Source organism: Tursiops truncatus, chromosome 2, assembly GCF_011762595.2.
Source record: "Tursiops truncatus isolate mTurTru1 chromosome 2, mTurTru1.mat.Y, whole genome shotgun sequence".
NCBI lineage: Eukaryota > Metazoa > Chordata > Mammalia > Artiodactyla > Delphinidae > Tursiops > Tursiops truncatus.
In genome coordinates, this window is record NC_047035.1 from 175,301,177 (window position 1) to 176,413,744 (window position 1,112,568).

The 1,112,568-nt window shown below is 42.1% G+C and overlaps 8 protein-coding genes, 3 long non-coding RNA genes and 1 pseudogene across 47 annotated transcripts in view; 7 read left to right on the plus strand and 5 right to left on the minus strand.

The window, feature by feature from the left end:
* Positions 1–729, minus strand: part of BAMBI (BMP and activin membrane bound inhibitor) — a 5,009-nt gene extending 4,280 nt beyond the window's left edge. For 2 of the 5 annotated variants that reach the window (XM_019933591.3, XM_019933589.3), the window contains exon 1: positions 265–720. Coding sequence is in view for 1 of the 5 variants with exons in the window: in XM_019933587.3 (XP_019789146.2) it covers positions 265–340 (76 nt within the window). In the remaining 4 variants the exon portion in view is untranslated. The other 3 variants (XM_019933590.3, XM_019933588.3, XM_019933587.3) reach the window with 2 other exon arrangements.
* Positions 730–36,072: 35,343 nt separating this feature from the next.
* WAC (WW domain containing adaptor with coiled-coil) lies at positions 36,073–122,130 on the minus strand. Of its 13 annotated transcripts, none has more exons than XM_033852525.2 (14): positions 121,997–122,130; positions 121,155–121,191; positions 119,423–119,618; positions 73,661–73,767; positions 67,533–67,648; positions 66,771–66,883; positions 62,490–62,798; positions 49,555–49,800; positions 48,048–48,170; positions 47,057–47,205; positions 43,948–44,066; positions 42,149–42,335; positions 40,807–40,934; positions 36,073–39,232 (listed from the first exon to the last, which is right to left on the minus strand). In XM_033852525.2, exons 3-14 carry the CDS (start codon positions 119,559–119,561, stop codon positions 39,163–39,165), a joined length of 1,806 nt encoding a protein of 601 aa, XP_033708416.1. In that variant the 5' UTR covers positions 119,562–119,618; positions 121,155–121,191; positions 121,997–122,130; the 3' UTR covers positions 36,073–39,162. The 13 variants fall into 13 exon arrangements, with proteins under 13 accessions (XP_033708416.1, XP_073657871.1, XP_033708415.1 ...); XM_073801770.1 differs by having other exon boundaries at positions 42,149–42,350; XM_033852524.2 differs by having other exon boundaries at positions 42,149–42,332; positions 49,555–49,824.
* Positions 121,162–182,217, plus strand: LOC109549694 (uncharacterized). 5 transcript variants are annotated; one of them, XR_004525434.2, is made up of 4 exons: positions 121,343–122,477; positions 142,215–142,478; positions 144,130–144,268; positions 144,795–145,331. XR_004525434.2 is itself a non-coding variant. In XM_073801776.1 (2 exons), the coding sequence occupies exons 1-2, from the start codon at positions 121,358–121,360 to the stop codon at positions 182,184–182,186; spliced, it is 1,485 nt and encodes a 494-aa protein (XP_073657877.1). In that variant the 5' UTR covers positions 121,162–121,357; the 3' UTR covers positions 182,187–182,217. The 5 variants fall into 5 exon arrangements, 2 of the variants coding, with proteins under 2 accessions (XP_073657877.1, XP_033708419.1); XR_004525433.2 differs by having other exon boundaries at positions 144,130–145,335; XR_004525435.2 differs by lacking the exons at positions 144,130–144,268; positions 144,795–145,331 and adding an exon at positions 143,062–143,455.
* Positions 182,218–251,385: 69,168 nt separating this feature from the next.
* LOC141278123 (uncharacterized) lies at positions 251,386–260,466 on the plus strand. The gene is made up of 2 exons (XR_012330466.1): positions 251,386–251,633; positions 252,520–260,466. It is a non-coding gene; the product is annotated as an uncharacterized lncRNA (long non-coding RNA).
* Positions 260,467–274,222: 13,756 nt separating this feature from the next.
* Positions 274,223–537,684, plus strand: MPP7 (MAGUK p55 scaffold protein 7). Of its 9 annotated transcripts, none has more exons than XM_019933608.3 (18): positions 274,223–274,314; positions 275,707–275,816; positions 339,990–340,188; positions 376,534–376,652; positions 431,931–432,008; positions 434,555–434,635; positions 446,485–446,616; positions 451,095–451,176; positions 451,688–451,773; positions 455,270–455,344; positions 455,524–455,720; positions 456,196–456,260; positions 483,266–483,436; positions 515,449–515,529; positions 530,979–531,072; positions 532,075–532,183; positions 533,262–533,405; positions 534,930–537,684. In XM_019933608.3, the coding sequence occupies exons 3-18, from the start codon at positions 340,152–340,154 to the stop codon at positions 535,107–535,109; spliced, it is 1,731 nt and encodes a 576-aa protein (XP_019789167.1). In that variant the 5' UTR covers positions 274,223–274,314; positions 275,707–275,816; positions 339,990–340,151; the 3' UTR covers positions 535,110–537,684. The 9 variants fall into 9 exon arrangements, with proteins under 9 accessions (XP_019789167.1, XP_019789166.1, XP_019789163.1 ...); XM_019933607.3 differs by lacking the exons at positions 274,223–274,314; positions 275,707–275,816 and adding exons at positions 285,571–285,759; positions 286,997–287,044; XM_019933604.3 differs by lacking the exons at positions 274,223–274,314; positions 275,707–275,816 and adding exons at positions 285,571–285,759; positions 298,492–298,571.
* On the plus strand, positions 484,384–510,876 carry LOC141278130 (uncharacterized). The gene is made up of 4 exons (XM_073801786.1): positions 484,384–484,638; positions 485,887–486,781; positions 497,386–497,446; positions 497,578–510,876. Exons 1-4 carry the CDS (start codon positions 484,384–484,386, stop codon positions 497,627–497,629), a joined length of 1,263 nt encoding a protein of 420 aa, XP_073657887.1. The 3' UTR covers positions 497,630–510,876.
* Positions 537,685–539,024: 1,340 nt separating the features above from the next.
* LOC141278124 (uncharacterized) lies at positions 539,025–593,623 on the minus strand. The gene is made up of 3 exons (XR_012330467.1): positions 593,589–593,623; positions 592,809–592,896; positions 539,025–539,067 (listed from the first exon to the last, which is right to left on the minus strand). It is a non-coding gene; the product is annotated as an uncharacterized lncRNA (long non-coding RNA).
* Positions 593,624–596,943: 3,320 nt separating this feature from the next.
* On the plus strand, positions 596,944–794,396 carry ODAD2 (outer dynein arm docking complex subunit 2). 2 transcript variants are annotated; one of them, XM_073801778.1, is made up of 21 exons: positions 596,944–597,525; positions 600,193–600,655; positions 600,741–601,003; positions 605,750–605,907; positions 608,021–608,222; positions 608,846–608,952; positions 609,126–609,262; positions 611,615–611,731; positions 624,055–624,260; positions 625,652–625,750; positions 630,992–631,139; positions 653,790–653,936; positions 654,336–654,545; positions 658,800–659,042; positions 659,393–659,503; positions 662,070–662,224; positions 663,238–663,480; positions 681,275–681,389; positions 715,430–715,618; positions 716,759–716,980; positions 718,966–719,654. In XM_073801778.1, exons 3-21 carry the CDS (start codon positions 600,780–600,782, stop codon positions 718,972–718,974), a joined length of 3,042 nt encoding a protein of 1,013 aa, XP_073657879.1. In that variant the 5' UTR covers positions 596,944–597,525; positions 600,193–600,655; positions 600,741–600,779; the 3' UTR covers positions 718,975–719,654. The 2 variants fall into 2 exon arrangements, with proteins under 2 accessions (XP_073657879.1, XP_073657878.1); XM_073801777.1 differs by lacking the exon at positions 718,966–719,654 and adding an exon at positions 793,934–794,396 and having other exon boundaries at positions 596,945–597,525.
* A 69,648-nt stretch (positions 794,397–864,044) lies between these two features.
* Positions 864,045–929,516, plus strand: MKX (mohawk homeobox). Of its 7 annotated transcripts, none has more exons than XM_033852535.2 (7): positions 864,045–864,173; positions 866,242–866,508; positions 868,238–868,397; positions 876,440–876,593; positions 877,023–877,358; positions 924,217–924,250; positions 924,361–924,483. In XM_033852535.2, exons 2-7 carry the CDS (start codon positions 866,321–866,323, stop codon positions 924,362–924,364), a joined length of 876 nt encoding a protein of 291 aa, XP_033708426.1. In that variant the 5' UTR covers positions 864,045–864,173; positions 866,242–866,320; the 3' UTR covers positions 924,365–924,483. The 7 variants fall into 7 exon arrangements, with proteins under 7 accessions (XP_033708426.1, XP_033708425.1, XP_033708424.1 ...); XM_033852534.2 differs by having other exon boundaries at positions 924,217–924,257; positions 924,356–924,453; XM_033852531.2 differs by having other exon boundaries at positions 864,047–864,173; positions 924,356–929,516.
* Positions 929,517–967,888: 38,372 nt separating this feature from the next.
* LOC141278125 (uncharacterized) lies at positions 967,889–1,023,008 on the plus strand. Of its 2 annotated transcripts, none has more exons than XR_012330468.1 (3): positions 967,889–968,132; positions 987,992–988,138; positions 1,019,891–1,023,008. It is a non-coding gene; the product is annotated as an uncharacterized lncRNA (long non-coding RNA). The 2 variants fall into 2 exon arrangements; XR_012330469.1 differs by lacking the exon at positions 967,889–968,132 and adding an exon at positions 976,554–976,805.
* LOC117311244 (RNA-binding protein with multiple splicing 2 pseudogene) lies at positions 1,001,691–1,002,724 on the minus strand (annotated as a pseudogene).
* A 23,218-nt stretch (positions 1,023,009–1,046,226) lies between the features above and the next one.
* RAB18 (RAB18, member RAS oncogene family) lies at positions 1,046,227–1,078,625 on the minus strand. Its single transcript, XM_004328076.4, has 7 exons — positions 1,078,423–1,078,625; positions 1,073,832–1,073,887; positions 1,056,255–1,056,316; positions 1,052,299–1,052,371; positions 1,050,865–1,050,983; positions 1,050,725–1,050,791; positions 1,046,227–1,047,549 (listed from the first exon to the last, which is right to left on the minus strand). Exons 1-7 carry the CDS (start codon positions 1,078,488–1,078,490, stop codon positions 1,047,374–1,047,376), a joined length of 621 nt encoding a protein of 206 aa, XP_004328124.1. The 5' UTR covers positions 1,078,491–1,078,625; the 3' UTR covers positions 1,046,227–1,047,373.
* Positions 1,078,626–1,112,568: the final 33,943 nt, after the last annotated feature.

Below are 1,112,568 nucleotides of genomic sequence, written 5' to 3' on the forward strand. Positions count from 1 at the left end.
ACGACGGGCCGACCTGTACAAACACTGACAACCACTCGCCCGCAGGCTGTCACTCCATCTCCGCGCGTCGGGCCCGGGACACCCCGGGGCGGCCGCGAAGCCACCGCCGCGACTTCTAAGGACGGGCAACTTGTCGCGACCTGCGGGCCCCGCGAGGGAGGCCACCTCTCCCGCCGCTAACAAAGCCCTGGCGGCGGGCGCCCCGGGACCCCGCGGCCCTCCCCGGCGAGCGCGCGCCCAGCCGGCTGGCCGGCGGGCACCCACCTTTGGTGAGCAGCACGGCCATGGCGCAGAGTTCGAGCTGCAGCCAGATGAAGATGTAGCTGGAGTGACGATCCATGGACGCCCCCCACGGCCGCGGCGCCCCCGCCGGCTCCCGGAGCCGCGGCGCAGCTGCAGCCTACGGCTCCCGGCGCGTGCAGGGCATGGGTGCTGCCCGGGGCGCGGGGCCGGGCCGCGGCCGGAGCATGGAGCGCGGCTGGAGGGCGCGCGGGGCAGGGTCCGACTCCGCAAGGCGCGCTCCTCCACTCCGCCCGCTCGGCGCGGCGGTCGGAGTGGGCGCCCGGCTCCGTTCCCCGCGTTCGGCCGGCCACTCGGCGAAGGCGCGAGCGCCGGAGCGCGCAGACACCGCCCGCCGCGAGCTGCCGCCTACACCCGCCCGGATCAGGCCGGCTCCTCGCCGTAAATAGCGCCCCGCGCTGGGAGCCGGCCGGCGCCGCCCCGCCCCGGCCGCGCCGGCGCCGTCCGATTGGCCGCCAGGCTCCAGCCGCTCCTCCCGCAGCCAGGGGGCGGGGCCGGGCGCGGGCTGAGGGCGCTGCCCCGCGGCTCCGAGCGGCGCCGGCGTCTGGGCTGCGGAGGGCGCCGGCCGTCTCCCGCGCTCCCCCTCGCGGAGGCCGCGCGCCCGTGACCTTCGGGAGCGGCTGGTTGAGCCGGGCCTCAGGCCATTCCTCGGGCCCCCGCCTCCGTGACCCTCACTGCGCTGCCTCGGGCCGGCGTGCGCCAGCGCGTGGCTTCCTTGTCGTTCCCCGAAACTCGCGAGTGACCCGCGCGGCCGCCTTCGGAGCCCTCCCGTCGCGCGGCGCGCCTCGGGAGCTCGGGGGAGCGGGGGCGGCCCCCGGCGTGGGCCCTGCGGGCCGGCGCGCGCCCGGGGAGGGCGTCCGGGCGGGAAGGGGGCGCGTTCAGCCCTCCCCCCGCCCCTTCCGCGCGTCCGCCCTGCCGAGTGATCAATAAGGCCCAGACAGGCTGTCGATCTGCAGGGGCCGCCGAGTTCTCCCGGGTAGACGGGACGAGTAGCCGGCCACAGACACTTAACGAGAATTAGCAAATCCAAAAGCGCCCGGCGCCAGCGAGACGACACTGGCCGAGACTGACACTCAATTAACCACCCCCCCGAACAGTCGCCGGCAAACACACCGGCTGACCCTGATCAGTGCCAGCCCCGCGGGGAGCGCCCTTCTGAGATGCTAATTCACTTACTAGGACTTGGGGGGTTGCCCGCCACAAAGTGCCCAAAGGCGGTCCTGGGAGGGTTGCTGTTGTTTTTCTATTTTTGTGGAGAGGAAATTCAGTTTAAAACTCTTATCTGAGGGAAGCTCTTTTCTCCCCTCCCTCCCAAACCTGGGGTTAACAAAAGTCAACCATTTGCAAAATTTCCTTTTAGGATCAGCCAGCTTTTTGCTACCTGATAAAATGTCAAGGGGTGGGGCGAGGGGGAAAGGCGCATTTAACGCTAAGGCAGGAGAAGCAGTCAAACCCTTGAGGACTAAAGAGTGCAGAAATTAAGACTAAGAAGAAAACTATCTCTCTCCCTCTATATTTTTTGTATACATATATTTTTTTGTGTGTATATATATACACACACACATACATACATATGTCTCGACTGAAAATCAAGGCCAACCTTGTAAATTAATGTTGTAAGTCCACAGAGCTGCAGGATGTAGTTAATGAAATTGCCTTTGAAAAATAACGTGTATATGCAGAAAAAATAAAATAATTTCATAAACTGATGTTCTGCGCATTACCTCACTGGATCAAAATTGCGTCTAAAAGGAGAGGAGCGCCAGCCCAGCAGAAGTTTTAAGAGGCAGTTAAACTGGTTAGGGCACCAGGTAAGCAGCAGCAGCGGGCGTTTCTTAAGTGGGGGGCTGCCCAGCAGGTCCCGAGGGGAGGTTTGGTTGGTACTTCCTGACATGTGAGTATTTGACAAGTTAACAGCTCTAAGGGGTTTATGCAGACAATACTTGTCCTGTAATGACACACTCTCTTTTAACTCTAGAGAGTCCATTATTAGCCAACAGGAAACTTTTCGAGCATATTCATTCAACTATTTTGGAGCGCCCACTGTAGGCCAGGCTCACAGCTTGCGGGGTCCAAAAGATGCCAGAACCTACATGGTAAATCACAAACAAGGGATGATGGAGATGATGTGCACAGTTATGATGCGTAAAGACAGCAGCGATAACTAGCCCAGGAAGGGAAACAAGTCCAGAAGGTCTGCTGCAAGCAGTGACATCTGCCATGACGCCTAAAGAATGAAAGGATTGGGAGGGGACCATTACAAGCACAGAGGACCACAGGAACTTAGGCGTGAAATTCATTGATCGCAAGGGGGCATATGGGTGGTAAGTAGAAGATGGGTAGTTGGGACTACAAGCAATTCTTTGTTGCTGGAGCATAGATGTGAAGCAAGGAGTGGGCAGAGATGCCCCAGAAAATAACCATATCTACCTGTGATGCAGATAAAAATGCCTGTTTAATGGAAGAGGGTCTGGGGGATGCGCTGATGAAAGTCGTATTGTAGTAAACACTTTGAATGCCTTCCCAGCCCCCTTCAGAGAACGTCCCCTTTCGTCCCCTAGGCACGTCCCCTAGGGCACTGTGCCCCTCTGGCCATAACTAGTCACACGACCCCAGTTGGACCAATTAGGTTCTCTCTTCGGGGTCTTTAGACTGAGGTGCTGGTCAGTCTCTAGAGGTCACTTCACGAGAGACAAACAAATTCAGAGTCCACCTGTCTGCAAAGCAAGAGAAAACGGACAGAGATGTGCAGGGTGGCAAAGACGTAAGTCCAGATGGATTCCCAGTCCTTGGCCTAACTTCCGGTCCTTAAATTCCACGTCAGGGTTAACTCAGGCTCCTCGATAAGGTCCTCTCGTTACTTAAGGTTCTTTTACTTTCAACCCGAAGGGTTCATGCTCTGATACTTACCTTTTACTGAATTAACATCAGTTGCTGTTATTCCAGGATGTGTACTTTTTTTGTTCCAAATACAATTCAGAATAAGAACATCATGATCAGACAGTGATTCTGCCTCTTTTATTTTCATTATTAGTTTAATGGGCAGGCTTTTTAAATGGCTAAAAATTCCTTTTACGAGAAACAAGTCCGCACTTTATCTAAGGGTTTTGGAGCAGACATGGACTTTTCAACTAAATGAACAAGAGTGTTTGAATCAATATGGAAAATCAAAATTTGTTTAGGGATAATATGTCAACTATGAGGCCGTATCAATAGTTGAAAGAATAAGCAACCATTTTAATTCAATTTAAGGCTCAAGGAAAATTGCTTCTCTACAGAATTTTACTTGTGTTTTGTATGTAATTTGCTTATTACTTTCCCACAGGTAGGTTGATAAGGGGAAAATAGTAATATCTAGTGGGAGTTTTTTTTTAATTTAAATCAACAAATGAAATCAATGGACAATTTCTTTTTACTCTTATGAAGGAAATTGTGAAAATGTAAGCTGGGAACCAGCTATCTATACCCAAGAACAGAAAGCTGATTTTGGACCTAAAACCCGAAATAATTAAACATTGTAAGAGTTTTATTTTATTACCTTTGAACAGTGTTCTAGATATGATATATACGAACATATATATACTATATAATCACAACATGCCACTATGATGCATTTTCATGGTTGTCCTATACACAGAAAAACTCTAAATTTTATTTTTCTTATAAATAGGAAAACAAATACCTCAAGGGTTTTTACGTCCCAAGCCATTTTGTTAACAAAGCTGCAAATACTCTAGCAATCTCTGCTTACCCAAATAATGCCATTGTTCCCCCAAATTATATGTGATACACCATTTCAGCAATTCCTCTCTCCACGATACAGATGAAAAATAACTCGGTACATTTTGTTCAGAAGCAGTTGTGTTCAAGTTCCCGGCTAGCATACAAACTATTGCAGTCTAGAGATAGACTCTAACATTTCTTCCTGTTATACAAATCTTCTACCAACCAACAATCCACAGAGGTTAGATAACACTTTGAATTCCCAGGAGCAGTTCTGTTTTTTGTTTTTGTTTTTTTAAAGTCATTTGTTCTCAGGAGTTAGGAGTGCAGAGCTAAAATTTACTTTCTTTGGAATATGGTCAAAGGTGAGAGATTAGCCCAGCCCAAAGGAATGAGTGTCTAGTGAAGTTTTTTCTTTTCTTTTTTCCTCCAAAATGGAAAAGGAGATAAAGGACAGAGTGCAGAGTCCAGGACACAGTGTGATAGGACCTAGAAAAAAAGGGGAAGACTGAAGCCCACATTCCCAAATGCCCATCCTCCTACAGACTAGCAAAAATGCTATCGAGTTTTACAAATACCACAGAGTATCTGTTGTGTTGAGAATTTTTAAAGCAACTAACTTTAGAATACAGTAAGAAACGGAGTAAAAGAACACCATGAACTTAACAATGGACATTATTTATAATCAAATAGTATCAAATATATTCTGTGTGATCCCTGATATAGCCTTGGTTCTATTGACTTATGTGAATGTAATCTCCTATTAAGCCAGTAGAACTTTTAGAAATTATTCAGTAATTTCTGCTAGTTCTGCCTATCTGATGTCAAATAACGAGGTCGATTCCTTTTGTTCTTTTAACTAAAATGGTAAATTAATCTTTTAAAGCAGAGAAATTACCTTAAACTCCTGCTTAACGGAACATCCTTGACCCAGAATGCTGTTCAGGTTCAAGCAACGGACAGTATTTGGCGTTCTCTCTCCTTAGCTGGCAATACTTGTCTTTTTTTGGATTTTTTTTCTAATGTTCATGTACAAACCATTAAAATTAAAAGCTCTGATATTTTCATTAGACAATCAAACATTTAGGCTCTCGCTTGACGTTGGCTGAAACCTTGCATCCTGGCCCACCGCCCAAAACCGGCCTGTGTTCCCACTGCTCCACCTTTATCCAGGCTTACCCGGGGGGTCTATGTTCCAAGACCTTCAGTGAATGCCCGAAACCTCAGATAGCACTAAACCCAATATATTCTATGGGTTTTCTTCCTATTCATACATACCTACAAAAAGCTTTAATGTATAATTTAGGCACAGTAAGAGAATATCCGAATTGCCAGCATCCCTCTTGTTGCCCTTTGGGGCCGTTATTAAGTAAAATAAGGGTCACTTGAACACAACACTGCGGCCGCAACAGCCCATCTGATAACTGAGAGGGCTACTAAGTAACTAAGGGATAGGACGCAGGGAACAGGGGATGATTCACATCCCGGGCGGGACGGCGCTGGACACCACGAGATTTCAGCACACTGCTCAGAATGGCATGCGATGTAAAACTCATGAATTGTTTATTTCTGGAATTTTCCATTTAATATTTTTGGACAATTCATCAGGTAACTGAAACCTCGGATATCAGAATTGCAGAAAAGGGGGGACTGCTGTAACGACTGCTCCTCATTCCATTCTATTCTAACACTGGATCTTCCAAACTGAAATCTCATTAACAGAACAGAATGAGGTCTTTGCAGTGGAACTTTGTAATTACTGGTATTTGCCATCATGTTTCTGTCCCTGCCTCTGTTTTTATTTCGCAACAGTGTCTGAGGAAATAATTAGCTATACAGTATTTGTTTTGCCGTTTACAAAGTATCAAGATGCACATGAAATTTGATGTATGTGTTCAACCCATGAAATGAAATGCCATCCAAATGAGCATATCTTCTAACATTTAATGCATTTCAGTGAAATGTTTCCTGTGGGCAGAAGTCATGAACAGAGCTGCAGGGTGGCACTGAGATCATCACTGAACAATTCTTGTTTTTATCCTTGATATTAAGGGAAGAACTTACAGTGCATTTTCCCCCATATTCGATAATCTTCCTTTGTTCCATTTGGTCACCTAACACATAAGCTCTTATTCTGCTGTGAATTTGTTTAAACACAAGTAACCCTTCACTGGCCCATTCATAGTTTGGTGTCACTTACCTATATTTTCAGCCTATCATTTCAAAGATATCATTTAAAATATGCACATTTATAGCTCAGTCAAACTTGTTTAATTAAAAGAATGAGAGACCCACTTGAGATGACTTAATTTAGGAGGGGTTTCTTGGGAGGATACAATAGCCTTATTGTCAGGATACAGCCAGTTGGTAACTTACAAGCATTACTTATCTTCCCGAGAAGCCAGTATCCCTGAAACCGGAAACTAGAACACTTGGGTCTCATTTTCCCAGGGTTCTCTTTGCTTCTCACCTCTCTACCAAACAGCTGGCACACTTTCCCTACTTCTAGTTTTTGCTCTTCATAACTTCTGCTTGCTTTTATACAATCATAAGCCCCTGTTACACAGGTTGCTGTTCAGCTTAGGGAGAGATCATCTCAAAATGCTCAGTTTTTGGTCCGATCAGCTAGGGCAGGGTCCTGGCTGATATAAAACACGACTGCTGCCCGTCATCAAGGTAGTGGACCAGGAAGACCGGAAAGTGTGGGCAGGCCAGCACCATAAGGCATTTATATATATATATACATGGCATATATATGATACACACATAAAAACAAGGTTATCATTTAACTCGCCTTTTTATTTTTTATCTTTATTTTTTGTTGTTGTTAGAATTAGGCTTGAAATAAAGATTCACACGTTGTAATTGACTGATACGTCCTTATGACTCTTTACATTTATCGGTTCCACCTCCCTTCTGTCTTTTCTTTTTGCTCTGCTGGTTACTTATGGAAACAATCAGATCATTTATCCTATAGGGTTTTCTGTGGTCTAAAGTTTGCTGATTGCATCTCCATGGTGTCACTTAACACGTTCCTCCTTCCTGCTATTATTTCCTGTGAATTGGTTGTTAGATCAAAAGTCTCCATCAGATTCAGACTCAGTTGGTAAGACTACCTCCCAGATGATGATTGTACCTCTCTCAGAAGTTCATTCTGTCTCTTTGCCTCTATTTGTGTGATGTGAAGTTATAGATAATCATTGCCTACATCCATTATTTCAGTGGGGAATGCAAAACCGTGATATTCTATTATTTTATGTTCATTTATTAACTGGAACACTTCTATAAAGAGAAACTTTCCCCTCATCATTAACTCGCCTTTTTAATAAGAAAAGTATTAGTGAGTGGAATTAAGATCATTCCTTTAAATTCTTAATTTAGTGTGAGTTTATCACTTGAGTGTTTGCTGTCATCAGGATTTCAGTTCCCTGACCAGGGGCTGAACCCGGGCCCCAGCAGTGAAAGCACTGAGTCCTAACCGCTGGACCACCAGGGAATTCCCTCATCAAAAATAAACTTAAGGGACTTCCCTGGCGGTCCAGTGGTTAAGACTCTGCACTGCCACTGCAGGGGGCATGGGTTCGATCCCTTGTCAGGGCACGAGGATCCCGCGTGTTGCACGGCACAGCCAGAAGAAAAAAGAACAGAGCCTCGGTGCCCCTGTGGCTACTGTCAAGTGGTCTAACACACATGTAATTGAAATTCCGGGAGAGGGGCTCAGAGAAAATATTTAAAGAAATGAAAGTTGAAAAACGTCCAAATTTTAAAATTAAAAAACCTAATGTAACCAAATGAAGGTGGCCCATCTTACGTGGACTAAAGACTCAGAACATTTCCAGAATCCAGGACTGAAAAACCACTTTGAACTTGGATTATTTTTAATAGACAACCATCTTGAATATCCTGTCTTTTCAGTTGACTGCGGCAACTAAAAGAGCTTTTTTATTAGTTTCCTGAGAGAGATGGGTATTTGGGGTAAATAATCATCTGGCTTTCTCCACACATGTAGTTTGGATACCGGAGGCCAAGGTGCCTTCCAGTCTGTATGTAACACGTGAGCCAAACCCTTCGACTTTACAACCAAAAAGCCAAAGCAGTCACTTGCTTCCTTAGAGTTCCACCCGCTCTGCCCCACCCCATACCACTTAGCTGTTCCTCATAAAATCACAGGAGTATGAAGACAGGCTCTAAAGAAGCAGCATTGTTTTCATCGTTACTCAATTTTCCTTTTCCATCTGGCTCCTTAAGAGGTTTATAAACCCTGAAAGACCAGAAAACCCATTTATCACTCCTTTATTCCCTTTGATGCCTTTCACAGTGTGGTCCTGAATGCGTCTTATTTTTAAGAAGCAGATGCCAGTGAGCGCATTTCCAGTGGATAGGATGTAACTTTGTAGATGAGGAAACATCGCTAACCAGGAGACTGAAGACCTGAACTTGTACCTAGGCTCCATCATTCAGTGTGTGATCCCGGGAAATGAACTGTCCCCTTCGTGCCCCACCTCCCCCTTCCCGTAAGGGACAGCAGTGGTGCGTGGCCCAGCTGCCTCTGATATTCCTGCAAGAGGAACAGGAGACCATCTCATGAAGTTTTAAGTGTGAAACCCTATAGAAATGTTACATGATTTTCCTTAAAATCAAAGGCTTTATTCAGATCCATTTTTTAGTCATCTGGATACACTGATGATTGCTTCAGGCCTTTCCCGCTGGTTTTAGGATTCTCTTCTCCCTGGAGCTGAGGGTCAGAGGTACAAACGATGCCACGGCCAAGCCAGGCTGGCAGGGTGATGTCTCTCTAAACACAGCAAGACTCTTGCCAACAGAGTTTACCTCCCATGAATGTAGGTAGTCCAAGAATCAGCTGAGACAACTTGGTGGCTAACTTATCATTACACAAGACATAGGGCTGCTCCCAGGAGCCATGATTCATGCCTCTGGTGTCCTGGGAAAGACAAGAATCTTCCACCTCAGCATAGGACTCCCTTGGATCGCCCGTCTCCAGTTCAACAGCATTTTTCAAAAAAGTCTGATGCTGCTTAACGCACTGTCAGAAGAAAGCATTTCCCAGTAAAACCCTGACTGATTACGGATGTACTTGCCACGAGCTACTCATGAACCACGCTCTTTTTTATGGATGATCAATAAGATTACTGAAGGGCCTCCTGTCCTCAAAACGCTTTCAACCCTGCCATCCTTCTTTTAGGTGACCGTCTAACAAATGTTTGGAGAAACTGGGGCGGGGGGCGAGGAGAGGGGTGCTGACATGCTGACGTTACTTTTTCCCTAATCCTTCAAGTCTTCTCCGGAAGCCCTGCAACGTTTCTGGAAATAGGTGAGTTCAGGCCCTTGATAGACGCAGATAATGCAGAGAAAAGAACCTATGTTTTCATTTTTTTTTTTTTTTTTTTTTTGCATTACGCGGGCCTCTCACTGTTGTGGCCTCTCCCGTTGCGGAGCACAGGCTCTGGACGCGCAGGCTCAGCGGCCATGGCTCACGGGCCCAGCCGCTCCGCGGCATGTGGGATCCTCCCTGGCCGGGGCATGAACCCGTGTCCCCTGCATCGGCAGGCGGACTCTCAACCACTGCGCCACCAGGGAAGCCCTGTTTTCATATTTTTGTCTCGAGGTGTAATCAAAGCCCTTCCAGGTCTAAAATCTTTTCGTTTCTATCACGCAGCCAGGAGTCCAGCAAGACAAGGGAGATAAGGGGGCGGGGGCGGGTGGTGGGTGGTAGCCGCGGAGGGGGCGGGGGGCATCTTCCATCTTGACAGATCCGGGAAGTTTCGGGAGCGCTAACCCCAGGCTCTGCACGTTTGTGCTGGTTTCCGGTTTGCTGGAAGCAGAGGAGCACATGGAGATATTAGCGTGAGCAGAAAATAAATGCTAACGCAGGTTCCTCTGAGTTTCCGTTGCAAGTAGAAAAAAGTAGCAGCAGCATCGCCGTGTGGGCCCGTCGGTGGGACGCTAGTGTCTGTTCTAGGGAGGCCTCGGGCCGCAGGGATCAGACAGGAAAAGATGGACAAGGGGAGGCTGAGGCTGCGGGGGGGGGGGGGCCGGGGAGGGCGCGAGATCCCTGGGGGAAGCGAACGCGAAGAGCCCCGCATCCTCATCGAAGGTACCGGCGCCGAGGCCACAAGCAGCTCCGCCGCTTCGCGCGGCTCTGCAGGGACCCGGCGCACCGCAGCAGCGCCGCTCCTCCCGCGGCCTCGAGGTCAGCGCCCCTGCGCCCCCACGGCCGCTCGCCTGCCGGCTCCGGCCAGCTGTCCTCTGCCGCCCCTGGTAAACAAGCGGCGGGCAGACTCTCCTGGTCTGGACAGATCCCCCCAGGCTAGAGTCTGCAGGGATTGGCGATGCGACCCTTGTGCCATCGGCCCCATCAGGCTGGAGTTCTCAGTCCCGTCCGCACCAAAACCTCCTTCCCTGTCCCCTTTAACGCAGGGAACAGATGTGGGTCTTCAGAACAAGCCCGGGGCAGCGGGGGAGTGAGGACGGTGGTGGATGGGATGGGAAAGGGCTGTACTGTTGTCTAGCTCTTGGTCAAAATGGGCTCCGGGAATCATTTAATTATTGCAAAGCAGTCGAGGGTGATGGAATAGACATTCCTGAGTGGCACCCTGCAGCTGTAGAGACGAGGCCAGGGGAGTTTACGTGTGTTTGGAAAAACCACGGTTTTATATAAATATAGTTATAAAATATATATTTTTTCCTGATTGCAAAAGTTATGCATCATTGAAGAAAACTTGGAAAACACAGAAAAGAAGTGTGAAACTTCTGCGGCCAGGGCAGGTGGCGGGGCACTGTCCCTGGTCCGTGTCCCTCAGGAGCTCCCAACTCAGAGAAGAGGAGGGAGGTGTTCCCTGCTCCTGGGGCTCTGCGTACGTAGGGCTCCGGCCAGCAGTGTGCGGTTTGGGCCAAACATGGACAAACCTCCCCAGGCCTGTTTTGTCATGCATCAGGTATGAGCAGTAGAGTGATCTCTAAGATCATGTCCAGATTCTGTGGAAGAGCCTCAAAAGTGAACTCAGGGTCCAAAACAGCGAGCGCCACCTTCTCTATCAAGTCAAATAAAGTGCGATTACTACCTTCCAAGAAAGGCCTTACGAAGGCCTCCAAAAGCAGCCACCTGACCCTATCACTTAGGAGCTCTGTCCCTTAAAAACAGGTGCAGGTAATAGCACAGGTGTTTGACAAGGCAACTTGGTGCCAGTGCCAGTTGAAAAAAGTCCACCGCCAAATTATGACTGTCCTACTGGAAACTGCACTGATCAGACCATTCTAGAACGTGAGCTTAATGCAGACGGAGCACCTTAAAAGGTCTTTGAGAAGTGATCAAATTGGTAAAGGCACTCAGTGCCACGCTTAACAATAAATGCGAAGGGAAAACTTTCAAGGATAAAAAAGGAGACTTGCTTAAGCTGTCAGGAACACTTAAAAGTAAGGAAGACCTTGCTGGCATGATTGCTCCTGGGAGCCGGGAGGGGCGGTGGTTCCCCAGCACTAGAGGAAGTCGGGTGAAGGACGTGTGAACCAGTGGTTGGAGCAAGAGACCCTTTAAAATCTCTTTCAACACTAAGATGCTAGAGTTACAGCCACAGGTTCTGGTTATAGATGAAACGCTGTGTCACTTTCCAGAAGTAGGGAAAATGCTGGGCCCTGGAACTCATGAAGGACTAAGGACTGAAGAGTCAACGCAGACTGTGCCAAGCTGCTCCGGACCCCGGACTTCCCGCTGCGGGGATGAGCGAGAGCTGAGGCTCAGGACTTCCCGCTGCGGGGATGAGCGAGGGCTGAGGCTCAGCTCCCATCCCCAGAGCCACCGCGCACCTGGGGTTTGCCCTGACTGCCTGAGAGGAGATGCCTTTTTCTAATTCACAAAAAAACATAGTACGACCCAGCCTTTACTAACCTGGCAGGTCTAGTTCATTGGCAGGTAATCATAGCGCAGGCTGCAAAGGGGAGATGGACCACAGGAAGACAGCTGATAACTGGGCTGTTGAGTCGAGTTTGCGATCCACACAAGACCACAGAGAAAATCTCAAAACCGTTTCAAGCTCATAGACGTTCTCCCAAACCTGCATCGTGTGTTACCGAAAAGCACTTCCTTTCTCTCTGTCCTGACAGAGTCCATCTTTCACTTGACAAGTGGACAGATTTAACTTTCTGTGGGGATAAAGACTCAGCAAACCTTAACACGCTTTCTCCAAAATCATTTCATATCCATAGCATAATTTGAGACCCCCCCCCCAAAAAAAAGGCAGAGGAGGGTGGAAGGAGAGACGGGGGAAGGGGAGGTGAGCAGAGGAGGGTGGAAGGAGAGACGGGGGAAGGGGAGGTGAGCTGGGGAGGGTGGAAGGAGAGATGGGGGAAGGGGAGGTGAGCAGAGGAGGGTGGAAGGAGAGACGGGGGAAGGGGAGGTGAGCTGGGGAGCCCACAGCTTTCTTCACGGTGGTGCTGTAGTTTATTTTCCCAGCTTTTGCTAACACGTTATTTTTTTTCCATTCTTTTTTTTAAATTGAAGTAGAGTTAATTTACAGTGTTGTGCTAATTTCTGCTGTAGAGCACAGTGATTCATTTATACACATACATACATTCTTTTCTATATTCTTTTCCATGATGGTTTATCACAGGATATTGACTCTAGCTCCCCGGGCTCTACAGTAGGACCTTGCTGTTTATCCATTCTCTCTATATACTCGTTTGCATCTGCTCATCCCACACTCCCGCTCCATCCCGCCCCCACTCACCCTCCCCTTTGGCAGCCACAAGTCTGTCCTCTGTGTCTGTGAGTCTGATCATGTTCCCTAGACAGGCTCATTTGGAACATGTTACTTTAAATTCTTGATAAGTCTGCCTTGAGATGCTCCTGGGACCGGGCCCTGCAGAACCGGGAACAGAACCGCCAAGCCCAGGCTGTGCCCTTCCTGCCGCTGAAAGCTCTGACCTCCCAGCGTCCTCCCCGTGCGTCACAGCCTCTGAGGCCAGAGCAGCAGCGCCGGAGCAGGGCCTCTGCCCCAAACCACCACCTGCTCTTTTCTCACACGTTTGGGTTCTTAACTGCATCATTCAAGTTACTTAAGTGTGTTCACTCTCTAGAGAACGTAAAAACTGTTTAAAAATGAACAAGGAAGTGGAGAACCCACCAAGGTAACCCCTTATTCCTCAGCCAACACTGGAACACACACAGCCGTTAGCAGTTTTGTTTTCCAGAGAATAAAGACGCGCTGTCTCTGCAGCCCAGAGCTTTCTCCTCTTGGAGGGGACACACCCTCCGGCCAGAGGGTCCGGCCTGGGCTTGGGTCTTTCTCGCCCTCTAGTGACCGGAGGGAGGCAGCACCCACCTGGGAGGACAGGCGGCTGCCCTTTGCTGTTGACACAGAAAGCGAGGTCCTTCTAGGGAAACTGAGACTCGGTGTTTCAACGAACGTGTCTCAGTGTCATGCGGTGACCTCAGTAAGAGGGCTGTGAGCCCTGTTCCCAGAACCTTCCTAGGGCCTCGGACAGGAACAAACAATCTCCTCTGGGCATGAGGCCGGGGAAGCTGGTGGCAGCAGGCGAGGTGTGGACCACGGCTGTGACCGCCGTTCTGAACAGAGCACCCTTCCCTGTGAGGGGCCTGTGTCACCTGCCAGCAGTCCAGGGCGCCTCCCAAGGAGGAGGTCATATTCTGGGCCACCCTGGTTCATTCTTTGGTTTTTTTGTATTTTTGGTGGAATTGTGTTTACTGAACAGAACCCCCGGGAGGCATTGCCCTAAACCTCTGAGTCCTAAATGTGAGCATTGTTCCTACAAACCCACAAACTCTTCTGGCCAACTTCAACCTTCAAAAGCAAACAGAAAACCTCCAAACACATGAGTAAAACAGAGATCCCCTCCTCTCCTGATCCAAGCAACACCGAAGGAAGGTGACTGACATTCCCCGGCACTGAGGGTGGCAGCGCGCTGCGGACGCGGCCTGGGGCCCCACAGCCCGCCCTCACGTGACCTGAGAACCTGACTCTCATTCGGGTCGAGATCAAAGCCAAGAGGCTAACAGGATAATTCAGGCTCCAATCCCACATGACTTGCCCGTCTAGACTGATCAAATTAATCAAACCGTTCCTCTGGTACTGAGTAAGAGCTACGTGAGGCCACGTCAGCCTCTTTTAAATTAAATCACGGAAATGATCACGTCTGTCTCTGACTTTAGAGCTGAGGAAGTCGAGCGCAGGTACACCCTCCACCCCGGGGGTCACAGCAGCTGAGCCTCCCACGGAGACTCTAGGCTCAGGGCATCACCGTCCGGCCCGTCTCAAAGGGAGAAGCTGTGACGGGCCACCACATTCACTGTCCGTTTCTCTTTGAACCAGGGTATGGGTAGAAATTGCTAGCGTTTCTGAAAGTCCACAGCAACATTTTGGTGATACAGAAAGGCCAAATTACCTCTTGACAAAAGGAGCAATTTGAGGGAGAGGGGAAAAGGAGAAGAGAGAACTTTTGCTGCTCAGAGTAGAGCTGTTTACAAGGTGATTGAATCACTGTCACACCCAGACCTCACTCACCTCCTATGAGCCTGAAGTGAGGATTTCTGGGAATGGGTTTGGGGTCGTCCTTGGATTTCAGCTTTCGCTGCAGGAACCAGCCTGCCTAGGTAGCTGTCAGTGACCGTTTTTCCTGATGCTTATTCAATTTGCAATCTCCCTCTGCTCCGACCTTGGCCTTTTCCTGTAGAAAATGTTCCCTGACCCTGACCCTGACCCTGACCTCGGCGTGTTTAGGTACATAAACCAAAGCAAGGAGAATCATAGCCTTCACACCAGCCAGGATGCCCACGCCCACCAGGGAAGTGGTTTCCAGGGAAGGGACCCCTCAGGGCTCCTGGCTGAGGTCCATACCTGATTTCCCTCCTGAGGAGGGTGGTGGGAGCCCCCCCAGTCACTCCTGCAGATGACGTCTCTTCCAGGCCACGAGGTAGGTAGCCGCGACCTCCCCTGGGGCCCTGCCCTCGGGGGGCCCCGCTTCCCGCCTGACCTTGCTGCTCTGCGGGGTCCTTCCTCCTCTGAGGAGCAAGTACTTGGAACTTTGTGATCGGGATGCAAGAAAGACAGTGGGAGAAGAGCCCCGGGCCGAGCGTCACCTTGACCCCAGCTCTGGGTTTGGACCAGCTCTCACGGAGCCCCTGGGGGCTGCAGAACCCTCAGCTACAAAACGAGCCAACCCAAAAACCGGCTTCTCGAGTCCCTTGAGGCTCTGGAACCCAGAGCCTCCCTTGTGATGCCCGCTCGCGTGGCGGAGGGTTAGTAACAGGTCGGCAAGGTGGGGTCCTTCAGGTGGAGAAAGACAGGTGTCACGGGGTGGTGCTCGAGCGTGGAGTAAAATTGAAAAATGATACAAATAAGCTTACTTACAAGACAGAAACAGACTCGCAGATTCTGAAAACAAACTTACAGTTACCAAAGGGGAAACTTGGCGGGAGGGATAGATCAGGAGCTTGGGATGAACACACACCACTATGTATAAGATAGATAACCAACAAGGACCAGCTGTAGAGCACAGGGAACTCTACTCAGTCATCTGTGATGACCTATATGAGAAAAGAATCTAAAAAAAGAGTGGATATATCTGTATGTATAAGTGAATCACTCTGCTGTACACCTGAAACTAACACAACATTGTAAATCAACTAGACTTCAATAAAATTAAAAAAAAGCGGGGCCCTTGTTCTTGGTTTCTGCAAAGGCTCCAAGACCTAGTGCACGGTTCTCAAACGTGAGCAAGTGTCGGAATCATCTGGAGGGCTTGTTAAAACAGACTGATGGGGGACTCCCCTGGTGGCGCAGCGGTTAAGAATCCGCCTGCCAAGGAAGGGGACGCGGGTTCGATCCCGGTTTGGGAAGATCCCACATGCCACAGAGCAACTAAGCCCGTGCGCCACAACTCCTGCACTCTGGAGCCTGTGAGCCACAACTGCTGAAGCCCGTGCGCCTAGAGCCCGTGCTCCACAACAAGAGAAGCCACCGCAATGAGAAGCCCGCACACCGCAACACAAAGTAGCCCCTGCTCGCCGCAACTAGAGAAAGCCCGCGCACAGCAACGAAGACCCAATACAGTCATAAATAAATTTTTTTTTTTTAATTAAAAAAAACCCAGATCGATGGGCCCCAAGCCCAGGGTTTCTGATTTGGCAGATCGGAAGCGGGGCCTGAGAACTTGCATTCCTAGTAAGTTCCCGGGTGTTGCTGATATGCTCCTCATGCTGCCACACGTGGAGAACCTTCGCCCTGAGCTTCACAGGAGACACCAAGTACCACCCCCCAGCCCCCAGGCCCAGAAGACGCGGTGAGAGACGGCTGAGGGATTGTACACCTGCTCCACCAGCAAGACGGAGGCTCCTCCAGACAGACACTGAGACCTACACCTGCTGCCAGGTTGCCAGATACCCTATGACCTGTCTCCTGGCGTTAGCCTCCGGAAAAGCATGTAGTGACAACTAATATTTACGTAACGCTTTACGGTCTCTGAAGAGTTCTGCTTTACCTCATTTGTTCATCCTGACAATCCTATGATACAGAGAGGGGAGGTATTATTACCCCCATTTTCAGAAGAGGAGACTGCAGTTCCTAGTGGTGCTGTCTTTGATCTGCACCACAAAGCTAAAAGGCCATGGAGCAGGGACCCCGGACCACCCGAGGCTTTAGAGCCACTTTACCAAGCCACCCTTCCAGATACTCTTCTGGGTAACTGGGGCACTATTTCTAAACAAATAATTATTTCTTTGAGGTGCTAACTTGGTATCACCTTAACACAGGCAAAGCCATATTTTTCAGAAAGCCCTTTTCTCTGGCCCAACTGTCATAACCCAGTAGAAACCTGAGCGAGAAGCCGTACTCTTGCATTAGAAGGTCAGCCACTCTAGTGAAATAGTAAATTAATTTAGATCATATTTCAATTATCATTAGTATCAAATAGTTTTTCTGCGTTGCCCCATGTGCTAGAGAAGGGCTCCCCGGATAAGATTGCCAGAGGAAAATTTGATACTTAGTTCTCAGATTTGATTTTTAAAATCTCTTAGCTCTTTCTGGATTCCTTTCTGTGTTCACCTAACTTGGTTAACAGCAAGTCCTCGGAGACAGTTGGCAGACAGGTGGTATAAAGCGATGGCTGCAACTGGAGGGAATGAAGGCACCCTCCCCTGTACACACCCTTCACCATCAACGGCGATGAACTTCCCAAGCATGTCCGTCATCCCTTCGGGGAGCGCTGCCTGTGATGAGTCTCTCATGCTGACAGCTCCAGTGTAGCCACAGGGAATGTGGACCTAGTTTTTAGGATAAAGGAACCACACAAAAAAATCACCCATCATCTTAAATGTTTCTACTTGAGGACAAATGGACTGTCTTACAAGGACTTGACTGTGCTTGTTGTGTTATGAAACATTGACCCGGGATAGAGCTTTTGCAAGAGAGATTAAAAACCTTGCTCCTTCCTGAGATTCTCACCCCGTCACAGGGTCCTGCATCCCTCATTGGCAATGTGGCAAGGCTGGGTGGAGCACAGGCTCTGACCAGTGGGATCTCCCAAGTCACTCGTTACCGAGAGAGTTGAGCTTTCTTTCTTACAATCAAATCCCTGTCCAAGCAAGCCTGAGGCCCTGAGACAAGATTCTGAGCAGAGAGCGAAGGACAAACATCGTTGGCCTCCCGGCCGACATGAAAGTTGGAGAGTGTCCGAGCACCAGTCGGAAAGAGATGGGCCTGGGCGAACGGCAGGGGCCGAGCAGAGGAGGGCAAAGGCTGGGGTGACGCGTGGACTGGGGTGTGAACAGTGCTAGCCATAGGGAAAGGAGCGAAACAATTAGTAAAGTAAGTGTTCAGTAAAAGCTTATTAAAGGAGTTTCAGCAAAAGGATTTCTAGCAAACTGGCTGAGAGCCACCCAGAGATGCCAGCTGGTCTCTCCCTGACGTCTTCCTAGCCTGGGTTTTACAAACTCAGCCAACTACCTTCTCACCTAAACTTGGTAGCAGTTACGCCTCTTCAACTATTACCTTGGATTAGGATGCAAAGCACTGGCTTCTGAGTTAACAGTTCAACGAGGATGCTTTTCTGCCTGTAAACCTCCCTGGCCTCACACCCCCTAAGTGTTTCTCCCCCAGGGTTTAGGGGGCAGTGGACTGGGATAAGGAAGGCACAATTGGACCCCAAACGCCACCTGCACCCTGGCAACACCGTGACGAGGTCTGTGACTCCTCCAGTCTTTTATTTTTCTTAATAAAGATGGATTTGATGGAGCTGTGTGTTTGCCATACACTTGGTGGCAGTCTTCACGTCTTCCTAAGCCTTTATTTTTTCATTTTAAAAATGGGAATAAAATAACCATTTCATAAGGTTACTGGGAGGAAAAATAAGGCATCACGTGCAACGCACGTAGCACAACGCCCACCATGGAGGACGTGCTTCCTCGTTACGTGATTATCTGGTGAGGGCGGCCCTAGGGCTCCGAGGTTCTGGCCGGGAGCTGTGGCTGCACAGGTTATGTGATGCGAGAAGTGATGCCAAAGTGTGTTTCCCGCTTCAGTGTCTCCCTCCACTTTCTCGTTGACCGAGTGGAGGTCCCGAAGACCATGCCTGCCGCCTGGGAACATCGTGAGGACTCACTCAAATACTACAGGAGGGACTGCGGGCTTGCGCCAGAGGCAAACAGTTTACCATCACTTACTCTTTCGACCGAGAGGTTCCAGACTCACTGATCTATTCCTGGGTCAACAGCACGCAGATGACGCCGGGAGCCACGGCCTCCGGAATGCAGGGCCGTGGGCTACAGAGCGCCTCCCTCACTCCTGCTACAGGATCGCCCTTCCCTCCCCAGCCCGCCAGCACTGGAGAGATGGGATGGCCAGGACGGCGTGGACTGCAATTTCCCCAAGGCACTTCTGTTCCACCAGCCAAGGCCCACCAAGCAAATGGCAAAGTATATCGACACCTGCTGGCCTGCCCAGACTGACCTTTGAACACATGAGAAAATGAATAACCACAAAAGAGTTAGGTTATCACAAGGTTCATTCTCTTCTAAAGTAACAAAAGTCCCAGCCAGTGTGTTGAAGTCTGATACCCTCTCCCCTTCCCCCTGCTACAGGGTCCTCAGTAATAACATTACGAGCTCAGGCTGGGATGTCAACTTGAACTTTAGCATTTGCGGCACAACCAACCATTACTCCGTTTAAGCAGACGTCTTTTATTTGATTGAGCATTCCAATTTACTCTGCACTTCCTGAGGCCCTTGGGTTAAAACAACATGCTCTGATGCAATGAAAACCAGCAAGAAAATATATTCCTGACTTCCAGTAGCACCAGGCCGGCTGAATCCACCCAAGCACACTTCAACGGTGTTAATCAGCCTGGAGATGAAATGGTTTTCTCTCCTTTCTTTATGTCCACACATTCAACTCAGAAGCCCGCCCCCATTCCACTCAGTCTTTTGATGGTATATAAACGTTCACAGTTTCAGGAATAACCCAGCATCTCTTGGAGCTAAAAGGTAGTGTCACTGAATAGTTTTGAGGCGTATTAGACCAAGAAGAAAAGAAGTTCAGCCTTCAATAGTTAATTCTAGTTCTGTAACTCCTGCCAGGAGTGCGGGGTATAAGAACTTTATAATATTCTTTTCTTTCTTTTTAATGTTTACTTATTTATTTATTTTGGCTGCCTCGGGTCTTAGTTGTGGCATGCAGGATCTTGCATTGCAGCACGGGGCTCTTCAGTGTGGTGCACGGGCTTCTCTCTAGTTGTGGTGTTTAGCGGTTATGGCGCATGGGCTTAGTTGCCCCGCGGCATGTGGGACCTTAATTCCCCAGTCAGGGATCGAACCGGTGTCCCCTGCATTGCAAGACAGATTTTTAACCACAGGGAAGTCCAAAACTTTATAATATTCTTGAGGACATAAAACCAGGAAAGGGATCAGGGAGACGTTGGTACTGACTTGGGCTTTAAAAAGCAAAGACAGGACTTGGTAGATGAAAAGGAGAAAAGAGGAAGAGCTGGCACACGGGGCCACACAGTGAAGGCAGGTACGCACAGGTGAGCACGGCATGCGTGCACTCAACAAGTGTTTAATAGGGCATGTTCTGTGTGCCAGGAAATGGGCCAGATCCGGGAGCCATCGACGAACGCAAATATCTCCTGGAATTTGCACTCTCGTGAAGGCAGAGGGACAACAAAAAATAGGTGAGTAACATGTGGAGATGCCAGTTGGTAACAAGTGCTCAGGTGAAAGGACAGAGCCAGGAAGGGAGTGGGGAGCTTGAGTCACGGAGTCACTCTTCCCACAGAGTGACCGAGCGATGCCTCTCTGAAAAGTGACCGTCTTAGTAAGTCCTGGGGGAGGTGAGGGAGTGAGCTTGACCGCTCGATGGGGGAAGAGTGTTGTGCACAGACGGTACAGTAGGTGCAAAGGCCCTGAGGTAGAACTACATGCAAAGAGTGAAAGCACGCATTCTCAACAGGGAGACATCATCCAAAGGGGCAGGAAATTCACTCTTGGAGGACGAAAAAAGCTTACTCTTTTAATGTGTAAAGCAGGGGTCCCCAACCTCCAGGCCATGGACTGGTACTGGTCCGCGGCCTGTTAGGAACCAGGCCGCAGAGCAGGAGGTGAGTGGTGGGCGGGCGAGTGAAGCTTCATCTGCCGCTGCTCGTGGCTCGCATGACCGCCTCGACCAACACCCTCAACCCGTCCATGGAAAAGCTGTCCTCCACAAATCCGGTCCCTGGTGCCAGAAGGATTGGGGACCGCTGGTGTAAAGCACAAACACAGAGACGGTAGATAATCAAATGCAGTATATTTATGGCGCTAAGATTTCATGGGGTGATGTAAGAGGGTCATTAGGAATAAAATATCTAAACAGCACTTCCCTTCTGCTCCCGGCGGAGGCAGTAACGAAAAAAAGTCAAGAAACAGAGTTTGAGGGACAGTAAAGGGGCTGGGCTGGCTAGAATGGGGTGATCAAGAGGAGGAGAAGAGGACAGAGCAGACACGGGAAATGGTCTGATAGGTCATTGTAAACCCTCTGACTTTTACAGTGAGGGGCGCTGCATCACAGAGGAGAGGCGCGACTTAGCTTTTCAAAGAATCCCTCTGGCTGCTGCGCTGAGAGCAGACTGCGGGATGACCACCGCGGGTGGGCGCTGTGGCCCAGGTGACCGGTGAGGGTGCTCCGTCTAGGATGTCCAGGTGAGGTGGTGGGAAGCAGTGGGTTCTGTGTCTGTCGAAGATGAGACAGACGGGAGACGCATGGATTGAATGTGAGGGTGAAAGAAAGAGAAGAGTCGAGCACGACTCCAGTTTTGGCCGGAAGGCCGGGAAGGACGGGGCGAATGCTGACCAGGAGAAGGGGGATGCGGAAGAAGCACCAGGAAGAATCGCCACCGTGTTCGAGGGGACCACTGAGAGGAGCAGGAAAGGCCGTCGGGAGGCTGGGCCTGGTGTGGGTGTGAGACGCCTACTAGGTGCCCAAAGACAGACGCTGAGGAGAGAGTTGAATCTCGAAGTCTGGGGTCCAGGGGAGGGGCCCAGGCTGCAGATACAAATCTCGTCCATGAGGCCTGGCGGTGAGATCAAGAAGGCTGTGAGGCGGGGAAGAAAAAGGCACAAAAAGAGAGTAGACAAAGAGAAGACAAACTCAGTGGTGGATCCAAACGCAAGTATGTCAGTAATTACGTTAAAGATTGATGGATTAAACACTCCAGCTGAAAGGCAGAGACTGTCAGAATAGAGATTCTCTATATATGCACCGTCCAGAAGAAGTGCAGGTTGAATACAACACCACATGTAAGCTGCAAGTAAGTGGATGGAGAAGGATACATGCAGCAAAGAGCAGGCATGAGACGGCTCAGGGGCTGCATTACTGCAGAGGAAAGAGACTTTAAGACAGGAAGTACTGGGCTTCCCTGGTGGCGCAGTGGTTGAGGGTCCGCCTGCCGATGCAGGGGACACGGGTTCATGTCCCGGTCCGGGAAGATCCCACATGCCGCGGAGCGGCTGGGCCCGTGAGCCATGGCCGCTGAGCCTGCACGTCCAGAGCCTGTGCTCCGCAACGGGAGAGGCCACAGCAGTGAGAGGCCCGCGTACCACCACCAAAAAAAAAAAAGACAGGAAGTACTTCCAGAGATGAAAGGGGACATTTCATTGCAATAAAATGATCAGCTCATCCAAAGTCATAACAACCATAAATGTGTGTGTGTCTAACGACAGAGATTCAAAACACAGGAAGCAAATATTGCTATAATTAAAGGGAAAGGGAGATGTCTCCACAATTCTAGTGTGAGATTTTAACAGCCCCCTCTCAGCAATTGACAAGATTGCTAATAGAATAACCAGGCAAAAATCAAGAAAAACAAGAAGATCTGAACACTACCACCTACGTTTTTAGGTACCTGACAAGGGCAGAACAGCGTTCTTTTCAAGTATTCATGGTACCTCTACCAGCATAAACTATATGCTGGGCTATAAAAAAGTCTCTATAAACTTTAAAATATTGAAATCATATAAAGTATGCTCTCTGACTACAATGAAATTAAATTAGAAATCAATAATAAAAATATAACTAGGAAAACCCCAAATATTTGAAAATGAAACAACACACTTCTGAACAACCCACAGATTGAAGAAGAAGTTAAAAGGGAAATTAGAAAAGGTTTCAACAGACTCACAGACACAGAAAACAAACTTATGGTTACCAAAGGGGAAGGGGAGTTTGGGATGAACAGATACACACTACTATATATAAAACAGACAAGCAACAAGGACCTACTGTACAGCACAGGGAACTATATTCAGTATCTTGTAATAAACTATAGTGGAAAAGGATCTGAAAAAGAATAGATATATGTAACTTAATATATTTATATATAACATATATATATATAACAATCACTTTGCTGTACAGCTGACACTAACACAACACTGTAAATCAACTAAACTTCAATAAAAACATAAAATAAAAATGAAAGCAAACAAAACAAAACAAAGAAGTTTTCCAGTGGAAGGATAATAAAACTACAACATGTCATAACTTGTGGAAGGCATCCAGAGAATACTTAAAGAGGAATATACAGACTGCAGTCTTTTCATTTAGAATCGAGAAGTCCAGCACAGGCCACCCCATTCTATATTTTGAGTGCTGCTGACCTTTTAATCCTGCCTCAACAAGGGAGAAGCTCTCACTGAGTGACTGAAGGTCTGCACGCTTATCACAGGGTCCTACCCCCAACTCCCAAAAGCCCAAGTGTCTCCAAGCAAGATGCTTGGGCTACAGGAGAACTCAGAGCAGAAGGCAACCCCCCAACACCGTAAGTACAGGCTTTTGCTCTGATACAGATTTCTGGGAGGTTGGTGAATGAAGGCCATGAAATACAGTAAGTTTCTGCAAAGTCCAAGAACGTTAAACATCACCATCCCAAATAAACTGTAAATGAGGAGATGCCACCAGAAGGCTCGGAACACTGTGAGGATGTTTTCCCAGCTCTGGTCTAGATACGTCACAGTTTCTGGTTTTAGGTCCAAGGCTGATTCAGTTTTCTAGATAAACAAACCCTCCCCAGCCCTGATCCTGCAGCTTTGCTCGAGCAGCACTGGTCTGGCGTCAGCAGAAGGCGTCCAGAGCAGGGCTTCACAGCTGAGGCCGGAGCTCGTGTTTAATGAGGCGCCCACGAGCCTCTGGGAGGAAGACCAGGCCCCGCCACCAGGTCTGCTCAAGTGGCACCGGTGACAACGCCGGCCAGGCACAGACAGTGTCTAGTTACAGTACGGTCACCAAACTCATACTTCTCGCTCCTCCTTTGAATCAGAAAGCATCAGCGCTGGGTTTCCTGCCGCCCCTGTGCACACCTCGCACATCGTGCACGCGCCCGTCTCTCAGCTGCCTTTTGGTCTGTACAGGCTCTTCTCCCTGAACCCATCTCTTCGTTAACTCAGATCCCAGCGCATCCCCAGGCTGGAAGAGGCCTCCACACTCACACCCGTCTGGCCCCTCGGGCTGCCCCAGCAGGCCCTCTACCTCTTTCTGCAGCCCTCCTGGGGTTTAGAGACTCTCCTGCCTGTAAAGTCTTGCTTTGCCAGACCTACAACCTTGACAGGATTTTAAACATCACACGTCCCCTCGGAGCGTCCTCAGCGGAGGCACCATCCCTGCGGGGACGCCCCTTCACCTGTCTGGGGACCACTGGACGTCACGGCCCGAACGTCTCCGGACGTGACCCGTTCCAGGTCTCTGCAGCTGAGTCCTGCCGGGCAGGGCCCCGGCTTGCAGAGCCCAGGGCTGGGCACCACGCGGGCTGGAGAGGGTGTGGCAGGGACGGGACACGGCAGCCTCAGCTGGACCGCGGCCCCGCTCCCCCTCAGCAGCGCCGCCCCCCACCCCCTGCCCGTCCGCCCTCCCGGCCTGGCCCGGCCCTGGTCGCAGAGCTGGGGGCAGAGGTGGCAGGGGGCGGCGGCGGCGGCGGCGGGGGTCTCCGTGTGACGGACCACACGAATCCGCTGCCGTCACTCCCGGGCGCCCCGGCGGGGAGAGGCCTCGCTGGCTGCCTCGTGCCTCTACCAGGAGCCGCCGCCCAGGCCTGAACTCCCGCGCACGGCCCCGGCCGCCCAGGGGCCGCTGTCCTGCCCGCAGGACGGGTGAGCGGGCAGCTCCCCGGCTGCAGAGGCCACGACCCCAGGCGCCCCGTGGCGCGTGCAGGGCGCTCGTGACCCCCGGGCAGGAGGGCCGGAGCCTGTGACCAGGCCCGCCTCTGCCAGCCTCCCTGAGGGCCACCTGGCCCCGGAGGGGAAAGCGTCCCTCCCAAATGCTTACCTGGCACCTGGCAGAACAGCTAGCGCGGAGGGGCCAGGAGTTTCCCGCACGTCCTGCAAACCTGGGTTATGAGAGTGCGGTCAGGTCTCTCGCCCTCGTGCGCGGCGGCAACGTCCCCCTCCGCGGGGACGGAGGCTTATTCACGCCGGGGGGCCCGGCCGCGCGGGCGGGGACGCCTCCGTTTGCTCCTTCACTCCCCTCCTACCTTCCGGCCTTTTTATTTTATTCCGTTTGACTTTAAATAGTATTTGTTTGTCTGTTGGGCTGCGCCGTGTCTTAGTTGCAGCGTGTGGGACCTTTAGTTGCGGCGTGTGGGATCTTCTTTAGTTGCGGCGAGTGGGATCCAGCTCCCCGGCCGCGGATGGAACCCGGGCCCCTGCCCTGGCAGCGCGGACCCTTAGCCACCAGGCTCCCAGGGCAGTCCCCCTTCCTGCCTTTCTGGTGGTCTTCTGGAGGCTTCCGTGCGCATGCCCCGCGTCCAGGACCCCCCAGAAGAGGCCTTCCTTTCCCTCGGGCCCCGACCCTTCTGGAAGGGCGGGCTGGGTTCACGGCGGGAGGCACTCGGCTGCTCGGACTCTGCTAAGCGGCTGCGGACGCCGTGGACAAACAGGCCTCGACCTCGCCAGCGAGCCCGGAGCCCCGCTTCGTTCGGCTCTCCTTGCGGGCGGCGGGGGCGTCTGCTCGGCCGGCGGGGGCCCTGGCTCAGGCAGCGTCGGGCTGGCGGCCCCACAGCCCGTCACCCACACGGGGGCGGTTCCGAGAGGGAAGGTCGCGGCCCCTGGAGGCGCCCGCGGCGGAGCTGAGCCGCGCTGCCCCGGGCGAGCCTCGGTCCTCGGCGCAAGGAAGGGCGCTGACTCCCGCTGCTGCCCCGAGCCGCCGCCGAGCCGCCAGCCCGGCCGGACGCTGAGGTCCCGCAGCCAGGGCCCAGCAGGGCCCACAGCGCCAAGGTGGGCTTTTACTCCCTCTGGCGTAACAAACCTCGCTGGGCCTGGTGGGCAGGTGCACGGGGTCCCTGCCGCCCCGAGGGCCTGGGGCCCTGGCGAGGCAGCGCCGCGTGGTCACGCCCCTGCCCCCACCTGCCCAAGGCAGGACCCTTCCCTGGCACACGCACGCACACAGACGTACGCACGCACGCACGTGCAGATGCACACACGCAGCCCACGCACACACACGTACGCACGCATGCGCACATGCAGCACAGCACACGCACGTACGCACGCATGCACGCACGCACACGCAGCCCACGCACACACACGTACGCACGTGCACACACACACACACACACACACACACACACACACACACACACATTCCCCAGCGGACCCACCTCACCCGCCAGCATCGTGCCCCCCTGAGCCCCTCGAGGGCCGCAGGGACTGAGCGGTGAAAATGGGGTCCTTCCACCCGATCCCGGGCCCTTCGTGGAGGCCACGTCCCGCCGTGCCAGCGCTGCAGGTGCCCAAGCGGCCCCGCGCCATCTGCAGCCCTGTCCTGGGAGCAACCGGGGCCACCTCCCACCTCTCTGCTTCACTCTTCCCAGAACCGCGGGGTCACCCCCATCCCCCAGCATCTAGCGCACCGAGCAGCGAGGTCGGCCGCCTTCCCAGTGCTCACGGCATCCTGCGCCCGCCACCGCCCAGCCCCCAGCACCTCGCGCCTGGACTGCTGCAGTAGTCCTAAGGGCCTTGCTTTTCCCCTCACTGCACCCCCGTTCGGTCTCTTCTCGGCACACAGCCCTCTAAGACGTAAGCGTGATCTGCTCCAACCAAAACCTTCCAACGGACCTGGCTCACTCCTTACATGCCTCCAGGGCCCCACGTGATCTGAACCCTCCACCCATCCAAGCTCATCTTCTGCCGGTGCCCCTGACGATCGCTCCGCCCGCCCCACGCCAGGCCTGCTCTAGCCGGTGGGCCTTTGCCCCAAGTCTTGGCTCCGTGTCACCGCTCGACCGTGCTATTTAAAGTGGCAACATGGGGCTCCCCAGCAGTCCAGTGGTTAGCACTCTGCGCTCCCACTGCTGGGGGCACGGGTTCGATCCCTGGTCGGGGAGCTCGGATCCCGCGTGCCGTGGGGTGCAGCCAAAAAAATCAAAAGACAAAATAATGTTAAAAATGAAATAAAACGGGTCTGTTCCCGCACCACTCACGCATCTGGATTTTCTCACCCTGCGCTTCTTGTGCTGTGTTCATATCACTTATCACCTTCTAACTCACCACGTAATTTACTTAAGTGTGATGTTTACCATTTGCTGTCTGTTTTCCCGTGGAAGCGTGCGCGTTCCAGCGGGCAGGGGGGTTGCTGTTCAGTGATGTGGCCCAAGCACCGGGGAAATTTCCTGGCGCACGAGAAGGCGCTCAATTAATGTTTGCCGCGTGAATGGGCAAAGAGAATGTCACCCTTTACCAACAGACGCTGCAGCTCGTACTGGGCCCTGAAGCTGCCCTGCCAGTGCTGCCGGGACCCCCAGAGCCCATGGTGCGAACCCCGCTTCCTGCTAGCTCGTAGGTGTGTCTGCGCCTCGGCGGTGACTGCGCAACCGGGATTAAACCGGCATCACCGGTTGAAGCCAGATACGGAAGGAAATACAGTAAGTCCCCTACATCCTAACGAGTTCCATTCCAAGAGCGCATTTGTAAGTCTGATTTGTTTGTAAGTCCAACAAAGTTAGCCTAGGTATCCAACTAACACAGTCGGCTATACACCACTGCTTTCACGCTCGCTTCCGGACATCCTGGGCTTGAAATAAAGATGCTGCACTACTGTGGTCTACACAGTCCTGTAAAGTACACAAAAGCACGACCACTTGCAGAGGATGCACGCACGTGACAACGTACGCCAGACACGTGAACTAACTCACGTGACTGGGCACGCGAACGCACGTTCGCATCTTTGAGAGCTCGCGACTTGAAGGCTCGTATGCAGGGGCCATACTGCGCGAGAAAGGGCAGGAGAGCCCCCCCTCGTGCAGCTCCCTGTCAGAGAAGCAGAGGGTGGGGAGGTGGCTTGGTCCGGTTCACAGACCTGGCCTAACTCCCAGCCACTCCACCGCTACCTGGGCGGGTAGAGGACAAGCGCCCCGCAGGGTCGTTACAGCGGCTACGGAGATGATCTTGTGCGACAACCCAATCTGTAGCAGGGACTTGATCGATGACTGAACGCGGTGGCTGCCTTTGTAGCCCAGGCAGCGTGGCTGCGTTTGCCTCGCACATCGGTCCGGTACCTCTGAGGCTCATCACTGCTGTCCGGGCACCACCGGCTCGGCTGGTAGCTACCCCACAAAAGTAACAAACATCCTGGCTTCGTACGTGCACTGGCCTGGGATGGAAAGCTGAACGATCAGAGAAGTGCAGTGCATGGAGCAGTCACTACACAAAAGCAACCAAGTAGTTCAATTTGCTAAAAATCCCCTTCATGGCTTCTCACCACAGGGCAGTATAACTGAAGGCCCGATGGAGGGTGAAGCGAATACACACGTTCCTGGTTAAAATGAAACATCCACAGGTGGTAACTGCTACATCAAACTCATATTCTCTTCCCCTTCGGGAAGATTGTTCCACTTCCTTCCTCTTCAGGTAGAGAAAGTCCCAAGCTCTGTTTCTAGAGCCACCACGGTGCTGCTCACAGGTCCGCAGATACTGGACCCCGTCCCTCCCTGGCCTCTCTCTTTGGGAAAGAGAGGGATCTGTCTCATTCTGTAGGTTTGGCTTCTCCTGGCTGGGTTCTGCTTCCTTCTGTTCCCTCTGGGATCTGAGCAGAAAAGCAAAGATCAGATCGAAGCCGGTCTAACCCATCACCCGCCTACTGAGGTAACTTCCCCCCCTTTTATTTTTTTATTTCCCCCCCTTTTAAATTCTGGCCAACTCCTAAGAGATACAAAGCCCACTAACAATAATGCCTGCTTTCCCCCAAATTAGATGGACAGTAAGTACCATCGATTCAGCACCTTCCGTTACGTCCATCGTCTCTCATTTAATTGTCACAATCACCCTTCAAAGCAGGTCACACAATCCCCGTGTTACCCGCGAGGAAGATCACACTTCCCAGAGCTGGTTTTCACAAGGTCTCGGAGCTAGAAATCCGCAGGGTTGAGATGTGAACTCAGGTCTATCTGAATTCCTTTGCACTGACTGTCCTGGCTGACCATTCGGTGTTCCCAGCGGAGATTAATCGCATCTCACCCTGGGCTGTAAACGTAGCAGGTAAGGAAAGCCAGGTACCCAGGTGCCAGCTGACTCTCAGCTTGTCCCTAATATCATCCCCTGGCTGGACTCCTGACCCGCCCCATCCACCTGCCGGCGCTCTCATCAAATGGCCCGCTTCCCTGTCTCCTGTTTCCAACTAGCCCGGTTTGTTCCTCCTCCGGTCCAGTGGCCAGCACGGCGGTCCTGGCACATGTGGCACTCAAGCCCACTCGCATGATGAGAGTGGGTGGTGAGTAGAACCCCGCCAGCCAAAGCCTTTGGATTTTTCAGGGTGGATAGAAGAGGGTAGGCAGACGGCTTCCTGCAACAGCCCAGCACGTCCTTCCTGCAGGTTCTGTGTTGCTCAGATGACTTCCTCCTGGGTTCCTTCCCTCTGTCCCAGGCACTGCCCTAGACTGCTCACCTCCACATGGACAACTAAGTGTCTTGTCCATAGGGACATCAGAATACTGCCCTCGAGGATGTTTTCCAGCTCTGAAAACTCCATGATTTAAACACCAAACAGTAAACCTACAGCCAAAGAAACAGCCAAAAACAACCAAGGAACTGCTGTGCCCAAGGCAGGCATCTCATCGGATGCAAACCTGAGCTACTCTCGTGGGCACTGCTTACCATCCCGACAGCTCCAGAACCAACAGGTCCGACGCGACGGTGAGAGTTCGGATGAAGGGGGAGAGAACTTAGCAGAGGGTGTGATTGCCTCCAGGTAAGGGGTAGGGGGTTTACTCATTCAACAGACCTTTATTAAGCACTTACGTGCCAGGCCCTATTCTATTCTAGGCGCTGGGGACGCTGCCGGAAACAAACGAGACACATACAGGCCCTGCCTTTGTGGGGTTTGCTCCTCAAGTGGCGGGAGAGAAGCCACAAATCTATAACGACTAAACCTCATGAGGATGTGCAGTCCTGCTCGGAACACGAGGCTGCTGTCCACCTCCCTAACCTGAAGCGGAGTCCACTGTCCGCCCGACACACAGGGGGCTCTGGAAAACAGGTGGGCCAGAGCAGAGGCAGCGAGGTTTTCAGGAGGATAAAACCAACAGGGACTCGATGTTGGGGGGCAATGAATGACCACGGCCGCAGGGCGCGGCTCGGGCTTTGTGTCGGGCGCGCGCTAAGGACTTTCCCAGCGTCGCCACGTCTGTCCCGCGCAGCAGGTCCTACACACGCTCAGCAACGAGAGCCTCCTTGAGTCTATGGCGGAGCCTGGACTTGACTTCAGTGGGTCAGACTCGGAGACGGCGCTGACTCAATATCCCCGCAAAAGAAGTGTGTTCATTAAAATAGTTCTCCGTCATTTCCCCCTTCCTGTCTCTTCAGGGTCTGCTTGCAGTTCTAGCAGCTTCTCTGAAAGCGTCCCCGTCCTCCTCTCCCGCCCCAGCCCTAAAGTGTCGGGGGGACCTTCCTTCCTGAAAGCAGCCCAACACCGCCACCTAGTGTCACCAGCGGGACGGCCCAGCCCGCCCCGTGCTGAGATCTGCGGGTCCTGATGCCGCTTCAAACCCTTTGTTTTTTTCCTGACTGCAAAAGAAGATGCTTATTGTAAAACTTTCAGGTATGCTTGTAGAGAACGACTCCAAAAGCCAAGTTACACAGTGGAAAGCCGAAGCAGCCCTGATTTGACCTCCATATGGATGTTTCTCTAATTTTCCTTAACTCCCAAACCCCACCAAATGGTATCTGTTCTTGTGATAGTGTTACTGGTTATGTGAGGTGCTATCCTTACCTGTGGGAGAGTCACGCTGGAGTGTGGAGGGTAAGTGCTACAATGTCTACAACTGACTTCCAGATGGTCTGGGGGGAAGGGAGGGAACGGGGCTATGACAATGTGACCGATTCCGGATGGTAGCACACAGGTGTCCGTTGGCCAGTTCTCTTCACGCCTCATATGTCTGACATTTTGCAAAATAAAAAGTCACAAGCGTCACTGGGACAGGCGAGGAGAGAGGCCAAGCATGTTCCCAATGTCAGTATCCAGATTCGGGAATGGGGACCGTGTGTGCCCTTGCGTGGGGCTCCTCGGGGCCTGTGTGCTGCTTATGGGCAAATCGGACCCTGGGGGACTGGATTCCAGCCAACAGCCTCAAGGGCAGCCTCGCACCTTCTTAGAGATCAGTGGCTTTGCCTGCTTGATAAGCTCGGTGGAGCCAACCAAACAAAACATGGTCAACCCTGCACGGCATTAGACAGAAGATGATGGACATGACTGACTGACTGGAAGCAGAGAGGTTGCAGGGAGAGGGTCTCCCGCTGGCCTGCAGCACAGGCGCTGGCTTGAGTTGGCTCGTCTTTTTTTTTAAGATTTATTATTTATTTATATTTGGCTGCGCTGGGTCTCAGTTGCAGCGCTCAGGGTCTTCGTGGAGGCACACGGGCTTCTCTCCAGCTGTGACGTGCCAGTTTTCTCTCCTCTAGTTGTGGCGCGTGGGCTCTGTAGTTTGCCGCACGCAGGCTCTCTAGTTGAGGCGCGTGAGCTCAGTAGTTGAGGCGCGTGAGCTCAGTAGTTGTGGCGCGCGGGCTTAGTTGACCCGCGGCATGTGGGATCCTAGTTCCCTGACCGGGGATTGAACCCGCTTCCCCTGCACTGGAAGGCGGATTCTTTACCACTGGGCCACCAGGGAGGTCTCAGACTTGACTGTCTCTTGAGCTCAGTTTCTCTCTCTCCCGGTTGGTACACAGGCGCCGCTCCATCCCCTCTCAATCCTGGACAGTTTTCCTTGTAGATGCTCACTTTCCGTTCTTGATCAGCTGACATTCCTTTTCTATTTCTACACCAAAGCAGGAGAGGAGTCAGAAACAAAATGGCAAGTGACAATAGTTGAAGGGACTCGGGGAAGGGCCCCGAAGGGTAGGCTGGCCCTTCTCCGGTGGGGTTTGGGGCAGAGGACACAGCGTGTTTGGGAGAGGAGAACCCTGCAGGCTCCCGACGGGACCACGTGAGCCAGAGGTAAGTTAACCGCACCCGTCACCCAAACACTCTTGCTGTGGACAAACCCCGAGCTGAAGTAAAGCGTTAAAAAAGTGTGCCACTTCTTCATATAATTGGAAGCACCGTCGAGGGGGGACACAGGCAGGGAGAAGGCCCTTTGCAAGCGAGCTTCATGCCTGGATCCCCATCCTTTCCCTCCAGGCCTGCGGCGCACGGTTCCCTAACTGAGGTCATGGACGGAGCCCGTGAAAGTGCTAACTGACAGGGCGCAGGGGGCCGGTCCTGGCCGAGAGAGGGTCTGGCCCAGCGGCCTGCCCACTGCCTTTCCTTCTAGTCGCGCCCGGGGCAGGGGAGACTGGCCTGGGGACTTGTCCACGTTTTTATTAACTAGAGATTTGGTAGGGCGATAATGCTAGTCAGATATGCAGAAGTGTGCTGGTGAATACTTAACAACAGGCCCGGGGGGTGGGGTAAAGCCTGGTTTGAGGGTTAGTCCATTTCCATGGTGTCCATATTACCACCGTGGCCAATTTCGAGCTGCCAACGTGCAGTCATTAAACACAAAATTGGGAATTACACGCGCACAGTTGCACAGCCAGCGCCCTTGAGCTTGGCTTCCTCGCACCACTGAAAACCACAGTGGTGTTTCCCGAAGAGTATTGGAAGTAACAGAGGTGATAAGAGCGTGTATCTGTTCACGCGGTTGTCCGGGACAGCGTCCCGTGCCGCGCCGCTGAGCCTCGCGTGACGTGGAGCTTGACATGCTGCCTCTGCTCCCTCCTCGGGGCTCAGCCCCAAGGTCACGTCTTAGGCGAGGCCTTTCCAGGCTCCCTCCCTTGTGGGTCTCTAATTTATTGCCGTGTTTTGTTTTCTCCACAGCAGCTATTTCTGTATTAGGTATTTTGTATTGAATGCTGAACTTTCTGTGCATTTATGTTTTCAGATGATGATTGTTTTGCCCTGGCTGGAGCAAGCGCTTGACCTGCCCATACAGAGATCTTTCTATTGATCAGCTCCTGTCTTCTCCCTGCTGAGAAGCCAATGACTGCACCTGAATCTCCTCCCATTTCCTTATCCCAACGTTGCCGCGCTTTCCTACATCACGAGCCTCGAGCCCCGTCTTCCGGGGTCGCAGGGCTAGGTTGCTTCCACGTCGCCAATGGTGCTTCACTACCTTCTCCCTTCATCTCTTGGTTAGATTTTGTCAGTTTTGCTTTCTTCAAGGTCTCTGACCCTTTTATGTTTGGGAGTGTCTGCTGTCTTTATATTTGAACAACTTCCTAACTGTAACATCTGGGTCACAATACAGTTTCTCAGACATCTGTTAGAACTTCGCAGACGGTGCTGCATCACGTCCTGCCTGGAAGCGTTGCTGAAACCGGCACTTTCTCTCGTCCCTTGTTCTGCTCGAGCCGGTTATCTGCTTGCTCGCTCAGGTCCGTTTTCCTCCCGTTTCTTCCCGTCTCAGGGCTGCAGAGCATGTGCCGGGCTCTCTTGCCGTCCTGCTTCTGGGTAAGCTCTGCCGAAGTGGGCCGAAGCAGAGGTGGGGAGGTGGGCCTTCTCCCTCTCTGCGCAGCTGGCATCTTCCTCAGTGGGCTCGCCTTTGCCTTGGACCCGGCTCCCCGGGCAGGGCTGCCCCTCTGTCTGCCCTCCAGGTCGCTCGCTGCCCCGCTGTTCCCTCCAGTCAGGCCTGCCTTGGTTTACCCCCCGCCAGCTTCAATTTCCCTCCTTTGGAAATACCCAGGGTGACTTCTACCTTCTGGCTGGGCCCTAAGTCAGGGGTGACTGGACGTGCTAAACTCCACCAAAATTTTCTATCCGCTTTTCTCTAACCAGCTGTCACCTTTCACAGATTATAGGACAGGTTTGCACTCTTTTCATTGTGTTGAGGTTTGTGGAGGAATATTTTGGCTCTTCAAATGCTATTGTTTTGTTAAGCGTTGGGGGATATTTCATCAGCTATCTTACGCTGTAATTCCATCATCAGTGTTTTACATAATATCTTTGCAACCCTTGTGCTTGTCAAACAGGTAGAGATGGAGCCTGAGATTCTGCATTGGCATTTTAAAAATCAGAGCTTCTCCAACCATGGAACTATCTTCTGCTTATCACTTTTAACAGTTTCGGCTCAAAAAGATGATAAAATGTCAAGGTATCAGAATGGAAAAAAAAAAGTGAAATTTAAGGAAGTGGCCTGTTGATATTTCACAATGACTCCGTTCAAGCTCTCCTCTTTAATCATGAATTTTAATAAAAATGTTTGAATGTATTACATTTAAATATTAAATACAAATTTGACCAATCCTACAAAGCACATAGCTAAAATGTTTACTTCACTCATTCATGCAAAAATATTTGAGCATGCACTAGGTGCTGACTTTTCTAGGTGATGGGAATACACAATACAGTAAAGAAACAAACATCATTGTCCTTGCAGTCTGCCTTTTTCATCCGAGGTAATAACCCTGGGACTACCTCAACAGGATGAGAAAACGTGAGGCCACAACACACCCACACAGGCTGGTCAAACTGGGCAATTAAACAGTAGGCACACGAAAAAAAGAGAGAGACACCTGTTGATGCGGTGCACCCAGTCGCAAAAGCAGGGAATTCTCCCACCCCAGCTGTTCTCCTCTAGGGTGGACGTGTGTAATAAAGGCGCTCCTCCACCAGTGACACATCTCAGAGCGAAGCACGTGTTTTCTGCCTAAAACACCCGTCCTGAAAGAAGCATCTGGTTGGATGTCAAGGCATCATCTGAACCGAAGACATGGGCCTAGCAAACCTTCCCCCCTGTGATGCTGGACCCAGTCTCCAACCCCCTCACCCGGCCACACCCGGGCTTCTCCCATCAGAAGTAGCATCTTGCTTCTCAGTGGCTTATTGAATCTTAAAATGTGTTCCAACTGACTAACCTTGCCTGAGAGAGAGAGAGAGAGCGAGAGAGCACACATTTTACAATGCTAGCAACTAAAATGGGTTTGGAGTTCGGTTTTGGTAACCAACTGTCATTTCTTAAAAGGAAAACATACAAAACTAGCTGCTGTTCCGTTCCTATCTCCCCAGGTGAGAGGACCAAAATTACAACTTGAAGGAAAAGCTCCGTAATCTTTGCCAATCAATCCTCTTAAATTGATTCTGTCCATAGCCCTTTAACACTCATCATTCATTCAGTAACTATCTTCTGAAGAATACCAGCATGCAGGTGTAGAGAGCGGTGCTCTGATCTGGATGGGAGGTCGGGGAAGGCCTCTGGGAAGAGACTGAATGGGCGGCCAGCTATAGCTGTGCAGGCCTCTGGGAACAGGGCTTTCCAGGCAAGAGAACGGAGGACCCTGGGGGACTGACTGCAGCAAGCAAGGGAGGAACCAGACATGAGACAGCGCTGACGTTCGGGGCTTGAACACAAAAGCCACCGGGGAGCTCTGGGTTTTGTTCTGAGCGTGACAACACGGAGAGCAGGCTGTGCACGTGCGTGCGCGCGGACAGGAAGGCAGGAGGCCTTCAAGAGGACCGAGGGCTGGGCTGGAGGGGCAAACGTGGGCAGGGGCTCTCAGGCCCAAAGCACATCGTGAAGGCAGAGCACGTGCGAGAACAAAAACGTCTGGGTCTTGAGCAACTGGGGGAACCGCGGTGTCGGCCCCTGAAGACGGGGAACAGGGGAGGATAAATTCTTAAGTGCAAGAGCTCCTCTTTTTCTTAAGAGAATTTGCCATGCGTGGTAAGGCAAGTGTTAAACTAACTTGTGGGGAGCTCAAGGAAGAGACCAGGGCTGCAGATAACCTGGGTGAAACCGACCTAAGAGTGGGATTCTTAAAGCCAAGGGCCTGGACGCGCTCACCTCGGCAGGATGCACTTTTGGGGCACTCCCACAGCTCGGCATCGGGGGCAAAGGGTACAGCAGGTCATAACGGCATCTAAAGAATCCCAACGCCAAGTTTCTCACTCGAACAGTGCAGTTACGACATGATATGAAACACGACGGGAACACCACTCCCTAAAAATGCTGTAGCAACCTGCTATCTTAAGTTTCCTTCTTCAAACGCATAAAATTATGCACTCTTTCAAAACAGACTGTTCTGAAATAACTGCACAATGTAGTCAAAACATATTTATTACTTTTCAGTGTCATTTTGTACACTCCAGTACAAATACAAGAATATAGCCGTATTTACAGGTATTGAAAAGAAATCCGTATATTCAAACCCCACATCTAAACACAGTAGCTTTAAGTCCTGAACTACAATAGTTCTGGTTTGCAGTGAATTACTTCACGCCCTGCCCCCTCCCCCCGTTGAAATAATCCCTCAAAGTTAAGGTTGTGTTTAAAGACAACAATAGATTGTTTCTGAAATGGGTTCACAATTAATTCTTTGAAAACTTTTAAGCACCTCCTTTCCAAGATTTTACAACTGTGAAGCAGATACATAAAATCTGGAAGATAAAACCACTCATTTGGGCTATTAAAAGCAGCACAATGTCTTTAAAAAGGGCTGACAGAGTTTTCAGTGTGCTTAAAATCCGGAGATATAGCCCAAGTTTTAAAATGAAAAGTTAGTCAAACTAGTTAAACAGAAAACAAAGGGGAAAAGGTAGGGAGGCTGGCTCCTGGGGATAAGACTCTAACAGACCCACCTTCACAAAATACATTTTATTACAACATCAGTTTTTAAGGTTTGAATGTAACACCACTCATGTCCCTTTTAAAACAGAAAAATAAAAACCCTGAGGTTTCCCAGGGGCTATTTGTATTTCTATTCGCAAACTATCTGAACCAAGGTGTCCACCAAAATGAGATACATGCTCAAAGCCATGGCAACAGGACAACTAGATAGAGAATATTCTGGGATACTATGCCTATTTTAATAAATATTCCCTGGTTACCTCAAGAAGGTTAGTAGCTGGACACCATGTGTGTATTAAAGTGCAGTATTTAAAGTAATTCACTACAGAATAAGTGAATCAAATATTATAAAAATATTTCCACAAAATTTTTAATTCTGTTTAAAAATTCACTGGGAAAATTTCAAATTAGGCATCACATATGTGTATGTGAGCAGTTCCTTTAGGGATATAAACATTTTTAAAAGTCAAAACAATAAGGCGACATAGATCAAAAGACAATTGGCAAATCAAGTTCAAAGTTAGCTTAAATCACAAGTTGCCATCTGACTGGGAAACATCTGCCTACTACATCATCTCTCCAGAAAAGGTACAGGCCTACGTCAGTAAGGGTTCTAACTTAACATAGTTCTCCCGAGTTTCATTTACATGCACTTATCAAGTCCAGCAAATCAACAATCTCACAGGTATTAACACTTTATGGCGATATAATTGATAACATTTGTTTTTTCTTACATTTTAAAAGTATCCTCAAGTTACAATAAAAAAAAAAATCAGTTTCCAGTATGACTTTAATTCTTAATTACACTGGAACGTTTTTGTATTTTAGAAAGTATCATCCATACTATTGCTTAGAGTTTACCACTCTGAAATTTACTGAGAACGCCGAGCATTACCTTCCATGCTTTAAATATGCTTAAAGCGCAGGAGCAACGTGGAATTGCGGCATCCCAGAATGCAGTGACAAAGGCTAACATCACAAAAGAAGCCCTTGGTGCTGGCGGTTCTGAGAGCACGTGAACACATCTGCCCAAGAGGAAAAAAAGGCCTCTAAATTGGGTAAGTTAAGATTTTGAAATTAGGAGGATTTTCAGCATAAAGAAACCCTTGTGATCTGATTTAATACTGGCAGTGTCTTGCTAAGGCCATGTGACCAATATTTTAGCAAAGAAAAAAAAAAGCCAAGGTAATTTTATAGTAGCAATAGTTTCTTTTTTTATTTTAATATACTTTAGGAAACAATATACAAAGCTGAGCCTTCCCGCCATTCCCAGGTAACAGCAGGAAGCTCTGATTACACAAATGTAGCGTGTTGTGATGCTGAGAACAGCAGTCAGCACCAGACCGGAACAGTGAGCTACAGCACAGACACCCTCCAAATGAAACGGCATCAACAGCAAGACAGGTAAACCAGGGTTTAACAAATGACAACCACTTGGGAAGTGACTTCATCATTCTTGTTGAATTTCATATTTCATTAAATATTCTTATACACAATTTCCTGTTAATCGCTTTAAACAAAACCTCCCTTAAGGAATTACTTCAATTAAGTATAAATGTTCAACAAGAATAGTTCTGACAAAGAATCCCCAGGTAGTTCAAATTCTAATATGCATTGACCGAAGGTAAAGAAAAATAACAATTTGTGTTTGTTTTAACATGTTTATTATAACAGATACAATTCACATCTGACTAGCTGTTTCCTCTTCCCCCACGACCATGTTCATTGGGCCATTTCCTTATATTTGAGCCATCAATGTACTTTCAGCACACATGCCCAGCAGTACTTTTAAGTCCATTCTTACAGGGTGCAAATGGATTTAATAATTTACACAAACAAGTGGGTTATGCTCAATCACTGCAGTTTTACGCTACTGTACACAGGAATGCAAAGGGTACAGAAAAGTGCCATGGCAACAGTGCCTTAAGAAAGGAGAGGAAGAGGAGCCTTAAAAAGTGGATAAAATCAGGTGAAGGATTCCAGAGGGAGATGGAGCACACGGGAAATGAAAACATTTCTCTGCAAAACAAACGGCGAAGCACTGCTCTTGATCAGGGGCAAGTGTGGAAACCGCTGCTTCATGGTATTTTGTACTCTGCCCATATGGTTCAAAATTGTATCCTCAGACACAGATCGCCTGGCGCTTGCACGGAATCTTTTGAAAATGCAAGATTTCTGAATGATAAATTAACCCCCCAAATTTTTCTTTAAAAAAGCTAATTTTGCAGACAGGTTTACATGTAAAAGGCTAGGTATTCAGCCACCTCAGCACTGATTAGTTTTGGATGTCTAAGCTCTGTTACACATGGCTTCCCATGGCTTCACTCTACAAAACATATTTACAATGTGAAGAATACATCTACAAGAAATCTACATTTCAAGGGTTTTACAAATCCATCTTGTATCTTTCCCCTGAACTGAATCTCACAGACCCCCACCCCTTGTCATCTCCTTTGCCCAGCTTAACGGTCCAAAGTCTACTTAAATGCAGCTCAAAAGTGTTAAGACTGGGCAACAGATTTACAGTCCTGTTCTCAACACCATGTGCAATTATTCACATCTTCACACCATGAAGGAATTCTGATTTTTTAGCTTTTCGAGTTCCTTAATTTGTTGTCTCAAAAATAGTATCCTGAAAAATAAGAGAGGGCGTTAGAACCCACGTGGTCACTATAAACGCTACAGAAAAACCAGGCTTTCAACTATAAAGATAGCTTTACAAAGAAAATGAGTAACTACTAGTTAAGATGAAGTAATTTAAAACTGGTTAGTCTAGTTAGGACAAAATCACCATTTGAAAACATTACATATATTAAAGTATCAGGATGACAAAAGTTAGAAGGTTTCCTAGTTTTCTAAAACCCGTTCTCAATAATTAGTTTGAATATAATGACTGACTTAAAAGGTAACTGTTCACTGTATCATCACCAGACACAAAAGGCAGCAGATAACATGAGATAAACTTACACTGCATGTTTTCTGGACCACAATATAGTAAGCCTAGAATTAACGAGCGGCAAGAGGCTAATCGTTTCTGAAGAACAATTCTCAACATAAATGTAGGTTCATAAAAATGGAGCAAAGTCCAACTGACATGCATATCTAAAACAAAAACTAAAACACAAATTCCACAGCTGACTCGATTTCCATGAACTTTGTTAACACTGTTCCTCTCTGACCCCTTTCTTCTGTGAACTATGACGATTACTGCTTTGATATAGCATGGTATCTGTGTACAGTCAAACATGATACATGACACGTGACTGATACGATACCTGACTGCTTCAGTAAGCTGCTCTAACGAGTATCGCCTGCCTAGCAAGCCAAAATAAAGTTAAGTTTTATGTACGTCAGAACTACTTTCAGAGCAATCCTAGAGTAGAAAATTCCCAACTGATATTCAACAAGTACCTCCAGACATTTCAGTAGTTGAAAGGTTAGATAAAAACTCACTTTTCCAAGTTTACTATAAATCCCAACTTGGCATTTATTAAATTTTTGTGATTTCATGACAAGATTAACTCTACTTATTGACCCAGTCACTCAATATAGACAGGAAGTAAAGCCAATGAAAGTTAAGTCCTCGATTTTGTAATAGGCATTAAAAAAAATATCTGTACTATTTAACACGATATAGAAATCCTACTTGAGTAAGATACTAGATTAAGAAATATGAGACAGAGTTTAAGTGAAAACAATTAAAGAAAGCAGATATATATCATTAAACTTCCTGGACAACTAAATTCTTAATGTAATTGCCAAGGGATCTATCGATGCTGCGAGGACAATGTCAACAGCGATTTGAATTTCAACTGAAGTATGTACCCTCAGCAAGAGAGCGCTGCCCTCAGTCGAACAGGGGGCTCCTGGTAACTCGCTGCTGTCAACACCCCGCTTTTCAAATGAAACATTACTGGTACCGTATACTGTCATAACGCAAGAGAAAAAGTCCAATAATGAAGCATTTACCATGGGTTAAGAGAAATAAAATCTAGATGCCACTACCATTCGCCAGGAATACTATTAAATTATGAAAACACAGTTTACAGTATCATGGAATGTGATATATCAAAGAACTTTAAATTTCAGAAATGAAATTCGACTTACGTTCTTTAGTCCAATTTAAGATCTAATTATTTTAAGATATATAATTTTTAGCATTACCTAAAAAAAACAGAAAAAAATTCATTTCAGTGAAAGGCTTACCTTTGCTCTCGCAAAGTTGCTTGAATTTCACATACTCGGACTAAAGATCTTAAATTTTTTAATTCAGTACAGATTTCCGACATATGAACGCTTCCCATGTTATGGGCTTCCTCTCGCAATCTCGATGCCTATAATTAAAGAAATGAAAATCTCATGAAATGTAAGTCATATTCACATACAAAAAATAAAACATTAAATTTGAGTTTAACTTTATACCAAGATTACAAAATAAATCTTTTCCTTTAAATCCACAAAAATGCTCATGAATCTAAGTTTCTTTTAAAGAACTGTCTCTAATGGTGGAAGGTGTCCATTTTAAGATTTCCCCTTCAGGTTTCCTTGGGAGGATAGTATTTCCCATCTCACAGTAGTTCAGTGCTGGGACAGAAGGACTCATGATTTGTGGTTAAATAAAGATGCTGGATCAGCCAAAGTGAAGTTCAGGTATTAACACTGATAAAAGGGCCTACTGTATCCCTGTATCAAGAGATACACAATGCATTTCCGTGAACTTACAGAACATTTCAGATGGTTAGTCATGTGATAAAAGGGAAAAGCCAACGGCAGTGACTGCAATGTCCTAAGGTCCCTCATCCCAAAGCAGAAGTGTTTCCTAACTCCAGTAGCTAGTCTGGAGGGACAGACAGCTGAACCTTGAGCAACAGATCTGAACTGTGCAGGTCCACTTACACGTGGACTTTCTTCAATAAACACCACGGTACTACACGATCCACGCTTGTCTGAACCTGCGGACGACGGACTCCGGATATGGAGGGCTGACTATAAACCATACTCGGATTTTCGACTACGTGGAGGGCTGGCCTCCCAGCCCCTGAGTTGTTCAAGGGTCAACTGCACTAACAGGTTCTAAAACTATCAGAGTAGCCGGCTGAGTAGAAAAAGCACAACGGCTCTGAGTCATAACACTGCAGTAACTGCGTGACCCTAGTATAAATCTACTTGGTCTTAAAGGCCTCATTAGTAAAATGGAAAACTCATTATCTGCACTGCTTAGTAGTTTTAGAAAGTGGAGAAAACAAACATAAAGCACTTAGCACAGAGCTAAATGCTGAGCACCTGATAATGGGGGCTATACTGATAATTAAAATATTTTATGTGAAAGCACAAAAAGTTACCTCACAAACATCCACATCAAATATTTTATAGCGGGACCACAGACCATCTAACTGGAACATTTTATAGAGGGACCACAGACCATCTAACTGGAAATTCGTTGCTTTAAATACAGCTTGAATCCACTGGTCCAGACTGGCTTTTCTCCAGGTAGAATTAAGCTGCCAGTCACCCGCAGGTGAAACACCTGCTGGATCACGTGACATACCTGCTTCTCAGCATGATCTGCAGGCCACCCTTGAACATGTCTGATGAGACTTTCATTGAAGTGCGCTGCTAGCGTGGGTGTTAATGAGCACGCAGGACGGGCAGATGAATTCTGCGGCACAGCTGTTGCATTTGACGCGTTACTACTAGAAGTATGATTTGGACCAGGTGACGGACTTCTCTGGCTACTAGAAGAGAAAACACTGTTGAATGTGTAGTACGTTTACAAGTGGCCTCTGGGTATCCTAGACACTGTCTGTCAATACCTTTCATTAATTTAAAGGTACACAAATTCCTAACAAAAATTTATTATTGTAACATCAAATAAATAGAACTTAAAATCCGAAGTATACTTACATCGTGTATTCCTAATACACTTTTGGGGGGTTAAAAGAGCCCCTTTAACATTAACGTCAGAGTTATCAGTGCTCTCCCAAATTGGACAGCAGAACCTGTTGACTTTGTATACTACAAACACTAACGAGAATGTAACTAAGCAATGGTCACGTTTGAACAGTTGCAGATATAAGGCACATTATTCTATCTTAAGTACATGAAGATGTGGAGGGGGAAAAAGCACACTGCCTCTGACTGTTTAATATCAGAATAAAGTGCTGAATCAGAGGGTGAGATAATGTGAAGCAAAAAACTTTTAATTGCAAAACAATGAATGAGTTTAGTGGCAAAATAAAACCAAAAAAAGCAACACTCTGAGGTTGCTTATCTTCTTCTGAAACTATATGGCTTGGGCTAGGATTCGGGGATATAAATAATCACCCAAGTTGATTTCCTACCTGCTTCACATCAGTTATTTCCAAAAACTAAGTCTCCCAAAGGATGAAGCGTTTTCACCACTGAGGATATTTACAATTATACTGCAGCCTCTAATGCCAATTTAAAAAAAGAATTTCCCCCAAATGTTCTGAGCAATGGCAACACTGCTGCAGTAGATAGCTTCCCAAAGTGATCATTTTGAAGGGAACAACCCTCATGTGGATGTATATGCTCTGAAATGCTTGTTTAGAAAACAACAATAAAAACAACAGTTGAATTATGTTGCCACCTCATAACAAGAAATAAAAATAGGGAAATCAATCAAATTAAAATCATTTAAAGTTAATTAACAAAGAAAACCGACAACACAATACAGCTCTGTATCTGACAAGCAATCCGTACAGGGTCAGAGTTGAGGCTATTATTAGGAAAGACACACGCGCACGGACGGACACACACACACACACACACACACACACACACACACACACACACACACACACACACACACACACACACACACACACACACACACACACACACACACACACACACACACACACACACACACACACACACACACACACACACACCCAGTTGTAAAATACTGGCCCAACTTTTACATGTGAGATATTTGGCTTTATCAATACATTCAAATCTAAAACTGCTATCAGGAGGTTAAAAATGGTATCATTTCCAACTAATGAAGTAGTATAAAATCACGTGCCCTCTGCAAGTATCACATATTACTACCCGCCCCCATCACAGTTCACCAAGTAAAATTCTAAAGAAAGAGCCACTTTCTTCAAATTAACCCAGGATTCATTACTAGAGACAATCTACTTATTGTAGTAAGATTTGCCTTTGTAAATTTTATAATCCACAAAACTATGGTTAAGCTATTCACGGATTCTTCCAAGATCAAGTTCTACTACACATATATATATAAAATAATATCCAAACAGTATGGCAATATGCCGTATTAAGGAAAAAACAACGTGGCCTCAACACGCCGCACCAACTTACTGTGAGCGCTGAAGACTTCGAGGAGAGGCAGGTTCATGGCCCTGCTGCTTGTCAGCAGGCACAGGCTGTTGCGTGGCTGATTGGGAAACTGGTCCTTGCTTAACTACCGGAGTACTAACCTGAAACGTCAAACTCTGGTGAGACAAGGCTTTGCCACAGAGACAAAAAGCATGAAAACTAGATAAGAACGAAAAGTTCTACCAATGAAATTATTTCTATTATTATTCTATTATCTTCCCAATTATTTCTATTCCGTGATTTTTAAGGTAACAAGAGTAGTCCTAACTGTCCTTACCTAGTAAGATCAGTGTAAGTGATACAGCCACATTCAACTGTGTTAAACTACTGTCGTTTAGGGCCGAAATCCACATACTCCGCTAAGTCTAGTTAGTAATCTTAAACACTTTATATAATCTAGAGGTTTAAAGAAGTAGAATCAAATGAGTTTCCAAAGGTCATGTAGTTAGAAGAAAGTCAAGTTCTGAGACTTAGATCTAATTTCATAAAACAGCCCTGGGCCAAAAAATTACTTAGCAAACCAGCATAAGAAACTAGTTCTCCTGATTTTGAGCCCAGTTTTCTTTCCAGTACACTATAATACCTCTTTTGATTTACTGTTATTCCTGTATCAATAAAAATAAATATGTTACCACATCATACAAATACAGCTGCTCGAATTTCAACCACATACGAAGAGAATGTATACACCGGTCTATCAGAGAATGAGCTACGGCCCATACACAATTCAACTGGAGTGGGCTTCAAAGAGATGTCACCCTATACAGGCAGACCAAGAGGTCCATGACTACAGTGGGGACACATATATTAGGGTGGCCAAAAAGTTCATTTGGGTTTTTCTGTAAGATGTTATGAAAAACCCGAACGAACTCTTTGGCCAACCTAGTATGATTCACATTCAGATACGACAGGGAGAAAACAAGGAGTCAAAAATGGAAGCCCGAAATTAAGGCACGAAGGCAGACGGAGGCACCTGTGATTAAGTCACACCGTTCAGCAGCAGAGGCTGTTATGGGGGGGGGATAATTAATATCGCCCCAAACAACTCTGGTTAGCACTGCTACTTCTGAATATAGAAGAGTATGTTCTTTTATAAAGAATTTTTTTGTGAGATCAAATGTCCACTTACTTTTAAAAACAACTTGTAAGTTTTTAATGCAAAAACTCAGAGCCACCTGCTTAAAAGGATTTGAAGTGACAATGTTAGGACCGACAGTAAACCCAACACTGCCACTCATGCCACGTACTCCTAGAACACCACCGCAAGATGAGCTGTAAGCTCTAAGAATAAGGTCTCTTTTGCTAAAACTCACCTTTTAATTCTTCTCCCATCAGAATACAGGCAAACAAGAACTGCACAAAAAACTAACAATTGTAACTCAAAATTTAAAAACTTAATCTAGACTGACTCCAAAACACACACAGACAAATGGCTGATGTAGGGAATGTAGGGAAGATGAGCCAATAGAATAGAAGACCTGAGAGCCGGCCCACCATCGATTTCAAGCTGTTTCAATACATTTTTATTTTCAAGCTTCTGCTTATGATTTTATTTTTTGGCGGTACGCGGGCCTCTCACTGTTGTGGCCTCTCCCACTGCGGAGCACAGGCTCTGGACGCGCAGGCTCAGCGGCCATGGCTCATGGGCCCAGCCGCTCCGCGGCATGTGGGATCTTCCCGGACCGGGCACAAAGCCGTGTCCCCTGCATCGGCAGGCGGACTCTCAACCACTGCGCTGCCAGGGAAGCCCTTATGATTTTATTTGAATAAAGAGTTCTTTGGCATGAAAGTTTCAAACAGCCCACTGTTTTACAACTAAAAAGAATTTCCTCCTATAGTTACCAGTAAGAGTTAATAAAAAAAAAAATTAAACCTGTACATTCCAACTTCCAAACAGCTCAAGTTTTACTGGTGGTATGCTACAAAGCAAAGAATGAGTGTGACTGGGAACCGCTTATGAATTTGTGCGTAAGACTCAAAGGATGTAATATGAAATTGGTAGTAGCATGGTAAGGTCCTGTTCACAGTCCAGTAAGAATAGAAACCAGCAACTTTCTAACCGTGCTCTGAGGAGCCAGCCATACGCGATTTCGCTGGGAAAACCAGGCAGTGTAGCTTAGTATTAATGAAATGGGTTCTGTGCTCAGAAAGGCCTAGGTCTCAAAATCTGACTTGACCACAAACATCAAACTTAACGGAAGATTTCATTTTCTATTAAATGAAGCAAATAGTAGCTAATGTGAAAATTAATATAATATATATGAAGCTCTCAGCACAGAAACTGACTCATTTCTATAATTTGTAGACAGATGGATGCACCTAGAGTCTGTCATACAGAGTGAAGTCAGTCAGAAAGAGAAAGACAAATACCATATGCTAATGCATATATACGTAATCTAAAAAAAAAAAAATGGTTCTGAAAAACCTAGGGGCAGGACAGGAATAAAGACACAGACGTAGAGAATGGACTTGAGGACACGGCGAGGGGGAAGGGTAAGCTGGGATGAAGTGAGAGTGGCATGGACGTATACACACTACCAAATGTAAAATAGATAGCTAGTGGGAAGCAGCTGCATAGCACCGGGAGATCAGCTTGGTGCTTTGTGACCCCCTAGAGGGGTGGGATAGGGAGGGTGGGAGGGAGACGCAAGAGGGAGGGGATATGGGGATATATGTGTACATAAAGCTGATTCACTTTGTTATAAAGTAGAAACTAACACACCACTGTGAAGCAATTACACTCCCATAAAGATGTTAAAAAAAAAAAAAAGTATGGAGAAAATCACTGGAAAACATGTTCTGATATCTCAGTCTAAAAATTCTACAAATATTAAGACTCAATTAGTATACCTTCTTTATCCACAAAGCCAATGAAGAGAAGAGAACCAGTGTATAGACGTGGCACGATGCAATTCCCTCCTCCAAGCCATCAACTGAGAGTCTAACCTGAACCTATTCTCACTCACCTGTCATTCATCCCACCACTACCTCATTCCCAAAAGAGAGCTTTTTCTCCAATATTCTAAAACATTATGAAACTTGCTTTAACCAGAAGCGGTGTCTTTCCCAGTTTCCCTCAAGGGCGACATACCTTGGGCTGTGATGAAACAGGAGGAGTACTAGCCAAAGGCTTGACAGGGACTGCGTTCGTCTGAGGTGTGCTTATTCTCGGAGACACATAGGATCTCGGGGATGACGCGTCAGACGTCAAAGACATCGGAGACTGATTAGACGGCTGGGCTGTGAAGGGTGAAGTAAACCAAAAGCCGCTGTAGTGCATGTGCAGGAGATCTGCACGTCTCTCCACGCGCCCCACAGCCCCAGAGAGAACAGCTATCTGAAGAAGTCAGCATCTAAGCACTCGCTGGGGTCACACTGACCAAATGAGCTGCTGAGCGAGACCGGCACACCCAGTGCGGCCCCCACTGCGTCTGAGAACGCACTCACCAGAAGGCCTCACCTCGCCCTCGCTGCCTCCTCCTCACCCTACGAGGAGGCCTGGCCGTCCCCTCAGGCCCCCGCCCCTCGAGGCCGCCCAAGGGCTGGTGGCCCTCATGCGCTGCGCCAGTAGGCCAGACACTCCTGCTGCTTCGGCTGGGGGCAAGCCAGGCAACCCTTCCATTCCCCACGTGCTCCTTCGTGCCCCGTTGGCTCCTGCACGGGGAAGAGGGCTGGCTAACTCAAGGCAGGGCTTGCGCGTTTCTGCATCCTCTGGTCAAGACCCATCTAACACCAACTTGAAGCAAACTTCAGCTCTTAAAACAGATCCAGCGATTCGCAAAGATTGAGGGATATCATAGTTTACTTTAGCTTTGGAGTAAAATATCTCACTAACGACTTAAATGCTGAATTAAATATAGATTATATTGCAGATATGATGGCAACAGTGCAAGATATATGTCAAAAGCTTGTTTCATCTAGAAAGGTAAAGAAAAATACTACTTGTATACAGCAGTGTTAAAAAATCAAAATAAAATCAGTATCATAGCTACGCTCTCTTCAAAGACTAAAGAAAAATCTGCTACGAATCCCACCTGCCCCCACCAAGACACAATTCTAGAGGCATCTAAGAGTATAAGTACCTTGTGTAGAGAGCTGAGCAGCTTGAGAGATCAGAGAAGTCATGTTGAAAGCAGATGGTCCAGCAGTGAGAAACTTATGAATGATAGACTGCAATGAGGCTTGGGTCACAGCTGCTGTAAGAACTATAAACATATTACATCTTAAATTCAAATAAAAACACAGTGGCATATGTGGTATTAGTTACAACTTGAAAACTCAAAAGGAACCCAGAAAAAATCTGGAGTGTTTCCATACTAGAATTCCCAAAATAAAAGTCTAGAAGATAGGAGTAATACAATGAGCCTAGAGATGTGAAATGATCTGAGGCAAAGGCAAAGAAGCTTAGTGGGTTTATATAATAAAACAGTAGACTTTCCTTTACAGTAAAGTTTAGGTGTCCAGTTAAAGGAAACTCCTCTATGAGACTTTTAAAACAGCAAAGAGTATTCACCGGAACTTCTGATTATACCAGAAACCTATCCGTACACAGGCAACGTACTTAGTACATTACTTGGAATTAACTAGGTAAACAGCAGTTATTTCATCCGAAGGCATCGTTACACCAGCTGAGCACTCAAACCCTACATCAACACCCACCCACAACAAGCTTTCAAAATGGATATTAAAAGCTGGGTACTTTGGAATACCATGTATTTCTGAAGCATAAGATCTTTTATTATTGACATTTGCTTAGGCTATCATTTCTTCAAAATGTTTAAAAGCCCCACTTTGCCCAGTAAAATGTTTACCTATCAAACAACAAATACAGAAATGCTGAAGAGAATAAGAATGGAAGATTAATGACCAACTAGCCTAAGATAGCTCCATTTTTAGGGTGAAGGAAGAACTTAACCACTTATGTGGAAGTGTACACACACAGAAAATTTTATAATGTCCATAAGGCTTAATGTTTCAATCTGAATGGTTTACGGATTAAAAACTACATCCACTTTTATTCAGACTTCTTTGAGGTGGCTGCCCAAATACTTTAGTGGTACACTGAAAAGCCAAGTTGGAATTAACAATGCAATTAACTAGGAAAAATAGCATAATGTTATCCATTACTTCCCTTCTCAAAAGTGTGTAAGTAGTTTAAGAACTACCTGAATTCCTATTCTTAGTAATTAGCATATTTTAAATATTCCAAATAATCATTTACCGATGTACATGAGATTGCTTGAACTATGTTAGAAACCAGGTGTTTCCATATCAGTTTTAGCAAATATTCTTTTTTCTGTTTTCACTTAAAAAGAAAAAAAACATTCGCCATATATATTAAGCTGATGAACAGTTATCTCCAGTAACTACCAGGTACGCAGCAAGTCTTGAAAAATACACAGAAAATCCAAGTATTGCTAATTCAATTATAGTAACAAATTAAGCTATGGGGGATATAAACTCCAAAGCATGAAGTTCAAATGTGAATTTCAAAACAAAACAAGACCATTCCTATACTGGGGATTTTACTAATCACATAATTTTGCACAACGCAGCGAACTTTGTAGAAATTATCACAATGAGAATTACCTTCATTTATCTTGGATATGTCCACATTAGAATTATTGAGTTGCAGCGTGGCTTGCAAAGCAGGAAGCAACTGTCTGAGCAGATTTGGGTCCTGCAGTAATGGAGGTATTGGTGACTGTGGGACAGGAGAGACAGGCATTGCTGAAGCAGAGGCTGGAGGGGCAGGCGTGGGGTTCAGTCCAGAGGCAGAAGACGTGGAAGGAGTTGTGCAAGAGTGTGACACCGATTTGTCTCCTGATGTAGATTCTAAATAAAAAGGAGATAATAAAGCTGAAAAACATTACTTCAGTAGAGGAAACTGGAACCAACATCAAACAAGCAACACCCACGTGGCAGGCACCTAACTCCAGTAAGCTCATTTAGTATTTACAAGGTAGCACAGAGGGGGCTCAGTAAATATCTAGCTACTAGATATGAGGCAGACATTTCATAGATGAGAAAACTGAAAAAGATTACATAACTTGCTTGAAGTCACAAAACCTGGCAAGGCAGTGATCTGCCACACCCATGTCTGAGTCTCACAGCACCACACTCTATTAGTAATGCTGTCTCAAACACACGCACAAGCACACCTTCTTGTACTGCATTCTGCCTTTATCGCATTTTGCAGTTGCTGCCTTTTTCTTCCCCCCCGCCCCCGCCCCGGCCAACAAATTGAAGGTGCTGCAGCAACCCTGTATTGGGCAAGTCTCTCCGTGCCATTTTTCCAACAGCATTCTTTTTAAATTAAGGTATACTGTGTTTTTTAGATATAATGCTATGGCACACTTAACAGACTACAGTATAGTGTAAATACAACTTTTATATTACACTGGGAAACCAAAAAAATTGTTTGACTTGTTTTATTGTGAGACCTGCTTCACTGTGGTGGTCTGGAACTGAACCCACAATATCTCCATGGTATTGTCCTGTATTAACTACACTTTCAAATAAGCTTCCATTAGGATATAAAGGGACAATACAATTCTCCAAGACTTAATTTCTACGCATCATAAAATAAGGTGAAAATGCTTATGAGCACAAAAACAGTCTACTTAAACGTGACAACAGCCTTAATATCAATCAGGATAGTCACGGTGGTGAGCAAGCCCAGAATGGACTAAGGATGTGATGCCTAAGAGGAGACTCCTACTTTGAACTTTCGTCCTTACAACTGAGTTTTAGAATTACATACTTTTAAATCTTTTGGATTTAAAAATATAAAGTAATGAACTACCTCTATTTGTATCACTTAATGATTATTAGCACTAAAAAAGATACTTTTAAAAGCAAGAAACTCCCACAAGAGTGGGAGTTTAAAAAGTATTAAACATGCATAAAAAATTATCCTTCGAAAGCCATCCTTGCAAATTACTTACATAGATTCAACGTAACTGAAATTAAAAGCCCAACAGCATTTTGGTAGCATTTGACAAGCCAATTCTATAACGTATTTTGAAGACGTATGGGCTAGTAAGAGCCACAAAATTCTTTAAAGAAAGAACACAGCAGGCTTCCCTGGTGGCGCACTGGTTGAGAGTCCGCCTGCCAATGAGGGGACGTGGGTTCGTGCCCCGGTCTGGGAAGATCCCAAATGCTACGGAGCGGCTGGGCCCGTGAGCCATGGCCGCTGAGCCTGCGCGTCCAGAGCCTGTGCTCCGCAACGGGAGAGGCCACAGCAGTGAGAGGCCCGCGTACCGCAAAAAAAAAAAAAGAACACAGCTACTAACATGCCTTGCCAGACATAAAAACTTTAACATTTAAAACAAAACCAATTTAAGGCAGGTTAGACTTCTGTATATATATTTAAGTCTTTAGAACTAGTAGATGAAAACACAGGAAAATAACTTTGATGTGAGGATGCAGAAAATAACAAAGAGCAAAACAATTACACCCAAAGTACTGGTGACCAAACTACTTTAAGGAACTCCTATAAATCAAAGCAGACAGACTAAACAGCAGAAAGGTGAACAGAAGACAAGGAGACAATTCACAGAAGAATCGTGAATGGCTTAAAAAACACAAAGGATGCTCAACTTCATTGATAATCAGAAAAACGCAAATTAAAAAGCAACAGAATATTCTTTTACGTTCATCAGACTGACAAAAATGTCCAAAGTCTAACAATACCGAATGTTCTCAAGTAGTAATGGAAACACCTCACATCTCAGGTGGAGACTAAACTCATATGACCACACTGGAAAACAACCTGACATTATCTAGAAAAATTGGAGCTACACGCACTTCACGACCCAGTAATTCCCCTTAGGTACACACCCTTAGAGAAACTCTAATGTACATCAATTTGGAGAAATAGTCAACAATTCTCGTAACAGTGTTATGCTTCTCTTTTTATTTTAGCACAAAACTAGAAACAAAACACATGTCCACCAACAGGAAGAAGAACATAAACTGATATTTTTATACCATGAAATTTTACTAATACAGTCACTGTAATGGAGGAAACAATTAGAAACCAAGGTCCCATAGGTAACGACATTAAGACTAGAGTATTCAAGATATTCATAGTCTCTTAAAATCTTGGCTGAAAGGCTCTTGAATTTCCCATATATACCCATTTCTTGGAGATTTTCAAGCTCATATATACATTATATAACTGAATTAAGACTGCTACTATGATGTATAAAAGTTTCAGGAACACTACATTTGAATATTACATTGCTACCTAACAAGTATAAATCTTCACTCCCAATTTAGGAACTAAACATTAATTAATCATCATGGCCCCAAAGAAGCCAGGAATTACTACTGAATAGCAAGTTTACTGCCAAAAAAAAAAGAAAAAAAAAAAAAAACCTCCTCTACGGCCTTTTTACACACTGTAATGGTCAAAACACCTATAGGGACAATAGCTGCTTTCAGTAGATTTCACAGACGTGTTGATCTCGCATGATCCACTCAGAAGGTCTAAGACATATTCATTTTTGTAAGGCAGATATTTTCATTTTAAAAGGCACACATTTTAAAGGAGGTAGTCTCTAAGTCTAGCAGATTGCCTACCGTGTCCAGCTTTGCTGTTTTGGAATCATAAACAAGTATAAAGAAACTTGAAGGTAGGCATCCCTGGTGGTGCAGTGGTTGAGAGTCCACCTGCCGATGCAGGGGACACAGGTTCGTACCCCGGTCCGGGAAGATCCCACATGCCACGGAGCGGCTGGGCCCGTGAGCCATGGCCGCTGAGCCTGCGTGTCCGGAGACTGTGCTCCGCAGTGGGAGAGGCCACACCAGTGAGAGGCCCGGGTACCACCAAAAAAAAAAAAAAAAGAAAGAAAGAAAGAAAGAAAAAGAAAAGAAACGAAGGAAATAAGATCTTCCTTGTGAAAAGTTTATTACTTCCTTGTGTCAGTTACTACATTTTATGAGGCAATTATAGACTATAGCAGCAGTTCTCTCCAGATCATATACCTTAAGGTTCAGCTTAAGGAATAAACAGTTTAGGGGCATCTTAATGATGTTTAGAATGAAACAAGTTCTCTGTTTTTACTTCCTGCATGAACAATTAAATTAGTACTTATATCCCTCTGAAATGACCCTTTTGTTACGTTTACTATGGTTTTCCTCTGCCTTTAATGATAGGAGTTGGAGAAGGTGTAAGTTGTTTCCAAATTTGTTTCAATGCTGCTAAATCTATCCACAGATTTGAAAAATTAACAAAGGCTTGAAAATTCTTCAGCGTTGCCATTCAATCCAGGAAAAGGAAAACACTCCAAAACAGAAGATACATATCACTACAAAGAAATAAGGTAACAATGTAAATACGTATATGTATCCTGAGGAGGAATTTCGTTTGCAGTTTTGTGAGAGATTATTAATGAACAGTAATGGAAACCAGTTACTACTACTCAATACTTACGGGAACCTTGAGCAAGCAACATCTCTGAAGGCCAGAATTTCTCTTTTTAGAAGGTCTGACTTTGATAGGACTTATCCAAGTTTAAAAACAAAAAACAGACACCAGGGCTCCACCCCAGCTCTAACGAACGGGGCGGGGCTGAGGTGTCCGAGCATATGGTGAACTTCCAGTTCCATGGGTGATTCTGGCACACCTTGTTGGTTATGAAAAAAGAGAGAACTTCCCAGATTCCTTTTAACTTTAAAAAACAAAAGGAAACAAAACCAAAACAAAATTTTTAAAAATCTAGCACAAACACAGAGAACTAGTGGAGAAAGGGCAAGATCAAAGACAGCAAAGCGAAACTGCTTTTCCAGGTAGGTCTTCAGCATGCTATTTGCACAACCAGTTATTTATTTTCAAAAACAGCTCCACTCACCCCCTTCTTCCTAAAGGACACACCCACACAGATGCCCTCCGGAAGTGTGTTACACCTTAAACATTTTTAATACTACTTGCCTCCATCTAGAAGTATAATTGAGAAAAATAATTGTGATAAAAATATAAAATGCTACCCTGAAAGGCAGTCTTGGTTTCATCATGAAAATATAAACGAAAGGCGTTTCCCTGGTGGCGCACTGCTTGAGAGTCCGCCTGCCGATGCAGGGGACACAGGTTCGTGCCCCGGTTTGGGAAGATCCCACATGCCGCGGAGTGGCTGGGCCTGTAAGACATGGTCGCTGAGCCTGTGCTCCGCAACAGTCTCAAGAGGCCACAACAGTGAGAGGCCTGCGTACCGCAAAAAAAAAAAAAAAAAAAAATATATATATATATATACACACATATATAAACGAAAGCTATTGGTTGGGTGCCACTCCTCTGTGTTCAGAGCGCCCTACCACAGACATTACCCAGCATCTCCTATTATACAGCTTATGATCTCTCTCTCTTGTATCAGAAAATGAACTCTTTCAGGAGAAGAATTTTGTTGTATTTATCTCTGTAGCTCTGGTGCAAAATGGGGTCTGGCACCAAGATGGCCTCAGCACGTACTTGTTGACTGGACGCCTGATTAGGCAAGAAAGGCTCAGGTGCCTGTGTCTGTGCTGTTCTTCTTAAGCTCTACGTTCAAAACTTATAATGGGGAGGAAAAGCCTAAGGTCTCCAAAAATAATTCATTGAGCAGGCAATGAACAGCTCACTTTATGCTATTTTTTCATAAAGCTAAGTAATACTACATAGTCTTAGAGACAAACAACTTATTTAGATTTATTTTAATAATCATAAAATCCTCAACCCCCTTCTTCTCTTTTTAAACACTCAAAGGCAACAAGCAACTATTCAGAACAAATACACAGTCACTAAGTGTGCTTTTTCTACACAGATATTTAATTTTAATTAACATTTCTATTTGTCTTTTTAATCCGGAATCTGTTACAATGTTAGGTTAACATACTTCATGTTTAAACAGTTTTGTATCAAACTAAAATTAAAAATCTGGATCTTTGAAAATAAAGACAAATAATGAACTTAAGAAAATTAATGTAGTGTTTTACGTTACAAAGCCATTTCAAAAGGCTCTTCTGCTTTTTAACATCAGCCTCTAGTCACATTCTTTAAATGCAAACTTTTCCAAGCATTAAAGAAACCTAGGTTGCTTTAAGCCTATTTTTTCAGCTTTTGGCAAAACAACGGTATCCAATTTTAGCTCTACCATGTTTATTTTTTTATTTTGTGTGTGTGCGTGTGTATGTGTGTGTGTGTGTGTGTGTGCACGCGTGTGCCTATGATTTTTTTAAGGATATGTGGTGATGTTGTCCTATGGTATTTTAAACTTAAAATGAGCTTTAAGGTCACTTTCCTACCTGATGTTTTTCTATCATTTGTAGATCTCTAACCAATTCTTATCGTAAGCCATGAAATAAATGTTACTCTTTGATTTTAATTTAAATTGTGTATATAAACTTTGATAAAACCTTTTTCTCTCCCTTTATGCTTGTAATTACGAATTATTCATTTATACTTCCAATTTTTACCAGTAGGGGGAGTAACCTACCAAAGACTAGACTTCACAGAGAAATGTACTATAACCTAACTTTTTAAGGCTTAAGGTAATAACCACTCACCTCTTCTAATTATAGGCACCCTTTCAAAATACCCAAGACAACACAGACCAAAGTCAAAATTTTCTGACCTACATTTTTCTGGTATGCTAAATAACTCCTCCTCAATCTGCAGTAAGGTCTAACGAGATACTGCACGTAAAGAGTAAAAGGTACTGACTGCATTTCTAAACATTAATTTCCCACAATGTTCTGACAGTTGCCGTCATAATACTAAACAGGATATGGCTGTAAAGCTCAAACTACTGATGCAACAGGGCAGCCTGCTTGTTCCATTGTGTAGTAATGGTGTTACAACATGGAGGAATCATAAGGGAAAACAAAGTATACAAGTGTAGTAGAAAAAACCGCAAAATAACTAGGTGACAACACCGGGTATATAATCTGTGACTTTCATTTTAATTTATTTTTTACTCTATAATTCATAATTTTAAATGTGTCTGTCCAGAACTTTTCTATGCATTAAAATGTACATACAACTAAGTATGGCATTAATTGATGTTTTGTAACAATTATGTTTTTGCAACTTGCTCTTTTATTCAACCGAGAAAATCTTTATGCTAATACATACAGAGGATAAGCCTATTTTAAAACTTTCAACAGATTTTACTTAAGTGACCTCCATAATAACCGCCTTCTACACTCCTACCAGTTTTGTTTCCCTCCGTTCAACTGTTAATTGTCACCAACTTTAAGAGTGAAAACTCTCGTTTCAATTTCCAACATTGTATTGGTAATCCTTCTCCTGAATTCGTTTATGCTGGTAACATACACACACACAACTTGCCATCTTAGCCATTTCTGGTTTACAACTCACTAGCATTGAGTACATTCACACCGTCATGCAACCATCACCACGATTCACCTCCAGCACTTTTTCATCTTTCCAAACAGAAACTTTCTACCCAATTAAACCACAGCTCCCCATCTCACAAGACCAAAGTTGAGCACTATTCCAGTTTGTCTCTCTATGAATTTGCCCATTCGAGGTACCCCAGAAGTGGAATCACACAATACTTGTCCTTTTGTGTCACTCAGCATAAGGTTTTCACAGTTCATCCATGTTGCAGCGTTTATCGTAATTTCACTCCTTTCTAAGGCTAATACTGCGTGTGTATATATATATGTGTGTGTGTGTATACACACACACACACACACACACACACACATATATTACATTTTGTTTATCCTTTATCTGCTGGTGGACACTAGGGTTGTTTCCACCATTTGGCTGTTGTGAATAGTGCTACTGCGAACACTCGTGTATAAATACCCGTTTGATTCCTTGGTTTTCAATTCTTTTGATTACATACTTAGGCATGGAATCACTGGATCCTATGGTAATTTTATGTTTCACTTTTTGAGGAACCGCCAAACTGTATTCCACAGCAGCTGTGTTATTTTACGTTCCAACCAGCAATACACAAGGGTTTCAATCTCCACGGCCTCAAAAACACTTGTTGTCTTCTACTGTTTTTTTAATATATATACAGTAGTCATCCTAATGGGTGTGAAGTGATATTTCACTGTGGTTTGATTTTCTGTCCCTGTTGACCAATGATGCCGAACACCTTTTTATGTGCTTACTGGCCATTAGACTATGTTCTTTGGAAAAATGTCGCATCAACTCCGTTGCCCATTTTTGGACTGAGCTGTTTCATTTTACTGTTGAGTTCCAGGACTTTGTATTCATATATTCTGGCTCTTAATCCCTTATCAGACATGACTTATAAATATTTCCTCCCATTCCATGGGTTCAGTCTTTTCACTCTAGAGTGTCCTTTGATGCACAAAAGCGTTTCATTTTGATGAGGTCCAATGTATCTATTTTTTTCTTCTGTTGCCAACGCTTTTGGTGTCATATCCAAGAAATCACTACCCAATCCTGTGTCATAAAGGTTTTCCCTCGCTTTCTTACAGTTTTATAGTTTTTAGCTCCTAAGTTAAGGTCCTTGTTCCGTTTTGAGCTAATTTTTCTAACTGTTGTAGAGCAAGACTGGCCATTTAAACTTCCTCTCCTGTAACTGCCTGTTCAGATACTTTGCTCATCTTTCCATTGGATTGTTGGTTTTCATACTGCTTTGATGAATTCTTAATGTAGCCTTAATGTACCGTTATTCATATTTGTTGCAAATATTGTCTCCCAATTTTGCATTTTTTTTCAACCTTTGTTTATTGTATCTCTGTCACAGAGAAGTTTTCAATGTCTCATGTAGCCAAATTTACCAACTTTTTAAGGCAAATGTGTTTTGGGTCCTCATTTAAAAGGTCTTCCTTGCCCCTCAAGTTAAAAACAGTATTTTCTAACATTCTTTCATCACAGGTATTCCCCTGCCCCACTGCTCAAAATGCCATCTTTATTACATAATGTAATTTTAGTGAAACTTACTGACTAAATCAGACTAACACCAATCCCCCCCCACCCCCCGCCCCTGGTTAACGTCCTCAGTTATTCAACAAATACTTAAGTACTTCTATGGCCAACTGGTCTAATTTTACATGAACATTTAGTAATCCTAAAAGTAGTTTGAAAAGTAGTTTAAAGCAAAGCAAGGAAGAGCTAAATGTGTCCCACTTTCAGCCAGCTATGACCTCCTATGTGGGCTATAAAAGATTACTGCTGTTAACACACTGGGAAAAGTCTTCAGGTTCATTTTAACTTCACCCAGTCTACAAATATCATCAAAACACAAAAAGGAAGTTTATTCCAAGTGACTAACTCACATCTCACATTAAAGAACGACTAATCCCCTTCCATTAGATTCCGACTACAGAACAGCATGTAACTACGTGACTCTTTGGACAGGCTGATTTTCTGAGAGCTGCCTTGAGGTCACTGAATAGGTCTGCTTCTGTGGCTGCTCTGTTTACTTTTCAAACTTATCTCTGTTAATAAACTGTAACTCTAAATTATTAAATAAGAAACTTAAAAGTCATTAAACTCTTCTGACCCTGGCACTTATTTGGCGAAATCAAAAAACAAGGACCCACGTCTCCTGCCTATTTTGTCATTTCACCAATCTGCAAAAGAGGCTGGGGTCAGGACCAGTTTAGAATGGTCAATGGGTTGCAAGCCTATAAAATTCGGTTTTAGACTTTTTTTTTTTTAAAGCACATCAGAGTTTCTCTGTACTTTGTTATATGGCTGTCCAATAAAGGAGTCTTGCCAAGAGATGTTCAAATGTTACCATAAGAAACAGATATAAATCTAAACGGAGGTACCTGATGCCCTTGTTTTACCCTACCTAACACTAGGATTATTCTCTGCAGAACTGAAGAGCTTCACAGCTCCTCCACACTTCTGTCCCTCAAGCAAGCACAGACTGATTTATCTAAGATTCTTTTTATCGAAAGACACACCGGCATTAAACAGATCTAAATCTATTTCTTTAATTAGACGCACAACACATATAACATTCTTCTTTTTCTCCAAATACATTTTTTAAACCATGACCAATGTAGGTGCTTCCCCAACTCTCAACACATGCATTACCATTCTTTCAGTTATTTATCCATATACCACAAATACTGAACTGACTGCCTATTACCTGTCAAGTACTAAGGATACAGCAGTGGTTAGGACAAAGTTCCTGCTCTTCTGTTATTTATTAGAGCATTCTATCGCTGTCATCCTTAAATACAGTTTAGCTATACTAGTAGCACTTAAGACCAAGAGACCTATCTTATTTGAACCATCAACCTCTTAATATAAATTATTTGTTAAGGAAAATCCAAACAAGGAAATCACTATGTTGATGACAACAGTCAATAGGAAGCTTAACTTAAATAACATGGATGTCTCCACCGAGGAAAAAAATATACCGCAAATTAATGGACCTTTCACAAACTTAGACTAACTGGAAAACAATCTGAAAAGATCCAAATTGTTATACAATTTATTTAAGGAAACAGTACTGTCTTCAATTCACATGCAAGGGGAAATACTTGGTAAGACTGTACTATCTTCCCTATACACCACACCTAGGCAATTCCAAGATAATCAAGTTTCTTCCTGTAAGTTTAAAATAAGCTCGTGATCAGCAAACACACTTTGTAGAATTTAAACATGAATCACCTAAGATTTGTGAGGAGTTTTGAATTACTGGAGTCCAAACTAATATAGACTGGTGATGTCTTTCATTACGCACAGTTTTATGGAAAGAACGTGGACTTTGGAGAAGCACCTCTTACACCGTATGTTTCAACTTCAGCAATGTGCAGGCTCTTCATATCTAAGAAGACAATTCTTTCCCTCACAATGTTGTTTTAAGGAATAACCTAAAATATGTACAAAACATTTAGCACCAAACCTGGTACACAGTTAATCTTTAATTACGTTAAGTTTGTCAGGAATGGTGCTTGAAGCTTCGAGGGAGAGGTCAGGGGGTGAAAAAAGTACAAAATGCAATAAATCATAACGTCTGACCCTACACAGGAGAGTCTAATTGAAGGAACTAAAATCGTAAAGTGGTGAGTGCAGTAACAGACAGAAAAACAAAGTGTTTGAGAGGTTAACTGACACTGAGAACCCAAGGACACCACCGCTGGCCCTTAGAGAAGGAACTGAGTCCAACAGAACGGAAATGGAGGGAAGAATACGTCCTTTTCAGCAAAGGATCAAAACATGAAAGAGCATAACACGATCTAAAAAACTGTACACGTTTGCAGCAGATGAATTATACAGGGAATGTTTAAGAGTGAAATACTGGAGATCAAGCTAGTAAGACAGGCTGCAACCAGACTGTCAAGGACTTGCTATCATCTTACTGAGAAGTATGGACTTCTCCTTTGGATAAAACCATTAGAAAATTTTAAGCAAGGAAATAACACAATCCAATCTAAATTTTATAATGATGTCACTGTAAGTGGATAGAGTGGGTAGAAGGAAGCACAGCAGTTATCAGAAGGTTACTTCAAGAGCAATGACCTGAGGCTCAATAATGGCAGTGGCAATAACAAGAGAGAGAAACAATACACACCAGTAAGACACAGGAGGAAGAATCCAAGATTTGCTGATGGATGAATGGGCAAGAATGTTGAAGAACATGGAATGGTTGGGAGGATAGTGTTGTCACTGAGAACCTAGAAACTGTGGGAAAAGGGAGGAATTTAGGACACACTATATTCTGGGGAGATGTTAACAAATACCAACTGCTTGGAGAAGGAAGCAGACGTGTGTGAGTTAGAAATAAAGATTTGGGAGTCACTTATGTAGACAAGGTAGTCACGAGAATTGCTACCCAGCAAAAGAGGACATGTTGGGCAGGAAAAAAGAACAAGGGCTTCCCTGGTGGCGCAGTGGTTGGGAGTCCGCCTGCCGATGCAGGGGACGCGGGTTTGTGCCCAGGTCCGGGAAGATCCCACATGCCGCGGAGCGGCTGGGCCCGTGAGCCATGGCTGCTGAGCCTGCGCGTCCAGAGCCTGTGCTCCGCAACGGGAGAGGCCACAGCAGTGAGAGGTCTGCGTACCGCAAAAAAAAAAAAAAAAAAAAAAAAAAAAAAAAAAAAAGAACAAACCACAGTGAAGACTGGGCTCTGATGCTATTTCAGGAGCAAGAAGAGGAGAGGGCAGGAAGCTGAGGAGCGCAGCGTCCCAGAAGTCAGGGAAGAAAAACTCTCCAAAGAGGAGGTGACAGCTAGCAACAGGTAAAGTGGGAGAAAGACCAAAGACCTTTCTGAAGGCCAAAGGTCGTTTTTTCAAACTGAGAAATGTTTTTTAAATAAACTTTTTCTGTAACCAAACTAAAAGCGGCAAAACTGAAAAACCCAAACACCCTTTAGAAAGTATTACCACACTAACAATTAATGCGTTAATTCAGACTTTCTCTCTCAGGAATTCTCTCTTGTAAATTTAATTCTGCATCAGGGCAAATATGATTTGTACATATGAATTTTGGTACAAGCCATCTTTGGGGAATCTGACAACATTTGGAATAACCTGTTTATGTATGATGCACTCTATGATGAAAGTATGTTTCGTAATGTGTAACAACTGCTACAGGGGAAATTCAAACTACATACATAAAAGGAGAGCAAACTAGAAGCAAAAGAAACCCAATTACTTAAATCCTTTGTCAACACATCAAATCAGTGTGAAATAATGAGTCTGACAATAGAGTAAAAGCTTAAAGACTCATTAGGTCCACACAGCATCTTCTAAACCCAAAGGACATAAAAATTCCTCAACGTTTACTGATGCTAATCTGCTAATTCATCTGCTACGGGGTCTACCCAAGGTGATTTATTTACTTAATGCTTTTCAAATTTCCTTAGTTCCTTAAACCTGGGTTAAGTCTGGGACTGTGGCTGGTCTACGAAATAGGCTTATCCCATCACCCTGCTTCTTCCATTATGCATCACCCCCCAAGTGGTGGTTGCCACAGTTTTTCTGAACCTTCTATGGTTACTAGCACCGAGTCAGATAAACACAATTTGGGTTGTAAAGTTCCACTTCTACTCTTCAGACTTAACTCATAATTCAGACATTAAGACTCCTTATCTTATGGCCCACAACTCAGTTTTCTAATTCACAAACTGAAACCAATAGTTGCATGTATGTGGAAATGACAAGTTTTTAAATGTCTCTATTCATATTAAATTTTAATAGAAAATTGAGACAATTTCTAAACTATATCATGAAGACAATTATCACAAAAACCAAAAATTACTTTATACAAGTATGATGGGACAGTCATTTTAGCTGTGAAAAGTTATTTTATCCATTACTAACTGTTATAAATTAAGCACTTGACTTCAAAGTGTCAGAGGCAAAAAACAGTTCTGAGGCTTCATAATTAAAAAGAAAAAGAAAAAAGCTAAATATGGCTAACTCTAGATCTAAATCTATGCAGTAACATTCTAGAAGACTTTTTAGAAGAATTCATAATTAAGCGTCTTATTTAGCTAACGGAAATAATGTAATATAATCAGAAACTCCAGAAACTCCAGTTCAACGTGCAGCATCTAGTAGTAACGGCATACCTTTTCTCTCTGCTTTCTGTGCAGGGACAGAAGATGTGGGTGTAGGCAGTTTTGATAAAGTGGATGCTCCATTAGCATCAAATGGTTTCTTTGGCTGGTGATCGGACTGTAGCGTAAATGGACTAGAAGGAACAGTGCTTGGGGCAGCAGTTGGATGAACCACTGGTTTGATGGGGTGCTGTACTGGCGTAGAACTACTGTGAGTCTCTGCTCTTGGCAGTCTGTAGTCTCTGTCATTGTGTCTGCTTGTCTGAGACAAAATATTCTGTGGGAGCAAACTACTGGCATCACTGGAATGCTTGTCTTCCACTTTAGTTCAGAGTTCGGAAAAAGAGATGTTGGAAATGACGGAAGGGGAAGAAAAAAGATTACGTTAGAATCCTGTCTTTAACATCAGCTAATTTAGCAACATACCTGTATTTAACATCTTTCTATAAAACTGCGAGCCCAGTTAGCGTCTGCAGTTTTACCACTAGCATATAGATATTCAAATGCTGGAAGAGGAATTTTAGCTCAACTGTAAGTGCTTCATCTACGCTGAGATTTCAAGCGGCTGCTAGATTGGGGACTCTTTAGAGCCACACCATAAGCTCAAACAAAACATGAGCTGTTTTGTTTAAAACATCAAAACATTGATGTTTTAAAAGATCAAAATGTATGGAGAGGTATAACATTTTTTACTCAAATAAAAAAAAATATTTTTAAAATAGAAAAGGTAAACGGTCCATTCTTTTAAAATACGGACCTTGGTTCTAATAACTGAATTATCCACAGGGGTTCAACTACAGAGGAATACTACTTTGTTGTTAGCCTGATTTTTCTGAATACTGACGTGGCTGATTAGTGGGCTCTAAAGCAGCTGGTACTAGGGCTTAGACGACCTCATTTTGGGACGGCTGAATTTTATAAAGAACTCTGCATTCGGTAAGTAAATCCATTCATATTTTTAATGATGCTAACAAATACCAGAGTTAGTTATAAAATCAAGTTATAGATAATGCTATCTGACAACAGGAGCCCTACATCTGCAGCAAAGTCAGAAAAATATACTTGGTATTATCCGTCATGTTAAGAACAGATCCTCTTCCAATTTAAAGCCACAAAAATATTTTAAACTCAAAAGTACTTCTGCTTCCGCAAAAAGAGTACAAAAGAAGGAAAATTTCAACAATCACGGCAACAAAATTTGTATTTGTCAAAAAAAACCTCCAGCCTAAATTACAAGTCTCATCAGTAACTGAAGGATTAAAGCAACTTCCAAGGAGAAAAACACCTTAAGACTCAAGCACATGATATGTAATGATACTACCAAAGGATGCCCTCCCTGTTGAATACTGTGTCGTTTTTTCCAGTTCATGGTTCCTCCAAGTCTAGAGAGCATGACAGCACAAAGAAGGAAGTAGGCTTAAACCGCAAAGCAGTTTTCAAGTTGTCAACGCACACCTGCAGCAGAGACACTGCAGAGCATTACAGCACACGTGGGCGCTATGGCGCCAACAGCTTTCTGCTGCTCATGGCTCGAGACGTGACGCCGTTCAGCAGAGACTCCATCCATCCGCACAGCCCCACGACAGGAACACTCAGCAAACATCTGCAGACACTTCTGGGTGCCACCACTGGGCGAGGAGAGGTGTGCTACTGGGGCTGGCACGGAGAGGCCAGGTGTAACGCTCTACAACACAGGACAGAATCCATACGCAATCCCTGACCCCAAGCGCCATCCGTGCCACTGCTGAAGAACCCAAGTTAAAGTTTCTCTAACCACAGAGCAATCGGTCTGTGAGGCACCGATTAAAGGTAATAAAAATAATCAACAATACAACTACACCAGTACAATTACAGCAGCAGTAATACCAAATTTAAAATTCTACCCCTACAACTTCACTGTCAAACTGTGGGTATTATTTGCTACATTGCCAAAACTCCCGAAACACAAAAACACTCTTGAAGAATCTTTTTTCCTACCTTTACCTCTTTACGTAGGAAACGTTCCCAACCCTCCCTGTCCCCTCCACCACACGCACACCTCTTTAGCTGGCTGTTGGGGACAACAGAGCTTTAGGCCCTACCCTACATGAACACCAACGTACCAGACATATGGGACACTCTGCCAGCATTTTTTGGATAGACAAAGTTAAGCACTTCAGTGCCTAGGAACCATTATTACCATCACACCAAGTACAGTCAGTTGACCAATTAAAAAAAAAGTAGCAGCAATACAGCTGCAGCCCTTTCTCAAACATTACTTAAAACTCAAGAAGTGTGATAAAGGAGTCCATTTCAGCACAAAGACCCACCGACTCCTCATCTGCACTTCTAGGAATTTAGCTAAGGAAGTAATCAGGGAAGTGGGCAGAAATACGAACAACAGCATTGTTTACTGCAGGAAGAAGCTGAAAACCACGCGGGTATCCACGGAGAGAGGATTATTTATGAATGGGGGCACGTCCAAAACCGGAACACCATGCAGTTAACATACGTTGAACTATAAAATGGCAAAAGGAAACAAATCCTTGGAAAACATTTTTTTCTTAATTTTTTTTTGGCCGCGCCGCGCGGCACGCGGGATCTTAGTTCCTCAACCAGGGATCGAACCCGCGCTCCGTGCAGTAGAAGCACAAGAGTCTTAACCACTGGATCGCCAGGGAAGTTCCATATCCTTGAAACATTATTGAACAGAAGAAACAGGTTAAGAACAGTAACATACAATCCTATTTTTGGTGTAAAATACATGCATATGTAGTTTTTATATACTTTCACATGCAGCTAGAAAAAAGTGTATGTCTCCAAGCGTTCCTGAGTCGTGAGATTAAAATACTTTCCCTCTCTCTACTTTTAATAACAAACATGCCTAACTTCTGAAATCTTAAAGAAGAAAAAACTGATTTCCCTTTTGAAAGAAAAAGATGCACACAGATAATTTGAAACCACAATTCTGATTTTATTTCCTTAAAGATTTTTATTAAGCAGCCAAAAGTACTATTTTCACTTCCACCAACTTTTCTATCAGACCTCTAATTACCCCAAGAGAGGACGAGTGACTAGGTAATTTTGGAAAGAACAAACATACTAGGCTGTGATCTTTTCTTCTCTGGGAACCATCAGCCACTACGTGGAGAGGCCTGGCCCAGTAACTAAAAAACGTTATTTTTACACTCATCTAGCGAGTCTTCCTGGACACCCACAATTTGTTCAGGAGGACCACAAGCTGGGCACTATATTTTTTTTAGCCTGGAAAAAAGGAAAACCTCTCATTTTTAGTTATTTGCCGGAAAGTCACAGTTACTTAAGATATTAAGTGAAATGGGATTACAACCCAGGTCTTCTGTCTCAATATACAATATTCTTAAATTCCCTAACTTCAGTGCTTTAAACCATTGTTATTGTCTAAGAATTAAGTACAATTTCACTAATATAAAAAGTTAAATGTTCCAGGGAACATACTTTAAACATCAGCCCTACAGAACTGTATTATTTGTTTCATCTTAAGTAATTTCTCCCATCAAAAATTCAATATCCCCCACTGGGACCAAATATAACCCTACTTTTTGTCTTGAGTTACAGAAGGAGAATGCAAACGCTTAAGTCTAAGAATTCCCAAAACACATCTAAAAATTCTCAGAACTTCAAAATTCGATGAAGAGCCTAAGAATTCTATGTGGCATTTAAATTTTATTCTGGGCAAGACCAGCCACTGGGAATAGAATATATTTAGTGAAATCTTCAAATTCAAATTTTACTTGAACTTAAAAATAAATGTATGTTACCCATACTGTCCAACTCGGACAAAATCTGGCCTCAAAAGAACCTGAAGGTGCCCATAGTATGGAGACGGCACACAGATCTACAATCGTGGTGAAACCCATTTCCATATACAAGGATGAACAAGCGTCTCGCTGATAACACAGACGAAGACAGTCACTTCACGTCACTCTCTGTGTGCAGCTACCGTTCAGTTACTGGACTGAAACCCAGCGGGTCTCTCAGTGACCAGTGTAAACGGGGGTGGGGTCTCCTGTCAATCCACAGCATGAAAGCTTACTTCTTCACCAACTCAACGGCATTAGAGCCATCACGGGTAGTGATGGACACCTCCACGTGCACCGTTTCAAGAACAAAATGATGCCCGTTACGAGGACAGACCCAACACAGAAAACCTTTTATGTGTCTGTTTCTTTTAGTTTACCTATATAAACGGCTATGCACATAAATCTGTAAAGTAAACAAACTACAGGAATGAATCAAACATTCTATTGGTTCCAAGAAAGACTTAATACTTACTTCCACCGGCAAACCCACTAGTGGCTGTTGCTTGCATCACCTCTCTTCTGTAATCCCTATCTTTTGGGAAGCTATTAACTGCCATCTTGTTTGCTTCCTTTTGTCTCTGTTCTCTAAAAATAAAAGACACATCCACAAAATTACAAGACATACAATGAATCTACACTTAACGCTTCTGGTCAAATGCTCAACGAAACTGTACGTGGAACATAAAAGAACAAGGCAGTAATATCATTCAACTGGTGTGGGACATGGGATACAGCAAACAACATTATGTTTCTCACTGATGCCAATATTATACCAATTATTCACATGCCATTAACCCTACAACCAAAACTCTGTAATGATAACTCTCCATATATGAAGGAAACATATTATTGTCCTACAAGAATGATAAAGTTTTCTAATACAAATTACAGGGAAGATGTATGATAGATAACAGATTAATATAAATTTTTAAATTACATAAATACACTGACTGTTCACAAGGCCCTTGTGGACAGCTGCTCGTCTGTCCTAGTTTTTTTGGTTTTGCTTTTTAAGGTAAAGAGAAATTATGGAAAACACAGACGATAGGCCAACCACTGCAGTTAAGGAGTGACGAGCATCACACTAAGAAACCTAAGCTCAGAACGATTAGCACCTAAGACGTTCGCCGGCAGGATCAGCAGTGAGAAATACTGTTCAGAACGATTAGCACCCTAAGACGTTAGCCGGTAGGATCAACAATGAGAGATACTGTTCACTTAAATGAGCAAATACCTTTCAAGCCACTCCTTTGGTTTCTCCCACTGTGAAACTTCTGTTCGACAATTGTAGTAGTATTTTTTCCCAGAGGAGCTAATATGCTCAGACCAGTCATCGGCAGAATCATAAGGCTTAAAAACACATTTTAGAAAATTAGAACACGTTAATACAATTTAATCACTTGGTATGAAATATCAAGAATGTCAATGGTTTTCAAGGCATACATATGGAAAAAGACTTGAGATAAAAGTCCCCTGCTCTAAGACGTCTAAGATGTAATTATCTGCATATATATCTTAGGAGACCCTAGTCTATGAAAACCTTCAAGGGGAACAATGGAAAACTCTATAAAATATCAAATTAAACAATCAGCAGGTTCATTAGGCACAGGAAGAATGACACGAAACTAACATCATAGTGACTTCAGAAAAGCATTACAAAGCCCCCCATTACCACAGTTTTAATTGCTGAAATCTAGTCACATGGAGAAGCCACTCTCAACTGACTGATCTGATGGCATGAGAGTACATCAGTTCTAAACACTCTAAGGCACAAAGTAATCACAGCCTGCCTGTATTCACTGTTACTCAGTGGGAAAGAAGCCACACACACACACTTCAATGTGAGCACAGAGCTAACTAAAAGCTACGGATTTGCTTCAACTTCAAAACCCATGCGATGGGTCAAGTATTAACTAAACCTTGTCTCACACAGTATACAGGGTCGGCGGCGTTGCTCATTTTCCCATAACTAAAACTGGTCTGTCTTCCGAAAGTTCTCAGATACAGTCTCTTGCTAGTAATTTCACAGGCACTGTAAAATTATAATGACGTTAGAAATATCTGAAAGGCCCAGTTCTCATGGAATGAATCTCAACAAAAGTAATGTTTAAGTGCCTGCAGCAGCTCCAGGAAATCTGGTAGAACCCCAAGTACACTTGTACATGAATTTAACAGTTTTCAAAGGAGCTTTGAGGCTAAAATGAAATAAGGTTATACTCTGGCAGCCCATCCTTCTTCTGGGCTCACCACAGTGCAGAGGAACACAATTTTAAAGCTTAAGGAAAGGGACTCTTATGTACTGCCTACCCAGCTTTCTTTAATCTACCACACAGGAACAAGCTGAAAGAACTTACAAGTTGTCCACAGGTCACAAAAGTAATCAGTGGCAGAAGAAAGGATCAAAACTCAGGTTTCTGGACATCTATTATTTCCACTAAGTCAATACCAATTTTGGAAATGTCGTAAGAATTCTGAGGACAGTTGAAGAAACGATGCAGATTATGCTCTCAGGCCGGTGTCCAAAATCATGAAGCTGCTGGAAATCAGCCCTGTGCTTCCAAACCTCTAAAGACCAGTGGAGAGTGAACTCTCAAGCCCCCTAGCTCCCAGGAGGCTTTGCCAGGCTGCAGGAAACCCAACCACAGAAGGCGGAATTCAAAAGGCTCTTTTCCACCACCTACCACTCCCTACACCTACATTAGTATATGCCAGCTGAGCCCCTCTACGGAGGTATCTGCAAGATTTGGTTTGCTGGGCAAGTGGCCACGTGGGGTTACTAGTTTGGTCTGGAGAGGCAGAAGGAGATTTGAGGCAGGGGAACAGAGGCCACCAGAGTGGAGCAGAGGGTCTAAGCCCACGCCCCTCACAGCGGTGCCTGTGCCGGCTGTGGCCTGTCTGGAGAGAAGAGGAGCCCGCGGCACAGCGCACGCTGACACACTGCTTCCCGAGCCAAAGGCCCGCTTCCGGGACAGACGCTGCCACCGCTCAACTAGGCAGTGCGTTTGACGGCAGTCAATCTGCACTCTGGCACAGCCTCCAGGACGGTTCAAAGTTCACAGACCAGAACCTTGAAGAGCATGGGTTCACCAAACCCTAGGCTGGTACGAGTTAATGTCTTACTTAACAGAACGTGCTCCAGGTACAGCACTGCAATCACATACTAGTAACTTAAGCTCATCTTCTCCACCCTACTTCTATCCTCAAAAAAAGGTTAAGGAAAAAACCTTTAAGTAACAGGGTTTTTAATGTTTTTAAATGCTGATATGCAACAGGAGGTATTAAATTCCCCACCCCCCTCGTTGTATTTTTTTCAGCCTTACTAAGGTATAACTGACAAATAAAATTGTAAGACATTTAAAGCGCACACAGTAACGACTGGACGCCCACGTTCACTGGGAAGGGTTTGCTCGTCTAGTTAACTACCACGTCTGTCTCGTCACCTCACTCACAGGCGCTTCTTCTGGTTAGAACACTGACGCTCTACTCTCTTAGCAAATTTCCATGACACAATACAGCATCACCAACTATAGTCATCACGTTATATATTAGATTCTCAAGTTCCTTGATTAAAAAAAGGTATCTAAAATTAAGAATTAAACAAAAGTTTTGCAAACATTTCAAGTTTTCTAAATTAGGCTTGCTGTAGTTGCCAAGTGCTGCCCAGGAACCCTTGAGGAACCCCGAGATCATTCACAAAATCACAACTATTTTCATAAATAGTTTCATAAATAATACTCAGATAATTTTGTCTTCTTCCTCCTCATTCTATCACAAGAACACAGGGGAGTTTTCTCAGAGGCTTTATGGGAGATCTGATATCACAAAAGACTGAAGGTAGAACAACTATGAAATTCTATGTTTCTTCTCCCTACTCAGGCATTTAAAGAGATGCTCAATGTCTATTTTTCAAAAAAATAGAAAGTTATTTTTCCAAAAAATATATTAAATGTGTTGACATGTAACAGCTTTACAATTTTTAAATTATCTTTCAAATTTATCAATTTTAATTTTTAATATGGTTACTCACGACGGAGTCCACATAAACAGAAGCTCTCAATTTTCATGAATATAGAGGCCGAGACTATGAAGCATGAATGGCTGCTCTCTAAGAATGGCACTCAATAGTTCCTGTAGCACCCGTCTACTCTTCAGTTCAAAATGACTTTTAGAACTTATATCAACGCTGCTTTTCTCTTCTTAAATAAAAAAGCATCTCCCTATTTACTCTCTCCAAAATACAGAGTTCCACCACTTCTCCTCAAAGTTAAACTATGGAAAATAAAGTGTTAATCTCGGAATTTAATTATGCACTGTTAATAAAGAACAGTTCATTAAATAACATCAAAGATGGCACTCACTGTAACAAAGAATTTCATGGAGTCCTAAGAGTTCTATGGTTAAGTAGAATATCTTCAGTCAAGACTGGTTACAGAGAATACATGTGAAGAAGAACCTCCAACTTAAAACCTCCAGAAGATATTTAATTGATAACAGAAGATATTTAATTCATAACAAGGGGAGCTGGAGTATAAATGCAAAATAACCTAGGACTGAATTTAAAGCACTTCCAGCAAATCAAAATTGGTAAACGATACTTAAGGGAAGATTCCAATTATAATGTCTTTAAAGGGAAATAAATTTCTCTTCCTAAATAAACAGATTTTCTGAATAAAGAGATCTCTTTAAAAAAATCAGGAATATGCATAACATAATCTAAGGCAGCCTACATGATGTCTGTAGATCCTACCATGATTTACATTAGGAAGCAGGAGGCGTTCAACAGCCTACATATTTAAATTCAACGAGGCCTACCTGTGAATATCTTCATACTAAAAACAAGGTAACTGCAACTCGACTTCCAACAGTTAACTTGATAAATATAAATCCCCCATACAAACACGTATCTGCGTGCGTTAACTCCAAATAATACTGCTACTGATTTTCAAAGACATATTTAAAGCTCAGAAAGCACAAAATAAAAACCCACTTTAAAAAAAAGCTATTCCGTATTTTAACCTGGGTTAAAATAATGTGTTGACCTGGGTTACCTGATATTCTTCTGTTCATCTCTTCTTTCATTATGAAAGTATTAATGAAAGGCGACCTTATGTTTTACTTTACTACTCAAAAACCTTCCACTGGAAGTGATTTTAGGACAAAGTCAGTTTACAAGTAACCTTCAGAGATGTTCAAAACCCAGGCTCTCAGGTAACATTAAATTATAGTTTGCAAAAATGTCATTCCCCCTGGGTACATTATGGTGAAAAAGACCACTACTTGAGGTTAATTATATACCCAGAGTTGAAATCTACAGAAAGGGGAACCCTGACTCTGAAAACACATGACATTTAATCTGTCTTCAGTTTCCATTCACACAGCGCAGTCCCCTGACACCCTTTAGAATTTGGATCTTTCAAACTTATCTGATGCCCATTATTTATTCTTTCTGATTTCATTATGTCAATCCATTTCTTGAAAATCAAAATAATCAGAAACTGTTTTCCCTGAATAAGGAATTTTTTCCACCAAAACGATGTCCACATGGCCCGCCTCTGTCCTAATAGCAAATACCAAATCTAAACTGTCAGTAATAAAGGAAACTTTAGGTTAGTGCTAACCTGTTAATTTAATGGGGCCATTTTTCACAAAAATAGAGACACGCATTGCAAAATGCTGAGTATATGTCTTAGTGAAAGTGATTCAGCACAAGCAGTGTGATGACAACACCTGTGAAGGTTCATCAAGCTGTCGTCTCAGTCTCGATACCACCCTTTCTCTATTCTGTGATGCTAAGGCTGGGATAACGCCAATTACATTCTGTTTAGCCAGCTGGCTTCCTCTTAGATTCTGCCAATACCAGGCATTAGAGGAGGGATGAAAGGCAGGAGGAAGAAGCCTTGCAGTGCAGCAGGTTCCATTTTCCAGCTCTCAACCCAGAATCAGAACCAGCTTCGTCGTACCTCGCAGAGGTACCATCACCAACTGTGCAAGGCTCTTCCTCTGAGCAACTGGGTTCTGATAACCCCAACCTCTTCCTTTTGCTCCCAGCCGTCAGGGGTAATCACTATACGTTCCTTTTCCTTTCCTGTATTTGAAATTCTCTATGCTAAAATAACCGGTATGAGTCCTGTTTTCCTAATTGGACCCTAAAAACTACTCTAAAATTTTTACGAAAATCGCTGATGTCTCAATTTTCTATGGAAATGTACTATCTACACTGATTCAACAAGAGACAAATAATAATAAACCCCAAGGGTTTTCAGTACCATTAAGGTATGATGATCACCTGAGTAACAGAGGCACTGTCTGCCGGATTCAGCCTACACTTCTACAGCCTTCTAGTTGCTCTTCCTCCCTATAATGTATTTTCCGATCATGTTTTTAAAATTGCAAACATGGTACTTCACTGATTTTACCCTTTAGTAGCTCTCCACTGCCTTTACATATAGTTCATATTCCCTGGAAAGGCAGAGAATGCTTTGTAATCCGGCCCCATTTCTCTCTGTAACCTGAGCCCCTGCCATTCTTCCACACCATCGAAATCCGTGTTCTGCAAACGTGGTGTTATTTCATATTTCTACGTCTTTGTAGGTGCTGTTCCTTTTCATGCTACACAAATTCCAACCTCTTCCACTGCGTGGGTTACAGTCAGTCTGTTGGCCAGCACACCTTCCTCTTCCAGGCTGCAGCCCCCCTCTTGAGGGCTCCCCAGCAACATTAACATGCATCATTTTAATGGTTTACTTTTCAGTCTCCACCATAGGTCCAAAAGTTCCTTTAAGATGGGCTACATTTTCTCAGTTCTATACATCAACCACCTAGCATATGCCTGGGAAATTGAAACCTTATTTTTGAATGAATGTATTAAAACTTTTGTTTGAACCTTGACTCTAAAAAGTTCAACCTGAGTAATAGTTAACTTCATTAACAATTACTTCATTTTTAGAAATACCTACAATTCCTCACTGGGTTTCATGCCTTTCAGGAGAGGGACCTCTATGTCACTAGTGTCTTGTAGAGTATGTAATACAAGTAGACACTCAATAAATTTATAGAATTTTTTTTTAACAGAAGTTTATAGATTATGAAAAGAAGCAGCTCAAGTTAAGCCACAAGTTTCACAATCTAGAGTTCTGTGCATCTCAAATATCACAATGGTAAATTCTGCTCCACAGAGGAAGGCAAACAATATTATTTCTTGGTGAAACAGTACCAAGATGGCATATTTGGACCACGCTCAGTTCGAATAATAAGGCCAGCTCATTAGTTCAAGTGCATTAAGAAAAGATCAACTTTGATTTAAAAATAATTTTTTTGCAATGAATTCCAAAAACACAAAATTGGGCATGTTTATATACTTACTGCATCTGAAGTTTTGCTTGGATTACTGCTTGGATTAGAAGAATGTGAATTTGAACTATGAAGAGCACTGTGGTTGTGTGAATTTTCTTGGGGAGAGTAACTGGTCCCTTAAAAAATAAAAAGCAAAGTGAATTATAAGTCATATTTGATGTTTGCACTGGTTTCTATCATACTACAGATCACTGTATATCACTAACTCATCATTGCAAAACCTCATTTTTATCATTTCTAGCAACTTGTAGCTTTTTATAAAATAAAAGTTCTAATAAAGACACAACGTACATAGAGAAAAGGCAAAAAAGTTCAACTGACAGAGAACTAGAAGTCACAATTATCCAGTACGTTTTTGCAATTATTTTTCAACTTCTTAAACAGTTTCCACACTTGCTCTTTTAAGTTTTGCCAAATTTCAACTAAAACAGTATGAAGTTTTCAAAAAGTTAAGTTTCAGGAAAGGTGCCTGCTTTCAAGATGATGAAGATGGCATCATATCTCCTCACTACAGGACCAACTCTTCCTAAAAACTGCTTAAAAGTAATTCATGAGTTTTATGAATAATCTACACATCTCAGAGACCATCAGGGATGATGGTTTCTATTGTCTTAAGAAAAACCAAGATATAAATACCCACACTTGATTAATGATACAAAAAGGTCCACTACAAAAATCTAACTGTTAGTACTTCAATTGCATTCCATGTCTTTATTTTTCAGCATCAAGGTAACATAATTCAACTCCCCACACCCAAAAATGAGCTAGCAAGTGGTATGGAGGCTACAAGACAAGGAACAAAAACTGGAAGTGGGAAGAGCAATTTAGATGGTCCAGTGGTCCTGGAAATTAATTAGCCGTCAGACCAGAGCTGTTACGAGAAGAAATGAGTAAGAATTAACCATTTCAATCAACAGGAACAACTACAGGCCTGCCTCTGTTTCACTGGGCTTTGCTTTATTGCGCTTCAGTTACTGGGTTTCTTACAAATCGAAGGTCTGCGGCAATCTTACATCTATCAGCGCCATTTTTCCAACAGCACTGGCTCACCCCGCGTCTCTGTGTCGCAGTTTGGTAATTCTCGCGGTATTTCAAGCTTGTTCGTGTTTCTATTTGTTATAGCGATCCGTGGTGAGTGACCTTTGAGTTGCTACTGTAACTGTTCTGAAGCACCACCAACCACCTCTACTGCCCCGCCTCGGGCCACGCTCTTCCCTGAGACACAGCAATGCTGAAATGAGGCCAGTTAATAACCCTGCAATGGCCTCTCAGTGCTCAGTGACACAAAGAGTCACACGTCTCTCACTCCGAGTGAAAAGCCAGACATGGTGAAGCTCAGTGAGGAAGGCTGGTCGAAAGCCAAGACGGGAAGCAAGCTGGGCCTCTTGCACCAAACAGTTAGCCAAGCTGTGAATGCGAGAGAAAAGTTCTAGAAGGAGAATTAGAAGTGCTGCTCCAGTGAACACAAGGAAGAAAGAGCAACAGCCTTAACTGCTCATGTGGAGAAAGTTTTACTGAGCTGGACAGAAGATCAAACCAGCCACAACATTCCCCTAGGCCAAAGCCCGGTCCAGAGCAAGGCCCCAACTTCTTCAGTTCTACGAAGGCTGAGAGAGGTGAGGAAGCTGCAGAGAAAAGTCTGAAGCTAGCAGAGGTTGGCTCATGAGGCTGAAGGAAAGAAACGGTCTCCATAACATCAAAGTGCAAGGTGAAGCCACAAGTGCTGATGCAGAAGCTGTAGCAAGTCACCCAGGAGATCTAGCTAAGATCACTCATGAAGGTACCTACACTCAACAGATTTCCAATGTAGACTGAAAGAGCCTTCTGTTTCATAGAGAGAAGTCGATGCCTGGCTTCAAAGCTTCAAAGCACAGGCTGTCTCTCTCAGGGGCTAAGGCAGCTGGTGACTTGAAGTTGAAGCCAATGCTCATCTACCATCCGAAAATCCCAGGGCCCTTAAGAACTCTGTGTTAAATCTATCTACTCTGCCTGTGCTCTGTAAAAGGAACAGCAAAGCCTGGATGACAGCCCATCAGTTTATAACATGGTTTACTGAATATGTTCAGCCCACTGCTGAGACCTACTGCTAAGAAAAAAAGCTTCCTTTCAAAATATTACAGCTCACTGACAATGCACCTGGTCACCCAAGAACTCTGATGGAGATGGACAAGATTCGTGTTGTTTCCATGCCTGTTAACACAACATCTATTCTGCAGCCCATGGATCAAGGCTCACTTCAACTTCCTGTTCTTTTTTGAGAAATACATTTCATAAGGCTATAGTTGCCACAGACAGTGAGTCTTCTGACTGATCTAGGTAAAGTGAATTGAAAACCCTCTGGAAAGGATTCACCATTGTAGATGCCGTTAAGAACATTCATGATTCATGGTAAGAGGTCAAAATATCAACATTCACAGGAGTTTGGAAGAAGCTGATTCCAACCCTCACGGATGACTTTGAGGGGTTCAAGACTTCAGTGGAGGAAGGAACTGCAAACGTGGTGGAAACAGCAAGAGAACTAGAAGTGGAGCTGAAGATGTGACTGAATTACTGCAATCTCATGATAAAACCTGAATGGATGAGGAACTGCTTCTCATGGATAAGTGAAAAAAGTGGTGTCTTGAGATGGAATCTACTCCTCGTGAAGATGCTGTGAAGACTGTTTGAAATGACAACAAAGGATTTAGAATACTCAGTAAACTTAGTTGATAAAGCAGCAGCAGGGTTTGAGATCATGGATTCCAATTTTCAGAAACAGGGTTTTTTTTTTTGTTTTAACATCTTTATGGGAGTATAACTGCTCTACAATGGTGTGTTAGTTTCTGCTTTATAACAAAGTGAATCAGTTATACATATACATATGTTCCCATATCTCTGCCCTCTTGCGTCTCCCTCCCACCCCTCTAGGTGGTCACAAAGCACCGAGCTGATCTCACTGTGCTATGTGGTTGCTTCCCACTAGCTATCTATTTTACATTTGGTAGTGTATGTATGTCCATGCCACTCTCTCACTTCGTCCCAGCTTACCCTTCCCGCTCCCTGTGTCCTCAAGTCCATTCTCTACGTCTGCATCTTTATTCCTGTCCTGCCCCTAGGTCCTTCAGAACCATGTTTTTTTTTTTTTTTTTTAAGATTCCATATATATGTGTTAGCATACAGTATTTGTTTTTCTCTTTCTTCACTCTGTATGACAGACTCTAGGTCCACCCACCTCACTACAAACAACTCAATTTCATTTCTTTTCATGGCTGAGTAATATTCCACTGTATATATGTGCCACATCTTCCTTATCCATTCATCTGTCGATGGACACTTAGGTTGCTTCCATGTCCTGGCTATTGTAAATAGAGCTGCAATGAACATTGTGGTACATGACTCTTTTTGAATTATGGTTTTCTCAGGGTATATGCCCAGGAGTGGGATTGTTGGGTCACATGGTAGTTCTATTTTTAGTTTCTTAAGGAACCTCCATACTGTTCTCCACAATGGCTGTATCAGTTAGTTTACATTCCCACCAACAGTGCGAGGGTTCCCTTTTCTCGACACCCTCTCCAGCAATTACTGTTTGTAGACTTTTTGATGATGGCCATTCTGACAGGTGTGAGATGATACCTCACTGTAGTTTTGATTTGCATTTCTCTAATGATTAGTGATGCTGAGCATTCTTTCATGTGTTTGTGGGTAATCTGTATATCTTCTTTGGAGAAATGTCTATTTAGGTCTTCTGCCAGGGGCTTTTTGAATAGGGACTAGATTTCACATTCTATGAAACAGATTTATCTAGAACACTTAGCAAAACTAACAACTGTAACTTAAAAAAAAGAAATGAGGAGGAAAAGGAATTTAGAAGTGGATCAAGAAGTCTCTTCCATTAAAAAGATGGGGACTTCCCTGGTGGCGCCGTGGTTAAGAATCCGCCTGCCAATGCAGGGGACACGGGTTCGATCCCTGCTCCGGGAGGATCCCACATGCTGCGGAGCAACTAAGCCCATGTGCCACAACTACTGAGCCCGCATGCCGCAGCTACCGAAGCCTATGCACCTAGAGCCCGTGCTCCGCAATGAGAAGCCCACGCACGGCAACAAAGAGTAGCCCCTGCTCTCCGCCAACTAGAGAAAGCCTGCGCGCAGTGACAAAGATCCAACACAGCCAAAAATAAATAAATTTTTTTTAAAAAGATGAAAGTTAGGGGACGCACATAGAATATAATAAACAAGCACTATGAGCTCAGAATGAAGTAACGGCACGGCAAGAGAAAAGGCAATGACCAAGATTTAATCTTGGAAAGGACCCAAGTTACTGGGGAAACTAGAAGCAGATTCAGATCCAAAAAAGCGAGTGATATGACTAAAGACAAAAGGGGGTTAAGTGCCCAGCAAAATGTAGCTGATACAAGAGAGGACATTTCCCAGCAAGACCGCTGCTTGAGATGCCTGACAGTTTCTTCATCATCTACTTACTTTTAAATTTGTCTTGCTGGATGGTATGTATTTATGTAAAACACCCTAAACTTTTTTTTAATACAGTAGTCAATGAATTCTTCAATAAACACTGTAAGAATGAACACGACTGAAAGAAGAAATCAGTCAAGAATAAGCTCACGCATACAGGAAGGTTAGCACGGAAACTGAGACTGCAGTCCTCAGAAAAGCCTGCTTGCAGAGTTGGTCCCTGGCTGGCACAGTGACTCTTCAGGAGGAAGAGCTGCCACAACAGTAACTGCCAAGAGTGGCTGACCGTGGCTAAGCTGTTGTGCAGACGATATGGTTTATGCTGAACACCTGCTTTCCTACTGGGACTCCAGACTTCTGGTGAAAACTAGGCAGAGATGCCTACCTAAGAACCCAAATCCAATAGAAACCTTGGGTACTAAATCTCTAATAAGCTTTCCTGGTGGACAACATTTCACCAGTGTTGTCACAATTCGTTGCTGGAGGAATGAAGCGTCTGCTTGTGTGACTCCACTGGGGCAAGATTCTTAGAAGCTTTTTTGCACCTGGTGTCTTCCAGGTTTTGCCCCAGATGCCTTTTCCCTTTGCCGACTACATTTTGTATTCTTTCATGGTTCGTAAGTCATAGCCATGTTAATCAAGGTCCTATGACTCCTCTTAAGAGGATCACCAAACCTGGGGGGTGGCTTAAGAACCCCATCACATTCAGTTACAAAGAAAAATCAACACTCCAAATTAGACTTTAAAGAAAATCTCTGCTCTAGGGCAAAATTTGCACTTTTCAGATGTAACTCATGAATTTCTTTTTTTTAAATCAAGCTTTACAGCTGCATGCAAATAAAGAAACAGTAACATGGACTACTACAACACCATACTTATATACACTACGAGTTGAGATTTCCACGGAAATTTCCATAAATATGTTGGCAATGTTGAAGAAAAGGCCGATATTACTGACTGAAATGATCCCCAGAGTAGTTCACTGAGAAGCCCGAGTTAGATGCCCTGACATTTATTTGCATACGTTCCTGAGCAAGATGTAAGTCTATGAGATTAAAGTGCCACACAAAAGGTTTCTTAGAAGACATGATAGGGAGAGTACTCTATAAGCCTAAGATTGATTAGAAATGAAATCTATTGATCTCTCATGAGGTTAAGATACAGGAATTCACTTTAGTGTTAGTCTTCATATCCATGGAAATTCAAAAAATTGACAAGCACCCAATTAATTAAGCTCTTAATCTCTGAAGAAGTGACGTGTCTTCCACCAGCCCGATAGACATTATGGGACAGTTTTCAGGTCTACTCTCAGTGCTTTCAGAGGGCGTGACGTAACAATTAGAAACCATAAGCATCAGGGCACACCAGCATAAGACTTTATAATCAAGAGAAAAACGGCATCAGCTGTTAAGAGGAAAGTCATTTGCAGAAACAGGAGCTTTCTGAATGGGGACTAGACTCCACATTCTACGAAACAGATTTATCTAGAACACTTCGCAGAACTAACAACTGTTAACTTAAGAAAGAAGTGAGGAGGACTTCCTTCCCTGGCGGTCCAGTCGTTAGGACTCGGTGCCTTCACTGCTGAAGGCGCGGGTTCTATCCCTGGTCGGGGAACTGAGATCCCAGAAGCCACGAAGTGTGGCCAAAACAAAAGGAAAAGAAAAAAGAAGTGAGGGGCAAGAGTGAGATACAGATATTTTACTGCAAGACTAGGGATAAACTCACATTCCTAAGGAACCAAACTAAGTGAAAGGTGTTACAGGAAGCATGATAGAGCCGGCAACAGAGCTGTGGATCAGCGCCAGAAGCATGCACTTAGAACTGATGGCAGGGCAGCTCTGCCTCTGAGGATCAGGACCAGGATAAGCTGAACAAAGGTAACTCTCCATTTAAAAAGCTACAGTTTATATTATCTTCCAAAGCACTGGGGGGGGGGGAGGGAGGCATTAAAAGCACTGAGGCTTTTAATTTCTCCATGTAGTTCTTCCCAACATGAAGTAACATGCAAGCAGGAAAACAAGGTCAGAGCAATGATTACGGTTATGATTTTCTACAGCCGTACCTTAAAGTGCTACAGAACAGTGTTTCTTTGAAAACTCCTATTTTATCTTAAAAACTCACATAAACTGTTATATCCTATACCATGATGGATGGATTTGTATGTTTCAGGATAAGAAGAGAAGGGTTTTTTTTTTAAGTAGTAGTAGTAGTAGTAGTAGTAGAATGTAGAGTCTAAAGCTGAGAGAAAGAATAAGTGATTTGAGGATGGTAACATATCCAAAGAAAAGCAGAGCCATGCATAAAACCCGAACTCAGATTTTCCATGCTAAATCCAGAGATTTACATACATGTATGCTGGTGAGAGATCATCTCATAGATGCTGTTTGGCCCAACAAAGTAATGGAAGCAAAAACTGTTTCTATGTCTGGTGCCCTAAAAAAAATTCTGCTTTCTTTACATTACCAAGAAAAAGGCTTGCTACTTTAAAGAAACAGAAATTATCTCCTTGAGAAAAGTAGAAATTGTGGCTAAGTGGGATAAAATTGGTTTTAAGCAATACACATTTAAACCAACCTTAAAAAATTAAAGTTAAGACTGATAAAGCAAGTATTCAAGACTTCTAAGAAAGGGATACTACTGAGAATTACTTGGGGTCTTGCTTTTGGGAGGGGGCAAAAGGCGGGGGGGGGCAGTTTATGTTTATCCTTGCAACTTGATCGACCTACAGGAGTGGGCAGAGTTCTCCTGTCCCGAGCTCCAACCCAAGGCAGACATGAAAAAGAGATGTGGCAACATGGCTGGATGCTAGTATCACACGAGAACACAAGGATCCAACCTGCTGGGTGTGTGGTGCAGCCACAGCCACCTAAGTACTGTCCACGGCTACTTTTGCTCTTTTCACTGTGGCAATGACTATGTGGACTGGAAGACTAGAATTTTTACTATCCAGCCCTTTAAGAGAGTTTGCTCACGTGAAAGAACGCTCACTTCACTAATCATCAGAGAAATGAAAATCAAAACTATAATGAGATATCATCTCACACCAGTCAGAATAGCCATCATCAAAAAATCTAGAAACAATAAATGCTGGAGAGGGTGTGGAGAAAAGGGAACCCTCTTGCACTGCTGGTGGGAATGTGAATTGGTACGGCCACTATGGAGAACAGTAGGGAGGTTCCTTAAAAAACTACAAATAGAACTACCATATGACCCAGCAATCCCACTACTGGGCACATACCCTGAGAAAACCATAATTCAAACAGAGTCATGTACCAAAATGTTCATTGCAGCCCTATTTACAATAGCCCAGAGATGGAAACAACCTAAATGCCCATCATCGGATGAATGGATAAAGAAGATGTGGCACATATATACACTGGAATATTACTCAGCCATAAAAAGAAACGAAATTGAGCTATTTGTAATGAGGTGGATAGACCTAGAGTCTGTCATACAGAGTGAAGCAGGTCAGAAAGAGAAAGACAAATACCGTATGCTAACACATATATATGGAATTTAAGGGAAAAAAATGTCATGAAGAACCTAGGGGTAAGGCAGGAATAAAGACGCAGACCTCCTAGAGAACGGACTTGAGGTTATGGGGAGGGGGAAGGGTGAGCTGGGACAAAGCGAGAGAGTGGCATGGACATATATACACTACCAAACGTAAGGTAGATAGCTAGTGGGAAGCAGCCGCATAGCACAGGGACATCAGCTCGGTGCTCTGTGACCGCCTAGAGGGGTGGGATAGGGAGGGTGGGAGGGAGGGAGACGCAAGAGGGAAGAGATACGGGAACATATGTATATGTATAACTGATTCACTTTGTTATAAAGCAGAAACTAACAAAAAATAAATAAATAAATAAAAATTTAAAAAGTTTGCTGACTCCTGGACTGGACAATATTCATCTAAGACAGATAGTTAACATAACAATGTAAGAGGCTGACTTCTTCCCTGACAGAATTTTCACTATTTAAAAGGCAGAATAATCCCTCCTACTTGTCACTCTCTAAACTTCAGAAGGTAGGTCTTAAGGGTGAGAAGGATATAACCTACAGTCTGAGAAAGATGGAGCCCTAAGAGAGTACTATGGGAAATGGACCCAAAAAATGTAGCAAAACTCACCTAACTCAGCAAGAAATGGGTGTTAAGCAATTAGATTGCCCTCGCATTTAGAAAAAGGGAACTTGGATATTAGGTGGCAAGTGGGAAGTATATACAATTCTATATAAACAAACAAAGCTGGGAAATGCAAGCAGCTTTTTTAAAGGTGAAACTAGTTTCCACTCTACTCAGGGGCAAAATACTATGGCATTTGTGTCCTTATTCAGAACAAGACAACCACTCACTGGAATTCCCTACTACATCCTCAGACTTAGAAATTAAGTCTTAATGCCTTCTCCAAGAAACTGGAAAGAACACGTAAGGTACACCTATAATGATAATGAAAGATTTCAAGTACATCCACCACCCCGAACTGCTATTCAAACTAACACAAGCAGGTAGCAGGCATGACGAAGGTTCAGTAGTGGACCTCGAACTTCAGTCTATTGAACAATGTCGAATTCAAAGTTGAATCTCACAGAGACTGTGGTTCACACTATGTGAGGCGGGCCTCAAGACCTGAATTATGAACAGGCACTCCCTCTGCCAAATGGTTTTGGTGGTCCGTGTGCAGACTGCACTTTATTCCAAGTGTCCTCCTCTCATCACTTCAAACCAGAGACCACAAATATTTAAAAATAAAGGGATCTCACAAAGGATGTCATGTATCTGTAATGGGTACTTCTGCCATAACATAATAAATGTTTTCCTGAAAAACCTTAAACGCTGCAAAATTGCACACTAAAAGTTTTATGGGAAAAATAGGGTAGAAGCAAATCACTCGAAACTATGCAACTTTACCACAGCCAGAGCACTAACAAAAACCTGAACAGCACAGGCAAGCAGCTCAGCATGGCTGCAGACTGCTTCAGGGGATATTAAATTGCTGGGGTTGAGAACGTGGAAATGAAATTCTGAGCATTGAGGCTACAATCCAAATAGAGAAGAAAAGTGCAACTTGCCACAGAGAGGGAGCCACGCAAGACGAGGGGAGCAGACTTGAAATGTTCTTTAGGGGTCCTGCCTGTGCAGCTAGTTGAGGGCTTTTTCTTTCTATTTGAAGGTTATAACCTTAATTCCTACTATTTTGATTTGCACTGCCTAGAAAAAAAAAATTTCATGTATGAACCAACACACAATTTCAGTTTACACTGATGCCATTCACCAACCGCATATGAGCTAACTGGTGGTGAAAAGCAAAAGTTGTAGCTAACCAGACTTTCTCCTGGGGAGAGGGGAAACAGATAAGATGACGTGTCAACAATGGGCTGGCAACCTGACAGTCCCCTGTAGGTGAGTTACTCCCTACAGACCTGCGCCATCCAAATGACAGCCACTGGCTGACACACAGCTAGTGAGCACATGACGTGCAGCTCCTCTAAACTGAGATTTGCCATTATGTGTAAATACACAATGGATTCAGAGACTTCATACAAAAAAAGTGTAAAATAGCACATTAATACTTTTATATTACGTAATATATTGGGTTAAATAGTGTATTAGTAAAATTAATTCCAGACATTGGCTACTAGAAAATTTAAAATTGCATGCGTGGCTTGCTGGACAGCACTGCTCTAGACGAAGATGCCCACTGACACTTAGTGAGAGGCGGCCAGGGATGACTACTGTGCACAGGACATTTCTCAAAGAACTGTTGCATATCTGAAAAATCAGTTTCTAATCAGCTGAGCCCAGAGCCTGATTCTGCTTAATACAACCTGCTGAATTTTGCAGGAATGTAACTGTTGCACAAATTGTATTATACTTAGTTTTGTTTTGAACTTTTACCAAAATGTTCACCACTAAGAAAAATTTCATCACCAATAATGCCATACAATACACCTGCACTTGTATTTATTACAAAGAAATGGTATCAAGAAGACACCCTTGTTAAGAGCGTTAGGACCAAAAATAATTAAACTAGTAGAGATAAATGAAAGATAACAGCTCTCAATGACTTTCATTAATAAAGACTATTTTAAAAATAGTACTGCTGGGCTTCCCTGGTGGCGCAGTGGTTAAGAATCCACCTGCCAACGCAGGGGACACGGGTTCGAGCCGTGGTCCAGGAAGATCCCACATGCCGTGGAGCAACTAAGCCCGTGCGCCACAACTACTGAGCCCACCTGCCTAGAGCCCGTGCTCCGCGACAAGAGAAGCCGCCTCAATGAGAAGCCCACGCACTGCGACGAGGAGTAGCCCCCGCTCACCGCAGCTAGAGGAAGCCCGCGCGCAGCAACGAAGACCCAACGCAGCCAAAGATAAATAAAATAAATAAATTTATTTAAAAAAATAGTACTGCTATCCTGTATGTTTATCCCAAATGAACATGCTAAATATTTTCAGCAAGGTGATACAAACTACTTTGTGAAAATTACATTTAACATGATTTCCTTTGAAGCTGCCCGTGTCTTTCCTATTCTTACATGTGCAGGTAGCATGTATTATTCATGCTTGTCTACAGGCTAGAAACGGGACATTTACAAAATACTTGAGAAGGAGCACATGCAACAAAGAACACTGAGTTGGCTCCCTTCCTCACATCATACACAAATATTCAAAATGAATCACAGAAATTAATGTAAGAGCAAAAACTGTCAAACTCTTAAAATACAGGTGTAAAATACTGCCAAAAAAACAACGAAAAGAAAAATCAGACTTTGTCAAAATTAACAACTCTGTGCTTCAAACTCTGTGTCAATAAGAAGACAATCCACAGCATGGGAGAACACACTTGCAAATCTTATGCAAAGGGCTTTTATCTGGTTCTACCAGTAGGAACTCTCACAACTCAATAAAAAAGGAAAACCAGACTTCAGAAGAGTGAAACAGGCTTTCTTGGTGGTCCAGCAGGTAAGACCTCGCGCTTCCACATGCAGGTGGCGCAGGTTCGATCCCTGGTCAGGGGAGTTCCACATGCCACATGGTGCAGCCAAAAAAAAAAGAGTGAAACATCCCAAATTTCCCCAAAGACGCACAAATGGCCAAAAGGCACATGAAAAAATGCTCAACAACATTAGCCGTTGGGGAAATGCAAATTAAACCTGCAATGAGATACAACTTCACATCCATCAGGATAGCTACCATCAAAAAGACAGACTTGGGCTTCCCTGGTGACGCAGTGGTTGAGAGTCCGCCTGCCGATGCAGGGGACGCGGGTTCATGCCCTGGTCCGGTAGAATCCCACGTGCCGCGGGGCGGCTGGGCCCGTGAGCCGTGGCCGCTGAGCCTGAGCGTCCAGAGCCTGTGCTCCGCAACGGGAGAGGCCGCAGCAGTGAGAGGCCTGCATCCCACAAAAAAAAAAATTAAAAAAAAGAAAAAAAAAACAGACAGGCTTAACAACTGTTGATGAGGATGTAGAGAAACTGGAACCCTCCTACACACTGCTGCTGTGAATCTAAGCACTCAGCTGCTTTGGAAAACAGTCTGGCAGTTCCTGAAAAGGTTATACATAGAGTTATCATATAACCCAGCAATTCTACCTCTAGGTACATGTCTAACAGAAATGAAAGCATGTGTCCACAAATGTTCATTGCACACTATTCAGAACAGCCAAGACACGGAAACAAACCAAATGTCCCACAAATGATTAACAAATGAATAAAACATGGTATATCTATACTATGGAGTATTATTCAACAAAAAGGAACAAGTACTGCTACATGTTATAACATGATGAACCTTGAAAATAGTATGCTAAGTGAAATAAGCCAGTAACAAGACTACAACAAGACGCCTGAGCGTCCAGAGCCTGTGCTCCGCAACGGGAGAGGCCACAACAGTGAGAGGCCCGCGTACCGCCAAAAAAAAAAAAAAAAAATAGGCCAACTACAGAGACAGAAGGGAGATGAATGGTTGCCTAGGGCCGCGGGCACGTGGGAGACGAGGAACAGTAAGAGCCACAGGGTTTCTGTTTGGGTGACAAAAACATTCTAAAACTGGCTGTGGTGGTGGCTGCACAACTGAACTCCCGTACAGTTCACTGTAAATGGGCCAACTGTACGGGACGTGAATTACACACCAATAAAAAGGTTACCAAAAAAAAGTCTACCATATCTTACATGTGACTTTTACTTGTCTAGCTTATACAGAAGTCCGTCATCATTTCTCAAATTCTAATCCTATGAGATGTTTTCAATAAACAATCTTGCATGGTCACGCGAACCTGGAAAAAGCTGTATATGGTACTGTCTTACGGAAAACTTAAATGTGCTTTAAAGGCTCTGAGAATTATCGTTAGTGAATAAACTTTAACCTGGGGGAGGGGGGAGGGAATTAAGTACATGATACAACGTGAACAAACCTCAAAAACACCATGCTAGGTGAAAAAAGCCAATCACAGAAGACCGCATAGTATCCATTTCTATGAAATGTCCATAGCAGGACAATCTATCAAGACAGAAAGTAGATGAGTGGTCTGGGCGTGGGCAGGGAGGGGAAGAAAATGGAGAATGTCCGCTAACAGGTACAGGAGGTTTTTTCTGGGGGGGGGGGGGGGGAGGGGTGGCAGGGATTAATTGCATGGTATGTGAATTATATCTTAATTTTTAAAAATAACCTTTAAAATATTTTGCTTTTTTACAGGATGGGGAGGTTGGGTCTAACCAAGGTGAGAACCACTCATTTAGTGAAGGGCACTCAATCAGGCCGCAATCAGGCAACCTGGGCTTCAGTCAAGATTTTGCCTCTACTTTACTCAAAACTGAAGAGGTCATCGAACTTCTACAGTTACCTCCACTTGTCAAATAAGGTACCGGTTTACAGTGTGCAGGGCTGCAAAAAAGTCACAACTAAATCTGAAATGCCATACTTAGCAACGTTAACAACCTCTTTAGAGTAAGATTTTTATCCTCCTTTCTGTTAGCTCTTCATGAGGGCTGTATTAACAAAGTAACAATAGAAGTCTACAGCCTTCAAACTGCCTATGCCCTTAAGATTCAGCGCCTTATACTTCTACTTGCCTAAAAAAATTATCCACTCTCAACTCTTCAGCGATCTCAGGCACTTGGTTTGCTAACACACACAGCACACAGGCAGTGAGCACCACAGGGCTATGCAGACTTAATCCTGGACTAGCGATCTCCTCCTCTTTACTGACTCCAGCAGAAATTCGTTGGGCTCACCGTAATATTCTAACTGCTCTCCCACTATCATTCTTATCTCCATTTCAAAACACTCTCTACAGAATAGTCAAAGTAATCTTTTAAACATGTACCTCAGATCATGACATGTGTTTTGAATTTTAATGAGTACAGAAGGAAGCCATTCACTACACTTTGGCTACACTGGCCTCTTTCAGTTCTTTGAATATATGCCCAGTTCTTTCCTACCCTAGATCCTTCATTCATTCTACCCCCTCACCGCTTACCTCCCACTCCGTCTGCCTATTTCTTCAGGTCATCCTTAGGTTTCATCTTAAATGCCAAATCCTTAGAAAAGCCCTCCCTGATCCCTCAACCTAAAAACAAGCCCCCATCACAGCACACACTGTCCTTAACAGCTATTTTTATGCATGTAATTAAGACTACATCTCACATTGCTCCCTATGTTTTCTTGTTTTTTAATTAGCTGACTGGCTAGCCTAAGGACAGAATGCATTCCTCTGAGAGGAAAACATAAGTTAGTATGGAAAACAACGAGCACTTTTAGTTAATTTATGAAATTATCGTAAGATTCTAAAAGGGAGAGTAGGAAACTGCAACTGAAAAACTAAGCATCCTCCCAAGCTGATGCCTTTAGAGACAGAGAAAGAGGCGCAGGTGCTGGCATGCCTCAAGGTCTCTCTCCAAGTATTTTCACCTCCTGACTAATCAACTGAGCAAGAAGTGGCAGAGTTCAACCTTGGAAGCCTCATGGTCATGGTAACCCCTCACTCCATCTATGAAAGGATGAAAAATGACCAAAGGAATCTTCAAGTATGTGCCATGTCCTAAATGTTTCATACACTTAAAACTCTCAGTTACACTAAGATAGTGAGATACTACACAGATCTAAGAGATTTAACTGGGTACAATGAAATGGAGAATAAACTTCAGTCACGGAAAACAATAGGAGCAACTGGCATAAAAAGAGGTAAACACAGAATGGCAAGGGTTCAGAGGGCAATGAGTAAAACTAGTTTGACAGGAACATGCGGTTCCCAAATGGGATAAAAGGGAATAAAGCTAACTTAAGCTAAAGACATCAAGGGCCTTGGAAATCAAACTAAGGGAAAAAAAAAAAAAGAAAACAAACAGATTTTTATCTTCTGGCCAAAGGGCTATCAAAATAAATAATTAAAAACCTATTTTTTGCTTTTGAGGTTCTTTTTTTTTTTTTTGGTGCTTTTGAACAGTACTGGGTGCATCATGAAAAAAGCAGATTAAAAGTAGGCATCTCTAAGGGTAACATAAAAGACTAAAGAAGAGGTTTAAGAGCATTCTTTCTAGAGAAATGGTTATCTAATATTCTCCCCCCAACTTCAAGCCACAAAATTTCTTGCTTACATGGCTGGCTGCTCATCCTTCAGGTGTCAATTCACAAGCTGCCCCTAAAAAAGCCCTTCCCTGACCACCTCCTACACCTGCCTCCCTCTCTCCTGACATTACCATTTTCAAATCATAATTCATTTCCTTTACAGCACACATGTCAGTATGAGATCATCCTGTTCATCTACCTTAGATCATGTCTCTTCCCCTAGGAGGGAAGCTCCCTGAGCACAGAGAGCCTTGCCTGTCATGCCACGCTATAAACCCTGCATGTAGTTACAACGGTGCTTGAGTTTCTCAACAGACTCTAAAATAGACACATGAATGGAAGCCCAATACCACAACAGGAGCCGCTCTTCCTGCAATGGTGGTAGTGGGGGATTAAGGACAATAATTAGCCCAGTCACATTCTTGGAACCTCTGGGCTCCATACAGTATCATTTAAAAAGAAATGACAGGGCTTCCCTGGTGGCACAGGGGTTGGGAGTCCGCCTGCCAATGCAGGGGACACGGGTTCGTGCCCCGGTCCGGGAAGATCCCACATGCCGCGGAGCAGCTGGGCCCGTGAGCCATGGCCGCTGAGCCTGTGCGTCCAGAGCCTGTGCTCTGCATCAGGAGAGGCCACAACAGTAAGGGGCCCGCGTACCGCAAAAAAAAAAAAAAAAAAGAAAGAAAAAAAGAAATGACATAGATAATCTCCAGAGATTAGCTGTCGAAAGGCTAGGTAGTAGTAACAAGTTCTATGTATCATAAGCAGGTATATAAACTTCACCTGTTAAATATAAATAACATGACACAGCAAAGAGTTCTAACAAGACACTCATGACCTGAAACACCCACTGAAATTGAAAATTACTCTCGACTTCCCTGGTGGCACAGTGGTTAAGAACCCGCCTGCCAATGCAGGGGACACCAGTTCGAGCCCTGGTCTGGGAAGATCCCACATGCCACGGAGCAGCTAAGCCCGTGTGCCACAGCTACTGAGCCTGCGCTCTAGAGCCCACGAGCCACAACTACTGAGCCCGTGAGCCACAACTACTGAAGCCCACGTGCCTAGAGCCCATGTTCCGCAACAAGAGGAGCCACCGCAATGAGAAGCCCGCACCCCACAATGAGGAGCAGCCCCCGCTCACCGCAACTAGAGAAAGCACAGCAACGAAGACTCAATGCAGCCAAAAAAATAAACTAAGATGACTGAAACAGAGCCTTAGGCTTTAAAAAAAAAAACTTACCCTCCATTCTATTACCTGTACAACATAATACAAACTGGAAAAGCGCTTTTCCCAAAATTTTAAGGTATATGAAAGAAAAAAGGCAGCATATTCCAGCAGAGTTACCTCAAGGAAAACAGTAAGTTTCCTCTTACAGATAAGACACTTTGAATACTGCTCTTGTGTGTCCCTTAACAGAGACATATGCAAACAAACAGCATTTACTCCATCTGTTTTTGCTGGGTAGTCATCCTGCTTTGGATCAAGACAGGCCTGCAGTTTGGGATAAGGTACTGGTGAACGAACACTGGACACTGTGTACCTAGTGTGCTCCAACTGTGAAATGGTGTCTGTTAAAGGGGAGAGTCAACACTGCCATACCACCTAAACCAGTTTTATAAACATTTAAGTGACATATGCAAAACACTATGAAGTATTTTAAAAATAAAAACAGAAGCTCAGAATAAGGGGGAAGAGAAGCTGCAACAGATAGATGACATTTGCTGATAATGTTTAACCTACATATTGATTTGATGACAACACGCTTTGCACAAAGAATATTATTTCATTATCTCTTCGCTCTCCCTTCAGTCCCAATCTTCCGGTTCCTCACCCCCCTCCCTGTCCAATCACAGCTCTAGCCAGACTTAGATTATATAGATTTATTGAGGAGCTGTTTCAAACTTTCAAGGAAAAAGTATATAATCTGTTCCAGAATCAGACTCAATCATAAAATTAACCAACTGGAAAATCCTGGCAAACATTAACAAGAATTGCAGAGCAATAGCAGAGCAACAGTTGAATATTCAAAGTCTTGCATGAATATACACATTGAATGTTAACTTCTTAAAATATGCTGTCAACAGATAATGAAGAGCATTTGATAAATTTCAAAGCATTAAACAACTAACTGTAGAAATAGCTGGATGTCTCCTTAATATGAAAAAGTGTCTAATGAGGAATGATCTTTACATAATGATCATCTTATCACCAGGCAATACCTTTTTAATACCAAGAACCACACCCGCGATTGAGTCTTTTACTGTTTTTTAATTGCAATAACTATTATTTTATTTTCTAAAATAAAGAACAGGTATTAATATTATAATTGGAAGCTACAGAAAAACATGAGGAAGGATAACTGTATCCTCACAGGCTTTTTTTCTGCACATACATCTAATACCCAAAGACAGAATCACACTACTTTACATGTGTATTTTTCTACTTAAATGGCAGACAGAAGAGGGGGGAGAGAGGGTCACTCGGCCCAACTGAGTAGAGAACTACCTGAATCAGAGGAGAGCCCTGCCACTCTAAAACCCTGCCTGGATCCACAGACGTTGACTCTTGGAAAGAGAATTAAAGACAGTGGAAGTTCAGGGCTTCCCTGGTGGCGCAGTGGTTAAGAATCCACTGAGCCCTGGTCCGGGAAGATCCCAAGGCCGCAGAGCAACTAAGCCCGTGCGCCACAACTACCGAGCCTGCACTCTAGAGCTCGCATGCCACAACTACTGAGCCCATGTGCCACAACTACTGAGCCCACGTGCCACAACTACTGAGCCCGCGTGCCACAACTACTGAAGCCCACATGCCTAGAGCCTGTGCTCCACAACAAGAGAAGCCACCACAATGAGAAGCCCGCGCACCGTAACGAAGAGTAGCCCCCGCTCGCCGCAACTAGAGAAAGCCCACGCACAGCAACGAAGACCCAACACAGCCAAAAATCAAATCCATCAACCAATAAAATTATTTATTTATTTTTAAAAAAAGGCAGAAGTTCGGAGAAAACAGTATGAACTGCTACTTTCCCACATGATCACTCTCCTCCTAAAAGACACCTCCCTCACCTTCTTCCCTTTATCTGGACTCATTTTAGGAACCACCAACTTCTAAGGCTACAATTAAGACAGTGTCCAGAAGAGTAAGAAACAAAGAGAATCTAATCACACTTTACCCATATATATTCAAAACCCAACAGAATGACTTCACTCAAGTACACAGAAACCATTCCACACAGAGCCTGTGCAGAGACCAAAGTGGCAGTATGTAATAACCTAAACAGAAGAATACTTCAAAAGAAATCTCAGGAAACCAGTAACTTCTTAAAACAAATTCTCTTTTATCTCAAGAAATAAAGAGAACATGAATTCTATGAAACAAAGCAAGAGATAAAAGGATACAAAGGAGGGGGGTGGAATAAATAAGAGGAGGAACTCAGTGAAAAGATGAAATCCAAGAAACAAAAACCACCTTAGAAGTAATGAAAGAATCAATATTGCTGCAAGCAATGTCAACCACAAGGAACACAGACCTGAGAAATATCACAAAATACATGGGACAGAAGGACAGAGATGACAGCATTTAGAGGTAAGATGCCAGATGTGAAGGATGAAGCCAACATATCTAGAACTGGAGGTCCTGAAAAGGAGGAGAGAAAACAGGGAGGGCACCCAAGAGAAAAGAAAGCTTCCCTGAAATAAAGGAAGATCTCCGTCTGGAGACTGAAGGGGCTCACCATGTAGCAGGGAAAAGTAACAGAGAACCAATAAAAACTGACACATATCCTCACATTCTGGTGAAGCTGCTGAATTGTAAGCATAAAGACAGAATTCTTAAAGCATCCAGGCAGCAGAAGCATGTCACTTACGAAACAAAGAAGGGTTCACCACAGACCTCTCCACAGAAAACACTAAATGCCAAAAGACAATGAAGTAATGTCTTCTGCGAAGAGAAAAAAAATGGATGTGACCCAGAGAATTATTTTTCCAACTAGGATGTCATTCATGAGTAACAACAGAAAGAGGACATTCTCAAATATTCAAGAACTCAAAACTTAAAGTACTCATATTTTGGGAGGTGATGGGGTTAGTAGATAATCCTAAGAAAAATCAAACCAGCCATTCGCCAGTGGAGAAGCTGTGCTTTCAGGACAGGCAGCATGCACTGAATGAAGCTAAACGCATCTCCTTAACAGCTGGGTTCAACAGCCACGCATTATTACCAAGCATGTATTCTGATACCTGCCTTGTGCCAAACGACTGACATTATACAGCAAATCATTGTCAAAATATACTCTTTAAACTTTTCCTTTGTTACAATTTTATAAAAGCCGTCAATGACATTACACACACACACAGAGCACTCATTTAACAAATGTTTCATTTACTGAATATTTTACTATATGCCAAAGACAATGCAAGACACTAAGAGAATAGGACCGAAGCCATTCCTCCCTGAAGCTTAGCATAGCTTCCCAAACTTAACTACGTATTGAAAGAAACTGAGGTGCTTTTTAAACAGTTAAAATTCCCCGTCCCCTTCACCACTTTTCATAATTTGAGGATTTTTAGGTTTGTTTGAACTTCCTGGGTGACTCTGATAGCCAGGATGAGGAGCTACAGGTCTGCCACAGTTACAACATATACAGTTGCCCCTTGAACAAGGCGGGTTTGAACTGCACAGGTCCACTTATGCTCAGGTATTTTTCAGTAGTCAATACTACGGTCCTACAGGGTCTGTGTTCGGTTGAGTCCAAGGACTTGGAGGAACCGAGGCTACGGAGGGACACCTCTAAGTCACACTTAACCCCCGTGCTGTTCAAGGATCAAATGTACTGCGACCTCTCCAGGTCTCCTGAATCTTCAAAGGCAGATTAAATAACATCCAGTAATCTTACTGTTGACAGTCTTTTATTCTAAGCTTTCTGACGACAGCAGTACCGTCATGATCTACTTTGCTAGAAATGTCAGAGTCTAGATTGCGTCACTGCTTCTTGAACAGTTTTTAAATGTCTTAAAAACAGTGACAGCAAAACTGACTTCTGTGAAAATATGTAACAGCTCAAGAGTTTGATAAGTTAAAAATAAATTACCTTAAATACATACTTGAGTATAAATAAACACAATATAAACAAATTAAATGTGAACAAAGTATATTTGTTTCACAGAACACACTGACCAAATATCAAAGTACAGGTTATCCAGAAGAGTTGCCTATAGTATGACCTGAGCAAAATGAAAAGCAAATCTGGTACACTTACTATCACTCCGTGTTAGATACAAATATTAAACATTAATTAGCACCTTTCCTTTAAAAAAAAATCAGCTATTTGTGTAATGACTTACAGAAGAATGTGATTAGAGAGACGACAACAGATGAAGATTAAATTCTGGCAACAGTAACAGTTTGATAATTGATGACAATGAGTGAAGATTTTCCTACTTGCAACTGTGACTAAACAGTTAAGCAGCAATTATACTCCGGCATTCGTAACAGAGAGATGAAAAGTTACTTCACACAAAAATCTGTACGTGAGGGCTTCCCTGGTGGCGCAGTGGTTGAGAATCCGCCTGCTAATGCAGGGGACACGGGTTCGAGCCCTGGTCCGGGAAGAGCCCACATGCCGCGGAGCAACTAGGCCCGTGAGCCACAACTACTGAGCCTGCGTGTCTGGAGCCTGTGCTCCACAACAAGAGAGGCTGCGATAGTGAGAGGCCCGCGCACCGCGATGAAGAGTGGCCCCCGCTTGCCACAACTAGAGAAAGCCCTCGCACAGAAATGAAGACGCAACACAGCAAAAATAAATTAATTCATTAATAAACTCCTACCCACAAAAAAAAAAAAAAAAAAATCTGTACGTGAATGCACAGCTATATCGGTAATAGCCAAAAACTGGCAACAACCTAAATGTCCTTCAACAGTGAGTGGTTAAACAAACTGAAGTACATTATACCACAGAACACTACTCAGTAATAAAAGAGAAACACGCCATTGACACACAGTCCCTTGGTTCTCAAAGGGAATCATGCCGAGTGAAAAAGAACTCAATCCCAAGAGTTACCTACTGTGATTCCATTTATATAACATTCTTGAAATGACAAAACTATACAGATTGAGAACAGATTAGTGGTTGCTGGGGCTTAGGGAAGCATGGAAGGAAGGAGGTAACTGTGGCTACAAAAAGAATAGCACAAGAAACGGTGCTGAACTGTTCTATAATCCAGACCTGGGCGGGAGTCACGTTAATCTACTCATGTGATACAACTGCATGGAATATGCACACACATGCATGCGCGCGCGCACACACACACACACACAGCGCGTGTAAAACTGGTAAAATCTGAACAGTTAGTGACGGTGTCGACATCAGTTTCCTGGCTATGACAATATACTACAGTTATGCAAAGTTTTGTGTTTTTTTAGTAGCCACAGCCAAAGCCAAACAGCTGGGGTGCGAACCCAAGTGTGAAGGCTCCTATTCTCCTGCCTGCTAACAAGTACAGGTGCTGTGGTTCTGCTCTCATCGCCCGGAATAAGAGTCATTCTTGTTTTGTTTGTTTTTTTAAATTTATTTTTTGTTTTTGCAGTACGCAGACCTCTCACTGTTGCGGTCTCTCCCGTTGCGGAGCACAAGCTCCAGACGCGCAGGCCTAGCGGCCATGGCTCACAGGCCCAGCTGCTCCACAGCATGTGGCATCTTCCCGGACCGGGGCACGAACCCGCTTCCCCTGCATCGGCAGGCGGACTCTCAACCACTGCGCCACCAGGGAAGCCCAAGAGTCATTCTTGCTGGAGGTGCCCTTCCATCACTGCTCTGCACTCTCCCCACTGGACTCCCTAACCTCCACCGACGCGTGTTTAATCACTCCCGTTCGCTCAACTAACCTCCATGGCTTTTCTCTCATTTCACTGCCATGGAATCCATGCACATCAAAACATCCTCCGGATACATCACTCGCCTTCTAGAGAAGCCCCAGTTTCAGCCAATCATGTCAATGAACTCCACACAACACTTTCCCACTGTTCTTGTTCCTTAATTTTTCTGTCAAGTTTTCTCTTTTTAAACACTTCTAGATTTGATGCCATTTCAGAAAGAAAATCTCTATTCAAATAATGTTTTACTATAATTCTCCTTAAAAATACAAGTCTTGGGCTTCCCTGGTGGCGCAGTGATTGAGAGTCCGCCTGCTGATGCAGAGGACACGGGTTCGTGCCCCGGTCCGGGAAGATCCCACATGCCGCGGAGCGGCTGGGCCCGTGAGCCATGGCCACTGAGCCTGCGCGTCCGGAGCCTGTGCTCTGCAGCAGGAGACGCCACAACAGCGAGAGGCCCACATACCGCAAAACAAAACAAAACAAGTCTTGTGTTGCTATCATTAAATTGCCATAGGTCTGAAAAATTCCCAAACCTGTTTAGTGCTATAAAATACAGCACTTTAAGAAACACTTTCAATAAAAGAAGAAGTGTCACCCTTCGCCCTTCCTTCAACTCCAAAATCTCACTTGTCCTATCTCCTAGAGCACAATCACTATGGTTTGGCTATAAGCCAAAATGAAGGAACGTCAGAAATATTAGGCATTACTAAACATCCTACATAGGGCAGAAGAATCGGATTACTTGAAAGGAGTAATGCTGAAAGAATATGGTTCTTTGTGCCTAAACAGTATCATAAAACAGAAAAACAAAAAACAAAGTAACATTTTTTGAGTACCATTTTTTGTAGGAATTGTTACAGATTTCAAGCATATTATTCTATTTAATCCTCAAGCCAATCTTTGAGAGGATAGTAAAAATGCCTGTGTTACAATTCAAAAAAGAGAGAAGTTTTAAACAATGAGCCCCAGGCTACAGAGTTACTGCATGGAAGACAAACAGACCCCTGGCCCTGATGCTCCTTTTACAGTATTTTCTTCGCAGTTCCGCCCATGCTCCACTGTCTACAGAAGTGACAGCTGGTACAGGAGAGCCGATACTAAATTAGTTTAACCACTTCAAATAAGGGATAGAATGAAATGCCCAAATGCTGTTTATTTTATTAATTTTTCTCACCTTTCTGATCTCCTAAAAGTATATTCTTATATTATATTCAAATTCAGAAACAACTATTAACCATAACTATCTGCTCATTAAATCACCAATATCATTCAGCAACTACTGTGTTCAAGGAGAACATGTAACAGACCAAAAAGCACGCTGGAAATGGTCAGATCACTCTATTTGCATCAGATTTTCAATTAATGTCACGGCCCTTAAGGAATTGGGGGAAAAAACATTTAGAAAACCTATGAGAAAACAGAATTCATCTGAAATGTCTGCAGCGTATCATGTATCGCAGTCAGTTCCCAGCTCCCGGTTTTCTGCCCTCCTACCCTCTCACCCTTAACACCCACCCTTACTCCACTGAAACCATAATATCTCACCCACCATCCCGCCTAATGAAAAACCTTTAGAAGTTCTGTGATCCCTGTTCCCCCCCTTAGGGTCAAAGCCCATTAAAACACACACACGTCCACATACCCTAATGTAAACTGTTTTAAACTATTCTTTTTAAAAACACCAGTTAAAAGTGAACTTCTCTGGTAGTTTCTGTCAAAGGAAAATCTACAAAGGTGACTTTAAGAACTACCATATGACCCAGCAATCCCACTCCTGGGCATATACCCAGAGAAAACCATAGTTCAAAAAAACACATGCACCCCAATGTTCATTGCAGCTCTATTTACAACAGCCAGGACATGGAAGCAACCTAAATGTCCATCCACAGAGGAATGGATACAGAAGATGTAGCACATATCTACAATGGAATATCAGCCATAAAAGGAACAAAATTGGGTCATTTGTACAGACATGGATGGACCTAAAGACTGTCATACAGAGTGAAGTCAGTCAGAAAGAGAAAAGCATATATCGTATATTAACGCATATATGTGGAATCTAGAAAAATGGTACAGATGAACTGGTTTACAAGGCAGAAACAGAGACAAAGATGTAGAGAACAAACGTATGGACACCAGCGGGGGGAAAGCAGGGTGCAGGGGGGCGTGGTGGGGGATGATGAATTGGGCAATTGGGATTGACATGTAGACACTAATATGTATAAAATAGATCACTAATAAGAACCTGCTGTATAAAAATAAATACAAATTCAAAAAAAATTAAATTTTATTTATTCAAATAAAAATTAAATTAAAATCAAAGCAAAACAGTCAAATTCATGGGAATAACAAACATCAAAATGAGGACAATTATATGAAACTAATCCTTCCCATGTTTAACTTAAAAAATGGTACCGCAGTGCTCTCTCCAGCTATAATTAAGTAACTGGTAAATAATAATCTGTATACATTAGAGTAGTATGTATACATACACCCCTACTCACTACCAATGGACTGTTAATGCCCAACCTAAGGCCACCCTCTACTTTGCACTCCAAGTGATCCCGCTTCTCTTATTCGCATGGACTACGCGACTCCACGTCCTCCAATGGCTCTTCACCTTATTCAGGGCACAAGCCGACATGCCCCCTCCATCCCCATCTCCTGCCACCTCCCACTCTCATCCGCTGGCAGTTCTCTTGTTTTTCCAACACATCAAACATGCTCTCACCACAAGGCCTTGACACTTACCCTTCTAGAATGTACTTCCTTCATCCTATATTCATATGCCCACCTCCCCTACTTCCAACATTTCCATCGAGCAGCCCCAACTTCCCAAGATTATTTTATTTCCTCTTATTCAGCTCTATTTTTCTGCACGGCAGCGCTTTTCTCTAACTCATACACTATCAGTTTATTCTCTCTCTCCCCCAAGAGAGCGTGAGCTTCATGAGGGCAGATTTAGCTGCCTGCAATATGCGCAGTGCCTGGCACACAGGAGGCGCTCATATAACTTCCGTGTGCTCTCCCAGTGTCTCAGGGGAATACCATGCTCCCCCAGCGGTTTTCTACCTTACACATTCCACCTGTTATACCAATAAATTCACCTTGGTGGATTTGTACTACTATACATTCTTCACTCTACAGTTTTCTGTTATCTTCTCACCTTTCACTTGTAATCAACCTTTGACTTCTAGGTGCCTGCCTATTATATCAACTAAAAAGCCTACAGTGTATGAAAATTACGTTCTACTCTTTGAAGAGTGTCTTTATTCCCCAGGACAGCCCCACCGTGGGATTCCCTGAACTCCCTGAGTGCACCAGACTTTACTGATTCTGAAGCAAGCTCATTTACTTGCCTTCACTAATTATCAGCAACTGCAGTCCTTGACACAGTAAAGTGCAGTGACATGAGCCAAGAAAAATGAAAAACTGTGAACTTACCTAGGCTGGTTCACTTACATAAAACTTCTTACAATTTATATTTATAGGGACTTCCCTGGTGGTCCAGTGGCTAAGGCTCTGCACTCCCAATGCAGGGGGCCCGGGTTTGAACCCTGGTCAGGGAACTAGATCCCACATGCATGCTGCAACTAAGAGTCTGCATGCCACAACTAAAGACCCCGTGTGCAGCAATGAAGATCCCACGTGCCGCAGCTAAGATCCGACACAGCCAAATAAATAAATATTTATCAAGGTAGTTTGTTGTGCGTAACACTGGAGAACAAAGTAAGCGGCAGCAGGAAAAATAATTTCACAGAAGTAAAGTTTCATCTCTAAAAACCTGAGCTTGCTAAATCTCATATCCTTAATATAGGTAATGATAATGATAACATTAATACAGTTTTATAATACTGTTGTTACATTGCCTCAATAGGTGATTTTTACTGGCACTGAAAATGCATTAAATTATGCCTCAGAGCGGGGTCCCCAACCCCCAGGCCATGGACCAGTACCGGTCTGTGGGCTGCTGTTAGGAACCGGGCCGCACAGCAGGAGGTGGGCGGCTGGTGAGGGAGCACAGCCTCACCTGCCCTCCCCATCACCCCACTCCCCTGCCCCGTGGAAAAACTGTCTTCCGTGAAACCAGTCCCTGTGCCACAAAGGTTGAGGACCGCTACCCAACAGTTTATTAACTGATAACACAGGTACTCAAGTTAATTTCTGAACACCTCAGGGTATAGATAACCACCTGTTTTTATTAGAAATAGACTGTTTCAAGTTAAATAATCTTGACTTATGCAATTACCAGTCTCACATGTTTAGGACAATCTCCATCTTAAAACTGTTACACATTTAATGACAAAAATGCAAAGTTTTCATTCAAGGAATCTACTGCTGGCATGCAGGAAACACAGTCTTCTACAATCCGAAATAACCCACTCACATCCAGGCCGAAGCTGAGTGCTAGTGTCAAACAGCCCACAAGTACTGTAACAAATACCTGAAGTTTTCTGATGCAACGAAAGCACTAAGATAGGAGACGTTTGCCTAGAAAGCAGAGGTTTATAAAAATCTTTACACACTGTACATATGACTCAAACACACTGTTTGAATCACAGGTTATTCCAAAGTTCTCTAGTGTGAGCACTAGAGACAAAATGTCATTAAGAATTAGAAGGCGTGTGAGTGCTGACGACTCCAACGGGATCCTATTCAGCCCCAAAGTTTGTCACACTTGCTTCCAGGAGAAAATGAAAGATACTTCCGCAGACTTAAAGGGCTCATGTTCGCTTAGTATCAGAGTTTCAACTTATAGTTCTTTAAAGCTTTAAATATATTTAAATTAAAACATTTTTAAGTACTCAAAGATTTCACGTTAAGGCTTCTCCCAGACTTCTGCCACTAGCATGCCGTGGGATTCACCATCGGGCTTCATCATTCACACAGCACAGAGCAGTGGCTGTCCAACTTTTATGTGCACCAACCTGCAGGTTAAATTTGCTGACATTCAGGTCTCAGCACCCAGAGGTTCTGACTCAGGTGGAACTTAGTGGCATTTTAAACACCCCAAGTGATTCTGGGGCAAATGGTCCCTGGACCACACTCTGAAAAACAATGGTTCATGTTTCTGACCATGGAAGAAAAAAAAGAAAAAACAAAAACGCTTCTCTAAAATATGATAAACATAAATTTCTCTGAAACATGCTGAAGTATATTCTGAAGAACACAGAAAAACTGACAAGACTTAAAATTACTGGCAGTATATTTCATAGTATATGTTCACTTTTTGTTCAAAAAATCCTCTGTACACCTAAATAAATGCACTGGATTTAGTCTAAGATTAGATATTTAGTCCTCTGAGGGGAGAAGATTCCTGAGAAATCAAGCATTTGAACAGTCTGTTGCTGCCCTGGGTGAGAACCACAGATGTCACTGTCATCCTTTCGACTATCCCATTTCAATTCACTCAATGTTATTACTCCTTAGCAATTATTCTGAACGGCACATTTTTAGATATCATTTTCAAACTAGCTAAGTGGTTGAGTGAAGCTATCCGAGACACCCAGTAGGAAGGCAGACAGACCGTGAGGCAGGAAGGTACCTAACATGCTCGAGGAGAGTCAAGGAAGTCAGTGCTGTAAGCTCAGCAAGTCGAGAGGAGGATCTAGAGACAGAATGTCAGAGAGGTAACAATGCTGCAGTCACAAATCACACACGGGACCTGCGGGCCATTGTCAAGGACATTCGAGAGGGTCTGCTGCCCTGAGAATAAACTGGAGTCAGAAGGTAGGAAAGCAGAAAAACCGGTTCGGAGGCTCAAGATTATTGGTCTGAGCAACTGAGAGGCTATAGTTTCTGCTTATCAAAATGCGCACGACTGGGGAAAGCAGGTTTCAGGGGGGAAAATGAGCAGCTCAGTGTTGGACACTAATAAATAAAGTGCTTCCTGGGATAACAGATGTGCTAACTAACCTAGACTGGAGATTGGGAGGTTAGAGAAGCGACCTCTAAATTGAAGCCTGAAAAACAGGAAGGAATTAATGAGGCAAAGGGGAGTGGAGGAGAGACAGTATTCTAGAAAGAAACAGCACGTGTAAGTTACCCATGTGTGACAGAGCTCAATTGGCTTCAGAGAACTACAAGAGGGCTAGACACAGAGAGATGCAGCAAGGTGTTCACTGAAACATTTGTGCTTTACCTGGAGGGCACTGGGGAGACAAAAGATTTTTTCATAAAGAATGAGCAAATGTGCTTTTCTTAGAAGGCGATTCTGGCTGCAGTGTGGATAATAAACTGGGGAGAGGAGGGGACAGTAGACCACTGCTCTGATTTAGGCAAGAGGGGATCACGACCCCAGCTAGAAAAAAATGAGTAAGAAAGGGAGGATAACAGCATTAAGAAAGTCAAGAGCGAAGCAAAGGAAAGGAAACCAAGATGCAGTTAAATGGACAACCAGGATACTGCACCCACACCTCAATGCTTATTGCATTACACAGTTAACCTAACACAGCATTACAAAAACATACATACCCGTGCTAGATTATTTTCATTTTGAAAAATTCATTTTCACCAAACACAAATCGCCAAATTTAGGTATTAACATGTACACTCTACCTACATACTTTAAACTTAAAAGACCAGTAATGACTCTTCCCTTAACCTTAAATGGCCCTCTATATAATTTCATGACACCTTTGTTTTATAACTTTGTAAGTATCTCATCTGTTAAGTAAAAACCAGAAAAGGCTGTATGTTCAAAAGAACCTACACTAGAATACATAGAACAAAAAATACAAAGAATAAAGAATACACAAGAATTTCTGAAATATGAAATTAGGATTTCTTCCCTTTTTAAAAGTAAATCCACCAGAAAATGGTATTTGACCAACAGAGTAAGTTTAAAATATTTAATACTCGGCATCTTGAGTCAAAATGATTACTTCCCGACAAAGCAAAAAAAATGAATACTATATTTAGTGGGCAACTTAAGACTTAAATTGGAAGCTGTATTGACACGGTCACAAACTAAATCACTTTTTTACATAAACAAAAATGATTTTTGAAGTATATACCATACAGTGAAAACTTCAGGGCTTCTGTTTATAAGAGTCTTGAAAAGTCTCAGCCTTATTTCTCAACTTAAACTTAATGAAGGCAGAGGAAACGACCATGCTGTTCTATCCTTCTCTATATACAGTGATGAAAATACTACATGAACCCTGGAGAGAAATATTCCAAAGGTCCCCACACAAACAAAAGAAGCCATACATACTACACTTCTGGCAGGGACAGAGTTTTGGTTATCATGCAATGGTAGACAGACACCCAGCAAATATCTGAAAGCACCAAGCTAACAATGCTCTCTCTCTTAACAGCATGCCATCCTAAAAGATACGTATATCCAAACACAAAAAAGGAACTTCTTACAACTAGAATCCAGTCAATATTCAGAGAGCTCTGGCTTCTATGATTCAACATTTTCTTTTTTTTAGGTTTCAAATTTTACTTGGTAGTAGTTCTTTAACACGATGCTTTGACATGTGTATTAAAAACCCAAATGCCACCCAATAAGCGTCTTCTGAAATAACACTGCAGAACACAACACAGAAGGTCCCCATATGCTTCCTGGCCTTCCTCCACTGACAGCGGTCTTAGTGATACTGAAAGGTTACAGAGAGGGAATATCTAGTATGCCCAAGAAGAGACGGCTAACAAACCCAACTTAGGCACCACTCTGACCAACAAGCCTGATTTTCTCCACCTGACAGAGGAGAAAGCATGATGATACACTATTCCAACATCACAAAAATAAATTAGTGCTTTTAAGCCAGAAGACAGCTTTTTAAAAACCACACATATCCTTAAGAATAAACATTGAGAGAAAAATTGGAAAGGTGATAAATTATGTGATGATCTTTAAAAAGATAACATTAGAATACACACATACAGAAAAGTAGATAGGAACCTTTAAAGCATTCACCTTAAGGAGTCTCCAATGATGAAAACTCTTACACACACTTAAGTACTCCTCCATTGAGAGTCTAGAGTATATTCACTCAAATATCTGAGGCCAATTCTTTAATCCCTGAAGATGTGTTTGACTATTAAAAATAACTAATAATTCAGTGAAAATACTGGTAACTGAGGTAGGAGAAAAGTTGGCTAATATTGTTTGGTTAATATTGTTTCAGATTAAAAACAAAATGGGACTTAAGAGAAATTAAGATCGATCTGTTACTATGGCTCTTGATTTTCAACAAGATGTGAATTCAACCCCAGAAGATTTCAACTGAGCCACTGCTGGACTGAAATAGTCTATGTTCTTTAAATGAGTTTACTTTTTTTTTTTTTTTTTTGCGGTACGCGGGCCTCTCACTGCTGTGGCCTCTTCCGTTGCGGAGCACAGGCTCCGGACATGCAGGCTCAGCGGCCATGACTCACGGGCCCAGCTGCTCCGCGGCATGTGGGGTCTTCCCAGACCGGGGCACGAACCCGTGTCCCCTGCATCGGCAGGCGGACTGTCAACCACTGCGCCACCAGGGAAGCCCTAAGTAGCTCTTTTTTTTTTTTAAAATGAGTTTACTTTTAAAAGTCATAATTTTACTGTCAAAATTTTACTGTCAAGAGCCAAAGTATGCCACGTTATAGTTGTATTCTTTTTTTTGCTGATGAAAAATGATCTTCAGTTAACATTTTAGTCACTTTTAGGAATAAAATCACAACACAGTGAATCACTAATTAAAAATAATTAGAGCAGTAATTCTCAAGGGTGAAAGAAATGGAGCACCACATGTGAGAATTTCTGGGAAATTCTTAATTTCAGTAAGCTTGAAAAACCTTATTGAATATTCAAATATAAGGAAATTTGGGGAAAAAAAGACCAACAACCAAAAAAAAAAGCCCTACAAAACAACAAAAACTCACCTTATTGTCCTGCCTAAATATATCATAGAAAGTACAACTGTAAGATCTCCTTAAATAGTGGGTGGTGCATGAATTTAAAAGGATTTGAGAAACAATTTACAAAAGGAACAGTAAAAAAATTAGTAAAGAGTCTGAAGTTTTAAATGTCATTATTCAAATTAAATATAGTATATTATAGTTTATCATATGGCAACTGATAGCAGTCTAACTATCAAGGTGACTTAAAAGAACTGGTAGGGCTTCCCTGGTGGCGCAGTGGTTGAGAGTCTGCCTGCCAATGCAGAGGATGCGGGTTCGTGCCCCGGTCCAGGAAGATCCCACATGCCGCGGAGCGGCTGGGCCCGTTGAGCCATGGCCACTGAGCCGGCGCATCCAGAGCCTGTGCTCTGTAATGGGAGAGGCCACAACAGTGAGAGGCCCACGTACCGCAAAAAAAAAAAAAAGAACTGGTAATAATGTGTTGGAATTAACATACCAATTACTATACACAATTTTTTTAAAAAGTTTATTTAGATAGTTTCCTGAAAATGTGAATAACTGCTTGCTTCCTTCACAAACAGTAAAAAAGCAACTTCAATCCAACCTAAGAATTCTAGAATAGTAAATGCACATGAAAACAAACTCTCGGAGGTTTACTACCACTCACTCGTTTCTCACATGTACTAGATATGTAAAATGGCATTAAGTTTAACAGCACTGAGCACCTACATTTATATGCCAGGCCCTGATACAATTAAAATTAAAACACAGCCTCTGCCTTCTAGGAGCTTGGAGTGAGCAAACCACATATGTGAACAATTACAATTCACCGGACAGGAACTGTAAGAGAAACAGGTTCAAGGGAGGCTTCAGACAATAAAAGAACTGGGATCCTGAAGGATTAAGAGGTTTGCCAAGAAAAACAAGGTGGGGTAGGGGTAGTGAGAAGACAGTCTTGGTTGTGAAAAACACATACAAGGGGGACAAAAGGATCTAATGTTCTAGGACCGGGCAAGTAGTTTCTACGTGACTGTGTAGAGAGAAAAGAGGGGGGAGCTGAGAAAAGTTTGGACTCTTGGCCACGGTGACTCAGAAGATTTTCAATTCTTCAAATTTTCTAGCTTTGGTGTTTTTTTTGGTTTGTTTTTGCGGTACGCGGGCCTCTCACTGTTGTGGCCTCTCCTGTTGCGGAGCACAGGCTCCGGACGCGCAGGCTCAGCGGCCATGGCTTACGGGCCCAGCCGCTCCGTGGCATGTGGGATCCTCCCGGACTGGGGCACGAACCCACGTCCCCCGCATCGGCAGGCGGTCTCTCAACCACTGCACCACCAGGGAAGCCTTTTAGCTATGTTCTGAGATGCCAACTTTCCACCGTGAACATAACAGCAGTTTCTTTTCACCTCAGTGTCCCCTACGTATACCAGGCAGGAAGACCACCCAGGTAGGCATATGAGGAAGCAGGGAGGAAAACTCCCACATCTGCACAGTCATGTTGCTCGTATGTGATGTGCTTAGATTTAGAGCCTCCACAAGGTCTAGGATTCCTCCTAAACACAGGAGGAAAGGAAAGGAAAAGGAATCAAGGATAACTGCCCAAGTATTAACCAAGACAGAGAATACTCAAGTTAGGAACGTCACATGAAACATGCCTAATGAGCAAAAAGGTATGCAAACCTAGAAATCCAAGGAGAGGGTGCACAGCAAGGACAGAACGACGCAGAAAACACTAACATGTCAGTACAGATAAATGAGACTCAGAGCTCAGGAAGAGTTTGTAACAGCAGCATGGAAAGGAAAGACAGCATAATGAAAAAATCAAAAAACTACCAATAAGGAAGGAGAAATCACTTCAAAGGACTCAAGTAAAAGAATGACTGGAAGGTTTTCAGTGGACTTGGCAACCAAGAGATTATTAGCAACCGCGAAAAGAGAAATCTCAATATTACAGAAAGAAGACGCCATAACAGCAATGGGCTAAATTTAAGTTTTTAGTTTTTTGTTTCTTTTTTTGCAGTACGTGGGCCTCTCACTGCTGTGGCCTCTCCCGTTGTGGAGCACAGGCTCCGGACGCACAGGCTCAGCAGCCATGGCTCACGGGTCCAGCTGCTCCGCGGCATGTGGGATCTTCCCGGACCGGGGCACGAACCCACATCCCCTGCCTCGGAAGGCGGACTCTCAACCACTGAGCCACCAGGGAAGCCCTAAATTTAAATTTTAAAACACTAAAACTTCTTAGTTGCATTAGCCACATTTCAAGTATTCAATAGGCACATGTGGCTAGTGGCTACCATACTGGAGAGCTCAGATACTGAACCTTTTCAACTACACAAACGTTCTTTTGGACAGTGGCTAACTAACCTACTCTCTTTCCCAAATATGAACGGACAACTTCAAACAGCAAACGTATGAGGAAACCAGTAACATGGAAGAGATAAACCAAATCCAGACAGAAAACTTTCTGAGGACACATATTTGACACAGGAAAAACTAGAATATAAAATCTCAAGTGTATTTCTACTGAATCAGTCATCAAATTACAATAAGTTATTTAAAAATTAAATCATCCAAAATAAAACTTTCAACAGGTGGACAAAATGAACACAGCTTTCACTATAATTCTGGCACCAGGAGAACCTGCCATGGGATTCCTCTCCCCAGAGTACAATGTACACACATTCAGAAAGTATCCAAACACCTTTTTACTAAGCAAGAGATAAGAACAGAACCAAAACACATCTAACACAAACCCCAAAAGGAGAAGAGTCAGAAACAATTTTTAAAAAAGAGGGGGAGGGCTTCCCTGGTGGCGCAGTGGTTGAGAGTCCGCCTGCCGATGCAGGGGACACGGGTTCGTGCCCTGGTCCGGGAAGATCCCACATGCCGCGGAGCGGCTGGGCCTGTGAGCCATGGCCGCTAAGCCTGCGCATCCAGAGCCGCAATGGGAGAGGCCACAACAGTGAGAGGCCCGCGTACCGCCAAAAAAAAAAAAAAAAGGGGGGGGGGAAGGTGGCAGGAGGAGGAGAGAGCGAATGACCCTTTCTAAGGGTTATCCTCCGGCTAAAACAGCCCTAAGCAGAAGTACAAAAAAAAAAAAAGGACCACACTTAAGGAGAGACTGGTGAAGGAGAAATCCTAAAGACTCTCAAGCTGGGGGTGGGAGAGTAGAGGAAAGTGAGACATACGCATCGTAGTGGGTTAAGCTACCTATAAAAAAGAATTAGGTTTGACGTGGACTTCTCATTTGCAACTACGAATAGTAATCAATTTAGAAGTAGCTTCAAAAAAATTAAATAAAATTTTAAAAGATTCAAGGAAAAATGATTTTAATCTAGCCAAAAAGATCATTCTCCATGTACAGAAACAAAATGAAGACATGTTTGGGCATAGCAAAGCCTCAGATTGCCACCCATTAAAAAATAATAATGAATCTTTATGTAAACATAAAAGTAGAACACATAAAGGAAAAAATGCTTTTAAAAAATAAGAAGTGAAATCAACTATCATACTGGAAAACTTTCTCACCTGTCAGAAAACAGATCAAGTAAACATTAAGAATAAAAGGATTTCTATTACACAGTAATGTACGACAGAATTAAAGAACTTGATCTAAACAGTTCTTTGTATCGAAGAGAAAAATACATTATTTTCAAACACCTCAAAAATATCTGCTGTAATTAAAGTATTCTGAGATAACGAGAAAAAAATCTTAATTCCAAAAGGCCAATAAAATGAGAATAACTAAAAGCCAAATAATAATTTTTAAAATACCTATTTACAACATTCATTTAGAAATTTGAAGGCACACTTCTAAATACTCCTGGACTTACAAAAAAAAAAAAGGAAAAATCAAAACTGAAATCACCTTTAGGCCTGAATCAAAATGAAATCACTCTATAACTCTACATTAAAATCTATGTAATATGAACAAAGCAGCAAAGTTAAAAAAATTTACATGTCAACCCGTTCTACATTATCAAAGTAGGAACCAGAAGTTTCTCTATTAGTGAAATTTTGATACGGTTCCCAAACAAGATTGTAAGAGCAACAAAGAGGTCACCCAATGACAAATACATGTCCAAACCCATCTATCTAGACTTGACACCAGAAATCAGTTTTTCCCTCAAAATACGCATATCAACTGCAATCCTCTTAAATTCTACTTCTACCATCTGAATCCAAACCCTCACCACCTCAAATCTACAGCACAACAAGCAGCGCTAACGATACACGGCTTTATATAATCAAAGGCTGGCTAACGTGCCCCGCATCAGCACACAGAAGGACAACCTGAAAGCCTAACTGTACAGTGTGCCCATGTGCAAGGACCCAAGGGGAAGTCCTGAAGAGCGTGTCATCCCCTGGGCTAATCACGACATGGTGCTGACAAAAGTCCGGTTCAACGGCGAGCAGGAAGCCCACCGGTAGTTCTGCTCTAAGGAGACCTTACTTAGTGAACGTGAAAATCAACTGATACATACACTAAACAGTAATTCCCTATCTCTGCACTAAAAATAAGTTTGACATTTAAATACTAAAATGAGTGCTACATTTTAAACCCTGTTCTTCCCAAGAATCAAGAACACCCCTAAATTATGAGAGTCAGCATCAGGGACTCACCCAACTCCTTGTCAAGGTAATAATAAATAAATCTAGCCCAAATCAAACTGACAAGGAAATCTGGAGGGCCCAAGTGCCTTGGGTCGACTTTTGCAAAATAATCAACACTGACATATAAGTTACATTACAAAGGAACTACCATAATTACACGAAAATACAAAACTGAGGTTGGTCTACAGCTTTAGACAGTACAGCCTTGTGACTTAACCCTTAAGAATATTCTTTATAACTTAAATGTCCCATGATAAACGAGACTCATCTCTATGCATAGAGTATTAAATACGAATACTTTAAAACCCTGATAAGGAGCCAACAGGCAGCAGGAACACATCGTCACAGAAAAGGCTGTGGGACAGTAGACACCACCACTTCTAACAGCCTATCTTACTGTGTTCCAACTCCCATGTTTTCCCCAGAGCTTCAATTTTCATAAACCACCAGCACATACTTTTATGAAGTTGGAAGAGTCTGGAAACTTATTCTTCACAAATGCATTATTAAATGCAGAAATATTTACCATGATCTTCTCATCTGAGCCAAACTATTCCAAAATAACATCTTTTTCTCGTATTGCTTTTTAGCTACCACAAAGGACTAGTTTTATGGGTCCAGTACAGGTCAAAACCCTTCAGAAGATGCCAACACGATGCCATGCTCTTCGGGCGCACCGTCATACAATTCAGAAGTAATCAGAGATTAAACCAGAAGACTAGCACTATCTACATACATCAAACACGCTCATCCTAAGTTTCCTTCAAAACGCAATTACAGTCGACCCTTGACCAACACAGGTTTGAATTGCATTGGTCCACTTACAGGCAGGTTTCTTCCCCAATGTACACATTTCACAGCACTACACGAGCTGAAGTTAGTTGAATCTGAAGCGCAGAACGGCGGGTAAGGACGCTCGACTGTAAAGTCATACATAGAAGGGCTACGGGGGAGGGGGTTGGCTGGCACCCTAACCCCACATCGTTCGACGGCCCGCTCTACTCCTCAGGACCAACTGCAGGAAGACGGTCTGCTAGCACCTGAGGTCAGCCTGAGCACGCCAACTCGGGTCAAGGCTCTGTGTTCCAGAGAAACAAAAACCAGATGAAGCTTAGCACCGGGCTGTCTCAGGAAAGCCTGACTGCACGGGGGTGTGTGTGCCAGAAACACTCGATCTAAGTAAGAGCGGCAGCTTCAGATACAACCCAAACATATCCTGCAGGCCTGGCCAGCTGCTAATACTGGTTAAAAACTCCTCTGCTTCCCAGCATTAGTTCTACTCCGGAGCAATGGCCATTACATTAAATGCCACAGGATGCTAACTGAGCTATTTAATGCGTAACTGTATACAAATTATACTATTATCTGTGCATCAGAAAAGAAGGTGACAGAGAACAAAGTTCTCTGAAACTCAAGAAAGCACACAGTATGATCTGGCAAACAACCACTCTGACTTCTAGACTCCTAACGAGAAAATTCACCTTCCTTCATGTCCGTCTCAGCGTTCCTCCTCTTGTGCGCACTCTGCCTAGGTCTACAGTCTGCATGTATCTAAATTAAACCAGTGTTTATTTAAAAATTCAGTTTTCTAGTCTCCCCTCCGCACCCGCCCCCCAATGCTCTGATTGATGATAATTCAGATGGAGTCAGGAACTTGTAGCTCTGAAAGCTTCCTAGGTTATTTGAATAGACAGCCAAATTTGGGGTAATTACCCTAAATTTGTGTTTTGGTTTACCCTTCCAACAATCCTAAACATCTCTCAACTGCAGAGCTCTGGATGAGCAGGTAACAAGCTAGCATGGCCCTGTAGCCCCTTCACGTACGTAACTCTCACCGATCAGACCCCTCACCTGGCAAGTGAAAATAATACCCAGGATGGTCCTTCCTAAGGAAGAAGGAAGAAAGAAGCGGTAGCTTGAGACTGGGGCTGCTGGTCTGACACCAACTCCTCCTCAGTCACAGGAATAAGAACAAACATCATAATGTACTATGTCACAGCCTGAGCACTTGGCTAGATGCTTCACAAGTGTTCCAAGGTTTGTCATTTTCATTCAACCCCACCGCAATCCTAGGGAGTGGACACAAAAACACAGAGCGAGTGACATGCCTGAAGTCGCCCAGCTACACGTTATCAGCGACTGGACTAAAACACAAATCTAACTGAAAGATGGCTCCACCCATTGGTTAAGGGTAAGAGAGAAGTGCTCACATTCTCTGAGCACTAACTAAAAGTATGTGTGGTCAGTCCTCTCACACTGATACTGCTGACACCAAATGTCTACTGAATCACTGTGAAAATACACTGAAGACGAGCCAAATAACCCCATAATACGAAACCATTTTTAATAAAATCTGCAAAGGCTATGTATAGGATCCTTCTCATATGTTATGGCACAAGAATGAGTCCTATGAAAACTACCGACAGGATCTGAGGCGATTTCATTTTCCCCCTTCTCTGCATTTTCTAGTTTTTCTATAATAAATTCATACTAACAAACAGAAATTGTAGTACAAGTAGCACTATACAGTTCAAGGGCCCATTAACTCCAACCCTGCCTGGCATAAAGATGCTGTTTCAGAAATCAAGCAGATAAAAAATTTCTTTAGAAAAATAGGAAAACGTGTTAAGCTAAATAGGTCAACAGGGTGATCATATTCTCCAGAACTGTGCTGTCCAATTCAGTAGCCACTAACCACATGTGGCAAGTAGGCACAGGAAATGTGGCCAGTCCCAACTGAAATATGCTGTAAGCGTAAAATACCAGATTTCAAAGACTTTGCACAAAAAAAGGATTACAAAAAAAATCTTAACAGTTTTTAAAACATTCAGTGCATGCCGAAGTGAGAATATTTTGGATACGCCAGGTTATATAAAATACACTAAAGCTCACTTCTACTTCAACGGCGCCACAAGAAAACTCGCCTTTGTGGCTCACTTTGCTTCTGCTGGGCAGTGCTGCTCTAAGACCTTGTCACTCACGTGCAGCCAACAACATGGCAACATCTGGGATCTTGTTAAAAAGGCAGACCCTTGGGCCCTACCCCAGAACTGCTGAGCTAGAAAATGCATTTTAGCAAGATCCCCAGATGTTCAGCATACACACGCATGTCTGAGAAACACTATTCCAGAAAACCAGTTTCATTTCCCTTTCAATCCTGACAATCCCAATAGTCTTTCATCTACCCATTTACTAAAATCTGCCAAGGTGTTAGGCACTGTTCTAGGCAACAGGGATACAAGGGGATAAAATCATCAACAAATTTACTCCCTGTTCTGGTGGAGTATATTCCAGAGGACAAGCAAAACTGTCAGTCCCGCTATAACACTTTGCGAAAAATGCAAATTTGTTTGAGCACTACTGATTTACCAGGAAACTACCTGAGCATGACACAGATTTCCCCACTTACCTACAAGCAATTTCACCGGGGAGAAACACGAGCTGCACCCAGCTGGACCAAGCTACACGGGGATTCATGGCACAGAGACATACGCCTCTAATACCTGCCAGCTACCCCAGCTCAGCGTCCGAGTTACGGGTCACATCCATCCACAGTCGGTGACAATTTTCAAAGGGTTATTTCAGATAACCCTCCTTCCATCACTTGACAGTAACTCACAAACTGCAGCCCTTCCACAAGCTACTAACTTCAGGCCTTCGTCAAGGTAAAATGCCGCATCTACTGTGTCGTTAGTGTACTCCTTGACCGTTTAACAAAGTTGTGCAAGCTCTTCGCAAGGCCGCCCCCTTCCTAACATGCCGCCAACAGTGTTCTTGGAGTCCTGTGCCCCACCCACGTCCCCCCCATAAACCCTGGGGTGCACTGTGCACGGCAACTTCCAGGAACACGTGCTGTAACACAATGACAAGAAAGCGGTAACATCAGGTCACCTAAGTACAAAGAAGGAACAAAGCAGTGGGAAGGACAGGCGATGACAGGACAGCTGAGTGCCTGCAACGGCAGGTAAGGCCTCTGGGAGAGGGTGGTACTTCAGCGGACACCCTACTGGAGAGACGGCACCAGGGGGACATACAGAAAGATGAACAAACCTGCTGTGGGGCCAGTGCGGACAGAGCGGCACCAACAAGGGGAATAGGCCACAGAAGTACCCAGACAGCAGGTTACACAGGGCTCATTACAGGCCTCGGTAAGTAACACAGTCAAGGGAGGGTCTCGAGCATGACAGCGATGTAAGCTGTCATTTTAACTGGACTACTCTGGCTACGTGCTGTGTGAAGCATGAAAGATGTGGGACACCATTCAAGAGGCTCCTGCAGAGTCCAGGCAAGAGGAGGAGGGGACAACAGTTTTACCTTAAGTACACACGGTCCCAGACTTACCACGGTTCGACTTAGGATTTGTTGACCTTACAATGATGTGGAAGCCAACAGGCAGGCGGTGGGAACCATACTTGTAATTTTGAATTCTGCTCTTCTCCCAGGCGAGCGATATGCAGTAGGATACGCCCTCAGGATCGGAGCTCCCAGTCAACCACGTGACCAGAAGGCGAACCACCCCTACACTTACAGCCCTTCTGCTTTTCACCCTCAGTACAGCAGTCAGTAAGTTACACGCGACGTTCAACACTTTACTGTAAAGCAGGCTTTGTGTTAGATGATTTTACCCAAAATGCTTTTGCTCGTGTAAGTGTTCTGAGCACATTTAAGGTAGGTTACATGTATTAAATGCATTTACAACTTACGATATTTTCAACCTTTGATGGGTTTATCGAGAAGTAACCCCACTGTAAGTCCAGGAAGATGTGTACTAAGTGGTTACAGCTGGAATACAACTTTAAGGTAGAGATAAGGTTTTATGTGTAGCAAAAAGACTTGCTTTCTACTTTCAACAATAGTAGGCTAAATAATTAGATTATATGTTCATCAGTAAAACAGGAATAATCCTGATCAGCCTAATTCAATGGGTTATGGGACCAGGTGAAAAACAATGTAAAAGGGCTTTCGAGATTATGAAGCATCATATAAATCATAAAAAGGAGAGTCTTCATAGGATATATTTTCAAGCCCTAAATAACTGGTTTTGAAATGACTGACGAACAGTATCTCCAGTTCTTAGCACAGGGTCGCAGAAGCAGAGTCCAGGTACAGATGTGGTCCCAGGTACAGAATCTCTACCAAGATACCCCAGCTCACTGCTAGCTCCACTCTTTCCAGCATCAACAAAATGGTTCCCTACATAAATCAAAACCATTCTGCACAACAAAATAAGACAAACAGAGCCTCACCAGGAAGACAACCTAGAATATATAAATTTTCTGTGAATTATGGACCAGAAATCCTAAGTATGTTACACCAAGAACTTTAAATACATCTTGCACAACTAAAACAGTTCAACTGAGACTGCCTTAAAAGATCAAAGTTCAACTGAGACTGCCTTAAACCATTCCAAAATATTTTTGATTGTGAAACTGAAATCCATTGTATCATACATACATAATAACCACCTTTTTAAGAATAACAAATAGGTTAAAATGTGATGACTACAAGACAAATGACATGGTATGTGTTCAAACACACGCACAAATCTTTAGAGCAAGTATTTCCTAAAATTAAGGAATACTGAAGAGTTGAAAAATTAAAACTGTTTATCCACCAACCTTATTCTGTTCCTCTTGAAATGGAATACCTATTTCCTATGGAAACCCAATGCAAACCTATCTGCCTAGTTTATTACCTTACTATATATACACTGGACCAATAAAAATAGGTAATACTTATCTATTTTCACTAGACAAGAAAACACTTAATTCAAGTATCAGTGAATTTTAGATTCTGTATGAAATTTCCAAGTTGCTTTGAAAACAAGCCTCTGTATACGAGGGCTTAACTTGAGAAAAATGGCTTCTTCCTAGTAAAATTGGCAAGCTTTCCCATTAAAACTTATTTTTAAAAGTACACTAACATGATCATCTGGTCTAGAACTACACACACACACCACACAACCACAACCCCACACACACACACACACACACACACACACACACACACACACACACACACACACGCACACCTACTATAATTCATTAAGATGTATCCGGAGCATTAAGATACAAATCAAGTCATCTTTATACTAATTTGTAATATAGTAAACACCCACCAAATAAAGTTCAAATATGCCTGAATGTTTCATCTCCAACAGTGTACACAAGTTACCAGAGTAGAGAGGACTAATTTCTAGACTAATCTGTCACTATGGGTTCCTTTCATAAAAGTAAATATTCCCTCATCTATAAACTGTAATACAGGGATACTATCTGTACTATCTACCTTCCAAGGTCAATGAGGATCAAATGAGACTGTTCATTTTTATAGTACTTTCTAACATTACAAATGCACAGCATATTTCGTTTTATTCCAAATGTAAAGTTATATCAATAACCGTAAGACCATACTGTGCAATTATCAGTCTATTATTTAATGTGAAAATACTAAAACATTACTAAATCATACTTTAAAAACTGTAAAAACACCAATTATCCCCAAATACTCCCTACTGAACAATTCCTTCAAATGTTACAGTAACTGTCATTTGACAACTGTATTAAATACATTTCCAAATTTCTCCAGATATAGCTAAATGACAAAAAAAATAAAAGCTTTCATTATGCAGCTACAAACTTTAACATCTTTAGAAATGTAACCACTAAGGGCAATTTTTCCTTTGTACTCAAAGGTATATGAATGCTAACTCAAAAGCTATGCAAAATCACTGTTAAGTCCCACCAATCAGGGAGCTGATACAGAATATTTTTCAATTAACCAATGGAGCTATCTCCCCCCAAAAGATGTTTCTAACAAGTATGTTTCTGACAGTTAATTCTTAGAAGGATGATGAGAAAAATGGGACAACCCCCAAGAGGCTGAAGTTCTGTGGGACAGCTTTACAGAACCCTTGTAAAGACATCCCTCGTTCCTCAACTCATTTGTACTATCAACATTCTTAAAGTTACTTGGTAAAATTATCCTCAGGACTAGTTTCGTTAAAGAAAAACATACTTTAACGAAATGGAAAGAGTTTTAAAATTCCACAGAAGTACAAGTTCAACCAGTATTGTACTGTCATACTTCTGAAGTGGGGGGATGTAAGCTGCACCTTTAAAAACATGTCTAAGCTACAAAACCAAATCCAGTGTACCTTAAGATTCTTGTTTTTGGTTATTTTTAAACAAAAGATATTTTGCAGATAGATCAGGAAATATATAAAAATAACTTATTCCACCAAGTTAAACAACCTTCTAGGTAAGCTGTAATGTCACATAATTTCCCTTAATTACGACAGATAATCTACATTCCCTTTCATAAATCCTACAGGATAAAAACCTCCAATTCTTTTAACTGCACATACAAAGCTGGAATAAATCCTTTTTAGCTGCAGATTTCTGCGAGTGACGATCCTCCTCAATCCCTGCTTTCTGACTTACGATATACCTTAAAGTCATTTTATATATTACTCTGAATTGGCACTTTTCAAGGAAATCCAAGGTGCCATGGAAGAAATCTAGTGAATTACTGAAAAAAAATATGCTGTGATGTAGACAGATGCCAGTAAAGCCCCATTTGGCGGGGCGGGGGGGGGGGGGGTTGTACACACATCCTTAAATTAGGTACTTATTAAAATTATGAGATTTTTTTTAAATCCTAAAATAAATATCAATTTGAAATTAGTTCAATAAATATAGTAACCTGTTCTTACATTAAATTGTTACTTACAAATGCTGAGTGCACAGATAATCCAACTCACTTGCACTTCACTTTGGATAATGGTTTTGACTGTTATGTGGACATTTATCTAAAATATGTATATATATTTTTTCTCTTTGTTTTTTTTTTGCGATACGGGGGCCTCTCACTGTTGTGGCCTCTCCCACTGCGGAGCACAGGCTCCGGACGCGCAGGCTCAGTGGCCATGGCTCACGGCCCAGCCGCTCCGCGGCACGTGAGATCCTCCTGGACCGGGGCACGAACCCGCGTCCCCTGCATCGGCAGGCGGACTCTTAACCACTGCGCCACCAGGGAAGCCCCGAATTCATATTTATTTAAAGATAAAAATCTCAGGGAATAAAAATGCCTGTAATAAAATTACATATTCCCTTTAAATCTGTTTCAAACTCTCATTAGCAAGGAAAAAACAAAAAAACACCTGGAGTCAAAGTATAATGACTAAATATATCAGTATTAACTGAGGGAAGAATCACCACTTCACATCTTTAAAACACAGAATTAACATCAAAGATGCACTCTGAGCTCAAGAATGTAGATTTGATTTTATGGTATTCATTATTATTCCTACCTAGTGTAAAGTAATATGGTAGCCAGGTATATGAGAGACGATACAGTCAGGGATGAAGTTAGTATTAGTTAAAAGGCTCCAGAGAAAGAAAAGCAAACAGCTAAAAAAGCAAATCAGAAAGTGGGGTTTTAACTGAGCAAGGGACTAGATCAGAAAAATAAGTTTCTTTACAAATGGAGCTAAAGAACCATCAGCAAGCAGATGCAAATAAAAAGGAAACTAAAAGCAAACAAGAAATATCTGGACTACACATAGAAAGGAAAACTAAAATCAAAATGAAGAAAGAAAAAGTACAGAAAAAGCAAGCAGCTCGACCACCACCAGAGTGGTGGTGACTCTCCAGAGTCAGCGCCTTTAAGAATAGCTTCAAGGCCAGGATCACATCTTAGCATTACTTCCAGGAATACCACACAACTGCTGACACATAGCAGATGCCCAATGTTTGCTGAATGAATGAGCAACAAAATGTTCTTGGGATTATTTCACCCGTAAAAGAATTTACCAGGCGTGATTCACTGTAAATATATGAAAGCATTTACAGAAGTTTCCTAGAGTACTTAAAATGACCTCCTTCCTGGATTTGGGGATACATGATAGATTAACCAGATCAGAATCACTAAAAGAGAACCTGGGATACTTATCCATAAGGAGATGAGGTGCCACATCCTATTTAGTCACAGTCACCAAAATTTTAAAGATAAAGCAAAATACAGTGCAAACAATACTGCTTTCTAAGAGCTAACATTTGAAATGAAATCCACTACAGAAGAGTGGTTGGTAATAGAATCATCTTGACTACACATACACTATGAAAACTTACCTACAAAATTAAAAACGTTAATAGTTTAAGTAATTCTGTCCAAGAACTTGTAACGCTAAATAACCAAACCCATCTGCTGTTACTTACAAACAAATATACAGATTATCTGTGTAAGTAGCACAAAACTATACTATATTTAATGGAGAACTATATTCCCCTCCCATTCAATAACCATCCAAATGTTCCATCTCAATGCAATCTTCTGATCATTATTAATTTCCTCAACCCAGTAATTATATACAGAGGAGACCGATGTTTCTCAATATCTCATCATACTGAGTATAGCTGACTTCTACCCTAGGAGGCAAAAAAGAGAACCAGAAGATGCAGGATTTTTTTTTTTTTTTGAAGTAAAAGCAAAATATTGAGAAGCTAGTTGAAAATCAGACAGAAAGCCATGTGAGACTACCGAGTTTCCTTAGAAGTTTATAAAGGCACAATCAATAGGGTATATTTATTTCGAACACGTTATCTATTAAGCAATTTAAGATCTTATAACAGGGAAAAATAGAGATTAATTGCCTCAGGGAAATTGGTTTATCCCTCAATGCATTCTTTAGACATGAAATCTGATTATTTTGGTAAATTCTGGCCACATTAAGTCTGAAAACAGTTAAGAGTTTAACTTTTTTTCTTGGCCTTCCACCTACCACAAAGAACTTGAGGCAAAGGAACAGCTGAAGTTACCCTTATACCACTGAGGCTTTTAACAAAGTGAATATGTGAAGAAATATACAAGTTACATTAATAAGATCCTAGGGAACAGGAAAAATCTCATTTAAATGTTCACAGCAAAAAGTTAAGAAAAATTTTCTGAATCACAAATGATTTTTTTAACCTGTGAACTGTCTCAAAATACCTACTAAATTTTTAAATTCGCACTTCACCATTAGGAGACACGGCTGAACTCCTTAAAAAAAAAAAAATTCAAGCAGAAACAAGGATCTCAAAATAAACCAAGCCAAATAAACTGAAATCTTTACTTGAAGAGGTGAAAGTTCCTTTCTTGGAAAAACGTCCTGCATTTTTCCCTCACCATTAATAAAGTACTGGTAGGCTACATTCATAAATGCATTCTCTACCAGCTACTGGAGTCCAGTTTTGCATCCTCAGGTCAGCATCTGTTATCTCTACATCACTTGTTTGGGAATCACATAAATAAAAATAAAATATTCTGATGACATAACCATACAGTAACGTCTGCAAGCTGGAAACATGACTGACACCTTTTGTTTTATACAGAATTATCATGAAAAACCAACATGTGAAAGTTTCAACCAAAAAGCTACTCACCACCATCCCTCTCTCTAACTCTGTGAATATGCACATTTTTGGCCTTACTGTGACCTGTGCTGTCACTATATTTGTTTTCAGGACTATCAGATCTCCGCAACATTTTATTTGGTGGTGAAGGATCTGCGGCGTCTCGCATTTTTTCATGTCTGTGATCACCGCTACTGGGGTGACTCTTCGATGAATACTTAAGTGCCTGTAAAACATCACCCCCCCAAAAATAAGAGAATTAAAACATTGAACTCAACTTTCTGGGTTAGTTCTACTGTAAAACTTGGCATATTAACTTCATTCAGTTTTATGAATTTGTATCAAGAAAATTAAAATTTCCTTTTCCAAGTCTGTCTTTAAGTTATTCAAACAAGACCTAAATGACTAAGAGTTACTGTAAGGCTCCTCATACAAATCAAAATACCACATTCAAAAAAAAAAAGATCCACTCCACTAATTATCTTGTAAATACAAGAAATCAGACACTTTGGTAAATTAACTCCTCAATAAATTTTTCTGGGAATTAGAAAGTTTAATCTAAAGGAGAGTACTACCGTCATCCCGTTTTTGCTCTGCAACTGCTACGCTAGACACAAGATATAAGCAAGCATGCACAGGTTTCTGCAATCCAACAACACAAAAGCGTCACTTTCTCCAATGCTTGGACTCACCCATGTAAAGCATTTGGGACCTGACTTCACTGCTCTTGCAGGTGCGGGAAATAATTTTAAGAGGCAGAAAGAAACGCTGGCTGATACTTCTGACCTATCACGGCGGAACTTAATGGAACTCCCTCGCAATAACGTATCTGAGACAACCACGACATGGCAGTCTTTCAAACCGCATCATCAATTATGCTTTGGAGGGCCCGGCTCAACAGGGTTTGACCTCTGACTTATGCAAACTAATGAACACTGTTTTGCACATCAGGGGGCCTAGGGTTTTTAACTTGGGCTTTTAACAAATCATGCTGGCCAGTAACACTACCGTCAGCTTAGAAACCTGCTCTCCTACCCGGTAAGGGATCAGACGCAGAAAGTATTTCCTTCTAGTGTCATCTGAGCGCTGCCAACCATGTCTGAGACCCGCCCCACCGCCGGAACCAGGGGCCACTTCTACCAGGACTTTTTTTTTTTTTTTTAAATTACAGGTTTACGTGCAGCCGCCGCAGGCACACACTAGAAGCACCTTCCTTACTTAGAGCGGCTGCCCCAGCACCCAAAGACCTCAACTCCGGCAGGAACAAAAGCGCCATCTTCCACTAGCAATGCACTTAGCCGCCCCGAAAACAAACTGCGAAGGGAGAGCGCTCACACCGCGCGCCCAGGAGTCGCAAACCCGTCGGCAGCCTCGCCCCAGCCTCGCGTCTACTCTGGACACCTTTCCGGCAACTTCTCGTCGCCCCGCTACAAAGGAGCGTGGCTCCAGAGGCCCCCGCGCCTCGCCCCACCGAGTCCCTCCCGCCCAGAGGCCCGAGTCCGGCCCCGCCCGGCCGAGATGGGCTCCGCTCGCCACGCGGAGCTGCGCTTCCTCCAGTCACCTGTCAAGATGAGCGCCCACACCTCGACGGCGAGCGCCGCGGGGGCCGAGCGCAGGCTGCGGACGCCGCGGAGCCGTGGCCCCGAAGGGCCTGCAGCGGCTCGCGAAGCCTGCGCTCGAGTAGCGGCTCCTCCCTCCCCGCCGGCCCCGCCGCCCCGCCGGCCCCGCCGGCCCCTCCGGCCCGCGCCCGGCCCGCGGGTACCTGGTAAGGCTGCGCGTCCCCCCGCCGGTCGTGACAGCTGGAAAACAGGAAGAGAAGCGGCCTGAGGCCGGGGGCCCCGGCGCCCCCCCCGCGGAGCCCCCGGAGCCCGCCCGCGCGCACACGCACACTCGCGCCCGCCGCCGCCCGCCGCCCGCGCGGCCGCTCCCCCTCCCGGCTGCTCCGGATCAGGGTTAACAACAAAAATGGCGGCGAGGCCGGCCCAGATAAGGAGCAGCCGCCCCCCCGCCGCCCGCCCCGCTGCCCCGAAACGAAAAGACGATTTACCCATCACTGAGTCTCTGCTGTTTCCTCGCATACATTACCATCAATGCCCGGCCTGTGAGCGTGTGTCGGGGACGGGGAGCGGCCGCGGACCGGGCGGCGGGCGGGCGCGCAGGCGGCGGGCGGCGCAGGGCCCGGCGCGCCCTCGGCGACGCTCAGCACCTCCCCGTCACTGGCGCCGGCGCTCCCGGGCCATCCCCTCCGTCCGCACCACGCTCACGCTCAGCTCGGATCGGCTCAGGCCGGGCAGCGGCGAACCGGGGGAGGGGGCACCAAGATGCGTCCGGCTCGGCCCCGCGCGCAGCGACTGCCTCCTCCGCCTTTGCCTCCTCCCGCTCCGCCGCCGCTACCCCTCCTCCCCCCGCCGCCGCCGCCGCCGGGTCCTCCTCCTCCGCCGCCGCCTCCTCCTCCTGCCGCCGCCGCCGCTGGTGCCGCCGCTGCCGCTCCACCAACTACATCCGGGCAACTCGGCCGCTGCGGCCTTCGGAAACCCTCGGCACTTTCCGCCGTGCTCCTCCTCTCCCACCCTCGCGCGCTCCGGAACGCCGCCTTCGGCAAACCTCGGCTCGCCGCGGCCCTCCTCTTCCTCCGCGGCCTGGCTCGCCTCCTCGCGACCCGTCCGCTCTTTCCGGTCGCCGCGGCGGGCTCGCAGACGCGCGTCCGGCCGCCGCCCTTCCACTTTAGGGGTAGTCCGGCTCGGGGAGCCGCCCGAGGCTGGTCCCGGGGGCCCCGGGGCGCGCGGGGCGGGCGGCGCCTTCGGGAGGAGGCCGGTGGGGCGCGCGAGGAGCCATCGCGGACTTAATAAGGGCGGCTGCGCTGCTGCGCGTGCGCCCGGCGGCGCGGGGCGGGGAGGCGTCCCGCAGGAGCGCGCGGGCCGCCGCCCCCGCCCCTGCGGGCTCCGACCGGGAAGCCCCTGGTTGGGCGGCGGGCGGATGCTGGCCCAGGCGCCCGCTCCGCGCGCGGGGACGCGAGCTGCCCCGGAGGCCCGCGCGGCGGCCTGGGGTGGGCAGGGCGCGCCCCTGGGCCGTCGGCGTCTTAGAAGTAAGTCACCGCCGGAAGCGCGGGGCGAGGGCGGCGTGCGTTCCGGGTCACTGCGCGGAGCGCCCGGAGCCCGTGGGCCTGCGCCCCCGGGGGGGGGGGGGGGGGTCCGTGGGGGAAGAGCGAGCGCCGCCTGGGCCGCTGATTGGAAACGCGCGATGCGCCTGCACGCGTGGGGGAGGGGGGGACCTTGGAAAAAGTGTTGTTTACTGTTTTCCACCCCTAGCCGCGCCCTCCCCTCCGTCTCCTTTCTTCGTTTCCCATTTTTCTCTCTTCTGGTTCCTCTTTGCTCACGTGCGGTCGTTTGGAGGTTCTGCATGTGAATGGAGGCCTGGGGAGTGCTAAGGAAATTGCTGTCAAGGGAATTTGTTAGCGCGCTCCAGGCACAGTAGCGGCGTTGGCACGTTGGGAGGGAGAAAATCAACTCTGTCACCCCAGCTAGGCTTTCCTGGACGGCGGTGGTATCCAGGTGGTTTTATTTCTCCTTCTGTTCTAAACATCCTGTAAGGCAACACTGAATGAAGTGTAATAAACATACACTAAACATACAACAGATTACATGGAAGAAAGAGGTGAGGTAGGAAACAAATCAGAAGAAACAAGGTCCTTCCGAAGAACTGATTTAATTGGTATCCAACCAGTTAATTATGGCTGACCTAACGAAGAGGTGGAATGATGCGGGGAAGAAGGCCCAGAAATCACAGCTGATGGAAAAAGAAAAAAAAATAATTACGTAGCCTTATTTGTCACATCTACCTGCCAAAAGCCAAGATTATTGCTGTTTGGGAGGACTAGTAAAGTCCACTTAAGGCCCACCGAAGGTGTCAGTAACTAAGAACAAAACTGCCAGTGACTGAAATGAGGGAAAAAAGAAAAGAAAAACCGGAGTCTTTTAAGTGTGGTTTCTAAACACTTTTGTGACAACTGCTCTGAAGACGAAAGACGTCAGATTGGAAGAGTACAGAAAGTAATACATAAATCTCATGCAGAAACTTTTTGAAAGCTGGCAGCAAAATTTGTTACTAATTTCTTGTTCGATGATTAGACGTCTGCTGAACTTGTTATATACCGTTTGATCAAAAGCAGCAAACCGGGCTGAGACACGCAGCAAACAGCTCTAGGCAGTGTACAGTCGGTTCTCGTTATTCGCACATTCCATGTCTGCGAATTCACCTGCTCACTGCAATGTATTTGTAATCCCCGAATCAGTATCCAAGGGTTCGTGGACGTGCACAGTGAAAAATGTGACTTGCCTGACAGGCACTACTGAGGCTAAAGGAGACGACACTCAGCCTTGTTACATCAGCTCTTGCGCTGTAAACAGATGTGCTTTTCACAGTACATACGGTGTCATGTTTTTAGCAAATTTCTTGTGCTTTTTACTGGTGGCTTTCGTGTTTTAAGTGCCTCCACACCCCCACCCCAGGCGTAGTGCTGAGCTGCTATCTAGTATTTGTGGAGAAAACGTGTGTCCTGCATCCTGTTCGTTTAGGGTTATCATTAGTGCTCTTGGCCGTGATGAGGTCAGTGCTGGTAAATCAACAGTACATTAAATAAGATGTCTAAACAGGAATTCACATAAACAAAGTTAGGTACCGGTCAGTTGACGAAATGTGACCGCAGGTTCTTAGGAACCTAACCCTTTGCTCCTCCAGGAGAAGTTTAGCGTTCCCGGTGACTTTATAGAACACAGCTCTCTCAGATAATGAGAATCGACTGTTACTAAAGGACACGTCCAAATGTTACCCGCATTTTTAAAAATCTCATCTCGTCGACTACTTTAGATTCCATTATCTGTTGTTGTGAGTCCTCCTTTGGAAATACCTTCCATCCTTGCCTTCTCCCTCCACTTTACATATCTAACCCACAGCCCTGCTCAATTCCCTGCATGCGTGAGGAAAACGTAACACCTTACTAACTCTGAAAAGAGCTCCCTGGGTTCCTCACCCCCCTCCCACTAACTTCCCTGATCTGTCTACCCTGCCCTCTTCAACAGCTGTTTCACCTCTTCTAAACCTGACGGTACATCCCCAGTCCTTGCTGTGTTGCTTCTTGAGATGATAGATGGAATCAGAAATCTGTAACAGCTTTGGCCCACGCCCACCTTGCATCTACCAGCCTTCCTCCATCTGAATACACTGCTAGCCTCCATAACTGGATGGATGGTCCAAATTCCTGTCCAAGACCCAAACTGCCACTTTTGCATTGAGTTCCATTTTACTCTTGGAATTGTCCTCTTTCCTTAGCAGATTTTCCCCGCTCGACTTGATTGTTTTTGTCAACTTGTAAAGATTTTAATAGCTAAAATCTTGATCATATCTCCCTGCAAATACTACCCCATTGCTCTGACCTGGTCTCCTATACAGAAGGACTTCATTTGCGCATCTGCTACTCTCTCTCGAACCCACAAGTCAGACTTGACCCCCAGACTCCACTGAAACTAAGGCTCCGGATCCTGGGAGCCTCCACGCTCTCAAATCCCACTTTCGTTTCTCAGTCTTCATGTCACTCCACCTGTCAGCAGCATTTGACACAGCTGATGACTTACTCTCTTCCTCCTGAAGCCCCTTTGCTTGCCTGCCAGAATTCCATTCTGTATTTCTCTCTTGCTTCCTAAATGACTGTTACTTAGTCCCCTTGCTGGTTGCCCTCTTTTTCCAGCCTCTAAATGCTGGAGTAGCCCAGGATTCAGATCTCACAACTTGGACTGCTTCTCCTCTCTGTTCTTTCTCCCTCAGCAGCCCCATCCAGATCTCTGGCCAAATGAAACCCACGTTTGAATCTCCAGCCCACGCCTTTCCCCTAAACACTAGACTCGCACTTAACTGCCTACTTTACAGCACTGCTTGAATGTCTGATAGGTGTGGTAGACTTAATATAGTCTAAACCAGACTGTTAACCCCCCTCCCACCCCACCAAAGAACTGTGATTTAGTGTTCCCTATTTCATGAAATGGCAACTCCATTCTTCCAGACTAAAAACTTTGGAGTCATCCTTGATTCTTCCACACCTCACATCCACTCCATCAGCAAATCCCACCAGCGCTCTCTTAAAAATATACCCAGAATCTGATCTCAGCTCACCACCTCCATCACAGCCACTCTGATCCAAGCCGCCGTCTTCTTACACCTGGACAATAGCAAAGGCCACCGGGCTGGTCTCCCACTTCTACACTTGCTTCCACGTCATCTACTCACGGCACCTGTCAGTGTGATCCCTTTGAAAGTCAACAACATTCCTATCTTAAAGCCCACTGATGGCTTCCCATCTCACTCAGAACAAAAGCCGTGGTCTTCCATTCTTACCGTGGTCTGCAGGGCCCTGCGTAAACTGCTCCCGCCCACATTACCTCTGGTTTCACATCCAGTATGACATTTCTGCGTGCTCAGTCTTTTCCCACCACTCCATCCTCCGATTTCCTCCACTATACCGAGCATGTCTGTCTCAGGGCCTCTGCACTAGTATCTTCCTGCCTGAGTGCTCTTCTCCTTGGTACCCACTTGCTCACACTGTCACTTCTTCAGGTCTCTGCTCAAATCTCTCATCAGAAAGGGCTGAACTCTGAGAACTACGTAAGCAGCACCCCACCAACATCTCTCTCCCTTACCTTGCTCTGTTTTTCCTGTGCCTCTTGCCACGTAATATGTTGTGTATTTTGTTTATTGGTTGTCTCCCACTAGAATGAAGGTTCTGTGTGACATAATCAGATAAATATTTGGTGAGTGAAAGAATATTTACCTACAAAAATATATACAAAGAAAACAGCAAAATATTATAATTCTCACGAAGAAAAAGATAACATGGGTTTATTTCTGCTTGCTTTCTTAAAGAACAGAATTATAAATTGAGTCCTGCTGTCACAAATTAAATGGGAGTAAAGCTGGATTATTCCTAATACTCATAAAATATTGTAAAAGGTAACATTTGAAAATTTATATGAATTTGCATATGTAGCAAATCTTATGCAGACCACTTGCGTTTCTGTTGAATGAGAGATCTCAAATTTGTGAATGAGAGATCTCAAGTCTGTGAATGAGCAGAGATCCATATTTCAGCCAATAAATGAACACATATCAACCATTATGGGGGAGATCTATCAGCCAAAAGGCCATGGGTGACCCTGACGTTAGTGTGGCCCTATTGGTGGAGGAAGAATCAGAAAGTCACGTCATCAGGCCTCTAGTTGTAAAAGAGACTTTAAAAGGTTTGCTCAAATTTTTAAAGGGTCACAAAATAAGGATACATCCTCTGAAATTTTTACCAAGCACTTTTCCTTTCTATCTTTTTTCTCTGTCCTTGCCCTTCTCTCAACTTGGCACAGTTTAGTGTTTAAGAGCATGGGTTTTGGAATCAGAGTGACATAATGTGGAGCTCTGGCTACATTATTGACGGACGAGCAGTGTAACCTTGGGCAAATTGCCAGAGTCCCAGAGGTTATGCTTCCTTATCCCTAAAATTGACTTGATAGGGTATAGGGCTGTTTGTAAAAAGTTAATGAACTTCCGTAAATCATTTACCAGCACGTGGCACATACATAACTCCACTGCTGGTGGATATCATTCATTCATTCAAAAAAAAGCGTTACTGAGTTTCTGTGTATCACGTCTTGGGAACATAGTATTAAGCAAATTCACTTGGTCTCTGCTCCTATGGAGTTTATGTTTTAACTAAGTGCAGTACATAACTAAGAGGAGACCCTTTGTGTTCTCAGGTTTGTGATGTGAGGCTTTCATTCAACTATGTTGAAAATTAGCAAAAACGCAACAAAAATTATGATTTAGAAAAGGGGAATAAAAACTTCCAGGACAGCATCATATCAGTATATGGTATATCCTTCTAAGCTGGGGTAATAGTGTAAATAATGGAATCAGCAGGTCCTGGGATTCCCACCCTCCCCACACACCCCCAGGATCCTTGTTGACTCATGTATTCACAGTTGAGCTAAGTTCTGGATTTACAACTTGCCGGTTTTTTAAAGTTTCTCCCAGTGATAGATAACAAAGTGCAGCCAAGATTGAGAACTATACCTACACCCTTTGCCTCTGGGAAAACTTCAGCCTCGATTAACCCAACTGTTCACTTTCTCAGTACCTGAAAGCAGTTGCATGCTGCTGAAGGCTGTTGAGTGAACTTCTGAATAGACTGATTCCTCTAAAGTCTCATGATCACCAAACAGACGGACCCTCAGTACAGCCAGGCAGTCTTAGACATTTCTCTCTTCAACCCCCTCATCTACTCCAAAAAGTTCCTCTAACTTCCACTCTCCTCTCACTGTGCTGCCTCCCCTTCACTTTCAGAAGATAGCACCTCCTTCCTCCTAAACCGAAGCCCCCAAATGGAAATTTCTTCCTGCCTCAAAATAGCCAAATTTACCTACACGCAACTTATCCTTCCTTCTACTTACTCAACAATTTACTGAGAACCCACTAGTGCTGGGAATACATCAATGAACAATACAGACAAAAATCTCTACTCTCCTGGGGCTTATATTCGAGTGGGAAAAAACAAACATAAATAACTGATACGGTAATTTGGATAATAGTAAGTGCTATGGAGAAGAGTGGAGAATGATAGGGAGAACTAGATTAGGAATAATATTTTAAACAGAGTGGTCATTGAGGTGACATTTAAGCAAGATTTAAAGGTGATGAGAGAGAGGAGTGTTCCTGGAAAAGGGAACGGTGAGAGCAAATGTCCTGAGGCAGGAGTGTGTCTGGCGTGTTCGAGAGCAATAAGGAAAGTTGTGTAGGTAAAACGTATTGACGGAGGGGGAAAGTATGAGGAAATGAGGTCAAATAGTTTAAAGGAAGGGATGGGGGAGTAGGTGATGAAGGATCAAATAAGCCATTATAAGAAGGCTGGCTTTTATTCTGAGATAGACGAGAAGCCATTGGGGAGTTGAGCAGAGGAGTGACACTGGCTACTGTGTTGAGAATAGTCTTTATGACAAGGAAGTATGCAGAGAAACTAGTTAGGATGCTACTGCATTGTCCAAATGACACTGTTTCAAAACAGGAGTTAAGCCTCATCTCTAAGGCCACTTCCTTCACATATGCTTTCCAGCCTTCCACTTTAAGGAACTAGAACAAGAAGAGAAAAGTAAATCCAGTGATAGCAGAAGGAAGGAAACAATGAAGGTTAGAGGAGAGAGAAATGATATAGACAATAGAAAATAGTATAATCAATGAAACCAGAAGTTGGTTCTTTGAAAAGATCAATAAAGTTAACAAACCTTTAAATAGAATGACCAAGAAAAAAAGATCCAAATTACTAAAATTAGGGGAAAATGGGGATATTATTACCAACCATATAGAAATAAAAAGAATTACAAGAAAATACTATTAACATTTGTATGCCAACCAATTTGATGACCTAGATGAAGTGTACAGATTCCCAGAAACAAAGTACCAAAACTGACTCAAGAAGAAATAGAATAGACTTAACGTTACAAGTAAGAATATTGATTGAGTAATCAAAAAACTTCCAACAAAGAAAAGCCCAGAATCATACGGCTTCACTGGTGACTTCTATCAAACATTTGAAAAAACACCACCAGTCCTCAAACTCTTACAAAAAATAGAGGAAGAGAGAACGTCTTCCTCTAGGCCAGCATTACCCTGATAACAAAGCCAGACGAAGACATCACAAGAAAATAAAACTACCAACATAGTCCCTAATGAATATAGATACAAAGTGTCCCTAATAAATATAAATACAAAAATCCTCAACAAAAGTAACCCAGCAGCATGTTTAAATGATTACATACCATGACTGACTGGAATCCACAAAATTATTAGTGCTAATAAATTTAGCAAAGTCACAAGGTACAGGATCAACAAAAACCAGTTTTCTTTCTATACACTTGCAATGAACATTCCAAAAAATAAGAACACAATTCCATTTACAATAGCATCGAATAAAATACTATGAAATAAGTTTAAATGAGACATAAACTACATTGAAAGCTACATAACATTGAAAACTATTTACAAAATACTAAAGAGCTAATTAATGGAAAGACATTCCCTGTTCATATTTTGGAAGACTTAATATTGTTTGGATGGCAAACTGATCTATAGATTCATTGCAGTCCCTATCAAAATTCCAACTATGTTTTTTTGCAGAAATTGACAAGTTGATCCTAAAATTTGTATAGAGTTACAAGGGACCCCAAAACAATCTTCAAAAAGAAGGAAGTTGGAGGACTCATACTTTCTGATTTCAAAGCTTACTACAAAGCTACAGTCATCAGCACAGTGTGGTATTGGCGGAAGGTTAGATTGATAAGTCAGTAAATAGAATTGAGAGCCCAGAACTAAACCCATACATGTGTGTTAAATTGATATTTGACAAAGATATCAAAACATCACTGGTGGAAGACTAGTATTTTCAGTAAATGCTGCTAAGAAAATTGTATATCCACGTGCAAATTAATTCGTTTGAACCCTTACCGCACACCATATAAAAACACTAACTCAAAATGTAAGAGGGCAACTATACAAGTCTTAATATATTGGGGGTAAATCTACATGACTTTGGATTTGGCAATGTTATTCTTAGATATGACATCAGAAGCACGAGTAACAAAATGAAAAGTAGATAAGTGGATTTCATCAAAATTTAAAACTTCTGTGCATCAAATGACACTATCAAGAAAAAGCCCACTGAGTGGGAGAAATATTTGCAAGTCATATACGTGATGAGAGTCTATTATCCTAAATATATAAATAACTCTCATAAATTCATCAATAAAAAACAACCCAACTTTAAAATGGTCAAAGCACTTGAATAGACATTTCTCCAAGGAAGATATTTTAATGGCCAACAGTACATGAAAAGATGCTCAATATCATGCCATTAAGGAAATATTAATACAAATCAAAACCACAATGAGGCCTTCCCTGGTGGCACAGTGGTTGAGAATCTGCCTGCTAATGCAGGGGACACAGGTTCGAGCCCTGGTCTGGGAAGATCCCACATGCCGCGGAGCAACTAGGCCCATGAGCCACAACTACTGAGCCTGCGTGTCTGGAGCCTGTGCTCCGCAACAAGAGAGGCCGCGATAGTGAGAGGCCCGCGCACCGCAATGAAGAGTGGCCCCCACTTGCCACAACTAGAGAAAGCCCTCGCACAGAAACGAAGACCCAACACAGCCCTAAATAAATAAATAATTTAAAAAAAAAAACACAATGAGATACCACATCACACCCACTAGAATGACTGTAATTAAAAATCAAACCAGTGTTGACAAGGATGTGGAGAAATTGGAACCCTCATAAATTGCTAGTGGGAAAGTAAAATGGTGCAGCCACTATGGAAAACTGTTTGGTGGTTCTTCAGAAGTTTAAACATAGGATTACTTTATGACTCAGCAGTTTCTCCTCGTAAATATATACTCCAGAGAAATGAAAACAGGTATTCAAACAAAAGCTTGTACCTGAATGTAGCCAAATAATGACCAAAAGTGGAAACATCCAAAGTGTCCACAACATATGAATGGATACATTGTGGTATATACACACAATGGAATATTATTCAGCCATAAGTAGGAGTGATGTACTGATACAGGGTACAACATGGATCAACCCTGAAAAACCTGCCAAGTGAAAGAAGCCAGACACACACAAAAAAACACATAAGATTCTGATTCCATTGGTGTGAAATGTCTCGAATAAGCAGATCCATGGAGATAGATGGGTGGTCACCAGGGACTAGGGAGACATAGGACTGGGGAGTCACTGCTTGATGTGGGGTTTCTTGTTGAGTGATGAAATGTCCAAATTTAGACAGTGCTGATGGTTTCGGATGTGAATGTACTGGAAGTCACTGAATTGTACATTACAATGGTGAACTTTGTGTTGTAAATTGTACCTCAATTTACAAGAAAAAAGCAAAGCATCAGTGCCTCCCCTCTCTATTTGCTTCCAAGCACCCTGTCTACTCCCATGGCCTCTGTGTACAGTTACCACCTATACACAGATGGCTCACTAATTTGTATCTCTAGCTCAGACCTTTTTTCTAAGTTCCAGGCCTGAATATCCAACTACTTACTTACCTAACACCGCCACATGAAAGCTTCAGATGCATCTTTGAAATGCAGAAAACCGAGATCATTCCCTGGCCTTTCAAACTGGGTCATCTTTGAATGTTCCCTATCAGTAAAGGTTAAAAATAGCTCACACTCATTGAGGGTTCACCTCGTGTTAGGGCTGAAATAAGTGCTTTACATCCATCAGTCCATTCAGTCCTCATAAGAACCTCATATTATCTGCTTTTCGCACAGAGAAAATTGAGAGGTCAAATAACTTGCGGATATAACACACCATGCAAGTAAAGCTAACTCTGAGCAAAGGCATCCTGACTTCTCTTTTTCTTTTTTTAATTAACTGATTTTTTTTTTTTTTTTTTTTTTTGCCGTGTTGGGTCTTCACTGCTGCATGCGGCCTTTCTCTAGTTTTGGCGAGCGGGGGCTATTTTTCGTTGTGGTGCACGGGCTTCTCATTGCGGTGGCTTCTCGTCATGGAGCTCGGGCTCTAGGCACTCGGGCTTCAGTAGTTGTGGCACACGGGCTCAGTAGTTGTGGCTCGCAGGCTCTAGAGCATAGGCTCAGTAGCTGTGGCGCACAAGCTTAGTTGCTCTGTGGCATGTGGGATCTTCCAGGACCGGGGATTGAACCTGTGTCCCCTGCATTGGCAGGCGGATTCTTAACCACTGCTCCACCAGGGAAGTCCCATCCTGGCTTCTCAAAGTCTATGTTCTTAATATTGCTGGACCATCATCTACCTTTTTATAGAAACCTAAAAGTCATCCTTGTCATTTCTCTCCTTTACACGCCATAGCCAATTCATCATTAGGTCCTATTGACTTGATTGCCTAAATATCTCTCACTCTATCCAGTTCCTTTTATCTCTACTACCACCAGCCTCATCCAAACCACTATCTTTTGTCTATACAGTGACTTCCTAATTGATCACTCCATGTCTAGTGAGAACAACCTAATGAAAAATAATTACAATTTTGTATCTTCCAAGTAGGGAATTCATATTGTCTTATGCCCACGGAGCATTTACAAATATTAATCAAATTTGGCCACATAGAAATCCTTACTGAATTTCAAAAGCTAGTAATCTTAAAAGCTACTCTTAAGATCTCAGTGCAGTAAAACTTGAAGTCAACAAAGTTTACCTTTATTTCTTGATTTTTTTTTTAGATTTTTTTTTTTTTGACATGGACCTTCGTTTTTTTTAAGCCTTTATTGAATTTGTTACAACATTGCTTCTGTTTTATGTTTTGGTTTTGGTTTTTTGGCCACAAGGTATGTGGGATCTTAGTTCCCTGACCAGGGATCGAACCCTCACCCCCTGCACTGGAAGGCAAAGTCTTAACCACTGGACCGCAAGGGAAGTCCCCTATTTCTTGATTTTTTTTTTTTTTTTTTTTTTTTGGCGATACGCGGGCCTTTTTTTGGCGATACGCGGGCCTCTCACCGCTGTGGCCTCTCCCGCTGCGGAGCACAGGCTCCGGACGCGCAGGCCCAGCGGCGATGGCTCACGGGCCCAGCCGCTCCGCGGCATGTGGGATCTTCCCGGACCGGGGCACGAACCCGCGTCCCCTGCATCGGCAGGCGGACTCTCAACCACTGCGCCACCAGGGAAGCCCCTATTTCTTGATTTTTAACTTCTGGTTCATCGTCAGTATCTCCAACACTCCCGCCTTCCTTGTTGGTGATTTTAGCATGTATATCAATGCTCTGATACCTTGTTGGTGATTTTAGCATGCATATCAATGCTCTGATACCTTGTTGGTGATTTTAGCATGCATATCAATGCCCTGATACCTTGGCTCCCATCTGCTTGAACAGCTCTCCTTTGCACTCTGCCTGAGTCATTCCCTTGATCACTCTCTAGTTGGAGCTTCTTATAGCAGAAACTGCAAGCCCTCCATGTTCTCCATTTCATGCATCCCCTTCTCTGACCAGCCTCCTGTTTTCCAGTGCACCCCTCTAGGTATCTGGTCTCGACAATTCTTCAAAGTCACTGAGAATTCCAGTTATCGATCCTATCAGTGTTTCACTGCCCCTTACCCTTAGTTCCCTCTTTACCCTGTTTAAATTCCATAGTCAATCATTGATCACTCCCTTAGATATGCCCTTGATTTCTTCTCTTGATTCCTCATACTCTCCTGGCAAAACCATAACTCATACCTGGCTCCCAGGTAACTGAACATGACTGGAAGAAAAATGAAAGCGTGGTAAGAGGTCTCACTTTAAATTTATGAACACAAACCTCAACTGATCTCAAAGTGCTGCCAGGCAATCCCTCTCCCCTTTTCTTACACAACTATTTGATACAGTTCTTCAAATATTTACTACTTTCTACTCCCAGTCTTACCCTCAGTGATAACTTTTCATACTTCCTGGAGAAAACTGAAACAATCAGAAGAGGGCTCCTGCCACTGTATCTATCTGCCTGTCAGCGTTTGAACTCATGGACTCTGCGTTCCGGCCCGTTACCGTATGAAAACCATCCATGTTCTCCATGTTCTTATCTAAAATCAGCAGCTCTGCTTGTGTACTAGATCAGGGATCGGCAAACTGCAGCCTGTAGGCCAAACACTGGTCTTTGTTTTTATACAGCCCATGAAGCAAGAATGGTTTTTACATTTTTTGATGGTTGGGGGGAAAAAAGACTATACAACAGAGACCATGAGTGGCCCTAAATTATTTACTGTCTAGCTCTTTACAGAAAAAGTTTTCTGGTTCCTATACTAAATCCCATCCTCACTCACCTACCCAATGATCTTGATTCAACAATTCTCCCTTTTCTCCCTTACATTAACAAGTTTTTGTCTCCATACTGGATTATTTCCACCATCGTTCAAGCATTCTGTTATTCCTCTCATTTAAAAAAAGTACAAAACTTGATCTCCCTTCCCTCACTTGTTACTGTCCCATTTCTTTGCTCCCCTTTGCAACACAGCTTCTTGCAATAACAGTCTGTAACTTGTCTCTCATTTCTCCCTTCTAATTCTCACTCGAATCTACTCCCACCTAGGCTTTCACTATCACCAAAACTGCTCCTGTCAAGGTCACTAATACCCACCATATGCTAATTCCAATGGTTAATCTTCAATCCTAACGTGAGTTGACCTAACAGCAACATCTGACAAAGTGGTTCACTCCCTCCTGCTTGATACACTTTCTTCGCTTGATTCCCAGAACACCATGCTCTGCTTTCTCCCTACAGTACTGGTGTCTCCTTTACTGGTCTGGTGCTTCTCCCTGGTCTCACATTAGAGGGACTGAGGGCTCAGTCCATTCTCCATCTGTACATCTCGTTTCATGGCTTTCAAAACCACCTATTTGCTGGCAACTCCCAAATTTAAAACTAGCCTTGACTTCTGAAATCTAGTTTCCTGTATCGAACTGCCTACTTAACATCTCCATTTGCAAGTCAAATGAACATCTAAAACTTAACATGCAGAACCAATGGCCTGATCTTCAACCCTAAACCTATTTAGTAGTCATCCTCGTTTCACTGATGCTAAATTCTATCCTTCATGTTTTTGAGGCTAAAAACTTTAGAGTCATTCTTGATTTCCCTGTTTTACACCACACATCCATTCCATCAAGAAATTCTGTTGGCTTTGCCTTTGGGCTAGAACCAGAGTCTAATTCCTTCTCTGTTCCTCCACTGCCACCACCCTGATCCAGGCTGCTGTCGTCCCTCGCTGGGTCACTGCTCAGCTGCCTACTCCATGGTCTCTCTGTTTCTACCCTTGCTCCGCATAGCTTGTGCACCATGTAACAGCCAGTGATGCCTTAAAAATATAAATCTTACTGTGTCACTCATCTGCTCAGAATTCTTCCATAGTTCCTCATTTCATGAATACTGAGACCTAAAGTCGTAACAATGGCCTCCAAAGGCCCTACGTAAACTGGCCCCTCTTGCCTCTCTGACCTCATCCCCAGTTCTCTGCCCTTACCTGCTCCAGTGGCCTCCTTAGTCTTCAAGTACTCTGGAGTCCTACTGCGTAAGGGCTTTTGCACAAGCTGCTTGCATTCTTCTGCGGTATGTGCACTTGGGTAACTCCTTTGCCTCCTTTAAGTTCTTGCTCTATTTTTGCCTTCTCAAAGAGGCCTAATTTGATCAACATATTTGAAATTGCAGCCCCCTTCCTGCCCTTACGATTCACCTTGCTCTGCTCTGTGGTTTTCACCTGTAGCGTCTACCGTGCCCTAGCATGCTGGATAATTTACTTACTATGTTTATTGTTTATTGCCTACCTCCTGCCCACTAATGTAACCTCCGGAGTCTTTGTCTCTGTTGCTCACTGATGTGTCCCAAGCATATAGCTCATAGTTGATGCTCAATAAACATTCGATGAATAAATGAACAAACAAAGTTTTAAAAAAACTTAACTAACTTTCCAAACAATCTACCACACAATTATTAAATCATAGCTGCAATTACAAATCTTATACAAATGGAAAAACTAGAACAGTTTATATGAAAATACATGAGATATGAATAAAACTTAAACACAGAGGAAAAAATCGTAGCTTTAAAGGAATATAGTGCCAAACATACAAATTCTTACTGTGATCAGAGATCCGACTTGGGCTGTGTACCATCACGTGTTACATCCATCTCAGCCTAGCTACTGGACTTCCTCTCCCAAGGCTACTGCATTAGAACAGCGGTTCTCAAAGCGCAATCATTGGGCCAAAGCACTAGCACCACTGGGAACTTGTCAGAAGGCAGATTCTGTTCTAATAAGCCTCCAGGTGATTCTGATGCACATGACTGAGGTTCAATATATTAGAATCAGGGAATTTATTTCTTACTGGCTTTTCTCCTTCCCAGATCCAGGAAGAGGAATAGAGTCTACTTTTGACTCAAATACTTTGTCTTGCGTAGGGAGACAGATTTAATGGATCAGATAAGTTTATCATCTATGTTAACCAATACAAAATACCTTTAATTCTTCATGCATGTAAACTTTGAGTACCTTCTGTTTGTTAAGATGAGGCAAGATAAAAATATTGTACAGAAGAAGATTCACAATCATAGGCTTACATCTGTCTTAGAGGTTATTATCCTGATTGAGGTTGGTAATCACAGTCAGATCCTCATAGAATATCCTGTTTATTTAGTACCTAAGAATAAGTTTAAAGGAAGTACCAAGACCTATATTGAGAACATCTTAAGGATTTACAGAAGGATGTAAAACAATCTGAGTAAATTGAAAGCCATTTAATTTCCTAGGTGGGATAACTTAATATTGCATAGGTGGACAGTGCTTCCAAATAAATGCATAGATGTAATGCAGTTCCAATCACAATCACAACTTGGGGGAAGTGAATGTTGTTTTGGCAAATTCATACCAAAATTTATCTTGAAATGAACTCATTAAAAATTCAAAATTAGGAGAAAGGAGAATGACGAGGGGGAGCTTTTCATACCATACATTAAAATTGACTATAAAGCAAAAGTAATTTAGATTGCATGTTATGGATACTGGAAGAGACAAATACAAATGGAATGAAATGGCCAAAAATAGATCCATGTGGTTATAACAAATCACTGTATTATAAAGGAGAAATTGGAAGTCAGTTGTAAAGTGATGGACTATTCAAGAAATGTTGAGACGATTAGTTACCCATTCTGAAAGAAAGAAAATTAGCTCCTCTCTTGGTATCATGCTCCAAAGTGAATTCTTAGTGTATTACATCTCTAAATATTAAAAATTAAAGTACAGGGACTTCCCTGGTGGCACAGTGGTTAAGAATCCGCCTGCCAATGCAGGGGACACGAGTTCGAGCCCTGGTCCAGGGAGATCCCACATGCCTCAGAGCAACTAAGTCTGTGCGCCACAACTACTGAGCCTGTGCTCTAGAGCCCGTGAGCCACAACTACCGAGCCCGTGAGCCACAACTGCTGAAGCCCGCATGCCTAGAGCCCGTGCTCCACAACAAGAGAAGCCACCACGGTGAGAAGCCCGCACACTGCAACGAAGAGTAGCCCCCGTTCACTGCAACTAGAGAAAGCCCATGTGCAGCAATGAAGACCCAACGCGACCAAAAATAAATAAAATAAATAAATTTATTTAAAAAAAAGAAAGAAAGAAATCTAGGGCAAATAGTTGGCTAAAGTCACAGAGATAATAAAAGCAGGAGGACTGTGGCATTTGGGCCCTAGAAAATACCCTCTCATCCACTACACCATGCCACCTCTAAATGAATTAAAGCAGAATTTTCAAGTGTGAGCTGGGAGTAGTCAAGACCCTTTCAAAAGATCTCTGAAGTCAAAACTTTTCATACTAATAAAGCATTATTTGACTTTTTCACTCTCTTTTCTGAGTGTACAGTACAGTTTTCCTGAGGCTACATGACAAGTCTTATTGCAAAAGACTGAGTGCAGAGCAGATGTGAGAATACAGCTGAGTTCCACGAAGGCAGATATTAATGAGACTCACAAAGATGTAGACAAAGCCACTCTGTGTTTTGAAAAATACAGTTATTTTCCTAAAAATATTTATGTTAACATGTAGTTTATTATTTTAAATGAATTAATAAACATTTTAGAATGTTCTTAGTTTTAATTTCTAACCTGGTAAATATCAGTAGATAAAACCCACATGAACAGAAGTTCTTTGGAGTCCTCAATAATTTTTAAGGATGTAAAGGAGTCCTGAGACCACAAAGTTTGAGAACTACCAAATTAAAGAATTACTTTCAGGGACTTCCCTGGTGGCGCAGTGGTTAAGAACCCGCCTGCCAATGCAGGGGACACAGGTTCAAGCCCTGGTCCGGGAAGATCCCACATGCCACAGAGCAACTAAGCCCACGAGCCACAACTACTGAGCCCACATGCCACAACTACTGAAACCCGCATGCCTAGAGCTCGTGCTCCACAGCAAGAGAAGCCACCACAATGAGAAGCCTGCACACTGCAACGAAGAGTAGCCCCCGCTCGCCGCAACTAGAGAAAGCCCACGTGCAGCAACAAAGACCCAACACAGCCAAAAATTAAATAGATAAATAAAAATTAATTAATTAAAAGGAATTACTTTCAGACAAGAGACAGTCATGTCACTTGGGCCTCCATCCCCCTTTCTGTGTTCCTCACTTAAACAGAAGAGATTCCATGGGGGAATCTGTGGCTTCTCCCTCAAGACTAAAATCTTGAGAACTCTTTTCTAGACTAGAGCAGTGTTTTCCGAAATGTACGCATAGAAAGTTACTTGAGATGCTACTATCCCACCGTCAGCCCATTTCTACTCCCTGGGCACAAATCTGTGTACAGCCCCCTCTGTTCAATAAATAGCCCCCCAGGGTGCCAGCAGATGTGAAGGGGCTCCCTGTAGGCAGAGCGCATGCTTCTCTAGGGCCCATGCGCCATCAGGGCAAGTCCAGGATGACAAGGGAGTAACTGATGTTTGTAATCTGCTGTGGCCAGAAGGGCACCTGCTTCTGGTTTTCCATTTACAATACTGATTTTTAAAGTTTCCTTTTGAGATCAATTTAAGTTTAAAAACTGAGTTGATTTAAAGAAAAGTGTTAGGAAAAATGTTATATATTATGTGAATATGACAGTAAAGAAAAATTAGATATTCTGTGAATATGGCAAAATTTGTTAAGTGAGGGAAGTTTGAGAAACGCTGCTCTAAAACGCATCACTGATCTGTCTGGAGTGGGTCTTTAGATGGTTGTTGGGATCTGAGAAAAAGAGGGCAAGACTTGAGGTACCTTCACACCCGCACTCTAGGGGAGATACAGGAGGAGAGCTCTGCGCTAAGAGTGAAAGATCAAAGCCCTTTACTTTGGCGTTTGTGGGGGATTTCTAGCCTCTAGTTATTCCTTCCCCCAACGACACCTGCTTATCAGTATGTTTCTTTCACTTACACAAAGCTTGTGTTCGTCCCCTGAGTCCACGCTACTCAGCCATGGTGCAGACTTAATTACCCCTTAAAGCACCACGTGATATCATATCTGATAAGGATTGATATCCAGAATATATAGGGAGTTTTCTACAACTCAACAGCAAAGAAATCTGATTTTAAAATGGACTAAGGACTTGAAGGAAATACACACACTGCCAATAAGCACATGAAAAGGTACGCAGCATGACTAAGCATTAGGAAATGCAAGTCAAAACAACAGCAAGATACTATCTCACACCCTGCAGGATGTCTATTATTAAAAAATTATAAAAAAACAAAAAAGCAGAAAATAAAAAGCATTGATGAGGATATGGAGAAACTGGAGCCCTTATGCCCTGCTTGTGGGAATGTAAAATCATGCAGCCACTACGGAGATTCTGCAAAAAATTAAAAATAGAATTACCATATGATCCAGCAGTTCCACTTCTGGGTTTATGCCCCAACGAAAGCAGGAACTCAGACAGATATTTGTTCACCAATATTCACAGAAACAGTGTCTGCAAAGGCAAAAGATGGAAGCAACCCAGTGTCTATTCATATATATGGACTTTTAAAAACTATACACACACACACACACACACACACACACACACAGGAAGGCACTTAAAAAGGAAGGCACTTCTGACACACACTACAACATGGATGGACCTTGAAGACATTAAGCTAAGAGAAATAAGGCAGTCACAAAAGGACAAATGTTGTATGATTCCAGTTAGATGAGACAGCTATTGTAGTCAAATTCATAGTGACAGAAAGTAGAATAGAGGATACCTGTGGCTGAGGAGAGGGGGTAAGGGAGAGCTGTGTTTTTATGGGTACCGACTTCCAGTAGGGGACGATGAAAAACTTCTGGAGGTGGATGGTGGTGCTGCTTGTGCAACAACGTGAATTTACTTAATGCCACAGAATTGTCCACTTTCAAATGGTTTGAACGATAAAATTTATGCTATGCTTATTTCACCACAATCTTTAAAAAACACAATGTGAGGAATTATTGCCCACAGAACTTGAAGTACAATCCGAATCATAATACTATACATCTCATGGGAAATGGATAATCAGACATATGGCACGGGTGCCCCCCAAGATACCAACCGATCCCTGCTCACAAAACCACAACATTCAATGTAATTTGCATGGCATCGTCTACTCATATGCAAGCCCATTTACTCACAGACTAAAGTTGTAGTCTGACGGAACATTGCTTCTGGGTTCACATTTTAGACTTTACTTTTCTTCCGCAGCCCTGGTAAGATTACAGTAAAGCAGGCTGGATCCAAAAAGGAAGCACTCCTTACCGGGGAGTTACCCCAACACGGAAGCAAACAGTTAGTTATCCAACCAGTATATGCGGCAACACCTCTTGGTGAGGGAGTGAAAGTACGGTGGTGACAGTGCTCAGGCCTTACCTGTTCATATCCCTGGTTTATCCAGATCGTTTTGCAGTGCAAACTTCGCCAGCTTCTTTTTGCAAAACAGTATAAAACCTTAAGAGAGAGCTGATTCATATTTTGAAAAATGTTCATCATTTTATCTACTTTTTACCAATTACTCTTTTCTTATGAACAAATGGTATTTATTTTTAATTTTTTTTAAATGTTAGGAACTACATAAACTAGCAACATTTCTCCAAAAAAAGAGAGCTTATCACTGCCCCTAAGGCTTCTGTTTTGCCCTTCAGTTATTATCTGCCTTTGAAACAAAGCAGAGGGAAAGTCTGAAAGTGGTTTCTTGGGGCCCTTTTAGTCTCTTAAATTTTAGAGAGATGACACCATTTCGGGGTCTTTAGTAAAGCAAGATTTGCTTATAAGACTGGTGAACTCTAGAGGCCTCTGATAGATTTTGCAATGATTTCTTGTTAAAGTAGCGTTTCTCCAGATCCTGCAGCTAGCAAGCACCACCCCGTCAACACTCTCCCGACAGCACATCACTTCTGCAAAACCTTCCAAATATGCATATACAGGTATTTTGTTCAGAATTTGAATTCCTGGGATATTGCTAGATTAAGGGAGTCACAGGCATACAGTGTAATCCGATTTAGGATAGAGTTAACATGGTGCCCAGCTTTCCATGCAGTGTTTAAGGAAATGTTATGATGAGATCACTCATGTCAATGTCCAGTATGTCCTAATGAATCAAGCTTCATTTCAAGGCCGTATGACTTCTGTAGGAATATCCTTTTAAGCTCACCGTGGACCTGTGTTATGTGCATTTAGGCCGCCGCAGTAAACACACGGCAGCAGGGAGCACCCTTGGCACACACGAGCGGGTCTCTGTCCTTGCAGCCCAGCCCGGGAGGGACATATGACTCCATCAGCACGGCTCCAAACTTGTATCAGTGTTGACTGCTTGCCAGGTGGTATGGCACCAAATTCTCTCCTTTTAGAGTGTTGTTTTCCCATCTGGCTTTCATCCTTTCTTGCATCACAAAAGCATACTTCTAGAAAAAGGAATATTCATCAGCTATATCAAAAAAGACAGGCCGCCTTAAATCAACATCTAAAAAGATTAAATTTTGTTTGCAAAATTCTAAGACAGATTTTGGATGTTTTCTACATGAAAGCTACTTTCCTGTTCGAAGGAATATTGACCTGTTTCTATAGTGAATAGACTTACCTATGGAACCCTACAAATAGAATAGCCCTCTGTGGCAAAGAGGCTTTCTGCCAGTATCTTTTCTCCTTTTCTTTCTTAGTAGAACCCTTGGTTTGTAGTGGGACCCATCCCTGTCCAGGAGACTATTTCCTCACTTCCCTGTAGCTTGATGTGGTCATGTGACCAACGTCTGTCCAATAGGAAATAAGCAGAAGCCGTGCAAGGAACTGACCGGAAGTCCTTAAACAGAGGCGGCTCTTCTCCCTCTCTCCTTCCTCGGGCACAACATGAGTGTGGTGGCCGGAGCTTGAATAGCCCTCCTGAACTATGAAGTGGAAGCCACGTGCTAAGGACGGCAGAGCGAAAGTCAGCAGCCTGGTTTTCTGGCGCCGTGGACGGGCATGTCAGCCCAGGAGAGACTACCGCCGGATTTCCACACGTGAGAGAACGTACTCTGCTATTTTGGTAAGCCACTGTAATTTTGGGTTCCTTGTTGCTCATAGCTACGTCTAACTCAGCTCTCGAATATGGAAAGAAATGATCTTCTTTTGAGAATATAGCGTCATGTGCTCTAAGTTGTTTAATTGAGGCTGATGGCGGCGTCTCCATTTAATGAAGGAATTCAAATCTGAATGATGTCCCCGTAGTAAAAAAAAATTAATAACAATACAAGCTCACTTTGATTTCTCTCTCTGAGGGTGTCAGTACCTTCACTGTGATGTTCACTTCCTTTGAAAGAATAACATGTTCTGACAAGTGGAAGTTGGTTATCTAAAGCAAATACCTTGCTACTTTAAATCTGCTAAAAAACAAACTGTATTCGTTTTCGATTCCTGTGTCTAAAGCAATTGTGGAAAATGTATGTTCCAATGAATTCAAAAGATTAATGTTAAATTAATAGTAAGTGCATTCTGCACTGAGGATGGTTGCCTCTAGAGTGCTGCTAACTTATTTCTCGACCTAGATGGTGGCTGCTTACATATTTGCTTTATATTTGTCCATTAAACTGTACCTATGTTTATGTACTGTTCTGTGTTATATATTTCAGAATAATAAAGGATTAAAGACGTGAATTTTGTGATTCCTTTTAAAAATGCACCTTTCACTTGTTTTGAAGCAAGTGTTTTGTTTTGTTTAATATTTGTTTTGGCCACACCGGGCCACACCGGCCACACCGTGTGCCATTAGTTGTGGCACACGGGATCTTTTTAGTTGTCGCATAAGAACTGTTGGTTGCAGCCTGCATGTGGGATCTAGTTCCCTGACCAGGGATTGAACCTGGGGCCCCTGCATTGGAAGCGCAGAGTCTTAGCCACTGGGCCACCAGGGAAGTCCCACAAATACTTTGTTTTTGACGAAAAAATGTAAAATATAAAATTCATATCATTGTCAGCAAATTTCCCAATAAAAATGTATTGCTTTGATTAACAATTTTTATCAAATATGCGTGGTATCTTCATTGAAACCGTCCAGTAGTTTAACTAAGGATAATCCCAGAAAATTATCAGACTTTCTCTATATAACATCCACTTTAGCCAGACCCTTTAATAAATAGGATGTAGTTGAAAGATAACCACCTCACGTCTTTAGTAGGACAAACCTAGAATGAATGAATGGCTAGATTCGATTTTTTAAAGTTCCAGGAGCATTCTAAGACATATTTCTGTAAAAATAGACAGCGTAGTAAAAGAGCATTGGTCTCCGCTAGTGTGTTTGGGCAAGGCACTTACGTTTTTGAGTGTTAGTTCGCTCTATCTATAAAAGAGAGATGATAATCCCTGCCCTCCTAGATGTGTGAAAGACTGTTCAACAAGCGTTTTATAAGCCTGTTATTATTAATATACAGATTTGATTTAACATGGTTGTGGTCCAGATTGATCCAAGTTCTCTGAGGCGTCATGTGCCAGCAGAGGGGATGTATCAGTTGAGTTAAGCCATACTGGCTGCCTTCGCAGGCACTGTGGCCTCTCAGGGAATTAGCACAACACAGATGTACTCCGCCGTCATCCTAATCCAGTGCGAGTCAGGAGGGTCTCTTTGGTGGCTCCCCTACAATTCTGGGACGTGGGGCGCTTACATTTCACCACTCTGCCGTCTGAAAGTCCTTTACTTCCAGCTCTACTGATGGGAAAGAGAAGACGGAGAACTCACACCTGCCCATAACGGTTCTGGACTGAAAGAGTCATGTGTCCTCCCCCCAGAGTCCTCGGCCAGCACTGTTTCTGTAGCCCCATCCCAGCTGCAGGGGAACACAGGTACTTACAACACTGTCTCACAACAAGCAACTTACAAGGAAGCTACTTGATTTAAAGCCAGGATTCTTAATATCAAGTCCATGGAATGGCTTTAAGGGGTCTGAGAGTCCCATTAGACTTTACACAAAAATCTGGACTTGTGTTGTGATGTTTATTTTCCTAGGAAGAGGATCCATCTCTTTCTTTGGTCTCAAAGGGGTGCTCAAAAAAAAGTAAAGAATTACTGATTTAAGGCAATAGGTAAGGGGAGAAAACTGTGGAATTGGCTGCTATCCTTTCTTTTAAATTTAATACTGCCTACAGTTTACTGCCTACTTAGGGTAGAAGACACATGGACAGTAGAGGTTCCACGCACAGTGGATGGCTAGTTGTTACACCAGGCATTTTTCATATGCTACCTTTAATCTTCACATTCACCTCGAAGGCAGATATTCTCATCCCCTTTGTGCAAATAGGGAAACTGAAGCTGAGCGGGGCCCTGTGAGGTTCCCAGGCACCGACACCCTATGCCCCCCGTTTCTTGTAGGCAAGACTCCAGCCTCCATGACCTCCCCTGAGTTCCAAAGGGCAGATTATGGAACAGTTGCTAATCAGGGGGGAGCAGCCAGGGAACCACCTGAGGCAAGACTGAAGGGGCCAGAGAAGCTCGTCCACCTGAGATGAGGTCAAGGGAGCGCATGCCCTGCACACTTCCCACCCTGAGTCATGGTTACAAAGACCCTCATCAAATCCTGGCAAAGTAATAAAGCTGTCCTTTTCTGCTTCACCCCAAACCCTGTCTCCGAGATTTGATTCTGCACCCGTGTGCGGAGAGGCTGAGCTTTCAGTAGCAAAACTAAGAAGCATAAAGATCACATAATATGCCTCAGATCGCACAGCTAGTAAATGCAAGGCATGTGTGTGAACCCAGGACTGTTTAGCTTCAAAGTCCTCATATCACACTGGGCCATTTAGGTGTTTATTATCCATTGTGAATGAGATGTAAAAGACAATATGGCCTGAACGTATTCAGAACTTTATTTTCCTGCAAACTGAACAAACCAGACAAAATACCAGTCTTTAGCAGAAATGTCATAGAAATTTCTGTGGTTGAATGACAAGACTCCAACATTGATGAAGATCTGTTGTGTACACAACTGACTACAGATAGAGAAAGGCCAAATAGCAAAGAAGAAAAGTGAAAGAATTTCTACCTGATTCATATTTAAATAGATGGATAGATAAATAGAAGTATGTGCTTAATGCTTTTCTGATTTTTAGATAACTTTTATTATTTTTTTAAAATTTATTTATTTATTTAGCTGTGCTGGGTCTTAGTGGCAGCACGCGGAATCTTTTAGTTGTGGCATTCAAACTCTTAGTTGCGGCATGTGGGATCTAGTTTCCTGACCAGGGATCAAACCCTGGCCCCCTGCATTGGGAGTGCAGAGTCTTAGCCACTAGACCACCAAGGAAGTCCCTGATTTTGAGATAACTTTGCAAATAATTTTCAGTAGTTTCATTTAGCTGGTGAGAACTTTTTTTATTCTTTCTAAATTTTTTTCTGAATTTTCTAAATTTTCACTTTAAATATAGAAAGTCATTTAGAAATATTAAACATGTCCCTGAAGTATCCAGAGTGACTCATGATCCACTCAGCCACTTCAGAGAGCATGGTGGAGTTGGTACCCTGGAGCATTTTTGGCAATAGAATCTGGATTTTTTTTTCTCTTGCAAACAACAAAAACCAACTCTGGCAAAATGGAATTTATTGGAAGAGCGTAGAGAATTCCTGGAAAGCTGGGTCCCCCAACTTGGACAAAGAATAGGAACCAAGTTGATCTCCAGGGTCAGGAAGCAAGTTGCTCTCCATGGTCGGGAAGCACGTTGTTACTGCTGCGAAGGTCTTGCAGCAGTAACATTTTGTCAACTTGTAACTGTTCTCATACCCATGCTTCACTGATTCAAAGTCTCAAAGAGGTCTGAATATCCAATCCTCCATCATAGGCTCAATACCCCTCTCCGTGCTATTTCCCCACCCCTGCAGCCTTTTGTTCCTAGAAGGGAAAGAAGCCACTTCCTCCAAAAATGACACACGATAAAGGATTCTCAAAAAAGAGACTGGGGTGCCAAATAGGACAGCCAGACAGTGACTAACTGCCCCCACTACAGCCAGCCATCCCCAGCTCACTGACACAAGGCTCTTTGTGTACAAATTTTAGAAAAGGAAATTAAAAAGTGAAATGTCGTAGTCAAATTTCTTAGTTACCTATGCTAAATGAAAACATAATAAATGTATTCTATAAAATAATATATTAATTTGGAAATACCACTCATCTCTTAATCACTGCTGTTTCTTTCCCAATACTTATCAGAGGAACAAAAGCTGAGTACAGGTAGGTCTTTTAAAAGAATAGTATAGGAATTCCCTGGTGGTCCAGTGGTTAGGACTCGGTGCTTCCACTGCTGTGGCCCTGGTCTGGGGATTAAGACCCTGCAAGCCACGCAGCATGGCCAAAAAAAAAAAAAGAATAGGATTGATTATACCAAAGGGAGTACAATAAGGAAAAGAACTTGTGAATAGTTAATAACAAAAGTAAGAGGTAGATAGAAAAAAGAAATAAGGGATGAAGAGACAGACCCTGCAGAGGAAAAGAGAGGGAGGCTGTAGAGAGAAACATGGGTGTAAGTCTTCAGCAACCTCTTCCTGCAGCCTCGCTCCTTCCGCTAACGTGTATTCCTCATCACCCTTCCCTTCCTGTCACCATTACTTGCATCAGTCCTGGTGAGTTCCCTGCACCTAGAGACAAACATACGCCCTACAGAGATTTAGAGCTCATTCAGATTCCTACCAAGAGCAGCTTCCTTGCACTATCAGAACAGGAGCTCAGAAAGCCGCAGTGCTGGCCACAGCAGCCCTGGGGTCTCCGGCAGAAGCCTGGCAGACAGAGATGACAACAGCCATCAGAACCCGTTCCTCCTTTTTCTTCTTTAGAGCCCTTCCGAACAAAGCTCTTCCAAAAGAAGGGAGAACCCTTCACTAGCGGAGCCCAGTGACGCAAACCAGGGCTAACCCACCCCTCTGGCCTTCACCCAAAAGGAAATTCACCCAAGCGCTAGCCTTCACATTCTCCCTCAAAGTCAGCTAAAAAAGAATCTTAGGTTTACCTCTTTGGTTTTCAAGTTTTTCTTCCACGAGCTTAAGTAAAAGGGACTGTTGCAGAACCCAACTTGGGCCCACTCACCCACAGGCAGTAAAGACAAACTACTGACGCCGGGTCGTGGTGAAGGAAAGCGCAGCACTTTTCGCAAGGCGCCCAGTGTTGGGCCAAGCAAGGAGCCCGGGAAGCTCATGCTCAAAGGGCCCAAACTCCCCAATGGCTTTCAGGGAAAGGTTTTTAAGGACAGAGTGAAGGAGAGGGCTTTGGGGTGTGTGGTCATGTCACGGACACTCTTCTGATTGGTTGGTGGTGAGGTAATTGGGAGTCAACATCATCAGCCTTCTGGTTCCAACCCGTCTGGGGTCTCTGTGCGGGTGGGCAGCATGCAGGTAACACACAGTGGCTCAAGGACATGGCTCAGAATAGTATCTACAGCCCTTGAGGAGGAACTAAATGTCCTTGACTTTGTTTAATGGCTAAACTGTTATTATCTTGTCTTGCTTGACTGTTTTCCTCGTTTCTGCATTTTCTCACTTCTCTGATTAAATGTCTTCTTTGGAACTCAGGGAAGGCCTAGGAGGCTAACGCTTTTCATAAACAAGGGGCAGGCGGAGGATATGGGGTGGGGTGGGGTTCCAGGACTGCTCTTGACCAGAAACTTACAGCGACATGATCACTGGTTACAGAAGTCCTGGAAAGTCCTCACAGCCCCTAAATTATAATCTACTTTGAAAATGAATAGCTGTATTAGACAAATACAAAAAGTCTAAGAGTGGGATACTCCTAGATGTTTGTCCAAAGTAGGAAGAGGTAGAGAGAAAAAAATAGATTGTGATAAAATCTTTCCACTCTGTTTTCTCAAAAGAGGATTTTTCTTGTTCCTTTCTTTGGGAGTTACCCTATTAACTCCCTTTCCATATTAACAGTGTGTCTCAACTGCAGCCAAGTTTTGCTATATTTTGTAAATCAACTTTTTTTTTCCTATCAAAAATAGCAAGCACAGAAACTTTTAAAGAGGAATGACTGTATCAGGACTAAGGCTTGAGGAAGAAGAAAAATAGGGCAACTTAGGCTTCACTTTACTGTATATGCTTTTTATAATATGTCTGTTTCTTAAATTTAGCATATATTTTTGTTACAGAACAGCAAACATGTAGAGGAGGTTCTGTATCTGGAAAACTGTTTGATAAACATTTTGGCATTTATTAGGAACAGTCAAAATCTTAAGAAGGAGAGCTGTAGACGCAAATTCTGTTGGAAAATGAATATAGATTTGGCAATATATCCTGATAACTGGCTGGTAGGCACATGACAATACTGAATGCAGAAGACAACGGTTTCCAAGAGAACCAGAATATTAGCCTCTGGCACTGAGATGGGCTGGTGAACATAGAGAAGAATCATTTAGGAGAGGTAAACCTGGCTCTGTATTCCCAGAAAAATGGAACTGGAGTTAAGAACATTTTGTACGATTCAGTGTTAAGCTGGGTAGGGGTGAATTTGGCTATCAAGAGAGCATTTTTTTACTTGGGCTGGAGGCCGGGCTTCAGGCTCAGATGAAAAGGAGTGTGCTTCCCTAATACCCAGGGGAACTGAGAAAAAAGAAACTGAGCAGCTGCTTTAAATCCTCTTAGCAGCAGTCAGGGCATGTGTCTCAACTAACTAACTAACTAACTGGCTCTGGCCTTGGCCTGGTCATGGAAAGACGTGGACTAGAATGAGAACTGGACACAGTTTAAGTGGGAACTCTGCATGGGAACATGAGTTAAATGGCTTTAAGCAACACCTATGCTTATTCACCTCTTTTGTACGTAATTTGTGACTAACGATGTGCCCGGACTAGAGTAAACTAGTTTATACACCCTAAATGGCTGATGGCAAAGTGGGTCTGGAGCGAGAGCACATGCAACACGACCCCAAGGACATCCCAGACCATCTCGTGGACTCTCACTTCTTTCTGGCGTAACTGTATGTCTCTTTGCAACGTGACTTTGCTGTACCTCCCATCAGGAGACAGTCCTTAAATCTGGCCTTGACCATGGGACTCCTGTGTGCAAGGCCTTGCCCTCTCTTGCTGTTGGGGACTCTGCCTGTTACCGAGTCTATGCTCATACTGTTCGACGCACGACAGGCCAGTCAATCGAGAGACAAGTTGTTGGGGCAAGGTATAGAGGTTTTATTCCGGAAGCCAGCCGACTGAAAAGATGGTGGACTCATGTCCCAAAAACCCATCTTGCCCAGGTTTGGATGCTAGTTTCTTTTATGGAACAAAGAGGGGAAGGTGAGGAGGTAAAGTAAAAAGAGGCAGTAGGTTGTTGCAAACATTTCCTGGTTCCAGCCAGCCTCCAGAGGGGAGGTGTTAATTTCTTCTTCCTGCAGCCATTCATAGGTGGACCTTGTCAGGATGTTTCCTGGGAGCTGAACAAAGGTATTTTTAACTTAACACTCAGGCAGGGGAGGCAGGGTTTCTGGAAATGGGCAACATCCTTTTAATGATTAACTTGTAAAAAAAAGCAATAGAATACAAAGGTTAAAGGACAAGAAACAGATCCAATATGGAGTCAGATTTGTTCTTCCCTATTACCTGCCTGCTCCTCTTCAGAAAAAGTCCAGGCTAGTCTCATAGAGGACAAAAGAGTGTGTGGAGAGAGGACCCGGCCTTGCCAGCCAACTCAGCCTCTCCAGGTGAGACCTATACACAGACAGGGAACTGCCCCTGCATGGAGCAAAAACAGACCCCAATTGCTGACCCACAGAACTGTGAGCAAATAATGGGACTCTGCTTTAAGTTACTACATTTGGGGGATGACTGGCTATACAGTAAAAGGTAACACCATTACTAATAAGTCAATACCAATTATTATTATTTTTCAAACAGAAGATGTTGTTACAAGGCTTCAGCAAACATACATGATATGGGGATAATTTTTTAAGACTAAAATAAATCTAATATATCTTTATTTGTATACTAATTTATTATATATTTTAAAGAATAATAGAATTTAAAGCAGAAGTTAAAGAAGTACAACACAGCTACAATAAAGTAATTCACTGGAATTCAAATATCTGCAATCATTTAATCCAGGGGCTAGCAAACTACAGCCTTCAGGCCAAATCTGGACCCTGAACTCTTTTGTAAATAAAGTTTTATTGGCACACAGCTATGCTCATTCAATTACGTATTGTCCATAGCTTCTTCAATACTATGACTGCAGAATTGAGTGATTGAGACAAAGACCATGTGGCTTACAAAGTCTAAAATATGTACTGTCTGGTGCTTTACAGAAAAAGCTTGCTGACTCCTAGTGCTTGTAATTCAATAAATGTTAGCTGTCATCATCATTGTTATCATACATTGTCATCATCCCTATTCTTGTCGCCAATGGGATGCAAGTGGAAAGTAATTTTCCCTTGATAAAAGAGCAGACACCTAAACCTATAAAATTACTATTCCTAACCTTTACATGAACACTGTCATTGGCAGGTGAAGAGAAACATACACTCTTCTCCTTATCTGAGTAAGTATCAATACTAACAGAGACACTTGCCTTGTATTAGAATGCATTTATTTGCCATCCAAGTCCACACGTATATTTTTTACATAATTGCAAAGATATGATACATTTAAAAATCTTTTTAGATAACCATTAACCAAAATCAGCTTAAAATAAAATATGGACAAGAAACAAAAATTAGGCTTGATTTATTATGTGAAATTAATTGTTAGTGGTGTTTAGGAATCGTATTAGCTGTTACTAAAAAGCTTAAATCTGTATTTCTACAGAGGAGTACAGTATTCTGGGGTCCTCAGAAAAAAAGGATAATCCAAGAAAGGAAGGTGTCTGTTTTTGCCTCCTTTCATTTTAATTTCTTCTTGACTTTCTTGGATATGATGATTTGAGTCTTTCTTGAATTCTGAGAAATTCTTAACCATTATATCCTTAAGGATTTCCTTGCCCCGTTCTCTTTCTTACTTCCTTCTGGGACTGGGATTATAGGTGCAATACTCCATGTCTATGTCTTTTAACTCCCTTTCACAGTTTCCATTCCCATTCTCTCTCTTGAACAGTGTCTATTGAATAGCCAATCCACTGTATCTCTAATTTTATTAAAATTTTAATTTTTAGAAGCTGTGTATAATACGTTTTTAATGCCAGGTTATTTTTTAGTCATTGATCTGATTACCTTTTTGATTTATTTCTGCAAATTAAGCTTACTTAGTTTACATTCCAAATCCAAAAAGTTAAACACTGTTAGTCTTTCAAGTCTGATTCTATTATTTATTATTTCTGCTGACTCTCACTCATGGTGGCTTATTTCCTCATATGTTTTGTGTCTTTTGATTGTGCATTAATATTTGTTGTAAATTTATCTCCGGTAATTCTTTGAAATCTGTGTTTTAAGTTGGGTTCCTTCAGAATGGACTTATATTTGCTTCTTCCAGGTACCTAGGGACACACAGGTAGCATGAATTTGTGCCTTAAAACTGTAAGAGGACCTGGTGGTGTTGGAAATTTTCAGTAAAACTTTACCTAACCACCTGCTTCCAGCCAGAGCCAAGGCTGCTAGGTAAGTTCCATTAGTATCTTACGTGAGGGCTTGGGTTACCAGATTTAGCCAATAAAAATACAGGATGCTTGGGGGCTTCCCTGGTGGCGCAGTGGTTGAGAGTCTGCCTGCCGATGCAGGGGACACGGGTTCGTGCCCCAGTCCGCGAGGATCCCATATGCCGCGGAGCGGCTGGGCCCGTGAGCCATGGCCGCTAAGCCTGCGCGTCCGGAGCCTGTGCTCCGCAACGGGAGAGGCCACAACAGTGAGAGGCCCGCGTACCGCAAAAAAAAAAAAAAAAAAAAAATTACAGGATGCTGGTTAAAAGTGAATTTCAGAAAAACAACAAATTTTTTAGTGTAAGTATATCCTTTTTCAAGAAATGGATCATTTTGTAATTCATCCAGCATAGTGCTTCCTTTCAGGGTATTCGCTTTATGTGGTGGTCTCTGCCCTGACTTTCCACCTTGCATGGGCCCTTAGACTATAGCTGATGTACCCCTCCAGTCTAGAGAAATCAGCAAAGGCCTTCAGGATAGCTTCTGCCATAGTATATGCTTTTCTGGATTCATGCTTTCTTATCCTTTTTTTCTTTTGTTTTCCATTTTTCTTCCTTCCTTCTCTCCCCTCCTTCCTTCTTTCTCCCTGAGGATTTCTTTTGCTTTACTGTTACTGAGCTTTGCTTTAAATATTAGTGGGAGAAAAGTTACTTAAGACATCATATGCTTGCCACTGTTGTATCCTGAGCTTTGTGTGTTCAGTAAAGCCTAGGGGAAAAGTCCATAATTATCACAAAGTGAGCCTGTAGGTCTTCTTTATCTTGCCAGTTTGGAATGGTTTATACCAATATAAAGAATAGATGTTAAAGCAATATATCCAAATTCCATTCAATCAGAGTTTTTGGAAATGAAGAAAAATGCATGATTTTACAATATTCAATACCAAGCTCCTTGTTTTAATGTGTATGTTTCTATGTTTAAAGAATGTTCTTGGCCAGAAAGTTAATAAGTTTAAAAAAGTCATTCCAATTTTTCAGTTGAGAGAATATACATATGAGAAAATACAGGTGGTTTTATGGGTGACAAGATTTGAGAAGATAGACCCAAGAACTAAAATATGTGTGACGAGGAGTATGATAAAAACTGGAAAATTTTTAAATATGGAAACATGGGTCCTGTGCCTTATAACCCATTGTTCGTTTGGTTTTGTTTTTCTTTATGTCAGAAAGCTTCTAAGAGTTCTTTGTCATTCTTGTAAAATTTCAGGAGGATGTGGCTAAGTATCAGCCTGTTAAAATGTATCAATATTAGATGGGGAGATTTTCTCTGTTATTGCTTTCATTACTATCTCTGTTCTCTTCCTGGAATTGTATTCATCCTCATGGGTGGATCCTACATCTCTCTCAAGCTGTCGTTCATATTTTCTTTCACTTTTTTATCTGTCTGGAAGTTTATGTTGACTTAGCTTCTTAATTCGTGAATATGATCTAAATAAAAAGAAATCAGCTTCAGATATATCTAAATTCTCACTGAATGTTTTCTATTTCTCTTGTCACAGTTAAGATATAGTAACTGAAATAGAGAATCATTAATAAATGTTTAATAATTTTCCTAAATTTTATAAAAAGTTTACTTATCAAAAAACCCAATGATCTAAAGAGGTTGGCTAATAATGGATACTCATTTCATAAATGACTAATAAATAACAAAAGTAACTAGTGGCAGAGTAGGGTTAACATATATTGACTCTGAATTGGGTCTAAATGAGTCCACAGTGGGTAAGTAGTCTTATCAGCCTACTCCAAAATGAAAATATCCACTTCTAACAAATATATCTTACTTCCCTTTACAATAGTAGCAGTTAATGAATCTTTTAATTACACTTATACATTTTTCTCATCAGCCCAGCTCCCAATGGAAATACCAACTTTTAACAAATACCTGTCTTACTAATAAAGGGTAACTTAAATATATAGGCAGACACTTAAAACTGAAAGATACCTAGTCCAACCTCTTCATTTTTTTTTGGATATTTTTATTTATTTATATTTTACATTTTTTATTTATTTTTATTTTTGGCCACGTTGGGTCTTCGTTGCTGTGCGCAGGCTTTCTCTAGTTGCGGTGAGCGGGGGCTACTCTTCGTTGCAGTGCACAGGCTTCTCACTGTGGTGGCTTCCCTTGTTGCGGAGCATGGGCTCTAGGTGCACGGGCTTCAGCAGTTGTGGCTCACGGGCTCAGAAGTTGTGGCTCGCGGGCTCTAGAGCACAGGCTCACGAGCTGTGGCGCACGGGCTTAGTTGCTCCGAGGCATGTGGGATCTTCCCAGACCAGGGCTCGAACCCGTGTCCCCTTGATTAGCAGGTGGATTCTTAACCACTGTGCCACCAGGGACGCCCCCTCTTCGTTTTAACAGTGAGGAACCTGAATCACAAGGATTAAATGATTTGTCTAAGATAACAGTGAGAAACACGGTTTCTTGACTCCTACCTCATTCATAAACAATCCATCGTCTGAACCATCAGCATGACTGGTCCTGGCGACGGTGAGATGTGCCTTGGGAACAAGGCAGACTTATCAGAAAAGAAAATGCTGTGCACGGAGCTGCTTCTGGGGAAACGACACCAAAACAACCATCGGAGCTCCGCAGAGCCCAGGCTACTAGAGGCGCCAGGCGCCAAACTCGTGAAGCAGTAAATCAGAGAAAGGGACGCAACATAGCGAGCTGTTACTGAAACGGACGCTAGGCACTCTCAGACACACGTAAATAAAATCAATCTATAACGTGGCCCTACAATCTCCGTGCCAAGCCCACACCTACTTTTCTCCTACTCACTTCTCTCTCAAGGCCTCTTTCTCTTCTCTGTCTCCTTTCCGCCATCACCACTCCCTCAAAATCTAATTTTTTTAAATATTTATTCATTTATTTGGCTGCACCTGGGCCTTAGTTGCAGCAGGTGGGATCCTCGTTGCCGCGTGCAAGACCTTTGCTGCGGCATGCAGGCTCTTAGTTGCAGCATGCATGTGGCATCTAGTTCCCTGACCGGGCATGGAACCCGGCCCCCTGCATTAGGAGCACGGAGTCTTATCCACTGTGCCACCAGGGAAGTCCCTCGAAATCTAATTTTAACTAGATTATATTTCCATCAGTATTTTTTTTTTACGTGGCAGGGGAGAGGGTAAAAAGTATACAGCACATAGGCCGCGTAATTTCCCCTAAGTCCTGAATTCCTTAAACTTGATCTTAGCTATGTAATTTAGGCATTTTCCCTATAGATTTAATTTAAGGGTAAAGTTTAAAGCTTTAAAAATAAGGCTGTATTTTTTCCCTTTAAAAGAATTATAAGGTTGCTGCATTATGCACCGCGTGATCCATATTTTGGAAAAGAATTTTGAAGAAAAATAAAGATTATTAAACTTACCATACATTTATAAGACTGGAAGTATCTCTTTCTATGAATCTTGCTAATTAGAGGATTAAGTACCTTTAAAGAAATATTCTTTAAAGAAGTGCGTCTACTGTGAAATTTATCAGACGGCAGATAAAAGCCAGCTCCTGTAAAGGAAGAGGAAGAGAGGAGAAGCCCACTCTCTAATTCTTTCTTCTTCTTCTAACACGTACTTTCCTCTAAATATGTAATGTTCTGCCTTGATGGAGCATTAACTTAGCGCTTGGACTGTGCCGGCGGTGGCAGCTGACACGCCAACGATATGGAAGGACTGTTTACTCTCATCACATTGTCGAAAGGTAATGAAAACAGAATTTCTCAGTGGTTTTCATGGCACGTGAGCACAGGCCAATTTACAGTTATTCCATGATCCTATTTTAGTCCCCTGTTGATAATGGAGTCCCCGCTGTGTTGTTTCTTTTAAAAATCTCATACTTTTGAGTAAGTTGACATTCGATGTGTGCTATGTCTATTTCTAGATGTAGTGTTATTAAAGAAATTATCATCTGAGCGTGTGAACACACAACATTGTACCTCTAGCTTCTTGAGGGTATGGTCTTCTGAACCTTAGAAGTTTGCTTCCAGGGCGGCTTAGCCCCTTTCTGCAAAGCAGGAAAGTTCCAGCTCAGACTCTGGAATAATTCAGATCCTCTGTAAGTGGTAGACAAAGGACCCTAAGTCCACCCATCACCAGCCCAACATCGGATCAGACTCTAACTACTGATAGTGTCTGACCATTTACCCCAGTATTTCCAGGAGATCGCTTCCTCATTTACAGCTCGCCCTCTTCTTTGAAGGTGGGAAACTTCATTGCTGCTTTTCTCCCTGTGCTTCACTGCCTCACCCCCTGCACACTGGGTACTCCCCCATCCCCATCGCATCCAGCCGAGTGAATGGTTTGCGCCTCTGAACATCACTGTTCAGTGACTAGTATCCCTAGACCTCCTCTTTCTTTTGGAGCTTTTCCAACGGCCTGGGATTTGGACACCCACCTGCCTCACTGACCGCAGCCTGGCAGAGCTAAGGTTCATCACCTCCAAGGACTGTGCTTGTCTGCACTGGATCCGACCACTATCTATCCTGAGACCTTTACAGCGTTCCCCAAATGAGAGATCTGGCAGCGGGGGCTCTGCAGAGAAGCCCTCCTAAGAACACAGGCTTCTGAACCGTCACCATATGGGCAAAAGCCAGCTCCCTAGTCCAGTGGTGGCAGAGGTCCCGAGACGCGTGGGGCATGGGGGCAAGGATGGCCCATCAGAAGGTGACCTTCTCATGCAGCAGCAAAGGCCAACTTGAAGCTCTCTCAGCCTATAAACCAGTCTATAAAAATAATTAAATAAGCCTTCAGAGCAACAGCCATTCGCTCTGGAGAGCCAAACAGGCATCCAACACCCAACATCCTGAATCGGTGTCTTTCCGAGGCAGAAGGGAAGTGAAGCACCTACTGCATTTTGAAATGAAAGCAGAAGTTACTCTGCGGCCGAGCTAGAGCTTAACGTTTTCAGCAAGACGTGGATCCTTTATTTGCTCTCCACTCAACGACGCTCTGACTGCAAGTCCTGTTCACAGCGAAGGGAAACTGAGACCAGGGTGCAGAAACTAAGCCCCCAACTTGCCTTGGGTCGAGCCGCTGTTTCAGGTAAAATCGGGGGTTGCCCTGCCTAAATAATGCAAAGTATTGTGTGTGGCGGCCATTAGAATGAGCCTCTCAGACCGCCTAGTGCAGGAGGTATAACCGGCCTCCAGCCCCGGCCCCTGGCATGCTGGCAGCCAGGCCAAGCTTCCCAAGGGCTGCTCCGGGCGGTGCCCGGGCACGGCAGGGATGCCAAGGGGGCCCACAACTGGGAGGCAGGGCCTCCTCCCATGGGTGACTCTGGCTCAAAGACCCTTTCGACCTTGCGGGATTTTCTTAGAACCGCACAGCAGTCTACAGCTCTCCTCCACACCTTTACTCCCCGTCCTTTCCTCCCACGCCGTCCGCTTCCCCTCCATCCCTCCTCCCCGCCCCCCTTCATGGGTGTCAGACCTGCATCAAGTCTGCTGGCTCCTCCCACCCCTTCTGCTGCCTCCCCACCCTCCCTCACAGGTGTTTGCGCCAGTGCACCTCTTTTGAATACATCTAATCCCTTCTTGGCGTCTGCTTCTCAGAGGACCTAAATAGCTAAGTCACTATTTAGCTATTTTGTTTTGCATGTGCAGTTTGGAACCAAACATACTTTCTGAATTCTTAGTAATGAAAGAATGTGAATTACATATATTGACCAATTAAGTCTGTTGACCTAAACGCGTAGAAAGCATTTCAGTTCTGAGTAACTTAAAATGTCTAGAGCAAGGCGCTCTAGACTTGAAGAGCTATCATAGGAGCCGCAAGGAAAGAGGTGAGGCCAGGCAGTCTCCCCGTCCTACGTGCACTGGAATGAACTTGTAGAGGAGGTGCTGTAACAACTGAGAAAGCACAGACTGCCTCAAGGCTTGGCTGGGGGTGGACAGGGCTCTGAGGGACACACTGTCCCTCATTACCCAGTCACTCATCCACACAACAAAGTCCACTCAGCACCCGCTCCACAACGAGCTTGCCTTCAAGGATGATAGAGGCAGGCCTTTCCAACTCATCACTTTGCCATTTCCCTTTTGCTGGTGTAAAAAAAATCAATAATCAGAAACCTCAATTAAACAGAGTTAGGAGACCAGCAGGGGGCACTCTCACGCACTGTGATGGCAGCAGAAGCCAGCAGGAAGAAGATAAACTCCCCCTCTTTCCTGGCGAGGACTCAGCCAACAACAAGCCCTGGACTCTGTTTACTTCGGCCCTAGTAAATCTTCCCTTCCCCTCTATAAAAGTGGTCTCCTCCCCTTGCTGTGCAGGGCCTTGCATGTGGTTCCCCATGGTTACAGATCTCGAATTGCAATTCTCTGCTGATCTCAAATAAACCCATCTTTGCGGGAGAAATATGTGGTCAATACTAGGAACACAGGTGTCCATCCATGTGTCTACCTTCTGAATGCCTGGGTTTTCAGACAGTATCCAGGAATCTACTTGACCTTTATCTGTTGTTAAAGTTTCTTTGTAAAAGGTAAGTATATGGGATTTGGTTACAGTTTGCTTTATATTTTTCTGTTTGTTTGAAATTTGTCATATTAAAATTAGGTAAAAGTGAAAAGTGATCTCATAGACTGAAAAAATGTTTTCCCTTTTTTATGTGGAAATAATTTCACACTTAGAGAAAAGTTGAAAGAATAATACTTTCTGATCTTTTGTTGTTAGTGTATAGGAATGCAAGAGATTTCTGTGCATTAATTTTGTATCCTGCTACTTTACCAAATTTTTTGATTAGGTCTAGTAGTTTCCCGGTGGCATCTTTAGGATTTTCTATGTATAGTATCATGTCATCTTCAAACAGTGACAGTTTTACTTCTTCTTTTCCAATTTGTATTCCTTTTATTTCTTTCTCTTCTCTGATTGCCATGGCTAGGACTTCCAAAACTGTGTTGAATAAGAGTGGTGAGAGTGGACATCCTTGTCTTGTTCCTGATCTTAGTGGCACAGCCAAAGCAATCTTGAGAAAGAAAAATGTAGTTGGAGGAATCAGGTTCCCCAACTCCAAACTATACCACAAAGCTACAGTAATCAAGATGGTATGGTACTGGCACAAAAACAGAAATATAGATCAATGGTACAGGATAGAAAGCCCAGAGATAAACCCACGCACCTATGGTCACCTTATCTTTGACAAAGGAGGCAAGAAAGTACAATGGAGAAAAGACAGCCTCTTCAATAGGTGGTGCTGGGAAAACTGGACAGCTACATGTAAAAGAATGAAATTAGAGTACTCCCTAACACCATACACAAAAATAAACTCAAAATGGATTAAAGACCTAAATGTAAGGCCAGACACTATAAAACTCTTAGAGGAAAACATAGGCAGAACATTCTATGACATACACCACAGCAAGATCTTTTTGACCCATCTCCTAGAGCAATGGAAATAAAAACAAAAATAAACAAATGGGACTTAATTAAACTTAAAAGCTTTTGCACAGCAAAGAAAACCATAAACAAGACAAAAAGACAACCCTCAGAATGGGAGAAAATATTTGCAAATGAAACAGAAGACAAAGGATTAATCTCCAAAATATACAAAAGCTCATGGAGCTCAATATCAAAAACACAAACAATCCAGTTAAAACATGAGCAGAAGACCTAAATAGACATTTCACCAAGGAAGACATACAGATGGCCAAGAGGCACATGAAAAGATGCTCAACATCACTAATTATTAGAGAAATACACATCAAAACTACAATGAGGTATCACCTCACGCTGGTCAGAATGGCCATTATCAAAAAATCTAGAAACGATAGATTCTGGAGAGGAGGTGGAGAAAAGGGAACCTTCTTGCACTGTTGGTGGGAATGTAAATTGATACAGCCACAATTGAGAACAGTATGGCGGTTCCTTAAAAAACTAAAACTAGAACTACCATATGACCCAGCAATCCCACTCCTGGGCATATACCCTGAGAAAACCATAATTCAAAAAGTCGTGTACCACAATGTTCATTGCAGCTCTATTTAGAATAGCCAGGACGTGGAAACAACCTAAGTGTCCGTCGACAGATGAATGGATAAAGAAGATGTGGCACATATATACAATGGAATATTACTCAGCCATAAAAAGAAATGAAATTGAGCTATTTGTAGTGAGGTGGATGGACCTAGAGTCTGTCATACAAAGTGAAGTAAGTCAGAAAGAGAAAAACACCGTATGCGAACGCATATATATGGAATCTAAAACATATACATATATACGGTACTGATGAATCTAGTAGGGCAGGAACAAAGAGGCAGACATAAAGAATGGACTTGAGGACGTGGGGTGGGAGGGGGAAGCTGGGACGAAGTGAGAGAGTGGCATGGACATATATACACTACCAAATGTAGAATAGTTGGCTGGTGGGAAGCAGCCGCATAGCACAGGGAGATCGGCTTGGTGACCACCTAGAGGGGTGGGGTAGGGAGGGTGGGAGGGAGGCTAAAGAGGGAGGGGATATGGGGACATGTGTATGCATAAGGCTGGTGCACGCTGTTGTACAACAGAAAGTAACACAGTGTTGTGAAGCAATTATACTCCAATAAAGATCTACCAAAAAAGAAAAAGTATATATAGTACCAAGAACATCCACATTGTTCCCCTATTATTAACGCTTTACCTCATTCACTTTATCATTTGCTCTATCTCTTCCAAATATTTTTTCCTGAATGAGATGAGAGTAAGTTGCATACATTAAGGCTCTTTATCTCCATATACTTCACTGTTTATTTCCTAACAATTGCACAGTTACTAACTTCAGTAAATTTAACACCATGCAATGCTTTTACCTAATCTAATCTATCATCGGTAACAGTATTCCAGTTTTGTCATTTAAATCAATAATGTCCCTTATAGAAATTTTTTTCCCTCCAGTACACAATTTAATTTAGTTGTCACGTCTCTTTCAGTCTCTTTTATTTATTTATTTATTTTGCGATACACGGGCCTCTCACTGTTGTGGCCTCTCCCGTTGCGGAGCACAGGCTCCGGATGCGCAGGCTCAGCGGCCATGGCTCACGGGCCCAGCCGCTCCGCGGCATGTGGGATCTTCCCGGACCGGGGCACGAACCCGTGTCCCCTGCATCGGCAGGCGGACTCTCAACCACTGTGCCACCAGGGAAGCCCCCAGTCTCCTTTTAATCTAGAACATTTCTATAGCTTTCCTTGAAATGTTTGAAAAATACAGCTCCCCACCGCCTTTTTAAAATAGAATATTCCTCACTTTGCTTTTGCCTAGCTTCCTCATGATGAGATGCAGGTATACATTCTTGACCAAAATACTACACAGGTAATATACCCTTCTCAGGACCACTTCTGGAGGCACGTGGTAGTCCTCTGTTCCTCCCTGGTGATGTTGATTTAGATCGTATAATTTGCTGTTTTCTTCCCTCTTACAACCAATAAGTAGTCTTGGGGGAGACAGCAAGCCCCTCATCAAAGTACCTGCATTGAGCATCTTGATGATTCTTGCCTGATCCAGGCTTTGCTGTGAGTGTCCATCTCCAGCACACCCTTCACGCTGGTCAGTGAGCCCTCATCGAGAGTCTTCTCTCATCCCCAGATACTCACCCCATTATTGGTTATCATTATCACTATTATTATGGGCTTGTGGATTACTACCTTCCCAATGGCTTATAATGTACTAACACAATTACTGGGGTGCCACATTGTCCTAGGACAATAGCTGGGGAGACCCAGATTCGAAAAGCGCTTGAATTGTACTCCTCTGGACTACAAAATGGGGGAGGCTTATAACGGCAAAAGCTGCAAAATCACATAAGTTGTTTGTCAAGAATTAGGACTGGAGCTGGAAGAAGGAAGGGTGCTTGCCAAGCAAGGATTGGCTGGGGTCTGAAGTGGTTGTGTAGTTACCGGGGGAGACCCTGAGACCGTAAGACTGCAGCTGGCAGCTACCAGCAGATACTGGGTTGAGAACAGCTGGAGATGTCCTTGAGTCTGACACAGTTCAGAAAATTCAAGTTCCCCGGGATGCGGGAAGGTGTCTGAAACCACATCCTCAGCGGCCACCGGCTCCATTTCTAATGCCTGAACCACAGTTACTCCATTTTGATTCTCAAATGCATTCTTTCCTTTAACAGTTAAAGTAGGTATACAATGCATGTTTAATAGGCCAAAATGACTTCCCCACACCTCAGTATGTGAACACTTCTCCCATCACTACTGTCATTATGTTGTGTGGCACTAAGAATGCAGTGCCCTGGGCTTGGAAGGAAATGCCTGGTTCAATTTTCTTTTTTTCTGTCGTTAACCTCTATTTATCATGGAACCTTGCCCAAGTGATTCAATCTGGCTGAGCCTTGCTTTCTCCACCTGAAAATAGGGCTAATAATACCTATCCTGCAGGGTTGTTGTGATTAGTGAATAAAATAACAACACAAATTCATAATCTAGTCCCAGCCACATAGCAGCTACTCAATATACCTGAGCTCCCTGCTTTCAGGTCTCTTCGAATGACAGTCTTCGATACAGGGGATCCATCCTAGTTCTACTTTTGTAGCGGGATTCTCATCCGAGAGTATTTGTTGACCCCGTGGGTCGTGTTGGAGGAGATGCCGGAGCCTGGCCCACTCTGCCTCTCTGAATGAGCTTCACTCCACAGACCAGCCAGGTGGAGACCATGTGTCCCACTGTGTGTACAGCTCGGGTCCCACACGCACCCACCCTGCTTCCACCCAGCAGCTGCGCACATGCCATTTGTGGAAGGGGGGTACAGAGGACGAGGCAGAAACAGCGGAGGGCTGGGCTGAAGGCGCCCGCCTCGCAATGGGGTCACAGCAGAAGCCCTGCGCTCTCAGAGCTCACCCAGGGCTCTCCAGATTCACACAGTAACTGAGAAGGCAGTTCCTCTCTGGGGGCCAGTTCTGCGGTGTTGGTCTTGGGGTTAGTTCTGAAAGTTCCGCCAGGGTCTTCTCATCCAGCCTTTGCAGTGATTTTTGTCGACCCAATTCCCTGTGGAATCCCTTTCTGCTTGAATGTGCTGGAGTCATTACCACTTAAGGCCGAAACTGGCTCAGGCACGTGCTCAGAGCTAAAAGTCACGTGGTACATGAGGCTATAAGCTCCGTGGGATTTATCTCCTGATGTTTCCTCTCTGCTCACTGTGGTCTCCCCATTGCCCAGAACAGCCCAGCACAACTGCCCAGGAAATATTTGTGAAACTGTTGAACAAACTGGTAACATTTCCCCTTTATTGGTTATGGGTCCCGTATTAGTTATCTGTTGCTGCATAACAAATTACCCCACATTTTTTTTTTTTTTTTTTTTTTTTTTTGCGGTACACGGGCCTCTCACCGCTGTGGCCTCTCCTGTTGCAGAGCACGGGCTCCGGACGCACAGGCTCAGCAGCCATGGCTCATGGGCCCAGCTGCTCCGCAGCATGTGGGATCTTCCTGGACCGGGGCAAGAACCCATGTCCCCTGCATCGGCAGGCGGACTCTCAACCACTGCGCCACCAGGGAAGCCCTACCCCACATTTAATGGCAGAAAACAACAAACATTTGTTGCCTCGCAGTTTCTATGGGTCAGGACTCTGGGATCGGTGTGGCTGGATGCTTCTGGGCTGGGGTCTCCCACAGGCTGCGGCCATCTCAAGGCCGGGAGGAGGGTCTCTTGCAAGCCCCCCGCCCCCCAGGCTGTTGGCAGGAGTCCTCATTCTTCACTGGGCAGGTGGCTCCAGCTGCCAGAGTGTACTCACAGCCAGGCAGACTGATTCTCCCCCATATCTTCCCTGCAAGAGGGCAGCTGGTTTTCCCCAGTGTGAGTGATTGAAGGGGGGGAGAGACAGAGAAGGAGAACCACACACATCAGAGACCAAAGCCACAATCTTTGAAGAACCTAGTCTTAGAGATGACATCTCATCTCACACCTGTTAAGGTGACTATTATCAACAAACAGTAAGCAACAGGCATGGGTGAGGATGTAGAGAAATTGGAACCCTCGTGCACTGCTGGCGGGAATGTAAAATGGTTCAGCTGCCACGTAAGACTGTTTGACAATGCGTCCAAAAAATGAAGCTTTGCATTACCATATGATTGAGCGATTCCACTCACAAGTATATAAACCCCAAAGAACTGAAAGTGGGACTTGTACACCCATGTTCATAGCTGCATTATTCATAATAGCCAAAAGTGGAAGCAGCCCAAGTGTTCATCCACAGATGAGTGGATAAACAAGATATGGTATATACACACAGTGGAATATTATTCAGCCTTAAAAAGGAAGGAAATTCGGACACACACTACAACGTGGACGAACCTTGAGGATATTATGCTAAGTGAAACGAGCCAGTCACAAAAGACAGATACCGTACGATTCCTCTTACAGGACGTACCTAGGATAACCAAACTCAACAGAGAAAGAAGAATGGTGGCTGCCGGGGGGGGGGGGGGCGGGGGAACAGGGAGCTGTTTAATGGGTGCTGAGTGTCAGTCTGGGATGAAGAAACTTCTGGAGGGAGACGGTGGTGATGGTTGTACAACAATGTGAATATCACTGGACCGAACCTCGCACTGAAGACAACCACTCACAGCTCCTTTGGGTCAGGAATCTGGGAACAGCTTAGCTAGGCGGTTCCTGGTCAGGGCCTCTCACAGGCTGAACTGTACACTGAGCTGTATGAAAATGGTTACAATGGTCAATTTTATGTATACTTTACCACAATTTAAATAAATAAATAAGAAGAAAGGAATGACATCGCATCATTTCTCCCAAATTCTACTGGCTAGAAGTGAAGGACTAGATCTGGCCGACACTCAAGGAGAGAGGAATTAAGTGTCACCTCCTGAGGGAGAAGCAACAAAGAAAGGATTTGTGGGTATATATTTAAAACCCCACACTTAGGAAAAGCTTCCATTCCCAAACAGGCGTAATTGGTAGGAAAGCAGAAAGACACACCAGCTCCGTAAAGCCTGCCTCACAAACTACTTCAGGGGGTGGGCTTCGTGCACAGACTGGTCTAGAAGTCAAGGATGAGTGTTCATCCTTGGCTCGTACTTAGATTATCCCTTCACACGTGTGGGACTTGACATCTAAACTGAGAAGAAAATACTGATTAGGAGATTGGTATCCAAACTCAGTGCGTTAAGATTCTTTTAGAAAGCAAACTCTAGAAATCATTTTCTTCTCTATTACGTGCCACCCCTACCTCCCGAGACTGTCAGGCAAACAGGCTAAAGGCCTATTCTGGCTGATACAATGTTAACACTAAGAAAAGAAACCTTTAACACAGGGAACTATACTCAGTATCTTGTAATAATCTATAATGGAAAAGAATTTATATATATATTTTAGATTTATATAAACTTTATATATAAAGTTTTACATAAAGATTTATATACATAGGAACTTTTTTTAAACTTTTTATTTTATACTGGAGTATAGTTGATTAACAATGTTGTGTTAGTTTCAGGTGTACAACAAAGTGATTCAGTTATACATAAACATGTATCTATTCTTTTTCAAATTCTTTTTCCAATTAGGTTGTTACACAATATTGAGTAGAGTTCCCTGTGCTATACAGTAGGTCCTTGTTGGTTATCTATTTTATATATAGTAGTGTGTACATGCTAGTTCCAAACTCTCCCTCCCCACCCTGGTAACCATAAGTTTGTTCTCTTAAGTCTGTGAGTCTGTTTCTGTTCTGTAAATGAGTTCATTTGTATCATTTTTTTTAGATTCCGCATATAAATGATATCATACAATATTTCTTTCTGTTTGACTTCATTCAGTATATAAAAACTTTATATATATAACTGAATCACTTTGCTGTACACCTGAAACTAACACAACATTGTAAATCAACTATATTTCAATTAAATTTTTTTTAAAAAGCAACCTTTTAAAAATAAAAAGAAAGAAAGAAAGAAAATTCTACCTTTTATGATTCCAAATCAAATGTAATTACCTAAAGGACTGCATTTGAAGTGGTACAATATTTGCAAGGACAACATTCAAAATTTGCAATCTGCGATTTTGTTGAATTGTTAGGAGTATATAAAAACATATTCTAGAGGCTTCTTAATAGATTCCCCCATGATCACCCTGGGCCTGTCAGTCATAGAATGGAATGGGGGTGATCATAGGTCAAGGTGGGGGTGGTCACAGGATGGGGCGTGGCTGGAGAGAAACACATGCCTCTGCTGATTTCTGTATTAAGGCCTTTAAAATTCTTCTCGTGGTAGAAATCAGATGGAGAACACTCACAAGGCAGCATTTCCCACTTCTTCCCAAAGGAATATGCTAACAAATGTGCTTTTAATAAGTCCTCTCAAGTAGCTTAATTTCTTCTGTATATAATGAGAATTTTATTGTTTTTGTTTCTGATTATTCATCTTTTTCTTCCTACGTTTCTTCTTCCCTTCTGATGAGCTTCCAAACTGTCTCCAACTTAAGCTGACACCGCACAGGCGCTTTTGCGATATTGTAGCTGCCTTCCTTCCTCTTCTCTTTTCTTTCCCCAGAGCGTATTACAGAAGGGTTGCAGCTATTTCTTAATTTTAAACAGTTGCTTTCTGGGGAAAAAAATCAGGAAGAGAATAAACTTAAAAAAAAAAATCAGCCCCTCTCTCTCGCTTATTATTTTATTTGTCACTTGACATGCCCGTGGTTACAGCTCCTTCAGGAGACCACAGATCTTCATCAAGAGTTACACATACATTATGGCCATTTTTAACCAAAACGGGGATTTTGATGTGCCAGGGGCTTCCTGCTATGGCCTTTCCCCAGATCCTTTTTTTTTCTCCGAATCCCTCCCCTCCCTTTCTCCCCATTTCTCCCCCCTCCCTCTCCCTCCCTCCCTTTCTCTCCTGGAGGTAAAGGGTCCATCCTACTATTTCCATTTCTGGCGCTCACCCACAGTCTGCCCCTAAAGGCCACCCCCGCTGCTCAGTAACTACCCAATTTCTATACAAGCGCAGGCGCCTTGGGTCAGGAGGCCTCTTCCTTCTGTCTTTGCTGGGGGGGCTTCATTTGGGGGAGATTTGCTGACGCGTATTCTGCACCCCCTAGCTAGTGGAGGAGAAGACAGGGGTTCAACTAAGCAACTGAAAATTTTAAAAGTTACTGGCCATGAACTGGGGCTCATTTGACCAGGGTTGTTTGTTCCCCGACATCACATCTTGCTCTGCATGTGAGCGTCTTGTCCTAGTCAGCTGAACCCCTCAGACTCCAAGGTCGTGTCCCCAGATTACGAAGCCTTCAATTCTTAAAAGCTGTCATTTTCGAAACAAAACTAAACAATAATTTCCAGTTTCATCGTTTGTCTTCTAACATGAGCTCAATATGAACCGTCAACAATCAGAAGCTGTACCATGCCTAAGAGAGAGTTTTGTACAAAATTCTGAAAGTGTGTGCTATTGTTTTCTGGACGGTGAAACAAACGCCAGTGCTGAGACTTGGGTCCCCAGGAAGCCAACTCCGAGCTGCAGACGAGCGTGCATTCGTGCGGGGGGCTGCCGGCACCGCACCCGGGGAAGGAACTAGGACTGGGCGGAAGTCGGGCCCTGAGGCCAGGGTGCCCTCGGAGCTGTCCCGTCTCACAGGGAGGCTTGGTCAGCCTGTCGCTGGATGTGGGCCACGCAGGGAACGCTGTGTCACCTTGGGCGAGGCTGCTTCCCACCGGCCGGCCGCCGGGGAACAGAGGCCTTCACTCCCGCAGGGGCTAGAAGCGCGCGCCACACCGCGAGCCTGACGGTGGGTTCACCTGGCCCCGTCCTGAGGTGCCCTCTGTGCTGCACGCAGGGGCCGCCGTGCCGCGGGGCTGGTCCCCCGCTGCCAGGCGAGCTCTGGCACGGGCGGCAGGGACAGAAGGGCAGCGAAGGAAGCCGCGCTCCCCTCCCCCTCCCCCGCGTCTTCTCCATCCTTCCGGTGTCTCCCGTGGCGACTCGGTGACCCTCGGCCGCCGCCCGCCCAGGGCAGGGCAGGACTGGCTTTCCAGCTAGACTAGGGCACACCCGGCCTTATGCCTGGATCCTCACACCCGCCCAAGTTCCAGCCACACAAATCCTTCGCCTTTCCTGCACCGAAGTCCCATCTGCTGTCCTTTTGTGAAAACCTGAAAACATGGCCCAGGGTGAGGAAGGGGTGCTCTTTCTGGAACGACACGTCCCCTGCTGTGCCCTTCCCTTCTCTGCTGTGTGCAGTTAGCCCCGTGCTGGACGCCCTCCCCGCGGGCTGGGGCGCTCAGGCTTCTGGTCCCCGCCCAGCAGGGCCCTTGCGGACGCCCCCGGTGCTGTCATGGGGGAGGGGTGACGGAAAGTACCCACCACTCTCTGACCCTCTGGAGTCGCTTGTGTGAAACTCACACACATAAGTGGAAGAACAAGGCAGAACCTCTTCAAAACCATGAGAAATCACTCTTTTACAGAAAGAGCGTGCATTCCCATTTCCCTTCAAAGTTTTCCTTTGGAGTTGAGCTTGGTAAAGACGTATATCAGAATACATTAGAGGTTCTGTGACGTGTTGATATTTACAGAATAGCATTTTACTTTATATGTTACTTGAAATTCTGGGTTTGGGGTACTGAATAATAATATACCCCTGCCATTTTAGTCTGGCTAGAATCAAATACAGCTTTATGTGTATACAGTCCGCATTCCTCTGTCCTCTACAGCTGGGGGTGGGGGTAGGAGGTCAGGAAAGGTTGGCACTGCTTTTAAGGCTGGGCCTAAGTTTAAATGGCAGATATGACTGAACTGAACCACAACTAGAGTTGAGTAAGATAATCAGAAGTTAAGAAGACATTCGGACTCAACAAAAAATGATGTGGCAGGTTAAATACAGTCCTCCGTTGGTATCTGTGACTCCTGTGGAAACCACAGTCCTCTGGACGCTCAAGTGCTTTGTATAGATGGCGTGGTACACGGTCTGTCCTCTGTATCCGCGGGTCCACGTCAGCTGTTTCAACCAACCTCGGATCCCGTTTGAATAGAATTGATACTGAACTCGCGGATATGGAGGGCCAACTGTAGATATTGTTTATAGTACTTGTGCATTTTGGATTTAAGAGAAATTTGGTTTCCCGTCATGGTTTAGTGGTAGAGATTTGTCAACCAGGTAGCAGAGCAAGTTCTGGGTTCTTTCTCTAGGTCAACCACTGACTGACTCATTTTACCTCATTTACTTTTCCCAGGGCATTTAGTTTCCTTTTTTCACCCACAGAATTTTTTCCCTCCCATTTGCACAGATTAAAATGTGGTAAAATTAGTTACGAAGACAGGAGTCGATTTTAGGAAGTCAATATTCTACTAAAGCTCAGATTTGTAGAACTGGAGAATTCTTTTTATAACTTAAAATGAACAGAAGACACTCAGTCACATTGGTGCATGAACAAGAAATCGAGGTTTTAGTTTTATTATTCGGAACAACACTAGGTCTTGCTGCAGTGACAAGTAACCTTAAAATCTCCATGACTTATAGTCCTAGCCTACGTGGCACCTCCAGTGAAGGGTGACAGGAGTTTTGCTCCACAGACCATCAGAGACTCAAGCTGACATTGGCTCCATGCTCATCACACTGCATCTCAGCACGTGGCTTCAAGGGCACCACAGCAAAGGCACGCCGTGGAGGACTCAGCTAAACCCTACTCACAGCCCAGAACTGGTCACGTGGCCCCAACCTAACAGTAAGCAACTAGGAAGGAGAGGAGGGCCAGAAGCGGTGCTCTTGTCATCTCTACCACGCTGTGGTTTTCGGATCTGTGCAGAGTGTGTCCGTGTTACCAGCAATCTGGAAACACGATTAATACAATCTTTATTTAAAAGGCATGATAGGAAGGGAGTTACTGTGTTAGTTTACACGGAGTTGAGCTTTGACATAGCATTTAAAATGATATACGTTTTAACAAGTACCAGAATCATTAGACAGCTCAATAAAACAGAGACTCTTCGTCCCTATCCCTAGAGATTTGTGATCCAGCAAACCTGAGGTGCCGTCCAGGAATTTGGATTTTAACAAAAGCACCCCTGAGTGTTTTTCTGCAGGTGGTCTTCATAGTTTGACACAAGATGATTGGTTTCTGCCTTCTGACATTGATACGTCAGGGTTTCAGCATGCATGAGAGAGAGAGAGAGACAGAGATTCTGAGGATTAGAACACCAGGAAGCAGGTGGCTATTACTTATCTTTGATCTCTACGAGACAAAAGCCTTGGTAGAAATGGATCCCCAAACTTCAGAAGTGTGTGGGAAAAAAAGCAGCCCAAAATGAAAGAGAATAAGTAGAAAGTGCATTGTGAGAAGCTGTGGAGGATGCATGGACCATGAGGGGGTGTAAAGGAAGAGAGGAAATGAGGATAGTGCACATCCCTGGTGGACCAATCATGTCGCTCCATGGAGGGATTAGTGTATCTGGGTCAACATATGGTCTGGCGGAAAGAGAAGGTGCCGAGACTGTTCCACAATATGGCAAAGGATTTTTATGATGGTTTTATTTAGAACCACTAAACTGCAGAACTAAGACAACGCCAAGAAGGGGCAAAGTACAGTTGAACTGATCATTATTGAAAATGTGATCGATCACTCACTAAAGAAATCACCAGAGATGTGTACACACATTACGCACATAGTTTTTGCAACATTTTTATAATGATAAACAATTGGAAATCACCTGTTTGCCAGTTGGAAATTAGTTACGAACATTTGGCTTTATCCATGGGGCTGGGATGCTGTGTAACCATTAAAATGCTTCTGGGGCGGGACTTCCCTGGTGGCGCAGTGCTTAAGAATCTGCCTGCCAATGCAGGGGACACGGGTTCGAGCCCTGGTCTGGGAAGATCCCACATGCCGCGGAGCAACTAAGCCCGTGCGCCACAACTACGTAGCCCACGTGCCACAACTACTGAAGCCTGCACGCCTAGAGCCTGTACTCCGCAACAAGAGAAGCCACCATAGCGAGAAGCCCGCGCACCGCAACAGAGAGTAGCCCCTGCTTGCCACAACTAGAGAAAGCCCGTGCACAGCAATGAAGACCCAACACAGCCAAAAACTAAATAAATATAAATAAATAAAATAAAATGCTCTGGGGCAATCAGGGAAGACTGGGTTGTATTAGCAGGCTTACAAAAATCTCCTTCCAATACTGGAATGAATAAAACAAGATACACCAAAGAAAACACCATCCAACAACAAATCTAGGAAAATTTCCCAACCTCATACCACAGACTTCAGGAAATACAAATCTAAATACAAAACATCTGATATATCCAAAATACAAAACAATCAAGCCCAAATGGATATAAAATCTGGGAACCAACCCACAGCTCCCTTTTTGGAGTGAGCTGCACGATGTGGTGAGAAGAGGCCCGCTAAAAAGTTTTCTCACTTTGGAGGGACAGGAAATGGGGGCTTGAGTTGGCGAGAGAAAAGATCTGGAATGTTCCGCCCGGGGCCCTTCCTCCTAAGTGAAAGCCAAACATCAGCCGAAGGTCACAGTGGTGGGAGAGAGGCCAGAAGTGAGCTTCCAGCAGCAGTTTTCTCTGCGGGGCCCGCAGCTCCGGACAGAGCAAGCTGGGCGGGGGGCAGTGCCTGAGGCCACCCCAGGCAAGGCGTTCACACCCCAGGCAAGGCGTTCACACCACTGGGCTGGGCTCTGACCACAGCTTCCAGCAGCCAGAGAGGGGAGACAAACCCAGACCTCCAGACCCACCACCATCCACGGGACAGGGCAGGCTCTATTCACCGGGCCGGGCCTCCAGACGAGGGTTTCAACAGAATCAAAAATAAGATGAATGTGAAAACAGTTCCCAGCTTTGAGGGCTCGTGGAAACACGCCCCTCCCCACTCCTCCCGGGCAGCTTGGGACCAACAGATACAAATGATGCTAATCCAAGCCCCAGCTCACTCACCCTCTACAGGGAAGACGCAGACCGTGCTCAGGTTAACAGGGAGTAAAAAGACCACATAGATACTGTTTTGGGGTGAAAAGCAGCCCATGCAGAATGGGCACTATTTCAAAATGACTAAACAAGAAGAAACCCAGCTTGGGGTCTGTGCAACAATTCTACCCCTCATCCCCTTAAAAAAAAAAAAAAGGAAGAGGAGGAAAGGAGTGTGTTACACTCATACTGCTCACCGCACAACAAGTCAGTAAGTCAAGAGACAAGCTGCTGGGGCAAGGAATAGCGACTTTATTTGGAAAGCCAGAAGACCAAGAAGACGGTGGACTAGCGTCCCAAAGAGCCACCTTCCCTGAGTTAGAATTCGGGCTTCTCTATACGAAAAGGGAAGGGGGTATGGCTGGCTGCTGCAAACTTCTTAGTGCTGGAATCCTTTGTTTTTGCAGCTGTCCATGTAGGTCTCGTCATGATGTTCCTATAAACCAACAAGACGATTCTTTTTTTTCTGTTCTGCAGCTTTTTATCTCTGTATGAATGGGAAAGTGTTATTCCTTTAAAGGTCAGAGCCTTGAGAATGGGCTATCCTGTATGTATATTTCAGGCTACAGGCAACATTCTTTTACAAAAGGTGCAGAGCCAGCATGACTAAGCACAGGGTTAGAGCTAAAGGAATAGATCCAGTATGCAGTCAGGTTTGCTCTTCTCTGTTTCAGGAGGTCAAAATGCATAAGAACAAGCAAAAGCTCACATTGGAAGAAAACTTCAGAAAATTGCTTCTATGCTTAAGTAAGTTAAAAAGAAACATTTGATCAAAATAACATAACGGGGCTTCCCTGGTGGCACAGTGGTTGAGAGTCCGCCTGCCGATGCAGGGGACGTGGGTTCGTGCCCTGGTCCGGGAGGATCCCACATGCCGCCAAGCAGCTGGGCCCGTGAGCCATGGCCGCTGAGCCTGCGCATCCGGAGCCCGTGCTCCGCAACGGGAGAGGCCACAACAGTGAGAGGCCCGCGTACCGCAAAAAAAACCCCACAAAAAACAAAACAAAATAAAAAACGGAAAAGACTGCGCGCCTCGCGGAGACGCAGGACTTACAGTGCATGCGGTGGCTGAAGACTCCGCCATGCATTCAGCCATGCATGTGGCTCCTCCACATACCCCCCACTCCAGGTTCATCAGTGAATAGGATTGCCCTGCTGATCGCTATGGGTTGGGGAGAGCACGTGACACAGGTTGAGGCAATGAGGCTGAAAGAACCTGCTTACATTCCACGGCAGGGGGACATAAAGAAGGGACTGTGCAGCCTTGTTGCCACTGGCAGCCATCTTGTGACCATGAGGAGAATGACCTTGTAGATGAGGTCAGTAAACAGCAGAGGAGACAGATAGAAAGACCGTGGGATCTTGATGACATCTATGAGCTCATCCTAGCTCTGAGCCTTCTGTTGTTTACGTGTTTATGCCAACTGAAGTCATGGTTTCCTAACTCAAATACTTTTTTTTCTATATGCTTCCATATTGCTTGCATTTCTTTTACATTCAGTGGTTATTCTTTCTGTAATTAGGGGAAAAGCTGTTTATATTTTGACAAGTTAATACATATGGAAACAAAGATACTGAAAACTCTTTAAGATGTATTATTTAAAGATGTAAATTTAAAAAGTAGGTTACAAAGTTTTCGATTGAGATGATCCAATTTTATTTTTAGAGGTATACATAATGTTATATATGCATAGAAAAAATCTAAAGGAATGCATACTGAAAAAATTGCAATTATTTTTGAGTAGTTGGATTATATGTGACTTTTTTCTTTTTGTCAGGTTCCTTCCATCCTTCCTTCCTTTCCTTTTTTCTTTATTCGTTTTCTGTTTTTCTTTTCTACCAATGAACATGGAATGACTTACATAAAGGTACATAAAGGTTTAAAAGATAAATAAAATTTTAAATAAAAAGTGAAGCACTTTGATTTGGCCAACAAATAGTCTTAGTTTTATATCCTCTCAGATTTGAGTTTATAATATTTTGCAACTACTAAAACGAAAGGGGGGGAAAAAACTGGAGACGCCTCCTCTTCTCCCAACCCCAGCATTAAACACAAGCTGACTCCACTCTCTTGTTGGACGCAGGTATTGCTGGCTCCCCTCCACCTTCACAGCTCTTCCGAGTGGACACTGAAAACGTTTCCTCTCTCTTCTCATGGGGGTGAGCCTTCCCAACACTGGTGGTTTTAGGGTCTTAGCTGATATCAGTTTGCCCTGTGGGGGTTCAGCTTCAGATCTACAGTAAATCCAGTGTCTGGTCATAGGATCAGCAATTAAAGCAAGAGATGGCTTTCCATGCCCTGCAAACAAATGTCTGATCCAAAATTGCAATGAGAAATTGTCTTTAGCATCTTCCTCTCTTCATTTTAGTATTACTCCTCATTTTTTCCCTTATTCTCATTCTCTATGGCAGGTGAAACCGTGCGTAATCACTAGTTAAATCCATTTCAACTGTAAGATAATCACAGTTGTTTTAATTGTTGCTACAAAGACTTGGGTCCTCCAAGCAGCACGTCTGAACAGTAAGAGGTTTGCCTGAGCTGTTTTCTAGGAACTTGGCGTCAGCTGTGTCTAGTGGGAGCTGGGCTGGTTAACACCGGATGGGACCACTGACCTTCCACCTGGGCACGTGAGAGCATCTGCTCTGCCCCCTTCTGAGGCCAGTGGTGGAGCTACGCCTGTGCAGAAAGGCCGCTGTCACAGCTGTTTCCAATCACCTTTCCCTGCGCGCTCCCCAAGCCTCAGGCCGCCCTGCCCTGCTTCTTTACTCTTCCTCCCACAAGCATCCCAGCCCCTTGCCCTCGGGGGTGGGGGAGGAGCGATTTGAGACTTGTCTGCCTTATGAATAGCTCTCTTTGCTGCACACCTCGGGGTCTCAGCATTCCGGTGTGCCGCACCACGGGCAAATGAACCTGGTTTGGTGACACGGGTATTTGATAGACATTAAATCATTTCACTCTCATAAAACCTCTGTAAGGTTGGTATCATTAAAACTATTTACAGATAAGTCTTGAAGCAGAGTTTCACAGGCAGTACTGGTATTTGGGACTGGATAATTCTTTGTCGTGGGCTGTCCTGTGCCTTGTAGGACGTTGAGTAGCATCCCTGGCCTCAACCCACTAGATGTCAGTAGCATCCCACTCTCCTCCCACCCAGTTGGGACAACCAAAACTGTCTCCAGACATCGCTAAGTATTCCCTGTGGGGCAAAGTCACCCTCAGTTGAGCATCACTGCCTTGGGGGTTAACGTACCCAAGTCTCATTGTAGAGGAGGAGTTTGATTTTGAATTCCAGTCTGAACCAAAGCTTATGCTTGTAGCCATGATGTGCTGCATTGTTTTTCCCACCTTCACCGCTGGCATTGCTCCCCCCCCCCAAGTACATCGTACTCTTCACCCTGCCATAATCTGGAATTTTCTTCCTTTCCCCATCTGGCTGGGGCAGGTATCACTAATGAAGAGATAACTGGACAGAGCTGTCCTACAGCAGCCTCACCTCCACATCTTAAAGTTCATGTGTCAACCTCTGATCAGAGCCTCCACGCCCACTGTCTTCACCCAGACCGGGCTCTGGAGGGTCAGGACCGCAGCTGCCTATGTACTGTGGTTTGCCTAGTGCCCAGGGTATGGAAGAGATGCCCATACTTGTTAGATCTGATTAAACTGAAGCCCATTGTGCTTTCTTCTTTACCTTATGAGAGAGATCTATTCCGTCAACCCTTCTTTCTTTCCCCTTAGTTATTCCGTGGACAGTTATTTACCAAATAATTACCACATGCTGTGCAGTCCTCTCAGAGACCAAGGATGCAAGTGATTCTTTACACTTTAATGGGGCTGGTGGTGGAAAACAGGCAGTTGTTACAATAGTATAGAGCACTCTATATATGAAGAGGCTTTTTTTTTCTCTCCAGATTAGATTCCACTTGAATCGCCTTCCACCAAGGGTTCTGGACTCTCACATCTCCTCATATCTTACACACTTGCCTTGCAAACCACCGAACGGAGGCTGTTAGGTGTTAACCTTACCTTGGGTACCACCGAAACGGAGAAATGGAGTCTCCACCTTCCATGGGACTGGCAAGCTCCTCCCCTCTGGAGCAGGAGACGCCCTCACATTCCGCCTGACCGGAAGCCGTCTTCCCGTCCCGCCCACTCGCTCAGCTGCGCGTGCGCACACCTGGTTTCCGGCCCACGGAGTCAGAGGGCGCGACGTCCCTGTGTGCTTCACGGGAGCCCGTGTCTGCGGGCTCCACTCTCTCCCTGGGCCACCGCCTCGTCAACTGCACGCGAATAGGCTCACGTCTCCGAAGTAAAGCAACACCTGTGCACACGCCTTGTTTCTCTCCAGATAGCAGGCCAGCTTCCCTTTCGGTTGCCAGCTGCTGGAAAGCGTCGTGTTCCCTGCCTACCGGGTCCCTGGCCTCGGCGACCCCGGGCTGGGGGCCACGAGGGCCACGAGGGCCCGCCGCCCTGCTGCTGCTGAGGCTGGGGCTGGAACCGCCGGTCCACGGTCCGCGGGGCGGGCAACGCTGTCCTGCCGTCCGGAGCGCTCAGTGCCACTGGCGTTCCACCAAGGTAACGCTCCCCATCTTTCTAGAAAAGGAACTCCAGCGTTTTCACTTCTTGGGATTTTTAAAAATTACAGCCACTCTATCCAGAACACATTAAACGATGCACAAATTGATGAGGAAAAAGTGAGCATTCTCGCTCGCCCGGTGTGAAGCTTTCCGCGTGAGGAAGCTTCCGCGCTGTCTCCGGCCGCAGAAACACACGCGGTGAGAGGGTGTCTCCTCCTCCCTCCCTCCCTTTGTCAGCTTCCTTTCATTGGAGGTAAATGTTTTGTTCCTCTGAGTTGTTAGGGGGGAGCACGTCCTCCCCCTCGCGATGGATGGTTCAGTCCCTGCGAGGGGTGTGAACCTTCTCTACTCTTTCCCGTGGCTTCTCTGCCCACGTGACCTGATAGAATGAGGAGACTTCAGCTGGTCCTTGCGCATCTTCTCCCCCTTCCCTCGTGGGGAGGGGTCTGCGCTGGGGCAGCACTGCTCTGGCCGGTCACGTGTTGTAGGAGTCGCATATCCAGTATTAGGAGGACCTTCTTCTCTCACGCTAGACCACATCTGCCACCAGACCTGCTGGTCCAGCCAAAGGTGGTGTTTGGCGCCCTTCTGCCTTACTTTTTGTCATATATCTGTTTGCTCAGAATTCAAGTCAGAAAGGGGGTGAGATAACATTTATTCAGACATATGTTAATGAAAACTTAATAGTCAATCTATGAAAGAAAAGGAAACTTTTATTTGAGACAAATTGGAGGATTATAACTGGGGAACAGCCCCTCAGAAACCTCCAAGAGCTGTTCTGTCTGTTAGAAGTTGAAACACAGTTACATAAAATTTTTGAGACAGAGACATTAGATGACGTATTATTGACAGTTCACACAATCCAGATCTGTAAGTACAAAGTATTGGGTCATCCTGACCCCCTGACAAGATCAGGAAGGAATGTTATCTTTAGGGAGTTGTCTTGTTGGTGCGAGCAGGTATTTCTGCCAGCGGGGGAGTTTTTTTCGATGCATAAGGCAGATACAAAATGCACAGCGGGGGAGAGAGGAGGCCACAGGGCAGAGAAAAATTGTTTTATGTTTAAATTTTTCTTGCTATAGAATGTGAACTTTATTTTACACATTTCTACATTTAATGAATTGTCCTTTTTTATCCGTGAGGGTAGCCCTTTGTATATTGGGTATAATTCTATTAGGTATAATTCTATCTCATGTACCTCAGAGTATATTATTTGTCATGACTTTGTTAATGGTTTTTCTCCCTTTACATAAGTGTCTAATTGCTGTGTCGTCAAATATGTTGGCCCTTTCTTTTTTGGCCTCTCCCACACAAAAGTTACACATTCTCCTAAATTTTCTTTTAGCATTTCAGTGTTTATATTTTGATCTTTAATATATCTGAAGCTTACTTTTGCACATAGTTTGAAGTAGGGGGTCCAGTTTTTTAGTTTTTCCAGATGAATAGTCAATTATGCCAGCACTGTTTATTTTAAAAACCAACCTTTCCTTTTTTTTTTTTTAAATAAATTTATTTATTTTTGGCTGCGTTGGGTCTTTGTTGCTTGACTTGGTCTTTCTCCAGTTGTGGCGAGCAGGGCTACTCTTCGTGGCAGTGCGCGGGCTTCTCACCGCGGTGTCCTCTCTTGTTGCGGAGTACGGGCTCTAGGTGCACGGGCTGCAGTAGTTGTGGCACACGGGCTCAGTAGTTGTGGCTCGTGGGCTCAGTAGTTGTGGCTCGCGGGCTCAGTAGTTGTGGCTCGCGGGCTCTAGAGCGTGGGCTGCAGTAGTTGTGGCACATGGGCTTAGTTGCTCCGCGGCATGTGGGATCTTCCCAGACCAGGGCTCGAACCCGTGTCCCCTGCATTGGCAGGCAGATTCTCAACCACTGCGCTACCAGGGAAGCCCCCAACCTTTCTTTTATCAAAGATCTTTTTCTAATACCCAAGAGGAGCCTCAAATTTGAGATACTAATTAACTGTTCCTGCTCCTACATTCTTCAGTTAATCAGAGGTACCTCTACCTTCATGTTTGTCTTTCATGTTTGCACCATCACCTGACTACTAGCAATGTCCCAAATAACTTTAAAAAACTTAAAGCAGTTAAGTGTTTAATATAGAAGAATTAGAAAATATAAATAAGCAAGAGGAAGAAGTTGAAAACATTCATTATCCCCAAACTCAGAGATGACCTTGTGGTGTATATCGTTGTAGACGTCCCCCCCTTTTTTCAACAGGAGTCCAGGGAGGATGGCTTTACGCCTGTTATCTTCCTTTTACTCCTCCAAATCCACCCTCTGCCACTGTGCTCTCAAGTCTCTGTCCCAGGAGCCCCCTTGTATGAACAACATCAAGTTCCCTTACTGTCAGGCTTCCTGTTGGATTTGGCCAGTGGGGACTCCAGCAGATGACTGGCGGGAGGGGGGAGGGAATGAGGTCAGGGAAGTGGATTCCTAACTCCCCAGATTCGTTGTTGCGTCCCAAGTGCTCCTCCGGGAAACCTTTCTGCGTGACTCTCCCCATCTGGGTCCCCAGGACTCCCTCCCACTCATCCCTTTGGGTTTGGGGCGGTAACATCACTGTCCTAAGTGGTCCTCCTGAACCCGTAACTTTATAACTGTCCCTTCATTAAACCCTCCTCAAATCATCCTAGGTCATACCATCCGTTTCCTGGCTGCTGCAAGGGGGGCAATTTTAAAAAACGGGTAACACAAGTAATACCTGAATATATTCGTGCTGTAAGAAAAAAAAAACTGAACAATACCCATGAAGTGAAAACATGTATCTTAACTTTCAGTCTCCTAATTGGAATCCTCGCCTCAGAGGTAACTGTTGTTTTCAATTTGGTGAATATCTTTCCAGATTTTTATTTCTTGCATTTACTTACGCATAAGAATATATGGACAAATACAGATTCTCACGCATAGATTTGGGGTGTGTGAGTATATGTGTGTTTACATAAGTGATATCATACTGTATATATTGTTCCATATTTTGCTATTTAAAATTGATATATGAGGATTTTTCTGCTTCAGAGCAATATAAACTGTAACACATTTAAAAAACCTGCTGCCTAGTATTTTGTAGTGTGGAGATGCAACTGTTTATTTAACCCCTCCCCTATCGACTGACATTCTGGGTATTTCCAATTTTCCACTCTTATAAACAACATAACTAAAAATCTGTATACACCCCTTTTAATGTGCATGGACCATTAGTTTCCTAAGACAGATGCTGCAAATTCAAACCCTGGAGAAGCTTCAGCACATTTGCGGGTATTGTTCTAATGTACACCATGGAAGTGTCTCCCCCTTGTCCTGCGTGTAGATACTCATGTATATATGATGGACGCCCTGGAAGACTAGCCACAAGGCAGTCTTTTCAAAAAGAGGGACTTTTAGTTACGAGTGGCAAGAACCTGGACCTCTGCCTCGGGTCCTCTGATGCACTGTAAGGCGGGCGCTCACCTCGGCTCACCGTCTCAAGGGGTGCAGGATCCGTCACCGTCTTCACAGCCAGTTCACTTCTCTGTCAGGTCCCCTCTGCCTGGCAGCGTAGGCAAAGTCGTAGTGGGCGCCTGGGCGCTTTCTTCGAAGCAAGGAGGAAGAGCAGGGCCCCCCGGCTCCCCCAGCACGTCTGTGGTTTCTCGGCTTGCTCCTGGGCTCCGAGCGGGGAGCTGGACCCTGTGTAGGGTGAATCCAGGTCCGTCTGTGCGGCTTCCCTGGTCCAGTCCTGGTTGGTGCCTGCGGTCCCAGCATCACTGTCCGTAGCACTCTCTCTCACTTTCCCAAGTGTCCCAGGTTGGCTGTTGATCTATAGGGTCACCGTCCCCGCCCCCAACCCCAGAATCTCATTTCCCTGTTTCCTTTCTATCTCACCTCTCTCCCCTCCTCCAACCTAGAGAATGTGTGTCTCATCTCAGCTTGGAAACCCTGACTTGCACCATCACCTCATATTCTTTCCAGTCTAGTGTTTTTGGTGTAAAACTGATGCCGTGACTCTTTCAAGGCCAGGCTCTTGATACTGAAAAGCCAAGATGTGTGAACCTCCAAAAAGCATTTCCTCTGCTTCTCTGATGTACTAACCCTTCCCTGGGATGTCTGACGGTCGCCTCACAGTGGACTCTGACTGGTAAAGGGCATTGGATAAAAATAAACTATGGTAATGAGAAACACATGGTATAGGAATCTAGACACATACCCACCCTTGCGTCATTCCCCTTGTGTCCCCTTGTGACACCCTCCCTTGTGTCACTCCCCCCGAACCCCTAGAGGAAGCTGACTGCTCTCAGAGCTGTTCTCTGCTACCCCCTCCCCAGGAAGTAACCTGTGTGAAGCTGGCTTCCCTGGGGAGTCAGTTCCACTGCAGGGACCCGGTGGGGCACTGGGCCAGGACCGTCTAGGATGACTTCAGCCAGCAGCTGGCCAGATGCCAGATCATTAGCGTCCCACAAAGGCCCAGGAGTTGGACGCTGCTGGAAAGAGGGAGACTGTACACTGAGTGAGATCACCCTGAATTAATTGGAAGGAAGTTTCTGCTACCTAGTGCAATGGGCACAAAACATTAAAAAATAAGTAGACTTAGGGGAAAATAAAGCCAGTTACATTTTTTGCATATCCGAGCTGTGACCTGAGATTCACCCCGCTGCATGTCGGGATTCATGTGGGATTGACATAGTCATAATAATAGTACTATTTATCGATGGCTTACTATGTACCAAGCTCTGTCCTAAGGGCTTTACCTGTGATGTTATAGATACGATTCACCCCATTTTACAGAAGGCAGTTGAGTCACATAGGAGATTAAAGGATTGTCCAAGGTCAAGGGACACATTGGCCTTACAGACTGATGACAAACCCTGGAATGGAATTTGGGACGGGTCACCCCAGCACGTGAGAAAACTGGTGTGCGGAGATGAGGCGAACTTCTCAGAAGTTTGTTGACTTAGAGTGTTAGTGGGCCAGGGTGAGCATGCTTTTGAAAAAAGTGCTATTGTTTCTGAGTCTATGCAGTATGGTCGGCAAAAAGAAATTTAGAGGTGAGAAAAGGAGCACGTAAAGGCTATTCTGTGAATTCCTAAGTGAACTGAACATTGTCCCAGAAAGGGATGAGTTTTGTATCTTGTAGCTCATAGTTCCACCTCCAGGACCCCAGCTCCGACCACCCAGGTGGAGGACCCCAGACTGCAGGCACACTGGCCCCCTTTAACCTGCCATGAAGCCACTGCAGACAAGCTGCGCTTTGAAGGACGATCCCAGTTTCCAACACCAGAAGGGAAAAGCATTCCCCATCCTAAAGGGGATGAGGTTTTTCTTTTTGTTTTGAGACAACCTCTAAAAGTTTCCAGAAGAACAAATGCCTTCTCTGCTTCTCTTGATTTTGTCAGCGGCAAACGGAACATCGGGCGGTGGACTGTCATACAGAAACGAAGGTGGGTGTGGGGACTTCTGCAAACTGGAAGGAACCCCGAAGACTGCAGGGGTCCAGGCTCAGCCCCCTCTCCCTGTCCCGCCACAGCCAAGGCCCAGAAGGAGGGGGAGGGGAGAAGGCACTGCTGGGCATCAGGCTGAGGAATCCACCTGCATCAGTGCTCCCCTTAAGGAAAGGCAGTCACTTGCAGCTCCACACTCCAAACTCGCCAGTAGTAACTCCCAGGTAAGTGAGGAGACCTGGCCGGGAGGCCCAGGATCTGGGGGTGGCGTGGGGCAGCAGCCTTGGGAGCCTCCACGCAGCGTGGCTCGGGAGCGGTGAAAGGGAGAGGGTCCCAAAGGATGCTGGAGCAGCTGAGCCTTTCCCTGTGTGGCTGAGGGCAGTGTGACTGCAGCCGGGAGGGCCGGAGGCCAGCGAGAGGGTGCTGCGGCCCAGCCTGGAGGACTGGGGATGCCTCGGGTGAGGCTCCGGGGGGATCAGACTTCTCCTACTGCGAGTTGCAAGTCCCACCCATCCCCAATTCCCAGAATTGAGATGCAGCCCCAGGAGGGGCGGGCGTACATGAACTGTTGAGAAATCATGATCTGAATTGGCTAAGACCTCATTTCTACCACCCTACGGAATGAGGAGTGGTGGTCAGTGGCGACTGTTGGAGACAAAAACATCATTGCTATAAAATTTTACGTTTCCTGTACACCTGACTTTAAGGCCTGAGTAACTGGTACCCACTCTGTTTTAGGAAGTGTACTAGAACAGACCCTTTCCTACTACGAAAGGAGCCCTGTTACTCTTGAAGAAGCAGGGACGTCACCGTTCCCTGGCAGGTGATGAAAAGTGCTCTGGTTTGGTGATGTTGGGTGCATCTGGGCAAGTGGCGTTTGTCTTGATTTAGAGTGTGAGGGTGGAGGGGCTTGGCTGTGGGAATGAAGTTGGTGCAAGTTCCTGTGGAAAAGGGTTTTTATTAGCGTTTTGATTGCTGTTTGCAGGCAAGAAACAAAATAAAATACAGAAGTGTCTGCTTTGAGAGAGACTCTGGGAGAGCGGTAGGGACGTGCAGTGTTGCAGTGGCTCAGGCGACAGTGCAAGGGTGGGTCCCAGCCCCTCCCCGGTCCCTTGGGGTGTTGTGTTGAAGGGCAGCCAGCAGGGATACTGGTGACCTCGCGCAAGGGCAGCACATGGGCTCCTCTGGGCAGCCTGGTGGGCAGTAGGTATCAGACAGGAGCGAGGGGCTGGGAAGGAGGGGCACATCAGCAGGCAGACTCGGCCGTGGGTGCCCTGGAGGGTCACGTTTCAGGGACTCTGGGTAGACGTGGAACCTGGAAATGCAGGTTACGTATGATGAGTGTGAAGAGCTCCATGATACTTAGGTATAAGAAAATCCTTTTCTTTACTTTTCTACATAAAATCAAGTCTGGCTCAGAGTTCATTAGCTTGGCTGACAGGATGTCCCAGTCAGTCATTTTTGGAAGACTGTCACCAGGCAAAAGCATTTCTACTCCAGGTACCAAAATCTGCCAGCGAGAATCTTTGAGTGAAGGAGGCAAATGGTTTTGGGTAAGTCAGTAGGTATAATTTTAACCGTCACCACTTCCACTCCCTGGGTCCCTGGCCAAATGTATTCTGGGAGTGTCCCTAAAGGGAGAACCAGCAACACTGGGGAGAGCATATGCTGCATCCCTGTACGGTGTTTCTCCAGCTGGTGTGGGGACTGGCTGCCAACAGGCCATCCCTCTGTACTGCTGAGCTCTCTGCTTCTGGTGTTGGGATGCCTAATAAGGTTAGGGAGTCTCATGGGCATTAGCCTATGGCCTGCCTTTTCTCTGTAAAATGAGTTCCATGGTCAGAAGTGATGTCGTGTGGGAGAATATGACAGAGTATAAGCCATTCAGCAAGTCCGTAGAGAGAGTGCTGGCAGCAGCGTGATGACAGGCAGGGAACCAAACCCAAATCGGGAAAAAGTGCCTGTTCCAAAGGGAACAGTCACCCTTTCCCTGATGGAAAGTGGCCAATGCAATCAGCCTGCCACCTGGCAGCTGGCCTCTGCCCCAGAGTTCCTCACTGCACTAAACGGCACCGCTGGTCACTCAGTCGATCAGGTTAAAATCCTCAGAGTTCTCTCTCATTTTCCTTCACACTCAACATCCAATCTGCCAGCAGGTACTACTGTTTCTACTTCTAAAATGGCCCCCAAATCTGAATTCTTCTCATCCACCTCTGCCTCTGTCACTCTAATCCAGGCCATTATTGTCTCACCTGGACCACTGCAATAGCATCCCAGATCCACCTCTGCCTCTGTCACTCTAATCCAGGCCATTATTGTCTCACCTGGACCACTGCAATAGCATCCCAGCTGGCCAGCTTGCTTCTAATTTTTCTGGTCTACAAACTGTTCTCCACACAGTGATTAAAATTTTTTTTTAATTGTGATAAAATATGCGTAACGTAAAAATGGTTAAAATAGTAAAATTTTAAGTGTGCATTTCAGTAGTGTTAAGTACATTTACATCTTTGTGCAGCCAATCTCCAGACTCTTTGATCTTGCAAAATTGAAACTCTATACCCATTAAACAGCATCCCATTTCCCCTCCCCCCAGTCCCTGGAAACAACCATTCCTTCTCAATGAAATTGATTGCATGCCCCATATAAGTGGAATCATATACTCCACTTTTTTTGTGTGACTGGCTTATTTCACTTAGCCTAACGTCCTCAAGGTTCGTCCATGTTGTAACGTGTCAGGAATCAAAAATCAATAAGGAAACATCAGCTTTAAATGACACATTAGATCAGATTAACTTAACATATATATACAGAACAATCCATCCCAAAGCAACAAACTATACATTTTGAAGTGCACAAGGAGCATCCTCCAGGATAGATTGTATGTTAAGCCACAAAACAAGTCTTGATAAATTTAAGAGGATTGAAATCATATCAAGCGTTTTTTTCTGACTGCAGTGGTATGAAACTAGAAATCAATTACAAGAAAACTGGAAAATTCACAAATTTGTGGATAAAACAGCATGTTACTGAACAACCAATGGGTCAAAGAAGAAATTTTTTAAAAATACCTTGAGATAAAAAAGAAAATGGAAATGCAACATACCAAACCATATGGAATGTAGCAAATGCAGATGTAAGAAAGAAGTTCATAGAGATAAATCCCCAATTCAAGAAACGTGACAAATCTCAAACAACCTAACTTTACAGCACAAGGAACTAGTAAAGAACAAGTGGAGCCCAAAGTTAGTGGAAGGAAGGAAATAACAAAGACCACAGCAGAAATAAATAGATACTAAAAAGACAATAGAAAAAAATCAAATTGAGATATGGTTTTTTGAAAAGATAAACAAAATTGACTAAACTTTTAACTAGACTCACCAAGACAAGACACAAAATTAGAAATGAAAGAGGAGACATTACAAAGAATCAGAAATACAAAGGATCATAAACGACTACTATGAACAGTTATACATTAACAAATTGGGTAAGCTAGAAGAAATGGGTAAATTCTTAGAAGCATTCAACCTAACAAGACTGGTTGATGAAGAAATAGAAAATCTGAACAGAGCAATTACTAGAAAGGAGATTGAATTAGAATCAAACACCTGCCAGGAAACAGAAGTCCAGGACCTGATGGCTTCACTGGTGAGTTCTACCAGACATTCAGAGAAGAATTAATACAGTACTTCTCAATATCTTCCCCCGCAAAAGGAGAGAACACCTCCAAACTCATCTTATGAAGCCAGCATTCTAACACCCAAACCAGAGAAGGACGCCACAAGAAAAGTACCAGCCAATGTTCCTGATAAAACATAGATGCAAAAATCCTCAAATATCAGTAAGCCAAATTCAACACTATGTAAAAAAGGATCATAAATCATGATCAAGCAGGATTTATTCCAGGAATGCAAGAATGATTCATCATCTGTTAATCAGTCAACCATTATACACCACATCAACAAATGAATAAAAATCATATGATCATCTCAATAGATGCAGAAAAAGCATTTGACAACATTCAACATCCATTTATGATAAACACTCTCAACAAAGTAAGTGTAGAGGAAACGTACCTGAACATAATACAAGCCATACATGACAAGCACAATGCTGACATCATACTCAACAGTGAAAAGCTGAAAGCTTTTCCTCTGAGATCAGGAGCAAGACAAGGATGCCCACTCTCACCACTTTTATTGGACATAGTATTGGGACTCCAAGTCAAAGCAATTAGTCAAGAAAAGAAGAATTAATATTGTCAAAATGTCCATACTACCAAATCAATCTACAAATTCATTGCAAACCCTATCAAAATTCCAATGACATTTTTTCACAGAAATAGAACAAACAATTTTAAAATGTGTATGAAACCACACATACACCCAAAAAACCCTAAAGAGCCAAAGCAATCTTGAAAAATAAGAACAAAGCTGGAGGCACCATGCGCCCTGATTTCAAACTGTATTACAAAGCTAGAGTAATCAAAACAGTATGGCATTATTGTGGAGAAAAAGGAACCCTCCTACACTGTTGGTGGGAATGTAAATTGGTACAGGCACTATGGAGAACAGTATGGAGGTTCCTTAAAAAACTAAAAATAGAGCTACCACATGATCCAGCAATCCCAGTCCTGGGCATATATCCGGACAAAACCATAATTCAGAAAGGTACATGCACCACAATGTTCATTGCAGCACTATTTATAATAGCTGAGACATGGAAGCAACCTAAATGTCTATCGACAGATGAATAAATAAAGAAGATGTGGTACATGTATACAATGGAATATTATTCAGCCATAATAAAGAATGAAATAATGCCATTTGCAGCAACATGGATGGACCTAGAGATTATCATACTAAGTGAAACAAGTCAGACAGAGAAAGACAAATATCATATGATATCACTTATATGTGGAATCTAAAAAGATGATACAAATGAACTTATTTACAAAATAGAAACAGACTCACAGACATAGAAAACAAACTTATGGTTACCAAAGGGGAAATGTGGGAGGGATAAATTTGGAGTTTGAGATTAACATACACACACTACTATATATAAAATAGGTAATCAACAAGGACCTACTGTATAGCACAGGGAATTCAACTCAATATTCTGTGATAACCTATATGGGAAAACAATCTGAAAAAGAATGGGTATATGTATATGTATAACTGAGTCAATTTGTTGTACACCTGAAACTAACACTAAAAAAACCCCCAGTATGGCATTGTCATAAAAGCAGGTACATAGATCAATGGAACAGCATAGAGCGCCCAGAAATAAATCCACGCACGTATGGTCAATTAAAGGATCCAAGAATATACAATAGGGAAAGGGACGTCTCTTCAATAAATGGTGTTGGGAAAACTGGACCCCTATCTAATATCATACATGAAAATTAGCTCAAAATGGATTAAAGACTTGATGTAAGACCTGAAACCTGAAATCACAAGCTCCTTGATACAGGTCTTGGAGATGGTTTTTTGGATCTGACACCAAAAACAAAGGCAACAAAAGTGAAAATAAACAAATGGGACTACCTCAAACTAAAAAGCTTCTGCACAGCAAAGGAAACCATCAACTATACGAAAAGGCAACAAAAAAAATGGGAGAAAATATTTGCAAATCATTTATCTGATAAGGAGTTAACATCCAAAATATACAAAGAACTCACACAACTCAATATCAAAAAAATGCTCTGATTTTAAAATGGACAAAGGATCTGAATAGACATTTTTCCAAAGAAGACATACAGATGGCCAACATGTACATTAAAAGGTACTCAACATCACTAATCATCAGGAAATGCAAATCAAAACCACAGTATCACCTCACACCTGTTAGAATGGCTATTATCGAAAAAACAAGAAATAACAAGTGTTTGTGAGGATGTGGAGAAAAGAGAACCCTCCTGCACTGTTGGTGGAATGTAAATTGGTGCAGCCATTATGGAAAACAGTATGAAGGTTCCTCATAAAATTAAAAATAGAACTATCATATGATCCAGCAATTCCACCTCTGAGTATGTATCTGAAGGAAACAAAAACACTAACTCAAAGATAAACGTACCCCCATGTTCACTGCAGCATTATTTACAATAGCCAAGACATGGAAGCAATCCAAGTGTCCATCCATGGATGAATGGATAAGGAAGTTGTGGTATATATATATATATATATCAATGGAATATTGTTTAGCCATAAAAATGAAATCTTGCCAATTGTGACAACATGGATGGACTTTGAGGGCATACTGTATGATCTCATATGTGAGATCGTACATACAGGTATATGTATACACATACATATATACATATATACGTACATATACACATACACATGTGGAATCTACAAAAATAAAAAAAATAAAACCCCTTGATACAGAGAACAGATAGGCAGCTGCCAGAGTGAGGGGGTGGAGGGTGAGTAAAATGGGCAAAGAGGTCCAAGGTACAAATTTCCATTCTAAAATGAGTAAGTTCTAGGGATGTACTAAGACCGAACTGTATGTTTGAAAGTTACTAAGAGAGTAGACCTTAAAAGTTCTCATCAGGGAAGGGGAAGGGTAAGCTGGGACGAAGTGAGAGAATGGAATGGACATATTTACACTACCAAATGTAAAATAGATAGCTAGTGGGAAGCAGCCGCATGGCACAGGGAGATCAGCTCTGTGCTTTGTGACCACCTAGAGGGGTGGGATAGGGAGGGTGGGAGGGAGACGGAAGAGGGAGGAGATATGGGGATAGATGTATACGTGTAGCTGATTCACTTTGTTATACAGCAGAAACTAACACACCATTGTAAAGCAATTATACTCCAAGAAAGATGTAAAAAAAAAGTTCTCATCACAAAAATGTTTGTGTGTGGATGTTAACTAGAATTATTGTGGTGATCATTTCACAGTACATCCAAATGTGAAATCGTTATGCTGTACACCTGAAACTTATCTGTCAATTGTATCTCAACTTAAAAAGGACATTACAGAATCATTAACCCATACTCAAAAAAAAGTATGTGCTGATTCCCATAAGCAGGTATAAAAAATTCAGTTGTGGGAAATTCAGAGAATTCAGAAAGCAGCAATGGGAATTCAGAGAAGAAAGAGATGATTTTCAGCTCTAGCAGTTAGAAATGTCTGGATGAGGCAACATTATTTGAGCCAGGCTTTGAGACAAGGGTACCATTTTAATAGGAGGAGAGATGGAATGGATCAACCTATAACTTACAAGATATTAGTAAATTAATAAATAAGATAGTTTGTCTTGTGAAATATAAGAAAAATACAGGTGTATGAACCATCTGGGGCTCCTGTTAAAATATAGATCCTGATTCAGTAGGTTTTGGGTGGGACATTTCTAACAAGCTGGCGGGTGACGCTGAAGCTCTGGTCCACGGAGCAAGGGGTTAGGCTTTGCAGGTGGATGGAGCCGCACGGGTGAGGCTCGGAGACGGGAAAGAGTAACACTTTCCCAGAAGCAAGAACGGCCCAGTTAACCAGAGTGCGATTGTATTTGGGAAGCTATGTGAAGTAAAGCTACAAGGCAGGTCAGATCCAAACCGTAGAGTGTTTTCTTTTTTAAATTGAAGCATAGTTGACTTACAGTGTTGTGTTAATTTCTGCTGTACAGCAAAGTGACTCAGTTACACACACATATATTCTTTTTCATATTCTTTTCCATGATGGTTTATCTCAGGATATTGAATACAGTTCCCTGTGCTCTGCAGTAGGACCTTGTTGTTTATGCATCCTGTATGTAATAGTTTGCATCTGCTCCTCCCCCACATCCCCTCCCCCTTGGCAACCACAAGTCTGTTGCAAACTGTAGAGTGTTTTGAATGTTGAGTTTTCAAATGTGAACTGTGTCCCACAAGAGGGAAAGTGTCGAGAGGGGAAATAACAGGGTCAGAATGCAGGTTAGCAAAGTGAATCTGGCTGTGGGATGCAGGACCAGTTAGAACACTAACTGTAGCGGTCCACGTGAGAGGTGTTGAGGGCTTAAGATGGAGAGATGCCAGCTAGACTGGGAAGGAAAAAATTATTTTTATGTAGCAAACAGATGCTCAAAACCTAAAAATCGGATAAATAAATGAATCAGCAAATAAAATAAAGAGCTTACCATAGGAAGAAGGCACAGGACATGGAGGTGGACATGTGACTGTCGTCTTGATGTGTGGGAAAATGATGATGCCATTAACAGAAAACTGAGGAAGGGGCATTTCTTTGGGGGAAAACATGATCCTAGCGATACTCATTGAATTTTCCCTGTGTGCTGTTTACAGATTCGAATGCTGTTTTTGCTTTGTCTCACTTAGTCCTTTACCACAATCCCATGAGGACATACCATTTACATGCCCTCTTTTAAGGATAAGGAAACTGAGCAACAGAGAGATTAAGTAACTTGCTCAAGGTCACACAGCTGGTAAGAGGTGGAGCCGACCTCATACCAGGCCCTCTGGGTCCAGTATACAGCTCCTAACGGCCGCCCTCAGTCCTGTGGTGCATCAGATGTGTCTGGGGGTGGCTCCCCCAGCTCCCCTTGTGTGTGGGGGGGCGGCCTTTGGCTCCCATGCCCCCGGCCGCAGCTGATTGTCCAGGGGAGGAGACCTGGCAGGGCAGGCCTGTGACCTGGTGGGAAAAGTGAATTGAGCTGACCTAGTTCCTCTCCTGGGAACTTGGAACGGGGAAATGGACGTTGATTTGGGGAGATAAGGGGACCCCTCGTTCCCGCCCTTGAGACTGTCCCCAGGCCCCTGCAATCTGGGGCCCGTCATTAAGCCCCCTATTCCTGAGGTAACTTAGTCTCTGTTCTTTGTACCCAAATGATCCTGACTTCAGCTCAATAATTTACTTCCTTCTAAGAATTTGTCCAGATCCACTGAAAAATGAATAAAATACTTTGGTAATGCTAGGTGAACATTAACCCTCTAGTGTTCCCATCTGTCAATTAAAGAATAAGCAGAAATCCACGGGGTGATGTGCACGGGCAACATTCACAAGTGAAAGCTGAGGAGTCAAAGCTCAGCCGACGCCAGCAGGAGGGGCACAAATGGGGAGAGGCCCCCACCTGCAGGCTTGCATCTCTTTCAAAAGAGCCACACAGCACCGTTCTCACTGCGGTACCAGGATAGGGTCAGAGACGGGCGCGAAAGGTCTTCCACTGAGGGCAGCGATAGCGAACCTACCAGGCAACAGGCATTTTGCGGAATATTCTAGAAGACAGGGCTCCTCAACTTTTGTGCCATTAAGAGTGGGAACAGCTAGAGCCAGAGCAGGGTGCTGGTGGAAGGGTGATGCGACCTCAACGTCCGTCTCTCCGCTCACGGCCGGGGCTGCTGCTGCACGTCGGGGTGGGCACTCTCTGCATGCCCCCAGGGCACATGCCTCCTTCCCCACATGGCTGCTTGAAGGAGCGGGCAGACCTTCCCAGACAGGCAGACGCTTCTCCACCGACGTGCACTGGTGTCTGTGTCCCTGCCAGGACCTTCAAGTATACTCTAGCGGTGCCTGCACGATAGGGTGTGAGTGGGGAAAGCTTCTAAGGTATTAGACACGACCATTCTGAACTGAGGTAGCCTCCCTGTCGAAGGATAATTTATAGACCCTCAGTACCTAAAATCTGAGCTTTGAGCAGTTACCGAGAGAGAGAGAAAAGCTGTGTGTAATCAGCTGGTACTACCTTGTACGTACTGTTTATTTAGACTGGAACGTCCTTTGCATCTGTGAACCTCTGGAAAACCTTGACTCAGTCTTCAACTTAACTTCAACATCATTTCCTCCAGAAAACCTTCTCTGACCTTCCCAGACCCCTGTGTTTCCTTCCCCGGGCTCTCATTCAGCCCTGCACATGCGTTTAGGAGAACGGTGTGTTCTCGGGCCTCTCAGTCAGGCACTGTATTGTGTTTGTCTTCGTGTCCAGTGCCTGGCACAGAGTGGTTGCTTAAAGTATTTTGGCCAAATAAATGAAAATGTGATTACAGAAAGATGCCCCATCCCAGTGCACTTGCCTGTGTGAGACAAGAACGAAGAAGACACCATAGTTGAGGGAGTTTGAACGTTGAGCGTGAAGGAAAGCTTTGATGACAGCAAAAGGAAGATGTCGATTGAAAAGCCACCTGTCTCTGGACCCCAACAGGAGGAAATAAGACAGAAAAAGATTTCGAGAGACAAAGGCCCTAAGACTTCCTAATTGAACAGAGGGACTCAACCCTGCTGTGAAGATCCGGTTATTATTTCATATTTTCAAGGTAGCCCCTGTTAGGTGCGGGCAGGGCTGCAGAAGACATGGACCAAGGAAGGAAGTCAGTAAGAGTCCTGAGGATTAAGTCTTGAGAAAGAAATAAACCAGAGGTTTGCTACATTTTCCGAGGAAATTACAGATTCAGGCACACCAAGAGCCTCACCGAAACAGAGCCTTGTGCTTTAAAACGACCCTTGGCTGCCCTGAAGTGGAAGGGCCGTCATTTCTACAGCCTCTGAAGGAGATGCGCACCCCTGTGCCCCTTAGGTGCAGAGCGAGGGGCAAGGCAGCTCCTCCCCACTGGCAGCCCCGGGCCGAAGCAGGGAGCTTCCTCCACCGCCAGACAGGGGTCTTGCCCAACGCACGTCATCATCGCTGTGAATCGGTGACTCACGGTTGTCTGCCATCCTGCCCACTTCCAAGTGGGAGCTTTTGTGGTGGCTGACATGACCCTGCTCTAGCGCTGTGTGTCCAGTGTGTATACGGGAGGGACGGGGTGGGATAATCTTATTTTAGTTCATGGCTCACCAGACCACAGAGAGCCGCATCCGAATCTGAGGGAGGAAACGGCATCAGAGAGAGGTTCTGGAGCATGGGCTGCATGCGGGGGCTGGGTGGCGCTTTCCACTAACAGCTTTGGGGGGACGGATGGGAGGCTGTGCTCTATGGTGTAGGAAGGGGGCTACGAGTGATTATTTGGTGCCAAGAGGAGCAGGTGGCAGAGACCAGTAGCGCTTAACAAAACCCTGTTCTCTTCTCTCCGGGCACACGATCAGACCACATTTCCCAGCCTGCCTGGCAGCGAGTTGTGACCATGTCACGACTTCTGACTGAGGGTCTCCCTTGAGAGCATTTCCCCTTCTGCTGGCTGGATGTCAAGGTCACCTTGGGAGGTGACCGAAGACAGAGCTGCTCTCCATCACCTGACCCCCGAGCAAGGAAGACACATTTGAACTCCTAAGTGAATGAGAAATAACCTTGTACTGGGTTCAGCCGCTGGGACGGTGGGTTTATTGCAGCAGGTGCCAGTCCCTGGCTAATGCCGAGCTTTCCGCTTTTCATTACTTGAGGCAGCAGTAGCTAAGACTGATCGCCTGCCTAAAGCATTCTTGGGGTTCTTTGTGTTATCCTGGGAGAGAAGACCCCTGAAGAGAAGAAAAAATTCTTCAGCTGGTGAGATGGGTTTTCAGAGAAATTTGATTAGACCATTGAGAGAGATTTGCTCTCCTCTTGGACCTGAGGCTGGTGGTACGGGACACAGCTCAGTTACCTTGTGGCTTGTGGTCAAAATTATAGCACTCAGGATGGATGGACCTGAGATGCTGCTTCAGAAAAAGGTTCGTTTCTGTGTGAGTGATGTTTGCATCATAAAAATCAAGCATTTTGTTTTATATCTCCATTTTTTCATTGATCTTAGTATGGGAGAGAGTACTTAATAACATAAGAAACCTTTCAAAACAAATTAGGTGGAGAGGGCTACTAACAAAAGAGCATTCTCAGCATAATCCAGATTTTAAAAAGCAAGCCGTGAGTATATTTATACACACATGGGCTAGGCAGATGACACCAGGACGCTGAGCAGTCACTGGTGGGTACTAGTGAGTGCGAGTTTTGTGTTTGTCTTTATTCTCTTCGATATTTTTCAAACTCTTCTCAATGGACAGGCACCATCTCCAGATGAACAACAACAAAGGCAGTAGAAGTTATTTTTAAGGAAAAGACAAAGAAAAAATGTCTTGGAATAAAACAATCTGGTCTCTTCACTCATCATTACTGTGAGTTCTCGGTCAAGGTTATATCCCAGCAGAAAACTGGGGATCCTTGAATTCATCAATAAAAGCAGAGCTGCAAACGACGGTCTTGTATTTGAGGTTGAATGAAGTCGTGAGTGTTTAATCCAGACCTTGAAAAGCACGGTGATTTTACTGAGAGTTGGTGTTTTCAAGAGCTGTACTTGCTTTCCATTTAAGCGTGCCTGTACGCTCCTGTTAAACTCGGGAAATACACTGCTCCTTTCTTGGACTTCAGTGCTAAACTCAGGCAAATCTAGTAGTGTAAGTATCGGCAGTGTCAGCAGCATTAGAACACTGCTGTCCTTCTGTTTACATTATCGCATCCTGGTTAAGAATGCATTGGTGGCTCTTCCCTTCCTGAGACAGAATTCCAGCCTCAGGTTAAAAATCATTCGCATTCCAAGGAAGTGGAAGGACCAAAGCGAGAGTTTCTGGAAGGTTAGCTACCAGGTTGGGGCTGAGAAGTCAGTGCCCCTCCCCCTCTGCCTGCAGCCACCACAGCCTTCAATGTTCCTGCTTTATTTACTTATTTATTTTTGGCAGTGCCCTGGGGCATGCGGGATCTTAGTTCCCGGACCAGGGATGGAACCCACTTCCCCTGCATTGGAAGCATGGAGTCTTAACCACTGGGCCACCAGGGAAGTCCCCAAATGTCTTTGCTTTAGAATTCATCCTGTGGCACGAATGTTCTTTTACTGGAACAGGATAAACCTGTGGTCTTCGTATTGGAAAGTCCTCCAGTTCAGGAAACTTTTCAGCTTTCTGTTTGGACAGAAGCTGAGTAAAAGGCAGTGGGGTTAGATTAACATTTGCCCACAGGACTTCATTGCTCTGTAAATTGTAAGCATTTGCTGTGGAAAGATTCAGACAGTGAGTGATGTAAACAGAAAATACATCTTTGGCTGAAGTGTGGATTATTGGAAAAGGTGTAGACTTTGGAGGCCAGCAGACCCAGGGCCAGACACACTCACAGGTGGCGTGACCCGAGGCCCGCTTTCAGCTTCTCTGAATCTGTTCTTTCACTGGGAGAAGGAGGGTCCCAGGACCTGTCTTGAAGTGTCGTTAGAACGAGGTGACAAATGTATGACAAGCACCTCACCCCGTACCTGGCACACAGCACATGCCCCACATCCATGGCTTGTTAGCTGCAAAGCAGGAGGTGAATATGTAGAAAGAGAAAGACTTTTACTTCACAGCATCCCGCAGAAGCAGAAGGAAGATGTATTGTGAGGGCTGCCAACAGGAGGGCTGACCAGAACTTCCCCTGAGGGCCTTTCAAGGGCCAGGGATGAACCGTAACTAGTCAGCTCCTGAAAGCTGCCATTTTTCATGCTGCAGCAAAGAGAATTTTTCTTTTCTTTTTCTTTTTTTAGTGATCTTTTCCCATCAATTTAAAAGAATTGCAGTATAGTTGATTTACAATGTTGTGTTAATTACTGTCATGCAGCAGAGTGATTCAGTTATACATATATATATATACATTGTTTTCTTTTTGAAATATTCTTTTCCATTCTGGTTTATCACAGGATATTGAATATAGTTCTCTGTGTTCTACAGTAGGACCTTGTTGTGTATCCATTCTCTGTGTCCATGATTCTGTTTCTGTTTCATAGTTAGGTTCATTTGTGTCATATTTCAGATGCCACATGTAAGTGATACCATATGGCATTTGTCTTTCAAAGACAGTTTTTCAAGTGGCAGTTGTCATCATCACAGTGGCCACATGAATGGGAAAAGGAGAAACAAAAGGTCAATTATGAATGTACAATATTTCACATTTATATTAATTAAGGAATTCCAATGCCATTAGAAAACAAGCTTCATGGGTTGCATAATGTACTCGATCAGATCGGGATTATACTGTTTTCATTTCTTAGCAATTACATGTGGATACAACCCTTCCCAACTATCTGATTTAGAATCAGCATTTGATATAAAATTAGTTGATTCAGGGAGTGTCAGGTCAATTAGTCACTCTGTGTTGCTAATTCAAATCCAGATCTGAAGAGTAACTGAGTAAAAATTTCAGTTGACCCACTGCACTTCCATGGAAATGAGCTTTGGCTCAAATCAGTCAATGGCTGATTTTTAAAAAAATCTTAACAGTGTATTGTGGGTATCTTTTCACATCAGTAAATACACATTTTCCTCATTATTTTTACAACAGCACAGTGAGAGGAGCAGTAGAGTGCAGGGAGTAAGAGCATGAACTAATGTAAAGTGTGTTGTAATAAAATGCTTTCAGTGGGGATTAAATGAATTAATGCAGGTGAGACAAGAAGACCCGCCAGCAAGTACACTGTATCCATCACCTCCTCCATCATTTCCTCAGTGGAGTGCTGTCAGCTCTTTCTAAAGTGTGACTAGTACAAGGAGTGCTATGATCAACATTCTTGCACGTGTATTTTTGAACACTTACTAGTGTTTCTACAGAAGTGAGAATGAGGGATTATGTAGGAAGTCCACACAGAGTTATGTTTGCCTAACCGCTCTTGAAAAGTTGTACCAATTTTACACTCCAGCCAACAGTGTATATAGGATGACTCATTTCTCCAGACTTTTGCCCAAACTGGATTTTCTTTTTTTTATTTACTTTTTTGGCTGTGTTGGGTCTTCGTTTCTGCGTGCGGGCTTTTCTCTAGTTGCGGTGAGCAGGGGCTACTCTTCGTTGCGGTGCGCGGGCTTCTCATTGCGGTGGCTTCTCTTGTTGAGGAGCACCAGCTCTAGGTGCGCGGGCTTCAGTAGTTGTGGCACGCGAGCTCAGTAGTTGTGGCTCGTGGGCTCTAGAGCGCAGGCTCAGTAGTTGTGGTTGCACGGTCTTAGTTGCTCTGTGGCATGTGGGATCTTCGGGGACCAGGGCTTGAACTCATGTCCCCTGCATTGGCAGGTGGATTCTTAACCACTGTGCCACCAGGGAAGTCCCCAAACTGGACTTTATAATAAAAAAATTTTCTTCTCATAGGTGAATGTAACTGATCTTTAACACACTGGATTACAGTATAATGAATACTTTACCCAAAAAACCCACAAGGCAACCAAACTGAGCAGATGCCATACATTATACACTTAATTTTTTTAATAGAATGTTTTCACCTTTATCTAACATCAAGATGTATGAAATTCTTTTCTTTTCTTTCCATAATGCTTCTATGTGCCTTCATTTGGAGCCTAGGGTATATGAAAATCAATTTCTTTCCTTTTCAAATCTGAGGACACTGTGATTACTCAAGCGTTCTGGGGAGGTTAGGTTCTAGTTGCTACAAGCGTGCAAACTCCTATCATTAGAATAGAAATATGTTGGTATTCTCCACATCTTCCCCAAACTGGTCTCCAGGAGACTGTGATCTGAGTGGGTCCCGGCTGCAAAGGATTTAGTCTTTACCACAGATAAATCTTCTAGAAACAACTTGAAAATGCCAGGGTTAAGTCAGATTACTGTTCAAGACTGTGTTTACTCTTTTCCCAGCTCTTGAGTTAGGGATCCTGTTTGCATTTGGGTTCTGTGTGAAATCAGTAAACTCACAAAAAGCCCTCCTCAGCCTTGTCCATTTCTCGTTTTATTTGTCATCTTGTTCGCCCTCTGCTGGTTGTTTGGAAGAAGAATATGAATGATGAGAACTACTCTGACCCTGAGAGATTTCTCTTAACTTGTTTCTGTCTTGCGAAATCAAAATTCCAGTTGCACTCCCTAATTCTAAAAATGTTAAAAGAAAATGTGCGTTTTAGTGGGTTAGGTCAATGTGAATTACTGAGGGTGTTTGGATATAAGGCTTGCGGGTGGAAGAAAAGCAGCTTGACCTGTTTTTATATATGTTTTACTGTTTGGCTCTTCAGCTATGGATTTTCTCACATGTATAACTGTAGTTACATCACAAATGCAAGGAGTAGAGTGGACATGAATGTCTTCTGCCAATCTGGGGAACCCAGAGCTGTAAGCATCCTGAGAGACTGAAAAAGAACACAGAAGTAGACAGTTTCCATTTATTACCAGACCCATTCACTCAAAACCTTGTAGAGTGCTTTCAGAGTCCCAAAGCTTCCGTTTGACTTGTAAGCTCTACACAACACCATTCCAGGAAATCCTCAAACTCGTAAGCATTACAGTGATACCAGTTCATTTAAGAGCCAAGTACTTCCAGTGTTCTGGCGCACCTGGGAAACGTAGACAGGACAGCAAAGCACTAACAAGGGAGGTGACAGTCTCCACCACTGGCCTCCACTCTTCACAGACATCGTCTTCTTTGTCTTCTTCTGATAACAGCACCACTCTCCCTTTGGGAAACTGCCCTTTCGCCTCCATGTGATTCCAGGGGCTTCTAATCATGTACCTTGGGTCCCTGGCCACAGGCCTGAAAAATCACCATATCACACCTCCCTGGTCAAAATGATGGGCAGATGACCCAAACCTGGCCACTTCCCTGGGATTTTATGTGTAAATTCTGGGAGAGAGAAGCTCTCTCCTTCCTCTAGGGATTAAGAAGCCTGACCCTCTCCACGATCCTTTCTCTGCCACCCGTGTCATGGTGGACACCCAGGAGAGTAAATGTGGAGGGAGAGAGATGGAGCTGAAATATATTTGGAAGCAGAATCTCTGAAAGATTGAGCTGGAGGTGAGAGATGAGCAAGAGGATAGCCAAGAATAACTTCTCGATTTCTGACTTTGGTTCCTGGATGAACGTGTTAGCATTTGTTAATATGGGGGAGAACCAGGAGGGGGATTGGGGAAGAAACCAGAGCTGTGGCGTGACAGGAGTCCATGGGCCTGGAGGCATCTGTGGGACACCCAGTGGAGATGCTACATGCGCAGCTGGATGTGTGACTTTGGAGCTGGGGAGAGAGATTTAGCTGAAGGTATCCATTTAGGAGTCGTGACGTGTATAATGTAAGGGAAGATACTGTAGTGGATGAGAATATTAGGTATAGAAGACAGTGAAGAGAAGAAGGCCCAGGACCAAGTTTTGAGGAGGTTCAAATTTTAATGATTGAGTAGAGAAGGAGAACTTAACAAATGAGACCTAAAAGGAGAAACTGGTAGAGCAGAGTGAGAATAAGGTATCATAGAATTAATTGCAAAGAAGAGTTTCAAAAGAGGATAGTGGTCAACTAAGTCAAAAGCTACTGAGAGTTGGAGAAATTTGAGGTCAGAGACACATTGGGTTTGGCAATAAGGAGCGCGTTGGTGAAGCTGACAAGCATTTTCAGTGGAGTAAGAGGTGTGAACACTAGTTCAGAGGTTAGGAGGGAATGGCAGTGACCAGCAGTGTAGATGACCTTGTGAGTTCATGGGAGACTCGTTACCCTCACCGCACACACACACACACACACACACACACACACACACACACTCACCACAGTACCCGTAGCAGTGACTGATAAAGTATTTAAAAAAAATTTGAGAGACCGTCATTGTATCTCCTGGCAGAAAAATTCATTCCTTGGGTGTTTGACTCCTAAACCATCAGTACCTAGAATCATGAAGATTGTAGCAAAAATATTGAGGGGATTCTTAGGTATAAAAATGGAGATGCTGATCTCACTTTTCCCATCTACACATGCTTCATTCTTCAGGGTAATAATGTTCTATAAAGTCACCACTAACACAGAATCCACTAATAGTGAGTTGCTGCTCCAGGGAGGAAAACAGGGTTAGGTTCCTACAAGCTTCTGGCCTCAGTGATGTCATCAGTATACCACGCTTATTCTGTATTTCCCAACATCCTTGTAAAACAAGCCCATCTCATCAGTCCTGAAAGCCTTCTCATCCACAGAACACTTAGCAGGCATTTGAAAACAACTGCCACAGCCTCCTGACCTGCAGAACCTGCCTTGCCAGCAAGTTTCACATTTTCATGCTGTGCTGGCTTTTGAAATGTGTGAGCCAGCACTGGCCCGGAAGAGTTTAATTAACGTTCTCCTGACCCTGGGTAGTGTGATTGTAAATTTCTTCAGCTTTCAGCCTCACAGCAATGGTGTGCACTATGCTTTTTTTTTTTTTAATCAGTCCTCATTTTTGAATCTGTTATCAAATCTAAGCTCGTACTGCTTGCCCCACAACAGGGCAGTAACTCAAGAGACAAGCTGTTGGGGCAAGGAATAGCGACTTTATTTGGAAAGCCAGCAAGCCGAGAAGATGGTGGACTAATGTCCTAAAGAACCATCCTAGCGCTGAATAGCATCCAGGCTTCTTTTATGCTGAGGGAAAAGGGGAAGCAGGAGGGTTCAAGATTAAAGGGTAAAAGCAGATTGCAGACTTCCTGGAGACACCTGGCCTTCAAGGGAAGCATGACATTTCTCTGTTCTTCTACTTGCTCATATAGGCTGGATCACAAGGCTCCCACAAAAACTTCAAGTTGTCAGCACTTAGTTTTACTGTACACTCTTATCTCGGCTTATTAGCAAGGCTTCTAGGCTGAAAGCAAACTTATCTACATGTAGCAGCCATAATTAACCCTGGCCCGTGTTATGGGAACTTTCTTCGGGGACCTTAATGAGCTGTTTGAGCACGAGCAACATTTCTCTAGTATTTAACTCTTTATGTGCAGAGCTAAAGTAATAGAACACATAGGCTGAAGTACGAGGGAGGCACTCCCAACATGGTGATAGTTCTGTTCTTCCTCTGCTACAAATTCGCAAGGTTAGCCCCTTTTCCATCTCTTCCATAGGTTCATCACACATTACAGATGTTATGTTAGCACTTCCTGGAGTGGCCCAATGCACAGATCAGAGAATTTCTTCTTCCTTTTCCTGGATGTCCCATATGATTGATTCCTTAACTTTAAACCTACAGACACAGCACTGTAACTAATGCCTGAACAAAGCTTATTAAACACATGCATTTTCTTCAAAAAGCACATCACGACCTTCTTGTGCTCGGAACATCAGACAGCACTCTGCTTGGGGGCCATTTCAAACAGAACAATCACCAAGCAAAAGCACAGAAATGTGAAAGACATGGCACTAAAAAGGCTGCAGAAAGGACACTTGTCCAGTGTGAGCTCAAACAAGAAGGCAGTGTTGCCTCGTTCAGTCTCAGCTGGAAATGTGTGCACAGGATGACTGTACGTGTCCTCAAATGATGGCAAAAGTGCCGTCAGTATCAGTATCATGGTCACAAATACATTTCAGCAAGTAGGCAAATTTGCAGTAACAGAATCTGCAGATGATGAGAATTAACTTTGGGAAGGATTGACTTTGGCTTTGGGAAGACCAGTGTTTTAGTCCTTCCGTGCTATGTATGGTCCCTCCCCACCTGCCCACTGCTCCATCCTCTTCTCATACCTTCTCTCTTTTGCTCACTCAACCCCTTTCAGTCCATTTATCCCACTAAGTTCTCTGCTGCTTTGTGGCTTTCACACTGGCTCTTTCCTGTGCTTGAAATACTCTCCACTCTGTCATTGTGTAGAAAATTTCTATTCATTCTTCAGAGCTCACTTTCTTCAGGAAAGTCCCTTTCTTCAGGAAAGCCACTGCCACTCTCTCAGCCAGGTTAGGGCTCACCAATACATGGTCTCCTGGTGCCAGTTAGCGTTGCCTTTATCACACTCGTCACAACGATAACAAACTGTTACATTCATCACAACTTTAATTGTGAAAGTAGGCAATTCGAGAAGATTGGCTGAGAAGGGGTGAGATTTCCATTTTGGACAGATTGAACTGGGGATGCCTGTGTGGTGTCGAAGTGGAGATTTCCAGAAGAATCAGATACGAAAAGGGGTAGCTGGAGGGACATGTCTTGAATGCAAAAAATATGTTTGGTTTGCAACCATCTTTCAGTGGTTGTTGAAACCTGAGGCTAGACAAGACCACCAAGGAAGACTGTGAGGGACAACCACAGGGACAGAAACAAAGAAACGAGAAGAATGCAGACACTTAGGGGAAGTCAAAGGGGGCGGAGTCTAAGAGACTGATGAGTGATTGCTGGAGACTTGGGAGCGGAACCCGGAGAGCAGGCGCTAGACACTGAGAAAGGAGTGTTTCAGGACGAGCAAGATGCTGCACATAAGTCAGATCAAGACTGAAAATGAATCTTTGGATTTAACTGAAGATCATTCAAGACTTTAGCGAAAGGAATTTCTGTAGGATATTAGAGTTAGAAGCCGGATCATAAGAGGTTTATTGAAATATTGAGAAGTTAGGTAATAAAAGCAATGAACATTGACTTCATTTTTTTATGTAAGTTTCAGGTGTACAACATTGTAATTCAACATTCACTTCTATTGAAAGAAGTTTAGGGACTTCCCTGGTGGCACAGTGGTTAGGAATCCGCCTGCCAACGCAGGGAACACGGGTTCGAGCCCTGGTCCGGGAAGATCCCACATGCCGCGGAGAAACTGAGCTCATGTGCCACAGCTACTGAGCCTGCACTCTTGAGCCCTCACGCTGCAGCTACTGGAGCCTGCACGCCTAGAGCCCGTGCTCTGCAGCAAGAAAAGCCACCGCAGTGAGAAACCTGCACACCGCAACAAAAAGTAGCCCCCACTCACCGCAACTAGAGAAAGCCCCTGTGCAGTAATGAAGACCCAACGCAGCCAAAAATAAATAAATTAATTAATTAATTAAAATTTATTTTAAAAAAGTTCAGCAACATATACAACAGAAAATCAATAAATATTCATGACATATATTAATAATATATCAATATAATTCTACTTAAAATAACACATTAATAGGTTATTATTAGTTATATAAAATAAAATAAATTAATAAAGTATCAACTGATATTTTTGTAAATATTAATAGTTAATATAATCACACTATTATACATAATCATCATTAAGTAATCCATCTGTACACTATTATTAACAATATATAGATGTTATATCACATGATTCATTGCATTCTCTTACATGCATATCAGCATATTATTGATACAATCACTATATTAGCTAAGATACATTAGTGCCCCTTTAAGGATCTCAAGTGTATAGCTGGGGGGCTCCTCTCACATCTTTGTTAGAGAAGATTAACATGGCTTATGTTATGCAGCCGTTAGTTTGGCAGATGTCTTTTCCGTCCCAGTCAGAAGAGAGGATCTGAAACAGTTTGCAATTATGTGGAATCAACCATATAGCGATACATTTACAGTTTTTCCTTGGGGCTAACTTAACTTACCCGCTGACTGTCATGATACAATCAGAAGATATCTGGATCACCTGGACATCCTGTGGAACATACTGACCTATTACAAACTGACCTATTACACTGATGATATCTGCTCATTGGACAGGGTGAACAAGAGATGCTGGCAGCAGAGAACTTGGCAAGACCCATTGCGCTCCATGGAACAGGAGATAATTGCTATGAAGATTCACAAACCTGCCACTGTGGTAAAAAATTTGAGTGTGTCTGGGGGTTGAGGCAAACCGGGACATCCCTTCAGGGTTAAAAGACAAATTGTTTCATCTTGCATCTCTTCCCACAAAGAAGAAAATACTGCCCCTCTCAGGGCTCTTCACATTCTATGCCTAGGCACACAGCTCCCAGTCATGTACTGAGTGGTCTGAAATTCTGGCAGCTTTGAGTCAACTCTGCAGCAGGAAAGGGCTCTGTAGCAGGTCCGGGCTGCACCACAGGAGTCCTGACATTTGGCCATTCAATATGGCAGACCCTGCAGTGTTGGAAGGATGGGTGGGGAGAAAAGATGCTATAACGAGTTTAAGGCAAGTTCAAGAGGAATAGCTCTTTTATCTTTCTAGAAATAATTCCTGGTGTGTCACAGGACCCCGGTAGAGGCAGAATGCTTTACCATGGAGCACTGAGAGGCCCATATGTCAGAAACTGCTCATTATGGGCTGGGTTCTCTTGAATCTACCAATCATTAAGTCTGGGGGTCCCGGCAACCATGCATAATAAGGTGGAAGTGCTGTATCATCTCAGTGATTGAGTTTGACCAGTACTATTAAGATGTACTATTGGGACTTCCCTGGTGGTCCAGTGGCTAAGACTCCATGCTTCCAAGGCAGGGGGCCCAGGTTCGATCCCTGGTCAGGGAACTTGATTCCACATGTCACAACTAAGTGTTCACATGCCGCAACTAAAAGATCCTGCATGCCCCAATGAAGATCCCGCATGCTGGGCTTCCCTGGTGGTGCAGTGGTCGAGAGTCCGCCTGCCAATGCAGGGGACACGGGTTCGTGCCCCGGTCCGGGAAGATCCCACATGCCGCGGAGCGTCTGGGCCCGTGAGCCATGGCCGCTGAGCCTGCGCGTCCGCAGCCTGTGCTCCGCAAAGGGAGAGGCCACAACAGTGAGAAGCCCGTGTACCGCAAAATAAAAAAAAAAAAAAGATCCCGCATGCTGCAACTGAGACCCAGCACAGCTAAATAAATATTTTTAAAAAAGAAAAAAAAAAGATGCACTCTTAAGCCCAGACTCCCCTTCTCCCCAGCGGAGTTATAAAAGCATTTTTCCATATGGCACATTTGAACATATAGGGCAAAGTAGGAGATGCTGAAAGGGGGGGAGAGCTGGAATTTGGTTTATGGATGGATTGAACTGGATTGTCTTGTTATGTGGGTGCAAGCTTAAAATGGATCGCAGAGGCATTACACTCACTCAGGTGTAACGTCACAAGAGAGTGTTGAGGGAGAAATCTTTCCAATGGGTAGAACTTTGAGTCATCACCTTTTCATCCACTTCATGTAGAAAGAAAGGAGTCCAAGGTGAGAATTTACATGAGCTCATAGGCAGTGGTGAACCGCCCGACTGGCTGATCAAGAGCCTGAAAGAAAAGGACTGACAGATGGGAGACAAGGAAGCATGGGCTGGAGGCGTGGGAAAGGACATTTGGGGCAAGTGTGATGGTCTTCCCTATGTGTCCTTGCAGTTCCCGCCATCAAGACCTGGGTCTGTCTCTCCAACTCTTAAATCTGGGGTAGGCCATATGACTTTGGCCAATAGAACAACAGCAAAAGGATGCAAGTATAGGCTTCAAACATGCCGGGCATTGGGGCTTGCCCTCTCTTGCTTCTGGGAACTCTCCTGCCACTTATGGGAAAAGCTTGGCCCAGTCTCTTGGAGGATGAGGGCACATGGAAAGAACCGCCAGCAGCCCACCGCCGTCAGCCAAGGTCCAAATGCACGAGTGAGCCCACTGACGTGACATGGAGCAGAGCTGAGGCCCACTCAAATCCCCAACCTTCAGAATCAAGAGCAAATGAATGCTTGTTGTTTGAAACCAGTAAGTGCTGCAGCAGTGAGAGCTAACTGACAAGGCAGCTGTCTAGGCTTTGCTCCTAATCTATTAATAGGATTTAAGGAACTCCCTTGCCAAAGACTGGCTTTGGGACTTGATTCTGAATCAGAAAGTCAGATATGAGATTCGGACTTGATTAAAACCTTTTGTCCAGCACACCTGCCTTCCTTTCCTAGGGCATTAAGCCCCATGCATCAGCCTTAGAGGTGGAAGTGATTTAAGGTGATTTAAGGAAGAAATTTGACGAAAGACATTTGCTTGATATTTTCAAAATTTTATCCCTATTACTGAAGTCCGCAAGAAGCCAGGGGGGCGGTTCCTCTCATGCGCTGCTGATGGTGGGATAGAGCACATGGGCATTTTGGGGGCACATTGGCAGCACTGACCAAAGAAAAACAACAAAAAACCAACCATGGATCTACTCTTTGTCTAAGCAATTCCGTTTCTTTGTATCCGTTCACGATATGAAGAAACACGTGTGTTCAAAGAGGCATACACAAGGTGTTCATTGCAACATTTTAATAGCAAAAAGATTGAAAATAGAAAAATAATAATGTATATGACGGTATGCCTGTATTGTGGAATATTAGGTAGTAGTTAAAAAAATGAGGTAAATCTGTTTGTACTGGCTAGAAAATATCTCCAAGATATATTCTCAGGTGAATGTATTAGTTCAAGAAATGCTAAATTCTCTTAGAGGTAAATTCCAGAATCTCAGTGGCTTAACAATGGAAGTTGTTTTCTTTCCTCATACAAACTACAGTGAACAGCAGAGCAGAGGGTGGGTCTGCCCTACGCCGTCATTCAGGGCTTCCGGCTGACAGTGTCTCAACCTTCACCCAGAGTTTCTCAGGTCTCCCTGGGCATTTGTCCAGCCAACAGTTGGAGGAAAACAGAAGAAACCCCTGGAGGGACTTTTTATGGTATCAGTCCTAGATTGACACCCATCACTTCTGCCCATATTTCATGGGCCAGAATTCAGTCACACAGCCTCATCTAGTTGCAAGGGTAGCTGGGAATGTGGTCTAGTTGTGAGGAAGGAGACCGAGCAATGAACTTGGTGAACAGTCTGTGCCCGAAGGCTGTTAGAATCCGTGCCCACACCCGTACCCCCAGCTTCCCTGGATATTTGTGACCAAAGTCTGATCCCTCCAGAGTGTTGCTTGCCTTTTCCATGCTTACTGTCTGCACTTGCCCTCCAAGGTTTGTGGGGATCTGATTCTAGTTTGGGTCTAGAGGTCATAAGAGGTGGAAGAGTGAGTTCCAAGGATAATGTGGCATCTCTTTGTAAGAAAACTATCTCAGATGAGGGCTCTGCCAGGTCTTCAAGCAAGAGGAGGTTTCTCTTCAGACAGAGGAAGGAGCTGCTTCCTTGTCGAGGGGTGTCAACTCTGTTCAGATTCTCTGTAATCATTAGGATCCCACTCTTTCCAAACCAGGTCCGTAATTTTAGCATAAAAAAGACCCAGAGAAGCTGTGAATTCAGCGGAGGTTGTAATTTTGCAATCTCTAGTCTCAGACATTGAGTCTGTTTTTCACACACCCTGGCTTCACGGTTATGAGAGACCAGAGACCCCTTAGGTCCATCACAGAAGCTCCCTGGTCCTCTGACCAGGCGCTAGTTGACAGTTACAAGCTCTGAGCCTGCCTTTTCCTTTCTTTCCCTCTGCAGGGTAGTCCAAGGGGCCGGCCCACTTGCAATGCCTTAGTTGCCACTTCTATCGTTACTGTATCGCAGCAGCCTCCCTTTCAAGATGCTCTTCATTCCAGACAGCTTCAGGTGATAGTTTTAAAATGCCCTTGCTACTCCAAGCCATGGACTATAGTATTCCATTTTCCACAGCCTTTGAATCTACCAGATCAAACCTAATCCTGGAGCCCCATCCTTGTGGATCTCTTTCCCGATACCATTTCTGGACAAAACACTTTACCAGCCAGGGTTCAGTCAGGAAAACACATCATTCAGGTGATTTTAACCAGAAAACACTTAGCTCAGGGGATTGGGGGCTCACACAACTGCTGACAGGACTACAGGAGCCAAAGTCAGGAGACGCAGTGCTAGCACTTGGGGAATCAGAAGTTCAGCAGTCACGGGAAAATGGCCGTGACGATCCCAGCTGCCTGCAGCGTCCAGACAGGTGATTCCCGGGAGGAACCGCATCATGTCCAGAATCTGTGCTTGCATCCGCAGAGGCCCACTAGTCCAGCCTTGTTTCTAAAGAAGTAATGGCCTCTGCTTCTCTTCCACCTTCCAAATCTCAAGCAAGGGCTGGAAATTAATGGAAGCTAAACTGGAAACATGGGGCAAGGGAGCCTGGGAAGCACACTTTGCAGGTTTCCAGCCCTGCAATGCTGGAAGAGCATAGGAAGGAACTGAGATAACAGTCAATCTACAGAAAAGGAAAAAAACGGGCTTCCCTGGTGGCACAGCGGTTGAGAGTCCGCCTGCCGACGCAGGGGACGCGGGTTCGTGCCCCGGTCCGGGAAGATCCCACATGCCGCGGAGCGGCTGGGCCCGTGAGCCATGGGCGCTGAGCCTGCACGTGCGGAGCCTGTGCTCGGCAACGGGAGAGGCCACAACAGTGAGAGGCCCGCGTACCGAAAAAAAAAAAAAAAAAGGAAAAAAAGCCAACAAAAAGCAGTCGTAGAACAATATGCACAAAATAATGCCATTTAGGGGAGAATAAAATCTTCACAAAATAAATCTAATTATAAAGTTGAAGAACTACACAGACGGAGTCTAGAGGGAAGCACCAGACTTACTTTGTGGCTGGCTGGTATGGGTTGAATCACAGGCAGATGAGGTTTTTTTTTTTTTTTTGCGGTACGCGGGCCTCTCACTGTTGCGGCCTCTCCCGTTGCGGAGCACAGACTAAGGACGCACAGGCTCAGCGGCCATGGCTCACGGGCGCAGCCGCTCCGCGGCATGTGGGATCTTCCCGGACCGGGGCACGAACCCGCGTCCCCTGCATCGGCATGTGGACTTCCAACCACTGCGCCACCAGGGAAGCCCGGCAGATGAGTTTTATTCAAATTTTTGGTAATTTTTTACAATGAGAGTATGTATTCAGGTAAATGAAATAACAGGTGGTAAAAGGATGGAGGAACATAAGGTAAAAACTTGAGAGAGTTTGGATTAAGAAAACTTTCTTTAATTTTTTTTAAAGGATGCAGAATCTTACATATATTTATTGACTTGGGGAAGGAGCCAGAAATTCTGAAGAGGTTGGACATAAGGGGGCTGGGACGTGGGGGAAGATCTTGGTGGAGTCTGGAGGGGCTGGGCTGCAGGTCCAGGCGGGGACCTCAGCCGCGGAGACGGAAGGCGCCCGGGCCAGAGCAGGTGCTGCTGCAGGTGGAGGGAGGGGGAAGAAAGCCCAGAGGGACTGGGCTGGGTGGCCGGTGACGGGGCGTCAGGCCCCCTGAGAGTGAGGGACAGCGCGCGGTGCGGCCACTGCGCCTCTTCGCCTGAGCGGCACCTGCCGAAGAGGCTGCTGTGCGTCTCAGGGCGTGGGGAGCCCGAGTCACCCGGCGGGGTGCCCTCGAGCCTAGAGGCAGGCCTGGTGTTTCCGAGGATGAGAGAGCTCTCCCATGACATCATCAGGAAAGCAGGCTTCTCCGGCTCAGTATCACAGAACTCCCGTGCTGGGCACTGGCCTGTGCGCTGTGACGTTTAACAGCATCCCTCCTTGCCTCCACCCACTGGGCGCCGGGAACACCAACCAAACTAGTTATTTCAACCGACAGCATCTCCAGACATTTTCAAATATCTCTTGGGGGAAGGGAGCAAGATCTCCTCTGGGTCAGAACCACCGATTGATTTCGAGCTAGGCTTCATGCCCACAAGCCGGGCGCTTCTCAGGACGGTGCTGGAGGCCCTGCTCCCGGGCGCCCTGCCTGCGCGAGCGGAGGGAGGGAAGGTCCCGGGAAGCCAGGCCACGCTCTCGGCGCCACGCCCGCCCCAGGTGCCAGCGTGCGCGTGTCCCCCCGCCAAAACCAGGTCACCCACTGGCCAATCCTTCCCTTAAGTCGCTTCTCACTGTCACCACCTCGAAGAAGAGAAAAAGAAAATTAAGTCAAAGGTATGTATCACAAGTTTCATCAAAGCATGTCACGGGATATTACCCTTCCTCTTCCGGAATCTTCCTGTTCCCAAGCCCCCTCATTTATCTCGACTGTATTGACACCTACTGCTTTCCAGGCATTGTAGCAGGGCTGGGCACTCAGATACAGCAGGTGTGCTCCCTGCCCTTGAGGGGTTCATATCAAAGGAGTGTAATAAAAAGTGGTAAATATTAATCAACCCACACACCCAGTATTTCATAAGCATGGCCCAGGGTGAATCCCTGCAGGAAGGTGCAGTCACGGAGGAGCCTCAGTGGTGGAGATGTTTCGGTTACGTCCTGAAGGGTGCTTAGACCTGCTGAGGCAGGAGAATGGGTTATGCAGACAGTGAGGCATAGCCACGTGCTGTGTTTAGAAATCTTTGAAAAGGTAGATGCAGCTGAAATATGGTGAGTGGGGTGGAAATCAACCAGGGACCAAATTATGATGGCCCCTGCCAGCTGTCCTAAGCAATGTAGGCTTGTCCTGTAAGTGCAGACTTTTAGGCCTGGGAGCCTCGGCCCTGCTTGGATCTTTTTTTTTAATTTTTATTGAAGTCTAGTTGATTTACAATGCTGTGTTAATTTCTGCTGTACAGCAAAGTGACTGTTATACCTATATACTTTTTCATATTCTTTTCCATTATGGTTTGTCACAGACATTGAATATAATTCCCTGTGCTACACAGTAGGACCTTGTTGTTTATCCATCCTATATATACTAGTTTGCATCGGCTCATCCCAAACGCCCAGTCCATCCCTCCCCCCTCCCCCATCCCCCGCCTTGGGCCCTGCTCTGATCCTAACCTCTCTGGGTGGGTCACCCTTTCCTCCTCTCTTTCAATCCAAGACCCAACCTTTAGCTTCAGTTAAATATAACCCAGCCAGCCACTTGAAATCGCACAGAAAAATTTCTCCATTATCTTTTTTGCTCTTTCTGTTTTTACCTCTGCAAAACAGACCCCATAATTTCCATCAATGCACCTCCTGGTGTCTTCATAACTCTGTTATGTTCTACTTTCTGCTTTTTAGAATCCACGGTACCCCTGCCCCCGCAAACTCCTAGCTTTTGCCCAAATTCATTTCCCTCTCCCCATCAACATAACCAGGAAACCTTCGTTACCACTACTGAGATGTCATATTCAGAAAATGATAAATATCCAAGCCCCAGTTTCTGGGCATGATTCTTTTAGTAAAGATTAATTCTCCTTGCACCAATCATGCTGGACATAAAACTTTATACAGTGATTTTTCTAGCTATTTTTTCCCCTTGGAGAAAGTGGCTCTCAAGGTGAGTGATGTTATAGGCACAGAGCAGGCTGCACTGCTCGGTCTCTCACCAGTCGGTCCTGATGTGTATTTTTAATTCTGAAAGTACCTCCAAAGAGAGAATACATGCTCAAGCTGTTACCAGAGGAATTCTTGGGCGTTGTTTCCTAGCAGCTAGCTGAGAACAAGTTGCTGCAGGAAGGGGACAGGTTGGGAGGTGAGAGATAAGAGACAGACACAGAGACAGAGCCAGCTTTCCCCACATCATAATTTGCTCCTACAGTGTTCTTTCCTAAAGAACATTGACGTGGGATCAGGCACAGACCGTGCTCACACTGAACCCTGAACACTGCCCTTTGCGTTCTCTTTGTACCTGTTCAGTATCACAGAGACACACCCAGCTTATCAGGAGGGCTGGAGCCTCGGAGGGGGCAGGGGGCGTATGGAGGAGGAGAAAAACGGCTCGTCTTCTTCTGGTCCTGACTTCTGATGACTTTCCTTTATATTTCCCTTGTATTCTTTATTTTTATATTTTTGTCCTTTCCTCAAAGTGAAAGGCATTGGAGGAATAAAGCAGATGATGTCGAGCAAGACTTGGGAAGTATAGTCAGCAAACGTGGACGTTTCTAAAGTATCAGTAGTAATTATGGGTCTGTATGTCTGTACTGTGCAATTTCGATAAATATTTTAAATGGAGAGGACAGAAAGATGCCTCCAGAATGTTCAGGGAGGGTCAAAAATTGATAAAGAATTCTAGAAAGGTATTAATACTTTGTTTCTCTCTCCTAGTTCCCCGCTGATGTAGCTCAATCCACGTAGCCAGGAAAAGACCTTCCACAGCTCTATCCCAGAGAAACTGTCCTCCTGGAGATAAAAGTTTAGGCTTTGCGAGCTGGTCCCAGCAAGGGTGGAGGACAGGCCGTGTACCCATGGAGGGCCGTCACCCACTGGGACCACCTGCCCTCAGCTAGCCCCCGGCCACTCGGACGTGCCCTGGCCCTGACCGTGGCCGCTGTAGGGAGGTGTGGGCTTCTGGGGGCTCAGCCCGGGTCTTCGCCAACCCCTGACAACCTCTCCTCTCACTAAGCGTGTATCCTCTTCTCTCTCACTCTTTTTTTTTGACCTTGCCTTTTGGCGCGGGGGATCTTAGTTCCCCAGCCAAGGATCGAACTTGTGCCCCCTGCAGTGGAAGCACGGAGTCGTAACCACTGGACTACCAGGGAAGTCCCATGTCCTCTTTTCTTTTCCATGGTAATTCTCTGATAATTTCTCTCTCTTTGTGTCTTGATCAGAATTCTGATAGAATTCTTCAAGTTGATTTTTGGATTTTTTTTTTTTACAGAAATGTTCACTCTATTAATCATTCCCTTTATTTGAGGTTTTTTGTTTGTTTGTTTGTTTGTTTTCCATCAGAAATAGAAAGAAGAAATTGTAAAGGAAATAGATTATAGAGTTGGCTATCAATCTATTTTTTAATTTAAAAAAATTAAACTTCCCTGTCAGTTACCCCAATACAAAAATTAATAAGCAAATGGACAAACTAGAAAAAGTATTTTTTATATATATATATATATATTTTTTTTTTCTTTAAACAGGATTTGGCACTAGAGATGTGGAATGGGGAGGTGGGTTAAGACCATGAGGCCCTAAAGGCAGTTAGATTTGAATCATGGCCCTACTGTCACTAGAAGTGACCCAGTTACTAACTTTATTTTGACTCAGTTTCCTCACATCTAAAATGGAGATAATAGTAAAGCCTCTCTCACAGTATTGTTTATGAGGATTGAATAATCTGTTTCATTCAAAGCACTTAGAACAGTCCTGGGCTCAGAGTAAATGCCCAACAAATGGTAGTAACATTAATTAATGATGACTTGTGGGAAAAACCAACCTAGTTGTCTTACTTTATACCAGAAAAAATTTCAAAGAGATTAAATCATATGTAAAACATGAAAATAAAAGAATTAAAAAAAAAGCACAGAGTTGAGGTTGAAAGCATCACATGATATCCAGAAGCCCAAGAAAAGTGATACATTTGTTTGCATCTTTAATACACTTGTTCCATCTTTAATATGGAAAAAACCCACAAAGTTAAAAAATAAAAAAATGGGAAAAAATACCTGCAACAGATATGTGAGACAAAGGGTTACTCTCTCTTCCATACAAAGAGCTCGTTCAAATTAATAAGACAGAACAAGAGCAATATAGGCAAAGGATATGAATAAGAAAGTTACGAACAAAAATATGAAAAATGTTCAAACTCCCTGAAGATCAAAGAAATGAAAATGAAGTCAGGATAGCATTTCCCTATCAGATTTGTCATGATACTTTTGATAAAACCCATTGTTGGCAAATGTGTGGTAAAGTGTACAGTACCATAGAATATTGATGGTACTACAAGCTGTTCCATTTTTATAGGGCAGCTTGGCAATATCTATCAGAATATAAAACATGCATATCCTCTGATACATCATTCCCACTTCCAGAAATTTATCACTAGAAGATAACCCCACAGTTATGCAAAGATGAAGTGTAAGGATATTCAGTGTAGTATTGTTTGCAATGGCAAAATGAAAACAAATAAACAAACAAAAATAGTTTAAATGTTAAATTGTTAAATAACTGACAGGCACATAAAATGAAATATTATTCACCCTTGGAAAAGTATGATATAGAGTCATGTTCACTACGAGGAAAGATACCCACATGCGTATCCACAGGGCAATGTTGAGGGCAGCAGTAGTGGCAGAGCAGGTTAGAAAGCAGTAGTAAGAGCCCACTTTATTTAAAGGATAAAATTACACGCACATACACACAATACATAGTCACCGTATTTGTGTGTATGTATATACGTAAATATATGTATGTAGATACGTGTATGTATTCGTATATATCCATTGGTATGCATGCATGTATATGAAGGAGAAAGAAAATATTCACTAACATATTGGGTTATGGATTTATGAATGACTTTCATTTTCTTCATGTTTTTATATATTCTATTCCTTAAAAAGTTATTTAATTTCAAAAAGAAGTTATTTAATTTTTTTTTAATTTTGGAAAAAAACCCTTGAAACCCCAGAGACCAGAGAGCTGAGCTAATTCCAGAGCCAAGATTCCCAGTGGGTGACTAGGGGGCTGTACCAATAAGCACAAAGCCTCAGCTCAATCAATTTTTGTTTTGAATTTTATTATTACTTTTGTTAATACAGCAGGTTCTTATTAGTTATCCATTTTATACATACTAGTGTATATATGGCAATCCCAATCTCCCAATTCATCACACCACCACCACCCCGCTTTCCCTCCTTGTTTCTTCTATACATCTGTGTCTCTATTTCTGCCTTGCAAACCGGTTCATCTGTACTCTTTTTCTAGATTCTGCATATATGCGTTAATGTACAATATTTGTTTTTCTCCTTCTGACTTACTTCACTCTGTATGACAGTCTCTAGGTCCATCCATGTCTCTACAAATGACCCAATTTCGTTCCTTTTTATGACTGAGTAATATTCCATTGTATATACGTACCACATCTTCTTTATCCATTCATCTGTCGATGGACACTTAGGTTGCTTCCATGTCCTGGCTATTGTAAATAGAGCTGCAATGAACATTGTGGTACATGACTCATTTTGAATTACAGTTTTCCCTGGGTATATGCCCAGTAGTGGGATTGCTGGGTCATATGGTAATTTTATTTTTAGTTTTTTAAGGAATCTCTATACTGTTCTCCATAATGGCTGTGTCAATTTACATTCCCACCAACAGTGCAAGAGGGTTCCCTTTTCTCCACACCCTCTCCAGCATTTGTTGTTTGTAGATTTTTTGATGATGACCATTCTGACCCATGTGAGGTGATACCTCATTGCAGTTTTGATTTGCATTTCTCTAATAATTAGTGATGCTGAGCAACTTTTCATGTGCTTCTTGGCCATCTGTATGTCTTCTTTGGAGAAATGTCTATGTAGGTCTTCTGCCCATTTTTTGATTGTGTTGTTTGTTTTTTTAATATTGAGCTGCATGAGCTGTTTATATATTTTGGAGGTTAGTCCTTTGTCCATTGATTTGTTTGCAAATACTTTCTCCCATTCTGAGGGTTGTCTTTTCGTCATGTTTATAGTTTCCATTGCTCTGCAAATGCTTTTAAGTTTCGTTAGGTCCCATTTGTTTATTTTTGTTTTTATTTCTGTTACTCTAGGAGCTGGGTCAAAAAAGATCTTGCCGTGTTTTATGTCAAAGAGTGTTCTTCCTATGTTTTCCTCTAAGAGTTTTATAGTGTCTGGTCTTACATTTAGGTCCCTAATCCTTTTTGAGTTTGTTTTTGTGTATGGTGTTAGGGAGTGTTCTAATTTCATTCTTTGACATGTAGCTGCCCAGTTTTCCCAGCACCACTTATTGAAGAGACTGTCTTTTCTCCATTGTATACCCTTGCCTCCTTTGTCATAGAGTAGTTGACCATAGGTGCCTGGGTTTATCTCTGGGCTTTCTATCCTGTTCCATTCATCTATATTTCTGTTTTTGTGCCAGTACCATATTGTCTTGATGACTGTAGCTTTGTAGTATAGTCTGAAATCAGGGAGTCTGATTCCTCCAGCTCCTTTTTTTCCCCCTCAAGATTGCTTTGGCTCTTTGGGGTCTTTTGTGTCTCCATACAAATTTTAAGATTTTTTGTTCTAGTTCTGTAAAAAAAATGCCATTGGTAGTTTGATAGGGATTGCATTGAATCTGTAGATTGCTTTGGGTAGCATAGTCATTTTCACAATATTGATTCTTCCAATCCAAGAACATGGTATATCTCTCCATCTGTTTGTTTCATCTTTAATTTCTTTATCAGTGTCTTATCGTTTTCTGCATAGAGGTCTTTTATCTCCCTAGGTAGGTTTATTCCTATGTATTTTATTCTTTTTCTTGCAGTGGTAAATGGGAGTGTTTCCTTAATTTCTCTTTCAGATTTTTATCATTAGTGTATAGGAATGCAAGAGATTTCTGTGCATTAATTTTGTATCCTGCAACTTTATGAAATTCATTGATTAGCTCTAGTAGTTCTCTGGTGGCATCTTTAGGATTATCTATGTATAGTATCATGTCATCTGCAAACAGTGACAGTTTTACTTCTTCTTTTCCAATTTGTATTCTTTTTATTTCTTTTTCTTCTCTGATTGCCATGGCTAGGACTTCCAAAACTATGTTGAATAAGAGTGACGAGAGTGGACATCCTTATCTTGTTCCTGATCTTAGAGGAAATGCTTTCAGTTTTTCACCATTGAGAATGATATTTGCTGTGGGTTTGTCATATATGGCCTTAATTATGTTGAGGTAGGTTCCCTCTATGTCCACTTTATGGAGAATTTTTATCATAAATGGGTGTTGAATTTTGTCAAAAGTTTTTTCTGCATCTATTGAGATGATCATATGGTTTTTATTCTTCAGTTTGTTAATATGGTGTATCACACTGATTGATTTGCATATGTTGAAGAATCCTTGCATCCCTGGGATAAATCCCACTTGATCATGGTGTATGATCCTTTTAATGTGTTGTTGGATTCTGTTTGCTAGTATTTTGTTGAGGATTTTTGCATCTATATTCATCAGTGATATTGGTCTGTAATTGTCTTTTTTTTGTAGTATCTTTGTCTGGTTTTGGTATCAGGGTGATAGTGGCCCTGTAGAACGAGTTTGGGAGTGTTCCTTCCTCTGCAATTTTTTGGAAGAGTCTGAGAAAGATGGGTGTTAGCTCTTCTGCAAATGTTCGATAAAATTCATCTGTGAAGCCATCTGGTCCTGGCCTTTCATTTGTTGGGAGATTTTTTTTTTTTTTTTTTTTTTTTTTGCGGTACGTGGCCCTCTCACTGTTGTGGCTTTTCCCGTTGTGGAGCACAGGCTCTGGACGTGCAAGCTCCGGATGCACAGGCTCCGGACGCGCAGGCTCAGCGGCCATGGCTCACGGGCTCAGCCGCTCCGCGGCATGTGGGATCTTCCCAGACCGGGGCACGAACCCGTGTCCCCTGCATCGGCAGGTGGACTCTCAACCACTGCGCCACCAGGGAAGCCCTGTTGGGAGATTTTTAATCACAGTTTCAATTTCATTACTTGTGACTGGTCTGTTCATATTTTCTATTTATTCCTGGTTCAGTCTTGGAAGCTTATACCTTTCTAAGAATTTGTCTGTTTCTTCCAGGTTGTCCATTTTATTGGTGTAGACTTGCTTGTAGTAGTCTCTTAGGATGCTTTTTGTATTTCTGTGGTGTCCGTTGTAACTTCTCCTTTTTTGTTTCTGATTTTATTGATTTCAGTCTTCTTCCTCTTTTTCTTGATGAGTCTGGCTAAAGGTTTATCCATTTTGTTTATCTTCTCAAAGAACCAGCTTTTAGTTTTATTGATCTTTGCTATTGTTTTCTTTGCTTCTCTTTCACTTATTTCTGCTTTGATCTTTGTGATTTCTTTCCCTCTACTAACTTTGGGTTTTTTTGTTCTTCTTTCTCTAGTTCCTTTAGGTGTAAGGTTATATTGTTTATTTGAGATTTTTTTTGTTGTTTCTTGAGGTAGGATTGTGTTGCTATAAACTTCCCTCTTAGAATTTCTTTTGCTGCATCCCATAGGTTTTGGATCACAGTGTTTTCATTGTCATTTGTCTGTAGGTATGTTTTGATGTCCTCTTTGATTTCTTCAGTGATCTCTTGGTTATTTAGTAACGTATTGTTTAGCCTCCATGTGTTTGTGGTTTTTACATTTTTTCCCCTGTAATTTATTTCTAATCTTATAGTGTTGTGGTCAGAAAGGATGCTTGATATGATTTCAATTTTCTTAAATTTACCGGCTTGATTTGTGACCCAAGATGTGATCTATTCTGGAGAATGTTCCATGTGCGCTTGAGAAGAAAGTGTATTCTGCTGTTTTCAGATGGGATGTCCTATAAACATCAATTAAACCTATCTGGTCTATTGTGTCATTTAAAGCTTGTGTTTCCTTATTAATTTTCTGTCTGGATGATCTGTCCATTGGTGTAGGTGAGGTGTTAAAGTCCACCACTACTATTTTGTTACTGTTGATTTCCTCTTTTATAGCTGTTAGCATTTGCCTTATTTGTTGAGGTGCTCCTATGTTGGGTCCATTTATATTTATAATTGTTATATCTTCTTCTTGGATTTATCCCTTGATCACTATGTAATCTCCTTATTTGTCTCTTGTAACATTCTTTATTTTAAAGGCTACTTTATCTGATATGAGTATTGCTACTCCAGCTTTTTTTGATTTCCGTTTGCATGGAATATCTTTTCCCATCCCCTCACTTTCAGTCTGTATGTGTCCCTAGGTCTGAAGTGGGTTTCTTATAGACAGCATATATATGGGTCTTGGTTTTGTATCCATTCAGTGAGCCTGTGTCTTTTGGTTGGAGCATTTAATCCATTCATGTTTAAGGTAATTATTGATATGTATGTTCCTATTACCATTTTCTTAATTGTTTTGGGTTTGTTATTGTAGGTCCTTTTCTTCTCTTGTGTTTCCCACTTAGAGAAGTTCCTTTAGCATTTGTTGTAGAGCTGGTTTGGTGGTGCTGAATTCTCTTAGCTTTTGCTTGTCTGTATAGCTTTTTGATTTCTCCGTCAAGTCTGAATGAGATCCTTGCTGGGTAGAGTAATCTTTCATCACTTTAAATATACCCTGCCATTCCCTTCTGGCTTGTAGAGTTTCTGCTGACAAATCAGCTGTTAACCTTATGGGAGTTCCCTTGTATGTTATTTGTTTTCCCTTGTATGTGTGTATGTTACGTGTATGTTATGTGTATGTTATTTGTATGTGTATATGTTATTTGTGCTCCCTTGTATGTTATTTCCCTTGTTGCTTTTAATTTTTCTTTGTCTTTAATTTTTGCCAATTTGATTACTATGTGTCTCGGCGTGTTTGTCCTTGGGTTTATCCTGCATGGAACTCTCTGCACTTCCTGGACTTGGGTGGCTATTTCCTTTCCCATGTTAAGGAAGTTTTTGACTATAATCTCTTCAAATATTTTCTTGGGTCCTTTCTGTCTCTCTTCTCTTTCTGGGACCCCTATAATGCAAATGTTGCTGCGTTTAATGTTGTCCCAGAGGTCTCTTAGGCTGTCTTCATTTCTTTTCATTCTTTTTTCTTTATTCTGTTCCATGGCAGTGAATTCCACCATTCTGTCTTCCAGGTCACTTATCCTTTCTTCTGCCTCAGTTTTTCTGCTATTGATTCCTTCTAGTGTATTTTTCATTTCAGTTATTGTACTGTTCATCTCTGTTTGTTTTTTCTTTAATTCTTCTAGGTATTTGTTTTTGAATTCTTCTAGGTCTTTGTTAAACATTTCTTGCATCTTCTTGATGTTTGCCTCCATTTTTTTCCCGAGGTCCTGGATCATCTTCAGTATCATTATCCTGAATTCTTTTTCTGGAAGGCTGCCTATCTCCACTTCATTTAGTTGTTTTTTCTGGGGTTTTATCTTGTTCCTTCATCTGGTACATAGCCCTCTGCCTTTTCATTTTGTCTATCTTTCTGTGAATGTGGTTTCTGTTCCACAGGCTGCAGGACTGTAGTTCTTCTTGCTTCTGCTGTCTGCCCTCTGGTGGATGAGGCTATCTAAGAGGCTTGTGCAAGTTTCCTGATGGGGGGGACTGGTGGTGAGTAGAGCTGGGTGTTGCTATGGTGGGCAGAGCTCAATAAAACTTTAATCCACTTGTCTGCTGATGGATGGGGCTGGGTTCCCTCACTGTTGGTTTTTTGGCCTGAGGTGACCCAGCACTGGAGCCCACAGGCTCTTTGGTGGGGCTAATGGTGGACCCTGGGAGGGCTCACGCCAAGGAATACTTCCCAGAACTTTTGCTGCCAGTGTCCTTGTCCCCATGGTGAGACACAGCCACCCCCTGCCTCTGCAGGAGACCCTCCAACACTAACAGGTAGGTCTGGTTCGATCTCCATCCTGTCCCACACTGCTCCTTCCCCTGGGTGCCTATGAGCACACTACTTTGTGTGTGCCCTCCACGAGTGGAGTCTCTGTTTCCCCCAGTCCTGTCGAAGTCCTGCAATCAAATCCCGCTAGCCTTCAAAGTCTCATTCTCTAGGAATTCCTCCTCCCATTGCCAGACCCCCAGGTTGGGAATCCTGACGTGGGGCTCAGAACCTTCACTCCAGTGGCTGGACTTCTGTGGTAATAAGTGTCCTCCAGTCTGTGACTCACCCACCCAGCAGTTATGGGATTTGATTTTATTGCGATTGCGCCCCTCCTACCGTCTCATTGCGGCTTCTCCTTTGTCTTTGGATGAGGGTATCTTTTCTGGTGAGTTCCACTGTCTTCCTCTCGATGCTTGTTCAGCAGTGAGTTGTGATTCCAGTGCTCTCGCAAGAGGGAGTCGTCAATTAATTTTATTAGTAGTAAATAAATGGGAAATTGGCTAAAGTATAAAATGATTCAGTTGCTTTTTGCTTTGTCTGGGAAAAGAACATATTCATAAAATGGAAATTGCTGGCACGACCTTCATAGCGGATCCCCTAAAAGTAAATGTTTCGTTGAGCTTATTGGATATTTTCTGTCTGAGTCAAGAGAGGTTAACTGTAACCAACAGTCTTGAACTAGTGACTGAACACAATAAAGCTTGATCCCCTGTCCCACTGGGAGTCTGTTGGGAGTGGGGGTGGTTCCCCATGTGGTCACTGAGGGATCCAGGCTTCCCAAAAGTGGTTCCAGCCCAGGGTCTCTGCAGAATCTTCTACAAGGAAGCTTAGCTGGTTTAGGGAACCCCACAGCACCGTGTCTGCCAACTGCCCAGGGGAGAAAGATACTGAATCTGGCAGATGCCCGTCTTTTACTCGCTTATGGTTCGAGGTTGGATCTTAGCTTCACCATGTCCTGGATGATAAAATATCCCTCAGGAAAATCTATCTCCCATTGCTCTAAACAACTTTCTAATAAATAATTTAATGTCCTACCTACCTTGATATCCAAAAGGAGTCAGACGCTGCCAGCACTCCTATCACTAGAAAGGAATTGGTTACTTCCCTGTCTCGCCACTACTGTTTAAATAAGTTCTCTTTCTGGTTCACGCATCTGTAAATTTTGAGATGGAGTTTCCTCTCAAAATAGAGTTTCTGGACCTGGAAGCCAGTAGGACCTGAAACACGGTGACCAGGTGACTGTTTTGCTGTCCCATGGGTCTCTGTCGACCTTTCGGTGTCACCTACTCAAAATGCAAAGTGACTCTTCTCAATATTATGTAACAACCTAAATGCGAAAAGAATTTGAAAAAGAACAGACGCGTGTATGTATAACTGAATCACTTTGCTGTACACCTGAAACTAACACAACATTGTTAATCAACTATACTCCAGTATAAAATAAAAAGTTAAAAAAAGGCATTGCTGAAAATAAATAAACAAAGAGATGGAATTAGAAAAAAAAAGCAAAGTGAAGCTCAGAGTGGGACAGGCCCGAGCCCTTCAGGAGGCAAAGGATTAAGCCCAGAAAATCAATTAAGGCAGGATCAGAACTAAAGCCAGGAGCCCAAGATCTGAAAGCTGGAAAAAAGAGGCTGACATGATTTCACTGCCTAGGGAAAGCGAAGACATTTAGGCAGCTGCCTTTCAAAGCAAAGGTTTCTCCCACGCTGGAACTGACTCTGAGACTGTGGGGAAGCCCGACTCTGCAGGGGCAGGTGAGCTGGGCCCCCCAGTCGGGGCAGAAGGAGGGCTGAGGGGGCAGAGCTGGGGGTGGGGGCAGCACCCCTTCCCCGGATTCTGGAGCTTTCCAGACACCAGAATTCACCTAGGCCTCCTCTCCCCTGCATGTTAATTTCTGCCCTGCCGTCGCCGAGGAGGGTGTCGTACGCGCTTGCTTACTCGGTGGGGAGGGCTCAGCAAGCTCCATGAGAGTTCTCTCTCCTGCTCAGCAGCTTTACTCGCATAAAACCTCCCCCATTTAACTTCCCTGAGCCTCTGGGCTGAGGCTGGTGGAGAAGAGAGAGCCCAGATGAGGGCCGGTTTTATTCACTGGGTTTTGACTCAAGAGCCCTTCACTTTGGAGTACTTGGCTTTCTCTCGGGGAGCACACTGTTGGGCTTGAAGTGGTTAACTGGGAATGAGAAAGTCTGACCGTGCTCCTGGGAGACACAGGGAATACACGTTGCTGCCCTTGTTCACATCTTTCCCTGCAGACAGTAGCTCTAACACTGGGCTCGTAGCACACAAGAACTGGCTAGGGCATTCCCTGGCGGTCCAGTGGTCAGGGCTTGCCGCTTTCACTATGGGGGCCTGAGTTCAATCCCTGGTCAGGGAACTAAGATCCCGCAAGCCGTGTGTGGTGTGGCAAAAAAAAAAAAAGAAAAGAACTCGCTAAATTATCTGTGGGACCCAGTGTAAAATAAAAATATGGTGCCCTTTGTTATAAAGTGTTTAAGACTTTCAAGATGGCAACAGCCGGGCATTAAACCAAGCATGAGGCTTCTCTACGTGTGGGACCCTGAGTGACCACACAGGTCACAGGCCCCTGAAACTGGTCCCGCTCACGGGTTATTTTCAAATTATACACTGTCAAACTATTGATAAATGCCAATTTTTCCTTCCTTGGACATATTTTTTCCTTGTGTTCTTACTTATCATATTTAATGGTGCCACTGTCTACCTGAGCAAAAAACTTGGGGCTTATCCCGGATTTCTCTGTCTCCCTCAGCCCACCTTTCAGTTAGTGACTGTTCCTCTTTATGTTATACCTGGAAAACTCTCCTTTTCAGTAGATCTTCCCATCCTAATCCCCATGTTGTTTCAGACTCTCATGACCTCTCGCTGTATCTGCCTGCCTGAATGATCTCTCTAAATTGCTAATCTGACCACATCATCGCCCTACTTGAAAACCTTCAAAGACTTCCTAGAACCTACGAAATAAAACCCAGTGACTTCGCATGGTGCCTGTCATTCTCCGCAAGCCGGCACCTCCCTCCTACCTTACATGTGAGGCTCCAATAACAGCACGCTGTGAACGGCTCCCACGGCTCCGAGCTGAGCCAGGCCACGTGCCCTCTTCGGCCATTCCTGCTGTCAGAATACTTTTCCCAGCTTCCTGAGGTTGCTTCCTGAGGCTGGCTGCAGGGTGGCCCCCAAAGATATCCAGGTCCTAAGACTTTGCAGATGTGGCTAAGTTATGGGTCTTGAGATAGAGAGATTATCCTGAGTTAGCTGGGTGGTCCCTAAATACAGTTGCATAAGAAGGGAGTAGATTTTACTACACAGACGAGGAGGTGAGGTGAAGATGGAGCAGACAGAGACTTGAAGATGCTAACGATGCTGTCCTTGGGGATAGAGGAAGGGTCCACGAGCGAAGGAACGCAAGGGGACAGCCCTAGAAGCTGGCGAAGCAAGGAGAGCCCCGGAGGCCAGCCTTCTCCATGCCTGGGTTTCCACCCAACGGGACCTGTCTCAGACTTCTGACCTCAGAACTGTAGGAGGACAGATGCGTAGCTTGTGGTTGTTTGTTACAGCACCCACAGAGAACCAGCACAGCTCTCACCGGCCCCGCCAGGGCTGAGTGCCCTTCCCTGCACCCGCCCCCCATTTCTAAAGTCCCCACTGGGTCACGTGCTCTCAGAAAGCAGAGACCATGTCCTGTTCCTCGCTATAACCCTGGCACCCAGCCTAGTGCCTGGGACGTAACAGACACCCTGTAAATCTTTACTGAGTTGAACTTCCCCACAGGGTGAAAAGCAAAGCAAGGCGAGTGATGGGGAGAACAGTCTGCTTTCAGCTGGAGAAGTGACTCTTCCTATGCTCACACAGTTTTCATCGCTCTCGTGACACCAAGCGTAATCGTCCCTTAGATCTGTCACACCTGTAACCTGCCTTCACTGATCGGGCGCCTTTAGTTGTTGCTGCAGAAAACTTCGTGAACTCCAAGTGGCACGTAGCCTAAACAGTAAGACGTTTGCCCAGTTGTTTTTCAGGAACTTGCAGTCAGCTGTGTCCAGTTCAAGCCCCAGCCGGTTAAGACTGGTTCGGACCCCTGATCCTCTAACTGGGCATGGCTAGTGTTCGCTCGGTGACATTTGACGTCAGAGGGTCCCAAACTCCACCCTCAAAACCTGCTAACGCCACCATTTTCTGAGCACGTGACCCGTGAAGAAGCCGCCGCTTAGGTGCATCTGTGTGGAACGACGATGACCTCACCTTTTTCCTATTTCCAGTCACCTTTCCCCACGCTCTCCATGCCTCAGCTTCATCGCATACATACGCTGAGCCCTGCCCTCAGGGGAGGTGGATTTGAGGTTTGTTCCCCCATCTTCTTGCGGGGCTGCCTCGTGGGTAGACTCGTCTCTGCCGCACCGTTGGGCCGGCAGCACGAGGATGGAAGAGCCCAACAGAGCAGGACAAGTCGTGCAGAATAGAGCAGGCAGGTCACACACAGCCAGGGGGCGGGGGAGGACCTCGCCAGTGGAGAGAGACTGTCCTGGAGGAATGTGGTCACCTAAATGATTTCGGTAGATCACTTTCTAGAAAGCAGACTTCTCAGGTCAGCGCTGGAACGTTGCTGATCAAAGTCTATGTCAGCTGCAGTTTTCGAGGAGCTGTACAGGCAGAGGACGATGTTTTGTGCCGAGAGTAGTAAGGGCTCCGATACCAGGGAGGATAACATCCTGCGCAGACTCACTCAGGAACACACAGACAAACGTGAGCAGAACCTGGAGAAAGCAGGCCAAGGAGTTTGGTCTAGAGGAGAGACAGTTCTCTTAGCCATACTGACCAGGTTTCCAGAGGATTCCTGGTGAGGTGGAGCTGGGAATTCACATCGTAGTCTCACTGCCGGCAAGGTCTGGTTAGATATGTGAGCTTGTCATTCTTGCATAGTAAAAATTATATCAATTTTTACGACATAATGGAATATCATCAGTTGTGACCAACCTATCTTTTGTTGCCTTTGTAAGTCCTGGAGTAATGAACACCCTGAGATACTGTTATTGAAACTCCTCTGGCCTCTGGATGGACCCTGATGACTGGTTCCCACAGGAATCTGGTGAGTGAAGTAAGCAACGCCTTCTGGAAGCCTGCTTTAGCCGGCTAATCTCTGCCTGGCGGGCTGCACGTCCCCAGTGTAGCATTCAGGAGAGCTGGAGAGTGCTTGTGTGTGATACGACCCAAATTATAATTCACTGTGTTGAAAGACAAACGTGGAAATGATGGGAAAATTCTGAACCTCAGAAAATTGCTGACTCACTGAGAAAACTCTAGTCTTCGAAAAAGTACAGTCAACACTTATAAACTGAGCTCCGATCACTGTGCCACAGCAGTAAACAGCGCAGCAAACTTGGCGTCTGTAAGAACTGGTGTTGGCCCTTCCTCTGGCCCTGAGGGCACAGCCCCTTGCCATCCAGCACTTCCCTAGTAAAAAGCGAATCAAAGTTCACCCTCTCCAAGGAGTTTACTCCTGTTCAGTGGGTCAAAGCCATAAAAATCCACTGCAGAGACAGCACTGTCAGTGATGTCCATTACTGCACAGACGTAAACAATTATTCAGATAGATGTGGAAAAGCAGGAAGAGAATTACGCTGATCATTTCATGAAGAATCCGTGTTTCCAAATAGGAAGCCCTTCCTGCAGACGTGGTGAGCTTTCTAGGGTATCCAATGTGCTGTAGGTACTCAGCAAAAATTAAATTAACCTATCAAGACATCCAAGGGAAAATGCATTTTTTAGACATAAGAGAACACAGCTGTGTTTGGGGTCTGTTGACGATCTTGAGTTATTTTGAAAGTGTTTTGTTTTGGTAACCCATCTGGCAAATTCTCTTCCCCTTCGTATTTATACCCATGTGTATTTACGGGAGAATTTAATCCATATGTTCCTGATTCAATTACACTTGACTCATCCCAGTATTGCTTTGTAAAAGTGATTTGAATGCCAAGAATCTTGCAAGTTTCCTAACAAACTCTGAAGCCTTTGTTTTTTTTGCCCCAAGGACTAAGAAATTTACTTTAGTTCGTCCAAAAATCTGAATATTTTTCTTAAGGAAACACGTGGACTTCCACTTATCACTGTATTAGTATTTAGTTACAACTTGGGATGACGACTGGCGAAATGATGACCTGATTAAATTGCACTGAATGTTGGTTATTGGTACTCCTATTGCGGAACTGTCCAAAAAGACATTTACTCCAAAAATAGATCATTGCAAGAATTATTAAACTCTTGAAAGCTCTCTTCTTGGTCCAATTCAATAAAAAAAATATTGAACAGCGAGAGAATCAGGTCACTCTGCTCTTATAGAAGACAGCTTCTAGAATGTCTGCCCTGTCCCAAATTAAACGCTCCCACCTGCCTATCCCCTCACAATTCAGCAGGGGAACTTATGGCATCCTGGTGATTATTGGACTGGGGGGGTCCTTGACTCAAATGGGCCTGCCAGGGTCTCTCATGTCAACAGTTTGAATTGGGGGATTGGGGACAGAGAGGGAGAAAGAAAGGGAGGAGGAGGGGGAGAAAAAGGAGAAGAGAGGGCTTCCCTGGTGGTGCAGTGGTTGAGAGTCCGCCTGCCGATGCAGGGGACACGGGCTCGTGCCCCGGTCCGGGAGGATCCCACATGCCGCGGAGCGGCTGGGCCCGTGAGCCGTGGCCGCTGGGCCTGCGTGTCCGCAGCCTGTGCTGCGCAACGGAGAGGCCACAGCAGTGAGAGGCCCGCGTACCACAAAAAAAAAAAAAAAAAAAGAGGAGAGAGAGGTTGGTTTTGTCTCTGTGTGACTTGTGTGTGTACCGTATAATGTTATGCCGTAGAGTTTACCACAGGGGCTCAGGGAGGCGAAGGGACTTGCACACCACTGTGCAGCTCAGAAGTCCCGGGTGCGGCCAGCTCTAAGGGCCGTCCTTTTTCTGCTGTAACCACGCTCCCTTTCGTGCCTATATCATGATCAGTTACTAATACACGCGGTAAACCAATGACCTATATTTTTAAAATAAAAGACCAGAATATTATTTTAAATGTTAAAAGGTGGGGGGAGTGCTCCTTTTCAAAAGGAAAAGCTGGATAACTATTGATCTCTCCTGTTGCCAGAGACCTGTACCTAGGCTCTTCCTATAAGGCAGTGTTCCTCAAAGAACATCTACAATAGAATCACCCAGAACTTGTTACGAATGCAGATTACTGAGCTAACCCTTGTACGGCTTTTCCTTGACTTACAATGGGTTTACATCCCGATAAACCCATCGTAATTTGAAAATGCCATTAAGTTGAAAACGCCTTTAAACACCTAACCTACATCGTGACTTCACCTTGCCTACCGTAAACGTGCTCAGAATATTTATATTAGCCTACAGTTGGGCAAAATCATCTAACACAAAGCCTGCTTTACAGTAAAGTGTTGAACGTCGCGTGTAACTTACTGACTGCTGTACTGAGGGTGAAAAGCAGAAGGGCTGTAAGTGTAGGGGTGGTTCGCCTTCTGGTCACGTGGCTGACTGGGAGCTCCGATCCTGAGGGCGTATCCTACCGCATATCGCTCGCCTGGGAGAAGAGCAGAATTCAAAATTGGAAGTACTACGGTGTCTGCTGAACATGTATTGCTCTCACACCATCATCAGTCGATTCGTAAGTAGAACCATGGTGAAGCAGGAAGCGCCTGCGCGAGTGTCCTGTTTCTGCTGCCAGAAATGACCACACGCCTCGAGACTTAACGGGACACAAATGTATCGTCTTACAGGTCTGAAGGTCAGGAGTCAAGGAAGAGTCAGGCAGGCGCGTGACTTGCGGACGTTCTAGGGGAGATGTCTCCTTGCCTTTTCCAACTTCTAGAGGCCACTGGCATCCCTCGTTTCCGTCCTCTGCTTCTGTTGTCACAGCTCTTTCTTGGCCTCCCTCTTTCACTTACACGGACCCTTGCAAGCAGGTTGGGCCCCTCAGACAATCCAGGATAATCTTCTGATCTCAAGAACCTTAGTTCAATGACATCTGCAAAGTCCCCTCTGTTATGTAAGGAAGCGTATTCACGGGTTTCGGGGATTCGGATGTGGATGCCTTGGGGGGCCATCATCCTGCCTACCAGGATGCCTCGGGGATTCCTCTTCAGAAGTTTGATGTGGGCCCCAAGGGTCTTCATGTCTGACAGCCCCCTACTGTGGTTGCACTGTAGTTGAACCGTTACTATAAATGAATACACCCCCTTTTATAAAAAGGAAGCATCTGAGGGGGTCTAATTACCTTCCTCAGCAACCTATTTTAAATCTAAATTTGTTCTATCAAAGTGAACAATTAAAGGAACTTAAAGTATGCCTCTTGCCTTAACCCTGTGTTCTAATGTCAGATTATTTGACAGTATTTTAAAATCTCTTGCTTTGTTTTCAACACTCTAAGCAGTCTGTCTTCTACCTTTTCTTCTTATATAGGCTTCTTGTATTTCTTTGCTTTTTTAAAATTTATTTATTTATTTTTGGCTATGTCGGGTCTTAGTTACTGCACGTGCGATCTTTCATTGCAGCGCTCGGGCTTCTCTCTAGTGGTGGCAGACGGGCTCCAGAGCTCAAGGGCTCAGTAGTTGCAGCACGCGGGCTTAGCTGCCCGTGCCACGGCATGTGGGATCTTAGTTCCCTGACCAGGGATTGCAACTGCGTCCCCTGCACGGCCAGGCAGATTCTTCACCACTGGACCACCAGGGAAGTCCCTATTTTATTCTCTCTTTACCAATATTTTAATAACAAGGGATAAAGCGATGGGATGTAGGGTTCCCTGCTCAGATTTCACAGCCGGCTGTAATTGTTTACAATATTGTGGCTAAGAGCGTCAACTCTATAGCCAACCAGCCTTGGTGCAAATTCCAGATCGGCCACTTACAGGCTGTGTAACCTCGGGTAAGCTATGTAACCGCTCCGTGTCTGGATTTTCTCTCCTATAAAACGAGGATGGCAGTAGTCCCTGTCTCTGAAGACCACTGTGAGGATTGCAGGAATTAATACGTGTGAAGCACTTAGACCAGCGCCTGCTGATGAGCTGTCATTACTGTCCTTGAACGATAATGTGTTCACCATACTTGCATCTCTTTGTGCGTTATTGCTATGCTTTTAGGGGTTAAGGTGCGCACCCTAATTTCTGTCTTCACTAAGAGTGAAGGAGAACGAACAGCCCATGTAGCCTGTGGTTTCTGGTGGGGCTGCTTTGCTTCTCTGGGGCACTGGTGCTCAGTGGGGATGACTCTGGAGGTCTCACAGGCCGGGAGGGTAGGGTGCGGTCCTGCTGGGAAGGGCTTCCAGCTGAAAGGAGCGAGAGGGTGGTGTGAGACATTGGTCACTCCCTTGAAGGTCAGAGGTCAGAGCCATTACATCCTGCCAGTAGGAGGGCAAGAGGGACCCTCAAGGAGAACGTCGTATGTGTCAGGAAAGAGGCAGCGCATTCCACCTGGGGTAATTTTAGGAGCCTTTAATAAAGGGACAGAAGTGAGCAGGTGGAGGGTCCTAGGACCCGTAACAGCAGGGGTGCCATGACTGTCCTTCAGGCGGAGGGGCCACGGGCTGGGCGGGGGGGCAGGATGGGGAACCGTCTGCTCTGGGCCCCCTCCTGGGAGGAAGTGGCCGAGGAAGAACGCTGACCCCATTCTCCTCCCTCTCCCCTCCTGCCGGGCTTCTCGATGGCCAAACCCAGCTGGAAGCCAGAGGAGCCCCGGGCTGTGCCTGCAGGGTGGCCCCTGGGGCTCAGAGCAGGGCTGAGATGGGTGAGTGGAAGATCTCCAGGGTGAGAAGTATTTCCGGTCCTTGAGAAAGGCGTCACCGCCGTCCACCCTGTGAACCAGCACCCTAAGGAGGTGGCGGAAGCGTGACAATCCCGGGGATGACCAGCGGGGAGCACACTGGGACAGGTGACGGGTCTTGTGTCTTGATGGGTCCCCCTGGGGCAGAACCTGTGCCGGAGGCAGGGGGTGTCCTCCAAAGCTTCTGTCAGGATCACAGCGCTGTTTCGTCATCATCGTGAAAAGACCTTTGCTGACAAGCTAGAGTGCTTAGCGGTAAGAAGCCCTGAAATGCTGCAGGGAGAGTTTCCAAGGCTCCAAGCGGATGCTGGGCCAGTGCCTGGTCCTTGGTACCCTGGGCACACCTGGGACCAGGGCTGCATTCTCCGTTACATCACGGAGATGTTTAATGGGCCCCAGGAAAGAAACAGTATTCTTTTAAGAGTTCAGAGATTCTAGATGTGCAGACAGAAAGCAAACAAAAACAGCAAGAAGGAAAATGAAAAGGTTTTAACCTGGAAAACAAAGTGGAGCAATTTGAGAATTTGGTGGAACACAGTTGTTACCAGTGCAAACCTCGGGAAGAGTGATGTCAGGAGGGAAAAGGATGCTCCAGGTCAGGAACACTCGCCTTCCTGCCTCTTCTGTTTACTTTCCGCCACGATTTTAAAGAGTACTCTTTACAAACTGCACGTCTGATGGTGTCCCTCATATACTTGGAAACTCTCAGTAGCTTCCCGCAGGGCTTTGAATAAAACCCGACCTCCTCACTCGCTCTGAATTCCCTGGGTGAGCTCTCCCGTGCCTGCTGCTGCTACCTTAGCGCCTATCACTGGCCTGCACTCACTGCATCGTCAGCATTCACACCACTTTCCCAAAACTGCACGCTCTTGACAGCACTTGGAGTTCCTCCTGCCAGGACGCTGCACCGTTTCCCCCACCAGCTCCCACAGAGCAGGGGCCTCCCTTGACCAGCTGCCCGCTATCTCTGCTCCTTATTTGCTTCCTTCATAGGGCCTGTCTCAGTTTGTAGTTTTTATTAGCTTGTTTACTTGTTTATGGTCTGCCTTTCCCATAAGAGTATAAGCTCCATGAGGTCAGGGTTGAGTTCTGTTTTGTTTATTGTTGAATCTCTATTCTCCATGCCTGGCATGGGTGGGTGGATGGCTGGGTGAGTGGATGGATGGATGGGTGGGTGGATTGGTGGATGGATGGATGGGTGGGTGGATTGGTGGATGGATGGATGGATGAATGGATGGGTGGGTGGATGGATGGATGAATGGATGGGTGGGTGGATTGGTGGATGAATGGATGGGTGGGTGGATTGGTGGATGGATGGATGGACAGATGGATGGATGGATGAATGGATGGGTGGGTGGATTGGTGGATGGATGGATGGACAGATGGATGGATGGATGAATGGATGGGTGGGTGGATTGGTGGATGGATGGATGGACAGATGGATGGATGGGTGAATGGATGGGTGGGTGGATGGATGAATGGATGGGTGCGTGGATTGGTGGATAGATGGGTGGGTGGATTGGTGGAAGGATGGACAGATGGGTGAGTGGATGGATGAATGGATGGGTGGGTGGATTGGTGGAACGATGGATGGATGGACAGATGGATGGATGGATGAATGGATGGGTGGGTGGATTGGTGGAAGGATGGATGGATGGATGAATGGATGGGTGGGTGGATTGGTGGATGGATGGACAGATGGATGGATGGGTGGGTAGGTGGATGAATGGATGGGTGGGTGGATGGATGAATGGATGGATAGGTGGATTGGTGGATGGATGGATGGGTGGATGAACAGATGGATGGATGGATGAATGGATGGGTGGGTGGATTGGTGGAAGGATGGATGGATGGACAGGTGGATGGATGGATGAATGGATGGGTGGGTAGATGGATGGATGGATGGGTGTATGGGTGGATGGAGGGGTGGATGGATAAGTCTTACAAAATCTGGTCTTTGCTCTCACTGCTTGCACTTGAAAGCTGTCTTACTTCATGTAGGGTTTAGTTGGACTTTGCTCTGCTGGACGCGCTGAAAAGTTCTCGGCACTTCACAATCAGAAGGAATCAGAACAATTAGAGGCGGTGCAAGAAGTATCTGGACAAGGGGAGGAAGTTACATGTGTCCGTTCCTGAATAATCACTCCAGAAATAACAGCTCTTACTTATCTCAGAAATTTCAGATTTGCTTTACAAAAACAAAAAATCAAAGCCTAATTTCCGTGTAGGAGAGATTATAAATGACCTTCTGCAGGTGTGTGTGCATGTTTGTGTGTGTGTGTGTGTGTGTGTGTGTGTGTGTGTGTAGCCTCCATGTACACGAGTAACGGAGGGATTTGAGGCTTATAGAAATTCTGCCTAGTGCTTTGGCATAGACAGAATTTTCTCTCTTTGCAAAAAGCTAGAATTCCAGGCAAATCTGGAAAATCTGTTTGTGTCTCAAACCTCTTAGAGCACTTTCTCAAGGATTTATAATGTCTGAGAAATTTTATACCTCGAGACATGGAAAGCCAAGATGGTCAAAAATTAGGAGTCGTTGGAAAGAAGTTACCTTTATATACCATTCCACCTCTAAATTTGTTATTTAATATGGGGCTAGGAAAACCTGTTAAGGAGGGAAACCTCTCTTTACCTGACTACAGAATTTATAGTAAGGTGGTCCGACAGAGGGGAAAAGAAGCTTTACGACAAAGGCCACAGGACAGATCAGGGAATGAGAGCAAGGAATGGCCTTCATCAGAGCCAAGACCAAGGAGAGCCCAGCTGCAGGGTCTGTGCCTTGTGGGTAAGACCAGTCTGCATTTGGCTTCTTAGTCATCCGGCTTCAAGTCCACAGTCACAGCAACTATGTAGCCTTGTTCCTATTTGTCTCTGAGTCTCAGTTTCCTAACCTGTAAAACTTCTAATACTGCTATTATGAAGAATAGATGAAAAACCAGAGTCCATACAGCCGTTAGCATAATACACACGTGAAGTAACGCGTAGGACCCAGTAAGCTCTCAGAAAACATTGGCCATAATTGTTGGCCGAGCTCAGCACTGTCCAGGAGAAAAATAATATGAGCCACGTGTGTAATTTAAACTTTTTCTAGTAGCCACATTGAAAAAATTAAACAGGTGAAATTCATTTTAATATTTAATTCAGTATATCCAAAATGTTATCACTTCAATATGTAATCAATATAGATAACTAGCAAGATATTTTATATTCTTTTTTTCATACTAAGTCTCTGAAATTCAGTGAGTATTTTATACCTACAGCAAAAGTCAGTTCAGACGGACCGTATTGCCAGCGCATAGTCTCCATCCATGGCTGGTGGCCACTTCGTTGCCCAGCGCAGGTCCAGCTGCTGGGCCTGAATCCCAGAGAATGACCCGGACGGAACGACACACAGCGCCTGCCCGGCAGCGCACATTCCCGATTCCAGCCGGCAATGCCTGTCCGTGTCCTGCTGGTGGTCCCGTTTCACAGAACAGCCTGTGAAACACTGCTGAACTCAAGGGCGACGCAATTGTCTGTTTTGCCTCCTGTGCCCCATGCTCCACGGCCCCTCCCTGGAAACTCTACTGTCAGGGCTGTGAAACCAGAACGGGATTGGTTTGTTTTCGGAATTCTCTAGGCCGCAGAGGACTTTTGTTGCCCCTCACTAGAATTAAAGTGTCCTGTTTGTTCACTCAAGAGCTCCTTCTAGAATTCAGAGGCTGAAGTCCACCGCCGGGTACCGAGAGAAAAGGGCTCTGCACTTCCTTCTTCAGGTTTACCGTGGTCTCTTCTGGGAGAGGGTCCACCAAAGAGAAGGAGGTAGAAAGTGAAGGGGGCCTCTGCAAATGTCACCCTTTCTTTCCCATCAGTATTGGTGGGAAACCAGCAGATGGCAGCCTAGTACCTCATACAGTCAGTTTCTGCCCAGGGAAGAGGTGCAGAAAACATCAGTCCCCTGTGTCTGCTGAGACAGGCAGTGGCCGGTGCCTGGTCTTTTCCTGGAGTTCCTGAGATAGTTACAGGATTGCGACGTTACAGTTAAGGCAGAGGTGGACATTCCAACATAATTCTCTCTTCTCTGTCTTCACTTAAGATTTTCTTTTCTCTTAAGATCTTTTAAACTGCTTTTGGGATTCTTTTTCACATTTACTTTTTCAGCTCAAAAGACAGTTTACATAATTTGAATCATGGGGTTCAAATGCACAGGGAATGTTGTCTGTTTCCAGCTGAAATAGTCACTGTCTTTTTCCTCTTTCTTCCACACCATTCGCTCTCTGATAAGCTTTTAAAAAATGTTTAACGTGTGTAGTTGGGTGTTTCTGGGGAACACTTGCTCTGTGAAATCTGAAACTTTGTAGAGCAGCATTCACAGTAGGCAAGGTTTTGAATTCCGTGCAGTAAACCCGTGGCTGCTTCTTTTTCCATAATTAAATAACTTTGCCGAGAGTGTGACTTTTCAGGAGGCTGTCTGAGAATTAAAGCCACCCCTTATCAAAGATCAGATATCTGATCACGCAGTCAAGTAACACTCTGGAAATAAATACTTGCAGGGTCAGTTCTCTCTCCTGTCAAAATCATTGGCTTATTTCAACTTAATAGAACATTTACGTAGTAGTTAGATAATTAGATGATTACAAGGGATCATTATTTTTGGTAAGATGATATATAGACAGTGTATGTGTGCTTCCTTAAAGAGTTTTTCTTTAAATAATAAAATTGCGGAAATTGGTAAGTAAACACTAGTTATTTTCAACAGAAAGGTAGAAAAAATGAAGGATTCTTAGTTGTGTTTACTATATTCCCTTATTAACTTCTCATTCTTGTATTCAACACGTTAAGTATCTGCTGGGTATCTATTAGGTGAAAGGCACTGTGCTGGGTATTGTGGGGATAGAAAGATGGTCCTTTCTCAGATGCTTCCTGTGTAGTGGGGTCCACCGGAGGATGTGGCCTTTAGGGGGGATCTTTATAGAAAACAAACTTGTGGTCACCCAAGGGGGAAACGAGGGGGGAAGGGACAAATTAGGGGTATGTGATTAATAGAGCAAATGAGACACAAACATGTTAAATTTACCTATAAAATAGGTAAGCAGCAAGTATATAACAAGCACAGGGAATTATACCCATTATCTTGTAATAACCTATAATGGAATATAATCTGCAAAATACTGAATCACTGTGCTGTACACCTGAAGCTAACACAATACTGTAAATATTGTAAATCAACTATACTTCAATAACAATTTAAAAAATGGATCTTTGACATCCATTAATAGACAAATGGATAAATAAAATGTGGTAGATCCACTAAAGGAATATTATGCAGCCATAAAAAGGAAGGAGAGTCTGCTATGAAATGGATGAACCTTGAAAACATTCTGCTAAGTAAAGAAGCAAGACACAAGAAGGCAAATACTATATGATTCTGAAACCGCACTCCTGCTTGGATGGGGCTTGAACCCAGCCAAAACCCAGACTGGGACTCGAACCCTCGGGCTGAGACTCAAATCCAATGTCTTTTAATTGAAACTGCTTGCCTGGTCTCAGGACTTACTGAAGCTCAGTTTCTTTTTTCTTGTCACAGAAAGAATTCAGTGTGAGGCAAAGCGAAAGGCAAAGAGTGAGTTTATTAGCATAGGACGCTGGTGAGAGATACAAGCGGGCCAGCAAGGGAGCGCAGCTCTGAGAACAAAGGGGGCGACATTTTTAGAACCAAAGAAAGAGTGGAGAGGGGAGAAGACCACCTTCTTCCTCATTCTTGGGCAGACATCAAAGCTTACAGCATTGGTTCCTCCTTTGACCCTATTTGGTGTAACTGGGACTGTCATGGTGCTATTTAAATCGTACGTATATTAGAAAAGGGTGGTAACATAGACTAAAATACGGTAATTTGTCTCAGCTTTCTGTAGAATGTCCCCTTTCACCTATAGTGCTGTTGGCTACATGCAGATATGCTACTTGTCAAGGACCATTAACTCCCTGGCTTCATGTAACAAGATTCAGGCCCCGTATCTATTGTCTTGTGTTTTAACTCTCAGGACTTGCGGCTTGAGTGTGCCTGGCACTTGGATGTACCTGGTCCTCCTTCAAGGTAGAGTAGATTGTTGCTAGGTTACTGGATTCTTTTCCTGAGTGGTCACGAGCTTACAACAGTCTCCCAGACTCCCTTAAAATTCCTCTTCTGTTTTTAACCGCCTAGTGGGATTTCTAAACGAACTAATTATCCTACTCTATCCCTATCGATTGCACTTGTATGGGGAGCCTAGAAAAGGCGAATTCATAGTCAGAAAGTAGACTGTTGGTGTCCAGGGCTGGGAGGAAGGAGGGACAGGGAGTTCGTGTTTAATGGGGACAGAGTTTCACTTTGGGGTGATGAAAAGTTCTGGAGACGGATAAAGTGATGGTTGTCCAACACTGTGAATGTACTAAATGCCACTGAATTGGACACTTAAAAATGGTTAAAACGGTCAATTTTATGTTATAAATATTTTACCACACTAAAAAAAAAAAAAAAAAAAAAGATGGGTAGGAACTTCGTGTTCACCAGAGGTTCTGGGCAAAAGGAACAGTATAACCAAAGGCTAAAGGGCGGAAGAGATTGAGGGAGCTTTTTCTTGGGCAGAAACTGTCAAATCTCAAACACTCCCAGGTACCTCATGTGACGTTTGGCAGCACAAGGCCCACAGGCTGGTGACGGAACAGGTCTGGGAGAGAGGGTGAGGCAGTGGAGTCTGGGGTCAGTGTGGACCGCCAAGGAGTTGGTCACCTCCAGGACCCAGGGTACTCAGGCGGGGGGTCAGGTGATTCAAGGAGGTCTAATTCAGCGAGCAGAGTAGTGTGCTGGGGAATCTAGCTGTCAGTCCAATAAGAAGTCAAGAGGGCTGGGTGCGGTCCAGCTTAAAGCCAGCCGGGGTTGTGCAGAACACCGGCTCATCGGCGGACAGCGGCAAATGCAGAGCAGAAGAGGCCCACGTGCTAGGCTGAGTGCTCATCTAGAAGGAGGGCTGGGCGTGCTGAGACCTCCTCGGGGTCCCTGGCTCCCGGTGCTGTCGGACCCCGGGCAGGGCAAGGCTCAGCAGCCCGGGACGTCGTCTATAGGAGGCGGGAGCTAATTCCAAGCCGGTGCAGAAGCCGGGCTCACGCTGCTGGTCCGCTCCGTCAGGCTCACCTTGGAGCTGCCTGGAGCAAGGAAAGAGCCAGGTAGAGGATTGAAATGGGACTGCGTGAGTCACAGGGAACACACAGGGGGAAAAAATGGAAGAAAAGCCTCCAGAGAAGGTTAGGGCCAGATCGTGGACAAATTGAAGTCCAGGCTAAAGAGTTTAATTGAACTCCATGAGTAACAGGAAGACAGAATCCTCTTAATAGGGAAGTGATATAAAGAAAATATTGCCTTAAGAAGAGTGGTCTGGCATGTAGGATGGTTATACAAATAAAAGTCAATATGTAGGTGGGAGATAGGGGGCCAGGATGGGGAAATGGGATGGAAGATTTGGCTGTGTAAATTATCTTTCTGCTGGGGCGAAGGAAGTACACTGCAGTTGTATTTTCCATGTTTCAATGGATTGCAGTCATTCAAAACTGAAACGTGAAATGTATTAGTTTTCATTATAAACATTATAAGAGGAAATGTGGAAAATCAAAACAGTAGAGGACAGAAAATAAAATTGCTCAGCCCTTTCTGCACCCAGAATAATCACTAGTCATCTCTCGGTGTATTTCCTTCTAGTCTTTTCTCTCTACCTAGTTACTTAGATTGTTTGTTTGCTTGTTTGTTTGACATCGCATGTTTGACATGTGATCACATGATACAGATAGCTTTGTATCAGTTTTTCACTTACTGTCTAGTGAGAAGTTTTGTATAGGATAGTGGTTAAGAGTACAGCCTGCAGAGCTGGCCGCTTGGGTTCAAATCCCAACATCTGCTATACACTAGCTGTGTGACCTTAAGTTCTCTGCCTCAGTGTCCACAGCCATAACATGTAGTGATAGGAATAGCAGTTTCATAGGGCTGTTGGGAGGATTAAATGAGTTAGCTTATGGGAAGCCCTTAATATCCAGCACGCAGTAATCATTACCTGTGTTAGGTACTAACCAAAGTTACTGCAAACGTGTGCGAGACGTTTTGAGGATTTTCCCTCAAAATGGAAACGAGGGAAATCCACAAAGAATGGTGATGTCATTCTCTGACTCTGCCTCCCTGGGGCCCTGCCAAGCCTCCTCCGACTGGGGTTCCCCCCCCCGCACAACAAGAGAACTTGAAGAGGTGACCCCGTGGAACCCCGCTGGTTAAAGGCAGTGATGGAGGTGGGGAGGAATCGGGAAGAACGCTACTATTTTGTGTGTCCTAAGGTGATCACGCCGCCCCTTTAGGAACTGCTGCCATTCCTTTGATAACAGTCATAATCTCCTTCCTGGTTCACTGATGCCTCCGAACAACATTGAGAAGGTCTGTGTCCTGAGCAGGACAGAAAGAAAGCGCGTTCATTCACACTCGTGCTCTGTTCCTTGTTTTACAAAGGTCACAGGGCAGGGGGCTACCACTGGAGGTGTGAAAGGTCTCTGAAGGTGCAAGAAGGGGGCAGCCGCAGTGGGGAGCTTGGCAAGAGGACGGACAACTTTTGAACAAATACGGAGAAGCCTGCAAACACATAGAAATTTGGAATCGTCAGGAAGGATCCTGGAAGGAGTCCCTGTGAGACGACTTTGGTCTGAAGTGTAGACAGACCTGTAGCGATAAAGGCACGAGCTCCGGGGACAGACGCTCTGGTTCAGATCCCAGCTCAGCCCCTTCCGAGCTGGGAGATAGTTCCCTGATCTCTCTGCATCTCAGTTTCTGCATCTGTAAAATAAAAAAGTGATGATGATATTGTGTATTACCTGGTAGCCTTGCTCTGAGGATTAAATGCATGACTGAGGCTACGTGTTAACTCTTTTTGGTCTAGATAATCGGACCAAGGTGCGTCAGATAATCTTGGGAAAATCTAGTGACGGGAGCAGAAGAAAACCTGTCTTGCAAGTGTTGACGGCGATCAAGACAGACATTCTGTACCGGGAAGTTCAGGGCCTGCTTCACTTTTCTTTTTTCCCCTTATTGCCTCTGCGGACTGTCAGCCTTCCTCCACTAAAAATGTAAGTTCTCAGAGAACAGGGATTTCGGTCTGTTTTGTTCACAATTAACACAATAATTGCATAAGTAACTAACTAATGAGAAATACATTAGCTTGTAGGGAAGCTTGTTCAGAAGTGAGCCTGACTCCTCAAGGCACAGGAGTGGCCGGGGAGGAGCGGATGGAACAGGGGTGGTGACCCAGGAAGGGGTCTGGGCGGGGGGACGGGGCAGATGAAAGGAAGGAGGAAGCAGAGGGTAGGAGTTCAGGGTGCAGAGATGCAAACAGCATTCTCCGGTGTTCACGGGAGGACTTAATGGGACCCAGGCCAGGAAGTGCATTCCTGTTTGGTCTGTTCCCATTTTGCAGCACTTCTGTTGTCAATTTTGGGGAAAGAACATTTGTCTAAGTGAAAATATATATTCAAGTGTTTATAACGGTCTCATTTATTCAATCTATTCCGTAGCTTTTCTTATTCCTTTCTTCTTTCATTTGTGTTTTTCTCAAAGAACATTTCAGGATTCATCTATTTTGGTGGGCAGTTTTCTTATTAAAGGAACCCCACTGGAATGGGGTTATAAACCTAAGTTACTCCCTCGTTTCTAACTTGTTCATTCTTAAATCACCTTGCTTTTCTCCTTCTCATGTCGTTAGGATGTTATGATTTTCTTTCCTTCTTTTTCTAAAGTATTGAGGTTAGTGTTTAATACTTTAAGAACAAAGTAGCTGTGTGGTTCCTGAAACCGGCCTTGTTTGGGTCTCCCCCAGCTGGAGGTTCAGGGCCAGGGAGGGTCAGAGGGAGAGAATGAAGGGCTGGCCTTTGCTAATTTGCATCTCAGTGGCCGGAATTTTAAAGTGGCTCCTAATGTCAACCCTGAAACTATGATCCTTTCCTTCACAGACCTCACTTGCCTTGAAATTACTGCCTTTCGTAATTTTAAAGGCAGCCTGGCTTTACTTTCTCTGCCTCCTTTCTGGGCCCTCGTGCTGATGCTATGCCCGGTACTGACCCTGGGCTGGTGTGCGCTTTTCCCACGGATGTTCTGCAGGCAGGGTAGTCTGCAGTGATGAAGGGCAGAGACCCTGGACTCCAGGGATCAGGGTTCACTTCCCAGCCCTGCTGCCGCCTCACCGTGGGACCGTGGTCACCTTATTTGACCCACGCCTCAGTCTCCTCACGTGTTAACTGTGGGTAATCAAAGCGCCTCCTCATAGAGCAGTTGTGAGCATGAAAGGAGGTGATGCGTGTCAGAGATTTATCACTGGAGGAATATTAGCTGATCTAGTCTGTTACACTTGATGTCATCCACACTGCCCTGTGGTTTAGGTAGGGCGGCTATGATTCCTCCATATCGTGAGGAAAATGAGACACAAACACATTAAAGGCAATTTCCGTGGTTTATAGCTAATAAGGACTAGAATTTGAGATTCCTAGTCATGTGCTCTTTCTAAAGAGTAACTTAGCTCTTAGCAAAAACTGGGAAATATGGGTTTTCCAGCTTATACTTCTCAAACGCCCCTCCTCATGTTCTCTAATTATTTCCCAGGGTCTTTCTCCTCCTGCTAAAATCTCTGCAGGTAAGGTTTAACATGTCCTGTCTCCCAGCAGACATTTACATTTCATCAGTGACTTCTTGACAAATCAGGAAGGCTTCGAGGGGTGAAGAATGAGTCTCTGAAAGAAATTTCAAGGCCAGGAACAGTGCTGAGCAAGGGCCTCTTCCACGAGTGCACTTTCTTATTACATCTGGTGCTAGATGGAGTGACGCCCCTGCAAGCATGTCCACATCCCTGGAAGCTGCCATGTCACTTAACGCGGCAAAAGGAATCTTGTAAATGTGGTTAAATGTAGGATCCTGAGATGGGGAGATCATGCAGGATTTTCCAGGCAGACCCAGTGCAGTCACGAGGGCCCTTGGAAGAGGGTCAGAGTCAGAGGAGGAGTGCTGACAATGGAAGCAGAGGCGAGGGGACAGAAAGAGAGGGATTCGACGACGCCATCCTACTGCTTTGAGGGTAGGAAGGAGCCGCAAGCCGAGGAATGCCGGCGGCCTCTGAGAGCTGGAGAGGCCAGGGAAGTGGATTCCGCCCTAGAGCCTCCAGAAGGGGTGTGGCTCTGCCCACCCCTCGATTTTAGGGCTCTGACCTCTAGAACTGGAGGACAGTGAGTCTGTGTTGCCTTAAGCCACCAGGTTTGTGGCAATCTGTTACAGCAGCAACAGGAAACTAATACCCATCTCACACTCCATCTGTGGCCAAGCTTCCCGGTCTCTCCCGGCAGCCCACCATTTCCAACACAGACCCAGGGGCTCAAAGGAGCGTCGTGCTGCACAGCTACTGCAGGGTGAGCTGTGTAATCAGAATTAACTCGAGTTCAAACATGAAACCAATGACCTGGAGCCTGTAGGATCCTTAGTAGGGGAGGTATTGTGGAATAGGAAGAAACTATTGATCCTGGACCACTGTGTGTCCTTGTTCAGACTGGGCCGAGTTACACAACACCCAAGGAGGTGAGTGAGAGCTGCAATCCTGGCCAGGCCGACCTGCCAGGGAGCTCACCCTGGCATGGGTGGCATTTCCGAGAGGAAGAGACACCTTTTCCGAATTTGCCCAAAGGTCCCAGACAGACCAGCAGCAGTTCTAGAAGACTGATCCTGATTCTGCCAAGAACCGATGAGGTGAACTCACATAAGTCACTTCACTCTCCAGGTTTGTTACCAGTAATCCTTTTGGATCGAAACGACAATTAATTAGGGAATTAAGCTCTTTGCCATTCAATTCCTTCACTACAGAAGGGAGACCTCAGATGAATGAACTCACCCTCACCAGCTCCTCTCCAGCCCTGCACGAGCATATTGTATCCTGCATATGCTTCTCCCCTCAAGCCTATATCTGCCACCTCAGGGCCTTTGCACGCACTGTTTCCTTCACCCGCACATGTCTATCTTCTTCTTTCTTGTAGGTCTTGGCTGGAAAGGCATTTATTCAGAGAGGGCTTCCTACACTGATCATTCTATATAAGACCATCACGCTTATACTTTCATACCCACTCTGCTTAATTTTATCCCTGTTACTTCTTACCAACACCGTACTGTTTATTTGTTTGCTCTCTGTCTCCCTGACTAGAACAAAGGCCTAGAAGTACAAGAACATTGTGTCGTTAGCTGCTGCACTTTCGGTACCCACTGCCTAAAGCACATAGTAGGTGTTCAATAAATATTTGTTGAATGAATGAACTTCTATCTTCATGTTAAAGATGCCTTCCACAATAAGGTGCTTAGGTGTTTCATGGTTTTTTGTTTTGGGTTTTTTTTGTAATTTTACTCCCTGGCCTGCATGGAGGTGAAGGTGAGGGTGACTAGTGTGTCACTTCAGAATTTCTCCTGGTCCCCTTCTTCCTGGTGTCACCATCTTTAAGGACATGACCAGGGTATAGTGAGACATACAAAAAAATGAAATCTTTTGGGATTCCCTGGTGGCGCAGTGGTTAAGAATCTGCCTGCTAATTAATGCAAGGGACACAGGTTCGAGCCCTGGTCTCGGAAGATATCACATGCCACGGAGCAACTAAGCCCATGCGCCACAACTACTGAGCCTGTGCTCTGGAGCCCGTGAGCCACAACTACTGAAGCCTGTGCGCCTAGAGCCCATGCTCCGCAACAAGAGAAGCCACTGCAATGAGAAGCCCGCGCACCAAAGAGTAGTCCCCATTCGCCACAACTAGAGAAAGCCCGTGTGTAGCAAAGAAGACACAACACAGCCAAAAATAAATAAATAAAATTAATTTATTAAAAAAAAACCCTTTCGCTTAAAATTCATCAATGTAAAAATGTCTACTTCCTGCCTTGTTCATCTTCACTCGCAAAAAGACAAATTCTTCAGATTAAAACTCATGCTTAGCAATGAAAAATGCTGACATTTTGCATTAATTCAATCATCTGAAAACTAATCTCTAAGTTTTCATTCCAAGAGCCCAAGTCAATATGTGGAAAAGAGCCAGTCTCGCCCCTGACCTTGACCCGCCACAATCTTTCCCCCACTGGCCCTATTCCCCTCTCTCTGAACCTTCTTGACAAACCCCTGCCCTTCAGCCCAGGTCTGGGGAGCCCTGCAGGTGGGCAAGAAGCAGACGCTCGCCATCTCCTTTCTTTTCTCAAGAAGCTAAAGCCATTCTAGTCCCTATGGTTTGAGTATTTACATTAAACGTGAGCCTGAGTAGACAAATCGCCCCGTCTTCTGATTCTCCTAACGCCGTAGTTTCTGTTCGTGCACAGGAGTAACTTGTAGCTCTGCCTTTGAAGTCTCCTGACTTTAAGGACGCCCAGGAGGCGGGAGGTCTATAGAAGGATTTATACGACGGAGACTCTCGCTGTATATTTTTCTGTCAGTTGCTGCTTGTGAAAAGCTGTGAGTCTTTAACGGTCAGGCTCCTTGATGCCGCACCACAGGGATGTGGCTCTTCCTGCGAGGTTAGCGTTCTGTGTGATCCGGGATGGTGTCGGATTCCCGGTCCAGGATCACCACTCTTTACCATCTTCAGCTTATATTCGGAAACACTTGGCCACCCCTGGAAGACACATAAACTATAGACCCCATGTGAAAAACCCTGACTGACTATTAACCTTTTCACTGTAAATTCGCCTGTTAACAAGGGGCAGATAAATTTCGAGAGAAACTTGGGTCTAACTTTGATCTCCATCAAACAGCTGCATTCCTTCCTTTCGGCCATGGGAAGGACTCTGTCCCTTAATGGCCGAGATTCACGCCAGTTTGAACGGCTTCGTGTGAAGCAAAAGTCCAACTTCGTTATCTGGGCAAAGCAACTTGGCCTCACTGTGGGAAGTTCGTTAATTTCAAATGGAAAATAATCAGCTCAGAAAAGGATGGGTGGGATTCTGCCTTCCTCTTTTTCCTGTAAATTAGAGGAACAGGAGTTTTGGCTGAAAGAAGGCTTGGCAAGAGGTTTGACTCTCCAAAGGAAACCCTGTCTGTCAGGAGCAGATAGGTGACAACCGCCCAGAAAGCGAGGACAGAAGAGGCCACGTCTCTGTCCCTTTGCCCCACACTTCAGAAGCTGGCAGTGGTCTCAGCTGCGTCCACCGCGGGCAGTTTCCATCAGGCTCTGCTTTTCCAGGCAGATGTTCTCCAGCAAGTGTCCTCTGTAACAACCACAAGCTGTTCGTGACTAGATGCCCATCTGCTTCTTTCTCTCTTTCCGCTTTTTCTACATCAGCGTTGTGGATGGGTGAGAAGAGGCTGGGAAGTAAAAGAAAATAAGAGTTTCTAGCTTTTTAGCAGTAACAGTTAAAGCACACCTTGAAAACCACTGGGTCGCGTGCCCTGATCTGTAAAGAGAGAAGCAAATTATGTTGTGAACAGTCTATCTGCATAAGCAGCTCATTTTTCAGTTCCCTTTTACATTGTTTTCATCCCTCTCTTTCTCCTTCATCCAATTTTTTTTCTCTTCTATTTTCCTCATCCTGTTTTTTTTTCTTCTCCAGCTCCTTCCTTGTGTATCTTTCTTCTTATTATTTTCTTTCCTTATTTTCTCCTTTAGACTCCCTTTCTTCCAAAATTCCACCCTCCACTCCCACCCCCCAGCTGTAGATAGTAAGAGAAAGTTCTGGATTTCATGTCATACAACCTGAGACTGGAAAGAGATATGAAGCCACTTTGGTTCATGTGGTAGCAACAACTGAGGCTTTCTAAACACGTACAGGGGCCCGAGGAAATGCATAGGATAAAACCTATTTTAATGTCTCCATGTAATCCTCTTGCATTAGAATTTTTTTAAAAAATTACACTATCATATAACAGTTATTAAAAATAATTTAAGAATTTTTGGCTTATAAATATTTCAGTATTATTTCCAAATCGAGGCTAAGATTACAAATATGCCTGGTAGCTTCACACTTACGGGTGGATTTAGGTTTAACCCTACCTTTTAAATTTTTTTCATTAGTTTTTTTTTCTTTTTTTTAATTGAAGTATAGTTGGTTTACAATATTGTGTTAGTTGCAGATTCCAGCAAAGTGATTTGGTTATACATATATATACACATTCTTTTTCAGATTCTTTTCCCTTATAGGTTATCATTAGTTTTTTTTTTAAATTTTTCAAAATAATTGGTATAATAGACCATCACAGCAGCCTCTGTATTAGAAAACAATTCTTAATTCTAATCATTAAGTTGGCTAATTAGTCATAATTAAAAAAATTATTTGATGATGTTAGTAGTTGAATGCCAGCACATTTTATTTTATTCTCTTGGAATATGTTATTACTCTTGTGGCAGTGCCCTCTCACCCCATTCTGGGATAGCCGCTCCTTTGCCTACGGGAAATGCTGGTCCTGAGCACAGCGTTCCCTCACCTTTTTACGGCTGCCTGGGTAGCCCCTTGCCCCTTGTTTACAATCCTCCATATTCCTGCCTTGGACGGTGTGATGGTTCATTTCACGTGTCAGCATGGCCGGGCTAAGGGATGCCCAGAGAGCAGATAAAGCGTGACTTCTGGGTGTGTCTGTGAGGGTGTTTCCAGAAGAGAGTAGCCTTTGAATTGGTGAGTAAAACAGATGGCCCTTCCCAATGTGGGTGGACAGCCAAGCCCTTGAGGGCCTGAGTGGAACAGAAAGATGGAGGAAGGGCAGATTTGCTCTCTGTTGGGCTTGGGACGTCATCTTCTCCTGCCTTTGGACTTGGGTGCTCTGGGCTCTCAGGCCCTTGGACTCAGACTGAATTATGCCGTAGCCTTCCTGGTCCTCTGGGTTGCAGACAGCAGATGGTGGGACTTCTTGGCCTCCATGATTACATGAGCCAGTTCCTATAATAATGCTCCTTATACACATATATGATATGTAATATATATTATACTCTATCGAACCTGTATCTAAATCTATAACTGTATGCATACTTTATCCTGTTGGTTCTCTGGAGAGCCCTGACTGATACAGATGGGACCACCACTCGTCTTCATTTACTCACGGGGCCTGTCTGTACTGGGCCCTAGCAGTGCAGGATCCAGTGAGACCACAGGCTAACTGTGAATCCTGAAGGCCCTCAGCATTCTGTTGGTCCAGGTAAACATTCCTAATTCTCTCTCTTTTTTTTTTTCTTTCTAATTTTATTTATTTTTGGCTACATTGGGTCTTTGTTGCTGCACGCGGGCTTCCTCTAGTCGCGGCAAGCGGGGGCGTGCTCTTCATTGCAGTGTGCGGGCTTCTCATTGCGGTGGCTTCTCTTGTTGCGGAGCACAGGCTCTAGGTGCGCAGGCTTCAGTAGTTGTGGCACGCGGGCTCAGTAGTTGTGGCTCACAGGCTTAGTTGCTCTGTGGCATGTGGGATCTTCCCGGACCATGGATCCAACCGGTGTCCCCTGCATTGGTAGGCAGATTCTTAACCACCGTGCCACCAGGGAAGCCCCCAGATTCTCTTTGCACAATTGTCCTTTTGCCTGCAGTGGAAAGTCTAATACATTCCTCATCTTCATAGGAATTGTCTCTAGACTAAGAAAAGTATAAAAATTAAATAATATATGGTGTCATCTTCCAAGAAAATACCTAAATAAAATAGTTTGAAATTAGCAGATATTTGCATAACATAATGCTGGCAGTAAATCCTAAGAATCATCGTTGGACTCACTTACCTTTGTATCCTCAGGCATTGCTAGGATCCAGCATGTAACAGGCTCTTCATAAATTATGAATGAATATATGGAATAAAGACTTACTTTATTCAAGAATACAAGAGAGAGAGATACAGAAGAGTACAGGGAAATCAGTGATATTTCAGCATCAATTAATTATATTGATTAAAGACATTTACTACATATGAACAAAAATAAGTCAAATAAATCAGGAATATACAAACTTTCACTAAAGACTATTAAACAAATTGCAAATTACAGTTAAAGAGCAGACACTCTTCTCAGATGAATTAAATAGGATGATGTTAAAAAGTACTCTGGCTTTATAAAAATTGCAGTTTAATGGAGGTATAATCAATAAAACACATTTCAGAGTGTACATTTCAAAGGAATGAACCATTGATACACACAGCAACATGGATGAATCTCAGAATAATTATGTTGAATGAGAGCATATACTGTATGGCTCCAGTCATGTAAAATTCTAGGAAATCTGATAACTTCTGACATATGTATCCATCCATGAAACCCTCACCACAATTAAGATAATGAATATATCCATTACCCTCAAAAGTTCCCTCGCATCCTCTTATGATCCCTCCCTCCCACCCTGTCTCCTCACTTCCCATCCCCAGGCAACCACTGATCTGCTTCTGAGTCACTATAGATGAATTTGCATTTCCTAGAATTTTATATAAGTGGAACCATACGGTACCATTTTGCATCCTCACTAGCAGTGTATGAGAGTTGCACTTAATACACATCCTCTCCAACACTTGCTGTGGTCAGTATTGTTCATTTTAGCTATTCTCATGGCCACATAGTGGTTTTAATTTCCATTTTGCCAGTGACTCATGATTTGAATGTCTTTCACATATTTGTTTAGCATTTTCGTTTATCTTTGATGACATGTCTGTTCAACTCTTTTGCCCATTTTAAAAAATTGGATTGTTTGTTTTCTTATTGAGTTTTGAGAGTTCTTTATATTTTCTGGATCCAAAACCTTTATCAGACATGTGATTTGCAAATGTTTTCTCCCAGTTTGTGGTTCGTTTTTAAAATTTTTGTAATGATGTCTTTCAAAGAGCAGAAGTTCCTAATTGTAACCAAGTCCAACTTATCATTTTTTCTCTTATGATCATATCTAAGAAATGTTTGCCCAATCTAAAGTCACTAATATTTTCTCATGGAAGTTTTCTTTTAGAAGTTTTATAGTCTTATGTCTTACATTTAGGCCGATGATCTGTTTGAGGGAATTTTTTTTAATGGCATGAGATGCGAAACAAAGTTCTTTTTTTTTTTGGCATATGATTATCCAATTATTCCTGCACCTTTCATTGGAAAAAAAATCATTTTTGCACTAATTTACCATTGTGATTTGTTGAATATCAGTTGACCCTGGATGTCTGGCTTCATTTATGGGCTTCCTACTCAGTTCTAATAATTTGTCAGATTGCGTTCTGCTTTTATTCTGGAACTTAATGGGTTTTGTTTGGTAGTTCAACAAAAAAATAGGGGACTTCCCTGGTGGCACAGTGGATAAGACTCTGTGTTCCCAATGCAGGGGGCTGGGGTTCGATCCCTGGTCAGAAACTAGATCCCACATGCATGCGGAAACTAAGAGTTTGCATGCCACAACTAAGACCTGACACAACCAAATAAATAAATAAACTAATTAATTAATCTTAAAAATAGAAGGCTTTTTAAAGAGATTATCACTCACACTATTGGACAAACCATTACTGGAGATTAATCAATCATTATTGGAGAAATTTTTAATAGAGATTGATGTTTGGTTTTATTGGGGGTTGTTTTTAAATAATCTAATCAATATTTGATAATCTATCTACCAAATGTCTCAAAAGGATTAATGGGGCTTTTTTGGAGGGGGAAGGTAAAGCAACCTTTGCAATCCTGAAAAGAAAAATATTACATAAAACAAATAGTATTGGCACAAAAACAGAATATAGATCAATGGAACAGGATGGAAAGCCCAGAGATAAACCCACGCGCATATGGTCACCTTATCTTTGATAAAGGAGGCAAGAATGTACAGTGGAGAAACGACAGCCTCTTCAATAAGTGGTGCTGGGAAACCTGGACAGCTACATGTAAAAAGAGTGAAGTTAGAACATTCCCTAACACCACACACAAAAATAAGCTCAAAATGGATTAAAGACCTAAATGCAAGGCCAGAAACTATCAAACTCTGAGAGGAAAACATAGGCAGAACACTCTATGACATAAATCACAGCAAGATCCTTTTTGACCCACCTCCTAGAGAAATGGAAATAAAAACAAAAATAAACAAATGGGACCTAATGAAACCTAAAAGCTTTTGCACAGCAAAGGAAAACATAAAGATGAAAAGACAACCCTCAGAATGGGAGAAAATATTTGTAAATGAAGCAACTGACAAGGGATTAATCTCCAAAATTTACAAGCAGCTCATGCAGCTCAATAAGAAAAAAACAAACAACCCAATCCAAAAATGGGCAGAAGATCTAAATAGACATTTCTCCAAAGAAGATATACCGAGTGCCAACAAACACATGAAAGAATGCTCAACTTCATTAATCATTAGAGAAATGCAAATCAAAACCACAGTGAGGTATCACCTCACACCAGCCAGAATGGCCATGATCAAAAAATCTAGAAACAGTAAATGCTGGAGAGGGTGTGGAGAAGAGGGAACCCTCTTGCACTGTTGGTGGGAATGTAAATTGACACAGCCGCTATGGAGAACAGTATGGAGGTTCCTTAAAAAAATAAAAATAGAACTACCATACGACCCAGCAATCCCACTACTGGGCATATACCCTGAGAAAACCATAATTCAAAAAGAGTCATGTACCACAATGTTCATTGCAGCTCTATTTACAATAGCCAGGACATGGAAGCAACCTAAGTGTCCATCGATAGATGAATGGATAAAGAAGATGTGGCACATATATACAGTGGAATATTACTCAGCCATAAAAAGAAGCGAATTTGAGTTATTTGTAGTGCGGTGGATGGACCTAGAGTCTGTCATACAGCGTGAAGTAAGTCAGAAAGAGAAAAACAAATACTGTATGCTAACACATATATATGGAATCTAAAAATAATAATGATTCTGATGAACCTAGGGGCAGGACAGGAATAAAGATGCAGATGTAGAGAATGGATTTGAGGACACGGGGAGGGGGAAGGGTAAGCTGGGACGAAGTGAGAGAGTGGCATGGACATACATACACTACTAAACGTAAGGTAGATAGCTAGTGGGAAGCAGCCGCATAGCACAGGGAGACCAGCTCTGTGCTTTGTGACCACCTAGAGGGTGGGATAGGGAGGGTGGGAGGGAGACGCAAGAGGGAGGAGATATGGGGATGTATGTATACATATAGCTGATTCACTTAGTTATAAAGCAGAAACTAAGACACCATTGTAAAGCAATTATACTCCAATAGAGATGTTAAAAAAATAGTATGAATAGTGACTCTGCTGTTTTTAACTAGAGGAAATGGTTTTCTTTTATTGGTTCACTGAAACATGAATGATTGAGTTTATCAATAAAGTATATTTTAGTTGGGGCTTCAAAGATTTAAAATTTCCTTAATTTCCCTTACATTTCAATCTGTGTTCATAGAAGCACATCATTCCACAAATTACCAAATAAATGCTCAAATGTATCATATTAATGGATATGAATATTTTAAATAGTGTTTTTCTACTTTGTAAGAGTCGATGCCCCATAGTGGCATATCCCTGGCTATTCAGAATAAGGGGGTTGATTTGGGTCCTGGCAACCTATAATCATAGGATGTACAACAAAATTGCCCTTATATTTGGTTAGTGCTTTCTGTCACTTAATTTGCATATATGTAGATATTTTATCCAGCTGCTGAGAGTTTAAATGGTAGCACTGTAACACTTATGCTGCGCTGAAAGAAGTTGATTTGAACAAATTAGACCACATGCATTTTCCATGTATGATTTTGCTACAGCTCCACGTTGCAAAACAGGAAGTTTATAAAAACAGGGAAGACTAGAAGTAGGAGGTATTTTGCCACTTATATAATTGTCTGACTTTTATTTTTATTTTTATTATTATTATTTTTTTTTGCGGTACATGAGCCTCTCACTGCTGCGGCCTCTCCCGTTGCGGAGCACAGGCTCCGGACGCGCAGGCTCAGCGGCCATGGCTCACGGGCCCAGCCGCTCCACGGCATGTGGGATCTTCCCGGACCGGGGCACGAACCCGTGTGCCCTGCATCGGCAGGCGGACTCTCGACCACTGCGCCACCAGGGAAGCCCATAATTGTCTGACTTTTTTTTTTTTTTTTTACCATCTTTATTGGGGTATAATTGCTTTACAATGGCGTGTTAGTTTCTGCTTTATAACAAAGTGAATCAGTTATACATATACATATGTTCCCATATCTCTTCCCTCTTGCGTCTCCCTCCCTTTGTCTGACTTTTGATTGTGGATAATCTCTGCCTGTTTTCTCATCTATAAAATGGGAATGATTCCACGGGTAATACAGCGATATTGTGAGAGTACAAGGTCTGTCACGTGACAGGTGGGAGAAGTTAGGCAGTAGTGCATCACATTTCTACAGTTTGGCTGTTTCTAAAGAACTTTCACAATCATTTTGACAATTTGAATCTCCCAGTTAACAAGGTAGGCAGGTGGGAATCAATAACTCCATTTCATGACTTCTAAAGGTGATTGAAAGATTAGAATAATGAAAGTAACCATTGAAAAATAAGTGTGCAGGTATTCAGTATAATTTATTATAATGTAAGGCATATGTCTGTGTGAGTATTTTCCTCTGTTCAATTCTGTAGACTTATGAATAATAGCAGAAAATGATTTAAACTGTTTGTTTAAAAGGTCATGTGACATCATGTTATAACCCTCGTGACCATATTCTTTTCTATTTTTATGAGAGTAAAATGTGCTGCCTATTTGGGGAAGAGGGGGGGGACCTGAAAGAGCTCACATCTGTTCTGAGAGGACTGAGGATGGCGGAGGAATTGGGGTGACACGGGGAAGAAAGATCTGGCAGCTTGGGCAGGGCAGCGGCTATGGAGTGTGGGAAAGCAGGCACAGGCTCGCGCTGGGGAGGGACGGCGCTGAGAATGAGGCCATCGCGGAGGAGATGATGCACAGACGGCTGCATGAGCAGAGGGAACGGGGAAAGTTGGAGGAAGTAGCTCGGGGTCTGCTGTCTGCTGCTTCCATTGTTGTTCCAAGTGGATAAAAGGAATTCAACAGATGTGAGGAAGAGGAAGGCGGGGAGGAGGGAGGGAAAGGGGACAGACCGTGGGACGACTCAAAGGACAGTTCATTGTTTGTAATGAGCTCCCAAGAGGTCGGTTGTAGAATCTTAATCATAAGATCTGTGGGATGATTCCAAGAGGCAGTTTCACAAGGCCCCAAATGCAGAGTATGAAAGGGGAAGAATTTCAGGAGTTGATCATTCGAATCTATTGCTCAAGGAGTCTCTAAAAGAAAAGAGGAAGACTCTTGGCAGAAGGCTGTCACAATGCCAGGGGACTGCCGAGGACAGAGTCTCTCTTCTTATCACTGAGATGTGAAATGGTTGCTGAAGATTTCGTAGTTAAGTAGCTAAAATGAATTGCAGAGTTCCCTCAGTGGAGTGAGAGAATGAACAGGAACAGGGTGAAGAGGGGAAAGTACATGTGAAGAAGAACCATGGTGAGTAGAAGTGGGATTCTTCTGGGATGCATTCCCTGGGGTAGAGAGAGACTGTGGATAGATTAAAAAATAATATGTCTCCATCAGTACCCATCCTGAGAAAAGCAAGCGTTAAGTTGCTTCACACAAAACTGCTGCTTTGAGGACGAGAGCAGGGGTGGGTTTGGAAATGAAGCTACTCAGTGTTTGCTGACCACCCAGCAGGGCAAGGGTTGTAGGAAGCACTCGCTGAAAATGTACAGGTGTCTGAGACTCCTCACGTGCAGCAGTCCACTAGCTTAGGTCAGCAACACTCTGTGTTAGAAGAAATCAAGTTGCTCAGCCTCCTTCATATCTGTCCTTTCTCACACTTCCCAAGTGTCCTCAGGGTTTCATCTGTGATGAAAGATAATAGTGTCCATGATCCCATCACACACACACACACACACACACACACACACACACACACACCCCACGGTGTTTTTGAAAAGCAGATGCGATCATGAACATAAAGCAACCAGCACATGGTAGGACCTCGACATGGATTAGACTGTAAGCCCACAGGGACTGTTTTGGTTATTTACCGTTGACTCTCCAATGCCTAGCACCGTGCCTGGCAAATAGTGAGCGTTCAACATACATAGGTGGGATGGAGGAGTAAAGGAACGACTCTTCACACCACCGTCACGGCTCAGGTCCTTAACCTTCTTGTAGGTCTTCTTGGCTCCAATGTCACCTCTAATTTAGTCTCCAAAATGCCCCCAGAGTTTTCTAAAACACAAATCTGGTAACATCATTTCCTGCCTAGTTTTGAAGAGGCTCGCCATCCCGCCACAGATAAAACCCCTCTCCTCAGCATGGCTTAGAAAGACTTTCATCTCTGGCCCACGTTTGCTTCTCTTTTCAGAAAATCCCTTCAGAGCTTGGGGCTCCTTGACACAAGATAATTCTTCCTCGTCAAGGTACATTGATTAGGAGGTGAATTTTGCGGCCGAAAACACAAACCTACTCGCATTGGCTTAAATAGTCTTTTTTCTCTCACATAGCAAGGAATCTAGAAGTGGGCAGAGCTCGCTGAGCTCTCGGTTTGTAACGGACTCAGGTTTCTTCTTAGCTTCCACTCGCCATTGAGAAACTGCAACCACCTACAGTAGAGTGAGTGGGACTCAGAACGGGGACCACCCGTGTCAACTGGTGGCTTAAAAAAAAATGAGAATTTGGGAACAAAGACTGGATGTGGAAATGCTCAACCAAGCATGGCTTAGTTGTTGGTTCTAGAAAACTTCGCCCAAGGAAGTAACTAACCAATGTTGCTTCCGGAAATTTCTGCCTGTCAGTGTATCTGAGGCCACAGTCTGCTCACTTGGGCAAACAGGTCACTTTCAGCAACAGTTTTCTTATCAAGACTCTCTGCTGAGACTGTCAAGGGGGCGTGCTCCCCTCCTGCAACGCGTTCTAATCAACTGAATGTTGCTGTATTAACAGGTTGCCTGGTGATATTTGGGGGATTTCAATACCTTCCTTAGCTTGTGCTTTCTGTCCTCTATTCAGAGATAACATATTTTTATTCCAGGTTCAAAGAAATGGGGAAGGGTAAAGGGTAGAAAGCACATGCCAACAAAATCTTACCTTTTATTAACAACTTGGATTGTTGAAAAGTGAGGGCTGCAGGACCACACTCTGCTGTTAGGAAGACCAAACTGGTTTCCTTTGTCCCGTAAAATGACCCTCAGAGTGGGATGTGTCCTCCTAAGTCAGGCTCCTATCTTCTTATCCTGGTATTCTCTCAGTGCCTAATGCCCTCAAGTCCCTTGAGGGACCTGCCCTCAAGGATGTGTTCAGAAAAAGATGGTTGGATGACATAGAAAATTTGCATGGAGTGAAATACCTCCAATGTGGAGCTCTTTAGACTGGAATTGTCAAAAATAACTACTGACCCCCCCCCCCCAGTACCTGCAGCAACTATAAAAATATATATCCTAAGCTAGCCCTCCCTGGGATGGCCTCTGTGTATTTATAAGGCTACGCTAGTGAGAGAACCAGCTCCGAGGAATCTGGATCCTCGAGAGCTTCGAATTCTCAGTGGTGGCTTAGGGAGACCCCGTGTTTAAAAAGAAACCTTTTGCCAATTTCAAATCTAGCATGTGCTTAGCGCAGAAATTTACACATTGTTCAATGAGAACTCTCCCTCCCCAGCGTCCATAAGCCTGTCCACCACACTTCCCACCAGAGAGTACTGTTGGTAATACTCCATTTATATCCTTTCAGAGTTTTCAATGCATTCAGAAACGTGTACATACAAACCAAACTAAAAAATAATTTATGTTATATAAATCTTATCACATAAAATTTCCCACAAGTTCGTTTCTTTCTATTATTTTTTAGAGAAGCTTCCATGCCAGCACGTGCAGTTCAGCTAATTCCCTTTAGTCACTGCAGTTTCTACTGCATGAAGGCATCTAACGTGCATAACTCAGTCTGCCCCCTGAGCTGTCATTTTCCCCTCCTCCCCATTTTTTCCCTTTCCTTCTTTTCCTTTGGCTGTTACAAACAATTCTATAATAAACTTCTTTGTACCCAAGTTTCTTTTCTAACAATTTTCCTTCTTTCAAGGTTTGTCAATGTGACGGGTAAAATGTGCGATCTCCTTGTTTCTTTCACTTGCGTTTCCTTCCTATGAACGAGGTGGAGCATATTTTAGTCTGTTGGCCATTTATGCTTCTTCTGTGAACTGTCTAGATCTGTGCCATCCAACATGATAGCCACGAGTCAAGTGTGGCTACCGAACACGTGAAATGTGCTAGCCTGAACAGAGACGTGCCATCGGCACAAAATACACAAGAGATTTCAAAGAGTTAGTCTACGGGTGTAAGATACTGCATTAATATTTTTATATTGATAACATGTTAAAATACTATTATACACATGCTGCTTTCGATAATTTTCATATGGCTACTGAAAAATTTTAAATTACATATGTAGCTCACATGATATTCCTGCTGGACAGGAGATGGTTTCGATTTTTCGTTTAGGTGGGTTATTATCTTTTTCTTAGTGATTTATAGGAGCTCTTGATATATTGTTAGTACCTATCCGTTGACCACTGTATTTGCAGCAGATGTTTCTTCTCAGTCTGTAACTTAATTTTTAACTTGAATTATGGAGTTTCTTGCCATACAAAAATTGTTCTTAAGAAGCTGTCCATTGTTTCCTTTATCGCCTCCAGGTTTTGTGTCTTGCTGAGGAAATATTTCACCATGTCCAGATTACAAAAATAACTTCCTGTATTTCTGTAAAGTCATTTCTTTCTTTAATGGTTGCCTCTTTCAGGCATCTGGAATAATTTTTTTTGTTCGATGTGAGATAGCAAGTTTTAAAACTTTTTATTAAATCATAGGATAGAGAATTGCACCCCTTCCTTTCCTCACTGATGTAAATGAATTGCTTCCTTCCATGTAATTCAATATTTCTGTAAGAGGTGAAACATTTTGAACTCTTTCTTCCATCTCACCAATATATTTGATTATTCCTGCACCAGAATCTCACTATTTTAAATACCAACATTTTAGAGATTGTTTCTATATTTAGGAGACTAAGCTTTTTCAAGAATTCATTCATGGGCATGTTCTTTCCCAACAAACTTCAGAATCAGCTTGCCAACGTCGACATAAAGTCCTGTTCGAATTTTGATTCAGATTGTGTTGAGTGTATAGACTACTTTAGGAGAGAACTTACACCTTTACAATATTAAATACATGTAAGCAGGAACAAGATACATCTCTCCATTTATTCATGTCTTTCAAAAAGTGCATCAGGGGGCTTCCCCGCTGGCGCAGTGGTTGAGAGTCCGCCTGCCGATGCGGAGGACGCAGGTTCGTGCCCCAGTCCGGGAAGATCCCACATGCCGCGGAGCGGCTGGGCCCGTGAGCCATGGCCTCTGAGCCTGCGCGTCCGCAGCTTGTGCTCCGCAACGGGAGGGGCCACAACAGTGAGAGGCCCGCGTACCGCAAAAAAAAAAAGTCCATCAGTAGAGTTTTTCACTTTCCTTAATATATGCCTTGCTCATTATGTTTCAGGCTTTTTGTTAATTATTTTATTGTTCCTGTTGCCGTCGTGAATCAATGTCGCTATTTTTTCTCTGCATTTCATAATTATGTTGATTTTGTATCCAACAACTTAACCTTCTTTGGATCTGTTAGTTTTTCATTTAATTCTCTTTGCTTTTCTAAATACACGATTATCTGATATACAGTACTAGGGCTGGCTGATCCTACTAGCTCAAGAGGGTCAATTGTTAAGTTTTCAGGAATCTGGTGGGGTGATTGGTAAATACAGTCATTAATAAAAATTAAATTATATAAGTCTACGGTTAAGCAGATCATATTAAAAACAAAGATAATAAACGCGCAAACTCATCATGTCCGAATTACTTCGCTTCCCTACGCTCTTCCCCCGCCCCCTTTCCTGTGCCCTGGCAACTCGGGGACGAGGTGGACACGGGGTCGAGGGGCAGGTGAAGAAGGGGGCGGAGTCAGGCTTGGGCCTGGGCCCTAACCCACCGCGTGGGGCGTAGGGCCCCGACCCCAGAAGGCCGGCCGGCTCTGGTAGGTGCTCCGCGGAAGCCGTGCTTTGTGGCCTTCGTCTCCTCGGCCTCAGGGCCCCGCGCATCTGTGAACCGCTCCCCTTCGGGCTCACAGCCGGCTCGTCCGCGCATGGGAGCGGCTGCTCGGGGGCCTCTTTGGGGGCCGGGAGTGCTCTGGTCCTCTGGCCCCCAGCACCGCTGCTCCTGCGGGCGGAAGGCAGCGGCTCGTCCCTCGGGGGTCTCCTGGCTCGGGCCACCCCAGGCTGCGGGCCCTCCTCCTTCCCCGTTCCCACAGTCCGCGCAGCGTCTTCCGAAGCCCCCAGGCTTCGGCCAGCGCGCCTGGGCCTGCGCCAGCCAACAGCTGGGGAAGAGCCCAGGGGAACGCCCGCCCGGGGGCGCTCCTCCGCAGCCCGGCTGCCTGCCCCTGGGGTCCCCGGCAGCAGCAGGAGAAGACCTAGTCTCTTCTGGGAGCTTCGCCGGGGCCCTGGAGAGATGGATACCTGAACTGGGACCTCAGAGCCCTGTGGCTGCAGCTTCCCTTTGTTCCTGGCACCGCGCAACTGCCCTGAAGCTTCTGCACTGCGTCCCCTAGGGTCCCCCTAGGGGTGTGGGCGAAGCCCGGCACGTTGGCCCGCATCATCTCGGTGAAGGCTTCCATATCCAAGTTCCCTTCCGATGGCCCCGAGGGGCGCAGGTCCTCAGGGCCCGGAGCACCAGGAAAAGATGCCCTCCTCCAAGCCGCCTGGGGTCAAGGGCACAAGGACTCGGAGCGCTGCCCTGGAGATCCCTCCATCCAGCCCCGCGCTCTGCCCTCTTCTGCTCGGTTGGGCGCCACCAGCGACTTGTCCCTCGGTGCAGGTCTCACCCGCCTCTTATCTATGTGCTGAAAGTTTTTTTTTTTTTAGTATCTTAAAAACTTTTTTAGTTAAAAAATGTTTATTTTATATTGGAGTATAGTTGATTAACAATGTTGTGTTAGTTTCGGGTGTTCTGCAACGCGATTCAGTTATACATATACATACATCTATGCCTTTTCAGATTCTTTTCCCTTATAGGTTATTACAGAATACTGAGTAGAGTTCCCTGTGCTTTACAGGAGGTCCTTGTCGATTATCTATTTTATATATAGTAGTGTTAAATGTTACTCCCAACCTCCTAATTTTTTCAAATGTTTCTGTACGATGGGAATTCTTTGTAAGTGTGTGCTACTGCGGACCTCTTCCAACCTCACGTTCAGTGAGTTCACATCGGTAGCTTGAAAGGAACCACGACGAGAGTATTGACAGCGTGAAAATCAACAAACACTACAAATCAGTTCTTCACTAATCGTTTCGTTAATTGTCCAGCCTTAACAAAGTCATGGAGAAAATGTTAATAATGGAGATTAAATTTTAAAATGTGTTACATCTGTTATCATTACATTGTGAATAGTACCAAAAAATTGGGGAAATACTCTTGCAGTATTTAAAAACTATTTTTCAGTTTCATCAAGAAGCTCACATTGTGGGCCAACAAGTGTAGTTAGGACAAGCTGTCTTACTATTTTTTTTTTTAATTTTTATTTTATATTGGACTATAGTTGATTTATAACGTCGTGTTAGTTTCAGGTGTACAGCAGAGTGATTCAGTTATACATATACATACATCTATTCTTTTTCAACTTCTTTTCCCATTTAGGTTATTACAGAATATTAGGCAGAATTCCCTGTGCTATAGAGTAGGTCCTTGTTGGTTATCTCATCTATTTTAAATATAGTAGGGTGTATATGTCAATCCCAGACTCCCAATTTATCCCTCCCAAGTTGTCTTACCCATTGATGTAAACAAAAACATCTATATTAACTACACTTAGAGAACCTTCTCACACATATCACCACACTCCTGATGTAAAAGAACGTAAATAATGAACGTCTCTCTTCCTTTCAAAAATTACATCTCATTCATTTTTTTGCACCTACTGCAGGGTACAATGTGGAATAACAGAGGTGTTACTTGGCATTGTTGATTTGATCCTTATATCAAGATTTCTATTTTCTCATTGAGAATGATGTTTACTCTGGTTTCTGGTAGATACTAGTTAGAATTCTGGAATTTCATTTGAATACTTTCCTACACACTAATAGGAAACTTCTGCAGCCTGTTCTTAGTAAAATTTCCTGTTTGAAAAAAATTCTTCCATTTCTACGAATCTCTATTTTCTTTCCAAAATTTTATGGCCATATGGATTCCAGAGCCCTTGCAGCATTCGGCACAATCCCACCGTTAAACACAACACCTCTTTATGGCTCCTGCAAAAACTCGCTTAGGCTCATTGTTTCTACCTCCCAGCCTGCCGTCTCTCTTCTGCCCACCGCGTTCGTGCTTTTGTCTTCACCCCAAACCCTGCGCCACTGAAACCACTCTTGCCAAAGTCACAGAGGCTCCACTTTGCCAACTCCAAGGGCAACCCTCTGTCCTCCTCTCAGCAGTATTATTATTGTGCCGTTGACCACCTCTCCTTGAATCCCTGTCTCTTCTTGGCATCTGGGCACCATGCTCTTCTGGTCTTATTCCCACCTCATTACCCACTTTTCGGTTTTCTTTGCTTACTCCTCTTCCTCGACCCGGGGCTCAGTCCTCGGCCCTCTTCTCCATCTACTTCCATGGCTTTGAGAGCAAAATGTTTGCTGGTGATTTACCACATTGAGATCTTCGGTGAGCTCCTGTCCAGAGTCTTCAAATACTTACTCTTATATCCGTGCGGATATTTCGTCAGCATTTCGACCTTAACAAAGCCCAGACCGTACACGCAGTCCTCAGCCCCCTCCCCTCATCCACTCCATTGGAACCATTCCTTTCTCAATGAGTAGTATTAGTTCATACCACCACCTAAGACTTCGCAACACAACCTTCAGTAAGTACTGTGTTCTTTTCTTTTTAATATACACCCCCAATCCAGCCACTGCTCACCGTCAGCATCCCTTCACATTCAGTCCAGACCCTGCTCCCATTTCTTCTCTGCGTGCTACGGTAGCCTCTGAGTTGTCTCTGCTTTCTTTCTTCCTTTGTCCACGGCAACCACAGAGTGAATATATATTGGGGCTGTAACTGACATAAGGCATTCCATTAGTTAATGTTTTGCTATTTATGTATACTGCAAAATGATCACCACACTGTCTAATTAACACCCATCACCACACATAGCTACAATTTTTTCTTCTTGTGATGAAACTTTCAAGATCTATTCCTTTAGCAACTTAATATATCTATATTTCATGTCATTCCTTGTGCAAAAAAAAAATGAAACAATCTTCTGTGGCATCCTGTTATACTTAGGAAAAAACCATTCCAGACTCTCTGGTGGCGTGCTGAGTCTCCCATCTGTCCCTGCAGTCTCATACTGCATCCCCTCTGCCCTACTCATCATGCTTTCTCTGCACTAGGTGTCCTGAAACAGAATGAGCTTTTTCCTGCGTCCGGGCTTTAAGCTTGCCTGGAGTCCTCTTCCTACAGAGTTGTCATGTGTCTGGCTCCTTCTCAGCATTCTAGCCTCTCCTCAGAAAGGTTTCTCCTAACTGCCCTATCCAGATCACTACTGTCCATCACCCTTGGCTTATTTCCTCATCCCTACTGAACAGTATCTGAAATTACAGTATTTACTTATTTATTTAACATGTTTATTGCCTGAATTTTTCCATTGGAATATAAGCTCCATAAAATCAGGGTACTCGTTTGCCTCACGCCCTGGTATATTCCCAGATCCTAGAACAGTGCCTTATATACAGGAGGACTCAATCCATGTGTGTTGAATGAAGGAAGGAATAAGGAAAGAAATGACTCCTTTGATTACAAATAACTCAACTGAAATATGCTTAAGTAAATAAAAGAATATAGAGGTTCAAGTACTTGAAAAGTCCAAAGGTAAATGTAGCTTCAGGCACACCTGGATCCAGGAGTTCAAATGCTGTCATAGGTCCTCCTCTCTCCAGCTATTGGCCATGTATTCCTCCATGTTAGACTGCGGTCCCTTCATGGCCTCAAGGCGCCGGCAACGTCTCCACGTTTCCCTCTTCTAGTTGACAACCACAGGAGAAAACAGTGATTTTCTCCTCCTAACAGAGTCACAGAGTTCTAGTTCTGAGTCCCACTGGATCTGACTGCACCACGTGCCCTTCCCTGAACCAAAACCCGTGGCCGAGAAACGTGCTGCTCTAGTTGAGGGCTTGGCAATGGCAACCCGTGGGCCAAATCCAGTCTGCATTGTTTTTGTAAATAAAGTTCTGTGGGAAAACACCACACAATTCAATATATTTCGTCTATAGCAGTTTTTGTGCTACAGCGGCAGAGCTGAGTATTTGAACAGAGATCATTTGGCCCCTAAAGGCTGAAATACTTACATCTGGCGCCCACGATGGAAAACGTGTGCCACTCTTTCTTCGAATTGGCCAGAGTGCCACTGACCCAACCGCAGCCCCTGGATGGACGAGGTTATGAGCTGTGTGTCTCCGTTAAGCCACCACCACACTCTGTGGCTTAAAACTGTGATTTATTATTTCTCATGATTTGTGGGTTGGTTCATTTTAGTTTTTATTTGAGTTTTAGTTTTTATATATATCTTTCCTCTTTCGTTCTTGATCAGACTTTCAAAAAGCTTTGCTACTTTTTGGTCTTTTTAGAGAAACAGCTTGTGGTTTTATTGTTCATAAGTACTTTTTTAAAAACTCTTAGGCCAAACAAAAGCTGAAATTAATGAGTTTCTATAATTATTTGAGTTAAATGTTTAGTTAATATATTTTCCATATTCTGGATTTTCTAATAATGAATTAAGGCTATAAATTTCCCTCTGACTATTCATTTGACAACATCCATAGGTTTTTATATCCAGGATTCTTGTTTTTATTTATCTATCAATAGTCTATAGTTCCATTTGCTTTCTACCCTCCCGAAAGTCCTCTTATTTTCTGGTCTTCAGATGGCTACCATGTCCCTTCTACTGTGCTGATTTGGATTTTTCTTTCTGTGGTGCCCAGCCTCCGAGATAAGCCCCCAGTGATCTCCTTCTCCTCGTATGCACATCCCTTCCAACTCCTCCCTACTTTGTATTAAAGTTAGTCTGTGTGATGGAAAGATGCTCAACATCACTAACGATTAGAGAAATGCAAATCAAAACTACAATGAGGTATCACCTCACACCAGTTAGAATGGGCGTCATCAGAATATCTACAAACAACAAATCCTGGAGGGGGTGTGGAGAAAAGGGAACCCTCTTGCACTGTTGGTGGGAATGTGAACTGATACAGCCACTATGGAGAACAGTATGGAGGTTCCTTAAAAATCTAAAAATAAAACTACCATATGACCCAGCAATCCCACTACTGGGCATATACCCAGAGAAAACCATAATTCCAAAAGACACATGCACCCCAATGTTCACTGCAGCACTATTTACAATAGCCAGGTCATGGAAGCAACCTAAGTGTTCATCGACAGATGAATGGATAAAGAAGATGTGGCACATATATACAATGGAATATTACCCAGCCATAAAAAGGAACGAAATTGGGTCATTTGTAGAGACGTGGATGGACCTAGAGACTGTCATACAGAGTGAAGTATGTCAGAAAGAGAAAAACAAATATCGTATATTAACGCATGTATGTGGAATCTAGAAAAATTGTACCAATGAACCGGTTTGCAAGACAGAAACAGAGACACAGATGTAGAGAACAAATGTATGGACACCAGGGGGGGAAAACAGGGGCGTGGGGAGTGGTGGTGGTGGGATGAACTGGGAGACTGGGATTGACGTGTATACACACTAATATGTATAAAATAGATTAACTAATGAGAACCTGCTGCAGAGCACAGGGAACTCTGCTTCACTTTGCTGTACAGTAGAAACTAACACAACATTTTAAAACAACTACGCCCCACTTTAAAAAAAAGTTAGTCTGTGTGACTAATAGAAGCTGGACTTCTGAGGCTAGGTCAGGAAAGACACGCTGGCTTCCGCCTTGCCCTCCATCTCTGGGGTCACTCGAGCTGAGGGAAGCCAGGTGCCACGTCAGGAGATCACTCAATCAGCGCTGCGCAGAGGCCCCACGGTAAGAAGCTGAGGCCTCCTGCCAACAGCCACGGGAGGGAGCTCGGCAACAAACCCCAGGTCCGTACCGCCTTCAGATGGCTGCAGCCCAACCCCCGGCCCACCCAACATCTTGATTACAGCCTCGTGAGAGACCCCCGGCTGGAAACTCCCAGGTAAAATGCTCCCTAATCCCCACCAGACTATGGGACACCAAAAAAATGTTTGTTGCTTTAAGCCCCCAAGTTTGCTCCACAACCGTAAATAACATAATTTTGAAATACATTTCATCTCATAGATAGATTTTGGAAAGGAGCAAAAGAAAATGCATGTGTTCCATCTGTCTTGAGCCATAATCCCACTTTCTCTTTCACTTAAAATATTCCCTAGCTATTTGGACAAAACGTGTATGTTCATAAATAGAAAAAGTTTGAGAGAAATAGAGGTCCATAAAGGGAAAATATCAATATTAGAATTGCACAAAATATTTTAACCCCTGTAAGTTTGTACATGGTTTGTATCAGAGCAAATAAACATCCAGCATATGAACATAAACGTAATGGGAAAGAACATCTAAGCAAACACGTTGCTTGGCAACTAAAGAAAAAGAAACAAAACCTCAGCTTCAAACAGACACCATGCCATCATCTGATCCTGGATTCAATTGTGGTGAACAGTTGAGGGTTTAGAGGGAAAAACACAACCAGGTGTGTTTTCTTCTGTTTTATCTAGATTAAGTTTTTCTTATGTTTAGTATTTTGAACTGGAACTTGCACTCAAACTCCTCTTCCTAAGTTGTTCTAAAACTTTGTTCTTAGAATTCCTCCTTCACTCCTTCCTGGTGACCCCCATAACCACCCCCGCTCCCCTCCCTCAGGGCCCCCCAACTCGCCAACACACACACACGTTTCTCCCAGCCCAAAGATATTTTATGTATATATCTGAGTTCAGATGTTTGGGAGGAGCCCTCTGCTTCTCCTTGTTTCTAGATAGACTTAACAGAAATCAATTCCAGGTGCTTTCCACGTCTCTCTTTAAAACGTGTCTACATGGGCCTCTCTTCAGATGGAAACTGTTTCTTTGAAAATGCTTGAAAAAATTACATTCTAAGAAAGGAGATTAAAGTTGTTTGTACTGCCATATTTTTAGCAGACTTTGGTTACATTATTTCCTGTGTGATGGTAGTTTCACAAATGTATAATGTTGCAAAACAGAGCATCACAGAACTGCGTGTAACCGTTTCCTGTTTCTTCTGAGTGAAAGATTTACTCCAGTTGAAAATTTATGACCCATGTGCTAACAAGGGCCGTATAACTGCATAACTCAGGAATTAGAACAACACATTCCAGAATACTGGAATTTTAACACATTCTGCTAAATTAGTAGAATTCTCACAGTGCTACAAGCACAACCTTTGCAGCCAGACACTGTGGATGAGTTCAAATCCTGGATGTATGTATCAGCTGCCGGACATTTGCTGTGGTGCTTAATCTCTCTCTGCACCAGTTTCCTCCTCTGTAAAAAGCAAATGATAACATGTACCTTGCAGAATAATTTGAGGGTTAAATGCGGTAACATATTATAAAATATATACTACAACTTAAGTGCTCAATAATGTTGATTTTGTACATACACACGACATACTATGATAAAGTTTTCTAGCTATAATAATTCTAACAGGCTTATACTCTTCCTATTCTAAATTACTATTTAGGTTATAAAATGTATCTAAACTGCCAAACAAAACAAAACTGTAAAGCAGTAACTTTTAAACTCCCACATGCTTCAAAACTATTTTAATGATGTCCTTTCAATTTTAATTTACATCATAAGTCACGTAAATGGAGTGAGGGCAGGATAGGGTTAGGACAGTCCTCAGGGAATGGATGGGAAGTAGAAATACTGTATCAAGATAAGCCACCTGTAATTTATTAATCACACGCAGACACACACACAGACACACATTGGACACACTGGCAGTGCATGTGTCTCAAATACTACCTAAATTTCTTAAAACATGGTGCTAATGAAACCAAGATTTGCAGGTCACTTAATTTCTAGAAGAATAAAAGCTCCTAGGGTAGCTGGAAAGAGAACTCAAGGAAAGGGTAGATGGGGTAACCCAAGCCAGTACCACAGCTGGATAAATAGGGCAAATGGCTGCTCAATTAACGTGAGTCAGTGGCACCATACTCCCGTATCGAGGGTAGAACGTATAATTTCTAAATGTCTAAAGCCTGTGTCCGTGACCTCAGTAACACCAAGAGATGAAATGTGAGAATAAAAATTGTTCTGGTTTTCTAGGTAAAGATAATATTTTTAAAACTACAAACTGAAGATCACTTTTGGGGATAGCATCTTTTGTTTGTATGATCATTTTTATCTCAGGCTGATTTGCTAAAATATGGGTGAACAAGACCAATTATCGGGATTGAATTGAAATATCTTGATTGAATAGTGAGTACACTATGGTATTGAGTATGTGGTTTCTTGCCTTACAATCCCTATCATGATTTTTAGCTAAATTTACTTAAAATTGTTTCTAACGACCTCCCCAGAACTTTACATCAGGAACTTATAGCTTTACTTGCTTGAGGCCCCTGTTCTCCGTGAGATTAGTGTGGGGAAGAGATTGAAGGTAGGTCTACTCATTGAGGAGCTGGGAAGTGGGAGGGGGTCTACATGAACTCTGAAGATGTCTCCCTCCATTCAGTCATTTATCAAATATCTGTGGGGCACCTACAGTGTGCTGGGTCCTGAGCTGAACAAAATTGCTGTGACTCTGCCCTCACTGAACTTATATTCTAGTAGGAAGATGGTAAACAAACAAGTAAAACATGCTTAATTCCAAGTTGGCGTAAGTCTCACAAAATGAATAGGGTGCTGAGTGGGAGAGTAGCCAAGATCGACTTCAGACAAGGGAGTAAGGGAAGGCGTTTCTGAGGAAGTGGCCTTCTCAGTGGAGAGCCACAGGAAAAGAAGGAGTCAGACATTTGATACAGGTAGGAGATCACTTCACAAAGAGAGAAAGAAGATATTCCATGAAGGTGTCCAGCTAGAAGAGGGAGGAGTTTGCCATACTAGTGTTAGTCTGTACAATATTGGGGAGACTGGAATAATGATCTAGGTGAGGAGTTGTGAGCAATGAGATTGGGGAAATAGGGTTTCGATTGTGCAGTAAAAAATGTGAATTTTGTATCAGGTGTGATGGAAGCTATTGATTTAAGTAGGGAAGTAATGATCCAATTTATATTCTCATATGGTCACAGGGGTTGATGTGTAGAGAAAAGATGAAGGTGGGCAAGAGTGGGAAGCAGAGAAATCAAATAAACATCTATTTCAATAGTTTGGCACAAAGGTGATAACAGCCTGAAACAGAGTGGTGACAGTGGAGACAGAAGAACCAATAGTTCTCGAGCGGTTGAATGTGGGAGCGAGGAAAGGGAAGAATAAAACATTACTCCCAGGTTTCCTATAGGACATAATTAGGCAGCTGGAGGCGCCGTTTGCTAAGATGGGGGAGGAAATCGAGTTCAGTTCTGGAGAAGATGAAGAGCCAGTGCTTCTGCTGATTTTGTGAGCTCCCCTGCTGGGTCTGCGTGGATGCGCAGATTTCCTTTGAAGGATCTGGACTGGCTAGGCAGTTCTGCGTCCTGCCATCTCCTGTAGGTAGATTGCCTCTTGAATCTTGTGCTCACTCTTTGAGCAGAGCCTTTTTCCCCTCCAGTTCCTTTACTGCCTTATTCCAACTACGTCTGTTTCGGATCTCTCTGAAACCTCCGCTCTCTAAACCTCTGGTTTTTGGCTCAGTTCATCCATCTTCTTCTGGCCATGCTTTGGCTCCTGTTGGGTCAGCAGGTCAATAGCGTGAGCCACTTTCTCAGGAGCCTTCTCAGTCTCCCATGTTCTTCTTCCTTCAGATTGTACAATCATTCACTCAACTAATTTTTGTAGAGTGCTCCACCTTACTGGGGAAGTCAAGGGTCATTTCATTGTTACAGTTAGGAGGCCACCTCCAAAAAACTGACAGATGCTTCCAGGCACCCTCCCCTTCCGTCAGGATAGCCTCCACTGGATCAACAAGGGTGATGCTGAGGTTCACGGGGCTGGGAAGACGTGGAGAGGTGGCCTAAGTTAAGCTGTTCATCCAGAAAGTGAGGCCTTTGGAAGCAGTTCTGCGAGAGCTCACTGAGCCATGGATTGAACCTTGATTTGGATGGGGTCCTCAAAAGATACCCAGTTACACCTTTTACCTTGACCTTTTTTGGATCCCTTTTCTCTTTTTCTTCAGGTGTTTTATTTTTGTTTGTTTGTTTGTTTTTGTTTTTTAAGATTGGATAAGTTCTACTGATTTGTGTTCAAATTCACAGACCCTTTCTTCTGCTTCTTCATTGGCTGTGAAGCCCATCCAGGAAGTTTTTTTCGTTCCAGATATTACACTTGTCAGCTCTAGAGTTTCATTTTGGTTCTTCTTGCCTTCTCCTCCTCTTTAAAGTATAGTTTCCATTTCTTTTCTGAGATTTTCCATCTGCTCACCCCTTATGGCCATCTTATCGTTTATTTTTTGGAACTTATTTATAACATCTGCTTTAAAAAAATTCATATCTGCTAATTCCAACATCTTAGTCATTCAGAATATATTTCGACTGACTGATTTTTCTCTTAACTATGGATTACATTCCGCTGTTTCTTCACATGTATAGTAATTTCTTTATGGTATACAGGACATTGTAGATGACACATTGTAGACACTACGGAATCTCTTATGTTCCTTGAAGAGTGTTGATTTGTGGAATAGCAGGCGGTTAAAGTACTGAGTGACCTACTCTAACTTGTGGAGTCTTGGTTTAACATGTATTGAGGGCAGGTCTGTTTTGGTTTCTCTCTTACTCCTGGGGTGAACCCTGCAGTCCTGGGACATAACGTTTACTGTAAGGGAGGGCCCTTTTATGGTTTCAGAATAACTCTGAGGTGTTTACCGAGCCCCTCTAACTTGGTAGGTTTCAAAACTCTAAACTTTGTTTGCTTTGTGGTGGGAACAGCTAGAATCTCTCCTCATCTCTTTGTCTTGTGCCTTTTGTTTTCTGCTAGATGTTTTGCAGTCCACCCAACAGATGCACAGTTTGAGTCAGTAGAGGGTTTGAGAGGAGTTTATATTCCGACTCTGCGGCTCCCTCTGTTCCAGGATTTCTACCCTCAGTACCCACCACTCCACTGCCCCATTCTCCGTCTTCTACCCCTCAGTCCAGTAAGTCTCGGCTTTCTTCCTGACTCCCAGCCACCCCACACTGCCTGACGCCTTCAACCAGTTTCTCCCCAGTGCCTTCAAATCATTAAAAAAAAAGTTCAGAGTTTATAATTGTGATATCAAAAGTAAGGCAAGTACAATACAAGCTACTCCACTCTTACCAACGCTAAAACCTGCAGGTAGCAGCTTTATTGGTGAGTACTGGCAGATGTGTTTGGTGGATGCAGTGTGGTATCTGTCGGGAAGCTATTCACAGCACCTGGCTTCATTGTCTCATTCATCCTCATATCACCTCAAAGTAGGGAGAAAAGAGGAATTATCGCTCTTTCCATTGTACAAAAGCGAAAACCTGTAATAAAGAGAATGGGAAAAAGTGCTTATGATCAGGGTATTTTAGCCAATGGGCTGAGAGTGGGCCCTACACCTTCATTTTTATTTTGTTCCTGTTGGACAAGGTTCAAATCTGTAAAGATATGAAAGCTAAAAAGATGGATAGAAATGTGCATGTCCTCAGTTACAGCAAAACTTCATTATTTCAGACTCTATATTTTGATGATGTAAAGTACAAATGTGACTCAGTTTTGCTTTATCTACTAAAGAAAGTTTCACAACTGAAAAACAATTAGAAATATTAAAAGAATATAGCAAAGCTGTTAGTTTTAAAAGTAATGTGCAAAAAATCCATACTTTCCTAAACTCAAAAAAGAAAATGAAAATATCAAGTAAGAGAGAGAGCATTCACTCAGTCACAACCACAAACCCAAAACCTTAAGCACTTACGAATAAACTTCAGGGGGAAGTATTCAAGGAATACTGAATACTTTTATGCTTCAGCACAAGGAACATTTTGAAATATTTGTACTATCTAAATTAATAATAGATACCCCAGCCAATTGGAGGACAGGGAGGCGGCCAGAAGACTTGATCGATTAGGCCACAGATTATTAAGAGGTTCAAGGAGTAGCCAGGGCAATTTTGGAAAAGAAGAGAAAAGATGAACAGTATCTCTTTATAATACATTTTAATATATGGCGTAATAAATATAAAATGTGTTATGATATATAATACAGTGGTTAAAACAATGTGGCAACATAAAAAATACACTGGTTAAAACTGTGGTAATTAAAATAGATATGGCAATGGAAAAGAACAGAGAGGCCGGTATACGTAAATCTTAGTACGGAATAAAAGTGTTTCAAGTCAGTGCCACATTGTATTTGGACAAATGGAAAGCCATTATACAGAACTGGGTTTATACTTTATTCTTTTTTTTTTTTAAGAAGATGTTGGGGGTAGGAGTTTATTAATTAATTTTTGCTGTGTTGGGTCTTCATTTCTGTGCGAGGGCTTTCTCTAGTTGTGGCGAGCGGGGGCCACTCTTCATCGCGGTGCGCGGGCCTCTCACTGTCGCGGCCTCTCTTGTTACGGAGCACAGGCTCCAGACGCGCAGGCTCAGTAGTTGTGGCTCATGGGCCTAGTTGCTCCGCGGCATGTGGGATCCTCCCAGACCGGGGCTCGAACCCGTGTCCCCTGCATTAGCAGGCAGATTCTCAACCACTGCGCCACCAGGGAAGCCCTATTTTATTCTTTACACCAAAATAAATTCCAGCTCTATAGAAAATGTAAATGCTAAAAATAGAACCACGAGGTATTACAAGAAAACATGGGTCAAAATATTTATAATTATGGAAGTCTTCCAATGGAGGAGAAAAGCATGTAAACTTTTCTTCTGTTAGGTAGAAAAATAAGATCAGAACTATGAGTTTCTCTTTTTGGAATGGAAATCAACTTTTAATCAAAAAAACAGTTAAGGAAAAGTCTCAAGGTGGGTGGAAGGATTTTACTTTTCTTTTCTCAGAAATGACTCTGAGCTAACTCCTGACACTCAGAGAGAAAAAGCTGAGAATCCTACCAGGGCTGTTATAAATTCACAAACCTCATCCTTGTCGTATTAAAATTCTGCCCTACTGAACAAAAAGGAACACTAGGGATAATGTTCAGTTTCAAGGGATTCACACTTTAAAAACTATAAAATAGACCTTCAAGGACAATTATTCTATACTTTTGAAGATGTGGAATTGAACACTGAAACTATTTATGGCATGTAGGTGAACGTTCTAATTAGATTCAGTTTTACTTATTTTTATCTTTTATTGAGAACTCAAAAGTAAATCCCCACAGAGCTGAGATTTTTTAGCAACCAGGCATCAAGGGTCTATTCTATTAACGAGGCACTAGAAGTTTAAGTCGAATAAGAAAAGCATTCACGGTTCCCGGGACAGAACAACACTGTGTGTGAGGACAAGTACTTCTTTGCTGATTGAATGTGGACCCAGACCACGTCAGTTTCAACAACCGAAAGATACAAAAGTGTGTTCTTGTTCACCAGGTCAGGGGACAGAGGGAACCCCAAGTCAAATGCCACTCACTTCCTCTTGTCCTGTAAGGACTTATTATCCGAGCTATTTTTGGTCTGTGGAACTCTTCCAATCACCTCTATTCTGTGTAATACAATCAGTGCACCAAGGCCAACACCAAGGCAGAGCACAATGGCTGCTAGTGTGCTGAGCTTCTAGGCTCTGGTTGGGGAATCAAACTTTCACTTGGGTCCTGACTTGAAAAATCATGTTCTAAACGTATCCCTAAATGGCCAAGGGTGATTCACCCCCATGGGTAGAAATAGAAACCTCACTGGAGCAATGGGAGATGGATTAAACAGCTTCTGTGAAATAAGTAACAAAATAAACAAATTAGAGCTCCAATAAGTCTGTAAATCTGAGTCTTCAAACATCATTAAATACAAAGCACAAGTTTTCATGTCCACCCTTCCCGTTAGCACACGTATTGCAGAAGTTCTTTACTGAGCTGCACGCTGATCCGCCAGTTTTTCTTATTATGGTCAAACAAGAAGAAAGACACATACTTTTTTTATCTAGCTGGAGATACTTTTCATTCTTTTGCTGGTGACAGTCGAATATGAAATAAGCAGGTAAAATGCAGAACACTTGTATTTTTAACCTCTCTTTCCAAGGCAGTTTCTCTCCGTTGAGTTAAAACACTTTTTAACCTTTTTGGCCAGTTGAAATCAAAACCTGAGAGGCCCTAAAGCACTGCCTCGCTTCTAGTTTGGGCTGTGCTGTGTGACGAGCTATTTTTACCGTCGGCCTGGAGCCATCTGGTTTCTCTGCGAAGGTTCACGATGGTGTTTTTTCAGTGCAGCTGGTCACATGTGCTCCTTTCCCAAGTCAAGGCTGATGGCCTGGAGAGGAATGTGTGCAGACGCTCCGGCATCTCTGGCGTCATCGTACCCTCTGCCGTTAGCTGATACTCTGCCATCAAGGCTGAGCACTGGGCTCGGTGGCCACCAGCACTTCAACTCCCTTTTGCACGTTCGTCCTGAGGTTTGTAGGTGGAGCCTGGGACAGGGGGTCACGAACCGTCTGGTGAATCGATGGGCATGTACCTTCATGGTGGGACAGGGCACACCCTGCCACGTTTTCTGCCTTGCTGATGAGAGCAGTGTGCCAGGTGAATGTTAAGGAACAAGTGCCTTGTCACAGTAAAAATGTGCTGTGGACAGAAATTAGAAAAATGCCTTCCAAGGCAGACTTACGGGAAAGAGGAGGTCGTCTCATGCTGCTCCGTCGGCCTCGGCGGCGTGCGCTCACTCCTCCTGGGCAGTAAGCTCTCCGCACTAACGATCTGGACTTCTTTTGTTGGTCTTTTTCTTTTCAAAAGTTGCAGCTGAAGTGTGGCTTGTCACCATTTGGAGAAGTGTAAGTTTCTTTCCCTTTTCAACACCTTTCAATTCAATGACTATTTATAGGGGGCCTGGGGGACCTCCTCCATCCCTGCACCTCTGACCTCTCATGTTTCCAGATGACAGCAGGGAGAAGAGCAGCCACCCTTCTCTGCAAGATGAAAAGTGTTCTTTTTATTCTGCCACAATGATTTAGGTGCTAGGGTCTTTTGGTGACAGTACCTACTAGAAGTACAGAAACATCCCAATAATTAATGTGGGACTATACAAATAAAAATAAGAGGCTTTCATCAACCCAAGAACATTCCCCTGCATCGTCACATACCCCAGAGTCTTTGGTGTTCAGCTCACAGCCAGGCAGCACTGGGTTTGGACGAGCCTCCGAGACTCAGAGTCAAGGTAGGCACTGTGTCCTACCTGGTCTTCATCGCTACACAGTGGAGTTTTTCCCTTTAAGGGTTTTCTTAATACTGGTACAGACGATCCCTCATCCCCTAGATACACTCTCTTACTAACGCTTCTACTACGTATTCAATTACTCCTTTCAACTACCAGCCAGTGGTATTGACCCTGACCATGAGGCAAGCCCCGACCTCAACCTTACACTGTGTTAAGAACGCTGGCCGTGGAGCGGATCGCAGCTCCATCACTTAGGAGCCGAGGACAAGCCACGTAACCTCTCGGTGCTGCAGTTTCCTCACCCGTAAGAAGGAATAAGAATAATAATACCTACTTCATAGGGTTATGATGATGGTTGAATTAATCCTGGGGTCTACAAGCCAGTGGATGCCTGTGAACTTGAATGCGGAAATTAGTTACATCTGGACTCGTTAGTGCTTCAAAGTTATGGTATCATTAAACGTGTCACTGGATCTTATTATTTAATGTGTTAAGAAAAAAGAAGTACTTTGATTATCATATAACTTTTCATTGTTTGGGCAACCATCTCAGTATGTTTTGTTTCTCTTGTGTCCCATCCCTGATAGGCTCCACTAGATGGCCAAGAAAAAGTAAAGTCTCCTTGAATTAACAAACATGCCAAGTACTTACAGTCATTCTGAACATAATAATCATGACATAGGTGTTCAGTGTTATTATTATTATCTCATTTAATTCTCACAGTAACTACTAAGAGGTAAATATGGCTATTATCATCCCACTGGAAGGTATGCTTATGAGGGCAGGGATTGTTTTTCTGTGTTGTTCACTGTGTATCCCCAGAACCTAACACGGGCGTGGCACATAGTAGACATTCGATAAATATTGGTTTACTGAATGTCCAGATCCCAGTTTTGCAGATGAGGACACCAGGGCGTTGAGAGGTGAAATAACACGTCCGTGGTCAACCAGCACCTACGTCATCAAGCCCCATCCATGTGGCTCCAGGGCTGGAGACTGAACTTCCTCACCTGCCGTTTCCTGGTCATTTCATAACTCTTCAAGCGGCAGTCTTTCCCCAGCATAGGGCTTGTATTTGGGAAAAGCTGTGCCTAGTTTTGCCTGAGACGTCTTAGCAGAAGCAGAAGGAGAAGCTCATGCAGAACTGGGGGACCCAAGTTTCACCTGGTCCTCACGTGATAAGATGGCAAAAGTAAAGTCCCATTAACAGGTGAGTGTTCATGGCTTTTTCCCCTTTTACACCTGCTAAAGGGAATTTTGTCTTTCTCAGCTTAGTTGCTGGGCTTTTATGGTGCTGGATTTGGGTTTAGAGAAAATGGAGAAGTGACAGCAGGGATGTACTCCAGCAAGGATGGAGTTTCACCCACGGGAGAGGAGGGTGAGTAGGAATCAAAGGGAAGAGACTGCGTCAAGGAGAGACAAGAGCCACCAGGCCTGGGTGCCAGGGAGAGCTGAGAGTGACAGAGAGAGGTTTGGGGACTGCCTGCTGTGTTTGTGGAGAATGGAGGTCAGAGGTGGGCGTGGGAGGATTTTTCAAAGTTTCGTCACACAAAACTTCTTGCCTCCCTCTCTCTCCCTACTCTTGAGTCACGAGCATTTCCTTTAGACACATAGTAAAAACGTTAACTTCTAGGCCTCTGAGCTAATGGTTAGCTCAATACTACTTCTTCAGGACAGGGACTACATACACTCCAACTTTCATGTGGTCAGTCAACACAAGGTCTCCACTGGCTTTCTCCTGCTCTGCTTCTCCTTGTCAGGGTCAATGCTGCTAGGTTGTCCCAGGTCCCGGAGCACAGGACTCCTTACATGAGTTGGAAGATTGGCTCCTTCCTTGGCTGTGCGATTCATTTCATCATGTGGCCCAGAAGTGGCCCAAAATGTATCCTGTGTTTCTCTAAATTTTTCAGAAAAGCAGGTTTTTTTTATCTTCCATGAGTATCTGCAAAGCTAAACACACATACTATGAAAACAAGCAATGGCCTGCAAACATAGTGCAGTCTAAAGAAATTCTTTAAAAAAATTCGATAAAGAAAATGTAATCCGAAGGGTTAAGAATGACAGTTGAGGGTTTTGACTTTGACATGAGGCAGACGTGTTTAATCCCCAGCTCTGCCAATTATTAATCATCTAAATTTGGGCAATTGGGAATTGCCTGGTGGTCCAGTGGTTAGGACGCCACGGTTTCACTGCCAAGGGCATGGGTTCAATCCCTGGTCGGGGAACTAAGATCTCACAAGTTGCATATGGTGTGACCAAAAAAAAAAGGGGGCTATTAACATAATCACACTAACCTCACTTTTCTCATCTGTAAAATAGAGATAATAATATATATCCCATGGTGTTTACTGTGAGGACTGAATGCCAGAATCCAGGTAAGATATTTAACAGGTGTTCACTATTACTCTTACTTAACAGGGAGCAATTTAGATGTACAGAGAAATAGTATGAAAAGGTCTTTCTCATTTGGTGTCTATTTACAGATCTGTAATTAACCTCTTTCTGGTTTTCCAAAACAGACTGCCCCAAAGATATATTCTGGTCTCTCTCTTTTGCAGGATAGAAAACTGCTTACATATGTGAAATGCCAGCTCTTCTTTCTGGCTTCTAGCAGCATCATTAAGGTTTGAAACCTTCCAGATCCAAGTTCGGGTGAGGCATAGATCTGGGACTGGTGAGCTTCCTGGGTGCCCTGTGGGAAGGAAGCTTCTTGATCAGAGTGTTTCACAATGGGCTCTGGGCCCTGAGGGGATCCCAGGGCAGGCCTCTTCCTCCCAGGATGCTGAGCTCAGGGAGAGCCCTGTTTTCCCAAGATCACTTCCGGTTACAGTGAGGAGGGAAGCTGCTTCACGGGCCTTTCCCAGGGCCTTCATTTACAACAAACCACTGTAACACACACACACACACACACACCAAAAGACACATGAGAAGTTGAACATGTGGAAATAGATGATTTGAAAAGAAATGAATAGAAATGAAATAATCATTTTAAATTACTGAAAAAAATACAACTATACATCAACAACTGTGAAACAAAGATTTGGCACTCACCCTGAGTATTAAGAGCATGTAAGGCAAAGAGGGTATGAAAAGAATATGCAGTCATTTCAGCATGCCCAGCTCCACTATCCTTAGGTATTTGGTCACTTCAATAGTCTATTTTTTGAAATAGGCTGATTGTAAGGGTCCTCTTTCTCACTAGTATTGCAAAAAATAAAAAATAATTTCAATGATTTTACTTTGAAACAGTCTTTTTTCCCCTACCAGATTAATTTTCCTTAAATACCATTTTCCTCACAAGCTAAAAAGCTTTAGCAATTCCTGCTGGCTTTCAGACCTGATCCAACTTTCTCAGCCTGGAAATCTAGGTCATCCCATCGTTGTCCGACCCTTCCCTACAGAAATCTTCCATCCCAGCTGGTATCCTCATTCTTCTGCAAACATATATCGCTCGTTGCTGCTTCAAACAGTTTAACCATGCTGGACCCCAAAGGAAGTCCCTCCTCCAAGGCATTTCTCTCCCTCAACTCATTTCTTTTCCTTCAATTCATGTTCATCTCTCAGATTTTTCCCCTCCAGAGATACTGACTGATTCCTTTACATGGAGAAGTCCCAGGTGTGACTGAAAGAAGTAAACAAATGATCCCCCCAGTGCCTTAAGCAGAGCAGTTTCCCTTCTGGAGGCAGCGAAGGGCACCAGAAGGTTCATTTGTATGGATAAATGTGTATTTTTATGAATGGAATTTTCAATATTTAAATACCCCCTCTGAATTTATGTCCTTATTTACTTCAGTGTAGCCAAACATAACTCAAAATTCAGCTAATTTAAGACACAGTCTCATTCTGAATAAATAAATGAAGCAAGCAAATCTTTTTCAAGGAGAAAATGTCTTTGAAAGGGATTTCTAAAGCTTCATTACATTACATGGAGAAGTTGGTTCTCTAGTGAATAAATAGAAGTCATAGCCTGCTTCTTGCAGTACAATTTTCGCAGAAAAACAAACACACACTGCCTACTGATGGTGTTTATCTGGATCTGGGCAGGTAAAACACCGTTCCGTGTCCCAGCGCACAGAGATGGAGTCCTGTGTATCTGAGAGCACTTCCGGGAGAACAGTCCTACGGCTTTTCATCAGAGAATCCAGCCTGCTCTGGTGAGCCATGCAATGTTTTTATGTGGGGAAGAAGGAACCAGGAATCCAGGGAGACCTTGTGGTCTGTGAGGTCCCAGGCACAGTGCTTTGAGGTGTTTTCCCACCTAAAGATCATAACACCTCAGCACCACAACTGCTGTTACCCCACTGTTACGGTTAAAGGCATTGCAATTACAGGATCAGTGCAAGAGCTGCGTTCTTTATTTCAATCCAAGGTAAACAAAATAACGATTACCTGTGACAGCTGGAACGCCCACTCTGTTGGGAGAATCATATACAAGGAGGCATGAAAGTGAGCTCAAGCTTGCCAAGCTCTAAATAAATGCCACTTGCTCGTAGCAGGCGGTGGCGCCCAGAGTGACATCACAGGGTCGCGGAGCTTGGGCAGCACACAGGCCACCGTGGTTCTGTCATAGGTGTCACACGTTTGTAGTTTTATTAGTCCTGGCAGGTGGGAGTGAAGTGTCTTGTTCTACCAAAAGCAGCATATTACAGCAAATTTCCAGCAAATGGAAGTGAAGTATCTTGAAGAGTGGTGTCTTTTCCTAATTTCTGCCAAGGCGCCAGCCACGTGGCCTAGCAGAGGCTGGGGGGCGGCAGCCCTTCAGTCGTTGACCATCCCAGGCCTCTCCTAGGGGGGTCTCCATTGCACTGGTCTCCCTGCCTCTGCACCAATGTGGCAAAACTTCCATGGTTTCCATCACCGTGAACCTTTGCAGACTTTCCTTAAAATAGTTTTTTAAAAAGTTAAGGAGTTGTATTTAGAAGTCAGGAGAGTTGGCGTGAGTCCTTGGGGGCTAAACCAATTTCTTTTAGAAATCAGTTTTTATGAATCTTGATTTCGTAAAATGTAGTAATCAACAGAAGAGCTTTTCTAGCATGTAAAATGGCAAATGCAAATGACAAGGATGCTCCTTTGTCCTTTGTTTTGGGACATCTGGCCTTGAAGTTTTAGGCTATTGACTTTATCAGCTAAGCCTCTTCTTAACTTACAGCATCTGACTCAGTATTTCCAGAAAGGGACCTGCCTGGGTCACAGCTTCCCCTTTTATGAACTGGTCGCCTGGACACAGGCATGGGGACAGCAGCCGTGATTCTAGCACCAAAGCCTGGGCAGGGTGAAGACAGCCAGGCGCAGGCAATGGGCTCTTCTCTTTGGGGACTGAAACGTGGGACCGAGGGACACAGTGCCTGAGGGGTGACAGAGCTGAGTCGCACTGAATGCAGTGCCACAGTTGAGAGGGGCGGCTGCGGACCTGACTGCTTCTTCCCAACCTTGGGTGTCCAGATCTTCCACGAGCTCTTGAGCTACTTCAGTATCCTTCGTGTATACATATATACACGTGCGCATACATATATATAATCTCTTAAAAGTAAACTTCATTTTTAAAGCAGTTTTACCTTTATTGAAAAATAACAAAGATAGTACAGAGAGTTCGCATATACCACACACCTAGTTTTCCCTTTTAGGAACCTAGCACGTTCATCACAATTAATGAACCAATATCGATACATTGTGATTAACCAAAGCCCATACTTTATTCAGCTTTCCTTAGTTTTACACGGCGTTGCTTGTCTCTTCCAGGATCCCATCTAAGCTACCATATTACGTTTACTTGTTACGTTTCCTTAACCTGCTCCTGGCTGTGACGGGCTCGGACCTGTCTTGTTTTTGAGGACCTTGACAGTTTTGAGTAGTACTGGTTAACTATTTTGTAGCATGTGCTCCTCTGTTAGGATTTGTCTGCTGTTTCTCCCATGCTTAGACGGGGGTTCGGGGTTCTGGGAAGGAAGACCACACACACTGTCAACATGACTTGTCATCACTCTTGACATTGGCCTTGATCACCTGCCTGAGGTGGTATCAGTCAGGTCTGTAATCTCAAATTTATTATTATTTAGTGTGTCTGTCTCTATCTTTTTTTGCTTACATGGTTTCTGTTTTTTTAATCTTAGAATTTAAACTCAGATCTCAGAGACTTATCTATTAAGTTCCTTTGTTTCCTGCTCATTTACCAGGGAGAGGGAATTTGGGGATAAGGGGTAGTCATGAGAAAACTACACGAGTTAAGAAAATAGAGGCAACAAAACAAGAGTGCCGTCTCCTCAGGCGCCGTCTTAGTTGGCAGCGACGTCTGTGTGTGCACACCCGCAGATGGTTTCTCCTGCCGCAGCGCCAAGGCTCTCCATTCCGCGATGGCTCCTCCTTACGCATTTCTTAATCTTCTGTGTGCAAGAAGGAGTCACTCAGTTTCCAAGTGGCTTGATGAGGAAGCTTCTCATTTCCAGGTCAGCACTAGTTAACGAAGGATGGTGGATCGTAGGCTCTGGGGAACAAAAGTAGAACAAGAGTGATTGTGCTTGTGACTCTCTCCCTTGTGAGCTCAACAAGGTAAGTACAAAGATGACTATTAATTAAATATAAGTTCTGAGCAACCCATTTCACTCTCTCTGTTTTTTCTCAACTTTTCTATCAGTGCGTTTCTTTCTCAATGTAAAACACTTATTCCAATCACAAGCATTGCAAAGTGAAGGTATTCTTTGTACCTTGGGGCTGTTCTTGCACAATGAGTGTGGCTAAATAGAGACAGGACTCATTTTGGGGTATGTTATCATTGTTCTCACTTCATAATCATGGCGAAAAGAGTTTTGGTCTTTTTCAAAAATGCCAAATGCAATTAAAAAATTTTTTCTCTTATGTTCACCTCAAATGCCATGGATTGAAGAGTGTTTTCTTCTTCTTTTTTATAAATATATATATATATATATTTTTGGCTGTATTGGGTCTTCGTTGCTGCGCGCGGGCTTTCTCTAGTTGTGGCGAGCAGGACCTATCTTTGTTGCGGTGCGCGGGCTTCTCATTGCAGTGGCTTCTCTTGTCGCGGAGCACAGGCTCTAGGCGCGTGGGCTTAGTTGCTCTGCGGCATGTGGGATCTTCCTGGACCAGGACTCGAACCCATGTTCCCTGCACTGACGGGTGGATTCTTCACCACTGCACCTCCAGGGAAGTCCCTGAAGAGTGTTTCAAAACTACTCCAAACTCCTTCAAATTAACAGCTTTCCAAACTTGGGAGGATGAAGGCATATTCGATTTAGTACGAGGAACTTTGTGTGTGTGTGTGTGTGTGTGCGCGTGCGCGTGTGTGTGCGCGTGCGTGTGTGTGTGCGCGTGCGTGTGTGTGCGCGTGCGCGTGTGCGTGACCGTCAGATAGGCATGTCTTACAGGCGCACCTGAGACCACACACAGGCTGAGGCTCCTCAGGTGAGCACCCCGGCATTGAAGCAATTATCAGTCTCTTTAACGTGTCTCATTAGCCCAGAGGTCCTTAACTGTCTTACTGTAACACACTTGGTGACAGCTATGCTGAGGCCCACGTGCAGCCTTGTGTTCATGGGATCATTCACCCACACATCATGCTGTCACTCCTCACCCCTCTTGCTAAGCGTTATTAGACAGCTTTCAGTTCACACCTAGAAGCCCTTGAGGAGAAAGTCAGTTGCCAACTGCATCAGAATCCAATCTGGAAAAGTTGCCGGATCGACCACAGTCACTGCTAGTCGTTTGGAGGGGTGCTTCTTGCTCAGGTACCACTGGTGGATTGAAACCCTCCCATCTTAAAATGAGTTCCAGGTTAATTCAGTTAGCAAACGTTCACTGGGCACCGATCCTGTGCCAGACTTGGTGAATAAGTCGGCAAAGTCCCTGTCACCATGGGGACAGCTTCTTTCCTTTCACTCGTAAGCAATGTCAAGCTGGTGCTCTGGGCTCAGAGGAAAAAGTTTCCCCCAAATTGATAGACCTAGAATCTTGACAAAGGGCCCCGGATTAGTGAAGGACAAAGCAGAGTCTCTCGACCTCCCGAACATACCTGCAGGTACTCGCCCCTCACCAACAGGGTCACTGCTGGAATGAGTTAGTCAAGGATGCGTATTTGGGGAGAGAACAGCAGGCGAGATCGTATCAGTATCTCAGGGCTTCTGTAACTTTCAAAAGCCCTTCAGGTAATTGTAATACCCTCCGCTGGCTCTTCTTCTGGAGCAAGCAGACGTGAGTATCTGCAGGTGCTTATGTTTATGGTGTTTTGTGTGTTATATCATTGTAGCCGCAGGATTCGGGCTGACCGGTGATGCGCAACGGTGGCAGTGAGTGTGTGGGGCTTGGAGCAGTGAAAGGAGATGCAGGCATGGAAACAGAACCTGGGGACCTAGGAGCTAGTGACCTGATCTGGGGAGAATCGGTCATTGATGCTAAAGCCCAGCAGTCAAACACCATCAGAGACAAACCTGGAGCCTCGCGTAGTTAGGCTTCTGATCCTGTGACAAGGGAGCCCGGAGAGGACCTCCCCAGACTGAGGAAGAGCGGCGCTATCGCAGGGCGTGTGGGAAGGGTGGAGTTCAGGTCAGATTTAGGTGAGACTGTGTTGTGATGGACTCAGAGCAGAGCAAGCCCGTCAGTCATATTTTATTAACATTTAGTAATATTCTTGCTGACATCAAGTATGAGCGGAAAGGTGGATTCAGAGTCCTATTTCCTTGGTAACCATAAAGTTAAGATAAACATGGAATGCTGTTTCCCCAGATCTCTTATCCGAAGGTCTGCACCTGAGGAAATCAAGGCTGCGTCCTTGTGTCAAAGGGACACACAGGCTCCCATCGTCCAGGAAAGAGTGACTCTTCCATTCTCACTGACACTCAAACAGCTAAGTTTCTGACAGCCTATGATTTTAGAGAACAAGTTTTTATCGCTCTGTGTCCTTGGTGGTAAGAAAGCAGTTTTCGGAGACTCACACTAGTACGACAAGATGCAGCTGTAAAAATTTGACTGAGGCACCCAGAGACGATAGATGTAAAATGCTAAAAGTTACCAGAGCCAGAAGCAAATCTCAAAGGAAATAGCTCAGCCCTCTGAGGCCTCTTCAGAATCCCTCACTCAAAGTCGGATAACAGGGCAGCGGTAGAGTGCAGGGAAGAACCTATGAAGGTTTTTGAGGGAGGCGATGCTGAGTCCCACATAACCACGCGTCCAAGCTCTTCCTGTTTATCTCACAGGAGAGGGGGCGTCAGAAGCACCACAGGGCAGCTTGATTTGTGTCCTCCGGGGTTTGGATGCCTGACTTTCACCCGAGGCATCCAAAGCGGAGAGGCTGAAGGTAGCAGCTTGAGGCAGCAGTTCAGAGAGAGAGAGGGCAGGGCAGGGGGACCCGTGTGCTCTGGGAGCAGCTGCACGCCCACCACTGTTGCCCGTAAAGCGTGTATGAGCGTTTCCTGAGGGCCAGAGGAGGGAGCTGCGCTGGAGATGCTGACGTCACAATACCTGGAGGGGTCTTCTCCAGTGGGAACACCTGTGGAAGGTGGGCTTCAGGGACCAGAAACTACGGGGGTGGCAGCCAGAGAAAACGGCATTGTCTAGGTCGTGAGAGGCACAGTCGGATGTTTCAAGTTCAGGTCAATGAAGCTCGAAGTGTTGATCAAAATGTTGGCATTTGTATTAAAATTTCTGAATTAAAACTGTATCCCGTGGCTTAAACTGATCAAAGGGTTTGAATACTGAACAGCCATCAGCACAGCGATGAGACCATCCAGGTTTTCATCTGGGCAGGGGCAGGCTTCCCTCTGAGGGCATGCTGAAGGGACAGTGCTGGGCAAAGTTTCGCCTTCCGCTTCCATCCAGCCCCGAGGTTCTGCTTGCCCTACACGCTGGTCTCATCAGAGCCGAGAGCAAGGTCACCAACTTGGCAAGTGCTTTTGTTCCTTAAATACACTGAGGTCAAGACGTATCCTCCAGACAGGGGGATTTGGAATTAGTAGAAGGCTAACGGCAACTTGAAACTGGAAGAGACAAGGGTACTTGGTGTCGGGAAGCCACCTGGAGTAGGGAGATATCAAGAAAGCTGGCCTCTACGTCAGTGTGAAAGGACAGGGGAAGACTGTCACTGAGTAGAGAATGGAGTCTCACTGACTGGGGGACACGATGAAGGCCTCTCTGGTCATCTACCCAGTGCCTGTTCACCTGGACATCTCTGCCCATCAACAGGGATGTTACTTAGCAGCCATGCCAGTGACCTCCATCCTCCCCACACCATAGGTGATGGGGGGGGAGGGGGAGACCAAGCTGGGCCAGTTATATCTTCTCTCCATAGAACTTGGGATTGGGTCAAGGGAGTTGATTCAGTCGTGTGTGTGTGTGTGTGTGTGTGTGTGTGTGTGTGTGTGTGTGTGTGTGTGTCTGGGGTAGCTTTACTCTTACTTACGGACACAGGAGCTTGGAAAGCTGTTTTCTGGAGAAGAATAGAGCAGAAGTGTAGAGAGAGGCAGGTCTGAAGACAGAGAAAACTTCAGCTGAGTTTCTCATGGCTTTTCCGTCTCTGGCTCCCAGCCTTCCTGAAGACTGGCTTAATTTGCTTATACTGGGCTGGCCAAAAAGTTCATTCGGGCTTTCCCACAACATCACCCGAACGAAATTTTTGGCCAGACCAATCTTTGGCTTCTATAAGACACCCCTCTATCTTTATAATTAATTTTTGAACTCTATTATTAAGGTAGAGGAATTACTCTTCAGCGGCTTTGAAGCACTGTGTCAGACATTGCAAAGACTGCATTTTAAAATTTCTTAGTTGCTGTATCTTTTGACGCGCCATCAGTCAGATGTGCTGAGATTCTATGACATTTCCCAGGCTTCCCTCTGATTGGCAGGGGCTGTCTCTCTTCCCTTACGGATATCTGCTAATTGTAACTTCAACTGAGAAACAGCGCACCAGCAAGCACAGGGAAGGGCGGGAACGAGCAGCACAGATCTCTACCCCAGGGGCTTTAGCTCTGTCCTAATTCTGGTCGAATAGGATTAACACTCTTAACCCATTGCTATCCAAAAAAGAATGTCATAGTGAAAAGTGGGTATCTGCTAATTTTAATGACTTTTGTTGAAGAAATGAAGGAGATGATGATGTGAAACAACGATCAGCTTATTTTCATACTTTGTCAGCCCCCATGCCTTCGGAATGTTGTCACTCAGTGGGTTTTTGTTTCCACCTTCTGGGTCCACCCATGCGAGGCAAGCTTGTGATGTGCGGAGAGTTGATTTTTTTGGTGTGCCATGGTCTCTAAGGCTTCGCATCAGATTCCCTTCCTCCTGCCTGCTGCCCAGTGTTCATCTGCCGTTGCCCCTGGATCTGGAACCTTGTCCCCTGTCACTGGGATGACTCCTGATTCAGAGCTCCCTTGAGCTCCCCCATCGCCTGTGCAGAGCTAGTTTGCCTCTAGCCCCACCCGGGTCTGTGTCTCACACCCGGCCTGTCCCTGGCAAATAGTCCGCTCTTCATAGATCTATGCTTGATAGACTGACATAGTCAATGAGCGCCCATTTAAAAAGTTAATGATCTTATTGCAATAATTAGCAACTTAAGAGAAAGAAATCTCCTTTGCCCCTTTCTGGAAGAAAACAGCCCACCTGGGGAAGTGGAGGGAAGGCCTACCTTTCACTGACGCTTGAAGTATTGAGCAACACATCAGGAATCCATGCAATAGAATTCAAACTTCTCGCCATTGCCTACCAGGCCCCACCGTCCTCTCTGCCCATCTGGGACCCCCCTCCCGCACCAGCCTAGCCACCTGGCCCTCTCTCTGTTCCTCTAACACGTCGCTTTTCTTCCTCCTTCAGGGCCTTCGCCCTGCTCTTTCCTCTGCCAGGAATGTCGTAGCCTTGCAGCTGTGTAGAGCTGTGGTTTCTCACTTAGGTGGCGCCTCCAATCTTAGCATTTCTCCTAGAGCGTTTCTCCTTAGAGTATTCCTCTCTCTTTTCCCAATTTACAGTCACTCCCCCACCCCTCAGGTCACCGTTTCCCTCTTTGTCCTGATCCCTTTCTGTAATTTATCTGTTCACTGGTTCATTATCTGTCTTCTCCAACTGATAAATAGCTTCCAGTCTGTCTTGTTCAAGACTATACTTAGCTGAGTGCCTAGTTCACGGCAGCAACTAGTAGTACTTGGTAATTAGTATTGATTACATGTTTGGTGAGTAAGTGAATAAAAGAATAATCTTTGATATAAATTACTTGATCTCAAAGAAAGAATGTTAGTGACAGAATCTTGGGTGTTATTGTGGAATAAACTTCACTAGGAGTGCTAAGCCCTTCTCATCCCTCCCTCCTCCGCACCCCCTTCTTCTTCTTTTAAACATAACTAGATCTCAACACGAAGTTTCTTTCTCAGAATACTCTGGGACACATATTTTCAGACTAGCGTTTAGAATTCCATTTCTTACAAGGGTTCTATAAAAAAGTCTTTGTTAGGTAATGAGGTTACTCTGTCCTCCAAAGAGCTTTACCTTATTCTCCAGAAATGAGAGAAAAAAAGATTTGTCTCATTCTTTGTATTAGGTTTCTTGTCCTTACATCACTTCAAGTTCAAGTTTACCTTAACATTCCTTTCCTTCCTTACGCTTGACTTTTGCCGATCTGCATTTTTTCTCAACACTATAAGTTTTATGGAGCTGTTGGGTGAAGTGCTTCACTTCAAATAGCCTATTTCAGAACCTCGTGGGAATGACAAAAAGAACAAATAGAAGAGGAAAGCAGCTAGAGAGGGTTAAGCGAGTGTGGTCCCCAGGTGAGATATACTTCGCCCCCTTTCTAGACTGGCTGGCGTGGTCTGAGAGCTCAGATGACTGTAGGTCTTCATCTCCACTCCCTCCTCCCTCTGCTTCAATCTTCAAAATCTAAGTCTCATCTCCGAGGGCTGTCATGTTCCTTTCTTTCTTAAAATTCCCTCCATTAGCTGAGTTCTCCAGTTTATCTTCTAAATTTCTTTCTGTAGTCTAATTTTTTGGTTAAAGCTTTATTGTGTATTTTGTATTCTCACTTCTTGCTATGAATCTGCTCACTGGGCAGTTCATTATACACTATATGTTGGGTAAATAGTAGTTATATGGAAAGAGTATTTATAAAGTTCTTTAAGACAGCTCAGTCATATTTATAAAGTTCTTTAAGACAGCTGAAGGGTGTACTTTTTTTGATGGCCCTCAGGTGTTGCGTTTATTACTGTATTTTCTTCTGTTGTGGAAGGATTAGTTCCCACGGATATCCTCAAAGTTTGCCTTTATCATTCTGTGTAACTTATTCATGTCCTATTAAACATTTTTTTTTCTAATTATACAAGTAATACACGTTCAATATGGAACACGGAAAGGTAAAAAAACAAAACAAAACAAAAAAACACAGCATAATCTCGCCAGGGGTGAAAACATTTCACACCTTCTTTTTGCATATGCCAATTTCCCTGTGAATCTTAGGCAGCATTTTAAAAAACACCCAAGAGGTCGCTCTAAATCTAAGCGATGTTAAGGATTAGCTGCTATTCAACAAGTTCATACGGAAATCAAAGACTCTTGGTGGAATAAGGAAGCTCGCTTCTAGCAAAGGAACCTGGGCACCCGGGGTTCCCTTAAGGAAGGCAGCTAGCTGGTACACGAAACAGCTGGTTCTGCAGCCACCCGGGGGCGGAGCGGGCGGAGGCGGAGCTTCGATGATTGGGGTAGGGGGAAAGGAGCTACAGGGCTTCCACCAATCAGGGCTCTGCTTTGTTTTCACGTACCGACCAATGAGGGAGCGCTGCTGGCGAGCCTGTCTTCAAATCGGAGACGTGCACCCCTATCGCAGCCAATCAGCAGGCGCCTCTTACACAGCGTCCACCGCGTTCTCGCCCCGCGGGCGGAGCGGCCCCGCCCCGCCCCTCCCCTCCGGCCTCGGCCCCGCCCCGCCGCGGGGCTGCGGGCTGGAGCGGGGGCCGGGCTCCCGGACTCGTGCGTCTTGCGCCCGCCGCGGCGGTGCCGAGTCCGCAGGCTGCTGATTGTCCTTCGCGGCGGCCGCGGTAGCAGCCTCCTTACCTCGGCCGGGGCTGCCTGCGCCGGACCGAGCGCGCCTCCCGCGGCCACGGCCGCCCGGAGCAGGTAAGGGGCGCCGGGGCTGCAGCGCCCGTCCGAGCCCGGGCGCGGGGCGGGCTCCCTGGCTCTCCCGCAGCCGCGGCCGGCAGGTCCGCGTCTCCCGGAGCCTCCCGCCCGCCTCGGGGCGCCTCCGCTGGGAGCGCACGGCCGCTGCACCTGGCGGGGCGCGGGGGCGGGGAGCCCTGCAGGTGGAGGGGAGACGCGGAGTTGAGTCAGTCCGGCTCGCGGCGCAGGGGACCTGCTGATAAGGAACGATAAGCCAAGTGGCTTTTTTTTTTTTTTTTTTTAAGTGGGAAAGGTGTCTGTACTTAGGTGGTGTGAGTTACAGCCTTCATGGACACGGGCGCTTTGCAGTGCGTTTAGACAGGAACATGATTTACTTATTATTATTTTAAAATTCGAAACAGCCTTTAACGTGAACTTATTGGAGGTTTTTTCTTCCGTGACAAGTAGACCCAGCAGTGTGACTCACCTTTGTCTGGGCTGCAGTGCGGGCCGTGCGGTGGGGACGAGGGGAGCAACGTGGATGGCGATGCCGAGCTAGTGTGCAAGAGTCTGGGGGTGGCACCTTGTCTCTGTCTCTCCTCGTGGGTGGGTGTAGACTTGAGATTCGTTTTCTTTTTCTTATTTTCTAAACATTAGCATTCGAATTAGAAAAAAGCCTTTCTAAACATAGCCTCCGGGCTTTAGGTTTTAGGGCTGCACCTGCTACCCACGCAGTCATACTTTGCAGACGAGTCCTAGGCAGTTAACTACAGTGATGTGATTTACCTGTGATGAAAAACCTTGAATTGCTGTTACCTTTTCTTTGACTTGCGTAACAGCTTTTTCTCATTCACCATTTGTTCACAAGTGAAATGAAGGTCACGAGTTTTAGCGGAAATGGCAGACTCTTGGAGCAGGTCCTCCCTTCCAGGTGCACTGCATTTAGGTCTTTTAATTGAGAAGCTCACTGCACTGCATCAATATTGGTATCCTCTTACTCTCCAGAAGCAGGTAGTGCACCTCAGGCCCATTTTGCAGGTATGTAAGCTCAGAGCCCTAGAGATGAAGGGAATTCTGCCCCAGGTCTGTAGACTTCTGCTATTATATACCTGTTATGGGTTTAATGCACGGTCCAGTACGGTTCCCACCGTCAAGCAAGCTTCTGCATACCGATTTGATTCCCATGTACACCAGTCAGAGGTGGAGATGGTTATTTCCAAGTAAAATATTCTTAGGCTTTTTTTTTTTTTCCTCTTAGGTTGCTAAGATAGTTTGAATTTCACCAGAAAGGTGATTTTTCACACAGGTAAGAAAACCTAGCGGTGCTATGTGAAAAAATCTCTATTTTAAGTTTTGGGAGGTTTTCCACGTTAGAAAACCTTATCTTCTTTGTTTGCGTCTCTGGCTTAGCATTGGACTTGAGTGCTGCTTTCTGAATTGAACTAGTTAATATTCATAACGTAAGTAAAACTGAAGCATGACACATTTTGGTTATGATTTTGTTCAGGAAGTTTTTACTATAAATTTAGAAGTGTCGAACATGTAAAAATCATCTCTTCCTTGATGAGAGTAACTCAAGGGATTTTGGGGGTTAATGGCAAGTGGGGTTAGATGGGTAGTTGAGAGGGTCCCCTTGAATGATGTCAAGGCTTGGGGAACCCAGGGAGTTGTTAGGTTATGTTAAATTTATTAGTCATCAGGAACATAGAAATGTCTCATTTGTTACTGAATGGAGCTGTTAGTCATGAAGCGACATCTTGTTTTCATGGCAGGTGCTCTGCTGGGTGGAACATGTACATTTTGACATAACTTATTTGTCATGTAAGGCATCCCTTACATAGGGCTTGTCCGTTCGGCTCTGATTCTGTTTACTCATTTGTTTTTGCATTAATGTCTTTACTTAATTTTTACTCCTCTGGTCAAATTAAAATTTCTAGCACCCAAGCAGAACATTCCATAAAGAAACCTTTGTCATCTGCTAATTTGTACAGAAAGTGAGATCTCTTCCGATGAGCACCTCTTGCAGTGTGGCAAGTTGGAAAGAGATTTAGGCCGCTTGTAGGGTGTTTACCTGTATTCTTAGCTATAGGGCCTGTAGCCCCCGTGTAATTTTCAGGGTTTCTACCCTTCAAAAAAGATTTAATTACGACGTTACACAGCTTCCACTAGGTGGTGCACTGGGTGCTGTTTACTGGAGATTTCAATCAGGTTTTTTTTGTTTTTATTGAAAGCATTTCACTGACAAAGATACAAATGTGCTGCAGCTGTCATCACTGAAATTCAAACAATTGCAATCAGTGATTTAAGTCAGTTTTATTAAATGAGATCATTTGGAAGGACATGGCAGCTTAATTTAAAGTGAGGGAACTTGTTAGTCATTTTAGAAACAACAGAACCTAGAACAGAGTGTGGATTTATGGGTCCTCATTTGTGTGCCCTGGAACTGGTTTGCGTTTTGTTGAAATCTTACGTGAACTCTGGTGAGCTGTTTGAGCGTGCTTTTGTGCTTTGCCTTCTTAGCTTCCTGATTCTTTAAACGAAGAGGTAGGACGAAGTGGCTGTATGTAGCAAGATTATTTGATACCTGCTCTGAACGAATACGTAAACATCTTTTTTTCCAGGCGTGTAAAACAGTTTTTATTCCTTGAAGGCTCACTTCGTAAATCCTTCTGTTCTTATGGGAAAGCATGATTGTCAGCTTCACTTAGGAAAGAGCGGGGAGCTTTCTTTCTCCCTTGGGTGGCGGGAGCTCGCTTGTTACTGGCCTGGTTACTGGTTAAATTGCTTGTCACTGATGGTTACAGAAAGGAGATGAGAAAACACAGACGCAGCTTTGGTAAAATGCTTGCCGTTTTAGGGTTAGAAATGGCAGGGTTAGTGCAGAGTAAGGACTAGTCAGGGTGACTGCATGTTGTGAGATGTTTTGTGGAAAACACTGGACTTTTAAAGGGCAGCGCAAGCACTCAGGTGAGAAGGTCTGTGGGCGGTTGGTGTGTGTCTGTATGATCCAGTTCCGCTGAGCTTTGTGTGGGCAGGAGAGCTTTGGTAGTTTGCTTCTTGGAACCAGCTCTGGTCCTCAGGGGAGCTGATGGTGGTTTGGGAGGGGAAAATACGTAGGTGCTGCTCCTTCCAGGAAGGAAGCTCCTGGCGGGGCTGCCCGCCCTTGGGGGAGCGTGGCCGGGCGGTGGGCGGTGTAAGCAGCTGGCAGATGAACACACTGCCTGAGTGTGGGCTTCCCCCAGTCAGGGAGCACTGAGTCAGCTTTACAGACGTCCCGTGGTCCAGGCTCGGGCTGCTTAATGCTGCTGGCTTCGAATTTATGTAAAATAAGTAGAATCCTGAACTTGGTAAAATGAATGACTTGTGTTTGCAAGTGAATGGCTTAAGAGAGTTACTTGGCATGTGTTAGGTTCTCGAATTATGGTAGGTGCTTGAACATACTTACCTCTGATACCCGGTCTTCCATTCCCTTTGGAAAAAGGCGTTATTAGAAATAGGAAACCTTGAATACGCATGGAGCTGGGGTGTTCGTATTGGGCAGTTGATTTGGGGACAAAAGAAGGCACTGGTCTAAATACTTCTTTGAGCAGAGAAGGGTCAGGCAGGGTGCCCTAGAGGGCTGGTCCAGCTAAGGGGCAGGGAAAACTCCAGGACGTACTGCTGTAGCCTGTACAGTAAAAGCCTCTGATTAGCTTTACTCGTGATTAAAAACTTGCTCTTTGCAAGACAGTGTCTCTTTATGTGTACTTACAGCAATGTGAATCATGAGAATCAAACATTTCTGAGGGTTGTAAACTTCTTTTTTTGGCGCTTGGAAGTTTGTGAAAATGAGGTTGTAAAAGTTTGGAGTGGAGCTAAGGATGAAAAGGATTGTGGAGCCGTGGACCCAGATTTGCCAAGCTTCTGTAGCTGATAATCAAAATAGTTTTTTTTCCTCTTCCTAATATGGCTTGGGATTCAAATTGTGAAGATTCTGTTTGGACCTCTGTGCTCCCTTTCATGTTTGGAATGTAGCTCAGTTCCCAGGAAGGCCCATCAGAGTTGACTGTTTTTTAGACGGTCTAATCAGGGTACAGAGTCCAGGGGGGAGGAGGTGCTGTGCTGTGGGTAACGAGGAAATGAATTAATATCATTTAGATCTTTTAAAAATAGGGTCACAATTTCGCATTTTGGAATTTTCAAAATGGTAGTCATTTCACCTTTAACATACATACAGCTGAGTATGAAAACTTGAGGCTGAGGTTGTCAAACTTTATCATTCCTCAGAATCCCCGGGAGGGCTTGTTAAAATTCAGGTGGCTGATTCACTCCCACAGTTTGGTTCCTCCGGTCTGGGGATGGGCCCTGAGAATATGCATTGCCAAGAAGTTCCAGGGTGACGGTCGGTGGTGCTTCTGGTCCGGGGAAAACCACTGACAGGATTCCAGGGGGGAATAGAAATGTGGCTAAGAACCCAGGCTTTGAATCCCTGCTCTGCCTGTTCTTCCTTCTTTGACATCAGGCAACTTTCTTACCTCTGGTTTTTCATTTCTAAAGTGGAAATAATGTAGTAGTATGTTGTTGGGAGTACTATGTGACCTCAAATGTGTATAAAAACTCGTAGGACGTTGCCTGAAGGGTTGCAAGCATGCAATCAATGCTGGCTTTTAATCATAAAAGTCAACTGGACGTTGCCTGGAGGGTTGCAAGCATGCAATCAATGCTGGCTTTTAATCATAAAAGTCAACTAGTGAATGAAATAACTAGAATCCTGAACCTTGTGGAGTTGAGGTTTGTTCTTTAAGGACAGAAACTTCTGTCTTTATCCTCATTTCGCTGCCGTGTGCTATGGGAAGGAAACATGAGTACTCAACTTCTGTTTAATGAATGAAGGGAAAGTTTGTGGATCCTAATAATTTTCCAGAAACCTTTTTAGAGACGTAGAACATTTACGTCGCTGGTGTCTTTTTCCCCCTCTAAAAAGCTTGAACTCTTTGGTCAAAATATATTGGACGCTAGCTGTAATCACTGTGGTCCATACTTTATGGAACAGGAGTCTTAAAGGTGGTTCCTTGGGGTTCAGTTACAAGGCAGCACCTGGATGTTCTTCAGGACATCTGCAGTCTCCCCTGGAGAGTGGTGACTGAACTTGATGCCCTCGATGCAGTTCCTGGAGATCTTTCCGAAGCTTGCGGGATGCCTGGTTCCCTTTCTTCCCACGGATCTCTGAGAGCTTTCTTCTCTCTGGCGATCCCCTGGATAGGAGCCCCTCCCTTCCCATCACTTCCTGTCACAATCACACATTTTATTTCCATTGTAGCAGTTATCACACGCGTAACCGTAGCTTTATCTGTTTCCTCTTTATTGTTTCCTTCACTGGAACGTCAACTCCGAGGGCAGGGACCTAATCTTCCCTACTGTGTCCCCAGCACGGGCGCAGTGCCTGGTGAACAGGGACCTGCCGGTTCAGTGAAGGGGCGTGTGAGATGGGGACCCCTCTCCCAGATCGGGTGTGCAGACCCGAGTTAGTGGTCCTCTGTCACTACCGGTCCACGCAGAGCCTCTCGTGTTACTTTATTGCGTTTCCCCCTTTTCTCCTCACAGCCCCCTCTCTCGGGCATAGGTGTCGTTTCCTTGAGTCCTGCCCGGTTATTGGCTGGGCTGGCTGTGCTCGGTTACGCTCCCCACACTCTTGCTGGGCTGGCTGTGCTCGGTCACGCTCCCCACATGCTCGCTGGACTGGCTGTGCTCGGTCACGCTCCCCACATGCTCGCTGGGCTGGCTGTGCTCGGTCACGCTCCCCACATGCTCGCTGGGCTGGCTGTGCTCGGTCACGCTCCCCACATGATCGCTGGGCTGGCTGTGCTCGGTCACGCTCCCCACATGCTCGCTGGGCTGGCTGTGCTCGGTCACGCTCCCCACATGCTCGCTGGGCTGGCTGTGCTCGGTCACGCTCCCCACATGCTCGCTGGGCTGGCTGTGCTCGGTCACGCTCCCCACATGCTCGCTGGGCTGGCTGTGCTCGGTCACGCTCCCCACATGCTCGCTGGGCTGGCTGTGCTCGGTCACGCTCCCCACATGCTCGCTGGGCTGGCTGTGCTCGGTCACGCTCCCCACATCCTCGCTGGGCTGGCTGTGCTCGGTCACGCTCCGCACATGCTCGCTGGGCTGGCTGTGCTCGGTCACGCTCCCCACATGCTCGCTGGGCTGGCTGTGCTCGGTCACGCTCCCCACATGCTCGCTGGGCTGGCTGTGCTCGGTCACGCTCCCCACATGCTCGCTGGGCTGGCTGTGCTCGGTCACGCTCCCCACATCCTTGCTGGGCTGGCTGTGCTCGGTCACGCTCCCCACATGCTCGCTGGGCTGGCTGTGCTCGGTTACGCTCCCCACACTCTTGCTGGACTGGCTGTGCTCGGTCACGCTCCCCACATGCTCGCTGGGCTGGCTGTGCTCGGTCACGCTCCCCACATCCTCGCTGGGCTGGCTGTGCTCGGTCACGCTCCCCACATCCTCGCTGGGCTGGCTGTGCTCGGTCACGCTCCCCACATGCTCGCTGGGCTGGCTGTGCTCGGTCACGCTCCCCACATGCTCGCTGGGCTGGCTGTGCTCGGTCACGCTCCCCACATGCTCGCTGGGCTGGCTGTGCTCGGTCACGCTCCCCACATGCTTGCTGGGCTGGCTGTGCTCGGTTACGCTCCCCACATTCTTGCTGGTACTTGATAATTCCTGAGCTTATAATTTTTTTCTAACCTGATGCCCCAGATGGAGCGTCTGGGCACACATGTTACTGTTCTTATTACTGTTCTTATTTGCGATTCTCTGGTTACTAGTGCAGTTAAGTATCTTATCAGATGCTTATTAAGTGTGTGGGTTTCCCTTTCTGTGAACTGGCACTGACATATTTATCTGTATTTAATTGTTTTGCAGGGGGAGCAATCTGTGGTATTTTAATGGCTAGCTTTTCTTCTGGGTGTTCCATGAAGAGGATGATTTCATCTTTACATAATGTTCATGTGTCATTTCCTTCCAGTTCGCGCTCTCTGTGTGTTCTTGCCTCACTGTATTTGTCTAGACTTGCGCCGATGCGTTGAAGATGAGCAGAGATAGTGGCTGCTTGATCACTTTAATACCCTAAAGGGAATTCGTTCTTAGTTTTGCCTCTAATTGGGAGATTTCATTTTTATAAATTGTATTTGATTTCATTTTTGAAAAATGTGTTGTGACTTCACTGTCGTTCGAAAAGCTGGAGAAGTAAAAGCAGAGAACGCTCTTCCTGATCTTTGTAAGGAAACTGACCTAGATGGTATTTAGCTCTTAACCCTGAAAAGTTACAGTTGTCTGTACTGAGGTTTTTAAATTAAATATTTGAATTATTTTCATCAGGCTTTTCCAAGGTAAGTTGTATACGATGACTCTGGTTAGCTGAAAGCCATCGTGGGTTTGGAAAAACAAAGCAGAAGTTGTTATGCATCTTATACCGTGAATTTTAAAAACTTTATTCAAGTGTAAGATATACCTAGAAAAATGCCTACACCATATACCTAGACATATATGATGCATCTGTCCTAAGTGTGTGGCTCCCTGAATTTTCACAGAGCAAACACACTTATGTGAGCAGCATTCAGGTGAAGAAACAGAACATTGCAGGACCCCAGGGGCCGTCCGCCTCCGCATTTTCCTGATCCTGACTTGTAACTGGGGAGTAGTTTGGGTTCCCTGTCACCCGGCTCGTGCTGGGCTCCCATCTTTGTTCGAAGGAAAATCAAAGTCATGTCTGAGAGCTTTGAAGAAGCATGACCTAGACTCCAGTTCTCGCAGCTGTTGTTTTCTAACCTTTGGTCACAGTACCGCTTCACACTCTTAAAAGTTATTAAGGATGTTTCGTCTGTGTGGGTTGTATCTATTAATATTTACTGGGTTAGAACTTCAAGCAGGAAAATTTATTTATAAATTCATTAAAAAATAATAACCCCATTATATGTTAACATAAATAACTGCTTTATGAAAAATAACTTTATTAAAATAATTGAGAAGTGTGACATCGTTTTACATTTTTGCAGCTCTTTTTAATGTCTGGCTTAGTAATCTGTTTCTGTATTCAGTGTGTTGTGATTTATTGTTTGGCTGAAATATATGAAGATAATCCCACCTTCTACAGACCTGCAGTTGAAAAGAGAGGAGTATTTTCGTATTCTTTTTAGGTAGTCATTCTTTGATCCTACAGTAAAACTGTTAAGTGGTAGTCTTAAAGTTGAGTTGCAGAGTAGAAGCTGAACCCCAATCAATAAAGCTTTCTCGCTCTGTTACATTTAAATCTGTCGGTCTTTCTTGTACTTTGAATCTTTTTGCCCATACGTGATTGAGGAAATGTTCATTCACGGAGTTATAGAAATCTGCCGAATATTGGCATGTGTTATGATACCATTTGAAAAAAAAAACCAAAACAACCATTTGTAGGATCAGCAGTGAGCCCATCAGAAGAATCTGTGAGTACCGAGAAAGCTTTCGTGAAAGTTCCTGGTGGCAGGTGTAATTTTTCCAAAAACTGAATTTCTGCTTGAAAGCTTGAATTTTATTATTGGCAACAAACACTTCAGGTGTTTTCCTTGACGCGTCTGGCTCACTGAGTTCAGTTTGAGAAGATGTTTACCAGATACGCAGCTTTGTCTTCCAGGTGTTTATATAAGAATACTACTACTCCATGAGGAATAGAAAAAGTTGCTAGTTCGGCTTACACATAGAGCAGCTGGCACAATTTCTCTTCCTCGAGGTGACCGTCATTCTCCAGTGGACAGCTCAGGTTCTTCTCTGCACTTCCTATTTCGTCACACAGAATATTAAAAAGACATGCACTCAAGGGTCAAGATTTCACCCAGTTGTTAGTTTTCACCGTTTCTTCAAGGATATTCTTAGGTGAAACTGGTGCTTTTTCCCCGCTGAGTTCCTCTTGGTGAGGACTGCAGTGTTGACCTGCACAGTTGGTGCCCCTGCCCTGCTTTGTGCTAAGGTGCCAGCGATTTTACACGCCCTGGCTTGAATATCATCAGTGCAAATGTCAGTGTAGTGAAAAGCACAACCTCTCAGTGCTGTTACACAAAGAGTTTTTACGTCCTGAAAGGTTCTTGAGAAGTCCCCGGGTTTCCTGGACCCTGAGAGCAAAGAGCTGCCACCTGGCATCTCCTCCAGCGCAGGCGGGGGCCAGCCCCTCATTCTGACGTCTCCCTGACGGGGCTGAACCAGACCCAGCTTCTTTGCCTCCTTACGCCTAAAGCGATCTTCTTAGAAGCAGGGCCTTGCCACTTCTCGCTCAGCTCGGCTGTACTTTTCCCAGTGAAAGAAAGTTTAGTAACACTAGGAAAGCAAGTACTTCTGAGATCAGCAGCTCCAGACGGATATGAAGGTGTGCATTTTGCTGTCTTAACACAGTAAACACATCCACAAACACGCTATTACTTGTTGACTTTTCTCATCTTTTTAGATGGAGATAATCACAAAGAGACCTGGAAGAAATGTCCTGTGCGTGTATCAAAAAATATTTGCTCGGTAACATCATAATTAAGAATTATAACAGGTAGTAACCTGTTGTGATGCTCTCGATCTAATGTGTGGTTTAACCTGTTCTTCTGTTCTTTTATTTCCTGTAAAGGCTAATCTGATCTTGATTTGGTTCAGTTTCTATTTTTTTGGCAAAATTGCTTCATAGGTGGTTGAGTGTACTGGTAGCTGGATTCCGGCAATGTTGGCTGTCTCTCTGTGATGTTCACGGTCATTGATAATCATTGCCTAGATCCATTATTTTATTAGGGGTTTGCAAAATCGTGATATTTAAATTCTGTCTTTTTAATTTATTAGGATATCTTAATAAAGAGAAAGTATATTATTTGAGATGTAGTTAGTAGAGAAAAGGCAGCTTAAATGTTCGATTAGAAAAAATTAGTTTTCAAGTATGTTCAGGTTGAAGAAATTGGTCTGTCATTTTTCTTTGAAACACCAAGCTAAATGGCACTGGTTTGTAGAAGTAAGTAAATCCAAAGGAAACTATTAACAGAAAAGTCCTTTTGTTGTATTCTTAAAGTAGCTTAACTCATTTGAAATAAAATATAATAGTAGACACATCTTGGTGCTATTAAAGGAACTAGAATTTTTTTGAGTTAAACCAAGATTTTTTTGCCTCTAGAATAATGTAGTTATCGCACGTAATTATCCTTTTACATATCTTAACATCGTGTTCTGAGAGCAGATTTGAAAGTGTATAAGGCATCCTGCCTTGAAGGTGCTGATGGTGCAGTAAAATAGGTGAAAAGTTGACAGTTTATGTAAATTTGTCACTGGCATTCTGTGGGTTACAGTATTTCCCCCTTAAAAATTTATAATGCTGAGAAATGGATGATAGAAGATGAAATTTTCTTTGGAAAAAGCAAAGCAGTAGGTGAAACTGATTATCTGAGGAGCAGGTTAAATGGAACTGGAGTATCTGTTGGATTCGGGTGAGAGAAAAAGGAGAGGCAGGTGCCTCCAGTCCTAGCCTGCAGACTTTCACCCAGATTCCTGCGGGTGCCGACTGTGGCTGGCTTGGAACAGGTCCTTCTACTTCAGGTCAGGCTGGTTCCTAGCTGCTCTTTCCTCCCCGCATTCCTTCTCATAATTTGAGTGATTGCTGAATGCACGCTACTTAGTACCTAGATGACAAAAGGTTATATAAATATTTGGACGTTTGTGCAACCCCCCCGGGCACTGACTCACGCCCTGATCAGCAGTGGGGTGTTCTTCATTCACTAGTCCGTCCTGTACCCTTCCTCTCGTGTGTGTTTCAGGTTGGTGTCCTCAGCAAAGTGCTTTATTTCATTACTGATGCACATAGTTTCGGGACTGAGGTTTGTCACCTTGTCTTCAGTGCAGTGTCTCACACTCTGTAGACGACAACTAAAGTGATTTTGATTTGGCTTCTGGTGTCTCCGTGGTTCTGATCTCCAGAGGACTCCAGAACTGGGTAATTAAATTTACTCTCTTGCATATGGAGCCTACAGTATCCGTCAGGGACAGACTGTGACTGGTAAGGCGGGACTGCTTATCAGAATAGACAGTTTCCTGTCTGAGAATAATTGTGGACTTAGCAAAAGCTTTGGAATGCTTTAGCCGGCTGGGACGGGCTTGGAGTTTACAAACAATCACCGCCGTTTATCGGTCCCTTGCTGAAAGCCAGGCACTGTGCTGAGCCAGCTCTCCTTAGATATTCATGCCGAATTCTTACAGCAGCCCTTTAAGTTATTGTCATTTTTATTTTGCAAATGGGAAAAGACCAAGTAGTGGAGAAGTTAAATAATTTGCCCCGAGTCATATGACTAGGAAGTGGTAAAAGCTTGGCTTCAAACCCACGTCACCTGTTGTTCCAAACCCCAGAGACCACAGAGTGTGAGAGCATCGTATGATCTGAACTCGCACCGGCGTTTTTCTCTCCTTATACAACGTCTTCAGTCTTTCTTTCTCTGGCTTCCCATCTTAATCTGGACAAGCGCAAGTCTAACACTTTGCACCAAAGCGCACCCCTCAGGGACAGAAGTTGGCCCGGGAGAAGTCTGAGGGCTCTTCAGAGAGTAGCCCACCACAAGCATAAAATCGTTCTGAAGTTTATGTTGGATCTGATAGGTTAAACGTCACTTGACGTTCCGGGAAGATGTGTCATTTGTACGCCCACCCTTCATCCTCCACAAGAGACCTCAGTTTGAGGGGAAGTCTGTGGGACCTTGCAGAGATGCCCTGGCCAGATGTGGGCCCTGGGTAATTCTCCCTGTTGGCGTGGTGAGGTCGGGAGGGCCGGAGGGCCCCGACGCGGTGCGGGGGGACACTGGTGAGGGGGCGAGTCGGGGGGCAGCTGCGGCAGGGCTGGGCTGGACGCGGATTCGGGCGGAGACTGAGTGGGCCGATGGCCGGGTGGGGCGCTTAGTTCTCCTGCTTCTCAGATGGTGTCATTTCTTCTCTGTTCCTGCTGCTGGCTCTGCTTCTTGCTACTGTCCCTCAGTTGTGGGAGTGGCTTCCGTCCATATCTGTCTTCAGACCCCCCACCTCCCGCACGCGTGCACACACACACGCACAGCGTGGCTTTGCCCATCATCTGGCCCAGCGAGCTCGGGTCCACTGAGCCCACCGGAGCCTTGTTTGCGGGCGTCCGTTTGCAGTTGCTTCGTGGCATCCCCTGGATGTTTGAGTGTCTCAGAGTTAGCGCTGATTTCAGCTGCTCTTCCCTCGGAAACCGACTGTGACATTGTTAGGCCGTCTACAAACGGGCAGGAAGAGAACATTTGCATGTCCACTGTGGGTCCCTCTCAGATCCCTGTTTAATCAGCCAAGGGGGCAGCACTCGCTGGAAGGTTGAGCCGAGGCGGCATGAGCTGGAATTCCTTTCTCTGGCCCGTGGTTCCCAGTGAAGCGTGCGTCTGCCTGTGACAACGTCAGGGCTTACGTCGCATCTCCAGCAGATCTACGGGAACAGTCGAGTACTTCCGTTTACGATAATGTGCGTAAACGCTAGGTTCTATGATTTTTTAAACTCAGCTTAGCTTCTCCAAGGCCAGAAGCCTCCTCGTGAAGCTGCCGGGCTGACGTGCTGGATGGTGACTACACCTCCAGCCTCCTGTGTCCTGGAGAGTCTGTTTCTCCAACTCGCTTCCTAGTTTAGTTGATATTTATTGCCCTGTCACTGAAAACCTTGAGGCCATATACGTATATCTTAATGGTTAAGGATGTAGACTGTAAAACAGAAACCTTTTTTTGCAGACCACTTGGTTGAGGTATGACTGACATACAAAGAGCTGAGCGTACTCCACGTCTGCAGTTTAATGAGTGTACATTGCGAGGTAAGTGTACATCTGAGACGTCATTGGTGTACTCTGCGTCATGAACCTGTTCATCACCTCCAAAGTTTCTTCCCGCTCTCTGGATTATTATTTTGTGGTAAGAGTACTTGACCTAAGATCTGCCCTCTGAGCAGGTTAAGAATACCGTGTGGCGCTGTGTCTGTAGGTGCTGTGCTGTGCAAATCTCTGGGACTTTCACCTCGTGTAACTGAAACTTTGTACCCTTTGTCTCATGCGTCCCCGCGTTCCCCTGCCCCCAGCCCCTGGAGACCACCGCTCCACTGTTTGCTCTGTGAGTCTGCCTGTTTAGATTGATCACAGAGGCAGTGCCGTGTAGCGTCTCTGCCTGTGACCGGCCTGTTTCACGTAGCACAATATCCTCCAGGTTCATCCACATCGTCAAATGGCCGGGTTTCCTTCTTTAAGGCTGAATAATATTCTAAACATTTTTGGATTCAGATTCCAGCTCTGCTCATTGCTGGTCTTATGAACGAAGGCACGTTATCTACTCTAAGCCTCCGTGTTCTTGCCTGAAGCCGCCTGGCGGCAGGGCCTGCCTCAGGCGAGGGTGGCGAGAGCCCTTGGTGTCACGTCTGGCACCAGGCGAAGGTCCACAAGTGGCAGTTGCTGTGCCTTGTTAGTTAGCAGTGTGGTTGGAGACACTATGGGGCCGGTTTCCCGTCTCTGCCGTCCGTCAGCGCGCAGATGCCGTCATGTCTTCCTTCCCGGTGTCTCGTGGCACCGTTGCTGCCGCCTCCGCCTCGGAGAGCTCGTCCTCCTGGTCTCCCATGCAGGTGGCTGTGACAGCTCGCCCTGCCCTTCACGGTCTCTCCACGTTCCGTGTTGCGGCGCACGCACGGTCTGCCGTCCATCCTCTGGCTCTCCCCCCCTGGGACTTTCAAAGCCTGTCGTATTCAGGCCCACGTGTTATTCTTTCTTACCCGCCCCCGACTCTGGTCACACGTAGGGCCGTGTCCCGGGACGTGCGCCGTCCTCTGTGTTGTCCTTGCTGACATCCTGGCTTTGCTGCAAGTGCCCACCGTCTGTCACGGACGGTCGTGACGTTGCTGTGTGCAGGGCTCCCGGGTCGGAGATGCTCAGGCCTCAGTCCTCACCCCCGTCTTGGCTGGGCCCTGGCCTACCTTTAGAGGTCCAGAGTCTAAGAAGCTTCATTACTCTGTTGCTGTTATTACTCTAGAGTCCAGAGCACTGGAAACCCCGCCGGTCTCCTTTATGCCTAAACCCTGTTAAAAGGAGTTTCGCCCCCGGAGATGTGAGCTGCAGCATCACTGTGTTGCTTCTTTATGTCTTAGTCTTCCTAAAACTCACAAGTGTTGAGTGGGTGCACAGTAGTATTTCCTTTTGATGTATTTTTGTTCTCTTAGTTTAAGGGATCTTGGCAGTGGATAAACTGAATCTCTTGTTGGTTAAAAAAAAAAAAAGTGGGGGGAATGTAAGATGCACGAGTTCATCTGTTCCTTGTTGTCTGGAATCCCTGCTGACCTGGACGCAGCCGTGCCAGCCCCTGTTGTGTTCAGGGCGCAGCGGGGAAGCCGGGGCTCCCGGGCCTTTGTCCATTCAGGTGGCCTGACCCGCACCGCATCCTACGTCATGATAGTCTTAGGGGATCCTTTCGCTGCGGGTGGGATTGAATTTCCTTGGCTTTGATGCGGGGGGCGGGGGGGGGGCATTTTAAGATTAAGAGACCGAGAGGAGGCAGCATGTCCTTGAGGGCGGGGCTTTGCCCTCTCTTTGCTTCGCTGCTGCCATCTGGGTTGAGGGAGGGCGGAGCGAACGCATGGCTCTCCTCCGGAATGCGCTGTGCGTCTCATAGTGAGCAAATGAGGGCGCTGCTCCAGAGGGGTTTTGCCCCTGTGCTGCCGGGCACCTCGCGGGGCCTTGGAGGAGGGGGGAGGGAGGGGAGGGAGGGGAGGGCATTTATCCAGAGTTGTCTCCAGCAGCCTCTTCTTCCTTCTGGAATCTTCCTCTCAGCTCCCCTAGGAGACACGGAGGCCAAGTGCTCTTTCCTAGCTGTCGCCCCTGAGGACTCACCCGTGATTAAGGCCCACCAGATAGAGGACTTTCAGGGGACCGATCCCAGGGTTCAGACCTGCTAATTAGGCCCTTGCGTTTCAATAAATACACCCCCAAAAGAAGCTGGCTGCTTGGTGAACTGAGTTTCACCCAGTGGAGCTGGGGTCCTCCAGGCAAGACAGGTCAGACATGCTCTGTGTGGTACTTTCATTAGGTGACAGGTTGGATCCTTTTTTCCTTTGGAATAATTTTGGTAAAATTTCAGAAATGCTGAATGGCAAAGAGACCAGGGTAAATACCATATGACCTTCACCCCAGATTAACAGATGTTAACATTTTGGCATATTTGTTTAAGATTTTTTTTTAAATGAAAGAAAGGAAACAGTGTAGATAAAGTTGAATCATAATTTGTTGCCCTTTTCTCAGTTCTCTTGCCTTTTCTTCCCCACAAGCAATTGCTAATATGAATTTGTATCCTTCCATCTTTTTCTAAATGTGCTTTCTCATATGGATGTTTCTGTCCTTTTAAGGGCATATCCGGTGTTAAAATGATCATCAGCAGAAAAGATACACTGCATGTTTTGTTCTGTTACTTGTTTTTAAAAAATTGTCTGTTGTGCGAGTAGCTAGCCGTGGAGACACGGAGATCAGATGACATTTTCCATTCTAATTTTTTGTATTGTCTGCAGATGTCTTCTGTTTGTACCTAAAATTGCTAATGGAAATCCGTCATTGGTTCCCTGCTATTTAATAGAAATCCTTATTTGTTTGTAATGCCTTAAATTGATTAGAATTTTAAAAAATTGCTACCATTAGTAAGTTGAAAGCCTAATTTGTGGCTAAAATTTCCACATGTACTTCAGCAGATGGTCTCAATATTCTGTGTTTCAAAAAGATGCTGCAGAGATACTGCATTGGGTGTGGAATCGTTGGTAGGGGATGAGTGGGTGGCTGGGAGTTTTTGTCTTGAGCTGACACATGTAGAACCGCTGTTGCTAGGGCCGCGTAGGGAAGGTGGGATTGTGTGGGGAAGTGTGTTATTAAATGTTGCTTCCGTTTTTTTGGCTAACAGTTGTTAGTTTTTTTAATATTAGAACATGTCTCCTTTGGTTTAAGAAGTATACCTAAATATAACATTAGTACTTATGAGTCTCGCCTGTTCTTCTCAGCAAGCTCCGATGTCACTGTCCCCACTGTCTGGTGGACGTTGCACGTGAATCGCTCCTCTTGACCTCAGGCAAAGCCCAAAGTGGAAAAACAGGTCCACTTTTAAACATACCCAGTTCCTGTTCATGGCGTCACTGTCCTTTTCCTATCTAAGATTAGGAGCTGGAGAGTCATCTTTGAATTCCAGCGTCTCTTCAGTTTTCAGTTTTAGATCTGCTTTCCCCTCACCCCCCGACATTCTGCTGCACTGATCTCCTGTGTTCTGATGGCATTGCCGTCCTTCTGGTTCAAGTCTGCTCACCTCTGACTTAGCTCACTGCGGCTGCTGCTTTGCTGAGCATGCAGCCTTCGGTGTCCCCTGTACCCAGTTATCAGATTTAAAAACACTGCCCACGTTACACTGTTTTCAAAGAGGACTTCGCCCTCATGGACCCTTAAGGGCTCTGAAGTTGCTATAATCAAGCCCCAGTTCTGTCACTTACCAACTACATGACCTTGAATATGTTGTCAGTATTCTGAGACTCAGTTTCCTCATGTGTAAATTGAGGCAGTAACAAGTGTTTAGGGTAGAGGGCTGTCAAGGGCTTGAAGTCAGAGAACACGCTTGGAAGTACAGTAGCTGGCACGGTCCAATGTTCGGGCACTTATTCCTAATCAGATCAGGTTTTTAATCCCTTTTCCCAGATTTCATTGTTTTTCGTATTGCGCTACTCTCTAAATATTCAACTTTAACCTTCTAAAACTATGAACTGGTTGTGTGATCATCTCGTTGAACTTTAACCCCTTCCCTTCCAATCAGACCTTTGCATGCGTGTAAACCTGGGATCTGTAAATACATAATACACCCGCAGGATTGGGTGCCTCAGAGTTTTCCACCTGTAATGTCTTTCTTTTTGTTTGTGTTCTGTCCATCCTTTAATAATCGAACTCAAAGACCCTCTTTTGTTTTTATTTTCCTGTTTTTCCAACACTAACTTACAGCGGTGGATTATTTTGTTTCTCTGTATACAGCACCCTCTTGTGGGTTGAGTACCTTTATGTAGAAGCTATTTCCCTGCCTCAGTCGTGAGTCCCCTCTGGGCTGGGCCCCTGTTTTGAGCTTCTCTGGAGCCTAACCGTTGCCGAGTGCTTAATAATGTGTTGATGACGCGCGCTACTTGATAACAGTCATGCGCGGGGTAAAAACCGCGGCACTCCTTTTGGCAGGACCGCTTCGCACGTGAGTGAGTGTTGATATGTGTGGGCTCAGCAGGGCTGTGCTGCACGGGTAGGGTGGCGTGTACGATGGACGGGGCTTCTGCTCGTTTGAAGGGAAGGCTGCCGTCACACACGAGCTGGGAGGAAAGTGAGCTTCGCGGGGCACAGGAGGTACAGGTCGTAGCTGGAGCAGAGGAAGCGGAACTAGTCCAGGGCTCACCCTGTGGAAGTGGTGGTTGAACAGAGGCCGAGCGCGGCCGCCTGCGGGACCTGGAACAGTGTTTCGGGCAGAGGGGACAGCGTACGTGGGAAAGGGGAGCTGAGACAGAGCTTGGCGCGGTGTGGACTAGAAGTGCTTAAGACTGGAGTTCTGTTTTGTTTTTTTCTAAATCTTTTTTATGGAAGTCTAGTTGATTTACAGTGTCGTGTTACTTTCTGCTGTAGAGCAAAGTGACCCGGTTACACACACACACACACACATATATATATATTCACACACATTCTTTTTCATATTGTTTTCCAGTACCGTTTATCACAGGATACTGAGTACAGTTCCCTGTGCTCTACCGTAGGACCCTGCTGTTTATCCGAGACTGGGGCTCTGAACGTGAAGGGGCGCGCGGTCCCAGGCGAGCTGGTGAGGTAGGGACGAGCTGGTGAGGTAGAAGACGTGGACGTTGTCCACGGTCTTCTCAAGCCACATTCTGGATTTTTAGATTAGATTCTAAGAGCCAGTTTTCAGGTAGGGAGGGAGCTGATGAGTTTTTAGGACAGATGTGCGTGGGTGTGTACGTGCGCGCGCACATACCTTTTAACGATCGCCCCTTAGTCGCCCGGAGCCAGTGCGTTGCGCGGGGGCAGCCGTAGGTCCACAGTGAGGCCGGTTGCAGCGGCGCAGGGCGGGAAGTGGGCTGAGCCCAGAGACATCAGGAAGGCGATGGCACGCGGTGATGGGCTCGACGTAGGAGGGCAGGGAGCCACTCTGAGGGTCTGGCGTGGGCATCTGTGTGGATGCCAGGGTGCGGGGGTCAGGGCAGGTTTGGGAAGTAGCGGAAAGACGTTCAGTTTTAAACGTGTTGAGTCGGAGGGGGCCTCTGCGCGTGAAGCGGGGGCGGCCCTTGGTCACACGCTGGATCCTGGATGGGGGGAGGCCGGGGGAAGGACTAGAGATTCCGCTTACAGGTGACAGTTGCAGCAGCCAAACTTGTTACTCTTTAGTGGCAGCGTTTTCAGGTTCAACGACACCTTTTAGGTATGGAACTTAACGATTTTGGCTGACTGTTTCGCAGAGATTTGTTGAGTACCTGTCATTTAAAAGTTACAGTGTTAAGCTCTGGGCAGATGCAGAGAAGAAGAATATCTAGTTTTCCTCTTGGGACTTTAACGTCTAAAGATAAACTACCTAAAAATTGAGCAAAGCACAATGGAACATGATTACAAAGGCAAATAGCGAGGGTAGCTGTGTTTGCTGATTATTCAGGTGTAGGATTTGAAGGTGTGCAGAAACTGGCAGGGCGTGGTGAGCAAGATGGTTGAGTTTTACAGGAAGGCAGGTCTCTTTCCCTTTCGGTAGCAGGAAGCAGGGACGGGGTTGTCCAGGCAGGCTCTGGGGCAGAGCAGTGGCCCCTGGGTCTGTGTGGCGTGGACCCTGCACGAGCACACTGGGTGCGATGCGTGGCTGTGCTGGTGCTGTAAACCGGGTTTATTACTGGTTGTAGAGCCGAAGAGTTCTGGTCCGTTGAGAGGCCACTAGAAAGTTGGCGTATTTTATGTAACTGTATTACTTTGCTTCCATGGTGTTGATGTTGTTGCTTTTGATTGTGGACGAGTATGGGGCAGAGTCAGGGAGGCTTGGTGACCCTAGACGCAGTGCTTTCTCACCGGAGTTCTGAGATCTGTATCTCTATGGCTTCGGTTATCTGCGCGGGGCTGGGAATGAAGATCTGTGAGAGCTTTAAGCTGTGAATGCAAAGCGTGCTGCGTTCTGGTGGAGAGGAGCTGCTTCACTGCGTCTGCATTTCGCCGTCGCCTCGGTGCCTTTTGCCTGTAAGTAGACGGAAGACTTTAGACTCTGCTTTCCTAGGTGCCTCACGCTGATCCCTTAAGCGTCAGGGTGGGTGTGGGTGAGTGAACTGGGCGTGAGGGTGGGTGGGTTTTTGTATCTCATTGAGGTTGCTCTTCCTGCTGTGCGGGGTAACTGCTTATGGCTGTTTCCCGTTCCCTTATAGCTGTACCGGTAAAGGGTCCACCTAAGAAGTCTCGACAGATGCATCGATCTGAATGCTTTTACTCTGTCTTAGGCTGTAGTCTTTCTCTTGATAGAATTCTTCTGTGATTGTACCAGATGATACAGAAAAGACTCCTGGTTAATTTAGGTGGCGCTGACTTACCCGTCTCTTTCAGGCTGCTTCAGGTAACGTTAGAACCATTTACACCAGGTAGTTTTGTTCATAAAATGACACTGTGGGTTGTTTCACTTGGCTGACGACAAAACCATTATTTTTCATAGGAGGCAGTTGTAGGTAGTAAGATGTAACAAGTGTGTGAAACACCTGAAACTGCTCCAGCACCTCCAGGCATAAGTGTCCTGGTAGCCTTTCACCTTCCAATTCTCTTTCTTTCTTTCTTTTTAAAAAAATGTCGGTGTGTTTCTAAAAGTAAAAGTATATACATTAAAATCCAAGCAAATCTTTATGAAAATTCAGTTAATGAGAAGATGAAATCTAGTGGAGGGAAGCCTTTCCCTGTATTTGATGATTCATCAGCAGTTGCTGCTGGAACTAAATTATTGTCTAGAAGGTGTTTCCAGCTGTTAGATGGTTGCAAATAGCAATTCCTTGAAATGTCACCTCTTTTCATTATTTGAGGGTCTATCAATACCTGACGTTACCTCTGTTAATTATTTTATATATATGCACACACATACATGTATGTGAGTTTCCATCATGCATATGTAATGTATGTACAGATACAGATAAAACTTTTACAGGTAAGGCCACAGAGAAAAGTGCCATGAATTTTCACAAGTTGGACACACCTGTGTAAATAGCGGGTGTGTTTGAGTGTGTTTGAATCTTTGGTTTGTGTAACAGGGAGAAGCGTTGATTAAGCTATGAATCTAGAGGTGCATTTTAGTTTGGCTGAAGATGTCTGGATATTCATATCGCGGGTGTTTTTCTGACTTAAACGCTCAAGGTCAAGCTACGTGGGTGAGAACCTTGCTCATTCGTTAGTCGAGTCGGCCTGAGTGTCAGAGGTGAGTCTTAACCGCGCCTCCTTCAGCTGCCCTGAAGCTGAGGTGCGTGGGCTTTTTATTCACAAGGGCATTGTTTTTGCTCCCAAGCTCCGCGGGAGAATCTTAGCCCTGCCCTCAGGCTTCTATCAGGGCAGATGGATTTGTGTACGTCTCACAAAAGTCTTGTTAAAGTCTTGTTTGAAAGAAGCAGTATTTTGGGAGGCGTCTGAGAGGATATGTAGATCATACATTATACTAGCTATTTTATTTTATTTTTTAAAATCTTTTTGTTATTTATTTTTTTGGCTGTGCCGGGTCTTCGTTGTGGCTTGTGAGCTCCTTTGTTGCGGCTTGTGAACTCCTTAGTTGCGGCGCACACGTGGGATCTAGTTCCCTGACCAGGGATCGAACTTGGACCCCTGCGTTGGGAGCGTGGAGTCTTACCCACTGCGCCACCAGTGAAGTCCCACTAGCTATTTTAAAATACACTCCTGGATCAAGCCAGATTAGCCTGAGCACAGCATCGTTGTATCATGTATCAGACCAAGTTTTACTGACTTGTTAGTTGGCGTGATGTTGGCGGGTGTTGTCAGGAAGTCCCCTAGACATGTTACAGATTCTCTGGCCACATCACCTGTTAGTTTACCTTCTCAGATGAAGCAAATGGGTTTCAGAGTCTGTGACCGTTGTCTGTACTTAAGTGAAATATTCCGCGGTTTCCGTGCTCCTTCCAAAAGGATAGGCTGCGTATCTGCGGGGAGCACCTGGCAGGTGTGGCTTGAATCCCCTTTGCTTAGAAATTGTTTGTGAGCACCTTTGTGTCTTCCTGAATTAAGCACATGAAAAAAAAGTAATTTTTTCTTCAAACTTAATTTTTTTAGATCACTTTTAGTTTCACAGCAAGACTGAGGGGAAGCTACAGAGGTTTCTCCTGTACCCCCCACCCCTACATGCACAGCCTCCCCACCAGAGGATACATCTGTTACAGTCGAAGAAGCTACACTGACACGTCGTAATCACTCAAGTAGTTTACATACGGCCCACGCTTGGTGGTGTGCATTCTCCGGGTTGGGACGAATGTATAATGACACGTATCCATCGTTATGAATATCGTACAGAGTATATTCACTGCCCTAAAAGTCCTCTGTGCTCTGTCTTTTCATTCCTCTCCACATCTCAGCCCCTGGCAACCACTGACCTTTTTTACTGTCTTCGTAGTTTTTCCTTTTCCAGAATGTCATATAGTTGGAGTCACGCAGTATAGTGGCCTCTTTCATTTATTAAATACGCACTTAAGCTTCTTCCATGTCTTTCTGTGGCTTGACAGCTCATCTCTTTTTAGCTCTGAGTAATATTGCCTTGTCTGGATGGACCGGAGTTCCTAAGTCTGTTCACCTACTGAAGGACATCTTGGTTGCGTCCAGATTTTAGCAGTTACGAATAAAGCTGCTGTGAACATTGGTGTGCAGGTTTTTGTGTGGACATACATTTTCAGCTCCTTTGGGTAAATACCAAGGAGTGTAACTGTTGGATTTTACGGTAAGAGTGTGTTTAGTTTTGTAAGGAGCTCCCGAGCTGTCTTCCAGAGTGGCTGCACCATTGCGCCCCCCCAGCAGCGATGAGCGTTCCTGTTGCTCCCCAGCCTCTCGCCAGCATCGCGTGCTGTCGGTGCTCTGGTCTGGCCACTCTGATCGGTATGTCGTGGCATCTCACTGTTGCTTTCACTTCCATCTCCCTGATGACCTAGGATGTGGATACCTCGCTGTGGCTTGTCTTCGGCTTCTCTTGACGTCATCTTTCGTAGAACAGAAGCATTTAATGAAGTGCAGCTTGTCACCTGTTTCCTTCACGGATTGTGCCTTTGGGATTGTACCTGAAAGTCATTGTCACACCCAAGATCATCTAGATTTTCTTCCGTGTTATCTTTTAGGGGTTTTATAATTTTGCATTTTACACTGAGGTCTGTGACCCACTTTGTGCAACATTTTGACTAACACAACTTTTCTTTGGTGACTCGTGGTTTTATCTGAGCATCAATAGCGTCCCACTTTAGATTAGTATCTGGGGTGATGTTTATTTCTCTCCTTTTCCTCATTGCTTACATTGTTGATAATGAGTGTTTATCATTTCCCCCCCAAACAAGAGCTTTTTTCCTAAATCAGCTTCATTGAGGTACTGCTTATCTACAGTAATTAAGTGAACCTCTCTGTGAATTTCGGCAAATTTAGACCATCAGTCAAGACATAGGACATTTCATCACAAAGACCTTTCCCAGTGGGTCCTGCCACCACAGCTCTGGCAAGTACTCAACTGCTTTCGGTCACTTTATATTAGATTTGTCTTCTCTAGTTTCATGTAGATGATATAATACAATATATATTCTTTTTGTGACTGGTTGCTTCTGCTCAACATAATGTTTTTAAAAATTAAAGAGTTTTTCATACAATGTTTAAAGGGTACTTCTCATTTACAGTTATTACAGAATGTTGGCTCTTTTTTTTGTTTTAACATCTTTATTGGGATATAATTGCTTTACAATGGTGTGTTAGTTTCTGCTTTATAACAAAGTGAATCAGTTATACACATACATATGTTTCCATATCTCTTCCCTCTTGCGTCTCCCTCCCTCCCACCCTCCCTATCCCACCCCTCCAGGCGCTCTGGATTAATATAATTTTTTAAAAGATGAAAGCACACCGGTTGCCGTTTGTGACAAGGTAGAACAGCTCTGCCTTAGTTGCTATGAATCTGCTCCTCCTGGTCCTGCCGGCTGTTTACTGTTGTACTAAAACTTCCAAAAAGCAGATGTCTGGGGGCAGCCCATCCTCGGCGTCGTTTCGTGTTATTCAGGGAAAAGTAGCGTGTGCTTATTCCAGAGAACTTGCGTCTCCAAACAGCTCTCTCCTCAAAACCAGCAGCCCAAGCAGTACAGCTGCTGGTATCTGATCAACTCCAGTCCAGCCGCTTCCTCAGAGACGTGTTTAACTTGCGGTCACTTGGTATTCTTATACATCTTTTACAATAAACGCTTTCATTTCCTACTGAACATGTAAGAAAATAAGATGGAGGGTATTCACGCCGCACAGTGGCAGTGCCTGGGAACGGAGTTGCGAGGTCGACACGTGCGCCCCTCCCCGAACTCTTTGTCTGTTTTCCCTCCCACCCTGCCTCCCTCCCTCCTTCCCCTTCTTATTAAAACGATGGCTTTAAATGTCACTTAAAGCCTCTGAACTGCCGGGTGCCTGTGTCTTGTGACTGCAGTGGCCTTAGAGGAGCAGCACAGACGTTGTGCTGAAGGAAAGTGCAGTCATGATGCTCTCAGCTGGATCTGCTGCAACTTCATCCTTGCATACGCTGGAGTCCGCACACCCCTCACGGATGAGCTCACACATACCGTGAGCCTCGAGGCTTTTCACCCTCTTAACTGGTCATGTCAGAGCCCAGCGGCACCTCCCGGTGTCGAGTCATCGAATGGAGCAGCTGTAACGGGTCTTGGAGATACTGGCATTCATCTAGTTAGCCCTTTGGACTGGAGACCCCAGCGGAGGCCTGAGCATGCATCACTGTTACCCCGAGAACCTCAGGACCAGGACAAGAGCCCTCTCCGTGACTCCAGCTCAGGTCTCTCTCCTGGGCTAAGAATGCCTGCTGCCATGTCAGTAAACAAAGGATGCTGTGGCCGTCAAGCCCTCGGCCACGGCAGCCCCCAGCGGTGCGCCCCGAGGGGATTCAGGATGGAGAGAAGCAGGACGCTGGCCCCAGAGAGCTGAGGTGCACATCAAAGGAATGACTTCAGTGAGCCCAGACTCTTGCACCTTCCCATACACAGAAAAGTGCTGACGTCATTAACTTGATACCTGGTTTTCTTTAATTAACAACCATTTTTGGATGTTCCCACGGCCTCTTTGTTGTTGAAACTCCCACATATCCGGCCCCCCCCCCCCCCCCCAGCCTCTTTAGTCCCTCAGGGCTGCCTGAGGCTGCCTCCTGGGCTGAAGTCCTCAGCAGGTCTGCGGAAGAATAAAACAGTTCTCAACTCCCAGTTCATGCATTGTTTTCAGTCCACGTTAGTATCCTGTCCTTTTTGAACTCCTCAATCTTACGCCCAGTAAGTTAATCAAAGTTCAAAGTGAAATGATTTGATTTTATGTAATTGGAAGCCCTGCTTAATAGTTTTCGGTTTAAAACATTCAGACACTGAAGACCGATTGCTCCGGATAGTTGATGATGGATTTATGTGTAGTTCAGGATGGTGGCGGAGGGACGTCTCTGCTAAAGGGCCCGGGTCCTGTGGTGCTGCTCAGAGGTGCCGCGGGGTCTCTCCGGCCTGCGTCTCCTTCCTGGTTTCATCCGAGCTTCGCTCCGGCGCTGTGTGTTCAGCCACAGCTTCCTTTGAACGCGTCGGGGTCTCTTCTTCCCGGAACCTAAGCCTGTGCTGGATCCCCTGCTGGGATGTGCTCAGCCCCCGTCCTTCCCCCGCCCCCCATGATTCAGTTCTGTTCAGTTTCACATTCTTAGAGAAAGGTGCTCTCCCCCCACTGGAAGCCGTGTCTCCCTCCTACGCTCGTTCTTCTCTCAATTATACTCTTCCCTTTCCTTTCCAGTCCTCATCACCCTGATTAGTTCGTTTATTGCTCAGTTTGTCACTTGACTACTTGTACGTGCTTTGTCTTTTCTGCTTGCTAGGCTGGCGGCTCCGTGCAGACACGGGCGGGCCATGTGTTCTATTCACCGCGGCATACCCAGCACCGAAAGGCAGGGACGGCCTCCTAGGAAACCTTCTAATGTTTGCTGACTCACTGAGTGGATCCAGCCGAAGCAGAGCTCAGCAAAGATTCCGCGTAAAGGGCCAGGCAGGCGTCGTACTAGGCTTTGCAGGCTCTGTGACGTCGGCTGCAACTCCTCGGGTCTGCCGTCGCAGCCCCCAAGTGGCCGTGGACGGTGTGGGTGATGGGGCTGTGCGCGGGTAGAACCTTGTTGTAGAGACGGCCAGCTTGCTGTAGTCTGCTGGCTCAGAACAGCTAGCGTGTTGGGACTACATTATCTGCTTAGGTCCCTTCCGACTCAGGTCTTACACCGAAGGCAGCCCGAGCGCGTGGCGCACTCAAGCCGCGTGTTGACCAGAATTAACTGAAACAAGAATTATTTCTTGAGCGCTGACTGTGTGCCAGACGCGCTGGAAACTAGGACACAGAGACCCGGCTTCCCGACATGGAGAAGCAGGCAGGTGAGCCGGCCGTGACGCTGCGAGGGGTACACAGCCTGTGGGTCTTGGGGACGTCGAGGCCGCGGGACGATACGGTGGGTGCCGTGTGCTGAGGGCTACCCGTGCGGTACCTGTTTTACTTCTCCCCGGGAAAACGCTGGAGAAGGTGTTATGAGGCTGAGACGCTCCGGGAATCGGGGTCCAGTGAAGGGTTATTTTGGCGTCAGACTCAGGTTCAGGTCCTGCCCTCCTTCTTTCTCTCACTGCTGTGGCCTCTCCCGTTGTGGAGCACAGGCTCCGCACGCGCAGGCTCAGCGGCCATGGCTCACGGGCCCAGCCGCTCCGCGGCATGTGGGATCTTCCCGGACCGGGGCACGAACCCGCGTCCCCTGCGTCGGCAGGCGGACTCTCAACCGCTGCGCCACCAGGGAAGCCCCGCCTCTTTCTTTCAACTTGGGCCAGTTGTTGAACCGTAGAACTCAGAGGGTGACTGTGAAGATCAGATCAGTCTTGGAAATCACTTGACACAGAACACTTACGCTTGTAAATTTCCAGGCGACGAGGTGCTCGTGTTGATGTACTAAAAATGCCTTTGAAACTCAGGTCTGGACAATTTAAAAACCCATTCTCTCCCCAGTACTGCCCTTACTGTGCGCATGACCTTTCACTTAAGAAAAGCCCAATTTGTGTTAAAATTTATTAATTGACTTGATAAGGTTAAAAAAGCTATGGAATCTGTTTCTTGGTGGTTGAACAATGGAACCGGCGCGTTAACACACTGAGAAATTTATAGGGATTTTACACTGGGAAACTATCCATGAGGAAAAGATTCAAAGCAGAATTAATCTTTTTAGGCGTAAAGGCATTTTCATTTGAACTGGGCTCATGACCCTGTTCCTTTCAGCGCTCCTTGTTTTGTCCCTTTTACCCAGTGTTATTTTTTACGTCTTTAATCTGTTGGCTCAGGTCTACCTGTCTTTAAAAGCCCAGTGTCTCTATGGGAGCCCGGGGACTCTCTCTCCTCTTTTCATGCCTGACTTCCCGGTGGGCTGTGTGTGCTGAGCGCTGCTGTTTCCTCAGGACGTGTTCACGGTGCGTGAAAACAACTTGTTTTTTTCCTTCCTGACCATTACTATTTGCAGCTGTGTCCCTGCTGGGTTCTGCCCTCGACCTGCCTTCCCCCACCCTCCACTCTAATAAAACTGATACAGGCAGTGTCTTCTAAGCAGTATTTTTGTATCTCTGAGTATCGACAGCCTTTGGAGATGAAGTGATGGCTTCTTCCTGAAACTCCCTCCCCCTTGACGTCTGCAGTGGTGCCAGTGAATTCCTCTTTTAGACCCGGTTCTGAGCATGTCCTTTCCATCCGGCACGCCCTTGCCCCCTGTGAACTCCTTGGGCTGGCATTCAGGATCCCTCTTCCCTAATCTTATCTCCCACTTTCATTCCAACACTTACCTTGTGTTTTATCCCAACTGTAATAAACAGTTTCCCAAACGTGTCTCCTGCTTCCCACTCCCATATGTTTGCTCAAGCTGTCGGGAGACGGCGGAGATTCATGCCGGGCGCCGCAGACTCTCCTTGCTTTTCTCTAACACTCAGAAATGGTATTTTATTTCCAAAGAACTCTCTGAGGCCAGGATTAGTGTCTGTCTCACTTGTCTCCCCTCTAATTTGGTGGTCCCAGCAGGCACCAGGAGGCAGAATTAAAAGCTGAGCCCCCTCGCCGGCCCTCTGGGCCGTCCATTGGCTCTGGTGGTTGATTTCGGGTCTGGGCGCAGGTTTCCTGCACGTACTTGGTTGCTGGCCAGATCAGGATCGGGGCTCGTCCGGCTCAGTTGCTGCTCTTGAGAGCCAGTCCCTGTTAGGATGGGGCTTCTTCCTTACTCAACCCTCCTTTTCTGGGGATGGAAGCTCTGGTGGAGTCTGGGGCTCAGGGCTCTGTGGAGCTGCCTTCCTGGAGGGTGAACACACACACCTGTTGCCCAGGTGCTTTAGAGCATCTGCGTGACTGGAGATCGTTACCTGGCCCAGGAAGACCCGTTCCCTGTTGTGTGTCCTCTACTCTCAGTGTCTCACTACGACACCACTTCACTTCCAGCACCAGATGCTCCGTCCTGTGGCACCAGACGGGTGCTCCGTCCTGTGGCACCAGACGGGTGCTGCATTTTAACTCAGGTCTGACACTGTCTACCTGAAGGCAGCATCAGATCAATCCCACGGGACCGCCCTCCCCCTCACGCCGGGTGCAAGTCCAGGCGGCCACCTGGGCTTCTGACTCTCCAGCAATAAATGGGAGGTTCCCATATAATCATCTCAATAGATGCAGAAAAAGCTTTTGACAAAATTCAACACCCATTTATGATAAAAACCCTCCAAAAAGTAGGCATAGAAGGAACTTACCTCAACATAATAAAGGCCATATATGACAAACCCACAGCCAACATCATTCTCAATGGTAAAACACTGAAACCATTTCCTCTAAGATCAGGAACAAGACAAGGTTGTCCACTGTCACCACTATTATTCAACATAGTTTTGGAAGTTTTAGCCACAGCAATCAGAGAAGAAAAAGAAATAAAAGGAATCCAAATCAGAAAAGAAGAAGTAAAGCTGTCACTGTTTGCAGACGACATGATACTATACATAGAGAATGCTAAAGATGCTACCAGAAAACTGCTAGAGCTCATCAATGAATTTGGTAAAGTAGCAGGATACAAAATTAATGCACGGCAATCTCTTGCATTCCTATACACTAATGATGAAAAATCCGAAAGAGAAGTTAAGGAAACACTCCCATTTACCATTGCAACAAAAAGAATAAAATACCTAGGAATAAACCTATCTAAGGAGACAACAAAAGATCTGTATGCAGAAAACTGTAAGACACTGATGAAAGAAATTAAAGATGATACAAACAGATGGAGAGATATACCATGTTTTTGGATTGGAAGAATCAACATTGTGAAAATGACTCTACTACCCAAAGCAATCTACAGATTCAGTGCAATCCCTATCAAGCTACCAATGGCACTTCTCACAGAACTAGAACAAAAAATTTCATAATCGGTATGGAAACACAAAAGACCCCGAATAGCCAAAGCAATCTTGAGAAAGAAAAATGGAGCTGGAGGAATCAGGCTCCTGGACTTCAGACTATACTACAAAGCTACAGTAATCAAGACAGTATGGTACTGGCACAGAAACAGAAAGATAGATCAATGGAACAGGATAGAAAGCCCAGAGATAAACCCACACACATATGGTCACCTTATCTTTGATAAAGGAGGCAAGAATATACAGTGGAGAAAAGGCAACCTCTTCAATAAGTGGTGCTGGGAAAACTGGACAGCTACATGTAAAAGAATGAAATTAGAACACTCCCTAGCACCATACACAAAAATAAACTCAAAATGGATTAAAGACCTAAATGTAAGGCCAGAAACTATCAAACTCTTAGAGGAAAACATAGGCAGAACACTCTATGACATAAATCACAGCAAGATCCTTTCTGACCCACCTTCTAGAGAAATGGAAATAAAGACAAAAAAAAAACAAATGGGACCTAATGAAACTTCAGAGCTTTTGCACAGCAAAGGAAACCGTAAACAAGATGAAAAGAGAACCCTCAGAATGGGAGCAAATATTTGCAAATGAAGCAACTGACAAAGGATTAATCTCCAAAATATACAAGCAGCTCATGCAGCTCAATATCAAAAAGCAGATAACCCCCAATCAAAAAATGGGCCGAAGACCTAAATAGACATTTATCCAAAGGAGATATACAGACTGCCAACAAACACTTGAAAGGGTGCTCAACATCACTAATCATTAGAGACATGCAAATCAGAACTACAATGAAGTATCACCTCACACTGGTCAGAATGGCCAACATCAAAAAATCTACAAACAATAAATGCTGGAGAGGGTGTGGAGAAAAGGGAACCCTCCTGCACTGTTGGTGGGAATGTAAGTTGATACAGCCACTATGGAGAACAGCATGGAGGTTCCTTAAAAAACCAAAAACAGAACTACCATACGGCCCAGCAATCCCACTACTGGGCATATACCCTGAGAAAACCATAATTCTAAAAGAGTCATGTAGGACAATGTTCATTGCAGTTCTAGTTACACTAGCCAGGACATGGAAGCAACCTAAGTGTCCATCAACAGATGAGTGGATAAAGAAGATGTGGCACATATATACAATGGAATATTACTCAGCCATAAAAAGAAATGAATTTGAGTTATTTGCAGTGAGGTGGATGGACCTACAGTCTGTCATACAGAGTGAAGTAAGTCAGAAAGAGAAAAACAAATACCGTATGCTAACACATATATATGGAATCTAAAAAAAAAAAATGGGTCTGAAGAACCTAGGGGCAGGACAGGAATACAGACATAGAGAATGGACTTGTGGACTCGGGGAGGGGGAAGGGTAAGCTAGGACGAAGTGAGAGAGTGGCATGGACGTATATACACTACCAAATGTAAAATACATAGCGAGTGGGAAGCAGCCGCATAGCACAAGGTTATCAGCTCGGTGCTTTGTGACCACCTAGAGGGCTGGGATACGGAGGGTGGGAGGGAGACACAAGAGGGAGGAGGTATGGGGATATATGTATACATACAGCTGATTCACTTCGTTATACAGCAGAAACTAGCACACCATTGTAGAGCAATTATACTCCAATAAAGATGTAAAAAAAAAATATATATATATATACATGTATATAAATAAATGGAGGTTCCCACGACCCCCTCCCTGGGTTCAGTTAATTTGCTAGAGTGGCTCACAGGAGTCAGAGGAACATTTTAGTGACTAGATCACCCACTAGAAAAGGATACAACCCAGGAACAGCCAGATGGAAGAGACGCACAGGGCGAGGTCTGGGGAAGGGCAGGGCTGGCGTGCCCTGTCCAGGCTCCACTCGCCCTGCACCAGCCCGCGAGCTCGCCTGCCTCTGTCCTTTTGGGGTTCTATGGAGGCCTCATGACACAGGCCCGGTTGATTAATCTCATTGGCCGTTGGTGACTGAACTCAGTCTCCAGCCCCTCTCCAGTCCCTGGAGGTCAGGGCAGGACTGAAGGTTCCTACTCCCCAATTGAGGTTGGTCCCCTGGCCACCAGCCCCCATCCTTAGGGGCTCTCCGGAAGTCACCTTATTCCCATAAGCTCAGGTGTGGTTGAAAGGAGTTTTTGTATGATCAATAACAGAAGACACTTTTATTGCTCTTATCACTTAGGAAATTTCAAGGGTTTTGGGAGCTCTGTGCCAGGTACGGGAGGAAGATCAAATATATGTCGATGATAAATCATAGTGTCACATGCCCCCTCTTGAAGGTTACAGCACCTGAATTAGGACTAGGCTTCCCACAGTCGTCAGGCGTTTTGCCTTGCTCCTGTTAAAGAAAAGATAGTATTTGAACTGTTAAAAAATTCCTGACGCTCGTGAAAGTGAGGCAGACTTTATTCAAGAGAGGCCATTGTGATGCGTGGAGAGACCACTGTGGCGGGGGGCGTGGAGTCGGGGAGGATTGCGCTCAAGTCCGCAGACAGCTTGGGCACGTGGGAACTCACAGCCAAAGTCATGGGTCAGCATGGATGTCCTTGTGCGGAGATTGACTAAAAGGAACGTCCTGGGTACGGCGGGTTCTGTCTAAAGCAACCTAGTAGGATTCCCGTTGCAGGCGGGCCAGGGCGATTGGGCCTCCCCTGGGGGTGGAGGGAAATGAGCCCGAGCAGATACTGAGGGTGAGGGGTTCTGGTTAAACTGGCTGATAGGGATTCTTGCCAGAATTGTGCAGTGCAGGGGGCCCAGGAGTCAGGCCTGCTTGAGAAAGACTTCAGGGGGTCCTGAGGTGAGTTGGGTTAATGAGAAAATCTTCCTTATGCTCTCAGCTGCAGCTCCTGGAAGTCTGAGCTGGGGGCCTTCTCATCTCCCTGCTCCCCTGCCCCCCTCCCCCTCCCCTCCCCTCCCCTCCCCTCCCTCCCCTCCCTCCCCTCCCCCTCCCCCACTCTTCCCTCCCCCTCCCATCCCCCCTCCCTCCCCACTGCTGAGGAGGGGCAGCCCCAAGAGCCCTCCCCTGCACTCCTGGCTGCTTGGGTTATGCTTCACAGCCAGGTCCTGAGGAGGAAAATACTCCAGTGTTGACTTTAAAGGTCTTCTGTGTATGTCTCATGAGCAGATCTAAGCTTTCATCGTAATAAACAGTGATGGAAAAATGCAGCATTGTAGTATTGTAAGATCCCACTGACAGTGGTGAACCAAGACCGGAGAGGTGTGCTATAATCCACCGCCCCCGTTATTTGATGTGAACAACTGCCGTTTTCTTAATATTTGTTTGGAGAGCTGTGCAAACTCAGTCTCAGTACCTGGGACTCCGCCCGCGCCCATCACATCACACCCCTAATTCCTTAAATCCAAGAGCCCCTGGTGGCCTTCTCAGTGTATTTAGATAAAAAGCAATTTGAATATGCTGCCACCAAAGAATTTCAGCTTTTCTTGACAGTATTTTATCATTGCCTCTGACTTAGATGTGATCAGGTGGTTAGATATGCAGAGAAGCGGCAGCCTGGGGCATCTGGTCTCACCTGTGAGATCCAGCAGGTTCTGACCTGGGTGCACGGACAGACTTCAGGGTCTTCTGGCTCCACAGTCTGCCTGGGTCAGGTGCAGCTTTCCGTGTATCTTGTGAACGTTTCTGCGGACAGAGCAGGTCCGTGGTTTTCATCTGATCCGAAAATATCCGTGGCTCCTGAAATGCCGAAGGCCGTTGTACTACGGTATTATTTATGTAACTGAAATGGTAACGTAAACCACGGTGACTGTTTAAAAGTGCCTGATTTGGGACCTGTGATGGTGGGTGCCTAGCGTAGTGAGTGCATGGTGCCAAGTTTTGAGCTGTGCTGTTTCACCTTAATTTACTGGGGAGGAGAAATATATTTGGAGGTCAGAGGGAGAATGGAGGTGGTGTTGACATTGAGCAAGTGCTGACTTTCTGCTGGTTCCTCGTGTTAAGGACAAAATTCAATGGAGTAAATTTTAAAGATCTCATTGGGTTTATCCAGGGATTCATGAACAGGCAGCATCCACCCGGCAGATAGAAGTGAGCTCTGAAGAGCTGTGCGTGGCGACAGGTTTCACGGAGCACGGTTATGGCGGGAGCACAGAAGTCACCTGGACGTTGGCTGAGTGATTGAAGCAGGGTTACTTTCCTTGGGTGGAGCAGAGGGCAGGCTTGGCGCTGACTGCTTGGCCCAGGCCTGCCTTTCCTGGGAGAGCTGAGCACAGGATCTTCACTGTTGGTTTGCTGTTGTGGGGCTTTGCACAAGCGACTCCATCTTGGGCCCAGCCTGGCTGCTTCAGTGCTGGTGTGACCACTTTTAGGACCTAATGGTAGGGACAGCGATTTGCCTTTTACCGAAGTCCTTGTGAAGGTGTCTGCCTTGGATCTGACCTATCACTTGTTCCAGGATAAAAAGCGCTGCTCAGGGGATGCAGAGCTGCTGTGCTGATGGGCAGGTGCATCTGTGATAAACACCGTAGAGTTCCAACCCCAGTGAGTGACTTGCAGAATCTTACATAAGTCATGGTTCAGTGTAATAGCTCTCAGTTAATTCTTTGTTTGCTCACTTGTGTGTCAGACCTGCTTTTGCTAATGAGCGTAAACCATTCTGACTGCTGAAATGGTCAGTTCTGGACAGGGAACTAGTGAGAAAGTAGACAAGAGCAATTTTTCTTTCTTCATTGGAAGGTTAAAGACTCTTAGTTGAATTGAAGATCCATCTGGCTTTGCAATTTGCTGAATTGACTTAAGAAAACGAATTTGCTTCGATAAGGAACTAAGCTACTTAAAGAATTTCACAGTGTAACTTCTTTAGGCAACTATAATTGCAAAAATTATTTAAATTCTTTCTTTAATAGGAATTGGGCATAGAATAAGTCTCAACACTGAGTTAAAATATATCACATAGAAAACAGCATTTTTATTTTAAGTACATTAGAAGGGAGATACTATTTGGTTAAAATAGTTAAATATGTTATCTAGTTGTTTTCATATGTTTTTATTCAGTAATTTCTCTATCTTGATAGGCGATTGAAGGAAAGAACCGTCTGTCTCTAGGTATGAGGAAGATTGCTGTAACTATTCAGATCACTAATAACTAGATATAGACAGTACATTCCTTGGTAGCTTGGGAGACTGAAATAGAAGGGATTTCCAGCTGGAAATAATTGATTACTTTTTAGGTTAAAACATACACTAACAAGTAGAAAAAAGAATTGACACTGATGTGGTCATCTAATAAGGCCATAAACATTTACTGTTTTTACAAATAAGGAATTTATAAGTAGCTGATAAAATTTTTTTTAAATTGGTCTTTCCTGGGTGTGGGCATGCAGGGAAATGTTAGCAGTATTCTAATGAACAGTTTTTGTTTTAAACACTGTGCCTTTATTTTCATGTGTGTTAGAAAACATAACTGGCTCATCAAACTCAGGGTTTCACTGCTCTTTGTTTTAAAAGGGTCCAAAGTAGGTATTTAAGTTAAGAAAGACTGGACTGAAGAAAAATGTTGAGTTGTGTTTTATGTAATGTAAATGTTGCCAGGGTGATATATGAATGAGCGAAGTTTGGGAACTACTGATTTTAATTGTTGATACACAGCTTTCTGTTTAACTTTGAGTTGATATATTTTAAAGCGTATCAATCAGTGAACTGGGGAGTAGGATGGGGTGTTACATTTGAGGAGCAATTTCACTTGTTGAAATTGAGCCCGGAGCCTTTTCATTGTCCGTTGCAGGCTCTTATTTCCCCTTAGCTGTTTAGCGTAGCAGTAACCTGCTATTTCCACAGCCTCCGTTCCACTTTTCTGCTTTACGTGGAACTCTCTCCCCCAATACGCAGCGTGCTCTCAGAGAGGGGATTATATCATCTTCATCTGTGATGATACAGTGCCTGGTAGTTGCTGACTCAGACATGTGGCTATTCAATAAAACTAATAGGTGTAAAGCCAGATATTTAATTAGTCCTAAGTTAAAACAGCAGTCCCTCCCCCACCCCCCAAATTACCAGACAGCTTTATGAATAGGCAAGCTGCAGACTTTTGGTACTGGTAGCTCAAAAAGAAAAAAAAAAACAAATCCCCCCCCCCCCCCCCCCCCCCGCACCGTGAAGTTGTTTTACTTTTCTGTCTTCCTCGTGGTGTCACCTTGACTCTGCTTAAGACAGCAGCAGCGTGAGAGTGGAAGGACCACTGGGTCTGTCCTCATCCCGGTATGTGGGTCTGGGACAGGAATGGTGAGGTGAGGCGTAACCTGCCGCAGAGGGTCGTGGGTCAGATGAAATCATGGCTGTGTAAATATTCAGTATTGCCAGGACCCACAGGAGTGTGTGTTTTTACTCTTAAGTGTCAGCACATGACTATAAATACCTTCCCTAGAAATTTTGTATCCACCCCTCCCACACGTAAGCGGTCTGCCCTTTCCTTGAGGAAAAGCAGAAACAAAGCCCCCCTGCACAGACAGAAGCCCACCTCCTGGTTTATTGGCGTCTCTCTAAGCTACCTCAGGTCTTTTTGGGGGAAGGAGTCAGAGTATGAATTCATAAGTACTTTTTTTTTTTTTTTTACTGTTTATATAATATTTTTTTCTGAAGAGCATTGGTAGTTCCAGAATACATTATTGGTGACTTAAAAACAAAATAAACATAATTCTTTTCATCTTTGAAAGAGACTTTTGTTAGGAGTTGATAGTGGTGAATTATTTTCTGTGACATTGAAAGAAAGTATGCAAGAAACTTACTTGGTGCTGGGATAAGGTAGTTCTGATGGACCATTTATTGACCGTGATACACGACTTAATGTTTACTGACTGTTATATGTACTGTGAAAGGCATTTGATTATTACATTGAACACTTTAAGATATCATTATTTCTGTTTAAGGGGAAAAGAAAGCTGAGAAGTGGCAGAGCTTGGATTTGAGTCTAGGTTTGATTGACTCAAAAGCCCATTGGTTGTTCACCCTGGCTGTGCACTTGATTCACTGGGGAACCTTACGGGTGCTGGTGAAGTTCTCCTTCATGGTTTACCTTTTCTTCAGTATAAACTAACTGTGATTAATAACGTTCATGTCTGACGATTCCAGTATCTGAATTACCTGTTAGTTTGTTTCTTTTGTCTTTTTCTGTTGGCTCTGTCTCTTGATAGGTCTAGTAATTTTTGGTTGAATGTTGGACATTATAGAAAATTGTAGTGGTGCGGTCCCTTTGGGGTCCCAACTGAAAGCTGGTGAGGTTTGGTAATGTTCCTCTACCTTGCTGAGCCCCAGACTCCAGTTTTTATCTTTGCAGCCTGGTGAGATGGACTGTATCTCTGCTCAGCTTCTCAGTCACTCCGCAGCTGCATTGTTTGACTTCTCTATCCTGTGGCTTGGTTTGCTAATGAACCCGTGAATGCTTTGAGAAGAAAAGCAGCTCAGACTGCTGGACTCACTTCTTTGTGCTCGTGCTTTTCTTCCTGCAGGACTTCTGGCCTCTCAAGTCCTAGCTGCCTTACTAGGCCTCAACTCCATTTTTTGTCTTCCCAGGGCTGTCAGAGTGGCCGAGGCTGCCTTAACTCCTCTTTTTAACAGTCGTCTTCTCCTATCTTCGTAACCTCTCCGTCTACACCGCTTATGAATTGGGAAGTGGGAGAAAGCAGCATTGGGTACATCTCAAGATCCTTTTTCTCCAGGATCTTGGCCATTCAAGTCCTACTTTGGGAGATTTTTTTTTTTAGCTTTCAAACAGTTAAAAAAAAAGTTTATCATGCTTTCTAGTTTTCTTTTTTTATTCTTACCATCATTGTCATCTGGAATTAGTTGTTAGGTAGAGCATAAAATGGTTTTTATTAATTTCTATAATTGCTGCATTTATTTGTACTTGGCTTTTGAAGTTGACAATTAGCCAAGGTCTGATTTTGATGGAATTTTATGACTTTTTTAAAGAAATAAAAATGCTTATTTCTAAAAATAAATAAGTGAACTTAATTAGATTTCATTAAAGGGACCATTAGCTTTAAAGCTTTATAAAAGTAATTTTCCCGAAGTCTTGATTATATATGAATGTAATTTTATAATTTACTACTTTCCCAGAATTTTAATTCAGTTAAATGAACATTTTATCTCTTTCTAGTTTGCTTACTGCGAGACTATTTTAAACATTCTTAGATTGAAAGTTACCTAAAAGTATTTTGAAAAATTGATATCCAGAAACTGTAAATACTGAAAATTCCTTTAAGTACTTCCTATTGTAAATGATTTAAATTAAAGGTACTTGTTTTCCCATCATAACGAAAAGCTTTTGAATTAAAGCCTGAAAGTAATTAACAAGATAAATATAGAAGCCTAAAATTAAGAGTTTGGCATTAATTAGGCAAAATAATAACAGATGATCTCATGGGCTTCCCTGGTGGCACAGTGGTTGAGAGTCCGCCTGCCGATGCAGGGGACACGGGTTCGTGCCCCGGTCCGGGAAGATCCCACATGCCGCGGAGCGGCTGGGCCCGTGAGCCACAGCCGCTGAGTCTGCGCGTCCGGAGCCTGTGCTCCGCAACGGGAGAGGCCACAGCAGTGAGAGGCCCACGTACTGCAAAAAAAAAAAAAAAAAAAAGATGATCTCACATTTGAACTTGCATACCTTGATAATTCTTCTCTTTCTCTACCTAGATACCTTTTTGCATGGAATGTCATTACATGAAGCAGTGGTACTAAGCAGACTGTTCTGGTACCTTAAAACAAAGTGTCTTTCTTATGCTGCATAGATGGGTAATTTCTCAAACGTCTGGAAAGGCAAAATAAGAAGCAGAATTCTTTTTTGAATTCAGTATCACCCTTAGATTGAGTCATGAAGCTAGTTACACAGTTTGTCACTAAAACTCAAATACATCGTTATTGTAAAGCGCAGAATTGCTTAATTTGTTGGCCTGTCAAGGAAACTGAACACTGGGTCAGGAGCTAGTGAAGAAGTTTAAAACATTTTACTTCTGGGTAATGTTTTTAGTAGACTTTTTGATGATAAGATTACATGGAGGCAGTATTTATCCAGAGGATTATGAAATCACAAGAAATTTCAAGATGAATCAACACACGTTATTAACTAAGATTTACTAGTAGCACTCCATAGGATCCTTGGAGACACACACCTGGAAGAACACTATTTGCACACTACTACCAGCACACTGCTGGGCTTGAAATATTCTTAATGATCAATGAACAAGTCAAAGCAAGTAAGATGCTGTAGAAACAATCACGTTTGTTTACTGATAGTGAAGTGGCCCCGATCAAAAGTGTAAGGTTGTTTTGAAAAAAGAACTTTGATTCAAGTTACGTATTATTTTATTCACAGAGAAGCTTTTATATAAAAGTTTGCTATAAATCTGAGTTCTTTATTAACTGATGTTATAGAAGGTAGTGAATCTAACAGCATCCTAGCCCTTAAAGTTTAATTCTGGCCCTTCGTCTCCCCCATCCCCTTTCCTTGACTTTTATACAAAGAAATGGGATCCGTGTGCAATTTCTGCCCTTTCACACTTCAAGTGTTAGAAGACCAAAAGAAAGGTTTTGTCAAGAGTTTGCGTAGAAGAAGAGCTAAGTTAACTTTTGTGTGTGTGTGAATGGTTCTCACTTTGTGGATTTGTAGAAAGACAGTTGTTAAGTTGAAAGATGGCTTACTTAAGTAAAAATATATCACTGAACATCTTAATCAACTTAGTGGAAAATTGCAAGAACTGTGTAGATATGTATTACTTTTTAGTGACACTTCAGAGTAAAAATTCGCTTTAGTAAAAGTAAGATTAAAGTGGCCACCTAATGATGTTCAGTGAATATAAAAGAGTTTTTTCCTGTTTCAAGGAGAAGAATGTTTGAAAATCGACTTTATTCTTCAGACCAGTTCTGTTTAGAGCAGAGTTGAGTGGAAGGTACAGATATTTGCCCCCCACGTGCACAGCCTCCGCCACGTCGACAGCGCCACCAGGATGGTATGTTTGTTACAGTCGAGGAACCCACACCGACACAGCATCATTATCAACCAGAGTCTGTAGTCTATATTAGGGAAGTTTGATTGGATTTAAAGTCCATTCAAGTCACAAATGCATGAAAGAATAGGAAACGTGCCATCCAATTAAAAATTTTGAATGACAGTAGAAATGATTTTAAATGTATTACCTCGTGTGAACCAAGTTTATTGTGGATGGGGCTCCATCTGAAATTGGAAGAGCTCATCTGGGCGTCATCAACAAGCACAGAACTCAGTGTAAAAAAAGTTTGTTCATAGAAACAAGCTTAGGTTTCTCATGAAAAAAATCTGAGCACATTTTCTTTGGGAGTTTTATATAAATTCTGGATTTAATATCTTCCCTAATACTTTGTATTTAAGTTTGCTGGTCATAATTATAGGATATAAAGAAAGTATAATTGATTTGTTTCACCAAGAGCAGACTTCCAGGCATCAGAAAAATATTTCCAGTCTGTGCCATGACATGAAACACTGAACTGTATCTGCTGCCTTTTAACACCATGGACCACTTAGTTTTTAATCTAAGTGGGTGGTCTTGGTGAGGGATGAATTCCATCTAGGGAACCTAGAACCTCCTACAGGATCGTGGAGCTTTTTGAAATGTGTCCAGTTTCTTGAGAACCATCTGTATCCTTCCTGTTGGTCAGGCTGACATAGTCATCACCTTAGCTGGCTGTGGTTGCCCCGGTAACCTTAGGGCACACGTGTACTTGCTCATTTGTCCACTCAGCCTACATTTAATGAGCATCTCTGTGCCAGCCATTGTGGAATATAATTTATATTTCTTAAGAAATTTATAATTTCATGGAGGGGAAAGTCACACAGGTACTGACATAAATGTTTAAGTACGGTGATAGATTAAATAGGCCTTGAGACCCACAATGGAATTGTGAAATTTTGAGAGATTGCCATAGTATGTATGATTTTTTTCTTTTTAATTATATAAGAATTGAATAAGTACTTGTGAAATTTAAAAAAATAAACACAATCTAAACATTTATTCCCATTTTATACCCCACCCGCCCTCCTTGTTCCACTTTTCATTCATTTTTTTAAACCATTGCCTGATTGACGGACATTTTAGGTTTTTTCTCTTTTTTTGTCATCAGTGATGCTGAGTAAGGTTCCCTCGTACGTATATATTTGCACACACGTGAATTATGTTTCTAGTGAAAATTCTTAGGAGTAGAATCCCGGCTGAAGACTATTTCTCTGGTGTGTTTGTCACTGGAACCCTTGGAGTCAGTAGGCTTTTCTTTTAAAGATAACGAAGAACTCAGGACGCTGTGGGCGTTTTAGTTGCAGAAATCGTCAGGAGGACCGCAGTCCCCGTGGTTTGGTGGCAGCATCTGCGGAGGTCTGGAGTTGCGGGGTGTCTGCACTTGTCCCTGGTTCATCTGCAGCTGCCCACCTGGGCCCCCACCTTCTTCTCCTGCCCCGGGAGCCACCGCTGCCCTCCTGTCCCCGTCTAGACATGCTCTTCCCCAAATTGTTCTCAGTCCTCGTGCCCTTTGGACCTTTTGGTCACAGGCCCGGTTCCCATGGCCGGGGTCTTCCGTCAGTGCCAGAGAGTGTACAGGGTGACGTTTCCCTCGTCCTAAAAGAGGTGACATTCCTGGGCTGGAATGTCCCATTTCCTGTCTCTTCCCTCTCTTCTCCTACTTCCAGTGCGTCTCTGCAAACTTTTTGGGATACAGCTAGCGCCACCCAGAAATGTTTCCGGTTGTTGATGAGGTATGAGGTATTTCTCTGGGTCGGGATGGTCTGTGGTCAGAATTTTGTTAGCTGATTAAAATCGACCAGGAATAAGCATTTCAGTAATAATTTGTAGAATTAGGAAAAAATGAGTTCCTACCTCTCTCCTATACATTTTTCTTCAAAGTACCTTTGCACCGCGTTCGAACGAGCACCATAATTTGCAAATAAAAGGGGGAAGCGCTAAAAGTTCAGGACTCTCCGGATTCCGCGTTGCAACAAGTTCGTGTTTGTTTGCAGATGCCTGCTGGGACCCTCCCCCCGCCCCGCCCCTCCCCGCCCCGTCTCCCACCATCATTCAGTTGTTTTCCAACCTGCGATACGTAGCAATGTATGGGGGCCTTAGGTGTGGACCCCTTACTTTTGTACAGGCTTCTCTGTGTACATTCCGCGGTGCTCCCCAGGGTCCTCCCGAGCCGGCTGTGCCGGGGCGGGACACCGAGGTCCCCAGCCAGCACTCTGCTGTTGATGACCTTGACAGCGGGTTTCACCTCGTTCTTCCTCGGCCGTTCCTGCCCTTGTGGCTGGGAGACCCGGTGAGAGTATACGGGCAGCAGAGAGACTCAGTCAGATACAGTCTGCCCCAGGTTTCATTTTGAGAGAAATGTTTTTTATGGTTCTTTGCATAATACTCATTATTTCCACCCAGGGTAATTCTGTTGGGTAGGTATTATCTCTAGTCTCTCTTTTTATTTACTAGTTAAGGTATAATAAATCTAGGAATCCTTGATATTTAAAAAGATAAGATCAGATATTTGCTCAGGATGATTCGGTACTATTTTGCTAGTTGTATTTATCATAGCCTTGCAAAATTAGTACTTAAGAGCAGATGCCCAATGGTTTTAGGTAATCCCTCCCTCCCTGAAACGTCTGTTACAACGATGTCATTGCGTTCCACATGGTAACTTTTTATTTGATTGGGCCGGTTCCTTCCCTCTTTCCTGTCTATAGCAATTTACTCTTCAGGGATTAGGGCAAAGAAACACAGCCCTTGAACCACAAGACAAGCAGGAAAGACCGCCCTTGAACTGCAAGACGCGTTTAGCAAGATTTTCAGAATCTATACAGCTGCGATTTTTCTGTTAGAAATCTTGGCTCCTTTGTGAAATTAATGGTTTTAGAAATGTTCACAAGTGGTTTAGGGGAGAGTAAAAAGGATCTGAGACGTTGTCACATTTTTTTTAATGCAAAGAGATTGCAATGCAACTGAGGACAGTCCACACAGGAGTGGGCATAGCAAAAGTATCTCTTTTTAGTAATAGCGAAAAGATGTCTTCAACAGTCAAGTGGACACAATTGCCTGGTCTACTTTGTGTAACTGTTGCAAAAGTGCTGGAATTGCGAAACCAAAACTAAAAATGGATTAGGCACTAGTTTAGGAAACTGTACCCCTGAAGACCCAAAGTGAAACAAACCACCGGGGTGTGAATGAGGAGGTGGTGGGCGTAGTGCCGTGTGTGTCAGTGCAGACGCGCTGGAGCCAGGACCCTGTGCGTTAGGGTCGGCCCCACGTTGATGCTGAGCGTGGAGCAGTGACTGCGGTGAAGATACTGTCCCTGGAAACCTGGACCTCGTCCCCGTGTACTGTACTGTACATTGATCCATTGTTGCATACGTGTTTGTTTCTTGGGGTAAATTCCTGCTGACAAGTTCAGAGGGTGTAAACACTTAGAATTCTGGTGGATTACCATGCAGTTTCTTTCTTAAATGGGAAAGAAAGACATTTGTTCACATTACATCAATGTTGGATGTTTATTTTCATTTTCAAATTTCTAATTTATTAGAAATGTAATTTTCAGGGCTTGCAGCAGAGCTTAAGTCGTGCAAGTTGCTTTTGTTCCTGTGACTTAAATTTTCTCTTTTAAAAGTGAAATTAGGGCACCCTCTGCTGAATTTGAAAGGAGTTGCTGGATAGGAATGTGCAGGTTTGAATAAGAGAATGTATAGATGTGTACTTTAGACTTTCTTGTCCCTTATACGGTGGCCCTTTTTGTTCACACTGGTCACCCCTGGGCCTTGTGATGACGGATATTTGATTAAACCCATATTTTGAAGCGGGCAGAAGACGTTGAGTGAACAAGTCCACAGAGGCAGGAAATAACAGAGGCCAGGTGTGTTCAGGGTTGTTTGATAGAAAATTTGAGAGAGGGTGTCCGTGTGATCTCTGCAGTGAAAGAAACTAGTAAGAAGAGAGGGCAGGTATCATTTTTGGAATTTAAACTTTATCATGAATGTGCCATTGAGTCATCAGATAGTTTTTTTTAGAGCAGTAACACAATCCTTTGAGTATCTTAGAAAGATGATGCTGTGGGTTGGAGGTGGGGACAGGGCAATTCGCCCATCAGTGCATTTGCTGAGTGGGGTCCCAGAGAGAGAGACAGAGCTCTGGGTAGCTGGTTACATGGCGGGTTGGTTTGTGAAAACAAACAAACAAACAAAACTTTACCAAAAAACTTCAAACATACAGAAAAGTAGAAAGAATAGTACAATGACTACCCGTAAGTCTACCTTAGGCCCAACAGTTGGTACCATTTTGCCCTGCGTGCCCCGGCCCCTGCTCTGAAGTACTTGGGAGTAGGTTGCAGGTGTCTTTACTGTGTATCCGTAGGTACATCAGCCAGCATCCCTCCAGAGTGGCCTCAGGGGAGAGGTGCTCAGGGGGATACAGTCTGGAAAGCTTAGGATTGGGCGCACAGATACGAGGTCCTGTTACATCCTGTTAGAGGTGGCACAGAGGCACAAAGGCTTGGTTTACTCTGCTTCATTTGAGGCTCTCTGGCATTTTCCACCTCTCCTTTTGAGACTCTGGGAGGTGGGTATATGGTGAACACTGCTACATTTTAAATAGAAACTTGTAAAAAAAGTTTTCTTTATCAGAAAAAGCTTCAAGCGTGCTCTGTGGTTGAAGAGGCCGGCATTCTTGGGTGAGGTAGCTTCTCCCGGGGAGGAGAGGGAGGTCACTGCAGACAAGCTGGCCAGCCTCCCCTCAAGGAGGAAGAGGGGCCAGGCCCTTGGATTGGGCCGAAGGCCCAGATCAGTGGAAGTCTGTGTGAGGAAGCAGGTGTGTGCCTGGTGCGAGTGTGGGGAGACAGTGCACCCCGCCTGGCAGGGCCCTGGCACCTGCAGGGCCTGCCTGCCTCGGGGTAGGGACGCTGGGGCAAGCGGGGAGCCGGAAGTGCCCGTGGGCACTGGGCATGGACGCTGAGCTCTTAGTACGTTTGATTGGTAGGGAATCTGCGTCCTCTGATCTAGTAATAAGTGTTTTACATCATGATCAGTGGGCTTCGCAGCTCTCCCTCCTTTGGGCAGGAGAAGTAGCAAGGGGGTGGGCAGAGGCATATAATACCCACCCTACTGTACATAAAATAGATAGCTACTAAGGACCTACTGTGTGGCTCAGGGAACTCTGCTCAGTAATGACCTGTATGGGGTAAGAATCGAACAGAGTGGATGTATGTCTACGTATAGCTGATTCACTGTCTGTACACCTGAAACTGACACAACATTGTAAATCAACTAGACTCCAATAAAAAATAAAACAAAATAAAAGTAAACAAAACAAACCAACAAAATACCATGGCAGGAATTGGTAATGGGTTCACTGTTGACTCATTCATTCTTTCATTCATTCAACAAACACTAGGGAGCCACCTCTTACTGTATATGGCAGGCTCTGTTCTCAGACGCTAGGAATTCAGGGAGCAATACAGGCAGAAGTCCCTGCCTCTCGTAGCTGACATTCTAGCAGGAAAGACAGACAGTCGACTAGCTAAATGAAACACACATAGTGATTAGACTGTGATGAGCGTGAAGAAGAAACATCAAGTCGGGGTGGGGTTTGTGGGGAGATTCTGCAAAGGGGCCGCCCAGGGAGTCCACTGAGATGCCATTTGGGGAAAGACCCACGAAGGCTGCCCGGGAGCTGTGCCCGTGTGCCCAGAGTCTGTGTCATTTGCTCTTTCTGCCAGGGCCTGCCTCCTAGAGTGTGTTAGTACAAGACAGTGTGCCCACAGGACCCCTCGAAGGCTTTGCAGAGTTCTGTGGAATGTTCTTTTGTGTAAACGTTTCCCATGGTTTCTGAACAATGACTGGCATGTTACTTCCCTTAGCAACTTAATTTTTGTTCCTTCTTCACGTGAAACTTGGGAAATGTTAGCTTTTTCTCTTTTCTGTTCATTCATTTCGTCCTGGAAATGAAAATAATCCTTTTCAGAGCTATGATATGCAGATTAAAAATTTACAAAGTATAGTCAGTAGATTCCAGCAACTAATATTAATGGTTTAAACATTGAGGTAGTTGAAGAAAATAACATTAAAAGGTATATGAACAACGAAATACTCAAAGTTAATTACCCTTGGGTGTAACTGACTCTGAGTGTGAGATTCTCTGCTGTTTAATACCTGAAGGGCCAGAACAGAACAGATACTCTGTTCATCAATGTAGGATTCACCGTTTTTCCGCACAATGTAACGTTAGGGTTTTGAATTATTCTTACGCAGGTTATTCTCTTTGCTTTCAACTTTGGATGTCATTAAAGTAGATGACGTCAGGCTTGCAGTGGTGATGCAGATCTACCCAAATCAGTCAGTAACTGGGGAAATCCCTGTAGCCCCAGCAGGCAGAGGAGTTTATCTTGCTGTGGGTCTTGTCCTTTTGCTGTTAAAAAAAAATCCAATTTGTGTTTCTTTATAGAGAAATAAATGATCAGGCTATACTTTAGGTTAGAGGCTTCTTTTATTTTTATTAGTAAATAAAGTTAACTAATTTCCTTGTTTAAAAACTGAAATACATACTGTTTACTATTTATTTTTCAGTACATTGAAACTGACATCATTGTTTCCTGAAGCATTTAGTTACAACCTGAGTGAATAAAATTACTTCATTTGTGGAAATGCCCCCCCCCGGCCAAATAAATAAAATAGATGAGTATGTAAGAAAATAGGACATATAGGGACTTGAATAAATCTCATGTGCAAGAACGTGAGGATTTCCTTTAAGAGTATTAAGACCACCGTGGAGGAGAATTCAGTACAAAGTTGTCAGTATTATAAATGAACAGGGCTTTTGAATTAGATATTTGCTTTTGTCACTATCTATGATAGCTTTAAAAAATTAAATATGCATTAACTATTGTGTATTACATTTAGTTTCACTCTTTGGTCCTGTCCTTACTTAGAAAATACAGTTAATGTTGGTAGCATGACATAATTAATATTTTGCAGATAAGAATTGATATCTGGGAAGCTTATCTTTTGATGGTTCTGTTGTAGGGCCTGAGAAACTGATGAAAGTAGACAGTTCGTATGATTTCTGTTGTCAGTAAACGAAATCATGTTTATCAGTGTCCAGATTCACTAGAGATGTTTTTAGTAGGCTACATGTTAAGCAACTATTGTGTTGAACCACACAATATTTATTAGTACCCAGTAAGTAACAGTGTGTAAACGCTTACATGATTTATGTTATTTAAAAATTATACCAGTGATTTCCTTACATGATCAGTTTATCCGTCAGGAAGGGCCAGGTTGAGCGTCAGTAGCAAGCGGCTCCAACACCACGCTCATCTCTTACTCATGCAGTGTGTCCATCGCGTGTTGGCAGGGGGCACTGCTCCGTGACGGCCTCTGTCAGGCAGCTGGAACGCTGGACAGCTGTGAAAGGCGAGGCGTCGGATCTCATGGTGGCTGTTAAGTGCACCTTCCTGGAAGTGGCAAACCTGTTTCCTTCGTGTTACTGGTCAAGGCATCAGGGGTCTGCCGGAGAAGGCGTGAAGCCTGGTGGCCCAAGAGCAAGCTAGAGGATGTGGATCTGAAATGCGCGGTTTTCTTACTTGTAAATAAAGAGGATAAAATAAAAGGAGGATATCAAGCAAAAGACTGAGAGAGTGGGGGAGCTAATATTGGAGCATCTGTTATGTTCCCAGTGCTTCAGATATGTCTCATTTGGTCATCACAAGACGTAATGAGTCATAGAAATGATTTCTGTTTGACGCCAGAGGGAACTGAATGGGCGGGATTAAATTAAGAGTGAAGAGGCAGCCCTGTGTGGCGTGTGGTTGCCAGCGCGGGTGCTGGTTCACACACATGCTGATGTGAGAATCCCTTCGAGCTGTGGCTTAGAGCAAGTTGCTTAGAATTCAGTTCCCTCATCTGTAGGACGATGATGATAGTCCTTATGTGATGAGATTATTGTGAGAATTAAATGAGACGTTGAGTTCTTAACCTAATGTCTGGGAAATTGGGTGCATTCAGTGTTATCTGTTGCTCACGTGTGTGTGTGTGTATTTTTTCTTTTAATTGTTTTATTTGGTTTCCCAAGGTCTCATATCTTGTAAGTTGTGTGTGTAGTAAGTGGTAGAATCAGGAGACTGGACTGTCTCCCACCAAAGCCTGTATTCTTTTCATTATAGGACCTTTAAACGCTTGCTAGATTAGAGGACGTGAGAAGTAGAGAGTGATGAAAATGTGGTTGAAAAGTATTCATAAAAGATGTCACCTGTTGATTGGCTCCTGTGGGTTAGGTGTTCTGCTTACGTCGTTGCATGTACTCTCATTTCATTACATCGTCTGGCCAAGACCATGGAGTCAGGAAGGCAGGGCTGGGCTCTCATCCGAGGTCTGTCCTGTGTCCAAATCTGCGCTCTCTTCATGAGGCTGCGCGGTCTCCCCGTAAGTAAAATAATTAGGTTACGCTGACCTTGAAGGATCAGGTCAGAGCTGTTGGCAGGCTGGAGTTGGTCACATACAGAAGCACTTCTGACCAGGGGTCTGTGATGCAGTTCTGAGGACATATGATGATGCAGGCTCCAACCTCAAGGAGATCTAGTGGGGGATTGTAAGCCCAACAGAGATGCAAAATTACATCGATGTATCTTAATTATCAAAAGTGATCGGTCTTTTCAGTAGAGGGGACTCAGGGAATGCTGGTGGAGTGCTGTGGAGGGTCTGGAACTGAGAATTAGGCAAGGAAGATGCAGTGCAGAAGTTGTTGTTCTCCCCTGCCCCCATCAAATAGAGGAAAGAATTTATGTAATACAGCGAACAAGTGGTTCGTTCATGGTTGATAGCGTAATCTCGAAGACTGTCCAGTGGGTGGGAGAAGATAAATATAGCGAGAAGAGGTCGTTGTCAGAAGGGCGGGCTCACCGTGGGGCCGGGGCTGTGCACAGCACTGGGAGGCTGCTGAGTTTCCTGAGGACGTCTGAGAACCGGCACAGGGTTGCGGTGCACTGCTTGCGGTCGGTGGCTCAGGTCGTCTGGCGTGGGGTCATGGCTGGTGAGCCCCAGGTCGTTCCTCACACCTGGGCGTCCCAGTGCCCCTTCCCGGCAGGTGAGGTCCTGGGGTCCCGGGGCTCCTGCGACTTTCCCGGCAGCCTTGAAGCCTGAGTCTCCTGACCTGGGGGTTATAAAGCATCGTTTCTCTCATTTCCTCTCTTACGTCTTCAAAGGTTTATAAAATTCTTTCAGTGGGAGTCCTCTTTTCTGTCGCTTTGGTTTTTTCCTTTCCATTTGTGATATGTAAGTTTTGTATTACATAATAATTGAACCCTGGTGAGTTTGTAAAATGTGAGATGTTTTAATTTTTTGTAACTGTCCCCTTTTTTTGAAACCAGGACTTTCTGCGTTTGGTTGTATAAAGCATATTTGTGTACATATGGTACCCTAATGCATTGCCAGTTGTCAGCATATTTTTTGATTGTCAGTGTGTAGACAGAAATTATAGACAGTTTTTTTGGTTGTCTGACAGAGTCTAAGATTCTTGGCATAGACAAAATTGAAATGTGATTTTGTTTATGATTAGGAATTGCATAGGTTAAAATTCCATATACATTTCTGCATAATAGAAAACTGACAAAAATTTGAACTTTCTTTGAATATTTAAAGAATTACCAATAAAGAAGTTGCTGGAACGCACGCTACTGTTGGACCCTTAAGTCAGTGGCAGATAGGGTATAATGTACAGGATGATGTCGGCAAATCTGACCCTCTTCTTTCCTGGAAATAAAGTACTGTGGGAACAGGGTCACACCCACTCGTTTGCGTACTGTCTGTGTTGAGCCTGGAGACCACAAAACCTAAAATGTTTACTGTCTGCCTTTTGTAGAACATTTGTTCCTGCTCTGGCCACAGACAGCAGTTCTCAAACTTTGGGGTCTCTGGACCGTTTTAGACTCTTAAAAATTGTTGAAGGCTCCGAAGTGTTTCGTTTATGTGTGTTATATTCATATTTACCGTATTGGAAACTGAAACAGAGAAATTTAAAAAAGTCGTTTCAGTTCACTTAAAAAGAACAATATTAAACTTGTTATATGTTAGCGTAAATCATGTTTTTATGAAAAATAACCGTTTTCCAAAAAACAAAAACATGAGTGAGTTGGGAACTCCTCTAATGCCTGCCCGAATAGAAGACAGTTACATTCTCAGATGTGTATACTTTTCATTTGTTGCTCTATCTTTTAGTTGAAGGATATGAAGAAAAACCAGTCTTACACAGATCTGTAGTTGGAAAGGGGAGGAGTATTTCAGTAACCTGTTCAGGTAATTGTAGATGTTCTTTGTTACTGCAGTTGACCCTTGAACAGTGTGAGGATTAGGGGCGATAGCTGTTCATGAAGTTGAAAATCCGCGTATAACTTGTAGTTGGCCTTCTATATCCGTGGATTCAGTCAGCCGCGGATCCTGCAGTCCTGTTAAATCTGTATAAGTGGGGCCGTGCAGATGAAACCCGTTGTTGTTCAGGGTCAACTGTACCTCAAAGCTCCACATGTGGTAGTCTCAGTGTTGCAGTGTGGAATCTGAAAATACATCAACAGGCGTATCATATTGGAACTTTCAAATCTGTTGGTCTGTCCTGCGTTTTGACTGGATCTTTTATTCACACATTATTTTTTAAAATATTATGCATTGATAATTTCAAAAATATTGGTTCACTATCCACAGGTTGACACAATATAAAAAAAATCACATTTGCTCATATCACCACTGATCTTGGAAGAGCCAGTGGGTTTTGGGAAGCTGGTGGACCTGCGCAGAGTGGGAGCTGGTTTCAGGATGCTTGCATTTCGGTTAACACGGTGCGTTGCAAAGCGAGGACCACCTCTAGTGGACACAGGTTTTATAAAATTCTGGTTTTTTGCTCGAGTGTTTATGCTTTATCATTAGCAATGCCTCAAGAGTCAGTTATTATTAATTTTACTACTTCATTAAGGACATTCTAAAGTCAATGCCCTTCCGTCTTTTTTTTTTTTTTTTTTTTAATGAGACTGCTTGGTAGTGAAGAATTAACTAGGACGAATAGTTTCCATTTGGTACTGTTATCTTGATTTTTGCTAAGGTACCCATGGTTTTGTCCACCAGTACTTTTCATCATTGGTGCAAATGTCCACACATTGCAGAAGGCAGATACCATCTTGATGGTTTTATGAAAATAGTTTGACTTCAGTGGCGCCTGTGAAAGGAACTCAGAGACCACTGGTGTCTGCAGACCAAACTCCGAGAACTGATGGTATAAAAGGTTTCAGCACCATTTTCTGTAAGCAGATTGATGCCACCTACCTGCACTGCTTCCTGTATTTTCTAACAATTGTAATTTATGAAGATTTGCTGCTTCCATTGGCTAATACAACTCATGCATCTTTCAGGTAGAGTTTTTTTTGTTTTATGTCAGATTTGTTAAAAAAGGGTTTACCCTTTTTGTGTGTGTTATTGCTCTATTAGGTTTTGAAAGTGTAAGTTGAGAGTATTTGTAACTCATGAAGTAATCCACAGTTGGATTACTGGGCACAGTTACTGTCTCTTGAAATGATGGGATCTTAGTATGATTATCAGTTTATTTATGATGACAGTTAATTAAAAGTTTTCATATTCTTGAATACTCTTCCAAATAGAGAGGGCGTGAGTTTGGAAAATTAGGTCCAGTACCTGATTTCTCATTCATCTGTGTTAACCTCGTGCGTGTGTGTGAAATATTGTGATTTATATAATAAATATATAGTTGGTGTTCTGTGTAACCCTTTCTGCTTCTAAAACCCTTGGAATTTCCTACGTGATAAGAGTGACAAAGGTGTCTTCCGTTTTCCCTAACTACTTTCAGCCATGCCTTTATGTTAACGAGGTGACTTTTGGGAAGCCCTTATGGCCGGGGCTGGTGGCGAGGGCAACCAACCTTGATTGGAGGGTTGGAGCGTTCAGCCCCACCCCACAACCTTCAGGGAGGGGAGAGGGTCTGGAGGGTGAGTTCAGGCGCCAGTGGGCCAGTGATTTAATCAACCATGCCTGTGTGACAAGCCTCCGGTCTGGAGAGCTTCCAGGCTGCGGACACGTGGAGATTGGGGGGAGGGCGGCTCCCAGGGAAGGGGCGGGAGCTCCACCTCGCCCTGTGCAACCCTTCTGTCTGGCTGTCCCTCATCATTTCCTTTTACAGTTAACCAGTAACCTAAAAAGTAAATGTTTTCCTGAGTTCTGTGAGCCCCTCGGGCAAATTCAGTGAACCTGAGGGACCTGGGGGAAGTTCTGATTGTAGTCAGTCGATGAGAAGCACAGGTGACAACCTGGGTTTGCAGGTGACATCAGAAGGGGGCCAGTCTTGTGGGGCTGAGCCCTTACCTTGTGGTATCTGGCCCTATCTCCAGGTAGACAGTGTCAGAACTGAGTTTAATTGTAGGTCACCCGGCTGGTGTCACATTTCTGCCTGGGGTGTGGAAAACCACATCTGCTGTCAGAAGTGAAGTATTGATAGAGGAGATACACAGGAGGAGTGTGTGTGTGTGTGTGTTTGTGTGTGTGTGTGTGTGTGAGTGAGTGTGTGAGTGCGCACACACTTATTAATAAAAGTTTTTGCAGATGGTTGTTTCACTGGGTGCAATTAAGACTTTTTTTTTTAGGGAAAACTCAAAAAACTTTCTGCTACAGACACTTGCACTTCTGTGGTTGACCACTAGATGTCATGAGTGCCCCGGGAGTCCTAAGGGTTGCCCAGGGCGGGTAGAAACTGAACATTGTAGGTTCTAGACCTTCGCATAGTTCACTGTTTCCATATGACGGATGCCAGAAGAACCTGATACAGTGTGATATATAGAAGCACGGTATGACTGGAATAATGAAATTTCAAAAATAAGCCCTTTTAAAGTGGGGTCGTGATGGTTCTGTTGGGGATCGTAAATGCTTCAGGTGCACTTGACACTGCACTTTCGTTCCTGGCGTTTGGGTCGCTCTCTTTTTTATGGAAAGATGGATTGAACTTCAATTTAAGAATATTCGGTAATCCCTCTCAGGACGTACTGTAACAGCTGGTATTTTTGTGTTGCAGTAAATCGATTCCATACAACAGTCAGTAATAATCATGGCTGGATTCTGACAAATTCCAAAGCATTTTAAATAAGTTTAGCCAAAGAAAATAACATGATTACTACAGAAATTTAGCTCAGTTTGAAAGTTAAACCCAGCAACTCTGCTTCGTTCCACAGAATATTAACCATTTTCCTGGTTGGGATTTTATCAAACCATTTTTTTAAATTAATATACTTGTGTATGTTCTGAGAAGATAATTATCTTGTAGCATATATTTCTTAAATAATAGAACTTTGGAAAAAACTTAACCTTGAGTGTTTATTGTGAAATAAAAGATGAAAAATACTGTGATAAAATCTTTTGTATATGGCATACGTGGAAAGCTGCAGCGTCAATTCAGGAGGATATTTTGATGTGAAATGTAAGGTGGTTTTAGTATTAATAGGATGTTTGTTTTAAGCATAAATCGGCTTATATGTTGTATGTGGTTTATGAAATTGAAGCATTGTAAGTTCGTTAAGCCTTGAAGGAAGTTGTAGTTTGCATGGTATAGATTATATAGTATGTGTATTTCTGTAGTTAGGTCATCTGTACCGTACAAATTACGATTTATGGCATAAAGAGCTTAAATTACATACACACTATAATAAATACCTATCTACATACCTACGTATATGCCTTATGCCCTAATGGTAGAAATACGTGTGCATATACTTTACAAGTTATAACCGCTTTTCCCTTTTTTCTCAGCAGCAGAACAAAAGTTTACTAATTGAATGCGTTTTTTAAATTATGTATGGTCTGTTTTTTATTTTCTTTGCGTTTGAGTCGAGGAGCACTTTATGTAGTCGAATCTTAATCCTGATTGTTAGGATAACTTATGAAAGCAAAGCAGAGTTGCCTTTCAGAATTATTAGGGAAAACAGCGTCAGAGACGGGCACTAATGAAGGCTTGCTTTACCTTTTTCTGTCTTATTTTTAGCTTAGTGATTTATATTTAAAATAACTGCCTTCATATTTTTAATTAACACAGAGGATCTCTATGAATTTGTACGTGTATTTTAACTACGTCAACCTTTGTAATGTAAAACAAAACTCAAGACATTGCACCGGGTTGCCTGGTCCAAGATAGTCTATTTGATGGTGAATATTTCTATGCTAACGTTTACTTTGATAATTAAAAAGCTAATTTAGAAGGCTTTAATAGAATCTCATAGTTTGAATTTTTTCATGAGGAATTTGGCAAGCTCATTTTCTTTATTCTGTAATATGAATCAGCAATTTAAAGGCTTTAGGGATTGAAGTGAGCCAGTTTTTCAAATGTTTACAGTATCTGTTTTTCTTGTTAATATATGTTAAAATATGCTTTTAAATCACCGAACTTGCTTTATAGAGAACTGGGAAAAATGCATTAAAAAGCGAATCTAAACATGTTGTGTGGTTCTTCTGATTTCTGAAAAATGTAAATGCAGTGTATTTTCCGTTATTAGGCAGCCGTGGTCCAAATTTAAACCACATGGCGTCCTCCTAGGTGTAGGCCAATGTAAATTTTAACCTTGCTACTTTTATGTTTTCATTTTATAATCTCATTACCTGAATTAAAAAAAAACCAGTCGTAATAGTTAGCATTCATTGTTTGAAGGGTGTTCATTGGATTATCCAGCAGTTCTAAATTGTTGTTCTCTTCATTTGCATATAAGGAAATTAAGGCTTAATAAGATTAAATAACTTTTCCAAGATCACAGAGCTAGCAGGATTAGAGATTAAGCAAACACTAGAGCCCTTGCTTTTAGTTACTGTACAATAGTGCCTTTACTGCTTATTTTGGGATAAAAGTTACTTAAAATAGTTATTTAAAAAACTGATATTTTCCAAGCTACATCAAAGCTGAGTTTTTACTAAAACAATTTATTTTCATATATTAGCTTGGATTGTTAGGTTTAGTGTAGATTATCAGCCGTCCTGTAAATCTATAATAATATCTTGCTTCAATTCTAGTATTCTTTCAAGGTTGTTTGTAATCTCGTTAGAGAACTTTGCAGTTGTCGTATTAGGATGAGTTACTTAAAAAAATTACAATTAGTTATAAGTTGTTGACAATTTAGAGAATCTCTGCTCTACGTTTAGGAATACAGTTTTGAATTCTAACAGAAGGGAGGCATTTTAGAATGACGTTGGCTTACAAAAGCTTCCTTAAGTTCTCCATCTATGCAGTCAGTGGTTCTCAAACCAACTGTAAAAATCTTTAAGGAAACCTTGACACATTCACAAAGAACTTTCATGTTTTTAATTAGAAATCCCACGTCGAAATAAAAAACTCTCCCATTTCATATTTGTCTGTGGTCTGTAGAAGACATTGTGAAGATTGTGATCTCCCTAAATAATGTGTTGGAATCAGCATTTTGAATTAGTTACAGAAAGTTGCTATTTAGTAATCTTGCCTCTTCTATTTTTAATGTGTTCCTTTTCTTTGTAGAAACGGACTGCAGGAGACATAGATCTGGGTAGACAGCGTGGCTGCAGGCCTCAGGGTTGGCATCCCTGCCGCCTTTGAACGGAGCGTGTTGGCAGTTCAGGGCCCAGCTCAGCCTGCATCCTGCATCCCGCATCCCACATCCTGCATCCCGCATCCTGCATCATGCCCGCGCTGTCCGCAGGCTCGGGGAGCGACACAGGTATGGAGCCCGTGAGGGGCACTTTTCCTCCCATCCTCACAAATCATCCAGTTCACAGTGAAAACCAGCATTGCTTTAAGCGACTGCAGACAGGCTTGTCTTTCTGAAACCAAAGTGAGGGCCATCATAGCCTCAGGATAAACGTTACTGGAGGGCGAGGGCAGGACCGCTTCTTGGGCACTGAGGGCTCCTGCTGAGGCTCTTGTGCTGTTTTGCCGTACATTTACATTTCTTTGTTTAAAAATTAAGTATTTTAAAGATACAGAGAAGTGTGGGAAGTGTCATGGTACTCGTATTACCTGTCCCTCTACTTTAATCATAGCGATGAATGTTTTTGGCCGTAGTTGCTCAGACCTCTCATTTTTTCCCCCCATTTTTCTATTTTCTTCTCTCTGTCCAGAGGTGAAAACTGTTCTGAAGTTGATATATGTCATTAAAGAACTCAATTAAAACAAGCACATTGTTATCAGTTGTAAGACTTAGTGATACTTAAAGCTTTACAAGAAAGGGAAAAAAACTCATGCATGTATGTATGTGTGAAATCGCCTCTTTCTGACCTGAGTTAGAAGGTGGGATGGGGGTGGTCAGTGCCCCTTTGAAGCCCTTTCCCGGGGTTCCCCGGAATCAGCACTTTAGAAAAATGTAGATTCTTGGGCCCTCCTCAGAATTATTAAACAGAATGCGAGTGGGGTTGGGGAGCTGTAGCTTGCATTTTTAAGACCACTCAGAAGAGGGCGTGGCACAGAGTGTGGCTAAAGGGATGGGCTCTGTTGCACTGACCACACTGAGTTGGTCGCATTAACACCCTTCTGTAACCAGCTGAGATATGTCTTGTCCTGGACAGCCACTGGCACCCTAGTTTTTAAAGAGCTGAATCACAAATGTGATTTTGTGTTGTGTTAGGTGACCCTGGCCTTGTCACGTGCACGATTTGCCCGTACCGTTCTTTGCTGTTTCAAGCAGAGCCGTACTTACTCTTTGGCAAGTTTTTTCTTGTCTTTATCCATCAAGAATGATGTTTTTCTACTGTGATTTACACTGAGGATTAGTTTTTCTTAGGAAGTGATTTTGATTTTTAAATTACATAAAAATCTTTTTTTCTCAAGACATGAACTTGGAAGCAGCTCCCTTGGACAAAATTTTTTTTTCTTTTCAGTTTTTATATAGGCCCACATTGTGTTCCACTATATAAAATGAATGATTTAAGTTTCTGTCGTGGTTTGGGAAATTATAGATAAAATTTATTTGAACCATAAATTTACTACAGTTTATGTAGTAAATAAGTTTTCTGCCTTGCCGTTCACCAAAAAATGTCTTAGTTTAATTGAATGCAAAATATTGTCGATTACACCTAACATGGGGAATGATTAAAGTGGCAGTTTAGGCGTCAGTCGTGAAAAATACCATAGGCTGTTTAGAATGGAAAAAGGACTGTAGGGCTTCCCTGGTGGCGCAGTGGTTCAGAGTCTGCCTGCCGATGCAGGGGACACGGGTTCGTGCCCCGGTCCGGGAATATCCCACATGCCGCGGAGCGGCTGGGCCCGTGAGCCATGGCCGCTGAGCCTGCGCGTGCGGAGCCTGTGCTCCGCAACGGGAGAGGCCACAGCAGTGAGAGGCTCGCGTACCGGAAAAAAAAAAAAAAAAAAGGACTCTAGCACGCCTAGCTGGCCCGCTTGGTGCAAATCTAAAATACTGGTGCGACTCACTCCCGGCTTTGCGATAGTTTTTGACCAGTGTGTCCCAATAAGGTTTGAGTTGGGCAGAGGAGATTGTTTTAAGAGTCACAGCATTTAGGGGGACCCCAGGGTGTGGGCACCCATCAGATGCCACGTTCCCTTGTCCTTCCTTGTAGACCAGATGCCATCGATCAGTCAAGGGTCATTGTTACTGTCAGCAGCGTTGCTTAGCGATGGTCTCCAGGGGAACAGCGTTAGCATAGCTGAAGGGCGGTTCTCACGCAGTGGGAGCGGGTGCAACTCACAGTGGCCCCAGTGCACGCGTGGTGCTCACGTGGGGAAGTGCTTGCTGTGTAAACTTCCACCACTTCCTCTTCCTCTGAGAGCAGTTAGTTACACAAGTAATACATAAAACTACACAGATAAAAAAAGGAAAGAAACCCTTCCTACCCGCTCTTCCCCTTCCCCCAGTCTCCTTTTCTTTCTGTTTGATGAGTATCCTGCAAGAATTTTCTGTACATTAAACGCTTATGTGCCTTTGTAAGTAAATGTGTGTGTACATAAGTATATTGTTTTGTCCTTTTTCTTATTTTTTAATCACAGATCCTGTCATACTCTATGGATCGTTCTGTGACTTTCTTTCTACACGAAGCAATGTCTCGAAGAGGTGTTTCTATGATGTGTGTGTGTGCATACATCTGTATATATAAACATAGACACTCCAGATTCTCTCCAACTAATGCATAGTTTTCCATTGTGTCACAGTACATTGTGTAGTGAACCAGACTACCCTTGATGAAAGCCCTGGTTTTGTTCCTTTTGTAATATTTTAGGAGAAAAGATGTACACATTTAATGGATGCTGTCAAACTGTCCTCCAGAGGTGTTGAACCACTGAACAATCCACGGACAGCACCTCAAGAATCGTTTCCCCCATGTTCTTGGCAATATTCGATATTATGTCCTTATAATTTTTACCAATCTGATGGGGAAAATACGGTATCTTAAGTGTGAAGTGTGCATTGCTACCAACATTGAGCACATTCCCTTTGTTTAATGGCCATTATTCCTCTGTGATTTGTTCTTATCCTTTTCCCATTCTATTGGTTTATCATTTTCTTATTTATTTGCAGTATTTATTTGTATTTGTTGTTGTTGGTGTTTTTTTTTTTTTTTGCGGTACGCGGGCCTCTCACTGCTGTGGCCTCTCCCGTCGTGGAGCGCAGGCTCAGCGGCCATGGCTCACGGGCCCAGCCGCTCCGCGGCATGTGGGATCTTCCCAGACCGGGGCACGAACCTGTGTCCCCTGCCTCGGCAGGCGGACTCTCAACCACTGCGCCACCAGGGAAGCCCTATTTATTTGTATTTTGTGTATTAACCCTTTGGGTCATTTTAGGTTGAACACCATTTCTTCTGGTCATTTGTCCTTTTTTTCTTCCTTAAATAGTATCATTTTTAAAATAGAAGTTGAAAACTTTTATATGGACAAATCAGTATTTTCTGTGTGGTGAATGCTTTTTTCCTTGTGCTTAGGCAGGATTGAGAAGATAGTCTCTAAGATCTTCTTTTAATAATTAAAAAAATTTTGGGACTTCCCTGGCGGTCCAGTGGTTGAGACTCCGTGCTCCCAATGTAGAGGGCGCAGGTTCAATCCCTGGTCGGGGAACTAAGATCCCGCATGCCGCATGGCGTGGCCTAAAAATAATAATGATTTTAAAAATTTGATTTTACACATTTGGAATTTCAGTCCAACTAGTTTGCATGTGGAATGAGACAGTAATCAAATCTTAACATATTTCCCACGTGAAGAGCCAGTAGTCCCCAGATCACTCACTCAATAGCCCAGCCTTTTTACATAAATGTGTATTAGCCCCTCTCGTGTATACATATGTTCTGGGTTTTCTTTCTTAGCTGTTATGATCTGGTGATCTTATTTAAAAAAATTTGTTTTTAAATTTTATTTTTAGAGTAATTTTAGATTTAGAGAACGATTATGAAGATAAGACAGAGAGTTCCAATATCCTTTATACTTGTTGCCCTGATTATTAACATCTTACCTTAGTTTGGTACGTTCATTTCAATTAGAAAATCAATACTGATACATTATTATTAGCTAAAGTCTATACTTTATTCAGATTTTCTTAGTTTCCGTTAATATCCTTTTTTGGGTCCAGGGTCTCACATTATATTTAGTTGACCTCGTCTCATTAGGCTCCTCTTGGCTGTGCAGTTTCCTTAGACTTTCCTCGTGTTTGACGACCTTGACCGTTTGCGAGAGTAGTACTGGTCAGATATGTAGTGGAATTCCCTCTGTTGGAATTTGTCTGATGTAAAGTGCCACTGTCGTCCTATTGTATATTAAGGGGACATGCTGTCCACTTGGTTTATGACTGTTGATGCTGACTAAGTGGCTGATGTGATGTTCGCCCCACCTCCCCACTGGACAGTGACTCTGTCTGCCCACCCTGTCCCGCTGTGCTCTGGGGAAGGACGTCTGCGTGCCTCTCACATTCGAAGGGCGTGTGTCCTCTCCTTCAGGGTGACGGATCCCTGTAACTTATTTGGAATACTTTCTCTCTTCTCTCCCATTAATTTATTCAATCCTTTTTCATATCCGTGTGGACTCTTGGATGTTTATTGACACTTCGGGACATAATTCACTTCTACTTCACTTACTTTATTGTTCAAATTGTCCCAGCTTTGGGGCCACTGGGAGCTTTTTCAGTTGGTTTCTTTGACGTATCCCTATCCACAGGGGCGTGTTTTAAACGCTTCCTTACTTTGGGCATGACGGGATGCTCCAGGTTAATCTTGCAGTGCCCCGTCTAGAATCAGCCATTTCTCAAAGGACCACCAGCTCCTTTTATTAGGGAATGGGATTAGAGACCAAGATCTGGATGGTAGGTTTGCACAGTGGTTTTTCTTTTAGGCCCTCTCGTCTGGCAGAGCAAAGGAATACATGTGTGTGTACTGACCCGTGTATATATGCACATATATGAACATTTCTGTGTGCAATCGTCTGTGAGTATATTAAGCTACATATGAGTTCTTACTGGTGTCTCCAGCTCTAAACCATAGGAAATGGATCATTTTAGCCTCCTGCCCTTGTCTGTAAACTCCCGCTGGCTACCGCCACCCACCACGCGCCATCTATCTACTGAATTGTTCAGCCCAGTGTGCGTGTGTAGTAGTGTCCAAACTGTTACCTGTCCCTCCTTGGGACACAGCTTTTATCAGCTAGAGAGTTGATCTTGTTTTCGTTCCTGTGATAGTACCGTTCTGTTTTTAATCTTATGGACTCGTTCTTTCCCTGCATAGTACCTGTGTTAGTTTTACAAGTTCATTAGGTCTGAATTTCACAAATATCATATAATGTGGAATATAATATATATACAGAAACGCATATAAAACTTTCATAGTACAGTTTTAAGAGTGATTATAATGCCAACGTCCATGTGGTCACCACCTGAGGAAAGAAACTGAACCCCTGAGAGCATCCCGTGCGCTTCCTCCACTCGCTGCCTCCCCAGCCGCCATGGCGACGGACAGCGAAGAGGATCCTGCCTCACAGTGTACACAGAACGTATGTTTCAAGCACCCCTAGGCACTCTGGTTTAATTTCGCCCGTTGTTGAGCTTTATAAGTGGAATTTTACCACATGAACTTTTTTTAGGTTAGTGGTGACTGTTTAGAATGAGGGAAAAAATAACAAATTACGAATTTTTAGAAGTGGATACATAAAATAAATATTACAGCATCCAGGGGAAAAGCATAATATTTTAGTGAACTGCCCGACATACCTCTATACTTGGTTTCCTTCTTTACTTTTTGGCTGTCTACTTTTTGATTGCCTCTTGCTATGACGGTGATTTTTGCAATATTTACTTCAAGAGAAGAGAAAGGCTGTCCAGCCTGCAAAGGAGAAGTGCGGGATACTTGTGTAGACAGTACTCCTGACACTCAGTAGCTCTCACTCCAGGTGTGTGGGTTTCCCTGACACCGAGCGGTTCTCTGCGACACCAGCTGGGTGTCCCAGAGCTCGGTTCTGACACACGCTGGTGGTCGCGCAGACCTCACAGGCTCAGTCCCCGTAAGACGCCCCAACTTCAGATACCAGTTACAAGTAATAGGCCCCCAGGTTGCCCACAGCTTCTGTCTAGCATGGCTGCAAAGTGGGGTCCCACAGCCGCCTCCTTGCATTCTGTCCTTTGCTAGAACAGCTCACAGAACTAAGGGAAAGATGTAACTCATCCTTGTCAGGTTACTGTGTAATAAAAGACAGGATAAAGGATACAGATGAGGAGATGCGTAGGGTGGGGTCTGGAAGGGTCCAGAGATCAGGAGACTCTGTCCCTGTGGGAGTTGGGGACAGTCACCCACTGTGTGTAGAAGTGTTCACCAACACAGAAGCTCGCTGAACGCCGCGGTACTGGGATTTCTATGGTGGCTTCATCCCATGGGCGTGAGCCATTTATTCACTCCACATTCAGCCCCTTTCCTCCTCCAGGACGTGGGAAAGGCCCTGTCACTCCATATCTGTATCTGTTGCTCACGGTGGTCCATGTGTAGCGGTAGCTCGTGGTAGCTTTGGTGTGCACTTCTGGGTCGTCCATGAGGCTGAGCACATGTTCACATTGGCCGTTTCGATGTTCTCTTCGTGAGGTACCGACTCACATCTTCTGCTTATTTTTCAATTGCCTGGTCTTCTGTGTAGGGCATTTTTCTGTGTCCTGGATTCCGTCCTTCGTCAGCTTTGCTAGCTGACAGCCGTCTTCTCTTGTTCTGTGGCCTGTCTTCTCATTCTCCTTGCCTCCTGCCCTGGTCCACGTGCAGGAGTCACACATTTCAGTGCAGCTCATCACCACGTCCTTTATGGTGAGTGATTTCTGTATTTTATTCATGAACTATTCCTCAGCCTATGGTCAGGAACTTATTCATTTTTCCTTTTACATTTTGATTTTAATACCCTAGGATAGATTTTTGTGTAAGGTGTGAAGTAGGCTACAGATCAACTTTTCCCACGTGGATGTCCAGCTGTCCCGCCGTGACGCTGTAAAGACTGTCCTTTCTCCCCTGCGGGCAGAGCTGCCATGTGGGACCTTGATTACTGTGTTGACTGTCATTGTGACTCAGCGTCCTTGTTTTTAGTTCTGGATCTCAAAAGGAGTTACTTCAGCATTTCTTCGTTGTCATGCTCGCTCTAGGTTTTTTTCATGTATGCCCTTTATTAGATTAAGGAAGTTTCCTTTTATTCTTAGTTTGCAGAAAACTTTTTAAAAATCACTAGCCATTGAATTTTGTCAAGTGCGTTTTATTTGTTCACTGTAATCATATGATTTGTTTCCTGTACATCTCAATATAGCAAATATCACTGATTTTTGAATGTTAAGCTAACTGGCATTTTAGGGATAAGCCCAATTTGCTGCTGATTTCTTATCCCTTTCATATAGCCTGCTGGATTTGGCTTGCTCACATTTTATCTACAGTTTTAATATCTGTGTCTATGAGTGATTGTAGCCTGTAATTTTCCTTTCTCATTCTCTCGTCAGATTTTCACAGTCACGTAGTGTGTTGGAAAGGCTTTACTCCTGTTCTCTTCTGTTCTTGTGTGTTCATTAGAACACTTCTTTTTATCATTTTAGATTTCCCCTTAATTATTCTGAAGTTATACACTCTCTCTCTCTATTTTTAGTGGCTACCTTAGAAATTACAACATGCGCCCTTTATTATAAAATCCCCCGTTAATCTGTGCCTTTATCGTCATCCTGGACAATCTAAAGACCTTACACTCTTACCCTGTATGCTTCCCTCCCCGTTTATATGCTATTGTGTCATGCATTTTGATTCTCTATTAAAAAACAAAACCCAAACCTTGAAGATGTCAGCTTCATAGCATCTTACAACTTGGCATTTTAATCCGAGATGACTTTTCATCTGGTTAATATAAAACTCTTTAGAATTTCCACTATTGAAGGTCTGCTGATGTCCAACTGTCTCTGTTGTCGTGTCGGACGTGCTTTCATTTGCCTTCATTTTGAAAGGTATTCTTACTAAGCATAGAATTCTAGGTTGGCATTATTATTTTTTCAGTGTACTAAGAACGAGAAGATGAAGAAACGATATCTTTAAAGTTGCTATTTAGGACTTCCCTGGTGGCGCAGTGGTTGAGAGTCCACCTACCGATGCAGGGGACACGGGTTCATGCCCCGGTCCGAGAAGATCCCACATGCCGTGGAGCGGCTGAGCCCGTGAGCCACCGCTGAGCCTACGCGTCCGGAGCCTGTGCTCCGCAACGGGAGAGGCCACAACAGTGAGAGGCCCGCATACCGCAAAAAAAAAAAAAAAAAAAAAAAAAAAAAAATTGCTATTTAGAAATCAGCTGTCAGACTCTCTGTTTTAAAGTAATCTATCTTTTTTCTCTAAGATTTTTTTTTTTCTATTCTTGCTGTGTGTCTAGGTAGAATTTCTTTTTTTTCTATTCTTTTAGAATTCTTTTGGCTTTTTGGATGTATGTGTTCATGTATTTCATGAATCCTGGAAACTTTTCGGTTGTTATCGCTCAGGTATTCCCTGTCCTCCACTCTTCCTCTCATCTCTCTTTCTGTGTTATCGCTCAGGTATTCCCTGTCCTCCACTCTTCCTCTCATCTCTCTTCTGTGTGCCGGTTAGATTTGTGCGAGGCTCTTTCCGTGACCCTTATTTCTCGTGTCACTCTTCTGGACTTACCTCTCTTGGCACTCTCATTCTTTTCTCTGAGTAACTCTCACCTGTCTTCCATTTTTAATCCTTCTTTCTGGAGCTGTATATGATCCCCTTTACATCCCTGCATTAAGTGTTTAATTAATTAAAAAGTTTTTAAAAAATAAGTTGTTTAGTTCTTGAAAATGTTGTTTGCACCATAGATCAGTTTTGTTAGGAAATCTGGCTAACCTTATTTCCAACATGAAAATCATGATGTTTTTATCTTTAAAGTGATAGATTCACGTTCTTGGAGATACTGAGTGTATCACTGAGATACACCACGAAAGGAAGCCATTTGAAATAACAGAAGACTTCATTAGCATTGTCTGTCGTGAAGTGTTTTGTTCTCATCTTTCACTTCAAAGGCTAATATGATCATTTCCCCCCCTTGATTGTTTGTACGTTTCATTGTTGACCTTGCTGCTCTTTTCTTCTGATAGTTCCCCAAAAGAAGTGTATACCCTGTAGCTTTGAGCTGACCACATTCATATTGTCACAGTTCCTTGCCTCAGCAAGTTGAGCTCATTAGGCATGTGGTTGATGGGTAGCTGCTAAGTGTGAACAAAAAGCAGTGTGAACCCACATTTGGGTACAAGTTTTTTTCTTTTTGGTAGTAGTGTACTTCTTAGAGCATAGAGCTTGTGCTCCCTTTAAACTGAATCAGTACACTTATTTCCATCCTCGTCTCTGCTCACAAACTGTTGATGAACTAAGTGAAGAGGTTTCTCTCCAGGTAGTACGGGTTTTTCAGTGTTTAACAGAAAAATCACTACGTGGCATTTCTCCCAGTGGCTCACAGGTGGAGACTGTGTCTCAGCTTCTGTCCTGCTGGTGGTCTCCTCCAAAGGGCACAGTCAGCATGTGCCAACACGCCTCCACGATGGCAATGGCTCTCCCACAGGGCGCACCTCTGCTGCTACAGAGAGTCCCACGGAGTCATCTCATGGAGGAATTTCGCCAGTAATTTTCGTTCATTGCATAATATTTGTCTTTCATTCTGAGGCTCATTTTAGAATCTTTATGGCAATGGTGTGACCTCTGTTTTAGCTGTAAGGAATGCAGTATTTAGCGATGTCTATATAGTTTGGGGTTTTTTTTCACTTTTAAGTGTTTTTAAATTGAGGTAAAATGTATATAATATAAAATTTGCCACATTAACCATTTTAAATGTACAGTTTCGTGGCATTAATTACATTCAAAACGTTGTGCAGACATCACCACTGTCTAGTTTCAAAACATTTTCATCACCCCAAACAGAAACTCTGTATCCGTTTAGCAGTAACTCCACTTGCCCCCGACTGCCAGCTTTTGACAGTCACCGTTCTACTTTCTGTCTCTCGATTTTGCCTATTTCAGGTATTTCCTGTAAGTGGAGTCATGTAATATTTGTCCTTTTGTGACTGACTTACGCTACTTACCATAATGTTTACAAGGCACATCCATGTTCTGATCCATGTATCAGAACTACATTCCCTTTTACGGTTGAAGAATATTCTTTTGTATGTACACACTGAATTTTGTTTATCCGTTTTTCTGCTGGTGGACACTTGAGTTGTTTCTACCTTTTGACCGTTGTGAATAATGCTGCAATGTCAGTTGTTGTTCAAGTATCTGTTGGAACCCCTGATTTCAGTTCTTTTGGGTGTGTGCCTAGGAACACAGTTTCCTGCTCGGATTCTGTGTTCAGCTCTCTGAGGAACCACCTGACTGTTCTCTAGTCTGCACCGTTTTATATTTTCACCAGCAGTGTATGAGAGTTTATATCCTCCCCCATACTTGTTATTTTACGTAGTTTTGAAATTATAGTCATCCTAGTAGGGGCGAGGTGGTAGCTCGTGGTGGTTTCTGTGTGCATTTTCCTAATGACCGATGATGTCGAGCATCTTTTCAGGGCTTGTTGGCCATGACCAGCTGACCCTGAGTGACACAGGTCAGTTTTCTCTTACATTGCTTATACTTTTGTATATTACATCCCCATGTCTCTTTATAACTGGAAATTTGTACCTTTTTGCTCCCTTCACTCATTTTGCCCGCCCTCCACCCCCACCCGTGGCAATCACCAGTCTGTTCTCTGTACCTGTGAGCTGCTTCTTGTTGTTGCTGTGTTTAGATTCCACTTATAAGTGAGATCATACGGTATTTGTCTTTCTCTGTCTGACATTTCACTTAGCATAATACCCTCAAGGTCCATCCGTATTGTCACAAATGGCAAGATTTCATTCTTTTTTTAATGGCTGAATAATATACCATTGTGTGTGTGTGTGTGTGTGTGTGTGTGTGTGACATTTTATCTATTCATCTGTCGATGGACGTTTAGGTTGTTTCCATATCTTGGCTATTGTAAATAATACTGTAATGAACGTTGGGGTGCATATATCTTTTTGAGTTAGTGGTTTTTCTTTGCCTTGGGTAAATACCCAGAAGTGGAAATGCTGGATCATATGGTAATTCTATTTTTAATTTTTTGGAAGAACCTCCTTACTGTTCTCCATAGCGGCTGCACCAATTTACAATCCTACCAACAGTGCATGAGGGTTCCCGTTTCTCCACATCCTTACCAGAACTTGTTATTTCTTATCTTTTTGATAGTAGCCATTCTAACAGGTGTGAGGTGGTATCTCATTGTGGCTTTGCTTTGCAGTTCTCTAATAATTAGCAGTGTTGAACATCTTTTCACGTGCCTGTTGGCCCTCTGTATGTCTTCTTTGGAAAAATGTCTATTCAGATAATCTGCCTTCTTTTTAACCCCTTATGATATATATAATTTGCAAATATTTTTATTTTATCGGTTGCCTTTTGATTTTGTTGATGGTTTCCTTTGCTGTGCAAAAGCTTTTTAGTTTTATGTAGTCCTGCTTGTTTATTTTTGCTTTTGTTGCCTTTGATTCTGGTGTCAAATCCAAATAATCATTGCCAAGACCAGTGTCAAAGGAGCTTCCTGCCTATGCTTTCTTCTAGGAGTTTTATGGTTTCAGGTCTTACATTCACATCTTTAATCCATTTTGAGTTAATTTTTTGTGTAAGGTGTAAGGTAGTGGGTCTAGTTTCTTTCTTTTTTTTTTTTTTTGGCCTGTGGCTGTCCAGTTTTTCCAGCACCAGTTATTGAAGAGACTCTCCTTTCCCCATTGTATATTCTTAGCTCCTTTGTCATAAATTGAATGACCACAGATGCATGTTTCTGGGCTCTCTATTCTGTTCAGTTGATCTATGTGTCTGTTTTTATATCCTTACCATACTGTTTTGCTTACTATAGCTTTGTAATATAGTTTGAAATCAGGGAGCATTATGCCTCCACCTTTTTATTTCTCAAGTTTGCTTTGGCTGTTGCAGTCTTTTGTGGTTCCATACAAATTTTATGACTGTTTGTTCTATTTCTGTGAAAAATGCCTTTGGAATTTTCATAGGGATTGCACTGAATCCTTTGGGTAGTAGATTTCTTTGGGTAGTATGGACATTTTAACAATATTAATTCTTCCAATCCTTAAGTGTGGAATATCTTTCCGTTTATTTGCGTTTCTCAATTTCTTCCATCAGTGTCTTAAAGTTTTCAGTGAACAGGTCTTTCACGTCATTGGTAAAATCTATTTCTAAGTATTTTATTCTTTTTGCTGCAGTTGTAAATGGGATTACTTTCTTAATTTCTCTTTCTGATAGTTTAGTGTATGGAAACACAGTAGATTTCTGTACATGATTTTGTATCCTGCAGCTTTAATAAATTCATTTATTTATTGTAACTTTTTTTGGTGGAGTCCTTATGGTTTTCTATATATAATAGCACATCATCTGCAAAGAGTTACAGTTTTACTTCTTCCTTTTTGATTTGGATACCTTTTATTTCTTTTCCTTGTCTGATTGCCATGGCGAGGGCTTCCAATACTTTGTTGAATAAAAGTGGTGAGAGTGAGCATCCTTGTCCTGCTCCTGGTCTTAGAAGAAATGCTTTCAGCTTTTCACCTTTGACTATGATGTTAGCTGTGAGTTTGTCTTAAATGGCCATTATTATATTGAGGTATGTTCCCTTTATACCCACTTTGTTGAGACTTTTTATCATGAAGGAATGTTGAATCTTGTCACATGCTTTTTCTGCACCTATGGAGATGATCATAGGATTTTTATTATTCATTCTGTATATGTGGTGTATCACAAATTGATTGATTTGCGGATGCTGAACTATCCTTGCATTCCTGGAATAAATCCCACTTGATTATGGTGCATCACCTTTTTAATGTATTGTTGAATTTCGTTTGTTAATGTTTTGTTGAGGATTTTTACAGCTATGTTCATCAGGGATATTAGCTTGTGATTTTCTTTTCTTGTGCTGTCCTTGCCTGGTTTTGATATTAGGGTAATGCAGGCCTTGTAAAATGAGTTTGGAAGTGGTCCCTCTTCTATTTTTTGGAAGACTTGAGAAGGATTGGCATTGATTCTCCTTTGAATGTTTGCTATAATTCATCGGTGCCGCCATCTGGTCCTGGGCTTTTGTTCGTTGGGAGGTTTTTGATTACTAATTCAATCTCCTTATTAGTAATGTCTGTTCACATTTTCTGTTTCTTTATGATTCCCTCTTGGTAAGTCGTATGTTTCTAAGGAATTTACCCGTTTCTTCTAGGTTGTCCAGTTTGTTGGTGCATATTGTTTGAAGCAGTCTTTTAATGATCCTTTTGTTTTTGTAGTATCAGTTCTAACAGCTCCTCTTTCATTCTTGATTTATTTATTTGAGTCCTCTCCTTTTTTTTTCTTGGTGAGTTTGTCAGTTTTATCTTTTCAAAGAACCAGCTCTTGGTTTTATTGATTTTTTTTCCCTCTTGTCTTTAAGTCTCTAATTCGTTTAATTCTGCTGTCATCTTTTCAAAATTTCCTTCCTTCTACTAACTTTGGGCTTTGTTCTAGTCCTTGAGTTATAAAGTTTGTTTATCTGAGATTTTTCTTGTTTCTTGAGTTTTAGGCATTTATATCTATGAAATTCCCTCTTAGAAATGCTTTTGCCACATTACCTAAGTTTTGGTATGTTGTATTTTCATTTTTATTAGTTTTTTGATTTCTCTTTTGATTTCTTCAGTAACATTATTTAATCTCCACGTACTTGTGAATTTTCCAGGTATTTCTCTAGTAATTGATTTCTAGTTTCATACTATTGCAGTCAGAGGTGCAAAAGGTGCTTGATATGATTTCCATCTTCTTAAATTTGCTAAGACTTATCTTGTGACTTAACATATGATACTTCTGGAAAGTGTTCTGTTTGCACTTGAGAAGAATGTATATTTGGTTTGGTTTGGTTTGGATGGCATGTTCTGTATATATCTGTTAAGTTCTTCTGCTCTAATGTGTCACTGAAGGCCAGTGTTTCCTGATTTATTGCTTTTCTGTTTGGATGAGCTATTCACTGATGTAAGTGGGGTATTAAAGTCCCCTACTATTATTGTGTTGCTGTCTGTTTCCTCCTTTAGGTCTGTTAATATTTGCTTTCTCCTATATTGGGTGCATAAATACTTACAAATGTTATGTCCTCTTGTTGGATTGACACCTTTATCATTATATAATGACCTGTTTTGTCTCCTATTACAGTCTTTGTTTTAAGGTCTATTTTGCCTGATGTAAGGGTAGCTACCCCAGATTTCTTTCTCGGTTTCCATGTGTATGGGATATCTTTTCCATCCGTTCACTTTCAGTTTGGGTGTGTCCTTACGTATGAAGTGGGTCTCTTGTAGGTAGCAAGTAGCTATTGATAGGTCTTGTATTTTAATCCATTCAGGCAGTCTGTGTTTTTTGATTGGATAATTTAGTCCATGTATATTCAAAGTAGTTATTGATACGAATGTACTCACTGCCGTTCTGTTAATTGTTCTAGGGCTGTGTTGTAGTTCCTCTCTTCCTCTCTTCCTCTCTTCCTCTCTTGCTCTTTTGTGGTTTTATAACTGTCTTTAGTGGTACGTGTAGACTCCTTTGTCACTGTCTTTTGTGTATCCCCTATAATTGTTTTCCTCTGTGGTAACCGTGAGGCTTACCTATAACAACTTACATTTATGACCGTATTTTAAGTTAATAGCAGCTTATGTTTGAATGCATTCTAAGGCTCTGCGTTTTTACTTCCTCTACCACTCTTATGTTTTCGGTGTTACATTTTATCTTTTTATCTTGTGTATCCCTTAACTAGTTATTGTGATTACAATTATGTTTACTGCTTTTGTCTTTTAAACTTCACACTGGCTTTATAAGTGATTAATCCACTACCTTTTCTATGTATTTACCTTTACCAGTGAGATTGCTACTTTTACATATTTTCCTTTTACTAAGGAGCATCATTTCTTTTCAGCTTAAAGAAGTCCCTTTAACATTTCTTTTAAGGCCCATTTAGTGGTGATGAACTACTTCTGCTCTTGCTTGTCTGGAAAACTCTTTACCTCTACTTCCTTTCTGAATGGTAACTTTGCCTGGTAGAATATTCATGGTTGGAAGGTTTATTCTTTCAGTGCTTTGAATATATCATGCCACTCCCTCTGGCCTGCAAAGTTTCTGCTGAAAAACCTGCTTATAGTATTATGGGGGTTCTCTTTTATGAAAGAAGTTGTTTTTCTCTTGCTACTTTTCAGAGTCTCTCCTTGTCTTTAACTTTTGATGTTTTAATTGTAGTGTGTCTTGGTGTGGTTCTCTTTGGGTTCACCTTATTTGGACTTCTCTGGGCTTCCTGGACCTGGGTGTCGTTTCCTTCCCGAGGTGAGGGAAGTTTTCAGTCAGTATTTCTTCAAATAACTCTTCTGCCATTTCTCTCTCTCTTCTGGGATCCCTATGTTGTGAGTGTTAGTCTGCTTGATGTTGTCCCATAAGTTACTTAGCTGTCTTTACTTTTTTCTTCTTTTTTTGATTTTCTTCTTCTTTGAGTTCCTCTTCTCTGCCTTTGAGTTCACTGATCCTTTTTTTTCTGGTTCGTGTAGTCAGCTGTTGAATCCCTCTAGTGTCGTTTTTAGTTCAGTTATTTTATCCTTCAGCTCTGTTACTTCTCTATGGTATTTTTTGTATTTTCTGTCTCTGTTGCAGTTCTCACTGTGTTCATCAGTTCTCTTCCTGAGTTAGGTGAGCATCTTTATCACCACTACGTTTTCCCTTTTATGGGGTAAATTACATACCACTGTTCATTAAGGCTTTTTCCTTAGGTTTTACCTTATTCTTTCATTTGGGATGTATTCCTCTGTATCTTCATTTGCTTGACTCTGTGTTGGTTTCTGTGTATTAGATGAAATAGCTACCTTTCCGAGCGTGAAGGGTTGGCCTTCTGTAGGAGATGAACCTTATTTTTCGACCCTGCCCTAACTGGTGTCTCTCAAACCTTTGTGATTTTCCAGCCATCCTGTTTTATTTTTAGTGGCTCCCAGTAGTTGAGGGTGTGCTAAGACCAGCCATTGTCCCAAAGGAGAGGATCTCAGCAACTAGATTCAGGCTGATTGGAAGCCAGACCCTCAGGCAGCAGCTTTTAAAGAACGCAAACACGTATCCAGTCTTGTGAGCGTAAGCCCTGCTGTCCACAGACCAGAGGATCTGGAGGGGTCCTCTGGGTGGCAGCCAAAAAGTCAGGGCTCCAGATGAGTGTATAAGCTCCTTTCTGGGAGTTACTGGTGAGCTGTAGTGAGGCAGAGGGAGAACAAACAGGTGTCTGTGCCTGGCCTGCACCTCCATTGCCTCTAGGCACGTGACACCCCTGGAGCCCCTGCGCCCGAGGCTGAGGCTGCAGAGCAAGCAGGTTGGCCTCGCTCACAGAAGGGCAAGGAGTGTGTTTTCAGTGTGCTGGCCGTGCGGTGCCCTTGGGGTGGGAGTTGGCCAAGAACTCGATGACGGTTACGTCATGGGACCCAGGAATGGAAGCCCCCCTGTGGCCTCGAGAGCCAGGCACAAAAACTGGGTCACCAGATGAACGTAGAAGCTTCCCTCGGGGGGATGCTGGCACTCCGGAGCAGCACAGAGGGAGGGAGAGCGTGAAGGTGTCACACGCTGCCCGGAACGAGGTGGACAAAGTTGGCATCTGCCGTAAGAAGGAAAAAATGAGAAAAAGAAGTAAAGAGAAAAGAAAGATGGCGTGCACTGGTTTTAGCAAGGCAGAGGGAGAGTGGAAGACGACCCCCACCAGAAGGGAGAAAGAAGCGGCACCTGCCGCCTTTAGCAATTGTCAGCCGGAAAAGACGCACAACCTAAAAGTTGAGAATTATGTTTTATTTGGCGAACTTTCCGAGGACTTCAGCCCAGGAGGCACCCTCTCGGGTGCTCTGAGGAGCTGCTGTGAAGAGGCGACGGGGGGAGCCAGGATCTGTAGGAGTTTCTGCAACAAAGACCGGGTTGTCGGAACTTCAAAAGATTACTGTTCATTACAGAAAACCAGACACCTCAAGTTAAGGAATTTAGCGCTTTTCTATGTATGGGAGGATGCAAGAGTCTGGCCTCATTGAAGTCATTCCGTTGATGTGCACTTTAACTGTCTAGGGCCAGGACCCTGCTTTTCTCCATCCTGAATCCCCTCGGGGCGCACCGCTGGGGGCTGCCGTGGCTGAGGGCTTGATGGCCACAGCATCCTTTGTTTACTGACATGGCAGGTGACATTCTCCATCCACACAGGGAAAAAGGAGAGCAGGGATATGGCCCCCACTAGCCACTGTCCTTGCAGAGAATTCGAGTAGGCCCCTGCCACCCAGACCAACACTTTAAAGTTAGCAAATGAGTCTTTTTCACTTAAAGTCTGGGTGATTTTTCAAAGGGCTACTTCTGCACTGGGCCACGTGGTGGGTGAGTCTGTGTAGGGGCCCTTTAAGGACTGTTTCTCAGCTTCCCACAGCCTTGGTAGATCTCATGGGCTTGAGCCCCCTTGTGACCACATTTTAATTAACAACATTTTAGGGTATAATTGCAACTCTGTGCTAGTCTTAGCATGAACGAAGAATGGAGCCTGCTGAAATTTTCTTTGTTGCCATAAAATGGCTGACAACATTTTGTAACAACACTGTTTAACTTTTCCAGCAGGATAATAAAAAGTGCACTTTAACAAAACTGTTTGGAGTCTTCAGTTTCTACTGAAGTTTTTTTTTAAAGTTTGGTGTTCAGATTGTTCCCTCTTGAAGCGTCATGCAGTGCCAGGCCTGTTAGGTTTTTCTTCCTTGGTTGGTAACTGGTAGACAGACCTCTTTCGGAAACTCATTCATCACCATCGTTTCTGGTGGTTGAAGCACATTTTCACCTTTGCCTTTGTCAGCCCTGTGAAATCCTATAGCTTTGCAGTTTATGGTATCCAAGATAAAAACCAACGACATTAGTGTAGCGGGCGTGTGTTTGATAGGAAGCGATATTGAATGAGGGCTAATATTGTGCTTTGTCGGTTTACTAGTGAATATCGTCACGTTCACTTGCCTTTGTAGCCTTGTGACATTTGGTACTCAGATCATACTCAGAAGACTGGGAACCCCTGTGATTGTATCACTCTTTTCTGTCACTGTTTTATGCTTCTGTGAGCGAATTTGAACAAATGACTTGACATAATTATAGTTGTATAATTTTCCAAACACAAATGGCAATAAGGAGATGCCATGGAAGTTGATGAGAAGGAACAAGGATTCTGACAGGCATAACTGCTGCAGCACCTGGGTGGCCTAGGAAACAGTGACAGCACTGGATTTCTGCAAAAATCATCACCCTGTTGCAAATTTGAACATAGGTCAACAGAGTTTTGATTTTTTTCCCCCTTGGACGGTGCTAAATTCCCAGTGGGAACAAGTGCCTGTGGACCGTGTAAGGGACCATTGGACCCTGTAATTGTCAGCAGGTGGCAACTGAAGAATCAAGAATTGATCTACTCTTTCATTACGTTGTACACATAAAACTAATGCCATGTTATATATGTTGTATGTCAATTTTATCTCAATAACAGTAATAAAAAAGAATCTGCTCTCTTGCACTGTTTCCTCAGAGGCTTGAAGCCCAGTTCCACATTTGGAAAAGTCCCTTCCTTGCCCCCCTGGCAATCTCTTGATTGGTAGAACGTGCTGTGCTAAGTGACATTTAAATTAAAGGGGGCATTTTTTGGTGTTCTTCCTATGAAATAAATGAGAATTGTTATATCAAGAGTCTGTTTTTATAACGCAAATTCCATATGTGCTTGTGTGTGTACATGCTAACTGAAATTAGCTGAATCACTAGGCTTTATTTTGCAATGTTCTTCCTTATCACAAAAGAGATTTTGCCTTTTACAAAAAATTCTTAATACAATCTTAGGGTTTAGTTTTTTTTTTTTTTTTTGCGGTACGCGGGCCTCTCACTGTCGTGGCCTCTCCCGTTGTGGAGCACAGGCTCCGGACGCGCAGGCTCAGCAGCCATGGCTCACGGGCCCAGCCGCTCCGCGGCATGTGGGATCTTCCCGGACCAGGGCACGAACCCGTGTCCCCTGCATCGGCAGGCGGACTCTTAACCACTGCGCCACCAGGGAAGCCCAGGGTTTAGTTTTAAAAGGGGGTTATTGGCAGTTTGAGTGATCTTGGTAGATTTTAAATCCCTGCTGCTGTGGAATTGTTCATTACAAAATATTCTTTTCTCTTTGGTAGTAAGAACTTTATTTAGTGGGTTTATATTCTTGGAACTTGGCATCCAAAAGATGTGACTCTTTTTTCCTTTTAGAAGAGACCTTGAGAGATACACAGTGAGCAGTTATAGTAAAAATGGAGACCAAACTGTTACTGATTGGTCGACTGGACCCAGTCAGGGTCCTAGCCTGGGCCGGACCCGCATCCCAGCCAGGGAGGTTCTTTTTCCAGTTGGATTCATGCAGCCAGTAACGAAACCGGTGCTGATACTGGAACCAGCCCCAGCTTTCTTCGAAGGATGGAGAAGCGGGAACCTAGTTTGCAAATCAACTTCTCCACCCAGTTCAGGTGGAGACACCACATACATAGGAGGGTCGAGGTGAGAGGGAGGGAATTGGGAAGAGAGGGAGGAATATCCCTGAGTTATTCAAGGACAGGGTGTGGCTTGGACCCAGAACTGAGGGAACTCTCCTTTTCAGTCCTTGTATGGGCTTTTCTGGTTGTCCTGGCAACTGTCAGCTGTCATGGGCTGGTAGCTGTGTCATTTAGCTGATGAATCACAATGACCATGTAATGAGGCTTAGAGTCTACAGGAGGTCACATCTTCCGCCATCTTGGGTTTGGTTGGTTCCAGCCAGTTCCTGTTTTTCTCTCGCAGCTTCCCCCTGAAATTTAGGTAAGAGCAGTTGGTTTCCCTTTGAGGAGGGGTGGGGGTGTGATTCTGGGTCAACAGCCTTGGCAACAAAACCAAGAAGATGGCTTTATGTTGTTAAGATGTAACTGAACAGCTATTATAAGGCTATTGAAATCAGTACAATTTAAAAAATATTTTATTTGCCAAAACTCACGTTAAATGTTAAACTTCTCTTTCTGATGTAGTGCACTTGAACCTCCTAAATTTTTAAATACTGTCCAAGAAGTGCATGTGAACGTGTCTTAAGGTACGGGACAGAGTAACTAAAGTCTGTAATGCTTCTTGACAAGTGAGGATTGTGGAAAAAATCACTCTTGTAATTATTGTGAAAGGATTTTTGTGATAGCAGGTTATTTCTTAGACTGAATTTTTATGACACAGTTTGAATGCAAAGATGTTATTTGGGATTGCCTTCATTATGTAGGGATCTAGTTTCGTATTTGATTTCATTTTTTCCTGAAAAGGTAATCCAGGGATGCAGCACTCTTAGTAGAATAATTTCTCACTACTTCCCTGGTTTGAAATGCTACCTTTATCTTATACTAGATTCTTTACGTGTACTAGGTCTCTTTCCGGATCTTCTTACATTTCAGCAGCTTTAAACTGGCCACTCTTGGAGTTTTGAGGGTGCGGTTTACCCCTGATGATTATGATTTCTGTTACAGACAAAATTTCAAGCAGTTTAAAGATTTGTGTAGGCTGGAAGGGTGGGAAGCATTTACGTCGGTGATTATCAGTTTTGAGCCACCAATTTATTATTTTTAGCTTAAAATAGATTATTAGATTAGTAGATTATTCCATTTATTATAAGATTCATGCATGGAAGTACATTGTCATCACTATTTGGAAACTGTCTCACCTACCACATCTTTTCCCCATGGAAGCAGGTTTTTTTTTTTTTTTTGCGGTACGCGGGCCTCTCACTGTTGTAGTCTCTCCCACTGCGGAGCACAGGCTCCGGACGCGCAGGCCTAGCGGCCATGGCTCACGGGCCCAGCCGCTCCGCAGCATGTGGGGTCTTCCCGGACCGGGGCACGAACCCGTGTCCCCTGCATCGGCAGGCGGACTCTCAACCACTGCGCCACCAGGGAAGCCCGGAAGCAGGGTTTTTGTATGTTTTTGATAACACAGGTTTTCTCAGGAGCACAGCTGTTGCGTTACCGTGGAGCAGATTGTTCTTGGGGATGTCATGAAGGATATTTCAGGAGAATCCTTGAAAAGGATTGAAAAGAAAGCCATTGAAGTGATTCTTTCTCTTGAGCTCTGCTTTCCTTTCACTTAATTGCTTATTAAATTCAACTAACAAGCCTCCAAGAGGAAATGATAAAAACAGATGATGGCATCTACTGTGCAGCTACTAAGGGCGGCCCAGGTGCCAGGTGTTTTTTGTATTCCTTCATTTGTAAAACAGGGAGGTGTTAGTTTGCGGAGCACTCGTTCTTTATCTCTGCCGATCATTGCAGTAGTCCTGGGAGAAGGCCTCACCTCTCCTTCTGTACAATCAGTGAACTGCCTTCTGCTCACTTGGTTTCTCTTGCAGATCCTCATCCTCCTGATGGATGTTGGTACCTACTGGTGTGTTCACTGTTTACCATGTAATACACCGAATAGTAGCTACGGAAGTTAGAGTTAATATTAAGTTAAGATTAGGTTGCCGTCCTGCAGTGTAAGTTAAAACCCAGATACACTATTTGGCTTGGTCTCACTGTATGTTATGCTAAATTTTAAATATATTATAAATATGGAAATAAGTGGAAATAAATCCTATTGTACTATTAACTGCAATAAAACAAATACAGCGCTTTAGCTTTTGTAGCCAACTGTTCCAGGCCAGGAGGCCCTGTAACTGGTTAAGTACAGTATAAGTGTGTATCCAGTTTTTAGAAGACAGTTATCGGCCGTACTTTACAAGAGTTTTACAAGTAATTTTCACTTTGCTATGCCTTCATCTTCTGGAATCAAAGTGTTGTTACATTGACGGGTGTGGAGGACGCCGTCTGCGAGGCCACCACGGCCAGCGTGCACTTCGTTAGGAATTGGACCCGACGTAGGTTTAGAGGCGGCAACTAAACGTGGGAGTTCTGTGCAGGTGTGTGCGCTTCCCTCTGTTAACTCACCCTGATTTATAGACTTTAAGGCACCCGATACCTCGTTTCAGTGCGCTTCGCAGATACCGTTTTTGCAAATGAAAGGTTTGTGGCAACCCTGCATTGTCAGATGATGGTTAGCGTGTTTTCGCAATAAAGTATTTTTAAATTAAGTTATGTACGTTGGGTTTGGGGACATAATGCTGTTGCACACTTAGCAGGCCGCAGTGTAGTGCAACATAATTTCTATATGCACTGAGAAACCAAAACACGTGCGACTCAGTTTATTGCGATACTCGCTGTCTTGTAGTGGTCTGGAGCTGAACCGTAGTGTCTCTGAGGTAGGCTTGTCATTGTGGAAGCTGGAACTAAGCAATCTGCCGTTTTGTAATTATTAAAATTATTTTGCATATTTAAAAACTCAGCCTGCCGAATGCTTTAACAGGTTATTTGCAGTTGAGGGAGAGTGTAAAAAAGAGAATGCCTCTATCGGGGTTGAATTAAAATATTTTAGTAGTATAGGTAGTTTGGGAAATAAAACATAGTTTGAAGGAGAAAAATTGAGGCCTGTTGTGAGCGGCACTGAATCGTGCTGATTATTTTACCTTTGACACAGTGGAAAATTGAAAGCTTGGCGTGTCCCATTTTATTAATACAATAAAGTTTTATATTGTTGTTCTGGGCGTCGATATATGTTCTTTCGTGTTTATTAGCCCACGGTTATAGTAAAACGTTTTAGTCCTGTGCCTGGCCATACTGCGTAGAACACAAATATCAAAACTAAGGGGAAAATCGAATACATATATTTCTCTTTCCCAAGTCTTTTTCTATATGATTTCTCAGTATTTTGGTCAATATGATTGGACACAGAGCACATCTTTTTTATCATTTAACATAGGTTTATAGCTTCCCCAGACTTGTTGTAATAATGAAGCTATGAGGGAAATGACAAGAATGGTGATATTAAATTTCTCTAGACTCACAGTAAATTTTTCCATCCTGATGGCAGGAATGCCGAGCATCTGGAATCTGCGAGAAGAGTGAATTGTTTGCTGTGGGAAGACTGTCGTCAAATTCTGAGCCGTTTATTCTCTTAGGAACTACTGTCCTGTACAGAATGTTATATTTTTATAGAAGCACTTTGCTGGAACTGGAAAAATGTCTTCACTTCTTCATGCTTCTGTATTTTTTTTAGATGTTATTGTTTTGAGAATTTTATTTGTGATAAAATGTCACATTTTATCATTAATTTCCTTTGATTTAATAATTATTTATATTTGTCCAAATACAGTAAAATAACAATAGAAAATAAATTGTCCTAAACAAAGGTTTCTTTACAGTTCATCTAGGTAAATCTGTGATACATGCGTTGTCACCTGTGCTCTTGAATTTTCAGCGTATCTGCAACATGTGTAGCGATACCTTCCCCCTAGTCATGGCATAGCTGTAGTTCTACAAACTTGCTGTGAAAGAGGAGGGAAGGAATGTGCGAAATTCTCTGTTGGTTTTGGTGAAAACATTTCTCAGATCAGGAGTTAAGATTCCAATTAGCCCTGGATCATGCTGGGTATTTACGGCCAGTTTAAGCTGGTAGAAGTTTCTTCGTGTGTGTGTGTTTAGGACAGCACAACCTTTTTCTCTGTTTAGTGAATGTTTACTCTGAGGTAGACTCCTGAGTCTTGGCGTTCTACTGTCCTTGTGTTTGGAGGTAGTACCGCTGAGGCTGGTTTGATCACTACAGCAGGTGGGTGTGATTGCCTGCGACGTGAGCCAGAACCTCTGGTTAGAACGCTCGTCCTCGAGTTCTGTGATCCTGCTGCAGGTGTACAGCTCGGTAGTTGGCTCGCTTGGACGAGATGTTCTTCTCCTCAGTTTAGCGGCGTCCGGGCGGTGTGTGTCTACCTCACCTGCTGTCCGTCATCAGCTCAGGCTAAACACAGGGCGATGGGGCTGTGGCTTTGCCTCCCGCCCACAGCCTGTTACTCGCTGGGAGCACAGGTTTCCCGCGGGCGAACAGCCTTAGTGTCCTATCTGTCCTTTACTCCCAGGACTCCTCCGCCCTCCCCTAAGTCACGACGCTTCGTGTTCTAACCAAGCCTCGCGCTGCCCAGCGATGCTCCAGTTCCATCACTGTCTCAGGTGACCCGTGGCCACTTGGCAGGCGGACTGCGGGAGCCCTCTCCCCACTGACGCAAGGTTAGTCATCGGTGCTGCGTTGAGTGGTGATCTCCTCATCGCTCTGATCTGGCCCCCCAGGGACTTCAGGCCTCAAGTCTGCCCAGCGGCTACGAACCATCTTCCATCTGATGAGTTGGTACAGCCATAGCTCCCGTCCCTTGCCCACGTCTCTTTACACTTTCTGAACTTCTCACTTGAGTAGGTTAGAGGCTTCTGTTTTTTGCTTTGCCCTTGGATTATTTTTGATGTAGTCTAGATGGTGTGTCTACACTTGATAGTCTCCTTGATAAAAAGAAACTTCTGTGTTGTTTGACAAATGTGACAGCCCTGGTCATTTTCCTCTTTTACAGAGCGTTATGACTTTTCCTCATCTGTGCAGGAAATAAATACGTTGCCTGATTTCTCTTTTCAGTCCATTGTTCGTGTTCCCTGTCCACCACCTTATTTTAGTGATTCAGAAGAAAATTTTGACAATAAAGATCAGTTTGGTGAAGTGATCTGTGCCAAGCGGTGAAGTCTTTTTGTGACTTTTTGGTGTGAGTTCTTGACCGATGCAGTTCTTCTGACCTCTGAGGATGTTGTATTGTCTGTGAAGGATGTCCTTGTGAAGTTTCAGATTCCAGAATCTTTTGTATCTCGATAGAACTGTGTAGCTTTGAAATGGAAGATAAAAGTCTCTCAAAAAGTCTCAGCACTGACAGTCTAAACAGGACTTCTTGGCTTTTTTCTTACGAAGATGTTAATTATGTCAAGAATTCTTGGGAAAATTGCTGCAAGACCCGTTGTTAAAAGGCTCAAAAACAAGATCTGTTTTGAAAAAAAAACCAACTACCACCTCTTGAGATGAATTATCCTGCTGGCTGGTTTTGCACTTTCTCTGCGTGCAGCCAGGATTCCCTGATGCTCAGTTTTGCCCAAAGAAGGAGGATATGAGTGATTTTATGACAAGCTGATCCTGTATCTGAGGCACCGTTTTCCATTGTCACTTCAGGAGGCAGCGGCCCAGAGGTCCAGAGTGATCGAACAATTGGAATGAGCATTTGTGGTCAGATCTGCTCTGAGTCGTTTGTTTTCGCAAGGCTACTGCGGCGTGGGGTAGCTCTTCATCTCCGGAGGGTTTCCTTGTTGTGTCTAACCCTGGCGGGCTGGAGAGAGTGGGGAGTGTTTAGAATTAGCTCAGTGAAGGGGTTACTGTTACTCTTCTGTAGTCACTTGAAGCACTGGAAGGCGAGTCCAGTTGCTCAGCACGCTAGTGGGAATGACCAGTGACTGGTTCCTGGGAGCTTCGGTTTGGATCTTGAATTAGGACCATGCATCAACACAATTTACACAAGCCAGTGTTGCAAGAACTTTGTCAGTGAATACATGACATGGATATCACCACAATGAGAGTTAGTGCCACTTCTTGCAAGTATTTGTTGCGTTACGTTCATCCTGAAGGTTTTAATGCTGTTTTAGAGCTGGGACCATTTGTCATCTTTCTTCCCACTTTTCCTTATCTACTATGCAGATGTCTAGACTGACCTGAGTCAGGGGTATGTGATCACTTTCTTCATTTCTCTTCTCACTGGTTTGCACTTTACTCGGTACATGGGGTCCATCACTGCCCGTCTTTATTGCCTATCATGGAGAGCTTTTCTCCAGCAGCATAAACTTACATTTTCTATGCTGTCTCCTTGATGCTCCGGCATATGCATATGTTTTAGGTTTAATTTGGAATTTAGTTTTATTTTAAATACATAGGATATACAGTTAAATGAGGCATCATTCTGAGCTTTACAGATGACTCATTTAATCCTTATTACAATCCTAGTAAGGCTAGGTCAACTATGCCTTTATACAGTTTAAAAACTGGATGCACGGAAATGTTAACCAATTAGCAGTTGCAGAGTTGGGATTTGTATTTATGTCATCGGCTGCGGAGTCTAAGCATCTATACCCCCGGGCCTTCGTATGTGCATTTCTTTTTCCTGTGGGTCTTTCTACTCCCCACTTCATCGTCCCCAGCTTGCGTCTGTACTTGGACCATTCAGCACAAGCGTCACTTCCCCCGGGGAAGCTTTCCCTGAGGCTGTTCACATCCCTCGGGGATGTGCTGCGCTTTCCCCAGCCATGCCTCCCTCCCGTGCAGCGTGTTCTCCGTTACAGCTCTGCCCTTATCCTCACGACGACGTCTGATGCCCGTCTCCCGCACTACACTGGGGGATGACTTTCCTTTCTCTCCCTCAGCCTGGTATCCCCAGCTTTAAGCAGTCTGGCACAGGGTGGCCCTCGGTATTTGTGGAGTGGGGTCAGGAAAGGATCCAGAGCAATTTTGAAACGCAGAGGGAGTTTCCCAGCTTCCTCCACGCACTTGAGACGTTGTCAAGTGTGTTATGCTAAACCTGTTCGTGAAACTTTGAGGTCAGACTGTTACCACGCTGGTTTTGTCTTCCAGATAATCTCGGGGGTCCTGGCGGAGGGGACTGTGACAGCAGTCGTGATCACCAGGAAGTTAATTATCTAGCGAGTTGGTGTAAGATTGCATGGAAACAGTCACGCTTTCAGGGGATAGCAAATAGCGGTCCACCGTGGCTGGAACGGAATTAGGGGGGAGGTTGTGAGCCCTCGTGCTGGGAAAAGGTTTATGTCAGAATAGTACCCAGAAGTGAAATTTTCTGAAATTGTGAAAGTAACGTCTATTTTGTAAAAACTCAAGCAATGCAGAAATATATACACATATATATATATATATATAAAAAATATGAAATATACACACACACACATAGAGTGAAAATGAAAGTAATGACTTCCCGTTCGTTCTGGTTTCTCTTCCTGGTTAAACGCTGGTGGGGTTGGATGCAGATGCAGGCTCCCTAGAAATGGAACGGACGAGTGAACGCAGGAGCTGAAAGGGCACACGTGTAGGCTCGAAATTCTCGTGTTGCCAGGACAGTGCCGACTTACGATCTGCCTGCTTTGTTCATTTTTCCATTCTCCCAGGGGACTCTTTCCAGCCTTTTCTTTCGAACGCAGACGCTTGATTCCCTGCTGTCACTCCCCACGGGATTCATAGTTTATGGTGCAAACACCGCTGTGATGGTAGGAGGGTCCTCCCGGTCTCTCTGCCACGTGCCCCCTTCTCTGCCGTCCTCCTTGGAGCCGCAGACGACCCGCGCATGCCGCCGTCGCAGCCGTGCCGCCACGTGTGCCTGACCCTGTGCCTTCTCACCTCCTCAAGGCGGGGGGGCGCCGATCGATGCCCTTAGCGCACACACGGGCCGTGTTTCTCATCCTAAAGCAACTTCTTTACCCCTCCCTTCCCTGGCACCTGACAGACATTGATTCTGTTTTGTACCGACCCTCCTGCTAAGCGTCAATATTTGCTCTTTCCAACGTGTCACTCGATATCGTTAATGCTCTGCGGTCATCGCCCGTCACGCTGCCAGAGTCGGCAACCTCCACGCGGCTGGATCCGACGGGCGGTCCTCGGGCCTTGGTGTACCTCCCTGACGGTGGCCTCTCACGCCCCGGCCGTCACCCTTCCTCGCCACACCGGGCCTCCGGGACGGCAGGCCTCCGTGCTCCCGCGCGTCTGGTCACCGTGGAGACCCCGGGGCTCGGTCCTCGGCCTCTCCTTCTTCTGTGTGCACACTCGTGTCCCCGGGTCTCCCCCGGCTCGTGCCCAGGGCACCTCAGTGCGCGTCTTCAGCTCAGCCTCCCTGCGGAGCTCCCGGCTCTCCTCCATCCAGCTGCCCACCTCATCCCCACCTGGTCGTCCCGTCCGCATCTTCAGCTCACCGGGCCCCAGACCGAACGTCCCCGTCTCCCTTGACGGCAGCCATGCTTGTTTCTTCTCTTCTCATACCCCTCATTCACTCCGACAGAGATTCATAATTGGCTCTTCCTTCAGAATCTCTCCAGAACTTGAACGCTCCTCGCAGCTCCCGCCCGCTGCTGCTGGGTGCAGGCCGCCGTCCTCCGTCGCCCGGGTCACTGCCTGACCCTCTGACTCGCTCTCCGCCTCTGCTCTTGCCCCCCCCCCCCGCCCCCTCTTCTCAAGGCAGCAGCCAGAGCGGTGCTTTTAAGATGTAACTCCAGTCGCTTTACGCCTTGACTCAAAAACCCGGCAGTGGCTCTGTCCCTATAAAATAAAAGTTAAGTGCTTTGCAGTATTTGTCCTACAAGAGCCAACGCGACCTGGTCCTCGTTTGTCCCCTTGGACCATCTCTCCCTCCCTCTGCCCCAGTCAGCCTGGGTGCCTTGCCCTCCTCAGACGCTGCGGGCACCCGGACCTAGAGGTGGGCTTTCTGTGCTGTCTGACCCCCCTGCCTGGATTCCTTGTCCCTCGCCGTCCTCCTGGCTCTGGGTTCCCTGGCCACCTCACCTGTCGTGGCCTGTGCCGGCGGTCCAGCACCGGGTCTGCCTTACACTGCTTGGTTTTCTCTTTTTCTATCAGTGTCTGATACACACTGTGTACTTTCCTGACTTACGTTTATTATTTGTCTTCCCCATGGAGTGTTATCTCCACGACAGCGGGATCTTTGTGGGTTCACTGATCTAGCCGAACACCTTGAACAGCATGTGGCCCAGAGAACTTACAGTGGTCAGTGGATGCTGACTGAATGAACGAGCGTGTATCCCACCAAATGGCTGCTGGGTGCCTGTTCTCGTGCCCTTCCTAAGACTGGGTATTTGCAAACTTAATTGTCTCCTAAATTGATGAAAGAAAAGTGATATGCTTTGGCTCTGAAGAATCACTTTATATTATTTCTTAGATTGAACAGTGCTTTCTGTATTGATTTTGGGGGGGGTCACCTGCTTCTTCCACCACCGTAGGCCTATTCATGCGCCGTTGCCCATTTTTCTCTTGGTTTACTGATCTTTTATTATGCTTAATGTCCATCACTTGCTTGTTGCAAAGAATGTTTAGCAGTTTCTCTGCAAACTTCGGTTTTTTTGATGCATGAAAATTTTGTCACAAAGTCTGTCAATCATTGCTTTTTGTGGTTTCTAGGTTCTTTGTGTGCAGAGAAAAGCACTTCAGATGATAAAAATATTCTCTGAGATTGTCCTCTAGTTTATATTTGAAATATTTGATCCATCTGTAATTTGGGTGTCCAGTTGGAAATTTAACTTTTCTCCAGGGAGCTCTTGGCGGGTTTTGAGTAGAAGATTTAAATGATGGGGTTATATGGGAGACATGGGCCAGAGTTGAGTTTAAGTCCTGACTATGCCACTTCCTAGGCTCAAGGTACTTCCTCCTGTAAAATGGAGACAGTAATAGGACCTGCTTATAGAGAGCACGGAACGAGGTATCCTGTAAAGCACTTTACCACAGCTTATACCATAGTATTAGGTATGGTGAACACTACTAGGAATTTCTACTGGTAATAATTCTTACTAAGTATTGTTTTAGGAAGCTTTAAGAGTTGGTGGTAGGAAGGATAGATTAAGGAAGGGGGGACAAAAGAAATAAACGCAATTTTTAATATTCAGTAGCTAGTTTTGTTTTTGTTTTTTTGTTTTTTTTTTTTTTGCGGTACGCAGGCCTCTCACTGTTGTGGCTTCTCCCACTGCGGAGCACAGGCTCCGGACGCGCAGGCTCAGCGGCCACGGCTCACGGGCCCAGCCGCTCCGCGGCATGTGGGATCCTCCCGGACCGGGGCGTGAACCCGCGTCCCCTGCATCGGCAGGCGGACTCCCAACCACTGCGCCACCAGGGAAGCCCCAATAGCTAGTTTTATTAGGCAGGGTGAAAATCGCTAGGGGTCTGACTATGATGATAGGAAGCTTTGCCCACAGTTAAAAGTGCTATCATATATTTAAGTAAATTGGTGATCTTATGAAGTCATGAAGTTTTCATGCAGGGTGATGACACTTCATCTTCTGGTCAGTGTATCGTGGCCTCGGGTGCGTCGGGTCAGTGCTGCCTGCCTCCCGCAGCCCCTGGCTGAACCCCTGCCTGTTACCCACTCAGGCTCCTGAGGGGGGTGTGACTGCAGCTTTACAGTGCTACTCTTATCTAGATATTGCAAAAAAAAAATTGCAGGCCAACTTACTTGAAGTTGCTGAAGCACCAAAGCATTAATATCTGTCTGTAAAATACTACTGCTGACCCTCTGTGTTGTGTTGCCTCGGAAGGCATCAAGAACATACTCTGACCGTAGGTTTTGTTGAGGGAGAAAAAGTGCTTACACTTGGCCCTTGAACAACATGGGTTTGAACTGCCCAGGTCCACTAATATGCAGATGGTTTCAGTAAATACAGTGCTGCGTGGTCAGCGTTTGGTTGAATCTGCTGTTGTGGAACCACAGATAGGGAGGATGGCTGTGGGATGTGAGCTTCCATGGATTTGGGGATCCTAGGCGGGTCCTGGGGCCAGTGAGCCACGGATGCCAGGGGACGACTGTAGTTTTTTTATCTTTAAGGAAAATGACAAGTATTTTACCCTGCAGTGCAGCAAGGCTGCAGAGAAGCCAGCTGTAGCACATGGAGCTCCAATCAAGTACGTAAGTGATTAAATTAAGATCGTGGTCCACACATGTGCTGACTCAATGAACTGGCTCGCAGAATGGGCAGTTTATACTGTACGGAAAGCATTCTCCTTACGATATTATTCTTCGTGACGTCAGACAGCCAGCATTTGCCATCTAACCTTCCTCTGGAAAGAGGAGAAGAGATTACAGTACTTCGTTCCTAGACAGTAGGCTTCAGGAGCCAACTCGGAGATCTTCGAAGCATCTTCGCATCTCTCTGCGATTGGCTCCTGTTACTGTGAACACATTCATTAGCCCTCAATTTAGGATCACCCTTCTGGGCCCTGTGTTCCCCCCTTCAGGTCTATCCTGCCAGCTCCATTAGAGGCTTCTCTGACCTTCATTGATTGCTCTCTTAAAATTCCTAGAATAATTATTGCACATATTAATCGAGTCACCCTCGACCTATTTAAGTTTTGCTCTTATTGATCTCTTTTCTCTCAATATATAAAATACACTAATTTAAAAATACTGCTTTTTTCTGTTGGAACACTTTTATGAAATAAGTTTATTGAAATCCACAGGCATCCTTGACGGTGTCTTATTATCGTATGTGCCCAAGTAGAAGGTGAGGTTTTTCCCTCTGTAAAACGATCTCGTAGAGGAGAGAGAGCTGGCGTGTATTCAGGTCCTTACAGAATCTCTTAGAGAGCGCGTTCTCTGTGTATTTACGTGCACAAAAATGTGTGTTGAATGGAGAAGCCGAAATTACTCACATATAACCGAAATTCATAATTTTGGGGATTATTGAGAGCTCCCTTGGCAGAATTGTTTTTTATAAAAGGAGACAATCTGGTTTAAACCAGATCTAGTTATTCCTTGGAGAGGGGTTAAAAACCTCGCATTTGCAGTTGATAGAATTTTAAAGAGCAGGTAAGTGGTTTTGTTGATCAAAAACGTAGAGCCACAGAACAAATGAAAAACCATCAACTTCACCCAGATTCTCAGTGACGGCGTCTCCCACATTCAAAGCAGTGCTGTGCCTCAACTGACCTAGAAGCGAACATGATCTCATGATGAGGAGGAACTTCACTCTGAAGAATTTAAATAAAATGGTTGCGTGAAATGGGCAACTGGGGCAAAAACTAAATATCTGAGTTAATGTATTTTACTTAATAGATAACTCAAAGTGTATGTTTCTAACTAAATTACAATTTAAATATTAGAGACATCCCTGAAAATGACTCATTTATTTCAGCTGCCTAAACATCTGTTTATTTCACTTGGAAGGGAAAATGTTTGGGCTGTTTACCTGGACCAATAGGATTGCTTGGTGTTTGCTCGTGTATGAGATGCATTCTGTGTCATCCGAGACTGTAAGGTCCCCGGGGAGAGGGTGGTATGTTCTACGCTTAGTGCTGTCCCCAGGGCTCCAGCTCTGAGAGCTTCACGCATACTGATTCTTGGGCCTGCAGCCCTCGTAGCCCTGACTCGGCGTTGTTCCTGCTGAAGGGTCTCCTGAGGTTGTCCCCTCCCCTGGAGGGACTGGCCCCTTCCCTTGCCTCCACAGCCTGACCCTGTCCTGCACTCGCTTTGCTAATAGCCTGTGGTGTCATCTACGCTGTAGACGCCTGCAGACAGGAATCACGTCCGATTTGTCCTAGACCTTCAGAGCTAGGGATGCGCTGGGTTCACAGGTGCCGTAGACGTTTATTAGAATGAACTGGGGTGACCACAGAGGAGCACAGGATAAGTTTCATGGCGCAGGGAACAAGTGCATTTAGGTAAAACTTTTAAAGACGTGCCGAGCTGTCTCAGCTCTCTTTACTGGCCCTCTGAATCTCAAGGACCCAAACTATTTGGCTTTCATAGTATTCTTCATGATTGGGACTTGGGAACTGAATATAGGAACGCTTTAAAGCACACGTGGAATCACAGACCCAGTTTTAGACGTGGACCGAGGTGCTTTCTGGGGCCTGGATTGCTGATTGGAGTGGAAGTGGTGGTTTCCTCGTTGCCTGCGTTGACACTACATACAGCCCTGGCCTAGGGGCTCTTCTAGCCGTCTTTTAAATTTAAAAAGGATTGGCATCGTCCTGTCTCTTCTGGCCTTGTCCTCTGGCACCACATGTGGGAGGTGAAGAGAAGCAAGTGTTACTGCCGCTCGAGGACCATACGAATGAGGATTGCATAAAGCTGGAGACACAGAACACTCGGGCTTCTGAGCTTTGACTAACAGAGAAATTTGAAAATTAAACCCAACATGGCTTATTCCCACAAGAAGCTAAGGTGTACGTGGGGAAAGTGAACAACTCCCATATGGAAAAGACGCGGGTGGTTTCATTTCTGAGTATGGTGTCATGTCCAGTTGGCAGTGTCTCTAAGCTGTTGTTTTCCCTCGGAAGCAATGCACTGAGACGTTCGCTGCAAGGAGACGCACTACGGAAAGAAGAGCATCGTTATTTTACTCAAGTGCCCACCCTGTCAGTCGTTCCATTGAATTCTTACAGCAACTGTTGCACGTTTCAGCCTTATTTCGAGATAATTACAGTGTCACACGTTGTAAGACATAGTACAAAGAAATCCTGTGTACTTTCACCAGTTCCCCCCGTGGTAACATCTTGCATAACTGTAGTAGCGTGTCACAACTCGGAGATCGTCATCCATGCCATCGGTTGGCGTTTCTCAGATGTCCTCGGTTTCACATGTGCTCGTGAGTGTGTGTGTGTGCGTGCGTGTGTGTGTTCTGTGCAGTTCTACCACGTGTACATTACCATTTCTTTTTCAACACGTGACGGAAACGAGGTTCAGATAAGTCCTGTGAAATGCGTATAGACCTGGGGTTTGAATCTAGGTCTGTCTGTTTGATCCGAACTTCTGCATTTTTAGTAAAATGCTAGTGATGAGTAACAGTCAGAATCAGTAACCCAGTGGTTACTGCACTCCCCATCGCCCTCACCATCACACTCAGCATCAATCACTCGCACCATCACACTCCGCATCACACTCACTATCACTCGCACCATCACACTCAGCATCACATTCACGATCACTCGCACCATCACACTCACCATCGCACTCGCCGTCGCTCTCACAGTCGCTCTCACCGTCGCTCCCACCGTCGCTCTCACCGTCGCTCTCACTGTCACACTCACCATAACACTCACCGTCACTCTCACCATCACACTCACCATTACATTCACAATTACTCTCACCATCACTCTCACAATTGCACTCACCATTGCTCTCACCATCGCATTCACCATCGCACTCATCATCGCTGTCACCATCGCCCTCACCATGACACTCACCATCACTCTCACCATCACTCTCAGCATCGCACTCACGATTGCACTCACCGTTGCTCTCACCGTCGCTCTCACCATCGCTCTCACCATCGCTCTCACCATGACTCACCGTCACACTCACCGTCACACTCACCATGACTCACCGTCACACTCACCGTCACACTCACCGTCACTGTCACCATCACACCATCACACTCACTATCACACTCACCATCACACTCACCATCGCTCTCACCATCGCACTCTCCGTCGCACTCACCATGACTCTCACCATAATTCTCCCCATGACACTCACCGTCACTCGCACCATCACACTCAGCATCACATTCACGATCACTCGCACCATCACACTCACCATCGCACTCGCCGTCGCTCTCACAGTCGCTCTCACCGTCGCACTAACCGTCGCTCTCACCGTCGCTCTCACCGTCGCTCTCACCATCGCCCTCACCATGACACTCACCATCACTCTCACCATCACTCTCAGCATCGCACTCACGATTGCACTCACCGTTGCTCTCACCGTCGCTCTCACCATCGCTCTCACCATCGCTCTCACCATGACTCACCGTCACACTCACCGTCACACTCACCATGACTCACCGTCACACTCACCGTCACACTCACCGTCACTGTCACCATCACACCATCACACTCACTATCACACTCACCATCACACTCACCATCGCTCTCACCATCGCACTCTCCGTCGCACTCACCATGACTCTCACCATAATTCTCCCCATGACACTCACCGTCACTCTCACCATCGCTCTCACCATCGCACTCACCATGACTCACCATAACTCTCACCATGACACCGTCACTCACCATCGCTCTCACCATCGCTCTCACCGTCGCTCCCACCGTCGCACCCACCATCGCACCCACCATCGCACTCCCCATCGCTCTCACCATCACACTCACCGTCACACTCACCATCAATATGAAACATTGAGTACTCACCACGTGCAGGACCGTTCAAGTGTATTAACTTATTTAAACTTATTGAATCCCCCGTGAACTGTACCACATAAATTATATCACAGTTGAATTAGTGTCTTTCCACCCTAATGATATTACTAAGGAATAGGTAACCATTTTTACCACTCTTGAAATCCATAATAAAATAGTGAAATTCTACGTTCTTTTTACATAATTTCATGTTTTGAATCTCTGATCTTGGCGATTGTGATTACATTACATTTGTGTGTGTGTGTGTGTATATTTGTATAAAGTGAGACCTGTATCATTATACGTTGACTTAGGTTGAGCTACCGTAAAAATATTTTTGCTGAATTGTAAATAAGAGCTAGTTTAGGCAGGATGCCAGGTTTTTATGAGAATAAATATAAACCACCAAGAATACTTAAGAATGCAGTTGAGAGAAGGTTTTTTTTTTTCTTTTATCCTGTCTGGAGTATTTTGGATCTTTTTGGCCAAATACAGCCCAAGGAATGTTTCAGTTTGATCAAATCTCTCAAGTTTCGTATCTGACTTCCAAAGTGGTACCCATGCATGTGGTTGTGAATCATCACTGGTTATCAGAATATTATAAGGCTTTGGAAAGATAACAGACACGCTAATCAGAAGTCCATAATTTATGAGTTTTCGCTGGTTAAATATCTTGTAAAGCTGTCTTTCTAATGAACAGCAGCTCTTATTCAGACCAGAAATAGCAACAGTCCCATGTGTTGTAGACCCCAGGAGGTCTCGGTGTTTTTGTAGACAGCAGACAGAAATAAAAAGAATTTTGTCCTTTTTACCTCATGGAATCCCGCTGGAAAATGAAACATGAGCTCTGAGTTGATGCTGACTTCTGCCAGGTCACCTCCCTGAAGAGTCCCGGGCAAGCACTGCTGCAGCATTTCTTGGACAGGAGTCTGCCGTCCCGGGGACGAGACGGATGGTCAGTGCAGGCTGCTCCCAGGACACTGCGCTACTGTCTGCTTGCAGGGAGCTTCCAGTGGGAGCACGCGCAACCTGCATCTGTTGCCTTGACTCTTTCCAGGGGTATCACGTACCTCCAAATTAGAGTCTCATTTAGCCTAAGTGCTACGCAGTTTGTTGTTGTCATTGTTTTTTTTTTTAAAAAAAAAGCGTGGCTACAAATAGTGCCACACCAAGTATGGTTTGTTCTGGCTTACTTCTGGGAACTTGATTTTGGACGTTCAGTAACGCAAATGTTTTTGAAGCTATATATTATTAGGAACTCTTTGGAAACCACAAAACCATTTTAATGGACCATGCTATCAATTTTCTCTTCTAAAGAAGTTTTTCCTATTCATGACTCACTTCACTTTTTGGCTAACATTGAGGGAAATGTAATAACGATTAAGGAAAGGAATGTATGCATTTTCTTTTTTTTTTTTTGAAAGCTTGTACACATTTTCTGTCTCGGGTTATGTAAACTTGGAGGACTGTAAAATGACCACCGCATAAGGTAAAAACAGGCCTGTTAATACGTACATCTTTGGAATTTAAAAACCCAAAAGCTTCCCTTGCTTCTTTGGAGAAGAGCTTTGCCTGATGGGCCAGAGTACAGATCCGGGAAAAGCGACACGTTCCAGCTGTCAGTTTCACACACCTTAAGCGAAATTAATGAGATCACACTCTGCGGTGACGCTTTGTGTTTTATTTCCATTTTATAGGTCTGTATGAGCTGCTGGCGGCTCTGCCAGCCCAGCTGCGGCCACATGTGGACAGCCAGGAAGACCTGACCTTCCTCTGGGATGTGTTTGGTGAAAAAAGCCTGCATTCACTAGTCAAGGTAAACCATGCTGTTGTCAGATGATCTTCGCGGAAAAACATATGGAAAAATATTTTGAGCGCCATCTAGTAAACCAGAGATCAAATTGTTGCCCTCTGAAAACAAAACAGCCTTGTTCCATTTCACTGCCGGGCGTGGAAGTTGTTAAAAGGATTCCACCAAAAATACATAGATGATTTCACTTAATGGTGGTGATCTGGCTGTGCATACTGATGGAGCATGCCCGTGCTTGCCCTTGTTTAGAAAAGGAATGTGAAATAGTAGCAGGAAGGGTTAGACTCCTCATGGTCAACGTTCATGAGCTGGAATTTAACTTAAATAAATAAATGTTCGCAGCAAAAATTAGAAGGAATATATTTTCTGAGGTTGAGGATGACAGCTGTTCAGCAGCTACATTAATTTAAAATAATTTCCTCTAATAAAGTCAAGTGAAACTCTAGCAAAGCTGTTTCTTCTCCTGGCACAGTGCCACTGAAACGGAATTTTGTGCATAAATACAGGGACGCTAAGTAGGAATAAAAAGCAGTGTGTGGGAGACCGTTTTAGCCGCGCGTCACGCCGTGGAAATGATCAGCCACCAGAAACCAGATCTTGCCGCACAGCAATGCTGGGAGTGAGCAGGACTCTTAAAATAGCAAGACGAGAACAAGGAACTTACTGGAAAATATGCCACTCTTGCTTCTGGAAATACGAGTTGCATTTTCTCTCTTTTAACTCAAGCTGAAAGAAATTTAGAGTCTTACTCGAGGCTGGACGAGCTGGACACGTACGCCTCAACAGTATCTGGTCCCGTCCTCCATTCAGCTCGACCTGTTATGTTGTCTGTTGTGATGAGAGGCTTTTTGACCGATGTATAGTATTTGGAAGTGAGTGACTTCTGAGGGACGGTTGCTTCACAGGACAGGACAATACTTACTGTGTTTTTCTCTTGTCAGATTTGCTGCAGGTCGTGGGCTTCAGGCAGTGGCGGTTCTCAAGAAGTTAGCGTGTTGATATGCGGCACTCTCATAGCGATACATTTAAAGAGTGCTTTATTGGTTTATTTAGTTTTTCTATAATTGCCAAGATACCTTTGTATTCTGAATAATTTTAGGTCTTTTAGTTGCTCTCTTGGGATGTGGTAGAAATGGTTTTGGGCTTATAATTGATGAAGTTTATCACTTCCTGAGGCAGTCATGAAAATATTCCTGTATTAAATGTTTGGAAGTTGGATAGATATGGATTTGATTAGATTGATTTGATCTCTTGAGAGAAGGAATAAAACACGTTTCACATGGCGTCATCACTCCTTAATCAGTAAACAAACACGCCCCCCAAACAATGGATGTGTGTGTGTTTGTATGTATTTATAACGTGACTACTATCTGTTTCCTTGCCTATAAAATGGAAATTATGATACTTATTGACAAGGTTGTTTGTGAGTTTCAAATAAGATAGCGAAGGTCTTAGTTCTTTTTGTAGTTATATAGGTTAGGCAAATATAATTATTAAGGAAAAAATGAATTATCATAGCATGTGAAGGACCAAAAAGAATTGACAGAGATGGTTGTTATTTTTATTAATAGAATAAGACTAATGTGTAAAAAATTTTTTCATTACACTAGTTGTTGAGTTTTCAGCATAGGTTGTTATTCCAAGGATGTGTCCGTAATTAAGTGGCTAGGAAGCAAACTGTTATCGATATCTGGTTTATAAAAACAGTGCAGCAAATGAATTGATATTGCTAGTATTTTAAATAGCATAACAGCGTGTGTACTGTCCCAAACGTTTTTCAGTAGTTGCCGTAAAGTGTATTTTTAAAATCAGCTTTAGTGTGTAACTCTAGTACGTCCTCCCTTTCTTAACCACTCCCCACTCCCCACTGGGGACTCCAGGGTGTCCTCCGACTGACCCAGTATGTTAGTTTTCAAGTAGGAAAGCCTAGGATGCCCTGCAGGAGGGAGGTCTCATGGGACAGTAGTTTAAACAGCCGGGACAGCCTGCTTAGCTGGCTTCCAAGTGCCTCTACTGAAGGGTGGAGGAGAGAAGGCTTCGGCTTCTGGACGTAAATCTCAGCAGAGCAAAAGGAATTTGTTTGAAAAGAGTTGTTTTTAGACTGAATCATAATGTGCTCTGATGTTACGCTCTTCTGCCTGCAGCTGACGCTGTTGGTATATGGGTTAGAACTGGGTGGATGTAAAACCTGATTCTATGCTAGCCCCAGCTTTTCACAGTTCTCATCTTCTTTTAGGTGAAAAAGAAAGTGGTTGTTAAATCACCACACGGTTTTGAATGCAGACAGCCTGCTGGTCTGATGTAAAATATGCTTAAGAAGAGGTAGGTTTGGTGTCAGGGTCTGTGGCCGGTGTAGCACATGCCACCGTAGGAATTTGAGCTCCACTCTGGGGCAGTACTGGAGGTTGTGAGCTTGTCGCTGGAAAAGAGCTATGATGATCCTATACTGTGTTACCTGCGGATTTCTTTTTTTAAAGAAAAACTTCTAAATAGAAAAGTTGAATAATAAAAACTCTGAGCACGAGATCCTGAAAAAGGGTTAGGCTGAGGGTGAGGTCAGAAGAAAGATGGTACTGGTAGAAGACCTAGGAAATACCATATATAATGTGAGGCAAGACAAGGGTATCCATTTTCACATGACCTAGTGAAGCTGATAGATCATCAGTCAGCGTACAGCCACATTTTGGACCCACGTTTTGCAAATACACAGAACCATGAATCGTGTAGTTTGTGTCTGAACCTCATTTCTAAATTTATCTCCCATCCTTGTGTTTTCTCCTACTGAGATTCCTTTACTTACCTTACATTTTATTTTATTCAGTGGCGTTGTATGTATTTTTATACTCTGGTTTCAGTTCACTTTAGAACAAGATGTGGCTTAAAGACTTCCATAACTGTATTATATTTATTGTAAAGAAGCCTGGTAGTTTTGTTTCTTCAAGAAATTTTTGTTCTTATTTCACAATTGTGTTGGATTTCTAGGATAAGAATATCAAACTTTTAGTACCTTTTAAATAGCTGTGTATGCTTTTTCTCCCCTTTCAAATAGTTGCATACATGTATGGGGACAGGAGAAAAAAAAGGTAGCAATCTGAATTTTATCCTTTTGGGATTCGGAAGTATTTCAACAAAACACAAACAGATTATTTTCAAGAAAAATTTCCTGATGTGATTGAATTACTGTGTGTATTTCTGTGATTTCAGTCTTACAGGAGTAAGGATAAAACTCGCTAGACCCTTATAACATTGCGTTACGTAGTTTTAATTTCCGATGATTGATTGCTTTGTTGGCGCTGTCTTTGTTGACGTCTTACTGTATGCCAGACACCGTGTAGGTCCCCAGGGCTAAGCTTTCCGGCAGGGCGGGTGCAGCCCCTTGTTTTCTGGCGTCTCCAGCCCCCCAGAGGGCTTGTAGATGCAGCGATGGGCAGTTGCAGCATCCCGGGGCTGCCCGTGTTCACAGCTGTTACGGGACACGCGAGGTGTCTCCCTCAGTGCTGGCCTCTGAGAGGTGCTCAAGGAGGATTCGGTAGTTGAAGCTAAAACCTGCATGTTGAGTCCGAGTTGCTCAGGTAAGGATTTATGCGGGAGGAGGGGGCGGTCAGGCAAAAGAAATAACTGTATTGTACAAACACCAGGAGGCAGGTGTGAAGCTCGCGTCTTCAGGATGGAGGCTGCCAGCTCCTCTGGGCTGCAGGTTCTCTCCTCACCCACGTCAAGGTTGCTTCTAGCCTTGGGCAGTTATGAATGCAACTCCGCTAACCGTTTGTGTGCAGGTTTCTGTGTGGGCGTTGAGTCTTCCGGTCATCTGGGTGAAGGCCGAGCAGCATGGTTCCTGGGTCATGTGGTAAGACTGGAGCTTCCCGAGAAGCTGCCAGTCTGCCTTCAAAGCGGCTGTGCTGTTCTGCGTTCCCGCCCGCGGTGCCTGAGGGCGCCTGTTGTTCTGCATCCTTGTCAGCATCTGGTGGTGTCGGTTTTGTGGATGTTGGCCGTTCTGGTAAGTGTGTAATGGTGTCTCGTGACTGTTTCAGTTGCAGCTCTCTTATGTCGTGATGTGGAGCATCTTTTCGTTGCTTAGTTGTCATCTGTGTATCTTCTTTGTTGAAGTGTCTATTCGGATCTTTTGTCTGTGTTTTAAATGGGTTGTTTCCCCCTTATTGTTGAGTTTTATCATTTCTTTGTCTTTCTTGGGTACAAGTCTTTTATCAGATATGTGTTTTGCAAATATTTTCTCCCAGCATGTGACGTGTCTTCATTTTCATAATGGTGTCCTCACAGAGCAGAAGTTTTTAATTTTAATAAAGTTCCTCTTAAGTTTTCTTTCATGGGTCGTGCTTTTGGAGATGGATCAGAAACTCATTGCCATACCCAGGGTCACCTAGGTTTTCTCCTCTGTTATCCTCTACAATTTTTTTTTGTTTGTTTGTTTTGTTTTGTTTTGTTTTCCGGTACGCGGGCCTCTCGCTCCGGACGCGCAGGCCCAGCGGCCATGGCTCACGGGCCCAGCCGCTCCGCGGCATGTGGGATCTTCCCGGACCGGGGCACGAACCCGTGTCCCCTGCATCGGCAGGCGGACTCTCAACCACTGCGCCACCAGGGAAGCCCATCCTCTACAATTTTTACATTTAGCTCTGTGATTGATTTTGAGTTAATTTTTGTGAAAGGTGTAACTTCTATGTCTACGTTCAAATTTTTGCATATTGAATATCCGATTTTTCTAGCATCAATTGTTGGAAAGACCATTCTGTCTCCATTGAATTGCCTTTTCTCCTCTGTGAAAGGTCAGTTGATTTTTATTGTGTGGGTCTATTTCTGGGCTCTCTATTGTGTTCCACTGATCTATTTGTCTGTTTTTTCACCAATACTACCTTCTTGATTACTGTAGCTTTTATTTTCTTTTTTAAAATTTTTTTTGGCTGCGTTGGGTCTTCGTTGCTGCGTGTGGGCTTTCTCTAGTTGTGGCGAGTGGGGGCTACTCTTCGTTGTGGTGCGCGGGCTTCTCATTGCGGTGGCTTCTCTTGTTGCCGAGCACGGACTGTAGACGCGTGGGCTTCAGTAGTTGTGGCGTGTGGGCTCATTAGTTGTGGCTCGTGGGCTCCAGAGCGCAGGCTCAGTAGTTGTGGCGCACGGACTTAGTTGCTCCGCGGCATGTGGGATCTTCCCGGACTGGGGCTTGAACCCGTGTCCCCTGCATTGGCAGGCGGATTCTTAACCACTGTGCCGCCAGGGAAGCTTGATTACTGTAGCTTTATGGTAAGTCTTGAGGTTGGGTGGCGTCCATCCTCTCACTCTTCTCAGTATTGTTTCAGGTATTCTGGGTCTTTCACCTACTCATGTAAACTTTAGGATCAGTTTGTCATATCAACAAAATAACTTGCTTGAATTTTGATTGGGATTATGTTGAATAGATAGACCAAACTGGGAATAATTGACATCTTAATATTATGTATTCTTGCCCATGAGCATGGACTATCTCTCATTTATTGAGATCATCTTTGATTTCTTTCATCAGAGTTTTTGTACTTATTTATATTCTGTACGTATTTTGTTAGATTTATACCTAATTTTTGGATACTAACTTAATTTCAAATTCCAGTTGTTTATTGCTGGTGTATAGAAAAGTAATTGCGTTTTGTATATTAAATTTGTATCCTGAATCCTTGCTGTAGTCGCTTAGTAGGTTTCAGAGGTTTTTTGGTTGATTCTTTGGCATTTTCTATTAATACATAGATAATCATGTCATCTATGAACGGAGGCAGTTTTATTTCTTCCCTCCTAATCTGTATACCTTTTGTTTCCTTTTCTTACAGCGTTAGTTAGGAATTTCAGTAAAGTATTGCGTATGAATGGAGAGCAGGAGGGGACCTCCTTGCCTTGTTATTGATCTTAGGGGGAAAGAATCTAGCTTTTCACCATTAAGTATGATGTTCGCTGTAGGTATTTTTACACATATTCTTTATCAAGTTGAGGAAGTCCTCTCTGTTCCTAGTTTGTTGAGAGTTTTTATCATAAGTGGATGCTGGATTTTTTTAATGAGTTTTTGCATCTCTTGATATGATCAGATGACTTTTCTTATCCTGTTGATGTGGTGGATTTTACATTATTACTTCTGAATATTGGACCAGCCTTTGCATTCCTGGGAAAAATGCCCCTTGGTTTTGGTATATAATTCGTGTTATACATTGTTGGCTTTGATTTGCTAATGTTTTGTTGAGGATTTTTACGTCTCTGTTCATAAGAGATTCTAGTCTGTAGTTTTCCTTTCTTGTAATGTCTTTATCTGGTGTTGGTAGTAGAGCAATGCTTGGTATATGGTTAGGTGTATAGTTAGGAAGTGCACTCTCTGCTTTTATTTTTTCTGGAAGAGCTTGTAGGGAATTGGGATGATTTTTCCCTCAAATTCACCAGTGAAACCATCTGGGCCTAGTGCTTGCTGTTTGGGAAGGTTATTAATTATTGATTCAGTTTCTTTAATAGATAGAAGCCTACTTAGATCACCTGTTTATCTTTGTGTGAGAGTTTTTGTCTCTTGTATCTTTGAGGGAATTGGTGGAATCATGTAAGTTATCAAATTTGAGGGCATAGAATTATTTATAATCTTCTGTTATCTCTTAACATCCATGGGACTCATAATGCTGATGACTCTGCTATTGGTAGTAACTTGTGTTTCTCTCATTTTTCTTCTTGGATAGCCTGGCTGTAGGCTTATCAGTTAATCTTTTCAAAGAACCAGCTTTTGGTTTCATTGAGTTTTCCTGTTTCTTGTTTCAGTTCTATTGCTTTTTGCTTGTATTTTTTTCTTTTTTTTTTCTCCTTGCTCTTTCTTTCTCAGTTTCCTAAGGTAGACACTTAAGTTACTGATTTTAGTTCTTTCTGTTTTTCTTACCTTCAATGCTATACTTTCCCTCTAACCACTACTTTTGCAGCATCCCACAGATTTTGATAAGTTGTATTTTCATTTATTGCAAAGTATTTAAAAAATTTATCTCTCTTGAGACGTCTTCGTTGACCCGTGTGTTATTAGAATTGTTGGTGAATTCCCAAATATGTGGAGATTTTACTGCTTTCTGTTGATTTCTGTTTTAACTCCATGTGATCAGAGAGCATATGCTGTATGATTTGCTAAGGTGTGTTATGGCTCGGAATGTGGTCGGTCTTGTTCTGTGTCAGCCTGAGAAGAATGTGTATACTGCTGTTGTTAGATGAAGTGTTAGATTCAGTTGCTTGATGATGCTGTTTGGTTCAGCCATATCCTTCCTGACTTCCTGCCTGCTGGATCTGTCAATTACTGATAGAAGAGTGTTGAAGTTTCTGAGTATGATAGTGGCTTTGTTCATTTCTCCTTGCAATTTTTTAAAAATAAATTTATTTATTTATTTTTGGCTGTGTTGGGTCTTTGTTTCTGAGGGTGGGCTTGCTCTAGTTGCAACGAGAGGGGGCTACTCTTCATTGGGTGCATGGGCTTCTCATTGCAGTGGCTTCTCTTGTTGCAGAGCACGGGCTCTAGGTACACAGGCTTCAGTAGTTGTGGCTCGTGGGCTTTAGAGTGCAGGCTCAGTAGTTGTGTCACACAGGCTTAGTTGCTCCATGGCACGTGGGATCTTCCCGGACCAGGGCTTGAACCCCTGTCCCCTGCATTGGCAGGTGGATTCTTAACCACTGTGCCACCAGGGGAGTCGTCTCCTTGCAGTTTTACCAGTTTTGCCTCATGTATTTTGACACTGTCTTGTTAGGTGCATACACATTAAGGATTGTTATGTTTTCTCAGAGAAATAACCCCGTTTCCATTATGTAATTCCCTCCTTTATCCCTTATATCCCTATATCCCTGTTCTGCTCTCGCTGTGTCTGAAATAGATGCAGGTACTCCAGCTTTCTTTGCATGGTTTATCTTTCTCCATTCCTTTACTTTTAATCGATCTGTGTCTTTATATTTAAGGTGGGTTTCTTGTAGGCAGTAGGTTCTTCCTTATTTAATCTGCTCTCACAGTCTTTGTCTTTTAATTGGTATATTTAGACCATTCATATTTAAAGTGATTGTTGACATAGCTGAGTTATATTTGCCATATTTGCCACTGATTTCTATTCATAACACTTGGGTTTTTTTACGTTTTTATCACCCTTTCTTCCTTCTCTGCTTTTAGTAGAACACCTTATATGATTCCATTTATTCTTTCTTAACATATCAAAGATTTCTTAGTGCTTGCCCTAGAGTTCGCTGCATGCATTACAACTAATCTAGGTCTACTTTCAAGTAACACTGTACCATTTCACAGGTAGTTGCAGGTACCTTATAAAGAATCTTCTTAATTCCTTTTTTCCCATCCTTTATAACACTGCTGTCATTCATTTCACTTATCCACAGACTGTAGTCACCCAGCACGTTGCTGCTATTTGAACAGTTATCAGATCACTTAAGAATAATAAAACTAAAAGTTTTGTTTCACCTTTATTTACTCCTACTCTGATGCTCTTCTCTTCTTAACGTATTTCCGAGTGCCTGACCTACATCACTTTCCTTGTCTCTTGAAGAACTTCTTTTAACACTTGTTGCAAGGCAGGTCTACTGACAGCAGATTTCTTAACTTCAAATTTGTTTGTTTATTCCTCCTTTGCTTTGTAAGTACAGCTTCACTGGATGCAGAATTCTAGGGGGCTGTGTTTTCCTTTCAACACTTTAAATATTTTACTCCAGTTTCTTCTTGCTTGCATAGTTTCTGACGAGGTGTCTGATGTAATTCTTGTCTTTGTCTTATATAGGTAAGGTGTTTTTTCACTTGAACTTCTTTCAAGGTTTTCTCTTCATTTTTGGGTCTTGCAGTTTGAGTATGGTGTACCAAAGTGTAGATTACTGGGGATTTATTCTGTCGGATGTATTCTGAGCTTCCTGGGCCTGTGGTTTGGTGTTTTGTCATTAATTTTGGAGAATTTTCAGCCATTATTACTTGGAATATTTCTTCTCTCTCTCTCTGTTCTCCTTCTGGTGTTCCCATTATGTGTATGTAACACCTTTTGTAATTGTCCTGTAGTTCTTGGGTATTCTGTTCCTTTTTAAAATTTTCATCCTATTTCTCTTTGTGTTTCAGTCTGGGGAATTTCCATTAACATATTTGCAATCTTACTGATTCTTTCCTTGGCCATGTCCAGTCTACTGATGAGCACATCAAAAGCATTCTTCATTTCTGTTATGGTGTTCTTCATTTCTAGCATTTCACTTTGATTCTCTCTTAGAGTTTCCATCTCTCTGCTTACATTTTCCGTCTGTTCTTGCATGTTGTCCACTTTTTCCATTAGAGCCATTAGCCTGTTTATCACACGTATTTCAAGTTCTCTGTTTCATAGTTCCAAAGTCTGTGTCAGAGTTGAGTCTAGTTCTGATGCTTGCTTTATCTCTTCAGACCGTGTTTTTATTGCCTTTTATCATGCTTTGTGATTTTCTGTTGAAAGTTGGACATGATGTATTGGGTAATAGGTACTGAGGTAATTAGGCTTTTCATGTGAGTTTTTATGTTGACCTGGCTGTGTTCAATGTTGGCTGTAGCTCTCAGTGTCTCCCCTCCCCTATCCCCTTTGTCTTTCCTTAAGAACTCTCTTGGAGTCAGTGTCTTATGGCTCTCTCAGTTACAATCCACTGTTACTTTACTAGAGCCCTGTTGATGGTGGTGAGTTGTAGGGGAGAGGAATTGTTATATAATCTTCTGATTAAATATCAGCTTCTGGGCTCTGAGGGCCTTCAGAAACATTTCTTAGCCTCTTTTTTTTTTTTTTTTCTCTTTCCTTTCTCCCCTTATTTGAGACAGGAAGGCCAGAGGGGGCTAGAGTTATCTTACTGCCCTTTCCCCAGGTCAAATAAAGCTCCCCTCCATTAGAGGGGAGGACTTCGTTATGGAGAAAGCTCTTGGCCTTTGTATTTCAAAATGATTACCTTTCTCCTTCCCCTGCTTGAAATAATAGGGGATTTTCTCCTGTCACCATGAGAACTTGGTGGGCCTCCCGGAGGGAAGTGCAAGGGTCTCCTCCAAGACTGGGTCCCCAGGAGTTTTTAACCCTTGGACTAGTCACATTTGCCCACCATCAGTTTGTCAATGTCACCAGTTAAGGGTCCCTACAAGTTTCTGGCCCCAGTAACATCTGTCCCTGCTGATTTCAGCCACGACTCTGCATTCCTGTCTGTCCTGATTTCAGAGTGGCACTGTGTCCTGCAACTCCCATTCTCCTTACCTGTCTGAGCTGAAACCAGAAATCTCCCTTTGCCATCTTTTTTATTTGGCTGTCATTTGATTACTGATGTGTAAGAGTTCTTTATGTATTTTGGATAATAGCTCCTTACCAAATTACATTTGTAATTGGAAATGTTCGATTTCTCTTCTGAAAGATGTCTTGCAGTTTTGTTTTTAATGAAACGCATGACACCGTGGGCAGAGTAGCTGAGAAGTGCGAGCAAGGTGTGAGGGATAACTCAGCGGGGGGTTATTTTCAGTCTCCATATTAATATGAATTTGTGAAGTTTCTATGCTCATGAATTTAGGTAGAATTTTAAAAGTGAAAATCTTAATCTTGAGTCTGAAAATAAGTCTTGAGCAGATGCTCAGAAAGCAACCTGTGAATGAGAATGTACTTTAAAAATGTTATATCTCCAACCTGGAAACCTGAGGAAACGAAAAACCAGCTGGAAGGTAATGCTTGATCTTAATCTTTCACTAATTCCAGTTTTCTTAATCATTAGCACCATGAGACTTGCTTGGAGAGTAGTTATTTCCAGGATAATTGATACAGTCAAGCTATAAAGAGAGAGAGAGAATTTTATTGAGCTGTGGTTTTATAATCACGCGGGCACTCCATGTTTTTCTCTTGCTTTAATCTAGAAGCAACGAAAAGCATCATATGGGGGGAAAGGTGATATTTACACGGTAGTAAATCAGATTCAAGGCTGAAAGGCTATTTAACAAGACACTGGTCCCGGGCTCTGCAGAAACAAATTGTGCTGTTTTGGAGGGGAGAGGATTTTGGAGAGGAGAGGGGGTGTTAGGTTCAGAGAGGAAACCCGTTGGGGAGGTTATGTTACTTGTCTCTGCAATACCATTTGCCTCGGGTGGGAGGAAAAGGACAAGGCAGCCGACATTGCAAATGATCCCTGGCCACCTGGTCTGACAGAGCGGAGAATTGGGTGTCAGCAGCTGGTAACGCTCCTTGGCCAATCAAAGGTAACTGTTCGGCCAGCTCTGTTGGAGCGGCCAGACGAAGTTATTTCTTACGTTATAGCTTACATTTTTTCAGGCACAGAAATATGTAAGGTCTGCCGAAGATAGGAATTCCTGAGACCCTGAGTAAATTGTTGCCCTTGTAATTCACTCTCTCAAAACAGAGGCCATATGTAACCCTTTTCAGAGATTTGCTTGGGACTGGGGATGGGTGAATAGGAGCAAGGACCATGGATACTCCATGGGGCTGTTTCCTCCTGCCGGGTCTGTGTTTAATATAATGGAAGAGCATCTTTTAAAAGTTACTGTGAGGGGCTTCCCTGGTGGCGCAGTGGTTGAGAGTCCGCCTGCCGATGCAGGGGACACGGGTTCGTGCCCCGGTCCGGGAAGATCCCACGTGCCGCGGAGCGGCTGGGCCCGTGAGCCATGGCCGCTGAGCCTGCACGTCCGGAGCCTGTGCTCCGCAACGGGAGAGGCCACAGCGGTGAGAGGCCCGCATACCGCAAAAAAAAAAAAAAAGTTACTGTGAGATTTATATATTTATTTGAATATGCTTAGCTTTAGAACAGTCATCTGAATTTGCATTTATTCGTATTTGACTGACAGAACGTACATTCTCCACAAACATGAATGTGCAGGGTATCCTACCTGACTCAAGAACAGTTCATTCCCTAGAATGGATGGGGCCAGGACGTCAGTAACCCTCTCATTTCCCTTGTGGAGGCGACTCCCGTGATTCTCCAATTTCAGAGACTTAATTCCAGTAGGGAAACATCCAGCTTCTCTAGGTTTTTCTACCTAACAGTGGCGTTGCTGGGCACAGAGAGGTGCCTGTCCCCCCTTGGTTAGGGTTTGCAGAATTGTTCTGCAGGTGATTGGACATACCCGGGTGGGGAGTGCCTGGCTTAGTGAACTGTGTTTGCAGTCCTAGTACCCTGGGTCATCCCTCCCTATCACCCCAGCTCTGGACTGTGCTGTTTCTGGAGGCCTTACCTTAACGTGAGGGCAGGCAGTAGTTCGCGTCCTCTTGCCGGGATGCTGTTGAGCCATGAGCGTGGTCCTGATGCTCTGAATTGGTTCTCAGAGTACATTGACCGACGATGGTTGTGGACCCAGAGACGAAAAGGGAGCAGGCTGTTCCTCAGGGCCCTGACGCAGTATGACGTGGCAGGGTCACGTAGAGCTAGGTCCGCACTTCTCTAGGTTGTGTCGGAAGGTGTACAGGAACACATACGCTGTTCACAGAGAACTCCAGGTTCAAGGGAAATTTCACATGCTCTTGTGGGCTGGCTTGGAGACCTAGCTGCCATTTTAAACAGTATTTCTAGGGTATGTGTCCCCAGATCTAAACAAATGAGAATCACAAGTAAACTTTCGGTGTAAACTCCATTTGATTTGGGGGGAGGGACTGGGTAATGTTCCCTGAAGTTTATTTTGGTACGTTAGGCACTCTGCTCAGAATCATTACGTCAACGAGTGGTTTCCATATGTGGCTGAAGGAGACCAAGGTAATTTCTAGAGGGAGGCGTCTTGTAACCTCCAGGACGACTTCATCATTCAGGTTAACTTCGGACCTTCTGTTGCTTCTTTTTCCCTTTTGCTCTCGCTTTTGCAATCGTTCCATTCTCATTGCATTTGTCTAGTTGCCTTGCGAATATTGAGGCGTATTCTGTGTGTCCAGGTACCCAGCTGGCCCCTCTTGTGAGTACACATCTGAGGCAGTGGCTTAGAGCTGGGACTGTGGAGCCGTGTTGCTTGGCCTCAGATTCTCGCTGTGCCAGGAACACTGTGCCAGCAGTAAGATGATAGTAGCAATCGTAGGATTGTACTTCACCGTGTCTCCTTTTCCTTACATGTTACATGGAGACAGTGGTAGTGCCTACCTTGTATGCTTCTTACCGGGAATGAAGGAATTAGCATATGAAACATGCTTTAAATGGACCTGGTACATGAGTCCCGTTGTTATTATTATCACCACAAACCTCCTCCATTGCTTTCTTCTTGTTAGCTGTGTTCCGTGCTTTATCTCAGGATTTCACTATTTTTCTCATTATCCCTTTGGCTGCACTTCTGCTTTTTCAGGATGATGTTTTCTTGCCTTAATAAACTTTTGTTCTTGCCTTTTTATTTCCTTTCTCTCTGTAAAATTGCAAAATGGAAATTAATACAGTCTATGATTTGAAATTCTTGAAAAAGTTCCTGAGTTGGCTAAATGTGTTTTCTAACTTTTCCTTCACTTTAAAAATGTCATAGACTATTTTGGGCATTAAAAACGGCGGAACCATAGCTTGAATACCCACATATTCACCGCGCAGCTTAAGAAAGAAAATACTGCAGGTTCGGTTGAAGCCTGAGTGCCCCTTCTTGTTTCCATTCCTATCCCTCACCTGCCAGAGGTCACCTTATCTTGAACTTCTGTTCCTAAAAAATATGAAGTATTATTTTTTCTGTTTGAAAACTTTTTATAATTAGAATCATACTTACATCTTTTTGCATTTTTTTTTTGCTTAACGTTTTGTTAATGCACCAACACTGGGGTGCATCTCACACTTTTTTAGGTGTTACCAGGTTGCTCTTCTAAGACTGTTTCCTTTCACACTCCCACCAACAGAAGGAGAGTCCCAATTGCTTTACATCTGCGTTAACGCTTGGAATTAATTTTTGCCAACAGGATCAATTTGAAATACTGTCCCTTTATTTTAGTTTCTGTTTATTTGAATATTAGAGATTGAGCTTCTCCAATTTCCTTTTTATGCCTTTTTCTATCCTTTGCCTGCTTTTTCTCTTTGGTTATCTGTCTTTTTCTGGTTGATTTGTAGGAATTACTTTATATATCTGATACTGGATCTTTGTTTATATGCGTTTTAAGGATCTTCCGGTCTGTGTCCCATCTACGTTTTCTGATAGTTTATTGTGTTACAGCATACATACACACAGATTCTTTTTGTCTTAAATGCAGAAGGCAGAAGCATCCTGGACAGACCCACCGTCCAGTACAAAACCCTTAGCTCGTGGATCTTATGGAGAACATGTGTTAGGGTGTGAGGTGTATGCAGCCCCCAGCCAAGTCTGAGGTCTGATTTATTTTTATATGCTGGTTCCAGAGAGGGTCTCCATGGCTGTCTGCACTGATCTAATATTCCCTTTGGTTGTGAGCGTCCATGTAGCGTATTTCTGGCACCTGCTGTAATTACGGGGATAGTTGTTCGTTGAAGCCAGTCCTTTTGGGCGGCAGCTGTGTGTAGTTCATCCCTGCATATTCCACGTGGCTTACAAGTGACGTAGGCGTTCAAGGGAGGCGGCTATTAGGGGAGACTGGGCGCCTTCCCTTCCAGGCTTTGTCTTTCCCAGTTTGGTTTCCATTTATTTCACGAATACTTGAGTGCTTGCTGAGGGCATAGTAAGGGCTGCTCACACCCCACTGGCTTTGTTTATTGAAATACTGTGGTCCTTCGTAAATAATTGAAGATGTAGTTGGTTTTTTTAAATCAGTTTCAGTTAACTCAAGTTGTTGCATAAGTTGTGTCGTCTTTATCACAGGTAGATGACAGTAAAGAAAGATTTTTAATCCATCTGTTTTGAAATGAATGTTAGGGGCTTCCCTGGTGGCGCAGTGGTTGAGAGTCTGCCTGCCGATGCAGGGGACGCGGGTTCGTGCCCCGGTCTGGTAGGATCCCACATGCCGTGGAGCGGCTGGGCCCGTGAGCCATGGCCGCTGAGCCTGCGCGTCCGGAGCCTGTGCTCCGCAACGGGAGAGGCCACAGCAGTGAGAGGCCCGCGTACCACACACACACAAAAATAATTAATGTTAGTTAATGTGTTTTATATGTCAGTGAAGATAGTAGGAATGAGGGGTGTTCTTTGGTGGTCATGATTTGGAAATCATGTACTGTTGATTTTATAATTCTTTACATTTTCACGTAAAATACTTAGAAAATCCTTAACATTTTCAGATTAAGTACTTTTAAAAGTTTCAAAATGTTGTTTAAAACGCTCTATTGGAATTTTATAAACCAAGACTTTAATGCAAATTTATTATTAAAAAACCCCCTCAAAGTGAAATCGTAGGCTTTTGTGTATATAAAATGGACTTAATCAATTTGAAATGATTTCATTCTAAATCACAAAAGCATCCTTCCTGCCATCCTGCATCTCTCCTAGGGTAATACAGTTCGCAGGCACCTGTGAAGTCACCTTAGCCGTGCCCCTTGACGTTAGTCGTTAGTCGTGGCCATGAAACTTGGGGAGTCGATGAAATGTGAGTGGAGGTGAGGTGTGGCTGCAGGGCAGAAGCCCCGAGGAGCAGGTGCGGAGCTGGCCTGGTCTCCGGCCCCCTCGGTGACGGGGTGTGAGATGCTAGGGGCACCGTCTCCCCGGTCCAGTACGTGGGCGTGTGAGCAGAGTCCCCAGGACCTGTAGTATCAGGCGACAACAGGCCTTCCCTGTTAGAAGCCACTAAAGACTTGGGGGTGGTTGTCGCCCCGTTTACCCCACTGGCTCGCAACAGGCACCTTCACCGTGTGGTATTTCTGTTCTGTTTTTCACGTACAGCTCAGTGATGTAGCGGTGAAGGTAAATGAAGTTCGTTACTTTAAGTGGTTGCTGTTGATCTGACAGTTGCACCTTAAAAAGTTAGTGTTTGTTTTCTTGTCAAAACTTAGTCATGTTTTCTTTCTTGATACACACGCACGTCCCTCTGGAGAAGAGTGGGCGTGTATTTTAGTCTCACTATGTCTGTGGTCTTCCCAGTGCGGTGGGGTGTGCCGTCCTCGATCGTCCGTCTCTAATTTCCCGTTCTTTCCCATCGCGACAGCTTTGTCCTTATTCTTCTCATGGTCCCCTTGTTTTCTTACTAAATTTCCTGAGGTTATTTTGGCTTAACAAGCGCAGGCTCTCAAGATCAAAGTATAAAACACACGCACACACACACCTTCTGATAAAGAGCTTTCCTAATTAAAAAAAAGTGGTCTTTAATACATCAGGTCATGTATTTGATACGCAAGTAGTGTTTCAATTGTAACTTCCTTTTCTTCTGCACCTTGGGAGAGTAGAAGCTATAAGTGCTTTTTTTTCCATTTCTGTGTTTAGTTCAGTTAGAAGCTAAATTCAATGGTGTTAACTGCCAACTTTAAAAATACATTTTATTTATAAATTTCATTTATTTAAACTGGGATGTTTTACATTATGCAGATGATAAAAATTTGATTTTCATTACTTGACAAAGTTGATGTACATCTTTAGTTTCTAATTTGAGTAAATATTTGCTAGGTCTCTATTTTGTGCCTGCTAAACTTTAGATAATTGCCTCGAGTTGCTTTTTAATCTTATGTCCTTCCACCAGGTGACACTCATTCCTTTAGGAAATCTGAGATTTAGTTCAAGGAACTTGTCAGTTATGTCGCTGAAGGATTACAAATAAAAAGAAGCAAATGCAGGCCAAAACGGTATGAGAAACTTGTGAAATGTCCTTCTGTCATGTAAAGAGCTTTGTGGTAGAGGTAGTTGTGATTAATAATGTATTATATTTACAAGGAAGCAGTGCTTCTATTATATGGCTCATTCGTACAAAAAGTACCTAAATGCTTATCGTACCTTATGTTAGGTAATTGGGATACGATGGCAAAAAATAGACGTGGTGGTCTGTTCTTTAGCTGTGTGACTCTTGAAATCAGTACTCAAAGCATCACTTAAATAAGGGTAACATTAACACCGAGATACAGACAGGTTTTTGGTACTTAGAGCGTGTAATAGGGGTGGTGGGAGTGTTTGCTCACTTTTGGGAACGTTTTGTTGGAGAAGTGACTACTGAGCTAGTTAATGAGGTCTGAGGACTGGCTGCCTGAGAACTTACCAGGTAAGAGTGGGTTGGGGCAGGAATTTCGCAATAAGCGTTACTGTGTTGGGGGTTCTCTGTCTGCACCTCAGTGTTGCAGTCGTTGGATCCCATGGGCCTTTTCAGCTTGGAGACTTTTGTTCTTCTGCTCTTACTTCTTCAATAATTTCCTTCCCTCAGCTCTTTTCTTCTCCACCTTTCTGGAAGTTATTTTAGGTGTGTATTGGTCTTTCTGGATTAGTAGTCTAATTTTTTTTCTTCTGCTCTTGCTTTTGGAGAGATAGCCTCAACTTTTACTTTCCATCTTTCTATTTAATTTTTAAAGAACGTGCTGTCAAAATTACGTGCTGCCAATAAGTTTGTGTGTGTGTCTGTGTGTGCGTTACTGTTCCTTTTGCATAACGTCCTAGTCCTTTCCCATGGATATACTGTAGAATCTAAGAATAATTAAAGCAAACCAAAATAAGCCCCACCTCTTATGTATTGATTCCTTACTGTGCGCCATGTGCTTTTCAAAGTTTTAAATTCCTTGTTTACTTCTTCTAGCAACTCTGAGATATGTGTACTAATCTTTATCCCCGTTGTGAAGATTAGAAGAGCAAGGTACTGCTTTGACTAAGGTTACACAGGCAGTTAAGTGGTAGAGCTGGCCTGGAACCCAGGTTAGTTCTGTGGCTTTAACATGTAGCTATTCTGCAGACCTAAATAGATATTTCTCCAAAGAAGACATACACATGGCCATGAAAAGATGCTCAACATCGCTAATTAGAGAAAGGCAAATCAAAACCACAATGACTTATTACCGCACACCAGTCAGAATGTCGTCATCAAAAAGCCTACAAATAAATTCTGGAAAGGGTGTGGAGAAAAGGGAACCCTCCTGCACTGCTGGTGGGAATGTGAACTGGTGCAGCCACTATGGAGAACAGTGTGGAGGCTCCTTAAAAAACTAAAAATAGAACTACCATACGACCCAGCAATCCCACTACTGGGCATGTACCTGGAAAAGATGAAAACTCTAATACGAAAAGATAGCTGCACCCCAATGTTCATAGCAGCACTATTTACAATAGCCAGGACATAGAAGCGACCTAAACGTCCATCGACAGAGGAATGGATAAAGAAGATGTAGTACATGTATACAGTGGAATGTTACTCAGCCATAAAAAAGAATGAAATAACGCCATTTGCAGCCACATGGATGGACCTAGAGATGATCATACTAAGTGCACTAAGTGAAAGACAAATATCATATGATATCACTTATATGTGGAATCTAAAAAATGAGACAGATGAACTTATTTACAAACCAGAAACAGACTCACAGACATAGAAAGCAAACTTACAGTTACCAAAGGGTAAGGGGTGGAGAGACGGATAAATGAGGAGTTTGGGACAAACAGATACACACTACTGTGTATAAAATAGGTACACAACAGTGTCCTACTGTATAGCACAGGGAACTATATTCAGTATCTTGTAATAACCTATAATGGAAGAGAATCTGAAAAAGAATACACACACACACACATATAAAACTGAATCACTTTGCTGTACACATGAAACTAACACAATATTGTAACTCAATTATAGTTAAAAAAACAAACAAGCTATTCTGCCGGTTGATGGCTACTCAGTAGAATGGTTTTGATTTCGTTTTCAGTTCTCTGCTGTTTCGTTAATAAATCCTTATTTCCTCTGGGACTTTCTTCTGTTAGTTGGCTTGGTGTTTGTCCTGTTGAAGGCTTCTGTCCAATGTCTGAATTCTTGGTTATCTGCCTGTATTTACTAGTGAGGTGTGAGAGGCTGATGGGAAGCTCCTTGGCCTCCAGGGCCTGGTGACCGGCGGACTTCTCTTTAGAACAGTGGTTTCCGGATTGAGGGGGGATCTGGAGGGAATGGGGGGGGTTGCGATACCTGAAGACATTTTTGAGTGTCAGGGTTTGAAGGGAGGGGTTCTGCTGGCACTTTGTGGATAGAGGCCAGGGGTGCTGCTCCAACGCGGACAGGCTCCCACAAGAAAGCAGTATCCAGCCTAAAATGTGGGTCGTGTCAAGATGGGGAAACCCAGCTCTGCAGTGAAGGGATGAAAAATCAGCTACTGTTGGTCGTAGGAGGTCGCGGAGTACGGAAGGTAGAGGTCTTTTCCCCTGTGGCTTTCCAGTTCTCCGTCATAGGAACCTGGGGTCTGCTCCCTGGCACCTACGTGGCCGGCTGCACGGTGCTCTGAGGAGGCGGGGGGAAGAGACCCCTGCCAGGGCCTGGGCGGTGGCACCCCTGTGCCTGGCGCTCTGAGCATCACAGGCTCCTGGGCCGTCTCCCAAGTCGCTCTGACTCTGTGCTCTGGCTTTCCTTCTCTAGAAAGTCGTCGTCTAGTCTTCTGACGGACACATACCCACGGTTTTTCATTGTTTTAAAAGAACATCATTTTAGTGCGTCTGAGGTTGAGGAAGAGATCCCTGTCTGTTGTAAATCACTAAACTTCGTAACCATAAACTTCAGCGGCATTACTGCTGTAATCCGTCAGCTACTTACACCAGCGTTTATTTAGTCATCTCCTTAGAGTTAGAAGTTTTTCTATCAGTTCGTAGGTGACTCTGAAATACAGCTTATGGTGGAGCCATGGACTAAATGCTGGAGTCTTTCCTTTAACTTAAAGTGTGCAGAGTATTGTTCCCGTGCCCTAGCAGTCTCCAAAGTTCGTCAGTAATCTTTTTTTTAATTTTAAGTATCCTCATGAACTCAAGGATTTTTTCTGTCTGGGAGGTGTCAGTCCATCGTAGTCATTCTTTTCGGTGGTCGCGTCACCGCATCTTTGACCCGTGGGCGCCCCTTCAAGTTGGCTGCTGGGGCTTTTGACACAGCCCCGCTGGACTTTGATTGTGCCCTTTTGCTTTTCAGCCTGACGGGATGTGTCAGGCTTATTTTACACACTTCCTGCCTGGTGTGTTTTAAGAGAGATTCACAGAAATGGGACTCTTTTTCAGATACAGTCTGTTGGTTCCTAGCAGTGACCAGTAGGTCCTCCCAACTTCTCATTTACTTTATCCTGATTGTTGCTTCCAGTTAATGCCTGTTGGGTGGTCAGTGCGCTTGTGTATTTTCCATTCATTCTCTCCCTTCTCTTTCTCATTTTTGGTGCTTGTATTGGAGTGCATTTCCAGATCTATTTTTTACCCTTAGCCTGGTTAACTAAGTCGCTTGTAACCATCTTTATCCTGAAGCTTCTGTAATTGTTTCAGAAATTCATCCTCTCATAGCTTTCTCGTGGGTAGGGCTCATGGGAACAATTTTCCTAAAAGTTCTAAAAGTTCTTCTTGTGGTCTCTGTATTCATATTTGAGGGTCAGTTTGTCTGAAATTGCAATGCTGGGTTTCAGTTTCTTTTCTGAGTATCTTAAGTATGTTTCCTCTTCCTGCCCGAGTCTGATGCCAGTGTAACTTCTTTCCTTTATGTGTGTTCTTGTCTTGATGGTTAAAGGATATTTGTCTTTTCGTTTTCAAATCCTTAGAGAATCGTTCTCAGTGTTAACTCTTCTGTGTTAGTTTTCCCAAGTATTCAGTGTGCCCTTTTAATCACGTGTTCACGTGGTTTATCTTATGGTGGTTTTTAAAACGCCCCCCAAATACCCCTCATGCGGGTCTCTCCTTCCTAAGGGTAAACCGCTGTTCTCACTTTAAACTTTCACGGATTGTTTTGCCCATTCTTGGAAGTTTTAATGGAACTTCACAGTATGTAATTGTGTGTCTGTGTCTGTCTTCTCTCACTCAAATGGTGGTTGTGTGGTTCACTTATATTGTCAGTAGATAGTTCACTCACTCTGTTGCTGAAGGATGTTCCATTCTGTAAGCACACCACAGTGTATTGAGCTGTTGGTAGACATTTGACTGTTTCTGACTTAGGCCGCTGTGGATGCTGCTGCTTACAGGTCTTTGGTTCGTACCTGGATGTGTTTCTGGTGGAAGCGTAGTTAGGAATTCGTCGGGACATAGTGTTCTCATTGAACTATTTATGTACCTTCTTCTGGAGTGCGTGTGCTGAGCGATGGCAGCAGCAGGCAGTAGGGTCTTGTTCAGAGCATTTGCTCCTGTTCGCATCCGCACCCCAGCGCAGGGCTCCATCCGCACCCTCAGCAGGCCTTGCTGTTGCAGGGGTTCTGTTTCATTCTGTTTTTAAGCTCAGCTGGTGGGTTCTGATGGTGCTTCAGTGGGTTTACATTTGGATCCCGGATGACTGTAGGGTTGGGCGCTTCCTCATGGGTTTGTTGGCCACTTGGGTGTCCTTTCCAATGAGGTGCTTGTTCGGGTCTTTGGCCCGGTTCTCTCCCGCTTTGGGGTATTACAGATATCTCCTATCCCTCTGTGGCTTTTCTTCTAAACAGGGTCTTGATGAACAGAAGCCCCCAGCTGTAACGCAGCAGAGTTTATTAATCCTCCCCGTGGCGGTTCCTGCTTTCTGTGTCCTGTTTAGGAAAGCCATATGTGCTTCAGATCATGGAGATGTTTTCCTGTATAACCTCTAGTTGCTTTATTATTTTACCTTCCACATTTAGATCTGCCGTCTCTCTTGAGTTGATTTTGGTATATGGTGTGAGGTAGGAATCGATTTGAGGAAGGGCCAGCCTTTCCCCACGGCTCTGCAGCACTAACTTCCTCATTAGTCATGTGTCCACATATGCATGGGTCTGTTTCTGGGCTCTCTCTTCTTTTCTGTCTTTCTGTCCTTATGTCAGTGTCATACTATCTTTTTTTTTTTTTTTTTTTTTGCGGTACGCGGGCCTCTCACTGCTGTGGCCTCTCCCGTTGCGGAGCACAGGCTCCGGACGCGCAGGCTCAGCGGCCATGGCTCACGGGCCCAGCCACTCCGCGGCATGGAGGATCTTCCTGGACCGGGGCCCGAACCCGTGTCCCCCGCATCGGCAGGTGGACTCTCAACCACTGCGCCACCAGGGAAACCCCATACTATCTTAATTACAGAAAAATCTGTTGGGGTTTTTATTGTTATTGCATTGGATTCATAGTTCAATTTGAATAGAATAGATATCTTTACAATATTGGGTCTTACAATTCACAGATACAGCCTATCTTTCCATTTATTTAGGTTTTTAAGTTCTCTCAGTAGTACTTTATAATTTTATTTTATATGTCCTGCCTATCTTTCATTAGTTTTTTCTAGGTATTTACAATGTTATTTTTTAATTGTTTGCTGCTGGTACATAGAAATATATTGATGCAGTATAGTGTCCTTGTACCCTGCAATTTACTAAATTCACTTAGAAATTTGATTAGTTTAGTATAATTTTTTTGTTAATGATGGTGATTTTGTTTTTTCCATTATAATCCTTATACTATCTATCCATCTATCAGCCATTTATTTTTTTGTGTATTTACACCATCTTGTTCAGTCCAGGACCTGTAGGGCATTGTTAAATGGGCATTATAATACCGAGTCTTTTTGTCTCTTTCCCCATGAATTCTTTTTCCATCTTTCTTCATTACTACTTGATCTAAATTTTATTTCTTCATTGTGTCATTTATTTCCCTTAACGGTAGCTTCCATGCCTGCTGTGTTGCTTCTAGATTAGTCCTTGTTACTGAAAACATGTCTCTCGTGTGTTCCACTTCTCTTCATGTCATCCTGTTTTCTAACCGTCTCATTTCTGAGCCTTTTCTAATACCGATCATGCCATTTTCTAATAGCTTCCAATGTTTTCTTTATTTCCATTGACTCGATTTGAAATATTAGGCTGCGGTTTCCATCTGCTTTCAGTATATTTTCCTGGTGTGCCTTCATTGTGTTTCTGTATGTTATTAATTCTTTCTGTTTTTCTCATCTCCCTCCAGTTTTGAGTGAAATGAGTCTCTTTATACCTTTGGGAGGATAGAGGGAGGTCAGCTGTGTGAGGGTGGGTGATATTCGAGGGTAACGTTTCTAGATTCGTGCCTCTTATTGCTTCCTTGTCTGTTGCTCTGAAATATTAAAAAAAGGTTCTCTTGGTGCAGGTACCATTTTATCCTTTGTACAGTCCTCCCTCTCTGGTCCCCCCTGCACGGGCTCGGCACCGTCTCTGCCCCGCACCTCCAGGCTTCCTGTCCTGCTCACATCACTTCTGTTTCCAGCATCTTTCTGTTGGTGGTCTCTCTTTTTGCGTAAGAATTTCTGCCACCATCTTGCCTCCCCTTGGCTTATATTTATTTTAAAAAAATCATTCAAAAATGTTTTGTCCTCTCAACCAAACCTAATGATATGCAGACAGTCCATAATGTGGGAAATCATAATGCTTATACAATTATTGAAAACATTAGAGGAGCTAGTCCCCTGAAGCGCCTAGAACAGTGTCAGGCTATCGTAAGCACTCAGTGTTGGTTGGTCTTATTAGTAATAATTAGTAAATGCCATATTCATACATTCAACAAAATAAGTAACTATTTGAATACAGTGTTAAAGTTGGTAGTGATTAAAAGATAAATGAAGAGAATAAGACTAATTTATTACTAGTCTGACTCGTTTGGTGAACGTGTGTAATTAGATATACAAGGAGCAATCAGTATAATTGGTATTATTTCTATAATTCAGAAAGCCCTTTTTTGGGGGACTATTGCATTCCTTAATATTTTATTAGATTTAGTTTTCTTCTTCAAAACTTGATGAAAAGCATTATTTCATCTCAGCTGGAAAAGCAATTTTCTGCTGCGTCTCATTGGCAAATATTGGTTATGCCCACATTATCTTGGTGTCACAGACCCTTGATACCCGAACAGTAGCTGCTTCGGCAGTAGTAGAAATGTAATACATGTATGTCTAGGGCAGAACAAGGGTCTAGAGTGAAATAAGATTTGTACATGTGCTACACAGAGCTTTTTAATCTTCCTATATAAATCAGAAGTGGGAGAGGATTGAATAACGTCTAGCTTTTTTTTTTCTTTTAAGGTTTTTCATACAGTTCCAGCAGTATCTATTTCTAAATCACAAATTTTACCTGGTGATGTATTTATTTCTACTATATTAAAAAAAATTATCCATGGTGTGTTGAGGTCCTAACTTACATTTTAGTAAAATATACTCTTGCAATTCATTAGGACAGTTTGATTTGGTAGCTTGCAACTTGGTGAAACTGTGCTGCTGAGGTCCATGACATCACCCTCTCTGTAGGCCAGTGAAAGCCCATTGCATCATCTGGGTCTGGCAGCCTGCACATGCTCCCTCGTGCTGCGGGATAGTGATGACTGCTGCTTTGGCAAAGTTACTGAGCGCGTCCAGGGAAGGACTGTAAGGGTCTCGGGGATGGTGGAGCCACTGGGATGGAAAGATGTTTGGTTCTTGACGGACTGCATGAGACAGGGAGGCCAGCCATTCTCCCCTCTTTTCTGTTTCTCATGAGACCCTCTCTGGAACAGGACATGAGCAAGACGTAAGTGAGCCAGAAAGGAAAGATGTTACAACACTATAGAAAGTCTACTGTGTAGAAAGACTGAATAAAACTACAGAATTGCAATGCAAGCATAGGATATCATAATCGAGATTTACATGGATGGTGTGCAAGCATTGCCGATGATTTGTTTGTCTGAGGGTTGCAGAAAATTCTTACTTCACCTGCCAAGTTGAAAATATGGTATACTTAAAAAGTTGGGTCCCAAGCATACTCTTTTAACCACAGCCTGTTAGAAAGCTTCAGTATACGTGTAGAGAAGGCCCAGCTAAATCTTCGTTGCTCTTTCCACTGAGATGACATATTGTACTTTTTAACTTGACTCCAAAGTTTGGCCTCCTTCACTTATTGCCACCAAGCCTAACCAGAAACTTTTTTCTTCAGCTATTAACATACAAAACCAGAAGGAAAGTAGTCTTTTCCCACAGCATAGGATTCTGAGATTAAAAGTAAACAGAAGACAAGTTAGAGGTTAGCATGGACAGAAATTTCCCTGACTTTCCTGCGTCTCATTTTTATTAACTTCATTAATTTCTTTTTTTTGGTCTATATCTGTTTCTTTTTTTGTCTTTAGGAGAAAATGGATTAAAAAGCAATTTAAAACAACTGTAGTTAGTTGCTTGTCAGTCCCTCCAAGCAGTATGCTATAAACTTCAAGAAAGTATCGTATTTGTCTTACGTCCCTTGAGTATCCTTGATCGTGATGTGTCACATTGCTTGACACCTAGTACATGCTTATTTATTTGTATCTTTATATTTAGTATGACGTTCTCAGAATTTTTGTAACAGTTTATCTTTTGCGGCCATTGTGGAATGCTGAAGTTGTTTAAATCATTTCGGACTGATTTTATTACGTGACTGTTACATGATGATGTCAGAGAACACCTTCCCAAGCCACTACCTGAGCTAGAAACTGAAAGGGAGAAAGCAAAGGTACAAAGGATGCTGTCCCAAAGATGAGCTACAGTGAGAGGTTATTGGGAATTAGCAGGCAGATTTGGGTAGAAAATGAAACTTCTAAAAAGGTAATTGTTGAATTAAAAACCTCAGTGGATTCAATGGCTTAAATTGTGAATTAGATACAGCTAAAGAGAATTAGTGAACTTTAAAGCAGATCTGAAGAAAGAGGAGATATTTGAGAGTGAATGGCTACAGGTTTTCCAGAACTGAAGGAAACCGTGACTTCACAGATTCAGGAAGCACGGTGTATCCAAAAATGTACATAAAAAACATTTTAAAATATCTCTGTGTCTAGATGCATTGTTGCGAAAACACTGAGCACTAAAGGAAAAGAGAAGGTCTTAAAAATATCCAGAGAGAAAGGACAAAGAATGACAAGTCGAGTGTCAGTAGACTTCTCAAAAACGAAAATACAAGCAGAAGATAGTAAAAATCTTCAAAGTGCTGAAAGAAAAGTACTGTTAGTCTAGGCAGAACTATCTTCAAGAACCAGGGTGCGTAGAAGTGCTGTACACTTGACGCTTGAACGGTGCAGCTTTGAACTGCCCGGGTCCACTTATATTTGCTGTTTTTCAATAGCAAATACTACAGTCCGTGGTTGGTTTAATCCAAGGACGCCGAGGGCACAGTGTAAGTTATATGTGGATTAACCCCTTCGTTGTTCAAGGGTCAACGGGATAAGGGGAACTGAAAGAGTTTACGACCTGAGGCTCACACTGAAGGAACTTCTAAGGGATGAATTTAGGGGCAGGCGGAATCCCAAATGGAAATGGGTGACCTGAGATGCAAGAAGGAGTGATGATCAAATAAAAATAGTCGTATGTGTCCATCTAAACAACATTGGTTATGTAAAATGACTTCTAACAGGTCAGATTTGGTGGTCTAAAATAAAGGCAGAGCTAGGATACTGTGAGCACCATTTTTGGACACAATAGCATTTGAGTTGGGAGGGAAATGATAAGAGTTAAAAGTGTTCTAAAGTCCGTGTAGTGTTTGTGATAGATGGTGTTTCCCGTTATGTTAAACATGCATGGAAAAATGTAAGGTGACTCTGTAGGTAATAGACAGAGATCGTAAGTTTTAAACCATTAGGAGAGGGGGGAAAAGAAGAAAAACAAAAGAAAAAAACAACACCACCACACACAAAATGAGGCAGTCAATACAAAGTAAACGCAAGAAAAAGAAAAGTATTAAAAAAAGAAACAAAACGTGAGATGTAGACATGAATCCACATGTATCAGTAGTCACAATAGATATAAACGAGAGTTAAAAACCCCACATACAGACTGTTAACAAGATAGTTTAGTTATATGCTATTTGTAAGAAACATACCTAAAACATAAGGCCATGAAACAGGTTAAAGTGAAAAGGTCGGGCATTATTATTAGGGCAAATATTAAACCAAAAGAAAGTGAAGAGAACTATAATGATGTCATACAAAGTAGAGTTTGAAATAAATATCATTATAGTATTAGAGATGGAGAAGGTTATTATAAAATGATGAAAACCAGTCACTTTTTTTTTTTTTTTGGCCATACCACATGGCATGCGGAACTTCCCTGACCAGGGATTGAACCCATGCCCCCTGCAGTGAAAGAGTGGAGTCTTAACCACTGGACCACTAGGGAAGTCCAACCATTCACTTCTGAACCTGTGTACATGCAACAAAGTTACCTCAAAACAAATAAGCAAAAATTGATTAAGGAGAGATAATTCAACAGGTTCATTACAGTAGGATTTCAACACATGGGTCACATATATAAATTGATCATATATAAGTCCATAAAGTGAGTCTCAACAATTGTCAAATGCTAGGTGTCCTACAGACTCTATTCTCTGGCCCTTTATCAGTCAGGGTCTTTTTAGGAAAACAGAAACCATGATAAGTAATTCATACTGAGGTGATTCGATAGAGGGAATGGTTACGTCCATGTTAGAAGGCTGAAGGAATTAAAGAGGTGATAGCAAACATATTACTCTAGCCATTGGCTCCCATTGGCCGAGTCTTAACAGGAAGACAGTAGGCAAGGGGGTGTGGGGAATCTGGTCCGCTGGCTCCAGTACTCCCACCAAAGAGCTGAGAAAAAGATAAATAATTGACACAGACCCCATGCCTTTAAGGTAGAAGTTAGTCATAAATAGGAAGAATAAATCCCCATATATTTTAAACTTAAAAATGCATAGAATGAGGTCCTGTAACTCATGGGCCACACAGAGATCACAACGAGAGGTAAAAAGTACTTAGAACTGAGTATGCTGGGCTTATATATCCAAACTTGGCGGATGCAGTAAAAGGTGAACTGTTGTTAAGGAGACATTTCATAAAATGCCTTAAATGCTTATATTAGGAGAAAAGAAAGGATAAACATACTGAACAGTCAGCTTAAGAAGTTTTAGAAGCAACAGAATAATCACTTCACAAGGAAATCGTAAAGAGTCGTTATCAGTGAAAGAGAAAATAGAGATGACCAATGAGACCAGAACTTCTCGTTGCTGTTGTTTTTAAAGACTAATGGAATAGACAGTCTTACGGCTAGAATGATTGAGGGGGAGAAGAAAAAAGGTACGAAACAACAGTATTAGGAATGAAAAGAGGGCCACGACTACAGGTCCAGCAGAGATTGCAGTGACGGACAGCACGATGAGCAATTTCAGGGCAAGTAATTTGAAAACTTAGGTGAAATGTAAGAAGTTCTGGAAAAGCACAACTTATAGCATTGTCAGGAAGAAATAGGAAGTCAAAATGAGATAAAGAAATCACCAGGCTCAGATGGCTCTCCTGATGAATTCTACCGAAGTGTCAAGGAGCAGGTCATTCCAGTCCTCTGCAGATTCCTCCAGAAAATAAAGGGAGTATGCCTCTCTCCTCCCATGGGACTTGATACGACCTTGACATCAGACCAGACAATATCGGTACAGTGAAGGAAAGTTATAGGCCAACCTCAGTTCATGAAATAGAGGCAAAAATGTTAGCACGCTGGAAACCGGTAGTGAACCTAAAAAATAATATACCGCGATCGAATTGGATGTATCATTAGACAATTTATAAGTGTAACTGTTGCGTATAATTATTTTGATAGATGAGGGAAAGGCAACAATATAACCTTCATTTATGAAGTAAATAAGGAAAGATACAGTCGCTCTTCATATCCATGAGGTTTGAATCTACAATTCAACCAACTGGAAATCACAAAATGTTCAAGAAAGAAAAGATCCAGAAAGTTACGAAAAGCAAAACTTGAATTTGCTGCGGGCAGGCTGTTATTCACATAGCGTTTACATTCCGTTAGGTACTATAAGTCATCTAGAGGTGGTTTAAAGTATGTGGGAGGAGGTGCGTAGGTTATGTGCAAAGACTCTGCCTTTTTATATAAGGGACTTGAGCATCTGAAGATTCTGGTATCTGCGGGGGTCCGGAACTAATCCCCCGTGGATACTGGGGGATGACTGTACTCTTACGAAACAGAAATGGCAGGAACCTTTCTTATAGATACCTACCGAAGTTTACAAGTAATTCATACTCTTCACGTGGAAAATTAAAACCATTCTTTTAAAGTCAGGAATAAATAAAAAGTATTTTCTATCATCACTTAAAAGATTTTTTTTATAGTGGAGATCCTAATCAAAGCTGTAACACAAGAGAAGGGGAAGACGGAGTGGGAAAAAGACACAAAGCCGGGGCTCCCTGGTGGTCCCGTCGTAAAGAATCCGCCTTACAGTGCAGGGGACGGGGGTTCCATCCCTGGTCAGGGAACTAGGATCCCTCATGCCGTGGGGCAACTAAGGCCGCACGTCACAACTGCTGAACTCACGTGCCTCATCTAGAGCCCGTGTGCCGCAAACTACAGAGCCCACGTGCTCTGGAACCTGGAGCCTGCGCGCCACAAGTGGAGAAGAGAAAACCCTCAGGCCACAACTAGAGAGAAGCCCCTGCGCCGCAACAAAGAGCCATAACTAACTAACTAACTAAATAAGTAAATAAAAATTCTAAAACATAGTATTAAAAAAAAGACACAAAGCTGTCATCATTCAGCAATGATATGATTGTCCCCACAGAGACAACCTCAAAAGAATCTACAGACTGTTAATAGAGAGGTTGGCACAGGTGGCTGACTGCAGAATCGATGCAAAGATCAGTTTATAGTCTCCAGCAACCGATAGGAAATGAAACAAAGGAATTTTTTAGCTCTGTTAATTGCAGCATTCCTAAGAATAAATGGAGCAAGAATGTTGGACTTGTACACAAGAGATTATGAGCCTTTACTGAACTATTTTAGAGAAGACTCAGTAAGCAGAGAGTGATGCCCTGTTCATGAGTAGGAAGAGTCAGGACTGTAAAGATGCCACCTGTCTCCACCGTGTTGTACAGCTTCAGTTTATGTAGACCAGCAAAGTGCCCACAGGAGCCAGCGTCTCCTGATGCAGATGGTAAGGGCCGGGGGTGGGGATGCTTTCTCTACCAGGGCTCAAGGTTTATCATAAGGTCTGCGTCGTGAAGATGGCCTGGTATTGGCACAGGTATGGAGTAGAACACAGGATGCAGGAGCTCCTGGTTACAGACCTGCAGTTACGGGTTCGAAGTAGTTTATCCGTATAAAAAAGAATGGATTTGGGTCTCTGTCTCACTTCATAATGAAAATCAGCTTTCAGTGGATTATAGATCCAAATGTGAAAAGTAAAACTTCAAAGGTTTTGGAAGATGAGATGGGAGAATATCACTCTATTTATCATAAAAGTAGTGTGAAAATTTTAACTACAGTAAAACTAAGAACTTCAGTTTGTCCAATTATCCCATATATATGTGAAAAGACAAGCCATAAATTGGGAGAGGAGTTATAAGACTTAAAATTGACAAAGGTTTCATTTCCTGAAAATATAAAGAACCACCTGTAAGAGTGATAAAAACAACAGAAGTTCGTTGGGCCAAGAGACCTAGAAAAGGTAATCTTACCAGTAACCATGGGATGCAAGTTAATACCACAATGAACTAGCTATTTGTTTACCCCTACTAGATGGGCAAAAATTAAGAATCTGTTAAAAGCAGGTATTGGTTGAGTATGTGGACCAGCTTTGCCCTTTTGCTAATGGGGGTGTAAATAAATACACCATTTTCTTTTTTTTATTTCATTTTTTAACATCTTTATTGGAGTAAAATTGCTTTACATTGTTGTGTTAGTTGCTGCTGTATAACAAAGTGAATAAGCTTTACGTATACATAGATCCCCATATCTCCTCCCTCTTGCGTCTCCCTCCCACCCTCCCTATCCCACCCCTCTAGGTGGTCACAGAGCACTGAGCTGATCTCCCTGTGCTATGTGGCTGCTTCCCACTAGCTATCTATTTTACATGTAATACCACTATTTTAGAAAACAATTTGACATTAACTCATCAAGTTAATTATACTCCTTGACCCAGCAATTCTCCTCTTAAGAACACACCTTAGGGAGTCTCTTACATCTGTGTACCAGGGAACGTTTGCAAGAATGTTTATAGCAGCAGAGTTCTTGACAGCGGAACAACTGGAAGTAACTCAGATGCCCACTCACAGGAAAATGGATAATAATTTGGGCTTTTTTGTACAATGAAGTAATATGCAGCAGTGAAAAAAAATCTGTAAGACGTGCAACAAAACGGGTTATTTCAAAACATAACGTTGGGTGTGGGAGGAAAGCAAGTCCCAGAAAACTGCTTACAGGTTGATGTTACTTTTGTGAATGCTCTATCATTGGAACATTCACATACAAGTTATAAAGTTGGGTTTTTTTTTAAGTGGAAAGATTTTGTTGGTTTGCTTGGAAGATAAAGACCTTCAGGACCATGTGGGAAACTAAATTCCAGGTCTGATTTTATTTTGATCGGTCTGACAGGGTCAGTGCTTATCACCAAAATGATTTTTGGAAGATGTCATGCCCTGTCCTTTCGTGTTTGAGGTGATGAGCTGATAATGGCTGCCTTAAAAATGTTTGAGGCCCAAGTCATCCGGTCCTTACACTGTAGAAGGGGGTCATTTTTAATGTAACCCACTGGAACCATGTCTTCCAATGACTGTCCTTCCTCGATTTTCCTCTTTTATTTGGTGAGTCTTCGTTTATAAACATGGGGGTCCAGTCTGACAAGTGCAGACGTTTGGTTTGGCCACATCTCCCTTGTAAGCGTGGTGGGTGTAGGCTTCCTAGGGTGAATGGGCCTGGGAGGTCATCCAGCTTCTGGTCCCTCCAGTCAGGGCGGGTGGTGGGAACGGGAGGGTTTCTGAGACCTAGGGTGCTTTGTTGTCTGTACAGGTAAATATTCTGAGCAAACGCCACAGTCTGCTCACTGGTGCGCTTCCTAAGCTTCCTTAATCTGTGCCCTATACTGCTTTCCTGTTGCTACTGTAACAAATTACAACCATCTCGTTGGCTTGAAAGTACACAGATTTATTCTTTTACAGTCTGGAGACCAGAAATCTCGCTGAGCTAAGATTAAGGTGTCCACGGGGTGCTTCCTTCTCGACCCTCTGGGGGAGAATCCATTGCCTTTTCCAGCTTTTAGATGCCGTCCTCGTGCCTGTGGCCTGTGTCCCACTGTGTTTTCTCTCCGCTTCGATCACCACGTAGCCTCCTTCTGTCTCATTTCCTGTGTCCCTCTCATACGGACCCTTGAGGTTAGCTGTCCAGCGCGTTTTCTCCTCTGGCCTCTGCCCCTGTGTTCCTTGGGAGCCCTGGGCGTTGGCGGGAGGATCACCAGGTAGACAAGGGTGTCCTCACCCTGCCCGCCCCTGCCCCTGCCCCCTGCCCCCTGGGAATGGGAGCCTGTCTTCCTGGGCGTGGAGCCCGGCTGCCACACTCTGCTTAGTCGCCGAGCAGAGCCCACGGCGGAGGTGCCGGCTCAGTTCCGGAGTTCCTTCGTTGTGTCTCTTGATAAATAGCCTTGAACTCCTCTTCCCGGGGACCTCCCGGGTTCCGCCTCCCCGCCGACCTGACCCGGGGCCACTGCCTGTGGCCAGCCGTGCCCCTTCCCCTGGGGGCATTTCTGCACTTCGGGTCCTTGCAGCTGCCACCTCCGTCCCCAGACCCTGCAGGGCCTGGCGCTCAGCGTCGGTCTTTGCTTGGAAAGCCGGGCCCGTGGAGTCCCACGGCCGCGTTCCTTCTCGGCGTGGCTGCCTCTGGGCTGGCAGTTCTGTGCTTCAGGGACTGACGGCGGCCTGCGCCCCTTCTTCCGGAAGCGTGGGCTCGTCCTGGGCAACTCCTGCCCCGACCCGAGGCCGCCGGACCCCCGGTGCTTTTTATTCTGCGTGATTTATTTGTCTGGTGAATATTTGCCTGGGCTAAGGCTCTTGCAGAGCTCCAGGCCCTAGGCGTCCCTTTCTCATGAACACACATTAAAGAAGTAACAAGTAAACGGGAAGGGTCATTTCCAGTAGTGAAAAGTGCCTGGAAAGCAGTAGCTCAGGGTGGTGCGAGAAACGGTGGTACGGGATCGTGGAAGACCTCTTCGAAGAGGCGGTATTGTTTTCATTTATTGAATTCAACATTTTGATACCTGTATATATTGCCGAACGACCACTCCAGTAAGGCTAGTTAACACCTCCATTGCCTCACAAGACTTTGTTGCGGTGAGAACATTGAAGATTCACTGTCTTAGCAGCTTTCACGTCTGTGATACGGTGTTACTCACTAGAGGCGTCACGCTGCCCGTCGCAGACCCGAACCTAAGGGCTGATGTTTTCGTTGAGTGCGTAGTGACCGGGAGTGCAGGGCGCTCTGTAGACACAGGGAGTCGGGTGCAGAGCCCGGAGCGGCGGGGGGCCGGCGGGGCCGGCGGGGCCGGCGGGCAGCTGCCCGCGCAGGAGCTGGGGCCAGGCCGCGGGAGCAGCGGAGCCCGGTGCGGTGGACGGAGTGCTGCTTGCTCACCGCAGGCTGTCACGTCCTCACCCCCAGAGCCTCTGGATGTGTCCCTTCACAAGGCAGAGGGGACTCGGGTGTGATTGAATTATGGATTTTGAGATACGGAGATAATCCTAGATTACGTCGGGGGTCCAGGGTAGCCCCAAGATCCTTGTAATAGGGAAGCAGGAGGGTCAGTGAAGAAGGAGCTGTAAGGATGAAGGGGGATGGGGAGAGTGCGTGTGCGCGCGTGTGCGCGCGTGCGTGGCCAGCAAGCCAGAAGTCACGGTCTCACACGGCCTAGCCTCAGCGGTGACGCCCCATCCCTCTTTCCTGTTTCTGTTCATTGCAGCCACGTCCTTGGGTGCAGCACACACACACGAGGGGAAATGATTACACGACAGAGTCCGTACAGGGAGGGAAGGATCTTTGAGTCACTTCACGAGCAACCTCCCACAGTCCTTCATGCGTTGTTGTTGAGTAACGAATAGGATAATCTCCTCCTCGCTCTTTTCCCACAGCTTGGGGTTCCTCGGACCTCTGACAGCAACAAGGCCGCTCCCTTCTCGGGGCCCTCTTAGCCTGTGAGTGCAGAGCGTGATGATACAGATAGGCTTTTCCTACTATTTTATCCTTATATTTTCTAGAAGTGTTCCAGTGGTGCCTGATCTCTGGATGGCCTTTTTCTCTGCTACCATGCATTAAAAATTTTTTTCTACATTATTTGGTCATTTCAGTGGGATCCTGAGTAATAAGGGTGATAAATTTATGGACACAATTCACACTTCAGAACTGGAAGGGCTCATTCTGTGTTTCCAAGGAAGCGCTTCTGTCCTGGAGTGGAATTGTTGATGTTCCCACAGGTAAATGTTAAGTTGATGGCAAAACTGTTCTTTTGCTCCTTCAAAGAGTTATACCTTTCATCTCTTGAGATCCACAGCTGCTTCCATTCAGGTTTTGAACAATACTTTGTTTTAATTGATCGGGGGGCGGGGGGGGGGGGGGAAGTTCAGCTTGATCTCAGAGTAGTAAGATTTGACAGATTCGGCCCTGAAGATGGAATTCAACTGCACTGTGAATTGTGACGTGGGATTTTGGAGGCCTAAACTAAACCAGTAATTATGTTTTCACCTCTGCCATTTAAAAATAGATTTTATTTACCTTTTGGTATCTGAGATAGTTTTAAAGCTAGTGGAAAGGCATACAGTTTTTACAGTTCCATTTCTATAAAGTGGTTTCACATATACCCTTACAATACTAAGGACTTAATTGAGTGAAAAGTTGGGAAAATAATCTTGGAAAATTGAGGTTTCTTTTTTTTTTTTTTACTAGAAATAAATTATAAATACTTCAAGTTACACTTTAGAAGCCTAGGACGTTCGGCTTTGAGGTGGTAGGAAAATTTTGTTTTGGAACAAGATTAAAACAGTTAATTTTGTTCCAAGTTTCTCCTGCCCACCTAAGGGCCATCTTCCTATATAAGCAAAGTCATTATAAGTTTTTGTTTCTTATTGACCAAGAGGTATATTTGATTACTCATGTCTGCACAGTCTCATATAATAGCAGCTTTGTTTTTCTATTTAAAAATGCTTTTTCATAGAAAGATAAACATTTTCGGTAACTCTGCCAGGAATAGGAGGGGAGTGGTGAGCTGTGTTTTTATATAAAACTTAGAGGGGAAGAAAAGAATGCCATTTTTTAAGTTGTGGTACACTTGCAATTAGCTTCGCTGCAATTACAATTATTTAAGCGAGTTAAAGTATCCCGGCTGTGATGGTAGTAGAGCAAGCAGATGCCTTTTTATGTTATTATACAAAGCGGACAAATAGCATAGCGTTTTAGACATAAAAATACGTAAAAGGAAAAAATATAAAATTGAAAAATTTATACAAATGTGTGAGAGAAAGGACAGTTTTGAAACGGTGCAATAAATAAAGAAGATGATAAAAGCAGTGTTGGGCTGACGCCAGGGGCACTTGGTCTGGGACACTGTTATAAATCGCTTAGGTTTAAATGTACTAACAGTTGCAGCAACAAGCCAGAGTGCAAGACATCAAAGTCAGACCTTTGAAAAAATGTGAATAATGAAACATGAAGGGATCGAGCAAAGTTAGCTTTCATGGAATGCTGAAACCTGTGTGTCTGTGTTTAAGTTAACTCTTTAAAGTATACTAGTCTTTTATTTAAAGCGTCCCGTCACCACTTTGCAGACCTGGAACGTGCGGCTTTATAGAAAAGTACCCCCTGGTTCTGAGAGTAACAGGTATCATGAACCTGGACCCGTGGTTTTAGGTCAAATGCTAGATCCCAAAGAAAGTGTGCATAAGGTAGAAAATATTAACATTCCTATGCTAGAGTCGTATAACTCGCCATGTGGGTGCAGCCACAAAGAAGTATTAGCTTTGCTTCCTTTGTTATGTGCACTCAGAATTTTAAATGGCAGCGACCCTCAGAGTGTGGTCCGTGGAAACCCCGAGGGTCCTGGAGACTGTTTCAGGGGTCCGCAAGGTCAAAACTATTTTCATAATAATATTATGATGTTATTTGCTTTCATCACTGGATTGGCAGTTGCACTGATGGAGAAAAGCAACAGTGGGTAAGACAGCTGGTGCGTCCACAACAAGTCAGGGCAGTGGCCCCAAATGGTACTAGTTGGTCGTCACTAAGTTCTTACCGCTGTGCACTCACAGTAAAAAACAAACGCCAGATTTAATTAAGACTGTGCTTGATGAAGCAGAAAAGACGGTTTATTGCATTAAATCGTAACCATTGAGGCCATGTCTTTCTGCTCTCAAGTCCTTGTAACATAGAAGACGTGGGATGTGCTCAGCACTTTGCCAGGTATCAGAGCAATTGCAGGACTATGTGTTTCGAGAGCTAAACCAGCTGCCTTTTTTTCATAGGGTACCTTTTGTACTTCTGAGAATGACTGACACAGAAACAGTGTTAATCCAGATTAGGTGATGTTTGGAAAACATCTTCTCAAATAATTGAAGTGAGCCTGTCGCTTCAAGGACAGCAAGCAGCCGTAGTGTTGCCAGTGATGAAATCCAAGCTTTCACGCAGTTAGTAGAATCTTGAAGACCTTGTATCTGCCACTGTGAGGTTGCCACTTTCCCTTTTGGATGACATCAGTGGTGATATTAACAAACATGATTTTGTTGTTGTACCATGAAATGTGTAAACATTTGGAAAGCTCGCATAACTCATTGAAGCACAGTTTTCCACGTGCCCAGTGCCTGGAACTACAAAATCATACGTGGGCATAATTAATTAATTATTATGACGTGGGCATAATCATACGTGGGCATATCATTAATTAATGGGTGCATTAATTAATAATAATTATAACTTTTGAGCTTCTGTTTTATGGGAGGTATTGGGCTAGGAGCAAGGGATATAGTGGGAACTCTAGGGACATCGTCCCTAGTGTATTAATTTCATTATCATGGATCCGCAAGTCCGAAATCTGATAAGGGTGATAATCAAAAAGAATAGGGATCTATCAGGACGAGTAATGGGGGCGTGCTAACGTGATTGGGTGGGACTGTTAGGGACTGTGTCTTTGTGTAAGTGGCATTTGAGCTGGGACCCAAAGGTGAGTGTGGGGACCCGGCACAGCTCAGCAGCACTGCAGGCGGAGAGAAAGCCTTGAAGATCCCTGTGGTTGGCACTTGGGGGAGAGTAGCTTGAGCTGGAACCCCGCAGGGGCTGCGTCCTGCAGGACCCCAGCTATCTTGAATTTCGAAGTGCATTGACAAGCAAACCCTTAATCTCAAGTGCAGTGGCAAGGCATTGACAGATTTGAGTAAGGAAGTGACAACTAATTTATGTTTGCTAGATATTTCCACTGTGAGTGAAGTCTGGTTCCTGTCTAACACTCATTTTCCATACAGTCACAGTGGAATGTGCTCTGCTTTCCCTACCAGATCCTACCTCATCTCAAAACTATGCGTTTCCTCATCAACGTCAACAGAACTTGAGATTGTGGGCAAAGGGTCTTTAAATTCCCACAGGGAGGTGATGGCTGGCAGTGATGGCCAGCTTGGTCTAGTCTCGGAAGTAGTTCTGATGGTTACTGTTTTTGCCGAGAACCCTTGCATCCAGCTGTTAAACTTTTTCCTGTGTGAGGAGTTTGTCCTTCCTTCTCCCCAAAGACAGACCTTCCTCCTTTGGGAATAGGGCAGCTAGGGTGATGGCCGCTTTAAGACAGGTCCTTTTTGCACATGTTAACAAACGTGTCGATCTACATTTTTCATCGCAAACCACATCGTGCCTGGAAATCTCACTGATTTTGCGCTCTCTTCCATCGTTCGCTGCTTGCCGTGGTCAGAATTAACATCTGCCTTTTCTGCCTCCACCCAGGCTTTCTTAACCCTGTGGCCACTGCCTTCGTTCAAGTCCTTTTCTTCGTTTACTTTGACTGTTTTTGAAGAAATGCCAAAGCGGGAGGCATTTAGTCAGAAATGTGTATTCTCTGCTTGAGCAGAGGTGGTAATTCTGCTTTGGTGTTATCTTTAGGCATCAGTCATATCTTATGTGTGTGCGATGTGATGTCTGTCGTCAAGGAGGAAGTAACGTGTCCTCTCCCTGGAATGTCAGTGGAGGGTCTGAAGGAGAATCAGGACATAAACTACCATTGATGGGGTATTTTCTGTTTTCCAGAGACAGCGTGAAGGTCTTTTAATGGTTACTTTAATTTTCACAATAACCGTATGTAGTAGGTACTATTGTTATCCTAGTCTAAAGATGAAGGAACTGAGGCCTAGGAAGTTATATTAGTTCCTTTAGTCTGCCTTAACAGAATACATAGACTGGGGACTTACAGACAGCAGCAGTGTATTTCTCATAGTTCTGGAGGCTGGGAAGTCCAGGATCAAGGCGCCAGCAGATTGGAGGTCTGGTGAGGGCCTGTTTCCTGGTTCATCAACACCGCTCTTTTTGTTCTGTGTCCTCACATAGTGGAAGGGTGAAAGGGGCCCTCTGGGTTCCCTTTTATAAGAGCACTAACCTCATTCAGGAGGTCTCTGCCCTCATGATCTAATCACGTCCCAAAGACCCACCTCCTGGTACCATCACATTGGCGGGGAGTAAGTTTCAACATATGAATTTGAGGAGAAACATAAACATTCAGTCCATTGCAAAAGTTAAGTAAATTGTCTGACTGGCAAGTAAGGTGCAGAACTGGGATTTAAACTCAGATGTAATTGGATCCAAGGCTCTTAATAAATTAAATTGATACTTCATTTTTAACAACCGTGAGAACGTTATAAATTCTTCATGTTTATTTTTCTTTGCCCTTGTCCTCTGCCCCCATGTGAATAGCCGTAAAGTCCCTAAAACATCGTGGACCTGTATGCTTATCTTTGGGGGCAGCAAGAAAAACAACAGCTGGGAGGTTTTGACTGAACCCACGGGCGGGGAGCTTGCGGATAGGGAGGGCCAGCTGTATTCCCTGCTCCCCCCCACTTTATAGAAGGGATTTGCGCATCTGCAGACGTTGGTACCCACAGGGGCTCCTGGAACCAGTCCCCTGCGGCTACTGAGGGGTGTCTGTCTATCCCATCCTGTAGCAGGCTTGGGGGTAGAGGCAGTAGTGGTGGCTACTGGGAAGGGATGGAGTCTTTTGGGCCCGAGGAACCAGCAACGTAACCTGCACCGGAGCAGCGCCAGGTCTGCGGGGATTTCTTAGCAGTAGAGTGGCGCCCTCCTAACTGGTTTCCTGTTTCCAGAGCAACCCCCGCCCCCGCCCCCGATCTCTACAAGGAGAATGGAGGGCAGCACAAATCCGGCCTTGGAGTTCCTCTTTAAATGGCTTTTTGGGAAGGGTGAGGTCTAAGCCTCTTAGCACGAATCATCCATCTGTATTTGGGAACCTGAAATAAGAATTTTTAACCTTCTTGGGATCATAGGTCCCTTTGAGATTTTGGTGAGAGTTTTGGATTACTTTCCTAGAAAAATACATGCAAACAATTTGCATAGGCTTCCAGGAGGCTGCAATCTGCTGAGAGCCATCCACCCCATAACGTGGACCCTAGACATGCAGTTTGCCACTTTTTAAAGACAGCTGATGCCGTCTTTTGTTCCTAAAAGATTTTCTTTTAAAGCTGTAATTCCAGTGCTTGTTTGTTAAAATGTAAACTGTTGGGTTGGCCAAAAAGTGCCTTCGGTTTTTAAGTAAAAATAAAAGACACGTTTTTCATTTTCACCGAGAACTTTATTGAGCAACGTATTCACCCTTTTGTTCCACTACCTTCTGCCATTTTTCAGACAACTTCATAATTCCATCTTCCCAAAACTTTTTATCTTTTTGAGCAAAGAACTGTTCCAGGTGCCTTTTACAGTCTTCCAGGGGATTGAATTTTTTTCCATTAAGAGAATTTTGTAAAGGCCAGAATAAATGGAAATCTGAAGGTGCAACATCTGGTGAATACGGCGGATGAATCTGAACTTCCCAGCCAAGCTGTAGCAGTTTTTGCCTGGTCATCAAAGAAACATGCGGTCTTGCGTTATCCTGATGGAAGATTATGCATTTATTGTTGACTAATTCTGGATGCTTTTCGTCAAGTGCAGCTTTCAGTTGGTCTAATTGGGAGCAGTAGTTGTTGGAATTAATCGTTTGGTTTTCCGGAAGGAGCTCATAATAGAGGACTCCCTTCTAATCCCACCATATAGACAACATCACCTTCTTTGGATGAAGACTGGCCTTTGCTGTGGTTGGTGGTGGTTCATTGCGCTTGCCGCATGATCTCTTCTGTTCCACATTATTGTACAGTGTCCACTTTTCATCACCCGTCACAATTTGTGTTAAAAATGGAATGTTTTCGTTACCTTTCAGTAGAGAATCGCATGCAGAAATATGGTCGAGAAGGTTTTCTTCGCTTAACGTATGTGGAACCCAAACATCAAAGCGACTGACGTAACCAAGCTGGTGCAGATGATTTTCAACACTTGCTTTGGGTATTTTGAGTATGTCGGCTATCTGCTGCGTGGTATCACGTTGATTGTTCTCAATTATTGTTTTGATTTGATCGCCATCAACTTCAACTGGTCTACCCGATCGTGGAGCATCGTCCAGCGAGAAACCTCCAGCACGAAACTTCACAAAGCACTTGTGACATGTTCGCTCAGTCACAGCACCTTCTCTGTACACTGCACAAATCTTTTTTTTGCGTTTCAGTTGCATTTTGACCTTCCTTGAAATAATAAAGCATAATGTGCTGGAAGTGTTGCTTTTTTTCTTCCATCTTCAATATTAAAATGGCTACATGAAAATTCACCAATTTTGATAAGTCTTTTTTTAAACGCACGCTGATATGACAGGTGTCACGTACAATCTAACAGAATTGTTCCGAATGAAGTTAAAGACAGCTAAGTGCCACTAGAGCCAGCTTATGGAAAAAACCGAACGAAACTTTTGGCCGACCCAATGCAAGCAAGCCTAGAACACAGTGGACCGCTACTTGTACGTTGAGACCTGCCCAAGTTCCATGATCTCACACCACCCCATCTGCCATTCATGGTAACATCCACCATCACTCTTATAAATTGAGCAGTTCCCAGCTTTTCAATTAGTATTGAAATACAAATTTTTTTTAATGGCAAATCTGATCATTTCACTATGAGGGCAGAAATGAAAGAGGTATGTACAAATATTGGACAGTTTATCTACTTCTGGAGTGAATAATTCAAGTTCAATTTTTTCTGAATTACTAACACATTCCAAAGAAACTTTAATGCCGTGGCTACTCCCTCTAGAATATTGTTCTGGGAACTAAAGGAATCTGATCTGTGGAGAAAGTTCCGGGAAGTGATTTCAAATAGAATCAGTACACAGTCAACCAGAATCAAAAGGTTGATGGTTTGTTGCTTTTTATAATTTATCTTAAGCCTAAAAACTGTTTTTGGTGCTTATAACCACTTTATCCCATGTCCGTTATAAGAATCTTTGTAGCAATGCTGCAAGCACCCTGGCGTGACTTGCAGGCAAAGTACCAGGGGCTCCCAGTGGCCTCCCGTGGAAAGGCTCCCCCCACCCCGCTTCTGGCTGTATCCCTGGAGTAAAGTTACAGCCTCAAAGCTCTGTTGTTGACTGTGCTTATAAGCACAAGTATACCATAAACTCACGCCGTAGAGAAGGAGGGTCTAGAGACAAAGACATTATAAGGATCTCTCCTTTAGCCATGAAAAAGTAATTCCAAATTAGATGAACTGTTCTTTATAACTTAAAAAAAAATTAAGATCAGGTAGAAACACTGACCAAAATGGATCTCGCCAGCCAAATGAACCTAAGTACTCATGAAAATTCAAATATAAAGGTTCTTAGACTCTCCTCCTAGAAGTAAAAGGTGATTTTTTCCCTTTTATAATAGTATTGCACAAGGGAACTGGGTGCTACCTTGTTAGAGGCCAGAATTAATTCACATTAACTGACCAACTCAGCCTTCTAGTTCCTACAAGAAATTCTTAGAAGTTCTGGGTAATTGCAAACATTCTTTGAAATGCATTTCTGAGCTTGTAAGAAGGAAAGGGAAATCCCTTGTTTTAGAAGTGAGGTGGGAACCAGATGCTCTGCAGGTAACTGACCGTTTGAGCTTCTGCTGTGCCTGTGATGGAGCCGTTGGCCAGAGCTGGGGTTGCGGGTCACTGTCCTGACCTTCCAGCTGCACGAACGGCTGGGAAACACAAAACACAGAAGACAGCTACTCTCCTAGGGTTACTCTGTTAGCGGCTGGGAAGGAGTGGAAGACGCCAAGTCGCTTTCTAGGGAGATGGTGAAGAATCTGGTCGGCCTCATCCTGGGATAAGGTAGGAACAGAAGAAAGTCTACTCTAAGAATTTGTAACCACGAATCTGTTGGTCCACAGCTTGGGGTTTGAGTTTTTTATCTGCAAAATCCAAGAGTCCTGAGCTGTGAAATTAGCCAAGGAGCTAGTGCCCTCGGAAGCAAATAAAAAAGTATTTCTGAAAAGGTATATCTCTCACCCAGGACTCCCTCATATAATGCCCCAGGTTACAGAGCATTTGAGAAAACAGTTTCCCTTCAGCCTGCAGTCAGCAGACACCACCAATAGCAAGATTAAAACCTAGGCAGTCTATATAATACACATCTTACGGCTTATAAAGTAAGTACGCTTAAAGTGGTATTAGCGTGAAGGAAGGCCTCAGTCATAAGAACACTAGGTGCTAGGAAAACAGAACAGAAAGATTTGTCAAACTCTTTGAACTATAGGAATAAAAAGTACAGTCATTAAAAAAAACACCCAAAAAACTCTGTGGCTAGGTTCCTCAGAGATTAGACACAGCCTAAGACAGCGAGTAAATAAGATAGATTTCGGGAAAATTCCCAGAATGCAGAGAGAGAAGAGGTTAAGACATGCCAACTCAGTTTTTCATGGAATATGGGATCCATAATGCTTTGCATAAGAATAAAGGGCTAAGAACTTTTGCCTTACTAAATATCAAAAGTGTCGATAAAACTGTAGTAACGGCATCGGCTTAGAGAGACCAATCGGAACAGGATAGAGAGCTCAGATGCAGACGCTTGTACGTGGGAGTGTCATAAGTCACGGGTAGTAATACCTGTCAGTGTAAAAGGATTAAACGTTGTGTCCTTTTGGAGAAAGATAAAGGTCGAGAGCTCCTCGTGGGTGTGGGTTAAGACTTCAGTGTTCAGAGTAACGCGGTAGAACTTTAAAGTAGTCACAGGAGAATCTCGTTATTACATTAGGATAGGGAGTGTTTTATTAAGAAAGAAAATGCAGAGCCGTAAAGAAAGAGCTAGATGTTTCTGGCTGCGTTAAAATGACTTCTGTTTGCCTGGGGCCACCAGTTATTTATTTAAGGTAGGATCGGCAATGGACCGAGAGTCCAAAAGCTGGACTGGTTTAGGTGCAATAGGTTATTTCTCACTCAGTCATCACTTGGAGGGATTTGCCTTAGGGATGTGTTACCCTCCTTCCTGAGGCATTTGGGGACCCAGCTTCCTTCCATCTGGTGGCTTTGCTGTCTCTTAAGCCCTTCTCTTAACCCACACCCGGGTGGGGGAAACCAGCCGGTTTCCTCACTGAGAACGTAACGCTTACGGTCCTTGCTTGACGGCTGATCACACGCGTTCACCAGGCTGCAAGGCGAGGGAGGAGTGGACGGCCTCGGAAGTGCGGCCCTTGGCCCGCCGCCGCTGTCCGCCCGCAGGGAGTCCCCGTGGAGGGCGAGGGTTGGTGTCGGAGAGCAGCTGTCGGCCGCAGGAACTATCATGAACAGGGAAACCTCAGGGAGACTGCGTTTCACAGGCGTGTCACTGGCAGAATGTCTGCTGATGCCAAGTATTAGCAAGGGTCCTGGGGCCACGGGGAACACGCACACACTTCCAGGCACCCAGGCAGGGCAGGAAGGAGTCCCGTGAGTGGATATTTAATAGCAAAATGTGTTAAGGGCCAGAGTGTTCCTCAATTGAAAAGTGGGCATATAAACTACTGTTGATTAATATGATGGAATATCGTTCAGCTGTCAGAATGAACGAACTGGATCCGCGTGTATCAACACAGACATGGCAGACCGTACTGAATGAAAACTCCAGTCGTAACAGAAGCAGTGCCACTTATGTACATTTAAAACGATAATAGAACGTGTTGTTTTTAATTGAAGTGTAGTTGATTCGCAGGGTTTCAGGTGTACGGCAACGTGATCCACTTATACACACACATATATATTTGTCCCATTTGTTTATTTCTAACATCTAAAATTGTTGAAAATGTTTTCATTATTAATGTTCCATTTTAAAACACTTCAGACATATAAAAAATAAGAAAATATGATAAATAAGCTGCACACCCAGCATCAGAATTAAAGCGCTATTAACCTCGTATATTTGCTTCAGATACCGTATGAAATAAATCGTAAGAGGCGTGGCTAGAGGCCCGTGCTGAAACTGCTGGATATATTCCCATACACACTCTCATATTTTTAGACACATATACATCCATAAACAGTCCGTGCTATTCTGTTCACAGTTGCCAAGACATGGAAACAACCTAATTGTCCATTGACAGAGGAATGGATAAAGAGGACGTGGTACATATACACAGTGGAATATTACTCAGCCATAAAAAGGAATGAAATTTTTGCCATTTGCAACAACATGGATGGACTTGGAGGGCATTATGCTGAGTGAAATAAGTCAGACAGAGAAAGACAAAAACTGTATGATATCACTTGTGTGTGGAATCTAAAAAACACAGCAAACTAGTGAACATAACAAATAAGAAACAGTCTCGCAGATATAGGGAACAAACTAGTGGTTACCAGTGGGCAGAGGGAATGGGGGAGGGGGAGGGGTTAAGAGGTACAAACTATTAGGTATAAAATAAGCTACAAGGATATTGTACGACACGGGGAATATAGCCAATATTTCGTAATAACTAAATGGAGTTTGACCTTTAAAATTGTGAATCACTGTATTGTACACCTATAACTTATACAATATTGTACATCAATTACACTTCAGTAAAAAAAAGAAAATATTTAGAAGTAAGCAATAGTGCGCTATACACAATGACTAAAATTTTTTAAAAACACACATGAAAACCACTTTTGGCATTCCTTATCATTAGAAGCATCACCTGAAAGGAGGGCAGAGATGAAAAGAGGGAGAGGCAAGCACATGCTCTCACTTCCAGTTTCCTAGTGGACAGAGGGAATGAACAGCGAGTCCTCTGTCGCCTTCACGCCACCAGCAGTGCGGGTGGTCTGATGTACCACCCTGTACTGAGCACTGTGAATGGAGCGCTAAAGTGTGCAGCAGCGAAAGCGGACAAGAATGTCTTCCTTCTCCTCTCTTCAATTAATGAATAATGAAGAGGGACAAATCATATTTTAACCTAAACAGATCTCCTGAATCTCCCCTTTGTGTGATTATGCCCTCTTAGCTCTTTCCCCCGTTACCTTTCTAAATAGAAGGGTTAGAAGCACTTACACTCTTGCCATATGTTGTTTCCAAATTGCCTCTGAGTATCTTTCTCCTGGGATGGGTGTTTATTTCATTTAATATTTTATGAATGAGTAAAACTCCGATTAGAGTAGCGTACCTTTTCTTTTGTCCCCAGTCGTTTGTATGACGTACGTGTGGGGCTGGGTCACGTAAAGAAAGAAGGAATAAAGTAAGATAAGAACAGAAAAATATTAGAAAACAAAAATGGTAAAAACTAATGAATCTAGAAGGTGTTTCTTTGAAAACACAGTAAAATCAGTATTAGTTAACTAACGTAGGGATGAGGGGTGAAAATAAAGTTACAAACACCAAATAAGAGATGGTAACAAAGAAAAAAATATGGAGTAAATTCAAAGACTTCTAAGAGACTATTTTGCTTAAGTAGCTTCAGGTAGCTTTTTTTTAAAGCCAGACAAAAATGGATAATTTTCTAGGAAATAGTATTTTCTGCAGCTGATACTAGGAGAGATAGAAACACCTAATTGGAGAAATTGCTGTAAACGAACCAGAAGAAATAAAATACCAAAATATATCAGAGACAGCTGGTTTCTCAGGGGAATGCCTTCAGATATTTAAAGAAGAGATCACTCCACTGGTATTTAGATGTTCCCAGAGCATATAAAAGGTAGAAAGCTTCCATAACTTTAAAATAACGAAATGAGTATAACATTGATATCAAAACCCAGTAAAGGCAGGACAAAAAGAAATGTCAGTCTTAATTATGAATATTGATGCAGAAATTCTAAGTAAAGTATTGGCCAGTGGAATTCCCCGCACATTAGAAGAAAAATACATCGTAACACTTGAAGTTCATTGTGGGTTGGATGGGTTAGTATTTGGAAATTTATAAAGAGCACGCATATTAACGGATCAGATAGGAAACACAATGTGTATATACTGAGAAACATTTTGTGAAATTGAGCATTCATTCTTTAAAAATACTCTTGATAAATTTAGAATGCATCGGTCCTGATTTCACGAGATAATATTTATCTGTGGCGCTGTGAAGCCAGAATTTATCACGTTAAAGACAGGAACAAAACAAGAATGTCAGCTCTCATCAGTTTTATAAAATTTTTTTCTGGAGGTGTCAGCCAAGAAAATTAGCCCAAAGAGGGAGATGAGTAGTAGGAAACGGAGAGGAGGACATACAGTTAGCACTACTGCCTCTGCTCTTCGTTGTTTTCTTGTTTTTCAGTTTTAAATTTACCCTTCTCTTTCTTGTCCCTTTTTTTCTCTTGAGCTAAAGTTTTTTTGTTTTGTTTTGTTTTCCTTTTGGAGAAAGATTAAATTATTCTTTTTAAAAGAGGGTCCCAGCCATTAGAAGACTTTCACTTTTGCAACCTTTACACAATATAGTGTGTAATTTTCAGCTAGGTTGTCATTGTGATGCACGGATCTTCTTTTAATACCGAATTCCCTCCTCTTCATGCTTTTAAATAAAGGAGGGAGATAGCGGTGCGTGCGTGTGTGTGTGCGTGTGTGTGTGTGCACATGTGCCATTTCTAGATTGGGTACTATGATAAACACAGCAGAGAGTCAAACCACTGTGCTTTTTAATACTCATAATAGAAGGCAAAAGGATTTTACAGCTTTGGTTCATTTAATATCACCATTTAGGTAACCTTGATGGTGGTTTTCAGTTTACCTCTACACATCATTGAGAGGTTTAAAACAAATGATTGCATTGAGATTGGTCAAGCTTTATTTATACTTTTGTTTTGAAGCTTCATTTAAGGCAGTTTCTACTGTACGTGTACCGAAATTAGATTACTGGCACCAGATTTCCTTATAGAAATTGAACATTTATTTTCAAGATGTGAATGTAAGTGAAGGTACCTATAGCTTTCGTATAAGCCTTGATTACATATACAAATGAATTTTATTTTAACTGACTTCTTCTGACTAGAAATGTAATTACAGAAAACAAACCCTTATGGACACTACTTAATAGAGCATAAACGTATATACATTTCGAGTTGTCCTTTTTTCTTCATAGTGTATTTTAAACATTTTAGCACATGCCATTCTTTTTTAGGATCTTGGTTTTGAATAATTGCATATTTTTCTATCATATGAAATTAATGTAACCAGAGTCTCCCCTTCTCCCCAGACTCTTTTATTTTTACCCCAGGTCCTTTCTCTCCTCAATTCCTTCCAGTTTTACTCTCTTCTTGTTCTTCAAGGGAGAAAAAATGAAGTACACTTTTATTACGCGGTTGGATCTGCAAAGGGAAACGTTTATTTAAAATAAATGAGATTTTGCACATTTGGCGAATCCATAATACTTAGTGAGGGATGCTGTTTGCCTTATTGCGGAAGCCACGACTTTGGTTATATATTTGTCTCTTGGATTCCAGAACGTTACCCCTCTGGGAAACTTGCCAACCTGTTTATCAGAGTGAACTTTTCTGGGGTGTAAAGGGAAATTACATAGTGCATAGCATGAAACGATGCCATGTCATCCAGTATAGAAGGCACTAGCCACACACTGATGTTTAAATTTAAATTAATTAAAATTAAAAATTCGGTTCCTCAGGCCCACTAGCCACGGTCCAAGCACTCGGTCCAGGAGCCACGCAGCTGGTGACTCAGCATAGCGAACAAGCAGAGTATGGGTCCAGCGTCAGAACATGCTGTTGAGCAACCTTGGGGTCACGGCTGTACGTGTTACCTGTTTTTATATTAGAGTTTTTACATCAGTTTGGTTTTAAATTTTTCTTCCTAGTATTATAAATACTAGTAAAAAGCAGAATTTCAAGATGTTTGGAAACAGTGAACAGTTCAAAATTATTTAGAGTAATTTTTACTTTGCTAACCAACTTAAATTTTAAAATTATGTACTGAAGTAAAACACATCTAGACAAAGGGTTGCCAGCATCTGGAAATTCTAGGAGAACATTTAAAATATTCTCGATTTAGTACAAAGTCCAGGGACAGGCAGGGGAGGGTGGGCTCTTGTATCCTTGAGTGAGGGTCTTGGAAGGATGATGGAGAAAGAGGAAGCTGTTTTTAAAAGACACTCAGAAGAAGCAAATGAAGTGGAGAAATAACGTATTTAATTGGGGCCTGTAGTTTTAGGTTATAATTATAGTAGTTTGATAAATCTAGAAAAAGTAGAAACCATAGGAAGGGAAGAACCAAGGGGGGAGGGGTGGACGGGAACCGTCAATCATCCTGTTGTCAGTGGCAACAGCCGTTGTGATTTGTCACCTCTCTATCCAGCCTCCTTTCTGTCATATTCATTCAACAGTGAATGAGGTCAGTGGAGAACGCAGACGAGATCTGAGAGGCCAGTGGGGTGATTAAGTGCCCTGAAGCTAAGCCAGATGGCTTGAGTTTTAAATCCCAGCTCTGCCATTTGTGGGACCATAGCCAGTTATTTAACTGTGTATGTGTTTATCTGTAATATCTACCTTTTAGTGTTCTTGTGAGTTTAGAATTAAAATACTAAACTCATTGAAGACCATGTTATGAAGAGTCCTGATAACTAGGCTGAGGTAATACAGACAGGCACATGAGCTTCGGGGCTTATTGTTGCAGGAAGGCAGACACTTAAACAGGTAGTTGCAATAAAGTTAGATAAGTTTTATGAGCAGGTAAGTTTAGTATTCTATGATAGTATAGGTTCAGGTGACCTAATTCCCTAATTCTTTCTTTTTTCTTTTTTTTAATTCTTGATAATTATTTAAGCAAAATTAATTTAGCTTTTAGGACAGTTGGTTTCATTTTAGATTATATTTTCTTAGCTCCTTCAAATCAACTGTTACGTGTTTCATGGCTTGTATTCCGTAAAATGTGTTTATTTCCGTAATATGATAAATGTTGAAAGCTTCCAAGATATTAAGTAAAAATGTTGCCCTGATCATTCTGGTAATATCATAAGTGTCAAAACTCTTTCCCTGATGCTTTGCGTTAGGTACCGGGTTGCCAAAAAGGTAATAGAATCCTCTCTTAGCTATAGCATCTGCCTAATCAAAATAAAATCTATCTTCCAGACATTTTACAAGAGAGTTTGGTTAGCTTTGAGCATAATTAAAAGAGTATTTTACTTGATACCTGTTAAAAACAGGAAACCATGAGGTACAACTGTTTTTCATATATAGTGGGGGGCAATCTCCTCAACTGGAAATAAGAAGGGGCTAAAGTAAGTTTTCAAGCATAAAAATTTAAGGGCACCAAGATTGGTTCAAGGTGGTGGAGTAGAAGGACGTGCGCTCACTCCCTCTTGCGAGAGCGCCGGAATCACAACTAACTGCTGAACAGTCATCAACAGGAAGACACTGGAACTCACTAAAAAAGACACCCCACATCCAAAGACAAAGGAGAAGCCACAGTGGGACGGTAGGAGGGGCACAATCACAATAAAATCAAATCCCATAACCACTGGGTGGGTGACTCACAGACTGGAGAACAGTTATACCACAGAAGTCCACCCACTGGAGTGAAGGTTCTGAGCCCCACGTCAGGCTTCCCAACCTGGGGGTCCGGCAACGGGAGGAGGAATTCCCAGAGAATCAGACTTTGAAGGCTAGTGGGATTTGATTGCAGGACTTTGACAAGACTGGGGGAAACAGAGACTCAACTCTTGGAGGGCACACACAAACTAGTGTGCACCTCGGGACCCAGGGGAAGGAGCAGTGACCCCATAGGAGACTGAACCAGACCTACCTGCTAGTGTTGGAGGGTCTCCTGCAGAGGCGGGGGGTGGCTGTGTCTCACCATGAGGACAAGAACACTGGCAGCAGCAGTTCTGGGAAGTACTCCTTGGTGTGAGCCCTCCCAGAGTCTGTCATTAGCCCCACCAAAGAGCCCAGGTAGGCTCCAGTGTTGGGTCGCCTCAGGCCGAACAACCAACAGGGAGGTAACCCAGCCCCACCCATCAACAGATGAGCGGATTAAAGTTTTACTGAGCTCTGCCCACCATAGCAACACCCAGCTCTACCCACCACCAGTCCCTCCCATCAGGAAGCTTGCACAAGCCTCTTAGATAGCCTCATCCACCAGAGGGCAGACAGCAGAAGCAAGAAGAACTACAATCCTGCAGCCTGTTGAAGGAAAACCACATTCACAGAAAGATAGACAAAATGAAGGCAAAGGACTAAGTACCAGATGAAGGAACAAGATAAAACCCCAGAGAAAAAACTAAATGAAGTGGAGCTAGGCAGCCTTCCAGAAAAAGAATTCAGAATAATGATAGTGAAGATGAGCCAGGACCTCAGAAAAAGAATGAAGGCAAAGATCAAGAAGATGCAAGAAATGTCTAACAAAGACCCAGAAGAATTAAAGGAGAAACACCTAGAAGAATTAAAGAAAAAACAAACAGATGAATAATACAATATCTGAAATGAAAAATACATTAGAAGGAATCAATAGCAGAATAACTGAGGCAGAAAAACGGATAAGTGACCTGGAAGACAGGATGGTGGAATTCACTGCCATGGAACAGAATAAAGAAAAAAGAATGAAAGGAAATGCAGACAACCTAAGAGACCTCTGGGACAACATTAAATGCACCAACATTCTTATTATAGGGGTCCCAGAAAGAGAAGAGAGAGAGAGAGGACCTGAGAAAATATTTGAAGAGATTATAGTCGAAAACTTCCCTACCATGGGAAATGAAATAGCCACCCAAGTCCAGGAAGTGCAGAGTCCCAGGCAGGATAAACCCAAGGAGAAACACACCGAGACACATAGTAATCAAATTGACAAAAATTAAAGACAAAGAAAAATTGTTAAAAGCAACAAGGGGAAAACGACAAACAACATACAAGGGAACTCCCAAAAGGTTAACAGCTGATTTGTCAGCAGAAACTCTACAAGCCAGAAGGGAGTGGCAGGATATATTTAAAGTGATGAAAGGGAAGAACCTACAACCAAGATTACTCTACCCGGCAAGGATCTCATTCAGATTCAGTAGAGAAATCAAAAGCTTTACAAACAAGCAAAAACTAAGAGAGAATTCAGCACCACCAAACCAGCTCTACAAGAAATGCTAAAGGAACTTCCTTAAGTGGGAAACACAAGAGAAGAAAAGGACCTACAAAAACAAACCCAAAACAATTAAGAAAATGGGAATAGGAACATACATATTAATAATTACCTTAAATGTGAATGGATTAAATGCTCCAACCAAAAGACACAGTCTCGCTGAATGGATACAAAAGCAAGACCCATATATATGCTGTCCACAAGAGACCCACTTCAGACCTAGGGACACATACAGACTGAAAGGGAGGGGATGGAAAAAGATATTCCATGCAAACGGAAATCAAAAGAAAGCTGGAGTAGCAATACTCATATCAGATAAAGTAGACTTTAAAATAAAGTATGTTACAAGGAACAGGGAAGGACATAATGATCAAGGGATCAATCCAAGAAGAAGACATAACAATTATAAATATATGTGCACCCAACATAGGAGCACCTCAATACATAAGGCAACTGCTAACAGCTATAAAAGAGGAAATCGACAGTAACACAATAATAGTGGGGGACGTTAACACCTCACTCACACCAATGGACAGATCATCCAGACAGAAAATTAATAAGGAAACACAAGCTTTAAATGACACAATAGACCAGATAGATTTAATTGGTATTTATAGGATATTCCATCTGAAGACAACAGATTACATTTCTTCTCAAGTGCACACGGAACATTCTTTGGGATAGATCACATCTTGGGTCACAAATCATGCCTCGGTAAATTTAAGAGAATTGAAATCATATCAAGCATTTTTTCGGACCACAATGCTATGAGATTTGAAATTTACAGGGGGAAAAAAAACCGTAAAAACACAAACACAGGGAGGCTAAAGAATACGTTACTAAATAACGAAGAGATCACTGAAGAAATCAAAGAGGAAATCAAAAAATGCCTAGAGGCAAATGACAGCAAAAACACAACGATCCAAAACCTATGGGATGCAGCAAAAGCAGTTCTAAGAGGGAAGTTTATAGCAATACAATCCTACGTCAAGAACCAAGAAAAATGTCAAACAATGTAAGCTTACACCTAAAGGAACTAGAGAAAGAACAAACAAAACCCAAAGTTAGTAGAAGGAAAGAAATCGTAAAGATGAGAGCAGAAATAAATGAAATAGAAACAAAGAAAACAATAGCAAAGATAAATAAAACTAAACACGGGTTCTTTGAGGAGATAAACAAAATTGATAAACCTTTAGCCAGACTCATCAAGAAACGGAGAGGACTCAAATCAATAAAATTAGAAATGAAAAAGGGGAAATTACAACAGACACCACAGAAATACAGAGCATCCTAAGAGACTACTACAAGCAACTGTATGCCAATAAACAGGACAACCTGGAAGAAATGGACAAATTCTTAGAACCTTCCAAGACTGAACCAGGAAGAAATAGAAAATATGAACAGACTAATCACAAGTAATGAAATTGAAACTGTGATTAAAAATCTTCCAAGAAACAAAAGTCCAGGACCAGATGGCTTCACAGGTGAATTCTATCAAACATTTGGAGAAGAGCTAACACCCATCCTTCTCAAACTCTTCTAAAAAATTGCAGAGGAAGGGACTCCCAAACTCATTCTCTGAGGCCACCATCACCTTGATACCAAAACCAGACAAAAATACTACAAAAAAAGAAAATTACAGGCCATTATCACTGATAAATATAGATGCAAAAATCCTCAACAAAATACTAACAAACAGAATCCCACAACACGTTAAATTTAGCATCATACACAATCAAGTGGGATTTATCCCAGGGATGCAAAGATTCTTCAATATGTGCAAATCAATCAGTGTGACACACCATATTAACAAATTGAAGAATAAAAATGATATCATCTCAGTAGATGCAGGGAATCAGACTTCCTGACTTCAGACTATACTACAAAGCTACAGTAATCAAGACAATATGGTACTGGCACAAAAACAAAAATATAGATCAGTGGAACAAGAGAGAGAGCCCGGAGGTAAACCCACACACATATGGTCACCTTATTTTTGATAAAGGAGGCAAGAATATACAATGGAAAAAAGACAGCCTCTTCAGTAAGTGGTTCTGGGAAAACTGGACAGCTACATGTAAAAGAATGAAATTAGAGCACTACCTAACACCGTACACAAAAATAAACTCAAAATGGGTTAAAGACCTAAATGTAAGACTGGACACTATAAAACTGTTAGAGGAAAACATAGGAAGAACACTCTTTGACATAAATCACAGCAAGATCTTTTTTAACACCCCTCCTAGAGTAATGGAAATAAAAACAAAAATAAACAAATGGGACCTAATGAAACTTAAAAGCTTTTGCACAGCAAAGGAAACTTTAAACAAGAGGAGAGGAAAGACAACTCTCAGAATGGGAGAAAATATTTGCAAACGAATCAGCGGACAAAGGATTAATCTCCAGATCTCCAAAGAAGACATACAGATGGCCAAGAGGCACCTAAAAGCTCCTCAGTATCACTAATCGTTAGAGAAATGCAAATCAAAACTACAATGAAGTATCACCTCACACCTGTTAGAATGGGCATCATCAGAAAATCTACAAACAATAAATGCTGGAGAGGGTGGGGAGAAAAGGGAACCCTCTTGCACTGTTGGTGGGAATGTAAATTGATACAGCTCCTATGGAGAACAGTATGGAGGTTCCTTAAAAAACAAAAATAAAATTACCATATGATCCAGCAATCCCACTACTGGGCATATACCCAGAGAAAACCATAAATCAAAAAGACACATGTATCCCAATGTTCATTGCAGCACTATTTAGAATAGCCAGGTCATGGAAGCAACCTGCATGCCCATCAACAGACGAATGGATAAAGAAGATGTGGCACATATATACAGTGGAATATTACTCAGCCATAAAAAGAAGCGAAATTGGGTCATTTGTAGAGATGTGGATGGACCTAGAGACTGTCATACAGAGTGAAGTAAGAAAGAGAAAAACAAATATCGTATATTAATGCATATATGTGGAATGTAGAAAAATGGTGTAAATGAACCGGTTTGCAAGGCAACGATAGAGACACAGATGTAGAAAACAAACATGTGGTACCCAAGGGGGGAAACGGGTGTGGAGGGGATGAACTGGGAGATTGGGGTTGACATATATACACTAATTTGTATAAAATAGATAACTAATAAGAACCTGCTGTATAAAAATATATAATTCAAAAAAAAATTTAAGGGCCTCTGTGTAAGAGTTGAAATCGATTAAACTAGGTGCCAACAGTTACAAATTTGTCAAAGCTCCCCTCATTCTTAGCTATCATTCTAGGTTTTTTAAATGAACTCAGTTAGTCTTCTGATGCATTGAAATGTATTCTTGCCTTTGTGTTTCTTTGGTCATGGTGATGGGAAACGGACAAAATTATCTTGTATTAATAGAATTTTACTGTTTTACAAAATGAAAAATTGAAGCTGAATAGTTAGGAGAGATGTCTCTAGTTTTGAGAAATCCCTTTTCTGTAGAAATTTGAATGGGTGGGGGGAAGCTGACTATTTGGAAGAAAGGAAAAGCGAGAAGTGAAGGGAGCTGTGTGCTCCGTGAGGTCTTCCGGGAGCGCTGGCCCTCGGTCTGCAGGACACCTGGTTCTTTGCTCTGGGTGGTTATTACACACCAAATTGTCAGAACACGGCTGCCAGCTTCTTGCTTTGCTTTAATCATAACTTGTGTTTTTAGCAGGTATATAACCTACAACCACCGCTCGAAGTATTGAAGCAATTATGTTTTAGAAATTAAAGGTTTTATAAAGCTAATGTTTGTTTGGGGAACACAGGTTAGCTTTTGCGTGGGTTCTATTTAATGATGGTCCCACCCCCCAGTTTGAGTTCTTGTTACAAACACTGAAGCACGGCAGTAGGTGAACTAGGCGCGCCTCTTCGTCATCTGTAGGTTTACAGAAACATGTTTAGAATGTTCAGTAGATCGGTTGCTGGTGAAACGATCCAAGTAGTTGAATGTCTCAGGCTGCTTGCTGGCAGGTGAGCTTACGTGCATTTGCTTTCCTTCCAGATTCACGAGAAACTTCACTACTACGAGAAGCAGAATCCCACGCCCATCCTCCAGGGTGCGGCAGCCTTAGCTGGTGACGTAAGTGTGCCTTTCTGAGCTCAGGGGTACTTGTCCTTCGCGGCCTCTTGGGGGCAGGGCTCACCCTAGTGCAGACAGAGACGTGTGATCCTAGGAGTGAAAACCGGAAGAAGTTGCAGATGTCTCCGAAAGGCCTGTCATCCCTGAGTTGACGCTGACACTAGGCTGATTTTTTTCACTTTCCTGTCCTAAAGATTTTGCATGGAGATAACCCTCTTGTCCTGCCTTGGTAATTACGAAATAGAAATTTTAGTCTGTGCCTCTGTGGGGAGAGATGCTATCAGCTGTTAGAGTCCGAGAAAGTCCCAGGCAAGAGAAAAGCTTTGGAGAAATAGAGACAAGACGGCTGTGTCGCTGCCAGTCTTGAAACTGACAGACGCTGGCATAGGAATGAGGCGGACGGAATACATAAACAGTCAGGGTTGTTTTCTAAGTGGATTGTAAAGCATAGTAGAGATTTATGGGTATTAGACCTTTCCAAATTACCTTCATAACCGAAAAATAAATTTGAGCAGCAGCTGGCATTGATGGAGTAGTTAATTTCCCGTAGCTGTAATTTTATTTGAAATCTGGGTCAGGGAACTAACTCGCTGTTTCTCCCGTTGACTTCTGGACTCAGATGAGCTGAGCACAGACCTGGATGAACTACAGGGGACACTAAGCTGGGCAAGAAATGCATGTGGCGTGGAGGCTGCTTTTAGTGACACCCTACAGCCTCTCTGTTGTTTTTTAATCTTTTACGTTATTACAATGAAACAAACTATAGTTCCGCTTAGTAAGATTTTAGAGCTGTAGGTATAATGAGAAAAACCGACCATCTTCAAGGGCTGATTTTCTTTGATACTACCGTGTATTCTAGTTTAGAAAATAAAGCATGTGTAATGTATCTCCAAGTTGTGTGTTCCCTGTTTAGTCCCCATTTTTTCCTTCCATTTCTACAGAGATTACAAATTACAAGGATGTTGCAATATACATGTTTTGTGAAGGAGCTTACCTCTGTGTTGCAGAACCAAAACACTTGACGATTGAGAGAGCCTTGAAAACCGGTTTTAGAACATTTATTGTTGAGGGTTTGGGGAAATATTTATTTATAAACCAATGTAATGAAGGCCCAGTCATGTTACAACAATATTGCATTTTTTTAATTAGAGATTTTTATGTAAATATAAACTTAGCATTTTGTAATTCATCAGAGCAATATATTTAAATGTTTGATTCAAGAGTGCAAAGAGCCTTTTGTGTCTTTTTGTAAGTTAAAAATTCTGTAAAAAAATGTTACCTTGAAAAAGGAAAAGCACTTTTTGAAGTGTAGTCAGTGAATATATCAATTTTATCTGGTTTTATTTTTTGTGTATAATTTATATTACACCCCTCGTTTAGAGAAAAGTCCTTTCCAGAGATAAGAGCAATTATTTTTGGTTTGTTAGAAACTATAGGGGCAAATGGAACTTTCATGCAGTGTTTTGAGAAGGGTTTTTTTTTTGTTGTTGTTGTTGTTTTTTTGGTTTTTTTTTTTTTTTGCGGTACGCGGGCCTCTTACTGCTGTGGCCTCTCCCGTTGCGGAGCACAGGCTCCGGACGCGCAGGCTCAGCGGCCATGGCTCACGGGCACAGCCGCTCCGCAGCATGTGGGATCTTCCCGGACCGGGGCACGAACCCGTGTCCCCTGCATCGGCAGGCGGACTCTCAACCACTGCGCCACCAGGGAAGCCCGAGAAGGGTTTTTAAATGAAAGTATATGTACATATTTTGCATTCTGTGCTGTATTTTTTCATAATTCTAATCTTTTTTCTATGTGACTCTTGCTTTTCTTCGTATGAAAATGATATGATCCTTCTTATAGCCTAAGATTGAGATTTTGATAGAGGCCTCTTAATGCAGAGCACAAGGCAGGTTCCAAGCTCCACCCCTTTCTTCTTCAGCTTCAGCTGGAACCGGCAATGGGAATTTATAATCCTGGTAGAGAACAGTCAGCATCTGAGGTAGCAGCGTAGTTGTCAACCTATTATAAGTCATTTTATGATTAACCTATTTTATATTTAACAGACTGTGTAGGTGAGCATAATAAGTTTCCGATCATTTGCTCTTTCAGAGGCATTCTAGTTCTTTCTACCCCAGCTCTAAACAGCAAAAGCTACTTGGGGTTTAGAAACTCTGTGGATTTCACCACCTCGTTCAGAAGTTCTCTTTTCTGTGTTTTTCTTTTGTACAATGTCAAAGCCTGATCCAGTGCCTTTTCCAAGTGGTCCTTTGTCTGCATGCAAAAGACCATGTCGTAGAGGAAGTGCTGGGATTTGCCCCCTGTGCGGTGAATCAGAAGGTGATCTAGCCGATGTGATTTCTTGAGTTGTACTCAGCTGAGAGCCTGGGCTGGGATCAGGGCTACTAAGAGCCTCAGAAGAAGAGCAGCGATTGATAGTCTGTTTTCTTTCCTGCTGACTTGTGCTTAATCACCGAAAAAGTAGCAAGAGAGATTCTCAGTTGTCGCACGTGGAGCTCCCCTGCTCTTACTAACTGTCCTTCGTGTCAATGTGCTCTCCCCTGCAGCTGACGGAGGAGCTTCAGAACAAGCCATTGAGCAGCGAGATCAGAGAGCTGTTGAAACTACTGTCAAAACCCAATGTGAAGGTGAGGACGTGTGACACCTGTAATAAATATAGCCGAAAAGGGCCACTTTCTGGGCCTTCAGATGAATTCTGTTTCGAGCATCAATTTTCAAGTAAATGTGTTTTCAAATAGTGCACAGTATTTTAATCGCCCAAATCCTGTGAAGGAAAAAGAGTTGAGCTTTTCATGATAATGTTGTGACAATCTATAAAATACTTAAGTTGGGAAGCTCAGGATTTAAGTTGGCAAATATAATGGAGCTTCAAGGTCGTTTTTCTTTTAAAGGAAGTTAAGAATACAGGATACAGAACCTATTAGCGATATTGTTTAGGTCCATTTTGCTTGGCTAGTTAACGGTGTGCCAGTGGATTTGACAACAGTATCTATTTTTCTGTGGGACTGTCTTAGCATTCCTCTTCCTCTCCCCATTTCCTGCCCCCTCTTCTGCCAATTTGTGTTTTAATGCATCGTACCATTTCTACAGAGCAAAGCATTTTTCCAGTGTAAATACCAGTAAAATACTGGCAGATCCATTTCGAGTCTCTGTTTTTCTTACAAGTTTATCACTTATTTTTCCTCCAGGTGTGATTAGTCAACGATGTGATTTAGAAATTTTCCTGTTAATTCTAAGGTCATTAATGTATTAAGTTCTATGACCCATACATTTTATACTTGATACTGCCGCGCTTGTATGTGAAATATTGTCCAGGAGTCAGAATTACCTATAGATCAGTCATTATGTAATCAAAATGATCAGTTATGTCGTGATTTCTGTTAAGCACATATAGACTTTTGAATGAAAATGTCCATCTAGATGGAAAAACTGATTATTTATTTCTACCTTCTTTGAAAAATCTCCTTTGGAACTGTGCTATATATGGTCTTAAACTGATATTCGAAAAAGTATTAAATAAAAGACAGAGAACGTGTATGGGCCGTGATTTCTAAACCATGTAAGTAGATATAAAGTACATGAATGTATTTCTGTAAAGGGTAAATGAACTATGATTAATAATATGAGAGGAATTGACTGGTGCAGAGGAAATCAGTTATACTTTAGTTCTAGAAGAATAAGGATCTGGTTAGTGCAGGAAGGTCGCTGATGCTGAAGGCGGAGTGCACAGACAGTGAGCAGCTTGGAGGAGATCCGTGAATGCTCTGAAAATTCCTTCAGTTTCCTTACACTGCGCTTGGGAAGTTGATGTTAATCAGAGCGTGGCAAGGGTACCCGTGAGGCGCAGAGCATGGCAAGGGTACCCGCGAGGCGCTTGGTAAGCTCCATTTTTGAGAGCGTTATCTTGGTTTCAATTTTACAAATTAAAGAGGAATGTTTCTGACCCCCCAGAAACAAAAGATCTGATTTTGGTATTCCGTTCAAGAGTGTTTGAAATGGAACAGCTAATAATAAAGAGGTTATACTGGATGGAAACTGGTATTTGGCCGGAGAGGAGTGTGTGACCGTAGGTGGTTATGAGATAAGAGAAGATACGTACATTTTGGTGTCTGCCCCAGGTTCCTGGCCCAAAGCTTATAAAACCCTAGTTAATTTCCTAAGTGATACGAACACTGGGAACGTGTATTGCACTTGTATTTCTTTGTCTTTGACCCTGTCCCTGACACAAGTCCCCTCCAGCCCTTGTAAATTTTTAAGTGGTTAGAGCACAGGGAGCTTTGTCCTAATGAGGCGCCTCTGGGTGCGCCCCTGGCTGGGCGCTGGTCACCAGCAAGACCACGCCACGATTAGAAGCTTGGAATTTTCAGCCTCACCCCACCCCTGCCACCATCCTCCAGAGAGGGGAGAGGGGCTGGAAATGGAGTTAAGAATTGATTATGCCCACTTGAGGAAGCCTCCCTAAAATCCCCAAAGTGTGATGTTCAGAGAGCTTCTAGGCTCGGGGACACATCCGTGTACCAGGAGGGTGATGTACCCACCTCCACGGGAACAGATGCTCCTACCCTCCAGACCTTACCCTGTGTGTATCTCTTCATCTGAGTTCTTTATCATATACTTTAATAAACCGGTACATGTAAGTGTTTCCCTGAATCCTGTGACCTACTCCAGCAAATTAATTGAACCCAAGCAGGGGGTTGTTGGAACGTCACATCTGCAGCTGGTTGGTCAGAAGCACAGGTGGCAGCCTGGAGTGGTGACTGGTGTCTGAAGTGTGTCGGGGGGGGGGGGGCAGTCCTAAAGGATTGAGCCCTCAACCTGTGGGAGCTGACGCTCTCTCTGGGAAGATGACCTCAGAATTGGGTTGAACTGTAGGACGCCCAGGTGGTGTCACAGAGAATTGCTTGGTGTTGAGAAAACCCGTCACGCGTTTGGTGATCAGAATTTTGTTTTGTGTGAGCAGTAAAGGAAGCACACAGGAGAGAAACACAGCAAGGAAGGAGAAACTCCTCCAGAAGGAAAGAAATGTGGGTTTTCTTCCCTTTACGATGGCATCATGCAGCACCATAGGATGCAGCCTTTAATTGAGTACTTAAACTTCGTTATGGCAAAAATACCTCAGACAAACAGTTCTGTCTGTTTTCACATGTACGTAGCAGTGTGACTAAGGAATGGTGAGAAGTCAGCGTGAAAGGTGTATGTTCAGGAAATAACGTGTAGAAAGTGGCTGACATTGCGGACACTCGACGGTACAGTCGACAATGGCAATTTCTAGTTCACCAGTCTTGGGAAGAAAATACTTTTCTTCCCAGTTTGACCTAACATTTAACATTGCTTTCCTTGAAATCATTTATGTTAACAACCATCACTATCTCACTTTTGAAGGTAATTACTTTAAGAAATGCAGTCCCCAAATAAGTTTTAAGCTATTTCAGAATATGATCAAATACTCCTTTTTGTCTTAGAATAAATGAAAATATTTGCTTTTTTCTTTTTTTTAAGAGCAGAAGCAAGGTACAGTAGAATATAACATGTATACATGAATTGTTCATTGAACTGACAGTTAAAATATGAAAAATGTAATTCCAAGGTGTTAACTTGAATATTGCCCTTAAATTTTAGTGGATAAGGGAACTAATTATTTACTTTTTGAAGATTGCCCTTCCATTTAGAATATTTAATTCACAATACTGAAAGGAAACCTGAAATGTACCTGCAAAGTAATAATGATTTTTTTAAAAACACACATAGGTATATACAACCAAGTGTGTAGCCAACTATGAAATGATAATACGTGCTTTCTGTAGACAACTCGTTTTGAAAAGCATTAAAACTTTCTTTGGGGGGCTTCCCTGGTGGCGCAGTGGTTGAGAGTCCGCCTGCCAATGCAGGGGATGCGGGTTCGTGCCCCGGTCCGGGAAGATCCCACGTGCCGCAGAGCGGCTGGGCCCGTGAGCCATGGCCGCTGGGCCTGCGCGTCCGGAGCCTGTGCTCCGCAACGGGAGAGGCCACAACAGTGAGAGGCCCGTGTACCGCAAAAAAAACTAAAAACTTTCTTTGGTAGTTTGTAAATGTCACCAGAGTTGGATCTTCATTCAGTCATTCCTACATAAATTGAGCATCTACTCTGCCAGTCCCTATAGCTGGAACTTGTAGAAGATGTATGATGATACATGAAGATTAATGAAGGTGATAGAAATAGGGGATAAAGAGAGGGAACACCCAGAAATAGTGTGGAACACATAGGAGCAGAGCCGGCGCCCAGGCTGGGTGCGGGCGGGTTGAAGAGGACTGCAGAGGAGATGGTCTGTGCCCGGTGACGCCTGAAGGCTGGTGTGAGGTGACCAGAGGGGCAGAGGAGTGAGGGGTGAGTCGGCGGGGGAGGTGAGAAATGAAGGTTTCCGGTATGAAGTCCTACAAAGGAAATCACTTGTCACATTTGAGGCGTAACGTAGACTTAGTGTGGCCGAGCGGCAGCGTGTGAAAGAGGGAGGGGAGGGGCTGGACAGTAGAGCTGTGAGTCGGGGCCGACCTCCTGGTTACCCAGGACGGCCTGCTGTTTGCCTGTAGTTCCAGTGTGGTTAATATTAATAGCCTCCCTTTTAATTTCAGTGGTTTCCTTATTTAGATGATAAATTATATGGCCACTCTACTTGCGAGCATATGAAAAAGTTTGAATTCCATCCTGAGAGCAGTAGAAAGTCATTGGAAGGATTTAACTAAGCAGGCGATGCCATCACTCTGTGTGTAGTATGCACAGCAGTTCCCCGGGTGGGAAGACCAGCTGGGAGCCTGTAGAAATAATTTGGGTGCAGCGTGACTGTGGTCCTAACGAAGGATGTGAGGATGGAGACAAGGAAGTGGGGGATGGGTGGGATTGGATGTAAATTCAGTATGAGGCGTTGGGACAGCTGGTTAATTATTTGGGGAAAAATAAGAAAGACCTCTACTAGACTGAATTCCAAGTAGATTAAAGATGGAAGTGTAAAAATTGAACCATAATCATGGGATAGAGTAAAAGCATTTACAGCCTCAGGGGCAGATGGACACACACACACACGAAAAGTTAAAAAAAAAATCCATACATGAGGTTGGAAGGAATAACTTACCTTTATAACTGATTTATGATATTGTCTTTAATAAGATGTGATAGTTTATTACTCTGACTTTAATTTTTACCTTTTACAAAGTGACTTGATAAAAACTTTTGAAATTAAACAGAAAAGAATTTTGGATAATACATAACTGTGTTTTGAATCTAAATTTTAAAATAGAAGTCCCTATCCTTGTTGCTTTATTAGTGAAGATGAGCATTGCTTTCATATGCTTAGTGGCTTTTTATTTCTTCTGTGAATTGTGTGTTCATATATCTTTAGGGATGACTACTCTTAATTGGCTGCATTACCTTTCATTCCTTTTTGTGTACAGAAATATTACATATACATTTTTTTCCATTATAAGTAGGGTAATAGGATGCACTACTTACTGTATTGGAATACACCCAGTCCTTAAAACTTTGAATTGGTCAGTAGCCATATACAAAAAAAATAATTATTATTACTCAATAATGTCTACAAAATCCAGTCTTATTGTCCAAATCTTACAGTCCAGGAAAAATAACAAAGTATAAAAGAAATCACATGGTGAGAAAAAGGTAATGATAGAGTCACAAGAGGCCTGCGTAGATGTAACAGACTCTGAAGCTTGCTGCAGTAGGGGAGGAGCACGGGCCATTTAGGGGGCACTGCGGAAGGGTCGTTGGTCTCTACAGAGACTTTGTTTCCGGGGAAAGCAAAGAGAATCATCGATCAATAAAAACCACTCCTAGGCATCACATTGCCACATTAAAGGCAAATCATCCTCTCTGAGTTGTCATTCAGCGGCTCATTTTTGATAAAAGTGAGGTGACATCATCTCTAGAACATGGTATTATAATTTAGGAAGTCAGGGAAAATTTGGTAGATTTTTTAAAAGGCAATAAAATAGAAAGATGTGTTGTAATTTTTCAGCTTTCCAAAACATTCACTTACCAGAAATTACTCACTGCCCGGGCATGCGGAGGGGATGAGACTTCATTAAAGCATAATAAATGGCAAAGTTAAGCTTCCTTCTGGAAGAATAAATCAGCGTTACTCATCCTTATGAGTCAGACACTTAATTCTAAGGGTCTGACAGATATTTAGAGCATAGAGTTGACTCCAGGGGGTCTGAGGCAGGGAGAGCTTGGGAGCCCGATGCGTTACAAAGCCCAGTGTTCAATTTCCTGTAGATTCCTCTAAGCGACAGGTAAACCCATCAGCTGTGATCGGTGGCATATGGAAACACAATTTTCATTTAGGTACTGCCTCCTGAAAGAATGTCTGTATAGTGAAGTTGCTGCAGTTAAAACAGGAAAATGGAACACAAAGTTACTTTTAGTTGTCTAAAAGAAAAATGTTGCTAACCAAAACTATTTATAAAGCAAAGCTGTTAAAAATAATGAACTTGATATCTGTAAATTATTTATTTTGGAATCCAGATATGAAAGTACAGAGCTAAGGAGGAAAAGTAATAGCTGGTGTTCTAACAATGCCTATCGACTGTAATATTCACTTTATTATGAAATACATTCATTAGCATTCCCTGTTGTTCTTACCGTGTGCAGGATAGTTACGCTAGGCGCACAGGTAACAGCCATTTCTGGCGCTCTTCTGTGTTCCCATCTGCAGTCATTCCTCTTGTCTGAAAGAACTTCTTACAACATTTTTGGTAATGCAAGTCCGCTGGTGATGAATTCCTTCAGCTTTTGTATGTCTTTACAAAGTCTTCAGTATTCCTTCTTTTTAAAAGGTATTTTTGCTGGGTATAGAATTTTAGGCTGCCAGTAGTTTTCCTTGAGTATTTTAAAGATGTGCTCCATTGTCTTGTGGTGTGCTTTTTTTTTTTTTTTTTTTTGGCTGATTTTAAGATAGTCCCCTTTTCACTGGTTTTAAGCAGTTTGGTGTTATGTCTTTTCTGTTTATTGTGCTTGGATACATTGAGCTTCTTAAACATATGGGCTTTTTTGTTTCCATCAAATTTGGAATATTTTCTGCCATATTTCTTCAGATTTTTTTTAACACCTCTCCTGTCTCTGGAGATGCCAGTTCGGTGCATATAATAGACCATTGAAGTCCCACAGCTCAATAAATGTTCATAATTTTTCATTATATTTTCTCTTTGTGTTTCATGTGTTTCAGTAGTTTTATTGCTTTGCCTACAAGTGTTAATCTTATTCAGTGTACTGAATGAAATGTATTTTCACCTTTTATCTGTAGGAGCTTGGTTTGAATCTTCTTTGTATATTCCAAGTCTGCTGTTCAGCCCTTCTTCTGGCTTTTTGAACATTTGGAATTAGTAGTAACTGTTAATTTCCTTTTCTGTGATCTTTCTGTAATTTCAGGATTTGGTTCTACATAATTCTGTCATCTAACTTTTCAGGGTCTAGTTTTATATTTCTCATCATTGTGCATAGTAGTTGCTGATTTTGTACATGCCTAGTAATTGTTGATTGACTGTCAGTCATTGTGACTTGACTTTTTTTGATGCTGGATATTTTTGTATATTTATAGATAATATTCTTGAGTTTAAATTACACAATTAAGTTATTTGGAGGCTTGCTTTTAAGCTTTGTTAGGTGAGATCTTAGCAGCATGTAATCTTGGGCTAATTATTTCCTGCTATTAAGAAAGTACCTCTCTGTTGACTCTCCTCAATGCCCTGTGAGTGGTGAGGCTTTTCCTTGTAACTGGTGGGAACAGGAGCTATTCCTGCCCTGTGCAAGCCTCGGGGATTGTTTCCTGTAATGCAGGGCTTCTCAACCTTGGAACTATTTACATTTGAGGACTGGATACTTACTTGGCGGAGGGGAGGGGACTGTCTGCTGTGGTATCAGATGCCTCGGAGCATCTCTGGCCTCTGTGCACTAGACAGCAGTAGCATCCCTTGAATTGTTACAAACCAAAAATGTCCCCAGACAGCCATATGGCTCCCGGGGAGTAAAATTGCTCTCAGTTCCCAACTACTGCTCTAATCCTTCCTGGCAGTTGTTCCGTATGCGAGCCTTGGCTAAGGACTCAAGGAGCTCTGTGTCTGTGCAGCTCTCTCCATTCTCATCCCTTCCCTGAGAACGTTAGCCCCTTGATCTCCCTAGGTTCCCAGCTCTGCTGTCCTGGGTTCCTTCTCCCCCGACATAGCGGGAAATTCGCTCTAGACAGGAAGCTTGGGGCAGTCTTAGGGTTCGCAGTTGTTTCCTATGTCTCAGTGGTCACTGTCTTTCCTTGTCTCATGTCCAGTGTCTTCAAAAACCATTGCTTCATTATCTTTTTTTTTTTTTTTAAGTTTTCTCCAGTGGGTCCCTGTTAACTTCACCTTGGTTCTCATCCTCATTTTTTTCTTTTTTTTGTGGTACCCGGGCCTCTCACTGCTGTGGCCTCTCCCGTCGCGGAGCACAGCCTCCGGACGCGGAGGCTCAGCGGCCATGGCTCACGGGCCCAGCCGCTCCGCAGCATGTGGGATCTTCCCGGACCGGGGCACGAACCCGTGTCCCCTGCATCAGCAGGCGGACTCTCAACCCCTGCGCCACCAGGGAAGCCCTCTCATCCTCATTCTTGAGCTGTACTTTTGCTGGATACACAATTCTGGGCTGACTGTTCTTTTCTTCCTAAGCGCTTTCAAGGTGTTTTAACTCTCTTCAGTGGTCTTGCTGCTTGATCAGTCAGTTCTCAATTACCTTTTTTTCTTTCCTTCCTGATGATCTGTGTTTTTCTCTCTGATATTTTTAAGAACTACTTTCTGTCTCTGGCATTCTGTCATTTCACTATGATGTATGTAAGCGTGGGTTAATTTTTATTGTTCCTGCTTCCTAAAGGATCCATTGGAGTTCCTGAATCTTCAGACTGTGTTTCTCATCAGTTGTCAAAACTTTGCAGCTATTATACCTTCAGATAATATTTTATCATCTGATGATGCTCTTCATTCTGTCCCTTTGAAACTTTGTTGGCTACCAAGAAAAGCACCAACCATACAGGAAAAAAATATTATTGGGTTCATTCATTTGGACCCTTTTTTGATCAGAGAACACTAATGAGGAAGTGAGAGCTACCAAGTGGGAGAAGGCGTTTGTGGCACCTGTAGCCGACAAAGGCTTGGATCCAGCGTGTTATAAAGAACTCTTACAGGTCAAGAAGACAAAGACAGATGGAACAGAACAATGTGCAAGGATCTTGAACAGGCATTTCACGAAAGAAGGTATCGTGATGAATAAAACCCTTGAAGACCGGTTGAAACTCCAAGCGAAAAATGGGACATTAGGTGTATCGGACACCACGGTTGGCAGCAAACAATTGACATTTACATGAAAGGAGTTAGAACAGCAGAAGCAGCAGCAGGAGGCTGAGAAACTGCACCGACAAGAGAGGAAGACCCTTCGCCGTTCAGCCGGTCACCTGAGGTCCAGGCCCTGGAGAGGACGGCCGTTCCACTGAGTCTGGAACCGATCCCACGCACGATTCAGAGGAGCTCGCTTCCCCCACCTGATCATCGTAGAGTGTGTTATCCGCGCCGGGGACACGCGCTCCTGAAGTCCATGAAACCCTCGCTGCGTCTGCAGAGGGCAGCATCTGGCAGCGGGTCCCAGGCCTCCGGTCAGACCGCGGGGCTGGGCCCACTGGCCGTGTGGGGCCCCAGGGCGCTTCTGTGCCTTGTCGCTCCCCAGGAACATTGTCCCTTTCCCCTGGTTTTAATCAAGTAGACAAGGTGGTGGTTTTGTAATATTGTGGAACGTGCACCGTGAAATGAGAGGTTCTCCTGTGCTGAAAACCAGGACTGACGGTTTTCCAGAAACATTCTTGCACTGCCTGCCACCATCCGTGAATCAGCCACCCCGAGATGCCATTCCTGTCTTCCCTGACTTGGGAGCGTTGGTCGTGTTTATGTTTATAAGGATATGCTGGTACCTGTGTTGCTTGTTTATGTGTTAGTTTGGGATTTTTTTAAAGCATATTTTTATACCAAGAGAACATAAAGTAATGGTAATAACAGCCTAAAACAGGAAGTGGAAGCTACTGGATATTCTTTTAACTTGGCACAAGATGAAATACAGACTTTTTCTTTTTTAATTCTGTTTCTTAAGTGCAATTAGAGATATACTGGCTGGAGAAAAACGTTTATAAAAAGACATGCTTTCATTTGAACAGCAAAGAAAAAAGATATCATGAGTTATAAGAAAGGTGAAATTTCAACCACGAGAAGATAACACTGTATACTCAGAATGGCCAAATTTAAACTACTGTGAATTGGTGGATCCCTTGATGCAGCTAGAACTCACATAAGCTGTTGCGGGGAGAGGAGCTGGAACGACCACTTGGTCTCGTCTGCCTGTGTTGAATGACCTAGACTTCCACCCTTAAGTATACTTAACCCAGATTTGTGTGTGTATGCATCAGCTGATATGAAATATTTACCGCAGCACTGTTTATGATAGCCAAGAGCTGAAAACAGCCTAAGTGTCCCTCAGAGGCATAATGGGTAAAGAAACTATGAAATACGTACATGTTGGAGTACTGTACAGCCATGAAAAAAGGAATGGCTACTAGTGACAGCATGGATGAACTTCACTAACTTAATGTCAGGGAAAAAAGGAAGATCCCATTTTGCGGCATTTAAATAGCGGCAAAACTACACCTTCAGCGGAATAGAGGCCACGGTGACTAGGAAGGAGCATGTTAGGGGCCCGTGGGGCGCAGTTAATGTTGTGTTTCTTGTTTGCGTGATATTTACAGGGACATATTCATTTTTGGAGATTCTTCGTGCCGTATGCTTATGAATTGTGAGCTCTTCCGTGTATATGTTACAGTCAGTAAGAAAGCTTAATTTAGGTACCGTTTCTTCGCCGTCTTGGAGCTTCTGTTTCAGTAGATAGCGGATACATAAAAATGGAAACGGTTACAAATTATGAGCATGTATGAAGGCAAAGAAGATGGTGCTATGAGATCACGTAACCCGGGGGTCTACATTTATATTGGATGTTTCGGCCACGCCTCTGTGAGAAAGAAGCCAGGTATTTAAACTCAGTGAGGAGGACAGTGGGTGTGAGACAGAGTTGGAGGGAAAATACAAGAGTAGGACTTGCTTTTCATCCCAAACCAGTGGGTGGGTAGGAGAGTTCTTAGTACACCACTTATGTGAGTTACTCTGAGTTTCAAAGTAATTACTCTGGGGGCTTCCCTGGTGGCGCAGTGGTTGAGAGTCCGCCTGCGATGCAGGGGACACGGGTTCGTGCCCCAGTCCGGGAGGATCCCACATACTGTGGAGCGGCTGGGCCCGTGAGCCATGGCCGCTGAGCCTGCGCGTCCGCAGCCTGTGCTCCGCGACGGGAGGAAAAGAAAAAAGTAATTACTCTGGACACACTGTGAATCAGGAATTTGAAAATGAGCCCAAGGTGAATGCAGGTGGACCATTGAAAGGCTGCAGGTAAAAATGCTCCAGGTGAAAGATGATGATCAATGATCTAGACCAAGGGTCTGCCAGCTTTTTTATGGAAAAATGTCTGGTGCTTGTACTCAGGTTCTCACTGTAGCATGGCAGGCGCCATGAGGCACACATCAGTGGACAGGCATGGCTGTGTTCCAGGAAAGCTTCACTTACGAAAACAGGTGGCACAGTTGGCCACCGTCTGCTCTGGACTGGAGAGAAGATAACATGTTAGCTTACACTGTGGAAGCAGATTTAACAGGATGGGGTGTAGGTAAGGGGGATTTCAAGGCTCTGGCTGGAGTAATCGGTGCATCCTGGTGCTGCCGATTAGGGAACAAATTAGTTAAAAGTCTAGACCCACCCACCCCCAATATAGTGACATGTCACGTTATTCTCATCTTTGGTCTCTAATGACAACATGACCGTCTTGTGGAGTTTCACCACCACAGCCGTCATGACTAGAAATACTTTTATTTTATTCTTTTATACACACAGTCGGCTATTACATCAAAAATTTAAAAGTGAGAAAAATCACAGAAGAATGAAAGCTAGTCAGCTGTATTGAGCAGTTCTTTCTGTGTTTTCTGCTAACAGAAGGAAAGAAAAAAAAGACATGCGTCGTTGCCTGACACCTGCCAGCCCGTTGGCAGTCTATCTGTAGCCTCCTTTTTCTCCCTCCTTTCAGAAGTAACAGTCCCTCGGCGACCCCCCAGCTGCCACTTCTGTTCGGATGAACCGGAGGACGCTCACGCTGGCAGACGCTTTACGCTGACGCCTGCCGCAGCCTGTGGCCGAGTAGGGTTGCCTCTGTTGCTCTGCAGCTTCCCCTCGCCCCGTCTGCAGAGGCTCCTTCCCAAGTAGTCGCCTTCTTATGGCTGCTGTGGCAGAACTGGACCATCAGTTTGATTTTCCTTATACTGTGGTCAAGTGTAAAAACGGCAAACACGTCCAACTACTGTAACACTTCTTCCCTTGGACTTTGTAGGCTTTGCTCTCTGTGCACGATACTGTGGCTCTGAAGAACTATGATCCCGTGTTGCCTCCTATGCCTGATGATATTGATGATGAGGAAGACTCGGTGAAAATCATCCGTCTGGTCAAGAACCGAGAACCGCTGGTGAGTTCTGGGCTACATTTTATGCTCAGCTACGAGTAGATGCCATGATGAAGCCACGTCTGATGGGCACATACCACCGATTCCTCTCTTTAAAATGTACTTCCTCTGTGTCCCGAACTTTGAAATAAATGGAGCATTCACACCTAAAGCATAGGATTTAGAAAAATTAAAATGGAGCCAGATAAAATGGCAGGCATTCTTTTGGTTATAAATAGCAATAGTTTTGAAAATGTGACTTGTTGACATTTATAAAAGACAGCATAACGTGCACCAGTTACAGTTGATGTGAGATTTAGAAGTGCAACTAAAAATAATGGCTTATGGCTTTTCTAGAAAGCTGATGGATTTTAAAGTGACGAGGATAAATTAATCGGGTATCCGATATTTCAAAATGTAGATGTAACCATTTGTTTTAGCCCCAGAATTTATACAGTGCTGAACCACGTCAAGGTCTGGGGTAGGCCGACTAATGCCTCGCACCAGCCCGCAGTGATGTCGTGTCCTCATCTTCAGAACCCGTGGATATGTTACCTTAAAAGACACAGGGAGCTTTTCATGATTAGTTAGGGATCTGGAAACGGCGAGAGTCTCTTGGGTCATCAGGCGGCACCAGGGGAGTCACGAGGTTCTCATTAATGGGAAAGAGGGAAGCGGGGGGGTCAGAGGTACAGAAAGGTGTGATGGTGAAGGCAAGGGTGGGAGTGATGTGGCCGAGAGCCAAGGGACGCCAGAAGTGTCTAGAAACCGGGACAGGCAAGGACCGGATTCTTCCCTAGATCCTCCAGGACGAATGCCGCCCTGCTGGCACCTTGATTGGGGCCTGTAATACCCATTTTTGCCTTCCTGTCGATACCTCCAGACCTGTAAGACAATGAATTTGTGTTCTAGGAAGCCACTAAATTTGTGGACAGTTGTTCACAGCAGCAATAGGAAATGAGTACAGAGTGTATCCATATGAAACTATATTCAAAAGGAAAATAGATGTCACAGCCTAGCAGTTGGCTTTAAATGTGTTGTGGCCCATTTATTCCAGTTAAAACATTTTTGTGTTTTTAAGGCAAATGGCGGTTGGTCATAAGTGTAAGTGGCCCATGTACCTCAAAAAAAAAAAAGAATGTAGGGATCAAAAAGAAGATGGAGTCAAGTGCTGGTATCCTGTAGAAAGTGAGAGACCGTTTCTCAGGTCCGTAGTTTACCCTGCACGGGGAGGTAGAATCAGCAGAGTGCAAGCATGTCTATTTCAAGGTCCTATCTGTAGCCATAGGTAAGTATATTTCAGGGCCTATAACAAGTCCTGTAAGTGTTGGAGTGCTTTTCTCCCTCCGCACACCCTGGAAGTGATTTCTTTCAGCCCCTGGCTTTAAAAACCATTTATGTGCCAGGGACCCCCAGGCCCCTTTTCCTTCCGGACCTTTCGTCTGATCTTTAAATTTGCACGTCCATCCGTCTGCCCAGTGTCTCCATTTGGACGTAGCAGGCATCTCAGTCTTCACGTGTCTGCAAGTAGACTGTCTGCAGTCTGGTCCAGCCCTGTGGTTCCCCCTCTCAATGATGGACAATCCCATCTCTGCAGTTATTCAGCCAGGAGCCATAGAGTCTACCTGTGATACCTCTCTTTCTTTCACATCCCATTTCCGGTCCACTGGGAAATCCTTTCAGCCCTACCAGTGTATTCCAACACACCTGGCCCACTTTTCATCACGGCTCGTCCTGACCGTCAGATCCAGGCCTCCAGCATCTTTGCCCTCGATTGTTGTGACAGCCGCCTCCTTGTTTGCCTTTTTTTTTTTTTTTTTTTTTTTGCGGTACGCGGACCTCTCACTGTTGCGGCCTCTCCCGTTGCGGAGCACAGGCTGCAGACGCGCAGGCTCAGCGGCCACGGCTCACGGGCCCAGCCGCTCCGCGGCATGTGGGATCCTCCCGGACCGGGGCACGAACCCGCGTCCCCTGCATCGGCAGGCGGACTCTCAACCACTGCGCCACCAGGGAAGCCCTCCTTCAGTCTCTTCTTACGGCAGGTGGAGGGGTCCTTCCGGATCATGTCACTGCCGCTGTGCAGGTTCTCCCTGTTTGTTTCGCAGCTCAGTCCAGAATCCTCCCGGGGACCTACAGAGCGCTGCGTGCTCCGACTCCCTGGCCCACCTGCTGCTGCTTCTCCCCTTTTACGTTGCCCCAGACACAGTGGCTTCTTTGTGCTTCTCTGATCGTCCATTTTGCCCTGTTCTTTCGCTTTGGGTAACTCCTTCATCCCCTTCCAGCCTTTTCGTTGAGAGCGGCGTCTTTATATGGTGTCTTCCCTCTCCCTGCCCTACCCCCTCCGTAGTTTTTACCACCTTCTAACGTGCTGTAGGACAGATCTAATTGTTTCATCTTCTGTCTGTTGTCTGTCTCCCCTGTGAGAATGTAAGCTCCATGAGGGGGAAGAAACGCCTGGGTTTCTTTTTTTTTTTCAGCAATGTGTCAGAAACCCTTAGACCAGAAGCTGGCACATAGTAGGTTCTCAGTAAACATTTATCAACTTCACTGAGCACAGCAGACTGGATGGTTCCACACTGAAAAACTGTCATCCATGGTGGAGCAGGACATTCGTTGCAGTTACCTAATTTCGTGTTACAAACCACCACCCAAAGTTTGTAGCTAAAACAATAATATTATCTCTCACAGTTTTGGAGGTTGACAGGCTCAGGTGGGCAGTTTTTCCTTAGAGTCCCTCCTGTGCAGTTAGACAGGGGCTGAGACTGGAGGCACCTGAGGGTTACTTCATCCCCAGGACTGGTGTCTGGGCTGGGTGGCTGGAAAGCTGGGGTCTGGTCAGGCATCTCTTTTAACAAGTGGCATCTCCACCTGGCTGGCTTGGACCTCCTCACAGCGTGGCTGTACACGTGATCTCTTCCATGGTGGCTGACTTCCCACAGAGCCAGCATTTCAAGAGTTCCAGAAAGTTGGCTGCAAGTCTCCTCACAGCCTTAGGTGCCCCAGAACCCTTTCACCACTTGACGTGGGGGTACAGCAGGCGCACACCAAGAGGGGAGAATTGATGCTCTGCACCTGCAAAAGCAGCGGTTGCGAAAGCAATTCTCATCAGTGTGCCTTAGACAGGTTCTGACGTTATTGCATACTAGTTGTCTGATCTCAGGCAAATTATAACCATTTGGCATTCAATTTTCTCATCTATAAAATACAGATAAGTAATCTTAAATTAGATAACTAGACCCTTATGACATTAGGCGTACTTCGGTGGGAGAGTTTGAGACACATTGTTAAAGAAAGTGAAAGTTGATCTAATTACACTAATTAGTTATATTAAGGATATTACATTTCCAGTCATCTTGGCTACAAGTTATCTGTTTAAAAGCAGAAAATACCAGTAATTGAAGAGTCTAAGGTTTATGACCATGGAGAGATACCCATTCAAGTCTTCGGCCTTGAATGCATGCGTAGGTGAGGAAAAATGCCACAAAATTATCCTGACACTTAATTATTTAATTTTTTTGCTATTATTAGATATGTATTTGATAGCTGTCATATACAAAATAAAACGTCATATAGAAAGCACTTACTACAAATGGATTCCTAATTTTGTTTCCATATCTATTTGGTAATGCTGTACATGTGTTTATTGGCGAACGCGAGAAGAATTCCACCTTCTTGGGGGTGCGCCCTGCCTCCACCTAACGTGCACCTCTTCAGCGCGTGGTGTGATGTTGGTGGCCTGTCTAAACCACTGCCAGTTTCTTGGAAGCAAAGTCATGAAAAGGCGTTCAGAGTAACTGTGTGTACCTGATGTTCTGACGAACAGCATGCAGTTAATTTGCTTCTGAACATGCATAAGTAAAGAATTTCTGGGTTCTTTTTGAAACTGTTTCCTAATCTCACGCCAAAATGTTAGTTCCATTTGTACCTAGGTGCAGTCCTAGTACCTAAAAACCTCGGAGTAACAGATCTTTTTTTTTTTTTTTCCCCCACTTTCTTTATTATCATTGCTGAGTTCCTTTACTGTAATGTAATAGTGTAACAGAAGGATCACTGAACTAAAGGTCAGGTGATCTGGGTTTTAGTTTTCTAGTTTATATAATCTTTTTTCTCTTCACTTCACCTTCTCTGTTTAGTCTACCTTCTCACAGGGTATTGTAAAGATAAACTGAAATGAGGAAGTGCTCTAAAAGGGTAAAAGCAAATAGGATTCAAATACAAGGTATTATAATGGAAAGAAGATATTTGTACACTTTGCATAGTACTGAAGAGATTAAAGGTTTCAAAAGTCTTTGTGCTGAAAACCTTAGACGATCTGTGTGGTAGAAAGTTGTGTGTCTAGTGATAAGTATTTGTGAGCAAATGGCATGACTTCTGTTCCCCCTTCCTTTACTTTTTGTAGCGTTTTTACTTTTTCCAGATGAATGTCCTTATTTCTGTCCTTATTTCTTTCCTACCACCCAGTACACACATTTACCCACAAATACTATTTTTTTCCTTAAAAGGGAGCTACCATTAAGAAAGATGAGCCCACCGGGGCCGTGGTTGTGGCCAGAATCATGAGAGGAGGAGCTGCAGACAGAAGTGGTGAGAGTTTGAACGTTAGGCGGGCGTGGACGGGGCGCGTGGATTTTATGTGACACATTTCCGGGATGTAGCTAAGAGGATAACAGTCTTTTGATACAATACAGCAAAACAGGAATAAGATATCGTACTCTGTGTTAAAATGTGGGAACCTATTTAAATGGTAAATTTCATTCTAGAATACTTTACGGTCTTAGCTTATATAGGCTTCCAAGGTTATATTAAGACTTAGTTCAGTGTTTCTGATTTGAAAAGTACTACTGAAAGCACACAGCCTTTTAAAAATGTATCTTAAAATGAAAGTAATATGCATCTCTAGAAAAAGACTGAGATGCCTCTGCTGTTGCTTTGGCAGCGTTGTGATGTTACGGCCTGGGCGAGGCTGGAGCCGCAGCCTCTGAAACCTCAGAGGCCTGGGATGTGCACTGAGGGTACCACACGGTGCTTTCAGGATGGGCACACTGCAAACCACCGTACGTAACACTGCTTACTTTCTGAATTTGCGATTTCTCAGGTCTTATTCACGTTGGCGATGAACTTAGGGAAGTGAATGGGATACCTGTCGAGGATAAAAGCCCTGAGGAAATCATTCAGATCTTGGTAAGCTGAACATTTACTTAAAAACTGCAGTGGAAATGAGGTTGGATCACTGTATTTCAGACCTGGTTGTGAACACAGGGTTTGGATTTAATAGTCCAGGGTTTGGATCCCAGCGCTGTTACTTAATCCCCCTTATGTCCTTGGAAAATACCTTAATCTTTTTATTTCCTCCCTGTTTTCATCTACAGAATGAGAATAAGAAGTGGTAACTCTCACTGGAGTGTCTGGAGCGTTAAATGAGCCAATGTAGATCACGAGTTTGACAGGGCCCATCTCAGATTAGGTCCTTAATACATGGCACATACTCTGTTGTTGAGGATGCATTTATCTCTGTCTCTAGGGGCTATGCTTTCCGGGTATATAAAAAAGTGAAACTAACTTAGATGTCTTATGAAATCTAAAACGAAATTATTATAAGCCTTGGCAATATAAATTCTCAAGTTCATTTGTAAGGATAGAGTAAAGGGAGACTGTCCCTGTTACATATGAAAGCATGTTATTAACCTATAGAGAGTTTAGTATCTCAAAATAGACCTCAGTATATATGAAAATGTAGTGTATGATTAAGATGGCATTTTAAATCAGTGTGAAAGCAGTGAGATCATTTCATAAATGGTATTGGATTAATTGATTATTCAGTTAGAAAAAATAGTCCTTATTTTACAACTCACACAAAAATAAATCCCCTCAAATCAAGTAAGTTTTTTAAAAAGTCATAAAAAGTACAGAAAGGTTTTTTTAACCTTGATGTGAAATTCAAATAGAAAAATAACTGACGTGATGACTAGAATTGAAAACTTTTTCTACAGTAGAAGATGCTGTACATAAAATTTAAAAGACAAATGAGGTCGTAGGCAAAATATTTTCAATTTATATGATAGAAGGCTCATATTTTAATGGATATAGAGAGTTCTTAAAAATCATTAAGAAAGAAACGGTTACAGAAAAATCAGCAAAGTGTATGTACAGAGAATTACAAAAGGAGACACGATGTCTGAAACATATTGGATTGGTGGTTATTTAAAAGCTTGGTAATGCCCAGAGTTAGCCAGATTATAAGGGAATAGATATGTTTAGATGCTTTTTTTGGTACAGGGTAAACTAATAGAACCTTTTGAGACGGCTCTCTGAAACTGTCCATTTTAAATGTGCTTACTCCTTAATCAGGAAATTCAACTGTTGCAAATTAACCCAAAGGAAATAATTTCAAACGTGTATAAACAAGATATTTTAAAAATATTTAGAAACTGTCAAGAAGGTTGAATTGATTATTCATTCACGTGATGGATTACTGTGAAGCGTTCACAATGGCTGATAGACCGATATGACTTATAATAGTAATAATAGTAATACTAGTAATTGCTTACATTGATTGAGCCCTTAATGATACTGTTCTAAGGGCTTTACGTGCATTAAAACAGCGGTCCCCAGCCTTTTCGGCACCAGGGACCGGTTTCGTGGAAGACAGTTTCTCCACGGGGTGGGGGAAGGTTTCGGGATGATTCGAGCGCATTACATTTATTGTGCACTTTATTTCTGTTATGATTACACTGTGATATATAATGAAATAATTGTACAAGCCTCCATAATGCAGAATCAGCGGGAGCTTCTTTTCACTTGCCACTCACCGATAGGGTTTTGTTATGAGTCTGCAAGCAATTGATTTATGACGGTCTCTGTGCAGTCAGACCTCTCTGCTAATGATGACCTGTATCTGCAGCCGCTCCCCAGTGCTGGCATCGCCGCCTCAGCTCCACCTCAGGTCATCAGGCATTAGATTCTCATAAGGAGCACGCAGCCTGGATCCCTCACGTGTGCGATTCACGGTAGGGTTCGCGCTCCTGTGAGCATCTAATGCCGCCGCTGATCTGACAGGAGGCGGAGCTCAGGTGGTAACGAAAGCGACGGGGAGCGGCTGTAAATACAGATGCAGCTTCGCTCGCCCGCCCGCCACTCGCCTCCTGCTGTGCGGCCCGGTTCCTAACAGGCCACGGACTGTTACGGTCCATGGCCCCGGGGGTCGGGGACACCTGCATTAAAACACACACACACAAACTAGAAGAAGGGGAAGGGATTATAGGGAAGACTTGCTTTCTTTCTACTTATGCAATTTAGTATTATATAAATTCTTAATAAGGTTAGTGAGTTACTTCTATGATAAGCAGTAACAGTGATATTACCATTTTGAAATCACTCCTTTATAAAATTCTGATATTTCTACTATTAAACCCCCATTTTATGTGAGTCTCTGCTGCACTGGAGCTGCTTCCATATGCTGACAAAAGCTGGTTCAGTGCAGCTTTTCCCATCCTGGCTTTCAGTGCCTTCATGCTGATACATTGAAACTGGCTGTGATGGAAGTATTCACACCATGGAAACCGGCAGACGGTATCAGTCAGGGCCTTCTTAACAAAATGGAGTCCTGGCCACCAGCACACACTGATAGCCAGAGCCTCAGGGAGGCCCACCGCCCCTCCCCCCTCGCCTTTCCTCCCTGTCCGCCTGTCCTCCTAAATGCGTACTTAGTGCTTTCACAGAGCTTACCATTTAGTGAGGGTAACAGACATTAAGAAATAATTGTGTAAGTAATTACATAGATATGGTTATGACAAATGCTAAAAAGAGAGAAAGAATGACGTAAGGGTGTGTTAAAGGCAGACCTACAATTTAAAAACAATTTTTTTTGAAGTATAGTTACTTTGCAATGTCGTGTTAGTTTCAGGTGTACAGCAAAGTGATTCAGTTACACACACACGCACACACACACACACGTATATACATATATATATCCTTTTTCAGCTTCTTTTCCATTGTAGGTTATTACAAAATATTGAGTAGAGTTCCCTGTGCTACACAGCAGGTCCCTGATAGGAAGACCTACCCTTGTCTGAGGTAGTCAGCAAAGAATTTGGGGTATTGTTGCTTGCTTTAATGAAATTAGAATAGACACTCTTTTCATCTTTTAATTAATCTGCTACATTTGGTACTTCTCTTACTAACCAGAATATAATAGAGATGAGTGTTTTTCATTATTTTTCTGATGAGCATCGCAACTAATTGAATCATGTATTTATAGCCACATTACTGGTAGTTGTAGGAATTTTGTCCCTGAAACCTGGCTGCTGAGCCTTAGATGCAGCGGTCTGAACCTTGCACACGGTCTGTTCTTGCCATTTAATCCTGTTTAAGGCACTGTGCATATTCTTTCTATTTTGAAGTAACTCAACATGGATGGTAATACATTCATCGGCATTTTAAAAGTGCACAAGAGGTAAAAGTGGTTTAGTGGTTAATGTTTTTTAACTTATTTGACAAACTTTAGTGCCTCTCACGTTACAGGAATTTCTACAAAAATAGTTTCCTCGGTTTGTTCTGTCTAAGAGTAGAAACCCCAAGCTTGTAAATTTTTAGAATCGTTTCATTTTCTACCTATCTGACTTTCTTCCTCCTTGGCTCCAGCGGTCTTCTTATAACTCTTTCTTTCCTCTGACATCAGGCTCAGTCTCAGGGCGCAATCACATTCAAGATTATACCCAGCATCAAGGAGGACACACCATCAAAGGAGGGCAAGGTAACCATTCCTCAGAAACCTTTTTTTTTGTGGGAACCGATGTTTTTCCATTTACTAAATGGAACACAACAAGTTTATCTTAATATTCTATTTCTTAAATCAATCAGAGTTAGAAGAATGTTGGCCACTTCACATTTATTTTTTTATATTTATACATCTGAAACGGAACTTTCTTCCAGATGTTTATCAAAGCCCTCTTTGACTATGACCCTAATGAGGATAAAGCAATTCCATGTAAGGAAGCTGGGCTTTCTTTCAAAAAGGGAGATATTCTTCAGATTATGAGCCAGGATGATGCAACATGGTGGCAGGCGAAGCACGAAGGAGATGCCAATCCCAGAGCAGGCTTGATTCCCTCAAAGCATTTCCAGGAAAGGTGAGTTCCTGGCACAGAATCATGGCCTGTCTTCAGCTGACCTTTTGTTCTCTGCAAAGTACCATTCCAGCATACTTGTGATAGAAGAAGCACTAAAACCTTGCCTTAGAATTCCTTATCCCTCAGGTTTGGGTTTCTGTTTTGTCTAACGAAGCATGAATAATGACCAAAAATAATATGACACTCTCAGGTCATATTCAGTTTTTGTTACGAAACAAATGGAAAATAGCACATTAATATCTGAAACTGTATTGATGTGAAAGATGGAAAAATAAAGAAGAGTGATTTCAGAGTGGGGAGAATTTATGAAAATTTGAAAGTAGAGGATTTATTTCTTAATTTGAGTAGATTGCATTGTGTTCATTTTTTCCTCCAACGTTCCATTTTTTTCTTAAGGCTTTTAATATTTTGGTGTTATGTTAATCTTGGATCTGTACTGAAAATTGATAGGCATATTGACCTTCTTTTCCCCCAGGAGATTGGCTCTGAGACGACCAGAAATATTAGTCCAGCCCCTGCAAGTTTCCAACAGGAAATCATGTAAGTGTGTTCATCAGAACGCAGAGTAACTAAGTCTTGCTGTTTACTTTTGACTGTTACAGCAGGTGTTTGTGGTAGAATAAGAGGTCCTATTACCTGTGATAGCGTTTGGATCATCATTTCACAAGAACCAACAAGGAACAAATTCATAGTGGGAATAGTAAAGTGAATCTTTTGAAGAAAGGGGTGTTTGGTGTTGTTTATAATAAACCCATGACTCACTCTGTAAGAAAAAAGCTAATAACTACAGCTCTCTTTGATTCTGAATTTAGGTATTTTATAATGTAACCTAAAATGCACTCTGATTTCTCTAAAGCTAGGAGGTTTGGATAAGATATTTCTCGGTAAAGACTGGAGGAAAAAAATCCATCACTTTCTAGGGCACAAAAGCAATTGTGCCTAAAACAGTCATTCTTGTTCTACTTTCTTCCTTGCTTATTTTGACATCACAGTAACTCTGACCTTCAACCGGTCTGTTCAGAGTTATTACCAAACTAGATTAAAAGAAAACAAGAATAAGAAAACCGATGATGTAGGATTACTGGAAAAGAATGGTTTTTCTTTTAACCCAGCCTTCTCTCAGATTCTCTTTACTTCTCACCTCCCACCTCTTGTGAGTCCCCATCCTACTTTATCTTCTCTGCTTCATGGTTCTAGGTAGTTTAAGAGTTAAAAAAAAAAAAAAGCCCTTTTGTTTTCAGCATAGAAATTGTACGTTAAAAGGTGAAATAAGCAAATAAATGGTCCTGGAATTTCACACCAACATCTGTTTTTAGTATCGTTGCATTTTTTCCCATCTCCTGTTATTTCTGTCAGTTCGTAGAAGCCTAGAGCCCAGGAATCACGTTATAAGGGAGCCAAACTGCAGTCGAGTATAAATCTCACAAGCAAGCTTCAAGCAGAGCACTGACTCAAAAGCCTGCTTGTTCTTGCCCTGTTAAGTCTGGGCAGAAGGAAAAAACACTTGTCGTAGAATGCCACGTGTCCCGCGACATCGAAAGCTTCAAGCTTAACCAGAATGTTGCATTGTTCTTACGTGTGAAGCATTTTCACTGGCAACTCATCCAGTGGAAGGGAGCTCTGAGGCCTCTACCTGACCTGCTCTTTGAGGGTTTTTTACGTTTGGGGGCCTGCACATTGCTTACACATTTGGTGCCTGGGGGATGAAATGTGTCTAACTTGAAAATAAAATAAATGGGATTCTACTCGAATCTGAATCCATACTCTAATTTGCTTGAGTTTTAAGCAACTTAGAAATGTGTAATTGGTTATAATTATGAATTTTCACTTACTTAAAATTTTTGATGTATTTTTTTTGTTTTAAAGAACTGTGCAAAGTAGAGAGATTGTCTTCTTAATAGCTCTCCCCAAGCTGGTTTCAGGATAAATGTGTGTGAGTGAGCGTGTGTGTGTGTGTGTGTGTGTGTGTGTGTGAGTGTGTGTGTGTGTGTGTGTGCGTAGAGCTCTAATTGTAATGGAGGCTATTTTGTCTTTACATAATTTCTTTTTTTTAATTTAATTTTTTTTTTTTATATAGCAGGTTCTTGCTAGTGATCTATTTTATACACATCAGTGTCTACACGTCGATCCCAATCTCCCAGTTCATCCCACCGCCCCACCACCCAACCCCTCTTTCCCCGCCTGGTGTCCATATTGTTTGTTCTCTACATCTGTGTCTCTAATTCTGCCTTGCAAACCGGTTCATCTGTACCATTTTCCTAGATTCCACATGTATGCGTTCATATATGATATTTGTTTTTCTCTTTCTGACTTACTTCACTCTGTATGACAGTCTGTAGGTCCATCCACGTCTCTACAAATGACCCAGTTTTGTTCCTTTTCATAGCTGAGTAATATTCCATTGTATATATGTGCTGCGTCTTCTTTATCCGTTTGTCTGTTGATGGGCACGTAGGTTGCTTCCAGACCTGGCTATTGTAAATAGTGCTGCAGTGAACATTGGCGTGCATGTGTCTTTTTGAATCATGGTTTTCTCAGGGTATATGCCCAGTAGTGGTATTGCTGGGTCATATGGTAGTTCTATCTTTAGTTTTTTAAGGAACCTCCATACTGTTCTCCATAGTGGCTGTATCAATATACATTCCCACCAACAGTACAAGAGGGTTCCCTTATCTCCGCACCCTCTCCAGCATTTGTTGTTTGTAGATTTTCTGATGATGTCCAGTGTGAAGTGACACCTCATTGTAGTTTTGATTTGCATTTCCCTAATATGAATTTACATAATTTCTTTTATATGTTAATACTCTGGTGTTTGAGTTTCAGGGCTTGTCTTTATGGAACGTGGTCGTCCTTTCACCCTTTCTTCCTTTTCTTCTATTTTTAACCTAGATTTTGATTCACTGAGAGATGCATTGTTTGTTCTCAGAGGTAGATGTTCTTTACTTTTAAATAAAAAAATAAATCTGATCGATATTATCCAAAGTAAATACAGCGTGTAGTAAATACAGCCTCATTCAGAGAGACCGTATACTTCCGTGAAAATTAAATAAAAGGCCACTGTCTTCTCAAAAAATTGAAATTTCATTTGAAATTCTTTGAATGTTGTCTCATAAACCCCTGAACTCAAAAGTTACACAAAAATCATTGCACTGGCTCTGAACATTTATTTATTTATTTTTTAAATTTATTCATTTGGCCTCACTGCGTGGCACGTGGGGGGACCTTAGTTCCCTGACCAGGGATCAAACCCGTGCCCGTTGCATTGGAAGCGCGGAGTCTTAATGACCGGACTGCCAAGGAAGTCCCTGGCTCTGAACATTTTTATAAGTATTTAAAAGCACTTCGTTTTGTAACCTGTGTATTTGAAAGTGATTTTTTTTTTAATGTAACTAAATCTTATAAAGACCATCTGACTCAACACTTCCTGGACTTCAACCTTTGGTACTCAGGTTTTTGGAATAGGACATTTGTTATCATGCCCTTTGCTAAATTACAGAATAATACTATGAAGAAAAGCAGAAAGTTGATATAAAATCCTTTATTTTTATATTTTATTTTATTGAAAAAAATCTGTATATATTTTATAATCCATCTATTTAATTACATTGAATAGTCATGGAATAGGTTTTAAGAAAATTTCTGATTTAATATAAAATTTCTAAAAGAAGAATAATTCTCTCACATTGCTGTTTATAAATTTATGAAAAATACTCATGTTGATAAAAGTTTTCTGCACTAAATTTCACAGGTGCTCTTAAAACCTAGGAAGATATTGGTTAAGCAATGAGTTTAGAATAATGACTTAAAGGTCATTAGCCAGTTAACTTTTTTGACAAATTGACTGCTTTTGTATTAGTAGGATTTTACTCTTTATTTGATTCACAGTGTATCATCATAACTGAAGTCTTCATGGAGGAAAAGTTCATGGAAGATGGCTCTGGTGCCGTAGGGCTTCAGCTAGCGTGCACACAGAGGTCAGAAAGGACTGGAGCACCCTGGTACTGTTATCTCTGCCTTTATATTTGTGCTAGAACTCTGGGTCCGGGCTCCATGGTTAAAAAGTCAGAAGCCGTGGTAGTACCGACCTCCTCCGGCTTTTCGACTGGCACCCTTATGCAGAACTCTGAGTGTGGGTGGTGTTCATCCTTGATGCTTGGTTATTTCCTCTCCTTAGGAATCTTGGCGTATCTAACGCACATACAGAAAACAGGCTCTTCAAACGAGGTGTTCCTCGCTGTGACCAACGTTTAGATTGTTCTCAGCAGGACACGGGGTGCGCGTTTGGGGCCCAAGTAAGCGCCTAGCTCATGTCTCAAGCAGCACGTAGGGGCAGTTCTCCTGACAGACACTTAGTAGCTTGCAGTTCTTGTGTCGATAGAATTTACCCTACGACTTTCCTGCCAAAGCTTATTGTTACAGTTCAGTTGCATATATAGAGCCGTATGATGGCACCTAACCTTTGAAAAGAAATATGAATTTCTTTGATTACTTGAAATATTGTTTGTTCCCTTTCTATTGAAACATAAGTATGTAAGTTAGGAATTAGCTTCTTAGTAGCATAAACATTAACTTTAACTTCAATCCGATGTAACTTATATTTAAATCGAGTTCTTATTCATGTACTATATTTTACTGCAGAATGTTCAAGTATGATACTTACTTACAGTGCTTGGTTTCCTTTTTTTAGTTATCAAAGTATAAATAGCTGAACATTTCTAATAACGCTGATTGAATAATATTAATGAAGACATTTTCTTTTACAAAATAGCTCTAATAGAATTCTAGTAATAAATAAACGAGAAATCAAAAATGTACAATTTATTGGCTTTTTAAAAATTAGAGGGTAAAGACACAAAATAATTTAGAATTTGTTTTAACCGATTTTGATGGTTATCATGTGGGTAAAAAAGAAAATATGTGACTGCAGGCAAGAGGTGTCCATTCAAACAGGCTGTCACCAAATTCACTCAAAGACAAGTATTTTGTGGATTGAAGATCTCAAGCTACCAACAACAGAATTTAAACGTTGAGGAAAAGAGTGAATTCATTCTTCATGGCACCAGTGTTGTGGAAGACCAGACTTTTGAGCATACGATATATATCATTGCTCTACAGGTTGTAATACTGCTTTCCAAGTTGAATAAGCACCTTCTTCCTGGCATCTTAGATAATGTTTATTTACTGTGTTCACACATAAATTTAATTCAGAAATGAGCAAATAGATTGCTTATGTTCTTAAATTTCTGTATCTAAAACTGTGTCAAACATTTTTTTAATATTGGTGGGATCATGTGTAACAGAAACATACGGGGTTTTAAAAATACTGGAAATACTTCTTTCCCCTGACGCTCTTTGGGGGGTGCCGAAGATCGCAGCTCCTGTAGAAAGAGGTGCAGATGGACTAACTTGTAAACTGCACCTCTGACTGTTCACACCATGAGACGGTTGAGGTCAAGGCGTTTCTTGCTGCTTACGTTTCGTCTGTGATATCCTTACCTATATAAAGATACCACTGTCAGGGTGTGTGTTTAGCTTTTCCATCTGAGAGGTGCTAAGCCGTATGGTCTCTGGGGACCCGACGTCATGCAGGTAAGAGGGTTGATCAGCGGTTAGGGGTCTGGTCTTTGGTCATGGATCACTGCAGCCTTTTAGGGGAGATGGCATTGAGCGGTGAGGGGTCTGAGAAAGCAGTTTCTAGAGTGGGACTCTAACTTTGCCCCCAGACTATCCCACTGATAGAGACCAGCTTCTCCACTTGTCAGGAGTATCAGACATGTCCCATGCGGGGTGACCTCCAGTGACCGGGGAAGTCCCTCCTGCCTGGTGCGCAGAGCTCATCAAGTGCTTTTCATGTGAGCCTCCACACTCCTTTCTCTGAGGACGGCAAGTCTCTCTCTTCGTGACCTTGGCCTCTCTCTGTGCTTTTTATAATTGTCACGTCCTGCACGTCCGTGCTTGGTGACGTAGCATGGACTCTTGCTGTGGCCGGGAGAGGAGAGGGCCCCTCCCCAGCTCTCCTGGCAGAGAAACACCTGAGAGGTTGATGTTTCGGGGCGGGCCAGAGGCTGGAGCAGCAGAAGGTGGACGGAAGTAGTCGGGAAGCTTGAAAGAAATGTGTTATTTCCGTTGACCTTTCCCCTGACGTGCATTTTCTGGCTTGAAGCTCCAGGTATTAAAAAGTGACTTCTGATGTGATGGCGTAGCATGGTAGTTCAAAACTCAGACTCTGGAGCCAGACCGCGTGGGTCCACAACCCAGCTTTGCCACGTACGACTGCTCCCTCCCTTTCTGCCTCTCATTCCCCATCTGTAAGATGGGGAGAATACTTCCGACCTCATAGAGTTGTTGGAAAATTAAGTTTATGCGTTTGACATCCATGCAGCAGTGCCTTACCAAAGGCAGTCCTGCCGCTTATCCCAGCTGTCTCCTGAGGTCTTACCCTCTGTGTATTTTCCCCCTTTGTTTTTCCTACTGGATGTCTATTAAGCATGTGCTTGCTATTGGATATTTGCGTGTGTTGTATGGTGCTAAATACCATTCTCTTCCTACTTAAGAACGGCAAGGAGGAAATACTCTTTTGCCTGTTTATGGAGCCTGTTTAGGACCTCTTATTAGAATATGAAATAGACATGTGCCACATGTAATTTCAGTTACAGATTCTATTTTGTGGCTTGGCTTTGGTGTTTTAATTCATGTGTGTGTGACATGGCTTTTATCATCTGCTTTATGTGACATTGAGTCTTTAATCATGAGTGCAGTCCTCAAGCTCTCCTGCTGTCTCTATCAGAAAATACACTCTGTTCAACAATCAACTTTACAGCAGAAATGTCTGAGGTCACAGCTTGATCAGTCTTAAACACAGCTTGTGTTATTTCTACCTAGATGCCTGGCTTGGCTATCCTGTGTCACATCATTCATTGTTTGTTTTCTAATAATTTGTTTTAGATGCACGTGACATTTCAGAGCTACTAAGAAATGAGGGTAAATAAACTCACAACTTGAGTGACTCATACTGTGAGCCTGAATAATAATGATTTGCTTGTCATTTCGGCAAATACTGTCCAACTAGAGCTAATGCAGTTTGAAGGCCCATAGGTATTTGAAAAGTAAACATAGGCTGTTGTGCACTTTCTCCTAAGTGTTTTCTTTGGCTGTCGTGCTGCGTGTGAAGGGAGAAGTGAGCAGAGAACTGTTCTCATCGGTCCTGTTCGCTCTGGAAGGTCATGTAGCAAAATATCTCCTACCTTGACTTGTGGTTACAATTTGCTTCTGTTAAATTTCCAGTTCTTTTTCCTCCCTCCACTGAAGATGGTGTCTCCTAGGTCAAACCTAACTCATAAAATGTTGTCTTAATAGTAACTTAAGAATCATTTCAGATTACTTCTTAAGATACCTTTCATCAAGTAATATAGACAGAATGAAAAGAAAGGGTTCTGTCTGATTCATTTCATATGTGTAATAAGTTGACAGTTGTCAAGATATTGTTAAATTTACAGAATATATAGACATTTTAAAGGCGAAATTTGTTGTTTCTAAAATGTTTACTTCTTTTCACTGTTTCCATCATGCAGTATCCTCAGTTCTAAACAGATTAGTTTAGAAACAGAACTGTTCCATGAAAATAAATATAATCCCCTTATTGAAGGTATCATTTTGAAAAAAATACTGATTTTTTTCCTGGTTATTTTCCCCTTTGGGGTATTTAATAAGCTATATGAAGACTTTGTGTTTTTACTGCTTAAGTGTATACATTATTTTTAGACCATAACTACCATGTAGTCTAAAATGTAGTTTTTCACAAATTCTGTTTATTCATTGACTAAGTACTTTGAAATATGTAAAATACGTTTGTTTTTTCCTTTGGCTTTTCTAAGATGAGGCAACAGTTGAGTGTGGTGGGTGGATTTTTGGTCCCTGGATGTAACCTCTTCCTACTTTAATTGTATTTTCTACACAGTTAATCATATCCTCTTTTTTTTTTCTCCTCTTTTTTTGTGTGTGTGCTTCTCAGAGGAAATTAAAGGTACCTGTATAAAAGTTTCCCTGCGTAGTCTAGTAACTTTGTTCAGTACACATGTGTAGAGAATTAAGTTGACCACAGCAAGCAGTTTGTAAAAGATCATGGTACATCCCAACTTTCACCGTAACGTTACAGGACCAGCAGTCATGGTTGGACTTTGTTCTTGAAAGAAATGTACACTTTTTTTTTTTTGCTTCATATAGCAGAAATATACACAGTATTCTAATGTAGTACATTGTTTTTATCTGTCAGTAGTCTCAAATAAAGATGAATGAAGAAAGCAATGTTATTCAGATACACTGACAGACTTATTATTACATAAGGATGTGAGGAGAGTCTTCTCAGCTATTTGATTTCTGCAGTCTGTGCTGTTAGTTTTAGAAGTATACTTACATGAAGATTAGAAGCCTAAAATAAGTAGGACTCCATGACTTAAATTAAAATTTTAAGATATGCATAACCCAGTATTCATTTAATTCCTGGAAATAATTAATAGCACATTGGTTCTTCTAAAATGTTTTCATCTGTTCATCCTTTTTAAAACACAATAAAAATAGAAGTCCTGTGCCTTTATTCCTTCCCCGCATGGACTCTCTTTTTATCAAAAGAAAGGCTGTATTTTCATTTTAACCTTTCTGTCTACTCCAGTGAGCCAAAATAAGTGCTATATTTTACGTATTATCGAAGAGCCTGATTTACAAAAATAAATTGACTTTGGGGATCAAGTGTTGTAATTTTCTCGACTGTGAAAGTATAAACGTCTCAGGCGAGTCTGTTATAATTTTCTCGGAACTGCAGTAAAGGCACTTCCAAAGAAGCTTGAAAAAAGAATTGCATGATGTTTCAGAATGTTACTGTAAACTTAAATATAAAACAAAATGTTTTATGTTTAAGAGTAGCGTTGTGAGGGCTGTGCTGTGCTGTGCTGTATGACTGTGTGAAGTGATTTGTTGTTTTGCCTCTGTGGCTGGGCTTCTAACTGTTGTGCTTTGTTTCTTGGCTTTCGTTCTGTCTGCTCTTACACTCCATCCAGAAGATGCTGAATATGGTGGTATCAGCAGTGGAACCTATCTAGGTGAGCAATTGGTCATGGAAGAGGACTTCTTTCTTTCTGTTGCTTTCTGTAAAGCCATGTTTTGTCTTAAATTAGCATATTTTCATTAGCATGCTCTGGTATCAGCGGGGGGTAGCGTGAATCTTTATTTTAAACTGCCTCAATCGGTTGGACACAAAGGGAGTCAGTGTGTGCTTTGGTTTATTATTCAGGAAGCTTCCCAGATGCTCTATTTTTGTAAACCGTCATATATTTTTTGATAGAGGGTGAAAAAGCATCTATATATGCTGAGTACGTTTACTGAATTAGTTGTATCTAGACTTTTCTAAATTATCTGGTTAGCTGTGAACTATTCAAAGCTTCTGAATAACTTATGTCTTCCTAAATCACTCTTTGGTTCTGTTTTCTAATGATTTATTATCCCCATAACACTCCCAAAATAACCATCGACTGACCAGTTTCCAGTACAATTAAGCCTTATAATTAACTTGCTCATCTGTTTTGGAGAGAAACTTTCCAGTTTGGAGATGCCAAGCGATGTTACAAACAAAATTCATGATATCCAGAAATTGTTAAAGGCATCAGAAGCATCTTCCTCTCCATTCAGACCTTTCCGCGCTCTGCCGTGTGTTCGAACACTGACAAATTCTCCACCTGCAGTAGTGAGAGGTAGTGGTGTGGAAACTCAGTTTGAGAGCGAAATCCTTCAACCTCCTTATTTTCAGATTAGTATTATGTACACGATGATGGTATCTCTTGGTTATTGAAGAAATGGGCCAGATACTGTATTTGGTATTTAGTGCCTCTTATCTCTTATACGGTGAGATTGGAGTATTTTATCCACTTTACAAAAAGGAAACTGAGGCTCAGAAAGCTGAAAGGATTTACGTAGACAGTACATGGTGCGTCCTGGTTTCAAATCCACATCTGTGTCGATCTAGTACCTACTGTATCTATATCTATGTACATCTATGTCGATATAATACCTACTGTATCTATACCTGTATATCTATGTACTTCTATGTAGATATAATACCTACTGTGTCTTTTACAGTATGCTGCCCTATAGCTTTTCATTCTACAAAACAAATTGAAAAAAAAAAAACCATGTAGAATATAGGGTATTCTAATTTTTAGGCTAGAAAAACTATAATTTACGGAGAGAACTGGATGATCAGAGAGAGGTTACAATTTCAATAATTCTTCTCTCACTTCAGTACAATACAGTGTGCCAGATACTCTGTATCCATTGATCCCCGCCCTTCCCATTTTGGAAAGCTTAGTGGCTTTTGAACAGCAAGCGTTTATTATTCTCCTGTTTCTGTGGTCAGCTGGGTGGCTCTGCTCTGTGTCAGCATGGCGAATTGCTGCAGTCTCGCTGTCTGGCTGGGGTCTGGTTGGTCTGGTGGACAGGAGTGCTCAGCTGGGCGAACTTGTTTCTGTTCCACGTAGCTCTTCACCCTCCAGTAAGCTGCGCATGTGGTGGTCTCAGGGTTCTGGAGAACAGCAGAGAAAACCATCTCCAGTATGTAAGTGCTAGGAAGCCTCTGCTCACATCACATCCTCTGATGGCCCATTGGGCAGAACAGGTCTCGTGGCCAGGCCACGGTCGGCGTGGGAGGGGCTGGCCGGGAGCTGGCAGACAGGGAGAGGCCGTCACTGCAAGCTTCTGCCTCTCTCCAAAATAGAAAGAGGGACACCTATTCTCCCCAACTTTCAGGGCTTATCTTTGGTCTGTTAGATGGTAAGTATATATCCATCCAGGGAAGGACTGTGGCATAAGGCAGCGTTATTTGGTGAATGTCACATAAAATGCTGTAATTCAGAAGGAATGATTGTGGCAGCCTGTGGCAGTGAGGACTCAGCCCCACAAGAGGTGATGTTAGAACTGGCGCCGGGGTTTAGGTGGAATTACACTTAGACCAGAGGATGAGGGTAGAGGCAAGAGCATGGACAGAGGTGACTGTTGCAGAGCACAGGGCGTACTTAAGTTTGGGTGACGTGTAGACGATAGCACTGCAGAATTAGCATGGCGCTCGATAACGTGAGATCTTCAGTGACAGGCCAAGTAACTTTACACATTTTATTAACGTTTTGCCTGGTTTTTGCACTCATTCTTTGTATAAAATTTTATCCAAAGAATGAAATCTGGGTTTTAATTTACATCTCTCTTATAGAATGTAGAGTTTTATAAAATTAATATTTAATCAGCAAATATGAATTGAAGTACGAAAGCAAAGGTGGTCAGCATGACGGGCTTCAAAGGGAATGAGTTCTGATAAAATGCCACTGCGTCTGGAAACTCGTAGTTACCGGCAGCGTCTGAGCAATGACTTTACTGGGAGCCAAAGCCTTGCAAGTAAGAGTAGACGGGGAAGGAAGAGGTCAGCTGAGTTCAAGGTGGTTTGTGTAGTCGAGGGTTAGGAGTATTTAGTGGGAGAGGATAATCGGATCGCTTCTGTAGCAGAGATGAGGGACTGATGATAAAGGACTGAAATTCTGAGATAGGAACTAGTTCGTTGGTCAAAGCCCCAAAGCAGATGAGATTGAGGATAATTAAGACCATGGGATCTTAATCACTTAGATTAAGGAGTTTGGCATTAGGGGGTGAAGTGAACCATGCAGATACCCCAGGTGCCAGGAAAAGATTTCTTTGGAAAACGTAGAGGGCTTCATCCTTCCAAGACACCACTCTGCACTCCCCAATTACGGATGAAACTAGGGCACCATCCAGGTAAAATGGGAATATCATGATCATGTAATAATTGGTATCAGCCTGGGGAGCTCAGAGACAGTCTTCAGGCTGTGTTTAGGCCAAGGATATATTTTTGTTAGACCCACAAATATGAGAAATTTCATGTAAAAGTTTCTGGCTCCTTTGACAAAAAATTTGACCAAACTAGGCCTTCATTTCACAGTGTTAAGAATTAGCTGGGGCTGAGTTACAAGGGACCCCTTAAATGAACACGGCCCTGCCGCTCCGTGGGCTGGCCAGCACTGAGACAGGGGTCCCCCAGCACTCCCCGGCAGTCGTGTTGATGCTTTAATAGTGAAGTATTTCTTTGTATCCCTGTCCTGAAATGTGGCGAAAAAAAAAAATAACCAAAGAGCAGTTAAGGGGAAATGGGACCACCTAGTTCTTCGGAGGAGTAATGTTGTACAAAATGCATTGACAGCATGCAGTTGAAGATTTTTCTGCCGTCTAGCTTCTGTTGGCTTTTGGATTTTGCAAACTCTGATTATAGAGCCTCGCTATCGACTCCATTCAACTCCTGGTCTTGGAAATGAGTTTTCCTTTCCATACCTGACTGTGGCCAAGAGGAAAGCATGGTCGACATGTTTTAGCAGATGTGCATTATGACATCTTTTCTCTCTGGTCTAAATGCTTGTTCTGATACATGTGCAGCAAGAGGTCCGCAGATTCAAGGCACCTAGAGGTTCATTTAGGTACAGCTGAGGTCAGATATCTGAGAAGAGAAGCATACAGTAAGATGACTTTGTATTAAAACATATGGGGCTTCCCTGGTGGCGCAGTGGTTAAGAATCGCCTGCCAGTGCAGGGGACATGGGTTCGAGCCCCGGTCCAGGAAGATCCCACAGGCCGTGGATCCACTAAGCCCGCGAGCCACAACTACTGAGCCCGCGCGCCTAGAGCCCACGCTCCTCAACAAGAGAAGCCACCGCAATGAGAAGCCCGCGCACTGCAACGAAGAGTAGCCCCTGCTCGCTGCAACTAGAGAAAGCACGTGTGCAGCAATGAAGACCTAATGCAGCTATAAATTAATTTTTAAAAGAAGTTTATTTAAAAAAAAGATACGACATAATAGGATACAGAAATTAATAGTGTTTCCGATAAAAGATTTTTCTTTTAAGGAAGCCCTTCAACTAACGACCACAGATCGAAAATTGTTTCTTTTTCAGAATACACAAGTTTGATGGTAGTTTTCTGGATATTTTTTGTAGTATTAAAGAGTTACTTTGTTACAAATAGACTGAGCAAATTGACTGTTTTGTGGAATTGTTTTTCCCCCTCAGAAGCCAAACCCTCAACATGCTACAGATTTTTGTGCATTTTTAGAAGCACTGTCATAGCAGCATGCTAACATTGATGACAAAGCTGTTTTTTGGTAAAAGTATTATTTGTTAAACACCTTTAAATATAGTGACTTAATGCAGTACTGTGGCTTTTTATTAGCTTTTCTTCTTTTTTTCCCTTGAATAATCCTCTCTCTACCTATTTTTTTCTATCAGGTTCTTTGTCAGTCTCCTGTTAACGTGACGAGCCCTTTCTCTATCATGAATATTAACCTTCTCTCTGCCGTGTGCATTTTCTTCTGGTCTTTTGGTTGCATTTTACCTTTTTTCTTTTTTTTTTTTTTTTTTTGCGTTACGCGGGCCTCTCACTGTTGTGACCTCTCCCGTTGCGGAGCGCAGGCCCAGCGGCCATGGCTCACGGGCCCAGCCACTCCGTGGCACGTGGGATCCTCCCGGACCGGGGCACAAACCCATGTCCCCCGCATCGGCAGGCGAACTCTCAACCACTGCGCCACCAGGGAAGCCCGCATTTTACCTTTTTTAAAGGCCAAGTTTATCATCGTGTAGACATTTTAATTTTTGCACAGTCAAATCTGTGAATTCTTTCCTTTGTCTTCTGAGTTTTCGTTTGTATTCCCCACACCAAAATTATTAAAAATTTTTAATTTATATTTTTATCAAAGTAATATGTACGTTAGGTTGAAGCGTGTGAAATTGCTGTTTTTTGTAGGTCGGAAGGCATTAGAATGTCAGCAGTTTCCCATGGCTCTATTTAATAAATTGTTTGAAGAGTCAAGTAGCGTCAGAAGTCTTGCAGCCACAGACAGGAGCCCCTTTCCCTCTTCCTCCTTAGTGCTGTGTCCTCCCTCAAGAGACACCCACTTAGCTCTGGTTAACAGTTTCTTCTGGTATTTGCAGAATAAAACTTTCCTATAATGCTATTCCTAGCGTTTTTTCCTAATATTTATTGAGCGCCTGTTATGTTCCGGACTGTTCTGGGTGCTGGCGTTTCAACAGAGATCCAAACAGACCCCCTTTCGTAGCGCTTCTGTAAGGGGGTGCGGTGGAGACAGGTAGCCGTAAGGGGGTGGGGTGGAGACAGGTAGCTAAATAATTTATACGATACATCCGATGGTGAGAAGAAAAGTGAAGCAGGAATGGTGCCGGGGCAGGTGAGGACACGCAGGTTTCACCAGGGTGGTCACGGAAGGGAGCTCGACCGTTCAGGCAGAGCCCTGAAGCGTCTGTGGAGCAGGGAGGAGAGCAGTGTGGCCGGAGCGGAGTGCAGAAAGGAGAGCGCGACAGGAATCGAGGCTGGCGAGGTAACAGGATGCCGGTGCGAGGGCCGCTCAGCCCACTTCTTCGGCCCTTAGTCTGTGTGAGATGGGAAACCACGGAGGGGTTGGAGCAGAGCAGTGACCTGCCCTGACGTGGACTTCAGGGTCACCCGGGCTGATCTGCTGAGAGCCAGGGCAGAAGCGGGCAGCCGTGTGTCATCCAGGCAAGGAGCGCCTGCCGCTCGAACCAAGACGTCATAGGTGGAGGCGGGGAGGAGACAGGAGACTCTGGATGTACCTTCAGATACAACCGACGGGATTTTCAGACCAGTTGGAGAATCAGGGATGAGCTTAGTGACTTCAAGGACGGAGTGACCATTTGCTGAGCTGGTCCAGACAGCGGAGGCGGGTATCGGGGTGGGGAGAGTTTCGGGAATTCCGTGGGGATAGGTTGCGTTTAAGACGTCAAATAGAGATGTCGGACAGGTGATTGCAGGGACGGCTCTTGCACTGAGGCTCTTGAATTTGGAGTTGTTGATATTAGATCAAATTGAAAGCCATGAAGCCAGAGGAGATCACCAAGGAGTGAGTGATGATACGGGCAAGAAGAGAACCCAAAGTGAGGTAAGTAGAAGAAAAACCGGGAGTGTGACTTTGTAGGAGCGAAGTAAAAATAACATTTCAGGGAGGAAGAAGCGATCACCTCTGACAGATGTTGCTGATGAGTCAAAGAAGAGGAGAAAAAGAGAGCTGACCATTGACTTTGCAACGTGGGAGTTACAGCAGCCTGGTGAGCAGTTTCGGGAGCTTGGTTGGGTCAAAAGCATTTGACAAAATCCAACACCCTTTCGTGATAAAAACTGAACAAACGAAGAATGGAAGGGAATTTCCCCAACCTGATAAAGGGCATCTACTAACAGCATACTTAACGGTGAAAGGCCGACTGCTCTCCCATGAGCAGAAACTAGACGAGGATGACCATTCTTGCCCCTTTACTTGACGTGATGCTGGAGGTACTACAGCAGTTCGGCAAGGAAAAGAAAGAAAAGGCCCCAGACTGGAAAACAAGTCGTAAAACTATCGCTGTTGGAAGATGACTTCATTTTGTATATAGAAATCCCTTTTTCTGCACCAATTGGGATGGTCATGTAGCTTTTTCCCTTCAATCTACTAATGTAGTGTAAACATTGATTGATTTCATATGTTGACCTTGCATTCCTAGGGTAGATCCCACTTGCTCATGGTGTATAGTTCTTTTCAATATGTTGTTGAGTTTGAGTTGCTAGGATTTTGAGGATTTTGCATGCATATTCATAAGGGATATTGGTCTGTAGATTTTTTTTTTCTTGTGATATCTTTTTCTGATTTGGGTATCAGGATGATACTGGCCTCATACAATGAGGTGTGAAGTGTTCCCTACTCTTATATTTTTTCAAAATATTTGTAAAGTATTGTGTTAATTATTCTCGAAACATTTGATTGAATTCACCAGTGAAGCCATCTGGTCCTGGGCTTTTCTTTGTGGAAAGTTTTTTGATTACTAATTCAGTCTCTTTGCTTGTAAGAATCTGTTCAGATTTTCTCTTCTTTTTTCAGTCTCAGTAGTCTCTGTCTCTCTAATAATTTTTCCATTTCATCTAGATTATCTAATTTGTTTTTATAATATTTTCTATTTCTTCAAGGTCAGTAGTAATGTTCGTTCCTAATCTTAATAATTTGGGTAGGTAACAGTTTGTCAGTTTTATTGATCCTTTCAAAGAACCAACTTTTGGTTTTATTGCTTTTCTCTATTTTAAGGGATGCTGAAATGTTGCAATTCATTTCTCCACTAACTAGGAAGTGTTCGTTTATTGTAAAATTTTAATATTTCCCTCCTAATCGTTTGTATTAGTCGGGCAACAGAATGTGTTTACGTACACACACACACACACATATACACACATACACACACGCACGTACACACAGAGATTTTAAGGAATTGGATCGTGTGATTGTGATCTGCGGGGTAGGTGGCAGACTGGAGACCCAGGGAGGAGTTGCAGTTTGGGCCCAGAGGCCGTCTGCGGGTGTCACCGAGTCCAAGCTCACTCTGCTCGGCTGCAGGACAGGCCAGCGAATCGGAGACGAGGTGCTGCGGCAAGGAAGGCGACTTCATTTGCAAAGCCGGCAGATGGAGAAGATGGCAGACTAGTGTCTCTGAAAAACCATCTTATTGGGGTCTGGTTGCCACTTTCTTTCATAGGATCAGCAAGGGCGAGGTGGTGAGGGAGTAAAGTAAAAGGGCCATTGGTCTTTCAGAACATCTCCTGAAATGACCAGCCTCCTGGAGGGGATGTGTTAATTTCTTCTTTCTTGCAGCCATTCACAGGTGGGCAGGGTTCCCTGAGGCAGCCCATTGTGTATGATTATAACAACAAAAGCAACTGAAAAGCAAAGGTTAAAGTAAAAGAAACAGATCCAACGTGGAGTTCGTTCCATTTATCTCTTCCCTGTTACAGTTGCAGAAATCCTTGTTGTTCAGGGAGAGGTTAGTCTCTCTTCTATTAAGGCCTTCAGCTGATTGGATAAGGCCCACCCACATAATGGAAAGTAACCTGCTTTATTCCAAGTCTCCTGATCTAAATGCTAACCTTATCCAAGAAACACCTTTACGAGAAGCGTCTAGAATAACGTTTGACCGTCTGGGCACTGTGGCCCAGCCAAGCTGACACAGAAGATTAACCGTCACATTCTACTTTACCTATATCGGTGGTAATTATTGCAGTGAGGAAAAATTTACCCTTTGGAGATTTAATATGTCTTCCGCATCAAATGTTTCCCTCACTAAAAGAAGTCATTTAAACCGCGCAAGTCAACAACATGGAATGGATTTGTGACGTTTCAGTCGATTACTGCCTGTCCTACGAAACACCCGTAGTATTCTGGTGACGTCAGATCCCAGCCTGTGCCACTGCGCTCACAGGCGGTAGCGCGCCTCGTCTAACAGAACACCTACGTGCACAGGATGCGCCTGCATCCGCCTTCAGCGCGGGGCACCTTCTCCGGTTCTAGGTCCGCTCTGGAACATAGCCACGGGAGTTCCGAGAAATGCTACCATCTCATGAGGTCTTTTCCAAGGACTATTTAAACAGAGGAATTTCTGAGACCCTTCGCCTTGCCCCTCATCTGCCTCTACACTGCATCTCCTGAGTCCACAGAAGGAGAAGAGAAGCAGAAGGGATTACCGTGCAGACAGAATACCCTTGGACCCCAAAATGGGAACGCCCAGGGTCCCTGCTGATCTAAATGAGGCCTATACTCAGTGAATACATTTGATCATTTTCACTTTCTCTGATGTGCGTAAAATCAAGCACAAAACAGCATATATAAGTAGCCCTTCCGTGATGACTGGTTACATTTTTGAAAAATACATTCCATGTCAAAATGATCAAAGTTGACTCTTTAGAAAAAGGAACATTGTAACACTCCAATAATTGAATGTCCGTTTGTATACGAATGATATCTTAAAACCATATTTAGTGAGCCATCACTGATATGAATGTACACTGGTTTATAGTGTAACACGCTGCATTTCTTGAAGTTCAGCGTATTTATCAGTAAAAGAGGTTTGGCTGTTACTAGTGGAAGGAAGGAAAAAGCTCACTGACTAGGCAGTGTAAGTTGTATATTGTTTGCATATAATTAATAAAGTGAAGAAGGCAAATTGATAGTATGCTGTAAATATGAATTGCAAAAGTTGCACCTTTGAATGTGTGTGTGTATATTTATATACTTAAAGTATATACACATGTATATATACCCACACACATGAATTATTAGAAGCAATTCATTTCCTGCTCTAAGCTCTCAACAACTTCCTTTAGCTTTGGTGGATGGCGTGAAAGTTAGCGTTTTTGGTCTGTGTGTCTGTGCGCGCGCGCACGTGCTGGCTTCCGAAGGGTGATTGCTTCTCAGTGGCGGAAGCGCAAGCTTTAATGATTCTCTCTGCTCTTTCCTACTACAATACAAAATAGTCCATATGGAGAGTAATTGGTTTTTTCTTTGATTGGTAAGAATTGCAGAATGTTTTTGCTCTGTATAATTCATTATAGAAATCGTGTTATAAACAAGTCACAAAGCACTGCTTATCATGCATCTGTCTTCAAACATAATTTCTTGCAAATGATCTCCTAAAAAATCATCAGTTTTTCTCCCCTTCTGCCCCTGCTGGAGCATGTCATGCGTATTTTTTTTAAAAACAAGATCAGTTTGGGGACTTCTATAAGTTAAAACTGTTCCTTCTGTTTAACTACAGTGTTTACCATAAAGTTCAATAAAAACTAAACCATCCATTTGCTGTTATTTCTTTTAAAAGCTATTATTTATCCATCTCTACTTCTGTGTTTCTTCCTAATCCTGTCTCTTATTTGTCCAGTGTTTAAAACACCAGTGAGCCTCTAGTTATATTGCCTATTTTATAAATCTAGCAAAAATTCCCATTTGTTCCAATATTCAGTCATTTTATTAACGAATGCTATGTAGGTAACTACAGCTATGTCAAAATTTACTGCCTTAATATTTTTTCCAAAAAAATAAAATTTATACGAAGAGAACATTTAGAAGCATTCTTTCACAAGTGGTACAGGTTATTTCTTGAACAAGAAAGAACTCTGCGTAATCTTGACATGTCTGGAATACTACTTGGAAATACTTTCTCGGACAGAAAGAAACCATTTCTGCTTGGAGAATTTTAGGTTGCATAGACTCAACTTAAAAAAATACATTAAAATTTCAAATCCAATTTTACCCCTTTCAGAATTATATTTTTATATTAATTTTTATGTGTGCATACTGTATTTTCTCATAATTTTGAAAGAGTAAGTTAGAACTCATTTCTTTATTAGCTGGCTGGAAGATTAAATTCTCATGTGGTTTTTCTATTTTTTTTAATGGTAATGCTGTGCTGTGCTTTAAAAATATTGTTTATGGTATCAGGAAAACTTTTTAAGACCTAGGTAATTTTTTTTTCTTGGAAATTGCAAATTGATATTTTATATTAGCTTCCATGATTTCATTAGGTACTTTGAGTTTCTATTTTTATTTTTTGCTGGAGATGAGTTGAAAGATTCAAGGGTAATTATGGTATTTGAACATTTCTTTAAACTGAAAGCAACTTTTGTGTCTGTGACATTCCAGAGGTGAATTTTCCTTGTTTGAAAGCCATTTCCCCCTTTATATACAAAATTAGCATATGTATGGCTAGTTAATATAATCCATGATAACATTTAGGTTTCTTTTTTTTTCCCCCCCACCCCCGACACTGTTTTATAAGATGGATGTAGAAGGTGACTAGTCCAGCCACTCCAGATCTCAGTAACTTTTATAGTTTACTGTTCACGTTGCTTTTCAATTTAAACTTCCTCCCAAGATTTTTACTTGTGTGTTGTTTTAAGATGTTCTTAATTATCTTTCTTTGTCTTTGGGATAATTTTATGACGGGCATAGTATGGGAGCATCACTTCAACAGTAAGTTTGTCTTAGGATAATGTTACTACATAGTCTTCACATGTCTCTTATGTTTATATCATTATAACAAGATGGGCATTATATTCAAAATGTTGATTTTAATGGAAATTTCCAACCTGTTGTATGATAATTCCCAGCCGCTTAGTTTTTATTAATGTCTACATGAGTTTTTTTAAGTCTTCTTTAAAAGTTAATTCATAGGAATATTTTTCTCTTCCTTTTTTTTGATAAATTTATTTATTTTATTTATTTATTTTTGGCTGTGTTGGGTTTTCGTTGCTGCGCGCGGGCTTTCTCTAGTTGTGGTGAGCGGGGGCTACTCTTCGTTGCGGTGCGCAGGCTCCTCATTGCGGTGGCTTCTCTTGTTGTGGAGCATGGGCTCTAGGCACGCGGGCTTCAGTAGTTGTGGTGCGTGGGCTCAGTAGTTGTGGCTCACGGCCTGTAGTGCACAGGCTCAGTAGTTGTGGCACATGGGCTTAGTTGCTCCGCGGCATGTGGGATCTACCCAGACCAGGGCTCAAACCCTTGTCACTAGCATTGGCAGACAGGTTCTTAACCACTGCATCACCAGGGGAGTCCCTCTTCCTTGTTAAGGTGCCTATTGAACTCATTCAATATTGGATTGGTCAAATTAATCCATTGTGTTAAGAGAATAACTTTCATCCAACGTTTTTGGCAGTTCTCCCAATTTTTTTTTTTTTTGAAAAGCACATTTTAGTATATTTAAGGTGAGAAAAAAATAATTAAAATGCTTATTTTTACCTTCTTTTAAGAAACTAAGCACTTTTCTTGATTGTGTTAAAATAAATGTATTTCTTCAAAAAATCAGGAAGTTTAGAGTGGACCCTTCTATAGACCTCTAATTTTTGAGGTGCCTGTGACCAATATTGCTCTGTTATAATTCAAGCAGCTTTCACTGAAACTCTTCTTTCCCAATCTACCAACATCTGTAACATTTAACATATTAAGAGCTTATAGTCTTAAAAACATTGGGGCTGCATAATATCTGATGTTATTATATCAGATTGGTTACAGAAATGTAACCAAAGATGGAAACTCTGCCGTTTGAAAATCCAAGCGGTCACACGGTAGGATTTATTTTCTTGTAGTTAACAGAAAGGCAGGTCGCACTCTCCTTCACACCTGTGGTTTTTGAGGCTCTTGGTGTTGGTGGTGAGTTACCTTGGCTCTGCTGGTGGTGGTGGGGGGGGGGGGTGCCTTTTGTGTTAATGGAGATGACTGCCCATAAGATGATCTTGTATTTTTTTTTTATAAAATGTCATCATAAATGTCAAAATTTTATGAAAAAGTAAGATCATTAAAATGATAACTATTTAAATTATAAAAATTTACACTGAAGTTATTTATGGGAGCCAAAGAATATGATAACAATTTGTGATTTAAAAAAAATTTCCTATCAATTTGATTAGTTTAGTTGTAAGTTTTCAAAACCCAGACTCCTTCTCTTTTTATCATCTTCATTTCTTAGGTGAGACTGCTGGTTCTCTATTTATTTTCCTTGACCTTTGGTCTTTAGTTTTTATACTGTATTCTCATTAAAAAAATTTTCCATTGTTTTTACTTCCATTGCTTTTTAAGTATTTTAATTTATTGGCTATTTCTAACCTTTAAGAATATAAAACTTTGATCTATTACCATAATCATTTCAAAATACAGAAGACTGGAACCTGCCTCTGAGACACAGTCAAAACGTATTTTCTGTTATATGTTGGTATAACCACACAAATACAACTACCAGTACCGGATTTCATTTGTTTGGTGTTTTTGTGTGTTTTTTTTTTAATTGTAAAATTACATAATATTATGGAAACTTTAAAAAAATAGGACAAAACAGTTGCCTACAGCCCTCTTTCCCTAATACAGTCATTGTCTGCTTTTATACTTTTTTCTGTATCCATACCAATTTTTATATTAGTAAAAAGTAAAACTCATAGTATAACTATGACTGCCGTATATGTCCAGTTTTTTCCATTTATTAGTATATCAAATGCAATTCTAATGGTGCCGTATAGGTTTTTAAAAAATATTTTATTCTGTATCGGGGCATAGTTGATTAACATTGTTGTGTTAGTTTCAGGTGTTCAGCAAAGTGATTCAGTTATACGTATACATGTATCTGTTCCTTTCAAGTTCTTTTCCCATTTAGATTATTACGGAACATTGACCAGCGTTCCCTGTCCTATACAGTAGATTCTTGTTGGTTATGTGTTTTAAATATAGCCGTGTCCTCAGCCCCATTTCTTTGAAAAGGTGTTTTTCATAATTAATCATTCCCATACTTTGTATGTTTTGGATGCTTCAAGTTTTTTTTTTTTTTACTATTAAAAATATCACTAACATTTGAAATTATAGGATGGTTAGGCATAATATTTATCTACAATTTGAAGCTAATTTTAATACCAAATGAGTCTTAATTCACATACGTAAGCATTAAATGTAATACCCTTTTGATGAATGGTGTTATATCAATAAATATAGTGAAGTAGCTTTGAAAATAACCAAATCACAACTGCCTGAGTTTAATTTTTTTTCTTTTACTTTAGAGAAATGTCAAAGTCAAATCAGATTAGAAGTACTTGCTGAAAAATCTTAGTTTCTACCCCTGAGCCTATGTTGTGAAAACCCTTAAATTACAAGTATTTGGAGTAATTTCTATTCCCCTAGTAGATCAGGAACTCTTTGAGGGCAGTGACACTGTTTTGTATATTTTGTATTTTACACATCATCTTAAATACAGAGGAGTATCAAAAATATATTTAATTATATTTGAAAAATATCTTCTAACAGAAAAAGAGCTTATAATTTTTAATCCCTGAATTAAACTGCTGCTTCTCTTTGATAATTTTTTCCTGTTATTTCATAAAGTCACTGAAGGCTCACCAGTTTTTCTCTCATACATCTATGTGTGTGGAATAACATTTCAAACTTTGTTCTTGACTTTCTTTCATCTTTTAATATTTGAGCCAAGGCCTTGGCAATTGTTTTCTTTTTCTGACACTAAAAGAAGAGTTACTTAAACCTGTAGATTGTTATGCCTGCCTCATACGTTGCTGTGAGAGTTAAATGAACTAATGCACGTAAGTGCTTCAGATGGTGTCTGTCATCCAGTAAGTTCTCCACAAATACCCACTAGCACCACCACTTCTGTTGTTTTGGTATTAATATTACTAATAAGGGAATGATCTAAACTCAGACCAAGAATCACCTTTTTCTGGTCATGACATCATAATTAACTATCTGGTGCTTCAGTACAAAGTATGTATTCCTATAAAGTAGGAAAAGGATTGTTCAGTAAGTATTTCTGGGACCACTGGTTAATTACTTAGAAAACTGTAAAGTTACAGCCTCACGTCACAGACTTGATCTCCTAATCACAGCTGAGTAATTCCAGATGGATTTAAAAAATTAAGTGTAAAGCCATGTAACCTATTTTTTTTTAGTTTTAGAAAATTTGGGTATTTATCAGACTAAAGGGTAGGAAAGTCATAGAAGCAGTGGAAGAAATGACAAACCAAAGAAGTTCACAGATTCAAATACATAAACCTTTAAACTGTCTTTGAAAAGGAAAACTGAAAATCTTAAAAAGTCTTTGCAACAAATAGGGCCAAGGGCTGTGACCTTAACAGATACGTGTGTGTGTCTGTATTTATGAAGACCCCAATCACAAAGTGACCAACATGCGTTAGCCAACAATTTACAGAAGAAAGAAATGCAAACGAGTAATAAACGTGAAGGAGGGCTCAACTTTACTATCAGTTAAAATGAAATGATACACCGTTTTTCACTTGTCAAATCACTACAGATTTTTAAATGGTTAGAAGTCCTTTAATGAGAGAATGGTAATAGGGGCAGTTGTACTTGGAAATGTACACTGTTATTAACCAATCCGAGAAGCATTTGGACAAGATCTGTCAAGCTTCTTGCAATTTGCCCTAATAAAGTCATCAGTGACATAGAGTAACAGGAATGTACAGGGATGTTTATTGCTGTCCTGTTGAAATAAGGAGCAAATAATAAGCAACTTAAATGTCATCTTTTATAATAAAAAAGTAAATTTACTTTAAAACAGAACCATACAACTAGATAAGTTAAAAGTCATCGTAAATTATTCCTGCTGGAAAATATTAGATAAGAAGCGTCTCCGTGTGATGAAGGGCTGACCTGCAGCTGCAGTCTCACTGTGAAGCCACTTTCCTATTGTAATAAAGTAAACACGCTGTTCCTTAAAAAACACAAATCTTTAGCAGCTGTGGGTAAGAGCCCTGGAAAAAGCCTGTCCGTAAAAATGTTGAGCCAATTATAAATTACAAAAATGTGAGATATAAGGAAAAATACATTTTGTACGAAACTCTTCCCTTACTCCAAATTCCTTGTTGCTGCTTCTTTCCTGCTCCTTCTTTTTAAAAGCCAGCTTGTGCTAAGACTTGTGCACAGAAAACAAACTAGAAGTAAATACGTTCTAGGTTATTTATTCACATTTATTGGAAAGAACCTTCTGCTTGCTTTCAGTTTAAGTACACATTCTTGGTCATCTTTTTAATAAGAGAACCACCTAAGACCTGAAGGCCAGAAATTATGAACCCCTTTTCCTGACATAAAGGTCGCTCTCCTTTAGGCTTAGACTTAACCGAGGTGTGCTGACGCGTCACTCACTGTGTCACTGAAGTTTGAAAGTTACGGTCTCTTTGCTGCCTTGAAAGGCAGACCCAGTGTGCCGTTACCTCTGGCCACCTGGTTTGGTTTTGCTTTTATCTGAGAGGCAAGTTAAGTATTCTGGATTTCATACCTTTTGTCATATCCTCTGTTGTTCTGGGTTGGGGATTTTTCTTTTCTTGTTTTCTGACTCTGTTTTTGTGTATGCACATATATGTATGTACATGTGTATATGCGTGTGTGCCTATGTATGCGTATGTGTGTGTGTAAATGGGTGGTGTAAATATGGACCATATATAGGGGTGTGTGTTGAGGAAGTGAGGGATCATGGGTAAGGAGGACAGGAGGGAGGGATGCTCTGTAGATGTAAATATAGGAACAGAAGTAGCACAGCCCTAGAAGGAGTTATCTAAGAAAAAATGAAAGGATAGTTAAGGTACACTTAGGTCTTTGTTTTATTTCTTTAAAAATGCCTTACCACTTTAATAAGGTACTTCTAATATTTATCATATTTAAATCTGGCTTTACTATTTTGTGTCTTTCGTAGCATTACCCAGTTAAAAACATACAAGCCCCTTAATTTGTTTTTCCCGTTCTTGCTAGACGTGTGCTGTGGGAACGGACACAGCATGCTCCTGCCTTCGAGGACTTTAAGTTTAGGTGGGACGTAGCCAGGTACTGGTCTCTGTCTAGTCTGTAAGGCGTTTGCCATATGCTAGGCACTGAGCGAATGCTTCACATGGACAGTTTAACCTTAATAACCCTGTGAGGGGTTGACAGTATCCTTATGTTAAAGCTGAGAAATGAGCCTTAGAGAAGTTTTTAAACAGTTGGCAAGTCACCCAGTTAGTAAGTAAGCCAGCGACCCAGGCCTGTCCCCCTCCAGTCTGAGCCTTTAACACTCAGGGAGCGGAGCTCCGATTGGATCCGTATGGACCTGGCTGGCTTTTCCCTTTGTTTTGTACATGAGGCACGGGGCCAAGGTACTCAAGCCTCAGAACCTGTGGGAATTCCACTTGCCTGGTCGTGGCCACCTGGAAAACATGTGAGCGAGGTCAGGGCCGTGTCGTGGTGCGTGGGCGCATGTGGTGACATCCCTGATGCACTGGCCCGGGTGCAGGGGCCAAGCAGCTCCGTGCTCCCCAGGGCTGCTTCCAGCCCTGAGCCTTCACGGATGCAGGGTTTGTCCTTTTGTCTGCCTCTCACATTTCTCTTGTGAAAAGACCAAATGCGTTCTGCTTCCTTTGTTGAAATTCATGTTAAGAAAATGAAGCAGGAATGATAGCAGAGTTCTGGGGGTTGCCTTTTTAAAATTCTGTTTCGAAAATTTACTTTTTACTTTGATCAAGCACCTATCCTGTACCAAGCGCTGTACAACTCGCATCCCCAAGCCATCCTGTAGGCCAGGGTCCTCCATCCTTGATGTCCATCGAGATCTCACGTTAGAAATCTGGTTCCCTTCTCTCTTTCTCCCACTATCTCATTATTGTTTATGATGGAAGTGAAAACTTCAGTTAATCCTACAGACTCCATTGGGTAAAGCGCTTCCACTGAAGTTCAGGATGTAGCTGGGATTCGTGGATCAGGAATCTTTCCGGTTTTCACTTTCGGGTTCATTGTGGGCGAGGCATTTACGTCTTAGATCCATTTCTGGGCCAAACATTTGGAGTGATTTGATAATTGTTTTTTCATATCGCCTTTATGTTGAATATTATTAATTTTTAAATCTAATAGTAATATTTATTTTTCACGTACCCTAAAATTCACACAGATCAGTTATTACATTATTATGTTTTATTATAAAATACCTTTATTAAAGTTTTTTCTGTTTATCAAATTTGATCAATATTCTTTTTAAAGAGAATCTATTTTTATATGTTTTATAATTATACTTGCGTCTTTTTTTGTACTACAGAGCTGATAGAGAATATATATCATATCTTAATAAGCAGGCTGTTTTCCCTCCCTTTAAAGTCTGTATTTTGAGAGTGTTGGTTAGGCCAAGAATTCTTGAATGGTGTGTATGGTAAATATCACTATTCTAGAAAAGGCATAAGACCAGAATGATAAAACAACATGAAGCAGAAGCAGAATGAAATGGGAGTTGACTGAGAAAAGGAACTTTTGCAGCTGCTTTTCTAAGCCAACATTTCAAGTGACAGTGGTGAGCTGGAGGGGACCGTTGAAGCAGACAGGAAATCTATTTAAATACTCGAAAAGCTGTTTAATAAAAGATGACATGGTCTATTCATAAGAGTGCACACTTGTGGCTCTGAAACTTATTTGCAAATTTCAGTAGCCTTCAAATTATAAAAGCATAGAATTTCCATAGGAGAAGAAGAACTTGGGGCTTGGTCATTTGCTCCACCCCCTGGGGTCTCATAGCAGTTAAGTAACTTGCTCTTAGTGACAGGCAGGTTCTATCTGCCGGATCTGTGCAGAGGCCTGTTTGACACTGTGCTCTCCCTGACTTTAGTTTTCTTTCTGTTTAACAATAGATGCTGTCTGTGGCACAGGTATGTTGTTAGGCTGTGCTCAGAATATAGCATAAAAGATTCCAGTACTTCTGAGTGGGAATATTCAGCATTTATATTTAAAGTGATTTTAGTGCTTTTAACTTTTTCTTATCAAATGTGTTCATCAGTCAGTCTGTGAAAAATTTTCTGTATGACGCCTGACCTCCTTAATTTGTTTTATCACGTAGTTATTTTGGTTCCTGATTTCGGAAAAGAACTCTTTATGATTTGGAACCGAATAAAATTTATGATATTATAACTATATAATTAAATGTTAGATGATTCGCTTAACAGTCGTTTTCATGAAATAGTGGAACATCTATTTACCTTTATTACTAAGTGCACTTGTAATGATATTATGGTGAATAAAATCCAGCCCAACTTTGAGGGTGTTTTCTTTCTGTATTGTGGTGGGGTCTCTTTTTTTAGTTCTAATTGCTAAAAATAGTTTTTTGTATTTGCAGCTGGTTTTAGAAGAAGTTTCCGTCTTAGTAGAAAAGATAAGAAAACAAATAAATCCATGTATGAGTGCAAGAAGAGTGACCAGTACGACACAGCCGATGTGCCCACATATGAGGAGGTGACACCCTATCGACGGCAGATGAATGAGAACTACAGACTCGTTGTCTTGGTTGGTAAGTGATTGTTTTGTGTGTGATGCTGAGGAAATAAGTGAGACAGTGGGAATTTAACCTCAAAGAGAACAATGCTGGAAATTTTCAAGCTAAAAAAATCTCACCTTAACACCTTTTCTTCGGCCTCTAAAATGAAACCTTTAGTCTTTTTGTACCTATGACATCGAGGAGACTTTCAAGACCTCTGGGCCACGGCGTTGGCATCTCACTGGACCCTCTGTGGGACAGGGGAGAGCAAACACTGTCACAGTGTATTCAGCATATCAGGGCAACTAAGTAATAGAAATGAAAAAATTTAATGTAATCGCGTTTCCTTTGATTCATTTTGAGGCAGTAGCCATGGTATAAGCTTCCTATGGGTTTAGATCTTTGATGAAGTTCTAGGGTGTTTAAAGCTAGAGAGTTAGCGAAACTGCGAAAAGTAAGTATATGCGGGGATTTCCATAAATACTGGTCTGATTTGCATTAACATCCTAGCAGACGTCTTGTCCAGCCTTTAAGATAGGAGCAGACACAACCTTCGTGTCCCCACCCCACCCTTGTTTGTGTTTCTTTACAAGTGTGGTGACGGGTGTATAGGCTTCAAGGATCAAAGCCAGTGATTTGGGGGGAAAATCTGGAGCCTAGAGTCTATCTCTTGTTAATTGTGCCTTTATAGACTGAAGATGACAGTTATGCGGATGAGAATAGATGGAAAAGCTAGAGAATCCCCCTTTCCTTTGAAGGTAACAGCGTGTTCGTAACAGACGGTAGGTGACCCGTAGGAAAGGATGCAGCTTCTCACATCCAGTGGCTCTGGAGGGGATCATGGCGTCGCCAGATATTCCCACTGTTGGCACTATTTAGAAATACGTATTCACACACTCCAAGGTTTCCTTTAGTGACTGTGCCCTCTTCTAGTCTGCGTATACTGGACCCTCACCCCCTCTCCAACCCCACCTGGAAGAATGTTCTCCATAGGTCTTTTTGTTGCCTGGAGCGCTTACAGTGCCCCAGCTTCCCTCCTTGTGGAGCTGAGCGAGCGAGAGCCCAAGCCTTCCCCAGTTCCAAGTCCTGTTACCTCGTACTCGGGCTCCTTGGACCTCCTGCCCCTGTCCTCGCAGCACCCCTGCCCCGAGCCACCCCTCAGCAGCACCAGTCCCTGCAGAGTCCCTCCCAGCCCTGTCGCATACCTGCTCTTCACCCGAGGGGAGGTGTACTTTGTGATAAAAGGGCAGAGATAGTGTGATTTCCTACGTCCCCTTAAATCTAGATGACCCTCTCTAGTCCAGGAGTTATTATTACAACTATATAACCTTTGGTTTTCTCTACGGGATCTAATTGAAAGAAGAAAGTAGGATAAACCTTGCCTTTTTTTCTTTCCTTTAGGTGCTAACGATAAAAAAAAAAAAAACCCTTTCCTTGGGGCTAAGGAAGGGGAGATAGATGAGGATAAGTTATAAGTCTGAATACTAATCCAGGGAAGAATAAAATTAATCACAGAAGCAACTAACCATAGTTGGTGATTATGGAAAGGAAATAGCCACTCCCTAGAATCTTCCAAAGGAAAAGGGGGTGGGGAAAGCTTGGCCTCACACAGATAGAATTAATCATGGGTTTCTGTGAAATGGTACTGTATGCAGATGTCATTCCCCAGCCCTTGAAATTCCTAGTATCCATTTTGTAGATTCCTTGACACTTTTCAGGAATAGTTAATCCTGTTATCTGTGAATAGAGACAGTTTTGTTCCTTCTTGGCAGGAATTTTTTAATTCTCGCCTTACTGTATCTCCTCCTCACTGCAGGCTCCCCAGCGTGATGGTGAATGGCAGCGGTAGTATTCAGTCTTTCACCAGGAAGTATGATACTAGCTATCGGTTTAGCAAATTAAGCAAATTCCCTTCTATTATTAGTTTGCTGAGACTATTTATCATGAACTGACGTTGAATTTTGTCAAGTGGTTTTTGTCTGCATCAGTTGAGATGATTATATGTTTTCTGTCATTTGAGCTGTTGAAATGCTGACTCGTATGGATTGCTTTTTGAATGTTGAATGAGCCTCGCCACTCCCAGCACAAACTCCACTAAGTCGTGACATTAGTCTTTTGTACAGGACCCCGTTATCTCGCCTGCAGGACCCCGTTATCTCGCCTGCAGGACCCAGTTAGTTATCTCGCCTGCAGGACCCAGTTATCATCTCGCCTGCAGGACCCCGTTATCTCGCCTGCAGGACCCCGTTATCTCGCCTGCAGGACCCAGTTATCTCGCCTGCAGGACCCCGTTATCTCGCCTGCAGGACCCAGTTAGTTATCTCGCCTGCAGGACCCAGTTAGTTATCTCGCCTGCAGGACCCAGTTATCTCGCCTGCAGGACCCCGTTATCTCGCCTGCAGGACCCAGTCATCTCGCCTGCAGGACCCCGTTATCTCGCCTGCAGGACCCAGTTAGTTATCTCGCCTGCAGGACCCAGTTAGTTATCTCGCCTGCAGGACCCCGTTATCTCGCCTGCAGGACCCCGTTATCTCGCCTGCAGGACCCAGTTAGTTATCTCGCCTGCAGGACCCAGTTATCATCTCGCCTGCAGGACCCCGTTATCTCGCCTGCAGGACCCCGTTATCTCGCCTGCAGGACCCAGTTATCTCGCCTGCAGGACCCCGTTATCTCGCCTGCAGGACCCAGTTAGTTATCTCGCCTGCAGGACCCAGTTATCATCTCGCCTGCAGGACCCAGTTATCTCGCCTGCAGGACCCAGTTATCTCGCCTGCAGGACCCCGTTATCTCGCCTGCAGGACCCAGTTAGTTATCTCGCCTGCAGGACCCAGTTATCTCGCCTGCAGGACCCAGTTAGTTATCTCGCCTGCAGGACCCAGTTAGTTATCTCGCCTGCAGGACCCCGTTATCTCGCCTGCAGGACCCCGTTATCTCGCCTGCAGGACCCAGTTAGTTATCTCGCCTGCAGGACCCAGTTATCATCTCGCCTGCAGGACCCCGTTATCTCGCCTGCAGGACCCAGTTATCTCGCCTGCAGGACCCCGTTATCTCGCCTGCAGGACCCAGTTAGTTATCTCGCCTGCAGGACCCAGTTATCATCTCGCCTGCAGGACCCAGTTATCTCGCCTGCAGGACCCAGTTATCTCGCCTGCAGGACCCCGTTATCTCGCCTGCAGGACCCAGTTAGTTATCTCGCCTGCAGGACCCAGTTATCTCGCCTGCAGGACCCAGTTAGTTATCTCGCCTGCAGGACCCAGTTAGTTATCTCGCCTGCAGGACCCCGTTATCTCGCCTGCAGGACCCCGTTATCTCGCCTGCAGGACCCAGTTATCTCGCCTGCAGTTTTCTTACGATGTTTTTGTCTGCTTCTGTATCAAGGTAATGCCATATTCATAAAACATGTAGGGAACTGTTTCCTTCTCTTCATTTCTCTGGGGAGTTTCTGTAGAGTTAGTATTATTATTTTTTTAAATGTTTGGTAAAATTCTCCAGTGAAAACACATTTGGGCACGGAGCCATCTTTTGGGGGATGTTTTTAACTACAAATTTAATTTCTTTAAAAAAAAGGGAGGGGGCAGAGAGAGAAGGGGTGGAGAGAGGGCGAGCAAGCATGTAAGAGAGTTCATCTCTACACACACACACACGCGCGCGCGCGCGCACGCGACTGTTAGGTTTTCTTCTTTTTTATTTTTAACATCTTTATGGGAGTATAATTGCTTTACAATGGTGTCTTAGTTTCTGCTTTATAACTAAGTGAATCAGCTATATGTATACATACATCCCCATATCCCCTCCCTCTTGCATCTCCCTCCCACCCTCCCTATCCCACCCCTCTAGGTGGTCACAAAGCACCGAGCTGATCTCCCTGTGCTACGCAGCTGCTTCCTACTAGCTAGCTATTTTACACTTGGTAGTGTATATATGTCCATGCCACTCTCTCACTTCGTCCCAGCTTATCCTTCCCCCTCCCCGTGTCCTCAAGTCCATTCCCTATGTCTGCATCTTTATTCCTGTCCTGCCTCTAGGTTCATCAGAACCATTTTTTTTTTACATTCCATATAAATGTGTTAGGATACGGTATTTGTTTTTCTCTTTCTGACTTACTTCACTCTGTATGACAGACTGTAGGTCCATCCACCTCACTGCAAATAACTCAAATTCATTTCTTTTTATGGCTGAGTAATATTCCATTGTATATATGTGCCACATCTTCTTTATACATTCATCTGTCGATGGACACTTAGGTTTCTTCCATGTCCTGGCTATTGTAAATAGTGCCGCAGTGAACATTGGGGTGCATGTGTCTTTTGGAATTATGGTTTTCTCTGGGTATATGACCAGTAGTGGGATTGCTGGGTCATATGGTAATTCTATTTTTAGTTTTTTAAGGAACCTCCGTACTGTTCTCCATAGTGGCTGTATCAATTTACATTCCCAACAACAGTGCAAGAGGGTTCCCTTTTCTGCAAGCCCTGTCCAGCATTTATTGTTTGTACACTTTTTGATGAAGCCCATTCTGACTGATGTGAGGTGATATAGCTCATTGTAGTTTTGATTTTTATTTCTCTAATGATTAGTGATGTTGAGCATCCTTTCATGTGTTTGTTGGCAGTCTGTATATCTTCTTTGGAGAAATGTCTGTTTAGGTCTTCTGCCCATTTTTGGATTGGGTAGTTTGTTTTTTTGATATTGAGCTGCGTGAGCTGCTTGTATATTTTGGAGATTAATCCTTTGTCAGTTGCTTCATTTGCAAATATTTTCTCCCATTCTGAGGGATGTCTTTTCATCTTGTTTATGGTTTCATTTGCTATGCAAAAGCTTTTAAGTTTCATTAGGTCCCATTTGTTTATTTTTGTTTTTATTTCCATTTCTCTAGAAGGTGGGTCAAAAAGGATCTTGCTGTGATGTATGTCATAGAGTGTTCTGCCTATGTTTTCCTCTAAGTGTTTGATAGTGTCTGGCCTTACATTTAGGTCTTTCATCCATTTTGAGCTTATTTTTGTGTATGGTGTTAGGGAGTGTTCTAATTTCATTCTTTTACATGTAGCTGTCCAGTTTTCCCAGCACCACTTATTGAAGAGGCTGTCTTTTCTCCATTATATATTCTTGCCTCCTTTATCAAAGATAAGGTGACCATATGTGCGTGGGTTTATCTCTGGGCTTTCTATCCTGTTCCATTGATCTATATTTCTGTTTTTGTGCCAGTACCATACTGTCTTCATTACTGCAGCTTTGTAGTATAGTCTGAAGTCCAGGAGCCTGATTCCTCCAGCTCCATTTTTCTTTCTCAAAATTGCTTTGGCTATTCGGGGTCTTTTGTGTTTCCATACAAATTGTGAAATTTTTTGTTCTAGTTCTGTGAAAAATGCCATTGGTAGTTTGATAGGGGTTGCACTGAATCTGTAGTTTGCTTTGGGTAGTAGAGTCATTTTCACAATGTTGATTCTTCAATCCAAGAACGTGGTATATCTCTCCATTTGTTTCTATCCTCTTTAATTTCTTTCATCAGTGTCATATAGTTCTCTGCATACAAGTCATTTGTCTCCTTGATAGGTTTATTCGTAGGTATTTTATTCTTTTTGTTGCAATGGTAAATGAGAGTGTTTCCTTAATTACTCTTTCAGATTTTTCATCATTACTGTATAGGAATGCCAGAGATTTCTGTGCATTAATTTTGTATCCTGCTACTTTACCAAATTCATTGATTAGCTCTAGTAGTTTCCTGGTAGCATCTTTAGGATTCTCTATGTATAGTATCATGTTGTCTGCAAACAGTGACAACTTTACTTCTTCTTTTCCGATGTGGATTCCGTTTATGTCTTTTTCTTCTCTGATTGCTTTGGCTAAAACTTCCAAAACTATGTAGAATAAGAGTGGTGAGAGTGGACAGCCTTTTTCTTGTTCCTGATCTTAGAGGAAATGGTTTCAGTTTTTCACCATTGAGAACGATGTTGGCTGTGAGTTTGTCATATATGGCCTTTATTATGTTGAGGTAAGTTCCCGCTATGCCAACTTTCTGGAGAGTTTTTATCATAAATGGGTGTTGAATTTTGTCAAAAGCTTTTTTTGCATCTGTTGAGATGATTATATGGTTTTTCTCCTTCAGTTTGTGAATATGGGATATCATATTGATTGACTCACGTATATTGAAGAATCCTTGCATTCCTGGGATAAACCCCACTTGATCATGGTGTATGATCCTTTTAATGTGCTTTTGGATTCTGTTTACTAGTATTTTGTTGAGGATTTTTGCATCTGTGTTCATCAGTGATATTGGCCTGTAGTTTTCTTTCTTTGTGACATCTTTGTCTGGTTTTGGTATCAGGGTGATGGTGGCCTCGTAGAATGAATTTGGGAGTGTTTCTCCCTCTGCTGTATTTTGGAAGAGTTTGAGAAGGATAGGTGTTAGCTCTTCTCTAAATGTTTGATAGAATTTGCCTGTGAAGACATCTGGTCCTGGGGTTTTGTTTGCTAGAAAATTTTTAATCACAGTTTCAATTTCAGTGCTTGTGATTGGTCTGTTCATATTTTCTATTTTTCCTTGTTCAGTCTTGGAAGGTTCTGCTTTTCTTAGAATTTGTCCATTTCCTCCAGGTTGTCCATTTTATTGGTATAGAGTTGCTTGTAGTAATCTCTCATGATCTTTTGTATTTCTGCAGTGTCAGCTGTTACTTCTCCTTTTTCATTTCTGATTCTATTGATATGAGTCTTCTCCCTGTTTTTCTTGATGAGTCTGGCTAGTGATTTATCAATTTTGTTTATCTTCTCAAAGAACCAGCTTTTAGTTTTATTGATCTTTTTCATTTATTTCTGCTCTGATCTTTATGATTTCTTTCCATCTGCTAACTTTGTGGGGGGTTTGTGTTCTTCTTTCTCTAATTGCTTTAGGTGTAAGGTTATATTGTTTATTTGAGATTTTTTGTTGTTTCCTGAGGTAGGATTGTATTGCTATAAAAATCCCTCTCAGAATTGCTTTTGCTGCATCCCATAGGTTTTGGGTCGTCGTGTTTTCATTGTCATTTGTTTCTAGGTATTTTTTGATTTCCTCTTTGATTTCCTCAGTGATCTCTTGGTTATTTAGTAGTGTACTGTTTAGCCTCCACTTGTTTGTATTTTTTAAAGGTTTTTTCCTGTAATTGATATCTAGTCTCATAGCGTTGTGGTCAGAAAAGATACTTGATATAATTTCAGTTTTCTTAAATTTACCAAGGCTTGATTTGTGACCCAAGATATGATCTATCCTGGAAAATGTTCTCTGAGCACTTGAGAAGAAAATGTATTATTCTGTTGGTTTTGGATGGAACGTCCTGTAAATATCAGTTAAGTCCATCTTGTTTAATGTATCATTTAAAGCTTGTGTTTCCTTATTAATTTTCATTTTGGATGATCTGTCCATTGGTGAAAGTGGGGTGTTAAAGTCCCCTACGATGAATGTGTTACTGTCGATTTCCCCTTTTATGGCTGTTAGCATTGGCCTTATGTACTGAGGTGCTCCTGTGTTGCGTGCATATTTACAATTGTTGTATCTTCTTCTTGGCTTGATCCCTTTATCATTATATAGTGTCCTTCTTTGTCTCTTGTAATAGTATTTATTTTAAAGTCTGTTTTGTCTGGTAGGAGAACTGCTACTCCAGCTTTCTTTTGATTTCCATTTGCATGGCATACCTTTTCCCATCCCCTCACTTTCAGTCTGTATGTGTCTCTAGGTCTGAAGTGGGTCTCTTGTAGACAGCATATATACGGGTGTTGTTTTTGTATCCATTCAGCCAGTTTATGTCTTTTGGTTGGAACATTTAATCCATTTACATTTAAGTTAATTATCGATATGTATGTTCCTCTTCCCATTTTCTTAATTGTTTTGGGTTTGTTATTGTAGGTCTTTTCCTTCTCTTGTGTTTCAGGCCTAGAGAGGATCCTTTAGCATTTGTTGTAAAGCTGGTTTGGTGGTGCTGAAATCTCTTAGCTTTTGCTTGTCTCTAAGGTTTTTAATTTCTCCACCGAATCTGAATGAGATCCTTGCTGAGTAGAGGAATCTTGGTTGTAGGTGCTTCCCTTTCATCACTTTAAATATGTCCTGCCACTCCCTTCTGGCTTGCAGAGTTTCTGCTGAAAGGTCAGCTGTTAACCTTATGGGGATTCCCTGTATGTTATTTGTTGTTTTCCCCTTGCTGCTTTTATTATTTTTTTCTGTGTATTTAGTTTTTGATAGTTTGATTAATATGTGTCTTGGTGGGTTTCTCCTTGGATTTATCCTGTATAGGACTCTCTGCGCTTCCTGGACTTGATTGACTATTTCCTCTCCCATATTAGGGAAGTTTTCAACTATAATCTCTTCAAATATTTTCTCAGTCCCTTTCTTTTTCTCTTCTTCTTCTGGAACCCCTATAATTCGAATGTTGGTGCGTTTAATGTTGTCCCAGAGGTCTCTGAGACTGTCCTCAATTCTTTTCATTCTTCTTTCTTTATTCTGCTCTGCGATAGTTATTTCCTCTGTTTTATCTTCCAGGTCACTTATCCGTTCTTCTGTCTCAGTTATTCTGCTATTGATTCCTTTTAGAGAATTTTTAATTTCATTTTTTGTGTTATTCATCATTGTTTGTTTGCTCTTTAGTTGTTTTACGTTAAACGTAAAACGGCCTTGTTACGTCCTTGTTAAACGTTTCTTGTATTTTCTCCATTCTATTTCCAAGATGTTGGATCATCTTTACTATAATTACTCTGAATTCTTTTTCAGGTAGACTGCCTATTTCCTCTTCATTTGTTTGGTCTGGTGGGTTTTTACCTTGCTCCTTCATCTGCTATGTGTTTCTCTGTCTTTTCATTTCGCTTAATGAAAAGCTGTGTGTTTGCGGTCTCCTTTACACAGGCTGCAGGTTTGTAGTTCCCGTTGTTTTTGGTGTCTGCCCCCAGTGGCTAAGGTTGGTTCAGTGGGTTGTGTAGGCTTCCTGGTGGAGGGGACTGGTGCCTGTGTTCTGGTGGATGAGGCTGGATCTTGTCTTTCTGGTGGCCAGGACCACATCCGGTGGTGTGTTTTGGGGTGTCTGTGGCCTTATTATGATTTTAGGCAGCCTCTGTGCTAATGGGTGGGGTTGTGTTCCTGTCTTGCTAGTTGTTTGTCATAGGGTGTCCAGCACTGTAACCTGCTGGCTGTTGAGTGGAGCTGGGTCTTAGTGATAAGATGGAGATGTCTAGTAGAGCTTTCACCATTTGATATTATGTGGAGGTGGGAGGTCTCTGGTGGACCAGTGTCCAGAACTCAGCTCTCCCATCTCAGAGGCACAGGCCTGACACCTGGCCAGAGCACCAAGACCCTGTCAGCCACACAGCTCAGAAGAAAAGGGAGAAAAAAAAAGAGAGAGAGAGAGGGAGGGAGCGAGGGAGGGAGGAAGAAAGTAAAACAAAGTTATTAAAATAAAAAATTTTAAAACCATTAAAAATTTTTAAAAAAAGAAAGAAGAGAGCAACCAAATCAAAAAACAAATCCACCAATGATAACAAGCACTAAAAACTATACTTCAAAAAAAAAAACGGACCGACAGAACCCTAGGACATATGGTAAAAGCAAAGCTATACAGACAAAATCACAAAAAGAAGCATGCACATACACACTCATAAAAAGGGAAAAAGGAAAAAAATACATATATAAAAAGGAAGAGAGCAACCAAATCAATAAAGAAATCTACCAATGATAATAAACTCTAAATACTAAACTAAGATAAATATAAAACCAGAAATAAATTAGATGCAGAAAGCAAACCCCAAGTCTACAGTTGCTCCCAAAGTCCGCTGCCTCAATTTTGGGATGAGTCGTTGTCTATTCAGGTATTCCACAGATGCAGGTACATCAAGTTGATTGTGGAGATTAAACGCACTGCTCCTGAGGCTGCTGGAGAGATTTCCCTTTCTCTTCTTTGTTCTCGCAGCTCCCAGGGCTCAGCTTTGGATTTGGCCCCACCTCTGCGTGTAGGTCGCTGGAGGGCGTCTGTTCTTCGCTCAGACAGGACGGGGTTAAAGGAGCCGCTGATTCCGGGGCTCTGGCTCACTCAGGCCGGGGGGAGGGAGGGGCACGGAGTGCGGGGCGAGCCTGCGGCGGCAGAGGCCAGCGTGACGTTGCACCAGCCTGAGGCCCGCCGTGCGTTCTCCCGGGGAAGTTGTCCCTGGATCCCGGGACCCTGGCAGTGGCGAGCTGCAGAGACTCCCCGGAAGGGGGGTGTGGATAGTGACCTGTGCTCGCACACAGGCCCCTTGGTGGCGGCAGCAGCGGCCTTAGCGTCTCCCGCCCGTCCCTGGGGTCCGCGCTTCTGGCCGCGGCTCGCGCCCATCTCTGGAGCTCCTTTAAGCGGCACTCTGAATCCCCTCACCTCGCGCACCAGGAAACAGAGGGAAGAAAAAGTCTCTTGCCTCTTGGGCAGCTCCAGACTTTTCCCTGGACTCCCTCCCGGCCAGCTGTGGCGCACTAACCCCCTGCAGGCTGTGTTCATGCCGCCAACCCCAGTCCCCTCCCTGCGCTCCGACTAAAGCCCGAGCCTCAGCTCGCAGCCCCGCCTGCCCTGGCGGGTGAGCAGACGAGCCTCTCGGGCTGGTGAGTGCTGGTCGGCACCCATTCTCTGTGCGGGAATCTCTCCGCTTTGCCCTCCGCACCCCTGTGGCTGTGCTCTCCTCCGCGGCTGCGAAGCGCCCCCCTCCACCACCCGCAGTCTCCGCCCGCGAAGGGGCTCCTGGTGTGTGGAAACCTTCCCTCCTTCACGGCTCCCTCCCACTGGTGCAGGTCCCGTCCCTATTCTTTTGTCTCTGTTTATTCTTTTTTTTTTCTTTTGCCCTACCCAGGTACGTGGGGGGTTTCTTGCCTTTTGGGAGGTCTGAGGTCTTCTGCCAGCGTTCAGTAGGTGTTCTGTAGGAGCTGTTCCACGTGTAGATGTATTTCTGGTGTATCTGTGGGGAGGAAGGTGATCTCCGCGTCTTTACTATTCCGCCATCTTGAAGGTCCTCCCTAGGTTATCTTCTTGAGTGAGCTTTGCCAGTTTGTCTGAAGGAATTTGTCCATTTCATCCAGGGTGCCATTTACATAAGCATTAAGCTGTTCATGATATCCCTTTATTATCATGAATGGGCTGTAGTATCCTGTGGTAGTGTCCCCACTTTCATGCCTGATATCATACTTTGTGTCTTCACTCTTACATCAATTATCTATTGTTGTATAATAAGTTACTGCAAACTTAGTGACTTTCAAATAGCAAAATGTGTATTGTAGGAAGGTTTCTGTGGGTCAGAATTGGGGAGTTTGGTCATGACTTAGCTGGTCCTCTGTTCCATGGCCCCAACAGGGCTGCAGACGTATCTGGGGCAGAGGCAAGGGTCTCATTTGAATTCTAGACCGATGAAGGATCTGCTTCCGAGACCACGTGGTGTCGGCAGGATTCACAGGCCACCCCTGATTCCTTCCCACTTGGGAGCTGCTTCATCAAAGTGTGTGAACTGAGAAGGTAATCGAGAGTCAGCCCGGAGCTGGGGGCCACAGCCTCACACGGCCTGGCAACACATTCCACATTCTGTTGGTTAGAAGCAAATCACAGGTTTCACTCACATTCACAGAGAGGGAGTGTACACAAGGGTGTTGAGAGCAGGAGGTGAGAGTCATTGCTGGCCTTCTTGGAGTCCACCTGCCTAGCTCTTTGTCCAATTTATCGGTCTTTTATAGCACCAGATTTACGTTTAACATTTTAAAAACTTCTCTTTTCACAATTTCATTGATTTCTGCTCTTTATTATTATTTCCTTTCTCTGCCTACTTTGGATTTATTTAACTTCTCTTTTTCTAGTTTTATCAAGTTGAATCTTAGATCATTGAACACAGGTAATTGTGCATAAATGTAAATTTAAATTTCCCTCTAAGCCCTGCGTCCCACGAATTCTGATCTGTTATGTTTTTATAACATATCATTCAGGTCAGAATATTTTCTAAATTCCTTTGTAACTTCTTTGACCCGTGAATTGTTTGCAAACGTGTTATTTAATTTCCAAATGCTTGGGGATTATCCAAGTACCTTTTGGGTATTGATTACAGTCAGAGAATATGCTTTGTATGATGTCAATTCAGTTTGTCAGAATTTTTTTTTTCTGGCCCAGAATATGGTCTGTGTTGTTGAATGTTCTGTGTGTATTTGAAAAGAATGTGTTCTGTTGTTGTTGAATAGAGTATTTTATAAATATTATTTAAGTCAACTTGGTTGATAATGTTATTCAGGCCTTCTGTATTCTTACTAATGATTTGTCCGTTTGTTCTGTTAATTGTTGGGGAAAGAATTAAGTTCTCTGTAATGGTAGCTGTGTCTGTTTCTCTTTTTACCTCAGTCCACTTTGTTTAATAGGTTTAGAAGCTCTGTTGCTAGGTAGATACACATGTAGGAGTACTATGTTTTCTTAATGAATCCACTCTTACTATGTAATACTCTTTTTTACCCCAGGTAATGTTCATTGTTCTGAAGTCTGCTCTGTATGATATATAATGTAGCCACTGCAGCTTTCTTTTGCTTATTATTTGCCTGGTGCATCACTTTCTGTCTTTTTACTTCAACCCATCTATATGTTTATTTTCTGCGTTTTTTTTTTTTTTCAGACAGCATAGTATTGGGTCTCACTTTAGTTATCCAATCTCACCATCAGTGTCTTTAATTGATATGTTTAAACTTTAACATATACGTTTATATATATATATTAAATAACGGTTTTAAGTCTACTGTTCTATTATTTGTTTTCTGTTTGGCCATTTGTATTTTTTTAAATTTTTCTTTGTTCCCATTTCTGCCTTCTTTTGGGTTATGTGACTATTTTTTCTTATTTGATTTAAATAAATTTGATGACTTTTTGGCTTTATCTCTATGTGTAATTATTCTCTAGTTGTTTTCAGGTTTTTTCCTTATCTTTGCTTCTTAGCTGTTGGATTATGATGTATCTTTTATTTTGAGTTTAACCTGTCAGGATTTCCTGGACTCCTCAAATCTGAAAATTTATGACATTCACCAAATTTTAGAAATTTTTGGCCATCTTTTTTCAAAGACTTTTGTGCCCCAGCCTCTTTCCCCTCTACTTCTGGGGCTCCAGTAGCACATATGTTAGACCCTTTACTGTTGTCTCACCAGTTTTTCCAAGTGTTTCTCTGTTTCTCATATCTGATGATTTGTATTGGTTTATCTTCAAGGTCTCTGACTCTTTCCCTCATCACCTCTGCTTTGCTGTTGAGCCCACTGAGCGAATTTTCTTTCTTTCAGGTATTGTATGTTCTTCAATTGGGAAATTACCAGTTCTTTTTCATAGTGTTTGTTTATGTAGGAAGAATTTCATTTTTCCATTCATTTCAAGTGTGTTTACTTTTACCTCGTGAAGCTTAGCTGCTTTCTTGTCTTGGAAAATTCCAGCATCAGGGTCATCTTGGGGTCAGTATCTGTTGCGTTTTTCCTTGAAAATTCGTCACCTTTACCTTGTTCTTTGTATGTTGAATCATTTTTCAGCACCCTGGACGTTCTGAACATTATTTCGTACAGACTTTGGGTCTTACTGTATTCCGCTGGAAGATGCTGAGTTTTTTAGCAGGCTGTCAGCCTGACTAGGCTCCCTCTGCAGGCCTCAGTTCAGTTTTCAGGTCTTTGCTGCTCTGGGTCTGTGCCATGCGTGGGGCACTTGGGTAGTCAGAGGCACTGGTTTGAATCTTAGTTCATCTTTCCAAGCCTCCGTTACGCTGCTTTGGGTTCATCTCACTCACGCACAGCTTCAGGGTAAACCACATCTTTGTGGGGTCTTAGCTGTTCGGCCCACTGCTCCACCGTCGGCCCACTGCTCCACGGTTCAGCTCTGAGAGAGACTCACCCTCTGGGCAAAGCCCAAGAAGAGATAAAAAAAATAAAATGGGAGACTTCACCCCCTTGGGGGTCACCTCTCCGACCTGGCTTCCTTTTACTCTCTGCCCGCTTTTGTTTGCTTTTCCAGAGCCCCAGAGTGCTGCTTTCTGTGTGCCGTCCAGCGGTTTCCGTTGTAATCGGTGGACCAGGTAGGCTGTACTGAGCTTACCCCCCTGGAGTGGAGCTAGAGCTCCCAGCGTGTACAGCAGACTGGCACTCCGCAGTCAGCCTCCTCAGAACGGGGTGACACAGCCCTAACTTTCATGTCTCCTGCTCACAGTTTCAAAGGGTCATCAGAAGAAAAACACAGCATCATCCCAGCTACTTTTTAAGGTAAATTAATGGTCCCAGAAATATGTATCACAACATTCCACTGTGAGCCCAGAATCACAGAGTGCCCTGCAGTGTTTTGGCTTCTGCTTTACGTGAGTATTGACTGTCTAGATCCACAGTCATTGAACTAAAACATATCTGGGTGAGCTCTTTAATGAAGAGGTTAGTTTAATTGTAGGCACTTGTCTTGCCCTGAATCCCCTTTGCCTCTTGATCTTCAGGTTCCTGGCTCCTGTCTCTAAATTGAATGTGGACCCTGTCTTGTGGGCCAGGTGTCTTAGTCTTCAGACAAGCACACCGCTTGCTCTTGTCACTGTGTATTTACATTCCCAGCAGGATCCTAGAGCCTTCTTCATTTTAATTTTAGTTGTTTAGCATGTGACGTCACTCAGACTGCAGGAACTGCTCTTTCTCTGTCTCCTTCTTGCAATTCCTTAGGTTTCTGAGGCCTGATTTTCAGGGGAAATTTCCCTTTTATCTCCCCAAAGGAGTGTTACCCTCACGCAGCTCCTGCACTGGAGATGCTAAATGTTGATGCTTCGAAGGGGTGCAGTCAGTGAAGATTCTTATTTCCTGTGCTGTGTGCTTCTCCCCCACTAGCATTTCCTTGCTCTTTGGAGTTTTCCAGGCCTTGAGTGAATAATTAATTGCATTTACTTCAACAACAAGCAAAACACCCTTTTTTATGACTTAGATTTCTCTATTGTGGACTAAGATCTAACTATAGCGTTTTATGACTCTCTGCTGTTCCCAACTGCGTTCAAAGTGTCCCAACTGTTTTTCAGTTTTAACTCGTTTCTTAAGTGAGCCCTGACCTTCCTCTGCCCTGCGTAATAACAGTAGCTAATATGTATCGAGTGCCCTGCGTAATAACGGTCGCCAACACGTATCGAGCGCCCTGCGTAATAACAGTAGCCATTATGTATTGAGTGCCAGGCGCTGTACTCAGTTCTGTGCTTATATTATTTCATTCAGCCCCCACCATGACTATGAGGTAATACTTTTCATATCCCCATTTTACAGAAGAAACTCAAGCACAAAGAGGAGAGAGGTTACTTGCCCAAGATCCAGCTACTAAGCTGTGGAACCAGTTCAGACCCAGAGAGTTCAAGACCAGAGCCTTAGTTCCTTATCTCACTGTGGAATCTTGCTTCTAATCTGAAAAATCAGGGCTGTGCTGACACTGTTTTCTGGTTCCAAATATCCTACTTTTCTCTTTCTTTCTTTGATTTAGGGCCCATCCATTCATTTTTCTGACACATAGCTCCATGTTTTGTGGAAGTTTAGATCTGAGTCTACCAAGAGCGTCTCTCGTGCAGGAGTCACGTTTCCACTCGGGGCCTCGGGGTCAGGCCAGCCCTGCCTGCCCTCCCTGCGCCATCTGCGAAGGGCCCCGCGTTGCCCACAGCATCACGGGTCCGCTTACCTTACTGGTCTGCTTTCCTGCTCCTTACGTCTGCCAGCTCCTCCCTGAAGTATCCTAGCAGATTTGCCTGCCCTTTTCCTCTTCGATCTCTTCACATGTTCGGCAGCCCACCTGGGTAGCTCTCCCGGCCACCGAGGAAGGGCTCCGGGCTTGCTTTGACCGTCTCCTCTGTCTTCGGGCTTCAGCCGTAGCCCGCGGCCGTGTTGTGATGGTGGAGACAGGCGCGCCTGCTACCTCAGCGGGGTAGCCTGCAGGCCCTGCTCCGGCACTTCCCAAACTTTAAAAGGCATTTGACTCACCTGGGGATCTTGTTCATATGCAGGTTCTGAGCTCATACCCTGGGGCGAGGCCAGAGAGTCTGCATTTTGCTTTTTGCCTGCCCTTCCCGGTTATACTGAGGTGCTAGCGCTGTGCACCCCGGGGAAGCCCGTTGCCCTCTCTGCTCAGGTTCAGTTGCCGTTACGTTCATTGCTGGTGGTTGGCAGCTGCCTGCGATTTATTTTGGTTTTCTGCTTTTCTTAGCCTCACACTTGCATTTTGTGCTTTTGCATATGCATGCGTTATAATGATGGTTTGAAGACTTCTGATTTTTCTTAATCTGCTATTCTGGAATATTTTAGGTTTGGTCTATCTGTTTAGAGCAACTGATTTATGATTTTTTAGCCTTTATTCTGAAATTCCTATTAGAAAAATAAGTTTATTTGAAACTCTAGCTCTTAACACTTTATTTCCCTGTTCTGGAGCAAGTGCTGGTAAAAGGTAACGTTTAAGAATGCAGAACTTTTTACTATTGCATTGCAACAGAACAGACTTAATGAAGAATATTGGTCTTGTTTTTCTGTGGTGTTAGAGTACATGTTATACCCAGGCAGATAGTAGATCCTGTATGTCTACATGAAAAATAGAGAAAGAAAATCACGTAAAAATATTAAATTCACACAGACTTCTTATCCTGTTTCTACTAAAGGAAGGATTTATAAACTTTTCAAAATCAGGAATGCCTGAATGCCAGATGGAGGCTGGAAATTGCATTAAGCTGGTGTCACTGACTGGACATGAGGATGTCTTCTGTCTTCGGCCTGCGCTGTGGCCTTCTGTAGACTGGCCTCCTAAAGAATTTCCCGTTATTCACTTTCTTCTATGTGGTCACCACTCAGAAAGCCTTCCTGCTTGTCCCATGTGGCACAATTTGAGGTATCAGAAGTTTAGAGTTTATTGTCTAGAAATCTCCATCTACTAGATCCCGTGATATAGTGCAGGAGAGCGTGGATGGTAAGAAACAGGCTTCTGGGGCAGGACAGGCTGAGTCCCCGTCCAGTTCTGCACTTCAGTAGCTGGTGACACCTACGCATTTCAGATTTTCTCTGGCTTCAGTTTCTTCCTCCAAAAAATGAAAATAATACGATCACCTGCTTTCGAGGTTTGTTTGAGAGCTAAATGAAATATTTGCAAAGGGTTTAGGCCAATTCCTGGCCCTACTAAAGTTTTAATAAAATGTAGCTCTTATATATTAGCTAAAAATACTAACAAGATAAACATGAAGTGTTCAAACATGAATAGGCCTCTGTGGATTTTGAAGCTCAGTGTTCAAAATGCTGAATAAATGAGATTATTTAGCAGTTTATCATCTAAAAGAGGTCGTCAAGCAGTGGACTCCAGTTTTGGAAATTCTCATTGTTCCTGCATTAACTGTTTACTTTTCTTGATTGTAAAAATTATATATATAAAAAATAGTTCTTGGATCCTGTAACGTGTACGGAAGACGGAAAGAGTATAAGCACCGTGGTCCCCAGCCTCATTTGTTTTCTCTCAGTGTTCACAAAGCCATCAGGAATAGCGGGATTCGCCCTGAAACTGTTAGATAAATATCATTAAGGAGCTACCCAGAATTATTATCTCTACATTTTTACCATAATATTGCATGACTTTAATTCTCAGACTTAATGTTCAAGAAGTTAAAATTATCCAAGTTGTTAACATGGCAAAAATATGACAGGGGAGGACTTTGAGCCTTGATTGGAAGTATTTACTTTTCTCTTCATTTTGGAAAGATGCTATTCCAAGCCACATTTTAGCAACTAAAACATCTCAGTGATGGTTTCTGTTATATTTCCTTCTGCATTTAAAAGTATTTTCCAAAAAGTATGTTAAAACCAAATGACAAGCATTTAGTACATTTTTCTACATAAGTTTTATCTTCGGCGAAACCTGACTTTTTAAAAAGTAAAGTAATGAAACCAAATAATGTGTGTGTGTTTGCCGGGACCGCTACTAAAACCCTTCAGGGCTTAAGGCAGTAAAGAGCAAGGCTTATCTCTGGGGGTGGTCAGACAGTCTGTTACTTGTTCTTTCTGGTTAGGAGACAGAAGAAGAAACTGACAATGAATCTTTCTGTGTGTTTCACCTTGCACGTTCTAGCATGAAGCCCTATTCTGCCTCCTTTGTGCTGACTCTCCTATGTTGCCTAAAGACTGCCTTGTGGAAGTAGTTTGAATAAATCAGCATTTGTAAGACTGTCGCCATTTTCCCATAAAACTGGCAGAGCAAAAAGTCTCCCCCATAAAGCAGAAAGAAAAGTAAGCAATCATGACTAAATGTAAATGTTAATATGTTTATTAGGATTCCCATAGCTTTTGTTGAACGTTGATTGAAGGTTTGTGGGAATTAGAGTCTGCCCTGCAGGATTTTAGACAGACAACTATAAACCCAGAAGTTATCATTGACTCTATGAGTGTGTGATAGATTTAAAATGATAATCCTTGTATGTAAGAGGTAGATATGATCTTTATTACAATCACAGTTGGCTGTTGGTCTACCTTAAATGTTGACACTCTGGATGACTTCCTCGGCCTAAATCACAGTTACGTTCGTTTGGGGCACAGACTGCCAGGTACTGTTCTAGACGTGTGAATTCATCACCGAAGAACACAACATTCTTTTCGCTTGGGGTGTTTACATTCTAATGAAAGGACATACAGACAGAAAACATACTCATAATAAATTAGCAATAAATAGTAAAGTCAGTTGTATTGTACTTGGAGGGTGATAAATGGTGTAGAAGAAAGTAAAGCAGCGCAGAGTCAGGGGACCTGGGTGTTGGCCATTGTGAATAGAGATCATGGGAGCCGCACTGAAAAAGTCGCAGTTTTGAACAAACTGGAAAGGAATGGGTAAGGGAATTATCCATCTCTCTTCTGCTTAGCTAAGGAAGACCCAAGGATGGTTTTATGTTGCCTTTTAATTTTACTGCACTCTTGTCGTAGCCCTGAGTTAGAGGAGAGACAGGTACTTAAGTCGAAGTCTGGTGTAAATAGCTGCTTTGGAAAAAATAATGCCGTTTCAACAAGCCTCCTACTTCCTTTTTCTTTTCTTTCCTCTTCTCCTCCTCCTTCTTCTGACATCAGCATAAAAACTGATGCTTCGTTAATTGCGTTTTTCTTCTATTATGAAAGCAACAGGGGAAAGGAAATCAGAATCTCTAACAAGGTTTGTTATGAACTGCGAAGTTGCTGCGTTTTCTCTGTAGTTTGATTCCCAGGGTTTTCTAAACAGATTTGTCACTCTCCAACACAAAAATCCAGCCACACGCTAATGCGATCATTGTAAGATTGTGAGTCAAATATAATAGCATGATTGTTTTTATTTTATGCCTAGAGCAGCAAATATAGTATATAGTGCTGCAATATGATAAGTAGACTTTTTATAACGTGTCTGATCTAAGGGATACCTAGAGATTTCATTTGATATGTTTTGCAATAAATCAGATGAGTAAGTGTGGTTTTTTTAGGTCACAAAAGCAGTTTGAGTATTTATTGCAGTCTCCAGTAATTCTGATATTTCTTACTGGATAGTAAGAGTAACAAGTCTGGCCAATAGCATAAAATGTCTGGGGGAAAATGTGGAAGAATCGTCATGTTAGGTAGTGCAGGTACACTGGACGCAAACATAGTAAAAGCTGCATCTGTGTCAGCAGCTTTGCACATAACAGACCATCTTTGTGTTTGTGCCAACGTGTTCAAAGGTCAGCAGCAAAAGTGAATAGTACTTGGTCAGAGCAACAGATTTCTTTCCAATATATAATTTAATATTAGACATAAATAAACATCGATTTTATTAATGTACTGTGTCTGTTACATGAATATATAGTATGTTAAAACTAATTGGGCTAATCTCCACCTACCTGTGTCTCTTTCTCTTCTCAAACAAACTTGAGGAGTTTGTTTCCTAACAAATTAATACTGTAATTTTTAGCATATTGACCTTTTATATGTAAGGTACCACCCATCCTTATTTACATTATTAAATTCAATTTGATGCTCACCAGCCTTAAGAAAAACTACAATTAAATTCTGTGCTGGATGTTAGAAATTACTTTATGTTAATTCTTTGTAGGACTACATGAGTGTCATTTGAAAAAAATACCACGTTTCATACATTATTTTCACAATAGTAATACATTATTGTTCTAGTAAATAATTATTCAGTGACTCAGGATCTGTGCTAACACATAAATAAGTGGATGGTTGAAGATTCAAAGTACAATGTCGGGCTTCCCTGGTGGCGCAGTGGTTGAGAGTCCTCCTGCCGATGCAGGGGACGTGGGTTCGTGCCCCGGTCCGGGAAGATCCCACATGCCGCGGAGCGGCTGGGCCCGTGAGCCATGGCCGCTGAGCCTGCGCGTCCGGAGCCTGTGCTCCGCAACGGGAGAGGCCACAACAGTGAGAGGCCCACGTACCGCAAAAAAAAAAAAAAAAAAAAGTACAATGTCATAGAGCTGGGCCTTTTTTTTTTTTTTTTTGAGTAAGAATGTCATACCAGTATTTTAAAGCATTCTTTTGGTGTTCTTACAGTTTCAAAGCACTATTGGAGGCACTGGTTTTACTGCCTCAATGCTTTCTTCACTCATTTAGCCTTTAAAAATTTTTAATTGTACATGTCTATTTCAGATTCAGAAAGTAGATCTTTTGGGGGGCCATGTTTACAGAATGAAAAACTTTTATGCTCAACTAACTATTAATTTTGAAAGGATATTGTGCTAGCATTCTAATACAAGCTTATTTCTTATTTTCTACACACAAACAAATCATAAATCCCTAAAAATATTCATGGAATAAAAAGAAAAAAATCTGAAAAGAGAACAATGGAGAAAACCTCAACCTCTCATGATTTCATAGAAAATGAGTCAGTAATTTCAACAGACTTCGGGGTCATTTGGGTCAAAGCTGGCATATGTCTTAATTCTCCTACATAAAGACTGAGAATTTACATAAAGATTTGTTTTCCAATCTTTAAAAAAATTATAAATTAATTTTTTGATTCCATATTTTTCATTTCAAAATGATCACCAAGATAAGTCCAGTTACTATCCGTCACCATGCAAAGTTGTTACAATATTATTGACTATATTCCCTATGCTATATATAACATCCCCTTGACTTATCTATTTATACCTGGACTTTTGTACCTCTTAATCTCCCTCACGTATTTCACTTATCCGATGGCCCCCTTCCTTCTGGCAACCACCAGTTTGTTCTCTGTATCTTTGAGTCTGTTTCTGTTCATTCGTTTTGATTTTTAGATTCCACATATAAGTTAAATAATATGGTATATGTTTTTCTCCATCTGACTCATTCCACTTTAGCATTTAACTCTCTAGGTCCATCATTGTTGTAGCAAATGGTAAGGTTTAATTCTTTCTTATGGCTGAGTAATACTCCATCGTATGTATGGACCACACCTTCTTTATCCGTTCATCTATCAGTGGACACAGGTTGCTTCCATATCTTGGGTATTGGAAATAAGGCTGCAGTGAACACAGGGGTGCATGTGTCTTCTTGAATTAATATTTTTGTTTTCTTTGGAAAACTACCTAGAAGTGGGATTGCTGGGTCGTATGGTAGTTCTATTTTTAGTTTTTTGAGGACCCTCCATGCTGTTTTCCACAGCAGCTGTACCAGTTCACATCCCACCAACGGTGCACCACATCCTTGCCAACAGCTGTTACTTGTGCTCTTTTTGATGATGGCCATTCTGACAGGTGTGACGTAGTATCTCATTGTGGGTTTGATTTGCATTTCCCTGATGATTAGTGATGTTGAGCATCCTTTCATGTGTTTTTTGGCCATCTGTATGTCTTCTTTGGAAAAAAATCTGTTCTATTCCACTGATGTATATGTCTGTTTTTGTGCCAGTACCATTCTGTTTAGATTACCATAGGTTTGTAGTATAGTTTAAAATCAGGAAGCATAATACCTCTAGCTTTGTTCTCCTTTCTCAAGGTTGTTTTGGCTGTTTGAGGTCTTCTGTGTTTCCATATGAATTTTTTTCTTTTTTTTAATTAATTTTTTTGCTGCATTGGGTCTTTGTTGCTGCACGTGGGCTTTCTCTAGTTGCGGCGAGCGGGGGCTGCTCTTTGTTGCGGTGCATGGGCTTCTCATTGTGTGGCTTCTCTTGCTGTGGAGCATGGTCTCTAGGCACGTGGGCTTCGGTAGTTGCGGCATGCAGGCTCAGTAGTTGCTGCTCACAGGCTCTAGAACGCAGGCTTAGTAGTTGTGGCACACGGGGTTAGTTGCTCTGCGGCATGTGGGATCTTCCCAGACCAGGGCTCAAACCCGTGTCCCCTGCATTGGCAGGTGGATTCTTAACCACTGCACCACCAGGGAAGTCCCTCCATACAAATTTTAGAATCATTTGTTCTAGTTCTGTGAAAAATGCCATTGGTATTTTAATAGCGATTGCACTGAATCTGTAATTTCCTTGAGTATTATGGTCATTTTAACAATATTAACTTTTCCAGTCCATGAACACAGTTTATCTTTCCACCTGTTCGTGCCGTCTTCAATTTCTTTCATCAGTGACTTCTAGTTCTCTAAGAACAGGTCTTTTACCTCCTTAGGTAGGTTTATTCCTAGGTATTTTATTCTTTTGATGTGATGGTAAACAGGATTGTTTTCTTAATTTCTCTTTCTGATAGTTTGTCATTAGTGTATAGAAATGCAACAGATTTCTGTATATTAATTTTATATCCTGCAACTTTACTGAATTTATTGATGAATTCTAGTAGTTTTTTGATGGCGTCTTTAGGATTTTCTATGTATATATCATGTCATCTGCAAGCAGTGACAGTTCTATTCTTCCTTTCCAGTTTGGATTCCTTTTATTTCTTTTTCTTCTCTGATTACTGTGACTAGGACTTCCAATACTATGTTGAATAAAAGTAGCAAATAAAAGTTTTTTCCTGTAGTTGATTTCTAGTCTAGTGGTTGGAAAAGATACTTGACATAATTTCAGTCTTTTTACATTTACTGAGAGTTGTTTTGTGGCCTAGCATCTGATCTATCCTGGAGAATGTTCCATGTGCACTTGAAAGGAATGTTCTGCTGCTTTGTGGATGGAATGTCCTCTGTATGTCTATTAAACCGTTGGCTCTTACATGTCATTTAAGGCCACTGTTTCTTTATTGATTTATTGTCCAGATAATCTGTCCATTAATGTTAAGGGATGTTAAAGTCCCTTACTGTTATTCAGTTACTGTCAGTTTCTCCTTTATGTATGTTAATATTTGCTTTATGTATTTAGGTGCTGTTATGTTGGGTGCATATATATTTACAGTTGTTATATCTTCTTGTTGAGTTGATCCCTCTATCGTTATGTCATATCCTTCTTTGTTTCTTGTTGCAGCGCTTGTTTTAAAGTCTGTTTTGTCTCACATAGGCATTGCTGCCCCAACTTTATTTTTGTTTGCATCTGCATGGAATATATTCTTCCACCCCCTCACTGTCAGTCTGTGTGTGTCTTTAGATCTGAAGTGAGTATCCGGTAGGCAGCATATATATGGGTCTTGTTTTTTTTATCCAGTAATACTGTATGTCTTTTGATTGATAAGTATGTACTTATTACCATTTTGTGAATTGTTTTCTGGTTGTTTTTGTAATTCTTCTTTTTTCCTTTCTTTACCTTTGTTCTCTTCCCTTTGGATTTGATGACTATCTTTACTGTTATGTTTGGATTTCTCTCTATTTTGTGTATGTGTATCTATTATAGATTTTTGATTTATGGTTATAATGAGGTTCATATGTAACCACCTATATATATGCATGATTATTTTAACTTGACGATCTTAAGTTCTAATGCATCATAACACCTCTGCGTTTTTACTCCACCTCCTCCCATGTTTAATGTTTTGGACAGCATATTTTACGTCTTTTTGTGTATCCCCTAATTACTTATTGTGCATAAAGTGGTTTTACTACTTTGTTCTTTAATCTTCCTACTAACTTTATAAGGGGTTGATCTACTGCCTTTCCTGTTTGTTTGTAGGAGACTCCAGTGGGACCCCGCAGCACACTCGTCTCTGGTCACCAGAGCTGCACCTCTAGGGGTGCCTCTGTGTGTGCTGCGGGGGCCCTTCTGTCGTGGTGGGGCTGACTCCTGTGGGCACGCTGGTAGGTGGGGCTGACCCCCCAGTCCAGTGGGCTGCCAAGCCCTGCCTCACGAGGTGGCTGTCAGCCCACTGTTGTGCGGCGCTAGGTCCCAGCATGGCTGGTGCCAGCCCGCCGCTGGGCAGGTCAGTGCTTGGTGCTAATAGGCAGGAGGAAGGACTCAAATCGGCACTTGCAGCTCGCACGTCACTATGGTAGAGTGAGCTCCCCGAGTGGCTTCTGCCTGCATCTCTGTCCCCAGGGGTGTGCAAACTGTCTCCTGCCTCTCCAGGAGGCTCTCTAAGACCAGCAAGAGGGTCTCATCCAGGCTCCTTTCAAATTACTGCCTCTGTGCTGGGATTTGGAGTGCAGGAGATTTTGTATTTGCCCTTTAAGAGTGGAGTCTTGGGCTTCCCTGGTGGCGCAGTTGTTGAGAATCCGCCTGCCAATGCAGGGGACACAGGTTCGAGCCCTGGTCTGAGAAGATCCCACATGCCGTGGAGCAACTAACCCCGTGTGCCACAACTACTGAGCCTGTGCTCTAGAACCTTCAAGCCACAACTACTGAGCCTGCACTCTAGAGCCGCGAGCCATAACTACTGAGCCCACGAGCCACAACTACTGAGCCTGAGCTCTAGAGCCCGCGAGCCATGGCTACTGAGGCCCACACGCCTGGAGCCCATGCTCCCCAACAGGAGAGGCCACCACAGTGGGAGGCCGCACTGCAGTGAGGGGTGGCCCCTACTCACCGCAACTGGAGAAGGCCCTTGCACAGCAACAGAGACCCACCTCTGCAGAAATAAAATAAATTAATTAATTAATTAATTAATTATTTTTTTAAAAAGGGTGGAGTCCCTATTTCCCATGGCCCGCTGACTCTCCTGAAAGCAAGTCCCACTGGTCTGTAAAGCCAGAGGTTCTGGGGGCTCATCTTCTCGGTGCAGGACCCCCAGGCTGGGGAGCCCAGTGTGGGACCCAGATCCCTCAGTCCTTGGGGAGAACCTCTGCAACTGTAATTTTCCTCCTGTTTGTGGGGTGTGGGTCTTGACTGTACCTTGCCTCCACACCTCCTACCCATCTCATGTGGTTCCTTCGTTATATCTTTAGCTGTGTCAGATCTTCTCTGCTGGTCTTCAGGTTCTCATTGATAGTCGCTCTGTGAATACTTGTAACTTTGCTGTGCCTGTGGGGGCAGGTGGGCTCAGGGCGGTCCTTCTCCACCGTCTTGGCCACTCCCTCCAAAATCTCTGTAAGATAAAAATAAAGGCATTTTTACATTTAGTTAATGGGAATATTTGCCTAAATGTAAAGCTGTAACTAGAAACTTTCTAGCATCATTTATTAACCCCCAAACGGGCTGTATTTCTGTGGCTGAAATGAATGAGCCTTTATGTAAAATCACACACAACACATTTGCCTACTGTAAGGTAGGAGTTACTAATTAAATGCACACAAATAATTAACAGTAATGTGCCTTTCTAACTACCTTATCCATTTGATGTATTGTTTACAAGAATTCAACTAATGCAGTTTGATGCTCATGGCTTTATTCTTTCTTTCCAGAATTTGCACACAAAGTGATTTTCTGAATTCTTATGAAATTTAAAAAACAAAAGAAACATAGTTACGTTTCTGCTTCAAATAGAAAGATTCTTTTTATTTTTAAAGCCAGCAAGCCTGTCCACTTCAGTGCACTGCGTGAATTCCACATTAGTGAACTCCAGAATGATTTTTTAACGTGCTTTCTTGGCTTTTCCTCTGATATCATCATTCTGTTTGAGTTTCCTTAGTCCTGAGTCAAGAATCCTAATAGACATGCCCTGTGTATGTTGCCCAGGCCTGAGATGCTTGCCGTCTTCCTTAGGTTTAGCTTAGTTCTCAGAGGCTCTGCACAGGATGAGTTTTGAGTTCACCGGATTTGACTTCTGCCACTTCTTGTAGCCTGAGTCTTGTATTCCACCAGCATAACTTTCATCTCTATTTAAAGTGTGGGACAGCTTGGAATGGGGTGAGGGACTTTGTGAAGTTGTGGGTCACAGCCGCAAACAGCTGAGCAGCCGGCTACCTGAGCCCGGGTCCTGTCCTCGGCATTCTTTTGATAAGATGATGGATCGAATGGAAGGAATGCAGGCATACTGGCTTCTGAGTACCAGTGAAGCCGTAATCCCAATGTGCAATCTTGGGAAAATTACCCTTTCATTGTCTTGGTTTTCTCATCTGTAGAACGAGGATAACTATACCTTTCTGGCAGGGATGTTTTGAGGATTAGTCATGGTGTATGTAAACCATGGGACACAAGCCTGCTGCATAAAAAGACCTCATTGTGTCATCACTGTCTTTACTGTTGCAAAGCCTGCTGTCTGTGATTTAAATACATGCTGTTTAGGTTATCTTCTCTGCTTCCCTTTAGCATGAACAAGCACAGCTGGAAACAAACTCTAGAGAAACTTATTTGTATACTTATGTGTGTCACCAATTGTGGTAAAAGTTTATACATTGAAGAGGAGATGAATGTGTCCCATTACAGACACATAATAGACCTAACTCAGTGTGCATCCCTAAACCAACTGCAGTGTACGTCGTCTAAACAAACCAGCCAACTAAAACTGTGACCTTAGGCCCCACCGTGGAAAAAGGACACAGGACGGGAGTGTGGATGGAAGATGTGATCTTAAGGTCAAGATCTAAAAGAGGAAAAAGTCTATAACTTCACCTGTGTGGGTGGCAGGATTGATCCAAGGGCCTGGCTGGGAAAATGCTGTTGAGTGGTCTGCCCGGCAGTTTTGTAGGAAGAATGGTTAAAATTATGTCCCTGTTTTAATCTTTTTGTGACAGGATCCCACCTTGAAGATGATGGCTTCAAATAACCTAACCTAGGGGAAATTTTTAAAATAAAGTATTTGCCACTGCACATTTTTGGCATGGTCTGCGGGTGTGCGGTAAAGCAGGGTCCCTGGTAAGAGTTAGCTTATGTAAGGGCTAAAATTGAAAACAGTCCAAGTCTAAGGGCATCACGTGAGCAAAAGCATACTTTCCCCCGCTAATTCAAACATGCCTACTTTTTTCCTCCAGAGCTAAAATAAATCACTGTGGTTTTTTGGCATGGGTAGAAGAAGAAAGAAAAAAATGCTAGACTCTCACTCAGCAAATTAGCTCACACTCTGGGAAGTACTCCAGGGCCCAGACCTCCTGAAGGGACAGTGAATCCGCATCCCCCGTCGTCCTCAGTGCCTCTGTGGGGAGCGGGCCAGGACCTGCTGTTTAAGTTGTAGTGTTCTGTTTGCTTCTTGTATAGAATTGGGTTTGCATCATCTGCAAAGCATTGTAAAGCCCCTTGTTTTTCTTGTTTGTTTTCTGTTTATTTTAAAGAGTAGGTTTCAGCACTTACTCAGATCTTGTTTGTCCCTACAGAGTGGATAAGACACATGAGCCCCTGCCTGGTGCCTGGCGCTTTGGAGACAACCCGTCAATGCTTATCACTCCCCTGCCCCTCATCTTGCAGCCTCGCATTACCTTGATGTGATTCCATTCACAGGGAGGCCCCAGCCTGCGTCTGAAGCGCACCGCGGTCCTTGTCTGAGTTTAGGCAGGTGGATTTCCGTCCCTGATGCTCACTGTTCCAGCGCCAAAGTCATCCCCTTCCCTTCTGCTTCTCTGGATCTTAAGATCAAGGAGCCAGGTTCAAACGTGAGCCCCACCAACTCCTGTTACGACGTTGAGCACGTTCTCTAGCCATCGCGTCCAGACATTCTAGGTGCAGATGCTTCTTGCTTTAACTCCCATGCCTTTGGTTCATTCGGCAAATAGCTTTACCTCCATGACAGCAGAGTCACCGAGCGTAACTTAAATAAATAAAACAACCTAACGAGTGCCTCCAGTTTGCCAGCTAGGGAAACAGTTGGTGAGCAGATAGATGACATCGCTGTTTTCAAGTCTGTTCGAGGGTGAAGACGAGTATGCAGACGATCATGACGGAGTGTAGTCGGCCCTCTGACACGCAAGGGCAGGGGGCACAAGCACTGGGCGCCCGACCCGCGTTTAAAGTGTCAGGGAAGAATCCCTAGGGCGTATCTAAGACGCAGCCTGAATTAGCCAGGAAAGGACAGCAGTGTTTTTGCTGAGCGGCACGTGACGAGGACCCAACAGCACAGAGAAGACTCCGCCACGTTACAGGGCGCAGGGGTCTCACGCAGCCGGGGTGTGCGGTGCAAGGTGGGAGTGGTGAGAATGAAGGTTAGGGAGGGAGGCGCAGCTCCCAACGTGCAAGCCGGGCAGACCTGTCAAAGAGTCACGTCGGGTTCTCTTCCCAGTGCAGGAGTGGGAGGTGCTGGTGAGAAGTGACGGGAGCCTGGCCGGGATGCTGGGGACAGCGGTGCACAGTGCAAGGTTAAGGAAGGTGTTCCTTTCGCTTTCTTGGTCATTCCGGCTGTTTTAAGGTGGGAGACAGTGTGAATTTCCAGTACTGATGGGAAGGAGCGTGAAACAGAGTGCAGGAGAGGTGAAGACGCGGGAGGAGACCCCCTACGAGGGGCTGCGGCTGGCGGCTGGGTGTAGGCGCGCAGCTCTGTGGAGAGGACTGAGGAAGTGCGTGTGCTGGCGTTCTCAGAAAGACGGTGCTGCCTGCTGAGCAGAGGGGTGCTGCCTGCTGAGCAGACGGTGCTGCTCGGAGGCTGACTCAGGAGAGGGGCACAGATGAGGTGTCCGGGCTCGGGTGCCAGCGGTGGCGCGTCGCAACTCTGAGGATCTTCAGGAGGGAAGATCGACAGCCTTTGACAATTGTTAGATTAGAGGGGAGGTTCTAGGTGTGAGGAGAGAGGAGGTTCTAGGTGTGAGGAGAGAGGAGATTAGAGGGTTGGGATGGGACCACATGGTGACCCGGGAAATCCAATCAGGAAAACTGGGTAACTGCTGGAGAGCCCAGAGGTCTGAGCTCTGTGGGGAGCACAGTGTGTGCATCCCTGCTCCCGTTGTACGGGCTTTCTCAGTCCAGGCGCAGACGTGTAGAGCAGCCATGAGATTGACCTTGGACTGGAAGTTTCCGTGACAAGTGTGATAAAGGCCAGCGTGTAAGAGCTTTGAGGGTATTAGCAAGATAGTGGGAGATACCACAGCCCAAAGAAGTGAAGACCCGAAGGGCTGTTAGACAAAAAGAAAGAAAACACTGGCGATCCTTTTGATAAGAGGAGGAATAACTGAGTGGGAGGGCTAATGATCAGGGATCGGGGTCTCACACGGGGAAGCCTGAATCTAATATTGTAGTGATGAAATAGCTCCTAGTGAGGCAGAGTCAGGGTTTGCGTAGTTTGTGGTTGAAGTGAAGTAGAGAGGAAGTAGGCTCTCTGCAGGGGTGTTGAAGTCGCCCCCGATGACGGCAGGATTGGGGTGCAGAGGTGACGAGAGCAGTGGTCCCAGACGGGGCAGGACCACCTGCCGCGGAGAACCGTGGACTTTTGTGAGCGCACCTTTTCTTTATGCAAATGGCTGAGGACGCCGGGGATGTACACCTGACATTTCTATGGAACAGAAACCTGTCCTGCATCCCACACGACTTCCCAGTGTCATGCCAGACGCTGAGGGACTCATAGATGACTCACCTGTCCCATCTCAGGGGAATTATTTTTACGCTGCACTTGCGCATACACTGCACGTTCTTTGTAAAAGTTTTATTTTCTTCTCTTTGATAGCCTTGATGTGTTGTATCCCTGTTTCCTTATTAAGGCTGCTTTTTCCTCTCTTTCCTTATCATATTCCAGTAAGACCCATCTGTGTTTCCATCGAGTTGCTAGACTTTATTCTGATGTTCACCTGTATCCTTGGGCTTTCATCTCCTGTTCTTTCTGGTACAGGATGGCTGCTAGTCTTTTTATTACGCTGAAGTCCAGACTTATTTAGAATAAGTAGGTGCAGACATCTGACTTCATTTTCTCCAGTCATGCCCGAGCATTTACATATCGAAATACACATTGTTTTATTGTAAATTACTTTTTGATCCTTCATATATTACAGCTAGGGCGTTATATTAATTTGGAGGGAGAAAGTATATGCACTAGCAAGTTATATCAGCTGTGAATGCCATTTCAGGATAAAACTGGGATATTACAGAGTATTCTTTTTTTTTTTTTCTTTTTTTTGGCGAGGGGGTACACGGGCCTCTCACTGCTGTGGCCTCTCCCGTTGTGGAGCACAGGCTCCGGACGCGCAGGCTCAGCGGCCATGGCTCACGAGCCCAGCCGCTCCGCGGCATGTGGGGTCTTCCCGGACCGGGGCACGAAGCCGTGTCCCCTGCATCAGCAGGCGGACTCTCAACCACTGCGCCAGCAGGGAAGCCCCAGAGTATTCATTTTAGAGAGAGACTTGAGAACCACTGTCCTGGGGCAGAGAGCTGGCCCCCCGCAGCCGCGTGTGGGAAGGTGGACGGCGCTGGCGAGTGGCCAGCTGGGGGCAGGTCAGTTTGTGCAGGCGGAGGCCCCTTCGTCTTGCTCCCAGCTCGCCCCCACCCAGACCCCCAGCCGCTCTGCTCTGTCCTCCTGGGTGTTCTCCATTGTCCAGCATAAAACCCCATGCTTTTCAAAGCCTGGAAGAGTAAGTAGGCAAGGGAATGAACCCTTGAATACCTGGGTGCGGTGCTAGTTACTAGACGTGGGTTTTCATTATTCCGCCCAAGAAAGGGAGCATGGTTCCTTTTAGGATTAGAATGAAGTCCAGCCAGGGCTCAAGGACGAGAACGTGTCCAGTGTCTTAGTCCTTTCAGGCCAACCCAGCAAAATATCACAGCCCAGGTGGCTTATAGACGACAGACATTGATTTCTCACGGTTCCGGAGGCTGGAAGTCGGAGCTCAGGATGCCAGCAGTGGGGGCGAGGGCTCCCTTCTCTCCTTGTGTCCTCACATGGCCAGGCGCTAGGGGGCTCTGTGACATCTCCTATAAGAGCACTAAGCCCGTTTATGGGGGCTCCACCCTCGTGACCTCAGAACCCCCCAGAGACCTTTGCTTCCAACAGCATCACGTTGCGTTAGGGTTCCAACATGTGAATCTGGGGGGGACACAGACATTCAGACCACAGCACGGGTGTCGCCAGGTGAGGGAGTGTTGAGGATGGGCATGTAACGGAGGGCAGTCTGGCCCTGCGGCTTGCGTTCTGCTCAAGGCGTAACACCGTCACCAGATAGACCTCGATGGCAGGGCTGTGAGAAGCTAGGCGTCTGGGGCTTGTGCCCTTCTAACTCTTGATTTCAGACTCATATTTGAAACCACTCTTCGTTTTCTGGCCCCAGTCTGTTCATTCTGTGTGACTCTCCCAACCCAGTTACTTTCTCCGAAGGCGGACTTCACTTATCTTTTAATCTTCCCAGCGTTTACTGTGTGCCTTGTTCACGACAGGTGTTAGTATGTGCACACCGATTGAAGTACATCAGGTCTGTGTAAGTTTTCAAAGGCTCAAGGACCAACTGAGAATAAACAGTGCTGCAGAGGAGCTTGGCGTTGCACTGATGGTTTTGCAAGTTTAAAATGCGCGGTTAGGTGTTTGCACCTAAAATAAAATCAAGGTTCAAAGATTTTCTTTTATTAGGATCCAAAAACGTTTAAAATTGTGTAATTCCTTTTTTTTAGGTGCACTTATTTTTTAAGCTCTTCGGGATACCATTACCTGTTAATGTACTCAGATACTCTTGAATGTTTCATTTAAAACAAAGATTTCTAATCTTTTTAATGGAAAGATGGGGATTTAAATTTAAAAAGTAGAAAAGCGAAATACAAAAAAACCAGGAAAAATAAAGAAACACAAAGAAAATCAAGCAAATAACTCCTAGTTTTTTCTTACGTACAACTTAACTAGAGATAATCTGTTGACTTGGGATGCATGTGAAGTTGGATACACGTTTTCAGTCTGTCTTAACGGATCATGTCAATCATAGCAATGTTTATATGGTGTTCTGTTCAGGAGTGAATTTCTGTTTTCCTGTTTTTCAGGTCCTGTAGGGGTAGGTTTGAATGAACTGAAACGAAAGCTGCTGATCAGTGACACACAGCACTACGGCGTGACGGTGCCCCGTAAGTTCTGTGCCGTTTGCTGCTACTACTGCTGGCCCAGCACATACCCAGCATGTGTGCTGCAGAGCCCTGCTGTCAGCACTCACATGTAGACCTCACCACAGCCCTGGGGCGTAGGGAGTGACAGTGTCCACATTTTACAGAGGAGGAAACTGAGGCACAAGAGTTAAGGGGTTTGCCCCAGATGACACAGATCACTGGCAAGGTGTTTGTTGCTTTCAGCTTCCCTACTCGCATTTTTTATGGTGGATTTTAATACAGGTATGACGTCAAATTATTACTTACAAGTTTTCTGCTCAGTAGAAGTTTATTCTGCTTCTTCAATTTCCAGAGTTTTCAATGAGCTTTAAGATTAGAAGGGCCAAACTGCAGAGAGTGAAGGAGGCTTCTTATAAACGTTTCTTAATTACTTTTCATATTGTAGTAATTGGCAATAGTAATTTTTCATGGCCATATATCCAAATGTGGTAGGCTTCTTTTCAGTATACAGAATTAGGTCTATTTTTATAAAAGTGGTTTTCACAGGCATTCTTACAAGTGAAATGTGATCCTGGAAGCATTTTGACACCCAGAATAAATGCCATTTGACTACTTAATAGGTTGATGTTAGGGAACCATCTAAAAGACTAGATTAAATGTTGGCTTTTTAAGTGGTTTTAGTAATGTTTAAAAAAAAGTCGATTGTATAATGCCCTTAGCAATGTTCTCTAGTTTTGGACTAGTTGAACTTTATTTTAAAATTATAGTTTTCTGTTACCTTGTTACGCCTTGTTACTGCATTTTTCCAAGTTATTGTTTGTAATCATTTTCAGCCGTAAGGTATAGGGCTGCTGGTTTCTACCAACAGAGATGAAAGTAAAGGACACTGGAAATATGGAATTAAACAGTTTCTTTTTATTTCTACTTTAATTATGTACTTCTCTCACAAAAGCTGAATTGCAATATACAAGTCATTAGAACATTTTACAAAACAACTGTTAAGCTTACAGGTGAGCAATTACAGAAGAAACCTAGAAGATGGAAAACAGATTAGAAAGGAAAAAAACCAATTAATTTCCTACTGTGTCTTCATTGCCCTTATTTGTCTTATTTTGCCCTCCCAACAACGGTGTAAGATGGGCAATATCTCCATGTCACAGAGGAGGAAACAGGTGAAACGATACTTTGATTGACTCAGAGGTCCCATAGGCAATAGCTGCACTTGGATTTGAAGCCAGGTCTCACGTTCTCCCTACCATTTAATGCTGCGCAGCCCTTTGCAACTCCAGATTCTCTTTACTGTAGCCCAATTAGTAGTAAAAACTAATTTCTTTTGAAGAGGATAAAGGTTAATAAGGCTGCCTATCAAATGTAACCCTCCATGATAATTTTGGTATTACTCAGGGCACTTTGGACTCAGTTAATCCAACTATTAAAATACTGTTTGCATCTGAAGTTGTTATAGAAGTTAACAACATCCAGAAATGTTCTGGGGCTGAGACTCTCCAAAGAAATCCCTAAAGGAGTAATTTTCCTTTTTAAACAGGTGTTAATGTCAAGAGATCCCCAGAACGCAGTGTTTTCCATACTTGCCTGATAATAAGAGTCTCCTGAGGTTCTTATGAAAAGATTACAAGGCCTTTCCAAAGAGATTCTCCTTCTGGAGACCTGACAGAATTCCTGCAAATCTGTATTTATAGCTCGTATCCCAGGTGATTCACTGTGTCAGTCATGTGTGAGAAATACAGCCACAGCATCAAATGAGGATGATTTAATTAATTAAGAAGATACTTTAAGAGCAGTTTTGGAATTTTAGATTGCTTTGTTTTGTAAAAGACTTTTAGGTAGAGTCGTGATCATCTGGAGAAAAATTATTGCCTTGATTATACCACCGGTGTTCTGTTTGATGTTTAAATTCTCTGTTCCAAAAAATGTACCAGATATCCACCAGAAGGGGTAAATGGAAAAGATTGGGAGCAGTGGAACTCTCGCACATTGCTGGGGTGGGGAAGCAGAGTAATTCAGCCACTTTGGAAAACTACGGATCTGTTGAGGCTGAGCAAATGCAAAACCCTGTGACCCAGCCGCTCCGCTCCTAGGACACTCCTCCCAGAAACGCATACAATATGTACTCAGACATGCATAGAAACGGTACTCAGAAGAGCTCAAAACTGGAAGCTACCCCAGTGCCCATCAGTAGTAGACTGGATAAGCAAATGGTGGTATATTCACACAGAGGGATGTTGTAATGCAGTGATAATCTGCTACCGCATGCAGAAGTACACATGACTCCCACAAACATTACGCTGAGCGAAAAGAGGTCGACAGACGCAAAAGAGAATGCGCTTATGACGCCCTTTTTATAAATGCAGGAAAGGCAGTGCTAATACGTGCTGTTAGAAATCTTGAGGAGGTGGGTTGGAGGGGGTTCTGCGTCCTGGCAATTTTCTTCTTCAGAGTACTGGTTACACAGGTGTATTTGATATGTGAAGATTCATCGGGCTCCCATGGGAACTTCTCTGTATATTATAGTTCAGGTTTTTAAACATAAAAAAGAAACACTTGGTAGTTAATTGTTGATTTAGTTAATGTCCTGGTTTTGATATGTACTATAGTTATGGAAGGTGTTACCCTTGGAAGAAGCTGAGTGATGGTTACATGAGGCCTCTATGTGCTATTTTTGCAACTTATTGTGAATCTATGATTATTTCAATTTAAAAAAAAAACTTTTTGAAGGGATGCTAAATTAGGTAAATGCTATTTCTTTCGTGCTAAAATGGACGAACAACCTATATGAACTTTTTAAATGATCCACATAGCCATATTAAACATGCCAGGTTGCTTTTAAAGAAAGTGGTCAGAGCCCCTGATTTCTGCCTAAAGATGCTTCTGTGTGGGAAATTTCATCCTTGATAAGCAGCATCAACATCGTTTTAAGGCCCCAGTTTATCATAACAAGTCTATATGGCTATTAACATAGTCCTTCAAAAGGCTTTTTCAGTAAATTAAAAGTTAACAAAGCGTTGTTAGAGTGGATATCAAATACTTGATGGATTCCAGAGTGTGTATAGTCTGGAGTGCGGGTGCTCTCGCAGCCAGCCACACCTGTTAAGCACTCTCTGTGGTTTCCCATGAAGGTATATGTTACGGTTACGTGTTGTCAGAGGCTTCAAAGGCCTCTTGCTCTAGAACACTTCTTTGTAGATAGGACACCTCTGTTGAGATTTCTAAAAATATGTATGTATATTGCAAGTTAGGGGACCAGTTAAAACTTTTTTTTTTCTTCTCCTCTCACCATGGTGGTTATTCCGGGGTTTTGTTGGGAGCACAGGAAGACAGTGGAGTTCATTTCATGTTTGTTTGATGTTTCTTTTAACCGATAAACATGGCACTTAAACAGTGAGTCATGGCGAGGTAGTGGCCTGTGTTGTGGTTTGATGCCCATCTTTGCCTTCTAATTCCTTCTCGTAAGCGTTTTCTGACCTCTGATTCAGGATTGCTCACGTTAACGAGCGTATGAGATTCCTACGGTGCCTCGTTACAGTTAGGCAGTAAATTCCTCACCGGTAAAACCACATCAGACCTGGATAGTTCAGGTTGATCATGATACGCAATTTGGTTGTAGATGTGTTACCTTGTAACTGTGTTTAGCAGTGTCATAAATGTCTTATTCACTTGATCTGGGTCTAATAATATTTTTAACCCTCCCAAGGGGTTGCATGTGTCCGTGCAGTAACCCTTAAACTGTGTGTTCCAGACTTTCAGTGTTCTGCCATTAAAATTGAATAGTTTGTGGGGTTTTTTGTTTTTGTTTTTTTGTTTTTTTGTTTTTTTGCGGTACGCGGGCCTCTCACTGTTGTGGCCTCTCCCGTTGCGGAGCACAGGCTCCGGACGCGCAGGCTCAGCGGCCATGGCTCACGGGCCCAGCCGCTCCGCGGCATGTGGGATCCTCCCGGACCGGGGCACGAACCCGCCTCCCCTGCATCGGCAGGCGGACTCCCAACCACTGTGCCACCAGGGAAGCCCTAAAATTGAATAGTTTTATTCAATCTTTTCTCAGTTCATGAGAGACAGATTACTGCACACGAAATCCTCGGTTTTGATTGTCAGCAGGACATTTTTCTTAAGCCTGCTATTTGCTAAAGGAATAGCAGCAACGGCAATAACAATGAAGTAATAAATGAATATCAGCCCTAAGCTCCGAAGGAGGGTCTTGCACTAACTTTAGTATCATGTATATTCTTGGGTGCGTATTATGTTATGTACACTTTAATAGAGTCTGTTTTTCCGCTGTGAAATTCATTCTCAGCTTTTTTTTTTTTTTTCTTTTCTTTTTTTTTTTTTTTTTTGCGGTACGCGGGCCTCTCACTGTTGTGGCCTCTCCCGTTGCAGAGCACAGGCTCCGGACGCACAGGCTCAGCGGCCATGGCTCACGGGCCCAGCTGCTCCGCGGCATGTGGGATCTTCCCAGACCGGGGCACGAACCCGTGTCCCCTGCATCGGCAGGCGGACTCTCAACCACTGCGCCACCAGGGAAGCCCCATTCTCAGCTTTTATGGTAGAATTAAATTTATCAGTATTCCATGCTGTTCAGCAAAGCAAGTGACCTTCTGTAAAGGACAGCACCACCTCTTGATGCCCCTCCAGCAGCTCTGAGCGTTGTGTTAAAATACGCTTGCTAACTAAATAGCAGGGAATTTAAATTTTGAATGTAATTTAAACTCATTTGGTTTTATAAATCTATTCCTTTTTGTGTTCGGTTACTTTTTTCCCCACTTCCCTTATTTTTCCTTTTATAGCATTATTGAGATATAATTAAAATAAATAAACTGCACATATTTAAAATGTACAATTAGATCACCTATATACACACACGCAAAATCATCACCACAGTCAACATAATGAAATTTCCATCTCAGAAAACGTCCCTGGGCCCTTTGTAATCCATCCTTCCACCCCTGTCCCCAGGCAACCACTGATCTGCATTCTGTCACTGTAAGATTAGTTTGAATATCTAGCACTTCTTATGAATAGAATTATACAGTACGTTCCTCCATTCTTTTCTTTTTCACCTGGCTTATTTCACTCACCTTGATGAGTTTGAGATTCACCCGTGTTGTTTCATAGATCAGTAATTCATCCCTTTGAATTGCCGAGTAGTCTGCTGCGTGGAGATACCACAGTTTGTCTATCCATCCAGTCACCTGTTGATGGATACTTGGGGGTTTCCCCACATTTTTGACTATTACAAGTAAACCTACTATGGGCATTGTATTCAAGTCTTTTGATGGACGTATTGATTTGTTTCTCCTGAGTAAATAAGTAGAAGTAGAATGGCTGAGTCATATGGTAACTGTAGGTTCAATTTTTTAAGAAACTGTTTTCCAGAGTGGTTATGCCCTTTTACAACCGACTAGCAGTGTATATAAGACCCAGTTGCTCCATGTCCTTGTCGACTCTTGGTATAGTCGGTCTTAAATTTTTGTCAGTGCAATGTGTGTAGTGATGTCGCATTGTACTTCAATTTGCATTTAACTCGTGACTGTGATGTTATCATTTGGGCTGTTACTGACTTTTGAGAGGTCTTTGTATATTCTGAAAGTGTTCTTTATCTGATAAATGGGTTACAGATGTTTTCTTCCAGTCTGTGTGGCTTGCCTTGTTAGTTCTTCATGGTGTTGTTCAAAAAGCAAAATTTTTAATTTTGAAAAAGTCTAAATTATCACATATATTTTCTTTTATGTTCTATCTAAAAATTCTTTACTATCTCAAGTTCACAAAGACATCCTCCTGTTTCTCCTACAAGTTTTATAGTTCTAGGTTTTACATTTGGGTCTTGATCCATTTCAAGTTATCTTGTTGTGTTATTGTTTAGCAGACTTGCCGTGTTCCTGACCTCAGGAGAAATTCAGTCTATTACCATTAAGTGTGATGTTGACTCATTGATGACCTTTGTTTGCCAAGACCTTTTATCACAGATGGGTGTTGAATTTTTTTCTAATTCTTTTCCTGCATATATTGAAATGATTGTGTCTTATCTTTCATTCTGTTAATAGGGTGAATTCCATTGACTTTCAGGTGTTAAGACAACCTTTCTTATAATCCGGAATCTTTCTATATATATACACAAATAGAATTTGACTTGCTAAAATTGTTAAGGAGTCTTGTGCCTAAATATGATGCATATTTGTCTATAATCTTATTTTCTAATGTGTTAGATTTTGCTATTATGATTGTACTAATATCATAAAATGAATTTAAGCAATGATTCCTCCTCCTACCTGCAAAAAATGTTCATGTAAGATTAGTGTTATTTCATCCTTGACTGATTGATAGGCATCATCTGTCATCTAGGCCTGAAGCTTTCTTTTGGGGAAGGTTTTTAAAAGTAAATTTGATTTATGTAATAGATGCAGGGATGTTTAGATTTTTTGTCTCCTCTTATTTCAATTTTGATTCATTGTATTTTTCAGGAAATTTGTCCATTTCATCTAAACTATCGAATATGTTGGCATTAAATAGAACATAATATTCTCTTATCCTTTTTAATATCCAGAGGCTCTGTGGTAATAACCCCTTTTTCATTCTTTATATAGGTGATTTTCTCTTTTTTTCTTGATCAGTGTAATTAGATTTTAAAATTTTGTTCGTTTTTCTTTATTGTCTTTTTTTCTATTTTGTTAATTCTTTTTCTGTTAAAATTATATTTTTTGTTTTTCAGTTTTATTGAGATATAACTGATATATAACACTGTAAGTTTAAGGTGTACAGCATAAGGTGTTCACTTACATATATTGCACAGTGATCACCAACATAAGTTGAGTTATAGAATCATCTCATATAGATACCAAAAACAAAAGACAGAGAAAGAAAAGTTTTTTTCCTTGTGATGAGAAATTTTAGGATCCATTCTGTTAGCAACTTTCATATATACAGTGCATCAGTGTTACGTATAATCATCATGGTGTACATTACATGCCCAATACTTACTTATTTTATAACTGGAAGTTAGTCCCTTTTGACCACCTTCATCCTGCCCCCCTACCTACCTCCAAACCCTCCCACCACTTCTGATAATCACAAGTCTGATCTCTTTTTCTTTTTTTTTTAACATCTTTATTGGAATATAATTGCTCTACACTGGTGTGTTAGTTTCTGCTGTATAACAAAGTGAATCAGCTATACGTATACGTATATCCCCATATCCCCTCCCTCTTGAGCCTCCCTCCCACCCTGCCTATCCCACCCCTCTAGGTGGTCACAAAGCACCGAGCTGATCTCCCTGTGCTATGCGGCTGCTTCTCACCAGCTACCTGTTTTACATTTGGTAGTGTATATATGTCCATGCCACTCTATCACTTCACCCCAGCTTACCCTTCCCCCGCCCATGTCCTCAAGTCCATTCTCTATGGCTACTTCTTTATTCCTGTCCTGCCCCTAGGTTCTTCAGAACCTTTTTTTTTTTTTTAGATTCCATATATGTGTTAGGATACGATATTTGTTTTTCTCTTTCTGACTTACTTCACTCTGTATGACAGACTCTAGGTCCATCCACCTCACTACAAATAACTCAATTTCGTATCTTTTTATGGCTGAGTAATATTCCATTCTATATCTGTGCCACATCTTCTTTATCCATTTATCTGTCGGTGGACACTTAGGTTGCTTCCTAATGTCCTGGCTATTGTAAATAGAGCTGCAGTGAACATTGTGGTACATGTCTCTTTTTGAATTATGGTTTTCTCAGGGTATATACCCACTAGTGGGATTGCTGGGTCATACGGTAATTCTATTTTCAGTTTTTTAAGGAACCTCCATACTGTTCTCCGTAGCGGCTCTATCAAGTAACATTCCCACCAACAGTGCAAGAGGCTTCCCTTTTCTTCACACCCTCTCCAGCATTTATTGTTTGTAGATTTTTTGATGATGGCCATTCTGACTGGTATGAGGTGATACCTCATTGCAGTTTTGATTTGCATTTCTCTAATGATTAGTTATGTTGAGCATCCTTTCATGTGTTTGTTGGCAATCTGTGTATCTTCTTTGGAGAAATATCTGTTTAGGTCTTCTGCCCATTTTTGGATTGGGCTGTTTGTTTGATATTGAGCTGCATGAGCTGCTTGTATATTTTGGAGATTAATCCTTTGTCAGTTGCTTCATTTGCAAATATTTGCTCCCATTCTGAGGGTTGTCTTTTGGTCTTGTTTATGGTTTCCTTTGCTGTGCAAAAGCTTTGCAGTTTCATGAGGTCCCATTTGTTTATTTTTGTTTTTATTTCCATTTCTCTAGGAGGTGGGTCAAACAGGATCTTGCTGTCATTTATGTCATAGAGTGTTCTGGCTATGTTTTCCTCTAAGAGTTTGATAGTTTCTGGCCTTACATTTAGGTCTTTAGTCCATTTTGAGTTTATTTTTGTCTATGGTGTTAGGGATGGTTCTAATCTCATACTTTTACATGTACCTCTCCAGTTTTCCCAGGACCACTTATTGAACAGGCTGTCCTTTCTCCACTGTACATTCCTGCCTCCTTTATCAAAGATAAGGTGACCATATGTGCATGGGTTTATCTCTGGGCTTTCTATCCCGTTCCATTGATCTATCTTTCTCTTTTTGTGCCAGTACCATACTGTCTTGATTACTGTAGCTTTGTAGTATAGCTTGAAGTCAGGGAGCCTGATTCCTCCAGCTCCGTTTTTCGTTCTGAAGATTGATTGAGCTATTCGGGGTCTTTTATGTTTCCATACAAATTATGAAATTTTTTGTTCTAGTTCTGTGAAAAATGCCAGTGGTAGTTTGATAGGGATTGCATTGAATCTGTAGATTGCTTTGGGTAGTAGAGTCATTTTCACAATGTTGATTCTTTCAGTGCAAGAACATGGTATATCTCTCCATCTATTTGTATCATCTTTCATTTCTTTCATCAGTGTCTTATAATTTTCTGTATACAGGTCTTTTGTCTCCTTAGGTACATTTATTCCCAGATATTTTATTCTTTTTGTTTCAGTGATAAATGGGAGTGTTTCCTTGATTTCAGTTTCGGATTTTTCATCATTAGTGTATAGGAATGCCAGAGATTTCTGTGCATTAATTTTGTATCCTGCTACTTTACCAAATTCATTGATTAGCTCTAGTAGTCTTCTGGTAGCATCTTTAGGATTCTCTATGTATAGTATCATGTCATCTGCGAACAGTGACAGCTTTACTTCTTGTCCAATTTGGATTCCTTTTATTTCCTTTTCTTCTCTGATTGCTATGGCTAAAACTTCCAAAACTATGTTGAATAAGAATGGTGAGAGTGGGCAACCTTGTCTTGTTCCTGATCTTAGGGGAAATGGTTTCAGTTTTTCACCATTGAGGACGATGTTGACTGTGGGTTTGTCATATATGGCCTTTATTATGTTGAGGAAAGTTCCTCTGTGCGTACTTTCTGCAGGGTTTTTATCATAAATGGGTGTTGAATTTTGTCAAAAGCTTTCTCTGCATCTATTGAGATGATCATATGCTTTTTCCCCTTCAGTTTGTTAATATGGTGTATCCCGTTGACTGATTTGCATGTATTGCAGAATCCATGCAATCCTGGGATAACCCCACTTGATTGTGGTGTATGATCCTTTTAATGTGCTGTTGGATTCTGTTTGCTAGTATTTTGAGGATTTTTGCATCTATGTTCATCAGTGATATTGGCCTGTAGTTTTCTTTCTTTGTGACATCCTTGTCTGGTTTTGGTATCAGGGTGATGGTGGCCTCGTAGAATGAGTTTGAGAGTGTTCCTCCCTAGCTATATTTTGGAAGAGTTTGAGAAGGATAGGTGTTAGCTCTTCTCTAAATGTTTGGTAGAATTCACCTGTGAAGCCAGCAGGTCCTGGGCTTTTGTTTTTTGGAAGATTTTAATCACAGTTTCAATTTCAGTGCTTGTGATTGGTCTGTTCATATTTTCTATTTCTTCCTGATTCAGTCTTGCCAGGTTGTGCATTTCTAAGAATTTGTCCATTTCTTCCAGGTTGTCCATTTTATTGGTATAGAGTTGCTTGTAGTAATCTCTCATGATCTTTTGTGTTTCTGGAGTGTCAGTTGTTACTTCTCCTTTTTCATTTCTAATTCTATTGATTTGAGTCTTCTCCCTCTTTTTCTTGATGAGTCTGGCTAATGGTTTATCAATTTTATTCTTCTCAAAGAACCAGCTTTTAGTTTTATTGATCTTTGCTATCGTTTCCTTCATTTCTTTTTCATTTATTTCTGATCTGATCTTTATGATTTCTTTCCTTCTGCTAACTTCGGGGGTTTTTTGTTCTTCTTTCTCTAATTGCTTTAGGTGCAAGGTTAGGTTGTTTATTCTACATGTTTCCTGTTTCTTAAGGTAGGATTGTATTGCTATAAACTTCCCTCTTAGAACTGCTTTTGCTGCATCCCATAGGTTTTGGGTCGTTGTGTTTTCATTGTCATTTGTTTCTAGGTATTTTTTGATTTCCTCTTTGATTTCTTCAGTAATCTCTTGGTTATTAAGTAATGTGTTATTTTGCCTCCATGTGTTTGTATTTCTTACAGATTTTTTCCTGTAATTCATATCTAGTCTCATAGCGTTGTGGTCGGAAAAGATACTTGATACAATTTCAATTTTCTTAAATTCACCAAGGCTTGATTTGTGACCCAAGATGTGATCTATCCTGGAGAATGTTCCATGAGCACTTGAGAAGAATGTGTATTCTGTTGGTTTTGGATGGAATGTCCTTTAAATATCAGTTAAGCCCATCTTGTTTAATGTATCATTTAAAGCTTGTGTTTCCTTATTTATTTTCATTTTGGATTATCTGTCCATTGGTGAAAGTGGTGTGTTAAAAGTCTCATAGTATGATTGTGTGACTGTCGATTTCCCCTTTTTTGGCTGTTAGTATTTGCCTTGTGTATTGAGGTGCTCCTATCTTGGGTTCATAAATATTTACAATTGTTATATCTTCTTCTTGGCTTGATCCCTTTATCATTATATAGTGTCCTTCTTTGTCTCTTGTAATAGTCTTTGCTTTCAAGTCTATTTTGTCTGATATGAGAATTGCTACTCCAGTGTTCTTTTGATTTCTATTTGCAGGGAGTATCTTTTTCCATCCCCTCACTTTCAGTCTGTATGTGTCCCTAGGTCTGAAGTGGGTCTCTTGTAGACAGCATATGTACGGGTCTTGTTTTTGTATCCATTCATCCAGTCTGTGTCTTTTGGTTGGAGCATTTAATCCATTTACATTTAAGGTAATTATTGATATGTATGTTCCTATTCCCATTTTCTTAATTGTTTTGGGATTATTATTGTAGGTCCTTTTCTTCTCTTGTGTTTCCTGCCTAGAGAAGTTCCTTTAGCATGTGTTGTAAAACTCGTTTGGTTGTGCTGAATTCTCTTAGCTTTTGCTTGTCTGTAAAGATTTTAATTTCTCTGTCAAATCTGAATGAGATCCTTGCTGGGTAGAGTAATCTTGGTTTTAGGTTTTTCTCTTTCATCACTTTCAGTATGTCCTGCCACTCCCTTCTGGCTTGCAGAGTTTCTGCTGAACGATCAGCTGCTAACCTTATGGGGATTCCCTTATGTGTTACTTGTTGCTTTTCCCTTGCTGCTTTTAATATTTGTTCTTCGTATTTAATTTTTGATAGTTTGCTTAATGTGTGTCTTGGCATGTTTCTCCTTGGATTTATCCTGTATGGGACTCTCTATGCTTCCTGGACTTGATTAACTATTTCCTTTCCCATATTAGGGAAGTTTTCAACTATAATCTCTTCAAATATTTTCTCAGTCCCTTTCTTTTTCTCTTCTTCTTCTGGAACCCCACGATAATTCGAATGTTGGTGCGTTTAATGTTGTCCCAGAGGTCTCTGAGACTGTCCTCAAATGTTTTCATTCTTTTTTTTTTTATTCTGCTCTGCAGTAGTTGTTTCCACTATTTTACCTTCCAGGTCACTTATCCGTTCTTCTCCCTCAGTTATTCTGCTATTGATCCCTTCTAGGAATTTTTAATTTCATTTATTGTGTTGTTCATCTTTGTTTGTTTGCTGTTTAGTTCTGGTTCCTTGTTAAATGTTTCTTGTATTTTCTCCATTTTATTTCCAAGATATTGGATCATCTTTACTATCATTATTCTGAATTCTTTTTCAGGTAGACTGCCTATTTCCTCTTCATTTGTTAGGTCTGATGCATTTTTATCTTGCTCCTTCATCTGCTGTGTGTTTCTCTGTCTTCTCATTTTGCTTATCTTACTGTGTGTGGGGTCTCCTTTTCACAGGCTGCAGGTTCGTAGATTCCATTGTTTTTGGTGTCTGTCCCCAGTGGCTAAGGTTGTTTCAGTGGGTTGTGTAGGCTTCCTGGTGAAGGGGACTAGTGCCTGTGTTCTGGTGGATGAGGCTGGATCTTGTCTTTCTGGTGGGCAGGTCCACGTCTGGTGGTGTGTTTTGGGGTGTCTGTGGACTTATTATGATTTTAGGCAGCCTCTCTGCTAATGGGTGGAGTTGTGTTCCTGTCTTGCTAGTTGTTTGGCATAGGATGTCCAGCACTGTAGCTTGCTGGTCGTTGAGTGCAGCTGGGTGCTGGTGTTGAGGTGGAGATCTCTGGGAGATTTTTGCCGTTTGATATTATGTGGAGCTGGGAGGTCTCTTGTTGACCAGTGTCCTGAAGTTGGCTCTCCCACCTCAGTGGCACAGCTCTGACGCCTGGCTGGAGCACCAAGAGCCTGTCCTCCACACGGCTCAGAATAAAAGGGAGAAAAAAATGAAAGAAAGAAGAGAAAAAATAATAAAGTAAAATAAAATAAAATAAAGTTATTAAAATGAAAAATAATTATTAAGAACAAAAATTTTTTTAAGTTAAAAAAAAATGGACAGACAGAACCCTAGGACAAATGGTGGAAGCAAAGCTATACAGACAATATCTCACACAGAAGCACACACATACACACTCACAAAAAGAGAAAAAGGGAAAAAAATATATATATCGTTGCTCCCGAAGCCCACCTCCCCAATTTGGGATGATTCATTGTCTATTCAGGTATTCCACAGATGCAGGTACATCAAGTTGATTGTGGAGCTTTAATCCGCTGCTGCTGAGGCTGCTGGGAGAGATTTCCCTTTCTCTTCCTTGTTCGCACAGCTCCCAGGGGCTCAGCTTTGGATTTGGCCCCGCCTCTGCGTGTAGGTCGCTGGAGGGTTTCTGTTCTTCGCTCGGACAGGACGGGGTTAAAGGAGCCGCTGATTCGGGGGCTCTGGCTCACTCAGGCCAGGGGAAGGGAGGGGCACAGAGTGCGGGGCGGGCCTGCGGCGGCAGAGGCCAGTGTGACGTTGCACCAGCCTGAGGCGCGCCGTGCGTTCTCCCGGGGAAGTTGTCCCTGGATCCCGGGACCCTGGCAGTGGCGGGCTGCACAGGCTCCCCGGAAGGGGGGTGTGGACAGTGACCTGTGCTCGCACACAGGCTTCTTGGTGGCGGCAGCAGCAGCCTTAGCGTCTCCCGCCCGTCTCTGGGGTCCGTGCTTTTAGCCGCGGCTCGCGCCCGTCTCTGGAGCTCCTTTAAGCGGCGCTCTTAATCCCCTCTCCTCGCCACCAGGAAACAAAGAGGGAAGAAAAAGTCTCTTGCCTCTTCGGCAGGTGCAGACTTTTCCCCGGACTCCCTCCCGGCCAGCCGTGGCGCACTAACCCCCTGCAGGCTGTGTTCACGCCGCCAACCCCAGTCCCCTCCCTGCGCTCCGACCGAAGCCCGAGCCTCAGCTCCCAGCCCCGCCCGCCCCGGCGGGGGAGCAGACGAGCCTCTCGGGCTGGTGAGTGCCGGTCGGCACCGATCCTCTGTGCCGGAATCTCTCCGCTTTGCCCTCCGCACCCCCGTGGCTGCGCCCTCCTCCGCGGCTCCGAAGCTCCCCCCTCCGCCCCCCGCAGTCTCCGCCCGCGAAGGGGCTCCTAGTGTGTGGAAACTTTTCCTCCTTCACAGCTCCCTCCCTGAGGTGCAAGTCCCATCCCTATTCTTTTGTCTCTGTTTTTTCTTTTTTCTTTTGCCCTACCCAGGTACGTGGGGGGGTTCTTGCCTTTTGGGAAGTCTGAGGTCTTCTGCCAGCGTTCAGTAGGTGTTCTGTAGGAGTCGTTCCACGTGTGATGTATTTCTGGTGTATCTGTGGGGAGGAAGGTGATCTCCGCGTCTTTACTCTTCCGCCATCTTGAAGCTCCTCCCTTTCTCGGTTCTTTTCTGTTGAATAATAGAACACTGCATCCCGATATCAGGAATGCAACGTTCTGTTGAGCCCAGGTCCTGTTATAATATTCTGGAGAAAGGTGATGTTTTATTTAGCTCTAACCGACTAGTTTATGCTTAGACTGCAAGTTTTACCTCATTTTCTGTAGGTTATGGTTTAAATCTCACTTCAGTTCTCTGAACGTCTGCCGTGTTGGTTTGGGTCTGCCCTGTCATGTGAAGTTCAGGGATTGGTTTGCACCTTGTGTGCATAGTGCAGATCTCAGCTCCGTTCTCTAAGCCTTCTCTCCATTGGTTTGGCTGTGTTCTGTGCTTCCACTGCTGACGGATCAGGCTGAGACTTGTGTATTCTAATCTTAATTCACTTCCTACAGCTTCGCTCTGCTGCTTTGAGTCTGGGCTGCATGTGTACGGCTTAGGGGTTATTCTTAGGCCAGTGCTGGTTTGTGCACAGAAGTAGAGTATTTCCTTCTCTAGCTCTCTCCCTTCCTGGGTTCCTTGCACACTCTTCAGCTCACAGGGGCGTTATTTTTTCTGGTCCTTTTCACCAGGAAGTCAGGGCTTCTATTGGAATTTAGGCGCACATTCCTCCACGCTGCTCTGTGAATGAGCCCACCCCTAGGGCAAAGCTAAAAGGAAATAAAAGTTAAACCCTTCCCCAGGGCGCTTGACTCTCTTCCACAGTTTACCTGCCTTTTTTATTTTCAAAGTGCTCAATACAAAAATAGATGTTTTGGGTCCAGAGGTTTTAGTTGTAATCAGCAGGAAGGCTGGACTGTAGTCAGTTTTTCACGTGCCATATGAGTCTGCAGTTCCTTAGGGGTTTGTTTTTAAAGTTATTTTCTGCTCCATTATAATCCAGTAGCAAATAGGCAAAATTGCTGAAAGTTTAGAAGTTCATTTGTATTTCAAGAAGATGTTTATGACAATAATAAGCATATTATTTGCCAAAGAAAGGGGTTTTTCCTCAAGGGTTGAAATACCGTTTTTTGTTTAATTAACATATTAAAGCTCCTTCAGATAATTAATAGCATAAACATAATGCAACTTAATTTTGAATCCATCTTCAAATCAATATAACTTTAATATCAGTGGAAAAACTGAATTAATGGGATTCCTATATTTTATTAGCTAATTTGCTTTTTAAGTTTTAAAATCTTATTTAAGAAAAGTCCTTTCATCAAATATATGATAATTTCTTTTTTAGTATTTTACTTAGGGTGGCTGATGCAGGCTTTTCTGAACTCTTTTTAATTAAACCACAGACACCACCAGACCAAGGAGAAGCCAGGAGAGTGATGGGGTTGAGTATGTCTTCATTTCCAAGCATTTGTTTGAGACCGATGTACAAAATAACAAGTATGTGGACTTCTTTTAGAATCTTTGTATAACTGTTGTTTTTAAACATGTGCCCATATGTCTAGTTGTAGACAACTGAGGGTTCCCTTCCGTTTGAAATGAATTTTCATTTTTATAATAATATTTGAAACTGATAAAAAGATAATTCACTTAGTGGTTATTACCCATCTTTGCCTGTAATCTTTTAATAACCTAGAGCTGTTGTGTATCTGGTAAATTGAATGTGTCGGGATTATTTTGCTAGTGTAGTATTGTGAGATCGTCCTACCCCTGTAATTGAATCTTAACGTAGAATTTAGATAGAACTTTATTTTAGTAACTAATAACTGTGTAGTAGATCCCTAGTTCCAGTCTTTTCCACGAACCTCCCTCTCTCTCATTGGCTCTTCAACAAACCAAAGTAATGTTAACCATCTTGCTTGTACCACATCCTCTAGCAAGCGCTGAGCCTCCCAGCCCCTGGGTTTCCATGTGCTGAAGCGTGGGTATTTCAGGGTGTCAGGGAGCAGCGTGTGCTCTACTGCGGGACTGTGGGGCTTTCTTGAAACATCGAAATGCTTTTCTGTGTTTGGCACGGCGATTGAGTTTTTATTTTTATAGCACGTTCTCAGCTGTCCTGCTCGCGTTAGCCACCAGGCAGTCCTCCTCGAGTTCTAAAGCTGAGCTTGGTGGTTCTTTCGTGTGCAGTGAAATTTCAGTAGTTTTTATTGTTTGGCTTATTCACTGTTTTATTGCATTGCATTAGTTCTGAAAAAGAGGTGATGGAAAACATTAGAGTCCTGCTGGACTAAAGTACTTTTTTTCTGCTTAAGTGTAATACAAGCAAGTGTTACTGATTTGAAAAAATAAAATAGAAGATTTTTTTAAATTGACATTCTGGAGTACTTGGACCTAGTTATTTTATTAAAAGCAGTTTAAAAAATTACATATTCAGCAAAAACATCTTTTATATATGAATTATGTCTGCCATATATAATTCACAAATGATTCTAATTTCTACAGGTTTATTGAATATGGTGAATATAAAAACAACTATTACGGCACAAGTATAGACTCGGTTCGGTCTGTCCTAGCTAAAAACAAAGTTTGTTTGTTGGACGTTCAGCCTCATGTAAGTGAACAGTGACCTATTCAACACCCTTGAAGCCCATGTAATCTACCACTCTTGAGCATTTCAGTATGGGGAAAATCTGAAATCTACTCACTTCTGGCATGTAGGTGGCTTTCCTAAGGTGACAAAAGCATTTAAATGTCAGTTGAGAAGTTTCTGCTGAAAAGAAGCCCATGTTGTTATTGGGAAACAGGGGTCAGGGAGGCCTCGACATTTGTTTGTAACTCTTATTTAGATGCAGTGTTTGCCAAGTATAATGTCTCTTAGATATTTCTTCTATGCATTTTGTATTTAAAAATGTGCTGCGTTATATGTACAATGTATTTCACGTGTGCATTGGTATAAGTGTTCGTCATTTTTGACAGTGGACATTTTGGTTCTCAGTCCTCTTTCGTTGATTTTGGTTCTGTAAATATTCTAGAAGTGTAAACTGCCCGGCAGGAGCCGCGGGCATCTCACAGGAACTGTACCAGGTACAAGTCGCCAGGTAGAGCTCGCCTGGCACCCTGGGAACTCATGTCACGTGGACTGAGTGCCAGTGGGTGAAGCAGTGCACTTCCCTGTCTCACCACAGACCCCCAGCAGGGACGCAGCCCAGCATTCTCCTCGCTACCCAGAGGCAGTGCTGTGAGCTTCGTGAAAAGCAGGGGGCTTGCCCTTTGTAGGGGACTCTGAAGGGCAGAATGAAAGAGGAGGGAGACCTCAACCTGAGATCAGGAAGAGGCTTAAACAGGATGGTTGGAAGACTTCCGTGTAAAGAAAGTTAACTCATAGCGTCTTTTGGGTATTAGATCTAAAAACTAGTTTTCTGGTATTTTTAGCTGCTTCTCTTCAGTATTAATGATGGCATATTTCAAAGCACTTTTAAAGACAAGTTACATTCTCCGTCTTTTGAGACGTGTCTGTTACATTTAATTGTCAACAACTGATTGAACAACAATATATTGAAAGACCTGCTAACCTTAATTAGGAAATAATTTTAAGGAATTTTCTCCTTAGAAAGAAAATTCAGTTTTGTTATAAAACTTACTCATGACATTATGAAGAAATGTAAGAAAGCTTCTTTTCTTCATTGCAGACAGTGAAGCACTTAAGGACACTAGAATTTAAGCCCTATGTGATATTTATAAAGCCTCCGTCGATAGAGCGTTTGAGGGAGACAAGAAAAAATGCGAAGGTTATTTCAAGCAGAGATGAGCAAGGCGCTGCAAAGCCCTTTACGGTGAGTACGAGGGTGCTTTACTGAAGGTGCACAAGCGGGACTTAAAATCATATGTGCAGTAGTGACTGCATTAGGGAGACGGCAGTAGATGAAGGTGAGATCCAAACACCCACGCGAGACCGAGCTGCATTTAGGCGCTCGCGTTCAGTGATTGCACTGTGACTGCTTTCTCGGCTTCTGTGAACGACCTTCATATTACACTGCCTCTAAGCTATTTTGTATGCTATTATGTACACTTATAAAATTTTTGAAGGCACATGTAAAAAGTTAGACCACTGAGTTTTCAACTAGCCTTATTTTTAAAGGGAAAAATACCAAAGTCAGGTACTATTACTCATTAATAGTCTAGATGAAAATGTAATAACTTGCCTTGTCTGTTTGTATCAACATCATATTGAGCATAGTGAAAGAGAAAGCATCGTTTTGGGTGCAGGACAGTAGACTTGCATTATTCAGTCTGTATTTGTATTTTCTTTGACTGTTATCAGAAGTGGCAGCCGTGGTTTGTTAATGACTGGAATGACTGGCAGGGCCTTTCGTTGTTTTTTGTTTTTAACCATAAGACGATGTTTTCTACTTTAGGCTCAAAAATAAAAAGCGGAGAAATGTAATGGCAGAAGGTTTTTTCCCCTCCCTCTCTTAATTAACTCATCTTTAACTTTAGTCTGTATTAATTTGTAAACTATTAATTGTGGGTACCAAGTACAGATAATGTTTTTGATTCCCAGTATTTTAAAAATACCTTTTTTCTAAAGTACTGACAATACACAACCCTGCTGAACAGGTACTGTTACATGAGGTTAATTACTCAGGCCTCTGGATTAACACTAAAATGAAAATTTCTGTTGTGAAAATCTTCTGTGACATTGAAATGTAGACTCTGAAGAGACTCCAAGAAGTCACAGTATAAAGAGTTATTGTACTATTTATTATAGTACTGTACTATGTGAAGATTTCTCAATGAAGGTAATAAATGATAACATAAGATTTAACTCACGTTTATGTATATAGTCTTGTTTTATAATCAACTAAAATTCTTACTGGTTTCAAAAATGTGAGTATGAAGGGCCCCTGACCCACTTCCCACTTCTACTGAGACGTAGAAGGACATAATATAAGTGTCCTTTCATAAATGTATCCAACTCTGAAAAAGTAGTTTGTTATACGTTCCTTGCTATGAATAAATGTGAACAAGGCAGGCAAAGCCTAAGGGTAAATAATTCTCCTTTAATACTGAAATATCCCTGTAATGATAAGCGAGTGACTAATTATCCTGAAATTTAGGTAAGGCAGGAGTTTTGCCTCTTGTCAGGGCAGTTTAGTTACAAGCAAATAGAGAGAGAGGGTATTAGAAATTACGGCTTCTGAAGAACTTATAGTTAAAGAGGATAATTTTCTTTCATGGCTGAGGTGAAACCGTGAACACAGAACAACATTAGATAAACCAGTTGTGCAGTATTCGCATTGACGTGACGTGATAAAATTGCCTGGTTAACCAGTTTGTTTAAATACTTCTTTTTGTAGGAAGAAGACTTTCAAGAAATGATTAAATCTGCCCAGATAATGGAAAGTCAATATGGTCATCTTTTTGACAAAACTATAGTAAATGATGATCTCACCGTGGCCTTCAGTGAGCTTAAAACAACTTTTGACAAACTGGAGACAGATACCCACTGGGTTCCAGTGAGCTGGTTGCATTCGTAACTAAGGGAAATTTCCATAATTATCTTTTCTGTAGAGTGCATGATGAAATCAGTTACCGTTTTGGTGGTAGGGTTTTTTAATCTATATCACTGTTAAGATGTGCAATCTTGGTTAAAATTGATGTGTTGGTTTTGTTTGTATCTTTTTACAGCCTTATTTCAAGCACAGTGTTTGAGTTTAAGGTCCAAAGTCAAAATCTGCCCAGTACCGTATCCTCGTTTTCTTGACTGTGTAGCTCTATCTCCAGAATGGGGTTGAACTTTTTAGAGAGACATAGCTGGAGAATGTACACGGGAGTTCAGTGCTTCAGCTGGTCTCCGACGTCATCACTGCCTTGGAGTTTGCATGTCAGCCACTGAATACGTTCAGTTCACAGTCTTCAGGAGCCAGACATCATCATAGAGGCGCCTGGGCTGGCAGTAAGGCCGAGTCCTCTTACGATTCTGCAAGTGCAACCTTTTTCTTACGTAGACACAACATATTCACAGTTACAGTTTGAGAAGGCCTTATGAGTGCATATATCAGTGACTCAACAAATGTTTAATAAGGGAAGATGGGCTTTTAAAAATTACTATTTATGAAACTAAAAACCTTTCTTTATGGCTTAAGAATGGTGACATCCTGGGGCAAGTAAGATTACAAAGGACATTTTTATTTGTAAATCCTCAGACAACATTTCTGGACTCACCAGAAATTCTGGAGCCAGTTATCTGGCTTTGGGTTTTCCCAATAAATTATAAGAATGATTCCTATTCTGAAAGTAGGTTTTACTTGTTACTGCTACAGTTAAAGAAAATGTGATCATTTTTCAAATGTGTGCAATTGATCACAATATATTTAAATTGCACTATAAGATATATTTTAGAAAACTTTTCATGTAATGTTATTTCTTCGTCATCAAAATATTTAACACTGGCCGGATACCATCCTAGTCTTGCCATTTTTAAAGAAGTTTAAGAAAGACTCTTTTGTTGTAAATATTTAGATGGGATCTCTCATTTTTCTTTGATGCTACTCATCTTCAGCGAGTAAATTATACAGCTCAAAATACCAGAAATGTCCATAGTTGTATAAGAGAACATGTCCTCCCATTCTTGCATGCCGTAAGACCCTGTCAATCAGAAATCATTGCATCTGTGACTTTCAAACAGAAAAAACGATATTTTTTGTTGATTTGTAAAGAGAGTTTAGATGTCCTGTTTAAAGAAAAAGAGTGTAGTGAAATTTTATATATTTATGAAATATTTGAAAGGCATATTTTTTTAATTATCAAATGAGGCTATTCATTAAATAAATAGTATGTAAAGACATCATAATTTAAGATAGTAGTTTTATAAGTCAGGGTCAACATTCCATGTAAATATTTGAGCTTTATTCATATGCAGATCCACAAGTGTGTTCTGTGTGCACAGTTGATAGCGTCACTCACTGAGTTTCCTTCAGACGTGTCAAATTTCATACCTTGATACACACTCACAGCTAAATAGTTAGATAACCGGACATTGTTACTTGACAGCATAATCCAAACAGCAAGGTCTAAGTTAATTAACTAAATAGCAAGCAATTTAGTTTAAAAAGGGGTTGGTGGGTTGCCAGATCTAATATTGAAGCCATACTTTATAGTTGTGTGGCTGGTCTAAGAAAGTACAAATCTTCCTCAGGTGGTTTGGGTAGAATATTCTCTTTGAACATTGACTGAAATTTCCGAAAAATCAGGACTTCCTAGGAAATGAATTATAATTTAGGCAGTCCAAATTCTTTGTTCACAAATAGTACCTGGTTTGCTTTTTTTCATTTACAGACAATTGCCTCAATTCTTTTCTGCGGAGGTAGAAATAGTGTAACGTGGTAGAAACGGAGTCCTTTTTGGTGGTGGTGGTGGAGGTGTTATAGAAATATATTTGTCCAGCCTTTCTCCCTTTTTACACGAGAGCTGGGCAGTATTTTTTTAAATAATGAAAAGAGGTACTTCAGCAATTTGAAAAATCTTTTATCGGGTAATATACATACGTGGTCTTGCGAGTGACGTTTACATGGCCACCTTGATGCTTAGAAGGAGATTCAGTTAAAATTTAATGCGGCAGGGCCAACTCCATGGCCTCTGACTAACGTTGCAAAGGGCCCTTGATTCTGTACTTATGCATCCTCAGCTCCCTCTCCAGCAGGGACAGACTAGTTCTTCAGGCAGCTTGCTTCTGAGACAGTGTCAGCCACTATTTGAGAGAACAGGAATATTGGGTTTTTTAAGTCCGTGAATTTCAAATCCAAGATCAAGAAGATAATTCCATATTCCCATTATTAACATACTGGAATCTTTTTTTTTTTTTTTTACCAGTATTTTACTTACCAATATAGACATTATCGATATCTTTAAGGCTGACCTTCCTGGCATTGTGTAATGATTGAATGTATCTAAATTGTAATAATTTAAAATTGACAAACATGTAAAACGAAATTATGTTGTTAAAAGTTTCCTGAAGATAGAGTTTTATTATTTATTTTCTTTTTGACTAGTAAGAGTTTATAAATAAAAGTCATGGAAAACCTTTGAGCTTAATAAAGTATCTTCAAATTATGTGTGTGCTCTCTCGAAGATGCTCTTGCACTTGGCATCTACTTCACTGTTTCCAATGGTGGAAAAAATTGTTTTTTTAATGACACCAAGTGATATATTTGAACTGGCTCTGTCTAAAATTAAATTTCATATTCGTTTCAAACATTAATTGGTTTCATCCAGGTTGTTGGAGAGGTGGACTTCACTAGCCTTGCTCTTACCCACACGGTCCAGCCACTTAAAGCTGTGGAGCAAAGAATGGCATGGTTGGTCCCAGCCCGTCCGTGATGGGGACACCCCACCCCGCCTCTTTCCGTCAGGCATTGAGCGGCACCCACATCCTCCGCCCCTGTTCCAGGTAGGCGAAGTAGACTTTTCCAGCTCTGCATGTGAGGACAGACTGCCACCTGCTTATACAGACAGGCTGAGTGGCACTGACCTTGCTTAAGCAGCTGAACAAGTTAGCCCAGCTCTGCTTCCACTGAGAGGCTGTAGGATGTAGCAGTTAGGGGCGTGGGATCTGGAGCTGGATTGTTGAGTTCAGATGCTGCCTATTACGAGTTTCATAACCTCGTTTAATCTCACTGTCGTTTTCTCACCAGAAAATAATGGAGATAATAAGAGTGCTTACCTCATAGGATTGTTGTGGGCATGAAATGAAAGAATTGATCCGTGTAATGTGCTTGGAACAAAGCCTGGGCTAGAAGTGCTCACTGATGGTAAGCTCGCTTCACAACGGTCACTCTCACGTCACACAGTTTAAAAGTAGCTGCATAAATATTCTTAATTACTCCACACGAACAGTTCTCCTATTAGTAAATTCACAGGAAGCTTCCTAAATAATTTCTATGACCAGCTTTATCGTTTTATAAAAATACCATTACTTCCAAATGTTACATCCAAAATTCACTGGCTGATCCTCAACAGGAAAGTGAACCAATTTCTATTTGCAACCACTAGTATGGAATATAACTGATAGCAGCTGAAAGAAACGTCCCTTAATTGTATCCCAACCCTTTCTTCTGCTACCGCACTTCCTTTCCAAATGGGTGCTCACTTACACTTCAGCTTCTGGGGGGCAGGGAATACTTTTACTTTTATAACAGCTGTCTTATTCACATACACCTACCTGGGCCCCCTCACTGCCAGACCAAACTGTCCTTACTAACGTCAGACATCTGTATGATTTGTCTGCGATTTCATTTAATCCTTACAGCTGCCTTGTATGGGAGTGGTAGCTTCGTATTTTACAGTTGAGAAAAGCAAGGTGCTGGCTTCCGTACCTGGCCCAAGGTAGCAGGTGACGAGTAAGGAATCGGGGCTTGAACAGTGGTCAGGCTTCCTCCAGTCCCACACTGTTTCACTGCATTGTGCTTCCTGGTGGTGCTAGAACTTGAGCCAGTTCTGGAAACAGGTGAGATTTGGTCATTAGGGGAGTGATTGTTCGTCCTTTTGATGCACAGCAGTTTACAAAGAGTTTTCTCAGAACACTGTTGCTTTAGTCAGATATAACTTGATTTATCTACGTCTGTATAGTGGGCTGATCTTCAAACAGTGGCTATTATCAAAAACATACCAAAAACTTAGCATAATATGCAGTATTTCTATTTTGTCTGGTTGAGTACCAGTCCTTAGTGATGAATCACGATTGGTCTAATCAATCAGGACTATCCCCTCTTTGCAAGGATGGTTCTGAGTTGGTCATGCCACCCACTTCGAGGTAATGTCTGTCGTAGGAGCTATGAGTAAGAGCTGTTTCCCTGATTTAAACAACTGCATGAGGTGAAAACCTTTTATGCTCCTGCCCCCATGCTTCCTGTTTGAGATGCTTGTTATGTTGAGGTGCTTGCAAAGATGACAGCCATAACCCTAACCCTAAACCAATGGATGACTAAGGCCAGTCTATAGATGACTGAGTAGAAAAAGGAAAAGATCCTCAATCCATAACGTCACTGAGGTGCTGAAAAAAATCCTGGGACCTCCTTCCTCTAATTACTGAAAAAACAATGTTCTTTTACGCTCTGTTGGTGAGAATGTAAATTGGAACAGCAGCTATGGAAAACAGTATGGCAGTTCCTAAAAAAAAACTAAAAATAGAACTACCGTATGACCCAGCAATTCTACTGCTGGGTACATATCTGAAGAAAATGGAATCACTATTTTGAAAAGAGATCTGCACTCCCACGTTCACTGCAACATTATTCACGACAGCTGAGACAAGGAAACAGCAAGTGTCCCTCAACAGATGAATGAAGAATGGGAGGATGCGCACACACACACACACACACACACGAAGATTATTCAACAGTTAAAAATAAGGAAATTCTGCCTTTTGTGACAACATGGATGTATCTTGAGGGCATTATTCTAACTAAAATAAGTCAGAGAAAGACAACTATATGTTATCACTTATATATGGCATCTACAAAAGCTGAACTAGAAATAGAAAATAGAATGGTAGTTACCAGGAGTTGGAGGGAAAAGGGGGAGGTTGGTCAAAAGGTACAAGCTTCCAGTTATGAGATGAATAAGTTCTGGGGATGTGATGTACAACATGGTGACTTTAGTTAACAACACTGTGTAACATGCTTGAAAGTAGCTAAAAGACTTATCAACAGACACACACACAAGGTAATTATGTGAGGTGATGGAAGTGTTAAATAACCTTGCTGTGGTAATCATTTCATCATATATACATGCATCAAATCATCACACTGTACACCTTAAACTTACACAATGTTAATTATATCAATAAAACTGGAAAAGATGTTCCATTAAAAAGTGTTGATATTTAGCTGTTGTTTACTTGCTGCTGGAAGCATTCCTAATGGAAAGCAGTATGCATGACAACCTAGGCCACTCCCAGTATCTATGTTCACTTTCCAAAAGTGTCACGTGCCCTGCAATGATGCACTGAGCTTTAAAACATTCTGGAACTTGTAGCAAAAACTAAAGCAAGAGATCCCATTTAAATTTTATTTTTCTTGGGTTCCACGTTTTTTTCCTCCACAATATGGATAAAATTTAAGTTTGGGGAAAGTTGTTCATATGTTTTTGGGTTTCCAAATTTATCATGTTTGTGAGTCTACCATTTTGGACAAAGTAATACCTCTTTAACTGTTTAATCTGACCTGGGCATTAGTAATACCTAAAGGCTCAATGCATTGGGCTCCTGCTCTGTGCCTTGGCACTCTGCTAGTGAGTAGTAGGTGAGCTGTTTGTGATCACTGGCTCCACTTAAACGGAGAAAAGACCTAAATAGCAATATGTTTACATAACAATGGCTACAAAATGTAATTACTGTACATGTCAATGAAGAGCTATATAACATAAAGTAATAACTTAGGGAAATACATTGCTCTTAGGAATCTAGAAGATACCAAAAGAACTGAGGATGAAAGAAAGAAGGAAGAAATATAAACGTGCTTAAATGTAAAATTTTTAAAAAGTATTTGAAGGCAATCATCTGTGGAATTGAAAGTAAATACAAAGAGGAATCAGAAAGAGACTCCATTAAATGAGATGACAGAAACAAGGCCAAATGGGTCTCTTATTACAGATCTAAATGCCGTGAACTCACGTATTGAGACCATTTTTCAACTACATCAAAAATGGACATCAACCATATTCCTCAAGGAGAGAAAGATTTAAAGTAAGAGGATTGACAAAAATAAGCCAGGCAGATGCAAACAAAAAGAAAGCAAAAAAAATAAAATAAGAAAACAGAAAGCACAATAATAATATCAAAATTGAGTTCAGTGTTTATCAGTTGGGTCAAAAAGTCATTCTTTAGTAATCAGTGGTATAAGTCACAGAAGGAGGAACATCGAAGACACAGGGTGAAACCTTGAGAAGTGCAGTCAGTAAAACCATCTTATTTGATAATCTTTACAATACTTCTCTCAGACCTTGAAGAAAATTGTTACAGAAGCTCCGTATATCACAGTTCCTCAGCCAATCTCATAGCCATGGGAAGAGTGCTTTTTCCTGCAAACTGAAATTATACCTTCTATTCAAGAGCCACACTGAGCATTTATAAAACCCAGTCCTCAAGTAAGCTACAAGAAAAACCTCATTAAATTCCAAAATATTTAAATACTTCAAATTACATCTAGTGACCACAGTCCAATAGAACTAAAACTGAATAACAAGTACACACCAAAAAAAGACCTCTTAGAAAAACTCAAAATTTAAAAAAGTATTCTGATCATGGACTAAAAATAAAATTGTAGATTATTCAGAAAATAACAATGTAACTATCAGAATCTATGCACTAGGACTAAAAAACTGAGCTCAGGAAAACTTGTTGCCTTAAAAGCTTTTCAAAGGAAAGAAAAATAAAAATAAACACGGGCTCAAGCAGCTCCGGAAAGAATAACACGAGTGGTATTTTGGCTAGGTTGTAATATACACTGACTTTTCCAGGAATGCGCTACCATGTAAATCAAAGGAAGATAGTATTTCATTTTTTCAGAAGTTTACCAAGAGTTTTTCACTATTTTGGAACATCATGCCACTAATGGAAATACCACTCATGCTGTCAGTCTCCAACATTGCATGTCAGGACACACCCGTGCCACGATGTGTGAACCTACCCCATGCACGTGATCACTGCTGTCTTTGGGGAACTGCTGCTTGAGCATTTACATCTCACAATGTGAGCTATTTTACTTTCCATTGCTCTCCTTTTCCTTCTCCCTTATATTACACTGGGGTTCCATTTTATTATTTTATTTTGCTGCACCACGCGGCATGCAGGATCTTAGTTCCCCAACCAGGGATCAAACCCGTGCCCCCTGCAGTGGAAGCGTGGATTCTCAACCACTGGACTGCCAGGGAAGTCCCTGGGGTTTCTTTTTAACTGTGCAGACTACACTGTATCTGTGGATTTCATTTCAAGATAGCAGAAGGGACGTCACAAAAATCTCTCTTATAGGAAGAGACCACTGAGTATGATAGGAGTGATTATTGCTGCTTCAGATGGATGGCTATTCAAATCCCATCTATTTTGCACCCTTTGAGCTGTACTGCTCATCCTGTTTTAATATTATGCTTTGATATGATTAATATGTGACTGAGCATCAAGTACTATCCTTGGGGATACTGCTGCAGAAGAAAATAGCTTTAAAGTTGATAATATTTTCCAAGAACATACAATGAGATTATATGAGAGTAGACATTACTGCAGACCCAAATACTAAATTGAAAAATCACAGACTCTCCCAGAACATAATTTTAATAGCATAAGGATGAAAATTGAGAAAAATTGTGAGACATGGCAAGTAAATCCAAAGGGAGGAGGTCAAGATGGCAGAGTAGGAGGACACAGAGCTAACCTCTCCCCATGAACACATCAAAATGCAGTTACATGTGGTGCAATTCTCCCTAAAAACTAACTGGAGTCTGGCAGAAAGACTCCTGTGCAACCAAGGCTGTAAGAAAGATCCACACAGGATTGGGTAGGAAGGAAAGAGAAGCGATCAGATTGGAACCTGTGCCCCTGGAAGGGGACCCAGAAGAAGAGGGGTATTACGTGGGCGAAGATTCCCCCTGGGGAATGAGGGCTTCAAGCCACATATTCTGCACCCCAGCCCTGGGGTCTGACACTGAAAAGACGAATCACCTTAGCTGGTTTGAAAATCAGTGGGACTAACAGAAGGGCTGTAAGAAACCTAGACTCCACTTGTGAGGAGAGTGCACAGACTTGCTTACTCCTGAAACAAAGCGGAGAGAGCAGATTGAAACTGTACGGGACTCTGGCCAGTTTCCCACAACCACCCTGCAGCATACCCCAGCCTGAGCCAAGCGCCCACTCAGGCCCCATTTGCTCTGGGACACAGCTCCACACTAGGATGACGGCAGCCGTGGAGGAGAGGAGTGCTCAGTTGTGAGGGATGGAAATGGCTTGGACCTGGAATGGCTTCTGAATGGGGCAGGGACAGCCATTACTGGTGCTTACAGAGAGGTCCAGGACTCTGGGGCCAGGACTGCCACAGTCCATACCCTGATCCACACCAGTCACCCACTCCAGCCCCTCTTGCTCCAATGCTGCTCCCCTCTAGGGCAAGGGTGCTGGTGCTAGGAGACAGGAGAATACCCACTTGACAGAACAAAGTCAGCTCGGACCTGAGCCTCAGGACTTCTGTTTCAGCAACTTGGGACCTGAACAACCTTGCAATAGAGTGATGTTGGCCACTGACCAGAGGAGAAGCCCTGGGACAAACGCCTGGCCATGGCTCTAGGCTGTCCATCTCCAGTCCCAACTCTTACCAAGGAGACAGGTGCCAGCACACCCTGGAGGAAGCATGACTGGTGCTCACATCAGATCCAGCTCTCCCGCCAAAGCTACAGGGCATATGCAACTGTACAGGGATGCTCCCATATGGGGACGTCCCTTCAAGGCTGGAATAGGTAACTATTTGACCTAAATTCATAGACAACAGAGAAAGATGAGCAAAATGAGAAGACAGAGAATTTGTTTCAGTTGAAAGAACAAGAGAAAACCCCAGGAAAAAAAAACGAATGAAACAAATAAAATTTACCAGATAAAGAGTTCAAAGCATTAGCAGTAAGAATGCTAACTAAATTAAGGAAAAGAATAGATGAACACAGTGAGAACTTTAACAAGGTGCTAGAAAATGTAAAAAAGAACCAGTCATAAATGAAGAATATAATAACAAATGAAAAACACACTAGAAGGAATTAACAGGAGACTAGGTGATAGAGAAGAATGCACAAGTGATCTGGAAGACAAAGTAATGGAAATTATCCAATCAGAACAGCAAAAAGAAAAACAAATTAAAAGAAAAATGAGAACAGTTTAAGGGACCTCTGGGACACCATCAAGTGTACCAACATTCACATTATAGGGGCCCCAGAAGGAGAAGAGAGAGAGAAAGGGGTCAAAAATGTATTTGATGAAATTAGGTTGAAAACATCCAAAACCTGAAGAAGGAAACAGATATCCAGGTACAGGAAGCACAGAGGGTACCAAACAAGGTGACTGCAAACACATTCACACCAAGACATGTCATAATTAAAGTGGCAAAAGTTAAAGAGAGATTCTAAAATCACCAAGAGAAAAACAAAGAGTTATATGCAAGGGAACCCCCATAGGCTGTCAGCTTTTTATGCAGAAACTTTGCAGGCCAGAAGGGAGTGGCAAGATATATATAAAGTGCTGAAAGGGAAAACCCTGCAACCTAGGATACCCTACAGAGCAAAATAATCACTTAGAATAGGAGAGAGAAAGAATTTCTCAGACAAGCAAAATCTAAAAGAGTTCATAAATAGTAAATCTACCCTAAAAGAAATGTTAAAGGTTCTTCTCTGTGTAGAAAAGAAAAGGTTACAAGAAGAAGTAAGTATCTGTAGAAAAGGAAAAATCCCAGGAGTAAAGGCAAAGAATCAACAACTTAAATAAGCTAGTATGAAGATTAAAAGAAGTGTAAAATCATCTAAAACTACAATAAATAGTGAAGGGATAAACATGAAGATGTAAAATACGACATCAAAAACACAAAATGTGGGAAAGGGGAGTAAAAAATGAAGATCTTTTAGAATGTGTTTGAACTTAAGTGATTACCAGTTTAAAACAAGTAGATATAGTTACAGTCAACATATATGAACTCTTTGGTAACCACAAATCAAAAACCCATAATAGATACACAAAAACTAGGGAAAAAACGGAACACAAGCATGCCACTAAAGAAAATCATCAAACTGTGAGGGAAGAAACAAAAAGAAGAAAAGAACAGAGAACTACAAAAGCAACCAGAAAACAAATAACAAAATGGGAATAAGTACATACTTATCAATAATCACTTTAAGTATCAATTAAAATGCTCCAGTTAAAAGACATAGGCTGGCAGATTGGATTTTAAAAAAGACCCATATACTGCTTTCAGAAGTCTCACTTCAGAGCTAAAGACACACACACACTGAAAGTGAGGGGAAGGAAAAAGGTATTTCATGGAAATGGAAACAGAAGGAAAGCAGGGATAGCTATACTCCTATTATACAAAATAGACCTCAAAACAAAGTCTATAACAAAAGCCAAAGAAGGGCACTATATAATTATAAAAGTATCAATACAAAAAGAGGATATCACAGTCATTAACATATATGCACCCAATACAGGAGTACCTAAATACATAAAGAAAATATTAACAGACATAAAGGGAGAAATTGACAATAAAACAATAATAGTGGGGGACTGTAACCCCCCACTTACATCAGTGGACAGATCATCCAGACAGAAAATCAATAAGGCAAAATTTGTCTTAAATGACACAATAGACCAGTTGGACTTTATAGATATCTACAGGACATCTCATTCCAAAACAGCAGATTACACATTCTTTTCAAGTGCACATAGAAAGTTCTCCATGACAGACCACCTGCTAGGCCATAAAATAAGTCTCAACAAATTTAAGAAGATAGAAATTACATCAAGCATTTTTTCCAACCTCAGTGGTATGAAACTAGAAATCAACTACAGAAAGAAAAATGAGAAAAACACAAACGTGGGGACTAAACAACATGCTACTAAAAAACCAATGGGTCAATGAAGAGAGAAAGCAGAAAATCAGAAAATACCTTGAGACAAATGAAAATGGAAACAACACTCCAAAATCTATGGGATGCAGCAAAAGCAGTTCTAAGAGGGAAGTTTATAGCCACACAAGCCAACATCAAGAAATAAGAAAAATCTCAAATAACCTAATCTACCAGTTAAAGGAAGTGGAAAAAGAACAAGCAAAGCTCAAAGTCAGCAGAAGGAAGGAAATAATAAATATCAGAGAGGAAATTAAAAAATAGAGAACAACAACAACAAAAATACAAAAAAAAATCAATGAAATCGAGCTTTTTTTTGAAAAAATAAACAAGAAAAAAATGATAAGACTTTAGCCATGCGCATCAAGAAAAAGAGAGGACCCAAACATATTAAATAAGAAATGAAAGGAGAGAAATAACAACTGTTACCACAAAGATTCAAAAAAAGCATAAGAGAATACTATGAACAGTTATTTGCCAAAAAAAATTGGACAACCTAGAAGAAATGGACAAATTCCTAGAAACATACAACCTCCCAGACTGAATAAGGAAAAAAGACAATCTGAACAGTCTGATCGCTAGTAGTGAAATTGAATTTGTATTAAAAAAAAAACCTCCCAGCAAACAAAAGTCCAGGCCCAGATGGCTTCACAGGAGAATTCGACCAAACATATAAACAACTAATACCTATTCTTCTGAAACTATTCCAAAAAAAATAGAGCAGAACACTCCCTAATTTATTCTACAAGGCCATCATTACCCTAATACCAAGACCAGACAAAGACATGAAAGAAAGAAGAAAGGAAGAAAGAAAAAAGAAAGATTAAAGAAAGTTATTACAGGCTAGTATCTGTAATAAATATAGATACAAAAAATTCTCAAGAAAACATTAGCAAAACAAATTCAACAATATATAAAAAAGATCATACACCATGATTGAATGGGATTTATTCAGACACGCAACGATAGTTCAGTATCTGCAAATCAATGTGATACACCTCATTAACAAAGTGAAGAATAAAATCATATGCTGATCTTAATAGATTCAGAAAAAGCTTTTGACAAAATTCAACATCCATTTATGATTAAAACTCTCAAGAAAGTGAGTATAGAGGAACATAACCCAACAGAATAAAGGCCATATATGGCAAGCCCATTGCTAACATCGTACTCAATGGTGAAAACTCGAAAGCATTTCCTCTAAGATCAGGAACAAGACAAGGATGCCCACTCTCACCACTTTTATTTAACATAGTACTGCAAGTCCTAGCCATGGACATCAGACAAGAAAAAGAAATAAAAGGCATCCAGATTGGAAGGGAAGATGAAAAACCATCACTGTTTGCAGATGACATGATACTATATATAGAAAACATTATATGTTTTCTATATATAGAAGTCTCCACCAAAAAAAATAAAGTCTCCACCAAAAAAAAATTAGAACTAATCAATGAATTCAATAAAGTTGCAGATTACAAGTTTAATATATAGACATACATTATATTCTATACACTGTTAATGAACTACCAGAAAGAGAAAACAAGAAAAGTCCCATTTAATATTGCATCAGAAAGAATAAAGTATCTAGAAATAAACTTAACCAAGGAGGTGAAAGACCTATACTCTGAAAATTATAAACCATTGATGAAGGAAACTGAAGATAATACAAAGAAATGGAAAGATATCCTGTGTTCATGGATTGGAATAATTAATATAGTTAAAATGTCCATATTACGCAAAGCAATCTACAAATTTATACAAACCCTATCAAAATACCTATTACATTTTTCACTAGAACTGGAACAAATAATTCTAAAATTTTTATGGAACCACAAAAAACCCCAATGAGTCAAAACAATCTTCAGAAAAAAGAACAAAGCTTTTTTGTTTTGAGTGCAGGTATCATTTACTCTGACTGTACCACGAAGCTACAGTAATCAAAACAGCATGGTACTAACACAAAAATGGGCACATAGATCAATGGAACAGAATAGAGAGCCCAGAAATAAACCTATGCACTTACAGTCAACTAATCCACAACAAAGGAGATATATAACGGAGAAAAGACAGTCTCTCCAATAAGCAGTGCTGGGAAAACTGGACAGCTACATGTAAAAGAGTGAAATTAGAACATTTCCTCACACCATATACAAAAACAAACTCAAAATGGATTAAAGACCTAATGTAAGACCTGAAACCCTAAAACTACAAGAAAACATAGGGAGACACTGTATAACATAAATCATAGCAATATTTTTTTGGATCTGTCTCCTAAGGTAAAAGAAACAAAAGCAAAAATAAACAAATAGGGGGCTTCCCTGGTGGCACAGTGGTTGAGAGTCCGCCTGCCGACGCAGGGGACATGGGTTAGTGCCCTGGTCTGGGAAGATCCCACATGCCGCGGAGTGGCTGGGCCCGTGAGCCATGGCCGCTGAGCCTGCACGTCTGGAGCCTGTGCTCCACAACGGGAGAGGCCACAGCAGTGAGAGGCCCGTGTACCACAAAATAAATAAATAAACAAATAGGACCTAATTAAACTTAAAAGCTTCTGCACAGCAAAGGAAGTTTTCAACAAAACAAATAGACAACCTACTGAATGAGAAAAAATATTTGCAAATGATATTAGTGATAAGGGGTTAATATCCAAAATATATAAACAGCTCATAAAACTCAATGTCAAAAAAACAACCCAATTAAAAGATGGGCAGAAGAGCTGAATAGACAGTCTTACAAAGAAGATATACAGTCGGCCAATAGGCATAGGAAAAGATGCTCAACATTGCTAATCATCGGAGAAAGGCAAATCAAAATCACAGTTAGATATTATCTCACATCTGTCAGAATAGTTGTCATCAAAAAGAACACAAATAACAAATGTTGGCGAGAATATGGAGAAAAGGGAACCCTAGTACACAGTTGGTGGGAATGTAAGTTAGTGTAGTAGCCACTATGGAAAACAGTATAGAGATTCAGAAAACTCAAAATAGAACTACCATATGATCCAGCAATTGCACTCTTAGGTATATATCCAAAGAAAATGAAAACACTAATTCAAAAAAATATATGCACCCCAATTTTCATAGCAGCATTATTTACAATAACCAAGATATGGAAGCAAGCTTCATGACCATCACAGATAAATAAAAAGAATGAAATTCTGCCGTTGGTAACAACATGGATGGACCTAGAGTGTATTACACTTAGTGAAATAAGTCAGAAAGAGAAAGTCAAATACTGTATGTTATCACTTGTATGTGGAATCTAAAAAATAAAACGAATGACCACAGCAAAACTGAAGTAAACTCAGGTATAGAGAACAGGCTGGTTGTTACTAGTGGGGAGATGGAGCGGGTGAGAAGCAGGAGGCGGGTAGGGGATTGAAAGGTACAAACTGCTATGTACAAAGTGGATAGGCTACAGGGTGGTATTGTACAGAACAGGGAAATACAACCATTATTCTGTAGTGACTTTAAATGGAGTATAGCTATAAAAATGTTGAGCTGCTATGTTGTACACTTAAAACTAATATGATGTTGTAAATCAACTATATTTTAATTTGAAAAAAAGGAAAGTAGATCCAGGAGATCTAGTATCCATGTAGTACAATTTCTCATTAGGAGAAAATTAAGCTAAAAACATGAAATAAGCAATGTATTTACCTAAATCGAAGATAGAATCACTTTAAAGTTCTAAGTACTTCTTTCATAAATTTGTGAACCTCAGCAATAGAAAGAGTCCCATAGCATGATACAGTGGGGGAAAGAGAGAGAGAGAGATTACCTAGAAGGAAGTGAAGAACCTGCTGGGCATCCAATGTCTCATGTGCAATAGGATATTAGATAACAAAGGCACAGCAAGTACTGTGGGGAAATGAGTATAAGTCTAGAATTCTATAACCAGCTAGACTATCCTTCAAGAGTGGCAGTAGGGCTTCCCTGGTGGCGCAGTGGTTGAGAGTCCGCCTGCTGATGCAGGGGACGCGGGTTCGTGCCCCGGTCCGGGAAGATCCCCCATGCCACGGAGCGGCTGGGCCCATGAGCCATGGCCGCTGAGCCTGCGCATCCGGAGCCTGTGCTCCACAATGGGAGAGGCCACAACAGTGAGAGGCTCGCGTACCACAAAAAAAAAAAAAAAAAAAGAGTGGCAATAAAACAGGCTCACTTAGGCATACAAGGATGTAGCCAGTTTTGCCACCCTTATATTCTTCCTGGAAGAAAAGACTCAAAGATGTACTCCAGCAATGAAAATGAATTTATGAAGGAGGAAGTTATGAATAAAACCAAGAGTGGTAGGTAAAAGAATCATCAAAACTTAGAATAATACATGTAAAGTATTTGGATTTAAGTCACTCCTATATCACTTCTTAGCTATGTTACCTCATTCAAATTACTCATCCTCCCTGCACCTTCATTTCCTTATCTATACAGCAGAAGTAATAGTAACAGGACAACACAGTAGGGTATGTTGAGGTGTTTTACATAAAGCCCCCAGTACAGTATTTGTATCTGGTTAATGTTCAATAGATATAGCTATTATTTTATAGTGGTGGGCTTCAAGTTGCTAAAACACTTTTGCAGGGCAATTTTGCAGTTCACTTGGCCCTAGACCAAACAGTTTCATTTGCAAACTCATATTTGTACAGGAACGTCAAATGCAGCAAAATTTATTTTGGAAAAATTATAATCAGTCTTACTATTAGCAGTGAGAGAATGATATACAATTGTAAAATATAGTTTGACCACTATGCTACTGTTGTAAAATATGAGGTGGTTCTTTCTGTATTATTTTATTATAATGTGCATATTAATAATGTGTATATATTGACCTGAAAGGATGTAACATCCTTGTATGTAAAGGTATATAAAAAATGGTATGAAGGTGCCAAACCAACTGTTAATGTGGTCCACCTGGGGAGAGTGGCGGTACTGAGAAGTCTCGCTTTTTAGTACATACCTTTTTATATTATTTGAATTGTTTTTTATTTAGCACGTTGTGCTTTTGTAGTTCAATTTTGTTTTTTGTTTTTGTGGTACACGGGCCTCTCACTGTTGTGGCCTCTCCCGTTGCAGAGCACAGGCTCCGGACGCGCAGGCTCAGCGGCCATGGCTCACGGGCCCAGCCGCTCGGCGGCATGTGGGATCTTCCCGAACCGGGGCACGAACCCATGTCCCCTGCATCGGCAGGCGGACTCGCAACCACTGTGCCACCAGGGAAGCCCAGGTTTGCAGTTTCTTAAGTGAGACATACTTTTGTTACACAACGCAGCTATTCTACTCCTAGATATTCACCAAAGAAAAACAAAAGCATAAGTTCACATAAAAACTTGTACAAAAATGTCCATGTCAGCATGATTTGAAATAGCCCCAAACTGGAAATAACCTAAACGCCTGTCAACAGGCAAAAAGGATAAGCAAATTATGGTTTATCCATTCAATGGAATAGAACTCCACAATAAAAAAGAGTAAGCTAATGAGACATGCAACAGTATGGATGAATCTCAAGATGGTTTTGGTGAATAAAAGAAGCTAGACAAGAGAACATATTGTATGGTTTCATTTATAGAAAATTTTAGAAAATTCAGGGTAATCTATAATGACAGAAAGCAGGTCAGTGATTGCCAGGCTGAGGAGAAGGAAGAGAGGAATTACCAGGGGCTGCAAGGAAACTTCGGGGGATAATGGCTACGTTTGTTATTTTCATTATGGTAATGACTTCAAAACTGATCAAACTATGCACTTTAAGCATCATGCAGTTTCTTGTACCTAAATGTTACCTCAGTAAAGTTGTAAAAAAATAAGAGAGACGAATTCCAAATTCTGAAATTAAAAGAAACCCCACAGATAGAGAACTGACTCCCAGGCATCAATAATACAAAGCAAGATAAAACAAGCCAGTCCTTGTATGAAAAGGCTTTCATGATCCGTACCCTGGCTGGATTCTGACCTTCATTTCCATCCTTGGTCTCTCCAGCACCTTATGCATATGTCTATCAGCAATGGGCCAGTTACCGTTCAGTTACTTATCCTTAAGTGTGTCGCCTCCTACGTCCTCATCTCTGCAGGACGAGAGAAGAGGGTTGGTTACACTGCGCTCCTCCCCCACCTGCAATGCCTGGCATCTCAAGAATTCGTAGGAAGGTGGGAGGAATAATGGAAAAGTGTTTAACTAGACAGTGGAAGGCCATTTCGTAATCTCTGGATGTCCTGCCCTGGGTAGTTGATAGTTTAGATTTACGGATAGGTTTTGGAGGAAGAAGGAACATTACCTTGCAACCTCTCACACTGAGGTCTGCCACTGGTACAGCGCCGTTATCCAGCAGACTGCCATTTCCTGCCATGGGGTGGAAATACCAACTGTGATGAAAACTTGGGGCCAGGTTCTCTCAAGAATTAGAGAATAAAACTCTGCGCCCTCATCTTCAGGCACATTTTATACCCATTATGAGTTAGAGAATATTCTTTAGAACTTTCAGAGAGCTTAGAGGAGCAAAATATTTCTATAAAGTATAATTATTTTATCCCCATATTCCCTAAAGATCAGTTCCTTTTAATAGCTTATTTTTTCACCAATAGTTTTCTATTCCTCAGAAAGAAAATACTAGTGGGGCTCAGCCCTTGTAAGGCAGGCTGGCAGGAGATATTCTTACGTACAAAAAATTGCTTCGTTGAGATTTTTTCATTTAAACTCTTTATCTCATGTATTCTAAATCTGAGCTCACCTTCCCACCAAAACTCTTCCACCTTCTGTGTTTTCAGCCTTAGTCAATGGCTTCACTGACCCTCCAATGTCTCCAGCTAGAACTCTCCCAGTCTACCCTCACTTCTCTACTGTGTTAGGCAAAATTTGGAGATGACCCCCAGAATCCCCACCTCTGGTGTACCTACTACACCTTCTCCCAGTTGTTCAATCAAATACTAATATAGGTGTTTCTATAAAGGGATTTGGCAGATGGAATTAAGGGTTTCAAATCAGGTGCCTTTATAAAAAGGGATTTACCCTGGTCTAATCAAGTATACCCCTAAAAAGTGACTGGGCTTTTCCTGACAGAAAAGTAAAAAAGATTTGAAGTGTGAGAAGGATTTGATATGAGGAGATTCTCTTGCTGGTTTTGACGATGGAGGGGACCACACGGCAATGAATATGATTAGCTCCTAGGACCTGAGAGCAGTCCCCGGCTGACAGCAAGAAAGCTAGGACCTTGGTCCTACAACTGCAAGAACTGAGTGCTGCCTACAACCAGCTGAGCTTGGAAATGGACCCTGAGCTCCAAGTGAGATGAGAAGTAAGTCCTGCTAAAACCTTGATGTTAGACTTGTGAGACCTGAGCAGAGAACTCAGCCATGCCTGGACTTCTGACCTACAGAACTGTGAGCTAAAAATGGGTGTTGTTTTAAACTACTAAGTTTGTAGTAAGTGTTACACAGGAATTGAAAACTAGTATGTTCACCCCCTACAGACATTCAGCCACTGAATCCTATCAGAAATCTCTTAGCTCCATCCTCTCTACCCTCTCTCTCCCTCTTTTATTGTGGTAAGAACACTTAAGATCTACCCTCTTAACAAATTTTAAAGTTTACAATACACTGTTGTTATCTATAGGCACAATGTTGTAAACAGATCTCAAAATTACTCGTCTTGCAAAACAGAAATATTATACCTGTTGATCAGCAACTCCCCATTTCCACCTCCCCGCAGACCCTGACGACCACCATTCTGTTCTTTGCTTCTAAGAGACTATTTTAGATACCCGAAAGAAGCAGAATCATGCAGTATATGTCCTTCTGCAACTGGCTTATTTAACTTAGCATAGCTTCCTCAAGGTTCACCCCTGTTGTCATACATTGCAGGATTTCCATCTTTTTTAAAGCTGAATAACATTCTGTTGTACGTATATAGCACATTTTTAAAACTCCATTCTTCCATCGTTGGACATTGAAGTTGTTTCCACATCTTAGCTATTGGGAATAGTGCTGCTATAAACGTGGAGGGAAGAAATCTCTTTGAGATCCTCATTTCAGTTCTTCTGGGTAAGTAGCCCTAAGTGGATTGCTGAGTCATAAGGTAGTTCTGTATTTAGTGTTTTGAGGAACCTCCATACTGTTTTCCATAGTAGCTGCACCATTTGCGTTCCCAGCAAAGGAGTATGGGAGTTCCGATTTCTCCACATCCACAGCACTTCTTGTCTCTTTTGTTTTGATTTGCATTTCCCTGATAATTAGTGACGTTGAACATCTTTTCATATACCCTTGGCCATTTGTAAATCTTTGGTGAAATATGAAGTCCTGAGACCATTTTTAAATCAGGATTTTTTTTTTTTTTTCCGCTATTGAGTTGTGGGAGTTCCTTTCATATTTTGGAACTTACTCCCTTATCAGATATATGGTTTGCAAATATCTTCTCCCGTTCCACTGGTTGCCTTTTCACCAAGTTTGATGTAGTCACACTTACCTGTGCTTTTGGTGTCATATCCAAGAAACCATTGTGAAGACCAATGTCATGAAGCTTTCCCCCTGTTTTCTTCTAGGAGTTTTATAGTTTCAGGTTTTATGCTTAGATCTTTAATCCATTTTGCATTGATTTTTATGTAAGGTGTCAGATGAGGGTCCAGTTTCATTCTTTTGCATGTGGATTTCCACTTTTCCAAACGCCATTTGTTGAAAAGACTATCCTTCCCCTGTTGTGCATTTGTGGCACACTTGTTAAAGGTCAGTTGACCATGTATTTGTGTGGGTTTATCTCTGGGCGCTCTCTTCTGTTCCGTTGATCTATATGTCTGTCACTATGCTAGTATTTATACTGCTGTAATTACTAAAACTTTGTAATACGTTTTGAAATCAGGAAGTGCGATGCCTCCAGCTTTGTTCTTCTTTTTAAAGATTGTTTTGTCTATTTGGGTCTCTTTCAGTTTTATATGAATTATAGAATTTTTTTTCTGAAAAAAAATTACCATTGGGATTTTAATAGGGATTGCATTGAATCTGTAGGTCTCTTTGTGTAGTATGGACATTTTATTTATTTAGTTATTTATGGCTGCGTTGGGTCTTCGTTTCTGTGCGAGGGCTTTCTCGAGTTGCGGCAAGCGGGGGCCACCCTTCATCGCGGTGCGCGGGCCTCTCACTATCACGGCCTCTCTTGTGGAGCACAGGCTCCAGACGCGCAGGCTCAGTAGTTGTGGCTCACGGGCCTAGTTGCTCCGCGGCATGTGGGATCTTCCCAGACCAGGGCTCGAACCCATGTCCCCTGCATTGGCAGGCAGATTCTCAACCACTGCGCCACCAGGGAAGCCACAGTATGGACATTTTAACAATATTAAATCTTCCAATCCATGAACACAGGATATCTTTCCATTTGTTTGTGTCTTCTTTAATTTCTTTCATCAATGTTTTATAGTTTACAGTGTACAAGTCTTTCACTGTCTTAAGTTTATTCCTAAGTATTTTATTCTTTTTCATGCTACTGTAAAAAAGATTGTTTTCCTAATTTCCTTTTCAGTTTGCTGTTAGTGTATAGAAGTGCAACTGATTTTTGTGTGTTGTATGCAACTTCACTGAATCCATTACTAGTTCTACCAGTGTTTCTGTGTGGAGTCTTTAAGTTTTCTGCATATAAGATCATATCACCTTCATATAGGACCAGTTTTACTTCTTCCTTTCCAATTTGGATGCCTTTTTGCTATGGTCTGAAAGTTTGTATCTCCTCGAAATTCATGTGTTGAAATCCTAACCCCAAATGTAGGCCCTTTGGGAGGTGATTGGGTCATAAGTGTGGATGGAAATCTCATGGCTGGTATTAGGTCTCTTAAAAAAGAGATCCCACAGAGTTCTCTAGCCCTTTCCATCATGTGAGAATAACAATGAGAAGTCTGCAGCCCCAGAGGGGGCCCTTACCTGATCACACTGTCACCCTGATCTTGGACTTCCAGCCCCTAGAACTGTGAACAAAAAATGTCTGCTGTTCATAAGCCACCCAGTCTGTGCCGGTTTGTTACAGCAGAGCCTGAAACAGACTAAGACACCTTTATGTTTCTGGTTTTGTTTGTTTATTACCTAATTGTTCTGGCCGGGACTTCCAGTGCTGTGTTTAATAGAAGTGGTGAGAGTGGGCATCCTTATCCTGTTTCTGATCTTAATGGAAAAGCTTTCAGTTTTTCACCATTGATTATGATATTAGCTGTGGGTTTTTCTTACATGGCCTTTACATATACCAAAAAACTACAAAATCGAGAAGAAATGGATAAATTCCTAAAAATATGTAACCTACCAAGACTGAATCATGAAGAAATAGGAAGTCTGAACAGACCTATAACTAGCAAGGAGATTGAATCAATAGTCAAAAGCCTCCCAATAGAAAAAAGCCCAGGACCAGATGGTTTCACTGGCGAATTCTACCAAACACGTAAAGAAGAATTAATGCCAATCCTTCTAAAACTCTTCCCAAAAAACTGAAGAGGAGGGAACACTTCCAGACTCATTTTATTTTAAAAAATTATTTAAAAAATAAATTTATTTACTTTTGGCTGCATTGGGTCTGCGTTGCTGTGCGCGGGCTTTCTCTAGTTGCCGCGAGTGGGGGCTACTCTTCATTGCGGTGCACGGGCTTCTCATTTCAGTGGCTTCTCTTGTTGCAGAGCACAGGCTCTAGGCACACAGGCTCAGTAGTTGTGGCTCGCGGGCTCTAGAGTGCAGGCTTAGTAGTTGGGGCGCACGGACTTAGTTGCTCCGCAGCATGTGGGATCTTCCCGGACCAGGGCTCGAACCCGTGTCCCCTGCATTGGCAGGTGGATTCTTAACCACTGTGCCACCAGGAAAGTCCCCAGACTCATTTTATAAGACCAGAATTACTCCAGTATCAATGCCAGACAAGGATGCTACAAGAAAATTACAGACCAATATCCCTAATGAATATAGATGCAAAAATCCTCAACAGAATATTAGCAAAATGAATTCAGCAGCAGATGAAGAGGATCATACACCATGATCACGTGGGATTTATTGCTGGAATGCAAAGATGGTTCAACATATGAAAATCAATTAATGTGATATACCATATTAACAGAATGAAGGATAGAAACCACATGAACGTCTCAATAAATGCAAAGAAAGCATCTGATAAAATTCAACACCTTTTCATAACAAAAACTCTCAACAAACTAGGAAAAGAGGGGAATTACCTCTACCTTCTCTGCTACCTTCTTTGTTCAGAAGCTCATGATCTCCTTTCGCCACCATTATAATGGCCTTAATGGCCCCTTTTCCACGAGCATCTTCCCTTTCTGTTCATCCTTAACACTGTCACTATTAATCTTACCTTCCACCTCCTCCCTGCTCTCTTACCATTTGCCCCTCTGCAGAGAAACAGCTAGCAAGGATAGGGAGAACAAGTATGCCCACTTCATGTATGGAAGAAACATTTGAGTGCCTGCTATCTACCCAGCCTGTGCTTGGGGTGATGACTAGTGGGTTGAAGAGCACACAGTCACTGACTTTAAGGTGCTCACGTTGTAGAGGGAGAATGAGGCACACAGCTTAGGAATCTTGAGAACTGGCTTAAGAGCAATAATAGAGATACACATGTGGAAGCTCAAAAGAGGATCTGGCCTGCTGAACAGAGGGGAAAAGATGTGGGAGAGAAGAGGATTTGGAGGATAAGACCTTAAGGTGTGCTGCAAGAGAGGAGACGTGAGCTGAAGGTCTCAGTGGATAAACATGAGATAACCAGGCAATGGGGGTGTGGAGTGAGTGACAGGGTCTGGGTATTTCAGTAGCGGCACGAACAAACTCATGGAATGAGACACACAGTGTAGTATAATACAGGCATTTGGGATTATAAAAGCATGGAGCTAAAGTCAGGGAATAGTGAGAAAGAAAGAAAATGGGAGGAGCAAGGGCCAGGGTCAGGAGGGTCCTGGTGTATCACTGGGCCAAAGGGTCCAAAATTTAAATGTGTGTATCACCGAGACACGTGTGAAAATCCAAAATTTCTAGGCACCCGCTGGACAGTATGATTTGGTAGGACTGTTGGAAGGTTCCGGAATCAGCACTGTCACAGGTGCCCCAGGTGAGCCTGGGGAGGACATTCTCGGGTTGAAAACTTGAGAAACACTGTTGTCAGCACTAGGGGGGCAATGAGGGGACCGAGCGGGATGGGAGGCGGTGGAGCTGGCTTGGCTGTGTCTCCATACCAGGCCTTCTGGAGGCTTCTAAACTGCTTGATTTGAAGGGAAAAAGAAAGACCTAATCCGTGGGGAAAATGACAGTAATCCAAAGTATGGTTTGGAGGTGGAGAGGCGGTGAAGATGGAGAGAAGAAACATTACTCCGGAAGCCTTCGGTGGGCAAATCTGTAGGACGCACGCTGGATTCGAAGTGAGAGGCCAGGAAGAGGGGGAGCCGGGTTTCCACCCTGCGTGACTGGGTGGTGGTGGTGTTGCCAACTGAACGAGAAAATGTAGCAGGAAGATCTGATGGGGCTGAGGGAGTATGACTGGGTCAGTTTTGGATGTGAGATGAGTAGACAGCTGTCAGAGGCAGAAGCTTCTGGGTATCCAGACTCTGGAATCCATGGCACACAGGGCTGGTGGAGACATGAGAATGGATGGGATCATCCTTGGAGAGGAGCAGTGTGCTAAGAACGCATCCTAGATGATGCCAACCTCCACCAGGTACACAGAGGAGGAGGCATGAAGGAGGCATGAAGGAGGCATGAAGGAGGCGGTGAGCGAAAAGCTAAAACCGTGAAGAGAGGAGAGAGTGATATCGGAGAAGCCAAGGAAGTAGAGAAGACCAGGAAGAAAGGGATGACCAATGATGTCAAACCCAAGGGAGAACTCAAGAAACGTCCACTGGATTCAGCATGGTGCAGTCACCGGTAACCCTAATGGAGACATTTGCACGTAAGTGGTGATGGGAGAAGTCACACTGAAGCGCGTTAGGAGGTGAGACAATGGAAATAGTAAATTGATGCTACTTGACTTGCAAGGTTTGAATGAGGGTGGCAGTTAAGCTGGGCTGTACTTAGAGGATGGGAGATTTGAGCATATTTATGGACTGAAGGCAAGGAGGCTTCGGAGGCAGAGAGGTGAGGATACAGCAGGGAAAAGAGTGACCTAAGAAGCAAGGTCCTGGGAGACGAGGGAAGGCAGAGGGCCAAGAGCACAGGGGTGAGGAAGCAGGAAGCCCGCCGCAGGAGTCCTCACCTTATCCCAGAGCAGAGGAAGAGAAGGGCCATGTTGATAAGAGTGTCAAGTGTCCTTATTTTTCTTCATAAATCAGGAGGCAAGTTTCTCTACTAAGACTGAGTTCTCATTAGGTTAGTGGTTTTTAAAAACGCTTAACTTCACTGACTGGCTTAGAATAGTGTTTGCATGTTTTATTCCTTAGAATTCCTTCAGTCTTAAGTGTCATGATACCCAGGCCAAACTGGCTTCAGTAAAAAGGTAATCCACGTTTGTATCTGGATAGCCCACGGCAGAGCTGGCTTGAAGTGGTCCTGATGTTGGGCTCCAGCGGTATTATCAGGAGCTGGTTCTCTCTGCCCGAGGCACAGGGCTTGGCCCAGCTCACTCGGCTTTCTTCCACTCACTGGCTTGATTCTCAGACAGGTTCTCCACTTGGGATTACAAGCCAGCTGTCCGGGGAACTGAGTCCAAGGCAGCTGGGAGAACAGGAGTCTTCTGGGAGCTTCGGATAAAGTCCTGACGTTTACTTTAACTGGGCAAGCACAGGTTCTGTGTACTACCCCTGATTTGGGGTGCCTGAGATTAGGGAAGGGAGGGGTTCCCCGTGGTAGCAGCATCAGAATTACCTAGAGAGCCTGTTAAAATACTGGTTTCTGGGCCCTGCCCCGGAATGTCTGATTAAGGAGGTCTGGGGTGGCGCCTGAGAATCTGCATTTCTAACTCATGCCCAGGTGAGGCTGGTACTGCTGGTCCAGAGACCACACTGGAGAAGCACTGATCTGCACACAGGAAATTGGGGTGCAGCTGCCCAAGAAGAGGAAGTGCATGCTGCACCCGTTCTCTGACCTCCGGGGCCTGTATCTATGCTACATCTGGCTTGTTCTGCAAAATGAGGCTAGAGAAACATCATTTCTTCCGCATAGAATGGAAGCCCTGCTCAGGCAATTAGAACCAGCCTGGTGAAAAATGCCAAGGCACAAAGCACAGTGGCAGGGACTCAAATGACATGACACAGTCAGAGTATCTTTCTTCACAGTCGGAGTTTTTGCAGAATTCTTCCAGGCTGTTGCCAGCAACACAGTGAAGAAAATTTTATTATATTCCTGATGTGTGGGTTTCTGCTCCTTTAGTCAAATGAAAAAGTCTGTCTAGATAGTGAATTTTGACACTCAAATAATATTCTCTACCCTTGTTCTTCTATTTTTACCCAAAATTATATTTTCATCAAGTTAATTTAACAGTATGAAGTAAAGTACACTGGTTGGGAGAATGACTTCCAGAAGCTGGTGTCCTATTTGTGTGTATTTTCAAGCCCTTCCCCCTACACAAACACACACACGCACACCCCTCGGGTGAATTAATACAAATTTAAACTCCAGATTTCTTACTCATATTTGAATAGATTTTCTTCCATCCTAAGAATAATTTTTGATCTCTGATCTTCAAATGTAAGTGAAGCTAAGGTCATCTTTAAGTGGGGTTATCACTGTGGGTGTTGAATGGACTCTAAGCCAGCCCTCCAGTCCATGATGGTCAGAGTACTTTCGTAGGGCTGAGGTCAACGGCTCACTACAGTGTGGTCCTCCCCGTCAGGAGTGCATCAAGAGCTTGCAAGGCGTTTGTGGGGAGACAGAGCTGGGCACTCTCAGATAACCGTTTCATGCACAGGACATGAGCTGGACTGTCATCTCTAAGAATGAGGACAAAGTTGGGTACAGAAACTGCAGTTTGATTTGATTTTTGTGATTGTGGAGATCCAGCTCCTTACAGAAACCTGGGAGATTTACGTGCCCCGGATTTCAAATCAAAAGTGCCTAGAACTGGGACTTCCCTGGTGGTCCAGTTGGAAGAGTCTGCCTTCCAATGCAGGGGCACGGGTTCGATCCTTGGGCAGGGAACTAAGATTCCACATGCCATGGGGGCAACTAAGCCTGCATGCTGTAACTACTGAGCCTGTGTGCTCTGGTGCTCATGTGCCACAACTAGAGAGAAGTGTGTGGCGCAGCTTCTGAGCCCACATGATCTGGAGCTCATGTGCCACAACTAGAGAGAAGCCCGTGCACCACAACTACTGAACCCACATACTCTGGAGCTCGTGCCACAACTAGAGAGAAGCCCGCATGCCGCAGCTACTGATCCCACATGCTCTGGAGCTCATGTGCCACAACTAGAGAGAAGCCAGCGCGCCACAGCTACCGAGCCCACGTGCTCTGGATCTCAGATGCCACAAACACTTGAAGAGAACAGAGCCAGCTCGGGCTCAACCCTCAATCAAGGCTTCTGCTCCAGCAACTTGGGATCAGACCCTGGTGGTGATAGCCCCTGAGCCGAGAAGTCCTGCCTCACACCCGGCTCCAGCTTTACCCCACCACGTCCAGCTCCACTCCCTGCCAAGGTGAGAGCTGCCCCACACCCTGAGGAAAGGTGTGACTTTTGTCCATGTCAAATCCAGCTCTCTCACCAAAAGCACTGGGCGTATGCAGTCTGTACAGGGGTGCTCCCACATAAGATCACCCCTTCAAGACTGCAGTAGGTAATTGTTTCACCTAAATTGATAGAGATGGGGAATGATATGCAAAATAAAAGGCAAAGAACTACTCACAATTGAAAGAGCAAGAGAAAAATCCCTGAAACTGTAAACAATGAAAGAGAAATAAACAATCTACCAGATGAAGAATTTTAAAAGTAGGCAATAAAAATGTTAACTGAATTAGGGAAAAGAATTAATGTACACAGTGAACACTTTAGTGAGGAACTAGAAAATATAAAAAGACCCAAACAGAAATGAAGAATTTAATAGATGAAATAGAAAACACACTAGAAGGAATGAGTAGCAGACAAGTGATACAGAAGAATGCATAACTGATCTGGAAAGTTGGAATAATGGGAATCACCCAACCAGAACATCAAAAAGAAAAACAAATTTTAAAATGAAAACAATTTAAGAGATCTCTAACATAACATTAGGCATACCAACGTTCACATTATACGATCCCAGAAGGAGAGAGAGAGAGAAAAGGGGGTTGAAAATATATTTGAGGTAATTATGGCTGAAAAATTCAAACCTGAAGAAAGAGATATCCATGTACAGAAAGCATAGAGGGTCCCAAACAAGATGAACTGAAACAGACCCACACCAAGACATATCATAACTAAACTGACAAAAGTTAACAAGAGAATTCTAAAGGCAGCAAGAGAAAAACAAAGAGTCAGTATACAAGGGAACCCCCATAAGGCTACAACCTGATTTCTCTGCAGAAACTTTGCAGGCCCAAAGGGAGTGGTATTATGTATTCAAAGTGTTGAAAGGGAAAAACATGCTACCTATGATAATCTACCCAGCAAGGTTATCATTTAGAAGAGAAAGAGAGACAAAGAACTTCTCAGATAAGCAGACTCTAAAAGAGTTCATCAATACTAAAGCCTACCCTAAAAGAAATGTTAAAGGGTTTTCTCTAAGTGGAAAATAAGAATCTGTAGGAGAGGGAAAAATCTCACCAGGGAAGCCAAATATATAGTAAGGACTGAGGATCAACCCATTAAATAAGCCAGTATGAGGATTAAAAGAGGGACTTCCCTGGTGGTCCAGTGGGTAAGACTCTGAACTCCCAATGCAGGGGGCCTGGGTTCAATCCCTGGTCAGGGAACTAGATCCCGCATGCATGCCACAACTGAGAGTTTGCATGCTGTGACTAACAGTCTGCATGCTGCAACTAAAGATCCTGCATGCCACAACTAAGACACAGCACAGCCAAAATAAATAATAAATAAATAAATACTTTTAAAATAAAAAAATAATTGTTCAAAAATAAATAAATAAATCTAAAACGATTTTTAAAAAAAGAGAGCGAGAAAGAGCCCAGAAATAAACCCACACACTTATGGTCAATTAATATATGGCAATGGAAGCAAGCATATACAATGGAGAAAGGACAATCTCTTCAATAAGTGGCATTGGGAATACTGACAGCTACATGTAAAACAATGAGATTAGAGCATTTCTTCACACCATATACAAAAACAAACTGAAAATGGAATGAAGACCTAAACGTAAGACCTGAAACCATAAAACTCCTAGAAGAGAACATGGGCAGAACACTCTTTGACATAAATCAAAGGAATATTTTTTTGGATCTGTCTTCTAAGGCAAAAGAAGTAAAAACTAAAATTAAAAAATGGGACCGGGGCTTCCCTGGTGGCACAGTGGTAGAGAATCTGCCTGCTAATGCAGGGGACACGGGTTTGAGCCCTGGTCTGGGAGGATCCCACATGCCACGGAGCAACTAGGCCCGTGAGCCACAACTACTGAGCCTGCGCGTCTGGAGCCTGTGCTCCACAACAAGAGAGGCCGCGACAGTGAGAGGCCCGTGTACCACGATGAAGAGTGGCCCCCGCTTGCCACAACTAGAGAAAGCCCTCGCACAGAACTGAAGCAAAATAAAAACAAATAAATAAAAATAACACAGCAAAAATAAACACAAATATAATAAAATTTTACACAGCAAAAACAAATAAATAAATTTAAAAAGAAAAAAAAGGGGAGGACCTAATAGAACTTTAAAGCCCTTGCGTAGCAAAGGAAACCATGGACAAAATGAAAAGGCAACATACAGATTTGGAGAATATATTTTCAAATGATATGACTGACAAGGTGTCAATATCCAAAATATATAACCAACTCATACAACTCCATTAAGCAAAAAACAATAAAAATGGACAGAAGACCTGAACAGACATGTTTTCAAAGAAGATATACAGATAGCTAACAGGTACATGAAAAGATGCTCAACATCACTAATGTTAGAGAAATGAAAATCAAACAACAGTGAGATATCACCTCACACCTGTCAGAATGGTTATCATTAAAAAGAACACAACAGATGTTGGTGAGGATGTGGAGAAAAGGGAACTCTTTTTTTTTAAATAAATTTATTTATTTATATTTGGCTGTGTTAGGTCTTTGGCTGCACATGGGCTTTCTCTAGTTGTGTTGAGTGGGGGCTACTCTTTTTGCGGTGCGCAGGCTTCTCATTGTGGTGGCTTCTCTTGTTGCGGGGCACGGGCTGTAGGTGCACAGGCTTCAGTAGTTGTGGCTCGTGGGCTCTAGAGTGCAGGCTCAGTAGTTGTGGCGCATGGGCTTAGTTGCTCCATGGCATGTGGGATCTTCCCGGACCAGGGCTCAAACCCGTGTCGCCTGCATTGGCAGGTGGTTCTTAACCACTGCACCACCAGGGAAGCCTGAGAAAAGGGAACTCTTGTACAGCGTTGGTGGGAATGTAAATTAGCGCAGCAACTATGGAAAACATTATGGAAATTCCTCAGAAAAACTAAAAGTAGAACTACCATATGACCCAGCAATTCCACTCTTGGGTATATATCTGGAAAAAAACAAAAACACTTAATTCGAAAAGATACATGAACCCCAATGTTCATAGCAGCAGTATTTACAATAGCCAAGATATGGAAGCAACAACCCTAGTGTCCATCAATAGTCAAATGGAAAAAGAAGACGTAATATATATATTTCATTATATGTGTATATGTATATATAATGAAATATTACTCAGCCATAAATAAGAATGAAATTCTGCCATTTGCAACAATGTGGATGGACCTAGGAAATAGTATGCTTAGTGAAATAAGCCAGACAGAGAAAGACAAATACTGTATTGAATCACTTATACATGAAATCTAATAAATAATACAAATTATATCTAGCAAAACAGAAATAGACTCACAGGTACGGAAAACAAACAGGTGTTTACTAGTGGCAAGAAGAAAGGGAGAGGGATGCATTAGGGGTATGGGATTAAAATACACAAAGTATTATGTATAAAGTAGATAAGTGAAAAGGATATATTGTAAAGCACAGGAAATTGTAGCCATTATTTTATAATAACTTTTAATGGAGTATAAACTATAAAAATACCTAATCACTGTGCTGTACAGCTGAAGCTAACATAATATTGTAAATCAACCATACTTCAAAAAGAAGAAGAAGAAAGAGCATACCTGAAGCAGCATGAGCGGGGGGAGAGTGTTAGGGTCGGACGTTAGACAGGCAGTGGGGGCAGATTTTGGAAGGCCTCTTAGGCAATGGTCAGGGCTTTAGATTTTGCCCTGAGTGAGATGGGAAGCCATTGGAAAGTGTAGCAGAGAAATGATGGATTTGATTTGAGAGTAAGGACACCTCTTCTATCATGACAGGAAGCGGATGGAGAGTTTACAGGTTAGAGGAAAAAAGTTGACATGAATTCCCATTCAATGTCTTCTGAGCTAGGAGCAGAGGTCAATTTCTAAAAGGGACTTGGGAAGGGTTGAGGGTGGAGTAGATTGAACAAGCGTTGAAATAACACTGCAAAGACGCATTTCTAGAATAGTAGAAAAAATTCCTTTTTCTGAGGAATTTCCATAATGTTTTCCATAGTTGCGCCAATTTACATTCCCACCAGCACTGTACAAGAGTTCCCTTTTCTCAGGCTTCCCTGGCAGCGCAGTGGTTAAGAACCCACCTGCCAATGCAGGCGACACGGGGTTCGAGCCCTGGTCTGGGAAGATCCCACATGCTGCGGAGCAACTAAGCCCGTGCACCACAACTACTGAGCCTGCACTCTAGAGCCCACGAGCCACAACTACTGAAGCCCGTGCACCTACAGCCCATGCTCCGCAACAAGAGAAGCCACCACAATGAGAAGCCTGCACACCGCAAAAAGAGTAGCCCCCACTCAATGCAACTAGAGAAAGCCCGCGTGCAGCCAAAGATCTAACACAGCCAAATATAAATAAATAAATAATAGAATCTGCGATGAGACACTGGCTAAAATGGTCAGGATCAACTTTATTAGAAATTTGCAAGTTCACCAAAGACTTGCAATAATCTTAGGAGTGTTTACTCGGGGAGAACAGATGAATCTAGGCACAAGCAGAAAGCTTTGTGATTTATCCTATTCCTCTCTCGCTTGCCCCAGCTTCACAGTAATCTTGGAAATCAACATCCACATAATCACAGTGAAAACCAGCAACCTAGCCAAAGGAGATGGCACAGAATGGGGTTAAAACTCTCCTAACACCCCATTCCTAGATAATTGTCACTATTTGACCTGCCTCGTAGCTTCCCCAAAAGCTATATTCTTGGCACTTTTCTTTAACCCAATTCAGAGCTTACTCAATCTAAACAGCCCTATCATCAGGGCATTTGTAGAAAACAATTAGTGGCAGTGCTTAACACTGCTCCTGCCTGAAACAGCAATACAATTTGGGGCTAGTAAGAGGCTACCAGAAAATTCAAAAGGAAAATTTGGGAAATGAGATGTTCAGAGGGGACTTTGAAAATCTCTGATATTGCTGAAATTTTAGAAGAACATGCTCATGTGCAGGGCTGTGCACATGCATAGGAAAGACCTGAGAAGATGAGACCTAATTTCTAACCTCTGGCTGACCTTGAGGCTCTGCACAAACGGGAAGTGAAGGCTAGCCATAGTTAAAGCCTGCATTCCAGAGCCTTGCAGGCATACCCTACACACAGATTCCTTGGCCAAGAACGGAGAATTACTGGTCCAAGGCATTTAAGGAAATCTCTGTTCAATCATTAGCTAACCATTAAGCTAACTGAATAGAGACTTGTTTTGTTATACACAAGAAAGAACAGAAATTTTTATAGAATTAGTTCAGGAAAATCACTAAATAAATAGGCAGTGACAATAGTAACAACAAACAACCTTGGCAGGAGGGAATATTATTTCTAGAGTTACCATATGATATCATTTTAAATGTCCAGTTTTCAACAACATAAAATTACAATAGGAAAATATGCTATTCCCCTCTCCCAACACACAGGAAGCAATCAGTAGAAACTGTCCTTGATGAAGCCCAGACGTTGTACCTACCAAAGACTTTAAATAAACTATTACAGGGCTTCCCTGGTGATGCAGTGGTTAAGAATCTGCCTGCCAATTGCAGGGGACATGGGTTCGAGCCCTGGTCCAAGAAGATCCCACATGCTGTGGAGCAACTAAGCCCATGTGCCACAACTACTGAGCCTGCGTTCTAGAGCCCACATGCCACAACTACTGAAGCCCGTGCACCTAGAGCCCGTGCTCCGCAACAAGAGAAGCCACTGCAGTGAGAAGCCCACACACCACAACAAAGAGCAGCCCCTGCTCGCCACAACTAGAGAAAGCCCACATGCAGCAACGAAGACCCAACGCAGACAAAAATAAATAAATTTATTTTTTAAAAAAACTATTACAAATATGTTCAGAGAACTAAAGAAAACTACATCTAAAGAAATAAAGGAAAGTATAAGAACAATGTCTTACCAAATAGAGAATACAAATAAAGAGATATAAATTATAAAAAATAACTAATAAGGAGATAGAAATTATTAAAAAAGAACAAATAGAAATTTACAGAGTACCAAAAAGTACAGTAACTGAAGTGAAAAGTTCATGAGTGAAAAGTTCATGAAAGGATCTCAACAAGAGATTTGAGCTGTCAGAAGAAGGAATCAGCAAACTTGAAGGCCAGTTGAGATTATTCAATCTGAGGAACAGATGGAAAAAGGAATGAAGAAAAATAAAGAGATTCAGAATCCTTTGGGACCCCATCAAGCATGCCAAAACATGTACAATGGAAGACTTAGAAGGAATGGAGAAAGAAAAAGGGGCAGAAAGAATACTGAGAAGTTCCAAATCTGATGAAAATCATTAACTGTGCATCCAAGAAGCTCTATAAACTCTAAGTAGGATTAACTCAGAGATCCACACCTAGACACATCTTAGTCAAACTGTCAAAAGACAAAGAAACTTGAAAACTGGAAGGGACAAAGGACTTACTGTGTAGATGGAAATTCTCACTAAGATTGACAGCCGACTTCTCATCAGAGACCGTGGAGGCCAGAGACAGCAGGATGAAATAGTCAAAGTACTGACAGAAAAAGCATGTCAACCAAGAATCCTATATTCAGTAAGACTGTCCTTCCAAAACAAAAAAGAAATGAAGATATTTCCAGATAAACAAGACAGGAGTGAATTTTTCACTAGTAGACCTGCCCTACATGAAAGCTTGAAGGGAGTCCTTCGGGCTGAAATGAAAGGACACTGAACAGTAATTCAGTCCACATGAAGAAATAAAAGAACTGATAAGGACAACTATATAGGTAAATATAAAAGGCAGTATAAACCTAGTTTTGTAACTCTTTTCTTCTCTTATCTCATTTATAAGAAAATTGTGGAGACTTATATTTATTGGAACATGGAATAGATGTACTTTTTCCCATCTTCCCTCTAAGTACAACTAAAAACCATGGACGTGACGTATAAAACAAATACTAGAAGACTCTGAACGTTGGATGGAAGAAGGCAGACTGGCAGAGGACCTCAGGACCTGAGGAATGACACAGTGGTGAGAGCCCTTGTTTTTCTCTTGCCTCATATATCCCAGACTTGATCTGAAGAAGCTGGCAGCCCAGAAACACTGATTGGTAAAGACAAGAAAAAATCCTCAACAAAAACCTGCTCTCCTTTGCCAAAAAAACAGGATAGGGGGCACCAAGCAAGACAGAAAATTTTTAGAAATAACTGCTCTACTTCAGCCAAACACCCTAGAAAAAACTATGGCCCCAACCCTACCAACAACAACATAGTCCAGGTGGGGAGGCCTCATCTTCTACCCTCATGAGGCTATAATGAAGTGCTCCACCTCCTGGGCTGATATCAGAAAAGGCCAAATAGGGATCCAAGACTTTCATTCCCACCAGCCGGTAATGAAGCTCAGGTGGTTTCAGTGGGGATCAGGTGGGAATCCTGGACTTCCATGCCTACTGGGAAGTAACAAGGCACCCTCCCTATGTTTGCTTGGGTGGTGTCAGAGGAGGCCTAGTAAAGAGTCAGGAATTTCGCCATTGCCCAGTGGTAGCACGGTCACCCCCACAGTAGTCAGTGGAGACCATGTAGGAGCCAGAAGTCCATCCATCCAGCAATACTTCCTTGGGGACCGATGGAGACCAAGTGGGAATCTGAACTTTTACCTACACCTGACAGTAATGACACAGTACCATCTCCATCCCCTGCCAGAGTGGTATCAGAGAAAGCCAACTAAAATAGAAGGTTAAGGAAGATCCTGAATCTCATGACATCATATGAAATATCCAGGTTTTAGTTAAAAAATTACTCATCATACCAAGAACCAGGAAGGCCTCAAACTTAATAGAAAAAGTTAATTAATGGGCGACAACACCAAGATGAAAGAGATGTTAGAGTTGTTGTCAGCAGTTTTAAAGCAGTCATGATAAAAATGCTGCAACAGCAAACACAAATATTCTGTAAATAAATGAAAAAATACAAAGCCACAGGAAGGAAATAGAAGGTCTCAGAAAAGTGATAGGAAATATAAGGAAGAACCAAATGGAAATATGAGAAATGAAAAATACAATAACCAAAATAAAAAGCTCAGTTGATAGGCTCAACAAAAATTATGACATTCTCTGATGTGATTCTAGAAGAATATGCCAGAATACTTAGGAAAATTAATCATGTTAAAGGTAAAGGGATGTGAAGGAAGGTGAATATTTCTATACTTCACTTGAACTAATAAACTGGTGGCACCAGTACACTGTGATAAGTTTTATATACAAAGTATTACATAGAGAAACTGACTAAAAAGCTGTACAAACAGATCCCTAGAAGACTGCAGAGATAAATCAAAATGGAATTCTAAAACATGTTCAAATAACTCACAGAAAAGCAAGAAAAAGAAAACGGTGAAATGAAAAACAAAAAATAAAATTGCAGACATAAGCTCTAACATATCAATAATTACATTAAATGGAAATGATCTAAGCATACCAATTAAAAGACAGAGATTAGCAGAAAGAACTGAAAAAAATATGACCTAACTATATGGTGTCAACAAAAACTCATTTCAATATAATGATATAGGCAGAGTAAAAATGGAAGAATGGAAAAAGATACATCATACAAATATTAAACTCCAGCAGCATGGCTTAATTAATAACATAAAATAGACTTCAGGGCAAAGCAAATTACCAGGGACAAAAGAGGACGTTATATAATGATAAAAGGATCTATCCACAAAGATTTAGTAATCCAAAATTTACCTGAACCAAAAAATAGGATTCCAGTTATGTGAAAATAAAACAGACAGGTAAAAGAAGGAGACAACTCCACAGTTATAAGTGGAGACTTCAAAATCCCTGTCTCAACAACTGATAGAACAACTAGAACAGAAATTATAGAACTGAAAACACTACCAACCAACAGGATGTAATCCATATTTATAGAGCACTCCACCCAACAATGTCAGAATACTCACTCTTCTTAAGCACCCATACAACATATGCCAAGAGAGCTTACATCCTGAGCTATCAAAGAAACCTCAACAAATTTTAAAAAATCTTTATTGAATTTGTTACAATATTGCTTCTGTTTTTCTGTGTTTTGGATTTTTGGCCACAAGGCCTGTGGGATCTTAGCTCCCTGACCAGGGATCAAACCTGTACCCCCTGCATTGGAAGGTGAAGTCTTAAACACTGGACCACCAGGGATGTCCCCAACAAATTTAAACAAATTGAAATCATAAGAATATGTTCTCTAACCACAATGGAATCAAACTAGAAATCAATGACAAAAAGGAACATCTTTGAAAACTTGAAATTAAATAATACACTTCTAAATAAACTATGGATCAAACAGGAAGTCTCAAACTGGACAGCTACATGTAAAAGAGTGAAATTAGAACATTCTCTAGCACCATACACAAAAATAAACTCAAAACGGATTAAAGACCTAAATGTAAGACTAGATAATTATAAAACACTTAGAGGAAAATATAGGCAGAACACTCTCAGACATAAATCACAGCAAGATCTGTTTTGATCTACCTCCTAGAGTAATTAAAATAAAAACAAAAATAAACAAATGGGGCCTAATGAAACTTAAAAGCTTTTGCACAGCAAAGGAAACCATAAACAAGACGAAAAGACAACCCTCAGAATGGGAGAAAATATTTGCAAATGAAGCAACTGACAAGGGACTAATCTCCAAAATATACAAACACTCATGCAGCTCAATATCAAAAAAACAAACAACCCAATCAAAAAATGGGTGGAAAACCTAAATAGACATTTCTCCAAAGAAGACATACAGATGGCCAATAGGCACATGAAAAGATGCTTACCATTGCTAACTATTAGAGAAATGCAAATCAAAACCACTATTAGGTATCTTCTCACACTGGTCAGAATGGCCATCATCAAAAAATCTACAAACAACTGGGGCTTCCCTGGTGGCGCAGTGGTTGAGAGTCCGCCTGCCGATGCAGGGGACACGGGTTCGTGCCCCGGTCCGGGAAGATCCCACATGCTGCGGAGCGGCTGGGCCCGTGAGCCATGACCGCTGAGCCTGCACGTCCAGAGCCTGTGCTCCGCAGCGGGAGGGGCCATGATGGTGAGACGCCCGTGTAACGCAAAAAAAAAAAAAGTATGCTCAACTGATTTTTTTTTTTTTTTTTTTTTTTTGCACGGGCCTCTCACTGTTGTGGCCTCTCCCGTTGCGGAGCACAAGCTCCGGACGCGCAGGCTCAGCGGCCATGGCTCACGGGCCCAGCCGCTCCGCAGCATGTGGGATCTTCCCAGACCAGGGCACGAACCCGCGTCCCCTGCATCGGCAGGCGGACTCTCAACCACTGCGCCACCAGGGAAGCCCCAGTTGCTGTCTTAACTAGCATCTGCTGAATTGATTGCTTGGCCACTTAATATGCTCCATTCTCCTGTAAAACATCTTGGCTGAAGCCCATGGTCCTCAGAATGTTCGTGGGTATAGGTGTTGCCCTTAAGCCACCAAGCACACCTGCTCCCACCAACTGAGTTTTATGGCCACTCAACTTAATTGTGTCTTTTCCTAAATTTATTTATGCCAGTTATGTTTATTGTAACCTAATAATTTAGTAAGTAATAAAGAATTACAGAAACCAATGAACTATGAGTATGACAGTAGAGGTGTTTTTTTTTTTCCCTAGGAAAACTAGATTAAATGCTTTGGAAAGACTTGATAAAAGTCAACTGCTTAAAAATTGCTCCCAAACTATAAAAGTTGGGGGAAATTGTAAAAATTTAAAAGGATTTTTCTCTCCTCTACTTCACAAGTTCCTTTAAATTCTCACTCCACATTAAAAGAAAACAGAATAAAAGAAACCGTAAATCTTATGCTTCAATGAATTACGTCTGAAGTTTAATGTGAGAAAAGACCCACACTTAAAGAAAAAGCCTTGGCCTCATACCAAACTACTGATGAATGGATGAATAAAATAAAATGTTTATAATCTATTTGTATCCCTTTATGTTTCCTTTTGAATTTAAATTGACCGATAAGCAGTCCTTACCACAATGGTTAAGAGGTTTCCATGGTCTGGCTTTGCGAAGAGATACTCTTCTAGGGAACTGGCTGACTGTGGTGTCTGGGGGGCCCAAACATTTGGAGCCTCTCAAAGCTGGAAGAGCTAATTCTCCTTCACAAGCTGACGTGGTGCCAGAGGAAGCAGGAAGGCGGGAACTTCTCAGAAATATGAGTAAGCTTAGTCCTGAGCCCTCCCACCCCCGTGTCCATTTCAAACACCTTAAGTTATGCAGTAGCGACCAGATGAATGGGAAGGAAGCAGTAAAGTTGTAAGGAAACCATACTTCCCAAGAAGCCCAAGCCTGGCCAGTAATTGTTGGTGGCCCGAAGGTCTTGTGTCGAGGGAAGAGGTCTTCCCTCTCCTCGCAGACAGGCCGCTGGCAGTCCTTCAACAGCCATGAGCCAACGGTGAGGAAGGTGTGGGCCTGGGGATGTCACTGGGCTGCAGATCCAGACTCGCCTGAAGGTCACCTTGACTCGTCTTTTTAAAAATTATATGAGTCAACGGATTTACTGTTGAGATTTAGTTTTCGGTTTGTTCCCAAGAGCACTTTTTGGCTACGGGCATGGACGAGGCAGTGTCTGAAAGTGGATTCAAGCGTTCTACCAGATAAAGTGCGTTCTATCTCCTTTGGAGGAATTTTGAGAAGTGCAAGGCCTTTTTTGGTTTGTTTTTTGGTTTTTTCCTCCCCCCAGCTAGTGACATTTCCAGCGATGTTTTAATGCCCCATTGATCTCTTCGCGTCTCTCATTGGTTGGTGTCATGGACAGCTGCTCAGCTGGGCTTCCACTTAACCTGCCTCTGGTGTGGTTGTAAAGTGTGCTCTGCCCAAAGGTCAGTGGATGAATTACAGCAGGACACCCAGAATACAAGCCAAATGAGCCCTTTGAAAAACGTGTACGGCCCAACTGAAATATTACTTTAAGTGATGCAGCAGAGAAACACTGTCAAGACACAAGGAAGAGTCAGGGGTGAATTACTTGCTTTGAGCAAAGTGTCGCGCGGCAGGATAGAGTCCCTGGTCATCCTAGCGCCGTGCACGTCCCTCCCCGTGAGAAGTTCTCCCCTGAACATAAAGGAGGAAGGGTGTGCATCTGCTAATGCAGACAGCATTTGTGCTGGTCCTGGACCCGATTGCCCTGGGATCTGTCTGCTCCCCTGCACTGCGGGACAGATGAACCCTGTGAGCTAGTTCCCCAGCTGGGACCGGTGCGGCAAACACCAGTGGGAGGTTGGGGAGGAAGGAGGGAGAAGCCAGTATCTCTCCTTTTCCCTCTCCCTGGGGACATCTGATGCAATGGTGGGCCGCGTCCAGCTCCCCTCCGGTTACCCGTGCCCTCTGCATCCTCACTCTGGCCCAGGGATGGTGGTGGCTTCCTGCTACGGTTAAGCTTGGGGTGTCTCCCTGTCTGCTGTTGGGCATTTCAGCTCCGCCTTCCCCTGGGGAACCAGTTTCCTGCATCAGGCTCTCTGTTTTAAATACTCAAGTGATTTCCTTGAGGAGGTCCTGACTGGTATAGTGTATAACTCAAAGCCTTAGGCCAGGGGCTCAGAAGGATGGCCGAGAATACGCCGTCAGTTGCTCTTCTACATCTGCAGGCTGTTAGTCTAGTTGTTACACATTTACTAAGTGCTCATGGTTTTTTCCTCCTTTGCATTCTCAACATTTCTTCCATTTATGACTGAAAGTTACACTTCACCTTATAAATGGACTTTCTTGTTTTCTAGTTATTACATCTTGGCATAATACTTTCCAAACACTGTTTTATTATGTTCTACACTTAAAAAGCCACCTGGAGAGTCTCCCTTTCTAGTCTTTTTGTTAAACTATCTTTAAGCCCCCTTGCATGTTTTTGTAATGTGTAACGCAGACTCTGTTACAACAGAAAAGTTTCAAAAGACTTGTGCAGCTGGGAACTTTTTGATGATTTCATTTTATAAGTCCTTTGGAATGAACGTGGGCATTAAAAGGCACAATGACTACAATATCAGTTTAACAAGATTTGAGTGGCCTTATTTTTACGGAGAAGTTAACGTCTCTAGACATTGCAGTTCCACCAGTGGCTCTCTCTATGTTTAAAAAATGGAATTTAGCAGACATATAAAATGGAAAAAAATAGAAGAGTCGTCATAAATCTTTTTTACTAAAGTGTTTTGAGATTCTTTCACAAAGAAACAAGATGAGAAGGTCCAGGTGCTATTTGTTAAAGTATAGGGTTGACGTTTCAGCATCTCAAAGGGATATAATGAAAGAAACTAAAGAACATAGGTCATATGTGATAGTAACTCCCCAGAAAAATCAGGTCCATCTGGCTTCTCCCCAAGAAACAGGAATACATGAGGCCAAGGCAGTGAAAAGTGCACAGTGTGGCCAAATTCACCAGACACGCCCGTGTGGCAGGTCTCAGCCTGCCCCCGTCCTGGCCAAGGTACTGCCCCATGTGGGTCATAGCAGGGCAACCCGCCGGCAGCTGTATAGGTGGGATCTGCTGGCTTTTGTGACTACCTGCTGTGGTGGTTGCATCAGCCACTTGCACCACTAACGCCATCTCCCGAAAGAAGATCACGTGGCCACAGACCTCTCAAGCCTTGCTCCCCTCTCTTCAGTCTATATGCTGGTAAAGGCCAAGAGACTTCATTGCTGGGCCAACCGTCCTCCTCCATAGTCTTGTTTTTCCTTTTTAGGGTCTTGGGTTTAGTAGATAGCTTGCACTTTACCCTCTGAAAAATACTTAAAGATTATTTAATATCTTGACTTAGAAGAAAAAACAATATATTTTGAGAGCTTTCTAGGTTAGTATGATTTCATTCACTCTTTTAAAATAGCCGCATAATAGTCCTTCCCATGGATGTGCTGTATTTGTTTAAACCAGTGCCGTATCAGTGGATACTTCAGATATTTCCAGTTGTTTGCTATGACAAACGCTGTTGCAGTAAACAGCCATGTACATTTTCCATTGGTGAACTTTCCTGACTAATTCTATGGGATGATCTCTAACTGTGGGATTTTAGGCCAAAAGGTATGTATATTTTGCATTTTCAGAGAGATTGCTGTATTCTCTTCTGGAAAAATCAGGCCAGTTTACACTCATAGAAACATAATGAGGGGGGTTCCCGGTGACTGCAAAATACTTTTGTTTTCTGAGCACCTTGATGGGATGGGTTTGATAAGCAAATGTAGAGGCAGAAGGTAAGGCATAGTTAAACCTTCCTAGATAATTTCAAGAGAAAGAAACTTGACAGGGAAGACGTGGCATTCTGGAGGCCAAAGGCTGAGCAGTAAGGTGGCAGGGATGTGGTGCTGTGAAGAGGGAAGGAAGGAAGAAGAGCCTTCCTGGTACTAAAGCACAGAAGGGATTCTGGAGAAGACCATTCAAAGGGACTTTCAAATTCCGATGTGGGATGAGCAGTGAACGTCTCTTTTCCTTTCCTACCAAATTGCCAAAAAACTGCACATTGATCACTACGTATTTTTTTGAGTAAAGTCTTTCAGGGTGTTCGATAAAGAAGACAAGGGAGTTTTGAATTACAGTAGTATCACCACATTGCAGAGCATTTGGAAAGTCAAGACAAAGGCAAGCAAAACACCGTGGCTGTATAACCCTAGCATAACCACTGTTACAATTTTAGTGGATTCCTGGCCTCCCATTTTTTTATATGCATTTTTTACATAGTTGCAATCATAGTTTACATATAATTTTTGTATCCTGTTTTGTGAATTTAATATTAATGTGTATGTGTGTACTTATAAACAAAATAGCAAGATGGAGAAACAAACCTTTTACATTCTTATTTTTCACTTTCATTTGAAAGTTTTGTTGTGGTCAGAAATAATCATAGACATATGTATGTAGTGAATGTTTGGGATTCTATTCTCAGGGCTGAAAGTTCAGTGCACATGTTAAACGGATGTGTTTGGAGACCAAAAATACGACAATAAGTAAGTTGTTGAGGGCTGTTGATGTCACTTTCTGGTTTTAAATATAGAAAATGGTATTGACTGAAACATCTACTCCTTCAACTTTTGCAGATGTAAGCATTTTGTTAGTATTTTGGTTCTAGATCAGATTGAATTAATTTTAAATAGACAATTGAAAGTTAATTCAATTGGTTGTATATGCCAGCTTGAAAATGGAAGACTACAACATTTTCTCCCCAAGGTAGTGTTTTCCCAAAATGTAGTCTTACTTATTGATTTTCATGCTTGTTGAACTTTGCATGTACTGATTTAAGTACAGAGCTAAGTTAACTAAATATTTTTGTAAAGCAAAATGTAGAACTGACAAGAGTCTTTGCTTACACATTGCCAAGTAATACACGAATTATGGTATTTAGTTTGTAAACAGTCATAGAAGTTGCTTCTAATAAATATTTAGCATAGACCATGAAAAGATTTTAAAAAGAAAAGTATATGATTGTCTTCATGATATGTAAATAATAGTAAATAGTTACGTACGCCAAACACAATACTTAATGTGACTGACACATTTATTGTTATAAAGTTTAGCGTCAGTTATGCAAGCTAGCTTTCCAGTTGTACTAAGACTAGGACATATTTTCAAGACTCCTTAGGGTAGCGTAAGATTTCACCTTGGGGCAGATTACGAGGTAAGGCCCTCTTTTCTCTTCTTTCTGTGATAGTATCTCTCTGATAGTGGGCTGGGGTCAAAGTGTAACCCAGTGAATTCTGCCTACTCACCTTCCCTGTAATCTTGGTTGTACTGGTGTAATTCCAGAGGCCCAAGTTCCTACTTTTGATTTGACCTGATTCCTACACCAGAATTTCTGAATTCTTCTTCTGTTTGCTGTGTTGGCTCCCTTTTGATCTTGATCTCTTCTGGCCCTGGCTGATACACTACCCCTAAATCCAGAGAATTCCAGAAGTTGCTTGATAATTTAGGTAGGTAACTTTGACTTGGATGCATCAGGTTCCAAATAGTCTGATTATAGCCATTATAGGACCAGCATCTCTTACAACACAGCAGTTAAATATGCTTTCACTGAACTGAGGAAGTCCAAGGTTTATGGTTCTTATTAGTAACTTATTTTGAGAAAGCCAGTTATGTGCAGTCATTTATTCTTTCAGGCCATTTTCATACTGAAGCATGGATGGCAATTCAGTATCATCCTCCCCTACCACCCTGTCTCCTTTTATTAATTTTGAATGATCAAATGGATCTGAGTTTTAAAAAATATATTTTAAACTTTTGTAATCTTAAATGATATGTTCTGAAAATAATAAATAAGAATACTTGACTTTATTTAAATGCCAAAGAATGTTTAAACTGTTTAAATCAGATAGTCAGTGAAATACAAAATTTGCTAAGACTTTGTCATCTTTTTAACTTTTGGATCAATCCTGAATCAGATGAATTTATATGTTTGTTCAGCATGTTTATCAGTAAGTTGCTTGGAAAAATTCTGAAAAATATCATTTCTAAGCCCTGATGATTCTTTTTTTTTTTCTTTTTTGTGGTACGCGGGCCTCTCACTGTTGTGGCCTCTCCCGTTGCGGAGCACAGGCTCCAGACGCGCAGGCCCAGCGGCCATGGTTCACGGGCCCAGCCGCTCCGCGACATGTGGGATCTTCCTGGACCGGGGCACGAACCCGCGTCCCCTGCATCAGCAGGCGGACTCTCAACCACTGCGCCACCAGGGAAGCCCGCCCTGATGATTCTTAACCAATTTTATTTCTTAACATATAGGTTTTATTTTTAAGACAATTTACACATTCCTCCTCTAAATACTTATCCAGTCTGAGTTGGTGAAGTCCTAAATGCTCCTGGTTTAAATGCATTATATAAACTATGAATTCAAAGCAGTTTAAAAATATCTTTGATGTTATATCATTTCATATGATATGTATTCTATCATTAAGGAAAGCATTCCTATGGAAGAATAAAAAGCTTTCTATAATTTTCAGTTTATTTCAATATGCAAAGTCAAATTTCTCTCACATCATAGAAAGCTATAAAAATTATCAGTAGCTGTAGTCAGTGTTTTATAATTGTCAGAAAATGGCTTTCCCAATAACTTTGCAAAAAATTCATAGCCCGAAAGAATTAACTGAAGAAGCCAAGTATGAGTTTCATAAGAAACAGAGATTTGAACAGTCATTAGAAATAGTAGACATTTTCCAAAACAGTAAAATATGCATTAGTAAAACTTCAAATTCCAACAATGCTATAATCTCTCTCCAACAATAGTTGTTAAATATAAATATTACTGCTTTAGATAAATAATGAAGATGGAACCATCTGGTGAAAATTAGTTACATGCTAAACACTTGAAGTTAAAAAAAAAAATTAGGGTCTCTGAAAATAAGTATATCTCTAGTAAAGCATTAGAAACCTGACTAGAAATAGCTCCGTAAGTATGACTATTAGTACATGAATCTCCAACACTTTTTTAAAAGATTGAGGAGGCAATCAGATTAAATTTTCTCAACAATAAAATATACAATCACTACTCACTGGTAGGCTCTTTTGCCTCAATTCAAATACCCACTCACTTCAACTAAAGCACTCACTTTAGGTAATGACCAGAAAAAGGAAATGAAAAAATACAGATTCTAAAAGTAGTCGCAAAGAGCACTATAATATTCATGGTGTAAAATTTGAGAATACCAAAGAACGGATGCAGGGGACTATCACTGTGTACACTGTTTACAACAATTATTCACTGCATATCTTTGCCCCAAGAACAGTATCTATTATGAAAACATTTCAATTCTAATTTATACTAGTTCATATTTACATTGTAAAAGTTATTCCTGGATCATATGTTTAAAAGGAACATGTTAAAATTTGTAAGTTTCAAAGACTATCTACAGATAAGAAAATGACTCAGGGCTTCCCTGGTGGCGCAGTGGTTGAGAGTCCGCCTGCCGATGCAGGGGACACGGGTTCGTGCCCTGGTCCAGGAAGATCCCATATGCCGCGGAGCGGCTGGGCCCGTGAGCCATGGCCGCTGAGCCTGCGCGTCCGGAGCCTGTGCTCCGCAATGGGAGAGGCCACAGCAGTGAGAGGCCCGCGTACCAAAAAAAAAAAAAAAAAAAAAAAACCAAGAAAATGACTCAGAAAAAATTATAAAAATGGGCAAAATAAATGAACAGCAATCATACAGAAGAGAAAAGCAAATGGTCAACAGAAGTAAGCAAATATGTTCAGCCTCGTTAGTAGTAAGATATCAGCAGATTAAAACAATGTTCTCTCATCAGATCAGCAAAATTTAAAGATTGATAACATCTGGTATTGTCAGGGGCATGGGTATATATTGGTGGGCTGTAAATCGATAGAATCTTTCTGGAAGGTCATGTGTAGTATGTATGAAACATTTTTAAAGTACACATTTTCTTTGCCATAGCAGTCCAACTTTCTGGAATGAATATATATACATATATTATAATGTATATGTTATATATATTTGAAATGAATACATTCAATATGTATTATTGAATAATAAGTGAACATATATGATTAGAGGATAAACATTATATATAATTAGAGATGATTATGCAAGCATGTAAAGCTATGTATATAAAGATACACATTTTCAGTGATATCTACTCAAGTCAACAGTTGAAGGATTAAATAAATTATAATATAGCCTTATTATAGATGCTATACAACGTTAAAAATAGTGAGTAGGCGAATTTGTCTAGAATGACAGACATTTCATGATACACTGTTATGTGAAAAATTACAGATCAAATATATAAGATGATACCAGTAGTTTAAAGTAGTCTTAAACATATAGTACCCTAGGTGTCCGGCAGAAGCAAAGGCCAGTCTTCTCTGGTGGAAGCTTTTTTCCCAGTTCCCAAAGAATTCCTTGAAAAACAAATTTCCAAGGGAAATGAGCAGCTCACAGCAAGAAACCATTCAACACACAGGGAAACAAGGTACCATGATTGTGAAGTAGCAATACAAGACTTCAGATATTGTTATTATAAGAATATAAAATAATTATGTTTAGCATGTATAAAGAAATAAAGGTTTGAAAATCTGTACAGAGAATAAACTCTATAAAATGACCAAATTTGAGCAAGAACCAAATAGAGCACCTGGAAATGAAAAACCTAATAACTGAAATGAAGAAAATAAACCCTCAATGGATGGGCTTAACAGTAGATTAGACACAGCTGAGGAGAAAGTTAGTGATCTCAAAGATAAATAGTCCTGAGGAAATTATCCAGAAGGTTGCACAGATATGACATGCAATATATGGAAAAATAGGTAAAAAAATTTGTGGATAGAGTACATATGTGCCGAATTGGAGCTTCAGGAAGAAAAGAAAGAAGGGGAGCAGAGGTATTATGTGAGAATAAAATGGCTGAGAATTTTCCAGAACTGTTGAAAAGTATCTTCTGTCAGATTCAAGGGCACAGAGAAAATCAGGCAGATAAATACGAAGGAAGCCCACAACTAGAAAACTCATAGTGAAAGTGTAGGGCACCAAGGAAAAGAGAAGATCTTTAAAGGAGCTGCACTATCTTCAAAGGAGTGACACACAGCTGCTTTCTGGATGGCAAAAAGGAAGCCAGGAGACTGTGAAGTGATATAGTCAATGTACAAAGGGAAAACTATTTTTAACCTAGACCTCTATTCTTAGAACAAAGTATCTTTTCTGCATGAAGCCAAACTGATGATATTCTCAGGCCATCAAAAACTGAGGGATATTTGCCATTAGCAGACCTTCACTAAGGGAAAATCTAAAGAGTGTAAAAGAGAGAGAAGGAAAGTGATCTCATATTCAAAGTCTGAAATACAGGGACTTACCTGGTGGTCCAGTGGGTAAGACGCTGAGCTCCCAGTGCAGGGGGCCCAGGTTCGATCTCTGGTCAGGGAACTAGATCCCACCTGCTGCAACTAAGAGTTCGCAATGCCACAACTAAAAAGAGTTCCCGCGTGCCACAACGAAGATCCGGCACAGCCAGATAAAAAAATAAATAAATATTAAAAAAAAAACAAAAACAAAACCCAAAGTCTGAGATACAAGCACAAATGGAGAGAGATGTTCACTAATAGCTGTGACAGAGTAATAGCATTTGGATTTAGGCGCCTGCCTGAAATACCGCCGACAACAATAAATAAAGAGGTAGGAGTGAAGGATTAAAAGGCGCCTGAGAAACCTTTTGGAGGTGACGATATATTCATTCTCCTGGCTGTAGTGATTGTTTCACTTACGTTGGAACTTTTCAAACTGTACACTTTTAATATGTACAGTTTATTGTATGTCAATCATACCTCAATGATTCTATTTTTAAAACAAATGGAAAGCAGAGAAATTGGTAAATATACGCACAGAAAGAAATAATATGAAATGATAACTGTATAAAGCAGCAATATCAAAGTTTTAAGGGGTTAAAAGAATTTAAATGCGTGAGCACCACAGCATGTTATCCCAGAAGGGAGACAACTCTGACAGGGATGAGGGCTCAGCAGGTGGAGAGAGACATTGTTCAATCTGAGACTTTGATAAGTTAATGATGCCTGTTGTTTTTGGAGAACAGTATCAGAGTGCACAACTTCCAAATAATAGTAGGTACAACAGAGTTAGAAAAAAAAATTAATCAATTCAAATAGAAGGAAACAGAGGAGAGAAAAAGAATCATAGAAAAGATGGGACAAATGGAAAGCACAAAATAAGATTTCACATAATGTAAATAAATTAAATACCTTCTTCAAATGCAAAGATTGTCAGACTATATTTTTTTACTTTATTTTATTTTTTACATCTTTATTGGGGTATAATTGCTTTACAATGGTATGTTAGTTTCTACTTTATAACAAAGTGAATCAGTTATACATATACAGATGTTCCCATATCTCTTCCCTCTTGCATCTCCCTCCCACCCTCCCTATCCCACCCCTCCAGGTGGTCACAAAGCACCGAGCCAATATCCCTGTGCTATGCAGCTGCTTCCCACTAGCTATCTACCTTACGTTTGGTAGTGTATATATGTCCATGTCTCTCTCTCGCTTTGTCACAGCTTACCCTCCCCCCTCCCCATATCCTCAAGTCCATTCTCAAGTAGGTCTGTGTCTTTATTTCTGTCTTACCCCTAGGTTCTTCATGACATTTTTTTTTCTTATATTCCATATATATGTGTTAGCATACGGTATTTGTCTTTCTCTTTCTGACTTACTTCACTCTGTATGACAGACTCTAGGTCTATCCACCTCATTACAAATAGCTCAATTTCGTTTCTTTTTATGGCTGAGTAATATTCCATTGTATATATGTACCACATCTTCTTTATCCATTCATCCGATGATGGACACTTAGGTTGTTTCCATCTCCGGGCTATTGTAAATACAGCTTCAATGAACATTTTGGTACATGACTCTTTTTGAATTATAATTTTCTCAGGGTATAGGCCCAGTAGTGGGATTGCTGGGTCATATGGTAGTTCTATTTGTAGTTTTTTAAGGAACCTCCATACTGTTCTCCACAGTGGCTGTATCAATTTACATTCCCACCAACAGTGCAAGAGGGTTCCCTTTTCTCCACATCCTCTCCAGCATTTATTGTTTCTAGATTTTTTGATGATGCCCATTCTAACTGGTGTGAGGTGATACCTCACTGTAGTTTTGATTTGCATTTCTCTAATGATTAGTGATGTTGAGCATTCTTTCATGTGTTCGTTGGCAGTCTGTATATCTTCTTTGGAGAAATGTCTGTTTAGGTCTTCTGCCCATTTTTGGATTGGGTTGTTTGTTTTTTTGTTATTGAACTACATGAGCTGCTTATAAATTTTGGAGATTAATCCTTTGTCAGTTGCTTCATTTGCAAATATTTTCTCCATTCTGAGGGTTGTCTTTTGGTCTTGTTTATGGTTTCCTTTGCTGTGCAAAAGCTTTGAAGTTTCATGAGGTCCCATTTGTTTATTTTTGTTTTTATTTCCATTTCTCTAGGAGGTGGGTCAAAAAGGATCTTGCTGTGATTTATGTCATAGAGTGTTCTGCCTATGTTTTCCTCTAAGAGTTTGATAGTGTCTGGCCTTACATTTAGGTCTTTAATCCATTTTGAGCTTATTTTTGTGTATGGTGTTAGAGATTGTTCTAATCTCATACTTTTACATGTACCTGTCCAGTTTTCCCAGCACCACTTATTGAAGAGGCTGTCCTTTCTCCACTGTACATTCCTGCCTCCTTTATCAAAGATAAGGTGACCATATGTGCGTGGGTTTATCTGTGGGCTTTCTATCCTGTTCCATTGATCTATCTTTCTGTTTTTGTGCCCGTACCATACTGTCTTGATTACTGTAGCTTTGTAGTATAGTCTGAAATCAGAGAGCCTGATTCCTCCAGCTCCGTTTTTCGTTCTCAAGATTGCTTTGGCTATTCGGGGTCTTTTGTGTTTTATTTTATTAAAAAATTTTTTATTTTATATTGGAGTATAGTTGATTAACAATGTTGTGTTAGTTTCAGGTGTACAGCGAAGTGATTCAGTTATACATATACATGTTTCTATTCTTTTTCAAGTTCTTTTCCCATTTAGGTTATTACAGATTATTGAGTAGGGTTCCGCATGCTATACAATACATCCATGGTGGTTATCTGTTTTAAATATAGCAGTGTGTACATGTCAATCCCAAAGATTGTCAGATGTATTTTTTAAAAATCACCTATATTCTTTTACAATGAACATATCTAAAATGTTAGTTTCCAGAAAAGTTGAAAGTAAAAGGATGGAAAACATACCCCAGGAAATCACCAAACAGAAAGTTGGTGTACCTCTATTAAAATCATAAAAAATATACTTTCAAGCAAAAATCATTACTAGAGAAAAACAGGTTAACTTTATAATGATAAAAGGGTCAGATCCTTAGAAAAGATAACAAGAGACTTCCCTGGTGGTTCAGTGGTTAATACTCCGTGCTTCTAGTGCAGGGGGTGCAGGTTCTATCCCTGGTCAAGGAACTAAGATCCCACATGCCACTCGGTGCAGCGCGGCCAAAAAAAAAATTTTAATTTCTATGTACCTATTACGATAGCTTCAAAATGTAAAAAGCAAAAATGTTCCATATGATTAATTTTGGCCATTGAGATATGAGTAGAATTGTGGTGTGGCAGTTTCCTAAAAGTAAGGCAGTACATGACCTTTGCCCCTTTTCATGCTTTCCAACCTGCTGTTGGCAGGAATGTGGTCCTGATGTCTGGAGATGGAGCGGACTGTGGAAATGTGGGTCCTGCCCAGGGGAGGAGCAGCCTGGGTCCCTTAGGACTTTGCGGAGTTGAACCACTGCTGCAGACTCTTGTTGTAATAAACCTCTGTCCTCCGTAAGCCACTGGTTTTTGGACTCTGTTTCTCACACCAGAACCTAATCTTAACTAATACAAAGTGAGTTTACAGAAACTAAGGAAGTAGACAGTTTTGCAAAGGAGGGAGAAAAATCATCATGGCTTTCCTAATCCCAAAGAGCTCCTGTGATGTTACTATAACGCTTAGGTAGTCAGTAGGACAGAAGAAAAAATAGTTTCCTCAAATGACAGCTGGCAATATATTGCATATGGTTTATTAATCTGTGCTTCTGCCTCTTTCAGCGATTTGCCAGTTAGGAAGGAAACAGAAGATTAATTAGGTTCATTTAGACTTCTTTTTTTTTTTTTTTTTTTTTTACCTTAAGAACTTACAGTTCATGGAAATTGCAAAATGGGCCATTTGTGCTTAAAATCCTCTATAGGAAATTTAATTGAGTAAATGCAATATCTCTCAGAGAGAATGCACACATTCTAATTTCTGTTCTGTGATACCTGGTTACAATCTGTTTGCGATCCCTAGAGACTAGTTTTGTTCCTGCTGCTATTGCTGCTGCTGCTGTTTGCTAATCCAGTGACAAAACCCAGAGCAGAATTGCTCAAGCCCAAACACTTGCCAGGTAATATTACAGGGATGAGAATATGAATCACCGAGAAAGTCAAAGGAAGATTTCAATATGGAAAACCAATGCCAGTGACCTCCGTAAATGCTCTTCAGGACCCCAACTCTGAAAGCTAGTAAGTTCTGGCACATTGTGAGCGGTGCAAATCCACCCTGGAGCGTATTGGAGGGTGTGACCTAAGACTGCAAAGGGCAGAGGAATATGGGGCACGAGACGCTCCATCAGTGAACCAAGTGAGTGGTTTCCAAACTGGGAGCACATGAACTCTTGCCAAAGGGTCTGTGGGTGTAGATGCTTTATAGGAAATCAATTTCCAGATTCCAAATTGTTTCTGAAATTTATGTATCTAAAAACGTTCCTGTGCACTAAGCCTCGGCCCGGTTTTCTCATCCTACCTTTTTACGATCATCCTTCTTCCACTTTACAAGACTCCGAGATATACTCCAGTCACCAAAGAAGACAAATCATCTCACCGTAAAACCCTAATTTATTAATTTTCTTACAAAAGTCACACTGAATGGTAGAACTAATTTTCACCGCAAATAATGGTATCCATCATTCCATTATTCAAAAAGGATAATGCTCTTGGCTTCTGTATCTCTAATAATATTACAGAGTTGAAGGGCAAAAGACGACTAGTCACCCAAACAATGCTTCTTTTCTCAAAATAAGTAATATCCTCCTTAAGCCATGTTCTCATTTGGTAGAGACACATGATTTACTAGGCATCTGGAAGCCATTCTTTTAAGACGTCTTCACTGTTTCCTTTGGTGTTTTTGGGAGACATCACCCGGATATTATTAATCCTCAGTTTGTTTTTCCAAAATATCAAGTCTCACATTAAGTCCTTTATTCTCCATGAGGATTTCTGGAGTAATCACTTCTTGGCTAGACTGCACATTTTCTATATCAAATAACTTTCCCTGCATTCCAGTGTATTTGCCCTGAGTTTCTACTTTTTAAAAAATCCAGAACAGGGACCAAGTGCTACTTGACATAAAATGGGGTGAAACTTTTTTTTATGGTATTCTGTCTTCTTACTTAGATAAAAGAGAGAGTTTAGAACAAAAAAGAGAGACTTTGAATAAAATAATTTATAAAAAGATTTTTTAAAGACTCAGAATAATTGCATAAAAATAAAGAAGCAAATCAGAACACTTAACTAGGCTATTCATCCTAGATATTCTTTTTTTTTAAACTTATGATTACAGTGTGTTTAAATTATTTGCAAACAACCTTAGATATTCCTGCTAGAGGATAGAGAATATGATAAGGTGACAGAACCACCATGATAACGCACTGGGAATGAAGACCAAAATTAGAACCCACTTGATGAATGATACATGAAGGGTGCTTCAGTAGATTATTAGTTCCAGTGATTTCTTCACTCTGTTGAAGTGGTGTCAGATTATCCACACCCTTGCCATGATTTCATGGTGGGCAAATAATAGCTCCCAACCTTTGGCTTTGAGCTTGGCCATGTGAGTTTTTGGATCCATGGGATGTCAGTTGATGTGATGCAATCAGAGGCTTGGAATGTCCATGAAAGTGACTCACTACAACAAGTACATCCCACAGGTAGCCACTGCCCCGAGCCTGAGTTCCGGAACAAGGCCTGGAACCAAGCCCAGAAGCAGAGCCTGAAGCAGAGCACTTACGCAGGGCTCGCCTAGGTGAGCCAAGCTACAAGAACTGCAACTGACCTGAAGGTCTGTGAGTACAGATCCACGTGTACCACTGCGTTTGGGCTCTGTGTCTTGCAGCATTCTTGCAGCACTAGCTACTTGTCACAGAAGCTTTGCCCTCTCCAATGTCTGAGTTCATCAGGACTGGGTCTCTTAAGTCTGCGTGTGATTAGCCAGGCCTGGATGATGGAGCACAGCCTTTTCACAAGGTGGTTGGCCCTGGTTTTTCTTGAGAAGCTGATTGGATCCTGTTTTTTTTTTTTCTTTTCTTAAAAATCACAGTGATGGGCAAGACTCTTACTTGTCTTTTTTTTTGTTTTTTGTTTTTCTTACTTGTCTTTGGTATTGCTCAACATTTCCAAATTTCTAAATGACATGCTTAAACTGCTATGGCTTGGTTTTTCTTTTTAGAGAGTATTGCTGACTCTTTATTCTGGAAGTAGAGGGTATAATTCTGTTGCCACCACTCCTGCCCCATGCTACCCATACACATCCCCTCTTCCAACACCTATTTGACTGGAAGAACTCTCAAATGTCAGCACCTGTAGATCTTTGCATTCATGCTGGTCAGTGTCAGATCTTCTGCCTGAAGATGGAAGTCGGGTTGCCAACGGGAGGAAGGGTCCAGGAGAGGGGGCGGCGGGGATGGTCAGCATTCCGGGAGCCCATATTTACTTAGTTCCATGATTTCCGTACAGTGTTTTCAGCTGCTCCTGGCGCCCTGACTGATAAACCTCTCTGTCGGGGAAAAGGTTTGTAAGTCCAGCTCCTCCTTGAACAAGGCTTTCAAGCTCTTTTCCTGTTTTCAGTCTACTCTTCACCTTTAGAGATGCCTCCAAGTTCTGAGTCTTTCCAGGTCTATTTTTCTGCAAATGTTTTATTTTTATTGGCTTTGATCCCTTCAAGCTTTTAGGTTTCAGCTTTCTCTTCTCGGCTAAGCCATTTCAACCCTTCTGTTTTCTATTACCCACATTTTGTTGACTTGTTTCACCCATTTCATCTTCCCTCCCGTTCTCTTTCCCCACTGTCATTTTAGGGATGTAGCATACAGGTTTAATTAACCCTGTAGGCCAGTTTTTATCATTTCTATAAAATGATAGAACTGGTAAGAGAAGGTGCCTCTATGGGTTTATTTTTTATTTTTTCATTTATACAGAAATGAAGCACACAACATGCCTGCCTCAGTGCTCCCCAAATTCAGTTTGAGATTCTGTCATTTTGATTATCTTTTCACTCAAATCTTCCAATCAAAAGGACAATCAATTGCACTACATGTATATACGAGATAAAGATCTGAGAAAACACTTCTGTGTTTCCTTCAAGTCAAAATGTTTAAGGCAATCCTACACCACTTTTACTTTAGAATCAAAATCATTTTGATTAATGCATATGAAATGACCTTTGATATATGGCCTAATTTTGAATAATCTGTATATATATAAATTACTCATATGTTCTACGTCTATTGTTTCTTACACAGTCCTAATCATTTACTATAGGAACACAGGCTCATTGTAACACATCAGAAGATAAGCAGGTATATAAATGAAAACACTAATAATTCTTCCCCATCCATTCACTTTCTAAGGCAATGTATATTATTGATTTGCTCTGAAATCATCCACAATTTGTACATATACCTAAGAAATAATATGTTAAAATTGTTTCACTAATTCAAGACATTGGGATTCAAGATACAGTAGACAATTTATTCCAGAGTAAGGCACTAGGCTGACATGTAAAATTGTAAAGGTTATAACTGGAAAGTCAATTTCCTGACTCACCGATATTGAAGTTATAGAAGGGAAATGAGTGGATTTCCAGGGAAGAGCTTTTTGGAGAGAGCTGTGCTAGCCATCTTTTTTCTACTCACCTGCCCCCCAACCTCAGTTCAGAAGGAAGGAAGAAGAAGGACTTTAAGGAGACTACTCAGAGAGCTTAATATGTGTCCTTTATCCTGTGCAGTTGTGAGGAGGGGAGGAGATGGTGGGTGAGCCTGGGGGGTGAGAGACAGGCAGAGTAGAGTGGCTCTGGCAGCAAAATGGAGGAAAGCATCTATTGCGATAGGACTGACCTGTGCTCTAGAGTTTGCTGAGCAAATAATGTGTGAGTGCTTGCCATGGGCCAGATTTTGGCTGTGGGTGAAAAATACACTGGGGGTTGGAGGAGGTGGGATGGTAGCTATAAGACCTCAGCAGAAAGTAAATGTATGAACTGTAGATTCCCAAGAATGTAGTCAGAAGGAAGAAGGCTGTTTTGGGATGGAGCAAAATACAGTGGGAAGGGCCACCAACACTGCAAGATTTTTGAAATTCTAAGGAAAAACATTCACAAGAGAATGAGCCAGATTAGGCTTAATGCAGTGAATGCAAAGGTAGTTTATGACAGGGCAGAGAATTTAGAAGATTCCTTGTCCTTTTACTTCTTCTTCTTTCACTCTCCTTTCTCACCAAAAGGGCTAGACTGAGACTACAGAAAGGAAATAGTGAAGACAAAGTACAAACAAGAAGCTGACCAAGCTTATTCTGTGAGGCCAGTATCATCCTGTTACCAAAACCAGACAATGGTATCACAAAAATAGAAATTACAGGCCAATATAGGTAAAGAGGTGCAAAAATCCTCAGCAAAGTATTAGCAACCAAACTCAACAATACATTAAAAAGATCATGCACCATCATCAAGTGGGATTTATCCCAAGGATGCAAGGATGGTTCAATATCTGCAAATCTATCAGTGTGATACACCATATTAACAATTTGAAGAATAAAACCATATGATCATCTCAATAGATGCAGAAAAAGCTTTCAACAAAATTCAACATCCATCTGTGATTAAAACTCTCCAGAAAGTGGGTATAGAGGGAACATATCTCAACATAACAAAGGCCGTATATGCCAAACCCATTGCTAACGTCATACTCAATGGTGAAAAGCTGAAAGCATTTCCTCTAAGATCAGGAACAAGCCAAGGATGCCCACTCTCACCACTTTAATTCAACATAGTATTGGAAGTCCTAGCCGTGGCAATCAGAGAAGAAAAATAAATAAAAGGAATCCAAATTGGAAAGCAAGAAGTAAAACTGTTACTGTTTGCAAATGATGTAATACTATACATAGAAAATCCTAAAGACAGCACCAAAAAACTACTAGAACTCATCGACAAATTCCGTAAAGTTGCAGGATATAAAATTAATATACAGAAATCTGTTGCATTCCTATACACTAATGACAAACTATCAAAAAGAAAAATTAAGAAAACAATCTCAGTTACCGTCACATCAAAAAGAATAAGATACCTAGGAATAAACCTACCTGCAGAGGTAAAAGACTTGCACACAAAAAACTATAAAACGCTGATGAAAGAAATTTAAGATGACCCAAACAGATGGAAAAATATACTGTGTTCATGAACTGGAAGAATTAATATTGTTAAAATGACCATACTCCCCAAGGAAATCTACAGATTTCATGCAATCCCCATCAAAATATCAATGGCATTTTTCACAGAACTAGAGCAAATAATTCTAAAATCCATATGGAAACATAAAAGATCCTGAATAGCCAAAACAATCTTGAGAAAGAACAAAGCTGGAGGTATCACACTCCCTGATTTCAAACTATACTACAAAGAAAGCTACAGTAATCAAAACAATGTGGTACTGGCACAAAAAAAGACACACAGATCAATGGAACAGAATAGATTCCCAAGAATCTATTCAGAAATGAACCCACACTTATCTGGGCAATTAATCTATGATGAAGGAGGCAAGGATATAAAATGAGGAAAAGATAGTCTCTTCAATAAGTGGTGCTGGGAAAACTGGACAGCTACATGGGAAAGAATCAAACTGGACTATACTCTCACACAAAAATAAATTCAAAATGGATTAAAGATTTAAATGTTAAGACCTGAAACCATAAATCTTCTAGAAGAAAACATAGACAGTTTCTAGAAGAAAACTTTGACATCAGTCTGCAAAATTTTTTTGAATCTGTCTCCTCAGGCAAGGGACACAAAAGCAACATTAAACAAATGGGACTACATCGAACTAAAAAGCTTTTGCACAGTAAAGGAAACTATCAACAACATGAAAAGGCCACCTACTGAATGGGAGGAGATATTTGCAAATGATATATCTGATAAGAAGTTAATATCCAAAATATGCAAAGAACTCATACAACTCGACATCAAAAAAAACAAACAACCTAATGAAAAGATGAGCAGAGGACCTGAATAGACATTTTTCCAAAGAAGGCATACAGATGGCCAACAGGCACACGAAAAGATGCTCAACGTCACTAATCAATCAAAATGCAAATCAAGTCCACAATGAGATACCACTTCACACCTGTCAGAACGTCTATTACCAAAGAGACAACAAATAACAAGTGTGGTGAAGATGTGGAGAAAAGGGAACCCTTGTGCACTGCTGGTGGGAATGTAAATTGGTGCAGCCACTGTGGAGAACAGTATGGAGGCCCCTTAAAAAATTAAAAATAGAACTGCCATATGATCCAGCAATCCCACTTCTAGATATTTATCTGAAGAAAACGAAAACACTAATATGCATGCCTGTGTTCACTGTAGAATTATCAACAATATAGCCAAGATATGGAAGGAACCTAAATGCCCATCAATAGGTGAATGGATAAAGAAGGTATATATATACCACACACACAATAGAATTATTACTCAGCCATGAAAAAAAATGAAATCTTGCCATTTGCAGCAACATGGATGGACCTAGAGGGTATTATGCTGAAATACGTCAGAGAAAGACAAATACTTATGATTTCACTCATATGTGCACTCTAAAAAACAAAACAAATGGACAAACATAACACAACAGAGAGTTACAGATACAGAGAACAAACAGGCGGTTGCCAGAGGGGAGCAGGGTGAGAGGAGGAAAGAAATAGGTGAGGGAGATTCAGAGGCACAAAATTCCAGATGCAAAGTAAATGAGTCATGGGTGTGCAGGTACAGTGTGGGAAATATAGCTCAAAATTAATATGTAATATCTTTGTATAGTGACATGTCATAGCTATAGTTATCGCACAGAAATATCAAATCACTCTGTTGTGTACCAGGAACTTACATAGTGTTGTAGGCCAATTATACGTCAAAAACAAACAAGCAAACTCATAGAAAAAGAGATCAGATTTGTGATTACCAGAGGTGGGTGTCGGGGGGAGGGGGGTTGGATGGAGGGGCTCAAAAGGTACAGACTTCCAGTTATAAGACACATAATTGCTAGGGATGTAATGTACAACATGATAAGTACAATTAACATGGCTGTAGCTTACATATGAAAGAGTAAACCCTAATTGTTCTCATCACAAGGAAAAATTTTTCTCTATTTTTACAATTTTGAATCTATATGAGATCATGAATGTTCACTAAACTTATTGTGACAATAGACTTACTGTGATAACTTGTGACAATCACTTCATGATGTATGTAAGCTCATTACGTGGTACACCTTAAACTTACACAGTGGTGCATGTCAATTATCTGTCAGTAACACGGGAAGAAAAAAAGATTAACTTAGTGTGTAATGGAGGTTATCAACTAAATAAAAATTTAGCTGTGGGGGGAGAAAGATATAAAGATAACGAGATATAAAGCACCCCCCCAGAGCCCTCTCCTCAATACGGGAAAACTCTGTAGGGCCCCCCAGGCCCCCAGACTCAGAGCTCTCCCTGTGGTTGTGGTAACTGGACTGCAATTCAGCCTTCCTCTGGTCCAGTCCTGCTGCCTTTGCTCCCCTGGAAAGAGTCCCCGGTACTTGTCTCACAGGCATTTCTCCATGTTGGACGCTATTTCCTTAGGGACCTGACCCACGGTGGCTTAGTAATAGTCTCTCTGCTTCTACTTTTGCACCTTAATAGCCAGGATAGCTTCTTAGCAACATGAATCAGATCATGCCACGCCCTCCTTAAAATCCTCCGATAACTTTCATTTGCTTCTGGAATAAAATCGGACTCTGTCATGGCTTCAAGGCCCTCCCGTCTGCGATCCTGCCCGACTCACCATCCTCTTCTCTCTCTCTGCTTCCTGTGCTCCCCGCCACTGGCCTTCCTTCTATTCCAGGGATTTTCAAAAGAGTTTAATGGACTCCTTTTTTTTTGCCAGTACTCCAATTGGAAAACCCAGTTCTGCCAACGGACTGCCTAGCACATACTGGTATCCAAAAAAGCACTTACCAAATAAATGAATCTCTAGGAAGTTAGAATCTAAAAAGAGAGCCATTTCATTTCTGAACATGCTCGTGGTCCATCGCATATCACTGAGAAGGCCGCTGAGGCTGGACTTCTTTGATTGTTTGTCTCGATCTGTAAGGAAAGGTTGGACCTGGGGAAGTGGGCCGTTAGGACTTCATCAGACCTCGTGCAAATTTTCCCAGCATCAGAATTCTGTTGAAATCTCCTGAAAAATTCCATTAAGAGGCAATCTTGTCCCATAATGAGACTTAACTCCATGATCGCACAATATAGCGATTGTACTTCCCTGATTCATGGTGTTCTCCACTGTCAGTCCTTTCCTGATTGAGGTATCGGACACTCAGACCAACCTTGCCTGTCACCTTCTCCTGGTTATGGCCTGTAAATGCTCCTGTTGGCTGCCTCACACCCCTGGGCCTCACTCTAACACCGATGAATGGGCCCTTGAAACCCACTGAGCCCCCCGTTTACAGAATGTTATGTTTGCTATTGTGTCCCCCACTCCCATTCATATGTTGAAGTCCCAGTTCCTCAGAATGCAACCTCGGAGGAGAGAGGGTCTTACAGAGGTAATGCAAATTAAAATGAGCTAATGAGGATAGTCCAATATGATGGCTGTCTTTAGAAAAGGGGGACATTTACACACAGAGACAGGTATATGGGGAGGACATCCCATGACCATGAAGATGTCCATCACAAGCCAAGAGAGGCCTGGAACAGATCCTTCCCTCACAGCCCCAGAAGGAACGGACGCTGCTGACACCTTGTGTTTGGACTTCTAGCTTCTAGAGCTGTGAGACGGGATGCTTCTCTTGTTAGGCAACCGGAGCAAATACTGCCACCGCATCCGTGCCTCATCTGCTGTGCCCCAGGGGTGCTGAGCTGCCCTGAGCCAGGGTGGCTGGTCTCACAGAGAGCACATTCAGCTGGCAGAAGGTGGGGGGGGGGGAGTCGAACATGTTCAAGCCTGTCTCAGCTGCCCATGGCAGACCTTCTCTAAAGGACACTGGACAGAACTGGGTCATGTTCTAGCTGCAGGCAGTGCGGGGAGAGACCTCTGCCTCAGCAAACAGCTGGGTGCTCTCTGTGTTGAAGGCTCTTTTCCATAACACAGCCACTCAGAATCATCAAACTGGTTCATCAGTTGTGTCCAGGGAGATGTGGGCCTCACCTTTCCGGCACCTGGTTCAACAAAGAACGTCAGGTAGCCAGCCATCTTTGACCAGATGATTCATCGATTGTGCTCTTTCCGCGGATCAGTCTCTCTTCTAGCTCTTAGGGGTACAGACTTGAAGGAGACAGAAAAGGTCCCTATTTCATGGTGCTCACTGCAGTGGTAGGGGACAGGCAAAGAGACAAAGACTAGTTAAGTCCTCCTGGGAGGCTTCTTTCGGTGGGGTGGTCAGCACTCTGAGAAGTGGTCAGTTAAACTGAGAGCTGAGACACAGCCACGTCAGTGCTTCCACATGGCAAGAAAAAACTGGAAGAAGCCAGCTGGGAAGTCTACAAATTTAAGTATTATTAGAAGCTTTTTTTCTTGGAAAATCTCAAGGTTAATAAATTCCAGCAAATTCCAATTTTGCAATCAGATTAAGCAATGGGAGATTCGGCCCCTTGGCATGCATTTGGCACATGAGGACACAAATGCTCAGATCGTGGTCGGTGCTGGCTTTTCCCTCCTTTGCGAACCAAGGTCAATTGTCCAGAACTTTGTAGATCTCTGGCCAGTTTCTACATAGGGCTCAGTAAACGCTCTCTCACACAGCTGATTAAAATGCACAAGTGAAATAAAGTACCCAAAGAAGTTTCCCTGCTTCCAGGACCACTCCAGAATGCCTCTGAAAGGTGGACCCTCACCAGCTTGTTTACCTTCACCAGTTTGTGACATGCATCAACTCTACAGCTAGGATGCTGTGACTGTCTTTGAGTGTAATCTCTCTTTTTTTTTTTTTTTGAATGGGCCCTTTATACCTATTGGCACGGAATCTTCCTTTCTGGTGTTCGCAACTCTAGGGTTCTCTGGAGGTAGAGTCCCCTTCGGGCAAAATGATTCCACTCCTAACAACTTTCACACTCTCAAGAAGAGAAGAAGACCCCAAACAAAGGTCAAATCGATCTTGTTTCTTTATGTGTCTGCAGAAAGGCTCTGTTTTTGAGCAGGGACAGCCTACTACCCTGACATGTGACACCTAACATCCTCACACATCTGCCTCCCTGGCTTTAAGGAAAAACAATCCAGTTCTAGTTCCTAAACACTCTCCACCCTGGGTTGTCCAGCACTGTCCCCAAACACTCCAACCCCCAAGACAGTACACTGCTCATTCCCTCTCTCTTTTTTCCCCACCAAATATTTTCTTTTTTCCCACTCCCTCATTCCCCTCTGGCTTTTCAAGGGTGGTCTGTTGTTGGTAGAGTGTCTACTGGTGGGATCAAGGTCATCTTAACCCACATTAAAAAAAGGCATTTAAAAACACGGGGAGGGCTTCCCTGGTGGCACAGTGGTTGAGGGTCCACCTGCCGATGCAGGGAACACGGGTTCGTGCCCCGGTCTGGGAAGATACTACATGCAGTGGAGCGGCTGGGCCCGTGAGCCATGGCCGCTGAGCCTGCGCATCCGGAGCCTGTGCTCCGCAACGGGAGAGGCCGTAACAGTGAGAGGCCCGCGTACCGCAAAAAAAAAACAACGAAACAAAGAAAACAAAAAAACACGGGGAAAGTGTTCTCACTTCATTCCAGTTCTCTGAACTAGAGTATCCAAGAGCAGTTTCTGCTTTTCCAGTGAGTGTTCGAAAATTCTAGCTTATTTGCCTTCTGGAGAGAAAAATGTGCACCTCAAATATCCTGTGAGAGGCCTTGTGCTATTTTTGAGAACCCAGTGAAGCTTTCAGGTACACAGAAGCCCTCCCGGAACGCTACAGGACTCCTGTCTGGAAGCCTGTGGGGAAGCAAAACGGTGTTTCTAACGACTATTTTCCATTTGCTACTGGTTCTGCCGTGAAGTTTCTGCTGAAACCTCTCACTGTGCTTTAGGGAAGGTGAACGTTTCCTACCTGGTGGCCAGAGCGGGGACTAGCCCTCCAGGACGGGGAGGGAAGGAGGGGGAGGGAGGGGATGGAGGAGGGGGAGGGGAGGAGGACCGAGCGTGTTTCCAGGGAGGCGCGGGCGGGCCGGGGCGCGCGGGCGGGCCGGGGCGCGCGGGCGGGCCGGGGCGCGCGGGCGGGCCGGGGCGCGCGGGCGGGCCGGGGCGCGCGGGCGGCCGGGGGCGGGACGCGGTGTGCGCGGCCCGGCGCCTTGTTTACCCGGCGTCCTAGCAACCGACGGGCGCGCGGGCGGAGCGTGGGGCGCGGTGCGGGCGCCGAGCCGGGCGCTGCGGGTGAGTGAAGCCCGCGGGCGAGTGCGGCCCGCGGGCGCCGGTGTCTTTGCTGCCGTCCGCGTGGGTGGAGAAACGGGAGTCGCGCTCGGGCCCCGCTTCTGGCCCACTCCCCGGCTTCCCCTTCTCTCCTCGGGCCCCAGATGCGCCCCCTCCCCGTGTCTCTCCCGCGCCCGTCCCGCCCTGCCTCCCCGCGGACACCCTGCTCCTGCCCGGGCCCCCCGCTCCGCCGCCGCGCCCCGCGCGCCCGCCCGCTCGGGCCGCACCCTCGTCTCCCGTCCCCCGTCCCTTCTCCCTCCGCGTTTGCAGCTCTGCCTCAGTCCCGGCGCCGTGCTCGCGGCCGCCCTCCCGCCTCCCCTCCCCGCTCGGCCCGGGAAGCCAGCCTCCCGCTCCGGCGCGTTCCGCCCGTCAGGGGGCCGCTTGCTGCCGTCATCACGTGTCTTCACGCGGGCTGAGTTTGCCTGGATTCAAGGCTCGGTTCCGGGCAGTTCGGAAACTGATTTTTCTGTAGGTCTCACCGCCTAGCTTCCTCGTTCTCGGGATGCCAGGGTAGGCACTGTCTCCTAACCCGCTTCACCAGCCACGGTTCTGGGTCTTAGGGTGGACGCTTTTACTCCTGTAGTCTCATAAAGAATTTGGTTTTGCTTCTGCTCAAGTGTTACAGAAATTATTCACGAGTGGGTTTCATTTTATTAATGATCCTGGAGGCTTGCAACGGACCCTTAAAAAAGAAAAATTGTTGTATCCACTGGATGAGTAGAGAACATGAGTGTAAAGTGATTCTCAATTTATGGCAACAAACACATGCAGTAAAACTTTTTTCCCTGTAATTGTTAAACTTTAAAATCTTCAATTAATTCGAAGATATGTACTATGTATGCCCATGTGTTCATTGTAACCATGTTTCTCAGGCCCTAAGAACTCATGGATTGACACTGGGTGGAAACGTCCCATCAGCCTGTCTTGATAAAAAATGTTAGTTTTTGAATTTTCGCCCGAGTTATACTTACCATTTTGGAACGTCACTGGAATTATTGGAATAAATGCTGTAGCTTTGGTTCTCTTGGTAAATTAAGAGGCCATTAGAAATTTCTCATACTTAAGAAGAAAAAAAATACAAGACCACCTATTTTTTCTTTTAAAAACTCAGTTGGGCCTCCAAAGTCTTTTTTTTTTTTTTTTAAAGATCTTTTATACATGGTCTTCTCTTCTTTGGGATTTTGTTCCACTTTTTATTTTTCGAATACTATTCAAATCATATTGTACTTGCTTTCTGGATGCTCATAGGCTCCCAAAGATTTTCTTAGGCCTTATTCTTAAATCAAGCCTGACCATTGCCGCAGCTCCTGGTTTATTAGACTCAGAAAAACAATTTGAATAGAGTCAAATGTGTTACACACATTCTTAGAAGAATGTATCATGATGAAAAGACTTTTTGCCTGTCGTAGCTCCTTCGTAAGTGTCTTCCAGGAAGTTACTCTATGGCATGTTGACTGCCACAGCCTTACGTAATTTCACATTTTTCTTTTAAAAGGTGCAAGAAGGAAATGATGCATACAATTCAGCTTTATAAACCAAAACAAGTTTGTACTTAACATTAAAAACAAATAGAACTGTCCTCCTGAACCTTTCCATATAAGATAAATCTATTTGCATTTATTCTCGTAGTACTGGGAAACTCAGGAGTGTCACACATAAACATCAGTACCTGCTTATGTGTTCAGAATCTAGCAGAAACAAAACACTGAAATACTAAAACGACTGCACACAACAAATTCGTACATTTTTTGGTATACCTTTTATTTCGCTAACACTTTTTCAGATATATATATGTACATATGTATGTGTATATATATATATATGTTGTTCTCAACCTTATCTGATCCAATACTTGCTTTTTATAACAAATAGTTTGTAATGCCCACTTTACTCTTCTGAAATCAAAATCATAGTTTTAAATCTCAATGGTGCTCTAAATGTAAAATAAAGGAAGATAATTGAAATAAAGTGTCAGCATGTAAATGCTCAAGTATATATGTGTATATATATATATATATATATATATATATATGCTCAGAATATATAATGAAGTGAGCAGTTGCTCTAGCCTCACATAGAATTACTGTGTGTGCAGTAGCTCCAAATACAGACGTGTCACCGAAACTTAAAATTGTGTGACTAACATTTCAGTCAATGACATGATTTTACCAACTGCTGACGTCTTGGTAAAGTTCTGTGTAAAATGAAGTCTATACAACTGTCCTTTGATTTATATAATAGTTAAATTCTGGAAAATTCAGTGCATATTAAAATTGTGAAAAAATCCTTCATGATTATTTGTAAAATAGTGATAGGTTGTAGGCTCAGGTATTAATTATCTGAAGTGTTTACGTACTACATGCTGGAGATTGCAGCATAATTCTTCCTTCTGGGGGACTGTCCTGCACGTTGCAGGACATCTGGCATTCTAGGTCCTCATCACTAAATGCTAGCAGTGTTCCATTCTTATCATTTTGATAATGAAACATCTGTACAGTGTGTGTCCTCTGCTTCTCAGCAGCCAGTACTGCCCATCTGAGGACCTCTGATCTAGATGCCCCTGTTACTGTATTTCAAGATTTAATACAGGATGGAAAGTAAATCTCCAAATCATTTCTGTAGAATATTGGTACTGAGCTTTTGTGATAATGATGGGTCGAGGGGGAAGCTAATTACATTCTTTATTTAACTTTTTTAACCATTCTCTAATATTCCAGAAGAAAGGTTTTAATGATCAGTGTTATTACAAATGAGAAAATAAACAAGTATAGATTATCTGAAAAAAAAGTCTTAAATGTCCATTATGTATTAATGTCAGAACTTATTTATTAGCTTGGCTCTTATTTAAGTTTACAGATAATGTTATCTTTTCAAATATCTTCTTTTAAAGGCTAATTTCTATTTAGCTAAAGTAAAATTTATTTCAATTTCTGTTTTACATTTTAATGCTAGACTCTTGGTAATCTAGATAAACAGGCTAAAGAGATTCTCATTTGTTCTCACATTTGCTCTTAAGAAAGTTGTGAATTACAGTAAAATATTCTGGGCAGGGAGTATGGAATTTGAACTGCTCAAATATTTTGATTAATAGGGTCAATATGCGCTTTACCAATTTTCAGAAAAAAAATTAAAATTCTATGTCACTTAATGTTTTTATTCTGTTTCTTATGAATTCAGAAGGCACTTGGGGGACATCCAGTGCTCTCAGGATCATTTTCATCAGCCATCATTGCACTGATGCAGATGTATGATGATGACAAAGGATAACAGAAGTCATTTGAATAGCATGATTCTAAACAATGTGTGATCCAGCTCAAAAGAGATCGCTCACTTCACCTCTGGCCCCAGCAGAGCTGCAACCCAAAGGCCTTGATGCCAACCTCCTGCAATTCTTTTTGTTTCGCTCCTGGACTTTCCTGTTTCCAATTTCTGCCCAGCTATTTGAATTCTCTCTCTTAGGCCCAGGAAAATGAGAAAGAAGCTCTTCATTCCAGGGCAGGCAGATACTGGAAAATCCTTACGTCCTCGTCAGTTTCACTTAGCGCTGGTTCAGGGAAAGTTGACTATTTTATTGAATTGAAGAGCAACTGGATAATTTAAAAAATCCACCTCTGAGATGAATAAGCAGAATGTGGGTTGGGTAAGTGCTAGCTTAAAATCTTGAAAATGAGCAATGTTCCGGGGGAAAGGTGGATGCTATTGTCTCTCTCTCTGCCTCGACGCAGTGTGCGCGCTGAGCTCGGGTCTGAGCATCGTGGGATCCCATGGGCACGGCACTGACAAGGTCCGCGCAGTGGACGGCTGCGGGGCACGGGGCTAGGGCCCTGGAAACTACCCCTCTCAATGAGGCGATACTGAAGGAAATTATTGTGTTTGTGGAGAGTTTTATCTGTAAACATCCCCAAGAGGCAAACTATGTTTTTGTAGAACCACTGGAATGGAAAACCAGTTTGGACCCCTCAGCCTTTGGACCGGGTTACGTGGTCAGGTAAGCCAGTGAATTGCTTCTAGAGTTTAATGTCTTCAGTTGCACGTTTTTTATTGAGTGGTTGTAGGTTTGGGGCAAGTCGCTTAACCTCTGTGAATCTCAGAAATCTCAGAAAACCGGAGGCGCTCGGGTGGAATCTGAGGATATTTTGTTTGGCCAGCACACTAATTTTTAAATTTGAATTTTCTTTCCATAGGGGATGTGTTTTCCAGGTCACCACACTCCCAACGTTTGCTGTTGCCTTGTGACTGGTCTTTCCACTCCTATGAACTGCCAGATGCCACTAGGCATTGATTTTGTGATCTCAGATATAGACAAAATCCCTTCTGATATTTAAATCTGTACAATCTATGGGGTGGCAGAGGGAGAGTGGTACATTTTGCTTAACATAAGGGAGAAACTTCCTAACAATTAGCATTGTCCTCAAATGAGAACTTTCCAAATCTGAGATTTAGAACAAAAAATCCTATCTCCACCTCAAACAATGGACTACCAGTTTATGTCTTTTGAACATAGCTAAATAGATATCTTATGTAAATTACATACGTTTATATAACTATATTATACTTATATGAAATATTGATATATAAGTATAAATTACAATTGTAAATGATAAATTTATATAAATTCATATATACTGTTTTTGGTCACATCCTCAGTTTATGTGTCACTCCAGGCATTCTGATCCTCTTTTCTGTATCTCTGTCCGTCTTTGGTTTTGCCTATGAACTTTTTTTTTTTGCGGTACGCAGGCCTCTCACTGTTGTGGCCTCTCCTGTTGGGTAGCACAGGCTCCGGACGCGCAGGCTCAGCGGCCGTGGCTCACGGGCCCAGCTGCTCCGTGGCACGTGGGATCTTCCCGGACCGGGGCACGAACCCGTGTCCCCTGCACTGGCAGGCGGACTCCCAACCACTGCGCCACCAGGGAAGTCCGCCTATGAACTTTTAAAGTCTGATCTTTTCAAAAACAGCTCTCTAACTAGGCAAAGTTTCCTATAGATGCCTTTTCCATTTTTTCCCTTTGGGATTATTTGTGAGAATAAACTCAGAATTTAATTTTTAGAACTGTAAAATCATTCTTGAACTGTATTTCAAAAGCTCTTTAGTTCTGGTATCATGATCTATTTTCTCTCTGAATTTTCTGAAATCTTTTTTTTTTAATCGTATTTTTAACGGTGCTTATGGTCACTTTCTCCCAAAGTGCTTCATTGCTCCCACCTAAGTTCAATGTAGCATCGCACATTGCTTTTTCTAATTTTTGAAAGATGAACTCATCTGTAAAATCAATTAAAAACGTGAACTACTTGGTGCAAAGATGGATTTAAAGCAAATGTCAGAAGAGATCAAGATTGTTGTTGTATCTTGCCTCTCTACTAATTTTGTGTACGAGTGCAGACGTGATCACATCTGTGCCCTAGTTAGGGGGGCTGACATACATATAATGTATCACTATTTCTCTATCCCTGTCCAGTTTTCTTTGCTTTATTTCTATTTTTGTATCTCGCATACAGTCTCTAGATACAGTGTTCCCTCAAGCAGGATGTTTTGACATTTTGACACCATGTATATTCTGAACCAACTACCCCTTGATTGTCTTCCTTCTGTCAAATTTGCCATGCAGCTTTTCCGTGGGCCAACTTTTCTATCCGTCATTCTTGTTTCTTACCTGTGTTGATGATACCTTTGATGCTGGAAGGGATGAGAGGGGTGTGATAGCAGCGCTTGTTGCATAGGAAGGAACGTGTGTCTGTGTGTCTTGATGAAAACCAGGCAGGCACTGACTGCCCCGAAGAAGGCAAAGGATACAGCTGAGATTTTGGTAATACTGGAGAATACCAAATGCTTTCATATCCAGGTCTTGACCATACCCCAAGGAACTGTCAGCAGCCCATAGCCACTTGGTGTCTGCTACGTCCAGCAACATAAGAAGCGAGGTAAACCAGGGGTGCCCTCAAAGGCAAGAAGAGTGTGTTGTGAAGCAGCCCCACTGCCTCATTCTTCGCCCTTTGGTTCACATGCACTCTTTTTGCTCAGCTCTTGAACCTTAGAACACATTTATTCATTTATTTAAAGTGGGGGAAGCCCACTAGTCAGGATTCATGTCTGTTAAGTCCGTGTGGATAGCCAAGTCATCATGAGGAATTTAAGCCTAGAGTCTCTGGACGCATTGCTACCAAACAGTAATATCCTTGCATGTTTTAGAATAGAGGCAGATTCTTCATGGGGATATACATTCCCTCAGTCCTCTTGTTCCAAAACAAGTCAATTGTATCTATACTGATACAATTTTTGTTGATCTCTGCAGATATTTTGGGGGCTGTGTTTATACTTGTGGCCTCACTTCTCAGCAGATGTTGTGCATCTCCAAACGCGCTCTCTGTAGCCGTCAGCACAGTTGTGATCAGCCTTCTTCTGATTTAGGCTCATCGCATCTCACGTTGAAACCCATCCTTTAGTCACACAATGAGGAGGTTGTACGTTCCACCCACCACCTTCTTTTGTGCGGATGGTTATTAATTGACTAGATAAGCGCAGGACTTTACGCATGGCCTGATTCACTCATTTCCTTTAGATTCATTCCCGATGTGCAGCTGCTCTTCCTGTAGTATCACCTCTCCACGTTCGGTTTTGAGGGGAAAATGTCTCGACTTTCATTTTAATGGAAATCATAGGTCTCTTATCACCATTTCCAATTGCTTGTGTTCTTATCACACAGGATGAGATTAACAATCTTCCTAAAACACCTCAGAATGAAGCCCAAGCCACTGTAAATTAAGGCCAAGTGACACCACTCAGTGGTGACGCCATGTGTGGGGGGTGCACAGAACTGAGGCGCTTGAGTCTCTAGAATGTAGCTTGGGTGAGCGTTCAGAATTGCTTTGTGAAAATGTTGGTACCTGTTCTCTCCTTTGGTAGAACTATGATGTTTGAATCACGTCTGCTTTGATATCGCTGTATGTCAGTTGTGAACCGCAGTCTGCTGTGTCTCAGTTATGTACATGAGTCGGGACCAAGTTATATGCCGGTACGAGTTCTGTGTGGATGAGACAACAGGACGCCTGAGCGAGGGCTCCTCCTCTAGTGATGCACACTTCACACACAGTTCATACCTTTTTGGTCCTTAGTTTTCTGATCAGTATCACTAAGGCTGAATTACATGATCTCCAGCCTTAAAATGGTATTGTTTTCTGAGACAATAATTATCGTATTTTGGTAAAATTTCAAGGTCACAGTATAAAGGTCAGTGGCCCAAAGTTCTGTTATTGAACTCTGGGTTATCCCTGAGCATTACTACCTAGTTTCTCACCTATAGACTTATTTGTGGAGTAATTACTATGTTCTGGACATGGAACCTGACATCGGGGATTAAATAAATCAGACCTTTTTTCTTGCTCTCTATAGCATAAGCTGAGTATTTTTAGCTCCCTCCTGCAGTTCCAGTTTAAAAGTCTCTTGATCAGGTCGGTGGATTTCATTTATTCTTTCTTTCATTCTGCTTGACCTTATCAAGGTGGCTATAGCAGTTTTCTTCCAAAGAGCTCTTTCCTCAGCGCCAGCAGACCGTGAGCCTGAAACGGGAGGCTGCTTTTCGACAGTCCTCTCCATCACTGGCGTTTTAGCTGTCTGTTCAGCTGCAGGCTTCCGCCGGCAGAAGCAACGAGAATGTCCTATGCCCTGCCGTTATCCTGGTCTCCCCAGGAGTTTCAGCTTCTCAAGTTCGGGAGCTTGGCCCTGTGGGCATTCAGTCTGCCTGTGTCTCCGTCCTTTCCTCCTCCGCTCAGCACCAGCGGCCCGCCCCAGAGCAGACCTCTGAGAAAGCTCCTCGATCCTTAGGGCGTTCTTCCAAGAGCTTTATTCCTGGGAAAGTAGACGTTTTGTAAACGATGCGTGTCCCTGGCAAGTCTAAAAACATTTTGCTCCTTCATTTATGAAATAGTAGTAGATTGTCTCGAGTGTCAACATTTCACAGCTATTTATCTGTGTTACAATGTAAAATATCAGGTCTTAAGATGTGGACAGTTTTGCCAGAGCTATCAGTATGCAGTGAAAAGCTAGGCAGTTTAGGTGATGTTGTAAGTGGTAGAAATCTAGAGATGTATCCCTGCCGTGAAAGCATCTTAGTCTTTTAGGAATGCCAACCTAAGAAGTTAAAACGGCCAGAGACACCAATCTAGGAGAGCTAATGATTTCTGATCAGGAAAAAGCCTAGTTAGAAAGATTGCTTGTTATCCTAAAGTAAACCAAATTGGAGGTTTGGAGTGGGAAAATAATCCATTGAGGGGATCTAGTTTGTCTTTTTTCATAGCTTTTTTTGCTAATAAACAGAGTAGCCAAGAAAATTCCTAACCACTAATTACTGTGGTATAAAAATTTTATAAATTAAATAACATTAGAAATCCACAAAACATGAAAGGTTCTGTAGAACCAGGGATTTTTGAAAACATGTCCAATGCATTATTAGAAAAACAAACCCCAAAACTGTGATTGAGTTCACATAGGTATTCAAGAAATTGTTTAAAAATTTTCTTCCTGGGTATATCACGTTGCTAATAAGTCTGGGGATTTAAGGGCCTGAGTGTGGATGAAAGTGGGAAAGTAGATGAGTTTCTAACAAGAGGTATTTATATTCTCTGTGCTTTATCGTGAGACATGGAAATAATTTGTTGAAATGTCTTAAATTTAACTTCTGCTGGCCTCCAGGTTAACCTTAAGCTTTCAAAAAACAATTTTTTTTTCATTTTTTAGTGAAACAACAGTCGAGTCAGAAGAAGCGGATAGCAATGCACAGCCTTTGCTGTTTCTCTCTGTGCCACAGATCAAAATTAGGAGCTTCGGGCAGCTGTCACGTGTGTTGCATATTGCCACAGATGCCAAGCTGCGGGAAGCACAAGCGTGTATTGAAGGTGATGTTTACACTCCAGTCTGTGATTTGCACTTTCAGAAACTTAATCTTGGGGGCGGGGGAGGGAATCATTCCTTACAGTCTCTTGAAAAAAGTTCTCTAACCTGAAAGGTAAAAAGTGCTATGTTCAACTTGATTTCTTGACTTAAAAATGTCATTGATTTATTTTGGCTGAAATGTTATGCTCATATCAGATTTCTACTTTAAATGAGAAGCCTAATGCTTTACCGTTAGTAAGCTTCGAGATCTCTAATTTTAGTATGTCGTTTAAAGAGAGCCTTCTTAGCTCCTGGAAAGACCTGACGCCTTTAAGGTTCATGTCGGGGAGAAAACAGCTGTCCAGGGCCAGCACCAGCATCCACCCTCTCATCCTGCATTCTGCTGTGATGGGTGGTGATTCGTTTCCTTTAAAATGAATGTAGCCTCTTGCTTTAGCGTACAGCCCATAATCATCTCACTTCCCTTTTGTCTCAGCCCTTTGCACTGTGGAAATACACAGCTTTCTGTGAATAGTTACATTCATTCAGTGGGAAGTATTTTTCCTCTTCACTAAAGTTATGTAATGTTCTTATTATTGTCTAATCGTCTAACATGCAAAAAAGAATGTGATTGATCACCTGCTGTAATTGGGCTCTAAGTATTTCTTACGAGTAGAAACACCTGACAATAGGTAATTATGTCCTATATGTGTTCTGCTTCTTTGGAATCGTGTGACCAGTGTGTCCCAGGCATAAGGTCCCTCATCTGTCTCTCATCATTCTTTGCCACTGTCCGTGGCTGTGAGGTGGAAAGTTAGTCCTTTTTCTTTAAGATGTGAACCTTAGAACAGCAGCTTCTTTTTACATCTTGACTGCTCTCCCTGTACATCAAAGCTACTTTTCTGAGAGGGATGAAATCTTGAGAATAAGAGTGAATTTAAGAAGAGTCAGTAGACGCATGGTTGTTCATTAAATTCAACTTAATATGTAAACTTAATCCACAGAGTGTTGTACGCCCAGTCTGGCTAAATATGCATCCTTCGCTGCATTTTGCCCTTTCTGTAAGAGTTCTAGGTACAGCTCTTCGTTTTTGGTCCACATTGCGTGGTACCTGGCAACTTGGAAGTCAGCTTTGTGTCCTTCCCCAGAATTCACCTAGTATCTTCATAATCCTTAGAGATGACAGCCGTAAGGTGGTGAGTGGAGATGCTCACTAAGTGGTTGGTTCCCAGGCCTCCTTCCCTTGCTCCCCCCAAGACTCTCCTGCTGGTAGTCTGCGTCCTGTGGGAAAGTTAGTGCCGTCGCCGTGCTTCCCATCAGGTCAGGCTTTCTGAATTAGTCCCATAGGCATCCCTCAACCCATCCAAATGCATATAGATTTTCACCTGAGTTGAATTCCTCCTTTCTAAACACGGTTCTGCCCCTTTCTCCCTCATTTTCAACCATATAGTTTTTTGGCCTTTATTAAATTCTGTTTTCAACATCTCTAGGTTCAACTTTCAACCTTGATCACAAGTTGGTATTTAGAATTTTCACTATGATTTTGGCATGTACGTAAATACTGGTTAGATTCGTTTTCCCAACTAATGTCAAAAGACATTGAAAATATAAGCAGTTCAGACAGGTGGAAAAGATTGGCAGTAGATCTGTAGACTGAGAAAAACATGCTATTTTGAAGAGAAAGCATTTGTGAATACTGTTCACTGGTGTACACACACACACGCACGCACGCGCACACACACACACACACACACACACACACGGTTCTAGTGATCATTCTTCTAAGGAGACCAGTATTTCTCTATCTTCAAATCAATTCTGAATGTATTGATTGAATGCCTCTTCTGAACAATGCCCCACAGTCAACTTAAAAAAAAATAGACCTCTTAGCTTCTGTCCTATTAGGGTGATAGCATATGGAGATGATATTACAGTACAAGTAAACATCTCAAGAGGTGTGAGAAAGTTCCTAAGTACAGTAAAATCTGAGAATAGAGATTAATTCAAATTGGGTCAATCAGAGAAAGCTTAATGAAAGAAACACATTTGAGTGGGCTCCAAAGGATATGATAGTCTTTGTGGTTCTTGCAATAGAAGATAAGAAGATAATTTTTTTTAATTCACTTTTTTGATCAGCAAACAGAAACCCCATAGCAAAAATCCTGGGCTTGGATTATAATATGATAAAGGAAATAAATGAAGACTCATCTGTATTAACTATTCTTGATAAAATTACCAAAGATGATGATCCTGAAAGTGAGATTAAGATGAAGATTGCCCTGCTACTCAAGCAGCTGGATCTGCACCTACTCAATCATTCTCTGAAAAGTATTTCCTTGTGAGTCTTTTTTTTCAAAAAGAAGCCTCTAAAAATTGGTTATAAAAAGTACTTTCAGAGCTTTAGGGAAAAGACACAAGAAAAATAAAGTTTGGAAGTGGTTGCTATTGATTTAACATTACATTTTTTGGAATAAAATTTTAGTTATTGCATGAAGATTTCTAATTCTAAACAGTACAATTTTCAGTTAACATGGCTAAAACATTGTAGTGGAGTTTCATCTAATTCTGAAGACATTAAGTGGTCTTGTTATTTTCAAAGTCTCAAACTATTAGATAAATTAAAAAATTATAATGCAATTATCGTGTAGTTTATCAAGTTTAAAACTTGTTCATTTGTCTAGTATTTTCTAGTACTTTGGAATTATCATTAAGAAATGAAGTGAATATTGAAATGAGTATATTTAATGTTGCATTCAACGTGAATCACTGATTCTTTGATGTTTTGACAGTGTTATAACACTGTAACCTGGTTAAAATTCACTGTAATTTTGTTGTATAATTTAACTGATATTTTAATTACAAAAAAAGATATTCCCCCTGATATAATGAAATGTTTTCATGTTGTTTTCTGTAGATTCTGTTTTAAAGTATTTAAAATGAATTTCTAAACATTTATTTCAGAGAAATACGATTAAATCCAGGGACTGTTAAGAATGATATAGAGCTGCTTAAACGGTTCTCAGGAAAGGGAGAAAAGACAGTCTTGGACTCTATCGAGTACACCTCAGGTTCATTTTATATTATATATATTTTCATAATTATATTTTCAAAATGCTTCAGTAGCTACAGTAAATATTTAAGAAATGAAAACTTAAAATTTCAATCCTATTTTTTTGAAGCCAACCTATTTTACAAGTTGAGGTTAAGGAGCTCCTTTTAATTGATTGATAATTGATTTCAGATTACGAATTTTCAAATGGATGTCGAGCCCCACCTTGGAGACAAATTCAAGGGGAAATTTGTTATGTGCTGGTGAAACCACATGATGCTGAAACTTTGTGCATTACTTGTAGCAAAGAAGGAGTGTTTTTAAATGGTGTAAGTAATTTTTTAAAAACCGTATTGACTTTGGTCTCCGTCAGTGCAGGCATGTCTCCAGGACTGCATCCCAAAACCACAGAAAATGAAGTATGTTCTGTGGGATTCATGCAGATCCCTTTGCTGTGTGTTTGCTGTCTCTGTGTCCCCTTGCAGGTCCTTAAGTCAGTATTCTAGGAAATGGCCTTCAAAGTGACCCGTTCCACTAACTACAGCCTCTTTAACATAATCAGTTTGCTGATTAATGACACAAGTATTTAAGGAAAGACAAGTCGATAAAGGAGCACCGAGGTAATGCGGAAGCAGTTGGAAGAGTTGAGGGGACAGACGAAAGAGCAGGGAGGGGACCCACATGCGGGAGCCTGGAGGACGTGCCCCCGGAGTTGGGGCCTCCGCAGTCTGGGGCCTAAGCGGCTCCGGGCAGGGCCCGCGCAGACTGGGACTCAGACCCCTGAGGCGTGGACCCCGCTTGCGTGGGTTCACATGTCTGGAGAATGGTCACCTCCAGGCCGTGCTGGTCCCCTCGGAGCCCAGGAGTCTGCATGGAACCGGCCCCGGAGCCCTGAGGAGTAAGCGGCGCCCACTTAGTGTTGGTGGTGCAGGAGCTGGGGCAGGCTGGGGCAGAGCCTGGCCTGGGCCTCTGACGGTGGCCCGGGGTGTTAGTGGGTATCTCAGGGGTCACGGTGAGCCTGGTTCTGGGCCTCTGGGTTCTTCCAAAGGAAATTAGAACTGTTGCTACGGGGAGCAACTGCCACTGCCGGGTGAGGGGCCATTGCTAGGTGGCTCTGACAGGACGTGGGAGGGAGCATGTCCCTTCTGCCTCATCCAGCCTCCCCACTGCCCTCTCCCCCGCCGGCCTCCCTCTGCCGGCCTCTCCCCGCCTGCTGCCCGAGACTCAGCCGGCCTGGCAGCGGAGAAACACAGCTTTGCAGGCTCCCGGCCCAAGGGTCGCAAAGCAGAGTGTGGGCGGTGGGCCTCGACCTGAGAGAGTCGGCACATGCATGGCCTTCTGGATCCTCTGGGTTAAAACCTTGACACTGAGCCTCACGTCTGCTGACTGAACTTGGCTAGAAGGAGCTCAGCTTCCTCTGAAAACCCGGCTCTTGCTGTCTTCCGTGTAAAACTGGGGCTCTCAGCAGAATTCTGCAGGGAGGGTCCAGATCCTTAATGGGGACCCAGCTATCGCAGGGCGCCGTTGGAGCCTTGGCCTGGGCTGCTCTCGACATGCGGCCGTGTTCTCGGCGGCGGGGCTTGTCTTCTGACCTGCCTTTCGTGCTTGTCCCGTCAGTGTGGTCCTGGGCTTATTTCTGCACAGAGGAGCCCGACAGCCTAACTATGATTTGCTTTTGGTTTGCTTTGATGCTTTAGAAAAGCGAAATCTCTAACCGGAAAATAAGAGCTTAGACAAAAAACGGAATGCTTCTCTTGGGCCTTCCAGAGTGGGGCAAGGAGCCTTTGTCTCTGTAAAAGGCTACTGACGCACGTGCAACTTTATTTGACATGGAAACATCTGAGTGTTTCTCTCAGGTTAAAGAATGAAAGAAAAGGATCTGAAGCTGTTCAGTCGTTACAAGAAAATGTATAACACACTACAGTTTGCATGTATCTGTATGTTTTACATATATATACAGTTATACATGTAACACTACAGTTTGCATGTATCTGTATGTTTTACATATATATACAGTTATACATGTAACACTACAGTTTGCATGTATCTGTATGTTTTACATATATATACAGTTATACATGTAACACTACAGTTTTTATGTGTATATGTATGTGCAAACACACACACATACAGGGTGAAGGAAGAGTAATAGTAGGAAAGCAAAGTGAAATGAGGAACGGAAAGAGAGAAGAGGAGAGACAGAGGCTGAGGGTGGAGGGACAGGTGGTCACATAGAGGTCCTACCCCTAGAAAATGAGCCCATAGCAATCTCGCTCCACACGCAGCAGGGGTAGAGTGAGACCAACAGAAACACAGCCTTTTATGTGGTGACATTCTAACCCAGGCCTTCTATGACTTCGTCAAAATCTCTTGAAGTCATAATGCATTTTCACAGGAGAGGAGTGGGAAGGGAGCTTTCAGGTCTCTGCTGGATAGCAGCGTGCCCTGTGCGTCTCGGGGGCACTTGGTAAAGTCTTGCTGAACGAATGAATGAATGAATGAACGAATGAATGGATAGGTAACATTAAGAGGGAAGGGTGTGCCCATACATTTCGTGTATAAAGACTACCGCATGGATCCTTCAGAGAAGAAAACAATACTTGTGCTTGGGTTGTGATGTATTGGTCTGGTTCTTATATCGCTCATCTATTAATTATAGCACCAAACTTTTTCTTCCAAAGGGCAAAACAGATGATGAGGGGGAAATTAATTATGAGAGAAAAGGAGAAATTTATAAAGACCTTGTCACACTTTTAAGAGAAAAATCAGCAATATTTTCCGAAAATATGTCTCAACAGGTAAGTTTTAGTCTCTTTTGAACTCTCATAGCATTCTACTTTTTGGCTACAACTTTCTATAGCATAAAAAATTGGAGAGTAATTCTGCCTTGTTTTGGACAGTACTTTCAATAATTGGAGTGTTTCCCACAATATAACCAATAAATACTGTAAATGTAGCAATTTAAGAATGTTTCTGGTTTTCTTTAGGTGACAGGTGTAATATTTCAAAGTGCTTTCTAAATAGGACTTTTTCATTTTCCGTTTTGAATTAATTACACTAAGAACAAGGGACTCAGGTCTGTTAATGAAGCCTAGACGTTTTGATTATTTTTATCCTTTCTGGTAATCCCATGACTACTACCTAGTTGGATTGTCTTAATAAGTGTGTCAACTGCGTGTGTATAAGAACTGGGCTTTTGTGTCTCCCATGGTTTGTGAAATAGTGCTGGACAAAGAAATCAGTCAATGTAATATTTTGTGAAAAAGATTTTGCTTGAAGCTGATGTAGGTAGGAAATGATACGCAGGGAACACGAGTGTGGTTCCCTTATGCTCCGGGCTGATCCTCAGGCTGAGGGCGACTCCACAGAGCCCACGGGGCTCACTGATCAGGTCCATCGTCTTTCTGATGCTGCTGCTTGTGGAGCGCCCCGTTTTCTTGTCAGACTGCTGTCGCTCTCATCCTGGCACTTTGTCATCTTTTTGTGAATTCTTTTTGTTTCCTGGTGTTTGATCACCTGTTTCCTGGACCTCAGTTTTCCGTTGTCGTTGCACTGCTGTTATTGCCCTAAAGTACATGTACACATAAAACGTAAAATCTGCCACGTTAACCATTTTAAATGTATCATTCAGTAGCATGAACTACATTCACAAAGCTGTGCAACCGTTACTACTATTTCCAAATCTTTTTCATCATCTGAAACTGAGCAATAACTCTTCATTCCTCCTCCCCCAGCTCTTGGTAACCTCTGATCTACTTTCTGTCTCCACGAATTTACCTATTCTAGGTATTTCATCTAAGTGGACTCATACAATATTTTGTCCTTTTGTTTTGGCCTATTTCACGTACCGTAATGTTTTCAAGGTTCATCCGTGACGTGCCCGTATCCGAACTTCATTTCTCTCTATGGCTGAATGATGTTCCATATATGTATATACCAAATTTTCTTTATCTGTTCATCTATTGATGGACACTGGGTTTTTCCACCTTTGGTTATTGTGAAAAATATTGTGAATATTGGTGTACAAATATCTGTTTGAGTCCCTGTTTTCAGTTCTTCTGGGTCTACACGTCCGGGTGGTCCGGGTGGCACTTCTCAGTCATATGGGGGTAATTCTACGTTTAACTTTTGAGGGAACTTCCAAGCTGTTTCCGCAGCAGCTGAACCATTTTACATTCCCAATGCAATGTATGAAGATTCCAGTTTCTTCACATCCTCACCAACACTTGATATTTTCTGTGTATGTTTGTGTTTATTATAGACATCCTAAGAAGTGTGAACATGCTGTTGCATTGTGGTTTTGATTTGTATTTCCCTAATAATTAGTGATGTTGAGCATATTTTCATGTGCTTATTGGTAACTTGTATATCTTCTTTGGAGAAATGTCTATTCAAGTCCTTTGTCCATTAAAAAAATTAAATTGTCTTGTTGTTGAGCTAGAGTTCTTTATATATTGGGGGTATTAATTCCTTATCAGGTAGAAGATTTGCAAATATTTCCCCCTATTCTATGAGTTATCTTTTTACTCATCTTGATAGTGTCCTTTGGTATACAAACATTTTAAATTTTGATAAAGTCTAATTAATATATTTTTTCTTTTGTTACCTGTGCTTTTGGTATCATATTTAAGGAACCATTGCTAAATCCAAGGTAATAAAGATTTGCCCTTAAGTTTTCCACTAAGAATTTTTTAGTTTTAGTCCTCTCAAGTTTAGGTCTTTGATTCATCTTGAGTTAGGTTTTGTATATGGTGTAAGGGAAACCTTCATTCCTTTGCACATGGATGTTCAGTTTTCCCAGCACCATTTGTTGAAGACACTGTTCTTTCCCCACTGAATGGTCTTGTCATCCTTGTTAAAAATCAACTGACCATAGATTTCAAGGTTTATTCTTGGGCTCTCAATTCTGTTCCATTGGTCTGTATGTCTATCTGTATACCAGTCCCATACTGTTTTGATTACTATAGCTTTGTACTGGTTTTAAAATCAAAGTGAGTCCTCGGACTTTGTCCTTGTTTTTTCAAGACTGTTTTGGTTATTCGGGGTGCCTTGATTTTCTATATGAATTTTAGGCTTGGTTTTACCATTTCCACAAAAAACACCATTGAGATTTTGATAGGGATTGTATTGAATCTGTAGATTGCTTTGTATAACACTGTCATCTTAACAATATTATCTTCTAATCCATGAACATGGAAAGTTTTTTCATTTGTTTGTGTCTTCTTTAACTTCTTTCAGCAGTGTTTTATAGTTTTCAGTGTATAAGTCTTTTGACTCCTTGGTTAAATTATTCCTAAGTATTTTATTCTCTTTGATGCTATTGTAAATGGAAGTGTTTTCTTCGTTTCCTTTTTGATTGTCCACTGCTAGTGTATAGAAATACAACTGATTTTTGAGTGTTACAATCAGATTTGATTTTTGATTGTGAAGTTCAAAATTGAATCCTGCAACTTTGCTGAATTTATTTAATTCAGTTTCTTTTGAATCTTTAGGTTTTTCTATGTATAAGATCAAGTCACCTGTGACCAGAGATAGTTTACTTTTTCCTTTCCAATTTGGGTGTTTTAAATTTCTCTTTCTTGCAAAATTCCATGGCTAGAACTTTCAGGACTATGTTGAATAGAAGTGGCGAAAGTAGATTCCTTGTCTTACTCCTTACTCTTTAGGGGAAATGCTTTCAGGCTTTTGCTACTGAATATGATGTTAGCTGTGGGCTTTCCATACATGGCCTTTATCTTGTCGAGGAAGTGCCCTTCTCATCAGTTTTCTTTTTCTTGGTCCACCCCATCATTTTGGTAGCGCTTCCTGAGTAAAAGAGGCACATAGGAGGGAAAAAAATTGAGGCTTAGCATGTTGGAAAATATCTTTATTCTTCTCCCTCAGTTGTTGTTTCTATAACGACAGTTTGAAAATAATTTTTACTTAGAATTTTAAAGACATTTTTCCTATGTGACCTGTTTGTTTTGGCTTTTCCCATATAATGAGGCTTTAGGATTTTCTCTTATCCCTGATGTTCTGTAATTTTCATGATGATATGGTTGGTGCTGGTTTTTGTTTGTTTTTCATTAATGATGACATATGTCCTTCAGAACTGGAAAAATATTTTTGTATTATATCTTTAATCATTTTTTTTCCTCTCTGATCTTTTTGTTCTCTTTTTGAAACTTCTATTTGGATCTTGGGGCCTCTGAGACTGATCCACTGATTTTCTTTTCTGTCATACACCCCACCACACTTTCTGCAAATATTCCTTTACTTTGTCTTCCAAACATTGTACAAATCTTTAAAATTTAAGCTCTTATGTTTTTAATGTTTTGTTTTGGGGTGTTTATTTTTACAGACCACATGCTTTCATTTCTCTTGGGTAAAACCTCAGACTGAAATGGCAAGGTTACATGGTGGTTATATGTTTAACTTTTTAAGCCATCGGTGAACTGGTTTCCAAAGGGGTTGTAACCATCTCCATCCACTCTGGCAGTGCATGAGATTGACAGCTGTGCCACATACTCATCAGTAAGTGGAACGGTCAGTCCTTTATTTTAGATGTTCTAATAGGTGTGTACGGATATCTCACTGAGTTTTAATTTGCCTTACTTGAATGCGTCCTTTCATATGCTTATTTGCCATTTATATATCTTAAGTGGTAAAGTGTATATTCAGATCTTTTGCCCATTTGTTATTGGATTGTTTCGTTCCTTATTACTGAGTTGTGAGATATACATACATAGAGACTTATATATTCTTTCAGATACAGGATTTATAAATAAATGTTTTCTGCCAGTTTGTAGCTTGTTATTTCATTCTCCAAAGCGAGTCTGTCAGAAAGCAACTGTCCTCCATTTTGATGAAGTCCAACTTATTATTCTTTTATAGCGTTGTACCTAATAAAGCTTTACCAAACCCAGCGTTACAAAGGTTTTCTCCAGAGCTTTTGTTTCTTTGCGGCACGCGGGCCTCTCACTGTTGTGGCCTCTCCCGCTGCGGAGCACGGGCTCCGGACGCGCAGGCCCAGCGGCCGTGGCTCACGGGCCCAGCCGCTCCGCGGCATGTGGGATCTTCCCAGACCGGGGCACGAACCCGTGTCCCCTGCATCGGCAGGCGGACTCTCAACCACTGCGCCACCAGGGAAGCCCTCCAGTGCTTTTTTATAGAAGACTTTAAATGTTAGGTTTTACATTTAGGCCTATGATCCAATTTACTATATTTTTTGCACATGACATGAGGTATGGATCAAAGTTCATTTTTTTCTTCTGCATGTAGATATCTAGTTGTTCCAGCATCATTTGTTGAAAAAGAATTGTCCTTTCTTTGCACAGTTGTCCATTTATCTGGGTGTATTTCTGTTCCATTGATCTATTTGTCTATTTTTATACCAGAACCACACTGTCTTGATTACCTACTTACTTGCATTAAGTCTTGGGTCAGGTAGTGTCAGTCCTCTGTCAATCCAGTTGTTCTTTGGAGTTGCTGGCTATTCTATATCTTTCGCATGTCCGTTCAAATTTTATAGTCAGCTTGTCAATTTCTTCATAAAATCCCGAAGGAATTATGACTGATCTTGTGTTGAATCTATAGATCAATTTAAGAACTGACATCTTAACAATATTGGGGTTTCCAATCCATGGAACACAGTATATCCTTCCATTTGTTTAGTATTACTTAGCATGTCTCTCCATCTTATTTAATTTCTCTCAGCATTGCTTTGTAACTTTTGGTGCACATGTCTTACACATCTCTTGTGAAACTTATCTGTAAATATTTCCTATTTGGGAGCTATTGTTAACAATAGTTTTAAAATGTCAATTTCCGGTTATTTGTTGCTACTATATAAAAATACACTTGATTTTTGTATATTGATTTCATACGCTGAAACCTTGCTAAAGTCACTTGTTAGTTTTGTCTGGTTTGTAGATTCCAAAGGGTCTTCTGTGTAGATAGTCATATTGTCTATAAATAAAGATCATTTTACCTCTTCCTTTACAATTTCAGTGATTTTATTTCTTTTTCTTTCCTTAATGCACTAGCTGGAACCTCCAGTACGGAATTGAATAGACGTGGTTTCTTGTTCCTGATGGTAAAGGGAAAACTTCCAGTTTCTAACTATTGTTAGCTGTCGGTTTTTCATAGATGAAATTTGTGAGGTTGAGGAAGTTCCCCTCTATTCCAAGTTGTTGAGAACTTTATTAGGATTGGATATAGGATTTTATCAAATGATATTTCGGTACCTATTGCATTAATCGTGTTCTTTTTTTCCTCTTTTAGTTTAACGTGGTGAATTATATTGATTTTCAAATGATAAACCAACCTTACATTTCTGGGACAAACTTTATTTGTTCAGAGTGTATTATCCTTTTTATATACTTTAAAATTTTAATTTGCTAAGATTTTATTAAGACGTTTTGCATCTGTGTAAGATTATCAATGTGTAGTTTTCTTTTCTTCAATATCTTTGTCTGGTTTGGGTATCAGAGTAATACTGGCCTTACAGAATGAGTTGGAAAATTTTATCTCCCATTCAATTTTCTGGAAACGTTTGTGTAGAATTGCTATTCTTTCTGTCTTAACTGTGTGGTAGAATTCACCAGTGAAGCAGTCTGTGCCTGGAGTGTTCTTTGTGGGAAGGTTTTTAACTACAAGTTCAATGTCCTTACTAGTTCTAGGACCATGCAGGCTATCTGTTTCTTCTTGAGGGACCTTGCTAGGTTGTCTTTAAAGGAATGCATCCCTTTCATCTAAGTTGTTGAACTGATTGGTATAAACTTGTTTATTCTTTTATTAACCTTTTAACAACTGTAGAATCTATAGCTGTTGTTACCTCTTTCATGCCTGATATTAATCACTGTGTTTTATTTTTTCTTGATCCATCTGGCTAGAAGTCCATCAGTTCTCTCAGAGAATTCACTTTTGGTTTCATTGATTTTTCTCTATTTTTCTTTTTTCTACTTCATTTTGATACTTATTCTTTTCTTTTTACTTAGAGTTTCATTTACTCTTATTTCTCTAGATTTTTTAATCATACATTTAATTTAATCTAGTTATATTTGCATTGAAAGGGATTTTGGTGATTTCAGGGGTGAATAATATTAAGAAAGAATTCTCTTAAGTCTACATTCATCTACAGAGAATTTGTCTTTTGGACAAAGACATTCAGAAACAAGTGAGCACCTCTCTGGGGCAGGACAGCAGTAAGATGGAAGGCAGTCTCCACTTTCCTGCTCTCACCTTAGCACTGACAGTTCAGAGATGCATCTATTTTTACATCCTTCTGCCTGTTTTGAGTTTATGTTGCTCTTCTTTTGCTAGTTTCTTAAGGTGGCAGCTTAGACTCTTGATTTGAGAGTTTGATTCATTTCTAAGGTAAGTGTTTAGTGCTATAAATTGCCCTTACAGAACTTTACCTACCTGTCACACATTTTGGCGTTATATTATCACTGTTTTCATTTTCATTCAGTTCTATTTTTTAAACTTCCCTTAAATCCACTATACCTCAATAGAAGTTTTTTCTCCTTGGGACTTCCTGTTTGATCCATGATTATTTATGTTTGTTGTTTAGCTTTAGATTTTTCTATTACGTGATTCATTGTTAGTTTGATTCCACTGTAGTCAGAGAACACACTCTAAATAACTTAAATCTTTATAAGTTTGGTTTTTGGTGTGGTTGAGTTCTTCACATCCTTGCTGATTTTCTGTCAGTGTTGAGAGAAGGATGTGAAATCCTCCAACAATGATTGTAGATTTGTCTGTTTCTCCTCTTAGTTCTGTTTTTGTGTTTGCGGCTCTGCATACACATTAGGATTATGTCTTCTTGATTGACCATTTTATCATTATGTAATGTCCCTCTCTGTCTTTGGTGAGTTTCTTTTTTCTGAAGGCTACTTAATCTGCTATTCATATAGCCACTCCTACCTTTTTTTTAAACTAACGTTTGCATGGTGTATCTTTTTCCCTTCTTTGACTTTCAAGCTACCTATATCATTATATTTGTGGTGAGTTTCTTGTAGGCAGCATATAGTTGAGTCATTTTTAAAATCCATTTTCTGAAACTCTATCTATTGATGTATCCATTGGTGTGTTTAAGTCGTTTACTTTTAATTATTGATATGTGAGAGCTTAAGTCTGCCAGCTTAGTTTCACTTTGTGTTTTTTCCTTCTGTTTTCTTTCACTTTTTTTTTCCCTGGTTTTCTTTGGATTACTTGAACATTTTTTTTGAATTCCATTTTGATTTTTCCATAGTGTTTTTTTTTTTTTGCGGTACGCGGGCCTCTCATTGTTGTGGCCTCTCCCGCTGCAGAGCGTAGGCTCAGCGGCCATGGCTCATTGGACCAGCCGCTCCGCGGCACGCAGGACCCTCCCGGACCGGGGCATGAACCCATGTCCCCTGCATCGGCAAGCGGACTCCCAACCACTGCAGCACCAGGGAAACCCCTCCATAGTGTTTTGAGTGTATCTCTTTGTGTAGTTTTTGGTGGTGGTTGTAGATATTGTATTATACATAATTTATCATCGTCTACTGGTGTGACATTTTACCACGTGAGTGAAGTATAGAAACCATATCTCCCTTTAAGTCCCTTTACACTCTCTCATTTATATTTGCCTTTATTTCCGTCACATTGATAACTGTATGAGACACTGTTACAATTTGTGCTTCAACCATCAAACATCATTTAGAAAGCTCAAGAGGAGGATGAAAGTCTTTTGTATGTACCCATGCTTTTATTCTTTCTGTTGTTCTTTTTTTTTGTTTTTTTTTTTGCGGTACGCAGGCCTCTCACTGTTGTGGCCTCTCCCATTGCGGAGCACAGGCTCCGGACGCGCAGGCCCAGTGGCCATGGCTCACGGGCCCAGCCGCTCTGCGGCATGTGGGATCTTCCCGGACCGGGACACGAACCCGTGTCCCCTGCATCGGCAGGCGGACTCTCAACCACTGCGCCACCAGGGAAGCCCCTTTCTGTTGTTCTTTTCTTCCTTCCTGGTGTTGCCAATTTCCTTCTTTTATCATATCCTTTCTGTTTAAGAACTTCTTATTCATTGAGGTAGGTCTGTTGGTGACAGATTCTCCTAGTTTTCCTTTATCTGAGAGCATCTTGAATTCCCCTTTATTCCTGAAGAATATTTCCACTGGATATGGTATTCTGGCCTGACGGTTTTTTATTTTCAGCACTTGAAAAATGTTGTTGCAGTCTTTCTGGACTCCACGGTTTCTCCTGAGAAATCTGCTGTTATTTTAATTGTTTTTCCTTTATAGGTAAAATATTGTTTCTCTCTCATTGCTGTTAAGAATTTTCTTTGACTTTAGTTTTATGGAGTTTGATTATTATGTGTCTTGGCAGGAATTTCTTTGGGTTTATTCTGTTTAGGGTTTGCTCAACTTCTTGAATCTTAGATTTATGTCTTTTTCCAAGTTTGGGAAAATTTCAGACATTCTTAGAATGCATTTTCAGTCTGACCTTCTTTCTCCTCTCCTTCTGGTGCTCTGATTACATGACTGTTGGAGTTTTTGCTGTGGTCCCACGGATCTGGAGGCCCTGTTTATTTATTTAAAAAAATTTTTTTTCAATATATTTCCTCTTTGTTGTTCAGATTGGGTAATTTCTGTTGTTTATCTTCAGGTTCATGGTTTCTCTCCTATGTCTTCTCCATCCTGTTGCTGAGCTATCCAGTGAGTTATTCTGGTTTGTAAATTTCATTTTCAGAATTTCTATTTGGTTCTTCTGTATATCATCTATTTATTTGCTGAGACTTTCTGATTTTTCATTTGTTTCAAGTCTTCGTAATTGATTATCGAAGCATTTTTATGATGGCTACTTTATTTTTTTTAAATAAATTTATTTTATTTATTTATTTTTGGCTGTGTTGGGTCTTTGATGCTGTGCGCGGGCTTTCTCTAGTTGTGGCAAACGGGGGCTGCTCTTTGTTTTGGTGCACAGGCTTCTCATTGCGGTGGCTTCTCTTGTTGCAGAGCATGGGCTCTAGAGCGCAGGCTTAGTAGTTGTGGCACACGGGCTTAGTTGCTCTGTGGCAAGTGGGATCTTCCTGGACCAGGGCTCGAACCCGTGTCCCCTGCACTGGCAGGCGGATTCTTAACCAGTGTGCCACCAGGGAAGCCTCATGATGGCTACTTTAAAATCTTATTCCAACATCTATTTGAGATTATTTCATCGTCCATTTTACTGTGGTATAAGCATCCACTCGTCGTCCTTTCTCATTCAGGTTGTGACATTCCTTGTTCTGGGTACGATGAGTGATTTTTTGTGTTGTCTTGGACATTTTTGGATTATGTTATGAAACTTTGGATTTTATTTAAACCTTTTGTTTTAGCAGGACTTCTCTAAGTGTAGGTCTCATGGTGTGGGTCTGGGGTACTACAAGGTGCATGTAAAAATCCAAGTTCCCCACTTAGACTCCATTGAGAACCTGGTGGTGTAGGGTGCCTCGTTACCACTGGGCAGGGGGTGGAAGTTCGGTCTCCCCACTGGGCCTCTGCTGACACGCACCTGGCTGGGAGGGGGAGGTGCTTTATTACATGCTTCCCGTGGGGCCTCAACTTAAGCCGTGGGGGATGAGCCTCTTACTACTGGGAGGGGGTGATTTACTGTATCTCGAGATGATAACATGATTTCTCTTCTTTAGTCTGTTGATATGGTCATTCATTCTTGAATGTTGAACTAATATTAATCCCGGGATTGGGGTTGGTCCTGATGTCTTACCCCATTTGACATTGCTAGATGTAATTTGATAATATTTTGCTGAGGATTTTTGCATCTGTAGTCATGAAGGATATGGGTTGGTAGTTATCTTTTCATGGTTTTGGGATCTGGGTAATGTGGCCTCAGAATGAATTGGGAAGTATGCACTACTCTTCTCTTCTTTCTGGAATTCTTTATGTAGATGAATCTTATTTCTTTGTTAAATGTTTGGTAGAATTTACCAAGGAATCCATCTCTACCTGAAGGTTTCTTTGTTGAAAGGTTTTATGTTGAGAATTTTATTTCCTTAGTAGATATAGAACTATTTAGATTTCTTTCTCTTACTGAGCTTTGGTGGTTCGTGTCTTTCAATGAATTTGCACATTTTATCTAACTTACTTCAAATGTTGGCATCAAGTATAACACTCCACTATTATCTTCCGATGTCTGGAGGCTCTGCTGTGATAACCCCTCTTTCATGCATAATATTGGTCATTTATATCTTCTTTTTATTCTTGACTAGTCTGGAAAGAAGTGATAAATTTTATTGATCTTTTTGAAGAACAGCTATTTGTTTCATTGATTTTCTCTATTGTTTGCTTTCTATTTTATTTTGTTTCTGCTCTTTAAATTTTTCTTTCTTCTGCACTCTGGGTTTAATTTGCTGTTCTTTTTTTTTTTTTTTTTCTGTGGTACGCGGGCCTCTCACTGCTGTAGCCTCTCCCGTTGCGGAGCACAGGCTCTGGACGCGCAGGCTCAGCAGCCATGGCTCGCGGGCCCAACCACTCCGCGGCATGTGGGATCTTCCCGGACCGGGGCACGAACCCGTGTCCCCTGCATCGGCAGGCGGACTCTCAACCACTGCGCCACCAGGGAAGCCCTATATTCTTATTAAGTTTTGTTTTGTTCATTCTGTTGATTACTGAGAGGGGGGTTTTGAAGTCTCCTAATTGTGGATTTATCTGTTTTTCCTGTTAGTTCTATTGTTGCTTTAATCTTTTGAAATTCTATTGTTTGGTGAACACACAGTTAGAATTGGGTGTAATTGGCTCTTGGGCATTATATGTCTCTCTATCTCTGATAATATTATTTGTTTTGAAGTCCATTTTGTCTGATTTTAATGTGGCCATTCCTGCTTTTTTTGATTATTGGTTTCATGGAATATTTTTCTGCAGCTTTTTACTTATAGTGTATTTATATCTTTATATATAAAATGGTTTCTTTTAGACCACAAATAATTGGGTTTTCCTTTTTCATCCACTCTGACAATTTCTTTTAATTGACGTTTTTAAATCATTTTCGTTTAATGTGCCTACTGATAGAGTTGAATTACATTTACTATTTTGCTTGTTGCTTTTATTAGTCCCATTTGTTCTTTGTTCTTTTTCTTCCCTCTTTGAATTAACTGAAGTTTTAGAAATGATTCCATTTTGTGTATGCAATTAGTTCATCAGTTATACTTTTTAAAAAACATCACAGTTGGGCTTATAATATATGCCTCTAATTTACCTTGTCTGCCTTTGAACAGTATTATACAGTTTCACAAGTAGTCTAAGAGCCTTACAAGAGTGTGCTTCGAATGCCTCTCCCTGTGTTTGTACTCTTGTTGTCATACATTTTACTTTGACATGCTATCAACAAAGATAGCATGTCACACAAAGAAACTTTATCACAAAGATCACAAAGAAACTTTTATCACAAAGTTATCACAAAGAAACTTTTATATTTATTTTTACCATTTCTGCATTCTTCTGTGTAGATGTGTGTTCTGTCTCGTATGAGATCCCTTCTGATTGAAGAGCTTCATGAACAATTTTTTTAGCCTGGGTCTTCTGGCAGTGAATTCTCTCAGCTTTTTTTCATCTGTGAAGTCTTTATTTTACCTTCATTTTCAAAGGATTTTTTTTCTCTGTATAGAATTTTGGGTTGACAGGATATGGGTTTTTTTCCCTTTCATCACTTTAGCTATATCACTCCCTTGTCTTGTGGATTGCATTGTCTCTGATGAGAAGTCTCTTTTAATTGTTATGTTCCTTCCTCTCTCTATAATCTGTCTTTTATTTCTGGCTCCTGCAAGGTGGTTTCTTTATCCTTGGTCTCAGCAGTTTGACTAAGATGTGTCCCAGTCTTTACAGGGTTTAAGTGTAATTTTTTCGTGGTGGTGGTGAGGAGTGAGTTGGTCCAGTCCTGCTGCTGTATCCATGTGGGCTGCAGGGGGGGTGTGAGTTTAGGATCAGCCCATCACTGTCAGCCTAACTCCAACAGAGGCCTTGGTCTTGAAGTTGCCCAGATTCAATTTGTGTTGCTAAGCAACACAAGTTAGAGCATCTTGAGACTTCCTGTCTGAATTTATCGCCAGGGTTAATTTTCAGATAACACGAGGTAATTCAGAAGTGATATCACGGTAAAAATATGCTCTTTTTTTTAATTAAAGGAGGTTAGATCCAATGAAGAACAGCAAAAGGAAAAGGATCAGCCTAATGAGGCACCTGAGGAGGAAGCAGCCGCTTTACGTAAAGCTAGCGCTGCTTCCCGCGGGAGTGCGCTGGAGAAGAAGCAAATCAGTTTGGGAAGGAGTCAGATGACCAAGAGATTAGAGCCAAGTTTGAACTGGAAGACCATACTTTTTGATGCCAAAAAGTATGTAGACGCTTACATGATGGGTTTTCTGATACATCCTTGCTAACCACACAGTTGCCCAACTTTTCACATAACTCAGTTTCATCAGAGAAAACTACAGAGGAGATACTCACACCTCCCTCCATAATATAAGTTGGTTCCTTCTTGTCCTCTTCACGTTCCAGGCAGAAAGATTTGACAGCCAACAGCGTTTGTGTGCAGAGCACCACGGAGGGAGGGAGAGCCCAATTCACTTTCATGTGGTTGGTGAGTCAGGGCAAATAACACGTGAAAAAGATGATAAAAACACATGGAGGAATCCCATGGGAAATGTAAACATTGTGGTAGGGACCTGATTAAGTAAGTGTTAGAAGAATTCCACTTTAAATTATGTGATTAAATGTACCATTATGTGTAGTTAATTAGGGGAAACTTCATAGACGTGGTATCTCGTATATTAACAGAACTTTAAGTAAGTACTATAAAAAAGGATAGAACTGCAAACATATGGATGGTCTGAGTAAAGTGGACACAGGTTTGATGAACGTCTGAAATATACAAGCCTAGTTCCATTTAGGACCCTCTGTAAATTGGTGCCAAAGCCAGTGTTACCAACACGCAACAGAAGCACCTAGAGCACTTTTCAAGTTTAGCAAATAGGTTAAAAGTTACAGCCTATTTTATTCCATGTCATCCCCTTATTGGGTTAAGAACTGGGTCCCTGCTGGTCACATGGGTCCTCACCTGCAGGGATTCTGAGAGCCACAGGTGATTGTATTTTGGGTGCAAACTCAGAGCTGGCAGAGGAGTCCTGTGGAAGGAGGAGACATGCTTGGTCCTCTGAGTCTCACTGATTTTGGGGTGTTTGACCTTTGTGGCTGTGTTTGAAAGAGTGAGTCTGAAAATGACAAATGTATGGGCTACTCTGTTAATGGGGAGGTGAATTATAAAATGCTGCTTTTTGCATGTGCTTATATTCTTCAATTAAGAATTCACTAAACAAGTATTTAATGCAAACCCAGTACATGCCAAGGTGTAGACTAAGCTTGAGAGTATCCAGAAAATCAGGCATAGGACCTGCTGCAGTGTCAGGTGGGCAAGGTGGAAAAACAGGCAGCTGTGATCCAGGACAGACTGAAGGACCTTCCCAATGATGGCAGCCTATGAAGGCCTGTTTCTAGCACAAAGAAATACTGGACAGAGTGTTTCTCCGTTACATAAAATGCATGGCTGTGCCTGAAGGACAAAAGGGACCTCTCAGGTGTCAGATGAGACTGGAGCTCATAGTCGTTCTCTGCGTTAGGAAAACACATCATTTGGATGCGTGAAAATGATGGAATATTTGTATACATTTCTATTTTAATTTCCTTTTAGTCAGCATAAAGTAATTAATAAAATTAATATCTCTTTAGGAACAAAAGCTCACTAAGAGACACCCAAGAAGAAAAACATGGAGGAAGACTTGAAAAGTCCAGACCATCTACTTCATCTGGAAAAGCACAGTTAATTCGGTGAGTTTCTGTTCACATGACCAGTTCTTTAAAGCCAGCCCTATGCGACAGGCTAGTTAATGCTGGTTAATGGTGTTTTACTTTCACATTAGGGTCCTAAGATATCTATATTGACCGTTAGTAGGAATGCTGTAAAAATGGTAATAGTGGATTTCTTTCAATACATTTACAGAATATCCTTTTAATGTGGAGTTTCTTTAATACAGCGATCTACTGGTATTAGTTAACTCTTTGTAAATGAATATATTTAATGCAAAAAGCAGTTAACTAAGTGGTAGCAAAACTGGGCTCTTATCTGATCTCTGGCCTCTGAATAATCATGTCATACAAAATTGTCATCTTTCTGAGCCTTACTTTACTGGTCACTGATGGCTCTGCCAGTTCTAAAGTGATAAATGTTATTTCTCATTAAAACAGCCATTATTAGAAGGCCAACGAATAAGCTTCTTACCCAGTTTTCCGTTCGATAAAAGTGACGTATCTGGGGAGAAGGTTCAGCCATTTTTACTCCAAGGTGGTGGTGGGAAGAAATGGCAGAAATTTCGCATTTTAAATTTGCACACTTGGAAAAAACAAACTTTAAGACACTCTACAACGTGTATGCCATTTTGGGGAGTTAGACATGATAAACTATTAATTTTTTGACAACTTTTTAAAGCTTTTTATTTTGAAATAATTGTAGGTTCACAGAAAGTTGTGGAGATAGTGCAGAGAGGTCCCATAGACCCTTCACCTAGCCTCTCCCAATGGTTAAATCCTGCATCCTCCGTAACTGTGGTACAAGATCAAAACCAGGAGATTAACACGGGTACATTGTATAGGTATAGTTCAGTGTCATTATACCCTGTGCAGGTTTGTGTGATGACCGTGGCGACCAGGCTAGATAGAGCACTGTTCACCCCGCACAGACATCCCCCGGCCGCCCCATTATAGCCACAACCCCCGTCATTCCCACTTCCTAGCAACCATTCATCTGTTCGCTATTTTCATAATTTTGTCATTTTGGACCGCCACAGAAATAGATTCATACATTTTTTTATATTGACTTTTTTTCAACACCATAATACCCTTGAGATCCACCTAAGTTGTTGCATGTATTAATAGTTTGTCCCTTTTGATTGCTGGGTGGCGTTCCATCGTATGGATATACCATGCGGTGGTAGTTTTTAAAATTATTCACGTATTAATGCACCTTTTAGTTGTTTGCAGTTTTTGGCTATTAGAAATGAAGCTGCTGTGAACAGTCACACACAGGTGTTTGTATAGATGGAAGTGTTCATTCCTGTAGGACAAATGCCCAGTTGCTGACAAGATAGTAATTGTGTGTGTTTAGCTTTTTTAAGAAACTGCCTACCTTTTCCAGACTGGCTGCACCATTTTATGTTCCCACCAGTGACGTCGGAGAGACTCAGTTTCCCCTCATCCCCGCCAGCATTTGGTATTGTTGCGTGTTGTATTTCAGCTCTTCTGAAAGCTGGGTAGTGATAGCTCATCGTGGTCTTAGCATTTCCCTAATGGCTCATGATGTTAACATCTTGTCGTGAGCTAATTGCCGTCCCTTTATGCTCATCAGTGAAATGTCTCTTTATGTCTTTTGCTCATTTTCTAGTTGAATCATTTGTTTTTTACATGTTGGTTTTGAGAGTTCTTTTCTATCCAGGATATCCTTGGTTATAGACGTGGTTTGCAGATATTTCCTCCCTTTCTGTGACTTGTCTTTTCATCCTCTTCATAGGGCCTCTCAGAGAGCACTCTTTAATTTTGATGAAGTCTGATTTATCAGTTTTTTCTTTTATGGATTGTGCCTTTGATGTCACAAAGCCCTTGGTCCTGAAGATTATCTCCAACGGTTTCTTCCTAAAAGTTTAATAATTCTACATTTTATATTGAAGACTGGGATCCATTTTGAGTTAATTTTATATAAAGTATGAGACCTAGGTCAAGATCCATTGCCCTAGGTCATTTCTCCAGCACCATTTGATGAAAAGGCTGTCTTTCCACCTTTGACTTGCTTTTTCACCTTAATCAAAAATCAGGTGGGTGTACTCGTGTGGGTCTATTTCTGGATCTTTATTCTGTGCAGCTGACTTTTATGTCCAGCCCTTTGCCAACACCATACATTCTTGATTACTGTAGCTCTATAGTAAATCTTGAAATCTGGTAAAGTGATTCCTCTCACTTTATTATGTTTCTTCCCCAAATCGTTTTGACCTATTCTAGCTTTTTTCCTTTCCACATAAACTTTAGAATTACCTTGCTATATCTAACAGAAAAAACTTACTGAAGATTTTGATAGAAATTGCATTAAAACTCTGTATCAGTTTTGAGAAAATTGATCTCTTTACTCTGTAGACTCTCCCAATCCATGAACACTGTATGTCTGTGTATTTAAGCCTTTGATCTCCTTCACCAGCAGTTTTCAGCACATAAGTCCTGTGCATGTTTTGTTAGATTTACATCTAGAAGTAGAAACGCCAGTACTATGTTGACTAGCAGCGATCAAAGTTCTTACTTTTTCTCAATCTTAGGAGAAAGCATTCAGTCTTTCACCAGAAAGTATGATGACAGTTTTTGTACAGATATTCTTTATCAAGTTGAGGAAGTTCCCCTCTATTCTTGGTTTTCTGAGAGTTTTAATCGCCATTGGGTGTTGAATTTTGTCACGTGGTTTTTCTACATCAGTTGGTATGGTCATGTCATTTTGCTTCTTTAGGCTGCTACTGTGGTAGATTACAATGGCTGATTTTTGAATACTGACTCAGCCTTGCATTCCTGGAATAAACCCCACTGGGTCATGGTGGGCTCATTCTTTTTATATCTAGCTGAATTATGTGTGCTTAATAGTATGTTAAGAATATTTGCATCTACACTCATGAGGGATATTCAATAACAGTGTTTTGCTTTTGTTTGCACTTTGGTTTTGATATCAGGCTTCATAAAATGAGTTCCCTTCTCTTGTATTTTCTAGGAGAGATTGTATAAAATTGGTGTTAGTACTTCTATGCCTGTTGAAATTCTCCAGTGAAATCATCTGGAACTGGAGACTTTTGCTATGAGTTGTAAAATTATGAATTAATTCCATCAATAGTTGTAGTGCTGTTCAAATTATGTGCTTCACGTTGGTTAAGTTACGGTAGTTTGTACCTTTAAAGGAGTTGGTCCGTTGTATCTAAATTGTCAAAATTAATGTTCAGTTGTTCATAGTTTTCTCTTATGATCCTTTTGTTGTCAGCAGGATCTGTAGTGATATGCTACGTTTCATTCACTTCTGGTACTGGAAATTTGTGTCTTCTCTTTTTTTGTCAGTCTTGCTAGAGCTTTGTCAGTTTTATTGATCTTTTCAACAAGCAGTTTTTTGTTTTTATAGATTTTTCAAGTTGTTTTTCTGTTTTCAATTTGATTGACTTCTTCTCTTTATTATTTCCTTTTCTCTGTTCTCTTTGGGTTTGTTTTGCTCTCCTTTTTCTAGTTTCTTTAGATGTGAGTTTAGATGACTGAATTGAGACTTCTCTTTTCTTATGTAGGCCTTTAGTGCCATGTAGTTCTCTTTCTGCATTGCTTTAGCTATGTACAGAAAACCTGATATATCTTTGTGTGTGTATGTATGTGTGTGGCATTTTTCAGTTTTATTGAGATGTAATTGACATACAGCTCTGTATAAGCTCACGGTGCACCCTGTGACCTGACATACGTGTATTGTGAAATGACGGCAATAGGCTCCGTTAATTTACACCCCCTTATGTAGTTGCAAATAACTCTGTTTCTTGTGATGAGGACCCTCAGACTTACTCTCTAAGCGACTTTCAGATATACCACACGGCAGTGTTAGCGTAGTCATCTCGTACACCACATCCCCAGCACTTATTTATCAGATACCTGTGTGTAGCGTTTGAACACCTTCCCCCAGTTTCCCTCCCTCCACCTCTGGTAAACACAAGTCTGATTTCTATGAGTTTGGTGGTTGTTTTGTTTTTGTTTTTTATTTTTAGATTCCACGTATAGATGAAATCATAGAGTATTTGTCTTCCGCTGACTGATTTCACTTAGCATGATACCCTCCAGGTCCACCCAGGTTGTCACCAATGGCAGGATTTCCTTCTATTTTCATGACTAATATTCCATTGTTTGTATGTATCACGTCTTCTTTATCCATTCATCTGTCCATGGACACTTGGGTTGCTTCCATGTCTTGGCTATTGTAAATGATGCTGCAGTGAACATTGGGGTTTACTTCATTTTTAGGTAGACCTGATGTACCAGATTTTCCTCTTCAACCAACACAGGTTTCCTGACATCTTTTGGACAAGAGAATACATAAAACTGAAACTCAGCTCCAGGCCCTTCAGTTCAGGATTTCCCCCCACTGTGGCCCAGAGAGCACAGCTGCACCATTCTGCACTTTTGAAAGTACAAGAATTGCAGCTGTCTGTGCTGAAAAACCTTTGAGAAATTAAGAGAATGGTAGAACCTTAAAAATAATGAAACTTGACAATTACCCATCCTCCTACTATGCTTCCAAATGGAAAAGACTAGGAAAGAGTTTTATGGAAGAGAGCACCTGGGGGGATGGAGAGAGAAAAGGAGGGAGAGAAAGAAAGAAGATAAGGATGAATTGACTATGTTCCCAAGGGCTTGAGTGAACTAGCCTGTGTCTGTGACCTTGGTGTTAAGTTAGAAGCCTCTAGAGCAGTGAGGAATAAAGTGAACTCTCTTTGGTAAGGGAATAAATGCCTTCCCTTTGGGGCACTGGCAGCACTGCCCAACTGAGCTTTCTGCAGTAATAGAAATAGTTTATTTCTGAGCTGTCCTGTACGGTAGCCACTAGCTACCTATGATTATTGAGCACTTGCAGTGTGGCCAGTGTGACTGGAGAACTGAATTTTTAATTGTATTCAATTTTAAGTAAGTAAATAAAAGAAACGTAAATATAAAGAACAACATGTTAAGTCAGTCAACTGCTGTGACAAGTTGCAGTCTTCGGTCGTTTACCTAATACCCTTGCCATTTCTTGCTGTGTTCTTCATTATTATTGCACCCGTAGCAATAATACTGAAATGCATCTGCTACTGAGACGTGTTTGCTCACCTCCTCATACAGATATTAACAAAGATCTTCCAGAACTCAGAAGGTGTTGGTACCTTATCCATTGCTTGTGTACGTGTTGCTGAAATAGTAACATTATAACCATGTCCATACTGTAGCATAAACATACTTATTATACCTTGTTGTTGTTGTTCTTAGTAAGAGTGTTGAAAAGATTGAGGAGATTATTAGTGAGAGCTCCTCAGAGAGTGAGGAAGATGAAGAACCACCTGACCATCTTCAGGAAACAAATGCAGATTTGCCATCAGAATACTGGCAAATTCAGAAGCTGGTGAAATATTTGAAGGTGAGAGAGAAACCTTTTGTACTATGTTTGCAATGTTTATTTAAAATTTTTTCCTGAAAATGTATGTTCTGCTTCCAAGTTGACTATATATTTATTTCAAGTAAGGGTAGTAAGTATCCCTGTTACTACTTCAGTGTGCACAGGGGAAGGTCCTATTACCCTGAGGATAGCGAGGTTCGTCCTCATGGAGCAGCTGGGCTGTCAGGTACCAGCCCTCTCCCCTAGCTGGGGAGCGGTCAGCGGGCCATGGCAGCCGTCAGATATTGTGACTTGCCACCATTTTATGATCTGCAGTATGATGCGGTGGAAAGAGCAAGGAGTCTTGAAGTTGGACTTAGACTAAATTCTAGGTTGTATCACTTACTAGCAATGTGACTGTTGAAAAGTTATGGTTTTGAGCCTTAATTTTCCCAACCCATGGAGTGAAATTAGTAATACCCACTATAGGATTATTTTAAGGACTGAGAAAACACATTTGAAGCATGTGGTGTGTCTGATACATTGTAGGTGCTTAAAATATATATTGGTCCATTTCCATTACTCTCAAGTAATATCCCATGTGTGAAAACATTTTATAATAATAAATGGCCCATATAACAGTGTATCAATATTTAAGTCCTTGAATGTGGGGTGGGGCAAGGAAAATGATTTACCCAAGCCCAGGTTACTGTTCATTTCTGATATTGGACATTGTTAAATGGCGAGGCCAGGTCTAAAGCGATAGCCCAGAAGTACTTGTGAAAACAGCATTTTGACTTACGTCATCTTGTCCTCCTGCATTTGCTAAGCTTTGCATAGTTCAAGATATTTATGTGACTCCTAAATCGCTGAAGGGTACTTTTCCTGTGCCTCTGAGGTCGTCCCAAGCTGACAGGTGAACTAGCCTATATGCACATTTTGGTGAATTCAACAGAGGCCCGCTGCGTGGACAGTCTGGTAGGTATAAGCAAGCCAAAAAAGGTTTTCCTGAAAGAAAAATATGCCCGCTTGCCTGTTGGACACAGTCTCAGCGGCAATTCTCAGCACTTCTCAGAAACAGTTTTTTATGTTTTCCTGAATCCTCAATCCCAAGAAAAATTAGTCAAGAAATTGGGAAAACGGGAAGTTAGAATTAAAATTTGACAATTAAAATTTAATAATCTTCCTGAAGACATTACTGGCTCAGAGAAATCTACTGACATCATGGAGAGCAACACCTGCCGATCATCTTGGTAATCATTCCACAGCGTACGTGGGTATCAAATCAGCACATTGTACACGTCAGATACAATTATATTTGCCAGTCATCCCTCAATAAAATTTTTAAAAAAAGAAAATTCTGGCAGCAGAATCAAAGGTGAAGGTAGACATTTCCAGGCATCAGGACGGGAACCAGTAAGAGTAAAGTGGTCACAGCCCAGGCGGTCAGCCTCGCTTGTAGCTGTTGCCGTGCTCTAAATGATGTGTATGTGCAAGTCATTCTTGCAAAAATAAATGATCTGCTAATATGCATCATATACTTCATACAAGTCCTGTTAGTGGTGTTCTAAGAAATAACAAATTTGTAAAGTAAAGTAAGTCGTTAAATCTGAAATTTTGATCTGTGATTCTCTGTAGCCCTGGTGAGCTTGCTAGGAGATCTCAATGGTATGTCATTGGATGTACCCGGGCATTGTTTTGTGTTTGAATATTCACTATATTGTATATATTATGTATTACAATTGTTCTTTCCAAGTAATTGAACATAAGAAATGCAAAGAGAGGAAGATGTGAGTGTGGGTTGTGCAACAATGCATCATGAAACCAGAAAGTGATCTAAAATCTTAATTAGGAAAAACAACATAGACCTCAATGGTCCAACCAGAATCAGGGCAGGCAGATAAAATATTTTCATCATTAAAAAAGGAAATGAGCATATATGATGCAAACTCTAACGCCTAACTTGGCTATGCTTTTGGAAGCCTGTCAACAATTTGACCAATGTCAATGTAAAATGAAAACAAACATTTTTAACATCTGGCATATTTGTCCTGAAACAAAAATCAAGACTATTGGATAGGACGGTTAATGCTTTGTGTATTTTAAAATTGTATTTTAAGAATATCTTATAAATGATAAATATTTTAATGTCATCTTTCAGTTTTTAAAATGGCTTTTATTTTTACTTTATTATTATTTTTTAACATCTTTATTGGGGTATAATTGCTTTACAATGGTGTGTTAGTTTCTGCTTTATAACAAAGTGAATCAGTTACACATATACATATGTTCCCATATCTCTTCTCTCTTGCGTCTCCCGCCCTCCCACCCTCCCTATCCCACCCCTCCAGGCGGTCACAAAGTACCGAGCCGATACCCCTGTGCCATGCGGCTGCTTCCCACTAGCTATATACCTTACGTTTGGTACTGTATATATGTCCATGCCTCTCTCTCGCCCTGTCACAGCTCACCCTTCCCCCTCCCCATATCCTCAAGTCCGTTCTCCAGTAGGCCTGTGTCTTTATTCCTGTCTTACCCCTAGGTTCTTCATGACATTTTTTTCCCCTTAAATTCCATATATATGTGTTAGCGTACGGTATTTGTCTTTTTCTTTCTGACTTACTTCACTCTGTATGACAGACTCTAGGTCTATCCACCTCATTACAAATAACTCAATTTTGTTTCTTTTTATGGCTGAGTAATATTCCATTGTATATATGTGCCACATCTTCTTTATCCATTCATCCGATGATGGACACTTAGGTTGCTTCCATGTCCTGGCTATTGTAAATAGAGCTGCAATGGACATTTTGGTACATGACTCTTTCTGAATTCTGGTTTTCTCAGGGTATATGCCCAGTAGTGGGATTGCTGGGTCATATGGTAGTTCTATTTGTAGTTTTTAAAGGAACCTCCATACTGTTCTCTACAGTGGCTGTATCAATTTCCATTCCCACCAACAGTGCAAGAGGGTTCCCTTTTCTCCACATCCTCTCCAGCATTTATTGTTTCTAGATTTTTTGATGATGGCCATTCTGACCAGCGTGAGATGATATCTCACTGTAGTTTTGATTTGCATTTCTCTAATGATTAATGAAGTTGAGCATTCTTTCATGTGTTTGTTGGCAGTCTGTATATCTTCTTTGGAGAAATGTCTATTTGGGTCTTCTGCCCACTTTTGGATTGGGTTGTTTGTGTTTTTGTTATTGAGCTGCAAGAGCTGCTTGTAAATTTTGGAGATTAATCCTTTGTCAGTTACTTCATTTGCAAATATTTTCTCCCATTCTGAGGGTTGTCTTTTGGTCTTGTTTATGGTTTCCTTTGCTGTGCAAAAGCTTTGAAGTTTCATTAGGTCCCATTTGTTTATTTTTGTTTTTATTTCCATGTCTCTAGGAGGTGGGTCAGAAAGGATCTTGATGTGATTTATGTCATAGAGTGTTCTGCCTATGTTTTCCTCTCAGAGTTTGATAGTTTCTGGCCTTACATTTAGGTCTTCAATCCATTTTGAGCTAATTTTTGCGTATGGTATTAGGGAGTGATCTAATCTCATACTTTTACATGTACCTGTCCAGTTTTCCCAGCACCACTTATTGAAGAGGCTGTCCTTTCTCCACTGTGCATTCCTGCCTCCTTTATCAAAGATAAGGTGACCATATGTGTGTGGGTTTATCTCTGGGCTTTCTATCCTGTTCCATTGATCTATCTTTCTGTTTTTGTGCCAGTACCATACTGTCTTGATTACTGTACCTTTGTAGTATAGTCTGAAGTCAGGGAGCCTGATTCCCCCAGCTCTGTTTTTCGTTCTCAAGATTGCTTTGGCTCTTCAGGGTCTTTTGTGTTTCCATACAAATTGTGAAATTTTTTGTTCTAGTTCTGTGAAAAATGCCAGTGGTAGTTTGATAGGGATTGCATTGAAACTGTAGATTGCTTTGGGTAGTAGAGTCATTTTCACAATGTTGATTCTTCCAATCCAAGAACATGGTATATCTCTCCATCTATTTGTATCATCTTTAATTTCTTTCTTCAGTGTCTTATAATTTTCTGCATACAGGTCTTTTGTCTCCTTAGGTAGGTTTATTCCTAGATATTTTATTTTTTTGTTGCAGTGGTAAATGGGAGTGTTTTCTTGATTTCACTTTCAGATTTTTCATCATTAGTGTATAGGAATACCAGAGATTTCTGTGCATTAATTTTGTATCCTGCTACTTCACCAAATTCATTGATTAGCTCTAGTAGTTTTCTGGTACCACCTTTAGGATTCTGTATGTATAGTATCATGTCATCTGCAAACAGTGACAACTTTACTTCTTCTTTTGCGATTTGGATTCCTTTTATTTCCTTTTCTTCTCTGATTGCTGTGGCTAAAACTTCCAAAACTATGTTGAATAAGAGTGGTGAGAGTGGGCAACCTTGTCTTGTTCCTGATCTTAGTGGAAATGCTTTCAGTTTTTCACCATTGAGGACGATGTTGGCTGTGGGTTTGTCATATATGGCCTTTATTATGTTGAGGAAAGTTCCCTCTGTGCGGACTTTCTGCAGGGTTTTTATCATAAATGGGTGTTGAATTTTGTTGAAAGCTTTCTCTGCATCTATTGAGATGATCATATGGTTTTTCTCCTTCAATTTGTTAACATGGTGTATCATGTTGGTTGATTTCCGTATATTGAAGAATCCTTGCATTTCTGGAATAAATCCCCTTGATCATGGTGTATGATCCGTTTAATGTGCTGTTGGATTCTGTTTGCTAGTATTTTGTTGAGGATTTTTGCATCTATGTTCATCAGTGATATTGGCCTGTAGTTTTCTTTCTTTGTGACATCCTTGTCTGGTTTTGGTATCAGGGTGATGGTGGCCTCGTAGAAGGAATTTGGGAGTGTTCCTCCCTCTGCTATATTTTGGAAGAGTTTGAGAAGGATAGGTGTCAGCTCTTCTCTAATGTTTGATAGAATTCGCCTGTGAAGCCATCTGGTCCTGGGCTTTTGTTTGTTGGAAGATTTTTAATCACAGTTTCAATTTCAGTGCTTGCGATTGGTCTGTTCATATTTTCTATTTCTTCCTGATTCAGTCTTGGCAGGTTGTGCATTTCTAAGAATTTGTCCATTTCTTCCAGGTTGTCCATTTTATTGGTATAGAGTTGCTTGTAGTAATGTCTCATGATCTTTTTTATTTCTGCAGTGTCAGTTGTTACTTCTCCTTTTTCATTTCTAATTCTATTGATTTGAGTCTTCTACCATTTTTTCTTGATGAGTCTGGCTAGTGGTTTATCTATTTTGTTTATCTTCTCAAAGAACCAGCTTTTAGTTTTATTGATCTTTGCTATTGTTTCCTTCATTTCTTTTTCATTTATTTGATCTGATTTTTATGATTTTTTTTCCTTCTGGTAGCTTCGGGGTTTTTTTGTTCTTCTTTCTCTAATTGCTTGAGGTGCAAGGTTAGGTTGTTTATTCGAGATGTTTCCTGCTTCTTAAGGTGGGCTTGTATTGGTATAAACTTCCCCCTTAGAACTGCTTTTGCTGCGTCCCATAGATTTTGGGTCGTCGTGTCTCCATTGTCATTTGTTTCTAGGTATGTTTTTATTTCCTCTTTGATTTCTTCAGTGATGACTTCATTATTAAGTAGTGTATTGTTTAGCCTCCATGTGTTTGTATGTTTTACAGATCTTTTCCTGTAATTGATATCTAGTCTCATGGCGTTGTGGTCGGAAAAGATACTTGATACAATTTCAATTTTCTTAAATTTACCAAGGCTGATTTGTGACCCAAGATATGATCTATCATGGAGAATGTTCCATGAGCACTTGAGAAAAATGTGTATTCTGTTGTTTTTGGATGGAGTGTCCTATAAATATCAATTAAGTCCTTCTTGTTTAATGTATCATTGAAAGCTTGTGTTTCCTTATTTATTTTCATTTTGGATGATCTGTCCATTGGTGAAAGTGGAGCGTTAAAGTCCCCTACGATGAATGTGTTACTGTCGATTTCCCCTTTTTTGGCTGTTAGTATTTGCCTTATGTATTGAGGTGCTCCTATGTTGGGTGCATAAATATTTGCAATTGTTATATCTTCTTCTTGGATCGATCCCTTGATCATTATGTAGTGTCTTTCTTTTGTCTCTTCTAATAGTCTTTATTTTAAAGTCTGTTGTGTCTGATATGAGAATTGCTACTCCAGCTTTCTTTTGGTTTCCATTTGCATGGAATATCTTTTTCCATCCCCTTACTTTCATTCTGTATGTGTCTCTAGGTCTGAAGTGGGTCTCTTGTAGACAGCATATATAAGGGTCTTGTTTTTGTATCCATTCAGACAATCTGTGTCTTCTGGTGGGAGCATTTAGTCCATTTACATTTAAGGTTATTATCAATATGTATGTTCCTATTCCCGTTTTCTAAATTGTTTTGGGTTCATTATTGTAGGTCTTTTCCTTCTCTTGTGTTTCTTGCCTAGAGAAGTTTCTTTTAGCATGTGTTGTAAAGGTGGTTTGGTGGTGCTGAACTCTCTCAGCTTTTGCTTGTCTGTAAAGGTTTTAATTTCTCCATCAAATCTGAATGAGATCCTTGCTGGGTAGAGTAATCTTGGTTGCAGGTTTTTCTCCTTCAACACTTTCAATATGTCCTGCCACTCCCTTCTGGCTTGCAGAGTTTCTGCTGAAAGATCAGCTGTTAACCTTATGGGGATTCCCTTGTGTGTTATTTGTTGTTTTTCCCTTGCTGCTTTTAATATGTTTTCTTTGTATTTAATTTTTGACAGTTTGATTAATATGTGTCTTGGCGTATTTCTCCTTGGATTTATCCTGTATGGGACTCTCTGTGCTTCCTGGACTTGATTAACTATTTCCTTTCCCATATTAGGGAAGTTTTCAATTATAATCTCTTCAAATATTTTCTCAGTCCCTTTCTTTTTCTCTTCTTCTTCTGGAACCCCTATAATTCGAATGTTGGTGCGTTTAATGTTGTCCCAGAGGTCTCTGAGACTGTCCTCAGTTCTTTTCATTCTTTTTTCTTTATTCTGCTCTGTGGTAGTTATTTCCACTATTTTACCTTCCTGGTCACTTATCTGTTCTTCTGCCTCAGTTATTCTGCTATTGATTCCATCTAGAGTAGTTTTAATTTCATTTATTGTGTTGTTCATCGTTGCTTGTTTCATCTTTATTTCTTCTAGGTCCTTGTTAAATGTTTCTTGCATTTTGTCCATTCTATTTCCAAGATTTTGGATCATCTTTACTACCATTATTCTGAATTCTTTTTCAGGTAGACTGCCTATTTCCTCTTCATTTGTTAGGTCTGATGCATTTTTATCTTGCTCCTTCATCTGCTGTGTGTTTTTCTGTCTTCTCATTTTGCTTATCTTACTGTGTTTGGGGTCTCCTTTTTGCAGGCTGCAGGTTCGTAGTTCCCGTTGTTTTTGATGTCTGTCTCCAGTGGCTAAGGTTGGTCCAGTGGGTTGTGTAGGCTTCCTGGTGGAGGGAACTAGTGCCTGTGTTCTGGTGGATGGGGCTGGATCTTGTCTCTCTAGTGGGCAGGTCCACGTCTGGTGGTGTGTTTTGGGGTGTCTGTGGACTTATTATGATTTTAGGCAGCCTCTCTGCTAATGGGTGGGGTAGTGTTCCTGATTTGCTATTTTTTTGGCATAGGTTGTCCAGCACTATAGTTTGCTGGTCGTTGAGTGAAGCTGGGTGCTGGTGTTGAGATGGAGGTCTCTGGAAGATTTTCGCCGTTTGATATTATGTGGAGCTGGGAGGTCTCTTGTTGACCAGTGTCCTGAAGTTGGCTCTCCCACCTCAGAGGCAGAGCCCTGACTGCTGGCTGGAGCACCAAGAGCCCTTCATCCACACGGCTCACAATAAAAGGGAGAAAAAGTAGAGAGAATTAGTAGAAGTACTAAGAAAGAAAGAAAGAAAGAAAGAGAGAAAGAGAGAAAGAGAGAAAGAAAGAAAGAAGGAAAGAAGGGAGGGAAGGAAGGAAAGGAAGGAAGAAGGAAAGAAAGAAAGAAGAAAAGGAGAGAAGGCAAGAAGGAAAGAAAGGGAGGGAGGGAGGAAGGAAGGAAGGAGGGAAAGAAGGAAAAAAGAAAGAAAGAAGATACTGTAAAATATAATAAAGTATAAAGTTATTGAATTAAAAAATAATTATTTAGAAAAAAAAGGGATGGATAGAACCTTAGGACAAATGTTGGAAGCAAAGCTATAGAGACAAAATCTTAGAAGCATACACATACACCCTCACAAAAAGAGGTAAAGGGGGAAAAATCATAAATCTTGCTCTCAGAGACCACCTCCTCAATTTGGGATGATTCGTTGTGTAAAGGAGGGAAGGAAGGAAGGAAGGAAGGAATGGAGGAAAGAAAGAAAAGAAAGAAAAAGAAAGTAACGTATAATAAAGTTATTAAAATTATTAACAAACAATGGACGGATAGAACCCTAGGACAAATGGTGGAAGCAAAGCTATGCAGACAAGATCTCACACAGAAGCATACACATGCACACTCACGAAAAGAGGAAAAGGGAAAAAATCATAGATCTTGCTCTCGAAGCCCACCTCCTTAATTTGGGATGACTCGTTGTCTATTCATGTATTCCACAGATGCAGGTACATCAAGTTGATTGTGGAGCTTTAATCCGCTGCTCCTGAGGCTGCTGGGAGAGATTTCCCTTTCTCTTCTTTGTTCGCACAGCTCCCGGGGCTCAGCTTTGGATTTGGCCCCGCCTCTGCGTGTAGGTCGCTGGAGGGCGTCTGTTCTTCTCTCAGACAGGACGGGGTTAAAGGAGCCGCTGATTCGGGGGCTCTGGCTCACTCAGGCCGGGGGGGAGGGAGGGGCACGGCGTGCGGGGCGGGCCTGCGGCGGCAGAGGCCGGCGTGACGTTGCACCAGCCTGAGGCGCACGGTGAGTTGTCCCGGGGAAGTTGTCCCTGGATCCCAGGACCCTGGCAGTGGGAGGCTGCACAGGCTCCCCGGAAGGGGGGTGTGGAGAGTGACCTGTGCTCGCACACAGGCCCCTTGGTGGCGGCAGCAGCGGCCTTAGCGTCTCCCGCCCGTCTCTGGGGTCCGCGCTTTTAGCCGCGGCTCGCGCCCGTCTCTGGAGCTCCTTTAAGCAGCGCTCTTAATCCCCTCTCCTCGCGCACCAGGAAACAAAGAGGGAAGAAAAAGCCTCTTGCCTCTTCGGCAGCTCCAGACTTTTCCCGGACTCCCTCCCGGCCAGCCGTGGCGCACTAACCCCTGCAGGCTGTGTTCACGCCGCCAAGCCCAGTCCCCTTCCTGCGCTCCGACCGAAGCCCGAGCCTCAGCTCCCAGCCCCGCCCGCCCCGGCGGGGGAGCAGACGAGCCTCTCGGGCTGGTGAGTGCCGGTCGGCGCCGGTCCTCCGTGCGGGAATCTCCCCGCTTTGCCTTCCGCACCCCTGTGGCTGTGCTCTCCTCCGCGGCTGCGAAGCTCCCCCCTCCGCTCCCCGCAGTCTCCGCCCGCGAAGGGGCTCCTAGTGTGTGGAAACTTTTCCTCCTTCACAGCTCCCTCCCACTGGCGCAGGTCCCGTCCCTATTCTTTTGTCTCTGTTTATTCTCTTTTCTTTTGCCCTACGCAGGTACGTGGGGGGTTTCTTGCCTTTTGGGAGGTGTGAGGTCTTCTGCCAGCGTTCAGTAGGTGTTCTGTAGGAGTTGTTCCCCGTGTAGATGTATTTCTGGTGTGTCTGTGTGGAGGAAGGCGATCTCCGCGTCTTACTCTTCCGCCATCTTCCCAGCACCCCCCAAAATGGTTTTTATTTAGCACTTATTTTGTGTTAATGTTCTCCTAATGTTTTCTGTTACCAGATAACAGGTGGAGATCATTTTTACATGTTATTGCAATATATAGTTTTTTTTTTACAGAAAACCTCTGAAATTTTTAGCATCTCTATCATAAATAAATGGTTCGTTGTTTATTATGGAAATAATTTACTATTATGGTCATCATTATTATTTAGTAACATGTAAATAAAATTTAGGAACAAATATGAAATAACATGATTTCAGGAATTCCTGAGAATTTCTGGGAATTCCAGTTTCTCATTCCGGAATCTGGAAGATTCATATCTGTTAGAATTTGGAAACACTCGTGTGGAGGAGCATAGGCTGGCGTTCCACCCTGTGACCCTGCCCCTGCCTCGGCAGGAGCCTTTGTGCACAAACCACCCAGTCAGCGCAGTGGCCAGCCCAGCACACGCGGCAGCAAAGTTCAGACTCAGGAGACCCACCTGCCCTTTCCCGAGCCACAGGGCTGCCCATAGCCTCTACTCATGAAGCGCATGTCCTCTGGGGAAAAACTGGCAGCAGAGATCTCTGTCATCCAGCGCTTGAGCCAGACAGGCACTGGGGCTCAGACATGGCCTTTGGAAGAAGGTTTGGAAGAGCCCTGGTGTTGACTCAAAGAATTTTGGTCTATTAACTTTATTTCATTAGTAAAAGGAAATAAAGAGCCAAAGGGGGCCGAAGCATCGGCCAGGCCAGGAGGCAGAATAATGAAGAGTTAGAGGCGTGACCTCCAGTGTCAGAAAGACGTCAGCTGAGTCGGGTTTCTGCCACCCCCTGGCTCAGCGGCCTTGGGGTGCTGGCGGGCCTCTGTGAGCTTTGGTTTCCTCATTGGTCAAGGTGGCAAAATAGAAGAGCCCGCATTTTAGGATTACTGTGAATATTCAATGAAACCTGACACACATAAGTGCTTTGGCACCAGGGGCTCAGCACCTGTTGGCAATGGTAATTGTTACTGTTGCATGTTGTTATTCTAGACAGCGTAAGGTGGGGAGGCTTTACCACCCACACAGGTGGTCCTCAGCTTTCGCTTTAAGATTCTAGCAACCAGAGAAAGGCAGAAAGACAGTGAGTTAATACAGTGAGGGCCTCTCCACCATAAGGTAAGAACAGCCCACCTGCCAGTGAGTGTCACTGATCCTGGTGCTAAGAGCAGAAAGAATTTCCTCCCCGAGGACTTCATGGGGCAGACAGTGGGTAGGTGGCGTGCAGCATTCTCCACGATACCTTCTCCGTGAACACGGCTAAGAGTGTCTCGTGGTAGTCTCATTATTGAATCACGGTCTTGCGTTTTTCAGCTATTTAGGATAAATCCATATAATGGTGGGTCAAAAAGGGATGCCCTGTTGCTGTCCCAGAACAGCTGAGGAAAGCGTGTATTGATGAAGTGCTACTCAAGCTTGCACAAGTTACCCATCAGTAAATCTTGTGCAAATGTGATACTTTTGGCCAGACAGTAAATTGCTTGGAATTATTATAGTTCCCACAGGTAAATATTCTTAACATAGCCAATAAAAGAAAAAGTATATCTACAAATGATTTCAGGATTTTCAACACAGATAAATGTTTTTCTGTGGAGACACAAAAGGATATGAAAAGTCTGTGAAATGCAAAATTGAATGTCTCTAGGTGATCTCAGAATAATACACCTGACATTGTACTTGACAAAATTAGGCCTTAAATGTAGAGTTCAACCAGCAGAGAAGTGTTCACGTTGACCTGACTCTCCACTTAACCGTTTTCCAAGTGCAGCAATGTCTGTGATTGTTGAGAACTTTTGATGCGTTCATTAATACCCAAACAAGCCGATGAATGACACAGCTTGGTATTTATCCAGAGCTATGAGCTCAGGTCTTGGCATATCATAAAGGGACTTAGTCTGCAATCATTTGGCTTTGACATATGTTCATTTCAACTTGCAAGTTTTGCATCTGTATATATGCTTTTAATCTGGAGTTTTAGAACACAATTTAATTTTTAAACTAATGGATACTCGCATTTTTACTCACCAACCTTCCAACTTCTGTTTCCCCACACAGCCGATGACTCTGTACCCTAATTCTGAATGAAGTAATAAACTCCTTATTCCGCTGCCCTCTGCGCTCACCTTCTGCTACTTATCACAGTGCAGCTTGTCTGTCTTATCAGCTGCTCCTTGAGTGGGGAGACCGTACTAAACTCATTTCTGTGTCTTTGCAGGCTGTCTTGCTAGTAAACACAGGACTGTCCATCCTCTGCTCAGGAGGGATGGTGACAGAACAAGGCTCCCGAGGGGCCCGGCTGTCCTTCGCTCTCAGGTCCTTCAGAGCAGCTTTTCCTCCCTCTGAGCCTGAGTCGTTCTGTTCCCTCTGCTGTTGATGTCTTTCCCCACCTTCTCCTGCCCCCCTTCTCTTTGTAGACATACTGTTTCCTTGCTGCATTTGCCCGCTTTATGTGGATATTATCTGCTCCCCTGTCCATGGTTGCTTCAAAATCTTGCAATGAAAATATTCTGCTTTGTATCCATCCCAGCGATTGGGCGAGACAGTTGTTAAGGCGTGCACCCCACACTAATACTGTGAGTCTCTCTAAAAATACAGTAAGTTTCACTCACTTCTAAATCACAAATGTAGAACCCCTTTGTGAAATAGGAGGAGAGTTGGGGGATTTTTGTTGTTTGGAAATGGTGGGTTTCTTCATCACAAGTATCCTAATATTATTAATGTAAATAGGTACTCTTTAGTAACACGAGATAAAATGTTGAAAGGTCATAATTATAAGTAGATCGGCATTTCATGCACCTTAGTGTAAGTATCCTTAAACTGAAGAATGAATTTCTGGACCCATAGTTGAAGCCTGCTGGAATCCATTTCTATGTGGTTTGAAGGTAGATTGCGTATGGAATTTAATACTATAGGATCAGGAAATCCAAGAGAAAATTGAGGAGATTAGAAAATGGTTGGTGAGGTTTCAGGCAGTTCGAAGGGATCTCAGAGGCTGGGTCTAGAATCATGCTTTATCTCCCCTTTAGGCATTTCTTAGGGCTGTTACTTGAGGATAAGCTGTCTGCACCGTCGGCTCCAGGCTCAGCTGGGATACTGTTAGCAAGCGGGTTTGGAGACGTCTGCCCCTACTCAGAAGCGCTTCGCTCGGCTGGGCTCATTCCTGAGTACTTGCTGCAGTAATGGAGGAATCCAGGGTTCATCCCTGGGGCCGCTTCCCCAGGTGTACCACCTCCCCACCTGGGGAAGCAGGAAGAGGAAAGCATTCATTTCGAAAGCTGAGTTCAGCAGCAGGTGGTTTGCAAAATGAATCCCAGTGAGAAGACCAGAAGCCAGTGACGTGTTGCCCTGATAGAGTGTGTTGGGGACTTGGAATAGGGCAGTGTCCTTGGGGTCTGGTTTGGGGCAGCTTGAGTTGAAGACAGTGAAATGTCCAAATAGAAAGGCCAGTACAATAGTTGGAAATAAAGGATTGAAGCTCCAATTATTCATTAGAAATGGGGCTACCATTTTGGGACCCAGAGGAATGAAAGGCTTAGGAAGGAGTGTGGAGCAGGTGGGCATGTTTGTGTTTTTTTTTAAAATTCATGATTGAATGTGCCTTTTAAAAGCTAATCAGAAAGTAGCTGTCTCTCACTTGAGTTAGCACATACAACTAAGGCAGTGTTTATGGATCAAAGTATTTGTGTTAAATGGTCAGTCTTCCTTTAAATATTAGTTTGCCATCTTATAAGTAGATTGCTTCATTTGCCTTTTTTTTTAATCTTAAAGAAAGTAACATCTTGTTTGGTAATTTTATGCAACCAGTTAATGGATTAAAAAGATTAATTAAAGGAAGATAGTTAGGAAAGTTTGAAGCAAAAAGAGAAAAACGTTTACTTTTAAAGTAATTTTCCCTCCAACTGAATGTTCCTACACGCTAACGCTGGGAAGGCCAGGTATGAAGACTGGAAAGATGGGCTTTTTAATGTAAATTCGGAAATGTGGTATCAGCCTGGAGTATGATATTGGGGCAAACTTTGTTTTCAAGCTCTAGACGGGTGATGATGTTATCTGAACACAGGTCAGTCAGTGGAGAGTGGCTGGCGTGGACTGCTGAGTTTCAGCTTATGATCACGGTGGCAGGGGCATCACATACTAATCCTCTCCCCCCATCCACCGTGTGTTGGTGAGGGGTAGTGCCTCACTGATTTACACTGTGTGATCAAACCTGTGTTGATTTCACCTTTCTCCTGAGTCAGGGACCTTGCTAGCACTTCTGTTGCGTATCCACAAACTCAGAATTCTCAGGCCATGAGAAGTGAAGGTGTTTGGTGGTGCCCCAGCTCAGCAGTGACGGGGCTCTACTTCAGAGTGACATCTAGAAGACAGTCACATCAGGAGTCCCTGGAGGCTTCTGAAGAGACTTTCCAGGCTCGCTTCCTGGAATGTTTTGGATTTCCTCTCTGGAGGGGCAGTCTTGGCAAAGACATTTTCAGACTTGAAAACCTTTGTTTAAGACTGCTTTTGTGGGACTCGGTTCCTTCATGATCTCCCACGAACTGCTTAAAACACACACGCACACTCGCGCACGACCTTAATTGGTTAAGGGGTTCTTCTAAGTGGTAATTGGGAGTTATATGGTTTTTCTTCAGAGGAATTTGATGTACTTTGCAATCAACTACAGTTAATTAATTGCTTTCCCATTACGTGGGTTTGGGGTATGGAGTGGCAGGTCGTGCGATCCCTGTTTCGTTGGTGGAAAAGCTGAGAAATACTTTGCTCCAGGCCACACAGAAGGTGGCTGTGAGCCGGGAAGGCATCCAGGGGCCTCTGCTTACTGCTCGTTGCCTGGTTAGTCTGTCCCTCTGTCCAGAAATTCAGGGCTCAGGGCGCCTGAAGGCCTCACATTCCTGTTTTCTCTCCTGTTTGAGTCAGAGGCTAGTTACACGTGGAGCACACCTCTTCACCGAGGAACTCCGCGTTTGGGAGGCAGTAGCAGAGTGCACCAGGTGTTTACTTAAAAAGATGGAGAAAAATGCGATAGTGCAGTGTTATTATTGTTAAGAAGAATCTTTCAAAACTGGAAAACAATGGTTACTGCTTATGCAGCCAGATGAACTCCGGTAGTTAAAAAGGAAAATTAGAACCACTTTCCTGAGAAACAAGCTTTAAGTTAATACATATGTTGTTACACTGATCTAGTTAATTTTAAAAATAGTCTCTAAGACAAAAAGAGTAGGAGGAATTTTGTACTGAAAACAAATTACCTGTTACTAATCAGAAGATATTTAAACTCCATCTTCTAATGAAATTACTCAGTAGAGTCTGCACTTACATTTTCTTAAATAAGAATTTTACTTATTCAGATGTGTGTGACTTGTATGTTTATAATGCCCACTAAGAAAGGATTAGTCCTCTTTTATTTTTATTACAGAGGAGATGGTGGGAGTGATGGAGGACCTCACCTCCAAAGGGGAATCCATGCTCTACAAATACAACAGTAACTTGTTTTCAGTTCCGAGCTTTAAATTCGCTTTGCCTCTTGGCGATCATAAATAAAGAGAAGTAGAGAAAAAGCAAAGATAATTAGATGATTATGATAAATACACTATCGAATCGTAACAGTGTATACCTCCCCTAGCCAGCATTATACGACCACATCAACTTAACTGCTGAAAAATGACCATATTCACTTCTTCATGGACACATACTACTAACTAGTCCAGCTAGAGCATAATTAGAGCCTTCTCACTGCTGTCTAGCTACTCATTAAGATTTCTGACGATAAAGAATGTTGATATCTAAGGCAATTTAATGTAGTGATCTGAAAATGTAATAGATCTTTTCAGGGAACTTGTTGCCTGATGTATTTGCAACAAAAATACTTTTTATTCCTCGAAGCATGCCTTCCCCCCAAATTTATTTGAGAGGCTAAATAGAGAAAAGAAGCTTTGCCTAGTTCCCAATTTATATAATGCACTAGGCTGCTTTACTTTTTGTTTTAAAAACACATATTCAAGTCCTGGTATAGAAGTTTGCATGCTGAAGTATTTCTAAGCATAAGGGTCGAGGAGTAAGAGGTACCAGATTTGGTATAAATGATGTTTCATTTTATATATGTCTATAAATCTTTTGTCCCTTTTTGGTCCGCTGGCCTTTGAGATTCCTGCTGACAAGGGCTGTGGATCCTAACCCAGCTCTTGGTCTGGCTGGCAGCGGCCTCCTGATGCTTCTGTGACACACAGAGCGTAGCGGAAGCTTGTGTTCCTCCTCTGGTCTATCCTTTACTCTCTTCTGTATTTAAAATATTAAAGTATTCTAACATAATGCATTGACATGTGCTCATCGTAATTATTCAAGCCATGCAAAGGAATAAAAGTGAAAGCCCCCTTCCACATGTTTGTTTGTACACATACACATATGTGATTTTTATACGTAAAGTGAAGTCAGACTGGGATTCTACATTGTACCTTTTGTGTTTAATGCCATGTCTTGGTGATCTTTCATATCAGCCTTACTCCTTTTAATTGCCCCATAGTATTTCATTATACATAGATCAGTAATTTATTTAACAGTTCCCTTATTGATAAGTTTTCAGGTTGTCTCCCCAAATCATGTAATTACAAAAATGCCACAGCAAGTATTTTTACATATGCTTTGGATATGTGCACTGTTTCCGTAGGATGGATTCTCTGAAATGGAATTGCTTGGGTCAAAGAGTATGCACATTTCGAATGTTGATAGTTCTAACGGGCACTTGTTCAGTGGGTAGAGAAGTTCAGTCATGCGAGATGGATAAGCTCTAGACCTGCCGTGCGACACAGTACCTATAGTTAATAACGCTGTTTGTGCACTTACACAATTTAAGAGGGCAGGTCTCACGGTAAGTGTTATTAACAGACAAAACAGGGGGAGGTATAAGAAACTTTGGGAGGCGAGGGGTATGTTCATTGTCTTGACTGTGGTCATGGTTTCACAGGTATATGCATATGTTCACACTCATCAAATTGTATACATCAAATGTGTGCAGTATTTTTGTATATCAGTTATACCTCAGTAGAGTTGTGTTAAAAAAAAAGAATATATGCACAGTAAAGTCTAAGTACTGCATTAATTTTTTTTTTTATTTCAGAGGGAAGTAGTGAAAAGTGATCAACCAAGCTTGGTTTATGTAAAAATTTTTTTGATACTCCCTACAGAAAGCAAGCATCAGTTTACACTCTATCAGTAACATACCAAAGGTTTTAACCTCGGATACAGAGTGAAATCAGCCCAGCTCTTAAAAACAAAACAAAGACCCTGGTGCCCAGGTACCATTCATGGAAGTTTTAATTGAATTGGTTTGGAATGGGGTCTGGGCGTTGATGGTCTTTAAAATCTCCCCAGGGTATTAAAGTTGCTCACCTAGGATTGAGATTAACCGTTATAAATTCTAATCTGCAGGAGGTTTTTTGGTTTGTTTAATAGGGGGAAAATGTATCTTATGTGAATTTACCTATTCCTCATTGCTAGTGAGGTTCATAAAGTTTTGCATACGTCAAGTATCCATTGTGTTGTATACCTTGCCTATTTTCCTATGTGGTTGTCTTTTGATTCTTGATGAAAATTAATCCTTTGTTTTTTATGTGCAAATAATTCCTCTCTGCTTGTCATATGTCAAAGCCAGCTGACTGGCTTCCCCATTCTTTCCTCCAGTGATTGGAGATGCTACTTTTATCAAATATTGTCATTTCACTTTTAAGAGCTTGTTTCCAGATCTTTCTCTGTTACATTGATTTATTTGGACGTTCCCATGCTGTTTAATTACTATAGCTTTGGTATATTTTAGTATTTGATTGGCCAGAGAGTTTTCTTAAAATATTTAAAATTACTTTTTGCATATTTTCCATTCCAGATCATCTTGAGAATCAAGTTAAAAAAAAATCTAAAAAATGCTGTTGGGATTTTGGTTGGCTTACATGAATTTATAAATTATTTCTGGATAAATTGCAATTTTAATAACATTGAATTATCCTATTCAGGAACGTGGTATGACCATTCATTTATTTAATCTTTTGTATACTTCAGTAAAACTTAATAGCTTTTCCCCCATATATTTACAACACATTTCCTGTGAGATTCACTTCTAGATATTTTTACTATTATTATTTTGCCAATACTGGGATGGGAACTTTTATCAAATTACATATTTTGATTTGTTATTCTTAGTGTATGGAGGGTTACTCACTTTTGAATATCCAGTTACCCTCGTATCCAGTCACTTTACTGAGATATTTTTATTAATTATCATAATTATTCAGTTCATTCTTCTGAATCTTTTTAGAAAGACTGTTATATTTCCTACAAATTTTTCATCATTGCAGTAACATTCCAGTAGATCATCAATTTCTGTAAATGTTCCATGGTGGTTTAAAAAGAATGTGTAGGGAATCCTTGAATTGTTCCTTACCCGTTCCTGATTTAAAAAAATAATAATAATTCTTAGCCAGCCTGCAATCCAACAATCTGAGTCTAATTTCTTCTTTCTTCTGGAACAGCATCTTCTCTTTTTCCTTGGAGTTTCCTCCTGGTCTCATCTCTTGAGCCCTAGGTTTATGAGTGCTGAATTATCAGCATAAAATTGGCTTGCAAATAAACCGAAGGCAAAGCAATATATTTTACTAGCTTGACTTACGTGGTTCTATGCCACTCACTTGGAGCTCTGACTCTTTACCATTTCTACTCCTGAGAGATGAAGAGCATCTCTGAGCCAAGCTCTGCGCCGGGCGCCAGCCCCTCTGTCATCATTAATAAACAGTCGTTGGCAGGGTTCACGGCTCTTGCTCTATGAGTGGCATGTTTGGAGGAAAAAATGCTGAGAACATTGAAAGCCAGCTGGACGGCTGTGATGGCTGTCACCGCACCGGGTCTCACCCGCTGCCCCCTGACTGCAGACAGTGGGGAACAAGAGAAGGAGACCTCTGTTCCCCATTGCACCTCCGCCTGCCATCCTGTGTCACTGGGTCCGAGAGGACGCCCGGAAGGAGGGCCCTGTGAGCGTGCTTGCCATCGCACTGCCACCTCCTAGCTTCTGGCACCCTTTTAGGAACCGAGTTACTCGAGCACATGATGGGTCACCTCGGCCTGCCAGCCCCTTGTCCCCTGCTCCGGGTTCCTGTGGTAATCGGAGTGGTCTCACCTGTCCACGCTGGCCGGCTCCAGCCAGGGGCCTGTGCAGCCAGAGGGATCTGTTAAGAATGTAGTCAGCTCCCGTTAGCCCTCTCCTTCCACCCAGACCAGCCACCCTTGAATATTTTCTGTCTGTTGTGAACTAAAGGCGAAAGTGCTCAGCCTGGCCTTTGGCCCAGCAGGTCGTGTGGCCCGCCTGGCCTTTCCGCTCACCTGGGCCGCCGGCCTCCTCCTGGCCTCCGCCACGTGGCCGCACCCGCTCCTTCCGTCGCGCCGGCCCCTCCTCCCGTGCGGACCTCCGCGCAGGCTTCTCTCCTCAAAGCCCCCGTGTGGGTGTCCCTGGCCCTCTGCCCCTCTCCCTCCTGGTACCTCTTGGACTTAAATTTCCGTTTATTGGGATGGGCTTTAAAAAATTAAAATCGCTCTTCGCCACTGAACTGTGAACTCCATAAAAGTAAAGACCACGTCTGTTTTTGTTTACCAGGATGTCTCTAAGGCCTGGCATCGGACTCGACAAATGGTTAAGTAAATAGGAAGCAAATTTGTTGAATGAAAGAATACAGAAGTGATTTCAGGCAGCTTTCTCCCTGTTTTACTCTTGAATACATGCTTCATCTCAGCTTAGTCATGTTTATTTCTTCCTTATCAGCAGTAAGGGCAGGGGTTTACTCTCTATACTGGATAGGGTAATACTTCTTTATTTCAAAGATTTTATTTAAATCCAGGAAAAACATTATTTTTTAAAATGTCCTCTACTCATCTTTTAAGAAGAAATTTTGAGAAAAGTGAGAGAAAGCAGCATTCGTCTGATCTCGGCATGTTTGAAGCGTGATCGCAGCCACGGACGTCGGCCTCCTGGTCATGGAAAGGAACCTGAGCTGGTAAACTATCCTAAGGCCGGTGGAGCCTGGAGATGTCTGAGAAGCAGCAGGGGAGGGACGACAGCTAGCAAAAGAACTGCATTAATTCAAGACGTAGAGAAGCTTATTGGAAGCATTCTTCAAAACCCTTCAGAAGCTAGTAAAATAATATTTTACTGCGTTTTTCTCCAGCTCTTAAACCCTCACAAATGCAAATGCGTGATAAAATGTGAGAATAAGTAATTGGCGACTAATCGCGCTCTCGGGGGGGTTAATTGAAAAGGGGCATATTCGCATATTTGTCCTACTTCTCTTCAGTAAGATGTTTATGGCGTCTGGTCAAAGTAGAACGGACATTTGAAAATCCTTTGACATCGCCGGTATTTAAAGAATAGCAATTGGCTAACATTTGTGGCGCTGTACATCGAATATTTTGGCTCCCATCCGCTGGTATTCATTCTGAAAGATTTATAATCCTTCGGGGAGTGTGGTCAGTGACAAGAGTAGAAGTAAATCCTGAAATGTGGAAAAACTAACTTTCCCTCATAAAAAACTGTTCTAAAAAAATCCCTCAAGCCTATGACTATGTTTCCAGATTTTCAGAGAAAGCTGATGATTTACAGAAAAAAATATTTTTTCTATAAGGATCTAACCTCTTAATGATAAATGTAAATTTTCCATCATTTGGCTTCAAAACTGGCCTAGAGATAATTCAGCAAAATACAGGGCCTTACCTTTCGGGCATCAGCTGCAGTTACATGGCTTTTAAAAATGTATGTCGTCAGTTGTAGCGTCAGTAATAAAACTCAAAAGGTGGAAATAGTCTACGAGAGACAAATGAAAAGCACTTGAACTCGGAAGGAAAGCTTGTGCTGAGCGTCTAAGTAGAAAAGTGCTATCATCACAGAAACTAGAATGCAGGCATAGGGTCAAGAAGGTCCTCCATTACGTGCGACCGAGAACGGCAGGACAGAGCATCCCTGTCCAGGGAGTGGCCTGGGGGGCGGAAGTGCTTTTGGACGACTTCTCGCCTCCTGCTTGTGCTTGAGTCTGCAGCCGCCGGCTCAAGAGCCCGCTCGACCCGAGGCCCTCGGCTTCCATTTCAAACCTTTCATGTAGGAGCCCACCTCTGTTCCTGCAGGTGCCCCAGGAGGATCCTTCTGCCTCCTTTCTCCATTTAAATTCAGAAAAAGAGCCTTGTTTCCCTTATTTTCTTTGCTTTTCCTTTTTCTGTATTATTTTCCTTAATTAATTATGGTTAGCACTTAGATTCTTCCTTATGGTTTACAAAATATCTACCTTTTTCTAAGAGGTGCTGGCATGTGGGATCCCGTGTCTGACAGCAGTGACAGAGGGTGTATTGCGTTATGTTTTAAAACCCACTGTGGGGAAATTGGTGGTGTTGAAATTTCTCTTGATATCGAGAAAAAGATGCTAAAAGCTATAAGAACAAAACTTATTATTTTAAATGTAAGTAACAGAATTAAGGCTCTGGTCATTCTAAACTTAATCTTGAATATGGAGGACAGCCTAGAGTACCCAGAGGGAAAGTCAGAATGAAAGCAGAAATGGCGCTCATAGCATTTTTAGAGAAGTGGAAGGAATGTTCTGGAAAGGAGTTAGTAGGAAGTCTGAGCCTAAGCGTTTCCTTCCTCACTTGCTGATGCTCACCCTCTACTGATCCCACTTTAGTTTCTTATGTTAAAAGAAACATATTGTGTTGAATTCACAAAGGATTGGCATGTGCGCATTTGTGTGATGTGAAGGAGGGGGTGGGTAGCTTGAAGATAATTTCCATTTTTTGTGCTAAGTCTGTCTATCTACATACACACGTACGTAATATATAGCAATATAAAGTAATGATTTGCAAATGATAATAAATATAATTTGAAGGTGTCTTCCCTCGAAAAAGAGGTTTATTTGAGGTCATTGCTACTATGTTTTGAGGTAGAAATCCAGGGCTGTCGTTTATGAACACCTTTTACAAAAAGAGTTTATTCTTGGCTCCATTAGAATTGTTGCTTTTGTGTCTTATGAACTATTTTGGGGACTCTTATTTACCAACCACTCTCAATAGCAGTAGAAGCAATATGTACTATGCTGTGTTCTTCAAAGATTTTCGAAGCGTTAATGATCAGTGGACATTGCTTAAGAATTCCTGCAGTGAATTCTGAGTTAATTTCCTGACAGGCCTGATTCACCGATCAATCATCACAAATTTTTGAATCTCTTGGATTTTTCTAAAAAGCAATTCCCCACTGCTCTTCACTGGTGGTGATTAGCTAAACAGACACTGATTTGCATGTTGGTGGGCCAGTGTTTCGTTCACGACAGTGAAACGGTCTTTCTTCTCCTTCAGTCCACCCATCGGTAGGTCCCCGGGTTTAATGGAACTACCTTCTCTTTCTCAGCCCCACGCCCTCACTCCACTTACTCTCGGTCCCCGTGTGGACGGCTGTGCTGCTTCCCACGTGGCTTTGCTTTCCCCAGGTTTCCTCTGTCCCAGACTGTTCTGTGCACACGTGTAAGAATAATTTTCAGACACGGTTTGCGCTGCAGAGTACACAGTTCAGGGACTGCCTGTTACCTCCACATAAAACTCACGTTCCTCAGACCATCTCTCAGGGCTCGCCCCCGGCTCTATTTAATATCCTAATGCCACCTAATGTCGCAGCTGTTGAAAGCAGGCAGACCACCTTTCTGTGGTGACTCTCGACTGGAGCAATATCTTATGACGCCCTGCGCAGCTTTCTTGGGCTTCAGCTCTGCATGATTCATTTAACAAATTATAATCCACTCGGAGGATTTAAAAGAATTGAACATGCTGTGTATGGGGTCACGCACTTCCCGGCTCATGGATTCATCACCCTTTAGCAAATTTCCATGGGAGTGTGAGCTTATTTAACCTTCCTGTGGCCTTGCGTCTTTGCAGGGAGGAAATCAGACGGCTACAGTGATCGCATTGTGTTGCATGCAGGACTTCAACTTAGCGCAAGAGACCTGCCAGTTGGCGATCAGGGATGTTGGAGGCCTTGAAGTTTTAATAAACTTACTTGAGACAGATGAAGTCAAATGTAAGGTGAGTGGCTGGCTCACGGTGGACGAGGAGCCTCGTTCACGCCTTCACCTGCTTCTCTTCTCAGTGCTGGGCGTCTGCCCTTCCTGCTGCTTGTTTCTTGTCTTTATGATTACTGACAACCCGCTTCTGCTGTTAGCTATTAGCTGCTCTTGTCAACTCTCTGCTTTTCTTCCTTCTCTTTTGGCTCTTTTCCATTAGCGTGTGCTTCTTAAATGATGAACGTTTGTTTACTTAATTGAAGGAAAATGCGGGGGGATATGTGTAACACCTGGGAATAGAAACTGTTCCCTTAAAAAACTTAATTGGGGAAGGATTTTAGGTAGCTTGGAATTTTTAAAGAATATAGCACTGGTTACGCATTAAGCACCCATTCATCTATAACTTCTTCTTCTCGTTTAGATTGGTTCGTTAAAAATCCTGAAGGAAATCAGCCATAATCCTCAAATCAGACGTAATATTGTTGACCTTGGGGGCTTGCCAGTCATGGTTAATATTCTTGACTCTCCACATAAGAGCCTGAAATGTTTGGCAGCTGAGACAATTGCGAACGTCGCCAAGTTTAGGAGAGCCTGGCGGGCGGTGAGACGCCATGGGGGCATCACCAAACTGGTGAGTAAGTACCACTCAGGGCAGCGGGCACCCCGCCGTCCTTCCCGGCTCCTCCCGGATATCAAATAACCACTGGGCGTGCTCTGGGAATCTTCTTTTTGTGTAACGTGTCCTTGAAAATTATTTTTGTGTATTTACATTGGCAAGTAGCCAAAAAACATGTTCAACCTCACTTTTCAAAGAAATACAAACTTAAACAAATAGAAGTAACTTTTACGTATCCCATAGGTAGGGATACACTCGTGTGTGTGGGCAGCGGCGGTAAGAGGGTGGTGACTTACTTCACTCAGTCTGAAACTATCAGAACATGGTTAATCAACTCTACTCCAGTATAAAATAAAAAGTTAAAAAAAGAAAAGAGAGGGTGGTGAGACCCTCTGCACTGGAACACTGTCTGGTAGCCCGTGTCCTCTGCCGTGGTGACCTCACTATGAGGAGGTGTCCTCCATGGAGACAGTCAGAGCTGCAGGCACTCACTCATCTCATTGCTACTTAGAGGAGTGACAGCTGAAAACAGCATGTTTTACAGTGTGAGGTTAGTAAAATAATAGGCATCATATCCACGAGAAGCGTCCACTGGCTGCTGTCAGTATTGTGTTTTGGAAGTTTACATAGTAACAGGGAATGTTTAATATTATACAAAATCATAACAGGATTAAAAACTGATGATACCCATGATCCCAACTTTTAAAGACCAGAGCTAACAAGTACAGAAAAATCACTTGAAATAAATACACAAAATTGTTCATCAGGGGTTTTCTCAGAAATGACCACCACATTTCCTTCCTACTTTTCTACATTTGCCAGTTTGCTGTGTGTGACGTTTATGTTCAGAAAAAATGATTATTTCAATAACTATCGCTGAAAGAAAGAAGCAGGCTCAGTGCCCCTGCCACGGCAGGAGGGACCTTCATGCAGTGCAGTGTGGAAGCGCGTTTGTATCCTCACTGGATCTTGAGTCGCTTCCACGGCTTTTATCACGCTGGATTGTCACCACTTCCCTACTTTAGGTTCCTGAAGATGAGAGACGTGTCTTATTCATCTTAGTGTCCTCCTCAGCACCTCGCCCAGGACCTCACACATATAAACAGTTAATAAATACCTATCAAGTTCATATGGTTTTAATGTGAATACGTACACAGTGAAACACGTTCAGAAATTTACTGAAAGAGGTTCTGTGTGTTCACCGTATCCCCTTGTAATCTGTAGAGCTCTGTACCTTATAATCATTTGCCTCAAAAACAAGGTGGACTTATGGCTGGATAGATGGGTGAATAGATAGTTAGCTATGTGATAAAACAGACGTGGAAGAATGTGAATTATAGAATCCAGGTGGTGAGTATGTGGACGTTGCTGTATTCTTTCAGCCTTTGTGTGTGTTTGAGAATTTTCATAATAAAACGTTGGGGGGAAAGTAATTATTACTGTGATTATCATTGTCCTGCTTAAATAATGAAATCGTATGGTAGGCTGACATGGCTGTCCACCGAAACTACTCCATGAGAATGAAAGACAGAACACTAACATACGTTTTTATGGACATCTTACGCGTCATGTTTAGGGCCTTGGAGTTTGGACAGTTACAGTCACGTAATCAAAATAATGACATACATTTTAATTTAATTTTAAATAATAGCAAAATTAGGAACAGGAAAGACCATTAATGGATAAACTTGAAATTGCTAGGTTGGGAACACATCTGACTTCTCAACCAGGATTGGGGATCCACTTTTGGTTGGGTACGTGTGTTGGGGGGGAGTATGTAACACGCAGGCAAGAGTCCCCAACGAAGACTGGAAATGAGGGACATCACACAGTACAGAGATGAAGCTGTGGGCTGATTATGGCCCCAGAGCAAGGGAACCAAGGGCAGGATCAGAGCAGGCAGGAGGGCACTGGCCACAGTGGGGTCTGGGCACCCAGATGGCATTCAGGCTCTGGAGGGGCAGCTCGATAAGACTGGGCAGAAGGTGTGACGCCTGAGCAAGCAGGGAGAGTGCACCCAGGCCGGAAGCACTGCACGTCCAGGGCCGTCAGTCCCGAGGCCAGTTTACGTGCGCCTCTGTATGTAGAGCGTACTCGGTCCTTTCACTGGAAACCATTTCAGATGCCTCTAGAGGTGTAGATCTGCAGAACAAGGTGGTGGGAATCCAAGTATAAATATAAGTGTAAATAAATGTATGTCCCCGACCACAGTGATGTCACAGCCTCATGGTCGTGGGGATGTGAGGGCAGCGGGGATATGGGCAAAAATATAAGCATAATGGTGAGTGTATTAGGTAGTTCGAGGAAGTCAGTACTGGGAGTAGTGGAGGAACTGAGAGGGGGTGATCAATCAACTCTACTTGGAGAAGGAGGGTCAAGAAACAAATGAACATAATGAAACACACACACACAGATGCAGAGAGCAGACTAGTGGTTACCACTCTGGGGAGAGTGGAGGGGGTGGGGACAATACAGAGGATTAAAAGGTACAAACTGCTATGTATGAAATAATTAAGCAACAAGGATATATTGTACAGCACAGGGAAATATAGATATTATTTCACAATAACTTTAAATGGAGTATGATCTATAGAATTATTGAATGTTGTACAGCTGACACTAATATAATATTGTAAATCAGCTAGACTTCAATGAAAAATTTAAAAACTTAAATGAATTAGTTAATTAACTAGGATAGAGAGAAAATTTTTTTAAATAATTGTTTTTTTAAAAAAAAGAGAGGCTGGAGAGAGGAGATGTCACCTTTCTTGAGTCTTGAAAGGTGAGTAGGTATCTATCAGGCAGACACATCAGGCAAAAGCATTTAAGGAGGATGAAGCCACGTTGGTAAAGGCCCAGAGCTGGGAAACAACACTGAATGTTTGGAAACTAAGTGGTGTAACGTGGCCAGACCTCGGGTGAGGTGGGCTGAGCCATGAGAGACGAAGATTGAGGGCCACGGGCATCTCACACAGTCTTGTCCAAGAGCTACGGAGTTTGGACTTTGTACAGATAACGAGGGAATAACTAGTACATAGACAGGTACTTTTAAACCGTCTTCCCCGTGTTCAAACCCATTGTCTTGCTGCCCTGGGCCCGGTAGTTACCTGGAAGCCGTGTACATCGTCTTCCCCCACCCTGTCCTTGAGCCATAACTAATTAGACCATGAGTGTCCTCCTGATGCAAATCAGGGTCCTCTCTCCAGGAGTTTGGGGTTAGGAATCAGTGACTCAGTCCGGGCTACTGCCTTCTAAACGGTGGCCGTGGTTCAGTGGGCAGTATCCATGGGATCTGGTCTCCGGTTACGCGTGGGATTAAGACAGCTCTGGGAAGCCTGGCTTCCCGTCCTCCCCGGCCACTCTGCTGTATGCGTGTAAATTGCCTCTCCCTCAAGGGCTTCAGTGACTTTGGTTACTGCGGAGAAGAGAAAGGATCCTGGCTGCTGTGCGTTTGGTTTAGTTGGTTTCGGCAGTGCAGGGGGAGGGCTGTGTCCTCCAAAGAGGCCTCGTGGTTTTAAGAGCCTGGTTGGTTCGGGCCATTCAGCTCTCACTGGAAAGTTCTCCTGGCTTTAGGGAGCCTACTTTTCTGAGATAGCAGGGATGGGGGTGTGCTTTACAAATCTTACTAATGTAAATGTTAGAGCTGTATTAAGAAAATACTCTCTTGGGGGCTTAAATTCCTGTGGGAAGGAAATGTACAAGCTTCCAAGTCTGGAGGAAGGTGTTTCGAAGGTTCTGTTTGTTTCTTTGACTGCTGTGTGGTACAGAAGTTAATTTCTGACAGGATTCCTACTTCTGAGGGAGGTGAGCTTGGTAGCAACCCTGCAGCGATTGCGGGGTGGGTTAAGTCTTTTTTCTTTTGAAGCCAGGCTGGCCCTAGGTTCTTTTGCAAGCTGTGACAGCCAGATATTGGAAGTCCACCTCACACCCCAAATATATGCCAGTGACTGTAGGGCACTAACTCTCCTCATTAAAGACTGGGACCTGTATAGGTCAAAATCTCCTATTAGGGTGGGTGCTCCCCTAAACGATGTCATCTGCAGCCTGGCAGCATTAACTTTTTTTTTTTTTACATCTTGATTGGAGTATAATTGCTTTACAATATGGTGTGTTAGTTTCTGCTGTATAACAAAGTGAGTCAGTTATATATACACATATGTATATCTCCTCCCTCTGGCGTCTCCCTCCCTCCCACCCTCCCTATCCCACCCCAGCGTTAAGTCTTATCTCGAAGATCCCCGCTTATGTTGTATTGATCTGTTCTCGTAGGTCGCTCTGCTTGACTGTAGTCAGCATGCCACAGAGCCTGCGGAGCGGAGCCTGTACGAGGCCGACGATGGGGAGGTGGCCCGCTGCGGGGCACTGGCGCTGTGGAGCTGCAGCAAGAGCTACGCGAATAAAGAAGCCATTCGTAGAGCTGGGGGCATCCCTTTGTTGGCTCGGTTACTGAAGACTTCTCATGAAAACATGCTAATCCCGGTGGTGGGGACGTTGCAGGAATGTGCCTCAGAGGTATGCAGGCCAGCTCTGCTTCCCTTGCTCTCATTCACCTTGACTTTCTTTAGCGGAAACATAACTTTTAAGGTTAACACGACTGCTAAGGAATTTTTTTAAAGAAGTCACCCTTCTATTTGAAAGAGAAGATCAGACTAATGGAAAATTAATTACATTGATACCTGGATGGTATATTTTTGAAAATGCTGACTAAATTCTCTTATTGTTATAACGGTGTGTTAAACTTGGACTATGGTGTTTATTTACTAAGAAAGTTTTTTCAGTGTAGTTATTAATAAATGTGTGAATAGACACTTATATTTATGCATGTTTATGCAATATATAACTATGAAAGTTTACTTTCCTAGGAAAACTACCGAGCTGCAATCAAAGCTGAAAGGATAATTGAAACTCTGGTAAAGAAGCTGAATAGTGAAAATAAGCAGCTGCAGAAGCACTGCGCCATGGCCATCTACCAGGTGCGGCGGCTCCTCCTCACGGGGTTTAAGGTGCTGTTTCGTGAGGTCCCATCCTCCGGGGATGGCGCTCGGGAATCTGCATTTTTAACAAGATCCCCCTAGGGGCTTTCATGCACACACAGGTCTGAGAACCACTGTCCTGTGGTAACGGCAGATGCCTCTGAATGTCAGAGAGAGATCCGCTCCAGCATGTCTGATACGCACAATTCTGTGAGACACTCACATGTCTGTCTGCTGAAATGCTGGAACTTCGGTGTAAAATAGCCAGGGATGTACGTGGTGCTTCTGTGTCGCCTTTCATATATCCTATTCAAACACGCGGTCTCGGGAAATAAATCTCCCACCAGGACGAGATAGATGCATGAGTGTGTGTGTGTTGTGTGCGTATTCCTGTTTTATCTTTTTATTAATTTGCTGATTTTAATCTTCATTAACTTTTTGTGGGTTACAAGTTTCATAGTATACAAAAAAAGTAGATTAGAATGGTAAAGGGGAAGAAAAGATGGCTTTGACAAGTTCATACTTGGCTGGCTATTGGCAGCACCAGCTTCTGCCTAGCTAGAGTAGATCTCCTAGAAGAATACATCTCAGAATGTGCAGAGTGAGAGAATGTGCCAGAAAGATGGAGTCAGAGAGGGGTTCGGGTCAGCCAGCAGAGGGTCGCATGAGTTCTCTGGGGCGGCCATAACTGTACACACTGGGTGGCCTAAACAACAGCAATCTGTTTCTTCACAGTTCTGGGGGCCGGAAGTCTGAGATCAGGTGTCAGCAGGGTTGGTTCCTTCTGAGGAATCTCTCCTTGGCTTGTAGATGGATGTCTTCATGTTCCCCTGTCATTCTCCCTCTGTCTTCACATGGTCCTTCCTCTGTGCCCTAATACCCTCTTCTTAGAAGGACACCAGGCGTTCTGGATTCGAGCCCACCACAATGATCTCATTTAACTGTTATTACCTCTGTCACATTCTGACGCACAGGGGTGAGGACCTCAGCGTCTGAGTTTTGAGGGACATAGCTCACTCGTAACAGGGATATGTAATAGTCTTTTTTATTTTTAATTTTTATATAATTTTTACGGTTACTTTTCCATTTACAGTTATTACACAATATTGGCTGTCTTTCCCGTGTTGTACATACACCCCCGAGCCTGTCTCACACCCAGAAGTCTGTGCTTCCCACCCCCCCACCCCGTGGTGCCCCTCCCCTCTCCCCACTGCAAACCACTAGTGTGTTTTCTGTATCTGTGAGTCTGCTTCTTTTATGTTATATTCACTAGTTTGCTGTAGTTTTTAGATTCCACATGTAAGCAATAGCATACAGTATTTCTCTTTCTCTGACGTATTTCACTCAGTACAATGCCCTCCAAGTCCATCCATGTGCTGCAGGTGGCAGAATTGTGTTCTTTCTTATGGCTGAGTAGTGTTCCATTACGTATTATATATACACGTACCACTTCTCCTATATCTATTCATCTATTGATGGACACTTAGGTTGTTTCCATTTCTTGGCAATTATAAATAGTGCTGCTGTGAACATTGGGGTGCATGTATCTTTTTGAATTAGTATTTTTATTTTTGTTGGATAAATGCCCAGGAGTGGAAATACTGGGTCATATGGTAGTTCTCTTTTTAGTTTATTGAGACACCTCCGTACCGTTTTCCACAGTGGCTGCACCAATTTACGTTCCCACCAGCACCGTACAAGAGTTCCCTTTGACTTGTATATATGCCTCATATGAGTATATTTTAAGGGTCAGTTAGAAATAGTGATTAATTTTTTAAAGTTGCAGTTGAGCCAGAGCTGAAAGTCACTAATAGAAGGTAGACGTGGCAGGTGCTGTGTGATGCAGTGTGAAGAGGATTTCTTGTAGGGGCCCTCGTGGGTGATGCACGATATGCAGTTCATGGCCTTAGAGAACAACTGTACACTTAGACTAATATCAAACCTATGCTAAACTTGGCATCTTTGGGCTCTATAAACTGGGAAGGATCATGTGTTGGGAACATCTGTGCAGCCTGTATTTATTTCAAAGGTTGACACAAGCATGTCAACCTCAGATAAACATGTCTGAATAACATATCAGTTGCTGTTGATATAACCCACTGCTCTGGGCATAGAAACGCTGTTGGGGAAATTCCTCACTTCTTAGATTTTGGGGGTCATTAAAGGTCTGACGGAATCCCCATCACTCATCTATCTACTATGTTTTCCCAAGGCTCTGGGTTACAGCACTGCAGAAATCCTCCATCCATGCATGTGGTGTTCTAGGTTCCTTGCCAACCTCTGCGTCTGTCTTGGTAGAGGCCCAGGCTACCCCAGAACTGGCTTGGGAGGATTGCCAAGTATGTAGAAACCTCTAGACATTGCCAAAACCCCGTAAAGGAAGAGCGGTCCTGTCAGGCAGCTGCCAGTATAGAGACAAGAGTTGTATTTTACTTGAAGCCTCCTTCAGGAAATGCTACTCTCTGAAAAGAGGTCTCCCAGCTACTAGAATGGCAGCCTTTCTAGCAGTCACTGAAAGCTTGATACGCCTTGATCAACGCCAGCCTCTGATTTGGCTTTTGTGTAGTGTGCCGAAGATGAGGAAACCCGCGAGCTGGTTAGGCTGCATGGAGGACTCAGAGCCCTGGCTTCTCTCCTCAGTAACACTGACAATAAGGAACGGCTGGCCGCGGTCACAGGGGCCACGTGGAAATGTTCCACCAGCAAAGAGAATGTGACCAAGTAAGTGGAGGCGTCCAATGTTCCGTATTAAAATATGGCCATCAAAACATGTCCTTCTATTTTCATGCTATTTTATATACAGGGTTGATTCTAAGGCTACTCCCGTAGTTTTCAAAGCTGTGCGTTTTGGACTAGGTTGGCAGAATTAAGGGATTCTTCCCATCCCACCCTCCGACAATGGTTTTTGTGCCTCAGTAGGAGAAAGGGGTGCTGACGTAAGCTCCCTGTGCCAATGGACTCCTTTGCATGTGGGCAGCCATGTAAATGAGAAGTGTCCCTGATATTTCCTGCAGAGACCTAGCAAGGTGAGGGAATGCATTTCCCACAGAATCTTTAGAAATGGAAGTGGTTTTATTCTTTTTCTTTTGCTAAAGATAAACGAGTCAGCTAAATGCCAACTAACCATGTTAGTCTTAAAGCGTGGTCATTTTCAAAAACGATTTCATTGAATTTTAAAGTATTTGTAAACTTTAGGACCACTTGATTGATTTTAATCTTTGAATTTATCTTTTTGTATATTTTTAGAGTTTACACACTCTGTGATGGGTGTTCTGGGGCAACTCTTTCCCGTTTCAGGGCGGTGACTTTCTTTAACAAGAAATTCACATGCTCTGTTTAACACACACGAAGGTTTATTTTGCTTTGTTCGTGTAAAGTAATTCCTGTAGCCTGAGGGAAACCCTTAGCACAGTGGGGTTGTCGGCGCCCAGCTTCGGAAGCAGCTGTAGTGTCTTACGGGCTGCACAGTGCGGCACTTAAGGGCACAGAAGGTCGGGTGTGGAGGTTGACTTCACTGTTTACCAAGCTTCACATTAGCCTTTTGACAACGGGGTTGTAACAGCATGCGTGCCACAGGGTGGCTGTAAAGATGGAATGAGCATACGGTCGGCATTTAGTAAAGTTTAGCTGTCAGTATTATCACTGACATGATTATCAGCTAACTTTATACCCAAAATAATACTGTTCGCCTCTTTTCCTCCCTTCCCACCCTCTTTTGCTTGTGGTGAACTTAGATTTCGGGAATACAAAGCCATTGAAGCCTTGGTGGAACTTTTAACGGACCAGCCGGAAGAAGTGCTCGTGAATGTAGTTGGTGCGTTGGGAGAGTGTTGCCGAGAGTCTGAGGGCAGAGTCACCGTCCGCAAACGTGGTGGCGTCCAGCCACTCGTGGACCTGCTCGTGGGAACAAACCGAGCTCTACTTGTCAATGTCACGAAGGCGATCGGTGCTTGTGCGCTAGAGCCCGAGAGCATGGCGTAAGTGGCCCTGAAGGCTTTTATTTGGGAGAGTTAGGGGAACACTGGAGAGGACGGAATGGCGTCACCTCTTGGAACCGGTGTGCACAAGTGACGGAAAAGTGAAATGTGCCCACATAGAAATAACACAGGGTGACCAAATCATGAATTACCGAGGCACGTTGTTCCCTCAGATGAGCTGGAGGGTTTTGATTAAAATAGCCAGTAATCAATCAAAACAGTGGGGGAATTATCATTAGGGGAATCATCTATACTTTATAGATATTGATAACGATAATATAATAATACAACTGACAGAAAGAGAAGGGTGGATGAGTAGGTGTGCAAATTTTATCTGGCAATAAATAAATCAATAGATAGTATTTAAAACATAATTTTATCTATCTGTCTATCCATCCATCCATCCATTTATCTATATCTTTCTTTTTTAAAACATATTTATCCATTTATTTTGGCTGCTCTGGGTCTTCGTTGTGGCACACGGGGTCTCTTGCAGCGTGTGGGACTTTTAGTTGCAGCACACGGGCTTCTTAGTTGCAGCATGCATGAGGGATCTGGTTCCCTGACCAGGGATCGAACCTGGGTCCCCTGCATTGGGAGCGTGGAGTCTTACCCACTGCGCCACCAGGGAAGTCCCATCTATCGATCTCTCTTACCTATCCATACATCCTTTTATCTAGCTGTAGGCATAAAGAGATATCTGGAGTAATTTATATTAGCTGTTAACAGTGATTATTTCTGGATGGTAGGATTTGGGATATTTTCTACTTTCTTTTTTAAATTTTCTATCCAATTTGTATGATGAATATGTATCATCTTTAAAAAAATTAAAGTTCTTGTTTAGTACCTTGCACAGTACCGTTTTACTCTGAACAGCAGTGCATGATGGTTAAGAGTACAGGTTCTGGAACCATTGCCTGGAATGCCAGTCTCACCACTTACCAGCTGTGTTTCCTTCAGAGAATCATTAAACTACTTGGTGCCTTGGCTACCAAATATATAAAATGGGGACAGTCATGCTACCAATCTCACTGAATTGTTGTAATGATTGAGTGAATTAATATATGTAAAATGCTTGATACATGATAGTGCTAGGTAAATGTTGGCTAGTATCATTCACATAGCAATAGCTTTAATGAACAACAATTTAAACCAATAATACATAAATGCAAAAAAAAGTCAAAGGGTCCAGTATCTGTACTCATCTATAGATGAGTCCATTCTGTGTTTCTCGCTTTTTTCAAATAATTAATTTTTGGCTGTGTTGGGTCTTTTTTGCTGCACACGGGCTTTCTCTAGTTGCAGTGAGCAGGGGCTACTCTTCGTTGCGGTGCGTGGGCTTCTCATTGCAGTGGCTTCTCTTGTTGCGGAACACAGGCTCTAGGCACACGAGCTTCAGTAGTTGTGGCACATGGGTTCAGTAGCTGTGGCTCATGAGCTCTAGAGCGCAGGCTCAGTAGTTGTGGCACACGGGCTTAGTTGCTCTGCGGCATGTGGGATCTTCCCGGACCAGGGCTCGAACCCGTGTCCCCTGCATTGGCAGGCGGGTTCTTAACCACTGCGCCACCAGGGAAGCCCCCTGTGTTTCTCTTATGTCAGATTACTCATGTTATTTAACTGGCTATAAATCGAGAACAAGAGGACCCTAAATGGGGCCCTTTCGGCTGCAGTCAAGGAGCTTTGACGGTGTGGCATAGGCATGTCAATAGGCAATTATAATTCAGGCCTTTGTGCGTCATGCTAAGTTTGAATTTTGCTTTAAAGTCGATTGAAGGTTTTTAAAGGGTTTTAAGTATAACCTGAAACAGAGAAGCTTGTTTAGGAGATCACTGCCGGCCAGAGGTGAAGGTGGTTTAAACTAAGCCTGTGGAATATATTACACTAAAGAACAAAAAAAATGACAGAGTAGAGAGAAATAAAGGGAGAGAATGGATAAGACCGGGCGAGTGAGTGAACATGAGCTGTGAAGAAGAGGGGGCGTCATGAGGGCTATTTAGCTTTCTGACTTGGGTGGCTGGATGGATAATTGTAGCACTTGCTGCTACAGGGAAGACAGCTGGAGGACTGGTGGGGGCAGGATGAACTTCACTAGGGGAGAAACAAAGTCAGTTTGTCCTTAGTGATATAGTCATTGTCTAACGCAGTCCCAGGCTCAGGGTAGGCACTCAGCAAACAGTTATCGTACACTAAATGAATGACGAGTTCAGTTACGTTGGGTACACATTGAGGTTCTCATGGGACGTCTCTGTGGTGATGGCAACTAGCCAATGGGATATTCATTCATGTCTAAAGCTTAGGATAGAATGTGGGCTGGGCATATAGCATTATGAGTATTTGGTAACTTAAGTGATGAGTATATGTGAGATTGTGAGGAAGAGAAAGAAAGGGAAACGAGAAGGACAAAAACAGAGTTCTGTTGCATCCAATCTTTGAAGGAGAAGGAATGGACCAGAGAAGAGGTGCCTATAAAGAAATGCAGAAGGGACAGCCAGAGTTGTGAGGGAAGCCAGAAGAGTGAGTTACTGAAGAAACAAAGGGAAGAGAGTGTTTAAGGAGAGAAAGTGATCAAAAGTGTCAAATTCTATGACAGAGCCTCATAAGATAGACTAAACTGTTCCTTCTTGTGTGACACGGAGGTTGATGAATCCTTTTGTGCTTGTGTGAATATGGTTTTCCCACAGATGGTTTTAGAAACACACAAAGTCAGTTTTAGAAAACAGTGTTTTGGGTTGGTAAGAATCCAAACAGCGTTACATCTGGCATCATATATCAGACATGGCTCTTATTGCTAGATTTGCAGGATTTATTGAGTCTTCAAGCTTTAAGTTAAATGGTAAGGAAATGAGAAATAACTTTGCCTTGTGTAAGGCTTAAATAATTCATAGGTTGGGAACTCGTTCTAATGATTAGCAGTCTTATGTTCTAATGATATGTCTGTGGCCATGGCTACGACGTAGGTTGCATGTGAGGATGAACGTACAGACTCAGCAGAGTTTTATTAACTCTGTGTGCTAGTGTGCACGGTTTTCTTCCCGTATCTATTTCTCAGTAAGAATAAGAAACATCGTAATAATAACAGTTTGGCTACTGAGTCAAAAATGATTTTTAAGACAACAGTGATTTCATAAAACTCTACTGACTTTTCTCAGTACATCAGAATACTGCTTTTAAAGACTCAGCGTAAAGAGTTTCATATTAATTATACCCTTCCTGAGGAACTAACGTGGAGCAACAGGTATCCCAACGTAGTAGGTTCATGAAAAAGTAGATTTATTCATGCTGAATTTTCTTTTCTTGTTGACTTTTTAATGTCTATTTGATACGTACAGAATTCATCTGGAGGTAATTTGGCCTTCAAGTATATAAAAATCACATCAACATTACAAAAAACAGTTAACGCTTGTGTTTTGAGGAGTGTAACTTTCTCATAAAATACTATAACATTTCAAACAATTAAAAAGTATTCATGCTGAAAACTTAAATATCTAAAATTTCTTTTCCATACCTCAGGATCTTTACTTTCTTTTAAACTTTTTTTTAATTTTTATTTTTTAATTGAAGCATAGTTGATTTACAATGTTGTGTTAGTTTCAGGTGTACAGCAAAGTGATTCATATATGTGTATTCTTTTTCAGATTCTTTTCCCATATAGGTTATTACAAAATATCGAGTATAGTTCCCTGTGCTATACAGTAGGTCCTTGCTGATGATCTATTTTTATATATAGTAGTGTGTATATGTTAATCCCAAACTCCTAATTTATCCCTCCCCTCCTTTCCCCTTTGGTAATCACAAGTTTATTTTCTATGTCTGTGAGACTGTTTCTGTTTTATAAATATAAGTTCATTTGTATCATTTTTTTTAGATTCCACATATAAGCAATATCATAGGATATTTGTCTTTCTCTGTCTGACTGACTTCACTCAGTATGACAATGTCTGGGTCCATCCATGTTGCCTCAAATGGCATTATTTCATTCTTTTTTAAGGCTGAGTAGCATTCCGTCGCATACATGTGCCACATCTTCTTTATCTATTCATCCATTGATGGATATGTAGGTTGTTTCCATGTCCTGGCTATTGTAAATAGTGCTACTATGAACATAGGAGTGCATGTATCTTTTCGAATTAGAGTTTTCTCTGGGTGTATACCCAGGAGTGGAATTGCTGGATCGTATGGTAGCTCTATTTTTAGTTTTTTAAGGAACCTCCATCCTGTTCTCCACAGTGGCTGCACCAATTTACATTCCCACCAACTTAACTTTTATTTTGAAATAGCATAAGACTTACAGAAAAGTTGCAAAAGTATAGAGTGCATGGTACAGAGTTCCCATATACCCTTCACTCAGCTTCCCTTAACATCCTACATAACCATAGTGAAATTATAGAAACTTTTCATTTGTTGAAGTCTAGTTTTTTTAACTTGAAGATTGTTGTATGTGGATTTCGTGCAGTTTTGTTCAGTTCATTCCTAAGTATTTAATCTTCCTTGCTGGTGGTATAAATGGTTTTTTACTGCCATTATGTGCTTCAGTTGATTGTCTCTATGACCACTATTGAATTTTGTGTATTAATTCTCTGTGCTGCTACCTAATGGAATTCTCTTCTTGTTCGAGTTCACTTTATTGTTGATTCTCTAGCACAATTGTTGACCTACTACAGCACATGGGCCAAATCCTGTTTTTGTAAATAAAGTTTTATTGGAACATACTCACACTCATTGATTTATATGTTGTCTTTGGTGGCTTTTATGTTACAATGACAGAGTCGATAGTTGCTACAGAGACCAAATAACCCACAAAGACATACTTGCTACCTGGCCCTTTACAAAAAAAATTGCTGAACCCTGCCCCAGGATATTCCCAAGAAAGCTTTATTTCTTCTTTATAGATTCTTATTCTTTAGATTGATTTCTCTTGTCTAATTTCGTTAGCTAATTCCCTACTGCAGTGTTAGATAGTAGTGGAGATAGCTTCTTTGCCTTGTTCCTGATATTGGTAGAAATGCCTCTAGTGGTGTTCTATTATGTAAAATAATGTCTTGAGGACTAAAGTATATATGTTTTATCATATTTTAAAAAATCTCTCAATTTCTATTTTTAAAGAGTGTTTTTAAAATCAGAAATAGGGGGCTTCCCTGGTGGCGCAGTGGTTGAGAGTCCGCCTGCCGATGTAGGGGACACGGGTTCGTGCCCCGGTCCGGGAAGATCCCACATGCCGCGGAGCGGCTGGGCCCGTGAGCCATGGCCGCTGAGCCTGCGCGTCCGGAGCCTGTGCTCCGCGGCAGGAGAGGCCACGATAGTGAGAGGCCCGCGTACTGCATTAAAAAAAAAAAAAAAAAAAAAAAAATCAGAAATAGGCATTGAATTTTGTCAAATCCTCTTTAAGCATTTATGGAGATTATGCTCCGAATACTCCATTATGATTTTTTCCCTTATATCTATCAATATATTGAATAATATTAATGGGTTTCCAAACACTGGACCAACCATGCATTCTGGGAACAAGTTTGCTAATCTGACTTAGTATTTTTGTAATGATATCCTTGAATTATATTGGTCTGTGGTTTTCTTTTCCTTCTTTTCTTTCTTTTTTTTTTTTTTACAACTATCTTTATCAAATTTAGGTATCAATGTTATACCTGCTTCACAAAAGGAATTAGGAAGTTTTCTTTCATTTCAATACTCTGGAATAATTTATTGAGCAATGGGACCATCTAGGCTTTAAAGTTTTGAGAGAATTATACTGTGCAGTCATTTGGACCTACTCTGTGTGTGTGTGTTCTTTACTGGTTTTCTCTAGTTCTGTGAAATCTAATCTATGCATTGGGGTCAATTTTGGCAATCTGCATTTCCTTATAAAATGATCAATTTCATTTAGATCATCAAATTTATTTAAACAATGTCTTATGATTTTTAAATTTTGTCTCATTTCAATGGTTGTTTTCCACTTGTCATTTTATATTTGTGTATGTGAGCTTTCTCCTGTTTTTTCCATGATCAAGTTATCTAGTATAGTTTCTCTATTTTGATTTTTTTTCTGAAAAAATTTTATTAATTAGATATACTGTTCATTTATTCTCTAGCTCATAAATTTCTTTTATATTTATTCCATGTTGCCTTTTTTGGGTTTATTTCGTAACTATTTTTCTAATTTATTTGAACTGAGAAGATATTTAATTTTATTCTTTTTTTTACTTTCTTTTTTTGGCTGTGCCATGCAGCTTGTGGGATCCTAATTCCCCGACCAGGGATCGAACTCGGGCCCCCTGCAGTGGAAGCATGGAGTCCTAACCACTGGACTGCCCGGGAATTCCCTCTGTTTTTAATAATAAAAATATTTTGTCCTATGAGTTTTTCTTTGACACTTCTTTAAATGTCCCTTGTACATTCTGATATGTAGTGATTTCATTATCATTATTTTTAGGACGTTCTTTAATTTCAGTTTATATTTTCCCTTTAGGCCAGGTGTTGTTTAATAGAATTTTTTTTTTAATTCCACAAAGAGGAACCTTTTTATTTTTTGTTTTTGTTAGATATTTCTTACTATGTTGCAGTTTAGTCAGTGTTTTATTTCCACTTTTTATGGAACTCACTGGTGTTTTCTTTATGACTCAATAGAAGATGAATGTTTACAAAGCATCTATAGGTGCTTGGGGTGAAGATGTATCCTCTTTCAATAGAGTGTAGAGTTTGATGTATATATATATATATATATATTTTTTTTTTTTTTAATAAATTTCTTTCTTTTTTTGGCTGTGTTTGGTCTTCGTTGCTACACGTGGGCTTTCTCTAGTTGTGGCGAGTGGGGACTACTCTTCATTGCGGTGCGTGGCCTTCTCATTGCAGTGGCTTCTCTTGTGGAGCACAGGCTCTAGGCATGAGGGCTTCAGTAGCTGTGGCACGTGGGTTCAGTAGTTGTGGCTCGTGGGCTCTAGAGCACAGGCTCAGTAGTTGTGGCACACGGGCTTAGTTGCTCCGCGGCATGTGGGATCTTCCCGGACCAGGGCTTGAACCCGTGTCAGCTGCACTGGCAGGTGGATTCTTAACCACTGTGCCACCAGGGAAGGCCTGATGTGTATTCTTAAGATCTATTCTATTAAGTTATGTAAGTCTTCTATCTCTACTTACTATGTTTCATGCATTTGATCTGTCTCATACTGAAAATGGTGTATTAAAATTATTAGTGTGCTTCTACCTATGTCTTCTTACAACTCATGTAGTTTTTGCTTCTTAAAGGCAGGCAGTATATTGTTTGGTGCATAAATGTTTCTGATCATTGTGAATTGTGGATTTTAATTTTTCAAGAGCTCTTCTTTGTCATGTTTGATGAGTTTTGGCTTGATATTTCTACTTTGTTATAAGGATCTTTACCCCTGCGTTCATAGTTTTTCCATTTTCCTGGAATATCTTGGTCTACCTTTATCTTTAGTCTTTGTTGAACCACTTTCTTTTAGGTGTGCCCTTTCATACAGTATATAGATGGGTCTTGCTTTGTATGCCAAGCTAAAAATATTTTTAATAAGTGAGCTAAACCCATTCACACTCATTGATGTTTGGTCTCAACAATGTCATAATATTTTATACTTATTCATATTCTTTTATATTTGCTCTTCTCTGTAAGATTTGTAATCTTTGCTCTTTAATTTTTTTTTTGGTGTTTTTTAGAAAAGTTTGCATTTTTGTTTCATTCTAGTCACTGTCTTTGTACCTGTACATTTTTCTAATGCTTGCTTTCTCCTTTCTGTTATGTAGTTATTTGCTATTTAGTTTCTCAGTTCTTGCTGGTATCTTTCAATTCCCACCCATTGTCTATATAGTAATCAATGGGCTTATTTCATTTTTCTCTTTTCCTCTTCCTTATCCTCTCCACTTTAAAGTGCATTGTTTCTACTTTGTCATGACATGTAAAATTGGAACATTATTATTCTACCCTTGACCCTGCCCCTGTTTTAATCTAGACCAGCAAACATATATACACATATACTTATTACCAGTTTTTGCTGCAGTTTTACAGTCAGAGTTTAATTTTTGGAGCTCATCCCCTAGGAGAATCTTCAGAAAGGGCTCATGGGTACAGAATTCCCTACGTTTTTATATGTTTAAAGTACCTTTCTTTTTTTCAGCTTTATGTAGGTATAATTGACAAATTTAAACATTATGTATATTTAAGGTGTATGACATGGTGTTCTGATATAAGTATACTTTGTGGGATGATCACAACAACCAGGCTAATTAACCTCATCTCACAAAGATACATTTTTTTTTGGTGTATGGCAAGAACACTTAAAAGCTGCTCTGTTAGCAAATTTCAAGTGTACAACACATTATTATTAATACAGTTACCGTGCTGGGCACTAGGTCTCTAAAGCTTATCCATCTTATAACTGAAACTTCGTACCCTTTGACCAGCGTCTCCCCATCTCCTCCACTCCCAGCCCCTTCACCGTTCGAATCACTGTTTCTCTAAGTTCAACTGTTTTAGACTCTACCTGTGAGTGATTTCACGCAATGTTTGACTTTCTGTGTCTGGCTTATTTCATTTAGCATGATGTCTTTCAAGTTCACCCATGTACAAATGGCAGGATTTCTTTCTGTTTTAAGGCTGAATAATATTTCATTGTATAAATATACCACAACTTCTTTATCCATTCATCTGTCAGTGGACACTTAGGTTGTTTCCATATCTTGGCTATTGTAAATAATTCTATAATAAACATAAGAGCACAGATATCTTCTCTAGCTACTGAATTCAGTTCCTTTGGATATATACCCATAAAAATGGGATTACTAGATCAAATGATAGTTATATTTTCAATTTTTTGAGGAACCTCCATACTGTTTTCCATAATGACTATACCAGTTTACATTCCCACCAACAGTGTGCAGGGATTTCCTTTTCTCCACTTCTTGCCAATATTTTTAATCTCTTGTCTTTTCAATAACAGCCCTTCCAATGAGGAGTGAGGCAGTATCTCACTGTAGTTTTGATTTGGATTTCCCTGATGATTTGTGCTGTTGAGCATTTATTCATATACCTGTTGGCCATTTGCATGTCTTCTTTGGAGAAATGTCTGTTCAGTTCCTTTGCCCATTTTTAAATTGAGTTATTTATTTATTTTTTTTGCCATTGAGTTGTATGAATTCCTTATGTATTTTGAATATTAACTTCGTATCAAATGTACGGCTTGCATATATTTTCTCCTGTTCCATAGCTTGCCTTTTCATTTTGTTGATTGTTTCTTTTGCTGTGCAGAAACACATGTTTATATCTAGTGAAGCTATTTTCCTATAAATACTCAGAGGACAGCTTTGCTAGATACAAAATTCTTGGTTCCCACTTTCTTTCTTGAATTAAAAAAATTCTGCTCCATTGTTGTCTTACTTCATACCTTTTTTGGGAAAATTCTGATGTTAGTCGAATTCATGTTTCTTTGTGAGTTATTTGATCTTTTCTTTTGGAGGGCATGAGAATTTTTTCTTCACCTTTATAATCTAATACTTTTACTAGGTTTATCTTAGAGTTGATTGCTAACCATTTGGTTAGCCTGAAATATAGTTAATACAGGAAAGTCAGGATCAATGCTTTTCTTTTCCTTTTGAAAAAGTCAAATTTCAGATATATGAGTTGTCAGGAAGCCTAGCAAATGCCAGTAGTGATAATAAGGGCTGTTTTTCAGACTTTTTAGGAACTTGTAGATCCTCATGATTTATTTGTCTCTCCTGTGCCTTTAATACAAAATTCCTGGCATACATGATTCAAAACATGCTAAAATTCTAATGTCCTAAGTTTTTCATTACTTCAGAATAACCTTGAACCTAAAGGTCAGCTTTCAAATATAAGTGCCTGACTACAAAAGAATTAATTTTCATGTTCTTTAGAAAATAATCAAGAAAAAATGTTTCTATTAATATTCTGTAAATGCCCAAGATTCTAAGAAGTTTTACATGACAGTTTACCTAAATAATATACTAATTTCCTACAATTTATCCTGTAAAATATTTTCCTTCCACACATTGTAAAACAAACATTTGCTGAACCGATTGTTACATAGTCCAGTGTTATGTGATCATGTAATGAAAGACTCTTTTATAAAACATATACACAAGGATAGAATTAAAACTTACCATGGAATCTGTAACTCTAAATTTCCTGTCTTCTGTGGTTTAAACATAATTATGTTGCATTTACATAGTTTTTTTTTTTTTTACATTGGGTTTATTTGTTCTTTTTAAAAGGGGGGAAAAATAAAGCTGTGCTTGTTTGCATACAAAAGAGATTTAATCTCTTTGTGGCTGCCCAGAAATTTCATTTACCACGAAACCAGTCCTTGTGACATTTTAGGGTGTATGTAAGATATAAAATAGAATATATGTTTTATATGTTTGTGTCAATAAGAGCATTTTTCCTCCTGTTACTTGTTTTTCATCTGTCGACTTTTAAAAGCACATGGATTTAACCGAGATACTGAAATGCCAAATGAAAATTAATTATGTGCATAATTTAATCTTCTGAATCTTAGTTTCCTCATTTTAAAGCAAGCTCTGGGGATGTTTAATTTGAGGATTATTTGGATTTTATTTATCCACATTATATATCTCATCCATCCAGGTGTGATGTGTGCTTAGCTCCATAGCTGAACAAATTGGCTTTTCAGTACCATTTCCTGTGTGTGACAGTAAGTGTGTGTGTGTGTGAGAGTGTGTGTGTGTTTATAGTGTGTGTGAGTGTGTGTGTATAGTGTGTGTGAGAGTGTGTGTGTTTATAGTGTGTGTGTGTTTATAGTGTGTGTGAGTGTGTGTGTATAGTGTGTGTGAGAGTGTGTGTGTGAGTGTGTATGTGTTTATAGTGTGTGTGAGTGTGTGTGTTTATAGTGTGTGAGAGTGTGTGTGTGTTTATAGTGTGTGTGGGTGTGTGTGTTTATAGTGTGTGTGAGTGTGTGTGTTTATAGTGTGTGAGTGTGTGTTTATAGTGTGTGTGTGTGTGTGTGAGAGAGTGTGTGTGTGTGTGAGTGTGTGTGTGTGTTTATAGTGAAGTTAAAACACATTTTTAAAGCTTCTAATTTGTGAAATATAATATACATAAAGGAAGGTGCATGACGTAAACGTACAGCTTAGTAAATTCTTGAAAAGGGAGGACTCATATACCTGCCACCCAAGCCAAGAAGCAGAATACCATCATCACCCTACAGACACCTGGGCTGCCTGTCCTATCACGGCCCCCCAGTGCCCACTGCCCTGCAGTCTGGGGAGAGCCCCTCTCTTGCCTTTTATGGTAATTCATATCTTACTCTGTTTTCATCATTTTATATTTGAGAATGCCTCCCTAAATAGTTTTATTTCTATTTGGAAACAAATGGAAGCATATAATATGTGTTGGGTTTTGTCTGAATTTTTTTGTTCAAAATTATAGGTTGTTTTAACACTTAATTGCTCAGTTTGATGCATTTTAGCAATTGTATACACTCATATAACCACCAGCCAAAAGAAGAGAGAAAACATGTCCTTCACCCAAGAAAGTGCACTCATGCTATTTTCCAGTCAATCCCCACGCCCACCCCAAGCAACCACTTTCTGATTTCCATCACTATAGATTAGTTTTGCCCTGTTTTGGGATTGGAATTTCTGAGTCATAGGGTAGAAGTTTAACTTTATTAGAAACATCCAAATAGTATACAAAAGTGGTTGTACAATTTTACATTCCCATTGGTGCCAACATTAATGTTGCTCTTTTTTTTTTAATTTAGCCCTTCTAACAGTAAAAGTGTATGTCGTTGTAGATTTCCTTTGCATTCCCCTGATCACTAATGATGTTGAATAACTTTCCATGTGCTTATTTCGTGTGTATATATGTTATTTTGTAGTCTCTTCAAGTTTTTTGTCCATTTTAAATTTGGATTGTTTATCTTTTTTGGCAATTTGAAGAAGTTCTTCACATTTTCTGGATACAAATCCATTGTTCGATTTATGTGCTGTGGAATGATGTTTCCCAGTCAGTATTAAGGCTGTCTTTTCAGCAGAAAGTTTTAATTTGATGAAGTTAAAGTTATCAATTTTACTTTCATGGCTAGTGTACTATATGATATACCTCAAACTAGTTTCTAAGTGTGGTGTGGAAAGGGGAGTCCAAGTTAATTTTTTCATATGATATTCAATTGATCTAGCATCATTTATTGAAAACACTATTTCTCAGTTGATTAGCTTGGTCCCTTGGTTGAAATTCAACTGACTGTATATTAGCAGATCTATTTCAGAACTCCTTTTTCCATTGATCTATTTTTCTATCCTCATGTCAGTCCCACACTATCTTGATCATTATAGCTTTGTAATAGGAGTGTTAAGTCCTCCAACTTTTTAAGATGCTTTGGGCTATCTGAGATGTTTTGCATTTATATATAAATTTTAGAGTCATCTTGTCTAAATCTTTTTTTAAAGCTTTATGGAATTTTAATAATTGTTGTTAAGAATCTATAGATCAATTTAGAAAGAATAGAAATCTTAACAATATTGAGATCGCCAATCTACTAATATGGTGTATATCTCCATTTATTTGGATCTGTTTTAATTCTGGTAGGATATGCAGTCCAATACTCTCTCATGATGCTGGGCGGTGGCAGTGAGCTGCAGCCCCCAGTCAGCCATGTGATCAGGAAGGTAAACAACTCAAACACTCACAACCATTCTGTACCCATCAGCCGTCCTGGTTTTCACTTTCAGTACACTAGTCAATACGTTACAAGAGATATTCAGCACTTTATTATAAAATAGGCTCTGTGTTAGATGATTTTGCCCAGCTGTAGGCCAATGTAAGTGTTTTGAGCGTGTTTAAGTTGGGCTGGGCTAAGCTGTGATGTTCGGTAGGCTAGGGGTGTTAAATGTGTTTTCCACTTGTGCTGGGTTGATTAGGACACAGCCCCATGGGTAAGTCAAGGAAGGTCTGTACAGAGAAAAGAGGGGAGAGTCAAACGACACCTTGAGGAAGCAGTCAGCCAAACTCAAACTGTGGGACTTTCTACAACAGTCCTGATCCCTTAAAAGAGTCAATGCCATAAAAATGTTCTAGATTAAAAGAGACTAAAAAGACATATCAAGAATACAGTGTATGATCCCTTTTGAATCTAGGTTTTGTTTGTTTTTTAAAAAGCTCTAAAGAAAGTTTTGCAAAGAAATGGGACTATTTGAATATGAGCTGGACCTCAAAAATTGTTGGGCCTTCTTAATATTATTCTGTGAATGCATAACTTTTCGTATGAGTGAATAAGTTTTGAAAGCTTTTCTGTCATAGTGCTTACACAACGATAAAAGGATAGACTATCCTTCTACTCTACCAAAGCCAAGGAATTCTGGGACACACTTGACATGCATTTCCAGAGGCTGCTACATTCACATCTTTTCTCCCAATTTGGTCTCCCATAGCCTCTTTAAAAGAATACACAGAGATATAAACATTGAAACTCTGAGAATTTTTATGAAAATATAAAATTCTTTTCTAATCATAGTTTTTCACAGCGATCATTAATTCTGACATCCATTTATGTTTCCATTTTTGTGGAATTGCCAACTTGGTTTTAAAACCTATAGATTTCAGTTGCATCTTATAGTGTGGCTTACGAACATCATGTTCCTTTAGGCTATAACCACATTTAGGTTGAGCCATGTATCATTTATCAGCAAATATTGTGAAATTTTTAGAAAAGATGCAAAATTATGGTTTCAAAATAGATGTATTGGCATTGCCAGAAAGAAACTCTGCAGCCTCAGCCGTGCTGGCTGTGTGGGTGCCCACTGTTCACATTTGTTCGTGTATGTGGCCTCAGCGGGCAGGCCAGCCAGCCAGACTTGTTAACAATCCTGACAAGAGTTAGTAGAACCAAAGACACTGAGAAGCCACAACAAGCAGCTGTGTCTTTTGTGTGTGTGTGTTTGTTTTTAAGAGCCGGAACATGAACGTGTAGTCATCTTTCAAGAACTGTTATTTTGTCAGCCACACAGTTTGATTTCTATGATAAAGTTGAAGATTTTGGAAACATATAGTTCAGTTTTGTTTTTATAATATCAAAGTATTAATGTAAAATTCTCTTGACAATAAAAGCAGGAAGAGTTAACATACTGCTGGAAGTGAATTCAGAAAAAGATGCTAATCAAATTAAAGAACTATACAAAAGGAGATATAGACCCACTGAAAATGGGCAGTGGTATAATGAATACCATTTACAAGCCCAGCGTTGTATATTCAAAGCAATAAAGTTGTAAAGAAGATCTATGAAAATGCACTTTCGACTTAGAGGCAACTCCAAATAAAAATTTACTGGTTAGATTCTGAATTTGAACGTGCACTTTCCAAGTATGAGGTTGAAAATGAATGTATTTGTGTTGGGAGAGATTTTTGATTCATCGGAAAAGGAGTAGGCAAAGGCTGTCTTGTTTCAGGTCCATTTAACCAATACTCACTGTCTGCGGGAGCTGCCCTAAGCATGGCGGGCAGTAGCAGATTCCTGCTGTCAAGGAGATTACACAGTACTTGGGGAGATAAGAAGCATACGCACCTGCCTACAATGCAAAGCAATGTGTTAATGAGTGCTAGAAACGAGGGCAGCAAAACTCAAAAGAATCTCAGAGGAGGGAGAAGCCAGAGGACTTGGGAGAGGCCTTATGGTAGACCTTAAAGTACGGATTGTTCAGCAAAAGATGGAGATGGCAGGGCAAAGGCTTAGTCCTGGGAGAATTTCTGTGGCTTGGGAGTTAACAGTGTCTCCCCTCTGTGTTCACAGGGAACCCCATGCCCGCATCTATTGTAGCATTTACCAGAATAGACGATCATGGTCTCTTTAACACACTCGCTAGACTGCAGTTTCCTAAAGGACAATTAAAATCCTCATTATTTGCACATTCTGTATTTGTGTATTCACATCCTTGCTAAAATGTATTTGTAATCCCCCCAGTTAATCCGTATAGCACTTCTGCAGTTATTCACGGACACGTGTGGAGCCACGAGAAATTGGAGTTGCCTGGTGCACGTGTTTCCAGCTGGGGTTGAACAGGACCACACTCTGCCTTCTTGTATCCGCTCTCATTTTGTAAACAAGTGTCGTCTTCCCAGTATTTAGTGCCACGTTTTTTGCATTTTCGTCCTTTGAGCTGGTGATCTTCCTGGTTAAAATGTTCCCCAAGCATAGTGCCAAAATGCAAGGGGGCTGTGATGTGCGTCACAGAGACAATATGTGTATTGGATTGCCCGTGGGTTCAGTGTAGTGAATCAACAATGTGTATTAAGTAAGGTGTCTTCAAACAGAAACACACATAGAACAAGATTATGTATTGATCAGTTAACGAAAATATTCTCACCAGAGGCTCTTAGGACAAAACTTTATATTCCCCCAGGAGCAATGATTCGGTATCTACAAATTCACTGTTTGCAGTGACTTTATACAGCGAACTACCCTGAGTAATAAGAATTGACTGTATGTGTTACTTCCGTATGCTTAGCACTTAGTGTTTAGTAGATGGCCGAAGAGTTTTATGAGCAAACACCTGAATGTAGGGAGTTTGGAGGAATAAACCAGCTCATTGGAAATGTTAAATACTGAATTCAGGAACTGGGGTGTGAATACCATGCAGGCAGCGGGAAGCTGTCAGAGACTGTCTCCTGGGAGTGACCTGTCAGTTGTGAACTGTTCACCAAGCATTGACTGAACGTTCTGGGTGGTGTGACGGACAGAATGCACATCCCCGGGGCCCTGCTGGCAAGGAGATACCGCAGAAGCTCTCAAAACTCCTTCAGCAAGATTAATTTCCCAGGAATTTATGGGATGGATTGGAATTGAGAGAAACGGGAGACATAAAACCAAGTTAGGCAACTACTGTAGCAATCCTGATATGAGGTAGTAGACACCTGGATTAGGATGCTGGCAGGCAGAACAGAGAAGTAGGGGGAGATACTTGAGTTATTTGAAGGAAATCCACAGTATATGACTCGACACATAGGATGAGGGAGATGGAGGGACAAAATTAAACTCTGAGGTTTGCTACCCATGACTTTGTTAGTTCCTGTGTTTGCAAATGTTTTCCTCATCTAAGGTAATTACTCTGTGCTGTGCTGTCTTTTAAGACATCTATAATGGGGTCACAGTCCCCATCTGTTGTAACTAAGCAGCTGATGAATTGCCTGGGGTTTGGGGTGACGGTCAAGGACAGTACATCTGGTTTTAGAATGAATGGTGAATTTTTATTGCTAATTGTGAAAGTTTTCCTGGGGGGATCCAGAGTTGAATTATGCCTCTTTTTAACTGAAAATATGTGCCATGCAGATGACTTCCACTCTGGTGACAAGCTATGTCCCTCATTGTATGGCTAAATATTGCTAATGCAACTATTACTACTACGTTAGTGAGAGAGTAGGCTGGATTAACATTCACTGTTGTTCTTTGAGAAATTGCATGTGAAAAAATAGAGACCCACGGATCTCCATTAATTACACTTTCAGTGGCATATGTAAACCAGTAAGCTTTTTTAAGTTTGCAAAGTAATTCCTTCATTGTGAGGTACAGTGTGTTCAGTATCTTTCTTTATAGTTTCTATAAATCAAGAAATAAAACTTTATTTTCCCTCAGCATGATACAGACAGAAAGCTTTAGTTTTAGAAAGCTATTTAGTTAAACTCTGGGTTAAAATACTTTCTCAGTGTGCTTTTTTCTTATTAAAAATCATCTTTTAAAGAGATAGTTTATATCTTACTATAAGCTATTTGCATTACCAACTGTTTTATAAGGTTATGGAAAACATATCCAACTTGGAACCTTTGGAATAATACATTTTTCCCCCCTGGCATACTCAGATAATCAAGAAATATAGTTTTTTAATGTCAATTTTCAAGAAAAAATTTGAATGGTGCCAAGCTAGTAGTATTTATTCTATCTGTGGCTAAGTACTACGTGTATTTAACTCAACTTGAGGTTCAAAATCAAAGGAATTCTGATGTTCTTTATCTTTTTTCATATGCTCTGAGTTTATCTTTCTGAACAAAGCCATGCTTGTAAAGGATATTAAGTTTTGTTTGACCTTCTTCTCAACTGCAAGTACTTGATGGACCTTAATGCAAGGTTATGCTCCCTGGACTGATTGATATATAAACAGAAGACAGATGGTGTGGGGATGACTCTGATGATAATTCATTTTTCAGCTAGTCAAGAAGATATTTTGATTACAGTGTGTTTAAGTAACTATAACACAGTCTGCAATGTTGGTCTTGCTGGGAAGGGAGCACATGGAAAACAAGTTATGTGTTATTTGTGCCCCACAAAGGATGCAGTGTGTTGTACTGATTTTAATTCCTAGTGCTAGATTAGTACTGGAAGAGGTTAAACTGTGTCATGCAGTACGGTAAGTCAGTTAAACACAGACCAAATAGAAAAGGTAACTGCACAGCTTTGAGCCATAAATATTTGTCTTGGAAAGTATTTAGATGTTACTATGTGAAAGAAACCAGTATTTTTACATTTAGGTAACAGTCTGTATACAGCTAATTAAAGAATTACGTGGCTTGGTTTTCAGTTCATGTGAATCGTAACTATCGTGGAGCTTGCTTTCTGTGTCAGCGAGTTTAAAACTGAAATCAGAGAGCTGACAACCCAACAGCATGTTATGTCCCTGCTGTTGTTAAAGTTTTGAAAAGAAGTAGCTAAGCGAAATGTCAAAAGGAGAAAAAATAATTATAATTGTGTGAATAGATGGGCCATTTAAATTTTTATTTTCATGTACTAATTACAGTCTCTACCTCTGTTTTTTTGTTTCACAATAGGATAATTGATCACTTAGATGGAGTTCGTTTGTTGTGGTCCCTACTGAAAAATCCTCACCCAGACGTGAAGGCCAGTGCAGCTTGGGCCCTCTGTCCCTGCATCCAGAATGCAAAGGTGAGAAGAGACTGCAAGTCAATCCATTCTAGAATCTCTAATACCATATTGAATAATGTCACCACAGGTCACTAATTTCTTTTCACTTCTTTTTGGTCAGATTTATCTGGGGGAAAAAATGTGCTGAACGTTTGTGCCAAACTAATTTTTGAGCAATACCTTCTCCTGGTCAGTTTTTATGTGTAAAATGAAACGGGGCTAAGATGGCAGTGCTTATTACCATGTTCTACATGGCTGGTGCAGTCAAAACCACTACCCCAGGTAGATTAGGGGGGAGGGAAGTTGACTTATCTTATCTCTTGGGTGAAAAGAAAATTGTATTACTGCTACTTTCAGAAGCTCAAGATGACTTCTATGTTATTTATTGTCTGAATTACTACAATGAAAAGTCACTAAGTTCTTTGTTACCTTGAAAAAGTCACATAATTTCATGAATCCCACTTTCCTTATCTGTCAATAAAGACTGGATATAAAACCTATGGGTAAAATTTTTATATGAAAAAAGACTGAACTGGAAGTTTCTGAAGTCTTTTAGCTCTTCATTTGTAAATTTTATTATTTTCTTTGAGGATCTCTTTTCAGCCCATTTCTGTTATCTTCACTTAAATTTCTTTTCCTATAGGTTTAGGGATTTCCCTTTAAGATCCTTGTTGCTAGAGATATTTCTCTCTGTTGAGTATTTTTATCTAAAGTATTTTTATTTAAAGCACTTAATTCCTGTAATAAATTTAACATACCTCTATCTTCCTAAATATTTGTGACTAGCAGTAATCTTTTGTAAAAAGTGAATTGTGATATATAGCAATAGTAGAAAAGACTTATTACAAACTGGTTAATGGAACCATTTTTTTATAACAACAAAAAAGGAAAAATAAAAATAAAAACACCTCAAATGTCAACCTACAGGAAAATGGACAACAGGATGATACTACAGTCATAACATGTCATACAATGCAGCAGTGAAAAATGAATGTATTTCAGCAATGTGTTCATCAATATTGATACATCACATAAACATATTGAGCAAAATAAAAACAAGTTTCAGAAGCAGACATACAATATAATCCTATTATATAAGGTCCAAAGAAATTTTTTAAATGCAAAATATAAATGATATTATTTAGGGAGCAAGAAAGAAGCCTACTGGAGAAAGATTGCTACACACCCTTAAAGAATATCTTTAAGGATATTCTTTAAGAAAGACCTTAATCTTCCTTAAGGAATCTTTAATATCTTTAAGGATCTTAATTATCTTTAAGGAAGGTTAATGGTATCAGAGGCAAGCCAAGATTAATAAGCAGAACTAACTTCAGAGGAAAGAGATAATGTAAAGAACAGAAGATAACGTTAAATTTTTAAAATTAATATCCTCAGAATGACCCAAGGGATACTACTAGGCCCAAAAAGCCTGAATAAAAAAGAAATATTCATAGATTAAGAATGAACTTTTAGAAATTAAAAATATATTTGAAAAAGTAATAAATTTAATAAAAGAGATAAATACTAGGTTATGTGTGATGCTGGGATATGACTACGTAATTATCTGGATGATAAGGTCTAGTAAATAGCTAAAAGTGTAAAGTAAAAGTAAAAACTGAATAGGAATCGCAAGCACACAAAAAGAGAGCAATTGAAAAGAAGAAACAGTCTTTTTTTTTTAAAGGAGGGGGGTGGTTTCTGTAAGTTGAAGAGTTGAAGAAAGACTCTAGTCTTCAGATTGAAAAGATCCATTTAGTGCCAAGTAGGGAAAAAGAATTTATCTACGCCTAGACACAAATACAAATTTGGTGTTTCCAGAAATTAAAAGAAAGGAAAAAGTTACATAAGAGTAAGAATCACACCAGCATTAGGCTTAACATTATTCACAATAAATTCTATAAGAAAAAGGAACAAAAAAACCTTTACTGTCTTTAGAGGAAAACACTTTTTATGCTGGAATTCTATACCCTGCAAAACTAGCATTCCAGTGAGAGTAGACTAAGGACAGAATAAAGACATTGAGCCTTTAGAAATGTCAGCACTTAGGAAAGTTATCCCCCAGGGGTCTTCTTTGAAAAAAATTACAATGTTTTCCAGCAAAACAGAAGATTCTAAGGAAGAGAATAACATGAGTTATAGAAACAATAATGAACAAATAAATCATTAGAATTTATAGCTAAATATGAATTTGTGTTGGTAATATGGCTTTCAAATTTTGTCAGATTATTAAGAAAGAATTTCTTTAAAAGTAATGGCATAAAGTAAAATGAAAGCAGATGGTGTTGTCACAGTAACAATCTGAATCTAAACTACCAGATGATTCGGAAAGCATGTTAGGGAGTGGAAGGTAATAGGTAAAAACATGCCCAAAGTCTTTCCTTTTCCTAGAGAAGGGTGTTGGAGATACTGGTTAAATCTCAATCATCATTGAAAATATGATGAATTTAATATTATCATTGGTGAGATACCATTTTGTATAGATCACATTTCTGTCAGTGCTGTTATTACGTGTAAACTGTGTCCTGTATTCGTATGGACTTCAACTCCAAATCTGCCTGTTTATCTATTATTAGCTTTAAAAGGTATTCCAGCATTTCCACATTCATTATTCTTGCCCCGGATTTCTGTCCCAAATATCCAACTGGTCTCCTTTGCTGGCAACCCAAACTGAGCCACACTCAGACTTTAAGAACAACCCATCTTGTCTGTGTTTAAGCCCTTGGCCCCAAGGCCAGTCTACACCCAAGCCCTCATCAAGAGCTCCATTTCTCCTGAACCTCTCCTGCCTTCCACTGCTCTCCACCCCCACCAACTCAGCATCTTTGAACTCTTCTCAGCTCCCTTCCTACCACTCCTGGGGGAAGGAAAGACCCATGAGGATCTCTGCTTGTTCACTTCTCTTACCAAGAACTTCTGTATGCATTTTCATTTGGGTAACATGAACATCTGAAGAGTTTTGAACAAGGAAGAGACATAAGCAGATTGGCTCACTAGAAAATGTGTGAGTGGGTGACTGATTAGGCTATTACCATGATTCAGTGGAAAGTAATTAGAGTTTGACCTAATACAGGGACAGTGTGGGTGAAGAGGAAGAGCAAATACAAGAAATGATTGGGAAATAGTATCAGAAATTGGTGAGTTATTGGATGTTGGCTATGAGAAAGAGGTGAGAGAGTATGAATTTTTGTTTTTGTTTTGGTGTTTTAACTTTGACAACTAAGTAACCTTAGTTGCTAACCTTGTTAGTAACCTTTACCAAACGTGAGAAGAACACAATTTGGGGAAAAGATGGGGGATTTGCTTTCATCCAGGTATAGATGCCCAGTCATTTGAATATATGAATCTGGGTGTCAGGAGAGATTCTGGACTGGAGATATATATATATATATATATATATATATATATATATATATATATATATATATATATATATATATATGGGAGCCATCAGTATGTAGGAGGCGGTTGAAGTCTTGCGCAAAGATGAACGGCAGAGGGTGTGGGCGACAAGAGAAGACCAGTGACAAAGAACAGTCACAGAGGAAGACCGACATGTGATGAGATCACCAGGAGAGGGCAATTTCAGGAAAGACAAGAAAGGAAGCAATGCCAAGAAAGGAGGAGTGTTCAACAGTATCATTTGCCCCTAAGAGGTCATTTGCCTTTGAAAACTGAAAAGAGCACATTAAATATGGAAATTAAGAGATCATCGGTCATAGACATTTCAGTTGAGAGGTGAGAGTTTAAGTCCGTGGTACTGGAGTGAGAAATGAATTAAGGGGAGAAATAGATACAAAGAAGATTAATAGTTCTTTCTGGAAGCTGAGCTGTTAATATCAGTAGAAGGAGCCAATATGAAATCCGGAAGACAGTTTAGGCTGAGGGAATGACTAATATGGGGAAAGGCGTGAGAGAGATGGAGAGGGTGTGTGTAGGTGGTAGATGGAGAAAGGAAGAATGGATGCATGGAAGGAAGGAAGAAAGCATAGCTCTCACTGTGCCTAAACCTTTTAAGCACATTGCTCTAAGTAGAGTAAAAAACTTCTGGAGCACCAAGCAGAAGGACACTTCTAGAATACGTAACTCCTGAGGGTGAGCCCTGTGACAGGAAGGACTTCTGGTAAGAAACACTGAAAAAGGCAACTTCTAACTTCATCGAGGCAACGAACACATGCCCAATCTCCTGTCTCCCTGTCTATCTATCTGTCTGTCTGTCGGCCTATCTATCTATCATCTATCTATTATCTATTCATCTATCTATCTATTATCTATCTATCTATCTATCTATCTATCTATCTTTCTGTCATCCAATTCAGAAGTGACAAAGTTATCAAAGGGATCTGAATTAATACCCTTCTGTGAATTTAAAGACTTGAAGTCACATATTTCTTAGCTGACAGTAAGTATAATTTGGCTGATTATTTCAACAATGGGGACTGGCTTTTCTGATTACATAATATAGAAGACATTTCCATAAATTGAATTCACTAAATATGCAGAGTCAAAATTTGATGTCAAATATATCACAAAATTCATCTTTTATGACTAAATTTATGATGAACATTTTTAGATGTCAATTCGAAATAGATGAGGATGCATACCTTTTCAAAAATGTATTGAGATATGTGAGCAAAAATTTTGAAGACTATTGGTCTAGTATATCAGGTCTGGCCCTTGAAATGGGAGAGAAGGAAATTTAAAACATCTTTCCTCAAGAAAATACCCTAATTTGCAAGACTCTTGTCCTTTTGAAAACTCCTATTTTCTAGGACCAGGAGGTGAATATTATACTGGTTTCCTTTCTTGCATACTTCTAGAACAAAACTCATCTTCCCAAGGCAGAAGGATACCTCAGGGGTCAAGTGCAAGAGAGGTCATGTGCTCAGAAAGGCAAGAGAAAAGAAAGCACATTTATATTAAAAAATAATATCTCATTATTCATATAGATCCCAATCAAACCGTGGTTTCAGACAGCTCTATCTAAAAGAAATTTCTGTGATAATGGAAATTTACTCTTCATCTATTGCAACCCGTAGCCATGTGTGGGTTTTGAAATGTGACTAGTCTGACTGAGGAACTAAACTTTTAATTATATTAAGTTTTAATTAATTTAAGTAGCCACATGTAGCTAGTGGCTCTTGTTTTGAATATCCCAAGTCTAAGATATGCAAATAATGGAGAGTTGTTTTTGAAAAGCAACTTCTACAAAAAGTTCTAAACCTCAAGAATTATATAAGTTGGCATATGGTTATATATTCACTATGCCAATTTTAAAAGTAAAGAAAAACACAAAGGAAAGTGTCTTTTGTGTTTCCATATAAATGTGAAATATTTTTTGTTCTAGTTCTGTGAAAAATGCCATTGGTAATTTGATAGGGATTGCATTGAATCTGTAGCTTGCCTTGTGTAGTATGGTCATTTTGACAATATTGATTCTTCCAATCCGAGAACATTCCATCTGTTTGTGTCATCTTCAATTACTTTCATCAGTGTCTTATAGTTTTCCTAGTACAGGTCTTTTGCCTCCTTAGGTAGGTTTATTCCTAGGTATTTTATTCTTTTTGATGTGTGTTTCCTTAATTTCTCTTTCTGATCATTTGTTGTTAGTGTATAGAAATGAAACAGATTTCTGTGTATTAATTTTGTATCCTGCAATTTACCGAATTCATTGATGAGCTTTAGTAGTTTTCTGGTAGCGTCTTTAGGATTTTCTATGTATGGTATCATGTCATCTGCAAGCAGTGACACTTTTACTTCTTCTTTTCCAGTTTGTATTCCTTTTATTTCTTTTTCTTGTCTGATTGCTGTGGCTAGGACTTCCAAAACTATGTTGAATAAGAGTGGCGACAGTGGACATCTTTGTCCTGCTCCTGATCATAGAAGAAGCGCTTTCAGTTTTTCCCCATTGAGAATGATGTTGGCTGTGGGTTTGTCATATATGGCTTTTATTATGTTGAGGTAAGTTCCCTCTATGCCCACTGTCTGGAGAGTTTTTTATCATAAATGGGTGTTGAATTTTGTCAAAAGCTTTTTCTGCATCTATTGAGATGATCATATGGTTTTTATTCTTTAATTTGTTAATATGGTGTATCACATTGATTGATTTGCATATGTTCAAGAATCCTTATATCCCTAAACCCCACTTGATCATGGTGTATGATCCTTTTAATGTGTTGTTGGACTTGGTTTGCTAGTATTTTGTTGAGAATCTTTGGGTCTATGTTCATCAGTGATACTGGCCTGTAATTTTCGTTTTTGTGGTATCTCTGTCTGGTTTTGATACCAGAATGATGGTGGACTCATAGAATGAGCTTGGGAGTGTTCCTTCCTCTGCAGTTTTTTGGAATAATTTCAGAAGGATAGGTGCTAACTCTTCTCTAAATGTTTGATAGAATTCTCCTGTAAAGCCATCTGGTCCTGAACTTTTGTTTGTTGGAGGTTTTAAAATCACGGTTTCAATTTCAGTACTTGTGATTGGTCGATTCATATTTTCTGTTTCTTCCTGGGTCAGTCTTGGAAGGTTGTACATTTCTAAGAGTTTGTACATTGCTTCTAGGTTGTCCATTTTATTGGCATATAGTGCTTGTAGTAGTCTCTTATGATCCTTTGTATTTCTGTGGTGTCAGTTGTAACTTCTCCTTTTTCATTTTTAATTTTATTGATTTGAGACCTCTCCCTTTTTTTCCTGATGAGTCTAGCTAAAGGTTTATCAATTTTGATTATCTTTTCAGAGAACCAGCTTTTAGTTTCATTGATCTTTTCTATTGTTTTCTTCATTTCTATTTCATTTATTTCTGCTCTGATCTTTGTGATTTTTCCTTCTACTAACTTTGGGTTTTGCTTGTTATTCTTTCTCTAGTTGCTTTAGGTGTAAGGGTAGGTTGTTTATTAGAGATGTTTCTTGTTTCCTGAGGTAGGATTGTATTGCTATAAACTTCCCTCTTAGAACTGCTTTTGCTTCATCCCATAGATTTTGGATTGTCGTGTTTTCATTTTCATTTGTCTCTAGGTATTTTTGATTTCCTCTTTGATTTCTTCAGTGATCCATTTGTTTTTTAGTAGCATATTGTTTAGCCTCCACATGTTTGTGTTTTTTGCAGTCTTTTTCTTGTAGTTGATTTACAGTCTTATAGCATTGTGGTTGGAAAAGATTTTACATGATATTAATGAATCCTTTCCATACTAACCCAAATTAATAATTAAAATCCATAAAATGTTTGTTTTTTCAATACTCATACCAAAAATTGATCACAAATCAGGAATAGAATAGGGTTTGTTTTGTTTTGTTTTGTTTTTCATTCAAATTTTAACCTAAACATAGTAATTTGGGGGTTAAATGAGATTTTATCTCATTTTCACCCATGTATTATACCCAAGGAGATACAACTTCTGTTACCTCTTAGTAATTGTGAAAGACAGCCCCAGAATATAAAATGATGCTGGTGAAGAACATGTTATAGTTTTAATAATTAGTAGTTAGACTGGGTTTATACTTCATAAGCATTTACATTTAATTTTCATTTTGCCTTGAGCTTCATGACAGTACATGAATATAATAAAATTAAAACTGATAAAAGTTGATAATGATTTAACTCAATCTCCAGGCATGTCAGATAATGTCATTAATTCAACAACATTTGTTTAGCACTAACTGTTTGCCAGACCCTGTGCAGGTGCTCGCTACATTCTGTATGCCCATTTTTTTGCATCTTAACATAAATGCATAATATTTATGCAATTAAGTTTCTAGTGTTAAAAAAAAAAGAGTGAGGTTAAATGAAGCAAAACTTCCATCATTTGAGCCTTTCTAGAATGTTCCTTCACATAGGGAGAGAAAATCAAGTTACCTGTGACCTATTGGTAGAAATTTGAGCACAGTTCCCTAGGGATATGTTTTATAATTGACACTGTGTCCCAGGTGAACAGGCAGTGTCTTCTCTTGGTGGTAAATGTAAAATACTAGCACACTTTACAATCAGCTGCCTTTTTGATAAGCTAAAGTAATGTAGGTAAAGATACTTATAAATGTCTATATGCACTGAAGTTACGAATGCTTGGGACTCCTTTAGGGTCTCACGTGTCTTATATTACATCACTATCCAAAACTTAACCCACTTGGTTATATTCAGGTTAGCATCCTCAAGAATATATTTTGTATATTCTACTGTTTTAGGTAAATTTAAATTGTTTTCAAATAAGAGTATATGTTCTATGGGAGAGTAGAGGCAGGAAACATTTTTTGAATATGCTGGGCATCCAGCTTGCAGTAAAATGACAGAACCAGAAAAGATCTTGCCAGATATTTTGGCCCATTCTTCCCTCTTCCCCGCTCCCTCCCGCTCTCTGCTTCAGGTAAGTTAATGACTCAGCTTTCTAGGGAAAGTTTCCTTTTATTTTATAAGAAAGCATTTCCACATTTTTCATGTAAGATGCTTTTGCAAGTCACTTTAGAATTATTAACTTATGAATCATAGGAGTTGGCATCATTTAGAAATAAACCACTTCGTTGTCTGGATTGATGGCACTGACAGTAATGCTGCAGAAATCAGCCACTGTCAATGATAGCTAAGGGCTGTGCCAATCTGAGCACGCTCTGTGTGTGTCCATGTGGAATGGATGTGATGAGGTGTCAACTGTTCCACACAGATGTTACCCATTTTTTATACTGTTAGCAGCATATACATTAGAACACATTTTCAGATCTGTTAAGAAAATGAGATGTGGAAATTACTTGTATTGGATGGATTGCCTCTTTTCTTGCTGGGAAATATTTAAAGCTACCTATCGGTGAATGAGTGAGACAGCAAAGGATTTCAGTAATGAATTGTGGAATAATTGTGACGAAGAGTCACAAAGTAAGTTGGCATTGTATTTGCGTTGTAATTAGATGTATTGAACAAATGGACAGTGGGAGTTTTGTAGTAAGAAATATTGACTTTTTTTACCAGGAGACCAGTGTCTCAAGTAGGAAACTTAAAATTTTCCTTCATTCTGGGGAAAGTCAGTATATTATAGTTTTTGGTCACTTACCAGTGATACAGAAAATGTACTAAGTGAAAAGGAAATGTTTTGCCTGCTTGATAATTATCTGTCCATTCCTTATATGATTCGAAAATCAGGGTGTGAAATGTAAGTCTGTTTTATGGTCTTATATTAAACCTGAAAGACTATTTAAGATAGGAAATAAGCACCTTCAGTTTAAAAACTACTCAGTATTCTTCAGTCTATCAAGAACTAAACAACAGAGGCTGAAATAAAACTGAAGTAATTACAAAAAATTCACTGCATATTTTTCTAAGCAGCTTTATTTAAAAGGTTTTATTTAAGGCTTAAGGAAAGTTTGTTGTTTTTGTTTTCCTGTTAAGATTACTAAAAAGGACAGAGATCCTAAGATGTGACCTCTGTAGTGATGTTATTTGGTGAAATTCATGAGCTGCAAATCTGGCTGCAGATGAAGAGCTGCTTTGTAAAAAGCGTGAGAGATTTGTAAATGGAAGTGAAAAGCTGCTTCTTCCCAGCTGAATGATCAAACACATTTTTGGAGGAAAACATTGGTTGAACAGGTGTTCAGTATTACGAACTTGTGATGTAAAGAATGCAACAACTGAATCTGGCAGAGATCCACGTATTAAATTCTTTGTTCTTAAGAACCAAAATTTCCTGCTGCAGAAAATCAACTCACATTTGTGCTCCATGAAAAATAAGATATTGAAAACTTACAGAATTCACATAAAGAATGTATAATTGTGTTACATCACTTACTTTCAAGCTTTTTGCCAGCATTTATAAGAATCATGTTTCTTTCTTAAAAATCACTGCGTTTTTTAATATTTTCTTTTTATGAATGCTGTAAGATAGTATTTAATCCTATTTCTTTTCATTAATGACTTTTAAAAGGTTTTATTAAGAAAAAAGTAGAAGTTTACATATATTTATTGGCCTTTTTATAAGAAGTGACTCACATAATTCATATGAATTTGTAATCACCACTTCCTCATGAATTAGATGGGAAACAGGTATTTTATTTTAGAATAAATACTCTGTATAATAAGTCAGCTGTAGCATTAGGAAGAAAACTCAATCTGTCTTCCAAATCAGTAATATATCCATGAGATCGCTTGGCCTTGTAACCTTCTTAAACCTAATTTTGCTACTTGTTTAGAAAATAATGTCTTGTTGTGAATTTTGATCTCAGAGGGGAAAAAAAAAATCTCTAGTAATTTCAAAACCAGCAACCTGAGGATCTGCCCCAAACAGAGAAGCCAATTAGAAGGTGTATGAGAGTGATCCCCCAGAAGAGACGAGGAAAAAGTTAATTTCTGTGCGGCTGAAATACAAGCTTGGGCAATTTTAGCTTCCTGACTACAGGTGTGACAGAACGCAGCTGATCAAACCAGGCAGGAATTTGCATCACACTCTGTTTACTTTCAGCTGCCCAATGAGCCATGCCCAATCTGGAAGCCAGAGAGAACCTGGAAAAGGAGCGTGTAGGGCTGTAACTTCATACTGAGAAGACTGCCGTGGACACGGCTTAGGAGCTTGCATTTGGTCACGTTTGGGCCAAAGAATGTATAGCTGTCCACGGTGTGCCAAAAAGCCTGCACAGGTTTTTAAAACATTGAAAACCGGTTTAAAATGTCATCCGCGTTTGGCAGCCCACCTATCTGGGGTCGGCTATCATTTTCAATAAGTCACCAAATAGTTCAAAGTAGGCTCCTCATCTGGCCCCCAGTTCCTAAAATCCTATAAACTGAAGTGAACTATGTTACAGGTATTTTTTCTGTGTGCCGGATTTTCAAGTGGGAACTTGAAGGCCCAAACAAAAGTGAGGGTGTGACAAAGTTGTCTTCAGTATCTATGGGTCACATTTGTTGCATTCACCTGGATTCCCCTCCTGTCCTGCTACTGTTTCCCATTCCGTGCTTCTCAGCCCCAAAGGGGGCTACAGTGGAGGTTGCTAGTTTAGGAAGGGGTAGATTGACAGAGGTGTAGTATACAAAATGGAAAGTAACGACTAAAAGGTATAGCCTGTTCTAAACAGGTGTGCCAACGATAAGCTGCTCATGAAACCATTTTATTTGGAAGTACAGTTTATCAGTTTCCAGTTACTTTATTAAACTAATAATCTCATCCATTGAGTTAATCGTATCATTATCTCCACGTCAGCCAAGAACTCTCAGGACCACACACTGCACTTGATCACCATCAGAGACCGTGTCGTCTCACAGTTCATGGGTTTGGACCCCCGTTTCTCATGCAACGTTATGTCCCTCTGTCTCTCTGGACACAGAGCTTTTTTGTTTTGTTTTTAATTTTTCTAAATTGAGGTAGAATTGTTTACAGTATCATATAAGTTTCAGGTGTACAGCACAGTGATTCACAATTTTTAAAAGTTATATTCTATTTATAGTTACTATAAAATATTGGCTGTATTCCCCGAAAGCAGGCACACTTGTCTTGTTCCTGATCTGGGAGAGAAACTTTCATTCTTTCACCATGGAGTATGATCTCAGCTGTGGGTTTTTCCTACTTGGCCTTTATTATGTTGAGATCATTTTCCTCTATTCCTAGTTTGTTGAGCTTGTTTTTTTAATCATATGAGGATGTTGAATTTTGTCAAATACTTCTTCTGCGTCAATTGATGTGCTCTTATGGGTTTAACCTTTATTCTGTTAATGCAGGGCGGTATACTGATTGACTTTCTTGTATTGAGCCACCCATGCTTTCTAGGAATAAATTCCACTTTGTCATGACGTGTACTCCTATTGAATCTGGGTTGCTGCTGTTCTGCTGAGGACTGCGGCTTTCATTTTTTATACTGTCCTTATTTGGCTCTGGTATCAGAGTAATGCTAGCCTCATACACTGCATTTGGGAGTGTTATCTTCTCTTCAGTTCTTTGGAAGAGTTTGAGGATTGTTGTTAATTTTTATTTAAATGTTCAGTAGAATTCACCAGTGAAACCATCCAGTCCTGGGCTTTTCTTTGTTGGAAGGTTTTTGATTACTGATTCAATTTCCTTACTTATAACTTATATAGATCTGTTCATATTTTCTGTTTCTTCATGGTCCAGTCTTGGTAGGTTATGTGTTTCTAGAAATTTATCCGTTTCTTCTAGGTTATCCAATTTGTTGGCATACAACTGTTGATAGTATTCTTACAATCCTTGTTATTTCTCTAAATTGTTATGTCCCTTCTTTCATTTTGGATTTGAGTCTTCTCTTTTTTTCTTCATTAATCTAGCTAAGGATTTGTCAGTTTTGTTTTGAATAGCCAACTCTTGGTTTCATTGATTTTTCTCTACTGTTTTTCTGTTTTTTTCTTTAGGAAATAGAGTGATGTCTTCTTTAACCCAATAGTTATTTACAAGTGTATTGCTTAATTATCACATATTTGTGTATTTTCCAGTTTTCCTTCTGTTGCTGATTTCTATTTTCATTCAGTCATTGTGTTCAGGAAAGGTAATTTGTATGATTTCAATCTTTTTTTTTTTTAAGTTAGACTGATTTTGTGGCCTAAAATATAGTCTTCCTGGAGAATGTTCTATGCGCACTTGAGAAAAATGTATATTCTGCTGTTGCGTAAAGTGTTTTATATATGTCTGTTAGATCCAGTTGGTCTATAGTGTTGTTTAATTCCTCTGTTTCCTTATTGATCTTCTGTCTGATTGTCCCATCCATGATTGAAAATGGGGTATTGAAGTATCCCACTCTTGTTTTTAAGGAGCTGTCTGTTTCTTCCTTCAGTTCTGTCAATGTTTGCTTTATATATTTTGGGATTTATACAAATGTTTATAATTATTGTATTATATCTAGTTGAATTGACCCTCTTATCATTATACATCCTTCTTTCTCTTTTCAAATAGTTTTTGACTTTTCATGGAATATCTTCCCATATATATATTTTTTTTTCGGTACGCGGGCCTCTCACTGTTGTGGCCTCTCCCGTTGCGGAGCACAGGCTCCGGACGCACAGGCTCAGCGGCCATGGCTCACGGGCCCAGCCGCTCCATGGCATGTGGGGTCTTCCCGGACTGGGGCGTGAACCCGTGTCCCCTGCATCGGCAGGCGGACTCTCAACCACTGAGCCACCAGGGAAGCCCTCTTCCCATATTTTTACTTTCAGTCTATGTGTGTCCTTAGACCTACAGTGAATCTCTTGTAGACATCACACTGGATCTTTTTTTAAAAATCCATTCAGCCCATCTGTGTATTTTGATTGGGGAGTTTAATCCATTTATATTTAGAGTAATTACTGATAGGGAAGCACTTACTTTTGCTATTTTAATATTTGTTTTCTGTATGTTTTGTGGCTTTTTCCCCTCATTTCATTCATTAATGCTTTCCTTTGTGTTTAGTTGATTTTTTGTAGTGCCATATTTTTATTCCCTTCTCCTTTCCTTCTGTGCATATTCTATAGATATTTTCTTTGTGGTTACCATGGGGATTACATATAGTATCCTCAAGTTATGACAGTTTACCTTAAATTGATACAACTTCAGTTGCATGCAGGCACTTTACTCCTTTACAATTCCGCTTTCCCACTCCCCCTTGATGTTCCCAATGCCACAAATTACATCTTTACATGTTGTGTACCCAATAACATAGATTTATAACTATTTTTATGAATTTGTCTTTTAAATCTTATAGAAAATAAAAAGTAGAGTTACAAACCAAATTACTATAACACTGCTATTTGTATTTTTCTGTTTACCTTTATCAGGTCTCTTTAAGTTTATCCTAAAGTATATTGAACCTCTTGGGTTTATATATCCATGTATTTATACTCAAATTTGGAATGTTTTCAGCCATTATTTCTTCACATAATCTCTCTGCCCCTTTCTCTCTCTCTCTCTTTTTTTCTCCTTACATTTAGTAATTTCAAATGTCCTGTCTTCAGGTTCACTGATTCTTTCTTCTTCCTATTTGAGTCTGTTATTTTATACCTCTAGTTAATTTTTCAATTCAGTTATTATATTTTTCAGTGCTACAATTTGTACTTGGTGCTTTAAAAAAATTCTATCTTTTTGCTGATATTCTCATGTTATTTCTATATCATTTTCCTTATTTTCCTTAATTCTTTGTGTATTTCTTGAGCATTTTGAGCATACTTAAGTTAGATGTTTCAAAGTCTTCGCCTGATACATCTGTAAGTCTGATGCATTTGTTTCTTCAGGGTTGGTTTCTGGAGATTTACTTTGTTCCTTTGAGTGAGCCATGTTTTCCTTTTTCTTGGTGTACCTTGTGGGTTTTTTTGTTGAAAATCGGGCATTTGAAAAAACAGCCACTAGTCGTTTCAGATTGACTTGGCAGACTTTCACTAGTCATTCTTGTCATTCCTGTTGGAATCACCTAGGGTAAAGGTGTAAGGTCTTCGCAGATCTTTTCTGGGCATGTGTTTTATCTGGCCCAGTGTGTCTGTCTACTTAAAATGTCCCGCATATTCGTAGCTGCTTTTAATGTCTTAATTTCCCCAAGAGTCTCACCCCAGCTTTTTCTTGGGGACTTAAATGTTCTATTTTATTCCTCTTCTTATAACTTCTTGCCCTGAGGTGTCTGTGAGTCTGCAGTCCCCCTGCAATTTTCACACCCCACAATGAGTACCATTGTCTTCCACAGCTGCTGCCACCTGAGGTCCAGCATATGCCACAATTTCACATCTAAGTTCTTAGTCACATGAGACAGGGACCAGTCTCTCAGGTAGCTTCATCCACAGGCCAGAGTGTTGCAAGTCGTTTCTGTTCCTCTTGTTCTGGTCAAGGGAGGGGACTGGGAATTGGCCCGCTTCCTCCTGACCTGTAGCATTGCCAGGAAGGGGATGGGACATGGGCAAGTAAAAATGCCAGGAAATTTCCTGAAGTTCTGAATGTGACTTTATCTTGGTTCAGTGTTTGTTTATTTACTATAGATCTCTGAATTGGTTTCCAGAGCTCCTATAAAGTTACTTTAGCCAGTCTGTTAGTTGTTTATTTAATGTTTCCATGGGGGAACAAGTGTCTGGTGCTTCTAAGTCCACCATCTTGGAAATGTCTCCATGCTTTCTGATGAGAAGTCAGATACTGGTATTAATGAAGTTCCCTTGTACATGATAGCCATGTACAACTTTCAAGAGCAGCCTGCAACTTTCAAGATCCTCTCTTTGTCTTTCAACAGTTTAATTATAATGTCTAGGTGTGTATCTGAGTTTATTATACTTGGAATTCCTTAAGATACCTGAATATATAGGTTAAATTTTTTTTCCCAAATTTGTGAAGCTTTTGCCCTTATTTCTTCAAATATTCTTTCTGTCCCTTTCTCTTCTTCCAGATCTCTCATGTACATAGGTTGGTATGCTTGATGGTATCCTGTAGGTCTCTGAGAATGTGTTCATTTTTCTTCATTTTTTGTTTGGCTCCTCAGACTTGATAATCTGAACTGACCTATCTTCAAATTCACCAAGTCTCTTTTCTGCCCGCTCACATCTGATGTTGGGCCCATATAGTAAATTTCCCATTTCGGTTATTGAACATTTCAGCTCCAGAATTTCTAATTGACTTTTTTTTATAAGTTAAATCTCTTTATTAATGTTCTCTACTTCCTGAGACATTGTTCTCAAACTTTAATTGTTTAGGCATGGTTTCCTTTAGTTCCTTGTACATATTTATAATAGCTGATTTAAAGTCTTTATCTAATAAGTCCAACATGGTACAGGCTTCCTTACAGTCAGATTTTATTGACTGCTTTCTTTCCCTGGGGTGTACTTTGTGGCATACTTTTTTTTTTTTTGTATATCTTATAACTTTTTATTGGAAACCTTATATTTAAAATAATATAATTTAGAAACACTGGAAATCAGATTCCCCCCTTTTCAGGGGTTGTGTTCCTGCTGTTTGTTGTTGTTTTTGCTATTGTTTGTTATTGACTTTCTTGGACTAATTCTGTCACATCTGTGTTCCTTCTCAGTGTGACCACTGAGGTTTCTTCTCAGTTAGCTCGTTGGACAGCTAACGAGTTGATGCAGCTTTTCTTAAACACTTTGCATCATTAGATTCTTACCGTTTGGTGTGGGGCCCTGTGTACATTCCGTGGCAGGCACAGAACACCGGCAGCTCACACATCTGTCTTGCCCTTCACTTCTCGTGTAGGGCCTCACGGTCATGCAGACAAGCGATCGCACTGCCTCAGGTCTTTTCTGAGCACGCGCATATCCCTACACTTGCCTGTGGCATTTTAAAGCCCCAGGAATATGGTGGACTTTTTCAAAGCCCTCTATAGACCTCACATTTCCAAGATTTTCCTTTTAATTTTTTTTTTTGGTCCAGCCTCTTGTTTGTCCCAACTGATATTGCCGTCTCAGCTTTTATGTTCAATAATTGCTGCTGATTTGTTTTTTTAAGACACACCCTGAGGATAGGACTTTCCTCATGAAATGAGTCCTGAGGTAAAGACAAGCCTTTGGAGCTTTTCCTAAAAGTTGCCATTCAGGTCAAATAGTGACCATTCTTTTGTAATGAGGCTTTTGGGGGAGCTCCAAACCCATTCTTCCCCCTCCTGTGGCTGCCAGGCTGCAGGTTTTTCACAGATACCATGGTTTCCAGGCCGTTGGTTTTCAAGGCTACTGCAGAGCTGGGGAGAGGAAGGTGGGAAAGTTAAGATGCCACAAAGCTCACTGTTCTTACTGAAGTTCAGCTGTTTTTCTTGAATAAACACCCCTGTTACAAGCCTTTCATTAAATTCGAGAGTTCCAAAAATGTTGATTTGGCCATTTTTTGCCAGTGTACTCACTGTTGTTATAGACGATCGTATCCTTACCCTACCATTCCACAAGCGCTTGGGCATTTAGGTTAATCATTTTTGCACTGATGCTACGATTTTGGAAGTAATAGCAACACAATTTGATAATTATCCAGATTGGTTATTCTCCAGTCTAGATACATGTCATCTTCAGAGCTTTAAAAACGATATCCTCATGCAAGAGGCTTAACCCTTGTTCTGTCTGTTGAGATTGAGGCCTTGGCATACATATTTCTAAAAAGTCACCCCAGGTGTTTATGATGTGAAACCAAGGCTGAGAACCACTGATCTAGATCTTATTTATTTTGAATCCCACAACGTAAAATAGTACGTTACATTTCTGAGGTTCCACATGGCTATCTCAGGAGGTAAGAAGTCTGCCAGTCTCTGTTCTAGTCAGACCACATCTGGAGCTGTGTTAAACTCGGTGTGTTCTCAGAGAAACTTCGATAAATGAGAGGGAAGACCAATGAAAACCATTTACTGTGAAAATCAGTTAAAGGTACACACAGAAAATGAGGGAGACCAGGTAGCTGGCTTCAAATGTTAGAAGAACATTCATGAAAATTAGTTGCAGGTAGTATAATGTTCATTATGAGTTAAGGAGATTCATCTGATGAACTGGGAAGCTAATCACATATTTATAAAAAATACGATATAACAGACCCGACAAGTAAACTTTTGGAATAGAATCTCTTCATAAATTAGAGACTCCCTGTTTTATTGTTTTTGTTTTTTTGAAGTGTAGTATTCCATACAGTTAATTTTTTTCAAGGTTATGGTTTCAAGTATTATTCTTAGCCTGATCTACACAGCTCACTGATTGGATCTTAACCAGAAACTGGTTTACCCATCTTGATCTGTGGGTTATTGACGATAAGTGGGAAAAATTCTACATATATATATATGCATATGTATATGTACAGATTTACATGCAATAGGTACTTTACGATAATGTGTCTTACATTTGCTTAGCACCTTGTACTTACAGACTTCTTTCAAATACATCATTGGCTAAGAAGGTCACTTAATTACCTCCATAAGCCTCTGAATACACAGTGGTGCTTCACAAATTCGACCTCCTCATTAACAGACTATGGCATCTAAAGCAGAATCAACATAGGACATAGTAAAATCGAAAAATCACAGTTGACCGTGATAATTTAAAAGATTATCTTAAATTAGGCTAAGAAGTAGACAAAAATCAGAACCATTAAATTTTTAAAAAATTTATCTTGTGAATTAATTGGATAAAGCCACCTTCAATGTTTAATACATTTTCTGCTACACAAATCTAGACTGTGAGCCACCATGTCATTTATTTCACTGGAAATTAATTTATTGTTCCTTCAGTTCAGAAGGAAAGGAATGATCAGTGATGTTCTATTTTTGATTTTTGAAGAACTACATTTGAAAGTGTAAAGTAATTCTAGATCAGCTATATATATATATTTAAGCTGTAGGACTTGTTAACTACTAGGACCAGAACAAGGGTCTTATTGTGAAAGAGCCACACAAACTGTCTGCTCTCCTTGAGTATATAGAGGTATATTTAGAATTTGAAAAGCAATTTATTGAGTATATCTTTAGGAAAAGATCTGCCTGTTCAGTTTGGTTTCTCTGACATGCTATTCTAATGTGAACGTAGCATTTTTGAAAGTTTTTATATGCAATGTACTCTTTTAAAATCTCTTTCAAATATTATATTATGCATTGTATGGGCTCTATATGGCACAGAGCAGTGTTTTTATAGCCCTTCTAGTCAAAAATTTTTTTCTGAAGTCACGTTACTCTTGTCTTGCATGTGCTTTAAAGTTGCATTCTGTGTACCTCACCTCCTCAGAAAGCTGCCGGTTTTTTTGATGGAGGCAAGAGAGGGAGTTTCAAGCCTGTTGTTTTATTGCTCTGTGCCAAACATCCGGGTTCCTGTTTTATTCATCAATCTATAAAAAATAATCTGTCCTAATATCTTCCTATTAGTTGAATTTTTTTTTATCAGTCACTTAGACTTTATTATTATTTATCCTAAAAATATTTTTTTACATCTTTATTGGAGTATAATTGCTTTACAGTGGTGTGTTAGTCTCTGCTTTATAACAAAGTGAATCAGTTATACATATACATATGTTCCCATATCTCTTCCCTCTTGCGTCTCCCTCCCTCCCACCCTCCCTATCCCACTCCTCCAGGCGGTTGATCACAAAGCACCGAGCTGATCTCCCTGTGCTATGCGGCTGCTTCCCACTAGCTATATACCTTACGTTTGGTAGTGTATATATGGCCATGCCTCTCTCTCTCTTTGTCACAGCTTACCCTTCCCCCTCCCCATATCCTCAAGTCCATTCTCTAGTAGGTCTATGTCTTTATTTCTGTCTTACCCCTAGGTTCTTCATGACATTTTTTTCCCCTTTAAATTCCATATATATGTGTTAGCATACGGTATTTGTCTTTCTCTTTCTGACTTACTTCACTCTGTATGACAGACTCTAGGTCTATCCACGTCATTACAAATAGCTCAATTTCGTTTCTTTTTATGGCTGAGTAATATTCCATTGTATATATGTGCCACATCTTCTTTATCCATTCATCCGATGATGGACACTTAGGTTGTTTCCATCTCCGGGCTATTGTAAATAGAGCTGCAATGAACATTTTGGTACATGACTCTTTTTGAATTCTGCTTTTCTCAGGGTATATGCCCAGTAGTGGGATTGCTGGGTCATATGGTAGTTCTATTTGTAGTTTTTTAAGGAGCCTCCATACTGTTCTCCACAGTAGCTATATCAATTTACATTCCCACCAGCAGTGCAAGAGGGTTCCCTTTTCTCCACACCCTCTCCAGCATTTATTGTTTCTAGATTTTTTGATGATGGCCATTCTGACCAGTGTGAGATGATATCTCATTGTAGTTTTGATTTGCATTTCTCTAATGATTAATGAAGTTGAGCATTCTTTCATGTGTTTGTTGGCAGTCTGTATATCTTCTTTGGAGAAATATCTATTTAGGTCTTCTGCCCATTTTTGGATTGGGTTGTTTATTTTTTTGTTATTGAGCTGCATGAGCTGCTTATAAATTTTGGAGATTAATCCTTTGTCAGTTGCTTCATTTGCAAATATTTTCTCCCATTCTGAGGGTTGTCTTTTGGTCTTGTTTATCATTTCCTTTGCTGTGCAAAAGCTTTGAAGTTTCATTAGGTCTCACTTGTTTATTTTTGTTTTTATTTCCATTACTCTAGGAGGTGGGTCAGAAAGGATCTTGCTGTGATTTACGTCATAGAGTGTTCTGCCTATGTTTTCCTCTCAGATTTGGATAGTTTCTGGCCTTACATTTAGGTCTTTAATCCATTTTGAGCTTATTTTTGTGTATGGTGTTAGAGATTGTTCTAATCTCATACTTTATATGTACCTGTCCAGTTTTCCCAGCACCGCTTATTGAAGAGGCTGTCCTTTCTCCACTGTGCATTCCTGCCTCCTTTATCAAAGATAAGGTGACCATATGTGTGTGGGTTTATCTCTGGGCTTTCTATCCTGTTCCATTGATCTATCTTTCTGTTTTTGTGCCAGTACCATACTGTCTTGATTACTGCACCTTTGTAGTATAGTCTGAAGTCAGGGAGCCTGATTCCTCCAGCTCTGCTTTTCGTTCTCTAGATTGCTTTGGTTATTCGGGGTCTTTTGTGTTTCCATACAAATTGTGAAATTTTTTGTTCTAGTTCTGTGAAAAATGCCAGTGGTAGTTTGATAGGGATTGCATTGAATCTGTAGATTGCTTTGGGTAGTAGAGTCATTTTCACAATGTTGATTCTTCCAATCCACGAACATGGTATATCTCTCCACCTATTTGTATCATCTTTAATTTCTTTCATCAGTGTCTTATAATTTTCTGCATACAAGTCTTTTGTCTCCTTAGGTAGGTTTATTCCTAGATATTTTATTCTTTTTGTTGCAGTGGTAAATGGGAGTGTTTCCTTAACTTCTCTTTCAGATTTTTCATCATTAGTGTATAGGAATGCCACAGATTTCTGTGCATTTATTTTGTTTCCTGCTACCTTACCAAATTCATCGATTAGCTCTAGCAGTTTTCTGGTAGCGTCTTTAGGATTCTCTATGTATAGTATCATGTCATCTGCAAACAGTGACAGCTTTACTTCTTCTTTTCTGATTTGGATTCCTTTTATTTCCTTTTCTTCTCTGATTGCTGTGGCGAAAACTTCCAAAACTATGTTGAATAAGAGTGGTGAGAGTGGGCAACCTTGTCTTGTTCCTGATCTTAGTGGAAATGCTTTCAGTTTTTCACCATTGAGGACGATGTTGGCTGTGGGTTTGTCATATATGGCCTTTATTATGTTGAGGAATGTTCCCTCTATGCCTACTTTCTGCAGGGTTTTTATCACAAATGGGTATTGAATTTTGTCGAAAGCTTTCTCTGCATCTATTGAGATGATTATATGGTTTTTCTCCTTCAATTTGTTAATATGGTTTATCACATTGATTGATTTGCGTATATTGAAGAATCCTTGCATTCCTGGAATAAACCCCACTTGATCATGGTGTATGATCCTTTTAATGTGCTGTTGGATTCTGTTTGCTAGTATTTTGTTGAGGATTTTTGCATCTATGTTCATCAGTGATATTGGCCTGTAGTTTTCTTTCTTTGTGACATCCTTGTCTGGTTTTGGTATCAGGGTGATGGTGGCCTCATAGAATGAGTTTGGGAGTGCTCCCCCCTCTGCTATATTTTGGAAGAGTTTGAGAAAGATAGGTGTTAACTTTTCTCTAACTGTTTGATAGAATTCGCCGTGAAACCATCTGGTCCTGAGCTTTTGTTTGTTGGAAGATTTAATCACAGTTTCAATTTCAGTGCTTGTGATTGGTCTGTTCATATTTTCTATTTCTTCCTGATTCAGTCTTGGCAGGTCGTGCATTTTTAAGAATTTGTCCATTTCTTCCAGGTTGTCCATTTTATTGGCATAGAGTTGCTTGTAGTAATCTCTCATGATCTTTTGTATTTCTGCAGTGTCAGTTGTCACTTCTCCTTTTTCATTTCTAATTCTATTGATTTGAGTCTTCTCCCATTTTTTCGTGATGAGTCTGGCTAGTGGTTTATCTATTTTGTTTATCTTCTCAAAGAACCAGCTTTTATTTTTATTGATCTTTGCTATTGTTTCCTTCATTTCTTTTTCATTTATTTCTGATCTGATTTTTATGATTTCTTTCCTTCTGCTAACTTTGGGGGTTTTTTGTTCTTCTTTCTCTAATTGCTTTAGGTGCAAGGTTAGGTTGTTTACTCGAGATGTTTCCTGTTTCTTAAGGTAGGATTGTATTGCTATAAACTTGTCTCTTAGAATTGCTTTTGATGCGTCCCATGGATTTTGGGTCGTCATGTCTCCATTGTCATTTGTTTCTAGGTATTTTTTAATTTCCTCTTTGATTTCTTCAGTGATCACTCGTTATTAAGTAGTGTATTGTTTAGCTTCCATGTGTTTGTATTTTTTACTGATCTTTTCCTGTAATTGATATCTAGTCTCATAGCATTGTGGTCAGAAAAGATACTTGAAACAAATTCAATTTTCTTAAATTTACCGAGGCTTGATTTGTGGCCCAAGATATGATCTATCATGGAGAGTGTTCCATGAGCACTTGAGAAAAATGTGTATTCTGTTGTTTTTGGATGGAATGTCCTATAAATATCAATTAAGTCCATCTTGTTTAATGTATCATTGAAAGCTTGTGTTTCCTTATTAATTTTCATTTTGGATGATCTGTCCATTGGTGAAAGTAGGGTGTTAAAGTCCCCTACTATGAATGTGTTAGGTCGATTTCCCCTTTTATGGCTGTTAGTATTTGCCTTATGTATTGAGGTGCTCCTATGTTGGGTGCATAAATATTTGCAATTGTTATATCTTCTTCTTGGATCGATCCCTTGATCATTATGTAGTGTCCTTCTTTGTCTCTTCTAATAGTCTTTATTTTAAAGTCTGTTGTGTCTGATATGAGAATTGTTACTCCAGCTTTCTTTTGGTTTCCATTTGCATGGAATATCTTCTTCCATCCCCTTATTTTCAGTCTGTATGTGTCCCTAGGTCTGAAGTGGGTCTCTTGTAGACAGCATGTATATATGGGTCTTGTTTTTGTATACAGTCAGCCAATCTGTGTCTTTTGGTGGGAGCATTTAGTCCATTTACATTTAAGGTAATGATCGATATGTATGTTCCTATTCCCATTTTCTTAATTGTTTGCGTTCGTTATTGTAGGTGTTTTCCTTCTCTTGTGTTTCTTGCCTAGAGAAGTTCCTTTAGCAGTTGTTGTAGAGCTGGTTTGGTGGTGCTGAACTCTCTCAGCTTTTGCTTGTCTGTAAAGGTTTTAATTTCTCCATCAAATCTGAATGAGATCCTTGCTGGGTAGAGTAATCTTGGTTGTGGGTTTTTCTCCTTCATCACTTTCAGTATGTCCTGCCACTCCCTTCTGGCTTGCAGAGTTTCTGCTGAGAGATCAGCTGTTAACCTTATGGGGATTCCCTTGTGTGTTATTTGTTGTTTTTCCCTTGCTGCTTTTAATATGTTTTCTTTGTATTTAATATTTGACAGTTTGATTAATATGTGTCTTGGCGTATTTCTCCTTGGATTTATCCTGTATGGGACTCTCTGTGCTTCCTGGACTTGATTAACTATTTCCTTTCCCATATTAGGGAAGTTTTCAACTATAATCACTTCAAATATTTTCTCAGTCCCTTTCTTTTTCTCTTTTTCTTCTGGAACCCGTATAATTCGAATGTTGGTGAGTTTAATGTTGTTCCTGAGGTCTCTGAGACTGTCTTCAGTTCTTTTCATTCTTTTTTCTTTATTCTGCTCTGCAGTGGTTATTTCCACTATTTTATCTTCCAGGTCACTTATCTGTTCTTCTGCCTCAGTTATTCTGCTATTGATCCCATCTAGAGTATTTTTCATTTCATTTATTGCGTTGTTCATCGTTGTTTCATCTTTAGTTCTTCTAGGTCCTTGTTAAGTGTTTCTTGCATTTTGTCCATTCTATTTCCAAGATTTTGGATCATCTTTACTATCATTATTCTGAATTCTTTTTCAGGTAGACTGCCTATTTCCTCTTCATTTGTTAGGTCTGATGGGTTTTTATCTTGCTCCTTCATCTGCTGTGTGTTTTTCTGTCTTCTCATTTTGCTTATCTTACTGTGTTTGGGATCTCCTTTTTGCAGGCTGCAGGTTCATAGTTCCCGTTGTTTTTTGTGTCTGTCCCCAGTGGCTCAAGTTGGTTCAGTGGGTTGTGTAGGCTTTCTGGTGCGGGGGACTAGTGCCTGTGTTCTGGTGAATAAGGCTGGATCTTGTCTTTCTGGTGGGCAGGTCCACATCTGGTGGTGTGTTTTGGGGTGTCTGTGGACTTATTATGATTTTAGGCAGTCTCTCTGCTAATGGGTGGGGTTGTGTTCCTGTCTTGCTAGTTGTTTGGCATAGGGTGTCCAGCACTGTAGCTTGCTGGTCGTTGAGTGAAGCTGGGTGCTGGTGTTGAGATGGAGGTCTCTGGGAGATTTTCGCCTTTTGATATTATGTGGAGCTGGGAGGTCTCTTGTGGACCAGTGTCCTGCAGTTGGCTCTCCCACCTCAGAGGCACAGCACTGACTCCTGGCTGCAGCACCAAGAGCCTTTCATCCACACGGTTCAGAATAAAAGGGAGAAAAAGTAGAAATAAAAAAGTGTTAAAAGTAGAAAGAAAGGAGGGATGGAGAGAGGGAGGGATGGAGGAAGGAAGGAAGGAGGGAAGGAAGGAAGAAAAAAGAATATAAAGTGAAATAAAATAAAGTAAGATAAAATATAATAAAGTTATTAAAATAAAAAAATAATTATTAAGAAAAAAGGACGGATAGAACCCTAGGACAAATGGTGGAAGCAAAGCTATACAGCATAAATCTTGCTCTCGAAGCCCACCTTCTCAATTTGGGATGATTCGTTGTCTATTCATGTATTCCACAGATGCAGGTACATCAAGTTGATTGTGGAGCTTTAATCCGCTGCCCCTGAGGCTGCTGGGAGAGATTTCCCTTTCTCTTCCTTGTTCGCACAGCTCCCCGGGTTCAGCTTTGGATTTGGCCCCGCCTCTGTGTGTAGGTTTCCTGAAGGCGTCTGTTCTTCGCTCAGACAGGATGGGGTTAAAGGAGCAGCTGATGCGGGGGCTCTGGCTGACTCAGGCCGGGGGGGGGGGGGGTTGGGAGGGGCACGGAGTGCGGGGCGGGCCTGCGGCGGCAGAGGCCGGCGTGACGTTGCACTAGCCTGAGGCGCGTGGTGAGTTCTCCCGGGGAAGTTGTCCCTGGATCCCGGGACCCTGGCAGTGGCGGGCTGCACAGGCTCCCCGGAAGGGGGGTGTGGAGAGTGACCTGTGCTCGCACACAGGCCCCTTGGTGGCGGCAACAGCAGCCTTAGCGTCTCATGCCCGTCCCTGGGGTCCGCGCTTTTAGCCGCGGCTCGTGCTCGTCTCTGGAGCTCCTTTAAGCGGCGCTCTTAATCCCCTCTCCTCGCGCACCAGGAAACAAAGAGGGAAGAAAAAGTCTCTTGCCTCTTCGGCAGGTCCAGACTTTTCCCCGGACTCCCTCCCGGCCAGCCGTGGCGCACTAACCCCCTGCAGGCTGTGTTCACGCCGCCAACCCCAGTCCCCTCCCTGCGCTCCGACCGAAGCCCGAGCCTCAGCTCCCAGCCCCGCCCGCCCCGGCGGGTGAGCAGACGAGCCTCTCGGGCTGGTGAGTGCCGGTCGGCGCCGATCCTCTGTGCGGGAATCTCCCCGCTTTGCCCTCCGCACCCCTGTGGCTGCGCTCTCCTCCGCGGCTCCGAAGCTTCCCCCCTCCGCCACCCGCAGCCTCCGCCCGCGAAGGGGCTCCTAGTGTGTGGAAACTTTTCCTCCTTCATGGCTCCCTCCCACTGGTGCAGGACCCATCCCTATTCTTTTGTCTCTGTTGTTTCTTTTTACTTTTACCCTACCCAGGTACGTGGGGGGTTCCTTGCCTTTTGGGAGGTCTGAGGTTTTCTGCCAGCGTTCAGTAGGTGTTCTGTAGGAGTTGTTCCACGTGTAGATGTATTTCTGGTGTATCTGTGGGGAGGAAGGTGATCTCCGCGTCTTACTCTTCTGCCATCTTCCCGGAAGCCCCCTACCAGTTGAATTTTAACCAAAAATATTTTGCTAGTTTATATTTTCATCACATTTGTGTATTTGACTTAATTTTGTTTAATTTGAACTTGACATCTTTTCCTACTTATTCAACCGCTCAAGCTTTACTTTGATAGCAGCGTGAAGGTGTTTCATATTCTCTTTTTCAATTATGGTTTTTGTTTGTCTTGGGAAATGTCATTGGCAAAATAGCTTCATCTCTTTTGGAATTATTAACTCTCTGAATTGGGAAGCTTCTTCTGACTGTTTATAAACTAACTGTAATGTGACAACTTCAACTGTTGGCACTTCTAAGTCCAAACACACAGTGTGTAGTGAAAAGACACTAAATGAGAAATCAGGAGATCTAAAGTTGCTTTTTAGTTTTGTCACTCATTGTGCATGAACCTTTAGGAACCTTTAGCCTTCCTATCTATAAAATGAGGATGTCATGTCTTGTTAAGGCAGAGCTGTGAGCATCAGATGAGATAATGTATACAGGAGTCCTTTGTAAACTGCAAAAGAATTAGGCTGTTGTTATTGTATTACTATTACTTATTTATTTTTATTTAAGTATGGTTGATTTACAATGTTACGTCAATTACTGCTGCACAGTAAAGTGATTCAGTTATACACACACACACACACACACACACACACATATACATTCCTTTTGTTATATTCTTTTCCATTATGGTTTATCACAGGATATTGCATATAGTTCCCTGTGCTATACAGTAGGACCTTGTTGTTTATCCATTCTATATATAAAAGCTCACATCTACTAACCCCATCCTCCCACTCCATCCTTCCCCCAACCTCTTCCCCCTGGCAACCACCAGTCTGTTCTCGATGTCCATGATTCTGTTTTTGTTTCATAGATAAGTTCATTTGTGTCATATTTTAGATTCCACATATAAGTCATATCATATGGTATTTGTCTTTCTCTTTCTTTTTTTTACTATTACTATTATTACTATTATCATTATTATTATTAAAGATTTTTCCATTACAGGTAAGTATTTGAATTGTCTATAACCCATATTGTACCAGTGGTGAAGTTGGCAAAGACTAGTTATTAAGACACATGAGAAGGTGGGAAATGTGGTGGATTTCCCAGCTGCTTAGCATTTAGTGAAAGACAGTCTTGGTGGAATAATTACTTTTTCCATCCTCAAATATACTGTCTTCCTTTCCAGAGAAACTATGTGAGGCAAGAAGTCATGTGTCTAAAATCTTTAAAGCTAAAAAGGAAAAAAGGAAAAAAGAAAGAAAGAAAGAATCTCACCTTCAAAACAAATAAACTTTGGAGGGGCTTGTAGGCTTGAGTGTATCACTTCACTGTCCCACAGATTAGAAACGTTAGGAGACCTTGGTGAGCCACGCCCACGACCTCGCTGTCACTGGCTCGCTGGGTCTCTTACCACGCACCTCAGGAAGTTCTTGGATCAGAGGCAGGTGCGATCACTCTCGTTATTCTTCCCCCCGCTGCCCCAGTGCACGGGATCCACTGATAAAGCAGTGAGAGAACCAGGAAGTCACTAGAATGGGAGGCTAAGTGATCGGATGCATTTACACTCCATCTTACAGAGCTAACGCTCTTTTCTTTTTAGTGCTTGTGATTGTGGTTAAGTATCTTAAAGTTATAGTCCCCTTATTCCCTTTATTTTTTCATGATTCAGCAAACATTTATTGAAAGTCCTCTGAGTGACAGACACCAGACAGCATCCCAAGTGAGAGTCAAAGAACAAGACCAGGTGTCTCTGCTCTTGAAGAACTCACACGTTAATGGGGAGAGGACCCATGAGAAAATCATTGCAGTATGATGAAAAGTAAAGAGCTACAGATGCCTTTGGTTTTCAGTAGCCAAATCGGATTTTAGGATGAGCTGATTCAACAGCTCAACGGTGTCTTCAAGGACCAGGCTCTTGTCCTCTTTCTGCTCTGCCATTCTCAGTGTTGTTATAAATAGGAAAACTTTTCCAGAAGATTTCTGAGTTGTCATCTCAGAAGTCATTAGCCACAACTGGGCCATATCTAGGCCATCCCTAAGCAAATCATTGGCAAGGGGAAGGAGACTTCGAGGATAGATTTAGGCCTCTGGGGTTAGAGACGCCCTCCCCTGATGCTTGTCTGTGAGAACTAGACAACCAAACAAAATCAAGACTTGGCCGATTCATTTTGCTGTGCAGTAAAAGCTAACACAACATTGTAAAGCAACTATACTCCAATAAAAATAACCCAAACTGATTACAAATTCTATCTAAAATATAGTTTTATTTGATTTATCTTTATTAAAATTCTATTATATGTGAAAATATAGTCATATATTTATTAAATAACAGATAAAAAGAATATATTGCAAAAAAAGACTTTGCAAACACGAGAGGGTGAGGTTTTTGGACAGAACCATCGAAAAGAATATGGAAGGCAGGGGGTGACCAACACTGAGAAGGGGAGTGGGGAAATTTTCATGGAGGAGCTGTTATTTAAGCTGCTATTAAAAGATGAGTCAGAGTTTTCAGAACTGAGTAGGAGTTTGTAGTTTGGTAGGGCTAAACTCCAGGTAAAGAAAATAAGTTGGTCAAAGATATAAAAGAACATGGTACGTCGGGAACAGCAATAATCCTAGAGGCCGGAATATAGCTTATGCAAGAGTATGGGAAAGAAGAGGTTGGGAAAATACGTGAATGTCATTTAGACCTGATCCTGAAGGAAATGAAGCCAGTAAAGGATTTTAAGAAATCTTCTGTCCCTTTGTCAACGTCTTTCTAGTCTTTTTGGAGGTCTGACACTCATTCCCAAGTAGGTGCCTCAGGAAGGGCCTGTGTTAGCATCACTCCCTGAAGTCATCCATGTTTATAACAGTTTTATCCTTGAAGGTCATTGGGCTTCAAACTTTTGGAAGTTAGAACCTTGCTTCACATTTTCTCTTGAGTAGCTCACACGTGTTACTTTCTTTTCCTTTGCATAAACCATTGCTGTTGGAAAGTCTAAGGATAATAGCTTATTATTTTCTTTAGAGGTGCCTTGGTCTTTTTGCCTGGAAGACCAAAGAATCTTTCTCTGTTTTATTACTGTCCAGCAGTTGTACTAGTATTTGTCTTTATGTTAGCCAATTCTGGGCCAGTTTTCCCTGGTATATTGAGTGACCTTTCAATATATTCTCAGGTTTTATTTATTTCAGGAGAGAGTTTTCTTGAATTACAGTTTTTAAAATTTTGCTCTCTTGTATTGCTTTGTTTCCTTCTTGGGGGCTCTTACTGTACATATGTTAGATCTTCTCTGCCTGTTTGTTCTCCTGAAGCTTTTGTGAGCTCTTTTTCCATCATTTTGGAGTTTTCACATCTTCTGTTTATTTAAAGATATTTCCCATTTTGTTTATTCATTCTTGTGTTACTTCTAGTTTACTCTTTATTTCCAAAATTAATTTTAATTTTATTTCTAAATTTTTATGGATCTTTAAAAATGGGTTTTTACTAATCACCTAATTTGTGAGCTTTAATAATTCTAATCATACTTTCTATGATTTTCTTTTTTTCATTTTTTTCTTGTAGTAACTCCAAATGGAAATTGACTGTGGTCTTTTTATATATAGTGCATTTTTAATTGAAATGAGTTTTCATGGTCTTTTAGGAGAGAGATGTGGGCCAGGGTAGCATTTTTAGTTTCATGGCTCTTAGGATGCCATGTCTGCTACTGTCACAGTGATGGAGAGTAGGCTCAGACTCCTGTGCTCTCTTGCCCTCTTTTTATCTGGACTTTCTCTTCTCTTCTTCCTGTTACCCTTGCCTTGTTCAATTAGGATGCAACCCCAGTAGTTTCTCCTCAGTGCTGGCTTTGTCCTGTGACAAGGCTTCAGTTTTAAGAATTCATGGGACTCAGACCTATAGAACATTCTAGGACCATCATACCTGTGTGTCCTTTTAGTTTTATCCATCCATCAGAGCCTGAGAAGTCAGCTCCCAGCTTCTGTTGCTGTTCCTGAGCTTTCCAATGTGACCTAATGGCAATTTAGTTTCCCTTTGCTTTTCGCCTGCAGATTTCAGAGTTTCTTAGAGCATGTGGGCTTTGTAGCGCTCGGTAACTTGTCCTGATCAGCTTGTATTTGGGGGTTGGTGTAGATATCTAGTTGCTGAATATTGTTGTATGTGTTGTCCCTTTTTTGTTTTGCTATAATACTTGCTCTGTTTCCATAGGGAGATTCAAAAACTATGCCCACCATCATCTTTCAGGAATTCCTCCAGTTTTTTTCTCAAGAAAAAATTGTTAGATAATTATATAATTGATAAATTTACTAGATTATTGATGCATATAACATCACTTAGAAAAGGTTGGGCATATCTGGATTCAAATCCCACTTCTGCCACTTATCAGTTTTCTTTTCACATATTAGTTCATTTCTCTGAGGTTTTTCTCATCTATAAGGTGGAAATACTACTACAACTACCACTACCAAGTACTACCTCAAAGAGTAATTTGAATTAAGTTAAGTTGGACGTTTGACCAGAGGTTAATAAATTCACATTTATAATCTTCTGGTTTGCTTGCATCCTGAAGCACAGAAGTGTAATAAGGTGACAATGTAGAAAGATAATTTCTTTTGTGTTACTTAAAAACCTTTATTGTAGAATTTTAGAAAAAATGGCAATTAAATATTTTCAAAATAATTTTATTGATACATCAGAATTAGGAGGTGTGTCCTAACTATCAGAAATTATATTTAAATTTGACATTGAGAACAAGCCCACCAATATTGCTGATACCATCTCACCTAGCAATCAGGGGAGGCAACATGTTGTGGACAAAGATGCTTTGCCCTTAAAATTGGGAAGAACCTGACTTAGGCCCTTCCTTCATCATTTCCTAGAAGCTTAGTTTGGTTTGTTATACCCTCAGTGAAAATTTTCCTTCCATAGCTGCAAGTTTGCATGTAATCAAATTCAATAAATGTTAATTGAGCATGTACTCACTGTTAGAAACTGGCTTGGGCACTGGGCATACAGCACTGAGCTAGACAGACAGAGGCCCTGCCCTCCTGGAATTTACAGTTCAAGGTCAAAGGCAAACAGATAAGCTAATACCGCATAGAGTATTATAAACAGAGAAGAGGGACTTCCCTCGTGGCACAGTAGTTGAGAGTCCGCCTGCCAATGCAGGGGACGCGGGTTTGGGCCCTGGTCCGGGAAGATCCCACATGGCGTGGAGCAGCTAGGCCTGTGCGCCACAGCTACTGAGCCTGCGTTCTAGAGCCCGCGAGCCACAACTACTGAGCCCATGTGCTGCAACTACTGAAGCCCACGCACCTAGGGCCCATGCCTCTATGGGAGAAGCCACCACAATGAGAGGCCCAGGCACCCCAGCAAAGAGTGGCCCCTGCTCACCGCAGCTAGAGGAAGCCCACACGCAGCAACTGAGATCCCAAAATAAATAATAAATAAAATAAATAAATTAAAAAATAAAAAAATAAACAGAGAAGAACCAGGTATTATAGGAGGAGCGGCTTAACTCAGACTTGAGGTTCAGGAAAGGCTTCCCGAAGAAAATGGCACATTAGCTCGTAGCTGAGGATGTGTAGGAATCCCCAAGCCAATAGGAAAGCAGACAAAAGGGCACGTGCAAAGGCAAGGAGACACGCAGGCAGCACATCTGAGGACGCAAAACGAAGGACTAATGCATAAACAGTGCTTCCAATACTGCTTGAAGTTCAGACTCACCAGGAGGGTTTTTAAAGAATCAGATTTTTTTTTTTATAGGCCCCAGCCCAGACTTGCTGAACTACATTCTCAGAGAACATTTCAGGATTCTGGCTGTTAGCTCCTCTGGGGAGCCACTGGCCTAGGGTGTGTGTGGGGCTGGGGAAGGGGGCTCAAGTCAGGGAGGGCGAGGCAGGGAACCCAGGGGTGCACTGGGAAGGGCTGTAAAGCATGTGTGGAGTTGGGATTTTATCCTAAGGGCGGGGGAGCTATGGAAGGACTGGGGAGGTATGGGGATGAGGAGATCAGATTCATGGTTTATAAGGATCATGGAGTTTACTAAGGCATGGCCCCTGCCGTCATGAGTGATACAATCTAGTTTATGAGGTTCAACATCTTTTTGAACCTCAGTTTTTAAAATCAAAAATGGAAAAACAGTATCTACTTTGCATGGTTATTTGGAGGTTTAACTGAGCTAATTTATGCACAAAGTGCCTGACATATAGTTGATACTCAAAAGCTGTGAATTTCTGTTGTTTGAGAAAACCACGGAGCCAGATAATTGGTGGACATCACGCAGCCGCTGTCCAACACCAGGGGAGGTGGGGTTTCTGTTTCGCCATCTATCTCCAGGTTCCTCTGACAAATTCCTTGTCTCTGCCCACATGGCCATACCGGGACAGAAAGCCCGCTTTTTCTCACTTACTACCTCAGTTACGGTCTTTATGCTGATGACTTCCAAGTCTCTACCTCTAGCCTGGTGTTCACTCCTGAGCCCCAGAGCCGCAAAGCCAACTGACTCCTTAAGTGGAACCCTCCACTTAAATGTCTTGTGGGTACTTCTTCTGTTACCTAACACCACCCTTTCCCACACCAAGAAAACAAAACAAAACCCCACTTTCCAACATTATCAACACCACTAGGGCAAGTCAGAAGCATGGGAATTGAGTCACTCGTCCTTATCTTCTCCAGTTAACCCTCACAAGTCCACACCCTTCTCCTCAGGCTGGACCATCACCTCCTCCAAACCACCACCACCTGTTACCTGAACTTGTGAAACAGCCTGAGTCCCCAACACCATTCTTTGCCCCAACCCTGCAATCCTGAGGGACCTCCCACGAGGCAAAATGGAGAAAGTCGCCTCTGCTGCTTCCCCACACAGTTAATAAGCCTCTTCAGTGGCTTTCGCATGCCGCCGAAGTGAGCCTTACGGTCTCCCATTCTCCCTCTCCTATTTCATGCTCTAACCATCCTCACCCAGAAAAAAGTACCTTGTCTCCCACTCTCGGTTCCTCACCCAGAATCCCCTTCACATTGGACAACCCCTCGCCCCTGAGGTCTCAGCTGGCAAACATCATGGTGGAGGGGCACTCCTTGACTCTCACACCAGCCACGAGTCCCTCGCACACGTATTTGTAGTGTCTTTCGCTCTTCCCCATTAACGCTACTCGGTCTGCTTGTAGCTTCCTAGTGCCCATCTTCCCCACTAGACTGTAGCGACGTGGTGGCTGAGGAGTGTTCACGGTCAGTCCGCGTTGTTCACGGATTCTATCTGGGGGGTCACCTGCTTGCTCACGTTTTTTGTAACTCCCAAATCAGCACTCAGGGCCCTTTCTCAGTCATTCTTGGACATGCACAGAAAAGTAAAATTTTAAGTTGCCCGACACGCACTCTCAGTGGGGGTTGAGCAAGCGGACGCTCTGCGCGCTTGTCTCCGCCCTTGGACCATCAACAAGCCTCCGTCGTGCAGTCTGCTTAGTGCCGCGTTTTCCACATTTTTGTGTTTTTTGTTGGTTTCGCTGTTGAAAATGGCCCCCATGCATAGTACTGAAGTGCAGTCTAGTGTTCCTAAGTGCAAGAAAGCTGTGATGTGCCTTATGGAGAAAATACATGTGCTAGATAAGCTTCATTCAGGCATGAGTTACAGTGTATTGTCTATGGGTTCAATGTTAATGAATTAACGCATATGAAATGAGATGTCTTTAAACAGAAGCACACATAAAACAAGGTTATATTTTGATCAGTTCGTGACAGTGTGACCAGAGGCTTGCAGGAAGCTAGCCCTGTATCTCCCCTAGTAGCAATGGTTCAGTATTAGCTAATTCTGTTTCTGTGATGATTTAATAGAACATAACTACTGCAATAATAAGACTCAATGTGTTTTGTTAACTTCTATATTCCCAGTAGTTATCACAGTGACTCTCACGTAATAGTTGTTCAATACACATCTGTGGAAACGGACCTGTCTCTATGGATGTGTTGTACATACATACATACATGTATGTATGTGTGTATAACTTAACATGTAAATATTTATATGACATATAAATTGAATTTTTTTCATGCCGAAGGTATACCTCACAGCCTTATCATTACTTTGTGCTTTTTAAAAAAATGCTAAGCATAGGTTTATTTTTGATATCATCTTTATTTTTATTGTTATCTAGGATGCTGGAGAGATGGTTCGTTCCTTTGTTGGTGGTTTGGAACTTGTTGTCAATTTACTGAAATCAGATAATAAAGAAGTTTTGGCGAGTGTATGTGCTGCTATTACCAATATAGCAAAAGACCAAGAAAACTTAGCTGTTATCACAGATCATGGAGTTGTCCCTTTATTGTCCAAACTAGCAAATACAGTAAGTAATGTATCTTTTTATTTCAAAATGTATATTGTCATAAGATATCACGGTGTAGTAGCAAAAACAATGAGCTTAAAATCCAGAGACCTGGATTCAAGTTTAATATCTGCCACTTGTGAGGTTTGAGATTTTAGTGAATTCATTTTAGTTTCTCTGAGACTAATAAACGTGAAAGTATATTTCAAACTGAAATCATCACCATCGTCGTTACTACGAGCCTTAAGATAATTGTTCATGCCAACTTCAGAAGTTAAGTGCTCCTCTCCCAGCTTAGCAAGCTTGGGTCGATGGCATTCTTGAGCTAGAAGGTTTTGGCAATCGCTGTATTGTTTACCCAGAGTTGTGCCAGATAGAACAAGCAGGCTTGAGAGATAATGACTTCACCATGACCAGAGGTATTTGAGCATAGCTTGAACTTGGCAGAAAAGTCGTGGAGCAGAAATTCAATGATTGGAAGCCTGCTTGGTCTAGAAGACTTTTGGGCCAGTCTAATACTAAATTCCTGAGAATATCTGCCAGTTTCAGTTAAGGACACCAAGTTGTGACCTGAATCGAGAGAACAGTACAATTAATAGACAGAAAATTATGGTGTTATTCAGTTGTATTATATCTGTATGAGGTAATTACATCCAGAAAGAAGTATGTGGTCTGTGCAAACAATACAGAAGGAAAATGGCAGACTCAGAAGCTGTCCTCGTCTGCTGCAGTGTCTTCTCCCTCTTGGGAACCAAGGTGTATTCCTGATGTGGAAGTATTCCTAAGGTGAAGAGGTAGAGTTAATCCACTTCCCCCCGTTATCTGGCAGGCTCCCTTAAGAGTGTCCAGTATTCTTTAGTTGTTTTTATTACTTGGCCACTCGCTGATCTGTAGCTCTGTGTTGTGAGTAGACTTGCTCAAAAGGAAATTGAACCTTGAGCAAATAACTAATGCCAGACACCTGATCGCCTTTACCTGCATGCACTCCACTCCGTTCATAAAAAGAAAATGCAGCATTGAACCTTGATGCATTGGTGACCCACCAGGATACTAGTTCCCATCAAGACACCACCTGAGCAGCCAGTGGGTAATAAACACCTAGAGCAAAAGTATCACAGGGTCATTATGATGCACATGCCATAATCCCTTCTCCTTGTGCAGAATGATGATACACTGAGACGTCATCTAGCAGAAGCCATTTCACGTTGCTGTATGTGGGGCAGAAACAGAGTGGCCTTTGGCGAGCACAAGGCAGTGGCTCCATTAGTGCGGTACCTGAAATCAAATGACACCAACGTGCACAGAGCGACAGCCCAAGCCTTGTACCAGCTTTCAGAAGATGCCGATAACTGCATCACCATGCATGAGAATGGCGCAGTGAAGGTACTGTTGACCAACTTCGTGGTTTAGTTCAAGTTATGTCAATGTAGGTTGGGAAGAAACAAGTGATGTTAAGGTTTTACTGAAAGGGGTATTTGAACACACCAAACTGCCCACCTGTTGCATCACGGCTGCAAATGAGCCATGTGTTATCATTATCATGATTTGTGCTGCAGAAAAGTTGCGTGGAGACAGAATTTTTCTAAATTGAAAACTATAAAGTGAACTCAGTTAAATAAGTACAAGTTCCATAATCTGAATTGGATTAAAGAAAATGTATAGTGCATGAATAATCAGTGGTATTCATAATTCTGTTTAATATTTTATTTACTTAGCACTTAAATAATAAAATACAGACACCAAATGCACAGCAAAGGAGCTGACAAACAGCAGCTAGACAGTCTTGCCAGTCTTAACCACAAGCAAAGAACCAATTCAAAGACGTTTTTTAAAAAAAACAACAACAAAAAACTGCATCAAATTTTCTTTGCCTTTAACTAATATCCAGGTGGGAAAGTTTCTGCACGTAGACTTTGATATATCTATACGTTGGAAACCACCTAGAGCTTATTCTGAGTGGAATGTTTTGATGACAACAGACAGAAAAATACTTAAGAGTACATGAACAGCTTACAAGTATTAGGAGAAATTGATTTCAAATTCTAGCTCCCTTCTGTGGCTTGTTTCCTTGTACAATGTAATTTTACTGTCTGTTACCTCAGTTTGGAGCCTCTGACAGCCAGCTGCATTTACATTTTGAAATGTATACCCAAAGTTAGCTTGATCTTTTAGACAAAAGCTAATAAAACCTTAAGTTAATCATATCTTGTCAAACTTACATATGCTGAATATGAAACATCTATGGAGGAATGACTCTTAGAATGCCAGTTGGTACTTTTTTGAGGCCATTATTTTAATTTAACCTTTAAACCTATTATAGCTGAAGAATACGATGTTAATTTTTCTGAAATTAAACCCAGTTTACATTTAAATATGTCAACTTTTCCATTATAAATCCATTTTTTCAGCACATAGGTTAGGCCATATTAATTTTTTCAAGCAAAAAACTGGCATAAAAAGCACCTTTTAAACTAAGCACTTATTTTTTAAAGTTAATTATAAAAAAATATACTGGAATGTTTACTTCAAGTTACTAAAGAATGGTAAAAATGTCATCACTTCTATGTGATTATGTTCACACTTCAAAAAAGAAGATTTTCTAATTTAAAATTATACGTTCTGTTATTGAACAAGGACAATCTAATATGCACAACCTAAAGACTTTTAAAGAAATGAAGCTATAAATTTAAGTAGCCTGATAAAGTGTCTGACGTAACATGCTTAGACAATTGTCAGTTTAAGAGCAGAATTTCTAGACTACTCAGAAAGTTTTCAAATTTAATAGGTTTACGTGTTACCATTCATTTGACATATATGCCAGGTCTATGTGCAACTCTCAATTATTTCTCCTAATACAAGTCAGTAGGTCATCCAGAATCATTTATGGGTTGTATTCTGCTATGAAAAATGTTGAAACTGTGTTCACCCACCCACACAGCTTATATAAATAAAAGAATAAAGCAATAAAAATGATGAGGGTGAGGGGACAGGATAGAGAAAAACAGGAAGTTTGGTTTGTTGTCCTTGAGACCCTTTCCCGGGTCATCTAAGGGTATGTGGAGGGCCTCTCTGTCTTGCCCATCGGCATTCCTGACTACCTGCTATTTCTACTGGAGGATAAGTGTAAAGAACCGATTCTTGTAAGTTTGCTGTAGGCTACTCTGTCACGAACAGAGGCTGGCCTCATGGTGGGCTCTCCCTCAGGCGGCTGTCGGGGAAGCATAAGGATCTGTGTCCCTTCTTTGGTTTTGAGGTAAAAAATGTGGATGTAGTGTAGTGGGTGTTGGTAGAATCCAGTGGGGTTTGGTAGTTGCTTGGATATGGGGAATAAAGGAAAGTGTTGACTCAAAAATTACTCCCGTCTTCAGGCTAGGTGAAGAGGAAGATTCCATTAGCTACGACAACGCAAGAAATATGTGGCCCATCAGGGTGGTGAAGGTCCCTGCAGTGAATTGTCACGTTGTGCTAACATTTCTGACTTCAAATGCGTACGAACCGTATCCACTACTTTGGCAAATCCCTGACTATTTTTGTTCCTAAATGCTACAGCACCTCTCTAGGCAAATGCTTAGTCGGCCCTTCATATTGGTGGGCTCCACATCTGCAGATTCAACCAACCACAGATCGAAAATATTCAGAAAAAAAAATTCCAGCAAGTTCCAAAAAGCAAAACTGGAATTTGCCACATGTGCTGGCAACTATTTACATAGCATTTACATTGTATTTACAGCTATTTACATAGCATTTACATTGTATTTACAGCTATTTGCATAGCATTTACATTGTATTTACAGCTATTTGCATAGCATTTGCATTGTATTTACAGCTATTTACATATCATTTACATTGTATTTACAGCTATTTACATATCATTTACATTGTATTCGGTATTATAAATAATCCAGAGATGATTTAAAGACATACAAATGGCCAACAGGCACATGAAAAGATGCTCAACATCATTAATCATCAGAGAAATGCAAATCAAAACCACAATGAGGGGCTTCCCTGGTGGCGCAGTGGCCGAGGCAGGGGACGTGGGTTCGTGCCCCGGTCCGGGAGGGTCCCACATGCCGTGGAGTGGCTGGACCCGTGGGCCATGGCTGCTGGGCCTGCGCGTCCGGGGCCTGTGCTCCGCAGCAGGAGGGGCCACAGCAGTGAGAGGCCCGCGTACCCCCCAAAAAAACCCCAAAAAAACCCACAATGAGATATCACCTCACATCTGTCAGAATGGCTGTCATCAAAAAGACCACAAATATCAAATGCTGGAGAGGGTGTGGAGAAAAGGGAACCCTCTGGCACTGTTGGTGGGAATGTAAATTGGTGCAGCCACTATGGAAAACAGAATGGGGGTTCCTCAAAAAACTAAAAATAGAACTACCGTATGACCCAGCAGTTCCACTCCTGGGTATATATATAAAGAAAATGAAAACACTAATTTGAAAAGACACATGCACCCCAATGTTCATAGCAGCATTATTTGCAATTGCCAAGATATGGATGCAACCTAAGTGTCCATCAGCAGATGAATGGATAAGAGGACGTGATATATATATATATACACACAATGTATATACACACAGTGGAATACTACTCAGCCATAAAAAAGAATGAAATTCTGCCATTTGCAACAACATGGATGGACTTGGAAGGCGTTATGCTGAGTGAAATAAGTCAGACAGAGGAAGACAAATACTGTATGTTATGACTTATATATGGAATCTGAAAAATGCAACAAACCAGTGAATATGACAAAAAAGAAACAGACTCACAGGTAACAGAGAATACACTAGTGGTAAGTGGAGGGGAGAAAGAAGGGGGGAGGGGCAAGATAGGTGTGGGGATTTAAAAGTGGCAAGACTACTAGGTATAAAATAGATAAGCTGCAAGGATCTACTGTACAGCACAGAGAATAGAGCCAATATTTTATAACAACTATAATGGAGTATAATCTTTAAAAATTGTGAATCACTGTGTCACAATCTGAAGCTAATATAATATTGTAAATCAGCTATACCTCAGTAAAAAATTAAAGTACACAGGACAGTGTGTGTAGGTTATATGTAAATACTACATCACTTTATATGAGGGACTTGAACATCCGTGGATTTTGGTATCCTTGGGGGTCCTGGGACCAATCCCCCTTGGACACCAAGGCACAGCTGTATAGAGTTATTTCCTAGTCCTGCAAACGTTCCTGCAGCAGCTGCCCATGAGCAATGTGGACAGGTTCTTTGACAATTACCAGAGTCGTCCTGTCACCCTGTTCATAAGTAATTTATTCTAGAGTTAGCTCTTTCCCTGTACAGTTTCCTCAACAGTAGCAGCTGACATTATGCAGTGTATCTGTGAGTGCCAACTGGTGTTTATTCTGTAGTAACAGAGAAGGAGCAGTTTTGAGGGTCTGGAATAAATTAAGTCCAGTTTCTAATGTGTTCTATTTATTATTTTTTTAAAATTTTATTTATTTATGTTTTACATCAAAACCCACGCACATATGGTCACCTTATCTTTGATAAAGGAGGCCAGAATATACAATGGAGAAAAGACAGCCTCTTCAATAAGTGGTGCTGGGAAAACTGGACAGCTACATATAAAAGAATGAAATTAGAACACTTCCTAACACCATACACAAAAATAAACTCAAAATGGATTAAAGACCTAAATGTAAGGCCAGACACTATAAAACTCTTAGAGGAAAACATAGGCAGAACACTCTAGGACATACATCACAGCAAGATCCTTTCTGACCCACCTTCTAGAGAAATGGAAATAAAAACAAAAATAAACAAATGGGACCTAATGAAACTTCAAAGCTTTTGCACAGCAAAGGAAACCATAAACAAGACCAAAAGACAACCCTCAGAATGGGAGAAAATATTTGCAAATGAAGCAAGTGACAAAGGATTAATCTCCAAAATTTACAAGCAGCTCATGCAGCTCGATATCAGAAAAAACCCAAACAACCCAATCCAAAAATGGGCAGAAGACCTAAATAGACATTTCTCCAAAGAAGATATACAGATTACCAACAAACACATGAAAGGATGCTCAACATCACTAATCATTAGAGAAATGCAAATCAAAACCACAGTGAGGTATCCCCTTACATCGGTCATAATGTGTTCCATTTAAACGGTCAGTTTGAATTTTAGGTCTAGAGCAATGCTATCCAGTAGAAATATAATGTGAGCCACATGTGTAATATTATATTTTCTAGTAGCCCCAATTAAAGAAAAGATAAAGAAACAGGTAAAATTAATTTTAGTAATATATTTAATTTAACGCAGTACACCCAAGATATTATTTCAACATGAATCAATATAATAAAATACTAATACTTTACATTATCTTTTTTTGGTACTAAATCTTCAAAATCTGGTGTGTGTTTTTACACTTACGATACATCTCAATTTGGACTGGCCACATTTCAAGTTCTCAGCAGGTGGTTAGTGGTTTTCTTGTTCCACAGCATAGGCTAGAGACAGGAGAGAGGGCAGATTCCGGAAGTATCATTGGAGAGGTAGTAAGCCATGAATGAGGGTGGATAAGATTTTTTTGGCTGGGAGTTTAGAGAAGCCTGGGAAATGTCTACATTTTTACTCACGAAGCATGTAAACCAGGAAGAAGAACTGTCAAAGCAAACTCAGGAAGTCAGCCCGTTAACCAGGAGCCCTAGAAGCCAAAGGAAGAGTAGGTTTCCAAAGGGTTTGTGTTTGAATACTGCTAAGCCGTCAGTTATGATGAAAAATAATCCTTGTGGTAGAGGCTCTCCCGGCAAGCATCTCTTCTATAGGAACTAATAAACCCCCTGCTCTGATGTGTACAATGGGTAGGAATAATCCAGTCCTTACCCTCTCTATGGTTTCACACAGACTTCCTTCTCCAGAGTATCAGCCCAGGGTCTGTGTCATTACAAAACCTTGCGAACATGGAAGCAGAGCTGTTCGCAACTGTATCGAAAATATGAGACATCTAGGAGATATTCCAAAGTCATTTGCTAATTGTAACAAAACTGTAACATAGGAAAGTGATAGAACGAGTGATAGAAGAAGTTGCAGAAAAACTGAGCAAGACAAGCCCTTTCCTAGGACAGAAAAAGTGATCAAACAGAAGGAAGATGAGCACCTTTAAGAAGCAGGAAACTCCCTTCCCCTCGTGACATTGGGTTTGTTTCGCAAACGTCTATACCAAGCAGGTAAAAACTACCATAACTTTCTGGAAGGCAGGAAATTGAAGAGACTGCGGAAGATGCAACCTGGAGTACTCCCAGCAGTGGCAGAGTGACGGAAGAGGGGTTCAATTTGAGTAGAGCTGAAAGGGTCGTCTTGGCTGTTCCCAGACTCACCATGCAGAGTGGCCTCCACAGTACCGGAAGATGAACCCAGAAGTTCACACACCCCTTGGTTTTTGAAGCAAGAAAAATAGCACTAATGCTTTCGAGTCAAGTAAGTGGACTTTAGGTGCTCAGATCACTCAGGAGCTCTCATTGTCCGTATGCAAGTCTACATAATGTTTGATTGAACTATAATATTTTTGGTTAATTAAGACGCTTCATGTAACTTTATGGTTTTGAGTACTTTCCTCACATTTCAGATATTCCCTGGAGTGCTGGGGATAGTTCACTTGATGATATGCAATTAAATTACTTAGTTAGGACTATTAGGTATCACTGAATTTTTTTTTTTTTTGCGGTACGCGGGCCTCTCACTGTTGTGGCCTCTCCCGTTGCGGAGCACAGGCTCCGGACGCACAGGCTCAGCGGCCATGGCTCACGGGCCCAGCCGCTCCGCGGCATGTGGGATCTTCCCGGACCGGGGCACGAACCCACATCCCCCGCATCGGCAGGCGGACTCCCAACCACTGCGCCACCAGGGAAGCCCTCACTGAATTTATTACAATACCACACATAGAGTCATATACAGATTTGTTTCTGATTGACTTTTTTCTTGTTACGGTATTTGAACTTTTCCTTTAAAGTGAGAAAGAAATTTATGATTACTTAAGCGTTCCAGTAAGTTAGGTTTTAGTTTATCCTGTTAAACTTTAATATTATTCATATGCCAAGCGTTTTCCTTATTTCATTTTTGTTTTTTAACTTAAAAATATAATAGCTTTATTAAAGTGTAACTGACATATGCACGCACATGATTAAAGTATACAAGTTGGTAAGTTTTGACGCGTGTATTTATATATTGTACATACACAAACTCACGTGACATCATTACCAAATCAATGTAATGATCCCACCAAGTTTCCTGCTACCCCTTGGTAAAGCTTCTTGCCTGCCCCTCTCTGTCTTGGGGCAACCACTGATCTGCTCTCTATCAATATAGATTAGTTTTTGTAGATCAGCATTTTCTAGAGTTTAACATAAATAGGATCATACAGTATGTGCTTGATTTCTTTGTTTGGCTTCTTTCACTCAGCCTAATTGCTTTCATATTCATCTCTGTTCTCACATGTGTCAGTCTTCACTCTTTTATTGCTGAGTAGTATTCCATTGTATGGACATACCACAATTGGGCTATCCTTTCACTTGTTGATGGACTTTTGAGTTATTTCCCATTTGGGGTTATTACAAACAAAGCTGCTGTGGATATTCATGTACAAGTCTTGTGTGGACGTGCGCTTTCTCTCCTCTTGGGTAAATGCCTACCAGTGAGTGGCTGGATCATGTGGTATGTGTGTGATTAACGTTTGAAGAAATTGCCAATTCTGCTCTCCAAAGCGGCCGTACCATTTTGCATTTCCACCAGCAGTGTATGGGGGCGCCCTTATCACACTTGGTGTGTTCAGTCTTTTTTATTTGAGGCATCTTAATAGGTGTGTAATGGTATCTCATGACTTCAATTTCAATTTTCCTAATGACTAATAATGTAGAACATCTTTTAATGTGTTTATATGCTAGCTCTATAACTCCTTTGGGAAAATGTTCAAATTTTTTGACCATCTTAAAATTTCATTATTTGTTTCCTTATTATTGAGTTTTGAGAGTTCTGTGTATAGTCTGGATGTAAGTTCTTTACCAGATGTATAATTTGCAAATATTTTCTCCCACTTTGTAGCTAGTCTTTTTATTCTCTTCACAGTGTCTTTTAAAGAGCAGACATTCTTAACTTTGATGAAATCCAACTGATCTTTTTAAAAAATGGATCATGCTTTTGGTGCTATATCTAAGAAATATTTGCCTAACACATGGTCACAAGGATTTTCTATGTTTTCTTCTGGAAGTTTTAAAACTTTTGGTTTTACATTTAAGTCTATGACCCATTTTGAGTAAATTTTTGTGTATTATGCTAGGTAGGAATTGAAGCTAATTTGGGGGGGCATAAGGGCATCATTTGTTGAAAAGATTGTCCTTTCTCCACTGAATTTCTTTTGTAGTTTTGGAAAGAAAATCAATGAATACATATCTGTTTTGTTCCCTTGTTCTGTTTGTCTATATTTATGCCAATATCACACTGTCTTAATTACTGTAGCTTTGTAATGAATAAGCCTTAAAGTTAGTATAAGTATTCCTACCTTATTGTCTTTTAAAAGTTGTTTTGGCTCTTCTAGTTCTTTTACATTTCCATATGAACTTTAAAATCAGTTTGTCATTCTCTACATTAAATGCTTCCTAACATTTTTGATTGGAATGACATTAAATCTATAGATCTTTTGGGGAAAATTGATATCTTAACAATATTGAATCTTCTGACCCATTAAAAAGGACTATCTTTCCATTGAATTAGATCTTTTTTTTTTATTGCAGTATAATTGCTTTACAATGGTGTGTTAGTTTCTGCTTTATAACAAAGTGAATCAGTTATACATATACATATGTTCCCATATCTCTTCTCTCTTGCATCTCCCTCCCTCCCACCCTCCCTATCCCACCCCTCCAGGTGGTCACAAAGCACCAAGCTGATCTCCCTGTGCTATGCGGCTGCTTCCCACTAGCTATCTACCTTACGTTTGGTAGTGTGTATATGGCCATGCCTCTCTTTCGCTTTGTCACAGCTTACCCTTCCCCCTCCCCATATCCTCAAGTCCATTCTCTAGTAGGTCAGTGTCTTTATTCCTGTCTTACCCCTAGGTCCTTCATGACATTTTTTTCCCTTAAATTCCATATATATGTGTTAGCATACGGTATTTGTCTTTCTCTTTCTGACTTACTTCACTCTGTATGACAGACTCTAGGTCTATCCACCTCATTACAAATAGCTCAATTTCGTTTCTTTTTATGGCTGAGTAATATTCCATTGTATATATGTGCCACATCTTCTTTATCCATTCATCCGATGATGGACACTTAGGTTGTTTCCATCTCCGGGCTATTGTAAATAGAGCTGCAATGAACATTTTGGTACATGACTCTTTTTGAATTATGGTTTTCTCAGGGTATATGCCCAGTAGTGGGATTGCTGGGTCATATGGTAGTTCTATTTGTAGTTTTTTAAGGAACCTCCATACTGTTCTCCATAGTGGCTGTACCGATTCACATTCCCACCAGCAGTGCAAGAGGGTTCCCTTTTCTCCACACCCTCTCCAGCATTTATTGTTTCTAGATTTTTTGACGATGGCCATTCTGACCGGTGTGAGATGATATCTCATTGTAGTTTTGATTTGCATTTCTCTAATGATTAATGAAGTTGAGCATTCTTTCATGTGTCTGTTGGCAGTCTGTATATCTTCTTTGGAGAAATGTCTATTTAGGTCTTCTGCCCATTTTTGGATTGGGTTGTTTGTGTTTTTGTTATTGAACTACATGAGCTGCTTATAAATTTTGGAGATTAATCCTTTGTCAGTTGCTTCATTTGCAAATATTTTCTCCCATTCTAAGGGATGTCTTTTGGTCTTGTTTATGGCTTCCTTTGCTGTGCAAAAGCTTTGAAGTTTCATTAGGTCCCATTTGTTTATTTTTGTTTTTATTTCCATTTCTCTAGGAGGTGGGTCAAAAAGGATCTTGCTGTGATTTATGTCATAGAGTGTTCTGCCTATGTTTTCCTCTAAGAGTTTTATAGTGTCTGGCCTTACATTTAGGTCTTTAATCCATTTTGTGCTTATTTTTGTGTATGGTGTTAGGGAGTGATCTAATCTCATACTTTTACATGTACCTGTCCAGTTTTCCCAGCACCACTTATTGAAGAGGCGGTCCTTTCTCCACTGTACATTCCTGCCTCCTTTATCAAAGATAAGGTGACCATATGTGCGTGGGTTTATCTCTGGGCTTTCTATCCTGTTCCATTGATCTATCTTTCTGTTTTTGTGCCAGTACCATACTGTCTTGATTACTGTAGCTTTGTAGTATAGTCTGAAGTCAGGGAGCCTGATTCCTCCAGCTCTGTTTTTCCATTGAATTAGATCTTATTTCATATCTCTCAGCTACATTCTGTAGTGTTCATCATATGGGTTTTTCACATAATCTCTATGTAATCAATACAGATTATTCCCTATGTAATCAATATTTTTTGATGCTACTGTAAATAGTACTTTTAAAATTTCAATTTCTGATTGTTAATTGCTATTATAAAGAAATGTGATTGATTTTGTTACTAATGTTGTATTCTACAACCTTGCTAAACTCACTTATTTACTCTAGTAGGTTTTTGGAGATTCTATCATATTTTCTATATAGACCGGGGTAGGCAAACATTTTCTGTAAAAGGTCAGATACTAAATATTTTAGGCTTTATGGGTGGCATATAGTCTATGTTGCCGATTCTTCTTTCTTTTATTGTTGCCATTGTTGTTGTTGTTTTCCACCATACAAAAATGCAAAAGCCACTCTTCATTCTGTGAGCCATACAAAGACAGATTGTGGTTTGCCAGCCTCTCACATAAACAATCCTGTCATCTGTAAATAAAGACTTTCTTCTTTTCCAACTTAGATGCGTTTATTTATCTTCCTTTCCTGATTGCACTGGCCAGAAACTCTGTACAGTGTTGGAAAGAAGCAGTAAGAGCATATGTCTTAGTCTTACTCTTTATCTTAGGGTAATGCATTCAGTCTTTCACCATTAAGTTTAATGTTAGCAACAGGTCTTTCATGGGTAACCTTTATCAGGGTAGGGAAGTTCTCTTCTATTACTACTTTGATGAGAATTTTTTATCAGGAATAGATGCTGGTTTTGTCAAGTGCTTTTTCTATATCTATTGATATAATCTTATGATTTTTCTTTTTTAGTTTGTTATTCTGGAGAATTACATTCATTTTCAGATGTTAAACCAACCCAGCATTCTTGAGGTAAACCCACTCTGTCATGATGTATTATCCTTTTCATACATTGTTGAACTTACTTTGCTGAATTTTTGCTTAGAGTTTTGCATCTATATTCATTTTTATAGTATTTTTTTTTCTTATAATATCTTTCTCTGTTTTGCTATCAGGGCAATGTTGGCTTCAATTCTTCCAACTTTTGTTACGTTTAAAAAAGACTTTATTTTGTCCTTGTTTTTGAAAAATGTTTTTGCTAGGTGTAGAATTTTACATTGACTTTTTTCTTCCTTTCAGAACTTTAAACATGTTGCCCCATTTTATTCTCACTCATATTGTTTCTGAGAAGAATCTGCTATCATCTTTACGTTGGTTCACCTGTATGTCATGTGTCTTTTTTCTTTGGCTGGTTTGTAAACTTCAGTATTTTCACTGATTTTGTGCAACTTGATTATGACGTGCCTTGGTGCCGTTTTCTTCATGTGTCTTGTGCTTGAGGTTTGTTGAGCTTCTTGGATCTGTGGGCTCATAGTTTTCATCAAATTGGGAAAATTTTGAGCCATTATTTCTTCAAATACTTTCCTTTTCCCCTTCTCTTTCTACTGTACTTGGAAACTACATTTTCACTGACATTTGGGCTACTTCAGGTTTTCCCACAGCTGCCTCAGGTGCTGTTAGTTTTTTTTTAGTCCTTTCTCTTCTCTGTGTTTTAATTTGGGATATTTCCATGTCCTCAAGGAGCGTAATTTTTTGCAATGTTTTATTTCCCTTTATTCGCACTCAGTGTGTTTTACATTTCAGATACTATAATTTTCGCCTCTTAAAATTCAATTTATGTCTTTTTATTCATCTCTCATGTCCCCACTTAACATGGTGATTCTTTCCTCTGGCTTCTCGCACATACAAAATCCAGTTCTAATTACAGTTCTGATATCATTGCTGCATGGATCATTGGACATCAGACAGTGAATTTTACTGTGTTGAGTGTTGGATATCTTTGTGTGTGTGTGTGTGTGTGTTTCCATAAATATTCTTGAGTTTCATTCTGGGATGCAGTTATGTTACTGTGAAACAAGTTGATCTTTTCAGTTCTTGCTTTTACACTTTGCTGGCAGGACTAGAGTAGGGCTAATTCTTCCCCACTTCTGAGGCAAGACCCTTATGTTTATTCTACCTGACACCCTGTAAATTATGAAGTCTTCCACTCTGAGTAGGGGGCTTAGGCACTATTCCTCCCTGTGTGTGACCTCCAGGGATTGTTCCATCTTTCAGGTGTCCTTTTCCTGTCCTCAAGTAGGCTCCTTACACACAGGTGATGGTCAGTACTGGAGATCCAGGGGCACTGATGCAGGTCTCCAGAAGTCTGCCCCCTCCTCTCCAGTAATGTTCCCGGAGGACTCTAGTCATCATGTCCCCCAGACTCCCAGCTCTGGCTCCCACCTCAGGGAGATGGCCACGCTTTGCGTGGGTTCTCTCTTCCTGCACTGCAACCTGTAAACTCTCCCCAGGCAGCAGACTTTCTCCAGGCAGCAGGCTGGGACACCCTTAGGGCTAACCGTTTTTGTTTTCCTTTTCTCAGTGATCACTGTGCTTTGTTTGTTGTCTGATGTCCGATGACTTGAAAGCCATTGTTTTTTTACTTTTTTCTATTCTTAAATTACTTGAGGCAGGAAGGTATGTTCAGTGTCTGTTACCGTATCTTGGCATGAAGCAGAGTTCTTATTTCCCTTTTAGATTTTCTCTTATATAATAAATTCATGGAAAGTGATAGCTGGTAGAGGTGAGTTATCCATTTTAAACACACATTTTGCAGATGAGGAAACAAAGGGTCAGGTAGGTGAAGTTCCTAAAACCACACAGTCATTACAGGGCATAACATCATTTATGATTGTGATGTATAGTTTAGTGCTGTTTCCACTAGATGAGTGAATTCCAAACCGCGTCTCCTGGACCCTTAGGGTTTCCCCCAGGGAGCGATCAGCGCCTAGTACTCAAGGCCCTGGGGAAGGGGGGCAGGGAGTAGTCACTGGAGTCACCTACTTCAGTTACAGTGGTTATTTTGTCCATTTTGTGTATCGAAATTATACATGAAATTGCTTCAAGAAGCTTTTGGCTGCTTTAAAAAGAATTGGAAATTACTGCACTAGGCCGTGCTGCCCTTCAGTAGTTGTTTATGAAGCCCACTAGGGGCCATCCTTGTATTTATTTAGCGCTTTTGCTTTTCTTTGATAGAAAGGTTTACAAACCAAGAATCTCTCCAGCAGGAATTACGAATTCTAATCTTAATTCTTTGTACTCTGACAAGTTAAGTGCATATAAAAATCTGATGTGAGAATGACTCTTAAAAATAACTTTTTTTTAGTCTCAGTTTTCCTTGGAGAGCTCTGGGCAATGCCTTTGCCCGTGAGGTGATTCAGTGGTCTTCTAAAATGTTCACTGTTCTTCCATGCCAGCTCTGCTTCACTGGAGCGAATCCACCCTGCTTCTGCTACCTCACTCCCACCCAACCCTGAGCAAAACGAATCCCCCCCTTCTTGAAAGCTAAAGGTGAGAAAAGATGAAAAAGACAGCTGCATGTAAAGAAAAGTGCTAGATAATAATGAAAGTAATATCGTTTTCATTTATTCAGCTTCTTATGTGCAGATTCTATTCTAAAAGCACATTAACGTATATTCTTTCATTCAATCTTCTCCATTATCCAATGAGATGGGAATTGTCATTTTCTCCATTTTACAGATGAAGAAATGGGGTCTCACAGAGGTTAAGTAACTTGCCCCAAATCATCCAGGTCATAAGGAAAGGACCCAAGAAATCTGGTTCCAGGGTCTGTTCTCTTCACTCCCATTGCAAGGTCGAGCTGAAGTCCCCTGGGCACACATGGGCGTGGGCGCCTGTGCTGAAGGGCTGCGGAGCTGCTCTACGAGGCAGAGTCCGTGTCTGGGACACACAGACAGGACCGGGATGTGGCAGAGGGCACGCTTGTCTTGTGGTGGACTGGCGCCCATCCCTCCGGTCACAGCCCTCACACCCTCTCTTGAATTATGTCCCCAGTGCTGTACTTTCCTCCTTCGTCTTCATGATTTTCCAGCCTCTCGTACTGCCCTGGAAGCTCTTGCATATTCTTAATGTATCCCAATTAAACATTATTACTAGAAAGAGTTATAGTATATAAAGTTAAAACCAGATGATTTTGTGATTAAAAAATTACTTTGCTAATCTTTACACAGATTTTAACAAGGGTAGCTGTATTTTCCAAAGGTAATATTGGTTAATATTGCTTAATTTAGCTAATATGAATGGCATTTTATGCTCCGTGTGTGTGTATGTGTATACTTGACATTTTTAGAATTAAGAAAATTGGAAATAAAATACAGTTCCATTAAGTTTGGGGCTAAATTTAAACCTTTTCACTAATCTATAGCAAGTTTTTAGGTCTACATGAGCTATATTCCGAAAGTCCAAGATCTTTATATTATTTTTACTTTTAAAAACATCTCCTACCGCCAAGGGGCATACTTCTAGGTATTATTATAAATACCACTAATTATGACATTATAAAAGGAGAAATCCCTAATCAAAAAAATTAAATTGAAAATCTAAGCTTAACCTGGAAATTTGGGACAAAAGTCTCAGGCCTCTTAGTATATCATGAATAAGAGTGTCCGTTCTTAAAGTCATATGACTTCTTATGAGTCAGAACTCTCCTATCTCCTCACCCAATATCCTGAGTATCAGGGAGCAACCCCACCAGTTACTCCTGGGCCACGCGAGTGCACTGTGGTCCATTACAGCAGTCTTTCCCAAAGCATGGTCCACAGTCTACTTGTCTCGAAGCAATATGGGGCTTGTTGAGAAACACGTACATTGCTTGGCCACACCCTAAATCGACTGACACGGAGTCTCCGTGAGCAATACCAGGAAACTGTGTTTTAACCAAGTTCCTAAGGTGATGGGGAAGTTTGAGGACCACTGATCCACATGAGTTTCAATGGCAAGGGTGCCAGACCATCACTGACATTTGTCATCCTCTGATGCTCAAAAGTCAACCTGTTCAAAGAAAAAGGTTAGAGAAACCTGATGGTGATGAATCCATTGCATGGAAGCTTAACCCACCCGACAAATACTGATTGTGCACTTGGAATGCAGCGGCGTGTGGCATCACGCTGAGCAGGAAGAGTGTGGCTCTAGTCCGTATGGAATTAGGGTGCAGGCAGTTGTGGTGCTCTGCTTGGCGGTACCTCTGCAAGTGAAGGCGGTCTGCCTAGGACACTTCATTTGCTCCTAATCAAAGACAAGACCAGGAGGACTTTCTGCTAATACTATAAAAATATAATTTCCTCTAACTGAGAGAGGCCTGAATTTATTTGTTACCTACTTTAAAATACTATCTTCAAAGCTATAAGCTTTGAAACTAGGAATATAAGGTCTGACGCAGTATGCCAGACCCTTGGCCAATCCAGTTAATTTAATTGCCTTTGAAAGGATATCAAAGTATATGCTGTATGATTGTCCTATAGAATAGTGCTTCCTAAACTTTTTTCCTGTCATCAGGAAAACATTCAGTGTTTGTTAATGGACAAAGCTATTTGTGGCCTGGAGGCAACTGGTCTGGGGCCTCTCCCGGCGCCGTGAGGACCGAGGGCTTGCTATTCAAAGTGTGGTCCCAGACACAGAGCAGCACAGAGGTGCTGGTTAGAAATGCACCACCTCAGACCCTATACCAGACCTACGGGATCAGAGTCTGCATTTTAACAAGATTCCCAGATGATTCACATCCACGGTAAAGTTTGAGAAGCGCTGGATAAGGCGCACCCTCTCCAGCAAACTTAGAAAAAGGAACCTGCAGCCTTGCAGATTGGCTGCCTTTACTAGCTATTCAAATTTGATATAGTTTAAACGTTTTCTAAAACTTGACTTAGGTGTAATTTTTATGCGATTATAAAACTTTTTATATAAATTGCTAAAATTCCTGACTTGGGATCAGAACGTGTGGTCACTATAACTTTTCTAAGCCCTTCTTAGGTATTTCACCTATTTATCCCCAACCCCCCTTTAAACAAGAAAATCGTTAACTCTTCTACTCTCAGTATAAAGCAGCCTTTTATTTTCCCTAACGTTGCTAACACCATAGTTGAAAAGGACACCCTTTTGCCTTAATATCCTGGAATTGGATGAACTAGTCCACATTTAGCCTACTAGTATTCTTAATTAATTTATTAAGTTTAAATGCTAAGGTTTATAGTTAACCTCTCAAGTAACCATATATATGGAGAGCCACTTCCCATCACCCAGTCAGTTACTTTTCCACTCAGTCACACTGGGTAGCACACCACAGCACGCACTGCTATAATGGTATTCATCCACTGCAGTGGTTTCCAAGGAGACAAATTATTATTATTATTTATTCAGCTGAATCTTTTCCTAACCCTCAGGATTTTCACGCACAGATTTGTGTGCAGATAGGCTGTTTCTATTTTATTTTTAAGACTTTATACTCCACAAGTGGCTTCAGCCTATTTTTTTTTAACTATGACACTAGTTTCTAATTTATTCCAGAAATGGTTTTCTAATTTATTTTAGATACCAGTTTCTAATTTATTCTAGGGAATATATATTATTTTATATATAATTTCAGACATTTAGTTACAAATTATACAGTATTTATCCAACTTCTGAAAAACTTGTGAATGGATAATTTGAACATGAAACATTTTTTAAAGAATCCTCTACCTATTAGCGTGAAAATGAGTTGGCTCTATTACAAATGGTGCTTCTGTGAGCATCCTTGACATGATTTTTTGGTGGACACAGCACTGATTGAGTGTATGCTGAGGAGAAGAAATGCTGGCTCAAAGAGTATATGTATAATTGGTTTTATAATTATTATTAAGTGATTACTTTTACTCCATTGATATCATGCCAGATGAAAGTTCAAATATAAAACTTGGATAAATATTTTTATTCAGAATTCTAATCAGTTATCTGACTTTCCCTTTCAGTTTATCATTTAACATTTATTTAAAGATTTTACTGTGAGAAATTGATTTCTACTTGAAGTTAATCTGTCTGGAAATGGTCCATGGTTTTATAGAATCTTTTAAAAGATAATTTTATATGCTTTTGAATTCTCCTTTTAACAAATTAATCCTTCAAATGGTAGAAGATTGATAACTATTTGTGAGAAGAGGTGATTCCATCCTACTTCGTCCTGATATATTGGTTGTTAATTTACTGAAATCAGAGGAAAATATGCATTGCTAATTGGAGGCAAACCTCTTACAAAGTGTAGTCAAGAATGACCACGTATGGTTAGTGCTGATTTAGGAAATGACTCCACCTTTGAAGGGGTACCCCTTTTTTCAGAGGAATAGAATAAAGATAGAGTATACAGCTTCTGCACATAGGCAGGACCTGGCCTTCTACTCACCACTCCCAGAATTCGCGAGGAGAGGGTGGCGCCAAGAGTTCCATACGCCTCTTAGGCACTATAGGAAGGACCTGGCCATCAACAAGTAAATGGACAAAATAATTACCAGTGTGCTGATGCTCTGAAGGAAACAAATAGGGTTAAATGAAGAGTAGTAGAGGGATAACCTACTTGAGACCAGAAAGTCAGAGAAAGCATCCTGGAGCAGGTGCATCTAAACTAAGATATGCAGGATGAAGAGAGAAGAGTTTACAGACAGCAAGGATGTGCAGAGGACATAAGGTGGGAATGTGCTTAGCGTGTCCAAGGACCTGCAAGAAGAGCAGGTGGCTGAGGCCGAGTGGGGGAAGGGAGAGTGACACAAGATGTGTTTGGAGAGCTGGATGGGGCTGGACTACGTGGGGACTGCCAGGACACAGAAAGGAATTGGGGTTTTATTCTAGTGTATTGAGAAGCCATTAAAAATGTTTAATTAGAACACTGACATGATCCCATTTGTGTTTTTAGAAGATCTGTCTTGGAGGGGTGTAGAAAGTGGGTCAGAAAGAGTGGAAGCAAAAAGCCCTCTAGGGGCTGGTAAGCAGTCAGTGCCCAAGAACATGGTGGCCAAAACAGGACTTGGCTACAGGTTGGATGAGAGATTAAGGGAACAGGAAGAATTAGGGGTGCATTCACAAACCTTTTTTCCCCTACTATAAAGAGGGAAATAATCATAGTGATAACAGTTGCTCACAGCCCATTTTCATTTTATTTTTTAACCAAATATCACATTTATTCTTCACAGCAATCCTATAAGATACTCAGCATTATTGCCATTATTGCCATGTTTACAGCTGAGGAAAGAGAGGCTCAGAAAGATTAAGCCCATTACCTAGGGTAAAGCAGTGCATTAAAGGGCTTGAATTCTGATCTCTGAGGATCCGCCAGTACGTCATACTGCATTTCATAATGGCCTTAACTTGAATACACAGAAAGTACGCGCATATATATAATATGTACACCTGCTTATGTACAGTTTGACTGCTAAGTTTTTAATCTAAAGTGTTTTGGAAGTTTTGGCCTTTATGAAAGTCTGATTACAGTAATTCACAAGGGCATTTTGCATAGATGTGTTAGCTAGTGCTGGCAAAGAAAGTCCAAGAGTCACTGACTGATTTTGAAAAAACTCAACCAGAATATAATGTTCAAAATCTTTTAACACCTCATGACTGGGTCTTACAGTAGGTCTCAGAGAAATGGTGTTTACAAGTCAAATAATTCACTTCCAGGAGAGATTTATGATAGCTTATAGCTAATACATATGTTCCAGAAATTGGGCCTCAGTGAACACAGTTACAAATTAACTGTATCACGCGGCAAATGCTTGATTTTTTCCTTTCTTAAAAATATGATTTCAAGGTCCCTGGCCTTCATTCTATCTTTTTTCTTTGTTTATTTATTTATTTATAAAACATCTTTATTGGAGTATAATTGCTTTACAATGGTGTGTTAATTTCTGCTGTATAACAAAGTGAATCAGCTATACGTATACATATATCCCCATATCCCCTCCCTCTTGCGTCTCCCTCCCACCCTCCCTAACCCACTCCTCTAGGTGGTCACAAAGCACCGAGCTGATCTCGCTGTGCTATGCGGCTGCTTCCCACTAGCTATCTGTTTTACATTTGGTAGTGTATGTATGTCCATGCCACTCTCTCACTTCGTCCCAGCTTACCCTTCCTCCTCCCCATGTCCTCAAGTCCATTCTCTATGTCTGCATCTTTATTCCTGTTCTGCCCCTACGTTCTTCAGAACATTTTTTTTTTTAGATTCCATATATATGAGTTAGCATACGGTATTTGTTTTTCTTTTTCTGACTTACTTCACTCTGTATGACAGACTCTAGGTCCATCCACCTCACTACAAATAACTCAATTTCATTTCTTTTTATGGCTGAGTAATATTCCATTGTATATATGTGCCGCATCTTCTTTATCCATTCATCTGTCGATGGACACTTAGGTTGCTTCCATGTCCTGGTTATTGTAAACAGTGCTGCAATGAACATTGTGGTACATGATTCTTTTTGAACTATGGTTTTCTCCAGGTATATGCCCAGTAGTGGGATTGCTGGATCATATGGTAGTTCTATTAGTTTTTTAAGGAACCTGCATACTGTTCTCCGTCGTGGCTGTATCAATTTACATTCCCACTAACAGTGCAAGAGGGTTCCCTTTTCTCCACACCCTCTCCAGCATTTATTTTTCCCATTTTCATTTTAAACTTCACCAAATAATTTGGAGTCACCCCTTAAATAAAAAGTTAGCAAATATTAGACTATTAGACAATAATATGAGATTGCAGTGCTTTTCTTAGACTAACACTTAGTTAATATGAATGACTGTATATATTTTTATAAAATGTATATTACAGCATAATCTCTTCTTAAAACAGAAACCAATTACTTAGTGTTTTCTGCTGGGCTAGGTGCTCTCACTGTATTCACAGTCACCCTGTGACACAGGCATTACTGTCCCCATTTTAAAGATTGAGAAGCTTTAGTTCAGCAGCCTCAGTGATGTGCCCCGTGTCCCACAGCCAGAATGCAGGACCCAGTAGGATTCAGTAAATTACAAGTAACACAACTCAAATAAGCTAAGGCAGCAAAGGGGATCTGCGGGCGTTTGACAGCTCATGGGCCGGAAAACAGCAGCGTCCTAGGAAGACGCTGGAGGAAGGACCAGCTAAAGACGCTTTTCAGAATCTTTTCTTTCATCTGTCATCTCACTTCCTTTCTGTATCTGTTTCATTTTATTCTTTCTCTGTGAGCTGGCTGTGTTTCTCCACGTGTGTCTCCACTGTTTGTGCTAGGTTTCCTCTCCAGTCACCCAGGGAGGTCACATAGTATTTTCACTTTCAATTCAAAAATCTCAGGGAAAGGAATCTGACTGGCTCAGTTTGGGAAAAGTACCCACCCTTAGTCCAATCAACTGTGGACAAGAAAACAGTGTGGTATCTTAACAAATGGCTCCCAAGGCGGCCCCTGGGGGTGAGGGATAGGGACAGTTCAGGGCATTCCTGGTGAGCTGGGAAGATGGTGTAAGGTACACACGAATGTGTCAAGCCATGATTTAGATTTCTGGACCAACTAACATGAGAAGTTGTTGGCTCAGTGGGCATTCACTGTATTATCATGTTATTATTGGCGGTGTTCAGAGTTATATATACTTTTGTTATGACATTATCATGGCAAGACTTTCAAAGACTATGTATAGAGGGCATTTTACCCAACACTTCTAAAATGCTGTGCCTTGTTTGTTAAAATTATAAATTCCTGCTAACAGCTTTGGCCAGCTTTATTTATTATTATTATTTTATTTTTATTAAAGAACTCTTTCACAGGGCAAGCTCTGTGAGTTAAATGGATGTAAATTATAAAATGTGAGCGGTAATTATTTATAATTTTTCTTGAAAATGTTCCAGATCGAGCTACTGCCAACTGCTGGTATGGATTTAGCATTCTGAAATTTGAACAGTAACTTTTGGATCTTTTTTTGTCAGATACTTTGTGATTAAACTATTAAACTGTCAACCTAAGTTTAAGAAAAGACACTCCTTCACCATTTAAAAACCTATGCAAAACAGTCTTCATTTTATGCACATATAAACCTGTGAAGCATTCACATGTTGGTTTTGGGATTTTAAACTTGGCAAATTACAGATTCTTATTTTTATATCTGTCACTGATGGCTCCAAACTGTAAATTGAAACCACAGGGTTTATCTGGCACTCACACCAAGCTAATGCTTTTCCTTTGCTTTAAATTAGCTGCTACTTTATGATTAAGAAAGATGCACAAGATGGCAGATAACATCAGAACAATAATATATCCAAATCACTGTCACCTATAGAAAGACTGCTTGAATTTTTGGCCGTTTAGAAACCAAACACCTGTCCATCATGTTGTGTTCAAAAACTTCACAGCAAAAGGGGAACACACTAATGTTTTTAAATTTTCATTTAGTTTAGAGGAAATCAGTGAAAGGTAAAAACAAAAAGTCATTTCCATCTGAGAGCGTGAAAGACCTCTCAGGTGTGAACCTCCTTTCCTGAGTTGGGTGAAGCCAGAAACCATGACCTTGACATTTTTAGAGCTTGTTACTCATATATCCTAATAACTTTACAATAGAATCACTGCCAGATAAGAAAAAATTTAGGGTTAAGGGGTGTTGGAGTCCACAGAATTCAGATTCGAGGCTGGAGAATTAGTCTTTCTCTTAACTTAATCATGTCACCAAAATTAGAAACATCAGGGTACATTACAGTTTTTCTGATCACAAATAAAAGAAAATGACAGGGCTGGGTAGTTTATCTTGTCTAAACTGTACAGTCCAGGACTCCTCAAATTTAAATAGGTTTGGCTATCAGGGCGCTAGGTTGGCATAAGATGCTCTTGGAACACGTTAAAGCATCTCTTGGTCTCAGAAAAAGGCACTTTTCCTGCCGAGCTGTAGGTCCGTCGGAGTCCTTCAACAGTAGCTCTGCCCCACAGCTTTTGTGGTGATAAATGATCTGTTTCAAATAAATGAAATTGCAGCCAACTCTGCAGAAATAATCACCTTCTAAAAAAAGAGAGCCAGTTGGGGAGGGTCAAAAATGCACAAACAGTATGGTAGAATAAAGTATATGCTGCTCCTTTTAATGGAAAAGATTGCTACTGGTTCCGTTTGCCAAATTCAGTCAGCCTGCCAGAAAGTCGAGGAATCTGGCAGGGTTCTAGAGAGCAGTTCCATGTTTCATCTGTATTTCTTCTCTGTATTTATCTAGCTTCAGAAAATGCTGGGAATGTTTTTTCCTTCCGACTTGGCCCTTTTTTGAAACCACAGAAATACACCGGGCAGCTTCTTGTAATTGTTTGGTTACTTACAGTGCTGTCAGTCTTTAAACTTGTGAGAAATAGATTGTTTCCATTGGAAATTTATAAAAAGCACCAACAAATGTTTGTTTCCATTTTCTGAAATTTATCTTGGGAGCAAAAAAGAAAAAAATCCGTTTTCTTAATTGTCAGCTACTGGACTCAGTGCACGAAGGCAGGCGCCAGCTCATTATGTTGGCCTCCAGCTGACCCAAAATAGTTTCCTCGTATAAGAAGCTATTCACAGATGCTAGACATAAGAATTAATAATAATAATGGCATTTCAGACTTCATGAATAAGTGGTTTTTGGCGCTCAGAAAATATCTTCTGTTTTACCCTTGAAAACAGCAATCCTGTTATATACAAAAAGTAAACAGTGCTTGAATTAACACGTTGAAGTCTTTAAGGTACCAAAACTATGCATGCATTAACATTCCCTTCTGAGGCTCCTTTTTTCACCTCCTTCAGGATCAATCGGGTTTTTTTTTGTTTTTCTTTTTTAATTAAAAAAATACAAAACTCTTCAGTTCATAGAGGGTGTGATCTCTGTATTTTCCAACCCATTGATTGCCATGGTGTAAGATGTCTCCCTTTGAAATGTCTTTGGACACAAATTTAAAAGTATAGGTGCTCAACAAAAGTTACGTTTTTGAAATCAGCATAATTATAGTGTATGCATATTTAAATTAGAACAACGATTTCTGTGGTTAAGGAGTGATCAGACACAATGGCTTATGCTTCTGGTTAACAAGTCTGGACTTGTTTATAATATCCTGGTTTGCAATGTGCTTTCAGTTTTTCAATCACTTCATTCTCTAGGTCTTTGTTTACCTGTGAGTAAAAGTAAGAAAAACATTTCTAAAGTTTAAGCTAACATTCTTCATGACCCAAGTTTAAAGTTTGAATCCCTGAGGAGGAAAAAAAATCAGAAAAGCACCCCTAATGCTCCGTTTACAGCAAGGAAAACTGACGTGCAGTTTGAGGGGGTCTCTTTACAATGGGCGGCTTGGTATTTATACCTCTGCTTATCATAAGAGCTAACTTAAAATGTGCACACAACTACTGGAAATGTTGATAGTTTTCACTAGACCATGATTTTCTGATTGGGGGGAAATCTGATCAAATTTTTGTGAAGTTAAATTTCTAAGGTATTTTTTCTTAGATGGTCACTTGCCAATGAAACTACACTTGTCAGAATGTTGACCCAATATTTTTCATTCCAATTTGCATGCAGAGAAGTAAAAATGAAAGCCTCTTTGAATCTTGTCATCTTTGCCAAAGAAGGGTAGAAACACTCATCCGAGATGTGTTGCTGGTCACCTAGAGACAGGTCTGGGAGAGCCGCCCATGCTGGTCAGAGGGCAGCACAGGTGGAAATGTGGTGTCCTCCCTGTGACCGGGAGAGGCAACAAAGTTGCTGGCTTGCTTAAAGTGAAATTATGTGTTGACAACAAATTATCCTGTATCTATCTGGACATACATCTTTCTTGTGCCAGAATATGCCCTCAGCTTTGCTTGTACAAGTCCTGGAAATCCTCACAGTGGGCCTGTTTGGGACCTGTAAGGGGGCACTCAGGAGCCTGACTGAAGCCACACTGGGTCCAGCTTTTTTCTGCAAAACCAGGGCAAGTCCCCATGTACGTATATGTGTGTGTGTATATATATATAGATATATATATATATGTATATGTATATATATTTTACATATATGACAAAGGACTTGTAGTATTCAGATTACATAAAGAATTCTTACAACTCAAGATAAACAACTCAATTAAAAATTCACAAAATACCTGGACGCTTCAGCAGAGATATATGGATGGCAAACACAAGTACATGAAAAGATGCTCAGTACCACTAGCCATCAGGGAAGTGCAAACCAGAACTTCATGAGACACAACCACATACTTATCAGAACGGCTAAAATTGAGAAGACTGACAATAGTAAGTGCTGACAAGGATGTGGAGGAGCCAGAAGCCTCCCACACTGCTGACAAAAATGCAAAATGATACAGACCCCCCACCCCCGGAAAACAGTCTGCCAGCTTCTCAGAAAGTTGAGCATGCCACACAGCCTTGCGCCTCCACTCCCAGGTGCCTGTCCAAGAGAAGCACGACGATGTGTATACACACAAAGATCTCTCTGTGAGTACTCTCAGCAGCATTATTCACAGTCACCCAAACATAGAAACTGTCAAAATGTCCCTCGACAGGTGAGTGGATCAACAACCATAGGTTGTTGCCTTCGTACCATGGATACTCCTCAGCAACAAGAAGGAACAAACCAGTGACATGTGCCACAGCACGAACAGGTCTCAGAAACACTGGGCTAAGTGAAAGAAGCCCCAGGCTGAGTCGTGACTCACGAAACTATCCTCGTTAGGTGGGACTTCTATTAAATTGGTCCTCCATGCTTCAGCACGATTTCAAGCTCTAGCTCTGCTAACTGTTCAATTAAATTACTAATAGATCAGTCAGAACTTAATTACCAATCCATTGATAACCCTTATCATTAATAATTAAATCAAAACCACTAGTATGGCTTACCCAAATTTTTCATATTCATTGAAATCCTAAGAGAAGTGATGTGCTGTCATAAAAGGAATGGTTCGGTAGTGAGCCATGAAGACAAGGCTCCTGACAGCATGCAGGCACTCAGGCTACCACAGCCATTCTGCAAGAATGAGAAAGAACATCAGAATTTTCTGCTGTACTTTTCATAGGATATAGCCAGTGATTTGTATGCAAATTTAGGTAGGTTTTGAAATCATTTTAGGTGGCATAGGTACATAATATAATACACGTAAGTATAATTTAGACAGAGATCCCAAAGTTACTTCATTAATGCAATTTAGAAAATGGATAAATCTGAGGGAGAAACCTACTCATTAAATAAATGACACAGGGTACAGAGAAATGAGCTTGTGTCTGGTGCCAGACTAGACCTGGGTTTGAGTCCTGGCTGTGGGTACAGCTTCAAGCCACCCAGCTTCCCTAGCTGTGTCTTCACCACTTCTAAAGGATGATAACACGAAGAGGATGAGAGGAGAAGAATGAATGAAATGTATGGAGAGACATTCATATATATACAGAGGCTGACTGGCGGGGGTGTATCCAAATGCAGCAGCTGTTTTCAGCAGGAGCAGAGTCCTGCCAGGCCGGGGGGATGCTGTGAGTGTGGGGTAGGCGTCTTTCTAAAGTGCCCCTCCCTGGAGCCAAGTCCCCTTTCCGTGCACTGAACCGACTCAGACAGCAGCGCTCAAGGCCTCGGCCTCCACGTTTTCAGTGTAGACAAGAATCTGAGGTGCTGGCTTCCAGCAGCAGTTCTCCTGAGGGGCTGAGCGCCATGTGGCTGGGCCCTGCATCCTTGGCAGGATCTGACGCTCCGCAGAGGGGCTGCTGGCAGGTCCGTGCCACCCTCGAGAGTGGCTCGGTCCTCCTGCGACTTGGCCAGGGCGCAGGCCACACTCGTATCTACATCTGTGACTGTGCTGGTGCGCCCACCTCTGCACCCCAGGCTGTGTGCTTCGTTGGGACCTGTGACCGTCGTAAACTCCGAGCACATCCGAGGGTCACTGCGGAGGAACGCTGAATAATACAGGATACTCCGGGTTTCTGTCTATAGCCACCAGAACCTTTCTGTGGAGACATAAGCTCTCAGGCAATTTCTTCAGAGGCCCTATGACTCAGCTGTGTGTCCTCTGAATGCAGAATTGGGGTTGTCTGGATAATTAAATGGGAGACTCACTGGGAAGCCTTGTCTTGTGTCCACCCTGATCCAGCCTTTTCTGCGAGCAAATTCTCCTCAATCTGCCCTTGCACCTTCTACAACACTAACGTGCTTTCCTGTGCTTTGAGCGAGACCTTGCTTAATCCCAGAACCCGAGTCCTGCCTGCCTCTCTGCCACCATCTGGCCCCTCCCCCAGCCTACCTTGTGGCACGGACGGCTAAGGACGGTTTCAGCACAGCACAGAGTGCGGTTCTCAGCCTCCCCTGACTCTCGCTGTGCCCACGGGGCTACGTTCTGCGGGATGGGACGTGTGAAGCAGTGATGTGGGCAACTTTGTTTCTTGCCCCCCGTCAAGGATGCAGGCGTATCCTGGGTCCCTCTCCTAACTCGAAGGCTGAGGGGTAGAGGCCACTGGGGCAGCTTTGGACTGAGTTTAGCCAACACGTTGAGGATGGCAGGGCCGTGCTGCCAGCCCTGGACCGTCTGCAGCGTTACACAAGGGAAGATAGACTTCTAGGTTGTTTAAACCACTACATTTGAGTAAGGGTTAGGGGTAGGGTTTGAGGGTCTTTGTGTGAAAACTGGTTGTCCTGGACTCCAGTGAATACACTCATGGGACATGGCTTGGTGGCAAACATTGTCTCCTTTTGTGTGAAGTAAAGCCTGCTCCCCGGGGCCGGCCACCAGCCAGGATGTGTGAGTGGAGAGCAGGGCGGGGGTGAGGGGCCGGCCACCTCTGCGCTCGGCAGGTCCCTGTCAGGTGTCCCACCGCTCCTCCTCTGCCTCGGTGCCACTCAGATCCCCGCACCACACTGTGTTGTCCACGTCCGTCCTTCAGGTTTCAGATGCACTCTTCTTCCTCGGGAAGGTCTGCTTCTAGCCCTGCCCCCGTCTGTGCGCTCCTAAGACTTGTGTGTCTCTTCTTCCCCTTGTCATGATGGAATTGTTGGTTTCAGGAGGCTGTGGCTCCTGACGACAGAAGCCATGCCTGTCTCGTCCAGTTCGGACTCCCAGGCACAGTTCGTGCCACGAAGCAGAACATAGTAAATATTTGTCGAATGAAGCAATGAACCTCTCCCCATTTTCAGTCCTGCCACATAACAGAATATCCAAATATCAAAATATCCTGCAAATGTGAAGACCAAATAAAAAGTATTTGACAGAGGGAAACATGTTACAATATTTTTCTTCTACACAGCCACAGAGCTCAAACTGTTTAAGTTGTGAACAATATAGAAAAGGGCTGAGTTCCTCTGATGCAGTTGGTTTTCAACTCTATATTTTCCCCGCTGCTAGAGAAGTTTAATTTTTCTCTTTGATTTTTTTTTTTTTTTCAGTTTGTACCCTGGAAAAGTGAGGTGATAAATACAGGCAATCATTGCAAAGTATGACTATTGCTGGGTGCTAATGTTTTCAAATTGCTGATGATTTTTAGGGACACCACAAACTGGCCGCACTGTCAGAAGCATTTGGCAGTCATAACTGGCAGCAGGAAATCAGACTGTAAATTTAGAAGTCGTTGCACCATGTTTGGGAATGAACCTGAGTCACCTCCAAATATGTCATGGTCATGTAGCTGGGGGTTCGGAGTGAATTTAACTGCCCTCTATTATGTATTTTGTGGTACGTAAAAAACTGCACAAAGCATGGCTGGGCAATGGAGAAAGCTAGTCTGTTGCATTTAAGGTAAAAATTTCATCACAGACTCCACCTGCCACTGCCAAGCTGGCAAAGCCATTTTGCACCGACACTTTCTTCTTATACCCTCAAACTTTACTGAAATAATTTTTAAAAATATTTCTATTATTTATTTCTCTGATGCTCATTAGGATAATTTTCACAGCAACCGCCTATGTCAGAGTAAACTGACAGGCTGAAAAGAGATGTTCAGTTTTAGGCATGAGAGCTTTAACATCCCACTGGCTCACGGAGAGTAAGATCCACACTTTAACGCATCCTCTTGAAATGCATCATTAAGTCGTTTTGCCTTACGTGTGAAGCAGTAAAGCTGGAGGGGAAAAATTAGCACTGCTGGTTACCTATATTTGGGTAATCCATGAAATGTGCTCACAGATAAACTTATGGCCTCCTTGATTGCCCCAAAAGGAGCAAACTGGTCATTATGTAGATTTCTAGGACGTTTGTGACAAAGTTCTACACCAAAGCAATTCAAAAGGGGGGTGTGTGTGTGTGTGAGAGAGAGAGAGAGAGGCATAACAACACGGGGGCGGGGAGGGGTAAGCTTTGTTACGGTTAGGCAACCTGACATGGGGACAGGGACAAGAGACAGAGTAGAGACAGGAAGCAGCTGTTCCTTGGCAACACTCTTCCAGGGTCAGTACGAGGAAGAATCTTATGGAACAATTTGAAAAACAGCATACATAGTAGAGTGCAGTCTGTGAACACAATATAAGCTGTTAGGAATATTAAACCAGAGAGATCCAGTCACTGTGCCCAAAGGAGTGGAAAGAAGGACTGATAAGGTTTATCTTGTACCAGAGAAAAATAACTCAAGTACATTTAAAAAGGGATTTAAAAAGGGGTATGAGTGGGAATGAGTGGACGGGTCAGACGAGTGATTTCAAAACCTTCTCAGCCTTGTTTGTTGCTGGAGCTGAAACATGCAGAGCATCTTAACTTCAGAATGGTGTTGATTGGCATAACCTCTGAGGATACACAGAGAAAGGAAGGGATTCAGCCTTCAGGAGAAGCTCTGAGTGTGCTGGGCTGCAAGTCCAAAATGGTGCAGGGGCAGTGGTGCACCACTGGTGGAGATAAATGTCTAACAGGTCAGTCCCGGCCGGGGCCCACTCCCCACAGCTTGCACTTGGTCTGCAGCGGACCCACAGGGAGCATTTGCAGAAACAGAGGCCCCTTGGAGTGGAATCATTGCAAGTGGAGCCAGTTGACTGTGGCCGCAGATTTCGGCACTGGGCGTGGGCGTGATGGCCTGAGGGGATGCAGCGCCAGGGGCCCAGGGTCCGGGCCAGACCGGCTCCTTCTGCATGCACACTTCTGACAAAAGGGCGGCTGTGTTCGTGATGGGTGAGAGCATGGGACCTAGAGCTTCCGTTCAAATCCTGGCTTTCCCAAGCTCTGTGACTTTGGGCAAGTGACTCGGTCTCTCCATGCTGCAGTTTCCTCATCTGTAACACTAGGAAATCAATAATCCACAACTCTGGGTTTGTCGGGAGCATTAAGTGCACTAGTATATACAAGGCACTTTCATGGTGTCGCATGCGCGGTCGGCACTAACCGCTGCTTGAAACGTTGCTCATCGTCTTTACCATCCCCTTCCGTCTTGCGGGATCCCCACCCTCCCTGCCTCCCCTGGATGCATAATGGTGGAGGGGGTGGGGAACGTCATTTCTGGTGGAGGTTGGGTGGTGATGAACTGAGCAAAGCCTGCCTGAGCTCTAGCTTGTGTCCTGCCTAGGCTTTGCTTTGTGAAAAGGGAGCGAGGCCTCCCCCCCCCCCCCACCTGTTCCTTGAGTCTGGGGACACGGGGCTTGTAACAACCCAGAAAGCTGGGTCCTCTGGCCCGAGACGGAGGGAGGGCTGTGCCCTGGGCTGCCCGCCGCATGCCTCACTCCTCACCCTCTACCCGCCTCGAGGGCTGGACCGTCACTTCCTCGTGGTGCCTTTCACATGACATCGCAGGTGACCAGCAACATCTTTTCCCGGTAGACAAGGAAACAAAGACCTGCCCACCTGTGCTCATCACATCCAAAGAGATGTGATAGAGAAGATGTTAATTTAAAAGGAAAATCTTGCCCGAAGTGTAAATCTTGCAAGTGTAAGATACACGTTGAAGAAAGCTAGATTAACACAAAATAAGTATGGACACAATAAACTACTTCAGTACCTCGGATCCAAACTGACACAGTAAGATTGGAAGGATGACTTTATTAACGTGTTTGACCAGGAGCTCTGGGTTGGTCCTGGAACAGGCCCAGGAATATGATTCATCCAGCTCCCTCAGGAGGATTCTGAAGTAGGTCACACAGAAACAATGTTCCACACGTATCATGTCAGGGGGCCCCAAAGACCTTCCTAAATCCTAAGGAAGAACTTCCTGAATCCTAACGTGCTGCCTAAGATGTATCACTTTGGTGTATAATTTGAAATTCTGTAAGCTCAAGATTTAGCCTAAAAACACAAATTTTGAGATCCAGGAAGCATAAGCAAAGCTATCACTCATTTAAAACTGAGCAGGAATGTGTTTAAACTGTTCCTTTCCGAATGTCTAGCTGAGACTCTATCGAAACTGAGGGAACGGCAGTTTTTAGGATCGTGGGTCAATTGTTGGAGGAGTGAGTGTGGCCAGAGACCTGTGTGGAAGGAGCAGCAAAGGGAGCTGATCTGTTGTGAGAACGGAAATGAAGAGGTGAGGGGGTCAAAGGTTATGAAGATGAGTGGTTTGCTGTGTATCACAAAACTGGAGACAGCCCCTGAGGGTCCGTATGGGGGACGAGAAGGACAGGCAGAGCTCTAGGGACCCATGCTCTGCTTTCCCTTCCGACCTTCCGTTTTGCCTTACACACGATGTTCATGTATCTATGTGAATTTCATAGAGGAGTTGAGTTTTTTGTTTGGGGGAAGAAAGGAAAAGAGTTCGTCCGCTCTTTAAAAGTTTCTGGGACTTCCTATTGCTAAGTCTTCCTAGAACTTTAGAAAGATTATATGAATTTATGTATTAAGAAAGAAATTACCAAATCATATAAAGTTTGATGACCAATTTCAGATGTGCAAGAAAATATATCAAAACTTTTCAGAGTTTAATGGATTTATCCATTTTTGAGAACTACATTTAAAAGAAAGATGCTAAGAATCACTGCATAGCTAAGGAATGCTTCCACTTAAATTGAAACAGTTTTCAAAAAATTATATAGGTATTACTTTTACATAGTACATCTAGACATTAACTTGAACGTTCTTCCAACTCAGGACACTGCTAATAAAAATTAGAGGAAATATACCTGATATAAGAAATGCATCTGCATTTGGTAGGGACATATTTCATCATTCCAATTTGTACTATTAGCTTTCAGTCCTTAATATTCTTATTAATATTGCAAGGTAGCTCCAGGATTAATAAAATTATATTTCTTTTGCTACTTACTATTTTATGATAAATGTGTGTAAATTTTGCTTCTGAATATGCTTATGCCTGGAAATGAGATTTTATATTGTTAATTCTTACATCAATTCATAGTGATAAATACTTGGTAAATTTTTTTTTTTAAAGAAAGAAAGGAAAAGAGTTCCACTGCTGAAAAAATTTTTTAATTTAATCTCTGGCCTAGATACCATGCTTAGAGCCAACCCTGCAGTTCTGAACAGCTAACTTGGTAAAAATAATGCAAGATGGGCTCTGAAATGAACATGGTCTTTGCCAGAAGGGGAAGAAGGATCATTCTGTTATAAAACTCATTCCATTTCTTTCACTGAAATTTGAAGTTCTTATATAGATGAGACTAAGAAGTATCATTTTATACAATTTTAGCAAAACGAGAAGATGAAAATTAACGTTAGTTATGTATTAAAACTTTTTAGAGGGTTATCACAGTTTTTTTCAAAGTTGGTAGAAACATTACTTTGTGAAATTTTGTGGTAATATTTTTTAGGTCCCATTTTTAAAGATCTTAGACGTCAGAGAGAAGTTTGTAAAAGAAATGAAGGAAGCACACTTTTGACTTATTCCTGCCCACAAATTGTATCAGAGAAGGAAAACATTCCCGAGATGGGTAGCAAGTGCTAAGACCGCCTTTTAGGTACACTTGATACCAGTAGGGTGTGATGGAAGGGAGGGCAGAAGAGGCCTTGAGAATGAGGTTAAGTCAACTGGAGTTTAAGAAAAGCAATCATTGGGCCAAAAGAATCTTTCACTTAAGGTTATTTCCCAAGAAATTAGTCATTTATTTTCAACCTTATGAGCTTAGTTCCAATTTAGTAGGAGCAGGGAAAGCTATTTCTTTGACACTGAAGAAGAAAAATTGTGGCTCTTTTCTCCAGCCTTGTGCTTTATTTTTCCATATTAATCTGCTTTTGAAAGCTAAAAGAAATCAAAATAAAGTTGGGAAAGTGGTTTAACTAAAGGTTCTTTTTTTCCTTTTCAATTCTTTGGCTTTGTCTCCTCTGGATATCTTTCCATGTTTACTCCTATGGGGAATGAATTCTCTATCCAATGAGGTATTTTAAATATTAACATGTTTTTGGTTTTGAATTCCTTCTAATAATGTGCCAATTTTTAGAGATAAATATAAATGCAGACAAGATAAATTAAGAATTTAGACTAAAATTAAGGAATACTGTGGACTTTTTTTTAAAAAACATCTTTCTTGGAGTATAATTGCTTTACAATGGTGTGTTAGTTGCTGCTGTATAACAAAGTGAATCAGCTATACGTATACATATATCACCGTATCTCCTCCCTCTTGCGTCTCCCTCCCACCCTCCCTGTCCCACCCCTCTAGGTTGTCACAAAGCACCAAGCTGATCTCCCTGTGCTATGTGTCTGCTTCCCACTAGCTATCTAGTTTACATTTGGTAGTGTAGATATGCTGTGGACATTTTTATCCATTTTAATATATCCATATTTAGGTGATTCTTGACCTGGCCTTATTCTTAAAAAATTTAGAATTCTTGCTTAGCTTGATAGAATTCAATTTTATAGATTTACCTCAGATTTTATAAATTCTTAGCATTTCCTAGAGCAAAGTTGTAAACCAAAACAAAATCCTTCCATGGAAAATGCCTTTGTATAATTAAGGCAATTGTTTTCTAATAAAGAGTTCATGTCTCTTATCGTTTTAAAATACTTCTATGTGAAATTACCCATTATAAGCCTATGTGTTAAGTAGGGGTATTTCTCACATGAACTTGCCTTCTATATTAAAAAGAAAATGGAGGTCATAGGCAGAAAATACCTCAACTTGCAGTCCCTACGAACTTACCTGTAGCGACATTCAGTAGAAACATATTCTCTCTGGTATCTCAGCATTTCTTCTCCAGGCTGTTCCCACCCACCACACTCATGATCCCATTTTGTCTCCTTCAGAAGCTGGAAATTTTGCATTAGCTATTTCTTCTAACTTCTGCATATTCAATCTTCATAAATTTTTGTCTAAGTAAAATTGGTATATAACATTATATAAGTTTCAGGTGTACATTATAATTCAACATCTGTATACACTAAAAAATGATCACTACCAAAGGTCTACTGCTATCCATCATCATGCAGTTGACCCACTTCATCCATTTCGCCTGCCTCCTAAGCCCCTTCCCCTCTGGAAACCACCAGTCTCTTCTCTGTATCTGTGAGTTTTTGTATTTGTTTGTTCGTTTTGGGGTTTTGTTTGTTTGTTTTTTAGATTTCACATAAGTAATATCATGTGGTCTTTGTCTTTCTCGGACTTATTTCACTGGACATAATACCTTCAAGGTCCATCTATGTTGTCACAAATGGCAAGATTTCATTCTTTATTATGGCTGAGTAGTATTCCATTTTGTGTGTGTGTGTGTGTGTGTGCATGTGTGTGTATACATAAAATATCCATTCATCCATTGATGGACACTTAGGTTGTTTCCATATCTTGGCTATTGTAAATGATCTATAATGAACATAGGGGTGCATATATCTTTTCGAATTACTGTTTTTGCATTCTTTAGATAAATTCCAGAAGTGGAATTGCTGTATCATATGGTATTTCTATCAATTTTTTTGAGGAGTCTCCATACTGTTTTTCAGTGACTGCACGAATTTACATCCTACCAACAGTGCACGAGGGCTCCCTTTTCTCCACATCCTTGCCAACACTTATTTGTTGCCTTTTTGATAATATCCATTCTAATTCTAACAGGTGTGAGGTGATATCTCATTGTGGTTTTGATCTGCATTTCTCTAATAATTAGGGATACTGAACATCTTTTCATGTGCCAGTTGGCCATCTGTATGTCTTCTTTGGAAAAATGTCTATTCAGGTCCTCTGCCCATTTTTTAATCAGGTTGCTTTTATGTTGTTGAGTTGTATGGGTTATTTGTATATTTTGGATGTTAGCCCCTTACTGGATACGTAATTTGCAAGTATCTGCTTGTATTCAGTACATTGCTTTTTCATTTTGATGATGGCTTCTTTTGCTCTGCAGAGGCTTTTTACTTTGACACAGTTCCATTTGCTTATTTTTGCTTTTGTTTCCTTTGCCTTTGGAGTCAGATCCACAAAAGCATCACTAAGATCAGTATCAAAGACCTCACTGCCTATGTTCTAGCAATTTTATAGTTTCAGGTCTTACATTCAAGTCTTTAATCCATTTTGAATTAATTTCTGTGTATAATAGTCTAGTTTCATTCTTTTGCCTATGGCTGTCCAGTGTTCACAACACCATTTACTGAAGAGACCATTCTTTCTCCATGTATATGTTGTTGACTCTTCTGTTGTAAATTAATTGTTCATATATGTGTAGCTTTGTTTCTAGGCTCTCTATTCTGTTCCATTGATCTCTGTGTCTGTTTTTATGCAAAACCATACTGTTTTGATTACCATAGCTTTATAGCATACTTTGAAATCAAGGAGTGTGATCCCTCCAGCTTTGTCCTCCTTTCTCAAGACTGCTCTATTTGGGGTCTTTTGTGGTTCCATACAAATTTTAGAATTAATGTTCTATTCCCATCAAAAGTGCCCTTTGAATTTTGAGGGGGATTGCATTAAATCTGTACACTGCTTTATACAGTATGGACATTTTAACAATCTTAATTCTTCCAATCCATGATCATAGAATATCTTTCCATTTATTTGTTTTTTTTAATAGATCTTTATTGGAGTATAATTGCATCACAATACTGTGTTAGTTTCTGTTGTACACCTAAGTGAATCAGCCATATGCATACATATGTCCCTATATCCCCTCCTTCTTGAGCCTCCCTCCCATCCTCCCTATCCCACCCCTCTAGGTCATCGCAAAGCACTGAGCTGATCTCGCTGTGCCATGCTGCTGCTTCCCACTAGCCAACTACTTTACATTTGGTAGTGTATATATGTCGATGCTACTCTCACTTTGCCCCAGCTTCCCTGTCCCACCCCGCGTCCTCAAGTCCATTCTCTACATCTACATCTTTATTCCTGCCCTGCAACTAGGTTCATCGGTACCATTTTTTTTTTTTTTTTAGATTCCATATGTCCACGTTAGAATATGGTATTTGTTTTGGTCTTTCTGACTTACTTCACTCTGTATGACAGACTCTAGGTCCATCCACCTCACTACAAATAACTCAATTTCGTTTCTTTTTATGGCTGAGTAATATTCCATTATATATATGTGCCACATCTTCTTTATCCATTCATCTGTCGATGGACACTTAGGTTACTTCTGTGTCCTGGCTATTGTAAATAGTGCTGCAGTGAACATTGTGGTACATGTCTCTTTTTGAATTATGGTTTTCTCAGGGTATATGCCCAGTGGTGGGATTGCTGAGTCATATGGTACTTCTGTTTTTAGTTTCTTAAGGAAACTTCATTACTGTTTTCCATACTGGTTGTATCAATTTACATTCCCACCAACAGTGCAATTTCTCCACACCCTCTCCAGCATTTATTGTTTGTAGATTTTTTGATGATGGCCATTCTGACTGGTGTGAGGTGATACCTCATTGTAGTTTTGATTTGCATTTCTCTAATAATTAGTGATGTTGATCAGCTTTTCATGTGCCGATTGGACATTTGTATGTATTCCTTGGTGAAATGTCTATTTAGGTCTTCTGCCCATTTTTAAATTGTTCTTTTTTTGATATTGAGCTCCATTAGCTGTTTGTATATTTTGGAGATTAATCCTTTGTCTGTTGTTTCATTTGCAAATATTTTCTCCCATACTGAGTGTTGTCTTCTTGTCTTATTTATGGTTTCCTTTGCTGTGCAAAAGGTTTTAAGTTTAATTAAGTCCCATTTGTTTATTTTTCGGTGGGTTTTTTTTTTTTTTTGGGTGTTTTTTTTAAAAAATTTTTTTTCCGGTACGCGGGCCTCTCACTGTTGTGGCCTCTCCCGTTGCGAGCACAGGCTCCGGACGCGCAGGCTCACCGGCCATGGGTCATGGGCCCAGCCGCTCCATGGCATGTGTGATCTTCCCAGATTGGGGCACGAACCTGTGTCCCCTGCATCGGGAGGCGGACTCTCAACCACTGTGCCACCAGGGAAGCCCTGTTTTGGTTTTTATTTCCGTTACTCTAGGAGGTGCGTCAAAAAAAAAACTTGCTGTGGTTTAGGTCAAAACAGTGTTTTTCTTATGTTTTCCTCTAAGAGTTTTATAGTGTCTGGTCTTACATGTAGGTATTTAATCTAGTTCAAGTTTATTTTTGTGTATGGTATTAGGTAGTGTTCTAATTTCATTCTTCTACATGTAGCTGTCCAGTTTTCTCAGCACCACTTTTTTTTGTTTTTCCTTCCTCCCGCTTGACTGATCTTTTTTTCTAACATCTTTATTGGAGTATACTTGCTTTACAATGGTGTGTTAGTTTCTGCTTTACAACAAAATGAATCAGTTATATATATACATATGTTCCTATATCTCTTCCCTTTGCGTCTCCCTCCCTCCCACCCTCCCTATGCCACCCCTCCAGGCGGTAACAAAGCACCGAGCTGATCTCCCTGTGCTATGCAGCTGCTTCCCACTAGCTATCTACCTTACGTTTGGTAGTGTATATATGTCCATGCCTCTCTCTCGCTTTGTCACAGCTCACACTTCTCCCTCCCCATATCCTCAAGTCCATTCTCTAGTAGGTCTGTGTCTTTATTTCTGTCTTACCCCTAGGTACTTCATGACATTTTTTTTTCTTAAATTCCATATATATGTGTTAGTATATGGTATTTGTCTTTCTCTTTCTGACTTACTTCACTCTGTATGACAGACTCTAGGTCTATCCACCTCATTACAAATAGCTCAATTTCGTTTCTTTTTATAGCTGAGTAATATTCCATTGTATATATGTGCCACATCTTCTTTATCCATTCATCCGATGATGGACACTTGGGTTGTTTCCATCTCCGGGCTATTGTAAGTAGTGCTGCAATGAACATTTTGGTACATGACTCTTTTTGAATTCTGGTTTTCTCAGGGTATATGCCCAGTAGTGGGATTGCTGGGTCATATGGTAGTTCTATTTGTAGTTTTTAAAGGAACCTCCATACTGTTCTCCACAGTGGCTGTATCAATTTACATTCCCACCAACAGTGCAAGAGTGTTCCCTTTTCTCCACACCCACTCCACCATTTACTGTTTCTAGATTTTTTGATGATGGCCATTCTGACTGGTGTGAGATGATATCTCATTATAGTTTTGATTTGCATTTCTCTAATGATTAGTGACATTGAGCATTCTTTCATGTGTTTGTTGGCAGTCTGTATATCTTCTTTGGAGAAATGTCTATTTAGGTCTTCTGCCCACTTTTGGATTGGGTTGTTTGTGTTTTTGTTATTGAGCTGCATGAGCTGCTTGTAAATTTTGGAGATACATCCTTTGTCAGTTGCTTCATTTGCAAATATTTTCTCCCATTCTGAGGGTTGTCTTTTGGTCTTGTTTATGGTTTCCTTTGCTGTGCAAAAGCTTTGCAGTTTCATGAGGTCCCATTTGTTTATTTTTGTTTTTATTTCCGTTTCTCTAGGAGGTGGGTCAAAAAGGATCTTGCTGTGATTTATGTCATAGAGTGTTCTGCCTATGTTTTCCTCTAAGAGTTTGATAGTTTCTGGCCTTACATTTAGGTCGTTAATCCATTTTGAGTTTATTTTTGTGTATGGTGTTAGGGAGTGATCTAATCTCATACTTTTACATGTACCTGTCCAGTTTTCCCAGCACCACTTATTGAAGAGGATGTGCTTTCTCCACTGTACATTCCTGCCTCCTTTATCAAAGATAAGGTGACCATATGTGCGTGGGTTTAACTCTGGGCTTTCTATCCTGTTCCATTGATCTATATTTCTGTTTTTGTGCCAGTACCATACTGTCTTGATTACTGTACCTTTGTAGTATAGTCTGAAGTCAGGGAGCCTGATTCCTCCAGCTCCGTTTTTCGTTCTCAAGATTGCTTTGGCTATTCGGGGTCTTTTGTGTTTCCATACAAATTGTGAAATTTTTTGTTCTAGTTCTGTGAAAAATGCCAGTGGTAGTTTGATAGGGATTGCACTGAAACTGTAGATTGCTTTGGGTAGTAGAGTCATTTTCACAATGTTGATTCTTCCAATCCAAAAACATGCTATATCTCTCCATCTATTTGTATCATCTTTAATTTCTTTCATCAGTGTCTTATAATTTTCTGCATACAGGTCTTTTGTCTCCTTAGGTAGGTTTATTCCTAGATATTTTATTCTTTTTGTTGCAATGGTAAATGGGAGTGTTTTCTGGATTTCACTTCCAGATTTTTCATCATTAGTGTATAGGAATGCCAGAGATTTCTGTGCATTAATTTTGTATCCTGCCACTTTACCAAATTCATTGATTAGCTCTAGTTGTTTTCTGGCAGCATCTTTAGGATTCTCTATGTATAGTATCATGTCATCTGCAAACAGTGACAGCTTTACTTCTTTTCTGATTTAGATTCCTTTTATTTCCTTTTCTTCTCTGATTGCTGTGGCTAAAACTTCCAAAACTATGTTGAATAAGAGTGGTGAGAGTGGGCAACCTTATCTTGTTCCTGATCTTAGTGGAAATGCTTTCAGTTTTTCACCATTGAGTATGATGCTTGCTGTGGGTTTGTCATATATGGCCTTTATTATGTTGAGGAAAGTTCCCTCTATGCCTACTTTCTGCAGGGTTTTTATCATAAATGGGTGTTGAATTTTGTCAAAAGCTTTCTCTGCATCTATGGAGATGATCATATGGTTTTTCTCCTTCAATTTGTTAATATGGTGTATAACGTTGATTGATTTGCGTATATTGAACAATCCTTGCATTCCTGGAATAAACCCCACTTGATCATGGTGTATGATCCTTTTAATGTGCTGTTGGATTCTGTTTGCCAGTATTTTGTTGAGGATTTTTGCATCTATGTTCATCAGTGATATTGGTCTGTAGTTTTCTTTCTTTGTGACATCCTTGTCTGGTTTTGGTATCAGGGTGATGGTGGCTTCGTAGAATGAGTTTGGGAATGTTCCTCCCTCTGCTATATTTTGGAAGAGTTTCAGAATGATAGGTGTTAGCTCTTCTTTAAATGTTTGACAGAATTCGCCCGTGAAGCCATCTGGTCCTGGGCTTTTGTTTGTTGGAAGATTTTTAATCACAGTTTCAATTTCAGTGCTTGTGATTGGTCTGTTCATATTTTCTATTTCTTCCTGATTCAGTCTTGGCAGGTTGTGCATGTCTAAGAATTTGTCCATTTCTTCCAGGTTGTCCATTTTATTGGCATAGAGTTGCTTGTAGTAATCTCTCATGATCTTTTGTAGTTCTACAGTGTCAGTTGTTACTTCTTTTTCATTTCTAATTCTATTGATTTGAGTCTTATCCCTTTTTCTCTTGATGAGTCTGGCTAATGGTTTATCAATTTTGCTTATCTTCTCAAAGAACCAGCTTTTAGTTTTATTGATCTTTGCTATCGTTTCCTTCATTTCTTTTTCATTTATTTATGATCTTTTATGATTTCTTTCCTTCTGCTAACTTTGGGGTGTTTTTGTTCTTCTTTCTCTAATTGCTTTAGGTGAATGGTTAGGTTGTTTGTTCGAGATGTTTCCTGTTTCTTAAGGTAGGATTGTATTGCTATAAACTTCCCTCTTAGAACTGCTTTTCCCACATCCCATAGGTTTTGGGTCATCGTGTCTCCATTGTCATGTTTCTAGGTATTTTTTGATTTCCTCTTGGATTTCTTCAGTGATCACTTCGTTATTAAGTAGTGTATTGTTTAGCCTCCATGTGTTTGTATTTTTTACAGATCTTTTCCTGTAATTGATATCTAGTCTCATAGCATTGTGGTCGGAAAAGATACTTGATACAATTTCAGTTTTCTTAAATTTACCAAGGCTTGATTTGTGACCCAAGATATGATCTACCCTGGAGGATGTTCCATGAGCACTTGAGAAATATGTGTATTCTGTTGTTTTTGGATGGAATGTCCTGTAAATATCAATTAAGTCCATCTTGTTTAATGTATCATTTAAAGCTTGTGTTTCCTTATTTATTTTCATTTTGGATGATTTGTCCATTGGTGAAAGTGGGGTGTTAAAGTCCCCTCCTATGAATGTGTTACTGTCGATTTCCCCTTTTATGGCTGTTAGTATTTGCCTTATGTATTGAGGCCCAGCACCACTTATTGAAGAGGCTGTCTTTTCTCCATTGTATGTTCTTGCCTCCTTTGTCATAAATTAGGTGACCATATGTGCATGGGTTTATCTCTTGGCATTCTATCCTGTACCATTGATCTATATTTCTGTTTTTGTGCCCGTACCATACTGTCTTGATTACTGTAGCTCTGTGGTATAGTTTGAAGTTAGGGAGCCTGATTTCTCCAACTCTGTTTTTCTTTCTCAAGATTGCTTTGGCTATTCGGAGTCTCTTGTGTTTCCATTCGAATTGTAAAATTTTTTTGTTCAGTTCTGTGAAGAATGCCATTTGTAATTTGACAGGGATTGCGTTGAATCTGTAGGTTGCTTTGGGTAGTATAGTGACATTCACAGTATTGATTCTTCCTATCGATGAACATGGTATATTTCTCCATCTGTTTATGTCATCTTTTTATTTCTTTCATCAGTGGTTTATAGTTTTCTGAGTACAAGTCTTTCACCTCCTTAGGCAGGTTTATTCCAGGGTATTTTATTATTTCTGTTGTGATGGTAAATGGGATTGGTTCCTTAATTTCCCTTTCTGATTTTTCGTTGTTGGTGTATACGAATGCCAGAGATTTCTGTGCATTAATTTTGTATCCAGCAACCTTACCAAATTCATTGATTAGTTCTAGTAGTTTTCTGTTGGCATCTTTAGGATTTTCTGTGTATAGTATCATGTCATCCACAGACAGTGACAGTTTTACTTCTTCTTTTCCAATTTGTATTCCTTTTTTTTCTTTTTCTTGTCTGATTGCTGTGTTTAGGACTTCCAAAACTATGCAGAATAATAGTGGTGAGAGTGGACATCCTTGTTTTGTTCCTGATCTTAGTGGAAATACTTTCAGTTTTTCACCATTGAGTATGATGCTTGCTGTGGATTTGTCATATATGGCCTTTATTATGTTGAGGTAGGTTCCTTCTGTGCCCACGTTCTGGAGAGTTTTTATCATAAATGGGTGTTGAATTTTGTCAAAAGCATTTTCTGCATCTATTGAGGTCATCATATGGTTTTTATTGCTTAACTTGTTAATGTGTTATATCACATTGGTTGATTTGCGTATATTGAAGAATCCTTACGTTGCTGGGATAAATCCCCCTTGATCATGGTTTATGATCCTTTCAATGTGTTGTTGGATTCTGTTGGCTAGTATTTTGTTCAGGATTTTTGCATCTATGTTCATCAGTTATATTGGTCTATAATTTTCTTTTTTTGTGTGATATCTTTTCCTGGTTTTGATACCAGGGTGATGGTGGCTTCATAGAATGAATTTGGGAGTGTTTCTCCCTCTGCAATTTTTTGGAAGAGTCTGAGAAGGATCAGTGTTAGGTCTTCTCTAAATGTTTGATAGAATTCGCCTGTGAAGCCATCTAGTCCTGGACTTTTGTTTGTTGGAAGATTTTTAATTATGGTTTCAATTTCATTACTTGGGATGGGTCTGTTCATATTTTCTAATTCTTCCTGGTTCAGTCTTGGAAAATTGTACCTTTCCAAGAATTTGTCCATTTCTTCCAGGTTGTCCATTTTATTGGCATATAGCTGTTTGTAGTAGTCTCTTATTATCCTTTGTATTTCTGTGGTGTCAGTTTTCTCCTTTTAAATTTCTAAATTTGATTTGCATCCTCTCCTTTTTTTTCTTGATGAGTCTGGCTAAGGGTTTATCAATTTTGTTTATCTTCTCAAAGAACCAGCTTTTAGTATTATAGATCTTTGCTATTGTTTTCTTCATTTCTATTTCATTTATTTCTGCTCTGATTTTTTTTTTTTTTTCCGGTACACGGGCCTCTCACTGTTGTGGCCTCTCCCATTGCGGAGCACAGGCTCCGGATGCACAGGCTCCGCGGCCATGGCTCACGGGCCCAGCCACTCCGCAGCATGTGGGATCTTCCCGGACTGGGGCACAAACCCGCGTCCCCTGCATCAGCAGGCAGACTCTCAACCACTGCGCCACCAGGGAAGCCATTCTGCTCTGATTTTTATGATTTCTTTCCTTCTACAGACTTTAGATTTTCTTTGTTTTTCTTTCTCTAGTTGTTTTAAGTGTAGGGATAGATTGTGTATTTGAGAGTCTTCTTGTTTCTTGAGGTGAAATTGAATTGCTATAAACTTCCCTCTTAGAACTGCTTTTGCTGCATCCCATAGGTTTTGGGTCGTCCTGTTTTCGTTGTCATTTGTTTCTATGTATTTTTAATTTTCTTTTTGATTTCTTGAGTGATCTGCTGGTTATTTAGTAGTGCACTGTTTAGCCTCCATGTATTTGTAGTTTTTACAGGGTTTTTTTTTTCCTGTAATTGATTTCCAATCTCATAGCATTGTGGTCAGAAAAGATGCTTGATATGATTTCAATTTTCTTAAAATTTCCAAGGATTGATTTGTGACCCAAGATGTGATCTATCCTGGAGAATGTTCCATGTGCACTTGAGAAGAAAGTGTATTCTGCCACTTTTGGGTGGAATGCTCTATAAATATCAATTAAATCTATCTGGTCTATTGTGTCATTTAAAGCTTGTGTTTCCTTATTCATTTTCTGCTGGGGTGATCTGTCCATTGTTTTAAGTGGTGTGTTAAAATCCCCTGCTATTATTGTGTTACTGTCGATTTCTCCTTTCATGGTTGTTAGCATTTTCCTTATGTATTGAGGTGCTCCTATGTTGGGTCATAAACATTTATAATTGTTATATTTTCTTCTTGGACTGATCCCTTGATCATTATGTAGTGTCCCTCCTTATCTCTTATAACAGTCTTTATTTTAAAGTCTATTTTATCAGATACGAGTATTGCTACTCCAGCTTTCTTTTGATTTCCATTTGCATGGAATATCTTTTTCCGTCCCTTCACCTTCAGTCTGTATGTGTCCCTAGGTCTGAAATAGGTCTCTTGTAGCCAGCATGTATATAGGTCTTGTATTTTTCCATCCAGGCAGTCTGTGTCTTTTGGTTGGAGCATTTAATCCATTTACATTCAAGGTTATTATCCATATGTTTGTTCCTATTACCATTTTCTTATTTGTTTTGGGTTTGCTTTTGTGGGTCATTTTCTTCTCTTGTGTTTCGCACCTAGAGAAGTTTCTTTAGCATTTGTTGTAAAGCTGGTTTGGTGGTGCTGTTAGCTTTTGCTTGTCTAAAAAGCTCCCGATTTCTCTGCCAAATCTGAATAGGTCCTTGCTGGGTAGAGTAATCTTGGTTGTAGATTTTTCTCTTTCATTACTTTAAGTATATCCCACCACTCCCTTCTGGCCTGCAGAGTTTCTGCTGAAAAATCAGCCGATAACCTTATGGAGATTCCTTTTTATATTATTTGTTGTTTGTCCCTTGCTGCTTTTAATATTTTTTCTTTGAATTTAATCTTTGTTAGTTTGATTAATGTGTGTCTTGGTGTGTTTTTCCTAGGGTTTACCCTGTATGGGACTCTCTGTGCTTCCTCGACTTGGGTGACTAAATCCTTTCCCATCTTAGGGAATTTTTTGACTATAATCTCTTCAAATATTTTCTCAGACCCTTTCTTTTTCTCTTCCTCTTCTGGGACCCCTATAGTTTGAATATTGGTGCGTTTAGAGTTGTCCCAGAGGTCTCTGAGATTGTCAATTTTTTTCATTCTTTTTTCTTTATTTTGCTCCTCGGCAGTTATTTCCACCATTTTGTCTTCCAGCTCAGTTATTCGTCTTTCTGCCTCTGTTATTCTGTTATTGTTTCCTTCTAGTGTATTTTTCATTTCAGTTATTATGTTCATCTCTGTATGTTCTTTAGTTCTTCTAGATCTTTGTTAATCATTTCTTGTATTTTCTAAGTCTGTGCCTCCATTCTATTTCTAAGATTCTGGATCATCTTTACTATCATTACTCTGAATTCTTTTTCAGGTAGATTTCCTATTTCCTCTTCATTTACTTGGTCCTGTAGGTTTTTACCTTGCTCCTTCATCTGTGACGTATTATTTGCCATCTCATTTTCTTTATGAGTGGGATTGTGTTCCTGTCTTAGTGGTTGTTTGGCCTGAGGCTTCCAACCCTGGAGTTTGTAGGCTGCTGGGTAGAGCTGGGTCTTGGTGCTGGTATGAGGACCTCCATGAGACCTCACTCTGATGAATATTCCCTGGGGTCTGAGGTTCTCTGTTAGCCCAGTGGTTCTGACACAGAGCTCCCACTGCAGGAGCTTTGGCCTGACCCCCGACTGTGAACCAAGATCCTGCAAGCCATGTGGGGTGGCAAAAAAAAAAATAAAAGAGAGAGAATAACAAAGTGAAAAATAAAATTAGACTAGGAAACCAACACATATGTTAGAAAGAATATAAAAATCAAAATATAGATGAATCAACACCTGGAAGTACAACCGTACCACAATAGTAAAAGAGAGGAGGAGGGAAAACAGAAACCAGAAAAAAAAGAAAGAAAAAAAGGGGGGAAAAGGCCTTGGCTGTGGAGGGCAGGGCCTAAGCAAGGGTGAGGTTTGGGCAGTGGGTGGGGCCAATGCTCAGGACCCACAGGGCTGGAAAAGGCCTGGGGGCTGTGGGGGGCAGGGCTTAGGCTCAAGGAACAGAAGGGGCCCAGGTGTGCCCCCCACCCCTGGTCTCAGAGGGCAGGGGACCTCACCTGGGAGCCCAGCTGGCTTCCTGGGCTCGAGTGGGGGGTCAAATGCCCTCCTCTCCTGCTTCTCCCAGATGGTCCCTCCTGTCTGCCTCTCCTGATCTCCCCTGCCTCAGGGGTGCTGATGCAGTCTCTTTTGGATGGAACTCTGTATAAATCTATTAAATCTCTGGTCTCATATGTCATTTATGGCTGATGTTTCCTTATTGATTTTCTGTCTGGATGATCTATCCATCAATGTAAGTGGGGTGTTAAAGTCCCCTACTCTTATTGTATTGCTGTCAATTTCTCCCTTTAGGCTCATTAATATTCACTTTAAATATTTTGGTGCTCCTATGTTGGGTGCATATATATTTATAAATGTTTAGATCTTCTTGCTAGATTAACCCCTTTATCATTATGTAATGTCCTCTTTGTCTTTTATTACAGTCTTTAATTTAAAGTCTATTTTATCTGATATGAGTATAGCTACTCCAGCTTTCTTTTCATTTCCATTTGCATGGAATATCTTTCTCCATCCCTTTGCTTTCACTGTGTGTGTCCTTACTTCTAAAGTGAGCCTCTTGTAAACAGCATATAGTTGGGTCTTGTTTTTTCATCCATTAGGCCACTCTGTGTCTTTCAATAGGAGCATTTTTTAAATTTATGTTTTAATTTTTTTATATGGACCATTTTTCAAGTCCTTATTGAATTTGTTACAATATTGCTTCTGTTTTATGTTTTCGTTTTTTGACCATGAGGTATGTGGGCTCTCAGCTCCCTGTCCAGGGATTGAACCCACACCCCCTGCATTGGAAGGTGAACTCTGAATCGCTGTACTGCCAGGGAAGTCCCCTCAATAGGAGCATTTAATCCATTTACACATAAAGTAATTATTGATAGGTATGTATTTACTGCCATTTTGTTAGCTCTTTTCTGGCTTGTAGTTTCTGGTTTGTAGTTCTCTCTGTTCCTTTCTTCTTCTCCTTCTCTCTTTCTTTGCGGTTACATGCATTTCTTTAGTGTTATGTTCAGGTTCTTTTGTCATTTTTCTTTTTGTGTATTTACTATAAATTTTTTGCTTTGTGGTTACTGTGAGGTTCACATATAACATCGTATGTATGTAATGGTCTGTTTTAAGTTGATAACAACTTAAATTTGAACACATCCTAGAACTTTACTTTTTATTCCCATCATGTCATATCACTTTTTATATGATATAAAAAGTGACATGTCACTTTTTTTTTTTTTTTTTTTTTGCGGTACGTGGGCCTCTCACTGCTGTGGTCTCTCCCGTTGCGGAGCACAGGCTCTGGACACACAGGCTCAGCGGCCATGGCTCACGGGCCCAGCCACTCCGCGGCATGCGGGATCTTCCGGGACCGGGGCACGAACCCGCGTCCCCTGCATCGGCAGGCAGACTCTCAACCACTGCGCCACCAGGGAAGCCCTATGTCACTTTTTATATCTTTTAATTGTATGCATCCCTTGACTAATTATTGTAGTTTTATTTAATTTTACTTTTGTTTTTAACCTTCATACTTGCTTTATAAGTGACTGATTCATTACCCTTACTATATATTTACCTTTTCCAGTGAGGTTTTTTACTTTGGTATGTTTTTTTTTTTTTAACATCTTTATTGGGATATAACTGCTTTACAATGGTGTGTTAGCTTTTGCCTTATAACAAAGTGAGTCAGCTATACACATACATATGTTCCCATATCTCTTCCCTCTTGTGTCTCCCTCCCACCCTCCCTATCCCACCCCTCCAGGCGGTCACAAAGCACCGAGCTGATCTCCCTGTGCTATGCAGCTGTTTCCCACTATCTACCTTACGATTGGTAGTGTATATATGTCTATGCCACTCTCTTACTTTGTCACAGCTCACACTTCTCCCTCCCCATATCCTCAAGTCCATTCTCTAGTAGGTCTGTGTCTTTATTCCTGTTTCACCCCTAGGTTCTTCATGACATTTTTTTTTTAGATTTCACATATATGTGTTAGCATACAGTATTTGTTTTTCTCCTTCTGACTTACTTCACTCTGTATGACAGACTCTAGGTCCATCCACCTCATTACAAATAGCTCAATTTCGTTTCTTTCTATGGCTGAGTAACATTCCATTGTATATATGTGCCACATCTTCTTTATCCATTCATCCGATGATGGGCACTTAGGTTGTTTCCATCTCCGGCTATTGTAAATAGAGCTGCAATGAACATTTTGGTACATGACTCTTTTTGAATTCTGGTTTTCTCAGGGTATATGCCCAGTAGTGGGATTGCTGGGTCATATGGTAGTTCTATTTGTAGTTTTTTAAGAAACCTCCATACTGTTCTCCATAGTGGCTGAACCGATTCACATTCCCACCAGCAGTGCAAGAGTGTTCCCTTTTCTCCACACCCTCTCCAGCATTTACTGTTTCTAGATTTTTTGATGATGGCCATTCTGACTGGTGTGAGATGATATCTCATTGTAGTTTTGATTTGCATTTCTCTAATGATTAATGATGTTGAGCATTCTTTCATGTGTCTGTTGGCAGTCTGTATATCTTCTTTGGAGAAATGTCTATTTAGGTCTTCTGCCCACTTTTGGATTGGGTTGTTTGTTTTTTTGTTATTGAGCTGCATGAGCTGCTTGTAAATTTTGGAAATTAATCCTTTGTCAGTTGCTTCATTTGCAAATATTTTCTCCCATTCTAAGGGCTGTCTTTTGGTCTTGTTTATGGTTTCCTTTGCTTTGCAAAAGCTTTGAAGTTTCATTAGGTCCCATTTGTTTATTTTTGTTTTTATTTTCATTTCTCTAGGAGGTGGGTCAAAAAGGATCTTGCTGTGATTTATGTCATAGAGTGTCCTGCCTATGTTTTCCTCTAAGAGTTTGATAGTTTCTGGCCTTACATTTAGGTCTTTAATCCATTTTGAGCTTATTTTTGTGTATGGTGTTAGGGAGTGATCTAATCTCATACTTTTACATGTACCTGTCCAGTTTTCCCAGCACCACTTATTGAAGAGGCTGTCCTTTCTCCACTGTACATTCCTGCCTCCTTTATCAAAGATAAGGTGACCATATATGCGTGGGTTTATCTCTGGGATTTCTATCCTGTTCCATTGAGCTGTCCTTCTGTTTTTGTGCCAGTACCATACTGTCTTGATTACTGTACCTTTGTAGTATAGTCTGAAGTCAGGGAGTCTGATGCCTCCACCTCCATTTTTCGTTCTCAAGATTGCTTTGGCTATTCGGGGTCTTTTGTGTTTCCATACAAATTGTGAAATTTTTTGTTCTAGTTCTGTGAAAAATGCCAGTGGTAGTTTGATAGGGATTGCATTGAATCTGCAGATTGCTTTGGTTAGTAGAGTCATTTTCACAATGTTGATTCTTCCAATCCAAGAACATGGTATATCTCTCCATCTATTTGTATCATCTTTAATTTCTTTCATCAGTGTCTTATAATTTTCTGCATACAGGTCTTTTGTCTCCTTCGGTAGGTTTATTCCTAGATATTTTATTCTTTTTGTTGCAATGGTAAATGGGAGTGTTTTCTTGATTTCACTTTCAGATTTTTCATCATTAGTGTATAGGAATGCCAGAGATTTCTGTGCATTAATTTTGTATCCTGCTACTTCACCAGATTCATTGATTAGGTCTACTAGTTTTCTGGTAGCATCTTTAGGATTCTCTATGTATAGTATCATGTCATCTGCAAATAGTGACAGCTTTACTTCTTCTTTTGCGATTTGGATTCCTTTTATTTCCTTCTCTTCTCTGATTGCTGTGGCTAAAACTTCCAAAACTATGTTGAATAAGAGTGGTGAGAGTGGGCAACCTTGTCTTGTTCCTGATCTTAGTGGAAATGCCTTCAGTTTTTCACCATCGAGTATGATGCTTGCTGTGGATTTGTCATATATGGCCTTTATTATTTTGAGGAAAGTTCCCTCTATGGCTACTTTCTGCAGGGTTTTTATCATAAATGGGTGTTGAATTTTGTCAAAAGCTTTCTCTGCATCTATGGAGATGATCATATGGTTTTTCTCCTTCAATTTGTTAATATGGTTTATCACATTGATTGATTTGCGTATATTGAAGAATCCTTGCATTCCTGGAATAAACCCCACTTGATCATGGTGTATGATCCTTTTAATGTGCTGTTGGATTCTGTTTGCTAGTATTTTGTTGAGGATTTTTGCATCTATGTTCATCAGTGATATTGGTCTGTAGTTTTCTTTCTTTGTGATATCTTTGTCTGGTTTTGGTATCAAGGTGATTGATGGTGGCCTCATAGAATGAATTTGGGAGTGCTCCTCCCTCTGCTATATTTTGGAAGAGTTTGAGAAGGGTAGGTGTTAGTTCTTCTCTAAATGTTTGACAGAATTCGCCTGTGAAGCCATCTGGTCCTGGGCTTTTGTTTGCTGCAAGATTTTTAATCACAGTTTCAATTTCAGGGCTTGTGATTGGTCTGCTCGTATTTTCTATTTCTTCCTGATTCAGTTTTGGCAGGTTGTGCATTTCTAAGAATTTGTCCATTTCTTCCAGGTTGTCCATTTTATTGGCATAGAGTTGCTTGTAGTAATCTCTCATGATCTTTTGTATTTCTGCAGTGTCAGTTGTCACTTCTCCTTTTTCATTTCTAATTCTGTTGATTTGAGTCTTCTCCCTTTTTTTCGTGATGAGTCTGGCGAATGGTTTATCTATTTTGTTTATCTTCTCAAAGAACCAGCTTTTAGTTTTATTGATCTTTGCTATCGCTTCCTTCATTTCTTTTTCATTTATTTCTGATCTGATCTTTATGATTTCTTTCCTTCCACTAACTTTGGGGTTTTTTTGTTCTTCTTTCTCCAATTGCTTGAGGTGCAAGGTTAGGTTGTTTATTCGAGATGTTTCCTGCTTCTTTAGGTGGGCTTGTATTGCTATAAACTTCCTCCTTAGAACTGCTTTTGCTGCATCCCATAGGTTTTGGGTCGTCGTGTCTCCATTGTCATTTGTTTCTAGGTATTTTTTAATTTCCTGTTTGATTTCTTCAGTGATCACTTCGTTCTTAAGTAGTGTATTGTTTAGCCTCCATGTGTTTGTATGTTTTACAGATCTTTTCCTGTAATTGATATCTAGTCTCATGGTGTTGTGGTCGGAAAAGATACTTGATACAATTTCAATTTTCTTAAATTTACCAAGGGTTGATTTGTGACCCAAGATATGATCTATCGTGGAGAATGTTCCATGAGCACTTGAGGAAAATGTGTATTCTGTTGTTTTTGGATGGAATGTCCTATAAATATCAATTAAGTTCATCTTGTTTTATGTATCAGTTAAAGCTTGTGTTCCCTTATTTATTTTTATTTTGAATGATCTGTGCATTGGTGAAAGTGGGGGTGTTAACGTCCCCTACTATGATTGTGTGACTGTTGATTTCCCCTTTTATGGCTGTTAGTATTTGCCTTATGTATTGAGGTGCTCCTATGTTGGGTGCATACATATTTACACTGGTTATATCATCTTCTTCTTGGGTCGATCCCTTGATCATTACTAGTGTCCTTCTTTGTCTCTTCTAATAGTCTTTATTTTAAAGTCTGTTGTGTCTGATACGAGAATTGCTACTCCAGCTTTCTTTTGGTTTCCATATTCGTGGAATATCTTTTTCCATCCCCTTACTGTCAGTCTGTATGTGTCTCTAGGCCTGAAGTGGATCTCTTGTAGACAGTATATATATGGGTCTTGTGTTTGTATCCATTCAGCCAATCTGTGTCTTTTGGAGGGAGCATTTAGTCCATTTACATATAAGGTAATTATCGATACTTATGTTCCTGTTCCCATTTTCTAAACTGTTTTGGGTTCGTTTTTGTAGGTCTTTTCCTTCTATTGTTTTTCTTGCCTAGAGAAGTTCCTTTAGCATTTTTTGTAAAGCTGGTTTGGTGGTGCTGACCTCTCTCAGCTTTTGCTTGTCTGTAAAGGTTTTAATTTCTCCATCAAATCTGAATGAGATCCTTGCTGGGTAGAGTAATCTTGGTTGCAGGTTTTTCTCCTTCATCACTTTAAACATGTCCTGCCAGTCCCTTCTGGTTTGCAGAGCTTCTGCTGAAAGATCAGCTGTTAACCTTATTGGGGATTTCCTTATGTGTTATTTGTTGTTTTTCCCTTGCTGCTTTTAATATGCTTTCTTTGTATTTAATTTTTGACAGTTTGATTAATATGTGTCTTGGCGTATTTCTCCTTGGATTTATTCTGTATGGGACTCTCTGTGCTTCCTGGACTTGATTAACTATTTCCTTTCCCATATTAGGGAAGTTTTCAACTATAATCTCTTCAAATATTTTCTCAGTCCCTTTCTTTTTCTCTTCTTCTTCTGGAACCCCTATAATTGGAATGTTGGTGCGTTTAATGTTGTCCCAGAGATCTCTGAGACTGTCCTCAGTTCTTTTCATTATTTTTTTCTGTATTCTGCTCTGTAATAGTTATTTCCACCATTTTATCTTCCAGGTCACTTATCCGTTCTTCTGCCTCAGTTATTCTGCTATGATCCCATCTAGAGTATTTTTCATTTCATTTATTGTGTTGTTCATCGTTGGTTGTTTCATCTTTAGTTCTTCTAGGTCCTTGTTAAATGTTTCTTGCATTTTGTCTATTCTATTTCCAAGATTTTGGATCATCTTTACTACCATTATTCTGAATTCTTTTTCTGGTAGACTGCCTATTTCCTCTTCATTTGTTAGGTCTGGTGGGTTTTTACCTTGCTCCTTCATCTGCTGTGCACCACCCGCCGTCTCCGCCCATGAAGGGGCTTCTAGTGTGTGGAAACTTTTCCTCCTTCACAGCTCCCTCCCACTGGTGCAGATCCCGTCCCTATTCTTTTGTGTCTGTTTTTTCTTTTGCCCTACCCAGGTACGTGGGGTTTCTTCCCTTTTGGGAGGTCTGAGGTCTTCTGCCAGCTTTCAGTAGGTGTTCTATAGGAGTTGTTCCACGTGTAGATGTATTTCTGGTGTATCTGTGGGGAGGAAGATGATCTCCGTGTCTTACTCTTCCGCCATCTTCCCCTGGACCCGGTATGTTTTCTTGTTATTAATTAGTACCATTTGTTTTCAGCTTAAGGAAGTCCCTTTAACATTTCTGAGCTAGGTCCTCATTCTCCCAGCAGATCACTTAAGTTGTGTTTTCTCTTCTCTGCCTTTTCTTCTTAAAAGAAGGAAAGATTCTCCTAAGTTAGCAATCTGAGTGATTTAGTTTTCTCTAGGCTATACCTTCAAAGTCAGCCCCAGGTCTTTCTTTTTTGCATATCAAAAACTTGGCCTAATTATTACGTTCAGGCAAGAGAGAATAGTGACTCAGACAGTGCTGTGGAGGTAGTCAAAAGAGGTCCAACTCTGGGCGCATTTTGAAGGTGGAGCCAACAGATTTGTTCATGTCTTGGATGAGGGCCATGAGAAACGAGGAAGCTGAGGACACTGCAATGTCTTTGGCCCAAGCAAGTGGAGAGATGAGTTGACATGAATCGAGATGGGGAGGCTGTGAGAAAACGGGTTTCAGATGGGAGAATCAGGAGTTCAGCTTTGTCCATGTAAAATTTAATGTGTATTTTTATATCCAAGTTGAGATGTCAGCTAGGCAGTCAAATGGTCAGAGTTCAGGTCAGAGCTGGAGACTTAAATTTTATCATTCCACTCCTTGATATCATATACATCATATGTACAACTTATATTCATCATATACATGTATACACAGACACACAGTTGACTTTGAACAGCATGGGTTTGAACTGTGTGCGTCCACTTCTTTGCAGATTTTTTTCAATAGTTGGTTAAATCCATGGATGTGGAACTACAGTTACAGGGGACCAACCATGGGACTTGAGCATCTGTGGATTCTGGTATCCGTGGCAGGTCCTGGAACCAATACCCTATGGATACTGAAGGATGACTGCATATATGTATTTATATTTACATACACACATATAACTTGTCTCTAAAATAACTTACCTCTAAATATTCTCTCACAAAAGTGATTTAACAATAGGACACAGACAGCCACATGGACTTTCAATCTCTTCCCAAAGGGAGAAAACACAAGTTAAATGTAGGCACTGTATCCAGAATTGATAACAAGAGGGCATTTTTCTTAGAGTCTGGAGGAAACCTATGGACTATTCCAAGTAAGATAGCAAATTAAACTCCTGAGTTTAATTTTTCTTCCTTCTGAAATCTACTAACAAACAACATTACATTCAAGAAACTTAAAAAAACAACAAACCAACAGGGACAAGGAAAATTGGAGAATTGCAGAGGAGAACGTAATAAATTTGTATATGTTGAAATTCAATGGGAGAGTGGCAACTGCCCAGCAGATCTGAGGAATCAGAATGCAAAGTCAAAAGTGGGGAAAACTGAGACCAAATCCAATTTGCAATGTGGAAGCCTCAAAATATCAGGAACTAGTAGGACTAAGTACCTCTGGAACTGTTTGGTAGGGTTGAGGGTGCAGGCTCCAGTAAGGAAGACTGGGTGAAAGCTAGAGCCCCTTGTCCAACTCCACCCCACAGAGTCACTGCTGTCCGCAGCCCAGCATCTGTCTACAGAGGGTAAAACAGTGTCTCTGGGCTGGAGGACAGCAGCCACTGTGAGGTGTGGCTACTCTACCCAAGGTGGAGATTAAGCTCCATTGAATGGAGCTCTCTGTCCTACTCACTCACAAATCTCTCGACGCCGATCCTTTACTCGCTGGCTAGAGTCTGAAAAGCTCTTTCTTGCGAAATTTGACCAGCTCAACACAAAAGCTATCAAGATACTGACCTGGGGAGAACTTCAGCCAGCCTTCCCAGGGCCTCTGCTGGCTTGTGGGAAACTGTTGTGTGGATGGGAAAACGTTATTTTCTCTGGGTAGATGAAGCTTTGCTAATGTCGGACTTGAAAAGCAGATCACAGTTTTGTGGGAGGAAAAAGGCATCCCTTCTTTCAGGAAGACGCATAGCCTCTGACCAGGGTTCATGAACTGGTAAGTAACTGAGGGCTGCATTTGAGCCCCCTTCAATCTGGTGTCTTCATAGAGAGCACCATTGTAAGTGGCCCTGAGACCACCCCGATCACCCTGTAGTAAAGCACAAAGTCAGCAGGCCCCACCTACATACTCAAAATCTCCAGTCATCCAATGAGTAGCTGCATCTAAAGGATGTCTTGAACCTGTAAGGTAGAATCTGAAACAAATCAGTCCTTGGAAGAAACACAGTGTAGCACAGAGAAGAAAAAAATCAACATCCTCAGGTGACGTAAAAGGTGTCACATCCATGAGACCAGAATTGGACTCTACGAAAAAAAAAAAGCATTCAGGAAGCACAAATTCAATAGAATAGTTGGAAGATAAAGGTAAAGAAACCTCCCAGAAAGTGGAGCAAAAAGATAAAGAAATGGAAATAGGAAAGATTAAGAAAAAGAGAACACCATGCAAAAGACATAACTTCGGAAGACTGGCTTCAGAAGGAGATAATTGAGAAAACGGAGAGGAGGAAATGGAATGAAATTACTGGAGAATTTCCCAGAACTGAAGTGCATGAACCACTAGATTGAAAGGGCCTATCAGGTGCCTGTATACAGTGGATAAAACAGGCCTACGATGAGATGCGGCATTGTAAAATTTCAGGACGTTAAGTACACACACACACAATTTTGTAATCTTCAAATGAGAAAGAAGGAGAGAGACAGAGAGAGATCACAAAGCAAACATCAAGAATCACTTTGGACTTCTCAACAGTAACACCAGAAGCAAGAAGAAAATGGAGCATTGCCTTCAAAACTCTTCCGACTCCTCAAAAATGACTTCCAACCTAGAATTCTATACCAAAGCAAACTGTTAAATTACGTATGAAAGAAGTCATCTAAGTCTTAAGAGATTGACCTCCTTTGCACATTTTTCAGGAAGCTACTGGAGGATATGATTACCCTTTTAATATCTTTCAGATGTTTTCTAAACCTTCAAATAGAATATTGACGAGCTCAGCTCATATTCTAATTCATACTTGGTCTTGTTTGAACACATATTGGTGAAGTTCCTGACTGCTCTATTTCAAAGTCATTTTACCCCACAAAAGTGTTCTTTGAGCTCCTAAGAACCAGAGGAAAGCCATAGTGAAACTCAAAGCAAAAATACAGAGCAGTCTCTTCCTTCTTCTGCAGCACCCGGCCTATATTCCGGCCACCAGAGCCCCCAAGGACTGTGAGCCCTATCTCTCGGGTCTCCCTGATTTCTCCAGAAAGGACTCTTGGAACCTATCAATCAATCACAGAAACAGAACTTGACAGGGACTCAGAGACTCTGTCCCACCGACCTATTCCTGAGAAACTCTGCCCTCTCTTCTACAGAGGTGCTCAAGCACATGACCCAGCCTCCACTGCCCAGGAGCAGCCTAACCTCTTCTTGAGAGGGTCAGTTGTTCCAGCCAATTGTAGACACTTTTCATCACTGTCACTAGTGTTGGGATGAGTGTACAGCTCCTGAAGTATGTTTTCTACTAGAGTACTAAGGGCTAACAACTGGAGCGCAGTTACTGTGAGCCAGGCCTTGGTCCAAGAACCTTAAAAATATAACTTACAGATAATCGTGAACTCGGGGTCATCACAGGTGGCCTCCCATGCCCATTCCGCATGGCCTTATCCTAGACTGCACCTTCTCCTGGCTCACCCCTGCCTTCCGCTGAGAGCAGTTGCAGGCTGGGCACTTATCTTTTTCTTATCACATCTTGTAAAGGGGAAGAGATTAATAGTAATAATTTAAAATACTAAATTATCAGTTTATTTCCCTTCTCTACCATCTTCTCCACCTTCCTTCACTTAGACTGAGTTACCCTTAACACTTGCCAACCCAATAGGAAGAAAAATACGTGAGTGAAAATGCATTTGAGTTCTGGCCAGCCTTGCAACTGAGTTTATAGGATAGTCCTTTTGCAGGAAGGAGCTAGAGAAGTTTTATTATTCTAATAACACAAGAGGTGTGGGTGAGCTCTGTCTTTTTATAATATAAATTAATAAGTTATATAGTTTAGCCTTACATTTCCGTGAATATTTAAAATTCATCCAACTTCTCCTATTTCCCGTTGCAAATATATTCCAGATCCAAGGCATTTATCCCACTTTAATTATCTACTATATGCCTTTGTTCATCCGTGGGGGTCTGATGTCCTTCTGGACTAGAGACTGACACAGGAGGGGACTCTAATCTGAACAGAACTCATCATGTATTAGAATGAACACAGACTTGTGTTAGTGCAACTTCCTTGCCTTATGTTTTTGTTCACTTAACAGGACACCACAAACCTCCTGTTAACATTAATTTCCAACATAATTAGATTAAAATTGCATATGTGGATCAGTCCAGTTGGAACTCTAGCAGAGAAAGTGAGCTGACAGCAAGTTTTATTTGAATCTCTCTACTCAACAACAAACAACCTCCAATTCACGACAACAACAATAGTAATAAAAAGGATCATCCGTTATGAGCATGTAGTGTAAGCACTTTACATTCATCATCTCATTGAATCCCCACATCTATCCCATTAAAATGGCATTATTGCAAATCCTAATTTTACTGATAAGAAAACTGAGGCTCAAAGATGGGGGAGTAGAAGGACGTGCGCTCACTCCCTCTTGTAAGAGCACTGTGGCATCACAACTACCTGCCGAGCAGTCATCAACAGGAAGACACTGAAACTCACCAAAGACACCCCACATCCAAAGACAAAGGAGGAGCCACAGTGAGATGGTAGGAGGGGCACAACCACAGTAAAATCAAATCCCATAACTGCTGGGTGGGTGACTCACAAACTGGAGAACACTTATACCACAGAAGTCCACCCACTGGAGTGAAGGTTCTGAGCCCCATGTCAGGCTTCCCGACCTGGGGGGTCCAGCAACGGGAGGAGGAATTCCTAGAGAATCACACTTTGAAGGCTAGCGGGATTTAATTGCAGGACTTCGGCAGGACTGGGGGAAACAGAAACTCCATTCTTGGAGGGCACACACAAAGTAGAGTGTGCATCGGGACCCAGCGGAAGGAGCAGTGACCCCATAGGAGACTGAACCAGACCTACCTGCTAGTGTCGGAGTGTCTCCTGCAGAGGTAGGGGGTGGCTGTGGCTCACTGTGAGGACAAGGACACTGGCAGCAGCAGTTCTAGGAAGTACTCCTTGGCGTGAGCCCTCCCAGAGTCCGCCATTAGCCCCACCAAAGAGCCCGGGTAGGCTCCAGTGTTGGGTCACCTCAAGCCAAACAATCAACAGGGAGGGAACCCAGCCCCACCCATCAGCAGACAAGCAGATTAAAGTTTTACTGAGCTCTGCCCACCTGAGCAACACCCACCTGTACCCACCACCAGTCCCTCCCATCAAGAAACTTGCACAAGCCTCTTAAATAGCCTCATCCACCAGAGGGCAGACAGCAGAAGCAAGAAGAACTACAATCCTGCAGCCTGTGGAATGGAAACCACATTCACAGAAAGACAGACAAGATGAAAAGGCAGAGAGCTATGCACCAGATGAAGGAGCAAGATAAAACACAAGAAAAACAACGGAATGAAGTGGAGATAGGCAACCTTCCAGAAAAAGATTTCAGAATAATGATCGTGAAGATGATCCAGGACCTCAGAAAAAGAATGGAGGAAAAGATCGAGAAGATGCAGGAAATGTTTAACAAAGACGTAGAAGAATTAAAGAATAAACAGAGATGAACACTACAGTAACTGAAATGAAAACTACACTAGAAGGAATCAATAGCAGAATAACTGAGGCAGAAGAACAGATAAGTGACCTGGAAGACAGAATGGTGGGATTCACTGCTGCAGAACAGAATAAAGAAAAAAGAATGAAAAGAAATGAAGACACCCTAAGAGACCTCTGGGACAATAATAATTGCAGCAACATTTGCATTATAGGGATCCCAGAAGGAGAAGAGAGAGAGAAAGGACCTGAGAAAATATTTGAAGAGATTATATTAAAAACTTCCCTAACATGGGAAAGGAAATAGCCACCCAAGTGCAGGTAGCGCAGACAGTCCCATACAGGATAAACCCAAGTAGAAACATGCTGAGACACACAGTAATCAAGCTGGCAAAAATTAAAGACAAAGAAAAATTACTGAAAGCAGCAAGGGAAAAATGACAACATACAAGAGAACTCCCATAAGATTTACAGCTGATTTCTTAGCAGAAACTCTACAGGCCAGAAGGGAGTGACATGACATATTTAAAGTGATGAAAGGGAAGAACCTACAACCAAGACTACTCTACCAAGCAAGGATCTCATTCAGATTCGATGGAGAAATCAAAAGCTTTACAGACAAGCAAAAGCTAAGAGAATTCAGCACCACCAAACCAGCTCTAGAACAAATGCTAAAGGAACTTCTCTAAGTGGGAAACACAAGAGAATTAAAGGACCTACAGTAACAAACCCAAAACAATTAAGAAAATGGTAACAGGAACATACACATTGATAATTACCTTAAACGTGAATGGATTAAATGCTCCAACCAAAAGACACAGGCTCGCTGAATGGATACAAAAACAAGACCCATATATATGCTGTCCACAAGAGACCCACTTCAGACCTAGGGACACATACAAACTGAAAGTGAGGGGATGAAAAAGATATTTCATGCAAATGGAAATCAAAAGAAAGCTGGAGTAGCTATACTCATGTCAGATAAAATAGACTTTAAAATAAAGAATGTTACAAGAGACAAGGAAGGACACTACATAATGATCAAAGGATCAATCCAAGAAGATACAACAATTATATATGCACCCAACATAGGATCACCTCAATACATAAGGCAACTGCTAACAGTTATAAAAGAGGAAATCGACACTAACACGATAATAGTGGGGGACTTGAACACCTCACTTACACCAATGGACAGATCATCCAAACAGAAAATTAATAAGGAAACACAAGCTTTAAATGACACAATAGACCAGATAGATTTAATTGATATTTATAGGACATTCCATCCAAAAACAGCAGATTACACTTTCTTCTCCAGTGCACACGGAACATTCTCCAGGATAGATCACATCTTGGGTCACAAATCAAGCCTCAGTAAATTTAAGAATATTGAAATCATATCAAGCATTGTTTCTGACCACAGTGCTATGAGATTAGAAATCAATTACAGAGAAAAAAACGTAAAAAACACAAACACATGGAGGCTAAACAATATGTTACTAAATAACCAAGAGATCAATGAAGAAATCAAAGAGGAAATCAAAAAATACCTAGAGACAAATGACAATGAAAACACGACGATCCAAAACCTATGGGGTGCAGCAAAAGCGGTTCTAAGAGGGAAGTTTATAGCAATACAATCCTACCTCAAGAAACAACAAACATTTCAATTAAACAATCTAACCTTCCACCTAAAAGAACTAGAGAAAGAAGAACAAACAAAACCCAAAGTTAGTAGAAGGAAAGAAATCATGAGATCAGAGCAAGAATAAATGAAATAGAAGCAAAGAAAACAATAGCAAAGATCAATAAAACTAAAAGTTGTTTCTTTGAGAAAATAAACAAAATTGATAAACCATTAGGGAGAAAAAGAGGGAGAGGACTCAAATCAATCAAATTAGAAATGAAAAAGGGGAAGTTACAACAGACACTGCAGAAATACAAAGCATCCTAAGAGACTACTACAAGCAACTCTACATCAGTAAAATGGACAACCTGGAAGAAATGGACAAATTCTTAGAAAGGTATCACCTTCCAAGACTGAACCAGGAAGAAATAGAAAATATGAACAGACTAATCACAAGTAATGAAATTGAAACTGTGATTAAAAATCTTCCAACAAACAAAAGTACAGGACCACATGGCTTCACAGGTGCATTCTATCAAACATTTGGAGAAGAGCTAACACCCATCCTTCTCAAACTCTTCCAAAAAATGGCAGAGGAAGAAACAATCCCAAACTCATTCTATGAGGCCACCATCACCCTGATACCAAAACCAGACAAAGATACTACAAAAAAAAGAAAATTACAGACCAATATCACTCATGAATATACATGCAGAAACTCTCAACAAAATACTCGCAAACGGAATCCAACAACACGTTAAAAGGATCATACACCATGATCAAGTGGGATTTATCCCAGGGATGCAAGGATTCTTTGATATATGCAAATCAATCAATGTGATACACCATATTAACAAACTGAAGAAGAAAAATCATAAGGTCATCTCAATAGATGCAGAAAAAGCTTTTGACAAAATCCAACACCCATTTATGATAAAAACTCTCCAGAAAGCTGGCATAGAGGGAACCTACCTCAACATAATAAAGGCCACAGCAAACAGCATTCTCAATGGTGAAAAACTGAAAGCATTTCCTGTAAGGTCAGGAGCAAGACAAGGATGTCCACTCTCACCACGATTGTTCAAAATAGTTTTGGAAGGCCTAGCCACAGCAGTCAGAGAAGAAAAAGAAATAAAAAGGAATCCAAATTGGAAGAGAGAAAGTAAAACTGTCACTGTTTGAAGATGACATGATACTATACATAGAGAATCCTAAAGATGCCACCAGAAAACTACTAGGGCTAAGCAATGAATTTGGTAAAGTTGCAGGATACAAAGTTAATGCACAGAAATCTCTGGCATCCCTATACACTAATGATGAAAAATCGGAAAGAGAAATTAAGGAAACACTCCCATTTACCACTGCAACAAAAAGAATACCTAGGAATAAACCTACCTAAGGAGGTAAAAGACCTGTACTCAGAAACCTATAAGACACTGATAAAGGAATTAAAGATGAAACAAACAGATGGAGAGATATGCCATGTTCTTGGATTGGAAGAATCAGTATTGTGAAAATGACTGTACCACCCAAAGAAATCTACAGATTCAATGCAATCCCTATCAAATTACCAATGGCATTTTTTTTACAGAACTAGAACAAAAAATCTTAAAATTCTTATGGAGACACAAAAGACCCCAAATAGCCAAAGCAATCTTGAGGGGAAAAAAACAGAGCTGGAGATATCAGGCTATCAGACTTCAGGCTATACTACAAAGCTACAGCAATCAAGACAATAGGGTACTGGCACAAAAACAGAAATATAGATCAATGGAAGAGGATAGAAAGCCCAGAGGTAAACCCATGCACCTATGATCAACTAATCTATGACAAATAAGACAAGGATATACAATGGAGAAAAGACAGTCTCTTCAATAAGTAGTGCTGGGAGAACTGGACAGCTTCACGTAAAAGAATGAAATTAGAACACTCCCTAACACCATACACAAAAATAAACTCAAAATGGATTCGAGACCTAAATGTAAGACTGGACACTACAAAACTCTTAGAGGAAAACATAGGCAGAACACTCTTTGACATAAATCACAGCAAGATCTTTTTTGATCCACCTCCTAGAGTAATGAAAATAAAAACAAAAATAAACAAATGGGACGTAATGAAACTTAAAAGTTTTTGCACAGCAAAGGAAACTACAAACAAGACGAAAAGACAATCCTCAGAATGGAAGAAAATATTTGCAAACAAATCAATGGACAAAGGATTAATCTCCAAAACATATAAACAGCTCACGCAGCTCAATATTAAAAAAACAAACCACCCAATCCAACAATGGGCAGAAGACCTAAATAAACATTTCTTCAAAGAAGACACACAGATGGCCAAGAGGCACATGAAAAGCTTCTCAACATCACTAATCATTAGAGAAATGCAAATGAAAACTATAATGAGGTATCACCTCACACCAGTTAGAATGGGCATCATCAGAATATCTACAAACAACAAATCCTGGAGGGGGTGTGGAGAAAAGGGAACCCTCTTGCACTGTTGGTGGGAATGTAAACTGATACAGCCACTATGGAGAACAGTATGGAGGTTCCTTAAAAATCTAAAAATAAAACTACCATATGACCCAGCAATCCCACTACTGGGCATATACCCAGAGAAAACCATAATTCAAAAAGACACATGCACCCCAATATTCACTGCAGCACTATTTACAATAGCCAGGACATGGAAACATCCTAAATGCCCATCATCAGATGAATGGATAAAGAAGATGTGGTACATATATACATTGGAATATTACTCAGCCATAAAAAGGAATGAAATCGAGTCATTTGTAGAGATGTGGATGGACCTAGAGACTGTCACACAGAGTGAAGTAAGTCAGAAAGAGAAAAACAAATATCGTATATTAACGTTTATATATGGAACCTAGAAAAATGGTACAGATGAACCAGTCTGCAGGGCAGAAATTGAGACACAGATGCAGAGAACAAACGTATGGACACCAAGGGGGGAAAGTGGCAGGGTGGGGTGGTGGTGGGATGAATTGGGAGATTGGGATTGACGTGTATACACTAATATGTATAAAATGGATGACTAATAAGAACCTGCTATATAAAAATAAAATAAAATTCAAAAAAATGTATCATGTAGAAATCTTACTTGGCATAGTATGCCACAATAAAGCAAAAACATGTACTTATACAAATGAAAAAAATAAAAAAAGAAAAGGATAAAACCTGAGGCTCAGGGAAAGTTACCCCAGGTCATACACAGTGAGGAGAATATAAGACTGAAAACCAGACTGTCTGAACCCAAGGTGTGAACTCACAGCCACTACATTCCATAATCTATGAGCACGTTCTTTTTTCTTTTTTACTCGAATTATCTTTGTCACTTTGATCTACCCAATAGCAAAATGCAATTCTAAACAACTGTGTCCATGTGTGTCTTTTTATCCATCCTTACCCTGTCTTTTCTTCGGCATTCTTATCCGGGAAACCTCCGTAGACACAAATGTTCTTTATATTTGATAGGAAGCAAAATGGGAGAGTGACTTGAAGCTGTTCCAAGTGACACCGTGAGCTTCTGCCCAGGGCGTGCAGAGACTTGTCCCTTCCTTTTCCTCTAGTACAGAACAGGGTCCCATGAACTCTGATCCAGCCAGAAACCAAGTCATTCTCCATTTCTAGCATTCCGTAGCAGAGGGCTGTTAGGGCACTCTTTGTTATGTGACCTATTTCTCCCACCCAGGACACCAGACCCAACACTCTAATCTCCTGTGTGTGTGTGTGTGTGTGTGTGTGTGTGTGTGTGTGTGTGTGTATCTGGGCACAACAACGCTCTAGTGGAAGGCTCATGTAAAGACAACTTGAGGGAAAACCAAGGACAGACCTACTCCAGTGTGAAGGAACGTCTACACAGAAAGGGCAGTGGATGGAAGAGCAGACCCCTCCCAAGCTCTGTGGACATGGCCCTTGGATCACAGGGCGTGTGCTCCTGTCACCCAGAGGCAAGCTGGCACCATGCAAAGGCAAGCTCCTTGCTTCACTTCGCTGAAAAGCAGAATCAGAAGTTTTGCCCCAACCAGCAAATGTAAAATGTGTTTTGAGGCCCATGGCTCTGGGGAGCTGCCACGTGAAATGAATTACCAAGGCTCAGAGTTGGGGTCGGGACCCACCGAGAGTCTGCAGCAGAGCACAGCCTGCCGGACAGCCAGGAGGCCGCTGGTCCGGAGGGCAGGGTCCAGAGGCATCGTGTGTTCCTGGGTCGCGCAAACCTCACCTCAGTGCCTGGGAAACTGACAGCAGAAGAAGGGTTCAGATCAGCTCTGGGAACGCCAGAGTTTTCTGGAAAACCCGCTGAGCTCAGCATGCATGCAGGTATTTCAGCGCTCCTCCGGCTCTAATGAGAACTCCTATTCCCAGCCTGGGTTCACCCGAACAATGTCAAGTCAAACCACAAGAAAATCTGTTATCACTCAAATTGGTACTTGCCATACATACTTTTCATACAACTGAAATATTACATAAAGTCATGAACTGTTAGTTGTAAAAGTAGAAGTTGGACGCAGACTCTGATTCCCTGGCTACCTTGGTCTCACCTTCCAGGGGATGTGAAGCTCGGGTCCCAGCTGCGTTCTGAGGGTGTGTGCCTTGTGGTCAAAGCCTTCGCCACTGGAAGAAGTACTCGTGCGCCCGATCCACAGACCACTCTCGGTGCACCTCCCCGTGTCCTCGTCCACACCAACGCTGTGAAAAGTTATGTGTTGGAATGACGTTTTGAAGTGCCCTGTGCAATTAAGTTCTAAAGCAAGGGAGCTGGTTTTCCTTCAGTGTGTATATGAAACGCCCAATAAATTTAAGGCCTCTGGGTACGTTTGGGGGAGGGGGAGGATGAAAAAGAGGAAAGTTTTGGAAAGGAACACTTCAAAAAGGTGAATCTGAGGTGTTTTTCCTCCTTATAAGATTTTAAAATGTTTTTATGGTTGGAAAAAGTCTACAAATCAAACAGTACATACTGGAAAACAGTGCATGCCCATTCCATCATCCCTGGCGCCCAGCTTGCACCTCACCTTCCTAAGGAAAGCACTCCTTTTAAGTGATGATCGCAAAGTATCACATACCCCCTTCCCCTTGCCATGTGTGTTAGTGACGTGAAAACATGCTGCCCTTTACTTTCGGTCAGCTGCCCCTCAAATGCAGGATTTTGCACTGAGTTTCCATTATGTGGCTCTCTGTAGTCGTTTTAAAGCGTTCCCCTGGGTGCCCTAGTTCGCCTGTGACGCTCTTAAGAAAAACATATAGTCCTGAGCCCAATTCAAAACCAGGACGCATACACAGTACATGTTGTTCAGATAATGGTTTGGGAAAGTCGCACATCCTTACTCAATTTGTAAAGCAGCATTAGCTACACAGCCTCTGCATGTATTAACAATGCAACGAGTAGCATTCATTAACGGCAAAATGAAGTTCAGGGAAAATAAATTCAGAGATCGGCATCACCCGGGGAGGGTCCTAGCAATGCCTTTCAAGGATCAAGCCCTCCACACCTTCATCAGGCAGAGAACGTTACCCTTCCACCTCTGCACCCTTGACTGGGAATGTTCCTGGGTAAGGAAGACGGCCAGAGCAGGATAAGGTTAACCAACAAAGAAAAATCCCAGTGCCTGGCCCGTAGTAAGCTTGGTAGCTAATGAAACCATTTCACGCTGTACAAACATCAGGTAGCCTGTGGCCTGAGGCCAGTGAGTCACAGAAGCTATGTTTAAGGGGGCAGCTGTCACCTCTACCACACGTGCCTTTCTAAGCCATGCTTTTCTCCTTTCATCTATTTTTAAACCTTTCACCCTTGTCTACATTTTAGTCATTTAAAACACTGGACTGCTGGGCTCGCCTAGCATTCACTCGCCACCATACTGGATACGGAGGAAGCCTCACGGTGAGAGCAAGAAACGGAGGCAAAATTAATTCCCCAGAGAGTAGTAGTCCTTCCGGTGCACTCAGGAGAAGTTCGGTAACAGACAGAGTCATCTAGGCAGTTGGGTCACAAAGGTACGGCACTGACTGAACGCTGTGCTCTGACACAGCGTGTGTGGCGGCACAGGGCATGTGCCCTCCCAGCAGCCCTGCCCAGTGGACTCGCGCGGCCGCCAGCACGCCGCAGGCTGTCACAGACACAGGTGCCAACAGCGTGCCAGACATTTCACACCACTGTTCACTGGTTTGTGTAATTTGAAATTATGTAACTGGCATCAAGGGCTTGGGAATAAATGCACCTACTCCTGGAAAGCTGGAGAGGGGACCACAGGACAGCGCCCAGGCCTGAGGGTGAGCATGGGAAAAACACCGGCCCATTTTGGGCAGCATCAGCCAATGGGCTGCTTTCTAAGGGAGCCGCGCCAGGCGGCGGCGGCAGCGGCTGAGGCCAAGTGAAGCCTGGACCATCGGTACCCACGATGTCAACCAGAGACGAGGTAGGGCCTGGAGCAAGTGCTGACAGGGGCAGAAGGACCACAGGGCCAAAATGCCTGCTTCCTCGTTCTCAAACGAACCAGGGCTGGGCTCCAAAGAATAAATGCCAGAAGCAGACTTTGGAACTGGTGAAGAAATCACCACGGTCATGGATAGCGATTCAGAGCACCTGCTTTGTCCTGGGCCCTTGGTTTACGGGATTCGAGCGCGTAACCTGGATGAAGCCAAGCCCCTCACGGTCCATTCGTGACTGGGACGTGCAGTCCGAGACACACGAGACTGGCCGCCCAGGAGCAATTGGAAGTAACTGTTATCCTGGTTTCCCTCTCTTGAAGCTAGAGAGCACAGTCACGCTCTGTTAAGAGCACTGTTAAGCTCTCTAAAATCTCCTACCTTTGTTCCACGCAGTATCTCTCTCTGAAGTTGCTCCCGAATAAGCCCCCTACTCCAAGCTCTCCAAACCCTCTTCAACACCGGGTGGATCCTCTGCCCTCTCTCTGCCTTTCCCCTTTCCTTCCCATCTGTTGTGGCTTCTCTCCACAAGGAATCCTCTGCCCTTTCTGCTGTAAAGTCTCCCTGCCTGTGCTTCTCCAGTTTCCCCCTCACACACGGCCTCAGGGAACAATCAGACAGAACTGTAAGGGGGGGGGGGGGATACAAAGATCACAAGACAGAGAGACCGCAAGAGCCTGTGAACACAGGTGGTCAAGCACTTTTAAAGGTGTGTACTGTCTCATCCATCTTCACGATGACCCTCAGAGGTAGGTGATCCCATTAAACACACGAGAAGGCAGAGCTGAAAGGCTCCGTAACTTACCCAGTAAGTGGAGAAGTCAGGATGCAAATCGAAGCAGCTGCAACCTCAAAGCCCCGGCCGTGACTACTATTTGACGCTGCCTTTTCTGTAGAGGAGCTGGACAGCATAAGGAGCCGTCTAGTTCCTCACTCAGGTGGTTGGGGTTCACAGCTAGAGCTTCATTTCACTTCTCCCTGGATTTAAAAAACCAACAACAAAAACTGCTGCAGGAGAGGCCCAAGACTAGAGCAGAGTGAGGCAGGCTATCCCCGCGAGGCAAGCTTAGGTGAGTTCTCCGTACCAAGTCTCTGTCCCTATTGTCCTCCAGTTTTCTGAATAGCATATGCAGGGCAGTTGGACACTGGACCATTTCTACATCCCATTTGCTTGTAGAAATCAAGCTTTTAAGGTGGCATCAGGCCCCCTAATCCAGGGCCCAGAAACATCTACAGGTAACTGACATTATGATGACATGTATAGTAATAAATATTGTCTATTAAAGTGATTTAGACTGGTGGGAGAATGTTAATGCTGTATTTTATAAGACAGTGGGATCAACGAGGGAACTCATGAACTCATATTAATCATCTATTGTACTTGGGAAAAGGAGGGAGAAAACCCTCAAGTGATTATATCATTTGCTGAGAAACTGATTGGAACGTTTGGTTTTGATAAAATAACTAATTTGAAGATTGGAAAGTAGAATGAAGGGGAAACGGGCCCCTCTGAGAATAGAGGATTTAGGCTCCCTCGACGTCAAGCCTGGGATGCTCTTAGTTAATGGTTTAGGAATGATGCGGCAGCGTCAACGCCCCACGTTTACAGCAAGCGCTCCACACGTGAAGATAACGGAAGGTTACAGTGATGAGGTGGGAGACCACAATCTGTGAGAGCATGAGGTGGGAGACCACAATCTGTGAGAGCATGAAAAAAAGTGGTGGATGAACTTCTGTGCTAAATACACACTCAGAAGAGACGGTGTAAACCTCATAGCGCCATACCTGCTTCAGAAGGTTTCACATAACAGTAAAGTGAGGCGCAAACAAATAAGTAGGTTGGTAAAAATACCAAACTGCAGATCAAGAGTTGAAAGCTGCAAGCTAGGAAAGGGGCTCAAGTGTGAGCTGCTATAAAAAGACTTTTAGGCTACGTGCTACAGTAGCCAAGGAGAGCTGGCTACCACTATGTTCTTCCTTCCACTTTTCCACTATTTCCTCTTTCTGCAGAGAGAAAGAGACAGAGAATGAGAATATAAACTGTGTTCGTGTGTGTGTGTGTGTGTGTGTGTGTATAAAACTGTGTAACAATGTTATACTGACCTATATTCCCATGGCCACATCCTGGACTTTGTCAATTCTCAAGACAACCTCATCTGTAAATCTTCAACTCCAAATCATCCATTCTCAGACTGTAACGTCCTATTTTTCCACTTCTTCCTGTGCTTCACTCCCACTAACACTGTTTTCCTACCTCACTGAGGTCTCCCTTCCTAATTCTCCCAGATTATCAGTAGACTTCTGTTTTACTTCCCTTCCAGCCCAGCCCAGACTGCATGGCTGTTCAGATGAATTACAGTCCTATAATATATGTCCTCTGTCCTACATCCTACGCCTAGGTTATTGAATGATGCTGGAGAAAAGCTCGCAATAACGCTCTTAAAAGATAAATGGAGGCATTTACAAGAGTCTGTTTGAGCAAACACTGATTCATATCAGGCGGCACCAGATTGAACATGGTTAGGAGGTTCCACCGACAGGAGCCGGGGGGTTATAGAGAAGATGTCACCAAAAGCGGGGTCGGGCTGCTCGCCACTCAGAAGCCAACGAAGAGGCAACGTTGGTGGAAAGGAAAGTCTGCTTTATTTTGGATGCTGGTAACCGGATCGGGGGTGGGGGGAGGGTGGACCCCTGTCCAAGGGCCTACTCCCTCCCACACCCCCCTGACAATCAGGGGACAAGAGCTTTTATAGACGGAGAGAGGGGGCTCTGTGCAGAAACAGCACGGTCAGCTCTGACGGTCATCTTGACATTGGTCGCGCGGTGGTCTGACCAGAGTCATCTTGATCGTTTAAGTACAGTTAGTCTTTAGTTCCAGGGTTGGTTTGTTCCCATTTCTTGGAGGCCAGCTCTTGGAATTGTGGCAGCTTCTGTCATGGCTACAGTCAGGTCATCATGTGGTTAACTTCTCCCACCTGGTGGGGCTTCAGTACCTACAGGACAGCTCACAGGACATGGCTCAGAACAGTATCTATAGCCCTTGAAGAGGAACTAAAGGTCCTTGACTTTGCTTAATGACTAAACTATTTTTATTTAGTCTTGTTGGACTGTTTTCCTTTGTTTCTGCATTTTCTCCCTTCTCTGATTAAACTTATTCTTTGGCTAAAGTGTTTCCACAGACAAAAGGCAGGCTGAGAACACGGGGGGCAAGCACCATAGGGTCCTGCTCCGTTTCAAAGAGGTGGAAGCAAAGCAAGGAAGTGACTCGATTGGCCACAGCTTAAGTAGTTGCCTTATTTGGGAAAGCCTAGCTGGTGATTTGTGATTGGTTGTTTTTAAGTTGTATTTTCTCAGGTTCAAGTGCATTGACTCTAGCTGAGGTTTTGCTTTGCTTATGAAGGCTACCAGGGCATTAGAACCACCTCACCTAATGGCCGCCTTGTTTAATTATGTTAACAATGCAAAACTCACACGGCGTGAGCTCCCCTAAAAGGCCCTGTTTCCTTGACTCAGAAGAGAGTAATTCTTTTTATTTATTTTTGGCTGCACTGGGTCTTCATTGCTGCGGGTGGGCTTTCTCTAGTTGCGGCGAGCAGGGGCTACTCTTCGTTGCGGTGCGCGGGCTTCTCATCACAGTGGCTTCTCTTGTTGGACAGCATGGGCTCTAGGCACGCCGGCTTCAGTAGTTGTTGCACACGGGCTCAGTAGTTGTGGTCCATGGGCTTAGTTGCTCCTGGACCAGGGTTTGAACCCATGTCTCCTGCATTGGCAGGCGGATTCTTAACCACTGCACCACCAGGGAAGTCCAAGAATGGAGATTTTAAATGGGCATTGAAAAGAACAAGGAAGTGACCTAATTAGAGACATATTTAGATTGCTGGGCAGTGAGAGGATCCGGTTGGGGCTAGATTTACGATGGGTTCATTTGCCTTGTTGCACACATATTGTCTCCAGCAGGGCTCAGTTAGAGGTGAGGCCACGGGGAAGACAGAGTAGGTTATGGTTTTAATGGATGGATGTCATAAGGAGGCTTAAGAAACCGCTGTAAGGCCAGCAGGTCCGGGGAAGGGCCCAGGGAGCCAGACGGAACCTCGCCAAGGAGGCTGATGCAACCGACCGGTCTTCCCGCTCCCCGAGGGGCGGAACCAACGGCTCTGAGGCTGATGCAACCGACACCTGACATTGCCACAACACCTGAAAGATCACCCAAAAAGGGGGCTGCTTCACACAGCAAGCGCCTCCCCTGCGTCCACCCCGATAAATTTTGTTCGCGCCTGCACCCGGGCGCGACTTCTCTGGCCCCTTTCTCTCGGGCCAGTGAACCTCGTCCGGGGAGCGTTCCCAAATAAAGCTCATTTAAGCTCTCCTCCGTTTTTGGTGCCGTTCCTTACATGTGGTGCCGAAACCCGGGAGGGGTACCCAGCCCCACAAATTACCGCGGGGCCACCCCTCCCGACCGGGGACCTCTGCTCACCCACTCGATCTGGCAGAAGCAGGGTAAGTCCCTCCTTCGTTCCCCTTGACCCCCGGGGGCCCTACCCACCGGACTCCCTGTCCTTAACCGCGGCCGCGTCAGGGACTCCTCCGTCCTCCCTCCGAGCCTCGGGCGATTGTGGAGACGTCCCAACCGCCTGACTGCTCTCGGATCCGCCGTGACCAGAGACTGAGACCAGAGACGTCTCTCTCTTTCTCTATTCACCCGGGGACAGACCGGAGGTCATGGGGAATCCAAACCAGATCCTAAGGCACCCCTGGGGTGTCTCCTGGCCAACTTTACAAAACTCGGCTTTTCTCAAGATCTCCGCCGCGGGCGGCTCGTATTCTATTCCACCGAGGCCTGGCCACGGTACCCTCTAGACAATCAATCTAAATGGCCTCCTGAAGGAACTTTCGATTTCAACATCCTCCGCGATTTAGATAACTACTGCCGCAGGACGGGTGAATGGTCCGAGGTCCCCTACGTCCAGGCCTTCTGGTATTTACGCTCCCGCCCTTCCCTCTGCGTCGATTGTTCAGCTTCCCAGATCCTTCTTGCCAAACAGACATCTCCTACATCCAAGCCCCTAATTTCCTTTGACGATGACCCCTCTCCACTAGCCGACCCACCCGAATCTCTCGCCTCTCCCCGCTCCAGAGCTCCTCTCCAACCCCCACCCTACCCTGGACCGGCCCCTCTCCCTCCCGAGCCCACCCCAACGCCCCCCACCACTCCCCCACTCCCCCCGTCAACCTCCCCCTTGGCCCCCCCCTTCCCCCGCTTCCTCCCCCTCCGCCTCTCTCTCTTTGCCCCTCTCCTTGCCAGTCAGCTCACACGCCCGCTCACACCACCACGACTCCCAGGACCCAGACCTTCTCTGTCCCTTAAGAGAGGTGGCCGGAGCGGAAGGATTAATTAGGGTTCATGTTCCCTTTTCCCTCCAAGATCTCTCTCAAATAGAAAAGCGATTAGGCTCCTTTTCTGCCGACTCTTCCCGCTACATCAAAGAATTTCGCTACCTCTCTCAAGCTTACGCTCTAACCTGGCACGATATCTTTGTGATCCTATCTTCTACTCTGACACCCGACGAGAGGGAAAGAATTCTAACTGCTGCCTGAAACCACGCAGATCAGGTCCACCTCACTGATAACTCTATGCCCGTCGGAGCCACTGCCGTTCCTGGCACCGATCCGGGCTGGAGTCATCAGGACGGCCAAGACGGTCGCCGCAAACGCGATCTAATGATCCAATGCCTCTTGGCTGGTATGCAGGCTGCCTCCCACAAGATTGTCAGCTTCGAAAAGCTAAAAGAGATAACCCAAGAGCCCAATGAAAATCCAGCCGTTTTCCTCAACCGCCTTACAGAGGCCCTAACTCTCTACACCCGCTTGGACCCCGACACCCCCGCAGGCGCAACGGTCTTGGCCACCCTCTTTATCACCCAGTCAGCCCCTGATATCAGAAAAAAACTTAAGCGGGCAGAGGACGGCCCCCAGACTCCCATCCGAGACCTGGTAAAAATGGCCTTTAAAGTCTACAATGCCCGTGAGGATTTGGTAGAGTCCAGCCGACAGGCCCGGATGCACCAAAAGGTGGCCCTCCAGACCCAAGCCCTCGTAGCCGCCCCACGGCCGGCCATCTCCCACGGACAACATCCACGGGACCCGCCGAAGGCAGCCCCGGCGGGGGCCTGCTTCAAGTGCGGAAAAGAGGGGCACTGGGCTCGCCAATGTCCCAATCCCCGGCCTCCTTCCAAGCCCTGCCCTGGCTGCGGGCTAACAGGCCGTTGGAAGAGTGGCTGCCCTACGGCCGGCCCTCCCTCAGCGCCTCCACGCGGAGGGCGGACCGACCCGACGGCTCCACCACTCAAACTCCTGGGATTGGCTGACGACTGACAACACCCGGACTGGAAGACCCCCATCACCCTCGCCGAGCCCAGGGTAACGGTACAGGTAGCGGGTAAGTCCATCTCATTCCTGGTGGACACGGGGGCTACCTATTTGGTCTTGCCTACATATTCCGGGCCAGTTTTTCCTTCCCAGATCTCGGTTATGGGCATCGATGGTAAGCCGCCCTTCCCGCTCCAGACCGGCCCCCTCTCATGTTACATTGAGAGGCTCCCTTCACTCATTCTTTCTTAGTCATACCATCCTGCCCGGTTCCTCTGCTAGGTCGTGATGTTCTCTTCCAATTAGGGGCCTCTCTCCAACTTGCCAGGCTTGATCCTAAGGCCTCCTCCTCTCAACTCCTGCTCCCCCTCCTCAGTCTGCAGCGGAACCCTCTCCCTCCTCTCTTCCTCCTCCCATCTCCCCCAACTGGATAGACCCCCAGGTCTGGGATAGATCAAAACCCATAATAGCGACACACCACCCCACGTCCTAATCCGTCTAAAAGACCCCTCTAAGTTTCCATCCAGGCCCCGAGTCCCCAGCTCTGAGACTCATCTAAGGGGCTTGCAACCTATTATCACCAGACTCTTAGACCAGGGGCTCCTCGTCCCCACGGACTCTCCCTGCAACACCCCCATCCTGCCTGTCCGCAAGGCCTCAGGAGTTACCGCCTGGTCCAGGACCTCCGCTGATCAATGAGGCGATAATTCCCCTCCACCCAGTTGTGCTTCCCGCCAGCTCACTGGACGGTTCTTCCCCAGGGCTTCCGCGACAGCCCCACCTCTTTGGCCAGGCTCTGGCGCGGGACCTCGCTTCCTGCCCTCTCACCCCCAGTATAGTCCTCCAATACGTGGATGACCTCCTCCTCTGTAGCCCATCTCTCAGTCTCTCAAAACAGCACACTGCTGACCTCCTCAATTATCTTGGCTCTCGGGTCTCTCCAGCCCAGGCCCAGCTGTCTATACCCTCAGTAACCTACCTGGGAATCCACCTTACCCCCACAACAAAGAGCCTGACAGCCGAGTGCACCCAGGCCATCCGCGACCTCCAACCTCCAGAGGCAGCTGACCAGCTTCTCTCCTTTCTGGGCCTAACAGGATTTTCCCGACGCTGGATCCCTGACTTCGCTCTTCTTGCTAAGCCCCTATATTTAGCTGCTAAAGAAACCCCCAAGGACCCCTTACCTCTCCCTCCACTGTTCGACGGGCCTTTCTCACCCTCAGAGACACCCTGATATCCTCCCCTCCCCTGTCTCTGCCTAACCCAGACCGTCCTTTCCACCTCTTTGTAGATGAACGGATCGGAATAGCTAGTGGACTCCTTGCCCAACCCGTAGGGCCTTCCTATCGCCCCGTGGCTTACCTCTCCAAACAACCTGACCCAACCATTCGGGGACGGCAACCACGCCTCCGAGCTGACCAAACACTCAAACTGACCCTGGCCCGCCTGCTGACGGTATTCTCCTCCCACCGACTGGCCGACCTCCTCGGCCATAAGGCTCTCTCTCTCGGGCGCCTCCCGCATCCAGGAATTCCACCTGCTGTTCATTGAAAACCCTGCTATCTCCCTCGACCTCTCCCCCCCACCTAAACCCGGCCTCCCTCTTGCCTATCTCTGACACCGGGACCTCCCCTTCTCACTCCTGCCCCCAAGTCGTAGAGGCCCTCAGCCCGCCGAGGGAGGGACTCTTTGATACTCCACTGTTAAACCCGGACCGCACCCTCTTCATAGATGGCAGCTCAATACTCGGCCCCGACGGACACCGCCGGGCGGCCTACGCGATAGTAACCATCTCAACCATTATCGAGGCCAACCGCCTCCCAGAAGGGACAACCTCTCAAAGGGCTGAACTGATCGCACTCACGCGGGCCCTCGACCTCTCTAAGGGCCAAAGGGTCAATGTCTATACAGATTCAAATACGCCTTCCTGATCGCACACAGCCGCTCGGCTCTTTGGAGGGAGCGCGGATTTTTGACCACCAAGGGCTCCCCGGTGGTCAACGCCTCCCTCATCGCAAAACTCCTGGATGCCCTCCAGCTGCCTGAGGAGGTGGCAGTCACCCACTGCAGGGGCCACCAGTCTCCTTCTAACCCAACAGCACACGGTAACTCAAAGGCTGGCTCCGTGGCCCGCGAGCTCGCCAAAGAGGCCCCTCCAGCTCCGATCTTGTTCCTCACCACCTCAATCCGACCCGCATACGACCCCCACGAAGAGACAGCCCTACTATCCAAAGGGGGCCACAGGACCGAAAAAGGATGGATTTTTATGGACAACAAAGTTGCCCTCCCTTCAGCCCAAGTGGCCAGCCTCCTAGCAGACATCCACAAGTCCCTATACATTGGCCCGAGGGCGATGTTCCATTTCCTAGATCCCCTCTTCTACATGCCTGGACTCAGAGATGCCATCTCAAAAACTCACGTGGCTTGCCAGACTTGCGCGTCCGTCTCTCCACAAGGAGGCCTACGGCCCCGAATCCCTGCTCACCAGATGCGCGGACACCAACCTGGCGAGGACTGGCAGACTGACTTCACCCACATGCCCCCCTGTAAACGCTTCCGGTATTTGCTCACTCTCGTTGACACCGTTTCAGGTTGGATCGAGGCCTTCCCAACGGCCCGAGAAACGGCAGACACGGTCGCCACCATCCTTCTCCAACATATCATCCCCCGATTTGGCCTGCCGATCTCCATCCAGTCGGACAACGGACCCGCCTTCGTCTCTCAGGTGGTTCAACAGGTTCCTCCGCAGCCGCATACAAGAAGTCTCTCGGGTGGCGGTGACCACCCACATGCCTTGCTACCCACAGAACCCCCCGCTGCCGCCCTCCCCTAACCTCCGGACCGCTGGCCGCCCGACGCCCTTCCGGCGCCCCCGTACGGCAGGAAGTAGCCAGAGACCAAACGTCGCCCCATTACACCAAAGAAGTCGGGATGTAAGGCCAGCAGGTCCGGGGAAGGGCCCAGGGAGCCAGACGGAACCCCCGCCAAGGAGGCTGATGCAACCGACCGGTCTTCCCGCTCCCCGAGGGGCGGAACCAATGGCTCTGAGGCTGATGCAACTGACACCCAACATAGCCACAACACCCGAAAGATTACCGGGGGCTGCTTCACACAGCAAGCGCCTCCCCTGCGTCCACCCCGATAAATTTTGTTCGCGCCCGCACCCGGGCGCGACTTCTCTGGCCCCTTTCTCTCGGGCCAGTGAACCTCACCTGGGAGCGTTCCCAAATAAAGCTTGTTTAAGCTCTCTTCCGTTTTTGGTGCCATTCCTTACAACTGGTAAGAGAATGAATGAAAAGATGGACTGTACAATCTAAACTGGTTATGGAGGAAGTGAAGACAGGAGACGGTTTAAGGAAAAGTACACAGGCCAGTGGACTAGAGGTCGTGATGAGAACAAACAAGTAAGTTCAATGGCCAAATCAGAAGAGCAGTAATTGTTATCAGAGTCTGGAGGTTGGACTGTTGAGAGTGATGAAAAATAAGAACCAGGGTGTGACCCTGGAAGTAGGGGCTAAAGTGTGGTGAAAATCATTGACATGAGGAGGTCAAGAAACAGAGAGGCCAGACACCCTTCAACACCCCAGTGTGATCAAGGTCTCCTCTTGTACAACCTCCTAAACGTTTCACGTTTTGCTTTCTTATTTAAGTCATCAGTCTACCTGGAAGGGATGTTTATGTGTGAGATTACCATTTGCATTTTCTTCTCTTTGGATAACCAGCTGTCCTTGGGCCATCTGTTGAATAGTTTAGTCCCTAAATATCCCTTGAACTCATTCCTTCCATGCTGTTCCCGGTTCTGCTTTACTCAGTTCTTATCACCTCTGGCCTGATGTGTTGCAGTTCCCACCAGTCCCCTCTCTCCACAGTCCTTATTCTATTAAGTTGCCATCAAATTTATCTTTCTAAAATACAAATATGACCATGTCACTCTCCTGATTAAAGTGCTTCAACAACTTCCTTTTCTTACCTGCAGAATAAAAGCCAAACTCCTAAGCCTGCCATATTTAAGATGTTTCACAATATTTTTCTTTACAATATTTCTTTCCTTATCAAGACATCCTCATTCTATGACATTATCCACATTTGTACTCAAAGGCTACTGTATGAAAAATGTTCAATTCAAATTACATTTTAAATCTTTCATCAGAACTGTTAGAATTATAATTGATAGATTAAAAAAGTTCTAATTTTTTTGATATTTATTTGGCATCTACCATGTATCAGGCACTGTATGATTTTATAAGATTCTTCCAGAGTTTACAATCTAAAGTAGGACAAAAAGCATTAATACAAGTCTGTGAAAAAGGGAAGAATACAAGTATAGCAACAGACATTTGAGTAAACAACTATGAGAGTTCTGATGAGGGAGAAACGGCATTTTGCTTGACAGAAATCAGTGGAGGCTTTGCAGAAAAGTTAGCTGGGTCATGAAAGGTGGATAACAGAGTCAGAGAAGGAGGTGGGAGGGCATTCTAGGTAGAGTAATGGCACCAATCAAGGCAAAAGAAGTGGGGGAGCGTGACCTTGGACTACAGGATGGAACAGGAGAAAGATGAATGGCTCGAAAGGTAAACGGAGGCCAGAGCACAGAAATCCTTCAAGGACAGGTTGAGAGACTGGGCTCGAGTTAGCTGGCATTGGGAGTCAATGAAAGTCTCTACTGAGGGACTGATATAATGAGGTTGGGACACGATGGGGTAGCCTGGAACGCAGAGATTAAGCCTCGAGGACGCACGACAAGCTAGGCATGACACGCTGCTGGCCTGTCTCCGGAGGTGGAAGAGCCACAGAGGATGCAAGAGGAATTTCAAAGCAGAAATTTCGAGCAGTGAGATGACCAAAGCGAGGAGGGAGAAACAGGTCTAGCTCAGCTCCGTTGAGTAAAAAGGCAGAATTTCATGAGAAATTCCTGCATCTGATTAAGTACCATTTATATCTGCATTTGCCACCGTGGGATTTCTCGGCCCTTCTTTTCGGTGACTTAGAAAGCATTTCGTATTTAACATCACTCTCAGAGTCCAACTTTACCTGTTTAGATTAACGGTTTTATTCTCATTTCCCTCCTCCCCCTGCTCCTCCGTGTGTGCAGCTTCTACTGCGTATGGTGGGGTCACCTGACCAGGAGCTCCAGGAAGCCGCAGCTGGCTGTATATCCAACATTCGCAGGTTGGCTCTTGCTACAGAAAAGGCGAGATACCATTGAACGGACATTATAGCTACCAAATGTTACACGACACAGGCCACGTCACTCCCAGGGCCGGGAGGCCTCAACTGGGAAACATTTCACAGCAAATCCTTTACAAACAAATGTCTGAAAACACAGGAATTTAGAAATGCAAAGGATGCTGTTCATCCAAAAACTGTATGGGTGTTTTCGTTCTATTTTAGGGATACGCCGTGTAATGACATGTAAAAGCCAATATATCTGTGATAATTTTCCAGGAATTTGAGAATATATGTGTACAGCTTGTGTGTGTGTGTATCTATATCTATATATACATATATTGGCGATGCTTTTGTTTGTGGTGATTTTAATAAAGATATGACCTTCCCGTTGTGCCTTTTTTAGAGTCATTCATGAATGTCTTTAGAATTCCCTTTCTGTTAAACCAATCTAACTGTCTTGACACTATGGTTTTTTTGTTTGATCGCCTGCAACCCACGGGAGAGCTCTGAGGAGATGTGCTGATTTCACAAACTGTTACGGAAAAGAATTCAGAGTTAAGCAGCTGGGCTGAGAGAGAGAGCATCCCGAGGTCATTCCAAGTTTCTCCGAAAACTATCAAACATCTGAGAAGACAACGTATAACTGGCACTGTACCAGATAATGCAAATCACAAAAACAAGCAATGAGTGAGGTTTTCACTTTTGGATTTCCAAAGTATAAACAATTAGATGTTTTATTTCCCTCACAGGATTCACCAACACTTTTACTGAAAGAATTAGTTTATGCTGATTTAAGGCTAATATTACTTCACAGAAAATTGCTTTGAATTTCTGAACTTGTTTTCAGCACCAACAATACTTTTTAAAAAGTGGCTAGAAAGGATTAATGGCACTTTATCAGGTTATAGAAACATTAGAAGCCACTTAAAAGCATCACATATGTAACCTTGGTGTGCTGCAATGTTTGGGAACTAACCGTCCCCAGTGTCTAAAACTAGCTAGGAAAACAGCTTTGTATGTGTCCACTCAGGAGACCGACCATCTCACTTAATGCTTTAGAGAGCAGGCAAGGTTTTATTGAAAAACATTAAGTACTGGGTACGTTCTTCATAATTTGGAGAAGATCATAAACTTAATTGAATTAAGTGTAAATAATTTGTATGAAATGAAAAGCCTGTACAGGATGAAAGTTATACCAGTGATAGATTCTCCAATAAAAAGGTGAGGCATTGCTGAGAACTTTAAGGTTCTGTAAAACACCAATTCATCTTCACTGCTTTTCAAAGGAGGTTATAAAAGAGGATAATAGAAACAAGGAAATAGTATCAATGCTAACAAAGAATAGAATTTAAATAATAGTGTAAATCCTTTAGCTTTCAACAGTAGTTATTTGTCATGTTAAAGTCACTGGTTGGCTGTGTTCTACTAACATTAAAAACACATCTAGAAATCATGGATTATGACAGCTATAGAAAATTAATAAGTATATTATTGTTACACTATTATTAGAAGAAGCTTTCACCGTCATTTTAAGATTTTTAAATGTTCTTGGAATTAGTGGGTCCCGAGAGTGGAGGGAAGCAGCAGCACAAAGAACCAGAGGAACGGTTGAGAAGGATGTTCCTTTACCATATGCGAGCTTGGGGCTCTTGTTTGCATGATCACTAAATGCATAAAATAAGAGCAAAGTACCATTCTAAAGGAAACTAAGCTTGTGGAAACAGATACAGTAAGCTAACATGAAAATCATCTTGTGTATTTCTAAGAATTCTTTCTTTTAATTCTTGAGTACCAGGAATGCAGTAGCTTTAAAGTAAACAAAAGAGAACCTGAATTTCAAGGTCAATTTTTGGCTGTGTGTGTGTGTGTGTGTGTGTGTGTGTGTGTGTGTGAAATGGCGTAACAGAAAATTCTGACCTGACTAGAAAAATGTCAAAGGCAGTGAGTGAAAGCACCCAGAGATGTCAGAGAGCAAACATGCTGAGGATCACACTATTTCTTTGCTACTCCATGCAAAGAGACCAACTTTTCTCTCTCCATGGGACAGCACTTACTTTTTTTTTTTGCCTTAGTTTTTGTATAAGATGTTTTGTTTTATAGTTGTTTTCTGCTTTAAAGCTGACAACATTAATTCTAAGTTTTCAGCGACAAAGTTCTTTTTTAGGTTTTATTCTTCCCCAGGACATCCTGGGAATCCAATATGTTCCTCATCATAGCTGGCTATTTCAGTCTGAAAGGAGTTTAATTAAGGTGGAAGGAATTTTAAACAGATAGATACTCTCTGATCTTCTACTGTCTTTAGCTTGGAAAGTTTCCTTTTAGAAATCCTGGTCACCATCATTCTGCTGTTTGTACTCACTATCATTTTGCCTCTCAGGATGACTTGTGTGTAAATAGTTTCTTTTTAAAACTTCTCTAGGTTCTGAAAGTGAGTGGAAGGTTAGATGTCTTAGGGAATGACACTGCAAATCCTATTATTTTGATAGATTTTGGAATTACCACTATGAATCTCTAAGGCATTTGCATGGACTTGAAAGTCAATGATTCAAACTATTTGGAAAATTTATTTCCACTTAGGAAAATGAGAAATTCAGTTGTTGATAGACAGACAGCCATCTAACAAGATTAGGTTAAAAATAATAAAGAAAAGTTCACAGTCCAAATAATTGAAGGTGTGTAATCACATTCCATAAAAGACAAGAATGGAATAGGCTATGTCCATTCTTATAATTCAGTGAAAACAGTAAGGACACCCACTTATTTAAGAACCTCACTGCCTCAAATGCATTAAGCGCCCAAAAAACACCTATGTTCCTCCTGTACCTAGTGTAAAAAGTGGGATTCTCTTCCTCAGTGAGAAAGGAGTAGAAAGAGAACAACATGTTATGTGACGCTACCTAACGCTGTCACTGTATTAGGTACTTCCTACTTGTGATCTCATTTAAAATGCAGGAGAATTGGTAAAACCAGCTGATCTCGTATCATACTAGGGTCTGTCTAAGTGGGCACGGTTATTCTGCAAGGACAATTTGGCAACGCACACCAGAAGCTTTTTAATTTTTTGTGCCCTTTGGATTATGCCCAAGGGTTTATGTACAAGGGTGTTCACCACATCATTATTTATAATGGTAAAAATGTTAGGGAAAAATTGGTTAATTTAATTACGGTGCAACCTCACCATGAAAACATGTTGTAGAATAATAGTTAATGACATAGAAAGCTTTTTGCAAGACATTGTTAAATTGGAAAGCAGGTTCTGAAACAATGTATACAGTGTGATCACATTTTTAAAATTATATACATGTAGCTAGTCACAATGAAAGAAGATGGGACTTATACACACCACGCTGTGATTAGTCAAAGAAGTGATTATTTCTGAATGGTGGAGTAAGAATGATTTTTGTTGTCTCTTTTGCTCATCTGTGTTTTCTAAACTATTTTACAATAAACATGAATTACCTTTTTTTTAATAAAAACACTCCCAGTGAATTTTACTTTTTTATTCTTTGGAAACTTCTAAGGCAGACATTCTTCCTCATACTAACTTTAAAAGAGAGATCCTCAGTTTACAAATGGGAGACACGACCCATACATAAATTTTTTTTTTTGACAAAAGAATGGTCGCTTCAACATCTAAAACACTATAATATACTTTAACCTACAAACTGCACATCTGTAATACCTTTCAACTACAACTAATAGTAGTACAGTGTACTTGAAGCATGCTGAAATGGCCCATAAGTAAATTCTGAAAATTTTCTTTTTGTCTAAGCAGCTGAATTCTATTCCAAGAGCACCAAAAGCAGACAAATGAAATTAGTCAAAAAGTCATTGATAGATCGGTTTTTACACACTGTTGTTTTGAAAAGAATGATTTTGATCCATTCATTTGTTTATTGTTGTAGATGCCTAAGACAAACAATATAGGGATTTACTGTTCCTTTATATATTTTGCCTGAATTCGTCTAATAGAAATACACTTCCAACCAATAAATAAATATAGTACAGTTTCATAGACTTCTGTTCTCCTTTAAAGCATCGTGTTTTTCTCCTTTGTGCTCTTTATTTTTCTGCTCTGTTACATTAATTTCCCCTCATTCCAGCAATTGTTTTCCTTCTTTTTTCCTCCATTTTACTTTCCGTGTCTCCAGCTTCTGCTCCCATTTTCTCTGATAAATGGTTGTTACATTTTCTGGCTCTTAAAATGCCTTATGCTTTCATTTCCATAAATGCAAGATCTAAAGTTAATATTTCAATGTTTCTGATGCACAGCTCTCATGGCTGACTTGAAATCATGCAACAGATGGAATCCTTATACTCCCAATTCATTTTTTTCAAAATTTCAAGTAAAAGTAATTATTCTTTATTTGCATCTATCAAGACAAAAGGGAGCTTTTCTTTTGCCAGTTCATGCCACCCTGATTCATTAGTTGATAAAAGACATCCTTTGCAGAGTACATAATTGGCCCATGATGTTCGGAGTTAAGACTTGTCATTTCAGTTTAGATTTATGTCCTAATTTATTTTCATGATTGAAAGGTATATTAGTGTATACCAGCATGGTTCATACATATTCAGAATCTACAGCTGGTTAGCTTGCTCATAAAGAAAGACTATGTATCAAAAGCGAGTTCAGACAAGATAGTGTGGATAGTTAAATGCAAATCCTATTTCATTATTGGAAGAAAACTGACCTTTGTCAATAGATTAGTTACATTATCAGTTACAAACCTAAATCCACAATGGTAAGGCAAGTAATGTAAATGAGTGAAAAGAGCTGGATTAAAAATAATAAGAATACTGAGACAATTGCCAATTGACCTTTATCCTCCATGTCTGGGAGACAGAAGGGAGTGGTGGAGACTGTGGAGAAGTGGAGAGTGCAGACAAATTACTACTCATCTCTAGCTAACTGTAGCCAGATCTTATCATTTTTCAAGAGAAATTCAGATTTTTATAGGCAATCACCCAAATTTTAAGTATTGGCAATTTCATTGCCATAGCAGAATACAACAGACTGGGTGGCTTAAACAAACACACAGTGCTAGAGGCTGGAAGTCTAAGACCAAGGGGTTGACAGGTTGGTTTATGATGAGACCTCTTTCCTGGCTTGCAGACAGACACCTTCTTGCCATGTGCTCACAAAGAGATTTATCTCTGGTGTCTTTTCCTCCTACAAGGACACTAGTCCTATGGAATCAGGGCCCCACCCTTATACGTCATTTAATTTTACTTATCTCTTTCATAGGCCTATCTATCTCCAAATATTGTCACATTGAGGGTTAGGGCTTCAACATATGAATTTGGGGGTGGGGGATGCAGTCCATAACAGCAACCATGCAGAAAAATCAAAAAGACCCTGTGAGCCAGATATGGCCTTCAGCTCATCAGTCTGCAATGTCATCACCTTCATCTATTAGAATGAGAGTTTAAGTCCTGACATTAACATCCCTCAAGATGCCTGGAGCTAATCAATAGAAAAGCAAGGAAAATAATTCATGAAAACGAGCACATGTCAAAACCATCTTGGTTCATGTAGACTCATATTATGATGTAGCACTACAAAACGCAGCATTGGACAGGTTGACTTCCTCAAACTGACTGAAGCTTGGAAAAATTACTCTGAGGATGCAGATAATCATAATTAGGTTTAGGGTCAAAGAACAGCAGAGCTGGAAACACCTTTAGGGCCAACTCCCTGCCCTCTATCAGGCAAGTATCAAAGCTGCTCAGGACAGAGGCCTATTCTCTTCCAAAGGTTCTCCAGGTATTTGCTTCCCATTCCCCCTCAGACAGATTGGACTAACCAGCTTATGAAGATAAAAAGAGCCTTGATATGGAGGTTCCTTAAAAAACTACAAATAGAACTACCATATGACCCAGCAATCCCACTACTGGATATATACCCTGAGAAAACCAGAATTCAAAAAGAGTCATGTACCAAAATGTTCATTGCAGCACTACTTACAATAGCCTGGAGATGGAAACAACCCAAGTGTCCATCATCGGATGAATGGATAAAGAAGATGTGGCACATATATACAATGGAATATTACTCAGCTATAAAAAGAAACGAAATTGAGCTATTTGTAATGAGGTGGATAGACCTAGAGTCTGTCATACAGAGTGAAGTAAGTCAGAAAGAGAAAGACAAATACCATATACTAACACATATATATGGAATTTAAGAAAAAAAAAATGTCATGAAGTACCTAGGGGTAAGACAGAAATAAAGACACAGACCTACTAGAGAATGGACTTGAGGATATGGGGAGGGGGAAGGGTAAGCTGGGACAAAGCGAGAGAGAGGCATGGACATATATACACTACCAAACGTAAGGTAGATAGCTAGTGGGAAGCAGCCGCATAGCACAGGGAGATCAGCTCAGTGCTTTGTGACCGCCTGGAGGGGTGGGATAGGGATGGTGGGAGGGAGGGAAACGCAAGAGGGAGGAGATGTGGGCACATATGTATATATATAACTGATTCACTTTGTTATAAAGCAGAAACGAACACACCATTGTAAAGCAATTATACTCCAATAAAAAAAAAAAAAAAGAGCCTTGAGGGCTTCCCTGGTGGCACAGTGGTTGAGAGCCCGCCTGCCGATGCAGAGAACGCAGGTTTGTGCCCCTGTCCGGGAAGATCCCACATGCCGCGGAGCGTCTGGGCCCGTGAGCCATGGCCACTGAGCCTGCGCGTCCGGAGCCTGTGCTCCGCAACAGGAGAGGCCACAGCAGTGAGAGGCCCGCGTACTGCAAAAAAAAAAAAAAAGAGCCTTGAGAAATACTTTGAGGAATCCAGCTTAACCCCACAGGCCAGTGTTCCCCAGGCCTCCCGCATGATGCTAGTCTGGGGTAGCCGTTGAAATGCAAGCAAAGTCTCGGTCCTGCCCCCATCCTACTGATTCAGAATCTCTGGGAAACCCGGAATCTGCAGACTTCCCAGATGTAGTTACTGGATTTGGGGCATGGCAAAAAAAATGTATACAAGGGTTTTCTAAAAGTTAATCTGGTAGGGTACAATGAATAGCATACAGAGAGGAAATGAGAACATTGCACAGTTTGTTGTACTGGGCCTGCTATAAAGTAGACGGCTAAGACTAGGGAATAGGAATAGAGAGGTATCAGAACTGACAAAGTCTTAAAAGTTGGTCTCTTATACCTTAGAGAAGGAGCCCACAGTCATGAAACGAACTCTACCTCTATGCTGTTATACCATGAACCATACCACATGCCTCTAGAGCAGAAATATGGGACGAGCCACTGCGTAATTTAAAATTTTCTGCTCGACATCACTAACCATCAGGGAAACGCAAATCAAAACCACAATGAGATTATCATGTCAGAGCCATCAGAATAGCTATCAACAAAAAGACAAGAAATAACAAGTGTTGGCAAGGATATAGAGAAAAGGGAACCCTCTTGCACTGTTGGTGGGAATGTAAATTGGGGCAGCCGCCATGGAAAACAGTATGGAGGTTCCTCAAAAAATTAAAAATAGAACTGCCACATGATCCAGCAATTGCACTTCTGGCTGTTTATCTGAAGAACATTAAAATGCTAATTTTGCAAAGATATATGCATCCCGTTGTTCACTGCAGCATTATTTACAATAGCCAAGATATGTAAACAACCTCAGTGTCCATCAATTGATGGATGGGTAAAGAAAATGTGCCGTCTACCAAACGTAAGGTAGATAGCTGGTGGGAGGCGGCCGCATAGCACAGGGAGATCAGCTCGGTGCTTTGTGACCGCCTGGAGGGGTGGGATAGGGAGGGTGGGAGGGAGGGACACACAAGAGGGAAGAGATATGGGAACATATGTATATGTATAACTGATTCACTTTGTTGTGAAGCAGAAACTAACACACCATTGTAAAGCAATTATACCCCAATAAAGATGTTAAAAAAAAAAGAATCTGAAAAAGAATATAAATATATCTATAAGTGAATCACTTTGCTGTACACTTGAAACTAACACAACATTGTAAATTAACTATACTTCAATAAAAAATAAATAAATAAAAGAAAAAAGAAAGAAAAAGTGCCGTAAATACATACAATGGAATGTTCTTCAGCCATACTAAAGAAAGAAGTATTGCCACTTGTTACAACATGGATGGGCCTTGAGAGCATTACACTAAGTGCAATCAGACAGAAAGACAAATACATGATCCATATGTGTGGAATCTAAAAAACAACCCCCAAACCCAAAAACCCCCACAAAACTGAACTTACAGAGGACAGTTCAGTGGTTGCCAGAGGCGGGGCTGTGGGGTGTTGTTATAAAATAAATAAGTCATCGGGATGTAGTGCACAGCAAGGTGACCATAGTTCATCACACTGTACTGCATACTTGAAAGGTACCAAGAGAGTAGATCTTAAAAGTTCTCATCACAAGAAAACAATTTGTAACTCCGTGTGGTGACAGATGTTAAGTAGACTTGCTGTGGTGATCATTTCGCAATGTATACAAATACCGAATCATTATGTTGTAAACCTGAAACTAATATAAGTTACATGTCAACTGTACCTCAATGAAGTACACACATTGCATACACAGATAAAATTTTCCAGTAGCTGTAGTAAAAAAGTAAAAATGAAACAGGTGAAATCAATTTTAATATGCTTAATTTAACCAAATGTATCCCAAATACTATCATTTAAGCATTTAATGAATAAAAATTACTAATGAAATATATTACGTTGTTTTTCACTAAATCTTTGGGGTTGGTGCGTATTTTAGAGTTATAGCACAGTTCAGTTCAGGCGAGCCACACTTTGTGGCCACTGGGTACCATGTTGGTATGTCTTGGTCTTATACACTTGGTTAGGTCAAGGGGTTTCTCTTACCAATACTGTTTCAATTTCTGTGAGTTTTCACTATTTCTTTGGGTCATGCCAGATCATCAGGCATCGTGTCTTAGTGCTTTTTCTCCTTCTGACAGACCTCTCAGAGTCATGCTATTTCTGTCGGCGTGATGCCTTTTTAAATTCAAATTGATACGAATTTCAAAGGCAATTCATCTAGAAGACCATAGTCAACGTATTTTGTGTACAGTTAGTTTTAGTTATTTTTATTGTGGTAAAATATACACAACATAAAATTTACCATTTCAGCTGTTTTTTAAATTGTACAGCGCAACAGCATTCAGCGCATTCACACCGTTGTGTAAGCATCACCACCATCCATCTCCAGAATGCTTTCATCTTCCCAAACTGAAGCTTTGCACCCTTTAAACACCGGCTCCTAACCTCCCCTCCTCCAGCCCCTGGAAACCACTGTCTGTCTCTATGAATCTGACCTCCCTAGCTACCTCATGTAAGTGGACTCATACAATATTTGTCTTTTTGTGTCTGGTTTATTTCATTCGGCACATTGTCTTCAAGGTTTATCCATGCTGTAGTGTATGTCAGAATTTCCTTCCATTTTACAGGGCAATAATATTTCATTCTGTGCACATACAACATTTTGTTTATCCATCCATCCACTGGTGGTCGCTTGGGTTGTTTCCATCACTTGGCTATTGTGAATAATGCTGACATAAGCATGAGTGCACAAACATCTGTTCAAGTCCTTGCTTTCAATTCTCTTGGGTATACACCCAGGAGTGGAATAGCTGGATTGGATAAAATTATTTTTAAAGCCGAACTAGTCAAACCTATAATAAGAAAAGGTGGTTCGGGGCATCCTTACCAGCAGAGTCAGTGGACTTGAGAGACACTCCACAGCGTCTCTAGCAGGGACTCTATTTTGTAAGCATCCCAACAGTTTCACAGTCACTGACTCATGGACAAAGAATCCTCTCAAGTTACCTCAGTCAGTTCAGTATATTTTTAATTCTGAATGAGCCAAGTTCTCCCAGTGTGTGATTCAGTGGGTGCAAATTAGGCATTTAAGAAGATACAGTCATACTTTTGGAAAAACAGTAAGGTCTCCTAACGGTGCCACTAAATCTACCAAAATGGCCTAAAAAATGAACCCAACTCTCAAAAGTTCCACTGTGCGGTGTTTACGTTGTGCTAAAAGGCAAATGTGAGTTTTCTGCAACTCCCATGTACAATTTAGCACTTTTAGAGAGAAAAAGAGGCTGAAGGGCTCTGAAAAGTTTGTGCTGGGGCTGTGAGAACTATTTCTAGGCTGGGAGCTGCCCTGACAATCTGCTCAGTTTGCACTGCGGATGTGGTCCAGGCACATAAAGATGGCGAGCGTGGTCCCTGACAGCTTGCAAATGCGTCCCCTCCGCTGCAGAAAAACGCTGGCCCCAACCAACCCGCGTCCTGCTTGAACCTCGAGGACACATGCGGAGGATGTCACGGTTGGCCCCCGGTTTTGCTTTGAAGGGAATGTGTTGCTTTTTTCAGCTCTGATGGTCCTTCCTAATCTGCACTCGCAAGGTGTAAAACATTAAGGGAGCACCTTTATTATTTTGTCCTGTTTGAAGCAATAGACAGCTGCTGACGCTGATTTAAAACAGAAGACAAGCGACCCCACTGTAATCTCCGAGGTCAGTTTATTTGGATTATTCTCTGAAACTGAACTGACCATGAGCTCCGACAGCAGAGGTGAAGGCGTGGAGGGAAGGCGGGTCTTCCTTCCCGCCTGGAGCGTCGTGACTCTGGGGACACGTGTGCCCCTCGGACTCGGGCAGACGCTGCACGGGGCCCAGGGGTGCTCGGTGCGCTCCCGTGCGCGCACTCCGGCTGCGTGGCCCTGTCACCCGCGAGGGTAACGATGTGAGCACCTTCCTCAGGAAGGGTATTTACTCACGCCCTCTGGGCGGAGCACCGACGTTTCAGAGGAAGGCTGAAAGAATTCCTTAGGAGTTTAGACAACCCTCGATTCTTTTTTTAAAACAGCTTTACTGAGGTTTGATTGATACACAAAGAACTGCGCGCTTTTAACATGCGCGACTTGAGGATTCTGGTCATGCCAAACAGCAGTCTCGAGAGCGCCACAGTCCAGGCAGGAGAAGCACCAACGCCTCCCAGAGTAGATGCACACGCAGGGCCGACTCACTTTGTTGCAGAGCAGAAACTAAGACACCATCGTCCAGCAGCTAGGCTCCAGCAAAGGTGTTAAGGCATAAAACCAAAAGCGCCTCGCGGAGTCTGCCTGTCGCGTGTGCGTGTGCGTGCGCGTGTGTGCGTGTGTGTGATGGCAGCGGAGGGGCACTTGCCCTGAGCGCGTCTGAAGCGCACGGCGCTGGGACCGCGGGACCGCGCGCGGCCCATCTCAGCACTTGGTCCTGCGGCGGAACTCGGACCCCGGTCCCCGACAGCCCCTGCCGTGCGCTCTGCTTCTGCGACCCCGCCCGCTTTCGTAGCCTCACGGAAGCGGGATCGGCCGCGTTCGGCCTTCGGGACTGGTTCATTTCGCCGAGCATCGCGTCCCTCGGGAGAAAGTCCCCCGTCCGCTGCCGCCCCGTCAGCTGCAGCCCGGCCTCCTCACGGACGACCTCCGCGCCCTCGTGTCGGCCCGCTCAGTCCTCCTCCACGTATACTCTGCTGGGACTTTGCTCAAAAAAACCGCCGGCGCTGACTCAGACGTGCAAAAGCGTGCGTAGCTTCAAGTTTTACCCGCCTCCCCCGACGGCGGCCGGACGTGACCTGGCCAGCTCGGGGGGGCCCCGGGTCTCCCGGGTGAAAACAGCCCCTCTGGCTGGGCGGCGGCCATCTTCTCACAGCGCACATTTATAGGAAGCCGTCGCGCTGCACGCCTTAAAGAGATGCGATTGTTGCCCATCACACGTCAGTAAAGCGGAAAGAAGACTTTTAAAGGACCGAGTAGCGTAAAACGGCGCCCCGGCGCGAACGCCGCATCCTTCAGGCTGTCCCCGCCCCGGTCCCGGGGGGCCAGGGCCCCTGCAGGCGGCGCGACGCCCGCCCGGCCGCCCGGCCCGGCGTCCGGGCCCCCAGCGAGGCGGCTGCCCCGGGCGGAGCGGCGGGGGGCGCAGCCGGGAGGGGCCCTGCGTGAGTCCCACCCCGCCAGCCTCCGGGCCCGGCCCAGCGCTGCCTCCCCCGCACCCCGGGGCCGCGGCGGGGGACTCGGGGGCCGCCCGGGCTCCGGCCGCCGAGCCGCACCTGCTGTTGGGCGGGCTCCGGACCCCGCCCGGCCCTCTACCGGCTTCTTAGGTCCCACAGGCTCCCAAGTAGGCCCAGCAATTTGGGGCGCCCTTTCCCGCCTCTGCCCGGCGCTCAGTCCTCCCAGAACAGAGGCGCTTACTCTCCCCTGTGTGGCTGGCAGTTCTGGACACGTGTTCGCCTTCGTCCTCCCTGAAGCCAAGCCTCCAAGCTTGTGATGTAGGAAGTCTGCTGCGAAAGGTCTGAGAAAACACCCTACTCCTGCTTGAAAGTCTGATTTCTTGAGACTACGATGCGCCTACCGACTTTATATTAAAAGTCCAGTTTGAAACTCAACGCTGAGCAAGGGTTTCTTTTGTTCTGGGTGGTGTTGTCTCCCCTTCCCTGTAAAAAAACTGTCTTCAGCTTCTTGGCTCAAGGGAGGGGAAGCTGCAGGGTTTGGAAAACCACCAACTAACCAACCAAACCAACCAACACAAAAACCAGCTCTGGAACTACTAAGGAGGAAAGAGACATTGTACGGCATTTCAAAATCTCACCCACTGTAATCGGCCAAGCTAAACTGTTTCTCTTCCCCCGCATATGCCGGACGGCCCTGCTTCCACATCTTGCCCGCGTCGCTCCCTTCCCTTCAAATACATACAAGAATTCAGTTTTGACTTCACACTTGCTTTGCTGTTGTCTGGCTTTTCACATTGCTTGGTGAGAAATTTTTCCTTTGATTCCTGATGTATTAAAAGCAAGTTAGCAATGAAGCGATGAAAACTACTTCTTAATGATTCTAGAGCTGAACTTATACGCCACACAGTTTCAAAATGAATGAAACACAAAACATTATGTACGGTGGGGAAACTCTGTATAACCCGACGCCAGCTCCTAGTGGCTGAAAGTCCTCTGGTTTGTGAGAGTGATTTTACCCACTAAGATTTAGACAAGACTCTAGAGAGTGAACCTCTAGAGAGTGGCAAACTCAACACTCTGAGTATTTCCAGGAATTCCTGAGCAGGACACATTCTTCCAAGTCACCTCACGATTCTGGTCATTGCTTGCTTCCTGTCAGTGTTCAGTTCTTCCCAGCCTCACCTCTGGCAACTGCTCCCCTTTCCTTCCTCCCTTCCTGCCCTTGTGAGCGCAGATATGTAACACAACTCCTTTTCTCTGATTTCTGAAAAATGCCACCCATCCAAGACAAATATGAGTGGGAGCCATTTGCAGAAGATTCTGGGGTTAGGGCAGCACTGAAGAAAGCCTCAGTCTGTGAGAGCAGCCTCAGCGCTGTCTCTTAGCCATTCTCTCCATCAGGAACCTCCCACTCCTGGGCATGTATCCGGAGAAAACTCTATCATTTGAAAAAATACATGCACCCCAATGTTCATAGCAGTGCTATTTACAATAGCCAAGACACAGAAACAAACCCAAGTGCACATCAACAGATGAACAGTCTGAGAAAATTTATATATATATAGATATATATATATAAAATGTCTCATGTATCTATTCCATTATATATATAATGGAGTATTACTCAAGCATAAAAAAGAATGAAATCTTGTCATTTGCGGCAACATGGATGGACCTAGAGATTATCATACTAAGTGAAGTAAGTCAGCAGAGAAACACAAGTATTATATGATTTTGCTTACATGTTGAATTAAAAAATAATACAAATGAATCTATACAAAACAGAAACTCACAAAGAAAACAAACCAAAGGGAAAGGGGGGAGGGATGAATAAGGAGTATGGGGTTAACAGATACAAACTACTGCCCATAAAATAAATAAGCAACAAGGATTTACTGTATAGCCCAAGGAACTACATTCAACCTCTTCTAATAACCTATAATGGAAAATAATCTGAAAAAAACCCATATATATACACAAATAACTGAATTACTTTGCTGTACACCTGAAACGAACACAATATTGTAAATCAACTATATTTCAATTAAAAAAATTAAAAACCTGTCACTGACATCACCTGCCTTGTTGGGCTCTTTCTCCCTCACCACCTATGTCTCTTCCCAGAGTCTCGCCTATTCCCAGCACCAACTCCTGGCCTTGGTGATGCTATCTTCAGAGATTTAAATGTTTTTGTATCAATTAGCTTTTATTGCTTCACACACACACACACACCCCTGTCGTTCCAAACAACTATGCATTTAGCTCGTGAGTCTGCTGGGCAGCAATTTGGACTGGACTCAGCTGGGCACCTCAGGCGTCTGCTGGCAGTGGCAGACTGGCTTTGTTTTTAGAGGCTGGGCTCTCGTGTGTCTAGGGCCTCAGCGGGACAGATGGGCTGACTTGAATCTGCCCGACGCAGTCTCTCACCCTCCAGTAGGCCAGCCTGGGCTTGTGCACAAGGAGGTTGGGCTGGGTTCCGTGAGCACAGGCAGAAGCACCCAAGGCTTCTTGAACCTTAAGAACAACTGGTCCACCAACTCTTCACTGCATTCTATCGGTCAGAACAAGTCAAAGGTCTCCACTCAATGGCGTGAGCTACAAGTCACACTACAGCAGGTGTGTCTCTAGCAGGCTACTTACTACAGTTTCTTCCTTCTCTGATAGAGAGTGATTTAATTCTCTGTGCCTCACTCTGAACCCGTCCACGACAAATCCTCAGGGCTATCTCTCCACAATCAATAGTCCTTAAATTGTTTTTACAAAAATTACATTTTCCCCTTCAGAGGAATTTTGCGGGCACCTCTTAAACTTCTGGGTTGTTTCTTCCCAAGAACACGTAGAAATAGTGCCAGTGTGTGTGTGTGTGTGTGTGTGTGTGTGTGTGTGTGTGTGTGTCGATGGGTGGGGGGTTGTTAAGAATAAGTCATTATTTTGGCTCCTGGGATTATGATGATAATTTAATTTTTAATTTTCAAGACGTTATTGTAGTGTCTTTAAGATAAGCCAACAGTATAAATACATATTTACAGCTGCTTTATTTTGTTTTATTCACCACAGAAGTACATGAGGACATGCATCCTAATACTCCAGTGTGGTGATCAGACAGGTTTCTAACTATCCTGATGCTTGCTGTAGAAAATAGGTCACACACAAACTGTCAAATAGATTTAAAGTCCACTGGAGATAATTAATTGCTACAAAATGCATCAGAAGGCAAAGATCCTTTCTAATTCAATTTTCAATAATGGCAGAGTTCATGAAGAACTAAAAGAGAACTGAAACTTCTGTGAAAGTAATAATAAAAAAAAAGACATAAAATTCCTTTCCTAGGGAAAAGGAAAGAAGCTGATGAGGAAAAAATAATCAGTTCTGGGAAAGCAAATTTCAGCAAGTTTAGGGCACTGGCAAAAAAAGACTTGGGAAGAAAGGAGTCCAAAGAGCTGGATGGCCTTTAAACAAACAATTTTGGCAGGTGAACAAACTGTATGGGACATGAAGGACAGGGAACAGCCTGCCAAATTGGCAAAACGGAACTATGCAAAGTTCTGAAGGCAAATTAGGGAACTAAGAAAGGATGTCCAGCCAGATCACCAAGGATGAACACATGTGTAGGGACCACATCAAAAGTGAGAAAGATAATACAGTGTAGGGTAGGCATAAAAGACATCAGAAAGTAGTTAATCGGCTGCACTAGCAAAAACCAAGTTATTATTGACCGTGTTATCATTCGGTTGAATAACCACCCCTGGATTTCACATTTTTCCGTGCAAGCCTGTTGCCTGGCACCACAGGAGGCCTTTTGGAAGAAGAAGGATTACCGTGGCTGTGTGATCATCGAAGGTGAGGACGCTCCGCTTTCAATGACCCTGGATGACGCCAAGCCAGATGGATCGCTGCCCGCCATCATGGGCGTCATCCTTGCCTGAAAAGCTGACCGCCCTGCTGAGGTCCATAAAGAAATAAGGAAAATCTGTGAGTTCTACGCCAAAGGGCTAGGATGGATCCCCAGAAGCTTTACACCCGGTGCACTATGACGAGAGAGGAGCAATGCTCCGGGGGCCGCCACACTCCTTCTTCCCCCTGGGCTCAGGGCTCAGGACAGGACAGAAGGGCGATTCGCCAGCCCGTAGGCAGTATCTGCTTTCCAGGCACGGAGACTGCCACACAGAGAAGTGGAGAACGGGCGGCTAGAGAGGTCTTGAATGCTCTGGGGAAGGTGGCAAAGACAGACATATGAGTCCAAGAACCTGAATCAGAGGATGCTGCAGCTGCAGACACCACCCACACCTTCTGGGAGAGGAACCTGCTTTCTGTGACAGGCCTGCTGAAGATCACGGGATTTTCCACATCGATAACGGCCCTGTGGTTTGTGGTGTACAGATTCAGGCTGCTGACCCAGTCCTGAAGTTTCAGTTTCACGCTTCTTGCTTTCTCTTTCCCAGCATCATAACAAGGAAAATATTGACAGATTTAAAGGCTATGTCATCGGATTATCTTTAAGTGCACTGATTTATCCCTCAGTTTAATCTCAGTGTATCACCTCCTTAATTTCAGTAAGATCAAGCTCCACCTTGTGAGTTGTCTGTAGACCAGCTTGTATTGATTAGTAGAAAATAACTTTGTTATCAATTTCTTAGTTTCAAGAAGTTAAACTTGATGTGCTCATAAGAAACAAAAAAAATCATTATATAGTATATTAATATATGATATCATTATAGAATAGTGGTATCATTGTTATCCCACTTTACCTGTGTTCACTCAGTCCTCAGACTAGACCTAGGGGGATTGGTAATATTTATTATCCCATTTTACAGAGGAGGAAACTGAGGCACAGATACTAAGGCTATTGGTTTTTGAAGGCATTTGAAGTGGCAGAAGTTTTTCCTTGGTAAGTTACTGAGTAAAAGTCACGCGTCATAACTTCAGACTTACTAGTCTCTTTTACTTTCCTTGAACATTCTTCTGCTGTGTTTCAACTGAGTACTAAGTACCCCACCAAATAGGGTACTTAGCACTCAGCTGAAACACAGCAAATGCACGAAGGAGAGACTGTCTCTGTTATTCATCCCTGGCCAAAGCTACCCTTGTGGGCTTTTATTGTCTATGCAGCTTCTATCTTCCGGTATCTTCCTTTGGTGATTTTTAGTTTAAAGATTACATAATCTTACAGTTAAGCTTAAACATCTAGCCTTACAATTACATTTAAATATGTGGCACTTAGTAAACGGTCATTAATATTGATTGAAGGCATGAATAAATAAAGCATGACATTGGTTTTTAAAGGAAAAAAATAGGCTTCCTAGAAAAATAGAAACCCTAATTCTTACACCACCACTTGGGCCAATGATAAGATTAAAGGAATACAAAAATGGGAGACAGCCTGAACTAGCTGTGGAAACTAGGAAAAGGGGGCATTTACATGTCAGAAACATAACAGAATTTCTGCTAAATATATTCAGAATAGGAACAGACTAAAGGAAGTTACGGAAGGTCAAGTGTGCAGAGTTTCCAAACAACTTCTATCATCTAGCAGTATATCTTAAATTTTTTTCTAGGTGAATTACCACTTCAGTTGCTTATGAACAACCCATTCATCGTATGTATGCTAATTTAATTCTTAGTAGCATTTAGACTGCATCAAGTTTTGCTTTTACTAAACTGGCACGGAGCATCAAGAATTTTCCTTATTTTTAAAGGCAACCGCTTGCAGAATGAAAAAAATAGAATTTTCAAAAAATATAAGGAAAAAAGCAAATAAGGCCAAGTACATATAACAGAAGATTAAAAAGCAAAAGGAATTGCAAAGAAGTTTAAAACCGCAAAATAAGATGACAGAAGAGCAAATATACTACTAAGTGTAAGTGGATGAATGTACCTCATAAGAGGTTTAAAAAAAAGCCCTCTGTGTTTGTGTCCAGAGCAAACTCAGTTTGTTCAGTTTATATAAGGCACTAAAAGAAAAGTTACACATAAAAATTAGAAGGATACTCAACAAGAAATTATGCAAACGTTTGTATGAAGGACCTGGGTTCTTTCCTTCTCTCTGCTCTGTGCTGGCTTTTAGGCTTGTAGCAAGACGGCTGCAGCAAATCCAGGGGTGACACGAGGAACAGCCATCGTCAGGTGGCGGGGGAGACCACGGCTCTACTCAGAAGAAGGACGCTTTCCCAGAGGCTCCCCGCCTGTCAGCACACTTCATTTTGGCCGACACTGAATCTCATGCCCAACAACCAACCAACTGGAAAACAGAATGCACTCACCCGTAGACCAACCAGTCTGAGACATTTAGCTGTGTGAAGGAGAAACAGGTGGTCTACCTGAGCAAAACCGAGCTTCTGTTGGAAGGAAAAGGGATAAATGGATTTTGATTAGGCAACCAGTGATGATCACAACAGCAGATAAATGTTGATCAAACGAAAGCTGATATATACTTAACAGACTTAAGGGCAAGAAAGCATTATTAAAGACCAAGAGTTGCTTTACTTAATGATAAATTCACCAGGAAGACATAATTATTCTGATTCCCTATCCTCCAAAAAAAAAGACGTAGCCTCAAAATATATGCAGCAAAAAGCAAGCAGAAGCACAAGGGGGAAATTAACAATTTACGATTACAGATCATAGTGGATTGAGCAGACCAAAATTTAGAGAGAAATGAGAAAATATGAACAACAGAATTAAGCCTGGCATAACTGCTATGTATGTGTATACACTGTGTATGTAGCTAGTCCCACAAAAATATAGTAAATACGTATTATTTTCAAGTACACATTGAACATCTTCAAAAATGGATCATATTCTTGACTCTAAGGCACTATCAACAAAAAAACGCAATGCATTAAAATCAGAAATACAACCAACAGCTAAAGATAGCCAAGAAATCAATATATTCAGAAATTTAAAAACCCACTTCTAAATAATTCATGGCTCAAAAAGAAATCATACTGAAAACAGCCAAATAGAACTGATCGACAATGTAAACCCTACACATTAAAAACTCACACAGGATTATTTGCAGGGAGAGTTCTTTCTAAGCAAACTGGAGCTAATCTTTTTTTAATAGCATATTTCCATCCAAAATGTTGACATTGATAGAAGAATTCAGGGAAACATTTTACTTCTTCCATGCACACTGGGAAGACTGCCCTCTGTTCTTTCTTTCCCTGGGTGTTTCCATGAAGTCTCAGCTAGAGTCTGTAGGCTGTTCACTTTATTTAACATTGTTGTAGCAATTTTACAGAACCAGCCAGTCCAGTAAAGGTCAGCCCTTCTGTACTGCCCCCAATGCCCCCGCAGAGGAACGTTTCCTTTATCCTATCCGGTGGTCATCAGAAGAGTCTCTCACTCCCTTCCTGGACCACGCTACCAGGAAATCGAAATTGCCCCGGGTATTGCCAAACTAAACATCTCCGAGTCGACTCTTATCATTAGCTTCACAACTCTGCCCAGGGGTGACCTCCTCTTCCTGGAACATCCTCATATGTGTATTTACAAATCTATGGATTTTAGTTATTAGTCCAAAGCCACGCAGCATTTCCCTTCTAGCAGTCACTCAAATGAACTGCGTGGCCAGCCTGATGCAAGGAAAGAGGAAAAAATAAACATTTCAGTGTCTGCCCTAGAGAGGGAGGGTTTGCAGAAGAGTCTTTCACTTGGCTTGTCTAATAGGGCTGATAATAAACTCAAATAAGGAAGATGAATATGATGACTTCAGCTTCCACGTACATCATAAGAATAATCCATTCTTGTTATATTTTAAATTGATTTCTTCTCATGGGTATTTAAAAATCCACAAATATTTTTACAGATCATCTGCTATGATAAAGAGTGATTTTGCACATGGTTGCATTAAGGAAAACCCATTTTAGTTTCCTTTGACTTCACCCTAAGATCTCAGATGTTGGCACTCTTAACCGAACAAAGGATAGACTTCCTTAAGCATGTTTCATGATAATAGCTTTCATTTTATTTTGGTTGGCTAGATGTATACTGCCTCTCCAAGACCTCAATTATATAACCTGGGATTTCCACATTGTTTTTGACAGAAAAGTAGAACAAAAATAAGTTATGCAGACTAAATTTGAAACACATGATATGGAATTGAAAGGACTTAGTGATGAAAAAGTTGTCTGAGTTAGGGTAATCAAATCTTGAAATAGATTTCTTCTTAAACAAGCAAACAGTTCAAAGTATTTGGCTACACATCACTGTTTTCTCAAGCCTGAAAAGATTATATTGCTCCATCTCTCAACTATAGTATATTTACAGCTGGACTTTGAAGCTGATGCAGTAAACATCAAACTCTTACCCCAGTCTTGGGTTATAGTCTCCATTAAGCCTCGGTGAGGCTCTGGCTTCAGTATCGCAGACAGCAAGCAGAATTTTGTACACTTGAGGAAAAATAGCAAGGTTTTGAAAACCATGGACTCTTGCAACAGATGTTCTGCTTTTGTCATTCCAATAGGATTAAGCTGCTTTAATCTTCTAATGCTATAGAGCCAGGCTTATATTAGACTCTTATTTAATACCTATTATTCAATACCTTACAGGTTCTTAACCTATTTGGAGGTCATAGACACTTGTGTACATCTGATGAAAGCCATGGATCTGTATTCTCGAAATTTTGCCTGTCATTTCTATCCACATTACAGACCCTGAAATCCACTCGTGGATCCCAGTTAAGAATCTGTATCCTAAGGAATCTGAGAATGAAAACTCTGGGAAAAAAGAGGATTTTGAGTAGTTTTTCTTTAACTTTTGGAATACAAGATCCTCTAATTGAACACTGGATGTATATAGGGGCCATCCATTTTTAGGTAAATTTCTTTAAAAAGATTCATAAGGATTTAAAAGAAAAGTATGTAATTGTTGAGGGATTTTAACATTTGCAATCTTTTCACCAAAAATCCACATCAATATCACAAATGAATAGCTAAAGTGTTAGGTCCGGGTCCAGGTCCAAATGGTTTTGTTTTTTCGTCTTTATTCTACCAGATAAGAAAATTCTAACTCACAACTCATCAGAACTGGCAGAAAATGTTTTCTGGCTCTGACAAATGGATCTGGATATCTGGATTGAAATTATAGAGAAATTTCCAACTGAGGACTCTACTTTCAGCATTCTGTCAAGGACTAAATCAAGGAATATAACACACTCAAAAGCTGGACTGTTGTACGCTTCCACTTGGGAGTTAGGGGCAAATGGTTTCCATTCTTTGGTTGCATTTGACTCTGGAAAGCATTCCCACTGTTACAGCATATGTATGTGGTTTTATAATGTGCCCAATATGATGTCATTATTTTTTTCCTCTAAAGATGGAAGAAAATTGAATATTTGGTGTTTGAAAAGTCATACACACAGTGATAGAGCTGTTTGCACCAGAGCTTGGTTTGCTTAAGAAATTCTCTTATCTCCCACATTAAAAATTAAGTTAATTTTGGCTCTGAAGTGACAGAATCAGGCTATTAACAAAAACAACTAGACTGCAACACATGTTCCTTTAGCAAACCACTGGAAGTCATAGAAGCGGTCTCTATGACCCCAATACTTAAGAATAGGAAGCATATTAATGGCCACTATAACACTTAGGACATAAATATGTTGCAGGTCAAACAAAAACACAGAGCCTGGAAGAAGAGAGAGGCTTCTTTTTCTGCATCACACAAATTTCCAAGCTGGTACCAAAGCTCTGTCCCATACAATCGTCAGATGTCTATGCTCCTTCTCTCCCTTAGCTTAGTGTTCTTCTGGAGTGTTGCCCTTGTAGGCATAACTCAGGGGAGCCCACCAGATTCAAACTTAGAAAAAAGAAGGGCAAGTACAAACCTCAGAGGTGTGCATGTGATTTGTGCATGTGTCTCATCTGGGTGAGCACAGCCACACAGCCACCCCTATGGCAGGAGAGGCTGGAAAATGCCACCTTTACTCTGGGTGCCGTGTGCACAGCTAACAGTCAATACCATAGAACAGAGGGCAAGTGGATATCACACACGTTTAGCAGTCTCTGCCAGAGCCGCCAACTAGTCCCTGCGAATGAAGCATGATGGCTTTGACCTTTCATGGTAACCTTTTATTCCCAAGCAACACCTGTCTGCACACAGCACTTGTGCTCCAACAAAACTGCTTCTAACTCAGCTTTTTTTCTGGTCTTCATCATGGATCACAATTGTAAAGTAAACAAACAAAAACAGATTATTTGTCTATAATAAGGGTTTTCAATGATAAACAGAATTTTTTAAAAACATCATTGAGCACTTTATCCTGATATTTTCACAGCACATATTAATATTAAACATATACATAATTTAATCCAATTGTAAAGTGAAATATGTGCAGACACACATACTCAATTAGAGAGTTTTCTTTAGTTCCATCTGAAATTGGGAACTTGTTGGTTCTGGTAACAGGATCCTCCAGGGGGTGAGCCTGGTTTCCAGCACCCGTTGTCTAGAAAACACATTTGGGGAACGGACTTAGGGGTAGGTATCAATTATAGTCATTTTATTGCAAACAACAGCAATGGACTCTGGCTAGCTTTAAGGGGAAAAGAAAAGGATTTATCACAATGGTATCCGGGTTACTCATAGAAAAGAGAAAGATCTGTCATGAAGGACAGAACAAGACAGGGCAGCCGTGGGGATCTACTGCAAAGGCCCTCCAGGACACTTCTGCCCCAGTGAATCAGCTCTGTCATGTTTCCCCTGGTCGCTGTGCTCTAGATGCAAAGTCCTGGGAGAAGAGGCTGGAGCTTGGTGTTATGGGCTGAACTGTGCCCTCCCTTCCCCCATTCCTGTGTTGAAGTCCTAACTCCTAGTACCTCAGAATGTGATGACTATGTATGAAGAGAGGGTCTTAAAAGAGGTAATTAAGTTATAATGAGGTCATCAGAGTGGCCCTAATCCAATAGGACTGGTGTCCTTATAAGAACAGGAAATTTAGACAGAGACACCTATAGAGGGAGAATTCCATGTGAGCATGAACGTGGCCGTCTACAAGCCAAGGAGAGAGGCCTCAGAAGAAACCAGCCCTGCTGACACCTTGATCTTGGACTTGTAGCCTCCAGATCTGTTAGAAAATAAATTTCTATTGTTTAAGTCACTCAGTCTGTGGTGCTCTGTTAGGGCAGACTGAGCAAACAAATTCATTTGGCTTATCTTTTTCTTAAGACTGCATGTACTGAAGCAGAGGCCATCTGCCAAAGGAAGGGGGAAAGTAGAAGAGGGGGAGGGAATGTCCAAAGTACAAAACATTGTACATTTCTTCCAAACAGTTGAAGGCTCCTCAGTTGGAAGAGATATTAAATTTATTCCATGTTACTCCATAAAAGAAAATTAGTGTAATTGGAAGTTCTAAGAAAATATATAATTACCTAAATGTAATAAAGAGCTGCCCAATAGAATAGAACAGAACCAACTGCCTTGTATTATAACAGAAATTAAAGCAATTACTATCATTATTATAGGCAACGTTTCCTGAGTGCTACTATGTGCCGGGAACTGGGCGGGATACTTTCCCACGTTATGTTATTTGATTCAGCTAAGAACCTCATGAGCAAGTGATCATTACTATAGCTCCATTTTAAAACTAATGAAACTAAAATCAGTAAGTGAAAAAAACCAGATTTTGAACCCAGGCCTAACTAAACTGGGACCTAGAATTCTTACCCTAGTAAGCAATACTAACACTAAAAGTATTCAAATAGTAGTTCAACCTGCTGTGGAAGGAGAAATTATCACTGTCATTTTCCAAACCTGTGATCTTTGCTTCAGGCCTTGATTTCTAGAGGCTCTGTACTTGTCTTTGTTTCAGCTCTGGTTAGTATGTTCTTGAGAGAAGCAGAGAATCAGATGCTTAAAAAGCAGATGTTAGTGAAAAGCTCTGGAAAGTTAAGAGATTGTTGAATATTGTGCTGTACTCTTTAAACCAGGTCAAAATTGTTACAGTAAAACAAATGTTGGGAATATTCACAAGATATTTAACTCCTACCTATGTCAGGAGAAAAGGCCCCCAAGTTAGATGTTTATATGTTTCCTATCTTAAAAACATTCTGTTCTGTATCTTGTAAGCATAGCAGTGACCCAATGCTAAATTTTTTATAACAAGTCTGCTTTTGGAGGTCAGACTAAAATGTTTAGCACTACCACCTACATAATGCAATCATTCCAGTTAGGGTTGCATCTGCCAGCCTAGGCTGTGCATCAAAAGACCTGGGAAAGGACTTCCGTGGTGGTGCAGTGGTTGGGAGTCCGCCTGCCGATGCAGGGGACGCAGGTTCGTGCCCCGGCCCAGGAGGATCCCACATGCCGCGGAGCGGCTGCGCCTGTGGGCCATGGCCGCTGAGCCTGCGCATCCGGAGCCTGTTGCTCCGCGGCGGGAGAGGCCACGGCAGTGAGAGGCCCGCGTACCACAAAACAAAACAAAACAAAAACCTGGGAAAGCTGCTAAACAATATATAAGCCTGGGCTTCATTCCCATAAATGGTAACTCAGGTGGCCTGGAATTGGGCCTGGGCATGGGTGTTTTTGGAATGCTCCCCCATTGCTTATAATATGCAACCAGGGTTGAGAACCACTGCCTAAGAACTATATAATCTAACTGCACCTAGAACTAAAAATGAAACTCCATTTTTCTTTAAGAAACCTACCTGAATTTTTTTAAGTCAGAAAAGCATCAAACGCTGACTCTGGCTTTTACACTACCTGACAGAAGATCTGCCGGTATTAGTAAGTCCATCCAGTCAAACAACATGAGTCTGAAACTTCCTCGCTCACTACCAATGGTGCAGGAGATTCCTGACATAGGTGCAAATTTTCACCAAAAGATACCTATATATTTTTTGTTCTAGATTATTACCCTTTCATATTCTGCTTAGTTAAAAAATTTTTTTATGTACATGAAGGGAAGTTGCTTAGAAATGGGACTTAAGTTAATGTGTTCTTATCTACTGCAATAAAAAACAGCCACAAACCCTCACTGGCAGAAAACATGAAATGTTCACTGTTCATGCATCCGGGGTGACTTCAGGCTGAGCTCAGTGGTCCTGCTGATCTTGGCTGGACTAGGTCACACAGCTGAGGGTCAGCTGGCCAGTGGCCGATCCAGCTGACTGGGCAGGACCGGGGTGACTTGGCTTGCTCACACTTCTCACATCCTCCGGCAGGTTAGCCTAAAGATAGTCTCATGGTGACGGCAGAGGTGCTAAGAGGAAGCCACAGATGCAGTCCCTTTTCAAGACTTGGCTTGTGTCAAGTCAGCGAACACCCATTAGCCAAAGCATTCACCTGAGCCCATTCACCTGCCCTAAGGGGCAGGCAGTCACTCCGCCCACTGCAATGAGAGGGCAAAGGTGTGAACACAGGGAGGGAGAAGGAACTGGAGCCGTCACTGTGATTCTACCACTGCTGGAAAAGACAAATCCAGTCACATCGAGCCCTGCGACGGAGGACAGGGACCAGAAAACGATGACGATGTGGCGAAATACCGTGTGGGCAATACCTCAACACAATAAAGGCTATACATGATAAACCCACAGATAACATTACACTCAATGGAGGAAAACTGAAAACTTTTCCTCTGAGATCAAGGAACAAGAAAAAGATGCCCTCCCTCAACACTCCCATCCAATATGTTTGCTAGTCCTAACTAGGGCAATTAGCAAGACAAAGAAATAAAAGACATCAAGATCAGAAAGGAAGAAGTAAAACTGTTGCTATTTGCTGATGATATAATTTTATATATAGAAAGCCCCAAGGAGTGAACCAAAAAACTGCTGGAACTAATCAACAATTTCAGTAAAGTTGCAGGATATAAAATCAACATACAGAAATCAGTTGCTTAGTTGTATTCCTTTACATGAATGATGAAACATCTGAAAAAGAAATAAAGAGAACTATCCCATTAGCAATAGCATCAAAAACGATAAAATACTTAGGAATAAAAGTAGGAAGTGAAAGCTCTGTACAATGGAAAGTACAAGACTTTACTGAAAGAAACTGAAGAAGACAAACAAATGGAAAGACATCTCACACTCATGGATCAGAAGAAATAATACCGTTAAAACGTCCATACTACTCAAAGCCATCTACAAATTCAACACGCCCCCCCCCGCCCCCCCCCAAAAATACCAAAGGCATTCTTTACAGAAATAGAAGAAACAATCCTAAAATTTTCATGGAACTGAATAGCCAAAGCAATCCTGAGAAAAAAGGACAAAATTTCCTGATTTCAAATGACACCACAAAGCTGTAGTAGTAAAAACAGTATGATATTGGCACAAAAATAGATACATAGACCAATGGAACAGAATAGAGAGCCCAGAATTAAATCTCAGCACACACGATTAACTAATATTAAACAAGGAAGTCAAGAACACCCAATGGGGAAAGGATAGTCTCTTCAATAAATAGGCTGGGAACACTGGAGAGACACACGCAGAACAATGGAATTTGACCCCAATCTCAACACCAGTCACAAAGATGAACTCAAAATGGAGCAAAGACTTAAACACAGACCCGATACCATAAAACTCCTAGAAGAAAATGTAGGGGAAAAGTCCTCAGTATTGGTCTTGACAATGATTTTTTGGAAATGACACCAAAAGCTCAAACAATATGAACAAAAATCAATAAACTGAACTACAATCAAACTCAAAAGCTCCCACATAGCAAAAGAAACAATTAACAAAATAAAAGGAATAGGAGAAAAATTTTGCAAGCCATATATCAGATAAGGGGTTAATATTCAAAATATATAAAGAACTCATATAACTTAATAACAAAAAACCCAAACAATCCAATTAAAGAATAGGCAGAAGAACTAAATAGACATTTTTCCAAAGAGGATATCAAAATGGCCAACAGGCATATGAAAAGATGCTCAACGTCACTAATCATCAGGGAAATTCAAGTTGAACCCACCATGAGCTATCACCTCACACCTGTTATAATGGCCATGATCAAGAAAACAAGAGACAAGAGATGCTGATGAGGATGGTGAAAAGGGAACAATTATACACTGTTGGTGGGAATGTAAATTGGTCCAATCACCATGGAAAAAATATGGAGGTTCCTCAAAAAATTAAAAATATATCTACCGTATGATCCAGCAATTCCACTACTGGGTATATACCCAAAGGAAATGAAACCAGTATTTTAAAGATATATATGCACTCCCATGTTTACTGCAGCATTATAAACAATACCCAAGATATGGAAACAACCTAACTGCCCATCAGCAGATGAATAAATTAAAAAAAGATCTGGTATATATAAACAGTGGGATTTTATTCAGCCATGAGGAAAGAAGATACCCTGCCATTAGTGACAACACAGGTGGACTTTAAGTACATTATGCTAAGTGAGATAAGTCAGACAGAGAAAGACAAGTACTGTATGATTAATCTTAAACACAGAATCTAAAAATGTCAAACTCGTAAAAATCAGAGAGTAAAATGGCAGTTACCAGGGGATGCGGGTGGGGGGATAAGATTGATATTGTTTAAGGGTACGAACCTGCAATGAGCAGTAAATAAGCCACAGAGATCTACGTACAGTATAATAAATATAGACAACATTGTATTATAATGATGTGATGTGATAAATACCACTACAATGGCAATCATACAAATGTATACAAACGTATCAAAGCAACAAATTGTACACCTTAAATGTACACAATGTTATATCTCAAACATATTCAATTAAAAAATGTTGGGGACTTCCCTGGTGGCACAGTGGTTAAGAGTCCGCCTGCCAATCAATGCAGGGGACACGGGTTCGAGCCCTGGTCCGGGAAGATCCCACATGCCGCGGAGCAACTAAGCCCGTGTGCCACAACTACTGAGCCCGCGTTCTGGAGCTCGCGAGCCACAACTACTGAAGCCCACATGCCACAACTACTGAAGCCCGCGTCCTAGAGCCCGTGCTCAGCAACAAGAGAAGCCACCGCAATGAGAAGCCCGTGCACCGCAACAAAGAGTAGCCCTCGCTCACAGCAAGTAGAGGAAGCCCGCACACAGCAACAAAGACCCAATGCGGCCAAAAATAAATAAGTAAACAAATAAAAATTTTAAAAAAATGTTGGAAAGATAGAATTTTTAAACAGAAATAGAGACCAATGGTTGTAATTTTGTTAAATACCAGAGAATAGGAAGGAAGGACTCGGCTCCTTCTTTCTACTATCCATCATCTGTCTAAATATGACTGTTAAATCCTATGAAATATGGATAAATTATAATGCATTCAAGGAAATGTGAAGAAAAAATGATACTGTGAGTATATTTCCAAGCACACAATTAAACTGTATCATAATATATGAGTGAAGACACTGAAATTATCAGGGAATAAACATGTATTTGAGTCAACTATTAAGACATACATGAATTAGGTACAAGACACTATATTCTTAAATCTCTTAATAATTTGACAGTCAAGTTTGAGTTGCTATTCTATCAAATTTCATATTATTTGTTTACCTGACTTTAAGTAATAAAACAGATGCTTGGAGGATATTATTAAAATAAGGAGCCTGGCATCATCCTAATAGCTTAGACTACAGTTCATCTGGTCTTCTCAATTTCAGTTAGGTATTTCTTTAAATGATTTCATTTATATACAAATCCAAATAAATGTGGTTCTTAGACCTTTTATCATCCCCAAATTTGGCCTGGCTCTTGATCTGAATAAACAGATACAGTTTTTTAAACTTTTCAAAAATACTTTGAACGGACTGCATGATTTTTAGTGAAATTATCTCATTATTTTGAAGATTTGGAATACAAAAGATGAGTTTCTGCATAAACACTAAAATTGCTTTCTGTTTGGATCAGATTAATTACAGAAATAAAGGAACAACTTATTACTAACTATCCCCACACAGGACACAGAAGAATGGAAATCTGTGGTAGAATTTTAAAAGCTGGCATAGCTAAGATAATAAGAAATTACAAAGTACACATGGTTTTTTAATGTTTAGCTATCATTTTTTCCACATTAAAGAGTACTTTCCATAAATGTGTTACATACATGTGGTATTAGAACATCAGTATACTTTTTAGACAAGAACATTTTTGTACTTGAAGGAAACTTACAGGTCACCCTATTTAGCCCCTCAATTTATAGGGTTGGAAAGTAATTGTCAAATAAGTTGAAGTGATTTGCCTAAAATCATGCAGCAATTTAACCATCATCATAATATCTAATACTTATGTAGTCTACAAAGCATTTTACATTCACTACGTCCACTAATTTTAATAACAACTCTGTTAAAGTATGCAGTACACTTTTCATCATCTTTATTTTTTAGATGACCTAAACCAAGGCACAGAGATATTAAATAATTTACCCAATGTCACCAAACTACAAAGGGACAGAACAGCCCTTATATAACTCTGCTTCATTACAGCATCAAAGTAATCCAGTTGGCAAGCTAAAACCACAGTGAGATCCACTACACACCCATTAGAATTAGAATTTCTAGACTCAAAAGACTGACTGCACCAAGTGCTGGTAAGGATGTAGGGGGCAGGGGACTCATACTTTGCTGGTGGGATGTGACACAGTGCAGCCGTTCTGGATAGCAGTTTGGCAGCTCCTTTAAAAGTTAAGCATACACCCACCTGCGGCCGACTCTTTCCACCCTAGCTATTTACCCAAGAGAAGAGAAAGCACATGTCCTACACAAGCTGCATAGCACAAATGCTCACAGAAACTTTTCTGGAATAGCTCTGAACTGGAAACAGGACATAGATGACTCTCAGAATAATTATGCTGATTGAAAGAAAAGCCAGACAAAAAAGAGTAGATGATCTATGATTCCATGTACTTAAAACGTTCTAAAATTCCAACTAATCTTTAGCGACAAAAAGCCAGTGGGGTAATGGGAGGGCAGGAAGGATCTGGAAAGAATACAAAGGGCCAAAAGAAAACCCAAGGGTGGGGCTTCCCTGGTGGCGCAGTGGTTGAGAGTCTGCCTGCCGATGCAGGGGACATGGGTTCGAGTCCTGGTCTGGGAGGATTCCACATGCCGCGGAGCAACGAGGCCCACGCACCACAGCCGCTGAGCCGAGGCGAGCTGTTGAGGCCCACGCGCCTGGAGTCTGCGCTCCTCAGAGGGAGAAGCCACCGTGGTGAAAGAACGAAGAGTAGCCCCCGCTCTTCGCAACTAGAGAAGGCCTGCGTGCAGCAACAAAGACCCAACGCAGCCAAAAATAAAATAATTAAATAAAAATTAAAAATAAACCAAAACGAGGGTGATGGAAATGTTCATTACTGTCCGTGGTGATGCTTTCACGAGTGTATACATGTCAAAATTCATCAAATTGTACACTTTAAAATATGCAATATGCTATGTTTCAGTATATATGTCTACCTTGATAAAGTTGTTAAAAAGTGGCCCGGATGAAGTCAAGATTCTGAAAAATCTACTTAATTATAGAAAAACCTACTCAAACTTGCTAGCTCACACCGATCCAACAAACGACTTTCTACTTTTTTGGTTGAAATAAATAACTTAAAAGTACACATATAAACAACAGTAACAATAGCACTGTCACACTTTCATGCCTTTTAAGGCAATTGCAATGACCTCTGCTCCTTCTAAGCCCCCATAACACTATAAATTCTAACAAAAGTTAGCTGTGCATTTTGTTGATTTGCTTCGTTTTAGTAAAAGCAAGGATTCGATCGGAGAGGCATGCTTAACCCATGCTGGTGGGAGTGCAAATTAGAATAATCTTTTTGGGACACAATCTGGCACAGATGTTCCAAGGATTTTAAAAACTATCCTAGTTTTTGGTCAGATAATTACACATTTGGCAGTTTAGCCAAAGAAAATGATCTCAAAACAGAAAGAGTTTTGCAAAGATTGCTCCTCCAAGCATTATTTACAATAGCCAAAAATGGAAACAAATTTAAGGTCCAAAAATAGGGGGAGTTCTTTAATAAATCATGTTACATTCACTCACTGGACTATTATCTAGCAATTAAATAATTTGTAATTTTTTGGGAGAATCACCTGAAGACTTTCCCAGAAAAAGTGAAGCCAACTTGCAAAATGTCCTTCCCCTTAAAACTAATGAAATGAGCAAAAATAGGTAAAAACGGAAGGAGAAAGCCAGCACTCAGAAGGTCAGCTTCTTATAATAATACTTGAAAAATGGTAGTCAGGGCAAGAGAGAGACCAATACATTATGTCATTTGGATGAGTTCCGAGCTCTCCAGACAGTGGGGAAGCGGAAAAGGAGAGCTGATGGTATCCTAAACATTCTTGTGAATCCTATTCAGTTTGGGGAGAGGCTCATTTGGGATAGAGGAGAGGCAGTGTGGACAAGAAAAGCAGCAAACTCTTGCAGAAGCAAGAGCCTTTGGTCAGCATCTCGCCACTGACAGGGGAAGGTGTTTGGCTCTCTGTTCTTGATTTTCTTGACCAGGAGAAGACATGGCAGCCACTGCAAGCAGTCAGCATGAGGTGCAGAGAGCAGTAAATGACGATTTACCAGGACAGAAAGAAAAGGAGAATGGAGAACAAGGCAAGTCCACTTGCAGGAGTAGGAAGATGGAGTGGAGAGACCCAGGGGAACCTCCTACAGCCCCGTCTAAGAATTCCTGGACCAAAATCCTTGGGATTTTCCCCTCTTAAAACCCCTGAGACATCCCAGCATTATCAGAAAAAGGTAAAAAGTGGAAACAACCCAAATGCCCATTAACTGATGTTGAATAAACAAAATGTGCTATAGCTATAGAACAGAATAGTATTTGGAAATAAAAAAGATGGAACTTCCCCGGTGGTGCAGTGGTTAAGAATCTGCCTGCCAGTGCAGGGGACACGGGTTCGAGCCCTGGTCCGGGAAGTTCCCACATGCCGCGGAGCAACTAAGCCCGTGCACCACAACTACTGAGCCTGTGCTCTAGAGCCTTCGAGCCACAACTACTGAGCCAGCAAGCCACAACTGCTGCAGCCCATGCATCTAGAGCCCATGCTCTGCAACAAGAGAAGCCACTGCAATAAGAAGCCTGTGCACTGCAACAAAGAGTAGCCGTTGCTCGCCACAACTAGAGAAAGCCCGCACGCAGCAATGAAGACCCAACGCAGCCATAAATAAACAAACGAATAAAGAAATCTTTTAAAAAAAGAGATGAAGTACATCCACATGCTACATGCTACAATGTGGATAAAGAAAAGGTGGTATATACATACAACGGAGTATTATTCAGCCTTAAAATGAAGGAAATGCTGCCATATGTGACAACACGGATGGACCTTGAGGACATCATGCCAAATTAAATAAATCAGTCACAAAAGGACAAATACTACATGATTCCACTTACATGAGGAGTCTAAAATAGTCAAATCCATAAAAGCAAATAATAGAACAGTGGGCCCCAGGGGTTGGGGTGGGAGAACTGCAGAGCTGCTCACCGGCGTGTATAAATTTCAGTTATGCAAGACGAGTACGTTCTAGAGAGCTGCTGTACAACATGGGCCTGCAGACAACAGTACCACAGTACACACGCAGAAATCTGCTAAGAGGAGAGCTCTCACATTGAGAGTTCCTGTCACAGTTAAAAACAGCAGCAGCAGAGAACATGGGTGAACCTTGAAGACATCATGCCGAGTGAAAGAAGCCAATCACACAAGGTCATACACTGCATGAGCCCATCTGTACACAATGTCCTGAAAGCGCAGATCCATAGGAAGGAGATGAGTGATTCCCAGGAGAGTAGGGTGCAGGTGGGGGAAGAAGGCGCAATGGGGAGGGACTGCTAACGGGGGAGGGCTTCTTTTGGAGATAATGAAACTGTTCTAAAATTAGTGGTGATGGTTGTACAACTCTGTGAATATACCAGGAACACTGAGCTGTACACTTTAAAAGAATGGATTTTATGGCGTGTGAATCATATTTTAATAAAACTATTATTTTATAGAAGAAGCCAAAGAAGAGGACGGACAGCTCCTGGGGCAAGCTGGTGGGAGTGAAGGGAGTGACTTAGCTGAAGGGCTACATCCTGTCTAAGAGCCTAGGCAATGCCACTGCCTGGATGGAATTAATCCATTACAGGGCTTTATGTTAAACTGTAGAAGAGAGACCCAAACGCATTCACTAAATATGATTGATCGGGTATTCACGGCACTTCCCCTCTTTATCCAGACCCTCAGGCTTCCAGAAAGCAGCCAGAACAACACCCCACTCCGACATTCTGAGATTTCGGCAAAGTCAGAAGGGAACCGAGATGACTCACTAACAGATGAAAGAGAACACCTTGGTAGAGCTGCCTACGGAAAAGAAATAACATGTTAACAGCAAAGAAAATAATGGAGAGCATCACAGAAAGATAAAAGGTGAGCCATCCTTGATCACAGGAAACACCACTCAAGGATTAAAAGAAAATTCCATGTAAAATAATAAAACAACATGTTCTAAAGAACATGGAAGTACATAAATTTTTAAAATAAGACTTTAGAACCACGGAAATTGTGGTTTAAAAAATAATACAATCATTACAAAACAAGCAATTACAGGAAAAGACACTTCTGGTATAAGGCTAAATTTAAAAGATACAAATATATATATATATATATATATATATACACATATATATACATATTATGATTACAAATATTTATTTAATAGGATTACAAGAAAATTCCCAAGCCTGTTAAAAGTCACTGTTTTGAGGTGATTGGATCTTTTTTCCTTCCTTTCATGCTTTTGCATTTTCCAAGTTTTCTCTAATATGCATATATTACTTTTATACCACATATCTTAAAAGCTACTGGTTTCTAAGTGGCACGTCGGAGGACATGCTTGTTCACACAAGTGCTATGTGAACACTGTGTGGCAGCAACAGACTCACAATTTAATGGCAGACTGACTAAAACTACGTGAAGCTTTATGTAGTTTTTCCTCCCCATATCTCATGGAAATTTCAAAGGGAATAAACACTAAAAGGAATGAGTCCATAACAGTGCTAGAAACCAAGGACAAGTATTATCATCAAACCATATATGCTGAAGAATTTCTGTAGGACAAAAAGCAAATGAAATTGGATTTAAGAAGAAACCAGAGGTAAGTGTCCATAACCCCAAGCACGTGTAGGTGAGGACTGTCGGAGAGCAAGTTACCATCTTCCCATCAAGAACACTCTCAGAAACTGGAAGATAGCGGAAGAGTAAGACACGGAGATCACCTTCCTCCCCACAGATACACCAGAAATACATCTACACGTGGAACAACTCCTGCAGAACACCTACTGAACACTGGCAGAAGACCTCGAACCTCCCAAAAGGCAAGAAAATCCCCACGTACCTGGGTAGGACAAAAGAAAAAAGAATAAACAGAGACAAAACGATAGGGAAGGGACCTGCACCAGTGGAAGGGAGCCGTGAAGGAGGAAAGGTTTCCACACACTAGGAGCCCCTTCGCGGGCGGAGACTGCGGGTGGCGGAGGGGGGAGCTTCGGAGCCGCGGAGGAGAGCACAGCAACGGGGGTGCAGAGGGCAAAGCGGAGAGATTCCCGCACAGAGGATTGGCACCGACTGGCACTCACCAGGCCGAGACGCTCGTCTGCTCACCCGCCGGGGCGGGCGAGGCTGCGAGCTGAGGCTCGGGCTTCGGTCGGAGCGCAGGGAGGGGACTGGGGTTGGCGGCGTGAACACAGCCTGCAGGGGGTTAGTGCGCCACAGCTAGCCGGGAGGGAGTCCGGGGAAAAGTCTGGACCTGCCGAAGAGGCAAGAGGCTTTCTCTTCCCTCTTTGTTTCTTGGTGCGCGAGGAGAGGGGATTAAGAGCGCTGCTTAAAGGAGCTCCAGAGACAGGCGTGAGCCGCGGCTAACAGCGCGGACCCCAGAGACGGGCGCGAGCCGCGGCTAAAAGCACGTACCCCAGGGACGGGCGGGAGACACTAAGGCTGCTGCTGCCGCCACCAAGGGGCCTGTGTGCGAGCACAGGTCACTGTCCACACCCCCTTCCGGGGAGCCTGGGCAGCCCGCCACTGCCAGGGTCCCGGGATCCAGGGACAACTTCCCCGGGAGAACGCACGGTGTGCCTCAGGCTGGTGCAACGTCACGCCGGCCTCTGCCGCCGCAGGCCCGCCCCACACGCCGAGCCCCTCCCTCCCCCCGGCCTGAGTGAGCCATAGCCCCCGAATCAGCGGCTCCTTTAACCCCATCCTGTCTGAGCGAAGAACAGACGCCCTCCAGCGACCTACACGCAGAGGCGGGGTCAAATCCAAAGCTGAGCCCCGAGAGCTGTGCGAACAAAGAAGAGAAAGGGAAATCTCTCCCAGCAGCCCCAGGAGCAGCGGATTAAATCTCCACAATCAACTTCCTGTACCCTGCATCTGTGGAATACCTGAATACACAACGAATCATCCCAAATTAAGGAGCCGTGTGGATGAAAGGCTCTTGGTGCTGCAGCCAGGAGTCAGTGCTGTGCCTCTGAGGTGGGAGAGCCAATTTCAGGACACTGGTTCACAAGAGACCTCCCAGCTCCACATAATATCAAAAGGCGAAAATCTCCCAGAGATCTCCATCTCAACACCAGCACCCAGCTTCACTCAACGACCAGCAAGCTACAGTGCTGGACACCCTATGCCAAACAACTAGCAAGACAGGAACACAACCCCACCCATTAGCAGAGAGGCTGCCTAAAATCATAATAAGTCCACAGACACCCCAAAACACACCACCAGACGTGGACCTGCCCACCAGAAAGACAAGATCCAGCCTCATCCACCAGAACACAGGCACTAGTCCCCTCCATCAGGAAGCCTACACAACCCACTGAACCAACCTTAGCCACTGGGGACAGACACCAAAAACAATGGAATCTACGAACCTGCAGCCTGCAAAAAGGAGACCCCACACACAGTAAGATAAGCAAAATGAGAAGACAGAAAAACACACAGCAGATGAAGGAGCAAGATAAAAACCCACCAGACCTAACAAATGAAGAGGAAATAGGCAGTCTACCTGAAAAGGAATTCAGAATAATGATAGTAAAGATGATCCAAAATCTTGGAAATAGAATAGACAAAATGCAAGAAACATTTAACAAGGACCTAGAAGAACTAAAGATGAAACAACCAACGATGAACAACACAATAAATGAAATTTAAAATTCTCTAGAAGGGATCAATCACAGAATAACTGAGGCAGAAGAACGGATAAGTGACCTGGAAGATAAAATAGTGGAAACAACTACTGCAGAGCAGAATAAAGAAAAAAGAATGAAAAGAACTGAGGACAGTCTCAGAGACCTCTGGGACAACATTAAACGCACCAACATTCAAATTATAGGGGTTCCAGAAGAAGAAGAGAAAAAGAAAGGGACTGAGAAAATATTTGAAGAGATCATAGTTGAAAACTTCCCTAATATGGGAAAGGAAATAGTTAATCAAGTCCAGGAAGCACAGAGGGTCCCATACAGGATAAATCCAAGGAGAAATACGCCAAGACACATATTAATCAAACTGTCAAATATTAAATACAAAGAAAACATATTAAAAGCAGCAAGGGAAAAACAACAAATAACACACAAGGGAATCCCCATAAGGTTAACAGCTGATCTCTCAGCAGAAACTCTGCAAGCCAGAAGGGAGTGGCAGGACATACTGAAAGTGATGAAGGAGAAAAACCCACAACCAAGATTACTCTACCCAGCAAGGATCTCATTCAGATTTGATGGAGAAATTAAAATCTTTACAGACAAGCAAAAGCTGAGAGAGTTCAGCACCACCAAACCAGCTCTACAACAACTGCTAAAGGAACTTCTCTAGGCAAGAAACACAAGAGAAGGAAAACACCTACAATAACGAACGCAAACAATTAAGAAAATGGGAATAGGAACATACATATCGATCATTACCTTAAATGTAAATGGAATAAATGCTCCCACCAAAAGACACAGATTGGCTGAATGGATACAAAAACAAGACCCATATATTTGCTGTCTACAAGAGACCCACTTCAGACCTAGAGACACATACAGACTGAAAATAAAGGGATGGAAAAAGATATTTCATGCAAATGGAAACCAAAAGAAAGCTGGAGTAGCAATTCTCATATCAGACAAAATAGACTTTAAAATAAAGACTATTAGAAGACACAAAGAAGGACACTACATAATGATCAAGGGATCGATCCAAAAAGAAGATATAACCATTGTAAATATGTATGCACCCAACAAAGGAGCACCTCAATACATAAGGCAAATACTAACAGCCATAAAGGGGAAATCAACAGTAACACATTCATAGTAGGGGACTTTAACACCCCACTTTCACCAATGGACAGATCATCCAAAATGAAAATAAATGAGGAAACACAAGCTTTCAATGATACATTAAACAAGATGGACTTAATTGATATTTACAGGACATTCCATCCAAAAACAACAGAATACACAATTTTCTCATGCTCTTGGAAATTCTCCAGGATACATCATATCTTGGGTCACAAATCAAGCCTTGGTGAATTTAAGAAAATTGAAATTGTATCAAGTATCTTTTCTGACCACAAGGCTATGAGACTAGATATCAATTACAGGAAAAGATCTGTAAAAAATACAAACACATGGAGGCTAAACAATAAACTACTTAATAACAAAGTGATCACTGAAGAAATCAAAGAGGAAATTAAAAAAATACCTAGAAACAAATGACAATGGAGACACGACGACCCAAAATCTATGGGATGCAGCAAAAGCAGTTCTAAGAGGGAAGTTTATAGCAATACAATCCTACCTTAAGAAACAGGAAACATCTTGAAAAAACAACCTAACCTTGCACCTAAAGCAATTAGAGAAAGAAGAACAAAAAAACCCCAAAGTTAGCGGAAGGAAAGAAATCATAAAGATCAGATCAGAAATAAATGAAGGAAACGATAGCAAAGATCAATAAAACTAAAATCTGGTTCTTTGAGAAGATAAAACAAAATTGATAAACCATTAGCCAGACTCATCAAGAAAAAAAGGGAGAAGACTCAAATCAACAGAATTAGAAATGAAAAAGGAGAAGTAACAACTGACACTGCAGAAATACAAAAGATCATGAGAGATTACTACAAGCAACTCTATGCCAATAAAATGGACAACCTGGAAGAAATGGACAAATTCTTAGACATGCACAACCTGCCAAGACTGAATCAGGAAGAAATAGAAAATATGAACAGACCAATCACAAGCACTGAAATTGAAACTGTGATTAAAAATCTTCCAACAAACAAAAGCCCAGGACCAGATGGCTTCACAGGTGAATTCTATCAAACATTTAGAGAAAAGCTAACACCTATCCTTCTCAAACTCTTCCGAAATATAGCAGAGAGATGAACACTCCCAAACACATTCTACGAGGCCACCATCACCCTGATACCAAAACCAGACAAGGATGTCACAAAGAAAGAAAACTACAGGCCAATATCACTGATGAACATAGATGCAAAAAATCCTCAACAAAATACTAGCAAACAGAATCCAACAGCACATTAAAAGGATCATACACCATGATCAAGTGGGGTTTATTCCAGGAATGCAAGGATTCTTCAACATACACAAATCAATCAGTGTGATATACCATATTAACAAATTGAAGGAGAAAAACCATATGATCATCTCAATAGGTGCAGAAAAAACTTTCGACAAAATTCAACACCCATTTATGATAAAAACCAGGCAGAAAGTAGCCATAGAGGGAACTTTCCTCAACAAAATAAAGGCCATATATGACAAGCCCACAGCCAACATCATCCTCAATGGTGCAAAACTGAAAACATTTCCACTAAGATCAGGAACAAGACAAGGTCGCCCACTCTCACCATTCTTATTCAACATAGTTTTGGAAGTTTTAGCCACAGCAATCAGAGAAGAAAAGGAAATAAAAGGAATCCAAATCGGAAAAGAAGAAGGAAAGCTGTCACTGTTTGCAGATGACATGATACTATACATAGAGAATCCTAAAGATGCTACCAGAAAACTGCTAGAGCCAATCAATGAATTTGGTAAAGTAGCAGGACACAAAATTAATGCACAGAAATCTCTGGCATTCCTATACACTAATGATGAAAAATCTGAAGGTGAAATCAAGAAAACACTCCCATTTACCACTGCAACAAAAAGAGTAAAATATCTAGGAATAAACCTACCTAAGGAGACAAAAGACCTGTATGCAGAAAATTATAAGACACTGATGAAAGAAATCAAAGATGATACAAATAGATGGAGGGATATACCATGTTCTTGCACTGAAAGAATCAACATTGTGAAAATGACTCTACTACCCAAAGCAATCTACAGATTCAGTGCAATCCCTGTCAAACTACCACTGGTATTTTTCACAGAACTAGAACAAAAAATTTCACAATTTGTATGGAAACACAAAAGACCCCGAATAGCCAAAGCAATCTTGAGAACGAAAAACAGAGCTGGAGGAATCAGGCTCCCTGACTTCAGACTATACTACAAAGGTACAGTAATCAAGACAGTATGGTACTGGCACAAAAACAGAAATATAGATCAGTGGAACAGGATAGAAAGCCCAGAGACAAACCCACGCAATATGGTCACCTTATCTTTGATAAAGGAGGCAGGAATGTACAGTGGAGAAAGCACAGCCTCTTCAATAAGTGGTGCTGGGAAAACTGGACAGCTACATGTAAAAATATTAAATTAGATCACTCCCTAACGCCATACACAAAAATAAACTCAAAATGGATTAAAGACCTAAATGTAAGGCCAGAAACTATCAAACTCTTAGAGGAAAACATAGGTAGAACACTCTATGACATAAATCACAGCAAGATCCTTTTTGACCCACCTCCTAGAGAAATGGAAATAAAAAGAAAAATAAACAAATGGGAGCTAATGAAACTTCACAGCTTTTATACAGCAAAGGAAACCATAAACAAGACCAAAGGACAACCCTCAGAATGGGAGAAAATATTTGCAAATGAAGCAACTGACAAAGGATTAATCTCCAAAATTTATAAGCAGCTCATGCAGCTTAATAACAAGAAAACAAAAAACCCAGTCCAAAAATGGGCAGAATACCTAAATAGACATTTCTCTAAAGAAGATATACAGACTGCCAACAAACACTTGAAAGAATGCTCAACATCACTAATCATTAGAGAAATGCAAATCAAAACTACAATGAGATATCATCTCACACCAGTCAGAATGGCCATCATCAAAAAATCTAGAAACAATAAATGCTGGAGAGGGTGTGGAGAAAAGGGAACACTCTTTCACTGCTGGTGGGAATGTAAACTGATACAGCCACTGTGGAGAACAGTATGCAGGTTCCTTAAAAAACTACAAATAGTACTGCCATATGACCCAGCAATCCCACTACTGGGCATATACCCTGAGAAAACCATAATTCAAAAAGAGTCATGTACCAAAATGTTCATTGCAGCTCTATTTACAATAGCCCAGAGATGGAAACAACCTAAGTGTCCATCATTGGATGAATGGATAAAGAAAATGTGGCACATATATACAATGGAATATTACTCAGCCATAAAAGGAAACGAAATTGAACTATTTGTAATGAGGTGGATAGACCTAGAGTCTGTCATACAGAGTGAAGTAAGTCAGAAAGAGAAAAACAAATACCGTATGCTAACAAATATATATGGAATTTAAGAAAAAAAATTTTATGAAGAACCTAGGGGTAAGACAGGAATAAAGACACAGACCTACTAGAGAATGGACTTGAGGATATGGGGAGGGGGAAGGGTAAGCTGTGACAAAGAGAGAGAGAGGCATGGACGTATATACACTACCAAACGTAAGGTAGATAGCTAGTGGGAAGCAGCTGCACAGCACAGGGAGATCAGCTCCGTGCTTTGTGATCGCCTGGAGGGGTGGGATAGGGATGGTGGGAGGGAGGGAGACACAAGAGGGAAGAGACATGGGAACATATGTATATATATAACTGATTCATTTTGTTATAAAGCAGAAACTAACACACCATTGTAAAACAATTATACTCCAATAAAGATGTTAAAAAAAAAAAGAATACTCTCAGCAACCTCGGTGAAAGGTTAAAGTGAGCCATGCACTTTTAGACAGGTATGCAAAATTTTGCAGAAGTACTCATCTAGGACCCCACAGAAAGTGTGGCATTTTCACCGGAATAGAGCCTGAAAAACTGTTCTCTAAATAAAGCAGGGAAAGTGTAACTGTGGGACCCTTTTGGAGCCAGCGGCTAAATTTGGCTATTAAAAGAAGAAAAGTAGGGCTTCCCTGGTGGCACAGTGGTTGAGAGTCCGCCTGCCGATGCAGGGGAAGCGGGTTCGTGCCCCGGTCCAGGAAGATTCCACATGCCGTGGAGCGTCTGGGCCCGTGAGCCATGGCCGCTGAGCCTGCGCGTCCGGAGCCTGTGCTCCGCAACGGGAGACGCCGCAGCAGTGAGAGGCCCGTGTACCGCAAAAAAAAAAAAAAAAAAAGAAGAAGAAGAAAAGCAGTGAAAGAAGCTCCATACACTTACGAAAGACAAATTTTCCGATTCAAAGATATGCCCAAGGCAAGATGGGCTGAGCAAGATAACAGACGGCTAGACGTAGCCTGTTTCTCAGAGAACAGAAAAAGCAAAAAAAAAATACAACCCGAATTATTTTATGAGGCTAGTATATCCTTGACACTAGAACTAGATAAGGACCATAGAGGCATAAAGAAGAAATTGATCTCACCTTGGATACAGATGCAAAATCAACTCAGCAGTGTACAAAAAATAATAATACAGAATGACATTGAAGATTGTACCCTATTAGCAGCAAGGTGTTTCAAGTTTAATAAAATCAAGTAACATATTCTAGCAAATCAAAAGATTAAAGTAGAAAAAACTGACAGTTATTTCCATAATTGAAAAAATGTTTGATAAAATTCGAGTTGCATCATTAAAAAAGATAAAACCCTAGCAAACTAGGACTGGAAGGTAGAAAAAATAATTAGTTATGCCATCAGTCACCTGCACTTCTTCCCTCCTAAAAGAACTGCCACCTTTACTCACTGTCCCCTCATGGCAGTCATGGTGGTGTTCAGATATGTCCACAAGAGCTTTGATTGTTCTCTCTCAGAAGTGGAGCCTACCTAGTGACTGAAGTGCGACTGGCTTGAGAGATTATGTCATAAACAACAGTGCAGCTTCTTCCCTGCTGTCTCCGTGGGGCTTGCCTCGTCTGAGCAGCCCTATGGAGAGGCTCCACGGCACGAACGGAGGCCCCCGGAGGCCACGGTGGTGAGCTGTTCTGGAAGAGAGCCTCCGTCTGACAACCTTATGTAACCTCACTGAAGACCCCTCAGCCATAACCACCAGCTAAGCACCCCAGAGTCCAACTGTCACAGACTGTGTGAAATGATGAAGGGTTGCTGTTTTAACCTGCTAAATTTGGCAAGTAATTTGTTAGGCAGCAATAGGTAAGTAATGCAATCAATCTTCCAGGAAGGCTGGAATCCCCCAGACCCAAGGGCAGGCCTTCACTGAAGCAAGCTAATCATGGTGGCCTTTGGTTTATGAGTCAATTTTGGATGGTGACACATTAGTGTAAGTATGCTTCCGAGGGTTGGAAAGGCTTCCTCACTCTGAAAGAGTCACAAATACTCCCACTTCTGCCTCAAAAGTTGCTATCTGGGTCAGACACATGGAACAGTGGCGGCAGTGTCTAGACCATGAGGAAAGGCAGGAGTACCTAAATGGGAACAAAACAGGCTGAGAGCTGGAGAGCGAAAAGAGACAGGAACCCAGCCCTGAATTCCTGGAAACGCTGACGTTCTTAAGGGAGGGAACAGATGCCGTTAGAGGTTCAGCCCGTTTTAACGAGGCTTTCTGGTTACTTGCAGCTGACAGCACCCCGACTGAGCCAAAAGAAACCTCTTGTATTAGTCAGCAGGGGCTGCATAGCAGAACACTACTGACTGGGTGACTTAAGCAACAGAAATCTGTTTCTCAGCATTCCTGAGGGTAAAAGTCTGGGATCAAGGTGCCAGCATGCTCTGGTTCTGGTGAGGACCCACCTCCTGGCTTGCAGATGGCCATTGTCTCACGTGTCCCCACATGGCAAGACCCCTTCTTCTTATGAGGACACTAATCCCATCACGGGTGCCTCGCCCTATGACCTCATGTAAACCCAATGACCTCCCAAAGGCCCCACCTCCAAACATCAGCTCACTGGGGCTTAGGGCTTCAACATATGAAATTCGGGGGGACACAAGCAATTGAGTCCATATGACTCTTTTAATCTGACAAAGGATATCTATCAAAACCCACAGTAAATATTACATTTGCTGGTAAAACTATAGAAACAGTCCCACTAAAAATAAGATCGAGACAAGGATACTTGATATCACCACTTTCATTGAACATGCACTTGGAAGTCCTAGTAAATGGAAGGAGAAAAAAAAGTATATGACTTGGAAAGAAAGTGTTAAAAGTGTCCTTCTTATGATAAATGGCTATGATTGTACAGAAGTCCAAAGGTATTTCAGAAAATTTTTAAATCTATTTTTGATGTAATTGTAAACTGGTAACATTGTTTAGGAGAATAATTAGAAAACATCTACTAAAATTTTAAATGCATAACATCTAATCTAGTATATCACTTGATTCTAGGACTCTTTCCTGCAAAAATTTCTCAAGGTGTGTAAAAATGCATACATACACACTTGTTTGTTTTAACATTGTTTGCAATAGAAAATTAACTGGAAATAACCTAAACACCCAACTGATAGAAGACAGCTTAATAAATTTTAGTAGGTACAATACTATGTAACTGTTTGGAAAAATGAAGTCAATTTTATGTACCAATGAAAAGTAGGGGAGAAAAGCTTGTTAAAGATCCATGTGTGTACAAATGCACCTGTAAAACTATACACCAAAGTGTTAAACAGTTACCAGGGAGATCTGAGTATTTCGTATGCACCTCTGAGTTATTTGAAATTTTTCAATGAGAAAGATTTGTTTTAAATTAATTGTTGTTGGAGTCTAGTTGCTTTACAATGTTGTATTAGTTTCTGCTGTACAGCAAAGTGAAGCAGCTCTACATATAAATATATCCCATCTTTTTTGGATTTTCTTCCTGTTTAGGTGACCACAGAGCATTGAGTAGAGTTCCCTGTGCTATACAGTAGGTTCTCATTAGTTATCTATTTTATACATAGTCGTGTATATATGTCAATCCCAATCTCCCAGTTCATCCCCCCACTTCCCTCCTTGCTATCCATATGTCTGTGTCTGTTTCTGCTTTGCAAATAAGTTCATCTGCATCATTTTTCTAGATTCCACATATAAGTGATATTATATGATTTTGTTTTTTCCTTTGACTTACTTCACTCTGTATCATGGTCTCTAGGTCCAGCCACATCTCCGCAAATGACACAATTTCATTCCTTTTAATGGCTCAGTAATATTCCATTGTATATATGTACCACATCTTCTTTATCCATTCCTCTGTTGATGGATGTTTAGGTGGTTTCCATGTCCTGGCTATTGTAAATAGTGCTGCAAAGAACACTGGGGTGCATGTATCTTTTAAAATTATGGTTTCCTCCAGGTATATGCCCAAGAGTGGGAGTGCTGGGTCATGTGGTAGTTCTATTTTTAGTTTTTTAAGCAAGTTCCATACTGTTCTCCATACTGGCTGCACCAATTTACATTCCCACCAACAGTGTGAGAGAGTTTCCTTTTCTCCACACCCTTTCCAGCATTTATTGTTTGTAGATATTTTGACGATGGCCATTCTGACTAGTGTGAGGTGATACCTCATTGTAGTTTTGATTTGCATTTCTCTAGTAATTAGTGATGTTGAGCATCTTTTCTTGTGCTTTTTGGCCATCTGTATGTCTTCTTTGGATAAATGTCTATTTAAGTCTTCTGCCTATTTTCTGATTGCATTGTTTGTTTTTTAGATATTGAGCTGCATGAGCTGTTTATATATTTTGGAGATTAATCCCCTGTCAGTTGCTTCATTTGCAAACATTTTCTCCCATTCTGACGGTTGCCTTTTCATCTTGCTTATGGTTTCCTTTTCTGTGCAAAAGCTTTTAAGTTTCATTAGGTCCCGTTTGTTTACTTGTGTTTTTATTTTCATTACTTTAGAAGGTGGGTAACAAAAGATCTTGCTGCAATTTATGACAAAAATTGTTCTGCCTATATTTTCCTCCAAGAGTTTTATAGTGTCCAGCCTTACATTTATGTCTTTAATCCATTTTGAGTTTAATTTTGTGTATGGTGTTAGGGAGTGTTCTAATTTCATTCCTTTACATGGAGCTGTCCAGTTTTCCCAGCACGACTTATTGAAGGGACTGTCTTTTCTCCACTGTATACTCCTGCTTTCTTTGTCATAGATTAGGTGACCATAGGTGTCTGGGTTTATCTCTGGGCTTTCTATCCTGCTCCATTGATCTATATTTCTGTTCTTGTGCCAGTACCATACTGTCTTGATTCCTGTAGTTTTGTAGTATAGTCTGAAGTCAGGGAGTCTGATGCCTCCACCTCCGTTTTTCTCAAGATTGCTTTGGCTATTTGGGGTCTTTTGTGTTTCCATACAAATTGTAAAATGTTTTGTTCTAATTCTGTGAAAAATGCCATTGATAATTTGATAGGGATTCCTTTGGGTAGTGCAGTCATTTTCACAATATTGATTCTTCCAGTCCAAGAACATGGTATATTTCTCCATCTGTTTGTATAGTCATTGATTTCCTTCATCAGTATCTTATAGTTTTCTGAATACAGGTCGTTTGCCTCCTTAGGTAGGTTTATTCCTAGATATTTTATTCTTTTTGTTGCAATGGTAAATGGGATTGTTTAGTTAATTCTCTTTCTGATTTTTTGTTTTTAGTGTACAGGAATACAAAAGATTTCTGTGTATTCATTTTGTATCCTGCAACTTTGCTGAATTCACTGATTACCTCTAGTAGTTTTCTGGTGGCATCTTTAGGATTTTCTGTGTATAGTATCATGTCATCTGCAAACAGTGACAGTTTTACTTCTTCTTTTCCAATTTGGATTCCTTTTATTTCTTTTTCTTCGCTGACCATGGTGGCTAGGACTTCCAAAACTATGTTGAATGAAAGTGGCAAGAGTGGACATCCTTGTCTTGTTTCTAATCTTAGAGGAAATCTTTTCAGTTTTTCACCACTGAGAATAATGTTTGTCATAGGTTTGTCATATATGGCCTTTACTATGTTGAGGTAGCTTCCCTCTATGCCCACTTCCTGGCGAGTTTTTACCATAACTGGGTGTTGAATTTTGTCAAAAGCTTTTTCTGCATCTATGGAGATGATCATATGGTTTTTATTCTTCCATTTGTTAATATGGTGTATCACAAGGATTGATTTGCATATACTGAAGAATCCTTGCATCCCTGGCATAAATCCTACTTGTTCATGGTGTATCATCCTTTTAATGTGCTGTCAGATTCAGTTTGCTAGTATTTTGTTGAGGATTTTTGCGTCTGTGTTCATCAGTGATATTGGCCTGTAATTTTCCTTTTTTGTGATATCTCTGTCTCGTTTTGGTATCAGGGTGATGGTGGCCTCGTAGAATGAGTTTGGGAGTGTTCCTCCCTCCACATTTTTTTGGAAGAGTTTGAGAAGAATAGGTGTTAGCTCTTCTCTAAATGTTTGATAGAATTCACCTGTGAAGCCATCTGGTCCTGGACGTTTGTTTGTTGGAAGATTTTTCATCACAGTTTCAAATTCATTACTTGTGATTGGTCTTCTCACAGTTTCTATTTCTTCCTGGTTCAGTCTTGGAAGCTTGTACCTTTCTAAGAATTTGTCCATTTCTTCCAGGTTGCTGATTTCATTGGCATATAGTCGCTTCTAGTAGTCTCTTATGATCCTTTCTATTTCTGCGGTGTCATTTGTAACTTCTCCTTTTTCATTTCTAATTTTATTGATTTGAGCCCTCTCCCTTTTTTACTTGATAGTGTGGTTAAAGATTTATCAATTTTGTTTATCTTCTCAAAGAACCAGCTTTTAGTTTCATTGATCTTTGTTATTGTTTTCTTCATTTCTATTTCATTTATTTCTGCTCTGATCTTTATGATTTCTTTTCTTCTACTAACTCTGGGTTTTATTTGTTCTTCTTTCTCTAGTTGTTTCAGATGTAAGATTAGGTTGTTTATTTAAGATTTTTCTTATTTCTTGAGGTGAGTTTGAATTGCTATAAATTCAGACTCTTAGAACTGCTTTTGCTGAATCCCATAGCCTTTGGGTCGTCGTGTTTTCATTGTCATTTGTTTCTAGGTATTTTTTGATTTCCTCTTTGATTTCTTCAGTGATCCATTGGTTATTTGGTAGCATTTTGTTTAGCCTCCATGTGTTTGTGTTTTTTACAGTTTTTTCCCCTGTAATTGATTTCTAATCTTATAGCATTGTGGTTGGAAAAGATGCTTGATACAATTTCAATTTTCTTAAATTTAGCAAGGCTTGATTTGGGACCCAAGATGGGATGTAGCCTGGGGAATGTTCCATGTACACTTGAGAAGAAAGCGTATTTGCTGCCTTCAGATGGAATGTCCTATAAATATCAATTAAATCTATGTGGTCTAATGTGTAATCTAAGGTTTCTGTTTCCTTATTTTCTGTCTGGATGATCTTTCCATTGGTGTAAGTGGGGTGTTAAAGTCCCCTACTAATATTGTGTTACTGTCGATTTCCCCTTTTATAGCTGTTAGCATTTGCCTTATGTATTGAGGTACTTGCATGTTGGGTGCATAAATATTTACAATTGTTTTATCTTCTTCATGGATTGATCCCTTGATCATTATGTAGTGTCCTTCCTTGTCTCTTGTAATAGTCTTTATTTTAAAGTCTATTTTGTCTAATATGAGTATTGTTACTCCAGCTTTCTTTTGACTTCCATTTGTATGGAATATCTTTTTCCATCCCCTCACTTTCAGTCTGAATGTGTCCCTAGGTCTTAAGTGGGTTTCTTGTAGACAGCATATATATGGGTCTTGTTTTTGTATCCATTCAGTCAGTCTGTGTCTTGGTTGGAGCATTTAATCCATTTACATTTAAGGTAATTATTGATATGTATGTTCCTATTACCATTTTCTTTATTGTTTTGGGTTTGTTTTTTGCAGGTCTTTTTCTTCTCTTGTGTTTCTGGCCTAGAAAAATTCCTTTAGCATTTGTTAAAAATCTGGTTTGGTTGGTGTTGAATCCTCTTAACTTTTGCTTGTCTGTAAAGCTTTTGATTTCTCTGTCAAATCTGAATGATATCCTTGCTGGGTAGAGTAATCTTGGTTGTAGGTTTTTCCCTTTTGTCACTTTAAATATATCCTGTCACTCCCTTCTGACCTGCAGTGTTTCTGCTGAAAAATCAGCTGATAACCTTATGGGGATTCCCTTGTATGTTATTTGTTGCTTTCCCCTTGCTGCTTTTTAATATTTTTTCTTTGTATTTAATTTTTGTTATTTTGATTAATGTGTGTCTTGGCGTGTCTTTTGAGATGTTTCAGAAATAAAGAAGGAGTTTTCTAAAGTGATGGAGATTGGTTATCAGTGCTTGGAGGAGAGATTTAACCTCCCCCTTTTCTTATGAGTTTTCCCATTTCTTCTTTTCACCGCTGAGCACTCCTCCAGCTTTCCTTGAGGAAGCAATGCTCATCAACAACACATTCTTGTTATCAACTCACCTCCGTGTACTCACCACAGGTCCCCCAAGACGGACAGGGCAGACCTGGGGCTGCTGACACATGTGGTGTTTAGGGTCTCTCCTCACCCAAAGAGGCAATGATTTAAGGAAGCAAACACTCTCACCACGGCCTGACTGACGACGGGGTTCCAAACAGACAGTGTGTGAAAAACTATCCCAAGGAGCTTAGGAGTTTCTTCCACGTTTAAAAGGGCCTGTTAACACCAAGCCATGTGAAAAAATAATACTCTAGAGGGGTTTCCCCCACTTCCTGATGAGATTCACATCTGAAACTACTCAAATTATGCTCCTATGAGGAAAACTTAAACAAGAAAATCTCTCTTGAACGTTAAAAGAACCTGCTTGCCTTGGAGCCTGCCCTTTGGTCTCCAGGCCTCACTCCACACTGCCTGCAGCGTGGCCTTCCTCAGGCTGCACACTGTGATGTTAGCATCGAAACTGGTGAACGGTCACAGGTTTTGAAGTATTTTGAAAGCAGTTCTTAGCTGCTAAGAGTAGAGCCACATGAGACACAGTCCTCTGACGGTGAACAGACCTGACAGGGTTTGGGTAACTCTAGGTCTTGCTTACAGATCTTCTGCCAGGCCTCATCATGTGAATCAGGCAGTATATCTTTGTCCTTTCTATCTTTCCTTTTAGAAAACATTTTTTTGTCTTCCCTTTCATCTCTGTATGCTCTTATGTCAAATTTTAATTTAATAATCACCTAAACAAAAGGGACGTTACTTAAAGCTAATAAAAAGCAGCAGTAAGGTGTATAGTAGAAAAATCTTTGGGCTTCCCTGGTTGTGCAGTGGTTAAAAATCCGCCTGCTAATGCAGGGGACATGGGTTCGAGCCCTGGTCCGGGAAGATCCCACATGCCACGGAGCAGCTAAGTTCGTGCACCACAGCTACTGAGCCTGCGCTCTAGAGCCCACGAGCCACAACTACTGAGCCTGCGAGCCACAACTACTGAAGCCTGTGAGCCACAACTACTGAAGCCTGCGCACCTAGAGCCTGTGCTCCCCAACAAGAGAAGCCACCGCAATGAGAAGCCCGCGCACCGCAACGAAGCGTAGCCCCCGCTCGCCACAACTAGAGAAAGCCCGCGCACAGCAACAAAGACCCAATGCAGCCAAAAATAAATAAATAAATTTATAAAAATAAAAAAAAAGAAAGAAAAATCTTCATGATGAAGTCAGGCAGGGCCTGTTCAGACCCTGTGACCTCTTTGAGTTGCCTCAGTTTCCTCATCCATAAAATGGGGTTAGACAGGACTCTCCAAGGCAGGGTTTCTAAGACTTAATTAATATATGGAGACCTTTTAAAAAATAGAACCTTAGTGTTGATTCAAAATGTTTTCTAACTTAATGCTACTGAGTTATGTGTAAATATAAAACTAGGTATGAAGTTTTTTATGCTTCTTATGCCACCTGTGTTGGTCGACTATAACAGTGCAGCAGAGCTGACAACCCCCAAGTCTCAGCAGCTGATGAATGAGTTTGTTTTCAGTTCACAGTAGGGTTGGGCTCCTCTCAGCTGGACTGGATAAGGATTCTGCTCCCCACACCCACGTCTTCATTCTGAGACCACAGGCAACACGGGGCACGGGTTTTAGGGTTTGTTTGGTTGGTTTGGCTTTGAGTGTTTCTTTTAATGCTGTATCATGGGACTGCAAAGACCAAAGCAAATCATGCATACATATTTAAAGCCTCATCTTGTGTCATGTTCGTTAACATTCCACCCAAGTTCAGCTTCCATGGGGCAGTGGAATACACCCTGTGTACTCTCTCAGAGGCACTGCATGGCCCCACAGTCTCGCTCACGGTAATTACTCACTTTGCACCTTTACGCAGTGCACTCTTCCCCACCTCTCAAAACATGCCATAAGCCTCGTCCAATCACGGCGTCAGGCTCCAAGTTCAGAATCTGTGCTCTACGTTGGGGCCAGATGTGGCTCTTCTTAATCCAGATATTGATCAAGAGCACTTAGCCACTTTTCTCAAAGTTGTTTTGTGCAGGTAAAAGTATCTACTGTCGGACATTGCCCTGAGGTTTGTCTTAATGGGGTTATACCTGGATTTTGTCATTTCCCTGAGGCTATTTTAGCAGGTCATTCAAATACAAGGCATTTAAAAATTTTATCTTCTACTGATTGGAAACAAGGAACAATTTTATTTATCAACCCTACAGCTGCTGGAACTTCTAGCCTCCCTACATTCCCTCTCAATTTTGCTTACAAACTGGCCAATTCTTTTCTGAGCTCATCACTTTCTTGTTGTACCTTACCAAATGCGGTGAATTGCAGCCCGCCCAGATGGTCTACATTCTGATTCAGAAACTGCTTGTCCAGTGCTATAAGTTCATTAGGTACATGGTTCTTTTGGCCTTTACGTTATTGAAAGGGACAGTTTTGGAGCTTCCCTGGTGGCACAGTGGTTAAGAATCCGCCTGCCAATGCAGGGGACACGAGTTCGAGCCCTGGTCCGGGAAGATCCCATATGCTCCGGAGCAACTAAGCCCGTGCGCCACAGCTACTGAGCCTGCGCTCTAGAGCCTGCGAGCCACAACTACTGAAGCCCATGTGCCAGAACTACTGAACCTGTGCGCCTAGAGCCCGTGCTCTGCAACAAGAGAAGCCACTGCAATGAGAAGCCCGCACACCGCAAGGAAAAGTAGCCCCCGCTCGCCACAACTAGGGAAAGCCACATGCAGCAACAGAGACCCAACCCAGCCCCCCCACAAAAAAAGATATAACAGTTATAAACTCTTATGCCCTACTATATAGCATTAAACTATATAAATAAAAACTATGAATAAAAGATCTCATTTTAAAAAAATACCTAAAAAAACAAAAAGAAAGTGACGGTTTGGCCAATGCTTCACCGCCACATAATACAGGTTGCTTTCTTCCCAGCCTCCTATGCCATTCTGTCTTCTCTGGTGGAAGGCACTGCAAAGGCACAGGACATAAGCTTGGCTGTATAATACATAATAGAGAAGGACTGAAGAGTTGGGAGGAATAATCCAATTTACCACACTGATATAAATCAACACAAATTTGTAGATTTGCTACAATACTCATAAAAACAACAAAACTCAAACAGCACTAACAGTGTGATGATGTTGTCTTGCTTGCGCCCAGTTATTAACATGACACTGCCATGATGCATGTCCTTCAGAATATGACTTCGCCACCACAGGCCAGGTGATGACTCAAATCTCTTAGCCCTATTCTGAATCTAAACCCCTGCAAAGCCATCATTCGTTTCCTACAATATGAGATCTTTTGGCCTCTACTTGGCATACTTGTGTCACTTATTAAGTCTGCCTTTACGCCTTTCTCATCAGTCTACCTCAAGTAAAGTCGCACACTGAGATACTGTGTGACTCTTTGGCTACAAGTATTTGATGATAAAATAAATCCTCCTGATGACCCAGAATATGCTCATGGGCTTTGTGTTGGTCTCATCCTACTGACAGTGATGCTATCCCCAGGAATGCCAGAGGGCATTCACCAGGGCCCATATTACCTATGGCAAGGTCCCCAGACATTTACCAATGAGAGCCAATGTAGTGACTGGACCAGCCCTTGTCATTCTTATTATGACTGCAAGATGTACCTCAGCAACAAGCATCAGGGCACTGGACAAAACAAGGTTTATTACTCACAGGTTCTGGTGGGTATGGAACCACACAGCAAGGTCACGGGTAGAGAGAGAGAGGCAGCATGCACCTGGGGCTCTGCCTTTACTGGGGTCTCAGCGTGGGTGCCTAGGGTTTTATGGGTTCACTCTTCATTGGCAAATTTAAAACATGAGGTGGGGATTAGGGTGCAGGAGGGAAAAGTGGGATCACTCCAGCAGTCAGTTATCGAAATTACCCAGGACTTTCTAAAAGGGGAACTTCATGGGAAGGGTCAGCCTATCCTTGTCTAGCTGTTTGGCTACTAACCGTGGCGCACAGCTGGCAATCTAGTTCCTTGTCTAGCTGTTTAGCTACTAACCGTGGCGCACAGCTGGCCATCTGTTTACAGGAGATGATGTCTTTGAAATGGATGCTTCTGTGATCAAAAGCTTAACGTCAGGCACTTACGTTCAAAGAGCTTACTGTCAGGCATTTGCACTACAACGTGTTAAACATTTTAATATTATTTTTGATGTGAACACACAAGCATTTTAAAATCTCACCACTCACGGACTAGCAAGAACATGGTCTGTAGATCTCCAAGCTAAGAACCTTGATCCGAAGGGTTAATGGGCGGTTTAAATTACATGACATTGTTTAAAGGGTTAATGGGGGTTGTAAATGACATGACATTATTTAAAGAGCTTAACACAATACTTGAGTAAGTGCTCAATAATTTTTAGTTCCCTTCCCTTCCCTTCTCTTTGCACCTTACAGATTAGAGTTTCGCAGTCCACTGTGAGCATTAATTTGTTCAGCTCTGCCTTCAGGTGGGACACCTGTATAAACCCAGCTTTGAGACTATTTTTAAACTGAGAGACTTTCCATCTGTTTCGGAGTTAGAGCAGTCCACCTTATCCTCATGAGAGCTCTTAATAACATACGTGTGGTGGAAACAAGGCTTTTAATGCAGAAGCATTCACAGCCTGCTTGTTCCGTCTGTGCAGACTTCCCCCCACCCCCCATCGCAGGCACCCTTTCTGTGCCAGTCTAGTTCTTCGTATTTCTGTGATGCAAAATTAGGAGACAGGGAGATGCATGAAGAACAGGGAGGGGGTTTTGCTTCCTGGGTCAGCCCTGGGTGCTTTCTTGAGGACAGTCCAGGTGATGAGCAAAGCAGAAATGAAACTATGAAAAGAAGCTCAATTCTAAACTGATCTAAATAAGAAGGAGCCAGATGTGCGGGCAGGAGGTAGAAGACAGAAGCCATAAAAGGTGGACATTGGGAACATGCGGAGAATGAAGGAAGTGTGGAAGACAGATAATATCTTTAAAATAATTGTGTGGGTTACAACACAGATCTCAACATTTCTTTAGAAATGCACATAAAGTATTAAAATACCTTTTTAGTTACTTTGGGCCACTGCAGTATATATTTCTTCAGATGGAACACTATGTTAAAACTGATTCATCTGGGGCTTCCCTGGTGGCGCAGTGGTTGAGAATCTGCCTGCTAATGCAGGGGACACGGGTTCGAGCCCTGGTCTGGGAGGATCCCACATGCCGCGTAGCGACTAAGCCCATGCGCCACAACTACTGAGCCTGCGCGTCTGGAGCCTGTGCTCCGCAACGAGAGGCCGCGATAGTGAGAGGCCCGCGCACAGCGATGAAGAGCGGCCCCCGCTTGCCACAACTAGAGAAAGCCGTCGCACAGAAACGAAGACGCAACACAGCAAAAATAAATTAATTAACAAACTCCTACCCGCAACATCTTCTTTAAAAAAAAAAAAAAAAAGCATTAAGTGCATGGTTTATGGGGAATCTGACATTCCCAGGGTCCAAAAGTAACCCCCACAAAGATTTCCTTCTAGCCACAGGAGTAGAACCTAAGTGCCAGTTCATGGAGGGATCAGACTTTCATCATCCTAACGCAGTGGTCAAATCTGGCCCCCTGAATGGTGGAACCATCAGCTGCTGTGCCTCCCGCTGTGCTACACAATAAAGTACAAACCACCGGCTGTGGCATAGTCTAGTCCAAATGTTTAACGTGAGTCCAGCAAGCGTTTAGACTTCATTTTCACCATAAGAAAACAGAGGGAATAGGGAAAGTTCAATGACAGCACCAGAGGTACCCAGACAAATGAAGATGGCGAATCATCCTTTGGGATCCTTGGTCTGGTCTATCCACCAAGTCAAGTGTGTAGCGGGAAGAGAAATTAGGGATGATTCTACATTAGAAGAAAATCGAGGGACATACAACTAGGTTCAATATGTGGGCCTGAATTAGACTCAAATTTGGGCAAACTAGCTCTAAAGGGTATTTTGGGGTTAATTGAGGAAATTTAAATATGGATAGACTATTAGACAAACAAAAATTTTGAATTATAGAAGTAAAGATCATTAACCTATAAAATCAGGATATAAAACAATTTGCAAAGTATTATTTCATCTTAATAAATACATACACACACACATATACGTGGTACCTGAAAATGTAATCAAAAAGATATTAAAGATAATCTCCAGTGGTAGGAATCCAGTGCTTTTATTTTCTTATTTTTATCTTATTTTCTAGCTTTCTCAAGGCACATATACAGCTTTTATAACAATAACACGTATTTCTTTATTAAAAAATAAAAAATAAAGAACAAAAACATTGTGTGCTGAGGGTAGGAGTGCCTTGATTCAATGACCTTAAAGTTTTAGACCTTTCTGTTACCTGGCACTGATTACTGTAGTAAATGTGGACGGATTCAAACAGAGAACTTTTCACCCTAGGTAAGGACTGTCGGTGAATATCTGCTCCTCCCATCCTGTTTCCTGCTAATAATACATCTTCTGATGATAAGAAAGGAATTCTGTCTTACTGAAAGGAAGAAAAAAAAAAAATAAACAGAAGTGTGGATAGGAGGAAATTTGCGAAGAGGAAATGGTGACGGAAGGTGGAAAGTGAAAGAGAGAGCACTTGATATCCATTTTCAGGTACTGTGATAAACAAATGAAAGAAGGCCACCACTCCACCCAGCCGACCGCAAACCATTCCTTCTGGAAGCCTTCTCTGTCTTCCCAAGTCTGTGCACAGCCATTTGTGCCTATACACAATCTCAACATGCTATATGAACTCCATACCCACGTAACCTGTTTCTCTCTAGATTGCAATTTTCCTGAGAGTAAGGGAAAGATCTTTGAAACTGCTGCAACTCAAGACTCAACACAACGCCTGGAACAGAACGGATGCTTATACATTGACTCATTTGGAGGAAGCAGTCCAAGAAAACACAAACGAATATTTATAACAATCAAAGAAAATGCCCCCATCACTAATATTACATCTCTATATATGTCACAGAAATTAAAGAAACACATTCTGAAGCAAATGATATCCAAAACAACCAGACAGAGAATTCTTGCCGAGAAGTTTGCAGACCTCAGGAAATCCATGCCCCACAAGCTCAGCTGATGGTTTCAGATACTCCAGCCTCTGCTCTGTTTGCAGACTGAAGACCGCAGAGGGCACCTTCAGTGAGAGGGAGGTCTGCTTCCTGAGTGTGTAGCATTCAGCCCCCAGGTACCCTCGAGTACCCCTTCCATCTGACTGGGAAGGCAGAGTTGAGTCGTGATGAGTAGGTCCAAGGCCATACAGCACGGTAATTCCTCATTACCCACGACTGTCATCCCCAGACCTGCTGGGCTCCTGAATCCATTATTCAGCAGCTGTGTGACCTTGAGCTCAGAGTCCTCACCCATAAAAAGGCTGATACATTGGTGTGAGTATTGAATGAAGTGCTGCAACACGTGAAAGCCCTAGAACCGCGCCTGCCCCCAAGGGCCCCGTTACGGTCAGCTCTGGGCACTGTTCCTATTCTCTCTCCCAGGGAGGATTCCGCCATCTACCCACTTAGGGCTGAGAAACATCCCACAGGCCCTGTTGCCCTCCCACAGTGAATGGCGTGTCCATGACTGGCATTTATGATTGCTCCGTTTTTCTAGGATAGAAATGAAAGTCGTGGGCATAAAATACAGGCCTCACATTATCTAGCCTTTGCCCATTTCTCGGCAGTCTCATGATTTTCACTATTTCCTTAATATCTCCTCAACTTCAGCCGTAAACCACAGTAATTGGTTCATCTTTTTGGAAATGTGACTTTCTATGAGCATCTACTTTATTTAAAAACAAAAACCATAAAACACTCTTTATCTGCCCCCTTCAGGTAAAGATGACATTTAACAACAATAAGAAAGTTACTGCTTTCCAAAACACACATGATTAAAAATGTACCCATCACCGTGTGATTTTGTTCCTGAAAATGACTGTATTGCCTATTGAAACTCACCACATTTTAAAAACTTGGAAACAGAATTTTCAAATCTATTTTAAAATCTCTCAAAGAGTTTCAGCAAATTATTAAAGTCAATTGTTGAAAGTAAAAATGTAATTGTGAAAAATTTATAAGAACTGACGGATCTCAAGGAAGACTTATAAAGACAAACCCTTTATATAATTTTGTGGATAAGACTGAAAACAGGTACAAATACAGTCAGAAATCCACCTCTGCTGTGTGAACCTGGCTTGTCCTGAAGCATCTCTTTTAAAGATGACATTAAAAACAAGTCTCTAATTCACCTGAACTTGAATCCCAATCTTTATATCATTATTAAATCAAGATTTTTTAAAGTATAAAGCAATTCAAATTACATTGCTTTCACTAAAAATAGCCTGTTGACCACATTATTAATTATTTATTCATTAACAGTGACAGTTTGGTGGGAGCAAAAATAATTTTGTATCATTGAGAGATAAAACAAAATTATTTTAAAATATTGTTTATTTCATTTTTGCCTTTTAGAAAACTTCGTTTTGTTTTACTATTTACATGACATATTAGCATAATAGTACATGTATACTGTTTATACATAAATGACTATATATTAGATCCGCCTGCCCAAAATATTTTAATGATAAGGGAGTATAATCAAACAAAAGCTTAAGGGTCATTGATTTAGACTAATTTTTCTCAAATCCTGGTTTGAGAAGCATCTGTGTAAGTATCGCTATAGGGCCTAAGCTCAAAACACCTCACTCGGAGCATGTATAGTTGAGATCTGGAACATGTATTTTTAACAAGCACTCCTACTTAAGGTGGTTCATAGGCTGCACGCTGAAAAAAATGGCCCTGAAGGAAATAAAAAGCCTTCTATGGGGACCACAGTGCCTGTGAGCAAGGTGGTTAAGTAGTAGCCATGTGCCACAGGCAGTGCCCACAACCAGCTGTCTCCTTGTTCGTCCTGTTGAAAGTCGAAGGGAAGACTTTGCAAAACTGACCTCTCCCAAGTGTATAAACCTCTGACCCTCAGTGAAGACATTATTTCCTAAAGGATGATTCTTAAACAATTGCCCCTGTTAAAAATATATGTCGCCCCCAGAAGGGCTTTAAAAATAACTCTGCTTTCTGCAACTTCAGAAGTTGTGGTTTGTATTAACGACTGCAGGATCATCAGAGGAAAAACTCATGGAAAGGCTCCCGTAAGAGTGATTTCATTTTGTTGCATCACAGGGTCCAAGTTTAATACTTTAAATAAAAATAAGTAAAAAGTATGTCAATAAATAATACTTATTTTAAAGCATTCCCCAAACCAGTACCACTCTTAGACCAAGGCAAAGGGCCACTGCCCTGAGCCCTTCTTTTAAAGGCCTTACATCACACACGGGTGCGCGCGCGCACACACACACGGAACTTCAAGAACATATGATGTCTCTGTCATTTGGGATTTAGGGCTCAACAGCATACAGTGCAACTTTAAACTCAAACATCTGCTCTTGTGACCAGCACCACTAAGGACCCACGGAAATGCTTCCACACATCGCTTGCTATATGTCCTCAAAGTCAAAGGTGATCACACCCAAATGGCATAAAGGCTCGGGCTGTGCTGATAAGAACACTGCTTCCAAGAGCAGGCAGAAAAGACCATTAATCAACCTGGCAGATCACGCGAATGCAATGTAGCCTTTCCTCATGCACTATCATTTCCCAGGAGGCCTGGCATTGTTTTCTTGCTTCTCCAGTGCTTGGCTCTGCAGGTATTGAATATTTAGCGACTCTTTGCAACAGCTGCACCTGGCAGCAGAGGGACATTTTGCAATATTAAACAATTCATATCACTCCTAGGTTGGTAAGTCTATAGATCTACACAAATAATTTATGAATATAACACTAATACTTCACCTTGAAAACCAGCTGCATTAGCAAATACTTTTATTTGCATAAAATATTTCAAATTTATTTTCCAAAAAATTAAATAAAATTTCAGCCTTATTTAAAATCTTATATTCATTACTTATAATTTTTCTTTTCTATTTGTATGTGTAACTTTGAGTATTTTAGAATAAAAATAGCATTTTATAAATAATATGTATTAAATAAATTTAATGTTAAATTGTTCTATATTTATATTAATGTACATTATTGATAAAATATATTCAAATTTTGGACCCTTTTAGTAGAATTACATTTTATTTGTAATCCTTCAGAACACAAATTATGATGGAATATTGATTATAATGACACATTAGTGATTTCTGCTGAAATGAAGACAAAAATGTCAATTTAATGGAATATATAATAAATTATGAATTATGTCTCTTTCATTTTATTACTCTTCTGAACATTTCCAGTCCAAGGACAAAACACTGGGACATGCAATAAAAATTACGCTGATTTCTCTTTGATATTTTCCCACCAAAACCCATAACTTTACATAGTTTTCCATTCTTCCTTCTGATGGTATATTTGTCAAGGTAGAAGGATGGAACATATTTTATTTAACTGTGTTTTAGCTGAGTTTATAACTTTTAAATATTTAGACATATGGTATGTGGGCGTTCACTTGCACTCTTGCCTTGGGCTATGCAAATGTAAGAGGCAGGCCTGACAAAGGAAAACAAGAGGAAACAAAACATAACAGAGACGAAGCTGCAAGACAGGATTAGGAAGCTGTAGAGACCACTGCCATCTTAATCAAAGCTGCTGCTTTTTACTGCACTCAAGATACACTGCTTAAACCATGCTGTGTCCACTCCTGCGACAGAGCAACTATTCCAGCTGCCTTGGCCGCTCTACAGCCTGCTGTGTTTCATTGCTGAACCACTTCGTTCCCAGTGGGAAGGATGCCCTCCAGATTTAGAGGACCCGCAGAAGATTCAGAAGTCACTGGCTTTTGAGTGTGAGCTCACACAGGAAGGTCCACGTGAAGTATAGCCTTTTCACCACGATGTCAGAGCCAAGGGACGTCATTTTCCAGCTGACCCTAAGGGTCCACTTTCTCCCCACCCAGGATGAAGGGCACGTACGGAAGGGAAATGAACACACTGGCACTGAATGCCCTGCTCTTAAGTGAGAAGCCAGAAGGTCCAGCTACACAGTCAGCTGTGCCCACAATCATGCCGGCACACGTTTAAAGTTCTCTCTCTCTTGATTTGAGTCTTCTCCCTTCTTTTCTTGATGAGTCTGGCTAATGGTTTATCAATTTTGTTTATCTCCTCAAAGAACCAGCTTTTAGTTTTATTGATCTTTGCTATCGTTTCCTTCATTTCTTTTTCACTTATTTCTGATCTGATCTTTATGATTTCTTTCCTTCTGCTAACTTCGGGGTTCTTTTGTTCTTCTTTCTCTAGTTGCTTTAGGTGTAAGGTTAGGTTGTTTATTCGAGATGTTTCCTGTTTCTTAAGGTAGGATTGTATTGCTATAAACTTCCCTCTTAGAACTGCTTTTGCTGCATCCCATAGGTTTTGGGTCGTCATGTCTCCATTGTCATTTGTTTCTAGGTATTTTTTGATTTCCTCTTTGATTTCTTCAGTGATCACTTCGTTATTAAGTAGTTTATTGTTTAACCTCCATGTGTTTGTATTTTTTACAGATCTTTTCCTGTAATTGATATCTAGTCTCATAGCGTTGTGGTCGGAAAAGATACGTGATACAATTTCAATTTTCTTAAATTTACCAAGGCTTGATTTGTGACCCAAGATATGATCTACTCTGAAGAATGTTCCATGAGCACTTGAGAAAAATGTGTATTCTGTTGTTTTTGGATGGAATGTCCTATAAATATCAATTAAGTCCATCTTGTTTAATGTATCATTTAAAGCTTGTGTTTCCTTATTTATTTTCATTTTGGATGATTTGTCCATTGGTGAAAGTGGGGTGTTAAAGTCCCCTACTATGAATGTGTTACTGTCAATTCCCCTTTTATGGCTGTTAGTATTTGCCTTATGTATTTGATAAAGGAGGCAAGAATGTACAGTGGAGAAAGGACAGCCTCTTCAATAAGTGGTGCTGGGAAAACTGGACAGGTACATGTAAAAGTATGAGATTAGATCACTCCCTAACACCATACACAAAAATAAGCTCAAAATGGATTAAAGACCTAAATGTAAGGCCAGAAACTATCAAACTCTTAGAGGAAAACATAGGCAGAACACTCTATGACATAAATCACAGCAAGATCCTTTTTGACCCACCTCCTAGAGAAATGGAAATAAAAACAAAAATAAACAAATGGGACCTCATGAAACTGCAAAGCTTTTGCACAGCAAAGGAAACCACAAACAAGATGAAAAGACAACCCTCAGAATGGGAGAAAATATTTGCAAATGAAGCAACTGACAAAGGATTAATCTCCAAAATTTACAAGCAGCTCATGCAGCTCAATAACAAAAACACAAACAACCCAATCCAAAAATGGGCAGAATACCTAAATAGACATTTCTCCAAAGAAGATATACAGACTGCCAACAAACACATGAAAGAATGCTCAACATCACTAATCATTAGAGAAATGCAAATCAAAACTACAATGAGATATCATCTCACACCAGTCAGAATGGCCATCGTCAAAAAATCTAGAAACAATAAATGCTGGAGAGGGTGTGGAGAAAAGGGAACCCTCTTGCACTGCTGGTGGGAATGTGAATTGGTACAGCCACTATGAAGAACAGTATGGAGGTTCCTTAAAAAACTACAAATAGAACTACCATATGACCCAGCAATCCCACTACTGGGCATATACCCTGAGAAAACCAGAATTCAAAAAGAGTCATGTACCAAAATGTTCATTGCAGCTCTATTTACAATAGCCCGGAGATGGAAACAACCTAAGTGTCCATCATCGGATGAATGGATAAAGAAGATGTGGCACATATATACAATGGAATATTACTCAGCCATAAAAAGAAACGAAATTGAGCTATTTGTAATGAGGTGGATAGACCTAGAGTCTGTCATACAGAGTGAAGTCAGAAAGAGAAAAACAAATACTGTATGCTAACACATATATATGGAATTTAAGAAAAAAAAAATGTCATGAAGAACCTAGGGGTAAGACAGGAATAAAGACACAGACCTACTGGAGAACGGACTTGAGGATATGGGGAGGGGGAAGGGTGAGCTGTGACAAAGCGAGAGAGAGGCATGGACATATATACACTACCAAATGTAAAATAGATAGCTAGCGGGAGGCAGCCGCATAGCACAGGGAGATCAGCTCGGTGCTTTGTGACCGCCTGGAGAGGTGGGATAGGGAGGGTGGAAGGGAAGGAGACGCAAGAGGGAAGAGATATGGGAACATATGTATATGTATAACTGATTCACTTTGTTATAAAGCAGAAACTAACACACCATTGTAAAGCAATTATACTCCAATAAAAATGTAAAAAAAAAAAAGTTCTCTCTCTCTGTCCTTCCTACGCACCTGCAAAGAGGCAGTTAGTCAGGCAACTCAGCAAACAAGCTCTGGCATCTCCCTGATTCCATTTAGATCCTGGCTCCACAGTTACCAACCTGTGACTTGGGGCAATTCTATGCCTAGGTGTCCTCTTCTACAGAATGGTTTTTAAGGGGTACTTACCCCAAAGGGTGGGTGCGAGGATCATATGGGCTAAGTTCCTAGAATAGTGTGTGGGCCTGTAGTAACTGCTACATGTATATTATGCAAATAAAAGTATCCTTAATTATGCCCCCATTTATAAGAGTCTGCAAGAGTACTATTAGGACATATGTCTTTTTTTAAATTAAAGTATAGTTGATTCACAATATTATATTAGGTTCAGGTGTACAACACAGTGATTTGATATTTTTATAGACTATACTCCATCTAAAGTTATTATATAAAGTTATATTCCCTGTGCTGTACATTACATCCTTGTGTCTTATTTTATACATGGTAGTTTGTCCCTCTTTTAAGGCCCTACCCCGTCTTGCCCCTCGCTCCATGGTGACCACTCGTTTGTTCTCTATATCTGTGAGTCTATTTCTGTTTTGTTATTTTCATTCATTCATTTTATTTTTTAGAGTCCACATATACGTGAAAACATACAGTACTGGTCTTTCTCTGTGTGACTCATTTCACTCAGCATAATGCCCTCCAAGTCCATCCATGTTGTTGCAAAATGAGGTCGTATGTTTTGAGCTGACCACTACTGCAGGTCCAGGGAAGAAGAATTTGTGCTACTTGGCTATTGCATGGCTCCCCTTACCCTAGACTCTGGGCCATTTAACTGGAACAATTAAGTGGCATAGCACCTTTCTCCTTCTCCCATTCTCATGGTCCAAGCTCCCCTTTAAACAATATTTGTGGTAGCCTACAACACCGAAGCCCACTTCACAAAGTTCAATGAATACCAAAACAAAGAGGAGGTGAATTACTTAGGATCACAATGTAGTCCAAGGTGCAGCTGCCTGCCCGTGGCTCTGCGGCCCAGATACACGGGTTACCCACAACAGAGTTACCCACAACTTCTCCCTCCAGCCCTCTCTCCTTTCAACACTTTTCCGAAAAGTGTAAAGGTGGAGAAAGGTTCGAGGAGGCCTGGACAAGGGAAGAAAGAAAGATGGTGCACTAACCTCAGGATATTTATTTACTCTTACTGTATTTTTTTCCAACAGAAGCTCGAAAAATCTCTCTTGAAACCCAGAGGTTTTGGGCATAAAACTGGAAAAAGTCTGATGTAAGAGGTGAAGATGCTGTTTTTCGAGCAGGCTCAAATTTCTGAAATAATGATCTCGTTTTGCATGTTTTGGGGAAGAACTGTCTGTAATACGGTTACAAAATTTTTAGCAGACACACCAAATGGCCCTTCTATCACTTTCAAGGTCCTCGTGCGTGTCTACAGATGATTTGCAGGTTACTGGATTCAAGCAATCGTTACATCAGACACCCTAAAACTTTTTAGATGAGGTATACTTGTTTCCCTGTGTTTTCTTAACCAGTCTGTAAACTAGGCAAGGATCATGTCTTTTAAATCAAATTTGATGCAGTTCTTGGCAGGATTTTGCATGCAGTTGCCCCATAAATATTTATTGTTGACTATTAAAAAGGAAAACAATGAAAAAATGGTTCAAATTTCATGGGGTTTTTTTTGGGGGGGGGAGGCTAAGTCAGAAAATAGCAATTCTTATCAAGTAATCACTATTTTCCATGACTACAAAAAACACAGGTATCCAAACCCAAATATCAATACTGGGTCTAAAGGCATATCAATACCTTAAAAACAAGTGGTTAAAATGTGAAAAGTACCTGACGTAAACTATTGTGAAAATAGTCAGACTGATTCTCTAAACACACGCAGCATGCTCGAAGTAGAAGAGAGGGAGGCAGTTTGTCACTCCATCTCCTTCCAGTTCTTGTTTATGGCAGCCTCGAGCCATGTAAAAAGCACCTATCCAAGTCCACCCATGGTGACTGAGACCATCTTTGAACAGGTGTGTATTACATAGGGTACCGGCTAAGTTCTTTTAGCCAGAAACCCCAAAATACAGTTACTTAAAGAAAAGGAACTTTACTTGTCTCCCATTAGAGTATTACGGTGCAGGGGGTGTGGGTAGGAGACAACAACACAGCCTGGGGTCAAATCTAGCTTGCTGCCTGTTTCTAAGGTAAGAGTAGTTTCTACATCTTTAAATGGCTGAGAAAAGATCGAAGGTAGCATATTCTGTGCCACATGAAAACTTCATAAAATTCACTCTTCAGTGTCCCTTAAATAAAAGTTTACTGGAACCTACCCACAACTCATAGTCAAGTATTATCTACAGCTACTTTTCACTACAAATGGCAAAGCTGAACAGAGACTTTATGACGTGCAAAGCCTAAAGCATTTACTACCTGGCGCTTTACAGAAATAATCTGCTGAGCCCAGGCCAAGGAGATCTCACTCAAGGGGTCCATCCAAGGCCCCAGGTTCTTTCCATCCTGCGCTGGCTCTGCTGGTCTCCATCCAGGTTGCTATCTGATTGGCAGATTTGGGTCACTCCCATATCCATGTTCCAGCCCTCTGTAACAGGGTAACAGGGAGCGGCTACAAAGGCGGGCAAGCAATTGCTTTTTAAGTATGGTAAGCAGAAGTTGCACACAGCACTTCTGTCACATGCGTTCTTCTGGTGAACTTATTCAAATGTCCTACACGGTTTGCTGTACAGCAGAAACTAACACAGCACTGTAAATCAACTATACTCCAAGAAAAATTTTAAAAAAAATCTTACACAGAGATGAAGGCAATGAGGCTGAAAATGAAAGCAGGGAGGATGGAGAGAGGAGGGGGTGAGGTTCAACCAAAAGCCTGATACAGCATGGATACATACAGTAACTAAATCTCAAAAATCTACTGAGTTCCTTAGGTCCATTGGGTTCCAAATATAGAGTCACGCTAGCCTGTGATGAAAAGTCTTCACTATATTTATTACAATGGCCACTTTCTGATGTGAAGGCAAATTGATTTTCAAGCTAGAATAAACTTCTGCAAGAAATTCTTGTATTTCAATGCACATGCTGAGGACAAAATGTCCAGGTTCCCCTCCGGACCCACGTAGTGAAGACGCAGTATTCGCCGGCAGTTACTGAAGCTATTTTGGAATCAATAGAAAAGATGGAGTCTTAGTTAGGGCTGCAGGGTTACTTCAGGCCCTGTCTCAAGCTCTATGAAGTAGAAAAAGACATTAACCCACCTGGATCTCAGCTCTGCTGACCGCTTATTACCTGTATTTTCTGCACTTATACGTAGCTAATGTTTTCTAGAAATTTCGGTGATTAAGTTTTTGCATTCTTGTCCAGAGTGAGTTTGCCTAATTTGCAATCATATCGAAGGTTCTCATCTCGACTGGCTGCTTTGTGAAAAAAAATTAATTCACATTCCATAAGGAATTGAGCAAGAAGAAAGATGAATTTCCCTTTTCAAATCACGGATGGCAGGGCATCATCACTTCTACAAATAACCTATGTTACCGGTGGTTGGTTGTCGCTTGGTTACATGGTGTGTTTGAAGAGCTCTAATCAGTGTACTCTATTCTGGAGAACATGGCTGCCTGGAACTACTCTCCTGTTTCTGAGCAGGACCACGACAGAAAAAACGGCACCTTCATCCTAGAACAGATTGAATTAGTCTTCTAAATTGGAAACATAACCAGGCCACGCACATTACTATTCCGATACTTGACATGTTCTGAAATTAGAAACAGAATAATATTGGAAGTCTTTGGAGCACAAGATGGTTTTAAAAATGTGAAGATTAAATTTATTACAGTCTATTGGGTGCAACATCTCTCAAAGCCTTGTTAGACCAACCTACATATGGAAAGGAATTCACCACATATATGAGGAAAGTTATTTCAAATTGATGGGGGAAACTCTTTAATAAATTCCATAGGAATAATTGACCATTCAGTTGGAGAAGAAAAAAATCAAATTCGACTTCTCCCTTACAACATACACAAATTCATTCCAAAAGGATTAAGGAGCTGAGTGAAAACAATTTTTTAAACTATTAGAAGAAAATATAGAAAAAGTCTTTGTGAGGAAGGCACAAAACCCAGACTCCATACAGAAAAAGACATATCTATTGACCTTTATCCACGTTTAAACCTTCTGTAAGGCAAAAGACAAACTAGGTAAAAGGCAGTCTTCTCAATGCATATTGTCAATACATAAAGTATATATTTCATGGAAAAGTGTTTTTTAAAGGAACTTTTATAAATGAATAAGGCATCTAATAAGGATACAAGCAAATTTCTTCAATTAAGAAATGTAAATGCTTATAAATAAATGAAAAGTTTCTCAAACAATGAGACATTACTTTACTTATCATACAGGGAAACATAATGAAGACCAAACACATGAGATGCTATGCAGCATGTGAGGAAACGGGGACTTTGTGGGGCTGGAGGTTGGGGGGAAGTTTGTAAGGACCTATCCAAATTTTAAAATCCTGTTTCCTTCAGTTGAGCAATTCTACTTCTATGTAGTTATGCCTTGAGAAATACTTACACACGTACAGAAAGAATCATATACAAGAGTATTTAACGTTTATAACAGTGAAAACTGAAAAGACAGAAACGTTCATAGGAGGGTGGATAAACAGATTATGGGGCATTATGTACCAGTTAAAAAGATGGAGTTCCATTTATATGGACCAATATGAAAGTGCTCTATGAAATCAGGGAGTGAAAAAGCAAGTTTCAGTTTAATATTGGGTGTGTGCGTACACGTATGTAAAGTACGGTCTCACTGATTTAAAAAACTCACACAACAAAACGATAATGATCTGTTTGTATTCATGTCCGTGACTGTGTGGAAAAGAGTTGAAAGGATGCCCACCTCCTGGTTGTTGCCTCTCAGGAGTGGCAACCGGCGGGAGAGGAACTCTCACTCGTACTCTGTTCTTTGACATTTAAGGGCGCATTTATGGAGAAGGCCCTCGCTGAGAGAATTTATTCTGTACTATGTATGCAATTAAAGTTAAATTATAAACAAAGCAAAAGTGAGATACTTCGGGCCATCCATCCTCCTAGCTCACTCAGGATGTTTCTGCAGCGGAGTCTCTCACTGCTTGTTCTGTTGGCCACTTACACACTCCAGTGTGTAGCTTTACAAGGCAAACTGGCCGAGTGTGAGGTGGAACGGCTATTTGTTCATAAATTTACTACTTTATACCATTTGGAGGGGAGGCAACACTCATTCCCTGGCTTTGTAATTCATTTCATTGCTTATAAGTAATAACTGGAAAAGAGAGTTTAAAAGCAATCATTATTTTCAAAAACTTTGACCAATATTTGTTCTGAAATGTCAGGTTCTTTGGTAAAATATCAAAAGGCTTAAAATGTAGGCTTCTTATTTTTTTCTTTATTAGAAAGTTAACATTACTTACATTTATAACTACACTCAAAGTCCAATAGACTGGATTAAGATTTCTGCCAAATGCTCTTACTTAACATTTTTCAAGTTTTAGCAATAGCAATTTTTACTTTCACATTGAAAAAAAGTATCTTAGTAGCGTAAGGCAAGTTTGTGGAAAACTAAATATCTTCATTTTACACTTCAGTAGATTCAGCCTAAACCAACATCAAATTAATCAGAATTAAGATTAGGGCTCAAGTCTTGTGACTTGTAGCCTAAGTTCTGGGTTTTTTCCCCCATATATGGCCGATGCCCACAAACTACATACACTTTCTTAAATCTTCTGATAGTGCTTTCTAAAACTGAAAGCTTTACTTCTGAGGCTTATAATACAGTATTTCACATACTGAGATTGGAATATAGCAGAAGAAGCTGAGTAAAATTCATTTTAGGAAAAGACGAAATTTAAGATAATGATAAATGGATCTGTATTGTGCATTAAAAGGAAGAAGGAATTTCCCTCTTGCATAGAGGGTGACACTCGCAAAAATAAAATTCTGGTCTATCACACAATAGATGCTCATTTGTATATGAGAGAGGGATTCTCCACACTATTTCATTGTAAAATGGACCCTCCATTGTTCTTAGATTTTTTTAAATGGACTCTAATTATTAAACTATAGTCTAAACGAATTAAAATGTATTAATTTTTCAGTGACTTAATTTGAGACTAAGGTGTATGTTATTCCTATAACAAATTTAAAATATTTTGCAGAAAGACTTTTTGCTGTATGTATCAGGTTTGTAATGATATTACATGCAAAAATGCGTTAAACCAAAGTCCTCAAAATGCATTTTAAAGTTGAGTAAATACAGTTAAGACTAAAACCACAAAATTCACTTGTCCTCTACTGGCCTATATACTACAGCAAACAGCTAGGTAAGCCAGTAGAATGCTGTGAAATTGCTAGCAACGGCATACATGCCTGGTGCTCTTTCCGGCACAGCTGAGCAAAATAAATGTCAGAGGGGCGTGTAACAGTTGGTTTCATTATAACGTCTGGTGACCACCACCAGTCACAGTCTTTAGAAGAGAACCAATCTCTCTCCTCCTCTGAATTATAAATTAGATCTGCTTTTGTTGTGAAACTTATTCGCTGCAAGTCGGTGACTGAAATTTTATGATGTATCCCTGACTTTAAGTCCCCACGGCGACGTCTGCAGACACACGTCTGCACTGAATCCACCCTGCAGAAGTCAAGTGCAGCGCCAAGGGCAAGATGCGGCAGCGCCACAACCGCAAACCGTACGCTAGAATAGAACCAAGGACATCTGGAAACAGGATCAAACGACAATATTTATCTGCCAGATGCGCAAAAATTTAAACCCACGCCTCTTTCTGCTTTAGATTGTGCCCCTGCCCGGTGTGCAGTCACGTTTTGGGGGTATAACATAATGGAAAATTCGGGGGCGATTAGTGTTGGAAATAACAGATTTACTGTACATTATAACCACTTCCAGGCCAAATAAAAGGAAGCGGCTTAGGTGGGCCACCGCGCCAGGATGGCCAGCCACCCTTAGGGGAGAAAAGAACAAATGATGTCATAACTTTCAGGTTTGGGGGAAATCTACTTTTGCTCTTTAAAAAGAGATGAAAGGTGTCGCTGCCGCAGTGAGGCCTGCGGCGAGAACGCGGGCGGCTTGGTGCGCTCGGCGCCGCGAGGATCACCTAGGCTGCGAGAAGCTCCGAGCTTCCAGTGACACCTAAACCACAGCTTTCGCTACTCCCATATTTGGGGTGATAGTGGGAAGGCAAGTATCACCTCTAATAGAATCTGATAGGATTCTCTCCCCTTGCACTGTGTCCAGGTTCGGGATTCTTCCAAGTTCCCTCCCCTTTGCTCCATGCAGATCCTGGCCCTGCCTGCACTCGCCGTCTCTCCCACACCTGGGTCGCCGTGGGTTGAGTACCTGGGCCCGCCTCGACCCCGTCTTGCCTCCCTCCTCTCCAGCGCTGGCTCTGGAAGGTGACTGCGTGCCTGGCTTGGAGACACCCAGGACCGCAGAAGCCCAGTGACACGAGAAATGGGGCGCAAGCACCTTCTGCAACCCGTTCTCACGCGTTACGGGCATAAACCGAGCTCTAACTAACCTCCCTCCAGCTAACCGCGAGGGGGAAAAAGGGCGCGTGGCAGTGCCCCCTGCAGCCTAGCCACGCGTGGTGAAATTTCCGGCGCTCGGTGCGGCCAAGACACGGGATCTGCACCGCAGCCGCTCAGCTCCCAGAGCCCGCGCCGGGCGCTGCTGCGGCTCCTCCAGTCGCTCCCCGAAGTGCGAAGGCCATCGCCCCTTTCGCTGCGCGCCTGCGAGGCCGGCAGCTCTGGGAGCCGCGCCCGGCTGCGGAGCACTCGGCGGGCCGGGGGCTACCCGGAGGCGCCGGCGCCGGCGGCTCCTCCGCGAGGGTTAACAGCGGTCCCCGCGGAGGCTTCCCCTCGCCGGCCCGGGAACGTGGATACCGCGACCGCAGGATGTTCGCCGGCTGGGCCGGGCAGTCAGGAAACATGAGAAGGCCTCGCTATTCCTGTTCCCGGGCCGCGCGCGCCCGTCTGGGTAAATAAAGCCGCGACGCCGGCGGTGGCCGCGGTGAGCGCGCTGGAGCCCGCGCGGAGAACATGCGGCGGGGATGGGAGCGCGCCTAGCCTCGACGCGGGAGAGCCAGCCACCCTGCCGCCGGCCGCGGGCCCCCCCGCCACCGGTACAGCTCCCGGTCGCCGCGTCCCGGCGCGGGGCCGCGGGAAGAGAGGCGCGCTACGGCTCCCGAGCCGTTCCTTCCCCCTGCTCCGCACGCCTGGGCTCTCCCCGCCCTTCCCCCACCTCCCTCCGAGGCCCTTGGGGACGCGCCCGAGGGGGGTTGGGGGCGGCGGCCGAGGCTGGCCCGAGGGTCTGCGAGGAGCCGGGGAGCCCACCTGGTTCGCGGGCGTGGGGCGGGGCGGTTCCGCAGGGAGGGAGCTCCCCAAGCCAGTGTGGAGTGAATCCGGGTAAGTGGGGAGCACGGGAGCCGAGAGGCGGCGTTGGGGACCGCGCGGGGACCCAGCTCCCGGCCCTTGGCCGCGCCTGCCGCCTGCAGACGCAGCCGCGCCGGGGTCTGTGGTTGCGACCTCGGCGTGGGCTTGGGATAGCGGGGAGGGTCCGCGTGGCAAGCTTCGCGGCGCAATGGCCGGGAAAACACGCCGTGGCCAACAGGAACACAGAGCTGAGGTGGGGACAGACAGCGGGGCTGGGAACGGCTTGCTTCACAAATAGAACAGCCTGAGCGCAAATCACCGAGCGCACGGATTTAAAAGGAAAAACAAGGCGCCTCCTGACGCCTCGAACGAGGGCTGCGAGCACGGACCTTTGCTCTCACACTGGCCGCGGAGGCTGCACGGACGGCCCAGACACGTACCTGTCTGCGGGGGGCAGCTAGCAGAGGTCTGACTTCACCTCCCCGCGAGCACTGACGGGGGCTGTCGTTTAATCTCTGCGGTCACAGCACTACACGTCGCGCGTGGCCCCTGCTGCGATGGCCGGAGGGCGGGGCTGGGGGTCTTGGCGAGCGTGGGCACGCGGCGTGGGTGTGGGGGCGTGGCGGCCCTCGCCGGGGCGGGGCGCGGTTAAGGGGCGCCAGCTGTGAGGCGGGGGCAGCTCGGAAGCAAAGCGAGCTGCCCCCAGGCGCGAGGCGGGGAGGTAGGGCTGGCTGGGGCTGCTGCACGCCTCCGGGCGGTCACCCGGCTGCTCCGCGGCGGCGCGGACCGGCCCCCGACGCTCACGCGCGGCGGGCAGAGGCTCCGGGCCGCCGCGACCCGGGAGGTGAGCTGGCGGCTTTTCCCGACGGGGGCAGCCGCAGGCCCGGCGGTGCGCAGACCGCGGCGCCTCTTCCCGCTCTTTAACCCCTTCTCAACGTCTGAAATGGTTCTCCGAGACCCCAGAGAGGGGTGGGTGTGGAAGGACTCCGAGCTCGCGGCTCGCACCCGCGCTGCGGAAGAGGACAGCACTGGCCACTGGCTCGCGGGGGGGGGGGGGGGGAGCGGGCGGGGTGCCGGACCCAGCGCGTCCGGAGCGGGCTGTGGGGTGGTAGGAGACTCGGAGGGAGGGGAGGGCAAGGTGCATTTGTCCCTGAGCCCACTTCACTTTCTAGCTCTGGAATCTGCTAACTTTCCTGCCCTCACCCCCGCGCCAAGGGCTGTAGCCGGAAAAGGGACGCAGGGGTTTCAGCCAAACCATCCAGGACCTAGAAAACATGCAAATCCCCGAAATCCCAGTGCGGCCTGGGACTCATTGACTGGGGCTTGCGAAAGCGGTTGTTCATGTTCCCCCCAATTTTTCCTTTCTTCCAACCCCTCCTTACGACCCCGAGTGGGAGCTCTGAGAGGCTGTAGTCTTCCGTTTTGACTGAAGAACACCGCGCGGCCCCGCGCCTGCCCTCCGCTTTCCGGAGCGGGCTTCATCCAGATTAAAACCAACTCAGGCAAGGCTCCTTGAGGAGTCACTTTGCTTCGCCCCCGCGGGTTAACTGTTGCCGGCTGAGATTCTTTGGGAGCTGGGTGGCCGGGGCTAAGAGGAGGGTGGGTACCTGACCCGGGAGCGTTCGGGGGCGGGTGACGGGCGTTGCGGCGGAGCGGTGTAACCAGCCAGGGGGGAGGCGGGGGTTCCCGCGTTCAGGTGCGGCGGCGCCGCTCCTTCCCTGGGCTCCGCAGCCCCGCGCCGCGGCCAGGTTCGGGGCTCGGGACGCTCAGGAGGGTGAGCGCTCTCGGCGAGTAATATACTGCATTTTGATCTTATAGAACCCGAGCCCTGCGGAGCTCCCGGCGGCCCGGCCCCAAGGCGCTGCGGCTGCGCCGCGCGGCCTTGTCTGCGCGCGCCATGAACACCATCGTCTTCAACAAGCTCAGCGGCGCCGTGCTTTTTGAGGACCGCGGGGCTCCGGAGCGGGAGCGGGGCGGCAGGCCCTACGGCGGCGTCCTGGACAGTACGCACGCTCGCCCCGAGGTGGGCATTACGGACGGCGCGCCCCTCAAGGACAACCTGGGCCTGAGACACCGGAGGACCGGGTATGCGCACCCTCCCGGGGCCCCCGCCCGCTCCGCGAGAGGTGGGGGCGGTGAGAGGCTTGGGCGTGCTGGTGACAACCGGGGCCTGCGCCTTAGGGCCCCCGACTTTTCCGGGAGGAGCGGTCTCCGCCTCCTGGGTTCGCGCATTCACATTTTAAGGGAGTAGTTGTTCAAAGTGTGGGGGGTCGATTCGTCAGAAGGGCTCCAAAGAGGCTCGTTGGAAACTGAGGACACCTGAAACCGCCTCTTAGTCCTCAGATGCCTGGACCTGGGGGCGGGGGTTACGTGCCTCTCTCCCGACCGCGGGTGCTGACGCGCGGCCGCTGGGGAGGCAGAAAGGGCTGAGCGGGATGCACGGGCGCAGAGCAGGGCCAAGCAGTCGGGGCTCCCCCCCCCGCCCCCTCAGGTCAGGCCAGCCCCGTGGGCTTCCCCCCTTGTGTCACGACAGGGCCTTGCATCGGCCAAGGTGTTGGGAAGGTCGGCCCTCCGCAGGATGCCCCGGACGCGCGCGCGTCTCGGCGGGGCCCGCCGCGAGCCCGGAGGGCGGGGGGGCCGCGGGCCTGCCGGGCCGGGTTTCGGTTTAGCGACCTGAGGGGCTGCGGGGGTGGGGTGGGCGGGGGCGAGAGCTCGCGGGCCACCAGCGGCTCCGGCTGCGGAGGAGGGCCGCCTGTAGCCCCGCCACGTCCCGCGGCTCCGGGAGCACCCCGCGGGGGGAGGGGCGGCCGTCCTGGCCGGTCCACCTGGAAGATTGCATCAGCTGCTTGTTGTTGCTGGTTAGGGAAATAAAGATTAGGTTTCGTCAAAATGTTACTACCAGTCCTCACGGATGGAATTGCATTTCAAAGTGTTTAAAGAGGCAGAAGTCCCGGAGGCTGCGGCGCAGGCGCGCGAGCCTCGCGGAGTGGCTGGGCGCGCGGGCGGCGGCGCGGCGACACCTCGCGGAGCCGCTGGGGAGCGCAGCGCCGAGGCCCGGCTCCCGGCTGCTTCCCGCCCTTCCTCGGAATATGCTTCTCCCGGGGTCTTTTTACGTTACCCCGTGACACAGACCTTCCATACTTTTAAGCTCGCCCTTTTGTCGTGAAAAGCTCCCTACAGTGTTTTGGGTTTTTTCTTTCCGCTTTTTCGTGTGTGTTTTTGTTTTCGGTTCTGCATTTTTCCTCCACAAACCCCTTCTTGGAAAGCTTCCCCTTTACACGAGGATCAAAGGGTACAGGGGAGAGCTTGAAGAGAACCAGGGCAGCGGGGCGGCCATCACCCCTTGCTTTGTTCCCAACGTCCAGTGGGCGACGGGAAGCCCCGAGCGGCGGGCATGAGTCCCTGAAAGAACATTCGAGAGCCGGCCGCAGCCACTACTCATCCCCTGAGGCCAGGGCCCCTGGAGGGCGCGGTGCAGGCGGGCGAGGGACGGTGCCGGCCCTGCTGCGCAGGTCTGTGGCTTGAATAACAAAAGAGCGTCCCTCAGATCACCTAAAGCTCTAACTTCTGGCTTCAGGATTTCCCCCTTTTCCATATAAACCTGGCGGCCTTCGCCGCCCCACGCCCGTCCTGTGCCACCCGGGCCGGCCCCGCGCGCCCTGACCCTGTGCGCCTCCCACCCCTGCCTGGCCTCAGCGTCCGGGCGCGCGGGGCCGGGGTCGACCGGGCTGAAGCGCGTGCGGACCCGGGGGCCCGGCGGGCGGCGCTCGGCCGGCGCGGCTCACCGGGAACCCCTCCTCTCCCGGTGTCCCAGGGCCCGGCAGAATGGCGGGAAGGTGAGGCACAAGCGGCAGGCCCTGCAGGACATGGCGCGGCCCCTCAAGCAGTGGCTGTACAAGCACCGCGACAATCCGTACCCCACCAAGACGGAGAAGATTCTCCTGGCGCTCGGCTCGCAGATGACGCTAGTGCAGGTAATCGGGGCCCACGAGCCCCGACCCTCCCTCGGCGAGGCTGAGCGGCGGCCCTGCGCCTCCCGCCGCTGGGCACGGGTGGGCCGAGACCGGCCGTCCGGACGCTGCCGCCGCTCTGCCTGAGGCTGGTGCGGGGCGGGCCCGGGGCCGGAGCGGTGGTCTGGGGAGTTGCTGCGTCTCCGACCGTCTTCCGGAGGCTTGGCGCAGCAGGGGTCGTGTGGCGCTTGCTAAGGAGGGCAGGGCAAAGGCGAGCGCGGAGCTCATGCACGCGGCGGTGGCTCCAGCGGGCACTACCCCGCAGTGATTTGCGTCGGGGTCGCCCGAGGGCTCGTTAACACACACGCTGCCGCCGCCCCCCACCCAGCCCGGAGTTCGCAGGAGGTCCTGGCCGGGGACGGTGCTTTGTATTTCTAACACGTTCTTGGGGTGACGCGTAAGCTGCTGGCCGCACCACACTTTGAAAACCCGGCAGAAGGGCACCCCACATTGGGGCCCCATGTTAAAGGTCAAGTTACAGGGTACCTTTCAAGTTGACCGCTCCTGACAGAGCTAGTAGGTGGGCTGGAAGGGCCAGAAGCGGGTTTGGGAGGTTTTTCCTTTTTAAGAGGCACCCTGGGCCTTAGCTAGACTCCACGCGGCTTTGCTGGCGGTATCTTTGTCCTTGGGTTAAGGGGCAGATCTCAGATGGCGGGTACCTGGTCAAGTGCATAGGGGCGGCCTAAGCTTGCTCCATTTCTAGCGAGCAGTACTGCTGTGCACAGGTTTCCCTCCGTGGCGGCACCTGATGCTCGCAAAACCCGGTGAGGTAGAGCACGTGTTGTCAGCCTTTCGCAGGTGATGTAACCAAGGCAGGAGAAGGCTGTGTTGAGGGGTAGAGGTGGGCCTGGAAACGCCGCGGGTCCATACCACGTGCTCTGGCCGGCACACCAGTTTCCTTTCATAAATGCAGTGACGTGAACTTTCATGCGTGCAGGCAGAGCAGATTCACTCAGAAAGAGGAGAGGAGGTGCTACCTGAGCTGAGAAGTCGCGTCCGTTGCAGTAGCACTGCGTCACTGCATTTGTGAAACTTTGGTCGTTCTGTGACGGGTATAGTAAGTGAGAACCCCAAAGTAACAGGGACCGTTTAACTACTAGATAACATAAAAATTGCTTTCCAGAGTATTTAAGATTATCATTTTAGGAATTACTAGAAAGTTGGACGAAGCATGAAAATTGACTTGTACTCAGACTTATTAAAACTGTAATAAGCATTTTTTTGCTTGTTTTCAGAATACAGTTGTAGAGAAAAACAAACATCTCTTCTGCTTTATATTACGAGGCAATAGTATTAATGGTGATTTGCTGCGGCGCTGGAGGGGAAAATTAATTTAGTGTTCTTGGCTTAATATCTGTTTAACACAAAACTATGAACTTTCAGTGATTTTCACAAGTAGTTTTTAAATAAGTAATTTCAGCCAGAAAAACTTAAGAAAATAAATGCATACATTCAAATTTGACTTTAAACTGGTATGCTATTTATTTTCAAAATACACAAATTTATAGAGCTATTTAAATAGTTCACTTTGATGTCAACAGTAAAATATTAACTTATTGATTACATAGTTCCATGGTTAATACTTGCCATTCTTTCAGACAGAAAGCAACAAATGTTTATGGCTTATTTAGGACATTTTTAGCTATGAAAAGTATTATTTGGCATTAGCAGAGACATTTAAATTTTCACCTGTGGTAGTTTTTCTGAGTTGCAATACAAGTAGCTGTCATTCTAATACAGAATCAAATTATTCTCTACCTGTAATGATAGTTCAAATACAAATAATTCTTTTTGCGTTAAGATCTTGGTAAAACTTGCGTTTTTCTAATTTACATGACATTTTTGTTCATGTAATGAAAATCTTTCCCATTATATTTTCTCTCACACTAGTCTTCAAATAAAAATGCATGCAAATATGTAATTTTTAAATGGGGCAAAGAAAGGTAATTATTTATAATTATAATTGATAGCTATTTAATGATTTCCAAGTTTTATAATAAATGAAGTTGGTTTCTGGAACTTTAAAGTGATAAATGGAAAAAATCAAACGTATAGAATAACCAAGGGACCCTTATATACCATTCAGGTTGGGTCCACCTCTTCTCCATTAGGCACAACGGAATGTCTGTGTAAGAAAAAATATATATATTTATGAATATAAGGGGTTTGTATAAGTCAGACATTTACTAAACATCCAAAGCAAATTCTGATGCTGTGAAAACCAAATAAATTATGTCAATACATTTCACTTCTGGGGGAAAAATATCGAGCTGTGATCTGAATAAAGCTTTTGAGCCCTGCAAATTAGACCCCTGTTTCATGAATCAGGTTCTCCCAGTGAATAAATTTCTCCTGTGGAGTCAGCCTTCTTGAGAAGAGTGATCATGTCTTATTCATCTTCATCCTCCCGTTTCACCCCAGCCCAGTACTTTCCATATAGTAAACTCTTCATACATGTTTGCAGACTGAATAGGTTCTCACTGGGGAATACAACTGTAATCACCATGTGACTTCCCCAAACATATTGTGGAAAACTGGAGAATGTCTTGAAATCAGACTAAGATATTCTAGTTTTAAAATCCATCTCACTGTAGGGAGCACACAGAGGGCAGCTCGTTAACTTTAATGGTACATGTTCTACAGAACAAGCATATAACTCACCTTATTATTTTTAGTATATCTGGAAATATGTCATATTTTATGTCAATAGACAAATATGGAGGGTTTCCCATATTTCTAGCTCCAGTCTCTATTTCTTGTTTATTATAATACCTCTTGTCTCTGCTTCTCATAATTTATATTAATAAGTTGTCAGCATAATTATTTTATTCCTTAACTACAAGAGTGTCTTTTATTTTTGAACATTTCTTTTACCCTTCATATTTCCCTTTTGGTTGTGTGTCAAGCTATCAAACCTTTCATAAGCAGTACTTTTGCCTTATTTTGCTACTCTGAAGGGTGTAAAACTTGGTCAGCAATCTCCATTAAGCCTGGAAACAGAATGCTGAAGCTTTAATGAGGGAATTTTTTAGGACCACAGAAGTAACTTTTTCTGATAAACAGAAGCTCTAAGGACATTAATCAACACTACATTTTGTTCATTCCTGAAAGATGAGGCAGAGAGAGGTATTTCTGCAGCTTTCTTTTTTTTCTACTCACTAGACTTAGCAACTTGTCTTAATTTATTATAACTGTTTGCATTATTAATCTGCCATCTTCCTACTAAGATATAAGCATTTTTATAAAATTAACAGGAAGATGATATGTGTGTGTGTGTGTTTTCACTTTAACCAACCGAAATACTCCATTTTGCTTGGTTTCTATGACTGACCGTTGTTCAAACATTATAAAAATATACTCTCTACTTTCAAAATATAACCAGAATAACAGTGTGGAATAACAGATATGCGACTGGGGCTTTGTATTACTGTAGGATATGGAGCTTACTCAGGGAATAATTGCCCCTGAAGAAGTTTTTTAAAAGAAGGGCAGATGGGGGCTGTACCTGGTTTCAATATTTCCCATTGTTTATGTGTATATATTTAAAATATATTTATGTTTTTTTCTGGATTATAATAGTGGAATGATTATTTTTATGATCACATACAGAGTGCAATGCAAGTGGAGTTTGAGACTACATTTTAGTGATTGGGTGTTAATGCTCCCTTTTCTACAGTAGAAGTTTCCAGTTCCTGTGATACAGCCATGTACCATTTGGTTAGATCTGGTGTGTTGCAAGATTTTGCCCCTGTGTTGACACAGCTTTTGCTTGGTATGCAGTGCTTCTGCTGAGATGTGTGTGTACTTATCAACTGCAAGAATTATGGCTACTGTTAAATATTCAACAAAATCTCAGATTGGTCCTTCTACGTTATTCCCAGTGTCAGACTACATGGTGTAGAAGTGAGGTGTTCGATATTTCAGTTGAATGACTGAATCTGCGTTGTTAATTCTGTGTGTTCAAAGGTGGACAGATGCCAGAGTATCCCCTTGGGTTTACTATAATGATTGCTCTGCCAGTGTGATGAATGTAAACACGGCTGCGTAGGATGAAAGCTACTGAGCTTTCTCTTCCAGCTTCTAGATATTTTGTTCTCTAAGCTTTCGCTATAAAATGCAGTGTTTTTAAAGCTCTGAGTTTGACGTTAAAATGCTGTTGCAGAACCTGTCTTGGTAAGGAGGCCTGTTTCGTGTAAGATAGAATTTGAATGATAACCTGAAGGAAGCCATAGTAAGTTAAAGGTAGAGAATTCGAGCTGGTGCTTTTTTACCTTCAGTGAAATGGATGGCATTTGCATCACTTCATCAGGAAAAAACTTGAGAGCTGATACTCGTGCAGATTTGTTCACCAACTATTGTCTGCTGTTTGCATGACTTAACACAAGAAGATATTCAACACCCCTGACTATATCCAGCCCTTAGCTTGTACTGTAAGTTGCTGATAATAAAACACTGGCAGAGTAAATGTATTAGTACGTTGGGTGCCGGTCAAACTTACGGAATCAGTTTAGAAATAGCCTGTTAGACACCATCAAACCTTTATGGAAAATCTTCTGATGTATAATTAATAAACTCTGTTAAGAACTATGAGTATACAAAACGTAAAAAATGATACGCCTCCTATATATGAAAAGCTAGTTAATGCCACCATGACATTTAAAGGTCCCTATTTTTGTATGTTAGAATTATAAGTATATTGATTGTTTTTAAAATTTGAAGTCCATCGCATTTTAATAAAAATATGAAGAGTTTCATAAGAATTGGATTTTACACTATGTGGTACTGTGTGTTGCTTGTATTAAGAGTTAAGGTCGGGGACTTCCCTGGCGATCCAGTGGTTAAGACTTCGCCTCCCAATGCAGGGGGTGCGGGTTCGATACCTGGTGGCGGAGCTAAGATCCCACAGGCCTCGCGGCCGCAAAACCGAAACATAAAACAGAAGCAATATTGTAACAAATTCAATAAAGACTTTAAAAAAAAAGTGTTAAGGTCAGTTAAGATTTAAGATTAGCCTCTGAATTACATGATGTTTAGTAAAGAAAGTAACAAAAAAAGTTTGGGAGTTGGATTCTAATAAATATAAGTGACATAGGCATGGGGGAAGTTGCAGGCTGTCCTCTGTGTGCAAAAGGAACAGAGAAGGACATAAAACACCTCTCTGATTGCTGAAGGGAGTAGTGGTCAGGAGAAGATAGGTTGGTACCAACCATAAAGGAGATGAATGAACACTTTTTAGGGGAGCATGGATGACATTCACAGATCTTAATTTTCAGAGTTGGCAAGGATGTCAGGAACCATGAAGTTCTGAAAAGATGAATGAGTTATGTAAACTCACACAGCCTGTTTTTGGCTAAGTCAGAACAGGAAACCAGGTCTCCTTCCATTATACCACAGTTAGAGGATGACAGGACATGCATGAAGATGTGAAGACGTTAAGTAAGTAATTAAATCATAACGGTGCACCAACACTTGAATTTGATGATGGTTGTTAAGATCCATTCAAGTGGATAGAATGGAAGATAGGGAAGTTCGAAAAAATTCTGTTCTAAAATTCCCAGTTGGTACTCATGAGGACATGGGCGAACATTTTGGCCATGCCTTGGAGAATAGAGGGAGGTTTGAGAGGAAATGGGCCAGGCATTTCATGCTTCCATAGTGCAGGTTCACCCATGTATCATAGTTAATCACGTGTAGCTCTTCACTTTTAGTCCTTCTGTGTGTGCAGGGCACAAAGTTTATTCATTCCTAGCACTTAATATCATGGCTAAAGCACAGGAGCTACTCAGTATGTGTTTGCTGAATGAACAGTCCCAGAAGGTGTCTGTAGAGGTTGGAGGAGACAGAGAATTCAAAGTCAGACTAAACCCTAGTAATAATAGCACAGCTTGGCAGGAAGAGGGGTTGGTGGAGCCGAAGGCTTCTGAAGTGCCGTGGTGAGATATTACACCACTGCACATAAATTTGAGGACAGTTATCATTGCTTAAGACACAAAGGGAGGTAACACTGAATATATATTATATATGATATGGTTTGTGCATATATAAACTGGGGAAGACTACCATGTTTTACCCATGGGGAAGAAAAGAAAAAAATTATAGTTTTGGTTTCTTTTTAATGTAGGATTCACCACAGGTTCATTCAATAATTAAGGCTTGAGTAATGTGCAAAAGTTGTGTATTTATAGTATAAATTTAAAAAAGAAAAAAAAATTCCAGTGCAAGCATCACCGCACAAACCATTAATGTACTGTGGAGTCATGTTACGGAAAAAATTGGTAGAAAAACGTAATCCTCTTTCCACTTTTCATCCTTTTCAAGGCAAGTATTGGCCTTTCATGTTTTTAATATATATATTCTGATGGTAGCTTGATGTTTAAAAAGAAATGTCAAGTGACATTTTAGCCTCTAGAAATCCAGTAGCACCTTAAACAGAAACAATGGAACTAACCTTGTTTTGCAGTGTTCATTTCTTTGCCATCACCTATTTGGAAGCACTAGATTTTTAGCTTAAAGCTGGGTGTTATTTGGCTTTTTTCTCTCTCTCTGCTTGTCTGATTGCTCTGTCTCTGACTGTTTTGCCAGCTCCTACCTCCTTAATTGCTGGAGGTTTCCAGGGTTTGGTCCTTGGCCCTCTTTGCATTCTGTCTGCTCTCACAGCTTCAGCTCTCACCTTTGTGCATTTGACCCAAATCTGGTCTTCCTTTGCCCTTAGATCTCTCTTATTTTCTTGCTGCACATTTCACCTGTGTGCTTTTCTAGTATCTCAAACTAAACATTCCCAAACCAAAGGCATCATTTCACCCTCAAACAATTCTGCTTTCTCAAACTGGCACTATCTTCTCTTCTTACACAAGTTTGATAACTCAAGGGCATCTCTTTCTTCCTTCTTAGTTACCTACCACAGTGTCTCGGGAATTTGACTTATATTTGTTCCCATGTCTTCTTTGTTGGAAACACACTTCCCTACCCATTATCCCTGACCTAGTCCTTCAAAATCTAGCTTAAATTCTTCATGAAGTCATGAGTCACATCAAAGTAACCCCTCCTTCGTTGCACCTGTAACATTATATTTTAATGTGTCTTAAGCCATTTATCACATTCTTTCCTATATTAGTTATTTGTTTTTTTATTGAAGTAAGTTGGTTTACAATGTGTTAATTACTGCTGTACAGCAAAGTGATTCAGTTATATATATGTATACAAACACACACACACACGCACGCACACACACGCACACACATAGATATTCTTTTTTGTTATATTCTTTTCCATTACGGTTTATCACAGGATATTGCATATACTTCTCTGTGCTCTATAGTAGGACCTTGTTGTTTATCCATCCTGTATATAAAAACTCACATCAGCTCATCCCAAACTCCCAGTCCATCCCTCCCCCAAACCCCTGCCCCTTCGCAACCACCAGTCTGTTCCCCATGTCTGTGATTCTGTTTCATAGTTAGGTTCATTTGTGTCATATTTTGGATTCCACATATAAATGATATCATATGGTATTTGTCTTTCTTTTTCTGATGTACTTCAATTAGTATGATAATCTCTAGGTCCATCATGTTGATGCAAATGGCATTATTTCATTCTTTTTTATGGCTGAGTAATATTCCATTGTGTATATGTACCACCTCTTCTTTATCTGTTCATCTGTTGATGGATATTTAGGTTACTTTCATGTCTTGGCTGTTGTGAGTAGATACTAGAGTTATTTGTGTACTCTCCTACCTTTCTTACTAGACTGAAAATTTTATGGCAAAGCCCTTCAATATTTTTTTTGTTCCCAGAATACAGTTAGTGCTCATTCTGTGTAGTAAGTGCTCAGCACATTTGTTGAATGAATGAATGAATGAATGGATATAAATGTCCAATACTGTTATGTCATGAAGATATGTAATGATCAGAGATTATGAGAGAGGCTTAGGTCCTTTCTGGGAAAGTAATTGTAGGATGGGTAATTTTTTTTATGGTGTGTTAATTGAGAAATAAAACTTTTTTAGGTGTCAAATTGGTTTGCTAATGCAAGACGTCGGCTTAAGAATACTGTTCGACAGCCAGATTTAAGCTGGGCCTTAAGAATAAAGTTGTACAATAAGTATGTTCAAGGAAACGCTGAGCGGCTGAGTGTAAGCAGTGATGACTCATGTTCTGAAGGTTTGTTAGTATTTTTATCTTGCTTTCTTTGCTCTGCCTTTGTAAGGGGACATTCACTTCCATTGCTGTTTTTAAGGTTGATCCCACAAAACACGATGGTGCCGTAATGGTTCTTTTTATTGCATGAGGTGGCTTTACCTTTACAATACTGTAAATGAGCAGCCAAATTGTGGCTGCTTCCTCTTGTTCCTAGATTTATCATGTGTCAGAATAACATTTTTTGTGAAGTTCACTAAAATTAACATACCAAAGGGAGAGATTATATAGATTCCTGCTTTCCTTTGCCTAAAAATTAATCTTAACTATCAAAGATAATTTTATACACTTTAAATATTCTTCCTATATATATTTTAAATCACTAAATGTAACAGTTGGGTGGCTGGGGAGAAGTATGTGTAAGTACTACCTGGTGATATTTTTCCCCCTTAGATGGAGAAAATCCTCCACGAAACCACATGAATGAAGAAGGCTATAATAATCCAGTTCACCATCCTGTGATTAAAAGTGAGAGCTCAGTCATAAAAGCTGGAGTGAGGCCAGAGTCACGGGCCAATGAGGACTACGTATCGCCCCCAAAATACAAGAGCAGCTTGTTGAATCGTTACCTTAACGACTCTTTGAGACACGTCATGGTCACAAATGCTGCCATGATGGGAAAGACAAGGCAGAGAAACCATTCAGGATCTTTTAGTTCCAATGAATTTGAGGAGGAATTGGTATCTCCCTCATCGTCAGAAACCGAAGGCAATTTCGTCTATCGCACAGGTAAGTCTGTGCTTTTCGTGATACCTTGTTTGAAACAGAATTAAAGCTGCAGCAGAGGACTTTCTTTTGACAGGTGTAAAGGCATAATTTTTATTGCTTGTGCATCAGATTATGTACATATGGCCTATAATTCAGTTTGAAAGCTTTCATTTTGTTCTTAATTAGCAGATACGCTTGTTAGTAGATGATGGTTTACTGGGAAGTTTTCATCCTTAATAAAAATTTTTAATCTTAGTGATAAACATTCTTAGAGGAGATATGTATTGGCTTTATGAATAAAGCATAATGGAGGAATGTCCCAGATTATAACCAGCCATGCAGATACTCTGTACTCCATCTTTTCTCTTAAGTTCTTTGCTTGCTTATAGTGATGGAAAATGAACACAGAGTAGCATGGGTGCCAAGACGTTTGTGAAGGAAACGTAGCTTAAATTGCTTTGGAAATCTTACTTTTATTCCTGAAACGCACAAGTAGGGCTGTAAGTAGCTTTGAAAGTTTTGCTTTTAGTCCGGAAAGAGTGAATCAATTTCTACGTGTCCACAACTTTCAGATGGAGTGGCAAGTTTGGTAAAATTTTCTGTCTTGACTTCAGTGCTTCGTTACAAAGGATTGTGTGCCCTACATCTGGTGTAGGTAGACTCCGGGTCCTGAAAATGCCAGGCAGTGAGATTTAGAAATGTTACCCCTGGAATTAGTAACTTCAGGGGGCATGCAGCTCAGCCACATTATGTCACAGATAAGAAAGCCCCGACCAAGGAGACGCAGCGAGTTACTCTTCTCCAGATCGGTGGTGGTGTAGCTGAGCCTGCACAAGAGGTTGGAGGAGCCTAACTACTGCCAGACGACTGTTACCGCTACTGTTACACATATTGCCACCAGTCATTTATTGAATAGTTGTGATATGCTAGGTTCTACGCAATACTACACAAGTACTACTGCATTTAGTCCTTATAACATCAAGGAGCTTGATATGTGAACAGTAGAGCTTTATAAAGAAATTTAAAGTTGGTCTGCTTAATATATCCTTAAGGTTATTTAGCCAGATATCTGATTTTTAAGTGTCTACAAATATGTACAAGATCTGTGAGGATTCAGAGGAAATCTCAATACATTTTGGACTTCATCTCATTTTCTGTTTGTATCTCCAACTCCAGCAAGGAAAACAACTCCAAACACTCAGAAATACATAGCCTTGTAAATAATAAATTGGGTCTCGAAAGAAGTAAAAGATGCAATAAAAGATAATTTAGCCAATAATGAAAAATTTAGAACTATCTACTAATACCTAACTGACAGAACTTGTAAGTAATTCAGAATGTTTTGAGAAAAAGGAAAATAAACCAAGTCATTCAAGTAGAAATAATTGAAAAAGAATAAACAGAAAACAAAAAGTGGTAAAATGGAAGCTGAAAAATAGATAAAAATCAAGAGTTGGCTCTTTGAAGTCAGTAGTAAAAACACTCAAGCAGGGGCTTCCCTGGTGGCGCAGTGGTTGGGAGTCCGCCTGCCGATGCAGGGGACGTGGGTTCGTGCCCTGGTCCGGGAGGATCCTGCGTGCTGCGGAGCGGCTGGGCCCGTGGGCCATGGCCGCTGAGCCTGTGCGTCCGGAGCCTGTGCTCTGCAACGGGAGAGGCCCGCGTATCACAAAAAAAAACCTCAAGCAAAAATGGACACAAATTGAAGTTGGAAATAAGAAAGGATATAGCAATCATTATATAGTTATTAAACAAAAAATATTTTTAAAAATTATAAAGTACTATGCACAATTGTTTGACAGTATACTGTATGCAAATGTATGGATGAAGTGAATTGCTATTATCCACACAAATTAAATTATTAATTCATAATAAGAAAAGGTTTAAATGACCACTAATGCAGGAAAAATTAAGGTTTTTAGTAAACTCAGTTCCCAAAACACTTGATAGATAACTTGGTAGATCCATTGGATTTTTTTTCAAACTTTGAAGAAATAATTAATTCCTATGCTTTATACATTTTTCTGGAACATATAAAAGCATGGGAAGTATCCCAACTTTTAAAAGTGTAAATGTTATCCTAATCCCAAACCAGATCAAGATAGCATAAAACTCAAAATTTTTATTTGTACTACTGATACTGACTATGAAACAACATGGGAAATATTGTAAGTTTAAGTGAAAAAATTTTAATTGTGGATACACTGAGTATAATTATGACAAGTGTGTATGGACAAAAACAAGAAAGATAAAAACAATGAAAATTACAATTTGATGAGGGGGTGTAATTGAAGGACCGTTGTTTAAAATTGTTTTTCTTGTAAATTTATGTTGCCCAGTAAAAACAAGGTCACGTGCCTATGAAATTTCCCCAGTGTGTTGGGTCTTCTGAAAATCCATGCTCTTTTCCAAGGTGACAAAATGTAAAGTCAAAGAGGGACTAGCATGCCTGTATATTGATGCTTTTTGAAGTGAAGTAGCTTGGCCATGTATTTTTATTAAAGCATTCCAACTGCACTTGGTCCGTGTCATGGACTATTCACTTGCCAAATTCTAGTTTTAAATCAAACCTATCTTTTAGTTATGCAAGCAATGAGATGGCAGCCTAGACACGTAAACTTCTGGATTTGCGTGCATATGTATAAGCTTAAAAAGAACAGAATACAATTTTGGGGTTTGTGGATGGAGAATGAGGAAAGACTGGTTGGTCTCAAACTGGTCTACTAAATTTCAGACGAAGACAGTAAACGGCTGTCTTCTGTGGGAATTGAGTGACAGTGCTGCTGCAGTTGTATCTGGGTTAGCAGTCATGCATAAGTGGTGGAACAGAGAATTTCAGTAAATACTTTCTGAACAACTGCTTTGGTTTTCTCTGGCATACAGGCTATTCTGAATCCCTTCAGTTCCTTCTGGTTGTATCTCATCTTCCTCATCCAAACAGCAACCTTCTAAGTCTGCTCTCAAACGCCATCCCCTCCACCACCCTAGTTCTATAGTAGTACAAAGATTTCGGCTTTAAAATTTTTTTTTTTTCAGAAGAGATCACCTTTAAGTACAAGTTATTGGTTTATCTGTGCTGAGAAATCGTATCCGTTTTTCCATCCATTTTTGTAAGACAGCTGCTATCACATGATGCATTTCCCTAAATATAGGGAGTCAAAAGGCCAAGTGAAAGAAAGAGTTGGTGTTTGGAAGGGTAATGTATCACTGAATTTCATTTCACTTGTTAAACTCTAGCAGGGAGAAGTCTGGTAGATTATAAAGCAGTAATCCTAATTGAAGATATTGTTAGACACCATCCAAGTAGGTACAGACATGTTTTTATTGATTTTATGTGGACATTAAATGTTTCTCTCTAGTCTGCAGTCTCCCACAACATGCAGGAAAAAAAGAAAAGATGTTCTTTTTTCAGGGGCATGGTAGACTCTCAGTCAGCATTCTGACAGCAGCAATTATAACATTAGAATTGATCAGAATTATTAAGGTTATTGTTTCGAAATACAGTTAAGTAATACAGAAGAAAATCTAGTCACAGAGTGTCATCTGTTGAATGAAGTCACTTAAATTAAAATTACAATCCTCTTCGTCATGTTAGGTTAACGGATGGTAATTTTCAGATATTCGATGGAGGGGGTCTGCTCTCTGAGGTGTCAGGATGAGGACCCTAGCATCATACGTGCCTCCGCTCCTGTTGACCCAGTGTTCAAGTTCCCTAGATGGGGCCATCCGTGAAGGAGCCAGCCGCCATCTGTAGCATCTTCCAGAGTGAGTCCTCACTAGAGGCTTTCCTAACTTGGATTTGAGTTTAATTTACCCTAAACCAAGCCTATTAAATTTCCTTCTTCAGTGAGGGAGAAAGGAGACATTTCTAAGAAGTATACTTGGTGAGGGGACTGTCAGGCAAGTCTTGAAACAGGAAGTGTGAACTTCCCTGCTCTGTTGCTGGCACGAGGACAGGTTCCTATTCTGTTCTTTCTTTTCGCAGCTCACAAATGACCAACTTATAAATGGCTAGTACACTCTAATGGTTACTCTCTGAGCCCCACTGCTTCCCCACTGCTTTATGAATTTATATAATTCATAAATTTACTCTGCTCCCACGAGGCTGAATGTTTCAACTTCATCTTGTTAAACTGCCTAAAATCCCTGTTAATTATACACATCTGGTATAGAAAAACCATATTGGCGGATAGAACTCTTTTCTATGTTAGTGTGAATTAATCAGATTAGCTTCCCCTCCACTTGACTGAGGGTGAATATCCCTGAAGAAATGGAGATTTTGTTTTGTTTTGTTTTTTTTTGGCAGTACGCGGGCCTCTCACTGCTGTGGCCTCTCCCGTTGCGGAGCACAGGCTCCGGACGCACAGGCTCAGCGGCCATGGCTCACGGGCCCAGCCGCTCTGCGGCACGTGGGATCTTCCCGGACCGGGGCACGAACCCGTGTCCCCTGCATCGGCAGGCGGACTCTCAACCACTGAGCCACCAGGGAAGCCCCAGAAATGGAGATTTTGATGGGCAGAAAAAAGTCATTTATTTGGTGCACAGGACTCTTTGGGAGGTGGAGTCCATTTGAATGGCCTGCAAAATGGGGCAAAATGAGGGAACTAGGGATTTTGGTTACTGGGGAAAGACAAACAAGGCAGTAGAAAGTAAATCTGGGAGAATGACAAAAAGCTAAATGCCATTTCCAAATGTTTTTTCTTGGCTAATGATGACCCCGGTGGGTGGTGGAGATGGTCTTTTTTCGTTCTCTTCCTGCACGCTTGTGTACTTTAGAATTTAAGCTGGTACTATCAGTAGTAAAAGCCAAGGATGCTCATGAGTTCAGTAAACCATTGGATTAGCCTGGGATTTAACCCTACTTTACAGCACAGCTTCTTTGGCGAAATGGCGCTCTCCATTCTAAACTGCTGCCTCCACAGTAAACTTCTGGGACACAAGTCCTTCATGTACGAGGTGCCCTTTCATGCCTTCATACCGCAAACAAAAACGTTCTAGGCTCGCTGGAGCCCTGGGCCTTACTCATCAAAGAAATCGTAGTTTAAGTGAAGCAGAGGAAAGATTTAAAGAACTGCCTTGTCAGATCCTTTTGAACAGTGAATAACCATTCCTAATTTGTTTCATCAATTTTAGGTGTTTGTGGGTAGCTTAAAGAAAGCTTCATGGTAGTTGACAGAGGCTCTGTCAAGAGCCAGCTGTCAAGGGTAGCATGGGTTTCTGTGTACATGCTAGTTTCTCTTTGGAATTTTGTTGACCAGTAAGTCGACTTTGGATACTTTCATCTTCTTTTATTTCCCTTTTTGTGCTTGTCACTTCCTTGTTTTTAGTGAAAGATTAAGCTTAGCCCTGTTGGATGATTCCAGACATTCTTTTCCTGGCATGCAAATGACTGTTGATGTACTCCAGCAGAGAATAATAAAACCCTGTATCACCAGCCCAGTTTGTGACATTTAAAGGATACTTGAAAGGTTATCCAGTTTTTTGTCCTGTGTCTTTACTGCAGTAATACCTCACCTATCAGATACCATCTGGAAATGAGGTTTTCCACCTAAGTGAAATTTCCAGATAGAAATTTAGGGACCGATTTTAAAAAGATAGACTTTTCTGCTCTCCTAGACTTATAGTATGAAACACAGCATGTGAGGCGTGCCTGAGCATCATCCTCTCTCTTCTCTAAACCTCCTGCTCCTGTTGCTTTTTATGTTTCCACCCTTCAAATCAGTAATTCTAGGATTAACCACAACTGTAAACTTGCTCTCCTGATGCCTTTGAAGAAAGAACGATGTCTTTCTGATAGCCTTTTAAAAAGGGATCTTTCCTAATTACTTATTCCAAAGCAGTAACCTTCGAAATGAGACTTATGGAAATTCTGAGCTTTGGGGAGGCTTGGGGTAGAATTATAAAAACTTAGTAAGCATGATATTCTGAACACTACAGATTATTAAATGTTTATCAGTGATGATGATGGCAGAACACATTCACATGGATTATTTCTGAAATGCACATTAGCTTGATCTTTGAAAGTAAATTTTCTTTATGGATTCACTTGCAAAATTTAAATGAAACTGTGTAAGTGTAAGTGTTCCACCTACTGTTAAAAACTGAGAGATTCATGGCAGACAGAAATAGAAAAAGAGAACACATGTTGGCATAAGCAGTTTGCTGGCTCCTTCAGGGGTTAGTTTTTCATTCACTTTTCTTTGTTTGTTATTTGGTATCATGTGAGAGCCTGAGAAAGTCTATATGTAGAAGCTGAGACTTAACAGCGCCATTCAACAACCTGGCTTACAAACAGATCAAAAATATACGGCAGCCTAGCTTAGAAAAAGTACGCATTTTTAGGGCTGTGTTTGATCCTGAGTTTTTTGTCCCTTTATATTGTGTTCCCTCCATGTGGTGCCTTAGAATGACAGCAACACGTTTCAAATTTGTGTGAATATAGACAGATTGCGTCTGAAATGCAGCTGCATCCTATCTCTTCTTTCATGCAGATACTCACTGCCTTGTGTGTATGAAAAACTCTCCGAGGCCCTGAAATGGTATTTTATTCATTTTTATAGTCCTCCTAGCACCTAATAGTGTCTTTCACGTATTTGCTCCGGAACTGTTTCTCAAGTCAACGAGTTAGTGTTTTCGTGATTTAGTCTGCCTCTTAAATCATGCAAGACATTTTAATGTACATATGTATATGTTGATCTGTGTCTGCGAACATGACAAGGGAAAGGAAGTGGTCCTGAATGAGTCGAAATGGGTGAAAAAAAAAAAAAAGGCAAATGCAAAAAAAGTTAAAACCAGTAGAAAAAAGTAAACAGAATGAAGCTTAAAACTGAGATGTTTAAGAGAGTTGAAATAAAAACTTAGAAAGTATAAAATGAAACTAAACCAATTTTCAAGTTAAAAGAGTGACTTTCAGGAAAATGCAAGGATGATAAATGGAAAAGTTTAGTTGGTTTAAAGAAAATCCACTGAAGAATAGAAAGTATAGCAGACAGGCAAAATAAAAAGAAAGGGGACTTTTATGAACTTGACTTCACTAAGTAATGATACCTATTGTCTACTTATCTAGGTCACTGCCTTGTGGGTGAGATTTAAGAAACAAAGCACAGATTTAGATCCAATGATTTAAGCTCTTCTGCCCCATTCACTCTCGGGGTTGACATGACTACTTTGGCTTTTTAAGAATGACTATTTTTAATCCTATGATAGAATTGGAGAACATCGAGGCAGAAATTTTACATTTTCTCTCTTCTCCACATGTAAGAGTAAAGATCCCATACGTTTTACCTGTTTTTCTGTTAAAAACAAGTTTATCAACATGACATTTTGATTCTGCAGGGGTATCCCCTATATTTTGGCAGGACTGTCTCCTGGCATTCAGTCTGTTGTAACTGATTTTCCGACACTGCATTTCGACTGGCTGGAGTGGTCAGTCACACCTGGTGCAGTTTCGTAGAAATGCTGGTTCATGTCACTGTATTGAAGACTGTGTCAGTATTTCCATTAGAGACTTTTTTTCATTCCCTAGGGCTTCTAAATAAGTCATAAAAACTCAAGCCAAACTCAAAGTTGGCATAAAAGGACCTTTTTCCCCCTTCTCCTGTGTATAAGGAATATAAGTGCCTAACTCCCACTAATTCTAACTTCAGTCAGGTTTGTAAACTCTTTACACACTGACAAGACCAAATAAGACCCGTTGACACCTCTCCAGCCTGGGCCTGAAATGAATGTCAAAAAGTTGTTACTGTCTGTGAAAATAACAAGACATTCTATTTAATGAGCGTGGAAGTGGTTTCTTTTCTTTCTTTCTTTTTTGGTGCGTCACAGTTAGTTTTTCCCTACTGCCTCCCAACTTTGTTTCTAAAATTAAACAGGTATTTTTCTATGTCAAAATTCGTATTGTTGATGTAACAGAATTTTTACTCAGAATAAATATGTGTTTTCTTCTAGTCCTGAAGTTTGGTACTTTTAAATTTTGGAAGCTTGTGCTCTTGTTTTCTATTAGAAATTATATCATTTTATAATTGTGAGTTTTGAGGAAGAAAAATAATAATAATAATTTTCACTTCTTTTTTTTTCCCATTTGAATTTTTTCATGGTTTTCAGTTTAAATGAAGGATGGCATGTTTAAACAGCAGCTGCGTAATGAACCTTTCCTCTCTGTGTTCCCTAATTTATCTTATTTTCATTGTACTAAAGAGGAAAACAGGCAAGGATTTTTATAAATTCAGCATTAAACATTAAAGGATCTTCCAGTTCAATCCCTTAATTTGCAGATTAGGAAATTGCTTTGGGCTCTAGGCATTGAAATTGTTGGGTTTTTTTGTATGCAAGGTTACTGGGCTGCTTGGAAATGCGATCCTGACCGTTGGTACAGTACGTCTACGGCTTTTGGCAATTTCAAGTACTTAATTGACTTTTATTTTAAAAAGCTTGTCATTAGTGTTGAACTTCTTAGAATTTAGGATAAGTGAGTGTGTGCATTTTTTAAAAAAACTAATCTATTTTAATGGCTGCAGTGGAAAAGACTTCACATATGTTGGTAGATTATAGATTGTAATAGACATCTGGTCTTAACTGTGTTACTAAGGGAAAGAGGAATGGTTTGTAGAAGATCTCTAACAGTTAACTGCTGCTGGGCAAAAGTCTCTTAGTGTGTGTGTGTGTGTGTGTCTGTGTCTGTGTCTGTGTCTGTGTGTAGCAGTAGTAGTAGTAGAATTGAACATGGTTGGGAAAAGAAAGTGGCTTTTGAAAATGACCCGTGGTATCTTCCCCCTGCCGTGGGTCTACCCTGGAGACCTTGAGTCATTACCTGAAAGTGGTCTGAAAATCCAATTGGAAAGTGATTTGGGGAACAAGGTTGGGCTCAGCTTTAAGCACCGACATCGCTCATCAGCTTCTCACAGTGTTGAGTCTTTTTCTCAGGCCAGTAAGGTGAAGCAGTGCAAGATAACACTGAGGTGCTTCAGGGTCAGATTCGCCTGTAGCATTTCCTCAGATCAGACACTTCACTAAATTGCTCTGTAGACGTCACCGTGCCACAGATTGGGCAGCGCCTTGCTGTGTGGCCAGATGGCACTGTGGGCTTGTGTGGTGTCTTCCACAGTCACCCGACTGCGGATGGGGTTAGACACAGCCTCTTGCCCACTGACTCAGTGCTTGATATAGTGACCAAGATGGACATCTTTGACGGAAAGCCTGTGTTCCCTTTTTGGTATCATTATGTAAAGCAATTTTGCCTTTGATCAGGCTTCATTTAAATGAAGAGAAGAACGTTTTTTAGAATAGTGGTTTTGAGAGGACCAGTTTGGTGAGATGAAATTAAAATGGAAAACAACGCAAGTGAAAAGGAAACCTTTTAAAGTGCTGAAAAGTAGTCAGAGACAACCATTCACAAAGTGGGATTTCCAAGAAACAGTTGCTGTTTAAGCTTCCACATAGTTGCCCCTGTATTTAAAATTTAGAACTGATAGCCCGTTGATCGAGCCAGACTCAGGTTACGATGGACAGAGCTCTCAGTATGGCAGAGACATTTGAAGTAAGAATGCCCTGTTCTGCCAGGACTGTCATTACGACACTAAAACGTACCCTTTTGCTGAGGCCAGAATTCAGAGTCGCTGCTTCCAGTTTCTGCACTGATTCAGACAGCAGATGTGTAAAAGGCAGAGTGGTATTCAGGATCACTTGTCACATGGCTTCGGGGCAAGAGGATGGGTATCTGGCGAGAACAGGAACCCGTAAATGTGACTGGGTCTTACATTTCTAAACGCAGAATCCCTGACCAGAAGCTGCTGGGTGCCAAGTGCCTTTGCTGTGATGTCTTCGCCCAGCACAGAGCTAAATGGCTGCTTGAGAAGCCACCAGCCTTCTCCAGTTTGCAGCCAGGCTGACTGTTATCATTGTTTTGCATTTTCTTTTATCGTCTTGGATTGCATTTAGTCTCGCTGTATTTTTTCCTTCTTTACTCCTCTTCTGGGCTGCTAACTCTATCCAGATGGATCAAGGAGTATTTTTACAACTTTGTCAGTAGTGCAGTTGGTCTTTAGTTTTTACTGTGTCTCCTGGGTTCCTTTACTTCAGACCTATTCAGAAATCATGGCACCAGTTCAGATTTACTCCCAACCCACGGGGCCTCCCGTTTATCTAACCTGTGTACTTTTTTCTTCCAGAAGATTTTTTTTAATTTGTATTTTGTTCTTAAAATGTCCTTTAAAAAGTATAAACATAAATCATCTGGAAGAGTAATTCTCCACTATCTTGAAAGGTGTTTGAGGACTGTTTCACAGTTGCTATGATTGAAGCAGTAAAATTTTAGTTTATAGTTACAGTAACTTTCCTCTCATTAGGAAAATATTAAAAAGCTCAACTTTACGATTTCATGACATATTACCACCCCCCAAATACCGTTCGTAATCCCTGCCCCCTTACACACGCTCGCTGAAATGCTAATAGGAAGCTCAGAGAAGACCCAGAAAAGTGAATGATCTATGTTTGACCTCATTCTCTCAGGCGCTTTAATTGAAATGATAGTATAACGGTCTGGGTGGAGGCCCAGTGGAAGCATGACAAGTTTAATGTATATTTTACTATAGTTAAATATCTGCTGTGTTAAACCATCTGTGGTTTGGAAAAGGACTTTCCGTATCCAGATTTCCTCTCCATCCTCCCTCTTACCTGACCTGAAATTACCCACTTGTAGATTAAGGCCCAGGACGTTATACCATGGAAAGAGCAGAGAGCATTGCCTTATAAATCAGGAGCTCTGTATTCAGCCAGAACTGCTAGCAATTGGGTATGTGTTCTAAGGCCGGTGCCTTTATTAACCAGGGCCTTGGTTCCATTCGCCATCACATGAGGGCTGTGATAAGATGGTCCATAAGCACCTTATTACCTCTGATAATCTGAGATTCTGTGAAATTTCTAGGGAGAGAAGGAAGCCCACAGCGTACTGAACGTCAGAGTTAAATACAGACCGTGTTATCTCTGTTAGAAGCAGAACTTGGGCTCTGAGCAACAGGAGAAACAGCTCTCAGGAGTGTTAGGAGCCCCTGGCGGCAGGTAGAGGGCCTGCCTGGGGCGTTGGGCCCTGAGATGGGGAAGGAGGCCAGGAAGGGAGGGGACCTTGGGTTAAATCTGCACGGGGTCTTTCTGTCCTGTGTCATGCTTCTGCATTTTCTTCTACTGCTCTTATTATTTTAATTGTGCACTTACATGCTCAGAATCTACCTGAAATGTTTCTATAAACGGTACGAGGTAGTGATCTGATTTTTTTTCCAGATTGGTAGCCAGCTGTCCTCACACAGCGTCCTGAGTGCTTCCACCTTCCCTCACTGATTTGAAATGCTTCCCTTCATGAGTGTGTCTATTTCTAGACTGTACTGTATGCCATCCAGCTTAAAAGATGCTCCTCTGTCAGCAGCGCGCTGTTTTCAGGACCGTAGCTTTGTTGTGCATGTTGGCACCTGGCAGGCTGTGTCTACTTTATTTTCACTCTTTTCAAAATGTTCACATCTAGACAATTGAGTGTACTTCTCTAGCTGGACTTTGGAATAAGTTTGACAAATTCTATTTTAAAAATTCCATTGGAAATTAATTTAGGACAGCACTGAGTTTACTATCCTTTTTATATCAGATCTTCCCACTCAGGAACAGTGTTTGTTTCTCCATTTATTATGATCACCTCTCATGATACGCAGCACATTTTTGTAGGTTTTCTTTACATAGGGTCTGCATATTTCTCATAAGTTAATTACATCTTTTATTCTCTTGCTCTTATTGTTTCTATTGTGGATGACTTGTCCACTACATTTTGTACTAGCCATCACTAATATATAGAAATCTGTTGGGTTTTATCTATTTTCCTTATATCCAGTTGGATTGTCAAAGGACGCACAAGCATATTAACTTCAAATAGTAACTGTTTTAGGCATTTATTCTCCTCTCTCTTTCCCTCCCTGTTTCCAGCTATTGCACTGCACTGACCAAGTTTTCCAAAACAATGTTGAATGATAGCAGTGATGACAGACATTAAAGGGAATTTTCCTCATATTTTACCGTCAAGTATAATTTTCACGGAAAGCTTCTGGTATAAACGCTTTGTCGAGTTAAGGGATTCTCTTTCCATTCCTAGATTATTTAATAAGGAGTCCCTCCACCCCCAAACACACATAACTAAATAGAGTTATTGCATTTATCAGATGCTGTTTCCACAGTTTTTAAGAGCATCATCTAGTCCTCTTTTAATCTCTCTAGAGTAAATTTCTTAGTGTTCACCTGGCCTTGAATTCTTGGGAGACGTTCTATTCCATCATGATGTGTCATGCTTTTTAAGAAATTTCTGGATTCAGTTTATTGGCATTTTATTTAGTAATTGTATATCAAAATTCTCAAGTGAGTTGTTTTTTCTTCTCATGCTCTGCTTGCACAGTTTTGATGTTAAAGTTATACTGGTCTTGTGGAATGAGCTGGAAAGCATTTCGTCTTTTTCTACTCTAGAATAGTTTAAATGAAGTATGGATCCGCTCTTCCTGATACCTGAAGGTTTGAAAGAATTCACATGTAAAGTGATCTTGGCCTGGGGTTCCCTGGTCCTCTCCTTTTCCTCTTACATTTTTCATCTTTCTTCTTTATTTTATGAACGGTTTCCTCAACTTCTTCTCCCGGGTCACCAACTTAGTCTTCAGCTGTGCCACTCCCGTTGTTAATCGGCCTTTCTATTGCAGTTTTAATTGTGGTGTCTTGTTTTTATTTTCCAAGAACATCTCTTTTTCTTACTGCTCCTTCTTCATAGCAGCCATGATGCCTGTGGAGATGAGAAGTTACCTGAATCTCCGCTCTGCACGTCTTCATGGCCTTCATGCTAGAAGCCCTCTTTAGAGAGGTTTCCTAGGTTGTTTAAAGAACATTTGCAGAAGCTGTGTCCTGGGGCCAGATGACCCAGAGACACCCCACTGACCCGGGGCGGAAGCGTGGCCTCGCTCTCCCCCACTGACCCGGGGCGGAAGCGTGGCCTCGCTCTCCCCCACTGACCCGGGACGGAAGCGTGGCCTCGCTCTCCCCCACTGACCCGGGACGGAAGCGTGGCCTCGCTCTCCCCCACTGACCCGGGACGGAAGCGTGGCCTCGCTCTCCCCCACTGACCCGGGAAGGAAGCGTGGCCTCGCTCTCCCGATGTCTGTCCCTTGACGGGCAACCCTCAGGAGTCCCTTGCTGGCCCACTTGTTCTCCAGCTGGAGTATCTTTTGTTCCTGCTGGGAGCAGCAGCTCGCCCTGTGCCGTGGCCTTGCCCTCCTCCTGTTTTTTTTTTTTTTTTTTTTTTTGGTGTGTTAGTTTCTGCTTTATAACAAAGTGAATCAGTTATACATATACATATGTTCCCATATCTCTTCCCTCTTGCGTCTCCCTCCCTCCCACCCTCCCTACCTCCTCCTGTTTTGAGTGTGGTTCTCTGTTTGGATTTCCCCACCAACGTGATGCTATATGCATTTCATCTTCCATGAATTCCTCAACTCTTCTGATTTGGTGATGGTACCCTTTATTGTTTTCAAGGACTGCTAGGCATTTATTTGTTTTTAATTTACAGTCTGTGATTTTAATGGTATTTTGAGAGAGAAGCAAATAAAGCTTCTTCAGTATACCATCTTAAAGGGTACTCTGTAGTACAGACTTTCAGCAAATGATTTTATCATAAAAGGTGTTTCCTTTGTTTCTGGCCGTTTTCACTGGGAACTTGCACACATTCAGAATTAGGCATAGATTCTGAGTATCAAAGGAATAATAAAAATAGAGCTGTTATGTACAGAGTGGGATGTGGGAACTCCTGGAAAATTTCTGATGGGTGTCAGGTACATAAACATGACACGTTACGATGGGTAAGACTTTCCAAACAGTAGTGCTTGAAATAGCTAAATATAATTTAGTTAAATAAAAAATGCCTCTAATTGTACCACTATGTTATGGTGGTACTTGGCAGCCATGCACCTAATAAATACAACACTTTTGAAATGTGATTAGAATCCAAGTGGGTTTTACTCTGCAGTGAGGCATGTGGCAGGACACGCTAGCACTGACTTTTCTTTTTGTCTTTCCAGTGGAAAACTGAACTTCTTTGTTTGAGTGAGTACTGTTGGGAATTTTTAAGTAAAAACAAGAAGCTAAGAATTCCATTCCTTTTTGCCAATCTTTCCTTCTAGCAAAATTATCAATTAACGGAGCATTAAATAATCATTTGCTTCATATTATTATTCTTACCCTTTCATACTTGGATTATTTTAATAACTTTTAGCTGGTGCTACAGATGTATTTAATTAAAGTTATGCATCAAAATAAAATAATGACATGGGAAGGAAAGGGTTATTATGTTTCAAAAATACATTAATAAAGTACATATTAAAATTTGGATATTCAAGTGATTTTGAAAATGTCAGAATATCTTGTCTTCCCCCAATATCTTTCTTCCTTCTTTCTCTCTCTCTCTTTCTTCTCTCCTTCCTTCCTTCCATCCTCCCTCTCTCCCTCCTTCCCTTTTTCTGTCTCTTAACAATAAAGCCCCTTGTCTTGTTCAGGGCTCTGCTGTCCAGATTCTTTCTGGGTTTGTTTGACTGTGGCTCATTTGACTGGTATTTCACCGTATTTCTGGCTCTGGGCAGTGGTAGACTGACCACAGAATACTCTTCTATGAGTTTGCTTTCTTGCCTCAGGGATATGCTTGATTGTCTAGCTGTCAGCATGTGGACACTGTGCTGATTAAACATTAATGAGTTTAAAATGGGCCACTGTTCCCATTATCATTCCTAGAGCAGCACCCTCTCTTGCTGGAGCACCTAACATTCCCAGAGTCCTCTGCTTACAGCGACTTTATCTGATATCTATAACATATCAGTGTCTGTTAATCTGGGGAGGAGGGGTTCTTTCCCTGGATCCTGTAGCTGATGCTTTGGCACATCCTCTGAGGCACTAGAATCCTTCTGATGTGGATGAGGTCAAGAGCTTCACGTAGTATCGCTAGTTGATCTCGCCATCGGGCAGCTGCAGAGGCAGGAAGTACCCAAACACAGTTCTCAGCCGGGCGTGACATCATATCCCTTCACAGGGCTTCTCCTGGAATATAGGGATGTGAGGGGTTTTCTCTTCAGTGATCCTGCACACCCTGTTAGAGATGCTAAATGAGCAGCAACAGCTCCAACCACTTATTTGAAGACAATATTCAGTGAAGCCCCTGAAACAGAGACAGACAGACAGAGGCCAGAAGACCAGCTTGAGCTCATGGCAGGCACATCCACTGCCAGGAGCGGCAGCTTGTGTGTCGCAGTCAGGAGTGGAGTATATGCTGTTTTTTAATTAATTAACCATGACAGGTTCAAAAGTGGTGACTGTGGTTATAAATCAAAGACTGGGTTTATGCTTATATTTTGGTTTTCTATTGCTGCATAACAAATCAGCACAAACTTAGCAACTTAAAACAATGGTAAATATTATCAGTGTTACCTCAGGTCAGCAGGCTGACACTGCACAGCCGCACACTGTGCTCAGAGCCTCACTAGGCTGACATCAAGGTGCTGGTCACACAGGGTTCTTACCTGGTGGTACTGGGAAAGAACCCACTCACAAGCATATTTAGGCTGTTGGCAGAATTCATTTCCTTGTGGTCGTAGGACTGAGGTCCCCCTCCCCTTACGTCTCAGCTTCTGGTAGCTGACCCGTTCCTTCTCTCCGGTCCAGCAACAGCATGTTCAGTCCTCCTAGGCTTGAATTTCTCTGCCTTCCCCCTGTGGCCCCAACCAGGAAAAAGCTCTGTGTTTAAGGGGCTCGCGTGATTACATTGAGCCCACCCTTCATTTAAGGTCAACTGATGGGTAATCTTAGTTCCATCTGCAGAGTCCCTTTTAACATGTAACATAACACATTCACAGATGTGACACTAGGGGGGAAAGTTATGGGGGCAAAATTCTGCTTATCCCAGCAGAGATCACACAGCAGGAGGATTTGGATGAGGTTTTGCCCGTTCAACCTCAAATGTTTAGACAATAAGCGTGGTCGTTAGTGTGATCTGTCAGTTATGAAGTATAAGAAAGATGCTGCTGTAAATGCTTTGGGTATGGATAATCTGTAAACCGAGTAATCAAATCTTGTCTAAGTAAATTAGTTGAAATGTAAATAATTATCTACATGTGAGCACACACAAGAAACCCCCCCACATTATTCTCTTTACACATTTGCTTACTCCTGCTTCTCTGAAGCGTACGTACCTTTTATCTGTAACACGCAGGCAGGCATCAGGCGGCTGACTGTGTTTCTAAGGTAGCTGGCTAGGCCGTGGTCTGATGGGTGTTTACTGCACTTACTAACAACAGCTGCTGTTTACTGAGCGCTCACTATATGCCTGGATTGTCCTCTACCTACATGTGTTATTTATTTAGTCCCTGCAGTGATTCCATGGTATATGTGTTTGAGGATGAGAGAACACACTTAAATAGCAGAATTTGCCCACCTGTGTTGCAGAGCCCGGATTCAGACTCGGATCTGACTCTAAAACTTTGCTCTTGACCACCGTCTTTTACCTTTTCCCAAACCTGGGGAAAGTTGCACAGATGGGGGTTTACCTTTGAGAGGTCTTCCACCTCTGTTTCTCACTCTTCTACCTCCTGGCTCCTTTTCACCTCTCTCCAGAGGAGCCTGTGTCCTTTTGCTGTGCTCAAGCCCCAGCCCATCATATAGGTACTCTGCTGCCCCTTCAGTCCTCCAGAGTTAGTGGGTATCCGTGTCTCCATCAAACACTGCAGGCCTTCATCTCAGGACAGCTGATACCTGTGACGCCATGAAAAGAGCATGGTCAAAGTAGCTTACACCAGGGCACGATAAAGACAATAATAATAATAATAGTAACCATAGCTGGTGATTACTGAGCACTTAGCGCTAAGGCCCTGCCCTGAGCCCTCGATCCTCATAACCGCCTGGTGAGGCAGATACCATTATTATTCCCATTTCCCACAGGGTATTTTATATGCAGAACTTGTAAATCACCAAGTGATTGAAAGTGTGAGAGAGCTTTGAGGGCACCTCCTTGGCTACTCTGGGCCGCCGTCATGCTTTCTTCACTCCAAAGAGTAGGATCAGCCATGGGGCTCCTTCATCTTCGGTTACAACTTCCAGTCCAGCATTTATCTCACCTCTTCCTTTGTCTTACTGCACATTCTTTCTTTCCGAGTCCCACTACAGGCATTTGAGGCTGTGGATGGTGCCATTAGGATGCCATCTCTGTAGGGCAGGCGATGCCATTCTGGCCTTAGAATCCCAGGAAGGAGCATAGACCATCTCTGTAGAGAGGAGAGGGGATCCAGGGACATAAAAGTGGCCAGAGGGAGACAAGCGTCTGCCTGAAGCAACCCTCCTGAGAGCTGTGGAGTCCAAAAATGTGGTGAAACGAGATAAAACAATCACACAGGACAAGGTGATGGGGTAGGGAGAGCTGTTACTTTGGAAGGGCCAGCAAGTCTGTTGAGCAAACAAGCAGACTGCAGTCAGATTGCCTCCTGCAGCATCCTGAGTGGTCCCAGAGCGCCGAGGGTGTGCGCGGCAGCCCTTGCCTGGAGCCTGGGGTCTAAGCCTGTGCTGACTGCCCTTGCTGGTGCACTTGACTTAAAGTTTCTATTTTAGGCCACTCTGTATAAATCCACAGAACATAATAGACTTGTGCATTGAATTTTTAAATAGATACATTCTAAAAATATTAGATTTAAATTGAATCAAGTTTTAAGGGTAGCGCAGACACTTGGTATTTTAAAACAATCCTGCAGTGAATCCTTTTGTTGTATGAACAATGGAACTCAACTTCTGTGTTTCATAAATTTAGATTCCATTAGGCTTTTCTAACATTTAAGGGTAAACAACACTATGAACTGCCTTTTATTAGGTCTGTCGTCGTTTCAGCAGTAGTGCCTGTTAAAATATTGCATCCTGGTCATAAAATACAACTGAAATCACTGGAAAATATAATACTGAGTAGATGAACTGTGACTGTCATAGTTTAAAAACCACAAAAATGTTGTCTTTATGTGTGAGTGTAATGCTCTCAGGTTTTGATCTTCCTGTACTAATAAAGATTGTTACTTTAGGAGAACTAATTTTTTTTATTTCAAATGCTTTCTCCAGAATTGGGACTCAATAGCATTCCTTAAAAAAAAAAAAAAAAACAACCTTTCATTTTTAATCTATAATTAAAGCCAAAGTTTTCTTTTAATTTTAAAAGCTTGTCCTTGAACTAAAATAACATGGAACATTTTAAAACATGGCTCCAAGTTACTGTAGATACATTTTATTTAAACCACAGAGACTGCAGTTAAATTTCTCAGTGCCAGACAGACTGCAAATTATAACTGTAGCAGAAGTGACTATGAATTTCTGGATGCTGTAGTACCAGCAAGGCTGGTTGTTATTCTGGAGCTGTTCCTTCCTTTAGGCTCTGCTCATGAATGACTTAATCCCTATGTAAGATCAAATGTCATGCGTGTTGCCGTGCACAGAAGAAACCAGGAAAGCTTCCTTTGTGACTGCACAAGTTCAGCGAGCACCTGCAGAGGGAGCTGGCAGGAGGAAGGAAGAGTCACGAAACAAGTTGGAAAGTGAGGCTAGAACACGGTGAAACTCCCAAAGTTGGGTCAATGATAAAAGTATCCTTTAAAGCTGAATGCCATTATTTATTATGGCAAGAAAAGGGGATAATATCCATGATGGAACTGTAAAAATATTTTCACTAAGGTCATTTTTGTACTTGGTATTCTGGTATTTGGTTAGCAAATCTACTGCCAGATTAGATCTAATAATATAGTGTGTTACTCTATGTACTGTAGCAAGTGCACGGGCATCTGTCATTTTACTGGGTCCTCACTACAACGCTGTGAGGTACAAATAAGGATGATGATCTCGGCTTTCTCGAAGGATAGGATGGAGGGACCCACTGGTGCACAGCTACCTAATGGCAGAGCCAGAAAGAGAAGCTGAGTCTCTCAGCTTCTCGTTCAGACTCTTTCCACTCGAGTGTACGGTGTTTTCCATCCTCATTAAGTGTACTCAGATTTTTAAAAAAATAATCATTTGTGGAGTCGTGGCCTCTCCAAAACAGTGACTCTTCACTTATTTGGAGCTGTTCCTCCGCTTTGACAATTGGATAAAAAGCCTTGGATCCTGCTCCAAAGAAACAAGCACTTCCCCACCGCACAGTCCTCTGCAACTGGGATGGCAGCAGGGGTAACTCTGGTTCTTTGGATCTAAATAGGATTCCCCTGGACACGGTTCCTGCTGTGGAAGCTCAGGCCCTTCTGAAGATTTCTGATGATACCTAAGAGTTCTGTCTTTGAAGCATGTCGGGAACGTTTACTTTCCAAAGCGCGTTCAGTTTGTGGTCACACTGCCGTCCCACACGTGTGGTCCCTGTTCTGTGTCACGTTGATTCAGAGGTGCAGTGTGCCCCTTCCTCCCCCACTCTCAGAAGGTGTGTGCGTGCACTGGGCTGTATGGAGAATTTGGAGGGGATGAAGGAGGGCTCTGCATCCCAGCAGTTCACACAGCTTCCCACAGAGCACTGCGTTTCCTCGTTCTTAAGCGTTCCTTGGCCATTTCGCGTGGGACTCTTCCCTGCCTGCTCTGTCCCACGTGGTCCCCACAGCAGCACAGAATCTCCCAGCTCCAGGCCTTCCCCCTTCCATCCTCTGCTGCTTACCACCTAATTCCCCAGTTGCTCCAAAATCTCCAGGTTCTTCCCACATAGTGTTGTGTAATCCAGCTCTCTCCTGCGTCAGCTACAAACCTCTGTCCCAGGCCTGCTTTGTGCGCTCAACCCTCTCCCGAGGTACTGAGCAAATCAGAAGGGCCTTGAAGTTCATAACCTTCACTTTAGAAGACATTTGTGATGTTAAATGGCAACTTACTTTCTTCAGTTATACCTGTTACTTTAGGGGTTTCAAAGATTTCCTAAAACCCCCCTATTTGGAGGTAGCTCTGGGGTTTCTGGGCTTCTTGGGGCTGTGTGAGTTGAGGACTTAGCTGGGCTTGCTCTCTGGGGCAGAGGGACTGATTACGCACAGAGACCTCTCGCGACCGCTGCAGGGTCGTATCTAGTTGGGGAGATGGTGTGGAGCCCTCCCAGGAAAAGTGAGAAACGTGGTATAGGAATAGAAAACGGCATAAAATTGTATAATAAAGTACATAGTGATTTCAGGAAAGGAGTCTTTTAGATCATTTCTTTCATTTGATTTAAATTTGAAACTGTGTTGTTCTGGGAGATGAATTCTTTCCCTAGTGATGGAGCTCCCCTCCTTGGTCTGTGATTTCAGAGTCCCGCTGCTTGAGGTCTCCCTCTATTTCAGGGTATGCTGGCCTGTATGGTCTTGTTCTTAGTTGTGATTGAGCAGTCCCAAAGATTTTCATCCTACTTGAAAGCAGTGATATGATTGGGCTAGAATTTATCATATTTCTGAAGGAAACTCCCTCTTCAGTACCGTGATATGACTTGGAAATATCACTGGTGAACACAAATGTTAGGAAACTGACAAGAGACCTGGAGCTGGGGAGAGACTAGAGATGTTGTACCCACTGCAGTTCTGAAGTTGCGTTGCAGAGGCAGAAACCCTAAAACTGGACATGGCGCCCTGGCCATGCTTCCTTCCAGCAGTGGGCGCCGCCTGTGGTCCCTGATGCCTCAGTCCGCTCCCTGATCAATTAGAGGAAGCCTGGGAGGAAGCAGTATCAGAGTGTTAAGCCAAAGAAGCAGCTTCAGACACGTTTTGTCGTGTCTAACCAGCTTATCACGATTCGACTGGCCTCTGCAAGTCCTTCCTGCCTTCATAAAAAGACCCAGCCAGGGTTAAAAGGCACCGGGTTCATCGCTTTATTTTAACCATGGACCATTTAAATTTGGGACAATTTGTATATCAATTTCTTTCCTGGGAAGGAAGGGCTATCTTAATATTTGACTCTGTATCAGATAAATATATTTTGATAAAGAGTTAGAGAATCTGATTTTGAAAAAGAATAATCCAGAACAGTGATATTAAGTATAAATATGATTACATGCCAGGTATAAGAAGTAATGATGTCAGAGACAGAAAGATAAAAGAAACAATGAACAATAGCAAAGAAAATCGAGAGGAGAAAGATCTAAGAAAACGTCATAGTGCTGTGGGGAAAAGGACCTTTGAAAGTTGATGGAATTGAAAAGGAGAGAGCTGGGGGAAGAGGGGAAACTCGGAGAGTGGCAGGGCAATGACTCTTATTTCTGGATCAGGGTCTGCCTACTAAGGGTCAAAGGGTTGTCAGACGCCAGGGGTTATTGACCAGTTAGGCTGAATGGGCTCTTGAAGGGATTTGTGGATCCCATGTTGAGTAGTGCTGGTTGAGTCTTTCAACCAGTATTCTTTACTTATTGATTACTGTGGGATTTAGTTTAAGACTTTTATAAGTTTGTCCAGTCTTCTCCCAGGGGCCCATGAACAAGATGGGCCTTTAAGGGAAGAAGAATGTATTGAAGTGTGTTGAGCCAGCAGCATCAAGAAGTAGTCCCTTCTCATGCTAATACAGAGACTAGGGTAAACTGGCACGAGGGGAATCTAATCTGGTCTTTGTGACCAATTAGTAGTGAATCCAGAATAAGAGCTTCCTTTAAGCCAGAGTTTAAGAATAGGAAGCAGAATACATGGTCACAAATCAAGCCCTACCTTGTCTTCAACTTTTTCATTGTAGGACGATTCTAGGAATCTCTGCTCTCACAGGAATTCTATAGGAAACTGCGGACATTTCTGTACTTTTGAAGATTCCTCAGAATTCACTCTGTCACTGTGAGATTTACGGAATAGCTCAGGTGTCCATTCTATGTAGAGTCGCTTAGAACTGTGCTATCCGATAAGACAGCCACTGGCCACGTGAGGTGACAGAGCCCTTGAAATGTGACTAGTCCAAAGTAAGATGTGTTAACACGTATGGCGGGAGAAGCATGGGAAATATCTCATTGGTAATTTTTATATTGTTTCCATGCTGAAATGATAATATTTTGGCTGTATTGAGTTAAAGAAGATATTTTATTATTAAATCTGTGTTTTCTTTTTCCTTTTCCTTTTTCACACGTGTCTGCTAGACAGTTTAACATTGCTTATGCGGTTTGCATGTGTGGCGTGCAGTATAATCCTGTTGGAAAATAGTGCCTTAGTGGTGGCAGGAGGCAAGTGGGTGAAAGGCCTCCTCGTTACAGCTCGAAGGTGTGGAGTTGACCTTCAGGAAACCCTGCTGTCTTCAGGGTCCTTCATGCATGTGGCCTAGAGCCATATTCATGTGCCTGCTCACCTTTGTTTTATTTTTGTTACCAGACCTCAGAAATCAGTGTGAAGAACAGAAGTAGTTTGCTACTCTCCTTAGATTCTGACTTCCCTACACTATATCTCATTCATCTCCAGCTCCCAATGTACCAGGTATAGAGTTGGTTTCATGTGTGTGTTAAAGAAGTACAGAAATGCATAGCTGCTGAATGGTGCACAAGGAAAATATAGGTCCTGTAAGTTCAGGTAGATAATCGAAGACCTTGTGACGGTCAGTGAACTGAATGAGGGGAGGAAGCATGTGAAGTTGGGAGCAAAGCTTTTCCTACAGCAGGTGTTAAGTATTTGACAGTGTGCCCCAGTGTCCCCGTCTTTACAGCCAACATGTCTTCGAATTGGTTGGTGTACATGCCATACCAGCTGTTGAATTCTTCGATATTCTCTGGTTGGGAGTATTTCTTAAGCTTTTAAAAATTTTTTCTTTAAATCAATGAAGAGAGGTAATAGCTTCCCTCCTCAGGGAAAGCATGTAGGAAAACATTATTTAAACATTTTATAAAGGCTGGCATCATCCACTTGCCCATTTTTTTAAGGGCACAAAGTTGCCAATGGTCTAACCTGCTCATTTCTGATAGAATGATGCAGAGGCCAGTTTAATTTAATCTGTACACATATGACATGAGTCACTGCTTTCAAACGAATTTTTAAAAAATAGGATATAAGCTTTCATTTAGAAAAACATGGTTCTTTAAAAAATTAATTTCCCTTGAAAAACAAGTGGATTAACTAGAGGAACATTTAGGGGTAGGGCGGGAAGAAAGTTCTGTTTTCTTTTTTTTTTGAAATTCAAAACCTAAGTTCGTTTTGCAGGTCTAGCCCATATTTAATGCGGTGGTCGCCGGTTGTGGTGGCGTAATTGTCAGAGGGCAGAGAAACGTGGTGCGGAAGCGGGGAGGTGAGCTTCAGATGGCTGGGTCACACGTGCTGGGCTCCTGCATCTTCAGCCTTGGGCATCCTAGGCCTGCTTTCTTCGAGGAATCCCTCTCACTCCTCTGCTCTTTCTTCATCCAGGGTCAGCTGCACACTGCACACAGTAGCACAGCCCACTTTAATTTAATGCTTCCATTTTCATTTCTTTTAAAATCAAAAGAAAAATGAGTATAATAACAGTGAACGTATGATCGGTTTTTTAGGGAGGGAGGAGTCCACAAAGGCAGAAGTCCCTAGAGCCCACAAGTCATAACGCAGCCTTGAGCCCACCCCTTAACTCACCAGGATCTTCCTTCCTGCTTTCCAGCGGGACTGCTATGATGTTCTGACAGTTTAGCATCCTAATAACCTGATGTATTCTGATGTGATACATTCCTCTCTCTCCATCAGTTAGTCAGTCTGTTCGCAAAAAATCATTGAGAACCCTTTCTGCTACATATTGGATGTAAAACAGTGAACATCACAGACAGCATATTGTGGAAGGCAAGTATTGAACAGAGAAGTGTGCCAGAGGCTACAAAGAAATACAGGATACCATATAATATATAACAGAGGGATTTTGTCCAAGTACATTGTTAAAGTATTTTTTTAATGTATCCTTACAGAGAATCTTTATATATTTAAGAGCAAATATGAATGTAAATTCTTTCTTTCCCCAATTTTTATATAAAATATAGACTATTCAACTCAACAACAAAAAACAAACTCAATTAAAAAATGGAAAAAGGCATCTTTAGGATTTTTTATGTATAGTATTATGCTGTCTGCAAACAGTGACAGTTTTACTTCTTCCTTTCCAATTTGGATTCTTTTTATTTCTTTTCCTCTCTGATAGCTGTGGCTAGGACTTCCAAAACTATGTTGAATAATAGTGGTGAGAGTGGACATCCTTGTCTTGTTCCTGATCTTAGAGGAAATGCTTTCAGCTTTTCACCGTTAGGTATGATGTGAGCTGTGGGTTTGTCATATGTGGCCTTTATTATGTTGAGGTAGTTCCTTCTGTGCCCACTTTCTGGAGAGTTTTTATCATAAATGGATGTTGAATTTTATCAAAAGCTTTTTCTGCATCTACTGAGATGATCATATGATTTTATTCATCAGAAAGAACACAAATAAAACATGTCGGAGAGGATGTGGGGAAAAGGGAGCCCTTTGACAGTGTCGGTGGGAGTGTAAATTGGTGCAGCCACTGTGGAAAACAGTATGGGGGTTCCTCAAAAAAAACTAAAACTAGAACTACCATATAACCCAACAATTCCATTCCTGGGTACATATCCCCCCAAAACCAAAAACACTAATTGGAAAAGATCCATGCACCCCAATGTTCACAGCAGCATTATTTACAATTGCCAAGATATGGAAGCAAGTGTCCATCGACAGATGAATGGACAAAGCAGATGTGGTACATGTGTACAATGGAATATTACTCAGCCATGAAAAAGAATGGCATTTGACATTTGCAGCACATGGATGGACTTGGGGGGTATTATGCGATGTAAATAAGCTAGACAGAACCACAGGTACTGTATGATATCACTTACATGTGAAATCTAAAAACTGCAACACACTGATGAATGTAACAGAAGAGAAGCAGAGTCACAGATATAGAGAACAAACTAGTGGTTACCAGTGGGGAGAAGGGAGGGGGGAGGGGTATTAGAGGGGGGGCAGGCAAACTATTAATTGTAAGATAGGCTCAAGTGTATATTGTACAACACGGGGAATAGAGCCAATATTTTGTAATAACTATTAATAAGTAACCTTTGAAAATTGTATAAAAATTTAAAAAATAAAAATAAAAATGTTTTTAAAAATGGAAAAAAGACATATTAATTAGACATTTCTCCAAAGAAGATATACAAATGGCTAATAAGAACATGAATAGATGCTCAACATCACTAATTATTAGAGAAATGCAAATCAAAACTACGTTGAGGTACCACCTCAAACCAGTCAGAATCCTATTATTAAAAAGTCTGCAAATAACAAATGCTGGAAAAGGTGTGGAGAAAAGGGAACCTTCCTACACTGTTGGTGGGAATGTAAGTTGTTGCAACCACTATGGAGAATGGTATGGAGGTTCCTTAAAAATCTAAAAATAGTGTTGGCATATGATCCTGGCAATCCCACTCCTGGGATTGTATCTGGAGAAAACTCTAATTCGAAAAGATACATGCACCCCTGTGTTCATAGCAGCACTATTTACAATAGCCAAGACATGGAGACAACCTAAATGTCCATTGACAGATGAATGGATAAAGAAGATGAGGTGTGTATATATACACAATATGTAATTTTACTCAGCCATAGAAAAGAAGGCAGTCATGCCATTTGCAGCACGTGGATGGACCTAGAGATTATGATGCTAAGTGAAGTACATCAGAAAGACAGATATCATATATCACTTATATGTGGAATCTAAAATATGACACAGATGAACTTATTTGTGAAACAAAAGCAGACTCACAGACACAGAAAACAAACTTACGGCTACCAGTGGGAAGCGGGGGGGAGGGATAAATGAGTTTGGGATTAGCAGACGCAAACTGCTGTATACAAAATAGATAAACAACAAGGTCCTACTGTATAGCCCATTGAACTGTACTCAATATTCCTGTAATGCACCGTAATGGAAAATAATATGAAAAAAATCTATATATGTGTATGACTGAATCACTTTGCTGTACATCAGAAACTAACACAACATTATAAATCAACTAGACTTCAATTAAAAGAAACAAACCCAAGAAGAGATGCCACTTCCCACCAATTAAGATGGCTGTTGTCAAAAAACAAGTGTTGGTGAGGATGTGGAAAAACTGATTCTCCTCTTGATTTTTCCCCATGTAGCCTCTGAAAAAAATGTAATTACATTTACTGATATTTCTTTGGCTGCTAGATTTTAAGTGATAGAACTTCCTCACTTCAAAACCCTAAAGGGAGTATCCCAGGTTTTCTTCTGGTATCTCTGTGAGTCTCAATTTGTAGCTTAAATATTTTATTTCTTTGGAATGTATCTTAGCTTGAGAAATGGTATAATATAGTGTGAAGAAAATGTCCAATTTTATTTTTTTCCATAGAGCTACCCAGTTATTCTAACACTTTTTATTGATTTGTCTTTCTCCTCCTTTCCTGGTTGGAAATACTACATTTTAAGTTGAGTCTCTGTTATCTTGCTGGTCTCGATTTTTGTTTCTCCTCATGCTACAATCCCACAGTGTTTTAACTATTGAGGCTTTAGAATATGTTTAAAATCTGGCTATGCTTATTCTTCCTCTGTCTTCTTTTTTCATAGTTTTTCTAGCTATTGTTGCTTGTTTGTTTTCCACTATTAACTTTAGGATCAACTTGTCTCCTCAAAAAAAGTTTTGTTATTTTTATTGGGATTGTGTTACATTTATGAATTAATTATAGAAAATTTGATTTTTTTTTAAGATATAGAATCATCTTATGCAGAAGCTTGGTATGTCTGTTCATGTCTCCTTTTGTGGCCATTAGTCGTGTTTAAAATGTTCCAAATAGGTCCTTGAACATTTCTTGTTAAGTTTAGTCCTAGACCCTAATTAGGGTCCTTTCTTCCATCACTTTTTTTAACTGTTGTTTTTACATGAGAAAGCCATTCCTTTCTGTATGTTAATATTGTACTCTGCTACCACCATGAATTTGCTTATCATTTTTGGTAGTTTTTTCAGTTGACTTTCTTGTGTTTTCCAGTAATACAATTATATTATTTTCAAAGAGTGATGATTCTACTTGCTTTCTGAAATTTTTGCCATGCATTTTTTCTCTGGCTTATTGCTTGAGTTGTATATCACAAGTAATGGTGGTACACATTCTTGTCTTGTTTCTGACCTTCCTGGCAATACTTCTAGTGTTTTCCCATTACTTGTGATGCTGGCTTTTGGGCTTCAGTTATAGTACCTTCAGATTATGGTTTTAGGCTTTAAAGATCTGGGTTCAGATTTTCTTCTCTACCAGTAACTAACTAAGAAACATCAGGTAAATCATCTAACTTTTCTGATTTATATCAGTATCTATAAAATGAGGGAAAGAAAATATCCCTACCTCACACAGCTATTGATAATAATTGTGAAAGCACTTGATAAATTGTGGGGATAAATGTCCCTTGTAATTCCTGTTTTCTCCTGTACAGAATGCTTCCCTACAGAACACTAGAGAATTGTAGAACTGGATTTCCCTTTGTGGCTCTGAGCTGTTTTGTAATTCCATTCACAACACAGTTCCTACATATACTCCAAGGTTGGAAAGAAATAGTGCTGCTTGAATGATGAGCAAATTCCTTTGCTGACATTTAACCAAAATGTATTCCAAACCTGAAGCTTTTTGGAAGGCTAAGAAAATGTTGGTCACCGTCTTGTAAAAAAGTGAAATAAAAAATGTTTATGTACCTCAGCCCTTCCTGACTGAGCTGGAGTGAGTGCACTGAGGTGGTGTTATTTTGTGGTGTTTCAGTTCTGGGAAAAATGAAACCAAAAAATATAGGAGATTTTTCAAGATTTTTGGTTGTGAAAGCTTTCCTTTTTTGTCTACTTTGGTTAACATTGAGAGGGCCGTATAAATCTGATTCAACTGCAGCTCTTCTGCAAACTGATTGCGGCCAGTGATCCGTAACTATAAATGTTGCTTCTGTGTGGAAGTCTGCGTTTTAGAGAATGAACTCAGCGTCCAGAGATACTGGCGGCTGCGCTCCTTTGTCAGACGTAACACGGTCTCCCGATAGCCTTGCCCACGTGTACAGTAACTGGCGTGTGGAGGAGTTTCGTATCCTTTTAAAATGAGCTTCTGTATTAGTTTCTGTGCAGAGTTGTGTCTTGGTCCAATCTGATAAGATTTGCAAATGTACTTTTCCTTTGTAAGAAGCCACCCACAAGTAGCTCCCTTCCTCAGAGGCTTTTTGTTCCTTGAAGTGTATCAACTGCTCCTTCCCTCCATGCTTGAAAAGTAAAATGTGGTCATTTGAATGTCCCTTTTGTTTCCTAACACCACTTACCTTCCTCTTTGAGACAGCTCTCAGAGGACCTAGGTATTAAGGTGGTAAAGTTACTTTTTCAAGCTGCAGCAGCCTTCTTCACCTGGTTTGCTGGTACATCTGTGGCTTTGGAGATGCCTCTGGCTTTGTCACGTGGCTGGGCTTCGGAAGAGAGCTTCGTACTCCCTCATTTTCCTGGATTCCCTTCTCTGACTACATGTTGAATTTGAGGAACCTGCCCTTTCTAGAATGATTGTGGATGCAGTTTTGCATTAAAAGCTAATGAGGCCTTCATGGATTTTCTCACAAATACTAGTCTGAAGACACTCCCGTCTCCAGCACACGTTCTGGGTTTGTTAGATGATCTTTAAAGGCATGCACATTTGCAAACACAGTCCTTCTTTATTTATATATGCAAAATCATCTTTTGTGAACCGACAAAGCAAACGCATCATGAGAGAAGACAGTGGGAGAATGTGCCGTAAGGTCCCTCGGTGGATTCAGTCCTTCCGGGGGAGTTTGGAAACCCAGCTTATTAGGCGTGAGTGGCAGCTTCTCCGACAGCAGCAGTGCCGTCGTTTACATTATTTCACTTCACAAAGTGCTCATCAAAGCAAATTTAGTACATTAGAATAAAAGCCGAAGTAGAGAGCATGAAAGGAATCACTCAGAAACTAGCCCCATTACAAACAGAGCCAGAACTGCTAGAGGGAGCTGGCCCAGCAGAGCATCTGACGCTCCCTTAACACACCCAGCGATTCCAGATGAAGGACCCCATCCCTAGGTTAACTCAATAATAAGACAGGAGTCAGGGGGAAAGTGTGTTAGTTTTAGTGGGGGAGCATGCTTCCTAATTGTATAAAGTAAAATGAACAACCTAGAAAATGACAGTATGTGCTCAACGTATCATTTTTCTCAGCAGACAAACTTCAGAGGACAGAAAGCACCTCCTCCTTGCTCACTACTGTATTACCAGCTGTTAGCAAAATGCAGTAAAGATCTGTTGATTGATTGGTTCATTGATTGATCGCTGGGGGATATAATGAGTACTTCCACCTTTGAAACAATCTTAGTTTGGAGAGGAAAGTATGTCTATCTTTTGTTATGTAAATATAACAGCAAGCAAAGTAAATAAGATGGGCCGGAATCAATTCTTCGGTAATCGGGAGCAGACTCTGCCATGGGGATGGTTTACATTTTACTCCAAAAGCAAAATTTTGCATTTAGTGTAAGAAATAGTGGTAAAACACCGAGCTTTTGCTTTCTACCAATAGTGTAAACATTACTCTAACATGTAGTCTCTGGAAATAATTTAGTTAACTCTTATTTTTATACGCATGTTCTGTTCTGGAGACTTGATGCAGAAATACTGATGGAAAGTTTTTTCTCTAAGTGACAGTTTGTTTACAGAAATCCCTTGAAATCTTGATGTTATTGAAAAGTCTGAAATAAATGTTGCCTCGAAATTGCCTGTTACAGAACAGCTCCACACCTCCCAGAGCAGTTCCCCACTTCGTTAGTAAATCACCTAAAACCCATGAAGGTCATGGAGACTGCTCCCTCTGTGAAATGAAATATTTATGTTCCAATCCCCCAAACATATTGCGGATCGTTTTGGTGTTTTAAGTTGAGGGTACGTAGTAAATTATTCCAAAATTATGGAGGCCAAATGTCATTCCCTCCAGAAGTTTGTGTAATATCTATTTATCTGTGGGCAGATGACTGCTCAGGATAATCAGACGCAGACTTTGTCAAGTTTAGTCTAAGTAAACACAGCTGAACATAAGCAAGTTGGACTATAAGGGTTTTTTGAGCTTTGCCAACAGCATATGACCTTGGAGAATGCTGCTTTTTTTTTTTTTTAGTACAGTCTGCTTTCAATGGAAAAGAAGAATTCTTTTTGTTTCAAATTAACAAGTGATGATTAGAAGCTTGTTATGTTCTAATTTTTAGATGCAAGACAAATGAACATCATGCACATACCCAACAAAAAGCTGCCTTCCTGAGGGAGTTATTCCCCCCTTAAGGAGCTGAATTTAAACCGCGAGAGTGGAAGCCAATTAAATGGAGTTTCTTTCTAAAAGAAAACGTTTCTTTGTTGTTGTTTATTTGTATTTTGGTTTTTGTCTCTGTGCCATTTCAACAGATTAAAATTGTGTCTCCAAATATGCCACTAGAAAATGGACTTTACTGACTTATCCATTCTTTAAGAAGCATGTGTCCTCAATAGGAAAGAAACTTTGCATTGTCATTAACGTTCGGTCTTCAGTGGAAATCCTCATTAACCGCGTTATGCTTTTCACAAGTCCTTTTTTTCTTCTTTCTTTTTTTTTAAAAAAATACATGTTTCTTTTCACTTACCTAATACGTTCTTCTTTTAGCCTAGTATGGAATCCGATGCTACATTTTTTAAGGGCACTTTGTGGTTAAAATAAAGTTCCTATTAAATGTTTCATGTCGAAAGGTGGACTTTAAGTGCGAACTTTGGTAAAAGGTGGATTAGTGGAGATTCGCCTTGAAACGTCTGGCTTTTCAGTGTTCTCTGACAGGCAGGGAGCCAGCTACATGCTCTGCTCTCTCTGCTCCTTCGCTTAAGGAAACTATTTCTTTCCTTTTCACCCTTCGGGTGTACATTTCCTTCTGAGAGCAAATGCAGTATGGATAAAGGGTGTGACTAATAAAGTTTTGAAAATCATCTTTCAAGACTTTGGTATTTGACACTTTTTTTAATCACACGCTGGATAGTATTAGCCAGCATATGGGAAGGTATTTAGATCTACGTGCTAAAGCATTATTCGTGTAAGACCCACCCATATCTACTTATTTGTACACCTCTTTTATCTATATGCCGATCGAGTTCCATGTTACGATGACTACTTTGAGGAGATAATATCACAATGTTTTAAATATGTTGCTACGTAATGCGGCCACGCTGCGTCCTCTTCTTGTTCAGGGCGGCGTCCTGCATCCCTGGGCACATCAGCGTCCACATTCGAAGGCCCTCAAAGCACTTCCTACTCTCAGCATGTCACCGTCAGGCTCCCGACGGCCCGTGCCCTCCAAGCTGAAACGTGCTCTCCCTCCGTCCTTCCGGACTCAGAGAATCCCCACCCACCCAGTCACGGGAGGCAGCCCCAGAGGCGGTAGAGGCTCCTGCCTCGTGCTCCCAGACCCCACCTACCCTTCAGCAAGGCTGCCCCCGAGCGAGCGTCCCCACTGCTGCGTCCTCCACCCCCACTCCTCACCTGTCTGAGTTCCTGCCGCGGTCTCACCTTCCACTAAGGCAAGGGGGATCGTTCTGAAATCCAGGTCCAATCGTGTCACTGTTACACATCCTTTCAGGATGGAGTTCACCTTCCTCCTCCTGGCACCCAAACCCAGGAACCCCTCAGCACCCGGCCTTTGCTGATCTCTCACCTGCCCCTTCGCACGCCTCATTCGTTTCAGCTGCACAGAAAGATTTGACACGGGGGTCAGGTGCCGGCATCGCCTTGCCCTTTCATACAGCTGCCCCTTCACCTGGAACACTGCTCCCCACCTTTGCCTCAGTGGCCGCCGCTCATCTTTACCTTGGCCGGTCGCTTTCCCGTCTTTACTGTGTCCTGGTGCTCAGATGGTGATGGCGCTGGCTGGGCGCAGGCGTGAATGGAGGAGGGTGCATGCTGGACGCACTTGCCCGTGGCCTCATCTCTGCCGCCCCAGAGGATGCCATCTCACTCAGAGCCCCACTCAGGGCCCCCGGAGCACTAGTCACACGGAGCTCTTGTCATTACTCAGTGAGTTGCTTGGGGTGAGACCCATCTGTAATTCGTACAGTATGTCCCCTGCATACGAACCTTCAAGTCGCGAGCTTTCAAAGATGCGAACATGTGTTCACGTGTCCGGCCACGTGAGTTAGTTGTCACGTGCGTGCATCCTCTGCAAGTGGTCGTGCCTTTGTGTACTTCACTTACAGGACTGTGTAGACCACAGTAGTGCAGTAACTTTATTTCAAGCCCAGGTTGGCTGGAAGCAGGTGTAAAAGCAGCGGCGATGTAGCCGGTGCTGCTGAGGTGTAGCGGCGGCGATGTAGCCGGTGCTGCTGAGGTGTAGCGGCGGCGATGTAGCCGGTGCTGCTGAGGTGTAGCGGCGGCGATGTAGCCGGTGCTGCTGAGGTGTAGCGGCGGCAGTGTAGCTGGCGTCTCTTGTTGCTGACGATCTGCTTCAGCTCTACCATCTCCCACCTGCTGTCCCTCCTCCAGTCGGTAAGTCTTCTGTCCTGTTCACTCGATGCCAGCCCCTGCATGCCAGCTGTTGTACTGGACTACTGTCCTTTTCAAGGGACTGTACTGTAAGATGAAAAATGTTTTATTTGTTTGATTTTTATGTGTTTTTTGTGTGAAAAGTATTATAGACCTATTACAGCACAGTACTGTAGAGCCGCCTGTGTTAGTTGGGTACCTAGGCTGACTTCGTTGGACTTAACAAACGTGCTCTCGGAACAGAACTGTTTTGTAGGTAGGGGACTTACTGTATTTCTAAGGTCACAGTGCCTGACATTTAGAGTGCATTCAGTAAATGTTTGCTGAACCAACCAATGCACCTGTAGAGCGGTAAATGAAGACACCATGGAGAAGAGCCCGTTCTATTGCACTTAAGATTAAAAGATTGGGCTTCTAGTACTAGCCCTATGGTTTACTGAGTTTAGCCTCGGACCTGTCAGCCAGCTTTTCTGAGTCTCAGTTGTAAAATGGGGAAAATGATACAAGTGTGCACAAAAAGGAAATGAGATTAATGCACATTTATGACTTGCGAAATGCTTGATAAATACTGTTGTCGCCACTGTGAATTGTGATAAGTTGACCTGGACCTTAATTACGCCCCCAAAAGGGGGGGGGAGGGTAAAATGCTGTGTACAAAGTGTAATTTTCCATTTGATACTCAAAAAAATTTGGTTTTTACTTGGATAAGTTCAGCTTCATTGTAGTGTTGTTACCCATTCTCTATGAAAGCACCAGGCATCCAAAGATGGCACAAAAATTCCAAGGGAAATGGAGTATCTCTCGCATTCTGCTGTGCAGTGGGAAGAATTTTTAATAAATGTTGGTCTCCTTGTAAGATGTCGGGAGTACTGAAATAACCCATATATTCTTACCCCAATTGAAGGATACCAAGTACAGCTGTTTAGGATAAAGCAGTGATACAATTAAGGTCTTTTAGGTAATGTATGTTTTAAGTAGTTATTTTTTCCCTTGTGGAATTGTATCAGTCAGTGAGCTCTTCATAGAGCTTTTTACAAAGATTAGAGACCTGTCTTTTAAGAACTGGGCATTTCCAAAGCTGTTTCCCCAGATGCAAATGCCATATTCTATCTTGAGTAAAGATCTTCACAATTTAAAACTTTCTCCGAGCAATTAAGAGTAAACACGCTAGCATACCTATATGATTGCGTGGATAACACATGCAAGCTGCCAGGCCAAGAACAGCTACGTGCGCCAACCCCAAAAATGAGCAGCAAAAGACCGGTTGCTGACCTAATCCTGGAACTTGCCGTGTGTATGCTCATTCTTACTCTCATCGAAGACTCCATTCTGATGTTTTGCGTATTGTGGCTACTAAGCAACTTAAGTGACCTTCTCCAAGCCGTTGCAACACTGAAGTCTCCACAATATGCAGTCTTGCCCTTTGGGGAATTTTCCACACTGGAGTGTCAGAGACATAACATGCCTGCCCGTGACCCAGGGGAGACAATTCAAATGAAAAAACTATTTTGAATTGTTGTGTTATTCATTATCTGTTCCATTTCAGGGTAAATCTTCAACATTGCCTCCTAGTTTGCTGCCACTACAAAGAGTTTGCAATTGTGGAATAATTATAGCTGCTCTTTATTGAGGATGCCTGGCTGCCTGGTGGTTTGCAGTGATTATTACTAATTTCTGCAACAGTCTTCATCATTCCGTATTTTGTGTCTATTTTACAGATGAGAAAAAAAAATGAGACGCAGAGATATTAACCGACTTTCCCCAGACCACATGCTAATAAGCAGCAGTGCTGGGATTCAGACCCTGAGCTCTCTGGTTCCAGATCTGCTCTCTTCCATTGCAAGTTACTGTGGGAGGGGGAAAGTGTGATTAAGTGAACGTCACCCTTCCCAGTTCACACTGATTAGCAGTGAACAGGTGCACTCAATTTCTCAATTCAAGATAAACCAAAAAAAGGCACTAATCCCATTAAAAGCAGCTGTAGGAATTTGAGTAACTAATTGGGTTATTCTCTTTCTCTGTCTTAATGACTGCTAACATTAGCATGGAATTTCCATTTGAATAATTTTTCAATTAATCATAAACTGGGACTCCCATTTCTCAAGCAGCCTTTTGACAGATGCTTTCAACACTTGCCCCACACAACTCCCATTACCTCCTTTTTTTACTCGTGAATAATTAATTCAGTGCATTTTCATCATTACACATCCTTCGTTTCTTTATGCTTCTCCAGGGGGTCCTATAAATCAGGACAAATACAGATTCCTTTGCCTTTCACTTTGAAAGAAAGGATTTTTGTGCCTCCTTTTGTCCAAGTAAGAATCTATTATCTATTATCCAGTAAGCTATCTAATAAAGTAACTTTTATTTTTTAATTTTTTCAATTACTCTAATGATTTTATTATTTGTTCTAAGAAGGTCATTCCATTTTAAAATTGAAGTAGAGTTGATTTACAGTATTTACGTTAGTTTCAGGTGCACAGCACAGCGAGTCAGTATTTGTACAGGTTGCACTCCGTTAAAAGTTACTACAAGATAATGGCCACATCCCCTGAGCGGTACAATAGACCCTTGTTGCTCATCTGTTTTATACACAGCAGTTTCCCCTGCCCCTCCCTCTCCCCACTGGTAGCCACTAGTTTGTTCTCTCTGTCTGGGAGTCTGCTTCTGTCTTGCTGTACACATTTGTTTGTTTTATTTTGTAGATTCCACATATAAGCGATACCATTCAGTATTTGTCTCCTAAAGTAGGCTGAAAATCAGTGGGATAATATATCCAGTTACTTAGAGTTTGGAAAATAAGAGAAGTATATTTCCTAAAAAGCCCGACCGACTAACTCTTATTCCCATCTTGTGCTGAGGGCTGTGTGATTAATGCTGCCCGAGGCCTGAATGGAACAATGGCTCACTTCTTCCTGCGTGTTTGTAACGTCCTGTGTTCAGCTCCCATTGTGGTGGCCTGGGAAGGATGGTTTCTCCTCCCTTGTTCAATAGATGCTTTTAGCTCCCCTGGCTTTGGACCCATGTGCAAACCGTATGCGTAATGAGTGGCTCACTCCTGCTGGCTCTAACTGGCTGTGCGTCTAACAGGACAGACCTCTAAAACAACAGAGGATACAGTGAGCATCGCCGTGGAACATCTGTAGTTTCAGGAGCCTTCCCAGTTCTTTAGTTTTTGTGAGTAACTGTTCTGCCCCTTTGCGTTCCCCTTCTGAGTGTGGAGAGTCACCACTAGGGAGGGGAGAAACCACATGCCTGCGAGAGCTTGGGAATCTTGCAAGGAATTACGATTTTCCTGGCTGTCATTACCCAAAGAAGGGGCAATTTTTTGTGCTTTCATGATGAAAGTATGTAGTTTGTTTACCCTGGAGTGTGAGAGCCAGGCTCTTTTGTGTAGTCCTTTGATTCAAAGCAATGACTATGATCTTCTGCACCGTGCGTATTCATCACCTAGTTCTGGTTCTCTAGAGAGAATTTAATATTTAAATCACATGTGAGTGTATATAGTGCATCCCATCACCAAACCCAAAAGTGTGACTAAGTGGATCTGGTTGGTCCTAAGAATGTAATTTTTGATTCTTTTCTCTGTTTTTCTACAGCTTTCTGCTTTTCCCTGTCTCTCTTTTGTTTATTTCAAAATTAGTTTACACAACTGATTGTTAAAATATATTTCTCTCTATAGTCATCAGAAAGTATGTGAAAGGGTAGAAGATATCAGGAATTACAGAGGATTGCTTTTAGTCCAAAAATAATATTGGGTTCATTGTCCGTTTCTCTAAATCAGTCATTTTTAATGATTAAAACAAATATGTTTTCTCTTTTATTTCTGGGTGTCTTATTTACTTTTAAAACAGGCTGCGACATTTACAGGGCATTACCTATGGCAACTGCTTGGCATTTAAATATATTTAAGTCGTGAACATGCCATTCCTCTGCATTTAAATTTCCATGAAATGGCTTTACAAGAACTTTTCTGTGTGCTGTACTCATGCTTCTTTCTGGTAGTCATCAAGCTCTGTTATTTTTTTTTTATCTAAGACCCTAAGAGTGTTTGCGCTCTTTCTTTACGGTTTCTTTGCTTCACGTTTAAGTACTGTATTTTTACTATCTTGTGATAGAGACACCCCTGCTGAAGATTGCATTGCTTAAGGCTGTAGCGTGGAGCCTATGTGTCTAATTTGGGTCATCGGTGGCGGGTGGTGGTCCCAGCACAGGAGGGACCCACATGCTCTGCAGGAAGAAGGGGCTCAGCTCACCCTCCAGCAGACACGGCCGAGGGTCGTCCCTAGTTCTCAGCCTGTCCCTGGGCCTCTGGGTGGCTTCCAGGTGATGGTCACTAGCACTTTGATCCTCTTCAGCCCTTTGGTCCCAGCTGCTCTGCCATTTCTGCTCTTGTTCAAAAGCAAAGCCCCCAGCAGGCCTAGACAGGACCCTGTCACTGCTCAGTTCAGCATGCTGACCACTGAGCTCTACTGTAGTGATTTTGGTCCTGGGGGTGACCACGCTGTTTGCATGGTGGTTCTGTTCCCCATCCCTGTTCCTCTTTAGAGATCATATAGCTCCAGGTACCTCTCAGGGCTGCTTTAAAAATAACAGATGAAAAATAACCAAAAACGGTGTATAAACCTCATCACAATGTATAACAACACCATGCTCTGTTCTTCCTGAGGCAGGCCTGAACAAAGTATTCTTCTAAGGGCAGCAGAAACTAAGTTTACTTGAGTTTATAAAAGCTTTTTATCCTACCCTAGGAAGAAAAAAAAAATCCACATTAGGTTGAATAATTACTTTTTGATGACCCCCATCTGGATTGCTATTTCCCAAAGGAAAATTTAAAAAAATATAAGACTCCCAAAAATAAAAGTCCCCACCATGACAGCAATATAGAGCTGGGCCTACGTGTTTATTTTCAAAACAGAAAACACAGATCTTATAACAGTCTGTTATTACCATAGCTGCTCCAGTTAGAAGAGAATGAGGGTGATTTGATTATTCTGAAGTATTGTGTAATATATTACCATGAAAATCTTGGGTCCCTTTATCCTCAAGTTTGTATTTGTAATGACTCTCCCTGAACTATATACATCACAGCATAGCAAAAACTGTAATACCTGGGGAAAGTAATGCAAGTAAACTTTTGTTACACCATCCCCCCCCAAAAAAGGCATATTTTAAGTGGTATTATATTCATGTTTAAGCAAAAATAGACAAAAGCATTTTGAACCTAGAGTCACCCATTTCTGAACGGCATTTTCCTAATACAAATGTTATATCTGCTACCGATACGAAGGTAGAATCAGGAACTTGGTTCATTAAACGCAGCCCCGACGGATCCTACTGAGCCATAGGACCCTCGGCACCCCCAAGGGACCTGGGGTGGCCCCCTCAGCGGGTAAAGGTCGACCGACATGCTTCACTTCCCTCAGGGAGTCGTGATGCCAAAGCCCTTCCTGTGCACCAGGCTCTGTTCCACAAGCTTTACACTGGGCACCTCATTTAATCCTCACTGCAAGCCCGGGAAGGAGGGGTTACTCTTATCCCCATTTTATAGGTGAACCTGAGATGCGATGCACATAAATGACTCACCCGACGCCCTGTTTCTAGTGAAACCGCCAGCTATTTTCTTATGGTCCTAAGATACATCCTGTGCCTTAGAGAAATTATTGTACAAAAAGGTAGGTTTGATCTATGAAATGTTTTTGTTTCCTCCCCAAATAGATCAACTTGTTAGGTGAAAGCAACTTATCCCCTACTCTCTTCTAGAAATTTCTTGTATCCTACATTTAGGTGATAGCAGGGAAATAGGATCTATATGCCACTGGAATTTAATGAATGGTTTGGGGTGTCGATTCCTAGTGACTATCTGGTCTTCTCTGGTCAGATCGGGTCATCAGAAGACCTCTAGACTAGGGACACTCGGACCCATAGCCACGGCCCAGGCCCGCAAGGCCTTCTTCCTCATCTTTACGCCTCTCCCTGCTTTTCAGCTTCTCCCACCTTCAACAACATCAACAAAAATCTTCCCAATTTTCATTTGAAAGTCCTTCCCCACCCTAGTTTAGACTTCAAATGACTGTTTCTGAAATTAAAAGCAGAAAATCACAGAACCTTTAAATGTAGAAATGTGTGAACATAGAACACTGACATGCCAAGTATAATTTTAACATTTTAAGTGTATTAGGAGCATCAAAATGTATCTGAAATGTAGGAGAAAGACTCGTAATACTGTTCATCTTATGTCTAAAATATGCTTCTTTTCTATTAATAAGTACAGCAGACGAACTGTGAGTAGAGAACTGTCACTTGCACCTCTTCTGGAAGATCCAAGGGGTTGGCGAACGTCACCTCTCTTGTTGTGTCATTTCTGGTGTTAATGCATTCAGACAGGTTTAACAGCAAGATCTCCTAGTCTGAAGTGTCATTTCTGGTAATTTAAGGAATTTGAAAAGCATGGCCATAATGTGAGCCAACTCAAAGATACACTTCAGTTCATATATCAAAGCAAAAGTACTTTTTGATTTTTCAGAGATACTGAAGAGCTTGAAAATACATGGGTGGAGCCAGACTTTCCAGCCAGTTTCTAGATGATAGCAAATGCACATTTTTCCATTTAAAAGGCCTTTCTTTGCTGAAGAAAGTCGCATTAGTACGTTGTAACCTAACACTGTTCAGCTACATGTTTATTAAACATTAACCTCCGAGACCTGTGGTGTGGCGGCTGTTATGTAGCCCTCGTGCTATTGCAGAACTTAGAGGATGAGTGTCAGTGTTGGGACACGGGGACAGAATTAAAGTTCAGCTGAGAATCAGAGTAAGACCACCCTGTTTTCAGAACTAGCAGCCCAACTTGCACGTGGAAGGGAACACTTTCATAACCAACTCGCGCCCCTTGCAGCGCACGGGCACACACGGAAGTTACTCGGGTATAGTTAGGAAGTCATTTTCTGAGACTTTGGCTAGAAACCTAGCTTTCATGGATGAAACATCTGGGGTGACATCTCCAATATTCCCCTTGAGAAAATGAAGTAACAAAATCCATTAGACACTTCAAGTTAGTAGATATTCTTTAAAGTGGCTCCAGTGTTCTTTGTCTTGGCATGTTGTGTACTCTGGCACAAAATAGCATCAGAAGAGCCATTTTGTCTTTGAAGATGATAGATTCTGCACAATTAATGCATTAATCTGTGCTCATGGGCTTTGGCCAGAGTTAAAATATTTCATCCTTACATAATGGTTTTCATATTAAATCTCTGAACAACACTATTTTTTCTGATGAACTAACATTCAGCCCCATATTCTAGATGTAAAAAATACAGTGAGAGGAGAGGTTAATTTTTAGAAATGTTTACAAGGATTTATATAGTTCTTGGTATACATGCTTAAGCTTTCTTCTAAGTGTTCTGGAAAACATGAAGTCCTCATAACCTGAGTCTAGTGTGATTAGCCCTGCTTTCCAGGTGTGAAAGTCGGAGCACAGAGTAACTTAGCATTGAGGACCTTTAATTAGTGGAAAAGATGGAAAGTGGAGTTGAGACATTCTAATTGGGTGGTACTCCGCTTATTTGAAAAGTTACGTTCAAATTACAGATCCCACCTCCTGTGCCTTTAGTCCTCCAGTCCAGACTGATGAGGTCAGAATAACTGTGCGTTTTACCAGAACAGAGGTTCAGCTGGGAGTTAATAAGGAGCCACCGGCCTCAAGTTCTTTTCCTCCGCATCATCAGAAAAGCCGCAGGACAGCTATGTAGCTCCCTAAATGATAGGGAGCCCATCGACACTTAGAGGTTTAGCCACGGTCATGGGTGCTCCCGGAACGATAAAGATGTTCTGCTGTTGTTAATGGAACTATAACCTTTCCTGAAAGCTTTGAGGTGTCAGCTACCCCAGTCTTCACTATTGGTCCAGAAGAGAGGGGTGTGGTTTCTAATTTTTTGTTTTCTGGGAGGAGATCGAGAGGAGGACGCATTGACAGAAAGGCAGCTGACGGTGGGGACCCTGCGGATCCAGGACATCTGGGCACTATTAGCTATAGTGAGAGGCCAGCCCACGTGAGAGGTGGCAGGAAGGAAAAGAATCTTTCTCCAGATGGTGGAAGTCATGGCTGGAGGAAACACTGGCTTAATTTTTGGAAAAGATTTTCTTTAAACTCTGAAATAATTTTGGAAGCCACTCATTCTTTAAGGCCTCAGGATAAATAATTTAACTAGTATATTGCAAAGGGAAAAGAAATACCAGCTCCATCCATGAAGATGAGGCGGGTTTCATTTTATAATTTTCACTATTCCGAAAGGCCCCACTAATCCTTCCATGAGCGATAGCCTTGATATTCGCCAAGCTTTGGTGCAATCTCTTCCTGTCATGCTGAAGCTTTAACGTGTAATTCACCTTCAGTCCATGGCACTGGAAAAAGCAGTTTAATCATCAACAGATAAGTGTTACAGGTTGTTGGGTAGGTTTTTATCCTTCCTTTTTTTGAGCAAAATCACTTGGGATGATTTATCTTTACTTATTCAAAAGCTCTAACTACCCCAAAGAGAGGATAACCACAGACATTTCCCCTAAAGTGATGCAGCAACGGCTGTCTAGCAGTTACTTAGCAGCAATTCAGTCCTGGTGATGCAAGAGTGATTTTAGGGGTGTCGCATCTATTAAAATGTCTCTAATTTAAAGTCTGAGGATGAGCTCAGCGGAGCTTTAGATTTCCTATTCTGTGATTTGGACTGATTTTTTGATGTTACAGATTAAATAATAAGGAAAAAAAGTCATTTTTTTGTATCTCTGTGGTCTAGAATACTAGCAAAAGGTATAGAAAAGGTGTTTAATGGGCTCTCTGTGTAAATAATGCATTAGACCTTGCGATGGTCTTTGAAGGTGGCTTTATCAACTGAGATTGCTTAAATGATGAAATGCTAGTAATTGTTATTTTAAAGATAACCCCTTCTTGTAACATTCGAGACTCTCAAAATCCAAGTTAAAACCGGGCGAAGCTGGATTTTGAATTCTTTCAAGCCGTTTCTTTTTCACAGGCGAAAATACAAGAAACAAAAAAAGAAAACAAAACAAAAAACATTGCCACATCAGGGGAAGCCAAATGATAGACTATTATCTTGTTTGTTAACGAAAGGGTAAGGGGTAAGGGTAAGGAAGATGTAGAAGTTCAGTGAAAAAGCAAGTTCTAAAACGCATACAGAGACTTCCCTGGTGGTCCAGTGGTTAAGACTTTGCCTTGCAATGCAGGGGATGCGGGTTCGATCCCTGGTGGCGGAGCTAAGATCCCACAGGCCTTGCGGCCAAAAAAACCAAAACATAGAACAGAAGCAATATTGTAACAAATTCAATAAAGACTTTAAAAATGGCCCACATCAAGGGCTTCCCTGGTGGCGCAGTGGTTGAGGGTCCGCCTGCCGATGCAGGGGACGCGGGTTCGTGCCCCGGTCCGGGAAGATCCCACATGCCGCGGAGCGGCTGGGCCCGTGAGCCATGGCCGCTGAGCCTGCGCATCCGGAGCCTGTGCTCCGCAGCGGGAGAGGCCACAACAGTGAGAGGCCCGCGTACCACACACACACGCACACACAAAAATGGTCCACATCAAAAAAATCTTAAAACACGTACAAAGTGACTCCTTTTTAAAAAACGTATATAAACTTGCTTTGGGAGTCAGTACATCCAAATATTAATTTGAGTTATCCGTCAGTGCCCTCTATTTTCTCTTTTCCACTTTTTCCTGGATTTTCTGCAGCGAACCTGCATGCCTTTCTTATTAGAGAACAACAACAAATGCTGTTTTTAAAAGTAAAGAAATGTCCAGCCGCGGTGGAACCAGTCTGTAGGGGTGTGTGAGCCCCGCCCAGATCCAGTGTGTGGGGAAGTAGAGAGAGACGGGGTCGATGCTGTCTGGTGTGAGTTCCTGCAAATCTGGAGCGATCGGTATTTCAGAATATTCAGTGAGGCTTTATATCTACCCGATTCACCAGAGTCTCGTGCTTTATCTCAGTTGTTCCAAGTATGTAAATAGCTCCAGAAACTGGTCTCGTGCGCCAGGGTCTCTTGGGACCCCTGAGACCAGAAACACTAAAGCCTGGCTGTCCACATCTGCTGTCTCCAGCAGCGGCTCCCAAACCGACCAAGTGTGAGAAGGCACATTTGTCAAGCGTCTGGAGCTCTCTTTCCATTTTAATTTAGGGAAACATATAATACATGATTTTTAGATTATGTAATTTAAAATACTTGTTTTCTTAATCTTAATTTTATTTACCTTTCAGTGGTGTGAGTAGTATTTTGTGGAACATTTTAAAACAAGCCTTACTGATTAAATTTGAAAAAAAAATCTCAGTGCAGAAGATTTGGCCATATTTTTTTCTCTTTTTACGACTAGAATTATTACCTCAGGAATATATATCAGAATGAATGCTTCTGAGCTGCATCTCTCAAACGTGAGTGGACACTTTGCCCACAGGGCTTTGTGCTTGCACATCTCGGGTTGCAGTAGAACTGAATTTTCTTTATAATTGTTTCTCTACTTAACTTTATAAGGAAACACATGTCCAAACTGAGGATAGCCCCATTTTAAGTTTCAACATGGTTTGGGTTTTACAGCATCCAAGATTTTCCTAACGACGCATCTCTTTTTTTCATTCCTTTTCTTTTTTGGTCTTAAAACACGCTCTTTTGGCTGGTTCAGTACGTTGTTCCTGCCAACCAGTTGCTTTTATGATAATTGACAGCGTAGCTGATTTTTGGAACCTTGGGATCTAAAAAGGCATTTTAGCTCAGACGTGGGACCGGCAGAGCCAAGCTACTTGCAGAGTGAGAGAGGCAGCTGAGCTGGCCTCGGACCCGGGTCTGTGCCTGGGCAGTGACGGCGGACGGGCGTCTGCTCAGACCCCTTCCTGCTCCTGTCACGTCCTCTCTTGAGCTACTGGGCGCCGCTTCTGGAGGGGGCTGGTGAGAGACCTCCTGTCTGCTGAAGTGGCGTCGAGTGGTGGCCCAGAAACCCACCGCTGCTTAAATACTGACGACTGGCCGAAGAGACACAAAATACTTGAACCAGATAAGCGCCGGTGAGTTTATACTTCAAAGGAAAAGAGCACATGAAAAAGAACATTCCACATTTAGCACATTTAATAGAATGAGCGGATTGTAAATTGTCTGAGTCCCCCTCAAACGACCTCCATTCTCTGAAGCCGCTGGGGCGTCTCCCCAGGTTTCAGCTCAGCACCAGGAATAGAGAACAGTCTCCCCAGATTGCCAGATGCTTATACTCCTTTGCTTTCCTACAAAAGTACGAATGTTTCAGAGTACAAGGGCCCCTGTCTGCTGTCTCCCTTCTGCTGGTGCTTCTGGGAACCGCTGCTCTGCAGGAGGTGGCTCTCGGACGCACAGAACCCCGGCGACGCGGGCAGCTCGCCAGCAGCAGCAGAAGCACGCCCTTCCAGCACCAGCTGAAGTTTTGCACCGAAACTACCCTCGGCACAGAGATGCCCCCAAAGCAGCGTTTGACCCCCCAGCAGTCAGCTTTTGCTTGTTGGTTTGAAATCTTTGACATCGAACTTCGTTACATGCTGTTTGAACATTTACTACTGATAGAGAAGCAAAGTGTGTCTTCTCTTCATTCCTTTTTATGAAGCCTTTTCTTCTGTTGCTGGGAAAGGAACCTGAATCCATACCAAATGACATTGAACTGAGTGCCCTCTCTGCCTTAGAAATAAATTACAGGATTCATCTTTGCTGCGAGGACATTGTTGACATTCGTGAAACTGATTAAGAATACCCGAACGGGGATCGGGGTCTCTGTGTTTACACTTCAAAGGTATTTTCATAGGCACCAAACTGTAAAACACATACACCCCAAGAGTAAGCAGAGTTTTATAATTTCACGGTTGGCCATAGTAAGCTTGTTTCTTGGTGGCAGGATCCTGGTAGGCAGCCATGGGGGCTGCTGCTTGTGGCGTCTGGCTGGCCGCGGGGATGCAGAACACCCTAGTTCACACTTCACCTTAAACCAGCTCTCGTGGACCTTCCCAGGGACCTACGTGTCTTCCTTCCACCTACAGAGTTGGCAGCCACGGGCTTCCTTCCTGTTGTCTGCACTCTGTTGCCCATCCAGGTGGGGAATCGGATGCTGGTCCCCTGTGTACATGCGAGACAGCTTCGTTCGTAAGCCAGAGCATCAGTTACATGGTCTTTTCTGAATTATGTTTTGTTATTTCCCTAATGTTATTTAACCTTCATGGAACTTATTCTGCTTTTGCCAAGTCTTTCCATTGGATAAATATCTCCATAACCTATTGCTTCACTTTGGCAACAGAATTGTTGCAATTTGTGGGCAAAATTGAGCAAAGGCCTAACTCGTTTTTTTTTTCTCTCTGTAAAATGTCCAATGTTGTTAGCTTTTCTTGTCCTAAACAAAGGCACTGACTTACTCTCTGTTCTGGTAGTGCCTTGTATCTGTCATTATTGAGCAGAGATTTGCAGTTAATAGCACCAAACGGAGAAAGACTTGACAGACAGCAGAGACACTGATGCTGGATAAGCCAAGACACAAAGTGCTTGGAGTTGTGCCCACATGTAGGACGTGATCTGTAAGCGAGGGTTACGAGGGTCCTGTGAATTCAAAGTTGTCATTCTTTTCCTTCTGTTTACATAAGCAATATTATAATTCCAAAATTATCAAGCAGCAGAGGTGTAGCTAACCATCCAGGCCTACCTCGTAGGGGCTGAAAGATCCAGAGGCTAGCAGGGCTCCGGAGGGGGACCAACTACGCAGGAATCCAGTTATTTTTCCAAAGATCCCTAAAACGAAAGGAGACCAAAGGGACTAACGTTTATTGTTCCATTTGGGGCCAGACACACTTCATCTCACTCACTTTTCGTGACAACCTTGCCGTTTATTCACTACGCGCTTTTGTTGTGTTTGCTTGTCTTCTTTTTCGGCAGGGTAGGTAGGGTGGCCCTGAGTGAAAGGCTGTGCAAAGAGCTCAAGGTGACCGTTACTATCTCCCGGTCTACACTGCCTGGCCTGACTCAGGATGTGTTAACAGCTTTCCCCGACTCTTTTCATCCATCGAGGGCATCAAGGTTTAGCTGCCCTGTCGACACGGTCACGTCCCTGGGAAATGTCGCCCTGCTGGGACTATATCATGATCGTGTTCCTGATCTCCCCCCCAGGTCTCTCCGAGTTTCGCGACTCTCTGGGAGCCCAGGGCTGGAGATGAGGCTGCACCGCGGCAAACTAGCTTTGAGCACTGCCAGGGAGTTAGGGGAGGAGAACAAAGGGAGGGAACTGAGGGCAGGAAAAGCCAGCTTTCCAGAGGCCGTGGAGCCCAGAGACGCTGTGAGCAAACTCCCTGTCCCCATGCTTCCTGTGTGGGGTGCAGGGCTTCGTTCTGTAGGTTCTCAATGGTGTTTGTCGCTGCTGGTGGTGGTGCTGGTGGCGGAGGTTTAACCGCTGTATTTCTGGCGTCTCTAAGGCTGCTGGGAGCTCCAGCCCCACTCTGTGTTCTAACCTCCCGTGCCATGCCGCTGCCCCCCTTTACCCTCTGGAATCTTTCCCTCCAGCATGTCTATTTTTGTGTTCCTGATACCTTGCTCTTTTGGCCAGAGGAGCTCCCCCAGAGAGGGTTAATCCGGATCAAGAACCCATTTCGTCTTCCTTTATAAGGTGTGGTTTTGATAGACATTCGTGCTCCGAGTGAAGCAGCAAGCCTGGCTCTCATGTCCTGCGGGATGAGGGGTCCGTGTGGAGCTCACAGACCAGTGCCTGCTTATTCCAATCCGCCAGGAGTCCTGCGTTGCTGTCAGCACTGGGTCTGTTATTCATCGGCTAACTCGCCAGAGGGGACTACCTGCCAGTCCTGTTTCTGAGATGAAGGTTTGATTTCCATGAGATCATAGACTGCCGAGCCACAGGCACCCTGAAGATCACCTAGGAGCTCCTTTATTTTATAGTTCAGGAGACTGTACCCCAGACCTCATGCAGCATCACAATCTGCCCAAAGGCACACGGCCGGCGAGTAGTGGGGTGAGACCAGAACCTGCCCCGGAACGGTCAGCACTCTTTCCCTGTGCCATCGCCCTCCTCACCAAAATGCCCAATCAGTGTCTCAGAACAAACTGACCGCAGATGTTTGTATGTTTATGAGAGCCACTTTTTATTCTGTATTACCTGTTCTCATCTTATTCCTGCTTCTTTGCAAAGAGATTTTTTTTCACACCTTCTTCGTTAAAAAAAAAAAAAAGTGTAATCAATTTTCAACATGTTTCCTGACGAACTTTCATTCCTCGTAATTAATGATGAAAGGCCTGAGATTCAAAAAGATAGCAGAAAAGAAAAGTAATCAAATGTTTGCTTTTCTTTACAGACACTCTGGAAAATAGATCCAGTAAGGGTGACAGGTGAGCGGTATGTTTTTATTTGCCATTTGTGCTTTTCAGTGGTGGTCTTCTCTACGTGCGCTGCAGTGAGTTTGATCATTTTCTTTCTGTTCTGCTTAAATGTAGTGCAGCTAATAGAAAGGGACCAAGCAAGGACGACACGTACTGGAAGGAGATCAATGCAGCCATGGCCTTAACAAATCTCGCACAGGGAAAAGACAAGCTGCAGGGGACCACCAGCTGCATTATCCAGAAGTCGTCCCACATTGCAGAAGTGAAGACGGTCAAAGTGCCCCTGGTTCAGCAGTTTTAAGAGTTTGTCACCTTTCAGATCGATGGCTGTTCTTCACATCTGTGTTTTTTCATAAACCCTCATCCTAGGGGCTGGAGCAGCAGTGAAGATGACTCCTTTTCAAGCCTCTTCCTATTTTTAATCGTCCTAAATATATCATTTAGTTGCTTCTATAAAAGACGTATAAATTATAAGACCTCACTTTAATCAGAAATATTAACTTATTTTATGTTACTCCAAGTATGCATAAAATGTCTGCATTGCTATTACAGTAAGTGCCTTGCTTTCCCGAAAATAAGCTGCAACGTGGGCATAGTAGAGCAGCTGTGCCTCAAAATGACAACACCACAATGCTCATGAGACTGTGAGTGCCATTCCAGATGGACCTACCCACGCCAGGACTCAAACCATAATTGCTGAAAGCCCTTGAAATGTATTCACTAATTCACATGTTAAAACTTGGAAATCTGTTCAGCCCAAATGAAATGTTCCTTTAAAAAAAAAAATTCTGAAGTATTTAAAATTGTTCAGTGTGCTTTGCCGAGGGACAGTGAGAATTTTATGCACGTATCTTGCCTGCATATCTGGTTGGTTACAAACTTCCAAAATAAAAGGTGCAGGGATCACATAATGTGTACATTCAAGAAAAATGGCAATGAACGTGATCAGAAAAGAAGTTTTTAAGCACTGCTGGAAAACACCACAATGCTCTTCAGAATTGATTTGGATTTTCTTTTTCTCAAGTTTTGCCGAAGTTTTCAAAAAGTTTATTATCTAAATAACTCGAAATGTTCCCGTATAAAACTAAAACTATAGTTTAGGTTTAAAAACATAATCCTGTTTGCATTAGAGTTCAGTGTTTTTTGTAATGGAAACTGTTTTTCATATGGAATAGCTAAAAACCTCTTATTTGGTCCATTTCAAATTACAGTTGCTGATGGACAACTTATATTGCATTGAGAACAAGGTAATAAAAGAAATGTATCTCGATGTGAATATACATACACACACAAAATTGATTTTTAAATTTAAAACATATGGGAAACAAAACATTGAACAGTCTCTGACTTTTGCCAAATAGGACATTAAGGTGAAATCATGTATTAAAAGAAAGAACATTTTGTTTCTAAATTAGACTATCGTGGAGTGAGAATAATCAACATCAAGAAAGATCTTTTTCAATCAAATGTTAATATTCTAATCAGCTTGGGGAGGCTTGAAATTTGAATAAACAGTAGGGATGCCAGATATAACAGAATATTTGTGCTCAGAGAAGTAAAAAGGATTTGTCTCTTTTATGGCGGGATGTTTTTTCTGAGTATGTAACCTATTTTATAAATTTTTTTTGAAACTGGACAGCGTTTTTGTGAGTGTGAATGACAGCCAACAGTGCAGCCACGTGGTGACATTTTCCTTTATTTTGCAAAATGCTTTTAAAGCCAGAGGCTGCTCTAGTTGATATATGGACAGTATCAGTCTTGATATACATTGTAGGACACTTTTTCATGTAACATAACATTTGGGGATTGGGTTTATTTAGTGTAATGAAAATAATTTGATATTAAGATATTTTGTACATATATATATTTTTACTTTGTTTTCTAAATTGCTGTTTGCAGTAAGAGTAAGTGCAAAGCAAGATATGTAAGTTATGACTGTATGATCAGATGAAGTATGAGTTCTTCTGGTTTACAAGATCCTTAAATAGTTACAGATCCATGATAAAACTTTGGAATCTTTATAAAACAATTTTTCGAAAATGTGATCATGTCAGTGAAAACTAAGGACAAGTACTTCACTCTTTTTCATACTATTATAAGTTATTCTGGTATTAAATATTTTAATAAAATTGTTTTTGTTTTTACATATTTCAGTTAGATGAATGGATGCTGGTTGTTTTTTAATTTGAATTAGTCATAATTCATTTTTACCATCTTTTCAAAAAGAATCAACAGATTTGTTCTATGTTATAAGCCATGGATGACAAGCCAGTATAGGACAGCTCTTCACATGATTTTCTTTAAATACCAAAGCTTGGAGTCTGGCCTATAAACACATCAAGGCGATTTGACAATTAGCACATCCTGGCATAATAGCTCCAATTGCAATTACTTTTACTTTACTTTTTCTTTTGCTGCTTTCACATTTTCTGGAAATCAAAGTCCCCCCGACCTTTAAAAGCATCTTCAACAACGCTGAGTCAGCTGCTGAGACTCTAACTCATAATTTATGTTGTAGAGAAATAGAATTACCTCTATTCTTTGTTTTGCCATATGTAATCATTTTAATAAATTTAATAACTGCCAGGAGTTCTTGACAGATTTAAAATAAAAGTTAATTTCTAGACCTCAATGATCATATGAATTTTGTTTTCCTTTGAGAGCTGACCAGGTGGAGAGGGCAGTAGAACACAGGGTCCATTATAGGCCATAATTCTCCTTAGGTTGGTCAGGGATATGATATCGGGGCACTGCATTTGTATTAGGGTTGAATTTCATCACCTTAGACCACCAACCCACCCTGTAAGAGCCGAGGAAAAGTAGGATGCTAACGGTTAAAATACATAACTTTAGAATGAAGATTTTCATTAAAAACCTTCCAGTAGCTAATACAATACGCATTATTACTGGGTGCTGTGCACTGGAGAGAACCTTGGCTTTGAGGCTAAGCAGAGGTACGTTTGCATCCCAGCTCTGCCACTCACTACTGTAGGGTCCAGACTCAGTCACTCTCAGCTTCAGTTTCTTCACCTGCAAAGTGAGAGTAATGAGTTATACCCTGTAGACTTTGCTGCAGGGTTCAGAGGTAATGTACAATATATAAAGTGCCCACCACAGTGCTTGGCATTTAATAGGTGCCCAATAAATGGAAGGTATTATCACATAATTTTAATTCCCTTATATAGGGTTTATGTGCAAGAAAGTAGAAATATAAATGGAATATGAGATGTGGGTAGTTTAATAAAGAGCCTTGAGAAAGGAAAGCTGTCTGATGTGAAAGACTGCAGTGCAATGGTAAAAGTTGGTATCAGAATTAGAACTTCAAGAAAGATCACTTCATTGTCATTAGTCTGAAACTCCTGGAGAAAAGCTTAAAGTAGAACAAAGGTAGGGAAGAACAGACGTGCCCGTAGAAGACGCAGCATGTGCGACGCCTTCGTTCCGAACAGCAAGAACTGCTTTCCCCTCTTTTTGTCCTGCTTGATCCTGTTCAGGATGACTAAGAACTCAAGCTGCTGTCTGTACTCTGCCTGCTCCAAGTGGCAATGTTTAGCAAACAGTGGCAACGGCCGTGGTCTGCTTTTAAACTCATCCAGCTCGAAGGCATCACATCGTGCAAATAAACACAGAAAATAAGAGCAAGCGCGCAGACTCTTGCGTCTGGGGCCGCTTAGGTTGGCCACGCCTTGGGAGGCAGTGCGGGGTGGCGGTAGAGCTTGAGCCCGCGCAGCCTGGCTGGGCCTCTTCACTTCTGAGTGACTTTGGGGAGTAAGCATAAGGCTTCTGTACCCAGTGTTTGCATCTATAAAATTTGATCTATGAAATTTACCTACTCCAAAGGTCTGTTATGAGGATGAAGTAAGACAGTGGATAGAAAAGTGCTTTGCCAACTGCATGGTACTGTACAACTGTTAACGATTATTAATGAGTTCCAGATGACTCGGAAAGGCCTAATATCCCACAATTTTTGGCAGAATAAATTGTGGTTGCCGTGACGCATAGAGGACCCCTAGATTTTGAAGACTTGTTATGTGCCCCCACCTTTGGGCCTTCTTGAGTACAGAGTCTTTTGGTCCTGCGCTTCTTCATAACAGTTATGATCAGAATTAGGTCATTGATTGTCACACTGCAGGGACAGAGTCCTGACTTCACCGCTTCCTAGCTTTGAGACCCATCCTAGAGACGAACTAAAAATTTGGTTTGGTTGGTGTGTGCATTGGCCATAATGAACTTTTTTTTAAGGTGAGAAAAACAGATTTCTGAGTTTGGAAAAACAAGCTGATGTTTGTTACATCTTTACACAGATGACTCCATGGAAATTCATCCCATGTAAAGATTGTCTCAGTAAGTCTTCTGAAACAAATCTCAGCCCAAGTTTCCAGTTTCTGGAAACCTGATCTGCAGTGAGCCTGATTCATGACTTCTAAAGAAAACTTTTTAATTCATGTTTTAAAACATTATAAACGTAGCTTGTGCTAGTTGTAGAGACACTAAAGCAGTACAGAGGGACACAGATAAAAAGCCCCATGCCCTATCTCTCCACGATCCCAATCCCACGTCCCAAAGATAACCATGGTTCACAACGTCTTGTGTATGCTTCCAGAAACTCTATGTACATACAACCTTGTGCTTTTTCATCTTGTACTTGGTACTATATTCCTCCTACTTTGCAACATTTTTTACACTCCATCCTATGTGTGTATACATATACAGTATGTATACATATATACTATACGTAGCTTTCCTTATTTTAAATGAATGCATAGGATTTTGGTTCAGGTTATTAAATGTATCCAACAAATACCCCTATAGACTTAAGAGTTATTTCCAATTTTTAGTTATTACAAACTAGTGCTATTCAAAGTGCTGTTTCACATCGAGATAAGGAGCTTTCGTCCAAATACAAATCAATATACTGTTTTCTTAATCAAGAAATTCTTTCTATGAGAAAAGGTTGTCACCTGAACTCACAGTGCTCCTAGAAGTGTAGCTGAATTACATCCTGGCCCCTGATCTCCCAGCAGACCAATAACAAGCCATCTGTAGATTATCACTGCTGTGCAGACCGTGTTTCAGTAGCACTGTTATAAATACTGATGCAGTGAACCTTCTTGTGTGTATATGTCTTCAGCCACTTATATGTCTGTGGAAGTAATGTGTCGAATGATAGGTACGTTAAACATTTTGATGGATGTTGACAAATTACCATTTTAAAGTTTTACCATTTTACACTTCTAACAGTAGGGTGTGAGTGTCTGTTTTCTTCCAATTGGTCAAAACACTGAATATTACTAAACTTTTCAATACTTGACAATGTGGTAAATAAAAAATGATATCTCAGCGTTGTCTTAAATTATACTTTTTAAAGATGAGTGATACTGTGCATAAGCTTATTGGCCTTTGGTATTTCTATTCAGTGAACTGCCTGTTTATATCTGTCTGTCTGGTTTCCCTCCCTCCCTTCCTTCCTTCCTTCCTCCCTCCGTCCGTCCGTCCCTCCCTCCCTTCCTTCCTTCCTTTCTTCCATTTGTTAGTGATTTGTATGGGCTCTTTGCAAATCTAAAACTTCTAAATCTAAAATACCTTATCTATAATACAGGTTGCAAATATTTTCCCAGTTTTTAGTATATTTTTTACTTCCCTTATAATATTTTTAAAATTCAGAACTTAAACATCAGAGGTACTACATGTATTCGGTCATCACAGAAGCAGTGTAGCTCTAGAGCCAGAATGCTGAGGTTCAAATTCTATCTCTTCTGCTTACTAGCCCTACAATCTTAGACAAGACACTTAACCTCAGTTTCCTCATCTTTAATATGAATCATAATAATACTTACTTCCTAGTGCTGTGAGATTAAATTAGTTATTATATACAAGAGCACTTACAACAATAGTACCTGGTACATAGTTAGTGCCTAGATTGTAAAAAGATTCACCCAATTTTCTATTAGATTTTTGGTTCACTTTTTTCTTTTTTTTTATTAGTTATCTAGTTTATACATATTAGTGTATACGTGTCAATCCCAATCTCCCAATTCATCCCACCACCACCACCACCCGCCCCGCTTTCCCCCACCGGTGTCCATACGTTTGTTCTCTACATCTGTGTCTCTATTTCTGCCTTGCAAACTGGTTCGCCTGTACCATTTTTCTAGGTTCCACATATATTCGTTAATATGCGATATTTGCTTTTCTCTTTCTGACTTAATTCACTCTGTATGACAGTCTCTAGGTCCATCCACATCTCTACAAATGACTGAATTTCATTCCTTTCTATGGCTGAGTAATATTGCATTGTATATATGTGCCACATCTTCTTTAACCATTTATCTGTCGATGAGCATTTACGTTCCTTCCATGACCTGGCTATTGTAAATAGAGCTGCAATGAACATTGTGGTACATGACTCTTTTTGAATTATGGTTTTCTCAGGGTATATGCCCAGTAGTGGGATTGCTGGGTCATATGGTAGCTCTATTTGTAGTTTTTTGAGGAACCTCCATACTGTTCTCCATAGTGGCTGTACCAGTTCACATTCCCACCAGTAGTGCAGGAGAGTTCCCTTTTCTCCACACCCTCTCCAGCATTTATCGTTTCTAGATTTTTTGATGACGGCCATTCTGACTGGTGTGAGGTGATACCTCATGTAGTTATGATTTGCATTTCTCTAATGATTAGTGATGTTGAGCATCCTTTCATGTGTTTGTTGGCAGTCTGTATATCTTCTTTGGAGAAATGTCTATTTAGGTCTTCTGCCCATTTGTGGATTGGGTTGTTTGTTTTTTTGATATTGAGCTGCATGAGCAGCTTGTAAATTTTGGAGATTAATCCTTTGTCGGTTGCTTCATTTGCAAATATTTTCTCCCATTCTGAGGGTTGTCTTTTCATCTTGTTTGTGGTTTCCTTTGCTGTGCAAAAGCTTTGCAGTTTCATGAGGTCCCATTTGTTTATTTTTGTTTGTATTTCCATTTCTCCAGGAGGTGGGTCAAAAAGGATCTTGCTGTGATTTATGTCATAGAGTGTCCTGCCTATGTTTTCCTCTCAGAGTTTGATAGTTTCTGGCCTTACATTTAGGTCTTTAATCCACTTTGAGTTTGTTTTTGTGTATGGTGTTAGGGAGTGTTCTAATTTCATTCTTTTACATGTAGCTGTCCAGTTTTCCCAGCACCACTTATTGAAGAGGCTGTCTTTTCTCCACTGTATATTCTTGCCTACTTTATCAAAAATAAGGGGACCATATGTGCATGGGTTTCTCTCTGGGCTTTCTATCCTGTTCCATTGATCTATATTTCTGTTTTTGTGCCCATACTATATTCTCTTGATAACTGTAGCTTCGTAGTATAGTCTGAAGTCCGGGAGCCTGATTCCTCCAGCTCCGTTTTTCTTTCTCAAGATTGCTTTGGCTATTTGGTGTCTTTTGTGTTTCCATACAAATTGTGAAATCTTTTTTATTGTAGTTCTGTGAAAAATGCCCTTGGTAGTTTGATAGGGATTGCATTGAATCTGTAGATTGCTTCAGGTAGTATAGTCATTTTCACAATGTTGATTCTTCCAGTCCAAGAACATGGTGTATCTCTCCCTCTGTTTGTATCAGCTTTAATTTCTTTCATCAGTGTCTTATAGTTTTCTGCATACAGGTCTTTTGTCTCCTTAGGTAAGTTTATTCCTAGGTATTTTATTCTTTTTGTTGCAATGGTAAATGGGAGTGTTTCCTTAATTTCTCTTTCAGAGTTTTCATTATTAATGTATAGGAATGCAAAAGATTTCTGTGCATTAATTTTGTATCTTGCTACTTTACCAAATTCATTGATTAGCTCTAGTAGTCTTCTGGTAGCACCTTTGGAATTCTCTATGTATAGTATCATGTCATCTGCAAACAGTGACAGCTTTACTTCTTCTTTTCCGATTTGGATTCCTTTTATTTCTCTTTCTTCTCTGATTGCTGTGGCTAAAACTTCCAAAACTGTTTTAATAACAGTGGTGCGAGTGGACAACCTTGACTTGTTCTGATCTTAGTGGAAATGCTTTCAGTTTTTCACCACTGAGAACGATGTTGGTGGTGTGTTTGTCATATATGGCCTTTATTATGTTGAGGTAAGTTCCCTCTATGCCTACTTTCTGGAGGGTTTTTATCATAAATGGGTGTTGAATTTTGTCAAAAGCTTTTTCTGAATCTATTGAGAAGATCATATGGTTTTTCTCCTTCAGTTTGTTAATATGGTTTATCACATCTATTGATTTACATATATTGAAGAATCCTTGCATTCCTCTGGGATAAACCCCACTTGATCATGGTGTATGATTCTTTTAATGTGCTGTTGGATTCTGTTTGCTAGTATTTTGTTGAGGATTTTTGCATCTATGTTCATCAGTGATATTGGCTTGTAGTTTTCTTTCTTTGTGATATCTTTGTCTGGTTTTGGTATCAGGGTGATGGTGGCCTCATAGAATGAGTTTGGGAGTATTCCTCCCTCTGCTGTATTTTGGAAGACTTTGAGAAGGATAGGTGTTAGCTCTTCTCTAAATGTTTGATAGAGTTCGCCTGTGAAGCCATCTGGCCCTGGGCTTTTGTTTGTTGGAAGATTTTTAATCACAGTCTCAATTTCAGTGCTTGTGACTGGTCTGTTTATATTTTCTATTTCTTCCTGGTTAAGTCTCGGAAGGTTGTGGTTTTCTAAGAATTTGTCCATTTCTTCCAGGTTGTCTATTTGATTGGCTATAGTTGCTTGTAGTAATATCTCATGATCCTTTGTATTTCTGCAGTGTCAGTTGTTACCTTTCCTTTTTCATTTCTAATTCTATTGATTTGAGTCTTCTCTCTTTTATTCTTGATGAGTCTGGCTAATGGTGTGTCAATTTTGTTTATCTTCTCAAAGAACCAGGTTTTAGTTTTATTGATCTTTGTTATCATTTCCTTCATTTCTTTTTCATTTATTTCTGATCTAATCTTTATGATTTCTTTCCTTCTGCTAACATTGGGGGTTTTTTTGTTGATGTTCTTCTTTCTCTAATTGCTTTAGGTGCAAGGTTAGGTTGTTTATTTGAGGTTTTTCTTGTTTCTTGAGGTAGGATTGTATTGCTATAAACTTCCCTCTTAGAACTGTTTTTGCTACATCCCATAGGTTTTGGGTCATCGTGTTTTCATTGTCATTTGTTTCTAGGTAGTTTTTGATTTCTTCAGTGATCTCTTCGTTATTAAGTAGTCCCATTTGTTTATTTTTGTTTTTATTTCCATTTCTCTAGGAGGTGAGTCAAAAAAGATCTTGCTGTGATTTATGTCAAAGAGTGTTCTTCCTATGTTTTCCTGTAAGAGTTCTACAGTGTCCCGCCTTACATTTAGGTCTTTAATCCATTTTGAGTTTATGTTTGTGTATGGTATTAGGGAGTGTTCTAATTTCATTCTTTGACATGTAGCTGCCCAGTTTTCCCAGCACTACTTATTGAAGAGACTATCTTTTCTCCATTGTGTATCCTTGTCTTCTTTGTCATAGATTAGTTGACCATAGGTGTGTGGGTTTATCTCTGGGCTTTCTGCCTGTTCCATTGATCTATATTTATGTTTTTGTGCCAGTACCATATTGTCTTGATTACTGTAGCTTCATAGTATAGTCTGAAGTCTTGGAGTCTGATTCCTCCAGCTCTGTTTTCTTTCCCTCAAGACTGCTTTGGCTTCTCAGGGTCTTTTGTGTCTCCATACAAATTTTAAGATTTTTTGTTCTAGTTCTGTAAAAAATGGCATTGGTAATTTGATAGGGATTGCATTGAATCTGTAGATTGCTTTGTGTAGTATAGTCATTTTCACAATATTGATTCTTCCAATCCAAGAACAAGGTATATCTCTCCATCTGTTTGTGTCATCTTTGATTTCTTTCATCAGTGTCTTATAGATTTCTGAGTACAGGTCTTTTACCTACTTAGGTAGGTTTAGTCCTAGGTATTTTATTCTTTTTGTTGCAATGGAGAATGGGATTGTTTCCTTAATTTCTCATTCCGATCTTTCATCATTAGTGTATAGGAATGCAAGAGATTTCTGTGCAATAATTTTGTATCCTGAAATTTTACCAAATTCATCGATTAGCTCTAGTAGTTTTCTGGTGGCAACTTTAGGATTATCTATGTATAGTATCATGTCATCTGCAAACAGTCACAGTTTTACTTCTTCTTTTCCAATTTGTATTCCTTTTATTATTATTTTTTTTATCTGATTGCCGTGGCTAGGAATTCCAAAACTATGTTGAATAAGAATGGCAAGAGTAGAAATCCTTGTCTTGTACCTGGTCTTAGAGGAAATGCTTTCAGTTTTTCACCATTGAGAACGATGTTGGCTGTGGGTTTGTCATATGGCCTTTAGTATGTTGAGGTAGGTTCTGTCTATGCCCACTTTCTGGAGTTTTTATCATAAATGGGTGTTGAATTTTGTCAAAAGCTTTTTCTGCATCTGTTGAGATGATCGTATGGTTTCTATTCTTCAATTTGTTAATATGGTGTATTACATTGATTGATTTGCATATATTGAAGAATCCTTGCATCCCTGGGATAAACCCCACTTGATCATGGTGTATGATCCTTTTAATGTGTTGTTGGATTCTGTTTGCTAGTATTCTGTTGAGGATTTTGCATCTATATTCATCAGTGATATTGGTCTTTAATTTTCCTTTTTTTGTAGTATCTTTGTCTGACTTTGGTATCAGGGTGATTGTGGCCTCATAGAATAAGCTTGGGATTGTTCCTCCCTCTGCATTTTTTTTTTGGAAAAGTTTGAGAAGAATAGGTGTTAGCTCTTCTCTAAATGTTGGATAGAATTCATCTGTGAAGCCATCTGGTCCTGGACTTTTGTTTGTTGGAAGATTTTTCATCACAGTTTCAATTTCATTACTTGTGATTGGTCTGTTTATAGTTTCTATTTCTTCCTGGTTCAGTCTTGGAAGCTTATGCCTTTCTAAGAATTTGTCTGTTTCTTCCAGGTTGTCCATTTTATTGGCATAGAGTTGCTTGTAGTAGTCTCTTAGGATGCTTTGTATTTCTGCGGTGTCCATTGTAACTTCTCCTTTTTCATTTCTAATTTTATTGATTTCATTACTCTCCCTCTTTCTTAATGAGTCTGGCTAAAGGTTTATCAATTTTGTTTATCTTCTCAAAGAACCAGTTTTAAATTCATTGATCTTTGGTATTGTTTTCTTTGTTGCTGTTTCATTTATTTCTTCTCTGATCTTTATGACTTTTTCCCTTCTACTAAGTTTGGGTTTTGTTTGTTCTTCTTTCTCTAGTCCCTTTAGGTGTAAGTTTTGATGTTTATTTCAGATTTTTCTTGTTTCTTGAGGTAGGGTTGCATTGCTATAAAATTCCCTCATGGAACTGCTTTGGCTGCATCCCATAGATTTTTGGATCATCGTGTTTTCATTGTCATTTGTCTCTAGGTATTTTTTGATTTCCTCTTTGATTTCATCAATGATCTCTTGGTTATTTAGTACCACATTGTTTAGCCTCCATGTGTTTGTGTTTTTTATGTTTTTTTTTTTTTCCTGTAATTGATTTCTAATTTCATAGCATGGTGGTCAAGATGCTTGATATGATTTAAATTTTCTTAAATTTACTGAGGCTTGATTTGTGACCCATGATGTGATCTATCCTGGAGAATGTTCCATGTGCACTTGAGAAGAAGGTGTAATCTGCTGTTTTTGGATGGAGTGTCCTATAAATATCAATTAAATCTATCTGGTCTATTGTGTCATTTAAAGCTTGTGTTTCCTTATTAGTTTTCTGTTATAGCTGTTAGCATTTGCCTTATGTACTGAGGACCTCCTGTGTTGAGTGCGTATATATTTATAATTGTTATATCTTCTTCTTGGATTGATCCCTTGGTCATTATGTAGTGTCCGTCCTTGTCTCTTGTAACATTATTTTAAAGTCTATTTTATCTGATACGAGTATTGCTACTCCAGCTTTGATTTCCATTTGCATGGAATATCTTTTTCCGTCCCCTCACTTTCAGTCTGTATGTGTCCCTAGGTCTGAAGTGGCTCTCTTGTAAACAGCATATATATGGGTCTTGTTTTTGTATCCATTCAGTGAGCCTTCGTCTTTTGGTTGGAGCGTTTAATCCATTCACATTTAAGGTAATTGTCGATATGTATGTTCCTATTACCTTTTTCTTAATTGTTTTGGGTTTTTTTTTTTTTTGTAGGTCTTTTTCTTCTCTTGTGTTTCCCACTTAGAGAATTTCCTTTAGCATTTGTTGTAGAACTGGTTTGGTGGTACTGAATCCTCTTAGCTTTTGCTTGTCTGTAAAGCTTTTGACTTCTCTGTCGAATCTGAATGAGATCCTTGCCGGGTAGAGTAATCTTAGTTTTAGGTTCTTCCCTTTCATCACTTTACATATATGGTGCTACTCCCTTCTGGCTTGTAGAGTTTCTGCTGAGAAATCATCTGTTAACCATATGGGAGTTCCTTTATATGTTATTTGTTGTTTTTCCCTTGTTGCTTTTAATAATTTTTCTGTGTCTTTAATTCTTGTCAATTTGATTACTATGTGTCTCGGTGTGTTTCTCCTTGGCATTATTCTGCCTGGCGCACTCTGCACTTCCTGGACTTGGATGGCTATTTCCTTTCCCATGTTAGGGAAGTTTTCGACTATAATGTCTTCAATTTTTTTTTCAGGTCCTTTCTCTCTCTCTTCTCCTTCTGGGCCCCCTATAATGCGAATGTTGGTGTGTTTAATGTTGTCCAGAGGTCTCTTAGCTGTCTTCATTTTTTTTCATTCCTTTTTCTTTATTCTGTTCCATGGCAGTGATTTCCACCATTCTGTCTTCCCAGTCATTTATCCATTGTTCTATCTCAGTTACTCTGCTATTCATTCCTTCTAGTGTATTTTTCATTTTATTTATTGTATTGTTCATCTCTGTTTGTTTGTTCTGTAATTTTTCTAGGTCTTTGTTAAACATTTCTTTTTTTTGACATTTTAAATGTAGTTTTTTAAAAACATCTTTATTGGAGTATAATTGCTTTATAATGTTGTGTTAGTTTCTGCTGTATAACAAAGTGAATCAGCTATACGTATACATATATCCCCATATCCCCTCCCTCTTGTGCCTTCCTCCCACCCTCCATATCCCACCCGTCTAGGTGGTCACAAAGTACCCTGTGCTATGTGGCTGCTTCCCACTAGCTATCTATTTTACATTTGGTAGTGTATATATGTCAGTGCTACTCTCTCACTTCGCCCCAGCTTACCCTTCCCCCTCCCCATGTCCTCAAGTCCATTCTCTATGTCTGTGTCTTTATTCTTCTCCTGCCCCTAGGTTCATTAGAACATTTTTTTTTTAATTCCATATATATATGTTTGCATATGGTATTTGTTTTCCTGTTAAACATTTCTTGTATCTTTTTGATCTCTGCCTCCCTTCTTTAACCGAGGTCCTGGACCATCTTCAGTATCATTATTCTGAATTCTTTTTTTGGAAGGTTGCCTATCTCTACTTCATTTAGTTGTTTTTCTGGTGTTTTATCTTGTTCGTTTATCTGGTACATAGTCCTCTGCATTTTCATTTTGTCTGTCTTTCTCTGAATGTGGTTTCTGTTCCACAGGCTGCAGGATTGTAGTTCTTTTTGCTTCTGCTGTCTGCCCTCTGGTGGATGAGGCTATCTAAGAGGCTTGTGCAAGTTTCCTGATGGGGGGGACTGGTGGTGAGTAGAGCTGTGTGTTGCTCTGCTGGGCAGAGCTCAGTAAAACTTTAATTCGCTTGTCTACTAATGGGTGGGGCTGAGTTCCCTTCCTGTTGGTTGTCTGGCCTGAGGTGACCCAGCACTGGAGCCTACAGGCTCTTTGGTGGGGCTAACGATGGACTCTGGGAGGGCTCACGCCAAGGAGTACTTCCCAGAACTTCTGCTGCCAGTGTCCTTGTCCCCATGGTGAGCCACAGCCACCCCCTGCCTCTGCAGGAGACGCTCCAACACTAGCAGGTAGGTCTGGTTCAGTCTCCTATGGGGTCACTGCTCCTTCCCCCGGGTCCCGACGCACACACTACTTTGTGTGTGCCCTCCACAAGTGGAGTCTCTGTTTCCCCCAGTCCTATTGCAGTCCTTCAATCAAATCCCACTAGCCTTCAAAGTCTGATTCTCTGGGAATTCCTCCTCCCGTTGCCAGACCCTGAGGTTGGGAAGCCTGACGTGGGGCTCAGAACCTTCACTCCAGTGGGTGGACTTCTGTGGTATAAGTGTTCTCCAGTCTGTGAGTCACCCACTCAGCACTTATGGGATTTGATTTTATTGTGATTGTGCCCCTCCTACCATCTCATCGTGGCTTCTCCTTTGTCTCTGGATGTGGGGTATCTTTTTGGTGAGTTCCAGTGTCTTCCTCCAAACTCTGGAACTCCACACTCCCATACTCTGGAAGCTTCCCTTTGGATGTGCTGCATCTCCCCTTCCGTGCAGGTCCTTTTGGTTCATTTTTGTATGTTTAAGTCTTGGCCATTTATTTTGGCATTAAACCTGAGCTGGGCACTCCTAAAAATTAAATACTTATGTATAAGTCTAACAAAATATGTACAAGATCTCTATGAGGAAAACCACAAAACTCTGATGAACAAAATCAAAGATCAAAGAAGAACTAAAAAAATTGTTCCATGTTAATGGTTGGAAAGACTCAATATTGTCAAGATGTCAGTTCTTCCCACTTTGATGTATAGATTCAATGCAATCCCCAGCAAAATCTCACCAAGTTGTGGATGTCAACAAACTGATTCTAAAGTTTACATGTAGAGGCAAAAGTTCCAGAATAGCCAACAATATTGAAGAAGAACACAGTGGGAAGATTGATACTACCTGACTCCATGACTTGCTATAAAGCTCCATCAGGGCAGTGTGGTGCTGATTAAAGAACAGACAAATTCAACAGTGCAACAGAATAGAGAGCCCAGAAATAGACTCACACAAATACAGCTAACTGATATTTGACAAAGTAGCAAAGGCAATATAATGGAGAAAAGATAGTCTTTCTTTTCAACAAATTGTGCTAGAATAACTGGACATCCACATGCGAAAGAAAAAAAAGAATCTAGACACAGTCCTTTCACTAATTCACAAAAATTAATTCAAAATGGATCACAGATCCATTTACATAAAACGTAAAACTACAGAACTCCTAGAAGATAACACAGGAGAAAACCTTGATGATCTTGGGTATGGTGATGACTTTTTAGATTCATCAACAAAGGCATAATACGTGAAAGAAACAATTGATAAACTGTGCTTCATTAAAATGAAAAACTTCTGAAACACAATGCCAAGAGAATAAGACAAGCCACAGACTGGGAGAAAGTATTTGCAAACAACACATGTGATAAAGGTCTCTTATCCAAAGTATACAGAGAACTCTTAAATTCAATAAGAAAACAAGGGGGCTTCTGTGGTGGCGCAGTGGTTGAGAGTCCGCCTGCCGATGCAGGGGACACGGGTTTGTGCCCCGGTCCGGGAAGATCCCACATGCCGCGGAGCGGCTGGGCCCGTGAGCCATGGCCGCTGAGCCTGCGCGTCCGGAGCCTGTGCTCCGCAACGGGAGAGGCCACAACAGTGAGAGGCCCGCGTACTGCCAAAAAAAAAAAAAAAAAAAGAAAAGAAAACAACCTGATTTTAAAATGGGCCAAAGATCTTAACAGACACCTCACTAAAGAAGATATACCGATGGCAAATGAGCATATTGAAAGATGCTTCACATCATATGTTATCAGAGAAATGCAAATTAAAACCACAATGAGATGCCACTACACACCTATCAGAATGGTCAAAACCAGAACACTGACACCACCAAATGCTGGTGCGGATGGGGAGCAACAGGAACTCTCATCCATTGCTGGCGGGAATGCAAAATGGTGCAGCCACTCCGGAAGAGAGTTGGGCGGTTCCTTGCAAAACTAAACATACTCTTACCACATGAACCAGTAATCGTGCTCCTTGGTATTTATCCAAAGGAGTTGAAACCTTGTCCACACAAAAACCTGCACATGGATGTTTACAGCAGCTTTATTCACAACTGCCCAAACTTGGAAGCAACCAAGACATCTTTTAGCAATTTAATAGATAAATAACCTGTGGCATAACCAGACAATGGAATACGATTCAGCACTAAAAGCAAATGAACCATCAAGCTACGAAAAGACCTGCAAGAACCTTAGATGCGTGTCTAAGTGAGAGAAGCCAACCTGAAAAGGCTGCACACTGTGTGGTTCCTACTGTATGACAGGGAGAAGCAAGACTATGGAGACAGAATAAAGATCAGAGGTTTCCAGGGGTTCAGGGATAGGGCAGGATGAGCAGGTAGGGCACAGATGACTTTTTAGGGCATGATACCATAGTGATGGATACATATCACTATACATTTGTCCAAACCTATAGAATGTACAACACCAAGAGTGAACCCTAATGTAATCTATGCACCTTGGGTGATAATGATGTAGGTTCATTGTAGGTTCGTCAATTGTAGGTTCATCAGTTGTAACCAATGTACCACTATGGTGGAGGATGTTAAAAATAGGGGAGGCTATGCATGTGTGGGGGGCAGGGAGAATATCGGCAATCTCTGTACCTTCCCCTCAGTTTTGCTGTGAACTTAAAAGTGCTCTGAAAAGATAAAGTCTTAATTTAAATAAATAAATAAGTGAACTAGATATCTAGCTCTCCCCCAAAATACCCCCACTCCTGCAAAAGAAAATCTAGCTGTTGTCTCAAAACTATTTACTAGATAATCCACTAATCTAAATATTTGCTTCTCAACTCTTTATTCAGTCTTTTACTACAGTAGTGAGTATAGAATCCTTCATTACTATTCTTTTTTCTCAGAATTTTCCTGGCTCTTACCTCATCTTAACTTTGTTTTTGTTTTTGTTTTGTTTCTTTTGCGTTACGCGGGCCTCTCACTGTTGTGGCCCCTCCCGTTGCAGAGCACAGGCTCCAGATGTGTAGGCTCAGCGGCCATGGCTCACGGGCCCAGCCGCTCCACGGCATGTGGGATCTTCCCAAAGTGGGGCACGAACCCGTGTCCCCTGCATCGGCAGGCAGACTCTCAACCACTGTGCCACCAGGGAAGCCCCATCTTAACTTTTAAAGATATACATGGTGAATTATTTTATCAGATCCCCCCACCAATTGTGTTGGTATTTGTTGATCGCATGAAAATATAGATGAATTTACACTTTGCAATATTGAATTTTATTGTCCAATTTTCTTCTTTCATTTTTTTTTTAATTAATTAATTAATTAATTTTTGGCTGTGTTGGGTCTTCGTTGCTGTGCGCAGGCTTTCTCTAGTTGCGGCGAGAGGGGGCTACCCTTCATTGCGGTGCATGGGCTTCTCATTGAGGTGGCTTCTCTTGTTGTGGAGCATGGGCTCTAGGCATGCGGGCTCAGTAGTTGTGGCTTGCGGGCTCTAGAGTGCAGGTTCAGTATTTGTGGCACACGGGCTTAGTTGTGGGATCGTCATGTGGGATCGTCCCGGACCAGGGCTTGAACCTGTGTCCCCTGTATTGGCAGGTGGATTCTTAACCATTCTTAACCAGAAGGAAGTCCCTTTTCTTTCATTTGATTCTCAACAACTGTATTTTTCTTCATATGTCTTATTAATTTAGTCACTGGTGTTTATTTTTGTGTTGCAGTGTAAATGGGATTTTTCCATTTTTATGTAATCTTAATTATCATTTGTTTGCAGGCAAACTATTGATTTTTAAATATTATTTCTGTTAGCTAGGCACCTTAATTAGAAAATTTCAAATTAGTTTTCCAGATGTTTCACTTTGATTTCCAGGTATACAATCATATTTTTCCAAACAATAAAAATTTACTGACCCTGATATTTGTACTCTACTTTTCTTAACCTTCTGGCATTGACTAACATTTCCAGAATAATTTTTAATGGTGGGGTGGCAGCCCCCTGGTGTATTTTTTCTTACATGAATGGGATCATTTCTAGTGTTTAAATATTGTATATAATAATATACACTGGGTTGAGATAGTTATTCTTTTTAATATTTTAAGACAATATTCTCTCATTCTTGATTTACTAAAAGATTTTATTATAAATGGATGTTGAATTTTTTCTAAGCATTTTAATTAAATTGTAGCATAGAAAACTTTACACACCATAGATGTACAATTCAATGAACTTTTACAAAGGGAATATAATTGCATGACCAACACCCAGATCAAGATAAAGAACAGAAAGTATTCCAGAAGCCCCCCAAAGGTAAATATTTTTATGACTTTCGTCCATTTCTGAAATTTAAACAAATGGAATCACAGAATTACACTGTTGTTTCTGTCTTCTTTTAGTCAATATTGTGTTTGTGAGATTCATCCATCCTGTTGCATATAGCAGCAGTTCACTCTTTTTATTGCTATATACTATTGCACCAATATGTGAATATACCACAAATTATTAATATATCCTACCGATAATAGACATTTGTATTGTTTTCCATTTTGAGGGCCGTGACAAATAATGCTACTATAAGCATTCTTGTACATTTCTTTTGGTAACTTTATATATGTTTTGCTAGGTAGGAGTGAACTTGTTGAGTTATGTTCAGTTTTAGTGGATATTATCAAACAGTTTTCTATAGTAGCAACACCAGTCTGCATCTCTACAAGCAGGACATCAGAGACCTAGTTGCTCTACAAAGTTTTTGAAGCAAATTGTTTTAAGTATTTTAGCCATTAGGGTAGAGTTGCAGAGGCATCTCATTGTGGTTTGAAGTTGTGTTTTTAATATGAAAATAAAATAATATTAACTATATCAATATTATATGACACTAATATTTAATTTGTGTTTCAATATGTATTGACTATTTGGATATTGCGGAGTGCCTGTTCAAGTTTTTTGCCCATGTTTAAATTGGAATGTCTGTTTTTTCTTAGCGATTTTCAAGTGTTCTTTAACACGTTCCGGATGTGAATACTTTATCAGATATATAAGTGTGTGTAGCAAATATCTTTCAGGAAAAAAAATGTTGTATGATGCTACAACTGAATCTCCTTGAGCATATCTGTTTGTTTATCTTCAATCTGTAGTAGTTCTCATCCAACAGTTGCTTCAGTAGAAACTGCCTGCTCTGGATATTATTTTTATTATTCCTCAATCTGGCTGCTCAATCACCAATTTTTCATTGCATGCTCAACACTTTCTTCAATTAGAAGCCCAGGTCCATCTTAAGCAGTGGAAAGCTTATGATAGGGGGTGGGGCAGACATTTTCAGCCCTTGGGATCAGGAGGTCGCCCAGTGGCAAACTGTCATCCCCTGCTAAGTCGCCCAGAGGCATCCCTTCTGCTCACCAGGCTGCATAATTCTGCAAAAAGTAGGAAGAACCCAGCCAATTGCTCAGGAATCTCACAGCACTTCGAGGGTCAGGACCTCTCCCCGTCTCGGAGATCTCTGTATGTTCACCAGCCAGGCTTTCTCCATGAGCTAGAGCTTGCCGCTCACCTTGGGGTTCTCCTCTCCAACACTTCAGGTTCTACTCTGGACAGAGGAAACAAAGAAACGACCCCCTCCCTCCCTTCCTCCCTTCCTCTCCCTCCCTCTTTCCTTTCTTTCCCTCTCCCCTTGTCCTCCTCCTGCCTCTCCCCCTCTCCCCTCCAAGGGCCAAGTCCTTGCTCAACCCCATGGCCTCTGACTGGGAACTCAAGCTTAGCCTCCGTGAGGAGCTCATCTGAAGCTGGCAGCAAGAAGCACACTTGGGCTGCCATTTTCCAAATCCCTATTCCTTGAGCTGCACACGTTAAGTACTCTCTGTTGGATCCTCAGTATGAAAAATAAAGCAACTTCCTCTCGTTCGCACGCGCCATTTAAACAGTTTTCTTAAGTTTACGTTGTCAGTATCTATGCTACTTATTCTCTGAAACCGTAACTCCCACAGTTACCGAAATAGGTTGAATGCTGACTGTGAGTCCTTTCATATACTACTTCCTCTTCCTGAGTTCTCTGCTTTGATTTATCTTTTGGTTGGATGGATTTGGTCATTTATTTTCATTCAAAAATGAGCTCATGGGGGCTTCCCTGGTGGCGCAGTGGTTGAGAGTCCGCCTGCCGATGCAGGGGACACGGGTTTGTGACCCGGTCCGGGAAGATCCCACATGCCATGGAGCAGCTGGGCCCGTGAGCCATGGCCGCTGAGCCTTCGCGTCCGGAGCCTGTGCTCCGCAACGGGAGAGGCCACAACAGTGAGAGGCCCGCGTACCGCCAAAAAAAAAAAAAAAAAAAAAATGAGCTCATGAATGCTGTATTCCCTCAGGTTGAAGCTGTCTTCTGTTCCCTTACACATTCATGATAACCTAGATAAGAATACAAGTCTGGAGTCTTACTCTTGCCCTTGGAAATCTTGTTATTTCTCCACTACTAAGTGACAAATTGGATATTATCGTGAGGAACTCTGATCCCAGACTCATTTCCCCTGATACATTACTTGTAGGTTTTTTTTTTTTTGGCCTGAATGCCCGTACACGTCTTTGTTCACACCTAAAGTTGAGTGACTTAATGAGAATGTATTCAATATCTGCAGTATTCTAGAGCATTCTCTGTCTTTTAAATCTCCAAACTGAAATCAAACTTATTTCAGGAAAAAAATCTTAAATCTGAATTATTTCTTTTTTTACTTTTTTAAAAATAGGGAAAAAAGATTCCGTATACTCCCCATAGTTGTCTTTATTTTTATTAATGAATTAATTTATTTATGGCAACACAGCTTGGCTTGTGGCATCTTAGTTCTCCAACCAGGGATTGAACCCGGGCCCTCAGCTGTGAAAGCGCAGAATCCTAACCACTGGACAGCCAGGGAATCCCCCTGAATTATTTCTTAAGTTACCTTTTTCTGTTATCGTCTTCAAAATTACCATTTTGCCTCATACATTTATTCAAATATATGTACCATGCTATTCCAGGTACTTTCCTAGGTGTTGAGTATCAGTAATGTATACTAACAGAGTATAGCAGAATTATAGTTAAATCCCCTGTGTCCATCTTTCATACCTATTTTTAGCAGTGTCAGATTATCCTTTGGTTGTCTTCACATCTCTGTATTGTTTTTTTTTTTAAATTATCTTCTATTTTCTTTCCTGCTCTCAGAGACTCACTTTTCATGTCCTTATTATTCTCTCCTCTGTGACAGTTATATCATTCATATCTTTTTTTCACTGGTATGGATCTCATTTATTTAAAACAGTATTTCTCACCTTTCTCAAATGAAGACTGCAAAAAATAAAAGCAGTGCTTTATTGAGCTGTCGTTAACCTGGGAGCAGTGCTGCTGCGTGTTCATTTATATCTTTTTGAACTTACTTTTCAGGACGTATTTCCTTTTTAGCTCCTTTGAGTATGTAAAGTAATATTTGTTACACATGTTCTACTTTTCCTGGAAAATTATTTTCATGCAGGTTCTTCATTTGCTTTTTGCTCGTTATGTTTGCTTTTTTCCTTTTGGGGAATAACATTCAGGTCCCACTTTTTGTCTTTTATACTTATTACTACTCTTTGCCGGTTACTGAAATGGGTCTAGTGCTGACTATGAGCCCTTTCGTACACTACTTCCCCCTTCCTGAGTTCTCTGCTTTGATTTACTCGTTGTTCAGGAAGAGCTGTTGGGACGGGGCAGACACAGGGTCCCTGGCAGCTGCAGTCCACGTATGTGTTCAGAGCAACACCCTCCTCCTGTTTTTACCGAATCTGCTCCATGTCTGTAGAGAGGGCATAACTCCTCTACCCGGGAGGGGCAGGAATTGAAGACGCTCATAGTGAAATATTACTCACAGATTACTTCTTTGTTCAAATGACCCAGGTCAGCAATTGCAAACTGGCTCATTGTTTTCTCTCTTTTTACAGGCCTGTCTCACTTCTAGTCCATTTCTTGAGAGGAGAAAGTAAGTCTTGTAGTTAGGAAACTAAATGCCCCTTGGGATTTACCCCTTTTCCTGTGGCCTGCTTAAGACTCAAGCCCTTGTCTTCCTAAGTAAGGGATTATTCATTGGCTATTTTAGCATTTTGTTTCACTTACTTTTAGAGCAACCCACAGCCCGCTTGAGACGTAGAGAGGCATGCATCAACTCTTACATTACCCCTCAGTGTGGTCCAAGTGTCACCGCACACAACACGTAGTCTTCATCTTCCGTGGCTGGGTCCAAGCCACGTTTCATCAAAGGTGAAACTTTGCCCTCTGCTCTTCTTGTTGGTACTTGTGGGCGCCCTGGCAGAGGAGTCAAATAAACATAACTTTGTACTGTCGTCTTCTACCAAAAGCCTCAGGGGAAATTGCATTCTCATTATTTTTCTTTATTGTAGTCTTAAAAATTCCTGTTCTGATATTTCAGTTTTACTTTTTTGGTAAAGTTTTTTTGTACCTTCGCTAGATTTGTAGCACTCTCCAACACTACCCACACCCCACTCTCCGCTTTCTGCCTGACAGTATCATGCTACCTGCAAATGATTTCTTCCTTTAAACAGCCTCGGTCTTGCCTTGCCTAGTGTGTCACAAGACCCCCTGAGGTCAATATGAACGGAGTGGCTATGAAGAAGTGATAACCTCTACTTCCTGTTCACTTTCTCACAGGCAGTTAAGCTTAAATGTGTGCTGTAAAATCTCTTTAACCAACAAGCCCAACCATTTATCACTATAGTCTTAACTACCTCTGCTTTTGGATATCTTAACTCCCCAAAGGACTGTCAATTTAACCATAACTACCTAACAGCTGCCAAGTGTCACTTTATGAGCTGCTGTTGAGAGTTTAGCTATTTAAGGCTGATTTTTAAAAATTTTTATTGGCACCTCATGGCATTTGCTTGATTTACTGTGCTGCAAATAACCACAAATCAGGAACATTTCTTTACTTTAAGGTGTAGGCAAAGATTAAAATGGATACTGAATCATCTCTTCTCCATATTAGTAACTCCTTACTGGGTCACTCTTGCAAGTTTGCCCAACTGGAAAAGGTCAAATGTGGTCAGTTCTTGACGGAGACCTCTGTGGGTTCCCTAAGCCAGCAACTCTTTTCTTCCCCAGCCTGAGCTCCAAGCAGCTGTTTCTCCACCAGCCCCCGTGTCTTTTCTTAAGGCAAAGGCTTTGATGACACGTGTGGCTTCACACGTCTCATCGAGGACCCTGTGTTTTTTGCAAAGGTATCCAAAGTGGGAAAAATTCAATGGTTAAAAAAGAGACATTGAACATTATTTAGCCGTAAAAAGGAGTGAAATTCTGACACATGCTACAACACGGATGAACTTTGAAGACACTGAGTAACGTAAGCCAAACACTGATGGACAAATATTGTTTGCTTGCCCTTAAGGGACCTGGAATAAGTGAATTCATGGGGACAGAAAGCACATGATAGGTTAACCAGGGGCTGGGGGAAGGGCAATGGGGATTTACTGCTTAATGGTTACGGAGTTGCCTTTTGGGGTGGTGATGGTTGTACAACATTGTGAACGCAATTAATGTCAACTGTGCATTTTAAAATGGTTTACATGACATTTTAGAAAGACATACACTTCTTTAAAATGAGACGTGAGGACGTCATTTCAGGACTTCCACCTCCGCCACACTCACCCTCTGTGGGGACCGGGAGGGTTCTGCCCTTCTCTTCACTCAGAGCTGAAGCCCCGGGGCCTCTGTCTTGGTGGCTCTCTCTCCATCGCCCTCCGCCCTTTCTCCCGTCCTGGCTCTCCCTCCCGGAGAGGCCCCACCTGACTCCTCTCTCCCACCCTCCCCCTCTCTGAAGACTCTCTGCTCACTTCTGAGGCTGAGTGACCCTCCCTGCTGGAGTCCTCCGCATGGGAAGGCGGGTGTGACAATTCCAACCAAGGCCAGCCAAGATCTGACAAAACGCACTCACCCAATTCTGTACCGGAGCGAGGACCTTTGGGCAGAGGCCATCACGGCTCCTGTCCCTCTGAGCCACGTGAGCGGCGCGAGAGACGGAAAGGCACCCAGAGCAGCCGCCTCCTGAGTGTGGCCACGAAGAGCCACAGCCTCGGCCCTGCCGGCCCCCTGGGGACCAGGCCAAAACACTGGAGCCGGTGTTCCAAATCACCGAGTGGGCTGGTGACCAGTTTGACTTGTGCCCCAGCCCTAAATCCTTCAAGCCAGGGGCGCTAGTTTGCTGCGGTTTCACTGCCAGAAGCAGGGGCAGGTCCAGGCCCGTGGAAGGGCAGGGCCTCAGGAGCAGCTGCGGGGCACGGGTCAGCCAAGACAAACAGTGCTCAGAGAAGACGGACCTCTCCTCTTTCCAAACCACGATAGAGGCAGCGGCAGATGCTCCTGCAGAAGCCCAGGCCAGGGGTCAACTCTGCCGGAGGAGGAAAGACAGGAAGCCATCTCAAAGCCGCAGTGACAAGGACAGAGAGGTAGGTAGGGTGGGAGACCTGCGCAGAAGCCCAGGCACAACCGAAATCAGGGGGAAATCCTCAGTAATTCAAGAAAGTAGTCACCGAGTGAACTGATGCTTAGTGAATTTGCTTTTGGGTAACTGGAGTGTCTAGCCCAGCAATTCTCAGTTAGAACCAACGCTGGTTCTTATAAAGTTGATTTTCAGATTTCTCAAAAAACAGAATTTGTCACATAACCACAGCAGGAGAGAAATAATATGCCAAAATATTTATTAAATATTAAAGTTCTTTTACTTAGTGATGACCAATAGTCCCAGGGAACACAGGAAGTAGAGTTTTATTGCATACATCTGCTTACATTTGTTAAGAGTCCTCAGAGGAACTTTCGCATGAGCAGGTGAAGGTGGCAAGAAGCGGCCGAGCTTCTGAGGCAGTGTGGCCGCCGGAGCCGCAAACGTACAGGAGCATCAAGGGGGCTGTGTGTCAGCCTAAGAAAAACACCGTTAGGAAGGAGACCTGCTGCTGAAAGCTCCACCGTCATATATCACGCACCCCAAAGCCAAATACACTGGAAGGGTGTGTTTATCCAGTGTCTGGAATTTTCCAGACTTTTGCCGTTGGCCAACGGAGAAACAGCCTCAGCTTCGAGCTGGCTCATTAAGACCTTTCAGAGAGGAGCCAGTGGATTTTAGCATCTCACCCCAGAGGGAAGGCTCCTGATCACATTAAACCAGAGCGGAGCTGACGGCTTCCTGCACTGCCCTCTCAGTTCAGAGCGCAACAGCACTGAAGAACCTGGGATTACATTCCACTTGCTTTTCTGCCATTGTCGTGCCCCCAAGGAGCCTACACAGCAGGCTGTTTCTCTAACTGGACGCCACTCTTCTCTTTCGCGTTCTCACTTTTCTTTAATTGTCTGCCCATCCTCCTTTTCCTCCTTTTTCTCCTTTTTCCTTGGCATGTTTGTCTCGGAGTTGAAGTCAGTGCTCTGGTGGTAAAAGCAAACATAACACACACACTATGCAAAACCCCAGCAGCTCAAGTGTGAAAACTTCTTTCTGGAAACTCTGCCTTACTGTATCTGGATATCTTGTAGAATGAAAATGACAGGCTCGTGTTGTGTTTTAATATGGTTTTCCTGGTGAATCTACAGGGCTTAGATTGCACCCCCGTTGCTAGGCGGAGTCTCACTGGAAAGATGGAGCGATTCCTGGGCCAACTTCTTTGGGAAAGAAGCTTGAGCCTCAGAAAGGAAACTGGGACTAAGAGCGCGGACCCAGTTAGGTGTAGAAGAGGGTTCAGCTTTTCTTGGTCTGGTATCACAGGGTCTAATATCTAGGGGACCGCTCCTAAATGGTAGTTGCTAAACATAGCATTTTCAGACTGACACCTAGAAAAGGAAGTCTCAAAACAAGGCTGGATGAGATGCTCTGGTCCCACGTGTGGCTGTGACCTTTGGGTCGCAAGCTCTGCTTTGCAAAGCGAACAGACTGCCACTGCTTTCACTATTTTCTACATTTATTCCCTTTGGTTACCCCCAACCGTGATTAGAGAATTTTTCTCAGGGAGTCAAGGAAAAAATCTCTTTGCCAACGCTTAGGTCTGAATATCTTAAGGATTCCGTGAGTCCCTGAGGCTGCATGACCCTACAGAGGAAGGTCTATGGCAGGGGCAGACTTGGGGTTTCTCCCCAAAATGAGAGTCCCCTTCTGACAGTAACCTGACTCATTATGGAAGTTAGTGTTTCTTTTGCCTTCTCCTGTCCAATTCACTTAATGAGCTCCTTCTTCTTCCTTCTCCAGATACTTCCAGCCAGTTACTAATTTTTGCTCAACAGAGTAAACTCTGCCCCACAGAATCTGCAATTAGGGTATGTTGCCACTAGGTGGTGGAGTACTGCAACTTTTCCTGGAAACCAGTAGTTTTAAAACTCTGGTCCTGACCAGCTATGTCAAAAATGAACTGAGATCATTTTTTTTTTAAAAAAAAAAATACAGATTCTCAGGCCCTGTCCCAGACCTACTCAATAAAATCTCTGAGAACAGGATTCATGAATTTGTGTTTGTTTGTTTAACTGTTCTCAGGTGAATCTGATTCACAATTGGTTTTTAGAATTCCTGGCACAAACTATGACACACTTTCACATTTTGCTTAGAATCCAACTTCAAAAAAAAAAAAATTTAACCAAGGTCCCTCCCTTTTATAATAAATTTTGCATCTTGCATTTACCAAAATATAAAACTTTTCACTAAGTTTACAAAGATGGCCTCTAAAACTACTTTCTCAGAATATTTTTTCCTTCTTTTCTCTTCGTTTTGAGAAATATTTTAAGCTTGTCTTCCATATTACCAACTTGATATCATTCCGGGAGAGGAATTCGGATCTTTCATTTAACCTTGTATTTCATAGCATTCTTCCTTACCCCGTTTAGCTTTTTCAGGAAATCTTAGCTTGAGGACCGATTTCAGTCCTATTTCACAGGGTCCACATTTTCTTAAATTTTATTGGGAGTCTTGACTTCCTTTTTCTGCAATAAAGCTTTCATAAAGTTAAGTTCCCTCTGCCTTTGGACTGCTGTGTTTTTATTATCAGAGAGTTTCTTCCTAGGCCCGTATAAATCCGAGTTCAGTCAGAGAACATAAGCATTCTGGACGTTTCGGACAGGGAAGCTACCGACGGAGCCTCGGCCCGGAGGTGACGGAGGAGGTGAGCGGTCACACAGGGAGGCTGCGAGGGCACCGGGACGGAGAGGCGGGAGCGGCGGGGCGGGTGGAGGCCGGAGCCCGGCCGTCCGGGGAAGCTGGGGCCTCGACCGCCGGACTCCGGGGGGCGGGGCGACGCCGGGGGAAGTGGGGTGAGGGCGGGAGCGGCGTCCAGCGTGCGGGGGGGCCCTCCGGGCCTGCGGTGCTTCCCCCGCTCCCACCCTCCGGCCTCTCCGCGGCACCTGCCGAGACCCAGCAGCGCCGGAGGCGGAGCTGGCGGCGGCGCGGGTCTGCGAGCGCCGCCTGCCCGTTCTTGGCCGCCCTGGTTTCCGTTCTCCTCTTTGGTGGACGGCGAGGGGCTGGCAGCTGTGTGCCATCCTGCCCAGGGCCGGGGCCAGAGGACTCGGGACGGGGGGCCCCTTCTGCGTGTGACCAGCGCCCCTTGCCCGGGGGCCCAGAGGACAGTCGTGGACTTTGAGAGCCTCTCCGCTGGCTTCCTGCGAGGCCGCCGCCACCGGGGACGCCGGGCGGCTCGGCGGACACGGTTCCCGCCCCGCTAGGAAGATGGGCGCGTAAGGAGGATAGAGGCGGGCGGCGTGGCCAGGCTGCTGCTGGACACGGAGGCCCAGGGGACGGCCGGCCTGTAAGGTGGGAGGCCTGAGATCCGGAGAGAACCAGGGGCATCCTCGGGTCTGCATGGCGGCGGAGGAGCAGCAACGCGGGTGTTCCGAGAGGCCTGAGAGCTGTGGCACCAGGGCGTTCAGACGGTGCGCGAGGGAAACGGGCCTCCAGCGGGCGCAGGCCAGCCTCACAGGAGTGGTGGAGCACGACACCTCGGGCTACAGTAAATACAGTAGTTTAGAGACCCGAGACCAGTTGGAAGGTCAAGGCATCCTATGCTGGGCGGGGCAAGAGGGGATGGAGAGAAATGGATGGTTCAGGAGAAACTGCAGCACCCTGTGGTTGACTGGGTGTGGTGTCAGGGAGAGAAGCCGAGAGGGCGATCCTGAGGGCTTTGTGGCTTGGGTGACAGGAAGAATTAAAGGCGGACGGAGCTAGTGAACAGTGAATGCAAACCAGGCCAGTGGGATTACGAGGGAAGGTCTGATTACTTCCCCCCCTCCCCCGCCCCCCCTTTTTTTTAACTTAATGAGTTTGAGGCGCTTGTGGAAAATCTGCTTAAGCTATATGTTTCTGGAGTGCAGACATTACATACAAATTGTAAGAATGCTTGTGGATCTAGATAATTTTGAAGTTCCAACTAACAATATTTCATTACTCTATAGACCGCAATGTGTGATGCAAGGGGCAGATAATACTGAAGATGGTCTGTCTCTGCTTGGAAATGATTCCAGATCATGACAGTGACAGTTTTCATGAGAGCATGCCTTGTGGTGACCTGTTCAAAGTTCTACAGGTCAACAGATCCACCTAGACTCAGATCGATTTGAAACACACTGAAAGGGCAGCCGAAGCATCGGCCCACACGCACAGAAGTCCCTCGTGGAACTGGCTGGTTCTCAGGAAGCTCTGGCTCCCAATGACCAAGTAGGACACACAAGTCTGTCTCTCTGAGCAAACATGGCCAAGTCAGGAACTGCAAAATTTGGTCTCTATCAAAAAAGTCCCCGGACAGCCTGAAACTCATTTCGAACCGTTTCAGGGAGGACCCTTTCGAGGAACATGACTGGCCTCGCACAGCACATTTAAAATAACAACCTTCCATGAAGCTGTGAACACGAGGGAAAACATTTCTCCCAAATGTTTGTAACCAACTTCCAACAGAGCATTGCCTTATGCAGCTGCCCTGGCTGAAACACTGCTTTCGTTCCATGAGGAGCTATGGGACCTCCTGCAGACAGAGGCAGGCTCCCAGGGCACGGCCCTTTGCAGCTTTTTTAGGAGCAAGATGGAGTGAGAATTCTCCACGTCATTTGTAATATTCTTTGGCTCTGTTTCATTAAAACATGTACTAGAATGAAAATAATGGTAAGATGAATATGGATTTACTATTGAAATGCCATTCTTCCTTTAAAAAATTAATTATGAGCACTTACTAGATGCCAGGCACTGTTATGGGTGCTGGTGATAAGAAGTTAACTGTAAGGTGTGTCTGTTCTCATGAAGGTCACATTCTGATATGGAGAGAAAGAGAGTTAGCAAGAAACTACACATGAACAAGAGAATGTCAGCTTGTGCTGGGTTGTATGAAGACCTGCGTCGAGGGGTACGGAAGAAAGTGAGGGGCTGGGGCGTGTGTGCAATTGAAAGAGCAGTCAGCATTTCACTGAGGGGAGTATTTCATGATGTGAAAATTATATAAAGTTCAAAATTTAGCATCCATAAAGTTTCTGTGGAACTTGGTCATGTTTATGTGTTGTCTATTGCTAATTTGTGCTTATAACAGCAAAGTTGAGTCGTTGCAATAGAGATAGTATGGCCTGTAGAGCCAATTTCACTTTACTTTTCTTTTTTTATATTTTTACCTTTACTGTGTCGTTCTTTACAGAAATAGTTTTCTGATCTGGTCTAGATTTAAGAAAACGAGAAGGCAATGTTAAGAATGCAGGTATTTAAATGTTAAAATCAAGAGTGTTGTGTCTTTTAGTGTTATGTTATGAATAGCACAAAAATTGGGAAAGATATTCTCCCAGTATTCAAAAACTATTGTCCAATTCAACAAATAAATCTCTCACATCTTTACCAAACAAGTAAAGATCTGGCATACTTCTATGTTGCTTCACTTTTTTCTTAATCAAGATAAACAAAATTATCAACTGACTTTCATGATGTGAGTGATTTCTTTGCTGAATCAGACAGTAATCAAGCATTATTCGTAGCCTGATTTTATTGACACTATTGCTAGAAATAGTATAAAAACAGAGAGTGGAGGACTGACGTCAGGGAGGATGGTAGAGTAGGAATCTCCAGAAATCCACTTCTCCACCCCACGACAATTGTCCTCTCCGAATCTGTCTGATGTAACTATTTTGGAACTCTTGAGTCCATTCAAAAGCTTTCAGCTTCCAGGGGAGGCTTGGCCTGTAAACTGAGGTTAATTTCAGTCAATGTCAGCTCTCAGTAGGGTGATGGCTACCAAGGTCCCAGCCCCCAGCCCCATAGCAGGCAGCCATGCCAACATTCCGGAAGTAGCTCCTGGGAACCAGAGTAGCCAAGAAGGACCTTGTCCCTCAGATATTGGGGGCCTGTGTTCTGATCTCTGATTGCTGTTTCTGATCATAAAGTTGCAGACCCAGAAGTGGGCGACCACCATTGCAAGACACATCCATTGACAGCAGTGTCTTCCAATGGATTTAAAGAAACAGAGCCTATTTCTCTCCCCTTCATTTTCTCCTTTTTCCCTTTTGGGAGCCTGACATTTAAGGATTAGGACATTTAAAAGCAACCACATGTGTGGGGCAATTTATAAAGTCACTACACATGCCCAAGGGAAAGACACAGGCTCAGAAAAAAATCTGAGGAGGTCTTAAGTTTATGCCTCAGGCTATTCCCAGGCAGAGATACCCTATGAGAATGTTTTTAAGCAAACCCTGGGCAAGGAGGAGAATCTTATTTCCAGAGTTACCACATTATAAAATTCAAATGTTCAGTTTTAAATAAAAAATTATAATACACTCAAGGAAACAGGAAAATATGGCCCATTCAAGGGGAAAAAAAAAAAAGAAAATGCCTATGAGGAAGATCAGATGGCCAACTTACCAGAAGAAGACTTTAAAACACTGTCTTAAAGATTCTCAAAGAGCTATAAACTAAGATATAGACAAATTCAAGAAACTGATGTATGAACAAAATGTAAATATCAAAGACATAGAAAACAAAAAACAAAACAAGAAGGATTTTGGAGCTTAAAATTGCAATAACTGAAATGAAAAATTCACTAGAGAGATTCAAAAGCGGATTTGAACAGGCAGTAGAAAGATAAGTGAATTTAAAGAAAAAAACCTCAAAATATCAAGTCTGAGAAACACAAAGAAAAGAGACTGAAGAAAAGTGAACAGAGCCCAAGGGACCTGCAGGATGTATCAAGCAGACTGACACATGCACTGTGGGAGTCTCACAAGGAGAAGAGAGAGAGAGGGGCAGAGAGATTATTTGAAGAAGTAGTGGCCAAAAACTTCCTGAATATGATGCAAGATATGAATCTACAAACCCAAGAAGCTCGAAGCTGGATGAATTGCAGGTATGATAAACTTAAAAGAGACCCCCCAGAGAGACACATTATAATCAAACTGTGAAAAGAGGAAGAGATAATCTTGAAGATTCAAGAGAGAAGTGACTTGTCACATGCAAGGCATCCTCGTAGATTTAAAAAGATAAATATTATACAAAGTTTCTTCTCCAGCCATAATTAGATGAAATTAGAAATCACTAACAAAAGGAAAAGTGGAAAATTCACAAATATGTGGAAATTAAATAACACACTCTTAAATAACTAATGAGCCAAAGATGAAATAACCAGGGAAATTAGAAAATATTTAGAGATGAATGAAAACAAAATCACAACATATCAAAACTTACTGGATATAGCAAAAGCAGGGCTAAGAAGGAAATATATAGCTGTAAAAACTTACATTTAAAAAGAAGATTCCAAATCAACAACCCGATTTTATACCTTAAGCAACTAGAAAAGAACAAACTAAACCCAAAGCCAATGGAAGGAAGGAAATAATCAAGGTTAGAACAGAGATAAAATAGAGACTAGAAAAAAATAGAAAAAATTAACAAAACCAAATGTCTTTTTCATTGAAAAGATCAACAAAATTGATATAACTTTAACTAGAGGACTAATTACACAAAGAGATTAGGCTAAAAATACTAAAATCAGAAATTAAAGTGAGGATAATACTACTGATTCTACAGAAATAAAAAGAATTATAAGAAAGTACTATGAACAATTGTATGCCAACAAATTGGATAACCTAGATGAAATGGACAAATTCTTACAAACACAGAACCTAACAAGACTAATTCAGGACAAATAGAATATCTGCATAGACCTATAACGTGTAAGTATGGAAACAGAATCAGTAATCAAAACTTCCCAACATAGAAAAGCCCTGAACCAGATGCTTCACTAATGAATTATACCAAACATTATTTAAAAAAAAAGAAAGAAAGAACAACAATCCTTCTCAAATGCTTCCCAAACACTGAAGAGGCAGAAACACTTCCTAACTCATTCTATGAGGCCAGCATTACTCTGATACCAAACACAGACAAAGACACTACAGACAAAACAAAACAAAACAAAAAACTGCAGACCTATATCCCTGATGAGTACTAATGCAACAATCTTCAAAAATATACTAGCAAACCAAATCCAACAACATATTTAAAAAATTATACACCATGACTAAGTGGGATTTATTCCTGAGACATAAGGGTACTTAAACATACAAAAATATCACACTGGTCAGAATGGCCATCATCAAAAATTCTACAAACAGTAAATGCTGGAGCGGGTTTGGAGAAAAGGGAACCCTCCTACATGGTTGATGGGAATCTAAATTGGTGCAGCCGCAATGGAAAACAGTATGGAGGTTCCTAAAAAAACTAAAAACAGAGCTACCATATGACCCAGCAATCCCACTCTGGGGCATATATCTGGAGAAGACCATAATTCGAAAGGATGCATGCACCCCAGTGTTCACTGCAGCACTATTTACAATAGCCAAGACATGGAAGCAACCTAAATGTCCATCAACAGAGGAATGGGTAAAGAAGATGTGGTACATATATACAAATGGAATATTACTCAACCATAAAAAGGAATGAAATAATGTCATTTGCAGTGACATGGGTGGACCTAGAGATTATCATACAGAGTGAAGTAAGTCAGAAAGAGAAAGACAAACATCATATAATATCTCTTATATGTGGAATCTAGAAAAAATGGTACAGATGAACTTATTTGCAAAGCAGAAATAGAGTCACAGATGTATTAATAGAAAACAAACTTATGGTTACCAAGGGGTAAGGAGGCATGGGGTGAATTGGGAGATTGGGATTGACATATATACACTACTATGTATGAAAGCAGAGAGCTAGTGGGAACCTAATGTATAGCACAGGGAACTCTACTCAGTGCTCTGTGGGGACATAAATGGGAAGGAAATCTAAAAAAGAGGGGATATATGTATACCTAGAGCTGATTCACTTTGCTGTACAGCAGACACTAACACAACATTGTAAAGCAACTCTAATAAAAATTTTTTTAAAAAACATAAATTAATCAGTGTGATACAACACATTAACAGAATGGAGGGAAAAAATCCACATGATTATCTCCATTCATGCAGAAAAAAATTGGAAAAGTGCAACCCTTTAATGACAGAAACACTCAGCATACTAGGAATGGAAGGAAGTTACCTCAACACGTCAGCTTTTCCTTGGAAGTAAAGCAGCATCAAGTTTCTCTCACCTCCACTGCTACCAGGGTTTGCACCCTGGGTTTGCACCCTGGTGCAAACCTCCACCCTGTCTCATCTACAGAAGCTTCATAGCTGGTCTCCTTGCTTCTTCCCTTGTCTGTTCTCAAAATGGAACCAAAATGATCCTGTTAAAGTTTAAGTCACGTCGTGTCCCCTCTCTTCACAGATTCCTCCCGTGGCTTCCCATCTCACATGAGAAAAAAGCTCGAGTCTTCATCATAAGCTACATGAGCCCCGCAGCCTCTCCGAGGCACCTCGTGCTGCCCTCCCCTCACTCGGCACCCCAGCCACTCTGGCAGTCACCTTCTTGCCTCACGGCCACCCCTCGTGGTCCCCTCTATTGAAATTCTCCCTTCTCACGTCCTCCAGGTCTTTACTCAAGTGTCTCAAGTATCTCCTCAGTGAGAGCTCCCTGGCCGCCCCGTCTAAAATGTCAACCACCTCCATCCATCCTGGCGTTTCCGAGCCCCATCCCTGCTTCAGTTCTAAGTCTCAGCATTCACCACTAGCTCACTATCTAGTGTGCATCCACTAGATTGTAAGCAACATGAAAGCAGGATTTGGGGCTCTGTTTGGCTTTATCTCTCTGTAGCGCTATATCCTTAGCACTTGAACAGTGCCTGGCACCTGGTGCTCAGTAACTATTTGTTGCATAAATGTAATACATGGCAACTGCCCTTAAGTGGGTGCTTGTGTGTTTGGACCCAGCATGGAACATTTCCACTGTAGCCTGGGTTTTGTGATTCAAAGTAACATCATGCCGGCCAGGTGGTAGGGACCATTCAGCAGTCATTTTGAAAGGAATAATCATTTCCAAACTCAAACTTTCTTCAGAGGCTGCAAGTGAGGGCAAAGATGAGGTGCTATTGGTTGTATTCAAGATTCCTATTTTTGAATATATTTTTACCTGTATTGGGATTAGAGGAATCAGTGATGGGCAGCCTGCAGCAGAGAGAAGGCCCGTGAGCAAGAAACAGGAGAACCCTTATGTGAGGCGAAAAGATGGGGCAAGGGCCAGAGAGAAGTGAGAGCAAAGGGCCAGGAGTGATCCAACTTCTGGCTTTGTGGCGTAACCCAGACAGAACTGAAACCCACTTGGCTTGGCTTCAGCACATACATTCTGATTCAAAGAACCACACTCTGCTGAAAAATATAAATGAAATCAGTTCCAAATTTACTTAGGGAGGAATTGCCAAGACGTAGAGAGAACTGCACTTCTAATGCACAGCCAGTCGTGGGGCGTCTCCTCTGTGCCCCTACTCTCAGCACTCACCCCAGAGGCGGCCGTCGCCCAGAAGCCTCCGGTAGCCTCGCCTCGGCCCCCAGCACTGCTCCTCTCCCTCCTCTCTCTGTCCACCCTCCCTTCCAGCTCCAGTTTTCTTTCTCATGAATAATCTCGTCCTTTCCAACGTACACCCCGCGTCCTGGCTCGTCCAGTTGTGTGTCTGTCTCACCCATTGCCTCAATTCCACATCATGCACTCTGAGCTGACAAAGCTAGATTCTCAAGACAGGCAGGAGGGGTTCTGGAAAGGCTGTGACCACAAAACATTAATAATTTTCTTCCCTGTCACAGTAGAACAAAGTCTCTTTTCCCTCCCTGGATTTCAAGTATCTTAAAATATCTGATTTCAAAAGAAGGGGGAGGAAGAGCCCTTGGAAAGACAGAAATACTAGTGAAAAGAGAAATCCCTCTTGTTGGGGGTTTCAGCCAAGTGAGCTAAAAAGCCAGGTTCTTCTTAACCGTCCATGCCACAAGATGTAAACGAATCTATTTACTCAGCAAAATATTTCCTTATTACATTTTGAGTAATTTCCCATTGAAAACAAACAGTGCATGTCAAGAAGCTCCAAAGTCCCTCAGGCCCTCGAGGCTGGAACGGCCTCATCCCAGTCTCTTTCCTCTTCCTTCAAGGGAGAAAGGCAAGTTTATTTTTACTTTTGTCTTTCTATTTTGACTTACCAAGCGCCACTACTCAACTGAGCTTTGAAAAAGACAGACAAAAGCAGCGACCACCTTAGTTTAGAGTGACTACAGAACATTTGAGCTGAGAGGGGCTTCGCTGGCAACTCATTTGATTTTCTTTGTTTTCTTTGCTCAGGTAGCTGGGAACAGTCACGGTTACCAACTTTGACACAGCGTGCCCAGCTTTCGCCAACTCTTCATTAATAAACCGCTGAAAAAGAAATAAAATCACTTTCCTTTCCTTTTTCTAATGATTACCAACACAATTCATGGGACAATCTACTCTTTCTCTACTGATGTAAAATGCCACTTTTGTCATCTGCGGAGGTCTCATAATTTAATTCTACTCTGTTATACTGAACTGTCCTTTCTGGCAGCAGAGCCTCACTCTTTTAATTCCTGTAAATTTATGATTAATTTTAATAGCTTACATGATAAGTAAGGTATTATCTTTTATATTTATTATTCCAGGTGAAATTTAGGATCATCTGACTGATTTTGTTAAAAACGATTAGGATTTATGTATTAAAATAGGGAGTATTTAACATCATTACAATTTGTTAAAAAATATTTCTCTTTAAAAATTTTGCTGTTTTCTGCATATAGATATAATCCAGGTGTCACGTGCCCTCCACACGTTGTTAAACATTCAGATTGAACTGTCTTAAACCTTCCCCCAAATGGAGTGGAACCCAGAGTCGGTGGACCCTCGAGGACAGGTTGGGCTATTGGTTAAAAGCTCTCCAGGTGATGTGCAAAATCTTCAGAACCGATAGCCTGCGCTCCTCTGCTGACTGGATGACTCAGTTGGGTCCTGCTGAAGGCCAGTTGCTTGGGCTTCAAGAACACAGGGATCTTGCAAGGAAGGGTGAGAGCAGTCTTTTCATTTGGGCTGGGCAGTTTCCTCAGAGAGGAATCAACTAACCTTCTGCCAGACGGTTCAGGCTGGCTGTTAGTTTTCCGAGACCCAAGTGGAGGAAAAGGGGCCAAGGTCTCACCACTGAGGACGTCAACTTTCATCTGATCCTCTGTTTTCAGCATGGCCCCTCACTCTCACTTCTCTGCGGTGTGGGGTATCCCCAAGTTTGGAACCTGTCAGATGGACCGTCTCCAAAGAGAAAACTTTCAGACTTCTACTGAAAATGGGGAGAAGCGGTGACGTGACAGTGTGAGGTCAGGGAAAGGATCCAGGAGTCTATCTGCTCAACATAAGGACTTTTAACCAGTCTTCCTGATCTCAGCCACTTGCTATACTCTTGTCTTCCTGAGCTTTTCTGGAGCCATGTGTGGAAACTCTCTCACTTCCTGTTGGTTTCTCTGCCCTATAGGCTTAGATTTCAACTTTCTCTCTACTTTGTTAAGTCAGTCACCATTTTCCTGCTTCCAAAATGTTGATATATATATTGTCTTCTATCCTTTACTTCTTGTGCTTGTGGATTTAAACCTTTCGAATATTCTTTTACAGTCATTTCAGGGGGATTTCAAGAGAGAGCGGAACCCGTGCTTTCAATACGCCATGTTTCCGTTATGTATTTTTAAAACTTTTCCTATCATTTTTTTTGAGATGTGTCTTTTGAAAACGGCATATAGTTGCATTTTTAAACTCATTTTGAGTCTGTTATTCTTTCTTTTATTTTTTTGAGGTATGATTTACATAAACAGCTGAAGGCTGCTCACTGATGGCACTCCCAGCGGCTGGAGCAAAAAATCCTTCCCTGAAGGGGGTCTGGGCAGTACCTCCTCGTGTCTGCCATATCCTCCTTGTCAGTAACTCCCAAGGAAAACATCATTCTCACTTCTATTACCATAGATTAGTTGTGCTTAATTTTTAATTTCATTTAAATGGAATCACAGGGCGTGTACTCTTTTCATTCTCGTTTATTTTGTTCAACAATACGTCTGTGAGATTCATCATCTTGCTACATGTAGCAAAAGTCATTCTTTTTCATTGCTATATAGTATTCAATTTAAAACCCATACTACAATTTCTTTATCGACTCTTTCATTAACGGAAGTTTGGGTTGTTTCCATTATGGCTATTATTAAAAATGTTACTATTAACATTCTTATACATGTCTATTTCATGTCTTATATACATCCTATTATAGAGGACATAAAAACTAAATGCTCTTGGCATGTATCCCAAGAGCAGAATTGTTGGATCATAGGATATACCCATGTTTACCTTTAACAGATATTGCTAAATAGTTTTCTTAAGCGGTATGTACTGTCAGTTTGTTGATTTCATTTCCATTGTATCTTTGCTATCTATGTCATTGATTTGTGCTTCAGCTTTATTTTTCCTTCCATATACTTAGGATTTAATTTGCTTTTTATTTTGTAATTTCCTAAGATGGAGACTTCAATCATTGACTTCCAACCTTCCTTTTTCTAATATATTCATTTAAAACTAGAAATTTCTCTTTGGTCAGAAACTGCATTCCACAAGTTTTGATATGCCAAATTTTTATTATTATTGAGATCAGAATGTCTCATAACTATTACTGTGATTTCTTTTTTGATACATGTGTTATTGAAGTTGGAGGTTTTCTACTTATGTTTCTGTTATTGATTTCAAGTTTAATTCTACTGTGGTCAAAGAGCATTTCCTCTATGTTCTCAGTCCTTTGAAATTTTCTGACTTACTCTATGATCCAGCATATGGTCTATTTTGGTAAATGTTCCACATAAACTTGAAAAGAATGTGTTTTGCAGTTGTTGGGTATGATGCTCTATACAGTATTTGTCAATTGGGTTCAGATCTTCCATGTTTTTATTAGTTTTTTCTCTATGTATTACTATCAATTATGATCAGTTACTGAGAATGATGTATTAAAGTCTCCAAACTATAATTGTGGATTATCAATTTCTGCTTTTAGTTCTATCAACTTTTGCTTGATATCTTTTATAACTATTAGGTATATACAGGCTTTAAATTATTATGCCTTCTTGATGAATTGGCTCTTTTATCATGGATGTCCGTCTGTCCTTATTAACATTTCTTACCTCAAATCCCATTGTTTGCTATTAATAGAACTACATCTCTTCATATAGTGTTAGTGAATCGTTAGTGTTTTGTATGAAATACAAAACATTAGTGTTTGTATGGAATCTGGTTGTGGTTAGGGTTTGTATGGAATCTCTCTTTTGTCTTCCTATTTTTCCATCTTCCTGTGTCCTTACAAATAAAGTCTCTTGTAAACAGTCTTCTATTTAAAATGTGTCTCTTGTAAACAGCACATAGCTTCTTTTTTAAAAACCAAATTGGAAAATGAGTTCAGCAAAAAATATAGCTGGTAATTGCCAGATGACCTCAGAACTGGAATTCCAATTCATCTAGTTCTGCTTCCACAACTGTCCTTTGTCTTTGAATATATAATTTTGGAAAATCTCAGGATTTTTCTAGTTAATGTAGTGAGAACATTGGGTGGCTATGACCTACTCTATTCTGCCATAAACTGCAAGTCCTGAGTCTTTGTCATTTAGTAGCAAGTTTAACTACTCACATAACTATTTTACTTGCTCTGACTTCTTATATCTTATTTCATGCTTTGTGGCTATCTTTCATTTTACTTTTTGATAGATTTATCTTTTTAACTGTAATACTGTAGACACTGTGTATACAGATATCACACGACTTCTTGATATTTGAAAACAGTACAAAACCATTGACCCTTGCTACCACATTCAATGAGAAATCTAACATCCTCTCCACGATTTGGGCGCGTTTATAGGCACTTACATTTTCATGACAAATTTTGCTTCTGATTGTCTGTGTCTTCCACATTCGACATGTCTTGAGCACTTTCCTTGGCTGTGCAATACCCACAGCTTTGTCCTGGCCCAGATGTTTCTCTATTCCCTTTCACTTTATTCCCCCCATCAACCTCTCCACCCCTCCAAACTTTATACTGAACTTTTAATTACTTCCAAACCTTCTGCAAAGCTTTTACTGAAGACTTGAGGTGATGAAGGGATGACCAAACTTCTTGGGTCATCCTGACATTATAGATTCCTTACGAACCACCTTCCCCCACAGGGGACTGTTCCGTCACCATGTAAAGCTGACACTGGACATTTACTTTTGCATAGGTGATATTTGAGCTCTCCACCCCTAGCCAAGCCTACCCACATTTGTAGATCCCAAAACTCATTAACATGCTAGAAAAAGGACGTGCATTTTATGGATCTCATGCTCACCAGCACCCAAATATTTGCCTGTGATTTTAAGTTTCAGCCTTTGCCCCAAATTGTCATTCTGTGTGGAAAGGACCAATGGAAAGGCTTATTTTTCCCTTTGACATGACTTACACTATAATTTTTTTTTTTACCTCTCTCTATTCCTATGTTTGTTCTATAGGAGGTTGCCTTTCAATAATATTTGAGCCAAAATTCTTGGTCACATCAAGCAAAAAGAAATCACATCTGGGCTTCCCTGGTGGCGCAGTGGTTGAGAGTCCGCCTGCCAATGCAGGGGACGTGGGTTCGTGCCCAGGTCCGGGAGGATCCCACATGCCGCGGAGCGGCTGGGCCCGTGAGCCATGGCCTCTGAGCCTGCGCGTCTGGAGCCTGTGCTCCGCAACGGGAGACACCATAATAGTGAGAGGCCCGCGTAACGCAAAAAAAGAAGAAAAAAAAAAGAAATCACATCTACTCATTGCCCCTCCCTCATGTAAAATAAGACACTTAATAGCCTTTTATGTCATATGCCCTAGCTCCAAACTGCTTTTGAAATAATCTAAGCTTTTTGATCCAAATTACTAATTTTTTACATTATGTATATTACCTTTCAAGTAACTTTTATTAATCTGCCGAGGAGTTGCTGTCTAAAAATATTAGGATCAACTCTCCCTCCATTCACTGCTCTTTTCTGTCATACTTGCTTTTGCAGAAACCACGTAAACACTGATGCAGATTTCTCTTTTATATATTTATTTGGTTATTTCAATGGGAATTTGGAAGGGAGGGAAAATTATCAATACCTGCATGCTTAAATGCAGGGGGAGGTTATCTGCATCTTGAACTAGAAATCCATTTGTTTACTTTTACTGAAGCAAGGTCTCCTACTAAAACTCATTCCTTAGATGATATCATGTCCAATTTTTAAAGTTATATTCACACTCCCTTCCCCAATCCTACATAATCCTTCAATTTTCTCCTTCCACAATGACCCTTCCCTTACACTTTTAGGCCATCATCCTGATACTTGCCTAGTAAGAGTTTATTCAAAGAATACAAATTAATTTTCATATTCACCCCAGTCTGTTTTTATTTTAAAATGCCTACTGCATTTTTACTGCATAACACAGACGTTATTTCTAAAATTCTGTTTAAAATTGATTTTTCTTGGTAAATTAAATGCACTAGCAGAGCTGTTATTTAAAGAAAGATTTCGGTGAATCATTTTGCAAAGTAAAGAATTTTTATGCAATATGAATAAACTCCTATCCCAACTTATTTCCACTCCTCTTCCCACTAACAACAATAACAACAAAAAAAATCTGTTTTGTAAATTTGGAATGCTGAATAGTAAATAGGGTTTACCATATTTCATTTAAAAACCAAATACAAACATCTACAGACTCCGCACTAAGGCTCTCTCATACCCGTATAAATAATTATGCATCCTCTTTATTTGAGAACGTGCTATTTGACTGCTTTCACTTTCTCTTTTTTCTTCTCCCCCCACCCACACTGTGCAGATGCTTAATGGGAACTGAGAGACAAGAAAGATTAGAGAGAAATAATGTTTTTCTTTGTAAACGTTAAAAAACTCTTAATTTTTCTTCCTGGGCTCAAAGCTCCTTCAGCTTTCTTCTGTCATTATTATTGGCCTTCAGAGATAAAACAAATGTGCTAAATAGCGTGGACCCACTGGCGGATTTTTGTGTTTGCTGCTTTCTCAGGCAATGAAGCCGGCAGCCTAGGATAATCAATTCATTTGCTCGAGTTTAACTTTTTGGCAAAAACCACCACTCCAACATGGATGTCCATTCCCATTTCAGGAATTTCTTTGCATGGGACCTTTCCCAGCACTGCAGTCTTGATGAGTTAGTAATGATGACTGTAATGGGGACGAAGTTTCCAAAAATGAGAAAACCTTGCAGTGAAAGATAAGCTTTTGCAGTTGTCCAAGAAACACAATAAAGTGCTGTTACCGAGTGGCGGTGCTCACTAACGGACCTGCTTCTGATGATTAAGGGAGAGAGCTCAGTGGGCTTCATGCTGAAGTAATTAGCAGAATTTCTGATTATATTCTGACAAGTTCAATACAGAGTTGTTTGGTTAGTTTCTACAGTCGCAACACACATGGAGAACACATGTGGCATGGACTGGAGTTCCTGCTACTTCAGAGGTATTGATAAAATATTTTTAAAAATGTAATTCACAAGCCTGTAACATTCCTCAACCTTACGGGATGTGAACCTACCTCCCAGTCAAAGGGCAAAGTCTTTGCCAAGCACCCCAGTGCTACCCAGCTGTCTGTACCACCCCAAAGCAGCGCCACCCTGCCCCGGCCCCGACCTTGGCCTCAACCCAGGCCACTGCTGGGACCTGGCGCAGCACAGGAAAGCTTTGCATTCCAGAGACGGAAAACACCAAGCTGGGCCTGCTCTCATTCTCTTCCCTTCCAGCTCCTCCAAGGCTTCTGTGCTCCTGGAACCCGAGGACCAGGCTGCCAGCAGAATCCAGTGTTAAATCTTAGAAGGCAATATATAAATGACCAATGAACACAGAGTAAACACAAACACCAAGTCCTTGTGATTCCTCTTCTGAATTCATCTGTCATCACGATCAATCTCTTAACCCTGGCCACCATCACCTCTACCTTGGATGAAGGCAATAATCTCCTAAAATGTCATTCTTTTCTCCAAAACGTTCTTCTACTGCGGCCAAAGTCATATTTCTACAATGCAAATGTGATTGTGTTTCTTCCCTCCTCAAAGGCCTTCACCGCCTCCTTGGGCCTTCAAGATTGAATTCAAATTCTTTGGCATGGCTTGAATGAGGTGACTGTATCATTTTGGGGTCCAAACCAATCATTACTGAGAGTGAAGGAGGGGAGAGGGTGGCTGTTATGCTGGGATAGCAGGTGTAAGTGGAGACTACCCCAGGGCACATGGGGACATCTGGTCACCCAGAGCACAAGGGATCTTCATGAGCTGATCCCAGCTAATCTCTCCTCCCTCACTCCACTCTTCTCCCATTTTTGCACATGCTGTTCTCACTGCGTTGAATTCTGTTCTCCTTACCACCTACCCCTTCACCTGGTGGTCCTCCAGGACCCTGCTGAGGCTCTTCTTCTAGGAAGCCTTCCTCAAACTTTGAAGACCAAGTGCTCCCTTTTGGGTACTTCTCTTCCCCGGTGCTAACTACAGCCTTAGCAGAGACCACACCCTATTGTTTCCTTGTCTTTCTCCCCCTGTTGATTGCTAAGCTCCTTGAGAGCAGAGATCCTGGTATTGGTTGGCTCTCGATAGGTATGGACTGAGTGTTTGTGTCCTCCCAAAATTCCTATCCTGAAATCCTAATCCCCAAGTAGATAGTATTAGGAGGTGGGGCCTTTGGGAAGTGATTAGGCTGTGAGAGTGGATCCCTCATGAATGGGATTAGTGCCCACATAATAGGGACCTCTTTCACTCCTTCCGTCATGTGAGGAAAGAGAGAAGACCAAGAATCAAGGTCCTCACCAGACACCAAATCTGCTGGTGCCTTGATGGTGGACTTCCAGCCTCCAGAACTGTGAGAAACGAATTTCTGTTGTTTACAAGACACCTAGTCTTTGACGTTCTGCTACAGCAGGCTAAGGCACCACATAAAACTCCAGGGGCCGCTGCAGTTGAGGAGCTAGCAGTCTGCAGAGATTCGGGGCCATGGTGTTCGCGCTGTACTCCGGGCGGCGCTGGGAGCCTGAGGAAGGCTGGGTACACAGCACATCCCTGGCTTCAACTCACTCTGCCCTGAAGTTCTGGCACAAAATAAACCATTATCGTCTTTAGGGACTGACAAGAAAACTAATTTAGGATATAATGATGAGAGGAAGAGAGCAGCGCCTGGCAGGGAGCTGAGTGAGGCTTCTGGGTGCTGATCACACAGACATGTTCAGCATGAGAAGGGGCACTGACCTGAGGGACACGCTTCCCTGCACGCACCTTATAAGAAGTTCTCAAGTAGGATGAATACTTTCTAAATCCCGGCTCCAAACGGGATCCCTCGGGAATCTTAGGACATCGACTCTAGCAAGTCCCGCCTCCATGCTGCCCCCTAGCCACGGCACGGCTCTGCAAAGCCTTCCGTGGGCTTAAAGGGATCTGACCACCGCCGCAGCATTATGGCTTGGCGACCGAGCGCCACAGCCCAGCAAATCGAAAGGAACCGCTTGCTAATTGCCTGGGTGCACGTTCAACGTGTCTAAGGTATGCTTTCATTTTTGTTAATGGCGCATGTGTTTCCAATGAACATTCCAAATGTGTGTTCGAGCCCTCCGCCCTTTGGGGGATGTTCACAAACAGCCTCCAGTATACCCTGCATATGTGCGTGCTCACATTCCATTTGAAACACACACTGGCCAGACATGCATATTTATGGCTGCGCCTCTGTCTTCAGCCTCCCCGCCCCCCTCCTCTCCCAGTCCCCTGCCCCCGATTTCCATCTTTGCTTTCCTGGAAGCAGACTTGTCCAGGAACGCCTGGGATTTTCACTGGCCCGTCCCCGTGGTTCTAATATGACCCGGGCTGCCGACATCCAGTGGCTGCCTGGCTTCATCACAGACGTATATTCTGCCTGGTTATGCTGGACCCTGTCCCTCCTAAAGGGAGCCCTGCCCAGAGCTGCCCAAGTGACCCCAGCCAGAGGGAAGGGTCACAGCTGCTGCCCCGTGGTGAGCAGGGGCCCTGCGGTGCCTGGACCGCTCTGCTCGGGCTTCGAGGGGCGAGGCAAGGGCCCGACCACCCAGGGCAGCCGAGCAGCCTCACGCCCTGCGAGCCCGTCCCCGCCCCTTCCTCCACCGTAGAGGCCTAACCGGCACTCATTTCCTGACAGAAAGCTCAACTTGAACTGTGAAACAGAAGCCATTTTAAAAGAAACCGACTCCGCGTTTTATTATTTTTCCAGAGAAAACAGGTTCCGCCTTGGCCGGGCCTCGGAGCCGCGCGGGACGCGCCTCCGCCCATCCCCCCCGCCGTTCGGGGGCGCGTGGGCCACGAGGGGCTTTATTTCAGAGGAAATCCTTCCCTTTGAATCCGAGACGGAGGGAGGGAGAGAGAGACTATGAGAAGGAAAAAAGGTTGGTTTTAATATGTGAAGCTGGTGCCCCTGGGGGAAACTTTAATTCTTGTCAAATGTTTCGGGAGAACGCAAAAGGGAAACTTGCCACGTTTGCACATGCCTTTCACGGCTCTCCAGCTCCGAGGCTCTGCGCAAAGCCTCTCGCATCCAAGGAGATGCTAGAGGGATGGAGCCCCCCCACCCCCCGATGGCCTGGGAAAGGGAAATGAAGGGATGCCCAGCAAGGGACAAAGCGGCTGTGCAGCCGCAGTCACCACCACGTGCCTGGGGGGCCTCAGCGGGAGGCGACCGAGGCAGGAGCAAGGCGAGGAGCGGGGCTGGGGGGCGTTCAGGGGCGAAGCAGCCCCTTCGCAAGATGGACAAGGCTGAGAAAACGCTTCTCATCCACCTGCCCTTCTTCACAGCCTCTGCAGGTCTAGGGGGTCTGCGTGTCAGGAGACCCTGGAGCGCCAGAAAAGGGTGTTAGAAGACAGGGCCCTCCACTGATCCCGAGGGGCCACGTAAGTGGAGCCATGGTTAGAGTCGCCAAAAACCCATTTCCCAGCCCTAGTTTCTGAAATCCAACGCCCTTGGGACGAAACAGTCAGGATTCTAATTCTAACCGGTTACTCTGGGGGCACTTCTGGGCATAGCTGGGGTTTTGGAGAGGAAGGGGAGACGGTGGGGAGAGCAGGCAACTCCAGAGATGAGATGGGCACCCTGCAGACATTTCTCCTGCAAAAATAAAATCACCCTGCAGGTTGGTCAATATTCTGCAGATAAACAAAGGCTGTGACAGCCCCAGAGTTTAAACTGAGATGGACTGTGAAATGAGATCTTATTAGATCCCCTGCCCAAGACACACATGGAGCCTTCAGCCTCCGGGGACTTCAGAAGCGTTTGGGGGCACAGGACTCTGGGCATGGTCCCCAGGGACGGCTGGCTTCTCTTGGGCTCTCAGGTCCATTCAGGTGATCTCTATCACCTCCCACATCATTGCCCTGACCTCTGGAACGAGGTAAGATCTTGTCCCTCCCATAACTTCCTTCTCACAATGTCATTTTTCTGTGTTTAAAACCCGTCTTCCTAGTTGGACTGGTGACTTTCCAGGGGCAGAGCTCTGCTGCGTTGCTCACCTCTGAATCCCCAGTGCCTACCTTAGGCTGGCACACGGCAGAAACTTAACAGCTCTTTGCTGAGTGAATGAATGAATGAATGAATGAACCCTCTCGCTTGCTGCTAGTGAAGGAGAGTGCTGGGAAGGGAGATGCGAAAAAAGAAGAGGTGGAGGTTTTTAAACCCCTAACTGGCCTAATTTGGTTTAGCGCAGTTTAGGAAAGAGCTTGGAAGGCATAAATCCCTTGGGGCCATCCCCAATACTGCCTAAGAGAAGCATGGCCTGGGGACCCATGGGGGTTCCCACTGCGCAACAGGAGCACCTGTCTGCCATGTTGGGGGCAGGCTTTGGGGAGCTGGTTGCACAGCGCGAGTTGCCAGACACACAAGCAAGCAGATTGTGAGGAGAAGGCCAGCTTTATAGAACAAGCAGCAGCTCCCGGGGGATGTGACGACGCCAGTCCCTGGTGTGAGCACACATTCCCCGGCCCCATTCTTTTGGGTTGAGGCACAGAGGGCTGCCATTAAAATACAGGTGTTATCTTGGAGGACACGCTAACAGGAATTTAGGAAACGAGTTAGGTAAGTTCTTTCATGGTCCATGAAAAGCATCTTGGTACTTAGAACAAGGAAGGAAATGGATCCAAAAGGGAAACGAAGAAGAATGCCAGCAGCAAAGGCAGCAAAGCAAATAGGTGCCTGAGAACGTTATTTAGAAAAGAAAGCTTCTACCCACATGGCTGACACAGGTTCCTATTCTAGGTTTAGTTCCAGTGTTTACAGCGTCTCCAGGCTGATAGGTGCGGAAACTGTAGTGGACATGCTATGCAATGATTTCAGCAAAACGTGTGACAGAACATCCAACAATATTTTTATAGAAAGTGTGGTGAAGCACGCGCTGGATGATAAGAAATTTAGCTGGATCTGAAATGGATAAATTACTGGATCTGAAGCGTGATTAACAGCCTGATAACATCTAGAGAGTTGTTTCTAGACTTTAACTTTTTAATCAGTCATTTTTATGGGGAAAATATCAATGTTCCAAGTGAAAAACATCAAGAGAGAGAGCTGGTATTATAGACAGACTCATGATTCAAAATGCCATCAACAATCTCAAATATTGGCTACAATTGATGGAATGAACCTTAACACAGAAGGAAGATGGATAATGTCTTATATTTAATCTCCAAAATAAATCACAGAAAAACAGGATGGAGGAGACTCAGGTTGGCATGAGCTCATAAGAAAAAAATCAGAGGGCTAAGAACAACTAGAATGTAAGTGGAGGAGAAAGAGAAAAAAACAAGAGAAATGACTGAAGAAATAGGATGTGCTACCTGGAAAAGAAAGTTTGGGGACGTGTGAGTGTTCTCTTCAAATATTTAAAGGACAGTCTATCCAGAAGAGGAGGGGGTTGCAGAAAGAAACCAGGGTGACAGACTTGTTCAACAAGAGAACGGAGAACCTCCGAGGAACTGGTGAGGCTGCCTTGTGAAGCAGTGAGCTAAGCTCCCTGTGCTGCAAGACCAGACCAGATCCAGCGCTTCTGCTGACAGACATCTTTGCAGCCAGAGATCTTGCAGTGGATGGTAAATCAAACTGGATGATTCCTCGGGTCTCCTCTCTTGCATAGCCTCTGATTCTAGGAGCACCGAGGAAGCCTTTATTTACAGCACTGAATTATACACAAGTACCAAGCACTACAACAGACGCTCTTGATAAGAATGCACATCCTAGGAAATAGGGAATAGAGAACAAAGCACTAAAACAAAGCCCAAGTGGACAGGAGGTTTTGTGCATGTAGTTTGGGGGTGGGTGTTCCAACCTGTGGACAAGGATGGGTTTGAAATAAAAGACAGCAAAGGTGGAGGTTCCATAGCCCACAGTGGGAACTGTTCAGTGGAAAGGTGGTCAAGCATCTTAAAAGTTCCTCTCAGACTTTTGATTGTGGGTCACTTTTTTTTTTTTTTTAATCCCTTTCCCTGCCTCTTGGCGAGGACACATATCGTTAGGTCGCTGAGTTTTCCTTGTGAATCACTCACAGAACAAGCAGTCGCTCTGCCATGTCGTAAAATATTTTTCCACTTAAGGACACAAAAGAATTTGTTGTGAACACAGAGAACCCTGACATGCTGTCCTCTCGCCAGCAGTCCCAGAAATTGTCTGCAAGAAGAGTCTGAGGAAGGAGGAGAGAAAGGGCTGTCTCCAGACTCGTAACGCACAGGGCTCCCCCAGGCAGGTCTTATTCAATCCGTCTGGCTGGTCTCATGAAACATTCTATTCTGTACCTTCTGGGCTGTTGCAGATGCAGAGTGGAGATTTATAACAAGTTGTTCAATCCAGCCCAACTGGCTTGGCACAGGGAGGAGCTATGTTTTTCAGAACAGCTTTTCGACATTCCTACATGAGTTGAGATGCATGAAAATTTCAGTTTTGAAACAACCAGATGTTTTTGTCAGGAAAGAAACAGATGACCTCAAGGAGGCCGGGAGGATAAACTCAGGGCTCGGGGAAGAAAATGGCACCGCGGGGAGCTCATGTCTTTCTCATAGCCCCTACCAGCCACACCATGATTACCCACTTGTGCCAAAGCCAGACCCCACTCAGCATTTGCCTTCCCACTGGGGCTGCGGCGCTAGGAGTTGAAGACACAGCCCAGCATGTTCCACCGCAGACACCGGGAGCGGGTGGGCCCACGGCTGGGGGCACACCTCTCCAGGCGGAACTAGCCCGCATGAAGCAGACACACAGCGAGCTGCAGAAGGTAGCAGAAGCAGCACCAAGCTTAAAAGAGGGGCTCTGGGTTCTCAGCCACTGATTTGGTTATTTCCTGGAGCTCCAGCCTCCTCTTCTGTCAAACGAGGGGCTGGGAACAGATAAGCCCTAGAGCCTTTTGCAGCCCAGTTGATTCAGGAAATCTCCGAGTCCTCTCTTCCTTACAAACAGATGATACATTGAGATTGATTGTGAGGAAATAACTTCTCTATTACCAGTTACCAGCTAAAAGATAGAAAGGGTTTTATCTCAATAAAGATGGCATTTCCTAATTTGAAAAGCAAATCACTTCAGTACATTCATGAATTGCACCTATATTATAGTGACCACAGTCACAGACTTTTCAAAATTGTCTGGATTTCAAATATTCTCACCTGCTATCTCACCATGAGTTCCGATTTTCTGTTAAGAAACCATGGTCAGGGACTTATAAATGCTGGTGGGGAAATGGAGAAAGGAAGAAAGGCACAGAGTTCATATTTCATGTGACTCTTTTTATCCCGCACGTGGGGTTTTCTTGTTACTTCTTCACATCCTTTCTGGTAAGTCCTTTTTTGGGTTCTCGAGCAAGAGAAGCCCAGGAGTGAAACACCTCTGCCTCCCTGGTCTCCAGGAGCTCCGAGTCCTCGGTGTGTCTAAGACATTGGGCTACACCAGGTGTCTGTCTGCTGCTACGGTCAAGAGCTAAGCCCTCTGGGCACTTTAACTGGTGCTCCTCGGTGGTCTGCCACCTGCTACTATTTCCACTCTTGTTATCTCTCTCCTCTGTTTTTAGAAAACCCTGCTTGGTCACGGGGAGGCCTTGACCCGGCCAGAGAGCTCTGAGGGTACCTGTCTTCCTCTGTGTTCACCACACATCCACCCCCAGCGCTGCCCTTTGCCCGATGAGCCCCAGCTCCCCGGGCAGCTCCCCTTGCTTTCCGGGTGCTACCAGCACCTGGGTGACTGGTCTAGCGCTGCTCTCGTCAAGCTACTCCCTCTCCTATAGCCGTGCCAGCACGCCTCTCTCTTCTTCGGAGAGAGCCGGGAGAAACCATCACAAACGTGTTCAAAATTACACATCCCCACTCTCCTTGACAGAGAAGCTTTGCAAACCTCATTACGAGAGCTGGAGAAAATACCACGGGACATTTCTGGGTTCATGGTTATTATTTTGCATGTGTTGCTGAGCTAATAGAGTGTGACCTTGGACATCCGTGATCCAAGGGAAGATGGTCGCCCATGTCCAGAGGCTATCCTACCAGCGCAGCAGAGATGGCTACCATTTTGGCTACTCACCCCCATTCACTCTACTTGCAGACTTCTTGAAAGGCAGGAGAGCCAAGGAGACAAAGATAAAGCGGAAAGGAATACATGTGGGCGGGTTTGGGAATGAGTCCTCTCACTTCCCTCCTCTTTGTCCCCCTCCCTCCTTGCTTTTCAGATGGTGGATGGACTGATTAGGATTATATTATTATTTTTCAGTTTTTCTCTGACTCTGTGAAACTGAGCTCTACCAGAGCTGGACTTAGACTTGTAAATACTCCTCTAGAGAAGCCTTGCTAAGTGGAAGCAGCCTGTTCAGTTCACTTTTCTCCTCTGGTTACCACCGATGACCTCCAGACATCTCAGTTTTACATAATTCTCCAGCAAGTAAAGCCACCTCTCCATTGCCTCTGTTGGAAAGAACGTCATGCTTGACCTGCTCCCTTGCTGGTGTGTGAGCCTGACAATGTGCGAATCAGCCCAGCTCAGATAAGGAAAACTCCAGATACAGACCTCATGGTTTTATATCTTCTCCAGAAGATCTGCGTGCCTGGTGAATGTATTGCTAAACAGACACATTAGAAGTGAAGTTCTCTACCACTTCATTGAAACCAATCTTTTGCTATAAAAACAATGGATTTGCATCAAGCAAAATGTGAAAAAACACCATCTGACCTCAGGCCATGTAAATAACTTCAACAAGCAAAAGCTAAACCATACTGAGCCCATCTAACAAGAAACATATATTGAGAAATCTAGCATGTGGGAGAACTTCAGCAGATTTTTGAAAATCCAGCAAAAATGGGAACTGAACAGCTCAGATACACCTGATTTCCAGTGTCTTATACATTCCGGAAGCAAAGAATGGAAGGCTTATGGAATGCAATGAAAGTAACTTCACCTTGAGCCAAGAGTTTAGAGAACCAGTGCCATCCCTTTTCTCCTACCCTCCCGCTCCCTCAGTTCTTGAATTGAGGTACCATTGTTAACAAGCCAGCCATCCGCTACAAGATGAACACCACAGTTGTCTTTCCATTCATTCCCTGAAGAAACTGGAAGAGAAAAAATATATTATTATCCTATTGGATAAAAATATCTCTTGATAAATAAGTGCTGGATTCTTAACAGGACATTGTACAACCAACACCAAAAGTATTCTTTCTTCTGCAAAACTTTAAGCACAATTTCAGGTCAAAGAGTTAAGAAACAATTTCCAAAAAACAATTCGGAAACTACATCCATCTGTCTAAAAAGACCTCGTTTCCAAAACCCTGTTGTTAAGCTTTTTGTTTCCCTGAAAATGTTTTTCTTTTCATCTCAACTTTTACCTAAAGCAAGAACCAAGATTTACTTACAGGAATAGCTCAGAAAATTTTTTTATCCCACAGTCCTTTTTCTTCTTGATTTCTAAGCATTGCTACCCACAAAGCAGGATCTTTCTGTCTGTGATAATTACTGCGTGCAAAGTTCTGATCCTTTTATGTGAAAATGTGTGTTTTTTAGATTAACATCAACTTTACATTCAGTCAATTGTTCAGAGTTCGAAGGCTTTAAACAGTCATCTTCATCCTTCCATTGCTGCCATGGAGACATAAGCACCTAGCATGCAACCCCATGTCTCCTAAAAGGGACATTTGCTCTTTGTATTTAAGAGGTACATGGGGCACTGGGTGTCCTGAGAGTTTGGAACCATCTGGTACATGGCACAGAGCACATTCCAGATGGTGGACTCTAGCACGCCGTCCTCCGTCCAACTGGAGGGTGGCAGTTGGCTAATGAGGAACTCATGTATCAGTCTAGCAGCTGGAACTTGAACTCTTGGTCCAGAGAAGTAGTGTTTTCTAACTGGCCATAACTGAAGTCTCTCTATGATTCAGGGCAGTAAGTCCTTTTCTTGAAATGTACAAGTAATCAAGGCACGGAGGTGTTAAGAACAAGACAGCAGCCCCAAATGGAGCCACTTATGCTACACCCCACATCACCCCCACTGAGACTTATTTACAGTTCTAGCCTCTCCCAGAAATGGAATGTGAAACCAGTCCAATCAGGTTTCACCTGGTCAGCGCTAGGCCTGATCGACCCCTGCCATCCCCTAAAGGAAAGTGACCTTTCCACAATGAACCCACTTTCCTGCCTCCCTGTTTCCACTCCTTTCTCCTTTCATTTCACTTTGAATGTATTGATATTTGCCAAACAGAAACAGACTCACAGGCACAGAAAACAAACTTGAGGTTACCAAAGGAGAAGGGAAGTGGGGAGGGACACATTAGTGGCATGGGGTTAAGAGAGACAAACTACTATGTATAAATAGATAGGCAGCTAAGATATACTGTACAGCACAGGGAAATATACCCATTACCTTGTAATAACCTATAGTGGAATATAATCTGCAAAAATACTGAATCACTGTGCTGTACACCTGAAACTAACACAATATTGTAAATCAATTATACTTCGATTAAAAAAAAAAGTCTTTCATTTCTCTCTGCTAGATTGGATGCCGCCCGATTCACTGAATCAAGCCAGTAAGATCTTGAAAACTTATTCCGTTGAGTTCTGTTTTCCAAGAGAGGACAAGGTTGGGTCACCTCAGGGCTTCATTCACTTTGAGGCTGAGACAGCTAAAAAGAACCACCGCACAGAAGCAGAGCCCTAAGAACGGGGTAAGGAACAACTGCTCTTCCCAGGTGAGAACATGTAAAACCTCAAGCAGCTCTTAAACCTTTAGGCCGTACTTAGCTTTGTTTCAGTGCGCTCGGCTCTGGGCAAGGTAAGAGGGGCAGAGGAACTGACCGAGCTTCCGAGGGCTCCAGCCGCCACCATTTTCAGAAGCTGATTTAAATAAAGCGGAAACTCGCAGAAGATGTCTCCCTGGAAGTGCCCACAGAGTTTAAGGAGAAACAGAAACGTACCTGGCAGAGCCTGGCTGGGTCTGATTTGTCTGCGGAACCCTCCCGAGAAGTGAGCGGCTCAAGCACGCTGTCTACCTGGGATGACGACCTCGTGTGCGGGCGCGTGCGCGGGTGTGTGTGTGCGGGCGCATGCGCCATGAGCGGCAGCCATGACGCCGCGCTGGGCTAACCTAGGAGGACCGGCACACGCAGGAATCATCGCCGTCTGACGAGAAGGGACAAAGGCATGTAGGAAAGGACACGTTTGAGGTGGGAACGTGAACAACTGGGGGGCGGGGGGGATGTGAGCGGGGACAGCAAATGCGAGTTGAAAATAATCAGTGTATTTGGTGAGGAGAACTTCTTAATACTTTTCAAAAAACCCACAAAACCCCAAGCGAAGAGCAAAACAGGTAAGAAAGAGGGAGAAAAGGGGGAAAGTCCGCGAACTCAGGTGTAAAAAGCCTTGTGGCACTGAACCCCGCGGGGCCCGGCCGGGCGGCCCTCCCAGCCCCACGCGGTTCCCCTTCTCTCGCCGTGTCCTCCGCGTGGAGTCGAGCTGGTTCCCGGGTTAGCTCCGGGCAACGGGGGGAAACGCTCTGTGGCGCTTCGGGTCGCCGCGCTGCCCGGGAGCCCCGGGCCTCCACCAGAGCAGCGCGCAGGCGCGCCCGTCCGGTCCCGAGGCTCCCCTTCGCAGCGCGGACGCGGGGCAGCGGGGCTCTGACGGCCGCCCTCCCCCACCCCCCGGCAGGTGCGTCAGTTCTCGCTCTTTGGCGGCCGCTCACCCACCCGCTCCCTGTCGCCCAGCCGCTGTGCCCGGGCAGCGGGAGGCGGCGGGCGCGGCTCAGGAGCCCGGGCAGCGCGCGGGGCGGCGCGCGAGGCCGGCCCACAGGCACGTTCGGCAGCCCCGCGACGCCGCGCAGACGGGGAAGAGGGAGGCGGGCCTCTGCAGGCGGCCCGGAGGGAGGCCGGTCCCGTGGGTCGCGCGGGCCGCGACGAGGACCTGGGTTTGTCCCGAGTCCTGGGACGTCACCGGCGGGCTTGCAGGGAGCAGGACGCCGCCGGCCTCAGCTGGCGCCTGAAGAGAATCGCTGACCCGCCTGCCGGGTTCGCGGGAACGTGTGATGAGAACAGGAACACCCCAGTTCGGGCGGCGACGACTCACGACGTCGGGCTTCCTGCTCTGGTGAGCGGGGTCTTCGGACGTCCCCCCGTGGCAGCCCCTCGCTTCGTCCGAAGGGACCCCTGGACAAGCCGGGCAGAAGCCCTGAGGGCTGGAGCGACCCTCCAGGAAGCCGGCAGCCCGTCGCGGCGACAGGCTCCCCACCGCGGCTTGGCAGTAAAGCTTAGGACGGAGCACGTGGGGAGGAAGAGGGGGAAGAGTGGCCTCTCCAGTTCCAGCAAGGCCGGCTTTACCGATGTTGGCAAACGGAGTGACCTTCCTCAGCGAGGAAGCTCATTTCAGCCCGGTTCACCCAGCCGGGCTGGTGGGCAGCCACAGCAAGTGTCCTAGACCAGCGGCCCCCAACCTCTTTGGCCCCAGGGACCGGTTTCGCGGAAGACAACTCTTGCACGGACGGGCTGGGGACAGTTCGGGCGGGAACGGGAGCGCTGGTTCAGGGGGTCACGCGGGCGACGGGGGACGCCGACGGAGCTTCGCTTGCCTGCCCGCCGCTCACGTGCCGAACAGGCTGCAGACACACAGCACTGCCTCTCAGGAAAGAAGAGCGCTGCCACCCCCCGGAGCGAGTGAGGGCGCCCCCCGGGAAAGCAGCCCGTTCACTTCAGGCTGAGACTGTACTACGTGTTAACGTGGATTTACCTTCCTGTTCCATGACACGCCAAGGCCTGTTTTGAAATTTAGAGATTACCGCAAGCGAGGCTTCGGTACGTGGCAAAAGTGGGAGCCAGTTGGAGGTCCATGCCCCACCTCCTGGGGCAGTGCCCACCTCATGGAAGCTGCCGCCCGGAAGGTTCTCAGGTAATGAAAGGACCGGCTGCCTCTGGAGCTTTTAAGAGGAGACATATGGAAAGTCTGAAAAGAAATGTCTGCAGCTTCCATTAAAGGCGTGCTCTTCCGAGGGAATCCCATGCGCTCCCAGTTCCGTGGAGGGAGCCCCTGGTGACCAGAGTTCGTTCACAAGGGCGTCAGGAGGAGGTAGGTGGTACTCTGGTCTTGAAGAATGAGTACGATTTGGGTGGGTGCTGTGCTCGGAAGTGTTTGTGTCTCCCCAAAATTCATATGTGGTAATTCTGACCCCCAAAGGGAATGGCATTGGGGGGGCGGGCTTTGTGAGGTGCTTAAATCATTAGGGTGGAGCCCTCACGCATGGAGTCAGCGCTCTTACACAGGAGGCGCCAGAGAAATCGCTAGCCCGTTGCGCCCTGTGAGGAGAAGTCTGCTGCTGTGCTGCCGCCCTGATCTCAGCCTTCCAGCTCCCAGAGCTGCGAGAAACAGGTTTCTATCGTTTAATTAGCTAACTAAAATGAAATTTAGAAATTATAATGTTTCAAAATATTTTATCAATCAAGCTATTTTGCTTTCCCCTAACAGTGTTCTGATTAAAAAAAAAAAAATCCAACCCTCTGACACGTTGACCTGACAACGTTGATGCTGCCCTCAGGGTGCCCTGCTTCCCAGTGTGAGAGGTGACACTCTAGGGCCATCAGTGCCGCCACTACCACCCCATGCCCCAAGAATCGGGTGCACACACCAAAAAGGTGTAAATGGAAGTCGGGCCTGGGTGGGGAGGGAGGAAGGGAGGAGCTGAGAATCCTGCCCGGGTTCCAGAATATGCCTGGATTTTCAGATGGTGCTCAAGTCCTTTACTGCACTCCTAACCCTACAGGGTGAACCTCTATTCTTCCTGCAACCCTTGGGACTTGGGCTGATTCCAAGTTCTACAGCTGTTGCGCCACCCATCAGACCAACCTCTTTCCTTGCTTACTTTTGAAGAAATGCCATAAGCTGTGCATTCGCAGAAGGAAACCAAAAGGTCTTACATCATCCTATGTTGGTTCAGATGTATTGCTCATGAAGTTCACGTCAGTTTTTCTGTTTTGCAAAATCACCATGCTCGTAGCCAAGTCAGCCATCAGCTGTTATCTTTTTAAAATTTCAAATACTGAAGTATTCTTGTTTTCCTGAAATGTCTGAAAAAGGTTATTTCCAGGCTGACACTCTGCTTGCCAGCTTTTATTTAGAAGCACATTTTTCACATATTCACTTCAATTCTCTAAAAGAGAAGAGGACCAAGAAAGTAAATAAAGCAGTGGCCGAGGTTACTACCCATCCATCAATCCCTGGGCCCTGATTAAGCCCAAGCCATGAAAACATAGCCTTTGAAGGCAGTGGCACCTGCCAGACCCTCTTTCAAAAGGGACCCTTGTTGCCCTTGAGGGTTTAGAATTGAAAAGGAAAGCTCTTCAAAGCCATCAGAAAGTGAAAATTAATCTAAGTGCATCCACGTAGCACAAGAGTGTCAGAATTTATAATTAGGGGTCATAAATCTTTTTGCCATGGAGCAAAAATAAATAAGCATGCGAGAGCCAAATCGAAAGGCAGTGGGCGTTCACACACTCCTAGTGTCAGCTTTAATTTATTTCTCTACTTGGAAAGGGGAGACTTTGAAAGCTGGCTGCCAGTCTGGAGGGAGCCCCCTCAACTCTTCTTCTGGCCCAGACAAATGTCTGAACGTTGAGGGGAGACATCCAAAGAATAACACAGGAAGCTTTTGACTTCTTACATTGAAAAAGAGCTCTTCACAAGGTAGGGGTGTGGTTGGGGGAGAGAAAACAGAAAGAGAAGAAACCTCTTCTCTAGGAATCTCTTTTGTGTAATTCAGAATACTCAGCACGTTAAAACCAAATACCAGGACTTCCCTGGTGGCACAGTGGTTAAGAATCCTCCTGCCAATGCAGGGGACACGAGTTCGAGCCCTGGTCCAGGAAGATCCCACATGCAGCAGAGCAACTAAGCTCATGCGCCGCAACCACTGAGCCTGTGTTCTAGAGCCCGCAAGCCACAACTACTGAGCCCGCACACCACAACTACTGAAGCCCACACGCTCTAGGGCCTGTGCTTCACAACAAGAGAAGCCACCACAATGGGAAGCCCTTGCACCACAACGAAGAGTAGCCCCCGCTCGCTGCAAGTAGAGAAAGCCTGCATGCAGCAATGGAGACCCAACGCAGCCAAAAATAAATAAATTTATATAAAAAAAAACCAAATACCAACAAACAAGTGAAAAAGAAAAGTCTGATTTACAGTATGCTGTTGGATGCACCTAGAAGGGGCTTTGGAAAGACATTCACAGACCATTTTAACTGTATTGAGAACTCTACTAGGACAACAAGTATATGTATGTAAATATGTACATATGTATTCACACAGTGCGGAGGGCACATAATCATTTCCCTTGCGAATGGAAACGACGTCATTACAGCATTAAAACTGGAGGGGATCGATAGTAATAGAATTTCCTGAGAGCTCCACGTGGAGAAAGGTCAAGGAAAACAGCACCTGTGGAACCAATTACTTGTCATCAGACTCAGTGGCATGAAAATACACCCGTTCCCTCTCTTCTGCTGTCACTCACTTGAAGGCATCAAAACAGAAAGCTGCTTGTGAGCAAAGTAAAAGAGCCACTCCAGGAAGATTGCAGAAGTTCTCTGGGAAGATGTCTTCTGCAGCAACCTTTCGAGATTAGCACTATGCTAACAAGTTTATGAGCTGACTCAGTGTCACACATGAAGCTGCCAGACTCCTGAGTCACCCCTGAGCTTTCGTGTTTCAGTTTCCCTTGTCTATTAAATAAGAAGACGTTTCTGTCCTAGTGAATCATTTTTATGTTTACGATATAATGAATTAAGAGATTGAAAACACTTTTAAAGTATGAAGTGCCTTAAACATACGAGAAATGCATTGCTCCCAGATTACTGGGCAGAGAACACAGGGCACAGAGTCACCCACACAGGAGAGAAGGCTTTGCTGTCTTCTCATGGTGGCCAGCGTGGGGTGGAAGTTGGTACGTGGAGCAAGGAGCAGGTGACTCTGTGCTAGACTTGCATGAAGCCAGCTGGATTGGAAGGCGGGAGCTCACGGGCAGCGGTGGGCTTGTTTGATAGACCTCTCCACGTGGGAGACTCAGAAGAAGTCTGACTTGCTAAAATTGCAACCTCACTTTCCAGACCTGTCTGTCTTCCATCATCAAGAAGAGCTGAGGAGTTAACCAGCATTGGGAATTAGTCTTTGGGGAGGAAAATACCTGATCTTATGCTAGACTTTGCATCATTGCAGGAGGCAAAGCCCACCAGTTTATCTAAGGCCTACGTAGAATGCCAGTGCCATAGAGAACAGGGCACCTGTAACACTACTTGGCCGTGCTAAGTCGTGGCTCCCATGAAGAGTCTCTCAAGGACCAAGGGTCAGTTGAAAGGACCATCTTGAACTCTTCTGGCAAAGGAAGCAGGCATCTGCATGTAGTAACTAAGGGCTTAGGTTCTAGCCAGTCCCCCCACCCATTTCACCACCCTTCCCCTACACTCAGTCTGTCCCTAAGCTTAATCAGCAGTTAACCAGCTTAACCAGTGGCCTACTGCTTAAAAGTTTTATTTCATCTGAGAAGCCCACACTTCAATATTTGTAAAATATTGTGGAATAAATAATCTGCTATTCCGGGAAGCATGAACTAATCCAGGGGTACAATAACATTAAGAAATTCATCTTCTTTCTGCCGATGTCCTCCCCTTTAAGCTGGTCCCCGTGGTCACCTAATTCCACCAAGAAGAAAAAATCATTCCCTCTGTTCAGTAGGTTCATTTCTTATGGGTCTCCCTCACTCCTCCTGTACCCTTTATTTCTTACCACAAAACCCTAGGCGGGGGGCATCAAACAATAGACATTTATTTTTGCTCAAGTTCTCTGGGTCCACTGGGCATCTTTGCTGATCCAGGCAGGCATGGCTGACTTCAGCTGGGCTCATCTGATCAGTCGGCAGGTCAGCGGGGGCAGCTGGGAGGAGCCACCTCTGCCCCACATGGCCTCTCGTCCGTCCTTCACCCAGGTAGCCCGGTTGGTTCGTACGGCTACTGGGCAGGAGCACACAAAGCCTCTTTAGGCTGGTACCTTATTCTTCTAGAGCATTCTGTTGGCTAAAACAAATCACAAAAGTTGGCCCAGATTCCAGAGGTGCAGAAACAGGCTCCGTGTCTTGGTGGGAGGAGGTCACTTCTAAATCACACTGCAAAGTGTATGGATCCAGGGAGTGGAGAGTTGGGGCTATTTTTATCATCAGCTTTACCTTTAATAGATGGGACAAATAAGCCTTATGTTCCACATTAGAAGAGAATGATAACTATTTTTGTGCTTTTGCACAGATGTTTGTCCTGTCTAAATTCAAAGGTAATAATTTATTGAGTATGGAAGTCTCCAACAGCAAGTCCCCAAAGGAAAATTGCTATATTTTTTTTTATGAGGGGAGTTTTCTGAGGGACTTTAGCCTCCTAGTGACTAAAAATCCTTTCATTAACTGGGACAGGTTGTAGACAAGAAGAAGAAAAAAAACCTTAATTTCAGGTTTAAAGTTTGGGGCCTTTTTTTAAATCCTTTAAGGAAACGCAAAATCCTTAAGGAAAAGCAACTTTGCCAAAAGAGAATGGACTTCCCACAATGTCTGTTAACAGTGGAGGGTAAGATTTCGAGCTTCTTGGTTGATGTAAGCCTGTCTGTTCAGACTTCTGACAGCTTCCTGATAACACAGACCTGGCGGGTTTTCATATACGCGTCCACGCTGTTAATGTGCATATATGTCTTTTAGGTGTCTGGATCCAATTTGACAGCCTTTTGGATCTCATGTAGCATAACTGTCTATTCACTTGGGTTCTTAAATTTGAGTTCAGGAGCTTCTTACGTCTTCAGAAATTTATGCAAAAGTTTGTGTATGTAAATGTTTCGGGGGAGGATGTCCCTGGTTTCCATCAGATTGAAAAGATAGGATCTGCTTTTCTGCACAAATACCAGCCATTTTTGCCTGTTCTCACCCAACCTTGCCAGATGGCAGCATCTCGCACCCTCTGCAGGCAGAAGGTAAAGCATCAAATCACCTCAGCGCCAGGAGAATGGCTCCCTCCCTAGATGGGCAGAGCCGTTGATTTGCTTATGCAGGCACAGAACTCAGGCAAAGCGTCAGCTTTAATTTTAGTAGCACTACAAGTCGCAATCCTTTAAATATCAGGAAGAACAACTCTGCCTTTCAATGGAAATGTCTTGGGTGGCTTAAGGGTTCATCTTCTAAATCTCAGCTGTCTTAACAATTTCGGATGTGGCCGCCAGCAGCCTCATCAGTGGAGAGGAAGCACCTCCGGGCAGGTAGACCAAGCCCAGGGCTGTGGTTCTTGCAGTTTGGAGAACGTACAAATCACCTGGAAGACTTTAAAATCCAAGTTTCTGGGTCCCTTTCCAGACCTACCAAATTGGAGTCTCTGTGAAATCTGCAGTTTTAACAAGTTCCCGTGATTGGTAGCAACTGGTCCACAGACCAGTCCACTGGAGAAGCACGGTCTGAGGGGCACCCAGGTCCAGAGTAACCATCTGAAGCTTAAAATAAGTCTTCCTGTCTTGAATTCATATTTCATTTCAGTCTGTAAATGGGGGAGGATTTAAAAAAAATAAATTGGAAAAAAAACCCCTCTAGATTCTCTACCAGCCTAGAAATCTGATTTCCAAGATTTCCAATTTCCTTTAGGGCCTGTGCACCTCTACTATTTTGTAAGTGCAACTGCTGTTGCACTGGGCTGATCCTAAAGGTTTAGGCTCTGCAGGAATTCTCATCAACCCAAACTGGGGAGAGCAGGCCAGGGACAGGGGCCACCAAAAGTTATTCATGCTACACAGGTGGCAGTGGCAGGCATGGGACATATAGTCGAGCACGACTTGAATTTCTCAACCAGTTCTTCCCAGGAGAAATATCACAAAAGCAATGGGAGCTCCAGAAATTATCTTCAAGTACAAAAGAGAACAAGAGCATGAGTACAGAGCTCCAAGGGACAGTAATAGTTGGTCCTCCCCCTCCGTGTTCAACATCAAGGCCACTGGTGCAATGTGGGTTTCATTAATGGCTCAAAGACAATATTTCACAGAGTTATAGGTTCAAGATGTTATTGAAAAGCCCATGTTGTGCTTTTTATCCCCACCTACCCTCTCCCCCAGGGTTTTCTTAAATCATTAAACTTTTTTAAACGTGGTTCCATCCAAGTGGTCATATTTCTAAGGATCTGGGGCAATGCACACCAGGGCCAGTGAAACCCAAAATGGTTTGGTAGGAGGATGATGCCATTTCCTCTGCCTCTTGGGGCTACAGGGGGGAAAGCTGTCAACCCGTTAAGTACATAAGCAGGATCGTGTGGGTGGCCCCAGAGAGAGACACCTGTTTTGCTACTAAGTGCAGGATCACAAACACAATTTTTCCTTAATACTATCCTATCTGAAGCTCCGCCAGCACTGCAAGGCCAAGGAAATTTCTAGAGAAATTTAGAGCAAGATCTCACAAGGTCTTAAAGGCGTAACCTTGGGAAAGAGCCACTGCCTTAAAAGAAAAAGTCTATGGACTTTCTTTTTCACAGATGCAGACTATTCCATGTATGGCTACACTATTTACTGGTGGACATTCAAGTTCTTTCCAGTCTCTTTTCCTATTGTAAACAAGGCAGCAATAGATAAGTAAATATATGCTAATGTAAATTAAAATGCTGCTTTGATTTCCACAGGATGGATTCCTACAATCACTGTGAATGGGTTAAGAGTGTTTATGAGCATGGACATCTGGTATTTTAATAAATATTGTTATGTTATTTTCAAAAATTACAATAACAAGTCTTCCACCAGGAGTAAAGTGCCTGTTTTCTCACATTTCTGTGATCACAGGTTATTTCTCGTCTCCTTCCTCTCCTCTGATAGGCATAAAATGATCTTATTGTTCTTTTTATCTGCATTTCTGTGTGTCAGGTTGACCATATTTGTATATGTCTACTGGTCATTTCATAGATATTTTCTCTTTTGTGAATGCCTGCTCTCATCCATATTAGGTTCATTTTCTTATGAATCTGCAAAAGCTGAATAACATTAACACTTGGTCTTTTGCATATGTTAATAATGTTTATTCCCAGAATTGTTTGTCTTTTAATTTTGCTCTTAAACTTGTCCTTTGACACAGAGAGATTTTTTAATTTTTAGGTAGTCAATTCTTCATGGATTCTGGCTTACGCCACCCAAAGTTATAAAATATGTGTCTTAAATTTTCTTTTAAAATATTTACTGTTAAAAAGGTAAAAAACTTTAACCCATCCATCTTAAATTCATTTTTGTGTGTATTATGTGAGGTTTGGGTCTTGGCTTATTTCTTCTGATATGTAAGGCCAATCACTACAATGTTGTCTGTAAACATCACACTAGCCTCTGGTGAGCCAGGATGCCATGGGGTCATATATTAAATTCCATGGATCTGTTTCTAAACTCTCTTTTTAAAATTCCTGTGCCTATGCTACACTGTTTTGTTTACAGTACCTTCATAGTAAAATTTAATAGTCTCTTACTTTTTCTAAAGATTTTGGGGCAACTTTAGATACTGATTTTTACACAAAAACTTTGTCTATTAAAAAACTGCCTACTGAAATTCTGATTGAAATTACATCTTATGTGATTAAGTCTTCCCATCCAGAAATATCTGAGATTAAGATCTTTCCATTTATTCAGATCTTGTCTAATGTCCTCTAATACTGTTTTATAATTGTCTTCATTTGGGTTATTAGTCCACAATTAGGACTCTGCTGCTAATATGAATGAAATTTTGCCATGCAGGCAATAATAATCCTCCTTATTCACAGATTCCATATTTGCAAACTTACCTACTCACTAAAATGTATTAGTAATCTCCAATCAATATGGCTGTGCTTTCTCCATCATTCACAGACATATGCAAAGAGGCAAAAAATTTGAGTCACCTGATGCTCAAGTTCCCAGCTGACATTGAACAAAGCAACACTTTGTAAACAATTGTCCTTGTCATGGTATATTTAGTGCCATGCTTTTGTATTTTTGTGCTTTTTGTTGATGATTTTGCTGTTTAAAATGACACCTAAGCATAGTGCTGAAGTGTCATCCAATGTGCCAAGGTGCAAAAAGGCCATGATGTGCCTTAAAGAGAAAATCTGTGTATTAGAAAAGCTTCATTCAGGCATGAGTTATAAGCATGAGTTGGTTGTGAGTTCAGTGTTAATGAATCAACGATATATATTAAACAAGGTTTCTCTAAACATAAACACACATAAAACAAGTTTATGCACCGATCAGTTGACAAAATGTTATGATCAGAGTCTCACAGGAACCTGACCATGTATTTCTCCTAGGAGTTCAGTATTAACTAATTCAGTGTTATGACAGTTTTATAGAAAATAACAAGAACTGGCTGTATGTCTTTACTTGTTATCCTTATATCAGATTTTGATATTAAGATAAAGCCAGCTTCATTAAATTAATTAACAAGCTTTGAATCCTTTAATATGGTCTAGAGTAGTTTAAATATATAAATTCTTTTCTTTAGGGCAATCTGTATTCAAGGCTGAATACTCACTCCTTCTTCTATTTTCCAGCCCAATTACATCCACCCATATTGTCAGAGGTTCTTCAATGATATGGAGATAATCCATTATGTATTTGTATTAAATACCTTATTATTTTAGTTAAATAGTAAATTTCCAATAATATAGTGTTGCTTCAAATTTGAATATAAACCCCATCCCATTATGAATTTCCTCCTGACAAATTAAAATTTGAAGATTAAATCCTAAAGAGATCAAAATCCAAAATTCTTGTTATAGCCCAAAAGAAAATATCTAAAAGTTTTTGCCCTTGTGTGTTAAAAGTCCAGAGAAATAGAAGTTTAACATTCTTCTTTCTCCCTAATGTCTGATTTTGCTATCACTAGACGGTCCTCAGTGCCTGGGTAGAGTGAGTGTTGGTCAGCAGCTGCAGACTGGGATGTCCTCTGGAAGGTGTGGCTCACCTCATACCACAGGTTGAACTAGGCTCTCATATACCCTGCCTTTGAAAAGCCCAACGTGTTCAATGAAAGGTAAGAATATCACAACATTGGCTTTATTTTCTTTAATTAATTTTTATTGGAGTATAATTGCTTTACAATGTTAGTTCCTGCTGTGCAGCAAAGTGAATCAGTTATACGTATACATATATGCACTCTTTTTTAGATTTCCTTCCCATTTAGAGCACCTCAGAGCACTGAGTAGAGTTCCGTGTGCTATACAGTAGGTTGTCATTAGTTATCTACTTTATACATAGTATCAGTAGTGTATATGTGTCAATCCCAATCTCCCACTTCATCCCAACAGCCCCCCACTTCCCCCTTTGGCAACCATAACTTTGTTCTTTACATCTGTAACTATATTTCTGTGTTGCAAATAAGTTCATCTATACCATTTTTCTAGATTCCATATATAAGCAATATTATACAATTTTTGTTTTTCTCTGTCTGACTTACTTCACTCTGTATGACAATCTCTAGGTCCATCCACGTCTCTGCAAATGGCACTATTTCGTTCCTTTTCATGGCTGAGTAATATTCCATCATATATATGTACCACATCTTTTTTTTTTTCTTTTCTTTTGTGATACGCGGGCCTCTCACCATTGTGGCCCTCTCCCGTTGCGGAGCACAGGCTCCGGACGTGCAGGCTCAGCGGCCATGGCTCACGGGCCCAGCTGCTCCATGGCATGTTGGATCCTCCCGGACCAGGGCACGAACCTATGTCCCCTGCATCAGGAGGCAGACTCTCAACCATTGCGCCACCAGGGAAGCCCCACCACATCTTTATTCATTCCTCTGCTGATGGACAATTAGGTTGCTTCCATATCCTGGCTATTGTAAATAGTGCTACAGTGAACACTGGGATGCATGCATCCTTTCAGATTCTGGTTTTCTCCAGGTATGTGCCCAGGAGTGGAATTGCTGGGTCATATGGTAGCTCTATTTTTGGTTTTTGAAGGAATCTCCGTACTGTTCTCCACAGTGGCTGTATCAATTTACATTCCCACCAACAATGTAGGAGAGTTCCTTTTTCTCCATGCCCTCTCCAGCATTTATTGTTTGTAGATTATTTGATGATGGCCATTCTGGTATGAGGTTATACCTCATTGTAGTTTTGATATGCATTTCTCTAATAATTAGTGATGTTGAGCAGCTTTTCATGTGTTTGTTGGCCATCTGTATGTCTTCTTTGGAGAAATCTCTATCTAGGTCTTACACCCATTTTTGGATTGGGTTGTTTGGTTTTTTGATATTGAGCTGCGTGAGCTGTTTGTATATTTTGGAAATTAGTCCCTTGTCAGTTGCTCATTTGCAAATATTTTCTCCCATTCTGAGGGTTGTCTTTTTGTTTTGTTTATGATTTCTTTTGCTGTGCAAAAGTTATGTCCCATTTGTTTATTTTTGTTTTTATTTTCATTACTCTAGGAGGTGGGTCATAAAAGATCTTGCTGTGATTTATGTCAGTGTTCTGCCTATATTTTCTTCTAAGAGTTTTATAGTATCCGGCCTTACATTTAGGTCTTTAATCCATTTTGAGTTTAATTCTGTGTATGGTGTTAGGGAATGTTCTAATTTCATTCTTTTACATGTACCTGTCCAGTTTTCCCAGCACCACTTATTGAAGAGGCTGTCTTTTCTCCATTGTATGTTCCTGCCTCTGTTGTCATAGATTAGGTGACCATATGTGCATGGGTTTATCTCTGGGATTTCTACCCTGTTTCATTGATCTATATTTCTGTTTTTCTGCCAGTACCGTACTGTCTTGATTACTGTAGCTTTGAAGTATAGTCTGAAGTCAAGGAGCTAATTCCTCCAGCTCCTTTTTTTTTCCTCAAGATTGCTTTTGCGGGACTCCCCTGGCAGTCCGGTGATTAAGACTGTACGCTTCCACTGCAGGGGGCATGGGTTCAATCCCTGGCTGGGAAACTAAGACCCTGCATGGAATGCGGTGTTGCTTAAACATAAAATTAAAAAAAAAATTTAAGAAAAAAATCTAGAACAAAAATTGCTTTTGCTATTCAGAGTCTTTTGTATTTCCACACTAAATGTAAATTTTTTTGTCTTAGTTCTATGAAAAATGCCATTGGTAATTTGATAGGGATTGCACTGAATCTGTAGATTGCTTTGGGTAGTAGAGTCATTTTCAGAGTACTGATTCTTCCAATCCAAGAACATGGTATATCTCTCCATCTGTTTGTGTCATCTTTGAGTTCTTTCATCAGTATCTTATAGTTTTCTGAGTACAGGTCTTTTGCCTCCTTAGGTAGGTTTATTCGTAGGTAATTTATTCTTTCTGATGCAATGGTAAATGGGCATGGTAAATGGTAAATGGGTAAATGGGTAACATCTTTAGGATGTTCTACGTATAGTATCATGTCATCTGCAAACAGTGACAGTTTTACTTCTTCTTTTGCAATTTGGATTCCTTTTATTTCGTTTTCTTCTCTGATAGCCGTGGCTAGGACTTCCAAAACTGTGTTGAATAATAGTGGTGAGAGTGGACATCCTTGTCTTCTTCCTAATCTTAGAGGAAATTCTTTCAGTTTTTCACCACTGAGAATGATGTTTGCTTTGGGTTTGTCATATATGGCCTTTATTATGTTGAGTTAGATTCCCTCTAAGTTCACTTTCTGGAGTGGTTTTATTATAAATGGGTGTTGAAATTCATCAAAAGCTTTTTCTGCATCTACTGAGATGATCACATGGTTTCTATTCTTCAGTTTGTTAATGGTGTATCTCATTGATTGATTTGCATATAATGAAGAATCCCTGCATCCCTGGGATAAAGCTCCCTTGATCATGGTGTATGGTCCTTTTAATGTGTTGTTGGATTTGGTTTGCTAGTATTTTGTTTAGGATTTTGGCATCTATGTTCATCAGTGATATTGGTCTTGCAATTGTGTTTTGTGATATCTTTGTCTGGTTTTGGCATCAGTGTGATGGTAGCCTCGAAAATGAGCATGGTAATGTTCCTTCCTCTGCAGTTGTTTTGGAACAGTGTCAGAAGGGTTGGCTCTTCTCTAAATGTTTGATAGAATTCACTTGTGAAGCCATCTGATCCTAGACTTTTGTTTGCTGGAAGATTTTTAATCACAGTTTCAAATTCATTACTTGTGATTTCTCTGTTCATATTTTCTATTTCTTCCTGGTTCAGACTTGGAGGGTTGTACATTTCCAAGAATTTGTCCATTTGTTCTAGGTTGTGCATTTTATTGGTCTATAGTTGCTTCTAGTAATCTCTTATGATCCTTTCTATTTCTGTGGTGTACGTTATAACTTCTTTTTCATTTCTAATTTTATTGATTTTGGTCCTCTCCATTTTTTTCTTAATGAGTCTGGCTAAAAGTTCGTCAATTTTGTTTATCTTCTCAAAGAACCAATTTTTACTTTCATTGATCTTTGCTGTTGTTTTCTTCATCTCTATTTCTGCTCTGATCTTTATAATTTCTTTCCTTCTACTAACTTTGGTTTTTTTTTTGTTGTTCTTTGTCTAGTTGCTTTAGGTGTAAGGATAGGTTGTTTATTTGAGATTTTTCTTGTTTCTTGAGGTAGAATTGTATTGCTGTAAACTTCCCCCTTAGAACTGCTTTTGCTGCATCCCATAGGTTTTGGATTGTCGTGTTTTTGTTGGCATTTGTCTCTAGGTATTTTTTGATTTCCTCTTTGATTTCTTCAGTGATCCATTGATTATTTAGTAACATATTGTTTATCCTCCATGTGTTTGTGTTTTTTACAGTTCTTTTCCTGTAATTAATTTCTAATCTCATAGTGTTGTGGTCAGAAAAGATGCTTGATGTGTTTTCAGTTTTCTTAAATTTACTGAGTCTTGATTTGTGACCCAAGATGTGATCTATCCTGGAGAACGTTCTATGTGCACTTGAGAAGAAAGTGTATTCTGCTGCTTTCAGCAGAATGTCCTATAAATAACAATTTATATGGATGGAATGTCCTATAAATAACAATTAAGTCTATCTGGCCTAATGTGTCATTTAAGGCTTGTGTTTCCTTGTTTATTTTCTGTCTAGATGATCTATCCATTGGTGTAAATGGGGTGTTAAAGTTCCCCACTATTATTGTGTTACTGTCGATTTCCCCTTTTATGTCTGTTAGAATTTGCCTTATATATTGAGGTGCAACTATGCTGGGTGCTTATATATTTACAATTGTTATGTCTTCTTCTTGGATTGATCCTTTGGTCGTTATGTAGTATCTTTCCTTGTCTCTTATAACAGTCTTTATTTTAAAGTCTATTTTATCTGATATGAGTATTGCTACTCCAGCTTTCTTTTGATTTCGATTTGCATGGAATATCTTTTTCCATCCCCCACTTCCAGTCTGTACATGTCCCTAGGTCTGAAGCGGGTCTCTTGTAGACAGCATATATATGGGTCTTGTTTTTTAATCCATTCAGCCAGTCTGTGTCTTTTGGTTGGAGCATTTAATCCATTTACATTCAAGGCGATTATCGATATGTATGTTCCTATTACCATTTTCTTAATTGATTTGCGTTTGTTTTTGTATGTATTCTTCTTCTCTTGTGTTTCCCACCTAGAGAAGTTCCTTTAGCATTTGTTGTAAAGCTGGTTTGGTGGTGTTGAATTCTCTCAGCTTTTGTTTGCCTGTAAAGCTTTTGATTTCTCCATTGAATCTGAATGAGATCCTTGCTGGGTAGAGTCATCTTGGTTGTAGGTTTTTCCCTTTCATCACTTTAAATATATCCTGCCTTTCTCCTGTCCTGCAGAATTTCTGGTGAAAAATCAGCTGATAACCTTATGGGGATTCCCTGGTAGATTATTTATTGCTTTTCCCTTTCTGCTTTTAATATTTTTTCTTTGTATTTGGTTTTTGTTAGTTTGATTAATATGTGTCTTGGTATGTTTCTCCTTGGGTTTATCCTGTATGGGACTCTCTGTGCTTCCTGGGCTTAACTGACTATTTCCTTTCCCATGTTAGGGAAGTTTTCTACTATAATCTCTTCACGTATTTTCCCAGACCCTTTCTCTTTCTCTCCTTCTTCTGGAACCACTATAATTCGAATGTTGTTGCGTTTAATGTTGTCCCAGAAGTCTCTGATTCTGTCCTTATTTCTTTTCATTCTTTTTTCTTTATTCTGCTCCATGGCAGTAATTTCCACCATTCTATCTTCCAGCTCACTTATCCATTCTTCTGCCTCAGTTATTCTACCACTGATTCCTTCTAGTGTATTTTTCATTTCCCTTATTGTGTTGTTCATCACTGTTTGCTTGTTCTGTAGTTCTTCTAGGTCTTTGTTAAATAGTTTTATATCTTCTCAATCCATGCCTCTATTTTGTTTCCAAGATCTTGGATTGCGTTTACTATCATTACTCTGAATTCTTTTTTAGGTAGATATCCTATTTCCTCTTCATTTATTTGGTCTTGTAGGTTTTTACCTTGCTCCTTCATCTGTAACATATTTCTCTGTCGTCTCATTTCTGCTGATGGGTGGGGCTGTGTTCCTGTCTTGCTGGTTGTTTGGTCCTAGGCATCCAGCACCGGAGCTTGCAGGCAGCTGGGTGAAGCTGGGTCTTGGTGCTGTGTTGGGGACCTCCAGGAGAGCTCAAGCTGATTAATATTTCCTGTGGCCAGGAATTCTCTGGCAATCCAGTGGCCTAAACTCAGCACTCCCACCACAGGGGTCAGGCCCAATCCCTGGCCATGGAACCAAGACCCCGCAAGCCACATGGCATGGCAAAAAAAAAAAGAAAGTACATAAACCCCAAGACAAATAACAAAAACAAATAAAAACAAAAACAAAACAAAGCAAAAAACAAGAAAACAAACAAAAAAATCCACAAAACCAAAACAAATAAGAAAAACAAGACAACAAAACAAAACAAAAAACTAACTAAACAAGAAGCAAAGAGAACAGAAACAAACACACAAAAATGACCAAAAAAGATAAAAACAAAACACAACAAAAAACAATAAGAACAAACAAAACAAACAAAAAGTAGCAAAAAAGAAAAACAGAAAACAAACAAAAAAAGAACAAAACAAGAAAAAATAAAAATAGAAAAGTAAAAATATATTAAAGAATAAAAATAAGACAACAATAACAAAACACAACACAACAACAAAAAAAAAAAAAAGAAAAGAAATTTCCTGGGGCCTCTGCAAGCAGTGCCCATGATTCCACAGTGAGCTACAGCCAACCACTGCCTCCCCAGGGCACCCTCCAAAGCCTTTCTTTTTCCCAAGCTCTAGGTATGTCTCTGGATCCGCTGTGTCAGCCCCACTTCTGTGTGTGTTTCTTCCACCAGTTTCTGCTCCTGAAGCTGCCCCAAAGCACATATGCCATTTCAGGCCAGCAGGGGCACAGGCATCCATGTGGGTGGCCGCTGGCGCCCACATAACCAGAGGTGGCTTTGGTAGGGCAGTACTCAGGCCCACTGGGGCATTGGCTTTAAAGCTGCCAAATTTAGGAAGCAAGCCAACTGCAGACCCTAAGTACAATTATCCCAGAGAAAATCATGTTCCCAGAACCTAGTGCTTGTTGCCAAAGCCCAAAGCAACAACTTACTTGTGTCTGAAGAGGGAAAGAATGGAGAAAATTTTGATTCAATACACCAAATAGTATGGTTAGCCTACGTCAGTTGACCAGTGTTTACAACCTGGGAGTTTAAACTCCATTGGAAAAAAAAATTTCTAGCAAGAGGGTAAGTTTGGCACCATGCATTAACATACTTAGGGGAGAAAGCCACCTATATATACTGTATCCCCTTTCAAAAGTGGCATTTTAAGAAATGCTATGCTCTTACTAATGTTTTTGTAATGATGCAGTCCCGGGCACTGAGTTTTATTATGGAACCTTCATTCCTCATCCAACATATTCAGTCGTCTTCATTTCTAATTTTCCCTTTGGGCCACTCAATGTTGGGATGAGTGTGGCTCTGTCCAGGGTCATACTTGGCATTCTCGAGTGAACAGGCATTTTCTCTTTTCTTTTCTTTTTTCTTTTCTTCTCTTTTCTTTTCTTTTCTTTCCCTTCCTTCCTTCCTTCCTTCCTTCCTTCCTTCCTTCCTTCCTTCCTTCCTTCCTTCCTTCCTTCCCCCCCTCCCCCTCCCCCTCCTCTTCTTTCTTTTCCCCGGGCTCCAGTATTTATTGTTCCAGGAAGTTAACTGGAAGGTAAGCTAAAAAGAATTTTGCTGGGAAGACTTGCACAACATTTACACAAACCCATTTCCTAGAATGTGCTCTGAGAAAAGACTGCATGGGAGAATAAGTAAGAGAAACATTTCATTTGCCTCTCTGTGTAGGAGTGAACAGGCATTTTCAATGCTGTGCTACAGTGACTCTGTGCAGAAGCCTTTGAAACTTGCTTCTGGGGTGGTTTCTCTTTCATTCCCCATGTCTGCTTCAGCTGGAAGATCAAAGCTGGTTCTGATAACTGGACTCCTAGAACCCTAGTGAAAATCATTCTTCTACTATAGGCTGCTCCTTAATACAATAAGCTGTGCAGTTTGGGTCCTGGGCATCTAAAGCTATGTTAAAAGCATGTATAATTGATGGATCATGTATAGAGTAGCCAGCTAAATATTCTCAGCTAAAGTATTCTCAGCTAAATATGAATTTCTGATAAACAGATACGTCTGAGCATATCCCAAATACTGTGTGAGGTGTATCTAAATACTAAATTTTTGTTGTTTTTTATTTGAAATTCAGATTTAATTGGGCATCCTATATTTACATTTGCTCAGTCTGGCAACCCAAATCTTGAGCTAACTGGACACCATGTGGTGGGGATGACTCTTCAACCCAAGGACAGGCACTTAAGCCAAAGGTTGTCCCTTCCACACTTTCTTCCTTGGCACTGAATGGACGATGCCTTTTGGAGCAAACTGGTCTGCTTAGCTAGGTGCTGCTTAGCTAGGCTTGGAAACCACATCAAGCTGGAATCTCACTAGTGCCCTGTGGCATAGGTGGAATGCAGCTCCCTTGCAGTTTAAGAGTGCTAAATATTGTTCCCACCACCAATGCCTTAGGAGGTCTGACCCCACCTCAGTCTTTCCTGAAAACCCTTGTTTCACTGAGAATCAAGGTCATGCTGCACCAGCCTTAGCATTAAACCCTTCCCGTGAAGATGGTGGACTAGGAGGATGCAGGGTTCCTGTCTCTGCACAACTAGGGCACCTACCAGGCACTGGTGGGGGGCCACAGACACCTAAGGGGACAGGAGAAACCCCTGAGCAACCGGCTGCACCACAGCTTGCAGGATCTAGGTACCCAGGCCAGGGGTTGGGCCTGAGCTCCAGCAGTGGGAGCGCCAAGTCCCAACCACTGGACTGACAGAGAAACTCAGACCCCAGGGAGTATTAATCAGAGCAAGGTCTCCCAGAGGTCCGCATCTTGGCACCAAGACCTGGCTCTACCCAACTACCTGCAAACTACAGTGCTGGAGGCCTCAGGCCAAACAGCCAGTAAGACAGGAATAAAGCCCCACCCATCAAAAAAATAAGATGACAAAATATATATATATGTAACAGATGAAGGAGCAAGGTGAAAACCTACAAGACCAAATAAATGAAGAGGAAATACCAACCTACCTGAAAAAGAATTCAGAGTAATGATAGTAAAGATGATCCAAAATCTCAGAAGTAGAATGGAGGCATGGATTGAGAAATTACAAAAATGTTTAAAGAAAGACCTAGAAGAACAAAAGAAGAAACAAACACTGACAAACAACACAAAAACTGAAATGAAAAATACACTAGAAGGGATCAATAGTAGAATAACTAAGGCAGAAGAGCAAATAAGTGAGCTGGAAGATAGAATGGTGCAAATAACTGCTGAGGAGCAGAGTAAAGAAAAAAGAATGAAAAGAATTCAGAGACCTCTGGGACAGTATTAAACCAACATTCGAATTATAGGGGTCCCAGAAGAAGAAGAGAAAGAGTAAGGGTCTGAGAAAATATTTGAAGAGATTATAGTCAAAAACGTCCCTAACATGGGCAAGGAAATAGCCACCCAAGTCCAGGAAGCACAGAGTCCCATACAGTATAAATCCAAGGAGAAACATACCAAGACACATATTAAACTAACAAATATTAAATTCAAAGAAAAAATATTAAAAACAGCAAGGAAAAAGCAACAAATAACATACAAGGGAATCCCCATAAAGTTATCAGCTGATTTTTCATTAGAAAAATCACTCTCTGCAGGCCAGAAGAGAGTGGCAGGATATATTTAAACTGATGAAAGGGAAGAACTTACAGCCAAGCTTACTCTACCCAGCAAGGATCTCATTCAGATTCAATGGAGAAATCAAAAGCTTTACAGACAAGCAAAAGCTGAGAGAATTCAGCACCACCAAACCAGCTTTACAACAAATGCTAAAGGAACTTCTCTAGGTGGGAAACACAAAAGAAGAAGAAAACATACAAAAACAAACGCAAATCAATTAAGAAAATGGTAATAGGAACATACATATCGATAATCGCCTTGAAAGTAAATGGATTAAATGCTCCAACCAAAAGACACAGACTGGCTGAATGGATAAAGAAACAAGACCCATATATATGCTGTCTACAAGAGACCCATTTCAGACCAAGGGACACATACAGACTGAAAGTGAGGGGATGGAAAAAGATATTCCATTCAAATGGAAATCAAAAGAAAGCTGGAGGGCTTCCCTGGTGGCGCAGTGGTTGAGAGTCTGCCTGCTGTTGCAGGAGACACGGGTTCGTGCCCCGGTCCGGGAAGATCCCACATGCCGTGGAGCGGCTGTGCCCGTGAGCCATGGCCGCTGAGCCTGTGTGTCTGGAGCCTGTGCTCCGCAACGGGAGAGGCCACAACAGTGAGAGGCCCGCGTACCACAAAAACAAAAAGCTGGAGTACCAATACTCATATCAGACAAAATATAAAGACTGTTATAAGGGACAAGGAAAGATACTACATAATGACCAAAGGATCAATCCAAGAAGAAGACATAACAATTGTAAATATATAAGCACCCAGCATAGTTGCACCTCAATATATAAGGCAAATGCTAACAGCCATAAAAGGGGAAATCGACAGTAACACAATAATAGTGGGGAACTTTAACACCCCACTTACACCAATGGATAGGTCATGTAGACAGAAAATAAGTAAGGAAACACAAGCCTTAAATGACACATTAGACCAGATAGACTTAATTGTTATTTATAGGACATTCCATCTGAAAGCAGCAGAATACACTTTCTTCTCAAGTGCACACAGAACGTTCTCCAGGATAGATCACATCTTGGGTCACACATCAAGGCTCAGTAAATTTAAGAAAATTGAAGACATATCAAGCATCTTTTCTGACAGCAACACTATGAGATTAGAAATTAATTACAGGAAAAAAAACTGTAAAAAACACAAACACATGGAGGATAAACAATATGTTACTAAATAATGGATCACTGAAGAAATGAAAGAAGAAATGTAAAAATAGCTAGAAACAAATGACAACGAAAACATGTTGATCCAAAACCTATGGGATGCAGCAAAAGCAGTTCTAAGGGAGAAGTTTATAGCAATACAATCCTACCTCAAGAAAGAAGAAAAATCTCAAATAAACAATCCAACTGTATACCTAAAGCAACTAGACAAAGAAGAACAAAGAAAACCCAAAGTTAGTAGAAGGAAAGAAATCATAAAGTTCATAGTGGAAATAAATGAAATAGAAATGAAGAAAAGAATAGCAAAGGTCAATAAAACAAAAAGTTGGTTCTTTGAGAAGATAAACAAAATTGATAAACCTTTAGCCAGACTAATCAAGAAAAAAAAGAGAGGACTCAAATCAATAAATTAGAAATGAAAAAGGAGAAATTACAACTGACACCACAGAAATACAAAGGATCATAAGAGACTACTACAGGCAACTATATGCCAATAAAATGGACAACCTGGAAGAAACGGACAAATTCTTGGAAAGGTACAACTTTCCAAGATTGAACCAGGAAGAAGTAGAAAACATAAACAGACCAATTACAAGTAATGAAATTGGAACTGTAATTAAAAATCTTCCAACAAACAGAAGTCCAGGACCAGATGGCTTCACAGGTGAATTCTATCAAACATATAGAGAAGCATTAACACCTACCCTTCTCAAACTCTTCCAAAAAATTGCAGAGGGAGGAACACTCCCAAACTCATTCTACGAGGCCACCATCACCCTGATACCAAAACCAGACAAAGATATCACACACAAAAAAGAAAATTACAGACCAATAGCACTGATGTACATAGACACAAAAATCCTGAACAGAATACTAGCAAACAGAATCCAACAACGCATCAGAAAGATTATACACCCTGATCCAGTGGGATTTATCCCAGGGATGCAAGGATTCTTCAACATATGCAAATCAGTCAATGTGATACAGCATATTAACAAATAAAAGAATAAAAACCATATGATCATCTCAATAGTTGCAGAAAAAGCTTTTGACAAAATTCAGTACCCATTTATGATAAAAACTCTCCAGAAATTGGGCATAGATGGAACCTACAAGGCCATATATGACAAACCCACAGCAAACATCATTCTCAATGGTGGAAAATCCAAAAGCATTTCTTCTAAGATCAGGAAGAAAACAAGGATGTCCACTATCACCACTGTTATTCAACAAAGTATTCGAAGTCCTAGCCATGGCTATCAGAGAAGAAAAAGAAATAAAAGGAGTACAAATTGGAAAAGAAGAAGAAAAACTGTTACTGTTTGCAGATGACATGATACTATATATAGAAAATCCTATAGATACCACCAGAAAACTACTAGAACTAATCAATGAATTTGGTAAGGTTGCAGGGTAAAAAATTAATGCACAGAAATCTCTTGCATTCCTATACACTAACAATGAAAGATCAGAAAGAGAAATTAAGGAAACAATCCCATTTACCATCACCACAAAGAGAATAAAATACCTAGGAATAAACCTACCTAAGGAGGCAAAAGACCTGTATGCAAAAAACTATAAGACACTGATGAAAGAAATCAAAGATGACACAAACAGATGGAGAGATATACCTTGTTCTTGGATTGGAAGAATCAACATTGTGAAAATGACTATAACTACCCAGAGCAATCTACAGATTCAGATTCAGTGCAATCCCTATCAAATTACCAATGACGTTTTTCACAGAACTAGAACAAAAAATTTCACAATTTTTATGGAAACACAAAAGACCCCGAATAGCCAAAGCAATCTTGAGAAAGTAAAACAGAGCTGGAGGAATCAGGCTCCCTGACTTCAGACTATACTACAAAGCTACAGTAATCAAGACAGTATGGTACTGGCACAAAAACAGAAATACAGATCGGTGGAACAGGATAAAAAGCCCAGAGATAAACCCACGCACATATGGTCACCTAATCTATGACAAAGGAGGCAGGAATATACAATGGAGAAAAGACAGTCTCTTCAATAGTTGGTGCTGGGAAAACTGAGCAACTACATGTAAAAGAATGAAATTAGAGCACTCCTTAACACCATGCACAAAAATAAACTCAAAATGGATTAAATACCTAAATGTAAGGCCAGACACTGTAGAACTCTTAGAGGAAAACTGGAAAAACTCTCTATAACATAAATCACAGCAAGGTCTTTTTTTTTTGATGATTTTTAAATTTTGCATTCCATATATTATCCAGTCTCACATGCTCACAGGATCAGCAATTACAATAGCCACCTTGTCTCCCAGGTCTGAAAATGGCAAGACAGCCACAGCTGCAGCCAAAGGCAATGCACTGATGTGCTCACGAAACAAAAAATTGCACAATTTTCCTTCATTTTTCTTAAACTAATGGCTGACGCTAAGGCTCACTGCTGGAGAACGGAAACCCTTTTCTTCTTTATGCCTCAAGCTAAAATGTTAAACTTATCGGACAGGGCGGACAAGGTCTCTTCAATAATTAATTGCACACACACACGAAAAATCCTTTATGTTGCATAAATATTTCGTTACACAGGGTACAAAAATACTTTCACTTTTTGGTTGGTTTTGAAGTTTGGAAATAATGAGGAGCCATGGCAAGGGTGGGGTGCGCCGTGGAGAGGTAAGCGAAATTGGGCAGAGAAAGGCTTTTCCTAATGGCTGTTGGCCCATCTGAGAGGGAGGAAGCAGAGGACCCCGATTTGAAATGACCAAGAAAACGCTGTCTTGGCTGGTTGGTCCTTCCTGTTCAGCCTGGAAGTGTGTGGATATGGAGGGCACCAGCCGCCGGGCGGAACTGGCTGCAAGACTTGGTCCACACTGAAGCAGGGTGGGTGCAGGAGAGGGGGTGAGGGGAGAGGGGCAGGGAATGATGAACCATTAGTGGGCAGGACTTGTTGCTATGGTGACAAAATGTGAGAACAAACTGTACACTCACATATATACCAGTTTAAGTGTCTTAATTCATGCCAGGAAAACATGCAAAATTAAACGCCTCATTTCTTTGAGGCGGGGCTGTGGAAACAAATTTGGACTGGGGGTCAGGCCTTGCTGAGTCCCAACGAGACCTCCGAGCTGGGTCTGGGTGTCCTGGTGAGAAGGCCCCTGAATCCTGCTGTGAGGCCTTGGAGAGGGGCTTTGGGGCAGGACAGGGCTGAGGAAAAGGAGAGAAAGGAAACAAAACAGTCCACTGAGTCGGGCTTAAAACTCAGTCTTTGGAGGGAAGCAGCAGCTCTGCACGGGCCGCCTGGGGGCAGTGGAAGCTCAGGGTGGCTTCCTCCCCACTGGGGCGGGGGCTTCGAGCCGTGGTGACCAGACTGAAGAACTAACAGAACTGACGATATTTCCATTCTTGCTGGGTGGTATCAGAGGAAGGGTACCAGTGCACCTGACCATGTAAGGCGGCAGCGGCAGCAGCAGTGGTGGCTGGGTAGGTACACGTAGCATGTGAGATGGCTGGGGTCAGCTCTGTGGTGTACAGAGGGTAGGGGGCCCAGGCATCTAGGGATGCGGGAATCAGAGTGGCCCCCATCAGGTCATAGGGGTATTGTGCGATGAAGTGTGCTCCTAGGGCGGGGTGAGCATTGGTGGGATTTGGTGTAGCCATTAGCTTGTTCTTGGCCATCTTGGTGTTGGCTTTGGCAAACTCTCGCCTCAGGGTCTGGGGGTTCTCGGGGTCAAAGCGAATACCATTCAATGCATTCTTGGCTGCTTCTGTTCCTGCCTGGCTGTCAAAGATCACAGAACCAACAGGCTGTCTCCATGTGAGCTTGATCAGGGACCCTTCATACCCCTGAATGGCCTGAAGAGCAGGTAGAGTTCTCTGGGTTTAATATGCACAGGGAGCCCACGTCCGGACCTCCTCCTCCTCCGGGGTGCCGCTGGAGCCCGAGCCCGTGCTGGTGCTGTGCTTGCCGCCTGGCTTTGGGCTGCTCATGCTGCGGGGGTGGAGCGGAGGTGGGAAGGGGCGAGGGGAGCTGGGCACTTCGGGGTGAGGGGCTGTGGGGGGGCAGCCGCAGCGTCGGACTGGGTCACATCAAGTTTGGCGGGTGCAAGAGGTGGGGAGGGGGTGAGGCACTGGGAACCGGAACCCACAGCACGATCTTTTACGACCCACCTCCTAGAGCAATGAAAATAAAAATAAGTGAATATGACATAAGTTAACTTAAAAGCTTTTGCACAGAAAAGGAAACCATAAACAAGATGAAAAGACAACCCTTAGAATGAGAGAAAATATTTGCAAACGAAGCAACGGACAAAGGATTAATCTCCAAAATATACAAGCAGCTCATGCAGCTCAATACCCAAAAAAACCAAACAAGCCAATCAAAACATGGGCAGAAGACCTAAGTAGACATTTCACCAAAAAGACATACAGATGGCCAAGAGGCACATGAAAAGCTGCTCGACATCACTAATCATTAGAGAAATGCAAATGAAAACTACAATGAGGTGTCACCTCACACTGGTCAGAAGGGCCATCATCAAAAAGTCTAGAAACAACAAATGCTGGAGAGGCTGTGGAGAAAAGGGAGCCTCCTGCACTGCTGGTGGGAATGTGAACTGACACAGCCACTGTGGAGAACAGCATGGAGGTTCCTTAAAAAACTACAAATAGAACTACCATACGACCCAGCAATCCACTACTGGGCATATACCCTGAGAAAACCATAATTCAAAAAGACACATGCACCTCAATGTTCATTGCAGCACTATTTACAATAGCCAGGACATGGGAACAAGTTAAATGTCCATCAAAGATGAATGGATAAAGAAGATGTGGTACCTATATATGATGGAATATTACTCAGCCATAAAAGGAAATGAGATTGGGTCATTTGCAGAGATGTGGATGGACCTAGAGTCTGTCATACAGAGTGAAGAAAGAAAGAGAAAACCAGATATCGTATATTAACACATATATGTGGAATGTGGATAAATGGTACAGATGAACCTATTTGCAGGGCAGGAATAGAAATACAGATGTAGAGAACGGACGTGCAGACACAGGGGTGGAAGCGGAGGGCAGGATGAACTGGGAGATTAGATTTGACATAAATACACCACCATGTGTAAAACAGAGAGCTAGTGGGAACCTGCTGTATAGCTCAGGGAGCTCAGCACGGTGTTCTGTGACAACCTAGATGGGTGGGATGGGTGGGGAGGGAGGTCCAAGAGGGAGGGGCTATATGTGTACATCTGGCTGATTCACTTCACTGGACAGCAGAAACTAACACAACACTGTAAAGCAACTCGACCCCAATAAAAACAAACGAGAAGAGAAAAACCCCTTTCTGTCACAGAAGCCTCCACAGCACCGTCTGGCTCAGGCTCACCAGCCCACACAGCAGCCGCACTAGGGACTCTCAGCCCTGACTGATGCTGTACAACTGCTCGTCTGCATAAAAAGCATCCCTTGTGTGTGGATGAAACCACTCTAAGTGCAGTAACCCGCAACAGGGTGATGCCACTTGACAGCCTCTTGAAGAACTTGAGTGTTAAACATCTCACTCAGTCTGTACTAACATTGACCTAATAGGACTTCCAGAGTCAGAACAGAAAGGAAAGGAAAAAGTATGACTTCACTCTAGAAGAAATAGAAGTTCAAGTTCTGTACACGTATGCAAGAAATGCTCAATTTCATTTATAAATATTTTTTAAACTAAAGGAAGGAGATAGAGTTTGAGGCCTATATATCTGGCAAAAATTAAAAGATTTATAGCACTTGATGTCATCAAGGGTGAGAGAAAATGGCTATTATCATATGGTCTTGGTGAGGGTAAATTTGTATGGCCTTGTGGGATGGTAAAAATTGCATAAAAGTAGTACTTTATAATAAAGGAAAATTACAAGAGTCCAAATGTCAATGACTAGGGAGTAATGATAATGGCACAGTCTTAGGGAAAGTGGGATGAGAGCGATGAGTGTGTAATGACAAGGAAATGCCTGTGATACGTGTGTATTCCCATTTCATTGCTTAGTTTATCTGGATTTATAGACAGCTAGATAGATTGATAGATAATATATGTTCCACTTGGCTGCTAAGTTACCTAGAGTACTGAGGACAAGTAAAAGCAGTCTTGCCCAAATTTCAACCAAATGTAAGTCCCAATCAGCTCGAACCCTGCAAGTCAGTTTCTTGATGATAACATAGGACAATCTGGGGGGTCATGGGCCACCCATCCTTCTACTCTTGGTCTTCCTTGAATAGGGAACAATTCACTGCGAGCCTGAGCTCTTTCCCACAGGAGGTGAGGTTACCAGGTTTGGTGGGGCCTGAATGTATACAATTTGACGGTCTCCTCATTCAAAAATTAAAATATCTTACTTGTGCAAGTGTTTAAACTCATATGACCATGTGAATCCACTGCCCTGGCACCTCCCAGGACCCAGGCAGAGACAGAGGCCTGAGAGGCCCAGAGTTCAAGGGTGTGGCTGGAGCTCAGTCAAAGGGGAGCCCAGTCTGGGAGCATCCTCCAGGTGCGCAGTTAGGTGGCCAGCACTCAGCTGCGACACCCCTCCGTGGGGAAAGGGAGAGCTTGATCCCCACCCCAAGCCAGGTCAGGGTGGCTCTGTGGAGAACGCTTGAAGAGACTGGCGGTGTCTGCTTCCCAGCTGGAAGAGTCTGAAGGCAGGAGGCGTCCGGGGCAGACTGCATGGCACCCGGACGGTGGAGGCTGCAGTGGGCAGTAGTCTGCACTCTCGCTGCCTGGGGAATTCGAGTTCCCCGGGATGCTTGGCGGGCAATTGAGCATGTGCCATCTTGAAAGGCCCACAACCAGGGGACTTTCAGGCCAGACGAGGAGACCTTGAGAAAGAGGCGGGGTATTGTGCTGGGCAAGCGGGAAACAGGACGAAGATGGAAGGGGCCAGCCAGAGAGCGCCAGGAAATAATACAGGGCAGAGGCCCCTACTGGGCATCTCTGCAGAGTTTACTAAGATGCTCCAGAAGAGCCAGCGTCTGGAGGTCTGCCTGACAGAGGGCAACCCGCTGTTGCAGAGAGAACTGTAAACAGCAGCGTCTGGATGAAGAGGACTTTGCCTTTTTCCTCTAACCCGTTTCCTCCTTGCTTGTCCCGCCTCCACTTAGGAGAGCATGAGTGAGGGGGGGAGAAGTGTGAGGCCAGCAGGAGCATTAGTGAAGGCGCCGCCCCACTGCGGGTTCCGCAGCCCAGCTTCGGGCCGAAGAGCAGGAGAGGCTCGCGGCTGGAGGCGAGGCTGAAGCTTTTACGTTATACTGGATTGGACTAACAGTGTCTGGAAATGTGGCCGTTCTCACGGCCAAGAGTGAGCTGAAAAGCAGGGAAATGAGTCGTCACTGATGAGCAGAGCAAAGGGAGGTCACAGAGAGTTGGTTTAAAGGCAGTGATGAGAAAAGAAAGTGTTGTTTCCTGATTGTACCCTCATTCTGTTCAGCCCACTAAGTCAGTCAGTTACACAGAATATAGTGCTCATTCGATTAAAAAAAAATCTTGTAAGACTGGTTATGATGGAGGATGCGCCCACTTTATCATAGTAACATTGCACTAAGACATGGTGATTCGTAACAGAACTTGCAGCTCACGATCATGACACGTGGTCCCCTCAACTCACATTCATAGTCTGGACCACTGTCAACAAAATATTTACAAAGTTCCCTTTCATTCATTCCCTTGATTCCTATCTTTCCATCTTTTCCTAAGAAAGGCAACCAGAATTTATAATCATAATTGACACTGATTTCTTTATGGTTTGCTTTCAGCTGAATGACATGGGTGAGACTGAGGGTCTCTAGGGCAACAGAAACGTGTGATTGCAGGCTCTGGTGCTGGCCAAAACTTCAGGAGAACAGTCCCAAATTTTGTTACCAACATATATAATTTCCAAATATCTATAAACATTTAAAACGCAGGAATAGATTCTGCTTTCCTTTTAGCAGAGTTTACATAAACTTCCCCATTTAGTAACAATGTGCCTTGACTCTCTTAAAATTTTCTTACATTTTGCTTTTCATATCACTGTGAAATGATTTCAGCATCCACCCAAGTAGATGCCATTTTCTAAAGCTGATATATTTGTCCCCCTTCAGTGCCACCCCCAAAACATCTAAAGACATCACTGTTCCCTGCCAAGACACTTTCATCCAGCAAATAATCGTTTGCATAATTTTTAAGAGCCAGTCTAGACATTAGAGATTTAATAGCAACAAGACAAAGTTCTTGCTTTTATGGAACTTCCATAGTGGACAGTTAATCACGATAAATTGAGAGATAATAGTAGTCAGTACTCTCCAGAGAAACAGAACCAATATGATAGATAGGTAGATAGATAAATAATTAGGAATTGGCTTTTGGAATTACGGAGGCTGACAACTCCAAAATTTGCAGAGCCGATGTCCCAGTTTGAGTCTGAAGACCAGTAGGCTGCTGTAGAACCAGGAAGAGCTTATGTTCCAGTTTGGAGGTCATCAGGCAGGAGAATTCTCTCTTATGTAAAGAAGGATCAACTTTATTAGCATCTTCAAGTGATTGAATGAGGCCCACCCATGTTATAAAGAGCAATCTGCTTTATTTAATCTACCAATTTAAATGTTAGTCTCATCCAAAAATTCTCCCACAGAAACACCCAGAATAATGTGCGACCAAATATCTGAGCACCTCATGACCCAGTCAAATTGACACATAAAATTAAGCATCACAAGAGATAAAAAGTTGAAAAATAAAATGTTTCATGACTCTTAGGCTACAGAGAAATTAAAGCTGTGACCTTCTCACATGGTGATATGAGAAAAAGTGACCGGGGAAGGGAAGAGATTAAAATAGGTATGTGTTTAAGTTACAGTACTGTTCCAGACTTTAAATGCATTAGCATTCAAATGCCATCCTGTGGCTGATGATTCACGTTGGGTTTTACTTGTTTCATGTCATTCATCTCACATCTGTTAAAATCTGTTGGACTGTCTGTTGGAGTCAATGGAGTTGCTGTCTTAAGCCCCCAGGGTTTTGCTCATATTTCACGTGTATTAGTAGCAGTAATTCCATGCTCGATGGGTTCAGGGTACAGCCATGCCAGCTTTACTCCAGGATCAAATGCCTTCTTTGGTTATAATGGATTTAATTCAAGCACACTATAAAATAAAATATTCATGGTCAGTGTACATAAGGATGCCATAACAGAAATATTTACACACTTAAACTGACATACAGAATCACTTTACAACCCTTATGTTTAGTGCAACAATAACATTACATAGAATAAACAGGACTGAATCATTTCCCAAATTCTGGGCCTCCATAAATAGCAGTCTGCATTCTTGGCCCAGTGTTATAATCTTTGCTTTGTAACTTTATGCAATCTAATAAAAGACTTATGATAAAAATGGTCTTGGGCATGGCCCATAACCCATGATTTGTCTTTAAGACACATTGTCATTATTGTGTAGGCCAAATCTTTACATTCTTTTCACACACAACTACCCCCCACCACCTGCATTGTTCAGAAGGCCCACTAAAGTCAAGAGAATTAATTGCTAGCTTTTTCTTTAATATGTAAATGTATCAAATCATCACTTTGTACACCTTACACTTACACAATACTATATGTCAATTAAATCTCAAAAATAAATTTTTTAAATTCTATAAATTAAAAAGTTTATTAAATAATGAGATTACACTAAAGATTATGTATAAAATAAGTAAAAAGTACATATAAGTCAAACAATTTAAATGCCTATGTATATTAGTTTCCTATTGCTCTGTAGCACATTACCACAAGAAACATCCTTTTACTAGCTCCCAGTTCTGTATGGAAGTCCAGCATGGTGGGACAGGGTTCTCTGCTGAGGGTATCACAGGATGAGGTCAAGGTCATGGCTGGGCTGAATTCTCATTGGCAGCTCTGGGGAAGAATCAGCTTCCAAGCTCATCCTTGTTGGCAGAATTGTGTTCCTTGCAGCTGTAGGGTTTAAGTCCTCACTTCTTTAACGTGTGGCCCCTCTGTCTTCAGGACAACAGTGGCATGTCAGTCAAATCCTTCTCATGCTTTGAATCTCTTGACTTCCTGCTCTGCATCTAGCTGGAGAAAATGCTTTGCTTTTAAAGAGTTTAAGTGATCAGGTTTGACCACCCAGACAACCTCCCTTTGGATGAAGTCAAAATCAACTGATTAGTAACCTTAACTATGTCTGTAAAATCCCTTCTGCAATATTCAGTGACATAATCACGGGTGTAACACTAGGGACAGAGATCACTGGGGCCATCTTAGAGTCATTCTTACCACACCTTGTAGCCAGCACCCAGGTAAAAAGGTGGAAACATTGTCAGTCCTCTGTGAGTGCCTCCCTGATCTTAACCCTTTCCTACAATCCTGAATTCTGGATCTAGCCTCCCCTTGCTTTTCTTTCCCCCTCATCACATTTGCATGCGACATGAAGCAGTAGCATTCAATAATAAGTACATAACTGCAAACTAGATCTAGATGAAATAACATGAAACTAACCTTTTGAGTTTTGCATCTATATGGATGCAAGCAGGTGTAGTTCATAAATGTCTATTACTGATTATAAGAATAGACCACAATTACTATTATTATTTTTTTTTTTGCAGTATGCGGGCCTCTCACTGTTGTGGCCTCTCCTGTTGCGGAGCACAGGCTCCGGACGTGCAGGCTCAGCGGCCATGGCTCACAGGCCCACCTTGGATCATTTTCCTTTTCCCTGAAAAACATCTATTAGAATTTCTTACAGTGGGGGCCCCTCTATTTTTACCCAACAATCTTACGTCAGTTTGACTGAAAAGGCTTTATTGACCCTTATTCTTGAAAGATAATTTTTGTAGGTACACAACTCTGGTTGACAGTTCCTTTTTCTTATCACATTAAATATATTTTACCACAGTCTCTGGATTTCTACGTAGCTGTTAGGAAGTAGGAAGTCAACTGACAGTTAAGTTGCATTCATTGGTGGTTAATATGTTACTTCTCTCTGCCTACAGTTACCAAGACAGTGGTACTGGAATAAAGATAGACAAATCACTAGAACAGATTAAAGAGTCCAGAAATAAATCCACACAAATACAGACAACCAATTTTCAATAAAGATGCAGACGCAATTTAGTGGTAAAGGATGATCTTTTCAACAAATTGTGCCAGAACAATTGGATACCCACGTGCTAAAAAAAACAACAAAAAACATTTTCACCCATACCTTGCACAATATACAAAAATTAACTCAAAATGGACCAGAGATCTAAATGGAAAGCCTAAAGTTACAAAACTTTTAGAAAAACTATAGGAGGAAATGTATATGGCCTTAGGTTAGGCAAAGATTTCTTAAATATGATACCAAAAGTACAATCTGTGTAAGTACAAATTGATAAATGGGGTTTCAGCAAAATTGAAGACAACTTCTCTTCTAAATACACTCTTAGCATAAAAACACATGCTACAGATTGGGAGAAAATATTTACAGATTATATATCTGATAAAAGACTTGTACCTAGAATATATAAAGAACTATCAAAACTCAATAATAAAAAAAAACCTTGACTATAAAAATGACATAAGACTTCAACAGACACTTCGACAAAGAAGATGGCAAATAGATACATGAAAAGATGCTCATAATAACTAACCCTCATTAGTTATTAGGGAAATGCCAACTAAAACTACAAGATACCATTACTCACCTACTAAAATGGTTAAAATTAAAAAGATGAATGGGTAAAGAAATTGTGCTCGATCCATGCAATGGAATACCATCTGCCAATAAAAAGGAATGGCCTATTGATACATGCAACATCATGAATGAAAGAAGCCAAAATTACATGGTATGATTACATGGATATACAACTCTAGAAAATAGAAACAAGTGTATTGGGACAAGAAGCAGATCCATGGTTGCTGAGGGTGATGGGGAGAATCAGAAGGGAAGGGTTACAATGGAGCCAGAGAAAACTGGGGAGTGCGGCTGTGTTGGTTAGCTTGACTGTGGTTAGGGTTTCCTAGGTGTATAAATATATCAAAACTGATCAAATTGTTTACACGTCCAGTTAAATGTATAACAATTTTACCTGAGTAAGCCATTCAAAAAACAATAGAAGGCAATTTACTCTGATTTTATGAATTAAAAAATACCAAACAAATTATTTGCCAGCTGCCTGGGCACCTGCAAATAGAGGCACATCACAGAAGAGAGTTGCCACAATTGTTTTGCTAGTCAAACTCAGGTGAACACAATTGAATAAATAAAAAGTTTCATGCATAGTCTTTTATTTATTTTACTTGTTTGCGTATGTATTTATCATAGTGTTATGAAGAGTCACAGTTGCCTGGCCAGCTGCAGAACTATAACTCTGATCATCACTTCTACCCATTTCTTTCCCTGGCCCTTAAACCCTGCCTCAAAATACCAACCACTCTGCATTTTCTATTTAGCATCCTCTTGATGTCTTAGAATACTTTAATCTAACATGACTAAAAAAAAAAGTTGTTTAGTTCTAAATGTCCTTTGAGCTTAAAAAAGAAGGGTGGGGGGCAGGTATTATGCTCATAGCAGCACTATTCACAATAGCCAAGAGGTGAAAGCAATCCAAGTGTCCACTGTCGGGAATGGATAGACAAAATGTGATATATACGTATAGTGGAATATTATTCAGCCTTAAGAAAGAAGGAAATTCTGACACATGCTACAACATGGATGAAACTTGAGGTCATTATGTTAGGTGCAACAAACCAGTCACAAAAATACAATTACTGTGTCATTCCACTTGTGTGATGTATCAAATTCACATAAACAGGAAATAAAAGGGTGGTTACCAGGGGCTGGGAGGAGGGGCACAGGGGAGTTGTTATTTAATGGGTATAATTTCAGATTTGCAAGATGAAAAAGTTCTGGAGATCTGTTTCACAACAATATCAATATGCTTACTACTGAACTTTACACTTAAAAATGGTTAAGATGGTAAATTTTATGTTATGGGTCTTTTACCATAAAATTAATTAATTAGTTAATGCAAAAAGGTTATCAGGCTAAATGTAGCCTTTTTTCCCACTGAACACTACTAAATTATAATTCATGTTGCTGTATGTTGTAGTTATTTTTACTGTTGTAAGATATTATTTTCCTTCTTTCTACTTTCTTTGGTTTATTTTGGTGGTTTATTTTGCCTCACTCATTTTCAGCATTTTTTTTTAAATTTATGCATTGATGGCTATAATTTTTCCTCAATATATGTTTTAGTGTAATATAGCTAATATACCACATGTTTTAATATGAATTATTTCTGTTATTTGCAGAACATGTTCTAAGTTACATTAAGACTTCTTCTTTGACCCATGGGTTATTATTTTTATTACATAAAAATTATCGAAAGTATACTTTTTAAATTACAAACACATTAGGATTTTCTAATAACCTTTGGGTTTCCAGCTCAATTCATTGTGTTCAGAGAACCACAATATGTGGGTCATTTTTCAAATGTTCATGTGATTGAAAAGAACGTCATTCTTCTTTTTTTTTATTTTGGAGTATAGTTACGTTGTGTTAGTTTCAGGTGTACAGCAAAGTGAATTAAGTTATACACGTATCCACCCTTTTTTAGATTCCTTTCCCATATAGATCATTACAGAGAACTGAGTAGAGTTCCCTGTGCTATACAGTAGGTTTTTATTAGTTATCTATTTTATATATATTAGCATGTATATGTCAATTATTTTCTAATTTTGTTCACAACTTTATATTTAAGCCATGAGCTTTTTAGAAGTATAGATTGTTTAAATTTCCAAATAATGAAAAATTTCAGTTTCTTGTTTTGGAATTCCTCAAATGTTTCCTTCTTAATAAGGGCACCAGTCACTGTTTTTAGGGCCAGTATAATGCTTGTTCTTTGAAATTTGCTGAAATTTGCTTTACAGCTTAGAAAATAATGAATTTTTATAACATTATATGTGTCTATCAAATCAAGCTTAATTGTGTCATTCAAATCTATATTTTCTTCTTACATCAACAAGAGATGTTTGGTAAATTCTCTACCATGACATTGGATTTGCCAATATCTTCTTACAGTTTTATAAATTTTTGAATATTCAAATTAATTTATTAGGTGTATACATGTGTGGAATTTTTATATCTTCTTATGAACTGAAATAGTATTGTATAGTAAACCTCTGTATCCCTAATGATGCTTTTTGTTTTAAAGTTTTTAATATTTTTTATATTAATACAGTCACACCAGTTTTCATTTAATTAGCATTTACCTAACATACATTTTCCATCCTTTTACTTTCCAACTCTCTATAGCTTTATGTAGGTCTGTCTTACAAATCAGTATATGGCTGGATTTTAAAAATTCTACTCTATCACTCTCTGTTTTTTCATTGGCAAGTTTAGTTCATTTATATTAACTGTGATTATCATCTTACTTTTTTACATTCAATTTCCCTCCTTTTGCTATATTCTTTTTCCTTACTGTTTTTTTTTATTTGATATCTGTATCTCTCTCTGTATAGTTTTGTGGGGCTGCCATAATAATAAAGTACCACAAAATGGATGGCTTAAAACCACAGAAAAATACCGTTTTACAGTTCTAGAGGCTAGAAGTCTGAAACCAAGGCGTTGGCAGGGCTCTGCTCCCTCTGGAGGCCCTGAGGGAGAACCTTCCTTGCCTCTCACCTGCCTCTGGCAGTTCCTGTTTGTAGTTGCATCACTCCAATCTGTGTGTCATTTTCACATGGCCTTCCTCCCTGCATGTCTGTGTCTCTGCATCCAAATGTTTCCTTTTTTCTTTTTTTTTCTTGGCCATGCCACACAGCTTGCACGATCTTAGTTCATCTGTGAAAGCATGGAGTCATAACTATCGGACCGCCAGGGAATTCCGCAAATGTTTCCTTCTTAATAAGGGCACCAGTCACTGTTTTTAAGGCCCATCCTAATCTAGTATGACCCTCATCTTAACTTGAGTACACGTACAAAGATCTTATTTCCAAATAAGGCCGCGTTCACAGGTACTGGGGGGTTAGGTCTTGAACTATCTTTCTGGAGACAAATTCAACCCACAACACCCTCCTTTCAAGATTAGAACTTTAAACACATTTTCATCTTCCTTTCTTTCCCTTTATACCCTGTCATCTTGGTCTTGTGATATTTCTTAACATTTAGATCCTGGGCTGTTATGTACACAATTTCTCTCTTCATTTTGCTTATCTTTTTACTTTTATTCTGTTTTATTATATTGTGGGGTTTTTTTACACAGTTATTTGATCATTCTAACTTTCCATATCTATTTGTAGCATTTCCTAGATTTGTTCCTCTTCACATTTGAAGGCTTGCTTGAAAACCGTTTGTGGATCTTTGTGTAGTGACCCTTTTGAAGCCTTGTATGTCTGAGATTGTTTCATTAAGCTCTGACATACACATGGAAATTTCAAAGGATATAAAATTCTAGACTAAAAGTTTTGTGCTTGAACCCATTGAAACATTACTGTCTTCCTGCATCTGTTTCTAATGGGAAGAAGAAGAACATCATTTGTTTGAAGGTCACGTGTTTTTCTTTTTTGAAATTTTAGGAGCCTTTGTAATCTGAAGTTTTTCTCATTTCTTCAATTCTGGGGAAAATTCTACATCGTTTCTTCACATACTTTCTTCATTATTATTTTTCTCTCCTTCTAGAATCAATTATAGTAGACGTTAGCACTCTGTCCTCCATATAGCTTAGCTTTTTTTCTATGTTTTTCTTTCTTTTCTATTTTGTATTTCTTTGTCCTCTCCTGCTTTCTTCTTGGGAGAGTTTTTCAATCTGTTTAACTCATCAGCTGGTTCTTCTATTATTTATGCCAGTGTGTTCTTATTTCAAATTATTTTCTTTTTCATACTTGATATTTATATTAGGTTCTTTTTATGTTTTTGTGCCTATATTGTGCATTTATATTTTTTCACATATGTATTAAGTTTGTTTATTTATTTTTTGGCTGCACTGCACAGCTTGTGGGTTCTTAGTTCCCCAACGGGGGATTTAACCTGCGCCCTCTGCAGTGAAAGCATGGAGTCCTAACCACTGGATGCCAGGGAAGTCCCTTAAGTTTATTTAAATATCTTGGTCCATTTGTTTCTAATACTCCCAGGGATCTCTGGTTTGTTATTTTTCTTTTGAGATAATCACACTCCACAAATCTATGATTATTTTGGCTAATGAAGTCATACTCCCCAGGGGTATCTAATAATGGATGATAGGAAAGGGCTCAAAAACGTGCAGGAGCCCACACCCTGGCTCTAACATCCTGAGTACAAGGAGTAAGCAGGGATGAGCCTTAGAGTGGAAAGTCCCAGGAGTCATAAAACAAGTTAATCACCCACTTCTGTCACCAAGCAGCACTTCAGGTCAGGACTCGTGCATGTTGATGCCCAGATCAACAGCCCAGACCAATTAAATCAGAACCCCTGGGGATCTTGAGGTGGGGAAACTAATCCATTTCAGACTTCTGGCACCAGAACTATAAAAGAATAAATGTGTGTTGTTTTAAGCCACAAGTTTGTGGTCATTTGCTACAGCAGCAACAGGAAACTAATACAGCTCAGCTTTCCCTTTTTACTTCAGTCACAAGAAGCGTATATCAATTTTTATAATTAAAAAATAAAAAGGAAAAGGGATTATTTCTGATTATTAAAATTATCTTTGTATCCTGTGAGATTTTTTAACATGTATGCATTACATGTTCAAAAATAAAATATTTACATTAAAAAATAAGCTGAAGGATGCAGATTTATGTTGTTATCCATGGACCACGCAGCAGTCTGACATGTCCAGGAGGAATGTGGGTGTCATGGGCCAAACAGCCCAGGAACCTTGCCTTTGGCAACTTCATTTTTGTTTTTTATGTTATTGTTTGTTTCATTTGTTTGGTTTCCTGGAACCGTGTTCCTGGTGGAAATATAGTATCTCAGAGGTGTATAATGACCTACCAAGGAGACAACGTTGTGATTTCAGTGTGTTAGCCTGCAGCATTGTTAACCAGCCATATTACCAACAACTTTAATAATGACCAAAAAAACAACCACCTTCGTGAATATCAGCTTTCTGTGTGATGAGGGTATTCACAGCTACTCTCTCCTTTACTAGTGTTGGTCCAAAGATGTGGAAATAACCCCAAGTAAATCTGACCCAGTTTCTTCTTTGTTCTATTTTTTATCTTGACAACCCAAGCCCCTGAAGACTGGGACATCCCCAGTGCCTTAGACCCTGCCCTTACAGTGTTGCCCCCCCATCCCAACCCCACCACCACTTCCAGAATGTCCTTTTTATACTCCCAGAAACACTGTACTGCTTTCCCAGAAAAGGAAGAGACCCAGGACTCTCCATGCCTTCCTTCACTTGGTCCAAACTGTAATGTATGCAGCAAGAATTCCATGATGTTTGTACAAGGTAGTTGGCATTTTCCTAAATTCAAGACTTGTCTTCTTTTACTCCCCACTCCCCAGTTTTGTTTCTTTAGTCTTTTTTTGTTTTTTGAGAGTGTTTTTTGGGTCAAGAATGGGAATCAGTAGTATGTAACCTTGCTCTTATCTGTTCATATTCCTTGGGTATCCAAATTTTCTAATTTTCCTAAAATGACTCTGTATAGTTTAATTTAAAAATAAGTTTCACCTAAATTTATTTTTAAATTAATGTCATTAAATTTTATCCTAGTGTTTTCCAGTCAATTAAATCTTGCAACAAATATTTGAGCTTATAAAATGTTCTGGGATGACATCAGCTAAGTTGCAATTGTCTGTTTAAATCGAGCTTCTATTGTTCCTTTAACTATGACAGTTACATGAGCCAACCAGAATGTACCTCTGCTCAGGAGAATATAGGCAAAAATGATACATTAATAAGTTTTAATTTTACTCTGAGGCATTCTTTTTGAGTTTCAATCCAAAACTATTATAAACAGGATAAAAACGTCAGCATTTAGATTAATAGCAGGATTTGTGTAAAACATTTCCTTAATTATAATCTACTTAAATGTGTGTGTGTGTGTGTGTGTGCTGTTTAAGCGATTTTTTTTTTTTTTTTTTTTTTGCGGTACGTGGGCCTCTCACTGTTGTGGCCTCTCCCGTTGCGGAACACAGGCTCCGGACGCACAGGCTCAGCGGCCATGGCTCACGGGCCCAGCCGCTCCGCGGCATGTGGGATCTTCCTGGACTGGGGCAGGAGCCCGTGTCCCCTGCATCGGCAGGCGGACTCCCAACCACTGTGCCACCAGGGAAGTCCTGTTTAAGTGATTTTTGTTGTTATTGGTTTCCAGAGAGAATCCCTTACTTGTGTTTCTTATATGACAATTTTGTGTTTCTGGGATGCAGAGTTGAAAAATATGGTGGCAGTTGTTCTGAAACACTTGTCTTCTTATTTTGCTCTTTTAAATTTTGCAGTCAAGCAATAATTCTCTTTTAGAAATACGTCTTCAAAAAAATTTAAATCTCAGTAAATCATGCAGAAGTAGAAGTTGACAAGACTGGAGGAAGTTCAGTGAATCTTGAAGGAAAAGTTTCAAAAGATAAAAGCAAGTAAATACTGCGAGGGTGTTTACTTCCTCTTGAAACTTAGAAAGACCTGAGCCATATAAGTGCTACATGAACCCAAGATGCTGGGTTTTTTCACTTTTCTGCTTTTTGAGAGACTGGAGACAAAGCCCACCTATAACCATAGCAAGAGCTCTCGGAGCCAAGGTGGAGCTTTATCATTTCAAAAAAGACCAATTTTGATTATAAGAGCCTACACATGACTCAGACCAAAAACCTTCATACTCTAGAGACTCAAAAACATCCTAGAACTGGTCCCATTTTGACCAAAATAATAATAACAACAACAACAGCAGCAGCAGCAGGAGAAATAAACCATAGTATCAAGGTATGATGCCAGTAAGGTAACTCATGTCACGTAAATGAAGAAAAGGAAGTAGAAAAAAGGAACTAGTCACTTTGTGCAAAAACTGGGCCATCCTGGGAAGTTGAGACAGTCCTATTTGCAATAAAATGTTCAAGAGTTGGTAATATAGCAATGTAATCTGTGGCTGTATTCCTCAGGAAGTATTTCAAAACTGAGATTATCTCTTAGATCCAGAGGTGGAGAGGAGAAACAGAGGAACAACAGCAATAACATCAAAAACCCAAAACCAAAAAACAATGATGGTATAAGTAGAAAACAAATCATAAAATGGTAGCTATGCATACAACTATATTAATAATTGCATTTCATGTAAATATACCAAAATATTCTAACTAAAAAGACAGATTGTCAGATATGATCTTTTTTAAAAAAATGAAACAGTTATATGCTGTCTACAAGAGACACGCTTTAAATTTGAAGACACGCTAGATTGAAAGTAAAAGGATGGAAAGAAGTATTCCATGAAATAAAAAGCTGCTGTGTCTATGATATCAAAGTAGACTTCAAGGAAAAGAGAATTTTATCATTTTACAATGATAAAAGGGTTGATTAATCAGGAAGGCAAAATTCTAAATGTGTATGCACTTAATTTTGAAATACACATTTGGAATTTTGTCTTCTTAGTTAATCAAAGCAAAAATTGAGAGAACTAAATGGAGAAATAGAGAAACTCACTATTGTAATTGGAGAATTTAACCCCATTCTCAGTGATTGATAGAACAACTAGACTAAAACTCCTTAGAAGTATAGAAGACACCTGAACTATACTATTAATCACTTTTATCTAAATTGATATTTCAGAGCTCTATTCTCAATATATGGAAAGTTTGCTAAAATAGAGCATATGTGCTGGTACATAAAATAAAGTTCAATAAATTCCAAAAGATTGAAATTTTACACAAAATATTCTCTGTCCACAATAGAATTAAATTGGAAATTAATTACAAAAATATATCTAAAATGTCTCCATATATTTGGAAATGAATACACATCTGAATAATATATGGAATGTATAAGTATCCTTTCTTCCTCTGTCTAGCTGTCACAGTTCTTCTTTTATGAGATAAGCACTGTTGCCAATTTCTCATAAATTCTTCTGGAGGTAGTCTGTGCATTTTCAAACATTTATATATACCCTTCTTTATACAAATGCCAGCATACACTATGTTGCAACTTGTTTCCTTCATTTAACAAAGGAAGTCTTTCTATAATTAGTATATTTAAAGATGCCTCATTTGTTACAGTGTATGGTTAAACCATATTTTATTTAACCCGTTCTCCATTGATGGTCATTTGTGTTGTTTCCAATGTTTTGCTTCTATCTAGGGGTGGAATTGCTAAGGTCGAAGGGTAAGTGTATTTCAATACATGATTGAAAATTCCACACCACCTTCTCTAAAGTTGCACCAATTTATCCTCCAACCAAGAACATGTGAGTGTGAAAAAAGAAACAGACTCACAGATATAGAGAACAAACTAGTGGTTACCAATGGGGAGAGGGAAGGGGGGAGAGGCAATTGAGGGGTAAGGGATTAATAGACACAAACTAATAAGCTACGAGGATATATTGTATAACACGGGGAATATAACCAGCACTTTATAATAACTATAAATGGAGTGTAACCTTTACAAATTATGAATCACTATTTTGTACACCTGTAACTTATATAATATTGTACAGCAACTATACTTCAATTTAAAAGAAGAATATGTGAGTATGTAGAGCTCTCTTTTAAAGTATGTATACTCCTGGAAGAGCATCAAAGTAAGAACGTCTTAAAATTCTTCTTTGGAACTAGGAGTTGGAATGGGTGAACACGAATAATCAGTGTGTGAAATAAACTTATATTTAAAAATTCTACCAGCATACACTACTACCCACTTTCTCTTTGCAGAGTGCCCCCAGAGCATTTCCCCTGATGTGAGTTAATACAGGGATCTGGGAACACATGGGCCTCTCAGCCCAACATCCTCATCTCTAGACATGGTACGAACCCTGCTTCTGCCATTGAATTTGAGAAGAAACTCTGCATTTCTGCCTGAAAGCCCAGGATAGTTTATCCCTTGGCAATGCAAGCAGGTGTGCACATTTTTAACAAATGTTCCTATTTAGCTTGTGAAGAAAATCTTAAATTCAACTCAGCCTCTGTCACTGATGAGATGAAAAGTCTAGAGCAATATGCCAGAATCTTGCTCCTGTTCCTGGAATACCACACTCCTACCTAGAGCAATATCCTGTCAACAAAGTGAACCTTACAGCTCCTTGGTGTGTAAAATAGTGCTCAGTTTGATCCAAAGGAGACGATGTGGGCCATCCTTTACTACTGAAATCAAAACTGTTGTTATCAATACTTAGTGGTTATTGGAAGGTACATTAGTATACCTCAAGGTTATTAGAGGCTTGAAATATGTTTGTTCAAAAACAAAGTAAATTTTTTTTTTTTTTTTTTCTGGTACGCAGGCCTCTCACAGCTGTGGCCTCTCCCGTTGCGGAGCACAGGCTCTGGACGCGCAGGCTCAGTGGCCATGGCTCATGGGCCCAGCCGCTCCGCGGCATGTGGGATCTTCCCGGACCAGGGCACGAACCCGTGAGTAAATATGTTTTTTTAATTAATTAATTTTATTTTTGGCTGTGTAGGGTCTTTGTTGCTGTGTGCGGGCTTTCTCTGTTTGTGGCGAGCAGGGTCTACTCTTCGTTGTGGTGCGCGAGCTTCTCATTGCGGTGGCTTCTCTTGTTGCAGAGCACAGGCTCTAGGCTCGTGGGCTTCAGTAGTTGTGGTGCACGGGCTCTAGAGCGCATGCTCAGTAGTTGTGGCTCGCGGGCTCAGTAGTTGTGGCTCACAGGCTCTAGAGTGCAGGCTCAGTAATTGTGGCACACGGACTTAGTTGCTCCGCGGCATGTGGGATCTCCCCGGACCAGGGCTCGAACCCATGTCCCCTGCATTGGCAGGAGGATTCTTAACCACCGCGCCACCAGGGAAGTCCAGGAAATATGTTTTTGCAAAATAAGAAACTGATATATTGTATAACACGGGGAATATAACCAACACTTTATAATAGCTATAAATGGAGTGTAACCTTTACAAATTATGAATCACTATTTTATACGCCTGTAACTTATATAATATTGTACAGCAACTATACTTGCCAGTTAAATCTTTGATATTAGTGATTTCCTATGTTTTATCCCTCTGATTTATATAGCCAGCTGGTCAGACTCACAGGCGATAACCTTGAGCTTAAGACTGGTGTCTGAAGTGTGTGTGTGTGATGGGGGAGGGGCAGTCTTGTGGGACTGAGCCCATAACCTGTGGGGTCTGATGCTGTCTCCAAGTAGATAGAGTCAGAATGGAATTATTTGTAGGACACCCAGCTGGTATTGCAGAGTTGCTCGGTATGAGAAAAACACCCACACAGCTGATGGTCACAGAACTGTTCAGTGTGAGTAGAGCTAGGAGGAGACACAGAGGACTTTTCTCTATACAAGGTGCTAGGAAAAGATTGATAGAGTACATCTAAAAAGAAAAGTAGAAGGATAAGACCTTAGAAGAAATTAGTAAACTAGAAAGAAAACATACACATACAAACACACACAAAAACAAGAAAAGCAAAAACTAGGGTCTTTTGGCAGCTTTTTTTTTTTCTTTTGAAATAACAAAACATTGGAAACAACTTCAATACCTATAAATAAGAGAATAGGTAAATAAAATGAGACCTATTAGTAGAGTGGAATAGAATGATGTCATTTAATGAATGAATGGGAGCATGAGTAAATCTGAAGAGCAAAGTTGAAGAACAAAATCAAGTTGCAAAATGACATGTGCATAAAGTCCCAAGTACATCAAACAAAAATGTCTATTTTATGACTGTACAGAAACTTCCTAAGAACCAAAAGTCTGGATAGAAAGACACTTACCAACTTGAAGAGAGTGGCTAGTTCTATGGAGGGAAGAAGGGAGAGAGGATGAGATCAGGAAAAGACAAAAAAGGGGCTTTAAACATACCTGTCTATTTTTTAAAAAAATATCTGAAAACAACAAGGCAAACATTAACGTTTGTTAAATCTGGATCTTAAATGCAGAGATGTTTTGCCCTCTATTTTCTGTCTGAAGTATTTTGTAAGTAAGAAAAATATTTTATAAAAGAAAAACTTGTGTTTTGACCAGGAGCTTATGTGAAATAATGTTTATTTTATTAACTTGTTTATCATACACTGTCTTCTTAAATATTACAAAGTTAAAATTTAGCTGGCTTCCATCCAAAACATGTGATAAATGAGTTTGCTGGGGTTTGACACTCTGTTCTTTATCTGTCTTTGGCTTGTCTGCCCTTTCTTGGGAGCACAGTGTTGTGGAAAGAACCTTGGCCAGATCAACAATAACAAAGAAAAACACTCTGTTTCCTATGTAGAGGAAGGATGGCATCCTCAGATAATAAATGTTTAATTCTATCAACAACTCAGGTTAAATATATTAATTATGGGCTCTATCAACAAATTTCACTGTTTCAGAAAGATGCATCTGTTCTATACACAGAAAAGCAAGCCATCCTTCAAACATGAAAGCTGCACAGGACGTACTGTGCTGGAGAAGGCTACCCCCTTCTGCAGCTAAGTGGCAGAACCCTGCCATGTGGTTCTCATCAAAGTCCTCAAAAGTGCGTTTCACATCATAATCTAAAGAGACGACCCTAGATTAAATGCAGGCCCAACACATATACATTTCAGGGTTTGGTTGAGGTATTTCGATTGTATAACATATGTAGTCATTTCTGGTACATAAATTGGATTGTTACAGGCCCTTACAGAATCCATAAAGAACCCTCCTACTTTTTATATTCTTTCTGACAATACTTTGTGTAAATCATTGACGTTTATCCGTTGAATTTTGTTAATTGGCTGGTATGGCTTCTGTGTCCTTGTCGGGTGACTTTGGGATATTAGTGTTGAGCAAGGAGAGAGGAAAGGAACACATGAGCCCCATAGGGATGGTGCGAGTGCTGGCAGGGTGGATGAGGGGAGTGGGGAAACCAACAGGGAAAGGGCAGAGAATCCACCCCAAAGCTAGCATACCCCCTCCTTACCTGCTCCTGAGACTACCCCCTGCTATGTGTCACCAGCCAAAGCGACCCAAACCTCTCAGCCCCCAGAAGGAGACAGAATAATGGTCCCCCAAAGAGGTCCGCATTCTAACTCCCAGAATGAGTGAGCATGTCCCTTACATGGCAAAAGGGACTTTGCAGAATTGACTTAGGTAAGGGTCTTGGGTTAGGGAGGTTATCCTATGATCTGGGTGGGCCCAGTGTAATCACAAGGGTCCTTATAAGAGATGGGTAGGAGGGTCAGGCTCACTGAAGGAAATGTGGTGATGAAAATAGAGATCAGAGAAAGATTCAGAGGAGACAGACAGACAGACGGATGGAAGACACTGGCTCTGAAGGGGGAGGAGGGGCCCTGAGGCAAGGAATGCAGGTGCATCAAGAATCCAGAAAAAAGCAAGGAAATGGATTCTCCCCTGGAGCCTCCAGAAGGGACAGAGCCCCGCTGACACTGATTTTAGGCCTTCTGACCTCTTGTACTGTAAGACAATGAATTTGCTGCTTTAAGCCACTAAATTTGTGACAGTTGGTTATGGCAACAATAGAAAACTAATACCTCTCTCCACCCCAGTGAAAAGTGACTGACTTACAACTCCATTCCTTCAAATCTTGATGGCCTTTCCAGTTTTCAAAGTTTGTGTTTTATGACTACTGACTAGGTGACTACGAGGAAACCTTGCTGTTGTGTTTTAATAGGCTGAGCGCACTTTACTATAAACAAATTATGAGTCTAATGTGAAAGACTTTCAGAGCTAAAGGCACTGGGGCCACAGAAGTGGGGTAGCATTCCACTTACATTTCAGCAGACAAGAAAGATGGGAGCCCCACACCCACAAGACAAGGTAGCCACTTGCATGAACACCCTCCTTGTCTTTCTTACACAACCTTGGGAATATATTTTCAGTTCCAGGAAAACAAAATTTCTCAACTAGCTGAAGCACTGAAACAAAACTCTCTCCTCATAAATATAAGCATATTTCTAAGAACCACATATACCTGAGAAAATATGAAACAGAACTGACACTTGAGGAAACATAATTTGCAAAGGAGACCTGAGGAAAATAATCATAAGTATCCTCAGAGAGATGAGAGGTTATCACAATAAGAAAGAAAAAAAATGGTATTAAAAAAGTGATCAGAGTAGTTGGAAAATAGAAACAATTATCATTCCCCAACTTGACAAACAAATCTCAGTACATGAGTTGAATTATGTAATGGAAATAAGTGAAGATTAAATTGGTAACCTGGAAATGCAAGCTGAGGTATTCTTCTGGAATAGAGTGCAAAATAAAGAGCAATGAATTTTGAGAAAAAGAGGCAAGGAAAACAGATACAAGAGTCCACGGAAAGTCTAGCAGGACTTGTGGGGGAAAGTCATACCAGATACATCTAACTGAGATTTTTGTTAAGGATAGAGCTATTTAGGTGCCAAAGAAGAAATAAAGGAAGGAAGAAAGGGGGAGAGGGAGGGAGGTAAGGAGGAATGAAAGAAGGAAGAAATGGAGAGAGGGAAGGAAGGAAAGAAGGGAGGGAGGGAGGGAGGGAGGAAAGAAGAGCAAAGTGCTAAACAGGCTACCTACAAATATTTTAAGTAGACTAGCGTATGACCTCACATCTGCAAGCTATCCATAGAGGAATATATTATTTCTATAACAAAATCATTTTAAACTTAGAATTCAAATACAGAACCAAACCATCATATAATTTTGAAGGCACAAAAAATATTTTCAAATTACAAAGATTCTGTAGAAAGTTTACTTCTCATGGAACCCATTCCTAAGGAGTTACTAGATGACGTACTTCACTAAATAACAGCAACAGGGACTTCCTTGGTGGTCCAGTGGAAAATAATCCTCCTTACAATGCAAGGGACGTGGGTTCGATTCCTGGTCAGGGAACTAAGATCCCACATGCCGTGGGGCAACTTAGCCCACGCACCACAACTACTGAGCTTGCACGTCTCTACTAGAGAGGCTGTGTGCTGCAAACTACAGAGCCCACGCGCCCTGGAGCCTGCTCGCTGCAACAAAGATCCTGCACGTCTCAACTAAGACCTGACGCAGCCCAAAATAAATAAATAATCTTAAAAAAAAATCTTAAAAAAATTAACAACAAAGTTGGAAAAAAGCCATCATGGAATTCAAGAAATAATGGAAAGTAATGAAACCAGTAAGATCATGAAATTTTACTTCTATATGGCTTTGAAGCATAATACGACTTAAGAAACCATTACTCTAAAAGTAGAGGAATCATGGTTTTAAAATAATAAAAATCTGCAAATAACGATGTCACATGCTTTTCAGAAAATCAATGCAATGAGTAGACAAAAAGAGGGATTGAAAGTGCCAAACCACTGACTGTTCAGCTTCTGAGGGAAGCAGTAAAAAAGATGGATTGTCAATGTTGATAGAAAAACACAAAGTTACCAATTTGGATAATAATAATAAGATGTATAACTTTCAAACCACAAATATATTGAAAAAGGAAGGATAGAAGGGATGGGGGAGAAGGAGGAAAGGAAACAGGAAAAGAAACAAGAACACTTAATAGGTTAAAATAAAAGTAAAATAAATGGGAAACGTACATCAAGGTAAGAAATATAATACTAAATATTTCAATTAATGCAGTAAAAATAAATGGGTTAAATCCAGTGTGTGTGTGTGTGTGTGTGTGTGTGTGTGTGTGCGTGTGAGCAGGAGACAGAGATTCTTAGACTGACCTTAAAACAAAAACAGAAATGAAATTTAGCTGTACACTGTTTACAGAATACACACATAAATCAAAATGACACAAAAATGGAAAATAATGGGGTAGAAACAGATAAACCAAGTAAATGCTAGCACTTTGGAACTATTAATGCCAGCCAAAACATAATCAAGCAGAAAACATATTTTGTTTAAAAGATACAAATAAGAGAAGTGCCTTCTGTGGAATAGGGAGAGACAGAGAGAGGAATATAAGGGAGGCTCGACATACAAAATTTGATCAATATAATACAGCACATTTACAGAATGAAGGACAAAACGAACACGATTATCTCAATTGATGCAGAAAAGGTATTTGACAAAATTCAACACCCTTTCATGATTAAAACAAACAACACTCAACAAAGTAGGAAGAGAAGGAAATTATCTCAGCATAACAAAAGCCATATGTGAAAAACTCAGAGTGAGCATCACACTCAATGAAAGCTTTTCCTCTAAAATCAGGAACAAGGCAAGAATGCCCAGTTTCACCATTTGTATTCTACATAGTTGTAAGCTCTAGCCAGAGAAATTAGGCAAAAATAAATAAATAAAAGAGATCCAAATTGGAAAAGAAGTAAAATTATCTCTGTTCACTTATGATATGATCTTCTATGTAGAAAACCCTAAAGATTACTCACACACACACACACACACACACACACACACACACACACACACACACACGCTGTTAGAACTAATCAATGAATTCAGGAAGCAACAGGATATAAAATCAATACACAAAAAACAGTTGCATTTCTATACACTAGAATGAACAATCTGAAAAAGAAATGATAAAAACAATTCCATTTACAACAGCATCAAAAAGAATAAAATACTTAGAAATTAAGTCAACCAAGAAGGTAAAAGACTTGTACAATGAAAACTATAAAACGTTGCTGAAAAATACTAAACAAGATATAAATAAATGGAAACACATTCCATATATATTGATTGGAAAACTTAATATTGTTAAGATGTCAATACTACTCAATGCAATCTACAGATTCAATGCAATCCTTATCAAAATCCCAACGTCATTATTTGAGAAATAGAAAAACTCATTCTAAAATTTCTATGGAATCCCAAGTGAACTTGCATAGCCAAAACAAGTTTTTATAAGAAGAACAAAGCTTTGGAACTCAAAATTCCTGATTTCAAAACTTACTACAAAGTTACAGTAATCAAAACAGTGTGGTACTGGCACACAGACAGACATACAGACCAATGGAATAGAATAGACAGCACAGAAATAAACCCTTGTATATATGATCAAATTATTTTTGACATGGCTGCCAAGACCATTCAATGGGAAAAGGATAGTGTTATCAATAAATGGTGCTGGGAAAACTGGATATCCACATACAAAAGAATGAAGATGGATCCTTACCTAACATCATACACAAAAATAAACTCAAAACGGAGCCAAGGCATAAATGTAAGACCTAATACTATAAGACCTAAAACTCTTAGAAAAAAGCATAGGTAAAAATCTTCACAAATTGGATTTGGCAATGATTTCTTGGATATGACATCAAAGGCACGGAAAACAGAATAAAAATTTTTAATTGGATTTCATGAAAAGTAAAAAATTCTGTACATCAAAAGACAGTATCAACAGAGTAAAAAGATACCCTATGGAAAGGGAGAAAGTATTTGCAAATCATATATCTGATAAGGTATTAATACCCAAAATATAGAGTACAACAACATAAAATTTAACAACATGAAAACAAACAACCTCGTTCAGAAATAGGCAAGGGGAAACTGGAACACTTGTGCATCGCTAGTGGGAACGTAAAGTGGTACAGCTACTGTGGAAAACAACATGGCAATTCCTCAAAAAAATTAAAAATAATATTGCCACATTTTCAGCAATTTCAGTTCTTGGCATATACCCAAAATAGTTGAAAGCATGGTCTTGAAGAGATATTTGTACACCCATGTCAATAGCAGCATTATTCACAACAACTAAAACTTGGAAGCAACACAAGCGTCTATCAATGAATGAAGAAGTATAATGTGGTATAACCATACAATGGAATATTATTCAGCCTTATAAAGGAAGGAAATTCTGCAATATTCTTCAGTATGGATGAACCTCAAGGACACTATGCTAAGTGAAATATCTAGTCACAAAAAGACAAATATGAAATGATTCCACTTACCTGAAATACTTAAGATAGTCAAAATCATAGAGACAGAAGTTAAAATGATAGTTGCCAGGAACTGGGGGGAAATAAATGGGGAGTTACTGTTTACTGGGTGTAAGATTTCAGTTATACAAGATGAAAAGAGTTATGGAGATGGACAGTGGTGATAGTTGCACAACATTATGAATATATATATAATATCACTGAGCTGTACACTTTACAATGATTAAGATGGTAAATTTTATATTATGTGTATTTTGCCACAATGAAACAAATTAGAAAAAAAGAGATGCTCAACTTCCTTTATAATTAATCAAATAAAAATTAAAACAACAACAAAAAAGGTAGAGATCAAAAACACTGTAACAGAAGTTAATAATGTCTTTGATGTGTTAATTAGTAGACTGGATATGTCTGAGAGAAGAATCACTGAGCTTGAGGATATGTCAATAGAAACTTCCAAAAGCAAAGAGAAAAAAGACTGAAAAAAAAATGGAACAGAACATCCAAACACTGTGGAACAAATACAAAAGGTATAACATACACATAACAGAAATATTAGAAGAAGAGAGATAGAAAAAGTACACAAAAAATATTTGAAACAATAGTGACTGAGAATTTTTCCCAAATTAAAGTCAGACACCGAACAACAGACCAGGAAGCTGGGAACACCAAGCAGAATAAATGCAAAAACAAAAACAAAAGAAACAAACAAAAACCCAAAACCCTACACTTAGGCATATCATTTTCAAAGGGCAGAAAATCAAAGATAAAGAAAAAACAGTGAAAGAAGCCTTCAGGAAAAAATCTTACCTATAAAGGAACAAAGATATGAATTATATCAAATTTTTCCCCTGAAACCATGCAAGCAAGAAGAGAGTGGAGTGAAATATTTAGAACGCTGAGAGAAAAAGGAAGCCAGCAACCCAGAATTCTGTATCCTGCAAAATTATCCTTCAAAAGTGAGGGAGAAAGACTTTCTCAGACAAACAAAAATTGAGGGAATTTATTGCCAGTAGACCTGCAAGAAATGTTAAAAGAAGTTCTGTAGAGAGAAGGAAAATGATATAGGTCAAAAACTCAGATTTTTGTAAAGGAAGAGCATTGGAGAATGAGTAAGTGAAGGTTAGATAAAAGCTTTTATTTTTCTTACTCTTATTTGTTCTAACAGATAACAGTTTGTTCAAAATAATAATGGCAACAATGTATTTTTGTGTATGTTTATGTATGCTTATGTATAAGTGAAGTGAATCACAGCAGTGATAAAAGGGATGAGAGGAAGGAATTAGGAATATTTTGGTTTTATAAGGCACTTGTATTACCCATGAAGCAGTATAAGGGTATTCAGAAGTGGACTTGGATTAGTTGTAAATGCATATTGCAACCACTAGAAAAAGTTTAAAAAGAAGTATAATTGCTATGCTAAGAAAGGAGAGAAAATGGAATCATTTAAAATGCTTGATTAAACCCACAAAAGGCAGTAAAAGAGTGGGAGACAAAAATAAGAACAAAGAACGAGGGCAACAAACAGAAAACAGTAACAAATATAGTAGATATTAATCAAAGTATATCAATAACCACTTTGAATGTCAATGGTCTAAATGTACCAATTGACCTTTAGATTACACAGATTACCAGTGGATCAAAAACAAGACCAAACTATATGTTGACAACAAATAATCCTCTTAAAATACAAAGACACATATAGATTAAAAGTAAAGGCATGGAGAGAGATATACCACGCTAACACTAATCAAAAGAAAGCAGGAGTAGCTCTATTAATTTCACACAGAGCAAACTGCACAGCAAGGAGTTTCTCAAGGATAAATAGGGTCATTAGATAAAGGGGTCAATTCTCTAAGATGATATAATAATCCTTAATGTGTTCACATCTAACAACACAGCATCAAAATGCATAAGGCAAACACTGATCTGCAAGGAGAAATAGATGAATCCACTTATATGGTGAGAGATTTCAACATCCCTGTATCATAAGTAGACAGATCCAGTAGGCAGAAAATCAATAAGGCATAGCTGAACTCAACAGCACCATCCATCAACTGGATGTAACTGGCGTCTATAGACACATTTATCCAGCAACAGCGGAATACACGTTCTTCTCAAGCTCACATGGAACTTCCACTAAGATGGAACACTTTCTAGGCTATAAAACACACCATAACATATTTGAAAGAATAGAAATCATACATGCTTTCAGATGACATTGGAATTAAACTACAAATTAATAACAAAAAATAGCTGGAAAAATAGCTAGTGTGGGATGCTGGTAGCTGGGGGGAGCCGTGCATATGTAGGGCAGGGGACATATGGGAACTCTGCTTTTTGCTCAGTTTTGCTGTGAACCTAAAACTGCTATAAAAAATAAAGTCCATTTCTTTAAGTAGAGGGAAGAATTAATACAGAAGCAAAAATTAAATAGAAACATTACCAATAAAAATGTAGACATATTATCAATAAAACCAACATCTTAAAAGTAGCAAGTGTGATCAAGAACATTAGCTGAAGATTTCTGAACCTTCTAAAAACGACTAACATTATAAACATACATTTATATCAAGCATGTCTGCTATTACTCAGTCCAGAAACAGTGCCATTTAAGCAAAGTAAGCAGAGAAAGAGAGGTAGTGCCAGACTCTGATGAAGAATACAATGACAGAATTGTCTTATAATTTGAAACATTTGGAGAAAAATAGCCTATGAGAATTAAATGTATTCAATATACTGGAGTCAAAATCATCGAACAATTTAGTTTTAAAAGTTTGGTGGAAAATGAAGTGCAATTTAAAATCCTTTATTTTAACTGAGTGTTTCCAGAAAACAGTTCTCTCTCCTCACAAAAAGAAGCCTAATATAATCTCATCTTTAAGCTCTAAACTGATTTTAAATCAAAAACATAAAAGTAAATAATTTTAAAGCCTTAAATTAACTCAGCTTCACAAACTATTTGTGGCATCCTCATTTTATCTGTAATGCCTCTATTCAGTCCTCCAAACTTCTCTTTAAAATGATGAAGGCATACCACAGAAGGAAGCAGTCCTCTTCCAAACTGCGAGAGCAACTATGCTTCCATTTTCTCCGCCTCCGGCGAAATCAACCCTTGTGGGTGCTGAACTGTAATTTGGTCCTGAGCACTGTTGTGCAGTCTGTCTGTTGACTTCAGTATAAATAGGCCATTTCAGAACAGAAAGGCTCAGATCTAATAAAAATGTGATGTGGCTGAACTTTGCCAAAAAAGAAAAGAAACAAAAAAAGAGACAGTGACAGACAGAGAAAGGAGGAAGATGGCAAAAAAAAAAAAAAACCCCAAAACAAACAAACACCAGCAACCAAAAAATAAAACCAAAACCAAAAACCCCACAGGCTGTAAAAATTCTCAAAAAATTGGACAGTGTCAAGGCTTTGATGGTGACCTTCACTGCAGAAATTCTCAGATAACTGAAGAGCTGCTGCCCCCTCATGGAGAACTGAAAGATCTCATTTAGAAGCATTGATTCTGCAATCACACATTTACATCCTGCCTTCTCTTTTATTGGACTATTTAAAAAAAAAAAAGGCACAAACATTTTCTATAGAAAATGCCCACTCTTCTTGATACATAATTTTCCTTTAAAAATAATTAATTTAAATTTTGATGACCCTGGTATTATATAGCATAGGCATATGAAAGCACTAAAATATAGAATTTCACTTTAAGTTTTTACTTGGATTTAGACGTCAAACTCTTTGCCCCACACACGACTGTGGAGAGAAACAGTCTGACGTGACAGGTTACAATTCTGCCCTGAACACACACTGTACAAATCTAACAGTGAAATTTCAAAGTTTAGAGAGCAGCACAGTTGAAGGTTATCTTCTTGCCCCATGTCCACCTTCCCTGCAACATCCTGATTGAAAAATCAAAAATCTTTCCTTCTTATCTTTTGTATTGTTGCCTTCCCAATTTCAGGTCTTATCTCAAGCCATGCGATCCTAGCAATAGAAATGGGCAAGCTCAAGACCTAAAGTACAATAATAAATTCACTTCCAAGGAACTTTCATATCTTAGTAGCAGAGCAAAGCAACATGCCTTTTTCTGCAGGGGAGGATAATATGCTATAGTGTGCATTTTGATCAAGGGAAAAAATGACCTCAAAATCTAATTTTTAAATTGTCTGTCTTGTTCTACTATAATAGAATATAAATTCCAGGAAAGTAGGAAACTTGTCTGTCTTGTTCTAGGTTGTTAGGCAATTTGAAATACTTCTGTGTGAATTAGAAAATTAACACTGGTTTACACAATGACAGCCATCATTTTTCCACTAGCACTTGTGCCTTGGTTGCATTTCTAAGTTTTTCAAAACATTTGATGCCATGTGGATAAAAATTTCTCCATCCATCCACAAAATAAGATTGGTTTTCTTTTAAATTTAAATTCAAAGAGGATAAAGTTTTAGAAACTACTGTATTTACTTCAGTCTCTATTTTCAAATACTAACCTAATACTTATCCTTTATAAGACACATTCTTGAAAAAAAGAAAAGCTCTTTTTATCCAGTTTTACTGGAAATATATTAGATATTGTAAGACATTTAAAATGTAGATCATGATGATTTGATATAAATATACATTGTGAAAGGATTCCTCCCATCTAGTTAAATGACGAATCTAACATGTAATTTATACAAATGATATTTATCACTGGAGCTTGAAATGGGATTTCCAATAGCTGCATCTTAATCACTTAGAAACTAAGTGAGTTTTGGTATTTCCATATCCTCTTTGAATGCTTCAATAAGGAACTCTTCTCCATCAAATTTGTGTAAAAAGTAAGGCTTTTCTAACTTTGTTCACCTACTTTTGACCCCACTCCAGTGCTGTACTCTTTTGAGCTTGCACTTAGACATTAACATGGTTTTAAAACAAATCTGAATTCCTGTATTGTGCACATTCTTCAAATTTTTCCAAAGTTGGAAGAGAAAATCTAAAGGAAAAAGTCTATTTTTGATTTTATCTCCAAGTATAGAAATTGAAGAAATCTCCAAAAATAAATTTTATACACACACACACAGTAGAACTTCAATGGGTGTTCGTCATATTATTCTTTATAACATATATACATTACCCATATTTTCTTATAAACGTGAAAAAAATTAATGAAATAAAAACAAGAGTACAGGGTTGCAATATTATCAGATTAAGCAAAATTCAAGGTCCAAATGAATTAAACAAGATAAAGGGGCATTTATGTAATGATAAAAGATTCAAGCATAAAGAATGTGTACATTCTGTTTCCTTATGGACTAAATAACATAAAGCTAAAACATGTAGCTCTACAGGAACTTGATAAAATCATCTATCATGATAATATCCTTTAACTCTTTCAGAATTTGACAGCTCAAATACACAAAATAACAATGTTATAGAAGATGTGAAAGATACATTCTTTTTTTTAATTTTTATTTTTTTGCGGTACGCGGGCCTCTCACTGTTGTGGCCCCTCCCGCTGCGGAGCACAGGCTCCGGACGCGCAGGCCCAGCGGCCATGGCTCACGGGCCCAGCCGCTCCACGGCATGTGGGATCTTCCCACAAATATATCTATTAAGTAAAATATGGGGCTTCCCTGGTGGCGCAGTGGTTGAGAGTCCGCCTGCCGATGCAGGGGACACGGGTTCGTGCCCCGGTCCGGGAAGATCCCACATGCCGCGCAGCGGCTGGGCCCGTGAGCCATGATCGCTGAGCCTGCGCGTCCGGAGCCTGTGCTCCGCAACGGGAGAGGCCACAACAGTGAGAGGGCCGTGTACCGCAAAAAACAAACAAACAAACAAACGAACTTTGTTCTCTGTAAATGATGTGTATTAAATTTCTAATATCCATGAAGCATTTTAAAAAATGAATCAAAATTCCAACCCTATTATTTATTAGCTGTGTGACCTTGGAAAAGTTACTTAATTTTTCTGAGTTTCTATTTCCTTCTCTGTAAAATAAAAACTGTCACACCTGCTCACTGGATTGTTGTGACAATTTAATAATTTCTTTCCACCACTCTTAGAGACATCTGTAACACATGTGTCTTTACATAATGTATTCCATGCAGTACAGTGTGGTGAATGCATTTGAAGTTTAATGATTAATGAGTGAAAGCCAAGCACAGGAACTGGCACCTAGGAGATGGTAAATAATAGCGGTTTTTTTCTTTCTGTAATTATCTCTCTTCTTGGTACCATCTTCCCCAACTTGCATACTAGTCCTTTTCATTCACATCACAGCTCTCCTCTACTTGGGAAATTTAAATGCTCTGAACTCAGCAACCCCACACACTGCAACAGTGTGCCGGGTAAACTGCTCTTGCCCTTGGTTGCCCTGGGCTATACAACTGCAAATCTAAAGTAAGTAATGATAAAATATGAACAAACCAAACAGTAATAAAAAAATTCTTGGCCACCAAGAAAACCTTAAAGAATCCCCCAAAATACAGAGATTTTATGTTCCACATTCTCTAACCATAACTGAATTGTAAGCTAGAAGTTTACAAGAAGAAAAACTAACCTAAAGAGAAAAAAACAAAGTCCTTACAATATGAAATTAAGACACTCTGAATAGTTTCCTACGCAAACATATAATTAAAATACATTACAAATAAAAGAATACTTGATATCAGAATATCTGGAACATAGCTAAACTATATACAGTAGAGAATATTTAAATGTTTCTATTACTAAAAAAGACTGACAATAAATAAGTATGCAACTAAAGAACACTTTATAAAATTATAATAAATCAAAAGAAAGCCGGAGAATTAAGAATCAAGGATGACCCAGCCCCCCACACTCCTTGGGGGTCTGGGTCATCATCCTTAATGATGCCCAGCCCTTCTGGGCATCACACAAATTTTTCATAGCAGCTTTGTTTGTAAAGCCCCAAATTGGACAATTAAAATGCCCTATAATAGGTGAATGAGTAAATGAACCGTGTACAGCCATATTATTAATTACTACTTAGCAATAAAAATAAAAGAACTGTTGATACATGCAACAACTTGGGTGCATCTGAAGGGCGTTGTGCTGAGTGAGAAAAAGCTAATCTTAAAAGGTCACATACTGTATGATTCTAGTTACATATTGGGTTGGCCAAAAAGTTCCTTCAGTTTTAAAGTAAAAATAAAAGACACATTTTTCGTTTTCACCAAGAACTTTATTGACCAATGTATTCACCCTTTTGTTCCACTACCTTCTGCCATTTCTCAGGCAACTTCATAATTCCATCTTCCCAAAACTTTTATCTTTTTGAGCAAAGAACTCTTCCAGGTGCCTTTTACAGTCTTCCAGGGAATTGAAAGTTTTTCCATTAAGAGAACTTTGTAAAGAATTTTGTAAAGAATAAATGGAAATCCAAAGGTGCAATGTCTGGTGAATACGGCAGATGAATCAGAACTTCCCAGCTAAGCTGTAGCAGTTTTTGCCTGGTCGTCAAAGAAATATGTGGTCTTATGTTATCCTGATGGAAGATTATGCATTTTCTGTTGACTAATTCTGGACACTTTCCATCGAGTGCCACTTTCAGTTGGTCTAATTGGGAGCAGTACTTGTTGGAATGAATTGTTTGGTTTTCCGGAAGGAGCTCATAATAGAGGACTCCCTTCCAATCCCACCATATACACAGCATCACCTTCTTTGGATGAAGACCGGCTTTTGGTGTGGTTGCTGGTGGTTCATTTCACTTGCCCTACGATCTCTTCCATTCCACATTATTGTACAGTAACCACTTTTCATCACCTGTCATAATTTGTTTTAAAAATGGAACATTTTTGTTACATTTAAGTAGAGAATTCCATGGGGAAATATGATCAAGAAGGTTTTTTTTGCTTAATTTATGTGGAACCCAAATATCAAAGTGATTAACATAACCAAGCTGGTGCAAATGATTTTCAGCACTTGACTTGGATATTTTGAGTATGTTGGCGACCTCCTGTGTGTTATAACATTGATTGTTCTCAATTAATATCTCGATTTGATCGCTGCCAACTTCAACTGGTCTATCCGACCGTGGAACATCCTCCAATGGGAAATCTCCAGTGCGAAACTTCGCAAACCACTTTTGACACGTTTGATCAGTCACAGCACCTTCTCCATACATTGCACAAATCTTTTGTGTGTGTGTTTCAGTTGGGTTTTTACCTTTCTTGAAATAATAAAGCGTAATATGCCAAAAATGTTGTTTTCTTGCATCTTCAATATTAAAACTGCTACACAAAAATTCACCAGTTTTGATGTTTTTTTTAAATGCACGCTATGACAGCTGTCACAATACAATCTAACAAACTTGTTTCGAATGAAGTTAAAGACAGCCAAGTACTACTAGAGCCATCATACGGAAAACCAAACAAACTTCTTGGCTAACCCAGGAGCATTCTCGAAATGACAAAATTATATAGTGGAGAACACACTGGTTGCTGGGGGTTAGGGATGATGGGGGAAAGGGGAGGCATGACTATAAGAGGATAGAACAGGAGAGAGCTTTGTGTGATGGAACTATTCTGTATCATAAATATGGTGGAGGTTACACTAATCTACATATGTGATAAAATGTAGAAATACACACACCTATTGGACCAACGTCAATCACCTGGTTTTGATATTATAGTCATGTAGGATGTAACCACTGGGGGAGACTGGGTGAAGGGTGCATGGGACCTCTCTGTACTATCTTTGCAACTTCTTGCAAATCTATAATTATGCCAAAATAAAAAGGTTTTTTTTAAAAATAAAGGATAAAATTATTAAGTAGAATTTAAAATATTGATAAAATAAAATCTTGTTCTTTGAAAATACAAATAAAACATATTAAACCCCAACAAGTCTGACCATACAAGAGAGAAAATGACAATACATAGTTAGGGGATAAGAAACAAGGTAAAACCCCAACTACAGAAGAAATTAGGAGACCTTATATATTCATCTGTTTATATATGGCAATAAATTTGAAAATTTATGGTAAACTCATCTACTATAGGCCACTTTTCTAGCTAGGGCCTCCCTGGATGGCCACACAGCTTGTGCTCACTGAATTCACTCCCACAAAAGACGCCAGAAGTCTACAGGGTGGAGGGGGAAACACAATTGTATGCATGAGCTGCCCTTTTCTTGGTGCTGAGGACAGATCAATTTACAAGATTCCCTTGAGATAGCTTATAGATGCAAGAGCTACAAACATATAAGTTGAATCCAGTAGAATATTTTTAAAAAATACAATTCAGACAAGTAAGGTATATTCCTAGTATGTAAGGATGGTTTTGCAACAAGAAATCTTCAACATGATTCCTACATTAAACAAAACAATGAAACCATTTGCTTGTATCAATAGGTGGCAAAAAATAAAATAAAATTGAAAAAATTCAGCTGCCATTCCTAATAAGACTGAATTCAAATATTAAAAGTAGGAATGTAAACCAATATTCTAATTAGGCTATTTATTGAAATAAAGAAAAAAGCAAATAGTACATTAAAAGGCAAAATACTGAAACTATTGCCATAAAATCAGGATCAGATAAAATTATCTTTACTCACACACATTATTATGAACCTAGATAATAAGAAACACTAAAGAGATTAGTATTAATAAATTCATTAAGATGATGTTTATAAGAAACATATAAACTAATTTTTCTTTATTACAGAGAAAAAGAAATAAGAAAAAAACCCATGATATACTATAGTAAGAATAAAATGCCTAGGAATATATTAACAAACATAGCTAGGGGGTTTATATGAAGGAGATTCTAAAATTTTATTGAAAGACATAAAGCAAGAACTCAGTAAATGGAAAGATATGCCATGTTTCTGGATGGGAAGACTTTTTAAAATGTCAGCTTGTAAGTTAATACATAAATATAACGAGGCTCCTGTCAGAATTCCAAAGAACTTTATTTTGTAACTGGATAAAATGATTGCTGAGATAAGATGTTAAAAAAAATTGCAAGGGGGAAAACGATTTATAAATATATTGCAAATCAAATCATTATTTGGACTACATTTGTGGAACAGAATAGAATCTAGAACTAATTCAACTGTGTATCTATTGATTGAAGAAACATCCATGACCCGTCTAGTACTTAGGCCTCTTCACCCCACATCAGGCACTCATACATGTTTGTAACTGTGATCTACTCCCAGAATCTCACTAGCAAGCATCTCTCCACTGGTGCCTGTCTTTCTAGCTCACTTGCCTTGATATATCCATTCCAAAATATTTGACCCTACTGGGAACACCCATCCTTTGGTTCTACAGTTTCCCCCCCATCAACAATTTCTTGTTGACCTTGCTAGTTAACAATGGCTGTTCATTTATATGTGGAATCTAAATAATACAACTAGTGAATATAACAAAAAAGCAGCAGACTCACAGATATACAGAACAAACTAGTGGTTGCCAGTGGGGAGAGAAAAGTGGGGGGGGCAGTATAAGGGTAGGGTATTACAAGGTACATACTATTAGGTATAAAATAAGCTATGAGGATATACTATACAATATGGGGAATATAGCCAATATTTTATAATAATTATATATGGAGCATAACCTTTAAAAATTGTGAATTACTATATTGTACAACTGTAATTTATATAATAATGTACAGTAACTATACTTCAATTAAAAAAATGGCTCCAGCGTAGGAGGGTACCCCCAAGCACGTGAGTTTGTTTGTATGTCCTCCCAAAAACATGTTAAAAGTATATTAAAGAAATTGAAGAACAAATCTTCTTAGCAGTGAGGAACATTATTATTCTAGATTTATGCAAAATGGAGAAAAGGTGAATGGCTCTATTGGATAAAAGAGGAGAAACTGTAGGTCTAGAATTCGCAGGTGGAGAATACAAGAGGCCAGAGCCATTCTGCCGGGGGTCACAGAGGAAGCCCCAGGCAGTGTCAGGCATAGTGGAGATGGGAGGAAGAAGGGGACCAAACATTGTACACAAGGGAACTTTTGGATGTCCTGGTAATAGGAAGGTTCCAGATCTTGTGATAGCGGTTTCATAAGTGTATGTATTTATTAAAACCCATCAAATTACAGTCCTAAAATGGGTGAATTTATTTTATGTAAAATATACTTCAATAAAGATTTTTTAAATTGCCTTAGGAACTTATCCTCCACAGATACGAAACAACACATACGGTTATTCACTGCCCATTCACAGGCAACTGGTTGAATAAACTGTGCAACCCAGGACAATGGAGGACTTGCAACCATAAAAAAAAAAGAGGAAGAACGCTACAAACTGAGGATACATGGAGTGATTTTTCAGGTTACACTGTTAAGTAAAAAAGCAAGATTCAAGAGTGTCTACAGATGCTACCTTTTGTATAAGAAATGGAAAAAAAGAATACTGCATAATTTTTGCAAAAACAAACATAGGAGGAATAAACCAGAACCTATTGATAACGACTACATATGGGGAAGGCAAGATCACAATGGGGTCAATAGGTTTGGGAACGTGACTTGTCTGATTTAGCTTTTTATATGGTATTGACTTTTGAGCCATGCGAAATGTTTTAATTATTCAAGACTAAATTAAAAGGGATGAAAAAAGTAACCCTAAAATTGAATATATGCAGGAACAAATGAACTTATATCAAATAGATAGTAAGACCACATAGAAAAATATGTATTCAAGTAATTTGAACACTTGACTATACATCCGTAGTGAGATAAACACCTTAAGCTTAAAAAGAATGCAAGTGAATTTTGACGTTTTCTTAGCAGGTTCATGCTTGGTAGATCTACTGGTATTATAACTCTGAAGTCATTTTGTAAAGAGTGATTTATTCGTATTTCTATTAATGAAAAGTGAACTGTGCAAGAGGTACGTGTAAACAGACATGTTTATTAACGTACATGGTTATTTATGCTCTCTATCCAGCACTGCAAGATTTATTAGTGTTGTTTTAGAGAAAACTTAGATGTTGTTTGTGTTTCTAACCGAAAAAAGGTGGTATGAGTGTGACACACAGGAATATTTAAGTAGCTTAAAATTCCTAGTGAAGGAAATATGGCTAAAGGCACGTGAATCTCAAGAGGACAGCTGCCTCGTGGCCAGGAGCCTGTCCTATTTCCTGACACGGTGGCAGGTGCAGACTTCAGAGGCTGGGACATGCAGGATGCCTTAGAGCCTGACGTGGGGTTGGCTGTCAACATCTAGGTCTTCACAACGCAGGGAACCTGGCAGCATCCTCAACAGGTGCCTCATTTGCACTTATTGGCTCTCCTTAGAAATCACTGTATCATTTATTTCCAGTTCACTCTTCTATGCTAGTTTTTGCCTGTTGAAAAGACCAAAGAGACAAACTGCTTGCAGAAGAAAAAAGGAAAATTCACATATACACGTATGGAATGAGAAACTATAACCTTAGAAAAATAATTTTCAAATGAGTATACCCAATTTTGTTCCAGAAAAAATTTAAATCTCAAAAGGAAAAAAACCCCACTGTTTTCTCTATGTGAATTATAAAAACTGACTTAAGAATAGAAAAACTAAGAAGACCAATAATCATGATATGCTAATAATAGCTAAGCTTATTGAAGTGTACTCTGTCAAGCTTTATACTCCCTAATTCATTTAATGCCCAGAACAACCCTACAAAGTATTGAGACTATTATTATCCCATTTTCAATTTGAAGAAACTGAGAACCAAGTCTAGGAAACTTACAACAAACAGGCAATACCCATTTTTAAAATTAAGTATTCCAGCATGTAGAAAAAGATAGAATCCCCAATTTTATGAATCTTGCAAAACATGAGGTTAGCACCAACAGAAACAATAGCCAAGTCTCACTATGACTACGTAAGAAAAAAGCAGAAAGCGGTGGATCCTAGGGAGAGCTCGGCCTGTGGAATTCTAAGAAGACCCCTGGCCTTGGAGAGGCTGGGAGGGCTGGTCGAGGAGCTAGCTGCATGTTAGTTGCCTCTTTGGAAGGCCGCAGACCCTAACAGCAGTTGTGAAATGGGGGGCTCCCTCCAAACACTTTGTCAAAAAGAGATTCAAAATGATATTAGAAACAAAACAGATGGCTGTAATTTCCTCTGAATAAATATATGTATTAAAATTACAAATTACATTTTTTCTATTTTACCTAGAAAACAAAGAAACCTTATTTTATTTTATTTTATTAATTAATTAATTTTTGGTTACGTTGGGTCTTCGTTGCTGTGCCTGGGCTTTCTCTAGTTGCAGTGAATGGGCGCTACTCTTCCTTGCGGTGCGCAGGCTTCTCTCATTGCAGTGGCTTCTCTTGTTGTGGAGCATGGGCTCTAGGCACACGGGCTTCAGTAGTTGTGGCTCGTGGGCTCTAGAGCGCAGGCTCAGTAGTTGTGGCTCACGGGCTTAGTTGCTCCATGGCATGTGGGATCCTCCCGGACCAGGGCTCGAACCCATGTCCCCTGCACTGGCAGGTGGATTCTTAACCACTGCACCACCAGGGATGTCCCAAGAAACCTTATTTTAAACCAAAGTACCAAATTGATTAGTCAGCTGGATAGACAGAAAAGTCAACAGCTTTTCCTTATTAGCAACAAGTTCATAGATTCTGAAATGAGAAGACCAACTCTACACACACACACACACACACACACACACACACACACACACACACACGAGTTCTTAGGAATAGTTTTGAAAAAGAAGGTTCAGGACCTATGTAAAGAAAACTATAAATATAAAAACAGTATAAAATCTGAATAGACAGAAAGATATCTCATTTCCTAATGGCAAGTCTTACCATTAAATTATCAGTTTTCTCATAATTAACATAGAAATATTTATCAGGTGATTCCAATTAGAATTCTAGTTTTTACAGACTGAAATGATTAAATTCTGAGTTTAAAAATTTTAATTATGCACTATTTCAAAGAAATTCAAAAGACAAACCACTAATTGTGACAAGACTTCAGGAATATATATTAGTGACAAAAGACTAGTATCCATATCACATTTTATAAAAGACTCTATTAAAAAAGGGACCACAAAAGGGAAGAGTGGGCAAAGGACAAAGTGAAAGAGTCATATGTGAAAAACAAATTGAAAACAGTGAGAAAGGACTTCCTTATCAGCCATGAACATATTATAGAGCCACCAACGTCAAAACCTTTGTTTTGCCAGGCCTCTGCTACAGTCTGATGGAACCCACAGAGCCCTTCTAAGAACGTTTTTTAAACATAAATGAAACACACGGGACTAAAGAAAACCAATTGCACTGAAATCCATAACCTTCTAAGGTGAAGAGAGCCCAAAATAGAAGGCCAAAGTAGATTCTAGTACTTACGGGAATTTTATCTAGGGCAAGATTGGGGTAAGTGGGGTAAAGAAAAGTTTATTTAATGTGTAGTACTGACACAACTGGCTACCCATATGAAAAATAAGATAGCTCCCTACTTTGTGTCATAAGCAAAAGTGAATTCTAAGTTATTAAGGATTTAAAAAGAAAAAAGTAAAACAAAAGTCTCAGAAGAGGTTAAGGAGATTGCATGTACAGTCTAAGAGCCGAGGAACCCAAAAGGTATAAAATATTAAAAAATAAATTGTAAGAAAAAATATAGCATAAACAAACTGAAAAACAAACACTGGGTTAGAAAAAAATGCTTAAAACTTACATATATATGGGTTAGTATCTGTACTATACAAAGAGCTCATATAACATAATAAAACCAGGAAAAAAATTGAACAGAAAAACTGACAAACGATATGAATAACCATTTCAAAAAAGAGTAACTCCAAATAGCCTACAAACATGAAAAAATGCTCTGCAGAAAATGCAAACTAATGTACATCAAAGTGGCAAAAATTAAATTTTGTGAACACCTCCTACTGCTGATGGGGAATGCAGGGGGAAAAACAATACCCTTACATATTGCTAGTAGAAATGTAAATTGTTACAGGTTTTTTTTGTTTTTTTTTTTTTTTGCGGTACGCGGGCCTCTCACTGTTGTGGCCTCTCCCGCTGCGGAGCACAGGCTCCGGACGCGCAGGCTCAGCGGCCATGGCTCACGGGCCCAGCCGCTCTGCGGCATGCGGGATCCTCCCGGACCGGAGCACGAACCTGTGTCCCCTGCATTGGCAGGCGGACTCTCAACCACTGCGCCACCAGGGAAGCCCTGTTACAGATTTTTGGAAAGCAATTTATAAGATCTATCAAAACTAGAAAATATATACACTTTCTTTGGCCCATAGATCCAACTCTTAAATATCTATCCCATAGAAACAAAACGATATGTGTACAAGGATACTTATTGCAGCACCATCTGCAAAGGCCAAAATGGAAACAGTATAAGTGCCCATTCCTAGAAGAATGGTTAAATAAACTGTGATAATCCATACCATGGAATATTAACATTGTACAAGCATTGAAATAGAGAATAGATGCATCCAAGTTGGCTTAGAGGTATTTTCACAGTCTATTGTTAGGTAAGAACAGCAACATGCAGAGATGATTATACAGACAATCTCATTCTTGTAAAATAACAAGAGTAAAATAATGTATATATACATACTTGCATACGATTAAAGAGGCATGGAGAAATACAGAAAGGGTATACATGCCAGGTTGTAACAATGATTATCTCAGGTGGGAAAGGGGAAGAGTGAGTGTTGGGATGACAGAGGAAATTAAACCAAAAAACATGAGACCCTATAAAATAAGGAGTCCTTAAAATTATATATATGTATATATCCACAAATAAATATACGAAATAACCTCACTAAAATATTAAGTTACTTAAGAATAATGGTTTTTCAAGTGATAGTCATCAACATACTGAATTCAATGTACAAAGAGCCCCTACAAAGACCATATACACTCACAGAGCATACATTTGGTTACAAGAAAAAAAATCCAACTCAAACTGGCTTAAACCAAAAGGGAATTTATTGGCTCACATAAGTGAAAAGTCCAGAAGTGTAGCTAACTTCAGGTCCAGTTTGATCCAGGGGCTCCAGATTGCATCAAGGGTCCAACTTGGACACACTTTTATTTTCTTAGTACCGCCCTCAGGCTGGCTCCTTTAAATAGAAAAGCTGGCTGCAGCAAGTTCAGAATTATCACACCACATCTCCAAGAAAGTGTCTTCTTCTGCAGTTCCTGAGGAAGCCTCAGCAAACATCTTATAACTAAGTAGTCTCATCTGAACCATTTACTGTGGGGACTTGGGGGGAAGTGGCACTGGTTAAAGATAACCACGTCAGCTCCAGAGCTGAAGGTGCGACAATCCCATCCAAACTGCATGTGTGATGATGGAGGGCAGTTATCCAAAGAAAAAGTGGGTGGTGGATGCCAAATGGGCAAGCACAACATAACAGGAACAAGGAATAAAAGAAAATAATACAAATATCCAATAAAATATTAAAAGTGCCCAACCACACTAGTAATCAAAGAAATACAAATAAAATTACATAGTTTATTGTTTATCAGGTTAATAAAAGAAAAAGAAACATTGCTTTTGTGTGTGAGAGAGAGATGGTGAGGGGGCAGCTCCTGTGAGAACAGAAGCTCACAGTACTATTGGAAACGTTTGTGACAAAACAGTTGTAACTAAGAGGCACTAAAGCAAACTTTATACCACTATCAGAAATGTTACTGATTCCTAAATATGAAACAAAAAGCTAGCAACAAACAGTAAAATTTAAAGCCCATAATGTAACAGAAGTTGAGCATGTTTCTTTTCCTCCAACCTGATAGATGTTCCCATTAAAAATGATAATAAAAAATAAAAACGGAGATTCCTGGGTAAATCTATATTCCTTAGCTCCAAGTGTTGACTCAGCTTATTTCTTTCTGTTCTCTTCCTTCAACATTTCCAGACAAAACCCAAGATGAAATCTATAGTTGATTACCCTCAGCATAGCTGGGGTCAGAACTAGTATATCTTCTAAAACTGATTAAATGCTTTTATTCCTATCTCTAACAAGGGAAAATAAATGAAGGACGCAAAAACTTCATAAGTATGACTGATGAAATGGACCCCAAAATATAGAAGCATAATGCTTGAATACTGAAAAGACCTACAAGCTGTTGGATCTGGAGGATTATCCCAGTTCACTTGAAAATCAGTTAGAAAAAATACATATTAAACTGTATTTAAAGACATTATAGATATGAGGTAGGTTTGTGCTATCCCACACTTAAAACAGAATCATGTAATCATGTATATTTCAAGTATGCAAATTACAATGAATCAAAATCAAGTCCAATTTCACTGTATTCAGTTAGAAAGCCAAGTGTGACTTTATAGATGGCAACTGAGTACTTGAAATGAAAACATCCCCTAGATTTCAATTTTGAGCTGAAAGGCTGTTCCCAGATTTAATAACTTTTCCCATATCCAATTACAAATAGGAAATTAAGGTGCCCTAAGTCTCCTGATTTTGTACCTTTACTAAGTCAAAGATTTTCACTAAGAGACCACCTACTCTACTACCTTAACTTCTAGGTCAAATGATTTACACAGTTGGTTTACATCAATGGGATTTACTCTATAACCAAAAATCCTGAAAATCTTCTATTACACATAACAAAAGAATGATAAGCCTGCTATGTTAAAACAAAAACTAGCCGTAGCAGAGGGAGCGGTGGTTAAGAGTATGGACTCAGGAGTGAAAATGCCTTGACTGGAATCCAGCTCCATCACTGACTAGCTCTGTGATCTTTGGGAAGTTACTTAACCCATCTACGTTTCATTATCCTCATCTTTAAAATGGGCATAATGGCAGTACCAACCAATCTCTTAAGGTTGCTGTGAGGTTTAATGACATAATCCAGCACTTAGAACTGGACCTGACACCCAGTAAGCTTTCAATAAATGTTAACTATTACTGTTAATATAAATTGAAGTTATTTTTTTGTTTAGGTCTATCTCAGTACTCCCAGACTCAAAACACTATATTCTAATTGTTCTGATTTTCTCCATCTGCAAAAGGCACTTTAAAACTACTACAAATGACTGAGAAATGAAGAACTGACAAAATCCTGTTAAGTGACTAATTTTAGATATCACTACTACTTCACTTAGAAAACCTACACTATGAAACAAGAAGCTTGCAACAAAATAGTGACAATGTGAATAACACTGTATTCAGGACTTCCTCAGCTGATGAGAGTAATAGGGAAATGTATAATACTTCCTGCACAAATGCATCTAGGGAAAGCAGGCTATATTTATTTAAAAACTATAAAGGTTACAATATAAATCAAACAAAATTAGTTGTTAAAAGTTAAGTGACTCATATGTATCCAAATTCTGACCAAATCAAGACAATCCAATGCACAGAAAGAGTATTATATAGTTCAAGGAGCAAAAAGCAATAAACAGAAATGTCAATACAGAAACTACATAAATATACAAATCTACAGTTTTAATGTAACAACAAGTCGTTAAGTACATGTGTTAGCTATCTTTCTCCAACATTAAAGTAGTATATGTTTCATATTTAGTAAAAACATACATAATGCAGAAAACCTTTAATCAAATGTAATGTAGTCTAACAAGTGTGAACCACGTAGAATGTAAGGTTTTCTTATGTGAAGATGTACATTTCAGCCCATTATCACATATATTGCAAAGGTGACCCACAAAAATGTTTATCATTTGCACCTGTATACAGAGAACAAACTGCCTAGAAATTAATATTTCTTATTAATCTTACTGAGGGGTATTAGAGTAACCCGCCTGAAAGGACAAATTACTTATCTGGAGGCTTAAAATAGCAGAGATCAATGTAAATTAAATATATGAGTGAAAAAATACACAGTGTACAACAGCAAGAGGTTAGAAAACTGAATACTGTGGAAAAGATTTATTAGTCTGTACAAGTTGGTTTTGATAAACTATTGGCTACTTGTTACAGTAAATTACCAAGATTTTCATTGCAACAGTATTTTCCCACACACATCAAAATCTGGAAGCAATATGCCTTTCTCAAATTATAATTTAGTGTCTTTTCCCCCAACCCTCAAAACACAGAAGTAGGCTTTTGAGTATCAACTAGCCATTTATGGAAGTCATAAGATACAGATATTCATTAACATTACACAAGCTACGACTGAAGTGCTTGCACAAACACCACCAACATTTATGGAAAAAGGTGTTGTTTCTAAAAGTGGTCAAAGGACTACATGAGTTACGTAAACACACCATTCCTGTCCTTCTGAAAACAAAATGGGGGGAAACCTTATTGCCATCCTGTCAAATACCACATAAGCAAAAATGCTGCACAAAGGGTCATGAATCCCATGTACATATCACAGAATTAAAACTCCAGTTAAGCAACCGAGCTACTTGTGAACTAAATTAAAAGTAAGACCAAACTTCTTTAACATATCGATGCTATTTTAGAAGCATCATCAGAACAAACAGAGATTTAATTATAAATTGGCCTGGACTACATCCTGTAAAGAGAAATTTGCTTAGTACTAAAAGAGAATCCATCAGCAAACATCCTAGAAAAGTTACGGAATCATGCTCTTTGTTATTTCTGAAGGGAAATTTGCCAGGTTTGATGATACCTGTATATCTCTCAGTGGTCCTAGGAGTTCTACATACCAATTAATTCAGTAATTGATGAGTATTTAAATGAAAAGGACACCAGAAATAGACCTTGTATCAACATACACTAGATAAGTGGATTTTTAAAAAATCACATGATGAATGTAAATCATAAAATCAAATGTACTTATAAAGGTACACCTATTTTATGTTACATAAAAAACTGCAGATTGCAAACTATGCATGCTTACCATAATGTTTTACCTGGAAACAGTCGATAAGTGGGATTTCTCGCAAGTATTTACTGCCATGATACAAAACAAATATGTGCAAACTGCAAGGACCCTAAAATAGCAGTTGAAGAGTTTATATACAGAAAGATGACGTTATCCGATCAAATATGCAAGAGATGGAGCTCCCCAGAGTTCATAACACAGAGCAGTAACCACCACAGGGCCCTCCCCCTTGCCCTTCTTCCCTGTGTGTCAGTTTGACTCCTTTATTCTGGTTCTCACTTTCCCACAGTCCAGGCGTCTGAATGATCTTTTCAACAAGTTCCTCAAAAGCACACTGTACGCCATCACAGGTTTTTGCACTTGCCTCTGAAATTCAAGGAAAAATGTCAGAGTATATTCTCTTCTGATCATATTTCTACGTTTTTCTGGAAAACTATTACAGCAGAAATATCAGCTGATGATATATAAAAAGCCAAATCTCTCCCCACAGGTTTAAGATTAGCGAATTTCCTGCAACTCTCAAAGTTGAGCTATTTAAGTTCTATCTATAAGACTAGCGGTATATAAGCCCAAGATTTTGTGATAGAGTTGTAAATTTTAAAGCCCTACTCAAATACTACGCCAAAGTTCTTTCCTTAATTTTTTTAGTTCTTAATATTAGCCGCTGAAGCAGGTATCATTCCCGTTTTAGAATAAGGAAATCTAGGCTCTAAGTTAAACAATCTGGTTGCTCTGTGCCTGGGACCCAGCAGCTATAGGTGGTTGGATAAATGACATACAACCATGAACACTAGTCCCATTTTAAATTTATGCTTATGAGACGCATGTGGACACTTAGCCCTGCTCCCCAATCCAGCCCTGCTCCCCAATCCTGTATTTCCCCAGTGACTACCTTTTTTTCCAGTCTGAGATGACTATTTATTCCGTCATCTTAAAGCTCCTCTACCTCAGCTGATGATCTAGCTCTATATTGAGAAAACCCGAAACAACCTGGCAAGAACTCCTGATCATCCCACTGACAGGGTTCCCAGCCCACCCACATCTGTATCCTTAGGCTTTGCCTTCACTCCTGTTACAACAGGTGAACCATCCCGGCTGCCGTCTGAGGCCCCCCTTTGTCTAGTTCCCGGGATCCCATCCCTTCTCATTCACTGAAAAATCATGTGCCCTCTCTTCTGGATTATACCAGTCAGCTTCAAAGCCCACCAAAATTATTGTCCGTCTCATTAAACACCCACCCGCCCAACCAAACAACCTGCCCTCCAGCCCACACCTCCTCCAGTAGCCACCTAGTTTCTCTACTCTCTCAAAACTGTCACAAAGAGTTGTCCATATAAGTTGTTTCCACTTTATCTCAAAATTTTCTTCAAACTACGCTGATTAGACTTTTGTTCCCACCACTCCATGGAAACTATTCTTTTCAAGACTACCAAAGCCTGTGCCTTGTCAAATCCAACGTCCTTTTCTCATTTGACCCCTTGCAGCATTTGATGTGGCCGACCGCCTTCTTCCTTTAAACACTTGGTTCACGTGGCCTGCAGGACACTGAACACTCCCGGCACCTCCTCTCTCACTGGCGTAGCTTTCGCAGCCTTACTTGCTGGCACTCCTCTTTCTGCTGACTTCTGATTGCTGGAGTGCCCCAGCGTTCAATCATCAGCCCTTTTCTATCCAGTTTTTCCTGTAGTGATTGCTCTAATCCCATGACTTTAAACGCCACCTAAATGCCAGTGACCACGATGTCCACTGGTTGTCTGAAAGACAGGTCTTACGTCTAAGCAGAACTCTTGGTTCCCTATTCCTCTGCCTAAACCTGTTCTCATCTCAAACTTCCACATCTCAGTTACGGCACCACCATTCACCCAGCTGCTCATGCCAGAGACCTGAACTTATCCTGACTGCTCTCTTCCCTTATCCTCCACACCCAACCTATGTGCTGTCAGCTCTACCCTCAAAGCGTCTCCTGGATCTGCCAACTTCCCACCAGCCATGACTGCCACCACAGTCAGCGCCACCAGCACCCCTCATCTAGGCCACTGTAAGAGAATAAGCACCCTCTTGCTTCTGCTTCTCACGGGCCATTTGCTACACAAATGAGTCTCTTTAAAAGAATATCAAGTCACAGCACTACTCCCTTGCTTTCCACCTTGCTTAGAATAAAATTCATTTCTTTCCCATATCCTAGGAGGTCCAACATGACCTTTTAAGATCTCTTGTCCCATCATCACCACCCTTTCCTCCAGCACACGCTCTGCTCCAGCCCACAAGCTTCCTTCCTGTTGCTCAGACACACTAAGCTGGTTCCTACCTCAGGAAATACTCGTTATTCTCTCAGCCTGAGACACTCTCCGTCTTGATCTTCATACCACGAATTCTTGCTCAAATGGCACTCTCTCAAAGAACTTTTCCGTATTACCTCCCACCCTGGTCATTCCCTCTTCCCTTACTATGTTTTATTTCCTGCATAGCACTACTTACTTATACGAGTCTGTTTCCCAGCCTGGAATGTAAACTCCCTGAGGACAGGAAGTTGGACCATTTTGTTCACTGTTGTATCCTCAGTGTTCAATAAATATTAATTGAACAAACTAACATATAGAAATGAAAGACACCTAGCAAGTAAGCAGTAGAGATACTACTCAATCCCTGTCTAAAATTCCCTACACCTTCCACTTACACCACCCCACTTCTCTTTATATGTGATGTTCTCCCATTTCCATTTCCTGATTCCTACTGGGTTCTAATACAGTGGAATAGCTAAAACAGTAATTCCTAAGGCTGGCTTCACATCAGAATTAACTAGGGTGTTTCTTATAAACTGCCTTCGAGGCTCTGTTTCAGACCCGTGATAAGTAAGGCCCAGAGAGTGTAACTTTTAAAAGCTCCCAACTGGTAGAGCCAGTCCACTATGCCAGACAAGGGGCCAACAAACATCTCCTGTAAGTGGCTAGAGAGTAAATATTTTAGGCTTTGACGCCATACTGCCTCGCACTGTAATGGCAACTCTGCCATGAAGCACAAAGGCAGCCACAGACAGCAACGCAGATGAGCGGCCATGGTGTGTTCCCATACAAACAGTGGGGCCACATCTGGCCCGTGCTGTATTTGCCAACACTAGCTCTACCGTGCTTCTCACATATTAACGTGCATACAGATCACATGAACATCTTTCTCAAATGCAGATTCTAATTCAGAAAAACTGGGCTAGGGTCTGAAATGAAGCATTTCTAACAAGCTCTCAGGTGGTGCCACTGCTGCCAGCACATGAACCAGCAGGTGCGACTGCAGGGCTGGGTCCCTGGCTTTCCTGAAGGAGAGGAATGGTGTGACTCTTCTGTAAGGCTTCACATGATGTGAGATCCTATTCTTTTTCACAGAAAGAAAAATAAGGAACCTGGTTCTACAGTTGGTTAGTTTTATAGCACAAGACAACCATGAGCTATATACACACATTTTATGGTTCATAAAGAGAACAATGTAACAGAAACTCCATTTAAAAACTCTTCATTAATAATGAAAAGATAAAGATTCACACACCTACCTATAAATAACATGGAATGCTTCCGTGCAAACTTCAGGCCTTCATTTCTGTCAACTTCACGATTTTCCTAAAAGATAAATCAAAGATTAAGAAAAGCTACCAAAATATAGAGCCAAACTGCCAAGTGTCTGACTTCTCACCTTATCAATTTTATTTCCAACTAGCATGTTTACTATGTCATTTCTCGTGCAGTACGTTTCCAACTCATTTAACCAATTATCCAGTTTAACAAAGGTGTCTCTTCTTGTGACATCATAAACTGAAATAAAAAGAATCATTTATTAAATATCAAAAGTAAGAAACAATGGCATTACATTTCTGATATGTACTAGGAACTGACATTACTATACAGACAAGTCTGTTTTTTAAGCCTTCAATGCTTAAAAATCAGTGCCTACTGATCCAGATGGAAGAAACAAGTGTATTTAAAAAAAATATATATGCATTTACATACATACTTCAACTTTATTTACATATGTTGTGAGAGAAATGAAATTATATCCTATGTGATAACTGAAAATTAAGCAAAACAGCAGCTGTGTCTCCATTTATAACAATAAAAAAAGTTTGTCTGAAAACCAAAAGGTGTTTAGATTCAAATCTGTGGCAAAATACCAAAAAATTTTACATAAATTTCAGTATCTATGACCCTGTTACTTTATTTCTCACAAGGACCAGAATTTGAAAATTTGAAAAAATATGTAAAGTTAGTGGGTGGAATCCTGATCGTCTTCCTCTGCTTTCACTTTCATCTCCCATCACTCTGCATTTTACTAAAGAGCTTATTAATTTAAAGTGTTTTCTAAACTTAGGAGATGCTGAACCAAAACTATGAGAGTCACTGTCAAATTAACAGAAATGAAACCAAAGCCTCACAAGTCATGATATATAAGAAGAGATTTCTCCCTACAATTGATCAATATTCATTTTAAACAGTTTCTCAGGAATATTAAGAACAAGCACTTTTCAATAAATTACATTGAAAATCCACACTTGGCTTTTAAGTTCTGTGCGATTATAAATCAATAGTACTAAGTGCTCTGTGCTATTTTTCAAGACTAAGAAAACAGATTCTGCTAAGCAACCAACACTCTCCTTCTTTTATAATCTGGCAGTTAATATTTGTAAGCTGCTGACTAAAGATTGGTTTCTGGTAATACTCTAAGACAGACCAATGACAGGAGGACTGGTCCTCAATTATGTCCTCAGCAACACGCGCTTTTAAACCAGATAAATTATAGGGGTGTTTTATTTTAGGTAAGCGATTTTTAGGTTGTACTTTTAAAAATGTTTTCTATGTATCTTCTTTCAGAAAAATGCATAAATCCAAACCACTCCTTAGTACATGTGTCTGATCTTTATTTTTTAATTGCTAGACAAAGGGCTGAAACAAAATTTTAAAAGTGTAAATATTCATTAATATTACATGAAGTTAATGTAACTTCAAGTCACATAAAAGTAGCCCTAAAGAAAAATGAAAGAAAAACTTATTGACCTTCACAAACAAGGAAAATTAGAAATTCCCCAGTAATAAAACAATATTTTTTAAACGGTATATTAAAGTAAAACCTTACCTAATATAACACCCTGTGCACCTCTATAATAGCTGGGAGTTAATGTTCTGAACCTTTCTTGACCAGCAGTATCCTAAAAGTGGCAATAAATTATTATTAAACAAAACAAAGTATAAATAAAAACCTTCAACATACTAATTTAAAAGCAGAAAGTTGAACAGCATTATTAAAATATCAAGCTCATTTAAAACTTAAATAAGACATTTTTTTTTTACTGACAAGTGTAACATAAAAACTAACAAATACTGCCTCATCTGTAGAAAAAATGTAACAAAGTATAGGTTTTCTACAATTTTGAATTTAAGATTTTTATCACACATGAAACTCATTTCATTGAAAGCCATTGTTCTCAACTCCAGTGGCACAATAAAATTTCCTGGGAAATGAAAATACAGACGCCTAGCTTGAACCCATGAAGATTCTGGCTTAACTAGGGTATGACAGAAGTTTTAATACTCTTCCCACCAGGTGATTCTGACACAGAATCAAGGTTGAGAACCAATGATTTAAAGAGAATTACAGGGGTGTTTTATTTTAAGTAGGCAATTTTTAGGTTGTACTTTAAAAAATGTTTTCTATGTATCTTCTTTCAGGAAAATGCATTAAAACCAAACCACTCCTTATTACATTTCTGACTCATATTAGGGGTAATGAATATAAGACGTACACAAGCTAGGAAATGTAAATTTCACAAGGAAGGGACCACATCTGCTCAATCACCAGTTTAACTCCAGAACCCGGAGAAATTCCTGCCATAGAATAGTTGCTCAACTTTTGTTGTAAACTAATTAGCAAGTCTCTTCTTCTGGGCCTGGTTCCTTCTGTCTTCTTTCTACCATCCTCGGACTGTGGCTCAAGTCTACCTAAGATTAAGCAAAGCAGCAGTTGGTAAACTGCTGCCTCAGCCCACCACCTGTTTCATTATATGTTTTTATTAAATAAAGTTTTCCTGGAACACAGCCAGACCCATTCACTTATGTACTGCTGGACGGCCCACCTTGGGGTTGAACTAAATATCTTCCAGTCTTTTAAGAAAAAGTTTGCAGTCTGCTAATGTAAAATAACCTGAAGAAAAGGAAAGACGTACATCGAATGTCAACAACTGCCGTCCCGTGGCTGTAAGTGTGAGTTCAGCTGTGGGGCAAGCAGAAGCTCAGATGGATCAGAATTTATAACAACTATATAATTTATATGTTTAAATAGTCAGAAGTTAGATCTTTGCTTGCCTTCAAAACAGGCATTTGCAGTAAGTAATAACATCTTTGTAAGATAAAGGAAGCAGAGCTTATTATATGTGGTTTTATTTTCTGATGGAAGAAGAGAGGATTATTAAAGACAGAAACGGACAAAGCTGGAAAGGATCTAGAAAGGCTAAATGACAGAATGTGGGGAGTAGAAGTGAGGGAAGGATGTAGAGAAGAACCACCTCAGAGGTGGGTGCCAAGTAGGTCATGATGTGTGGGCCGCACTTTCGGGCGCACAGGAGGCAGGGCTGGGCCTGACTCTATTCTGTTTGAATAATCCTAGAAGGAGCATCCAAGTGGGAGAGGAGCTGATTTTATTTACATGAAGTAGATTCATATATTTCTAATCCTGAGTGAGAAGGCCTTCCTAAATATGACATGACACCCAGATGCATGAAGAAAATAACTGATTTAATCATGTAAATACTGAACCCTTGGTATGGCAAGAACACCCCTCCCCAACACCATGCTGTCTCCCCGCGCCCCCCACACTCATCCTCAACAAGATTTGAAAGTAAATGACAAACTAGGGGAAAAAGTCTGCAGCATATGACAGAGTTAGTATTACACACAAGAACATTAATGTATACTCCTCTTAAATAAGATTTTAAAGACAAATGACAGAGTGGAAAAAATGTGGCACATGACAAAAAGCTAGTATTTTTATTATATAAAGACTTTAATCATGAAAAAGATGAACACTAATATAAAAAGGGCAAAGCATATAAGAAAATTCATTAAAATATAATCAATAAATATGCAAGAAAAAAGCTCACTAATCAAAAGAAATGCAGTATAAGTGAAAAATTATTACTCAGAAAGGCAAAAATGAGAAAGATTAACAATATATAGTACAGAAGACCTTTTTCCTATACCCCAATGTTAAGTCTTCATATTCTTTGAGACAGTAATTCAGCTTCTAAGTATACACTGTAAAGTAACTGGACAAGTACACACAGATGTAAAAATTAGTATGCTCATCACAGCACTTCTGATCTTTGTGAAAAACTATTAACGGTGTAAATATCTTAAGATGGTCATTTAAACTGATGTACTTCTATATTTATTGACACAGAACAATGTACATAGTGTGTTGGGGGGAGGGTGACAAGCAGGTGAATCCTTTCTTTCAGAAAGCTGCATATACAACACGTGTAACAATGTGCATGTGTCTGACATATTTTATAGGATGTTCACTAAAATGCAGACATTGGTTAAAGATGAACTTCTCTATTAATTTCATACTATTTTGATTATACTTTTTAGAATGAAACTATATTATCCTTGCAGTCAGGAGAAGCCTCTCTTATTTAAAAAATATTTATAAGCCTATGATAAAGATGTCACTTCAGTAATACCTGCCAACCTTTTTATTGAGCAGGAACTAGAAAGTAAATTAAAAACAAACAAACAAAAAACCTCTTGTATGAAAGTAAGATCTCACAGCAACCATCAAGCCTCAGATCCTATTCTAAATTGTGTATGTCACAGCAGGAGCAAGGGCAGAAGAGGTAATAAATCAAACAAGAAAAACACGGAAAATCAGGCTCCACTTCAGTTCGGAAAGAAGGGAGCATTCTTAAACTTCAATATATATTTTACTATGGTCTAGTCCAACATTTTCCAACTTGTTTCTTGTTAGACATTACTGTACTGATTGATATTAAACATATTTTGGGGAAGGGACAAACAGGCTACCAATCATGTAAAGCATTGTATCTTAGAAAAAAACACAAAAAAAACATAAGACACACAGTCATTTGGAGTAAAGTGTGTGTTAGAAATAGTGTGCCATTCAGAGAATGCCATTAACGTGAATGAGATCATACAATGCATGAACACTTGCTGTTTCAATCTGTAATTGACACCCACCCAGCCAGCATTTACTACTTAGCCACCGAAGTATGACTCAATTTGATGACTGCAGACCAGTCCTAATATTATTATCATGTTATAAAAATATACTTAGATATTTAACTATAGCGTATGTGGGAATTAGCTTATGAGTATATTTTTATATGTAATATATTTAATATATAAGCAATCGTACTTAGATGGAGAGACAGAGATAGGAAGGAAGGAAGGAGAGGCGGAAAGAGGAGCAGACGGACGCAGACCGAGTAACCTGGACGTTCCGGCAGCTAATGCTACCTTATTCAGCACTACCAGGAAGAGGTCTAGTTAGCAGAGAATGCGGATCAGAACAGTTGGGTTACCAGGCAAATGAAAAGACGCTAGTAAGTAAACACTCAGCGTCAGTATTTAAAAAAAATCCAAAGTTGGCAAGCTCAAATTTTATAGATATTTACACTAACAAACATGAAAAGTCATTTTTTCTATCGCTTCATTCCCTTCTCCACAACAACTGTCTTTAGCATTAGTTCAGAGTAGGTTGTCTTTTTAAAACTTTAACGAAACACATTCAATAACAATGATTCTCTCTGGCAGGCGATGATTTTTTTAATACTCTGTTTTCAAATATTCTGAAGGGCTTATATATTTTAAAAATCTGAGTAAGTAAAACAAGTCTCTGCCTGATTACAGAATTATAAGATATAACTATTTATGTCTATCCTTTAATCAACATCAAATCTCCCAAGTTATTAAACACACATTGTTCATTCACCTCTAGAACACTACACACATCAATTTCTGCTTCTTCAAAAAGTACAAGTTTAATATTTACACAGAATACATTTTAAAAATTCTTACCCATATTGCAAGTTTAGCCTTATTTCCATCCACTGAAATTGTTTTCACCTTAAAGTCAACACCTTGGAAAAATGAAAATTTTGATAAGAATTCCAGTAAAACATACATTTTAAATCAATTACCAAGAAAATGAAGAAACAGAAAAGCCACTTTATTAAATGCCCAAATTCACATCCGAATTCTTAGAGTTATGGATGTGAAGATAGAAGAAAAAGTGTCACTAAAGTTTAGCAGCTTAGAATTTAATCGAGAAAAATGAAAACCAAATGCTTGTAAAATTTATTCACCTACCTGTACTTCTTGAAAAAGCAAACCTTTTATTGAAAAAAATGAAAGCGTAAGGTGTAAGGTGGTGATCGACCCGGCACATTAAAAGCCAAGAGCTAGAGTTCACCGTGCTGATGTAGAGATCTCTGGCTGACTGTGGGTTGGGGCACTTTCCCAGGGCCCCCTAAGCTATTATTAGGAGCGTTGTTCACAGCTTGCCAACACCCTAAGTCAGATGCTGGCTGTGGGCAGCTTGGAAGACTGGTAAAATTATAAAGGGGCCCCTCTTTTCTCGCCTTAAGAATTCTTTGTTTTTGTTCGTTTTTATCCTAAAAAACAGTATTCATTTTATATAACCTTATCAACAATCACTTGCTACTGCACAACTGCAAAAAGAGAATTTACACACAAAAACGTCTATGCCCAATCCTTTAAGAATCTCCATAAGTTCAAGAGGAGTGCTCGAAGAGCAGTGAAATCTGTATGCATTGATTTATATGAAGAGAAGACAAGTTCCGTAAGAAGTCCCATTGGGCTCTACTACAGCAGCCCCCAAAACCTCTCCCTGCCCCGGAAAAGGACTTGACACATGCCATCTGGCTTAAATGACAGTAACTGCCCACATGTCTTAAGAGAGTATCAGAAATAATGTGCAGTCTATCCCACTGGCCAGAGGGAAAATATTAACTCAAGACACTTGGAAAGAAACTTTCAAGAGATTTTAGCTTATCACAATTAATTCAAAACAGCCACAACTAAGGTGATATATGTAAATGCTCAAATACTAAATGCTTCCTAGAACACCTGTCGCCAATATGGAAATATATTAGTAATTCTTGGATGATTTCTGATAATCCATTACACACACAAATTAGGTAATAAAAACGCATTTCAAAACATGCATTACACCAGGTCTTTCTGCATGCCAAAGATTAAAAAAAACAGGTGTCCTGGGCTAAGGTGATAAAGAAGTTGATGAAGTCATTCCTAGAATGTCAGGCAACCACAAGTTAAAGGACAGTGCCAATTGCACAGTCCAAGGAAAACCTAAGTGCAGTTTCTTTGAGGCAAACGAACAAAAAATTCTATATATTAAGTAATCTTGTATTCACCAGGTCTAGATAAAGAAATCGGCCACACCATTTTTATAAAAAATATGAAATTATTTACATTTTACTCATATAGCTTAAAAAAAAGACACCCAAATTGAGAAAATGTGGATGAAGAAATGGTTCTGACTTGGTAGAGGTACTAAATGAAGGCCACTGGTAGACATCGCAAAGAGACGGCCTGTCACACATGCTCCACAGTTAAATTCTCAAGGTTCTTCAGAGAAGATAGAAAGAACTTTTCTATTCTTAAACACCTAAGACAAATCTGCTCCAGGGCAGACTGCTACCAGCTAGTCTACCCAGGAAAAGAAACTCAATGTTCCCGGAATGTTTGTGTTCTCCTTCCCTCCCCCCATATCCTCTTTCTCTTTTATAATTTCCTGCATATATTTCTTGGCAGTCTAATGACTTTCTCTGTCATACGTATAATTTGCATGTCAATAACTGTCTCCAAGTTACTCTTCTGACATGTTAGATTTGAAAGCTACAGATAACACCCTCAGGAAACACTGCCCCTGGAGTCCTACCATCAAAGTCAAGAGACAGGCAACCTGAAAGGGTACCTCTCCTGGACACAGGACCTTCAGTTCTCATTCATCCTCCCTTGGTTCCTCTGGTGGATCTCGTGTGCAGACATTGATCTCTTTAGCTCTTAGATGCTCAAACTGCTTCTTCACCAAGTCTGGGTCTTCTGTTTTGCAAGTGGCTGTTAATTTGCCTTATTGGTGGCAGCAGTGGGAATATTTCTGATAAATTTTATTTTGCCAACTTCTCACTACATTTGATTAAACTATCTTTTCAACCTTCTCATGTGGATGACAAACAAGGAGCTCATAATAGAAGCAGACTGTTTAGGAAAAAACACTCCTGTGTTTCTCCTCTACAACATTGAACGCTTCTGTGACCCAATACGTAGGGTTTTTCCCACAACTACCAATTCTTTGACTTTCCAGGGACACCAGCTGGGTGTCCCACGATTCAATTCAGTTCTGACACGATCTACCTGAAGTTAAGAGATAGATCCCACAGGGTAAGGGCGAAGTCCCACAAGACTGCCACACCCCCATTTCAGAGTCCAATCTCAAGTCCACGTTGTTACCTGTGCTTCTGACCAACTGGCTATAAATCAGAGGTTCCCATAATCCCTCCTCAATTAGATTAATTTGATATAGTAGCTCAAAGAACTCAAGAAAACAGTTTACTTACTAGATTATCATTTTATTATAAAAGGATACAACCCAGGAACAGCCAGAGGGAAGAGATCTGGGCACAGGGCAAGGTATGGGGAAGGGACACAGAGTTTTCATGCCCTCTCCAAGCATGCCATCCTTCCAGTACCTCCACATGTTCACCAACACAGAGCTCTCTGAACCCCTGGGGTTTTTTTATGGAGGCTGGACTGATTAAATCATTTGCCTTTGGTCATTAAACAAAACCTCCAGCCCCTCTCCGCACCCTGGAAGTGAGGGAGGTAAGATAGGGCTGAAAAGTTCCAACCCTCTAATTATTGGGTTGGCCAAAAAGTTTGTTTGGGTTTTCCATAGCATCTTACAGAAAAACCTGAACGAAATTTTGGGCCAACCCAATACATGGTTGGTTCTCCTGGCAACCAGCCTCTATGCTTAGGGGCTTTCTAGAAGTCACATCATTAACATAAACTCAGGTGTGGTTGAAAAAGGCTTGTTATGAAAATACAAAAGACATCCTGGGAATTCCCTGGTCGTCCAGTGGTTAGGACTCGGTGCTTTCACTGCTGGGTGCCAGGTTCATTCAGTCCCTGGTCGGGGAACTAAGATCCCATAAGCCACGTGGTGCAGCCAAAAAAGAAAAAAAAAAAGAAAAGAAAAACAAAAGACATCTTTAATGATTCTTATCACTTAAGAAAATCCAAGGGTTTTCGGAGTTCAGTGCTAGGAACCAAACATATATTTCTTATCATAAATAACAAAATCATAGAAGAACTGTCACTTCAGCTTTTCTCTAGTTGTTCATTTGGGCTTGCATTTTTAATACAATATTCAATTCTGTTCCTCTGCAGGAATCTTTTTATAGGCACACGCCTATTTTATGAAGGTTAAGTTAGTTAAAACTAGATAATATAACCAATAAAGCCTTTGAAACAAGCAATAAGTGAGACATGAAAATTTACCAAAAGTAATATCAACTACACTGTAAAGAAATACCAATGAATGGGAAACCAGAACATATCAATGGAATCATCTGCCTTATCAAAAGAAAAACCAGCAATCAAGAGAAACTGACTCAGAACTAGCAAAGATGTTAAAACTAGCAAAAAAGGATATTAAAAACACATAACTGTATATCACATGTTCAGAAAGTTAAGCTGACGTGAGAGAGATTTTAAAAACCCATACCAAACATCTAGAGATGAAAACGACAATGTCTGAGATTAAAAAAAAAAATACACAGGATGGGATTAACAGCAGATTAGAGAATGCAGAAGAAAACACAAGTGAATACATAAGAAAAACCTGTAACTAACATCACATACTCATTGGTGAAGAACTGAAAGCTTTTCCCCACAGATCAGAACAAGATAAGGATGCATACTCTCACCACTTCTATGCTCAGAGTACTGGAAGTCCTAGCCAGAGCAATTAGGCAAGAAAAGGAAATAAAAGGCATCCATATTGGGAAGGAAGAAGTAAAATTATCTCTGTTCACAGACAACATTTCTTATATGTAGAAAATCCTAATGATTATATTCCATACACATACAAAAATATTGTTAGAACTAATAAGTGAATTCAGCAAAGTTGCAGGATATAAAATCAACATGCAAAACTCAGTTGCATTTCTATACCCTAGTAATGAACAATCCAAAAAGAAAAATTTTAAATATCATTTCATTTACAATAGCATCAAAAAGAATAAAATGCTTTTAAAATAGATGACAATGATAATAATAATAATAGTATTCAGGAATAAATTTAACCAAGGAGCTTTAATATTTATACACTGAAAACTACAAAACACTGCTGAAAGAAATTAAAGAAGACACAAATAAGTGGAAAGACATGCTGTGTTCATGAGTTGGAAGGCTTAATATTGTGAAGATGACAATACTACCCAAAGCTATCTACAGATCCAACACAATCCAATAAAAATTCTAAGAGCTTTTTTTGCAGAATGCAAAAGCTGACACTCAAATTCGTATAGAATTACAAGAGGCACTAAATAACAAAACAATATTGAAAAAAAAGAATAGTTGGAGGACTCAAACTTCAAAACTTACTACAAAACTACAATAATTAAAACAATGGTACTAGCATTAAGTACAGACATTGAAACCAATGTAATAAATAGAGAACCCAGAAATAAACCCTCACCTATATAGCCAACTGAGTTTCAACAAGGAAGCCAAGACCATTCAATAGGAAAAGGCCAGTCCTTTCAACAAATGATGCTCAGAAAACTAGACATCCAGATGCAAAAGAATGAAGTTGGACCCTAACCTTACACCATATACAAAAGTTAGCCCAAAATGGATCAAAGATGTAAATGTAAAAACTAAATCTTAAAAACTCTTAGAAGGATAGGAAAAATTTTTCATGACATGGGATTTGGCAAAGATTTTTTGGATATAACACCAAGAGCACAGGCAACAGAAGAAAAATAAACTGGACTTTATCAAAATTAAAAACTTACATGCATCAAAGGGCAACGTCAAGGGAGTGGGAAAAAAACCCTCACAAAATGGGAAAAAAATATTTGCAAGCCAGTTATCTGATAAGGGATTAGTATTTGGAATATATGAAGAATGCCTATAACTTAACAACAGAAAGCCTTATTCAAAAATGGGGAAAAGGATTTGAATAGACACTTCTCCAAATAATATACACAAATGGCCAACAAGCACAGGAAAAGATGCTCAACATCATTATCCATTAGGGAAATGCAAATCAAAACCACAATGAGACACTACTTCATATCCATTAAAACAGCTACAATTAAAGAAAAAAGTGAAAAATAACAAGTGTTAACAAGGACATTAAGAAATTAGGATGCTTGTGCATTGCTGGTAGGAATGTAAAATGGCACAGTCACTGTGAAAAATAGTTTGGCAGTTCCTCAAAAAACTAAAAATAGAATTACCATATAATGTAGCAATTCCACTGAGGTACATACCCAAAAGAACTGACAACAGGAACTCAAACAAATAATTGTACAACAATGTTCACAGCAGTATTATTCACAAAAGGCAAAAGGTGGAAGCAACTCAAGTGTCCATGGACAGATGAATGGATAAACAAAATGTGGTATGTACATATAATGGAACATTATTAGCCATAAAATAGAATGAAATTCCAATACATACAGCTATAAAATGGAATGAAATTCTGATATATGCTACAACATGGATGAACCTTAAACACATTATGCTAAGTGAAATAAGCAAATTACAAAAGGACAAATATTGTATAAGTCTACTAATACAAGGTATCTAGAACAGGCAAATTCATAGAGACGGAAGGTAGAACAAGTTACCAGGGACTGAGAGGAAATGTGGAGTGGGAGTTATTGCTTAATTGGTGGAGTTCCTGTTTGAGGTTATGAAAAAGTTCTGGAAATGGATAGTATTGATGGTTGCAAAACAATGTGAACATAGTTAGTGCCACTGAATCATACACTTAAAAATGGTTAAAATGGTAAATTTTATCTTATATATATTTTCACAATAAAAAATAGATAACCGGAGAATCTTGTATGTATGAAAGAATTTAAATCTGTGGATAAAACCTTTCCATGAAAAAACTCCAGGCCCCAAATGAATTCTACTGAACATTTAAATAATAATCCATTACAAACAAACTCTTGCAGGAAACTGAAGAGGAATGAATACTTCCTTAGTCAGTCTATGAGTTCTATAGTACCATGATACCAAAACCAGACAAAGACACTATAATTAAAGAAAACTACGGATTACTATCCCTCATGAACATAGATAAAAATCCTAAACAAAATTTTACCATAAGTCATCCAAATAGGTGAAAAGAACAGTACAGCACAACCAAGTGACGTTATTTCAGAAATGAAAGGTTGATAATAACATGGGGATAAAAAAAATCAATGTGGATTTTACTATTTTAAACCAAAAAAGAAACTTCATATGAACATCTCAACAAATGTGGAAAAGGAATTTAACAAAATCCAACATGCATTCCTAATGAAACCTCTCAGCAAACCAGAAATAGAAGGAAACTTCCTCAACCTGATAAACAGCATCTATGAAAAGATACAACTAACAGCACACTCAGTGGTAGAGACTGAATGTTTTCCCCTTAATATCAGGAACAAAAGAAGGATATCAGCTCTCATCACAACACTGCACTGGAGATCTTCAGCCAAGGCAATAAAACAAGAAATAAAAGGCATCCAGATTGGAAAGGAAGAATGTAGCAACCCAATGGAATCTATGGGATTAAAAAAGCACCTAGAACGAATAAGCAAGTTTAGCAAGGTTGGAGGACACTAAATAAACATTTAAAAAATCAACATTATTTCTATATAATAGTAATGAAAAGAAACAATATTTTTTAAAAATTTACTACCATTGTACATAAAAACCTATAAAATACTTAGGGCTAAATCTCACAAAAGATGTGAAAGGTATGAGGCACTCTAAGGCATTTTACCTGCACCTAAAGGTCTCAGGTGTTTTTGCTGCAGCACCTACAGCACTGTGGCCTCAGGAGACCCCAGAAGCCAGGAAATAGGGTCAGGCCTGGGCCTCTGGGGTGGGAGCACTGAGTCCAGGATGCTGGACCACCAGAGAATTCCTGTGCCCAGGGAATATTAATCGGTGTGTTCTCTCTTGGAGATGTCCAGCTCGACCCCAAGACCCAGCTCCACCCAACTGCCTACAGGCTCCCATGCTGGAACACCTCAGACCAAACAACTGGAAAGACAGGAACACAGCCCCACCCATCAGCAGATGGCGTCTAAAGTCATACTGAGCCCACAGCCACCTCTAAATACACCCTCTTGACACGGCCCTGCCCACCAGAGGGACAAGACCCAGCTCCACCCACCAGTGGACAGGCACCAGTCCCTCCCACCAGGAAGCCTGCACAAACCCCATGACCAGCCTCACCCATCAGGGGCAGACACCAAAAGCAAGCAGAGCTACGATCCTGAAGCTTGCAGAATGGAGACCACAAACACAGAAAGTCAGACAAAATGAGGTGGCAGAGAAATATGTTTCAAAGGAACAATATAAAAACCTGAAGGACTATTAAATGAAGTGGAGATAGGCAATCTACCTGAAGAAGAATTTAGAGTAACAATAATAAAGATGATCCAAGATCACAGAAAAAGAATGGAGGCACAGACCAAGAAGATATAAGAAATGTTTAACAAAGAGCTAGAAGATTTAAGGAACAAACAGAGATAAACCATACAATAACTGAAATGAAAAATACATTAGAAGGAATCCATAGCAGAAAAAATGAGGCAGAAGAACAACAAGAGAACTGGAAGATAAAGTAGTGGAAATCACTGCTGTGGAACATAAAAAAGAAAAAAGAATGAAAAGAAATGAGGACAGTCTTAGAGACCTCTGGGACAACATTAAACCCACCAACATTTGCATTATAGGGTGCCAGAAGGAGAAGAGAGAGAGAAAGGGCCTGAGAAAATAATTGAAGAGATTATAGCCAAAAATTTCCCTAACATGAGAAAGGAAACACTCAAGTCCAGGAAGCACAGAGAGTCCCATACAAGATAAACCCAAGGAGGAACTTGCTGAGACACATATTAATCAAACTATCAAAAATTAAACAGAAAGAAAAAATATTAAAGGCAACAAGGGAAAAGCAAGAATTAATATATAAAAGAATCCCCATAAGGTTATCAGCTGATTTTTCAGCAGAAACTCTGTAGGCCAGAAGGGAGTGGCATGATATACTTAAAGTGATGAAAGGGAAAAAACCTACAACCAAGAATACTCTACTGAGCAAGGCTCTTGTTCAGATTTGATGGAGAAATCAAAAGCTTTACAGACAAGCAAAGGGTCAGAGAATTCAGCACCACAAAACCAGCTTTACAAAAAATTCTAAAGGAACTTCTCTAGGCAGAAAAGAAAAGGCCACAGCTAGAAACAAGAAAATTATGAATGGGAAAGCTCACCAGTATGGAGGTTCCTTAAAAAACTAAAAATAGAACTACCACATGATCCAGCAGTCCCACTCCTGGGCATATATCTGGAGAAAACCATAATTTGAAAAGATACATGCACCCCAAGGTTCACTTCAGCACTATTTACAATAGCCAAGACATGGAAGCAACCTAAATGTCCATCAACAGCGGAACAGATAAAGAAGATGTAGTAGATATATACAATGGAATATTACTTGGCCATAAAAAAGAACGAAATAATGCCATCTGCAGCAACATGGATGGACCTAGAGATTATCATACTGAGTGAAGTAAGTCAGACAGAGAAAAACGAATATCATATCACTCACTCATATGTGAAATCTCATTTTTAAAAAATGATACAAGTGAATTTATTTACAAAACATAAACAGACTTACAGATTTCGAAAACAAACTTATGGTTACCAATGGGGAAACATAGAGTGGGGAAGGATAAATTAGGAGCTTGGAGTTAACATATACACACTACTATATATAAAATAGATAACCAACAAGGACCTACTGTATAGCACAGGGAACTCTACTCAATATTCTGTAATAACCTACATGGGAAAAGAATTTGAAAAAGAATGAATGTAAGTATATGTATAACTGAATCATTATGCTATATACCTGAAACTAACACAACATTGTAAATCAAATATACTCCAATAAAATTTTTTTTAAAAAAGAACATTATAAGTGAAAATTTAAAAAAAAATGAGCCATACACCTAGTGTAAAATAAAAAACTATAAAACTTCTAGAGGAAAATGCGGGAGAAAATCATTGCAATCATCTGTTGAGCACAAGATATAACACGGAAATCATCATCCATAAAAGAAAAAAATTGGTAAGTTGGATTTCATCACAATAAACAACTTCTGCTTTTAGAAATAACCTGTTTAGAGAATGACAGGAGGAGCCACAGACTAAGAAAAACACATTTACAAAGCATATTTCATCTAATAATGGACTTATATGCAGAATATATAAAGAACTCAAAGCTCAACAATAAGAAAAAACCAACTGAAAACTGAACAAGACTTGGACACTTCACACACACACACAAAATATATACATATGGATAGCAAATAAGAACTTTAAAAGATGCTCAACATCATAAGTCATTAGAGAATGCAAAGTAAATCACAATGAGATTACCAATACACACCTATTAGAATGATTACGATGTAAAAGTCTGACCATACTAAGTATAATGGATGGGGCTACAGAAGAACAGGAAAGGGGCTTCCCTGGTGGCGCAGTGGTTGAGTCCGCCTGCCGATGCAGGGGACACGGGTTCGTGCCCCAGTCTGGGAAGATCCCACATGCCGCGGAGCGGCCGGGCCCGTGAGCCATGGCCCCTGAGCCTGCGCGTCTGGAGCCTGTGCTCCGCGACGGCAGAGGCCACAACAGTGAGAGGCCTGCGTATCGCAAAAAATAAATAAATAAATATATATATATATACTGCTAGTGGGAATGTAAAATGACACAACCACTTTATAAAAAAATGGACAGACTGTTTTCCAAAGTTAAATATGCATTTACCATATGATCCAGCAATTCCATTATTGGGTAATTACTCTAGAGAAATAAAAATTAATTTTCATGTAAAAATCCTGTACTTAAATGTTTTTAACACGTCTATTTATTATCACCAAAAACTGGAAACAACCCAAATGTCCTACAATGGGCAGATGACTTAACCAGCTCCGAAATGGAATACAACCCACCAATAAAAAGGAACAAACTATTGACACGCAAAAACTCAGAGGCAGTTCAAAGGCATCATGCTAAGTGAAAAAACTCAGGTTGGAGGTTACACACGCTATTCCATCTATATGACATTCTCAAAAACACAAAACTATAGTGATAAAGACCTAGCAGTGGCTGCCAGGGAATAGAGACGGGGAAAAAGTGTGCCTGAAAAAAGATGGCACTAGGGGAACTCTTTTGGATGTTGGAACTGTTTGGTATCCTGATTGTGGTAGCGATTACATAACCATATACATTTGTTATAACACATGTTAAATTCAAAGAACTCTATACCCCCAAAGAAGTCAATTTTACTATATCATAATTAAAAAAATATGGCTATCTACTTGGAACATAATAGATCAAAAATACTTTCTGAAAGAATAAATTATCAGAGAACATGTAAAATTTCTGCTTCTTTCCAATTTATTTTGCTGCCGAAGTAAAGATGGATTTTGTAAAACTGTTCCATGGGCTTTTAAAATAATTAGTTCTTCATTCAAAATATTTCTTGACTGTGTTATTCTATTTCCCATGACCTTATCTGTATCTTTTGGATCTATCTAATTATGAAAGAGACATAACAAATTTCCTAATATAAATGTATTTTCATCAAATTCTTCTCTTGTGTTTTAAACAGATTTGCTTTTATATATCATTTCTGTGTTTGGTGCCTACTTGTTTATGACTATTATAGCTGTTTTGTTAATTAATTTGGCTTTTCATCATTACATAATATCCTATTTGATTTTGTCCAGTGCATTAGCCCTGAATTCTACCTTAAATCATGTTATATTACCACCTCTGCTTCTATACTGGTGCATCCCTTTATTTCAACCTTTCCATATTTCTTTTAAGTACTTTTCAGCTCCAATCTGGCAATGTGAATTATTAGGAGAATTGGACCCATTTACATTTAATTAACTGATAAATCTAATTTTGCTGCTTCCCTCTTATGTTTAGCATTTCTGACATTCTGTTCAAATCTGTGTTTGATCTTTTTCATTGCTGAGTTGTAATTCTGTGCTGTAATTAAAAGAATACCAAGTCAGGAGGCTGGATTTAGTCTCAGCCCTCTTACTAAGGTCTCGATAGCCAACAGCTTATTAATTAATCTCTTTAAGTCAATTTCCCCCTTCTCATGAAAGAATATAAAAATTCCTGGTTTATCTGCTATTTAGTTATTTTGGGGGAGGGGGTAGAGGATAACAGGAGAGGGGGCATCAAGACAGATACGATAAAACCTTTAAGGATCCAAGGAGAACAAGATTAGGAGGACCTAGATCCCCAAGTCTCAGTTTACAAACAACCTAAAAAGTATTAACAATGAAATGTGCTAAGTGCTCTGCTCCCCCAGAAGACAGAGCTGAGAAGGAGTGAGCACTGGAGGCGAGGAAAGACGGTGAACAAGGTTACAAAGATCCAAGTCTGGGAAATGAAGAGACACCAGGGCTTTCCGTGAAGACTACTTAGAGGGAAAAATGGTTATGGTGCCTGATGGTCTTATGGCGGCTAGCAGTAGCAAGATAAGAACATCTGGAGGGGAAAGAGGAGTGTGGAGGAAGGTCTTGTCAGAAGTAGGCTAAATTCTGAGGCTAACCTGACTCTTGCTGATGGACATGAGGCTGGCAGAGGGGTGGGTGGCTTTACTCCAAATGGAAGTCATTATCCAATAAATAAGAAATAAAATGACCAAAAAAAGCCTGGAAATTAGGAAACACATTCCTAAATCAAAGATTTCAAATATTCAAAGAGGAAAGCAAAACTGAAAATTTAAACTATGCAGAGAGCAATGAAAAACAAACAGCCTATCACAACCTATGGGACACAGTAAAACTTGTTCTTAGAGGACATCTTTATTAAAGAATAAAGACTAAAAAGAAGGGAACTTAATACTCATCTTAAGAAACTAACAAAATAAACCAAAATAAAAGTAGGAAGGAGAAAGAGGGGAAAAATAAAGCAATTCCTCAAACAATAAAATAGATACATTCCTTAAGGAAAAGACAGACCAAAAAAATGTACAAGTTTAGAAATGAGGGAACGTGAACACAGATAATGAAGAGTTTAAACGAATACGACAGGGACTTCCCTGGTGGCCTGGTGCTCCCACTGCAGGGGGAACGGGCTCCACCCCTGCTCGGGAACCAAGAACTAAGATTCTGGCCAAAAAAAAAAAGATACTACATGCAACTAACTTAACAAGTGAGTTGGGATTTTCCTTCCTAGCTGCACTCCTAAGACTGTCCTAAGAAACAGAGAACATGAAGAGGTTGTAACAGTGAGGAAGAAGCTGGATCAGACTGACTCAGATGAAATATAACCTTCATAGAACAGATAATTCCAGTAGTATTTAAGCAAGTAAGGACAATTTAAAAAGACGGAAAGCTCCTTCATTGTATAAACTAATACAACTTTAATACCAAATTCTGATTTTTTAAAAATACAAAAAAGGAGAGTCCATCTTACATATAAAAATAGATGTAAAAATTCTAAATTAGTCAACAGAATCCAGAAATACATCAAACAAAATGAGTGAAGGCTTATCTAGGAAAGCAAGGACATTTCAGTATAAAAAGGTCTATCAACCATTAGTCAGTGCTGAAAAGGCATACAAAGAACATCACAACCTTTCCTAATAAAGCCTGTAAGTAGAATGGAAGAAAGAAACAATCTATATATGATCAAGACCATTTGTCATTATTCTAAAGAAAGAAATGTCAGAGCCATTTTTATTACTTTAACATGTTTAATTGAATGAAATATTATGAAATAGAATAGTTCTACTTTACTTTCTGAATTATCTCATATTCCCAAGTATTTTAACAAGTTTATGTTGTGGCATTAAACAAGATGTATAAACTACTTTGCATTTTAATTAAATTATCTTTCTGTTAAGTAAGCCCAAACTATAAGGTAACTTGTATATGAAATCTATCTGACACCTGCCCTTAGAAGCCAAACAGTCATGGGTATTTCTAAAAACTTACCAAGGGAGTGATAAGAATCACTGATCTAAAGTCAACCAACAACAAGCAAAATTTGTCTAACTTTAGTTGAAATGTATCAACCCTCAAAAAACACTTTCACATATTGTAACAATTATAAGTCTTAAAGATTAAGAAATAGTTTGTGAGCCTGTCTTAAGTAGAGAGCCAGTTTTAAATTTTCTAATTTTTTTACTTGAAAATTTTTACTTAAAGTGCTCTTTTTGTATTCAAAGGTTACCTAAAATAGGGTAAATTAAAAAAACAAAAACAAAAAGCAAATTTTGCCTATTTGATCATACTATATAAAGTTAATGTAACTACTTTCTATATCCATGCTTAAATTTCAACCAATTGTATCTATGCAGTTGATTAAATACCTCAGGTAAAGACCTGATTAAGCACCATCTTATGGCCTGACCATAGCAAAGAGAAATCTAATGCTTATTATTTCCCCCCCAAATATTCCCATGTAACAAACAAAAACCTGGTCAAAATATTCTTACAATTTTGTCTGTGTGTTTATTTTTATGTCAGATACGTTACCTTGGATTATATATCATTAAATATTGGTTGTGTTTCATTATGTTTCTTCTTTTAAGACTCAAACATACTATGTAAAATCTCCTTTTCTGATTTCCATATCTATCATTTTCTCACTCTAATTTAATATTCTTATTCATTTTGGTAAATTCTACCCACTTTTCCATTCCTAGCTTCTATGTTCTTTATTGTGTTTCCCAGTTTCTACTGTCCCTTGTGATCCTTCCAATCTCACCTTCATTTCAGTGATGGTTTTATTTTCTTATCTTTTCTTTCTTTCCACTCAGTCAGCTCACACTGCATTTTCTCATGTAGTCGCACTATCTCTTCCCCGACCTCTTATATCACTGTTTTGTGCTCTCACTGATAAATATTTCCATTAAGCCTTTTAAATTCATGGCAAAATGTTTGGTCATTATTTTCATCTTCTTTACAGCAATATTTTTTTCTGGTGAGGATTCTTCAACTGTCCTTTGTTTTTCCATTCCTTTCTTCCTTTTCGATTCTTGAATGGTGGTAGTGGCCTTGAGCTGGATTCTTTTTTACTAAGTCATAGTTGAAAGTGGTGAGGTTTTCCTGGACAAGCTATTTGCAGGAGGTTCATGCAGAAAGCCATAGTGGATCAGTTCTGCACTGGAAAAATTTTGTCTTGATTCAGGGTTTTACATGAGAATCAGTTAGTTTTTTATTTCTCAACATTCAGAGGAGATAGGCAACCTTGAGGTTTTTCAAAGGCATCTATCTCCTCCCCGACTGCTACAGAGACAGACAAAATGCAAAAATGGCTGGTTTGTATGACTCCTTGTTTGGCTTCACCTTCCCAACTTCTTAAAACCAAACCAGATGCAGGGCAACTCCTGCCATTAGCTTAAGAAGCCATTTCGCTTTCACAAACAAGGGTTATAGGTTTTGCACCTCACAGTGGGCCTCTCAACCTCACGAAGCACCTCTTGCTGGCTCCGAGCTCTGCAGCCCTGGCATCGCCTACTTTCTCCTGCAGGCGGCCTGTCTGTCCCCACTGCTCTTGGCAGCCATTCCACCTGTTTTGTGGCTTGGTGTTTTAGCTGCCTTCTAGTATAGTGGTCTACGGGGCTGGGGTTTTAGTTTCTCCCTCTCTTTGTTATTAGTCAATTGCCAGAAAGCAAAAGATGAAAATGCCAACTCTATAGTGCCATCTTCAAGCCCCAAATCCAATAATTACCTTAATAGAGTATGTTATACAAGACAGAAACTTGAGTGTCTCACTGTATTACTGAAAGATAAAGGTGTGCTTTCCTTACTATTATACTGTGAGGTAAATACTAATTTTCATATGGCCAGTAACAACTGGGCTAATTATTTTTATTTCAAAAACTCATGTATATTGGTTATAACCTAAGGCAGAAAATTATCTGATGCCAAAATGCAAAAGATACTTTTCAAGACCCAAGGCCCATAAGGGGAACAAATTATGTATATTCTCATCAGTATGCTACAATCTTGGTATTTGCTTTTAAAGCAAAGCCTTTTTAGTAATAAAGACAACGAACGATCTGTCAATCTGCAAGTCCCCAGTTACATTTGGGTTTGAAATGAAGACAGATAATTTATAGTTTATATAAGATTACTCCCTTAGGAAAATTTTAACTCTAGGCAAGTTTATTTTACTGCCAGTTATTATTCTTCTACTCCTCGCTTATCCAATAACAGGTATGTTCTGAACAAAATCAAGTTTTATTAATAACTGATTTTTTAAAGGAGCAAATGATATACCAAAACCAAATTAAATAGATTTTGAATTACTAGTGTTTTAAATGATTCCCTTTTACACACATAACAGTAAATCTGTCAATGTTAACATGTCATCCAAAAGCTAAGTAATGCCTGATATAATTTGTTAAACATTTAGAGGCACTGTGAGCTCATACTGATAGAAAGAAACAAAGAATTCTCCTTTACAGAATTCTAAATAAGAAATGGAAATGGAAGGATGGAATTTGAAAAACCACCATAGTTGGAATGACAGGATGACAGTTTACAGTGGAGAGACTTGGTGTACATCATCTTAAGGAAGCAAGTCCCATCACCAGTAATGGCACAAATATACATCATGCTCTGACAAGCACTTCTGAGGAATTCCTGACCAAAATGCATAACCTGAATCTAACCAGGAGGACACACGGACAAATGCAATTGAAGGATATTCTACAATAACTGGCCTGTATGTGCTCTTCAAAAATGTCAAGGCCATGAAAGACATAGAAAGAGTGAAGAACTGTTCAGATTAAAAGAGACTAAGGAAAAATGACAACAAAATTCAATATGTGGGCTTCCCTGGTGGCACAGCGGTTGAGAGTCCGCCTGCCGGTGCAGGGACACGGGTTCGTGCCCCAGTCTGGGAAGATCCCACATGCCGTGGAGCGGCTGGGCCCATGAGCCATGGCCACTGGGCCTGCGCGTCCGGAGCCTGTGCTCCGCAACGGGAGAGGCCACAACAGTGAGAGGCCCGCGTACCGCAAAAAAAAAAAAAAAAATTCAATATGTGATGCTGGACTGGATTCTGGACCAGAAACAATTCTTTTTCTTTGGTATATAAGACATTAGTGGGACAACTGATGAAATCTGTCTGTATACAGGAGAACACTATCCATGTTCATCTAGAAAATACATATTAAAGTACTCAGAGGTTAAAGACATTGAAGACACTCTGCAATTTTCTCTCAAACAATTTGAAAAAAGCAAGAATACTGTGTATGTGTATGTAGACAGTGAATGATAAGGCATATGTGATAAATGTTAACATTTGGGGAATTTGATTAAGATATACAGGAATTCTTTGAACTATTTTTACAACTTTTCTCTAAGTATGAAATTATTTAACAATAAAAAGGAAAAAAAATCAACCCAGTTAATAGAAACACAAGGATCATCTTTACTACATTCTACTCATCAGATCATGAAATTTTAGAGCTGGAAGAAAAATGTATTCTCTCACCAAAATTCCTCAACTTACAGAAGACAAGGAAGTGAATGACTTGCTCAAGATGACAACGTTCAAGGCAGAGCCAAGACTATTATCCTGCTCTGACTCAGCTCTTCCTAGTGCTGCAAGCTGTCTCTTGTTCCTTTACATTGTCACCTACTCCCTAAACATGTGACACCAGAATATTTAGCTCTATCTTCTCATATATCCTAATAAGCTGGTGTGACAAACCACTTTCAGGCAATCTAAATTTCATTTTTAAAAGGCAGTTATGTATTACTGCTTCTAACAGTCTTAAATAACTAATATCAATAAATATGCTGCCAGAATACATGCCAGATACTGTACTGAGTGCTAAAAATACAAAATTAACACACTCTACTGCTGGGTGATACTGCTAGGTCCATTATGACAGAGACCAAGTCTGCATTATTGAACATTATAACCCACCTCTCAGGACAGTGCCTGGCATGCAATAAACATTCAAATGACTGTATGCTGCTAAATAACAGACAACCCATAGCACAGGAATGTGTATACAGATAATCGTAATATCCACAGTGTCAAAAAAGTACCATGAGACAACAGAAAAGGACGTTTTTTTGCTTGGTGAGATCTACAAAGGCTTCAGAAATTTAATGACTACCAAAGTTAAGACTTGAAAGACAAATAAGATTTTGACAGACATGGAAGCAATGGGGTGGTGAGAGGATGGGTAGGGGGAGTTAGATGAAACAGCCTGAAGCAAGAAAATATTTGGCATTTCTACTGAATTTTTAAACATAGGCTTACCTATTGTTGCTGCAAGCTCTGGATCAAAAGTATCATCTGTGAACCTCAAGAGCAGGCTAAAAGAGATGTTAAAAAGACAGATTAGTAATTTGTCTTTTCTTTCTAATCACTTGATAAATCTTCCTGATTGTTTTATTTCGTCACTAGTTAGATGCAGATAAGAATAGCTGATGTAGTCCGCTCCCAGAAATACAGCCTCAGGGCAGGTATACACAGAGGAATTAAATTATTGGAACGGCAATTAAAGAGTCCCAAAAGCAAAGTAGTTTTTAGTAGAAAATATGTTCCCTATGCTCCCCTGCTCAATTCCCCACGTGTGAAAACGACTGTGTTTTTTGCTTTTTTATAACTGTATTGGTATGTCCTTCTGAGAAAATGATATTAGCAAACATGTGACACTTTAACTGACATGGACAAAAAGGGGAAAAGTAAGTCTTTTGGAATGCAACAAATTAATTTTTTAAAAAATCTAAAGCATAATTCACTCTGAATTCAGGTAAAAACAGAAAGGTGTGAAGTCTAGCATTTTGAAACAAGTAGTTAAGACTATTACCCAAGTGGAAAGAGATATAATAAAAAGTGAAGGCAGAAAGGTCACATGATGGCCAGAGCAGGTAGCCTCTGGCAAATGCTGGGTGGGGTGTATGAAATCAAGGAGGCAACATGGAGCTACCAAAAGCTTTCACCGAAAGGAATGGCAGGAACTTCTCTTTATCTTGAAAACTTAATGCCAGCAATAAAATGCAAGAAAAACAACAGAAGACAACTGCCATGATTATAGTAAGAGATCATGAAGGACTAAACCTAGGAAATGGTAAAGAAACTAGAAAGGAAGGCATGAAATGAAAAGATACCGTAAGAGTACTCCAAGATTTTGTCTCCCAGAATTATTTTGTTTAACATAAGGCAGAAGTGTCAGTTATTAGCTCTTCAAAATAAAATCTAAGCTTTTGTTAAAGCCCTAGATATATAAAATTAATCAACTGCCCCTCACGTTATCTCCTAAGTAGGACGAGACCATTCTATTGACCTATTTGCATTAATAAAATCAAGACAAGCCCTATCTCATGTCTGAATTGCAGCAAAAAAATGTATGAATATTTCTATAGATTATAATTATTGCTGCTTAAGATTTTTTTTTGCCCACAGGGTTGCAAAACGTTATGGCCTCTTGGTAGTTCCCGAACCCAGTGTCATTAATTCTATTTGAAGGATTAACTCTCCGTTTCCTGGTTTTGCTTTTTGTTGATCATAAAACCAGCACCACAAAAGCAAAGTAAAAAGAATCATATTGTAGATTTTTCTACTTAACATTGAACACTCTTGACTATAACTCATTTTACTTACCTCCAACATGAATTAGGTGACAGCACTAATAAGAATCTTAAAACACTACTCATAAGAATTTTCTTCTCTGCCCAGCATTAAACTTCAAATCAATAAAAGTGAAGATTTCGCTGAAAATTTCAGTTACTCACAATTTAAGAATAGAAAGGTTGTGCATCTATACTCAGTCACTAAAGAAAATATTATTACAAAAACGTAGAACCTTGTTGAGTAGTAATAATAACACCATAATAACATAAATAATAACAATGGTATTGGCTATTATTTATTAAACATCGACAATGTGGCGGACACTGAGCCAGCCATTTTTCTTTGCTTGTCATTAATGGTATTTTGTCAGGAAAGACAAGGGTGTAAAGCAACAAATTTTAATACAGACTTCGAGTATAAGGCAGCAGATCTTAGCCAGGGGTAAACTATTAGCTCGAAATGTATTCTAAATTCTATGTGTACATTTTTCTAGGCAGGGAGTCTATTTCTCTATTAGATTTGACAGGAACCCAGAACCCGAAAATGATTAAGAGCCACTGCTCTAAAGGATGTACGTTTAAGCCTTCATATTTTCAAAGTTAAAGGAGCAAAATACTCTCCACGCAGAGCTATAGATGGAAGGAGACCACCAATCCACTTGGAGACCAAATCTGTCATTAATCAGTGCGATTATAACTAACACGCATTTCTCAATTTACAAATGAAATTGGTCAAAAAGGATGGGATATAAGGGGCACAGGAGGGACAGCAACTTAAATAACAGAAGGTCTCTATAATCCCTCCCAGTTTCTGAAACACCTGGCTACTTCTTCACTTCCCTATGGCTAGCCACGGAATCAAAGACCATTACACATTTAACACTTGATAGGGTCTGAGAGATTTCTACCCAACCTCACTTTTTGAACAAAGAAATGAAGGCCTGGAGTGTCTGAGTGACAAAGGTCACACAAGTGGCAGCACCAGTTTCATCATTCTCATCTCCTGGCTCCTCTCACACATGCTCATTACACTCCAAGTACGGAATAAACTGGAAAAATAACCCACTAGTTTGAATTAGTTAAGATGTCCTTTGTTGTGCAATGATTTCTCAACAACACAAGTGATACATCACTTCCACTAACTCTAGATTTATAAAGAAATAGAAACCATTGGTTAGAACAACCCTGTAAGATTATATCCATGACAAGTGTTTTTGTACTTACCTTAAAAAGATAGGCTTCTAAAGTCATTTATTCTCATCTTATCCAGAAAGTGTTCAAAGTTTTTTCCATAGCATATGACATACACCAAAAATGTATATCTAGCCAGAAAAATAAGCCAACTTTCTCCTTAAATGCAATCCTTTCTTGAAAGAGGTAAAGGTGTTAAAATTTTGCAGTGAGTAGTTGATAATTCACCACTAACTATTGAGAAAAAGTCTGGAGCATATTAGATCCAAATAAATTTGTTTGAGGGGAGGGAACCAAGGGAACCAGTAAATCCACTTAACAGATTTTACTCTAGAGGAAGAACTTCAGTTATGTGAACACTGCACTGCAGTTAGCTTTCAAGTAATCACCCATCTAACACATTTAGAAAAGGTGCCAATCCACCATGTTTGGGGCTGAACCACATGAAAGGACATTCAACCATTCCTAACTTCAAAATCAGCAATTTCATATGTCTTAACCTAAATGAGGGTCACATCTCAAGAAGAAAACGGTCACAAGGCCAAGGAATTCCTATTAAGACAATGTTTATATATTACCTAGCTTTTTAACCCTCAAATACAATAGATGGTGATCATGAAAATGGTTTTATTCAGCCTTTAAGTAACACACACACACACACACACACAAATCATACTTATCTTTTTAGCCCATAGTGTTTCATTAAGTTATTCCTTCTTAGGTACAAATCCCTCACTCTAACATACAGAGTACATTAAATGAGAGAAACTATGAAAATGTACTGTCATGCTTTAAAAACACATAGTTTCAGAATATATTTACAGAGTAAGGTTTCAAATACTCAAGTATTTTATTTATTTTTCTTTTTTTTTTTTTTTTTGCGGTACGCGGGCCTCTCACTGTTGTGGCCTCTCCCGTTGCGGAGCACAGGCTCCGGACGCGCAGGCTCAGCGGCCATGGCTCACGGGGCCCAGCCGCTCCGCAGCATGTGGGATCTTCCCGGACCGGGGCACGAACCCGTGTCCCCTGCATTGACAGGCGGACTCTCAACCACTGCGCCACCAGGGAAGCCCTCAAGTATTTTTTTAAAAAAAAAGTAAGACTTCACGAAGTAATGTGAAAGATAAGTTTATCAGGAGGTATAGCTAAAATATGAAATTGCTTGCAGCTCCTGGAATTTGTATATTATTTGAAGATCAAAGCAGCGTAGAATACAAGGAGCTCGTAATCATACGGCGAGGATACCTTCACCTGGAGAACTTTGTTCCAGGATGTGGATGAAATCACAGCCCTCTTGCGATACGCCCCAGGCTCCACGTCTTCCCTTGTACTCAACTCTAACTACTGTCAACGTTACTTTCCCCCAAGAAAGAAGAGACACATGCTAATGTGTTCTTTTACCTCTATATGATGCGGCACAATGACAAGTAACAATCACACTTGATTTTCAAAAGCGGCCCACAGCTTAAGCTCTACCTTCTCAGGCTAAAGTGAATTATTTAAGCAATCAGAAAACTGAAGAGTTCTTTCACAGCTGACTCATTTAAAAAAAAAGAAAAAAGAAAAAAAAAGCGGTTGATGGGTGCACCGTAATAGGCCAGGAATGCGACCTACGGCGTCGCGAAACTTCCCGTGCAGAACTTGACGTATTACGAGGCAGGCCGGCCGAAACCCCAGCGGTAGAGCTACACCTCTCAACTCGCGGGGTGCAGGGAGCCTGGCCCGGGGGCCCAGAGGCCTCGCCCTCGGCCGAACTCGGGCCCAAGCCCGCCCGCCGCGCCCTAGGCTCCTCTACAGCAAACCGCCGGCCGGGCGGCGGCCCCGGAACTGTTTTCCTCTGGGTGCGACAGGAGGCGAAGCGATCCAGGGAGCCGGGCCTGGCAGAGGCCGTGGACCGGGCGGCGGGGTGGCGGGGCCGCGGGGCCGCGCAGCGAGAAGGCCCGGAGGCCGCGGGCGGAGGCCGCCCCAGCTCGGGCCGCGCCCGGCCGTCGCCGTTTACCGTTCCCGCCGCGGCCCAGGGGACAGCGGCCACCGAGACGGAAAGGGCCCTGTCACCCTCGTCACGGCTCGCAGAGCCGCCTCACCTGGACTTGCCCACGCCACTCTCGCCGATGATGAGGATCTTCAGGGTGGTCAGCACGTCTTCGTCCATCCTGACCCTGCTCCGCTCGGCTCACAGCTGGCCGCCCCGCTCCGCCTCTCAGCCCTTCCCCAGGGGGAGCTGCCGCGCATGCGCCCCGCCCCGCCGGGGCCACCTTCCTTTCACACCGGGTGTTTAGGTTGCAGGAGCCCCGCACGCCCGGGTTCCGCCTGGAGGTAGCTCTGCGTCGGCGCAAACCCAAGTCCCAGGTGTCCTTCCGGGGAGGGCAACTCCTCCCTTGCGCAAGCGCAGAGGGAGAGCGCCGGGTGTGATTTCACCCGGTTCGCAGGCTCTTCCCTTTCTCCAGCCCTCATTTAACCGTCCTTCCTTGGTGCACGTACTCGGAAGAGGACTGAGTCAGGGGAGTATGGTTCTCTTTGATTTCAATAGCTGCTCAAAACAGCTGCATTGCAGTGGCAAGAGTCTTGTGCGCGAAGGCAGATTATCTTAGTTTTAGGTCCCAGCCACCGTATAACCGCTTTGCATTACCTAGACTTCTGAGCCTGTTCCCCTCAGTCGGCACAATTATACTTCTAAGAACAAGACCGGCGTCTTAGAATTATTATGAAGATTAAATGAGTTAATTTCTGATGGCACTTTGTAAACTCAAGTGCTCTATAAAAGGTGTGATCTGGTATTATTAACTTCCTGGCTGTTTGACAAATACCCTTCACACCTCACTTCATATTCAGAGAGATGTAAACCTCACATAGATCAGGTGCATACAGATCTCTGGTGGTGCAACTCAAGCCAACTGTTACTCATAAGAGCTGCTACACCACAACTGCAGGAATGTATGTACATGCTTTGTCTTCTTGGCAAGCTATAAATCTTAGTGAGGGCGCCAAACCTCATGTATAGTAACTAACAAAGTGCCTGGTACGTGGCAGACACTAAATAAACATTAGCCTCCCATCTTATCTTCTTTTACCTGCAGCTAATGCCAGATACAATAGATATTTAATTAAAGAATACATGTTAATAAAAGTTAAAGTAAATTAAGGAATAATCTTTTTAAATACCCAGAAAAGCTCCTGTGTTAGATAACCAAATGGTATCCCACCCGCCGATACCCTTCTCCTCCTTCAGGTCTTTGCTCTAATGTTGCCTTCTTAATGAAGGCTTCCCTGTACACACTACTCGAAATCTGCAAATCCTTCCAACATTCCCTATACCTCTTTCCATTGTTTTTCTGCATGTATTTACTGCTCTCCGATATATATTCTACTACTTTGTTCACTGTCTAATCTTCCCCAAAGAAAAGGGAAGCTTCATGAAGGCAAGGATTTTGTTTTGTTTTGTTCGTTCTACCCTCTGTGTCTAGAGTAGTTCCTGACATATAATATGTGCTAAATAAATATTTGTTAAATGAATTAATTGAATGAACATTCTTCCATTCCTAACTTTGGAAGGTGATGTCAACCAGGCAACCTCAACCTCTCAAAATAGCACTTGAAACCTCAATCAAGACTATCCAGCCTACTTTTGGCCATGGCATCAAGAGCTTATTAGTGAGACTCACAATATTGTCAAGTTCTCCTGCTCTGGGGCAGTGATTCTAAAAGTGTAGTCCCCAGATCCCTAGAGATCCCCTTCAGGGGCGAACACAAGATCAAACTATGTTCACAGTTATTCAAGATGCTGTTTACTTTTTTCACTCTGGTTCTTTGATACGACAGTGGAGTTTTCCAGAGGCTATATACAGTGTGATAGCAAAACAGATTGAAGGCAGAACCAGATCTTAGAATTCAGCTATTTTCTATTAAGCCAGACATTAAAGAGATTTGCAAAAACGTAAAACAGTGCCACTTTTTCACTATTTTTTTGTTTTAAAATAATTATTTTCATAAACATTTATACTAACTAGTAATAGGTTTATTATGTTTTAAGATGGTTTAATACATATGTTTAAAATTTTCTCAGTTCTAATTTGAATAGTAAATATGAATAGTCATCAGCTCTTTCAAGTCCTCAATAATTTGTAACAGTGAACAATAATCTGTACAACCGAAAAGTCTGAGAACTGTTGCATGGCACAGCTGCCAAGATGTCTCCACGTGGGTCTGTCCAGGTGCAGAAAACCAAGCTAAACATGAATCATGCTGATGTCATCGTCTTCTCCTCTATACTAGCTTTTCCTCCTGATTTCCTTTTTAAGGAATGACATTAACAGCCACTCACCTTCCTCAGCCTCACTACCCACATCCCTTAAGCATCCTGAAATGTATCCACTTTCTTCACTTCTACCATCACTGCTAATGTCAGGTCAGCACCTCAGTTTCTTGCTGGATCACCTGCCCTGTTAGCTGCCCCGCTGGCCTTCCTGCCTTCATTCTTCTCTCCCCTCAGGCTCTTCTCTACCCTGCAGCCAAAGTGGCGCTGCTGAAGTGCAAACCCAGTCCAGTCATCCCACCTTCTTTTTGTTGCTCACTGCCCTTCCAAGTATTTATTATTTTATCATAGGCCCTGGTTATCCCTCCAACCTCATCTCTTGCTATCTCACGCCTTGCACTCTGTGTTCTGGCCAAATTAAACTCCTTTCATATTTCCAGTGAGCTGTGTTTGCCAGTCTCCAGGACCTTGTCATCCCTTCCGCCTGGAGTCCTCTTCTTTCCTCTGCCCCGAGTCCCTGCACATACACACACTTTTGCTTGGGCAGCTCCTACTCATACTCCATGTTCCAGCTTTTGGATCTATTTCTCTGGAATGATTTCTCAGGCCTCCCAGGTCAGCATTACATTGTGTTCCGATAGTGTCCTATGCGTCTATTGTGGTATGTACTCCACAGTATTATAATTGCTTGTTCTCCTACCAGAATGTGTGCTTCTTGAAAGCAGAATTGATTAGTGTCCTGTTCACTCTTCTGTCTCCAGCATGCAGTGTAATGCCAAGCGTAGAGTAGCTGCTCAAAAAATATTTGTAAATATAAAAACCTCAAATCAACTTCAGAAATTTGGAACAGTGAGGTCTTCTTTTTTATTTGTTGCTTATATGGGTTGGAGTGTCTCTTGAATCTCTGTCTTGAACATTAGGGGAAGAAAAGCCTCGGTAACTCTTAATGCACAACCATTACCAGGTATTGCCAGAAAGGAAGCAAGCATCGTGCACAGGTAAGGCAGGGGAGTATTGTTTGTGCTAAACAGGTGACACAGAAAGTAAATGCTCTGAAAATTCAGACAAGAGTAATTGATCACTGAGGCTTAGGGCCACCAGAAAAGGCTTCAGGAAGGAAGCAGGACTTGAAAAGGGGTACAGTTTAGACAAGTGCAAGAAAGGGGGTACCGCTTCAGGCAGAATGAATCTAGCATAAACAAAGGCATCAGGACTCTATGTAAAATATAACCTTTCAGATGGATAAATCTGGCTATGTACAGGAAGAATTAGGGAACAGACAGGAGTAAAGACATTGTGGACAAAGAATGTCACCTGCCATATCAGTAAACAAAGGATGCCACCACCAAGCTGTCAGCTACTGCAGCCGCACCCAGAGGTGTACCCTGAGGGGGCTCAAAATGGAAGAATAGGATACTGGCAGTAGACAGTGAAGATGCATATCAAAGGAATGATTTCAATAAGCCCAGACTCCTGCATCTTCCCGTGCATAGAAAAAATGCTAAATCCATTAAATTGAGATGTCTGTTTCTTTAATTAGCAGTAATCTTTTGATGTTTGACCACCTGTTTTATGTTTTTTTCCAAAAACTCATATATATGCTGGCTCTTTGCTTACCTCTTTGGAACAGTCCCTCAGAGCTATCTGAGAGACTGTATCCCTGGCTTAACTCCTCTGGTAAGTCAACCAAATAAAATATAATTCTCAACTTTTAGGTTGTGCATTTTGTTTTTAGTCCACAGCATGGAGACCTCATAGGAAATTAGGGGAAGACCTGAATGTTGTGGTGATGGGGGTTGGGGACTGGAAATGGAGGCATATATACAAATGACGCAAGGAACAATTGCCCCATGCCCAGTGAAGGATGAGGAGAAGAAAACGGTGAGAAAAGTATCAAGAATTTCTCTACTATTGTAAGTCTCAGTGCCACCAATAAGCAGGCAAACTTATGACAGAAATGGTGACGAAAATGGGTTACATTTCAACCATGTTGAATTTTATGTGAAGGTACACCCTGGAGGCAAAATTTTTCAGAACCCTTTTAGAGCTGTGCTTCTGAAATTCAGGCCAGATAGCAAGACACCAAAACAGAAGTTTCAGGAAGATGACATTCCTGGCCAACAGTCTGGCCTGGGGGATCTGTTTCCCATATGCACTGTTTTGTTTTGTTTTTAACATCTTTATGGGAGGATAATTGCTTTACAATGTCGTGTTAGTTTCTGCTGTATAACAAAGTGAATCAGCAATACGTATACATATATCCCCATATCCCCTCCCTCCTGAGTCTCCCTCCCACCCTCCCTACCCCACTCCTCTAGATGGTCACAAAGCACTGAGCTGATCTCCCTGTGCTATGCGGTTGCTTCCCACTAGCTATCTATTTTACATTTGGTAGTGTATATATGTCCATACCACTCTCTCACTTCGTCCCAGCTGACCCTTCCCCCTCCCCGTGTCCTCAAGTCTGTTCTGCATGTCTGCGTCTTTATTCGTGTCCTGCCCCTAGGTCCTTCAGAACCATTTTTTTTCTTTTAGATTCCATATATATGTGTTAGAATATGGTATTTGTTTTTCTCTTTCTGACTTACTTCACACTGTATGACAGACTCTAGGTCCATCCACCTCACACAAAAAACTCAATTTCGTTTCTTTTTATGGCTGAGTAACATTCCATTGTATATATGTGCCACATCTTCTTTATCCATTCATCTGCCGATGGACACTGACATTGCTTCCATGTCCTGGCTATTGTAAATAGTGCTGCAGTGAACATTGCGGTACATGACTCTTTTTGAATTATGGTTTTCTCAAGGTATATGCCCAGTAGTGGGATTGCTGGGTCATATGGTAATTCCATTTTTAGTTTTTTAAGGAACCTCCATACTGTTCTCCGTAGTGGCTGTACCAATTTACATTCCCACCAACAGTGCAAGAGGACTCCCTTTTCTCCACACCCTCTCCAGCATTTATTATTTGTAGATTTTTTGATGATGGCCATTCTGACAGGTGTGAGGTGATACCTTATTGTAGTTTTGATTTGCATTTCTCTAATGATTAGTGATGTTGAGCATCCTTTCATGTGTTTGTTGGCAATCTGTGTATCTTCTTTGGAGAAATGTCTATTTAGGTCTTCTGCCCATTTTTGGATTGGGTTGTTTGTTTTTTTGATATTGAGCTGCATGATCTGCTTGTATATTTTGGAGACTAATTCTTTGTCAGTTGTTTCCTTTGCAAATATTTTCTCCCATTCTGAAGATAGTCTTTTCGTCTTGTTTATGGTTTCCTTTGCTGTGCAAAAGCTTTTAAGTTTCATTAGGTCCCATTTGTTTATTTTTGTTTTTATTTCCATTTCTCTAGGAGGTGGGTCAAAAAGGATCTTGCTGTGATTTATGTCGAAGAGTGTTCTTCCTATGCTTTCCTCTAAGAGTTTTATAGTGTCTGGCCTTTCATTTAGGTCTCTAATCCATTTTGAGCTTATTTTTGTGTATGATGTTAGGAAATGTTCTCATTTCATTCTTTTACATGTAGCTGTCCAGTTTTCCCAGCACCACTTATTGAAGAAGCTGTCTTTTCTCCATTGTATATTCTTGCATCCTTTATCAAAGATAAGGTGACCATATGTGTGTGGGTTTATCTCTGGGCTTTCTATCCTGTTCCACTGATCTATATTTCTGTTTTTGTGCCAGTACCATACTGTCTTGATTACTGTACCTTTGTAGTATAGTCTGAAGTCAGGGAGTCTGATTCCTCCAGCTCCATTTTTCTTTCTCAAGGTTGCTTTGGCTATTCGGGGTCTTTTGTGTTTCCATACAAAATGTGAAATTTTTTGTTCTAGTCTGTGAAAAATGCCCTTGGTAGTTTTATAGGGATTGCATTGAATCTGTAGATTGCTTCAGGTAGTATAGTCATTTTCACAATGTTGATTCTTCCAATCCAAGAGCATGGTATATCTCTCCATCTATTTGTATCATCTTTAATTTCTTTCATCAGTGTCTTATAGTTTTCTGCATACAGGTCGTTTGTCTCCTTGGGTAGGTTTATTCCTAGGTATTATATTCTTTTTGTTGCAATGGTAAATGGGAGTGTTTCCTTAATTTCTCTTTCAGATTTTTCATCATTAGTGTATAGGAATGCAAGAGATTTCTGCGCAATAATTTTGTATCCTGCTACTTTACCAAATTCATTGATTAGCTCTAGTAGTTTTCTGGAAGCATCTTTAGGATTCTCTATGTATAGTATAATGTCATCTGCAAACAGTGACAGCTTTACTTCTTCTTTTGCAATTTGGATTCCTTTTATTTCTTTTTCTTCTTTGATTGCAGTGGCTAAAACTTCCAAAACTATGTTGAATAATAGTGGTGAGAGTGGGCAACCTTGTCTTGTTTCTGATCTTAGAGGAAATGCTTTCAGTTTTTCACCATTGAGAACAATGTTGGCTGTGGGTTTGTCATATATGGCCTTTATTATGTTGAGGTAAGTTCCCTCTATGCCTACTTTCTGGAGAGTTTTTATCATAAATGGGGGGGGGGGTTGAATTTTGTCGAAAGCTTTTTCTGCATCTATTGAGATTATCATATGTTTCTTACCCTTCAATTTTTTAATATGGTGTATCACATTGATTAATTTGCATATACTGAAGAATCCTTGTATTCCTGGGATAAACCCCTCTTGATCATGGTGTATGATCCTTATAATGTGTTGGATTCTGTTTGCTAGTATTTTGTTGAGGATTTTTGCATCTATATTCATCTGTGATATTGTCCTGTAGTTTTCTTTTTTTGTGACATCTGTGTCTGGTTTTGGTATCAGGGTGATGGTGGCCTAGTAGAATGAGTTTGGGAGTGTTCCTCTCTCTGCTATATTTTGGAAGAGTTTGAGAAGGATAGGTGTTAGCTCTTTTCTAAATGTTTGATAGAATTTGCCTGTGAAGCCATCTGGTTCTGGGCTTTTGTTTGTTGGAAGATTTTTAATCACAGTTTCCATTTCAGTGCTTGTGATTGGTCTGTTTATATTTTCTATTTCTTCCTGGTTCAGTCTCAGAAGGTAGTGCTTTTCTAAGAATTTGTCTGTTTCTTCCAGGTTGTCCATTTTATTGGCATATAGTTGCTTGTAATAATCTCTCATGATCCTTTGTATTTCTGCAGTGTCAGTTGTTACTTCTCCTTTTTCATTTGTAAGTCTGTTGATTTGAGTCTTCTCCCTTTTTTCCGTGATGAGTCTGCCTAATGGTTTATCAATTTTGTTTATCTTCTCAAAGAACCAGCTTTTAGTTTTATTGATCTTTGCTATTGTTTCCTTTGTTTCTTTTTCATTTATTTCTGATCTGATCTTTATGATTTTTTTCCTTACGCTAACTCTGGGGTGTTTTTGTTGTTGTTGTTGTTCTTTCTCTAATTGCTTTAGATGTAAGGTTAGGTTGTTTATCTGAGATTTTTCTTGTTTCTTGAGGTAGGATTGTATTGCTATAAACTTCCCTCTTAGAACTACTTTTGCTGCATCCCATAGGTTCTGGGTCGTCATGTTTTCTTTGTCATTTGTTTCTAGGTATTGTTTTATTTCCTCTTTGCTTTCTTCAGTGATCTCTTGGTTATTTAGTAGCGTATAGTTTAGCCTCCATGTGTTTGCATTTTTTACAGTTTTTTTTCTTGTAATTGATATCTAGTCTCATAGTGTTGTGGTCGGAAAAGACACTTGATATGATTTCAGTTTTCTTAAATTTACCAAGGCTTGATTTGTGACCCAAGATATGCTCTATCCTGGAGAATGTTCCATGAGCACTTGAGAAGAAAGTGTATTCTGTTGTTTATGGATGGAATGGCCTATAAATATCAATTAAGTCCATCTTGTTTAATGTGTCATTTAAAGCTTGTGTTTTCTTATTAATTTTCATTTTGGATGATCTGTCCATTGGTGAAAGTGAGGTGTTAAAGTCCCCTACTATTATTGTGTTTCTGTCAATTTCCCCTTTTATGGCTGTTAGCATTTGCCTTATATATTGAGATGCTCCTATATTGGGTGCATAAATATTTACAATTGTTGTATCTTCTTCTTGGATTGATCCCTTGATCATTATGTAGTGTCCTTCTCTGTCTCTTGTAATAGTCTTTATTTTAAAGTCTAGTTTGTCTGATATGAGAATTGCTACTCCATCTTTCTTTTGATTTCCATTTGCATGGAATATCTTTTTCCATCCCCTCACTTTTAGTCTGTATGTGTCCCTAGGTCTGAAGTGGGTCTCTTGTGCACAGCATACGTACAGGTCTTGTTTTTGTATCCATTCAGCCAGTCTATGTCTTTTGGTTGGAGGATTTAATCCATTTACATTTAAGGTAATTATCGATACGTATATTCCTATTAACATTTTCTTAATTGTTTTGGGTTTGTTATTGTAGGTCTTTTCCTTCTCTTGTGTTTCCTGCCTAGAGAAGTTCCTTTAGCATTTGTTATAAAGCTGGTTTGGTGGTGCTGAATTCTTTTAACTTTTGCTTGTCTGTAAAGGTTTTAATTTCTCCATCAAATCTGAATGAGATCCTTGCTGGGTAGAGTCATCTTGGTTGTAGGTTCTCCCCTTTCATCACTTCGAATATGTCCTGCCACTCCCTTCTGGCTTGCAGAGTTTCTGATGAAAGATCAGCTGTTAACCTTATGGGTGTTCCCTTGTATGTTATTTGTCGCTTTTTCCTTGCTGCTTTTCATATCTTTTCTTTGTATTTAATTTTTGATAGTTTGATTAATATGTGTCTTTGTGTGTTTCTGCTTGGATTTATCCTGTATGGGACTCTCTGCACTTCCTGGGCTTGACTGACTATTTCCTTTCCCATGTTAGGGAAGTTTTCAACTATAATCTCTTCAAATATTTTCTCAGACCCTTTCTTTTACTGTTCTTCTTCTGGGACCGCTATAATTCGAATGTTGGTGTGTTTAATGTTGTCGCAGAGGTCTCTGACACTGTCCTCACTTCTTTCCATTCTTTTTTCTTTATTCTGCTCTGCAGTAGCTATTTCCAGTATTTTATCTTCCAGATCACTTATCCGTTCTTCTGACTCAGTTATTCTGCTATTGATTCCTTCTAGAGAATTTTTAATTTCATTTTTTGTGTTGTTCATCAGTGTTTGTTTGCTCTTTGGTTCTTCTAGTTTCTTGTTAAACGTTTCTTGTATTTTCCCCATTCTATTTCCAAGTTTTTGGATCACCTTTACTATCATTACGCTGAATTCTTTTTCAGGTAGACTGCCTATTTCCTCTTCATTTGTTTGGTCTGGTAGGTTCTTACCTTGCTCCTTCGTGTGCTGTGTGTTTCTCTGTCTTCTCATTTTGCTTAACTTACTGTGTTTGGGGTCTCCTTTTCACAGGCTACAGGTTTGTAGTTCCTGTTGTTTTTGGCATCTGCCCCCAGTGGGTAAGGTTGGTTCAGTGGGTTGTGTAGGCTTCCTGGTGGAGGGGACTGGTGCCTGTGTTCTGGTGGTTGAGGCTGGATCTTGTCTTTCTGGTGGGAAGGACCGTGTCTGGTGGTATGTTTTGGGGTGTCTGTGACATTATTATGATTTTAGGCAGCCTCTCTGCTAATGGGTGGTGTTGTGTTCCTGTCTTGCTAGGTGTTGGGCATAGGGTGTCCAGCAGTGGAGCTCACTGGCTGTTGAGTGGAACTGGGTCTTAGCATTGAGACGGAGATCTCTAGGAGAACTCTCGCCAGTTGATATTACATGGGGCTGGGAGGTTTCTTGTGGTCCAATGTCCTGAACTTGGCTCTCCCACCTCAGAGGTTCAGGCCTGGTGCCCGGCTGGAGAACTAAGACCCTGTCAGCCACACTGCTCAGAATCCTTGCTGAGTTCTCTCCGCCTGGCACAACTCCCTCCCCAATGTCCCGGTACGAAGGGCTGAGGTAGGGGGGAGGGGGCCTCATATGCACTATTATCCTTAAATCCCTAGAAAAAAAATAGTCATTTTTTCTCAGGCTTCAGACATTGTCCTTTTCTTTATGGATCCATCTTCTAGTATTAAGTCTTTCTGCCATATTGAGAAGATATGATCAGCTCATAAAGGTACATCTAAGGGAATATTTTTACGACCTGAAGCTTGGGATGACCTATGAGCAAGCCCAGTATGGAGGTAGGGATTGTAATTAAGAAATGACCTGGAGGTGTGATGGGAGGGCTTCTGGAGTCTGTGCTGTCTGCAACATGCCCACAGCAGCAGCCCCAGAAAGGGACAGGACAGCAAGGGAGAAAAAAGATCAAATTTGGACCTTTGATTTTTCTGCACCTTTTTGCTGTTTCTCTCAGCATCAGTGCAGAGAAGACTAGAAATGCTGCTGGCAGAATTCACATGCTCTGAACAGGCACCAACACGAGCGTTGTGACTCATGGCTTATATGGGGCTAATTGTATCCGAGCGTAAGAGGCCTTTGTGGCTACAGCTCGGGTGCTCCTGGTGAGAAGAGCCATACAGTATCCCTCTCCTCCCTCCACCCGAGCCCATTTGCCCCGGCTGAGCAGAGGCTCCAACAACCCCCACCTTCCAGACATCTCCAGCTTCTGCAGATATGCACAGGAGCCTGGGTTTGCAGTCCAGGAGGAGTTGTTCCCTTGTGTGGCTGTTTTACTAAGGCCCCAGGGACTTGGGAGAGATGGGTGAGAGGGAAAGTCTCTGGAGGAGGTAGCTGGCCTGCCCTCTTGGCTCCGTGGGTGGGATTTCACCCTAGGTTAAGAGAGGTCAAGGTCAAGAGCTGGAGTAGCCAGAAGAGGCTTTGTTGCTTGACACAAACAGTGCTGTCTCAAGGCCCACGGGACGGGAAAGCTCAGACTGGGAAGAGGGCCTTGTGCTGTAATTGACTCTAAAACCCACACAATATCACTTCCTACCTGCAATTCACATCCTTGATACACATGGAAGATGTCAGGACTTGTCCCACGAGAATATAACTTCTCAACCCAGTTGTAGTGTCAAAGGAGTGTCTATTTAGGAATAGGCTGCCAGCCCGGCACCACTTCAAAGCCTCTTGCCCTTTGCTCTCACCTCAGTGTGCTTGTGTTAAGTATGTCTATAGTTCCAGTGTACCAAGAGGCACTGTCAAATACAGAACATGGCAAGTCTGGGCCCCTACCTGACTCTTGTCTACCTGGAGCTCTTGAGAGCACAGGTCTTCCCTACTGTCAGTGCTAGGGTGTCAGTGTCTTCTGGACATCTAGCCAGCTGGCTGGAAAGTGCTTCCCACTTCATCCCTGCCAGCCCTATTTCCTGGAGGCTGGGTCTTGTTCTTGGTTTTCGCTAGTTCTGAGAACAACCTGGCTCTGTATCTATGCTCCCACTGGCCTCGTTCCAGAGCAGGTTTGTGTCCCTTGTCCTTTAGATCAGGTTCTCCTTGTTGATAAACTGGACTGAATCTGTCCACTTTTGTTAGTTTTGGTCTTTTATTGCTAGAAAAATCCTCCCACCTTCTATTTATGATATTTTTATATCTGCTTTGTGTCTTATTGCACTGACTAGCATTTCGGAAAAAAATATTAAATAATAATGATAATAATGTGCATCACTTTTTTCTAGTTCTTAATTTTAATGGGACTACCTATAGAGTTTCACCTATTGTTATAACTTATTAATGTAATATAATAATGGATTTTGTTATATTATTCTATGCCAAGATAAATCTTGACTGATTTTGGTGAATTATTCCTTTACATACTGTTCAATGATATTTTCTGGTATTTCACTTATGAGTTGGCTTATATAAATATATTCCTAAGTGAGACTGATTTACTTTCACTTAGAGATGAAAGAGCACAACAGCATTGCTCTAAGATGATCACAGGTAGAGTGTACATACAGGCAATTCTTTGTGGAAGGGCTTATTGTGGTAGGCATCTGCTGTTTCTTCTACTTCCCCTTCATCTTGCTAGCACTCTCCTAATTTCCTCGGGAAATGCCTCCCTCAGTGTCATTTGGGAAACGATCTCCATATCACTAATTTTAGGAAGAGGCACACGGCCAAGGCCTGGCTCATCAGCTCAGTCCGCTAGTCAAAGTGATTTAATTCATGGATGGACACATGATTCAATGGGATGAAATTCTAACACTCTTATTGAAATTGTCGGAAGAGAGAATTGCATTTTACAAGAGCTGCTGAGAGGTTAGAACATGGGAGTGGAGCTATTGGGAGCCCTGTAGCTATCATGGATAAGGAACCTGAATAGAATAGAACCCAGAACCCAGAGGAAGAAAGTAGGGCCAAGATGTGGAGCCAGAGGGCTCCTGATCAACCTGATTGAGCCAGTTACGCACAGATCTTTCTGTTACGTAAGCCAGAAGTTTCCCCTTTTAAAGAAAATTAGGCAGTATTTTAAACATATAGATCAGAGTAGTGAATAATACAGTGAAACCCAGTTTTATCAAATCTGTTAAGCATCCATACTTTAGATGTTTTTAAAAGAAAGCATTAAACATTAAAGACAGATTTGAGATACCCTGATCCCTCCTCTCAACCCAGAGACAATTACTGTCATAAATTCAGGGTTTATCATGTCCATACATGACATTATATTTTTACTACCTATCTATCCTTAAACTTTTTTACATATTTTTAAACTTCATAATTTTATCAAATTATACAGATACTTCTTCAACTTGACATTTTCATTCCATGTTATGTTTTGGAGATCTAACTGTGTTATGAGATGTAGCTCTAGTTCACTTAAAGTGCTGTATTCTAAATTCCATAAAGCTATGTATTCATCATTCTTTTTTTTTTTTTTTTCGGTACGCGGGCCTCTCACTGTCGTGGCCTCTCCCGTTGCGGAGCAAAGGCTCCGGACGCGCAGGCTCAGCAGCCATGGCTCATGGGCCCAGCCGCTCCGCGGCATGTGGGATCTTCCCGGACCGGGGCACGAACCCGTGTCCCCTGCATCGGCAGGCGGACTCTCAACCACTGCGCCACCAGGGAAGCCCTGGGCTGTATTTTTGGACACATTCAGAACATTATTGGAGTTTCTGAGATGCCTAAAACTGAAATGGAAGGGAGCTCCAAGGAGAGGTTGGGAAGTTGCAATGCTTTTCAACCCTCTAGAAACACATGGAACTTTTAAACTATCAATGCTGGACCTTACTTACCCCTCAAGAGATTCTGATGTCATTGGTTTAGGGTGGGCGTATTTTTTGTTTGTTTTGGTGGTTTGGGGAGGGTTGTAATTCTTCAGATAATTCTCACATGCTACCAGGGATGAGTTCCACTGGGGTAGAGAATTCTCTGAGTTCAAGGTCTCGTGTGCATTGAGACAGTGTAAAGTGGTGGTTTTGGTGATTCTGGGAGCAATAGCTTCACATGGAATTAGTGTGAGCTCTGCTGGGAGAGCTGTAATCACTTACCAGAATAGATAATACCCATGGAACACAAAGAAATTTGGGAGTTCTTGGGTGACTAGGAGAGAACCTCACCTAGGGAGGGCTCACGGGCTCTAGGAAATCCCAGGAAGAGGACCTGGGAGGTTTCTCTCTCCTCTTGAACCTTTAAACCACAATATTAAAACAGTCACTACATGTTCAATGACTTGTGTACAAATAATGTGAACAATTCTGCTTCATGTGGTGAACTTCTGATTGAATGCAACACAGTAATAAAACCAAGTTACTCACTGCAGTGCTCTTGGTTAGAGAGCATATGCTGGCATATACAAACGCTGTCATTAGAAAATGTTACCCTAATTGGTAGAGGGAACAAAGAGGTTTCTGGAAAGCTTGTGATGTTGTGTTTCTTGTTCTGGATGTTGGTTACACAGGAGTGTTCAGCTTATAAGAATTAATAGAGATGTACACGTATAAATTGTGTGCTTTTTCCAGTATGTATTTTATACTTCAATACAAAGTATTAAAAAAATAAAAAACCGACTAACCACTGCTTCCTTTCATGATGTGTATCAGGGTGGCTTGATATTTCTTATCAATGGGAAAACAAATGTCTGTGTTGAACTCTTCCGCTCACAGAGCTTGGGATGAGGAAAATGGGGGTGGAGTGGGGACATAGGAAAGACAGAAACTGCAAGGTCTGCCATTTCTTCAGAGCTGCACAGGGGTGAGCTCCGGAGAAGATGGATTTTCGTTTGGCAAAATGATAGATGCATCTTTGAATACGCAGAGGTGGACCCCAACCTGAGAGAGTGGAAAGCTAATTGCTCTGTAAATGAAGGGAATCTAATTTAGGGGAGAGCCAAAGGTGAAGGGACCTAGAGAATCAGGGAATAAGAGGGGATACCTGAGGGATAGGACTGATTAACCTGTGTGATGACAGATGGAAGCCTGGGGAAGAGATGACCAGAAAGAATGGGATGAATTCTGAGATGCAGTGGGCAAAGGACTTTTAAGATAAGAGGTATCTAATATTTAATGCCCAATTGTTCACGTGGCTGCAATGAAAACTCCCTCCACTGTTGCAAATCCCCACTAGCATCTGCTACCCTAGCTACACCTGCCGTCTAATATTACAAACCAGCCGCATGGAAGGGTAATGTAACTTACCAACCCAGAGAGAGTGTGGGTTGATTTGGTTATTTTAACTGGCCTGGTGCAGAACACTGCATTGAATTTTCTTTTAATGATGCTACATGCCTGCAACTTGGTGCTTTGGGGCCAGAATCTTAAATTGTAAAATGGAAAAGTGTGACACCCCATAAGAAATGACCTGGGCCTCTAAGGAGATAACTAATTCTGACACATAGATTATAGTTGCTATTTTTACCTCCAAGTATAAAAGATCAGTGTCTCACTGGCAGCTGTTATGTGGGACAAGAGCAGTTAAAACTGGAAGTCAAGATGGTAAAAGCTAGATTTCTTGGGAAAGATACTGAACATCTGTAAGTTTGTTTCCTCATCTGTAAATGGAGGGAAATAACTCTCCTGTAGACATTATCCAAGATCTAAATAGAAGAATGTATTTGAAGCAAGTCCTTTAGCAAATGGCATATAGTAAATACTCAATAAATATTACCTCCTTTCCTTCTTCCACTTCCATAATATTGTATGTAGAACTATTTTGTAACTCATAAAGCCATAAAAACATTGTTGGTAAAATTAGTGGGAACTAAAATTTGTTGATTATTTGAAAAGCATATTACTTTATAAGAGAAAATTTCCAGAAGTGGAAACAGTATATTTTTTGTGTGTGTGCGGTACACGGGCCTCTCGCTGTTGTGGCCTCTCCCGTTGTGGAGCACAGGCTCCGGACACGCAGGCTCAGCGGCCATGGCTCACGGGCCCAGCCGCTCCGCGGCATGTGGGATCCTCCCGGACCGGGGCACGAACTCGCGTCCCCTGCATCGGCAGGCGGACTCCCAACCACTGCGCCACCAGCAAAGCCCAGACACAGTATTTTTATGCAGTAAATTAAATTAATAGTTTTAGTACAGTGATTTTCAACCAGGATTGATTTTGCACCCCAGCAGACTTTGGCAGTGTCCGGAGGCATTTTTGGTTGTCTTAAGTGGGAGAGGTGCTACTGGTATCTAGTGAGTGGAGGCCAGGGATGCTGCTGAACATCCTGCGATGCACAGGACAGTGTCCTACAACAAGGAAATATCCAGCTCAAAATGTGGATGACACCACTGTTGAGAAACCCTGTTTTTGTGGTAAGGCAAGTGAGTCTGGTTAGTCTTGGTTTCAACTTTGTTGATGCCCACATACATATTAGCATTCCTTAAACTTAGCGCATTCCTTCCTTAGCCTGTGAACTCTCATAATGAATGGGAAAATTCCTTTCTAAATTGACCCCTATGATTATGTATTTAGACACATAAATTATGCACCTGTAATATCAATGCAAAGCTTGTGTTGTGCCCAGAAAAGTCTAGAAAACACTGCCATTAGACATTCTTCTTCACGACCCACTAAAAGATATATTTTATTTTGTAGAGTGTCACCTTTTTGTAGACCTGAACAGTGCTGCCTATCTCAAACAATACTTAGTAAACCAAATTCCACCATCCTCCACTCATTTCATGATTCAACAACGGGGATGGAGCTCTTCTTGGTAGAGAAGGTGATCGCTTCCGAGTAAGATCTGTTATTCATACCAATTCAAATCTTCATTTTAGAGATCAGAATGAGATGACTCTAAGGTAGAAAAAAATTGTTCAGAAACATTTCTATTACAGAATAGTTGTCAGGAATGTTCTTCCTGGCTATGACTATAACAGAGGGCGTAGCCATTAGGACCGCTCTGTGTAGCTTCTTCACCTCCCCTTGTCCAGGCTGACAGGGACAGAGTAAAGGGACAAAGTAGGTGATTAAATAGCGTTAATCCCACTAGCGAATCGTAAGTAGAGAGAGAAGCATGGGAGACCCTGTATAATGGTCACTCAAGAAAGCAGGCTTGCTTGGCAACAAAACCATGCAGTAGAAGCAGGAGACATGCCCTCAAACAATAAAACAATGGTGGAATGAGACCTACAGCCAGCCCACTGAAGTCTGCAAGTTAATGATCCTTGAGAAGCGGCTTTTTTCTACGTGCATTAAGAGCAGAAATATAGGGGAAAGGTGACATTATACTGAAACCTGAGATTGTTTACCATATTTTAGTATAAGTTACACCTTTTTGCTCATTTCCATAGTGCCATGACAGTCTTGGTTGAGCCATATAGGGTGGAAAACTCCTCTGCCCAACATGTAGGAGGAGCTAATGACTGAAGACTCCCAGAATGAGGAAGAAGGTGGTTTTCTACCCCTCCCCACTTTTCCTTGATTATAAAAATATAGTTCACCCAGCTCTTGGGGCAGCACCCTCTTGCCTGCCCACTTGTATCTCTCACAAGCATCCTATACTATTAAATCCACTTCTTACCTCTCAATCACTTTGCCTCTCGATGAATTCTTTCTTCGTGAAGACACAAAGAACCTGAGCTTCAATAAGTCCTGAGACCAGGTGTGCGGTTTCAATCAGAAGACTGTGGGTTTGAGTCCCCTCCTAAGCCAGGATTGCGGGTTCAAGTCCCATATGAGGTGCGACTGGGTTCGAATCCCATCCTAAGAGTGTGGTTTCAAGACCACTACTGCTTCTGCCCTATCACTGGCTCAGTGACAGAGCTTGGCGGTCCAACAGCAAGACCAGAGCTGGGTCGGGGAAAAGCTTCCTAGGAAAGTGCACTGGAACAAGCATCACGGGGTTGTCCTAGAGTAATAATGACCCTCTCCTTTACTTTGTATTTTCACAACGCTTTACTTATTGGATGCTTTTAACAACCCAATGATGTAGGCAAGGTAAGTAATTTTATCCCTAGCTTACAGATCAAAGTAACAGACCTATAAAGTTTGAGTGTCTTATTCTAGATCATGCAGCTCTTAAGTGTCTAGATCTTCCAGCTCTTACTCTAGACTTCTGTACACAAAAATTTAAAGTTTAACCTTATGGTCCTTTCCTTTCAGTTCTCTTGATTTGATTTGCTTATCCTAGTTGTGAAGGAGAACTGGAGGTACGAGGTTGGCAGAGCAGGGCCTGCAGGGTGCAGAGATGGGGCAGAAATCCTTCACCAGAGCAAATATATGTTAACTCGCTGGTGTTCTCCAAACCAGAAAAGGAGCAGCCTTACAAAAATCTTTGAGAAAATCGTTTGTTTCCTAAAAAGTCATTTTCATATCATAATCAATCATCCTGGAAAGATTTTTCAAAGTTAGCCTTTAAATAAAATAATAAATAACTTTGTTCTTGCCTAATTTTACTCCATTACTCTAATTTAAACCATATTCCTGTGATTTAATATGTTTCCCTTCAGGACGATGATTTTAAACATTTGAAGATGGCTTGTTCTAAATTAGCAATGCCATGGCCTGAATGCATAGACTTATTCCCTTCATTAACTCTCTTAGCTATTTATTCTGCCCTGAAAGGATATTTAGTCCCCTTAACTTCCTCTTACTCAATATGATTGTTTTCATAGAGAACGTACAGATCTGTCTTTCTTTCTGAGAAGGTGGAGTCACACGTGTTCCAGTTATAGGAAGTCATTTTGATGAGGGTTCTTTTGTGTTCATGTGTTCAAAGGTAGTTTTAGTTTTTATTTTTTGTTTGTTTTCAGAGGGGTTAAAAGTTTCACAGTGAACTCCTAGTGCTATTTAAAGTTATGAATTGTTTTATATAGCTACAAAATTATAGGTTGTCTTTATAACCATGAAGAACAAAACCAAGAATGTAGTATTCCTGCAGCAGTGGAGAGGCCGTGAATTAAAAATATGTACTTTCTAACTTCTAGAAACACATCTCAGAGTTATCCTGTTACTCCTTTTTGCTACTGTACTTTGAAGACTCATAGCTTCAAAGATATACCAAAAGTCTGAGTAAATAGATATGATTCATTCACTACATCCATAATGAGAGAGGCTTCAGCTGGGGAGAAAACAGAACTATTCTGTTCTAGTATCATCTACCTTGTCCGTGAAAAAGGTGTTGCCTGCCATATCAGTAAACAAGGGGTATCGCAGCCATCACATTACAGCCAATGACAGTGCGCCCCGAGGGAGCTCAGAAGGGAAACAGGAAGCTGCCATCCAGCAGTCACCTGCTGCACGCCCCCAACCCCCCCGCAGGAGAGAGCACAGGACAACTGTGCACCTCAAAGGAATGATTTCAGCGAGCCCAGACTCTTGCATCTTCCCATGAATAGAAAAGTGCTGAATTTTTACTTGAGATGTCTTGTTGTCTTTAATTGATGGTCATCCTTTGAAGTTCCAACTACCTGGTCTTTGTTGCAAAACCTCCTATATATCCTGGCTCTTCCCTTACCTCTTGAGAGTGGTCCCTCGGAGCTATGGGAGAGTCCTGTCTCCCAGGCTTGAAGTCCTCAGAATATCCATCAAATAAAACAACTCTCAACTTTTAGATTGTGCTTTTATTTTTCCAGTCAACAGCTTCTAGGAGAACACAGGGAGACAGTTTTGTTTTTTGTTTTTTGTTTTTTGTTTTTGTGGTACGCGGGCCTCTCAGTGTTGCGGCCCCTCCCGTTGCGGAGCACAGGCTCCGGACGCGCAGGCTCAGCGGCCATGGCTCACGGGCCCAGCCGCTCCGCGGCATGTGGGGTCTTCCCGGACCGGGGCACGAGCCCGTGTCCCCTGCATTGGCAGGTGGACTCTCAACCACTGCGCCACCAGGGAAGCCCTAGGGAGACAGTTATTTTAAGAGTCACTATGAACTTAGAAATAGCACAGATCAAGAGGGACAAGAATGTCACCGGATGAAACTGATTTGCTTAAGTTCATCAGCTTTTTAGCGTTTTAATCCTTGTCTATCTTTGAAATATGCACTGCTTTTCTTATAACTGAATGTTTCTTTTCTCATCTTCAATCCATTTTTTAAGACAGCAAAAATTTTATTGTTGCTGGCAGATGCGGCTTCAGTGAACAGTAAGTTTCTTGGGACCACATAAACCAAACCAAGAATCAATCAATCTCTCTCTCCTCTTTCTCTCTCTCTCTCTTTTTCTCTCCCTCTTTCACACACACACACACACACACACACACACACACACACACACACAGACATTTTATTGTGAACTATTACCTACATCTAAAATGTACATGTATATTTTAACAAATACTTAAAAACCATATGCCGGTGCAACCATCACGCAGGGAAACAGAAATGTTCTAACACAGCAGCAACCCACCTGTGTAGTCTTTCCTATCCCCAACCCCTCCTTTCCATGAGAGGACACCATTTATCCAGACTTTTATGCTAATCATCTCCTGCTTTCTGTTATATTGTTATCGTACATGAATGCATCCATAAATAATGTTTACTTTTGCTTGTTTTTAAATTTCTTAAGTGGGATGATATATTTTGTCTTGCTCTTTTCTTAATTTTTAAAATAAGATGCACCTATATTGTGTGCAGCTGTAATTCATCCCATTTCATTGCTATGAATATTTTACTTCATAAAATCCCACAATTTCTTACTCCTTTCTCTCAGTGATGACCATTTGTATTGTTTCCAGTTTGGGGTAATTTTATGAACACTGTTGTGAACATTCTTGAATATGTATCCAGGACATAGCTAGGAGTGAAATTTCTGAGTCATACCTGGTAGGCATATCCTGACCCTAACCATACAGCGTTAAACCATCTCCCAAATTGTTGTACCGGTTTAAACACTCCTTCATTCTACGTGTGAGTTCTTGTAGGTCCACAGCCTTGCCAACTCTTGGTATTGTGAGACTAAAAAATTTTCAGTCATGTAGCAACTTATATATTGCAGCCAGGAGGTTCAAGGAAAAACAAAGTTGGAAGGGAGGGGTACCATTCTAGCAACTTTTCTGGAAATTCAAAGTTTTTATCAAAAAGCTGTCTATGCTCAATCCCAGCTCACATGTTCAACCAGTGGAGCTCCACATACCATGTGTCTAGATACTTAAAAGGGATAAGTCCATTTTTAGGGCTTTCTGTCCTTTTCTCATGGTAGAAGTTCTCTAAATGTTCTGAATACTAGTTCTTGGTCAGTTGTATCGTTTTTAAAAAGTCTTCTCCCACACTGTGGCTTGTTTTTCACTTCTTTTATTTTTTATTTTAATGAAATTCTTAATTTCAATATAATTGAACTTATAAATATTTTACTTTAGGTGCTTTGTTGTTATTTCTCATGTTTAAGAAATTCTTCCCTAGATAAATAACAAGGTTCTACTGTATAGCACAGGGAACTATATTTGATATCTTGTAATAACCTATAATGGAAAAGAATCTGAAAAAGAGTATCTGTATATCTATATATATCACTTTGCTGTATGCCAAAAACAAACACAACATTGTAAATCAACTATATGTCAATTAAAAAATTTAAAATTAAACAATAACAACAAAAAAAGAAATTCTTCCCTTTCCTGAGGCAGTGAAGACAGTCTCCTTTACTGTCTTCTAAAACTATAGTTTTACCTTTCCCATTTTGGTCTTAATCAGATTGAGTTCAATTTTAGTATATGATGTGAGGTTAGAGATTCAGCTTCATTTCATTCTATTCCATATGGATATCCAATTACCTCAGCACTTTCATTGAAAGAACTTTCCTTTCCTTCTATTCTGCCTACCACTTTCATACAGCAAGGTCCACATATGCATAGGACTGTCCACGAGCTCTCTATTTTGATTCAATTACTATTCATCTATTGCTGCACTAATAGCAGGCTTCTTAACTAGTAGAGCTTTGGAAATGGTCCTGATATCTAGCAGAGGAAATCCTGACACCTTACACTTCTACTGCAAGAATATTTGGCTACTTTTGGCCTTTTAAAATTTCATATACATTTTAAGTTTAGGCTTTTTTCTTTTTTTGTGTAAATTTTGGAATCAACTTGTCAAGTTTCACAGACACACACACACAACAACCTGTTGGAACTTTTCATGAGATTTCACTGAAAAAAATATTATTGAGATTGTTTTGAATCTACAAATCAATTTGTGAACATTAAAATTTTTGCATTATTGAATCTTTTAATCCATGAACATGGTATTTCTCTTCATTCATTTAAATCTATAAATGTCTCTTAACTTTTTCATTTCTTCCTCTGAAGGTTTTGTATATCCTTAGTGAGATTTATTCCTAGATAATTGACTTTGTTTGATGCTATTGTAAATCATGATTTTAAGAATTTGCTGCTTTATGGAAATACAATTGGAGTTTGTGTATTGATTTTAAATAGAGCTACCTTGCTAAACTCTCTTATTAACTCTAATATTTTATTTGCTTATTATATTGTTTTATCTACAAACACAACCATGTCATATGTGAATTATGCCAATTTTATTTCTTCCTTTCCAACCATCAGACTTTTGTGTCTTTCCCTTGCTTTATTGCTCTGCCTAGGAGCACTACTAAAATGCTGAACTGAAGAGGTGATAATGAACATCCTTGTCTTTTCTTGAACTCAAGGGAAACTTCCAGTGACTGACCATTATATCTGAAGCTTATGGAAAGTTTTTGGGTCTACAAATAATTTTCCTTCTATTCCACAATTGCTGGGAGTTTTGAATCATAAATGGAAATGAATTTTATCAAATACATTTTTCTGGATCTGTTGAGGTTATTATAGGATTTCTTTCATTTGTCAATTAATTACATTTATAGATTTTTTTTTTTTTTTTTTTTTTTTTTGTGGTACGCGGGCCTCTCACTGTTGCGGCCTCTCCCGTTGCGGAGCACAGGCTCCGGGCGCGCAGGCTCAGCGGCCATGGCTCACGGGCCCAGCCGCTCCGCGGCATGTGGGGTCTTCCCGGACCGGGGCATGAACCCGTGTCCCCTGCATCAGCACGTGGACTCTCAACCACTGCGCCACCAGGGAAGCCCTATTGATTTTCTAATGTTAAATTTGTCCCTTCCATATAAACCCTCCTTGGTAATGATGGATTATCCTTTTTACGTGTTACTCAATTTGATTTGCATGTGACTTTGCTTTCCTGTATTACCCATGTGAGGCTTTAGTATCAAAGTTAGGCTACTCTCACAAAAATCAGTCTTCCCTTTTCTTATTCCTGTTATCTGGAACATTTTGTGCAGATTGGTGTTCTTCCTTCCTTTAATTCTCGGTAGTCCTCACCAGTGACATCACAGGGGCCCAGAGTGTTGTGCTTTGTAGCTATTTGACTGGTATGATTTCTTAGATTTTAAAAATTGTTTATTTGATGATTATTAAAGTTTTCTCTTCCTTTTTGAGTTTGTTTTAAGGTTTGTTTGTTTGTTTTAGGAATTTGTCCATTGTTTTCCTATGTTTTTGGCATGATGTATATTTTGTTTTGTTTTATAATATCTTTTAATCTATTTCATTTCTGTAAATCTGGGAGGTGTTTCATTTCCATTCTTGATCACTGATAACTTTTCTTCTTTTCTTCAGTTGGTGTTCCCATAAATTTATCAAATTTATATCTTTTTAAAAAGAGTCAGCTTTGGTTTTTTAAAATCCCCTCTATTCTGTTGATTACCCATTTTATTTTTTTTTTCTTACTTCTCCTTGATTAGATTTATTTCAATGGTCTTTTTCTGTTTTCTTTTGATGGAGCCTTATTTCACTGGTTTTCAGCATTCCTTCTTCTCTATTATATTCCTTAAGGCAAAGTATTTCCTTGAAGGCTACTTTAGTTGTATCCCATTATATTAATGCCTCACGTGAGTTGTCATGACAGTTTAGAATCCCAAGGAGCCTTATCCACAGATCAGGTCTGCACCCACCTGTCAACTCTATCCCATGGGCTTTCACTGAATATGCAGAGGTGGTAATCCAAAGCCTGGGAGCAGGTAAGGAGAGCTGAAACTTCTGAATGTTTCGTTCAGTGCAAGGCATTGCCTGGCAGCTTCCTATGGCTAAGGGATGTCAGAGGGCTGAGACAAATCCCCTACTGAGTGCACTTTCCAAAGCCTGAGGGTAGGCTGCAGAGAGACCTCGTGAGGCCCTGATTGGGGTCATAGTTGAAGAGCAAAGAGAATTTCCCATGGACACAAAAAGCTGGCAGCTAGAGAGAGATCTCCCAAGCAGAGAGATATCTCCCATGGTTTAGCAAGTTGGTAACTTGTCTACAGAACATAAAGAGATCTGTAGGGTCCCAAGCTCTGCTAAAGGGAAAATGCTAGTTCTTCCCTCAAAAAATTTAAAGCTAGTGATGACCTGAATCTAACAAACCGGCAACAAAGTCCACACTCATCCCAACTGCAGATTAGATGAGCTCAGTCCCCTACACCAAGAGCCTGACTGAAGAACTGAAATGCACTTTTCTGGGAATAAATATTATTTAATTTCCTCTCCATTTATCTTTTCTACACAATATCTCATCTAATTGCAAAATTATGACATATTTAAAGAAGCAAGAAAATATGAGCTAGGGTTGAAAACAAGGAAACAGTCAATAAAAGCAGATCCAGAGAAGACCCAGATGTTGGGCTTATCAGACAGGGACTTTATGTAACTACAATAAACATGTTAAAGGTGCTAGTGGGTAGAAAATGCACACTGCACAAGTAGATGGGCAAAATCCACAGAGAGCCGGAAGTTGTAAAAAAGAAACAAATAGAAAATATATAACAGGTATGGGAATCATTCAGTGAACTTAGCAGACTGGACACAGCAGAGAAAACAATCATTGAGCTTGTACACAAGTCAGTTAAAACGGTCCAAAACTAAACTAAACAGAGGTTAAAAAGAGATGGAATCTGAGTTCTGCCAGACAATAACAATAATAGCCTAACATTGTACATGTAATTGAAGTCCAAGGAGAGGAGAGAGAGTGACACACAGGAAAAATTTGAAGAAATAATGGTTGAGAAATTTCTTCAATTGATTATGATATCAATCCACAGATTCAAGAATGTCAGTGGACTCCAAGTGGGGTAAACACAAAGAAAACTGCTCCTAGACGCATCAGAGTCAAACTTTGCTAAAAAACAAAGACAAAGAGCAGATCTTAAGAGCACCCAGATGGGGAAAATCTTTACTTTCAGGGAAACAATGATAAGAATGATGGCTGAATTCTCTCAGAACCATGCAGGCCAGAAAACACTAGAACCACATCTTTAAAGTCCTGAAAGGAGAATTAGGAAAAAAGAGCACCGGCAAGCTAAAATATTATGTCCACTGGAAACACCCTTCAAAAATGAAGGCAAGGGGGCTTCCCTGGCGGCGCAGTGGTTGAGTCCGCCTGCCCATGCAGGGGACGCGGGTTCGCGCCCTGGTCCGGGAAGATCCCACGTGCCGCGGAGCGACTGGGCCCGTGAGCCATGGCCGCTGAGCCTGCGCGTCCGGAGCCTGTGCTCTGCAGCGGGAGAGGCCACAACAGTGAGAGGCCCGCGTACTGCAAAAAAAGGAAAAAAAAAAAATGAAGGCAAGGTAAAGGCATTACAGAGGAATGCTGAGAGAACCCACAGCCAACAGTCACTGCAGAAAACGTTAACAGGTTTTAGGTTGAAGGGAAATGATACCAAGTGGAAGCAAGAATCTTAGGACAAATGAAGAGACCAAAAGCTGAATATGTAGCTTTAGCCTCACTCGGCGAAAAAGCTTGGCTTTGAAACGCATGTCACTGCCACCAATACTCTGCCCTAAGGGAAGGGGGGCTTCTCCACCCAGAGTGTGGGCTCTCCACCTGCAGTAAAGAGGTGGCCACCGTCTCCAGCTCTCCGGTGACATTTGGGAAAGCCTCCCCCCTACAAATGTTGTTCTTGGGGCTCTTTAGCTCTTTCCTCTTGACTATACTCTTTAAAAAAAAATCATTTTATATTGAAACAGATCACTCCCTGCCAGCAGTGTGCCGGAAGTTTTATGTATCAGAAGTCTAGACAGATACGGAAAGAAAAGAGAGGCTTGGCAGGGCTGGGAGTGGGTAAGTGGAGTCGCTCTGACCAGCTTACAACAGAGCTCATACACAGAAGCCCAGCGGCTGAACGCCTCTTTGGTGTTTCCGTCCAAGAGAATTCCTTGTTCTAGGCAGGCCATTGAGGAGAGTCAATGTCTTTTTCCTTATTGCTGTTATCCCTGCTGCTTTAGTGTAGAATTCACAGCACATGGAGCCCCAGAATGTGTCCCTTAGACCACGCCCAGTGACACAATACTTGTGAGTGTACTTGCCTTTCAGTTTTGTAAACAGCTATTTTCCCCCTTTCCAGCACTTTTTCCAGCTGTTGGCCTTTTGTGTATCTTCTCGGGTATTTTAATGAGAAAGTTAGAGAGGTCACATCAGGTAAGTCTAGCCTGTTTTTTGACAACTTTTTATTACTTAAATTTTCATATATACAGGAAAGTTGAAAGAATTTTACAGGGAATGTCCATACAGCTTCCACCTAGATTCAATAACTAAAGTATTGATTTTGCTTATTAATGATAAATTTTCATTTTGAGACACACAAAAAGTAGAGTTTAATTTAAGCAGATTGTTATTATGCACATTCTCAGGGTGTATGAGCATTAACTATGCGTTATAATGTTAATAATAAAAATATTTAACCAGAGAAATAAAAACTGGAGTATAAATAATTTCTTTCTATAAATGGTATGTCAGCATTACATTAATAAATGGAGAATTTAAGTAATCATTTTAACAGCTAATGTTTTAAAAATTTTTGTGAGAGTCACTTGAATAGTTTTTTACAACTATCCACCTCATTCTATAGATTAAAGTTGGTTGAATGAAGGGAAAGTAGAAATAAGTGACCTTGATGTCAATTTGGGCCTATGTTGTCCCAAGTAAAAATTCACCTACACTATAAATCAATTTAGAATTCAAGAAATCTCCTTTTATAGCTAATTTTTAAGAGGTTATTATAGAGTCATGTAGTTTCTCACCAGATTATGGGAACAAGACTGAGAAGACTCTGCTCAGCTTTGTGATTCATCACCTTCCAGCACTTTCATGATTTGGGAGCAAACAGCAGCAGTAACTGGGTTGACTTCTTGAGAAGCTAAAGGATGGCCTCAAAGTCCTTTAAAAGGAGTACTAAACTCCAGTCTTCTATAAAGGCTACGCTTTATACCAAAACTTTGTTGTAATATTCTTCCACTTTACATTTTTCTCCTTGTAATATAGCATTTTAAATATCCCAGCCACAGGACCATGAAGCAGTCTTAGCTCTTACATAACAATTCCCTGCATATTATTATTATTTTTAAAATTGCATTTCTCTGGCACACATTACAAAGAAGTTTTCCTACAGATCAAAACCAAAGGCTTGGACTGAGCCCATGTTTGTTTCAACTTGAATCACCACCCACCTGGGCCTGACTCAGGCTGGCAGTCCAAAGGGAAAATACTGCCTCAGTGTATTATAACCTCTGGATCTGTTCCCCTGCTCAGGAGCACAGAAACAGATTAACTGGGGGAGGTGACAGGGCAAATCTGACTGGAGGTGAATTCCGGGAGGCAGCAGTGTTGAGGGCAGCCCAGCCATTTGGCAAAGAGTAAGCAGAAATGACTTCTGAGAGGAACAGTTTGAGAAAGAACAAAGTTGCCCATGATTCCTAAGCCAGAGTTTGCTGAAGCGTTTTTTAGCTAGAAATGCTTTCAAGACAAGACTTTTCCTTCTGGAGAAGCTTAAGACCTGAAAGTCAGCCATCTTTGGCTATTACAAAACTTCACAATGTATAAAATTTTAAAACAAAGACTTGTGTTCAAGAATTCACTTAAAAAGCAACTAGAATTGATCTGTTCTTTGCTTCTAGAGGTCCTTTCCAACTCTAGACTTTTATTTATTCTAAAAATAGAATCCTTCTTCAAGTTAACTTTCAGGAAAAGGAAGGGTAGTTTTATTAGATAATTATTGTTCTTTCCTTTTCCCCATCGACCAGGTTTTGCCCGGTGAGTAAACAGTGTCAGTCGGCTGAGTCTTTCCAGCTTTAAATACCTTTAGTTCTCTAAGCCTCCAGGATATTGCTTATCAAGGACAGGCATTGATTACTCTCTACCAAAGGGTCTAGCAGCGTGGTTGGTCTCCTGAAAAGCTGGCGAGGGGGAGGTGTTACATGTCTTATTCGGGGTTAGTCAAGAGTCCAGAAGCCTGGGAGGCCACACTGGCTACCCTTGGAGGTTTTATGGATGTGACTGGAGAAATACGATAGTGTTTCCAGCTGCTCCATTTAGTGGCCAGATAGAATGGGACAAGTCACTTAATCTCTAAGGCCCGTTTCCTCACCTGTAAAATGGGGCTATTGGTAACACCTACATCACTGCACTGTTTTTTGGATTAAACGATATAGAAACAGCACAGAGTAAATGTTAAACATATGTTAGTCATAACTATCAGACATCTGTGTGTGTGTTTGACTCATGTAGCTGCACCGAGACCAGATTTATTTGTGCCAGTAGGACTGCCTTGTCAGCTTTAGTCAGATATATCGTGTTTTTAAACTTCTTTCATGATTGTGAAAAGATCACCAAGAGGAAGCAGTGAGCTGACAGCTGAGGCAGAGGGAGAGTTGGAATTCCTGGAATGTTTGTTCCCAACCTCCTTTCCAGCTCTCATCACCAGTGAAAGCTACTTTTTTGGACCAAGAGAAAGCACTCTTGGGAGCCTCTATGGAGCAGGCTTTGTGTGTGTGTGTGTTTTTAAGTTCTTCAATAAATACATGGGTCCACAAAGAAAAACCAGTAGAAAGAAACACTGTGGATGTAAAAAACATCGTTGAGACCGCACTAATGCTTGGGTACTTTTGCTGCTTATATTTATGAAGAGACCCTTGAAATTACCCAGAAAAGTGACCCAAATAGTCACAATGTGACCGTGCTTTTAATTTCACTAGTGTTCATATGGCTACAGCTTAGTTTCAGATAAATTCGCAATAAATGAAATTACAGAATGCAGTTTGTCTCCCCAAGGGATGGTTTTATTGCTTTGCATCCATTTTGCTAAGTATGTTTTCAAAGTAGAGGCCTGTATACCTAGTCACAGTAAATAAAATCATTGGATATTAGGAAATAGGTATCACTGAAAGATATTCAGATTCTTGGAAATTTTAGTTTTTTCTTTCATATCTTCTATTTTCTAAAAAAAAAAATGTAATTAGTTTTTTGCTTCTATTGCCAGAGAAGCACAGGAGAACTTTATTTCCTTCCCATTTGAAAGATGTAATATCACAATCTCGATTCTGACTCCTGTTCAGACATTCTGAGCCACAGGGGAACCTGCCCACATTCAAATTCACAATGTGGGTGCTGATATCATAGGGAATTATCTTATTGTTCCATTTCCAATAATAGAGAAAAAAGTCAGAAATTCAATATGACTCTACTAAATAGTAACAACATCTCTTAGCATTTATAACACATTATATTCTGGTATCACCCAAGGTGCTGAAAGAAAAGATTTTTTTCCTAGCTTACATAAATTCTTGATTTTCATCTTCTGAGATGCTGCAATGCATGCAGATGTCTCATAATATTATAGGTATCTTAATTTTATACACAGACAGTGACATGAAACTGAAAGAATTTAGTCCAACCACTGTTGTGAATGTATTTCCATATAAATCCCCAATCTAATGTTAGACTAATTTCTGCCATAATGTAGACACTTCAGGGAAATGATAAAACCAGGGACACGTGACTTTGAAAGTCTAATTGGTGAAAGAGCATTAGTTTCTTAAAACTGGAAATGCTCTACTTTCTTTTAGACATATTTTACCTGGAGCAATTTATAACATTAACACACTTCCTTCCTAATCATGCTCTACAACAAGAAGTCAGTGACTTACAATATTCATGGAATAGTGAATCTTTTACAATTAAGGGGCCAAAGTTACAGTGGATTGTCAATTGAGGATGTTAACATCAAGTAAAACCCAACATCATTTCATCTCAAACATAACATGTCCAAAAGCAAGACTCTTGATCCCTTCCTGCCAACACAAATCCATTTCTCTAGTGTTGTCCAGCTTAGTAAGTGGCACCCCCATTCGCCCAAAATATTTGCTCAAGCCAAAGGCTTGGGGGTTATTCCTAACCCCTTTATTTCTCTCATACTCAAAATCCAATTTAGCAGCAAATTCCTTTGGCTCTACCTTCTCCAATTACCCCAGGTCCAATCACTTCTTACCACCTTGATCTCCAGCACCCTGGTCTAAGCCACCATAGTTTCTAGCCTGACCTACAGCAACAGCTGCCTAGCTAGCCTCTGCTTCCACTCTCACACCCGATAATTAGTCTATTCTCCACACAACTGCCAGGGTAACCCTCTTAAAATATTGATTAGATTATTTCACTCCTCTTTGCTCACAATCCTCCTATGGTTTCCATCATGCTAGAAGAAACCCATATTCCTTCCATGGCTTACAGGGTTCTAACTGGTCTGGCTCTTGTCTTTCCGAGTGAATGCTATTTTCATTCTTCCCCTCACTCTACTCCACCCCAGCTAACCTCCTTCCCACGCCTCACCAGGACCTGGCCCGTGTGGTCCATCTACCTGGATGGAAGCTCGAGATGTTCTTTTGGTTCACTGTCTCTCTTCATTCAGATCCCTCCCCACATGACCTTGTCAAAGAGGAGAGAACACTCACCTAAAATAGCATCTTATGTCACTCTCTAACCTAGTGGTCCTCAGCTCTGGCTGTGCATTAGAACTTCCTGAGCAACTTAAACTTTGTGATGCCCAAGCTGCACTTCCAAGTAACTGAAATAGAATCTCTGCAGGTGGGACTAAGGCTTCAGCATTTTTTAAAGTGCTCAGTTGTTTCCAGTGTTGAGCCAAGGTTGAGCCCCACTGCTTCAACTCCTGACCCTGCTTCATTTTTCTTCATAGCACTTATTACTACTGATATAACATTATATGTTTATTTGTTTTCTAGAATTTGCTCTATGTGTTTAGAGACTTTCTATGTTTTGCTCACTGCTAATTCCTTAAGACCTAGAACACTTTGCAAATTATAGGGATTCTTAATTAATTGCTTAAGAGGAAGAACATTCCTTCCCCCAAAAAAACAGAAAAAAAAGATAGTTTCAGAAAGAAGAGATGGTCCTTTCAAAGAAAGAAAAATTGACTTTACACTGATTTATTTTTTAAGTTTGAATAAAAAAATTGTATTGATATATTACATTGTGTGTTGTGTGATGACTTTCCATTAGATATGGGTTTTTTAATGTTGTTTCTTATAGCTATCTTTTTTCTTCCTGTTTTATTGAGAGATATTTGATATACAGCACTGTATGAGTTCACGGTTTACAGCATGATGATTTGACTTACATACATCATGAGGTGATTACCACAATAAGTTTAGCGACCATCCATCATCTCATGTAGACACAAAATAAAAGAAGTAGAAAAACATTATTTTTCCTTGTGGTAAAAACTCTTAGGATTTGCTCCCTTAACAACTTTTATATGTAACATACAGCAGTGTTAATTATAGTTATCCCATTGTACCTCACGTCCCTAGTACCTATTTATCTTATAACTGGAAGTTTGTGCCTTTTGATGCCTTCAACCAATTCCTCCCCCCACCCAACACCCCTTTCCTGCCTTTGGTAACCACAAATCTGATCTCTTTCTCTATGCTCAATGCTAGTCAATTGTTCGAGTCTACCAATTTGTTTAATTTGTCCCTTGTTAAAGAATATCTATATTATATTGTTTCCAGGCTCCAGGCTTTCACTATTATAAAGAAAGTTGCATTTCTTATATAATCCTCAAACTCTATGAGAGGGGAACAGTTTAATCCCATTTTACAGATGAAGACTAGAGAGAGGGATAGGGAAATGAAGTAATTTGCGTAATCTCATGCATCCAGAGCCTGCATTCTTTACTACCTTCCATTGTCTTCCTGCCGACAAGGGGAACTGTATTAGTATTTATCTACCATGTTAAGTAAGGTATTGGAGGCATGCTGCAGAGTGTACAGACTGGGGCTTCAGGAGTGTTTGTAATATGTTATTGCCTTAGCTTAGGTCATGGATTCGCACGTATCTATTTTTGTGGTTTGTTTTTGAAACATAAAGCATTTGTTTATTTTTGTGTTTCTTAATTTACGTCAATGTCACATATGAACTTTCATATGTATCATCTATTACACAATTAAAACTGTTAAAAATCCCAATACTGGTAAAAAGTTGTGTGGGTAAAATCTAAGGACAAGTTCTTCAGATTGCTTTAAAATTTCTGACCTATTCTTACATGGCTGGGGAAAGGAGAGATTGCAATGGTGATTTAGGAACCCATGGAGAGCAAATCTCAAATCTGGTCACATAGTGACCACCACGGCAATTATTCATCTGACATCCCTTTTCTAGGAACTATTCTTTTCCCAGTATTCATGGTTATGGTGGGAGACATAATGATCCTACTTCCTGGATACAGTTGATTGGACCAAGAGAGGACCCTTGGGACAAGATATTGTTTCTCTGGTAATTCATTTCCTGGCCTGAGTCAGCTGGTCTATAAGCAGTCACATGACTCAGGCTAAGCCAATCAGTGTCCTTTACCTAGAATTTTAGAACCAGAACTGGGAAACTATTAAGATTCAAACTCAAATCTGCTAGTAGACTTTTTTTAAAAAAAATTTTTGGCTGTGTTGGGTCTTCATTGTTTCATGCAGGCTTTCTCTAGTTGTGGCGAGTGGGGGCTACTCTTCATTTCAGTGCATGGGTTTCTCATTGCGGTGGCTTCTCTTGTTGCGGAGCTCTGGCTCTAGGCGCGTGGGCTTCAGTAGTTGTGGCGCACGGGCTCAGTAGTTGTGGCTCACGGGCTTAGTTGCTCTGTGGCGTGTGGGATCTTCTCAGACCAGGGATCGAACCCGTGTCCCCTGCATTGGCAGGTGGATTCTTAACCACTGCGCCACCAGGAAAGTCTCTCTGCTAGTAGACTTTTGGAGAAAATTTCATTTGCATTAAAAAGAAGGAATACAAGGTAGACAAAAATACAAAAAACAAAAAAACCGACAAGCCACAGGGAGTCTTGATGGCATTCAAGGCTTGATTCCAGATGTTCCTGAGGCCCAGCTACACCCAAGACCTTCCAGAGCTAAGTTGTTTTGTAAGAGTCCCACGGTATCCATTTAATAAATTACTTTTTTTCTAAAGTACTTAAAAAAAAAAGTTTCTGTTTTACCTGAGAGAATTCTAATTTCCTTAGGTCAATTAATCAGCAGGTGGTGCTGCAAAGGTATAAGCAGACAGCTATCAGGACAATAAGGACTTCCTGTGCTAGCCACTGAGAGTTTAATTGGTTATAGACCCACAACAGGTATTTATACTGAACAGCCAAAAGAAAATACAGTTAGCAAACAAAGAAGTATACCCTACTGGTCATGACAAAAAAAACCAGACAAAAGTAAAATCACCAGAGTTGCAGAACTTCCTTTGCCAAAAAAAAAAGAATTTTTAAAAACTAAAAAACAATTGAGAGGCAAAGTAGGAATAATGGATCCCAATCAACAGGAATAAACCATAGAAATTCTTCTGTGCAAATGCATCAGTTTTGTGTAAAATAAAGGAGGTGGACCAGATAACTGTCTACCTCCTTACTACCTCTAAAATTCTTTAGCTCTGATGTTAAAAACATTAATAGCAATTTACAACTTTTGTAAAGTCCTGAAAATATGACAAAAATTATTTCACATTGAACATCACTGTCAAAAATGGAGGTCTTAGCTGACTTAATACCAATGATAAAATCAGACCAAGTGGTTCAGAATATGCTTTATTGGCTAGTTAACAAGTTTGGGTGACTTGTGAAGTATCAGATATAGCCCATGCTCTGTAGATGCTAAAAATATATAGAAATGTTGTGTAAAGATCCAAGAAAGCAAAATCCAATCCCTATCATTTTATTTCTCCATGGCTTTTAAATTAAAATCACTACTCAAGATCCAGCTCGTATTTATTTCCATTTCAAAGTCTAGTTTATTTTTCCTTTCACACCAATGATTCACTTTATCAAGAATATTTTCTTTATTGTGACTTAGTACTATATATATATGTATATATAATTAGAGTAACGATTACAGAATATTTTTGACAAGTATGGAAAAATAGTAGTTAATGTTTTCCATCTGTTTGCTGCATGCCATGTCACCAAAAGAACCACTGAGCCTACAGAATCAGGAAACGCCTATGCAAGTACATGACAGAAATATAAATGTCTAATGAATTAATTTTGATCACTTACTTACACATTTTTGTAAATGTTACCATATGTTGTTTAAATTACCCATTATCAAAATTAGTGCACAAATGTTGTCTCTTCCAGAGCTTCACTCTGGGAAGTTTTAAAAATTATAATTATTTAAATTTATTTGTGTAAAATGTATTGTCATTTACTTCTAGATATCTATTTTCTAAAATTAAAGTTCAAGTTCTGAAATCTTCCTTATAAGAGCTTTAGTGGTGCTGTCGCAAGTCTTCTGTTTGGTAGATTTAAGTTCTCCAAAAAGTAAAAACAAAGAACTATATCTAATGACCTCAAATTCAAACTACATCTTGCAGAAAGGGAATGCAGAATGTGTTACAATTTCAATCTGCAGGCTTGGAAGGCATTGCAGATTGTTCGTGTTCTAGGA

What these genes read in the sequence shown, in the direction of transcription:
- RAB18 (XM_004328076.4), bottom strand. Translation starts at nt 1,078,490, where the DNA reads ATGGACGAAGACGTGCTGACCACCCTGAAGATCCTCATCATCGGCGAG. An exon ending in AGTGGCGTGGGCAAGTCCAG is followed by an intron (nt 1,073,888 to 1,078,422) that starts GTGAGGCGGCTC and finishes CATCTCTTTTAG; the next exon opens with CCTGCTCTTGAGGTTCACAG. An exon ending in GCATTCCATGTTATTTATAG is followed by an intron (nt 1,047,550 to 1,050,724) that starts GTAGGTGTGTGA and finishes CTTGAATTTCAG; the next exon opens with AGGCAAGTGCAAAAACCTGT.
- LOC141278130 (XM_073801786.1), top strand. Translation starts at nt 484,384, where the DNA reads ATGTTCTCCATAGGTCTTTTTGTTGCCTGGAGCGCTTACAGTGCCCCA. An exon ending in CCCGAGGGGAGGTGTACTTT is followed by an intron (nt 484,639 to 485,886) that starts GTGATAAAAGGG and finishes GGACCCAGTTAG; the next exon opens with TTATCTCGCCTGCAGGACCC. An exon ending in TTGTCTGCTTCTGTATCAAG is followed by an intron (nt 486,782 to 497,385) that starts GTAATGCCATAT and finishes TTGCTTTTCCAG; the next exon opens with AGCCCCAGAGTGCTGCTTTC.
- ODAD2 (XM_073801777.1), top strand. Translation starts at nt 600,780, where the DNA reads ATGGGCACGGCACTGACAAGGTCCGCGCAGTGGACGGCTGCGGGGCAC. An exon ending in AGCACAAGCGTGTATTGAAG is followed by an intron (nt 605,908 to 608,020) that starts GTGATGTTTACA and finishes TTTTTTGATCAG; the next exon opens with CAAACAGAAACCCCATAGCA. An exon ending in GGAAAAGCACAGTTAATTCG is followed by an intron (nt 625,751 to 630,991) that starts GTGAGTTTCTGT and finishes TGTTGTTCTTAG; the next exon opens with TAAGAGTGTTGAAAAGATTG.
- LOC109549694 (XM_073801776.1), top strand. Translation starts at nt 121,358, where the DNA reads ATGGCGGCGAGGCCGGCCCAGATAAGGAGCAGCCGCCCCCCCGCCGCC. An exon ending in GGGCCGTCGGCGTCTTAGAA is followed by an intron (nt 122,478 to 181,821) that starts GTAAGTCACCGC and finishes TGATTTTGTCAG; the next exon opens with CGGCAAACGGAACATCGGGC.
- MKX (XM_033852531.2), top strand. Translation starts at nt 866,321, where the DNA reads ATGAACACCATCGTCTTCAACAAGCTCAGCGGCGCCGTGCTTTTTGAG. An exon ending in CTGAGACACCGGAGGACCGG is followed by an intron (nt 866,509 to 868,237) that starts GTATGCGCACCC and finishes CCGGTGTCCCAG; the next exon opens with GGCCCGGCAGAATGGCGGGA. An exon ending in CGCAGATGACGCTAGTGCAG is followed by an intron (nt 868,398 to 876,439) that starts GTAATCGGGGCC and finishes AAACTTTTTTAG; the next exon opens with GTGTCAAATTGGTTTGCTAA.
- WAC (XM_073801773.1), bottom strand. Translation starts at nt 121,480, where the DNA reads ATGGTAATGTATGCGAGGAAACAGCAGAGACTCAGTGATGG. An exon ending in TAGTGGGTTTGCCGGTGGAA is followed by an intron (nt 62,799 to 66,770) that starts GTAAGTATTAAG and finishes TCTGAACTAAAG; the next exon opens with TGGAAGACAAGCATTCCAGT. An exon ending in CTGTTTCATCACAGCCCAAG is followed by an intron (nt 44,067 to 47,056) that starts GTATGTCGCCCT and finishes TTGACGTTTCAG; the next exon opens with GTTAGTACTCCGGTAGTTAA.
- MPP7 (XM_019933608.3), top strand. Translation starts at nt 340,152, where the DNA reads ATGCCCGCGCTGTCCGCAGGCTCGGGGAGCGACACAG. An exon ending in GCCTGCATTCACTAGTCAAG is followed by an intron (nt 376,653 to 431,930) that starts GTAAACCATGCT and finishes CTTTCCTTCCAG; the next exon opens with ATTCACGAGAAACTTCACTA. An exon ending in CTACGGCGTGACGGTGCCCC is followed by an intron (nt 515,530 to 530,978) that starts GTAAGTTCTGTG and finishes ATTAAACCACAG; the next exon opens with ACACCACCAGACCAAGGAGA.